The 853,951-nt window shown below is 40.8% G+C and overlaps 12 protein-coding genes and 6 long non-coding RNA genes across 54 annotated transcripts; 9 read left to right on the forward strand and 9 right to left on the reverse strand.

Annotated features, from left to right (window-relative positions):
- Positions 1-1,561: 1,561 nt before the first annotated feature.
- Positions 1,562-66,068, reverse strand: SHC4 (SHC adaptor protein 4). Of its 7 annotated transcripts, none has more exons than XM_043494024.1 (12): positions 66,035-66,068; positions 39,012-39,082; positions 22,666-22,729; positions 21,620-21,739; positions 19,625-19,678; positions 15,406-15,457; positions 12,838-12,964; positions 9,619-9,796; positions 7,116-7,176; positions 4,956-5,135; positions 2,822-3,075; positions 1,562-1,969 (listed from the first exon to the last, which is right to left on the reverse strand). In XM_043494024.1, the coding sequence occupies exons 2-12, from the start codon at positions 39,077-39,079 to the stop codon at positions 1,814-1,816; spliced, it is 1,314 nt and encodes a 437-aa protein (XP_043349959.1). In that variant the 5' UTR covers positions 39,080-39,082; positions 66,035-66,068; the 3' UTR covers positions 1,562-1,813. The 7 variants fall into 7 exon arrangements, with proteins under 7 accessions (XP_043349959.1, XP_043349962.1, XP_038274371.1 ...); XM_043494027.1 differs by lacking the exon at positions 66,035-66,068 and adding an exon at positions 57,178-57,196; XM_038418443.2 differs by lacking the exon at positions 66,035-66,068 and adding an exon at positions 50,311-53,774.
- A 2,736-nt stretch (positions 66,069-68,804) lies between these two features.
- SECISBP2L (SECIS binding protein 2 like) lies at positions 68,805-124,216 on the reverse strand. The gene is given in 19 exon segments (XM_038418436.2): positions 68,805-73,386; positions 74,628-74,847; positions 83,396-83,550; positions 84,224-84,444; positions 85,130-85,292; positions 88,044-88,176; positions 89,108-89,277; positions 90,338-90,479; positions 90,649-90,816; positions 96,505-96,588; positions 97,187-97,318; positions 102,858-102,973; positions 103,860-103,884; positions 103,973-104,208; positions 106,500-106,635; positions 107,776-108,100; positions 109,885-110,063; positions 123,407-123,430; positions 123,432-124,216. Coding segments are annotated over 19 exon segments (3,366 nt in total). The 5' UTR covers positions 123,495-124,216; the 3' UTR covers positions 68,805-72,712.
- Positions 87,349-88,470, forward strand: LOC122456138. The gene is made up of 4 exons (XR_006274823.1): positions 87,349-87,821; positions 88,188-88,193; positions 88,283-88,285; positions 88,450-88,470. It is a non-coding gene; the product is annotated as an uncharacterized LOC122456138 (long non-coding RNA).
- Positions 124,217-135,688: 11,472 nt separating the features above from the next.
- Positions 135,689-172,560, reverse strand: COPS2 (COP9 signalosome subunit 2). Of its 3 annotated transcripts, none has more exons than XM_038418658.2 (13): positions 172,260-172,560; positions 155,525-155,638; positions 154,233-154,310; positions 149,043-149,168; positions 147,517-147,627; positions 147,321-147,398; positions 146,235-146,409; positions 145,308-145,486; positions 145,126-145,178; positions 141,993-142,090; positions 139,488-139,570; positions 137,338-137,396; positions 135,689-136,442 (listed from the first exon to the last, which is right to left on the reverse strand). In XM_038418658.2, the coding sequence occupies exons 1-13, from the start codon at positions 172,311-172,313 to the stop codon at positions 136,298-136,300; spliced, it is 1,353 nt and encodes a 450-aa protein (XP_038274586.1). In that variant the 5' UTR covers positions 172,314-172,560; the 3' UTR covers positions 135,689-136,297. The 3 variants fall into 3 exon arrangements, with proteins under 3 accessions (XP_038274586.1, XP_038274587.1, XP_043349964.1); XM_038418659.2 differs by having other exon boundaries at positions 147,517-147,606; positions 172,260-172,423; XM_043494029.1 differs by lacking the exon at positions 172,260-172,560 and adding an exon at positions 166,516-166,534.
- A 10,892-nt stretch (positions 172,561-183,452) lies between these two features.
- Positions 183,453-270,736, forward strand: GALK2 (galactokinase 2). 7 transcript variants are annotated; one of them, XM_043494615.1, is made up of 12 exons: positions 183,613-183,815; positions 186,937-187,049; positions 188,684-188,772; positions 192,834-192,957; positions 198,882-198,972; positions 204,686-204,832; positions 227,337-227,435; positions 230,464-230,616; positions 242,410-242,620; positions 264,297-264,498; positions 266,524-266,544; positions 270,204-270,736. In XM_043494615.1, the coding sequence occupies exons 3-12, from the start codon at positions 188,703-188,705 to the stop codon at positions 270,409-270,411; spliced, it is 1,326 nt and encodes a 441-aa protein (XP_043350550.1). In that variant the 5' UTR covers positions 183,613-183,815; positions 186,937-187,049; positions 188,684-188,702; the 3' UTR covers positions 270,412-270,736. The 7 variants fall into 7 exon arrangements, with proteins under 7 accessions (XP_043350549.1, XP_038275533.1, XP_038275537.1 ...); XM_043494614.1 differs by lacking the exon at positions 186,937-187,049 and having other exon boundaries at positions 183,453-183,815; XM_038419605.2 differs by lacking the exons at positions 186,937-187,049; positions 266,524-266,544 and having other exon boundaries at positions 183,453-183,815.
- LOC122456210 (protein FAM227B-like) lies at positions 267,339-345,266 on the reverse strand. Of its 4 annotated transcripts, none has more exons than XM_043494623.1 (8): positions 344,835-345,266; positions 288,558-288,697; positions 283,469-283,629; positions 274,820-274,897; positions 273,528-273,602; positions 272,978-273,047; positions 270,888-270,930; positions 267,339-267,654 (listed from the first exon to the last, which is right to left on the reverse strand). In XM_043494623.1, exons 1-8 carry the CDS (start codon positions 344,959-344,961, stop codon positions 267,638-267,640), a joined length of 711 nt encoding a protein of 236 aa, XP_043350558.1. In that variant the 5' UTR covers positions 344,962-345,266; the 3' UTR covers positions 267,339-267,637. The 4 variants fall into 4 exon arrangements, with proteins under 4 accessions (XP_043350558.1, XP_043350559.1, XP_043350560.1 ...); XM_043494624.1 differs by having other exon boundaries at positions 267,339-267,630; positions 344,835-345,264; XM_043494625.1 differs by lacking the exon at positions 273,528-273,602.
- LOC122456211 lies at positions 283,536-294,941 on the forward strand. The gene is made up of 4 exons (XR_006274950.1): positions 283,536-283,648; positions 284,483-284,620; positions 285,371-285,616; positions 294,500-294,941. It is a non-coding gene; the product is annotated as an uncharacterized LOC122456211 (long non-coding RNA).
- FGF7 (fibroblast growth factor 7) lies at positions 332,274-394,549 on the forward strand. 3 transcript variants are annotated; one of them, XM_043494627.1, is made up of 4 exons: positions 332,274-332,638; positions 333,575-333,787; positions 387,447-387,550; positions 387,981-394,549. In XM_043494627.1, the coding sequence occupies exons 1-4, from the start codon at positions 332,599-332,601 to the stop codon at positions 388,173-388,175; spliced, it is 552 nt and encodes a 183-aa protein (XP_043350562.1). In that variant the 5' UTR covers positions 332,274-332,598; the 3' UTR covers positions 388,176-394,549. The 3 variants fall into 3 exon arrangements, with proteins under 3 accessions (XP_043350562.1, XP_038275541.1, XP_038275542.1); XM_038419613.2 differs by having other exon boundaries at positions 332,277-332,638; positions 333,197-333,787; XM_038419614.2 differs by having other exon boundaries at positions 332,277-332,638; positions 333,212-333,787.
- On the reverse strand, positions 382,665-441,511 carry LOC119862621 (protein FAM227B). Of its 2 annotated transcripts, XM_043494620.1 has the most exons (10): positions 441,440-441,511; positions 431,353-431,406; positions 429,187-429,436; positions 426,031-426,098; positions 425,604-425,648; positions 423,796-423,900; positions 418,632-418,733; positions 415,537-415,663; positions 408,765-408,905; positions 382,665-382,866 (listed from the first exon to the last, which is right to left on the reverse strand). In XM_043494620.1, the coding sequence occupies exons 2-10, from the start codon at positions 431,401-431,403 to the stop codon at positions 382,793-382,795; spliced, it is 963 nt and encodes a 320-aa protein (XP_043350555.1). In that variant the 5' UTR covers positions 431,404-431,406; positions 441,440-441,511; the 3' UTR covers positions 382,665-382,792. The 2 variants fall into 2 exon arrangements, with proteins under 2 accessions (XP_043350555.1, XP_043350557.1); XM_043494622.1 differs by lacking the exons at positions 423,796-423,900; positions 441,440-441,511 and adding an exon at positions 441,402-441,433.
- A 51-nt stretch (positions 441,512-441,562) lies between these two features.
- On the forward strand, positions 441,563-458,725 carry DTWD1 (DTW domain containing 1). Of its 5 annotated transcripts, XM_038420332.2 has the most exons (6): positions 441,563-441,777; positions 442,258-442,331; positions 445,410-445,714; positions 447,364-447,507; positions 449,338-449,614; positions 457,977-458,725. In XM_038420332.2, exons 2-6 carry the CDS (start codon positions 442,286-442,288, stop codon positions 458,204-458,206), a joined length of 1,002 nt encoding a protein of 333 aa, XP_038276260.1. In that variant the 5' UTR covers positions 441,563-441,777; positions 442,258-442,285; the 3' UTR covers positions 458,207-458,725. The 5 variants fall into 5 exon arrangements, with proteins under 5 accessions (XP_038276260.1, XP_038276264.1, XP_038276263.1 ...); XM_038420336.2 differs by lacking the exon at positions 442,258-442,331 and having other exon boundaries at positions 441,564-441,777; positions 445,407-445,714; XM_038420335.2 differs by lacking the exon at positions 442,258-442,331 and having other exon boundaries at positions 441,564-441,777.
- Positions 458,726-466,631: 7,906 nt separating this feature from the next.
- LOC119862516 (NAD(P) transhydrogenase, mitochondrial-like) lies at positions 466,632-535,613 on the reverse strand. Its single transcript, XM_038419345.2, has 23 exons — positions 535,468-535,613; positions 533,061-533,214; positions 528,359-528,555; positions 520,462-520,691; positions 519,467-519,684; positions 513,004-513,091; positions 511,385-511,473; positions 510,499-510,686; positions 510,041-510,174; positions 507,496-507,687; positions 505,998-506,151; positions 504,038-504,199; positions 501,863-501,973; positions 494,026-494,171; positions 487,410-487,605; positions 485,878-486,111; positions 484,326-484,479; positions 483,536-483,722; positions 482,388-482,547; positions 477,523-477,604; positions 476,179-476,297; positions 469,465-469,580; positions 466,632-467,005 (listed from the first exon to the last, which is right to left on the reverse strand). Coding segments are annotated over exons 2-23 (3,312 nt in total). The 5' UTR covers positions 533,063-533,214; positions 535,468-535,613; the 3' UTR covers positions 466,632-466,852.
- Positions 535,614-543,972: 8,359 nt separating this feature from the next.
- Positions 543,973-716,783, reverse strand: ATP8B4 (ATPase phospholipid transporting 8B4 (putative)). Of its 11 annotated transcripts, none has more exons than XM_043494629.1 (27): positions 716,512-716,768; positions 698,681-698,739; positions 678,527-678,640; positions 676,811-676,909; positions 664,865-664,926; positions 634,767-634,839; positions 633,718-633,788; positions 630,694-630,776; positions 614,090-614,248; positions 611,599-611,687; positions 609,690-609,886; positions 603,801-604,009; positions 602,655-602,698; positions 598,683-598,848; positions 586,458-586,646; positions 578,623-578,738; positions 576,115-576,279; positions 574,753-574,864; positions 573,467-573,572; positions 564,275-564,422; positions 561,877-562,060; positions 559,897-560,120; positions 551,299-551,382; positions 550,377-550,622; positions 547,718-547,856; positions 546,432-546,562; positions 543,973-544,733 (listed from the first exon to the last, which is right to left on the reverse strand). In XM_043494629.1, exons 1-27 carry the CDS (start codon positions 716,588-716,590, stop codon positions 544,608-544,610), a joined length of 3,474 nt encoding a protein of 1,157 aa, XP_043350564.1. In that variant the 5' UTR covers positions 716,591-716,768; the 3' UTR covers positions 543,973-544,607. The 11 variants fall into 11 exon arrangements, with proteins under 11 accessions (XP_043350564.1, XP_043350563.1, XP_038275520.1 ...); XM_043494628.1 differs by having other exon boundaries at positions 716,500-716,768; XM_038419592.2 differs by lacking the exon at positions 716,512-716,768 and adding an exon at positions 715,272-715,407.
- On the forward strand, positions 678,451-685,203 carry LOC122456213. The gene is made up of 3 exons (XR_006274954.1): positions 678,451-678,460; positions 682,372-682,377; positions 685,020-685,203. It is a non-coding gene; the product is annotated as an uncharacterized LOC122456213 (long non-coding RNA).
- A 12,145-nt stretch (positions 716,784-728,928) lies between the features above and the next one.
- On the reverse strand, positions 728,929-782,367 carry LOC119862611. 2 transcript variants are annotated; one of them, XR_006274952.1, is made up of 6 exons: positions 782,227-782,367; positions 781,283-781,370; positions 780,554-780,673; positions 741,192-741,302; positions 738,864-738,961; positions 728,929-729,098 (listed from the first exon to the last, which is right to left on the reverse strand). It is a non-coding gene; the product is annotated as an uncharacterized LOC119862611 (long non-coding RNA). The 2 variants fall into 2 exon arrangements; XR_005295306.2 differs by lacking the exons at positions 728,929-729,098; positions 738,864-738,961; positions 741,192-741,302 and adding an exon at positions 778,636-778,770.
- LOC119862612 lies at positions 740,982-749,030 on the forward strand. Its single transcript, XR_005295307.1, has 3 exons — positions 740,982-741,035; positions 741,154-741,315; positions 747,893-749,030. It is a non-coding gene; the product is annotated as an uncharacterized LOC119862612 (long non-coding RNA).
- Positions 782,368-782,794: 427 nt separating the features above from the next.
- Positions 782,795-800,341, forward strand: SPATA5L1 (spermatogenesis associated 5 like 1). 2 transcript variants are annotated; one of them, XM_038419594.2, is made up of 8 exons: positions 782,809-784,521; positions 787,709-787,894; positions 791,453-791,611; positions 793,029-793,238; positions 793,689-793,916; positions 795,128-795,262; positions 797,752-797,877; positions 799,227-800,341. In XM_038419594.2, the coding sequence occupies exons 1-8, from the start codon at positions 783,445-783,447 to the stop codon at positions 799,377-799,379; spliced, it is 2,274 nt and encodes a 757-aa protein (XP_038275522.1). In that variant the 5' UTR covers positions 782,809-783,444; the 3' UTR covers positions 799,380-800,341. The 2 variants fall into 2 exon arrangements, 1 of the variants encoding a protein (XP_038275522.1); XR_006274951.1 differs by lacking the exon at positions 799,227-800,341 and having other exon boundaries at positions 782,795-784,521; positions 795,132-795,262.
- Positions 800,342-811,764: 11,423 nt separating this feature from the next.
- On the forward strand, positions 811,765-815,259 carry C10H15orf48 (chromosome 10 C15orf48 homolog). Its single transcript, XM_038419598.2, has 5 exons — positions 811,765-811,998; positions 812,157-812,217; positions 812,553-812,641; positions 813,672-813,732; positions 814,338-815,259. The coding sequence occupies exons 2-5, from the start codon at positions 812,173-812,175 to the stop codon at positions 814,404-814,406; spliced, it is 264 nt and encodes an 87-aa protein (XP_038275526.1). The 5' UTR covers positions 811,765-811,998; positions 812,157-812,172; the 3' UTR covers positions 814,407-815,259.
- A 3,698-nt stretch (positions 815,260-818,957) lies between these two features.
- On the reverse strand, positions 818,958-825,425 carry LOC122456212. The gene is made up of 2 exons (XR_006274953.1): positions 824,380-825,425; positions 818,958-823,187 (listed from the first exon to the last, which is right to left on the reverse strand). It is a non-coding gene; the product is annotated as an uncharacterized LOC122456212 (long non-coding RNA).
- Positions 825,426-853,951: the final 28,526 nt, after the last annotated feature.

Genomic DNA, 853,951 nt, shown 5'->3' on the forward strand with positions numbered 1-853,951 from the left:
GAAGGTTTCTAACCATCAGAGGAGTGAAGTTTTGGAATAGCCTTCCAAGGGAAGCAGTGAGGGCAAAAGATCTATCTGGTTTTAAGATTCTACTTGATAAGTTTATGGAGGAGATGGTATGATGGGATAATGGGATTTTGGTAAGTAATTGATCTTTAAATATTCAGGGTAAATAGGACTAATCCCCTGAGATGGGATATTAGATGGATGGGATCTGAGTTACTACAGAAAATTCTTTCCTGGGTATCTGGCTGGTGAATCTTGCCCATATGCTCAGGGTTTAGCTGATCGCCATATTTGGGGTCGGGAAGGAATTTTCCTCCAGGGCAGATTGGAGAGGCCCTGGAGGTTTTTCGCCTTCCTCTGTAGCATGGGGCATGGGTGACTTGAGGGAGGCTTCTCTGCTCCTTGAAGTCTTTAAACCATGATTTAAGGACTTCAATAGCTCAGACATAGGTGAGGTTTTTCGTAGGAGTGGGTGGGTAAGATTCTGTGGCCTGCGCTGTGCAGGAGGTCGGACTAGATGATCAGAATGGTCCCTTCTGACCTTAGTATCTATGAATCTATGAAACACTGCTCCTTAACTACCAATAAACTACTGAGTCTCTCAGATACGCTGATTACATGTTCGTTCAGCTTTAGAGCATTTATTGTGACAAAACAGAATATATTTTCTTAAAAAGACATTTCCAATGTTTATGATCAAATGGAATCTAAGTAAGCAAGGGGCAGATATCACATCATTTTGGGAAAAAGTTTGTACAATAATCTCTAGAACATGCAAAATTCAAATTTTTTTTTAATATTTTCCCCCTCAAAATGTATCATTTGTCTCATTCAGTTTCTCTAATCTGTAAATATCTATGGAATCAATGAAAAATATATTTAACCTAGTTTTAAAAAGAGACATTTCCAGTAATTGTTGGCAATCATAGTCAAATTATATGCAAGACACAAAAATATTAGGATCTAGCATGCTTGCTCTGACACATTCTATTCCAAAATTACACTTCATTTACATATCTATTTCAGTTTAGTAAATGTTGCATAATCTCAAATCTTTGAGCAGTCAGACTGATTAAAAACTGATTGTTACTAAGAAAACAGGCAACCTTTCTGCATTGTGTATGTAATTAATTTTAAACATTGTTTGCTATTAAAGTGCTGTTATAAGCAAAATGAAATAAAATTAGTGTCTACTGTAAGCGACATGTTAGTAATATTCAAATCATTTGTTTTGGCAAATAGTTCTAAACTTACAATATGTTCATGTATCCACTTGAAACTAATCCAATATAAATATTTGTTTCCAATAATTCCATGACTAGAAGGCACATACTACCATAATAATGTCCCAGCAGTTTGTTCAAGTGAGCTTTTCATTTACAAGTTTAATTGTGCTTTTAAATAGTTACTGATTCAGTACGACCTTGAAAGTGATATCTGTGCATGTCTTTTTTTCCCAGATGGATCTCTCACTCTCCAGGGGTTTCATTTTGATAAGATTAACTCGTATATATATATTTATGGGTTAATCTTATCAAAATTAAAACCCTGGAGAGTGAGAGATCCATGTATGTATGAATATATGTATAACTATGTAGATCTATATATATAGCTGTGCATGTTGATCTCTATAGATCTACATAGCTATATATATATTCATACATACACATGAAAAGAAGTCTTCCATAATAGCAGCTGAAAAGTGCAGTTTATACTTTTTGAGTTGGCTTTGTAGTAATGAAGTTTAAGAATAGTCAATGCAATTTTCACAAATGAATTGCCGTGGGAATTTTGAGATCCAACAGTGTTATTTGTTGTATTGCATGTGTCCTGTGTTACTCTGTTTTCTCACTGGCTGTTTCAAGCTCACTTCACTTCCAGAAGAGATGATTGGCAGATTATTTTCCATGTGGTAGCGAATAAGATGACCCACACTATCAAACACGTGGTCTTTGGTTCTCACCTTGTAAGGAAGCAAAAGAATTGATTGAAGTTTATTTTCAATTAAAAATGATCACAGACTGAACCTGCTCCTTTGAAGTCAACAGGAATTAAAGCCACTGAATTCAGCAGGATCAATACATAGGGTTGCAGTGACACACACTTTAACAGAACAAATAGTTTAACTATTGTTCCGTTATCTGTTTCACGGCTTGTTTTCCTGTGTGCCAGCCAGAAGTAACACCTGTGATACCCTGTCTTGTGCTGGTTACGTATTCTGCTATGGTGACGTCATACCCATTGCACAGGCAACAGAGAACAACTGAGGAAGAAAGGGGAAGTTGATGGAATGTGTGCAGAACTGGGCACAGAGCTATGAAAGGGGAGCAAAGCCGCAATTTTTTCTCCCAAGAGGCATCTCCCCTCAATCCCTCTTGCAAATGCTCTCTGGTTCATTCCCACTTGTAAGAAATATCACTCAGAGAAGCCCCTCAAGCAGCTGTACAGAAGTCCTAAAAGGGTAGATTTCAGGTTATACAACTGACTCTTTCCATTATCTTTTCTGCATCTGGAAACCCTTTACTGGTCAATTTTACTCTTGGATGCTATCGGCATTTGATTATAGCAACATTTAATACTCAAAGGATGTATTCATTATACATCCATGTGAGACAGCTAATTACAATAATGAGCACACAATTAAAAGTCTTGGGGTGAAGTCCTAGCCCAACTGAAGTCATTGGCAAAATTCTTGTTAACTTCAACAGAACCCGCATTTCATCCTTGGCACTTTAATATGCACTTTGCCTTTGAAATGTTGGAGCAAACCAGTACCTTTTTAATGAGATACTTTCCATACATGGATTATCCATACCTTGCCTTCAGGATCCACCAATAGTAAATGCTTTGCTTGCCCTCCTTGCAATCCACTCAATACATATTGACCAGGTGATGTTGCACTCTCTCGCACCAAAAAATCCCCATCGTTGACCAAGAGGGTCTCTGCTGCTTTCCTATTTAATTTGCCATGGTAACAATCTTCATTCCGTAACTGTTGCTTTATTTGTGGCAGAACACATACACTATCCATGTTGGTCGTGGCACGCTGCTGAACAGCTTCTGGCAATTCTAAAATTAAATGAAAGGAAAGATGTTGGACCCTTCACCCAAAACTTCAGCATAAACACAAGAGATATTAAATTTTTTATACCACTGAAACACTTGGAGAGTCAAATGATTCAGATTTGAAGCTGTAATCAAACCAGTCTTCCAGATAGTAATAATATTTAACATATTCAAAGCCTTATGCACACAGTAATATTCACAGCACCCAGCAAGTTACGTAAAACTTATCACCCCCGTTTTACAGATGTAGAAACTTTGGAAAGTGCGAGATCCATTAAATAGTTAGTTCTCACATTGGTAGGTAACAGGAACAGGGATTAGCCATTAAAAAGTTTGTTCTGATATTGTAGTGTCTGAGTTTTATGTTGCTGTGGTTGAGTGTGGTGGGTTTCTGTAGGAAAGAATCACAAAGTCTAGAAGCTTAGAAGAGATTCCATCTTGCAATTGCATATCTGAATGTGGCATGTATTAGAAAGCTGTTTATGTAGTTCAATGAACTACATACAATTATGAATGGCACAAAAATACTTCTGAAGGGTTGTGTCCGTTGTAAATCATTCTGTCTTATACCAAAATCTACAGACAAAATGCTTGGTTTGTTTGTTTGCATGGTTACTTTTACCTATTGTATTACCAGCACATGAAAAATGACAAAGAACACAATCTGATTATTTGTGATCTGATAGGTATTTTGTTAAAACAAAAAAAATCAGATCTTTCCTGCAAAACAAGTTTGTCTTTTGGCTACATTATTTAAAGATCAAATTTTTCATTCTTCTTTAGCTGGCACTGAAGAGAATGTCACATCTAATTGTGAGGGTCATGTTGAATGACTCCAGCTACGTACAGGAATATAAGATAATATGACTGATACAACCAGAAAGGAAGCATTTACAGCATGATGCATCTGCTAAGCAAAACCAAAACGTTACTAAACACAACAACAGTATAGTTGGGTTGGGATACAGCCAGTCAGGCCGCAAATTACTCATAGGCAACATATCTCTTAGAAAACTGACTGGTATCACTGTTTCAATCCAGTTTTGCTAGCAGGGCCTCCTCTGGCCTATTTAAAGAAGGATTCTCCAAGCACAGAGGGAACCCACAGATCCAAACTGGGAAAGTCATCATGGCCAGAGGGTTGTTCTTATGCAGCCTCCCTCGTCTCCATCCCCTTCTCTCTGTGTGGATCCTAAGCCAACCGCATAAGTGGTTCAGGAAGGGAGAAGATAGGAAATAAGGAGAAAATTTTTAAAAGTCAGGGTAATTGACCATTAGAACAACTCGCCTATGGATGTGATGGATTCTCCATCACTTGAAGTCTTTAAATCAAATCTGGATGTCTTTCTGAAAGATCTGCTACAGTTCAAACCAAAGTTATGGGTTTGATGTAGCTATTAGTAGGTAAAGTTCTCTGAGCTGGTTTATGCAGGACATCAGACTAGATGATCATAATGGTCCCTTATGATCTTAAAATCTATGAAGCTGCATCAGAAGCAGTTGACCTCCCCTGGTCAGAATGAGTAAGACTTACAAGTGGAAGACCATCCTATATCTTGGGGACATGATATGGTCTTATGTTTTCAAAACAGCTTGCAGGGACTGCCTGTCATTCCCTGTGAAAGTTATAACCCTATGCATTTTATTGCTATTGATCTACTAGAAGACAGAAGTTAGATCTACTCATTGCTTGTCAGTATTTCTAATCTTTGGTGCTGCTTATCCAGAATTTAATAGCCAAAAGGGGAGCCGCCTAGCACAGTTATAAGAATTTTTTCCCTCCCAAATTATTATGGAGAAAACAGATTCCTTCCCCATGCATTCAGATGACAAGATCCTCATTTCAAGGCTTAGAAAAAGAGGTCATTGAAATATGAACCTACTCTCATGACACAACGGGTTCCCATAGATCTGGGCTGATGCAAGACCTCTAGCTGTGTAGGCTGTAGTTTTCAGGGTCCGAGTGTTGATGTAACTAGGGTCATCAAAAAGATCCATTTTGCAAGCAGGTTTCAGTAAGGATACATCTTTTTTTGCAGTCTGTGATCTTTCACCGTAGTTACCTGTAATTAATGGCAATATACATTGTATCTTCTTTTTTACCAAGCTAAAAAAAAACAACAGCTGCATCTGAATGTTGCAGCTTTGATATTTCCACTAAACCCTTCACAGACAAAAGAAAAATGTGCCAAATTATCTCATTTGTCTTTATTTCTAAAAAGCATAATGTTCAACATCCTAACCATTTTAGAGTTAAAATGGGGTAATCAAAATTGCTCAAATCCTTGCCCTAACTCTGCTCCTACTGTCGTCAATGGTAAATCTCCCATTGACTTCAGTGAGAGAAATTTAGGCCAAAACTGAGTAATCTTGAAAACCCCACCCTGAAGCTCTCTAGTATGGTTCACTGAAAATTATAGGAGTGAGTATTTATTATTATAGGAGTATTTTATGTATTTATGGTAAAAATACATGCAGTTTTTCTTTTCTTTAGGTTTCTTATCTCAGGGTTCCTAATGCCCTACTATTGAGTATGTGGCTGACTATTTTTACTGGCCCTGGATAATTCTGAATAAATTAACTTTTTCCACACTTAGTCTACCATGATTCATGTGTAAAAACATCCATTGAGTCTAACTGGAACTCTGATCACTCCTCATTCTGGGAGCAGTTTGTATGAGAGGAGACTAAAAAGAGCTTGGCTTGTTTAGCCTTACACAACAAAGGCTCAGAAGAGATCTGATTGCTCTCCGTAAATACATCAGGGTACACCCAAGGAGACAGAAGAGCTATTAAAACTAATGAACAATGTTAGCACAAGAACAAATGGTATAAATTTAGGCTGTAAACTAGAAGAAGGTTTCTAACCATCAGAGGAGTGACATTCTGGAACAGCCTCCCAGTTTTAAGATGAGTTTAAGTTTATCAACAGGATGACTGGACTTGAGAACTCAGGAGGTCCCTTCCAATACTAATGTATATCTTTATGGAGAGACTCTGCACATCCTCAGTTGCATAACAAAATCCTTTCCCCTCCCTAAGAGCTTTTTGTGAAAGGGAGGCATTTCTTCCTTTCCCTGCCCATGAAGGGTTGGGAGGTTGGAGCTGATTTGTGCTTTGTAGGTCTGCGTGGTGAGCCAGAGGATTATCGCTCAGCCTAGGGTCTTAATGCAGGAGAGGGTTAACAGAGCAGCAGGGTATTAAGGGAATGCTACTCAGCTAGCCAAACAGCAACCATTTTTGTGCTATTTATCACATTTATTATTTGATTTATTCATCCATTATATGTAGAAATTAGTTGCTTCTCTTAAACATGGCAAATGCAGAAATACTGCAAATAAAATCTAACACCGCCATGTGGGCAGTGTAATACAGTCCCCACCAGCAGGGCTGATGGGATTTTTAAAAGGCCTCGTTGTACAAGGAAGAGGATGGAGTCAAAGAAACGTGTCCAGTGGCATCAACAGTGCCAGATGAAGTCCAAAAAAGGGGAGCCTACTGATATATTGGGATATCAGAGAGCAAGTTTTCCCACCATGAAGGTGACTTGGAGCACATAACCAGCCACACAAAGGGAAACAGGGGAAAGCTCAAGTGAAGAAACAGAGTTAAGATTAGATTTGAAACTAGGATTCTTTAACACTGGAATCAAGGCCACAAACATGCTCTCTCTGGGAATGTCACAGGGACGCTGACAGTTCTGACCCTGTAATGCATGTGTATATTCTGTAAGAGTCGGGTCAGAGCTAGTTAAGTAGGGGAGCATCTTTCTTCCTTGCAGGCGATGAAAGAAAATAAAGAAACAAATGGCTCCTACATGGTGTCAGGACAAGTAAAATTGGTAAAATCCACCAGGAAGCATAAAAATGGATCAACACTCCTTTGAAAAATTGTAAGGCTTTCTTCTCCACCCCTCAGCTGAGGAACTAGTCATAACCTAATAAGCAAAATGTTTTTCTTTATTATATCAAAAATCTCAGCACTTCCAGACAGTCTGGCTCAATTGAAATAGATATGCAGGGGAAGGAAGACACAGCACATACCCACTGATTTGTTTTCTTCTGGACAGTTTTCATATACGTTGATGCATTTTGGGCTGCCAGCCTGGAAGAATCACACAATTTACTCTCATATGATGTCAATTGTTAAACTTCAGATATCATTTCAATATATACCATGCACTCCAGTGATCCCTGGACAACAAATTTCCCCACCCCCTCAAACAATAGTCAGTGCAGATGCTTTACTTCCCATTGGCTATTCCAGTGACGCATGCCCCATTCCTCATGAAGAGTCTAAGCTCCATGGCAGTCAATGGAAGGCTTAGAAAATATGGGTACATAGCCAGCCTCTGACAGGGTGAGAGAGAGAAGCTTGGCTCTATATTTGCATTTTATGTTTGTAGCATGTTACAGACACAGTCTTAACATATTGACTTGCAAAACATTAATATTCAACACACTGGGAACACTAACCCTTCCTCCTCTAATGAATAACCCCTTGTTTTGATTTTATTACTAAGGATATTTTCATGAAGACAGAACTTTGGTTGCCAAGCAGCAGCTCTGCTTCTGGGACCAATTCCTCACCTGAAATCATAACCCACTGTTTGTATCATCACAATTAGTTGCTAGGGAGATAACTATGATGTCACAAATGGGAATCAGATGATTTCATTTGAGGAATATGCAGCAGGATTAGATTAACTCCTAGGCAATGAAGATCCTGTTTTCATGCAAACATTTCTTGCAATAAAAACAGGGAGAGAGAATACAGACAACATGGCACGGAAGCAGAATGGTCACACTGTTGTCTGAACGGCATTAAAGAATTTTCAAGATTGAAAGGAAGTACTGAGAAAACAACACTTAGGTTGGGGGTATGAGAAATACAGTATCACAGCAGTGAACCAGAATTCAGTTACATCTCCTGGGGTTGTATTGTACCTCCCCAATAAGCCTCTGCTGCAAAGCTACAAGCATAACTGAAAAGGAGTACTTGTGGCACCTTAGAGACTAACAAATTTATTTGAGCATAAGCTTTCGTGAGCTACAGCTCACTTCATCGGATGCATGCAGTGGAAAATACAATGGGGAGATTTTATATACACAGAGAACATGAAACAATGGGTGTTACCATACACACTGTAATGAGAGTGATCAGGTAAGGTGAGCTATTACCAGCAGGAGAGGGGGGGAAAAAAACAACAACAAAAAAACCCTTTTAAAAGTGATAATCAAGGTGGGCCATTTCCAGCAGTTGACAAGAACATGGGAGGAACAGTCCGGGGGGGAAATAAACATGGGGAAATAATTTTACGTTGTGTAATGACACATCCACTCCCAGTCTTTATTTAAGCCTAATGTAATGGTGTCCAGTCTGCAAATTAATTCCAATTCAGCAGTCTCTCAGAGTCTGTTTTTGAAGTTTTTTTTGTTGAAGAATTGCAACTTTCAGGTCTGTAATCAAGTGACCAGAGAGATTGAAGTGTTCTCCGACTGGTTTTTGAATGTTATAATTCCCAACGTCTGATTTGTGTCCATTTATTCTTTTATTCGGACGTAGAGACTGTCCGGTTTGGCCAATGTACATAACATTCAAAAAGGGGTTTTTTTGTGTTTTTTTCCCCTCTCCTGCTGGTAATAGCTCACCTTACCTGATCACACTCATTACAGTGTGCATGGTAACACCCATTGTTTCATGTTCTCTCTGTATATAAAATCTCCCCACTGTATTTTCCACTGCGTGCATCCGATGAAGTGAGCTGTAGCTCAGAAAAGCTTGTGCTCAGATAAATTTGTTAGTCTGTAAGGTGCCACAAGTACTCCTTTTCTTTTTGCAGATACATGGCTGCTACTCTGAAACCAAGCATGACCGAGACATCCTCTCCGAGCCCCACTCCTGGAGGTCTTTGAATGTAGACTCAGAGTTCCACAGGCAGAGACAGCTGGTGGTACCCACTTCCCTGTGATTGGGAATGCTGATCAGTACACGCTCTACAATCAGGGGAACTATCCCATTAAGCTCTGAAGTCTGCTGGTTTCACTTCCTGATCTTCTGAGTCCTGACTATGCCTAGGTTCAGGGTTTGTCTATCCCCCTAAAGTCCAGGAGACCTTTGGATCATTTGAAAGCATGCTGTATCTTGAAACACACTAGAATTACTAAAAACTGCATCTTGTACATGCAGAATGTCGTGCGGAGTGACAGCGTGGTCTGACCATGGGACTGGGAGCTGGCAAGTTCTGAGGGATTGCAGATGTGTGGTCTTGAACAAGCCATTTAAATCTATGTCCCACTTTCTCCCCATCTCAAAAAAAGAGATGAGACCTGCTCTCCCAGAGGTATTGTAAGGATGCATCAGTTAATGTTGATAAAGTGCTTTGAGATTCAAATATGTGCTAAGTGTTATTAAAACTGGCCTAAAAACCCCTTCCCAAACCAAGTAGAATTTGGATGTGGTTGTGTTCATATGCTCTCCACCACAGTAAGTTTTCTCTTCCCCAGAATGGTAGTGAATAGTAATACCAGAAATAAACATGCTTACCAAACAGTATTGCTTTTCACATTGTATGGGACAGTTTGCCCTTTGGTCTGTTTGCACTTTCATTCGCGTGTCTAATAGTCCACCTGTAGGAGGTTCTTTTCCTGGAATTTCATTGTAATATTCATGATCCTCCCTCTCCTGTATATTCCAAGCTGATCCATCAAGATTCATCACTTCACTGAAAAATGAACCACCACATGAAATGACCCATGTAATCAGATGATTCTCAGGGTAAACATGTTCCATGAGTCTGTCCGCAACAAAATGGACAAACTGGGCATACAAATGCCATTGTTCCCAATGTTAAAAGCTGTCTGATTAAATCTTTTCACCCAGCTACTTCTTTATTTTTGCAGCTATTGTGATTTGTTGTAATCACCCATAACTCAGTTGGCAGGGTGGCATAGATACTTCCTTAACATTGGGACAGTATGCATTCTCTTAGCCATGAAAATGATACAAGAGCCACTTTTGGCAATGTTTTACCCTCAGAGGAGACACTGTTCATTAATGTATTCACTTTATAGACTCTGGGCCCAGTTCCTTTTGCCTCTTATCTTGTCTGCATAAAGCAAGTGTGAGGGACTTATAAAGGGAAATTAAAACCTCATGTGGGCATTTGGGCAGCAGTTAGATAGGCCTGGAATTGCTTCAGGAAATCAAATATGGCTACAACAAATACAGTTTTCCAGAGTGGAATCTAGTCTAATTTTAAAAAACAAAATCAACAGAAAAAGACTCTTTCAGCTGGAAGCAAACACTAAAGGCTTGTCTACACAGTGCAATAGTGCATTTAAGTGGGGTGTGAATTCTAGTGCACAATAGCATGTCACATACTAACTGGCGTGGGCTCAAAGTTCCCTAGTGTGTGTTAACACAGTAGTGTTTGAAATTGGACTCAATTAATGTGCACTAGGGAAATCTGAGTGCATGTCAGTAGGATCTATGTGGGCCCGTTAGAATTCACACCCCAACAATGTGCATCACCTCATTGTATAGACAAGCCCTAAATGGCATCATCGATGGTGTGCCACATTTTCCTGCATGCTGTGAACCAAATGATGATGGCTTCAACATTCAGCTGATGCACTGCAAAAGCAGGAGGTGTTTCCTGCATTATGCCTCTCCTCCAAAAACAACAACACATTTGGAATCTTACTTCTCTGTGTAACAAGAAGATAATTGGATAAAAGGCCACAAGCAGGAAAGAGATAAAGTTCAAGTACTTGATTATGTGATACACAGCTCAAGTATTTGATTATGTGATTCATAGTAGTTTGTAAGTGGGTGACTCAGTCACACAGCACTCTTGGAGGGAAGTCTTCTGTCTGGGGACTGTTCTCCTGGACTGGGCGAGGGCTGGGCTAAATAATCTAATCAACCATTTCCATTTCTAATTTCTGTGATTTACGTATCATATAGCCTAGCATGATTTCACAGGGAAGATCATCTTTATACTTATTGCACCCAGAGGTAACAGATTAGTGTTAGAATGTGGAGGGAGAGAAATACTCTATATAATACAAAATATATAATTAAGGTGGTATTGTTATTATTGTTATGAGTTGGATTAAACCTCACTGAAGCTGTGGGTATACAAGCTGCCTTTCTTCAGAATAATTATAAAAAGCAATGAAGCACCTTTATGGACTAGATAGCTGAAATTATAGGGATCTCTACTCATACCTATCATGAGTATGATTCAGACTGGGAGCTTTTCCTACTCATGATGGGCAGCATGGGAGAAAGCATGTAAGTGCTTGTCAGAGAAACAGGTGATTGAGGCGGACATCAGGGGCAGAGTGAAAGTGCGAGTCAATCTTGCAATAAGATAATAGGTTGGAGAGGTGGGCAGGAGGCTAAACTGCAGAGGGTTTTGAAAGTAAGGAGAAGTTGTTTGTGTCTGATGCAATGGAGAAGGGGGAACCAATGGAGAAACTTAAAGATGGGGGTGGGGGGCAACAAAGTCAGAGCAATTAGCCAATATGATCATTTTCACAGCCATGTTTTAATAGATTTTAGGGGGATGAGGTTGCAGACACCGAAGGCAGACAGCAGAAGATTAGAGCAATGAAAGCATGAGATGATCAGGGCTTGGACCAGAGTCTTGGCAGCATGGGCAGGAAGAAAAGGTTGGATCTTGGAGATATTTTGCAGAAAGAAGCAGCAAGATTTAGACATGGCCTGTAACTGTGGGTCAAAGCAGAAGACTGAGCCAAAGATAAAGCCAAGATGACAGGCTTGAGCAGTAAGGAGGATGGTGGTGTTGCTTGCTGTGATAGGGAAAGGGGAAGGTTTTAGGGGAAAGATCAGGCACTCAGGTTCTGACCATGCTAGGTTTCAGCTGATGAGTGGACATCTGCAAGGAGATGTCAGAAAGATAGGCTGAGATTTTACATGCCCCTATGATTTCTCTGCTGTGTCGGTCAGGGTGTATGGAGGGGTAAAGCTAAGTCTCTGCCAATTCCCCACCTACTCCCTGCCCAGCTGCTGTGGGGAATGAGCTCGTGCTTACTCCTGTGTGCCCACACCCAAAAAGTCTACACAGCCCTTGGAGAAGCATTCTTACTTGCCCTTACTCCCATGTGCAGGCATATAGTCCAAGTAATAAACTAACTCCTCTATTTTTAATAATGTAGCTAAGTGCAGAGCTCCAGGTACACCCTTCACACATTCAAATTCCAAGTTGCACTTGTGTTTATTTCAGTATGTGAGGCTGCTCTAAGTTGGGAGCCAAAATTCTACCTGGCCTAACAGGGCCAGGATCAGGAGAGCAGAAAGGTGGCTAAGAGTTCCCTACCCTCTCCCACCCCCCCGCCCCGCAGCTGCACTGAACAAACTTGGAACAGCTGAGGTTGGAGCTCAACACAAGCACAATATTTAGAGAGCAGAACTTGCTCATTTCACTTAGTCTGCCCTTATTTGGAAATGCTCACTTTAACATGCATAATTTAAAATAAGGCTATTTGGAGAAGGGAGAATAACGCTGAATTCAGCTCTCAGTTACACCTGAACAAATGGGAATGCACTAGAAGAAGCAGAACTTGGTCTGCTATATATTGTGTGTACAGAGGATGAGTTGTTTTTTAAATAAAGTCTGTGCGTGTCCAAAAGAACACCACGCACAATGCACCTTGTTTGGGGGTCAGTCCCTATAGCGTATATTCATCCTTACAGCAGAAGAGCAATATTCAGGTTACTAGAAAACACCACACTGACCTTTCATTGGAAGTAATCGGAGTAGAAGGATTCTTCAAGTATTGCTTGAATCGGAGCTCAAAAGCCTGCCCTATGGTATTTATTACATCCTGAGCCATTCCGTTGGGACATTCCAATATATGGCATGCTACAAAGTGACGCAAAAATGTTTTAAAAACACTATTATTTATTATTTGTATTATCATAGCGCCGAGGACCCTACTGTGCTTGGCGCTATATAAACACAGAACAAAAACAACTTCCATAAAACATGTTCACTTAGCTTATAAGAATATATTCTGAGAAAGTTCTTATATCAGTAAATCCAGAGGTGAAGTAGAGAGGAAATACCTCAGTAATTTGAGGCGACATGCTGATTTCGCTTCTGATGTGTTAAGAAAGCCACCTTGCATGTGTTTTACTTTTAATATAAATCTACAACTTTACAAAAGAATCTAAACCTGTGTTTATGTTTTCTGCTTTGTTTTTCTTATATCCTCCCTTGTCTCTCTTCCTCTCCTAGTGACTTCTATGCATTAAGAGTCAGATTTTCCAATATCATTCTCAAATAAATTTGTTAGTCTCTAAGGTGCCACAAGTACTCATTTTCTTTTTTGCGAATACAGACTAACACGGCTACTACTCTGAAACCAATATCGTTCTGGGTCCTTTTAAACCAAAAGTCCAATATAAGTGGCCAGATTTGCTGAAGACTTCAGCATGTTAGCCATATACTGGGCACAGAGGTCTTCTGAAAATCTGGCCCTTATTTAGATGCTTACAAGGAAACAAATCTTTGAAAATCTGCCTCCAATTTTGGGTGCTATGCATTTAAAATCTGGCCCTGAACTCCTGAAAATCTGGCAGTAGGTCACTAGATCAGTGGTCTCCAAACTGGGGTGCGCGAGATGGTCCCAGGGGGTGCGCAGCAGCAGGAGTGCCGCCGGACGGCACTCCGCCGTTTTTCTTCTTCGGCAGCAGCTCTGCACGTCCACAGATGGTGTTTCCCTGCGGCAGGTCTTCCGGTCTTCTTCCATCGGCGGCCCGCCTGCGGCAGGTCTTCCGGTCTTCACCCTGGGGGTGCGCAAGCCAAAAAGTTTGGAGACCACTGCACTAGATGGCAGACCAGTCACTAGATGGCACTGTGAGATCACTCTGGCTAGTACAGTACACTACATCTTGCACACAGAACTGCAGACCATGGCTGCCGCAGCTGCTACCGGCCTGAGGTCTAAAATTCAAGCATCAATCTAAAGTCTACTTTCCAAATGGTAGTATAATTCACTAGTGCAATACAAACACAAGCACTGATTTTACAGTGGTTTTTAATATGTTGCCACATTCATACCTGAATGCTTAATACTAAACGTCACTGAAACCACAAATGATTTTTGGAGTGCCATAATTAATTGAATTAGTCATTTTCTCATGTGTCAGAATAAGGATGACATAGCTAAGAAATAAGGGTCCTAAATATCAGCCCAACCTTCCCTGGAAACAATTCCTTAACCGTAGGAGACATCTCAGTAGTCAGCTGTTTTACATACTGTGATCACAGAGACTCAGTAGTCATAAGCAGTGATGTTCCCCAGAACCTCCAGCTCTAATAAATATAGCTCCCTGCTACCTGAACTAAAAGGAAATTAGCTAGAGCAGTGTTCGGGGTTTTTTTCTTCTGTAGGCCAGCCACTGAAGGAACACATGCTCTCACACCTGAGTAAGACTCACCAGTCCATCTGCTAGTGGGCTGCTGTACAAATTAGATGCTAGTCAGTACATTGCAGAAGGAAATAGAATTACTCTGACCACTCCAGTCCCTCTGGTCTTGTCCCACTGTCTGCTTTTGCACTGCCTGTGAGATGCTCCTGCATAGTTGTGCTAGTCAGTATTTTGCCTGTTGCAATGCCACCAGGAGAATGGGGCTTTTTTTCTAAATCGCCGTATTCTGTTGTCAGCAATGATCATCAGTTGCTGGCTGGCTTCAAAATTGTACTGATGTGACCTGCTGTTCACTGTATAACTGTTCTCAAATAAGTAATGCAAAGGATGCAGTGCTGATCTCCACAGATGAGGCAGAAGACTGGTAGTTAAACAAACTAGGTGAATAAAAGTGAATGCAACTGAATTGCATGGGCTATAATTCCATTAAGGGATTTTGGGAACATCATAAATTACGAGACAAGATCACCAACACTTTTTCCTCTCCTTGAAACTTCAACTAGAGCATCTCAGTTTGCAATTGTGTCAGAGTAAGTTCCCTTCCTCTCAGCCAGCACAGAGGTTGTGTGCAGAGCTGCCAGTCTTGCTTGGGAAGCTGGTAGAGTGTCAGGATGCAAGTGTCTTCTCATTCCTGGAGTTTGATAGCTGCAGTTAAGTCACTCCTGAAGATTCTCTGTGTGGGGCATGAGTAGCAAGGTGTCTAGTGCTGCAGTCCAGACAACACTATCACCCCATTGACCAAATAGTGAAATTATACAGCCCTGAAATGGGCAGAATATCAAACTGTTCTGTATCACAGGCACATTAAAGCTCATGTAATTGCTCAGTAGAGATAGGACAAAATACTTTAATCTGAAAATATTTTCATACCTCGCTGATTAACAGGATCTTTAGCTACATATGCAACATAGTCTGTTGTATCCTAAAAACAAACAAATGTTTTTCAAGTGAGTCATTAAAGCACCAGTCAACAAAATAGTGTAAATGAGCACAGAAGGATAAATTCAGGCACTCCCTTCAGCTTCAGAAATAATACTTACTTAGATGTTTAGGAAAAACAAACAGTAGTCCGCCTAGTTCATTGAAAGGAAGAGTAATTTGTTGTGTACATTGAAGTGCTAATTCATCTCCCCCCCCTCCCCTAGGCAAAAATGCAGGAATCTCTTTGTATATTAAATAAATTATATTCTGCATTCTCAATTCTGCTAAAGAAGCAACAGTCATTTAAATGATGATCAGTCAATGGACAAAATTGTCCTCTTCAATTGTTATGCAGGGTTCTAAAGCATATTAGGCCTAATCCAGGAAAGCCAAGTGCCCTCTGCTTCAATGGAAGTCAGTTAACTCACCTACCTATGGAAGTTCAAGAGCAGAACACAAACTAGTGAGCCCAAGTACTGCAGAGGGCAGACTAGAATTTTGCCTATTATGCAGATTTTTTTTTAAAAGAACATCTCAAAGAAGAACTAAAATATGACATTCAATGGGCTGAAGTCTGATTTCTATTATATCACTGCGTAAATCCCAGGTAACTCCTCTGAAGTCAAGAGGAGTTAGTCTGGATTAACACTGGTGTTACTGAGATGAGAAGACAGGCCGAAGTATTCAGACTCTGGTCACGATTAATATCGAAACATTATTTTTTAGTACAAAAACAGCAAATGGTAACTGACATAGCAAAAATAAAACATGTAGAGAATGTACAAAAGCAAAAGAGCCAGTTGATAATTCAGCGCTACAGTAAAATGGTGATGTCATGAATAGCATTATCTTAATAATTAAAGATGCATTTTATCATCTTGGATCTTTAAGGAAAGAGTGGGGAGAGTGCACTTTGCAGTTCAAGGCATGGCTCTCTATAGAAGATGCAATCTACTGGCAGGAAATAAAAGCCCTTGTTTGTAATGCCACAAGAATAATCATTTAATATTGCTCAATCAATTATGAAAGAAGTAGATCTTGGGGCCAGCATAACTTGTCGATGTTTAATTTAAAAAGCACCCAAATTAACTGTTGTGGTTGCAAATGAAGCCAAAATTTTCTTGTTAAATAACTTTTGTGAACTCAGTTTCCTCAATTTCTTTCTCAGATTTTTAAAAGCTCAGACACAGTCTGGGGTACACTGTCAATTCAAATTAGATGTACAACCCCATTTAGCAATTAACTAGAAAAATACCAGATGATTTTGTTGCATCTTTACAAAGTTTACACACATACATGAATGACTTCTCTCAGCACTGAAATGCAGCCACCTCTGGAGTAGAACTCAGCCGCTATTTCACAGTGCATAGTAACATTACACAGTTTAGATGCCTAATCATGCAAGTTGTTGAACACCTTCCTACATAGAGCTAAGCGCCTTATAGGATTGGGCTCTGGGACAGGAAGTGAGGAATACCATATCCAGTTGAAATTGTAAGAAAAAATTTGGTTGTAGTTATCCAAAATGCATCTGGCCACCAGGATTCACATGCTTATTCTTATGTAAAGTGCCACTAGTGATCTCAAGAGGGCTGGACCTCCATTTAAACATCTCATGCAAATGGCTCTGGCTCATGGAGCCCAGTGCCTCTCATCCATGCTGGGGGCATTCCTTCAGCTCTGACTGATGCCACATCTACATTTCAGACACTACAGTGGCAGAGCTACAGTGCCACAACTATGTTTCTGTAGCACCGTAGTGTAGACACTTCCTACAGCTATGGAAGAGGGTTTTCCACTGGTTTAGGAACTTCACCTCCATGAGCAACAGCAGCTAGGTCAACCAAAGAACTCTTCCATCAACCTAGCTCTACACCAGGGGTTGCGGTTATGGCGCTCACTGAGCACTGTAGTTACGTTGTCCTAACTTTTAAGTGCAGACCAGGCCTAAGAGGGAAGAGTGTTACCTACTGAATCACCAGCACCACCTTCTGCAGTACCCTGTGTAGGTGTTCATTAGAGCTCTTCCCTCCAAATACTGGTAACACCCACTCCCTGCTTATCCTGTGAGATCTGATGACTTCACAGCACAATACAGCTTCAGGCTGAACAAACAAACAAGAAGGCCATGGGAATTCTGCATCTAATTTGCTGAGCAGAGCACTGAAAATGTATCCCAATATTTTCAAAATGGAAAAAGTTATGCAAAATAAGGAGAAATTGTATTTAGAAATCTAAAACTTACTATAAAGTACACCCTATCTAGAAAATCTAAAGATGGGCTAAAGCCAGTTTTTAAAAGTTAAACTATTAAGAAAACTGGTTACACTTCCATGTAAATTAGTTAAATAATAGTGCCCTCCCCCAATTCCACCCAACACCCTCGCCAATCAAATGAACAAAAAGCCATAAATTAGTTCCCAAATCAGGTATCATATTATTCCATGGACTCTTCCATTTGAATTCAGACAGCATGTGCAGAAAACTACCATCCAGCATACACTGTGTGAGACCTTTTCTGGCAGGCAAAGAATTTGCATGTAACAGCAAAGTAACGTAACTGCTGATATGATTCAGAGTGAACTTTAATGAGCTGTGAACCTAAATTCAATGTGTTTTAATTAAAAGGAAAGAGGGACTTAAGCTGTAACATTTGGATCTGGATCTGAACTTCCCCAAAGTCAGAAGTTAGGATTTAAGTCTTTGGATCAGTCCCATCTCTAATGATTCAAAGAACTTCAGAACAAAGAGTCTTGGACCAAAGAATTCAGCACCACCACCACCTCCCCCACCCTTTAAAAAAAAACGATACAGGCAAGGTCATATTCCTGTTCTCATACCTCCACTATTACCTTATCAGATAGGTGGTAAAAGCAGAATTTCAAGGGCCAGATCTACTCTAGAAAAACTGTGCTCATTGCCACACCAAAGGTGAGCGGCAAGGATGGCTTTAAAGACACCTGGTGGCAGCCGGAGGCCAGTTTGGCTCCCAGACATAGAGTAGCCTCAAGGTTCAGTTACCACTGTAGTAGTGGCACCCTTAGGTCTACTCTACTCATCCAGGATTGCCAGAGCACAGCCTTCCACTCCACACCACTCCAACCCCAGAAATCCCATTACACCAAGGGGGCTCGGAGCAGGTCATGGATTGCTAGCTCTGTTGGCTTTATACCACCCAGGGATTCTCTACACAAGGGGAATGCTCAGCTGCCCATTTAGGGCAGCCCTCCATCTGCTTTATATTGTCTGATCAGTTTACATTTTCAAAGCCAAAAGGGAGAGAATGTACATTTTTGAATGAAAGCTGAGATTCTGGCTTACAATTAAACAGTACTGAGAAGGATGTTCAGGAACATCTACTTTCCCTGTCTCATAATGCAAGAGACAGGAGACAGTCAATGCAATTGAAAGGCAGCAAATTCAAAACTGATCCAAGGAAATATTTGTCAACACAATTCAGTTACACTGTGGAACTCATTGCCACAGGATGCTGCTGAAGCAAAGAATATAATGATTGAAAGAGACATGTATATGGATAACAAGAATATCTAGTTATAATAAATCTTTTAAAAGAAGTTTGGGAAAGGATATAAATCCTCTTTTGCTTAAGGACCTAAGCCAAACTAACTATTAGGCATTCAGAGAACCCTCCCTCTCCCAGGCTGCATAGATTGTCCCACTGCTGCCTACTGCAGGGTATTTTGCACCTTCCTCTGAAGCCTTTGGTGCTGGCCATAGTTGATGACAGGAGACTGGACCAGACGGACCACAGAACTGATCCAATCTGGCAATTTCTATGTTCATATGTTCCCATTTCTAGATCCCCCAAATCAGGGCAGGGGGAACTACGGCTGCTGGCTTCACAAACTTCCAAAGGCAGGTTGAGCTCATTTTGAAGACAGAGAAAAAAGATAAAGACACATTAAGTGTCCCATATATGCAGCAAGTCTACAGCAGAGCCAGGAATAGCACCTAAGAGTCCAAAATCTCAGTCCTCTGCTCTAACCACTTGCCTTGTCCTAGGTGTAATGACTCAGAAATGTTAAGTACTGTGTAAGTGCAATTTAACCAGAGATAAGAGGGGATGAAGCAGAGTAATTGCAGGTACTTTTAGTCTTGTAATTAAGCCTTATGCTTACAGAAATATATCTTACAAATCTGTACTTACTGGATCACCTCCAGAGGCAAATGAGATGGACTGCATGTGGTGGTTAGCAATAATCTGAGAAAAATAAGCAGTCAGTTAGGAGTGCCCATGTGCTGTGCATATAGAAAATACCAGATTATAACCCTGCAGAGAAAGAAATACAGGGCCTAGCTCATGAAAACCTGATCCAATAATATGCACATCATACAATTTTCCTATGAGGAAACTTAAAGACGGGAATACACCCAGAAACATCAGATTCACATACAGTACAGCACAATCTTTTACTTCTTAATCCCCAGCAGCTGTTAGGGGGTTTTCAAAATAAATTCAGCTGTTGATTTTTTATATGATTAATAAAAAATTAAATATTAGGAACTTGGATATTAGGAGAATTGGGGCTACGTGAGGAGAAAGAGAGATGGCTTTACAAATCCGGGATTAAAGTTAAAAGCCAAATGAGTTCAGTTAAATGTCACTGACAGTTATCCATAAAGGCACACAAGAGGTCAGTTGATGGAAGAATATTTTTCTGAACAGGGCTCTCCGATGTTTGTGGTCTGACGATATTCAATCTCTACTTTAGTACAGTTCTTTTATTTGTCATAAATCTCTCTAGCTGGATCAGGCATCAATTTTTCTTAGGTTCATGCATTACCTCATCACAATGAACACAGAGTTCTTTATTAGAACCAACTGCAATTGATTAAGCAAGCAGGCAAACAGTGAAATGTGGTGGAAATGAGAACTGAATACATTGAATTTTCAATTTACCAACATCCAGAAAAATAGGGGCTAAAAAGAACAGTGAGACAGTGCCCTGAATTCCCATAAATCAAACTAACTGAGAAAGCATTAGTACATTTGGGACCAGATTCTTTAGCTGGGATTTGGTCCTTTTGCACTCTTGAATGGTAAAATTCCCCTGGGGTAAAGAGAACTCTCCTGGTGCCCTGCACTTTTGCCTCTCCCCGGGCAGAGTGGGGGAAATGTGATAGAGCTCCACTCTGCCCATGATTATCTTTCACTTGCACAGGGTCAACTCTACTAGAGACGCTTTGGCAATGGCAAAACTTAGAGCTGCCTGGCAGCAGCTCTACAATGTGTGAGAGGCAGGGCTGGCCCACAGAATCAGAGAGTTAGAACCTAGCTCCCGGACACCACCTGTTCCATGAAGAAGAAAACCTAGCCCTGTATCAGAAAATACTAAAATCAGTACAAAAGGTTAAGCACAACTAAGGTGGTCATCTTAGGGAACTGTGTTGCTACTGTGATCTAAGAATAGAATCACATCACAGTTCCAAATCAGACCTCAGCCGCATAGGCACATAGCTCCACATAGCCTGCAGAATCAGCAAATGCATGTGGTAAGTAACTGACAAGACAGACACATTAGCAGAGCCTTAACCCAGCTTTGGACAACTGTGCACTAGCCTAAGGGCTGCTCTAAGTTTTGCTAGCTGTCTATGGCTGCAGGATAATTGAGGCCATACCCTGGGATTTCCAGGAGGGGGTGCTATGGGAGATCCCCTGGAAGTCAGATAAGTAACTCTAGGGCAGCTTTGCTCCAGGGGAACTGACAAACCTCCCTAACACAGGCCAGTCATATGACCCATTATTGTTATTAAATATTTATTTTTGGTAGTGATAAGTGACTCCAGTCTGCACTGCAGCCCTATTAGGCACCATAGCAAGTGAACAGGCAGAGGTATACACATACACCCACGGAGACACTGTTTGTCAAGTGCTATGGGATGCTTCCAGATGAAAGACACTAGTATAAACACAAAGTACATGTGACATATCAAATTTCTCCACCACTTTTTCCCCTTTAAATTCAGAGGCCAATTCTGGCTAATATTTACAAGGCTTACAACCTAAACCTGAATAGTTTTGCTTTTCCTGTTGAGCACCTGTTTGTTCTTAAACCACAGCTATCTGCACCTAAAAGAGGAAGAAAACATTAACATGGATGGAAGGATACCTCAGAAAACAACAGACCTATAAAGATCCTACCTGCTGGGTATCAACATTCATCAAAGCAAGGCTGCTCATGGAGATGATCAGTTTTATATTCATGCCAGAAAACTGAAGGTTACTTTTGCCAAGCACAGAAGACAGAAATTTAACTGGAGGCTATAAAAGAAACAAACAAAAAAACCTGTAAACTTCATGCATCTCAGACAGCCTTATACCAGGGTTAAGTAGATTTTATAACCTACGATTATCATTTCCAGAATTTGTACAAAATAAAGACAGATGATAAGATGTTGATCACACTCAGATGGGGCTTTTAAAGGTAAGAAATACAGGCTATGATTAAGATTTCATCATATCTGTATGCAACATTCCTGTATGTTAATAATGATAAACTAAAAACTTTAAAAAGCAAACACACCAAAGAGCTATGTTCGTAAGTGATAGAGCTGAGTGAATAATTCATAACGAGTAATTTATCCACTTAATTCTGCTGCTTTTCTTGGGGACAAAATGTTTCTGAGTCTATGAGGAAATTTTCCAATGTATTTGTTTCCCAGGTTATAACAAGAATGTGGTCAGTGAGAGTTATTCTCCCTACGGCACTCCAGAGTTCCTGACAGAAATCTACAACTTCCAATTAACATAGGGCAGTACAACATGGAGTGCTAAAATAACTCCTCACTGAATCAGTGAGGGATGGTGGCCACTGTCATCCTGGTAGTTTTTAAACTTTTAATATAAAAAAGATCATCAGGGAAAAGCCGCAATTAACTCAGTCTCCTTACCAATAAAAACTCTGTTTTGTTTTTCAACCAAAACCTGGTTATGGCAAAGCCCTGGGAATTGGGATATCTGGGTGTGAACAGAAGTGTCAGGCAAGGTATTAACCTTTTAGGGCTCCAGGATACAGTACTATTATTGCTTATCAAATAACGAGTAGTTTTAAATGGTGTATTGTAAATACTCTTGTTTATAACATGTAGTTGAACTAAACTTGCATGAATTCCATGGTGGGCTGAATCCTGCTAGGGAATCATCTAACCCATAAAAAGGAAAACATGTCCCACTAATGCAATATTTACCTTCCGTTTTTTAATAGCTCCATTTGTTCCTGGTACAGCTTCGCACAGTCGGCTTATTGCTTCCCTGCAGAATAAAAAAGACAGCACAAACTATTGACCATTTAACACGCATCCGCTACAAAAAGGTCAGGAAACTGGTGATTTATAGGTTTCAGAGTAGCAGCCGTGTTAGTCTGTATCCGCAAAAAGAACAGGAGTACTTGTGGCACCTTAGAGACTAACAAATTTATTTGAGCATAAGCTTTCATGAGCTACAGCTCCCTACTGTATTTTCCACTGCATGCATACGATGAAGTGAGCTGTAGTCCATGAAAGCTTATGCTCAAATAAATTTGTTAGTCTCTAAGGTGGCCCAAGTAGTCCTTTTCTTTTTGGTGATTTATAGTTACAGTTCCACCCTTAAACATTTAAGGCTTCTAGCAGTTATCTTAGTTTGTTTTTACTGTCCACAGTACATGGTGAATATTTCACAGGAGTAGTAGTTGTGTCTGACTAGACTCCAAAACTGTCCCAGCAAGTTACACTCCCCTACCTGATGGCCAGGCTAGCTAGTTCGGGAGTATGCTGTACCTTACCAAACTCAAAGTAGGATTCTCATGGGCAGCTTCTGCACTAGGAATTTTGTAACCCTTTTCCAGCAGTGGTGGCATCAATAGTGCAAGAGCTATTGTCTGTGGTGTTAGATTTGTCTAAGTAGGAAACTGCCCTCTGTAAATCTCAGATGAGTCCTTCTCTGCTTCAGAACAATGTATACGAGTTGCAAAATTGGAATCTGGATTTCAAAGCCTCTCCTCTTCAAATGTGGGGTAGTTTGAATCTTGAGTTTTGATGTGGGGCATTGTAGAAATAAGGGCCAGAGGGGAAATCCAGAGCTGGCTTCTGCTTCTACTTGTCCACTCTCAAGGTTTTTCAGCTCTGAGTATCAGTTCAGATTTCTTTGTCTAATAGGAATTTCCCACGGTAAAACCCCTTTTCTCACTTTCAAGTATGCTCTTTAGGCACTTCCCATTTATGAAAGCAGAACAGAAGGGTATAACTCATAAATCACTTACAGTGCTTACTGGCCTACATCAAAGACAGATAAATTACACACTTCCTATAGCAAAGTGGCGTGCTTAATTATTTTCCACACTTCAACAAAGAAACTTCTGATTTAAAATCACTCCAATTATCACTTTTAATATGCAACATAGCATTTAATTATCCTGATCCAGGATGGCACAGTTGCTGGGCAAAATAATGCATCTTACTGAAGGTCATTAACGTCTCACTTACTGATGCTTAATGTTTTGGAGCCAATGGAAAAAAAAACCCTACTACAAAGAGAGGTATTCAGCACAAGCACATTTTACTTTATTGACCTTTTATCAGGGGACTGTTTTAGACAGCGTGAATATGACAAAATGTCAGCTCCGTCTCAAAACAGCAAACATTCCAAAATCAAATGTAATCCCCTTGTCTTGGTAAACAAGCAATAGTACACGTGAGTACAGCAACTTAGCTATTAAAGGGCCTGATCCTGTGAAGTGCTGAGTGCCCTCTGGTCTCATTGACTTCATGGGACTTACGGGTGCCAGTTACCTTGCGGGAGGTGCTCAGCTTCTTGCAGGATTGGACTCAGTTACTTCCATCTCCAGCTGACCTCTGGCAATGGGGTCACAGGGGAAAGATGAGCTGTCACCCCAGAATGTTATAAACTAAAGATGTGTGTGTTGGTGCCTTTTTTGTATTGCATAGCAGATATCCAGTTGTAGAGCTATACTGTGCAGAAGAAGGAAGCTAAAGCCCCCTTGAATTGCTTGTTCTGATTACTGCCAAACCAACCCAGTGTGCTTGTCTTCTTCTGTATGTGATGACTTTAATTGGCTCCTAAAATAAGGCCAATTTGTTCAGGCGCTTTCAGAACATTCATCGATCCAAAAAATCCTAAAAACATATCAATCACAACAGTGCTCAGGGCCAGCTTTCTAAAGCCCAGACTCCCTATATGGGGGCAAGATACAAGTCAGGCCAAGGATCATTCCTGACCCCAGCTACTTTAGGACCAATGTAGCTTCTTCTGTGCTGGCTCTAAGGGTGTTAGTACTTGATGTTAATAACACAGTATGGCTTTTCCAATGGTTTCATTTGTAAGGATTCCATAACATAGTCACAAAAGAAGAACTAAAGTGAAAAGGGGATGCTTTGAGCTTAGGTGAGAAGAAATTTAGATGGGCTGTGATGACAGAGAAATTCACAAGGTTGCCACAAATGGAGTCCTATTGATAAATGTGTCATTAAAAACCATTGAACCCACATGTCATTTTGCAGAAGAAGAAAAGAAAATCTAAAATTTCCTTCCATCAATCTCTCCTTTTTATTGTACATTACCTACCCTGATTAGAAGCACTGATCTTGCACCAGCTTCTTAATGGAAGCAATGAAAGTCGATTTTTTCCCCCCTCACGTCTGCTTTCTCTCTATCAGAAAAGCAGCTAAACTGAAAGCTACATAGCTCTGACCCAGAGTGTTTATAACTTCAAATTACTCCTGGAGTATTTTAGAACTCTAGCCTTCTAGTTTTCATAGTCGTAAGACAAATAGGGCAACAGAAGCTCATTGTAGTTTATTACCTTTATATGTGATTTCACCGGAGGTCTTTTTTTTAATTGTGTCTTAATACAATTGTTTATGATGTACTACAGGTGATTGTGGACTGAGTGCAGAGGTAATGAAAGCATTGTGGGTCCAGTAGCTAGGGTACAGGACTCGGTCTCAGAAGACAGAAGTTCTGTTCTATTTGCTGTATACATTCTGTATAAGCTTGGACAAAGCACTTAAATTCTCTGCAACTGTAAAACGTGGATAACGATACTTAGCACACGGCTGCTACTCTGAAACCTGTTTTAAGATCTATTGATTATAAGCCATGTATCAGAGCTAAGTATTATTATGGATATTATTTTAATTAGAACGTCCTACTTCAAGGCTGAAGAAGAGAGGGATTGAGACCTGTATACTTATACCCCATGCAGCTCATTGTAGCACTGGCACAAGATCATTCTCCTTTTCCTCAACTCATTAGACTGCAACTAGTTACAATGTGCTGCATGCTCCTTTTCCCAGAGACCTAATTAATCAGTGGTAAGAGTAATTCAGTTGTAGGAGACCACATCTCTCATGTCAGATTTTTTAAACTCCTACTTTAGTACATCAGCATGCTGGTAAATGAAACAGCACTTATAAGTTAGCTCTAATACATCTTCTACAGCAAATGGCAAGAAGTGTGATCATTCAGTCATTTCTTCATTAACATTACTCCTAAGGCTTTGCTTTAATGCATTCTTGTCATGTCTATGTCATATGTATCTACCCCTCCCCCCGTCCCCAAATCTTTACTGTGACAGTCAGGACCTTACAGGCTGTCCCAGGTGAATTATAACGTACACAACTGAATTTCTCTTCTTTGTCATTTCTCCTACATGCTCACAAGAAGAAAATATATGAAAAAGCCTATTGGATCCTTTCTCCATTCTTGTTATTTGGATCTGGCCTCTCGACAATTGTCAGGAATGCACAGTTTGTAGCATAAACACCACCACTCACATCTGGGAACTCAAAATATTCCAAACCACGGAGAGGCTTTTGCACCCACCAATGAGGAACACCCACATATTTGCACATGCCTGAATGTGCACATTTGTATGAAAGCCCAGATGTAAGGAGAGAAGGTTCACATTATTTAAAGACATTCGGGAAACCCATTTATCCCTCATTTGATATGTAAAAATCCAAATGACACATTGTAATGGTGAAGCAGGACTTTTTTCATGATGTACCTCTGTACTACACACACTAGGCCTCAGGAATCAGCGCATGCAGCTAGAGAACCACTATTCTGATTCCAGTGAATCATTTGACACTTCATGGCTGCATATACATTATGCCTGTATTCTTTTTTCACATGAGGATTATTTACTAATCATTATCTTATGAAGGATCATTTTCCATTGCACCAATTCTGGTTACAAAGGCATTAGACTCTTGGTATGTCTCTGTGCCTTGGGTAATTTTCAAAAAAACAAAAAAAAAAACCTGTTACAGGCTGTGTCTCATCTAGGAGAGATCAGAAAGTAAATTAAAACTTGCAAGTTCAATTTTGATTTTTCCAGTCATAGTTTATTATTCAGAAAGGGACAAAGCGGTTAGGAGAGTTGGCTACCTTTGAGAGAAAGAGAGAGTGCGCTCACATGCACAGATAGGTGCTGAGAAAGCTCAGTTTCAAAAAGAAAAAAAAATACAAATAAAAAAAATTCAAGAGAGTGAACATCAACAACAGCCTGTGGGTTTCAGTCTCAGAGTCTAGTCCAATGAGTCTTGTGGTCCAGTTGCATTAGGAGAGAAAGCAGTTGGTACAACAATAATGCTGTACACTGTTATACTACTACTACAATGTTATACACTGAAACAACCTACTGCAGAACCTACACTTCAGGAGGAGATACACACTTAGGGTATGACTTGCAAATAAGTTGAGCATGATACCTGAATGGGCCAGATCCTAAACTGGTGTGAATTTATATATCACCATTGGTTTCAATGGAAATATGCCAATGTGTACCAGCTCAGGATCCAGAATTATGGGTTTTGAACATTAATGACGTTAATGTTCAACTGAACTTTCATTGTAAAGGGAATCTTGAGTAATTAAACTTAAAGGCTATCACGATTAAGAAGAGAAGTAAATTCAGCTGATATACTCTGCAGGGAATGAAAGACTTTGGACAGATGAAAGTGGAAGACAAGCACATGTGTATTTCAGCAGGCTAAACAATGCATTACCATAGCATGGGCCAAGCTCTTAGCAATGAGAATTGCCAAAACAATCACCTAGTTTAGAAATAATAAGCACTAAACCCTGCAAGCCATGGCGAGAAATACAGTTAGGAAGGCCAATAAATGATTAATATGAAAAAACTGTGAGATTCCTAGCCACAAAATCAATCTTTAAAATGGCAAAAAAAAGTTCATCTTGCATTCTAGGTCAGTACTAAAAGAAACCAAACCAGCCTGACATCATATAAATTAACCAATCAGGGTTATTAGCCTACTTCCCAGCAGCTCCGGATTTAGCAGGACTGACCATCTTTGAGCCCCAAACCCCCTGTCCTAGCTGAAGTGACTCAGATCCCACAGGCTCTCTTTGCAACTCCGCCCTCCGCCAGAGCCTCCCATCCCCCAGGGCAGGACTCATCTTAAAATGTTGGGAGGTATGGACTAGGTCAGAACACTGAGGCTGGTTTCATAGCAAAAGACGCAGACACACTGGCCAAAATCAAAAACAAGGAGATTTGGCAACAGATGAACAATCAGATTCTTCAGCCAGGACAGTCTATACAGAATGAAGGAGTCCAAAGCAAAACTGATAACAATAGATCCCAATCTTGTACTAGAAAATGAAACCTTGGGAGTACCCATCCACCCAAGCAATTTTCAGCAAAGGGGAACAAAGCAATAGGAGGATAATTACTCAGCTGTTTCCATTGCCTGTACGATTCAATGTAGAACACCTACTCCCTTGTCTCATGTATTGGCTGCTGGGTATCCATGGATGGCATTTTAGATGATCTAACAACCTTTTCAATACATAAAATAGTTTCCTCAAACTAGCCATGATATGTCTGGCTTTAATTTGAATAATGACATATTTTACAGGACACTAATATTGTGCTAAGTTGCTTATTTCAAGCACATCTAACGTGTAAATGACATACTTTTAAGTTAGTAACAAACTTTACAGCATATGTGGCTGCACATTTATTTTGATACTTATGAAAAATAAATAATGGGATAACACCTGATTTGTATCCGAAAGTATTTCTAAGGTACAGTACAATTCAATAGGGCAGATATAATTACAACATAAATTGCACCATAGATTAGAGAGAAGAAACCACTGTGGCTATACCCCTGCTATGATGAAATAGCACTTGTATTGATAGATTTCTAGAAGCAAGTTGATTTTAGGTTGCTCTTTCAGGAACACATTTTCAGCTGGCATCAAACCAGCCTCCAATTTTGTACCTGCCATATGACATACACCTGAATTAGTGGATGTAGATGTGATACTTAGGCTCCCAGCAGTCCAGTCCACATGTGCAAAATGGATGAAAGTGCAGTTGTGTGGACACAAGAACTCGTATGTACATTTTTTACACTTAAAATCTGAGGCTGTGACTGAAAATGCGGTCCTTGTTATCACATTCGTAATGAAACGATGTGATTCCACTCTATACTCTACTGCAGGTTTTGTTCAACTGGTGGGTCCTGAAAGGAAACCGAGGGGCTGAGAGGGATTGAAAATTTTATTACAGTCAAAAGCAAGGAAAATCTTGTTCCCAACTCCCTGCGCACCCTTACCCTTCCAAGTTAAATATTCTCTATCAACCTCTCGAAACACACACACACACACACACACACACACACACACACACACACACTCACTCAACTCAACAGGCTTATCATTGATATGTTTTTAACTCTCACCTTTTCTAATAAATATAAGAAGGTTGTGGAATTTTTTTTTTTTTAATTTTTTTTTTACACTTCAAATAAGGGGTAGCCAACCTGAAAAGGATGAGAAACGCTGTTCTACAAATCCTGGGGTTTCAGCAGCTCTGCTGTCTGCTGGATTGAAGGTGGCTGAAATTCTAGGAAGCTTAACAAAAAAAGTCACGATAGCTGGCTGCTACAAACCTGTTGAGTGGAAAGCAACTTCCCAGCTGTGTGGGACTTGTTCTCTGGAGTTTGACTCTCTAGAAGAAAACTTGTTCCAGGATTTTATTTTATTTTTCCTTTTAATTTAAAGAGAAGAACTCACAACAACAGTAGACCACTTTGTTTATTGTTTCTCCAAACGAGAGTAAAAGAAGAGATGTGGGCTGATGTAAGTGAATAAGAATGCTGTTGAAATTTGCTTTTAAGCATCTAAAGGCCTGCCTACGCCATCTAACAGAAACGGATTGTGTGGCTCAACAAAGTAGAAAGTAATCATCCAAACAAAGTCAGCCTTATTGAGCCGGCCATCCCTGTCACCCCACTGCAGATGCCCTTAGCCCTAACAAAGTTGCCTGACCATTTTCTAGTTTACAAGTTAATATAGCAATCAAAGATCCAGAATCTCTTCCCTTCTTCCCATAAACGTCCAAGTATAATTTCTAATAATGAGCTTGATTTATGAGCGTGAGCTAGGAGATGCGTAAGAGGGAACTAGCCAGAGGGCTCAGTGAAACCGTGAAAATGCATGTTTATAGTACAACAAAGAGGGGGCAACTGGTTCATGTGAACAAATGACAAAGATTATTCACTTTCCACAGCGTGGGGCCCCAAACTAAAACCATGGATCTGAACACTCTTGGACCTTTGAGGTGATTCAGTGACAGACACATTTTGCACACAGCCCTTATTTTTATAATGGAAAGAACTAAAAACCTGTTGTAACCAATGCTGAGCCTTGTGGGTCCAAATAACTTGATTTGAGCGCAACTATAATCTCCATTGGGAAAAGCATTTTGCCCTGGAGAACAACGTGCACTAAACCCTGATAGGATAAGCACCAAAAAGAAGCAAGGGGCAAACTCCCTCTATTACTTTTTTGGTTTAAGCGTGCAATCTAAATATAATTTTAGAGCACAAATATACATAACATTTTGAGACGCATAAAAGATTATCTGAATGTGTAAGACAATTTTTCATTTTTCAAACAGGCCAAGAGATTTATGGTTTGGAGTATACATCAATACCACGATAAATCATCCTGTTTCCAACCTTCCAAGAAACTGATGACATTTACCCCATATCCTGTCCTTTCAGGCATAAGCACATGACTTGCTCCGTTAATTGCAGTGGAACTAAATAAGCCATCCAAGACACCCTGCAGTCCCTTAGAACATGCCATGTGCAATGTTAGCCTTGTTGTGTGCAGTGAATTCAGCCAGTTTCTGAAAGCAAGTTCAAGCCTCTAGGGTATATACTGACCTTGATGCAGAGTAGAACATGCACTGATAGAAAAAGAAGTTAAGCATGAAAGTCCAGTCTAACAGCACGCACATGTTCACTTTGTAAAGGAGTAGCAGGGGCTTGTCTATATGCAAATTGCCCTAATTTAACTAAAGGTGTGATATAAAATTGATTTTGCTAACCTGATGAAAAAGGGAACATGGACACTTTAATCGATATTTAGCTTATGTCAATTAGGAACAGGTTTAAGCTACCTTGAAATAAGTCACTCAGACTGAAATAAGCATATCTGTAACTAAACAGGATTAAAAACCTACATAAATTAAACTAGCGCAACTTCAGTGGATAGACAAGGCCTAAGTGCAGCAAATTCAGGGAAGAATAAAGCTAACCAGGATCCACCAAAAAGCAGAGGATCTCCAGATTCTTTTTTCCAGTCTAGGTCTTCTTCCTACACAGACTTATGGTGAGCTATGCCTCTAAGGCCATGTCTACAGAGCAGCTGAGAGGTGCAATTCCCAGCTCAGGTAGATGTACAAGTGCTAACACCTAAATGTAGCAATGTGGCCGCAGCAGCATGGGCAATATGGACTTGGGCTAGCAGCCCAAGTATGTACCCAAGGGTGTTGGGTGGGACCGTACATGGGTGGTTACCCCGAGCCACTGCCTGTGCTGCTGAGGCCACATTCCTATGTTTAGCATGCTAGCTTGAGCAGAGCTATCTTGTGTATATCTTGCAAAGCTGGGAACCACACTTACCAGCTGCAACACAGACACACCCTAAGAGAATCCTGCACAGAACTCTCAGTCCGGGGGCAGGAAGGGAGAAGGTGGCTTTAAGACACCTCTGCATTGTCTAGATCCTGGCCTGCTCTCGGAACTGGAAAAGCTCCTGCTATAATTTAATGAAGTCTTGGGGACATGTCTGAGTTACTGCAGCCTTCCAGAGCTGCAATAGGGACTGTAATACTAGGTACTGTGGCCACAGCCTGGACACATCTCTCCTATCCTCAGCCCCACACCCTACGCCAGAGTTGTGTCCTTCGGAGGCAGCCTTACAACTGTCTCCACAGTTGCTGTGCTTGGGGAATCTTCCCCCAGCCATGTATAGCAGGATCAGGGCCGCATATACCATTCTGGCTCTTTTTGAGGGCACAAAGGGGCCTGAGCAGGGGTGAGGATTTCACCTTCATATTCTTCTTCCCTAGTGAACTCCCACCTGCACACAGAGAGACTGATCCTGCCAACCACCCAGGAGAGATCTTTGTCCTCCTCCCACTCCAGAGTCCTTGCACCTTCTGCCATGGAAGTCAGTCCAGTCAGCCTCAGCAGAGAGCACATTGATACTGCTCAGCCATGAGCTGCACAGCTACTTAGCTGGTTTGCCTCTCCCTGATTCGTTGCCTCTGACCCCAGGATCTTTCTTTCACCTGGCTCGGAGGAATATTAAAAAAAACATACAAAAATGACTTGCATCAAATCCGCTCTCCCTGCACAAATTCTGAGTAAATAGGCTTTGAACAGGCAAAATTTGCAGGGAATGACACTCCATAGCATACCCATGTAGAATTTCTACAGCATCTAGTGCCGCCCACCTGGTAAATTCATTATTATTGATCAGCACAAATGGAACAACCAGCGCAGAATAAAGACCATTCCTGCTTCTTTGTGCCTGTAACTGTAACCCAAGTATTTTTACTGCAGCATTTGATGTGTGTGTGTGTGGCGGGGGTGGGGGGGTGTATTGGCGGAGGGAGCAGGGGGTATTTTAAGTCCAAAGAAAGGGAGAGAAGCAGTGGGGAGAGGGCATGGGTTTTAGCATATTCTGTGTCTGCAGAGCAGGGCAACTTGACTAGAAGGTCCAGAAACATCCAGACATAGGGCGTGGCAGTTACTGGACATGTTCAGCAGCTGTTTCTGAAGCTGGGCAGAGAGCTTTCAATAAGGACAAGGAGTCTTGCAGCTTCCGCAAATTCACTGACAGCTGAGCCAGTCAGAGCTCACCACGGGAAAGTTTATAAATACAGAGGTTAAAGACAGTCCTGTAGACTTAGCTGCATGCAAGACCAAGGGATGCTGTCGGCTGTGGGGGCGAGCTCCCAGGACCGTACTTGTCTGGAAGCAGGCTACGGTTCCTATCTTACAGCAACAGAGGAGACCGGTCATTTTGTTATCCCCAGGCTAGCTGTAAGGATCCCCAGACTTCTCTTTGCTGAAGGCCGCTGAAGAAGTGTTGGGGAAAGAACTGAAATTCTGCGATTCTTCTCAAGCTCTGAAGAGTCCAGGTGACACACACAACGTATCAAGGCCACGGTATAGAAACTGAGAAATCATCGCTGAAAGAAGATCATATGGGAATGTATCTGTGTGCGTTTTAGTAGAGAAGTATAAATGTAAATATATGTAACAAAAGCACAGTGGGAAAGTCGATACAAGAAACAGTAGATTTGGTACCTTATAGATTTTAAGACGTTATTCATAAATGATTCCAAAGACTATTTATAATGTGTTTTGTGTATTAAATATTTGATTGTAAAGAAACTGTATGGTTCCCTCTCTCAAACTATCTGGGATCTATTAACGCCTACCCACAGGGCTTTACATAAAATAGTCCTGAGGTTTAACTCTGTGCAATACTTTCTGAAAAGACAGAGCTCTAGCCTATGTTTCAGCAAAGAGTTAAGCTGCTGTACAGGAAGAAGGGGAGCGTAATAGGTTATACATAACATTGCCTGAAACCGGGAGGCACATACCCAGCTTTGCCTCCACCGCTGCTGTGCGCTACCGTGAATGCACGGCTAGTTATATTCGCACTAGCTTGTTGACCGTTTGTATGAGTACGTGGAGATGAGCAGGGACACTCACCCCCAACTTGTAGAGTAGATGAAACTTTAGACAGACATTTTGGGGCTGCAATTTTGAAAAATGCTCCGTTGTGTAGACGAATGCTATCAAGGTAAAAAAAATCAAATCTATTTTCCCATGTTGCAGATACCTTAGATTATTAAAACTAAAAACATTTAAAATAGCTGATATTTTTGTACATTATTTATACTAGTTTCTCAGCTAGGAGGAGGAGAATAGACTAATCAGTTTTCCGTTTGCTTCTAGTTAGTTGCTAATCTATTGACCTTCAAATTCTGCTGCACTAGCCCAGAATGTTTTAGGTTTGCACTTCTCTTTCACACACACTGCAAGGGGCTGTTTTATTTATTTTTTTTAAATGTTCTCACTGGAATTTTGTAAAGTAATGGAAACATTTCTATTGTTAAGTTTTAACATTGCTCATGTTTACAAAACCTAAAGTTTGGGCCAGATGGGACTTGGTGAATTTCCTTTAAACAATTAATTGCTCATTATTTTCCAAACAATCCATCAACAGCTTTATTTTGTAAATGTAATGACATACTCCATGGCATGCAATTGTGAGATAACCTCACTTTTTGGCTTGTAGAGCGACTGAAGATGACAATTTATTGGTCTGAATGCTAAATGCCGACTTCCATGAGCCAATGGAACGGCACCTACTTTTTTGATCTGTGAATAATTAGCGCTAGGGAATTGTATTAATAGCACAATAGCTTTTTTTAATATACAAAGCCAGGAATGGGCTGGTTGTGTGCATAAGTGCAAACAGCTTCTAATTTCAAGAATACACAAATCAAGGCTGCATTAAAATATGGTACACAGGAACTTTAATGATAGACTTTTAACACCAAGACAAAAAGCAAACTTGGTTTTTGGAATGTACGGACAATACACGAAGCAGGGAAGCTAGCTCAGGTCACAGCAGAGATGAGACGCTACAGCTTAAACAGCCTAGATGTCAGCGAAAGCAGATGGACTGAATCAGGAAGATTAACAGCCTTTGGAGAAACTTTGCTGTGTTCTGGATGGAATGATGGACACCATGAGGGTGCTGCCATTCTTTTGAAGAAGAGAGTGGAGGTCCATCAGCATCAGACTTATGAGAGCCAGACTGAAAGAGAAATGTAATAATATCACCCTGATTAGGTGCTATGCTTCAAAAAATGACAGTGATGAAGAAGTAAAGGACAAATTCTACCTTACACTACAGGCGGCATTAGAGAGAGTACCATGCCATGACCTAACTATCATCATGGGAGACCTGAATACCAAAGTTGGTAAGGACAACACAAACAATGACAGAGCAATGGGAAGACATGGGTGTGCCACCATGAATGAAAACAGAGAGAGGCTTGTTGATTTCTGTAATATGAATAACCTAGTCATCGGTGGAACCCTATTTCAACACCGTGAAATCCACAAGCTGACATGGTGTTCTCCAAATGGCAGAGATAAGAACCAGATTGACCACATGATGATCAATGGCAAATGGTGACACTCACTGACAGATGTGAAAGTGAAAAGAGGTGCAGATATTGGCAGCAACCACCACCTTGTGACAGCCTCCATCAAGCTAAAACTGAGAAGTGTGGGACATTGACAAGCTAAAGTCCTCTGAAATACAGAAAGCCTTCATTCTGCAGTTAAAGAACAGGTTTCAGGAACTTGCAGACCTTGATGAAGAGGAGGGGAATACAGATGAGGAGATCAACAAGAAGCGGGACATAGTAACAGCGATTTATAAACAGAGCACTGAAGCCTGTCTAGGCTACAGGTGGAAGAGAAGGAAGGGGTGGATTACATCCAGCATATGGAACACCATAGAAACCAGACGAGCCCTGAAGAAAAAAAAAAGTTTTAGACACAATATCCCAGAAGCTGAAGGACAAATACCACAAGCAGTATAGCAAGGCACACTGGGAGGTCAAACACCTTGTGAGAGGGGACAAACGACATTATATTGATAATCTGGCAACACAAGCAGAGGATGCAGCTGCTCGTGGTGAACATGGAACCGTCTACAAAATGATGCAGGTTATCAGTGGTAAACGGCAGACACCACCAAACAATCTCATCAGGGAAAAACAAGGCGACCTACTAACAAAAGAAAAAACAAGAAATATGCTGGACAGAGCATTTCAAAGAATTGCTGAACAGGGAGCCACCTAAAGAGAAAGCAAACATTCAGGAGGCAGAAGAAGATCTTGATATCAACAAAGATATCCCAACTAAGGAAGAGATCATTCAAGCCATCAAATCCTTAAAAAAAATGGGAAAGGTCCTGGCAAGGATAACTTGAATGCAGAATTTGTTCAAGGTAAATCCTGAGTTAGCAGCATCTATCCTGGCCCCTCTATTTACATCAGTCTGGGAAAGGGAAAAAGTGCCAAATGAGTGGACCAATGGGGTTTTAGTGAAGATACCAAAGAAAGGAACTCTCAGTGAGTGTAATAACTGGCATGGTATCACACTTATCTGTGCCAAGCAAAAGTATTGTGTAAGATCACAGTCCAACGTATATCAGAAGCAGTTGATAGTGTTCTCAGAAAAGAGCAAGCTGATTTTCTGAAGGACGTGGACATACAGACCAGATCTTCACTCTATGAAACATAATAGAACAGTGCTTAGAATGGCAACAGCAGCTCTTCATAAACTTCATAGACTTTGAGAAGGCTGTTGATAGCATTCACAGGTCCAGCCTATGGCGCATTCTGCAGGCATATAGAATCCCTTATTTCAACTTTACGTGCAGTGTTGATTACAGTGAGCTCAGTTTTGAAGTCAAAACAGGAGTACATCGGGGTGTGTCATGTCTGCAATCCTCTTCAATGTTGCCATCGACTGGGTAATGTGGCATACAACAGAAGACATGCTAAGAGGCATTAAATGGACATCCTTCTCATCCCTGGAAGACCTGGACATCGCAGATGATCTCGCTCTCCTATCACATACCCAACACCATATATGAAACAAACAACTCGACTCAATGCATTCAGCCAGCAAATTGGACTGAAAATCAACTGCAATAAGACAGATATCATGGCCTTCAATATTACCTCCCCATCACCATTACAGAGAGAGGATTATGTTCTCACCAATGTAGAAACATTCACATACTTGGGCACCACCATCAGCCAAGACGGTGGAACAAGCCAGGACATCCGGAACAAAATCAATAAAGCCAGGAACGCCTTCAGGAGCTTAAATACAGTTTTGAAATCATCAAAATACAACACCAAAACCAAACTCAAGATTTATCAGAGCTGCGTATTTTCAACAGTACTTTATAGTGCAGAATGCTGGGGAATGAGAAAGTATGACATGTCCAAACTGTCTTCATTCCATACAACCTGCCTCAGAAAAATCCTCTATCTTTTGGCCCAGAACAATCTCAAACATAGATCTATTGACACAGTGCAGCCAAGAGGATATGAACACCATCCTTGCCAGGAGGCACTGGAGATGGATTGGCCATGTGTTTCAGATGGAAACTGAGTCCATCACCAGAGTAGCAATAAGATGGACACCTGAAGGCAAGTGAAAATGAGGCTGCCCGAAAACAACATGGCAAAGAGTTGCAGAAGCTGAGCTGAAAACCTAGGGCACAGCTGGGGAACCGCTGAAAGACTTGCCAGAAACAGACAGGAGTGGAGGAGCTTCGTCGCTGCCCAAAAGGCCAGAGGCGTAATGGGAACATGATGATGATGATGATTTTAACAGTTTATTTTTCAAAGGCAGAGGCTCACCTCCAACATTCCACTTCGTACAAAAGCCCCATTTAAAAATGATGCAGCATCTTATCAAGAGAATCAATATCAGTATTAGCAACTTCACTTAAAAGATTATTTGAATTTGTCGAATCTGTTTTTGTAATTTTTCAAGTCCCCTTTCCTTAATCTTGCTTATAATAATCCCCTGGAAGTTAAAAACTTTTCCTTCATGTTCCTGTCCCTTCTCAACCCTCCGCAAACACAAACACACTGAGGAGCAGAAATGCCCCTTGGGAATTCCCCAATGTACAGATGGTGTAGTTGGGTGCCAGAAGCCTCACTCACATTCTCTGAATCCCCAACATAAACTGGGCTGGGGAATGGCTTGGGATGGGAGGGAGCATATCTGGGGCATAGCCAGACTACTCTGGCTATTGTGGCTGCAGAGCAGCTCTCTGGCAGCTGGCCTTTGCAGCAGCCCAGAATCTTAGACCTGGTCTACATTTCGGGGGGGGGGGGGGGGGCATAGGGGGAGGATCAATCTAAGTTAGGCAACTTCAGCTACGTGAATAATGTAGCTGAAATCGACGTACTTACATCTACTCACCGTGGTGGATCGACTGCTGCCGCTCCCCCGTTGACTCCGCCTGCACCTCTTGCTCAGGTGGAGTACCAGAGTTGATGGGAGAGAACGCTCAGCGGTCGATTTATCGTATCTAGACTAGACACGATAAATCGACCCCCCGCTGCCCGTCAATCCTGCGGGTAATGTAGACAAGCCCTAGAGGGGCAAAGGTTGGGTGGGCACAGAGCTACCTGTCCGCACACACCTAGGCTGTGCCTCCTGCATGGAGCAGCATAGAATCTAGCCCCAGCTGTTAAAGGGCTTTACATGAGCCACGCTACTTCCCGTTAAGGAGTTTCTTTTGAAAGGGAAAAGTACCATTTATTTTGAACCTCAACCTCAACCATGTGCACTCACACACTTATACACACACAAATATAGAGTAACATGGACTTCACAGATAGGTAAAAAAAATAAAGGAAAGGAAATTCTGGCCCTTCCCAGTCCTGTCACAGTATCTTATTAAAAACACTAATGCCTTACTCCAGAAGACTGAATATCAACACCCATTCACTTGATCTGCAGAGGAAGTTACAAACTTACAAAGATAATATAACACAAAGTATTTCACATTTAAGCAGCCCTACGGGAACTCTACTGAACCCTGATGAGTGATAACATGGTGTTTTTTTATTATTGGCCAAACCCAGGGGTTTAGTATCTAGGAACAAACTTTTGCTGATCTGAAGCCAGGAAATTAAGTCCTGCTGTGCACTAGAAAATGGATAGTATTTCATACCCATTATCCAACCTAACTCTTCTCAGACTCCACGTTCAGCCCTGCTTGGCTGCTCGTGTAAACTGGGCCAAGCAATGCTACACATCTAATAAAGAACTCAAGACTGGGCCCTTGCTAGAACGAGGGACCAATCGCACATTCCATATCTGATATTGAACACATTTTGGTCTCATCTGCACCCAAAACCAAGCGTGAAAGAGGAGGGACCTCAGAATGGGGGCCGTGTGGTGGTGGTGAACACCGATTATTTTCTAGTGCAGACACACCCTATTGTGATCATCAGATATTTTAGACCACCATGTGAGAAAATACAGGAGTCTGAAGAGAAAACCCACATCTAAGGCTTTGTTTAGAAATTAACATTCAGGCTTTGTATTAAGCTGGATGTCAGTCGCTCACCACTTACCTGGTGACTTGTGTCCTGGTGCCAAAGTCCAGAGACCTCATTGACTGCAACACTTCTATACAGCCCATGTACTAGAGTAGAAATGGAGAGCCAAAAAAAAAAAATCAAAAAAAATCCACAGCTATTTAAAAGAACACCTTGAAAAAACAGGAAGAGGGTCACAACTGGGTGCAGACATAATTTTGGACCTTTAAGGACATTAAATACATGTAGAAACATTTGTACATCCATTTTCAAATCTACTCATTAATATATATTTTATTTGATTGAATAATGTAATTGATGAAACAAGGATTGCAAACAATATAACATTAAAAGGAGGCAGGGCAATTGCCACACACAAAAATCTAACCACCTCTCTCTCCCCGACCCCACTTATCATTGGTTATCTTATTTCAGTTTGTGACAGTCCACTAGGTTTACCACTGGACCATGAGGAATGTGTGAAAGGCAGTGGTGACATTTATACATTAGCAGAAGGGCCATATGCCTTAGGACTGTCCTGCAGAGTGGCCAGGCAGGTAGGGAACTGCATGTCACTCCAAATAGGACAGCATGGAGGGAAGTATTGGTGGGTGCAAGAGGAGGGGCCTTTGGATCCATACCTCTGAAGATTCAGTGGCTGGCAACCTCCATATAGGGTGTTGGGAGAGCAGTGGCTGCTATTCCAGTCCACAGCAGCAGGTGTGGAGGGACTGTATCATAGAGCACCAGCCTGTCCCTGGATCAGTGGATGGATTCTGTCCCCTCCAATCTACAGTACACACTTGATTTCCTACAACAAAGCTGATTCATGTGGGCTTTGTACAGGGGTAGGGGTGAAACAAAGAACAGTGTCAATCAGAACCTATATGGAACCTCAGGATGTATTAGCCTAGGGATTCTTTGGTGGTTACATATGAACCTATGGACATTTCTAGCTCAGTACAGTATGCAAGTCAAACCCACTGACTGATATTACTTCACTCCAAAACATGTACAGTAGAACCTCAGAGTTACAGACACCAGAGTTACAAACTGACCGGTCAACCACACACCTCATTTGGAACCGGAAGTACGCAATCAGGCAAGCAGCAGGGACAAAAAAAGCAAATACAGTACAGTTGCACGTTCTTCAGGTGAGTTAGCTACATGACTGTCTCTTCCTGAATTAAAACCTCTGTTTGGTGAATGAAAAGAACTATGGTAAGGAGATTATGGAATATTCTCACAGAAGCTACAGCTGACACTAGCTTAAGGATTTCTGATATTACTGTTACAGAAATATTTTTAGTGTACCCAAGTTTTGTTCTGTTTTTTAATTGTACAAAGTGGTATTTCTGCTGTTGGAAACTGTGACATCGTCCTGTAGAGTTGTGATTTAAAAATTAAAGGAGGTAAAAATCTGAGTTATACATTGCAGCATTTATGGAGAATGGTGTGTTCCCTTATTAGTTAGTTCTCACGAAGGGAGTAGCTAAGCATGTTGCTCAGAAAAGCACTGTAAAAGTCTGTTTACTTGCACAGATTTTAAACTCCATTTTCTCTTAGGAACAGAAATTCAGTGAGCTGGCTGGCGACACTCAGTTACACTGGATGAAACAAAAGATTCAGAGGAGGGAGTGAGTCATATGCTGAGATCATATGATGATGAGTAAATTCACCCTTGCATCCTGAACAGATGCGTGGGAAGATATTCTAAGCAAAGAGGAAAAAAATCAATACTAGATTTTTGCAATAAATTACCCTGACTGGAGCTGATCTGATTCACAAAAGATGACTCCTTACTTAAAACCTGGGCAGAGGAAATACATTAACATGGCAGCTTCCTCAGTTCCCTGACTTGTTTACTGTCCATGAGTGACTTGAAGATACATGATCAATAAAGTCTGAATCTCCAAATCTCAGGGAGAAAAGAGCAGGGAAAAGTGTAGAAAGAAGGTAGTGGCCAGGGTCTAGGAGAAGCTGGCCAAAGAGAATGGGAGAAACTGATCAACGGGAATGGGAGGGAAATGGAAGGCTGTGCCCCAGTATTCAGGAACTTGTGCTGAAGAAGAGACCTGTGGAGCAATCAAAAAGGGACTTAAAGAAGACTTGAACCTCTGCTAAATAAAGCAAAACAGACTGCCCTAGGAAGTAAAAAGCGTGATGCCTTTGACTTCGGGTCTGTCTACACAGGAGCTGTCACTTCTAGTGAAGGTAGACATATCCACATTAGCGCTGATTGAGTAATGCACTACCAATAGAAGTGTAGTTGCCGTGGCATGAGCAGCGGGATGGGCTAGCCACCCAAGTACCTACGTAGGGCTGGGGGTCTTACCCAAGTGTTTCCCTAACTACCCTCGCGTGCTCCCCCTCAACAAAACCCCCTCACCTGAGTTTACTGGTGCTTGCAAACTGGGCTAGCTGGCATGGATGGGGAAGTGGGCTAGAGCCTGGGTTCTGCTTTTGCTCAGGCTTGTAACCACTTTGTAGCAAGGATGCAGGCTCACTCACCTGAGTGCCAATAGTCATCCAGTGCCTTCCCACAATTCCCTTCATGCATCCAGAAGGATGGGCAAATCTCCCACATTTCACGGGGAAAGAATAATTGAGCCACTCAGCTTACTGTACCACAGGGAACCATGGAATATGTCCTGAGAAGGCCTAATGATACTCTCACGGGAGTGCAGCAGTGGGAAGGACAGAGTAACAAGTAACTCTGGTAGGGCTTTGCATTGTGGCTGCTCAGACTCATGCTAGGCTAAACCCAGGTGCAAATCACCTGAGTTACCTCAGCAGTGAAGAATGACTGTCTGACTCAGTTTGGAAGTGGAGGTGGAAGCACTGGCTCCATTAAATAGCCACCTTGGGTATGGAAGAAGTTTGGTTGGAGTCAGAGACTGCCAAAGGTTTGCACAGGCCAGCATTCTCCCGGCTTCCCCCTTTTTATTTTAAAATAGGGCATAGGCATGGGATTAGCCAGCCTAGCATCTGGTGTAAGTGTTTCGGGAAGCAGAAGAAGTGGGATCAAGCCCTTGTGAGTATGACATCCTAACCCTAGTGGTGTAATAAAATACCTTGTAGTACAAGTTATAATATTCTATATGCTCTTTCTCATGTTATAATACGCTTCTGCATATAAAACTTTCAGTACCAATGCTCCTGGGTTAAGAAAATAGTTAAAATCCCAGCAGAGTTGGCTAGAAGAAAGGATGTCTACTTGAACAACAGCCTGGGGCAGGAGCACCTTTAGAAATTACAATGGAATGTGCTACTTCTACACCAATTCAAAGTTAAATTTGGAAATGTGCTTCTCCCCGGTTCCTCAGTGACTGGCTGAAATCAGCAGCCAGATGAAGAAGGGCTGGCAGATGTTAAACCCTAGCAAGGTAGAGTGGTTATGCTTGAAGAAGAGTATGCCATCATGGTGAGGCCACAAATTGTCAAGACAACGTGCAATTTAGGAGTTCTGGAATCCTTATTGACTCAGGTCTTGAATAAAATAGCATTCCCAGAGACACATCCCACCATTTCCAACTGGCTAAGAGACTACATTCCATCCTGGCTGATGATCACTTATTAAATGATAATGCTGGCAATACAATTTATTTAGGCTCGAAAGCATCAGCCCTGAGAAAACTACAGCTACTGCAGACCCACACAGCTTCTTAGGTTACCCAGAGCATGTTGCCCTGGAGCTCTGGTCTCTACATTGGACCTGTATAGAAAACAATGTTAAATTTGATGTTTGGTCCTTCTTTCCATGCTATAAATGGTCATGGCCTACGATACTTATAAGGTCACTTCACTGTCCAGGACCTCAATACTGTCAACAGCTCCACTCCTCAAAAATGATCAAACCATCTACTGCCAAGGTGAGGGTGTTTTCTGAGGAGACAGGCCTTTCTCAGGGGCCCATGGGGACTGTGGTCTCTCCCATAGGATCTCAGAGCTATTATACACCTTACCATGGTCCAGCTGAAAAGCAAGAAACACTTTTTCAACCCGGTCTTCACAAACACAGAGCACTTTAAATTATTCATAATATATATACATTTCTAGCAAGCTACCCATGCTATTTTTCCCCCTGCAGGATGAATGGGAAGAAAATCCCAACTGCAAGATGGTTTAAGTCTAAATTTGGAAAGTGTTACAAGCCACAATAATTGACTAAGTATAAAAATGTAAATGAAATAGGCCAGAGTAATTAGCTTACTCAAGGTTGTTGTAATAAGAGATACAAGTAAAAGGGCCAGTTACTTGTATGCAAACTTTTGAGCTAAACAGCTGATGTAGCATCTGAATATGCCAATAGCAGCTTGATTCTTGATTTCCAAAGCTGTAGAAGGAGGTACTTGTCACTAATAATCAAAGGCCAAAGGAAAGCAGTGGAGAGAATCAAAGCTGAATCAAGGGTACTGCACAGAGCAACAGCAGCAGGGGATGCAGATAATGTACTGTCCTGACTACAGAAATACTCTGCCCAAGGAAAAGCACCATAATTAAATTTGAGCCCTAGGCTAAGAACATGAGTTCTGCAATTAGGGCTCAATCCAGAGCCCAGAGATGGTAAATAGTAAAGTTACCATTGACTTCAGTGAGGCAGGGTCAGGCACGTACATGGTAGTCCCTCTTTCGGGTATGAGGGACAGGATTTGATAGTATGTGCTAGAGAGGATTGTTCCTTGCTAAATGAGAGGCCAACAACTCTTCAAACAGGTATAGGTGTGAGAATAACTCCTGACTCCCGGTATTGGGTGGGGGAGGGTAATCCTGGCTAGCAGGGTCTAGACATCTTTATGCCGAAGCTGATTTGGGAACAATTCCTGTGTAACCGAGCTGGGGCAGTTAAAGGTGCAACCTTTTCCCTTCTAGTTACAACAGTATGATGCAAAGTCAATGAAAAGCAGGATGAAAGGTCGCGTGGGAGGAGGTGCCAGGATGCAGCAACACAGGTTGTGACTTTGATGGCCCCTTCAACTACAGCTCCAAGGCTCCTGCCTTGCCTTTCCTTAACACAGCTAATGCTTCCAGTACTAGTTTGAACGACTGCAGTGATTCACTTAAATAAGTGAGACAGCGAGCAAAATGCCGTGCTTCAAATTAAACCATTCAGCTGAAGCTTTACAGTTTTACTTATTAGTTAACAGAGGTGACCCACTCTTTGGTCAGTGTCAACCCCTGCAGATCCAAAGGCTGACTAGCCAGGAATTGGCACTCTGTGCTTTTAATGAAAACAGTCCTGTATTATGCTGCTACCAAATAGCTTTGTATCCAGTGTATATGGAGTTTAAGTACTGACTAAGTTCAATTCACTATAAACATAATGTAGCTGCGTGGAGAAAGAAAGCAACAAACATTTGTACTGAATGCAAAAAAGCATGCCAACAATGCTACTCTGATTGAAATACTTCTGTACCCAGCATTGCTCTAACAAGGAGCTTTAGAACTAGAAAGTTTCTGAGTTTCCCATCTCTGCCTCTTCCTCCCCTTTCTGGGTAATGGTGCCCTGTGTTTGGGACTGCCTCACTCACAGGGCTATGCCACTGGGGGTGCTCCGATCACAGTGTCCTCATTCCCAGTGTGCTTGAACAAACCTGATCTCTGCAGCTCATGTGTAGTTGGGTTAAGCTTCTTCATACAACTGTTGGGTTTGTTTGTTTTTTATAATGCGCTTCTGAACTTTTAGTGGAGCCAAAGGCTAAGGAAACCGTCACAAAGCCATAGCCATAAATAAGCTCTGGTAGTCACTGTACCAAGCCTGATTAATCCAGTGACAGCCCTGCCTTCCTGTTGGTTTATGTATTGGTCTAACTGTTAGAAAGGGGCAGGTACCGTCAACAAAACTCTAAACCATAGCAATACACAGTTCAAAATTCTATTTTCGTCAATGCAGAAAGGTGGTGGTTTGAGGTTTTGTTTTGTTCTTTCTTCTTCTTCCAGTTTTCTGGTTTATAATGTCATTATCAGCCACCACATCAGGCTGCTAATGACCAGCTGAACCTTTCAGTTCTGCCCCAGGTTCTAGTTCTCCAGAAGTTCATTAACTGCCTGTTCCCCAACCTGCAGGGTGCTGAGTTCCTCCTGCAAAACTCTGAACACCTTCCAACCCCAAACAAAATCCAACAGAGCAAACAAATCACTGGATTACATACACAATTCTCCCCCTAGGGAGAGGATGAGCGAGAGAAAGAATGAACCACATGTGACAGATGTTAGGTTGCTTCATGCACTACTGGCAGGTGCTCTGATACTCCGGGGCTGAGGGCAGAATAAGAAGCCATATAGACTAGACTAGAACCCAAATGGAAGCAGATGGTTCTCAGCACTAGAGCAAGTCAAAATCCTTTAATGCAAAAACATTTTGGGATGAAAAATGACTTTCACTAAATGGAAATTTACCCAAGAAAAACATTATTTTTGGTTGCATTTTCCCCCCCCATTTTTGGACAAAAATCATTTTAAAAAAAATCGCTGAGGAATTTCAATGAAAACAAAATATTCACTTGCAGATTTTTTTTGTGGAAAATCAAGTGCATTTTCCAACTGGCTGCACTGGGCCCCTTTGCAGGCTCTAGCCCTATCCGGATTCTTTCAAAGCTCAGCCCTGCTTTGAGCTACCAGCTTCAGATGAAGTAAAAGGCCTAAGCAGCACTATTTTCTGTTGGAAACCACTTGCTACAATAAAGAGCCTGGGTACCAATTTAAACGCGGTCAATACGGAGTTAAAGTTGGTAACAGTTGATAGCTATTTGATGGACTTCTATCCATCAGAGAGGATACTATCCCTCTCTTCTTGGCTGTCGCAGCAGAGACCACGGACAGAGTTTGTGTTACCCTCCTGCCACTCATCGCTAGCAGTGGTACCTCCAGGTCAGGGTGAAACACATGGACCAGAGCATTGAGGAAGTTTGCGCTACCACTGCTCAGGCTGAACCTGTTCTGTGGATAGAGGAATTTAATCCCGAGGGCTATCAAATAGCAGGACTGTCCAGCATCCGCCATATTTTACAAGCCATCACAGAGAAATGGCTGTTTAGTTGCCATGGGTCACTCCCTTCCTTAGAGGGACTGATGGACCTGCTTCTGCCATGTTCCCATCACCTTCTAATCATGCAGGGAGAAGAATACTGAAACAAAAGGACTAATCACAATTGATAAGCCACTGGGCCAGGGCGCTATTGACAGGATATACAGGAGCATGACTCCTGGGAATTCCTAAATCAGCCGTTACAACCACAGCTGCCTGCTCCTTTCACCCAACGCTCCTGTAAGCTTTTGACCCCCAGGGGAGGTTCAGCTAAACACCTGTGTTCTTATTCATTCCGCCATGGATATTATAATAAAATACTTGCACCTAGTGCTATGCCTGTCGCAGCAAAAACAGCTAAAAATACATCCTGGTTCATGACTCACAGATGAGGCTGAGAAGCAGTGAGTCACTGAACTTAATCTACTTCCCAGGAGAGTCTTGGATTTTTCATTTTATTTATTTTTGGGGTCAGCTTGGCAAAATGCCAAATATCCTATTTGTGTCAACATTTGTGTCCATCCTATTTCTGAGTGACTCAATCCAGGTTTTTGGGACTACATCTCCAGCTCCAAAAAGCCTCAAAAACCAGAGCTTTAGCTGCATGAGACTTCAGGCATAATAAAAACATTGCTGCCACTAAAACTGCATGTGACCCGTTATTTTCCTGCTTCTGGCCAGATCCTGGCATTTACATTACTAGACTGTTATGGGTTTATCAGTTTTCACCAAGTCACATGACCTGAGCTCAGTTCCCGGCTCTGCCACAGATTCACTGTGTGATCTTTGGCAAATCATTTAATCTCAAATCCCGCTCTGCCAAGTGGGGATGGCCACTCTTTCCTTTCTCACACCCTTTGCCTACCTGGGCCCCAAACCTGCAAAGACTTAAGACTGTGCATAATATTATACACCTGAGTAGTCCCCCACTGAAGCCAACAGAACTACTCAGATATGGAAAGTTGTGAGGGTGTTTAAATCTTTGCAGGATTGGGGCTCTAGTGTGAGAGCTCTTTGGGGCAGGGCAACTGTCTATCCAGTGCCTAAGCCCCACCATGCCCCAGTCTCAGCTACTAATGTAACAGAAATCATAATGACGGAAGAAACAAAATGAGAGAATCACAGGTTTCAGAGTAGCAGCCGTGTTAGTCTGTATTCGCAAAAAGAAAAGGAGTACTTGTGGCACCTTAGAGACTAACAAATTTATTAGAGCATAAGCTTTCGTGAGCTACAGCTCACTTCATCGATGAAGTGAGCTGTAGCTCACGAAAGCTTATGCTCTAATAAATTTGTTAGTCTCTAAGGTGCCACAAGTACTCCTTTTCTTTTTGCAAAATGAGAGAATGAGTTTTAAGACGATATAGAACCAAAATAGCCTCAATTTACAATGTTTTGCAGTGTTGAATTTTTTAATTTTGTTTTGGGGGGAGGCAGCAGCTGGTAGTGCTCCCCCATATTCAATGGGAGCTCATCCCCAAGTTGGGATGGTTTTGTAGGGAGCCAATTTGATTATTTTAAAAATAATACAAGAAAAATGTGGTATGGAACACCTATAAAGTCAGCTAAGATTTGACTCAAAATACACCAAACCCTGCCCCTAGACACCATTAATATAACCTGGATAATACAACTTGGATCCTCTCATTAGTTTTCTCATGCAGATTTCAGTAAGAAATCACCTGTGAGTAAACGCAGGATTGCACAGGGTAACATGAGAACAGTCATACTGTGTCAGCCCAGTATCCTGTTTTCTGATAGTGGCTGGTGCCAGATGCTTCACAGGGAATGAACAGAACAGAACAGAACAGAACAATTACCGAGTGATTCATCCCCTGTTGTCCAGTCCCAGCTTCTCAGAATCAGAAGTTTAAGGACACCCAGAGCAAGGGGTTATATCCCTGACCATCTTAGCTAATAGATGGACCTATCCACCATGAAATGGAGTTGGGTATAGAAGCTCTTGTGCATGATCTCTCAGGAAAAACTTCAAAGTGGACATGGTATTCCTCAATTCCTGCCTTAAGCTCAGTCTTGCAAACCCCCTTACTCAAGAGACCCCCAACTTATTTTATAGAGGTAACCCAACAGCTATCAGATGAATAGCACTTATAATGGTAAAGTTCTCAGATCCTTCAAGAGAAAGAGTGCTGTGAAAAAATGCAAGCTACATGATATTAGTACAATATTAAATTCTAAAATATCCGACAATTTCCCCTTCAATATTTTTAATAGGAGACTCCAGTAAATAAGACTTTTGTTGCAAAAATTGTGCTTAACAAAATCATTCAAGATTTTGCAGACTGTTCATACTATTGATTTCGAGACTGATCTGTTGTAATACTATTAAAGTACTGTTTTATGGCCTGATTCAATGACCATGGAAGTCAGCAAAATGATCCCTAGCAACCTCTTTGGATTGGGCCTTCAGTGTTGGATGGTGGTAAGGAAAGATACTATTTTCATCAGTCTGTATCTTGTTGTGAATAGAACGCATAGCCAGCCTGTCTTTGTGACGGTTGTGCATAGTTATAATCTCTTCTTGGCAAGCCTTGTCCACAGTAATTATCTAATTGAGACTAGCAAGTATAGTACAGTAACTCACTGTGTAGTCCCCAGTCTGATTATAATGAATACGGACAGTCCCACACATTCTACTGGCAAACAACATATAGACAGTTCATGCTGTCTAGTTACTCAGTCTTTCTATAGGAAGACACCAATTAGGCAGTACATGAAAAAAAGGATATGTAAATACATTTCCTTCTATACTCTCTAAACAAAGAAGTACCAAACATATTTTGGAACACAGAAACATGGAAATTGCTATACCATCCAAGATCATGGACCATCAAGTCAGTATCCAGGGTTTGTCAGTGGCCTGTACCAAATGCTAGAGCTAGACAAAACTTGGAACACATCCCTCGGCCCGCGCCGCTTCCTGCAGCGGCAAACCGCGGCCAGTGGGAGCCGTGATCGGCCAAACCTGCAGACCCGACAGGCAAACAAACCGGCCCGGCCCACCAGGGGCTTTCCCTGAACAAGCAGCAGCCCTAGTTTGAGAACCACTGGTCTAGAGGACTGGAGAAGGGTAAATATAGTATTTTTTTTTTTAAAAAAGGGGGAACAACGAGCACCAGGAGAGTTATAGACTGGTCAGCCTAACTTTGATACCTAGAAAGATACTGGAGCAAATTATTAAACAATTTGTAAGAACCTAAAGATAATAGGGCTATAAGGAATCACAAATTTGTCAAGCAAAAATCATGCCAAATCAAAGTACGGAAGCCATGGCTTTGCCCAGCCTCTTAGGCCATTATTCTTGAAGTAACTTGAAAAAAAATTTGTTGTAATTTTCCCATGGCATAAGCTTTCTCTGTGCCTAATGTAGACAGTCTTCCATTTTGGAAAGCTATTAGACAGGAGATGAACCTTAAGAAATTAAAAGGTCAGGGTCAAAGGTCCCTGGGAAGCAACTGTCAGTTCTTTTCACAGTGCAAGAATTAGGGTAACAATTGTAAAATCTACACTGGGAAAGAAGAAAAAGAAATGATGCATGTGCCATGCAGGAGGGAAGCAGAAAATACAGTTTGCAGGGAATCATTCATGCAGCAAGGTTTTCTTCCCAACAGAGAGTGAAAAATAGAGAGACAAAATGCAACAGTGCCAGCACAGCACTGAAAATGAAAGATATCGGGCCGATATGAATCCTCCATGAATGCACAGCTTCTAAACAGATAAAAGGGTTTACTGCATGCACTGGGAGTACTAGGAAAATCAGATGCATTTCAAATGCCAATTTAGGACTATAAAACATGCTGCATGAAAGCAAACACCCTTGGTGTTTCCAGGAGAGATGATGCAAAAGAACTGCAATTTACAGCAGGATTCTCAGCAACTATTACACACCTACAGCAACATGACAGCGTTTCGACCCATTTGAGATTTTGTGCTGCAGGATTGCTGTAAAGGGGATAAAGAAATTATTTAGTGTTCACCTCCCTCAAACATGGACTTCCTTATTCTTTTTTCAAATCAGTTAATCTGCTTAAGGAGCATTTATTATAATAAACCTTCAAGGAAATGCTTTTGGAGACTACTATTATGTTACTCCTTTGAATTACTTATGTACTTTAATTCCCCTTAGTATAATCAACACGTCACTTATACAAGGCCTCAGGAAACAGGGAACATGCAGTATCCAGTGATTTCAATACCTAGTGAAGAAGTGGGGAAAGGAAGGTTATGTTGCACAAGCCCACACAATTTAATTTGTTTTTTTTAGTGGAAAATCTGAGAGAAGCTACTTACTCGTACACAGTAGGTCATGCCAGTCTTCACAATGTCCCCTCCGCTCTGCACCGGTTTGTCCTGTTTGCTTAGAGGGGCAGACTCAAAGCCCAGCAAGATGCAGTCATCTTGAGATTTTGTATTTACATCGAGTTTGTCCGGGTCCTGCCGTGGATAAGAAGTAGGCAGGCAGCTGATTAAACTGATTTCTGGTGAGGTTGGGCTGCTTGGAACAGTAACACACTCTGTGAGTTTAATTCTTGGCACCTCTTTTGTCCCCAGACAGAAGTTTTTAAAACCAGGCAGATTAGACGGATTGGATAATTTAATATTAGCCATTCGGGGGATCAAAGTGCACAAAGTGGTGGAGCTGTCCTGTGTCCCCAAGGTGACATCCTCAATTGGTAAATGAGGTGTTGAGGAACGAGAAGATGAAGAGGAGCCTTTGATATTTAAAGAACTACTTTGTGTACCTTCCTCTAATGATGTTATAAAATCATCCCTAAAGCGACTGTATTTAGCCCTGTGAAGCATTCCTGGGTGTCTAAATCGGCCTACATACAGTATGTGTCCACTGAGACTGTGCTGACTGCGTTCTCTCATAGCCTTGGAAGTTCTGTAACTGGATACTGTTGCATAAATTGGCTTTCTTCTTGTCGATAAATGACATGGAAATTAAGCAATTCAAACTATTTTAAAAACAGACACCAAATGGATATTTTTTGTTGACTGCTTCACACGTGTCTTATTTTTCTTAATAAACATAGCTTAAGTCTGCATGGTCATCTGTAAATTATGCTAAAGGAAACGTACACACAGGTATAACAATGCTACAGCAGGTTAATCTGAAGAGATGCTATCCATATCTAAAATCACTTCTGCCACAAGCAAGCAAGCCACTATATCATTCTCAGCTTTGAACACTCACTGTTATAGCCTGCATCATTAACTGTGAACCCTCGGCTGCAGAAAAGACTAAAATAATATTCCACAGAAAGCAATACAAGATAGAGAGAATCTCAAAAGCAATTTCAGATTAGCAAGAACCCAAAGAGATACCTGACAAGCCCTGTTCTTAGCATTTTGTATTCAGCTGCGCAACTGGAAAGAAAAATCATGGTTCTGCAATTTGCACATTCTTTATTCACACAATATGATTTTAAAAAACATGCAAAATAATTCTCTGAATGTAGTCAGCAGTTCTTAATACAAATCTTGCTAATTCTTGTTTTTAAAGTCATTCAGCATCGCAATCTAGAAATACGCTCAATATTTGTATGGTCCAGCACAATTTTACTTCAAATCTCCAGACTCATCATCATCATCTTTGTGCAGCTTCTTTGTCAGCCCTTGAGTCATTTCTAGCTTTTCCTTAAAAGCCAGGTTAGAGCAGAATTTTTCTGTTCAAAATTCTGAAGAGAGTGTTGCCGTTTTTGTGAATGAAGTTTTCTGAATGCATTTTTCTGTGTGCAAGCTAATAAATCTGTGAATGAAGCTGAGAATGGCTATAACTGACTGACAGTCCCAGGGGTGTTTAATTTTCATCCAATCAGAAGAAAGCCTGGTGACTCATACACCATAAATACACTAAAGGAGTAGCCATGAAAAAAATGACTTTTTCAGGGGGTGCGGTGGGGGGGGGGGAAGAACAGTTTTAATGTGCCAGTGATACAATTTTTGCTAAGAACATAGCAAAAATTCTATTTTGCCATTATGTCTGCAAGGCACCATCAGAAGCCAATAATTGAATCTATTGTTCCACTGATATTAGGACATATGGTACGATTCCTGTGGGAAGATGTGATGCATCTTTCTTAGAAACTAAGTTCTTTTTTTTTTTTAATTGATTGTTGGTTCAATATCCGATTTATTGCAACATCCTGTGCCTATCAAATTTACTCTAAAGACATGATGAAAACTGCAAAAGCCTAAGCACACAGGAAGCCAGAATCTGAAAAGGCAATGGCATAATCTTTCCTCAAATTGCTGAAATAATGAGCACATAATTCATAGAAACGTTTGTGTTTACTTATGTCCTGTGCAGTTGGATTCAAGCAATGCCTGCATCCAGATGTTATTTTCAACTTCAGGAAGGATGGCATTCACACTTCATTAAGTATCGTGGTGACTTCCCTGCTGTCACTACCCCCACACACATGGATTTCTTCGATTAGAGGGGTGGAATTTTTACTCCACTTCAAAACCTGCTTGCACTAAAACTCACCAATGCTAATAAAATCATGATGGGTAAACATCCTATGCATTAAAATGCTAGCTCCAATATCACTGTATAGGATAAGTGAAGGACCATCTTATGCTACTTCACAGAAACCACATAGCTTTTTAAATAGATATTGTCAACCCTGTTTCAAATTCCTACCTCTCTTGAAGGCATTTATATGGGCCTCAACATCACTTAGCTTCTTGATATCCATGATTAAAAGCCCAAGAGCAGAGATTTGCCCAGCTGAGCCTTCAAAGGCCATCTCTACACTGCATTGTAAACCTGAGTCTGTGAGACCTGGCCTTGTGGACTCTGTTTCCAAGCCTAGTCTTGATTGTCCAAGCTTCTTCATTATAAACCTTGTCCACACTGAAAAATTGCAAAATGGCCCCAAGTCACTGCAGGACTCGGGCTCTGACCTACCTCGCTATTAGGGTGTTAGGATCCTGGTCAGACTGATTTGTGTTCCGGACGGAAATAGGGTTTGGGCTCAAACCCGAGTCAGAGCCCAGGCTTAGTGTGCTGTGTGGACATGCCCTCAGAATCAAAGCATTTGAGAATCATGCAGTTAGAACTCAATTCCTGCCCCTCAGCAAGTCTGTTCTATCAGTTGCTTGTGACACTTTATCACTAGCTTTTAAAGTTTTCAATATTAAATTAATTTTAAGATGAGGATATTGAGCCTGATTCTTCTCTCCTGTATATTTGTATAAACCAAGAGTACCCTCTGAGGGAGGGCTGGATTCCTAGCTGATAATCTTGAGTACAACAGCAGGAGTGAACTAACAACATATGGGTTAATAAAAAGAGATAAGTCAATGCTGCCAACAGGTTACACACGTCTCATCTTACACAGCATCTAGTATTATTCCTGAAAGTAGATTGAGAGGTAAAATTAAAAGAGCTGTATTCTAGAACTGGACCAATACTTGCTCTAGGGGACAATTGCTTCATTTAAATCAACCCATTTCAGGAGGATCCATCATATTCGTTTTGAAACCAAACACTGACAAAACCTAGTCAAACTGCCAGTTAAAACAATGTCCAACTCCTCGTAATTGTATTTAATAAAGGCTTCTAAACACTTTCTACCTGTTGGTGCTAGCAAATGACGAGTGCTATCATTTATTGTACACTTTGAGCAAAGAAACTCTTATAGCATTAGTATCCGTCCTTTTAGTTCTTTGCTTTAGACACTATTTTAGGACTCCGACCCAGCGCTACAGTGACTGTGTTTGCAGCACTGATCATTCCAGTTTTTAGAAGCATCTGCAAAATGAAAAAGAAGATTTTATAAGACAGATCCTCAGGGGTGTAAGTCAGTGTAACTCCATTGACGTAAATGGAGCTACATAGATTAACACTGATTCTGACCTGTTGAGTTTGCATGAACTGCATGAGCTGGGAGCGGCTGCTGTGTTGTTCCGCACTATCAAAGGACTTCAGAGTCACCGAACCAGTAGAATGCCAAGATAGGCCCATTACACCAGCAGAACAAACTCTCATTGGCTTATCAAACATTAAGGCATGTCACTTTCTACCAGCTTCTGAAAACTGCTTTTTCTATTGGATATCACATACTTTCCACTCGCAGACTGTATCAGACTGAGCTGGTTTAATGCACAGACACCACAGGCCTGAGTCCCAGCTCCTGGAGTCAAAAGGTTCTAGCCCTCATGATTGCAAAGAAACCTGGTAAATGATACCCAGGCACAGCTGCTGCCAGGATGTCTGCCTGAGTCTGCAGAGAGCCTGAAACAATAGCTCAGAGCTGGAAACTGCCCCATGCACTTCAATGAGGTCTTAACACCAAGATGCTTGGGTGGGTGGTGGTGGGGAAGTCTGCCATGTCACCTCAGTAGAGGACTCTGATTTTGGCAGGAAGAGAAATGCCCAACCAGTGTGTGAAGAACACCTAGTTGTAAATGGTCACAGATAGAACAACCAACATTTCTGCACTTCTAGCCCAGCCCAGCCAGAAGGCTGCACGTTTCAGCCCTGCCTGGGGGTCTTCTCCACTTCCCTGCCTCCTGGGGTACAGAATTGCTGCAGGAGGCAGGCAAAGCTCCCTCCCCATCCAATGAGGAGCTGAAACTGTTCTCACAGGAGCCCAGCATCTCTGGGCAGCTCCATCTCCTCATCTCCTCTCTCCTCCTGCAAGCAAGGGGATGGATTCTCTGCTCCTCCCCCACTTTCTGCAGCAGTGGGCCTGGGATAGGATCGGGCAGGTGAAGAGCTCCACCCACGCACATTTTTTGCAGACCTCTTTAGGCACTGAGTGCAATGGGTCTAGCCTGCCCACCCAACAGATCCACCCTACTGCTCCTGGGAAAAGTGTCACGTGCTGCTGCTAGGAGATCAGGCCACAATGTGGGAGCAGAACCAAGGTGGGCCCCATGTCATAGTGTGTCTGGGCTTGCTTGAGTTCAGCCCTCTCTGCAATGTCAGCCATGTAGGAAGAGCAGGCAAGATTAGGTGTGCAAGAGTCTGCTGGCTGGTTTAGCCCAATCATCAGCCTGACGTTGCTTAGCCCCTTCATGCTAAGCTGCAGAGCAAACACAGAAATAGGCCTATTAAGAAAAAAAAAGCCCATCCTAATCAATGGCAGGGTAACAGAACATGAACTTACAGTACAGCTCAAAGAGACCCTGCAGGTGGCCATCAGAGGGCAGACACCAAAGTCAGATTGATCTTAATGGTACAGTTCTAGGGCAGGAAAGCTTTGCGAGAGCTCCAAATTTTGAGTGCGACGCACTTATCCAAAATACATTTGATTTGGTCAGATCTGATTGTACTAGGCAGCATCAGACATCACAGAGCCAGTTGGGTAAGGAAAAAAAACCCAATGACTTTCTGCATTTATTAGTTACTGCAAATGTTGCTACAGGAGCTTGGGGAAGAGCCATGGAGACTTTCCCTGCAAGGTCATCAGTTCAAATCCAGTCTAGATGGTAATGTTCCACCCTAAGCCGCTGTTATGTGTTATGGCCAGGCCCCCTATGCACAGACAGCTACCTGCCACGCAAGCCAGTTATCCTACATTGGTATCTGGGGCTCCCCCTTCTCATGGCCACTGGTTTGGAAAGGGTTGGGGGAGAAGTCCCAGAGCTCCCTTTTCCCCTGACCACCTCTGTTATTTTTATGCACATAGAGGCCTCAGTGGAGATCAGGTCCCCTATTTACATGTAACCCTTCTGCCCATCAGAGTTGGCAGCAACAGGGGCCGCGTTCAGTATCTAGGGGTTCCATTCCAAAAACAATGCAAAACCAGCTCGAGCCCCCATTCAGTGACTTGGGACAAATATATACCACCCCTGCTGGGGACCTCTAAGAGGAAATACTTCCGCTCTCACAAGCGCAGAGTCTGAGTGTAGCAAAAGCCTTTTAATAATGGAGAGAAACAATGTGGCATTATGTTGGGGAAACACCATCAACAGGATTCATAACACAACCCATGAGCCAAAACCCACCCCAAGCAAATTGGGCCGTATCCTCTCTCTTTGGTTCTTGAGTCCAGCAACCCAAAAGCCACCCGAAGTCCCAAAAGTCCAACAACCCAAAAGTCTCTGTCCCTGGTCAGTGCAGCCCCAGAGTTCGAAAGTTTATCTGCAGAGTTCCTCCCAACCTGGGTGGAAATGGGGGAGCTTAAGCGGCGCCTTACGTGGTCTGAAGCCGACTGTCCAACCTCTCCATGGGGCTCTGCTCTGCTCCACTCTACCAGCCGCCCTGTAAATTGCTCTGCCAGCCGTCCTGTGAGCCGCTCCTGCCGTCCCGTGAACTGCTCCGCTCCACCAGCCGTCCCATGAACTGCTCCACAATACATCTTCAGGCTCCCCCACTAAACACAACGCTTAGTGATTTCAGCTTGTAGCAGGGGAGCCTCAGTACTGGTACACCATTGGCCCAAAGTGAATTTAGCTCAGCAACCCTGTAACTAGACTCATAGTAGAATAAAAACTAGCTCTGATATTCCACCATGGAGAGAGGAGATGGTGCAATTAGCATGTTGGGCCCTCATCAGGGGCCCGTACCACCAGGTATTAATACCTGTCCCCAGCCTCTCTCAATTCACTGGGTTTTGAAACCCATGACCCCTGCCTAGCGAGTGCTGCTTAGTTGATGGGGAGTCCCTCCATCATAACAAAAGGCCAAGTACAGTTCTACTGTCCTTGATTCACATAATCAGGATAACAACAGTTTATTCTTCCTGCCCCAACAACAGAGAAACTGGAGCTCCTACAGCAGCCAAAGTGACCATCAAGGCAGGGTGCGTGTGCCTATGCAAATGAGATCAGCCCCTGAAATACTTTTCCACAACCCACAATGACTCGCCACCACATGTCAGGATAGAGGTCATCCTGACTCTGCTTACATACAATCTAAATAGGTCAGGGACAGGGAGGGTCTCTTTTCTGTGTTTGAGGACCCCTCACACAGCAGGGCCCTACCATCATAAATATTTACAGGACAGACCCAGCCCTGTGGTCCTTTTGGATTCCTCAGTGCTACCAGATGGCTAATGAGCCATAGTAGCAAGAGATGCCCAGTTCCACCTGCAGCTGGCCTAGAGATTGGACTCCAGGTAATCAATCATATACAGCCCAGGCCAGGACAGGTGAAATTATTGCAGCTCATTCCATGTAGGAATGAAGCCCCATACTCACAAATAGCTTGCACTGGTACAAAACACAGCAGCCTGTCTGCTTAGCAACATGTAACCATCACCACATAACCCCAGTGTTCTCTGTACTGGCTTCCTGGCGAATATAAGGGGAAGAGAGAGAATTGTTACTTCTGTTTTGAAAGTGCTCAGATATTTATGGTGGAGGTGGTGCGCTGAGGCACATAAGCAAGAGAAAGGATGGGACAATGAATGAGGGGGTTGGAATGGATGAGGAAGGAGAGTGAGTCAGGCAAGAAGGCTCGCCAGCCCAAGACAGGGGTTAGAGTAAGCAAGAAAAGGAATGAGAGCAGGGCAGGCTGCGTTCAGGTCTTGCATACACTAGAAACAGACTCTAAATCTTCCTCACTGCTGCTAAGAACAATTCACTTGCATTGGGGTTAGTAACATGAACCCTAACATAGGTGGGTCACTTGTGTTTTTAAACACAGCCTCTGTCAGACCTAGCCTGAGCACCATTACATAGCTGGCATTAAAAGAACTGGTGACTCATCCTACTACAGCTCCCAACCTTGTTAACACCGGTGGACGGTGGAGCTGAACCAACGTCAGCAGCAACAGGAAATTCATGTAGACAACTCACGAGCGTGCCCGTGCCCGTCCCCTCCTGACACAAATGAGGTAAGATCCTTGTGAAGGGAAGTTTCAGAGATTACATGGGAGCAAGGTGGCAGAACAAGAGGGAGGGGCTGGTGGCTGTGCATGGAGCCTGTAAACAGCAAACTGAAATACTAGTGCCAGTGGCATGCACCTTCCCGCTGATGCCAATGGTTCTAGTCCAGCAGAAATTGAAAAATCCAAGAGGGAGACCTGCTGAGCTTTTGCATTGTCCGTATCTTACACACACATGCACACATACCCCTTAACTCCTGGGGAGCAATGACACACAGGCTTTCTTTCAGAGGGCCAGGGATGTGGACTGGCCCCATAAGACTTTTGTGTTTGTAGATTATTACACAAGGCGACACGGTCCAGAGAGCGGGGGCTGTGATGAAATTGTCCAACCCCGTCCCCCCCACTCCTAACCCTGATACATGGAACTCAAACATCAATATCTCAGCAAAACATGTTTGTTGACATAGGGGCTGTGAGAATTGTCCCATTTCCCTGAAGGCCGAGCCTCCTAATAATGCCTGAGTCATACATGACAAGACTTTGAAAGTCTGATTTCCCCCCCGTGATGCTAGAGAAAGGAAGCAGGATTAACCAGCACTTACCTAGCTGGTGGCACCATTAAGTGGTATTAAGGTTTAGGAGGTATAATAGCTGACTATTTTTCAGAGCCACATAGCTCCAGAGCACAATGGAATTGTAAAAAAGCTCTGTTTTCAGGAACAAGAAGAAACAGAAGTTTGGTAGCAAGAGTCAGAACAAAACTGCAGCAGGAAAAGAAACTTTGGCCCTTGTGGAAGGAAAAACAACATTGTGTGTTTCAATTAAAAAGCTCTCTTCTCAAGGCAGGGCTGCAGTTTCAAACTAGCAAGTGCTCAACTTCTGACCACCAGGGATTACAAAGGGCCGTTTAGCATTGGAGAAATGGAGCCTACAGTCTTGTTTAAAGTATAAAAGGAGGCTGTCTCTCTCACACACCACTCTGGTTCATTGGTCTCCTATGTTCGCGTCACAGAGAGGTTATGGCATGATGCTGCAAGTTCATTGCTCTCCAGTTCCCAAGGCCTGTTGGGGAGGAGGCAAAACCCTTGCTCAGAAACAGAGGACAATACAATTTTCCAGTTTTCTTGGCTGGGGTCTGCTTTAATGAAGTGGCGCATATTTCCTGAAGCCTCTATCAGGATTCATTTTCTCAGGCAATACCATCCTTGTAGTCCAGGTATTCTGCTTGGATTGCCTGTGGTAGTTTTGTAACACAGATTCCTGTGCCATCTGTATTATAATACCATGAACTCATTAAACCCGAACCCAGCTAAATGTACATGCATATTGTAAATATGTACAGAGGAAATGTGCCTAAAAAGAACAGAAACTCTGCATTAAGAACATAAGAGTGTTATTTACTCCTTCTCATAACACAAGAATGAGGGGTCACCAAATGAAAGTAATAGGCAGCAGGTTTAAAACAAACAAAAAGTATTTTTTTCACACAACGCACCATCAACCTGTGGAACTCTTTGCCAGAGGATGTTGTGAAGGGCAAGACTATAACAGAACTCAAAAAAGAACTAGGTAAGTTCATGGAGCATAGGTCCATCAATGGCTATTAGCCAGGATGGCAAGGATAAGGATGGTGTCCCTAGCCTCTGTTTGCCAGAAGCTGGGAATGGGTGACGGGATGGATCGCTTGATGATTATCTGTTCTGTTCATTCCCTCTGGGGCTAGATGGACCTTTGGTCTGACCCAGTATGGCCATTCTTATTGGCTAGATCAATGTTTCTTCTACACTATTATACTGCCTTTGATACTGTCTCTACTGCCTTTGATACTGTGCCAACTGCTTCCAAAGGTGGTGTAAAATTCCTAAGAGACGTTCCGTGTTATGCTATGAAGGAAGATCCTAATGACTTTTGCTGACGATCCACCTATGCTCTGATGTACAACAATAGATAGCCATTGTAATCCTATCCCGGCTAGTGTCATCTGCAGCAGCTCCAATTCATAAATGTGCAACCAATGTTTTCAACTTCAAACTACTTACTTCCATTACATCAAGGATCTGTGAGTTCCATTGCTTAAATCTATCATGCACAGAACATTTCTTTACAAGAGCAAACATAACACCTCTACAACATTTCAATTCGATCAGCTCTTCTGGGGACAACCAACACTGCCCCTGGAACATTACACCTTATCTCCAGCAGCCTTGGGGGCAGGCAGGGATAGTTAAATTGGTCCCTTTACGGTTAGCATTCTAGCAAGCTATTCTTATAACAGAGGGTGAAGGATACTCAGTGAAGAATTTCAGTTAATGTAACAGTAGAAATGGGCAGGCATTAATGTGACCTGCATAACTATCTGCCCACAAACCCATCTTCATAGTACTATCAAGAGGCTGGAAAGTGGGAAACAATATAGTGTCAAGTTACATCTCTAAACTGTGTTATGTAGGGGAGATTTTCGATTGAAGTGCCCATCTGGAGTGGCATATGTTACAAGGACAATCCCAGAAGTGCCCTTTGGAGGGTGCTACTTTCAGGGGGATAAGATCATTTGGAACGTAGGTCTGGCCATCCAAAAGTTAGTAGAGCAGATAGTGAAAATATTATTTCTATCCTCCTCAGCCGGCCAATCATCATGTCGTTAGGTAGTTTCTGCACCAAGGGTACATGTTTGTACTAACAGACAGAAGCACTCAGACCAAATAGGATTTATTGGCCTCTTCCCCAAGACAGCTTAAACTGCAGTGGACATTTCCTGTTGTGTGCATTTTCTCATATTAATTCCTTGTCTCATCCACACACTCACTACAATCACATTCATCGACTTGTGAACTCAAAGCACAAGTAAGCAGTGGTTATAGTCTCACATGCACCAGGAGAAGGTTAAAAGAAGCATTACACGTCTTGGAAAGAAGGAAGGAAAGAAGGAAGGAAAGAAATACCCTGTATTTCTGCTAGAGCGCAGCTTCTAACAAGACAAGTTTTAAATTTTTGGAAATGTGCATTAAAACCTGGTGAAAGTGAGGGAATAATGTGAAGGGATTAGTTAACGAGGAGAGATGAATTAGCAGCTTGAGTGAAACAGGCAAACCCTGAGGACTTTTTATCTTGGCTGCATATAGCAACAGCAGTGTTAATACAGTCACATTGTGTGTGAGACAGCTGTCTCAATGCAGGGGAAAACCTAAACACTTTCGCTTCTTCACTGATGTGCATGATTGATAGCACTTTTCAACCTTTTTTCATTTTCAGATCCCTAAAAAATTTTGAAGGCAGGTGTGGACCCCTTTGGAAATCCCCAGGGGTCCGCAGACCACAGGTTGAAAAACACTGACTTTTAGGACGAAATAGCACAGAATTCTGGTACAGAATGATAGCAGAAATCTTTATTTACTTTGTAACTAGCAATTTATTAAAATGCACATTTGCCCCTGAGTACTGATGGAATTTCAATTCAAGAGTCTGGCTCTTATAATGTGTGTCAGCAATTCTTTTTCAAAGCTAGTTATTGAAAGGTTTAACCCACTGCAGTTTTATTTCCATTGCAGCTTACCCTACAGGTATGGCCTCAGGAGAGGGGAAATTCCCCCCTCCACCTCCCCATATACATAAAATATTCTTTCAACTGTGATATTGGTTCCATGTATTTTTCCATCATTACAATTCAGTAAAAAGCCCACTGTACTTTATAAGTGTAGGTTAAGTTTCAGATTTCATACAGGCAAGGGACTGATCGCATGGGCTGAAGACACATTGTCAGTCAGCAGTGACTGTAGGTCAAATTTTCAAAGCCTATGTCTCTTTTGAAAATGGAACTTGGGCACTTTTGACATTTTTATCCTAAATACACAAGCAAGGACATTCAGAGTTTAGGCGAACACTGCTTTTCTTAAACACTGGCTATCAAATGTCTGCAAGGGGCCAAGACCATTAAATTTAGACATCTTGTAAGAGGATTTATAAGGAAGCAGCACATCTACATTTGGAGCTCTGCATCTAGTGTGGTTCCCCTCACTATAAACCAATTGAAAATTATATATTCTCTAGAAATATACTTGAAATTAAGAAGTTTGAGAGTGGGCAACAGAGATCATTAGAAGTGCAGTGGAACTGTTATAGGGGGAGATTGCAAGAACTAGGATTTATTTAGCTTGGAAATGTAGAATGTGACTGAAGCTAGTTGCTAAAGGTGAAATGATTTGCAAAGCTGACGCTGCCGGTGGAGGGTGCACGCGTGAGACTGTGGTGAGCTGAGTTAGGCAAAGCTGGACCGGAAGGAGAGTTTCTACTCCTTCTCCTTGCCTCGCAACCACATTTCCTGCCCACTCCACCAAAGACCAGGTGTTCTCCTTTTCATTTTAGGAAAAAGATAGACAAATAGCCCAGTCAGACAGAGCCACAATGTAGGGAAACAGCAGTGAGACGGAGACATTCAACTATGAGCACCAGTTCAATCCAGCCCTAATCAGCAGCTGTAACCTAAAAGTCTAAGTCAATGGCTATACTAGAGAGCCTGCAGCTGCGCCACTATAAACTCTCTTGTATAGCTGCTCTAAGCCGAGAGGAGAGAGCTCTCCTGTGATTTACTTAATCTAATGAGTGGCAGCAGCTATGGCAGCAGAGAAGCACTCCCACCTACATTGCACTGTCCATCCCAGTGCTGAGGTTGGGGGGGTGCGAGACAGGTTCGGGCCGGATGGCTAGAGGAGAGTAATAGAAGGCAGATATATTAGCCCCAGGTTAAGTAGGACCCTTTTCCCTGGGTAAGGTAACAGGGAAGATTCCAGAACAGTCAGGAACCTTCTGGAGACAATTAAGACAGACAGGCTGATTAGAACACCTGCAGCCAATCAAGAAGCTGCTAGACTCAATTAAGGCAGGCTAATCAGGGCACCTGGGTTTAAAAAGGAGTTCACTTCAATTTGTGGTGCACCTGTAAGGAGCTGGGAGCAAGAAGCGCTAGGAATTGAGAGTGAGAATGCGGACTGTTGGAGGACTGAGGAGTACAAGCATCAGACACCAGGAGGAAGATCCTATGGTGAGGATAAAGAAGGTGTTGGGAGGAGGCCTGGGGAAGTAGCCCAGGGAGTTGTAGCTGTCGCACAGCTGTTCCAGGAGGCACTCTAGACAGCTGCATTCCACAGGGCCCTGGGCTGGAACCCGGAGTAGAGGGCAGGCCCAGGTTCCCCTCAAATCTTCTCAACTTCTGGTCAGACACACGAGGAGTCGACCTGGACTGTGATTTCAGAAAAACGGCCAAGCTGAGGGCTGCCGTGAAGCTCCAAGGCGAGCAAATCTGCCAATAAGCGCAAGACCCACCAAGGTAGAGGAGGAACTTTGTCACAGAGTGGTTTATTCAGACGCTTGAGCAACATAAAGTTATACCCACTTAAGTGGTAGTGTAGATATAGCCTTTGGCTATGCCTATCTCTATACTTAGAAGGCTACAGTGGCTCAGCTGCAGCGCTTCCATGTAGACACTCATTACAGCAATTGGAGGGGTTCTCCCGTCACTGCAGTTCATCCACCTCCCCAAGAGGCAGGAGCTAGGTTGGTGGAAGAATTCTTCCATTGACCTAGCGCTGTCTACACCTGGGGTTAGGTTAGCATAGCTCTGTCTCTCAGTGCTGTGGATTTCTCACGTCCCTGAGAGTGGTAGCTATGCTGATGTAAGTTTTCAATGTAGACCAGCCCTAAAATCCAAAGGTTGCTCACCAGCCAGTGTGAAATGAGTGAAGTTCACTTCAGTTCAAAGAGGGAAAAAAGTGTTCACATTAAACACCACTTTTAATTAGAGAGAGAGAAGTCAAGTATTGAAGAGGTGTGAAGAATCAGCTACCCTTTTGCATCCTAGTGATCCCTCAAGGCCCAATTTGAGGCCCACAGACAAGGCACATTGTGAGGAAAGTTTGCACTGTATATGCCCCTTCTGTGGATATGACAGTACTGCTGTCAAATTAACCCCGTTTACAAACACTATAACCACTCTACAAAGGGAGAGAGTTCCAAATGTAATAGAGGTAACCGGTTTCTTGGGCCTGCTATTTGAGGCCAACAAGAAGCAATAGAACTAGCCATATACTGGAAGGACATGCAGACACCTGTAAGCAGAAGTTGCAGATAGGAAATCAAGGCACTAAGAATCACACAGATTTGCAGTGACTGCTGGTGATATAAACTTCAGCACATCCTGTGAGTAGGACAGCCAGCCAGGGGATGACCACACATAATCTAAGCAACGAAGAGCTCAACCAAAAAGAGATCAAATTAAAACCAATCTATGCCGATTGTCACATGCCAAGTGCTGAATGCACCACAGGCTTCCTGCTCAGCAAATACTACTCCCTGGCTAGTAGGTAGAATTGGAGCCTGTCTGAGCCTATCCCTGTGGTGTACTGTGAGGCCATCCATGCCCTCTTCACTTCTTAAATCTATTACAGATTGGGTACACTTACAACACTGTCCAGGACATGCAACCCAAGCCAACTGGAGGGCACTTAGGACTGAAGGACAAATAAGGGCACTACAGGTTGGGGTGTTTTTTGTTTTTTTAGAATTAGTTATCAAAGCTCTGTTACTGGCTAAAAAAATAACCATCCTGAAAATAGGAACAAATTCAGCAGGACGACAAAGTACCGTACAACTTCAGCTAGGCAGCGTCAGCTCCACAAGGAAGCAAAGTTCAGCAAGAGCCCTACACAACTGGGGCCAATTCAAACGGAAATGGGAAACAATGGATTTCCAAATAACCACCACTTACTCCTGCATTGGTATTTATTTGATATTATACAGGTAAAGTGCCACCCTTGCTTAGATTTGACCATTAAAAATATGCATAATCTCTTAATTAAAATACAAGTTTGAGAACACCCAAACACATACTGAAAAATACCTCAGTGGAAACTAATCTTTCCCAGTGGCCAGGCAGCTGTGCCGGTGATGGCTATCTAGCAAGTGTTGGAGAATTTATTCCCAGTGCAGAGGACTCGTCACAGCACCACCCCATGTTCCTGAGGACCAGCATGTACGCTATTTTAGCCCTGTGATTGGGGTTGGTTTAAGGCACTGTAGATGCTTAGGGGATCAGAAAGATCACTGGAATGGTAGGGAAATTTTAGAGACTGCCGTATTTTTCCTCTTTTTGTTCCCTCTGCTCCTGTAGAACCATTCCCCTCACCCAATCCCTCCACAGCCTTGTTTGGTCCAAGACATCTCCTGCCATCTGGAGCAGCCTTTCCTTTACTCCCAAGCAGCAACTCACTTTCTAGCCATTGCATTAAAAAAAAAAAACAGGCAAGATTTTCAAAGGCACAAATTTTGAAAGTCAATGGGAGTTGGAGCATAACTAATCTGTGCCCCTTTAACAAAAAAAAAAAATCACCTCATGAGAAAACAATTCTCCTACCCCCACTCCCTTGCTTATACCTTTACTTTCATTTTTAAAAATCTGTGTGTTTTAAAGCTTTTTCTTGTAATTTGTCTGAAAGGTGCCATCCAAAGAGAGAGCTCTTATGTTGAAAATATTTTTTAAAATACACCAGAACAGCACAGATTGGGAAGTACCATGCTCTTAACAGATCAAATGACTAGCACAGCGGAGCTCACTGTTGCTGTGTAACTGTGATAGCAAGAAACAAAGAGCCAAGTACACAGGATGAGAGGAGGAAGCATTACAGAAAAATTAAAGCAATCACACCACACACAGCCAATATGCTTTTTATACTATAATGCACGAGAGCCATGCCTGCATGCATGAGGTTATTACCATAGCCTCCAGGAAGTCTCCAGGGGAACCTAAAGACAAAACAGCACTTTTGTAAATATAACTATGGGAAGTGCAGCGTGCTCCATTTCCTCTGTTTGTCCTTGTGTAAGAGCAAGTCTGGTATCAGCGTTCCGTGATTACTAGACTCCTCTTTACTCATTAAAGTACTATCCTTGGGAACTAACCTCATTACAGATAGCTGGATATTTTAAATAATATCCATATGGACACCCACACACATCCGCTTGTCAAAGAGAATGTGTATTAATGACTTCTGCACTGACAGAAGGTATCAAGTAGCTGTCAAAGGAAAAGGTTAAATATAGCACTTAACTGCATAATTCTGTTTTGTCCAAATTGTACAGCCCAGCATTCCAACTTGTAAAGTTCCCTCCTGCATTTCATAGTTAACTTCTCAGCAATCTAAGAAAAGAAACCAGGAGGAAAACCAGTTAGTTACCTGTTCTGTGTCTTTCTTCTGAGGAAGTTGAGCGTACACACACAAAAAAGGAGGTACCAAAGTTATACAAATAGTTTTCTAATTTGCCTATGCAGTGGTTGAAAAAAAATCTGAAAGAAAATCCAATAGCTAGCCCCTGTTGCATAACTATAGAGGGATTTGAATCAGTGAGCTCTTCACCACACATCTCTGACATGCCAATTTAAAAATTCTCATGCCAAATTCTCAGCTTTGTCAATACAATAGTGCTGCTTAAGATACTAACTCAGAAGAGTTTGGTAAAAAAATTCTGCAAGAGCTAGAACTGGCAGCTGGTCACAGTTTTTAGATGAAACAGAGTTCTATCTAACTGAGAATTGTTTTGCTCTTAATATTGCTAGTTTCAGAGTAGCAGCCGTGTTAGTCTGTATTCGCAAAAAGAAAAGGAGTACTTGTGGCACCTTAGAGACTAACAAATTTATTAGAGCATAAGCTTTCGTGAGCTACAGCTCACTTCATCGGATGCAGCATATGCTCTAATAAATTTGTTAGTCTCTAAGGTGCCACAAGTACTCCTTTTCTTTTTGCGAATATTGCTAGTGAATTATTTTGGTTCTTTATGAAGTATTTGCAGGTATTCAACCCTAAACCAGCATCAATGTCTACACACCAACCTGTTTCCACACATACCCAAAACAGTACCTCTCCGGCAAACCACTATCATGTTAAAAGCAAAAGCTGCATTACTGCAACATTATAAGGGATTTACACAGAGAAATTCAGAGCTCTTGTTCCCATAGTGCTGCCACTTTGCACACAGTAATACAGAGTCAGATGCACGAGGTGTCATTTAAACACTTTCATATGTAGAAACATACAAAAATGTGGAAGATTTCTTGTTAATCTGGGAATAACTTGCTCCCCGACTTCTATATATGAAGTGTCTCACCTATAAAAGGTGTATTATGTAGTTCTACCCTGCCTAGGTTTAAAGGAAAAAAGGCACCAGCATGCATGCTGTCAAGTAATATCATGTATTTTGACGATTGTTAATGAACATTCATTAAAATAAATTCTAGTTTCTTGGAATGTGAGCCCTTAAGAGCAGTGCTGAATCAATGCTTTGAGTTATACTTTGAAGTACTGGGATACTTGTAGTAGATGTCTCAGAGTGTAAATTCAAACATCTAATTATACATGTGTTTGGTTTTTTTTTTTTTAATGGCCATTGCAAATATTTCAGTTTGGTGCTCCAATCTGGAATTGCATTCTCAGGGCAATGCTAAAAGACTAATTGGAAGTCATGTTTTGGTTTTGCTCATATTTCATGCCCAGATTTGATTATTTTCAGAATTTTCTCAAAAATGTTATTCTCACTGAGGACTAAACCCATGGGAAGTTTGGGCTTTAATTTGTAACATTTTGAGTTATCTAAATAATTGTCTTGGACTATGGAAATAGTGTGGTAAGTCATAATGGGCCAAATAGTCTCTGGGGACTTTCCAAAATTAACCTTTGGGTTGAGAACACACGAGAAATTTCAAAGCATTGTTTCTGCAGAAAGTTACAGAATTTGAAAATTAGGGTTTATAATGGAAGTTCTTTCAAAAGCCATGAAAGAAGTGCAAGAGAAAAACTACAGTATGAACTTGATTTTATACATAGAAAATCATTAATTAATGTTGTACTTCAAATCTCACAGTACATGGGAGTAGCAACACAAGTTAATGGTGCAGTTCCGATTGCTGAGGTAAAGTGAGCAGTTGTGATGAGTCACTGTAAAGTTAGGAGCTCCCCACATGCAAGCTGCACAAATTTTCAAAAGGATATTTAGCACAGTAACTTCAGCGTAAAGATATAGGCAGAGGTTAAATGGATGAGGATAATATAAAATCCCGTGTTACCACACTATGGTACAAAAGATGACAATGTTCGGCGGCGTTGACATTATGTGCTGCTTTTTTTGGTCCCTTTTACTCCTAAGCAGGAAGTGAAATTCATCTTGGAGTTTGCACACCCAGTTTTATTTAAATTCCAAGACAGTGACATTGATTAGTTCCATTGCAGGAATTTCTGAACAGTGGTAGATTTTACATACTATATATAAAACCTATATTTTGCCTTCATGCCATGGTGATAATGCCAAGACATGAGCAGATTAATGGGACCTGTTAATGAGCATCAACCTCTATTTTTAAATGCCTTGCTTTATTTGTCTGGGTCACACTCGATGATTGATTGTATGCATTCAAGGCCAACTTTACTTCATCCTGAAAATGTGTATTTCAGATTTAGGATTTGTCTTCAACAAGATGCTTCTGATGCTTTTTTCAAATTTATAAGTTCCAAGAGTTCTACTAAAACTACACTTATACAGAGAACTTCTGAAAAGGACTTAAGAATTTTTACTTAAGTTTTCTTTTCAAATTTGTAAGTGACCAAAACGTATGTCTCCTATGATACAAAATCTTTAAACGGGTTGTTTTACCTGGAAACATTTCAGTGAAGGAAACCAAAAAGAGAATCAACCAAGTGACTGTCCCAGAAATGAACTCTGCACTTGGGAACAATGTCTAGCTAGTATATTGTTTACTTCCAAGAAGGCAAACTGTAGAGAAACCATGCATACTACCACCTGGTGGACAAGCTACAGAAAAATACTGGTACCTGCCAGGAAAAGCAGCAACAAATCTTCATACTTAATCAGAACTAGGCAGCGTATGGTGCCGGGGAAGTTTTGGAAGACATGAAATAAGGACATTGCAATTGATAAATGAATACATCACTGTAGTAAGAGATATTTCTACAATCACTTTTATTAGTTATGGAAGAATCCCCACTAGTATTTACATAGTGCAAAAAAAGCTATTACTCCAAAAAAGTATGGTAGATAGAACAATTATCCTTCATACAGCAAAAAAAACAAAAACCCTTCATCTTTTATTTTATAGTAATTTTCTAGTGTTTAACCTAAGTGTTGCTACAAATGTTAAGACATTAAAGATTAACAGTTTATCTTATTAGAATCTATTAAAAATATATGAACCGTTGATGAACATTTAGAAGGTGGGCTGTGCCAACTGTGTTGCTAATTTCAGAGTTATCACTCAGTATAAAATTTCACGTTAGACATTCTTACATTTCATTGTGTGTGGAAGGGATGGCTAAAAAACCCCACATAGGCTGCATCTATGGCTTCCTTCTGCTGGTTTTTGTTTTTGTAAACAAATCTGCACACTGAATTTTAATGATTAAAATATGATCAACATTAAAATCAACTGGATATTTTGATTAGTTGGCACAACTTCACAGAGAATACTTAATGACAGTTTTAGCAAACAGCAGCTTTTCAAACAATAAAACTTTTTTGCATTCATATTTAAAGTAATGTTATTAAAATTTAAACTTCATGTTAAAGAACTGGACTGAAACATGTAAAAATCCTCACCCACATAAGCATTAGACATTGCCCACCTTTATGTTAAGAAATCATACAAGTGCATTATGGAAGAACATTTGTCGTTTTTTAATTTTAAAAATATGGGACAAATCCTGCAGTCATTGTTTGGTTCCAATCCTGCAATCACTTACACAGGTGTTTAAATTAAGCCTACCAATTGTTCTGCTGATATCAGTGAACTACTCATGTTCCCAAAGTCAAGTATGTAAGTAAGTATTTGCAGGACCAGGGCCTTCCTCCTTACTCAGACAAAAAAAAAAAAAAAATTATTTGGTCTGATGAAGGACAATGTTCTCCAGATTTTTTTCCCCTAAATTTATTTTTACACAAATCCTAGAAGTGTTATATAAAATAATTTTTATGCATAGTCATTTCTATCAATTTATTGTAAAGATGCCCTACCACACATTATTTTTCATGGTTTTGCCAGATGCATGAAATCTATATAATCCAATAGTCTTTGAAAGAAAAAAAAATGGATATTTGTTTTCTGAATAATCTTCACAAAAAACTTATCTATATTCATATAACTCCAGAAACATCTGTTTTTTGGAGTATAACAACCTGTATAATAAATTGTATACTTTTTATAGTGAAATAGAAATCCAGCTATCTTAAAAAATTAATCATGGCACTACAAAATAACCTATCAGAAAGGTTATGCTTTTTTATTTCTGTTGCTGATAGAAACAAGATTACCACAAGATCAAGATTATACCTCTTAAGTGCTGCACATTGCAAGGAACTTCCCTAATTTTAGATGCAAATGGACCTCTTCCCAGACAGTCATTCCATTTGCAAATATATCTCATTCTCATCTTATCAAAAGGAAATGTTCTAAATGGATGGTTTCCTTTACTCCATTATGGTTTGCCTCTCTAGAGGTGATCATTCACATTTCCAGAGATTCTTCTTGTTTGCTGACAAAGAGAGAGGTACTAGATGAGATGTATCATCTTTAATGAACTCATAATATACTTATGAAATCTGTAACAAAATTACAATTAAACAGTGGGTTGAAGATTATAAGTAGATTTCCTGTTTGATATAAATATGTCAAATCTTAAAATGACTGCCCAAGTTCGGAAAAGACAAAAAAGAAACCTTTGTAATGCTACTACCTCAAGATCAAGAGTTATTTGAATCACTGGCATGGAATAAGGAAAAGGAAATGTACAGATGATTATAGTTTTTTGTAATTCCACTTTCCATTTTTGGAAAATCTAGGTCAAATTCTATCCTTAGTGTGCACATGATCTTAGTTGTTGACAGAAGCTGTGCTTACACATCCAAGGGCAAACACTGATCCTCTGTCAGCAGTTCAAACCCCTATCATTTCCTAAATCAATAAACCTTTCAAAATGTATGCACAATAAAATCTGCAGTACAAACAATTGGGTTAATATTTAGGAGGCATCATTCTTTACTCTTTGTATTCCTATTAAGTGTCTGTTGCTAATACCTAGGAAGATTATATAATGGAACTAAGAACATGACAGAACAGCCAGCTGCTTTCTTCAACAATGTCCTGCATAACATTTGCTATGTCTACAGATACCAAAGTGTTATTTACATAATACTCAAACTCTTTGTTTCTTCAATGCTCATTACCAGCTGAAAGACAGGACTAGATATTTCCTAAACCTGGAGTCTGATTTTCCCAGTGCAACATGAAATACCAGTATTACAAATACTAAAAAAGTGCTGGTCCCAATTTGTTAAGTAAACTAAGTGTGCAACTAAAATGTCCATTTATTTTGGGTTACTGAAAGTTACCTTTTAAATGGAAGTGGTCTAGAATAATGAAGTAGAATTAAAACAAATCTATGTTTGTCATGAAAAACTGTTATTCATGAAAATGGTTCTTTGGCTACTCATATAGTCAAGTCCTCAGTGCTGATGGCTTCAGTATATTTATTGCCAGTACTGGACAAAGTTAGAAAATTCAGACTCTTGGTGTGGAAGGATTAGACATACACTCCATCCCCAATCTGAAATAATTTCATCTCCAGATAATGGATTTAATTTCAATACTAGGAACAAACAGATAATTCTATGGCAGCTTATTGTTTCTGGATTTTTTTTTTTTGAACCACTGACACCTCTCAGAACTCCAAGGCACTTTCCTGCCTTCCCAGAACAACTACTTTACTACTCTAGAAGTCAACTACTAGGCTGCTACAACTGAGGAACAAGAGTTCACATTCTCAATGAGAATTAATCCTGAAATTGATCCTGAACTCAATATAAAAGTGGCCAGAATCAAAGCATGCAAGTGAACACAACAATACACTTAGCTATTATATCAGTCACACTTACTGTTAGATACTCAGATCACTTTTGCCTGTTTTATTTATTGTAAATAAAATTACGCATATCAGCATTCCTGAGGTAAGTGAAAGAATAAGGAAGCAGTCAGTTACGAAGAACAACATGGATGGTGATCATGGTTCCCTTACTGTGACTCTGCAAACAGTGATTTTTTTTTTTTTTTTTTTTTTTTTTTAAGTATTTCATTGGAAAAAAGCAAACATACATTAACTACAATTATTTTGCTATTGTAGTTTTGGGTTAAAGTTATACTCGCATATTGTAACCATCTCATTACAGTCAGCAGCTTTTGCAATACACCCTCACCAACCAAACTAAAAAGCTGCATCTGTCCTAGCATAAGAATCATGCACACATTTCTCAATCTCCTCTTCCTTTTGACTGCAAGAAAAATGGTTTTGGATTTTTCTGGCTTCTCTCTATAGAGAAGCCAATTGTTTTTTTATTATTTCCTAGTATAATTAGAAAATTATAGCCAATCAGGTTAAAATGATTGGGGTAACAGCAATGCAAAATGTTGGTAACTGTTGCAAGGCTTAACACGTAGATCAGCTCATGTGTTGAAAAAAAGATAAACAGTCAAATTTAAGAAGATTTTTGCTTACAATTGGTCATTTATAAATAGTTTCTCCGTTTACAAAAGAAGCTCAAGTGAAGATCTATTATTAATTGAAATTTTTACATAGATGGTTTCAATTCTGGGAAATACACAGATACTGATTAAAAGTAAACTATAGGTTTTAATGAAACAATTAACAAAAGACAGCTACAAATATTTGTTGTGAATTAAATACATACATTAAATGTTAAACAGTGCAAAATGTTGAGATAAAGCATACAAAGTAATGGCTGCAACCCTTACAACAGTTAATTATAATTTTAAAGAGTTCCTGAGTTTGTGCTTATTTTTACAACATGTAATTGGAATCTGTGTGTTCTTTATTCAGAGAATTGCTGATCGTGGGTTTATGTTGGGCATTATTTGCATGCTTGTCAGTTGTCCATTCCTCACTATCAATTACTGGATCTACCTGCTCAGGAGTTTCTCTCTCTTCCTCTTCACTTTGTTCTGCATTGTCTCCCTCTGCACCACTAAGGGTCTTCCCAAGTTGAAGGGTTTCCATAGTTCTTTGGGTCTCTGAGACCCAAGATTCAATTCTGCTATTAAGTTGAACCTCTACTGATATAGGTTCATGGGTGTAATCCTCATCATCTTCGTCGTCATCCTCCTCCTCTTCTTCAAGCATTCCTGGTACAAGAGTACTGGTGGTACTGGTCATAGAGGAATTTAAAAGATCACGACAGCTGCCATCCAAAGATCCTGTCTCTGTACTCTGCTGTGAGGCCCACTCCAGATTGTCATCTGGCTTCACCTCCTCTTTGTCACTTGGCAAGGATTTTCCATGAATTGCAGTTGAGATAGTTCCGGTTGTTGCTGTAAGTGGCTGTTTATTAACAGTGGCTTTTTCAATTTGAACACTGCTAGATTTTTCTGGTGCTGTGGTCTTAAATGAGGACTCTCTCTCATTTTCAGAGGTTTCTAACCCATCAGATGTTTCCACCATGTTTCTCCAGTTTGTTTCTGCAAATCAAGACACCACAAGCTCATCAGAAAACTGTCAGTTTAGAGAGTTAATACATTTACACAATTAAAACAAAATCCTAAGATCCTGTTCAAGTAAAAAGCATAAAAGGGAGACATGTGCATGTAACACTATACTTGTCCAAACATGATCACAGTGAACAACAGTTTGAAAAAAATCAAGAACAGAAAAAGCTGTGAAGTAAAGTGTTTCATGCTTAAAGAGATTCTCAAACACATTTTGTTCTGAAATCAAAAAGGTGTTTATGCGCTTGCCTCAGCACTAAACCCAGGCAGAAATGGCATGGCTGAGGGTGTGTGGGGAGACCATGCAGCGCGGTTTTACTGTCAGTGCCAGAATCCCATGGTAATTTGCCAAAATAGTATTAATCATCATCCTGCTGGTGTTTGTTAATAACTGTTGAATTCTGAACAAGAAGTTTAAAAAAAAAAAAAGCAACCTCTAAGGTAGATCATAAAATTAAAAAAAAAAAAACCACTCTCCAAGTAATTAAGGCATTATTTTGAGTAAAAGGGGTGCTCAAGAAAAAAAAAAAACCAACAACTTCACCTAGGTTAGACAAGTATTTCATTCTCAACTAGTACTATCCCCGCTGTTTAACTGTGTGTGCTGAAGACCTGATGCATAAATCAATCTTGTAGGTTGCTCAGATCATGACAACTCTTCAAAACCCTTCACTGGCTTCAACTTCAACATCAAATTTAAGCTAACTGCTCTAGTCTTCAAAGACCTAAGTAATTTAGCTCCTGTCTACCTCTCATCTCTTCACTTCCCCCAGTCATTCCCCTTCATTCTGCCCTACACACACACACACACACACACACACACACACACACACACACACACCCCCTCCCTGTTCAGATCTCACTGCTGGCCTTCATATACCAGCTCAATACCACAGAAAATCCTTCTGCAACTGAAGTGATCCTCCTGTGGTTGGCTTTAGGGTTGTTTTGCATCAACAAAGTATTTGGAACACATCTGAGAATTAAGGCAAATGCCATTATTTTTATGTGGTGAGTTCTAGAAGAACTTCCCCAGAAGACTACTCAGTCTCACCCCAAGAGCCTAATCAATTTTGGATCACCTTCTCTGAAGAGTAGAATATATTCTAGACTGGGAAGTATTGGGAGAATTTTTTTCTACCTATAGTTTAATATTTATAGCTATTTCCACTTTATGTTATGTAATATAAATATACATTTTTTTTAATACTTACCATATTCTCTCTCATTCACTTCAGATATGGGCTCTGAAATAACACTACAGAATGAAATAGCACTTGCCGCAGAGGGATTACGAGAATGACCCATGTGATGGGGTGCCTTCTTAACATTCTTTAAGGCCTCTTCTGCCTGTTCCTGCTCCATTGATGCAACCATATCTCTGTAAGCCTTTCTGGCCTCCTCAGTCAGTGAGACCAACTTATTAAACAGGCTCTAAACAGGAAGACATTTTCATATTTGTTAGTTTCTTCATTAACATTTTCCCTTTTATTAACAGGTCCTGTGCATGCAACCCTAAAGCCTGTCTTGTCAAAAAGAGTGTGCCCTTTATATTCGGCAATAATCAGTCATGCTGTATGTTTCATTTTAAGGATGCCTCTGCATTTACACAGCTCAAGTTTTTGCTGGGGTTATTTCTGATGAAGCATGGGTAGGAGGGAATGAACACTGCCATCCTGCACTGTTTGCAGACTCACAGGAAGAGTTCACTCAGCTTAAAATCCCAAATGAAAACTCAGTCTTGCAGAATTTTCCTTTTTAAAAAAACAAACAAAACCCCACTAGTTACTAATTTTGGTCATTTTAAGCCTCTTCGGTCTCACTGCTAGTCTTTGCTTCCCAATGGCACAGATCTAATCAGGTTTTATTTTGTGCAATGATTAATAGGTTTGAGCCTATTATATTATGGCACATTTAGATATGGATTATCTCCCATATCAAGCCTATAGCCTTTTTCAGTGGGATATCACAACATCTTACAACCCAGGCTTAGCAAAAGATGGAACCACATGTTCAAGGAAACCTGATTAGAATAGCAGTCTTACTTTTGCACCAAGAAACCACCATAAACATTTGGAGCCAGTAAAATTAATATTTAATGAAGTTTTCCATTACTGACCCGCACTTGATATTGAATCTCTTTCCAAATATATGTTAGAACAAAAGATGAATGACAATTTAAGTATTTAATGGGCACTTCCTTCCTTAGCAGGTAAAGGATGCAACATGATCTAAAATTCAATACTATCTGTGGCTAGCTGTTTTAGCACACTCATTGCTGGTAATTTTGTTTCCACCCATCAATATTTGTTTTATTAAAAACTTTACATCTTGAGAAAAATATTGTTAACAGCTTAATTGTTAAGTTGTTTAAGTTACAGTACATGCTACAATACCTGAAACAAGTTCAGTTAGGCAGAAATAATTACATGCTCAATTTCAAAGAGTCACAATGTACAATTAAATAAACTTGCTCAACACAAATTGGTCATGTTACACATAACGTTAACAGGTACATGTAATGTCAACAACAAACTAAGAATCCTTTATACTTTACTCAAAATCAGGAGAGAGAGAGGTTAACACCAATAAGTGCCACCATTTCTATTATTGCGAGGACAAAGTGCTATCACCTCAGCATCTTTTAACTCCTTGATGCCAGCATTCATGGTGCAATTGATGAGGTGCCTGTCAAAAATTCCAGGCCTCAGACATCAAGAGCTATCAGTAATCCTATAGTATTAGTTGGGGATATGAAAAGCCTGTTCCATTTCCCCATGCTGCACCCTCCATTCTACCCAGAGAATACACAGCCAGTGGGATTATGGGGTAAGGAAGGAAAGTAATCTAGAAATCTACTGTCACTGGCAGGGGTGCAGGAATGATTTTTATAGTGGGGGTGCTGAGAGCCATTGAACCAAACTATAAACCCTGTACATGATAGAAACAACTTCAAGCCAGATGGTGCAACAGCACCAGGACCTATTAGCGGAGACTGGCTTCCTAGGAAGTTCTGGCAGGCGGCGGGGAGGAGGAGGAGGGGATCTGATTACATATAGCTTTACAAGGAGTAGGAACAATTCATCTTATTTTTCAGTCTACCAGGTGCTAAATTCAGTAGGTGTCTGTTTCTCATTCTAATGGTTGTAAATGTGAAAGCTGCTGATCAATACTGTAAATGGGTGACTTCGTAATCACTAAAACCTAACGACCCAAAAACGGATGCTAGGGTCCACACAGGGAAGACTGTGTTCCTACATCTGAAAAGAGAACGTTCGAATACTGTGCCCAAATTGCTGAAGATGCCATCCAAGAATGCATATAGGCTTTTCTATTTGCCCAGAAAATGAAAATAAAATGAAATTATGGGAAAGCTTCAGAATGACTGCCTTTGAAGTACAGGGGTGTTCAGTGCACTATGTAAGCCTTATTTAGGCAGTAGCAACACCTAATATAGTCCTAACATGCATTGTGGAAGTTTAAAATTCTTCTGTAACCATCTGCTACCTTATGGGTTGGTTGACTAAAAAAGGACACATATACTCAGGATTCCCAACACCACTTACTAGAACTCGTTGGAAGACTGTCTCTCTACATTTGCATCCAACTACTTTAAGTATGGTGAAACTTACACCAAGAATGAGGGTGAGGAGGACTTTTGATCAGATAGTAGCCAATGGTCTATATAACAAGGGACTACCAGAGAGGTACATAAAAGGAAATGAAATGTCAGGAGTGATATGGTCAGACTGCAAGCTGAAAAACTCTGTCACAGACTGAGACATCTGACCTAAATTATTTAATATAGACCCGGAAACCCAGGACAAAACTAAAAAGTTATTCAAAGGAGATGAGACATTTCCATTACCAACTCTCCTTGTTCTGAACTCAACCCATGACCCTGATAGACAACATAACCAATTCAAGCTAACAACCAATTAGGCTAACAAAAATTATGCTAATTCAACTTCTAGATGGAGCTGCGATAAGGTGGGTGCAAAACTGGTTGGATAACCATTCCCAGAGAGTAGTTATCATTGATTCTCAGGTTTCAGAGTAGCAGCCGTGTTAGTCTGTAGTCGCAAAAAGAAAAGGAAACTTGTAGCACCTTAGAGACTAACAACTTTATTTGAGCATAAGCTTTTGTGAGCTACAGCTCACTTCATCGGATGAATTCAGTGGAAAATACAGCGGAGAGATTTATATACATAGAGAACATGAAACAATGGGTGTTACCATACACACTGTAACCAGAGTCATCACTTAAGGTGAGCTATTAAGCGGGGGGGGGGGGGGACCTTTTGTAGTGATAATCAAGGTGGGCCATTTCCAGCAGTTGACAAGCACGTCTGAGGAACGGTGGGGGGTGGGGAGAATAAACACGGGGAAATAGTTTTACTTTGTGTGATGACCCATCCACTCCCAGTCTCTATTCAAGCCTAAGTTAATTGTATCCAGTTTGCAAATTAATTCCAATTCAGCAGGAGTCTGTAAAGAATTGCCACTTTTAGGTCTGTAATTGAGTGATCAAAGAGATAGAAGTGTTCTCCAACTGGCTTTTGAATGTTATAATTCTTGACGTCTGATTTGTGTCCATTTATTCTTTTACGTAGAGACTGTCCAGTTTGACCAATGTACATGGCAGAGGGGCATTGCTGGCACATGATGGCATATATCACATTGGTAGATGTGTGGATTTGTTCTTGTGCTTTTTCAGGGAGTTTCTTGAGCAAATGGTGTAGTTTCTTTTGGTAACCCTCAGTAGGATCAGAGGGTAATGGCTTGTAGAAAATGGTGTTGGGAAGCACCTAGCAGCCTCTTGTTCCTATTTCGACCTATTCATGATGACGACAGCACCTCCTTTTTCAGCCCTTTTGATTATGATGTCAGAGTTGTTTCCGAGGCTGTGGATGTGACATTGTGTTCTGCACGGCTGAGATTATGGGGCAAGTGATGCTGCTTTTCCACAATTTCAGCCCGTGCACATTGGCGGAACCATGACGCCATCATAGGGCCTAATCACATCAGCCACACTATTAGAGGCTCGTTCACTTGCACATCTACCAATGTGATATATGCCATGTGCCAGCAATGCCCTTCTGCCATGAACATTGGTCAAACTGGACAGTCTTTATTCTAAAAGAATAAATGGATACAAATCAGACGTCAAGAATTATAACATTCAAAAACCAGTCAGAGAACACGTCAATCTCTTTGGTCACTCGATTACAGACCTAAAAGTGGCAATTCTTCAACAAAAAAACTTCAAAAACAGACTCCAACGAGAGACTGCTGAATTAGAATTAATTTGCAAACTGGATACAATTAACTTAGGCTTGAATAAAGACTGGGAGTGGATGGATCATTACACAAAGTAAAACTATTTCCCCATGTTTATTCCCCCCACCCCCCACTGTTCCTCAGACGTGCTTGTCAACTGCTGGAAATGGCCCACATTGATTATCACTACAAAAGGTCCCCCCCCTCGCTCTCCTGCTTAATAGCTCACCTTAAGTGATGACTCTGGTTACAGTGTGTACGGTAACACCCATTGTTTCATGTTCTCCATGTATATAAATTTCCCCGCTGTATTTTCCACTGAATGCATCCACTGAAGTGAGCTGTAGCTCACGAAAGCTTATGCTCAAATAAATTTGTTAATCTCTAAGATGCCACAAGTACTCCTTTTCATTGATTCACAGTCATGCTGGAAGGGCATTACAAATGGGATCCCGCAGGGATCAGTTTTGGGTCCCGTTCTATTCAATATCTTCATCAATGATTTAGATAATGGTATAGAGAGTACACTTATAAAGTTTGTGGACAATTACCAAGCTGGGAGGGGTTGCAAGTGCTTTGGAGGATAGGATTAAAATTCAAAATGGGATGTATTAGCAGGAGAAGTAATTCTTCCACTCTATTCTGCACTGATTAGGCCTCAACTGGAGTATTGTGTCCAGGTCTGGGCTCCACATTTCAGGAAAGTTGTGGACAAATCTGAGAAAGTCCAGAGAAGAGCAACAAAATGATTAAAGGTCTAGAAAACATGACCTATGAGGGAAGATTGAAAAAACTGGGTTTGTTTAGTCTGGAGAAGAGAAGGCAGAGGGGACATGGTAACAGTTTTCAAATACATAAAAGGATGTTACAAGGAGGAGGGAGAAGGATGGTTTTTCTTAACCTCTGAGGATGGGACAAGAAGCAATGGGCTTAAATTGCAGCAAGGGAGGTTTAGGTTCGACATTAGGAAAAACTTCCTAACTGTCAGGGTGGTTAAGCACTGGAATACATTGCCTAGGGAGGTTTTGAAATCTCCATAATTGGAGATTTTTAAAAGCAGGTTAGACAAACACCTGTCAGGGATGATCTAGATAATACTTAGTCCTGCCATGAGCATAGGGAACTGGACTAGATGACCTCTTGAGGTCCCTTCCAGTCTTATGATTCCATGATTAATCCTGAGTTTTTCTCCATCATCATCTAGCTTTAAAATGGAACAATCACATTTATACCCCAAATCTCTTTGTCACAGTTTGTTGCATCCACCAAGTAAGTAAAGTCACAGATGTTAGAACAGATACTCAGACTTGTCAATATTTAGAAGACTCTCACATGCCACTCCAGGCAACTTAGTTATCAACTGAGTGTGTTTTTGGCACACTCAGACTGCTTTGATTGAAACTTCATAGGCATGAAGCTGGACAAAAAAAAAATCTGTGGGTTGTGGAAACTATCATATCTGAGAGCAAACAAAAAAAGAAAGAATAGTAGGCCTAATTAGTTTGAATGGAGGATTTGATTATATTTCCCTTAGAACTGCAAGCTTTTCATTTTGGACAATGAGTGCCCTTTTTAATTTTTAAAGAATAAATGTGTTTACAAAACGAGACACAGTTTTTGTTGTTTCATTTTCAAAAAATGGCTTTTTCCCCCTCACTGTTTTTCCCAACAGATGGAGGAAAAGCTTATTACCCTAGTTTTAGTGCAGGCAGTAGATGAGCTGTACCTGCAGGGTTGGAGTGGTTATATCACAGGCAGAGATGATCCATACCTGCCGATAATGCAGGGGCATAAATAAGGTCAGAGTGAGGGCAGCAACTTCATCAGATGTTACTCAGCATGCTCAGTCCGTGTAAGCATGCTCAGTACAAGCCAAGCAGTTAAATCGGGGGGGAGGAAGGGGGGTTGAACGGATGGACACGTGACCCCGCATGCCATCTCACCTGCACTGCATCGCCTCTGATCACAGGCCAGGATGATGATATGATACATTCACAGGTCACATCTAATATGATGGCAACCCACAACCCTCCCAAGGTGTGCAGACCCAATGAGCAGAAGCATACAGCTTTGATGAAAATATGAGGATTTTAGTTAACCGGTAGATGCCCTTGATACCAGTGCTCCTTTGAGGCCTCCCAAGACCTCCTTCAAAGACCTCCTCATCTTTTTAACAGGCCAAATGTTGCCTTACTTCAAGATGCTGGCATGCCTTACAGTCCTAGACATTCCAGGTCATTTCAGATGGCACTTCAAAAGATGTCTGCCAGCATGTTCGAAAGATTTAGAGGAAGAAAAGGATTTAGATGCGACAAATCTCACATCACAAAACTGACAGGGCAGCATTGTCAAATTTAAAGAGATAAGCAACTTTAGAATAAATAGGCCAAGATAAAATTGACATCCAATGCCAGTCAGCACTCTGTATGTATAGTAAAACCTCACAATAACGTACCCTGCGATAACATGAATTAGGATACAATGCAATCATAAGCTGGCTCCCCTTTAAGGCTGTAATACTGTTCGTGTTTTGCCAAAATACTTTTTTTACAATATTTATAAATAAACTGCGTTCTTCTGTTATGGATGTGCCAGTTCACAAACGCAAGTCATTTTCTGCCCAAGAGAAATTGTACGCCCTGGATCAACTAAAGAAGGGCAAACAAACAGCTTGCTAGAGATATAGGAATTAGTGTGTCCACTCTGCGAGGGTGGAAGAAAGAAGAAAAACTCCATAGCCTACCCTGCATTCTTGAAGAGGAAATTCGTTTACAGGGTAAAAAGATCAAGTTTGTTAATGACGAAAGCCTAGATTCAGCCTTGTACTAATGGTTTGTCCAGGCTTGCTCAGAAGGAGTTCCCATTTCTGGCCCTCTTCTGAAAGCTCAAGCAGAGAAATTTGATTGCCTTATCAATGCAAATGAATCCAAATGTAAGGCGAGTAATGGCTGGCTGGACAGATTCAAGGAAAGGCACACTATAAGCCAAGTTCTTGTGTCTGGGGAAATCCTCTCAGCTGATAAAAAGGCTGCTGATTCCTGCCCAACTGAGCTTAAAAAGTTGCTGGAGGAAGGTTGCTACACAGCCCATCAAGTTTACAACTGCGACGAGACTGGTTTATGCTTTAAAATGTTACCCAATCTCACCCAGGACTATAGTCACAAACGAGAAGGCTTTAAACAGAAGAAGGACTGAGTCACTCTCTTGTTTTGCGTCAACGAGTCTGGCAGCCACAAAGTCAGACCTCTGATGATTGGAAAAACGAAGTCTCCCAGATGTTTTCATCATGTTAATATGAAGGCCCTTCCCTTTGAATACACCAACAGCAAGAATGCATGGATGAATAGCTCCATATTTCAAGACTGGTTCCATAAAACTTTCATGCCAGCTGTTCAGGCTCATTTGCAAAAACTCAAGCAGGAGCAAAAAGCTCTCCTCCTGCTGGATAATTGCCCTGCCCACCCCCCAGCGGAAAATCTTGTCAGTGATGACAGCAAGATTAAAGTCTCTTATCTCCCAAAGAAAACTACATCAGAAATCCAGCCACTGGACCAAGGCATCATATTGGTATTTAAGCAAAATTATTGTCGTGAAATGATCAAGCTGATGGTAGCAGATAACTCCTCCGTCGACACATCACTGGCGTCACTCAACTTGAAAGAAGTCTGTCACCTTGGTGGGAAAGCCTGGGATGCTATCTCTGCACGCTGCATTGAATAATACTGGAGAAAAAGGTCTGGTCCAGCTTTTCCGTCATCTACACACAATGATGGTAACAACGACGAGCCTGAATTTACAAGATTCACTGAAGATGACTTACATTTAGCCGAAGAAGCACTCAGAGAATATGAGCACAGTCATCATGATATCCTCAACTGGTTTTCAGCAGATGACATCTGCCCCATATATGAACACATCTCAGATGACGAAATTGTCGCAAACGTAAGCGGGAAGAATGAAGCTGCACCACCAGAGCCCGAAACCAGTAGCGCTAATGATGATGACGGCACCTCAACTCCCCCATCCAAAGTGTCTGAGTGTTTGAGGTGGCTGGAAACTCAAGACATGGACAGCGTCAAAATCCTCCAACTCAGCATTCTTGACTTTGCTAGAATGCAACAGTCTGCGGCAAATAAGCAGACCACACTAAATAGCTTTTTTAAGAAGTGATGACATTTAAAATTATGGAGTCATACAACCAGATTGACTTTGCACTGTGCGCAATGATTCGTATAGGTTTCAGAGTAGCAGCTGTGTTAGTCTGTATTCGCAAAAAAGAAAAGGAGTACTTGTGGTACCTTAGAGACTAATAAATTTGTTAGTCTCCAAGGTGCCACAAGTACTCCTTTTCTTTTAATGATTAATATAGTCGATTTCACATGTTTCTTTCATGTACAGGTAATTAAATTACTACTTTTGTGTTTAAAACACGCTAGGATAACCATTGTTTTTTTAACAAGACTTAAACTGACCGGCTTGAAATGGTAAATTTTCGTAACCCCGCTATAAAGTGACCCCGCATTTATCGTGATCGAATTTTTTGGACCCCAATTATCATGTTATAGCAGGATTTCACTGTAGGCATGTATGCATGCATGCTAGCTTGTGAGCCCAAGGGCAGTGAAAAAAGTTTGTAAACATTGAGAAAGAAATTGAAACGGCATTAACTATTCAGCCATCTATTCAGAAATGAATTGCTTACCTCAGCTCCTGAATAGTTGAAGATTCCCACCACACTAACAGGAACTAGTTTGTTTACACAACGACCAAGAGCTTTACGTCCAAGTGCAAAGACAAAAGGAATCTCTTGCTCTCGTGCCATGGCTATTACGTTATACAGAGCTTCATCCAATCCACCTTAGGATAAAATTACACGAAGCTAAAGCTTAGAACAGTTATCTTTACTACTGCACTTTAGTCCAATCCAGTATTCCACAGTTTTTGTCAATGGCTATCAGCTAAAACTTTAATACACATAGTTAGCCACCAGATATTTAGATTAAACCATGTACTGCCTGAAAGCAGTAAGGCTTTGAATGCAGTGTACATGCAGTTAGTTAGTTGATTTTACTTGAATAAAACAAGCAGTTATTTACTGAATATGATCAGTTAATCTGTACACTTAACAATGCTCTGCACCCTCTAATGGTGCTGTATTACGCACCAGGAGTACTAAAGCAGAAACTTTATGAAACTGGATTCTCTGTATCTTAATAGATCTTTTCCTTCTTTTACATATCTCTGAAAGTTATCATTTGCATTCCTGTAGTGTCTGAAATATACTAGGCACAATTCCTGCCCCCACTGCTCCCTGTAGTTAAAGAAATGGGCCCAAAGCAGAGTGTGGCAGCTTTACAATGGAATTGAAAGATGACCTGTCATGCTTATGGGACAGCATGGAAGATGCTTAAAATGACTGAGAAGTCAACATCGTGGATTAACAAGGTTAGCATCACTGGTAGTGTTGGGGAAAATGCAACATACACATAGCATTTATACACTAAAATATTTCTTATTAAAGCACATGTACCTTTTGACTGGATTTTTTCACAGTTAGGAGAAATGATCACACATTTTATCTTGTTTAACTTCATGTGCTTAGTAACCTCACGCAAACCCATAACAAGCCTTCTCCTTGCTTTAGCTCTCATGGGATCCTTTTGGTAAATGCGTTCCTGGAAGCTGACAAGCTCTTGCAATAGCAAAGTCACACACTCGTCTATTTCTTTACTTAGAACTTGATTACAATACCTGTCAATTCAGAAACCACCACATTTTAGCATATAGCAAATTCAGCAGCGTCTCTCATTGCTGTGTACCTTTAAATGATTTTTGGCAGAAAAATTTTTTGTTACTTGTTCCAAGTAGACTAAATACATTTATTTAGAAGTTAAAGAACTGTATACCTAAAACAATGTAAGGATATTCTGCAAGTGTTTAAAATGAAACCACAGTGAAATACATTGTCAGTATACAACTCACCCACCCAGAGCCCACATATTAAAAGAGGATAGCTCATACACACTTATATTTTATAATTCACTATTCCTTGATCAAATCTGATAATCAATAAAGGATGCTTTTGAGCACTGGTTAGTGTAATTCCACTGTAGTAGGGTTGGATTGTAGCAGAGTTTCCAGCTCCCCCAACTCAAAGTTGCCCTTCATTTGAAGTGACTTTTCTGCCTACTCCATTTCTTAAAAGCAGCATCTTAGCTGAAGGAAATCCCTCAGGAATATTATAACCTGCCCCATGACAAGCAAGAAAGAAACAGAGGGTGCAAAGTGCCAGTGAGTAGCGCTTACTTACACTACTTCACCAACAACGAAGTTCACCAACAACTTACAAGAGCCCAATAAATTAAAATACAGTTAGAAAATACATTTGACTAGAATACACCTTTAGAATTCAAGTTGAATAATTCAAAGCTCTTACTCTCTGAATCTCTTGCTGTGAATTTTAGTGATTGTTGAAGATGCCATTGGACTACCTATCCCTGAACTGGCAGGTGAGCCTTGTGACACTGGAGTCATACAATATGGAGAGTTCTGACTTGCTGGAGAGAGTGAAGTATCACTAGGCATACTTAGCCCCGGTTCTGAAATAAATGAAAAAAACTTTGAAACGTCTTAAGTATGAAATGCTTTTATATATAAAAGCAGTACAGTTTAACATAAAGAACTCCTCTGCCACTCATATGTCCTTCTCTCTGATTTTTATATTGTATTACAAATTTCAGGCACCTAATATCTGTCAGGTAAACTACTTTGAATGCATATTCAAATAGCATTATTACATTTGAGCTCTTTTTTTTTATTACAGGTATTTGAGAATATGAGTGAAACAGGAACTACTTGAAGAGAATAACTTCTTCCAAAAATTAAACTGGTGTGACATTTAAATTATGCTGTCTTTTTGCTGCTTTACTTTACCGTGATCTCCAGAGAGCCATTACCTACTTTTAACATTATATACATACTTGCTGTCTTAGCAATCTTTAGAGTATCACTCATTACAATTACCACGATATCACAATTGCGGGTAGTAAATCTCCATACCAAAAAGGTAGTGGCTGACAGCTTTGGATATTCCTTTGCAGTTCAAGAATTAACCATAGTCTTAGCAAAAGTTCAAATAGTTTGCATGAGTTCAAATGACTTGGCACTAAACTTGCATTTTCCCCCATATTGCAAAAGCCTCCGTACTTGCTGATTCTAGACAGAAGAGGGAGCACTAGAATGTGATTTGAAAAGTCTGCGTTTTCACGCTTTTTTTGGCCCTGCCAAAAGCAGGAGGACCAGAAGTGTCATGAGAAAGCCTGTTTAACACGATTTCCAGCTCAAATGTGATGGGCACAACTAGTCCAGGTAAACATGTTAATTGGACCGCTGCACTTTTTCAAGTTCTTCTATCCCAAGTTCATGCCTTATGAAAACTCTGTCAGGTGCTTTTAACTACCGACTAATGCTCAGAAAAAGCACAACATATTACTAATATACATTTGGCATCAGATTCTCAGTTTGTATAAATTGGTATAGCAAATCTGTGGTCACTGAAATAAATAATGCTATGCGAATTTACATCAGCTGACATTCTGGCCCTTGAAATTTATATTTTAACTCCCTAGGAATGTGATAGCAAAGTCAGAATTATTTAACAAAAAACAAACTAGTAGGCTACAATACTCAGTTACCTAGGACTGTAAGAATTATAAAACTAACAAGAAATTTAAGTATTTGTTGGAGCCAATTTGTAAATAAAGATTAAAAATTTGGCTAAAAGGGTGGTTTTAATCATTTACAAAACTCCAAATACCTAACAACTGACTCCAAATTCCCACACAGCAGAAATTCAAGGTAAACTAGGAGTAAATGGGTGACACTGAGTAAGTTTAGGTTATGGCCAAATATCAGAAAAGCTTCCAAACTAATGTCTATTACAGAGAAAGTGTCTCAAATGGAAAGTGGAAGACTGATTTATTTGAAAAAATCAGATTGGACATGTAGAACTGATCAATGAAATTGTTTTTAGTTGTTCACTTTATTAATATAACCTCATAAGCAAAGTTTTATGAATGAAAAAACATTCATTCATAAAACCGGTTACCCCAATAACTGGCTAATTGAGTTTCACTTTCGATCCAATTTGCTGCTTAAATCGCTGAAACTTATGTTTCAACATTGTAACTTCCGCTCACTGTTTGCCATTCCTTACACTTGTCTATATTGTAACTCAAACTCCATTTTAACTTATCCCCAACTCCATTTTAAAATGCTCACTTCATTTTGTAAAAGCTTGCTGGAACCTTCATTTTTGCAAAACCCTGCTGTAATCTTATTAGTTTGGTTTAGATATGTGAATGAGGTATGTATGGATGATGGAATCAACCTCCAGCCCAGCCTGTCCTGATGAAATAAAGTGTAAATGCCCAACGGCTGAAAATGCAAACAGCCCTGACAAATTTCAGAGTAGCAGCCGTGCTAGTCTGTATTCGCAAAAAGAAAAAGGAGTACGTGTGGCACCTTAGAGACTAACAAATTTATTTGAGCATAAGCTTTCGTGAGCCACTGAAAGTAAGAGGAGTCCACCCTCAAAAGAAAAGAACTAAAGTACAAGTGAAGAAACAGGTCGTTGGCTGAAAGTCATGTCTGCAATTGACAGATGATCAATCACAGCGGACCCAGAGGCAGCATGACACAGCAAGACCTAGAGACTCTGGATTCAAACTAAAGCCTACAAAAAGGATGGATGAGATGGAAGACTTTGAAGTGTAGCATTCTGCTGCCAACATGAAAGGGCATCGCTGCATGCCCAACAGAGACCCAGCTCTTCCTTGTGCCCGGCTCTCCTGGCCAGTTAGCTGCCACAAGCTACAAACCCAATCCACGAACTCAAGCTACATTCAGGACTGGTAACTATACAGCAGCTGCAGAACCTGTGTGTGTGTATGAACGAACGTGTGAATGAATGTGAAACTGAATGAAATGTTATAGCTACAACTGACTGCCTACTACAATTCTTTTTGTATTCACAATAAATGTGACATCTTGTCTTATCCCCTTTAATAAGATCCTGCTGGTTTTTATTTTATTGGTATAACAGACAAAGCACATGAGAATCTTGAATAGTTGAGGGATGGACAAAATGGCCTCAGATAGGTCTTTTCCATCCAATTTCCATTCTTTCATAAGGGAAATAGCTTGTTATATATTATATGATCAGCTAATGGTAATGGACTTTGTTACATGTTAAAAATAAAAGCAAACAAGAATATTTAAAAAAAAATGTATAGACACTTCAATTTAAAACAATCATTTTTAAAAATCCTAAAACAAGAGAAGACTCTTACCTTCTTGAGAGGCTAACTCCTGAGACTGGTCATCAGTCAAACTTACATGAACCTCTTTCTGTTCATCAGATCCCAGAAGACTGGGATCTGCAGATAAGCGTCCTTTCTTTTCTTCTCTCTCTTTTAAAATAATCTAGGAACAAGATACTCGTTTTCAATCAATTAGAAACCTGTAAGTATTACAGATTGCTACAAGGTGAAAAGGTTCCCTCACACAGAAATAGAAAAAAATCATCAAGTTTGTTTTGAGCCTTTTTGTTCCTGTAAGTCAATGTAAACACATTTTAAATCTGTTTGATGTATGAGAAGTGGCAATCTTCATTTTAGTGGTTGCAATAAGGCATAAACACAATACCAGAGTATTTTTAGAGTAGTAGCGCTGCAGGAAGGGTTTTTTTTTCCATAGCTTTTGTTTAAAATACTTTCCAAAAACTCTTTCAAACTTCTATTTGGTAAAGAGCGTTGATCTTTGTCACTACTACCCACCCCCACTCTTGTAAACACACCTGATGCAAGAATGCAATAGAACTGCAACAGAATTTTATAGCTTCTTCTGGAAATTTTTTTGAAAAGCATCAAAAAGCACCACAATACAAGGTGCTGAGACTACATGGCTATTTACTGTATCAAAGATAAAGGCTAATGATAAAATATCAAAGTATCAATGACATATGCCAATACTGTAATGAATAATGGAAAACATGGGCTAAATTATCAGCCTTGTTGCATTTCCTGGATAGTCAGTAGCCATCTATACATCACTTGCTTCTCTCTTTCCTCTCCCACCCTCCACCAGATACACAACCCAGGGCTGGGTCTGTTCTAGGGGTACGTCAGAAGCATGCTATACTCCAGAAATCAGCAAGAGCTGCTAGAGAACTATTCCTTTAGGAGCAAATTGGTCCCCAGCTGTCCTAAAGATCAGGGCATCACAAATCAGGAGTTCATGATTCCCAATCCCACTAGACCACAACTAAAACATTATTAAGAGAATTATTAGTCATTGTTATCTCTTAATCTTGAAACTTGGATCAAGACAGTCCCAAAACAGTTGCATGGTTTACCTTTTTAAGTGCGGTAGGGCGTTTTAGTTTGGAAATTTCTCTCTCTTTTCCTCTTTTTACTTTTGGAGCAGTCAAGTCCAAAGGATTAAGACAACCCAGAGATAGCTGCCCTTTAGTTAATGACTTTCTGTTGGTAGATTCTTTGGTATGAAAAGGTGCAGCAGCACCAACTAAATATAGACAAGAAAGATAGTTTCACTAAAAGATACCACTGAAAGAAAGCCCACACACTTTCAAAATTTCCACTAACTAATTCTCACAAAGTAGATTTTCCTTCCTTTTGTAGGGGAAGGGGAAGGTTATGACAGGGAAGTTCATCACCAAATGTTGATGTTTTCACATTTACATATTTCTTTAATTTAGCCTAATGTTTTAGGAAACGGACTACTCATTCCAGGAGAAAAAGAGGGCTAGACATCACAGAACATTTAAGAGTAAGATGGAGTTTGTCTCAAATGACATGTAAATATCACTTTCCTAGACACGAATATGTAATCTGTAAATACTTCTGTTAGTTATAATAAAACAACAGATTAAGAAGGAAGGTAGAATTTAACTGACATTATTTGGAAGAAATAACATTTTTCTGTATAGCAACAGGCCAAAAGAAATGCATTTTAAAATGAAGCCTACATCAAAGTTCTTTCTGGCACTTTGTTAGATACAACATTGCGTGTCAGTATTCATGAGTGGAAGACTCTTTGTAAATTAGGGAATACAAAAAGTGCATTTTGTTCATTTATTTCCCAGAGGCGATTCATAGTACGATTCATAGTACTTTATACAATAGCACTTTAATAAGTGTTCAGGCACAGAGGGCAATTGCCCAGGGGCCTGGGCTATTTAAAAGGGTCCAGGGGCCCCCAGTGGCAGCGCAATGGGGCTAAGGCAGGCTTCCTGCCCACCCTTGCTCCTTACTGCTCCAGGAAGTGGCCAGCACATCCCTGCGGCCCCTGGGGAGGGGGTTTCTGTGCACTGGCCCCGCCTTGAGCCCCGCCTCGCAGCTCCCACTGGATGCGAATTGCGGCCAATGGGAGCTATGGGGGCGGTGCCTGTGGGCAGTGGTGCGTGGAGACCCCCTGAGCCTCTGCACCTAGGAGCCGCTGCCAGAGGGGTGTGTTGGTCACTTTCAGGAGTCGCCTGAGGTAAGCGCTAGATTTTGAATGATCAGATTTTCATCTTATGTTTTCAAAAGAGAAGCTATGGAATACTTAAGTTAGATGGAATTACCTGTGTATGAGAGGGGCCTGGTATTGGTGAGCTGACGGGCTTTCATTGCTTGTTGCTGTTTCTCAAGCGCTGCTAACATATCCCCTAAGTCTAGCTGCACAGGAGTTTTACTCTTCTTCCCAGCTGCTTTTGATAAAGCCTCCTGTAACATGAATATAAGACACAGTTCACCTTTATGTCTATTTAAGAATGATCAGTAGAAGACAGCATCTATTTTAAACAGACATTATTGTTATAATAGTGTATGAAGGAATGCTATCGGATGATGGTTATTCCTCCCCTAGCAATTACTACTTGAAAATGTAACAAACCTGGAGTTTCTTCTGCTCCATACTTATTTCTGAATATTCTTGAGCTGTAGCAAGTGCTGCTGCCAAGGCTTTCTTCTTTTGACTTTTTGCACGTTTGGGTACAGAGGTTGTAATAGGAATTGGAGTTTGGACTATATTGATTGGAGAATTTTCAGGTAAATCATCCAGCTAAGGTTGCAGAAGAAAGAAAATAATCATAATTACAAGATGTTACGATAGAAAAGGAGCTACTTATCTGAGACAGTAGCAAAATAATTATGCAAAGGTAGAGAACTAGTCCATTTAGCAGATATACTACCTATCAAATAAGTAACATAGCTGTGACACAACAAGTCACAGTATGCATGAGGATACAGCTAAATTAGTTTTGTGGAGTACTTAATCTTTAGAGTGAAAGAGACATATTACATGTCAAACAAACTAGGGAAATTCAACCTAGATGGAGCTACTATAAGGTGGGTGCAAAACTGGTTGGAAAACCATTCCCAGAGAGCAGTTATCAGTGGTTCACAGTCATGCTGGAAGGGCACAACGAGTGGGGTCCTACAGAGATCAGTTCAATATCTTCATCAATGATTTAGATAATGGCGTAGAGTACACTTATAAAGTTTGCGGATGATACCAAGTTGGGAGGTGTTGCAAGTGCTTTGGAGGATAGGATTAAAATTCAAAATGACCTGGACAAACGGGAGAAATGGTCTGAAGTAAATAGGATGACATTCAATAAAGGACAAATGCAAAGTACTCCATTTAGGAAGGAGCAATCAGTTGCACACATACAAAATGGGAAATGACTGCCTAGGAAGCAGTACTGCGGAAAGGAATCTGTGCGTCATAGTGGACTACAAGCTAAATGAGAGTCAACAGTGTAACGCTGTTGCAAAAAAACCAAACATCATTCCGGGATGTATTAGCAGAAGTTGACCATGGGATGGTGTTCCATGAAGGAGGAGTGCTGGGCAGAGACGGGCTCCATCTTACGAAGAGAGGGAAGAACATCTTTGCCAGCAGGCTGGCTAACCTAGTGAGGAGGGCTTTAAACTAGGTTCACCGGGGGAAGGAGACCAAAGCCCTGAGGTAAGTGGGAAAGCGGGATACCGGGAGGAAGCACAGGCAGGAATGTCTGAGAGGGGAGGGCTCCTGCCTCATACTGGGAATGAGGGGCGATCAACAGGTTATCTCAAGTGCTTATATACAAATGCACAAAGCCTTGGAAACAAGCAGGGAGAACTGGAGGTCCTGGTGATGTCAAGGAATTATGACGTGATTGGAACAACAGAGACTTGGTGGGATAACTCACATGACTGGAGTACAGTCATGGATGGTTATAAACTGTTCAGGAAGGACAGGCAGGGCAGAAAAGGTGGGGGAGTAGCACTGTATGTAAGGGAGCAGTATGACTGCTCAGAGCTCCGGTACGAAACTGTGGAAAAACCTGAGTGTCTCTGGATTAAGTTTAGAAGTGTGTGCAACAAGAGTGATGTCATGGTGGGAGTCTGCTATAGACCACCGGACCAGGGGGATGAGGTGGATGAGGCTTTCTTCCGGCAACTCACGGAAGCTACTAGATCGCATGCCCTGATTCTCATGGGTGACTTTAATTTTCCTGATATCTGCTGGGAGAGCAATACAGCGGTGCATAGACAATCCAGGAAGTTTTTGGAAAGCGTAGGGGACAATTTCCTGGTGCAAGTGCTAGGGGAGCCAACTAGGGGGAGCGCTTTTCTCGACCTGCTGCTCACAAACCGGGTAGAATTAGTGGGGGAAGCAAAAGTGGATGGGAATCTGGGAGGCAGTGACCATGAGTTGGTTGAGTTCAGGATCCTGACGCAGGGAAGAAAGGTAAGCAGCAGGATACGGACCCTGGACTTCAGGAAAGCAGACTTTGACTCCCTCAGGGAACAGATGGCCAGGATCCCCTGGGGGACTAACATGAAAGGGAAGGGAGTCCAGGAGAGCTGGCTGTATTTCAAGGAATCCCTGTTGAGGTTACAGGGACAAACCATCCCGATGAGTCGAAAGAATAGTAAATATGGCAGGCGACCAGCTTGGCTTAATGGTGAAATCCTAGCGGATCTTAAACATAAAAAAGAAGCTTACAAGAAGTGGAAGGTTGGACATATGACCAGGGAAGAGTATAAAAATATTGCTCGGGCATGTAGGAAAGATATCAGGAGGGCCAAATCGCACCTGGAGCTGCAGCTAGCAAGAGATGTCAAGAGTAACAAGAAGGGTTTCTTCAGGTATGTTGGCAACAAGAAGAAAGCCAAGGAAAGTGTGGGCCCCTTACTGAATGAGGGAGGCAAGCTAGTGACAGAGGATGTGGAAAAAGCTAATGTACTCAATGCTTTTTTTGCCTCTGTTTTCACTAACAAGGTCAGCTCCCAGACTGCTGTGCTGGGCAACACAAAATGGGGAAGAGATGGCCAGCCCTCTGTAGAGATAGAGGTGGTTAGGGACTATTTAGAAAAGCTGGACGTGCACAAGTCCATGGGGCCGGACGAATTGCATCCGAGAGTGCTGAAGGAATTGGCGGCTGTGATTGCAGAGCCCTTGGCCATTATCTTTGAAAACTCGTGGCGAACGGGGGAAGTCCCGGATGACTGGAAAAAGGCTAATGTAGTGCCCATCTTTAAAAAAGGGAAGAAGGAGGATCCTGGGAACTACAGGCCAGTCAGCCTCACCTCAGTCCCTGGAAAAATCATGGAGCAGGTCCTCAAAGAATCAATCCTGAAGCACTTAGAGGAGAGGAAAGTGATCAGGAACAGTCAGCATGGATTCACCAAGGGAAGGTCATGCCTGACTAATCTAATCGCCTTTTATGATGAGATTACTGGTTCTGTGGATGAAGGGAAAGCAGTGGATGTATTGTTTCTTGACTTTAGCAAAGCTTTTGACACGGTCTCCCACAGCATTCTTGTCAGCAAGTTAAGGAAGTATGGGCCGGATGAATGCACTATAAGGTGGGTAGAAAGCTGGCTAGATTGTCGGGCTCAACGGGTAGTGATCAATGGCTCCATGTCTAGTTGGCAGCCGGTGTCAAGTGGAGTGCCCCAGGGGTCGGTCCTGGGGCCCGTTTTGTTCAATATCTTCATAAATGATCTGGAGGATGGTGTGGATTGCACTCTCAGCAAATTTGCGGATGATACTAAACTGGGAGGAGTGGTAGATACGCTGGAGGGGAGGGATAGGATACAGAAGGACCTAGACAAATTGGAAGATTGGGCCAAAAGAAATCTAATGAGGTTCAATAAGGATAAGTGCAGGGTCCTGCACTTAGGATGGAAGAATCCAATGCACCGCTACAGACTAGGGACCGAATGGCTCGGCAGCAGTTCTGCGGAAAAGGACCTAGGGGTGACAGTGGACGAGAAGCTGGATATGAGTCAGCAGTGTGCCCTTGTTGCCAAGAAGGCCAATGGCATTTTGGGATGTATAAGTAGGGGCATAGCGAGCAGATCGAGGGACGTGATCGTTCCCCTCTATTCGACACTGGTGAGGCCTCATCTGGAGTACTGTGTCCAGTTTTGGGCCCCACACTACAGGAAGGATGTGGATAAATTGGAAAGAGTACAACGAAGGGCAACGAAAATGATTAGGGGTCTAGAGCACATGACTTATGAGGAGAGGCTGAGGGAGCTGGGATTGTTTAGTCTGCAGAAGAGAAGAATGAGGGGGGATTTGATAGCTGCTTTCAACTACCTGAAAGGGGGTTTCAAAGAGGATGGCTCTAGACTGTTCTCAATGGTAGCAGATGACAGAACGAGGAGTAATGGTCTCAAGTTGCAATGGGGGAGGTTTAGATTGGATATTAGGAAAAACTTTTTCACTAAGAGGGTGGTGAAACACTGGAATGCGTTACCTAGGGAGGTGGTAGAATCTCCTTCCTTAGAGGTTTTTAAGGTCAGGCTTGACAAAGCCCTGGCTGGGATGATTTAACTGGGACTTGGTCCTGCTTTGAGCAGGGGGTTGGACTAGATGACCTTCTGGGGTCCCTTCCAACCCTGATATTCTATGATTCTATGATTCTAAGTGTTGTAAGCAAGACAGGAGAAGTAATTCTTCCGCTCTATTCTGCGCTGATTAGGCCTCAACTGGAGTAGTATGTTCAGTTCTGGACGCCAAATTTCAGAAAGGATGTGGACAAATTGGAGAGAGTCCAGAGAAGAGCGACAAAAACGATTAAAGGTCTAGAAAAACATGACCTATGAGGGAAGATTGAAAAAATGTGGTTTGTTTAGTCTGGGAAAGAGATGAATGAGAGGGGACATGGTAAGTTTTCAAGTTGTTAAAAGGAGGAGGGAGAAGGATTGTTTTTCTTAATCTCTGAGGATAGGACAAGAAGCAATGGGCTTAAATTGCAGCAAGGGAGATTTAGGTTGGACATTAGGAAAAACTTCCTGTCAGGGTGATTAAGAACTGGAATAAATTGCCTAGGGAGGTTGTTGAATCTCCATCATTGGAGATTTTAAGAACAGGTTAGACAAACACCTGTCAGGAATGGTCTAGATAATACTTAGTCCTGCCACAAGTGCAGGGGACTGGCCTAGATGACCTCTCCAGGTCCCTTCCAGTTCTATTATTTCTGTGTTTTCCATTCTAATTACTACTTCAGGGTTTTTTTTTTTTCCCCCAACAGGAGCAATTTAGCAAATTCCCAGATTCTCAGGATTTGATTTTCTACCAATAACTAATGACCATATAAACAATTCTAGATACATGATTTTGCAGAAAACAGGAAATGAATCAGTAATCAGAGATCAGTACTGAGGGTTCTCATGCAAATTTCTGCTTCAGAATCATTTCAGAGGCCAATATGGTTTGTTTATTTATTAACTGCTGACTTCATTTTCTCTTCAGAATGACATCTGTTAAACTGATCTATTACATTTTTAGTTCATGACTACAGTGAAGAGAGTTCCATTAAAACATTCAGTGTATATAACATAAATAGACTGAAAGCTGAGATGGCCAAAAATTGATAACTTACAAGGTAAGTATTGACTGGGTTTATGAGGTCAGTGAGTATTGATATACACCTCTAAGGAAGTCAATATAAAAACAACATTGGAACAATAATAGAAGAACCACCCTCTTAAGTTCAACAGCAGGTTCTTTAGATTAACAGTTTTTGATGAATTTGTCGTGTAACTAAACTCAAAACTTACTGTTTGCTCGGGCCCTACACAAACAATAGCTATATAAATTTTAAAGTAACATCTTTGTGGATTTTTTTTTCTTGCACCAAATTGAAGCAAATTTGCATCTTTTGAACCAAACAGAGAAAGTTGACTATGCACCTGAGGAAAAGCCCCATCCTTGAACATTAATGGTACATCAGAATGTTCACTTTAAATTATTTTCTAAATAGATTTTAAAAAGTTAACTATAAAAAACTGTAAAAAACCCACCAGCTTCATTTCTTTCAAGATTTTTTTTGCTTCAAACACTTCCACTTAACAATATTAAGTTTTGTTTTTTACATAACCTACCAATGATTTTTTTTCTCCCACCACTTCATTTTTTAAAATAAATAGGTATTCTATACACACATGGTTCCTCCATGTTTATAAAGTAGCAATGGGGTGGGGGAGAAATCCAAGATTTGGCTTCTTGACAATATGGTTTTCCCTGACATTGCTATTTTAGTTAAAAGACTATTGGAAAAGTATTTCCATAACGAAGTCTATAGTAATTTGTGTTGTATATGCTTTTTACAAAAGCATTGTGACCTTGTAAATACTGTAATAGACCAGACAGATTAATGGAAATGGGGAATGCAAATTCAGGTAACACTAATTGGAGTTATCTTCACCTTAAAAATAAATATCAAGAATAAAAAAAGTCTTTACTTACTACTTTTGGTGAAAATTTTTGCTGAATGTTACCACCTTTGCCACTTCCACTGTGGCTATTTAACTCTGGAAATTCATCTTCATCCTAAATGAAGGATTGAGGATTAAAAGTCACACTGGCCTACAGTTTGGGTAAAAGCCCACCACACACCAAAAGACCAAGGGCATTAACTTGAATGGCCAAGGCTGGAAGGGAAGTATACAGTACTTGTATCCAATGGTAAAAATATTAATCAAACTGCACTAATTTGTGAGAAAGTATCCATCTGTACATTAAGTTCTTATGTTAACTGTATATTGGCAACAGCTTTTAAAATACTGTACATATTTTGAGTAGTGTATTATATTAAAGAAATCCCTGCAAGATTAGAGAAAAGCACTAAATTTAGTTAACTTTTACATTCTATAAAAATTGCAGCAAAAAGTAAACTGGAAATCTATTATACTAGTTTCAAAATGTAACTGAGTTTAATATAAAATCAGAAAGTCCACATAATGCACCTAAACTACAGAGGCAATACATATAGTATTGTGAGAAATCAGTGTATTTTATCATGTTGTGGAACTTTAGAATCAGTTTTCAGCAAGAAGAGATGTCACGAGGCAACTATCACCAGCTCAACATGTTTTATTAGGTCTTGTCATATTGAAATGCTAACAGTGATATGAACGCAAAAAAATACCTCAAAGTACAAGGGCTCGGGACTTTGTTCTGCTCTGCTTGATTGGCTCGTGATTAAAGGCTTCTCGTGTCGCTTCTGCAGCTTTTGCCTTCTTTCTGAAGATGTGCTTTGCCCCCTGCATCTGAAACCAGACTTCCAAAACAAGAAAAAAGAGTTTAGTGTTTTAGAATTAAAAGTGGTATAGATCTGTAAAAAGAAAAGGAGTACTTGTGGCACCCTAGAGACTAACAAATTTATTTGAGCATAAGCTTTCGTGAGCTACAGCTCACTTCATCGGATGCATTTGGTGGAAAAAACAGTGGGGAGATTTATATACACACACAGAGAACATGAAACAATGGGTTTTATCATACACACTGTAAGCAGAGTGATCACTTAAGATGAGCAATCACCAGCAGAGGGGGGGTGGGGGGGATGAGGAAAACCTTTCACGGTGACAAGCAAGGTAGGCCATTTCTAGCAGTTAACAAGAACATCTGAGGAACAGTGGGGGGTGAGGTGGGGGGGGAGAAACAACATGGGAAAATAGTTTTACTTTGTGTATGGGCTTTGTTGCAAGGATAGTGGGTTAGTGGTTAGTTAGTCCTACCTACATGCCTCTAGCTTTCATCCAGATCATACCACACTATCCATTGTCTACAGCCAAACTCTACGATATAACCGCATTTGCTCCAACCCCTCAGACAGACACAAACACCTACAAGATCTCTATCATGCATTCTTACAACTACAATACCCACCTGCTGAAGTGAAGAAACAGATTGACAGAGCCAGAAGAGTACCCAGAAGTCACCTACTACAGGACAGGCCCAACAAAGAAAATAACAGAACGCCACTAGCCATCACCTTCAGCCCCCAACTAAAACCTCTCCAACGCATCATCAAGGATCTACAACCTATCCTGAAGGACGACCCATCACTCTCTCAGATCTTGGCAGACAGGCCAGTCCTTGCTTACAGACAGCCCCCCAACCTGAAGCAAATACTCACCAGCAACCACACACCACACAACAGAACCACTAACCCAGGAACCTATCCTTGCAACAAAGCCTGTTGCCAACTCTGTCCACATATCAATTCAGGGGACACCATCATAGGGCCTAATCACATCAGCCACACTATCAGAGGCTCGTTCACCTGCGCATCTACCAGTGTGATATATGCCATCATGTGCCAGCAATGCCCCTCTGCCATGAATATTGGCCAAACTAGACAGTCTCTACGTAAAAGAATGAATGGACACAAATCAGACGTCAAGAATTATAACATTCAAAAACCAGTTGGAGAACACTTCAATCTCTCTGGTCACTCGATCACAGACCTAAGAGTGGCTATACTTCAACAAAAAAGCTTCAAAAACAGACTCCAACGAGAGACTGCTGAATTGGAATTAATTTGCAAACTGGATACAATTAACTTAGGCTTGAATAGAGACTGGGAATGGATGAGTCATTACACAAAGTAAAACTATTTCCCCATGTTATTTCTCCCCCCCACCCCACCCCGCACCGTCCCTCAGATGTTCTTGTTAACTGCTGGAAATAGCCTACCTTGCTTGTCACCATGAAAGGTTTTCCTCCTTTCCCCCCCCCGCTGCTGGTGATGGCTCATCTTTAGTGATCACTCTCCTTACAGTGTGTATGATAAAACCCATTGTTTCATGTTCTCTCTCTCTGTGTGTGTGTGTGTGTGTGTGTGTGTGTGTGTGTGTGTGTGTGTGTAAATCTCCCCACTGTATTTTCCACCAAATGCATTCGATGATGTGAGCTGTAGCTCACGAAAGCTTAAGCTCAAATAAATTTGTTAGTCTCTAAGGTGCCACAAGTACTCCTTTTCTTTTTGCGAATACAGACTAACACGGCTGCTACTCTGAAATAGATCTATAATGCATTCATGCTAGCTACTAACAGAAAAAAAGACAACTCAGGTTAAAACTGATTTTTACAAAATAAGCTACATTACCTATGGGGTGTGTGTATTATTTAAAATGAACATATTTGATTGAAAGGCACAGTTTATAATTCTAAGCATATACTACAGGTGGGACAATAGATTAAAAATTCTTTGGAATATTAAAATTCTAATTTTATTTTTTATCACTAAGTCTGATTGTTTATATTTTGCATTTCATCCTTCTCTGAAATATTACACTAATGCATGGAAGTGAAATTGACTGATCTTTTCGCAAATAACAGGATAAAGTTTAAGAACAAAAACCATTATTATATGATAATGCTGTTTTCCTTGCCTCGGAAAAATGCTAAGGCTGGTTCTACCACTGAATAGTTGACAAAGGAATATTAAAACTGCTGACTGAACTGATGCAGTTACAACCTTAGTTGAAAGAGTCACTGTGATGCAACATCTAAATATACGCAATGCTAAACATTGTTCCTGATGAGCTAGTAAAAGGAGAGTAGCAACGCTGTGAACTTTGGCACTGAAGATGCAAATCTGCTGCCGACTTCAGAGTTTTATCCTTAAATTGGTGAAGGTTTAAGGCGCAACTATGAGAAAGCATTTTCTTCCAAGAACTAAGTGCGATAATGGCATGCTGAATGTGTACAACACACATTTTTTTAAAATTAAGAGCATTGCAGCCATCTCAAAAACAGCTTCTCACCTGATCTCCAAACTGGAGGAAGAGTTTGCTAACAGGGCCCTTTCGGAGGGAACTAAAAGGAGGTAACTACAAGAGGTCACTTGGTGACTTCTCTGAATTCAAGGATTGGATCCTCAGAATCTTCTCTTAACTGACCATGGTTGGACCAAACAGACCAAAAAAACCTCTCAAAACCTGTTTTATTGGACCCTCCCCACCTTCCCTGCAAGCCAATCCCACAAGCCACTATATGTGCAGAAAGGGCTATATTCACAGGAAGCTTACAAGGGCATAAATGTGCACAGAGATCCCTTGGGGGTGGGAATGCACCAGGAAACTGGCTTGCAATGGCATAAAAACTCAAACTCCATTTATAAGGCTGAAGTTCAGCTCAGTGCCAGGCATGGGAGGGGCTGGCTAAAAAGGGAACATGCCATAGATTCCAAATACATGACCGTTTTCTGACTGAGCTCTCACTGCCAATGGACCTGGGTACGAATTAAATCTGCCCTCTTGGTGGAACACAGGGTAGAAGTTGTTCCAAGAGCAACTTCTCCTTCAGTTGCAATGAGCTTGGCTGGCAAAGTGAAGTGTATTTTATAGCTCCCTGAGCTTAATTTGGCACTTAGTCTGTGGGATTAAATAAAAGTGATCTGAAATGTCTGTGAGATTAAAAGCAAACCAGTTCTTTTCCTTCTCCCCCAGAATATCCAAAAGCACCAGTCCATGCAAAATTGTGACCAGATACACTTGAGCTGACTCAAATTGCCAGAATAGATTTTAACAGTTGAGAACTGCTGTATTCCTAGAAAATTATGGGGCAGTCAACTTCTATAGTCCCAATTTTCACATACACAGATTAAAAGGTATTGATTAATTGTATAGCTGATTGATTGATTACACTTTTGATTCGTTAGGAAAACATTCAAGAGCCCAAATAACCAAACCTAGTCAAATGTATTATCTAGCGCAGAGGTGGGTAAACTACGGTCCAAATCCGGCCCACAGGATTGTCTTGCCTGGCCCTTGAGCTCCCGGCCGGGGAGGCTAGTCCCCAGCCCCTCCCTGGATGTTCCCCCGACCCTGCAGTCACGCTGCTGCGTGGGCAGCGCTCTGGGTGGTGGGGTTGCATGCTCCTGCCGAGCAGCACGGCACTGTGTCTGGCTCCAGCTGGGCGGCGCAGCTGTCAGACAGGCTCTGAGCAGCATGGTAAGGGGGCCAGGGATTGGATAGAGGCCGATGGTCCCAGGGAGCAGTCAGGGCACAGGGAGCGGTTGGATACAGCAGAGGTTCTTGGGGGCAGTCAGGGAATGGGCTGAAGGTTGAATAGCTATGGGCTCCCAGGGGCGGGGATGTAGATAGGGCAGTCAGGGGACTGGGAGCAGGGGGGTGATAGGAGGTGGGGTGGGGCGGTTAGGGACAAGGAGCAGGGGGGGTTGGATGGGTCAGGAGCAGTGGGGGGCGGGAAGTGGGGGGGTCAGATGGGGGTGGGGGCCAGGCTGTTTGGGGAGACACAGCTTTCCCTACCTGGCCCTCATACAGTTTTGCAACCACACTGTGGCCCTCGGGCCAAAAAGTTTGCCCACCCCGATCTAAAGACAAAACAGTACAATACAAAAAAAAAAAGGAGACGTATGTACATGTCTTTGTTCTGGGAAGCAATTCTTATCTCACAGCATGTTCACCTGCTGCGTAAGGTTTACTTCAAAGATGCACTCGAAGACCGCTTGTATTTATAGAATGGTTGCTTACAAGTTAGAAAGCACTTCATATGTCACCCAAGATTTAACCCACCAGTGTACCAGTTCCTTAACTTGCTGTTTTGTACCTTTCTGATCTCTGTTTTGGATACAAACTAGCATTCCAGGAACTGGTCTGTAAAGGTACCCCCCAGCTTGTACCAGCACAGAGTATCAATGTATTTGGTCTTTGACTGTTTTCCTATCCACTTATGCTAAATGCTGAATTGTCTGTTCTAAGGTATTGTGGGTATACCAGAGAACAGCATTGTGGGGAAAAAAATATAGCTGAGCTGACATAACTGCCCAACCTTCATATGTACAATATTTATGCCATGTGCTTAATACATATTAATGTTGCATTAGCAATATGTATGACACACACTTTGGCTGACAAAGGAGAGAAAATAGCAAACCTACCAGTGTGCACCAAACAAGACTAAGTATCTTCTTGTGTAAACATACTTCGCTTCCAATACCTACAGTCTAAATGTAAATGAGTGGCCATTTTAGGCCACACATGAAGGTCTGTGCTGTTGGATCCTGATGCAAGACTGCTGCCTTAGCACAGACAGCAGCTTGTTTCAGATTTAAAAAAAATAAAAATAAAATAAAAAAAAATTGCAAGACTGTCAAGGTTAAAAAGGGCACTCTTTTTATATAGTTCCCACAAAAAAATCCTATCTATTAGCATTCCCAAGTAAAGTTTTATAAGAATTTCATCCTACGTCAAGACTTGCACAAATTTTAGCATAAAACAATTTCTGATTTAAAACCATTGACTTAGATACCAGAGCAGCATAAAGAAAATGTAATAGGAATGCTGACAATATAAAAAGGCACCAATATATCATGATGGCTGTAAATACATTCTCTGTTCTCATTCTTGTCAATTTAAATGCCGTAACAAATTTAGTAATTTTAAAAAATCCTAAATATTTTGATCAATTTTCAAAGACTAAAATTGAAGCATTTTCCACTTGTTTAAAGCATCTGTTAAATTATCCATATAGTACCTGAAAATCGTTGCATTGATCATTCTATTAAATTGTACACTTTCCAGACATCTCTCCACTTCACACACTACTGACATGCTCAGAATAAATAGACCCTCCTTAACTTGAGATTATAGGCAGAATATTTCTTGCGTACTTGCAGCCAAAGTAGGAAGGCAATAAATAGAATGCATAGAGTGATTAAATCATGATATAAAGTTTGCTTCCCACTTCCATTTTAATGCATTGCTTACTGCATGTTACTTCTTAATAATTTGAGAGATGCAATTTACAAGAGATGAATGTGTTTTAATTTTAAAACATTATAAAGGTACCTGTGAATTATTTCTTTGTTCAGCTGGTCTTCCACCTCTGGCAAATGTCTGAGGGTGTTCTATCCAAGGTTTTTTCTGAGTTGCCTGGGAATTTACATTAGTCCAACTTATGGCAGCTGAAAGAAATAGAAATTTCAAAATAAAATGTATGAAAGAAAAGTCAATAAATTGTATTACTTTGATTGTATATACCACCGAACATTTGTCACTTAAAAGTAAAAGATCACACCAATATTGTGATGAGAATCTTGCAACAGTTTCTTCTTTGCCAAAAATTCAGTTCCATACTTATGGATTTCTAGAATTTGGAAAAAAAACCTGCTTTTGAGAACAGAAGTCAGTCATAGGCACTCAACTGCCAATAGTGAAGTTTGATTATCTTGGTAAATAGCTAGTATAATAGTGGGCTCATTAGAATAGTTGCATATTATGGACAGTGAGCCAGTCCAATCCACTTTTCTGCCCACTGTTTTCAGGGCTGAATTTAGTACAATTCCTCTACAGTTATTTTTTATTATTATTACAGTAGGGTTTAAAACTCTTTATCAGGATGAGAACCTCCTTGTTCTGTCCTGTACAACATACAATACAAGTCACTGACCCAAGCAGCTTGTGTTCTAAATAGCAACGAAATACAACAAGTAAGGTAGAACACAGCGGGGAAGGAAACAGGAAGCAAGCGTGAAACACAAGGTTATGTATTCTTAGCTGAGAATATAATCTGAAAGCCTCAATTTTTTTTCTCTCTTTAGATAGAGACAAGTGCAATTAATGAATCATTACCAAGCTACCTGCCTATTCATTATCACTGAGCAATTGATCATGGGTGTGATAGTACAGATGGGTCTTGAGAAGAGATTTGAAGGAGCATGGGGTAATGGCTATGCTAACTGATTTAGGAAGACACAGGAATATTTCTAGCAACATATAAATAAAGATATAATATGACATAGCAAATGTGACAGCTTCAAGATTTTCTTTGCAAGTTAAAAAAAGCTATACCTGCATTTATTGATGGTTCTACAATCTGAAAAGGAAGAAAAAACATTTTAGCAAATATTTTTATTATCGTAGCATCCAACAGCAGCCTTGGCACTTCACAAATGTTCACCTACATTCACTGCACCAGAATCTGTATTTTTGGAAGTCATAGCAGCAGCAGCCGCCTGATTGTTGCTATGTTTAGGACTGCAGTAACCACTATCGCTGTCAATATCGGCTTCACTGGCCCCTTGTTCACTGGAGGACTCTGCAGCAGGATGGGATGCACGTCTTCGCCTGCCTTTTGATTTCCATAGCACTGTACTAGAGCTCTCAGAAAGTGACTTATTAGCTATCTCTGAAGGAAAATCTGTAAGAAAGAAAGTATAACTATTGTGTGGCAGCTGTTAGAAAGCTGAAAATATTACTAATGATACATTAATATTTGTGATGAAAACACAAATGCTACTGAAAAGAAATCTTAGCACCAGGTACTTTCAAACTAGTAAAAAGAGAAATGTACTGACAGTGCTGGATGAAGTAAGCAGCAAGATCCAGTTTTCAGACTCTTACCAGACCTACTTGTGTTGTACTAACCGACCCCTTGATCAAGATGCAACCTATTTTTGGCAATGGGATTTGCCAAAAAACAGGTTTTGTTGCCAACAAGAGAGTCTTCAAAACAAGGAAATTAGGTAATGGGTAGGTTGTCAAGCCAAAATTCTCATTAAGTTGCATTCTGGGTCTCTAAATATTCATACAGCAGGATTCTTGCAATTATTGCTTTAAATGCAGACATGGAACAGGCAACCACAGTGAAGAAAAACATTCCAGAAGATACATGAAGCTGAATTTATGAAGAAAACCTTGCAATATTTTTTTTTCTGTATCAAATCCAATTCACTGTGTGGTTTTTAGAACTGCTCTTATATCTAGTCTCAAAAAAACAAAACAAAAAAAGTAGTTTTGCAGACCACTCCTGGAAGAGATTTATCCTTCTCCCAGCCCAGTGAATTTTATTACTCCTGAAAAATTCCAGATTGATGCCACTAGAAGATTGCAAAGAACAGATAGAGCGAAGACAATTAACATTAGTCCTGCTGTAATTGCCAACAAGAGTTCTAATTAGCATGGAAGTGTGATAACCATTAGAAAGCACACAGATTACCATTCATTTCATGTAGGCCCCAGGCAGCCAGATACTAAGGCTAGGTAGGTCATTTTTTGAACTTGTTAACTGTTTCCCTTCAAAACAGCCATGGAAAGGAAGACTATATGAAGTATTAGATAAATGATAGGCTCCAGTTTTAACACATGCCTGCCAAATCTTACCAAAGTTTAAGCTTACGGTCATGCAATTAATATTTCTTGTTTAGAACTATTTCTCTGCAGCAAGTGGCATTAAACCTTCAATACTGAGGTTTTTATCTGGTTAAATCATATAATTGAGCCCTACTGACTCAGTACATGCTATAGAATGTTTATAGATTCAAGATTTCAAAAACTTTCTGACCATCAGCCTCCATCAAAAATATATCAGGAGCCCAATTACCAGTCCTGCCACAAGTCTCACACTCACACCACCTACCTTTCTAGCTATTTGGAAAGTCCATTCCATTGTTTACAAGGGTTTTCCCCAACCTCCACCAAAAAATTTACCAGTATTTCTATAAACCTGACTCTTACCTTAAACTAAAAGTAAAATCAGTGTTTGCAGCCTACCATTCATTAGCAGCCTTACAACAAATTAAATGCACACAGTGGAGAAGTTTGAGTGAGCAGGTGAGAAACGAGGAGAAATTTTCTGTTCATAAAAAACAAAAAACTGCAGTTTCAAGCTTCAGGAAGGTTTTCTAAATAGTGTTTACAAACATCTTTTTCTCACAAGTCCTGAGAGAGTGTCTTTTCAACTCCAAGTGTTAACACCATAGGCTTCAGCTAATAAATACTGCTAGCTAGAGTCTCCATATCGACTCAACTCAGCAGAACTTAGTCCTAGAGAAGCCATCTGTCAGTCTGTAAATTGAGATTCCATGAGAAGGGCTTCAAAGTCTGCAGAGCCAGCGTCATCTAAAGGTTTTGGGTGCTCTCTCTTACCTCTGACACCTTCAGATAATCATAATTGTTCTATTGGGATCACAACTGCCACTGATGGCAGTCATTTTGGGGATGAAATATGACAACAGCTCAAAGACAATACAACTACAGTTTAGGACAGGAAGCAAACCATACCATACAATTTAAAAAAAAGAAAAGGAGTACTTGTGGCACCTTAGAGACTAACAAATTTATTAGAGCATAAGCTTTCGTGAGCTACAGCTCACTTCATCGGATGCAGTTACTAGAGAAATTAGGTAGGAAGATAAGATTCCAAGTCAAAGTTAGTCAGGCCAATAGTGGTGCAATCCAATATTTCTTTCCCAAAGCGGGTTAAGGAGCCTTTAATAATTAGGAGTAGTCATATGTCTCCAGCAACATTCCTATGATGTGGCACCGATTAAGTTCTGAGAGAGCAAAGAATGCCAACTAATGACTCAACCGCATGTTTTCTACAGCACTTCTTTGGTTCTTGAAGTTCTCCATTAGACATCTTGTAGGTCCAATCCTTAACTTATGGCTGCAGTTCCATTTCGTTAGACACAAAAAAAGACAACATCTTACCTGTTTGCTGAGATGCATCAACCAACAGCACAATTTTTGATCTGTTCTCAGGGCCTGATGCACTGGTCTCTTTTTGGATAGCTACACTTTTCACTGGAGCCCTTTTGCTTTTTGTGTGCGTCTGTAACTGTAGTTGCTGTTTTAAAAGATTAATCAAATATATACATGAGACATATTACTTAAATATGACAGTTAAAAATTGTTTGGTTAGTGCTATTACAATTTTTATAAAGTTCTAACAGATTCTTTATAGAAATTACCTGTTTGAAACGAGATTATGAGTAATGTTCTCCAGTAGTTCACAAGGTTGATACTATTTTGGATCACATTCTAGCATCTATCAGTTTGAAGAAGTTTTCAATATCTTCCATGCAGCTTAGTTTAAGGAACTACAAATACTATATTATATTGTAAGCCAATAAGTTTTGGAGACTATTACCTAAACAACTAATGCTAGACAACTACTGGGGAGCAAGAGAGGAGAGTTTTGTTGCAGTTTAATGTAATTAATGTATTTCTACAAAAGCAAAACGACTACACAGAGAGTGTCTTTTAGCTAAGTGCAACATATTAATGGACTTCTTCTACTTCAATATAACCAATGCTTCTTAGGACACATATGTACCTAAAACGTGTTCCAATAAAGCCCTCAGAAATGCTGTTAGATGTAAGCAGCCCTAGTGCATTTGGCATGACAAATCACTTATTACAGTGGTTTTCAATCTGTGGTCTGTAGACAATGTCTAAGATTTTCCAAGGGGTCCACACCTCCATTTGAAACTTTTTAGGGGTCCGCAAATGAAAAAAAAAAGGTTGAAAACCACTGACCTACTGTTTTAAAATTACTTATGCAATATTCAAGAACCAGAGAGAAAAAAAAATCCTCTGTGGTAGTCAACAACATCCAATGAAGCAGCTGTTGGCCGTATACGACCCTCAAACAACCTGTCACCCAGCTCCCTAAAGCCAACAGCATCACCCCTCAGATATTCTATCTAGTTTCTTACAGTACAACAGTCACAATAGGATGATCTTGTTAAGTCCTTTGAAATACTAATTGTGTAAAATTAAAGCATCAGTTATACTTTATAACTATATAAAGTTACACTGCTTCAGAAGAAACCAAGGGTAAAAAAAAATTATTATACATATTTGTCCTATGCTGTTGAACAAAAATATATAGGACAAAAAAGCAGTTCATTTTTTTGTGCCAAGATATTTTCACATGATTCTATTATTTGCTCTGTTAATTAGAGCTCAAAAACAACACGCTTACCTTTTGCGCAGCTGTTCCCCTGTTACTGCTTTTGCTTCGCTGTCTGGATAATGGAAAGACTTGGCCTGGCTGGTTTGGGCGATCAGCGCATTCTGTTGTAACTGTACTTACAGCACTTGCTGTCTGAAAGGGTGCGGAGTAGGGTGCAGGAAAAGGATGATAGAAACCCATGACTTGAGCACATGGTGCTGGCATAAACTGGTAATACGTATACTCTGTAGAGACGGGTGGTTGAGCAGATATAATAGGATATGCAAGGTATGGTCCTGTGGGGCTTGGGTTTGGCTGCTGCCATCTTATGTCATTATTATATAATGGAAATTGCCTGTAAAATCAAAAGAGAGAAAGAATAAAATTGCTGAATAGTTACATATAATTGGTGAGAGTTTACTAGTAAACTTAGTCCTTTATTCTGAAAAAGAAATTAGTGCAAACTGTTTCATGAACTCTTAGCTTTTCTCAAATGTTTAACTGTTAAAAATTCCTAGTGTGCAATATGTATTTTGAGAGTATGACTGAAATAATGTAATTCCAACTGCATTCAAGGACACTGTACAAAATACACAAGATACAGTGGCAAACAAAACTGTTCAACCTAAAGATTTATTTTTTTTATGAAGCAAAAGACAGTCAATGTTATACTAAGCAATTAAAAAATAGGCCAGAAGAAACTAATATCTTATGATAAATAATTGTCAAGAAAAAATTTTCACCGCAACATAGAAAGCTGTTTATAACAAATTTTCAAATTAGAGGCATGGATATATATTTATAGTTTGTTTATACTGTAGTTCAAATTATTTCAACACATCAGAAAATGAAAATGGATTAAATACTTGGAGACACACCAGATAAATTTACAGATAGATATGGTAGCAATAGTTTAGTCTTACATTCACCTACTTATCCAGGACAAATAATGTTTTGATAGACAAAGGAAAACAAGCCATCAGCTCACATTTTATCCCAGGCTCCTAGGTTCCCTAATGCAGCCTTTGAGAGCGCACTTGAAGACTGACACCTACCACTCAAGTAAATTCTCTGCTCCTTGAAGCACTGAGAGCAAGTGCAGTGCAGTGCAATGGTCTTCCCCCCACCCCAAACTCTACTGCTGAGTACAACCAAAATAGCCCCACAGGAACTCTGAGCCCAATTCCCCTCCTCTCCCTAGTCCTAGGGAGACCATTGTGTAGGGAAGACTGTAGATGCGTGTTAGAAAGAGGAGGGGAAGATGAGGGTAAAAATTCATGACAATTGTGCAAATCTGCACAAGCCAGTTCCTAGGAGAGGGACAGTTGAGCCCCGCTGCGGGACTGGTATCCCATGGGTCCCACTGCCATAATAGCAAGAGTGGGATTTTAAAAAGTCCCTACTGTTAAGTATTTTTAGCAATTTATACACTCTAGCATTTTAAGGCGCCATATAGACACTGACTAAGCCTTGTAACATTCCTATGAAATAGGAAAGCATTACTCCCATCCTACATAGGAACACAAATATGGAGAGGACAAGATCTTCATGGCTAAAGAACTAGCGAATAGCAGAGCTGGGACTAGAATAAGGGCTTCCAGTTTCTAATCCCTTCCCATGCTCAGTTTAATGCATCATGCAGTCTTGCACATGCACGGTGCAAATAAAGTTAGTTATGGGAAGGCCTCAGACTGCTAACAGCATATTGTTCTACCATTCAGGGATCCAAGTTAGACCCTTTCTCTTAGTACCTTGTTTTAGAGGTGGCAGGGTACAATTCAGAGACTCGTTTGACTGGCTCTGGAAGGTTTAAGAGTGGAGCAGATGGTTTCAAGAAAGATCTGTGGTCAGTCCTCTGACCAAGGCAAGAAAGAATGAACAAGGAATCTAAGAATGGAGTGGATTAAAAGGAGAGAAATGGGGAGAACATTATCCAGGGTCACAGAAATTCTATCCTCACCCAGAAGGGGACAGAAAAGTAACTAAATGCAGCGAGGAATTTCCCAGGCTTACCAATAATTCTATGAAATCAATATAGCCATTTTCTTGATTCCAGACACATCTTTGACGGAAGGGAAATTCAAATTCTTATTTAAAAGTCAGTGCTATTTTCCATATAGGATCACAACCACAAATTACCTGTTGGCCTGGTTTTCCTGTACAAATGGGTAGCAAGTAATCAGGTAGCTGGGAATAGGAGTTGGTTCCACTCCATTAACACCTCCACTGTCGTTAGGGAGAGCCATAGATATCATAAGTGTATCAGGACCCTTCTTCTGAGGAATAAATGGTTCTACTTCAGCTGACAGTTTAACATTCTTAAGAAAGGAAAAAAAAACCAACAACAGAGTCAGTGGTTAAACAACAAGTTAACAACAGGTAGCAGTTATCCTGCAAATCATTAATAGATTCTCTTTACTTAGGGCATTTGACACATTAAAGATTTTTAAATCATATAAGGAACTGTCCATTTAAAGTCTTAAGTAATGACCAAGCTATTTACACTGGGAAAATGCATTTTAAAAAGTACTAGCAGTCCTAAGGCTGTTTAAACAATCAGGTGCCTAAGACTGCATTTAGAAGTCCAAAATTAAACTGGAAGACCAGTATAAGAAAAAGTAGCTCAAATAACAAGTTCAGACACGTTTACTAGTTGTAAATATGAAAAATGTATGGTCTTTATGAGAAAACCTAGTCTCATCACGACTCCCCTTATATTCTTTTTAAGGAAACCATTCAACCAGTAACAAGTAAACACAGGGAAACAGCACTCCTCTTTCCCCTCTGTTGATGCCCTATGGAAAGATCATGGTTGGTTGGTGGGAATGCAACATCCTCTCAAGTGTAATATCACAAACCAAAAGGAATCACCTTCATCCTCTTTTCCATTTCTCTCTTTACTCTTCAGGATTATAACAAACATCCATCATGTCCACTAAATAAGGGCATTCTCCTCAAGAGCTTACAATCTTAAAATTCATAGGGATGCATTGCAATTAACGCAAGCACCAATCAGGAAATCAATCAGCCTGTTGGTACAGGTGGATTTTTGGAGTGATTTGAATGAGCTGGAAAACAACTGATAAATGTTGATTGGAAGGATGCAGCAAGCATAGGAGGTGGCATGTAACAACATGTGGCATTTATGTCGGTCTTCACATTTTCAAAGCTTCAGATAAACATCAAGTAATCTAAAGACTGGAATTGGAAGCCTGCAGAGGAGGCAATAGTCAGGAGAGAGGGTAGGATTCAGTGTACAAAGACACTAGGTTAGAGATGCAAGTGGGGCATAGTTGTGTAGGCTTTCATAATAATTGCATCTTAACTGCAAGCATCACAGAGTATTAGGATTGGAAGAGACCTGAGGAGGTCATCTAGTCCAACCCTCTGCTCAAAATAGGACCAAAAGCAACTAAATCATCCCAGCTAGGGGTTTGTCAAGCTGGGCCTTAAAAACCTGAAAGGATGGAGATTCCACCACCTCCCTGCTAGGTAACCCATTCCAGTGCTTCACCATCCTCCTAGTGAAATAGTGTTTCCTAATATCCAACTTAGACCTCCCCCACTGCAACTTGAGACCATTGCTTCTTGTTCCGTCATCTGCCACCACTGAGAACTGCCTAGCTCCATCCTCTTTGGAACCTCACTTCAGATAGTCCAAGGGTCTCAAACTCAATCTACCTTAGGGCCAGTGCCAGTTTTCAAATCCTCCCAGAGGGCCAATAACGTCACTGAAGATGGTGTTCAGAAAGCAAATGTTTATATTTTTTATTTTGAATTTCTTAGAAATAATAAAACTGTCATACAACTTTAGACAATTCTTCGCCTGCCAGAGAGTTTTTAGTGTTTGCCAGATACCTGACAAGGCTTCACTTCTGTCGGTTTGTTGATGTTTGACCTCAGTGACTGAGCAGTTGAAACCTTCAGGATTGTAGCAAGATGTGCATCAGACAGTTGTGTTCAGTATTTTGACTTGTTTATATTCATTCCACGGCTGACTCTCCCTGGCAACTAATGATGCTGCTCCATGGCTGACTATACCCAGCGACTAGTGATGGTATCTCTGTCCCTCTCCCCCAGCTAATGAGAGATGCAGGGGGTGGTGCCTGCAGCAGATATTGCCTGCAGCGTGTCTGCAGGCATCTCTCCTCCGCAGGCCGCAGTGGGGAAGGTGATGGGGCTGGCCTGCAGGCCGGTACTTTGAGACTGCTAAGGTAGTTGAAGGCTTCTGTCAAATCCCCCCTCACTCTTCTCTTCTGCAGAACTAATAACCTCAGTTCCCTCAGCCTCTCCTCATACATCATGTGTCCCAGCCCCCTAATCATTTTCACTGCCCTCCGCTGGACTCTCTCCAATTTGTCCACTTCCCTTCTGTAGCGGGGGGACCAAAACTGGACACAATACTCCAGGTGTGGCCTCACCAGTACTGATTAGAGGGGAATAATCACTTCCCTCAATCTGCTGGCAACGCTCTTACTAATACAGCCCAATATATCACTGGCCTTCTTGGCAACGAGGGCACACTGCTGACTCAGACCCATCTTCTCATCCACTGTAATCCCCAGGTCCTTTTCTGCAGAACTGCTGCTTCGCCAGTCGGTCCCTAGTCTGTAGCAGTGCATGGGATTCTTCCTTCCTAAGTGCAGGACACTGCGCTTAGCCTCATCAGATTTCTTTTGGTCCAATCCTCCAATTTGTCTCCAATCACTCTGGATCCTATCCCTATCCTCCATCGTATCTACCTCTCCCCCAAGCCTAGTGTCATCTGCTAACTTGCTGAAGGTGCAATTAATCCTATCATCCAAATCATTGATAAAGATGTTGAACAAAACCAGCCCCAGGACCGACCCCTGGGGCACTCCGCTTGATACCGGCTGCCAACTAGACATCGAGCTGCTGATCACTACAGGTTGAGCCCGACAATCTAGCCAGTTTTCTATCCACTTTATAGTCCATTCATCCAATCCATCATGTGGTAGACATAGTAAAGTCTGGTGTACATTGCAAAACTGACCATGCCCTGAGCCAAAAAACAAATCTTAAAAATGGTTTCAGCTAATCATTTTACTGCTAGTATGGATGTAACATTGCTAAGAAAAACTTTATTCCATCTGCAATTTTTGTGTTTCAAGAACATTAACAAATTTTGCTATGAATATTAGATCAAAGTTACCACATAAATAAAAATGAATTTTGTCACACTGTCTTTTCAAAATTATTTTGAAAAACAAGAGCCCCAAAATGACTAATCTAAAAGGTCTGCTAAACAATTTAGCCCCTTTTACACTGAGCCAAAAAAAGTTGGGCTGTAATGATTTCACTTTGAGTTGAAAAAAAGATCACCTTGCACCCATACTTAATACACTGTCAGAGGCTGCTGAAGTGAGACAGATACCTATACTCTAGTTATATTCAGGGGAAGACTCAAATTTGGTTGTTTGTGGAATGTGGATTTCTAAGCCTACTTTATCCCCAATGCAGACAAGAACTCCAGTGATGCCAACCAAAGGAATTTAATTGGTCTTAATTTCCACTCTTCCAGTAGCTGGCAACCCTGCAACGTAGTACATCATGTGTAATAAGCAGTGCTCTGTTCCCTGCATTCTACACTTTTTATAGAGTTTTCCAAATGAAATGTGACTAGGACCAAGTGACCACTTGCAGTGGGACAGTTGCAAGGATTAAGTTTTCACATCTTTGTTATTGTATATATTAACATATATACTATATAGCAACATTTACTAAAAGACTATCCGAAAAGCAAAAGAAGAAACCAAGTCAGACAAGCAGTATAGATGAAGTTTACTAGTTTAGAAATGAAAGCGACATTAAGAGTACTTAAAAACTAAGGAAAAGTTAAATAATGGAAGCAACAATAAAGTGAAGTGTTGCATCTACCAAACTGCATTTCTGGAAGAACTTCCCTCTCTTCAATCCCTTTGCAATAGAGTTATGCACTGAGAAAGAACTAATGCATCATCCAAGAAAACCTAGTCTGCTGTAAAGACAGGTAAACATTAAAAGTGTATGGTTAAGGTGATAGTACGATGGTAGCTCTTGAAGTTTTAGCAGGAAATACAGGAGGAGGATACAACTGTGACTACTTCAACTACAAAAAAAGGAAGCCAACTAGAAATGGAAAACCATGTGGTAGTGTTTCAGAACATGACCAGACTACCTATCATCCAGTAACTACTAATAGTTCTCAAAAATGCTTATTACATTATGAACTTTGCTCACTTATAGCACATTAATATATAAAATCTACAACATGTGATCCACTAAAGTCTGCATCACAGTAGAGCAAGTACCTTTGTGCTAATCAACTGCACTTTTGGCAACTAAATAACTAACGAGAATCATCCTTAGCAACTTCACTACAACTCACAAAGCTTCATGCAGAGGAAAAATGGTACAGTAGTTAGGTCACTCACATGGGACTTGGAAGAACCAAGTTAAATTTCCTCCCAACTTGAGACTTCCTGTGTGACACTGGGAATGCCAATTAGTAGCCCAGTGGCTCAGTTCCCCATCTATAAAATTGATAACACTTCCCTGCCTCACAGAGGTGTGGTGAGGGTAAATCCATTAAAAATTGTGCTCAGATAACATATTAATGGGAGATATAAGTACCTCAGACAGAGATTCACACAAATCCTTCTATTCTGAATTAATTCTTAGTTTTTATGATAGTCCAAAAGGACCTAATTAATTAACAAGTATTTGCACCATAATAGCTCCAACTCAGGATTTGCCCAAAAACAAAAATGGGAGAAGTGCTCATGAACAAACAGTAGCTCTCTTGGCCATAGCAATTTCCGCTCATATACAGCTAACCCGTTTCTATAAAGTCAGACCAAGCTGTTTAGATATACAAATGTGGTATTGTTCATGAATGGCTGAAGAACTTCCAAATGGTTATCCCAGTTCTATTTCTTCCTAGCAATACGAGACAGTTTTGGCCCAGTTATTATGCAATACACAAGTACTGACCAGGACCGTAAATAGGCTTTCCAGTTATTTGTCATCCAGATTGGGCAATACTTCATATCAGTAATGTCATAATGTTAAAATTGCCCTCATGAATTTGCACCACATTTCTCTGTTTTTAAACAACCAGGTGGCCTTCTGATCAACCTAATGGCAAACAAAGTGAGACAGGAGAAAGAACTAAGTATTTTGTGGAAGTATCCTAGATAGGAATTCTGGAATGAGTAAGCTTCTGTAATGCAATGCACTTCCAAGAATGCTTTTCAAGCATGGAGAAGATCAGTTTTTTTAGGACCGTTGGCCACTGCCTCTCTCATCTGTACAACTGTGAGGTGTCTGAAGTCCAATGTCTTATCAGGCTGAGACTGTGTTCCCAACAGGGTTTTAGGGAATGTGTGGGGAAATACAGAGATCATTACTTGATGTCAGGTCACTGTATAACTCTGTCATAAAAATGACTCTTCTCTTTATCCTTCCTTCTCCAAACTCCACCACTTTTCATGATTCATTTGATCATGGCATAGTCTTTAAGATCAAATGTAACAATCAAAAATAGATGATGAGACATCATTGACTAAGGCAAGAGTTTAGGATTTCCTGTAAAGAGGGCTCTGCATTCTGTAGTCTGTCTCCAATTCACTGAGATTATCTTTATCTGTTATGGCATCTGTACAATTACTCTGAGTTCATAGATTACAAGGCCAGAAGGGACCATTGTGATCATCTAGTCTGACTTTGTGTATAATACAGGCCACAGAAATCCCCGCAAATAATTCCTAAGACATATCTTTTAGAAAAGCATGCATTTTTTAATTTAAAAATGGTCAATGATGAATAATCCACCACAACCCTTGGTAAACTGTTCCAATGGTTAATTAACCTCACTGTCAACAAATTATGCCTTATTTCCACTCTGAACTTGTCTAGTTTTAACTTCCAGTCACTGGATCATGTTGTACCATTTTCTGCTAGATGGAAGAGATCATCATTAAATATTTGTTCCTCTTGTAGATACTTATAGACTGTAATAAAACAAAAAGACGATTAAGAGTTATCAAAATGAGCATAAGAATGGCCATACTGGGTCATACCAAAGATCCATCCAGCCCAGTATCCTGTCTACCGACAGTGGCCAATGCCAGGTGTCCCAGAGGAAGTGAACCTAACAGGTAATGATCTAGTGCCTTTATTATGGTGTCTTTGAAAAGTGTCCATGCAGCTTGCAAGGATTTCACTCTAGTCACTGTACCTTTTAATTTCTGTTTAACTAACCTCCTCATTTTTGCATAGTTCCCCTTTCTGAAATTAAATGCCTCAGTGTTGGGCTGTTGCGGTGTTCTTCCCACCACAGGAACGTTAAATGATGTTATATTATGGTCACTATTCTGAAAAAGAAATTAGTGAGTTTTTAATTTTGATAGCCTCTTTAATCTCCCTTTGCATTTCATCATCACCATCACTGTCCTGGTCAGGTGGTCGATAATAGATCCCTACCGTTATATTCTTATTAGCTCTTTGAGTCTATCATGTTTTCTAATCCTTTAATCATTCTCATGGCTCTTCTCTGACACCCCCTCCCCCCCCCGCTGGCCCCCAATTTATCAATATCCTTCTTGAATAGGGGGCACCAGAACAGGACACAGTATTTCAGCAGTAGTCATAACAGTGCCAAATACAGAAGTAAAATAACCTCTCTACTCCTACTGAAGATTCAGCTGTTTATGCATCTCAGGATCAAATCACACTGCGAGTTCATCTTCAGCTGATTATCCACCATAACCCCCTACATCTTTTTCAGAGTCACTGTTTCCCAGAATAGAGAGTCCTCTACCCTGCAAGTAGAGCCTACGTTCTTTGTTCCTAGATGTATATATCTACCCATATTAAAACACATATGGTATGCTTTGGCTCATTTTACCAAGTGATCCAGATTGCAGTCTGTCTTCATTATTTACCTCTTCTCCAATTTTTGTGTCAAAAGGAAGACCAAATACACAATCTCCTTTCTCTAACAAATTCTCATGATTTTGGGGGGTTCTAGCTCAGGATTTTTAAACCTTTGAGGTTGTCAATACTGTAATACATGTCTTAATATTATAGGGAAGAGAGTTTTGCCCTTCATATTGATGTTCAGTTTTAACTTACAAAACATTATGCAGTAGCTCATTATATATTTCAGTCCAACAATTACAACTCTAACAAGATGGCATAAATACTGAAGTGACCCTTTGTCTTCTATAAAAGAGATATTGTAGTCATCAACAGCTGCAAAGACAGAAGATGACACTAGCAGGACCAGACTGGTAAACTTTATCCTATAGTTATAGCACTGTATGTTCAATCTTAGAAAAGTTTGTTCATTGTAATGTAATGGCATTCAATATTACCCATTAAAATAGGATCTCTTGTTTTCTATCTAGGAAAGCAATGTTAGGACTCAGATATTTTTTCACCACCTACAATGTGAGAAAACAGATGCATAGGCTACATTTCAGAAAAACAGAATAAAGCTGATTATTTTACTATTTAAAGCCTGGAAACAAGAAGTCTAGTTGCAAAACATAGTAGGGCAACAACATAGATTATATAATTTTTAAAGCAGTTTTTCCAATTTTGCTCCTGAATCTTGTGTTTCAAATCTTCCATAAACTTAAATATGCAGACAAGTCACACACTTCATCTATTTTAAGACCAACTTTGCAAACACAGAAACCAGTGTTACTATAATTATTTGACTTCTAAGTGGCATGTATTCAAGGAACAGTAAATATGCAACCTAACTGGATAACATCAGAAACAGCCCTTGTAATACTGTCTGAAATATAATCATACTCTGACACATTTAAAATTGTAGTTCCAATATAGCACTATCATGCTCAGGTACACTGGTCTCCATTCAATGTTGTGTGAACTTATTTTTCCCCCTACAGATCTTCCACCATTATACATCCTTAAAGGTACTAGATCCAAATAAAATACAGTAGAGTGTAATGGTTTATGACTGCAGAACGAAAATATATTTGAAATTCATATTCAAGTATAAGTTCAAGACTGCTTGTTTTATCACAGCACAAGCTTCACACAAAGTTGAAAGTTTAATTTGCTACCCATTCACTGAGTATTTTAGAACAGGTGAAAATCTAATCTTAACCTGTCATGATTTTGCAATTGGTATGCTTTGGTTGGAAAGATTTTCTTTAGTTGACATAATAATCCCCACCTGTTTATGATGAAAGCCAGTTATATATGCAATAATGGCAAGATAGCATTAAGGCCGAGATGCTACATATTTCTTTGAAACACACACAGTAGGTGAGGTAATGTCTTTTATTGTCAAGGTGGGTGAGGTAATGTCTTTTATTATGAGACCAACTTCTCAGATACTCTGATTCCTTCTCCAGACCTAAAAAAAAAAAAAAAAAAAGAGGTCTGTGGGGCTTGAAAGCTTGTCTCTCTCACCAACAGAATTTGGTCTAACAGATATTACCTCACCCACCTTGTCTCTTGAAAATAAGAAACATACTATTTTGCAGGAGGATTATTTTAAAGGGACACTCAATTTAAAATTCATATTTTAGCCAGGATCCATAGATGAACAAAACAAAAAATCTGAATACTTAGATTACCATAATCGAAAGATCAGAGGAAAACATTTGTGTTTTTCAAGTGTGATTATTTTATGCTAAGTGTAGCCCAGTCAATTTTTCCTCAGTTGTGTGGGTCTTCCAAAAAGCAACACAGAGAAAAAGAAACAGTAATTACCCATGATAGTCAGATTCACACACTGATAAATTCCCAGGTTTTACAAAAGCTATAATTTGTTTTTTTAATTAATTTTTACCAAAATTTTGGGCCACTCAGGTACATGAAAATACTGATTATGTTAAGAAAAATTCAATACATTACATTAAGTAGATGTGATGATGTTAATAATGTTATTCTAAAAGCACAAAGAAGAAGCTGTCAAAGTAAGGCAATGTGTGTGCGCGCGTATCTATGTACATTCTGTTAATGTACGGTTCATTAATAAACCGCAACATTAAACTACTTTATCTTTTAGTACTCTTACCTTTCTCTATTTGTTGCTTTTTTCTGTCCTCCCATCTCTCAGCATTAACTCTGGTATTACTCAGAAAACCGTGAAGTTAATTTTTTGCACTGATTTTCACTTAATTTTAAATTTCTGTAAACAAACACTGATAAATTCCTGAGAAAATTAAAAAAACAAAAAAACCCCTGAAAGTAAAGGGACTTATACATTGGGAAAGGTAATGTAACATAGCAGTTGAGGAAGGAATGGGAAATCAGGACTGGTTTCTTTTCCAAGCTTTCATTGACTTGGAGAGTGACCTTGGGGAAATCACTTAACTTCTATGTGCCTCATGTCTACTCACCAGTAAAATGAACATACGTACATATATGCACATACACACCCCTCACATGCATATTGTAAACTTTAATATTATAAAAGTGCTTTGAGATTTTTGCAGGAAAGGCATTAGTACAAAGCATTACATAAGTGGGACTTTTCCCATTGGTCAACAATAAATTTGTCTAATAGCCACTAGAAGACTTATGGACATGCATATCTATCGTTGCAAAACAATTTGACTCTCTTTTAAAAACACACTGAAGACCTTGTTCTGGTTATAGTTCAATCATATGAAAATAAGAATCCTTACATAAAACATCTTTCTGGCAAGGACAGCTTTGTATTATCCTTAAGTGACTTCAAAGTTTAAGAAGAGAGTGTGTGTGTAACTTGGAGTTTAGCCTAACTCTTCTTTTTCCACTATAATAGACAAATCTCCCAATGTTCATATCCTCAAAAGAGAGAAATACAATTGGAGAAATTGGACAAAACAAAAACAGCACACCTACATCCAAATTACTTGGGTAATAAGCACTCAGCACCATAATAAAACCATAACTACACCTCTATCCCGATATAATGTGGTCCGATATAACATGAATTCAGATATAATGCAGTAAAGCAGCGCTCTGGGGAGCAGGGCTGCTTTACCTTGTTAAAGCCGAATTCATGTTACCACAAGCGGTTCCTCTGCACCCCCCCTACACTTGCTGTGCCCCCACCCCGGCCCAGCTCACCTCCCCTCCACCTCCTCCCACGAGCGGGAAGAAGAGGAACCGCACCCTGCCTCAGCTCACCTCCACTCCACCTCCTCCCGAGTGCGCCGCCGCCGCTCCTCCCCCTCCCCACCCCCTTCCTTTCAGGCTTCCCGCGTCAAACAGCTGATTGGCGCAGCAAGCCTGGAGGGGGAGGGAGGGAGAAGTGGAGTCGCAGCGGCACGCTCAGGGGAGGAGGTGGAGGTGAGCTGGGGCAGCGAGCGGTTCCTCTCCCTATCCTGATATAACATTGTCTCACCTATAAGACGGTAAGATTTTTTGGCTCCCTAGGACTACATTATATCGGGGTAGAGGCGTATCTGTTGGCACTACTTTCCTTGCACTTTGTTCAAGCAGACAACAAATAGGCTGTTTTTAAGTAACAAATACTGTAACTTAGGACATGTCCGTGATTGATGCTTTGCAATTCCACCTGATTTCGGATATTTATTAGGATAAACACATCCTAATTTTTGAATCTGAAAATAGTAATACCTCATTAAAAAAAACCCACAAGTTGTTTCTCTTCTCCTTGTTTCCTACCACCACTCCCTTGCACAGAAAACCTGCAAAAAACTTTGTGTGACCTTGCCTACAGTAGGAAAATAACCCATGGTTGACAATAGACACCATCCAAACACGCCATTTAACTGCACTTGAACACATTAACTTCTGGCACTGACAGAACCAAACCATTCCAACACCCATTACAGAAATCGCAACAAATCCCAGGGTAGAATAAGGGGTTTAGAACAAATTTCTGTAACATGTCTCTCTCTATATTAGTAACCCAAACTATTTAACCACAGTAGAGAATGGCTCAGATATTACAGTGATATAAACCTAGCTAGAGGGGAGCTAAGGGGAATCCACAGACTCTTTGTCACTAAGTTGTTTTGTTAGTGTAGACAAAAAAATAATACAAGATGTGTGATGGCTCTCTTTGTTCAAGAAAAGTTTTTGTGCAAAGAGATGAATTATGTCAACACTGACAATCCCTTTTCACCCCTCATATATTATACATATAACATGCAACAACATTCACTCTTCTGACATAGTTATACTCTAAATCAGATTAACTGTTCCTATGAGATGAGAAGTTGATTTTATTCTAGTTAGTCCCAAATAAACTGTAATGCTACTTTCTCCCTCCCCCAAAAGATTATTTACCTAACCACTTTCATCTCATGACTGTAGGCTTTTACACTATTTGTCAGTTGTCCAATGCCACTAAGGAGAACGGTGAGCAAATCAAAGAATTTCCAGGACCCGCACCAGCACCTTAAAACTGTGATAAAACACAAACTATTGTACACTGATAAAAGCACATTTTAATGTTTTTATTAAACTTACTGAGTTTGAACCTTAGTTCAGAGTATTCCTATGCAGGTTACTACTGGCTAATCAGAAAGTATGTGAAGCAAGACAGTTACAGTATTTCAGAAAGTTACCTCACAATTATTCACACTAGCATACTATACCATAGTAATGGATCAGGATCCCATTGTTCTAAGTACTGTACAAACAGGACAAAAAAAAAAAAAAAAAAAAAAGGACAGTTCTTGCCCCAAAGCTCTCAGTTGTGCTTCTTCTGATATGAAAGGGACTACATAAAAAGGGTACAACCATTACTGGGAGCTTCACTACTTAATGGGGTGAATAACCATAGTGATTTTTAGTCCTCTCATGAGCCAGGAAAAAAATGCTTAGGATGTGCGAAGTTATCTGTGATTAAGAGTTCTAGCAACAAACTTCGCAATAGCACCACAATACTAATTAAAGTGAACAAAAGACATGAAATTATTAACAAGATGCATAAAAAAAAAGTTCCCAATTTGGCAGAATAGCCTAATTTAATTTTAGTAAAAAAAAAAAAAAAAAAGTTGTTTTATTTCTGTCTTCGGAGTCATCTTTTCATCCTTTCTCCATAACTTCAAGCAATCAGATAGTTATTACTCATCATAACACACAGCCTGCTGTGAAGATAGACATTGTTTACTAATTCATCCTTAAAATCTATACATAAAATGAAACAATTATTCTTAAAAAATAACCCTTTGTTCAAGGTCTACTGTATTACTTAAGTTTAGAATTAAGTGAATTGAGAGGATAACCCCAGAATTTCTGAAGATTTTTCAAAACTGAAAGTCATAACTGGACTATATTTGAATTCCTGCAATTAGGGACTTTCAATACACATTTCCTTGAATAGCAGCTTAGTAATAATAGAGATCTTATTAAGTTTCACATAGAGAAACTCTTTAATTTTGGATTTTTAAATCATCGTCTTCTTGTGATGAAGGATTTTACTGTGTTCACATCAACAAAACATTAAACAATTGTGATTGAGTGAGATTTTAAAGGCTCCTTCATTCATCTCACAACAACTTGAAAAGACCCTGAAAACAAAGTGAATTGATTATTCCGTGGCCCTCCAGTTAAACACATGGGGGGAGAAGGAAGGCTAAAATTGTTCCAGGTGCTATCTAAACCTTTTATCTACTACAAACTAAGGACAGGCAGGGCTAGATTGTTCATGGAGTAGATGTAAGTTTCTAACATTCAGGGCACAAACAATGATTTTAACAAATCTACATGTTTCATACACTAGAGAAATGACACATTATTCATTTTGAGGATGTTTTTAAAAAAGTCTCTCCTGCTGATTTTGCATAGGTCAAATGAAATCTCACTTATTCCAATTCTCCCAGCAACTTGAAACACCTCAGGCAAAAGAGCAGAAAGGCGCATCACAACATCTTGATACAACATTATGAACATGACAAACAACAACATCGACTTGCATAAACTTCAAGTTAACATAGGAAGTGGGTAAAAAAGGAATAAGGTCAGACCTACAGTATTTCAGCGACTATTTTAACGCCCCTCCCCCCACCACACACACACACACACTTCACAAGACCCTCTCCAGCCCAACAGAGGGAAAGATGGCTGGGGCTGGGTATGCGGGGGTTAGGCGTGTGTTGTCATCCCCACTCCAAGATCCCTGTTTACGAATGAAACGTACCCCCAAACAGACATGAAAAGATCGAGTTTTCTCTTCCGTCAACAGCAGCCGGTCCAATAAAGGACATTCCCCGTCTCGGCTCGCTCTAGTTTTCTAGATAACTTTTCAAGACTAAAGTCGAGTTTGAGATTGTTTAAGGGGGAGGGGGGAGAGAAAAGAGCATTTACACCCGCCCTCCCCAATGCCCGTACACACAAACACACCCCCGTTACAGATCTCCTGAGCCCCAGGAACCCAGCTGCTTGGACTGCAGGCCCGCTGCCCCCCAACCCCCCTCAACTGAGCAGCTCCACTGCCCCCTCCCCCGCCTCCGACTTACAGCTCTGTCTCCCGGCTGCCGCAAATCCCCGATACCTCCCCCCCCGCCCCCTCTTCGTCCCCGTCTGACACCCGCGAGCTCCTCGGCCCCGGCACCCCTCGGCTCGCGCACACCCCTTCAGCCCCCCTCCAACCTCTCTCATTGTTTACAGCGCGCGTGCTCGCCGCCCCGGGCCCAGCGCCGCCCCCCCCCCTTACCTTGTCGGCTTTGTCCATGGCTCCCTCCAGCTGGGCTGGGGAGAGGCGGCGGAGCGTCAGGATCAGCTACTTTGCTGTTCCTGAGCATGCGCCAACGCTCTGCGCATGCGTATTAACATCCCCGGAAGCCAGGACCCCTCGCTTGCCGTCAGAGGCTGCTACCCGTTGAGAACTGGGTAAACACCGGGCCGCCGCAGCAGACCGCTCCCAGGGGCGGCCGAACGGGATAGCGGGCGAGCGCAGAGGCAGCACGGAGGCCAGGGTGTGTCAGCGGGGGGGAGTCAGAGCCGCTTCCTCTGTGCCTCTCCCTTCCCCGCCCGACTCGCTGAGCCGCTCCTGCATATGTCGGAGACACGACTGACAGGGAAACCGGCTCCCGGCTGCGCCACTGATGGGCGGCATCACCTGAGACGGAAGCCGGGCGGACCCAAGCCGTGCACAACGCGTTGGCTAAGTGGCTTTGTTGGCCTGCGCCTGCTGGAGGCCAAGAGACCTAGTAGTTAGAGCGCAGGACTGGGCGCCAGGACCCCTTGGCTCACGTGTCAGCTCTGTACGCTACTTACCCATCTGTCGGGGGCGCTGAGGATTGTTTAACTCATTGAAGCACTCACCTATTCTAACTGGTGACTGAATCGAAGTTGTTTCTGGGGTTATTCTCTGTAACGTGAAGGCATCAAACCCCTGATCCTTCAAACACTTAAGCAGAAGTTTAATTTTTTGTTTGCAGGTTTGGGGCCAAGTTTATAAATTGCTTAAATGAATGGTGTTAATAGAGGTACAAGCTCAAAGAAGGGCAGCTTACCTTATATATCATGCCCCTCCAAAAAAAACTCCCCCCCCCCCCAACCTAGAAAGTGGGAACTGATACTGTAGCTCAAGTCACATGAAGAAGTAAGCTAGACATACAAATGTTATTGTAACAGTTCCTGATTGCATTAACAATAGGGCTTGAATACTTGTGCGTCAGCACTGACACTACAAGCCTTTACCACTTGAGCTAACAGGCTGAATTGGACAGCTCTGGGCTGTATCACATTCATAATCGTATATGAGCTAACTGCAACTAGTGGTTATATTATACTGACTTTTTAATTTTCTATTTTATCTAATTAACTCAGTCAGTAATACTGGGTGTAGTGACACATACTACCACGAGCAGGTCTGCAAAGTGATCATCTGCTCTATAGCAAACACTTTTCAGAGTAGCAGCCATGTTAGTCTTGTATTCGCAAAAAAGAAAAGGAGTACTTGTGGCACTTTAGAGACGAACAGATTTATTTGAGCATAAGCTTTTGTGAGCTACAGCTCACTGCTTAGAAAGTGATTAAAAGTATTATGGTAGTACTCCAGTGCCTTATTTGAAATGGACTGGAGGTTTGTATATACAGATCTCCACCTAAAGAAAGGAAACAAATCTGCACTGGTACAAATTGTCAGACAAGAATGAAGGCTGAATGTATATTGTGGCCAACTGTCTGCTTAGTCACAGGAAATTGCTTTAGCTCACATTTGAGACACAAACTTTTAATTTGGACGCACATAAAAAGGCTACTGGAGCTGTATAAACTTTGTGGTATTAAGGGTTGAGTGTAATGGTGATAGAAACCAAGCTTGATTTTCATTAGTCAATGTCAGTACAGTAATCACTAGTTAATGGAGCAGAAAACTGACATTTTGGTATTGCTTCCTATTTTTGCTACTTTCATGTACAAACCTGGAGATTTCTCAGGTCTTACCCCAACACATACAGAGGCCAAGAATTTCAAAAATAGGTTCCTACATTCATGCTTTGGCTCCTAAACAAGGTTTAACTTTTTTCTAAAGGGTTGAGCATTCAGCCCCTCTCATTGAAGTTATATATGTGTGTTCAAAAGGTGTGTGTTTTTGCTTTCCTTCAACTATTACTACCTAGGTTATTGTGAAGGTCTATTGTTAGAACTGCATAGTTAGGGTTGCATTCTAAAACAGTCTTAAAATTAGGCAAATTCTATTGTCCTTAAAAAAAAAAGGGGGGGGGAGTAGCCCGTCACTGTGAAAGTTTTTAGTTTTTATGGCCTTTGAATTTTGTATATAGGTTTTGCTCATTTATCTTCATACATTTTTAGTAGGAAAACTTGGAATTTGGTCTTTGGTGCACTTTTTTTCTCTCCACAGACCTACTATTAATTATTGAGCAATCTCTCTTTAAAGCATTGCCTCTCTACACAAAAATTGGTAGAGAGGCAAGTGCTGAGTCAACCTAGGGTGACAGGTAATTTAAAAATAAAGCAACAACCTTAGATGTAAGGTCATTTTTGGATTTTATTCATGTTTTAAGTCATGTACTAGACACACAAACATGAATGACTGACAGGGTTGCCAGGTTTGGCTTAGTTTTACTCTATTCAAATGCAGGAGGAGAGAGAGAGAGAGAGAGAGAGTTCAGTCTTGTTCAGAAGAATAAGACACCATTCAGATAGGGTTGCCAACTTACTACTCACACAAAACCAAACACCCTTGCCCTCACAACCTGCCCTGCCCCTGCTCACTCCATCCCCCCCCCACCAACTGCTTACTTTCCCTACCCTCACTCGCTCATTTTCACCAGGCTGGCTTGGGGTTGGGGTGTGGGAGGGGGTGAGGGCTCTGGGGTGGGGCCAGAAATGAGGAGTTCAGGATGCGGGATGGGGCTCTGGGCTGAGACAGGGGGTTTGATGCGAAAGGGGGTGTGGGTTCTTGGATGGGGGCTTGGGGTGCAGGAGGGGGCTCTGGGCTGGGGGTTTTGGATTGTGGGAGCAGGTTCTGGGTTGAGGCAGAGGGTTGGGGCACAGGGTGGAGGGGTTGAGGGCTCCGGCTGGGGGTGTAGGCTCTGGGGTGGGGCTGGGAATGGGATTTGGGGTGCAGGAGGATGCTCTGGGCAGGGACTGAGGGGTTCAGACGGCAAGAGAAGGATCAGGGTTGGGGCATGGGGAGGTGAGGGCTCTGGCTGGGGATACAGGCTCTGGGGTGGGGCTGGGGATAAGGATGAGAGGTTTGGGGTGGGATCAAGGGGTTTGGAGGGCAGGAGGGGAGTGCTGGCTCTGGGCTGCGCTTACCTTAAGCAGCTCCCAGAAGCAGCGGCACATTTCTCCTGCCCCCCCCCAACTCATGCACAGAGGCGTGGCTGGACATCTTTGTGCACTGTCCCATCTGCAGGCGCTGCTCCCGCAGCTCCCATTGGCCAGTTTCTGGCCAATGGGAGCTGCAGAGCTGGTGCTTGGGGCAGGGGCAACACAGAGAGCCCCCGGGCTGCCCCTACACCTAGGAGCCAGAGGGGGGACATGCTGCTGCTGCTTCCAGGAGTCGAAGAGAGCCTGCCTTAGCCCCACTGCACCACCGACCGGACTTTTAACAGCCCAGTCAGCAGTGCTGACCGGAGCCACCAGGGTCCCTTTTTGACCAGGCGTTCTGGTTGAAAACCAGACACCTGGCAACCATATGTTCAGACCATATCTTGGATGAGATGGGACCCTGCCCTCTATTATCTAATAGAAGTTAAGAAATCCTGAGCTATGTTTCAAGCCACCAAAAGAAGTTATAAAAAACAGCAAAGCGTCCACTTGTCAATATAACAAAGCATATGAATAAAATGTGAAACCAAATGATATATTAAAATAAATGTGGAATCTGAATCCTTTATATATTGTTGGTTAGCTTTAAATTAATTTAATTACTTTACTTTTACATTCACAATATATTGTTTGGGTTATTTTAATTATTTCATTTTAAATTAATATATTTTGCACATTTATTTGTTTTGGAATCTGTTTATTTTAGTTTGCTGTAAATGTAATATGAGCAATAATATACAAACCAAATGTGTATTGTATTTTCCAAATGGATCATCATTATGACAAGGTGATCTGAAAAACAAACATTGTTATATTGATGAGAGTTTTTTTTGTTAAGTTTATTCAAAAATAAACGTTTTATATAAAAAAAAGAAGGAGTACTTGTGGCACCTTACAGACTAACAAATTTATTTGAGCATAAGCTTTTGTGAGCTACAGCTCACTTCATTGGATGCATTCGATAAACCTTTTATATATTTCTCTTGTCCTGTCCACTGAGTGTATGCCTCAACCAGGGGATTAACAACTCAGGTCCTCAGAGATCTCCAACCATCCAGGTTTTTGTTCCAACTAGCAAATAATTGTTTTTATTAAAATCCACTGGTTTGCATTGCATATAGAATTCTCACGTGCCCTAGTTTTTAGTATGAATTAGGATATTTAAGAGGTTTCATATGCAATATTAAGCACTGTACATTTTCAAACAAACTATTAAATGCTGGTTGGATTAAAAACCTGGACTACGGGATGTCCCTGAGGAACAAAGATGAGAATCTTGGTCTTAAGCAATGACCTAAAACACAACCTGGATGAAGTGAGCTGTAGCTCACAAAAGCTTGTGCTCAAATAAATTTGTCAGTCACTAAGGTGCCACAAGTACTTCTTTTCTTTTTGCGAATACAGACTAACACCGCTGCTGCTCTGAAACCTGGAAAGTTGAATCTCACTCTTCAGGACAGCCAACCCTTTGCAGGTGCTACATTTTTTGTCAGATTTCATCCAGTAACAGAGAAAGGGGCAACATGCAGCTGTTAAAGATTTATGTGCAGCTGCAGATGGATAGTTTATCCATCCCCAGCTGCACTCTTCCCCCTCCCCCAAGCTATCTGTGTGAAGAAAAAGCAAAACCACAGACACCTTGTATTTCCTTTGCCCTTAAAATCCTCTTCTCCTGTCCCTAACTTAAATGATATTTGTAAAAGAGTTTAAGAAAACATGCTAAAGTAAAAAGTTTTGCATTGTATTGTAAGAAGGCAGATTTGGCAAAGAAAGCTAACAATTCTGTACAAGTGACTACAGCAACTTTCTTATGTAGTGTTGGCAATACTAAGACATTCCATGGAACTACAGAGCACTGGACTTCTCCCACTACAGTCACCAAAGCAACCATAAGGCTAAATCCTATTGAAAAGTGATAGGTCTTGCATTGTGCCCTGAAAACCCACAAACTTGAGCTCTTTTGGTCTAATGCAAGATATCAACAGTGCCTTCCACCAAGCCACCTAATTGCTGAGACCAGTCGATTCTAGCATCTCGATCCATGGCATACAATGATTGCTAGTAAGAGATTTCCCTGACCAAGTGCTAAAAATGGTACAGGTTGTAGAGTAGCAGCCGTGTTAGTCTGTATTCTCAAAAAGAAAAGGAGTACTTGTGGCACCTTAGAGACTAACAAATTTATTTGAGCATAAGCTTTCGTGAGCTACAGCTCACTTCATCGGATGCATCCAGTGTAGATGAAATCAGCATGGGCCTACTCACAGGGCATAAAGTTAAGCATGTGCATCAGTCTTTGCAGCATTAGGAGCTAACAGTTGATAATTTGCTGAGTGTGACTATGAGATGGAGCTATAAAAGTTCACTTTCAAGAATTTGTTTAATATGAACATTTGATTCACCTTATATTTTTGTAGCAAAGAAATTAGGCTAGAAAAAAAAAGGTATAGTTTGGTTAATTACCACTTAAACTTGTAGCAAAATGTCAACACTCCCAACTAAGGCATGCTAATGGAAACAAATAATTCTGAGTGATAAAGAGATCAAATACCTACCATAGAAAAAAAAGGTGTGTTAAGATTTACTGGATCCTCAAGTACTCCTAATCAAAAGTATTTTTACATTTACTAATAAAAACCCAGGCAGATCTGAATCTGATAGAACAGCATGTGAGAAATGAGTGGTATATTTAATGAACAAACAGCAAGCCTCCATCATAATTTCAACATTAGGTTAATATTAAAGCTAACAACAATATTTTCACAAAGCTATTTTGCTAAAGCTTTCCAGATACAACTATTATTTTAGCTCTTTTATTCTTCATTTAAATTGCACCTGCTACATACCAATCTATTTTACTGTTTTAGACAAGTGTTTTGTAGCTTGGACTCACCAAACAGATGCACTCCATCTTTCCATGCATAAAACAGCGTATTATCATATCTATATCCAACATTTTACCTTTAAAATGGAATACACAATGTATGGCATTTTGCATATGGACTATCACATTGTACATTAAGATCTTATCTTGCAAATTGGTTATCCAGGGGTAGGCTTTTACAACTATGCAGACAATAAATAAGTTCAGTAGACTTCACACGGGCATAAGAATCAGCAAAATCACACAGATTCCAGACTTCTGCATAGATGTCTCTAGAACTGCCAGTTGATAACATCTCAGTAGCTGGCTTGCTTACATGCACAGGTATTCTACATGAAAACATGCCTGCAGTACTGTTGTCTCATCCTCCCCTCACCCTTTGAATCTGATAGTTAATCAAGATTTTGAGCTCTTTGAGGGGTTGGGACTGTCTCTATCACATGCCATTACAGCGCCTAGCACAATGAGGCCCTAAAGTGGACCTCTTAGGTGCATTGTAATAATTAGTACTAATAATGTTATTAATGTGATTGCTGTATACAATCATTAAGCCGCTGGACTTAGGAGCAGCAAATATCTGAGGTAACCATGCCTAAATTAATGCAGCATTTTCGTAGGCTCCATGCCTTAAATCTTGTCTGAGTTGGTAGTCAACAAGACTATCGCTCCTATAGGGATTGGGGAAACAGAGCAGAGTGAAATCATAACCCCCTTGACTTCAGTGGAGCCAGGATTTTACCACAAATGAGCAGTGGAGGGGTTGGCCCTCCCCTTCCTCACAAAAACCCTCTCCACCTGGCACCTGCAGCCTTTGTGACTCCCCTCCCAACAACACCTTCAATGAGATTAATGAAAGACTCTGCAAAGGTGCTTCCTTGGTCATCTCCCCCACCACAATGTTTTTCAATGGAATGTGCAGTAGGGACACCAGAATAGTAAGGGTCAACAGTAGAGCTAACCCAAGTGTTTGTGGCCTGAAAAGGGTACTGTTTCTACAATATCTTTTTAGGTTCTTTTACAAAAGGGAGACAGAAAAATGGATTTAGCCAATTTAATGAAGATTATGATCCAGACGTGAATGGATGTTTCCATGCAATGAAGTTTGTTCTTTTAATGACTATGGTATTGTTATGCAGGTTATATTAACAGTATCCAGTTGATGCAGTTGAACAAGTTTCTTTAGTCATTAACAGACAGCTGGGTATCAGATAAAAACAGAGAGATAACCTGTAATGTATTTCATTTCTCCTAAAGTCAGTCTAACTCAGTGTATATCTACACATCTTTACAAAACAAAGTTTATATTCCTCCCCATTATTGTATTTCTTTTGCTTATTTCTGCCAAGTTAAGTTGACTTATTTCGAACTTAGCCATTTCACATCTCTCCAGTAATGTGGGAGAACTTGCCTGACTGGCAGAAAACCCAGTGAAGAATGCCACTGAGAACAATTCTGAAACAATTGCCTTCTTTGAAATGGACACCAGAACTATAGTGTGGAATGCAACTTAGTTAATTAAGAATCCCACCCAAAATAATGCTGACCACTGACTATGTGTTAGGACATTTTCTTAAGATATTTGCTGGATGTTTTTAAATAATGAATCATTATGATAAAATAACTGTTCATTGTAAAATTCTTCTTGTGTTCCCAAAACACATACCAACATAAAGGTCACACTTAAAAGGGCCATTATTCATAGTAACCAACAATAAGAAGCCTTCATATCTAAATTGGGCAATATTTTTAAAAAGCTGGATCTATATATCTAAACAATATACATAATGCAGAGGGTCACACTGGACGACCTGAGATATTGTAGGGGTGGAAGGAAAGAAACTTAAAATATTTCATAAAATTTCTTAAATCTCTATTTTCACTGAAAAGGAGGAAAAGATGCAAAAGTTATTCACACGAGCTATGTTAGTTCCCCACCCCACAACTATTACATCTATGCAAGGGCACTTGGTTACAACAATTTGGTTTTTACTTGTATAGGTGGGACCAAATAGGATTACAGTCATATTAAATGATCCATGTCAGGAAAAAAAAGAAATCCAGGTATTCATTCTAGATATGCAAATAATTGTGGGTGCAAATTCAGTGGCTGTATTTGAAAATACAGTCCTAATGGTCCAATTAAAAAAAATAAACCACCAGTTTTAAAATCTGACATTTCAGGTACAAACAATTAAATGCTGCATCTTTCTTCTGTAACATGGCAAGAGAAAAATACCCAAAATGCCACTTTGGAAACAACAATACCTAGGTCTGGCCTCCAGCAACACTTCAACCACACAGGTGCCAATTTTAACTTAGTTTTTAAAAGTTTATTAAATGTATTGCCACATCTGCAAGGCAGCAAGTGAAACCCCACTTAAAACACTGCCATTGCCTGGAGGGTGACAGGCGAGCTGGAAAACAGGTATGGCTCGCCCACAAAAAAATAAAGAGCTAAAGTTACTGACCTTCCAAAAAACCAAAACCAAAAACCAACCCAACTATGTAAATTACAATTTGAGTTTATTTACATAGAGTAACTTAATGCACTACTCCTGAAATGTCAAACAATTGCTCTAGCTTTGAGCGAGAAAGAATATTTTGGGGTAAATTCCAGAGAGATGTCACGTTACTATGACTTAACACAAATGGTGGGATGATTGTTTGTGTAAACTATGTCAGTAAAAGGAAAGTAAATCTGAAAAATCTAGTTTTTAAAATAGGATTCTAGCATTTTACAGTGAAGTAACATTTCCAGGTAGTTGGAAGAGCCATACAGTTTTGATAATAGACTGAGTTTCAGGCATCTTTCACTATGCTGAAATGCACCAACAGGCAGATTCACTCTTACTTTCTTTTTGATTTTGCTTAAAATGCTCACCTTTCTTCCTTTTGAACCTCCACTCTTAAACGCTATTATATCTGGCTAAAAACAAAAACCTGTGCTGATGGGCACCATATAGGTGACTAAATTAGATAAAGAGAATGACATTACCTCAAGGAGATGCAGCACAGTGTATTATAATACAGCTGGATTCTGATTCTACACAAAAATGCACTGATTTGGAGCCCAATCTTCAACTCCGGTTTCATTAATAAAGATAGGTAAAGTGAACATCACTGGGAAGGGAGCACAAAGGGACTGTGGAAGCAGGTTTTTTCAGCATTCTGCCTTCCTTCCTGAGAATTACTAAAGCCTCCCCACCCCACCCTCCCCCCAACAGACATACCTAGGTTCGGGAAGGCTCTGTGGGTTAGGAAAAGCCACTCTTTAAGCAGTGTTGGACTCCGGTTAACGCTTCCTCTCTCTTTTTGAGGAGGTCTCAATTGTTCCCTCCTACAGGTTGGGGAACAATTGTAGGGTAAATGGCAGGGGAGAGAGCCTATGACAGAAGGGCTCAGCACCCACATTGCTATGGGAAGGTGACCCCTAAAGAAGGAATGACTATCCATACGGAAGACACTGGATCTGTAGATATGGAGCCCAGGCTTGCTGAGTGGTATATATATTAACTGGATGCACATGTATAAATTTGCTGTGAAGTATAACAAATTAATTTGATTTTGCTAAATGCAGCCTCCAACCTACAAACACCTACTACCTGGCAGTGCTTCCTACTCTGAGTAGTTCCAATAATTGATTTTTCATGGGATTTTTTTTAAAACGTAAAGAACATGTCACATACCATAGTATTATTCAGAAACATGGTGTGTAATAAGAACCATGCATCTGCTAGTGTTATCTGAAGATATTTTTCAAAGAACGTGAAAAAGGACTCTGCCCAGCTCCAATTTATATTCATTTAACTGTATCTCCAAATACTCAGTTTAGACTGAGAAGATTAAAATGTCTATTGGTTAAAAAGAAAATTCTATCAGGGAAGGAAACTTGCATGTTAAGATTCAGCCCCATGTTATTTACAAGAATTGAGTTTTGTTTCATATACTTTTCCTTGCATTTAATACAAATCACACTGGACACCAGAACAAGAGTTGTTCTTAGCATGCTATGTAACTAATCTTTCAAATGGTTTTAAATAAAATGCATTGAAATGACTGAGAAGGGTGGTCAAGTGGACAGGACACTGGACTGGGACACAACTGCTGGGCGCAGCCATATGCTTGCTATGTCATCTTGAGCAAATTTTTAATTTACCCTGTCTCTCAGTTCTCCACCTGTAAAATGGGGGTAATACTGTCCTATCTTGCAGGGATGTTGTGAAAGTAAAATCCATTAACAATTGTGAGATGCTCAAACAATATGGTGACAAAGGCCATGTAAGTACCTACCTAACCTGTGAGACTAGCTATCTGCAAAATTTAATTGTTTTAAATTAAGTCTTAATTCGCTAGCAGCTCACATACAAACCCAACCATTTGAACTCAAATGTGTGTTTTGGCTTTACTATAAATGATAAGCCATGTAATTGATTTGTGTAATTTTTAATGGGGAAAAAAATTCATTTGAACAGACAAGATGTAATCTGAAACACCAACTACAGGATTTCAAATGACAAAAAGTTAAGTAAAAAGGCACAGCTGTGATTTATTTAAAGTGATTTGGAAAACTTTAGTATATTGAGTACGATTAGAATTTCTTTATGAAATCTATACTTATGTCTCATTTACTTTAGATAGTTATTTGACTTGGTGCAGCGATGCTTACCTGATAGGCATGAGGGAGAATACAGCAAATCATTCTTTCCCTAATCCTTTGCAGTCTCCTGTCTGAATGCTCTATCTGCTCAGGTTAGGCACAGAGTACTATTTTTATCAATCTTCTAAAATCTTCTAAAAACCAGGCAACTGTAATAGCCATTTCATTTTTTGTTCTGTTGAAGAGCACAATTAGCTTTTCAATCTCTAGATAATATAGGTGCTTTGCTTAATACATTTTCCATATGTAATTCAGGCATCTGTTGAAGGTAACAAAGGGTATTTACATCAATAGAGAGAAAAAAAAAAACATACAAGAATGCACCTTCAATTTCTTACTCGCCAGACTAGGGATTTAATTTTGATTTCCTTCAGTATACCTAAATTTGACAATCTCAATGTCATACTTAGCATTATCTTATTGTTTCAATAAGACTCTGGCTAGAGAATTGCATTCCAAAATATCTGATATATGATAAAATACTATATTACACACATAAAAATAAACTTTTTTCCTATGGCCTTTAAAATCTCCAGCAGTTCAGCAAGAGGCCTTGTTACTCAAGTCCGTGAGGTTAAATTTTAGATACTACATTTCCAGATCTTTTTCTTTCAACTCTGTCATTCACAAGCTGTCCTACAACATTTGATTTACTAGCTGGTATCTCACTCCCCTGCCTCTCCTCTCACAGAAAGTGACACAGCATTTGCTACTCTCATTTGTGGTCGAAGAGAGTTTAAATTGTTTCACTTTTATTCTTAAATGTCTTCAGGTGTTTACTGCTTTAAGAATATATTCATCCTGTGAAGAGCGTGCCTGGCATTGCCCTTTGTACCATTTAAACCATGCATCTGTCTTGAATGGAGGGAGTGCAAGTGTGGACAAAGTGGCCGCACAGGAAGGCTTCCACATCCCCTGGATGTGGGCTGCTGGCGGGATTCTGTTCTGGCACTAAAAACGGGCTGTCACAGAGAGAGCTGATGCAGTGGACTCATTGGAGGACACTACAGATCCATAGTTAAATGGATCCAGTGGCCCAGAACTCCTGGAGGGGAGAAGTTTGCTCAATCAGAGCTTGAACAGTGGCTATGAAGGGACTGTACTGCAACCAGTCAGAGGGAGGGGATGGACTCCATCTCCCCTATCGCTGCACAGAGCGCTATTCTATACTCATACTGCAGAAATCTCAGCATCACTCCCAAATTTTCATATTCTACTTACGTAACGTATTACAGTTAAATTCAGAACCAAGTCAGAACATAAATGTAGTTTAACAAGGCACAAACTTAAAGTCAGCTATGGTGGTCTGAATTTCCCCAAAGCCATTTCTGACCAAACATTTATTTGAAATACCAAGATCAAAATGAGGACCTGATACTTAGAAGTGCAGACCCCCAACCACCATTGACTACCACTGGCATTGCAAGATCCCTGTACCTCTCAAAATAAAGCCTTAAAAATCAGCAAGACTGCTAGATATCAGTTCTTAAATCTCTAATATTTTTACATAAATATGGTAAGAAATAAACCAAAAGCATGCACCAAGGTTAAGATTTAATCTCCAAAATGTTTTCAGTATCTGAGGTGAGGAATATTCACTTACCTACTTTTCTAAAAAAACAAAATGTAATGAAAACACATCAAGAAACAAACTGTACAATTTCTGAACTGCACTGTTTATTTTGCTGCTTGAAACCTAAGTGACAGTATGCCACTATAATTACGGGGTTTCCTCTAAACCTTTACTACGCTGCAGGTACAGAAATATATGGACACATTTTTGGAGAATTGACATTTTGAAAAATGCAGCAAACATTTCAATTTATACATGAGAAAAGGAAGTGTTCAAAAGGGTATGCATTTCAAGTTATTGCAGGTTATTTCTGTGAGAGAATTTCTGCAGGTAAAACATGTTTAAATTTAACCAACAGTAACGTGTCAGTGTATTTAAAATCATGACAAAAATCTTCTCTCTGGTCATTAGTTGCCCTTGACAAATTACTATCATGTTGTATGTTTAGGGCGAGATGTCAATACAGCATAAATCCCGTGGCATTTTGGTTTTCTTCTGGAGATTAAAGCTGTTTTTCTTGGGATAAATGCAGCAGCAAAACACAAACCAGCTGATCAAAAAAGCACTTCTGCCATAACTCCAATAATTTCAGGGCACATCAACCGACAGTAGTTTTGCCATTCCCAGTTCTTTTAAGGTTTACATCACCGCACTGTTGCCTTAAGTACATTTTGTAAAAGCTTGTTTTCTGTTAAGCCAGCTTGCTGACTACAGCCTGGTTGAGAGAATTTAGTTGGTTGGTCCATTTATCTAGTGCCGTATACCGTGCACCACCCCTCTTCTGATGATCCAGTTCAAGGAGCTGGTTGACCTGATCAATTCGGCCATGAATAGTGCTAGAAAGACACAAAAAACCCTAATTAGATACATCTGTAATGCACATTAAAAATCTGAAACTATAGTGATTCGCTCAAAACACACACTCAACTAATGCAAAACAAAGACATTAGAACTTATTTGAGAGCTTGACTGGCCTAGGAATTTAACATCTGCACAATGTAGTGCCCGGTGGGAAATTATGATAAGAGGTTAAACAGCAGACTCATTTCCCCCGCCAAACACTTACGGCTAGAGACACTAGGACCAATGTGTATGCAGTGCACATGGCTCAGAGGTGCTTGTAGGAATTTAAGGCCACCTGATATAAAACAACATTTTAGAGAACACCTGATCTTTGTTTTACAGTGAATTCACTGCTTCCAATAAGGTTTCTCAAATATAGGAATTAAAGGTAAATATATTTTCTTTAAATTCAGAAAACAGGGAAAAAACTTTAACTTTTTATAAAAATCAGCAAACTAAAAAATTATCCAGTTGTTTTATAAACTATGGCTGAGATTTGCAAATTAGCTAAGAGGTTTAGACACCATTCCCTTAAAATTAAAAGGCTTTTAAAATCTCAGCCTTTACATATTTATAGATTTAAACACTAGTTAATAATATACAACTTACATAATTTAGCATAGTGATTCAATCATATGCTATTATAAAATGCAAAAGTTATGTAAAATCATACCATTGAAACTACTTAAAGCTCTTCTGAATTCACATCTTCTAATGTGACTCATGTTACTAACCCAAACAGCTCCAAAGGACGTAGCTTACACATTATCTTATATAATTTTAGAATCAAATGGCATTTTCAGGGGAAACAACACACACTATTTGCTGTTTTTTCTACACTACAGTTTTAAGACATTCAATAATCAGAAATAGGAGGAAAGTACATACTTATCCAATATGCACTGCACGAGTAAGCTCTCCACGTCAGCTACATCTATGTTTAATTCCTAAGACAGAAAACTCGTTATGTTGCCATTGTACTATTTTGCAACCAACATTTATTTTTTAATTTTAAATTTTCACATGTAAGTACTGAGCTCAGTTTCTTAATGTCAGAATATAGTACCAAGTCAATAATAATCAAAGAGAATAGGAAAAGAACAACCAAGATATACACTGTCAACAAGAAAAAGATCAGCAGCATCTCGGAAGAGCTCAAGCTGCTACCCCTAAATTTCAGTGAGCAGCTCCTGCAGAGAACTTGTTCGCTGATTGCAGTCATTTAGGAACTGATCAGACGATTATATGAGGTCTAATACAGGGGTGGCCAAACTTACTCACCCTCTGTGCCCTCATATGGCAATCTTCAGAAGTTGGAGAGTTGGGGCGCACCTGCTGGGGCTCAGGGCTTCATCGCCACTCCTGGCGAGTTGGCAGGTACACCCCATGGAGCTAAAGCCCCAAGTCCTGGCAGGTGCACTCTACGGGGCTAAAACCCTGAGACCCTCCACTGGGCAGAAACCAAAGCAACACTTGGGGGTAAGGGGGTGTCATGTGCCCCCCCCAGATTTTTGCTAGGATTTGCTGGCCCTGCTCTTTCACATGGTGCCACTGGGCCCCCTCCCTGCACGGCAGCTGCTTGAGCCGGCAAGCTGGGAGCTGCGGCTGGGGGGAGAGGCAGTGGCAAACACCTGGGAGCTGCAGGGTGGGACTGCCGAGGGTAAGAGGGGTGTGCCTGAGGGGGCATGACTCAAGTGTTGGGGAGGAACAAGCCTTTAAATTGTATTCTTCCCCACCCCCCCATTTTCAGCAGGCACCAGTTGCCTCTGGCAGAAGCCCCTAACCCCGCAACACCACTGAAAGGTAGAAATTCTGTGCTCCTCCCCCCGAGTCTGATAGGCAGAGAATGGGAGATGTGGGGATGGCTCTGTGAGCTGCACTTTAACTGTAAAAAAGCTGCATGCAGCTTGTGAGCCACAGTTTGGCCACCCCGGCCTAACAGTTGGAATGGAATGGGCATGCATTCATAGGCGCAGACTCTGTGGGTGCTCCGGGGCTGGAGCACCCGCAGGAAAAAAAAAAAAAATAGGTGCTGCCAAACAGCTGACCGGCGGCTGGGGGAGAGGCTTGGAGAAGGCGGAGAGCAGTGAGCAGGAAGGGATCTGGGGGAGAGGGGAGCAGGGGTGGGGCCTAGAAAAGGAGTCAGAGCAGGGGCGGGAAGAGGCAGGGTACAGGCAGGACCTCAGGGCAGAGTGGTGGTGGAGCACGCCCGGGGGAAAAGAAAAACTCTGCATGTGTTCACTAGCAGTGCTTCAGAAGGCCAAATATGTAAGTAGCAGCGGAGCTCCTGGCCTATCTTGTGCTGCAAATTTGATGAATTCTGTGCAAATGGCATCTTTAAAAAAAAAATGTACACAGATTATAGTAAGTAATTATTTAAAAGACAATTTTATCAACCTTAGATTGTGTGCTTATATTATAAAACCTATGCTTAACTCTTCCTTAGTACCTCATACATTTTACCATGCCATCAATTTAATCAAACATTAACAAAGGTCATAAAAATACATTTCCCCCTCACAATAGATGGAAATTCACTTCAATTTTGTTATGCAGGAGGTCAGACTAGATAATCATAATATTCCCTTCTGGTTTTTTAATTTATGAATTTTTTATTCCATCTCATCAGACTTACAACTCTGACGTCACTGACTTTTAATGATATCTGCTAGACAAGAAGTGTTTAAAACAGCTGAAATTTCATCAGAGTTTGTGCATGTTAGTTCATATTTATTATAGTTGCCTAAGAGGAATTATGCACTTTCAAGTTTTTTTACAAAAGCAAGTGCGTCTCTATGCTGCAAAATTGGCAGCTAAACATCTTAAACATTTACCATAGCATTAATAAGAATCATTCAAATTACATGTAAATTTACAGTTACACACTGCAGAACTGTCAGCATTCTATTAACTGCATTTTGGGAGCCATGCTACATTTTCAGATGTTCCATTTAGGAAAGTGCTGTATTTGTTTGACAGCTATGCTGATTTATAATTGTCGTTAATTTAAGCAAATACAAATCTCCTCTGATAAGTACCTTAGAAATAAAAGGAATATGTATTCTTGTATAAGGCTTAATTAATTTTATAAGCACTTGTGTTCTGATGTTTCGCAAAAGCTCTGTAAGAGAAGAAAAACAAATAAGTAACTATTGTAAGAACAATGGTTACATATTCAAATGAGCAAGTGTGCAATATAGTTCCATATTTATATCTAGTGGGTCTTTTTCATCTCTTGACTGCTATGATCCTATATGGTAATAAGTACTCCCACATTGTAAAAATAAGCCATCTTTCTTCACTGGTTGTTTCACAATATGTAGCTCAGCCTGGGTATTAGCAGGAGTACTGGATAATGTTAATTTATTTAAGCTTGAAAATATAGTTTTCAAAATAGTTTGTAACTATTTTAAAGTTATTCTAAGAAACTGGATAAATGGTACATAATATTGCACAGTATCTTTACCATCTCAGCTTATTACAGAAATACCTGTCTTTCACCAAAATGTGAAAAATTTAAGGCACTAACCCCGCAAATACGCATATGCTTGATTTTAAGCACGGAAGTAACCCCACTGAAGTCTGTTTGCAGAATCAGAGTTTAATAGCCTAACAAGACAAGGAGTTGAGGCACAGTTGCAATGTAAAGAGTCTGTGCAGCAGCTAAGAATGTTTTTCACTTTCACACTAGATAAACTGCAAGTTTAATAAATTAAAAATATGCACATATGAGCTGTTAATAAAAATGTATGAAAGTTCACAAAAAAGTTTGCTATTCACTAATATTTTTTAAGCCTGTTCCGTTTTCCTTCACTCGGCCAGCTGACTGTTTTACTGCTGTTTGTACACTTGTCAAATCTCTCACATGAATTGGATGAAAACCCAAACTTAACATATATAGGAATATATTACAATACTTTTTATTTTAATTAGTGACAATTAATGCCATAATGGGCCAGATCCTCCAATGTAGTGTAGGCACATTTCACTGCATCAATCAATCACATTTGGCTAAAAAGCCATATTAATTGGTCCAGGAAGGATCACCTCCATCTAAGGATGATCCTTCAGTAATAAAGAGCTAATAGAGGTTCTAACCCCACATACTCTCCCTGCTTCTGGTGTAGCAACGAAAATGGACTATGGCTTGAGAAAAAGGCAGGGTGGTTGATGCGTCCCTATACTATGCCCTCAAAATACAACACAGGGAAAAGGATGGATGACCTGCACAGAGCACTACTCGGGAGAACAAAGATTGAGCTTTAAGACACCATCACATGCTGCATAGTTTGGCTGCATCATAGAATCTGACCCAATGCAATTAGGTATCTTTTACAAATAACAGTTTTAGTCATATTCAGATTGCCCTCATGAGCAGTTAACCACACATGCTTTTCCTCAGTAGAGGCCTCATCCAAAGCTGACTGAAGTCAGCTGTAATTTTTCCGTGATTTCAAATAGATGAGGCTCTAGGTTTGCTGATGTTTTTATTCATAAATCTGGTTGCAAATGGGCTCCTTTTACCTAAAGCAACTGTTGTTTTGGTAATTTTCACCGTTATATAACAAAGCATCTCTGGACTTCCAAGGATAGCATTTTTAAACACTAACTGTATTGTTCACAGCAACAACATTTATTTTTTATTATTCTCCCAGTACAGAAGAAATGTATCTTAACAAGTAAGGAAAAAAAAAAAACAGGATTACAACTGGGACAGACTGACAATATCCTGAATGTTTACTGAATGAAGCTAAACTTTGAATTAAGTTTAACGTCTTGGGGTCCATTGTATTAAAAATGCAATTGTTTGTATTCCTGTGGAACTGAGTGTATCTATCTTCTATAGGAGAGATTAACTAATGCAATCTCTGGATGGTATTAGGAACTTCAAAAGATTTTTTGGACCAATACCTGTGAAGTGGATGCAAATGACTCACTTTGAATCCTCCCTTTTCAAGCTATCCTCAAGGGAGGAAAGCCCATGGTCAACGTGCTCCTAGAAACTCCAGGTCAAAGACTCCTGAACTGTATAAAGGGTGGACTAAACATGTCATGAGTTTGCTAGTTCAGAGTCGAAGCTATAATGAATTGTAACCACAAGCTGAATCCTGTTAGCTGGGGGGAGAAGGAGATGAAGGATGATTCCTGCCAGAATCCATGTTAGAGTAACATTTGGTAAGCTTATTAGCATGAGTGTAGGTTCTTTATTGTTTTTAATGTATGTTTTCTCTGTATTGCTTTTTATAATAATAAAAAAATAGGCTTGCACACAAAGAACTGTGTAGTACTGTAGCAATTACACTTGTTAACCATTTCTGAGAGAAAGCAAGCACGTGCCTTTGGGCAACTTGCCCGTGCTGGGAAGAACGTAGTGAAGACAGGGAACCATGCAGCCTAGAAATACGCTTTTGCAGGGACAGAGACACGGGTCTCCATCCAGAAAGGCAAAAACTAGGGAGCTGGAAGCCTGAAGCTAGTGCCCACTCAGGGGAAATACAGGTGCAGTTGCCCTGAACTGTGACAACAACCTCCTGTGACCATACCTTCAATGTGCTCCCTTATGAAGGGATCGTCCATGATGTTGCTGTGATTTGTTTTCAGAATCTTCTCAAATTCAGTGATGTCATTATTCTGATAGGCACTTCAACAAGAAAGGAGAGTAAATTACAGTTTTGTCAAGTAAAAAGAGTCTCAGATCAGGATAAGATTTCCCGTTTCCACATGCTAAAAAAGTGTATTAAATATCGGTAGCAAAGAATTACAGTCACAATCTTTCCGACAGTTAGAAACTGAGGATGCTTAAGATAAAAGGGTGTTGAAAACATGCATCTTAAGATAACACTAACTCCTTCATTTCTTCTACTACGTTTTGTTAATGTTCACAGAAGTTTAATATGAATGTTCTGCCCTTTTGCAACTATACATTGGTTTTGAACGATTTGTATTTTGAAAAGTAATCCTATTAAAAACACTAAAAAATATAGTCACTCAAAGTTACTCAATTGTTTTGTTATGTTAATATGGATATGTCCTGACGCACCTTATTGAAACCTCCTGTGTTTAAGTGCCAAGAGGCGTCAGCAACGTATTGTCCAATATATGCATTCAATTGCTGTTAACTGTGTTTGTGAACGTGTGTATTTTAGAAATGGCTTTCTTCTTCATAATGTGGATATTCTTTCTGACTGACCCTACAGTGAAGTCATCTTTGTGCTTATACACATCAAAGTCTATGACAAAATAATTATGATGCCATAACCTCAGCATTAAGACTTCATTGTGGATCAACCCTGAGGAGACGATAAACAATGCAGAAGCAAATGTTTGTAGTAGCTTATAAACGTGATATGAAAACATGTAATAATTAAATTGCATTTAAATTACGTATAAAGTTTTAAAGGGTACCCCACAAGCAAAGTTGTTTTACAATGGACAAAATGTAAAAGTTCCCCCTAGAAAATCTATATGCAAATTTAGTTTCTAATTATAGTAGAAATTAAGAATAGCATTGTAACTTTAAAAAACTGATATCTGCTGCAGCTTTGCAATTTGTATTATATTTTTTACTTGCTTTCATATTTTTTTAGAGACAAATACACTCAGATCTAAAGATACAGAATATAAATTAGGTAGTATGAATGAAAGCAGGCTTGCTAAAACTATGTGGGAGTTCCTTCTGTCTCACATTTACATGAAAGCATGAAGCTAAAGTAGAAAGGACGTATATGGAATTGAAATTCTCTGAAGCAATCCCTCCACAGATTGCCAAATCCTTTATTCATCATTAGATCAATAATACATATGCCTCTTTGGTTTCAGGAGTGTTGTTGTTTTTGAGCAATTGATAGCAAACAGTAGTTGTATCTGAACAATGTTTGGCCCGTAGTGTTAACTATATATTTCAAAACTTGGACAAAGGAATTCCCCATCTTTTGACTGCAAAAGAGAACCGAACACAGATTGCTTCTTATTTGTCAAGACAGAATCTGCTTATAGTGGACAGGAACTAGTTGGTTTCACAGCAAAGCATGGAAGAACTGCCTCAATACAATCTACGTAAGCTGATGGTCTTGATACCCTAGGGCCTAAACGTTGCTGACCACATTCTCTGTAAAAATCCATGTAGCACTTTGGATCTTCACATACTTAGGGATGCACATGCTCGCAGGATTTGAGACTTGAAAGCTCTATTCCAAAAAACCCTGCCTGAAAACTCCTTTGGCACACATGCCTTAATGTGTGGAAATAGTGCACATCAATGCCTCAAAATCATCCTACTAATATAACATACCATATCAACTTTCAAGGAAAGCTTAACGGGCCTGATTTTCAGAAGTCCTGGGCATTCCCAGCTGCCACTGGATTTGCAGGTGGTCAGCAACTCTGAAAAATCAGATTCTAAATGACCAAATTGGAATTTGTACAGTCAGCATTGGCCATCCTGAAAACTTTGAATGCCTTGAAACACCAGTGACAAAGGCAGTTGTAAATTTGTTTAAATACCCTCTATTCCAGGATTATTAAATATATTACTGGAAGAGAGAGTCTGGGCTGCTACTATCATGCAACATATTGAACTTCTACAAAAAAGAGCACTCATGTTATTTCCTAAAGGAAAATAAAAACAAAACAAAAAACCACATGTGAATGTTTTTTTTAATATTATGGTGAACTATAAGAGAGAAGGATCAACCATGGAAAGAAAAGAACAAACTTTGCAGCTTTTGTATACAAAAAATACAATTAAATATAATTATATCAATTATAAATGTAATTCTTGCTTCTGAATACAAGATTCAATCAAAATTTCACTACATAAATCACAGTAAATAATCTGATAGTTGGAAGCTATTTAGCCATAAAACCTGCAAACAAATGTGATCTCTCAGATGTTCAAACCACAAAGAACATCTTTTTAGTCAGTTCCCCAATCTTGCAATAAAATCTCATGATTCAGAATTAGGATATTTGGAAGACACTTGCCTTTAAGGAAAAACAATAACATTAATGAAACTAGATAGGAATTCAGCATGATCTATTGTTTTAGATGTAAAACAAAGGAGTATATATTCTTAGTGGGGTCTTTTTAAACTGGTACTGTAGAGAGTTTTGTATAGATCAGAGATACTAAGACCTCAGTGGTTCAGGAGCCAAATTAGCAATCAACATTACCCAATAGAGCCACAGTAGTGTGAATTCATTGTTTCATTTACTATAGTACTATATATTCATATTTAAACAGTATGTCAGGGGAAATATTTAGTTATATATTTTATACTGCATACACACACTCGTGTGCACACACACACACAAACTCTCACACCAAAATGACTAAGTATTATTATTTTATCAACAATAATTGGTTAATAACATAGTGAAAGCATCCTGATTAAATCACACCATGTTTTAATATCATGTGCTGCAAAGCACTGCAGGAAACACATTAAAGAGGCACTTGCGGCTCATGGGCTGCAGTCTGAGTATTACTGATATAGATCACACTAAATAGAAAGCTTCTGAACAACAGAAACATTGAAAATCCAAAACCGAAATGCTGGTTTGATACCTATGAAAAAGTCTGTTTGTATTATTTTCAACAAAACAAAAAACAAAATATCTGTTTCACGGTTAGGAGCAAGTGTAGCTTTGCCCTTCAGGGAAAATAAAATATCTTACCTTACTAAATTTGTCATTGCTAGAATCTCTGGATCATTTTTGTATGGTTTAGCCTACATAGAACAGAAACCATAATAAGTACATTTAGGTAGGAAAAAAAAAAAGAAAAAAGATATTTATGCCAATTTCCCTATTAAACTGGAAAAGCCGCTAAGCCGACTTGTGCACATTTATAAGTATACCTCCTGAGAGTCAAACGGATTTATTCCAGACTTCATCAGCATGTTTGCTAGGACCAAATATTTTAAGCAAGTGGTTCTTCTAGGACTCCCTGATTCATCATAATTCTTGAATGCTTCAAAAAAGTCAGTGTGTGCCTTTTCAAATTCTCCTTCCCTTAAGTGCATTTTGCCTCCACATTCTGAAAAGAAAACAATGATGAAAGGAGAAGCTGTGTGCTTGCAGCCATTTATCAGAACGATCCTACTAAACATACCATGCTATGTCTAAACTGATTCCTGAATATATTTTCAGGGTTATTTTTAAAATTCATTAAAACTGCTGAGAAGAAGCATTAGCACATCAATATATAAGGCGTCTGCTTCTTTTTTGGCTTTCCAATTCAAGTATTATTAAAAAATAACCACTCCTAAGATAACTCAGTAACTATAAAGGAAAGTATACCTTTGCAAGCTTTTTGTTAAAAGGTTGCAAATTAATATATTTACTCAGTTGGAATTTATCCCAATGACAAACTTCAAAAGAGACTACATAGCAACATTATCTATTTATGGGAGCTATCCAACATATTTTTAGAAAATGTATTTAGAAAGTAAAATGAGAAATATTATTTTCCTTTTACTGCTGTAACTCGCAGGTTTCCAGCAGAGGAGACAAGTGATAGCCATATCCTGGTGAAAGGTGCTTTCAGAGATGGTACATGCTCTCATTACAAATCAGTCAACCTTTACTGGCCAGTAAATAGGTACTTCTAGTGAATCCTAATGCTTTTGTAGTTGCCAATGCAATTCAATGAGATCAGATATATGAAATGTTTTCTGTAATGTATTTTCAGTTGAAACAACATAAAAAAGTAAGATATTTTTAAATTTAAGTGACACTGGTCTGAACAAAGGAATTTTAAAGTAGTAATATAAAAAAAAACTTGCCTCTGATGACCCCCATGATCAGTGGATGAGGAATGGCAGACTTGATGTGCAATGACTGTTCATATAGTGCTTTAAGTTTTTTGTTATTTTTCTGTGCTGTATACATTTGAATTTCCAATGCATAGATTTCCAATAGCTGGGTGCCCTTTTTTAAATCATCTTCTCCATCATCAGTCTAGGAAAGAGTAATAATGAAAACTGTGAATCTTGAAATAATGCTGAGGTCACCATTCTAGTAATATAAAAGTGTGTTACTAAATATTTTCAGAAATCTCTTACCAAAAATAAGGAAGTTTCCAAATACCATATTTTTAATACAACCAGTGAAATTCAAACATAATGTTCAAGGAAGCTAGCATGGACCAAGTTCTGAAGTTTTTCACCTGGGTAAAAATACTGACTTTGCTTGAGTAAGGACTTCAAGAGTTGACTTTCTGTACATTTCATATCTTATGAATTTCTTTCAGTATACACAAGTTAAAGCCACGTAACCACTGCAATAGAACAGTGATGTATTCATGACCATACTATTGCTAGATTCCCAGGTGTACATCATCTTTGTTCAGCACAAAGATGGAGAGAATAGGCAAAGCCGGGGGCTGATTTGGCCAATGCAAGTGGCTAAATATATTTTTTCCATAATGAAATAAAGGCCATAGCTTTCACCTACGGTTAAGTTTCATTTAGAATTTTTGCTTCTCTGTTGGTTTAAATATAGTTTTTTTCTGCCAAACAGTTTGTATTAATTTTAATAATACATTAGAAGGAATAATAATTCACAAATGCTTCTCATTCCCGAACCCAAGTGAAATGTAATGATAATGCAGTTACTGTCTGATGGTTATAAAAACTAATCTTTTTACCAGCAATTAACTATTCTATGATTTTTATTTCAAGTTAACAAACAGATAAGGAATGAAAACAAGCATTAGATTTAATTTCTATTTACAAATCCCAATGATATGTCATTGTCATGGCCTGAAAACTGGATGTGAAATTAGTACTAAATACAAAGGTACAGTGAATGATTTTACAAGTAGTTTTGGGGGAGTAAAGTATTTATTTTAAACATCTACTGTACTGTACCTGGCACGACTGATGCAACTGACGCAAAATCTTCTGTAATTTTCCATATTCTTCTCGTTCTAAATATAATTTGCCAAGCTGTAATTAAAGAATTAAAGCCATTAGGACAATTAGGATTTTGGAATTTATAAAATTAACAACTGCAATTTAAGAAAATTATAGCAAGCTAAAACTAAATATTATTTATAGATTTTACCTTTGTGTTTGTCTTAAACCACAATCTATCATTCTTAGCATCTTTCAGAGCTTCAAGTGTTGTTTCATAAAATTCCTGAAGCAAATCCATCTGGCATAAAAAATCAGAATTCTATAATTGTAAACAGCAAATTTGTACCTGTTAATATAGTCAGTTTGAACAAACTAAAAGTGCATGTTTGAACTTTAACACAAGTAAGATACAGAAATCTGCATTTTATTGAACGATTACTTATAAATAGCAGAAATTGCAACTAAAATGACAAAACTTAAGCATAATAATCAAAATTACCATAAAATAGAAGATTTCACTGAAGTTTGGAACTGAAAAGCATTTAGAAGCACCCAGATGTAAGCTTTTAATTCAAAATAAGTTGCACAAGGTATTAAAAACTGCAATTTTTTACTATATTAGTGAAGAACCAAAGCTACTTATCCATCTTAAGCAGATAATAAAATAACTGTAATGTAACTATCTAAGAAAAATACTAATAAAAACCTAGCATTACTATTACTGGAAACTGAAAAAGAGACCAACAAGGATAAAAGGATAGGAGGGGAAGGGGTCAATAAAAGATATTTCCTCCCTCCTATCCAAATATTGCATGAAATAAAAAAAATTTATGACTGTTCTGCTCAGAGCAGACCAGAAGATGTTCCTGTATGGAAACAAAACTAAAACCCAAAATTGTGGAGCATTTAATAGCATTTTTCTTTAAAATCAGGTATTCTATATACTTAATGTCCAGATTATCTGCTGGGTGCAGTTGGGATGGGGCCCAGTGGCTTTCAGGTTGCAGGTATGAGTCCCGGATTCTCTCCAGTCCTAGCTCCTGGCACAACTTAGAACAGATACTCTAAACTGCCAACTCGGTATGGTCCTAAGGATCTGGCATGCTTGGAACTGCCAGAGTATATCACACTCCAGCCACTTCATCTGTCCCTTCCAAAGTGTTGCAGGAGGGGAGGAAGGCACAGAAGTCAACTCTATGGGCTGGCGATTCTCCACATGTTGGGCATCCCCAGCTAGGAGCTTGGGGGAGCTTTCTTCTTTCTTTATTCTGCTCCAGTAGCACAAAGAGAGCAGAGCTTGGCCATGAATCTGGTCCCATATCCCTAGTCTGCTTACTTTACTAGTCAGAAAGGTAGGCACAATTCTTACCATATCTGAGTGCGAAATTAATGAGTATACAGACTTATTTTTAAAAATTACATTTGAGAACCTATTGATGGTGGTAGCCTCTTTGCTGAAAAACATGTCATTTGTGACATTTAGCTGTATAGAAATCCCAGGTAAGAGATACTAAGTAGTTTCTAGCCTGCTTTAACTTTAATGTCATCTACACAAGATTAAAGACATGTTATTTTTTAACATATGATCAATAAATTGTGGGGAACAATATTTATCATACTGTAACAAATGTAATATTACAACTGTTCTCCAATTATACCAAGAATCAGATTTCCAAAGGCAAAAAATGGATAGGTGGAAGAGGAGCACCAACATTAAAGGAATGGTAATCTAACCTGTTTGGAAGTGGAGATATAATCAAGAATAGAATTGATGGATTTTTCAGAGTAATTCCTTGTAACTGCACTCCGTATGTAGGTCAATAGCTGTTTATATCTGTTCATCATTTCGGGAAAGTTAGTCTGTGAGGAAAAACATATATAATTCATAATCATGAAAAACTGTTTACTGAACATTGCCATTAAATATTAACATCTATAAATATGCAAAGAAAACCCAAAAACATTACAGTAGAGAGACTATGCAGTGATGCATGTCTGTGATTGCACATCTGTGATTGCTCTAATTTTTCTGTCACCTATTTAGGATGACCACATTACTCATGAGTGGCACAGTCAAAAGTGAGTTAAGTGGATCTTCACAGAACAGAAGTTTAAATAGAGAAGTCTATTTGACAATTAGCATGGCCACATTATTTGGTGAGAAATACATATTTCCTACCAACACATTATAGTGAATGATGTTGTGACATTCTATACCTTGGAAGCGTCCTGGAACCTCCATATTCCCTGTTTTTATGTAATTGTGCTCGTACATGTAAAGCATGCTTTGTAAGGTATCGGGGGAAGATTATGACCTGCTGAAAGTAATTTCTCTATCCATATATGTATATCATTAATGCATATGAAGTTATGACAATTATGTTGTATGGCGTCACTAAAACTTGCTGCAAGTTGGGGAATCAGACAGACATTAGCTCCCCAGAGGCAACAGCAAGGAAAATAGGCAACACCCCCAGGGTATCAACCCATCATCCAGCAAGGGAGCTACATTGCAATGACTCATCTACATGAGGCCACACTAGGGGGAATTGCTCAACCTTGCTTGGAGACTGAATAGTGTCCCCAGACATGCCTGGACTTGTGTTTTCCAAGCACATGGACTGAGGATATAGAACAGACAGACAGGACACGTACTGGGCCCTTCTCCTGCCCCTACCTATGCTGCAAGCAACTAAGACACTGAGAAGACGACAGGACTCCAACAGAGGAGACTGGCCCAGATTTCAAGGATGAAATCTGTATACTGAGGAATGCAATATCCAGTGGCGTGAGAAAAACCTGCTTAATCTAGTTGTTGCCCTGTCTAATAGGGTTGAGAGTTTAGACTGCCTGATTATATTTTATTTCTTTTGGTAACTAACTCTGACTTTTCGCCTATCACTTAAAATCTCTCTTTTATAGTCAATACATTTGTTTAACTGTTTATCTTTACCAGTGAGTTTGTATGAAGTGTGTGGCAAATCTCAGGTGTTGCAAAGGTTGGTGTACAACCACTTTCCATTGCTGAATTGGTGAACCAATTAATAAATCTGCACTGCCCATCTTGAGCAGTGCAAAACTGTATATTCCTGAGGTACAGTGCTGGAAGGATTTGGCTCTGGTGCCTTTCTCTGTGTGTATCATGAGTGGCTCCGGAAGCATTCATGCAATCTAGCTGGGTGTGTGGGGCTCCACATGCTGTTGTGCTGAGTGATCACAGTACCTGGAGGGGCTTTCTACTAATCACTAGCAAGGCATTATGAGAGACAGCCCAGGCTGGAAAGTTAAGGGGGCACAGCGGTCTCACAGTCCCAGGCTGCAACCCGGGGGGATTCTGTCACAGATATTTCATGTTAGCTACTTGTAATTCATATCAAAAACTGAACTTTATAAGACACTCTAAAAATTCTCTGTTTGCTGAGCTTGATATGTAAAATGTCATCAGCCCATTTTTTTTCTTTAAACAAATTTTCAAAACTGCAAGGTGGCACTCTAACTCAAAGCATCACCCTGGAAACCCCATATCCACCCCTTTCATATAATTATATTTCATACAAAGCATGCCATGTAAGATATCATATGAAAGGTCACGGTATGCTGAACCCAACTCCTTCTGTCAAAATATGTATACTGGTAGTGTGTATGAAGTTATGAGATTTTGAGGGATTGCTATTATTGAAATATGTTGTGAGTAGAGCTGTCAAGCAGTTAAAAAAATTAATCACAATTAATCGCACTGTTAAACAATAACAGAATGCCATTTATTTAAATATTTGTAGACGTTTTCTGCATTTTCAAATATATTGATTTCAATTACAACACAGGTTTCAGAGTAGCAGCCGTGTTAGTCTGTATTCGCAAAAAGAAAAGGAGTGCTAGTGGCACCTTAGAGACTAAAAAATTTATTTGAGCATAAGCTTTCGTGAGCTACAGCTCACTTCATCGGATGCATTTCGGATGCATCCGATGAAGTGAGCTGTAGCTCACGAAAGCTTATGCTCAAATAAATTTGTTAGTCTCTAAGGTGCCACTAGTACTCCTTTTCCAATTACAACACAGAATATAAAGTCTACAGTAATCACTTTATATTTATTTTTTATTACAAATATTTGCCCTGTAAAAACAAAACAGTATTTTTCAATAAACCTAATACAAGTACTGTAGTGCAATCTTGTATTGCTGAACGATGAACTTACAAATGTAGAATTATGTACAAAACTGTAACTGCATTCAAAAATCAATCAATCAATGTAAAACTTTAGAGCCTTCAAGTCCATTCAGTCCTACTTCTTGTTCAGCCAGTCACTCAGACAAACAAGTTTGTTTAGATTTGCAGGAGATAATGCTGCCCACTTCTGGTTTACAATATCATCTGAAAGTGAAAACAGGTGTTCTCATGGCACTATTGTACCTGGTGTCGCAAGATATTTACGTGCCAGACGAACTAAAGATTCACATATCCGTTCATGCTTCAACCACCATGCCAGAGGACACACAGCCATGCTGACGACTGGTTCTGCTCGATTAACAATCCAAAGCAGTGTGGACCGACGCATGTTCATTTTCATCATCTGAGTCAGATGCCACCAGCCGAAGGTTGGTTTTCTTTTTTGGTGGTTCAGATTCTGGTAGTTTCCGCATTGGAGTGTTGCCCTTTAAAGACTTCTGAAAGTATGCTCCACACCTCATCCCTCTCAGATTTTGGAAGGCACTTCAGATTCTTAAACCTTGGGTTGAGTGCTGTAGCAATCTTTAGAAATCTCACATTAGTATCTTCTCTGCATTTTGTCAAATCTGCAGTGAAAATGTTCTTAAAATGAACAACATGTGCTGAGTCACCATCCAAGACCTATAACATGAAATATATGGCAGAATGCAGGTAAAACAGAGCAGGAGACATACAATTCTCCCCCAAGAAGTTCAGTCACAAATTTAATTAATGCATTATTTTTTTAATGACCATCATCAGCATGTCCTCTGGAATGTCAGCCGAAGCGTGAAGGGGTATATGACCTTTTCACATATCTGGCATGTAAACACCTTGCAATGCTGGCTACAAAAATGCCATGCGAATGAACGCCTGTTCTCACTTTCAGGTGACATTGTAAATAAGAAGCAGGCAGCATTATTTCCTGTAAATGTAAACAAACTTGTTTTCTTAACGATTGGCTGAAAAAGAAGTAGGACTGAGTGGACTTGTAGGCTCTAAAGTTTTACATTGTTTTGTTTTCGAATGCAGTTACATAACAAACAAAAAAATCTACATTTGTAAGTTGCACTTTCACAATAAAGAAGTTGCACTACAATACTTGTATGAGGTGAATTGAAAAATACTATTTTTTTTGTAATTTTTACAGTGCAAATATTTGTAATACAAATAATATAAGGTGAGCACTGTACACTTTGTATTCTGTGTTGTAACTGAAATCAATGTAGAAAACATCCAAAAATATTTAATAAATTTCAACTGGTATTCCATTGTTTAACAGTGCGATTAAAACTGCCATTAACTGCCATTAATTTTTTTGAGTTAATCGCATGAGTTAAATGAGTTAACTGCAATTTATCTACAGCCCTAGTTGTGAGTTTGGGAGTTGCCCACTTCTAGTTTTCCAGTGACAACAAAAGGAGGAGATCCACTAACAGAAGGGTGTTAAATGACTATTAATCAGCAGGGATAAGGGATTTACAATGCTGCAAGAGGGCTGCGCAAGCATCACACAATGGGGGATTGCTCAACTCTGTCACTCAGCAAAACCCACCAGGACATGTCTGGGTTAGTGTTTTCTAGGCACATGGACTGAGGATATAAAACAGGGGACAGTGGCATCATGCTTTTACCTTTCTCCTCCCCCACCTATCCTGGAAGCAACAAGAATGCTGGGCATACAAAGACTGGTCCCTGTTTAAAGGGAAAGCCTGTATATTAAGAACCGTAACATACCTGCAACATCCAGATGGGTGAGAAAAACTGCTTGACCCAAATACTGCTTAGTCTAATAAGGTTTGAGATTTAGACTGCGTGCTTACCTTTTATTTTCTTTGGTAACTATCTCTGACCTTTTGTGCCTACCACTGATAAACATTTAAAATCTCTCTTTCTGCAGTTAATAAATCTGTTTTATATTTTACCTAAACAGTGTGTTTTGGTTGAAGTGCTTGGGAAAGCTCAGCTCAATTTACAAAGGCTAATGTGTCCTCTCTGCATTGAGGAAGGGGTGGACTGGATAATAAACTTACAATAGTCAGGCTTCTGACCAGAGCAAGATGGTATATTCCCAGGGTGCAAGGCTTGGGAGACTTGCTGGTGCCTTTCTGTGTGTGATTTGGGAGTGGCTCTAGGAGCATTCATGCAATCTAGCTGGGTGTGGGGCTCCACATGCTGTTGTACTGAATGATAACAGCACCTGGAGGGTTTGCTGCTTGTCACAAGCAAAGCATTATGAGACACAGCCCAGCCTGGAGAATTAAGAGGGCACAGTGGTGTGCCAATTCCAGATTGTAACCTGAGATACCCTCACACACAGCTTTCTAGAAAAATCTGAGTTTGGTCAATTTAAGGCAAGCTCATCAATGTTATTTAAAAGGTGTAAATATACATAATAGCTGTATTTACACACAAGCAATCTATCCAAGCATCTTGGGATGGGTGCATAGGGAAAAGTGGGTCTAACTTTCAAAACTTCTTAATCATGAGGTTAATGTTAATCATGACCATATAAGTTCCCTGTGGCAACTATGATTTCTTATGTGGAGATTATTAGAGAACTATTTTTTTTGTTTTAGCTTTCTTTCAAACGTAATTTTGGAGATAAAAATAAGGAAAGGACAACAATTTAAAAACTGGTTTCAGAGTATCAACTCTGAACCAATGCAATATTTATACAATTTAGCATTTCTTAAAATGATAGCTGCAACTCCTACCAATTTAAAGTTTATTTTAATCATCTGTTTCAATGCTTTGAATCCCCATTCTCCTTTTTCACCTTCAAGCTCCAAAACCTGAAATAGAAAAATAATTCTTCATCAAAATCCCAATGTTTACAAAGCTGACATGCAAGGGATTAAAAAAAAAAAAAAAAAAAGAGCTAGTGTCTTTTTAAAAAATTAATGAATGTATAAAAAGAGGCCTGAAAGTTTTTTCCTGCTGGTTTTCTACTTTAGAAAGGAACATCAATTCTGATAATCCCTGATTATGTTAGGGGACTTGCCGGGGATCTCAGGCTGTTGTTAATTCACACACCTTAACTGATGGAGCAAGGTGATGGATTTTTATCAAAGACTTCGTTACTCAAAAACGTTAGTCACTGAAGTTAAACAAAAACACAAGAAAGTAGCGCTTTTTAAAAAATCTGACTAAAAATCCCTTCCTCTCTCAGTTGCACAACATTTCACTCCGACTTTGTGATGTAATCATTTCATTAGTTCTTCAGTCATCTTAGAGTCTTCCAGGTTAGACCAGAGATGAATATTTAGTGTAACAAAAAAAGTATTTTCCCACCACCAATTTAAAAAAGCCACCAACAAAACAAATCTCTTTAGAGGCTTTCTTTATACACCATAAAGAAGCCCAACAGGCCTAATGTTTTTTCCTTTACTGATTATCTCTAATACACCACTTCCTGGTGACAGTACTCATATACTGAGAATTTATAAGTCATGTGAATGACAGCTCTTCTACAGGTATTCTGTCAGTTGGCATTTACACACCTGAAGCCTTTTACTCAGGATTGTAACCAATATAATGCATTATGTAAGAGTAAAGAAAATGGTTTTTCAATTAAGGAAAGAGACAACTGGATATGGTCTCTACAGCTGACAAACAAGCTAACTGAATAAAAAAAATATTTAAAATTAACAGTTTTGCAAGGATTAATAGTTTCGCAAAAATTTTAAAAAAATCATTGTGCCACTAAACAATGAACAATATATTTTCTCGGTATGGTATTTATAATTGTGTAAACAGTCTGGGAGCCAAGAAGTCTGATAAAAGCTTATTACCATCTGCACTAATAAGTTACAGTACTACAAAAAGTTTCTCTCAAAATTCCTGGAAACAACCTCATGTGGTAATATCAGTGGGAATTAATGCATTTTTAATATCAAATACACCAATAACTTGAATCCAAGTAAACTATTTCATAGTAGATCAAATGTAATTGTGGGTTATAGCATTAACATAAACAAATAAAAGGGATAACTTAAAAACTAAAAACCTTCTGAAAACTGCTCAATGCTGCTTTGGGATCATCCTCCTTTAATGCTTTGGAATTGTAGTACTGATTTTCCAGATCCACATTTGGCTCAGAGTTACTATCTTCAGAGTATTCCTACAATTTAGGAAAAAAAACAAAATGTTATCACTGAAAACTGATATCTGAAGGTAAATCAATACACTTCCACAAAACTTAGATCGCTCAATACACTGAAACATAAAAACAATCTTGGTTGATATGAAACCTGTCATCTCACTAGAGCATCACCAGAATTCAGCCACCTCTGGGGGGAAGGGAATCAACCTATTAGCACATTTATTTGCGGTGGGATGGGGAGAGAGAGGAAGGGAGAGGATGTGGTTAGAAACTCTGGACAAACTTCAGAGTATCAGCCGTGTTAGTCTGTATTCACAAAAAGAAAAGGAGTACTTGTGGCACCTTAGAGACTAACAAATTTATTAGAGCATAAGCTTTCATGAGTTACAGCTCACTTCATCGAATGCATCCGATAAAGTGAGCTGTAGCTCACGAAAGCTTATGCTCTAATAAATTTGTTAGTCTCTAAGGTGCCACAAGTACTCCTTTTCTTTCTGGACAAACTGCAATTCTTCTAAAAGATGCTACAAGATTCTTATTCATAGATACTAAGGTCAGAAGGGACCATTCTGATCATCTAGTCCGACCTCCTGCACAGCGCAGGCCACAGAATCTCACCCACCCACTCCTATGAAAAACCTCACCCATGTCTGAGCTATTGAAGTCCTTAAATCATGGTTCAAATACTTCAAGGAGCAGAGAAGCCTCCCTCAAGTCAACCATGCCCCATACTACAGAGGAAGGCGAAAAACCTCCAGGGCCTCTCCAATCTGCCCTGGAGGAAAATTCCTTCCCGACCCCAAATATGGCAATCAGCTAAACCCTGAGCATATGGGCAAGATTCACCAGCCAGATACCCAGGAAAGAATTTTCTATAGTGACTCAGATCCCATCCATCTAATATCCCATCTCAGGAGATTTGGCCTATTTACCCTGAATATTTAAAGATCAATTACTTACCAAAATCCCATTATCCCATCATACCATCTCCTCCATAAACTTATCGAGTAGAATCTTAAAACCAGATAGATCTTTTGCCCCCACTGCTTCCCTTGGAAGGCTATTCCAAAACTTCACTCCTCTGACGGTTAAAAACCTTCGTCTGATTTCAAGTCTAAACTTCCTGGTGGCCAGTTTATACCCATTTGTTCTTGTGTCCACATTGGTGCTGAGCTGAAATAATTCCTCTCCCTCTCCTGTATTTATCCCTCTGATATATTTATAGAGAGCAATCATATCTCCCCTCAACCTTCTTTTAGTTAGGCTAAACAAGCCAAGCTCCTTAAGTCTCCTTTCATAAGGCAAGTTTTCCATTCCTCGGATCATCCTAGTAGCCCTTCTCTGTACCTGCTCCAGTTTGAATTCATCCTTTTTAAACATGGGAGACCAGAATTGCACACAGTATTCTAGGTGAGGTCTCACCAGTGCCTTGTATAACGGTACTAAAACCTCCTTATCCCTACTGGAAATGCCTCTCCTGATGCATCCCAAAACCGCATTAGCTTTTTTCACAGCCATATCACATTGGCAGCTCATAGTCATCCTATGATCAACCAATACTCCAAGGTCCTTCTCCTCTTCCGTTATTTCTAATTGATGCGTCCCCAACTTATAACTAAAATTCTTGTTATTAATCCCTAAATGCATAACCTTACACTTCTCACTATTAAATTTCATCCTATTACTATTACTCCAGTTTACAAGGTAATCCAGATCCTCCTGTATAATATCCCGATCCTTCTCCGAATTGGCAATACCTCCCAGCTTTGTATCATCTGCAAACTTTATTAGCACACTCCCACTTTTTGTGCCAAGGTCAGTAATAAAAAGTTATTGTCCATGCACAAGATACTGCATGAGTTGCGGTCCAAGTAGAGACTAGAATGATTCAGCAATGGAAGATACAAGAGATTTGTGCAAAGGGAACATTCCTATCCTTTCTATGCCATGAAAATTCACACTAACACATGGAGGAAAACATTAATCATGATGATGATCCCAGCTGTTTCTTTGCTGAGAAACAGGAAATAATTGGGAGTGTGCAAGAGTTGCTGAAAGGAGGAAGTGAAGGAGTCTGGACAAGGAACAATTTAATCAAAGGAATCACCCATAACGTGCACTGGCAGACACAGAATTTTCTTTCTCCAGTTATTCTATTTGCTTACTTTTTACATACTATTCAGTTTTTACTGATGACAATATGCTAAATCAGCTTTACCTTCAGCTTCTTATACACTAGCACAATGTTTGTGACAAAATCAAAACAAAAAAACTGATTTAAAAATATTATGCAAATATTTAATTTATTTTAAAATTGGAATCCAATCTCTCCCTCCACAGAGGTTAAATGCTGAGGATAAACTGCTTGACACTGTCTGTTTAAACCCTAATGACATTCACCAGTACATTGCAGTGAGATGAACAATACTTTTTTTAAATCCATTTTTTTTAAATTTGCAAAATGTTGGACTTCTCATCCCTCACTGTAACTGCCTCTATTCCCTTCCCCATGTTAATTATTTTGTTCACTACCATGTTACCAGTGTTAATGAAGTTCTTCAAAAGAAAGGGGAGGGAAACAAGGGGAAAAACAACAGGCAAAAGACAGAAGCTTAATGTCTATAGTCAGCTCTCTCTTTCCTAGAAATTCAAACTCTTTCTATGTATGCTTTTTTTTTTTTTTTAAAAAAAAGAAGAGGCTTCAGAACGCTTACAATTAAGTTTTTAAATAAGGAAAGCAGCCATAGGTAAATTACCAAAACTTACAGCCAGCCCAACTGTTTTTAAATGTTTATATATAGCACCAAATAAATCTCCTTACATTCCAGTTCATTTCTAATTAAAATAATTTTTTCTCCTAATGGAGCCATTGAAATGGATCACAGGGAAGTGTTCTATGTTACCACAGCTAGGTGTGTTTTTCTTCTCAGTCAGTGAATTTTATTGCTTTCTGAGTACTACTGTTTGACAGCACTGGAAAATGAACTGCTCTATTTCTAGATCAAATATAAGGTGTTGCTGTCTATCCAGAAAGCCCTAAATTGCTGGACATTCCTGCTTGAGGAACTGCCTCTCTCCTTGTGCCATACAGCCACAGTGGAGGCACTTGACCTACATCCCTCTCAATGTAAAAGAGAAGAACCTTATGGCAGAGCATTCCCTGTGAGAGGCCCTCTGCGCCAGAACAAGCTCCACCTCCCTCAATCTGTAGTAGTCCTGGTCTGCTGACCTTCATGGCACATTGCAGGATGCATCCATCTGAATGGGCTGCTGCTGAGGATTACATAAGGGAAGTCAATTGGGGGAGGATGTTTGTGTTTTAAAGGGAGATAAGTTCTGTTGGCAGTAACCTGCTGCTGAATTTTATTTTTGTAACTAACATCGGGGTGCCTAAAGCTCTGGACAGCCATTCTCTTTTGTTATTGTTAAAAATCTGAATAAATATATCCACAGAACAAGTACAGCATGAGTAGCAAATGACAGGCTAGTGTGTAGTGTGTTCCTCAACTGCAACATGCAGGAAACCACCACCACTAGGAGTGGGGACATGTTGGTCTTAGGTATCAACTGTGACAGTGAATTTTGTGATGTAAACACACTGACCAGTTTAATCCAAGATGCTTCATTTTACTAGATGTAGACCAGCATAATTGCTAGTCCTTACAGATTTGTGTTGGATTTTAATAAGCAACCCACAACAGAAAGGCTCAGTGTCCCCTTACCTGTTCCTGAGGCATACAGATCTATGATTTGCAATTCATATAGAAATAATATGGCAAATTAAAAAAAATCTATTATTGATAAGGAGGGGAAGATCAATTAACTGATTACATATACTGAACAAACTCCTTTTCTGACATTAGTACATATTTTCTATTCTATCTAGGTTTTTATACAGCATTCATCGCTATAATATCTGAGCAACTTCCAACAGTGCATTAAGCAACTTGACAAGTGTTGCTTGTTCCCAGGAGAAATATCTTGTTTTGGTAGGGTTTTTAAATTATTATTTTTAATATAAATAAACCTGTTGCTGTGTTTGCGATAGAGAAGGCAAGATCAAAGAAATGTGCCTTACCTGTGGAGCAGAAAATGGTAAGGGCTGTGATGGTTCTTAGCTCTTCGGAGAGTTAATTCCATAGTCTCACACTGCCTGCAGAGAAAGGTCCGTCTCCCACTCAAACAAGCTTTACTTTTTTGTGGGAGTTCCATTGTGCCAGAGGAGCATATTTACATAGGGACTTCAATTTGGGGGAGGGGAGGGAAGGAGATGAGAAGGAACTTTTCCCTCATCTAAAAGGTTGTGGGGGGTTTTTTGGTGAAAATACAGACATACAATTTTATGCCCAGAGGTGAATTCAAAATATTACAATGTGAATTAACCTAGCTATATCCTGTGCAAGACACCTCTGAACAGAATGTTCTCCATGTCTCCTGTTGTCTTCTATGAGAAGGTAGTAAGTCAGATCCATTAAGAACCCATAAGACTCACCCACGGCTTGTATGTGATATAATTCCAAGCAATAAGCATCTCATCATACCCAGGTCTAGAGAGATTATGCAGACACAAATGGTCACATAATTGTGGGGTTTTTTTAAATTTCAGTAACTGTGCTAGATTATTTTAAAATGAAATTTTAGTTTAAGTCTTCAGCCCTCATAACTGTGAAGAAAACCTTAAAAATGTGATGCAAATGTTAACTGAGGCCAGAATATCTGCCTGAGTTTTTAGACAACCGGAAACAAAAGCTCACACATGCAAATAACTAATCTCAATTAAAATGCCAACATTAACAATTTCAATGCTGATCAATTAAGCACAATCATCATAATTTGTTAATTTGGTTGTACTGACAAGTGTTGGGCTATGGTGTGTAGTGAAACATCCAGCTATCTCAAAAGTTGGTGGGGCATGAGAAATTCCAAACGGACCCAGAAATCTTTTCATTACTTATTATCATTACTGTTGGGGTATTTTATTATTATCATCATCATCTCTGGAGACTGGACCTTGACTATACCTTTGATCAATAAATTTGGACCTTGACAAAAAATAGACTACCCCTGCCTAGACAGTGAACTCCGAGCCTACCTCCAAAGATACTGCTTGCGAGTCACTTAGAATGGAATCTACGTGAGCAAGCACTCAAAGAAGAAAAAACAGTTACCTACCTTTCATAACTGTTGCTCATGTCCATTGCATTCTAGGTGTGTGCGCGTACCCATATGCACAGTCATTGGAGGTTTTTGCCTTGGCAGTGGCTGTAGGGTTAACTGTGGCGCTCCCTTGAGTGTCGCACTCATGCTATGGTATATTAGGCACCACTGACCCTAAGCCCTCTCAGTTCCTTCTTGCCTTTCAACTCTGACAGAGGGGTAGGAAGGTGGGTAATGGAATGGACATGAGCAACACATCTCGAAAAACAACAGTTACAAAAGGTTGTTGATATAGAACATAGCTGCTATATTGTCCATCAGGACCTGGGCCACCGTACTTTCTATGTGAGGTAAGAAGGCTTCGCAGGCCAGATGATCCACTCTGAGCTCCCTCACAATGTGTAGGGAGCAATGGAGATTCGACCAATGGCCTTGCATACTGAGATCACCCACTCCAGGTCCAAGACATCGGAGACGAGGGTCACCGATGTGGATGGAGCCTCGAAACGAACTCCCTCCAAACTGATGCTGGATGTAACCTGAAGATAGTACTTCAGGCATCCAGTGGTCCAAGGTCAGCTGAGACCAAGCCAACCGGAAGGGGCACAGGTGATCAAGGAAAGAGTGAGCGGGTGGATCCCGGGAAGTGACTGGGGCACCGTCCTTGAGTGCATCCTCAAAATGTCTTCTTCTGGCCTCCTTGGGTCCTGGAAGGGCCAGACAAATGGGAAGACGATGGGTGTCATCGCTTACACCCCTTGTCTCTATCCTTTCTCATGTAGGTGCTCAGCCGGGTAGTCCCCCAGGACCTAGACTGGGGAGGCGGAGGACAGAACTGCTTCCTTTCCTGCTGAGGGGTATGAAGCCCAAGAAGCGGAGGGTGGCACGGGAGTCTTTAAGGCTGTGGAGCCTTGAGTCCTTGAGCTCAGAGAAGATCCCCACCCCATCAAATGGGAGGTCCTGAATGGTGGCCTGCATCTTCCGGGATAACCCAGAGGACTGCAGCCGGAAGCTGCTCTTCATGGTCACTGTTGAGGCGACCACCCTGGCCACTGAGTCTGTAGCGCCTCAAGCCATCTGGAGGGCCCCTCTTACTACCGCTATGCCTTTGTCCACCAAAGCGGCAAACTCCTGGGCTTGGTTCTGTGGGAGGGCCTCCTTGAATTTGCTATGGGAGTCCTACTGATTAAAATTGTACCTGTCTAACAGGGGCAGGTGGTTAGACACCCGATATTGCAAGCTGGCCGTCGAATTAACTTTCCTACCAAACAAATCCAGTCTCTTGAAATCTTTGTTTTTTGATGTGCCACTGACTTGGCGCTGCCTGTCCCTTTCATGAACAGCAGACACGACCGGTGACTCTGCTGGAGAGCGTGTGTACAAATAGTCGAACCCTTTTTCAGGGACGTAAAACTTCTTTTCTGCCTTCTTAGAAGTAGATGGAATGGAAGAGAGGGTCTGCCACAGCGATTTAGCGATCTTAAGGACCCCTGGATGGATAGATGGACAGCACGACCTGGGCCAGGGTGGAGGAGGATACAACATTAAAGAGGTCCACAGATTCCTCAATTTTTAAGTTCAAATTGGTAGCCGCCCTTTTAAGGAAGGCCTGGTGCCCCTTGAAATCATTGGGGGGGACTGATCGTTTGGGACTCACCGCTTTATCCGGAAACAACGACAAACTACACTGTCGGGGAAGCTGTCCCCTTCCTTCTCCGGGGACAGCTCCGTAGGTGTTGGAGCCTGCTGCATTGTCCCCATGTTGGATTCGGTGCTATGTTCTGACTCCAGTGCTGGCAGTGCCAGAGATGGTCAGGGAAGACTGGTGGGAATATGGGACCAGCATTACAAGCACGCCCCATGGGTTTCAGTATGGCCATTGAGCTGCCACGCCGCTACTGCAGATGCCACACTGGCCTAGCAGGTCGGCAGCAAGTCACTTCTCCTTGGCGAGGGGCTGAGTTCCCAGTCCGACTTAGACCACTGCCCTTCTGGCGACCAGGTTGGGGCCACTGAGGTCTGAGTCTGCTGAATGACCCTGGACAGCAATCGGTGATATGAGGGCAAGGATCAGTGCCTGCCTGACGAGTGGTACCAAGGAGGTGGAGACCGGTGCCATGATGGGGAGCGATCCTGTCCCGGTGGGGACTGATGTCTGGAAGACCGTCTAGGCGAAGGTGACCTACGCTGCAGCGATGTTTGGCAGAAGCTTGCTGGTACTGGGGGCACGGGGACTGGTGCCTCGACTCTGGTGTCCCATTCCTCATAGGGAGAGCGTGTGGCGTCGGAGACCTGGGCCTTCTGATCAGAGACCGAGGGTACGGTGCCGGAGTCCTAGGCCCAGAGATGGGGATCTACCCCTGCAATCCAGGAACTGAGGGTGCTCCACTATCTTATGGGGCAGTCCCATGACCGACTTGCCCTTAGGTGTTGAGGTCTTAGCAAGTCTGGGGCCTGGTGCACAAACTGCAGTGCCGGTTGGCTTGCTTGTTCCTTAGCCGCTGGGGCTGCTTCGGACAATGAGGATCCTGGGAGAAGCCAGGGTCCCCTGACGCTCCCCGGGGTCAGAGGTGGATCCCTGATCAGGCTGGGAGGGTCTGACCACAGCAGTACCCCCATGAAGCCCCGAGGCAGGCACATGGCCTGACATAGGTCCTTTGCCTGAAGCCCCTTTCCCCCCTGGTGCCAGGGGGCTTCTTCTTCTTTTGCCACTTCTTAGGCACCAGTGAAGAGGAATGGTACCGGGCAGAGCCCGGTGACAGTGGCGCGCTCCGCACAGATGTCAAGGTGTTCGGCGTGGGGTCCAAGCAGGAGGGCTCTGACACAGGACGAAGCACAGCCTCTATCAGGAGGGCACTCAAATGGATATCCTGCTCCTTCTGGGTTCTAGGGTGAAATTTTTTCCAGATGCTGCACTTGACCTTTCTATGGGACTCCCCCAAGCACTTCACACAGCTGTCACGTAGGTCACAAATAGGCATCGGCCTGCTGCATGATGAGCATGGTCTGAAGTTGGGAGAACGGGGCATGCCCCACTCCAGGGTGAAGTCCCAGCCAGGACTCTAACTACCACACTAACCTAACAGAAAAGGAGGACTTGTGGCACCTTAGAGACTAACAAATTTATTTGAGCACAAGCTTTTGTGAGCTACAGTTCACTTCATCGGATGCATTCAGACACGAAAGCTTATGCTCAAATAAATTTGTTAGTCTCTAAAGTGCCACAAGTCCTCCTTATTCTTTTTGCGAATACAGCTATTCAGAATATAACACAGCTGCTACTCTGAAAACTAACCTAACACTTAACTTAATGGCTAACTAAAAGAAGATAGACAATAAAGAACCGCTAACATACTTGCAATGCAAGACCAGGCACTCTGACCAACCATCACAGGCAGTAAGAAGGAACCGAGGGGGATAGTGTCAGCGGTGTCTAAGTTACCAATGCATGAATGCAGCCAATCCTACAGATACCATTAAGGCAAAAATCTCCAGTGACTGTGCACGCACGCACCCCTTTCTTTGTCAGCTCAAATGGCAGAGGTCTATGGCCATGGTATAGATTCAAAGGTTTTAATCATGCTGGTGCCCACATGAAGGTCAATATGGTTCCATATGATTACATTTGTTTTTCTTTTTAATTTAGGAAGTCATACACAAAAACCACTACATTAAAAGAAAGTTAATTTCGCAAAGTCTAGCATTCACAAATTAAGAAATACCAGAATTAAAACTGTGTATGCAGCCTTAACCCAGACCCTTTAAGTGTATGCATTTGGATAGTCTTTAATCACAGGATCACATACTATTTTCTCCAGAAGATCCCTGGGTCAGTCAATGCACAGGACTGATAGTGTTCAAGAAATGAATCAAGGTTTTATATTGTAAGTGGTAGGGGATTGGGGGAAAGGGGGAGAGAGGAAGGATTGTCTCCAGTTTAGGACAGTTCAATGCCATCTTGGGGAAATGGATTCTATCCCAGTCTGTGTCACAGAGTTAGCGTGTGATGCTAGGCAGATCACTTAAAACAACTTTTCACAGGCGGCCACTAACTCTGTGTTCCTCATTTTCCGAGTGCCCAATATGAGGGACCTGGGGCCTGATTTGTACAAGTGCTCACCAATCACAACTGCTAATGAAGTTGATGGAAGTTCTATTCTGAACGTATAAAATGGTATAAAATGTAAATACTCTGAGTAAATATATCAGACCCTAGCCGTGACTGGTAGATGAACTCCAGCTGACGGGCACTCAAATTGGGTACACAAAGTCTAACAATTTCTCAATGCCTTAATTCCTCATCTGTAAAAGAGGGATACCACCATTTTACCTCACTGGGATGTTGTGAAGATAAATCCCTTAAAGTTCACAAAGCATTAAGATACTATAGTAATGAGTGCCGTGAAAATTAATAATTCTGTATTCCAAGCAGGGTGTACAGTAAATAAAGTATAATGAAGGAGGATAAAATAAAATCTTGGACACCCATTCAGTGAGGACTGCCCATCCTGTGCCCTGAATTGAGGCAGTTCTCTTTGAAAATAATAGTATGTGATCACGTAAAGAAAACTATTATAGTGCATATGCACAAGGGGGCCAAATTAAGGTCACAAGAGTCATCTTAATTCTGGCACTTCCTAATTTAGGAGTGCATGACTTTACAACTACTTTTAATGTAGGGTTTTGTTGTTGTTTTTTTTTAAATGAAATACATACATTTAAAATCATGGCAATAATGAAGACTAAAGACTGGGACATTTAAAATGTCAATTGTTTTCTATAAAAAGAAAGAGAAATCCATTCAACCACTTGTCAATGCAAAGTAGGCAACTTTCCGGGGCTACTGGGACATTTACCCATCAGTTTCAGTAGAATTTAAGCATTAATTTTCAACAAAATATAGCTCTTATGTTTACAAAGACAGCACAGTACTGATTCACATCTATGAAACTGTCTTTCTGAATCTATATAAAGACAGCCTGAAACAAAGAGGATGTGACTGCTTATCTCCAAATCTTGGCCACAGTGCACAGCCTGTGGAAAAGGAATCCCCCTAAGGCCAGGGCACACCTTTCTCATACCTGGGCCAACCCTTGACCATGTGGACTTGTGGCTTCCCCAGATGGGTACAAAAAGCGGGCAGATCAGTGTACTGTCAGTCTCATTGGCCCTTCCTTGAAATTCCAGATGTACACTAGCACATAGAGAACCACCACAGGACTTTGCTCTGAGGCATAAGGCAGTATGTTGTCCGAACAGGCCACAGGAATCCTTGCAGGAGAAGTGTACTACTCCAGTGTTTGAATTCACATTGAACCACATTAGGTACTCCTGAACTAAGCCTGGTCCTTGGAAACCAAATGTGTGAAACACTTGCAAAATGCTGCAAGAAAATGAATAAGCTTTATTTCTTAGTATACCTATCCTTAACATTTATGCACTTTCATATTGCAGGACACAATGTTTTCTTTAGCGCTATCCTATACGTCTGGGTAATTTTATAGTATGGGCTGAACAGGAAAGGACAACGGGTTAAGTAGACTGTAGGTATATTAGCTGATTGCTACATATACACTGATTGTAAATAATCCTTTCCAAGTGGAATTTCTTCCCCATCACCTCAATACCAATCCTCTCCTTCACCTGGGAAGTAAAATACCAGACAAAAGAATGCAGATCCAGAGCTTATTTTAAAATATTCCTATAAAGACATTTACAGATGAACAGCACTGACTCACCCAGTATGAGCAAGTCTATTCCCAATGGGCAGTCAGAGTCAAGACTGAAGCAAAGTTAAATAGAGTGTAACTCTAAAGACCATTTGCTAACCCTTAGTCATCTTAAAATCCAAGTCTACACCAAGGCTGTTATAAAGCTGAATCACATCATATAAGTGAAATTAGCCGAGATCGTAACAGCCTATAGCAGTACAATGTAGTACATCAATCAAAAGGGACACTGTCAACTTAAATATATATATATATATATATATATATATATATATATATATATACACACACATACATACATACATACACACACACACACACAGTATTACATAGAAATTAATATTTTAATAACTAGGTTTATTATATGTGGAAAAGGAGAAAAAATCAATTTGCCAATTTTGTGCATTTACAGCATCTTGTTTCTCTACACAAAACAATGAAAATTGTTTTTGTTTTATCATCACAATTAGCAGGGAGACTCAGTAGTATGAGTTTATATATACACATATATATATTATACACACACACAAACACACACACACCTGAAGTTATTTTAAAACTCAGTTTTTGAAAGAGATTAGATTTTAAGATGGTTCTTTAAAAAAAAATCCCCATGAACTTGTTTTAAAAGTTCTAAATTATTTCATTGCAAGGGTTAGTATAGCCTCACTTTTAACTATATCATATTTTTGTTTCCCCTTTCTTTTGGAGGGAGGGTGGCAGTCCTTCCTTTAAACATTTCGCCCCAAAACTCAAAAAGTTTTAATGTTTAATGTTTCCATTAGGTTTAATGAAAAATAAGTTTCATTTCAAGACACAGTTTAAACACATACATGGCAAGAAAGACTACCTTACTAGATCAGTGGTAAAAGGGTTCAATTAGCGAAGTGAGAACACAAAACAGATTTCTGATAACGTTACGAGAGAGAGAATTTCTCTCTGAAAATGAACTTTTTTTGCAAAATTTTGCAAAATCCAAGTTTTGCATATGGTAAGATGCATACAGCAAAAAACTGCATTGGATATGAAGAGCAATTGACATACCATGCAGTTAGAGTTATTTGATACAATCTGACGCAAGTACAATGATAGAGTATCATATTGAGTGAATGAGAATTTAATTCAGAATGCTACTCCTCAAACAAACATCTGATTCCAAGACCAATTTTTTAAGGCCTAGACAAAAATAAAAAGAACAAAACGTTTTTAATCCATTAGGTTCCCATACATGAATAACCATGAAGTCCTAGATATTTGGACAGCATCTGAAAACCTTTATCTTAGACAGCAGAAGGCACTTGTGTCCTGCTGTGAAGCATACTAGCAAATCAATCATTTTTAACACACACACTAAGATCATAAAAGCATTTGAAATCTATTACCAACCTCCTGGGCTTCATGGGTGGATTTCTGGCAGAACATACCAATTAGATACTATATGTCTCTATTCAGGAACAAGCTGCTGTTGTGAAACTGAGTGTCAAGAAACAGGGTTCTAGGTCTTGTTGGATACCTGGAATACTCCAGGAAAAAGGCAGAGAAATATGGAGTACTGAATCTGTTTCCTGATAAACTCTCCCTTTTCTTGAGTATTTTTGTCTCTCTCCAACATTCAAATTAAAAAAATGTATCCTACAAAATAAATCTTTAATGCAATATAGTCCAATTGCACAGCTAACAGATTTGGCTCCCGGCCTCCCAATTTTTAAAAGTTAATTTAGAGTTACAGATAATATCATCTGCCTATACCGTTCTCTATTTATAACAAAACCAAACAAGCCCCCACAGATGTGTTGGCAGTACTGCCAATACAAGTTTTCCCACATGACAACATCATAGTGCATGGAAAGATCACTCCCAGACAAGGATAAAATTCAGACTCCATGTCTATTCTAAACCAACTCCCAAAAAGGAGGGCAGTTGTGATTCTACCCACTCCCCGACATGGGCAACTCTTTATTAGGAACTGGACTGAGACCACTGATTAAATTTCAAACAAGGGACCAAACACCATCAAGGCAGACTTTGAGAGGACTTAAGATATAATGCTTTCCATAGTGACAAGTAATTATAGTCTTATTTATTAAGTCATAAAATGGAATAATACATGTTATAATCAAAGCTAGCACTTCAAACAGATATAACTACATCTATCTATGAATGTCATAAAACATTTATATACAGAAAGTTTGACCATTAAGACAATGAAAAGCTAAGCAGAAATAGCAAACTATGATTTTATAATATTACAAAATGATAACCCCATATCTGTTTATCACAATAATTACCAAAGTGATATTACCAGCTTGATAAAAAACTCAAGATGGGAAACTTGGAAGAAGCAGAGACTTTGGAATATACATATTCCAGTTCTAGGAAAGTGCACACCATTTGGATACATCAGAGATAAGATGCGATTCCCCAACTCTATATACCTAGTAGATCAAAATCTGTTAAGGAGGGTGTAACTGTTCTATTTTTTTTTTTTTTTACAAAGTCTGTTAAAACTGTTGGCACCTCAAACAAGTTACACTCACTTCACCTTACTTTTTTGGCCTAGTAAACACTGATTTCACCACTCACTCAGGCCAGGTCTACACTATAAACTTACATCAGTATAACTACACTGCTCAGGGGTATGAATATCCACAGCCCTGAGAAACACAGTTACACCGACCTAACCCCCGCTGTAGACAGCACTATGCGGACAGGAGGGTTTCTCCCACCAAAACAACTACCACCTCTCCCAGAGGTGTATTAACTTCACCAATGGAAGAAGCTCTCCTGTTGGCATAATAGTATCTTCACTGAAGAGCTACAGTGTTTTAGCCTTCAGGCTGACTGCTGTTGAGTCTTTCTCCCTTTCTAACCTTCCAAAATACTCTCCATAGTTCAGAGTTGCCCTTTTACTTCTAGTGCTTTGTTTGTCTGAACCTCTTGTCCTACTTCCACTCTTCAAGACCTCCTTCTATACTAGTCTTGAATTTGAGCTTGGGAACCATTGGCCTCATCCTCCTCTTACACCAGTTTAATTTCAACAGTTTCTCCTGTTTTACACCAACATGGTGGCAGAACCAAGTCCCAGGTTTAGAGAAAGTACATTTAACTAATTTCTAACATAGCCTACATCTATACAGTAGCTAGCAAAACTAGAACACATTTGACAACATTGTTCTTGCATTCCATCACCCCATCCGTGCTGATCAGCCCACGCATGCAAGAAATTAATTTAACTGGAATAACGTTGATACTTGATTAAAACTCTGTTCTTCCACCTGTAAGCCAAAATTGCATCTAAAAACCTTTTCACTCTAATTCAATACTAATGTGTCCTGTGATGCATTATATTCTAAAAAAGAGAACTTGTACTAACACAAACACACCCGATAATTAAAACAATATCTAGTTTCAGTGTGTTTTAAGTAGTCTTGGCAGAATTTCATAATTTTGATAAATAATATCAATGTTCATTTTTAAGCTTTTAAAAAAAATTTTATTGACTCAATTTCCCTTATAATTTTGTGAAAATATATGGGGGAAGATAGACATTTATTTAATGACAGTAGACACAGATTCAAAAAAGTAAACCTTTGTAAACTGTTAAAACATTGTCAATATCATGTCAAAATGCGTAAAGTAAATATCCTTAAATCAACAAATCACACCTGTTTTTACTATTCATTCATTAGTCCATTTGTAACAAGCCTAATACAGAAGTTTAAGTCACTGGATTTTTACTCTAATAAGTTCTCAAGCAGCATTTTTCTTATTTTGCCTATTTGTAAATTTCAATTATTATTGACAGGAATATTTTGTCAGTTTGTGCACGCATGGCGACATGAACATTTATCAATAAAAACTGAATCCTTCCAAGCCTCGTTTTAAAGGAAAGGTCTGAGAAGGGGTGTTCAGTGACTGATGTTGAAAATGTTCTTTTGAAAGTAAATTTTGTGAATATTTGTAGTCAGCCATGGGAATAAGAATTCAGAGAACTTCTTCCTGTGACTAACCAGGAAGCATATAGAAGCAAGAAACAGCAGTTATTTCTCCTAGCACATTGGCAGCCAATAAAGCATAAAATTCAGACTTAACCATAAGGTAAAATTCAACTGCAGCCAGTGGAGTTGCACTGACTTATACCAGGCCTACATTTGGGACATTGCACTTCAATATGACTTTCCAATTATTTATTTTTTTAAAACTCTCAAAAAACACAATTTGTATATCTTTCAACACACATACAGAATGAGTTGGTATTTTATTCTGTAATATGGACAAAATATTTCAAGTTAGAATCTGTTCTGATAAACAAGTTTATGAAAAAATGGCTGCCAACTGTTGAAGAAACAAACTGACCTGCACTATCTTTTTGAATATTCTGATAAGAACAATTTCCATTTTATAATGTACATAATTAAACTCAATTTCATTTAAAAACATGTCTCTAAAATAATTTGTGTTTATATTTAGGAGGTAAGTGAAAGGCTAGAAAGACAACGTATACATGTCAACAACTCTATCTCAATTAAAAATACATGCATAAGACTGGACTGGAGAAATTTTTCTAAATTTTAGATGTCAATCATGCACATATCCCAGATCACATGGAAAACTGATGAGAAGCAAAATTGAACAAAAAAGTTAAAATTTAAGAACTTGCTCTAAATACTAAGGAATACTACAAGACTTACTACACAGAAATTCTTCTCAAAAATGAGATTTTACAGGTTTATTTATAAAATTAAACAGAATATGAAATGCAGTTCTAGTTTACGCTAAATGAAATACACATCCCAGAAAAACTTTGGAATACAGAATACTCAACTCTTTAAATAAAAAAAAAAAAGCTCAGTGTTACCATTCTACCGAGAATTTAAAAAAGCAAAGCCACAGAAAACATTGAATTAAGACTGATTAGACACCACAGCGAATGTATTTTTTTGCCCAAACATTATTTCTCAATACAACTGAGTCTCCCCTCTTAGAAATGTTTTTATTCCTCACATTTGCTTTTAACAATTTCAAAAATATCACTATGAAGCCAGATAACCCTACTAAATACAAATTCCCTCAGACAAATCAGTTCCCATTTTTCAATAAAAATGTTATTGTCCATCTGAGAACATAAGGAAAAGACAGAACCGAAACAAACACTACCACTAAAATTACACTAAAAGCAAATCCCAATTCTACCTCGAGAGCAAGGAAGTTAAAAATAAATACATTAATGGTATATTGCAGCTGAAGTGATACGTGTAGCAGGCAGATCTGTCTCCCAGCTTCTCCTGCTATTGCCCACCCCTCCCCGCCTTAGTCGGATCCTAAAACATGATTACAAACCTCCCCCCAACCCAGAGGTAACGTATCCCTTTACTTCGCGTGAACCTATTTGCTGGGCTACAGTGAGAGAATTACAACCCCCCCAACCCTGACCTCCTGGCTGAACTGAACAGGAGCCCAGACTTGTTGGGCCTGAAGGGGCAATTCTGGGGCCTAACTAAGTTCCTAGGGCTCAAGTGGCCTGTTTCTCAGGGGGGCAGGAGGCATAAACACTGGTGAAGCCTGGTCCAAAATCAACGCCAGCCCAACCCCCAAGCCATTTTCTGCCTCCCCTGGCCCCCAGAGGGAATGAGGAGCCAAACTCGTCCTGTCACTGCTCCCTGAGAAGGCAGCGTCCCAGAGAGGCTGAGGCAGAGACACGCACCGAAAGGGGCCCCGCGCCAGAGAACCCCATCGCCCCCCCCAGACCTCACCAGATCATAGTCCTCTTCATCATCGCACATGAAATCATCCTCCATGTCAGACATCTTGGCCGGAGGACGGGCGGGGGGGGGGGGAGGGGAAAGAGGGGGACAGGGGGAGGGACGAGAGACCGGAGCCAGCCCCCTTCTCCCACAAGCCTCCGCGGCTTCTGCCCAATATGACTCCGCTCTGCTAGGAACCGAAATTTCGTTCTCCCCCGCTAGCCCCGCCCGTGGAGAGCCGGAGCGAAATCGCGGGTGCACCGCGCTTCGCTCCCTAGAGCGGCTGCCGATCCCTTAGCAACCAGGCCGGGCGGCGAGTTGGGCCCCGTCTTCTCGGCTCCACTCCCGGCGCCGGAAATGCCTAGGGGCCGCCGGGACAGCCTTGCTTCCCCGCTAAAAATCAGCAGGGCCCATGGGGCAGCCCTGTTCCCCCCTCCCGCCCGCACACACTGGGGACTAGCTCTTAAGGGTAGCCTCGCTTCTCCCGTAGCTCGGTAGGGCCCATAGAGGCAGCTCTCTTCTCCCTCTCTCATGGCTTATCTTAAGTGATCACTCTCCTTACAGTGTGTATGATAAACCCATTGTTTCATGTTCTCTGTGTGTGTGTGTATATATAAATCTCCCCTCTGTTTTTTCCACCAAATGCATCCGATGAAGTGAGCTGTAGCTCACGAAAGCTTATGCTCTAAAAAATTTGTTAGTCTCTAAGGTGCCACAAGTACTCCTTTTCTTTTTGCGAATACAGACTAACACGGCTGCTACTCTGAAAATTGTGGTTTTGGTCTATCTTTGGATGTTTTTCACTCTTGCTTTCATCCCCTCCACTTGGAAATTCAGCTAGAACCACACACAAAAACGTGTATTATCCCCCTCCTTTCTCCTGGATATCTCTTGGAGAATCTCTTATTTTCCTTCTTCTGCCTGTCACCCTCTCTAGGCCTCTGGGGCAACTGCCCTCCTTCCCCATAATGCTTTCTTTTACTGACACAGGGAAGCGGACTCCCTGCTCGTGCCTCTTCTGCCCCCTCCACACTATACTCTAAAAGCTAACCTATCATCCTTTATTGTTGTTATTTGTTATAATGGCAAGAGTGTACTAGATGGTTCCTGGAGTGGTAGATCCGGGCAGCACCCTCCAACTCCCAACAGGACAGGTGGTTTGAAAACAGCAACTGCTTCCATGTAGCCACCAAGCAATTACCAGCAGCCTTGCCAACTAGAGTCTGCATCCGATGAAGTGAGCTGTAGCTCACGAAAGCTTATGCTCTAATAAATTTGTTAGTCTCTAAGGTGCCACGGGTACTCCTTTTCTTTTTGTTTCCTCTCTGTGTGACTCGAGAGGGGGGAACAGACCTCAAAATTTATTTGACAAGTTGTAGTACAAAGTCACACAAAGCACTAAATCACACATTTGTATCACAGTGTAAAGTGTATGATCTTTTGAATGATTATTGCTGAAATACAGGATAATATATTGACTTAGTATGAGGTGAGGAACACTAGAAAGCACACAAAGGCTGTCCTTTAAAATAAAAGACAAATACCACACTAATACATAATAGTGAGAAGAAGGGAAATTGCTTGATATGCCTGTACTGTGTATTTCATTATAATAACCCCATTCCCTTTTACATATGCTCTTCTTTATATAATTTATACCTCGACCAACAGATCTGTAGTCATATTTCCATATGTTCCAAATCTCATATGTTCAGGGCCTATTATTCTGAAATTTTTTCTCCCTTAGCTTATACAAAAGGACTTGTGGCATAATTGATAATTATTTATGTTATTTCACTTGGTATGTGGTCCTTGGTTTTTAGTTGCTTGTGGGGTGTTTTAAGAATCTGTTCCTGTTCCGGAATTTAATCTGGGATGTTTCCGGTTTATTTTGATTTATGGTTTAGCTCATTCTTGATAATGTGCCCATGCCTTCAGGCATGGATGCCTAGAAATTAAAGGTTAATAGTATTATAACGTGAAGACTGGTGTATGTATATTACTGATCTCTATTTGACAAACTCAGAACTGCACAATGGTATTCATAGGTCCTGATATTTCTAGTTATACTTTTGCTCAAGTACTAGAGAGCTGAGTCCACTTGGAGAAGGTGGCTTTGAATTCTCTCCTTCTGCAACCATGTAATTCCCAGATGGCTACGGATTTGGTTTGGTACATGATCTACTGGCTACTTCCTGCTCTTTCCCAGCAGGCAGGATTGTCTTTAGTTTTATGTTTTGTGCATTAAGCAACAGCATTTCTGTTACTTCACAGATAAAATCTGATTTGGACATAGCTATCTGCATGCAAGAATACAAAGAACTCTTATGAAGACAAATGTAGGGTTTTGTCTGTTGGACTTTCAGAAACAGCCACTTTCTTAGGTTCTTAAGTTTCTGGCAGCTCTTCAGGCCACCATCTTTTCATTGTACATGCCCTTCTTGGCTGGTTAAGGCCTAAGCCGCAGCTGAGGCTAAGAGAATTTTTTTCCATTTGCACATGATATAAAGAGTGAGATCTTTTCATTTAGATGTTGATCTTGTTACACTTATCCATGTCTTTTGTCTGTTGAGACTAGATTACTGTAATGCACTCTGCTTGAGGCTACAGCTTAAACCACTGAAGTCAGTGCAGAATGTGACTATCCACTTATTAAGATCATAATGAGAGCTCATAAAACTAGTGCTCTGTAAGCTGCACTGTCTCCTTCTAGGTTGAATTCAATATGTTTATCTTGACCTATAAAGCCTTACATGATTTGGCACCAAGTTACTTAAGAGTGTGATTCCTCTTATGCAATATTGCAACAATTGATAATGCATGATTGTCCTTGACAAAAAACTGACTCTCATAAATCCAATCCTGGAGAATTGCGATCTCTTCATGAGTGCACTGTGCAATACCTCCAAGACAGGGATGGGCAAACTTTTTTGCCCGAGGGCCACATCTGGATATGGAAATTGTATGGCGGACCATGAATGCTCATGAAATTGGGTTTGGGGTGCAGGAGGTGGTGAGGACTCTGGCTGGGGGTGCGGGCTCTGGGGTGGGACCAGAAATGAGGAGTTCAGGGTACAGGAGGGGGCTGGGGCAAGGATTGGGGTGTGGGGGGGGGGATGAGGGCTCCGGCCGGAGGTGCGGTCCCTGGGGTGGGGCTGGGGATGAGGGGTTTGGAGTACAGGAGGGTGCTCCAGGCTGGGGCAGGGGACTGGGGCACAGGGTGGGAGTGACGGCTCTGGCTGGAGGTGTGGGCTCTGGGGTGGGGCTGGGTATGAGGGGTTTGGGTGTAGGAGGGTGCTTCAGGCTGGGACTGAGGGGTTTGGAGTGTGGGAGGGGCTCCAGACTGGGGCAGGGGATTGAGGCATGTGGGGGGGAGGAGGAGGGCTCCAGCTGGGAGTGCAGGCTCTGTTGTGGGGCTGGGGATGAGGGGTTTGAGGGGCAGGATGGTGCTCCAGGCTGGGATTCAGGGATTCAGAGGGTGGGAGGGGGCTCTGGGCTGGGGCAGGGATTGGGGTGTGGGAGGGGCTCAGGGGTGCAGGCTCCAGGAGGCGCTTACCTCAAGCAGCTCCCAGAAGCAGCGGCATGTCCCCACTCCATCTCCTACTTGGAGGTGCGGCCAGGGGGCTCTCCACACTGCCCTGTACATAGGTGCCGCCCCTGCAGCTTCCATTAGCAGCAGTTCTTGCCCAATGGGACCTTGAGGTGCTTGGGGTGGGGACAGAGTGCGGAGCGCCCTGGCAGCCCCTACACGTAGGAGCCGGAAGGGGGACATGCTGCTGCTTCCTGGAGCTTGAGGGCCAGATTAAATCAGCTGGTGGGCTGGATGTAGCCCATGGGCCATAGTTTGCCCACCCCTGCTCCAAGAGGTATATACATTGAGGATGTAGAACTGAGCACATACCAGGGTTTACTCCTGTCTAACTGCCAGATATTAAAAAATACCAACAAATGTTCCAAAGAGATCCTTTCTCAGAAAACACTATCACAGCAGGGACAGCCCTAACTAACAAGCTTCAAGAAGAAAGGCAACAGAAATGGAAAGAATTGATTGAAGAAACACTAGTAGGAAGCATGGTTGACCATTCACAAGTTGAATAATGATCCAAAGAAAGTAGAGCAACACCACAGCATCACAGCCAACCTGGTGGCACACCAGCTTCTGCTCAATGGGAAGTCTCTGAACAATTAGCCTAAATATTAATTATACAACAAACTGATCTGGAAGAAGATCGTTCCAGCACACCATACACAATAGATGAACTCTGCCAGAATAAGTCACTTGAAGAACAACAAAGCAGTTTGACTCAAAGACATATGCATGGAGCAGATTAAGTATTTTGGTCCTGCAACCAAGTTATGGGTATTATGCCTTTTTAACAATTGCCCATGAATTAGAATAGCTAAATTATGGTGACGAGCCCATGTAATAGCTCTATTGAAGCCGGAGAAGGATGCCTCTGACCCAAAAAACTTCTGGCCAATATCACTTTTATGCCTAGAGCCCTGCAAATCCACGGATATCTGCATTTACGGATATCCACAGACCATTTTTGAGGATCGCAGATTGGATGCAGATACAAATTTTGTATCCGCGCAGGACTCTGTCTATGCCACCTTTATAAACTTTTACCAACACCTCATTCTCAGTCTCCTCTCACCTCATATTGAATAGCATCTAATATCTGAACAAGCTGGATTTAGATCAGGAAAGTCCTGCATTGACCAAATATTAAATATTAACCAGCATATAGAAGATGGATTTGAGAGAGGGATGACAACAGGCACTGTGTTCATAGACCTATCAGTGGCATATGATACAGTCAACCATCAAACCTTGCTTGCCAAAGTCTTTTTTACGTAGAACTGTGCAAGAAATGAAACCACTGGAGATGACAATGAAATGGCCTCCCACAGGGCAGTGTATTAGCATCAGTCCTGACCAGTGACCAGCCCATACAGAGCAATACAAGAAGCTTTATTTTTGCCATGGTCTATACATCATGTCACAGAGGATGGACTTTACCACTGTCAAGAATAGAATGATGTGCACTGAGCAACCTCCCAACTTATTACAATAAGCAGCTTCGTGCTAACCCAACCAAGACACAGGTGATGGCCTTTCACCTACGCCATCGAGAAGCCAAGCGGAAACTAAATATCACCCAGAATGGAATCCTACTGGCTAATCACCTGAACCCTTGTCTACCTGGAGATGACATTGGACCGGATCCTTTCCTTCAAAGCACATGTAAAGAAGATGAAAGGAAAAGCTAGTGCCTGTAACAATATCCTCCGAAAGTTGGTCACTTCAAAGTGGGGAGATAATCCAGCTGCCTTGCGAACAATTGCTACGGCTTTGTTCTATTCCATAGCAGAGTATGCATGCCCAGTGTGGGAACGATTCATCCATGCTAAGAAATTAGACTCTGTTCTAAATTACAGTTGTTGTGGAATAACAGGATGTCTAAAGCTAACACCAAAGGATAGCCTCTACTTACCAGATGGCATTGCGCCACCTAATATCAGGAGGACGGTAGCAAGCCAAAGGGAAAGATTGTGACAGATAGAAGATCCAAGGCATCTGTTATATGGTCACATAGGAGTAATCAAACACTTTAAAATGAGAAAGAGTTTTATAACCAGTGTTGTGCTTTGGATACAACAGCTGTAAGGCACAGTTGAGGTTATGGAATGAAAGACTATGCGAGCTGGATCCACTGAAATAGATCTGGAACCCCAGGAGGTCCTTCCCGGAGGGGAGGATACAGACTGGTCAACGTGGTGATGCCTGAACCGCCTGTGCACGCAAACTGGCCGATCAACTACTAATACGATCAAAGGGGGCTATTCTAATGACACGAATATGCGAATATGGTGAGATGCAAACTATGAAGCACCTGCTCGTTTGCCGACTCTTTAGGGTGACCTGTACAAAGGAGGATCTTGCTGCAGTGACGGAAAGAGCCATTGCCTGTGCACGGTTCTGGAAAAACATCTAGTTTGTGACAAGGACACGAGAAGAAGCAGAAGTGCAACATTGGAATTCACTTACCCTGTTAGTCTGCCAGAGCCCAGGTTTGTAAACCTTCTGAGCAAACTGAAAGGCTTCTTTCTTCCTGAACAGTTAGAGAAGGGGTGGAATGAGGATTCGATAGGTTTATGGATGACTGATGTGAAGAGGGGATTGTTGTTACTCACCAGAAGGGTTAGTCTGCACTAGAAATTTGAATGACAGTATACCATACTATCTTAGGACACGTATAGCCTTATAGGATAGATATCTTTTGGATTGTATGGATTGAAATAGCAGGATAAAATAACAAATAATAATAGCCATCAGCCTGCTGGGAGATGTAGCTGACCAAATCAGTTACTCCAAATAACCGGTTTCAGAGTAGCAGGCGTGTTAGTCTGTATTCGCAAAAAAGAAAAGGAGTACTTGTGGCACCTTAGAGACTAACAAATTTATTTGAGCATAAGCTTTCATGAGCTACAGCTCACTTCATCGGATGCATTCGGTGGAAAATACAGTGGGGAGATTTATATACACACACAGAGAACATGAAACAATGGGTTTTATCATACACACTGTAAGGAGAGTGATCACTTAAGATGAGCTATTACCAGCAGGAAGGAGGGGGGGAAAGGAGGAAAACCTTTTCTGGTGATAATCAAGGTGGGCCATTTCCAGCAGTTAACAAGAACGTCTGAGGAACAGTGAGGGGTGGGATGGGGGAAGAAATAACATGGGGAAATAGCTTTACTTTATGTAATGACTCATCCACTCCCAAGCTCTATTCAAGCCTAAGTTAATTGTATCCACCTTGCACATTAATTCCAATTCAGCAGTCTCTCATTGGAGTCTGCTTTTGAAGTTTTTTTGTTGAAGGATAGCCACTCTCAGGTCTGTAATCGTGTGACCGGAGAGATTGAAGTGTTCTCCGACTAGTTTTTGAATGTTATAATTCTTGATGTCTGATTTGTGTCCATTTATTTTTTTACGTAGAGACTGTCCAGTTTGACCAATGTACATGGCAGAGGGGCGTTGCTGGCACATGATGGCATATATCACATTGGTAAATGCGCAGGTGAACGAGCCTCTGATAGCGTAGCTGATGTGATTAGGCCCTATGATGGTGTCCCTGAATAGACATGTGGACAGAGTTGGCAACGGGCTTTGTTGCAAGGATAGGTTCCTGGGTTAGTGGTTCTGTTGTGTGGTTGCTGGTGAGTATTTGCTTCAGGTTGGGGGGCTGTCTGTAAGCAAGGACTGGCCTGTCTGCCAAGATCTGTGAGAGTGATGGGTCGTCCTTCAGGATAGGTTGTAGATCCTTGATGATGCATTGGAGAGGTTTTAATTGGGGGCTGAAGGTGATGGCTAGTGGCGTTGTGTTATTTTCTTTGTTGGGCCTGTCCTGTAGTAGGTGACTTCTGGGTACTCTTCTGGCTCTGTCAGTCTGTTTCTTCACTTCAGCACGTGGGTATTATAGTTGTAAGAATGCATGATAGAGATCTTGTAGGTGTTTGTCTCTGTCTGAGGGGTTGGAGCAAATGTGGTTATATCGTAGAGCTTGGCTGTAGACAATGGATCGAGTGGTGTGATCTGGATGAAAGCTAGAGGCATGTAGGGGCCACAATAGTGGTACCCTTAACCCACCCAGCAATATTGTTAATCTGTCCAACTATACTCTTAGCCCAGCAGAAGAATCTGTCCTATCTCGGGGCCTCTACTTTTGCCTCTCCACCCCCACGAACATGATACAGTTCTGTGGTGACCTAGAATCCTATTTTTGATGTCTCCGACTCAAGGAATATTTCCCACACACCTCTAACCAACATATTAACCCATAGGGACCTTCCTACCAACACTACAAAAAGAAGGATTCTGGGTGGACTCCTCCTGAAGGTCGAAATAACAGACTGGACTTCTACATAGAGTGCTTCCACCGACATGCACGGGCTGAAATTGCGGAAAAGCAGCATCACTTGCCCCATAACCTCAGCTGTGCAGAACACAATGCCATCCACAGCCTCAGAAACAACTCTGACATCATAACCAAAAAGGCTGACAAAGGAGGTGCTGTCGTCATCATGAATAGGTCGGAATATGAACAAGAGGCTACTAGGCAGCTCTCCAACACCACTTTCTACAAGCCATTACCCTCTGATCCCACTGAGGGTTACCAAAAGAAACTACACAATTTGCTCAAGAAACTCCCTGAAAAAGCACAAGAACAAATCCGCACAGACACACCCCTGGAACCCCGACCTGGGGTATTCTATCTGCTACCTAAGATCCATAAACCTGGAAATCCTGGATGCCCCATCATCTCAGGCTTTGGCACCCTGACAGCAGGATCGTCTGGCTATGTAGACTCCCTCCTCAGGCCCTACTCTACCAGCACTCCCAGCTATCTTCGAGACACCACTGACTTCCTGAGGAAACTACAATCCTTCGGTGATCTTCCTAAAAACACCATCCTAGCCACTATGGATGTAGAAGCCTTCTACACCAACATTCCACACAAAGATGGACTACAAGCCGTCAGGAACAGTATCCCCGATAATGTCACGGCTAACCTGGTGGCTGAACTTTGTGACTTTGTCCTCACCCATAACTATTTCACATTTGGGGACAATGTATACCTTCAAATCAGCGGCACTGTGATGGGTACCCGCATGGCCCCACAGTATGCCAACATTTTTATGGCTGACTCAGAACAGCGCTTCCTCAGCTCTCGTCTCCTAATGCCCCTACTCTACTTGCGCTACATTGATGACATCTTCATCATCTGGACCCATGGAAAAGAAGCCCTTGAGGAATTCCACCATGATTTCAACAATTTCCATCCCACCATCAACCTCAGCCTGGACCAGTCCACACAAGGGATCCACTTCCTGGACACTACGGTGCTAATAATCGATGGTCACATAAACACCACCCTATATCAGAAACCTACTGATCGCTATTCCTACATACATGCCTCTAGCTTTCATCCAGATCACACCACTCGATCCATTGTCTACAGCCAAGCTCTACGATAAAACTGCATTTGCTCCAACCCCTCAGACAGAGACAAACACCTACAAGATCTCTATCATGCATTCCTACAACTACAATACCCACCTGCTGAAGTGAAGAAACAGATTGACAGAGCCAGAAGAGTACCCAGAAGTCACCTACTACAGGACAGGCCCAACAAAGAAAATAACAGAACGCCACTAGCCACCACCTTCAGCCACCAATTAAAACCTCTCCAACACATCATCAGGGATCTACAACCTATCCTGAAGGACGACCCATCACTCTCACAGATCTTGGGAGACAGGCCAGTCCTTGCTTACAGACAGCCCCCCAACCTGAAGCAAATACTCACCAGCAACCACACACCACACAACAGAACCACTAACCCAGGAACCTATCCTTGCCACAAAGCCTGTTGCCAACTCTGTCCACATGTCTATTCAGGGGATACCATCATAGGGCCTAATCACATCAGCCACACTATCAGAGGCTCGTTCACCTACGCATCTACCAATGTGATAAATGCCATCATGTGCCAGCAATGCCCCTCTGCCATGTACATTGGTCAAACTGGACAGTCTCTACGTAAAAGAATAAATGGACACAAATCAGATGTCAAGAATTATAACATTCAAAAACCAGTCGGAGAACACTTCAATCTCTCTAATCACTCGATTATAGACCTGAGAGTGGCTATCCTTCAACAAAAAAACTTCAAAAGCAGACTCCAACGAGAGACTGCTGAATTGGAATTAATGTGCAAGGTGGATACAATTAACTTAGGCTTGAATAGAGCCTGGGAGTGGATGAGTCATTACATAAAGTAAAACTATTTCCCCATGTTATTTCTCCCCCACGCCACCCCCCACTGTTCCTCAGAAGTTCTTGTTAACTGCTGGAAATGGCCCACCTTGATTATCACCACAAAAGGTTTTCCTCCTTTCCCCTCCTCCTTCCTGCTGGTGATGGCTCATCTTGAGTGATCACTCTCCTTACAGTTTTCAGAGTAGCAGCTGTGTTAGTCTGTATTCGCAAAAAGAAAAGGAGTACTTGTGGCACCTTAGAGACTAACAAATTTATTTGAGATTTATATACACACACAGAGAACATGAAACAATGGGTTTATCAGGAATGGATGAGTCATTACACAAAGTAAAACTATTTCCCCATGTTATTTCTACCCCCCCCACCCCACCCCCCACTGTTCCTCAGATATTCTTGTTAACTGCTGGAAATAGCCTACCTTGCTTGTCACCATGAAAGGTTTTCCTCCTTCCCCCCCCCCCCCCCCGCTGCTGGTGATGGCTTATTTTAAGTGATCACTCTCATAGATACTAAGGTCAGAAGGGACCATTCTGATCATCTAGTCCGACCTCCTGCTCAGCGCAGGCCACAGAATCTCACCCACCCACTCCTATGAAAAACCTCACCCATGTCTGAACTATTGAAGTCCTTAAATCATGGTGCAGACTTCAAGGAGCAGAGAAGCCTCCCTCAAGTCAACCATGCCCCATGCTACAGAGGAAGGTGAAAAACCTCCAGGGCCTCTCCAATCTGCCCTGGAGGAAAATTCTTTCCCGACCCCAAATATGGCGATCAGCTAAACCCTGAGCATATGGGCAAGATTCACCAGCCACATACTACAGAAAATTCTTTCCTGGGTAACTCAGATCCCATCCATCTAATATCCCATCTCAGGGGATTTGGCCTATTTATCCTGAATATTTAAAGATCAATTACTTACCAAAATCCCATTATCCCATCATACCATCTCCTCCGTAAACTTATCAAGTAGAATCTTAAAACCAGATAGATCTTTTGCCCCCACTGCTTCCCTTGGAAGGCTATTCTAAAACTTCACTCTCCTTACAGTGTGTATGATAAACCCATTGTTTCATGTTCTCTGTGTGTGTGTATATAAATCTCTCCTCTGTTTTTTCCACCAAATGCATCCGATGAAGTGAGCTGTAGCTCACGAAAGCTTATGCTCTAATAAATTTGTTAGTCTCTAAGGTGCCACAAGTCCTCCTTTTCTTTTTGCGCATACAGACTAACACGCCTGCTACTCTGAAACCTCTCCCTGGGAGTTGATTTGCTTTGTCTTTCACGGAGATCTTACACAACATTGGTGCAGACATTTAACAAAAGAAACCCCTCCTCCGCTCCTATTGTCACATCAACGCCAAACAACGAGCTGCCGCGGGCAGGAGCCAGGGCCCGAAGCCAGACCCACAGCGCGGGGCGGAGCCGGCGGAACGCTCAGCCGCTCGTCCGAACCCTGCTGGATGTCTCGGCGCTGGCTTGCCCGGCAGCTTGGCACAAGCCCTGCCCCGAGCGCCCGGACCTGGGCGGGGAGGAGGCAGGGCTCCCTCGCCGCCCGGAAGGAAGGGAGACGTTTCCTTGTCCCGTGATAGCAGCCTACGGTCCCGGCGGCAGGCAACGCGCCGCTGCCTCTCTGCCGCCCCGCACAGCCCCGCGAGGCCGAGGATGGCCTCGGACGCCCCCGCCACCCTCCCAGTCCAGCTGGCGGAGCAGCCCAGGTGGGTGGGTGTATGGCCTGGAGCCGGGCCCGTTCGGAGAGCAGGGGCCCGGCCTGCGAGCTGGAGCGGCCCCGGCGCTAGAGGCTGCGGAGGGTGGACACGGGCCGCAAAGCGGCTGCGTCTCCCTCGGGCTTTGCCGGGCAGCGGCCGGTGCTGAGGGCGCGGCAGCCGTCCCCCGGTGCAGGCTGTGTCCGGGCTCTCCTCTGTTCCGCAGTGACGGCGAGTGCCGCTGAAGGGCGCCAGCTGCACGGCCCTGGACCCTTTCATTTGTCCCCAGAAGGGTGGCCGGCCTCTACGTATAGGTGCTGGAACTAGGGTGCCGGGGTTGCTGCACCCCCTGGCTTGAAGGGGTTTCCATCATATCCAGAGTTTACAGTTTTGGTTCAATAGCTCTCAGCACGCCCAGTATAAACATTGGTCCCGCACCGCTGCTGGTAGGCACAAGGACTCACTTCGGGAGGCTACCCTGACTCTGATTGCCCTAACCAGCCCTTCCCGCAGAATGGGAGGGAAGTCACCATTAGTGTGACCAGGCACCCTCAAATTGCTGATAGCCACATGGAAAGGGGGACTTTGTGCACTCCATCATCTCTTTGGGAGACTCTGGCAGTGGAGCCATCAGTCCAGATCCCTCTTCTCCCTTCCAGATGGGAGAGTAGAAGGGGAGGAAACTCATAACCAGTTTAGGTTTCCCCGTTCCCTCTTCTGCTATGGCAGTGGGATGGCAACCCAGTCCTTGATCTTTCTCTCCTTCCCCACTCCAAGCTCCAACCCTATCATCCCTAGGAATTCTGAACATCGTAAAGCCAGCCCAAAAGGCAGTGCAAAGTTACTCCACATCACCTTTCCAATATTCGTTAACGAAAGAGGGACCACCTCTCTCCATGCCCCTGTGTCTAAGGCTTGCTCTGTTTGGAAGTGTTATCAGGAAAGCTAAATCTCATTGTGCAGCAGAAGAATGCATGGGCAAGTCCCATAAACCTCTGATTTTATGTTAGCATTCAGAGAAGAGGTGTGTTCTAAATTGTTCCTCCTCCTGTCAGATTACACTGCATTTCACTTGATTTTAATTCACATTGTTTTGAAATTTGCCTGTGCAAAGCTGAAGCAAAGGGGAGTTGTGTTGCTCAGCAATTCTGAAAAATCAGATCTGATTTAGATATCTAAATGGAAGCAGCTATGTTTCAAAATTTTGGCCAAAGTTTAGAAATAGATGAGACTATTCTTGCTTACAAAACACATCTTGGGGTATGTCTACTCTTACAATGCTACTGCAGCACAGCTGCAGTGCTGTAGTGTTTCAGTGTAGACATCACCTATGCTGGCGGGAGGGAATCTCCCATTGGCATAGGTAATCCACCTCACTGAGAGGTGGAAGAATTCTTGGGTCAACCTAGCACTGTCTACACAGGGATTTAGATAGGCTTAACTATGGTGCTGGGGGGCTGGATTTTTCATATCCTTGACTGATGTAGATAAACTGACTTAATTTTCTAGTCTAGACCAGGCCTCTGAGAATAAATTAGTCAGTATAAATCAATCCCAGTTACCTCTGTTTATTCTTAGGCTATGTCTACACTGCACTTTCTTCGTTAAAACTTTTGTCACTCACAGGTGTGAACCCCCCCCCCAGCCCCCGAGTGACAAAAGTTTTAACGATGAAAAGCGCTGGTGGGGACAGTGCTTCGTCAGTGGGAGATGCTCTCCCGGTGACGAAGCTACCACCCCTCATTGGGGGTGGTTGTATTTTGTCTCTGGGATAGCTCTCTACTGGAGACAAAGAGCATCTACACTGTGTACCTTACAACGGTGTGGCTGTAGCAGCACAGCCAGGCCATTGTCAGACATGCAGTGTAGACATAGCCTTAGATACCAGCACCACTATAAAAATAGCTCTAAGCCAAAGAGACATTCTGGATACAGACACACAAGGAAATACAAGCATCTCACATTAACATAATTTCTAGCATTCTGCCAGCAAATTTCCCCATGGACAGAAGCATATTTGCAAGAGGCATTTTCATGATTGTGATCCAAAAAAGGGGTTGTGGAATCAGATGGCAAAATTTGCAGATGACAACAGGAAGATAGGCTAGTCAAGACTAGAGAAAAGTGCGAAGAAATTAAGAAATAGACATGGGAAAATGAGAACATTTAGAGATATAATAGGATAATATTTTTCTTCAAGGCATAAGCCAACCACCAAATGAAGAGGGATAGGAAGAATCTTTCCCTCTGGGCACACTGTCTACCAGGAGGTTTCTTGCATATCCCTCCAAAGTATCAGATACTGTTCATTTTAAAGACAGAATACTGGATTAGGTTGACCCTGGGTCTAATCTAGCAAGGCAATTCCTATGTTTTCATTTGTAAGCAGTCAAATTGGATTATACTGCAGAAAGGTCTAATAAATAATTCACAACAGATGGTGGTCTCCTGTACAGCTTTATGACTAGAGAATTCTTGATTTGCTAAAATATTTAGAATATGGTTCAAGGCAATGGTACGAAGTTTACAAAGGGATACAAACTAAAGTTAATCTAATGTGAAGTGTCATATCTTTTTTTCATTGCTACTCCTGCTCGCTCTTTGCATTGACTACATTTGAAGCTCCAGTCTAGGGCTAAAGGTAGAAATCCTTCTAGGGCATGCTACAGCTTTTGTTCTTAGGAAATGGGCTACAAAATACATTGAATTGGCTAGGTGCTTGGGAGGCACCCATTTCCTCAGAAACAGAAAGGTTTTTGAAGCAGTGTAATAGCTGTTTTATGACATTATTTTTAAAGATTGTTTCTCCTTTATCTTTACTTGACTTCTTGCACTTTATCTTTTAAATTTGCTGCTGCCTTTAAAGAAAGTTAACGGGCTGATTTGTAAGCAATATTGCTTCAGTGCTGTTTTGATGTGACTCACTATCATGTCTGTAATTACAACTTCTCGTGCTGCACTAGGATGATGACTTAGCCCCTTCTCACCCTCCGTCCACCCACTCACTGTCCTTGGTGTGATACTCAGGGAATCACTTGTTTACAAACACGGGAAGGGAGCTAGCATTCTTCATAGTCTTATTAAACAGTGATTTTTCAAATCTTTATTTCCAATGAAACTTTCATGCTATTAGGTAAAACCAGAGGAAAATTTGAGAAAACCATTTGGGACAGTTGCTGAACCACTGTACAGAAGGTATTGGCTGTATAAGTCATGGAGGACATATAGGCTGATGCTTAAGACATGGTATTTATAGTTTTTTGCATGCATGTATTTGTAAATAATTGTATAAATTCAGAAATTGGTTTTATCATTTTTATTTTTGTCAATTTGACTCCAGCCCTATCCCCAACTAAAAATCACAAATCCATAGCAGCAGTATCTTTACAGGCTCCCCTCTAATGGTAGCATATGCAATTTTGGAAAAACAGCTGACTGTGGTTTAGCGCAACATGAAATTAATGTTTGTCAAGGGGATTGTTGTGTGGTGTTTAGAGCAGAAGGCTGAGAGTCAGGACTCCAGGGTTCTGTTCCTGCCTCTGCCACTCAGTTGTTTGATGACCATGGGCAAGCTGCTTAACATCTCTTTGACTCAGTTTTCTCACCTGTAAAATGGGAATAAATATACTTACCTCACGTAGGTGTTGGGAGATTTAATTACAAATTTGTAAAATACTTGGAAATGCTCAGATAGAAGGTGCCATAAAAGTGCAAAGTATTATTTAATCCAATATTTCTGTGAAATAATAACTTTCCTTTCTCCCCTTTCTTTCTATCATTTTCCTAATGTCTGATCTACTCTATGCCACAATAACGTCTTTCTAAAAATTGCTGGGAGACCAATGCTCCGCACCCACTGGCAGCCAAGCTCCTACCCCCACCCCACCTCACCTCCTCCTCCTTCCCTGAGCGCACCGCGTCCCCGCTTCTCCTACTACCTCCCAGCGCTTGCCGCCGCAAAACAGCTGTTTTGCAGCGTAACAAGCTCCAGGAGGGAGGTGGGAGGAGCGGGAACATGATGTGGTCAGGGGAAGAAGCAGGGCCGGGACGGGGATCTGGGGAAGGGGTTGATATAGGGGCAAGGAGGGGTGGAGTTGGGGCAGGGATTGAAATGGGGATGGGGCATGAAGGGGCGGGGCAGGGGTGGAGTTGGGGCAGGGCAGGGTCAGGGGTAGCCAGCTGAAGTCAGCACCTATGGTTGATGAAATCTAATTATGGAACACACAACCAGTTTGGGATCTCTGACCTGCTTCTTGACAGTCTGCCCTGAAGCTGGCACTCACGGTCATGAACCACTCCAGACAGTGTGATAATTCCTACATTTTTAAAAGCAACTAGTGCATCAATGTTTGGACACTCAGTTTAAAAATCCCTAAATTTTCCAGACCAACGCCCTGGAGCACCCACAGAGTTGGCGCCTATGTCACCAACCCAATAACAAGTGTGAAGTCCTAAAACATTATAACAGTCTTACCATGGAGTCACAGACAGTCCCCTTCAGCATTCCAGTCTGTCTTGCCACCCAGGCAAGCTGGACTTAGGCATGGTCTACACTACAGAGTTAGGTCAACCTATGACGGTTGAATAAGTGTCTACACTATAATGTCCTCCCGCCGACTTAACTCACCTGCTATGCCAACCTAATAACTACTCCACCTCCATGAGAGGCGTAGTACTTAGGTCAGTGTAGTTGCTTACGTAGCCTGTTGCTTCCTTTGACAACCCGAGTTGGTAGGGATGCGCAGTGCTAGCAGAAGGAGGGTAGTGTGATCATGAACAGCCAATTTCACGGGCACTGGCTTCTTCCAGGCCCCAGGGGTGCATGAATTTCCTGTGTTTTCCAATGTATTCCTTCTAAAGAATTCCAACCTGTCTTTCAGATTGCTGAAGCTGAAGAAGATGTTTATTTCTAAATTTGGATCGGCTCCCAAGTTTTATGCTCGTGCACCAGGGCGAGTCAACTTAATAGGTAAAAGGAGAATATTATTTTCTTTAAATTTATGGCAAGTTCCAAACACACAACCTAAATGATTGTGATCTTTTTTTTTTTGGTCAAGGGGTGCCTGTGCTTGACATTAAGTCATAAATGGGAAGGAGAAAATATTACTTCATTAGTTTTTAACTGCATATTATTACAACCTGTAGTTCACATTAAGGTCACAACTCAGGACAGCATCTTTATTCCGGACAGGCATAATTTTATATTTTAAGTGCCATCTTGAATAGGACATAAATGCATGAATGAATCAGTGCCTAAAAATCTCTTTCCTGGTAAGGGTTTTGGGCTAATTTCCCCAACATGGTTTCTGCCGCTCAGTCTCGGGCAGATCTAGGATGCAGCTGGAGTTTGTAAGATGGTATCATGAAGATGACCCACATCTTTTCTCACTACTACAATTCGAATCTTCAAACATGGTAATGCATCCTGGCACAGAGTACTATATTTTGATGAGAGCTGGAAATGTTCTGCCATAGTTTTCCCTCCCTCATTCTATCGAAAATCCACACAGTTGAGCCCATAGGGATTAGAATAGTAAGTTGGTCTGGAGAATAAATATGGTTATTTCATATGGTTATTTCATACCTGTTTTTTTAAAATGTGGCTTCATTCTGGAGACACCCATTTTTATTTTATCATCATGCCCTTTCTAGAGTTCAGTTCTCTGTGTAATTAGAATATGACCCAGCCAGTCAGGCAACTTTCTAAGGGAAAGGGTTTTTGCTACAGATATGGCAAATACACTGCAATAGAGCTCTCAGAGGGCCAGGTGGTCTAGCGGGGAGTGCACCCAGTATCCGCCTCTCAATACGAAGGCCTTTCTGTCCAGTTCCTCACCTGAGGATGGGTTTAGCTTCCCCTCAGGTTGCCCTCTTCTTATCAGAGGGAGGAGTGAGAGTGGAATGTGGCTTATGCCTCACCTGCAACAGGGTAGGGGACCTTGGGCCTTCCCATTCCACTGGCTCTCACCCAGAGCCCTATGAGATTCAACAGTGTCCAGCCCCGTGGTGTGCCCTCATAGTTACCCTCTCTGGGTCACTTACCATCTGTCTCTCCTCCAAGGCACCAGTATAACATAACAAAAGAAAAAGAAAAGACAACTAAACCTTCAGCCCCAACTGGACTCCGCATACAGTCCTACTCCCCATAGGGAGGCTTTTTCAGCACCCTTGTCCAGGAGCCTTCAGGTTAGGTCTGTCTTCCTCCCCAACTTCTCAATGACTGATTTGTGTTGCTCCTTTTTAAGCTTCCTCTCCAACTGGAGCATGCTTTGCAGGTCTGGAGGGACAGGGCTACCCAGGGCCGGTATTGTCCTTTAACCCTTTTGGGCCCAGGGTGGGGTTTGTAAACCCATCACATACGCATTAAAAACATTAATTAGCCTGTTTTGCAGTCAATTTAAATTTTTGCTTTGAACATCTGTCATGTAAGATAATTAGTGTTGCCTGAAAATTATTCCTAACAGAGAAGGTACTTGCTATGTCCATTTTCTTTATTGAATGTTATTTTGTATGTTATGAACAATTGTATTACTGATGATTTAAATATTAGTATTTTTCTGGAAAAATCCAGATATGGTATGAAAAATGAATTCCTGCATAAGCCTTATGCAGTGGGTGATAAATCATTCAGATGAGCAGAAGTTGTCACGGGAAGGGAAATTATGTATTGCATTTATGTTTGCGGTATGCTAACCACAGGTGAAATGGAAATAATTTAACTTGCTTGTTTTGCTAATTTTACCAGTTACATATCAAGCACAAATAGTCTTCCTGCTCTAACTGCCAGATAACAGTCCATCTATCACCTTGTAATTTTGTTAAAGAACATAAAGGTTTAAAAAGAAATGAAGGTTACAAAAAATCATTATAGAAATGTAAAGCTTTGGTGCATTAGTATAAAATTTAAGATGTGCAGAACAGTCTATCAGTTGGGATTTTAATAATAAGAGCTGTAAAGTGTATATTCTGAAATGACTGGCAGAAATTGTCTAGGACATGAAGCAATTCTGCACTCCTACACTAGCCATTAGAATCAAGGATGTTTCTTCTTCTGCAGCTGTTTCATAGATTCCAAAGCCCAAAGGGGCCTTTGTGATCATCTAGTCTGAACTTCTGTATTTTACAAGCCCTAGAACTTTCTCAAAATAATTCCTTAAATATATCTTTTAAAAAAAATCCAATCTTGAGTTCAATATTGCCTGTGATAGAGAATTCACCATGACCCTTCGTAAATTGTTCCAGTGGTTAATTACTCTCACTGTTAAAATGTTCACCTTATTTCCACTCCGAATGTGTCTAGCTTCAACTTCAGCCATTGGAGCATGTTATACCTTTCTCTCTTCTATACTGAAGAGCCCAGTATTAAATATTTGTTCCCCATGTAAATCAAGTCACCCCTTAACCTTCTCTTTGTTCACTAAATAGACTGAGCACCTTGAATCTATCATTATAAAGCGGTTTTCTAATCCTTTAATCGTTCTTGTGGCTGTTCTCTGAACCCTTTCCAATTTATGAACATCCTACCTGAATTGTGGACATCAGAGGTGGACACAATATTTCAGCAGCAGTTGCACCAGTGCCAGAGATAAAATAACCTCTCTACTCTGACTTGAGAGTCCCCTGTTTATGCATTCCCGAGATCACATTACCCCTTTTGGCCACAGCTTTGCACTGGGAGCTCATGTTCAAAAGATTATCCACCATGACCCTCAAATCTTTTTCAGAGTTGCTGCTTCCCCCACCCTATATGGATGGCCTACATTCTTTGTTTCTAGATGTACACATTTATGTTTCGCTGAAGTAAAACACATATTGTTTTCTTGTGCCAAGTTTACCGAGCAATTCAGATCACTCTGTATTAGTGACCTGTCCTTTTCATTATTTACCACTCCCGCAATTTTTGTATCATTTGCAAACTTTATCAGTGATGATTTTATGTTTTCTTCCAGATCACCGATAAAACTGTTAAATGGCAAAGGGCCAAGAACAGATTGCTGAAGGCCCCACTAGAAATACACCCACTTGACAATGATTCACCATAGACCATTATATTTTGAGATCTACCAATTAGCCAGATTTAATGGTGCCATGTTAATTTTATGTCATTCTACTTTTTTTCCATCAAAATGACAGGTAGTACAAGTAAAACATCTTACAGAAATCTATTATATTGTCTTTATCAAACAAACTTGTAATCTCAATTTAGTTTGACAGGATCTATTTTCCATAAACCTATGTTGACTGGCATTAATTATATTATCCTCCTTTAATTCTTTATTAATTGAGTCCTGTATCAGCTGCTCCATTATCTTGCCCAGGATCAATGTCAGACTGATATGCCTATAATCTTGGCACAACATTAGCTCTCTTTTCTTCCAGTCTTCTGGAACTTCCCTAGTGTTCCAAGACTTATTGAAAATCAACATTAATGGTTCAGTGAGCTCCTAAGCCAGCTTTTTTACAATTCTTGGATGCAAGTTATCTGGATTTAATTATTTTAAAATGTCTAACTTTAGTAGCTGCTGTTTAACATCCTCCTGAGATACTAGTGGAATGGAAAGACTGTTATCATCCTATGAGAATACTACATTATCTGTTATTTTGCCAAATACAGAAAGAAATATTTATTGAACACGTCTGGCTTTTCTGCATTATTATTAAAAATTGTACCATTTCCATCTAGTAATAGACCAATACTATTGTCTTTTTGTTCCCATTATACTTAAAAACTCCTTATTGTCCTTAACTCTGCTAGCCCCAGATTTCTTTGTGTGTCCCTTTGCTTTCCTTATCTGTTATCTACAATTCTTAGCTTCTGGTTTATATTCATGACTATCAACTTGTATTAGTTATAGGTTTCATTATTGTTTTTATAGGTGTCTTCACTTTCCTTGTAATCTAGGTCATTTTTTTAACCCATATAGCCTTCTTCCTCAATTGTGGTCTTTTTGGGCATCTAGTAAAGTGTTCTTAAACAAGGATTATTCCAAAATGCTGTTAATTTTCTGTTATTATTTTGTTGTTTTCTAGGAGAACATATAGACTACTGTGGATATGCTGTGCTCCCTATGGCTATAGAGCATGACATACTAATAGCTGTTGAACCTGTAAAAACTCAAATTGTCGAACTAGCCAATACAAACCCTTTGTATTTGTAAGTATTTATTTATTTATTTCTTATACTAATTTATAATGCACTCATCATCTAATTGCACCACAGTTACAAGATGAACTTGTAAAAGACAAGTTTAAACCAATGTAAGTGTCTTCAGAAGTGCAACACCTGTACGCAGACAAATCCTCAAAGGGCAGAGTGCCACCTACTGAAGCACCAACAGTACTTCCTTTAGAAACAAGTTGTTGCTTGAAGTGTTCCCTTAGCCCGGGTCTACATTGGGTCGGGGGGGGGGGGGGGGAAATCGATCTAAGTTACACAACTTCAGCTACAGGAATAATGTAGCTGAAGGCGACATACTTAGATTGACTTACCGTGGTGTCTTCTCCGCGGTGAGTCGACTGCTGCCGCTCCCGTTGACTCCGCCTGCGCTTCTCGTGGCGCTGGAGTACAGGTATCAATGGGAGAGCCCTCGGGGTCCATTTATCGCCTCTAGACTAGATGTGACAACATGACTTCTACGGCCATGTTATATTTGCAGGGGAAGAGCTGTTTTGATAGGTGCTCAATGAAGCAGTGACAGAAAATTTAAGCACTTTGACTAGACTGGTCTTTGAACCAGGGCTTGGCACAGCAAATAAGAACCTAAATAGCCCCCTATTAAAACAAGTACAATTGAAACTAAACCTAGAATTATAATTCTTGAATTAAAATAGCATGGACAATCAATATATTTTTGTAGCTGTTTTGGCTTCCATTTGAACTCATATGGTTTTGGCTTAGGAGAGCTTTCTGCATACAACAGACAGCATCTCTGCTTCACTATAGCCCTCCTGGTTAAAAGCAAAAAGGAACATATCTTTCAACACTTTTGAGCATTATACTATCAACAATTGCCTTTGAGCTGCTGTGTCTTTTTTTACCAATCAGTCACAGATCTAAGGTTTATGCATATGCTGAATGAAAAGCATGTGCCCTTTGCTAATGAGGGATAACCACAAGTCTCCATAGAGTTACCCTTTCTTAGCTCAACCTTGATTTTACAGACTGCTGAAATGTTTCACAATGTTTCAAACCTGTTTCACCCTGGAGAATTCATTTAAAGTTTTAGTAAAGTGATAACAGAACAAGTTGCAAAGAGTTACCTTTTCAGATCGTAAAAGCTTGTCTGCTGACAAGGTGCCCTTTGATATCAGTTGGACCAAAGGACTATTCAAAACCTGTGCAACCTTTTGAGGTTTCACTAGTCTAATGCCACCATAGTAAAGAATATGAGGATAGAGACTATCTTGACCAAACTTCAAAGGGATTGCGGAAATACTACAGGATAATAGCTGTCAGCTGGGCATCCATCTCATGTCACAGTAGGAAAGCCTTGTATTCAAGAAATCAAAGAGTCATTAGTAAAGGGTTCCTAAACTTCAGATAACAGACTGAAGCTTTAATAGACAACCTGATGAAATCCTGCTGCAGAGAGCCAAATTGTCCAGAAGAAACAAGATTTAAATAGCATTTAAGAAAAAAAAACAAAAACAAAACCCTCAACCACATCAACATTTCTCACTGCACGAGCAAGCAAGATAAAGAATGATTTGAACAATCTGTCCTAAACAGAAAAATTGCTAGTGACAGGTCAAATATATTGAACAGTGTGTGAATGAGTAAAGTGCCTTAGCTGTGCATGTGGCAAGAGGTATGTGTCCATAAGCTGGCTGATTTGGGTGTGCCATGACAAACCTACTGAGTAATGTCATTGTAGTGCTTTTGTCCACATTGAGTATGTCTACACAGCATTTTGGAGCAAGCGGGAGTGAGCTGCTTTACTGGTGTCAACAGACATGGTCAAGCAGGGCTCATGCTAGTGCTCTAAAAATAGCCGTATAGACAGCGTTTTAAACTTGTGGCTCAGACTGCAGCTCGGGCTGCATTTTGGAGGAAACAGGAGGGAGTCTCTCTAGTCTGTCAACCCTCTTCAGGGAGGCTCACTCTTGCTTGCTCCAAAATGCTGTGTAGACATTGTCAGACATTCTATTTATATACATGGACATCACTTTCCAGTATACTGTGTTTCCTTCAGTTTGAGTTTTAAAGGTGATCTGCAAATAAAATGCATAAGCTTCACTTTAGCAATGAGGGGGAAATTCTTCTTCCTCCTCCTTGACTGCAGAGGGCCCTACCTGCACCTGAATCATTATGGAGGGACAGTATTCTAATGCACTGTTTATGTGAATCAGATGTACTTCAATTTCCCTAGCTATGACCAAAGCCAGTAGCAAGAGAATATAGAAAGGAATAGTGGCTCTGTTCCTGCAAAGTACGATAGACTTCAGTGAGTGTTGAGGAAGCTGATCAACTTCCTAGAGATCCTCAGTAACTTTCAGGATCAGGCTCAGACTGAATATCCTCTAAATAAGAGTTTAGCTCTGTAACTGGTAAGCTACAGAAATACAAAAACCACTGCAGCTAAAACAAGAATCAAATTGCTCAAAAAAGAGTCCTAAGAAATTATTTCAGTATAGATGTAATTTCCAGAGTAGCTTTAAAAGGTCAAATCTTTGTAGCATCATTGTTCATTTTACAAATAGGTTCCCCCCTTTTTTATTTAAACTATATCGTGTTAGGCTTGGCAAGGACTTATGTCTCTGTGACACGTAGCAAATAAAAAGCCAACTTCTCTTGCAGTTCCAGTTTGAGGAGGTTTCAAAAGTTAGCATTGTGCACTCCAAGAAGTCATAATTTTCCTTTATCCCAACGGCCAGGAAATGTAACCACATACTTTTTACTGTTTTGCTTTGTCATATAAAAGAATGAAAGGTACAAAGAAAATCTGAGAGATGTTTATTTTGGAGATAAATGGACTTCAGAGCTACTTCCTATCACAGACAACAATAATTTACACACACTGATTGCCATCTCTGTTTTTTGGGGGGATTATCCAGAAAACAAATTTAAATGAACCTAGCAATGGCATGTTTCTTATCACTCCAGATAAATATTTTCTCTTCTATTGTTCAAATAGTTTAGCTATTTTGTTGTGTTCAAAAATCATAAGCGACGGGACTTTCACCTCTTCCTCTAGGAGACTATTCCACAGTCTGATAGATCTCAAACTGGAATATTTGCCTGATATCCAGCCTGAATTTTCTCTGTCTTAATCTCATCTCATTGCTTCTACGTAAACCCCTTGTATAACCCAAACTAACCACCCTCCCCATCCTGGTGTTAACTGTCTACAAATATTTTAATATTGCCTTCTTCACAAGGTCCCATTAAATGGTACTGTTGTGTATAGTTGAAATCATAGCAGATTGTACATCATGTGGCAAGCTATGTTGTTCCTTTTAATGTTAACCTCTCCAAAATGCTGTAAAGATTGAACTCAATTAATATTGGACTTGAAGACACAAATGAAAAAATAAAGTTAGTGAATAATAAGCATGAGAGCTGAAACTGTAACCTTGGTTAGAACTAGGTCATATGTTCCAGACTAGAAATGTAGTGACCAAGTACAATGCTAGCAAGGACTCAAAGTCCGGTGCCACTGCTGGGAGTAGACTCTTCAAAGAGGGAGCAGAGTTTCTGCCATTGTTTCATGACAGCCAGGAGACTAAGGGCTGATCTACACAGAGAAGTTGTGCTGCTTTAACTGACGGGTCTAGTTAAAGTGGTACAAACTCCCCTTTGTTGTTATATCAATATAAAGGTATTTTATACCAATAATAGCGGCAAAGAGTCCTGTGGCACCTTGCAGACTAACAGATGTATTGGAGCATAAACTGTATCATAAGCTGATTTGTGTCCGTCCTATCTCGGGGACTGTGAATGGCTAGCCAACTACAAAAGCAGTTTCTCCTCCCTTGGTGTTCACACCTCAATTGCTAGAAGAGGGCCTCCTCCTCCCTGATTGAACTAACCTCGTTATCCCTAGCCTGATTGCTTGCATATTTATACCTGCCTCTGGAAACTTCCACTACATGCATCCGACGAAGTGGGTATTCACCCATGAAAGCTCATGCTCCAATACGTCTGTTAGTCTATAAAATGACACAGGACTCTTTGCCGCTCTTATAGATCCAGACTAACACGACTACCCCTCTGATGCTTTATACCAATAATGGTGTTCCTCTCTGGGAAGGAGAATGAACTGGGCCAGTATAAGGCACAGCTCCTTTATATTGGTTTTACTGAGACCCCACTAGGAGTTGTACTGACATAACTATTTTGGTTAAAAAAAAACAAACAAACCAACAAATCAGACCTCTAATGGATATAGTAATACTGGTGCAAAACTGTGGAGACCGGGCCCAGGCCACTTTAGGAAGCACACCGATCGTAGCCTATGAAAGGGTGACAGAGCACCTGCTCCCTTCTAGCATCTGGAAAACGTATGCTGAGTCAACCAAAACGCCTCTGGAGACTCCTGCTGCTGTACAGCCCCTCTACAGATGCCACTGCAGTGCACATTGTCACTTGAAAGCCCCAGTTTAGCCCCTAGTGTTTGAAAAATCAACATTAGCTTTTCCTGACCTTCTGAATACCTTTGCCCTTTCTGTGTTAGGCCTCTGTTGCACAGACAGCATCAGTTGGGCTCAATTATGTGATATAAATGTGACTCATATTTATAAATAATTCACACTTCCTTCTGAATAATGCATGTGCCCTCTGCATGGAATGGGGGTAACATGGGCTCATTTCAAAACCAGGGTAAAAGTCATTTAGCTACAATATTTAATGCACAAATAGTTTCTTGTATTCAGATTTAAGACTTCTATCATTTTAAAGTGAAGGAGGAGCAGTAAAAAAATTCTGAGAGTTATCCTGGATGACATCTTACCTCCTCTGCATAGAACAGGTTTACATTTGATGTACAAAATATGTCAGCAATAGAGGCTGCTAGTGGAATTTTAGTATGTAAATATTAAGTGGTTTGGGGTGTCCAAAGCAGTAAATTCAGGTCTGCCTTGGTGAGCTGCCACTCACATCAGTGGATTATCTCAAAAGTAATGGAGAAGAAATCCTGACTAAGGTTTATGAGTGTAGAGAAAGTTTTAAAATGTATTTTTATTTATTAAGCACATTTGTAGGGATGATAATTATTTGTTTTAAGGCTTTTGCTTCTCCGAGGCTCTGATTTAGGAAAAAACTTAAGTATATGCACACCTACCTCCATTGTTGGCCACTGGATTCCCCCATTCACCGCTGGTGGGCTGTCCGGCCAGCAACAGGACCCACCAGTACTGATGTGGGGGAAACAGAAAATACGGCACAATTTGTCTGTTTTTAAGAAAAAGTCGAGACACCTGCAGGAGGGCTTAAATATGGCCTGTCCCTTTAAAAATGGGACGTCTGGTCACCCTACACATAGGTATCTTCAAAAGGATGCTTTTTTGTTACAAATTATATATTTAAAAATACAAATGTTCACACCTACTCTGTCACTGATAACTTAGAATACTAAAAAGAAGGAAAGAAAAATTGGATTTGTGTTTTTAATATTCAGAATGTGGTAGATGTTTTTTAAAAACCAAACCAAACTCTTTATTTCATTTTTCTCAGCATTGCCAGAAAATACACTAGTCAGTTTTCTTTTCTGGTTATAGCACAGCCTTGCAATATTTGGAATGCAAACTTTGCAGGTAATTTGTTTTGTTTTAAACGGCTGCTTCCATTGGAATGTTTTAAAAGGCATGAAAACGTTGTTGGTGTTCTGTTTCATAATTTGTTTTTACAAAGCCCAGTTTCTGGGCCAAATTTGATGTATTAGCAATGTTTCCTTTTTTGTACAGTCAGTGAATAAAGTGGAAGAAGAGCCAGAGGAAAAGAATGTAATACGTGTTGTATAAAAAAAAAAGGTCTAGGACAAAATTTAAATGTTGCTGTTTCATCAGCAGATGGCAGCAGTAAGCCATGGAACTAAACTTACTGACATTTTTATAGACTTTGTGTTATATCTGTTTTTTCAGGGATTTCAGTACTAGTGTGAATAACATTCACATTAACAAAACCAAACCTGTGTGGCACAACTACTTCCTATGTGGGTTGAAAGGAATTCAGGTAAGCCAAATTCATTTAACACATATGTATTATATGGGCTACCTTTTAAGATTAAAATATAATGGGGGTGTATGTTATATAATGTCCTATTACACTTATTTATAAAATGTTATTTAATAGGGCATTTTTTACTCATACAACTTAATTTGTTAGCTGTCTTTTGTATCCTGTTAACTAAAGTACTTTTTATATTTATATTAAAATTTGTAAAATACTTTTGGCACCTTAGAGACTAACAAATTTATTAGAGCATAAGCTTTCGTGAGCTACAGCTCACTTCATCGGATGCTGTAGCTCACGAAAGCTTATGCTCTAATAAATTTGTTAGTCTCTAAGGTGCCACAAGTACTCCTTTTCTTTTTGCAAATACAGACTAACACGGCTGCTACTCTGAAACCTAAAATACTTTTGTTATGCTTGTATGAAAATATTCGCAAGATACAAAATCTACATTAGATTTATTATATACATTATTATACAGAACAGTGTATTAATTTAGTGGATCATGATCAGATTCATTAAAATAGAAAAATGTAAACTGAAATAGTCAAAGTTAGACACGTTGCTGAACAGAACCACATGCTTAAGGTTTATTTTTAAAAGGGGGCTGTAGGTTTGGAAATATGGAACCTAAAATAATAATTTGTTCCCTCCTCCCTGTCCCCCAAGTGAAGACACACAGACCCCCTCCCCCCTAGTGCATGAGAACCAAATAGTGAAATTGATTGGTCCAATTGCACATGCTAGGCACAAGGAAATGCAACCCTCACCCCCATCCAATAACAAACTGGATAAAGCAAGCAAAATAAATTAGTTTTTAAAAACAATTTCAGTTGTAATAATCTGCTTCAAATTATTAGCTGTACAGGCTTTTCAATGCATGTCTTTGGGGTGGGATTTTCAAAAGCTCATAACTCACTTAAGAGCTAAAGTCATTGTACTCCTGATTCACTTAAGTGCTTTTGAATGTACCACCCTCTTAGCTTAACTATGCCGTTTAAAAATCATACTTGATTCAGAATGAAACAACAGCTCTTTCTTTATTAGGCTGAGGAAAAAAAATGTACTATGAGTACATCTGCTTCTGTCTGAAATTTTGACAGAATGGTGAATTTCAGTTCCATAGTTCATTTAGCACCTTTAAAACATGTTATACTATGCAATCATAGTAACAAACTGTTCTCTTTATGGTCTAAAATTCCTGTCACTGCCCTATATGTTTGAAGCCCCAATCAGTGAGTCCTATTTGCAGTGATGTGAATATTTTCAATCTCTGAATTGCCCCACAAGTAAAACATTCATTTAATTTGTATTTACTTTGCAATTTTATGCTAGTTTTCTTTACAGTAAAATGGCTTAGAGAAACATTACCTAAGTGTCCCTACATATTTTGGGGTCTGCTTTTGAGAGTTAGATCTTAAAAACAATTTTTAAGCCTGATGGTTAATATGCAAAGCAGGTTTGTATACTAATGCTGGCAGAAAATAAGCATAAATGCTACAGACTCTTAAGAAACATTCAAATGCAAGCAGTAAGAGGGTCCAAGGGGATAATCTGTTTATATGAAATTGAACATGTTATCCTTTTGGGATAGAACTATTGCAGAACTTGGCAAAGTTCATTTTCATTTCTGAAACTGGAGTAAGTTTTTTATTTAAACATTGCGTGATAAGTTTGCAATTCTGATTCACATTGAAGACAACCCTGTGGATGAGTTTCTGGTTAAATATATTACTCGGGTAGTATTTTAAACAAGTTTGTCTGATTTTCTTCATGAAAGAGCATTGGCAGCAATAGCATTTCAATTAATAATTTGTTTGTATTTCTGGAAAGGGAATTTTTAGATAATTTGTAGCAATGAAGAGACACATTCAACAAGATCTTTCTTATGTGCTGCATGAACTCTGCCCTTATTGGCTACAGTTGGCTTTATTTCAGGAACAGTAATAGATTTTTTTTGTAGGAAAAGATGGGAGCTTTTTTCTGAGAAATGTTGGCATTTCTCAGATGAATGTGATCGTTATGTAAATCTGCATTGGCACAATGACGTATATGTATTTATACAATTTATGAGGGTGATATTTTGGTTGGTACAATATGTTGTTTATTTTGAACCAAAGTAGGCTAGAGATGATATGAAAATTGTTATGAAAAAAGAGAACTAAAATGTTTAAAAATGTAAGAACAGAATACAATCTACAGATAAAAAGAAAAGGAGTACTTGTGGCACCTTAGAGACTAACAAATTTATTAGAGCATAAGCTTTCGTGAGCTACAGCTCACTTCATCGGATGAAACCTGTCAATCTACAGATAGTGTTTTAGGATCCATGAATGAAAATTATATATGATATTAATCTTTTCTGTGTGTGTGCACGCACGCACACACAATCACATTTTGAGCCACAGTAAAATCTCTAAAGTTATCCCTTTGCTTTAAATATAAATAGTATGATAGCAGTCATCAAAGGCAGAGGCCTCACATAAACTCGTAACTTTAGAGTTAGAAAAGGTCCTCTCTTACTTGTACAAATATTTCTCATATCACACTACCTACTGTTCTTTACTGTATACATATAATTAATGCATAGGCTTTCTACCAAGTGACTTCATTATACTGTATATGTAGCAGAACCAAGGTTATAATATCCATCTATTTTTTTCCAAGCTACTTAAACAACTGTATACAAACACAATTAATATTAACCACAAGTGGTAAGAATGCAAGCCAAGGAAAGGATAGATTAAAGAATATTTAGATAAATTAGATGTATTCAAATCGGCAGCCTAACTTCAATACCTGGAAAGATACTAGAACAAATTATTAAATAATGTAATGAATAATGAATTTGTAAGCACCTGGAGGACAATAGGGTTATAAGAAATAACCAGCATGGATTTGTCAAGAACAAATCATGTCAAACCAACCTAATTTTTCTTAGACAGGGTTACTTGCCTAGTGCAGGGGTGGGCAAACTACGGCCCGTGGGCCAGATGCAGCCCACGAACCTTTTAAGTTGTCTCGCAGCTCCCACCAGGGAGTGGGATCAGGGACCGCAGCATGCAACTCAGCCCCGCTCTGGTGCTCTGGCTGGATTGGGGGCCGGAACATGTGGCTTGGCCCTGCTCCCATGCTCCGGTGGGGTCAGGGGCCAATCCATGTGGCTCCTGGAAGCTGCCACAAGGCCCCGCTCTGGCTTCTACGCCCTCTAGTGGCTCCCTCCAGCGCTCCAATAGGAGCTGCAGGGGCGATGCCTGCGGATGGGGCAGCGTACAGAGCCGCCTGGCTGTCCTCCACGTAGGAGCTGGAAAAGGGATATGCCACTGCTTCTGGGAGCTGCTTGAGGTAAGTGCAGCTCGGAGCCTGCACCCCTGAGCCTCTCCCCATGCCCCAAACCTCTGTCCCAGCCGTGATCCTCCTCCCGCTTTCCAAACTCCTCGATCCCAGCCTGGAGCACCCTCCTGCACCCCAAACCTTTTATCCTCAGTCCCATCCCAGAGCCCGCCCCCCCCAGCCAGAACTACACCCCTTCCCACACTCCTGCCCCAGCCCCAATCCCCCACCTGCCCTCCAAACCCCTCGGTTCCAACCCAGAGCATCCTCCTACACCCCAAACTCCTCATCCCTGGCCTCACCCCAGAACCCGCACCCCCAACCAAAGCCCTCACCCCCTCCTCTACCACAACCCCAATTTTGTGAGCATTCATGGCTCACCATACAATTTCTATTTCCTGATGTGGCCCTTGGGCCAAAAAGTTTGCCCACCCCGGCCTAGTGGATGGAGGAAGTAGTAGATGTGATATATCTTGATTTTAGTAAGGCTTTTGACACAGTCCTGCATTATATTCTCATAAGCAAACTAGGGAAATGTGGTCTAGAAGACATAGCTATGAGATGGGTGCACAACTGGTTCAAAGACTGTACTCAAAGAGTAGTTTTTAATGGTTCTCTGTCAAACGGGGAGGACATATCTTGTGGGGTCCTGAAGAGGTCAGTCTTGGATCCGGCACTATTCTATCTTTTCATTATTGACTTGGATAATGGAGTTGAAAGTATGCTTATAAAATTTGCAGATAACACCAAGCTGGGAGGGGTTGCAAACACTTTGGACGAGAGGATTAGAATTCAAAATGACCTTGACAGATTGGATAATTGGTCTGAGTTCAACAAGATTAAATTCAATAGAGGTGAGTGCAAAGTATTGCACTTAGAAAGAAAAATCAAATGCAAAACTACAATATGAGGAATAGCTGGCTAGATGGTAGTACCCCTGGGGTTATAGTGGATCACAAACTGAATACGAGTCAGCAATGTGACGCAACTGCAAAAAAGGCTAATATCATTCTGGGGTGTACTAACCAGAGTGTTACTGGGGTGTAAGACATGGGAGGTGACTGTCCTGCCCTACTCAGAGCCTCCTCTGGAGTTCTGTGTCCAGTTCTGGGTACCTTGCTCCAGGAAAGAAGTAGGCAAATTGGAGAGAGTCCAGAAGAGAGCAACAAAGGTAATCAAAGGTTTAGAAAAGTTGACCTATAAGGAAAGGTTAAAAAACACCAGGAATGTTTAGTCTTGAGAAAAGAAGGTGGAGGGAGAGGGAGAGGGGGAGGGAGTGGGCTAATAATGGTTTTCAAAGATGTTAAGGGCTAGTATAAAGAGGACAGGGATCAATTGTTCTCTGTATCTACTGAAGGTATGACAAGAAGTAATGGGCTTAATCTGCCACAGGAGACATTTGGGTTAGATATTGGCAAAAACTTACTATTTAGAAGGCTAGTTAATCTCTGGAACAGACTTTCAAGCGAGGTCGTGGAATCCCCATCATTTGAAGTTTTTTCAAAACAGGTTGGATAAAGACCTGTCAGGGATGGTCTAGGTTTACTTGATCCTGCCACAGCACAGAGGGCTGGATTTGATAACTTTCCAAGATCCCTTCCAGCTCTACATTTCTCCGATTCTATATCTGATGTTTGTTTGATTCAGGGAGTTTGCATTCTTACTCACGGACTGCATGTAAAACTACCACATGGCTAAAATGTCTCAAACTTCAGTTTTACAAGGATCTCTACAAATTACCAATGTATTTTGGGTTACAAATGCAGAATGCTGGCTCTGGCAGTATCTTATATTAGGAGACCCTGAATTTGGGAACTAATGTGACATCACAGGGCATGAATCACAACAGAAGAGTATCTAGAGGTAGCAGTAGCAATGGAAATCAATAATTCTGTGCTCTAGTGCCTTTTCTAATTTAGTGGAGACTATAATAGGCTATTTTCTCTTTCAGTTCAGAAATATTCATGGTAGTTGAGCTGTAGAGCAGTTTCAAGAATAGGAAAAAAAAATTTTTAAGCCCCATAATTCAGCAACCACTTGTCTGAGAGACCTCAGAAATTCTCTGCTGTCCTTAGACTGAGCATGTACAATACCAGGTTTAAAATAATATTTTTAAGTGAGGAGGGGTATCAAGATATAACCAGAATTTGAAATGGTCTTAAAATCTTATATTCATGCACTTCTCTTCTGAATTTTAATCTTGGTTTTTAAGGACCAGACATGAAAATTTCACAAACCCCCTCACTCTTTATGGTGACACCAAACAGCACATCAGTAGTTCAACAACTCAGCAACAGAAATCTCTTCCTAAACATGGGATAATTGAAAGTCTAAGGCAGTCTGTACTTGATACTCAGATTGTTTATTTTTTCATTGTTAGGAACATTTTGGTCTTAATAGCTCAACTGGAATGAATTGTCTGTTAGATGGAACCATCCCACCAAGTTCTGGTCTGTCTAGTTCCAGTGCCTTGGTATGCTGTGCTGGACTTGTGACGCTTACAGCTAATGGAAAGACCCTTTCAAAGGTAATTTTCTATAAAACCCAAGAGTATTAACTGTAAAATACAACTTTAAATATTGTTAACATCCATAAATTTTTAAGACACAATGCAATTGTTTTTACAAAGAACTGTTGGATATAAACTGAAAATATTGCACAATTGAGGAAACATGTTTGGCCAAATTTTGGCAGGCTTTAAGTTTGGCAAGGAAACAGGCATACATTAAAGCTGCAGAAAGAGCATTATTGTAAGCCTGTATTTTGGCCAACTCAAGTCTCACACATGGCCATCCCTAGACCAGATGTAATCTCTGCAAGCCAGGATTGAGCATATATGTTCTAAAGCATGTGGACCACAACCTCTGACCCTTATACTCCCTCCCTGAATGACTTTCTGTGGCTCTAGTAGCAAAGCATCTGTTGAAAGCCTGTGGAGAAGCTTCTTAATGGGTTATAGTCAAGGCAAAATAGGAGTAGAAATCTTCCATCCCACTCTCTCCACTGTGTTTTGAAATGAACCCATTTACAGTCCAAATCCAGAATTTAGGCCTCAATTTTTAAACAAATATTGTTTCTCAAAAACAAACCCAGTGTAAGTGAATTGTTACCACTAAAACTGGTAGTAGACTTTTGTTCATGTGTCAAAACACCTCTGCAGTAGTCATGGCGCTTGAATGTACCACATGGAGCAATAAAGTTCAATCTAGTGGAAATGTCTGGTAGAATCTAGAATCTTAAATTCAAATATCAGGAAGAGAAAAGAATAGATACAGTGTACACTTGTGCCTGTTGCCTAGTGATTGTAATAAGGGTATTCACATTCCATAACAGAGGAAGTGATTATCTGCAATGATCCAGAAAATTGACAGGAATCAGAAAGCCTGAAATGTATTAGTTAGTAGAAATTGGTAACTTGAACACCAAGAACAGACTTGCTGTATGCTAAGTAATACTGTATAGTTCTCTTAAGAAAAAATAAGTTACAGAATGTACCTTTGGCTGGATGTGCACATAAACTCATGGTCTTGGAGTATAGTTCTGAATCATGCCAGACCTATTCTGAAGAAGGTCAGCCAGGTGCAAAATGTCTGGTTGTGTTGAGTATGATGTTGGGTGATAGCACTGATGAGGTCTGTGGCAGCAATGCTCTCCTCTAGCACAACTTCAGAGGTTCTGCAGACTTTATAGCATGGTAGAAAACAAGAAGTCTGGTGCCAAAGGCAAGTTTCTGCACCTAGCACAGAAAGCTTTATACCCAAGCTTGGCCCAGATTCTCTGCTGCACCAAGCTTACGTTTGGCATAGCAGAGAGACGGGGCGTTCAGGGGCACCCTGAGCCCTAGTGTAAAGTAGAGCACTCTAAGCGTCTGAGCTCCAAGGAACCATTTATCAGCTCAGTATAAAATATGCTGTGGCCCCTCCCCTGCCAGGCCTAACGTGCAACCTGCACTTGGACCAAGTGGTGGGTGTTGCAGGGGCCAGCAATACCAGCTGTGAGCTTCCCCATGCCAGGGGATTTCTCAGCTGGACAGAAATAGGTGCTTTCCAGAACCTTGACACTTCTCAGACCACAACTTTCTATATTTATTTATGTATTTACATTTTTTGGAGGAAAAATCCCCCAAAGAAGATATTATTAACATAATTAAGATCTTGAAGTAATCAATAACTCTTATACAAAATACATCAGTGCAAGTTATCGTACCGCCCCCTCCCCCAAGGCATATTATATAACAGAAATGACAATCAAAGGTAATTTATATACGTTACTATGTCTTGTCATCAACGTGGACTGTCATGATAAGGTTATAAGAGAGGGTTGATTTTTTTGTCCCTTTTGATGGTGTTGCTTAGCCTTAAACACATGCTTTGCAAAAACAGTGCACAGAAACTTTTGGCTTCAGAATAAGATTTGGCTGAATGGTAGGAGTTCTGTGGCCAAAATTCTGGAATTTTGACCTTTTGCTGAATGGAACAGTTATCTGTTTTCTTGATGCAGAAACTATTTTTATGAAGATACTTTGAGTTATAGTTTTCTCTTTCCTGGTAATGAGAGTTTTAAATAGTGGACTGAAAGTAAAAGTAACTGGAAATTAAAGTGATCCTATGATATTCTCCCTTAACACGAGGCTTTGCATCTGTAAGATAAAGAAAAGAACAAGAGTACAAAATGAAAGTGCTGTGCAGTTTTATCTGGGTTTCAGTGCTGGCTTTTAAAAATAGCTTTTTTTGTAGAGGCTACAAGTCAGCTCAGAAAAAAAATGTTGTCACTAATTATTGTGTGTAAAAGTCTGAAAAAGGGCAGTGCTTTAGATTGCCTAGAATTATTAAAAAAAAAAAAACAAAAAATCCACATAATAGTTTAGGCAAAATAGCAGTTCAAGTCAATTCAGCCAGATGTGTAATGTTAACCCGTTGCAGTACACTAATATTCAACTTGTAAGATGGAAAATTTAAAATTAAATGGTTAAAAAGACAGGTTTCAGAGTAGCAGCCGTGTTAGTCTGTATTCGCAAAAAGAAAAGGAGTACTTGTGGCACCTTAGAGACAAATTTGTTAGTCTCTAAGGTGCCACAAGTACTCCTTTTCTTTATGGTTAAAAAGAGTTCCTCTCTTCTATAGCAAGATTCCAGTCCAACCTTACACTAGCAAAACATGAAGACTGCTAATGCTCAGTAGTATCATTTGATTTTAAAATTTTTATGTTAATATTAGGAAAAGGGAGCCTCATAAACACAGCTTTTCAGCATGAAAAAAGTCTTGTCAACAGTGAAAGCAGAATAAGGTTTTTAATTGTCCTAGCGTCATGTTTTCTGTTAAAATTTGTGAGCACAGTAGATTAGGTAGTACATTTGAATAAATGAGATTTATTTGAGTGAATTGACCCTGGTAGTGTGCTGCAAATGAGAATGCTTGCTGTGCTGAGATTTGTTAGGCCAACTTTACATTTTTTCCATTGCTTAGAGCAGGACGGCTAAGTACATATTTACCTCCTGTGTAAACTAAGGCAAAAACAAATAGAGCATATTGAACGTCCAAGGGAAACATTGCGTGGCTGAGATTGAATGACATTTAGATACCTTCTTAGAAAGAGCAATTACGGTCATTTGATGGAGCCATAGATAAGAGGCCCAAATCTACTCAGCTTTGGCAAAGCTCCCATTGATTTCAGTGGGAGCAGGCCTAATGTAATACATTTGTATTTACTAATTGGGGGCCTAGTCCAATGCCATGACGTTAATAGAATGATTCCCACTGACTTGACCTTGATTATGCGCAAAGAAATTACCAATAAAACAAGATGCATCAGCCTTGAATTTCAAAAGGCTTCAGGATTGGATTTATAAAGCTGAATAAATGAAACCTGCACTTGTTCACACAAATCAGATAGATGGACGTGCAATTGTTTTCATGCTGCAATAGTTGGGTGTAAATTTATGAAAACTACTTTTAAAAATTTGGTCCATGTACGATGTAGATATTTAAGCAAAGATCCTATTTCTTACAAGTGTACTTTGTAAAGAATGAGGCAAGAGAAGAATAACAAATGGGATACAGAAACAGAACGACACTTTGCAGGGGGTTTGCATTTGTACTGTGGACTGTGTGTATTTCAGGGGTGAAAGTAAGTTAGAGGACTTACCAGTACGCCGGAGTCCTAACCATGGGGCATGGCCTCAACCGGAAGAGGCGTGACCTTAACCAGAAGAGGCGGGGCCTTTAAATCTTGATTTAAAGGGCCCGGGGCTCCAGTTGCAGTAGTGGCGGCTGGGAGCCTGGGGCCCTTTAAATCACCCCTGCACTACCAGCTGCAGAGGCTCAGGAGAAATTTAAAGGGCCCAGGGCTCCAGCTGCTGCTATCGCAGCGGCGCTCCGGGCCCTTTAAATCATTGAGGAGCCCTGGGGGCTCCCGGCTGCCACCGCTACCTCTGTGATAGCGGCTGCCTGAGCCCCTGCCCTTTATATCCCCGCAGAGGCCCGCTGCTGCTACTCCAGTGCTTCGGCAGCAGGGCTCAGGCGGAGATTTAAAGGGCTTGGGTCTCCGGCAGCCGCTACTGCCCCGGCCCTTTAAATCCCCTCCGGATCCCTGCTGCTGCTACTCTAGGGCTTCGGCAGCAGGGCTCCGGTGGGGATTTAAAGGGCTGGGGCGGTAGAGGCGGATGGAGCTCTGGGGCCCTATAAATCCCCGCCAGAGCCCCGCCACCACTACCCCAGGGCTTTACATTGACATCTGGGAAAGCTGGTCCCGGTATGGCATACCGGCTCTTACCAGTACACTGTGCTGGGGCGTACCGGCTTACTTTCACCTCTGGTGTACTTCCTGGTATATTGTTAAACATACTTACATACATTTTATGAAAGTGAAACTTTGTTATTTTAGGCAAGTACGCTGTCTAATAATGTGAAATTAGTTGCTCCGTGGCTGATTTTATACTAGTTGGAAATCAAATCAGATCATTTTGGGCCTGATCCTGTGATGTGATCCACTTGTGCAGCCCCTGCTCCCATGTGGAGTCCCATTGCAGGTAGGGTTGCCAGGTGTCTGGTTTTCGACTGGAATGCCTGGTCGAAAAGGGACCCTGGTGGCTCCTGTCGGCACTGCCGACTGGACTGTTAAAAGCTGGCAGCACAGTAGGAGCCTGGGGCTAAGACAGGCTCCATACCTGCCCTAGCTCCGCGCTGCTCCTGGAAGCAGCCACCAGGTCCTTGCGGTTCCTGGGTGCATGGGCGGCCAGGGAGGCTCCGTGCACTGCCCCCACCCCAGATGCTGGCTCTGCAGCTCCCATTGGCTGGGAACTGTGACCAATGGGAGCTGTGGGGGTGGTGCCTGCGGGCGCAAGGGCAGCACACGGAGCTTCCCTGGCCGGCCATGTGCCTAGGGGCTGCAGGGACCTGGCGGCCGCTTCCCGCACCCCAATCCCCAGCCTGGAGTCCCCTCCTGCACCTCAAACCCCTCATTCCCAGCCCCACCCCACAGCCCACACCCCCAGACGGTGCCCTCACCCCCCTCCCAAAACCCAACCCCCTGCCCTAGCCAGGTGAAAGTGAGTGAGGGTGGGGGAGAGCGAACAACGGGGGGGGGGGGATGGAGCAAGTGGAGGCAGGGCCTCAGAGAAGGGGCAGGGCAAGGGTGTTCGGTTTTGTGTGATTAGAAAGTTGGCAACTCTGTTGCAGGATGGGGGCCATAGAGTTTATGACTGCGCCTTTGAGCCAGAGTGCTGTGGTAGTTAGATGCCTAAATACTTTTGAGGATCTGGACCTTAGGGCTTAGCTTCAGGTTTTTGTTGTGTTTCTATTTCAGTTATTGAGGCAGGGACGTTGCACAAAAAGGCCCTGCTACCAAATTCTTATATGAGCTTGGGTCCATGTGCTGGCTAAGGAACTGATACAAAGCCCTGTTGAAGTCAGTGAGTTTTTCTATTTATTGCAGTGGGCTTTGAATCAATCACTAACTGCATTAATTTTGAGTGTTATTAGTCAAGAGGTTGGTATACTATAACTATGAAAGGGATCTTCAAATCAAAATTTATAATGTAGCAGTTTTGACTTGTGAATTAACTCAGTGTGTTTATCTTGGCACAAGGATATGTTGTTTTTACATTGGTTTATATCTTCTAGCTTTTTAGTTCAATACTCTTCTAATTGAATAAATCCTTAGAATATTGAATTAGGGATCATTATTTCAGTTTAAATGAAAATGTTAATCTAGTTTTATATACAGCTAAGGTCTTAATATTTTGCTTTTTGTAGATCAACATTGAGAATGGGTGGTTTTATATTTTAAATTCAATGTTTAATGTCACACTTTCTGGAAACCACGCCCCTTTTTGCTGTATCAAGTTAGGCACCCAAAAATGGAAGCACTTTAAATCACTAGTCACTTTTGAAAATCTAGGCCATTAGAAATAATGATGGAAAGAGGTTTGTCGGTTTGTGAAGGCCAGCGTTCTCCCCTTTTGCAATGCAGCACACTGGGAAAAGATAAATAGGGACATAAGCTTTGCGTATTAGAACTTAATTTTTGCAGCTCAAGTGAATAGCACAGGTAGCACAAAGTGTTGTGTTTGTATTTATTTTAAGTGCATTATTTTAGTCTTGGATCCAGTGTTTCACATAAGTAAATGATGTTTTAATAAAAAGGGAAATTCAGAGGACACTTGGCTTTAAATGTGGCTTTAGTCTGAGAAGTGTCTACCTAACAATGCCATCTGGAGGGGGTGAAGGAGAGTGGGTTCCGGGTTTATGGCTATCATTGAGAGACAGTAAAAATAGAATTGCAGGATGCTGTTTTAAGAGTCACTTTTCAGTGTAGAACCACACTTAAAATAGTCTGTTGTACACAGAAGAAAAAGTACCATCCGCTCGTCTGAATCCATTTTGATCCGTCAATATGACTTCAGCAGGACTTACATGTGGGATAAACACACCCCTGTACAGAAAGCCACCAGAAGGCTTAAACAAGCTTAAGTCTAGTGTTTACTTGGGATTTAAGTGGTTCATAGGCCTTGAGATAGTCTTCTGAACAAGGTCAATTTCACCCTGTTTGAGTAAGGGCTGTAGGATCAGGATCTTTGTGAATTAATTCTGGAAACTTTAGACAGAAAAAGCAACGTTTTCTGTCATTTTCTCAGCTAAGTTATACAGAGTAATCCTCTGCACGACACAGGGCCTGATCCAGAACATGCTGAAAGCAATGGGACTCATTCCATTGGACCAGGATTGCAGTTTCTTTCAGAAGAGAAAACACCGGGTTTTTAAGATGGCACTGCTAGCATTTGTTAAGGATTTTTTTCAGATATGCAGACCAATCAGAATTTTGGGTATGACACCTTAGGATAATTTTCACAGTGATTAATTGTAATTTCACAGAAAGTCTTATGTGGTAAGCAGCAGGAGTTGATGAATCCTTAAAAAGCAAAGGTCCTGTTTCATGCCAGTGCCCTTAATAAAGAGGAAAGAGAAATATGAAATGAAGGATAGAGAAACCAAATTAAGTTTTGTGGTTAGTTTACACTGTGCACTGCAAATGACATAATAGTCTGTTTTGTTTTGTTTTTGTTTTTTTAAAAGAGAAAAGCACACAGGCTGAGCATGTGCAAAATTTCCAGCTGTTCAGGCCTCAGGATACATAAAGCGATAGAATAGCTTTGACTCTTTGGTACCAAATAGCCCAAGGAGTTCAAATTAGACAGAGAAACAAGGAAACAATCGATATCCCAAGTTTACAAAGCCAATCACATCTAGAGAAATAGAACAGCAATTTGAGTGCAAAAACTTTGGAGGCTTTAGACCACACAAAAATAAACATAAGTATGTTGCCCACAGGACTACTACACAAACCGGTGTAAACAAAATTTAAACGTTTCTGCGGAGTACGTATACAACCGTAGGTCCCCAGTGCCGACGCTAAAGCTGGGCTTTAGTGTGTTGGGGACTTCGTGCTGACCATTCGCACCCGGATGATTTTCACCCTGAGAATTTAGCTGTGGAATTTTCAAAAGCATTCAGCATTAGCCTTTTCTGCTTCCACTGAAGTCAAGGGTAGAACTTCTATAGCCTTCAATGGGAGAAGAGTTAGGCCAACACGAATGTCTTTTGAAGATCCCACCCTGGTTCTGAAACTGCTGTGCAGTGAGGAAGGGTCTTAGAATTGTGCCTGTAGCCACCTCCCATCTAGCCTCAATTTCCCTACCTGTAAAATAGGGTAACAGTCAACTACCTTACCGGAGATTTTGTGAGGATGAATGTCTATAAAGTGACTTGAAGTTGTAGACTGATACGTGCAATGGTTATAATTTAGATTATTTTAATCACATTACTACAGGGAGTTTTTCCATTTCCTTTCTATTTTAAAAGTGTCTGTCAAATTAAGGTGATTGTGCTTGGTACTGGAAAACAAAGTTGCTTATCTATAAATACACATGTAGACTTTATATTTTAAGATGTTGTTGTTATAAAGCACTGTCAGAGCTTCCAGGACTCCTTCTCACCATAGAAAAAAAAATTCCAGAGCTATTAACAAGTTGTTAGATTTGACTGTGTTTATTCAAATCAAGTGGAATCAGATCACTTGAGCAGCTTGTGTGGTAATGAAAAGGCCATAATCTCTCATGAATCAGACTGGAAATACACCATTTAAGTATGTTAAAGGACAGATGACATCAAGTTAAAATTACTGTGGTTATGATGACATCCAGATAATATCTGACAAATATTTTCCTGCTTCTGATGGAAATAAGTATCATTACCTTGCAAAACATATGTGAAATTCAGGTAATTGGAATTTAGCATGCAGACCGTAGGCAGATGGTAACCTTCATTAGTCTTTAAGTATTAGGTTATTTTATCCACAAAATATATTTTAACATCAGGCCTTTTCTCCCCAGATGCTATTGGATCATCTACTAAACGTCTGAGATTGAAAGACTATGAACATTTGTGTTGGCTTAAACTATGTCTTTAGTGATGTAGAATAATGATCATGTCATGCTGCTTTTATATGCTGCTATACATATGAAATAGTCATCTGTATCTGTAGCTTTATAGTTTTCAGTACTATGAGCTGAAGACCTGATCCAAACCCCATTGAAGAAATGAAAAATCTGCAATATGTTTTTCCTCAGGCGCTAAATCTTCCACAATTTATCGTGCAAGCAAGTGCTGAAAGCCACATTGGTTGCGACATATAAAATGAAACTGGACAACACATTGGTAAATGTAAATTAGGAAACATTCCTGCATTGTCTGAGGGATAGACTAGGTGGACTAATAGGATTTTTGCATCTCCTGATTCTATGATTTTTTGATCATGCATACACACAGATACCTTAATTTCCCAGAAGTTATACGATGAAAAGAGCTCTCTTGGAGCACTGACAGTGAAAATGTTTAAAGGCTGTAGCATACTATTACATGTTGATAATAGGAGTTCCCCTCACAAGTAATTACCTTTCAAGCAGAAAGGAAACTGAATTTTTGTTTTCGAGCTTAATTGTTACAGTGTCACTTTTCTTGCATTCTTTTATTCACAAAACCTGATGTACTAACCTTGCCCAAGACGTCTTACATAAAATAACTCAAGTGAATGTAAATTTATACCATCATTATATAGATAAAGTCAATTCATTTTGTTTGTAGTTGTTCTAGATTTGTATATATCAAGTTTTGTGGTAATAAAGTGTGTGCTTTTCGAAAACAAAACCAAGCAACACTAAATTTGTTTTACTAACAAATATTTGCCTGTCTCCCACTCACTAATTATCCTACTCTTTTAAAGGGTTTAAACTTACATGAGTTTAATTCTTTAAAGGTTTATGTGAGATTGAAAGAGATTACATACACTGGTATGTAATATATTAAAAATGACAGTATAGCCTGTTTCGATGCAAAGGGCCACCTTCTGTCCCAATTTATACCCTGTCCCAACCCATGCCCAGGATGAAAATCAGAGTAGCTGGCCCTTAGTCCACCGGCTCAAACAGAGGTTATTACTGGTCAATCTTCCTTATCTGGAGTCTCACTCTCATTACTTCCTTAGCAGTTGTCTTATCTATAAATTTGTGGGGAAAAGTCATATAAAGTGGATGATCTTCTGTTTCCATTATAATTCATTGTCTATTGTCATTATCACCACATGGACCCAATGGAGATTAAAGAAATTAAATTAGTGATTAGTAAACTCCCAATGAAATAGGCTCTAGTGGGAAACAGTATAACAAAATGTCATACCTTAAAAAGGTGAGTGTATGAAAAACAAAGAGGAAACAAAACTTAGAGAGTTGGGTTGTGTCTGTGTTTGACGCAGTGAAAAAGGAGGGGTGATGTAGTCAGAGTGAGAGGCTAGGAAGATGACCGTAACAGTCATATTGGGCTGCATTATTAGGAGCATTGCCAGCAGATTAAGGGAAGTGATTATTACCCTCTATTCAGCACTGGTGAGGCCACATCTGAAGTACTGTGTCCAGTTTTGGGCCCCCTACTGCAGAAAGGATGTGGACAAATTGGAGAGAGTCCAGCAGAGGGCAACAAAAATGATTAGGGGGCTGGGGCACGTGACTTACAAGGAGAGGCTGAGGGAACTGGGCTAATTTAGTCTGCAGAAGAGAAGAGTGAGGGGGGATTTGATAGCAGCCTTCAGCTGCAGTGGGGTTCTAAAGAGGACAGAGCTAGGCTGTCCTCAGTAGTGGCAGATGACAGAACAAGGGGCAATGGTCTCAAGTTGCAGTGGGAGAGGCCTAGGTTGGATATTAGGAAAAACTATTTCACTAGAAGGGTAGTGAAGCACTGGAATGGGCACAGGCAGATTTACCATGAAACAAATAGTGCGGTGGCACGGGGCCCCCAGTGACAGGGAGGTCCCCAAAATGCAGGACAAATCTCATCTGACAACCTTCCCCAGAGTCCCAGCCGGTAGCACAGCATGGTTTAGACAGGCAGGCTGCCTGCATTCCATAGTTGGTGGCCCCATGCCGTTCCCAGAAGTGGCTGGCTGCTGGCACATCTCTGCGTACCCCTGTTGGGGGGGAGGCATCTGTCCCACTCCTCCAAAGGGGCATGCAGAGATGTGCCAGCAGCAGGGCTAAGGCGGCTCCCTTCCCATGCTGTCTCCCTCACTCCGTGCCGTGCCACTCCCAGAAGTGGCTAGCATGTCCCTGCAGCCCCTGGGAGTGAGTGTGTCTCTGCGCGTTGCCCCTGCCCTGGCGCCAACTCCACAACTCCCATTGGCCAGGAACTGTGGCCAATGGGAGCTGTGGTGGCAGTGCCTGCGGACAGCAGCGCTCAGAGACTCCCCTGGCCTCCCCCACCTAGGAGCCGCTGCCAGAGGGGTGTGCCTGTCGCTTTGGGAGCTGCGCTGCCCATGGTAAACACTGCCCCCGACTCCTCCTGCACCTCAACCCTGTCCCAGCCCAGAGCCCACACACTACATCCAAACTTCCTCCCAGAGCCTGATCCCCACACTCCCTCCTGCACCCCAACCCCCTGCCCCAATCAAGGCACCTCACTTTATTTTAATTTACTTCCTATTACTTATAGGAGGAGGATGAAGAAAAAAAAAGAATTAAAAACAGGGTGTGTGGGGGGGAAGATAAGAGAGTGTGTGTTTTTTCTTGGGGCCCCCCAAAATGAAGCTGTGCACAGGGCCGCACTAACTCTAAATCCATCATTGGGAATGGGTTACCTAGGGATGTGATGGAATTTCCATCCTTAGATTTCCATCCTACATGGGGTTTTTAAAGCCCGTCTTGACAAAGTCCTGGCTGGGATGATTTAGTTGGGGTTGGTCCTGCGTTGAGCAGGGGGTTGGACTAGATGATCTCCTGAGGATGGTCTCTTCCAACTCTAACCTATGATTCTATGATTGGAGCTTGTGAGAAAAGTTCTCCCCCTCCCACCTCTGTGGAAAATTTCAACTTTTCACTGAAAAAAAAATGAAAACCAAAGATTTTTAGCTGAAAACCAAAAACTTGTTTAGTTTTTCAACAAAAATTTGAGACTTTCTTCGGAAAGCAGACACTTTTAGTGAAAACATTTCATTTAGTCAAAATCCAAGTTTTCCATAAAAACAAACAGTTTAGATGGAAAATTGACCAACCCTTGTGAGGAATTTAAAAAAAAAATCTTTCTACCTAAAAACAGCAGCAAATACTTGCAGTGAACCTCCCCTCCCCCCCACAACTTTGTTAAACTGTGTCTCCATTGATCTGATTTCTTAGGGTCGACTTCTTCGTGCTGTCTATATTGGATAGGAAATACTGTGGCTTAAAGATGAAACAGTTTTTAAGTGGTAGAAATTTCTTTCTTTGTAACCCAAGATTGGACTTACTCCTTATCAGGAAGAACTTTAAACTGTTTCAAACAAAAAACAGAGGTATTTTTTGAAACTCTCCTTCAGATCAAAGGCTGGGTCCTGGTCTGCACATGTGAACAAGTTATCCGGCCTACAAATGAGTAAGCATTGTCTCCTGGTGATGGATAAATACTGATCAGAATTTAGGATGAGGAGGGGGGAAGAAACAGAAAAATCTAAGAGGTGGGTAGATGTGCATGCCCCGCTTTAGCTTTTTCCAAATTCGCCAACTACTGGTATCTGAAAAAATAGACTTTTCGTTTTAAAGTGCTTGAAAAACAGCAGTTTGCTTAAAAAGTTTTACTTCTTGCATGTTTCTAAATGATAGGACTTCTCCTGAGCAACATTAAGTAACAGAATGAATTTTGTGTGCTGTGATTCTGTTCTTGATAATGTTGTTTTGCTCTGTTTTAATTAGGCACATTCTGACTAAATGTAGTTATATTTTCTTTTTATTGCATAAACAAAATGCTAAACATAGTATCTTGTATAACTCCTTGATGCTAAACATCCCCCAAGTCAAACACTGCCAATCTGGCATGTGAACTTGCCAAGAGATACTAACACCCTGATTGCGTTTGTCTTTGAGGCAGGAGTTGGAAAGCTATGATATTTGAGGCACCTGCTTACCAGATTGATGGTGGAGTTTAGTCGTTTCCTGAGAATGACATGCTCAGTCTCTGGGGACAGCAGGAGGAGAGATGCCAGCAATTCATGGAGGTGGCAGGTAGGCGAGGAGATGTGGGGAGGAATAAGAGGAAGAAAGGAATCCAAGGAGCTCATCTAGGCCTGCTCTGGGGTCAGGATCAGATGACATGAAGGACCTAAAGACGTAAGGGATAACCACAAATAAAATAAAAAACAAACTTAAGCTCCAGTCCTCCAAATATGTCTTTCCTCTCTCATGATATGGGGCATTACTTCAGTCACTACTACCGCTGTAGTACTGGAGGGCTATAGTACATGCATAGAAGTTTTGGCCAGTGGAGCTGAATGGTGGTAGATCCATTGCTCACAATATTACAGTTCAGGGCAGTTGCTCTTATATTCCCCTTCCATGGTCCAGCCAGGGCTTCTGACTCCCCAGCTGTCACCTGGAGTAAGGACTGCAGGATTTGGCCCTAAATGATTACAGTAATAGCCATTTGATAATTAAACAGCCAATATATAGCACAGCATTGCACTATGCTGTATATTCTGCCCAGTGCATTCTGGAATGCATTAGGTCACTTGATTGTTTTGAGCTGTGCTTGTGGGGGAGTTATCATGAACTATGCAGATTATCACATAACTGATGTAGGTCATTTGAGATCATGTGAAATAAAAATGATAGAAGATGCAGTGAAATTACTTCTAGGGTCGTCTAGGAAAAATGAATTCTGACCCAGGTCTTCACTAACCAATAACCACTTAGCTACTCACAGGGCTCAGGAACATTTTTCTCCTGGTTTTTTGGAAGGCTCAGATCTAGAAAACTATTTTTTGAAGTTGTTTGGTCATTTTTACTGTTCTATTAAATGGCCCACTTTGCTTATTTACTACACCAGATAGCATGCAAATGTGGTTGTGTCCCCCTCTTAGGACTTGTGTGTTGTGTTAGCAATATTATTTCACATTCTAACTACATTACCACACTCAACCACATCTGAGTGGGGTAGGGTGGCTGGAATTCTTCTCTTTTTTGTGGCCAGTACTGGAGAAATCAGAGGGTTTTTAGAATGTGTGGATTTCAAAAGAATTAGGCATGGAAAGTTCAAATTCACATTACATGAAGCCACTTTTGCTTCTGGGATTTTAAAGCAGTTTTCCTGGCCCCTTTGTACATTGATGTTAGTATTTTTCTATGTCTTTTTATGTTACGTATATTACTATCACCTCTGAAAAGCTTTAAACCTGCCCCAGAAACAGTTAATTGAGACAGCATTGCTGAGAAGGAGCACAGTGGTGGGAGGGAATCACAAACATTAAAATTCTAATTCCACTTCTGAGACTGATTTATGTGACAAGTCACAAACATCTTTGCCTCAGTTTACCTGTCTGTAAATTGGGAATAATTCCTGCCTTACAGGGGTATTGTGAGAATTGATTAGTTAATGTTTGTAAAGTTCTTTGGCGTTTTATCGTATACTACATCTTCATTTATCAGATACTTAATTTGGGGGATGGGAACTGTGCTAACAGTTGTGGGTCTTGAATGTGTGGGAACCATTCACGTATTGTGATTTGGCTGAGAAGTGATGAACCCATGGGAGAGAAATGGAAGGGCCAGCGACTGCTCAAGCTATAGGCAAACTAGGTGGCTGCCTAGGCCCTCAGCTTCTACCTAGGATGCTAAGAGTGGCTGGTTAAACCTAAATGGCACTGTGACCTCATGCATGCGCAAGGAGATTTTCTGTGTGTCACACATCTGGCTTTTTTCCCCCCTGCAGAACTCTTGTTTTTAGAAGCCCTCTTATCTCTGAGATCCTTATTTTCCCCAGCTTGCCTGTTTTTAATAATAATAGTTTGCATTTCTATAGCATTTCCCATCTGAGGATCTCAAAGCACTTTGCAAACAATAATGCATTGACACATGAGGTCGGGTTCTCGCTCTGGATCACAGAAGAAGTCAAATATAGAGCTGGAGACCTAGGCTCTAAGCTCACTGTTTGAGTCACAAGACCATCCCTCTTTTCTAAATATAAAGTCTCTACACGCCATGGCTCTCTGCGTCTCCATATCTCTGCTTCAGCTTCCAGGATTACAGTCACACTTCCCTGAATTTTGTTTTACTGAAAAGCAAATGTTTGGCTGGTTGCTTCCGTAATGAGTAAAAACTGCTTTCTTGCACAAATGACTACTTCACCCGCTCTAGTCCCATCCCTCTGCTACTACAAGTAGAAGGCCAGTCTGGGTAAGCATGAGCCTGTTTAAATTAGAAACCAAGTCTTTCAGGGATGCCCTGGGCTGTCTTTTGGAGAGGGTTCTTCAACCCCTGCCAGGTCCTACTTGGTGGTCCTGCCATTCCTGGCTGAGTTTAAAAAAGAAAAAAAAAAGTTGCTCAAGGCTCCAGCAGTGCTGTATGCCCAGCACATGCAGCTGGACAATTGGCAGGCTGGTGCAAAGCAAGAACCAATGCTTAGCAAGACATGAATCACTGGAACATATGAAGGGACTGGGGTGGCAGTGTGCTAATTGTTAACATTCCACAGCTGCAAGGCCCCCACCCCCCTTGTTTTTTAAAAGTGTAAACAAGGCTCAGAAAGTTGACTGGTAGAGGATCTGTGCAGAAGGCGATATGACTTGTATCCAGACAAAGCAAAGGGAGAATTGCCTAGTCTGAGTTTTGCTATGTTTCCTCCCAAAAACTGCAAATGAAACAGTCATTTCTCTGCCTGCCATGCCTGAGAGCAAAATATACAGCACAAGTACCTCAAGAGCTGTATTTTAGGCTACATTATTAGAAACGTGTGCGCGAATCTGTACCTGGACATTTCAGGGCACAAGCTAATCTTACACAGACATCAGATTTTCAAATGGGACGGTTGTGTGCATCTAAACTGTGGGGAGATTTCCACTGCTGCCCAGCTGGTGCATTGCTTGGACCCCAGTCCAGTATTCCTTACAAGTAGCTGTAAAAACAAGTGAGGAGGTATCGCTGCCTTGGAAGAGGAGGAGGGAGGAAGCAGGATAGCTGTGTGATGGGGAAGACATGGATGTTTGAGAATATACACCGTTCCAGCTGCAGAGAAGAGCAAGCGCCTACAAGCTGCAGTGTGTGTGCGCGTGCGTGTGTACGCTGGGGGTCTGTGTGTGTCTTTTTTACTGTGCAAATACTTCATTGGTTATTTTAAGAGAAAAAAGGGGCATCATTAATGTTGGGTGGACTGTTACAGGGTAAGGTTTCATTCACAAATTTCTAATTTTTCGTGGGGAGTGGGAGAACAGGGACTTTGGTTAAGGCTTGACATTCCTGATACATTTAGAGTTTAAAAAAAAAAAACAAAAACACACAACAAAAAACCCAAACCCCGAAGCAGCGAGGGACACTTCGGGTTGTGTGGCCTTTTTTTAATACTTCACCAAGAAGCAAAGGAAGTACAATTCCTCTATGTTGTTCATCTTTCAAATATATGAAGGGACAACCATTAAAATTTTGCTTGTGGCCTGGCCGTTTGCCATCTGCTGCGCAGGGGATTTAGCTGCCTGATTCCCATTAGTGATCAACTACCCCTGTAAGATCCTGGGCATCCATAGGAGAGCAGACCCCTTTGTCTTTAGGTTGGTGTAAGTGAGTCTGTTTACTGGATTTCTACATAGACTGCTTCCGCCGACGTGCACGAGCTGAAATTGTGGAAAAGCAGCATCGCTTACCCCATAACCTCAGCCATGCAGAACACAGTGCCATCCACAGCCTCAGAAACAACTCTGACATCATAATCAAAAAGGCTGACAAAGGAGGTGCTGTCGTCATCATGAATAGGTCAGAGTATGAACAAGAGGCTACTAGGCAGCTCTCCAACACCACTTTCTACAAGCCATTACCCTCTGATCCCACTGAGAGTTACCAAAAGAAACTACAGCATTTGCTCAAGAAACTCCCTGAAAAAGCACAAGAACAAATCCGCACAGACACACCCCTGGAGCCAGGACCTGGGGTATTCTATCTGCTACCCAAGATCCATAAACCTGGAAATCCTGGACGCCCCATCATCTCAGGCATTGGCACCCTGACAGCAGGATTGTCTGCTATGTAGACTCCCTCCTCAGGCCCTTCGTTACCAGCACTCCCAGCTATCTTCGAGACACCACCGATTTCCTGAGGAAACTACAGTCCATTGGTGATCTTCCTAAAAACACCATCCTAGCCACTATGGATGTAGAAGCCCTCTACACCAACATTCCACACAAAGATGGACTACAAGCCGTCAGGAACAGTATCCCCGATACTGTCACGGCTAACCTGGTGGCAGAGCTTTGTGACTTTGTCCTGACCCATAACTATTTCACATTTGGTGACAATGTATACCTTCAAATCAGCGGCACTGCGATGGGTACCCGCATGGCCCCACAGTATGCCAACATTTTTATGGCTGACTTAGAACAACGCTTCCTCAGCTCTCGTTCCCTAATGCCCCTACTCTACTTGCGCTACATTGATGACATCTTCATCATCTGGACCCATGGAAAAGAAGCTCTTGAGGAATTCCACCATGATTTCAACAATTTCCATCCCACCATCAACCTCAGCCTGGACCAGTCCACACAAGAGATCCACTTCCTGGACACTACGGTGCTAATAAGCGATGGTCACATAAACACCACCCTATATCGGAAACCTACTGACCGCTATTCCTACCTACATGCCTCTAGCTTTCATCCAGATCATACCACTCGATCCATTGTCTACAGCCAAGCGCTACGATATAACCGCATTTGCTCCAACCCCTCAGACAGAGACAAACACCTACAAGATCTCTATCATGCATTCCTACAACTACAGTACCCACCTGCTGAAGTGAAGAAACAGATTGACAGAGCCAGAAGAGTACCCAGAAGTCACCTACTACAGGACAGGCCCAACAAAGAAAACAACAGAACGCCACTAGCCATCACCTTCAGCCCCCAACTAAAACCCCTCCAACGCATCATCAAGGATCTACAACCTATCCTGAAGGACGAGCCATCGCTCTCTCAGATCTTGGGAGACAGACCAGTCCTTGCTTACAGACAGCCCCCCAATCTGAAGCAAATACTCACCAGCAACCACACACCACACAACAGAACCACTAACCCAGGAACCTATCCTTGCAACAAAGCCCGTTGCCAACTCTGTCCACATATCTATTCAGGGGATACCATCATAGGGCCTAATCACATCAGCCACACTATCAGAGGCTCGTTCACCTGCGCATCTACCAATGTGATATATGCCATCATGTGCCAGCAATGCCCCTCTGCCATGTACATTGGCCAAACTGGACAGTCTCTACGTAAAAGAATGAATGGACACAAATCAGACGTCAAGAATTATAACATTCAAAAACCAGTTGGAGAACACTTCAATCTCTCTGGTCACTCGATCACAGACCTAAGAGTGGCTATACTTCAACAAAAAAGCTTCAAAAACAGACTCCAACGAGAGACTGCTGAATTGGAATTAATTTGCAAACTGGATACAATTAACTTAGGCTTGAATAGAGACTGGGAATGGATGAGTCATTACACAAAGTAAAACTATTTCCCCATGGTATTTCTCCCTCCCACCCCACCCCCCACTGTTCCTCTGATATTCTTGTTAACTGCTGGAATTAGCCTACCTGCTTGTCACCATGGAAGGTTTTCCTCCTTTTCCCCCCCCTGCTGTGGGTGATGGCTTATCTTAAGTGATCACTCTCCTTACAGTGTGTATGATAAACCCATTGTTTCATGTTCTCTGTGTGTGTGTGTATATATAAATCTCTCCTCTGTTTTTTCCACCAAATGCATCCGATGAAGTGAGCTGTAGCTCACGAAAGCTTATGCTCTAATAAATTTGTTAGTCTCTAAGGTGCCACAAGTCCTCCTTTTCTTTTTGAGAATACAGACTAACACGGCTGCTACTCTGAAACCTGTTTACACTGTGGCACCACTATGGTGCTCTGAGGACAATCTGAATTCTCCTTGATGTTTGCCTCAAAGGGCTCCTGTCTGCTCAGTTTTAGAGTAGTTTGGTAATGTTTTTTTGAGAACTCCTTATCAACCTGAAGTTTATTGTGCATTTTACATAAGTAGCACTGTGGGCCAAGTAAATCAACCTTTAGTGCTTTTGCAAGCCACTCAGTGTGATTGCATAGCTCTGAGCACACACTTTACAGCTTTGTCTGTTTCCAGTGGCTTTATGTAAATTGAGTGAATGAGCAGGCAGGCAGGCAGGCACACATACCTCCCTCAACGTATGGTGATTTACTGCCTTTATCTGCTACCTTTTACAGTTGTGTGGTACAGCTGGTTAATGTCCCTACTCTGGTGGTTATCTTCTTTCAGGTCCCTGCTGGGGGATCTGAATCTGACTTTGCTCCTGGTTTGAAGATCATGCTGCTTCTTTGCTACAATCTTTTTTCTTTTCCTTTCTTCCCTGTTGTACGTATGATGCTGACTACCCTGTGCTTGATGGAATGAGCTGCTATGGGCATGTGATGTGCAAGGCCCAGCAAGCTTTCCCCTTTACCCAGGGATGAGCTGCCAAAATCTTAACGACGGGTTCCCTCCTTACCCCACGAGGGGGTTGTTGCCCACCCCCGCCCCCCCAGGACTCCTGCCCCATCCAACCCCCCCACGTTCCTTCACACCTCCGGGACTCCTGCCCCATCCAACCCCCCCACGTTCCTTCACACCCCCGCCCCTCCGGGACTCCTGCCCCATCCACCCCCCTCCCCTGTCCCCTGACTGCCCCCAGAACTGGGCAGGAGGATCTCGTGGGTGCCCACCCCACCCCTAAGAGCCAAAGGCACCTGCTGGGGGGGCGAGGTGGGGAGTCCCGGCGGTGCTTATCTGGAGCAGCTGCCAGGAAGCATCCGGCAGGTCCTTCTGGCTCCTGGGGGGGGGGAGCGGCCGCCCCCCCCCCCACTGGTCACATCAAAAGTGGCACCTTAGGCGCCAACTCCCTGGGTGCTCTGGGGTTGAAGCACCCACGGGGAAAATTGGTGGGGGCTGAAGCACCCACTGGCAGCTCCCCACTCCGCGCCCGGCCCCAGCTCACCTCACCTCCACGCCGCCTCCTCCCCTGAACGCACCGCCCCGCTCTGCTTCTCCGTGCCTCCCCGCGAATCAGCTGTTTGGCGGGAAGCCGGGGAGGGCTGAGAAGCAGGCTGCGGCTTCCCATTCAGGCCGAGGGTGGCGGAGGTGAGCTGGGGCGGGGATTGGTTCCCCTGCGCCCCCCTCCCCGCTTACCTGCTGTGGCGCAGGCGGCCCCCCTCACTCCCGCCCCCCAGCTCACCTCCGCCTCCCTGGGCCTGAGCGGGAAGCTGCCGCTTGCTTCTCAGCCTGCCCCAGCTTCCTGCGCGAACAGCTGATTCGCAGGAAGCGTGGGGGGGGGTGGGTGGGTGAAGCAGAGCGGGGCCGTGCGTTCAGAGGAGGAAGCGGAGGTGAGCTGGGGCCAGGCGTGGGGTGGGGAACTGCCGTTGGGTGCTCTGCACCCACCAAATTTTCCCCTTGGATGCTCCAGGGCTGGAGCACCCGTGGAGTCGGTGCCTAAGGTGCCACTTTTGGTCAGTTAAATTTACAAGCCCTTTTAGAACCAGTTGTCCCTCGCGGAACAACCGGTTCTAAAAGGGCTTCTAAATTTAACAACCGGTTCTAGTGAACCGGTGCGAACCGGCTCCAGCTCACCACTGCCTCTACCCCTTGTTATAAAATGTTCTTAGAGCATTCCCCAAGGCGCCTCAGGGCTGGCTTTAATGTCTTTGCTGTGAAGTGTCTTTTACAGCAGTGATAACATGAAAACTCTCCCCTTCTAAAGCACCATTTCACCTGCAGGTGTCAAAACATGCTAAGACATTGATGAAGCCTCACACAAACACTCCGGTGTTTACAGGTTACAAAAATTCTAGATTGGGGTGTCATGTCAGAGAGTTTCAGAGTAGCAGCCGTGTTAGTCTGTATCCGCAAAAAGAACAGGAGTACTTGTGGCACCTTAGAGACTCATAAATTTATTAGAGGATAAGCTTTTGTGGGTTACAGACCAATTCATCAGATGCATGCAGTGGAAAATACAGTGGGGAGATTTTATATACACAGAGAACATGAAACAATGGGTGTTACCATTCACACTGTAACAAGAGTGATGAAGTAAGGTGAGCTATTACCAGCAGGAGAGCGGGGGGAGGAGAAACCTTTTGTAGTGATAATCAAGGTGGGCCATTTCCAGCAGTTGACAAGAACGTGTGAGGAAGAGTGGGGGGGGGGGAATAAACATGGGGAAATAGTTTTACTTTGTGTAATGACACATCCACTCCCAGTCTTTATTCAAGCCTACGTTAATTGTATCCAGTTTGCAAATTAATTCCAAATCAGCAGTCCCTCGTTCGAGTCTGTTTTTGAAGTTTTTTTGTTGAAGAATTGCCACTTTTAGGTCTGTAATCGAGTGACCAAAGAGATTGAAGTGTTCTCCGACAGACCTAAAAGTGGCAGTTCTTCAACCAAAAAAACTTCAAAAACAGACTCCAGCGAGGGACTGCTGAATTGGAATTAATTTGCAAACTGGATACAATTAACTTAGGCTTGAATAAAGACTGGGAGTGGATGTGTCATTACACAAAGTAAAACTATTTCCCCATGTTTATTCCCCCCCCCCACTCTTCCTCACACGTTCTTGTCAACTGCTGGAAATGGCCCACCTTGATTAACACTACAAAAGGTTCCTCCTCCCCCTGCCCCCGCTCTCCTGCTGGTAATAGCTCACCTTACTTGATCACTTTTATTACAGTGTGTATGGTAACACCCATTGTTTCATGTTCTCTGTGTATATAAAATCTCCCCACTATATTTTCCACCGAATGCATCCGATGAAGTGCGCTGTAGCTCACGAAAGCTTATGCTCAAATAAATTTGTTAGACTCTAAGGTGCCACAAGTTCTCCTTTTCTTTATGTCAGAGAGTGGAACGTAGACTTGACAGCACGTTTCCTAGGGAATGGAGAGGAGCTACTGCCAGACTGGCACTGGGAAGGCCTGAGTCCCATATTTATTTACTTACTTACTTAGAGAACGTAACAGCTGAGGACATTAACAGGCTCCTGAACAGTCATGGAACTACTACCCACAGCTGACCAAAACCCACTGGGCCGATATCTGGGATTGGATGCACACAGTGCTCCCATTGACTTCAGTGGGAGCCACACACACATCAAAAGGCAGAATTTGGCCCTTTAACTGTTTGTTCATTTTTGGTTTATAAAGTGAGATCATCATACATTTCGAAGGACTAGACTGTGGCATTGCCAGCTGCCCTGTGCATAGGGCGGTGCCCAGAAGGAACTGTGCCTCTGAGACGGGCAGTGATGCTACTTGCCAGATAAGGCAGTCTCAGTGTAAGAATGTCAGAGCCAGACCCTAGATGATTTATTGTGGGGACCTGATCATGCATTCTTTACTAATGCCTAAAGTCCCATCGATGTTATTGGGAGTTTGCCTATCGGAGCACTGGAAAATCAGGTCCCTAATTAGAGAAAACTCTGTAAGTGTTCTTGATAATGCAAAAGTCATAAATCTCATGAGTTCAGCTTCAATCAGTAACTTCTAGTTATGAAACTGACATTACAAATAGTAAGGTGAATTATCTGGATTACGTAAATTACTAGGGAGCATACTTTGTATTCTGTCAGTATTGCAGCACAATTTCAAACAGAGGTGTGGAAATGGGATGGGGGGGAGGAAATGGAAGGAGGAGTGGTGCTAGAATGGAGACTGATAAGTGTCCAGTGCCATCCTCTACAGTGGAGTCAGAGAGATTGTGGCATGGTTCAGAGCAAAAGGAGAAAGACTATATGATGATACCATCTTACAGTGAGAATGGGTCAGACTTGCATGGCATCCAATGCATAGTCTATTGATAAGTAATGTGTGGGGAAGGGTGATCTCAGAGGTATCTCACTGTCCTCCTCTGTCAATGTACATGATGCATCCTTTATCTTGACTCAAGCTTTACTTCCAATGTTTCCTTAGGTGGAGCTTGCAGAAATTTGCACCAAGAGCGAACGGTACATTGGCACGGAGGGAGGAGGCATGGACCAGTCTATATCATTCCTAGCAGAAGAAGGAACTGTACGTAGGTAGCTCTTTTAGTATAAACTAACAACACATTACAACTGTATGTATTAAAGATACAGGAAACAGATAGCTGGGCAAAACAGTCACGGATTATGCACAAATGAAGATGTGAGTATATATGAGCCTCATTGTATAAGAAATACCACTATTCAGAACACGAGAGGCTTGTAGGACTAAGAAGATAAGAGTGAGATGAAAAGAGAGTAGAAAGGCTATATGGGAGAGGAAGAGATATGAAAAAAAGGAGTAATAGACTCCAAGTTGGTCAGCTGATACTCCAGTTTCAGTGGTGTAGTTCCTACATTATGAAGTCTAAATGACTAGTATTCCCTATGATCGTTATCACAAGAATTCTTTATTGGAACTTCTAGTGACAGTCCCATTCTAGTAAAGCTGCCAGATTCGCTCATAACTACAACGGGGAATTATAACATTTTTTCAGACTTTGATTTCATAAAATGCCACTGTTTAAGAAAGATACCTTCAACACCTTAATGAAACATGAGAAACCAATGAATGGGCACTGCTATACACAACCTGCTGAGCTATTCACAAGTGCTGCAAAAATACTATTTACAGTGGGATCTGTCTATTATCTAAAAAGGTGTGTGGGGCTTTGGGCAGTCAAACCTAAACTCCCCAAAATATGTTTATTAAAATGAATGCAGCCATTCATGAGAAACCTTTACATTGGCCATCCGTTGTAAAATGCTCATCATTTTATTTGTGACTTCATCTCTCCACAGCATGTGTAATAGGGGCCTAGCTCCATATCATAGTGTTTTCTCGTATTTGCCACTTATATGGAAAATGTGCTCATCCTCTGAATACACTGAATATCCTCAAGTCCACGATGAGTTCATTCTGAACGCCCAAACATTGCCACTTTTCTGGGCCTCCATCCAATCTACACAATAGCTTCTACTTTTGGTAGCACCTGTGCAGCTGCACCAGTGCTGAATGAAGCTACAGAATTTCTTGACATACAGGCACCTTGGCTTTGTCTAAGTGGAAATGTTTTATATGGCTCAAAAGTGGTAAGGGTTTCTTACTCAAAGTGGTGAGCATGGTAATGGGTATGTACACAGAGTGAGAGGGCTTTTAAAGGGAAGCAAGTCTCTCCCTTGATATTTGCAAAATAATCCATAACTAGGGTGACCAGATGTCCCAATTTTATAGGAACAGTCCCAATTTTGGGGTCTTTTTCTGATATAGGCTCCTGTTACCCTCCCAGCCCCGTCCCGATTTTTCACATTTGCTGTCTGGTCACCCTATCCATAACCCCACTGGGTTAAGACAATGATGAGGATTCTAAATACATGGCTTGGAAGCAGATTGGCATGTGGCCACCTGTTTGTTTAGCACTGTAGCTGTTCATGGAACTATGCAGTAAATGAAGAGCACCAAAACCAGTAACAGGTCCCTGCTCTATAGAGCTGCAGTCTGCTCTAAGTGGATCCCTGACAAGGTATGCAATATACAACCTACCCCAGTGAAGAGTAAGATCTCGGTGTGCATTTCATTTCTTCATGACATCACAGTCTGAAGGATTGAGTTACTGGCATTTATAGCCCAGTTCACCCAAAGGGCACAAAATGCTTCACCCATGTTATACCTCACCACAAGCCTATGAGTCAGGGAAATATTTTATTCCAGTTCTCTTGCCGGAGAAAGTGAGGCAATAATTGGCTGAGTGAAGCAAGGCCCTACACCCTACTTGCTGGCATTTCTCTGTTTGTCTGTCTGTAAGGCAATAACTTTTCAACCCATAGCCAATCAGTTCCAAAATTTCACAGACTGTTCTAGGCATCAGTGGGCAGAACCCTACTGCTTTTGGTGACAGTTGGGCTGTGACACCCTCTCCCTGATACCTAGTCATGGGGTCTTTACATCATTAGTGCTCTCCACCCCCAGTCTGGAAGCACTAGCACCTGTATCCTGTAAGAAAGGGATTTTGAAACACTGGTAGGCTAAAACAGAAACAGTCACAAGGGAACATAGATCCCCTGGCATAGTGGGAGGGTGGCTTGGAGTGCACACAGAACACCAGGCATGAGGGGGAGACTGGTATGGGAGCAGAGGGGATTGGGGTACACACAGCACCCCTGGTAGGAGGGATGTGGAGTGTTGCAGGAAGTCCGTGAACTAGCAGGGGATGAGAGGGTGGCACAGGGGGGGACCTTGTGGGCTGTAATGGAGGGAGGCAAGAAGCCCCCGGTATGCTCAGCGAGCTCAGTCTAGAGAAGCATGTGAAGCCCTCTAATTTTTAGGAGAGTCATTTTGCACAATATCGCCCTGATCCTACAATGCATGGGCAGATTGCCGATTCTGATGGGGGCCCTGCAGGTACAAAAGCTTTCTCCCACACAACACACTGTAGGATTGGAGCCTGAATGTGTTGTATCAAAAAGAGCTAGCTGCCCAATTTTTCCTAGCCATTTGATTGGCATTGCAGTCTCCCTCCGGTACAGCAGTCTGGATGTTTAATTGAAATGTATCCCACTGATTAAATATATATTCTGTAATTATTGGGGCTAGACCTGGATCAAGACTTAGAACATGCTGGAATGGGGGGGTGGGTGTTCAGACGTAAGGCTTTGTTTGGGCCCAACTCTCATGTTTAGGGTTCAGTTATTACTACCCCCTTGTTCTAGCATTGCCACTTCCACCCCACCTGGATTTCAGTTTCCCAAATGCCATTTGGCATCTTCTTCTTAAAACAAAGTTAGTTTGAAAAGTGTTGCCTACAAATAGGTTCTGTGAAACTCTGAAAACACAAGGACATTTAATGGAGAAGCCATAAATTCCAGCTCCCAGGAAGAGGCTTCAGGTTTTCTTGTAACTTGACCATGGGGGCTAAATAGCTTTTCTCACTGTTTCATGTCAATTTCCTTGATTAACCATCTGTGGGTTCTTGAGAGGGAAAAAAAATTTACAAAGGTAAATGCATTTGATTTATTGAGCTAACTCCATTGCTGGTTGCTAGTAAATTAAAACTGACCATTCTTTTTTCTTTTAATAGGCCAAGCTGATAGAGTTCAGTCCTCTGAGGGCAACTGATGTGAGACTTCCAAGCGGAGCAGCTTTTGTTATTGCTAACAGTTGTGTCGAAATGAATAAAGCAGCAACTTCTCATTACAATATTAGGGTGATGGAGTGTCGTCTGGCTGCAAAGGTACTGTATGGCTTTTGTCAAACTCTAATGAAACCTTCATCTAAGTATGTGCTTTCCTCCACCCCTGACCAGTCACAGCTTTACTTTAATACCAGGTCAGGTGCTGCTTTAACTGACATTTTTATCTTCTGAGGGCCAGACCCCTCTACCCTGTTGCAAGGCAAACTCCCACGGAGTTCAATGGAAGCGTGAGGTGTCTGGGATCAGACCCTTACTGTTTGTTGTAGGGTCTGTGGTTTAGCACTACTGAGTTTATTGGTTATTAGGCATGGATGGAGAGAACAAATTAATTCCTTTTCAGCAAAAATATTTTCAGTTAATGCAAGTAGAGGAAGTTTAGAGATGGGCCTGAACCAAAACTGCAGAGTTGGATGTGGACTGGGATACCAATTCACAGCTTGAACCAGTCTCTAAAATAGGTTGAATCTGAAATACTGCAAGCCTTGGGAAAGTTCAAATTTGGATCAGAATTGAAAAACCCCAGTGTTTGGGAACATTCAGATTTGAAATTTGGATTCAGTTGGTTATAGAAATAAAGGGACTATTCTTTTCTCAGGTACACTGGCATAAGTGTGGAGTAGCCCAGCTGATTCAAAGGACATACTCGCAGTTTACATGTTGTAAGTGAGTAAAATTTGGATCAGAGAATTCAGCTGAGAGTTTACATAACTACATTGTGGAACTCATTGCCACTGAATGTTGTGAGGCCAACAACTAAGTGAGATTTAAAGAGGGGATGGGACATTCATAGGATAGCCAGAGATGTAACAATTAATGCTGAAAAAGTTTTGGAAGGGATATAAAACTTCATACTCATCCCTCTGCAAGCTGTAAGAGGAAAGGAGCCTACTGAACCTGAGTGAACATACACCATATTATGGCTTTTGGCATAACTTTCAAAAGTGAATCTAATGCTCACTGAAACTTTTTAAGCGTCCTGTATGGGTCAATAGTGGAAGCCATACTAAGGTTGTAGCTTGGAAAATACCGTGTGTGTGTGTGTGTGTGTGTATTTAAGAGATACGTGGTAATGCCTGTGGTCATGGCCAATTTCTTTTGCCATTGATTCTCAGACTTCAGTGCAACTAGGGTTAGGATACCTCTCTGTGAATGGCTCCTGGCAGGAATGACAAACCTTGTACTTGGGGTAATTAAACAACAACTCAACTAACTTGGATAGTCCTTGTTTCTTTTGGCAGCTAATGCAAATAGAAGTCCAGGAATCTTCATATACCCTATTTTAACAGGCCACTTGTAAGACCTTCTTAAGAGTTGTTTCATAAAGCAGCGTAGGTAAACTGCACCAGCTTTTAAAATTACTTTGAATAGTTGCTCTGTGTTGCAAACTGCAGAGGAAGGGAGGGAAAGATGGATGTTACACCACTTGTTAGAGATGACACAATCCCTGAAAAAGTATGTTTCACAGCTGTGCAATTTTAAGGAAACAATTTACATCTGCCCACTTTTAAGCACATGTTGCCAAGATGGATAGTTGCTTGCACAATAAAAAATTTGTTGAGACAGAAAAAACCTGTTTCCTTTAGGAACAGGTCATAGAGGGGTGAAGGTGGGCAGATGAGGGGAGGGAGGGTTGTCTTTTAGGTACTATTAACACAGCAGAACTAAAAGAAAAAAGGAGTACTTGTGGCACTTTAGAGACTAACAAATTTGAGCGTAAGCTTTCGTGAAAGTGAGCTGTAGCTCACGAAAGCTTATGCTCAAATCAATTTGTTAGTCTCTAAGGTGCCACAAGTACTCCTTTTCTTTTTGTGAATACAGACTAACACGGCTGCTACTCTGACAGCAGAACTAATAAGCTAACAGATGTATGAAACAATATAGCTTTTTAGGTCATTCTTATTGATGGCTGTCTTGATGGTAGTATTTGTCCTCCATTCCTGTAGCTCTCATTTCATTTTCCTTACTCTTCCCTTTGCAGACATTTACACATGGGCAGAAATACTAGCGTAACGTACTCCTAATTGCTTTGATTGGCAGAGGATATAATGAATCCTTGATTACCACTCTGTACATGCTGTCTTTCCTTCTCCTTTCTCCAGGATTCATTCATTCATTCTTTTCAGATTTTTATACTGTGCTCACCACCATAGTCCCTGGATGCTTTCCAGGAGTACATTAAGCAAAATAATGAACATTTGTCATGTTTGTTCACTCATCCTCTCTCCAAAGGGAAAGGTGTGGGTAGTAGAGTATTTTGGCTTGGATTTTATATAAAATAGAAATAAATATCTACCTGTGGGTATGTAAACCCCTCCACAGAGCTATGTTGGTTAGAGAAGGCAAGGCCAAAGAAATGCATATTGTATTTAGATCATATGGTGGGTGAGATTTGTGATGGTGCTTAGTTTCTGTGGGAGTTCATTCCACGAAGTTTTGGGCCAGCCCACAAGAAAGTTTTATCTCCTGCACACATGATCTTAACCATTATTGTAGGAGTTAAATTGTGCCAGAGGAGCAAAATTGTCAATCATAGTCTTCAACCCAGAGCCTATTTAATACATTCTCACGGTGCTCTGCAATAGGTTGTTTGGCCAGGGCATCATTTGATTCTTATTCTTTTGTGTACAATGGAGGACAAACACCTACTTCCAACAAATAGAAGACAACAGAACCATGTTTAATTGAACTGTTGACTTTATCATAAAAAAATAAACTGCTAGATACTGAATTTTTGACATTACTGAAAATTGAGAGAGATTTTCAGACTTCTAGTTAACCTAGTAATCAGTGCCCTGTTTGGGACAGCTAGGGCCTGACTTTCAGAGAAGCTGAGCATAATCACAACTCCAACTGAAGTCAATGGTTGCTAAACACCTCTGAACAATAACCTCACAGCCATATGACCATTGTGTACCATTGGTAGGGCAGAGCAATATTACTTGCTCTTTCCTCTGAAGCATCCCTGGAGCTTCATCAGATGCTCCTGGGCATGCTCTTTGGCTACAGGAAGTTCAGGGTTGGGGGAATGACACTGTACCTGCGTGGGCCAGACTGGAAGACAGGGGCTGAATGTGGTGCAGACTTGGTAGGGCCAGCAACTGCAGCAGGGATGACTTTGCAGGGCTTGGTGGTGATGCCTGGGATCTCCCCCACTTCCCTGCAATGGACTCAGCAGCTGCTATGCTTGGGAACCACTCTGGGGGTGACTCAGTTTTGTTTCCTTATTCTGGGCAGGAGTTTTGCTGGAGAATAAACTTTGGATACCCAATGTTAGCAAAAATGTAGGTCTCTACTCCTTTGTACTATACTTCAGGTTACTCTATCTATAAAATGGGGTTAATAATGCCTACTTACCTATCTACCTGAATGGGTGCTGTAAAGTTTAATCAGTTAATGTTTGTGAAGTACTGAAAGACCCTCAGATGTTACTATAGGACTGCAAAGTACAAGGATAGTATTATGATGTAAGGCTAAGTATACCAATACTCACTATGAATCATTGTTTATATTTGTCCCATCACTTACTGGGATATACTTTCACATTTAGTTATAGTGTAATCTTAGAAATGGATAGGTCATGTTATTGGAGTGGGTAGTGATAGATGAAACTTGGAAAGAGCAGGAAAAGCGGCCACTGTAGACACTTCAAAGACCCTTAAGCAGAATCTCAACTCATGTGGCATAAATATTGATCACTTTGAAACAGAGCCAAGGACAGTCCCAAATGTAGAGCAACTATCAATAAATGTTGTAAACAGTTTGAGAAAAAACAGATGTGAAAAAGTGATTGAAAAAAGGGCCAAGCATCATGCCAAGTCTTCAGTGGGTGCCTACACATTTCTGTAGGATATGTGTTTGTGACCTTGCTCCTTACAGATTGGATCATATAGCTACAGGAAAAAAAGCCACCACCAAAACGTTGTGATGTCAAATACAACAGATGGCCATACATTTATAGTGTTCCAGTGAGACTGTAGTATTGAGCAACAAGGGCCAGAAGAAAAGGGTGTATCCTGGCAGTTAAGTAGCTGGAGGATGCCTCACGTCTTTACTCCACCCGATCAGTAACTGCCAGGAAACACCAAACTATGAGGTCAGTATTCTTGTAAATTCAATAGATGGATTTTCCCCTATTTCTTTTCTGGGTCTGGTGTACATTGTATTATGAGTTAATGGAGTGGGATTTTTTTTTCTTTAAAAAAAGGTCAAACTGTGTTGTCCTAACTTTATTATGATCACAAAAATACCAGCTGCTAATGTTTTGCAGTGATCAGTTTCTTTTCAGTGTGTTCAGTCTGTAGAGTAAATAGCAAGCTCATTTCAAATGCAGCCTCTCTCTTCAAGGATTTGGGAAGGATGTGGTAATGTGTCAGTGGCATAAAATACAGTGCATTATTTATTCAGATAATAGAAAGCATCATGTTGGTTTTTCTAAGTGCTTACACCTGTTTAATTTCAAGTAATGAGGGCTACAAGATGCTGTTCATTAGTGTAATATAATTCTTTACATTCCTTCAGTACCGTTAAGCTGAAGATCTCAAATCACTTTTACAGACAACTATTCAAGATATGAAAGATTAAAATTAAAAAAAAAAAAAGAGTTAATATGTGAAGAACACATTACCCACTGCAACAGTGACTCACCAGCTGGCACCCTGCTTTCTGGCTGAATGTAGCCTTGCAGGATTTTTCTCTATCTTGTGATTTGGACTTCCAGCTGGATCATATTTAGCCTCATCCATTGACGCCAGTAAACCAGAGGGTGACTCAGCAGTCCCACAACTTTGCATCAGATCAGGCCAGGGTCAGGCCACTAGTCCTTCCAGCCTTTCTGCCTAGGGTCTCCTCATGCTAGCCTCCTCAGTAAGACTGTAAGAGAGCCTAGTCCTTCTCTCTACTCTGGGTTTTGCCTTGTCAGGCCTCTTGCTTCTCTCCTAAGATCCCTCCTATATCAGACCACCTTCTCCTCAAAAGGGCTCACATGCTCAGCAGGGACTGCCCTGCGTCCAGCCCCCAACATGACAAAGGAAAGAAAACAAAACTAAAGGAAATAAAGAGCAGTACTCAACCCCCTGTTCACAAGGGCCCTCCAACCAACTGTACTACTGCTCCACACTCATAGGGAAAGCTAAGCTCACTGCTTTGCTTCTCTGTGGGAGAAGAGATGAGAGGTTTGTCTATCTCCCTTTTGAAGCTCCTCCTCCAAGTCCACCAAACTTCACAGGTGTGATGGGGTGGGGCTGCCCGAGTCCAGTGGTGCTCCTTAACCCCTTCCTGTCTAATGCAGGCTTTGTATGCCCCATAACACCCCCATTTTATAGGTGAGGAAACTGAGATACAGGCAGATTAATGTTTTGGAGCTCTGGGTGCTCAGCATCTTTGAAACCAGGCCAAAGGTAACTTCTCCAGCATCTCAAAAACAGTGCCAGAGCCAGGACAATGCCTTACTCTCAGGCCCCTGCTTTAGCTACTAGACAGTGCCACTCCTTTGTGTCTGAACATGTGTGTCTGTATTTTAAATGGCTTCAGAGTCATGTGGTTAGGATTTCATGTGGCCTGTTTTCCTGCTCTAGAATGCACCACATCAGCTTTGGAAAGGCAGTAGAGGGCACCAAAAGTAGTTAATTTTTGTAGATTGCAATAAAGCAAAAACTGAAAAGGCCCATATACAATATTTGAGGAGAAACAGGACAGTGAGAAGCTGCAGCAAGTAGCTGGGCAGCAGCTCAGTCATGGTGCAAACCAGTAGTATCCTGCTATAACAGAAATCTGCGTGAGGAAAAGTATCCACCAGTTCTTGGAAAAGTCACAGCTCTCCTAGAAACCTCAATTACACAACGCAAATACTTAACTTCAGCATGTGCTTATGTCTCACTAACCTGAAAGTTGCCCCACTGAAGTGTTTTGCTGAAGAGATGATTTGCTGAATTGAGGCCTTAATGGTTTCAAACAAACTTCAAACCAATATTTATTGAAAAGAAGGTGACCATGATGGAGAAAATCCTGGCCCCACTCAATCAGCACACTTGAGAGCAGAACACATTCTCAGTTTAATACGACAGACTCCTGTTTAAATGCCTCTAGAAAAATCTGCATTGTTCAGGTAAGACTGAGGCTCCCTTTTAAAATGAATGTTAATAGAATGTTGTAATTATAAAAAATACTACACACTAACAAGTTTGCATTTAAGGGTCCAGCACCAACCTTACCATGCCATTCATTTCTCCAGGGCTCTTCTAAGAAAGTTAGGATTATAACACAGGTTTCAGAGTAGCAGCCGTGTTAGTCTGTATTCGCAAAAAGAAAAGGAGTACTTGTGGCACCTTAGAGACTAACAAATTTATTAGAGCATAAGCTTTCGTGAGCTACAGCTCACTTCATCGGATGCATTTGGTGGAAAAAACAGAGGAGAGATTTATATACACACACACAGAGAACATGAAACAATGGGTTTATCATACACACTGTAAGGAGAGTGATCACTTAAGATAAGCCATCACCAACAGCAGGGGGGGGAAGGAGGAAAACCTTTCATGATGACAAGCAGGTAGGCTAATTCCAGCAGTTAACAAGAATATCAGAGGAACAGTGGGGGGTGGGGTGGGAGGGAGAAATACCATGGGGAAATAGTTTTACTTTGTGTAATGACTCATCCATTCCCAGTCTCTATTCAAGCCTAAGTTAATTGTATCCAGTTTGCAAATTAATTCCAATTCAGCAGTCTCTCGTTGGAGTCTGTTTTTGAAGCTTTTTTGTTGAAGTATAGCCACTCTTAGGTCTGTGATCGAGTGACCAGAGAGATTGAAGTGTTCTCCAACTGGTTTTTGAATGTTATAATTCTTGACGTCTGATTTGTGTCCATTCATTCTTTTACGTAGAGACTGTCCAGTTTGGCCAATGTACATGGCAGAGGGGCATTGCTGGCACATGATGGCATATATCACATTGGTAGATGCACAGGTGAACGAGCCTCTGATAGTGTGGCTGATGTGATTAGGCCCTATGATGGTATCCCCTGAATAGATATGTGGACAGAGTTGGCAACGGGCTTTGTTGCAAGGATAGGTTCCTGGGTTAGTGGTTCTGTTGTGTGGTGTGTGGTTGCTGGTGAGTATTTGCTTCAGATTGGGGGGCTGTCTGTAAGCAAGGACTGGTCTGTCTCCCAAGATCTGAGAGAGCGATGGCTCGTCCTTCAGGATAGGTTGTAGATCCTTGATGATGCGTTGGAGGGGTTTTAGTTGGGGGCTGAAGGTGATGGCTAGTGGCGTTCTGTTGTTTTCTTTGTTGGGCCTGTCCTGTAGTAGGTGACTTCTGGGTACTCTTCTGGCTCTGTCAATCTGTTTCTTCACTTCAGCAGGTGGGTACTGTAGTTGTAGGAATGCATGATAGAGATCTTGTAGGTGTTTGTCTCTGTCTGAGGGGTTGGAGCAAATGCGGTTATATCGTAGCGCTTGGCTGTAGACAATGGATCGAGTGGTATGATCTGGATGAAAGCTAGAGGCATGTAGGTAGGAATAGCGGTCAGTAGGTTTCCGATATAGGGTGGTGTTTATGTGACCATCGCTTATTAGCACCGTAGTGTCCAGGAAGTGGATCTCTTGTGTGGACTGGTCCAGGCTGAGGTTGATGGTGGGATGGAAATTGTTGAAATCATGGTGGAATTCCTCAAGAGCTTCTTTTCCATGGGTCCAGATGATGAAGATGTCATCAATGTAGCGCAAGTAGAGTAGGGGCATTAGGGAACGAGAGCTGAGGAAGCGTTGTTCTAAGTCAGCCATAAAAATGTTGGCATACTGTGGGGCCATGCGGGTACCCATCGCAGTGCCGCTGATTTGAAGGTATACATTGTCACCAAATGTGAAATAACTATTGGTCAGGACAAAGTCACAAAGTTCTGCCACCAGGTTAGCCGTGACAGTATCGGGGATACTGTTCCTGACGGCTTGTAGTCCATCTTTGTGTGGAATGTTGGTGTAGAGGGCTTCTACATCCATAGTGTCTAGGATGGTGTTTTTAGGAAGATCACCAATGGACCTTAGTTTCCTCAGGAAATCGGTGGTGTCTCGAAGATAGCTGGGAGTGCTGGTAACGAAGGGCCTGAGGAGGGAGTCTACATAGCCAGACAATCCTGCTGTCAGAGTGCCAATGCCTGAGATGATGGGGCGTCCAGGATTTCCAGGTTTATGGATCTTGGGTAGCAGATAGAATACCCCAGGTCCTGGCTCCAGGGGTGTGTCTGTGCGGATTTGTTCTTGTGCTTTTTCAGGGAGTTTCTTGAGCAAATGCTGTAGTTTCTTTTGGTAACTCTCAGTGGGATCAGAGGGTAATGGCTTGTAGAAAGTGGTGTTGGAGAGCTGCCTAGTAGCCTCTTGTTCATACTCTGACCTATTCATGATGACGACAGCACCTCCTTTGTCAGCCTTTTTGATTATGATGTCAGAGTTGTTTCTGAGGCTGTGGATGGCACTGTGTTCTGCATGGCTGAGGTTATGGGGTAAGCGATGCTGCTTTTCCACAATTTCAGCTCGTGCACGTCGGCGGAAGCAGTCTATGTAGAAATCCAGGCTGCTGTTTCGACCTTCAGGAGGAGTCCACCTAGAATCCTTCTTTTTGTAGTGTTGGCAGGAAGGTCTCTGTGGGTTAATATGTTGGTCAGAGGTGTGTTGGAAATATTCCTTGAGTCTGAGACGTCGAAAATAGGATTCTAGGTCACCACAGAACTGTATCATGTTCGTGGGGGTGGAGGGGCAAAAGGAGAGGCCCCGAGATAGGACAGATTCTTCCGCTGGGCTAAGAGTATAGTTGGATAGATTAACAATATTGCTGGGTGGGTTACGGGAACCATTGTTGTGGCCCCTTGTGGCATATAGTAGTTTAGATAGCTTAGTGTCCTTTTTCTTTTGTAGAGAATCAAAGTGTGTTTTGTAAATGGCTTGTCTAGTTTTTGTAAAGTCCAGCCACGAGGAAGTTTGTGTGGAAGGTTGGTTCTTTATGAGAGTATCCAGTTTTGAGAGCTCATTCTTAATCTTTCCCTGTTTGCTGTAGAGGATGTTGATCAGGTGGTTCCGCAGTTTCCTTGAGAGTGTGTGGCACAAGCTGTCAGCATAGTCTGTGTGGTATGTAGATTGTAATGGATTTTTTACCTTCAGTCCTTTCGGTATGATGTCCATCTGTTTGCATTTGGAGAGGAAGATGATGTCTGTCTGTATCTGTGCGAGTTTTTTCATGAAGTTGACAGATTTCCACTCTATACGGCTAAATTCAGTGCCTTGCATAATCACAGGTTTCAGAGTAGCAGCCGTGTTAGTCTGTATTCGCAAAAAGAAAAGGAGTACTTGTGGCACCTTAGAGACTAACAAATTTATTAGAGCATAAGCTTTCGTGAGCTACAGCTCACTTCATCGGATGCATTTGGTGGAAAAAACAGAGGAGAGATTTATATACACACACACAGAGAACATGAAACAATGGGTTTATCATACACACTGTAAGGAGAGTGATCACTTAAGATAAGCCATCACCAACAGCAGGGGGGGGAAGGAGGAAAACCTTTCATGGTGACAAGCAGGTAGGCTAATTCCAGCAGTTAACAAGAATATCAGAGATCCATTGTCTACAGCCAAGCGCTACGATATAACCGCATTTGCTCCAACCCCTCAGACAGAGACAAACACCTACAAGATCTCTATCATGCATTCCTACAACTACAGTACCCACCTGCTGAAGTGAAGAAACAGATTGACAGAGCCAGAAGAGTACCCAGAAGTCACCTACTACAGGACAGGCCCAACAAAGAAAACAACAGAACGCCACTAGCCATCACCTTCAGCCCCCAACTAAAACCCCTCCAACGCATCATCAAGGATCTACAACCTATCCTGAAGGACGAGCCATCGCTCTCTCAGATCTTGGGAGACAGACCAGTCCTTGCTTACAGACAGCCCCCCAATCTGAAGCAAATACTCACCAGCAACCACACACCACACAACAGAACCACTAACCCAGGAACCTATCCTTGCAACAAAGCCCGTTGCCAACTCTGTCCACATATCTATTCAGGGGATACCATCATAGGGCCTAATCACATCAGCCACACTCTCAGAGGCTCGTTCACCTGTGCATCTACCAATGTGATATATGCCATCATGTGCCAGCAATGCCCCTCTGCCATGTACATTGGCCAAACTGGACAGTCTCTACGTAAAAGAATGAATGGACACAAATCAGACGTCAAGAATTATAACATTCAAAAACCAGTTGGAGAACACTTCAATCTCTCTGGTCACTCGATCACAGACCTAAGAGTGGCTATACTTCAACAAAAAAGCTTCAAAAACAGACTCCAACGAGAGACTGCTGAATTGGAATTAATTTGCAAACTGGATACAATTAACTTAGGCTTGAATAGAGACTGGGAATGGATGAGTCATTACACAAAGTAAAACTATTTCCCCATGGTATTTCTCCCTCCCACCCCACCCCCCACTGTTCCTCTGATATTCTTGTTAACTGCTGGAATTAGCCTACCTGCTTGTCACCATGAAAGGTTTTCCTCCTTCCCCCCCCTGCTGTTGGTGATGGCTTATCTTAAGTGATCACTCTCCTTACAGTGTGTATGATAAACCCATTGTTTCATGTTCTCTGTGTGTGTGTATATAAATCTCTCCTCTGTTTTTTCCACCAAATGCATCCGATGAAGTGAGCTGTAGCTCACGAAAGCTTATGCTCTAATAAATTTGTTAGTCTCTAAGGTGCCACAAGGATTATAACAGCCTCAGACACTTGGATTCATTAAATACCACCAGTCAGGCTGAGCTGTCAATATTAGATCAAAGACAAACAACATAGTAAGTCTTCCTGGGATTTTCCAGTGCTATTGTACTGGGGAATGTGTACAAACAAATGCCTGAAGTTACCTTTATCAAGTGAGTAATAGTTGAGGGGGTAGTCTGTGTAGAAAAGGAGGGATCATTGATTTGACTGGACATATGTAATACCAATAAGAGTTTTAGGCTAGTGTTTTAAGAAAAGAAATGCTTAATTTTTCTGTGCTGTGATTGACAGAAGTCTTCCTGTTCTGTAACTATATCAGTGTATAAACATATTGACTAGTGTAAAAGAGCTATACTCACCCTTGTGGCACCTCCTGCTGGTCATTGGGAATTAGCTCTTTTCCAGCCTGGAGTATCCTCTGCAGGCCAGTGATCTGCACAGTTCTGGCTCCCCATGTCCCTCACAGACCCTAGTAGCCCTTTCTCTGGGATTCTGCCCCCTGGCAGTACCCCCACACTCTACCTCTGGGTCTCCCCTTCCTGGGGAACCCCCACCCTACTATCCCCACCTTGCCTAAGTCTGGGCTATTGCTAGACATTGCTAAGCCCCCCACTCCCTGGGGCAGACTGCAGTGTAAAGGCCACTCATCATAGGCACCGGGGGGGGGGGGAGGGCAGCCTCAAACCAGGCCCTACAGCCTAGGGAGTTGCCAACCTGCACCACCCCCCAATGCCCTATCAGCCAGACTCTACTCTCTCCTAATCTGAAGAGAGACTGCTTAGCCTGCTGGTTCACAGCCTTTTTATATAGGCCAGCTGGGGCCTGATTGGGGCATGGCCTAGCTGCAGCTGCTTCCCCAATCAGCCATCCCCAGCCACAGCCCTCTCCAGGGCTGCTTTTAACCCCTTCTATTTTAGGAGTGGGGTAGCCATCTGGCTACAGCTAGTTGCTATGCAAGGATAGATGGGGGGAAATCAGTTTTAAGATCTGTTTACTTTATGAAATATTTCTTGTCAATTTCAAATTACAGTGTGGTATTGTCTGTTTTTCACATTGTAGCTTCTCTCAAAGTCAAAAGATCTAGAATGGAAAAAAATGCTGAAGCTCCAAGAAGTGCAGGCCAAGCTAGGTGTTAGCCTGAAGGAAATGCTGACCATTGTTGAAGAGGTATTTCACCTGGAGCCTTACAGCGTAGAGGAAATTTGTACATGCCTGGGAATTAGCCTTGAGGAGCTCCGCACCCAGATCCTCAGTCAAAACACACAAGATGGTGAGTCTATATCAGATGGTGTTTTTCATTTTAAAAAGCTTGTATTCTGTAAAATGTCTATATACTAATAAATAAAAGACAAAGAGTTCAGCAGGACCCTGTGGGAGGTTTTCTAGGGTGAAAGAACTGATATTATGATATAAGCCCCATTTGTTCCCATCTTTATACTGAAATAGAGAAATGAATTTAAACATAGTTCCAGCAAAACCAGTTTGTAAAACACTTTGGTGGCTGTTGTGAACAGAGCCAAGCCATCTTAGAATCATGGCTTAGGAAGAATCTACATTACACAACTTTTTTAATGCATAGCTCTAACAAAACCAAACCATATTAGCAATCATTTCACTGGAGTCTTGTTGAAACCAATTTTAAACACCATTCCCTAACTCACATTAAAGATTAAGGGCTTCTCTGCACGGTGGGGTAATATGCTCTATTGGGGGATGATTTCTAAAGCACACTCGTGTGTTGCAAATTAATTTGTCCACATACACAAAAAATAGCAGTGTGGCCATTGCAACTCAGCCTGAAGCTTGGGCTCTCAAGTGTAGGAGGTCAGGTGGGCTTGAGAACCCAAACTCCAGCCTGAGCTGCAACATCCATACTGCTATTTTTAGCATGCTAGCTTGAACCCTGCTTGCCTGAGTCCATCTCCTGGGCCTGGGAGGCTTGTTCCTAGCTGCAGCATACACGTACTCTTAAGGTTCTCTAGTGCATTTTAGCCGAGTTCTGTTTCAAATAGCACTACATTAAATGCACCAGCAGGATCTGCACCGACCAGTTAATGCGCAACCCATTAGTGCGGTTTAGAAATCACACCCCTGTAGGGCAGATTAACCCAGCAGGGATACAAGCCTTTTTATAGATGGGGCCAACATTTCTGATTTCAAAGTGAAACAAAATATAATCAAAACCCATGAAAACTTGTACATGCTTCAGGAAACTTGCCTTGGGTAGCATGTGGTCTAAATCCTCTTCTTTGAAAGAGGGCATTTGTTTTTTCCTGCTTTAGGTAACTATTGATGGAAGAAATCAGTGTAATGCAATATATTTGCTTACCCTCTCTCCTGTGTATTTCTACTTGTTATTAGACCATATAGTTATGGGTGCAGAACCAAAGGCACCATTTCTGTAATGTGAACTCTATGTATGTTGAAATCAAACAATTTTCTTGAATGTAAATATGGAATTACTAAAAACTGTTTTAAGAACAAAAGCTAGAAAAAATGATCCCAGTCTATCTGCGGTGGCTTTCTGAGCTCTAGGAGCCAGGTTCTGAGCTCTTTACACCAGTGCAACTGAGAGTAGAATCTTGGGTTATACATTTAAAGAAACTCATACTTCTGACTAAGCTACGTCATTTCCATATGTGGCCACAGTCCCTCTGCTGCCTCCAGAGCTTAATTGCATCATTGCCAGTCCTTCCCAAAACCTGTTCTCCGGGATATTCTTTTTTCAGTAAGCTATGTCTGGGGCCATTGCAAAACACGAGAGTGCGACCTAGGCCCTGATGCCACATCTTTGCTCCTCTGCAGTGATACCAGGGGACCCAGAACTGTTCTACATGGGAAGTTTCAAATGCATAAAGCTGGGTAGAACTGTGTCACCTGCTTGAGGTCTCTAGGGGTCAGAGTTGTCCTGCTGTGGCTAGGGAGCTTTGGGTATGTTCTGGTAAATTGTAGGTGATGCCTTCTTAGAAGATGTGAGAAAAAGGCACAGAACGTAATGTGCCTGTCACCAAACGCACACAATCCTGTGGGGCCAAGAGCCAAGACTGCCTTAAACAGTCTCCTGTGACTATTTCAACCCTTCCCTTCCTGCCACCAGCTCACACACTTCTTCCTTTTCTCCACTCATCCCCAGCATTGTTCTCCCATGTGGGGGGCCAGAGTGCCCCCCCAGACCTCCTCATTACCCTAGCTAGCCCTGGAACACCCCACATACACAGAGGTGGGAGCAGGTGGTGCACAGCCAGCTTTGCCAGTTTTATGCCATCCCAGGATTCCCCTGTCTTAAGGAGAATGCTAAGCTACCCAGTTAGGACAGCTGTCTACCCCTTTGCAATGCTGGAGAGATGCCAGTATGGCATCAGAGACCTACATCTGGCCCTACTTCTCTATAGCAGGTTATATAACACCTGTGTGCATTATATGTAGAATATATTGAAGTGTGTATATCTAGAACGCATATATTACATGAACTATGTGCTCTGAGATATTCATTCTTTCTTCCCTTTCCTATCCCACACACTTCTATTTTCATGGGAAGCCATTGGGTTCTCAGTTTCCTATACTATCCCCTCCCCTGTTTCCCCCCTCTATGAAACAGTATAAGAACAGTCACTCACAGATATAACTGTAGTGCATATCTCTGGTTTTAAAAGCTAACTTTTAAGGCTCAGTAGAGTTGAATTGTTTATACAGATTGTTATTTTGACTTAAAAAAAATAACCGTCTGGATGAAAATTTTTGACATAAAAGCAATAGAAAAAAGTCCAGTGAAATGTTATACTATAGCTCTGTCTAGTGTTTGCAGATGTTTGCTGAACAAAATCTCTTAAAATTTGCGTGACCATGATCTTGTTTGATAAAGCCAATTAAAATGGGTTGTGCAGAAGTCTGCTTGCATTTGTACAAGATAAAACTAAACAGATTCCTGTAAAATTAGATACAAAGAGAAATAAGACAGACACAGAGCGAAGAAATCAAATCAACTGTTTGTTGTTATACACCAAACAAATTACACTTTATGTTGGTTTTGGAAAGCTACAGCCTCTTCAGAAAAAATATTTTTGCTTTTGTTTGCTGTATTTTATACTGTATCCTAATGACAAGCCTGGTTTCTTGCTATGAGAGAAGAAAATACTGATAAACAACCCAAGCTTTGTCATTATGATACTGTGAAAAACACAGCAAACAAAAGCAAAAATGTTGGCGAGAATTTAGTTAAATTATTTGCTGGATTCTGGTTTTTCCTTTATAGCTGAACATAGATTTGTGGCAGTTTCTACTTCTGCCATCTCTCAAAGACTAGTGCTGTTTATTAGTAATGATCTGTGCTTGTACTGCATCCTGTGTAAGAACCTGAAAGTGTTTTACAAATATTAATTAGTCTCAGAACTCCTCCCCCCCAGTTGCTTATGGGTTAGGAGAGGAGAAATGAAATGTTGGATTTGTGATTCAAAGCTTCACCCCCCCCCCCCATCTTCATCACACTGGATGAAGCCAGGGATAACAGTACAGAAAAGGAAAAGGAGTACTTGTGGCACCTTAGAGACTAACAAATTTATTAGAGCATAAGCTTTCGTGAGCTACAGCTCACTTCATCGGATGCATTTCTGTAGCTCACGAAAGCTTATGCTCTAATAACTTTGTTAGTCTCTAAGGTGCCACAAGTACTCCTTTTCTTTTTGCGAATACAGACTAACACGGCTGCTACTCTGAAAAAAGTACAGAAAAGGGACACTGCAGATTCCAGCTGGGCTATTTGCTTTTAGCCACTCAGAAAGGAATAATGCAAACACACTTCTCACTTTACAGTACTGTCTATTATCACATACATTTCACTCTCTTTCCCTTCCATTCATATTAAAAATTCCCATTCTTTCCAATTTGACCTCTCCTTGTCTTTTTAGTGGGGCTTCTTAACCAATTGCATGACCCCTCTCTGCACTGTTTAACAAGACAGTTTAATAGAATAGTTGCAGTTGAATTTGCAATGATATACATAAACGTTTTAGAAGCTGAATTTTTTGAGACCTGCAGCACACTTTCCTTAACTAGTGGGCAAATCAGAGGTGGGACCAAACCAAAACCAGGGATCATAATACAACTAAGCTCCATATGCAAACTTTGTAGGTAGCTGTTGAGCCAGATCTTGGCTTCTGCTCCAGTCTCTTTGCTCTGTTTGTTTGGCACCACAAAGACCCTGAAAAGCCATCTTGATCAGGTAACTGAGGATTCCTCCCCCACTGGGGAATCTCTGGGTGTCTGCACCACATCACCCCACTTCCCTTAGGATTAGAGGGGTATAGCAATTGCTTACAGCTACCTTTGATTCTCCTCACCTTCACAGCTGTTTGGGCAAAATCAAAATCCTGGGGCTGAAACCCCCGAAGTTAGGAGAAGGTTCGATCTGGATCTACACTTTGTGCCTTGGGACCCTCTCTAGAACAAATAGTATTTATTATTAATTATTCACTTTCTAAAATGCAGTTCACTGTAGTTTCAGCTTGGATTTGATTGCTTCATAAAGTATTTAGGCTGCAGTGGTGGTGGGAAGGTTGTGTATTTATAAATCCCACCACAGCAGAAAAGTCTTTGTCTTTTTTGCCATAATGTTTTTTTCTTTTTAAATGGGATAGTCTTAAACCAATTTTTCCTTTTTACATATAAAACAGTAATCTAATTTTGACATGTAAACCTGGGAACAGAATCACCATGGGAGCTAAAACCATCCGTTTCGTCTGTGGGTTTGGCTAGTTAACCCCCACTCAGAAAACTAATGTTAAATTCAGGAAAAATATTGCTACTGAAAAAATAAGCCTCAAACCACAACGCAATTTGAATGAGTTGGGTTGTATAGTCTTTCCCCTCACACTGCGAAGTAGTCCAAAAGCATGGTGAGCTCAGTGCAAGAACTCACTGTAACTTTTTTTTTTTCCCCCCTTTCTTTTTTTTGGCACAGAAAGGCATATTTGGAAGTGGACTTTTAAACATACGGCCACATATGCTCTCTTTATCAGGCTGTAGCCTGAGTTTTGTCACGAGCATGCGCCAGTAGAGCGGGTAGCAGAGTGCACGCTTAGCTTGTAAGGAAGAGTAGGATAGAGTAATAATGGAGTGGTTGATTTACTTTAGCAACAAAAAGCACTTTTAGAGGGCAGGCATTTCTGTGGTTTAAAAAAGAATCATTAAACCAGTAGGTGCCATAATCTTTAAAATGTGTCTTGGCTGAGGGAGTTGTGTTCAGGAAAAGTTCATGCAATTGCTCTGTTTTCAGAGGACCAGATTGTGAGTAGTTACTAGAGGTTGTCAAGCAATTAAAAAAAGGGCAGGATTAATTGCACTTTTAAACAGTAATAGAATACCATTTATTTAAATATTTTTGAATATTTTCTACATTTTGAAAATATTGATTTCAGTTACAACACAGAATACAAAGTGTATAGTGCTCACTTTACATTTATTTTTATTACAAATATGTGCATTGTAAAAAACAAAAGAAATAGTATTTTTCAATTCATCTAATACAAGCGCTGTAGTGCAATCTCTATCATGATAGTTGAATGTACAAATGTAGAATTATGTACAAAAACTGCATTCAAAAATAAAATATAAAACTTTAGAACCTACAAGTCCACTGAGTCCTACTTCAGCCAATTGCTCAGACAAAAAGTTTGGTTACAATTTGCAGGAGATAATTCTGCCCACGTCTTATTTACAATGTCACCTGAAAGTGAGAACAGGCATTTGCATGTCACTTTTGTAGCTGGCCTCACAAGATATTTACCTGCCAGATGCACTAAAATATTCATCTGTCCATTCATGCTTCAACCACCATTCTAGAGGACATGCTTCCATGCTGATGATGGGTTCTGCTCGGTAATGATCCAAAGCAGAGCGGATCAATTCATGTTCATTTTCATTATCTGAGTCAGATGCCACCAGAAGAAGGTTGATTTTCTTTTTTGGTGGTTCGGGTTCTGTAGTTTCTGCATCGGAGTGTTGCTCTTTTAAGACATAGGAAAGCATTCTCCACACCTCCTCCCTCTCAGATTTTGGAAGGCACTTTGGATTCTTAAACCTTGGGTTGAGTGCTGTATTTATCCTTAGAAATCTCACATTGGTACCCTCTTTGAGCTTTGTCAAATCTGCTGTAAAAGTTTTCTTAAAACAAACGTGCTGGGTCATCATCTGAGACTGCTATAACATGAAATATATGGCAGAATAGGGGTAAAACAGAACAGGAGACATACAATTCTCCCCCAAGGAGTTCAGTCACAAATTTAAAATTAACATTTTTTTTAAACGAGCATCATCAGCATGGAAGCATGTCCTCTGGAATGGTGGCCGAAGCATGAAGGGACATATGAATGTTTAGCATATCTGGCGCACAAATACCTTGCAATGCCGACTACAAAAGTGCCATGTGAACGCCTGTTCTCACTTGCAGGTGACATTGTAAATAAGAAGCACTCAGCAGTATCTCCTGTAAATGTAAACAAACTTGTTTGTCTTAGCAACTGGCTGAACAAGAAATAGGACTGAGTGGACTTTGTTTTGGTTTTGAGTGCAGTTATGTAGCAAAAAAAAAAAATCTACATTTGTAAGTTACGCTTTCACGATGAAGATTGCACTACAGAACTTGTATGAGGTGAATTGAAATATACTATTTTGTTCATGATTTTTACAGTGCAAATATTTGTAATAAAAATGATATAAAGTAAGCACTGTACACTTTGTATTCAGTGTTGTAATAAAAATAAAATATGAAAATGTAGAAAAACATCCAAAATATTTAATAAATGTCAATTGGTATTCTATTGTTTAACAGCGTGCTTAATTGCGATTCATTTTTTTTGAGTTAGTTGAATTAATTAACTGTGGTTGATCGACAACCCTAGTAGTTACTCACAGGAGTAGGCCCATTAGAGTGACTGGGATGCCTTGTGTGTGTAACTGCTTACTGTTGTGGGTGAGAGGATGGGGAATTATAATCTGTCCCAGATGAAATATAACACGTGGTAATATTTTCTTGTCTAAATTAAAGGCCAGATTCGGTAACACACATTCAGTAGTATCTTTCTCTGCCAATAGTTCTATTGAAATCAATGGGACACCTTACAGAGAAAGGTATATTCCACATTTGTAAAGGTGGTAGCTTCTTTCCCGATGTGATTTTGGATAGTAAGTTCTTCCCCATAGTAGATTTCTTGCAGGCCTACTACTTCTTCAGAGATGAGCCATGTTTAGTTCATTAATATATAGTGAAATGTATCTTAAGCAGATACCAACGCGACATGACAAAATGTATAGCCTAGTAGAGGTTGATCTTAGGTAAAGGTCAAATTGTGCAGGAAACTCCAATGAAAGGAATCTGCTGAAGGTCAAGTAATAACAAATAATACAATTTACTGGAAGCCACAATGTTTAATTATTTTTTTAAAAAATCTGCATCAGCAGCATGATTGGATTTGCACAATTTTCATACACTTAAAATTCAAAAATGACCTTACCGGAAAAACCCCCCCAAAAAAACAACCCCAACCATGGTACAGTTCTTTGCTATATTTAACTAACCCACATTTGTTTGAGACTAATAGTCGGTGGACTATTGCTGTTTGTTTTTTAAAAAATTTTATGTGGATTTCAGACAAGGTTTCATTAATGACAGTTTAGTCTTAACATTTCTACATTTTGTTGTTGCAGCCCTTGGTGCATTGGAAAATCCCATTGTTTCCTCCAAGTGCAGTTGGTAGGCAATGAATGTTTTGGACCCATTTGAATAGGGCTCTGATGATGCTGAAGAAGTCATTTAAGGGCAAATCCTTTGCAGAAACATGGAGGCCCGGTGCGCAGAGCCCATAGGAGGCTGCAGGACCCACTCAGGCTCGTGGGGCTCCATCTCAGGGGTGTTTAATTGCAGTGTAGATGTTTAGGCTTGGGCTGGAGCCTGGACTGTAGGACACTGCAAGCTGGGAAGGTCACAAAGCTCAGGCTACAGCCTAAGCCTGAACGTCTACACTGCCCCTTAGCCCAAGCCCTATGAGTCAGTCAGCTGACATGGGCCAGTTGTAGGGTTTTTAATTGTAGTGTAAACCCTCAGTGTCCTAATTGCTGCTCCTTTGCATTCTTCTGAGCCAGATAACAGAGAAGATGCTGCAGCCCTTAGTCCTTACCCTGGTAAAACTGCCATTGCCTTCAGTGAGAGCCTAACCCCTGTGTGGGGACTGCAGGATTTGGCCTTTGATGGCTCTGTAATAGTCTTAGCTCTTTAAAGCAACTCTATTACTAGCTCAGATATAAGATTTGTATTGTGCATCTGTAAGTTTTATACCTTTGCCACTTTGGCCATGGTGACAGGGTTGGGCCAGATGGCTACAGGAGAGTAATCCTATTGGGATCCGGGAAGTGGGCAGCAAAGCCCGTCCACTGCTAAAGGATCCCCCCAGCCTAAAAGGGGGATCCACGGGGCCTAGATACCAAAAAATTCCAGGGGACAACTAATGAAATTACAGGGACAGGAGTGTGATCAAAGAGTCAAACGAAGGGAACCGGATAGGGACACCGAGCAGAGAGCCCCAGACAGCGCCCACTGCTCCTCAAAAGGTGTCCAGGGAGTCAGCGGACACCACCCAGAGGAACTCTGCCTGGAGGCGTGAACAGACAGAGGATCGGAAATAGGCCCCACAGTCACAGGAGACTCCATCGGCCAACCTCCTCACCCTGGTTTTATAGATGGCCACTTTAGCCACGGCCAGGAGGAGGTTGACCAGGAGGTCCTGTGACTTGGTGGGGCCACGGACAGGGAGTGCATAGATAAGAAGGTGAGGGGAAAAGTGCAACCAGAATCTTAAAATATTCATTAGGAGCCGGAATAGGAGCTGCAGCCTGGCGCACTGTAGGTAGATGTGCGCCAGGGTTTCCCTCACGCCATAAAAGGGGCAGATGTCCGGGATTGGGGTAAACCGTGCCAAGTACACGCCCGTGCTCACAGCCCCGTGAAGGAGCCGCCAACTGATATCTCCGGCGGGTCTCGGGGCCAATGTGGAATAGAGGTTGGCCCACCGGGGCTCCTCACCCTCTAGAGGTGGCAGGAGGTCCTGCCACTTTGTGTCAGGGCGGGACGCGAGGGTGAGGACGTGAAGGGTGTGGAGCATGAGCATGTATAGATGTTTCCTTGGCACGGTCTGAAAACAGACTGGCTGCAGCTCGTGTAGCCGGCTCACGGTGAAGGGGCAGGGGGGCCGGTCAGGTCCACAGAGCAGGGCCCGATGAAAAGGTCCGGAGGGCCTGGTGTGGAGGGTGGGCGGGGCACACCCTCCCTTAGGACCTGGTCGAGGAAAACCTGAGCAGCAGGCGACAAAGCGGCCCTCACCTCCTGAAGTATGCGGAGGGGAGTACAAGGTCTGGAGAGCCCCATGCACTGAGCGAGCGTCGGGGATCCAGCCAGTCTCCCCGGTCGTAGTCCAGGAGGTCTCTGACTCTGGTGACTTCTGCCAGGACCAACCTCCGGCGCACCGCGGGGGACTCCGCCACCTGCACACGAAGCTGGGGGTTGTGTAGCAGGGGCTCCGCGAGGAGATCTTTCCCCATGGAGGCTGCCATGGACCTGGTCGTTGAAAAGAGTTTCCAGGTCCAGAGGAGGTCCTGGTAGAAGACCGGCAGCTCAGAGAGGTCTCACGGAAGACCTCTCTGATGGAGATAAAGAAGCTGTCAGTCGTATCGGAGCCCCCGGAGGTAGTGCAGGAAGGCATGCGCCAATACGCTCCACGCCAGATTACCTGCACCATAAAGGAGCCTCAGCAGGGCCTGGAGGCGGAAGACACAGACCCGAGTGCGAAAACACTTCAGGCCCTGCCCTGCCCTCCTCCTCCAGGGGTAGATGGAGGACCCCTGCAGAGACACAGTGCAGTCCTGACCAGAAGAACTCCAGAGTCAACGTCCGGAGGTTGGCTAGGAAATCCAGGGCTGGGACCAGGGTGTTGAGCTGATTCCAGAGCATGGGCAGGACTAGTTGATTAAGCACCTGTGCCCTCCCTCGAAGGGAAAGACACCGGAGTAGTTCTGTCCATCTCCGGAGCTGCTCTACCACCCTGCCCTCTAAACCGTGCTAGTTCTCCGGCGGAGACTGATGCGTGGCAGAAAGGTAAATGCCGAGATAGAGCAGCGGACCCGTGCTCCACCGGATGGCCTGAAGCGCGGGTGGGAGGGAGCTCGCCTACCGCCAGTCCCCTACCACCAGGCCAGAGCTCTTGACCCAGTTGACCTGGGTGGAGGAGGCTGCCGAGTAAACGGCCTGGCAAGCCTCCACCCGCACGAAGTCGCCCAGGTCCTGGACCACGAGGAGCACATCGTCGGCGTACGCCGACAGGACCAGCCGCAGCTCTGGCTCCCGCAGTGCCAACCCAGTCAACCTCCTACGGAGGAGACAGAGGAAGGGCTCGATCGCCAGAGCGTACAGCTGGCCCGAGAGGGGGCACCCCTGCCGTACTCCTCGCCCAAAGCTGACCAGTTCGGTCAGGGTCCAGTTGAGCCTGACCAGACAGACACTCTGCGGAGACGTACAGCACCTGGAGAAAAACCCACTTGCTAGGGTCCAAAACCAAATGCTTGCAGAGTGCTCAGGAGTGCTTGCAGGAGAGCTCAGTGCTCTCAGTGATCCACCCTGTCGAACGCCTTCTCCTGATCCAGGGACAGGAGGGCGAATGACAGACGGTCCCTACACGTGAGTTCCAAAAGGTCCCGGACCAGATACAGGTTGTCGAAGATGGTGCGGGACGGTGTAGGTCTGGGTGGATCACGTCCGCCAGCACGGACCCTAGCACAGCGAGATGGCTTTCGCTACAACCTTGTAGTCCGTGCTGAGGAGCGAGATGGGACGCCAGTTCCGTAAATCGCGGAGGTCCCCCTCCTTAGGCAATAAGGCCAGCACGGCTCGCCTGCACGAAAGAGGGAGGACCCTGTTCTGCAAAGACTCGGCCCAGACGATGACTAGGTCTGGACCAAGGACATTCCAGAATACGCAGTAGAAGTCCACGGTCAGCCCATCCATGCCCTGAGATTTATTAGTGGGCATGAGGTGGAGGGCTTCCGAGAACTCTGCCAGAGTGAGAGGCAGCTCTAGCCGGTCTCGGTCGCCCACACTGACTGTTGGGAGTCCATCCCAGAGCACTCTGCAAGTGTTAGGATCGGTTGGATCCGGGGAGAAAAGGCATGCGTAGAAGGCCCTGGCCCTCCTGCACATCTCCGCCGGATCCGTGGGGGGGGTGCCATCCTCCGCGAGGAGGCAGGTGACATGCTTCTTAGTCCCCCCTCTTTTTCTCTAGGGCGTAGAAGAAGCAGGAGCCGCAATCCATCTCCCGAAGGAGGCGGATGCAGGATCGAACAAAGGCACCCTGGGCCTGGTGGTCCTCGAGGGCCCGGAGCTCCTCCCACTTCTCCCGGCACGCCCCGCAGAGGGATGAATCCTCAGGGCTGGTGGCCAGACACCTCTCCAGCTCTAAGACCTCCCGTTCCAACTGCCCTATCGCCGTATCCCTCCGTCGGCTGGCGCCCCGGGTGTAGTCGCGCCAGAAGAGCCAGGCGCGCACCTTCCCCAGGTCCCACCACCGCTGCGCCGAGGGAAAGGCACACCGCTGCCCTCGCCAGGCCAGCCAGAACTCCCAGAAGGACGCCACGAAGCCCACATCCTCCAACAAGCTTTTGTTAAAGTGCCAATAGGCCGGCCCCGGCCTCTCCGCACAGAGAGAGACCGTCACAGTGGCTAGTTGGTGACCAGAGAATGGGGCCAGCCGAATGCTGGAGGAGTGGGCCCATGAAAGGTGGAAACGTGATAAGTAGATGAGGTCCAACCGGGAGTGGAGTGACTGATGGACCTCCACCCGGACAAAGGTGAACGTTGAGACGTCGTCCGGGTGGTGGTCGCGCCAGACGTCCACCAGGGAGTGATGGTCGACTATCCCCTGGAGGACATCCATGGCAGCCGGGCACTGCTCGGTCCCCGAGCGGTCCCGCTCCTCGAGGGTCCTATTAAAGTCCCCGCCCAGGACCAGGCACTCGTGAGGATCCAAGGTGCCGAGGAAGGCAGACGCCCGCTGAAAGAAACGTAGCCGCTCGGGGCCCGATGTCAGGGTATAGACGTTGATAAGATTAACCACGAGCCCCTCCATACGGACCCGGAGGTGCAGTAGGCGACCCGGCACAGCCTCGGCAACCCCCAGCACCTCGGGCCGTAGGTCAGGGGGAGAACAGGGTCGCCACTCCAGCCGTACAAGCTGTGAGATGGCTAAAGTAGATCCTGTCCCCCCAATCCAGCCACCAGCTGTCTTCGGTGGCCGGAACCGTATGGGTCTCCTGCAGGAAAACCACAGAGTACCCCCCCCCCTTCCGAAGGAAGGAGAGCACCTGGGACCTGCGGAGACCCATCCTACAGCCGTGGGTGTTCAACGTTGTGATGGTAAGAGGTGTCATAAGGAGGGCTGGGGAGGGATCCTCGCAGGCAGGGATGCTCGCAGCTTCTGATGGGCCACGCAACAGTCCGTGACCTACCCCGTAGGTGAGTAAGGAGTCACGGAAGAGGCAGACCCCGCCGGTAGGCCATGGCGCCCTGCTTCCCGGTCCTTTTGCCCTCCCCCATGAGGCCCTCCCCTCGCGGCCTGGAGGATAAGATGGAAATTCTCCCCCCCCATTGCTGGAGAGCGAGCTGCACCTTGTTATGGGAGCCACAAACGTCCTCAAGGAACTCCCGTAGCTCCTCTCGCAGCGTATGGTGGGCTGGGGTCATTAGCCCCCGGCTTTGCTCCGGAGGAACACAGCCCCGTGGCCCACTGAGACGGGCAGGCAAGGCATGGATCCCCGATGTGGCGCCCAATGGGCTGGCACCACACAGCCCCCCTCAAACTCGGGCTCAGTTGGGGGCAGCAGAGGGAAGATAGCAGCCCCTGGTGAGTCGGGACTGGGAAATACAGAGGCCGCTCCCTGGGGACTATCCTCTGGGGGCGAGGAGGTGGTGGCCCCAAGGGTGGCAATGATATCACGGGAGATGGAGGGGACAGGGATGGGGTTGACAACAAGGGCAGGGCAGGGATCCAGAGTAGGAGCAGGATGGGTTGGAAGCAGAGGCAGGGAAAGGGGCAAAGGCAGGATCCTGGGCTCCAGGAGCCATGCAACTGGAGAGTGGCCCCCCTTGGTGGAGCTCAAGGGACTGGGGGGTGGGAAGGGGGCCCTCCACGATGCTGGGTTCTGGCACCACGGCCAGCAGAGTAGCCATAGCATCTCCAGTGGGGTCCCCGCCCGGGAAGGAGGTTAGATGCCCCACACCCACAAGGGACAGCCCGTGGGGCCCGGGTCCCAGCCTCACAGCACCAGCAGTCGCCTCAATGGGCTCGGCGGCTGACAGCAGGGTGCCACCCACAGCTGGGCAGATGGAGAAGCCCAGGCAACCCTCGGGGGCAGGAGCAGAAACAGTAGGTAGGGAGGAGGAGCCTGGAGAAGGGGGGGCCGGGGTGAGGTCGCTCAGATCAAGGCCCACTAGCAGAAGGTCGTCCTCCCCCTGGGTGACAGGGGTAAGACCCAGGGCCTCGATCTCCTCGTAGATGGAGGGGAGCTCCCCTTCCACCATCCCAGGGGTCTCCCTGCCAATGCCTGAAGTGACACTTGCCTCGGGGCTCAGAGGCTCCGGATGGTAACGGGGCAGGAGGGGCTCCATTGGGGGCCTTGGAGGGCAGGGGCTCCAACAGAGGGATGGTACTGCCCTCCCGTGCTGCCACGCCTTCCCCAGCCGGCACTGGGGGATGGAATGCGCCCGTGGGCAAAGCAGAGGACTCTGCATCGGTGCCCCCTTTTTTGGTCTTCCGGGGGGCTTCCGCATCGGTGGAAGGGAGTGGAGCTTGAGCCTTCCGCTTGCCCCACTTCCCCAGGACTAGGGCCCAGCCCTCCATGGCATCATCAGGGGCTGGCTAACAGGGGTCGGGTCAGGAGGCAGGGGCGATGGCTCAGGGACTGTGGGAGGCAGCGGTGGAGCAGCATGAGGGAGGGAAAAATCTCTGGGGTGGGCCCTCTCCCACACTGGGTGGTATCCCTGCCGCACCCTCCTCTAGATGCCCCGCCGAACTGCAGGCAGCAGAGGCGGGGCTCTCCCGTTCATCTGAGCGTGCTGGGGGGAGCGCCCCTTGGGCCCGAGCGGGAGCAGTGGTGGACTGAGTGGGAGGAGGGGCGGCTCCGGGTGCTGGGCAACCTGGGGCGCCAGCGATGACAGGGCCGGCGCCCCGCTGGGGCTCGGGGGTCCTAGATGCCCCTCCTTGCCGGGCCAAGTGGCAGTCCCTCCAGACGTGCCCCATTGCCTGGCAGAGGTAGCACCGGGCCTCCCCCGTGGAATAGTGCACCCGGTAATGGGACCAAAAAGGACCCCTCGAGCGCCTCTCCGTCACGCGCCACCAGCAGCAGTTGAAGCCGCACTTGCCAGCGGAACGAGAGGACGTGACGGAGGGCGGGGTCCTTGCAGCCCAGTGAGAGAGGGTTCAGGACGGAAATGGGCTTCCCCAGGGTCGAGAGGGTGGGTAATAGGGCGGCATTGGGAAGGAAGGGAGGGACTGAGGTCAGGACAGGTGGACGCCCAGGTCGTCCAGTGGCACGAATACGCCCCCCACTGCCAGGCCCTTCTCCACCGCCTCCTGGGCGTCGGCCTCCGATGCTAAAAAGAAGACCATCCCGTACATTTTGGAGGCCGCCACGATAGCCGTGGACCCCACCACCCTCGCCAACGCCCACACGTAGGTCTCCACGTAGGGCGAGGCGGGCACCAGGAGGCAACGGACGCCGTGCTTCCTGGTCATGGTGGGAAGGGGCCCTGGCCGCTATAGATGGTAGTGGAGGCGGTGGGCGGGAGAGGTGATGTAGCGGCAGGCGGGGGGGGCAGCCGCCATCTGGGCATAGGCCCTGGGGGCCGGGGGAGGGACACCCCCAGAGCTGGTGGAGGGAGCAGCGGGAAGGACGCCGCAGCCAGTGGCGGGGCCGTGGCAGTGGGGGCAGTCCCTGCCACGGAGGGCCTGGTCTTTTTGGCGGGGCCCTTCCCCTTCTTCTTCCCCTGGCCCTTCCCGCCAGCTGGGGGGGCTCCCCCGGAATCCGAGGGGGCGAGAGGCATGGCAGCAGCGGAGGTCACCCCGGTGCCGGTGCCCCGGTGGGGGCAGGTGGTTTGGCAGCGGTGGGTGAGGTAGAGGCTTGCAGTGGTGACAGAGGGCAGGGGGGGAAGGGTGTCTGGAGCTGCTGGAGGGGCCCCACCCGTCGTGTCCCCCGCCATAAGAAGCGGGGACGGAGAGGAAAACACCAGAGAGAGGAGGGGATGCAGGTCGACCACTCCTCCCTGCTAGGCTGCAGGCAGGGGAGGAGAGCCCCAAATAAGCGGGGGCCGGATGGGGGAGGGGTATCAAGGGCTTGTAGGGGACAGTCACCGACTCAGGATAGGAATCCGGCTCCTCTAGCTGCAGTAGGGGAGGGAGGTCACAAGAACGTTAGGGGGGTGCAGTGAATAGAGGCAAACTCAAACAGGGAAAGAGCACAAGTGCATGGGCAAGGGCATGGGCGCACTGGGTAAGGGGCCAATCAGGGAAGGGGTACCACGTGGGGAGGGGGGGAGAATCAGGCAGGAGGCAGGACAGGGAACCGAGGAGCTAGCTTCAGAGGCCAGGGCGGAGCAAACAAACAAAAGCTGCAGAGGGAGAAGGGCGGGGCAGGCAAAACAAAACTGAAGCCAGCAAGGTGCTGGGGTAAAGGGGAGGGCAAAAAGGCTGCAAGGGGCAAAATGGGGCAGGTAACGGGGGACAAAGCTAGGGGCTTACTAAAGGGGTCCAGTCCAAGGGGACGGGGGGGCATGTGCGCCCACGTGAGCTTGCAAAGAGTCAGTTTGGGCTGGCTGCTGCTTCAGGCCCAAAAGGTGGTGAAAGGATGCGGCAGGCCAAGTAAGCAGCGGAGTCCCAGAGGCAGGAGCTGAGGCAGATGGTATGCAGCCAGTGGGGGTGGTAGAGGGGGTAGCGGTGGTGGTACTGGTGGGGGTTGGGGGAGACACACAGATGGATCGGGGACAGCTCCACACCACACCCCCTGTGTCCCTGGAAATACACTCAAGACCCCACCACAAGAGCACAGTTTGAAAGTTACTTAGTCTTAAGGCCCCCTCCACGGCGGTCTGCAAAGTCTCTAGATGCTCCCCCACTGGCAGATGGTCCCAGTCTTCTCCTCCTTGGGGCTTCAGCAGCTCCAGGCAGCAGACTCCGCAGCAGCAGCAGCTCCAGGAACTCCAGGTGGTGGTCCAGGCAGGCAGAAAGGACCCCTCTCCGGTGGTGGTGTTCACAGGAGCAAAGGCTGGGGTCCCTCACTCCCCCCTTCTGGGGAGCGGGCCAGCAGGCCCCCCCCAAGGGGCTACAGTTGGAGCAGTAGCAGCACCCAAGGGTGGGGGGGTCCAGCAACCAGGTAGCAGAGAACAGGGGGGAGAGGTGGTGTCTGGCCCAGCCAGAGGAGCAGCAGTCGCTGCAGGGAGAGCCCAGGGCCTAGCAGCAGTTCCAACAGCAGCCCTCTCCCTCCAGCCGAGAGGAATGCAGGAGTGTAGTAAAAGAGAGAGATGTTGGTTCCAAGTCAAGCAGCTCCCTTTCCCCGGCGTAAGGGAACAAGGAAGGTTCCAGAACAATCAGGAACCTTCTGGAGACAAAACAGACAGGCTGAGTAGAACACCTGCACCCAATCAACAAGCTGCTAGAATCAATTAAGGCAGGCTAATGAGGGCACCTGGGTTTAAGAAGGAGCTCAGTTCAGTTTGTGGTGTGCATGTGAGGAGCTGGGAGTGAGGTTCTTGGAGGACTGAGGTGTACAAGCGTTAAACACCAGGAGGATGGTCCTATAGTGAGGATAAAGAAGGTGTTGGGAGGAGGCCCAGGGAGTTGTAGCTGTTGCACAGCTGTTCCAGGAGACACTCTAGATAGCTGCATTCCACAGGGCCCTGGGCTGGAACCCAGAGTAGAGGGCAGGCTCGGGTTCCCCCCAAACCCCCAAACTCTTGGTCAGATACAGGAGAAGTTGACCTGGACTGTGGGTTCATGAAAATGGCCAAACTGAGGGCTGCCGTGAAGCTCCAAAATGAGCAAATCTGCCAATAAGCGCAAGACCCACCAAGGTAGAGGAGGAACTTTGTCACACCACGGTAGGTTGAGGCTCCAATGATCATTCTGTTCTCTTTGTAAAATATGAAGCCACCTGCCAATGTTCTTTTTAACATAGTAAATGATTTTGGGATAGTCCTCTCCTGCATGCAGCTAAGCTTCCTTGGCTGTATGGGTCTTAACCAAAGACTGTGAATTTAGATCTTTTCCTATTTGTGTTGTGGTGGCTGTTTGGTCTCGCTAGGTCAGTGGCCTCCCATTCAGATGTAGATTCAGTTGTTAGACATATCAGTTTTATTGTTGGTAATTTTGATTGCATGGCAGAGAGTATTTAGATAACCCTAACGTGGAAGAGCGTTCTCCATTACTTGCAGCATATGTTGGATTTATGTATATTCTTAGTTTCCGAATCGGAGCAGTGCCTGTCGAATACAGAGATGGCTGGCAGCCTAAATTTTATTTTAATTGCGGGTATGGGGAGGAAAACACTATAAAAAGATTTCATTAAGTACATGGTTAATTTTTTTGGATTGGAATATTTCTATGCTCTGTCATATCTATGACACTTGTAGTTTTCCCCAAGTTTAGATTTACAGCTCCATACTATTAAAAAAACAGAAACCTGGCATTTCATGCTATCATTTCTTAACTGATATTCAGTTGGCAAAGAGTCGTATTTGCAAGGGAGTCTGAAACAACAAGAACACAAAACCAGTTTCTGTCATTTTGAATGTAATAATTGCTTGAAAGGATAACATATTAGATTATAGTCAACCCAAATGTCATGAAGACTCTACAAACTTGACATGAGAGAATGCTGTCAAGGACATAGTGTTTGGCTAGCAGCCAGCAATTAGAAGATCCATTCTAGTTGCCAATATATAACATGATGAGCATAACACAACCACAAAGTGTTTTAAGGTAATCTGGCCAGTAAAGCATTGCTTTACCAAAGGGTGGTCTTTGAATCAAATACAGCTTTTGGCAAGACTTTTACCTTAAAATTGAAACCAGACATGTTTTCAGTTCATTTTTTGGGTTACTACTGTTCAATGGTGATTTACAAGAGAGTGTGAGCTATGACAATCTCTCACGCAACTTCAGATATGCCCTAAACGAATGCACATTTAGAAATCTCCTTGCTGTAAAACAATAGCTTCATAAGAAAAATAATTATTTAAAGAGAAGTCTCAAAAAGAATGCTCTGTTTTCTGTGCCCAGCAGTCTTTCCCTGGCAATCCTGAGCACTGAGGAACTATTCTGCAACCCATATTGCAAACAGCTACAGAAGCAACAAGAAGATGGAACTATATGGTAAAGCCCAGCTCTGAATGCATTGGATAAATCAGAAATAGAGGAAACAAACCCCCATTGCTCAGTGACATTTCCAATGAGATTGAGCTTCCAAGGGACATTCTGGTCTTTCCATTTTTTAAAATCTAGTCTAAAAACAGGTTGTATTCAGAAGGCAGCCATGTGCAATTCATCTTTATTAATTAGTAGTTGAGTTACATAGTAAACAAAGGAATATTCTCACAAATGGAAAAAAGTTGTTTTGTTCTACCTATCACATATCTTGAGCCCATTTGCTATAATCTGGCTAGTACTACATCCTCAGCAGCTGTAAATTTGCGTAGCTCCATTGAAGTCCTAATTTACACTAGCTAATATTTTATTCTAAATAAAAGGAATTAGATATTGGTAATAGGACATGGTACTGGACACAGTATGGGACATCACTACACTGTGCCTGATTTTGGCCACAGGGAAAGCACTGGCTGGAGACTTGATTCACCCTCACAGCCTCAGATCTAGAAGCATGAGTTAGGGGGTTCTACTTCATTGGTGGTGAATCTGCAGATTGCCTTGATCCGAGAACCCACCTGAGACCTTTCTTCATTCTAACTATGACTTCGAGTTGGCCTCCAGATTGAGTTCCCCGATGGAACTGGTGAAGATCCTGGCTTTGAATGTTCCTCCCATGCCAAAAAGACAGATTCAACATCCATCAGTGGATCTGAATGCCTTAGAACGAGGAGCTAAATACGTTGAGCCTTCATGATCCAAGAGGCCTTGATGGTGCCAGGATCTAGATCTGGATAGTTTCCTATCTAATAAGGAGATTGACTCTATGCACTTAGATATTTAGTGCTTTTATGAGACTTCTTTCTTAAGGAGTCTGAGTGCCTGAAAAAGGGGTTTCTTCAGAGAAGCAGCTAAGAGCGTTCATAACTCACAGTACAATGAGTGGACTACCAACTGGAAAGATTTCTTCTTTCCTTTAGAGATGAATCTGATAATGTGAGACTCTCCAATACAGAAGGCCAAGTGGACACAGCCTCCTCTAAGAGTAAGCTCTCAAAGTCTCCTCCCACTGCTTTCTTGCACTGAGACTAAAGACCACACTGGTGAGAGTCTTTTAAGTAGAATGCCTATGTCCTACATGAGCTACAATGTTTGGAGCCTGAGTACTTTTCTGGATTCACCAGGATATATCTTCTTACTATATGTTCCAGTCTATGCATCCGATGAAGTGCGCTGTAGCCCATGAAAGCTTATGCTCTAATAAATTTGTTAGTCTCTAAGGTGCACAAGTACTCCCGTTCTTTTTGCAGATACAGACTAACACAGCTGCTACTCTGAAACCTGTCATGATAGGAACCTACACTAAGGGCTAATGGAAACATAACTTTATTTTAAAATGTCAGTATTTGAATACAAAAACACTATCTACCAATAAACCTTCTGCTAACTGCAGAGATTTTAACTTACCTGTGCAATCAAGGAGGAGAGAATGGTCCCAGTTCTGCCACAGACTGATTTGTGCATGCCCCCTCTGTCACAGTTCACAGCAAATGCATTTATACTCCCCTTGCATGGCCTACCAAGGGCACCCACTCTAGGTTGCTGGCTCTTCAGCCATCATCTCTCTGGGGTAGAAACCCACATCTCTCTACCTCCTGAAGGGTTGTTTTTTTTTTCCAGGCTGCACAGTTCCCTACCTACACTCTGATGTTCCTAGCAAGCCAGACTGCCTAACAGGCCAGCATCTGTGCTTAGCTTTCTCTCCAGAAGCAATGAACAGCATAATGGCTGGCAGTTATAAGTTACCACATTGCTCTTTCTAAGCAAGCACATTTATTCTTAAGGTGAAAGCATTACAGAAAAGACCTATTAAGAACAATATAAGCACCTATGTGCAAGCTTTAAGGCTTATGAGAGGTCACCCCAACTCCAACCTTGGGCTCTATTAAGTGTCAGTCCTTCAAAACCCACAACTGAGTTTTTCCTGTGGTTACAAGTTCATAACTATCTCTCATGCAGAACCAGAACCCAGCAGCCATTTCTTAATACAGTTTGGGTCTTTGATCTTGGCCTTTGGTAATAGGTAATTGGTAGACACAGATGCTCTCCTCAGGACATAGCTTCAAAAGGCAGGGTTTTTGCATAACTGGAATTAGGGAATTTGTATTTACCTGTTCCTAGGTATTCTCCAGGAAAACCACTTAACACTTTTATTCCAAAGGTCCGTTCTTATCTGACATGTTGTTCAGTATAGTCCATTGAACCCGCAGATCTCACAACTGCTACATCTCCTGCCTCAAGAGGTTACATACAATCCCAGCCAAGTAATGCATAAACCATTCATTTAATACAGTGGACCTCAAAGATACTTAAATCTAATTCAATAAGGTCTCCCCAAAAAATTGCCCTATCTGTCCCATCTGCCCCTAAAGTAGTGGATGTAACTAGAGTGCTTGACCAGCCTTCTAAGGGAACCCACTGACTGGATGCCATTTCTAACATGACCTTTCATAAGTTCACATTTGAGCTATTTCAACTGTAAGCATTCTGCTAGCAAGCCAGCATACATCATATGGAATTGTTTGACAACCATCCTGTATAATTTCTCTTTGGAGCCTATGGGGTAGAACTGTCACATGCCCCTTCTTACCCTGGTTACCCCCAAACCTTTTGAGTGTGAACTTGAGACCTGGGCTTCCCAGTCCCACCTCCCATCTGGTTTCTAGGGAGTGTATATGGTGTCCTTTTGTCTCTGAAGGGGTTGGCTGCCCCAACAATGGGTTGACATACCTCCACCCCCACAGTGCCCCAGGGGTATGACAAGCAGCAATTATTTGGACCAAAGGGAGAAATAAGGTAGGGCTGCCTTCCTGTGAAGTGTATCTCAACCATGCACTGCTTTTAACAGCAGAGGGGTCAGGCAACAGAGCTTCTTCAAACCTCGCATTGACTACAGGGTCAGGGCCTGGGGACTCTGGTGGCCTAACCTCAGCTTCTGTGGAGGGAGTGGGAGGATCACTGTTTATATTAGAGCTGGTTTAAAAACGTTTGGCAAAAATGTTCTTTGAGTGAGATTTCCCTTTCTTATTTTAAAAAAAAAATCTTTTAGACTGAAAGGGTCAGACCAACTCTTAATCTTCATAATGTGATGCTAAAGTACCTTGCAAACTGTTTGCATGAAGAGTTGTCTATCACTTCATACACCTTGTAATTTGTTTTTGGATATTCTTTGTAGAACATATATAAAATCATCAAAACTAAACCTATAATAAACACTTTGGTTTGAAATCCCCAAACAGTATTTAAACAGAGCTTTTAAAAAGTGTTGATTATAGCAAAAAAAAAAAAAAACTTTCGACCCAGAAGCAATTTAATATAAATTAAAAATTGCAGAAACAAACTTAAATCTTGTAAATTTCTATTTTTTTTCCTTTTCAATTAGGTACCTGTTAATGAATAACTGTAACATGGAATATTTTCATTTTATTTTTATTTTAGTTACGACCTTTAAATTGTACCAGCGTGCTAAGCACGTGTACAGCGAAGCTGGCAGAGTGCTGGAATTTAAGAAGATATGCAATGAGGCACCTGCCAGTGCAATCCAGCTGCTGGGAGAATTAATGAACCAGAGTCATATCAGCTGCAGGGACATGTATGAATGCAGTTGCCCTGAACTGGATCAGCTGGTGGACATCTGCCTGTAAGTTTTGACAGCAATAAACCAAGAACTCCTCTTTGAGAATATGGTTTGAATAGATGAGAAAAAATGACATCATTAGCTAGTGTACTTTTAAAATATTCTTGTCTCATCACCAAATTAATCTCCTAAAGGGACATTATGTAGTCAAATGTTTCCCTGCTGACATCTGAGTAATGCTTGTCAGATGGCTTCATGATGGACTCTACTTCTGGACTGACTCTTCATCAAAAAAAAAATCTCACAGTAAATGAAGTTGGCTACTACTTTTTTAGGTTTTAGAGTTCATGATCAGATTTCTTAAAATGTCTTCTCAGTTGCTACTTTTAGATTTTATTTCTCCTTGCATATTCCTTAACCATTTCACTGCTGACGACCACTGGAGCTTCAGGACTGTTAATGCATTCTTTGATCTAATGTTGCCTTGAAATCACTATGGAACATCATGGACTAGCATTTGTTGATGCTAAAAGTACATTTTGTCCAATGCAACTGATGTACTAGGCAGCAGGAAAGTGGTTAAATATTGAATATGTTTTGAATGGACTATGGGGCTGACTAAGTAGAGCCAATGAAAGATCTCTGGCTGTAGAGTCTTGGCCCCATGCAAGGCATGAGCAGACATGCAGTTTGAAGAAGACAAAAGAAAAAGTAGAAAAAATAAAGGTCTGTCATTTTTCGTTACAGTCACAACTAGATGGACACCGCTATGTAAGAAAAAAATGTTTTGTAGCATAGAATCCAAAGAGAGACAAGCTTAAATGCATATATGTAGTTAGGATTGTATTAAACTAAAATTACTGGGAACATTTTAATTAGATGGACCAAAATGTAATGTGGTGGCTACCCAAGTTCCATCAGATTTCTTTCTAAAGGACCAACAGAAGAAAACATGCAAAATGTAACAAAATAACTGAACACTGAACCAGACTTCAGTCAGAGTATAAAATTATTTTTGAAACTACATCCATTATATGGGACACAACTTATTTGTTCTCAATTCACTCCATCCATAAGCAACATTAATGTATTTCAATTTTTTCTGGATTTAACATTTCTTAAGGATAAAGAGTTTTTCAGCTACATCGTTACCTACAGTTGATTATGCAAGTTGATTGACACAAACTTTTATTCTATGGCTAAGATTTTCCAAAACTGACCAGTGATTTTGGGTGCCACAGTTTTTAGGTGCCAAACTTGATACATCTTGAAGGGGCCAAATTTTCAGAAAACACTAAGCATTTGTCCTCTATAAGGTCCCTTTAAGCGGTCTTAAATTGGTTACTCAAAAACTGAGGCACCAAAAAATCTCTAGTCACTCTTGGAAATTTTGGCTAACATATTTAAGATCATGGGTCAGCAACAGCATAAATTATATTGTCTTTACTTAGTGATATACAGCTGCCATGTAACTTTAAAAACCTTTCCAAAAATACATTCCATAGCATTGCCTCCTCACAAGGTTTAAACTGTAGAGAATAATCTGCATATCCAGATGTTTTCTGTTTTGCCTAGATCTTTGTTTTAATATATGCTCCCTGCCAAGAAAGAAAGAGAGATCCCTATTGACTATGGTTTGGAGCATTGAAAAGTTTAGTTGGTCAATTATTTTTGCAGAGAGAGTAGACTTGTACTTTCTGTAACCTGTCTGTCTCACATTGGTAATGGCTGTTTTTCCCATTAGTTGTTTGAAGCAGTTAGAGCAAATAAAAAAGGGAGAGATTTTTTCAAAAGCACTTAAGAGATTTAGGGGCACAAGTCCCATTGAAAGTAAATTGGACTAGGGCTCCTAAATCCCTTTGGAGCTTTTGAAAACCTCAAGTCCCTAAACCACTGTGGATAACTTTCTTGGTGGTATGTGTGCTATTAAATTAGCTATTGTCAGCCTTGCCTCTGACAGCTAGAGAGGTCTTATTTACAAGAGGATACACATTTTTACAGATGAACATACATTGCTGTTTCTCATGCAGATCTACTGTGTCAGTGTTACTAACTTTTAAAATTTAGTGATTTTTCTTAAATCCACAGCTCCTGGAATCATGGAATTATGTAAGAATCTCAGTTTTTTTGTTTTTAAAGAAGTTTGTTGCTCTCATGGTTACTGAGCAAAGTGTGAACATGTGACTCAAGTGCACCCTAGTCTCAAAAACCAGAAGACAGTTAAAAAGAAATATATTTTTAGACTCATGATTTTTAAGTCAATCTCATGATTTTTGAACATTTGGGGTTTGACAATACTATTACATTTGGGGTTTGACAATACTGTTATATTCTTCTGTATCTCCCAGCATTTGTGGTTAGTCAAATCTGCATTGATTTCAATGTGATTGGAAAATCTAATGGCTGCTGTGTCTTGACTGGCATATCCATACTCTAAACCATATCTTTGCTGATTATTTCCATCTTTGCACACACACAGCTGTGGACAGTTCTGAATGGGAATACGTCCAATACGCTGACCCACAGAGTGTTTTTTGCTCACCTTAATTTCCTGATTTTAAACTTCAGTTTGAATAAACAGTTCATTCTTGCAGGTCCTCATATACGTTCTGTTATGTAGCGCATATATGGGACTAAGTTTTCAAACTTGGGTGCCTAACCTTAAGTGCCTAAATCCATCTTTAGGCACCTAAATAAGTAGCCTGAATTTCAGAGGTGCTGAGCACCAACAATTTCCAGTGACATCTGTGGAAGCAACTGGTGCTCAGCACCTCTAAACACTGAGCCATTTGTGAGGTTCCTAATCTTAGCATCCAAGTTTGAAAATGTTGGCCACATTATTTTGAATCACAGTAGCTTCAGCTCTAACACACAACTTGTTTGTTTTTAAATGATCTTTTATTACATTTTTAAAATGACTAAGTATAACAGCAAATCATAGGATATGACCACAGAGAATTATTAAATTAAATGATTCAGAATAAATCTGAAGATATTTAAACAGCATTCCACAATACAAAGCCAACACTGTATCTGCAGTACAACACTTAAAAACTAGGTTGCATCCCAAGTGAATTTGAGCAGTTGATTTAGTTGCTTTAGAGAACTGGATTGAACTCTATGAAGGCAAGGGGAATCTTTCCATCCATTTCACAGGAAGATGGATTGGATCCTGCTTGATTTAAGAGGTTGCTTCTGTGGATCAGAGAATAAAAACAGCTGAGAAAAAGAGCAGCATACAAAAAGAATTATGAAATTGCAAAGAAATAAAATAAAGATTAGAAATCAAGAATGAACAGATAATTGAGTCAATATGTAGGATAGTGCCCTTCAATTTAACACACACACACATAGAGCAGGTCATGGATTCAAAAAAGCACACACATTCAGGAAAGCACTTAAGCATTAATTTCATTTAAGCATGTCTAGTGAACCACATGTGTAGCTGCCTTCCTCAATCAGGGCATAGGTGCTGACTTCCCCTTTTTCCCGTGGGTGCTCAACCCCCCTCAGCCCCCGGCCCTGCCCCAACTCTGCCCCCTCTCTACCCCTATTCTAACTCCTTCCCCAAATCCCCACCCTGGCCCTGCCTCTTTCCCGCTTCCTCCCAGAGCATGCCACGTTCCCGCTCCTCCCCCTTCTTCCAGGAGCATTTGGGAGCAGCTGGGCAGGAAGTGCTGGGAGGCAGGCGGAAGAGCGAGGATGTGGTGTACTCAGGGGAGGAGGAGGTGGGGCAGGGGGTGAGGGGAGTCTGGCCGCCAGGGTGTGCAGAGCACCCACTAATTTTTCCCTGTGGGTGCTCCAGTCCCGGAGCACCCATAGAGTTAGCACCTATCAATCAGGGCCTAAGCAAGTACGATCCTAGCACCTTGAAACATTAATTTAACGCAGTGGTTTTCAACCTGTGGTCCGCAGACCATTAGAGGTCTAAAATTTCCAAAGGGGTCCACACCTTCATTTGATTTTTTTTAGAGGTCTGCAAATGAAAAAAGGTTGAAAAACACTGGTTTAACATAATACACATGAGACTGTATCACAAATTATTCAAAATTAGTCCTCATTCACTATTATATCGTTATCATGCCCAGTTTCATCAGGCCTAGACTGTGGCTGTCAATGAAGAGACTCTCCCGATGTGTAGATATTAGAAACATATCAAAATTATTTGATCTAGACAGTGGCTTGGAAACCTCATGAAAATGGATTCTCTGGTGAATTTTCTAGTTCATCCTGTTTGTGGTTTCCTCTGACTTCCTTCCTTCTCATGGTGTTGTCCTGCTCTTTCTGGATTTGGCTGGAGCCAGGCAATGCAGACATGCATTCCCTATGTGGGAATTTTTTTCTTTAAAAACATTTAGAAATAAATTGTAATAAAACAACGAAGGTCTTTCTACATTGGTATGAACAACTTGAAAACAACAAATGGAATAATAGAAAACAACCATTCCTAGTGTGTTAATACAAACTAGTGTGGTATTTTGTCACATGAAAGACAGAAGGTGCACACTTGGCACCAGATTCTGATCTCAGCTGCACTGTTGTAAATCCACTCAAATCAAACAGCTTTCAACTACCTGAAGGGGGGTTCCAAAGAGGACAGAGCTAGGCTGTCCTCAGTGGTGGCAGATGACTGAACAAGGAGCAATGGTCTCAAGTTGCAGTGGGGGAGGTCTAGGTTGGATATTAGGAAACACTATTTCACTAGGAAGGTAGTGAAGCACTGGAATGGGTTACCTAGGGAGGTTGTGGAATCTCCATCCTTCGAGGTTTTTAAGGCCCAGCTTGACAAAGCCCTGGCTGGGATGATTTAGTTGGTGTTGGTCCTGGTTTGAGCAGGGGGTTGGACTAGATGACCTCCTGAGGTCTCTTCCAACCCTAATCTTCTGTGTTTCTTAACCAGTGTAACCAAGGTCAGATACTGGCTCTTAAGGTATGTCTGTCCTACCCGCTGGATTGGCAGGCAGCGATCAATCCAGCGGGGATCGATTTATCGCATCTAGTCTAGATGCGATAAATTGACCCCCAAGCGCTCTCCCCTCAACTCTAGTACTCCACCAGGGTGAGAGGCAGGTGGAGTCGATGGGGGAGCATCAGCAGTCGACTCACTGCAGTGAAGTACGTCGACTTCAGCTACGTTATTAACATAGCTGAAGTTGTGTAATTTAGATCCCAACTACCCCCTCAGTGTAGACCAGGCCTTAATTTTTGTTTTTAAGGCAGACCAGATGGTGGAGTGATGGGACTCTTAGTCTGATTTTTTTTGAATTTTGCAGTACTTTTTCCTTACTAGCACTGTGACTAGTCCTGCAGAAGCCCCTGAATCTTCAGAACATGTTATGTCTATACTGGAAAAGCAGAAATGTATAGTGTGCTGACACTTCCAAATTTGAAAATGTCTTATATGAACAGACCGATGGCAATTAGTGCATGAACTCTCCTTTATTTTTGTCATGTCCTCCTGTCTTAACTTCTGGTGTTTTAAGACTATTGCTACTTTCTTCACCTCAGCTATTTCAAAGTCTTTAAACATCCTGAGAGAAGCTTATTTTTGCACTTGATGGAAATAACTATATTGCAAAATTTAAGTTGTCCAAAACATTCAATGCAAATAGAGTTCAAATGTCTAATAAGACCAAGTGTGCCATATAGTTTTGAAAATTAGAAATAAATGTTTCCCACATTCACTGTGCTCTGTAGACAGTTTATGTATGATAAATGATCTCCTTTGATATATTGCACTCAATTTTTTATTATTGTTATTTTTGTAGGCAGTTTGGGGCCGTTGGGTCACGCTTGACTGGAGCAGGATGGGGCGGCTGCACTGTGTCAATGGTGCCTTCTGACAAGCTGAGTACCTTCCTAACAAATGTAAAAGAAGCTTATTACAAAAGCAATGACCAAAGGTTAGCTTTGGAGAAGAATAGTCTGTTTGCTACCAAACCTGGAGGTGGAGCTTTGGTTTTTCTTGAGGCCTAAAGAATGTAAAAGTTTAAAAGAAACTATGTAGGGCATTTGGGAACTGGCAGGATTTCCTATGCCACAGTAAATTAATCCCTTTTCTGTTTTGTATTATAATGAGCAGTTGCTATTATCAAGATACATTTCTGAAGAAACAATTAGAAGAGGTTTCTTAGGCTTTATAATGCATTTTTCCATACTAAAAATATCCTTCCAACGACAAGCAGCCTAAATACTTATTTCTCTCTGGATTATACAATGTAAAGGTTGATTTACTAAAATGTATTCATTTGAAAAACGGAACAAAGCAGACAATTCAAATAAAGAGGAATACCTTTCTTAAGGAAGTCTTTTTCTCTCTCTTTTTTTCTTTTTTTTTAAACTGATATAAAGGTAAGTGCAATTGAATAGAGAACTATTTCACTTTATAAACCCAAATGAGGTAATACTCAACCCCTAATTTCAGACCTGCTTTTATATGGGGGTTTACTCACTTCTTCCACTGCTGGATGGTTTCTTGTCCTGCGTTGCAAATTCCTGTGGAAAACAAAGAAGCAAACTGAACTGTTAAGGGAATTGCAAATGTTTTGCTGAACATTGAAACTTTTGTAGGATTCTCAAATGAGGAAAATATATGCTATTTTTGCAGTGTAATATTAGAGTAGCGCCTGTAGACCTCAGTCAGGGATTAGGGCCCCATTGTGTTAAGTAGTCTGAGCTTGTTGCTACTGTTTAGAACGTAATTAGCACAATATTTTTACAACATTTGAGACAACTACCAACTCTTTCCAAATCCTGAGGAAGCTGAGTGACAGGCTTCCTGGTTTCTTGGCCAGAGTGACTGACATCATAGCTATCATAAAGGCTGAAAGAGCTACTCAAGTTTGATTCCTCTCTTCCACTCCATAACTTTCTCAAACATGTTCCTTCTAGGCTAAAGTTTCTCTTGCTTGGTCTTAGCCCAACAAGACAAAATATGTTCAACTATTTTTGAGTTGTGCATCATGAAAAAGATATTTCCCTTAAACTACCAAATAGCCAAGCAGACTTTATGGTGTTCAGACAACTCAAAAACAAATTATTTTTAATTTTTCTATGTGTTTCCAGAAATTTGGCTCACAAATGAAAAAGCTACAAATGATTGAAAGTTGCCCATTGACTATGGATAGAACTTAATTTCTGTTGTTCTTTGACTGCTCATTGAAGAAAAAATCCTCTGACCAATGCCAAACCAAAGTAAATGGGCTTGGTGGAGGGTTGGCCTCCCTGGAAGGAGGGGCTGTGGGGCTAGAGCAGGTCTTGCTGATACTTTTGGCAGCCTCAGGGCTGCAAGAGTAATAATTAATAATGTAGCATCTGGAATCATGCTCCCTCTCCCCCCACGGAGAAATGGTTAGTGGGTCCAGCCTAGTCTACCCATGCCTTATAGTGGTGAGGAAGGAGCCTCTAGGAAATTCTGCTCCATAGTATGCAACATTCTTGCTCCCTGCCCTGTGTAGTGGAACCTTGGAGGTTTTCTGGTGTTAGGACCCATGCAGCCTTGAAGGACCTAGCAAGATTTGTCCCTGTGTATATCTCTAGAGCTATGCAATTTTGACTATGGAGATCTGCATTCAAATACACATCTCTCAGAAGAGATGCAGTATGCATTACCCAGACTATCCCAGGTGAGGAGGGAGTTCTGGGATGCTTCTGACCCAGTGAAGGTGGGGTGCCAGATTTGAATAAAGAGGCCAACATAGACTTCCAGACCTTTTCAGGAGTCTCACTGGGAACATGTAAGGGTAACATTAAAGGTAGGGACTTCTGCTCTTGGGGTGTCATCTGAAGTGAGCTGTAGCTCACGAAAGCTTATGCTCAAATAAATTTGTTAGTCTCTAAGGTGCCACAAGTACTCCTTTTCTTTTTTGCAAATACAGACTAACACGGCTGCTACTCTGAAACAGAACACTGGGGATCAGGGAAATAAGCTGATGGTTCTCAGAGGAAGAAAGACAAAGGTTTAAGTCAAGGCAGCTGGAGAAGAGGAACAGAACAATGAGATTATGGGGAGATGAGTTAGAGGGATCTGGTTGGTAGGAGGGCAATGAAGGATGTGGAGAAAAGTAGGGCGAGAAGCAGAATTCCTCAGAAAGGTTCTAAGCTTAAAATAGGCCTCCTCTATGACTGCTTATATGAGCTTACATATGGGTTATATGCTATTAATGTGTAGCAAATGTAGAGATTTTCAGCCAGACCTGCAAACATGGCAGGCAGGGGATCTTCCAGAAATGGCAAGATAAACTCGGAGATCTCTGAGAGAATAATTTGGTATTTAGTTTCCAAAATACTTTTCTTTGATCTCATTTATTACCATGTTGCCAGAAATCTTTGGAGTAAATCGGTTATTATTTATTTTCCTTTTATAAGTACGTAACAGCCACCACAGCATATTATGCGCTGTACCATTCAGAGGCCTGCTTTTCTAATCACTTTCTAATCATTATGTATGCCCAAGTCATCAGAAAAATCTGGATCATATTTTTGAAATTTGGAAGGAGACTGGAGAGAGTGTTCTTGTTACTGCATTATTATAATTACATACCAGTTCATGCATTAACATATCTGCATTCAGCCTTAGTTCAGAGGGATTCTTGCAGGCGCTCTCTGTTAGTCTAGAAACAGAATAAAGGATTTTTTTGCATCACAATATTTTTGTTAAAGTTGGGCATGACATTTTTTGTAGTTTCTGAATGTCCCCAAATATGTGGAGGTAAGTTTTTATGGTGCATCAAGCTGCAATAAGTTTCATAGTTGGGCTGTCAGTAAGTCTGTTAACAGTTATCTTTATGGATGAAGTAATCATAGACATATAGGGCTGGAAGGGACCTTGTGAAGTCCTCAAGTCCAGCCCCCATGCACTGAGGCGGGACCAAGTATATGTAGACCATCCCTGACAGGTGTTTGTCCAACCTGTTCTTAAAAAAACTTCCAGTGATGTGGATTCCACAACCTCCCTTGGAAGTCTATTGAAGAGCTTAACTACCCTCATGGAAAGGTTTTCCTAATAGCTAACCTAAATTTCCCTTGCTGCAGATTAAACCAATTACTTCTTAGGGAAACCCCTAAAATGTTGTAAAATGGTTAAAGCAAACCTTCTAAACTTCTGGTTAATTTCTTTTCTCCGCTTTTCTATTTCTGAAATATCTTCTCTACACTTATTCTGAAATCTGCAAAACCAAAATTGAGTATATAAAATTATTTAACTGCTTTCACTAGGAATTCCAAAATATTCAAATTGCACACATAAGAAATGTACTCAAGCATTTTATGCAGTCACTTAAAATATGAGAAGAGGGAATTTTTAACTTTTACTTCTTATTTAAAAGAGAAGTTGATGAAACTTTATGGTTGGTATTTTAAAACTTCTCCAGCGATCAAAAAAACATAGCAGAAACAAACTATGCGAACATTAAGGATTAGAAATAAAAATTGACAATGAGTTGGGCTTTTATGATTATAAGAAAGCATTGAGCTCTGTTAATTATTGAAATATGGGCGGTGAGGAGAGGGACCACAAAAAAGGGGAAAGTTATACATGTTTGAGGCCCATCCTGTTGCCTTACCTGTGAAGAAATCTCTGCATAACAATAATAAAACTAAACATCTCCAAAGTGCTATACAAACATCTAGTAAAGCAGCTGCTACCCAGAAAACATGAAGAAAACCTCAGTGTGGATATGAGTTTCTGGCACAGCTCAGACTCCTATATGTGCAGCGACCATGTTTAGAACAAGGAAGTCTTTCCAGAATCGTGTTTCCTTAAATCAGCTTTTTTTCTGACTCAAGGTGCAAAATATTTTCTGCACTTTTTTAGCTAAAACAACTCAAAGTACATATTTAAAGTAGTTTGTTTTTTTTAAAAAATAACTGAGAACTTGAGCAGTGGTAACACATCCTAGTAGTGTGCGTTGTAGTTATTGATGCAATACGATGGATGGTTTTTATCTTAATATAATGGCTATGAATGTAACAGTCAATGGCTGCATAGTGAGTGTAATCCTACTGTGCAATAGAGATCAAATCTTTCCAAAAAGGATTTATAGTAAAGATACTGCCAGACTTTTAACTGCAGCAGCATTGCCTGGTGCCATATTAATACTCTGTATTATTTTAATCCTAGTGACAAGCACTTCTCCAGCACAGTAGTCACTGGTTTCATATCTTGTGCATGTGGGACCTGCTATCGTTCCAGTTTGGAATCAAGGGGAGTTTTGCCATTTACTTCAATGCAGGGAGGAGGTAATCAAATATGAATTTTGACATGTAGTACATATGTCAATCCAATAGATAGTAATTATTTACATACCATCTGAAGAAAGGGTTAGTATCCGGACTGGTATCACTCTAATGCCCACACGTATTTTAAAAACTGCTTTAAACTTACACAGTATAATCCTCCCGGAATTCCCTTCTGAGCCTTCGTGTCTCTCTAATAAATTCTTGATAAGTTGGAGCAACTGGTGTGCTACCATTCCAGTCAAGTGAAAAGATTTCTATTTTCAGACATTTTGGGAAGTTAATTGGTATGCTATTTCCCAATCAAATTTACAGAAGGACAAAATCAAACAAAGTTACCCCCCAAAACAACATTCAGTTCAGATTGGTGGTGTTATAAAAAAAAATATTAGAATAATCTAACTGTAATGTCTAGTATGAATTATCAGTTTACATATATGAAATAAGAAAAGGAGTACTCGTGGCACCTTAGAGACTAACAAATTTATTAGAGCATAAGCTTTCGTGAGCTACAGCTCACTTCATCGGATGCATTTGGTGGAAAAAACAGAGGAGAGATTTATATACACACACACAGAGAAAATGAAACAATGGGTTTATCATACACACTGTAAGGAGAGTGATCACTTAAGATAAGCCATCACCAGCAGCAGGGGGGGGAAAGGAGGAAAACCTTTCATGGTGACAAGCAGGTAGGCTAATTCCAGCAGTTAACAAGAATATCAGAGGAACAGTGGGGGGTGGGGTGGGAGGGAGAAATACCATGGGGAAATAGTTTTACTTTGTGTAATGACTCATCCATTCCCAGTCTCTATTCAAGCCTAAGTTAATTGTATCCAGTTTGCAAATTAATTCCAATTCAGCAGTCTCTCGTTGGAGTCTGTTTTTGAAATATTTTTGTTGAAGGATAGCCACCCTCAGGTCTGTAATCGAGTGACCGGAGAGATTGAAGTGTTCTCCGACTGGTTTTTGAATGTTATAATTCTTGACGTCTGATTTGTGTCCATTCATTCTTTTGTATGCATCATCAGACAACAAAGTGAAATGAACTGTAGAAAGGATTCCTACTGAGAAATAAGAACCCCCAAAAGCAGACGGTTATGGTTCAGCATCATTCACACTGTAAACTAAGCATGTGGAATGTTCAATTACATAATAAAAGTTTATTTCAAGACAGTTACAGGGACTGGTTAATGGTAGGATGGCGCAATATAAAAAACTATGCCAAAGGAAAGGTGATATTTTAATTGGAAATTGGGCTCTGTGACATAATTACACTAAACCAGACTGATGGATATTCAGTGTGCTTGTGGTTGTCAGGCAGACAGAGGCAGCCAGTCATCCTGTCACAACCCTGTATTCTCAGCTCTTTTGTTTTAGCTATTCTTCTTTTGCCATTCCATTACCAATAACACAAAGACAAAAGATTATCTCTACCCTAGATCTAATCCCTTAATATGTGCCCTCTATTTCTGTTCTCATGTCAAAGAACAATTTTCAGGTAATAATCTTCATGTTCCATGAAGCCTGCACTTCAAGAGGATAGTCTGATTGACCTTCCTTTGGAATTCTGTGTGGATTTCAAACTATTACTTAACAAAGGAAAAAAATGAAATTACACTGCTGGAGAGGGTCTGTTCATAAAAATGCAAGGACATTTTCATAGCCTTAAGTTTATCGTTTGACTTCTCCTCTGTCAATCAACCTGGTTCACTGCAATAAGATGACAACTGCCAGGAAGCTGGTGGAAGCACTGATCTCCTCCATGTTGTAGGGCAGTAGTTCTCAAACCCCTTTTGCACAGCAAGCCTCTGAGTGCGACCCCCCCATATAAATATTTTAAAATGTGTTTTTAATTTAACACTATTTTAAAGTGATATTTGTATGTTTGTTAATAGCACTTTTCACAGCAGACTTGCTAGCTTGCTGGGAGGCGTACTCGCTACATCCACATAATAACCTTGCGATCCCTTGAGGGGTCGTGACCCCCAGTTTGAGAACCTGTTGTAGGTCTTGAGCCTGCCACTGACATCAGTACCCCCCACGATGAGCTCCTTATTACAAAGGGACAGATTCTGCCACCCCTATTCACACTGAATACTACCCAACACCTTCCTGGTCTCATTTATTTCAGTGGGACTGTATTACTCAGCATGAATCTGGCCCTAATGGTCTGAATTGCTGTTTCATTCTAAACTGATTGATAGTTTTTGTTAGACTTGCTGCCTCTGCAGAGATTTGTTGCTTGGTTTTACTTCAGTGGCTATTAAGTACAGGAAAATGCCAAGATAGAAGGAAAAATGAAAGCTTCAGTCCAAGCCATTGGAAAGATTCCTGAGGTCTGCTTCAATGCTTTTAGCAGTAAAATCAGCAGATGAACATTCTCTCACTTGGGGTGAAATCCTAGCCTCCTTGATGTGAGTGGGAGTTTTGCCATTGACTTCACTGGAGCCAGGATTTCATCTTCAGTCCCTGGCACTCAGTACCTCGCAGTGCAAGATTCCTACTGAGAAAAATGTGCAAAATGAGAGTAAAAAATTATCAGGTGAGGCTGAAAGTATTAATAACCTTTCAGATTCATTTATCAATAAAGTGTTCTCCTTAATCATTAAAATGTTATGGAAATTAAAAGTAAAACCTTGAGATTACTTGGTATTTAAGGATTGGTGGTTGATGTAGAAGCAAGAAATGACATGCGTCAAACGCTTATTGGGTTTATTAACTAGATTTTAAATTGGAAAGAATCTCAGATAACAGGCAAAAATCTTTCTACTGCACCCCCAAATTAAATCAATCAGATTATTTAACTTTCTCAATATTCATGATGAATTGATCTTGGCCAGGAGAATTAATACCTGAGAGACTATATATATACTAATATTGAAGAGATAAAAAAGAAATGTACCTTCTGTCGGATAATGATCTTGGCACATCAGACACAAATAATTCAATACAAAAGTTACTTACAGCTGGAACACATTGGTGCCCAAGCAGCTGTCTTCTTTCCAGCCAAGTTGGGTGTCAAATCTTCTCTTTGACAATGATCAAAACAAATGGTTTCTTGACTTCAAATTAGTTATTCAAGGGATACTGAAGCAGATTTGAACACAAGTTGTAGTGCAGTTTCCACTGAAGCTATTATTAAAGACTTTCTCTTTGCCTGATTAATCTAATGAAGTTAGTTTGTTTTCGCTGTAGAGCTACTTCCTGGTGCCCTAAGTGATCTTTTTAGATATGTTCTTTAACTCATTAAACTTCTGTTTTTGGTCTTAGATGACAGACATCTTTAATTTTGTTGGTCATGCTGCTTTAATTTTTTTGTGATTTTTTTCATTGCACAAATATCAATTACAGATTGAATTAAATTGTACTGATTAATTGTTGGAGAACTCTTTTCCTTTCCCCTAATTGACTATGTGTGATTAGAATCTTTCATTATGTTCTTTTCTTGTAACCTGTTTTTTCCCGTTCCTATAGAATATTGAGATGTATTTATGGAATCTGATTTTTTTTAAAAAAAAAGCTTCAAATATATAAATAAAAAAATGCAAAATGATTGCAGTCTAGTGTTCCTTATATGCAAGTTATCTGATGGCTTCTCTCTGAAGAATTTAGACAGAACTGGGTGTGGAAAACCCATTACTGAAAAGGAATTTAGACAGCCATTTTTGAGAAGAAATAGGAACTGTACAGACTACTAGTCTTTTTGAAATTCTACAGAACTTAACCTCAACTCCCTTACTTCCATAGCTGAGTTAACAACCACACTAAAAAATAGGAAATAAAATGTATCTGAACCAAGGGACTCTAGTAAGGATTTAACAGAACTTCCTTAAAATTAAGTTAAGGCTACATAGTAGAACCATATACTTGATCTAAGCCAGATATTAACTATGACCTCAAGGAACTTAATCAGGGGGGGAATGGGGGCTGAAGACCAAGAAAAATACTATTACATTGCTTTTAAAATGTTTTATGGCAAAAGCCTGAACCCTGAGGGTATTTTCAACTAAATTACTGTATAATTCTTTATGGAGGAAATCAACTATGTCAACAGCAGAACAGATGAGTTTTCAAAACCTTTTTCTTTAGGTCCTTCTTCTCACAAGCCCATCTGACAGAAAGGTTGTGGATTAATGTCCTGGGGAGGGCTTTGTTTCTTGGTGGAGGTAAACAGATGCACCTGAAGATCTGTAATTCAGAAAAGGCTAATGGGAAGGTGATGGGCCTCTGTTGAAGCTGAAAGAACTTGTGGCACCTTAGAGACTAATAAATTTATTTGAGCATAAGCTTTTGTGAGCTACTGCGAATACAGACTAACACGGCTGCTACTCTGAAACCTGTTGAAGCTGACTTTCAGTACTTCCTAGCAGGGAAGCAAGATGCCAGCTTCTTTGAAAGAAGCAATTACTATAACCTTGCTCCAAATAAATAAAGAAAAAACTCTTGATGCTGACGACCTGTTCAGTTATCGCCCTGTTTCAATATTCAGAGTGTTCAGATTTCCTTGATTCCAGTCAATTTGGTTTTTGGACTGGATGTAGCATGGAAACTTCATTGATCTTGCTGGTTGATAATCTTGGTATCCAGGCTCACTCTCTTAGATCTGTCAGCTGTCTTCTTGACCTTTGACCACGGGGTACTATTCACAGAACTGTGGACTCTAACTGGGGTAGATGGAGTGACTACAGGCGCAACCCACAAAGGAAATTAGGCACCTATGTCCCTTTGGTAGGTATCTAAGTCACATTTTTAGGCACCACTAAACTGCTGTTTAATTGCTTCCTAACCCTGTAGAGGCCTAAACTCACTCAGCACCGACATTTTTGCCTCTGGAGTATGCGCTCTGCAGCTTCAGTCCAGGTATCTGGGCACCTGTCTTCTGTGTAAAGTCCTGAGCGATTCACAAACTGGGAAAGATAGCCATTTGGCCACATAAGCGGTGTGCAGGTGCCTGATCTGGTAGGTATGCTGAGAGGCCACCTACCAGATCAGGCCCCTCAGCAAGTTCACGCCAAACTCCCCCCTTAAAAGTGTTAGCCTAGTGGATAGAGTACTCACCTGTGATGTGGGAGACCCCCTGCCTGGTTGAGTCCCTCTTCCTCCTGACGAGGAAGAAAGAATTTGAACAGGGATCTGCTACCTTTCATGTGAGTGCCCTAATCACTAGTCTATAGAGGCATTCAATCTCTTTCACTGGCCCAATTAAGTAGTCATTATTAAATTATGTAATTACAGTGGAACAATTTCAATAGGAGAAATTGAGGACATGCCACATTAGAGTATTTCATAGCTTAGTGGTTAGGACACTTACCTGAGCCCTGGCAGATCCCTAGTCAAATCCCTTATCAGGAAGAGAGGAGCGTGAACCAAGGGGCTCCCACATCCTGGGAAGTACCCTATCAACTAGGCTGAAGGTTATAACAGAGGCTGGCCGTTTTGTTTCAGACTGAGCCGTGACTTAGGCAGCTGAATACGTATCTTCCTCCAGTTGCTGGATCACAAGTGATATGGGTGCTTCCCTGCAATCCAGACTTAGGTGCCTGTCTCTGTGAGAGGGGCAGCACTTAGCACACAGTCCTCTAGCAGTATGTCCCATTGGGTAACTGAGGCGGCTCCCGACCTACCATGCTGGTTTTGTGGGCACATTCTAAGGCACCTATCTCTCCCTATTAATTATATAGGGAGCCCAGGTCCCTAATTCAGTCTTTGTGGATTGCAGTATTGTTCCTGTGATTTTCTAGGCACCACAAAACTCAGTGTCACAATGCCTAAATCTCTTTGTGGATCCCATCCTACTTTTCTTCAAAAAGATGACAAAATAGTTTTAAATAATTGCTTATCTGCCCCCATTTGCTCTGTTACGGAAGATTCCACAATATTTTGTTCTTCTGTCTCCCAAATTCCTTATACAAGTTTGCAAAAGATAAGCTATTGTATAGTAAATTGTCACAACTGAGTAGGCTTCACATTATTAGATGGATTCTATAATCTGTGTCCTTTACTCGATACTAGCTAGTTTGTTAGCGGTTTTTTCTCACAGAATGATGTAATGAATTGTGGGATCTATAAAATGTAGTTGTTAGCATTCAATTAAAATAGCAGTCTCACCTCAGTTCATTCTTTCCAGACCCTCTTTCTGGTCTTCCTCCTTCAGCTGCCCACATACAGCAAGAAAGTCACATTTAGAGCCACTATAGTTGATGGCAGAAGGAGCTTGTGAAAGCAACATTAACTTCTTGTACCAATCTGAGTGATGAAGCTTGATGGTAGCTAAGTACATCTTATACTTCTTTTTTATTCCATCATCAACAAAAGTGAGTTTGTGAACTCTGCCAAGCAAGCCTAAGGGGGTTGGTCTTTTACAAAGTTTGAAACTCAATGGTTTGCTTTAGCTCCACTAATGAGATACTTTTTCCTCCGTCAGTGTAGGTGGTTTTGTGTTTCCTAAAGGAAATTAGTACACCAGTTGTTGCCTGATGTTTTTATTTGTCTTTGAAAGTGCCGACTACTGGACTAGTTTTCATAGTTTGTATGTTTCCAGAATGGACTTTAGTACTCCACATTTCTATGTCTAGGAAGTATTTAGTGAGAAGGATGATATTTTGAACTCTGATTTTACTCTGATCTCCTCTTATTTGCTTTATATGTTCAGTAGAGGTTGTCTTTAGTTCCTACATATATTTGCTGGAGATAAGGAGTTTCTTTTTCTTGTAAATTATGACTTTATAACATGTGCCATTAATGACAAAGGGAGTAACCATTCTTCTCCAAAGATGCTCTAAGTCTGTGGTCAAAATTGTGCACTTGAGTTATTTTATGATGTTCTGTGCTGTGTCAGGATCTGAGTGGTACACTGAAATGTAGATATTTGTCCACGTTTTAGGGGTTTTTTTTAAATATTTTTCTTAACATGCCTTCATGAGCTGCCTCCTACTCATTATTTAAAGCATGAAAGATCATCCATCTTGTTCTGTTTTGGCTGTGAAATGAATAGATGGTTTTAAGCTATTAAATTAAGCTATGAAAAACATCAACATCTTGTTTTTTAGGATGTGGGCTATATAGTTTTTCCAGCATTTAGAAAGTGATACTGTAATAAAACCTGTGATTCATGAATTCACAATTCATACTTTTCAGAGAGAAAATCTGAACATTTTTGAAAATCAAGATCATGCACATTGTGTATTACAATGAAAGTTGTTACAAAAGCTAATATATGAACTACCTATGGTTTAATTTGCCTATTTAATCTTTATATATAAAGGGACAAATGATGGCTGCTCAGCGTGGGTGCATTCAAGGGGAGAGAATAACAGGAAGCTTCTGCTCTCAGCACACCCATACACAAGGCAGATAACTTATTTTGGGGACCTCTGCTCACAATCTGAAGAATTTAGCAATATTTTTAGCCTAACCTCCCATAACCAGGTTTCACAAAAAGACTGAACGTATCCCATTAGTCAGCTTAGTAACAAGATTGCTAACTTGAGTCTTGCATATTTCAAGACAATAAGAAAAACGTCAAAGAATATTAAAAATAGTAAGTTATAAAATGGAAAAGGACATAAATGAATCTTCCACTGTACCACACGTCATTGCAGAATTTGCTACACTCATTGGAGTTACTCTGAATTTAAACTGATGTAACTAAGGTCAGAATCTGGCCCCTAACATACTGAAGTAATTGGAATTATATTGGAGTACAGCTGGAGAGAGAGAAGAATCAGGCCCACAATATCTACTGACGTTAATGTACTGTGTAAATGAACTGTGACTTCAGTTAAACTGTATTAACTACTATGTAAATAATTATAAAGCACCATCTCTAATACTAAAAATCCTGATCCGGTGTAACTAAAATAAAGATTGATATTTAAACCCCTACCAAAAATGAAATAAACTGCCAAACAGTTGCAGAACAGTTCTCCTCCCCCCCCATCCCCCCGCATCTATCATGTGGAAACATTTTGGTACACTGGAGATCCCAACTATGAAAATTCACATCAGTAAATGCCTGAGGGAACTCAAATATTAATCTTTATGGGGAATCATTAAATCTACCAAAAACAGACAAGCTGGAAACAATTATACAAGTAAAGAACAAAATTAATTAATAACTCCTCAGTTTCCAAACCCATTGGTTTAAAATGTAAACACAAGTGGTAGGTATATTACTGAGGCCACCACAACACAACAGATAAAATCTCCCAAGGTTTAGGCAGGCCCATACCAGTGATGTGTCCAGATCACACAGTTCATATCCAGGTTCAGATCTGAATCTGAACTTATTTACAGGCATTTGGATCCAGGGTTCTGGTTCAGGATGAAAACAGAAATAGATTGAGCTGTGAAACTGGAATTTCCCTAATATTTGGGAAGTTTTGGATTTATGTTTCTGGTTCAGACATCTCTGATATATGGATTTAAAAGACAAAATGTTTGATAAAGTTATGGAGAAGTTTCATGTAGACATTTTAAATAATATGTTATGTTAAGGATAACAGGATCAGGGACCAATCACATTCCATCTTTATGCTGTACCTCTGCTAAGTTTTTCTGTTTTGCTCTAACCGCTTGAGGAAATATTCTGCATTACTGTGGTCTGTTTTAGTCTAGCGAAGAAAAAAAACTATCCAACTGTCTTGAACATAATGGAAAAAGAAAACAAAATGCATGGGTAGACTTTAGAAATGCATTCACTTTTTTTTCCTTGGCTATATTAAACCATTTTAGTTAAAGGCGTAGAAGAATGGTTTATAAAAAACACAGCTCAGATTACAGCAGAAAAGGATATGGTAGCTTGCAAATTTCAGTACGATTCATCTTATAAGTCAAAGAGCTTGAGACACCATCAGTGATTTCACGCATCTTAAGATAATATGAGACCAGAGGACTTCGACCACCGATTCTGAAGAGTACACGCTGGAAGTCAGGACCCAAGCCAATATAACAGGACTGTACAGAGTGGATAAAGGTCAGCTAAGCATATTATTATAAGACTAATTTTCTTGCAAATATAATGATATAGCAACATGGAATTTTGGATATACATATTACCAAATATCCCTGATAAGAAATGAAAAAAAACTTATATTTATATATAAACTTAAATATATATATTTACCCTTATTTTATAAAAAATTATAAAAAAGTTAATATGCTACATATTGTGAACCCAGGATAACCAGATAGTATTGTTTCTTTAGAAGACTGGGGGTGATTATCTGTGCTGAAACATGGGAATGCACTTGTGTTTCTTGTCAGTATTATAGGAGACTGTCATGTCTTTACTTAAAATAGTAAAACTCCCATAGACTTCAATCACAGCAAGATCAAATCCTTTGAGGGGAAATTTCCCCTGAGACACATGAAGAACAACTGCCAGTAAACTCCAGCTTATTTTAATTATATTTTATATCAATGCAATATATTAGGAATATTAAATTTAAACCAATATGTGTGTTAAATGACTATCTTGTGGTGCAAGTGATTACTGAACTTCATTTCAAACTATATTGCACAATATTCATGCTTATTATGGGAGATCACAATCTGGCTAATGTTAATGCTAATGTAGAGCTGAGATACTCAGGTACTTAGGTGAGTAGGAACTTTATAAATGGAGAGGAAGAGGGATGAACAAAAAGATTAGACAAAAGTGGAATAAACCTGGGCATAGGGACATGACAGCAAAAGGAAATGACTGACATGAACACAACTTTAAATTGTTTGCTAGAGTAATATTAGGTGTAACTTGTAACAATACTAGATAAAAATTGCACTTTTGTCTGATTTTATTTTTAAGCAGATGCTATAATTTAAACGATCTGAAAGGGATTAAAGAAAAATTTTTTCCTGGAATTTGAGGCCAGATCCACAGCTGGTACAATTCAGCATGACTTCCCTGGCGCTTTGATGAATTACACCAGCTAATTTGACCCTATATGTAAGCACACTTTTTTTTAAAAACCACATTACTAATAATATCATAATTAAAAGTGAAAAAACATTAAAATCCAATTTACTTGATATGATTTATCTCCTTTCTTTTTTCAGTATTTTTCTCAGTTTGGAGAATGACGCTAGTTTTGCTTTTATTTATAAGCACTTTCACTTTTAGGTTCTCAGTGCTGCAATGTAATGGTTTCAGACACTGCAGAGATGTCTATTTCTTTTAAAACATCTGTTTTCACTGGGATAATTTTTAATTGTGGGAAATTTATTTAATTTTCTGCCAAACGTATGTTGAAAGTGTCCCTTTGATTTTGTAGGCCAAATATAAAGCTATGCAAAAGATTACAAATCTGGCATAATATTGAGTAGGAAAATACAGTAGTTATTTTCCAAGACATGACAGGGACTGAAATATTACTTGTTACAATTATAGTATGTTCATGTTTTTCCTTTCCCTCCATTCTTCCACTGAAATTCTGTGTCAATAGCAACATTATTTATCAGGTTTCAATTTTTAAAGCATGTATTTTTTAAAAAAAATGCATCTGTATATAGGAAAATCAATTCAAGAGATTACACTGGTGAAAAGTCAGGGTGGTTTTTTTTTGTTTTTTTTTTAATTAAAATTTTGTGCCTAAATCCTGAGAAATAAATTAAGTTTTGCTATGATCTAGACTCATTCCTGGAAAGAGCTGATGTGCATCAGCAATACATGTTCAATTTATGTTCTTGCTTCATTAAGGGATTTGGCCCCCGCAGAGGCTGGAAAAGTGCCACTTCTATACTGCCTCCCAGGGTGACCAGAAGATACAGATATGCATGAGCCAGTCAGAAAGACAAATTATTTTCAGGAATATTGAGAACATATGGAAATAAAACTGAAGTCAGGATTAAGAGATTGACATTCAGAGTGTAAAAATCACATTTAATCCTAAAAATAGTGTTCTCATGCATCAACTATACCTTCATAGAAGTCCTTTTATGGATGGTAAGTAACTTCTGTTGTTTTATTTACTGCTTTACTTGAAGTTGTCTTGTGACTGAGAGGGAACATATTAATTACCATGACAAAAGGTTGGTTATATATTGTTGACACTCAGAACTATATTTTATGTAAGTGATTTGACTGTAGTGTAAGGGCCAGATTCTGATTTGTTATGCCAACACAAATCTAGCACATTTCTATTTCACTGAAGTTGTTCTGGATTTAACCAGTTTAATCTGGTCCTAGGTCTATGCAGTGTGTATATTTATGAAACAATATGCAGGGAGGTGTTTCATAGGTAAACTGATTTTTCACAAGCATCTTTTTCCTGCAGAGAGAGTAGTAAGAAGTGCCCCTATCCAATCCACACAGAACTAGATCAGAGCATGACAGCCTCTACTTTTTAGGTAATTTCAATTGTATCAGCTGCGCTTGATAGCATTTTGAGATACCCCCAGGGTATTTGATCCATGCTGACAGCATTTCACCCAATAAAATCTAAGCTTATGTTTAAAAGTTTCTACTGTAGGTATAAGTAGCAAAAAAGGATGGGGGGGTGTCTCATGAAAAAGGAGCTTGAATTTATTATGATTTTCATCATTACGGTATTAATTAAAAATGTTCTGAGATGAAACTGAAAACTTAAAAAACAAAATTAACTTGCTCCAGACTGGTCATGCTAGGAGTTACAGCATTTTGTTTACCAGAGACAGAAATGCAGGCCAACAAGCTCCTTTGTGGCAAGGAGGAAGGAGGCAGCTTCTGGCAAAGCAGTGTTGCCTGAAAAATGTGGGTTTACCTACAACCTCTTAGGCTTGTCTGTCATGTCCAGCTCATGTTGCTTGATGCTTCAAATGGCTACAAATGTGGCTGTTGATAGTGACCTTTAGCAGTTCAGTCTGGGCTGGTCCTACTCTAATGCAGACAGAGTTGATAATGGAATGGAAGCTGGCCGCTTGAATACCACCCTGGAAGAGGTCAGGTTTTTCTCTGAAATATCTTGCAACCAGGATCGGATAAGAATGTGCAGCTTTAGACAGGGTGAGCAAATGGGAAAAGTAATTTTCTCTCACATATTTTGGGATTTTTTCCAGTAAAATTGAGTTTAAATAATACCATATGATATATTCAGTGGCTATTGATATTTCATATTTTAACCACCTGTTAAATAGACTGTTATTTAATGTTTTAAAAAACATTGTTTTAGTCTATAGCTGCCTCTGTTTTTTAAATGAGTATCTCCTTGAGTTATTCTTATTTTACATGTGTCACAGGAAAATATGACATTCTGATTCAGATGTTGCTTACACTAGTTTTAAACTGGTATAAGTCATTGACCTGAATGGAATTACTCCTGATAGCTCTGTGTATTTATTTATTCATTCAACTCCTTACCCATCTAACAGAGGACATATTGAATAGAGTATTTTCAATAGTTGGCTGGCCAAGAAATTATGCTTGTACCTCTTAGATTCTGACATTGCCTTGGTGATCCGTGCATGTATCATCTCCAGAAATGGACTATTACAATGCACTCTACTTTGGTACTCAGTTTTCCCAGAAACTACGGTTCACTTCAAAATACTTGTTCTCTTCCTTACAGTGCTGAATTAATGAAAACCTGATTATCTGAAAAAACACTCCTTACTCCATTCCCCACTGCAACAACTGCAATTGACAGGGATGTTACAGTTGAGGCACCCAAGGTTCAAATCTGCAGTGTCAGTAGGTAGGATGTTTTCAAGGGGAGGCACTCAATTATGGAATTCACTACTCCCCCCAAAGATCAGGTTGAATCTGAATTACCATACTTTCAGGGTATGATACAGGATTCATCTTTCTGCAGGCAGTGTTCTAATAACGGAGTTTGGAATGACCTTGCCTCAATACTCAGGACCAACCCCCCATAGGTATTCTTCATCTACCCAACTTTATTAGTGAGGGGGAGATGTCAAGAATTGCTTTCTCATTGGTACCTACTATTAAATACCTGTATTGCAAATTCCTAGATGCTATCCTGATTGAGGCCTTAGAAATGTGTATTACAATAATAAAAACAATAGCAGCCAACATGTTTGAACTTGGGTACCTAAAGTTAGGCATCTAAAGTGACTTGTAGCCATCTGATCAAGTGGACTGAATTTCAGAATTGCTGCTCTTCCACTGACTTCAGTTGGGATTGTGGATGCTCAACACTCTTGAAAATCAGCCCAATCATTTAGGTTTCTAAATATGGGGTTAGGTGTCTAATTTGATGTAAAAAATTTTGACCAGAGGCATTTTATAAACCTTTATTTTGATCACTTATGAAACATCTCCCTAAAGTTCTGATAACCCAATTACTCTTTATTTGTGTATTAGCAATGACATAATTGATTCAGGCGAATGTCTTAACTAAGAACTTATTCCCCAGTGTCAGAACCCTAAAGTTACATAAGGCACAGGGTAAATATAATACCATTACATTAAGTTCCTAGGGGGCAAATCCTGACCTCAATCTCTTCATTTGGGTGAAAGGCCCCAAAGAAAGTAGAAGCAGTGGGGTTGTGCGGTGTACAAGATGGAGCAAAGTTCATTAGAATGATGTACACTGCATTGGGAGGTGAGAGAGGGCATCCTCTGAGGGAGCGTGTTGGTGGGTATTGTAGTGGAACCACAAAGTAGACCAACTGGAAAATTCCCCCACTTAATGTGAGTGGTGTTCCCCAACTCTGACCACTGCAAGACCTCATGCATCAAGCTTGTTTGCTTAATTTTGGCACAGGGAGATGGACTTGGCTACAGGAACGGATTCCAGAGGGAAAGAGGGTAGATCATCATGACCTAAATCCTCTGTGAGAGAAGGAAGAAGGAAGAGTAAAAAGGGAAATATTTTTCAGAAAAGCAATGAATGGAAATACAAACTACATATTGTGTATAACTTCATAATTAGTATAAAGCAAACCTCTTTTATGGTTTCTAACTCTTTTGGCATGTCCATTTTATATTTACGGTCTTTCTTCATTTCTTCAGCTGATGAAATATACATCTTTTTTGTATCTTCAGTTAGATCTTCGAAATCAAGGCCTACTTGAAATCTCACTGCTAACATACAAATACAAATCACACTTTAATACTTTTTCATATTTGCTTCTTATCAAGAAGCAACTACTTTAAACTATGCCACCTCCTTTCTTGAAAAAAACGTTGGGTCACCATCTCCAACATATAGTCTGTTGGGTCCACAGTATCTTGACCTGTTGTTACAGACTTTTTATTGCATACAGAGATAGTGTTGTGGGACATCACATCTGTGTCATAGGTTTTGTTGGTGATGTTTAATTCCAGTAGGATACACATCAGACCCTGGATGTAAGATTCTCAAGTCAAAATCCCATTTAAACTTCTGTGGTATATACATTCCAGACAAAATGTTCTTGCCAAAATGCGGTGCAAAGAAATGTTACCACAGATGAAATAATACTTGGTGAAACACCAAGGATGTTTAATCCATTTTCTGTATCTTGAAATATTAATCTATATTATTGTGAGTACACAATAGGTACCCTGGCAAATTAGACCATATTTATTAAAAGCACTAACACTACTGCCATTATTGGAACACAGATCCTTAGCTCTACTTATTTCACGGGCTTTTGCAGCAACTAAATCTGTAACTTAGCCTTCCAACTGTTCAGACTCCTTAGAGATTTTTTTTTCACATAGGGGATGATTATGGCCCATAGAAATTAAACAGGAGCATGACTACTGGTCCTAGCATTCCATGGGTTGGAGCGGTGGATAGTAAATATCCCAAGTCTTTGAGATCCCATCTCCTGCCTTCTCCACACCTCTTCCAGCCCAAAGAATTAGCTGAAGAAGAAAAACGTGGAGCAGCACAGTTTTGGTATGAATGTATTCAGCTTTGAGTACTTTGGAGCAGGAAGTGAGCAGATGGACCTATGCAGGCATCGCACTTGGCACTGCAGAGATATGTTACATTGACAATATGAATGTGCACAGACATACTGTGTGCGTAAAACTCACATTTCATAAAGCTATTTTTGTCAGCTGAAGTAATTTCTTTGTTGCAGGAAAACATGAAGAGCATCTGAAAATAGAGGACTAAATGGAATTGTCAGAATGATTCACTGACGTTTTTGATCAGTCTTAAATAACCTGATAGATTTGAACTACAGTATAATCAAGGTTGCTCTAGAAGAAAAAATATAAATACATTATGATCTTGTGGTCCTGAACATGATGGTAAAACCAAATTAAGTTAAAGAATAGTAAATTAGCTTTTGTCAGGCATCCACTGAGAATCAGCTTCATCTCAGCTGGGTAAATATACTTTATGACCTGTGGTGAAGGCAAACACAGATGCGCACAGGCGAGGAAAACAAAAGTCTTGGACCATGGGTGAATAAAACTTTACATTTGTGCATGACAGGAAATCCACTGAAGAAAACAAATTACAACTAACCACTAGAATGCCTCACTTGCCTTAAAGAAATACAAAACAATCTGCAATGAGAGAAAATGTCCTCAATTAGAACAACCGCAATATGAAGAACTATATTTGGGGAAAAGTCTCTCTGTACTTGACAGCAACCGAGCTCACAAAACAGATGAGCTGCCGAAAAAAAAATGCTGTTATAGAAATTGAATGAAAGTCAACATGAGATAACCTCTTCAAGATTAAATGCTTGAAGGCAAAAGCCTCTGAACAAAAAGCTTTGCCTGAAAAGACAGCTATTCCATGGCTTTTACAACACGCATTCTTGAAAATAGATCTACCATTTTCTAACTCAACTTGAAAGAATATTTGCTGTTGTACATTTAAGTTTCCGCTGAAATACTAATGTCCTACAATTATGCTGATCATAAAAGATTGGACCAGCTGTAATAATGAGCATATTTGTTTAAGTTTCTAATCTTAATTTTTTGTTATTTTGACTAATTATGATAACTGGTGCCTCTTTTTAAAATGAATGATTACATAAGTTTAGAAAGGATACATATGTCTATATGCCCAGTTACATGAGCCCCAAATATCTAGACAGCATTTTGTTTAATGGATGATAGGATTTTCATCTCTTCAGCACTTCTCAGGATATGGCCCTTATTGAACCTTATAATTATTGAACAAAGAGGTAAATTCAAAGATTACATCGTTTCAACATTTATGGATTAAAAATCCTCTAACATTCATCCAAAATCCACTGGAGGTTCTTGGATTTTAGCAGGCTACATTAGATTGTTTACATTAGCAAATATGGCTAATTCAATGAAGGTAGGAAGAAATAAAAAAGGAAAAAGCAGCCAGATGTTTGAGAAAGGATAACGTTGTATTAAAGGAAGTGCTGGAAGAAAGGGGAGGATGAATAGAGGAAAAAGGCCAAAACAGCAGGCATACTGAAGAGGAAGAGGGGAAAATGGAGAGAAAGAAAATCAAACAGATTAAAAAGACAGATTTACTAAATAGAAGGTTTCAGAGTAGCAGCCGTGTTAGTCTGTATCCACAAAAAGAAAAGGAGTACTTGTGGCACCTTAGAGACTAAGAAATTTATTTGAGCATAAGCTTTCGTGAGCTACAGCTCACTTCATCGGATGCATTCAGTGGAAAATACAGTGGGGAGATTTATATACACAGAGAACATGAAACAATGGGTGTTACCATCACTCTCCTTACAGTGATGAAAACATGAAATCCCCCCTCCTCCTCCTCTTCCCATATCACAGATGTAGATATTTCTTGTCTGCTCTTCTCCTCCACTTGTCCCATCCCATTTAGTGATCTTCATACTCAGTCTCAGCCCATCCCTTGACTTTAACCTCTTACTCGCCTCTGATTCTTTCCCCTCACAATATAAACATGGTTAGTCACTCCCATCATAACAGCTATACCCATCTCACCTTTAAACTCATTGAACATGCAGTTACAATTGCCGTCCGGAGTTCCTCTCCTCCATTTCATCTTAGACCCTCTCCAATTCGGCTTCAACACCTTGAACTCCACTGAAACTGCTATTGCCAAAAACCTCTAATGACCTTTTCCTAACCAAAGCTTAGAACCAGTACTCCATTCTCATTTTCCTTGATGTGGCAGCTACCTTCAACACCATAATCTATACTCTTCTTGAACTCTTGTCCTCCCTTGGCTTCTGTGACTGTCCTCTCCTGGTTTCTCTTCCTACCTTTCTAATTGTTCCTTCAGATCATCCTCCTCATGCCCCTCCAGCTTTCTGTGTAGCTCAGTTCTTGGTCCACTTCTCTTTTCCCTCTATTACTTATCTCTGCGTAATCTCATCCATAAACTCAAATTCAGCTATGTCTATGCTAATAACTCACAGATCTCCCTCTCTCCTCCAGACCTGTCCCCTTCTTTCCAAACTAAAAAAGTAGCCTGTCCCCTCATGAATGTCTAGTCATCATTTCAAGCTTGCCATGACTAAAACATAGCTCTTACATCCCCTCCCTCAACCTTCCCCAGTACCTCCTTTCTTGATCACTGTGGACAATCTCATCATGCTTCCTAACACTCAGGTCTGATTCAGACCTCTCTCTAGGTCCTCACATCCAGACTACGTTTAAAATCTACAGAGTCTTTCTGCAGAACATCTGTAAGATATGGCCTTTCCTATTCATCCGCGTAGCTAAAAAACTCTCACCCAGGCTCTCATCATCTCACTTACAGCAACATCCTTTCCTCTGGCCTTGACCAACACAATAGCGGCCAGCTCATATACATTCAGAATGCTGCCACAAAGATCTCTTCCTAGCCCATCACTTTGGCCATGTCATCCCCCTCTTTTCATCTCTGCACTTGCTTCCCTTCTATCACATCAAGCATAAGCTACTTCAAGGCCCTTTACAATTTATTGCTACTCTGCCTATCACCTCTCATTCACTAATAACATGTCATCTCCTGCCTCTGATTGACCCATGATGCCAACTTCCATCACCCAATTGTTAAAATTTCAAAAGGACCTTCATGCTTTCTCTCATGCTGTCCCCTTATGTTTGGGAGCAGCTCCTCCATAAACATTTGCAAAACTCATGCATTATCCCCCTTTAAAATTCTACTCAAAACTCTCATTTTCCATGATATCCACAAAAATCTTGATAATTGTTAGGCCACTGTGTGCTGAGATCACAGCCTATCACGCTGACTAATATTGCCTTGTTGTTTCCTTTTACTCTGCCATCTGTCTGTATCCATTTGTCGTCTCATGTCTTATACTTAGCTTGTAAGCTCTTTGGGACAGGGACTGGTTTTTTTGTTCTGTCTTTGTACAGTGCCTAGCTGTCCTGGTCTATGACTAGGGCTCTGAGGCACTACAATAATACAAAATAATAAATAATAATCAGCTATACAGAATTAAACTAATATAAAAAGGGGTTTAAATCTAGACCCTCTAACCCCTTAGCTGTCTTGTCACTCTTTTCTCTATTTTAGGAATGTTGACAGACACAGCCAAAATCAAACACAGGTTACAGCGCACTCCTTTAGTGTAGAAGCCCATCATGCTTCTTCCTGGCCCATTAACTTCCACAGCAAAAGAGCTACAGCTCTATAGTAACCATTTTAAAAATAGTCCAGACACTGCTGTACCACCTAACTACTATTCCTCTCTAAAAAGTAGCTCTTGGGCTTTCCCTTTTTCTTCTTTTCCAGACGCCATGTGTGCAAAGGACATGGAATATGCCTGTATTATTTTTTGAATATTACATGTACAAGTGTTAGTTTGATTATTACTCTACTGGCTGCTATATAGTGACGAAGAATGAATTCAGCCACAAGATGAGCAGTAGAGCTGGGTCAGAAATTTTCTGAAGGAAAAAGCAGATTCTTTGAAAACAAATTTTTTTTGACTAATCTTCCAAAGGAACCTGTCAGGCAGGTTTCAAAATTTACCCTTCAAGCACACAGTGGAAACCTGCCTGCCCAGCTCCTTAGCAGCCTGCCTGTAGGACTGCCTAGGAATGAGACCCCAGAGTTCCTAGGGACTGTGGCTCTGGGGTCTGCCTAATGGCCAGGATCCCCAGGGCTTACAGACTACCAGGCCAGCTGATTCCCAGAGCTGCCCAACTCGTAAGCTGGGGACCTAGTTGCCAGGATGTGCTGGAAGCCCTGTCTCTAGACCGAGCTCTTAAGGTTTAGACTCCTGGCTCTGTGGCAGGGAGCCTGGAAGCCCTGAGAGCTCACTTGAGCTGGGACTCTCCGGTATCCAGACTCCTGAAGTCCTGGGACAAGTTTCCAGGGTTCACAGCTCATAGTCAAACCTGCCATATGGACTGACCCAGGACTAGAGACCCCAGGGCTCCGGACTCCTGGGCCATCTGGCTCATTGGGCTGCCTGACTCCTCCAGCTTTTGGAGCCAGCTGCCCCAGTAGTCAGGGAGCCCTATTAAACAGGAACAAGGCACTCTTATTCCAGAATAGAAAAAATGTCTACACATGGCGTTAATCAGGAATAATCAGGAATAATTCCATGTGTAGACAAAGCCTAATGTTTATCAGCAGAATTGTTAATTAAATTCTTATTGCAGCTCATTTGATGACAAAGGAGTTGACAGATGCAACTGAGGACAGAATTTAGCCCACAGAACGTTTTATTGCTGGCTCCTGAAGCAGCAGTAGCATTAGCACAGCTTGATTTTTAGATCAAGTTGAGTTTTCAGAAGAAGCAGTTAGAAAAAGTTTACTTGCAAACTGAAGAAAGTTGATCTGGAAGTCATTAAGAGATAATTATAGACACCCCCACGATGCCATCTTTACAGTCACTTGTCAGTGTAGAGTTGTAGTTTTACAACAAGTCTTTCTGCAAAGAAGGGTCTTGCAGGCTGTCTTATTTGATTACTCTCTTATTCCTGAGGACTTAGCACTATCCTCTTCAACAGGACTCATTTCCTAACAAGGATGATAGAAGTGGACTGAAGTGGAAAAACGAGGAAGAAGAAAAGCAGTAGAGACATACAGTAGTAAGTTACAACTTTTAAAATATATTATATGGATTCTTTGAGGCAAAATTTGCTATGATAAAACAAAGACATAAACCACTATAAACATTTGCTGCATTTAATGCAGATAATGTGTGGAGATTATCACAGTAACTATTTTATTTTGTTGCATTATCCCCATTATGAATTTATAGTATAAGAGGGTTGAGGGAAGGTGGGGAGAAAGGGAAGAATCAGATGTGTCAAAATATACAAAGTAAGTATCCTTAAATCAAACTCTAATAATTTCTCAAGAAGCATTTTCTTACTTTAACTATCTGTAAATGTAGACTATTATCAATCAAAATATTTTTCATCAGTTTGTGCATGTATGGTGAAATTGACATTTCGTGACATGTACAGATACAAATCTAATCCTTCCAAGCCTATTTATCAGACATGCATATGAGAGTTTTTGATCTGCCATGTAATTACATTTACTGATACAATCTTATATGTACTTAACATTCTTATCAAAATAGTGAAGAGTACAGTATCTATTATCTGAGTTTAAAGGAATTCTGAATCTTGTCATGTTAATTTTGAATTACCTGAAATGTATTAAGCCTTAATGCTGCCATTAGCAATTTTATAGGATTATTACAATTATTTCAAACTTTTTCCACCTCCATTTTACTTCCTCATAAAAACCTTACACAAGCAAAATTCCCACTGAAGTCAACTAGTGCTTTGCTTGGATAAGGACTGTAGGATTGAACCCTTAAAACACCTTAAGCATAACAGACAAAATCCTAGCCCTATTGAAATCAGTGGGAGTTTTGTCATTGACTTCAATGAAGCCAGGATTTCATCCCTAAGTCACCGCTGCTCTGTGAAGAGTTAATGACATGTTCTTGACACACCAACAGCCCTTCTAAACCAGGGTTTCCAACATTGCTAACCCTGGTGATGTTGAACTGGCATGTGTAAATGGTGATAAGACTAAGATGTTTTTGCAAGAATTTGTGTGTCTCTTGAGAATGTAGGTGTTAAGTTTACATACACAAGTTTACTGCATGTAAAACATTTTGGTCCAGACATCAATCCACAGGTATAATTTTATTTCAAAAAGTTACAACTTGGTTTAATTTAATTAGTTTAATTAATTCTTTTCTGCAGATATACAATCTTTAACTTCTTCCTGCTTGATTGCATCTCTGTTACTTCCAAAGTACCTTCAATCATTTTTAAAAGAAAGAAAACCCTTTGAACTTAAGAGGCAAGTCCATTAAATTGGATACACAAAGTTTTCACATAAAAGCTAATTAGAAACCACACCATAAGGTTTTCTTTAACATTTTGATGCCTTTCAAAGATTCCTGACCCTCACCCCCCATTGTGAATCTGACCAAACATCCCTTTTGGAGGAGTTTCTTTTTGCATATTAATGAATACTTCACCCTAGGGGTTCCTTGTCTATCCTGGCTAAATACAGATTTGAAAATTAAAGTTAATACAAAGGTACATATATATTGATCAGACCTCCCTAGCAGATACAATTCACATTGTACAGCCAGATGCCAAGTGTCACAAAGACCATTAAAGCATATGTTTAATGCAGTTAAAATAATCATAGTGCTCTTGTGGGAAATTTGTTCCATCACAAGAAAGCAAAAGACTGTATGGTTAAATGGTGGAGAGGAGAATAGTGAACAACTGAGTGACATAAGTAAGAGAAGTCAAATATGGCATTTTACTAGAGAGTTAAAGTGGAATGTTGAGAATTCATCGAGGAATAATATCCTAAAACTGTTTAGACTGGCAAAAGCCCCTTACATCATTTAAAAGAAAAATACTGTACAACTTCATAGTTGTACAGCTTCATTGTGTCAACTGCACAATGGGGTAAAATAATCAACCACAAAGGGTATAGATAGGCACAATGACTCACTGCCCTATGATACGCAAACAGGAAAGAGCAAAATAGTGAATTATTTAAGCTGATCTTCTACAGGAAAAAAGAAAATTAAATTTTGCCATGGTGGATTCAATATCAATGCATTACAAACCTATCAGATCAACTAAACAAGATGCATAACTCTCAAAATGCAGTAGATAGATAAGATAAGATAGCTAGAAAAAGTAGGCTCTCAGTTTAGAAAATATTAGAAAAGCAGATTGTAGTAATTTTTACTGTAATAGCAGTAGAAATCCTATAGAGGAAATACCTGAGAAGGTACAGGCAACATGAATAAGAGTAAAGTATTAGCCCTCAAATAAGAATCTAAAAATAAAATAATAAATATCAGCCCATTTCCTAAACAGAATTTTCAAAAAAATTCTGAAGCAGCTTTGGAGCCCTTTAACCTCTCTTTTTGCATAAATACATCTGCTTCCTGTGGGTTTTGAAAAACAAATGACTTACTTCCAAAGCCAGCCCAGTAAACTCAATCAAGGACTTGAAAGTCAAGATGTATTTTTCTAGCTCTTATGTGATGACCAGTAATAAAGATTTTATATGCTTGTCTCAGTGTACTCTGTACAACCACCAATGTCTTCAGTTTACACCTGAGTAAACTGAGTTACACCTTTTCTACCCTATTGCCTTCCATACATGTAAATACATCATTTGCAAACTATGGAGTCATGCAGGGTCCTGCTAATGGAATTTGGATAACAAAAAACTCTGCTGATTATGCATTGGCCACCAAATCATCCAATTTGTTCCCCCAGAGCTGTTTGCATTCCAAAAGCTTGGCATTAGTAAAAAAATTTTTGGTCATTAAAATAAATAGATCTGACTCTGAACACAAAAAGAAAACAGATGTGTTAAGTAGGAAGGTTCAATTTCTAACCAGTCACATTTCAGAATGAGGTACACGTCAAAAAGAAAGAAGCAACAGACTTGTTACCCCACAGAAGACAGAGTTCACCATGACCACCTGCTTGGTAGCTTAGATGTCAATGGAAATAAAAACTGGTGGCACAAGAGAGTTAGGGTTAGGAGGAAAGGTAAATTCAGTACTGAAGAGGTTAAATGCAAGTTGGTGGCTACACATCCAAGAGGAGATATCAGAAAGGTGGCTGGAAATTCAAGAATGGACAGAGGAGGAGTGGTCAGAAGTCATCCATTTTTGAGAATCTCTGTCATTAACGTGGTACTGCAGGCATGGAAGAGGTTATCGAAAGAGATTAAAGAGAAAGCATGAAGAACATGTGCTTATTTCTTTGAACGTATAAAAACCTGTAGGTGTTAATCTGAAATTCTAGGTGCCTATACAATAAAATTAAATCTCTCCAGAATTCTATAAATAAAAGAGGATAGTTCATTAATATAACCCACTGCAGCCCCCAGCCAACTCCCCTTCTCAACAGCTTGAAAAATAGATTGCCTTTGCAGCGTGCCCATAATGTTAAACCTAGGCTCTAGCTAAACAAGAGCAGGAATCTGGAGTTCAGAAGTCTAGAATCTCTTACAGAAAAATCCCTACCAGCTCCCTCTCAGTTATAATAAAGGCCCATCCAGTGCAAGTGTCTCTGCTAATTTCATTGTGGCAATAGATAACGGAGGGCTGTGATCTCAAGGATAACCATATCCCATGTCATCTGTGGATGGAAGAACTTTAAAAGATACACTGAACATGTCTATAGCACATAAAAATAAATAGGGGACCACTAAGATGTGGAAGCCAAAAGAATGAAGGGATTTAAATCCCAAGCCCTACGTCTGCTGTGCTACTTTGTGAAAAACAAAAAGGAATCTGGACAGTTCCCAATTACAGCATTAGCAGCCATCAAAGTCCATCTTACAACACATAATGTCTCATTCTGCACTGGTAAGGATTCATGTACAACAACAAATTTGGGGACCAGATGGTTTTTTTCTCCCAAGATGTCTCCTGGCACAAATCAATCTTCATTCTTCCTGCCAATTCAATATCCCCAGACTATTGCACAAGAACCACTTCCATCTTTCTGGATTAAATATTCTCAGGTTCTCACACTGATTCTCAGATTCCTAATACTAGTTTTGTTTAGGCCATCCATTTTATTTTGCACTGTGTTTTTTTTCTTGAGCAATGAGTTAAACATATTCACAGTGTCTAGTGCAAGATGGTTGGAGATCAGCTGTTTTGCCCATTGTCCCTTTTAATGACTGGGGGAAAAGTCATCAAATATACAGCAGATGCAAAATCTTGCAATAAATCTCATCTGTCTTTCAAACAAGCCCATCTCCAGAATGAGATAGTTCTTACAGCAGTTGCAGCTCAAAAGCATCTCATATTTGAGTTCAATCCTAAGTGACACCTGAGATTCATTCTCGGCCATTTTCAGTACCTGGCAACTTAACTTCTTAGTCCCAACCGCACTGCTGGGGGGAAAAAAAAGGTATAAAAAGCCAACAAAATGGACCAGAAGAGCAGAGCAACTCAGGTCCATATCTGTTTTCCAGGGCTCACATATACATCTTCCCTGCTGCACCCTTCCTTTACTCAGTATGCTAATTTTGCGTCTAATTGATTGTAACATTCATAATTTTGTCTAGGAAAGTTAAAGAATAAATTGCAGATACATGCATTACATCAATTTCGTAAATAGAGATGTCATCTTACGGCGAGGCAAACACCTCCCTCTGGGATTTGCGTAGAATTCAATTAATAAAGAATTGCATTTCAGTATCAGTTGAATACTAGAACTCACAATGTCCTTGCTGAAGGAAACTGTCAAACCATAACCTGTTCTTCCCGTTACATTGGCTGTATTGTTTCCACAGCTGCTGCTGCTGCCGCCATTCCTATTCAGAGAAGGATCTATTCCCTATGATGGTGCTTTTTAAAATTTTTATTGACAGATCATTTGTTTCTTAAAGGCTAGTTTCATTGTCCAAAGAAGTAATATACAGATAAAAATCACTCAGAACTAAAAGTTCACAATGAGCTTTGAAAAGGAATTCTGCTACAGGGCAAACAAACAAAAAAACCTTCCACAAAGTCCTGTTAGACAATCAAATGAAAGGATCACGGTAGAACCAATAAAGAGGTGGCCAGAATCCCACAACATTTTGTCAACACCTGGAGGAAGGGTACCACATCACGGCATTCAAATATTTCTTTTCAGCCTCATATTACCTATCTTGTCCATTCCACTTCCCAAATGAAAGGATAAATATTGGATCAGCCACCTGAGGACAAGAGCTTCAGATTGCTGTTTGCATGCTGAGATTAGGAGCGTAGTAGCAGATTTTAAGGCAGCGGAGCTACTGAGGTTAAACTATAAATACAAGATTTGCCAGTTCTGAATGCAAGTCAAGAAAACTGATCCTACATAGTGACATGGAAGACCTGCTGAGTGTTATTGCCTGAGCATGCACTATAACTTTTCTATAACTTATATAACTTTTATTATAAGTAAATCTTTTGTTTGCACTTCTTTGTAGTCCTCCACCCAAGTTTAACATAGGAGTATGCACTGTGGTTAAAGAGATTTTCTTCTAGAGGAGATGTTTTTTTAAGTAAAAAATTATTTCAATTTCAGCAGTAGTTCCCTTCTCCCTCCCTCATAGTAATTAAAGCATTCTGTTGCTTTTACAGCCATATAATGCTATGAGAATTGTCTGACAGATCTTTAAAAAGCATGCTTTATGGATTTTCAGTCATGGCAGCAGTCTGTGCCTTCAAAAGAATCATCACTGGTGAGATGCTGTCCAATATGTTGAACAAACTGTTAAGATTGGTATCGGTTTAGGAAAAGTGGGTGCGGACATACCCAACCCCCCCTCCCCCCGCATCATATGATGCCCTCAAAACCGACTGAAAACATATGCAGCATAATTTACAGCTGACATGGGTAAGAGTCAAATGCGCTCATTACTTCTGCAGACGTGTAAGTAGCCTACAGCTGTTTGCCTTGATTAAAATACTTTCATCCCACAAGTAATATCACTAATGATAATTTGAAGCATTACATAAAAAGTCTGTAGTTAGCATCCATTGCTTTGGATCAATTGCTTCTGGTGAGTGAATGATGGGGATAAGGTTTCCTTTTCTTTCATTGTTATAATTTCACATCACCAGAAGCGTCAGTCCACATGAAAGCAAAGCAATGATATAGAAATGTGCTGAAACAGCTGTGTGTTATCCCCTTAGGATGTGTCACTAAAGAGAATGTTAATGAATCTGGTTGTCCCCTTCTATGCATTTTTTATATTTTATGTCAACATGGACAGGAAGACCAAGCCTAAATGTGTATTGAGACAGAATGGTATCATCCGTGGGTAGCTGAATTTTTCATGGGTCTTTGTGACCCAAAGACCCTCCTCCTGGGAGCTCAGTCAGAGACAAGATGAACAGGCCACCCAGAAAGAATGACTGTCTCTGTTGGCCTCCAGAATATTTTTCCAGTTTTTGTAGCGCTAGGTAATAATTGGATCAGTGTTCGGCTTTCACATCTGCTGCTGGTTGAGATCTCTGACTCTAGTTTTTCCAACTGCAATCTGACATGCATTCTGAACGTTATTAATTCCTATGAGTTAGTTTCAGACTGATAGAGAAAATGATCTGGTTGTCTCTTATCTTCCAATGTTTAATATCAGTTTCGGATAGAAACAGCTGGAAACAATATCACATTTGTTACAATAAATTTTCAGAGGAATTTGATGAAAATATTTCACATCTACAAAAAACCAATTTAGAAAAATAGTCATATAAAGCTGTCCAGATATCTAGAGAAAGAGACATGAGCAAAGGGTTACTGTGTAATCAGGTTAAAAAGGGCATAGTTAGGTATACATTGGCATCTCTTCTAAATCATATGGAAACCTAGACAGACATGGACCCAGCTTTGTTCCCACACATTGAGAAATTTTGAGAAAAATTGAGTCATCCAAAGTTTATATTCTGTGGATTAACTTTTGAGTGGAATCCTTGTGGGGTTAGAGGGTATGTGTGCACATAGAGAGGATGCACAGTGTGGTATGTCCCATACTCCTTCCCTTCAGCCTGCCTCCTCAGCCGCATATCTATATCCTGATGGAAGAGTGTCTGCAGGATCCAAAAGGGTTGATGCCACAGAAGCAGCACATTTTTAATACTGCAGCCTCCTGCCAGAAGTCTGTCATTTTTCCTTCCCATTTCATAATGTGGGCCAGAATGAAGACTTGAGAAGATATTTTAAATAAAAATACAGAACTGGGACTAGAACCCACAATTCTGACTTCCAGTCAACTGTTCCACTCACTTCATGTTATCTGGTACATACAGCACTACAATCAGAACTATAATGGCTGCATGGCACACACATTTCATATGCTTTACAACTATTAAATATCACCAACCTCATAAAAGTAAAGGATAAGATAGGGAATACATTATTCACCGCTTAAATGAATGTATGAACAGAGCAGCAGGAGTTTCAGAGTGCACAGTATGCTCCATAATGGTTTGAAACAGAAGTGAAGACTATCCAAGTAAAAGCGTATGGCAAATGTAGGCCCTACTGTAAATACCGGAGTAGGAATTTGACCAGAATCATTAGAGTTAACATCCCTCATCTGAGAAATTCCATGTCACTTTTTTAATAACCAAAAATTGTAAGGATCTGTTTAATGTCTCCTCGAAAGCAGCGGTGTCATCCAAAGCAAGAAAATTCAGTGCTAGACGTGAAAACACATCTCAATCTACGCCAGGGGATAAATATTTCATGCAACTCCTGTCACTGGGTAGTCTTGTGTACTACTCTGTGGGCCTGATCCTGCAAGCCTCTTTCATGTGCAACTCCCATTTCAGTGAGAGTTGAGGACATGGAAGTTCAAACCCTCTATTTGCTGTAAAATGTAGGATATATATTAAGTGCATTGTTTTAAACTTTACTCAGCAGTTTCTTGCTTTCCTGGTTTTAAGTCAGGGATTTAGTATATAGTAAGTTATTTTGGGTTAAACTTACAACAACATGTCAAGAAATATTCACAACCAACCAAAAAGTCATATAAAAAGAAATATTGAAAGTGTGGTTTTATTTGTAATAGTGAATTTTAAAAATTAAGTACAACAAAAATTTCACAAATTTTCCATGCTGGCAATATTTTTCTTTTTACAAGAAGAAACAAAAGGAGTACAATCATGTGGAGATAGTAAGTATGCAAATAAGAAATTCCAGTCAGGGGGCATATGTTTTCAGATAGATCACATGGAGGATGGACAAAAAGATTATATATCTTTCCTATAAAGTCCTATAGAACAGGATTTACATATCAGAAGATACAATACTGCTTTGTGACTTCAGTTAGGAAGTTAATACCAGAATATTTAGAAGATCTACAGCAGTAAATTTTGGAGAAAGTTCATGAAAAAGGCCCAACTTTTGGATGGCTAATCAAGTCTGCTAACTTTTTCAGTGACAAAAAGGCACAAGAATGGAAAGGTAACTTCTGCCTGGTGTAGGTATGCTTACATAAAGAAGAGTAGAGTACGTGTTCTGGAGTAACTCTAGATCAAAAATTGGAATTACAAATATTCTAGCTTATATCTATAATGTAATGATTCTGTTACTGATATTCTTTATGCTAGCTGGCTAAAGAGTTTAACAAACCCAAGACAAATTTATTAGTGATAAGGAGCCCTAAATTAGTCTATTAGCTGATTTTGATTTTAAATGAGCCTCTTACAGTTTGTATGGCAACTTCCACCTTCTCTGTATGTATATATCTTTTTACTATACATGTTCCATTCTATGCATCTGATGAAGTGGGCTATAGCCCACAAAAGCTTATGCTCTAATAACTTTGTTAGTCCTTAAGGTGCCACAAGTACTCCTGTTCTTTTTGCGGATGCAGACTAAGACGGCTGCTACTCTGAAACCTAAATAAACCTGTTAACTGATATTCCCCCTCTTTTTCCCCAATGTGATGTTGCTCAATTTGAGTCTTGTAGTCATTCAGTATTTAACTGACAATAGCAACTATATTGGTAGAAAATAACTGACTCATTTTTAAATCCTGTGGGTCAGATTTTTATGGGTGAGGGTTGAAAAATGCGTTTATACAATTTGTGCATTCAGATGCACATGCAAATAACTAGTTAGGGAAATTCTGCTCGCGGTTACTGTAATTTAAATCTAGAGCTACTCTAGATTTAAATAGCTGCTTCCAAGAGCAGAAATTGATCTTTAAACATCTAACTTGCTTCCATTTCAGTTCAACAAAACCCAAGTCTCCATGGCATTACATCTATTCTCCCAGGCTTGTGGGGATTCTAGAAAGGGAAGGGAGCTAAGGTTGTGGTTTCTGTTAATTTTGAATGGACAGCCAACAGATAATGAGGAGTTCATGGTTGAAATGGTAAGAAACTTGTATACATTTTTATTGCTTATGTGCTTGTAAGTTTTCTAAAGAGTAAGCAAAAAAAATGACTCTAAATATTATACTCCAGCCAAGTTTTTCTACTCCAAAACAATAAAACCGATGTTTAGAGGAATTAAACCATAATTTTAAGGAGCAGATGATACAGTGAGGACTAAGTGGGATGAAGCAGAATACATAAAACATGCTCTACATCTTGCTCTGCATCCTTTTCTAGGGACCTACAAGGCACTAAGTGCTCCTCGGAATTCCTGAGCACCCTCAATTCCCATTGATTTTAGGGGGAAATGAGTAAACTACACACTTTTTAGGAGAGCTCAAAACCTTGTGTGATCAAGCACCCTAGTTTGCTGCTGTTTTGAAGACCTGGTTATATTACCTTGAGACTCATTACACTTGGCATATCACACTATCCATTTTTAGTGGTACCAGTACTGTCTTAAATCAGCAGGCAGTTGAGCGCAGCTGTGGAACTTGCTTCTTTTTGACATCCATTTTACATAACCTCTCTCCTCATGTAAATACCTTAATCAATTTCCCCCTCTCAAGGTGTTTATAAGAATTACCTTTCCCTTGCATCCATTCTTTTTTTGGAACACCTTTGCTTTTATCTGCTTGAATGTTCAGATTTATAATTACTAAATCTTAATTTGTTTGTTTTTATTATGCTGTATCACAATCTGAGTACATAGGAGAGAAATATACTATATACTTTATAAATATACTAACGATAGAGCATTTTGTTAAAAACGCGGACTTTACAATTGAAACTAAGATGGAAAACTACAAGCATTCTCATTACTTTCTTATGGTGCAGTCCTCAAATTTTTAAGCCAGTGTGTAAATTTTACATGTGAGTACTCCAACTGAAGTCAGTAGGACTGAGTAAAGTTATATACATGCTGATGTGTTTGCAGGATCGGACCCCAAGCTGGAAACCTATGTTAGCTATTTTTTAAATAAAGTATATTTTTTGTGCATTTCCAACATGAATAAAAACACGTCATTTGAAAATCCAGGTGAGGAAATTAACTGGCAAAGCTCTTACCATCTTGGAAATGCTAGTACATCCAATACAGCTTATCATCTATCTATGGCTGTGATGAATAAAAACTTCACTAGCTCTGTAGCAGCAGGAATAGCCCACCATAGAGAGAAGAGGATTTCTTCCTCCTAAGTCTCCAGTCTGGCCATGTTATAAATTATAAAATATTAGCACTAGCAAATGTCTTTACCAGATGTTTAACACAATGGGACCAGTATGCAGAAAGGAACTTGGACTAAAAAAGAAGAATAAAGTTCTTTTAAGATTTTATGTTGATGGGCCCCTTGTGAGTGTATTATAAAAGAGGGGCCCTGCTTTTCTCATGAAATTAATTGCATATAGTATTAATTGCTCTCCTCAATTTCTCATAAATGTTTAGTTTATTGTTCTTCTCAACAACAAAATGCTATCAGAGGAAAAGCCAAAACTGAAAGCAATTATAGTATATCATACAGCTTCTCATATTGGATGGATGTCCTTTAAGAATAAAAATTTATTTTCTATAGTTTATTCATATAAAATTTTATAAAATTTTTTTTATAAATGAAAACGCATAGCACCAAATGTGAGACTGAAAACCTTAATAAAACGATAAAGTTATTTTACCCGGTATATTAATAGATTTTTAAAACTTAATCTTTTTAAAATTTAAAATTAATTTATTTCTTGTGAAAAATGACACTTTAACTAAAGTACTTCATTCAAAGAGGTGGCACGGGACAATGGCAACTCCACAGGAAAGGCGGTGGTATAAACTTTGTGTCCATTCAGTTCTTGGCCTCTCTGCTAAGATCACCAAGAGGCTGGTAACTGTGACTGTAGTTTTGTAACCAGGACATCTATCTACCAGAAAATGGACTAAGGCCAGCAATTCATTACAGCCATTAAAAAACCATCACATGGTAACTACTTTTGATCACTGTTGACCTTAAACTGGTGACATAGGGATAAGCAGCTCCACATACAATTAAAAATCCCATAAACACTCTAGTTCTTAGGCTTGATTCAGTCCTGGGATATGCTGATGCCTGCTGTTGTAACCGAGGGAGCAGAGTACCCGGGGGTGTAAAGTGTGCTTGGAATGGATTTTAGTGGTACAATACATGTATTGACTATTCTTGTAGGCAATGGTTCTGCTTCACTGCCTTCAAGAAAAAGCTGTACAGTACTTGTGTTATAAGACGTTTAGTGTGATTCCTGACTTAGTCTTTTTCCTGCACATCTAGCATAGTTTTCTTTACTTACTCCAACTCATGTGTCTCCAGTTCTGGAGAAAGACCATGGGTTACAAGAGAGACATTTTCTTATTGTTGGAGGAAGCTAAATAATGCATTGTAGTTTGTGGTATGTGAAGGAGGGAGGGATTTCTTTAGGATGACCATAAAAAAATGTCAAAAAAACCCCGTAAAAAAGAATCGTTTTGACATTTCATTTCAAAATTAACTGTTTTGTTTCAAATCAACCTAAACAAAATTGTTTTGGCTTTCATTTTGGCAAGGCAAAGTGAAAAAAATTAGCTTGGCCACACACACCCCAATTATTTGCTCAGCTCTACTTGAAAAGTGACAGGAAATGTTGCTAGCTTTTGCAGGAATATGTAACCTCTTCCTCTTCCTACCCCCCACTACATTGTTTTCAGTTGCTCCTCCAAAAAGTCTGCAGCTCTTGCACTACCTGACATGCAATCCTGTCAAAAAATCACAGAGGATCACAATACTGTTACCATTTCATAGTGTCCCAGTGTGTGCGTGGGAGAGCTTGTTTCTTCTGATCTACAAAGATAGCCTCTTCTCAGAGAACTTCTTTAGCTTTTGGATACTAAGATAGATGGTAACTGGAAGATGCAGAGACTCACCCATATCATTTCCTCTTTGTTTGGACTTATTGTACTTTCATTGGGGAAAAAAATATTAATGGAAACTAAATATGCAATATCAGTTCCTTACCCAGTGCCATCCATGGAAATAGGAATACCAGTAATACTCTAAATCAATGGTTCTCAAACTTTAACAACCTGTGAACCCCTTTCACTAAAGCGTCAAGTCTTGCGAACCCCCTCCTTAAAATGAATATTTCCAGGGATTTTCTCCTTTACCCGAGTATAAATTATAAAAGTAGTGATCTTGGAAATATAAAATTTGTTTTATGATATGCTTATTACACACTATTTATTAATATTTATCATTACAGTATTTTTATTATATTATGAAAATGGCAACACTCTTCCAAGATTTCACTGTCGTAGCTTGTATCACTTTGAATAAGCCTGTTATAAGACAAGGCTCCTATGTTTCATCAAGGAGTATCAGATGTGAAATAGCATGAAAGTATTTAAGAAGCCAACTCAAAGAGTTCCTCCTACACAAGCATTCTGGTCTTGAGCAGTCCAGGCAAACAAACAAAGCTTAAACTTGTTCTTCATAATAATTTTAAAAACAATACTAGCTGGCTAGTTAATGTTAAAAACAGCAAAAAATATCCACCTCCCTTTCTATTTCTTATAAGGAGTCTTGAAGTTTAAATCTCCTCAGTGTGATAGATATGCTTGCTTTGATCTGCTTAGCTCTTGGAAGTCCCCAAGGCTCCAGGCTGCTGGCCCGGGATCCCTAGGGATAGCTCTGTCCGCCATTAGGGAATTTTTTCCACGAGAACCCCCTGTAACATTTCACGAACCCTAGTTTGGGAACCACTGCTCTAAATCATGTTTCTATACACAGGCAAGAGATTTGCATTTAACATTTATTTCAATATTTAAAGGGGATAAAACCTTGCCTCTGCTTTCTCATAGATCAGGATGTAGAATATAGCTTGTTTATGACTTGTTGTAAGGCCCAAATTTGCAAAATTGTGTTGTTTTTAAATTACCTAAAAAGTATGGAGAGCTGACTCTTACTAAATATAAAATTCATGGCTAAAATGAAGGATTCAAGTGAGAATTCAATCCTTTGAAGTTCGCTCATAATCTAGAGTACTAGTCCACTAACTGAGTCATCAAAACATAGGATCAACAGCCTGAATTCACAAAACATCCTAATAGAAAATTCATATAATGGCAGCAAGAAAACATTACTAGAATCTGTTCTTTACCAGTAAAGCACCATGCTACCAAATAGTCTAGTTATTGCTGTCCTCCAAGCAGGTAGAAATCTCCCTCCTAATAAAATAGACAAGTTACTGTGCACACAAATATACCTTAGTAGTAGCAGGAAGTTTCTTCAAGTGCAGTTATGCAGTGAATGTTGTAGTGGGAAACTTAAGGGCTACCAGATTCGTGTGCATATTAGATATTTTCATGCAATTTGAAAATAACCCCATGTTTTTAATTTAAATTTTTATTTTTGTTTATAAATAAAAATGCAAATGTGCGCTCTGCATCAGTGTTCCTTCCATTGCAGGTGACAATGACATCTCCAAAGGAAGGTTCTGAATATTTTATCCTGTCAAGGAATCTGACTGACCTTGCACCAATTCTATTGTTTAACCTGTTGATAAAAACAACGGGGTATAATATGGGAATGAAACAAATACCTTTACATTTTCATTAGTGTGACCTTCAGCAAAAATAATATTCTTGATAAAAGTTGTCTAATCTTCTGCAATATATTTTAGAATAATTTTTATAAATATTTAAAGTCAAAGTAGCCTCATGTTTATTTGGATGACAATGGATAGCATGACTATGAAAATAAGCATACTTCATGATTTCAAAAATGCACTCTGCAATCATTTCCTAATTCAAAAATTTGCCTGACCTACAACCATAGTAAATTAAAAGGACTGATTGCTGATAGCATCTTACTGTATGAGAAGTTCAGATCTATAAATGCCCTCTTGATTTGGAAAGGGCAGCTGATTATACAGAATGTACAGCTTTGATAAAGCAGAGTTAATTTAGATGTTTTCATTTTGTGCATCAAGAGCTGTTCTTACTAGTCTTATTTTATAGCAGTGTATAATACATACAATGGGTCATATAGCATCACTGAATTTTTAACAGAAGTAGTCAGTTGAGACTTCTGTTTAAAAACTGATGGTACAATATGAGCTAATATCACCTTACTTGTAATAATTAAGTGAAATAAAATCTGATATTCAACTATATCAAACAAAATACTAATAGCCATATTGTGCCATTAATTTGTAAATGAATGGGGAATCATAACTTTATAAAGGATGGCAACATTCACATTTCACTTTTGTCAAGAGTTTAATAAAATTTCTTAATTTTTCCCTTTACAGTGTAAAGATAACAGCAAAAATTCCTACTTTTATTATTGCAAAATTCTTTAACTAATTGCCTCAGTCTTGGAAAATAATTTACTCTTGTCCTGGGACCTAATTTTAAATATTTTAAAAGGAAGCATTACTGTAAAAAAGAATTTATATATAAGTATGTTTCTTCAGCATGAAGTGGTATATTCTGAATATACTGGACTATTTAGCAGAAGAGATCTACAGCAATTGTATCCTTTTGATATATTCAGAAACACTTGGCCAGACCATATTAGTCTGGTTCCGCAAGTGCTTCCCATAACAAAGTGCTTGGAGATGGTAAACTCATGCCAAAGATCTCTTCCATCCACCATGGATCTTATTTACTCTGTTATTCAGTAAAAGCTCCAAATTGCCTCTCCACACTCACAAAAACAATTTTTGGGACTCAACAGTTTCTCCAGCGAAGCTTAAAAATTGAACCACCTTCCACACACATTGGAAGTCTAGAGCACAGATATATTTCAAATAGAATGATGAAGCTAATGATCTCTATTAGAAAAAGAGGTTTTGTAACAAGGCCTGGCCAGAGAACATCTGTTCTGGTGCCAAAATCCAAGCAGTAGTGTTTAGAGAAGGTATGTGCTTGAGTTCCAGCTAGCTGAGCAATGGATTTGGCCATTGAAAAATATCTGTCAAATGCCAGAAAAGCTGTGTTATTTCTAGTCAATTATTGAGTCTTCATTCCACACTACGGAATAATATAGCACTGTTTTAATCAATTTACATGCAATAAATATTTAACACCATAAATATATCACAATAGCATAAGGGTGTAATAAATCCTTGGATAAAGAGAAGGGACAAGGGAGAAGCATACTGCAATACAAGTCTTTATCATAAAGCTGGATGTATAATCCACATAAATTTAAGGTTTATTAAAATAAGTGATCTGTGAGGAAATTTGTTCTAGTTCTATGCCCAAATCTGCTATTGTCTCACAGTGACACATTGGACAAATCACTTAAATTCAGTGGCTCAATTTCCCCTTTGTGATAATAAGATGAAAGGTCCTATTGCATATAAATTGATTAAGAGAGTAAAATATTACTATTTCTTCAAAATAACTTCTGCTCTTGATAAGACTGGACTAGGGCTATAAAATCTTCAGGTAAATATTAAGGATATTTTTACAACCAGTAGATCATAGAAACATTTCTTTTTGAGAATATAGCAAAGATCTTGAATACATAGCTTTTCATGCTGTTCAGTTTCTTTTATTATTCATTGACTAAGTATCTTGAAAACAATGATCCTGATATACCACAGCTACTGTGGAAGTAAAAATGTAACATACTATGAAAGTGCCAGAAGAATACTTAAAAATAGACCACAAGGATAGAATGATAAGCTAAACATCATCAAAGGCAATTAGATGTATATTCTGGGTATAATTATAGCAGTTGAAAAGTTAACCACCACATACCACCTATGATAGGAAAAACATCCCAGATTGGACTCCTGTCCCAGGACCAGCAGCTTTGAACTGGCTAGAAGGGAAATCTAAAGATGCCAGAGACAAAGGGCAGGGGAGGAGTTTCCCCACCTTTTTCATCCCCCCCCCCAGTACATGCCAAAATATTTTTGACTCATAAAAATATATCTAAAGTGGAACTTTAGATTTCACTCCTATTTAAAAATACCTCAAGCAGTGAGGAATACAGTATTTTAGATTTAATATCAACTGCCACTGGATTTCTCTGAAATACAGCATATTTTCCCAGTTATAACTCCAGTCCTCAAAGGCAGAAGTTTGGATACAGCATTTTCAAAAGTTTGGCTCCCTCTCTAATTTGCATCATTTTATTAGGAGATTTATTGGACCTTATTATATTTCATGCATTCTTTTTATGACTGTAGGCATTAAAGAGAGAGGTTCAGAATGCCCTCTTTTGCCTCCCCAAAATAAAATTAGGATAGTGTGTAAATACTAAATAGATACTATGCATTTGTTCCTTATTTTCATATCTCCAATCACATTGGTTTTCTACTGATAATATGAATTAAGTATATAACTTCAAAAATTATAGAACTTGCCTATTGAGCAGCCTCTCTCCGTACCTCCCCACAACCTCCCTATTAAGCATGCAAACCTAAGGAGACCTCCATTAAAGTTACTTGTACTTAGAGTGCTCTAAAGTAAACCACTCCTGCTTTAATATGGAATTTGAAAAAAGCTTCCCATCTGATGCTACATAGGCACTTGCTTTTCCTGAAAATGTGTTTGAGAAGAAAGTATTGAGAAAATGGATGCTGTGGACCTGGAATTTTTCAAGTTTAGTCTTCAGAATAATTATTTAATTTATAACACTAAGACTATCAATAAAATCTTTCCTGATTCTGTAGTATAGTTATAGTATTTGACATGTCATTTAATATATGCACACGATGCTTCGGTGACAGGCTTCGCTGAACTAGTCAAAGCAGAAGCAGGCATATTTTAACGTGTCAGCACTAAGAAATATTTTGAAGGCTGAACTAGAGGTTTAGACCAGTACTCTGTAATGCAATCCTTCTATATAAACTCTTCAATTAAATTCTTCCCAACTCTCAAAGTTCCTAGGAATAGAAGGAGCTTCTTCAGACAGCATTGGGATATTGGGGGATCCCAGGGTGGAGAGAGCATGGAAGTCAATATATTTTAAAGTAGTAGCAATGCACAATGAGGCAGATATGAGCATAATTTACATGTAGGTCCACACTTGCAATTGAACCTAAAGATATAAATTTATCCAGCATCTGCTTTTCTGCTGAACAGATGCTGTAGCTTCCTCATACTATGTGAAAATATCAGCGCATACTTGGTTGTTACTTAATTTCTAAAAGCAGATATTTCTGTATTATTCAGGAGATTGATAATGGGATATAAAGCATCTCTCTAACGTTACTGGTTCAAAGACAGCCTGCATAGGTAGCAAATGAGCAGTACCCACCTGATGGTTGTTTGGCAGCCAATGTGAAATCAGCTGGTTTCATTCTAGCGTCTCAGAAGGGGTAGCCTCATAACAAAACCATCACTAACCATCACTAATTGGCACCCTTTTGGGCAGTTTCACTAAATATGCCCAACACTGAATCCATTTGCGGACTGAATTACCATCTCACCTCTAGACGTGGAACCCACTAGGTAAAGAATAAGGCATTATGACTGGGAAGTTTGCACTGGTGGTGGCTTGCTGTACCTGTTCTGCCTGAAAATAGAGGTCTTCATTCTCCAGGACTATCAGCATGGCACTTTCCATAAGAACTAAAATGCTCACACACACTATAAAAATGCAGGAATTTCTGACTGTCTGAAGAGTTCACTTATACGGACATCAACTAATATCCAAGTATCTCTGCTATTAAGATCCTTAGTGAGTTTTATCTATAAAGAAATCAGTTGGCCTACATCATTAACACACTTATACAAACAGAGGATAAAACAGTTTTATATTACCAGAAGTTGCATCATTATGGATTATTATTTTAGCATTGTTAGCTCTCTATAATATGATGTTGCTCCCACAGGATTACTGATTAAAATAGGAACCAGATGTGCCTTTCATGACCAGATTGAAAAAGATAAACAACTAGAAAATCAATTCAAATAAAAAGGATGCCCTGAGGGTGTTTTTCAAAACTGCAGAGAAAGAGACTGAGCAAGAGAGAATCTTTTGGGAGGATGGAGCAGGGGGTGGAAATTTTGCCTCACAACAGATCTCCTTTCCCCAATAAATAGCTACGGATCCTGGGACCACCTAGATTTTCAGGCACTTTTTTTATTATGTGGAAATGCAACATTAAGTTAAAATTGTGCATCTAGACAGCACCATAAGAAAAAAAGTCAGTGTTTTCAGTATCACTCTCATTAAAAAACACACAACACCTTTTAGGCCTATTGAGAGATAAAGTTGGTGAAAGGAACGAGCCCATACTTAAGACCCAGATTTGAATGTTTTAACATCTCAGTCTGAAGACTTATAAACATTATGTTAAAGCTTCAACCTTCAAAATTACCTGACTGTAGCTCATTAATAGAAGGTCAGAAGAGAAACTGAGAGGGCGTCCTACCCTCTGGTCAAGTCTATTTAGTAGGAAAATGCTCTAATTAGAAGCCTGAAATCTTGTAGATTATAATAGAGAGGGTTAATGGCACTTCGACTGTGGGGTAAACCAGCCACTTTTTCCTCCCCAGACCTCAGAGAGGCCAGGCATTCCCAATCCAAAAGACACAGGGGCCTTTGAAACCATGAAGTCACTGTCCCCCATGCCAGAGACTATTTGCATCACTGTTGTTTTCCCTATCCCAGACCTGTGCACAGGCTAACTGATGCATGGCATTCTTTTCCTCCACACCTATAGTCCAGGTGAGGGCCTTTCTTCTCTTCTTCCTGTTGAGGATGAGGGGGGTGGGAGATTCAGCCCAGTGGCATATGACAGACTCAGTTGAAGGCACTTATCTTTTCTCTATTTGCTCGGATACTACAGAAGGCAGGGAGCAAAGCTCAGATCACTTCTCCTGCTCAGCACAGGTTCTAGAGGCTGTTGTTGCAGGCCTGGTTAGGGCAGGCCAGCCCTATGGCCCATGCCAGAGGCTGTTCGACCAGGCAAACAACAAGCGACCCCGTCAGGGCTCTGTAATTTGACTTGAAACAACACACTATATATAGCTAACATTATGAGAAGACTTATCCCTGGCACTTATAAAAATACTTCTGAGGAACAGTACTTTGCTTCTTGCAAGATTGTGCCAAAATATCAGGTATTTTCAAAAAATTCTTGTGTGGGAGGCAACTCCTGCTCCCCTGTTATGAATCATTCCCGTTACCCTATTTTCAAGTTGAACACTTGTGTTAAGTTCTCAATATACTCAGCCTAAGTTTCAGAAACAAAGGCTAAACACTTCCAGCAAGTGCATCTTCGTATGTATTTGTTTGCCAAGTGGTGTTACCTCCCTTCTTCGTTATGTTTATGAGAACATTTGTTTTAAATGAGAACAAATTAATACACTCACTGGTCCCTTCCCTTTTCTATTCTATGGAAATGGATCCGTCGTACTCAGAATTTATCACAAGCTGGGGGAGGGCAGAAGAATATTTGTGGGAGCTCATCCTAAAATATTGGCACTAGATCACAATTCCATTATTTGCACACCCGGAGCCTATCTTTTTAAAAAACTGAGTCCTAGATGCTAATGTAAAAAACAATTGTTTCCAGGGAGATGCTGGGGAGAGAGGGATCCCAGAAGATCCTTGTTAAAATTCTACCATCAACCTAAAGGGTGGGTTGGGAAATTTTCCTGCCACTGATGCAGTCACCCCTCTCTGTATATTGCTAAATATTTCTTGCCAAAGAGGTCTGAGGCATCAAAAATATTTCTGCCAAGCAACATATTTTTTCTGGAATGGACCAGATTATCTCAAGTGTTTTCTAGGATAGGACTTCACCCGAGACTTAGTACAGAGTCTTCACCTCCCTCCTACCTCACACTCCAAATTGCATAAGTTGAACACTTTGCTATACAATCAATTACACACAAAAGCTATATTAAAAGAATGTTAGAGTTGCAAAGTAAAGCAAGTCAAAGTCAAGAAATGCCAGAATTAAGATTGGTTTCAGAGAAGCAGCCGTGTTAGTCTATATTCGCAAAAAGAAAAGGAGTATTTGTGGCACCTTAGAGACTAACAAATTTATTAGAGCATAAGCTTTCATGAGCTACAGCTCACTTCATCGGATGCATTCAGTGGAAAATACAGTGGGGAGATTTATATACATAGAGAACATGAAACAATGGGTGTTACCATACACACTGTAATGAGAGTGATCACTTAAGGTGAGCTATTACCAGCAGGAGAGTGGGGGGGGGGGAAACCTTTTGTAGTGATAATCAAGGTGGGCCATTTCCAGCAGTTGACAAGAACGTCTGAGGAACAATGGGGGGGGGGTGGGAAGAGGGGATAAACATGGGGAAATGTTTTACTTTGTGTAATGACCCATCCACTCCCAGTCTCTATTCAAGCCTAAATTAATTGCATCCAGTTTGCAAATTAATTCCAATTCAGCGATTTCTCGTTGGAGTGTCTGGTTTTGAAGTTTTTTTGTTGAAGAATTGCAACTTTTAGGTCTGTAATCGAGTGACCAAAGAGACTGAAGTGTTCTCCAACTGGTTTTTTAATGTTATATTTCTTGACATCTGATTTGTGTCCATTTATTCTTTTACTTAAAGACTGTCCAGTTTGACCAATGTACATGGCAGAGGGGCGTTGCTGGCACATGATGGCATATATCACATTGGTAGATGTGCCGGTGAACGAGCCTCTGATAGTGTGGCTGATGTGATTAGGCCCTATGATGGTGTCCCCTGAACAGATATGTGGACACAGTTGGGAACAGACTTTGTTGCAAGGATAGGTTCCTGCATTAGTGGTTCTGTTGTGTGGTGTGTGGTTGCTGGTAAGTATTTGCTTCAGATTGGGGGGCTGTCCGTAAGCAAGGACTGGCCTGTCTCCCAAGATCTATGAGAGTGATGGGTCGTCCTTCAGGATAGGCTGTAGATCCTTGATGCGTTGGAGAGGTTTTAGTTGGGGGCTGAAGGTGATGGCTAGTGACGTTCTGTTATTTTCTTTGTTGCACCTGTCCTGTAGTAGGAAACTTCTGGGTACTCTTCTGGCTCTGTCAATCTGTTTCTTCACTTCAGCAGGTGGGTATTGTAGTTGTAAGAATGCATGATAGAGATCTTGTAGATGTTTGTCTCTGTCTAAGGGGTTGGAGCAAATGCGGTTGTATCATAGAGCTTGGCCGTAGACAATGGATTGTGTGGTGTGGTCTGGATGAAAGCTGGAGGCATGTAGGTAAGTATAGCAGTCAGTAGGTTTCTGGTATAGGGTGGTGTTTATGTGACCATCGCTTATTAGCACCACAGTGTCCAGGAAGTGGATCTGTTGTGTGGACTGGTCCAGGCTGAGGTTGATGGTGGGATGGAAATTGTTGAAATCATGGTGGAATTCCTCAAGGGCTTCTTTTCCATGGGTCCAGATGATGAAGATGTCATCAATGTAGCGCAAGTAGAGTAGGGGCATTAGGAGACGAGAGCTGAGGAAGCGCTGTTCTGAGTCAGCCATAAAAATGTTGGCATACTGTGGGGCCATGCGGGTACCCATCGCAGTGCCGCTGATTTGAAGGTATACATTGTCCCCAAATATGAAATAGTTATGGGTGAGGACAAAGTCACAAAGTTCAGCCACCAAGTTTGCCATGACATTATCGGGGATACTGTTCCTGATGGCTTGGTAGTCCACAAAGAAGGGCTACTAGGATGATCCGAGGAATGGAAAACTTGTCTTATGAAAGGAGACTCAAGGAGCTTGGCTTGTTTAGCCTAACTAAAGGAAGGTTGAGGGGAGATATGATTGCCCTCTATAATTATATCAGAGGGATAAATACCGGAGAGGAAGAGGAATTAGTTAAACTCAGCACCAATGTGGACACAAGAACAAATGGGTATAAACTGGCCACCAGGAAGTTTAGACTTGAAATTAGACGAAGGTTTCTAACCATCAGAGGAGTGAAGTTTTGGAATAGCCTTCCAAGAGAAGCAGTGGGGGCAAAAGATCTATCTGGCTTTAAGATTCTACTCAGTAAGTTTATGGAGGAGATGGTATGATGGGATAATGTGATTTTGGTAATTAATTGATCTTTAAATATTCAGGGTAAATAGGCCTAATCCCTTGAGATGGGATATTAGATGGGTGGGATCTGAGTTACCCAGGAAAGAATTTTCTGTAGTATCTGGCTGGTGAATCTTGCCCATATGTTCAGGGTTTAGCTGATTGCCATATTTGGGGTCGGGAAGGAATTTTCCTCCAGGGCAGATTGGAAGAGGCCCTGGAGGTTTTTCGCCTTCCTCTGTAGCATGGGGCACGGGTCACTTGAGGGAGGATTCTCTGCTCCTTGAAGTCTTTAAACCATGATTTGAGGACTTCAATAGCTCAGACATAGGTGAGGTTTTTCGTAGGAGTGGGTGAGTGAGATTCTGTGGCCTGCGTTGTGCAGGAGGTCGGACTAGATGATTAGAATGGTCCCTTCTGACCTTAGTATCTATGAATCTATGAATCTTTTTGTGGAATGTTGGTGTGGCCACTGTATTTTCCACTGAATGCATCCGATGAAGTGAGCTGTAGCTCACGAAAGCTTATGCTTAAATAAATTTGTTAGTCTCTAAGGTGGCAGAAGTACTTCTTTTCTTTTTGAGAATTAAGGTTGTCCATTTAACCTTAATTCAGCTGCCTTGTGCATACATTTTAGGACAGTGTTTAATTACAAGGTCATCCAGTATTTTTTTCTACAGTAGTGATACTAGAGGCCATTCTAAAGGATATCCTGCCATTATGGCTGAAATAATGGCTACCAAGGCGGCCATATTGATTGTTATACAATACAGGGATACTGAAGCCAAAAGTAGTTAAGCAGAGTCTGTGGAAAACTACATTTAATCTCTACACAGGATCTATCAGACTGTGTATTACTGATAGGTTCTCCACTCTCATAAACCATTGGAGAAACCTCTGTGATGGCTCTAAATGTTGTAAAGGTTCTAAGAGCTCCCCCTCTTCCAAACCTTCCTGGAGGAACTTTAGGTCTTGGAAAGCTAACTCTTATCTGAGAGGTAGCAAAATACTGGGGACAAGGTAGACTGCTGGGTTAAAAGGAGAGAAGGGTACAAAGGGCTTTGGGGCAATGAGGAACCCATTTATAGACTGGCAAACTCATGAGCAGAAAAATGTATAAGCAGTACAATATTAAGAAAAATACATGTTAAGATCAATCAGCTTTTCAACCAAAATAATTTTAGAGCCCAGAAACCAGCTACTCATAGCAGAGACTGTCTAGAGCCAGCCAACATATTGTTCACTGCTAACAATGCCATAAAATAAAAAACAAAATGTCATGATTTTTAAAAAGGGAATTTTACTAAAAATGTGGTTAAATAGGAAAAAACTGCCTGTCAACATGGTTAAATAACATTTCATTAACTTCCCTGAAAAGTTTAATTATTTTATTCTGTGGTTTGTCAGTCAACTGTGTCCATTTAAAAAAAAATCTGGCTGGATGCATCATGCCAGCAACATGCCACATTCTGCACATCAGTATATTGTATTTCAGCACGATATCTATAGCACACGAGCTGGTTAAATTATTAATAAATTATTTGATTAATTTAGATATTTTATGAGTCATTTGTAAATCAGCCCTGATTTCTATGGATATAAATGTATACTAAGTAGCTTGGGAAGACCAAGTGTCAGCCTACTGGTTGTTTGTGAACTGTTTAATATGCTTTTTAGTTACTTATGGTTCGTGGCCACTAAAATCTCAGTATTATTTCTGCTCCCTAAGTAAACAAACTTTTAAAATAGTAGGTTAGTAACTATCAAATATTGAATAAAAGATAAATAGTGTCTGATGAATACTTCCATTGCATACAAATACTCTTGTTCAAGTGCGAATATAGAGATTCTCGAGAAGAACAACCATTTGTCTGAACAAAAAAAAACAAAACGTATTTATACACACATGTTTACTCAATAGGTCAGCCTGGTGTGCTATCACCATACCATACAACGTCAAAATTTGGGCTGTATGATCCAATCCATGTAAATATTTGGCTGGATAGGCAACAGTTAATCAAAGAGATGTCCAAAGAGTAAGTGACTTATGGGTCAGACTGCTAGTCTCAACAGTTCCTGACAATCACAACTTTCCTGCTTCTAATCTTTCTGCCAGCTGTTATCTTTTTTTTTAATCTGTGGACCATTATCTAACGGTTTCATTAGCTTCACTCACATAAAATAAATCCCAAAGGACTCGCTATCTCCAACACAGCTATCATAAAAGAAACAAAGGGACCCCTGCAGAGCTCTTTAAAAGATTCCTGGTTATGAAGGGAGGGAAAGCCAAAACCACCAGAATAACCAGCAGATATAAGAGAAGGCTGAGTATCCTATACATCCTTTTTTTCACTGTCTAGTCCAGTGAGGCTCACATTCATGGAAGTTTGAGGACCTTCACCAATATCACTTCCAACCAGGAATGTTACTTTTAGTTTGCAGTCTAGATGACAGACAAGAAGTGTAACTTAAATTTCACTTTTTTATGCAATTATCTGTGGTCTTGCAAAGAGAAGTCACAGCATAAAACAGTCTCTGTGATACTAAACAGTTTTAAACAAGTGTGTTTTACTTAAATGTTTTTAAAAGGGTGTGGAGAGTATTATATATTCTGTGTGGAAATTCATCCATTGTGTGAAGGACCAAGGCCAGGCCTTCTGCACCATTGGGGCTGCTGGCAGCAAGGACAATAGGGGCGTCTTACTCACTGGAGAAATGATTTCCATCCTGCCACCATATAGCCCAACAGAGGAAACCACAATAGGGGTGGAACAGGTACACGCTAAAGAGGGGCCTCAAATCCATCTTTACAGAGATCCAATATCATGGCTGGTGCGGAAGGGCTGCTACCACTTTTCCAGCCCATAGTAAGGTGTCCCACTCTCCTTAAACTCATAGCCTGGAATAATAGTAGCAGAGGGATGCACAGCATCCTTGCCCCCTGGCCCTGGGTTGGGGATGTGTATTTCACATCCTACCGCTTTGCACTCAACCCGCATAGAGCTCAAATATTTGGATTCCATGTGGGTGGAATAGATTTCAGTCAGAATGAATACTCCATTTTAACAGTCAACTTGAAAAACTGTTGGTTCGGAATAGCCGTTTTAAAAAAGCATGGAAGTGTTTTACTTTACTAATGTGACCGTTTCAATAGTAGGGCAGGTCAGGAAGTAGACCAGCCCAAACATGGTCTATTTAAGAAAAAATTAAAGTCTGTTTCTGACTAAATTAATTCTCTTCTGATGCCATATGGGAAGGAGTCCCCTTCTGACACATAAGCAATATGATTTTTTAAAAATCTCATGGCAGTGCAGCTGTGTATGGACAGATGAAATCCAGGTATAAATCTTGGCAGCAATAGTGTGCGTCACAAATAGAGATGTGCGTGGTGCGGTTTGGTTGTGATAGAAACTAACTGGAAATTTTCTGTCTGATGTGCATCTGAAACGTTCCAATCAGTGTGAATTAATAAATACCTCACCCTGCTTAAACCCAATTATTTCAACTAAAGCAGTTCAACTGTGGTAAAATGAAAATCTGCCACAGCTGGTCTAAATGCAAAAGGCACCCTGGGATTATAGTTTTCACTTATTTATCAAATTCTTGATGTATTTGCCCCTGGAATATTTTTACCTATTTATCCTAAAGCTCAGACCTGGATATTTTGAAATGACATAGTAAATTCTCTAAAAAGAAAAGGAGTACTTGTGGCACCTTAGAGACTAACTAAGGTGCCACAAGTACTCCTTTTCTTTTTGCGAATACAGACTAACATGGCTGCTACTCTGAAACCAGTAAATTCTCTGCCACTCTGCATCCTTCCCTAATACCTCACTAGATTGCCTAATAGTTTCTTCTGGTCTTAAAAGTCTACATGAAATTAGTGGAAAGCAATGCAAAACTGATGCCTAGCACATGGGAATTGGAAGTAGTGAGGAAAATTGGGGATCCACTGTAAACCAATATTTACCAGTTTTTTTTTGGGGGGGGTGACTTTTTAAAAATCAGCTAAAGCTGAAAAGATTAAACTTTCAAATGTTACTAATTGAATTCTCTATCCATTTCTATGTCTTTTGTTTTTGCCACACCATTTTCCTACATTACTTGTTCGAGTTTTTATAATTTTTCCTACTAAGTTATTTAACTGACCAAGCATTCCATCTTTTTTATATTAAGCCCAATTACAATACTCAGATCATCTAAAGTAAACAGATATCTTAATTAATTTAATTTTTAAATGAAACTCCTATCAAATCAGGTATAGCCACATCAGGAATAACCATCAATAATAGAAAGCCTAATAATTTGTGTAGAACAGCTTCTGTTTAGAGATCAAACTTTTCCTCCTTTTCACATTGTAATGAAGTGCTCTCTTCACTACTGTAATTTATCAAAATTTATCAAATTTATTTATAAAAACAAAGTTATAGGAAATGGCTACATAATTGCAACATCAATTGCAGTTTCCCACTTAATTAATTTTTGGTTAATTAATTTTTAATTAATTTTTAATAAGCATCCCTCACTTTCACTGATGCTTATTTATCATCTAAATGGGTAATAGTTTTGATATGCCATACCTTGGCAACTGGTATCCTTGTCTCCTAGTGATGATGTTACAAGTAATGCAAGCGAAAGATATTACTGTCGAAAAGTATTCCTCCTGTTCTGAACCTATTTACATATTTTCTTATTCCATAAAAATTGCTTAGCAGCAGAGCTGGGTATTCCCCCCCCACACACACACTTTGTATTGTTTTATGAGTATGAAACTGGAAGAGGGTTAGGAAAGGTCTTTATGCAGCTACTTCCTAAAGTCAAATATAAAATATGTAGGAGTAAATCCCAAGCATTTCTATCATCTCCAGTATCACTTTATATTATTTTTCACTTGTTTGTGCTCATTAATCCCATCTGCTTTAAAGCCAAGCCTGCACTGATAACAGCAAACCACTGACAAGAAAGTCTAGCTAAATTAGAAGATTTTGATCTGTGAACAACAGATCATAACAAAAGGTATCAGTGTTAAATCTTGGATGAAATCCTCGTCCCTCTGTAGCCAGGATTTCACCAATTAAATTCAACAGGTAAACATGCCTTAATATTATATCACATATTTACCCTTTTAAAAGCATACAATGTAGTGTTAGAGTTTTGTTAGTACAAAGAGAATTACAAGTATTTTCTTTTACAGCCAACTTTAATATTAAGTTCTCCGCTCATCAGCAGCATGACTATCTGGTATGTAAGTCTTTAATTAACTAAACACAAGGGCAACCTATTTAGAAAATGAAAACCAAAATATTTACGTAGTTGAGTCATGTCCTTTTTACAATTTCCTACATATGACTGTCAGTGCATATTGTATATATAGCGGAGTTAACAAAAATGTTGATATTTTTTGTGGATATATGCCAGTGAATGGAGAAAGAATGGCTGAGAATTTCCATGGCAAAGTTATATGGAATTGAGGGAAATCGATTTTGAACAAATTTAAATTGGTAATTTGTAGAAATAAAATAAAATAAATAATAATAATAATAATAATAAAAACAGAACACAATAACTGCACCCAAATATCTCTATATTAGAGACGGAAAGCCAGATCCTCAGCTGGTATAAACTGAAATAGTGCTGTTGAAATATGGGCCACAGTTTGTACATTCTGATTTTATATAATATATATTATTACATACAAAAACTATGTTAAAAGAACATTATTAAGGTTGAGACATCAAGCACTCAAAAGTCAGGACACAAAGGTCTACCACCCATCCAAATTTCAATACCTGCTCAAATGCATGCTGGCACTAGAGCTTTTCAAAGAAAAGAACACCAGAATTTAACATTGAGAAAAAACAACATATTTTTCACTAGCCTTGTTCTAAGAAACACCTGAACCATGTTGGCTGAAGTTTAAAAATAAAAAATCATCTTGAGGCAGACATCCAGCAATGACAATTTCAACCCAATGGTTACAGTTTTGCAAAATTATAATCAACAGTAAACAGGGTCTTATAATGTGAAGTGTCAGGCAACCTTAAAAGGAGACAGTCTTACCAGCATCAGCTATAATACTGAGGTAGGGCAAGAAAAAGGTGTGGATAACACAGGAGAAGAGGTTAGTAGGGGAAAGAAATTGGATTTGAGGAAGAATCTGAAGGAAAGCGGTTATTAGTACTTGAAGAGAGAAGTTATTCCATGTACCAGCAGGAGCTGGGAAAAAGATACAGATTCAAGTTGCCCATCAGCGTTATCATCATCATAAGGAGATGCTGCTGGCAGCAACGCAATTGGTAAAAACATTCAATTTATTGTCTCTCCTTGACATACAGCTCCACAACACCATTGCAAAGGTTTTGTTCCCCAGACAAATGATGGAGGTGACAAAGACTACATTTATTAGATTCAAAGAGGTCAATGCCTAGTGAGTTTGTATATAGGCCAGGGTACATTAATATGCTGGAGATTCTCTTGCCATTATATTTAGAGTAGCAAAATATTTCATGTTAGGGTTGTCATTTAAAAAAAACCCCAAAAACTTAGAATAATTTTTTCCTTAATTTGTTTTTAGGCACGTGTTAACTTGTGAAACTGACTATGTGCCTTAATAGCATGCTTTTGTCACAAATAACATTTCTAAGGGAACTGGATAATATGCAATCAGTATGGCAAAATGCCTATATTTTATCTGACTAGATGCCAACTGATAGTTACTCGAGGTCTACAGATAATTTAACCTTTAATATAGTCAAACTGTAAATTAAAGAGGATACAATATAATTGGCATTGTGAAACTCTTCACTCTGACCCAGGTTTTAATTAGGGATATAAGAAATTATTTAAAATAGGAAGATAATTTTGCACTTTCAAATGAACTATATGTTCACTTACTCATATAGTAGATCATCACTGAAATTGATCTTCAAAGCAACAGTCTTAATCCAGCAAAAAGCAGGCTACTGTGTCTGCTCTCTGAAGAACTCAAACAGGTCCCAATTAGAAGGAACACAAAATAGTTGTCTAAGATTAAGTTGTCATGGGATAAGAGGAAAGATCCTTTCATGGATTGAGAACTGGGTAAAAGAAAGGGAACAAAGGGTGGGAATAAATGGCAAATTTTCAAAATGAGAGGGGTAACTAGTGGTGTTCCCCAAGGGTCAGTCCTAGGACAAATCCTATTCAACTTTTTTATAAATGATCTAGAAAAAGGGGTAAACAGTGAGGTGGCAAAGTTTGCAGATGATACTAAACTGCTCAGGATAGTTAAGACCAAAGCAGACTGTGAAGAACTTCAAAAAGATCTCACAAAACTAAGTGATTGGGCAACAAAATGGCAAATAAAATTTAATGTGGATAAATGTAAAGTAATGCACATTGGAAAAAATAACCCCAGCTATACATACAATATGATGGGGGCTAATTTAGCTACAACTAATTAGGAGAAAGATCTTCAAGTCATCGTGGATAGTTTTCTGAAGACATCCACGCAGTGTGCAGTGGCAGTCAAAAAAGCAAACGGGATGTTAGAAATCATTTAAAAAGGGATAGAGAATAAGATGGAGAATATCTTATTGCCCTTACATTAATCCATGCCCACATCTTGAATACTGCGTACAGATGTGGTCCCCTCATCTCAAAAAAGATATACTGGCATTAGAAAAGGTTCAGAGAAGGGTAACTAAAATGATTAGGGGTTTGGAATGGGTCCCATATGAGGAGAGATTAAAGAGGGTAGGACTTTTCAGCTTGGAAAAAAGGAGACTAAGGGGGGATATGATAGAGGTATATAAAATCATGAGTGGTGTGGAGAAAGTGAACAAGGAAAAGTTATTTACTTGTTCCCGTAATATAAGAACTAGGGGCCACCAAATGAAATTAATGGGCAGTAGGTTTAAAACAAATAAAAGGAAGTTTTTCTTCACTCAGCACACAGTCAACCTGTGGAACTCCTTACCTGAGGAGGTTGTGAAGACTAGGACTATAACAGGGTTTAAAAGAGAACTGGATAAATTCATGGAGGTTAAGTCTATTAATGGCTATTAGCCGGGATGGGTAAGGAATGGTGTCCCTAGCCTCTGTTTGTCAGAGGGTGGAGATGGATGGCAGGAGAGAGATCACTTGATCATTAACTGTTAGGTTCACTCCCTCTGGGGCACCTGGAATTGGCCACTGTCGGTAGACAGGATACTGGGCTAGATGGACCTTTGGTCTGACCCAGTATGGCCATTCTTATGTTCTTAATCAAAAGTTTAGCAGACAGACAGGCTAATGATGGGCACTTTATTAACATGGCAACAGATCTTTATTCTTGCTTTAAACTTTAGTAAAGAATTATAGACTTCCAATACCTATTTAATGCTTGACTGGTAAATAAATTGCAGGAATCATCATGAAATTCAGTACTCAGTATATGGATCCTCACAGACGGTTACTGGGCTAGTTTGTTTGGACATATAAAAATCACAAATTATATAATCCTATTTGCATATGCTGTTGATTATAGGTGGCATTTAAATCTTTGCCTAACTCTATTCAGAGATAAACAGGTTTCTCTTGAAGAGCTTCTTTTCGTATTTATTATTACTGGCTAAAACTATATTTTTAATCATTACAAACAAAGTTATTGGAAATACTTTTTTGTTCTTTAAAAAAAGAAATATTTCAACAAAGCTCTAGGAAATGTTTGCAATGAAGTCTTACACAAAACATCTGTGTTTACTAAAAGATGTTTTCTAACTTAAAAATTAAGGTATGTTACACATCAAAAACAAAAAATGAAATAAAAAGCTACTTAAGTTCATGAAAAGTGGTATGAGTTACAGCTTTTCTAAGTGCTGTGTTCAAAGTAAAATTGGAATATAGAAGTCTGGTCAGGTAAACTCTGTATGCTTCCCAAACCTGGTGGAAATAATCTAGCTGCTATATAATGAGACTAAATTGTTGTCTTCTGTGGACTATAGAATATCACTTTCAGCCTTCTAGTCTCTCCGCCTTCTCCAAAAGCCTTATGCTGAATACATGGCTGCTATAATCTTAAATTTTTGATAGTCCTACTCAGTGTGCCTACTGTCACAAGGGAATGGACTCTCCAATGAGGATTGCCAGTACTGGTAATGAAGTTACTAATAGCCATGGAGAGCTTTTGTAACCCTCAGTACTATGCAGGCTTTACTCAGAGGAGGAAACCATCCATCTCCAAAAACACTAACCCCTAGGATTCCATTCTTTCATGTCAGTCTGTCCTTCAAAAAAAAAAAGTCAACTTCTTGGGGACTCTGCCTCCTGTCTAACTAAATCTGCATGCGTCTCCCTCAGAAGCCTATTTTGGGATCAATTAAGATATTTCCTCCAAGGTCCTTAATCTCCCCCAAATACATTGAAGAAAAACAAATTACTGCAGATAACTTATAAACATAAAAACAGAATACGCACATAAGATAAATTATTTGCTATTAAGCATTCGGATACCTATTAGTAGTATACCCATTTCCAGCTTTCCTGAAAGCTTAAATCCATCCCATATGACCAAAATCTGGATGTTTACAGATGCCAACAAATAGAGATGGCTGAGGCTTTTGAGTTTAGCTTTGCAAAATATTTATGATGAAAAATTTATAGTAAAATTTTTTCAGTACAAAATTGTACCCAACATTCCCACACCTATAAAAATCTGCAATTTCAACAACCCATGCAAGCTACAAAAAGGAAACAACTTCTCTCAACAATCAGGCAGGCGAAGACTGGAAGGAGCCATCCCTTATGTCTATGTATTTTTAATTCATTCAACTCCATAGCATCTAGGCTGAAAATTAAAATAGGAACAATTCCATGCAGAAGTGGTGTGTTCTCCATCTCTCTATTGTTTATAGAGGGTTCCTTTTGCTTTATCTCAAGAGATGCTGCCGGATGTTCTGCAGCTGTCATTATCAAGGAAAGGATAAAACAGCAAATAGCAGATTTTTCATTGCATCCTAAATCCTGATTTGTGATAATAGAGAGTTATGCAGCTGAGGGGTTAATACTGAGAATGCCCAGTTTCTGCACCCTTAGAATTTTACCCTGGTCTCCATCAGACACAGAATCCTAATGAATTTCAGCTGTTGCCACAGAAACTGTGCTGATCTCCAAGGTAGACAGGTTCCATCCCATTGAAGACTCTGAAGATTAGCAACAGCAATCCTGAAGCTGATCAGAAACAAGATAGGAAGCCAGCAGAGTGCAGAGAACCAATTTGTTGTGCTCTCACTAGTAGGCAGGCCATTGCGCATTGGATCAATGGAAATGTCTATATTGCCTTTGTAGTCAAACCACATGGAACATGTTGTAGGAGTCCATCCTGGAGATGAAGGTGGTATGGGTCATTATGGCTAACTGTGCATCTGAAAGAAAAAGGTGAATTCTCCTAGCTAGCAGAAGATGGAAAAGGTCTATTTGGGTGTCTACTGTTTGATACAGAGACCTTTATTCAACTTTCATAACTGGCAAATATAACAGTTGCCTTTGATTTCCAAAATTTTCATTGTTGCAACTTCCCACCTACTCACACTAAAGGAATTGGCATCTAGGTTGCTGTAAGGGGAGAAGGCTTACAGAAGTATTATGGGGTGGTTTTAAAAAAATGTTGAGTACATACATGCAATATTTTTCTCTTTCTGTAACTTTTAGTGCTCTCAAGTTATCACAATGTGCTGATGTATTTCTTCAAATAAAAGCCTGTCAGAGAAAGGATCATAAAATTTGTGCAGTTTTAGGAGAACTCTGCACCATGTAATACCTTGCTCGAGATCAGATTTTCAAAGTTCTGGGCATATTTCCTTGATAAGGTGGAAGTGCTAGCCAGTGCAATAAGACATTCTTTCATGAAAATAGAGTAGGTCTATTTGTGGGAGGCAATGGTTATATCCAACTGTCAGCCCAGCTCAATCCTGGTAAAGGTAAAAATCCTGGCCCTCTCTGTGGCTATATGAGATATAAATACCTCCCCATTGCCAGTCAGCAGGAAAGGTATTGCGGTGACCTTGTCCTGACATGGCCTTAACTGTTTTCTGCACATCACTAAACTTTTCCCCTTCTCCCCACCTGCTGCAGGGAAGCCCTTAAAGTGGCAACACCCCTTTTCTTCCAGCTAGCTAGACAAATACCCACTTGTTATAAAGGTTGCAGTGGGCATAGTCATGAAAATAGAGCAGGCCAGTTTGGGGAAGGCATTGGTTAATACATGGCTTGTACAGAAAGTGGGCTGCATTTTTCCAGGAAATTCAGATTTGTGAAGGAAGGCCTGATCTGCTCAAGCAGGTTAAAATAGTGTCCTTTCATTAGACAACATATACTTGGGCTTGCTTTTTGGTAAGGGCTAAAATTTCATTGTATATTTATAATGTATTTATTTAAAGCTGCAGCTTCATTTTGAAAAGGTTGTTATTTGCGGGCAAAGCGAAGAGGAAAGGAGGAGGATGTGGGCACCAGCCATATTAAAATAACTTGTTCACTGGTTACACTTACAGCCGGTGCCTTATTTAAATTGCTTTTTAATTATTTTAAATATAAAGCTTCCTTACACACTGCTGTATCAAATGATTTATTTTATGGAGCTGAGAGAGATGCATGCAGAAAGCTTGTGGCTGGAGCACGAGTATCTACAGCTTTCTGGAAATGAAACCTCAGGTATGCTATGGGTTTATATAAAACTAAATGCGAGAGAAAGCACAAATAAATTAAAAATCCCCAAAAGCAAAAAAGCAGGTTTTAAATGCGGCAAGTTGTTTTCGTCCAGCAAAGATATAACATTTTTAAAAAATTCCACATGCATTCTACTCTGAGAAGTAAAACACAGATAAGATTTTATCCCTGATTACTTGAATGCCACATATTTTTTCATTGCATCAGTCTGAGTTCAAATCTAGGAATGGAACGGAGACTGTATTGGTATAAATGGCTGGTGAGTTCTTTTTAGCAATGGACAAGGGATCAGTGGACATGGTGATTTATCAGATTTGTTGGGAGCTTTTGATATTATTAACCCATAGGTATTGTTGACTTATCCAGTGAATCTTGTGGGAGTTGGGGAAGTAGTGGATTCATTCTTAGTTTATAAGATTTCTCAGACAGTATTGTTCATTTTCTCCAACAGCCCTCACATGGAGTCCTACAGGATTTTGTAATGCTGCTGTTTAGTATTAAACTGACAGGGTAGCTTGTGAGATGCTTTGGACTGAGATTTCATCAAAATTGCCAGTAGAACTTAGCTCTACATCTTCTTTTCACTGAATTCAGACTTCCACTGTCTGATAGAGAAGGGGATCTGGAGGTAGACAAACTGGTTACACATTAACCTGGATAAGGCTTATTGGCAAGGGGAAACTTCTAAAGGACTTGGAGGAGGCACTATTTGCATCATTTTCCAGGGTTCCCCATTGTAATGTGCTATAGTATAGGGCTATTCTTGCAATCTACCTAGACATTCCATATCAAGCAGAACTTGCCCCCTTTCTACGGCAAGCTGGCATGACAAATGCTACCTGTGCTGAAGTCTCTATATTGGTTTCCTTTCACTTCTGGATTGCAACTTCAGATGTCAATGGAGCTCTTAAAAGACTAGAATGGTTATTCAGGAAGTTATCTGAACTTTTCACCCTACCATGGCAGTAAAGATGGCTGATTTGCTCTTGATTTTGGTCCCTAAATTAGAAAGCTCTACTATGGATAGCAGGGCTCCCTCATCTGAGGACTCCATCTTTGGAATTCACTCTTCTTTGTAACTTCTCAGGGCCCAAGATTAGAGATTATCGTGGCACATCACAAAGCCAACGGGCCATATCCAGCAGATGTAAATCAGCATAGCTCCATTGACTTCAATGGAAGTATGTCAGTGTACATTAGCTGAAGACCTGGCCCCATTTTATTGAGTGCTTTGTTGACTGATTTTATGATGTTCCTACTCTTACTTTTGAAAATTTGTGATTTATTCACTATTGGAGGTGCCTAGTTGCCACTACAATAGAGACTATAGAAATGAGAACAATCAACACATAATAAAGGAGCACCCCTGGTCCCCCCACCCCCACCCCAAATTTTCAGATACCAAATGAGCCATTTGGAAGGAACTTATTAGAACACTATTACTGCAACTAGGACAAAAAATTTTAATCCCCACATGCTGGGGATGGCACTAGCCAGGCCTTTTGAAAGGTAAAATGTACGAAAAGCCACTTCTTGAAGTGCCTAGTGGAGGCATTATGTTCCAGGCACTGTAGACCAGGACAGGTACATGCCACTGGGTCTCTCCTGAAGGAATCAAAACATGAGGTTGAGCATTTGGGGACAGCATATGGTAGGGCGAATTGGAATTATGATCATCTAAGCTTCAGGGACCTTTCCTGAATCTGAGCTGTGGGTGTAAAAGAGAATTTCAAACCCACCATGATTTTGAATGGGTTTCACACATTAGCAGGGACTAACTAGTCAGAAATCTTGGGTGACTGAAGGTATTTTGTACCTTTTTTACTTCCTCCCTCAATGTACCAAAATAAGCAGTTATGTATAATCCATAAACGAAGTTACTGCATGATTATTAAATAATTGATCAAAACTATAGAGAGTCAATTTGTCACTCTGTTTCATGTTTGGTCCTCTCTCTTGCTGTCCCTTCTCTGCTGGAGTCTCTGGTAAAGATCTGATGTTCCTACATGGGTATCGTTTGCCTCCTCATGTTAAAAATGCATACTTGTAACAATTATGAAAATAATCTCTTAAAAGAATGAGAAAATATCTAATTTTCCTTCATGACTATGGCAGTATTTGCATGTAAATCATTGTTCTTTCAGGTAACAATGATAATAAAATAGAATTCCTGGGGTCCTACTCTCCCTCTGCAGGATTTGAGTAAATCTCATTGATTTCAAGTGAACACAGAGAGAGTAGCAAATGGGGAGTGCTCCAAGGATGCTCGTAAAGGAGAAGTTGAAGTATCTGAACTTTGAGAAGGGAACAGAGTAGCAGCCGTGTTAGTCTGTATTCGCAAAAAGAAAAGGAGTACTTGTGGCACCTTAGAGACTAACAAATTTATTAGAGCATAAGCTTTCGTGAGCTACAGCTCACTGCATCCGATGAAGTGAGCTGTAGCTCACGAAAGCTTATGCTCTAATAAATTTGTTAGTCTCTAAGGTGCCACAAGTACTCCTTTTCTTTTTGAGAAGGGAAGTTACTCAGATCCTCTGAGTTTTTGTGTGGGTTGGGAGGATGGGAGGGCAGGTGGGGTGAAATAGAGTCCCCTGATGACACACACCTGTGAGTGATAAACACTGGAACACTCCAATCTAAGTCCTGAATCATTAAACCCTCCTCACCACTAGGTGGCACACATGTATCCTTAATGTTCCTAATGGCTATTAACTAGCTCAACCGTTCTTTTCTATCAAGTTAAAGAATTCCAATACACTAAATAATTAATTCTCCACCTCTCCTGGGAAAGGTTGTGGATTAGGGTAAGCATGACTATGTTACAATTACAATACTATTTTCAGAGACCTACAGATACAAGTAATTTTCTGTTTACGACAGTGCATTACAAGATTTCCCCATTCCTGTTTGCTAAAATCTTACAGAGATGTCTCTGTTAGATAAGAATAGAATTCATATTAAATAAGATAAAAAGGCACTGCTGTACTCAGTGAAATCCAGAGTTTCAATATGTTTTTATAATAGCTGGATTTCACCAAAATCACAACAAGGTTTTAAAGATGATATGGAGCAGTGTTTGGGCAGTACGCTGATGACAAAAGTTGGAAATAAATATGTAGAAACAGCATGATAATACGTAGCTGTTATATTTGCCTCCCCAAAACTTAAGCCAACAGATCATCCATCTAACAGTGTGCTAATATGGATAACATCTGTACTACTGCAACTTTTAATTCTCATGCTGCAATTTCTAGGAAGTATTCATTGGGGAAATGTGGAATATCATTCCTTATTATATTTTTCTTGGGATGCTGAAAAAGGTATAGACTGAACACAATGTTTAGAACATACCTTGTGGTTTGTCCATAACAGCCATTGAAATAAGAACCTTCTGGATTTTGTATGCAATTGTTCCTCATTTACTAGTCTACAATATAAAAGCATGACACACAGTCCATAATAGGCACCATGCCTACCACCCACACTGAGTAATGCACCTGGGTATTTCAGATATCTAAAGGGAAGGATAGTAAGCAAAGTATGTACCCATCAATCTGTATAAAAGATTCAGAGGAGAAATGAGGTGTGTGTTTTTGTTCCTAAGGAAAAGGGAATACTGAACTAAATCAAAGAACAGAAATGCTTTAACTGACATGAAAAGTAATTTTATTCAGTGATCACAGAAATCTGTTTCTGGAAAGTAGGTACATACTTGGAGATTTAAAGCATAAACTATGTTTATAGCTCCCTCTGATGACCATTGGACACTGCACAACATAAGTCGTCTTTTATTTTTGTGCATGCATTCAACTGACAGCTGACTGGTTAAATTCTAATTGCTTCCAAGTGAGGTCAGCAAAGGTATTTATCGAAAAGGACTGAACAACAGGCTCAACACACACACACACACGCACGCGCACGCACAAGCGCATACACACACCACCGCTCTTGCGTGTTGATTTATGGAAACAATTATAATTCTGCTGAAGTCTTTCTGAGCTGAGAAAGTTTGTAGCTACAGTAGAGAGTCTCATGTTGCAAAAGGCAGACAACAGAAATGGAATACTTGTGTATCCAGCTGTTATCAACAGGAACAAGTAAGTTATCGGTCCTTTAAAAGAATGCTCTGGGCGTTCTAACTACTAATGACTTTTTCTCTTTTCTTGATTGATGTATGTTAGAAGTAAGCTTCTTGACATTTTCTATAAAAAAAAAATCTACAAGTAACTGTATGTATAAAAATACAGTCCCATGAATATCTGGGTCTGTCCTGATATTTAAACTAGAGAAGTGCAGGCAGCCCTTTAGGAAGAATGTGGCTAACTATAAAGGTATAGGCACAAAGTAACCAAATGTAAGAGATGCAGTAGCATTTTACTGCAGCTGAGTTTTGTAACTCAGCTGAATCAATAGCTTATTTGAAAGACTTATTACTGAGCTACACAAGGAATTGTACACAGTTCAAATGTGTGCTGCTGTCAAGAGCTTGTTGTAAGATGTCTTGTATGTGTGCTTGTGTATGTTTTTTTAAAGAAGTTAAGTCATTGTATAAAGCTAGAAGATATTTTGCTATGCTACAGTACTCATGCAGCATATATTATAGTCACACACGTAACAATTGACCATAAAATTTACCCATGACACTTTTCTCATAGATCTTTTACTTTCAGTGCAAGCAGCAAATTCAAGTAGTACAGAAGGTCATGACAGCCAAGGTTATTATAACCTGTTTCTTTAAAGGATATCCTGACTGAAAAGATATTTAAGGAGATATCCTGTTTCAACATCAGTAACTATTAAGGAATAAGGATCAGAATTCTGGAAGAGGAAGCAATCTCAATTAAATCAATCTACAACTCGCTGTAAAGACAGAAGGCAGGTCAATGACCTAGGAGCAACGATCTACTTGAGTTTTAATTTTCATTATGTTGTTCATGAACACCCAGAACACCGCACTATAATGCACAAATGGATACTGACATGGATCCTGCCAACTTTGCTCTACAGATCATATTTTTACATCATCTTTCTAGTGGGCACTATATCTTTAGCTTGCAATGACATGACTCCAGAGCAAATGGCTACAAATGTGAACTGTTCCAGCCCTGAGCGACATACCAGAAGCTATGATTATATGGAAGGGGGGGATGTAAGAGTGAGAAGACTTTTCTGTCGAACTCAATGGTATATGAGGATTGATAAACGAGGCAAAATAAAAGGGACACGAGAAGCAAACAACAACTATAGTAAGTAATGTCTCTGCTTTTGAAATTGGTATTGAAAGATTTTAAAATTTATGAATTGTTGGCTTTTTATCCCTTCATTTATGATGCTTTCATAATAATTTTGTATAGCGCAGTAACCATTCTATTAGACATGTTTTCCAATTAATCATACAGCAGGACATTTGGTATTGATTTTGAAATGCGTCACTTTAAATAATACGTTACCAGTGTGTTGTAGATCTAATGTATTAGTTACAGCTGGTAACTATTAGCAAACAGAGAGCCTATTTTAACAAGTGAATTAAGGCTGTACATCTGAAAACATATAACCGCAAACTCTGTGCTCGTAAAGTACTTATGAAACATTGAACCACATTTATGTGCATTTAGGACACAAACTACCTACAAGCTCAGTATGTGTGACTGAACAATTAAAATATATTCAATATTAGAAAATTCAGTGGAAAGAATTATGAAAATTGCCTTGCAAAACCATTTGGACAATTTGCCAGGCTAGAATAAAATCTAATATTGCTTCTACAGCTCATTATTACTTGGATAATGAAAAAATACTCTCCTCTCTCACTTCCAAAAAGATCACTCACCCAAAGAGGGTGGACATGTAAAATTATACTAAATATCTTTTAGCATGAACAAAGGGTGTTGGATAATAATCCTGATCCACCTATATCAATATTTAAAATGATTTTCATATACAACTATTTTAAGATATTATGTTTGCATGCGCAAATTGAATGCATATATTATGATTTTACCAATTTTACAATTTGTGTGCGGTATTGTAAATTTAGGCAAATACCACATCTACTTCAAGAAAATTGGTGCATAATTTCTTTAAGACAGAAGAGAAATACAGAGAATTATACATTGTAGCACTTAAAATGAGAATAAGTACAAAATTATTATTGCTTTAAAGTGCCAGAGATATATGTTGTTCTAGTGAACAGTGTTTATTAAACAACAAATCTCTGCCTTTGATGGTTTTAAATGATATTCTATTATTTGCCATATAAATTAGGGAGCATTATAACAGCAAAAAAAGAAAAATCAAAGTGTGAGAGATGGTAATATGATTAGTTATTTTTCAGTTGAAAATTTACTTTTTCCCCCCCAAACAAATTCTTATTCTTTTCAAGTATTGTGCTGCATCATATTTATTTCATGATTATAACTAGCATTGGGCATCTTACATAACTCAAAGAGTTTTCTTTGCAAATTTTACTGATTCTTTTAAAATTTGTAGGAAAAAAGGAGACATATTAAAAACAATCTATTACATCATATATAACCATATGGCTTGGAAGTAAAACATCAGTTTATTGGCTATGGGCCAAATCCAGTGATTTTTTTAGTTGGTTCTTACTCAGGCAACCTCTTTTTGACTTCCAGTGGGACATTGCCAGAGTAAAGACCGTAGGACTATATCTACAAGTGAAATCCTGGCCCCCTGACTTCAATCAGGCCAGGATTTCATCCTAAATGTTCCTACATAAAAACAGTCTTCTGATTTTTTTTGCAACACTAATGCATACTACAATCATATTTTATCTGTTTATTACTAGTATACTGTCTCTCTAGATGAGTTTATAGCATCACATGTTCCTGAATAATTATGCAAATTTGCTTTTTATTATACTATGCTCTTTAACCAATGTGTTGGTTTGTAATTTAACATTATTTCAAATTCAAGTAAAGGCTCTTAATCTGTGAGTCCATGTTTTTGCTACTTATTAATGTTTTTAATAAGTGTTTATTTTAGGATTTAGTTACTACTATCTGGGTTTTTAGTAAAATGTAGCATATTTGACTCAAAGTTCGGGGTTTTTTGCAACGCAAAATCCTCAATACTTTATCTACTAAATCAGATATGAGATAAGGAAGTGTCTCTGCCACATGTAAGGTAGAGAAAGGTGGGAGGTCTCCCGGCATATTAAATTTAACCTGCTTGCTATTCTTCATCTACTGCACATACTAGGAAATAACTATTTTAGTGCTTTTGCTGGATAAGCAGAATAGAAAAAACAATACACATATAGAGGGCATGGGAGAAATCAATTTAGCAATGATAACAGGCCAGTATTTTCAGAGGACCTCCTGTTTGTGTATTATCAAATCAAAATATAAATCAGAACAAACTCACTTTATTTCCTCTTGATTTAATTCAGATGCCTACAGTTTGGGGGGTGGGGTGGGGGGAGAAGGGACATACTCTCAGTGCAAATGAACATGAAAGAAATCTTTCTGAAGATGAGTTTGTGGCCATATACTAAACACATTTCCAGTCTGTGTTCAGATAAGAAAAAAGGATTGGACTAATTTGCTTTCCCCCAGACAAATGTTTTCACAGCAGTAAAACAGCTCTTATTTTTATCTAACTTGTCTGTAAAATTATATCTATTACTTAAATGGACAAATCTGCATGTGTAAACTTCACTCATCTCTGCTAGGTGACTCACTAGTTTGCAATGCTCAGTGCTAGAAGTGGTAAACCAGACCATTCATTTTCTCTGCATGGATGATACCCCAAAAGAGTCATATCAGAGTCAACCAGCTTCTGTGGCTGTCAGTGATTCAGTTGCTGCTCTGAGAAATATCTTCATATTCTGTGCTGTCAGCCCCACTATATAATCTTAGAACAATGCAAAGTTATTTACAAGATTCTCTACATTTGAAAGAGGAAACCCCAACTTTCTCCCATCAGAAATGGAAATGCTGATGTAAAAACACTGTGGTTTCCTGTATCCTCAATGTAGGAGAGAATCTAAGCTCGATCCTGTCATAAAGCCACAGATGTAGAAGAGGAACCCAACACCCGTCTATCTGCTGGTTCACTACCAGAAGCATGCAATAAACTCAGATTCAAGTAGGGAAATCTCATTGTAAATATTTAAGTGTTAATGTATTGTAAGCGTTAATTAAAGATGCCAAATTGACAGTCTTGCAGATAGAAATCACCACTCTCTCCATACACCATATATTGTACAACATGGACAATAGGCAAAGCTTCCTCACAACTAGAAATCTTTCAAAGATGACACAACACCATCATGTTGCATTGGCAACTTGAGAAGGACGAAATACATGATGGGTTCTCATATTAATTAAGATTATGGATCTGAGGTACCAAAGAATACAAATCAATGATTGTGAGAAGTCAATAAGTAATAAAAGAATAGGGTCAAATCTAATATGTACATTATTTGCAATTCTTGGCACATCAAACTTCTCCTAACATACAGAATGCAGTCAGAATAATGTGGCCCTATGAAAATCATAGCAAACATAGAAGACAGAACATATTCATCAAGCAGACTTTGATGTACAATTGTATTAGTTGCTTGTTGTTACATGATAACTTATTGAAGCAAATCCTTAATATTAATCTCAAATTCATTTATCATAATTCAAAGTTAATTTGTTACAAATACTTATTGTAACAATTTAGTCTGCTTGGCTGAGTCCAAAAAATAGCACCCCCCCAAAAAAAAAAATCTAACCTAATTTTCATGTCTTCTGGGCTAGCAAAGCAAACTGCTGAATTCTGGGCCAGATGAATGATGACCCCCTAAAGCATAAGAAGAATGTTTATTGCACACACACACTTCAGTAAGGAGAACTTCAAATAAATCTTTAAAAATGATTAGCTATTGAAATATTGTGAATCATTGGGGTTTTTTTCCCCTTATAACAAGACCTTCTGTATCAAACATCTCTATATCTCCTGGCAGAGACCCATCTCTTGGCCATACAGCTGAAAACTACAGAGTAAATTTGGTCTATCATATAAGATAGCATATCCCACCACTAGGCAAAGGAAATCATTCCGCATCTGACAGAAATAACCCCACTCTTCAGGCTCAAAGTTGAAGCGCAGAGTAAGAGCCAAGAGCCTCTCATTAGAACACTAAAATAATCATCAAAAGACAAATGTGAGGCAGAAGTCTCAGCCCTTCAGAATATTTAATTTCAGTTTTGCTTTCAACACCCATTTACTGTACCTTCCTTCTCCTAGTAAACAGTCAAACATTTCTCTCAGTTAATTTCAGAGACAAACTGGCACATGAAATATAGACTGAGGAGGTATTCCTGTCTCAGTAATAGAATGAGACCAAGCAAGTGGAGCAGAGAGGTGAGGGATAGCGCTCTTAGTGATCAACTGCTACCTTTTGAAATAAATTTAGCTTCCCCTTATTACTGCTTGATCGTCCCATCATTTCAGTTCTAATTATGGAAGTCTTGCAGATTTATTAGTTTTTGTGCAAAATGGAAGCCAAAAACAGAGCTTATTTTGAATCAGTCTAAAAGGATTTACAATTAGGACTGGATGATGGTCTAGGAATTTACATGCTCTGTTAGTCTTGAAGTTTCATTGTAAGGACAAATGGCTTCTTAACTATTTCAAAAGCCTCCCCAGAATCTTGAATCATAACCGTTTAAAAAAAAAAGTGAGAGATTTTTTAGATGTGACTTTCCTGTATCAAGCCACCTCTCAAACCAAGAAGTACCTTCTCCACCACCCTCATTCTGTTTTGGATGAGGACAAAATTCCTACAAAAATGAGGTTTTAATCAGATCTTAGCACAAAATGGCAGAAATGTCACACAAAAACTTGGCCTTGTGAGACTCCTACTGTTTTGCACAAAATCTTATAAGAACACGACACAAGATTCAGCATCATTAATCAAACCTAAATTCTAGCCCATATACAACCTGAAACCTAACCTAGTCCAACTCTTAGCCTAGCCCAACTCTAAACCCTGCCACATTGAAAATTAACAAATTTAATCTAGAAGTGGACCAAACTGCTACATATTGTATACCCACACACACAAAAAGCCAACATGATTTCATTGTTAACACAACTGCCCTGCACCTTTAAGCAGCGGTGTGGTGTTTGGCTGGCTGGCAGAATGCAAGGAACAGTGCTTTATGGCTGGGGGGAAGAGGGAGGAGATGAAAACTGCTGAAAAGGGTCAACATGGTCGCTGACTCATCCCCTAGGAATGCAGGCTTTAAAAGGGGCAGCTCTGCACTGGAAGCCTCACTTTTACACAGAGCAGGCTGAAACAGGACCCAACCTCCCTCTCCTTTAGATGGTAAAATACCAGGTTTGGTCAAGACTTGCTGTGGGCATTACACTTAGCTGCCCCTTTTTTAGGGGGGCTGGGAAGGAATTTTTCCCTTACCATCATACTGGCTTGGGTACAGTTGGTTTTTTTCGGCTTCCTGATAGCAGGCTCAGGAAGGGCTCTGTTCATGCATGGCATGAAGGGCGGTAGGCTATATGTCGCAACTCATTATTTAAGTGTAAGGCAGAGGTCCAGTGCAGGTTCTCCATAGGAAAAAGTGTACCGTGACCAAATAAATGGCTTGGGAAAGGATTTAAAAAGACATATTCGCTAAAGGAACGAATGGGGGGTATTTGAGGAGTCCTATGATTGGTATGGTAAGGAGCCAACCCCCCATTTTTATAGCCCACTTTAACCTTCCTACGAGGGGTGGTGGATGGTAAGGTTTCAGCAATGGATTTGCTGGAGGGACCTTGATGGAAAAAAAGAGGGGGAGCTGGTAAAAAGCCCCCATGTAATTACAGAACAAACATGGGGTTACCTGCACTGTATACTTTTATCTGCTGGGTAGTCCCAGACATCTAATAATAAAGTTGAGGCCTGATTAAACCCATGTCAAATGTCTCCTGTCCTTCTTTCGGTACAGCCAGGCAATAGAATAAAATGATATGAACTGGATGTGGTAGGCGTTGCCAAAAATGGAAACTCTGGTTTCAATGGTTCCAGCAAGTCTGATACAAAAGATACACAAGGCTGAACCATCTTGTAATATCTCCTGCTGATCTGTAGACATCTGATCCTAAATTTAGTATAGAAAAGGCATAGATTATAATCTGAAGTACAATAATAGAATGACTGTATCTAAGGAAACAACAACCAGAAAACACCATGATTGCCAGGTAATTTTATCCTTAATCTAGTTCAGATTTTGAACTACCTGTTCTCACTGGCAAATGCTTATTCACATAAGAAGTCATATTGAGCCAAACTGCTCACTACTTTGAGTAAGAGTTTGGTCCTCCATCATATTCTGTCTCACCTCAAAACATCCTTGAAAGTGGAAGAGATTGTATCAGCTCCACTTGGGAGAGTTCACAATCGCTCTTATTGAACAACTCCAGAACCAGTCTACTTATAAAAAATTAAAAATTTAACTTGAAGTGTTTCTAAAAATGTACAAATTGTAGTTTCTCTTTTAAATCAATGGGTAAAGTACTTCCTTGCATAAGGAAGTGGAAAGTGGAAGCATCTTTGAATTAAATTTTATTATTGCTAGTGTGGATAAAAAAATATTTATTTTTACATGGTTTTTTAAAAGGATAAATTACTTTGCCTCTTCTCAACCTTGCCATATTTGTCAATGTTTACAGTCTGTTAAATTATCTTGGTTCAACATCTCACATTACCGCACTGGGCTGACCTTTTCTAGGAAAATACATGGAATTAAATGACATTTCTCCATTTTGTGAGGACATGTGATCTTGTGGCACTGGATTGGGTCTCAGGAGGCCTAACATCTATTCCAGTTTTTGTAACTTACTTATTCAGTGACCTTAAGCAAGTCATTTTATCTCTCTCTGTTTTGCCATCTGTAAAATGGGGTTTAAAGATCTTTGATATTATGGATGAAAAGCCCTATAAAAGTAGATAATAAAATAAGTGTTATATGTAGTAAATACCTTTTACTAAAATGTTGAATCAGGAGCTGGAAATAGCTTAATGAAACCTAATTTACTGTCTGGACAGAGGAGTGTACAGTTTCAATTGGTATCTCAATGCAATAAGTATTTTTCCAATTGCTATACAGAAATTACAGTACTTTGGTAGTCAGTTTGATTCCTAATATAGTCTTTGTTGAAAGGCATGGGATCACCTTGTTTGCCACTTCAAACTAGCTGTGTTGTTTGAATTGCTGAAAGTAACATTTTTAGATTTGTAGCATCTTTGAGTACTCAGTAAATTGGGCTGTGTGATTTTTTTTTAAAACCTGTATCACATAATAATATACTGTGGGACATTTTCCTCATCACTGCAGAATTAATTTGGGCAAGTAAAGAACATTATTTTCCTAGGATAGCACATTGCTTTCTTGCATAATTGACCATCTAGGGCTATATTTGAGAGCTGAACTTCAGTTGCCCATATTGACTTTATTGTTCATTTTTATATGAGCTGGTGGAAGTGTCATATGAACTGACTAGGGTACAGTAAGTTAGAAAAAAATTAAACAAATGTTAACAGTGAAACTGTGAGTTTCATATGGCAAGAGCACAATAGAGGAAAACAATTATAGCTGCTGTATTGTCAGACTACAAGTTTCATAACACATTACATCATTTGTATGCATGGAAAAAGTTGTGTGTAACAATTGGTGTTGAAAAGCTAGAAATGGATTTTCACAGACAACTGCATGCAAAATACACAGAGGCAATAAAAATACTGATGCAATCAATATGCCTTATTGACACGTTATGCATTTTGCTTGTGAAACAAAGGACAAGGTGAAGTTGAATTTATAACGGGATTTGTTCACATAACTCCCATGTACTGCTTACTAAATTAAACCTAATATTCATAGGACTTATCAACAGAACACTCAGGTATTCTAAACATAACCATCTAGCTGCTCAGCTAGTGTATGTTTGCCTAGCCTCATTAATGTAAATGGAGCTTTGCCAATTTACCCCATCTGAAGAGCTGGACCTTTTTATCTTGGAAATAATATTTTAAATTATTGTCATTAAATTATAGTAGAGAACAACATGGCATTAGCAAGTGTTTGCTAATACAATTTTCACTATGTTGTATTTAGTTTAGAGATCAGCATTATAATACAAACATTTGACACAGTATCTCAGCTTCTCACTTTTTCTTGTGGATATTTCTATAAATTATGATTTTGTGCCTGTGTAACCATAGCTTGCATTTCAACTGGCTCTAATGGGAGCTGTAATTCAATGCTAGTACCCACTGATGCAGTCCACCTGTGGTAGAAATAGCAGCAACTGTAGTATACACTGTGCTCCTGTAGGCTAAATAGGGCTAGCCAAAAGCCAGGTAAAATGATGGAGTTCTGTCTACACAACAGCTTCCAAGGTTGCTACCACTGGCAGTGAAATATGGCTCCTATTTTTACCAGTGTATGTAAGGTTATAGGATTGGATTTAATTTGTTGTAACTAGCATTTGCTTTGGGAATGGGAAGCAGGAAAGAATCTGGGTTTTCACTTGACCTTCTAAGCTTAATTTAATGTTTGTAAGCATAAGCAATTTTTAACTGGATTTAGTAGCTCTGCTATGATACTCAGAGAATATGGGGATGGTTAAGTAGGCATAATCTTATATTGGAAATTTGACACTTAAAGCTAAAACAATAGGCTGGCAGGACAACATGATCCAGACATTTAGTTTAACAAAAAACATGCTACACCTCTACCCCGATATAACGCGGTCCAATATAACGCGAATTCAGATATAATGCGGTAAAGCAGTGCTCTGGAGGGTGGGGCTGTGCCCTCCAGCGGATCAGCATGTCTGGCTCCCACATGCTGCTCTGAGTGGCATGTTAAGGCTGCCGGGCTGGGGCCCAGGGGTTGGATAATGGGGCCATGCGGGGGGAGGGGAACAAGGGTCGATTCAGACATGCAGGGGCAGCATGGCAGGGCTCAGCCAAGCTGCGGTGACCTGGGGGTGGCTCATGGCTGGAAATTCATGCCCCAGCCCGGGTGCCTACAGCCAGAGGGAGCAGGTCCGTGCCCCGGCCCCGGCTCCGTGCCTCCCGTGCCCTGGACATGGGGTGCTGCGCACTCCGCTGAGCTGGGCAGTTTTGCCACCACTGCCTCCGCCACTTCGCTCAGCTCCTGCCTCCCTCCCAAACCCTGGCCAGTGTGTGCTGCATGCTCTGCTGAGCTGGGCGGTTTTGCTGCTGCTGCTGCCGCTTCCCTCCGCTCCTGCCTCCCTCCTGCGCCCCCACCCGAGACCCTCTGCCCCTACTAACAAAAATGATTTCATTCGCAAGTTTACAAATATTTTTATCCTAAAGGAATAAAAATATATCTTTCCTAGTAAAATTTCAAAGCACATTATTTCTTTATACACTCTAATCCCTCTGCCGATATAACGCGGTTTAACCTATAACGCGGTAAGATTTTTTGGCTCCCGAGGACCGCGTTAAATCGGGGTAGAGGTGTATATGATTTTTTTTAAGCAGAATATCATCCAAAGGAAATCAGTCAGGGTGTTAATAAATCAATGTGTAACCATAAGTGTAAACAAGGATTGTGCCCACTTTCATAACGCTTGTAACCAAAAGAATATCTGCTTCAGAGGCAGCAACAATCATCAGTTTAATCCAAACTTAGTACATTTGGGTAAACAGACTAGTTAAGTTTTTGGATAACAAAAAATCCCCTGCATTGCTACATGAGCTTTTAAATATTTTTTCACAGAAGAATTTTTAATAAACATGCCTCACTTTACTTCCATTTCTTCCACATCTAGCTTGCTTTAAAATGTGTTAATAGACACAGGGAGGTACTATAGACTTTGAAAAGAAGCTGATCAAACTTTGTCTGTCTTTGTATTCTTGATACATTGGAACTGCATGCATGACACATTTATAATTATAAGGCAATGTTCTCAAAAACTACAACTAATGGGAATTGAGTTTGCACTAGTAATCTAGCAATTTTAGAATAGTGAATTGATTCCAATTTTTAAAATTTGACATTTAAATATTTAAGTGGCTGTGTACAGTACTGTCTGTGTGTAAATCAATAGTATTACCACTGATTCCTGGAATCTGTTATCTATGCAATTTCCTATCTAGGATTGAAATCCTAGGAACAAATTTTCAAATGTTGCACCTGCCAAATTTACATATGCATCTCTAGTGTTTGTAAAGCCTACAGCTGCTCATGGGAAAAATAGGATCATTGAGCTCTAAATTGCCTCCTCGTGTTCACAGTTATAAATGATGAATGGGCAAATGTGGAACTTTAAGAAAAAAAGAAAAAAAAGGTGATATTGGCTTAAGAGGAGGGCAGGATAGCCAAAGGAGGCATTAATTCAGTTCCTCCCTAATGCCGCTTCTGTCATAAAGACCTGGTGGAAACAAAAGCCGCACCCTCTGACAGGAGTTCTGAAGGAGGTTGAGAGTGAAAACTGAACCCCACAGAGTGAACATGATACTCACAGTATTGACTTATCACTTTTGCTAGCCAAGTTACTCCAACCCCACGCTTGCTTCCTCCTGTCACAGTTGCTTGCACTATTCACAGAACCACCCAGCAATTGACACATAGCACACTAGATGATATATAGAGAAAAAACTCACTCCAGGCCATTTTTGAGTAGTTGAATCTCTATAGGTTATTGGTGGGGCTTAGGTTGATTTAGAGGCAGCAGCTGTGTGTAGTTTGGCAAATAATGTTTGTTACTATGTATTATCCACTGGCTATGTTTTATAGCAGAGTGGTTTGCTTCTAAGGTCACTTTATGAGCAAAGGCACAATTCAGTCTGGTGAGAAAGTCAAAGGCAAGACCCTCCACAACATTTAGGCTTCACACGCAGGGGGTACCACCAGTGTTAGAGAATAGCATTTCAGAAATGCAGCTTCAGTCACTAGGACTGCAGGTCGGGTCTTCATAGTGGCCTAATAGTTTGGTGGGGAGTGTGATAATGAGGAAGGACCATGCATCTGTGATTGCTTGGACTTCATAGCTCAAATGATTTCACCTCTTTGGAGCCCTCCTAATGCTTACTTTACTGACCACTGAAACAACCTTTGGCAACAGATTAAGCGTATCTATGACAAGTAAATGGGTCCCATGCACATAGGTATTTTACGATTAGCTACCAAAAATAAATAAATAAATAAAATCAAACAACCAAGTTTCGTGCAACTTCATAGAGCCGCTCCTAAACTAGCTAGTTACAAAAACCATCCTCCACCAAGACAAAGTTTTTACAAGACTCACCCTCTTCGAGTACCCCTTTGCAGCAAGGCCCAACATTGCAGTGCTCCATCAGTTTCCCCACAACAGTCTTAAGCCAAGCCACTTTAAGATATTCAACTCCTTCTGGGGTCAAAAAGGACAAAAGCATCAAAATAAAAGAACTTGCAGCCTATGAGGAGCTCAGGCTCAGTAACCTTCTTTATAAGCAGACTCCCAGCAGCAATAGCCTGTCTCACTGTCTGTCTGGCAGCACCTATGCTGCAATCAACCAAACATCCAGATCAGGTCCGTTCTCCTACTAAGGGCCTCCAGCAGGTCTTAGTGCTTAATCAGTTCCTAGCTTAAGCCTGTTTTCTCACCTCATATTGGAGGTAGCCTATCTGCACTCCTCCTCAGCCAGGGCATTCTGCCCCACCCAGGCTGTCTCTAAAGTTTCAAGTAACCCTTTTCAGACAGGTTTCAGAGTAGCAGCCGTGTTAGTCTGTATTCGCAAAAAGAAAAGGAGTACTTGTGGCACCTTAGAGACTAAGTTCACTACTACTCAGGCTCTACAGAGTCCTTTTCCCACTCTTCTGACAGACTGTTGCCTGCCACAACTTGCTCCTCTGGAGGCTAGCTTCCCCCTAACTTGTTAATCCTTAGGGCTTTTTCTCCTCTTTGGCTTATCTTCCACCTCTGTGCTAGCTACAGAACACATATGCCAGCTCTTTCCCCAAGCCTCCAGGGGACTCTAGTAGCATGTCCCTAGAACTTCCTACCTGCTTCCTCTTCCTCCTTTTAAGTCCCACACCCTGCATAGGTGTAGCAGGGTACAACTAACTGAACAGTTCAACAGGGCTGACTGGCCCAAGGCCTTCTGGCTCTTAAAGGGGCAGGCTACCCTTTTACATGAAGCCTTTTACATTTTTCTAATAGCAGTCCTAATAGAAATTAAGGATCTCCCAAATAGCCCCCCCAAAAAACCCACCAAACAGGTAGTAATGTCTAATATATCCAAGCTATTGCCAAGCATGCCATATAATGGCTGCTGCACTTACAGCATTAGTGTATTCCTAAAATTGCACTAAGCAATTTAAATGATCTAGAAGACACTTTGAAAATTAAAAGCAAAAAGCTGTGGATAAAATTTGACTCTGTTCTCAATGATTTGTAATGGATGGTTGGCTTTCTGCATTATTTTTCTTAGTAAATAATAACTTTCCAACTTCTATTCCACAAAGCAACTCCATCTGTCTTCACATAATTTAGCTTTGAGACATTCTGTTTACTTTAGTAAATTGTGATCCATCAGTACAGGTTGTATTGTATTTGATACATCTTGCTGACATTTACTAACTAATAATAGTATTTTTATATTATATTAAATTTCTTGGGAAAGCCACAAATATAACAACAAAAATTCTATCTATAAACCTGCCTACTCTGTTTTAGGCAATGAGCCAGTCATTCCCCTCCTTTCCATAAATGGCATTAGATCCAAAGAGAGGACGGAAAAACAAGCAAGAAGAGTTTCTTAACCAGTGTGTCAGAAAGTCATAAAAAGCCTCACAAAATCTGAAAGTTAGCAGGTTTGTTCTTATTCCTGTCACACAATATAGTCACACTTTTCTCATCTTCATATGTCAAGATATGAAGTACTATATCTAGGCATTTGAGAAAGGGAAAACAATCAAATTTATTTCTTAAGACTTATGTCAAAATATATGATTGCAAGAACACTATTCCAAAGTGGTCAATTCATCTATCTAGTAAACATATCAACTTAGCAATTACATTCTGGAATTAAAGTATAGACACTTGAATGTCCAAATTAATAAATTAACCGATGCATAGACTACTTGATTGAATATATTTGACTCAAGCGGACATGCCTTCATTTTTTTGGCTGCTTTTCTATGTGACTTGAGAAATATATCGGTTGTAGCCATCAGTTTAGAGAGTATAATGGCAAATGCAAAAAGATTTGATAATCACCACACTTTTCTAGGAATTAAGGGAACGATGTAAATTAACACATTTTGCACTGAATTATTGTTTTGTCTTTAATTTGAATAAATCTATTGTATTGTTCTGTTCTATTTTGGGGGTATAGTATGAACTACTTAATGTGACAGTTTCTGAAATTACACTTCCATCCAGATTCTAAAGGAACAGGGGGGAAAACAGGAAATATTCATCGGATGCTGGTTTAAACAAAAAAGGTAACATTAGTATTACATGCCCCAATCCTAGAATTATCCAGGTGTCTTCTGATATATGTGGGGGAAAAGACTTGATCTAGTAATCGCCTGTGAACAGTCTGGACCTGATCCAGCCAAAGCACTTAAATATGTGTTTTAACTTCAAGCACATGAATAGTCCCATTGGCTAGAAAATTAAAGTAGAAAATAACTTTGTGAAGGAACGCATATCATCGTCTCCTGACACCCTGGAGAAATTGTTCAAAAACACTTTTATCACTGGGACAATATGACCCCCTAACGTTGGCAACATTTTAACAAACATGAATAGAACATTTCAGGATTAGATCTCCAAGCATTTTACAAATATGAAGAAGTATCATTCCCACCTCTCATTTCCCCACCCCCTTTTTATTTTTTTTTAAATTTTGAGAATTTTGAGGTATGGAGGTATTAAGGGATACATTTTCAAAAGCACCTAAGTGACTTACGAGCATAAATCCATATTCAAATGTGATTTACTATCTAAACCTAACAGCAAGTCAATGAAACTTACGCTCCTAAATCACTTAAGATAATATTTTTTAAAGTGCCTAAGTGAGTTGGCTAAGGTTACACAGTCTGCAACATGATAAAGCAATAGAATTCAGGTCTCTGTCCAGTGATCATATTGTCTCCATAGTTACACAAAACAGATTTCCCTAGGGGCTAGATTAAACTGCATGCCTGATATTTCAACAACAAAAACAATGTTTTTATTCATGAATTTATATTATTGGCTCACTATCACTAACTATATCCCCTTTCAATTTAGGGGTAACCCTATCCACATATCAGAGGAATTTACAATGACCCTTTTTGCACAAATTACAAAGGAAAAGCATAATTTCCCCAAACAACTACATGAACTTTGAGCCTTGGAGGAGTGTCCTCCCCAATACAAAAGATATAGGACAACATACAGTAATGTTACCTTCACATAATTGGACATTGTAATTACTGAAGAGCTTGAGGTCATGAATTGTGAAATGATGCATTAGTGATCTCATTCTGAAGGTTAATACAACATTCATATGGTTATCCAAATATTTAATATTTTAAGTCTGTTATTTTCACAATGCAGTTACAGGCCCATATTCTCAGCTGAGCCCAGCTTCTCCTCAGCTGGGCAAAATGGGGATGCAAGCTACAGCTCCCGATCGTGCGGCTGATTCTATGCTGGCTCCAGACCCAGCATAGATTTATTTATCCTGCCTTGCTTTCATCCTCAAAAGGCCATCTGCCAACTGCGGATAGCTGACAACACCTTGATATGCCCTCTGTGCTAGTGGTTTCAGAGAAGGTAATGTAGGAGTCAGCTATGCCAGCTGCATGCCTGCTGCAGTTCACCTCAAACTGCTGGGGACACCTGGACAGTTTCTAGTCCCTTTGTGCTGTTGGAGTGGCACAAAGGAGCCAGAGATTCTAAATCACTGCATATAAAGACTTCAATTTAATAATTCTCAAAAGCATACTGTTGGAACCATGAAACAATACCAGTGATAGTTTGTTTGACTTAAGTAGGCCAAAAGTTGTCACTCTGCATTTAAAAATATGAATCTGATACTACAGCAAGTGCATTTAATACACTATGGGTGACCTTGTCTAACATGAAAATTCTTAATAAATAATACACGGAAAAGCTTCACTATTATAATACTAAGTAGCGGGCATCTGTGAATTATAATGAACATCGAGCAGTGGAAACTCCAGTTACAGTACAATTATTGCAGAAGAAAAATCTGTAAATAGCTACTATGTAACATTAAGGGTTGTTTGTGCAGTTTTCTTTGTATGTATTCTTCTAATCCATGTGTTAAATAACAATCTAATTCCAATAGGATTTATAGTGAATACAAAGTAATTTGTAACTTCTTTATTCTCAGAATTTCAGTCATATAAATTTACTTATGCAACATTACACCCATTTAGAGTAAGTGACTAGAAAAATGCTTTTATGTTCAGTCTTCAGACAAATGTTTGTGTAAGATACCAAAGAGTGTGGGTACATTTAAATTTTTAATACGCTAATCTAAGAGTTTACAGACTAGCTAAATAAAAGTAATAGTTTTATTAGAAAGGTCAGGGTTTTCTCCCAAGATTTTAAGTTAGGATTTGAGGATAATCAACATATGGTTTTAACATTTACCTGAAATATTAGAGAAATTCAGAAAAGAATTAAATACATTTTAAATCAATTTCAGTTTGATTTTAGATTAAGTTAAAAGATATTTATGTGTGTGTTTGGGGGGAAGGCTATCAAAGATGATGATGATTAGTGGTAATAATTTAAAATATAGTCCTAAACCCTTTAAGGATAGCCTGCAGGGCTCTACCTGCCCACAGTGCCTGATTCAACTCTCAAAAGAAGGTTTGATCCTCTGTCCTCAAATGCTAATACCAAACTCCAATGAGTACAAAAGGAAACAGAGTTTGGCCCAGATTTGTAAATAAGTTATGTCTCTTAAAAATGTTAATTTTATGAAATAATGTCAAACAGAATATGAAAAGAATGAAAGAAAGCAAACAGTACAGTCTTGTCAGCATTCCAGAGGACACTACATGAACCAAATCCAAGAAACAAACAATGAACATAAATAGCTTTTTTCAAAATGGCTCCAATTCTGTGGGGTTTTTTCCCCTTGAGTTGAGGATGACATGATACATCACAGTACTACAATACTTAAAGTTGTTAATTGTTGAAGTACTTCTTTTTAAATATAAATCTCCATATCAGCTAAACAAAATATCAGATGTTGATATATTATTTAATTTCTGTAGTTATTGTTGACTTACTAATTCCCTCAACTAACCATCTCTGGTATGGATGGGCTGAGCATCCAGTGTGCAGTGAGTGAGTGGGGGCAGGACAAGAGAAGAACATGGATTGTGTCGGAGGGTTTACGATATGAATATTTTCCAGGCCTACTACCACTCCATTCACTCTAAAAAAGGGCATACTAATGCCTCTACAGAGTATCTCCAGTATTATCTTATGCCCTTGGGAAAATAATCACCTTCTCACATCCCAGATCTGAGCACCTGGAAGAGGATTTCCCTTTATGGGCCAAATCCTAATCCCACTTAAAGTGAAGTGATTTCAGTAGGACCAGGATTTGGTACTTAAAGTCCAACGCACTAAAACATAACCAATATACAGTAGAACTTCAGAGTTACAAACACAAGAGTTATGAACTGACCAGTCAACCACACACCTCATTTGGAACCAGAAGTATTCAATCAGGTAGCAGCAGAGACCGCCCCCACCCCCCAAAAGCAAATATAGTACAGTACTGTCTTAAACGAAACGTAAACTACTAAAAAAAAAGGGGGGGCAGCATTTTTCTTCTGCATGTTGAAGTTTCAAAGCTGTACTAAGTCAATGTTCAGTTGTAAACAACCATAACATTCAATGTTATGAACATTTCAGAGTTACAACCAACCTCCACACCCGAGGTATTTGTAACTCTGAGGTTGTACTGTATGTACCTTTTGTAGGTTTAATTCAAAAAAATCTTTAACTGAAACTCTTCAGTGCTACTGTAATACCAATAATAAAACATTTACTTCAGATGCAAATACAGTTTGTGTGTACAAGTCTGAATTTCTGTATATAAAAAATACAGCCATGTAAAATTACACACAAATGTTAGAGATTACATATAAAATATTTTCCCCAAAATTTTTGACTTACAGATTGTTGATGTTATAAACTATCACTTCAGCGGGCAGAAATCCAACTATATTTATGTAAAAGTGTTTCTGCAATGAAACATTTGCAACTCATGTGAATACCAGAATATATCCAAAAACATTGTGGGATGAAGGCTGTACCACCCCTCACTCCCGCTTCCCTACCACACCACACACTTGTTTGCTTATACATTATACAATGTACATGATACATGATTATACAGTGATCTCCAGTGTGGAGATCATTAAAATCTCATGACATCAATAGATGCTAAAGGCAAGTCAAGAATTGTGCCAGTTGTGACAGGGAGGAAATGAGAGGAGAGGGGCATTCCCAAAGCTCCCCAATCTGAAGCTGTATAGTACTTAGTACACTATTCAGTGTTAGCTGCTGTCATAGGAGGGTTTTTACCATTTTTAAGAATATAAGCAGAATCCAGTCTTCTGTCTCTACAGTTGATGTGACAGAGTTTGATGCCTTTGTGAGTATATCAATGCACTATACTGTAAACTACCAAAAAAGTGGGCTCATTTATTGTCAAGGATGGGCACATGGAATTCCGCCTACCTGATGATATGGCTGCCAGTGTGGCCATGGATTAAGTTTAAATCCCTTAACAGATTAGTGGCAGATACTTTATAGTATATAGTCATAGCATTCAGATATATTACATGTGGTCCTATGAGGTCCAAAATAATGAACTGTTAGAGCTCATAGTTGATAGGACTAACAGGTATTTTCCACATCTTTGTTTCTGCAACCTCAAGGTTACGGAATGCCCTCCTTAGTCTGTACTATGTGTAGTACTAGGGCCCTCCTTAGTCTGTGGAGAGACGGAAATAGTCTCTTTTAATGTAAATTTCAAACCACTTTATTTAACAGGGCTGTATTATGGCATATTGACTTTATTAATGATTTGGATTTATTTTTATTGTCTTAATGGTGAGTTTTCTTGAAAAACGCTTGATACACCTTTGATTTGTGCTCCTAATTCCCTAGGATCAGATTTTAAAGGTATTTAGGTGCCTAAAGATGCAAATAGAAACTCACTGGGGCCTAGTGGCATTTTCAAAATCTGCATTTTTAGGTGTTTAAATACCTTTACAAATGTGGTCCTAATTGACTTTTGAAAATTCCACACAATATCAATTAAGGCTGACATTTTCAAAGGAATGTAAAGGTGCTGTTATTTTGCTTCAAGTTGAGAAAATGGCAGATTCAGGTCAGATCTCGTGAACGACATTTAATTTCACAGTCTTTTTTGAGTGATGGTCTTTTCCAAGCATTCTCTCTCATAGAATGCAAATAATGTGTTTGTGAGTTACCTAACATGTAGGTTAGAGCAAATGAGCTAATGTTAACCTTGATGTAAGCAGGTGGAGATTTATTCACTTCAATGGAGGTAGGCTTGCTTACACCAAGGTTGAATTTGGGCCAGTGAATTTGTGAGTAAGGAAATGTCTGTGCATGAAAGACTGTGGTTGTGTGCAAATGAAGGAATATATGAGCATGCAATATGTCTGATAGGGATTGCGGTAAATCAAAAAAGGCTCTGAGATTGAGTCTGGTTACATAACAAACACTCTGAATTTTTAACTGAAGTTTTATTCATATTCACTCTTCTTCCCTTGTCTGGAAATTGGTCTGGAAATATTGTGGGATTTTCTTGCGAGATTTCTAGCATGTCCTGGTTTCTCATGATGGTTCTCAAGGTATTTCTGTATTTCCAATTCCAGTCAAAACAAGAAAAGCATTTTAATAGAGAGATTTACATTTTTTTAAAAAATATGATGCTTTAGGATTTAGTTTAGAATTTTAGGAGAAGGTTTAGGCTGGTTATGATTTTATGCAAACTGGTTCGCTAATCATCAAGGTATAGGCAAAAAGTTGAACAAACTGCTATACCACTCCTCCGAGGTGACAGCACTAGACTAGTGCACTGGTCAGCAACAGCACTGACACTTTACCCTCACTCCTAGATATTGCTGCTGAACAACCAAGGGAACTGAAAAGGGAAAGTAATAGGGAAACAGAGGACATAAGATATTACTATTTTGTTTTAAAATCAACCTCTAAAGCCATATTCTGCAGTCCTTACTCACACAAAAGCTCCCATCCCTTGATTTTATAGATTTTCCGTCAGTGTTCATAATCATCTTGATTACAGTGAATAAGTACCTTCACAGGGAGAAAATAGCACATATGAAAGGGCTCTTTAACCTAGTGGAGAAAAGCACAAGAACCATGGTCTGGAAATTAAAGCCAGACAAATTCAAATGAGGAATAAGAGACATTTTTTTTTTAACAGTGAAGGTGACACACTAGAGCAAACTACCATGGGAAGTGGTGGATTTTCCATCTCTTGATGTCTCCAGAACAAGACAGGATGCCTTTTTGGAAGATAGGCTTTAGTGAAACATACTGTAAGTTGCTGGGCTCAGTACAAAGATAACTGAGTAAGCCTGTGTCACAAGCTCAGTCTAGATGATATAATTAAAATTTGTGAATAGTATCTGAGCACCTCACATACAATGAGATTTTCCTTACAACACTGCTGTGAGCAAAGGAATATCAGAAGCTAGTATCTTATCTGAAGATCTCAAAGTGTTGAGTAGATACTACTTCTCAGTCCCATTTCATCTGCCCCCCACCAGTAGAGACAAGAAAGAATGCAACCCCCCTTGTGAGGACTGGTAGATGGGCTAAAGAAACATTTATATTAAATATGTTTCTAAGGGAAATATATTTTCAAGATATACTTTGCTCCAACAACACTGCTTGAAGGACAGGGTAAATGTGCAGAGTACTGGCAGGGAAGCTGCAGAGACCGAGTGCAGCTCTGACAATCTGCTTCACACTTGGTAGTCAATGGGGGCTGATGCATCTGTTTGTGATGGCACCATGCAATGGCAGCCTCACTCTGTTCCAGCTCTATGGCAGTGAAATCAATAGTGGGAAGAAATTCTCAGGCATCAGGGGAAGCCAGGAAAGCTCCAGACAGCTGGAAACATGTGTCATCTGATCTGCTGAAGTTGATGCTTATGTGCTCAATAATTAATTCATGTGTAATTTAATAAAAATGTTATGCCACTTTTCAATGGGAGCATTCTACGAAGTGCAGCTGCTTTGTAACTTCTTCCTCCTTTTGGCTTGCCATACATTATCTTAGCTACCAGCAGTTGTTGCAATACTGGTGGACAAGCATGTGTCATAATTGCCTTTCCCCTTGTCTCCCCCATATACATTCTGGGCCAGATCCCCAGCTGGAGTGAATCATAATAGTGTCATTGAAATAAATACACCTTCGCTGATTTATAACAGGTGAGTGCATTGTGATCTTCACTCTTTGCTAATGAAACAGTCAGGAAGTATGTGGGTTTATGAGAGGATTGGATTAAAAAGAAAGAAAGAAGGAAAAATGTGACTGAGTACTCAAGCAAACAAACACTTTATAGCTGAACTTAATGTAACTTTAAAGGTCCTGAGTTCACATAAGTAATTTGATTAATATAAAACATAAGCATAACTTTTCTATATCTTTACAATTATTCCATGACTTTTGATGATTTTACTATGACTAATTGCTGTTGTTCTCTCAAAATTCACCCTAACAGATTTTCAAGATTGACTTCATTATCAGGGTAAGTCAACCTAAGTTACGCTACTCCAGCTTCGTGAATAACGTAGCTGGAGTCGACGTAGCTTAGGTTGATTTACCCTGGTGTCTTCACTGTGCTGCATCGATGGAAGACGCTCTCCGGTCAACTTACCTTACTCTTCTTGGGGAGCTGGAGTACTGGAGTCAACCGGAGGGCGCTCTGCCATCAATTGCAGTATTGACTGCAGCAGCATTGATCTCCCCGGTAGTGAAAACAAGCCCAAGTTGTGATCACATCAGTAAAATGTGCAGCCTATAATTCTGGCACCCTTCTCTCTACCTGTAGGATGTGAGTAACTTTGGTTTCAAATGGTGTTAGTAGCATCCTATTAACTCCCTTTGTGAGAGAGAAGGGGAGGAACTGGATCCAAGGTGTTTACTGTGACATTTAAGTAATCTCTTAAAGGAACTGAGACCTATCCCAAAAGGTGGTCATCTACTAAACATGGCTAGAAGCAAAAGATCACCTGTTCAGCCCAGGTAAAAATAGCCCCACAAAATTCAGTCCTATGTGTCCAAATACCTGTACATAAATATGTAAAACAAATCATAAACTAGAAAGAACTTTTTTGGTGATTACTGAAGAAACAAAAACAGCGGGAGGAAAGTGTAGGTGCCCCAAACCAGCTCTTTAATGTCTTGTTTTCAATCTAAAGGCCAGGAGCCTGAGGGTAATCAAACAACATAAGGGACCAAACCTACATTTCTTGCACACGCAAAGCTCCCACTGATGTATCTCTTCTCCCTGAGCTCTCCAAAAAAAATCTCTTCAGTTGACTGACTGAAAGTTTTCATGGTTTCAGAAATGTCAGAGAATAAGGGAATATTTTATTATATCTTTCATTGAAAAGTGAAAGACTATACTCACTTTTAAAGTACAAATAAAGGAGTACTTGAAAATGCTCTTTGGGGAATGCATTTGTATTATTACTTTTAAAAGCCAAGATCCTGCAAGATGTTAAGTGCTTCCTGTGAAGTGATGAGCAGTCTTACTTCCTATTGGAATCAGTGCTTGAGGCCCAACATCTATAATACTGTGATAATATACTTTTGGGGAAAAAAATCATTGTCAACAAAAATAAGAAGTCATAGAACTACAGTAAAAATTTTAAGCCACATGCCTGAGTTTAGTGCTCTTTACAAATACATCTAAATTACAGAATTTGGTGGTTTATGGAATTTCTAAGCTCCTAATCCTGAAAACACGTGTGTAACTTTACAAACAAGAATATTCTCAGTGACTTCAATGGGACTATTCAGATGAGTAAAGTGTTTGTAGCATGGGACTCATAAGGGTAACGGTTGATTTAATTTCCCTTATAACATTTGAAACCATCAGTGAAGAAGCAGATTTGATTTTGAATCTGGAAAATATGATTAGACAAAAACACAAGTGTAAAAATCAAACAAATAAAGCAAAATAAAATAGAAGAAAGTTGGCTACAGTTACTATTACCTGAGGTATGATAGCCCCTTTCTGTAACCGAGGACTGACTGAAATTCTCTCTCTCATTTGTTCCTGATGCTATTTTGTCCAGTTCCACTGTGAAACTGTACAGCCAAAGCACAGCTAAAGACTATGATACCTCTAGAAAAACTACTTACTCCTAGATGCCCAAACCATTTAAAGTCATCATATATTTTGTGGAACTAATTGAACTGTGATATACAGATATGTCTATGATTATTTGATTAAAAATCTGGATAGTGCACAGTGAATAAAGGTGAAAAGCTATATTTCCTTTTATCTTTTATGTTCAATGAATGTATATGTCTCATTTACCACACACCATCCAACCTTCACAATAAATGAGGCACATGTTCTGCAGAAATAATAGTATGGAATGAATTTATCTGAACTATATTCTCCAAGCAGAGGGAAGAGCTGGTGCACCGGACTGGACCGGCTTCCCCAGGCAGCGATTTAAAAGGCCTGGAGCTCCTGGCAGAGGCTGGAGCCCCAGGCCCTTTAAATCGCCATGTGAGCCCTGCTGCCGGAGCGCGACGGGACTCCAGTGGTGACTTAAAGGGCCTGGAGCTCCCAGCTGCCATTACTGCAGCAGAGCCCCAGGCCCTTTAAATCTCTGCCAGAGCCCCGGGCACCAGGGTAGCCCTCGGGGCTCCGTCAGTGATTTAAAGGGCCCAGGGCTCCGCTGCAGTAGTGGCAGCTGGGAGCTCTGAGTCCTTTAAATCACCACCAGAGACCCCAGCCGCCGCCGCTACCCCAGGGGCTCTGGCAGCGGGACTCGGGCGGCGATTTAAAGGACGCAGGGCTCCAGCCGCCGCTACTGCAGTGGAGCCCGGGTCCCTTTAAATCACCGACAGCTCCGGCAGCGGGGCTCCAGCGGCAATTTAAAGGGAATCGCCGCCCGAGCCTTGCTGCCTGATCCCCAGGGTAACAGCGGCAGCTGGGAGCCCATGGGGCTCCTTCAGCAATTTAAAGGGCCTGGGGCTCCGCAGGCCCCGCTTCTTCTGGTTGAGGCCACGCCCCTTCCATTTGAGGCTCTGTCCCTGCTCAGGACTCCGGCGTACCAGTATGTCCTTTAAGTTACTTTCACCCCTGCCACCAAGTCAATAGACTTAGCATTAAGAAAAGGAGTACTTGTGGCACCTTAGAGACTAACAAATTTATTAGAGCATAAGCTTTCGTGAGCTACAGCTCACTTCATCAGATGCATTCCGATGAAAGACTTAGCATTGTATCATATGTGTTGTGGTTAGATATGTTCCTTATTTGGTCTGTATCATACATCATATATTAAAATAATCAGCAGTAGAAATGTAAGTACTATTATTTATGGACTGTAAAATGATGCTAGAAAAAACTGCATATGAAGAGAGATTGTGCTTTGGAGCAAAGAAGAGAATTTGTTCTATAAATAAAAACTACTAAATATGATTTGCAGACTGCAAAACTCCCATTGACTTCACTGGGGCCAGGATTTAATCCTAGAAAAGGGATTTTTACGCTGGTAAAATGTGTAACTAGAAGTTACATGAATGAGATGAAGTTAAGACAAGGAAATAGTAGACTGACTATCAGGAAAAACTTTTGGACAGTTTTGATAGTTGATCCAGGGGACTAGGGTGGCCAGATAGCAAATGTGAAAAAATAGGACAGGAGGTGGGGGCTAATAGGTGCTTATATAAGAAAAAGCCCCAAATATTGGGACTGCCCCTATAAAATTGGAACATCTGGTCACCCTAAAGGGAACTAAGGACATTTTGAACAGTAGACTGGACAACACAAGTAAATTATTGTAGACAACATCATGATTTGTTTAATAGGAAATAGACTAGATGATCTGCTAGGTTTTTTTCAACTCTTATTTCTGTTAGTCAGTGATTCCAATATTCTGTTCTAATTCAGGTTATGCCAAAATCTGAATTATTTGTCATCAGTAGAACCAGAACAATCTGAGTGACTGAATCAGATTATATAACTGTATGTTCAATGAGTGTCTCAAAAGGAAAAAAATGAGCCAGATGTTTTCTATCACCACCCACTCTTGGGTGGTGGTGTTGATCTGGGTAGCATTACTTTTTAAGAAGCCACTTGGATTTTGTATATTGCAAGGAATTATGTACTGCCTGTTTGTGTTTTCATAGACCCTGCAATTAATGTGTTGAGATGTCTTGCTTCAGCTGTTCGCAGGCAAATCACAGATTTCAGTTTGGAAATCTACCTAAAATGTGTTATAAACTAAATAGTGCTTGCTTTACATTTTACACTGAGTACTGAGACTCAAGAAATATTGCAGCATGTAATGTTGTGTTTATGAATGAAACTGTATCTTCTGAGACATCCTAACCTGTTCAGATGAGGATTTTACTATCCCAACCTTGAAGTGATCTGAAATCTTCCTTTTGTTCCTGTGCCAAAAGCTCTAGAGAGTAAGTTTAAATTCTTAACTAATACCATAGCCAGCTATGCTCTTATGTCTCCAGTTTATTGGCTTTTTATTCTTTTTGTTTTATTTTTTAAAAGAACTCACTTGCTAGCTATATCTGGGAAAACAACTTCACTGATAAGAAAGTGCTCTACTTTATATTTAACATGGGGTTTACAATATCCAGCTATGGGAATGTCACTTTGTTCCTTTTTGGACTCATTTTATGAACACTAATTAACAGTTAGAGAGAACAATTATTCTTTGTAATGTTTGCCAACAATTTATAATACTACTAGGATAAAAATCTACTAAAAACATACTAGAGGAGATTCTGGCTATAGCCCCTGTACGCTGCAGCACTGGTGGAAAGGGGCGAAAAAGCCATTCAGGCAGCCTAGGGAGAATTTCCCCTGTCCAGGCCTCACCAGCCATAGCACATGTTGTGGCAGCTGTCAGGAGCCTGAGAAGGTGTGTCAGGGGTGGGACAACAGTCTCCATAGTGTATGCTATGGTGATTCGCAGCTACTTGGAGCTGCAGAGCAACCCACAGGCAGCCCATATTGGGGGGGGGGGGCACAGTATAACTGAGAACAGCTTATGATTTAGAGCCATCTTTGTCCCCATCTCCCTTGGGCTGTGTCTTCTGCTCTGCAACATAGCATTTTTACATTACTCATGACTTTTGGTCTCTGCAGCCAGCCAGAAGAGCCTATAAATGTATAGGCAATTACATTTTGTATAAAATATGCCTGAACTTGAAATTCTTAAAAAACAGAATGCAGATAATCAGACACTAACCTTTCTAATTTATAAATATAAACACACACATACAATATTACATACACACTATATTTTTTAAAACAAAAACAACTATTTGAGAGAACTGTGTGAAACCTGGCAATTATGCCAGCAGAAAATTTAGCTGGAAGCGTTTGTCTGGTTTCCACACTGCAGAATGGATAAGCTAGGCAAGCTGCCTGCTTCTTTGAAAATTATTTCCATTGTTGTTTGCAGTGTTGTTGTAGCTGTGTTTGTCCCAGGATATTAGTGAGAGAAGGGGGATGAGGTAATATCACTTCACCCACCTGGTTTCCAAAAATTAGTAAAACCGCAAAGCAGGCCTGCTTTGCCAGTTCCATGAAAAAAGCTCCAGAGACAATGTGGGCCAGTCATTGTTCCCCAGGACCAAGGAGGAGCAGATTATTTTGGGCCTACAAATACTTCCCAAATACTAGGGCCCCTGAATACAAAATCATCCAAATAGTGGGGATATTCACCCATCCCTATGTGACGCATGGCTAGAAAGGGTTAAACATCCTGCAAAATAAACAATACTTAAAAGACATGTGGGGACATAGTGTTTGTGTTTTTGTGTATTTACATATGTATGAGTAGGGTTGACAATGTAATCAACAGTCCCTGTCTATGCTGTATTCTAATAGTTCAGAGATAAAAAAAATCCTAGCATTTAAATGAATTGTAAACCCAGGATATCTCAGTATTCATCTCTCTTTGAAATATACTGTGAATGATAGAGGAACAAGCAAATTGCCCTGTAATTTCTATAGTTAAGTACCGGTGATGAACCTCCTTCAAAGTCATCCTAATTACCTTTTGTTCCCGGAGGAACTCCCAACTTGTCAAAGAGGACATGAAATTGTATAAAAGATCCCTGGGTCCCGATTCTGTCATCTCATATCTGCTTAGACTTCATCAGGGGAAGTTTGAGTCGCAAGACTGAGGTCCCAGTTATGCTGGTATGCCCTGAATATAATATTTGGACATTGGACTATAACCTATGAACTATTTTTAAAAGAATTCTTTGCAACTACAAAGCTCACCATCTCTGCTATGAATCTGAATCTTAAAAATTGAACTCATATCTGTATGTATATTGATCTTTTAAACCATACTCTTTTGTTTTTACAAAATTTTAGTTTAGTTAATAAGAATTGGCTGTAGCATGTATTTGGGTAATAACTGGAATATTCAATAACCTGGGAGGTAATGTGTCCGATCCTTTGGGATTGGTAGATCCTTTTCTTTTATATGATGAAACAAGATTTACAAAAATTTTCATCATATTTGATGTGAGTACCTGGATGGAGGCTTGAGACTGGATCACGTTGGGGGGGGGGGGAACTGTGTTGTCTTCTGCGTAACCAGAAAGGTCATAAAGAAGCTGTTTTATGCTGGCTTGGTAAATCTAAGTATTGGAATATCCACAAGCTTTATGAGGACTGTCTGCCCCATTCTTTGCAGTTTACCCTAATTGTGCGACAAAAGCTGGCTCCCCACCCCGGTCACACCCTAAAACTCTCATTTAACCACTTTTCATTGTATACATAATTTGTTGCCAATTCTTGGGCTATTTGATATTTTTCTTAAAACCCTGATTCTTGTGTCAGGTGATTACATGACTCGGCTGCATTAAAAAAGTAAGTTTCTAGCTATCGTGATTTCAGAGAAAATTATGAAAACAAACCTTAACAGTTCAAAAAACAGAAAGCAAATAAGCCCCAAACATTAATTATTTAAAAAATATCATCATCATTTTGCAGCCAGTCACATGATTTCTTAGGGTCTGATTCATGATTTTTCACCATCTGGTGTTGGCAATAATGCTATACAAATCATAAGAAAGACTAGACCTAGGAGAAATTTTAGACCAAAATATATTTTGTCAAAAACTACCTTTTTCTTCAAGTTTACAAAAAGAGTTGTGATGTTGGATCAGCTTTATGAAATATCCTGGCTAAATTTCACAATTTTCTTGCCCTGGGACTTACCGAATATGTTGAGGAAAATTTTCATGTTAACTACTTTTAATTTTAATCTGAATTGTTTGATTGTTATCAGTAATAGTTGCAGTCCGAGATCTGGTTTCCTGAAACCCATGTGGCCAGGAGAGTTAGCAGAAGGCATTGTGACTCATTTTATCAGAAAGGATGGTTATAGTTTATGTGCGGTCTTTGAGCCAGTCAGGAAAAAACTGCATAGAGCAGCAGGAATTTGTGATTCTGTGCTATAATGTGAGGGATACTATTTCTTATTCCCCTCCCAGTCATGAGTTGAGGGGTATAGTAGATCTCCTTGGTGACCCACAATCAGACTCTGAAGGGGAGTTTATCCACCAAAGATGCTAGAGGAAGATACCAGGTCACCAGGCCTTGCCTAGAAGAAAACACCAAATAAAGTATGGTGATTGTCAGGGAAGGAGATAGTGTATTTAAAGCCCTTTGTGTTAAAGGAGATTTTAGGGGGAGAGCTGGCTCTGTCACCCAGTAGAATTCTCTGTAAATGTTAGATAGTTCATATAACTAAGTACCAAAACTCTACCACAGTTGAGGCTCCCCATCATTAAACTGATGTACCTAGTTTTATTATGGTGAGATCAGTTTGCAGCTTCGTTTATATGCAGTTTTTCTATAGTCAGACTGTATTTTGCTGCCTTTTTTTTTAAACTTCTCTTGCAGTCAAATTGCACACAACGGAATGCTGATGGGAAAGAGAATGGCTTGATCTGCAAACATGTGAGTCAGCAACAACAAATTAAAAAAACATTACACCATCCTCAGCTGTCCAGAGTTCCAGTTTATAGCTGTACATCCTCTCAACCAGCTGTAGGACATCAGCCTTTGGCTGCATAGCAATGGAACACGCACATGTCCCTCTGAAAGGTCATTCAGTTGCCTGTTCTCAGTCTTCTAGGGCTTTGTCATACTGAGAGAAAGCTGCCCCCAAAGTGATGGGACAGAGCTCTCATCTGGGTCACCACTTTTACATGGTCAACAGAAATAGCTGGCCATTATGCAGAATGACCATTGGAAGAAAAAGGCAACGTAGGCTTATAGGTTTGCATTCTTTGAAACTGAAAAGATATAGCCATGCAACAAGATGAGGCATGTGTATATTTGTAAGGTGTGAAGGACAGATTTATCTAAATGTGTATCCCAGGAAGAAATCTGAATTAAAAAGAATGGACTGACCACCAAGTGCCACCTGACTATGTTTGCCTTTAGCATCTGTGAAAGCAGACCCCAAAGGCATTCAGCTGTAAGCTCTCAGAACAGGGGCTGTCTTTTGATGTTGATGCACAAAAGCTTAGTAGAAGGGGCCCTGACTGGGACTTCTAGCAACAATACTAATAATAAATAATAAAACTAAAGATATTTCATTTTTCTACTGAAGCAAGCATTCAGACCTCCAGAAATGAGTATCATTAGTGGAATTCTAAGAAATCATTATTCCTTTCACGTTCTACTTTGACAGACACTGATACAACTGCAAAAGTCTCTTGGTCTTTCCATAAACTTTAAAAGATTTGTTGAAATCCAATTAGTGGCCTACATGAGTGAAGAGTGGGTAAGGAGAAATAAGCATTGGTAAAGAAATGAAAAACAAGGATTTTAGTAAAAATCAAATTTCCATGATAAAGTCATCATTTAGCATATTTTAAATTATGGCTTAAATCTCATTAGCAGTGTTACATAAGAGGAAGACCATTTAAAAAGGCTATGTACATTCATGAATAAACTTGAATGAAAGAATAAGCGATTTTCTTAAGATTAGCCTCTGATGCTAAGGAACTTCAGATCAGTCTGAGAAGGAGCCAGACTTTCCCAATGTACATTGCCAAAGAGCCACAGTAATACGTCAGCAGCCCCCCACATCAGCTCCTGCCCTCCAGCGCTTCCCACCCGCTGGCAGACCCACCACTCAGTGCCTCCCGCAATCAGCTGTTTCACATGTGCAGGAGGCTCTGGAAGGGAGGGGGGAGGAGTGAAAGCATGGCAGGCTCAGGGAAAGGGATGGAGTGGGGGCAGGGCCTGTGGCAGAGCCCGGGGTTGAGCAGTGAGCACCGCCCGGCACATTGGAAAGTTAGCATCTGTAGTTCCAGCCCTGGAGTCAGTACCTATTCAAGGAGCTGCATATTAACCTCTGAAGAGCCACATGCAGATCCGGAGCCACAGGTTGGTCACCCCTGCTTTAGATCCTTAGAAGCCTTTAACTGGGAATAGATATGAAGAAGAAATTTGACAAAACTATTCAACTCTAGGATTTGTAAAAAGAGTGACCATCCAAATGTATATATTAGATTTAGCTGCAAGGCAAATCTTACTAGTGAAAACTCTGAATGCTTACTTAGAAAACTAAGTAAATAAAATATCAAGTAAAGACCTACTCACAGGATCAAAAAATTCTCTATGCATTAAAGAACAACATACTCTTATAGTTAAGAGGTTTGATGTTCTGTACAAAGTTTTGAAGAATTTCAGTGAACATGATACAGAATTAATGAGGAGGGGAACTGGGTTTTGAGCAAAATGTCTTGATCTTCTCTGGATAAGCAAATTGTTTCACCTGGCTAAGGAAATAGAGGCTCTGATTTTAGAATCAGAAATCAGCTTACATATGCCAGAATTCACAAGATAATACTGGAAATAAATGTATATGAAATAAATAAATGTATCCCTTACTCATCAGCGTGGGACTTGAGAAAAATTAATCTGAAAAGCAGTCTGGATTCCTTCCCCCGTCTCTTCAATGCACACAGATTCCTGCCACTCATTGCATCAAAAGATGCTGTTCACCTGAAAAAAAAAAATCACTCTGGAGAATTCTTCCTTTTCAGTTACCAAGACTATCAAGTTTCAGAGTAGCAGCTGTGTTAGTCTGTATTCGCAAAAAGAAAGGGAGTACTTGTGGCACCTTAGAGACTAACAAATTTATTTGAGCATAAGCTTTCGTGAGCTACAGCTCACTTCATCGATGAAGTGAGCTGCAGCTCACGAAAGCTTATGCTCAAATTAATTTGTTAGTCTCTAAGGTGCCATAAGTACTCCTTTTCTTTTTGCAAGACTATCAAGTAGAAGAGACTATTTATAAATGTTTCTTTAAAGTAAACATGGAATGTATGGAATTCACAGCCTCAGTCCAAGGGGAAAATGAGTGTGATATTGCAGGGAAATCACAAATTTCTGATGATCATCCTGGATGATGAAGCATCTGAAGGTCTGGAACATGAACACATCACAAGTTTGAATAATCAATGACCTGCAGGTGCAACAGAGAGCACATACAGTCTCTCTTATCCCTGTTTAGAAGATGGACCAGGTTGCATTGGAAAAAGAGCAAGGTACCCAACATCAGAAGGTACTGATTGAAAGGACTTGTCGCATGGAACTTTCTGAAAAGAATGATTTACAGAAAAGGTTCACCAAAAATGTAACATATGGTATGAGTTGTGTACATAGTAGTAACTGTGAATCTGTAACTGTCAGTTTATTCATGTTACTACACAGAGTGCATGTTCAAGGCTTTTTACTGTATTTGGTATTCAGAAAAATGTATAAATATATTAAAAGAGCAAGGAAAAATGGAAAGAGCAGCCAAAGTCAAGCAGGTCTCTGCTAGAGAAAAAGGGGCGTATAATTTTATGGAAGGACCAAAGAGGAGTAAAGCAAAAAGGCTCCCCTAAAAGTAATAGAAAAAAAATCAACTCCAAATAATTTTTTTCTCAAATATAAACCTTAAGACACACCAAAGGGGAGACTTGTTCTTCTAAAGTAAACCCTCATGGATGAAAGCATTCAGGCAGTTATTTTGTTTCCAATATATCAAAAGCTAGAATTTAGGGATATAGCCTTTTCTTTCCTTGGGTCTGTGAACTTACTTTTGGAATAAATCAAAAATAAATGATTCCTTCTGACTATGAATATTATTGAAAAGGATGAAGATTATCGTTGACTTGAGACTCAGAGATGATATTTGTTGTACAAGGCTTGGCTATAAACTGTTAAAATGTGCTTATTGTTTGGTAACAATTACTTCTGTAAATGTGGTTCTGAATTCTGTCTTCCTCTTTTTCTATTTAATGCTAGTTAGGTTATTAACATCATAATTAATGCAAAAAAGCACCATCACATCCAATCCTATGTCTTAATCAGTATAAAACATGGGAGTTATGGAAGAACATTAATCCTGAATAACAATATTATTCCTTATTATTACCATATGTTTAGCTTTAGGGACAATGTTTTATTGGAGCGAAATGTAGTTTCGAGCAAAAAGAAAAATGACTAAGTACTATAAAAGAGTTTGACCAAGAAATTTGTATGAAGTGTACAATGGAGACCAGTGAAAGTAAAGAATTCCTAATGAGTTTAATTAGAAATTTACTAGTTTACTGAAATGCTCAGGAGAGGCACATTTTTCTTAAAGTGGCTGATACCATATACTGTTATTCACAAAACAGTTCTCTGAACCATGGTTTTTCAGTGTAGTTAAATGAGAAGTGTCACACATGTGGTGTTTAGTTAACAAATTAAGTACCAAAAAGACTGAGGCTGGAAGTGTCAGTGCTCCAAACAGACCTAAGTCTTCAAGGAATTTTGTCTAGTGGATAGAGCAGGGGACTGAGAGTCAGAACTTCCTGGATCAGTTGGTAACTATATCAATGATTCACTCTGTGACTTCGGGGAAGTTGCTTAGCCACTGTGTGCCTCAATTTTCCTAAGTAGAAAGTGGGTAGAATAATACATATGTTAGGAATTTGAGAAAGCACTCATATAGTATCTGTGGCTATGCACTAAACTTATTATTAACTCGAAGTCAAGCAATATGCCACAAAGCAAAACTGCAAATTAGATATAGTCATCAAAACTAATAAAATATAAAGGTCATGTTAATACACAATGTGTCTGTGTCCAAAATACTTCCTTAAATTATCTTTTATTTTACAAGACTGCCTCACATACCATATTTAACAAATCTTCAGTGCAACATGGAAGCCAAAATGGTTAAATAGGAAGATGGGGTATTTTCTCTAAAGCATTCCTCCTTCACCAAGAAAGGGACACATTCATCAAAGCTTTACTGATGAGAGCAGTCTCACTGAAATCCCCACTCTTCAATTCTGAAAGGAGGGAGGATTAAGCTTTATATGAGTGCTGGCCTATGTGTAGACACTTCCTAAAATGTACTCTGAATAGTAATAGTAAAAATGGCATTGCAGGATTCTGTTTGTTTCTCAATGATTTCCAAATGAATGTACTAAGCTTCTGAGTGAAAAAAAGTGTGCTTTTTCTAAATACCAACCTGGAAACTCAGACTAGGCTCTTTTCTTCTCACCCCTAGTAATGTGTACCCAGGAGGCCAAATTCTACCTTTGATGATACCTGTGCAACTTAGCTTTGACATGGTGCTGCAGAGGTGAAATAGAATACAACGTTAAATGCGTCGATTGATGATGCAGAATAAAAGAATGGAATCTATCTCACTCTTTAATAGTTGTATAGGAACTACAGGGCTAACCGGTGTAAAAAAATATTAAAACTTTACTTTTGTCACAAAGGTAAGCATATGTGACTCTGAAAGCACATGCAGATTATTATGACATCAGGAACAGGAGAAACTGGATGCAAAGTTCTTCTTTCTCAGTCTTTGAAAAAACGTTCTGCATAAATCTGGCCAGCAAAAACTGTCCTTAGCCAACTGGAAAAAGGAATACATATTTGAGTTCAAGTTCTCTTAGTCAACATTTAATTTCTCCATCAAACTATCATCATCCTTTGGCTAATATAGATGTGTTGTCCATAATAAGCTCAGCAACTAGCACTCTGAAAGAGGTCTTGTCATTTTAAGTTTGACAAAGAGAAGCTAGAATTAAACTCATGGAATTGGAAAGATGTATGTTAGCAATTGAATAAAGCAGTTCTGTATGAAAAGCCTCTTGGCATGATGCATTACATGATACTTGTGGGGGCAAGTCATCAAGGAAATAAAGGGGATCAGTTTAATGCTGGAGTCATTAAATTAACGGCAGCCTTTATAATCTTATTTTGATCACAAACAACAGTTTTCAAGGACCTGATCCTGCAAGAGTCTAAGTGCCTCCTGAAAAGTACCAAGAATCTTTCACTCCAATTTACTGGAGTGGAGCAGTTTTCAGCAACAAGCAGCTTGCTGGATCAGTTTCAAATCATTCCTAGAGACGTTCCTAAGGAACTTCACTCTTGGTGGGACAGCTAAAACAAACTGCAGCCTTAAAGCTGTCTGTCTTAGGTATTTATAGGGCAGCAATAACCATAATTAAGTTCCAAAAGGTCAGTATCTCAGATAAGCATCTTCCAGAACTTTCCAGATCAATGGATCTAACTAATTTTGTCCCTGGATTCTCATTAATATACTCATTTTCACATTATCTTATTTTCAACCAACTTAGTTCTCAATTTTAGTCTTGATTTCCTTCATAAATTCAATTTTAATCTCATCCTTATCCTCTTTGCATCATTTCTAAAGTAGCTAGCCAGTAAGTAGTTTCTTTCTGATTAGCCTCGAGTGGCTCAAATTTCACAACCATTTTATCCATCAATTGTTGCATACCAACACAACTCTTGGTCATTAACTTGTTCCATCTAGAAATTGTAATTAAACTGTTTAAGTATTACAAACAAGCAGAAGTGGAGAAATCCATAGATGATAAAATGTCAAATAAGGAAACTTTAAACTGAATAACTTCCTACTATGGTGTACTTTTTTTTTTATTAACTGATATTTTTATACCCCACTGCCATTGTTTGTGCCCAATGCATTTCTTGGATCAAATGGAGCATCTCGTACATTTAAACTGACCATAGAAGACACCATAATTCCCCTCCCCATACTGCCTCAGTCAATCATAACTAAAACTATGATCTTCCATAGTCTATCATATGCTTAACCAAAGAGATGTCTTGCATTATACTCTGAATAGTAGTAAATATGGGCTCTGGTAAAGCATCAGAGAAAGTGAGTTCCACAATTTGAGGACATTTGACTGAAAACATACTGCCTCCAATCCCCTAAACAGAATATCTGGAGAATGTCAGCAAAAGCACCTCTGTTGATTTTTGGAGACTGCCAGTTCCCCAACCATGTAGAAATTTAACTTGGAATTAATTAGGTAAGCAAACATTATTAAAATGCATGTAATTGGTTTACTTTAACCAAGAGGGCCTTGCATAAACTTGTTTTAATTTTAAATTTTTTAAATTTAATTTAATTTTAAATGTGGAGCAGTACTATGGAGTGAATAATCCTCACTGCAACACAATGCCTCTTTCTTAATATGTATTCCTAACAAAGCTATTTCTCAATTTACCACAAGAACAGCAAATCTGCCAAATGCTCTCAACTGAATTTCCATACTAAAGTAACATCTGCACATAGAAATCCTTGACAAAGGTCAATTAGCCCCTTAGGTTGCCTACCCAATTGATCCCGATAAAACCACAGAAAGGCTGACATGGGATCAGAGTAGAGTAATCAGTAAAGTAATCAGTAATCAGTAAAGAATTTAAGGACAGTAGCATAATTAATGCTAATCAATAGTGTTTTATGGAAAATAGATCTTGTACTCTCAGGAAAAAATCAAATTTGTTTGACAAGTTTGGCTGATAAAAGTAGGTAACTATATTGACATTTAGACTTTTATAAACCATTTGACTTGGTACTACGTAATCTGATTTAAAAAAAATAGTACTATACAAAAGCACATACTAAATAAATTAAGAATAGGTTAACAGATAGATCTCAAGAAGTAACTGTAAACCATCAGAATCGTCATCCATTGAGGATGTTTCTAATGGTGTCCTGTAGAAGAGAGTTCTTGGTGCAATGATATTCAACATCTTTATCAATGATCTGAGGAAAAAAAATAGGAAATCATTGCTGGGAAAGTTTGCAAGTGACACAAAAGTTGATGGAGTGGTAAATAATGATTAAGAAAGTGTTGTAGCCATGTTGGTCTCAGAATATTAGAGAGAGAAGGTGGGTGAAGTACACCTGAGAAAGAGCTCTGTGTAAGCTCAAAAACTTCTCTTTCATCAGCACAAATTGGTCCAATAAAAGATTATCCCACCCACCTTGTCTCTCTAATGATTAGGGAAGTCATTTTTACAGAGCAATTTGGATTGCTTGTGGCTGGGCTCCCTTGAACAACATGTTTTACACTACTGACAAATTCAAGTATGACTGCTCAGAGCTCCGGTACGAAACTGTGGAAAAACCTGAGTGTCTCTGGATTAAGTTTAGAAGTGTGTGCAACAAGAGTGATGTCATGGTGGGAGTCTGCTATAGACCACCGGACCAGGGGGATGAGGTGGATGAGGCTTTCTTCCGGCAACTCACGGAAGCTACTAGATCGCATGCCCTGATTCTCATGGGTGACTTTAATTTTCCTGATATCTGCTGGGAGAGCAATACAGCGGTGCATAGACAATCCAGGAAGTTTTTGGAAAGCGTAGGGGACAATTTCCTGGTGCAAGTGCTAGGGGAGCCAACTAGGGGGAGCGCTTTTCTTGACCTGCTGCTCACAAACCGGGTAGAATTAGTGGGGGAAGCAAAAGTGGATGGGAATCTGGGAGGCAGTGACCATGAGTTGGTTGAGTTCAGGATCCTGACGCAGGGAAGAAAGGTAAGCAGCAGGATACGGACCCTGGACTTCAGGAAAGCAGACTTTGACTCCCTCAGGGAACAGATGGCCAGGATCCCCTGGGGGACTAACATGAAAGGGAAGGGAGTCCAGGAGAGCTGGCTGTATTTCAAGGAATCCCTGTTGAGGTTACAGGGACAAACCATCCCGATGAGTCGAAAGAATAGTAAATATGGCAGGCGACCAGCTTGGCTTAATGGTGAAATCCTAGCGGATCTTAAACATAAAAAAGAAGCTTACAAGAAGTGGAAGGTTGGACATATGACCAGGGAAGAGTATAAAAATATTGCTCGGGCATGTAGGAAAGATATCAGGAGGGCCAAATCGCACCTGGAGCTGCAGCTAGCAAGAGATGTCAAGAGTAACAAGAAGGGTTTCTTCAGGTATGTTGGCAACAAAAAGAAAGCCAAGGAAAGTGTGGGCCCCTTACTGAATGAGGGAGGCAAGCTAGTGACAGAGGATGTGGAAAAAGCTAATGTACTCAATGCTTTTTTTGCCTCTGTTTTCACTAACAAGGTCAGCTCCCAGACTGCTGTGCTGGGCATCACAAAATGGGGAAGAGATGGCCAGCCCTCTGTAGAGATAGAGGTGGTTAGGGACTATTTAGAAAAGCTGGACGTGCACAAGTCCATGGGGCCGGACGAATTGCATCCGAGAGTGCTGAAGGAATTGGCGGCTGTGATTGCAGAGCCCTTGGCCATTATCTTTGAAAACTCGTGGCGAACGGGGGAAGTCCCGGATGACTGGAAAAAGGCTAATGTAGTGCCCATCTTTAAAAAAGGGAAGAAGGAAGATCCTGGGAACTACAGGCCAGTCAGCCTCACCTCAGTCCCTGGAAAAATCATGGAGCAGGTCCTCAAAGAATCAATCCTGAAGCACTTAGAGGAGAGGAAAGTGATCAGGAACAGTCAGCATGGATTCACCAAGGGAAGGTCATGCCTGACTAATCTAATCGCCTTTTATGATGAGATTACTGGTTCTGTGGATGAAGGGAAAGCAGTGGATGTATTGTTTCTTGACTTTAGCAAAGCTTTTGACACGGTCTCCCACAGCATTCTTGTCAGCAAGTTAAGGAAGTATGGGCCGGATGAATGCACTATAAGGTGGGTAGAAAGCTGGCTAGATTGTCGGGCTCAACGGGTAGTGATCAATGGCTCCATGTCTAGTTGGCAGCCGGTGTCAAGTGGAGTGCCCCAGGGGTCGGTCCTGGGGCCCGTTTTGTTCAATATCTTCATAAATGATCTGGAGGATGGTGTGGATTGCACTCTCAGCAAATTTGCGGATGATACTAAACTGGGAGGAGTGGTAGATACGCTGGAGGGGAGGGATAGGATACAGAAGGACCTAGACAAATTGGAGGATTGGGCCAAAAGAAATCTAATGAGGTTCAATAAGGATAAGTGCAGGGTCCTGCACTTAGGATGGAAGAATCCAATGCACCGCTACAGACTAGGGACCGAATGGCTCGGCAGCAGTTCTGCGGAAAAGGACCTAGGGGTGACAGTGGACGAGAAGCTGGATATGAGTCAGCAGTGTGCCCTTGTTGCCAAGAAGGCCAATGGCATTTTGGGATGTATAAGTAGGGGCATAGCGAGCAGATCGGGGGACGTGATCGTTCCCCTCTATTCGACACTGGTGAGGCCTCATCTGGAGTACTGTGTCCAGTTTTGGGCCCCACACTACAAGAAGGATGTGGATAAATTGGAAAGAGTACAGCGAAGGGCAACAAAAATGATTAGGGGTCTAGAGCACATGACTTATGAGGAGAGGCTGAGGGAGCTGGGATTGTTTAGTCTGCAGAAGAGAAGAATGAGGGGGGATTTGATAGCTGCTTTCAACTACCTGAAAGGGGGTTTCAAAGAGGATGGCTCTAGACTGTTCTCAATGGTAGCAGATGACAGAACGAGGAGTAATGGTCTCAAGTTGCAATGGGGGAGGTTTAGATTGGATATTAGGAAAAACTTTTTCACTAAGAGGGTGGTGAAACACTGGAATGCGTTACCTAGGGAGGTGGTAGAATCTCCTTCCTTAGAGGTTTTTAAGGTCAGGCTTGACAAAGCCCTGGCTAGGATGATTTAACTGGGACTTGGTCCTGCTTTGAGCAGGGGGTTGGACTAGATGACCTTCTGGGGTCCCTTCCAACCCTGATATTCTATGATTCTATTCTATGATTCTATGATTCTAAGGTCCCACATCTAGTCAAAAAAGAATATAGGGCACACTTAATGGATGAGAGACTGAAAGCAGTACTCCATAGAAGACTTGGAATTGTGGGGGATAAGTAACTGAACATCAGCTCCCAGTACAATACTGTGACCAAGATTGAAATTATGATGGTTGGGAAATATTGAATAGGGGCAGGAAGGTGGTGTTACTTTTTAGTGAGACCATTACTGGAATACTTTGTCCAGTTCTGGTGTCCACACTTTTAAAAGGATGTTGAAAAATTGGAAGAGTTCAGAAAATAGCAACACCAATGATTCAAGGTGTGAAAATTCATCTTATAGGGAGAGATTTAAGTAGCTCATTCTATTCAGTTTATCTAAGAGGTAACTTAATCATGGTACCTAAACTGGAAGAGAAATTCTGATAGCAAAACTCTTTAATCTAAAAAGGCAATGGCATAACAACATCTAATGGGGGGGAAACTGAAGCTAGACAAATTCAGACTCTAATCTTTTTTGTCCCTTTGCACTAGCTCCTACAATAAATGATAGAACATTTTTCATTTGTCTGTCATGTCATGAAATCCAGACTCCAGTGCCATTGAATCAAACGAAGAAGCAAAGGTGAAGGGTTATATTTAGAGAAGAAAAGAAATAGTGGATATGAGGATCAGCTGGAATACGTCTGATGTGTCAGTTGTTTTCTGTTGCCATTTGAATACTGCTTAGGAAGTGTAAGAAAAATAGAAGCAATTAGAAATGTATTTAAAATGTATATACAGTATATTCCAATTAAGTACAAGTAATTTATTTTTTCTTTGTGTAAAAGGTTGATTTTTTTAAATCTCTGTGTGAAATTACAGAGTTCACTAACGTTAGTTCTGTATGGTACCTGCTGGTACAAACCTTCATTTGTTTTGCTGAAGCCAGTTCGGAATATAAATTAAAATTCTAAACTCTGTGAACAGTAATATGATAAAATAGAATTTAATTCAATAACAAGAAAGGAAAAGAGTTCAATCTGGAACATCTTTTAGATGAATACCTTTTATTTATGTTAATTTATATTCCACTCCATTCTGTTTAAAAAAAAAGACAATCTCACAAATTGCTCTACTTAAAAATGGACTTTAAAGATGCATACAATTAATAAAAAAATAACCACCACTAAAATGATACACTCAAAATACTGTATCTATATACAGTTGTTTCAAAGAAGGTGGTGCTTCTTAAAACTGATCTACAAATCAATTGCATTAAAGTATGCAACTATTTTCAGCATATAAATACTGATATAGTCTTCTAGAAAGACTCTCTACATTTAATTAGCCAGTTAATGAATGTATTTATTGTGCTGTCTCACATAATGCGAACAGGCACAAGTTAATATCAATAAAGTCTATGTGAAACATTTCCAAAAGTATATACAATTGAACCTCTTTTAATTTGTTCTTTCTTGATTGCTATTAATGCTTTAAAAAGCACAAACATTAATTTATTAAATCTTCAGAATAAAAGAGCATAAACTACATTTAAACTCGGACATGTTAGCAAAAATAGAGGGTTTTTTCCCTTGGCCTTGAATCATCTCAAAGGTCATATGAACTCAAACATGCATTTCCAAATTAGTTAGAAACACAAATTAACTGCAGTTAAAAACAGTTTCATTTTTATTTCACTTATTCGCCATCCAAGTCTTTCCTGTCCCATCTTTATCAATTTGGCATCCAACACAATTTACTGAAGGGCGGTGCTCACTAGATGTTTTATGTACGAGTTCCCTACAATGCCACTTTCTGTCTTCATAAAAATCAGCATACTTGCTGCTTTTATAATTGGTGATTTTGATGGATCAAATGTGATATAACACGTGTAGAAGGTTAAAAAAACAAAGATGTTTTCATATGTAGAAATGGAAGAAAATTCTGCCGTTATGAAACATTTTGATTTTTTTAAAATACGCTTTAGAGGTGTTAAAAACAAATTTTAAAGGGAAAGTGCTTACAATGCATAAGAAATAGATCCAATGGTGAATTTTGTCTTTGTCCACCTTTCCTGAGGAACTATACCTCCTCTATTTCTTTCCCTTTCTTTCCAGCATTTGAAGGCAGTTTTAAAAGGGGAGCAAGCAGGTTCAAAGCTATTGTGATACAGGTTTCATTCTTTACCTGAAAATGTCTTCTCGTAACATACACATATGCCAATCTAGAGGAATAAGTGAGGGGAAAAACCCATGGTAGCTGCTCTGCTGAAAAATGTTTCCAATGCCAAAACCCTCCCACGGTAAAGGCTATAGAAACAATGGTACTTGTGAGTGGGGCTTTCATTCTTTAGTGGGAAAGCAGCATCCACAGAGACATTAGGAGGAGAGAGCTATTTCCAAAAACACCAGATGTTGGAATGTTTGGTAATGGAGCCATATGCATAGGGCTTCCACAGTGAAAAACCTACACTTAAGAATCTTTTCCCATTGCTCCCTGGGCATTCTTGTCAGAAGGCACCCACTTTGCATACACTGGTGGCCAATAAAAGACTATTGGTCATATAGGCTTCTTGGAGCTAAGGAGATGTCAGAAGGAAAGCTAGTGGGAAAGGTGTTTCGAAGTAGGTTAGGTCTGATTGGATGCCAAAAATTAGGCTGCTCTGACGGTTGAGCTGGCAGTTCTTAGAAACAGCAAGGAATGGTTGGCATCACATTCTCATCCTCCAAAAGTAGAAAAGTGTCAGGAAAGAGTCATGTTCTCGGCATCTTGGCTGCTAAGCTGATCAGAGAAATAAAAGAACTGATCCTGCAAAATGCAGGAAAATGTGCCAGAATGTTTAAGTCCAAGATACAAAAAAATGATGAGTAGAATATGGAGCACAGAAAAACTAATAAGAACACCTTTTACTGACAAGAAGTAATCCCTGCCTTCTAGCAGGAATAAGGAGGAAACAAGTTCTAACCCCTACTTCCTTTGGGCTCAAACTTCATTGGGATTTTAAGGGTTCTTCCAGAGGCATTAGGTCACATGCAAGCCCTCTTCCCCAACCACATGAGCTTTGGGAAGGGAAAACAGGGGTAGAGCTAGTCCTAGAAATTGGAGACTACCCCAACAGGAGCAGGTAACCAAGCACCTCTTCACAGCTCCCAGAACACAGGAGACATCCTCACACTCTGCTGCCTTCACTTAAGGTTCTGCACATTTTCTGTTTGCTGATTGACTGCTTGTTTTGACTGCCTCCACCACATCCTTCACAGTCCCTCAGCTACCTTCTTCCTTCCCCATTCTGCTCTTTCTCTATCCTCATCTCTGCTTCTCTGTCCCTTCAATTTCACTCTTCCTATTCCTTTGTCTTTCCTGCTTCCTTAAGCCTATTAAGTCATCCTTTCATGCATCACCCGCTTTATCCCCAATCTGTAAAACATTTAAAAAAAAACCAAAACTCCCACCCATACCCTCAGAAGCACACACAAAAAGGAACCCACCTAACCTTTATCATCCACTACTCTAATCATTCTGCTTATTTTTTGCATGCCTTTTTTTCATCCTGTGTCTGTGCAATTCTCAACACAATGGAGCACTGATCTCTGCTGGTGCTATTGTAAAACAGGTAATGGTAATAATACTGGTTGCTAAACACCTCATCATCATGTTGGAGACTACAATTTGGTACATGTTTCCTCATACATTTATATATTCCACCTTATATATTCCTCAGTTCCTTTTTTATCCTGGCCATTTGTGAGTAAGGATGCAAGCACAGAGACTAGCAACTACTCAGTATAAGGCAGGTGAAGTACACATAATTATTTTTATTCATGCGCAGACTTAACTTGTGGTGGTGTGGATAAATGTTTCCTACATGGTAGGCCAAAGGCCAAAGAAACACTTCTCTTAAGTAGAGGAGTATATTGAGCTGATGTCTAGTGAAGGTGAGACATGAGGTGTTCCTATAGACTTTTCTGGTTGTTTATATCAGAGATAGTAAGGACAAAAGCTTCTTTTGCAGAGTTGCTTCAATGGAATGTTATGGGTAGGTGCACTTGTGCCTCCATATTTGTGATGGGAAGTTGTATATGAGAATCCAAGCTGCAAAAAACACATTCACTACACAAACCAATGCTCTCTGCACATGGAACAGCTGCACTTTACAGTAATGCCAGCATCTGTTTTGTGGTTTGTAGGCATTTTGGTCTTGCAGAGTTGTTTTAACCTTGTTGACTCCTTAAGGTTTTTTTGCTAATTCATGGTAAATATTTTTTTCCATGTCTTGAATGCAGTGGCTTATTTGTTCATTGTTTTCTACTTTGGCTTTGACTGTTGGCCTCATACATATGGCAACACATATGACTGTGGTTGCCTTTTGCTCACCACCCATGTAGGTTAAGAGTGCACATTGATCAAGGATAGCCATAATAGATTAGATTATTTTTAATTTATTTAATGTAGATTCTATGCTAAGAACTACTGGATCTCACTGTTTGGATTATTCTGAAATGGATCAATATTGTTCTGAGAACATTTATGGGCAAAGCCATGCCCTGACCTAGGTTTTCAGATTGTAATACTGTCCTACAGAGCGAGATCAGGGAATGAGTCAAGAATGTAAATGTGTACTCTTGAGTCTTGGCCCATTGACATTCAAAATCAGTATGCCCATAAGCTCATCCCATTTATTATGCAAGCTATTTGTTTCCTAGTACTGGCATAGTTCCAGTCCCACTGAAACCCAAATGTTTTGAACTTAAGGCAGTGCATCCTGATGTACTTTCCATTCATTATCAGAGGTTTAATTTGTCCTTGTTAAAGTGGTTGAATGGGCTGCAGCCAACAATTATCATGCTGTCTTCCTGAGAAAAGATAACAGGAAGCATTAGTTAAGAGTGTAAATGATCTATTCCTTACATTGATAGAACATCTCAACTCTTGTACTGCAGAACATATCAAGCTATATGTGGAACACTGACCATGCAACCATGGGGAATTGTTTGGAATTTTATGTTCATTTTATGAAAATTACTCTCTCGTTTTCAATTTTATTTGTTTGTCCATTTGCAATTTCTTCCTCTTGCTAGCTTTAATTCTACTCCTTTCCCAGTTTCCTCTGGTGTCTTCTAAGGCAATTCAGCATTTACATGGTTCCTTTGGATGAAGCAATCCAAAGACAAAGTTTTGATTTCCATTCTAAAAACAGATGACACACCGATTTATTTGAAGAATAGTCACTATTGCTCCCTTCAGCAATTTCCAGTATTATATAACAAATTGAAGACACTAAGATAATGCCACTAAAATAATGAATTAAATACTGTACTACTCAAACTGAACCACCAATTGCTGTTTCCAGATAAAACCAAGTGTAAAAGTTTCCTCTTTCACTTCCTCTCTTGTTGGATTCTCATCATTTCATATGAAGAGAAACTGAAAGGACTGGGATTATTTACCTTTGAAAAAAAGACATGCAAGAGCAGACAAAGTAAAAGTATGATATGGAAAAGAGTTGTTTCATAATACAAGGAGTCTTCTAATTAAATCAAAAGGCAGCAAATTCAAAACTGATAAAAAGAAATACATTTTCACACAGTGCATAATTAAATTGTAGAACTCATTGACACAGGATGTTGCTGAAGCCAAGAATTTAACAAGATTATTCAAAGAAGTATTAGACATTTATCTATATGACAAGAAGATTCACAGTACTAACAAATAATGCTTAGAACATTTTTTGGAAGGGATATAAAACCCTATGCTTCAAGCCTTAGAGACTGGTTTAATTATTAGATATGAAAAAGAGACTTGGACGGATTTTTCCACATCTGCCTCCTGTGTAGTTTCGTGCACCTTCCCGAAACGTCCAGTATTGGCTACTGTAAAAGTCGAGATACCACACAAAACTGATTTCAGGTCTGAGCCAGACTGGTAATTTCAAAGTTTCCTATGATTTTAAAGCAGAGAACTCAGTTCATTCTATGCATACCTACTGAGCAAGTAGGTATGCATACCTACTGTCCTGCATACCCTACTGAGCAGGCATTGCTTGTTTCCACAACCCAAAATTAAATTCTGGTCCTACTGAAGTCAATGATAGTTTTGCCATTTACTTCAGTGGGGCCAGAATTTCACTCAATGTTTAAAACAATCTACAAACTTTTGTATGTTGAGTTGCCACTACTGACCCTTCCCCCCGTATTGTCTGCTTGTATTGATCCTCTTCCTTCAAGCAAACCAGCCAATAGGAGTTCACATGTGAGATTAAAAGCCCAGATAGAAAGCAGCTCACATTTGCTATTTTTTTGTGCAGAGGGACCCTGAAATGTACAGAGACTCTTCTTAGCTTCCTAAGATAAACTAGCCATCAAACGTACACTAGAATGGATACATCAGCATCAGTGAGGAGTTTGCTTAAGCAAGGTTGTTTGATGGTTATTCATACTGTCTCCCTTCATGACATAATATTGCTGTTTTGTTGTTGACCTTAATCATACAAACCCCTCAGGAGCAAGAGGCCTGTGCGTTCCCAACTACCCATAGTTCAGAAAATTGAGGCTTTTATGGCACTTGGAAGGAAAGCAATCAATGGCCTTGCCCAATCCAGTCAAAACATGAATGTAGTTTTCTAAATTTCAGAAAGAGTTTGAGGTCAAACGGTCAACCAGATCATCTCCTGTATATCACAGGCCACCAGCACCACCTACTATCCACACACTACACCCAACAACCAATTTTAGACCAAAGTATTACAGCCCACAGGAGATCAGACTATCATGTACCACAGACGAGAATAGGAGAGACCAAGACACACAGGTGCCCAAGGCCTCCAGAATGGCAGGGAAATGATTACATGAGATATACCCACATAATCCTGGCAAGTATCTCACACCCACACGCTGCAGAAAAAGGCAAAAACTCAACAGAGTTACTTCCAATCTGAACTCGGGGGAAATTCCTTCCCGCCTCCATATTTGGTGATCAGTTAGACCCTGAGCATATGAGCAAGAATCAGCCATCCAAACACCTGAGAGATGGCTTAGTGTCACCTTAGAAGCTGGCCTCCTTGTCTAATGCCTCATCTCCAGCTGTGGGTATCCCTGATGCTTCAGAGGAAAGAGATTTAAAAAAAAAAACCCGAAGACAACAGAGCAGGGAATCCTTTCCCGACACCTGCAGGTGGCCAGCTGAAACCCTGAAGAATGATCTTTTAGGAAACATAAAACTTAAACTGGAAATAAGCCCCAGAACTGTTGAGCTCTGCCCCTTACCATCACAACCAACCCTGTCATACAGTTGCAGTAATAAATCTGTCCAGTTTACTCATAAAACTAATTATGTTGTTTGTTCCCAGAACTCCTATTGGGGAGGCAGTTCCAGAACTTCACCCCACTGATGGTTAGAAACTGTCTTCTAATTTCCAGCCTGAATTTGTTCATGGCCAATTTATATCCATTTGTTCTTGCACCAACATTGTCCTTTAGCTTAAATAGCACTTTACCCCTATGGTATTTACCTCCCCTCCTATTGTATTTATAGAAAGCAATCATATCCCCTCTCAGCCTTCTTTTTGCTAGACTAAACAAGCTAAGCTCATCCAATCTCCCCTCATAAGATTGATCAAGGGATGGAAGGTCTTTCTACTAGTTCTTTTCTGCATCTGTTCCAATTTAAAATCATCCTTCTTGAAAATGGGTGACCAGAGTTGAACATAGTATTGCAAATGAGGTCTTACAAGTGCCTTGTACAATGGCATTAATACTTCACTACCTCTGTTAGAAATTCCTTGCCTGATACAGCCTAGGATCACATTTGCCTTTTTCATGGCTGCATAACAAATCAGTCATCCTATGATCGACCCACATACACAAGTCTCTCTCCTCCTCTGTCACTTCCAACTGGTAAGCCCCTAGTTTGTAGCAGAAATTCTTATTATTAGACCCTAAGTGCTTAACCTTGCACTTTGTACTACTGAAATTCATCTCATTTCTTTCACTCCCATCTGCAAGGTTATCTAGCTCTGCATGTATAATATTCTGGACCTCCTCTGTACTGACGATGCTTCCCAACTCTGCATTATCAGCAAACTTTTCATTAATAAAAATATTTAATAAGATTGGTCCCAAGACTGATCCTTGAGGAACTCCACTAGTTGCCTCCCTCCAGACCAATAATTCGCCTTTCAGCACAATCGGTTGCCTTCTCCCCTTTAGCCAGTTCCTTATCCATCTTACAGTTCTTGTACTGATCCCCAGCTTTCCTAATTTAACAAATAATTTCCCATGTGGCACCATATCAAATGCTTTGCTGATGTCCAAGTAAATTAGATCTACTGCACTTCACTTATATAAAAAATTCAGTTATTTTCTCAAAGATGGAAACTGGGTTCTACCTTTAGTAAACCCATGTTGTGTCACATCTCCTTTACCATTCACCTCTATGAATTTAATTTTAGTTTTTCCTTCACAATTTGTTCTAAAGCCATGCCTACTTCTGAAGTCAGACTAACAGGTCTGTAATTGTTCAGATCACTTTTTCTGCCTTTGTTAAATATAGGTACAATGTTAGTTATTCTCCAGTCACATTGTAGTACCCTCCCCCCCCCAAACAGATAGTTTTATTAAAAATACTTGCTACCAGACTAGCAATCTCTTGTGCTAGTCCTTCAGTATCTGGGACGGAAGTTATCCAGTCCCCATGATTTGAGCGCATTAAGCACTTTAAAGGTTTTCTTCCACTTCAGATGTGGAAATTGGCATTTCTAGATACTCATTTCCATCAGCCATACTGCCTTCATGCATATGTTCCATATTATCATCCTTATTGAAGAAAGAAAAAGGAAAGAGAAAGGGGTAGGGAAAAATGAAATAAGAAAAACAGGATAAGAAATATTCCACTCAGAAACCTGGTTGACTGATGTCTCCTAGTTTCCTTAGGAAAGCATGTAGTAGCATAACACCAGTCATAACTGAATTATTAATAACTAGAGTTGGTCAGGAATATTTCACCAAAACATTTTTTTTAAATAGAACTTTACAATTTGTTGAAACCTAAACCTTTTGCAGAACAGTATTGGTCTCAACAACACTTATCAGGAAAGGCTTCTCAGGTCAAGGATGGAAAAAACGAGAGAGAGAGAGAGAGACAGACAGACTACTGCACTGCAGAAATAGCCAACAGCCCAGTGGATAGGGCCCTCATGTTAGATGTGGGAGACCCAGATTCAAATCCCTGTTCTGTCTGGTTTGGAGCAACAACTTTAATCTGGGTCTCCACATTCCAGGGGAGTGCCCTCACCACTTGGCTATTCTGGGGCTCTCTTTCTCATTTTTTCATGAAACATTTATAATTCTTGGTTTTGTTCTATCAGACCGAAACAAAATTTTGTATTTTTCTGGTAAACATATTTCTTGTTTTCTGCCCAGCCCCACTAATAAAATACAACTGAAGCATGAACATCTTTCAAAGAATTCAAAAAGGGCCACTGTATCTCTATAACTGCAGATTCTTAGATTTATGACAAAAGGCAAGAGGAAAGACCTGCTCGGTATAAGCCATTGTCCAGATGGTCCATCTACTACATAATTCCACTGCCATATACACATACATATCAGGGAGGAGCTGTGGCCACGCTACTCCAGCCCAAATCTTGCTTTATTGGACACGCTGAAGTTGCAGTCCAGATACCTAGAGACAGCCAAGGAATCTGCTCCTTCAGGGCCACTCGCATATGGCTGACACTCAGGGTATGTGCTCATTATCAGAATTTCACCGTGACTAAAAATCTGTTCTTCAAATGCTGAATATGACATTTTCAAACATTCACAATTCTGTTCATTTTTCAACCAGTCTTGTTTTAACTTAGTCGTGGATATATGCTACTCTTCAATGAGGAGTGTTTCCATGTCAAATTCTGCCATTTTTGAGCTATCCATATTGAAAAGAAATATGGCAACATTTTAGAGAGAGAAAGGTGTTTGTTTTCTTGTACATGGACATGATTTCCTGACTGGAGGCTTTAAGGTACTATTTGTTGAAAAAGAGAAAAACATCTTAGATTATTTTTAAATTGTTTGACTTCAAGAAAATAATGAGCAGCTTATTTTATGTGGTATAGCACTGCTACCCTTCTTGATTTTCAAAGGATAGTTTTCGTTTTTACAGAGCTATACTGTGTCTTTTGAGCTACTGTCCAGGACCTTAAAATATCCAAAAACATTTGAGGCCACCACAGTTTCACACCCTAATGGGCCATGTTGAACCATCCAGGCAATATCCAGCTACAGTAGGAGGACAGGAGACACTGGATGTGCTTTAATTAGACCACAATTCTACTCTTAAATATCAGGGACTAACCATCAGATAAAATTTTACAATGCAGGTAATTCCATAATTCTTACGAAATACTTTTGGGGCTGACATCGGCCTTCCCCCTTACTCATAGCCAGATCCCAGCCAATCCACTGCTCTCCCCTTGTATGGGGTAAAGGGGGCTATAAAGGAGTGGTGGGGGTTGACTCCTCACCATACCAGTTGTAGGAGCCCCAACCCCCCTTTCTCTGATCCTTTAAAGAATACCTCCTTTAAATCCTTTACCAGTCCATTTTATCTGATCACCATGTCCATTCCCTGCAGAATACATGCACAGGATATTTGCCACAAGCTTACATAATGAATTGCAACAGTATAGCCTAATGGCCCTTTCCTAACCTAATAGGCCACTAACCTGCAGTAGGGAAGGCCACCCTTCCCCCACCCCAAAAAAACCCAAAGCAAAACAACCAAAGCCACATCTTGCCTACCCCAATCTGGTGGTGAGAGAAAAATTTCTTCCCAGTTCCCTTGAAAAAGAAGTATCTAGGGTAATGACTGCAACAGATCATGAGAAAACCTGTATTTTAACTACTTATGTGAGTGGGAGGCTGAGTGCTGCTCACCTGCTCCAGGTAAAAGAGGTCTGGACCCCATCCAGTCACCTGTGGGAGAGATAACAAGATGTCTGCTGACCTGGTCTGGCTGACTTCTCTCTATTTTTTATGTGGAACAGATAATCTTGGAGGCAGGGGAGGGCTTTAAAAGGGCAATGACCCCTTTCCTGTGAGCAGGTGGAATTAAAGGGGGGGGGGGTAACTCACCTTCTTTGTCAAACCAAACAAAGATTGGTTATTTAATGTGTGGTGAGGGCAATTGAAATGCTAATGGTAAAATGTTTGTAAAGTTTTTTCTGGTTTATCCTAATTATTCTTTAAATGACACACCCATGATTGTTCTCCCCTCATAGAGAGAGATCTGATGATATAGCAATGCAGTATGGTTTTCTTTTTCCTAGTTGGCAGTAGATTTTTTGTGACATCTGATTTTTGCTCACTGCAAGAGTGTGTGTTTGTTTTACGGGGAAGTAGAAGGATTGGGGGAGTTTGCCAGTTTTTCTGTGGACTAGTTCAGTTTTCTGTGGATATATTACCCCGGATTAAGCACTCAGTCTACTGCAACTCACAGTTGAGTATTTGCTCATTATGTAATTCTTGTAACACCAATGACACACACCATCATCCATCCAGTGCTTAATTTGTAATGAAAGAGGTGCCATAGCTCAAGCAATTTTTTTACATTCATAACTGATGCAGCAAGCCCAGAGCTATGAACTGCCAAGCCTAGAGATGTCAGGGCTCAGCCGTGGCACAAATTAAGCACTGTATCCACCAGATGATTGGTATGTAGTATCATGCATTGTTTGACTAAGGGTACCTCTATACTGCTGCTGGGAGAGAGCTTCCCAGCTCATGTAGACAGACAAATGCTAGCTCTGCTAAATCTAGTGGGCTAAAGGTAGCAGCGTAACCAGGGGTAGCACAGGCAGCAGCTTGGGCTAGCCAGCCGAACACAAACCTGCCTGGCCATCCTGGCTGTGTACTCGGGCAGATAGTACAAGCCCCTGCCTGTGCTACTCCTGGCTACTCTGCTGCTTTTCGTATGCTAGGTTGACCAGAGCTAACATGTCTGTCTACTCATGGGAAGCACACTCCCAGTTACATGTAGATGTACTCTTACAACAGGCAATATCTAGCAAAAGGAAACATGAAACAACAACAAAAGCTATAGTCCTTTTCTCAGCTGAGATTGTGGGGGCCCTCTAGCCTCCTGTAGCCATAGATAGGGCCTGCTTGTCCTCTTACAGACTTCTGTTTCAGTCACAGGAGAGTGTACTACTCTCAGCTCTCTTTTGGTTGCAGGCTCCTTCATGCACCTTGGGCCTTCATGTATATCATGCAGTCTGGAATCAGACCCAATCACTAGATGCTGTCCAACTGGGTCAGCTGATTACCAGCACCAACCTGCTGGACTTCCATCCAGAACAGGGCTGACTACTTCTTGCCCTCCTGGCTCTTAAAGAGACAGCACTCTGTTACATTATATGTGAGTTAATCTTGAGAGGGAGGCATGTTCTGAGCATGGGACTGAGAATCAGGAACTCCTGAGATCCAGTCCTACGCTTACACTAACGCCCTCTGTGGTTTTGCGGAAATCACTTATTGCAGACTTCTACTGGCAATAAAGATACTTTATTCTTCCCAGCACCTTGTGATGTAAGAGTAGATAGTGCAGGTAAAGTCTACAGTCTAGGACACCACTGCACAGGAGCAGAACATCTTCAAAAAAGTAACATTCAAAGACTTAACAATGTCCCTGGCATTCCACAGTCTCTGTGGATCAGAGGGTAAAAGATTTCTGAGATAGTATCCTAATTATTTATTATATAAACTATGAGAGCCATGTAATAATAAGCGAAAGAGTGCTTAATATATTTTTAAAATAAGAACCCTAATTTATCTTTTTTTCCTCAAGCATAGTAAATGTATTGAATTTTATTTACTAAAAGAGGATTTTCAGGAAATAAGAAGCAAAACCACATAATTTATTAATATAACTAATCTGCAACTGACACTATCTTTTTACTCATTTATAGGGTATAATTATAATAGCTAGGGTTTTATTCAACAAAGTCCTTCAATTTCGGCAAGGTAGGCTGTATAAAATGGCTCAGCATCTCCAATAACTATACATAATTCAGGAACCAAACCAGTAATGCCAAATTCTGACCTTGGATACCTGAATGCAAGTCCCAGTGACTTCAATGGGAGTCATGCACACACATTCCAGGGTAGGATTTAGAGATATTATGATTATTTGTTTGGTCATATAATTCTGATTCCTGATTCTTTGACTATTCTCTCAGCATTCCAAGCAAGAGAACAGCATACCCCAATTTACTTGAAGGTTGCCAGACAGCATACAAGTATGAGTTTGGCATGTGTCAAAAAAAATCAATATAATGGTGAATTTCATCACTAAATTAAGAAATAATGGGCTAAAAATTACAAATTCAGAAATTCTAAGTTTAATACAGTATCATTTTCTTAGAATACAGATTTTAGCATCTTCCCTTTTAAAAGTAATATTATTTACCACTATATGTTGCTTTTTGACAGCCTATGGATCCCTGGTTTTGTACCTATGACCCTCACTCTTGACCCTGTTATTCATCAATTGTCCCCTGTAATTATTTGAATCCTGGGTTCAGTAGCTCCTCCCTTTAGGCTGGGGGAGGGGTCTTCAGACATAGTCAGGCTTGTGCCCACCCACCTCTCTGCTTTTCAACAGGTACACTATCTTAGCCATCAATAGCAGTTTACTCAGGCATGTCTACTCTGTTCTGCGAAGTCATTATAAATCCTTAATTCATTTTCTTTCCACACAGATAAGAAATGTCAAACATATATTTGATTGGCTAGATGCAGGCCAATCATCTGCTTTGAATACTCCACTGGAGTTTCAAAACCATGAACTTTAAAGTGAAAGTTAATACAATTTTTGGTGAGCTTCACTTTGAAGTTGTTTGGCTCAAATCCTTTTTGCAATGCTTGCACACAGAGTGAAACTTGTTAAAAACTTGAAAATTTTACTTGAAGTTTGGTAGATTCTACAATGGAGTAGAGAAGTATCAGAGAACAGATAAAAGAACAGAGGAGCACAGAGTAAGGGAAGAGGCATTAGATCTGGTGGTAGGAAAAACAAAAGGAAGAAAGTGTACAGGCCGGGGATGGCATGGAAGCAGAGTGGGTAGCAAGCAACAGACTAAAGAAGCAAAAAGGAAGAGTAAAGAGTAGAAGGGCAAAAGAGTGTAGAAAAGGGCATATAACAGAGAGATAAAGTAGCAGAATGACACCAGATTTTAAAAACCTAACAAATCAAAAACCACAACCACAGCCCACACATTCCCCCTCTCCCCCCACTTCACAAAAATTGAGCATAAATTTGTAAACAAAGATAAAATTAAATGGAAGTCTGCCTTGGGAGGGAGGTCTGCATCCTTCAGGTGAAAAACTCACACTATGGTGAGGACAATGTGACATTAACACTCCTGAATTACTGTAGTGATGATAGATAATACTGCCACTGCACAGTTCTTATACATAAGTGGATAGGAATGAGGATGCTGTACCATCAATCAAGAATGATCTTTGGGAAAGAGGTGGTTAACTTGTGTAAAATGCTGCCTGTCAAAAATGTAAGGTTATACCCTTAATCCTTTCTCTCTCTTGCCCAGCACATTTTGGTTAGGTACTGAATTCTGAATGGAATTGGCTGAGCTAGAAAGACCCTTCTGTAGAAAGAAAATCACAAGAGGAAGTTAGATAGCAACTGTTCTGAGGATGGCCTCATATCAGAAAAGGTGTGGCCCAAACTCAAAAGTACTATATTCTTTAAACTATTAAAATGCTTAAATTTGGAAACTACACAGTGTACTCTGAATCCCATATTTTTGATCAACAAAGAGTATTTTGTGTTACACTAGTAACTATGGATATTTGTTATAGCATCTATCAGTCAACACAAAATTAAGACAACTCCAAATTTTCTGGGTTAAAGATATTTGAATAACAAAGTTTTGATAGTAGCTTTTGATTATTTATCTTCAAATGCAGATATCTTTTCAGTTCCTGTCAGTTTTCAAAGCCTGTAAAGGTCAAGCAGGTACTTTATCTTCTTTAAGACACTGTGGTCTGTTTTCCATCATTTGCAAGTTCTAAGGTTTATGCTTCTTCAAGGAGGTAACACCGGTAAAATTCTCACAAATCTTTTAAATGTGGTCTTTAAAAATTCTGTGAATCTTGGCTAAACCATGTATATTTCTTTCAACTGGAAACCTGAACCAGAGAAATTTTAAGAAAACAGTCTGATTCTTAAAAAATGCAAGTACAGTTTAGAATAATATGGTGAGTGGGAAACATAGCACTAAAAACTGACATGCAGAGTTAGCTGTGAGTGGGTGTGAGTATACATATACAGGAGATTTTTTAAAGAGAAAACCATGACCTAGTCTGCACTCCATATGTGTAACAACATTAACTTTTTATTTTAATAACCACTCTCACCAGTTTAGGATTTTAAATAAAACCAGAAGTATTGTAGAATCATTAAAACAAACAATCCTCTTTGGTTCGACTGTAGAAGCAAATGAAAAGTTTACAGACCTCAATTTGTTTCTTTGCAGGTATTCTGGAAATAAGAACAGTGGCAGTTGGAGTAGTGGCAATTAAAGGTGTGGAAAGTGAATACTTTCTAGCAATGAACAAGTCTGGAAAACTCTATGGAAAGGTACTGATAATACTGCAAAGAACTTATACTATGAAAATATACACTTTTGTACATTTTCTGCTGATTTTTACATAACATCTGTGCAGTTTGTGTAAATTACTGCTAGTAAGTGAAAATGTATTGCATCTTTATCCAATGGCATTGGTGGTTCTTATGCCTGGTTATAAAAGCTAAGGATTAGATCCCTAATCTTGTTTTAGTAAAAGTCCTCCTCTTATTAAATATTTCAGCTGCTAAGGGAGGATATTCAAAGCTAAAACAAAAAATATGTTAGTTAAGACTTAAGAGACCTAAGTAATTTATTGAGTATTTTAATAACAAATGATATTTATTATATGGTATATGTTCTTCCGCCAGCTTCTCCACCCCAATTATGTATTTAAAGAACAAAAGTGCTAATTTATGCTATGCTATCATTCACTCTTAACAGAAAGTATGCAACGAGGACTGCAACTTCCGAGAACTGATTGAAGAAAACCATTACAATACTTATGCTTCAGCAAACTGGACAAACAAAGGGAAAGAGATGTTTGTGACATTAAACCACAAAGGTGTCCCTATGAAAGGTAAAAAAACAAAGAAAGAACACAAAGCATCCCACTTTCTTCCTTTGGCAATATCCTAATCATATATGATCTACAGAGAACTAGTTCCAGCAGGAAGATTATTTTTAAAGAGACTGAACAAGTAATCAAGAGAGGCTGGAATACTACTGAAAAACTGAACAAGCTGGACTTGCGCATTTATGTTTATTTTAAAGAGACTTCATTAAAAAGATTTGAAAATATACACAAAATCAGATTTAGTAACTAAAAGTTGTAAAAAATTGTAAAGAGTTGTACAATCATTATGTTAGTAATAGTAACTGGGTAGTTTCTTAAATTAATTTACCCTTAAGAGTAAGTCATGACTTGATTATCTGATGATATTTTATTTAAAAACCTATCTGCTTATTAAACATGGCTGCTATAATAATAATAAAGCAGATGATAATGTTATGTAAAATATGTCAGACTTTAAGGCTGCTGGAATGATTTGTCAGATTATCAATACTAAATGTGGAGATTGAGCAGTATTTTAAATAGTTCCCAGAGAAACTAATAAACTATACATAAACTAGGATCAGAAAAAACCCTTAAATCTTATAAATTTGTTACTGTCTTATTGAGATAAAAAAGCTTGTTTGGAAAATTAAGGTTGCACCACTACAAAATGTCAAATGTATTTACAAGAACAAATACCTAATGCTGCTCTAAAAGATGTTTCAAAATAGTGTATGTAAACTAATAGGAATAGGGAATAAATAAAAATGTACTTCATCTCACTTTCCACAAAATAACATTTTATATAACGACGAAGTAAAAATTCAGACATCTTAAGGTTTTTTATGTAACATAACCTATCTTTTGTATAATTCCTGTTAGGGCATATGGCTTTTAATATTGTTTTTCCACCGTTATTCATGCTTTTTCTGTTGTTACAGCATTAAACTTTAAGTTATATTTGAACTTTATTGTTCTAAGTTATTTAAGTTGATGTTATTTATAAAAAAACTTATTAAGCTGCATCTGTTTCATATGCTTTTAATTCCAAAGGAATAACAAAATGGTCTGGCTGAGCTGCACTGGTTTTTTTCTATGACCAGACACACAGTCTAGTACACAAGACTCTTGCCAACATGCACTGGATGGCAGACAAAAATGACAGCCTGCAGCAATTCTTACAAATGAAGTCTCACAGGGAACAACCCAAAAATGTAAAAAAAATCTTTTGCCACATACTCCTGCCAATTAAGTTTAATAGCATTCCCAGAGTTACAGCAGATATAGTAAAGTTGTAGCTCTGATACATATTGGGCTACATCCTCGGTTGGTATAAATCAGCACTGAGTTCTATGGAGCTACACCAATTTACACCAGCTGGGGTAATGGTCCAGAAAGTCTAGCCAATAACAATGAAACCTCATGACACTAGAGATTTAAATCCTCTATCCACAGATGTAAATAGTTCAATAACTATTGCCACATGAATAGTTCAGCGTCTCTACTTTAATTCTTGCCCTCGCTCTTCAGACTGGCAACAAATTTGCCAGTTAATATTATATGAGTACTTGTCTGCTATAGGAAATGGACAGAGATCACCAAATAATTACACTAAAAAGCAACTGTTAGACAATCACTGTTAACCTCAGATAGATTCAAAGCAGTTTCCAATGGAGTTAAAAGCTCAATTTTCTACTACAGACTCTCGTATGTGCATCTACAGGAGGGCTTTTGCCAGTATAGAAATGTTTTTTAAAAAAATCACATCCTTAATCAAGATTACCGTACTGGCAAAAGTTTCTAGAATAGAACTGGCCTAGGTTAGTTCACATTTTGAAAGCAAAAAATGAAACCCACTAACATTGTTTGTGTTTAGCTACTCTACTGAAGCTGGATTTAAAATGCAACCATACGCCAACATGCTTAAAATTAAATCCAGAATCAGAGTTGGCTTTTCTAAAGATTTTATGATTAGGTAATTCAAACAGAGAGCAGTAAGATCAAATGTTTCTTAAACGTTGTTGATAATTTTTATTTGCAATTTTGATATTTGCCTTGCCTATTGGGCTGACATTGTGACATCTTGAACTGTCTGTATATGATCAAGGATCAGAAGAGGCTGAATATCTATGCTCATGTTGCAAAGAAGACTGCCAGCTTTTAAGGAAAGATGATCAAGATAAAACAATAACATTTAAAATTGCAGTGTAATTAACAAGCCAGATCATACTCCCTTTGATCCATGCACAGAGGATCATTCACACACGGATCATCACCTTTATCTGTGGGGGGAAACTACCTAGTCCAAAGTTTGTTAAATGTCTGAATAGAAAAAGTATTATAAAATGATAAATATTATTGGCATTGAGAGGTGAAATGTCATTTTTCTATATGGACTAGCCTACCTGTTTGATTTTAAGGGAATTCGGCATGTGGGGTTGCTGTAGAATGAAGCAGCGTGTGACTCCATACTCACAGCCATGGTTCTCAATCAGAACCACTGGATACGTGAACTTTTGAAAATCTGGCCATGCCATTTAGGTGCCTAAATAGGAGATGAGCTCTTTTAAACATATGGACCCATAAGTAATTTCATACTCATACTTTTGGAAGAGACAGATTATAAATTCTCAGTTATTAGATTTGCTTTTCTTATCAAATAAAATTAGATTTTAAAATTAACACTATAATTGCAGTTACATTTTAAAAAGATTTTAAATCACTGACTAATAATTAACTATTCTGGGCCAGATTGTGCCCCCAAGATCTTCACGGATATCTTTCCCCCCGCCTTGTGATTGGACTAGTGTTAGGCGTAGGTGGAGCCTGGGAGATGCACGCTGTCCCCTCACCAGTTCTACAGAAATCACGTGGGAAAGTTAATAGTTTGGGCTGCATTAATTCTCATGTGGATCCCTGTCTGTGGGATCCACCTTTAAGTGCAGTTCTGAGGGACAACCGAGGCCAATGTGTTTCTCTGCTATTGTGGCTCTGTAGGCTGCCGTGCTACAAGACTGCGTGCATGGGGAGGGGAGGGGGAAGAGATTTACCAAGCCTACAGAGCCAGTGCAGAACTATATGGGTTTCTGTAGATCCCTTGGGATTTGGGTCTACAGCAGTGGTTCTCAACCTATTTACCATTGTGGGCTGCATCTGTGGACTACATCCAATATTACCTTTATGGCCCTGAGGATGTCACATGGGCTACAGCTCTGTGCTGATTGGGTCACAAGTGGCCCGTGGGCCGCAAGTTGAGAACCACTGGTCTATAGACTTCTCTGAGGTGCACAAAAACCTCATCCCTCCAGATGGAATGATTAAAGACAAACTACTCAAGGTGATCCTTACAGAGTTTATTTTCCCTTAGCTCTGTCCCACAAGGTTTACTGTGTGGAGAGATCCAGTCCTCTGTTGTTTGAAATCAACTTACTTTAAACAATTTTCTGCAATATTAGTGCTCATGTACTTTAAAATCTTTCCTGTCTTTTCCACTACAAGAATAGAATTGGATGTGTTCCAACGGCTATAATATATATTTATGTACTATTTCTAATATTTTCCTGACATTAATGTGTAGAGAGCATCCCATGAAGTTCTCAATTCTGTCCAAGTTCAAGTGCTTTATAAAACACATTATTTCAAATTCATTTGTACTTTAGCAATAAGAGCCAAAACTATCAAACCATCTACTAAAGAAAAAATTAGACTATTTAAAACTAATTTACCAGAATAAGTCATCTAAGTTAGTATTTTTATTTTACAGTATAAAATAGACTTTTCGAACCAACCTTTAATCAAGGGTCAGTGATAACACATGCTAAGTACTTTGTTCTCTGTAGTGGTGCACATATATGATGTATGGAAACTTGGTGAGGTTAAAAAAAAGTCTATGCTGGGTTACCAGGATGCCAAAATTTATGAGGTGACATTTGTACCTATCATCCAAATTACTCTGTCAGACTCTCTGATGCATCCTCATATGCTGTGTTGAATTGGTTCTGCAGTAGACAGAAGTGCTGTGTTGCCTCCCTAGGTGGAGCTATCGTAACTGAAAATGTTTTAGTGTTTCAAAAGAGCTCAGCAGAATAGAAACTGTCTGAAAGGTGTCATATATGGGAGTGACAACAGGGAATCACAGATAGGATATAAGCCAGAGATAATGGGTGAAAAAAGTGATAGTTTGTGCAAAGAAAAGGGAAGGGAAATACACCATTGTTATGAGGAAGGAAGGGAGAGAGCTAGTCCAGGTATAAAGGGAAGGAAAGAGTCTACACAGGTGGAAGAAGAAAACAACAATAAAGAGGGGAAACAAAGGCAGAGATTATGGGAGAGTAGAGAAGAAATAAATAAAATAAAGAGACAAGGGTTAACAGATACAACCAGAAAAAATAGAAGATTGATAAAATGGAAGAGGAAAAGAACAATAAAACAGAAATGGAGGAATAAGAGGGATAATAAAGGATCAGATCCTCAGGTGGGCTGTGGTCACTTTGTGCTGCCCTGCTGTCATACTTTGGATGCAAAAGCTGAGTAAGTGGTTCAGGGAGGATCACCCCAATTGCAAGGGTGATCCTGTGGCAGCATAGAGCCAGCGCAAGGCCTTATATTCTGCACTGCTCTCCTTGCTGTCAACTTAGCAGAGAAGAGCAGTGTGGTTACTGAAAAGGGGCCATGACTAGGAAATCACTGTTATGTCTTTCTCCTGGGTTTGGTCTTCAGCTCCTTATGGCCTTTACAAGCCAGTGTAACTTAGAGCAGTCCTTAGATTGCTCTAACCCAGTGCATAGTGGAAAGCATGCACAGTGAAGCACAAAGATCAGGGCAGCATAATTGGGAACTTTACACTGTCTCCTAACTTCCATTCTATATTATGTAAGTACCTAAGGATCTGATTCTGAAAATCCACCCCACAAGAAAATATACCTCTCACCAGTCTGAAACCTGAAAAATGAGTTTGGATCTTAGAAAGTGGCAGAGGTAATTAGCCTAAACAGACAAAACCAAAGGTAAGAAGACCCTAAAAATGTAAGGATAGAAAGACTAAGGAAAAGAAAAAGGAATAGTTGTCAGATTTCTTTTGGTATTAAAATATTTTCAATTTACTCTTTTTCAAATATTTTTGAAGACAATCCTCCCATCAATCCCAGTATACAATTGTATTGTATACAATTGGGGTGCAAACCCTTCTGTCAATCCAGCTTCTTCCCTTGCCATCTATTCTTCCACTCCCACTTCTGGCACCTTTTCAATATAAATTAAGTGCAGTTCTAGTAAATGTACCTATCTATAGTTCAGTGCTTTACTGCTGAACTGAACTAAGAATCCAAGCTGACTACCAACACGCAACTAAATATGGCTACCTACTTGTTATTACACAAACACCTAGAACTACTACCTGGTGCACAACTAATTCCAAGACAATTGTTCCAGACTGCACCGCACTCCTACTGGCAGCAGGAACTCTATATGTAAGGGAGGGGAAGGGATGGCAAAGTTTGAGTAAGACTGGTCTTAAACAGAGAAAAACAGAGCAAAAAGTGGGAACTAACTGGTGTCAATATTGTCATCTCACCAGGCACTGAAAGTATGAGTATGCTGTTAATATATCCCAGAATTAAATTTGCCTTTTTCGCAATTGCATCACACTGTTGACTCATATTCAATTTGTGATCCACTGTAACTCCCAGTAGTACTGCCTTGCCAGTTATACCCCATTTTGTAATTGTGCATTTGATTTTTCCTTTCCAAGTGTAGTACTTTGCAATTGTCTATATTGAATTTCATCTTGTTGATTTCAGACGAATTCTTCAATTTGTCAAGATCATTGTGAATTCCAATCCTGCCCTTCAAAATGCTTTCAACTTCTTTCAGTGTGATGTCATCCACAAATTTTATAAGCATATTCTCCACTCCATTAATTAAGTCAATAATGAAAATGTTGAATAGTATGAAACCCAGGACAGACCTCAGCAGGTCCCTACTAGATACATCCCCCCAGTTTGACAATGAACCATTGAAATGACTCTTTGAGTACGGTTTTTCAACCAATAGTGCACCCACTTTATTATAATTTCATCTAGATTATATTTCCCTAGTTTGCTTATTAAAATCAAGACAAATCACATCTACTGTTTCCCCACTAGCCACTAGGTCAGTAATAAAAACCGGAAATTAGCTTGTTTTGGCATGATTTGTTCTGGACATGTTGGCTGTTATTTATCATCCTATGATCCTCTAGATGCATCCTGTAGCCCAGTGAGCTAGCTTGCCTTTATTATATTCACTGCTTTGCATTATATTCTGCTTTGATGTGATGGTGATGGGGAAGATGATGGCTAACATTTCAGGTTGTTCTACAAGGGATGGTGTGAGTATATGGATGTGCAGATGGACATTCTGTAGTAGCTCTATCTAAGTTGGGGTGTTTGTGACTGTACTAAATGTATTAATAAACTATATTTGTAAATAGAAAAGTGTTCTTATAGTGTGAATGTTGCAACTGTGCACATCAGGGTTTCCAACTATATAATAATTTAAATAATACTGGGCCTGATCTAGGGACAAGAACCTGTCAACCCTCAAAGTGATAACTGGGGATTCTTAAGTAATCAATATAATTAATACATAATCTAAATATCAGGCAACAATACAAATTGATTAAGTGTTAATTTGTTCCAATATCTTTCCAGATATCAAAGTTAGGCTGGTTGGTCTTTTATTCCTTGGGATCTTTTTTGTTCCCCCTTTTAAACTGTACTGTGTTAGCCCTTCTCCAGTACTCTGAGGCCTCACCTCTCCTCCATGGGTTCTTGAAGATAATCACTAATTGTTCAGAGATTGCTACATCTAGATCCTTAAGATTCACTGAAGGGTGAATTTTGTCATGACCTGCCCACTTGAAGACATCTAACATATTTAAATATTTTTAACCTGTTCTTTCCCTATTCTGGCTTGTGTTCTTTCCACTTTGTTGTTAATATTGTGTTACACATCTGGTTACAATTAACCTTTTTAGGGAAAACTGAACTAAAATAGGCATTAAACCCCTCAGCTTTCTTGGTGTCATCCATTGTAAGCTCTCCTTCCCCGCTAAGTAGTGGATCTACACTTCCCTTTGACTTTCTCTTGCTCCTAATGAGTTTACAGAATCTCTTTTTGTTGCCTTTTATGTCTCTTGCTTAGGTGTAACTCATTTTGTGCCTTACCCTTTCTGATTTTATCCCTACACTGCTTGCACTATTCTTTTATACTTATCATTAGCAGTTTGTCCATGTTTTCACTTTTTGTAGGATTCCTTTTTGATTTTTTAGGTCATTAAAGAGCTCCCAATGCAGCAGTATTGCCTCTCTGTTCTTCACCGTGAGATAGTTTCCTGCTGTGCCTTTAATACTGACTCTGAGAAACTGCCAGCTCTCCTGAACTTTTCCCTTTTTCCTTAGATTTTCTTCCCATGGGACCCTACATACCAGTTCTCTGAGTTTGTTCAAGTCTGATTTTTTGAAAATATGTCTTCCTTGTGTGGTATAAATTCAAATGTATCTTCTGCTGTATTTGTAATATGTTTTACACTATTAAATGTCTACTAATGTAAAATACATGTATAACATAGCATAAACTTAAGAGTGGCAAAATTGTCCAATTTCCATGGCCTTTAAAATATAAAATATATAATTTGTTTTCACATTGCAGCCTTTAAAAATATTATCCCAGAAATTATACCAGCCACTCAGATTGCCACATGGTTAATCATTATTCAACAAGTAAGAAACCACATTTATAAAAGTATACTGTTCTTTTTAAACCAATGCACTTTTATGGATAATCTGGTGTCTGGGTGAACACATAATCAGTCTGCTCTCAAAAGTCCCAATCTAGCAAGCCACTTCAAGCGTGCAATTAGCACCATTGAAGTCAATGGAACTTTGAAGTCAACAGAACTACTCATGTGCTTAAAGGTAAATTCTTTGTAGGTTCAGGTCCTAAGCTTGTATAAATGCAGCAAGTTAATACTGACACAGAAAGCAATTGTCACTACACTACACTTACATAAGAATAGCACTTACACAGTACTTTTAATTGTCAAAACACTTTACAAATAATAAGTTAATGTATTTTCACAATACCACAATGAAGTATTTAGGAAAGTATTATCCCATAATTATTCCCATAATTATCTCCATTTTACTGCTGGAGGAACTGAGACAGAGAAGATAGGTGATTTGCCTAAAGCAACAGATGCTGTCACAGTCAAAGCTGAGGTCAGAACTCAGGAATTCCATAATTCTTTCTTTATTTACTTACAATATTTCATGAAAAGGAAAAAAATTCAGCTTGTTTTTTCCATTCCAGATTGAGTTTTCAGAGGCAACAGTTAGCAAAACTATCTTTTCACTTGAAAATGGAGCAAAGTTGATATGGAGTATTTAATTGCAATAAACATGGAAACCTAATCTGCTAATTTTACATAGTCATTTTTAGAGTAGACTTGCACTTTAAAACCGAAACTCCAAAAAGTAATCTTTTAGAGGAATTACATGAAGCTTTAAACATGAGACTTCTGTTAACTTTAATTATTCACACAGCTAAAACTCCTCACAATGCTTTGAAAAAGTGAAGTATAAATCCAAATTATTTTATATTATATCTCTATACTTTCTAATATTTTAAAAAATTACACAAAAATTCAATAGTACAAAAAAATAATCAAGCATTAAAAACCTTAGTCTTGTAAATAATCTAATAATGCACTCGCTGAAGCAAGCTTGCTTGTAAATCCTGAGGCATTCCAGATACTGAAATTGTATAACTGCTTACATTCCAGACCTAAAAAGGGACATTTTCTTCCATTTTGTTTGTAAGGCAGATTTTAACTCACTACTAACCATTTGTTTCATTAAAAAAAAACCCTTTTACTTAAATTTTTAAGAAGCTCTACACTTGTAAAGGCTGGGTTTTAACGCCCTCAACTGAAAAGAGAACTGAAGTAAGAAGAAATCATTTCACAATGAGAAAAGGAAATAAAATATTTTCCTTTAGCGGGGACCCAACGAGAACAGGATTTTAAAACAGAGATTAACATACTTCATACTTGAAAATTCCAGTTCTTCTTGACCTGTGCCTGAGGAAAGATATTTTGCTATCTGAATCTTTCTTTACCTATGAAGTCTTAGTATTTTTACTGTCATTCTTAAAACAAAGAAAAGGAGTACTTGTGGCACCTTAGAGACTAACAAATTTATTTGAGCATAAGCTTTCGTGAGCTACAGCTCACTTCATCGGATGCATTTGGTGGAAAAACCATTCTTAGAACAGTTCTTCCAGTAATGATGATCCAATGTCTGATCCTGCAAAAGTATTGAGTGCCTCCTGAGCAGCATTGAGCCCTCGAGGGACAGATCTTCAAAGGTTTTAAGGTGCCTAAAGATGCAAATAGGTGCCCAGGGGAATTTTTATAGCATGTAAGCAGGTTATATGCATAACTTGCAATAATTTCAATGGATGTTAGATGCCTAACCTGATTAGGCACTTTTGAAAATCCCACTAGACACCTTTATGTATTAAGCTCTACTCTAAACAACAGTACAAGTCCGCTCTCCCTGACAAAAGAACCCCAAACATGTTTCAATATATCAATTTTGTTAAAAAAAATCTCCATTACTAGACTGTTTTTCATAGCCATTTTAGTATTTTAAGTTATTATTCAGGCTAGGAATATTTTCAGTAATAAAAGTTAAATGCTCCCAGTCTCCCTTTTTATGGGAACACTGTGTAGGGGCTCAAAATATGGACCTTGTAGACAGCCATTGTAACATCGATTTAATTTTACATTAGACAACATCAGTTATAACGGAATAAAATGGCTATGTGGCTATTGGCTGCTGAGTCAGCATAGTCCAGTAGATAGGATGCCAGATTGGAAGTCAGGAGACCTGGGTTTTATTCCTGGCTCTGCAGCTGACCTGCTGTGCTTAGGTAAATCACTTCACATCTCAGAACCTCAGTTCCCCATCTGCAAAATTGAGATAACGATACGAACCTTTTCTAAAGCACTATGAGACTTACAGAGGAAAAAAACACATAAGAGCTCAGGATTATTGTTATTATGGCCTCTGTGTACCACTGAAACTCGGGAATACTTTCTTCTGAGGAGTGACAAACCGCACTAACATGATTCCTCTTTAGGCATCATGTTGTTGTCTATATAACCAGCCTCTCAATTGCCATAAATGAGAACAGTTCATTGGACTTCATCTTTCTTGCAATCCTTAAAAGAACATGGTAAATGGTGGGATGGGAGATTTGGAAGTAAGACTTATTTCATAAATATAAAGGGAAGGGTAAACACCTTTAAAATCTCTCCTGGCCAGAAGAAAAACCCTTTCACCTGTAAAGGGTTAAGAAGCTAGGATAACCTCGCTGGCACCTGACCAAAATGACCAATGAGGAGACAAGATACTTTGAAAAGCTCAGGAGAGGGAGAAACAAAGCTGCTCTCTCTGTCTGTGTGATGCTTTTGCTGGGGACAGAACAGGAATGGAGTCTTAGAACTTAGTAAGTAATCTAGCTAGATATGCGTTAGATTCTGATTTCTTTAAATGGCTGAGAAATAAGCTGTGCTGAATGGAATGTAGATTCCTGTTGTTGTGTCTTTTTGTAACTTCAGGTTTTGCCTAGAGGAATTCTCTATGTTTTCAATCTGATTACCCTGTAAGGTATTTACCATCCTGATTTTACAGAGGTGATTCTTTTTACTTTTTCTTTTATTAAAATTCTTCTTTTAAGAATCTGAATGCTTTTTCATTGTTCTTAAGATCCAAGGGTTTGGGTCTGTGTTCACCTATGCAGATTGGTGAGGATTTTTATCAAACCTTCCCCAGGAAAGGGGGTGTAAGGTTTGGGAGGATTTTGGGGGGGAAAGACGTTTCCAAACAGGCTCTTTCCCAGTTATATACCGGTTAGATGTTTGGTGGTGGCAGCGATAAAATCCAAAGGAAAAGGTAAAATAGTTTGTACTTTCAGGTAGTTTTGACCTAAGCTGGTAAAAGTAAGCTTAGGAGGTTTTCATGCAGGTCCCCACATCTGTACCCTAGAGTTCAGAGTGGGGAAGGAACCTTGACATGGTGGCAGAGCGGTGAGATTAACTTGAAATCATTTTAAGATCAATTTGAGATTTTTTTGAACCAGAAGCACAGATTTGAAAAGGAATTTTTTTTCCTTTGGGCTGCTGGAAAGCAGGTTTTAAGCTGAAAGCAGTTAGAGGTTTTTTTTCTCTGCTTGGGGGTCAGAGCAGAGACAAAAGGGAATTGTCTTTTGTGAGCTGGAGTTTTCTCTACCTAAAGGCAGGGTAGTTAACCTCCTGCAGGGAAATTCACCAGTCTTCACAGACCTGAAGAAGTTTTTTTTTTTTACCTAAGAGCAACTAGAGGGGTTTTCTGCCTATTTGCCTGGAGAGAAAGGTGTTAGAGTTTGTTTGGTTTTTTTTGGTTTTGGGGGGTTTTTTTTAGGATTTTTCTGTAGGCTGACAATCACTATCAGAGAATATAGGTATCATATTACAGCACAGCAAAATTTTACAAGCCAAGTTTTTTGTTTGTTTGTTTGTTTGTTTTATTTCTAACTCTCGGGTGTAAAGTTAATTAAAAACAGAGAGGCAAAGATAACAGAAACCAAGACACAACACAAATTGAAGTTAGCCAGACTGGAGGCAGTGAAAGAGGCAGAAAAAGCCCTAGAAGCTGTCCACAGGAGAGAAATGGAGGTAGCGAAAGAGGCAGAAAAAAACCAAGAGGCTACCCACAGGAGAGCTATGGAGCAGAAAAGAACCAAGAGGCTGCCCACAGGAGAGCTATGGAGGCAAGGGCCAAAGAACTGGAAGAGAAGGAAAAAGAGAGGAAGCATGTGGAGGAGGAGCAGAAGGAAAAAGAGAGGAAGCATGCACTGGGGATGGAGAAGGCAAAGGCTTAGCAGAATATACCAACAAACCCTAGCAATCCTTCTCCAGGTACCACTTCCCATACCAGAAAGTCCCCCACCTACAAGGAAGGCGATGATACCGAGGCCTTCTTAGAAAACTTAGAAAGGACCTGCCTTGGGTACAGCATCTCTACAGACCAATACATGGTAGACCTGAGGCCGCAGCTCCGTGGACCCTTATCTGAGGTGGCGGCTGAAATGCCTAAGGAACAAATCAACCAATATGAACTGTTTAAAACCAAGGCGAGAGTCAGAATGGGGCTAACCCTGAGCACTCCCGTCGGCAGTTCAGAGCCCTAAGGTGGAAACCAATCATGTCATTTACCCGAAATGCCTACCACATTGTGAAACATTGGGAGGCCTGGATATCAGGAGCAAGTGTTAAATCTCCAGAAGATTTGCCCTTCCTAATGCAAATGGAGCAGTTCTTAGAGGGTATTCCTGAGGAAATAGAAAGATACATCCTAGATGGGAAGCCCAAAACTGTAATCGAGGCGGGGGAGATTGGAGCAAAACGGGTGGAGGTGGCAGAAAAGAAATAATAACTGGTCGCAGTTGAAGCGGATACCAGAAGGGACAACCTCAGACCACACACTACTACCAGGAGCAGGCAAGGCCCCAACTACCCCTCAAGGAACCCTTCAGACACCTTATCATCCCGCCACATCATTCTCCAGCAACCCACCTCGCCCCAGTGACCCATCAGCTGGACGATGTTTTAAATGTAACGAGCTGGGGCATGTAAAGGCCAACTGCCCCAAGAACCCCAACAGATTACAGCTCATTGCACCGGAATCACACCAGAGATCCTCAGGCCCAGATACCTCCCAGATACCCTTGGAGCAGAGGGAAACTGTGAGTGTGGGCAGGAAGAAGGTCACCACATGGAGGGACACCGGAGCACAATTGTCGGCTATCCATGCTTCCTTAGTGGACCCCAATTTAATCAACCCAGAGATCCAATTGATGATTCAACCCTTCAAGTCCAACTCTTTCTATTTGCCTACAGCCAAGTTGCCTGTCCAATACAAGGGCTGGTCAGGAACGTTGACTTTTGCAGTCTATGATGATTATCCCATCCCCATGCTGTTGGGGGAAGACTTGGCCAATCGTTTGAAGCTAGCCAAGAGGGTGGGAATGGTCACCCGCAGCCAGGCTAAACCAGCCGTCACCCCAGCTCTGTTCCGGAAACTTCTACCAGGACCCGGTCAGAGGTGATGGACCCGGACCCCAGGCCAATGTCTGCAACCGCAGTAGGGGATCCAGTCCCAGAGACCCAGACAGAGCCAGCCCCAGAACCGGAACCGGTGGAAAAACTAGCACCAGACCCATTGCCAGCACTGAACCCAGTACTTGCAACCCCCACACCAGAGGGCCCCACCGAACCTGAACCGTCAGCAGCCGATAACCCTACCCAAAAGGCTCAGCCGGAGCCTGAACCCCGACATAGTGCACCAGCGGAGAGCGGTTCACAGTCAACGGAAACAGCCCCATCCCCTATATCGCTTCCAGAGGGACCAAGCATAGGTCCACAATCCAATGAGGAACTGATGTCTCCAGCATCAAGGGAACAGTTCCAGACTGAACAGGAAGCAGATGAAAGCCTCCAAAGAGCTTGGTTGGTAGCACGGAGCAACCCACCGCCTCTCAGCTCTTCTAATCGATCCAGGTTTGTTGTAGAAAGAGGACTTTTATACAAGAAAACTCTTTCTGGTGGACACCAGGAAGACTGGCATCCTCAGAGACAGTTTGTTGTTCCAACTAAGTACTGGGCCAAGCTCTTGAGCTTAGCCCACGATCATCCTAGTGACCATGCTGGGGTGAACAGGACCAAAGACAGGTTGGGGAGGTCATTCCACTGGGAGGGTATGGGCAAGGATGTTTCTACCTATGTCCAGTCTTGTGAGGTATGCCAAAGAGTGGGAAAACCCCAAGACCAGGTCAAAGCCCCTTTCCAGCCACTCCCCATCATTGAAGTTCCATTTCAGTGAGTAGCTGTGGATATTCTGGGTCCTTTTCCGAAAAAGACACCCAGAGGAAAGCAGTACATACTGACTCTCATGGATTTTGCAACCCGATGGCCGGAAGCAGTAGCTCTAAGCAACACCAGGGCTAATAGTGTGTGCCAGGCACTAGCAGACATTTTTGCCAGGGTAGGTTGGCCCTCTGACATCCTCACAGATGCAGGAACTAATTTCCTGGCAGGAACTATAGAAAGCCTTTGGGAAGCTCATGGGGTGAATCACTTGGTTGCCACTCCTTACCACCATCAAACAAATGGCATGGTGGAGAAGTTTAATGGGACTTTGGGGGCCATGATATGTAAATTCGTAAATGAGCACTCCAAAGATTGGGACCTAGTGTTGCAGCAGTTGCTCTTTACCTACAGAGCTGTACCACATCCCAGTTTAGGGTTTTCACCATTTGAACTTGTATATGGCCACGAGGTTAAGGGGCCATTACAGTTGGTGAAGCAGCAATGGGAGGGATTTACACCTTCTCCAGGAACTAACATTCTGGACTTTGTAACCAACCTACAAAACACCCTCCGAACCTCTCTAGCCCTTGCTAAAGAAAACCTACAGGATGCTCAAAAAGAGCAAAAAGCCTGATATGATAAACATGCCAGAGAGCGTTCCTTCAAAGTAGGAGACCAGGTCATGGTCTTAAAGGCACTCCAGGCCCATAAACTGGAAGCATCATGGGAAGGGCCATTCACAGTCCAGGAGCGCCTGGGAGCTGTTAATTATCTAATAGCATTCCCCACCTCCAACCGAAAGCCTAAAGTATACCATATTAAGTCTCTAAAGCCCTTTTATTCCAGAGAATTAAAAGTTTGTCAGTTTACAGCCCAGGGAGGAGATGACGCTGAGTGGCTTGAAGGTGTCTACTACGAAGGGAAAAGTGCTGGTGGCGTGGAAGAGGTGAACCTCTCCATGACTCTTGGGCGTATGCAGCGACAGCAGATCCAGGAGCTGCGCATTAGCGACACGCCAACGTTCTCAGCCACCCCAGGACTGACTGAACGGGCATACCACTCCATTGACACAGGTAATGCTCACCCAATTAAAGTCCAACCTTACTGGGTGTCTCCTCAAGCTAAAACTGCTATAGAACGGGAGATCCAGAATATGTTACAGATGGGTGTAATCCATCCCTCTGGCAGTGCATGGGCAACTCCATTGGTTCTAGTTCCCAAACCAGATGGGGAGATAAGTTTTTGCGTGGACTACCATAAGCTAAATGCTGTAACTCGCCCTGACAACTATCCAATGCCACGCACAGGTGAACTATTAGAGAAACTGGGACGGGCCCAGTTCATCTCTACCTTGGACTTCACCAAGGGATACCGCTAGATGAATCTGCCAAGGAAAGGTCAGCCTTCACCACACATCGGGCTGTATGAATTTAATGTACTCCCTTTCGGACTGCAGAATGCACCCGCCACCTTCCAAAGATTTGTAGATGGTCTCCTAGCGGGATTAGGAGAATATGCAGTCACCTACCTTGACGATGTGGCCATATTTTTGGATTCCTGGGCAGAACACATGGAACATTTACAAAAAGTCTTCAAGTGCATAAGGGAGACAGGACTAAATGTTAAGGCTAAGAAGTGTCAAAAAGGCCTAAACAGAGTGACTTACTTGGACACCAGGTGGGTCAAGGAACTATCAACCCCCTACAGGCCAAAGTGGATGCTATCCAAAAGTGGCCTATCCCAAAGTCAAAGAAACAGGTTCAATCCTTCTTAGGCTTGGCCGGTTATTACAGGCGATTTGTACCGCAATACAGCCAAATCGCCACCCCACTGACAGACCTAACCAAAAAGAAACAGCCAAATGCCGTTCAGTGGACCGAAGAGTGTCAGAAGTCCTTTTACCAGCTTAAAGTGACACTCATGTCTGACCCTGTACTAAGGGCCCCAGACTTTGACAAACCATTCCTAGTAACCACAGATGGGTCCGAGCGTGGTGTGGGAGCAGTTTTAATGCAGGAAGGACGGGATCAAGAATTCCACCCTGTAGTGTTTCTCAGAAAGAAGCTGTCTGAGAGGGAAAGCAACTGGTCAGTCAGTGAAAAAGAATGTTATGCCATTGTCTACGCTCTGGAAAAGCTACGCCCATATGTTTGAGGACAGTGTTTCCACCTGCAAACTGACCATGCTGCGCTACAGTGGCTTCATACCGCCATGGGAAATAACAAAAAACTTACTCGGTGGAGTTTAGCTCTCCAAGATTTTGATTTCGACATCCAGCACATCTCAGGAGCTTCTAACAAAGTGGCTGATGCACTCTCCTGTGAAAGTTTCCCAGAATCAACTGGTTAAAATTGTCCTTAAGATGTGGAAAATATTGTTAGTCTTTATATCCTTGGTAGTATATTTAGAGGTGCATGTGTCTTATTAACTCTGTTTTTTCCTAGAGCTCCAGGAAGAAATCACAGCCAGCGTTTCACCCTATCTGTGATTTGGGGGGCGTGTCATAAATATAAAGGGAACAGTGAACACCTTTAAAATCCCTCCTGGCGAGAAGAAAAGCCCTTTCACCTGTAAAGGGTTAAGAAGCTAGGATAACCTCGCTGGCACCTGACCAAAATGACCAATGAGGAGACAAGATACTTTGAAAAGCTCAGGAGAGGGAGAAACAAAGCCGCTCTCTCTGTCTGTGTGATGCTTTTGCTGGGGACAGAACAGGAATGGAGTCTTAGAACTTAGTAAGTAATCTAGCTAGATATGCGTTAGATTCTGATTTCTTTAAATGGCTGAGAAATAAGCTGTGCTGAATGGAATGTAGATTCCTGTTGTTGTGTCTTTTTGTAACTTCAGGTTTTGCCTAGAGGAATTCTCTGTTTTCAATCTGATTACCCTGTAAGGTATTTACCATCCTGATTTTACAGAGGTGATTCTTTTTACTTTTTCTTTTATTAAAATTCTTCTTTTAAGAATCTGAATGCTTTTTCATTGTTCTTAAGATCCAAGGGTTTGGGTCTGTGTTCACCTATGCAGATTGGTGAGGATTTTTATCAAACCTTCCCCAGGAAAGGGGGTGTAAGGTTTGGGAGGATTTTGGGGGGAAAGACATTTCCAAACAGGCTCTTTCCCAGTTATATACCGGTTAGACATTTGGTGGTGGCAGCGATAAAATCCAAGGGAAAAGGTAAAATAGTTTGTACTTTCAGGAAGTTTTAACCTAAGCTGGTAAAAGTAAGCTTAAGAGGTTTTCATGCAGGTCCCCACATCTGTATCCTAGAGTTCAGAGTGGGGAAGGAACCATGACAACTTATAATAGTAATACCCTCCCACATTTAGTGAATGAGGATAAGAGAGAACCATGTACATTACACACCACACAAATCAAATTAATGCCTTCCTCTTTTGGGGGCCAAACACATGGTTACTCTAGCCCCAATGAGTTTAGGAACTACTGGGGATAGATAGCACAGCTCTAGTAAGGGGAAGAGGGTCATGTCCAGAAGAGGAAGTGTTTCACATAACCTGCTGCACATATATTTACTCTCTACTTAGTTTAATATTCTTGTTCTCTTGTACCAGCATAATGCTGCAATGATAGGGTTCCAGGACTACAAGGGAAATCTGATTCTTTAAAAACAAAAACATGAGAATTTGCAAAATTCATGCAAATGTTTTTGTTAGTTTCAGATTTTGTAAAAGCTTATCATTTTTCAAAAGCTAAAGGTTCTCCTGACAGTGTCCCTTCAGTATTTTAGATAAACTTCTATTTTTAAACCATTTTATTGCAGACTGAGCTAAATACAAATAAAGAATTCTGAAAGCAAGAATCTCCTTTTGAGACTAGAACCTGAGTGGTAGGAAGGGAATTATACAGTAAGCCTGATGACAGTGCTAATTTCAGCATTCCTTAACGCAATTGTGGTTTGTTCTTTACTTATTGTACTTGAAAGGAAATATAGAAATTAAAACAGGGAAGTGGACTAAGGAAGGCTACAAGTCATCAACTGAAGACTGAGAGATGCCTATTATGCAGTAGATATGCATGGTCAGCACACACAAGCAAAAATAATTCTGTAAATAAAAGAAAACTCCATAAAAAGTAAAATGCCTTTTGTGTAGGGCCCCAATCCTGCAGCCCCTATTCAGAATCAGTTAGCACAGTCAATAAATGTAGTCATACTAGAGTGGTTCTCCTGTGCTTTCGCTATGGGCAAGCTATGTGGGAATCGTTGCATGTTAGTCCAAAGCCAGGTCATAAAACACACTTTGTGATCATTCTACTCCTATATCTTCTAGAGCTGACTGTGAGGCATACTCTAGAAGCCGACGCAGCAGAGTCAATGCAGAATGAAGTGCTCACTCAACACTATAGGCAGATGATGATATAGAGCTGTGGTGTCCAGCCTTTTCAGTTTGAGATCCAAACATATTACTTCAAAAAGTTCAAAGGCGCTCAATCAATATTTAGGACATATTATCTGCCCTGCTCTGCTCTCTTGGCCCATCCTTTCTGGTCCACAACTAACAAGTACAAGTTAGAGCAACCTCCCTGATGCCATAACTTTCACTGGGGCTAGGGCTGGATCAGAGAATCAAGGACATGGAACAGGTTGTTGGTTCTCAACTTTTCCCCCTCTCCTGCTCTTGGTGTTTGCCTAGGAAAAGGTCTCCCTTAGACTGAAACAGAGCCAATCAAGTTCCTGTACTGGGACTCTCACAGCCCAACAGCAAAGCAGATATGGAACAGTCACAGCCATTCTATCATTTCTTCCCTGCAGTGTAGCAGGTGCCCACTGGGGATGCTGCTGAGCAGCTGAAATACAGAGGAGATTACCTCTGTTTAGAGCACTTTCAGTTCACAGGAGAGCTTCTGCTGAGACTGCAGAGGAGTTGATGGGAGGCAGATGGGAAAGCAGTTCTTCCTACTTTTTCCTCACAGCGATGGGTTTGATTCAAACTCTTCAGTTTAAAGATCATAGAATGCACCTCAGGAAATACATTTTCATTTTCTAATCAAATATAAATTGTCAAGACTGGGGGCCACCACTTAGACCTTCCAGCAATACAGGTTGGACACCGCACATTAGAGAAAAGGACTACTTGTGGCACCTTAGAGATTAACAAATTTATTAGAGCATAACTTTTGTGAGCTACAGCTCACTTCATCGGATGCATTTGGTGGAAAAAACAGAGGAGAGATTTATATACACACACAGAGAACATGAAACAATGGGTTTATCATACACACTGTAAGGAGAGTGATCACTTAAGATAAGCCATCACCAGCAGCAGGGGGGGGAAGGAGGAAAACCTTTCATGGTGACAAGCAAGGTAGGCTAATTCCAGCAGTTAACAAGAATATCAGAGGAACAGTGGGGGGTGGGGTGGGGGGGAGAAATACCATGGGGAAATAGAAAAGGAGTACTTGTGGCACCTTAGAGACTAACAAATTTATTAGAGCATAAGCTTTCGTGAGCTACAGCTCACTTCATCGGATGCATTTGGTGGAAAAAACCTAACTTAATTGTATCCAGTTTGCAAATTAATTCCAAATCAGCAGTCTCTCATTGGAGTATAACATTCAAAAACCAGTTGGAGAACACTTCAATCTCTCTGGTCACTCGATTACAGACCTAACAGTGGCTATCCTTCAACAAAAAAGCTTCAAAAACAGACTCCAACGAGAGACTGCTGAATTGGAATTAATTTGCAAACTGGATACAATTAACTTAGGCTTGAATAGAGACTGGGAATGGATGAGTCATTACACAAAGTAAAACTATTTCCCCATGGTATTTCTGCCCCCCACCCCACCCCCCACTGTTCCTCTGATATTCTTGTTAACTGCTGGAATTAGCCTACCTTGCTTGTCACCATGAAAGGTTTTCCTCCTTCCCCCCCCCCCTGCTGCTGGTGGTGGCTTATCTTAAGTGATCACTCTCCTTACAGTGTGTATGATAAACCCATTGTTTCATGTTCTCTCTGTGTGTATATAAATCTCTCCTCTGTTTTTTCCACCAAATGCATCTGATGAAGTGAGCTGTAGCTCACGAAAGCTTATGCTCTAATAAATTTTTAGTCTCTAAGGTGCCACAAGTACTCCTGTTCTTTTTGCGAATACAGACTAACACGGCTGCTACTCTGAAACTGCACATTAGAGGTACTTGATCCAGGAAATGAAATGGAACAAGGGGGTTTGCTGGCATCAAGAGAATGGACTTGAGGTAGGATGCTAAGCAGTGGGAAGGATCAAGAAAGACATACTGGTATCAAGGGATGGAGTGGTGAAAGAGCTGACCCACCAGGAGCAAGGAGGAGGAATGGTAACAGTAGGGGGAATAATGGAAATAGGAGCCAGGCAGCAGGAAGGAGTGAGAGGAAGATTCATGTACCACTGGATGAAGTAGAGAAAGGGATCTCTGCACAATAGATGAATGGCCATATGGGGCCCTCATATCAGCAGCTATTTTAAGTATTTGACATTCACGTTCATTTTTTTCTTTACAGATTTCTCTAAATGCAAATATCAGCAAAAGAGCAAGACATATGTATAAGTCAATCCAAACGTTCCAAATTATTATTTTTTTTATTTAGATACCCTTTACACAATAAAATTGAGGTGTGAATAATGATTTCTGTTGACAATTATTTAGACTTTGCAAAGTACTGTACGTTCCATTCAGCGATTCATGCTGCAATTCATTCTGTGCATTTAAAAAATACTCACAAGCTTCAATGACTGCTTTGGATTTGCCAGACTCCTTAACTGGTGCCTTGGTAATAGTATCTTTCTTGCTACTATTTACTGTGGGCTTCCTCAGGCAATCTAGATTCCATTTCTTCCAAGCAAATTTCTGTGGCTTTAGACCTGAAAAGCATAAGTTAACTTTAGAAAAAGACAGAAGTATTTGGTGTTACATTTGAAAGCTATCCTATACCAAACATCTTATCCTTTCAAATGAAGTTAAGACTTTTTATTCCTTTCAGGTCCCTAATCTGCAAACACTTATGCATGTGCTTAACTTTAAAATACTAAACAGTGCCACTAACTTCCATAGGAATACACATTCTTAAAGTTAAGCACAGGCATGAGTGCTTGCAAGATAAGGCTCATGGTTTGATTTTGTGCAGATTATTATTTTTATACAATTAACAGAGATTCTTAATTTATGTCAGCATTTAGAATAACAATATTATTTTCTTAATTACTGTTTCATGAAAGATGTTTAGAGGGTTTTGCCAAAGTATTCTGGTCTTTAGCAGTTGCTCTAACTGCACAACCAATGCCCATGCATTTTACCATCTGCAGTGGAATTAGGAATAGTGGTGTCAGTTTTTCTTCAAGAGTTTTGAAATTCACAACTTCTTTAAAATTCATGTATTGGTGACACATGGCTAATTGAAACAAAGTTTGTTGTGGCTAATGCTAGACTTTCACTTGCTTGAGTAGTGTTATTATTTTTAAAACAGTATTTCTTTCTTTCCAGGTTTGGACCTTGAATGTCTATTTTACTATTCAATATTTTATTTTCATTTCATTATCTTAATTTACTATTTTTGTTAACTTTCTTTTCCACTTGATTTTGTGTATGGATATCTTAATATATATTTCATGAGAGGAGAAATATCTTTATTTTGTAGTTGTTTCCATTCTGGTAATTTGACATTACAAAACATTTACAATGAAAGATTTTTTTAAGGCTTCAAGTTATCCTGGGCAGGGTGTATAATTTGCTTTACTTGGTGGCTTTCTATTTCCTTTCCAGTAGAATGTTTTATTGCCTCTAACCCAAACATTTCAGTACTTCCAGAGATATATGGAATCCAAGCAACAGCAGTGGTCTTCTAGTTATCTTTTGGTATTTGGTCTGACTGAATTCTTGATAACTCTGCCCACTGTCTATCTACAGTAGATACATATTACAGGCTAGATTCTTGGGTTTAACTAGTTCCTCACAGTGCAAGACCCATTTGGGAGTTATGGTGCACATTTATCCCTCAGCAGATTAACATGTATGCTGCTGTGAACAGCAAGCTCTCACTGGGAATTAACTTTGTTCTTGTCAAGAGAAGCAATAAATATATAATCCACAGCACATTATTCTGACTGCTGAGGAGTCCTGCCATGGTAAAACAGCATATGCAGAGAAGAGTGGTGGACTGTGACCTTGGTGTGCATAGGCCTCCTAAAATGAGATTTGTAATGCATTTTTTTTCTCTGAATAATTTCTCCTTTGTCTCCTGGTAAGATCAAAGTAATTTTTGCCTGAAAAACAATGCTTTTCAATAGAGGGGGAAATATAGAGAAAAACATTTTTGGCATTTTACAGGTATATAAAAATATATTTCTACTGTTTATCAGCAGTGCAATATTTATCACACAGTGCCAATCCACAGGTCAGTGAAGCCCACATTGGCCAAAATGTAAACAAAGAAGCAGTAAAGTAGTCTGCATCTCATATATAATCAACAGTTCAGCTGAAATTGAGTCTAAAAACTTAAGAATGGCCGTAGTGGGTCAGACCAATGGTCTGTCTAGTATTCTGTCTGTCACTATCTAGTATTCTCCCAGTATCCTGTCTTCCCACAGTGGCCAATGCCACATGCTTTGGAAGGAATGAACAGAACATGGCAATTATGGATGATCCAGTCCCTATGTGACAGTGTATATAAGCCCCAGATAGCATGGAAGGGGTAAGGAGTTGCTTTGGGCTGGACTGGCCCCATCATGCTGCTGCTGCTGCAAATCATGCCACACTGGAGAAGGAGATAAAAGAGAGGGAACTCAACTCAGATGGGGGCAACCCTGGGAAAGGAAAAAACTGTTCAGCTTCTCCAGCCCTGGAGAGAGGATTGACAGCCTACTGAGCCCCTGCCCTTGCAGAAGGAGGGTGCAGAACCCCTGAGTTGAAGGGGAAAAGAACAGAGGCTTGCACTGGAGCCCAGTGAGCTCTGATACTCCCAGAGTCCCATATCCTGGAGGGAGCTGCTTACAAACCTGTTTTGCTGACTGTGGGATGTTTGGTGGCATCACCAGGGACATAGAGAAGGGACTTGACAGACAAGAGTCCCCAGCTAGAAGGTTAAAAAGATGCCCCACCGCACTAACCGGGTTGGGGATGGAGTAATTGGATTCAAGCATGTGCGCTCCCCATATAACCCAAAAGGGGTACCCTACCCTACCACAGACAGATTTGTGACTGGCATCCAGTCCCAGCTTCTGAGAGTCAGAATTTTAGGGACACTCAGAGCATGGAATTGTATCCCTGCCCATCCTGGCTAATAGCCATTGGGGGACCTATCCTCCACGAACTTATCTAATTATTTTTTGAACCCAGTTTTACTTTTGGCCTTCACAACATCCCATAACAATAAGTTCCACAGGTTGTGTGAAGCAGTACTTTTCAATATTTGTTTTAAACCTGTTGCCTATTGATTTTACTGGGTGACCCCAGGTTCTTGTGTTAGGTAAAGGGGTAAATAACACTTCACTATCCATTTTCTCCACACCATTCATGGTTTTATAGACGTCTATCATATCCCCCCTTAGTCATCTCTTTTCCAAACTGAACAGTCCCAGTCTTTTTAATCTCTCCTCATATGGAAGCTGCTCTATATCCCTAATAATATTTGTTGCTCCCCTCTGTACCTATTCCAATTCTAATATATCTTTTTTTGAGATGCGGTGACTAGAACTGCGCACAGTACTCATATACACAGGCTTATATAGAGGCATTATGATATTTTATGTTTTATTATCTATCTATCTATCTATCTATCTCTTTCCTAATGATTCCTAACATTCTGCTAGATTTTTTGACTGCCACAGCACATTGACCAGATATTTTCAGAGAACTATCCACAATGACTCCAAGATTTTTCTTGAGTGGTAATAGCTAATTTAGCTAACATCATTTTGTATGTATAGTGGGATTATTTTTTCCAATGTGCATTACTTTGAATTTAGCAATATTGAATTTGTTGCCCAGTCACTCAGTTTTATGAGATCCCTTTGTAACTCTTCACAGTCAGCTTTGGACTTAATTATCTTCACCTGCAAACTTTGTCACTGTCCCTGCACTGTTTACCCGCTTTTCCAAATCATTTATGATTATGTTGAACAGCACAGGTCTCAGAATGATCCTTGGGAGGACCCCACTATTTCCCTTCTCTATTGTGAAAGCTGTCTATTCATTCCTACCCTTCATTTCCTATATTTTAATCAGTTACTAATCCCTGGAAGGACCTTCCCTCTTATCCCATGACTGCTTATTTTGCTTTAGAGCCTTTGGTGAGGGAGCTTGTCAAAGACTTTCTGAAAGTCCAACAACACAATATCAACTGGCTCACCCTTGTCTACATGCTTGTTCACACCCTCAAAGAATTCTAATAGATTGGTAAAGCATAATTTCCTTTAAAAAAATCTCTCTTCCTCAATGTATTGTTTTCATCTATGTTTGGATGTTGATTAAAAGCAAATAAAATCTATAGATTATTAATATACCTTTGTATAGACCATGCAGACATTAATAATAAAAACTTCATATCAAATTCTGCTGCCAAAGAAGGTCTATCAGAACAGACACAGCTTGGTCCCTGTAATAATCTTTACAGAAATTGAAAAAAATTGCTCCTGGAAAAGGGAATAAACTGATTCACCCCATGCTTTCCAGTTCCAAGTATTTTCACAGGACATTTAAGATTAATTCATGGGGAAGATGTTCTAGTGCTCCCTCCAACAGAGATAATTCATGTTGTCTGTCTCTGCCTACTTTCTTTTCCAATAATCACATACCACTTTCTCTTTCAATCATGGCCTGAAGATTTTGCATTCTTGCTGTATTGCTGTGCTCACCACAGATTCTTCCTGAATATTCCCTTCACACAGGATCACAGAGAAAGAGTCAGCATGGTGCATAGGATGACCAGGTATCTGGTTTTCGACCAGAACACCCGGTCAAAAAGGGATCCTGGTGGCTCCAGTCAGCACTACTGACCAGGCTGTTGACTGTCCAATTGGCAGCGCAGTGCAGCACAGTGGGGCACAGCTGTCAGGCTCTCTGCCATCCTCTGCTTGGCGCGGCTCCCAGAAGCAGCCAGCATGTCCCCCCTCCAGCTCCTACGTGTAGGGCAGGGGTGGGGAATCTAGGGCACGCGGGCTGGATCCGGCCCTGTGATTAATTTAATCTGGCCTGCGGTCCCCCTGTGGGACAGGAGCCACAAGCACCAACTCGCCCAGTTGTGGATGGAAAGCCCTCTTGGTGCCTCCACGTGGGGCTGCAGCCACTGCATCGGCTCATCCTTCCGCTGGGGGAAGCTCCGAGCCTCCATGCCACCTCCCGCCCCACATGAGACAGGAGGTACTGCACTGGCTTGTCCAGTTGTGAGGGGAAGCCCCGAGACTCTGTGCCCCCTCACCCCATGGTAGGGCTGGAGCCACAAGCGCCAGCTTGCCCCGCTGCAGGGGAAAGCCTTCAGCCTCTATGTCCTCCCCTTCCAGATGGTGAGTGGCCTGTGATTAATTTTTTTTCAGTGGGTCAACTGCCTGTGAAAGAAAAAAGGTTCTCCACCCCAGAGCCCGCACCCTCAGCCAGAGCCCTCACTCCTCCCCCCGCTGTGCCCCAATCCCCTGCCCCAGCCCTGATTCCCCTCCCGCCCTCTGAACCCCTCAGTCCCAGCCCAGAGTACCCTCCTGCATAACAAACCCCTCGTCCCCATCCCCACCCCAGAGTTTGCACTCCCAGCCAGAGCCCTCACCCCCTCGCACCCAATCCGCTGCCCTGATCCCCCTTCTGCCCTCTGAACCCCTTGGTCCCAGCCTGGAACACCCTTCTGCACCCTAAATCCCTCATCCCCGACCCCACATCAGAACCCGCACCATCAGCCAGAGGCCTCACTCCCCTGCACCTCAACCCCCTCCCTCAGAACCCCTCATTTCTGGCCCCACCTCGGAACCTGCACCCCCATGCCCAGAGCCCATACCTCCTCCCACACTCCAAACCCCTGCTTCAGCCTGGAGCCTCCTCCCATACTCTAAACACCTTGGCTCCACCCCCCAGCCTGGACCCCCCTCCTTCACCTCTAGCTCCTCATCCCTGGTTCCACCTCATAGCCCGCACCCCCAACCAGAGCCCACACCCCCTCTTACATCCCAACCCACTGTCTCATCCTGGAGCCCCCTCCTGCACTCTGAACTCATTTCTGGCCCCACCCCAGAGCCCACATCCGCAGCCAGAGCCCTCACTCCCTCCCGCAACCCAGCCCAGTGAAAATGAGTGAGTGAACGAGGGTGGGGAGAGCAAGAGACAAAGCAGGGGGGATGGCCTGAGCAGGGACAGGGCCTCAGAGAAGGGGTGGGGCATGCACGGGGCCTTGGAGGAGGGGCAGGGCAGGGGCAGGGCAAGGGTGTTCGGTTTTGTGTGAGTAGAATGTTGGCAATCCTAGTGGTGCATTGCACAGAAAGCAGCTCACCCATAAGGAGATATTGATACATATGCCTGAGGATCATTATACAATTGCTGACTAATTCTGCAAAAGTTAAATATTTTTACAGGTATACAAAATATATATGTATAACGCTTCCAGGACCTCTGCAATGAAGCAGAGTGTACAGATTTGATGGTGGCTCGTAAAGTCAGATGAGTTAAGTTAAATGTGTTAAGTGCTGGCATTATGTAAGAAAATTTAATTTCTAAAGTTAATATCCATTTACAAAACCTCAAATTCTATAATGCTGAGGCATTTTAAAGTACCATTAAACATTAAGTCACATTAACTTTTAAAATTAATAATAAATGAATTTACAATTTCATTAAAGAATAAAGCTAAAGGTTCTAGACAAGGGTACACAAATCCAATTAGCTAAAGTGCAAGTGGAAAGGTACTGAATTACATGCAGCTACAAAATAATTGACTTAAATTTATCCTCAGTCAGATCTAGGTTTATTGTTTCCTTAAATAAGTAAGAACATTTGTTCCACAGAGATGATGATGAACAATCAGCTCAAATTATCTCCATTTGTTTTCTAGTCTACTTCCAATTGAAAAGGAGTACTTGTGGCACCTTAGAGACTAACAAATTTATTTGAGCATAAGCTTTCGTGAGCTACAGCTCACTTCATCGGACGTGAGCTGTAGCTCACGAAAGCTTATGCTCAAATAAATTTGTTAGTCTCTAAGGTGCCACAAGTACTCCTTTTCTTTTTGCGAATACAGACTAACACGGCTGCTACTCTGAAATACTTCCAATTGCAAATAATAAACTTCCAAATAATTCCAATTCCAATTCTTTAACAAAGAGCTGGAATTTTGAGATATTAATGCTCCAGACTCAGAAGAGCATCTTTGACAATAGTTTTTCTAGTAATGGATTATTAGTAGTAGTAAATACCACTAGTGGGGGTAAAAGTAATAATTTCTGAATGAGGGTAAGATATACTGAAATCTGGATATCCTAATATAATACATTTCAAAAATATATTTAAATTAACTAACAGTACCTGATACCCACTGAAAAATTAAATCCATTAGTCCATCTTTAAATGCATCATCAAAAGATTTACTGGATTCTGGAAATGCTTCACAGAAAGCAACATAGATGACTTGTGACAAACAATCAGGATACACCTGCCAAAATAAGAATTAAAACTGAATATAATAATTATAAGGTTACAAAAAGAGCTTTAGTACTAATTTTATTATAGTTTTCATTCTGTTTACAAAAAAAATTAAAGCAAAATGCAGTAATCATTGAACTAATGCATTAAAAATAGTTTGTCTTTATTATTTGTATGAAATATTAAACATTTGTGTCAAATATAATAGCAGGTGTAATGGTCAATACCTTGCTGAAAACGGTTACAAGTCAAGGTTGGCAGCTAGAACAAGAATTGTAAAATGCTGATTCCAAAAGACTACATTTATAATCTCTGAATGAGTCATTATGGGCTCAAATGAAGCATGGAAGAGTGAATTGGGAATAAAAAACGTTGCTTAAGGTTTAAGTAATCACTATATGTAATGAAAAGTAAGCATTTTGGAAAACTTTGCCATGTTTATTTTAGGATCACATTTCATTGGTCACCTATTGTTTGAGCCAGATATTAATTTCAGATTGCCCACATATTGTTCTAACATTAGAAGTTGTCACTCCCCTTTCTCTTTCTCTCTCACCCACACACACACTGATCTGTTTTCTCTACCTAGAATATATAGGTTCAGATATACGCATACTAACTTTTGCACCATGTCAGCATTTTTATAAAGCTAAAAAAAGTCTATTTAGATAACATTTTCATAAGAAAATATGATGCAAACATTTCATTTTAACAATTTAACTCTATGAGTTTATTTTAAATTTCATATCAGTCATGCAGGCTGAATAAAAACACAGCTGGTGCAACGTATCTGTCAGAATTTTAAATTCTAGCACATACCTGGATTCTGGTCCAAGCAATGTCATAATATATGTTGCATACTGAACACTTACACCATACAAATGTACATGTAACTATCTCTACTTCTAATTCCTCTGTGTGAGTGCGTGGCAACAGGACCCCACCCAGAACAACACCTCATGGACTTGCACACGGCATTTTTAGACCTAATGACCATTTTCTCTTGGTTGATTGTACCGCTTTGTGGCTACAGGGCTCCCAAATAGAGACACCAACAAGAAAAGTCTAGCCAGAGTAAATTGTTTGTAAAATATGCAGAGTGAATGGTGACAAAATAGCTCAGTAATAGCTTAAATGCAGCCCCACACTGGAGGAGTTCCAAATGCCACAGCCTCTCAGAGTCAGAACTACTGGCAGGAAAATCAAGAGTAAGTCCTAGTTTATTGGATGTTCTTTGCTGTTCATCACCACAGTATCTGAGAACCTCAGATAAATTAATGAAATAATCCACATAGCTCCTATATGAGGAGAAGAATATGAGTATATAGTGTGTCATCTGAGGATCTCAAAATGCTTAACTAATATTAGATAATTGACAGTTTAATTTTAATTGCCCCACTAATCCTAAGGAAGGGTGCAACCCCTCTTGTAAGGTCCAGTAGATGACTTTTAGCTCAAGAAGCTGACAATTATGTCCTCAGCATTAACTTACATGTGATTTAGTAGAAATCTGTATTGTGCTTTTCAGTAGGAGTATGCTACATAAGGTAACATTTTCAAAAGTGCTTCAAGGCTAGATTCACAAAGGGGACTTAGGTGTTGCAACTCTGAGCCTAACTCCTAGGAGTCCTGCCACCCAGTGGTATTCACAGCACTGAGTTTGGAACCCAGGCTCCTCAACACATAGGGAGAGTTAGGGACCTAAGAAAGGGATTTTCAGAAGCCAGTAGTGAAATGCAGAGGAAAGGGCAGGGAGAAGGCAGGGTTTAGGCATCTAAGCACCTGATCTTATGAGCCTGGCAGACAAGCCAGAGAGAGGTGCATCTCTCTGTTCAGAACCTCAGACATAAAAAACCCTCTCCTGTGGTTAGCCATCTATGCCAGGTCAGCTGCTTAGATAACTCATGCCCTATTTGCCAAAATGCTCTGTATCTCTCTCCTGCTCATTTAGATACCTCTCTCATGCTGGCTCTATATGTCCCTGTTCCCTGAATGTTTTTTGTGCAGGTGCTGTGTTGTGTCCCCTGCACAAACATACACTGCTCCCCGCCCCCATCTATCAGTAGCCTGCATCCAGACTTCCTGCTGCAGAGTCTGGCAGGTAACAGGTGTGCTTAGAGCACACCTACAGGATAAGACCCTGAAGGTGAAGTAGGCATTGTCTTTCCTTCAGGGCTTCAGCTACTGCTCTGAGTAACTTGTTAGCTGTTGGGTGGCAGTAGCACTTAGCCCTGTTCTACACTGGTGGGGGGATCAATCTAAATTACGCAATTTCAGCGACGTGAATAACATAGCTGAAGTCGATGTACTTAGATCGACTTACTGTGGTGTCTCCACTACCATGAGTCAACTGTTGCCACTCCCCCGTCAACTCTGCCTGCATCGCTCGTCCGCTGGAGTACAGGAGTCGACAGGAGAGCGCTCGGGGATCGATTTATTGTGTCTAGACTAGACACGATAAATGGATCCCCACTGTATCGCTCGCTGCCCGCCAATCCAGTGGGTAGTGAACACATACCCTTAGACTGCTTTGTAAATGCTTACCAGCAGAAATTTAGGTGCTCAAGGAATTAGGTGGCACATGACCAGTAGCTTGGAAAATGTCAGTGGTGCCTACATAGTGGACTTAGGCACCTATTTACCTGTTTTGGTGCCTAAATCCCTTTAAAAGTCTGACCTTTTGGCCTCTGGTGCTTTTGAAAATTTTCCCTGGGCAGCTGCTGCTCTCTATTTCCTTTTGTTCAGCCAGGAACCCCCTATATTGCTCTCCCAAAACAGGTATTGTTTAAGCAAGGGAATGTTTGTGGCTATGTGAGTGGGGGAGCTTGTCTCTGTATGCGTTTTCCCTCTGATATACCAATTTCCATGTAATTAATGCATTTTTCCACACCATGTACAAGAGGGAAGAAAAAGAGTCTTACAAACTTGCCAAACTCATATAACTAATCATTGTAACTCATATGTTACCATACCATTACCTGAAAAAAAGCATCTTTAGTATTCCTGGGGACACATAGGAAAAGTGCCATGAAACTTTCTGCAATTCTGTCAAACAAGTAATCTTGATCTTCTTGATTAGGCTTAAAAGGAAAAATCAACATAAAATCAGAAACAGTTATGAATTAACATGATGATGGTCAGAATTTAGGTCCTGACTCAACAGGATACTTATGCATGTGAGCAATTCCACTACAGATAATGTAATGATTTACATGTTTAAAGTTAAACCTCTGCTTAAATACCCTGTTGAACTGAGGCACTTGTAATTTCTTGTAGCATTTAATCTGATATGACGAACAATACCGTAATCCATATTCTCAAAGTATTTTTAAATTTTGCTGTATTCTTTCCACCCTTAAATTAACAGTTTTCTTAATGTATTGCAAAAGCTCTTGATTTGGCACAACACTTAAGCACATGCTTAATTTGAAGCATGTGTTTAATCCATCGCTATTAAGCACCACCTTAAATGTTGGGCTGAAGAGCTGTACTGAGTCAAGGTAGCTCAAAAACACAGTCATGTACTGTATGAATATTTTCCCTTGGCTCCTCAGTTATGTACATATTGATAGTGTCAGGTAACAAAAGTAGTGATATTTTTGCTTTATGTTCTTACATTTAATTATTTCAAAACAAAATCTTGCATAAATCTTAGCATCATTAAGCAAAGTAAGCAAAGCTAAAGTAAACAGTCAATTCTGGCTTAAAGTTTTATTTTAGTATTAAGTGATCTAAATCTTCTATCTTAAATGGCTCTTCACAAGTAAAATGTATGTCCTCTGAGATCAGGTTAAAGTTAGATGTTTCATTCTGGGCCTACGTCTGCTCCTGTTGAATCTATCCAATCTATGGATCATGACTTTGTAAAACAAGAAATCTTTATTTTGTACATTTGGATAGAAGAGATGTAAGAATAACTTCTGTTATATGTTTATACCTTAAACTTTTGAAGAAACCACCACCAAAAACAATCCTGTAAAACAGCAATAGATGCTTCTGAGAGAAACAACTTTAGCCAAACTTTAAAAACTTCTCCCTGTTAAAACAAACTTTTTGTTTAATTTATCTATTCAGACTGTACAAACGCAAAAAGTTAAAGAGCGCAAGTGGTGCACTTCATAACAAAATTCAGCAGATAATAGAAAAATTTCTTAGATTCAGCAAACACGTGAAAAAAACCTCAAAAGGAAAATGCTTAGCTTTAAGTTGAAGAGAAGCAGTTTCTTTCAAAATTATCCACTATTGAGTCCAACATGGGGTACTCAAGTGGATACAATGAAAGCCTCATGTTCTTAAATGCCAAGCATTTGCAGCTTGCATTGGCTTTGACTGGAGATACAGATATTCACATATCTGAAACTCAGGTCCTAAATGTCTCAAATTTGGCACTCAGAAATTGAGATACACAAAATTAGTGAGGCCTTAGGGAATGTTCTTTGCATTTGAATCCTGAAAATGAGTTCAGCACAATGGCAATTTAAAAACAATACCTCAGAGTATAAGAGTACAGTTAGCCAAATTAATAAAGAAGATTCATATACAAGTTCCATTTATTCCCCTCTGCATCAGGTAACAGGCATAAATTAAGAACTGTGGATGGCCCCTGTGCAGAAGTACTAGTGAGGTTTTAGAACTGTCCTGATGGGTAGCTCTACAGGGCAAGGCAAAATTAACAAACGGTGCTGGAACTAGGGTGCAAACACTCTGGATTGAAGTGGTTTCTATCATACACAAGGTTTAAAGTTTTGTTCAATGGCTTTCAGCACCCTCACTATAAAAACTGTTCCAACATCACAGAAACTAGCCCCAAAATATTACAATTAATGCCATAAAAAGACATTAAAACTCACATAACGGTATTTTTTCAACACTCTTATCTGTAGTGCAATTGCAATCTTCTAATTTTTTTTCAAATGAGGCTGTTATTAAAAATTATTACATTACACAAATTGTATTTCTAACGTTAAATTTTTGAAGTAGTTGTTAAATCTGTTACTACCTGATAATAACTGAGGGATTGTAAATATGTAATTTATGTACTGAATTTTTCTGGAATTCATGCATTTTGACTGTGTCAGGTTTATTTAGTATGGCAGCTATTAATTTCCTGTCATTTCCTTAAGGTAAAGTAGTCTCAGTATGACAAAAAACAGACTTTTTGGAATTGGGGGTGGGACTAAAATTATGGTTTTTGAGCTGTCCAAGTCATTTTTTGGTCTATATAGCAGGCTTTCTGACAGCACTGTATGCCAAACATGCATTCATAAGTAATTTTTTTAAAAGTAAACATATATATATATATATATTTTGAATCTAAACATCTTGTTGAAGGCTGGTAGTAAAATATTAACTTTAGAAGTAATGTTCAGTCCCTCAAAATATACAGCACTATAATTTCCTTTTGTAAAAGTTATTACCAGCTATTCAAAGTATGACAGTTGACCTAAACACTTATTTGGGATAAGTTTTCAAAGGGTTATAAAAGGTTATAGCTCTGCAGCTCCCATTACAGTCTAGGGATGATTTAGATTAGATAATAGGAAAAAAACCAAACTGTAAGGATAGTTAAGACTGGAAAAGATTATCAAGGGAGGTTGTATAGTTCTTGTCATTGGAAGTTTTTAAGAACAGGCTAGACAAACATCTGTCAGAGATGGTGTAGGTATTCATAAACACTTGCACCCTCTTTGTGTCATCTGTTAGTACTGCTCCTTCCCTGTTAAGTAATGGATTTACACTTTCCTTCATCTTACTTCTAATGCATTTATAGAACCTTTTTATTGCTGTTTATGTCCCATGCTAGTTGTAACTCATTTTATGTCTCTCTGATTTTGTCCCTACATGCCCAGGCTCTTCTTTTGTACTTATCCTTAGCAATTTGTCCTTGTTTTCACTCTTTGTATGATTCCTTTTTGATTTTCAGATAATTAAAGAGCTCCTGATAAAGCTATATTTGTTTCTTCCTATCTTTACTCTGCTTTGGGATAGTTTGCTAATACGGCTTTAATGTTGTCCCTTTGAGAAACTGCCACCTGTCCTGAACTTCTTTTTCTCTTAGATTTCTTTACCTTGGGACCTTGTCTACCAATTCTCTAAGTTTGTTTATCCTCTTCTAAACAAAAGAGGCAGCGGGAGAGTCTACTGGTAAGCGGCATTGAAGCTTCACATGAAGGGCAGATTTTCAACACTGGGAATTTTGTTTCTTCCATATTGTTATTGCTCCTCTAATGGATGGAGGGGAGAAGTCTAGCCAATAAATTAAATATCTCACACAAAAAATACCTGGTTTTGGTGCCAACTGGCAAAAAGACTAACTAAAACTATTCACTAAGAACTAACTAACTAATCGTAATAACTAACACTAGCACAGAGAAGCAAGTGGACACTGGAGGGGTTCCTTCTTACTGCCACAGGAGGTAAGAAGGAACTGAGGAATAGCACAGACCGCTCCGTCTTTTATGTTCTTGAGTGGGAGGTGCAAGAACATCTAGCAGGCAAAGCCCTATTGGGCACTACTGCCCAAAAGAATCCCATTTTGTACAAATAGGGTGCATATGTACCAAGAGTAGAATCCATGTGCACAATCTTTTGGAGAAACAAAGGGCTTGTCTTCACTTAACTGTTCACTCGGGATGTACCTCAAGTTTTTTCCTAACCTGATTTCTGTATATAAACACAAACCTCTAGCTCAAATTAAGTGGTGCTTTAAATTTGAGCTAGACAGCATATAAGGGAATTTTGGTATGTACGTGTTAAAAGTTGCGTGCTGCTGTGCTAGTAATGCAATGGGATGCAGGAACTTGAATTACAACTCATCAGCTTCTAACAGAATCACTCTGATAATCCAATCACTCTCTGTAGTTTGAGTGGTGTTTCCCAGTGTGGTCATTCTCATTTCCCTCTCACTTGAGCTTGGCAAGTATCAGGATCCCACTTACAGGGCTGGAGTTGAGGCCAAGGCCATAGTTATAAGGGACATGGTCTGAGTTCAGTCTAGAGGGTTCAAGGCCAGAAGCAGCAGTCAAGTGTCACACCATAGGATCAGGTTGGAATCGAGGTCAATGAGTTGCACCATGTTAGAGCCAAGTGAGTCAGCCAAAGTACAGTTAGTAGAACAGAGGCAGAGCAAGATGACAGTAATGGAACCAAGGCAAGGTGAGGCGTTAGGAGCAGAGCAGGGGACCAGGAACCAGAAGCAAGGCTTGGCATCAGAAGCAGGACTAGGGCCAGAAACCAGCAATGAGGCAATGGATCAAGAGTGCGTAGCAGGGTCTGTTTGCAGCAGCAAGCTGGAAATCCACAAAGTTGCACAGACAGCCTCCAGATGTTTCCCCTAGGGCAATTAGAGAACACAGTAGGCTCTGCCAGTCAGGACCTCCATGGGTGAGACCTCCAGTGGAGCTTGAACCCATAGGGCTCATAGGTTACTATTCCCTGCTTCGCAGACCTGTAGTTTGGCTGTGTGGACAAGGCAGCCAACCAGAAGCCTGCAGACCTGGGTTCAGGTCCATGGATCCTCACAGCAGGAGTCCTGTAGACAATAGCCTCATGCCCTTCACAGGCCTGATTCATTCCCTGAGCACTGTCCATCCTGTGCACTGAATGAGACATGGATCCTGTGCAAAAATACCATGTAATCATGTCATTAAAGACTATACTATAATGCATATACAGAAGAAGGCTGAATTAAGGTTATATAGGCAACCCTAATTCTGGCATTTTGGCCCACAGCCCTAAAGGTATTAAGATTCCTAACTCCTATTAATTTTAATGGGGGTTAGATGCCTAAATACCTTTGAAGATCTGAGGCTTCCTAACTTCTGAGTCCTTGACTTTGCAACTCTAATGTTATTTTAATGTATTTTCCCCCAATAAGAATAGATCAGGTCTGAAACACAAGAAAAAGCTTAGAGGGGAAACGTTCATCGCTGCTGCCTGAGGTGAGCCGGTTGTGCGTATAAATAATGGACTTCCCTGTCTAGATTTTCAATCTGGCATCTTTCATGAATTAAAAAAACCTAAAGAAAAAATGGAATATGACCATTTTAAAAATATACGTTTATTTAAGATATAAACCATAAAGATTTGGTGCTATTTTATGTTAGCAGTTTCTATTTAGCAAACCGGAGTAAAGTTACATACTTTGAAATTGTGAGCTTTTATAACCAAGTCCCAAAGTTTTGCTGCTTCCAAGTGTCTTGGTAATTCTGTAAGCTGTTTTAACTTGAAACCTGGGTATCTATAATTCTAAAAGGAAAAAATGCTTAATTACTAATTATTACCTTAAGGGTCTCCTGGTAGTTTTTCATTTTTTGCTGAGAACATATCACTTCAAATGTATCCACCATATATTTTTTCTAAAATGAATTTGAAGGCACTTACCCCACAGTGGAAATGTTCCATTGTTGGGACTCCCATTTTTTCAGTAGTATTTTCTTTACCAATTGCTTTCTCTGATTGTCTAGATTCAGTGAGAGGTCCAGGTATCAATCAGTCAAGGTACAGCAAGAAATTGCTGCCTGATCATTAGTAAATGTTTTGCATCCCTATGGTTCTGTCTCAAAAATTACTTCCCGCACAAGATATAAAGTAAAACCCAGTCAAGGTATTTTGCTTTGTTTTTATATTTAAGTCAGTAGTTCATTTTGTGATCATATTTTGCGATTTCCCAAACCCTGCCTTCATTTCCTTGTTGAAGCTAGTCACTGCAGAGTCATTCTGTTAATTGTATGGCAAGTGCATAATAGTGTCCCAGCAGAGGCCATGGACATAGCTAAGAAAACAATTCTCCTTCTCCCTGACATCACCCTCGTATAATTTGAACATTCTGTATGTGTTTTATTTCACGCCAGGAAGTGGGTCAGTTTGTATTTCAGAGTACAGAAAGCAAACTAAAAATAAGAATGCTTAGAATTTACATAGCACTTTATGTGTTCAAAGCTCTATGCAGATTTACCACTCTATGCAGATAATACCACTTTTGTGAGCTAAGTGGGTTCTGATCTAGTGATGACAATAAAATTACTCATGCAACTCCGGTGAGCAGGTTTTGGCCCTTAACTTTAGAGAAGTCTCAAAAAAACAGAGAACCTGATTTGCTATTTTTACATGTATCAGTAATATTTTTCTTAACTTAATTAGCTCATTTATAAATACATTATTGTGTTGTCACAGAAGTTTAGATCTGTTCTTATTTCATACTATCTCCATTAAATTTGCTCAGTTAATATTTTAGTGTTCAGTTTCACAACACTGATACCTATCACTAACTTTATTTATGTAAGTAATCACACTGATGCCTCAAATGGAGCAGTCAGACTCCCTGACTGTCCCAGTGGTGCCTTGTGTGCTCTTACCAGTCAGATTTGGTTAAAGACTCCTTTAACGTATGGCAGGAGCAGAAGCAGACTCATAGGTGGCTGGAGAAAATATTCTTGGGGCAGGGAGGCTCAGCAGGGGCATATCCATGAGTGGGCCTAGGTGGGCTACAGCTCACGCAGTTAGCACCCAAGTAAGCCCTCCATCATACCAGTAGTGAAGGAGCTTTTGGGGAGACTGAGTCCCCTCTGTCCTTAGCTACCCACTGCCTATGAGCAGGCCCAGGAATCAGAAGAATATAAAACTGACACACAGCCACTTTTGCTTCCCCCATAAGTTCTTCATTAAGCACACCTTAGAAAGATCCAAAAATTAGACCCCAAGTATTCATACATGACATGTTAATTAAATCAAATTAAATCAACACACTCACACCATATTTGGATTTTCCATTATGCTGTATATCTAAATGTATATCATTAATAAAATAATATTGAATCTTTAATATATATATTTGGGGCCTAATTCTGTATTCCTTTCTTTCCCTAAATTGCTACTAATTTACAACTATTGACACAATATATTGGTTTGATATAATACTGTAATCTACTTTATATGCTTAGCAAACATACCTTTACATTTTTTCTGCTTGATTCCTCAGTGATATATTTATCAATCTGAAAAATGTTTTAAACAAACATTCAAAACTAATGATAAATGCACTTCATACCATGAATTAAACATCTTGTATTCTCAGATGAAGGAATACACTTTCAGCTGATGACATATTACAAGTCAGAACTTAAAATAGCCCAAGTATGACTTCAAATTGAAAAACATGGCCTGTACACTCAGAGACTTTAGGTCTTATCTACACTACAGAATACTGTGTGACAGTATAAAGAACGATCATATTTTGAGTAGTTTTATCTGTGTGATTATATAGGGTGGCCCACAATCTCAGTCTAAGATACAAGATAGAAGCCCCTTTGAAAATTTGGTCTTCATTGTCTAAACCTGTAACAGAATGAAAAAAAATACGTAAAATAAATAGTATACCTTTGTTTTCCTCATCTTGCCTGTTTGAATTGAAATTTCTTCTGAATCAATACATTGAGTATCAGTGGCTTTAAAAAAAAAGAGTAAGATTTAGCAACAAAATAGTCACCTCTGTTTTTTCAGCTTCAGGACAAATTCAAGATCTTGACAAAACTAAGGCTCCAAACATGGAAATACTTATGTGCTTAATTTTATTCAGTATGTAGTCCTACTGGCTCATCTTTGAGATGAATGGTAGGCTCAATAAGACTCAATAAGACATAAACATTTCCTTTATGTATATCTCATCTTCTGTTTAAGAACTACATTTGTGGAGGATGTGACAGGCTGAAGTCTCATTCTTGCAAAGATGTTTGTATATACAGTACTTTACTCATACAAAGTTAATCTCATGCATAAGTTTTTACAGGATCAGGGCCTAAGCTTGTTCCTTTTTATTCTAAACTGACACTGGACACATGCATTTGCAACTGGAACTTAAGGGTTACACTTTAACTGAACAAAATGAACACTTTAATACACTGTGAGCAAACTGCTGTTAAGAGTCATTGCCCATGTCTAACACCTCCAGGCATATTCACTTTATAAATTTAAAAAACACATTATCCAATTGCATCTATTGTGCACCTATTTGTTCTTTATGAGATGGAATGAAGAGGAGAGTGCACCCCTAGAACTTAAGGGGAGTGGTACCTTTCTTTTAAGTTTCTGACATTTGAGGGAGTTTGCACAGCTGTGGAATTCTGTGTATTTATGAGTTCTTTACAATTAATGTTTTTTGACTCACAATACCAACACAAGGAAGTAATCCAATTTTACAAATAGAGGACTGAACCGCAGAGTGATTAAGGGCTTGTCTACATGGTGGGGAAATGCACTCTATGGCACTTTGATTTCTAAAGCACACTAACATGCTGTACATTAATTGGTCCATGTAGACCCTGCAGGTGCACACTAAAGGTTCCTAGTGCTCTTTTAAAGCATACTAACAGGGTCTACATGGACCACTTAATGTGCAAAACTTTAGTGAACTTTAGAACTCACAACCTGATAGAACACATTACCCTACCGTGTAGACAAACCCTAAGTGCCCAGCCCCATGCTTAACCAGAAGATTATCCTTGTGGGGTTGTGGGGGAAAGAAGCATGAGGCATTAGTGTTTAATGCCTTGTCATCAATTGTCATCCATGAACTTTTACTGAATTTCCACCATGTAAACCTTTACTTCATACTTTGTACTTTTCTTGACATTTTGCAGGGAACAAAACTCAACTGCCACATATTATTCAGAAAAAAATACCACTTCCAAAAAGTATCATTAGCTGCAGTTTAGGAAGTGTTGACTATCTGCTTTGATATAATTTGTAACTACCTGTGTATTACTTTTGGGTCAAAAAATACTTTTCAGAACAATGTCTCTGACTTAACAGAACACAGCAGTTAAGTACATGTTCAAGTACTCTGCTGATTTGGGACTAATTTTAGGGATTCAATGGCTGGCTCCACTCAGTCACTTTTAAGTAAGTGGCAAGCTTTCTTTCAACAGTTTTTCCATAGTTTTATTGTTGTTAGCACCTCATAATGTCACTGCAATGCCTAATTTAAAATAAATTTTAGCAAAGAAACCAATTCAGGATCTATTAAGCAAGAAGTCATGAATGAAACAATTGTATCATGGGAAAACAAAACAAAACTTTTTTCAAAAGTTAGGGTGCTTGAAGTCCTGAAATTCATAAATCAAAATATTTGAAGAAAATGATAATATAATGTATATCAGGTAGCCCAATAGGATATAATGAGAATTCCCAGACTTTGAAAAATCAGGATGAATTTATATATAATTGTGGGGACATATCTTAGAAAATATTATAACTAATATTCAAAGAGTGTTCATCAGAAAAATAATAAAATAACATTTTTCTATGTACACGGAATTGAGTATTTTGTCATTGCAGTGAAGAAGCCAAGCAGAAATAATTAGATTTCAGCTCACAGATAAATTAATAAATCAATTGACAATCCTACTGTATCTACAATATCAGGACCACATCTCCCAGGAGATTCCAATATATACATAATGCAGAAAATAATACTGAAATCAGTTTACTAATATTTTCAAGATACAAAATTTCATAAAATAGTAAATATAAAAGATAAATACTGGACAAGATTCTCAGCTGATGTGTACTGGCATATCTCTACTGAAGTCAATATCAATTTATCTAGTTAAATATCCAAACACCATTATTTAGTTGCAATAATGATATCCCTGCAGCCATAGCAATTCAAGGTACAATCAGCTAAGCTACTTCTAAGGAAAACCAATGTGGTACAGGACACGGTGCTGATGATTCAAGAAGTGGCCCTCCCGTTTCTAACTCACTATTGAACCAGAGGCCCAGCATGGACTGATAATGCATTGCTGGAAGTGTCTTTAAGATGAGATGTAAAGTTCAGGTTCTAATCAACTGTGGTGACTAAAGACAACACTTTCAGCCAGTGGGTATTTTTTGTGTTCATTTATCTGAGCTTCACTGATTGCACCAAAGGAATGCATATATATTGTGTGTAGGTGAATTGTAAGTATCCATTTACTCCCTTCCCCCTGAAGCTGGTGGACCGGGAAAACAGATAATTGGCAGAGTCTTGGCTCCACATTCCCAGTGCATCAGACAATGTAGCTGAACTAGGGTAGGGTTATTGTAGTTTGTTGTAAGTATAGGAAACAAGAAAGGAATTATGCCTCTTTGAGGCACAGGGATTCCCTGGACTACTCCTACAGTGATACATCTTATGCATATATGCTTCCCAGAACTATTCCTGAGGCTACACCTTATGCACCATACCTTACTCGAGGCTATACATGAAGATACAATCTAGCCCTATTGAACACTGCATGATCATTTTCTACTGTTCAAGTTTCATTCTACTTTATTTCACTGGATGTTTATCCAATTCTCTGTCTATATATACACACTGCCTTCCTCCCCTGCCTCCCCCATACTAGACAGTATACTCTCACATCTATTTCCAAAAACTGAAACATAATCACAAGGGCTATGCCTGAATTTAAAGGTTGGGAAATGAATTAAATTACTTCATTCACCTTTCAACCATCATTCCCAGTAGTAATAACTAAAATAATTGCCCATTACTTTGCTCTAGTGAAACACGATGGTCATCTTCCTCTGTTGGTTTTTGTTGAAAAGAAAATATTTTTTCAGCATGTTCCTTCAATTCAGTTGTGCACTCATTTATTCTTTTCTCCAAATCTGAGACAAGGCTGTTTTGTACTGGAGCATTTTCATATAGAAACTTAGAAATAGCATCAAATGAATAGTTATTTTTTAATTTGTCCACCAAAGGACGATCTTCATCTAGAAAGGGAAATCTTGGCCAATCATCCTGCAATAATTACATGTTAAAAATAATTACTCATAAGCATAATCAAAAACGTTAAAATAAAATTAAGAATCAATCATATGTGACATTTACATTTTTACAATGCATTACAGTTCCAGTACAAACACACTTTTCCTATTCATTTTAATGACCTCTAATTTTGACATCATTGTTTAAAGGACTCTAAATTCTTCTTATGTTGAATAGTGCACTCACCAGTCATCAAAAAATAGGAATGGGCCAGAGAAGGGCAGAACAAATTCATGTTCGGAGAAGGGCTTTATACAAGGACTAATTAACAAGACTAGGACTTTTTAGTTTGAAAAGGAGACATTATGCGTGGAAGAGTTATCATGGTTCTAAGGACACAAATAAAGTCCTTTGTAATTTATGTTCTCTGAAAGTACAGTAATGTCTTCCATCTGTGGTGCATGCCCCTGGAAGCAGAAGCACGGACTAAGAGCCTCAATCCAGCAAAGCACTTAAAACTAGTGCTTAATTTAAGGCAAGTATTTAATCCCATTGAAGTATTTAAAATTACCCATGGGATTAAGTACTTTGCTGGAACAGGGACTAAATGCTAAAGTGTACAATCATAATAAACTGATGACGACTATACCAGGATTGGACACTGTTCAACCCCACAGTAAACAGTGGACGGGTTCTAATCCAGGGATCAGCAACCTTTGGCACGCGGCCCATCAGGGAACTCTGCTGGCGGGCTGGGCCAGTTTGTTTACCTGCTACATCCACAGGTTCAGCCGATCGCAGCTCCAACTGGCCGTGGTTCGCCGTTCCCTCAGCCCACACCAATTCCCACAGGCCCCATTGGGGTGAATGGGGTCCAGTATGTTGTCGCAGTTAGGAGGAGAAGGTGGTGATAGTCAGGTATTTTTTTCATGCAGTTTTTTATATTTACAAAGAATGTATGAAGTTCTGTGTCTCTGAATGAAGAAGCAATCAAATAGCAGGAAACAGCTTTCTTTGCTCAGAGTACAAAGAGCACTCTTTTCACGCTACACCCCAACCCAAAAACCTTGCCCCAGTTTTCTTCCAAGGTCAACCACTGTGCTTTCATCATCTCCTTCAGGCTGCCTCTCCCTCAGTCTTTCCCTGGTTTATGTCTTCCACCACCCCACCCCAAAATAATACTCAACAAAAGCTCCTGGGTGGGTTTACATACTTATGTTCTCTTTACTGGGGGTCTATCCTTACAGTTATGTTAATTGAAGGGTGAATTCACACCTGTCAATCTCAAATGAGGTTTTAACTCAACCCATACAAGGTTTCACCCAGATATCAAACTAATCATCCCCTGTAATGAATAGATATAGGTCCATTGCAGTGTTCTCTCTCTCCAAACAAGAATGGATGATTGGCTGAAGCATCAGTAGTAATCAGTCTTAATATGGAATGTTTGGTGCTATACAGTTTTTAGAATTTACAGGGAGATCAGGAAAATCTCCCCTATAAGCTTATCAATGCAAGACAAGGTAGAATGGCTAGAATAAGCAAAACATTCCCCCTTTCACAGTTACCAGAACTTTTTGTCTTTAGGTTTACAGCCTTGCCTTGTTGTTACGGTAATAAAATTGTGGCCTTGTCATCTATTTTAAATAAGGCATGAGTCAGTGCTCTCTCAAGCATGCCCCCCACAATAAAATAGGAATTACTACTACAGCAGACACAAAACTTCCTCCACGGCCTATCTATGAAAAAAATGCAGGTTAACAACAGAAGTGCTGTTCTCTGGAAGGTTTGCCATTTCTACAAAGCACTTAGTTTTCACTGCCCACGTTCAAACTTGGTTTTCAGTATTTATATTCATATGGCTTTTTCTCAAGGCCTTGTTCTTGCATGTGTACTCCACCACACAAACACACACACAAGTAATTAAAATTATGAGCATTTCTACTTACCAATTTCTGAGACTGTAAGAATTCTTCAAAAGTACCAGGAGGCCCTTGCATTTTCTATCAACATACAAATATGAATTACTCTTATAAAAATAACTTATAAAATTAAGATGGAATTTAAGATACTATTCTTAGTAAACAAAGCAAACACCATGATGTATACAGTATATGCTCATTAGTTAGCACTAATAAATGAGAGACCCATTGAGTGTTACCAAATTTTGATAATTAATAAACATGAGAACAAATGTGAAGACAAGAAAGGACACAGAATCACAAAAATGTAGTCTTTCATGTATTTTGACTAGTGTGAAATATTTATAAACAACACTTTTTAGTATATTAATATATATACTGCAATATACTTTGTAAAAGTAGTAAAGTCTATTAGTATGATAATCTGTATTGTTCTTAACAATTCAATTTTTGCTTAGAAGTGAGGAGAAGTATCACGTTTTCAGATTAGCAAGTAGTCCCATATAAATCAACCCACTGACATTTCCTGAGTTTAGGGCAATTAAAAACTCAATCATAATTTTAAAAAAGTCTGGGCAAAAAACTAGCCTGAGAAATCTTTTAGAAAAGTTATGTCACTGAAAATAGGGGCCTAGTATGGGTCACCACTGAGAATTCCAGATTCAGGACAGACTGCAAGAAATAGGGCAGACGCCTCCAAAAACTGGTGGTTTATTCTATAATTAGATTTCACAAAGCTAGTATCACCACATTGGTAAGCAACAAGTCAAAACAAGAAGCCCTTAAGCATTCCAGCCCCTGGCTTCTTTCTCAGATAACTGGACTTTTATGATATAATGATTATTAAAATCAAAATACCACACACAGGTCCTCTTCCAATCCCAAAGGACCAGCCACTATCCCCAGGTCAATATACACACTTCACCAAAATACCACGCTACAGTCAATATTTAGTAAACTAACTGAAGTTTTATTAATAAAAAAATGAAAAGAAGACAGCTATTAAATGGTTAAAGTGAATCATATATTTTACAATTGATTTCAGAGCCTGTAGATCAGAATATATTGAGTCCAGTTGTTCAGCATAGGTGTAATGTCTGCTAGGTCTGTTTTAGTGTCAGAGTCTTTTCTTTGTCAGGGTTTATGCAGAATAGATTTGAGGAGTCCTATCCTGCATTTGGAATAGCACTCTGAATAGCATCTAGAAAGACCAGTGCTACCAGATCTTGCCCAATGCTTCTCTTTTTATAGCTGAAACAGGCTGGAAAGCTGACCATCGTCATCCCTCCATGGGATCTTCCTTTGATGAAGAATGCAGCTGTACAGAAAGCCTGTGGTCCTCAGTATGACCCATGCTTTTGTTGATGGGCCACTCAGTTGCTGCAGCCATTCAAAACTACTAAGGTGGTTTACAGGTGGTTTTTCAATGTGATTCAACAAGCTTCAGATGGTAATGTTATTGACACAGGCTATTTTAATAAGCTTCATCTCAAAGCTAAATACAGGTTTTTCATCTACTAACAATTGAGTATAGTTGTATATATAATGTAAAGGCAATATAGAATTACAGGATATGAAAAGGATTTAGCATCTACAAGCTAATTTGGCTACATTGGTAAACTTTCAACAGGATATAGATAAACACGGACAAACACATTGAGCATCTACTCTTGATTTTTATCAATACAAGCGAATAGACTTATGTTTATCAGCCTAATTAACATCTCTTTGATACCCACACACAATCACAATGCCTCTTGACATGGCTTTAAGAGTCATAGCCAGGTGAACTGCCTGTTGCTTTCACTCCAAGCTGGCATGCTTACTCCTACTCCCCACAGTGCTCCCTGGCTGCGGCTCTGCATGCCTCTTGGTGGCACTATAGGAGCATCAGCTGTCAACGGGCTCTGCAGACCTATATTCTAATGATCCCTGAATCCTTACATCATCCTCCACTTCAGGGCCCCCTTCCTCTGGGTGAATGCTGGACCTGGTTAATCCAGCTGGTTTCGATGAAGCGTTTTTACCAGGTCAGGGGCATGAACATAGGCAGCAGGCTCCCAGGAGCATTCATTGGGATCATTGCCCTCCCAAACAACTAGGTAGCACAGTCTTCCCCTCTGCAGTTTAGACTTGAGGATAGAGTGGCCTACATATTCCTCGTGCCCATGGACCTTGACTGGCAGGGGCAGCTGTTGGGACTAATCAGGAAAGCAGTACTCTTTGTAAGGCTTCAGGTGGGATACATAGGAAATGGTATGTACCTTAAGAGATCAATGGAGCTGTAATTTGAAGGTGACAGGATTGATTTACTGAAAAATCTGGAAGAGTCCAAAAAACTGGTGGTCTAGAAAGGATTTGTAGTCCCTTTTTGCATCTTTGAGATGGTCCTTAAGCTCCTCCTGGATACGGTAAATTTGCTGGATCCAGTCACCAGCTTCTGGGTCCAGGGAGGCCTCTGGCAAAGCTGGTTGGAAGCAAGGGTGGAAACCCAATTGGCAAAGAAGGGACTCTGCCCCATGGAGGTGAGGTTGGTGATGTTGTATGAGAACTTAGCATAAGGAAGGAGGGAGAATCAGTTGTCTTGATGGTAGTTGACAAAGCACTTTAGGTATTGCTCTGATACTTGGTTCATGCTCTCCACCTGTCCATCTATCTGGGGTGGTATGTGGAGGAGGTAAAAGCACAAACATCCATTAGCTGGAGCACTTCATGCCACAAAAGTGAGACAAACTGTGGACCCCAGTCTGAGGTGATTCAGGTGATACAGCCTGGAAGCCCATGAACACAGAGCACATGAACCACTAGGAGCTCATGCTGAAACACCATTTTTAGGTGTTTCAGCAGAGGGCAGGCTGTTACAGGGGATGAAGTGCACCATTTTGGTCAGTTGGTCTACAACAGTCAAAACCATGGTGTGGCCATCAGAGACAATGAATTCTGCTATCAAGGATGATTGAGGCCCAGGTTCTAGGCAGGATCTCCAGGGATACTAAGACATCAAGGGGCGTAGTACAGGGTGTCTTGGTGTACACCCTCTGGTCACAAGAGTCAATGTCATCCCAGACTTCAGATCGCATAAGAAGGAGAACAAAGGAGAAGCTGTGCGGAAAGTCTTAAGGTGGCCAAAGTGGCATCATGGCAGAGATGGAGCACTTCTAGACAGGGGCACCTTGTTGGAACATATATGCGCCCATGAAGGTAGGTGATGCCATCTTGTATGGCACATAGCATTTTGGTTCTGGACCTCATTTGATCAGGATGTCCTGTTATTTCCTGGAATAACGGATTGCTCCACTAAGCAGAATGGATTAGATCAAGGAGGTCTTGGCATATTGTGGCACTAAGGAAGTTGTGAGGTTTTAAGAGACAGGGAGGTTGTTGGTTAGGTTCCTTGCCCTCCTCCCCCTTTCGGGATAAGGTGTCAGCTTTCCCATTCCTGGTTCCCAGGAGATAAGTGATGGCGAAATCAAACAAAGAGAAGAATAATGCCCACCTGAGCCGTCTTTGGTTCAAGGCTCAAGGCAAAGGCATGTCCTGGTTAATGATTAATTTGTAACAAAAGAGGTGCTGGGGCTCAACAAATAGGTGCTGGGGCTCAAGCAATTTTTTACATTCATAACTGATATAGCAAGCCCAGGGGTGCTGGGGCTAATGAACTGCCAAGCCTAGAAGAGCCAGGACTCAGCCCTGGCATGCCCTGGCACAAATTAAGTGCTGGTCCTGATGTTCTGCAATAAAACATAGATTATTGTGCCATTGCCATTCATTTTCTTCCAGGGTCAATTGTCAGTGGCCCACATCAAACTGCATTAGTTCCTAGCTCGGCCCTGTGGTTTCAGTGTGCCCTCCTCTCCTCCTTTCGCTCATGCAGCTGGTTGTCATTGTGGAGAGAGGTTAATGAGTGCTTCAAAGTGGGTCGGGGTCTCAATGTGGGCTAGCTCATCCTTTACTTCCTCACTAAGTCCGCACTGAAAATGGTGTAGTTGGGCTGCCTTGTTCCACTCAGTGCCAGAAGTGAGTCACTGGAACTAGGCAGCATATGACGCAGCTGGACCTTGTGGAGCCTTTGAGGTGCTGCTTCCACTGAGGAAGTATGGTGAGGGTCATCAAAATTTGCAGAAAATGCCTTCAGAAAGGCATTCCAATCTGTTAACACTAGGCTGTCTCACTCCAGCAGCAGGGAGGCCCAATCCAACACTTCTCCAGCAAGCAAACTGATCACTAGTCCCACCCTGGCTTGGTCTGTGGGATACATTCAAGGGCGGCGCAGGAAATGAAGACAAAGTTGGTTCAGGAACACCAGAACTTCTGGTGGTTCCCATCAAAATATTTGGGTAGTGGTACCGTGGGGACCTGTTCAGAAGGAAGTGGCCCAACCCATGCCCGAAGCACAGAATTCCCTTCCTGAGACCATGCAAGCTGCTCACAGGGTTTCTGATTTTCTGCTAGGAGCTGCACCACTTACGACTGCAGCAGCTGGTTCTTGATTTGGAAACGTGCGACCTACTCCTGAAGATCTGGTATCCCATGGGGTCCAGAGGCTGATGGTAGACCTACCCTTCCATATCCCTGTGAAGGGGCTCCCACAAAAGAGTTGGAAGTGGGTCTGGGTAAACTGCAAGGGACTAGGACATAGGCAGTCTTGCCCAGTTGTCACAGCTGGGCTGGAATCCACATGTCAGGGACAATAGTCCATGAGCAATTGCTAGAGTCAGGTTCAATAAGCAAGAATCAGGGTCAAAGTCAGGCCGGGGTCAGAGACCAGAGGTAGTACCAGGCTGGAATCAGGAGGCAGGAATCAGGGTCAACATCAGGCTGGAGTCAGAGACTAGAGATCAGAAGTACTATCAGGCAAGAGTCAGGCTGAAATCAGAGAGCAGACATACTCAGCTGGGATCAAAGGCTGGAGACCAGGAGACAATGTGCGGTCTAAAGTCACAGCAAGCCCAAAGTCTATGTGGTTGCCCAGACAACTTCATTGGGCATCCTCTAGGGTTAAATAGCGCAGTGACTCTCAATCTTTCCACATTACTGTACCCCTTTCAGGAGTCTGATTTGCCTTGTGCACCCCCAAGTTGCACCTCACTTTAAAAACTACTTGCTTATAAAATCAGACATAAAAATACAAAAGTGTCACAGTACACTATTACTGAAAAAAATTTAATTTCTCAATTTTACCATATAATTATAAAATAAATCAATTGGAATATATATATTGTACTTACATTTCGGTATATAGAACAGTATAAACAAGTCATCATCTGTATGAAATTTTAGTTTGTACTGACTTTGCTAGTGCTTTTTATGTAGCCTGCTGTAAAACTAGGCAAATATCAAGATGAGTTGATGTACCCCGTGGAAGACCTCTGCATGCCCCCCGGGGTATGCATACCCCTAGTTGAGAACCATGAAATAGGGGACTTGGCCAGTCAGAGGGCTGCAGAGTACTGTCACTCTGGATCTGTTGGGCAGTACTTCCTGTGGCACATACTTTCCACAGTGCTCTCTGACTGTGGTACTGCATGGCTTCTTAATGGCTCTGTGGGACTATCAGCTGTCCCAGGTTCTACAGATCTCCTTACAATGTCAATATTTTAATGTTTCAAATCATTGTACAAAGCAGAATGCAAAGGAGTTAATAGGTTTCAAATACTATGGAACTCCTTGCCAGAGGATGTTGTGAAGGCCAAGACCATAACAGGGTTCAAAAATGGACTAAAATTCATGGAGGATAGGTCCATCAATGGCTATTAGCCAGGATGGGCTGTAATGGTGTCCCTAACCTCTGTTTGCCAGAAGCTGGGAATGAGCCACAGGGGATGAATCATTTGATGATTACCTGTTCAGTTCATTCCTTCTGGGATACCTGGTACTGGCCACTGTAAGAAGACAGGATACTGGGCTAGACAGACCTTTGGTTTGACCCAGTAAGGTCATTTTTATGTACTTTTGGTCTGCCACTTAAGAAGTGCTGAACTCTGGCAACTCCCAATAAAGTGCTTCTTAATATCAAACACATGAAGATATTATTTGAATAAAATAGCAGATGGTACCATTTAGTAAACTCTGTTGTGACAACATTTTAGCAATAAGAGTCGTGGGACTATTATAGAATAAGCTGCTGTCCTGGTCATATAAACAAAAGCTTTTTCCACTTACAGTGTCACAAAATGTGAAAAGTTAGTTCTTGAAAAAAGAAGCTTTGATACTGTAGTGTCCGCAAAAAGAAAAGGAGTACCCGTGGCACCTTAGAGACTAACAAATTTATTAGAGCATAAGCTTTCGTGAGCTACAGCTCACTTCATCGGATGCATTTGGTGGAAAAAGCAGAGGAGAGATTTATACACACACCACACACACAGAGAACATGAAACAATGGGTTTATCATACACACTGTAAGGAGAGTGATCACTTAAGATAAGCCATCACCAGCAGCGGGGGGGTGGGGGGGGGGAAGGAGGAAAACCTTTCATGGTGACAAGCAAGGTAGGCTAATTCCAGCAGTTAACAAGAATATCAGAGGAACAGTGTGGGGGGGGTGGGGGTGGGAGGGAGAAATACCATGGGGAAATAGTTTTACTTTGTGTAATGACTCATCCATTCCCAGTCTCTATTCAAGCCTAAATTAATTGTATCCAGTTTGCAAATTAATTCCAATTCAGCAGTCTCTCGTTGGAGTCTGTTTTTGAAGCTTTTTTGTTGAAGTATAGCCACTCTTAGGTCTGTGATCGAGTGACCAGAGAGATTGAAGTGTTCCCCAACTGGTTTTTGAATGTTATAATTCTTGACGTCTGATTTGTGTCCATTCATTCTTTTGTGTAGAGACTGTCCAGTTTGGCCAATGTACATGGCAGAGGGGCATTGCTGGCACATGATGGCATATATCACATTGGTAGATGTGCAGGTGAACAAGCCTCTGATAGTGTGGCTGATGTGATTAGGCCCTATGATGGTATCCCCTGAATAGATATGTGGACAGAGTTGGCAACAGGCTTTGTTGCAAGGATAGGTTCCTGGGTTAGTGGTTCTGTTGTGTGGTGTGTGGTTGCTGGTGAGTATTTGCTTCAGATTGGGGGGCTGTCTGTAAGCAAGGACTGGTCTGTCTCCCAAGATCTGTGAGAGTGATGGCTCGTCCTTCAGGATAGGTTGTAGATCCTTGATGATGCGTTGGAGAGGTTTTAGTTGGGGGCTGAAGGTGATGGCTAGTGGCGTTCTGTTGTTTTCTTTGTTGGGTCTGTCCTGTAGTAGGTGACTTCTGGGTACTCTTCTGGCTCTGTCAATCTGTTTCTTCACTTCAGCAGGTGGGTATTGTAGTTGTAGGAATGCATGATATATCACTTTACAAACCTATTGTGACAGTGACAGTGAAATAATCGAACTCCTGTGAAATGTAGCCACTTTTTTTTTTTTTTTTTACTGCGGTATATTACACATTGCCAACAAGAAAACATGTCAAGCCAAAAGCAACAATAAGATCTGGCTAAATACTGCTCTCAGTTATATCCATGCAATCTCATTGAAGTCAATGGGATTTCATCAGTGTACTGTAACTGAGATCAAAATTTGGCATAATATCTGTCTATAATGTCAGCATTTTGCTAAAGAATACTGTCTACAATAATAATATATCACAGACTGGTCCTTTATTGTGTTTCACTGACTCAGGAAAATATGCTGCATTCCAAATTCCTTTTTAGGCCTAGTCATTTTGATCTAAAGACACAACTGCTGAACATTGAATAGTAATCATTTGAGTACAAAGACCAATAAGTGACTAAATATTCATTAAATCATTTGGAATTCATTTTAGTAATATGGCATTATTTATGTTACTAAATCTTAAAGCATAATCTCTCAGTCATGCAAAACTGCAGAGGACAATTTGTTTCCAAATCTAAAAGAAGTATTTTTTTCTTGAGGGAATCCAAATTTGGTAGAAATTTGTGAAAAAATGTAAATGTCATGACAAATCAGGTACATTTCATATTTCATTTGAAATACTGAAAACTTCTGAATATAAGTCTGTATGTTCAAATTGCAACTATGAGTGACCAATGTACAACAAGAATGGCAAAAGCCTGAAGCATTATTAAACTACTAAAGTACATTAACAAATAATAAACCTTCTATAGTATCTTTTATTCAAAGTTATCACAGCATTTTAAAATTATTAATTCATTAAGCATCACAACACCTTAGTGACATAGGCAAGGTTATCTCCTAATCATTTTGTTTAGCAGTGAAAAAATGCAGCTAGACACATTTAAACAGAATTCAGGTTCTATTTATCAGCACACTTCAATACAATACAATAGTATAAGGTAAAAGTAATAATAATCTTGTATCTACAGTGCACTCCTTGTCAATGGAATGAAATATAAACAAAAACATAATAAAATACTATCCTCTTAAAATAAAAAAAATAAAAAGGCAAGATTAATTTAGAATAAGGTAAGTAAAGGATAGTAAGAAAAGATGAAAATATAGGGTCAACAGTTATCATTCTAAAACATTTTTTTTAAAGTTTTAAGATGCTTTGAAAAGTAAAGAGGGACAAAATGAGATGGACTTCGGTCAGCTGAATGTTCAACACTTTACAACCAACTGCTGCAAAATTCAGCAGAATTATTGTGGATTTACACTGTTATCACTAGAGCAGAATTTGGTCCCTGGTCCTTTTTAATATCTTTATAAACTCAAAATTTTGAAGGTGTATGAGTGCTCAGAATGTCTATTTCTATAAGTTTAATCAAAATATTGTCTAGTGTGTCAAAATTAATGTGCAAAAAGAAAAGGAATACTTGTGGCACCTTAGAGACTAACGAATTTATTTGAGCATAAGCTTTCGTGAGCTACAGCTCACTTCATTGGATGCATGCACGAAAGCTTATGATCAAACAAATTTGTTAGTCTCTAAGGTGCCACAAGTACTCCCTTTCTTTTTGCGGACTCAGACTAACACAGCTGCTACTCTGAAACCTGTCAAAATTAATGTGAGGCACTATATTTGAGCAGGTCTCAGAAGTGTGGTCTTTCTCTATTCTAAATATTATGCAATATAAAAGATTATGCTTTCCATTTATGCAGATAAGTATAACCTCTCCACCATAACCCTGCTAATCCTTTCGATCAGCAGTATTTGTTCAGTGTTATTATAATGAATGAGAAACATGGTGGTTTAGGAATCTTGTTTTACTGCAGTTAATGAGGGACTGAAGCAAGATCTTGATTTCCTTTTCTTTTAGTGCTGATTATCAAAATATAAGCTAAACAGAGCTTTCTTTTTCTTATAAACAGCCAGCTCCTGATTTTCAGTGAATGCAGCAAACTGTAACGTTACCACCACTGAGTTTTGCACCACCCCCAAAAAGACTGCTGAACATAGTGAAAAAAGATGGTAAACAACAATGACGGAGAAAATGATTATTGGTAATTAAAATGTTCAGAGCACTTTCATGTGGCTTGGGTCAAATCTTATATTGTAGGAATGTAAAATGTATCTGAGGGATTTTATTCATTTTTTTCAAATGTCTTCTTGTTGTTTATCGTGTTGTTTATCCTCGACCCCTATCTGTGACACCAAACAAGTATATATGATAAATATTTATTTTACCAGTTTAATATGTTATTTTGGGGCGAATGCAGAAACACACTAAGCTTTCAGCAGCACGACACTACTTTTGTAATAAAAACCTACATTTTTTTGGTTATTTTCCTATTTTCATGCTTCGCGTCCGTACTCTTGAGTGCCGGTTTCTACAACTTTTCCTTCCTCGTTAACCATGAGACACAATGGGGGAAATATCCCCCTGGAGACAAGCCATTCTGTGAACAAAACAAGACCCCCTTGTACCCTCCTTTGCGTGGATCCAGGGCCACTTCTGAGACGGGGTGCACGACTGTCCTACTCGGGACGCCCAGAACTGGGGAGGGGACGAACCCGACTCCTGCAATAGCTGCCCCGCCCCTGCAATTCAAACCCCGGCTTGTACCAAACCCCAAATCCCGGCCCGCGTGGGGCAGAGAGAGACAGAAGATTAAGGGAGGGAGCCTCTCCTTTTCCCTGCCCTGACCCTCAGGAACGCCGCACGGTGCCGCGCACCCTCAGTACCTGCCCCTGCCCCCGCCCCGGCGGCGGCGGCGGCACCAGCAGCGGCAGCTCGGGCCGCTGTGTACCGTTACTAAGGCCCCCTAGCAACCAGGCGTCTCCTAAAAAGCGCTCCCTCGGGTGGGTTCTTCCGGTGTCCCGCACGCCGGCAGGCCGAGGCCGGGCCCTTTGGTTCCGGTTCGGAGTTCGGACCCGGGTCCAGAGCTGGAAGCGCCGCAGGCCTCGGAGCAGCCGGCGTTTCTTTAGGGCTGGAACTGAGCGAGTGGCTGAGGCGGGGTTTCTTGTGATTATCCAGACAGGCGGGGGGGGTGGGTCAAGCCAGCCTGCCTGGATTCCTCCAGGTAAACGTCTACCTTCCGTGGAGGCCGGGCCTGGGCACCTGCAGCGCCGCCTGGCCCGGGGTGCCTGATTCTCGGGCCCCGCCGCTCGAGCAGGGGTTAAGGGGGCCGGCTGCTGTTTGTCCGGGGCATACGGAGGGCCCTCACTGAGATTTGCGGGGAGGGCCCTGTGGGTAGATGATGCCCCATTTTGATGTTTTCCGGTCCCCGGTGTGGGCAGTTACCCCATTGCGAAGGGGGGTGTCACTCTGTTTTGATGACCCTGGGGAGGACTGTAAGGGAGTAGGGAAGAGAGGGAGTTTGCTCCGTTTAGATGCGTATAGAGGAGGCTTTTATGGGTACGAGACGGCTGCTGGATTTTGTTCACAAGGAGCCTCAGAGTAGCATGGGCAAGCAGGAGGTGCTTGTTTCAATGGCTGGATGGGCCCCTTGTGGTACAGAGCAGCCCATACAGGTGTACGGTGCATTGCCCTCTCATTTCAGTGTCTGCAGTGGCGCCTTTCGGACCATCATGTCCAGGCCTGGGAGCAAGGGAATCTCTGCTGATGTTCATGAAGGCAAGCTCCTAAGATTCTCAGGCCAGTCCCACTTCTATGAAGGAGCAGACTGGCCTCCCAAAATAGTGTTTGCAATAGCTCTCTTATCCTGTTAAAAATGGTGGTAGGAGAAGATGGTGAATAGAAAGGGTATGTGTTTGTGGCGTCTAATGTTTGCAAAAAGAAAAGGAGGACTTGTGACACCTTAGAGACTGACTAACAAATTTATTTGAGCATAAGCTTTCGTGAGCTACAGCTCCGCTCACAAAATCTTATGCTCAAATAAATGTGTTAGTCTCTAAGGTGCCACAAGTACCCCTGTTCTTTTTGCGGATACAGAGTAACACGGCTGCTACTCTGAAACCTGTAATAATGTTTGGCAAGAGAATTTTTATTATTTTCCAGTACCCCTGATTTACATACCCTTCTGTTTAAATCTAAACAGCAAAGGCCTCAATCTTTTTTAACATTTCATTTGTGTTTCCTATTGCCTTTTTATGGTGCTCTGATCCTTGTTGTTTGTTGCTTCTAAAGGACCTGTTCATGTACATTTGGCTTCAATGGAAGATGAGGGAATTCACAGCATTTTTGAGGAGGGCCTCACCACTTTGCAGGATTGAGTCCTAACAGTGCATTATTCCCAGGCCCCAGGGCAGAAATTAGTGAGCAGGGCTGTCATTTTGGAACAGCTTCATTGAGGGTGACTTTGAAAATGACCAGTATGGTTTTCAGTATTTCACCGAAACCTACAGAGCAATTCTCCTTTGTGAGAGGTATTAAAATGCCTTAAAATTCATCTAGATGAGGTAGTCTGTCTCCACATAAGCAAGACTTCTCTGCTGTGAGAGGAGGCTACTCTGCAGATCGAATCATTATTCGTTATGACTGATTTGTTGTCTGAATCAAGCTCTCAGTCTTGCAGGATGTGAAAACTGTATTGCTGTTGTGCTTGCAAAAATATATTACATGTATGTTTTTCAGTTAAGTTTTTGTGTTGCTATTATTTTGAGACCACATAGGTTTTCCTTTTCCACTAACAGCAGCATTTCTCCTGTCAGCGTCAATGATGAAAATGCTTTGGGGCTTCATAATTGAACACCACACTGCCATAAGGCATTATATTGAAGAGAATCAGTTTGCAGGCTGGGAATGCATATCAAATCAAAGGGCCTTCTGGCCTCTTTTTTTCTCCTTGAAGAATCTGCATGGTTAGAGGCATTAGTCCAGGCTTGACAACTGTCACCAGGGCAATTTCATCCCCTCTCCCCCTTTCTCTCTCCCTCCCTCCTCTGTCTCTTGATTCTTTTCAAGATTCAGTTCAGAGCAAACCTGGACTGTAAAAAGGGGGGTGGGAGGTGGAGGAGTGTTAATTTCCTTTAAGCATCAGAATTTGGAAATATATTTTTTTCATGACCTGATAAGTGTTTCATTTTAGCAGAAAATGGTGACTCTTTCCCTGGGATGTATTCTAAATTTACATTGGAGAGAAGTGTCACACAGTTTTGTTTAGATCGTTCATTCTGCAAAATGTTGTCTTGCATTTTTTTTTTTAAATCTGTTGTGTTGCATCACATCATAAGTATAACCCATAACATAAGAAACTAGGAGATGCAGCAGGGAAAGCACAGTGGGGGTTGGGAGAAGAGACTAGGTGACTATAAGTGAACTCTGCAGCCTCTTGTTCTTGGGCTGTTCCAGGGAGCTGGAGAAGTCCCTGGGGTAACTTAAGTAGTTCTGGAAGTCTGTCTATCACATCACTGTGGTGCAACTCCTGGCTTGTCACCTACACTGGGTTCTCAGGTGTAGTATTAGATTGTGCCTGCCCTGGGGGAATTCTCCCAGTTGAATACAGGGCTTTTAGGGCCCCTTTGTGCCAGCCCTTTTATGTGATGTAAGGGGCCCCAGTATTCTATGTTGTTGTTTCATCTAGAATGAACAGTCTACAGTTCTTGCATTAATATTTTGTCCCTCTACTTAAAACAGAACTGTTAAGTTTAATCAAAAATGCTTTAATTAATATCTTTCACTGCTGTAGAGACAAATGCATCTTTTTTTAAGCTAACAAAAAAAAACCCCAACATATCTACAGAAGCTAATGTGAAAATGTTGAGACTTTCTATGACTAAAGTTATTTAAAGTAAACGAGTGGCTGATTTTCAATTTAGGAGCTCAACTTTAGGCACTCAATTTTGAAAATTTTGGCCTAACATTGGCCACTCTCTTACCACTTCAAAAGTTATTTTTCCTCCCTTGGTATCCCGCTATTAATTGATTTAACTTGTTAGACTGACCTCACACTTGATAAAGCAACCCCTCATCCTTTCATGTATTTATACCTGCTCCTATATTTTCACTCCATGTATCCAATGAAGTGGGTTCTAACCCATGCAAGCTTATGCCTAAATAAATTTGTTAGTCTCTAAGGTGCCACAAGGACTCCGTATTATTTTTGTCAATGGCTCCGAACCTGCACCTTATTGCATGCTGGAAAATCACTGCCCTCTCAGAATCCTATGCATATCAGTGGGGCTTTGTGGAGGCAAAACTGCAAACAAGTTGCAGGGTTGGGACCTAAACCTGTATACTTATATTTGCAAACGCTTACTCCTACTCCTACTGGAAAGTAATGGGTCTACTCATGTAAGTAAAGTTAAGCACGTACTGAAGTCCATTAGCAGGATTGGGGCCAAAGCGTTTGCAAAATCGGAAAGTTTACAGCTTGAATTTACAAATATGCATGTTTGTAACTTTACTCACATGAGTAAAGTGAGTGAGACAGCTCATCTGAGTAAAACTATGCATGTGCATGTCTGCATGGTCAAGGCCCGAGTCCTTGAGTTCTTTAAATCAAGGACCATCTTTTAATCTATGTTTATATAGCACCTAGCACAGAGGAGTCTGGCTCCTGATAGGAACCTCAGGGGGTGTTTTTTTTTTGTTAATATAATCTCTTCAGGATTAATTTGATCTGATCTAGTCAATTTCTGCTGTGATAAGTAATAACATGTGTTAGTTTAATAGGATGACCATATGATGATTACTTTTTTAGAAATTAGTCTATTTATAGTACATCGGATACAATGTATTTTTCTTTAGCAGATACAGCATATGGTCTGTTTAAAGTAAAGATGTCTTCAAATTCATCTACATTTTTGAACCAAGAAAGCCATCAAAAATTAAAAAGAAATGTTGAATGTTTGAAAAATTCACAACAACAGACTACTTCATCACTTCAAGATAATCCACTTCAAAATTTACAGTTAGCATCCTGGGAAGTTCTTGAAAAGGCCCAAAAGAGTGGGAGATCAAAATGCCCAAGATGTGGTAGTTCAAGGATGTTTTATTGTTATTCATGTTATGTTCCAGTTGAAACTGTACCTAGCAAAGAAATTCCAATTGTGAAGGTTAGTGAAACATAACATATTTATTGTCCCTATTATTTGTTAGTGGGGGGGGGGGTTCTGTGTGAATACATTGCCAATGTTCTCTTTTTCTAGGTCCTCTTTAACACAGTGGTCATGATAGATGAATAAATTATGATAAAGTAGGGTTAGCAGTCTGGTTTAAGGAACCAGATGTTAGAAAATTGATAGTTAAGGTTTCAGTTCTGCAAAAACTTATGCACATGCTCAACTTTGCATATACGAGGAGTCCCACTGAAGTCAATGGGACTCCTCATGTGTAAAGTTATGAAATTGAGGGATTAGGACTAACTCTTTAAACTCTTTCTTAAACCATTCTCACCAGAGTTCTCCAAATTGTAAGCACCAGTGGCATAGGCGTTTTGAAATCAAGATAAGATCGTTTGCTAAAAAATACACTCTAGGAATTATTTTGGGGGAAGTTCTATGGCTTGTGTTATACAGGAGGTCAGACTAGACCGGGGTGGCCAACCTCTGGCTTCAGAACCACATGCGGCTCTTCAGAGGCAGCTCCTTGTATAGGCACCGACTCCAGGGCTGGAGCTACTTGTATCAACTTTCCACTGTGCTGGGGGGTGTTCACTGCTCAACCCCTGAGCCTGCCACCCCTTCCCGCCCCCTCCCGAGCCTGCCGTGCCCTCGCTCCTCCTCTCCCTCCCCCCCCAGAGCCTCCTGCACACCACGAAACAGCTGATCGCGAGGTGCAGGGAGGGAAAGGGAGGCTGCTGATGTATTACTGTGGCTCTTTGGTAATATACATTGGTAAATTCTGGTTCCTTCTCAGGCTTAGGTTGGCCACTCCTGGACTACACGATCACAATGGCCACTTCTGGCATAGGAAGCTGAGTCTATACTGGGGGGATTGTATAAACAAATGCTAGGGAAGTGTACCCATTTAAACCAAAGCTGAATATGACTCAAAATGTGAACTTAAAAAAAAAAAAATAAAGAACTGCTCATAGTTGTATAACTAAGTCACTTAACTATTTTCTTAAAATATATTGTTTTTCAGCTGAGATAGGGAATAAAGCTTTCAGAAGTGTCAAGGTCCCATTTACAAAAGTCACTTCACACTTAAATGCCAAGGGCCTATTGAAAATTGGACTTTGGCTCATAAGTCAGTTTGGTGCTTTTTAAAATTTTAACCATTGTGCTTGACTCTGTTCATCTTGAAATCAAAGAGTTTTGTATTAATTTCAATGGGTTGAATACCTAATACAAATAGATGTTCAGGATTGGGAGCATAAGGCTGCTAAATTTAAATGCATAACTTCTTTTGTCTGTTATTAATAACTGAAAATTAAAATTGATAACAAAAGTATCAATAGAGCCTTCGTTAGCAATATTAGAGTGTCAAGTGTGCACATATAATAGCTAAATTGCTTATTATTAAAAACAGTGAATGCTATTTCCTGTGTATTTTGATCTGATTTTCCCCCCCTATTTAGTATGAAACAGTATAGTTTTTAAGGAACTTCGGTTGAAATTAGGAACTTCCATATTCTTATAGATCTAAATCAAAAACATTTTTAGGAAACTATATGAATTTACTATATATTTTAAAGTTTCTGTCTGGGGATTTCCTAGACATATGTCCAAATTTGTTTATATGTCTGCCATTTTTGTTGTAGCTTCCTTTGAAGATTGACATAATTAAACACCCAAATGAAACTGATGGCAAAAGCACTGCTGTACATGCTAAACTCCTAGCACCTGAAGATGTTACCATTTATACATATCCTTGCATTCCGGAATATGAAGAAAAAAGACATGAAGTAAGAAATTCTGTAACAGGGCTGTGTGCTGGGGAAGTGTTCATGTGCCTTTCGTCTCCCAACTCCTGCTGATATTGCATTTCCCCTTTGCAGGGGAGTGCAGATCCAACTACTCTGCCACTATTCCTCCATGAATCCATTCCACCCCACCCAGAGCACGTCTCTGCAGTGCATAGGGATATGGACATTCTGCCGGGCTCATGGAAATTTGCCTCCATGTGCAGCCTAAATGCACTGATTCTGTTGTGTCCACGATCCTCTGCACCCACAGAGAAGAGAGAGGATTTGGTTCATTGTGCTTTGTAGCGAGTATTTTACTTACTACATAGAGCAGAAGTGTCAAACACCAAGCCCACTGGCCGCATTGCCCTGCTTGATGGAGTTATGAGGCCTGCTTGGCATATTCAACTTCTGCAGAATCTAAGCTTTTATTTTGTAAAAAGTAAGTTTCTAGTATTTCCTGGTGCAGGGGAAACCTACCAAATGTAATTGATACATGTTGTCATCTTGAGTCAGAACAGAGCTTGAAATAATGACTATGAAGAATGAGCACCCAGTCCTCAATTTCACTGCAGTGAGAATTCTGAAACCTAACAAATATGTAATGTCAGCATTAACAAATGGGGAAGGAAAGAGAGTGAATGATTCATGGGTGTGGGAATTGATATTTGCTGCAGGGATGGAAATGTCAAGCAAAGAACAGGGAAGAGGGAGAGAAACAGAGGAAGGAGGATAGGGAAGACTGGGGGGAAAAAAAGAAAATACTGCTGATCCTAAAGGGGGTCATAATTTCCCATTAAGATGCTGAATGTAATAAGGAGGTTTAATTATTGCATATAGGCCATATTATACTGTTGTTTTGTGTGACATACCATTGACACCTGTGGGAGTTCTGCTGTGATTAGAGATCGGATTAGATGATCTAATCGTCACTTCTGGCCTTAAAATTTATGAATTAATTTAAGCTAACAAGTAGTCCTACATTTATACTCTGGCCCATAGACCATAATTAAAAGTGGAATTTGGCCATCTTCACAATATAAGATTGCACCCTGGCATAGAGAAATAGATTAGTGTAAACATCCGCATAGTACCTTGCACAGAAAATATTGGCTTGGTAGGATAACTTTGTTTAACATGTATGGAAGTAATACACATGTAGGCTTGGCAGATTTTTGATTTTTATATATATATATATATATATATATAGTTGGATATCTTTAAACATTTTATTTTTATTGATTTAAGTTTTCACAGTTGCATGAAATTTTGGGTTTAAGCAATTTTGTCCATTTTTATCTTTTTTTTTGTTGGTTTGTTTGTTTTTTAACATTTTCAGTTGCAGGAAACTATGGGTACATCAAACAATAATTATTTAATGACAGCCTGTAGTAAGTTCTCAAACAACGTTTTTCTATCTTTGCCTATCTGTAAATTTTCAGTTATTGGTGGTAGAAACATTTTTTAGTCTGTTTGGATATGTATGGTGAAATTGATATTTACTGACATTTACTGTTAAAAAGCTAATTCTGCCAAGCCTTTACATATTTAATGAAACCCTTGCAAATAATTAATTTAAACAAATCCCTTACCTTAATTAGGTTTTTCTTTTACCCTGTCTCTCTTCTTACCCTTTGGGGCATTTGAAATACATTTTCAAAGAGAAGTTCACTTTCATCTTGTATGGATTTAAATGGTTTTATTTGTGTGTGTGGATTGCTGTATAGAAAAGAAAGTTTTAATAGAAAGTTTCTTGTAAAGTTTCAAGAACTTTTAACATAATTTTCTATCAAAATGGCACTCGGATCTCTCTATTTGTTTTCATTTTAGATTGCACTTATCTTTCCTGGTCCTAACTCAACTTCGGTAAAAGATATTATTCCCCATCTGCAAAAAAATGTTCAGAAAAATGTTAGTTGTGGCAATGATGATGATTCTTCAGCAGAGCCATTTCTCAAGAAAGCAAAAATAGAAACAAAAGAAGATAGAAACCTAAGTGAATACAAATCAAACAGCAGGAGTGAAGACACTGTACTGAAGAAAGTAATATTTATTGACAGTACTTGGAATCAAACCAATAAAATAATCACTGATGAGCGACTCCAAGGTAAATAAGTAAATAAATAAAAGGGGATGTTACAGCTATAGTAAAGTGGCTAAATGAAATATACGTATTTCTTTCTTAAATGCAAGAGACCTGATTGGATACCACAGTGATGAGCAGGGTCGAAATACATACATACATGAAAGTAGATCTGAACATACTTCACATCAAGGGTTCAATTATATGACTTAAAATGGAGAAATCTAAAGGTGTGGCTGGTTTTTTGTTTGTTTGTTTGTTTGGTGTCCCCTCTCCCTATTCCCCCCCCCCCCCTTTTGTCAAATATCTGAACATGTTGTGTTACAGAGAACCTAGTTCTTCCTGATAGTATCAGTAATGCCATCAGTGGAAAAAAATACGAGTATTGCTGCTTTTATTATGAAATAGCACAATGTACTTGTAGTTCTGCACAGCCTTCATTGTGTTATATTGATTAGAAAGATGACATATTTAAGCATTCCACAGAGAATTAAAATGTGTAACAGCAATTTGGCAATTTTATACTTGTGCTACGTAGGGCTCAATCCTGCTCCCATTGAACTCAATGGCAGTTTGAAAATTGACTTCATGAGAGCAAGAGCAAGCCCTTAGGTTGGAAGACACATTTCCTTCATTTCTATTCTGTGTATTAGCTGGCAGGTGTATTAGCAAGTATGTATTTCTCAACTTAATTTCTACCAGCGTATGGAGTGGGCATCACAGGTTTCCTGCATGAAAGATGAATGATGCTTTGCTGCCCAGTTAGCTCATTAAAAATACTACATATGAGCATAATTTATTAGCCAATAAAAATCCTATTACTAAATATATTTAACATAAAAATTCTATCATCAAATAAATTGATATACATTACAGTGATGTATTGCTTTATCGCATGGTGTAAATGTGAACTGATTTAAGGCACTTAATAATCCTGTTCACAAAGGATGAAATTCAGGAAACCAACATGCAGCTAAGAAACTTGGGATTTATATGGGTGTCTTGTTCGTGACTAAGGAGAGAAAATCTCCCCCCTCCCCCCGCAGGGCCAAGTCATCGGACTGCACCATAGCTCTTCCTTGTACCTATTTCAGCCTATGGGACAAAATGGTATCTTCTGCCTTCTAATCTTCTAATCGTTGTGGTCACCACCAGTCCATCTGTTGCTCATGCCTATAACCTGCATGCACATCTTTGACTTACACCTTGTTCTAGGTCCTCAAATCCAGGCTAAACCTACATCTCGCAGAATCTTTTGGCATAATATCTCTAAGATATGACATTCTTATCCATCCACACAGCTAAAATTCTTCTCCAAGCTCTCGTCATCTTGATTACTGTATCATTCTTTTCTCTGGCCTGGACAAATGCAATCTTACCACACTTACATCCGTTCGGAATGCTGCTGCAATGATCACTTTCCTAGCCCATCACTTTGACCAAATCACCCCTCTCTTTGAATCCCTCCACTGACTCCCCATTCTTTATTGCATCAAACATAAGATGCTTGTATTTACCTTCCAGGCACTTTACAGTAAATCCCCACCTACCTATCACCTCTGATTTGCCAGTGAGCTGTCGATGCTTGCCTTCAGTCAGCCCATGATGCCAGCCTCCATCACCCAATTGTTACATTTTCAAATAAACGCTTTTGTACTTTCTCCCATGCTACCCCACATGGTTGGGAGAAGCTCCTTGTAAATGTCCACCTACTTACCTAGTTTCCATCTTCAAAACTCCTTTTCTGTGATGCCGACAAACAGCTCAAAAACGGTTAGGCTGCTGGTGGGCAGAGATCACTGCCTAGCTTGCTGACCAATACTCTTGTCGTTGTTTACTTGAACTCCCCCATCTGTCTGTGTCCGTTGTCTTGTGTTATACTTACACTGTAAGCCCCTTAGGGCAGAGAAAATCTTGTTCTGTTTGTACAGTGACCACCATAATGGGCTCCTGGTCCATGACTAGAGCTCCTAGGCGCTATAGTAATACAAATAATATAGGGATTTTTGTAGGGTAAGAATAATAATGTAGGGTCTACTTAAGAGTTGACCCAGTGGACCCTTCCCCAGGTTATATAATCCCAAATTCTCTACTCCACACCACCCTTCTAATTCTAGTCTAGTCAGAATCTTACACAGTCCTTGTCACCAACGTATCTGAGTGCCTTCCAGTAGTCCATTAAGTGATGTGACTAATATGTGTTACGTGTGGTTCATTCTCTCTTCTCCTCTCCCTATGAGTATGAGTAGGTTAGTGTTTTGTTTTTTTAATATATACATACTATGTGTTTATATTAGAGAAAGTAAGTCAAAGAAGTGCACCTTGCACTTGAAGCAGAAGGTGGTGAGATTTTGTTCTGGTCCTTAGTTCCTGTGGAAGTTCCTTCCATAGTCTGGGGTGGTTCTTGACAAAGCTTTATCTCCTACACAGATGAGCTTTGCTATTGTGATAGAAAATTCCATGGTGTCTGATGAATGTTTGACCACAGTTTTCACTCTGGAACAGCACCTTGAAATTAAGGGTGGAGACCATGAATTTGAATTGACATTCTGTGGGAAGCTAATGTAGAGAATGGCAGATAGATTTGATAACCTCCATCTTGTTCAGGTTCAGTTTCAACTAACTCTTCTTCCATCTTGGTTGTGGTGGTGGTACAGTTGTACATGGTGAGGGACAAGTAGAGCTGTGTATCATCCCCATATTGTTGCCATGTGAGTCCATGTCATCTTACCAGTTCATCTAGTAGCTACATAGAGATGACTAAAAGGACCAAAACCTGAATTGTACTTTATGCAGAGCTAGCATGGAACCAAATGCCTTTATTAGTAGAGGGTGCAGAGACTCCTTTTGTGTCCATGCCACTCATGTCTCCCTCAATTCCCCCCCCCATTACATCCCAAATAGGACTAGGACTGTGTACTGCCTTAAAGACATGAATTTCACTCCCACCTTCTACACTATGGACTTGTTAGAAATTCTTTTGTGGGTTGGTTGAATTATTTTTCTCACAGGAAAATTGATGGCATTCACATCGGTCTGTATGCACCTCAGCTGCACCCATCAGAGTTACACAATCACTATCATTCTTCTGTTGCCAAAAAAGTTACTACAGTATTTGTTCAAATAGATAAACTTAAAAGAAATACTGGAGAGAACCATTAATGAAGTGTGCCAAGAAAATGTAAATAAAGTCTGTGTTTTGTAAGCCTGCGTTTATATATTTCAGTAAATCTAGCTAATTGCACTTACAAGTGAAAGCAATAGGGGACATCAATTAGGCTTGGAAATAGACAACCTTGGAGACTTGGACATAATTAAGTATTTCTAAATCTTATTAGGAAAGTGGTATAATATATCTTTAGAAAACCAAACCAAACCCAATTGTATTACAGACAGGAAATATTTGAAAGTTGCTAATGCTCGGTTAGGATTGATAGATTACTTCATTAGCAATCAATGGATCTAAAAAGTAAACTGTTACATTCAGTATTAATGATTACTTTCCCAGAGGTAATGCAGCATATAGGCAGCATATGTATGGCTGTTAAAGTAGAAGATTAGGTAGTTTTTCTGTAGGCTTAGTCAAATCTTTTATTAGTTTACATCTTTTGTGCAAATATATGCCGTGCGTCTGCTTCAGTTTTTAAAGCACCTATGCACCCTTCTACTTCTGCAAGTAAATGATAGCCTGTAACTGTACATGGAGGCTAGTGGAATGTGACAGGAACTATCTCTGTGGCATGTTGTCCCTTTATCCCATCCTCTGGAGTAGTGGTGGGCAACCTGCAGCCCACACACGGCCCATCAGGGTAATCCGCTGGCAGGCTGTGTGACAGAGTTTACAGTGACTGTCCGCAGGTACGGCCACCTCCAGTTCCCAGTGGCCACAGTTCACCGTTCCCAGCCAATGGGAGCTGCGCATGCTGCAGGGACGTGCTGGCCGCCACTTCCCACAGCTCCCATTGGCCGGGAACGGCAAACTGTGGCCACTGGGAGCTGCAGGTGCCTGGACAGTCAATGTAAACACTGTCACGTGGCCTACTAGTGGATTACCCTGATGGGCTGCAGGTCTCCACTGCTCTGCAGGCATTTTGTGAGGAAGGTGCAGGCCTGCAAAGATTTCCTGCCCTCTTCCTCACCCAAAAAAACCCAGGAGATGGGGGAACAACTTCATAAACTCCTGTAGACTCCGCCTATAAGTAATGTACAAATCCTTTTTCTTTATGATTTGGACACCAAGGGTGATTCAAGGGACAACAGTTGGTAAGAGATCCCTAGCAACACAGAGGCAAGGGACCAATATGTAGCTTCCCTTTTCTTGGGCTAAATTCCCCAAGATCCACAGAGATGTTGAGAATCTGCAGATTTAGAGAAGGGGGCTGAACCCCTTTTCACTTCCACATAAGGGACAAACAATAGCAACCAATTCAAGAACTGTGAGGAAATTCCAGTGAGCTGAAACTAGGGGAGCTCTGAATCCCCTGCACAATAATATCCAACATGGGGATTCAGAAGAACCCTTTAGCATGTGCTTAGTGAAGCATGTTCAAGTGCTTCACAGAATCAGGGAGTAAAGCTTTAGTTGTTGAATAAAACTACAGTGTGTTGGATTGAGATTCACATACCCAGCAGTCTCACAAATCTTTATCAAGATGCAACACTCAGCAGATGGTGATCGGTTACTTGTAACTGAGAAGCTCAGCAGCGTGATTTCATCAGTCATGTCCAGCACCTCCCTTTTGTTGCACAAACTTATTTATAATTTATCTTTTCTCATACTAATTATATATTAGTCTCTCATTTTCATGTTAACTCTCCTCCCCAACACTACAACTTGTGTTACTTTAAAACTGTATTTTCTAGTTTTTTAGAGGGTGTTTTTTGGTCAAAAACATAATTACTTTGCAATTTCTTACACATGCGCAGTTCTACTTTTGCTTATTCTGTTAAATGTGGTTAGAACAGACCAGGGGTCAGCAACCTTCGGCATGCGCCCATCAGGGTAATCCGTTGGCAGGCCGCAAGACACTTTGTTTACATTGACTGACTGCAGGCACGTCACTCCCCTTCAACTCCCATTGGCCGGGAATGGCGAACCAAAGGTTGCCGACTCCTGGAACAGACGCTTAAAATTCACAGCAGGCCTCTTTCAAGCTTAAATGTGCCTTCATTCCCAATACAGTTATTAAAGTAGATTAGAATGGGAGCTTGCAGGTTTTCGTATCTATCATCACAGGTCTTGATGTAATTGTGAAGAAGTATGGTTGCTTGTGGTGGTGATAAAAGCACATAGAAAAAGAATGGGAGCATAAGAACTAAACTCTGAAAGATGACCGTCAGCCAAATGAAGTGCATGTGAGAGAAATAACTTTTGTATGGACAAAATTTGTTTGTTCTCCATATGTGTGTTTTTCTAAATGTCTATACTTCCATCCTGCCTAAATCCCAGATTGGCACAAACACTTATTATTTGAGCTCAAAATATGTGGATATGAAACATGAAAACAAGTCAAAATGTTGACTTCCTGGATAGTCTGAGTTACTCTCATAAGAACAACTAGTGTTTGTAATAAAATATTGCCTTTGGCTGTATAGATACAGTACAGAGATGATGAAAATATGCTCAGTAAACAGTAACACTTAACCTCTTCTAAATCTTTTGTTCTGAAACTCTTAAATACTCTGCTGAAATTAATTGATCCTGTGCCTATATTCTCATTGGAATCAGTGATCTGACTGTTGTTTAACATCTTACTTCCCTTTCCCTGCCCCCAAACGTTAAGCGATGGGAACTTTGTATTGGAGGAATCTTCCCTAAATTTTAGTTCACCACTTGTAAGGTGAAACCCTGATTCTACTGAAGTCAGTGGGAGTTTTGCTATTGACTTCAGTTGAGCCAGAATTTCACCCTTATTCTTTCAGTTTATTGGGTATTCCTCTGTTAAAAGAGGTCATTGAAACTTTATATAGGAGAAACTAGTGTCATGAAAACTGCCCTTAGTGTAAAAATTAAAGGAAATGATTAGCCTTGTATCATTTTTATTATCCTCAGTTTGGACACATTTTTCATTACCAGTTTACATACTGTTTAATGCTTATTATGACAGTGTACTTTGAAAAGAAAATTCTATTAATATACAAGGAATCATGTTGTTAGCTGTGAAATAAATAGCTAGACTCACCTTGTGATTGCACCAGAAACAGTTAAATGTAGTTTAAAGCTATATAAAAAGTACAAAATTATAAGTGCTGGGCTACAGGCCAGCTTGGGCTCCTGAAATAGGGCCATATGGAGCTGGACCAAATTTCTCTCTCTGTAATTTCCAAGCAATTCTCAGACCATGTTGTAATTACTGATTGTTAAACTATCTCAAGATACAGATTTTGCATCTTAATGTTAACATTTAAGAAGATAGTTCAGAGCCTGATTTTGCAAACATTTATTACACACTGTAGTGCTTGCTAACCTAATTGATCCCATTGCCTTATTATGCATTTTTTAAAGAATTTTCAGAGTAGCTGATGTGACTTCAATGGTTTTTTTTTTTTTTTTTTTAGGGTAATATGGGATTGCACTTCAATAAGGTTATTTAGGGCTCAGTGGTGAGGAGGTTGCAGCATCAGGGCCTTCGGTGGCTTTTGAATCATTGCATGATTGAAATCCAGCATCATTTTATTTACTTTTATTCAGTTTTGTAAATATAACGAACATTGTAAGATATTCATTTAATATGGGCCATATCACGCCATTAGGTTTTAAGCAAAACTCCACTGATTTCAGCTCCACTGAATGAGTTCTGCTTAGAAACAGATGATGCATTGAATATATATTAAGCACTACTTCACGTTCTCTAGACACATTAATTTCAATAAAATAAAAAAAAGTAAAGGAAAAAAGCAGATAGTAAACTCACATTTGTCACCAAGCCCTTGCATGCCCTGCCTTCAACAATTTTCTTTCATAAGTGACCTGTTACAGCCATTCCAGACTTCTCACAATCAATTCCCTGCGGAACTATATCTTCCACTCTAAGGCCCTTAGCCCCATCGTAAAGTTATGCATGGTCTTGAGTCTTTGCAGGATTGGGGCTTAAGGTCGTATTGCTGCAACTTGATCTATGTGGGCAGGCCTTAAGCCTATATAGAGACTCATGGAGTCAATGGTATTGTGTAGATAAAAGATCTATCATGAAGAACAAATTGTAGGGTCTGGGCCTCAAGTAGAAATATTTATAAAACTGACCTTTTTTGACCCCAGTGAGGATCGCGGATTATTGCCAACATTAAAAAGCAAAAACAACAACAAAACCCCTCAGTAGCTGACAATTGTGTGTATCTTTGTGATCTTACATATAAGATTGGCAGGATTCGATTTTTATTGGTAAAGGTTGATTTCACAGTACCCGCACAAACCTAGGAAAAAATGTCCATCGATGATGATGATTAAGGTTAAGATTCTGTCATAGATATTTTCAGTAAAAGGCAGGGACAGGTCCTGGGCAATAAACAAAAATTCATCTGTCCCTGACTTTTACTAAAAATACCCTAGGATGCGGGGACAAACAGAGCATTGCTGGGGCTTGCAACTGTCCCGGTGCTGCCGCTGCTCCTGTAGTCTGGGCTGACCACTGCTGCTTCAGCCCCCAGGGGGCTGACCCACCCCCTGCCATTGCGCCAGCAGGCTCAGATTTGGCCGCCGATCAGCTGTTCCAGTGTCCACTGCTCCTCCAGCAGCCCCAGGGCTGACAGCTGCTCCAACCCTTCTCCAAAAGAAGTCACGGAGGTTCCAGAAAGTCACGGAATCCAGGATCTCCATGACTGAATCATATCCTTAAAAATAACTGAAACTTACAAATAAGTGAAGTAAGAAAAATGGTGCCTGAGAACCTAAAGTTTGATTTAAGGCTATTTGCTTTGTATATTTTCATGTGTGACGTTGATGATTTGTGTTTAACTGTTGAAGTTTTAACTTTTTGAATCTTAATGTCTGCTGTGAGTAAATAATTGTCAGACTCCACACATGGTTTCCTGTAATTGTGAAAATTTAAATCAATAAAAATGTAAAAAAATATTTAAAACCCAGAATTTATGCAACTGTGAAAATTTAAATGGATAAAAATTGAAAGAATGCTTAAAAACAAGCCAATATCATCCATCAAAATTATTAAAAAATTATATAATACCTAGCTTTTATCTAGCACTTTTCACCATTACCCTCATTGTAGAAATGGGGAAACTGAGGCACAGAGAGGCAAAGTGACTTACCCAGTGTCACCCAGCAGGCCAATGGCCAAGCCGCTAACAGAACCCAAGTCTCTCAATTCCCAGTATGGAGCTCTGTTTGTTAAGCCACCCTGCCTAACATTTGTCCCCTTTTTCTTGGCAGGGTTACTACAAATTGAGTTGAAAACAAGGAAAACTTGCTTTTGGCGTCATCAGAAAGGAAAGCCAGATACATATCTTTCTACAATTGAAGCCATTTATTATTTTCTTGTGGATTATCACCAGGAGGTTTTAAAAGAGAGCTCCAAAGGACAATATGACAACCTGCTTTTTTTCTTTTCATTTATGTACACGTTGATAAAAAACGCCAAGAATTCTGCAGGAAAAGAATAAGCCAAGCCATCTGTTTGTCTGGGAACAGCACCATGTTTGTCTTTCTTTAATTATGATAAAGTGTAGTAATACAATTTTTTGTCTGAATGACATTTGAGTTCAATAATAAAACACAGTGTATTACACTCTGGAGTTGTCTGTAATGCTGCTCCAAATGCAAGAGCAGGATCTGGTTGTGTACACACTTGATGCGTAATTTTAATCACTATTTATTTCAGTGACATTATGCATGTCCCTAAGGGTTGGCCAGTTAGGGCCTACTTTGTGAGTCTGACCCTGCAGTACGCACCTTGGGTAAAACACAATGTGTCTGAGGCAAGGAATGGAGGATTAAGACCTCAGATTGGAAATAGTAAGATCTCAGGATTTTAAAGAGGAGTTAATATGTCAACATGGAATCTCTTTTCTAAAACATACAATGTAGTTCAGGTGATTATACTGTGTAGGAATGTGCTCTAACCAATCATGCTGTTATTACAATTGCTTACTGAAATGATTAGGACAATATTTCATCGGGGGGGTGGAATTTTAAAAGATCCAAGTTAGTTGAATGAACAGAAAACAAATGATAAACTTTGTTAGTTTTAAAGCTGGAAAAATGATTGTTATACAGATAAAAATATAGGCCGAGATTCATAAAGGTACTTAGGTGGCGTGATGCTGAGCAGATCCTGGTAAAATTTTTAAGCATAGACCAGATCTAAGCTGGCTAGATATTTCTGTCTTTTTCCTATGTTGGTGAGGGAGTCACAAGTCTTGCAAAAAAGACAAGAGAAATCATAATAGTTAACATTTTTCAGAAGTCTGTGAGGTTATTTTAGTTGTATCTTTTTTTCCCCTCAGTAAACCTGGCCAATTTTCTATCTGCATCGGTCCTTCTCTCCCCTCCCAAAGGGGAGCCTCAGTATACGAGGGCAAGTAAATAGCACTGTGGAAAAAGGCATTAAGAATTTCTGTTTTTAAACTTGTATAGAATTTTGTTTGGGGCCATCAGACTAATTAATTGTTGTTTTACTTTTGTCTGAAGTGTACCAAGGTATTGAATTAATCACAATAAACAGAGCATTGAAATACAAACTAAGGAGCCACTTCTTCAGACAGCTTCTAGCTAGTCTCCAGTTTTACATGTCCATCCAATTTCACTTCTTCAGGTAGGCATGAAATGGGTATTGATTTTTTTTTTTTTTTTTTTGCACGTGGAAATCATTCTGTGTACATACACAAAAGTGAAGGTCAGGACGTTTGGCCCTAGGAATAGAAAGATTTAGTTAGTATGCATGAATTAAAATAACACTGTTCACAAAAAAATACTCACCAGCAACCACACACCACACAACAGAACCACTAACCCAGGAACCTATCCTTGCAACAAAGCCCGTTGCCAACTCTGTCCACATATCTATTCAGGGGATACCATCATAGGGCCTAATCACATCAGCCACACTATCAGAGGCTCGTTCACCTGTGCATCTACCAATGTGATATGCCATCATGTGCCAGCAATGCCCCTCTGCCATGTACATTGGCCAAACTGGACAGTCTCTACGTAAAAGAATGAATGGACATAAATCAGACGTAAAGAATTATAACATTCAAAAACCAGTTGGAGAACACTTCAGTCTCTCTGGTCACTCGATCACAGACCTAAGAGTGGCTATACTTCAACAAAAAAGCTTCAAAAACAGACTCCAAGGAGAGACTGCTGAATTGGAATTAATTTGCAAACTGGATACAATTAACTTAGGCTTGAATAGAGACTGGGAATGGATGAGTCATTACACAAAGTAAAACTATTTCCCCGTGGTATTTCTCCCTCCCACCCCACCCCCCACTGTTCCTCTGATATTCTTGTTAACTGCTGGAATTAGCCTACCTTGCTTGTCACCATGAAAGGTTTTCCTCCTTTCCCCCCCCTGCTGCTGGTGATGGCTTATCTTAAGTGATCACTCTCCTTACAGTGTGTATGATAAACCCATTGTTTCATGTTCTCTGTGTGTGTGTATATAAATCTCTCCTCTGTTTTTTCCACCAAATGCATCCGATGAAGTGAGCTGTAGCTCACGAAAGCTTATGCTCTAATAAATTTGTTAGTCTCTAAGGTGCCACCGGTACTCCTTTTCTTTTTGCGAATACAGACTAACATGGCTGCTACTCTGAAAACTGTTCACAAAAGGCACAGATTCAGGGTCAGAATGATGAACAGCATTTCGAATGTGATGGTGCAGCTATTAAAGTGAAAAGCAAGTTTGTGTGTATTTCTCTTACAGAAAGAAAAATCTCCAGCAGCCATCTCTGTCAGCTATTGGAACAACAGATTTCTTAGTCGTTTGTTTTTATTGTTATTGAGAGAGAGTATTTGGCTTTTCACAATGATTAATGCTATTTTCTCTGGTATGAATTTTGATGGTCTTTTTGACATTTTCATCTGTACTTGTGTTTCTAAAACAAAGATTACTTTAAGAAAGTCAAAGAAACACTTGAATAGTGTATAATAGTTTGAGAAGAAAAAACTTTCACCCATTTTAAACCCATACAAAAAGTGAACTCAGTGACCTAATGTTTTACAAGAATCAAACAGAGGAGAATTTTTTTTTTCTTCCAAGACATTTCCCTGAAAACATGTTTTTTTTATTTAAACAGTAGAGGTCAAATAAAAGCTTATATAAGCTGGTCTTCGTTACTTTTGGAAAAGTACTTTCATAAGGTTAAAAACATCTTCCAAAAGTAAATTTGGGTACCTCACATTATTTTAACAAGGGGAGTTAAGAAGCTATTCCAAAAGTAAATTATTTTTAGTTCTCAGATGAAATCAATGTACAGGCAATATTTAAAATCTAGAACATTGACTCTCCAGAAAGTTGGGTTCAGATTATTTTTTTCAAAATTATCTTTGCTAGAAGGCTACACTAATTATTAAACCAAAAGAATCACTCTTACAAATATGGGACACATCTAGGGTCCACATTATTTAGGGTCTATTGGCATTCCTCTGATAACCTTGTGTGGGAGCAGGCAGAAGGTTAGTGTAACCACTGTTTCAGATCTGATCTGGCTGAAACTTGACTTCTCCAAAAAAGATTTAAATCCATTATTTAAGTTTGAGACTGGCAAAAAAAGAGGCTCCTCAACCCCCTGAAAAAGTATCATGGTCTCCAATAAATTTTCCAGCTTCTAGCCAAAAGAATAGTTTTGCATTGCCAAATGAAAGATAGCAAGTATTTAATCCTTTCAAGTGGAGTTGGCAGCACTAATCTCCCTCTTAACTAAAATAAGGATTAGGGGCTAAGGGATAATTAGTTAAGGGCTAATTCTGGACTTATTTCTTAAAACTGGAATGGCCCCTATCTCATCTGACTGAACCCAAAGGGAACCTCTCATCCCACCTAAGACATCAGGTCAGGAAGGTACTAAGAGACAGCATGTGGGATAAGGGGAAAAGACCAGTTTAAACTTGGTCTAGCTAGCAGCAAGCTAAAAGGTTTCAAGATGCAGGAGAAAAAGGAGGAGCATCCCTGTTTTCTGAACACAAGGATATCTGACCACCTTTGGAAAGGTTAAGTTGAAGCACCTCTAGTACCTGAAGGGAATAGAGAGCCCATCACGAGTAGCAAGTACAACTGTGGTGATAAAAGTGCAAAGAGCCATCTTACCTGCAGTCTGGTCCATTCATCTCCTGCAGTGCTGGCATCCTGCTTTTGCCTGTGTCCTTAAAAGGTGTTGTTTTGTTTTGTTTGCCAGAAGTGGAGAGGAAAGTGGTTTCTTTTCCATGTTTGGTTAATGGGGGCACTATATCCACTCCTGAATGTGGCTGTAGAAAGCTGTGAAATGCTATTCCTTTTCCTGAAGAGAAGTACAGGAGTCACCAGTCTCAGGTTGAAGATGAGCATTCATCATTTTATTCTTAGATTTGAATGCTAGAAGGGACCATTTGATCATCTAGTATGACCTCCTGGGTAACACAGTTCATAGAATTTCACCCAATTACCCCTCTGTTAAGCCCAATAACTTGAGTTTAAATAAGTATCTCTTCCAGAAAGCGGCAAGGAGTCCTGTGGCACCTTTATAGCTTTTTTTTTTTGGTTTGGTTTTTTTTTTTTTTTGCCGCTTTTACAGATCCAGACTAACACAGCTACCCCTCTGATACTCTTCCAGAAAGGTGTCCAGTCTTGATAGCAAGGCATCAAGAGGTGGAGAATCCACCACTTCCCTTGGCAGTTTGTTCCAATACCTAATCACACTCTTAAAAATATGTGCTTATTTCTAATTTGAATTTGTCTGGCTTAAATATTTAAAATGTCACCAAAGCTATACCTGTAGTCCTCTTTTTCTTTCCACTTGTTTATTTATAGTTCTGTGTCTGTTCCTAAAAAATTAGGAATAGATTAGTAAGAAAGTAGATAGAGAGACTTTTCTGATCCTCAACACCATAGTTATTTTGCTCATCCCCCAAGAAATAATATATCAGTCTTATGACTGACAGCAGAGCAGTCCCTTCTCATGGCTGGCATAGTTATTTTTAATTTACAGAATCATTACCTTTCTCCATTCTTGCCTGGCTTTTTCTGGAATTGTGTGCATTGTGCCCCTATAAATCTTCTGTAATGGAGCCTTCAGCTTTTCCTTGTATTGATAGTTCAATTGAATGCAATACTCAACCATTTGTACTGCCAAGTGTGATTATTATTTGTGCTCTTGACTAATTTGTCATGGATTTCTTCCATAAACTCAAGTTCAATCAGAATCTCTTCCTCGGATTGTTGAATTTCCTCTTAGAGTCTCTTAGTTTCCTGAGCTACCAATTCTCATTTAGTTGTTCCTCTTTCAGAATAAGCAATTCTTTTTTGTGATTCACAAGATCTTCCTTGGCTGTTGCAAGCACCTCAATTTTATTTCTGTAATCATCTAAAAATGCACGGTAGTCTCACTCATTTTGTTCCTGTAGTCAGAGGATTTCTTCTTGCTTTTGTGTGTTCCACTGAGCACAGGCCTTTGTCACCTGTGCTTTAGCAGTTGCAAGGACTCCTTCTAAGGGAAAGTATATTCTTTTCAAGCTCTTTGGTTCTTGCTCCAGATTTCTGTTTTCTCACGTTTTTTCTTTCATTTCTTTTCAGCTGCCGAAAAAACTAGTGATAGCTAAAGAACGCAAAATATATACACATTTTAAAAAGATATGGTTAGCAGATGGGAGATGACCTATTGGGTTGAAAAGAGAAGGATGAAGGCAAACTCTTGCCCCCTCCCCCAAATATTTGTATACTTATCTGATCCAAACCTTTTGTCTATCACCTGTTTCAGATCCTATTTAGCAATTTGAGTCCTTATTATAAACTCTTATTAGTACTCTGTTTCACATGTCCCTACAGTACCAAGTGCAATGTAGTGTGTTGCTCTAATCAAACTGTCTTCCCAAATTACACCTTATTCTGTAGTTTTTGTTTGAACACATTAAAAACATAATTAAGGCTACGATTTTGTTATGGATATTTTTAGTAAAGTCAGGGACAGTCACGGGCAATGAATAAAAATTCACAGTTCAAATTTTACAGAAAACAGCCCTGACAAAATGCAGAAAGGAGAGGGAGGAGGGTCCGGCACCCTGCCTTCCCTGCATGCAGCAACAGGGAGGTGTGGCCCCCACCCCTGCCCAGTAGCTGGGAGGGACCCCAACCCGGGCTGGGATCTGTGAGGTCCTCCACGGCTGGCAGGGGCTGGGGCACTCCGGGGCATTTCCCAGCAGGTGGGGAGCTCTGGGGCATCACCTGCCACCTGTGGGAGATGGGGTTCTCTGGGGATCACCCACCGGCAGCGACTGGGGTGTTCCAGGGGATTCTCCTGTGGGAGCTGGGGAGCTGCCAGGGATCTCTTGACACCCTGCAGGGCTGGGGGAGGTCCCGCGCTGCCACTGGTGGCTGGGCTGCTGTGAGGCCCCAATGTAACTGAGGTCCCTGGAAATCATGGGTTCTAGGACATCTGTGACATACTCGTAGCCTTAATCATAATTAGTTTGTATCAAAACTAAGTATGTTAACACACAAAATTGTTGTTTAATGAAAGGCAAGGTTACCTCAAGACACACCCCACCCAGATCTTTGAAAGCATAGCACAAAGGAGTAAAGAGAAAACCATTCCTTGCCAGCTTCACATCACCTACGATGCTGTAAATATATTTTGAGGAACTGACTTCCATGTCCGCACATACCAAAAAGCAATACCAGCCCCAAATTCACCCGACTTGTTTTGTTACAAAGAACCTTAATGGTGATCTCAGCAATATTAAAGCATGACAATTTTCCCATTGAATAGCCTATGACCATGAGATGTGGTGTTCTGCTGTTACAAGAGAGTATGAGGTGACCATTAAGGCTGTGTGACAGTCTCTGACAATGTGTTAACATAACTCCTAAATTATTGTTGTTATTATTATTTGTCTTCAGTGACATTGTTTAATGTAACTTCTATGCTCCTTTGTCATTAGTAACAATGTTGCCTTTGATTGACAACACTTTATCAACATTGACATTCAGAAAGTCATGTTTTAAACTTCAATAACTGTTTATATAAAGTAGATGGCAATTTTTAACACCTGTTCATCCAGTCTACTCATTGCAAAGAATGATACATTTACTTTCATATCTCAGACAGTTCTAGAGCATTTTAAAAAGGAATCTAAAGGAAAATTAGTCACATGGTACTTTCTTTAAAAAAAAAACACTCACAATTAACCTTTTTTCACCATAAACTGCCATAGAAAATTCAAGCAGTTCATAAAATACAATAAGCATTTGGATCTGAAAACACAGGCATTTTGTAAACTGTTTTAAAATGGAAATCCTGATTCAAACTTAATAATAGTGTTGCTACCAGCCCACTATAATTAGCTTATCCCAACTATAATTTTATTACTAACACTTCAGCTTACCACTGTCACTATGGAGTGCCTAGAGAGGCCCCATAGCATAGTGGACAGAACAGAAAGTGTCACACCAATTTATCTGGGTTCTAGTACCAGCTCTATCACTGATGCTATAGGACTCTGTGCCTCACTTTCCCCACTTATAAAATAGGTATCTACTACTTCATGGATCCTCTGAGCTTTTGTCCCACCTTGCTCTTTGGTAGGAAGGAATTTCACAGTCAGAGGACGGTGACTGAGAATGCCCAGCCACCAAAAGTTTCATTCTGGCTTCAGTCGTAGCATCCTGCTGATCATACCATGGTGGCTATTGAAGAAAGTGGTGCTCTCTAAGCTAGCCAGACTCAGCACAAATAAGGCTTTAAAAATTAGCACTAAAACCTTAAATCAGTTTTAGAACTGGATTTGTCACCAGTTTAGAGAAGCACATAAGGAAAAGCATTTTTGTATTGGGATACTCACATAAATAGTTCTGGCAAGAGGCTTCTGATATAAATTTCCACTTCATCTGCTTTTTTACTTTACAGAATAGCAGCTGGCAGCATGTAGGTTTGATAGATATTTCCTAAGAAAATCAATATGCATCTTACGCACATTTTGGAGCCCATCTAAATCTGACTACTATACATGCTGCATGTCCAGTGGTATAATTATGCATCCATGCTTGCCTTGATCTCAATTATTTCACCTGCATAGGGAGCTGTTAATTCACTTCTCCTAGAAATCTGTTGTTTGGTTGCCATGTTAATAGTATGAATCCCGCTTTGTGCTCCTGCTGCTGCTATTAGCTTGGGCATCTGGCCTTCCTTTAGTCCAGTTAGTACTGGAATCATCTGTAGAATGAATAGCGTATGGATGAAGTTCATCCAGATTCAGAAGATCAAGTCCCTCTGACTAATTTAGGTCTCCATGCAAGTGGGGGAGTCTGCCAGCAGAATAGTCGGGTAGGGTATCTCAGCACATCCTATACATCACTGGGGTGGTCTCTGTAATAGCCCAGCATGGAAGATGGCAGTGAGAGTGGGCAAAGTGAGAATCTTCAGGATCTGCACATACAGGAATGGAATGACCCAAGAAAGAGCAATGGGTGAACTGTAGACTGGAGTAGCAGGCATGGGAGGCTACATCGCTAACTCCAGGAATCCTTGCCCCACATACCCACAAGCAATGGCAGATTACTCTGGCTATGTATGTGTGAAGAGAATCTCAGCCTATGATGCTATATGCCAGTACTCATCCTGGTTCTTACCAGGATGTGTAAAGGAGCAGTAAATACTTCCTCTACACAATAATGTCATTTAAAAATAAAGCAAATATGTAAATCTTCCTGGTGCTATACTGAGGTTCACATTTATACTATTACAAAGCATTGTTTTGCATCAAGGATCTATGCATTAGTAGGAGGATAAACCAAAGCTTTTCTGCAATAATTTCTGTCTTATTGAGCATAAAGAGAAGACAGAAAACAAGAGTGCTATAAATGAGGCTGCAAGATTAGAGAAATAATTAATCTGCAACACCAATTGAGCAAAAGTGTTTTTATTATTATTAAATACAGGGACTTACATTTGTAAGTACTAAGGCACATAAATCACCAATCAATTTGTTATGTTTGGATGCTCTTTTATTTTTGAAATGGCTGTATATAAATAAGGTGCTGGATATGCCTCCAAACTATTTACTGAAATATATAAATTATATCTAGTACCCTTTTACAATTCTGAATATCAGTGTTAATGAGTATAATACATTTCCCTAATCTTGCCTTGTAAAGCATCACATGTTTTCTTTGCATCTCCAAGCAGCATTGAAGTGTTAGGTTTGTAAAAAATGGGATTGTCAACTGCAGCATACCCAACTCCCAGTGTACGCTTCATGACGATGACCTGGGGGGAAAAATAGCAGTATGAAAGAATTAAATGAAATAAAAACTTTCAGTATGTGCTCATGGAGGATGTAGTTAAAGTAATAGTTTTTAAAATAGCATGTTACTATATTATAAAATCTCAAATTTTGACATGGATTAAATGTATGGGCTCAATCAAAATTGCATACCAGCAATATTGGCATACATTTTATATTGACTTTTGCATGTCCATATCTAACTATTCTCAGACCTCACATTTATGTGCCACCTTCCACCCTGAAAGCCTGTATTGTGGTTTTAAAAAAGTAAACTGATACAGGAACAAGAATCTCCTCCTCCAGCTCTGCAGCCACCTGTGGGTGAAAGGCGGTGGCTGTTTAGTAGTACACTGAAATACTAAAGAACAGTTAAGAAAAGCAAATGAAGAGCATTCAAACCAACTGAAAGCGCAAGGGGAAATTAGATAGGCAAAATGTAACTACCCAAATCAGCACTTAACCAAGACATGTTAATCTGCCTACTTTATGCTAATTGCCATTGGGTATTTTAATGACTGTAATGGTTAGGGCCTCAGTTTCATGTAACTGCCAAAGCACACTGATTGAGAGTCACAAAGCTGACTAAAAGATTTAGCCATAAAATTCCCATTAACATTAATTGGAACAGGGTAGCTAAATCCCCTAATCAGATGTGCAAAATCTCAAGCAGTACCTCCAGCATGAGAGTGCTCCCTGACACTAGGTATTGGATTCAAGAGACGGGAAAAGTGCTATACTGAATTCCTTTTCCACAGCAGCTGGGTTTTGCCCCCTTGAGTTATCTTATCCAAGTACTGACCAGACCAATTTTGCTTACGAGATCTAACATGATCACAGCACAAGCCAGTTAGTACTTCATTAAACAATTAATCCATGTTGGATATGATGTAATGTGATACTTGAAACACTATTAATTTTCTGGGTAAGGGCCAAAATCTGTTGCCAGATACGTGGTGTGAACTATTCTGTATGTAACAGTTGCAGAGTAAACTCAAACATATATTTTCTATAATTTATCTCAGTAAACCTATCAAAATGATGCTTTCATACCCAGAGATGTTATTAACATTTTGCTTCTTAGGTGCATATTTCAACAATTAAAAATTGCTTGTTTCATGCAGTTATTTACTGCATCTTAATGTTACCTGCATAAATGTTCTAACATTCCAATCTGAGATCAGAACTAAACCTTTACTGTATGAGAACACAACATGCTGGAATATTGTCTAACTGAAACGTAACAAAACAAGCTTGGCATGTGCTGAATAACATGGAGATCCCAATTTTCCCCATATACTTGTCCACATTTTTCTGTGTTTTAAGAGGTTGCTTTTAATTCTAACATCTGTACGCCTGTCATTTAGTGCCATCGTCATCTTCACCATACACTCCATCACACAGTTTTATTATCATCTTAGATTGTGTTTCATGCTAATGTCTATACTTGTACAAGTTTGATGGCTTTCAATAGCCATAGAACTTTTGAGCACATGAGGTTTGAATTAAAATGAATTAGTTAACCTGTCTTAAACATAGAATTGGTTATATTGAAGGCAATGAATTAAAAGTAGAATTTCAAAACTGGTTCTTTTCCTTTGTGGATGTATCTGTCAGATATGTGCTGCCCTTTTTACCTGCCCTGAATTTTACCTTTAGTTCTGAAATTCCCTCCCATACAGAATTTGCTGAAACTGCGCACAGTTCACTGGGAACAGAGACACTGTAGATATAAAGTACATACCCGACACCATTGTCTGTGAATTCAACAGACCAGTGAGAGGAAAATTGAAAGAGAAAAGCTATGGGTTTGCAAATGTACACAAGCTTCTGATACCTGAGTCAAAGTTCTGCAGCCCCTTATACCTAGACCTGGTCAAATAATATAAAAACTTATTTGTGAGTAATTTATTCAACAATAGATTTTTAGCTTTTGGGGAGTACAGTGAAACACAGCTCTTTGGAAGAAGATTTGGAACACTAATAAAGTGTATTTTGCCTCATTCTAAATTTTAAAAGCAAAATCCATTAAAAAGAAATGCCTTTTAAATGCTATATAATTCAGGAACCAATCCTGCTCTTTTTAAAGTCAATGACAAAACTCCCATTGGCATCAATGAGAGCAGGACAGGGCATATCTTATCGAATCAAGCATTTCACTGTAAGCTTAACCCTATAGCTGCTCGTCATGTGGACCCTCCTGTTGAAATGACTGGGAATTCCATATCCAAATTGTCTGCAGAGTTGGGGTCCCTTCTTGTGCATCTGCTGCATACCGTTAGACAGATGCACCTACGTGCATACTCCTTGCATGTGTATTAAAAACAAACAAACTATCTTTCTTTGTCGTTAGTGCAAGTCGGCTTGTCTCCTGAGAAACAGAGATACATTCCATAAACATATACTGTGCAGACTCCAGTCAACTTTGATTGTTTTTAAGTACCTGCTTAGCTTTCCAGACCTCCAGTACAGGCATGCCAGCAATAATAGAATTGGGATCTTCCTGTGCTGCAGAATTTACTGTGTCATTTGCACCAATGACCAGAGCCAAGTCCGTTTCTGAGACAGAATAGAAATATGTTACAAATGTTTTAGAACTTGCAGCTGCCTTTCCTTTATCACAGTGACACCAAAACACACAAATCAAACATTCATTAAATGTTGATAGTTCACTGTTTATTCTAAATGAAAATAATTTAGGCCCATCCATTTGTGTCAAACCCAGAACTGAATCTGGACAGATACACGGGCTAATGAAAGCTATTATAACCATGCACTGCTACAGCCTGGGGACCGATTAGCTAAGCAGCAATTCTGCAGAAAAGAAGCTGGGGATTACAATGGATGAGAAGCTGGATATGAGTCAGCAGTGTGCCCTTGTTGCTAAGAAGGCCAAGAAGAACGACATATTGGGCTGTATTAGTAGGAGCATTGCCAGCAGATTGTGGAAAGTGATTATTCCCCTTTATTTGGCACTGGTGCATCCAGCTTTGGTCCCCCGCACTATAGAAGGGATGTGGACAAATTGGAGAGAGTCCAGCGGAGGGCAACAAAAATGATTCGGGGTCTGCAAAAATGATTTATGAGGAGAGGCTGAGGGAACTGGGGTTATTTAGTCTGCAGAAGAGAAGAGGGAGGGAGGATTTGATAGCAGCCTTCAACTACCTGAAGGGGGGTTCCAAAGAGGATGGAGCTAGGCTGTTCTCAGTGGTGGCAGATGACAGAACAAGGAGCAATGGTCTCAAGTTGCAGTGGGGGAGGTCTAGCTTGGATATTAGGAAACACTATTTCACTAGGAAGGTGGTGAAGCCCTGGAATGGGTTACCTATGGAGGTGGTGGAATCTCCATCCTTAGAGGTTTTTAAGGCCCGGTTTGACAAAGCCCTGGCTGGGATGATTTTAGTTGGTGTAGGTCCCGCTTTGAGCAGGGGATTGGACTAGACCAGACCTCCTGAGGTCTCTTCCAAACCTAAGAGATACCATGAGAGACAATATGCCTAAATCTTAATGTACAGAGTTTTGCAAGGCTTGTGTGAGGTCACCAGATAGAGTACATGTGTAGACCCTAAGAAATATCTTCATTGTATTATGGCATATTTTATTTCAACATCATTCACCTGAAGCCGAATTCTACAAAAACTCTATTCTGAATAGTAATCAGGCCCACATCTATGCATACGAGCAGTCCTCTGCTGATACACAGTCCATTGTAGGATCAGGGCCTAACACTGCAAATAGTCCAACTGATTTCATTTGAGTTAAGATGGCAAAGCTGGTTCCTTGATTAGAAAATCATTTCTGAAAAGCTCTGGGCCAGTCTGGTCATAGTTACATGGTGCAAATCCAGGGTAACTGCACTAATGGCAAAGAAATTATTCTCAATTTGTACTTGTGTAAGTGAGCTCAGAATCTGGCCTTCTGACGTTTAGTTCCCCTGTTATATATTTACTAAAGTCTTGATTCAGGGAAAAATAGTTCATCTAGCTTTTGTGACAAGTGGATTTTGGGGGTTGTGTGACATAGAAGCTAGATGGACTTTTGCTTAAGTGGGCCCTTAACATACTTTCACCAAAAGCCACTGAGGAGACACATTGCTTTCATCCAGACCACCCCACACGATCCATTGTCTACAGCCAAGCTCTACGATACAATTGCATTTGCTTCAACCCCTCAGACAGAGACAAACACCTACAAGATCTCTATCATGCATTCTTAAAACTACAATACCCACCTGCTGAAGTGAAAAAACAGATTGACAGAGCCAGAAGAGTACCCAGAAGTCACCTACTACAGGACAGGCCCAACAAAGAAAATAACAGAACGCCACTAGCCATTACCTTCAGCCCCCAACTAAAACCTCTCCAACGCATCATCAAGGATCTACAACCTATCCTGAAGGACGACCCATCACTCTCACAGATCTTGGGAGACAGACCAGTCCTTGCTTACACACAGCCCCCCAATCTGAAGCAAATACTCACCAGCAACCATGCACCACACAACAGAACCACTAACCTAGGAACCTATCCTTGCAACAAAGCCCGTTGCCAACTGTGTCCACATATCTATTCAGGGGATACCATCATAGGGCCTAATCACATCAGTCACACTATCAGAGGCTCATTCACCTGCACTTCTACCAATGTGATATATGCCATCATGTGCCAGCAATGCCCCTCTGCCATGTACATTGGTCAAACTGGACAGTCTCTACGTAAAAAAATAAATGGACACAAATCAGATGTCAAGAATTATAACATGAAAAACCAGCTGGAGAACACTTCAATCTCTTTTGTCACTCGATTACAGATCTAAAAGTTTCAGAGTAGCAGCCGTGTTAGTCTGTATTCGCAAAAAGAAAAGGAGTACTTGTGGCACCTTAGAGACTAACAAATTTTTTAGAGCATAAGCTTTCGTGAGCTACAGCTCACTTCATCGGACGCATTCGAAATCATGTAGCTCACGACAGCTTATGCTCTAATAAATTTGTTAGTCTCTAAGGTGCCACAAGTACTCCTAGATCTAAAAGTTGCAATTCTTCAACAAAAAAACTTCAAAAACAGACTCCAACGAGCAACTGCTGAATTGGAATTAATTTGCAAACTGGATACAATTAACTTAGGCTTGAATAGAGACTGGGAGTGGATGGGTCATTACACAAAGTAAAACTATTCCCCCCCACCACCACTGTTCCTCAGACGTTCTTGTCTACTGCTCGAAATGGCCCACCTTGATTATCACCACAAAAGGTTCCCCCCAACCCCTCCCCCCGCTGGTAATAGCTCACCTTAAGTGATCACTCTCGTTACAGTGTGTATGGTAACACTCATTGTTTCATGTTCTCTATGTACATAAATCTCCCCACTGTATTTTCCACTGCATGCATCCGATGAAGTGAGCTGTAGCTCACGAAAGCTTATGCTCAAATAAATTTGTTAGTCTCTAAGGTGCCACAAGTACTCCTTTTCTATTGCTTCTATAGTTACAATTGCTTGTTCAATGGAGGGCTAATCAATGGAGGGATAATTCTGAAGGCAATAATTGCTCTGTAATTAACCCTAGTTGTACTGGACTATAATTGGGATTCAAATAATTATTTAAAAGCAGCATTTGGATAAATGTTTAAAAACAGCCTTTAATTTTGTGTTGCTAAAACTGTTTCCACAATCCATTGTTGACTGGCACGGTCAATAGGATTTAGATGTCTACCTCTCTGATTGTCCGTGGTGTAGTTTACTGATAGCCACGGGGGAGACAGCATGTCTGTTGTACAAAACCATCAATAAAATAGTCCCCAAGTGTCATACTCATAGACAACCTTGGTACACATGGGCTGTTGACTACAGCACCAATGGCAGTTGTCATATTTCAAGATCAATCAATTGTGGTACAGACTATCAGATATTACAATTATTTTATGACACCTATTTTTTTTGCATCTAGGGTTTTTTTTATTGTTATTATCAGGGCATGGAGAGGTTGAAATTAGGGGAGTGTTCCTGTTGCATGTCAAGTGATTTATGTGACCACCAGAATTCCAAGATGGAGTTGTAGCTCAAACTCTTTATTCACTTCTGTACAATGTAAGGATCTAATTTTGAAAATATTCCTTCCCTTCCTTTCATCTCTCCATGTATAACTCCACTATTGCCTCCTGTCACAGCTTTTTTCTAAACTGCCTGGAGTTGTTTTACCTTGAAGCATTGCTGGAGCAGCAGTTTGACAGGGATAAGCTGCTAATTCATGGAAGTGACGTCAGTTCGCTTTCTTTTAAACACACACAGAGGTAGCAGTGTGTCCAACTCTGATCCATGAATTGCACAGTCATAAAACATTACCTGATGGTGATGTCAGAGCATCAAAAACTACTTTGAGTAGCTGGCAGTGGGATCTCCTCTTATCCTCTAATATTGATGAAGCAAGTAGAATACTTGTGGGGGTTGCTGAAGTTGTGTGCTCAGGGCTTTAAAGGGTGGGGCATGCCCTCTGCTCAGCCACATTTTCAAGCCACTTGCAATCAGGCAGAGTGGGCATTTGTACTCAGTCTGCCTGTCACATGTGTATGCAAGGGGAGGAGCTACCTGCATCTTTCCTGTTATACATATCAGGGCTAGAGTTGCCAACTTTATACTCACACAAAACCAAACACCCTTGCTCCATCCCCCTGCCCTGCCCCTTCTCCGAGGCCCCACCCCTTCTCCGGGACCCACCCCCGCTCACTCCATCCTCCCTGCCTCTGTCACTCGCTCTCCCCACCCTCACTCGCTCATTTTCACCAGGCTGGCTCGGGGGTTGGGGTGTGGGAGGGGGTGCGGGCTCTGGGGTGGGGCTGGGGATGAGGGATTTGGGATGCAGGAGGGTGCTCTGGGCTGGGACTGAGGGGACTCCAGGCTGGGGAAGGGGGTTGGAGTGTGAGGAGGTGGGGGGTGACAGCTCTGGGGTGGGGCTGAGGGGTTTGGGGTGTAGGAGGGTGCTCCGGGCTGGGACTGAGGGGTTCAGAGGGTGGGAGAGAGATCAAGCTGGGGAAGAGGGTGGGAGCTCTGGCTGGGGGTGTGGGCTCTGGGGTGGCGCTGGGGATGAGGGCTTTGGGGTACAGGAAGGCACTCTGGGCTAGGACCAAGGGATTTGGAGGGCAGGAGGGGGATCAGGGCTGGGGCAGGGGGTTGGAGTGTGGGGGGGGGGCCTCCAGCTGGTGGTTTGTCCCCCCTCCAACTCCTACATGGAAACACGGCCAGGCCATTCTGTGTGCTGTTCCATTTGCAGGTGACACACCTGGGAGCCATGAAGCTGGTGCTTGGGGCAGCACACGAAGTCCTCTGGCTGCTCCTATGCATAGGAGCCAGAGGGGGAACATGCCACTGCTTCGAGGAGCTGCACAGAGCCAAGGCCTTAGACCTGCTGCGCCACCGACCGGACTTTTAAAGGCCTGGTCAGCAGTGCTGACCAGTGCCACCAGGGTCCCTTTACGACCGGGTGTTCCGGTCAAAAAGCAGACAACCCTAAGCAAGAGCAGCCACAATCTGACCCTAATGTGCCAGAGGCTTTTAATTCTGTAACAGAAGTGGGAGGGAGGTAGCCCTGGAAAACCATGAAAGATAGATGCAGTCTAAACTAGAAACACTACACTGCCACACAGAAGAGACTGTAGCTCCCTTCCCTCTTACTTTCCTACCTTGATGTAATGGACTTTTGCCTCCCTAACACTCTTGCTACTTCTGGATGCCTTAGTTTTCTTTTCAGAGGCATCGCTTCTTGTCTGTGATTGGGAATAGGCACTTTATTTTACTGATCCTCCCCCACATGCCCCAGCCAAAATAGGGCAGAACAAAACAAAAAGGCAAAAAGAACATGGAAAGGGAGGGAAAGGAAGGAAGGAGGGCAGGAAGGAGAAAGGAGAGTGACATTTCAGTTTCCATCCACTAGGAATTAATCAAAGATCTCAAAAAAGTTGGACCAAATCTTTTCAAGTTTGTCTGCAGTCCCTCGTCTCTGAAACATTATCCACTCTTTAGCTGCCAGGTCACCAAAGTACTTGTGCAAAGCTTCTGCCCCTAGAGGTAGTCTGCTCTTCCATCTGAGCAATGTGTGTCATTCGGCTACATGCCCTGTCTAGAAAGCCAAGCTCTCCATGAATTATGGACTTTCTGTACCTTTCAGTGCCTCATTGCTTCATTTTTCTGCTTTGTCTGTCCCCTCCCCTTCCCCAAGAAGGAAAGTGGTACCAAAACTGGCAGCAGCCCTCCCTCCTGGTGAATTTTCCCTCCCCTGGGATTTAGGGGGACTGGTATATGCAAGGGGCAGTAATTTCCACCTCCCCACCCCAAACTTCAGCGAATCCAAAGGAAGATTCTACCAGATATTCGAGAAGCATGAGTGTCCTACAAGGAAATTGAATCTTGCAGACCACTTGCCTGCTCACTTATACTTCACTCACAATAATGGTAGCAGTGATACAAATTAATAATACATCACTATTAAATAATACAAATGATCCTATATATAAGCAATTTCTTCCCAGGGCATTCCGAGTGATGATCTTTCATAATCACTACGGTATCAAATAGTAACAAAACATTAAAATACCCAAATACCCTCATAAAACCACAAACAACAAGAGCAAAAAAAGTGAGAGGGGACTTGATAACCTGTAATGCCACAGAGCTCCACCCACCTGACATAAGGGTGGATTTTCAAAAAGACTCATTTTTGCCATAACTCTTCTCCCATAAAAGTCACTGCTACAACTCACATTGACTGAATTGGGATCAGAGAAACTAACTTTAAACTCCCACCATACATCTGTTTGTCCAATATTCAAAATATCACATGGTTGCCTTTCCTGATACCCTTATCACTGACACAATACAGACACATATTTGATTTAAAAAGACATATATTTTGCTCACTCTACAGCAAAACCCTAGTGGCTATTATGATTATCCATTAAGTAATGTAAGACATAGCTTGGCTTTTATATGAGTCAGACAAACCTTTGGTCTTATCTAGTCTTGATTCTGGTCTTTAAAAAGCATTACTGTCAACCCTTCTACTTACCAAAATACTGCCTGGCAATAAAATTATAGTTATTTGGCCTAACTAAAAGCAGAAAATAAATTTAGAATGGTTTGAATCTAAGACATCATTTTTCACCCGTTACCTGGAAAATCTTCATTTATCTCATCCATTTCTAATACAACATCGTAAGGTACACCGGCTTCTGCCAATAGTACATTCAGTTGTCCTGGCATACGGCCTGCTACAGGATGGATGCCAAACCTGGAAACCAAGAAAGCAAAGAAACCAAATCATGCTGAACTAATAAATGCCGACTGATAAATGTCAGCATTCCTACACTTGTGGAAGCAGTCCAGTTCCAGTGCTTCATATACCTGAACCAGATGCAGAGAGAGCGAACTATAAAATACTGGTCATGAAACTGCTACTTGGGAAAGAGCAATTAATGTATATGTTTGTAATCAGTACCAGAAAGGGAAATTGAAACACTTACAGAACTCCTTTCACATCGGGCACCCTGCTGGTTAAAAATTAACTATGTAGTCATGGCATGTTATTTGGTGATTTCATTTAACACCTAAGCCATACCCCAGAATCTAAATCACTCATGAAGACTGTGTGTCATATATAGTGTGTGTGTATATTGCACAAGAGTGGGATTAGAGCCTAGGACAAATGAAATAGCACTTTGAACAGATATGTGGATAAGGATTCAGTCCATTTTCTAAAGCAGAGGTGGCTTATTGATACATACTCTTAATATGCATTTGCAAAAAACAAACAAACAAAAAAAACCCCACTGCTGGGGGAAAAAAAGACTTTTCCAAGAATTTGATGCAAGAATTAAAACACTTAATATTCTTGTCAAATATTAAGAAAATGAATATTTTCTACTCAAATATTCATAGGCCTGGACTTCCCAGCTGAATGCTATGGCAGACCTGAGCTCTGTCAGTGCTGAGATCATATTCATGCTCTGTTTGCTGCTAGCAGACTTCCAGCACAGATGTTTTCCTGATTAACGTGGGCAGGGATTTTTTCCCCTCCCACAGGGAATTTGTGTTTCTAATTTGCTTTCATGTTTTTGAAAATCCCACCCATATTTGCTATGTCAGAGTGCAACTCATTTTTAGAAATATCAATTAGCTTATTTGGGGACTTAAGTGTTTATTGGAGCCCCTAACCAAGGCACTCAAGTTTGAAAATTGAGCCTGTAGTATTGAATGGCATGGTATATGGTGTATTACCACGTCATACTAAACATATTAAAGATTTCCTATTGAAGTTCTATCACTGCTTTTAATATTTGATGTACAGTTAGTACAGTATTTGTCCTGGCCTATTTCCATGACAACATTGTGAGCCAGATCCTCAGCTGGTGTAAATCAGCGTAGCTCCACTGAAATCAGAGCTGAGCTCCCTTGAAATCAATGGAGCTGTACCAGTATATACCAGCTGAGGATCTGGCCCACTATATGCAACTTACCTGACTTTCTTTCCTTGTTCATTAAGCATTTTCACCATGTCAGCAATGGGATACTGGGCCTTGGCTGCACAAAGACCCCAACCTAAACCATGAAAAACATGTCAGTGTTCTACAAAGGAAGCTTAGCATCCCTCAAAAAGCACCACATAGTGCTCCATTAACCAGCATGTCTTCGGCATTAATGAATATTAGAAACTACAGTTACTGCACACGGGGCCAACAAAACTCATTTGCTTGGTGGATATGACACAGAGTTAAAGGTCAAACTGAACTGCAAAGGGATACTTTAATATGGTTGTTTAATTCAATGGTAGCAGTTAGTGCAGGTTTCACTATAAATTACATTGAAAAACTAAGAGTCCTGGCTATAGCTAACTCACTCTACCACCATATTCTATTTCTGTGTGAATATAAAGGAGGAGAAAGAGGCATTTCAGTAACAAATGCAATTACAGGAGTAAATTTTATGACTTGAATAAAACTCACTTATTCCTGGAGGATAAGAAAGCAAATGTATCTGTGCAGTAACACTGACAAACATCAGGTTTCAGAGTAGCAGCCGTGTTAGTCTGTATTCGCAAAAAGAAAAGGAGTACTTGTGGCACCTTAGAGACTAACAAATTTATTAGAGCATAAGCTTTCGTGAGCTACAGCTCACTTCATCGGATACAAACATGGTCAGCATCCATCCTGCAGTCCTGCACAGCTGGATAAGGGGGCTTCAGTCCAGCTTTTGGGGACATGTTTCAAAGATAGCTTAAAGTTCCCTTTGTGCTTGCCCAGTCCTGGGTCAATCTGCTCTAGCCTGGTCTCCCTGCATGACTTGCGGGTTCTAAGGAGCTATAATGGCAGCTGGAGAATGCCACGGTGAAGGAAAGTCCTAGCCACACCTCTTTTCCCCATCCATGCCCTTTGCTACAGTCACAGGTAGAGGAGAGATGTAGGACCTGCAGCAATAGGTCTGCATCCCCTAAGCATGCCTCTATGTAGAGGAAATCCTTCAGGTACCAGATCATCTGGGTTTAGGTTAGCTTTGTGCCAAGGGAGCAATGCAGAAGTGTCCTAATATATGGCAGGATCTGGCCTTCCTTATTGTGGCTATAAATGGAAAGTATTTTCAAAGAGTTCACACTGCTAAAATGTATATAAGTGTAGCCTTCAGCTATGTCTATGCAACTGCATTAGCCTCAGTTGCATTTGTGCAGCCAAACATATTATTGGTGGGGATGTGTGGGAAAGACGGCTTTTTGGTTTTCCAAGCTGAGTTTGCAGGATTGCCATTCAGGTAAAAACTATTTTCTAACTTGTAAACTGAGCATTTTTGATATGGATCCTGAGAAACAATATGTATGGGACCTCTAGTGCCAATTTTACAAAATCACTGTCCAGACTGAACCACGCATTTAGCCTACTAACATCTCTGGGAGGTAGGGGATCCATCAGCCCCACTTTTGCACATGGAGAAATTAAATCACAGAGAGGTTAACTTTCTGGCTCAGCATCACAGAGCAATTGAGTGGAAGAGACAGGAAGTGAATTGAGATCTCCTGATTCCAGTCCTTGCTTTACGCACTAGACACCTTGTCCCAAATTTTCAATTGCTCTTGTCTACTGGTGCAAAACAGCTGTAAACCAGAGATAAGGCCAGTGTAGGATTCCCATGTGGGAAATGTGGCCAGGACAAAAGTAGTTAAAAGGCATAGACAGGGTGCTGTGGAAACCAGTTGATTCCCAGCTGTCAGAATAGCCCATGGGAGCTATTGTCCAACAGCTGGTGGCCTCAGGAAGAGATTGGGAGGGCCTAGAGGGGTCTTAAAGCCTTACTTCCCCAACTTCTGACTAGGTCAGACAAAGCCCAGGACCTGATCCACTGCCTCCCAAGGGTATCAGCTACAGTTGTAACGATCTTCTCGATGCACACACTGTATGAATTATTAGAAAAACTTACCATTGTCATCATATAGCGTATGCAGCAATAAATCCAAAGCAGACAACTGGGACATTTTTTTTAAATCACCCACATCCCAGATTCTGATTAGAAAGAACCAAGAGATCCTTACTAAATATTGCACACTGCTCTAATCAGAATTCATAATTGTGTTCCAAATAAAGTCTCCAAACCCCATAAAACAAATTTCTTTAAGCTCCTGGGGAGGAGAATATAAACATCTTGACCAACAACAAATATTTAGGGCTATGAGCATTAAAGGCCTAATTTTCAAATGTTGCTGCAAAAATAAATAATGGCCTTTACTGTTATTCTTTGAATAATTATTTTTTTCTTAAAAACAACCGATTTGGATGGGGGACACTCAGGCAGTCCCCTTCCTTTCCCCCCAACTTTATCCCTTCTCATTACAGAGGCCCCATCAGGATGAACCATCCATCTGGCTAAGAAGGGCTGCTTGCAGCTGCATCTGGAGCCAGCCAACTGTACTCCTGGGTCAGTTAGAGGGGCTGCTTGCGTGCAATGCTAGGTGTGTGCAACATTTCTAACCTCTGCAACCCTGAGAGCGAGGGACTGAGCCCAACACCCAAACTCAGATTCCAGATGAGCTGCCAAATAGAGGGTTGGCGCACTAACAAACTTTCAATCCCTGCAGGCAATCCAACTCACAATAGCCATTTTAGTCAAGGATTTTTTCCCCTACACATTTGGGACCAAGGCCTTTTTTTGTTAATATACATTCATAAAACACACTAACTTTTTGTAGTTCACTGCAATGAAAGAAGAATTTGATATGGCATATTTAAATCCACTGGACATGATGTCCTGCAGCTATGAGATGAGTGAAGAATGCGTCCTGATCTCAAGACACGTTTGCCACTTATCATTCATTACACTGGCAGAGTTAAAAATTGCCTAAAACTTTGTACAACTTTATTTTTTTTGTTTGGTTGATTGTTGCTGTTGCAGCAAATTTGAAATGATTTAACATCTGGCCACATAATGGGCCAGGTGTTGCCATTCTTAACAGAAACTTCCATTGAATTCAATGGGCGATTACCCTGAGTAAAGACTGCAGGAATTGGCTTATTAATTTTAAGGAGTTTAGTTGCTAGAAATTACTTTTCTTTTATAAGTATTTGGGGAAAAGTAAAATCCTTGAACAAGTAACAAGTAACTAACAATCCCACAATATTAGTGCCATAATAACAGCACCATCCAGAGAGTGCAAAGTCCAATTCAGGACAAGTCTGCTTTTACACTCGGGGTTTGTATCCCCAGTTCTCTCTACCTTTGAGGCACTCTGCCATGTCACTATTTTTTCATCTGAGGAGGACAGACAGAACTCCCTTCAGAGCCCATAGGACCGTGGCGGATTTAGAGTTAGTGGGGTCCTGTGCACAGCTTCATTTTTGGAGGCCCCCCTCGGGACCCAGCCAAGAAAAAGAACATTCTCTCTTATCTCCTCTCCCCTCCCCTCATTTTTCATTCTTTTTTTGGTCATCTTCCTCCTATATTATAAGTAATGGGAAATAAATGAAAATAAGGTGAGGTACCTTGATTGGGGCAGGGAATTGGGGTGCAGGAGAAGGGCGGGGGGGGGGGGTTCTGGGAGGAAGTTTCGGTGCTGGGTGCAGGCTCTGGGCCGGGTCAGGGGAGTGGCGCTTACCTCAGGGAGTATGGCTCCCAAAGCGACCGGCACACACACCCCTCCGGCAGAGGCTCCTAGGCCAGGGTGGGGGGAACCAGGGGGTCTCTGCACGCCACTGCCTGCAGGTGCTGCCCCACAGCTCCCACTGGCCGCAGTTCCTGGCCAATGGGAGCTGTGGAGTCGGCACTCGGGGAATGGGCAGCCCGCAAAGACACCCCCTAGCCCCTCCAGGCTGCAGGAACATGCTGGCTGCTTCCGGGAGCGAAGTGGCATGGAGGGGGGGAGGCAGAGTGGGTAGGGAGCCACCTTAGCCCTGCTGCTGGCATATCTCTGCACACTCCTTGGGGAGAGGAGGACAGCAGGTCTCTGTGCACTGCCCGGGGAGGGGGCAGTGCATGGAGCTGCCGTCCGCCCCCCCCCACCAGAGGCACGCAGAGATGTGCCATTAGCCGCCTGCTTTGGGGAGCGGTGTGGGGCCACCGGCCCTGGCACGCAGGCATCCTTGCCTGCCTGAGCCCTGCTGCGCTGCCAGGCGGGACTCGGGGGCAGGTTCTCGGATATTTGTCTTGCATTTTGGGCACCCTCTGGTTATTGGGGGCCCCATACCACCACACTGTTTGTTTCATGGTAAATCTGCTCCTGCCATAGGAGCTACTATTCTGTAAAGTGAGGCATTCATTCTTGAGGGTCTAACCATCACAGGTTGGGCTGATTCTGATCTCACTTCCAATAGGGTAAATCAAAAGTAAATCCACTGAATTCAGGGGTAGGTGGTGAGATTCTGTTTCCTGCAATGTGCTGGAGGTCGGACTCGATAATCATGATGGTCCCTTCTGACCTTAAAGTCTATGAGAATTCGGTGTCATGAAAATGGTGTAAAACTGGTGAAATCAGGCCCTCTGTCCATGCAGACCTGAGGATGAGATGGATCTTTTTTCCTAAACGGCTCTTGTAATGTATTTGGTGCTTTATAACAAATCAGCTTTGGGACTTTTTAATACCAATGAGATGTAGGTTACACTATCTTCTTGTTTCATTCTAGTTCTTCTAGTTTAGTAAGCTTTTTCGATGTGTAGAATATCAAATTTTAGATCCCCACATGAATCTTTAACTTTCCTAGCTAGACTCCCTTATTCTTCATAGATATTTTATCAGTCATAATTTCTGCTCATTCCTTTAACTAATTAAGCAGAATGTTGTGCAATAACTGAGTTATCCTGACAAGCGCATTTCTCAATAAGCATATGAAAATATCTGGACTCTTACCAGGGGTAATGATGACAGAGTTAGCTTCCTTTATCATTTCAATGGCTTGGTCAATTCCGACTTCAGTATGTGTTCCAACAATTTCCATAGGTTTCCCTCCACCCGTAGAAGATGTACCAAATCCACCCAAAATCACATTTGGCAAAGACCTATTCATGGCCTGAGTGGGAAGACATGAAGTGAGTGCATTGGTCAGAAGCAATAGTTCTGATTACATTCAGAGAACCTCAAAATAAACAGTGCATTTGATGGGAATCCTCATGTCGTTTGATTGGAAAGGCAAGCTGCATTATTGTTCAGTTCATTAAAGTGTAATTTAACAAGACTTTGAAGACGATGCAGCAATGGTTCAATAGTTCAGTATTCTATTTGGAAAGCTACAGTATCCCACTTGGCATATAACCCATACATTTTGAACAAAGGTTTTCAGATGTGCCTTTGAGAAATTCTTATGTTTTTCAGTCATGTTCTAACCATTTTTCTTTTCACAAAGCCACTCTAATATTTTTCTCTAGGGAAACAAAGGCATTGATTTGTTTAAAGAACTTCTCTCCTCTTACTCATTATAAAACAGCATGTTTCCTCAAAACCAGTCACTGGGTGAAATTTTTCATTGCAGATTCTTTGGTCCTCGTCAAAATGCTGACTGACAAAGCAAACCATGCTACTACTTATTTCATTTTTGAAAGTAAGGTTAGATGATGGATTGATAATGCTACAGACTGTTTATTCAGAGACCATGTACAGTGTAGGCAACAGAAGTGCAAGCTTCCCCACACTACAACCCCACCAATCTGACCTGAAAGAGTCACATCTAACAGCGAGAGTAATTTAGCATCCAGGCCAATATGAGTGCCAGTCAGTGCCTGTTGTGGTAGTGGTTTCTGAGACCTCTAGGAACTGGAGTGAGATCACCAATTGTTCTTTGCATCACATCCTAATTCTAAAAGTCCACCAAATAGTCATCAGACCCGCAATAACTTTTGATTATTTATGACCAGTTTGAACTGGATTTAAACTGGCAATCGATCCCTTGGGCCATCCAGTCTTCTACAGTTTCTCTTTTTAAAAAGTTCCCACAGTAGAAGCTCCAGACTTGTTTCACCAAAGTCAGCATGTTAGCCCAAGCACATATGTTGCCATCTTACCACACACATGATGTAAGAGAGAATCGCTCCAGAGGACCCAATCAGGGCACCAACAATTGTCATCAGGTTGTTATCAAGAAGGAATCCTTCTGCACACAAAGCCCATCCAGAATAGCTGTTCAATACAGTTATGACCACAGGCATATCTGCACCACCGATAGCTGCCGTAAGTGTGACTCCCTGCAATTTAATATACACCACGGAAAGAAAAACTAAAGGAAACTCACGTTTAAAGAATGACATTATTACTAACATGTTAATTAAAAATCAGAACAAACAAACCATCAAATACCTGAGTACACGAACTTGGCTATTTCATGATTATCTGTTATACATAATGGGTCTGATTCTCTGAGGAGCTGAGCACTCTGAATTCTCATTTACACAATAGGAGTTGAACCCACTCAGCATCTCACAGGATTGGACACTTACTCTCTTTCCAAAACTTGTTTCCAAAACTAGGTCATATCTATAGCTGTGGTTTAGAGTATAGGATTACATATACATCTCACTAGACAAACAATAGCTCGTTTTACGGAACTGCCCTTAGCTAAAATGTTTTGGATCCCTGCACTATAGTTTGTGGGATCCTGCAGTGATTTGTTATGGAATTTCTATAGGGCACCATAAACATTTTGCATAGTACTTTGAGGAGTCCTTGCAATTACACCAAATTTTTCAGCTGATTTTCTGGCATTCAGCAGGACTGCAAATGAATGCAAGAATTTTATATTTCCTTTATTTGCATTGAAAGGATTCAGAGAGTGCTTTCTTGCGTTCTTACCATGATGAGGAAAGTCCTGAAACACCAAGAAGACAGGCCATGCCGGTAGTGTAGCTTGGGTCCAGCATAAACAGCCCCATACCACCCACTGACGCTGCCAGCAAACCACCATTCAAGTAATGGCGACCAGGTAGAAGGAGCGGCGCTGAGTTCAATAAACCTGGAATCAAACACTAAGGTGTTAACACTTCAGCCATTTTATTATCTAAACATTTTTAATGTTAAAGTACAGGAATCCCAAAGAAGCTATAAGAGCAGGGACAGAATCAGAAGCCCAAAGATGCTGGTTCCACAGTGGCTCAATTTATCTAAAGGAAAGTTTGGCCCATTGGAGACACAAGGCAGAGAAACTGTTGTTTGGAGCTCTCTACTTCCCAGCAGCTCCTCTTCAACTCTCAGCTCCCAGGAGCTGGTCTTTTCCTATATACGAGTATATAGCCTTTGGGCAACCCTCCATCCCTATTGGCTATCCTGTCTCTGCCATTGAGGGGTCTGCCCAGTCAACAGTCTTTGAGGATGGGGGTTCCTCTCAATTATCAGTTTTCTGGGAGAGCAGTTCACTTGCACCAATCCCTGTTTTTACCCAGCCAGGGTCAGCCTGAAGCCTCTTCAGCTCCTTGGCTGGCAACATAGTTTCTCATTTCAGCTATGAGCCAAGGAAGCCTGTTTGTCCCTAAATGTCAGCCAAGAGAGATCCTGCCATCAGACTGCTTCCCCAAACAATCACATCAGGATTTTTCATACTCCCTTGAGGTCATTCCTATCAGTATATGAAATAGGATGCAGCCCACAGCACCAGAGCAGCTTCCCATGTAGTAGGATCACTCTGCCACTGCTAACGGGGACCAAAGACTTGTCTGGAACAAGAAGCCTCAGTGACTATTTATCCTTGAAAACAATTTTGGACTGAACAGGACCCACAGCATTTGGTCTTTAAGTCATTATTTCAATAGTGACTGGTCATGCTATCACTGCAGATGCACCTCTTTTTTTGGACTTGAATTGTACCACATGAACACTTTTATCCAAACTCATATTTTTACTTGTATATCTTGTCTGTCTTTAGTATGCTATGCACCATGAAATGGTTTGTCTATTTTTCACAAGTGTTCAGTTACTGAGCAATTTGATTCATTTTTATGGCCGTAATCCTCGCACTTCACACTGGAGTAGCTTTTCATTACCATATTGGAAATAAGAAAATAATGGATCCAGATATAGTCTACAGGAACTCTTATCACATTTGCTATGGCCCCTGTTTGTCCTCCTTAGGCCCTCAGTCCTTAGTCTGAGGGAGTATAAACAAGCATTCATTCTCCCTCTGAAAAGTTACAAGAGGATTCTTTGGAAGCTGTCACCAATAACAATCTAATATCTTTTGGCTACCTAATCCCACAAAACTTGTCAAAATAACTCTGTTGTAAAAGGAAGTGATTTTGAAAAGGACCTAAAAGTCAGCTACCCAATTCCCACTGGAAGTAGCACCTCACTCCCATCAAAACCTTTGGAAATCCCATCCTAAATTATTTAACATGACATAGACCAAAGAATAAAGTACCTTGCAGTTTTCCATAAGCCACTAATGAACCGCTGAAGGTTACACCCCCAATGTAGGTGCCCAAATATGCCACAGTTTTGAGAACACTGGCAGAAGGGTGAACATCGAGGTGTGGATATTCAATCATATACTCAGCAATACAAGTAAGAACTGCTGCCAAACCAACCAGACTGTGAAATGCAGCTACAAGCTGTGGAAGGTCAGAGATTTCAATCCGTTTCGCAACTGTGAGACCTGTAAAATGAAATGATTTAGATCCAAGATTAAAGAATTGTATTGTATTTCATCCTCTCTTGAAGTATAAACAGGCAGTTACGCAACAGAGTTTTGTTTTCTTTCTTATGTTGTTTTTCTTTTTGGGCAATACAATAGAAACATAATAGTTGTAGGAAATTATAATTCAATTTAAATCTCCTCCAAAAGTATATTTGCAAGAACATTCTGAGACAACAGAGTATAGGAAACAGAGCCAGATTGGGGCTTTGAAGCTACAATCTCTTCCTTGGGGAGGGCGTGCTGTGGCATATCAGTCCATATCTCCCAGATGTATTCTGTCCACAGGGAGCAGGCAAGCAAAATGCTCCTGGAGGCACTGGGAGAGCACACTGCGTTCTCAGTCACAAACTGGGAATGCTGTTTCTCAGCATTCCTTGCTGTCAGGCCTCCAACTCCCATGTTCCTTGGAGATTACAACTCCCAAAGTTCCTTCTGGGCTGAAATGTGGAACAGAGCAGGGATGGATTTCTACCCTTCCAAAAGGGTCAGCATACCCTGTTATAAGGACCCTATATGGCTACACATGAATGGCCATCACTGAAGATTAGTAAATCCTCTGCCAGATCAAAGATCCTGACTACAGACCAATCGTTCAGAAGTATTGTGATCCAGGAACATACTTGCTAATCTTTCTCCTCTCACCCTATTAATTATATTAGTATTATTAACATCATCATCAAAACTATTAGCAGTAAAAACATTTCGGAGAGGCATAAGTAATGAATAGGAGGATTTTAAATTTTCCGGATTGTGCTCTCCACTACATGGAGGGAAATTTCAATGGAAAAAAATTCACTGTAGGGTTGTCTGTAGTGAGACTTTCAGGATCCCAAAGCAAGACCACGAAAGGTGATCTATGAGGCTCTGGAAAATGGGGAAAGGAGCCTCTGGGAAATACTGTTATCATAAACTCTATAACAACAGCCACCATTTTGAGCTATGGTTACTATTTCCTTTGATTGTAACTTGCCAGCAAGTGCATATTCAGGTAAACTACTTCCTAGAAATAAAATGTTTTAAGCTTAAGCCATGTAACCAAATTTTAAAACAATTTATAAGCTTTGTACATATCTGCTTCACGATCTTAAGTTCTCCTCTTAGGCAAGAGTGCCACCTTTAGGCATTAATGCATTTTCCAAATGTATTTTCTCATCCTATTATAAATAAAGAATTATTAATTGGTTAATAAACCACTAATGAATGTGGTTAGTGGGATGAAGTCAAGCTACATGAATTGTACAATGTGTTGTACATACCTATTGTGCCACCCATTGCCATGGCAGTAGACATCTGAGTGAGTACTTCAGGTGATGGGTTCAGTGCTCCTACCGTAGCTGCTACACCACTAGCCACCCCAATCATACCTAGGGCATTACCAAGTCTAGAAGTGTTCTGACTAGACAATCCTGCCAGTGCACCAACACAGCAAAGACCTGAGCCCAAATATATCATCTGTAAAACAATGCAAAAGTTAATAGATCAGGGTGTTGCAAAATCTCCAGGATCCTCAGCTAGAGTAGGGGGAGGGGAAGTTTCAATGCCAAGAGTTTATGGTTTAAGATATGGAAGATTTCTTCTTTGCATATTAGTGGAGAGTCCAGTTTATTCAGCCCCATGTGCTGAAACTTCCCTAAGTTGTCTCCTTTCCATTCCCTATTCCTGTATTTCTCAGTCACGCCACTCTGCCAACATTGCAGCAGTGACACTGACTAAACTTCTCAAATACACAGCCTCAATCCCCAGTGACATATATTTGAGTACATATTTTTGGCTATTTCCATAACCATTGCACTAGTATTTTCTTGCATTAGTCTTCATTGCCCTGCTATTGTGACTCATCTTCAAGTGTGTATGTGCGTGGGTTCTTACTACCCTCTCCCTAGAGTAACAAACTAATAACACATTAGTTCAAGCTTAAAGTAATTGAGTACAATTACCTTTGCTAGATTTACCATCTCTTTTGCATTGTGTGTGTTTTTAAATGGTTTTAATCAGCAGTTTCTTTGCGTGTGGAAGAAACACATTTTATCAAATCAGTCATTTAAATGGCATTTTAAAGATTGTAATGCTATGAGATCACTCCCATTGATTTTCTGTTACTTTGATTCTTAAGTGTTTTGATTCACAAAATGTTCTGAAATCCCTACATGATGATGCATTTATAAATAACATGTGGTGTTCTTTCTCGTGTTTGAAAAGCACATGGTGATTTTATTTCACAGCATGAAAGCTCATGTTACCTTTCCCCCACCTGTATTACTGAATCCATTAAAATCATGAATCTAAAACAACGTGACAATGACAAAAAGAATATAGGCTGCATACCCACCATTCTCTAATCACCTAGTAACAAATGAAACTAAGACATTCCATACCCCCTGCATAAAAGTCCAGAAAGGCCAGCACAAGACCCTTTGCTTGCTGTACTTTTCAAGAGCTGTTTAAAGGAGCTAAATGTGGGAAAAGTAGAGCTAACATGTAATAGTGTTATTAATACTGAAGTGTAACAATTTTACGAACATTCTATGTGACTGGGTCAGTGAGGGCAAATTACTGTATATGGTTGTAAGATTTTCCTCTATTTAGTTAGAAAGTGTTGATCTAAATTATATTGTGGTGGTGGGAAGAACCAGCAAGAAAGGAACACAATGGCTTCCCAGATAAGAAAACCCATGCACATACTTGAAAGACAATGGGTAAAATTATCATGTTTAAGGACCAGGCATCCTGTCTCCAAAGATGCAAGCTTGTTGTGCCAGGCTTGGAACATGGAGATCGGACAGTCAAAAGCCTTTGAGGGGTAGAGGGGATGGTGGCGGGAGGAGAGAGGCTTGACAGATGCTAAGTAGACAGTATGACAGAGAGAGAGACTGTGGAGGGAATCTAAAGAAATCGGGCCTTCCCCAGATCCAGGGAATGGTAAGCCTTAGGAGGAAAAGTCTGTGCATTCTGTTTTATTATCATTATTATTTTTAGACATGTTTTCCCTGAAATGCTTTTGTTCTAAATAAATGATACTTTGCTTTAAGGAGGCTGTTTGATAACTGAATACCACCATTATTGTCCTGGCAGGAACAGAATTGCAGGATCTGGCGTAAGTCAGACCTGCTCAGGTAAATCACTGTTAATACCATGGGACTGCAACCCAGGGCCCAATCTGAGATGGGACAATCCTGTGATTCCTCTCCAAGAGACAGGCGATGGCCTGAGGCATAGAGAAGGTATGCTTGGAGAGACCAGGAGGTGTCACTTCACCCAGTAATGACGACACTGAGATCCTCTAAAAAAAGACACATATCCAAAATGCTCTTTCCAAGTGGGGAGAAACAAAAGAGCAATCAAAAATGGGATTCTCATAAGTGGGAGGGTGGGATGCCCTGCAATACTGTGGTTGGTTGCTTTCTGCACTATTAAGAGTTGCTGCAAGTCATTCTGATTTGTCAGCATAGTGCCCAGATATCTATACAAGGGAGAGGGAGAGGCAGGGAGAAAATACTGAGAGTAAATATTTCTAAAGGACATTTACCCTAGTAAGCCTCGCCAACAGGGGTGCTTGCAAGCATGTCAAAGAAGGGTGGGGAAATATATCAACTAAACAATGCTTGCTTTGTACAAAATGCTTTTCTGGGATTCAGGAATGATTAGTTTTAAAGAAACCTTTTCCACCAAACAACTGCTGAAGCATTGTAAATTGACTTGTTTGCCATTCATCTAAATCAATAGCTGAAGCTGACAACCACCTGTCAGAGATTATTTTTTGCAGGTTGTTACTAAAAATGTGACTACATAATACAGTAACTCCTCACTTAAAGTCATCCCAGTTAACGTTGTTTCGTTGTTGATCAATTAGGGAACATGCTCATTTAAAGTTGTGCAATGCTCGCTTATAAGTCTTTGGCAGCCGCCTGCTTTGTCCACTCCTTGCAGGAAGAGCAGCCCATTGCATCTAGCTGGGGGGGGAGGCTTGGAACCAGGGTGGACTGGCAGCCCCCTATCAGCTCCTGGCTCCCCTAAATTCTCTTTGAGGCACCTGCCCAGCAGGCTATTAATTGCCAACAGTTCAGGTGTCCCTCCCCTCACTGCCATGTGCTGCTCCTGCCCTCTGCCTTGGAGCTGATCCTGGGAGCCTCCTGCTTGATGTGTGGGGGGGGGGGGAAGAAGAGAAGAGGGGGAATAATGTCAGGGTGTCCCCCTCCCCCTCTGTTCTGCCCTCTGCTTATCCTTTCTCCATCTAGAGCAGGGTGGGGACAGGACAGGGCTCAGGACGGAGAGAGCTTGCTCTCAGCTTCCTGATCCAAAGGCAATGTACTTAGAGTGGGGACAGCGTACTTAAAGAGGCAATGCGCATCTCTCTCTCTCTCTCTCCCACATAGGGTGTGTGTCTCTGTCTGCCATGCTGTCTTCCCTCCCTCCATTCGTGCTGCCTTGTAGAGTGTGAGGCTACATTAACAACAATGTGTTAACCCTTGAGGGCTCAGCCAAGTGCTAGTTCATCATTTGGCAGTAAGGCATTCCCTGGGAAATATCCCACCCTCTTCCACCCTCTGACTTCACCACCTCAACCAAGCTTCACAATCAACATTGCTGTGTACAGTATTAAATTGTTTGTTTAAAACTTATACTATGTAATATAGTTTTTTGTCTGGTGAAAAAAGTTTCCCTAGAATCTAACCCCCCCTATTTACATTAATTCTTATGGGGAAATTGGATTAGCTTTAGATCGTTTCGCTTAAAGTCGCATTTTTCAGGACCATAACTACAACGTTAAGCGAGGAGATACTGTATCATAATTAGGATCCAGGCAACAGGCTAGAAGGACTAGCACTAAAATAATTTTAATGGTGTCAATTTGGGCTGCACATTCAGGTTTGCAGCACTATTAGAAATTACCAGATAATTCTCCTTCTAGAATCCTATCTGTAACCCTACATACATCCTACTTTTTCAAAATGTGTCACTATTTGGGAAACATTTAATGGCCAAATTTTATATTGGTGTAAAGAAGTGCAGGTCCTTTGACTTCAATAGCATTTTGTCCATTTACACCAGCAGAGAATTTGGCCCAATGTCTTTCTAACTATCGGCCTGGTCCTTATGGTTTTAGGTCCAAATCCAGGAAGCATACTCTGAGCTATTGATTTATTTGTATCTAGAAAATAAGCTATAAACCTCCACTACTGTTTCCAGTTCTTCTTCAGCTCTGTAGCTCAGCAAGGTATTTATTAGATATTACATTTTTACTATCAGCACTCTTTGGTGTATTATTTCCTGGAGCCAATTGTATTGTTTAATTCCTTTAACCGAAGTATCAGGTATCCCAGACTAGTAGTTCAGTATAGCTTCAAAGAACAGGGTCCCAATGAAAAACTCTCTCCGATACAGCTGTTTGGGAAATAAGCTCTATTACTTTGCCTAGTGACTGCTAACTGACCTTCTGATAAATTCCAGGATATTTATCAGCTTCCTTTCCTGAAATGGTTTTATTTAAAGTACTTTAAAGAATTAATGAAAATTGATACCTCATTTTTTTCCAGATTTTTGGTGATGATCACCTCTGTGGGTGGAGTGAAGTCCTAAGGGTTAGTAGGAGAGGACCAGTTCAATTCTGTTGGGGGTTCTGATTACTATCATGCCATTTGCTTCACAGAATACTTTCTTTCAGTGTCTTCAGCAACAATAGCTTGCTGCTTAGACTGACTCAGCTTCTGGTGTCTGTATTTAGAATAATAGCTAAGAATTTGGAAGTGAATTAGAACCATAGGGTTAGACAGGACCGCAAGGGTCATCTAGTCTAACCCACTGTCAAGATGCAGGCTTTGTTGTGTTTAAACCATCCAAGACAGCTGGTTATCCAGCCTCCTTTGAAAACCTCCAGCGAAGGAGCTTCAAGAACCTCCCCAGGCAGTCTGTTTCATTATCCTACTGTTATTACAGTTAGGAAGTTTTTCCTGAGGTTCAATCTAAATCTGTTATGCTGTAGTTTGAACCCATTGCCTCTTGTCTTGGCCTCTATGGCAAAAGAGAACAACTTTTCTCCATCTTTTTTATGGCAGCCTTTCAAATATTTGAAGACTGCTATCATATCCCCCCTTAATCTGAACATACCCAATTACTTCAGCCTTTGCTCATATGATTTGCATTCCACCCCCTTGATTCATCTTTGTCACTCGCCTCTGGATCCTTTCAAGTTTCTCTACATCCTTTCTATACATTGGTGACCAAAATTGGACACAGTATTCCAGCTGAGGCCTAACCAGTGCTGCGTAGAGTGGTACCACCACCACATGTGACTTACATGCTATGTCTCTGTTAATGCAACCTAAAATTGCATTTGCTTTTTTTTGCAACAGCATCCAATTGCTGACTCATGTTGAGGTTGTGATCCACCACAACTCCCAATACTTCTCAGCAGGGCTGGTGCCAAGCCAGTTATCTCCCATTCTGTATTTGTGCATTTGTTTTTTCTTCCCTAAATGTAGCACCTTACATTTGTCTTTGTTGAGTTTCATTTTGTTGTCTGTAGCCCAGTTCTCCAATTTATCAAGATCCCTCTGAATTTTAGTTCTATCCTCCAAGTGTTGGCAACTCCCCCAGCTTTGTGTCATCTACAAACCTGATCAGTATGCTCTCTATGCCTACATCCAGGTCATTAATAAAGATGTTTGGAAAAATGTGTGTGTGAGAGTTTTAAAAAAAAGTTTGTTGAAATAGTAAATCTTTTAAGAAGTTTAATTCAACAGCTCAAGCAGAACTGCATTGTCTATCCAGTTTAAAATGTAAACTCCTTGGGATAGGGACCTTATATACTTTTACGCCTGTAAACTGCCACACACTCTCAAGGTGCTCAACAAATAATAAATAATAATCATTTTTTAAAATAGTAAGAGCAAGAGGGTTTCTTACTAAAGCAAAAAGAACTTGTTCAAAGAGTTTACAGAAACTCTGTCTTCCACATACTACCAGGACACCATGATGAACCTCTGAACCAATGCAGAAACATTACTGTCATGCCAAGGCAAGTAACTGATTCTGTGGGGTCTCTGCAAGTACATTTATTCTTTAGGTCACCAGTTTTGCTCAATCCAGTTGATAGTCAATTGAAGAATTTCTTCTTGCAAAGAGTTACATCTAAAGATTCTGTTCTACACAACAAGAGCACATTCTGAGATTTGTTATAGAGGGGGTAGATATGTTTTGTGTTGCTAGGATGCTGGGAAATGATGCAAAGTGCAGCCTGTGATCTTTATGACTATTTAAAAGTGATTCAGAAAAGCCAGTATTGAACAATATTACATCTACCATTGTCTACTTCAGAAATTCCATGCTATATTTCAACAAACTTTTTTTTTTAAAACTCATACATGCAAAATTTTTTCCCTGTAAGGTGACACAGTAACTTGACTGTATCTCACCTTCCTTAAGAAACCCATGAAAGGACAAACAGACCATCATGGAATGGAAATGCAGAGCCAAATTCTGCAATCTTTTATTGAATGAAATGAGTTTTGGTCAAATAAGGAGTGTGGGATACAGAAACGCTATAAAACTGTTTTTTCCTCACTCTTAGTGATGGACAGATTACTAGGAAACTAGAGATTCCATGATCCAGTGAAAAGGGATGGAGAATATTTCACGTGTAAGTCAATAGTTTGGCCAATACTAAAAATTAGGGGCTTAATTCTGCAAATACTGAGCCAAGTACCTATTACTGTGAATAGTCCCTTACTATACATACTAGTAACTATTAAGGCCAGCAGTAAATATTTGCAGAATCAGGCCCTTCATTTATTTAGCTTTGCTAGCACAACTGAGCCTAGCTGCTTAGATTGCTAACCTGATAACTGAGCAAAATAAATCTGAATGTTGTCTGACCTGTTCAATGTTATATCCACTGGCAAGAGAGGCACCATATCCTCCAACAAACACTGCTCCAGGGAGGAGGTAGAGATAATTATATTCTGGTGGGTCTGTAGGTCGTTTGAACATATCCAGCATTCGTTGTGTAATTAAGAAACCGCCTGTTGGGAAATATACATTTGAACTGTAAGAATAAGAAGACAGGAATCCTTGCACGTACATTCCTATGAATAAAAAACACTCCTTTACAGTTGGTGAGGGTTACCTTTGTATTATGTTTGCATTCTGCAAACTATTTTGATTGCAAATTTATCTCAAATGTGGTTAGCAAACTGCCTTCTCTTCTGTCCCTTGCAGAACTAGCATGTTCAGTTCTGTTAACCAACTGCTGTGTTTTTTAAGTAAGATTTTTCAGCATCAAACTTACTGCTCCAAAGGCCAAATCATTGTACCTCCCTCTTTCCTCTGAGGGTACATAGGAGGCAGCAGCACTATTGTAATCCTACAGGGCAAAGGAAAGTGGAGAGGATTCTTGGAAGCCCTGCATGGGGCCTATACACCCTGCACACTACAAAGCTGAACTCCACAATGTAGTAGAAGTTCGGAGACTTTGGTAGGGGTAGGCCATGGAAGGGACTGGTGGGTCTGGGAGTATGTGGATCTATTGGCTATTCCACAGACCTGCAGAGTAAGATAAAACAAGCAGCAGAAACTACTGCAATCTTGAGACTGCAACAGAAGTCATGAACCAGCTCTTCTGCTGCCCCATGCAGGGCTGGCCTTACCATGAGGTAAACTGAGGTGGCCACCTCAGGTGCCAGACTGTGGGGGGCGGGGGGTGTATGCCACAAGGACCCAGAGTGTAGCAAATTGTGTCTGCTGCTGGTGCATATGTATTCTCTCTGCTCTAGATGCACAGAGATGGTGGAGTGCTGTGCTGGAGGAAGGAGGGCATAAGAGACATAACAGGCAGGCAGGAGAAAAGGGGAGAGGGAATAACAGAAAACAGCAGGAGCTGCAGGGAGAGAGAGGAGGAGGAGCCTCTTTCGTACCTCTCTAGCACCGCCAGGAGCCTGGACTGATTAACACCAACTTCTCAGGGAGCTTCCTGTTTCCTGCTGCTTCCATGAACTCACTTGAGGAGAACAGGCAGTCAACTGAAGTAGCAGGAGCCAGTTAGGCCCTTAAGACGCTGATATCTTCCCTCACTCAGGCCCTGCTATCAGCCTGCTTATTTGTCCCCTTCAATTGAGTGTTGAGAGCCACTACTGCTGGCACAGAACAGCAGTCATGAGTGAAAGAAGAAAATGCCCCTCTGGGGCAGCATTCAGAAAAGCCTCCTTTGCTTTCTTTCTTTTTCTGTCTAAGCAGGAAGGAGCTCTCCTGAGATACATATACACAAATGTTCACGGTGAGCCTTCCGGCCCCAGTGAGGATGTGAATGGTGAGGAGATGCCTGATCTTCCAGTTAGTCAGAGTGCAGGCGACCTGGCAGCTACTGCAGCATCCATATCTCCATCTCAAACGGATGTAACCATGCACATTCCTGAAGAAAAGTGTAGATCAGACAAGAATGTCAGGGACCTAGAATCCTATTTTCAATGTCTCCGACTCAAAGAATATTTCCAACACACTTCTGAACAGCATACTAATCCACAGAGACCTTCCTACCAACACTACAAAAAAGAAGGACAATGGGTGGACTCCTCTTGAAGGTCGAAACAACAGACTGGACTTCTACATAGAGTGCTTCTGCCGAGGTGCACAGGCTGAAATTGTGGAAAAGCAGCATCACTTGCCCCATAACCTCAGCCATGCAGAATACAATGCCATCCACAGCCTCAGAAACAACTCTGACATCATAATCAAAAAGGCTGACAAAGGAGGTGCTGTTGTCATCATGAATAAGTTGGAATATGAACAAGAGGCTGCTTAGCCAGCCCTCCAGCACCACTTTCTACAAGCCATTACCCTCTGATCCCACTGAGTTACCAAAAGAAACTACACCATCTGCTCAAGAAACTCCCTGAAAAAGCACAAGAACAAATCCACACAGACACACCCCTAGAACCCCGAGCAGGGGTATTCTATCTGCTACCCAAGATCCATAAACCTGGAAATCCTGGACGCCCCATCATCTCAGGCATTGGCACCCTGACAGCAGGATTGTTTGGCTCTGTAGACTCTCTTCTCAGGCCCTACGCTACCAGCTCTCCCAGCTATCTTCGAGACACCACTGACTTCCTGAGGAAACTACAATCCATCGCGATCTTCCTGAAAACACCATCCTAGTCACACAAAGATGGACTACAAGCCATCAGGAACAGTATCCCCGATAAAGTCATGGCAATCCTGGTGGCTGAACTTTGTGACTTTGTCCTCATCCACAACTATTTCACATTTGGGGACAATGTGTACCTTCAAATCAGCGGCACTGCGATGGGTACCCGCATGGTCCCACAGTATGCCAACATTTTTATGGCTGACTTAGAACAACGCTTCCTCAGCTCTCGTCCCCTAATGCCCCTACTCTACTTGTGCTACACTGATGACATCTTCATCATCTGGACCCATAGAAAAGAAGCCCATGAGGAATTCCACCATGATTTCAACAATTTCCATCCCACTGTCAACCTCAGCCTGGACCAGTCCGCACAAGGGATCCACTTCCTGGACACTACAGTGCTAATAAGCGATGGTCACATAAACACCACCCCATACCGGAAACCTACTGACTGCTATACTTACCTACATGCCTCCAGCTTTCATCCAGACCACACCACACAATCCATTGTCTACAGCCAAGCTCTATGATACAACCGGATTTGCTCCAACCCCTCAGACAGAGACAAACACCTACAAGATCTCTATCAAGCATTCTTACAACTACAATACCCACCTGCTGAAGCGAAGAAACAGATTGACAGAGCCAGAAGAGTACCCAGAAGTTATCTACTACAGGACAGGCCCAACAAATAAAATAACAGAAAGCCACTAGCCATCACCTTCAGTCCCCAACTAAAATCTCTTCAGCGCATCATCAAGGTTCTACAACCTATTCTGAAGGACGACTCATCACTCTCACAGATCTTGGCAGACAGGCCAGTCCTTGCTTACAGACAGCCCCTCAATCTGAAGCAAATACTCACCAGCAACCACACACCACACAACAGAACCACTAACCCAGGAACCTATCCTTGCAACAAAACTCGTTGCCAACTGTGTCCACATATCTATTCAGGAGACACCATCATAGGGCCTAATCACATCAGCCACACAATCAGAGGTTCGTTCACTTGCACATCTACCAATGTGATATATGCCATCATGTGCCAGCAATGCCCCTCTGCCATGTACATTGGCCAAACTGGACAGTCTCTACGTAAAAGAATAAATGGACACAAATCAGATGTCAAGAATTATAACATTCAAAAACCAGTCAGAGAACACTTCAACCTCTTTGGTCACTCGATTACAGACCTAAAAGTTGCAATTCTTCAACAAAAAAACTTCAAAACCAGACTCCAAAGAGAGACTGCTGAATTGGAATTAATTTGCAAACTGGACACCATTAGATTAGGCTTGAATAAAGACTGGGAGTGGATGGGTCATTACACAAAGTAAAACTATTTCCCTCCCCCCCCCATTGTTCCGCACACGTTCTTGTCAACTGCTGGAAATGGCCCACCTTGATTATCACTACACAAGGTTTTGGGTTTTTTTTCCTCTCCTGCTGGTCATAGCTCACCTTACCTGATCACTCTCATTACAGTGTGGATGGTAACAGCCATTGTTTCATGTTCTCTGTGTATAAAAAATCTCCCCACTGTATTTTCCACTGCATGCATCCGATGAAGTGAGCTGTAGCTCATGAAAGCTTATGCTCAAATAAATTTGTTAGTCTCTAAAGTGCCACAAGTACTCCTGTTCTTTTTGCAGATACAGACTAACATGGCTGCTACTCTGAATGCTATGACAGGAATTGTTCATGGGAGAACAGTGGCAGAGGGAAATGGAATCATCAGAAACATACATAACTTCAAATTTCTGTGTGGCTTAGTATTGTGGCATGACATACTGTTTGAAATAAATGTTGGAAGCAGGAGACTCCAAGGTGTTGACTTTGATATATCTGGAGCAATGGAATAACTGGACAAAGCAAAGTCATACCTACGGTCTTACCAGTCAGATGAGGGATTTCAAAACGTTCTGAAGAGTGCACAGAAGATGGCATAGGAACTTCACACTGAAGCTATTTTCCCACCCATTCAAGAATACAAGAGTCACCGAAGAAGACGACATTTTGATTATGAGGCATGGGATAATCCCATAAGAGACCCCAAATGACAATTCAAAGTTGAATTCTTTAACCAGGTGCTAGATTGTGCAATGCAGTCAGTTGAAGAATGTTTCATGCAGCTCAAGGAACACAGCAGTATATTTGGGATGTTGTATGATATTCCAAAACTCCTCACTATACCTGAAGAAGACCTACATCAGCAATGCAGGACACTAGAGACAGTGTTGACACATGATGACATGCATGATGCAAGTGATTTAGGTGATGAACTGCAAGCCCTTTCAAGATACATTTCAGCAAGATCAACTCCAAAGGCTGTTCTGGGAATATATGTGCACAAATAAGATGAACACCCTCTTTCCAAATGCTTTTGTTGTTCTGCGCATACTTCTAACACTTCCTGTAACAGTTGCCAGTGGAGAACGCAGCTTCTCCAAGCTGAAGTTAATAAAAACACATCTTCGCTCCACAATGACACAGAAGAGGCTGGTCGGCCTTGCAACCATCTCAATAGAACATGAGCTGGCCCAGACTGTGGACCTTCAGGAAGCCGTTCAAATCTTTGCAACCAAGAAGGCACGGAAAGCACTACTTTGATTATTCAAACAGATAAATATGCCAGTGTTTACTATGCAGACAAGAAAAGTTACATTTGCTGTTCAGGCATTTGAAAGTTAAGTATTACTAAAAATTTTTGAACAAGGCATTTTAAGTTGTTAGTTCTCCTCTATTGGGGTAGGTAGCAGAGCAGTACCATGAGAGGAGTAGAACAGGAAGAAGACAGAATTGAGACCTTTCAAAGTTTTGGCCCAAGCGAGGGGACATGGGGGCGTCATTTGAGTTCCCTGCCTCAGGTGCCAAAACATTCAAAAACCAGTTGGAGAACACTTCAATCTCTCTGGTCACTCGATCACAGATCTAAGAGTGGCTATACTTCAACAAAAAAGCTTCAAAAACAGACTCCAACAAGAGACTGCTGAATTGGAATTAATTTGCAAACTGGATACAATTAACTTAGGCTTGAATAGAGACTGGGAATGGATGAGTCATTACACAAAGTAAAACTATTTCCCCATGGTATTTCTCCCTCCCACCCCACCCCCCACTGTTCCTCTGATATTCTTGTTAACTGCTGGAATTAGCCTACCTGCTTGTCACCATGAAAGGTTTTTCCTCCCCCCCCTTCCCCTCCCCCCCCCCCCCCCCGCTGTTGGTGATGGCTTATCTTAAGTGATCACTCTCCTTACAGTGTGTATGATAAACCCATTGTTTCATGTTCTCTGTGTGTGTGTGTATATAAATCTCTCCTCTGTTTTTTCCACCAAATGCATCCGATGAAGTGAGCTGTAGCTCACGAAAGCTTATGCTCTAATAAATTTGTTAGTCTCTAAGGTGCCACAAGTACTCCTTTTCTTTTTGCGAATACAGACTAACACGGCTGCTACTCTGAAACCTCTGTGTTATGAATTCACTCCTTGGGCACTTTATCCCCACAACATTCCTCTCTCTAAAGTGCCATAATTAAAAGGTCAGCAGAATTCTTCATTCATTCTTCAACTTTTCAGAAAAGGTGAAAAATAATTTTCAATGAATCAGGACTGATTTGTGCACAATGATATCAAGAGGCTGGAGAAGTCCCATACAGCTAATATAATATTAGGGGTCAGACTGTGGCCAGCCCTACTGTTGGTGTGTAAGTGAGGGGGGAAAGCGCAAGAAGCCTTCCCCCAACCATGTGACCTGAACCTAGACTGGATTGGCTCAGCATTGCAACTCCTAACAGATTTAGGACCCTAAATATCATTTTCAATAGGATTTAGGTATTGAGGAGCCAAAATCCCACTCCCAATCTGTGTGGTTCTTACATACCTAAATTACCTTTGAAAATGAAATTTAGGCTCCTTTAATCAGTTAAGCATTGAAACGCTGAGTGAAGCAATGCATAAAAACCTTTAAAAATCTGGGCTTTAGCCTCTTTGTGCCTCAGTTCCCCATCTGTAAAATGGGGACAAGAGCACATCCCAACCTCATAGGGATTTTGAGAGGATATAAGCATTAAAACAAGATTGTAAGGTGCTCAAATACTACAGACATGGGAGACATATAAGCACTATACACTATGGCACATACTCTCCAATTTCAAGTATCAGGTTGATATTTGATTAAGAGAGTATTGAAAGCCTTTATAGCTATTCCCTTGCTGATATTTTAGTTTCCCACTGGAATTGCAACATTTTAGAAGAAAAAATACAGCTTTCCGTCTGATAACAGTACTCTAATTCTTTACAACATGGAGTCTGATCCAAGTTAAATTGGCACACAGGTATTTCAGTTAAATTTGAAAATGGGTTTTGGCTCGCAATTGTTTATAATGAGCCCTTGGAATCTTGTTTTCTTAACCATTTCCCCCTCTCCACTGTGGCGTGCTTGTACAAGGGTTTGTTGTTATTAGGTTGCTTGTGCGTGCTGGGCTGCTGGCACACGTCTTTGTAGGCTGAAGCTTTCCAAACCTGGGTGCCTGAAAAGCTAGACATCCATGTCTATAATTAGGTACCTGCCTTTTCACCTGATTTTCAGAGATGCTGAGGTCCTTTTGACCTCAGTGGGAGCACCAGAGGCTCATCACCTCTGAAAATCAGGCCACTTATTTAGGTACCTTATTATTGTCTCAGGTGCATAACTTTAGTCGCACTGAATACTAGAAATATCTACAGTGTTGGGGTTGAGAAGGGAAATGAGTAAAATGTGATAGTGTTTACCCTTCACTGTGTTCTCTTAGAGCAGACACTTTACAGGGTAGCTACTTATTCCTGCTACAGAAACTGTTACTCCTAACTTAAGGTTCCACATAGGCATTTACTATTAGAAAACCAAGTTAATCTATTTAAGGTTATGTGCAACAAATCTGTGGGAATTAAAATACCACTAGAGCCAAATTTTCAAAGGGACCTTCTCCTGGCCTCCAACTTTGCTTACAGAAGAATCCAATTTATCAGTTTGTCTATTTCCTAGTCCATTAAAATTCAGATACAAAAATGCCAACAGACAAAATCTCTGGCCTGTAAAATGTTCAGCTTCAACAAATTATAATTTAATTCAACAAGGACTCAGTCCAGATTCTAAATCTGCACATGCAGTGTTGGGCATGCACATTTTGGGAAATGTAAACAGCATGTGTGCATGCACATGGGGTAGCGAAATATCTCACAATCAAGTTTCTGAGTGTAAATGAAGGTTTTTAGTGTACGAAAACTTGCAAGTACAAATTTAGAAGCCATTTTAATGACCCAGAGAATTTCATCAAACAGAAAAATGACCTCTGCACTACAGGTGCAAGATTCAGGAGTGTCTAATGGGATTTGCTGAAGGATTTTGAATGTATGTGTGTCGCAGTTTATGGTTACAATCCAGAATCTGCACAAAGCCACAAGTGGTTAGCGGATGGCATTTCACAGAGCATAGAAATGTCATGCACCAATGTACAGAAACATATATGTCCTATAAAGTCAGCATACATAGGTATTCATTCATATAGAAGAAAACATTGCTCACCTGCAATATTGACAGAAGAAACAAATGCAGCTAGTAAGGCTAGTGTTTGAGGCAAGCTAGAAGGAAGATAAGATCCACCCATTAAAACCAAACCTCCAACAGCAGTAAGACCTAAAGAAAACAGAATAAATCAATACTTGATGACAAAATACATACAAAGAATAAATAAATAATTGATCAGCTGCAGCAAGGAAGGAACCAGTGAGAAACTGAAACCGGTAGGGGAAGAAGGAGCCAAAGCAGGGACCTTCTGCAATCCACAGAACTTTCTATGGTTTTGACTGGACTTTCTGTGCTCGGTGCTAGTTGGCTGTTTGCTCACACCCTCTCCCAGTTCTCCCTCACAGTCTCTTCACCTCAACTTCTCTCCACACCTGCCTCTTGCTCTCTTCTCCCCTGCCCTGTTCCCCTCAACCTCTCTCCCCTCACCTTTCTTTCCATTTAGCTTATCCCCTCCTAACTACCACTCCCCAAATGATTATGTTGCTAACATGAGGTTTGTTGCCATCACACCGTTCACTCTGTTTGCGCGTTCTAGCCCTTTCCCCACCCAGTGCCTGTCTGGTCTACTGAGATTGTAAACTCTTGGGGGCAGGGACTGTTTGCTACTCAGTGTTTGAACAGTGCTCAGCACAGTGGGGCCCCAATCTTGGTGGGTCCTTAGGCAATAACCTAATAAACATGATTAATAAATAATATCAGCAAAGTATTGCTGAGGTTATTACCACATGAAATCCATCACATTTAGATAGTATTGCATCTCATTTTTTCAGGAAGCTATGTGAAGACACATTTCGATAATCTTAGCCGTGGTCTAGGTTCCAAGAAATTCAGTTTTTGCCCACCTCTGAAGCACACTACTTGTAAGATCACTACTGTGTTATTATTCATCAGTGTGTGTGCTAGGTACTTTGCAGGCATGTAGGAATACACAGTCTCTCTATCCTCAAGGAGCTAGACTGTGCCTTGAATCCACAGGGCCATTTCGGGGGAAATAGAGAGTGGCTGATGGAAACTAGGGATTCTGCCTTCCTCCTCAGAGCTCCCAGGCATGCAGGAGGAAGGTCCTGGTTGGATGAGGGAAGCATGTTCCCCTCTCAGCACCCTGCCAGAGTCTTTCCCTGCTCTAGCATGGAGAGGCTTTAGCAGTAGGTCACTACACTGCTAAAAACTACAGTGTAGAAGATGGAGTCATGACTTGGGTGTATGGAGAGCCATGTTGGGCATATACCCTAGGGCTCGGGCATGTCTTTACTCACCTAATCAGTGCCTCACCATCTACATGGCTATTTGTACCTGTGCTGTGGGGTGTGTGTGTGGTGTGCAATAGGTACTCTACACTTTGATGTAAGGAGGATGCAGTGTAGACCTACCCTGTAAGAGAAGAGTCTCTACACTTCCTCCCTGCCAAGTGTAGGGATTAATTACAGTTGTGCCAGACTCCTTGCATTCTTGCCTCCGCCCCCGCAGCTATAAAAGAGCCAGGTACAAGCTGGCCCCTACACAGATCAAAACCATACAAAGGATGTGGAAAGGAATAGAGCCCACAATGTGCCTTGTACAGTGATGCTAGGCATACCCACTTCTTGTGATTGCCATGATGTGTGTGACAGTCTTCCCCATCCTATCATTCCTCATACAGATATTTGTATCTGTTATATAACTTTAATAGCCAATATATTGGCTTTATCTTTAAAAGGGATGCTTCTCATTCAGCCCTTGGGCTGTGTGATTCTAGTGAGTTCTCTGTGGGGAACTTCCCTGGGGATAGAAGTAAAAACTAAAGGCAGCACTGTCTAGAGCACTGAGCAAGGATTTGAGAGGCAGGAACTCCTGACTTCTAAACCCAGTTATAACAGGTTTCAGAGTAGCAACCGTGTTAGTCTGTATTCGCAAAAAAAAATCTCTCCTCTGTTTTTTCCACCAAATGCATCCGATGAAGTGAGCTGTAGCTCACGAAAGCTTATGCTCTAATAAATTTGTTAGTCTCTAAGGTGCCACAAGTACTCCTTTTCTTTTTGCCAGTTATAACAGTAACCCACTCTCTGGCCTTGGGTAAATTACTTACTCCCTTTATGTCTCAGTTTCCCCATCTGTATAAGTGTCCCAGCAGAGATTTTGACCCTACATCTCTCATAACAAAACACACAAAAGAGAAGAAAGTAGCACACTTACCAGAAATTGCATTTGTTACTGACATGAGGGGTGAATGCAGGGCTGGTGTGACACCCCAGACAGTATGATAGCCAACGATTCCAGCGAGACCAAATGTGGTCACCATTTGAGTAAAAGCAGCATTAGGAGAAATAAGCCCCAATCCTAAAACACCTGTCAAGCCTAAAAAGAAAAGCACGTGCTCAGAAGAACAAAAAAAGCACTTTTCTTTATTAGTCATAAAATAAAAACAGAGCAAGAACCCAACCCTGTTCCAATGAAGCTTTGACAATCAATGGGAGCAGGAGAAGGATCCTAGACATGCTTTTATATGCGTAACTTTTATTCCTTGTTTCTGCCAGAACTAAACCTTGCCTAGAGTAGAATTCAGTTCACCAATTTATCTGTTCCAGCCTTACGATCCAGAGCTGGAGATGCCAACAATAAAAATCTCTGAAATGCAAAATACTTAGCTTGAGCAAAGCATAGCAGAATAGTTAAATCAATAAAAGCAAAATGAAAAATGGCATCGATTCTCCAATGACATCTCACAATCTTCAATGCTCTAGTAGGAAAACAGACCACATTGTAGCAGCTGTATATTATTGAAACAGGCATACCACACAAACATTTCAATAATATTCCACTGGTAGAAACTCTATTATCTCCTTCAGTACAGTACTTGTCTTCCTTGGCCATACAAACTCAAATTTCAAAAATTGTTTTTCCTCTAAGAAAAGAATGCACCATCATGACAGATACGTGGCTGAAATTATATATATTTATTTACAGATGGCCAGTTTCTGCCCCATTCTGTAGCACTTTACTACTTACACAGTCCTAGTACAATCAATTGGACCACCCTCTGAGCAGAGTAGTACCCATGAGCAAGGATGATAGAATCTGGCTCTTAGTGGGGAGGTGTCAATTTTTAAAGTGCTAACCAGTCTGAGAAGGCTTTTTTGAAGTATTTAAACTTGCATTTGGCAGCACTAATCAAAGAAAACAGATCTTCAGAGTGGGATAATAAAGTGATTATACTCCAAGGACAGTATTCAGTAATGAACTTATCTATAAGCTTATTACCCAGCAATGACAAAACCATTGTGATGAGGCCGTGTGGGAGGTTTTTTGGGTTTTTTGGAATTAGGGAAGATTTGCTAAATGAAAGCAAGTTCTTAGATCTTCCTCCACCCCACACTCCCTTTAAAATCCATTTTCTCCACTGCCAGAAAATCCCGTTCTTTGGACTACTGGCTACTGCTTTTGTTGCTCATTTATCCGGCACAAGATTTCAGAAGGTGAATAGCCCTCACAAAGGTGTGTTAAAATGTCGTGTCATCACTTACATTAAAGATTATTTTTATATTCATTCTACCCTTGTTCTTTTTAAAGAAACTTAATAAAGACAGAATAATGCAATGCTGTTTATGAGTGAAAACATTACTAGCTAAAATCAAAACCTTGTTATCTGGTTTATTTTCCATTTTAACACAGTATTTTTCAAAGTATAATAATAAGAGCACTGGCAATGACATTTGGGAATATATAGTGCATTAAAAGCCTGATCCCATATTCTTTGAAGTTAGAGTCATTAATATCAATGGGCTTTGGATCTGGCCCTTACACAATATCATATTGGCTCTTTATTATATATGCAGTTACTAGCAGGGCTAGTTTCTTGGTTATGCTAAGTATGGAATAATTTAACACAGAACATCAGAGAACTAATCTATACTCTACCACCATTTTCCAGCCTCTCATTCACATGGAAAGTAATTTAAGTTAGCAGATCATTTTACTTTTTCTGCTACTTCTCAGTATTAAGACACTGTGCATAGCTCCAGTTCAGGAGTTGTTTTTTATTTGATTTTCAATAAATACAGCTTAGCAAGACTTATGTGTAAATGCCATGCAGACTGAAGGAAATGCAAACAAAATTGATTGTGCAGCCAAATATTTCTTGGTGAATCATTTTTACCTGCTGTGTAAACTCCAGCTGATGTCATGGTTTTTCTGAATGGTGAGATGGAGGCTTTTTTCTCAGATTCTAGTTCTTGCACAGTTTTTTGTTTAACAGGGACAGAAGGTGGCATTGTTCTTGGTAAAGGTGCTGGAAATAAATTCTTACCTTCCTGTGACAGAACAAGACAATGACTATGATGGATTCCCGTGGCATCTTGCCATCCATTATATTAGGGTCTGATCCTATGACATATACTCATAGGAGTTGGCTCAGGGAAGGCACTGAGATTACTGAGATGAGTAAAGACTCAGGATTTGGCCTTTATTTTTTATTACACTGATGAAAGAGCACAGATAACTTTATTGTAAAGATCCTAGTTTTAATAAATTAGAATTTTTTAATCTATGTTTTAATTAAATAACCTTAGGACTGCAAATTAGCACTGATTGCTGCGTTCAGTGGTGAAAAGCCACCTTTGGCCTCTCCAGCCCCCTGTGAGTTGCAGCACAGCATCTGGCCTGGTATCTTTTAGGTCTATTACATTTCTCGCTAATAACTCCTCTGCCAAAGATTAATTTCAGCCTGTCAATATTTAATTATTGTGCATAACTATGCTTTGGTCTAATGATACCTGAAGGCAGATATGGATCCCTGTGAATTCACCTTATCAACAGAAATACTCCTTACTCTACATTCCATCCAAAATAAACATCTCTGCAAAAAATCAGTCTATCCAAAGAAATTTCTCGTTTGCAAAAATCTCAGTCAACACAGAGGTGATCTTAATTGTCATTTAATTGCCAGTTCAGTTCCCTTGCCCCTTCTCCCACAATGACAGGGGCAGCAGAAAGGATGGTGATTTCTGCTACTAAGACAGAGACTCTGGAGCATGGTGAGGGGCAGTCGTAAGGGGTTGCAGTCTATCCCATTTCCCTTCCCATACACTGAGGGTTGAACACTACTGCTTCAGAAGAATATTATTGTCTTAAACAACAGTGCCCTTGTTCCTCCCACACTGATGTGACTGCATCACAGAAACATCCTCCAGTCAATAAAGCCTTCCAATGTTAACACTAACCAACATTATTTCAAGAACCATGCATAGCTCACACTCCCACCCACCCATCTCACTCCTTGGCTAAATACATCCTCTCATGTTCCCAGCACATATTGATCCCTCAATATGAGCAAGAAACCTCATCTGACACTTGAATTCATATCTCCCACAATCACTGAGCTAATGGATCAATCCTCAGTCTTGAATTCTTCATTATGAATCCCAAATCAATGGCACAGCTTTCATCTGAGACTTTTATTAACCTACATTTTGCCCCTAAATATCTTAGTGCTTGCAACATTTAAAATATAAACTGCCTGCATTGCACCTTTATGAATATTATAAGAGCTAGCCACTGAGATGATTTCCTGGATTGGCTAACAGGAACATTCATGTCTTTCGTAATACATTTTTATACCCATTTCTCAGCAATTTAAAAATGACCTTAATACTCACCTTCATTACCATGGTTCCTCTAATTACATGATCAATAGTTCCATAATCAAAATTATCTTTTGGCTCAAAATGAAAATATTCTTTGTCAGGAGAAATAGCTTTTAACAATTTCAAGATGTTGTTGGAATACAGGCTACTGGCCTGAGTTGCCATTCTACTTGGCAAATCTGTATAACCAATGTGAACCACACCCTGATGAGAAAGAAAAATAAATTTATATCAAACCTTTTCATGTATTATCTTGAAAACTTTTCATGTGTTCTCCACAGACCTGATGAATATTTTACAAATGCTAGTAAATCAAATTTGCATATTACTGCAGACACTTCTTTCCAATGCTTGGTTTTACAAGTTAAGGGTTTTCTTTTAAAACTAATAGCTTACTCTGATGTCTGAACATTAAAAAAAAAAATCAGCAATTTTGTCAGCAAGCCAGAAACCAAACAAGCTGGGAGGCCAGTTGGGGAACCATATGGTGCTTATTTTGAGAATAAAAAGTCAAGCGCTTTTTAAAGTTTGAGAACACCTTTTGTTCGTCTGATAAAGATCACATTGCACAATATGTTTCCCAGGTTAACTGCACTCCAATTAGTTCCAAAAGGAAGATATAGTTTTAGATACCTTCATTTCTATTCTTTGCAAACACACAGAAGAGGATAAAGTTTCCTTACCAACATCTCACAGTATTAAAGCTTAAGTATGTGGACTATTGAAAATAAAATAATTCTAAGCCTATCCTCTCAAAACAACTGCATATGCTCTATCTTGGATGCTGTGCCATAAATTCTTGGGTTTTTTTCCTTTTATTTTATCCTCATTATAACACATGCCATTATTAGCCATCTGGATTTTGCAGCTGCCAACTTATCCCATATGTAGCCACAGGTGCTGGCTCCAACATACGTTCAGGAGTAAGGGAAAGGTTATAATATTCAAGTATGACAACCACAGACAATATCAGTGCAAGTCGACACTGAAACACCATAGATGGAACTGCTCTTTGCAGCTGACTTTTCAGAACATAGCCACAGCCTACTAGCCCCTGTCTAGAATATTGTGGGGGCTCTAATGATGCTATTAAGGCTCTATGCCCCATTTCAATAGTTCATTTAGTATATTCCATCCTAACAGCTTGCACAGCCATTGGCTCCTACAGGGGGCCTTGTTTGCCTCCCCTGTAGTGAAGCCACAGTGACCCCTAGTGGCTTCAAACATCAGTTCCTTTCAAATATAAAAATACAAAATTCTGAAGTTTGGAAAAAATTAGAAAGGATTACAGAGAGACCTCATCTCTGAAGGGAGGTGGGCAGGGAATAGTGGCCTATCATTGCTCTCTGTTCAGAGAACAATTACACATCAGGAATGTTATCGTCTTCAAAAATATTTGTTGTTATAGTTCAGGACTCTAAAGCTCCTGCTGGAGTTAATGGTTTTGGAACTAGTTAGGGTGGAAAATTAAATGAACAGCTGTAACACTGCATGGAACATTCAGAGTGTCCATACAGTCCCCGTTATCTGAAACCCTACAGTAAGCAGTTATGGGATATCCTGCTCCCAGGGAAAGCTTCCTCTTAAATCAACAGAAAGATATTGGCTAAAGCCCTACGCTCTGTGTGTTTGCCTGCTAGATCTTCATTCCCTATTTCAGGTTCTCATTACCATGAGCAGAAAGCTGCCCCTACTTTACATTTTTATCTTTTCACACAGGTGCCCTTATATCTTTGTAAAGAGGCAGGCTGGTCTCATGGCTGCAGAGAAACTTGAAAACGTGAACCCTAAATGTTCCAACACCAGGAGGCAAATAAAAAACTCTCAATATTTAATATTTTTACACAGCATTATTTTTGGAGCCTAACTCCATGATTTTTGTAATTTTGGGACTGGCCATACTGGGAAGGGGAAGATAGTTATGGAAAAGTGCCATAGTCTGGTCCTTTAATTCAGATTAAATATATGTTTTAGCAACAGACAAATAATTACACCTTTATATTACCTTACAGTTCTACATTGTACAGATGAAATCAAACTTCATCTAAGAATGGCAATTTTGTATGTTAAATTTGATGGTTCAATATTGTAAAATAGTGAAATTGACCATTGTTAGTTTTATAAGTGATTAAATAAAATGAACCTCTAAGTCAAATTTCCTTTGCTTTTACTATACTTGGACTTCAGACAGCTCCACCGTTTTGTTAGTAAAGCTCTGGGGATGAATTTAAGGGCATTTATGAATACAATTATTAAAAACACTGTAACCATGCTTATAAAAATCACAAAGCATAAAATCTTCAAAGATGGAATGGTGTCTGGACAGTATTCCAATTTGTGGTTTCATTACTTGTGAAGTGAAAGACTCTGCTTTATTATCCTGCCACACAATAGTAAGTATTAATGACAGACATACAATGGCTTCAAGGAAACATGGCCAGTTCTTTGTTACTAGAATGGTTATTACTTTTTAGTTTCTTCAGACAATTGCAATATTGTTTCAATTTTATATACACTTCAACCATTTCTAATAAGCATTGACTTTTATTCTACAGACCTTGTGAAAAAAAAGCTCTCCAGGATGAGTCGTTTCCACATTGCCACCAGCCTCAGATGCAAGATCCACAATTACCGATCCATCCTTCATTGACTCTACCATATTCTTAGTGATTAGGATTGGGGCTTTTTTCCCTATTGCAAATTAAAAAATAAAAGTAAAAATCTACTAACCATTATCATTGTATACAGTAAGATTCTTCCACAGAAACTGAAGATGTGCAAGAAAAATATCTAGTATATTGTGGGTGCTACTGGAAATAAATAATAAAATACTAATCATACTATTCAAAAGAAGCCGTTCTAATCCATGAAATAAATATTAACTGGAGCCCAAACCTGAAACCCTTATTCATCCATAATTGCTATTGATTGTCTAACTGTATTCATATCACTAATCTGGAAACGTTAATAGGAACACATATTTAAGTCTGCAATAATCAAAAAGCTGCACCTTACCTGGTATAAGCGCAGTACTAATAAGAATATCCACTTCTTTACACTGTTTGGCAAATAATGCCATTTCTGCTTCAATAAATTCTTTGGACATTTCTTTTGCATAGCCTCCAACACCTTCTCCAGTTTCAGCAATATTCACTTCAAGAGGTTCTGCTCCAAGGGATTTAAATTGCTCCAGTGCTGGCAGCCTGCATGCAAAGTACAGAGATAACAGATATTGGATTATTGCTGTTTGCTATTTTATCAAAGCAGACATTGCATGATTACATTACCAGTTGCAAGATGACAGCAGTTCGCAAACTCCTTTACATTAATTTACAGCAAAGAAACACAGCATAGACTCTAATTTTGCATGAGCGAAGCTCTGCACCAAAGCAGAGCCACACTGAATTCAGGGTTTCTAGTTCTCCTCTCAGGATCCTTGACATAATTACTAAGCGGTATCTTAGCTTCTTCTAAACTTTCTAATTGAACCAAGACTTCAAGAACTTAATAAACTATCAGTGAACTGAAAAAAATCAGTTATATATCATATGCAGCTGTACTATTAGGCTTTTTCCTTATCTAAATAATAATATTTTGCATTATCTTGCAAGTGGGATTTTGATCAAAACTAGACCTTGAACTTGAATGCAGCCAACTTGAATATGTGTAAGCCTGGGGCACATGTGCAAGCAGGGAATTTGTGTACCAGTACACCCATACCACATGTGTTCATTGGCTGCTGTGCATGCTCACGTCACGGTCTTACACCAGAGATAAATTTGGGACATTTGTTTCAAAGGGAATTTCACTGATGTAACTGAGAGCAGGATTTTGCCCCGGATGTTTTATACAAACCTAAATACAGTATTTTAGAATCTAAACTGATATTTTCTTACCCTACCTGGTGTCAAATCCTCTGACAATGGCTCCCATTGCTCTGGCAGCTCCTGCAGCAGCAAGCCCAGCCACGCCACCACCAATTATCAACATCTAGAGAGAACACATACATGGAGAGTGAGCTAAGTGTATTCTGTGTCCTACTCCCATTTCATGCTGGGTGTATTATATCACTTATCTTCAAAAGCACTTGAAGTTACAAGAGCATCTGATGCTACTAAATGTAAATACTTCAAGGAAGTTTCAAACCTTATCACAACTATGTAAATACTTAATTAACCACCTGCACACGGTGTGATATTTACAAAATAAGATCAGGTAGAAAATGGTTAACTATTTAAACCCTTCAGCGAAACAAAACATGAATAGGGATAATCTTCCTACACCAGCAGGACTCAAACCTTCACTCTGGAACATTGGTGGTGGAGGAAATAGGCCTGATTTAATCAGCTATTTAAATGCTTTGCTCTGTTATAGTCTAGCTTTTCCTCGGATGGATATTATAGACAAAATTCTGCCCTCTGAATGTAATGTAAACTTCAACTTGCACTGAAATGGGTATCAGTCTCTTGGTGAACAACATATTCTGTTGGAAGATTATTTTCAACAAACAACCGAACAAACACACACACACACACACGCACACACACAAACCTCTGATGAATATCTGTCTCTAGGCGTGATGTGATTAAATGAATTTGTGGCACTTAAGTGATTTCATCTGATCAAACATTTGCCAAAATGCTTCAAAAAGCCAAGTTAGAACAGATCTGGGGCCAAGTTCTCTTTTAAGGCTATGTCTACACTGTGCACCTTACAGCAACATAGCTGTGTCGCTACAACAGTGCCGCTGTAAGGTACGCAGTGTAGTCTCTCTTTGTCAGCAGAAGAAAGCTCTCCTGCCGACAGAATAAAACCACCCTCAATGAGGAGCTTCCCCCACCAATAAGGTGCTGTCCACACTGGCGCTTTTTGTCGGTAAAACTTTTGTTGGTCGGGGGGTATTTTTTTCACACCCATGACCAACTAAAGTTTTACCAATGAAAGTGCAGTGTAGACAATTCCCTTTCACCTCAGAGGCATTGCATTTATGTAGAGGAGAGCAGAATCTGGACTGCTATCAGCCATATTAGGCATAGACCTGTGCTTGGGGCAGTATGGAGTTGCACCTCTCCAGAAGGACTCTGAGAGCTCCTACCCACACAGAAAAAGTGGATCCAATGCACCAACCCCACATGAGATTGCTGTGAACAATCCACATGGCAGCCATCCAGCTCTGGAAGTGCCTGGTTCCACCCAACCACCTTTGGGAAGGCTAGTGCCTTAGGAAGTTCTAGTGGAGCGCAGTCTCTGCACTCTGCAGAGCTCAGGTCCTGCAATTATACCTGGTCTCTGGGGCGGCGGGGAAGGGGGCACATGTGGGGAAGGCTCCTTATGCCCCATCCAGCTGTGTAAGGAACAGGTACAATCTGGCCCTAGTACAAATAAGGTTGCCACAAATGGAACTGTAACAGCTATATCCTAGATTTCCTAGAAAGGTCATATGGTAGAGCTGTACTCCCTGACTATACTGTCAGTCAGGACAGAATTTTACTCCACACATCTCATCTGTACAATCCATACCTTTGCAGGAGGCACCTTTCCAGCTGCTGTTATCTGACCAGTAAAAAATCTACCAAAATGATTAGCTGCCAGGATTACAGCCTTGTACCTAGAAAATGCAAATAAAAAAAACATTGCGGCAATGCAGTAAAGCCTCTGCAGACAGAGCATAAGGATAACTATGCCCAGGGCCGGCTCTCGGCACCAACAAACCAAGCACGTGCTTGGAGTGGTACTTTTCAAGGGGCGGTATTCCAGCACTTGGGTCGGCCCTTTTTTTTTTTTTTTGCTTCAGCGGCACTCTGGCTTTTTTTTTTTTTGCTTGGGGCAGCAAAAAACCTAGAGCCAGCCCTGACTATGCCAAAGGTATCATTAGGTACTGTACCTTTCTGGGTGCCACACATAGCTGGGCCAAAACTCTTTGGACAAATACACAGACTAAATCAATGAGATAATTAATAGAAACCCCATAAAACAAACAGCAGTTATTGAACATCTTAAACCAATACATCTGCTAACTGAAAAAATACATGCAGATGTCATAACAATTTATACCAGTGGTTTGTAATACTCTTTTAAAGTGAATGCCTGATGGAGGACTATTGCTAGGAAAGGAATGCGTACCAAGGGCATGGACTCATGGCATAAATAAAATGCTTATTATGGTTATACTATTTTTACTTTTTTTGAACTAAACAAAACAAAAACACACCTCTGAGTGAAGCGATAGTGTCTGTGCTTTAGTGGGCTTGGGGTTTCCATGAGTACAACCTTGCAGGTGGAAAGCGGCCAGGCTATTATTACTTCTAGAATGCACAGCACAGGGGTTCCCTCATTAAACAAATTAATCGATGATCATTTAAACACTGCATGAAATGGAAAATGAGGCAAACAGCACATTTCCTTTCCAAAGGAAGCGTGTGTACAGCACCCATAGTTATGAGTTTCCTTAACATTCCTTCATAACTAATCCTTCCTAATTAACTGCTGTTCAGAAAACCTCTGAACATATTGTTCTTTTTTCAGAGAACAGGAGGTGACCTAGCAAACATTCATTAAAATGCTGTCTGTGGCTTCCAATTTTTGTTGCCTAGCAGTACTAACCAGCCTGAAAGTGCCCAGTGTATCTTTGCTACATCAGCCATTACTGTCAGCAAAGATGGCCCCAAAGCAACTCCCCAGATCTGGATACCCATTATTAGCTTCAGGAAAGTTGTGGTTAGGATCAGGATTCAAATGTGGAGACTCATCCCACGACTAGCAGGGCTTGCATGATGCTGAATGCTTCCTAAGAGGTGCCAACTCCCTCAGCTCTCACAGAAGGAGCTCAGTTCTTCTCAGAAAACCTTCAGCATCTTACAGGGTCGGGCCTGTAGTGTGTGACTTCAATCCTAGGAGCCAGATATGCCCAGATTTAAGGAAGTTTGGATCCAGTTTAAGATACAAAAAGTTTGTGGCTCAGACCCAGTTTAATCTTTAGATGATGAAACTGGGAGAATGCACCTCAGAATGAAACCTACAAATAGCAGTATACGATGGAATTTTTGCTTTAATTTTGAAACTCTTTCTCTTAATGGCTATTGGGAGACAAAAGAAAGAGCAGGTGGCAGTTTTAGAAGTGATGCAGCTTTCCAGTAACTCAAAAATGGCTTTTTGTAAACTAAAGATTTTTGGACTACTATGGACTAGTTACTGCTCTTTGGTATTTGGGGGTGAATATGAAAGAGGCCAAACTACACAAAGGTTCATATGACAGGTTTCAGAGTAGCAGCCGTGTTAGTCTGTATCTGCAAAAACAAACATTGTGGCACCTTAGAGACTAACAAATTTATTTGAGCATAAGCTTTCGTGAGCTACAGCTCACTTCATCGGATGCATGCAGTGGAAAATACAGTGGGGAGATTTTATATACACAGAGAACATGAAACAATGGGTATTACCATACACACTGTAACAAGAGTGATCAGGGTAAGGTGCGCTATTACCAGCAGGAGAGAAAAAAAACCTTTTGTAGTGATAACACTTCAATCTCTCTGGTCACTCGATTGTAGACCTAAAAGTCGCAATTCTTCAACAAAAAAACTTCAAAACCAGACTCCAACAAGAGACTGCTGAATTGGAATTAATTTGTAAACTGGACACCATTACATTAGGCTTGAATAAAGACTGGGAATGAATGTGTCATTACACAAAGTAAAACTAATTCCCCATGTTTATTTCCCCCCCTCCGCTGTTCCTCAGACTTTCTTGTCAACTGCTGGAAATGGCCCACCTTGATTATCACTACAAAAGGGTTTTTTTTTCCCCCTCTCCTGCTGGTAATAGCTTACCTTACCTGACCACTCTCGTTACAGTATGTATGGTAACAGCCATTGTTTCATGTTCTCTGTGTATATAAAATCTCCCCACTGTATTTTCCACTGCATGCATCCAATGAAGTGAGCTGTAGCTCACGAAAGCTTATGCTCAAATAAATTTGTTAGTCTCTAAGGTGTCACAAGAACTCCTTTTCTTTTTAAAGGTTCATATGGTTTCACTGAGGCTCTTGGAGTGGCTCATCATGTGACAGATTCAACAGCAACAGCAAAACCTAAAGAAAACCTCCGTGATTAGGCACAAATAAGTTATATTCGAAAACTAAGCACGGAACTGGAGGAAACACCCAATTAGCCTAAAAGATTACTGAATACATGTGACCATCTCAAAGTCAGCAATCCAAACGTGCATTAAGTGCAACCTTCTTGACTCCAATGATGTGTAAGATGGCACAGAAGATGGCCCATTGTCCGTACCATGTGATACTACAAAGGAGTTATTCTGGAGGAGAGCATCTCTAGAACTGAGTAACAGAATTGATGAAATCTTGGCCCCATTGATTTGAATAGAGTCAGGCTTTCACCCAGTAAATAGACATGAAAGATAGGGGAGACTGAGACATGCTAATGCCCAAGGTAAGCAAGGGCAGGAAACTTGATCATATGAGATATGCCCACTGGATTCTAATAGATGGTACCTGCTAAATGCTGCATGAATGTATGATGCCCATGAGCCAAATTCTGCTTTGACTTACACCTATTGAGAACTGTTTTAGGTCCCATTAAACTGTTCAATGTTTAAACTCAAGCTGTTCTAAAAGAACCATCACGTACAATCCAGCCTTTTCTAGAAATTTCCCAAAGAATAACTTTTTATGTGCATACTTTCTGTATTAGAGCAAAAATTGATCCTCCAGTGTGGAATGCTCTCTGTTTCCTTTTTGTGGTTGTGTGCTTCTTGTGAATCTAAATATATTTTGGGCTTAGGGTAAATAAAGGGGTGGATGAATGTTAAATACAAATATTTTAAGAGCAGCCTGTATAAAAATGAAGACATGTTTTGAGCCATGTGTTAGTCTACTGGAGGGAAATCAGAGGATTTGACACTAGGTTAATTAAACAGTTTTACAGGCTAAAAGACAGAGATAGAGTGTGTGTAACAGGAAAATACTATTCATCTTTGTACCAAGATTGCTTAAATTTACCAGAGTTGTCAGCAAGACCTTTTAAAAAAATATCCTCATGATGTTGTTTATGGTTCTGCAAAGACAAACAATATTGACTGTGCTGACATTATCATTGCTTGTAATTTTTTCCTCCTTAGCAGCAATGGAGCCGAATACATGAGACGTGATTCATATAACCGCACTTCCCTCTGACGGCATAAGGAGAAAAATAGTGCACGTGGGATGAACCAGTGCTGGAAATGAATAATTACAAAGTATTTCCTGTTACAATAAAAGACAGAAAGTCCAGGGAGTAAGTAAAAGTGTCCAACTCATATCATGCTGGACATGACAAAAACCCTCATGTGGCTGCATGACTCGGGTCTGAATTGTGTTTGATTAACTTGACAGCTTGTTCTGTTTTCATTCAAACTGGCACTTATATCAGTTTGTCTCAGTGTTCACAAAAATAAAATCAGTTCTAGTTGCAGTTCTGGTGAAAGGCAGGATGATTCAAGAGGGCCAGGAACTCATTCCTATGCCATTTTAAAGGGATTAGTATGCATTTCCCCAAATAGGGATTGGCAAATCATGTTCCATTGAAGCCACTGTTCCTGGCAAATGCATCAGCTAGGCATCCTCTACTAGTTCTCTGGAGTGTATATTTTCCTATTCCACTACTGGTGCACAGAGGGTTGGGGTGGGGGTAAACCAACCTTTTTTGTAACCAACACCATAGGTAGAAAGTAATCAGATCTGGGGTCTGGTAACAATAAATGGGCTCTCTCTCTCTTTTTAATCATTGCTTTTAATCTGACCCAGACTGGCAAAAATTATCAGCACCCGATTGCTAGTCTGTGGTCTACATGAAGGAACCTGAATGATTATCTCCATCCATTTACAAATAAACAAGTGTCACAGAGAACAACATTGCTGGCACTGACAGGAAAAAAGAGTAAAGGAATGGAATGGCACAAAGATGTCACTCTCTTCTTGTCCCTAGAAGAATAATGATGTCAGTTTGGCACATCATTAGCACTAAATGTTATTTAAAATTCTTTAGGATTTAAAAAGAAAAATTCTACCCCAGGTCAGGTACAGGTTTGGCACAATTTCCCACTAAAGTTTAGCTCACTGTTGACTCATCAACAAGGTATTTGAACAGCTGAGTCCTTGGAAGTGTTTTGAAGGAATATTCACCCAAGAGAAGAGAAAAAAAAAGTTATTTTGTTTTGTCTCTTTTTGGTATGGGATGATCCATTCAGACACATTGATAGCTAAGTGTGATTTTAAGTGGGACCAAATGTCTGACATAGTGATGACGACTCTTTAGAGTTTGCTCTATTCCCAACAGAAGAGCATTTTCAAAGCTCCTAGAGACACAAAGAGGGAAGAACAAATGCATAACATTTCCCTACTCAAAGTTGCGGAAGACACTAAAATGAAAGGACTATATTCACTCAATACTTTTACAGGGGACTGCAATGATGTCATGGCTAATAGGCAGTGAGAAAGTTTTATCAAATATCTTCTGAATTAAATTTCAGCGGTGAGGAAGCCAGCAAATGGTGAGGAAAATTCCTCATTCAGTGAAGCACTTAAATGTGTTTGATATCTTTACCAATTCTGTTTGAGATGAATTGGTTCAGATTTTAAACCATTTCAATATGTAGCTTATGTATGTAAATAATTGGTCCAATGTTTAAACTAGTTTGTTGTGCTTTTTATTTTAAACGAGTTCCTTACCTGAATCTAAATGGCTTTGAAATCAGTTCCAAATCTGAATTGATTCCAAATGTGTCTATTGCTGAATGGCAATTGGTCTTGATGGCTTGGTTAGTAGCACAGTGTGATGCCATGTAGAAGGGAAGGATGCAAGACCAGCAGTGAGATGCTTGTGACTCAGGTTGTCAGAGGTTAAAAGCTTGTAAAGGTGATATGTTCATGTGGAATGCTCAGTTCATGCAGCCCCTAGTGTCAGTCCTCAGAGTAGCACAGCAACTTCAAAGATAATTTGAAGTGGCAGATATAAAACTAAGGAAAGTGGAGTTTGCATGTTCCTATCAATACACTTTCCTTGCAAAGGAGCTTGCGTTTCAGCTTTATTTGTGTGAAAGAGAATCATGGAAAAAATAATAAAAACTAATATGTTAAACTTTTGCCAAATATAAGAGCACATTTATCACAGAGTCAATGGTATTTAGAACCACATGTGTTACAGTGGATTGACTGAAATAAGTTTTCTTGCCCACCTGCAATAAGTATAGTTCTAAGACAATTTATGTATTGTCGATCTGAGAAAGAAAACAGCACCAGTTTTAAGGAACTGGCATTTACATAACAAGGGAAATACACCATTCTAAAAGCCAGTGGTGTCCAACCTGCAGTCCTCAAGGCCCTAAATCAGTAGTGTCAAACCTTGTCGGCCTAAGTGCCAGAATATAAAGGGGCCATAATCAATACTTTGGGGCAGATTCTATACCCTTTGCATCTTGCTCCCTACAGTCCCTGGTGAAGAGGGCATGCAAGGGATGGGAAGGGAGTATCTGGAGCACATTGTGCTCCAGTTCCTCCTAGCTGGTGCATGGTCCCTTGAGGACCATATTCAGCTGGCAACGGTTACAGCAGCCTGGGGGTTTGCTGTTCTAATCTATGATTGGTCTGGGACAGAGAATCAGAGAACTGTAACTGGTTGCCAGCTTCTCTTCCTTTTCTCCTCTTCTGGGCTGCCTTGGGTGCCTGTAGAGGAGAGAGACGCCATAAGACACAGAGCTAGCCAAGCCCCTATCCTGTTCTTTTGGGGCTCCTATAGCCCAGCAGAGAAGCAGACAATGGAGCGGCCAGCACTACTCTATCTCCCCTGGCATGCAATAGAGAGCAGAGTTATGTAAAATCACATGTGTAGAATGGTGCTCACAGGAATAAACAGACACAAGGCTACACCGGATGCCTTCAATTACAAAGATAACATTCATGAATAAAATTTGTATTCCATATCCTCACCCTGCAATGTTGGCCATCGAGCTTAAAGCATCATATCCTTGAGCAATAGTGACTCGAGGAACTTGATCCATTGCCAAGACTGTGGCTTTGCGTTGAGCAAGTTTGCCTAGGAGATCTGGGTTCTGAGCAGGGTAGATAAAGCTGACAAGTGTTGCATTCTCCTTGAGCAAAGAAGCCTCGTGCACTCCCAGCACTTCATTAAAAACTGGGGCTCTGACCTTAGACAGACACAAAACATACCACACATTTTACCTTTTTAATTAAAAGAAGTTCAGTCTGATGATTTAAATTAAACTTTTGGAAACTGAATTTAGTATTAATAAAACACATGGAATCTTGTGTCTTTGTGTCCCATGTCCCTAACACAGATCCCTGTGCCCTTGTGGAGTCCTATTTTCTAGAGCAGTGTTTCTCAACAACCAGTTCATGGACCGATGCCAGTCCCGGAGATCTCACTGACACAGTTTAGGAAGGTAGCAAGGAAGTCCCTGGTATCAAAAAGGCTGAGAAACACTGGTCTAAAGGTAGCAGATCCTGATGAAGAACCAGGGCTTTAGATCAATGGTAGTAGACAAAAATGGGTTAAATGCATTTCTGTCAAATACCCTTCATCCCATTGAGCAAGTAAGTGATTTACATTATCTGGGATGGAGCAGAATGCCAACAATCATACCACAACTGGTGTGAACTGGACTATATATCGAGCAATATCGGAAACTTAACCTTCACATCAAAAAACAGAAATACAATGCATGCCTAGTAGGTGTGAAGCAGCTATTGCTGCAAAAGCTGTTGATACAAAATACTGTACCAAATATATTACTGGACACATACAAGATTATGTTTATCATATGATTTAATGCCATAGATAAGTTGTTCTACTGATTTGATTTCATGCTGAAATTCTGATTTTCTTAAAATCAGAAGTCTCTTCTGACTTTTGCATACTGTCATTGAAATAAATATATATGATTCATGTCAGATGCTAAACTTGCCTTTAAAAGAATATCTGAGCCAAATACAGTTTTCAAGTCATTGATTTCTGCTCCAGCCTCTTTGTATTGCTCATCAGAAAACTTTGCTTCTTCACCAGCTCCATGTTCCACTTGCACATTAAAGCCTTGTTGAACTAAGGCCTGCACACCGGCAGGAGAGAGTGCCACTCGCTTCTCATTTTTGCATGTTTCTTTGGGGATACCCACAACTAGATCCTTGTAGCGAATTCCTAAGTAAAAATAAAGGAAAATTGTTATTTTTCCCAATTCACGTTCATTGGATTGTTGTTTGTGGAATAAGGGGGAAGAGTTTCAACGGCACAAAGAGTATTTCAGCATCAACTCCCAATGGAAGTCAGTAAGACTGGCGTGCCCAACTCCAGTAGGCACCTTAGAAATCCCAGCCTAAGGACCCAATCCGGTACACCTTTACTCCCACGAGTAGTACTCAGTAGGAGTACTTGCGTGAAGAAGGGTGACAAGACTGGGTCTGTGTTTTTTGTAACTGACACAGAATGCTACCAGATGAAACATTCTGCTGTTAACTTTTTTATAGTGTATTTTTCCACAAACACATTCACGGAAGTTAAAAGGATAACAAATCAAAGTTTGGTTTATAAAACACTTGGCTGGGATACTGCTTACACAAGTTTTCATGCTGTTTACCTTGAAAAAGGTGTGGACTTGACCACAACAAATGAAGTGACAACCTCAACTCCACTCACACATGAGGTGAAAAAACCAAAAACAAGACAGCAGCATTAGGAGAGGAAGTTTTGTTTTTCCTGGCTTCATATGTGATAGAACTGCGCTTGTTGACAAAGAGGCAAGGACATATTGTGAAACAGTCTAAGGGCTATCACTGTAGATTTTTAAGGGTCTGATCCAGCCAGCATTCACAGTAGTAGTTACAGCGCTCAATAAATAAATGTTTTCAGGCTCAGGCCCTAAACTATCATCTATATAGTGCCCAATCCTATTGCCACTAAGTCAATGGGAGTTTTTCCATTGACTTCAATGGAGCTAGACTGGACTTTTTAAGGGTCAAATTCACTCCATGTGGCAGTGAGGTGAGGGAGCAACACAAGAAATATGTACCACTTAAGTCCCACTTAAAGCCTCAAGACAGGATTTCAGTGGTGCATGGACCTGGTGCTGGTCCTATGCACAGGGGTGAATTTAATTCTTGATGGCTCAATCCTGTAAAGTCTTGAACCCCAAGTCCCACTAGGAGTTGAGTGCACTGATTACTTCACAGGAAGCCCAGCACCTTGCAGGGCTGAGCACTATGAGCCAAACATTTTTTGTACGAGGAGTAATGGTCTCAAGTTGCAATGGGGGAGGTTTAGATTGGATATTAGGAAAAACTTTTTCACTAAGAGGGTGGTGAAACACTGGAATGCGTTACCTAGGGAGGTGGTAGAATCTCCTTCCTTAGAGGTTTTTAAGGTCAGGCTTGACAAAGCCCTGGCTGGGATGATTTAACTGGGACTTGGTCCTGCTTTGAGCAGGGGGTTGGACTAGATGACCTTCTGGGGTCCCTTCCAACCCTGATATTCTATGATTCTATGATTCTATGATTGATCCCACTGAAGACAATGCCAAAATTCTCAATGAAATCAGTGGGACCACACTCTGGCCCTTAAGCTAGTAGACTAGGGTAAAATCCTTTCCCCATTCCTCCACCGTCTTACATGAGTTGTGTTTCTGTAGCCTAGAACTCTTCTTTACTCATCAAAGCAGATCATACACGCCTGTTGGTTCACATGGGGTTAATATGGTGCAAGTCACTGAAAGTTTGTGACCCCACAATTTAACTGGCAATATGCAAGCTGTACATTAATAATTAATGTAGATGCAAAATTTAAACATGTGTTTGTCTAAATGTACACTGACAGTTCAGTGGCAGACAGCACTCTGTAAGGTTACCCAGACAGAGCTGACATGTGGCTAGGATATTTCTTGTAAGAACATTCTCAACAAATCTCTTCAGTGCTGAGCTGATATTTTGTTTAAAAAGGTGTGATATTCATGCAAAGCTGTACACAAGCAGGGAGTGACTATAAAAAAATCCAAACAAAAGAAAACAGCAGTGAGTAGCTTTGCTCAGTGGCACATGTGCAGAACCAGGCCCTGAAACTGCAACATAAAATAACCTTTTACTTTTTAATTAAAAAAAAAACAAAAAACAAAAAAACAAACCTTTTATATTTGAATCACACAAAAAAAGTCATTACGGATGATATAAATAAAGAACAAAATGAAAGTGTTTGTAAGTGTACAAAGAGGAGAGAATCATTACAGCTAAACCAAAAATCCAACACAGGCATGGTTTAAATTAGCATGACATAGGAAACCAATATGGCACAGAAGATAATCATCGAAGGACTCCATCCTGCTCGCCTGACTCAAGTGAGTACGCCCAGTGAGGTTAGATGGTGCCCTTCGGCTCAAATTTGTGCCTGGCTGGTGTGTAAATTGCCCCACTACAGGAGGCACCGTGCCTCAGAGAGCCCTCCATGAAAGATGAAATATATGTAGAGACAGTGGGTCAGAGAATGAGCTTACGGAAATGTGATATTATACTAAAATAGTGGCATACTATATTTCTCAAAGGAACAATCATTTAGCATTAGAATAAAGTGCTTTCTATCAAACTCAGATTACTCGATTTTAGATTTTGAGGTTATTTTTCAGTTTCATCTCAAGTTCACTAGTACATACCCAAAGTGGCTCATGTGCATCTGCAAGAATACTTTTCCAGCACTCCCCCTGCCACACATAGGTGGTAGAGTCCACTACTGTGAAAGAATATTTATACATGAAATACATTTGAACAAAGATTCTTGATATATGAAAATTTCATTGCGTGCATGTGCAGCTCTTAGTACTGGAAAAGCATGTAGGCAGAAATTGGAAGAATTTATGCAGACATCACAGGCTTTAGGGAGGAGAGATTGAATGTGTCAGGAATCAGGGCCTGCAGCAAAGCCAGTCTCCAGGCAACCTAATGAGCACAGCTGACCTGAAGTCGGCTACCTGATTAGCTATACTGCCTGATTGACTGAAACAGTCAGCAGACTGGTTCTTAAGCCCAGCAGCCACTCAAAGCACTTGCTCATGGATATAGGAACTTCCTATTTACAGAAAACTATTTGCTAACTTCCTATTTGCAGAAAACAGAACTCCCTTGCCCTGCCCCTTCCATGAGACCATGCCCCTGCCCTGCCCCTTCTGAGGCCCCATCACTGTTAACTCCATCCCCTCTCCATCGCTTGCTTTCCCCCACCCTCGCTCAAGTGCTCATTTTTGCTGGGCTAGGGCAGGGGTGCAAGAGGGTGAGGGCTCTGGGAGGGGGGTGCCAGGGATGAGGGGTTTGGGGTGCAGAAGGGAGCTCTGGGCTGGGGCAGGGTATTGGGATGTGGGGTGTGGGCAGGGGGTGAGGTAGGAGGTTGGTGTGTAGGAGGGGGCTCAGGGCTGGGGCAGGGACTTGGGGTGTGGGGTCCGGGCGGTGCTCACCTCAGGCAGTTCCCGGAAGCAGTGACATGCCTGCAGTGCAACTGGACTTTTAATAGCCTGGTCAGTAGTGCTGACCAGAGCTGCCAGGGTCTCTTTTCGACCAGGCATTCTGGTCAAAAACCAGATGCCTGGTAACCCTACATGGATGTGATAGCTCCTGTGCCTGTTTGTTCCCAAGACTTGTTCTAGTTCTGTTTCTTCCCTGTTCCACCCCACTGCTGCCTTGTCCCACTCCTGGTAACCTCGTTCAGACCCTGGGTTCTGATTCCTGACCTCTGACTTCAGCTGTGACCCTTGGCTCCAACATCCAGTCTCTGACTCTGGTTCTGACCCTGGGCTTCAATTCCTGGCTACCAACTCCTGCCCTAGGTGCTAGGCCTGCTTCCTACTCTGATCATTAGCCACGACTGGTCATGTGACAGAATGGGGCAATAGAATTTATATAAGAGCTTTATGCACTGAGACAAACAACCATATCACAGACTAAAGAATTAGGGAAGAAAAATAGATTAGAGGTGGACCTATGTAACAGGACTAACAATTGCTTCAGTAGGGAAATCATAGGTTAGGGTGGGCAAACTTCCTCCTACAAATACCATGGCAATATTCTTCCAAGGTGCTGAACCTACAACTAATAGCCCAGACCAAGGCCCTAAAGCCTCTAAGTAATATAACATACACCAGTGTATCCAACTGTAATATGAAATACAGTAAGCTAAAATGGCCATTTTATGATAAAATGTATATTCTAATGTGTTATGCCACATCATGCATGCTTTTTCATTGACATGTTATGCTGTGCTGCATATATCATCATATATGGAAACTCAGATCAGAGCAGCAACATACATAGTGCACTGACTATAACAGATGACAACATAATTTTGGGGAGATAAAAAACAGAAATGCTATAAGGAGTGCTTTTTGTTCAGTAAATCAGCCATCTTTCACAGCATTAGAAGAAGACAGCCTGTATCAGACATGTGCCAAGTCTTCCTGGAAGAGGTAGTTTCTTTTGGAGATTTATGAATGCAAAAGCAACTGCCCCAATCTAATCTGCTCTGCAGAACTACAGACATACCCAGCTCATGTAGCTATTTAATAGTATCCCTGAAATCCTTCATTAGTTTTAACTTTTTTGAATTGTTAAAAATATATCCAGTACCAAAAATGGGGCAAAAGAAGAGAATTTGTTTATAGTACACTATACAGCCCTTGCTCAGATACAGCACATACTGTGGCTGCTACATAATCTTCCCCAATAGTTTCATAAAATACACACAGTATTCAATTAGGACTGATGGGGTAACCAGATTCATTTTTCACTTGCTACTTGTCCTGCATAAAGGTTCTCTATGGGAACTTAACTTTCTCAGTACAGCTCCACTTGTATGCAGAAAATCACCTGACTAAGAATCTCCTTTACAGTAATTAACCAGGATGCACACTGTGGGCATTAGTTACGTACTTAATAGTTACATATTTCTTAAGTGCTATTAATAAAGTTGTAATCTTTTCTTTCAGTCCCATGAAGATGAGGAGTAGAATATGTCTTCACACTAGACATGTCTTTATATATCCATACATCTTGGTCCAAAGCATGTTTACAATCTCATAAAACCATGGATGAGAATATCTGTGTGTGATTAGCTGTCAGACTACATTCCCTTCTGCAGGATAGGGATATGGGTGATGGGAGTATTTAGCTTATTATTATGGTGTATTTGGTGTACAGAAAATTCTTCCCTCAGGATGGAGAAGACAGATAACTGTAAATCACTGAAAAAATCACCCTTGCCAATCCTTCATTGTTAAAACTTCCTCTAAGCTCTCTCCCGCATCTGCATTTGATCTGCTATGCACACTGCTAGGCTTGGACATTTGCTTTTTAGTAGATATTTTCTTCCATACATTCTCTGCTAACGACATCACACAGGCTTTATTATTTTATTCCATACAGAACTTGTTATTTAGATCATGGCTTCATTCTAAACACATATAAAAGAATTTTCTTTCCAATATAAATTCTTCTCAGCTGCTTAACAGGGTTACAGTTCTTTGCAACTAGCATTTGGGCCATCCAAATCAAACCCTTCTCCAGAAAATTTAAATTTTCCACAGCCCCACTCAGTCTGGATGTAATTAGCAGCATTTTAAACCATATCCTTATGTCACATATTTTAAAGTGACCCTGTCAAATTAGTTTAGGACCAACATTTGGGTTTTATAAAAGCACACACACACTTTTTTCCCCCCCAAAGATGACTGGAAATAAGGAGTATTTTTCATAATTTCCTTTAAAATCCATTTAAAAAAAACAGACTGGTTATTTAAAGATTCTTTTCTAGGGTTTGTGAATCCAAAATCAAGATCCTTGAGCTAGTGCATGGCAATCAAGTAAAAATGACTTAAAAGTACACGGAGCAATTTTATTACCTAGACTAAACTGCAAAAAGCAATCAAATAGCATACACGGGGGAAGGTTGTTCACATTCTTTCAGCTGCAATAAAGATGTAGTAGTAATAGACAGGTGGATGTTTAAAAACATTGGGTAAAATCCTAGCCCCATTGCAGTCAATGGATTAGCATGTTGTTATTTATTACTTTTTTTAGAAAGAAATTGTTGCCATAGCTTCTTGTGCCCTGGAAAGAGTTGTCAAGAATCATACATGTAGCTAAAGAGGTAAATATGGGAGTTTGAAATCCTTTGGGAGTTTTGCCACTGCCTTCAGTGGGAGCAGGAGCAGACTTGAGATGTACAAGTTCAAGGGGAAAAATTAAACAAAGTCCACAGTAGTTTATATATATTACTCATTCCTATACACGCAGAGTAAGCAAGGAAAAGCTCTGTCTCTCCAACTCAGATCTAACCTCTTAGGTTGCTGGACACAGAAGTATCATGGTAAATATAATCAGCAGCACATTTTACCTATTTTAGAAAGCTTTCATCTGTAACTCTTATTTGTAGTTTTTATTACAGTCGCTCCTGGGAGGCCCCGATCAGGACCCCAATGTCCTGAGCACTGCACAAACTGAGGCCAAGATCCTGCTAATACCTACAGATATGCTTATCTTTATGAATACGAATAGCCCTGTTGACCTGTGTGGGACTCTTCATAAATGAAGTTACACACTGGGCTAAGATGCTTCCTTCAGTATGAGGTCTTTCAGTATTTATGGTTTATTTAGTTTTCTGCATACTCAGAGCATTCTGAATACAAGATACTGTCGTAACACTCACTCAGGACAACATGCTTTCCATGTTTCTTTTGCTCTGAATGCTTTTGTGTTTTCTCAGTTTACTTATTTAAATTATGTAAGTATGACCATAAGACAACAATGGCATATTAAATATTGTTTAGTTTTCCCTTACAAGAACAGTAGTTTAGATTTATTTTATGATGTTCCAAAGAATAAATTGCCTAACAAGATAATATAAGCAAAGTAAAGTAAACTTGAAGAGCTTAATTACAAAAAGCATTGTTTGGAAATACATACCGGTGGATTGGCAGTTGAGAAATACTTGACAATTCAGTGTATAACCCAACTGTCTGTTGTACTCGAAGAAAAGATAACTGGAATATCACAGTACCATCCAAATGATTCACAAAGAAAACATATTGGGAGATTTAAACAATTTTGGCTGAGGTTTTTAGCTACAACCAAAGAGCATAAAGTGCAATGCATGAGAGAGAGGCATAAAGATTGCTTTATGCACCTGTGTGGATTCCCAATCCTGGGCTGACTATGCATTAGGCTGGTTCCAAGACATAACTAGAAGGCTGCTCTAACTTGCACCAGATAGCAGGTACCCTAAAGCATCAGACAGGCATAGGGAGGGACACTTCAAACATAGCTCCTTCTCCAGCCCTTAACTATTGGCAGTAGATGGATGAATCTCCACAATTTTTTAAAACATTCTAAAGCTCAGTGAGCTCTTGCCCCTAAACTTAACTTCTGCCTCATAATAGATCAGGTTCTTCTCCCTTTCGTACTGGTGTATGTCAATGTAGTTGAGATCAGAGATTGAACCTGTATATTTCTATTAATAAAAAAAATAAATAGAACAACCTCTTTTCAAATTAAGGGCCAGTTCAACATCTGAGTGAATGAAATTTAGTGCATTTTTACAAATGCAAATCATTGCTTTTACAAAAACCTCAAAGAAATTAAATTATCTAATTAACTATGTGGAGTATGTGGCCATTGACTCTGAAAGTTTAATGCTAGTAGAGATTTTTGTTATACCAGACACTGACCTCCAGATGACCTCTGTAACAGAAAATAAGCCTCCACAACATATGATTCATTTGAAAATAAAACTACAGCATTATGACAATAGCATTTACATACAGTCAAATCAAATACATATTGTACCTTTTGCTGCCTGTTGATTCCATAAGATTTGGAAAGTTCTAAGAGAACGTTGTCCGGCTGCTGGCTGCAGCGTCCTAGAATTTATATTGTGAAGCCAGGGCACTGAGCAACTGGTGATGCATCGCACTAGACCAGCCATCCCAGCAAATCCTGGGGACAGAATGCTCCTCTGTGCCCTTGATGTTGGTCCAGTTGCCCTGTAGATATAAAAGCCTTATTGAAACCAAGTTGCTTGATTAACCCAGCTCAAATCTGAATAGTTTTATGTTAAAAGGTCACTCCATGTTAGGGACAAGAAGAAAAAACTCAGCAATATTCCTTTAATATTACTGTAGAATGCCTGAGCCAAAAGGTCTTTACATCAGGTGATGCCTGTGGAATTAAAAGCTGATGACTTGCCTAGGCACTCTGCCAGGTCACTGAACCAGCCAGACTTGAGCTACATTCAAAATTACAAACAAATTGGGCAAAAGCTTGCACTAGATTGTCCTGACTTTTAATTCTGCAGTCCAGTATAATTACCTTATTTCCAACCAGAGTTTACTCAGATTACTCAAAAAATAAAATCTTACACCACCAGACTGGTATGTGCAAAGGAACAACCTGTTCATACTGAAGAAGTTTCTGCTTTTCATGGAGGACTGCTTACTGACTGAATTTCTGAGAGACATAATAGTGAAGTGAAACAATGAGTTCCATGCTCACACCACATAGCACTACATGGAAATAAAATCTCAATAATAGAAGTTAGAACATAACTGGCAAAGGGTCCTTTCTGCACAGTCCATAGATCACTGCTGTCTCTTTAAAACTCATTTCCCTCACCCCCAAACACCAGTCTACTGACATCATAGCTACAAATGGTATACGTCATATATTACACTCACAGGTTCATCAGCCTTACACTGACATTTTTATCTGGGCCATTTTAATCAGTTTAAAAGCAAATATCTTGGCTTTGTTTTTCTTCATTTGGTAGCTGTCAGAAAGGAAAACAAACCCCAGGTACACAGTTATTGCAAACAGTAAGATTTGTAGGAGTCATTAGAATTCAATGCTGGGCAGACTTAGAGAGGGAGAGAGAGTCAGGTTCAAAATTGGAAGTACAGTTGGTGATACCTTCTTAGAAACTCACAGCACATACCTGCAATCCCAGAATTCCTAATCACCACAACGTAACATTCAATATTCTCTGTTCCAAATGCTACATCCTAGTTTCACCCTTGAACCTGACCCCAGTCTCTGGATGAGAGATTAGGGGGAGAATGCTTTCCTTCATTGATGGTATGAGAGCACATCACTGGCCAACTCCAAGCAATCAAAAATCATGAGTCAGCCCCAAAATCACGAGATTTAGCTTAAAAAAAAAAAACAAAAAAAACCCACACAAACAAGATTTCCCCCCGCCAGAATACATTTTGGGTACTTTTTATTTGCCTACTGGTTTGGGGGCCCGTGCATGTCACATTTTAAAGTTTTTCTCTGCAGCTATTAGGGTTAGAACCTCTTTTTAAATAAAAGCTGAGACTCATGTATTTACATGACTCCTGGAACTGAGGCTTTAAGGAAAAGAACAAATACTGTGCAACTTCTGATAAAATTGCTAGAGTTAGCAACACTGAATTCTCTGGGGATGGAAAAGAAAAAAAAAAGGGAACACCACCATTCCATCACAGCTCCCCCATCTGAATCATGGCTTTACTTTAGACATCTACAGTAGATTGACATGTGAGTAAATGCACTAAGCTTTACCTTTCTCACTCCAGCTCCAGCATAATCATTCATTCTCAACCAGCAAGCAATCTAGTTAATGCATCCCAATGTACAGCGCTAGGTTCTAAAGAATTTCAGTCCCTATTCTTCTTATTGGACAATAGTTTTAGGGAAACATTCCCCCCCCCCCCCCCGGCCCTTTTTCATTTCACTTCAACAGGGTGCGGGAAGTGAAGGGCCCTGTGTCTTTCAGCAATGATCTTTAATGCTGCTAAGATTGGGATATGGATGCGTTTCCATTATACACTTCTATTTCTCCAGTGGTTTACAGAGTTCAGTCCGGCTGAAATTAAATTAAAATAAAATAAATTATACAGGACATAAATCCATAATGCAGGCCAGCAGCTTTCAGTAACGAAAAAAAATATTGAAAGAAGTAGTTACTGTACACTAATTATTACTTCTCATACCACTAACACATTCTATATGCAATTACATGGAAAAATAATGGTTAATTGTAACCAACCACATAACCCACGCCCAACACCCTGAAAATTCAGAGTTAAAAACTTAGCAACTCCTTAAATGATAACTGCATTAAAATGAAACATTCGTTCATACACACACACAGCAGGCAATATGAAATATCATTAGGCAAATGGATTTTGCAAAGGTGGCTTAACTGTGTGGAGAGCTATATACATGTCATAGACTAACTGTAGTTCATCATCAAAATATATGGTTCCAAAATTTGGTTTTTATTAAATTATACATAAATCATGTATTAAAGCTTAATTTTTCACAATATCCTTCTTCTGAGGTAACTAAACAAGCAAAAAGGCATTACAATTAGCACCTATGACACTGATTCCATAAACCAGCATAATACATTACTTATTTCAATATTTACAGACCAAAATCTTGGAGTTGAGCACACTGGAAATATAAATTGGCATCTCAATCTTATATCTTGGGCCCATTTCTGCTTAGGGCTTATACAGAGCTCTACATTTTCAAGTTTCAGAGTAGCAGCCGTGTTAGTCTGTATTCGCAAAAAGAAAAGGAGTACTTGTGGCACCTGAGAGACTAACAAATTTATATGAGCATAACCTTTCGTGAGCTACAGCTCACTCTGTAGCTCACGAAAGGTTATGGTCAAATAAATTTGTTAGTCTCTCAGGTGTCACAAGTACTCCTTTTCTTTCTACATTTTCAAATCACTATATAAAAAAAACACATTAACTGGTTAGTTCTCACAACACTTCTGCAGTAAGCATTATGTCCATTTTACATGTGGGCTCACTGAAGCAGAGATGCTAAGATACTTAGATAAGGTCACAAAGAGAGACAGTACTAAAGCATGGATTAGAAAACTGGGTTTCCTGGCTCCCATCCCTTTACATCAGACCTCTTGACCCATGTTGAATCTACTACTAAATCCATCTACCAAACTAACAGAATTTCTATTTCCTACTTATTTATCCTGGAAATAAACTTCCTCAGACAATCAGAACAAAGACCGATTTCTCCTTTTCCAGATGCAAATAATAATACTAATAATTATTGTTAATAATAAATAATAATAATAACAACAACACAAAAAACAAAAACAAAAAATCCAACTACTTATAGATAAAGGACAAATCCTGCACTGACAGGCCTCTTAATGCTTCACTCCCGTAGGGATAGGGAACTACTGATCTAGTGAGAATCTGCAAAAAACCCAGATTTGGCACACACCACATTTGGTACCCACATATTACCTACATGCAGCTCTACATGACAAAAAGAAAAATATTAATGTTCAGCCAAATTCAACTATAGATTTGGAATTTACCCTCCCCTACAATAGCATGATAACCAGACAACACTGATTCATATGGCCGAAGAAAATACAACCCGATTCTTCTGGAAGTTTGGGCAAAGCTTTTCCAAACGTTATCTGTTTAACACCAAGCTGCTTGATGTGGCAGAGTTAGTTACCTATTTTATGTTTACATTTTCAGCCTAATGCTGAAATCTGCAGTTCCTGGGTATTAACATCCTTACATGAAAACCCCCGAAAGGTCTCCCACAACTGTTCTGTTGCAGCCTTATTATCTGCAGGAGATTTATAAGCCTATCTCAGATTAGTTTACAAGGCCTGATTGTGATTTCCTTTACTCCAGGTTTGCACCATTCATTTCAGTGACGATTCTGCTGATTTGCACCAGCATAACTTGGATCAGACATAAGCCTGGCGTATAGAAACCTTATATTCATGCCTAGTAGATTGTACTGTGACCCCTGATTTTGAAAGGTAGGGCAGCTTTGCCACATCTTACTCACTGGGAAGCAGATTCCTTCATTTAGGGAGTAGTTTTAAAGACAGACAGACACACCCTGCTCTTGGGCTGAAGGATTTTGCTGTGTGTTTGAAGGAACACATTTAAAATCTCATTCGCACTGACAGAGCAGTCCTGGCCTTTGAAGAAGGACAGCAGCAGGAGTGAGACCTTCTTCCCCCACCCCATGGAAAAAAAAAAAAGAGTTGACAGTGATAACACTGACAGGGATAATAACCGAGCCTGGAAAGGCAAGTGGGACATGTTGAAGAAAGAAGAGGAAGACTAAGGTAAGACTAACCTGAGATTGGTGTCCTTAGGAGTGAGCTCTGCCCCCCATGAGATACAAAGGACAGGCCAGGAGGGAAGTTAACAGTCAGTGACCTTCACACCAGCAGCTCACTGGCTGTGGGCACAAGTACATTTGTGTGGTCTATAAATAGGCACCATGTGATCTGAAGGCATGTTAAATTTGGCACTGACAACATGAAGACACTCTCAGTAAAACACACAGGGGGGTTCCTGGCAGCCTGCCTATAGCCCTGACATTTGCAAACCTCCCTGCAACAGTTGGAGACTGCAACCTGCAATAACTAACCTAACAGCCAGCCCCACAGCATTGTCCCTGTAAGTCCAGTAGGGGGGCAGTAGCCTCAGGTACTTACATGTAATGGTCCCTCTGCCCCAGGACCTAACTCCTTGGGAAAATAAAGGCATTGTTTTGTGAGCTCTCTGCTCTGGCACCATGATGTTGGCTTGTAGCTGTTGTTTCGCTTTGTCGGTCTCGCCTCTTTTCCTTTTGTTCAACAGAGAGTCACGCTGCAAGACACAATCAGACCTGGCGTTACAGTAAGGGGGAGTGGAAGTGGGCCTGGGGCTATATTTTAAACAACCAGGAGAAAACAGAATATTGACATTATGGGGAAACAACTGCATTAGACAACATTATGTCCGTATTAGGGTTACTTCCTGTGCATGGATAGCATGATTCTAAAATATAAAAAAAAAATTATTGAATGCATTGATCTTTACAGAAGATGGGAACATAGCCCTTCATAGAAGAGAAATGGCAAAATCCAGTCTGGGTCATAGTGGAAATGGAAATCTTGGTCCATGGGCTAAAATTTCAGATTTTTTTTTCTTTTTATAACATTTGGTCAAAGATTCTTCTCAAACTTTGCCAAGAACAAATGAATAATACATTTCTACAAGTGTAACCACATCCTGCATAAAACTATACAATCACATTTCTGAAATCTGATCTGATGTACACAATGGAAATAAACCAGTAAATATGTTAAGTTTAATTAAAGTCTGAGCATGACCGCATTCTCATGCTAAAGGACACACTATTCCACAGTTATGGGACCCTTTCCAGATGTTATTAATGTACAGAGTCTGCTCTCCTGATAGCCAATGGTAATGTCAGAACATCCTAAAAGCAGTTTGTCTTTCTTGTGGTTATGGTGATGATACAGCTCTGTTAAAGAACAGAGAAGCAATAACTGTGTGCTTTACACGTCCATTTCTAAAACAGTCATGATGTAATGCATTCCTTTTCCATGTTGTACCAAATAATGTATTGAAATGTAATAATGCAATTGAAGATTAATCTGCCTGTGCAGTACTTGTGCATTTTGATGTATATTAAAATACATCTGTCTTGGATGTTTTTATGAGTATTTCTAAAGGGGTATTGGCCACATCTGTTATTTGGGCATCCAGAACAGCTTAGGGTCTAACAAGAGGCCTAGATTGGGAACTGTATCACAAATGGCAGCTTCGTTCCTTCAACCAAGGGGGTCATTCTTCACCCGTTCTTCTGGTTGCTTCCTTCAATCTATCAGCATTACCAGTATCTTCCTATGGCTGAGCTTTAACAAGCTAGGTCTCATACATACACATTTAACAGGGAAAGAGGACCCTGTAATACCCCACTGTAATAGAGCTGGACTCACTCGGCAGCGCCTCCTGCTCATTGTACTTGGGAATTAGCTCATCAGCCTCTGGAGCGAACTCTGCCATCTGGTGATCCGCCTTACTGTCAGCCCTAGTCCCTCCCAGGACCTGGTGCCTCTTCCCACTGGGGTGCTGCCCCCGGCAGTAAACCCCAACAAGCCCTGAGGGTCTCCCTTCCCCGGAGAACCCCCACCCACTACCCCCACCTCGCCTCAGTCTTAGCTACTGCCAGTCATCGCTTAGCCCCGCTTCTCAGGGCAGACTGCAGTGTATCAGCCACTCATCACAGGTGAAGGGGTACCTAATAGGCCCTAACCTAGGCCTCACAGCCTAGGGGCTTCCACGCCGGAGCTCCCCTGCTCCCATGGCCTTTCCCCGTCAGCCCTGCTCCAATCTAAGTATTCCCTCAGGTCCCTGCAGCCAGGCCCTTCCCTCTCTGAACAAAGAGACTGGCTAAGCTTCAGCCTAGCAGCCCCTTAATAGGCCCAGCTGTGGCCATTTCCCCATTCAGCCTAGTCTTTCTTACGCTTAGCCCTGGCTCTTGCCCAGGGCTGGCTTTTAAGCCCCACAGCGCAGGAACAGGTAACCACCCCCCTACACCCACAAAATAGCACCCTTGAAAGAGATTAAAAATTGCCCTGAAGTGCCTTCTGGATGCCTCACAATTGAAAGAGAACAGCTATTTAATCCATCCTTGTTAGGGACCTGTCCAAAGATGAACACACCCCCAGAGCATCCCCTACTGCTAGGTCAGGGTGTAGCAAGGGTTCTTCACCACCCTGTTGTCTGTCATCTGGTGCTGTAGCTGTTTGCAGTCTCCATGGCCTGGACCTCCAGCCAGGTCACTTTTCAGTCCAGTGCAGTCCCTTCCCTAAATAACAGAAAAGTCAAAACAGAAAAAGGTAACATCTAATGGCCTTTATGCCAGGCCTTCGGCTCATCGGTCTCTCTGCCTCTTCTAGTGTTGAGGCTTGTGTTTCCCCTCTTGCTGGAGGAACAGGGAAAGCCAGGCCAGGCCCATCCTCTCCTCTGGGTTCCAGCCCACTGACTCCATGTTAGGCAGGTAAGCACTGCTCCTTACAATCCTTCACTGTTTCCCTGTGCTTCTCCTACCTTCCCGTCACTTGTACACATCTCTCACCAAGCTGTAGATACCACTATTTCTGCTCTGGAGTTCTGTCTCCTGGTGCATCTTCTATCACAGCCAGCTACTGTGGAACTTCCCCAAGGCCGCTTTCAGCCCCTCTGGCAGCAGCCCTTCTCTGTCTGAGTGGCAGCTGTTTATGCCAGCTGTTGTTAATTGTTCCCTTAGTTGCAGCTGGAGGGACAATTGGTCCATCAATTAACTTCTTCTTGGTTTTCACAGTGTGGGGGTCTACACAGGTCCAATACATGTCAAAACCACCTCATGGTCAGTGGTACCAAAGCTGCTCATAGAGCTAAAAGAATCAGCATGGATATTTTATCCTCATCTGTTGCCTGAAGGCCACCACTGGAGTTTCTGCCCCATATGCATGCTACAATCTTCCTCAGCAACTTTCCCAAAATGGAAGATTGGAAACAAGACACAAGTTAGCAATCAGTGAGGGATGATGGGTACCTGCAGGTCCCATTGATTTCATCTGGAATTGGATAACCAGCACTTCTGAAAATCAGGTCCAAGGTATCATAAATTGAGACACCAAATCAGTGGATACTTTAGAAAATGCTGACCCTAAAATTTCTACATCTCAACTTCCCCATCTGTTAAATGGAAAGGTATTGGAAGGCTCATTTTATTAGCATTTTACATGTATCACTTTACAAATACTAAGTATAATTTTTTCTTCACAATTATTTAAGCTACCATATTGCATTAATTTAAATGTATATGTTTTATGTGACTGCGTTAATAAAACAGTAAACCTTATTGCATTGCCGTAAACAGTACAAAGTAAGCAACATGAATCTGAAAGCCGTAAAACTTTCTCTGCCTAATTTTTAGATTGCTAGATTCAAACAATGTAACAGATCAAAGGGCAGAACACAACTCACCGTTATGTGCTCTGCTCATAGGATAGCAATTTTATTATAGATGTATCAAGCAGCAGAATATAGTTTGGTTTTACAGCATACTAGTGATTAACTCAGGCCTTCTGCATAAATAATAATGTCCCATAGAACTACCTGCGTACTGCACTCTCTGACTTAAATGTGGCCTCCCAGCTTTTTTTGCTAAGGTTGGTAAGCTGACAGATGAGTTGTTTATGAACCATCACTTCCTGAGGTGCCTCTCACCCTGAGGTCCTTAGAAAAGTGCAAAACCTTCCTCTTTGACAAAGCCTCTCCACCAGAAGAATGACATTCACTGACACCCCCTGCTACCCAATAAACCCCTTGAGGAGATGAAAAAAGAGGAACTTAATTTTTTTTAAATATATAAAACCCCAAATTCCTACCCCAGGCAAACTTTTTATCCTCAAAAGGGAGAAGTGCTAGAAACTCCATTAAATCCACTAGACACTCTCTATTGCTATTGATTTTTCATAGAAGACACTTGGATACTATGGTGATGGGTGGCATTGTGAAATCCGAAGGAAGAGAGGTAGATTCTACTAACTGAGAATCTGTTTCTCAAACTGAGATTTGTTAATTAGCCAGTTCTTGCTACTGCATTTGGAGACCATCTTGGAATTCAGTGGCAAGCTCTTCCTAACCATCACACTGTCACGTTAAGAAAAAAAAAGAGGAGGCTTCTAGCAAAGCATGTTCCACAGGGTTCTAAATCATCTAGACGTCACTACCTCACCTTAGCCTGACAGAGACCAGAGTCGGTCAGGGAACGCAGTAAAACATCTCCTTTCTGAGTATTTTGAGATTGCTGGCTTTGGTGGTGGATTGAGGTGCAGTAGATGTATTTCTCTTTCTGGAGTCTGAAACTTTGCTGGCCTTTCATCAATCCTACCTAGCTGCTTTGGGTGGCAAGGGACATTTGTTACTGAGGTCTTCTTTTATGAACGCAATTTTAATTTTTATTTCATACAGCAGCTAGGGTTAAAAAAGCTGTTTTAAAATTGAAAATAATAAATAAATAAATAAACCTATCACTGAATGAAAACAGTAACAAATATATAAGCCCCTTGTCAGTATGTGTCACATTCTACAGCCGTGACTTTCTACAGAAAGTCTATACACAGCCCCAGTAGTTGGAATCCAATTAAATACCATAACAGATGTACACAACCTGATCAGTTAAATATGTAGTCTAATATTCAAAACAACATGACCCAGCACTTTAACTGAGAGCTCGAGTCTCAGCGCCAGGACTTGATTTTCATTTTTGATTTAATGCAATTTACAAGCATGTATTTCCTCAAAGTTACTTATCTGGGTCGTTATTTATGTCTTCTGAAATGTGGACAACAGAAGCACTAGAGCATGAAGTTTAACCAGACTTCAAAAATCCCAGAAGGAATTTAGATTATGATCTGTATGGGATTAGGCCATGAATACATCACTATCTTTGACTCCCTTACTGGCAGATAAATAACCTATCCCCATCTTCTTTGTGTCTGAACTTTGAGACGGGATTAGCACCAGTTACTAGAGATTGGCAAAAGAGATTATTATGGAGAGATTATTGACTGTCATTTAATCTCTAGAAGTTAAAAACGGAACAGTGCTTTTATTAGACATCTTGAGTAAGAGACGGACTAATAAAGGAGTCTGACTCCCAGTACGGAGCTTTGGATGAAGAATACAGTCACTACACTACAGTTGCTGGATACAAAAATAAATCTTGTTGGCAGTAGAGCGATTATGTTGGAAATGACGATTGTGGTGTTGTAAAAGGTTTTAAACTCTTAAAAACATGTTGAGAAGCTGAAAATTGTAGATTTACAGTCTTTCAGGCAGGCAGTAAGGTGTAAAGATTAAGTCTTTTTACTGTTATGAGGTTTTAGAGTTTTTATGAGTTTTAGAGCTCCTTTAGGGTATTTATTTCATATCGATAAGGACTATAGCATTGCAGTGCAGGCCCCAAATCCAAAACAGATTGATAAATATTATTTATCTGAAATAATATGTCCAACATGCTGACGTTTAGCATCTCCACTCTAGAAGATACAACATTTAAGGCAGTGAATTAGAAAACAAAATCTCTGCCATATAAAGGAAGGGAACATGAGGCATATTCTTCCTGATGGCTGTGAGCAATCAGATTGCAAAGGTACAAATACTGTGCTATATTTATGAGTGACTGAAGGACAAAGATTGTTCATTAGGGCATCGCTGCATTTTATCCAGTGCATCTTTTGGTCTCCCTTGAATGAAAATAATACATCTTACCTAATTATGACAAAATACAGGATTTAATATACCAAAAGAATGGATGGATACTGAGAAATATTCTTTGTTGGAAAGAAAATGCCATTCAGATATTTGATTTGGAACCATCCCACAAGATGAAAATGCAGAATTCTCTACAGGGATTTCGTTACACCTGTTATATGTAAAATGTTTACTCCCACTTTCCCTCCCATCACTCTCAGGACTGAATAGCAATTTTTAAAAAAAATGAGAATTACTGAATGACAGACTGATCTCAAAAATTGTAATTAGTAGGCATATTTAATTATATCAGGCTATTTGTATTATGTTATTAATGCCTAGTTTAATTAGTAACAGCCCGGTGGAACCATTAATAAACAGTTGGATTTTAAATTTAAAATTACTATGCAGGTAATTCCAAGAATAACAAAAAGTATTTAATAAGAAATTAACACATTGGTATTATAATCAGTCTCTTGTATACTTTTATCATCTCATCTAATATATGCAATTATTTCTGAGGTTGTATTCTCTACAGGATCTCTCTTTCTTGAAATATTTTCATTCCTTCCAAAGTCAATATTGTTTAAAAACCACAACACTCTTCAGCTCTCTACATACCCATTATAATTATATATTATAGTGGTGCAGTTAGTGGAGTCTTGATCATCCAACCTAATGAATGCTGTCGTAGGATATAGGGGAAATCCTGATCCCAGTATATATATTGACGTATACTGTATATGTTGACTTATCAGAGCAACATTATGGCATCTAGGACTCTTCTAGGCTTCATTAATGTGGTAAACCATCTAGCATGCTATCTAGGGCCATTATTCATGACATTCACATAGCAGTACTCAACAATCTAACTACAATTTCCTGCAGAAATGAACCAGAACTGCAACATTCAGATCTGGATCAGAACTTACCTATAGTTGGAAAGCGTTCCATTTGGGCTCCTCTCTAATTCCACATTAACACCACACTTTCCATGCTACATGAGGCACATAAAACACAATTTAGATAAAATATTTATATAATTTGGCTTTTGTACTGTATCTTACTATAAAACACAACTACAATATATGCTTTCTGATTGGGATGATGGCAAGATAATGTTCTTAAAAGCATGTACAAGACAAGTGAGATTACATGAAAGTTAGTTTCAACATCTGACCATGAGTAAGGAAATAGATTATTCCCCAGCTCACTGACACATCCTTCTCCATGAAGTCTATTCCAGAGACCCTTAAGGGAGAGGAGGAGGTGATTTAATGATAGACTCCTAGAATGTAGCACTGGACGGGACCTCGAGAGGTCATGTAGTCCAGTCCCCTGCACTCAAGGCAGGACTAAGTATTATCCAAATCATTCCTGACAGGAGTTTGTCTAACCGGCTCTTAAAAGTCTCCAATGTCAGAGATATGATTCTCTTCATCTAACCGCAAACACAAAAATGCAACCAAGAGAAAAAAGGAATAGGAAAAATTCTAACAAGTAGGGGCAAGAGGTCCTCCTCTCCCCCCCCCCCCCCCCCGCATCTGTCTCGGTGACTAGGGATACCATGGGGTATAGAGGAAAATACGTTCTTCTGCTTCTTCAAGCAGACAGTCTCACAAGCCTGGGGAAATGAGTTCTTCCAGACTATGGGATACATCCCTGGAGACTGCACCTTGACACAATGGGAAGGCTTGGGTGTTCCAGTGACGCCAAGCACTATTGCAGCAGGAGTTTTAACTACCAGTCTGGCCATCTGAACTGAACAGGTCAAAGGGTAGTACCAGATGAAAGGCAGTCCACTGGTCCTCCAGATTGGGGCTTGAGTGATAAGACAACAATCTATCCTTATAAAAAAATTAAATTACAGAAACATAATAAGGTAGCTATTCTGGCAAACAGCGTTACAGTCAGGGATGGCAGAGGCTTGTTTGTGCCATAAGCAATGTTTGATAGTGTGGGAAGGATTCAGAGGGGATACCTAGCCCCAGGAGGGTAGAGAGTCAGATCCAGGATTGAGAACTGTGGTGTGTGGGAGACAACATCCTTTCCATCTCTTCAAGCTCCTTTGCTACTCTCTACCCTATACGAGGTCTTAGGAGAGGTTGGTTTGGCCTTTTCCAGCAGACTGATCTATCTCCTCAGACAATAGTGGACCCAATATCAACTACATTCATGCTTCAAAAGAGTAACTTAGATGCGTTAGGGTCCCACTTCAGCAAACTTTTTTTAAAGACAAAATTGACTCAGGTGAAAGTTTATTTTTTTCAATTACTTTAATAGACTTCAGGGAGGGCATATGGAAAAATGAGTCAAATAATTTCTAACAGTGGGTTTGGATCCAAGCTGAGAGAATGCCCCTCTCTCCCCCTCTCTCTGTGCATTGTGATCATGACTAAGATTAGCTGAGGCATTCTGGTTGACAGTGCCCAGTTTTGCACTTGATAACAGAGGCGGAAAGCCTCTCAGTTGTGGAACTTAGGTGATTATTAGAGTGCAAGTTTGCTGACCTTCAGTGCAAGGTTCATGTTCCTTACCACGTATTTGCTTGACCTTAGTTTATGGATTCTGGTGGGTGATAGAGGGATAGCTATACTTCCTGTCCATTGAGGAGGGGAGTCCTATTAATTGTTTGCTTTGAAGGTAGATAAGGCACTAAGAAGCCCACTGTTAAATATAACAAAAGCTAATGTAAGTGAAAAAGCTCTCTGAAACATATCTAATATAACAACTTTGTACATACATTTTGGAAGAAGAGCAACTTGTATTTTGGGTGGCTGCCTGAGAAATTCCAAAAGGTTGAAAAAGTATCATCTGTAACCTTGAAGAGCTGCATCCAAACTTCGGCCTGGTTTTCAAATGTGCAGGTTGCCCACAGTTCCCATTGATTTTGATGGGAACCAAGGATACTCAATATTACTGACAAAAATCAGACCTTTTTTTCTTTCATTAGAAAATGAGCATCTTCCATCTACTAGAATGCACTTATTTAATTTTTAACAGCATTTCTATAGTATTCATCACCATAGACTAAAAGCAGCTGGTAATGTGCTTTGATATGATCTAATCAGCTAATCACAACATTTTCACAAAGGCATAAAATACAAACCAAATATATTATTAATACTTATAAATAGTATATTTGTAAAAAATATTGAGGATATACATGATTTAAATAAGTAACGAAACAATACACAAAAATTCAAAAATGTTTTCTATTACAAGAGAGTTCAGACAATTTGGAATGAAATTTACACACTTACACAGCTTTAAATATTTCTCATTACCTAAGATATACCTTTTAAGGAATCTAACACAAAAATGTATCAGGCCAAATGCGGTCTGGTATAATTGGGTATATAATTCTGTTCAAGTGCTTGGAGTTGTCATGGATGAAATCGGTCAACTGTCCTGTCAAATAAATACAGTTTTGGGTTCCCATAGGGAGTTGTCTCTTAAAGCACTTTTGGAGTATCCTCCTGATAGATACCTCTTGTTTAACTGGGCACATTGATTGGTTGACTAAAGCCATTACTAACAGATTTACCTGACAAGTACTTAATAAACATTCCTAAAACAGTAAAATCCAACTGGTCTTAAAACTGCAAAGTTTAACACTGAAACTTATTTTTCTTTAGAAACTACAGAATGATACTATTTTTCATCAACTTTGTTAAGAACATGTTTTGCTAATGCAATACAAGTACCAAATAGTTGCCAGCATTTCAACATCTTTCTATTCTCCATGGTCTATTCTTTTGTGTAATTGTCAATTAATTATAAGTACAATTTAAAAATAATTTGTACCTCATACCACTAAACCTATAGGTCATGAACATTTATTTTACAAAACATTTGAAATTTGGAAATGCTCTTTTTTCCTTTATAGGACCTAAACAAGGCAGTTATTGATCTACATATAAGCAATATTAAGACCTCATTTATTATGTTCTTTTATTATTTGCAGGCTTAAGCATTTGGATTGTTCAGAATTTGGATTGTTCCAAGTCATTTCATTAAAATTTTGGGCCTGATAGCTTGCAAAGGAGAGTATGCCAAATTCTGTGGTAATTTATACTGCATGCAATCCCTTTAGTTTAAACAGAATTACATAGGATATAAATTAGTACAGACTTTGACAGAATGATTTCTCTGTGCTGGAACAAACACACTGAAGTGCTGCACATTTATGGATATTTTGTGCCAGATTGGGAAATTAATGCTCAACATGATTATATATTACTTCTACCCAAAATAATCATGTACAAACCCAAAGAAAAATAAAATATATAAGACATATGTAAAACCTTTTAATCTTCAAATCTTTATTTTTTGTTAATTAGAATTTGCAATACTAAAATTTAGGTTACCTTTGGTGACATCACACTGGGTCAGTTGGTGAAGGTATATTTTAAACATAAGCCTATACAAACTATAGTACAGTTTCTTCTAAAAGCCAAATGCAGTTTTTTTCTCAATGACTTCAGCCACCATTTAGCTGTATTAAATAGCATTAAAAATCTTCTCTCTCAACATACTGAAGCTTAACAATATAAAAGAGAATTCTCTGCTTACAATCTTCAATCCTCCATGAATTCCTTTCCTCTCTTCTATAAATTATTTAAACTGCGGACTGGGATTAGCTGGGACTAGCTATTGATACATGTGTATCATGGATGGAGCCCGACCAAAATCCTGGATATACCACCAAAAAAATTGAGTGTTCAAAATCCAGAACTGGAATTTTTACAATCCTGATAATATATGGTCTCAACAGCTACAATATAAAATTCTTACAGTCCCCCAAATCCCAATTTCCATCATTAGGTAGCTAAAGTGCAAAGTAATATAAGGGCATATCAATCATTTTTAAAATTAAGCTAGACTTCTGCTATATTTTTACAGTGACTTACACTGAAAAGTACAGGGTTTTGTGAAATCTCTATAAATAGAATTGTAAAGCAGGTTTCCTAGATTCCACACAGAATCTGATAAAGCCCCTTCCTTACAGGCATTTCTCTTTTCAACAGTCAGAGTAAAACTTTCAAGGTGCTCAAGACAACAAAAGAAAAGTTGGAGCTGATTCTCTTCCGATTTATGCTTTTATAATTGTATTAAATTCTCTAAAGTAATTTCTAATTTACATCAGAGCAGACAAGTGAATCGGGTCCATTATATTTGAGCAGGAATTAACTCTTTCAGCAGGAAAGAGTTATGCCGTAATTTCAAATTATGCATGTAATTAGTAAACAGCAAATAAAATAGAAGTGAATGCAAACAACAGAAACACACTACACATATTGACAGATATTGTATATATTACACAGTATTTTATTTTTTGTTTCAATTTATAAACAATTTAAAAACTTAATTTCAAATATTTAAAAATATACACCCTGAAATCATTTGACTTTGAAACTTTTACATTATTTAAATAAGTACAAGCAGTATGAAATAATTATACTGGAATATATGACTAATTCAAATATTTGAAAATTGCATTTTCCCTTAACTTGGAGGGAAATTTCTTATCGATATTCTCATGGATAGTCCAACCTCTTGAGGCAGCTGCACACATTGTCTTTCAGAAAAAAAGAAAAAAAACTAAGAGATCCCTTTGAAAATATTGTGTGTTGACAACATTCTTGAACCTGCTGTAAAATATTGTGGGTTAGACACTTCCGCTATAGTGTCTATACTCAGTACAGGTGGAAATTTCATGCTTAATGTTTATAAAGTGGCAAACAGTGCAAAGGTATGGCCACAGTTTTTTAAAATAAACTTTTGTTTTCTTCTTTGACTCACAGTTCTATCACTACTGAAGCTGTTCACTGTTTCTGCTGTTTTCTTACATAAATTCTCAATCCAACTGATACTATTATGCATGGTCCTAGCTAACTCTGATGTTTGATGTAAATTATTGACTCACATATTCTTTCCAGATGTTATAAGTTTCCCAAAGCCCTCTTGATGAGAAAAAGCATATGCAGATCTTCTTGAGTTCTGTACACCCGACGCATGTAGTTCTGTAATGGTTTCTGCTTCCTTCTAACCTTCTGCAACTTCCGAACCTGAGGTGAAAAGTTTCCATTGATATGTGAAATTATTTTTGTGTTGTAAATGCTGACTAATTTTTAGATCTCAGTTATATTGGTGGGGCCTTTATAATGAAAAAACAAACAAAATGAAAAAACAAAAAACAACAACACAGGTGAGTTTCCAGTGGATTCCAAAGTAAACACATGTGCTGAAGCCATCAGTGGAGTGTTAGAGAGGCACTGTGTTCTACCGTGATGAGCCAAGGCCATGGGGAAGATTCCATGGTATGACTCTTGAGGCACAGCACAGAACTTGCAGCCCGGAGAAACTGGGGACTAAAATGGCTTTAACCCACCTTCATACACTCCTAGTCCTGTGGCATCTGGCATAACTGCAACAGCCCTTGAGCCTGTCTGAGTTATTCCGTGGGCTGCCCTATGGGCAGTAGCACTCCATGGAATTTCTGCAGTGCTGCAGCCTTGCCTCCTATGCCAGAATTTATGAGGAGATCCTTGGAAAGCAGCTTTATGCCTGTCTTCCCCAATGCTTGCACCAAAGGACTGCTTCCACAGCTGAATCAGGGCTTTTAGGGCCCCTTTATGCCATTCCAGCCCAGTGAAGTATAGAGGCCAGAGTGTGGGGTGAAGATCTCCCGCCTAGAAGGCAAGAGTTCTAATACTAGCTGTCACTGATACTCTCTGTGGCCTGGCACAAATCACTTAATCTCACTGTCTCTTTTTCAAATCTGTAAAATAGGAATAATACTACTCAAATGTCTGTTGTGAGGAGTTTTTAGTTAATGTTCATAACAGCACTTTGAAGATGTGAAATGCTACCTAAGTGCTATTAAAAGCTAATTTGCCACCTTGATGTCACTGAAATCAGAGAATTAAAGAGAACATTTGGAGCATTTTGTCAACTGCTTTCCCCTCACCCATAATTAATCCTTTTCAAATTTGAAAATAAATTCACAGTATATATTGTTGTAGAACTGTGACCTCACCTGACATTCTGTTACACTAGTTTATACCCAATAACTTGAATACAATGAGGATTATTATATTGCTTGATAAATTACCATGTAGATGGAATATACTTTACAACTTTACTTTTCATGTGTTTTATGAATAGTGAATGAGTGGCAGAAAATTATCTATTTGTTGTTAAGGTTTGGCATGGATTAGAGTTACCTGGATTTCTATTCTAATAAATGTTAACCAGCAGTTTATGTGAACTATCCCTCTGAAGTCAGTGAGATTATTCACATGTGTAAGGTAAATAACATTTGGCCCAAACTATAAACCACTAAAAAAATCAACTGTTGGGATGGGACATCACTTATTATTCACTCTTAGGAATGTAAAACCTTGGGACATATTATGCTATCAGTAATTATGCAGAAGCTCCCATATAAATTAGTTTGTTTAAAAAATATTGGCACAACATTGCCCTTTGCTTGTGTGTTTTAACTTCTTTTAAATTTACAATTAAAAAGTTTAAAAAAAATGCTGACCTAAAGGTTTATTATGAATTAAGTATTATTTTTCACTTCTTGCACATGCCAAACTGTATAGAGTCGAAGGTGATGCTTTGAGAGAACTAATGGTATATTTTCCACCAGTAGTTATGTAAGAACTATAAATTCTGTCTGTTTGGAAAAAATGTAGTTCCCTTTATATGGGGGATGTAATAATAAAGAAAAACTCTCACATTATAGAATTAAGTCATACCTGATCAGTTTGCGTTGGATTTAAATCTTCCTTCAAAAATCGGAATGTTATTACAGGCATGACTGAAATCACAGTAGTCAAGAGGATGACAAGCCAAACACTTATCTGGCCCAGGGAATTACGGGAATTTCCTATTAACACAAAAAAATGAAACATATTTGTTAGGAGTACAAGGCTGTTGTTAATAGTGTGCAGTTGTGAGACATATTAAATTATATTTTCTTTATGTTAACATATGTTTCTGTTACAAAAATGCTTGAATTTTTCTAGAGATACAAATGGTTACTGCTGAAATTACAAAATTATTTGGCAACATCTAAAATTTCACATAATCCAAAAATGCACGATGGATTCCAAAGGAGAATTTAAGTTAGTGGCTGCACTGATGAACACAAGAGTAGCATAAGAAGACGCTGGTGGCACTGCTATTTTTTTTTCTTCATACCAGATTCCTCATCTGTTTTTGAACTGTTAAATTGTTTGGTTTCTGTTCAAATGGCCAGATGACAATCTCTTCTCTTTAGACCAATACTCTGACCAGCTTATTCTTCTTTCACATATGATTCATGAGAGGGTTATGTTTAAAGTATCTACTCTGTATTAGGCCCTAATTTTGAAGCATCATCAAATGGTATCAATTGGCTTTAAACCGCTAAAGCCACATTAAAAGCTGTGTCCTAAAGAACAAAGGAGCCATATCCAGTTGCTTGTCACCTGAGCCATCCAACAGACATTTAACCAACATTTTCATTAAGAAATATGCACATTTTCAACCCATCTAGTTAATTATTTTCATTTATTTAATACTACTTCATTTCCCTTTCAAATCACACTCAGGTGCTCTGTGTGGACTGTCACAGCAAAACGGTCCAACCTACACTATAGACAGGTCACAGTGGCATTATTCAGCCCAAGATTGACTAGATTTCCAGTTGACCATTTAGCAAATCTGCCAAGTTTGTACTGGTGAGTTTGCTAATGGTATCCTGTGGACTAAAACAATTGATCCTGGGATGGTGGGGGTTCTGGCCAGTGCTCTGAGCAGGCAAGAAAGAAAAAAACTCTTCAAAATGTAAATTTCACTTCACTAATTTACTTATTCTGTAAAGGTCTCTCAATACAGCTAGGATGCTTTTGTAAACTTGAAAAGCATTAACATTACTTGAACAAAGTTTCCCTTCCATATCTGCCATTCTTCTATATACTTATGAGATCTCACTCTATATAGATTGTGGCAAATTGCATAAATATTGCCTGTATAATCTCATACCAGGTAATAGACTCACCTACAAAAGGAAAGTGGTTTGGGAATATAACAAAAATCCCATCACTGTGCATTGCAAATAAAATAGCAAAATACACAGCTATACTACCCAAGATGAAAAAACGATTGATGGCAGTCCAATAACTGGTATCCAAGACTATCTGCAAATAAAATAAGACAAAATATATTATACCAAGATTCTTCAAGAGTTTAGAAAATATACTACATATCTTATTGAGTGGAGTGTTATGTATCTAAACAGAGAAGGGATTTGGGATTTTTTTAAAATGTTAATACAGTGTTCTGGATCTGTTTGGTACTTTTTAGTTTTTCCCATCACATGTTCTCTTTTTCAAAAAAACTGAATTAAAGATTTAATTGAAAAATGCACCAAAACTGTAGCGGACAACATATTCTATCTCCTCCCCCATGCACGCATAGTTTTTAGGAATTCAGTTTAACTTTCAAATGAATTGTTCTTAAAAACAGATTAATACTTATGTCTGAGTTTATGTATATTCAAATTGGGGTGCAAGTTTTTAGTTTATTCAAGTCAGGGAAGCAAGTTTTGTATCTTCCAAACAATAAAAAGTAAATTTAGGAACCAAGATGCAAATAACATTAACTATATGCTATTATGTAGCTCACTTCAGGACTCTGTTTTGCATGTAACAGAAGTGAGTAAAATTCTCATTATGAAACCCCAAACCATATAAAACCCATCTGGATTGGCATTTCATCATAAATAAGAATCACTCTAGATTTGACAAAAGGTTTGTGGAGGTTCTTCACCCTTTCACAGAATCCTGGACCAATTCAACAGTCTGTGGAAACCACACAAACCTCATCAGTTTTGTTTGAATTTCCTATGAGATTTGGAATTCAAGGGTACCACAAATTCAACCCAAAACTCAGGGGATAGAAAACACATGAATCAGTACTGAAAAAAATACTTTACACGAATCCCTGTATACCAAAACCACTGAGCTCTGCAGAGCTCTAATATCAATAAAAGTATTACCACCCCTTTACTCCATATACACAATGGTAGATTTTATAATACATGTAGTAATCTATGCCAGCACAAGTGACATTAGATTCAGGCCTAAAATGTGAAAGCTCTTTTCAGAAAGCTTTATAATATTTAGGAACAAAACATGAAAAGGCAGAAAGAATGGTTTTGTGGTTAATTCAAAGAAATAGGAGCCGCAAGACCTGGGTGGTACTGCAGGATCTGCCACACACTTCCCTGGAAAAAAGAAAAGGAGTACTTGTGGCACCTTAGAGACTAACAAATTTATTTGAGCATAAGCTTTCGTGAGCTACAGCTCACTTCATCGGATGCAATTTCATCGGATGCACTTCCCTGGGTGGCCTTGTGCAAATCACTTTGTTGCTCTGGGTCCCAGATTCCCTCTCTGTAAAATGCGGTTAGTACCACAGCTGTATTGTCAGGCTCAAGTCAATAATATTAGTAAATTGCTTTGAGATTCTAAGAAGGAAGGTGCTATACTATATAAATACAATTCTGCTCTGCAATGACAGATCATTCTGAAATCCGCTTTCCGTTACATTATCCAAGAAATATGAATTCTGTCAAGCTTCTTGCGTTATTTAATGAACATACCACTTAAACTGAATCCTGACCTTATCTTGATTTATGGCATCCCAAAGCTTAATCATGTAACCACTACATACATTCACTACATGCTTCCTTATCAAAAGCACATTCTGAATTCTTGAGTAATTTGTGAAAATTATAGCTATCAACTACAAATAATATATTGCCTGCTTATTATGTCAGTGTGAGCAGCTGCTCAGTCCCACCATAACACAAGGTGACTCCATATCTAAAGAAAAACACAGTATAGCACTCTGGCAAGGTATTTAACTAAATGTTTCTCAGCCCTCCCTCTTCTCCCCTGCCCCCATGTCCAGAGCAAGGACACAAAGGCTGACAGGAAGAGAGCAACCTAGTAAATATTCAGTTCCAGAATCTAAATTATTTCCTTCTGCCTGGTGGATCAATCAAGTTTGGCCAACGTGGCTACTTCTTATTGGTAGGTCAGTTGTTCCCAAAGCCACCACTCTAATCCCCTCTCTCTTTTATTTCTTAATTTGCTCATCACGCCCCTGTTCTCCTGGGAGACTTTCCTAGAGGTCAATATCTTCATGCGAGACAAGTAAAACAAGACATAGTGGGACAGGTTCTCTTTCTTAATTCCAGGGGAAAACTTTAACTCGTTCACCACCCAGTCATGCTTGGGATTTATCCATTACAATCCTTTGCAGTCAGCATTAAAATAACTCACAAAAGGGAATGGTTTTACCTCCCAGAAAACTATTATGGTGAACTGACTCTGACAAATATGTTTATTACCATCCAGACTCTCTCAAATTGTTTAAGGCCTCAATGGAGTCAGTATTCTCAGATAAATTTTTGATTACTCTGCTCTTTACCCTAAACTCTGAAAAACATATTGAGATGATGAAGCTGTTTCTAAGAGAAGGAACACCCTAGTTTAGATCATTAAGTATTTATATGTGAATTTTAGAAAGTGTCTCAATCCCCCTACAACTTCAAGTGTAGGTGTCACTTTTAACAGGAATTTCTGTATTTAGAAATGAAAAAAAAAAATACTGAAAAAACTCAACACTGAACACAAATTTTTATTTTTTACCTGAACACTGACTACAATAACTAAAGATGTTGCAACTGTGACAGCAAAAGACTGGTAGTCAGCAATATGTTTTCCATCTTCACCAGCTGTGTTATAAAATGCTCCATAAGGGATGAAGAAAAGGGCAAAAGAGGTGTAGATTCCATGTGCTACGCAGATGAAAAATTTGCGTTTATTGAAGAGTAGATTTAGTTGCCCAGGTTCATAGAGTTTTGCATAATCCATGCTATTCTGCTCATTCACATCCTGTAACAAATCCATTTGGATAACGTGTTACTTTAATAGTGTCAGAAAATATTAAAGTTTATATGACACAGAGTGAGTAAAATGTCTGTGCCTTTAATAAAGGGCAGGAGGAATTTCCCTTAACTACAGTACCTTCTCAGAACTGAAGTGTGCTTAGAGCTAGGGAAGAAGTTTCTCTCTCCTACTCTGTCCCACTAACGCTGCAAAGGAGATGGAATAAGGCCATATCTGCCATGATGGGGTATCCACTGACATGGGGGAGTCTCCAATAAACATTCAGCCAGCATATTTGGCTTCTATGCTATGTCCTCACTTCCCGATCTTGGTATAGGGACCAACAGGGGCAGGGAAGGGTTGTAGACAGAACACAGTGCTCTCCAGCAATTGCCGGATGGGTGAACAGTCTATTGCTGAGGCTAAGGTTTAGGCTTGTGCAAAACCAGTCAAAGAATCATGAGCCCACAGCCAGCTTCTTAAAGGACTACTGCCTGATCCTGGGGCCATTTGGGGGCTGGTTCCCAGCATAAATTAGAATAACCTGAGGGGCAGATAAATAAGGGTGATTTAATTATACATTATTTGTATTTAAAACTGACTTGTTAACGATGCTATCAACAGCATTTACTGCTTCCATTTTAGATATTTAAGACATGCTATAAATAAGATAAAATTGTACCTGGTCGAACAAACCCATACCTAGTACAGGTAGTGAAGTATAGACAATGTTGAAGAGGGTAATAAACCACTGGTCATAAACTGTCTGAAAAGAAGATGCAGTTGATAAAGTGAACAAGTGTCATTTTTAAAACTTTTCACTATTATTATTTGGCACAACGGAACACACAACAGGACGCTTTACATCTGCTTTCATGAACAGAATAATTGAATTTTGAAAATAGGTAAAATAATGAATATCTAAGAGTTTAGTGATTTGCTCTCTATGCCAGGGGTTATCCAATAGTATTTCATACCATACTTAATTATAAAAAATGGGGTAGCTGGCAAATCCACAATGTTTAATACGCTGCTTGGTTAATGTATTTTTCATCTACCCCAGAAAAAGATGTGATCTTATACCCAGTCTGGAAATGGCAGAGTGACACAAAGGGAAGATTATTGAACAGCATTATCAAAATCCCAGACAATCTCATATTTTTTACTACACATTTGTAGCACACCTGGCTGCTTAACAGGGTTCAGGCATGTGGTATGGGGAAGGGATTTGCCATCCCACATTCAAGTCAACTTCCCCTGTAACCCTTGAGCAGGCTGGGTACATCTTAGCTCATCAAGAGGAAGGATGTCTAGTTCCAGCCAAGGAAAGATGGCCAAGTCTGAATTAAAGGTGAAAGCTTGGAGATCCTCTACAAGGATCAATTTGGATTTGTGCCTGATCCTTCCCAGCAACATGAAAACACAAGTCCCCATTGCTAAGTTTATACAAACAATAACTTGCAAATCCATTTAGTGATGAAGGCCTTTTTCTAAGCACTCCTCATTTTAAAGTTGCACTTTATTTATATGCTTTTTAGTTTCCTTTACATTAAAGTTATAAAGCTATTTTTATTATGAAAAGTCTGTCTTGCAGAAAACACATTACAGAATAAATAAGAGGTGCCATGCTCCATCTGTTCTTTATTTGTGCAATTAGCAGAAATACACTCGAGAAATGCAGAAGGAATTGAACATTCTTGAATATACAGTGCTTCTTTCTGCAATTTTAGCCAGCCACTATATCTGCTAAGAGCTCTGGATAACTATTTCACAGGTAATCAAAACCTTTGCGGTTATCAAAACCTTTGAGACTATTCTAACAGTCACACGCTATTTTCATTTTTTCAACTGTGACTTGTTTATATTGTTTGGCATAATACAAAGGTTTTTTTTATATTCATGGACAGGATAATTGTTTCCATATTCTTTTTAAAAAGCTTTCCCTTAAATCTCTGTAGTGTTGACAATGGCATATTGTCATCAGATAGTCTCATTTCTTAAGCAAACAATGCCAGTAGTTGCAATTGGTTTGATTCATAACTTTCCTAAATAAGGTCCCAAGAAATGTTCTGGCACTTAAAAATGTGTGTCTTCATTGATATCTAAGAGTCCACATATGTGTACACAAAAGTGTAGAAGGTTGCAAGAGCACAACATAGAAGCAGTTGCCTTAAATTTATGCTCCCTGTGTGGGTACTGGAACCCCACATGTGGAGCCTGATTCAACTCCCACTGAGGTCTCTGATAGACTGTCTATTGACTTCAGTGGTAGCTTGATCAGGCCCCAAAAGTACACACCCATCTCATGAACCAGTGCACTATCCCTGATTCACTGTCTACAGTCTTGTCAGACTCTAGTGCCAGCAGGCTGTGGCAGAGATTAAGCTCTCCAATTACCATGATATCTAAGCACCTCAGTTTTTGCTGTACTTCTCTTTACAATATCCCTGTGAGATAGTGTTATATCTTTGCTCTTTACATAACATTAAGAATATGAGGAAACTAAATGGACTAAATGGCTGGGTTCCAACTAACCATATTCTCTAATACACAAACATATAAGACCTGGCTACATATATAAACTGCTACTCTGTGGGGTTCTGGTAGCTTCTGCAAATAGAGACAGGAAAGCCCAGTAGAGGGCCCCCAAACTATTTGAAGGGATACTACCCCACTCCCCATTCAGTAGGGATTTACTATTATCCCCATTCTAGAGATGGAGAACTGAGACCCTGCTCTGGGCTTGGACAATTGTTCTCTGGCTTTCCTAGCTTCAAGTTCACGTACTGGGGTTACTGGAGGCAACAGAGAATCAAATGTATGTGAGAGGAGAAGAAAGTTTCTCACAACTTCAGTTGCAGGCAGGAGGCAGGGCTAAGGAGTGTGTGTTGTGGGGATGTAGCTGTACGAGGACCCAGTCATAAGCGCGAGATATACTGGATAGGGTTCTGCATGTTACTTCATGAGGGGCTCAACCAGGCTGTTGGGTTTCCATTAAAATCAACTAAAAATCAACTAAATATTGAGGTGCTAAAATTGAGAAAGCCCTAAAAAACGCATTCACAGGAAAATTTCCAACCAAGTTTTTTTTATAATGATTCACAAACAAAACTGGACTTTGAATGGAAAACCCATCTGTTTAAAGAAGATAAGAAATGTTGACATTAAAGAATTATCATGTTTTCCATAATTCCCTCCCTTCTAACAGATTAAAGGGTAGAAGGGGAATAATATACTGACTTATAACACTGAAATATAAAATGAAGAATTTCTAATGGTTAGATGAAGAGCTTTGATAGATTTTTTTTAACTATTTGTAATTATGGACAGTGAAAGAGTACAGCTGAAATAACACTTAGGCCAAGGCCTTGCCAGCATAAATGTGGTTTTGCCAATTCTTCTTTTACATAGAATTGCTAATCTATTTAAAATGATGATATTGCTGACAAGACAATGCTCTGCTGGAAGTTTTGGGGTTAAAACACAAAAAGCTGTAACACCAAGAAGTCTTTTTTACTGGGAGACCTAGGGCAAGGTGACACAAAAAATACCATGACACCGAAACTGCAAAACGAGCAGAAAAAATGCAGAAGTTGGGTAACTGAAGCTTGCACATGCATAATGTGTGGGTAACCTATAATTCAAAGGGTTGATGTGTTAAGAGCCAATTTGATAAAGATTACTTAATCAGTAATGTAGAAATGTATACAAGACCTAAGTGAACATAGGCCTAAATTGGAGAAACACCGGACCAGAAACTGAAGGACGGGACAGAAGGACTACACCAACAGATCAGGGGAGATGACAACCATCAGGAAATATTGGAGGATTTCCCAGTGCCCTGAAATGTGGTAACTCAGGCCCTTTATCAATTGCATTTATAATTGTCTGGCATAAATGTATGCTCAGGCACTGTAAGTCAAAATAACTCTCTCTGAAATTGCATAAATAAAGGTAAAAATTGATTAAGCCTAAATTGGGTGCACTTGTGACTCAGATTGCCAACTTTTACTCCCAACAAAATCTAGAACTTTCTCTATCGCTATTATGTACACATCTCAATATTTGAGGCCTAGTTCAGTCACACCAGAGTATCTAAGAGCTGACATAGAATGTTGTACACAGCTCAACTGCCTGGAATTTGGGCTGGATAATATCCCATGAGAATGCCTGATCCCATAGGATTGTTGTTTCTTTCTGGCTATAGCTGAGTCAGAAATATCCTAGGAACATGGTATTTCCTTATTTATACTTCTGTTTTAGGACAAAACCAAGATCAGCAGAAGCACACAGAGTTTGAGAGTGAAGGTGAGAGCCATTTGTTTTATCTGATCCAGTTTGCCCATCCCTCTTGCAAATAGAGGTAGTTGGAACTTTCTGACAATTTTTGTTGTCAGAAAATGCAAATTCATCAAAATTGAAACTTTGTCAGGCCCTGGATGGAATATCTGCTTGAGAGAGAGCGGAGACACTCACACCCAGAGTTGGGACACTCACTTCGGATGTGGGAGATCCAGATTCCATTTCTCACTGCAAATGAGTCAGAGCACAGACTAGAACCTGAATCTTCCACCCACCCGAGATGCATGCCGTCATCTGTGAGCTATTGGCTATTCTCTCTCACCCACTCCCTCTCATCTAATTTTTGAAAGATTTATTTTTGTTATGATACAGAATGAAACCAAATGTCAAAACATTGACATTTTTTACAAAATGGAATTCTTGTTTCCCAGAGAGCATTAACTGCATCCTTTCCCAAAACAGGTAGATTTGGGAATAGAGGAAATACAGAATTTTACACTGAATAGGTCTTGCATGAGAATCTCCAGGGACTGTTTCCAAACTCTTAAACAGGAACCACATCACTCACACTTGAAATTAAATCGAAAGTAAAATACAATGAATCCCAATCCATCAGCAAAATGACACCACTGCTGTCACTAAGTCTGCATCACAAATCATGGAGTCACCTAAAAGAACGTCTCACAGACCCAGATGCCAGAGGAACATATTCCAGAAATTCACATCTGTGACATGCAGCCCACCTACCAGTTATCTTGGCTGGGCCAGGCTGGAGCATATCATCGAAGAGCAACAGTTAGTGATCAAATTCAACAGTTGCACCAATAATGAGAGGCAACCCAAGGTAGTAAAAAAATACAGCACATCACTTTATGTAATTATACTGCTGCTTTAAAATCAACATTGCATCAAGAAAAGCCTAATCTGTCTATATCTGTCCAAGTGTTTTCAGCTGCAGTGTAGGTAACCATAAAACCATATGAAAGAAGATATAGATGTTCCGACTTTTTTTTAGGTTTGATTCTAGATATATTAGCGCTTCAAATGAATCAAAGAATGGAAGGAGACAAAAAAAAAAGGAAGAAGACTACAGAGATTTTCATATAAAATCGGACTGTGGATGAAATCCTGCACCCATTCCAGACAGTAGTTTTGCTACCGACTTCAAAAGGGCCAGCATTTCACCCTATGTTTTCATTAAAAGAAAACTCAAACTCTAATGGAGTAAAATATATTCTCTTCTCCTAATAAGCACATATATTTCTCTTCTCTGGGGAATGGACAGACTGGCACATTTATGCTACACAAGGAGTGTCCAAAAATTGTTACCATAATTGGTTAATCTATTGTATCATGTAACTATAGGTGAAAATTTTCCAGTTTGAATTCCTACAATTACATTCCTAAATCTACACATAGGCACCAAGGTATTTGTGTCCTGGTTTTCAGAGGTGCTGAGCAAGTCAGTGGGATTTGTGGGTGCTTAGCATCTGTGAAAATCAGCTACTTACATTCAGGTGCCTAAGTTTAAATTCCTAAGTCCACTTTGTAAAATTTCAGCCATAGTTCTTAACAGTATAATCAAAGTCCTCTTCTCCTATATTCTCAATTGAATAGCTACTGTAATGAGATGTAGAAAAGCAGGAAATAGTTTAGATTTGTAATTGAAAGCACAGCAATCTAATTTATCTGGATAGTCGTAAGGTGTCCATCACTGCAGTGTCTAGGATCATCACTACTGCACAAAAGTACCCCCGTCCCTCATGTTTGTTTTTCTACATGGGATTGGATTTGTCTCCAGGATCAATATTTCTGAGCCATTCTGAAACTTTTCATTACTGAGGGAAAGCAAGTGGAATGAAAGCAGTCATTGTGCCTTCAAGGTAGCGTGCTCCATCACCTGTCCCCAAAAATTGCACCTTGGGAACAGAGTTCCTGGTGAACATGGCTGTTGTGGCAAGTCACTGAGAGTACATCTCTGAGGCAGTTAATCTTTAACCCACTAAGAACTTTAAAAATTAGGACCAGGACTTTGAAGTGCAGGGAGATCCAGTGTAGAATGTGGAACAACACTGTAATGTGATTTTGACAAACTGTCTTATCTAGAAGGCAGCCCAGTGCATGCTGAGCTTCTTCCAAGAGTCTGTGTGGTCCAGAAATAGGACACTGGATTGGGAGTCAGGAGACCTGGGTCTATTCATAGATCTGCCACTGACCTGTTGTGTGACCTCAGTCAAGTCAGTTTACTTCTCTGTGCCTCTGTTTCCCTTCCCAATCCTTGTTTATCTTGCCTATTTAGAATGTAAGCCCTTCAGGTCAGGAATGGCTTTTTGCTGTGTGTTGACATATTGCCTAACAATGTGGGATCTAAAACATCCTCTGGTCTAGTGTGTACTGGGAGATCTAAGGTCAAAGGCCAAGAGCTGACAACCACCTGATTGCAACATGTTCCTGACAACTACCTGAATGTAGGACAGAAGTGCAAGTCTTAGAGTTTTTCTGAAGAAAAAATAAAAGATTGAAACAGTTTCCAGTATACTGGCAGTTAAACTGATGGCCCCCAGTCATACAGCTATGTTTGCCATCAGATTACTTAATTTCCTTTCCTTGTACCATTTTACACTTGAATTTTATCCTACAGATTTCCATTTTTGCATAGGTCATGCAAGAGAATCCCTCCACAAGTTATTCCTAAAATCCACATTCAAGCAAAGCCCTCTCATTTTCAACGTTATGTATTTTTGGTGCATTTCACAAAGTACAGTGGATTGAGAGAATATGCAGCGTTAAGAAGTCTATTATTCAAAACATAGTCATGGAAATTTGTCCCCTATTTTGAATCAATCAGAATGGCTAGAAAACATTAATCCTTTATACCAGATTATGTAAAAACAAAATTAAGATGTGTATTTTATACTGCTGAGAAAATTCTTTCTTGCCTCTATTAAGTTTATAAATATGAGCCAAAATGGCAAAGTATTCATGAAAAGAACATTGATATTCTAGTGTTCAATAAAAGCTTTCCAACACTATGTAGCTATATAAATCATACCAAATTTATGTTTAATTGCTGTAATTATGAAATGTCTCTCCTTCCCCAGAAATACAAATATTGTTTCCCAAGGCTCAGACATATAAAATATTTCTAGCATTATTCATGTTTTTATACAATTCCTGATCCCCTCTTTTCTAGAACCATGACAGCAGACCTCAGGAATGGTTCCCCTTCCCAGGTTGCCACTGCATGCATCTTCAGACAATGGCACTGCTGCTGCAGCCCATGTCTTTCCCCAGCCCCAGTATTAAGTTTGAAGAACCAGTACCCTTCCTGAGTATACCTTCTTCCTGACATCACCCCTCAAAGTAGACAGGGGAGACTTACTTCCTCAATGCCACCCTCTTTGCCTGCTAGGAGGCTTGCCCACCTCAATAACAAAAGGGTTATCTACTAATTTCCCAATTGACCCACCAATGGACCACCAGAGAAGGTCCCACTGCCCATCTGAATAACCACCCAATAAGCCAAAGGTCACAAAATGACCTGTTGACACCAACACTGTTGCTGTGAGGCACAGCTGCCTGGTATGGAGAGCTACCTAGTAAAGGCTTCCGGAGATGCTAGGGGGAAGCACTGTGGGTCAAAAGGGACGAGAATGAAAGGACTGATGGATTTGAGAGGGAGGGTGTGCACCTCTTCAGTGGATGGCAGTGGAGGAAGAGTATTAATGTTGCATGTATCTCTAACTGAGGTGAAAGATTTTGAGAGACCTCCTTGCTATGCTTTCAGCAACATCTCACTGTAACGTGGCCCTCCAAAATACAGATTTACCGTGCAGCCCCAGTTACTACCCTTTACTCTTTCCCAACAGAGAAAGACCCAGATCAAAATCCCCAGGATGCTAAGTAAGCATTCAAATATACAAACAAGCATTCAATAAATATGTGAATATGCATTCAAATTCAAACAAGAGTAAAGGGTTTGGGTTTTTTTATTCAAAACTGAACATTGACTAGTATAGATGACACTTTTCATCTGGAGGATACTGTGCATATGTAGTGCCTCCCTACCTCTGGAAAAGGGAGTTTGGGAGAGGGCTGGTTCTTCACGATGACATCAAGAAAGCTGGAGAAACTTAAAGGGGCCTCACTCATCTAATTTACTATTGCTATCTAACAAACCTGAAATGATCAGCCAGGACACATCAGACTCAGGGCCCACTGGACTGAAGACCCATGTCCCCCACTACAACTTGAAAGTGAGAAACAATCACACACAACAACATCTCCTAATTGCCCAAGAATATAATTAAAATAAACAAATAAATACAGGGACTCTACTCCTGGTCTCCCTCGCTGTCTCTGACAGCAACTGGTTGGTTACTGAAGCCCAAAGCCTTCAGTAACTTTTGCAGGTCAAACATGAGGAAACAGGAAAAGAAGGATTTGCTGAAAGACCACAAGGAGTTCCACATGAACCCAAGCAGTTTTGCAAGACACCCTTATGTTACCTTACACTTTGGCTAGACCTTAGTCAGGATCAGTTGGCTTTGCATGCAGCCTACTTATGTGACCTGCAGAATTTATAGATTTAAGCACTCCTGACAACCACACAATCAGGATTTAGCCCTAAAGAAACTATTTACTGGATTAGGACATATGGTTCTCTTTTTTTCTTTAAGCAGAAGGCAGCATGGCCTAACAAATTAAATCACGAAATGTCTCCAACAATTTGGAGGACATGAAGGAAATCATTACGTATAATAATTACAGTCAGATTAATTTTTTTAAAGAAAGAAAATAAAGACTAATATGATTTTAATTAACTTCCAAATGATTTTCACTCAAACATTTGGATTGTTCAGTTCAATTTTCTGATTTCTAATTATCCAATAATTAAAAAAACACCCCTTTTAATAGGTACATTAAACATATACAACATTGTTTTGTTGGTTTATAAACTTTACTCCCAAAAACTAACCTGAGCTGAGAAGCCACAGAAGAAGCCAAACCAGAAATGAACCAGAGTGAAGGCAAAGTTTTTGTAGAAGAAATAACACAAGAACTTGCACATTCTGAAATAGGACCACCTGCCATGAACAAGCAGGAGCCGCTTAAGGTATCTGAACTGGGCAAAGGAGTAATCGCTGGCCAAGACTGCTTGCATTCCTTCCTCACCACTGATGCCAATGCCTATGTGTGCGCCTGTAAATAAAATAGAAGCAGAAATGTGTCTCTACTAAGTATTTGAAAAAGACACATTCATTTGCTAAACTATCACAGTGAGCATTTTGTTTAATGAGACATAAGCTGATGTCAGTTTTAAGGTGATCCCTGCCTTACAAGGTAATAACAGTATCCTGAGCTACTGAAATGATGAGGTAGAAAGCAGAGAAGTTATCAAATCAACAGGGAACACCCACTAAGTTAGCATTATCATTACTATTATACTGAATCATGCACTCCTGCCTCTCACCCTCAGCATCTTGGGAAGCGTTAGCCGCCTCTTTAATTTAGAATAATTTTTGTTATGATTATTTTTAAAGCCCCCATAACTCTCTCTTCCTCTTTCAACACCTCTTCCTTCCTTCTCTCTGGAAGAAAAAAATGTTTATTTTGCCCATTCTTTGCCCAAATAGGTGAATTGGAAGAGGGCCCTGCTGTTATTGAAGCTAACGCAGAAATCTTTTAAAATAAATAAAATTTAGTTTTTAAAAACCCAACTCGAGATTGAGATATAGCAGTAGTCGGGTAACTGTTCACCAACCATGTACTCAGACTGGCTCAAACCATTCAATTTCATAGAATCATAGAAAATCAGGGTTGGAAGGGACCTCAGGAGGTCATCTAGTCCAGCCCCCTGCTCAAAGCAGGACCAATTTCAGTCTAATTGGCTCTGAATATAAGGTGGGGCCCAACCCTGCCATTCATCTGCTTGAAGAAATGCCATTGGAATGTAGGGTTCTATACACTGGCAGGATTGGGTGACAGTTAGCAAGCAGATGAGATACTGTAAGCAACCAACACAATACATTAGCAGCTATATAAGGCATCTTACTATTTTATTTTAAGGGCTGCCCATTAATGACTTATAAAGACAATATATTTATTGTACAACCTGCTTTCACAGTAGCATATTTTAATATACAAAATATCTTCCAAGTAACTGACACTACAATAAAAATTTACAGTAGTTACTAATGCTGTACTTGTGAATTGTATTCTGCCAGGCAAATATTGTAAAATACAAGATATTTCTTCGTGGCTGTACTGCACCCTCCACTTAATCAGGACACAATTCAATTGGGATACTCCCCAGGATAGCCAAGCTATACTACCAAGGAATTCTACTTAATTGGGATGCCAACATACGAGTAGTGGTACTCAAACAGGGATACTATGTCTTTATAATGTTCAGAGGCTGATGATGCTTTGACACCCTTCAAAAATCCTTGGCCTCTGCCAGTGCTCGTTTACCAAATCAGAAGTGTTTTAATAATCTCCCTCCAGGCTCTTTGAAACACTGATAAAAATTAACCCTTTTAAGGATGGAAATAGTACAGGACTGCTAGGATGTTGGAAGGCCCTGAATTTGGTAGTTCAATTTTAGCTCCATCTGGGTAAAAATAACTGTTGTTGTTCTGTGTGTTGTTGTTTGTTTTGTAAGTGACAGACCTATAACATCTTTATTTCTTCAGAGAACCAGCAAGTTAAATGTGAACAAAACAAAGCAATTTGATAACCATTTCAGATACAAGCAAAAACTGCACCACCTGGTTAGTCAGAAATTCTCCTTAATCAGAATGAAAGGTGAGCCACTTGGGTATCCCAATTAAGGTAGATTCAGCAATTATTTATCAAATGCTTATAAATATGAGTTCATTGATAGGCAAACCTTAGCATGTTATTGGCATTTCTATTTATGCTTTTAACTGAACATTATGACACAATTTCCTCTTACTTTTGATCATGCTAATGTCATTGGCTCCATCTCCTATGGCCAAGGTGACTGCCTTTCTGTGCTTCTTAACCAGCTCTACCACTTGTGCTTTTTGTAAGGGAGTCACTCGACAACAAATCACAGTTTTACACAAGCAGGCAACTTCCACAAATTCATTCTCCAGATCAGCCTCAAGTGCATGAGCCTGCAATACAAAGTATTCCCTATCAGAATACTGGTTCTGTAGCTATAATCAATAGAAGATGATGGATGGGAAATGAGAATTCCTTGCATATAATAAATAGGATTAATCACTTTTCAATAAAATAATTTCAAAAGTTTTTTTAAACAGCTGAAGCCTTTAGTGGAAGATACCACACATCTCCAGTAAACACAATAAATCAGCCTCATAAGTATATACAGTAAATATATACATACACATAACCTATATAATCCTAACACACAATCCAGTGAATCATCAGCTCCACTGCAAGTATTTAGCAGCAAATACTCAATGTATCTTTGTGGTTCAGTAGCCATCGAGCCTCTTCACAATTCAGACACAGTAAAATGCTGGCAACTATCATTAAATAAAGTCTGGCTGAACTCTGTGGTCTGCCTCTCTCCTTTGGATTGACATATAGCTAATCTAACTGTATGTGGCATGTGAGCAGCATCACTGGAAAAATGCATAAAATGTTCCCATTTTGACATATATTATGCGGTTTCATTTACTGTGTGACAATTTTTCCATTAAACTGGAGGAGGGAGAGGAAACCTTCTGAAAGCCCCAGGCAAGAAAAGGACAGGGATCTCTTCAAAATCATGGGAGAGGAAAAATTTCAGGTTATTGATTTAGATATTATGATGATGGCGAGGGGGAGAATACACAAGGAATGGGGAAAAGAGAGTGCTTTTCCAGATCTTTGAAAAGGCTCAGGGGAAAGGGCTGAGGCATGAGCTGGTTGCCTTTTAGATATCTCCAAACAAAAAGGGTAACTAGAAACTTTATTTTCTTTCCCAATTCTGATTTTAAACTCTGCAAAAACCAGCAACATCCATTGCTCTTCCCATTCCTTTGACTCTCTAATGAGACTGCCAATGAGGGTGCCACTTAATGCCAGTTACGGAGCTTGCTGGAGGTGTTCACAACCAAGCTAGTGGTCTTATTCTAATCTCTTGACACAGGCTGCTAAACAGTTCTGAGATGATATTGAAACCACAAATCTGGACATAGGAGAGAAACAGCTTCTGCAGACTACATGACCTTTCTGTTGGAGAGGATAATCTGCCCTAGACCAGAGATCTGCAACTTTCCATAACTTTCACAGTGTAGAAAGCAATACATTCTTATGGCTGGAATGCAGCTTGAGAGAGCCATACATACTTAGAATTACCTTAAGTGGCTGTGGATGTTAAGGAAAAACTTAAGCAATATTCCCATTTACTTCTTCTTTTTCTATTAATAAACTATCTGAAGGCAGAGCCATTTTTATTCCCAATTTTTAAAAAGAAAATAAAGATCAAAGTATATGAACGTACAAAGATTATCATAAAAAGAAAAGGAGTACTTGTGGCACCTTAGAGACTAACAAATTTATTTGAGCATAAGCTTTCATGAGCTACAGCTCACTTCATCGGATGCATTTCGATGTACTCCTTTTCTTTTTGCGAATACAGACGAACACGGCTGCTACTCTGAAACCAAAGATTATCATGTATCTTCATGAGCAGCTAATTTCTCAAAAGCGAAGCCTGCGCTTTTAACTCTCTTAAGCTAGCGAGTCAGAAAATCGTTTTGATACTTGTTTAAGATTTTGAACCTGAACTACACTGAAGTAATGTAAGTTTATTCTATTATGACAAGAACCAGATTTTCTAATCAAAGCAAATTCTTTTGGCATCCCTGTAAAATGCTGATATTTAGAAAACCCACTGGAGGTATCTTAATGACATTAATTTGGTGCAGTAATTATTTTAAGGTCAGGTTGTGCTCTCAAACAACAAACATCAGAAAAATATAACAGTATTACATCTGCCTAATTGCATTCCCTTAATTAATTGGCATTGATTTGTGATATTCCCCTCACACAAGTACTTAAACAATAATAGCAGTGGTCTATGTCTAGGTAAGAAGGGATAAGATTGTGTGAACTAGTTCTTACTATGGGGCCTTCTCCACTTTGGCAGTTATTAAAAAAAGCTGTGTGGGGTTACTCATTTGATTTCTCTTCCATATACATCCAAAAGTTAAGACGTAATTTTTAATTGTTTCTTGCAATTATGTCAGCCTTTGTTTTTAGCTTTCTTATGAAACAGTTTTAGAGTTTGGAGAGAAATCTGTCATCGTTAGAAAACAAAACAGACATGATTATTTGGGTTGGGAAGGAAAGGACAAAACCTGAAAAAACTGACTTACCAGACTATGTCCATTTATGACTAATGCATAATCACCAGTGACAGTTTCTTCCAAGACTGAGCCCTGCTTTGATTCTTGCATTTTTTCACAAAATACATGGCCATTGGAAAGGTCTTTGTTTTGTCCAAACAAATGTTCTTTCGCTTTCCTTAAAAGAAAAAAGGAATATGCTGTTATTAATTTTAATCAGACAATGATTTAGAGCTAATTTCAGTTCTGCTGTTCTGATCTAATATTACATAAGAGCGAATTTCAGTAGGCAAGAAGGATATTTCTTTTACGTGATGAAGATACTGTAGTGTGTTTAAAATCCAAGGAAGTAGGTTGGGTAGGTATGAGGGTACGACAATATTCTTGAGTGTTTTTAAATAACTTAGAAGTTAAATAGCAATCTTGATCTGAGTTTGAACTGAACCAAATCATTAATTTGGTATTAAGATTTTCCAGGCTTAAAGGAAAGATGAGTTTGGCACAGAAAATGCTGTAGTTACATTTATTAGAGCAAAGAATGAGGAGAAACTCTTTTTCCAGGAATTCCTGGCAACACTGTATTAATTTTATTTTGTAAAACAAAAAAAAATATAATTTCAGAATAGCATAAGCTGAGACTTTTACAAATTACAGTACAAGTCCATTTATAGAAGTATACTTATTTAGCAACTCCATGTCATAAGCAGAGATAGCCGAAAACCAACACATTGGAATGTTGTGAAAATTTAGATCATAAGTTAATAAATCTAATCTATATTTGAACCAACCCCTCATCTGGGCTCTGCCACGCTCTCCAACTGGCCTCTGGGAGTGGCACCACCTGCTACTTCATCTATCCATAGGGCGAAGCCTTTTACAGTTCGCTGAATTAGGCTCCCCTTTTTGTTGTAGGCTATGTTCATTGTCACAGCCCTCGATTTAAATTTTGCCCACAGTCTGTTTATTGCAAACTCCTCTTGGTTTTTCATAAAGTTGTCATACAATTGCTTTATTGGAGATTTTTTTACTTTCACTTTCTGGAAATTTTGTATGCATGTAATATCGTGGGTGAGGTAACTGTCACGGAGTGTGGGGGAGTCAGGGCCCTGCACCCCCACTTCCTGCGACTCACTGTGACTCTCAGACAGCCAGTAAAACAGAAGATTTATTAGACATGGGAACACAGTCCAAAACAGAGCTTGTATGTACAGACAACAGGACCCCCTCAGTCAGGTCCGTCTTGGGGGCAGGGTGCCCAGATCCCAGTCTGGGCCTCCCTCTATTTCCCCAGCCAGCGCCAAACTGAAACCCCCTCCAGCAGTCTCACCCAGCCACACACCCCAGCTCCTCCTCCAGCCTTTGTCCAGTTTCCCAGGCAGAAGGTCACTTGGCCCCACCCCCTCCTGGGCTCAGGTGACGTGTTCAAGTATCATCCCTCAAGTGAAGTCATCCCTGATATCCTACCACCATCTAGTATTGATGCAGACAGTAAGCCAGTAAAACTCCCATGCAACATTACCAGGTTAATACTCCGTACTCCCTACTCCATCACACTAGTATCTTACTAGACCAACTTCTGCTGGTGAGAGAAACAAGCTTCTGCGCTTCCACAGTGGTCTTCTTCAGGTCTGGGAAAAGAAGAGCCCTCTGTGAGCTCAAACACTTGTCTCTCTCACTGTCAGAAGTTGGTCCAATAAAAGATATTATCTTACCCACATTATCCCTCTAATATCCTGGGACCAACAGGGCTACAACAACACTGTATATATTCGCAAAAAGAAAAGGAGTACTTGTGGCACCTTAGAAACTAACAAATTTATTAGAGCATAAGCTTTCGTGAGCTACAGCTCACTTCATCGGATGCATTTGGTGGAAAAAACAGAGGAGATATTTATATACACACACACAGAGAACATGAAACAATGGGTTTATCATACACACTGTAAGGAGAGTGATCACTTAAGATAAGCCATCACCAACAGCGGGGGGGGGGGAAGGAGGAAAACCTTTCATGGTGACAAGCAGGTAGGCTAATTCCAGCAGTTAACAAGAATATCAGAGGAACAGTGGGGGGGTGGGGTGGGAGGGAGAAATACCATGGGGAAATAGTTTTACTTTGTGTAATGACTCATCCATTCCCAGTCTCTATTCAAGCCTAAGTTAATTGTATCCAGTTTGCAAATTAATTCCAATTCAACAGTCTCTCGTTGGAGTCTGTTTTTGAAGCTTTTTTGTTGAAGTATAGCCACTCTTAGGTCTGTGATCGAGTGATCAGAGAGATTGAAGTGTTCTCCAACTGTTTTTTGAATGTTATAATTCTTGACGTCTGATTTGTGTCCATTCATTCTTTTACATAGAGACTGTCCAGTTTGGCCAATGTACATGGCAGAGGGGCATTGCTGGCACATGATGGCATATATCACATTGGTAGATGCGCAGGTGAACGAGCCTCTGATAGTGTGGCTGATGTGATTAGGCCCTATGATGGTATCCCCTGAATAGATATGTGGACAGAGTTGGCAACGAGCTTTGTTGCAAGGATAGGTTCCTGGGTTAGTGGTTCTGTTGTGTGGTGTGTGGTTGCTGGTGAGTATTTGCTTCAGATTGGGGGGCTGTCTGTAAGCAAGGACTGGTCTGTCTCCCAAGATCTGAGAGAGCGATGGCTCGTCCTTCAGGATAGGTTGTAGATCCTTGATGATGCGTTGGAGAGGTTTTAGTTGGGGGCTGAAGGTGATGGCTAGTGGCGTTCTGTTGTTTTCTTTGTTGGGCCTGTCCTGTAGTAGGTGACTTCTGGGTACTCTTCTGGCTCTGTCAATCTGTTTCTTCACTTCAGCAGGTGGGTATTGTAGTTGTAGGAATGCATGATAGAGATCTTGTAGGTGTTTGTCTCTGTCTGAGGGGTTGGAGCAAATGCGGTTATATCGTAGCGCTTGGCTGTAGACAATGGATCGAGTGGTATGATCTGGATGAAAGCTAGAGGCATGTAGGTAGGAATAGCGGTCAGTAGGTTTCAGATATAGGGTGGTGGTTATGTGACCATCGCTTATTAGCACCGTAGTGTCCAGGAAGTGGATCTCTTGTGTGGACTGGTCCAGGCTGAGGTTGATGGTGGGATGGAAATTGTTGAAATCATGGTGGAATTCCTCAAGAGCTTCTTTTCCATGGGTCCAGATTATGAAGATGTCATCAATGTAGCGCAAGTAGAGTAGGGGCATTAGGGGACGAGAGCTGAGGAAGCGTTGTTCTAAGTCAGCCATAAAAATGTTGGCATACTGTGGGGCCATGCGGGTACCCATCGCGGTGCCGCTGATTTGAAGGTATACATTGTCACCAAATGTGAAATAGTTATGGGTCAGGACAAAGTCTCTCCTCCTCAGGCCCTTCGTTACCAGCACTCCCAGCTATCTTCGAGACACCACCGATTTCCTGAGGAAACTACAGTCCATTGGTGATCTTCCTAAAAACACCATCCTAGCCACTATGGATGTAGAAGCCCTCTACACCAACATTCCACACAAAGATGGACTACGAGCCGTCAGGAACAGTATCCCCGATACTGTCACGGCTAACCTGGTGGCAGAACTTTGTGACTTTGTCCTGACCAATAACTATTTCACACTGTATATAACTGTATATATTGTGACAGATGTGGGACTACTCTGTAATAATTTATAAATGCTGTATGTTGAGCTGCATACTTTGTTGTATGAATACACTGATTTAGTTTAATAGCAGACCATAAGGGGCAGCAAGGGAAGAATAGGTCAATATAGACCCCCCCTCAGCTAACATGTGAGGGCTTTTACAGCCCAGTGGCAGAGCCATAGGTACTGCAGAGTCTGGCTGGACCTCCTGTTAAGCCTACCAAACTGGTTTTGTCCAGAAGAACTAAAGTCTGGCAAGAACAAAGGAAATGGATTATAAGGGACTCTCTCTCTCCAAAGAGGAGGTATTTGTTGGGGAGCTATTCAAGGAAACCTGACTGAACCAGGAAACTTCTCAGATGGCTGAAGTCGTAAGGCCCATCTAGTCAGCTATCACTGGATGGTAGGGCTTTAGGGAAGACAGACACATGTATCAACTGTTTGTTGTTTTAAAATCCTTTTTCTCTAAATGCTTTGTTCCTACTCTTAAAATAAACAATACTTTGGTGTTTAAGAAGGCTGTTTTGTCACTGAATACCAGTGGCCACAAACTCCCGAAGAGAACATCTGGTGTCAAACCCAGTCAGACCTGCTGGCTAAGTACAGTTGATCCTCAGTGTACCATACCACAGGGCACAGTCTAAGACTTGGAGACACAGGCTAACATCTGAAAGGGCAAACTCTGAAACTAGAAAAGAGAGAGAGGTGCAGATAGTCCTGAAACCGTGGCATATATTTATATATATATATATTACTTAGATTATGACTCTGCATATGAAATATGCTGTGACATAAGGGCCTGCAATTACATTTAAGAGGTCCTGATCCTGCAAAGACTTCACCATGTGTGCTTTGTGCATATGAGTGCTACTATTGACTTCAGCAGCGGTTACTCGCAGGCATAAAATTATACACATGCTGAAGTTTTTGCAGGATCAGGGTTTTATATGATGACAAAAAAATCTTTTTGGGGTGTGTGAAGAGGAAGATGAATTTAAAGTGGAGACTTTTGAAATGGATTATCTAAAAATTTTCTAATTACCAGAATTCTGAAAATAATCTCTCTTCTATGTTCTATATAGTAATGTATGAATTTTTCATAAATTTGAATTTTCATATTATTGACCAAGATATTATATAGACAGTTGCTATTAAACAGTGATATATGTCAGATGTCTGAATTGATATTTTGCTTTTTCACCCTTTTTTTTCCTTCTGTGAAATATGGTTTACTATTTAGCTTTGAATATTTTTCAAATTTATTTTATTTTTAACATTCGCTCGTCTTTTTAGATTTAGAAAAATAATACACAGTTACTCTACAAAAATCTGGTCTGAACACACCCTTAAACTTTTAAGACGTTGACATCAGAATACTGATCTGAACTTTGTGGCTTAGATCACAATGTTTCACATGACAGATGTTTTATAAATCTGTTAATTTTTTGAAAAAAGTTTCAGTTATTGGTTCAGTGAATAAGTTGTTTTCTAAACAAGAGGCAGTTTCTGCATAAAATACCAAAATAAATATGCTGCTCACCAGAGTCCAGATTTAATTATTTATTTACAATGCCTGCAGTAAAATATGGCATACTTTTACTTAAAATACCCAAATCTAGTCTGTATTTGCAGGATATCATGGTGCTATATAGCGAATTCCAGAACAACATGTCTATTATGCAATGGAGACCAGGAGTACCAAAGCATTGATGCAGGTGGTCTCCTGGGAAACGGTGTCTTCTTTGTTCTTTGAAGGCCACCTAGCGGTTGATCTGAAAATGGTACAGAGACAACCCACCCCAAAATCATAATAAGGGTAAAGTCAAGGTGCTACATACGAAATTAAAGATGACACCAGAATGAAACAATGGATAATTATACATGCTTTGAGAGTAGAAGAACTGGTAATAAAAAGTGCTTGGGGGGTGGGGGGAAACTTGCATACTGGAACAAACTTACAGAGACTAACAAATTTATTTGAGCATAAGCTTTCGTGAGCTACAGCTCACTTCATCGGATGCAATCCGATGAAGTGAGCTGTAGCTCACGGAAGCTTATGCTCAAATAAATTTGTTAGTCTCTAAGGTTCCACAAGTACTCCTTTTCTTTTTTGCGAATACAGACTAACACGGCTGCTACTCTGAAACCTGGAACAAACTTGAATTCAGAAAATATACATATTAAATAATATATTTTGTTTCCCATTTTCTGTCTTACTGAAGACGTGTCTTAACACTAACATTGATCTAAGCACCATCTTCTATTGGATCCTGCACTGAAATCAAACCACAGTGTTTACAAAATCACCATATAAAGCCATGGAAATGACTGTAATATCATAGGTTTCAGAGTAGCAGCCGTGTTAGTCTGTATTCGCAAAAAGAAAAGGAGTACTTGTGGCACCTTAGAGACTAACACATTTATTTGAGCATAAGCTTTCGTGAGCTACAGCTCACTTCATCGGATGCATTTGGTGGAAAAAACAGAGGAGAGATTTATATACACACACACAGAGAACATGAAACAATGGGTTTATCAGACACACTGTAAGGAGAGTGATCACTTAAGATAAGCCATCACCAACAGCGGGGGGGGGGGGGGAAGGAGGAAAACCTTTCATGGTGACAAGCAGGTAGGCTAATTCCAGCAGTTAACAAGAATATCAGAGGAACAGTGGGGGGTAGGGTGGGAGGGAGAAATACCATGGGGAAATAGTTTTACTTTGTGTAATGACTCATCCATTCCCAGTCTCTATTCAAGCCTAAGTTAATTGTATCCAGTTTGCAAATTAATTCCAATTCAGCAGTCTCTCGTTGGAGTCTGTTTTTGAAGCTTTTTTGTTGAAGTATAGCCACTCTTAGGTCTGTGATCGAGTGATCAGAGAGATTGAAGTGTTCTCCAACTGGTTTTTGAATGTTATAATTCTTGACGTCTGATTTGCGTCCTTTCATTCTTTTACGTAGAGACTGTCCAGTTTGGCCAATGTACATGGCAGAGGGGCATTGCTGGCACATATCACATTGGTAGATGCGCAGGTGAACGAGCCTCTGATAGTGTGGCTGATGTGATTAGGCCCTATGATGGTGTCCCCTGAATAGATATGTGGACAGAGTTGGCAACGGGCTTTGTTGCAAGGATAGGTTCCTGGGTTAGTGGTTCTGTTGTGTGGTGTGTGATTGCTGGTGAGTGTTTGCTTCAGGTTGGGGGGCTGTCTGTAAGCAAGGACTGGTCTGTCTCCCAAGATCTGTGAGAGTGATGGCTCGTCCTTCAGGATAGGTTGTAGATCCTTGATGATGCGTTGGAGAGGTTTTAGTTGGGGGCTGAAGGTGATGGCTAGTGGCGTTCTGTTATTTTCTTTGTTGGGCCTGTCCTGTAGTAGGTGACTTCTGGGTACTCTTCTGACTCTGTCAATCTGTTTCTTCACTTCAGCAGGTGGGTATTGTAGTTGTAGGAATGCATGATAGAGATCTTGTAGGTGTTTGTCTCTGTCTGAGGGGTTGGACCACCATCAACCTCAGCCTGGACCAGTCCACACAAGAGATCCACTTCCTGGACACTACGGTGCTAATAAGCGATGGTCACATAAACACCACCATATAGGGGAAACCTACTGACCGCTATTCCTATCTACATGCCTCTAGCTTTCATCCAGATCATGCCACACGATCCATTGTCTACAGTCAAGCTCTACGATACAACCACATTTGCTCCAACCTCTGTCTGACACCCAGTAGCATATTCCCCAAAGTAGCATATTCCCCAAATGGTAAAATGCAAGCCAGGATTTACTTGTATTCAGGGATGCCCTCAGACACATGGTGGAATTCATATGGGTTCACATATCCGAGGGCAGCACTGTCTTTTGTTAACTAAAGCTTTTCTTCTACACCATTTGATAACTGGAAATACATATGGATATGTAGTTATTTACATTGCACAATGCAACTGCATCACCCAACTCTTTGACAATCTTTTGACTATGGATTTGTACACATTGTACACATTTGTACCTCATTTCTGCCTATCTTCCATGTTTCCAAGATTGAAAAAAAAAAGAACCGTTTACTGTGTTTCACCATGTCCATATTTGGTTCCCATATTGCTTTCTTGCTTGAACCCTGGCCTAATGCTCTGTGAGTGATTTTCACCCCCCACCCCTGCGCCAAGCTCCACAATTCATACCAAAATTGATTCCTACATAAATAGTTTATGCAAAAATAGAATCCATGTTAACGTAACTCATTTTCATTGAATCAAGGCCATATATAATGTATAATGCTTAACCAAAATACACAAATCACAGAAGGCTAAAAAAAAGTGTTTGTTTACTTAAACTGTTGTATTATGTAGTTTCCCATTATTCAGACTGAAGATATATTAGTTATAGGAATAGGTTGGGACTGAAATGCCCAAACCACTTGGCTGGTGCTAAAATACCAAGGGATAATTAGGTAAACTGATGCCTTGTTTGTCTTGCCAAAATAGGCTAGAATTTTATGTCCATGGTAATTACAGAAAAAAATTAGAAATTGCTATGTTTGGCTCTAGTGCAAGTAGAAAAAAAATACACAGAAATGAAAAAGAGACACAAGTAAGAGAAGAGAACTGAGAAGGAACAAAATTCTAAACGTCACTGACGAAAAGCAGAAAGGAGAGAAAGACACGGCCTACGGATCTTTAAACACATCTATTCGGTATGCTGTCTGGAAAAGGTGGAAGGATGCTGCTGCCTGTAATGTGTTTTCCATACTCTAGTAACATTATAATAAAACACTGTACAAAGTTTGGTACCATGTGTGCTTCCAGTGCTACTGACCAATACTTAAATACATGTGCAACTTGTTTCTGTATTAAAAAAAAGAAAAGAAAAAAGGAAAGGCTCTTCTCCTGCAGAAGATTAAGAACTGAAAGGGCCAGGATTGTATTACGTTGGCATATTGTCTGTATATTTCCCAACTGTGCTGTGAGTGGTAATAATGTATTCTATTCCAAGGAAGGAAATTTGCATAAATCTCCAACAGTGAAAATCCTAATGCCAGCTACGTGTATCATTCAAGAAGTCTCAGCTACCACATTGAGAGAGGAGATAAACATGTGTGAGAGAGAAAGAAACAGAGGTTGAGATCTATGCCCATGTTGGCACTATTTCTAACAGTAATTATTCTCCAAATTATTATTACAGGGCCTACTCTAGAGAAACTGCTGACATTTCCTCTTCCAGATGAAGTGATAATGTCATTTGTTCTAACCGTTCCACATGTAAGCATAAAGTGATATGGAAGGCAGCAGTGGGAGTGAATCAGGCCTACAGAATTCATGACTATGCATATGCAATGGCCCTATCACCCATGCAGAGTGGGAGGCAACCAGTATTCTAGCTTGCAGTCTGGAGTAGCGGCCTCAAGTTGCTGGTTTGTTGCCTTCAGACAAGAAGTTGGCACACTTTTACGGCAACTGACAGAACTTTAACAGATGGAATCTTAAGGAAAGTTTTGTAGCATCATAGGGAGAGAGTCTAACTGGAGTATATGGTCTGCAAGGAAGAACATAAGATAATGTATTTTAAATGTTTTTTTACCTGAGTTCTTCACGTACTTCTTTTACCGTGTGACCAGCCACTACGAAAATCTCATTCATGGTGTCAGTGAGCATGTGGCAGGAGTAACCAATGTTCATGGCAGTTTCTGAGAGACAATAATGTCAGTTTTGCTTAGAATGGTTGTAATTAAAATCATTACTTATTTATTTTGTAATATCAACAGAGCATATTGAGAGTACAGTACTATCATAATGAGAGTAATTTTCTAACATAATTACTGGGTTTGATATAAATGTACTACTAAAAATGCACTTTCCTCTGAGTTATATTTTATGGTTATTATTTATAGTGAAGTAGTACTCAGAGTCCAACTGAGACCAAAGCCCTATTGTTGTAAACACAGTTCAAACACATACTGAAAGACCGAAGAAGTTTCTAAATAAATTAGCCAGACAAAGTGGAAGGGAAATTGAGGTACAGGAAAAAAAACTTGCCCAAGGTCAAACAGATGATCAGTGGAAAAAGAAGGGATTAGAACCCAAGTATCCTAACTCCTAATTCAGTGCCCTATGTGCTAGATCACACTGCCTTCCATATGGAGAGTAACCCATAGAAAGTCACCCTTGTGCGCTAGAAAAAAAAACTGAGAGATTAAACCCCTATAGGGTCATCATTAGAAATACTGTAAATGCTATTTAACTACATTTTTGTAGAGCTTGTGATTGAGATTAAAATGCTCAAGTACACACGTGCCATTTGAGACCTTTTTCCTTTCCACTGCACACCTGTGGCAAGTGCCATATCCAAAGAATTCAGGACCCAAAATCATGCTGCGATATTAACAATTGAAAATATTTGCATACTGTGCTGCTGAATCTCAATCCACAAATACCAAAACAAGTGGTGGAACTTTGTAGATGGTTTTACAAGACATTATTTGTATTCACTGTTCCATACATGACCCCCATCCAGGATCCTGCACACTGCCCAAACAAACACCAGCGTCGTATGGAGAGAGCCCTGCCCCCAACGCCATAGGTTACAGTATACCTTGCTCGAGATGCTCTCCAATGCCAGGGTGGAGGGTGTGACCAACAGTCACATCTCTGCCGTCCTCCCGGCATCCCCACGCACAACTCAATGCTCTGCCTTAATGTGCATCAAGCCCCTCAGAGCAGTGCTTTATTAATAATTTATAAATGTTCAAGGGAATGTGCTCCCTGCATTCCATGCAAGGGAACTGTAGAAGTCTCACTGCATTTAGGGTTTTCTATCACCCTACCCCACCCACTTACCCCGAGAATTACACAGTATTAATGAATTACCTTGCTTGTCTCCTGTTAGAACCCAGATCTTAATGTTAGCTAGTGATAAACTGGCAATTGTTTCTGTAACTCCTTCTTGTAACTTGTCTTCTATAGCAGTGGCACCTAGTAACTTTGTAAGGAAGCAGAACATTTAAGTGACATTCTACAAACTTTGCAAATTCACTTCGTTAAACTAAGAGATCTGGGGAATATAAACAGGATAAACTATGTAGTTTAAACATCTACACATGGATAACATCAAGTCAAGTCAAACTTTAATACAATATACTACCCTTGATCTACATTCACAGCTTCCACTGAGAGCAATGGAAATTTCCCCAAGTCTCAAAGGCAGTCTCCAGTCTAATTTGAATCAAGCACTACATAATACATAATTTCAGGGCAATCTTTGCTGTGGATTCCCTGGTTTTGGGGGCCCTCAAGCCCTTTTCTTGCCCAACAGGCTGGAAGCAGCAGATCTAGCATCATTATCTTCTAGGTTGTAGTTTCTGTGTCAGCTCTTTTAATATGACTATATCTCCATATCAGTCTCAGCCAAAGGCATCCTTACGGGGAAAAAGCAAGGATGAAATTGAAGGCATGGGTATAATACCACAATGGGATATAATGTAAATTGTAGTTTATGCATTGCCCCTTTAAAATAAGCTGCAGAGACCAGAAGCTGAAATATCAATATTCCATCAAGGCAACAAAGGGTGCAGAATTCCAAAGGAATTGGGAAAACTCAGCTGGGGGTTCAGAAGACGGGGCCAAATACATATATTCAACCACATTTACTACAATGGGAGTTGTAAGTGCACATCCAAGAGTAGGATTTGGCCTTTACAGAGAGAGGAATTGGAAAGAGCAGGCATGGGAGAGGAACAGCTATCTGAGTGGTCAGAGGAAAGGATTACCATCACTTACAGAGTAAAGGCAAGAGTAAGTTTTAAATTGTTTTAATTGTATATATTACATATTGAAAGTTGGCTTTCTGGTTACAAAGCAGCATGGACAGTCTTTTCTGAAATGGAACATGCATGTGACTTGATGAGAGTTTTAGGGGAAAGAAAAAAGCTGCTTTCTTAAATTTAAAAAAAATCAGGTAAATTTGTATTTAAAAATGAGTCAGTTAACCGTGGGGAAGAATCCCCTCACTGGTTGCCTCGAATATCTTAAAGCCTAACCACAACTGGCCTAGACATTCATTAGCATCCTTCTAAACAAAGAGGGGCACTGCCTGAATGTGAACATATATAAAGACTACAGCAGTCTTGCTTGTAACACATCAGGAACGTAAGAGCATAAAAAAGTATCAATCTATAATACAACATCACTTTGCAAATAAACTTTTCCTGTGCTATGTCTCTCAGAATATACCATCATGTCTTTTTCAATCTCTTCATATGCTGCAGCAAGATATTCATTCCTGCTATCCAGTGAAGTGTTTGCCTCCTGAAGTATTTTAAACCACTCTTTAAAGTGCTCTTCAGTCAAGTTTTTGTATGCAAGGGCTAAGGTCCGAAGGCCTTCTCCAGCAAACTCCTGTCACATAAAAATAAGAGATGAGCAGTACCTATGGGAACAATAAAAGAAAAGGAGTACTTGTGACAAGTACTCCTTTTCTTTTTGCGAATACAGACTAACACGGCTGCTACTCTGAAACCTATGGGAACAATGTGAACTAAATTAGTCAGAACCACATTATATTAATTTCCCACTCTGTTAACCTCAGTCTTGATTACGGAGTCAATAAGCAAAGGTACTCTAAGATACGACTGAAATTAAATTCTCATAAACCTTGTTTCTGGGGGATTTTAACTCTTCAGGTTTCTTTTACTTTGAGGTAACGTTGTGGGCACATTTTCTCTTTATAGTTAGATTTTGTTCTTTAAAAAATAACTTGAATTATTTGTGGCATCTTTTATATGTACATGAATATTCTAACAAGAAATTGGAGTGCCTACTATTATTTTAATGCCAGACCCGAATCTAAAAATTGGATTAATGTTAATAAGTGAAATGTTGCAGTCAGACAGAGCTGAATGTGAATTACTATCTAGGTATTAAACAGATGAAAGTTTTAACCTTGAAAGGCAGCTAATGTGCCCAGACTACTCTCTTTAGCACAATTAACTAAAATACTTAGCACACTTTTGGTACTACCACATATTAACAATAAATAATAATTTCATTGTGAACATTATCACTAATGCATCATCCCATAATACCCATGTACCTAGGATGGCATCAAAGGAAGAACTGTAAGAAGCTCGACTAGATAATAGGAGTAGAAATGTCTCAAACAGTATATGAATCACAATAGTTCCATGACACAGTATCACGGCCTAAGCTGCAACCTATCTGTTATGCTGACAATAAAGGCCTTACGGTGAAAGGGAGCTGTGGCTGCACCACACATCTCTGATAATCAGCATCCAAATTTGAAACCACTGGCCAATACACAGATATGTGTACACAGGTTAACAGGTTAGGCCCTTCAACCTAATCAGAGAGAAACAGATGTAAAGCTGACCCTCCAACACTTAAAAAGGGTGAAAACATAATATCGTCTGATATGTTGGTGGCTCATGCTAATTAATTTAGATTCTGATCCTGTATCAGGATTGTCTGGTGCAGACTGCTGGGCTCATGCAGAATCCCACAGACAACACATTATTTCTTTAATATAAAAATGATTGCATATATGATGTTATTCAAAATGTACACATTCTTACAGATTGCACAGCATATTAGATATATATATTCCCTCCTTTATATCTTAGAATTTCAATGTCTGATTTTTTTCATAGTCAAACAACTATCATGAGCAATTTTACTGTTAAAAACCAAAAACATTTCAGGAACTGTCTTTGACCCTATAACTCATCTCAACAAATCAAATGGTTTACAATGCTCCACTAACAACATTTTTTCATCTTCAATGAATATTTGAACATCCCCTGTTCTATTATACAGCTATTACAATTAATATATAAACAGGAATGATAAAACTCAGAATTTAATGGATTGAAAAAACAGTAAGGCTTTGGAATTAAATTAATATAACGGAAAGGGGAAATTAAAGTGATGTGAAAAAAACCATAATACATGAATATACAAGTACGTATTCCCTTAACTTTACTATGCAAGTATGAAAATTCAAGGTCTTTGCATTTGACCAACTGCAAAGATCAGATGTGTATGATTCCAGCCTTGCTTTCATAAAAAACATGTTGGCCTTCTGGAAAACATTAAAAGAAAGCCAAGAAAGCTCTATTACAGAGACGAAAACAATAGTTATATTTGTAACCAATATTACTAAACCATCATAGTGTATACTTAATGTCAAAGGAGTATTTTTTTAAAGACTCATGGAATGGTTTGTATTAAATGTGGACACTTACAAAGAACATGAATTCTAAAAAAATAAATGCAGGAAATGAGGGCTTTATCCAGTTTCCCTTAAAGTTCACATTAGGTTAGACCCTCAAACTGAAGAGACCTATTTTCTTTAACACCATATTACCAAACTGGATACTTTGTATCCACATCCACAGATTCCTACTGATTTTTCACAAGGGACTCCAAGGACTTGTATGGATACCTTACAAACACTAAATATACCAGCTGTTTCAGGAGTTAACAGTGCACACGAAAAGCTCTGTCATTTAACTGGATTTAGCTCTTTGGTCAGCCAAGGTAAGGCTGAAATTTAAGAAATTCTGTCTCATTTCAGAGCAGAAGGCATATTAAGGTATTGATTCAGAAAAGCATCTGTATTTAGGAAAATACTTAAGCACATGTTTAACTCTAAACTTAAGTCCCTAAGCACATGCTTAACGTTAAGTGTGTGTTTAAGTGCTTTTCTTGAATTAGTGCACATACCTCAAGATGATCTGATGTCAAAGACATTAATTCTTCATTGGAAGGATGAAGCCTCTCAAATAAAATAGTATCTGCTCCCTTGCAATAAAGTTTTATCTGCCCATCTGGGCTTTGAACTGAAAAAGAAAAGAGAAATAGAAATTAAGACTGAAATCATTACTTTTCTTCCATTTTCTTCAAATGTCTATTTGACCTACCAGGGCTAGTTAGATGTTTTCTACACATATCAATAAAAGTACAGCAGTCAGCACACAGAAAACAATCCCATCACCAGGGTAGGAATTAGGTACAGTTCACGTACACTTTAAAAATGAACAGAACACATATTGATAAATTTTTCAGCTAGGGATTAGGCAAAAACTGGAACCTCTCAAATCTGAACTCCTTTGAATTTCAGAGGAATGGGACAGGTACAAGTCCCTGGATCTGAAATCTCTCCATCATCCGATGAAGTGAGCTGTAGCTCACGAAAGCTTATGCTCAAATAAATTTGTTAGTCTCTAAGGTGCCACAAGTACTCCTTTTCTCTCCATCAGTGTTGCTTGTGAATCAGATTTTTCTGTTTCTGCATCAGCTGTGCCCCAAAGTCTCACAGCAGCTGGGCTTGCAAAATTCCAACATTTGGGGCTGGTATATCATAAAAGAAGTTTGCAAGATTTTGCTACCATCAAATCTGACTCTGAACCTTACCACTAATTAAATCTCAAATCCAAACCTTGAACTTTAGTCTAACTAATCTACATCTAAATCCAAATTCTGACATTCTCAGCCCATCTGTAGTTATTATACAACATTCTCCCCAAAAGTCTTCACAGAATCTTAGATAGGAAGGACTGGAAGGGACTTCGATAGGACATCTAGTCCAGTCCCCTGCACTGAGGCAGGACTAAATATTATGTAGACCATTCCTGTCAGGGTGTTTGTCTAACCTCTTGTTAAAAACCTCCGATTACAGAGATTCCACAACCACCCTAGGCAATTTGTTCCAGTGCTTAACTACCCTTACAGTTAGGAAGTTTTTCCTAATGTCTAACCTCAATCTCCCTTACTGCAATTTAAGCCCATTGTTTCTTGTCCTATCCTCAGTGGTTAAGGAGAACAATTTATCACTCTCTTCTTTATAACAATCTTTTACATACTTAGAAATCACAGAAGCTCAGGATTGGAAGGGACCTCAGGAGGTCATCTAGTCCAACCCCCTGCTCAAAGCAGGACCAATCCCCAATTTTTGCCCAGATCCTTAAATCCCCTCAAGGATTGAACTCGCAACCCTGGGTTTAACAGGCCAATGCTCAAACCACTGAGCTATCCCTCCCCCTTAAAGGCTGTTATCACATCTTCCCTGAGTTGTCTCTTCTCCAGACTAAACAAACCCAATTTTTTCAATCTTTTCTCCTATGTCATGTTTTCTAGACCTGGAAACATTTTTTTTCTCTCCTCTGGATTTTCTCCAATTTGGCCACATCTTTCCCGAAGCATAGTGTGCAGAACTGGACACAATACTCCTTATCAGCTTTGTCATTGTTGAGTACAGAAGAATTACTTCTCATGTCTTGCTTACAACACTCTTGCTAGTACATCCCAGAATGATGTTAGCTTTTTCCCCGCAATTGTATTATATTGTTGACTCATATTTCGTTTGTGATCCACTATAACCTCCAGATTCTTTTCTGCAGTACTCCTTCCTTGGCTGTTGTTTCCCATTTTGTATTTATGTAATTGATTAATCCTTACTAAGTGTTGAACTTTGCATTTGTCCTTATTGAATTTCATCCTATTTATATGAGACCATTTCTCCAGTTGGTCAAGATCATTTTGAATTCAAACCCAGTCCTCCAAACCATTTGCAACCTCTCCCATCTTGGTATTGTCCGCAAACTTTATAAATGTACTGTCAACGCCGTTATCCAAATCATTTATGAAGATTCCCTTAATTCCTTTCACAAGTACTGCTATTTGACTTTCTCTTTTCTAATGACACAGGTGAGATAATTCCTTCTGCATCATCTCAATTTGTTTCTATTGGAATGAAGTACCATAACATGAACATCACTTTACGGCACAGAACCCTTGAGGAAAAAGCAAGATAGCAAATAGTATTATGAAGGGTACTCAGGAAGAGAATACTGTTTAATCTCAGGGCAATAGCTTCTGAGAGCTTGTGCAGCTGTATTAATGAAAGCTGGAAGGGCTCCGGAGGGGGACTGATTAATTGTTGCTGATGGTTTTCCGCCTCAGAAAAGAAGTAGATTTATGTCAGTACGCACTTGTGAGCACCATGAGCCATTAAATACCAGGCTTTTTATAAATATATTCGCAAAAAGAAAAGGAGTACCGGTGGCACCTTAGAGACAAACAAATTTATTAGAGCATAAGCTTTCGTGAGCTACAGCTCACTTCATCGGATGCATTTGGTGGAAAAAACAGAGGAGAGATTTATATACACACACACAGAGAACATGAAACAAAAAAAGTTTGGAAGAACCAACCTTCCACACAAACTTCCTCGTGCCTGGACTTTACAAAAACTAGACAAGCCATTTACAAAACACACTTTGCTTCTCTACAAAAGAAAAAGAACACTAAGCTATCTAAACTACTATATGCCACAAGGGGCCACAACAATGGTTCCCGTAACCCACCCAGCAATATTGTTAATCTATCCAACTATACTCTTAGCCCAGCAGAAGAATCTGTCCTATCTCGGGGCCTCTCCTTTTGCCCTTCCACCCCCACGAACATGATTTAGTTCTGTGGTGACCTAGAATCCTATTTTCGACGTCTCAGACTCAAGGAATATTTCCAACACACCTCTGACCAACATATTAATCCACAGAGACCTTCCTGCCAACACTACAAAAAGAAGGATTCTGGGTGGACTCCTCCTGAAGGTCGAAACAGCAGCCTGGATTTCTACATAGACTGCTTCCGCCGACGTGCACGAGCTGAAATTGTGGAAAAGCAGCATCGCTTACCCCATAACCTCAGACATGCAGAACACAGTGCCATCCACAGCCTCAGAAACAACTCTGACATCATAATCAAAAAGGCTGACAAAGGAGGTGCTGTCGTCATCATGAATAGGTCGGAGTATGAACAAGAGGCTACTAGGCAGCTCTCCAACACCACTTTCTACAAGCCATTACCCTCTGATCCCACTGAGAGTTACCAAAAGAAACTATAGCATTTGCTCAAGAAATTCCCTGAAAAAGCACAAGAACAAATCCGCACAGACACACCCCTGGAGCCCCGACCTGGGGTATTCTATCTGCTACCCAAGATCCATAAACCTGGAAATCCTGGACGCCCCATCATCTCAGGCATTGGCACCCTGACAGCAGGATTGTCTGGCTATGTAGACTCCCTCCTCAGGCTCTTCGTTACCAGCACTCCCAGCTATCTTCGAGACACCACCGATTTCCTGAGGAAACTACAGTCCATTGGTGATCTTCCTAAAAACACCATCCTAGCCACTATGGATGTAGAAGCCCTCTACACCAACATTCCACACAAAGATGGACTACGAGCCATCAGGAACAGTATCCCCGATACTGTCACGGCTAACCTGGTGGCTGAACTTTGTGACTTTGTCCTGACCCATAACTATTTCACATTTGGTGACAATGTATACCTTCAAATCAGCGGCACTGCGATGGGTACCCGCATGGCCACACAGTATGCCAACATTTTTATGGCTGACTTAGAACAACGCTTCCTCAGCTCTCGTCCCCTAATGCCCCTACTCTACTTGCGCTACATTGATGACATCTTCATCATCTGGACCCATGGAAAAGAAGCTCTTGAGGAATTCCACCATGATTTCAACAATTTCCATCCCACCATCAACCTCAGCCTGGACCAGTCCACACAAGAGATCCACTTCCTGGACACTACGGTGCTAATAAGCGATGGTCACATAACCACCACCCTATATCGGAAACCTACTTACCGCTGTTCCTACCTACATGCCTCTAGCTTTCATCCAGATCATACCACTCGATCCATTGTCTACAGCCAAGCGCTACGATATAACCGCATTTGCTCCAACCCCTCAGACAGAGACAAACACCTACAAGATCTCTATCATGCATTCCTACAACTACAATACCCACCTGCTGAAGTGAAGAAACAGATTGACAGAGCCAGAAGAGTACCCAGAAGTCACCTACTACAGGACAGGCCCAACAAAGAAAACAACAGAACGCCACTAGCCATCACCTTCAGCCCCCAACTAAAACCTCTCCAACGCATCATCAAGGATCTACAACCTATCCTGAAGGACGAGCCATCACTCTCACAGATCTTGGGAGACAGACCAGTCCTTGCTTACAGACAGCCCCCCAATCTGAAGCAAATACTCACCAGCAACCACACACCACACAACAGAACCACTAACCCAGGAACCTATCCTTGCAACAAAGCCCGTTGCCAACTCTGTCCACATATCTATTCAGGGGATACCATCATAGGGCCTAATCACATCAGCCACACTATCAGAGGCTCGTTCACCTGCGCATCTACCAATGTGATATATGCCATCATGTGCCAGCAATGCCCCTCTGCCATGTACATTGGCCAAACTGGACAGTCTCTACGTAAAAGAATGAATGGACATAAATCAGACGTCAAGAATTATAACATTCAAAAACCAGTTGGAGAACACTTCAATCTCTCTGGTCACTCGATCACAGATCTTAGAGTGGCTATACTTCAACAAAAAAGCTTCAAAAACAGACTCCAACGAGAGACTGCTGAATTGGAATTAATTTGCAAACTGGATACAATTAACTTAGGCTTGAATAGAGACTGGGAATGGATGAGTCATTACACAAAGTAAAACTATTTCCCCATGGTATTTCTCCCTCCCACCCCACCCCCCACTGTTCCTCTGATATTCTTGTTAACTGCTGGAATTAGCCTACCTTGCTTGTCACCATGAAAGGTTTTCCTCCTTCCCCCCCCCTGCTGCTGGTGATGGCTTATCTTAAGTGATCACTCTCCTTACAGTGTGTATGATAAACCCATTGTTTCATGTTCTCTGTGTGTGTGTATATAAATCTCTCCTCTGTTTTTTCCACCAAATGCATCCGATGAAGTGAGCTGTAGCTCACGAAAGCTTATGCTCTAATAAATTGTTAGTCTGTAAGGTGCCACCGGTACTCCTTTTCTTTTGGCGAATACAGACTAACACGGCTGCTACTCTGAAACCTATAAATATATTATGGTTGATACAGAATCAGCTTGACATTTATACATTTAAAAAGTATGTGCAACACCTATTTACTGTTGTCATTTGCACTACATAAAAAAACTAACCAGTAAAAAATGCTTAGTTTGACTAGAGAAGAGTAAGTCTTGAGTGAGTTCAAGGTGGAGAAAGTTCCTCACTGGACCGTAAAGCAGGAGTGATTTGTATGAATTAACAGTTGCAGTATGATCCATACAATAGTTTAATATTTCCACTATATGCCTAATATTTACATTGCCGTCCACAAATACCATCAAACTATCATTTTGAAAAAAGTTTTTTCTGCATAATGTATCTTTTGTGTTGTCTCTGCCCAGAGAACGTATTTTTAAAAATAGTTTAAGGTTAATCAGACAAACTGTTTTTGAGTTACAAGGCTTTTAAAAAGAGGTAGCTTTCACTTTTAAAATTCTGGTCTATAAAAACATTTTGGGGCACTCATAACTCAGACATCTTGCAGTAAAAACTTCAAACTTGCTTTATCCTCTAATCCTCAATGAGAATTAGTGTATAATCATATGTTTACCAAGATGAAATGCAAGACATTTTAGTTATTAATTTTGGTCTCCATATGTGTTTTAATTTCCATGAGAGAACTGGGAAATTTCACAACCTCTACTTAATTTAAGCAAGCGCTCTCTTGCTCGCTCTCATATTAAGAAAATTTCCAGCCTTTTTCATGTGAAAACCCAATTAATAGATTTGCAAGTTTCTCTCAGTGATTTTCCGTAAAAAATAGATGGGTTGCTTAACTGTATTTTATTTAAGATCCCTGGCTAATAAGTGGAAGGCTAACAGAGATGTAAGGTACTGTTGGTGTTGGAACGAGAGTAGATTGGAAAAAATTCAATGAAACTTTTTTTGTGCATATTTGAAGATTCATCAAAATTGAAACATTCTACAGAGTTGTGTCAATTTTGGTGAAACTGTGATGGCAACCAGGCAGGGCTCCAGTGCAGCCTGGTGGGATACTGAGAACCCTGGCTCTCAGGCTTACATCTCCTTGGCAGCCTAGGCTCCCAGGGTTCACCAGCTCCAAAACAGTCCACCAGACACAGTGCCCCACAGCCCATTCTAGAAGAATTTCAAAATATTCCAAATTGGAACCAAATCGAATTTTGAAATGTCAAAATCCTCCACAAAATGGAATTACTGTTCTCCTCCCAGCTCTAGTTGGAACCTCAGTTGTGCAGAAGCAACTGCTTCTTGTTATTTAGCAGGCTCCTGTTTGTGCAGCTCCTTTCTAAGTTAAAGGGGTTCAACATGGGAAGTAGCTTTCAAAAGAGATTAAACCAAACCAGAGCCTATTTTTCATCATGTCTTCTATTACCCTCATTTCTGCTTTTCTTCCATTCTCTATCCCTATTCTTCTCTCCTTTCATTTTCCTTCATCATCTTTTTCATCTGTCACCTGGATATCCTCCAATATTTGTCTCCTTCACCTTTTTCTCTCCATCATAAGTGAAGAAATTATTAAGTGATTTACATTTAATCTTTGTTATATTGAAATTTTTTCCTAGTCTTAATTAAACATACTTCCCTTGTCCCTTCTACTTACATTTTCTAATTTCAGCTGAAATCATAAAAAGTCAGCATTTAACAGATACTATATGGTTATAACAAATATTTTCTATTCTAAGCACAGGGGAAAACTGTGGTAAACGTTCTTAAATGCTTACTTTTTAAAGGCAACAACTTGATCATGTCTTTGCAAACTTAGCCTGCTTAGTAAACTTCTTTTCTAGTACATGCAGTCCTCGACTTTATGATGTTCGAGTTATGAGGAACGGCACTTACGATGCTTCTACACTGACACCCTAATTCAACTTATGACTATAGGTTTCAAGTTTATGATGCTGAGTCCCACAATGGAGTAGATTGTGGTTCCGAGTTCCAACTTACGACGCAATTTTAAGGAACCAATTGTGTCGTAAGTCCGAGGACTGCCGAGGACTTATTCTGAAAGCAGATTTTTTGTGTAGTTTTACACATTCTAAAGTTTTTTTCTTGATATACTTAAGATTTCTATTATTTAGTTGTTGATATTATTGATCATTTACACTTGCTTGATTAATGTAAAGCACTTTGATAAATGTTAATAGAGCAATGTAAAACCAATAAATCAATCCTAATTGTAAATCCCTATAGTTGCCGGTCACATGCTCTATAGAAACAGAGTGAGAAAAAGAGCAAAATGTATGGATTTGAAAAACTGTTTCATTATCAAATTTCCAGAAAACAAAATTCAATGCAATTGATAACCTACTGCTACTATACTTTGCATCCTTCCATTCAAGAATCTCAGAGTGTTCTACTAAACTGAAAAGTATCAGAGTCCCCATATTATGGATGGAGAAAGGCACAGCCTAAATGACTCCAAATTACCGAGAGTCTGTGGCAGAGGAAGAAGTGACATCTAGATATCCTGAGACTTCCACTTCCTTCCTTTTTCTAACCATGAGACTAAACTGCCTCCTTTGGCAGTTGGCAGGTTAGCGCTCTCACTGGTAGTTAAAAGCTGGCTCTAGGCATGTGTATCTTGCAAACAACAGGCATGAAGAAACAAAGAGAAAGCTACATGCTGTACCTATTACAGACATCCTTTTCCTGATATTGTTAAAATCCAGAATTGCTAAGAGCTGGTATGTAACAAGTTTGCCCATTTCTTCCACAGTGATGGTCTCTGGGGTCCGGGACTTAAAGATGAAACCGAAGTTTCTGGCAGCAGTTACTAGAGCACCTTCATCTGGTGACTGCACCTGGTAAATCAATTCACCTACAAGAAAAAAAACCCAAACACTGTAAGTAACTGAGTTTTGAGCCCTGCATTAATAGCTTCACTTCTAGTCCATTAAAGAACAGCAGTACTGAACAGTACTTCATGGCTGATGACCTCTGCTGAAGGCGGAGCTGCACTGTCTGACTGCAGTGATCCATAGGCAGGAGGAGAAGGAAAAAAGGCGGGAAAATGATCTGTCATAAAACTTAGTAAAAGTCTTTTCTCTGGGACCAACTCATCACATTGCGAAAGGGAACGAGGTGTGCATTGCGGTGTCTTTCATGCTTCATCAGTGCAACATAATGATGTGGTGTCAGCCATGAAAATATTTTGGGGTGTTCAGTGTCAAAGCCTGCCTAGATGACAAAAAAACCAAAATTTTGCCTCCTCTATTGTCCAGGTCCCAGCTGCTACTGGGGCTCTGCTGTGGGTGGCAAGCCAGAAAAGGAAGCAAGACAACTGTGTGGATTTGGAGGACATTTGTAATGGATAAGGGTTCAATTTCTGTGCACTGAATGCCTGGGACAAAGATACCATGGAAAGGGACTTCACATTCAGGGTGTGATTTCAGAGTCATATTCTCAGAGAAAGTCTGTTCACTCCCTCAGCCTCGGGAGTGTTGTACAGTAATTGCCATTAAGAACTTGATATTACCATTGGAAGATAAAAATAAACTTTACCCCAAACAATTTGAAATTTCTCTTCTTTTGAGGTAAAATGTTGAAGAACATACCCAGCATATCTGAGCATGCTGCATCGCATGCATCAGCTGTCCTTACATGGCACAGAACCTTATGGGAATTTAGGGCTGGATAGAGCCCTAGCTGTAAACCTATAAGACATTGCACATGTATATAAGGACACTAGACTCATTTTTCAGATATAGTTACTTTAATATATCAAATTTCTATATCTGGATACTCCACATTGAAGTTAAAGGGGCATGTGTACTAAGATACACAGAAGGATACTGGAAGACCAGTATTCACATTCTGCCCAAGTCATACTGTAAATAAGCATGAAAGATATCCTTTTATGGTTAAAAAGGGCCTCTGTGAAAAGGTCAAGAAATCTGTATGATATGTAGCCAATAAACAGATGCAAATGAGTAATTTCCTCAGAATCAAAGTTTCGTCATAGCTATAAAATCCATCAGAAGCCCAGCTACATGGCAGAGCCAGAAGCAGTCAGGTAGCACAAAAATAGGAACTAAATTATTAACACACAAGTGACCAAAATAATCCCCAGAGGAATCTTCAAACTAGGGCAGATGTTAGAATTTTTTCATTCTGTTTCTCACTCCTGCAATCCTGAGATTGCTATAGAAAAGTAGAGAAAATTATAGTTAAAAACTATAAACTATATAAAACAAACTTTAATGAAATGGTAAAAGGTGGAAGAATCAACCCCATGAAGTCAAGAAATTCAATACATTAATGAGTCTAAATTCTTTTCCCCATTACACTAGCATCAAAGTCTCCATGGACTTTGATGGAATTACTCCAGATTTACAGAGAGCAAAATTTGGCGCACAATTTCTAAAAGAGTCTTAACTCAGCTTCAGTGAACATTCTATATATTTCATGCTGTACTGAACATAAAACAAACAGTCATTACTATTAAGATGTAAATTTAAAGACAAACATCTATAGGAAATATTTATTTGCATGCCCAAGTTTTTCATCCAGTACAAAGTAGCTGAACTAATTTGGCTGAGACTCAAAAAAAAAATCTTTTGACTGAGACAATACAGGAATAAATTCAGCCTAAAGAGAATTTTTTGAGAAAGTTATGAATACATGAAAAAGGAGAAAGTGAGATGGCTACAGCAGAAACAAGAGCTCAACCTTATTTCATTTGCTTCTCAAAAACAAAATATATGATAGTACTGCTAAGCCTTAATAATAATAATACTTAGCACTTCTGCTGTGCCTGATTTACATCTTTAGAGAGGGTCTTACAAACACTAATTATTCTTGCACAATCAAAAAACAAAGCATTAAAAAAGGAAATTGTGTCATTCTAGTAAAATTAAAAACTGTGGCATGGAAACTAGAACATATTGTACTAGCTCTCTTTTTAATTAAAAAATCCAGTAGATATAAATTTAAATACAATCCACCTTTTGTCACCATTATAAAACTCTGTCACCTGCCAGGCAAATCTTAGACCACAGTGCACTTCAAACTGTTCCACAATGAATATAGCCTGTGGAAATCATAAGCTTCTTTCTGTGGCTAAACTTGCTCAGTGCAGTGCAGAACTTCATATACAAATGCTCAAAAGTGGTTCATATTCTGGATATTAAAAATAAAAATTTCTATGGCACTATCCTAGGAAAACAATCATTAATAACTTTGCTTAACAACAAATGATTTTTTTCCAATTTACATACAAAGCTAGCTGGCAATGAAGTTTAACTATTTGGAAAGTGTGAATGATAACAAACCAGCCATTTATAAATTTTTATTAATTTTTCCAAGTGCAATATAAATACCAAAATACCAGATTCATCACAAGCCAGCCATTTGTTGGCAAAAGGGTTATGAAAAAAGATCAGATAATGTAGAAAAATTTCCTAAAGGTCTAATTTTTAAAATTAATTTTAATTCAGTTAGAGATTTGGTTGAAAATCCCCAGAAAATAGAATTTTTACACATGGAATATATACTGTAAATTTTGGGAAGACACACTATATCTACATACAAAACAAACAGATTGAAACCTTGTTTAAGTGAAAAACTGAATCCAATAATAACTGATAGAAGAGATAGGTTGTGGATTCTCCTTTTTTGCATTTATGAAATTCTCATGGAACTTATCCATTAAATTTTTGGGATTTAGCTATCCTCTCTGCTGCTAGAAGAAATGAAAAAGGCTCAATGAACAATAATATGAGCAATGAAATAGACTGATTGATCCTACACCAGATAAAGGAAGAGGACTGAAAAGAAATCAAACTTTCCACCTCCAAGTCACTGCTTTAATTCAACTTTAGTCTATAGTTACAAAGTCATTAGCAATTGTCACATGTTTATGAGGCCTAAATGTAGTAAGCTGGTCTCAGTCCGGTTCCTAATCATAATTGGCACCATGTTGGCAGTCTGAAAAAAGCCAAGAATTAAATTGGCATCAAGATTAAAATACCCTCTGAGACCTAAAGAAAGACTCTCCAGTTCAAATCACGTTCCCAGTGCAAACATTCCCATAATGACAGGTTTCAGAGTAGCAGCCGTGTTAGTCTATATTCGCAAAAAGAAAAGGAGTACTTGTGGCACCTTAGAGACTAACAAATTTATTAGAGCATAAGCTTTCGTGAGCTACAGCTCACTTCATCGGATGCATTTGGTGGAAAAAACAGAGGAGAGATTTATATACACACACACAGAGAACATGAAACAATGGGTTTATCATACACACTGTAAGGAGAGTGATCACTTAAGATAAGCCATCACCAGCAGCAGGGGGGGGAAAGGAGGAAAACCTTTCATGGTGACAAGCAGGTAGGCTAATTCCAGCAGTTAACAAGAATATCAGAGAAACAGTGGGGGGTGGGGTGGGAGGGAGAAATACCATGGAGAAATAGTTTTACTTTGTGTAATGACTCATCCATTCCCAGTCTCTATTCAAGCCTAAGTTAATTGTATCCAGTTTGCAAATTAATTCCAATTCAGCAGTCTCTCGTTGGAGTCTGTTTTTGAAGCTTTTTTGTTGAAGTATAGCCACTCTTAGGTCTGTGATCGAGTGACCAGAGAGATTGAAGTGTTCTCCAACTGGTTTTTGAATGTTATAATTCTTGACGTCTGATTTGTGTCCATTCATTCTTTTACGTAGAGACTGTCCAGTTTGGCCAATGTACATGGCAGAGGGGCATTGCTGGCACATGATGGCATATATCACATTGGTAGATGTGTAGGTGAACGAGCCTCTGATAGTGTGGCTGATGTGATTAGGCCCTATGATGGTATCCCCTGAATAGATATGTGGACAGAGTTGGCAACGGGCTTTGTTGCAAGGATAGGTTCCTGGGTTAGTGGTTCTGTTGTGTGGTGTGTGGTTGCTGGTGAGTATTTGCTTCAGATTGGGGGGCTGTCTGTAAGCAAGGACTGGTCTGTCTCCCAAGATCTGTGAGAGTGATGGCTCGTCCTTCAGGATAGGTTGTAGATCCTTGATGATGCGTTGGAGAGGTTTTAGTTGGGGGCTGAAGGTGATGGCTAGTGGCGTTCTGTTGTTTTCTTTGTTGGGCCTGTCCTGTAGTAGGTGACTTCTGGGTACTCTTCTGGCTCTGTCAATCTGTTTCTTCACTTCAGCAGGTGGGTATTGTAGTTGTAGGAATGCATGATAGAGATCTTGTAGGTGTTTGTCTCTGTCTGTAGGACAGGCCCAACAAAGAAAACAACAGAACGATGAAGTGAGCTGTAGCTCACGAAAGCTTATGCTCTAATAAATTTGTTAGTCTCTAAGGTGCCACAAGTACTCCTTTTCTTATTCCCATAATGATCCACCATTCTTTGAGCTGAACTTGTGAATGGATAGAAATTGTGAGTGAATAGAAGACTTCTGTAAAACAGAGACCTCCTGACCCACCTCTTCAACTTAAACAAAAAATAAAAAAAAATTAAAGGTAGTTTGCAGTGCCCAAATGAGTTAGCATTAACTGGATACTTACTTCCTAATGAACTGGAAGAGTTTAGAGTTACTCAATACTTTTTGACACAAAATCCCTGACTTTTTTGTAGCCAAGTACTCCCATCAATTTCAATCAACTTCAAAATCAACACAAGGTTTTTTACTATGAATTAAAGATTTGTGTACTGTTTGAAGTTGAAAAAAACATGCATCAGAACAAAACATAGCAAGACAATTACAGGTTATGAGATCATGTCTCAAAACAGTTATGCATAAGTACTAGCCAAAATGTGTTACATCTCAGTTAATTGTTACGATATGGTTCATTTCCTTTTGAATATGCCACAGCAGCAACATAAACCTATACAATTTGATTAGGTAAAAATAAGAAATTCTCCTTAACAGATCTACTTCTTGGGAGGCAGATAGGATCATTGTCTCACAGCTTAGAAACAGAGGTTTAAAATCAAAGACCTGTTATTTTTGTTTTAAATAATGGACAAGATGCATTAGCTACTTGTAAATGCTGTGTTAACATGTGCTCATCCATGAGACAGGTAACTGAGGTGCTGTCACATTCCAAACATCTTCTCTTCCCAGAATCCTGTCCTCTGTGACTATGACTATGGTGATTTATTTCATGTTACACACAGCATGACTGGTTTTAAAGAGTCTAATATCATAGAAAAGTATCCAACTTTAATTAAGCCACCAGTATAGAATGAGCACATGACACGGCAACATAACAAAGTGAGGATAATTAGTCTTCATCTAGAAAGGTGGACTGTAACGTATAGGGCCCTACCAAATTCACTGACATGAAAAACACATTACGGACCATGAAATATGGTCTCCCACCGTGAAATCTTGTCTTTTGTGTGCTTTTACACTATTCTATACAGATTTTACAGGGGAGACCAGTGTTTCTCAAATTGGGGGTCCTGACTCAAAAGGAAATTGCAGGGGGGTCACAAGATTATTTTAGGACAGTGGCGGCTATTGACTGAGGGCCCAGCTTTGCAGGCAGCAGAGCAGAAATAAGGGTGGCAATATCATACTATGCCATACTTCCTTCTGCACTGCTGCTGGCAGCAGCTCTGCCTTCAGAGCTGGGCTCTCGGCCAGCAGCTGCTGCTCTCCAGCTGCCCATCTCTGAAGGCAGCACTGCCACCAGAAGTAGTGCAGAAGTAAGGATAGCAGTACTACAATGCTGCCTACATAACCTTGTGACCCCCCCACAACTCCTTTTTGGGTCATAGATTCATAGATTCATAGATACTAAGGTCAGAAGGGACCACTCTGATCATCTAGTCCGACCTCCTGCACAGCGCAGGTCACAGAATGTCACCCACCACTCCTATGAAAAACCTCACCCATGTCTGAGCTATTGAAGTCCTCAAATCATGGTTCAAAACTTCAAGGAGCAGAGAAGCCTCCCTCCAGTCAACCATGCCCCATGCTACAGAGGAAGGCAAAAAAACCTCCAGGGCCTCTCCAATCTGCCCTGGAGGAAAACTCCCTCCCGACCCCAAACATGGCAATCATCCAAACCCTGAGCACATGGGCAAGATTCACCAGCCAGATACCCAGGAAAGAATTTTCTATAGTAAATCAGATCCCATCCATCTAATATCCCATCTCAGGGGATTTGGCCTATTTACCCTGAATATTTAAAGATCAATTACTTACCAAAATCCCATTATCCCATCATACCATCTCCTCCATAAACTTATCGAGTAGAATCTTAAAACCAGATAGATCTTTTGCCCCCACTGCTTCCCTTGGAAGGTTATTCCAAAACTTCACTCCTCTGATGGTTAAAAACCTTCGTCTGATTTCAAGTCTAAACTTCCTGGTGGCCAGTTTATACCCATTTGTTCTTGTGTCCACATTGGTGCTGAGCTTAAATAATTCCTCTCCCTCTCCTATATTTATCCCTCTGATATATTTATAGAGAGCAATCATATCTCCCCTCAACCTTCTTTTAGTTAGGCTAAACAAGCCAAGCTCCTTAAGTCTCCTTTCATAAGACAAGTTTTCCATTCCTCGGATCATCCTAGTAGCCCTTCTCTGTACCTGCTCCAGTTTGAATTCATCCTTTTTAAATATGGGAGACCAGAACTGCATACAGTATTCTAGGTGAGGTCTCACCAGTGCCTTGTATAACGGTACTAAAACCTCCTTATCCCTACTGGAAATGCCTCTCCTGATGCATCCCAAAACCGCATTAGCTTTTTTCACAGCCATATCACATTGGCAGCTCATAGTCATCCTATGATCAACCAATACTCCAAGGTCCTTCTCCTCTTCCGTTACTTCTAATTGATGCGTCCCCAACTTATAACTAAAATTCTTGTTATTAATCCCTAAATGCATAACCTTACACTTCTCACTATTAAATTTCATCCTATTACTATTACTCCAGTTTACAAGGTCATCCAGATCCTCCTGTATAATATCCCGATCCTTGACCGAATTGGCAACACCTCCCAGCTTTGTATCATCTGCAAACTTTATTAGCACACTCCCACTTTTTGTGCCAAGGTCAGTAACAAAAAGATTAAATAAGATTGGTCCCAAAACCGATCCCTGAGGAACTCCACTGGTAACCTCCCTCCAACCTGACAGTTCGCCTTTCAGTAGGACCCGTTGCAGTCTCCCCTTTAACCAATTCCTTATCCACCTTCTGATGTTCATATTGATCCCCATCTTCTCCAATTTAACTAATAATTCCCCATGTGGCACGGTATCAAATGCCTTACTGAAATCTAGGTAAATTAGATCCACTGCATTCCCTTTATCTAAAAAATCTGTTACTTTTTCAAAAAAGGAGATTAGGTTGGTTTGGCACGATCTACCTTTTGTAAAACCATGTTGTATTTTGTCCCATTTACCATTGACTTCAATGTCCTTAACTAATTTCTCCTTCAAAATTTTTTCCAGGACCTTGCATACTACAGATGTCAAACTAACTGGCCTGTAGTTACCCGGATCACTTTTTTTTCCTTTCTTAAAAATAGGAACTATATTAGCAATTCTCCAATCATTTGGTACTATTCCTGAGTTTACAGATTCATTAAAAATTCTTGCTAATGGGCTTGCAATTTCAGGTGCCAATTCCTTTAATATTCTTGGATGAAGATTATCTGGGCCCCCCGATTTAGTCCCATTAAGCTGTTTCAGTTTCGCTTCTACCTCTGATATGGTAATATCTACCTCTATATCCTCCTTCCCATTTGTCATGCTACCATTATCCCCAAGATCCTCTTTAGCCTTATTAAAGACTGAGGCAAAGTATTTGTTTAGATATTGGGCCATGCCTAGATTATCTTTAACCTCCGCTCCATCCTCAGTGTTAAGCGGCCCCACTTCTTCCTTCTTAGTTTTCTTCTTATTTATATGGCTATAGAACCTTTTACTATTGGTTTTAATTCCCTTTGCAAGGTCCAACTCTACTCGACTTTTAGCCTCTCTGACTTTATCCCTACATCTTCTGACCTCAATTAGGTAGCTTTCCTTGCTGATCCCTCCCATCTTCCACTCCCTGTATGCTTTCTGCTTCTTCATAATCACCTCTCTAAGATGCTTGCTCATCCAGCTTGGTCTACAACTCCTTCCTATGAATTTTTTCCCCTTTCTTGGGATACAGGCTTCCGATAGCTTCTGCAGTTTTGATTTAAAGTAATCCCAGGCCTCAACTGCCTTTAGATCCATAAGTTCTTCAGTCCAATCCACTTCCCTAACTAATTGCCTTAATTTTTGAAAGTCAGCCCTTTTGAAATCAAAAACCCTAGTTGCAGATTTATTTTTGTTAATCCTTCCATTTAGTTTGAACTGAATTAGCTCATGATCACTTGAGCCAAGATTGTCCCCTACAACCATTTCTTCTATGAGGTCCTCGCTACTCACCAAAATTAAATCTAAAATGGCATCCCCTCTAGTCGGTTCAGCAACTACTTGATGAAGGAATCCATCAGCTATCGCATCTAGGAAAATCTGAGCCCTATTATTATTACTAGCACTGGTCCTCCAGTCTATATCTGGGAAGTTAAAGTCTCCCATGATCACGCAGTTTCCATTAGTATTTACTTTATTAAAGACATTAAAAAGGGCTCTATCCATAACCAAATTAGATCCTGGAGGTCTATAGCACACCCCAAGCACTATCGTAGGAGAGGCTTTACTAGTTTTCTTCCCCAATGTAATTTTTGCCCAGACAGACTCTGTCTTCTCCATTGCATCGCTTCTTATTTCTTTACATTCTAACTCATCGTTGATATACAATGCTACTCCACCCCCTTTACCTTTGTTTCTGTCTTTCCTAAACAGCACATACCCTTCAATACCTGTAGTCCAGTCATGACTACTATTCCACCATGTTTCTGTTATCCCTATAATATCTGGTTTCACTTCCTGCACCAGTAGCTCTAGTTCCTCCATTTTGTTACCTAGACTCCTCGCATTGGTGTATAAACATCTTAATTTTTGCTGTTTGGCCTCGCTCACATTTTGTACCCTATTAGGCACAGTCATTCTACAGCCAGTATAACCTATTAGACTAGTATCCACACCGCCCTCGCTCCTTATATACATTCTCCTACCCACGGCTGTATCCTTTCTTACTTCATCTTCTTCCCTCTCAATGCTAAAATCTGGCGTGGAGATTTTCTGGACATCTCCCATCCATCTCCCCCCAATTCCTAGTTTAAAGCTCTCTTTATCAGTTGTGCCAGCCTCGATCCTAGAAGTCTATTTCCTTCCCTACTCAGATGAAGTCCATCCCGAGAGAACTGACCTCTGTCCGTGAATGCCTCCCAGTGGCCATACATCCCAAAGCCCTCCTTATAGCACCACTGCGTAAGCCATCTGTTGACAGTCATAATCTTGTCACACCTTTGTTGCCCTTCTCTAGGAACAGGAAGGATCCCGCTAAAGATCACCTGAGCCTCAATTTCCTTAAGCGTCTTCCCCAGCCTAGCATAGTCTCCCTTGATACTTTCCAGCGAGAATCTGGCTGTATCATTTGTTCCCACATGAAGGATAATTAGGGGATTCTTTCCCGCTCCCTTGAGGATCCTTTTCAACCTCAGGTCTACATCCCGTATCTTAGCACCCGGAAGACAGCACACCCTTCTATTCTCAGGATCAGCTCTAGTTACAGGCCTGTCTATTCTTCTCAATAAAGAGTCCCCGATCACATAGACCTGCCTTTTCCTGGTGACAGTGCTATTCTCCAGTCTCTCCCCTGTTCCCTCTGGCTGCAAGTTCTTTCCATTCCTATTTTCCCTTACAATTCTCTTCAACCCATCCTGTATCCTCCTGGGGCTCATATTTGGTGTACTCTCCCTTGACTCTTCCCCTTTTTCTATAGGGCTAGCCTCTCTTCTCTTCTTCCTTACCCTTCCACCTTCAGCGACTACCTGCTGAGCCCCTTCATTTTCCAACTCTGCAAACCTGTTCCTAAGCTCTATTTCTCCTTCACTAGCCTGTCTTTTTCTCTGCCTGGTTCTTTGAGTCACATGTTTCCACTGACCACTTTCCTCATCCAGTCTCTCCTCAAAATTCCCCAGCCCTGCTTCCATCCGTGAGTCTGAGCTTTTCCCTTCAAATACCTCATATCTTTGCTCCATCATCTGCTCAAACCCCTTCCTAAACTCAACCAGACTTTCCACCTGCATCTCCAAACCTCGGATCTTTTCCTCCATCAGCTCTATCAGACGGCATTTCATGCAGACAAAACTCTTACCGGTTCCCCCCTCCAAGATCATGTACATACCACAGCTTCCACATCCAGTCATCCTCAATGTGTCTCCCACTACAGGAGTCACTCCCACAGCTGCCTCTGTATCTGTCATCTCCTTCCCACCTAAATCCTGTTAATCTGGGAAACACAAGCCACACCAAAAAGACCACCCCCCCCCCAGAAAAGCAAACCCGAAACAAGCACCACAATCCAAACTCCCTTTACAAACTCCCACTCAAACTCCCCTGTTTAGAGCTCTGTGTGCTAGCTCCTGTGCCGCTGCAGCTGTCTGTGCCGCTGCCTGACTGGCTGGCTACCTTTATAGGGCCCCTAGTCAGAAGCCCCACCCCCTAGGCAGGGCTCAGCTGCTCTCTCAGCACAAAACCCCACCCCCTAATCAGGCTCAGCTGCTCTCCCAGCACAAAACCCCTACACACACACAAATACAAATACTAAAAATACAAAACCAAGTACAACTACCTTCTCCTCCAACAGAACTCCCACTCAAACTCCCCTGTTTAGAGCTCTGTTTGCTAGCTCCTGTGCCGCTGCAGCTGTCTGAACCCTGGTCAGGACCCCTACAATTACAACACCATGAAATTTCAAATTAAATTGCTGAAATCATGAAATCAGGTATGCATCCGATGAAGTGAGCTGTAGCTCACAAAAGCTTATGCTCAAATAAATTTGTTAGTCTCTAAGGTGCCACAAGTACTCCTTTTCTTTTTGTGAAATCATGAAATTTACAATTTTTTTAATCCTATGACTGTGAAATTGACCAAAATGGATCGTGAATTTGGTAGGGCCCTTAGTGATACAGTGGAACACCCAATACTCCCAATTCTTGGATCGTGAAGGGGATTTTTACAAAAATAAGGAATTATAGTAAGACTAGCCTCTCTTCATGAATAACACATGATATGGCTAACACTATTTAAAGGTTTCCTAATTTTTAATTTCAGAGTTGTAACCTGAGTTTTGCAAGCTGAAGATATTGTCAACACTTCCAAGATTATACACAATTTGTGCTCTCACACCTGAACTATATGGCTCATCCAAGATATGTACCATATATTACACTTATAAAAATATCCAAATCAGTACTAAAAGGCATAATAATCAAGTGGAAACAAAAATAATTGTATGCAATACTCCAGAGAGATGAAATAATCATACTTCCCTCTCTTTTGTGGGAAGACTTAATAAAGACTAACTTTTAATGAAGATCCAACTGGCCTCTAATTTTGCACGTGCACCTATGTGCACTATCGCTCCCCCAGGCAAAATCGCCTGAACTAAATTAGGGGCCGGCATAACAAGTAAGCCAATACAAACAGTGTATGCCAATGCTATGCTCATAGAACCCTGTGGAAATCAGACAATTTCAAGGATGAAAAGGTATTTATATATGTCAAACAACAGAAAAATCAGTTATTTGCTTATGCAACTAAGATTTGCTTGTGCAATTACTTAATTTGTACTCAGAAACTCCCGACAGTGTACCCAGAGTTTTAAGGGTGCAAGATCTGCTCCCTTTATGGCTCCCTCTTGACTCACTTCTTCCTTTAAAAATTTGGTTAACCTATACTTTTTAAGTTAGAAAAGTGCTATAGAAACCAAATATTTAGAATCTCTTATATCTAAGCTTTTCAGTAGTTTACCTGCATTTTTTTCTTCAGGCATGACTGTATGGCAGAGGGAAAGCAACCTAAAGAACTCATGTACCATTGCATCTCCTAGTTTAATGGATTCAATCAGGCTGTGATCATAAAATTGAAATTTTCTATCTGCTAGTGGGTTAAATGAAAAATCCACTGGCACTGTTTTCTGCAAGAGAAAAACAAACAAACACAATGTTTAAAAGAGTAAGGATTTTAAATGGTTGAGATCCTTTTATTTTGATGTTTTTGTATTAAGAGACTATATTAGAAATCCACACAAAGTAAAATGGCATAATTTCATTTCATGGTACAATTACATATATGAATTTTGCATTTGTAATTAAGACTCCTTTTTGTTTTCACTGACAGTGGTTGAAAAAGATCTAAAACAGAAAATCAATACTTGTATTTGGTCTACAGGCACAAAAGAAAGTGGTCCTTAATCTTCAGTTGTGTAATGTATCCTTTTTCATCAAAAAAGTTAAATATCAGAAAAATAAAATTTGTTTTTTAACTGACAAGGCTACATTAATATTAAAAAGATAAGTTTTTAAAACAAAATTGTTGAGGGGTGGGGATATTTTCAAAGACACAGATGGCAGCTGGGCCTAAAAGCTAATCAATTTTAACAAGTCTCCAGGGTCCAGATATAAGGATAAATGTTAAACACTCTAGCAGATATGGGCTGCGTAGTCTGAGAATGATGTACATCGAAGTAAATACACACATTTTCAATCTATTATTTGTTTTGTACTACAAAACCAGTTATTCCGTTTAATCAGTAAGGATAGTTCTAAGAATAAAATTGGTATCTTCCTAATTTCATTTTCAAAACATTTTCAAGTTATGTTGCTTATTATGTCATAAAATCATTTCTACTGTGGTAGGCATCTCATAGAAAAAGTGTTTTTGAAGCAAATTTGGACGGGAAATATTCAGTCACTTTCATCAAGAGACAGAGGGGAGCTAGAGGCAGTCTATTTTAAGACGCTACAAGAGCAGGAAATTTGTCATGCAATGTGCTGGCTGCAGTGTTCCAGAATGTATGTCACTGCACTCTGCTTACTGGAATCAAAATTGATCATGCGTTTGTTGTTTTTCCTTTTTAATGGCTAGCCTGCAAAGAAGATATAAACCCTAATACCACTGACAGCCAATTGAACTGTTCCTTTAGCTTCAGAGGCAGGGAAACATGCTTCATTCGAGTTTTAGTTTTTAGTTTTTGTTTACTGAAATGTAATTTTTTCTTTACAAAAACAAATGATAGAAAAGACAAAGATATCAGAAGTACAGAGCAGGAGCTTCTCAATGCAAAACAATTATAAAGAAATATATAGAAGAAAAGAAAAAGTATCAAAACAACAAGAAGCAAGGGCACATCTATATACCTTATAGTAAACAAATAACATACACACACAGGTTTAGAGTCCATCAGAATGTTAGGATAGTTTAAAATTAATAAGATGAGAAGTTGACCATTTTTTGTTATGTTCAGATTAGGATAACTGCTGCATGTTCAGTTAATGGTAGCTAAGTAACTGGCAGACTTGTTATTCTTAGGATTCCTAACTGTGTTCTAAAAATGAGTTTCTAGAAATCAGGAGGTTAGCTTATGAGGTTATGGCATGGCCTTTTGTAAGAATAATGATACCACCGATACAGAGCTTTTCATCAACAGATTTCAAAGCACTGTTGAAAAGAGGTTAGTATCATTACAAATATATAAGTTTTTACACATTTATAGTGATTTTCTTCCCTTGTTCCCCGCACCCAGTCTGGGTTTCTTGAGTTTAGCTAAGGATTATCTGCAGTACATGTTAATAGCTTCTGTGCCTTTTTGTAGGGCCTCCAAACACTAGAGGGCAAGGAATTGTAGCATGTTTCTGTATTTCCAAAAAAGTTAATAAGCACAGAACTGAGGTTACACCTACTATAAACATTGTGATTATACACTATAAGACTGATCTTGAATTTGAGGGGTAGTGCATCTTCCCCTGAACAAGCTATTCAAAGACCCAGATGAAGAGCATCTGTAGAGATAAGAGGAACAAAAGAAGCTGTAACAAATGATAGCACAAATACGTTCCTGTCTAATTCTACCTTACAAATTTTCCACAGAGTCACTGATATGGAAAAGGATGCAGAATCTAATATGAACTAGAGTTCAAGGGCAATGTACTCATATCACTGCAGATACAGTGAACAGTACTGGTCAAATGATTGACTTCCTAGCTATCCCACAACATCAGATACTTTGTTCTGCCTCAGTACAAGGAAGGGGGCGGGGGGCTGGACTAGATGACCTCTCAAGGTCACTTCTAGCACTACATTTCTATGCTTCTATGCAACACAAACAATGCCAGAGAGTCAATACTAGCTGCACAGTAGGGGCTGAAAAATCTTGTTTAGTGTAGCTAATACTAAATAATTTAGAAATGAATAAGAAAATATGACCCTTCTAATTTTATGTAGCTAAGCAGAAGAGTGAATGAGATTAGAATATCACTCTGACTCTTCCCTCTCAAATCTAGCTGCTGTCTGGCTAAAAAATATCTACAACCAAGTCCTTATAAAGCCAGAGAAATAATGGAATCTAATTGGGCTATATGACTTCTATCAATCCCTATGTTGCTATGTAAGGGTCTGTTCCCGTTCCTATTGATTTCAGTGCTACAAGCAGAACCAAATGTGCGGCTGGAGGAACCTTGAGAAGTCATTGAGTCCATCCTTCTGCGTCAAGGCAGGACCATATAAACCTCGACCATCTCTGACAGGTTTCAGTCCAACCTTGTCTTAAAAAACTTAAATGATAGGGATTCCACAAACTCCCTTGGAAGCCTATTCTACAGATTAACTACCCTTATTGTTAGAAAGTTTTTCCTAATATCTAATTTAAATCTCCTTTGCTGCAGATTAAGCCCATTACTTCTTGTCCTACCGTCAGTGGACATGGAGAACAATTGATTACAGTCCTCTTTTTAACAGCCCTTGACTTATTTGAAAACTGTTATTAGGTTCCCCCTCAGTCTTCTTATCTCAAGACTAAACATGCCTGCTTTTTAACCTTTCTTCATAGGTCAGGTTTTCTAAACTTCGTATCATTTTTGTTGTTTTCCTCCGGACTTTCTCCAATTTGTCCACATCTTTCATAAGCGTGGCACCCAGAATTAGATACAGGACTACAGCTGAGTAGTCCCCAGTGCTGAGTGGAGCAGGACAATTATCACCCGTGTCTTATATGCAACAATTCTGTTAATACACCCCGGAATGACATTAGCCTTTTTCTCAACAGCATCACATTGTTGACTCATATTTGATTTGTGTTTCACTCTAATCCCAGATCCTTTTCAGCAGTACTACTGCCTAGCCAGTTATTCCCCATTTTGTAGTTGTGCATTTGGTAATAGCTGATCTTTCGGAGTGTGAAAACAAAGCAGTCTGGCTACTTACATGGCTCCCATCATCATAGTACCTCACAATATAGTCCTGCTCCAAAATACTCATTGTTCTATTTGATTGTTACATACAAAATGTAAGTGCTTTTAATTACCTGAAACAGTACTGCTTAAAGTTACACCTGGTGCTGTGTGATTGGCATTCAGCCCTACTGCCTAGAGAAAGAAGGGCCAAAAAAGGAGGATGTAAGGGCTTTTCTACACTTGGAAGTTCACCAAAACAGCTATTCCGGAATAAGAATGTTCATACAGGTGCTTATACTGAAATAACTGTTCTGGAATAATTATTCCAGAATAGCTATTTTGGTAAATTTTTAAATGTAAACAAACTCCTAGAGCGAAAGAAAGTTCATGTTTTTCTTGCCTACATCTTACTAAAAGTTATTCTACAGCATGTTTCAAGTTCAGGGAAAATTAATATTTAATTGAAAATTACTGATCTATTGAAAATATTTTAATGATTAAATAAGCTATATTACAATATACTAAATATTTAGTAACTTGGTCATATTTATACCTCATTAATTCCTGTTTTCCGGCCAAAGTCATCATATACATCACCTACAAAATACAAAGTTAATTAACACAAAATATGACATTTAATTCCAGTTTTAGAGTTTTATGAAATAACTTTTTCATGTTTTTTTAGATTATGGAGGTAGACATCAAAGAGGAAACACTTATTGCAACAACATTCAAAAATATAAAATATTGTAGTGGATCATGGTACAGCCAACATTTTCTTAAAGTAAATGCTTCCATTCTTTTGTCTACAATGCCACTGAATTTTTCCCTCCAGCTATTGTATTTATTCTGATTGTTTAGGGCCTGATTTTGCTATTTACAAGTCTAAAACTCAACTAATATATATGTCACCCTTTCACCTTAATTTATTCAATGTCTTTTAACCTGAGAGTTAAGTGGCACAGTAATGAAGGCATAAGCTTTTTCATCTCTGAAGACGTGAAATTTTGAATTAGATCACAGTTTGGTGGTCTCAAGCTAGTCTCTAAGGGACAGATTTCAAGATTACAGAAGTGTTGTAAAATAGATATTTGGAATATTAGGTATCAGGTCTGTGGCAGGGCACAATTTTGTTGCATTGGCAGAGACATGGGATAATTTGCTCAGCAACTCTCTGGTGCTAGGCAATCAATCACTTTCTAACATCAGACATTATTACAAAATAGTTATATTATAAAAGACTTCTCAGCCTGTACAAGAAGTATCATGAATATGCATTTAAAACAATATTACTCAGTTTTGGGAAGATTACAATAAATCATTGAAGGTAGTAATGTGATCTGAAAGTTCATGAAAAAGCCCCCTATGTTTAATTTATATATATACAATGTCATGACTAGCAGTTTTATCTCCATCTTTAATCCTGCATTAAATCCTTGATTATCAGAAGATGGAAAAGGTACCTCTAAACCCATATTTACATACTTAAGGAATCACACCAACATCAGATACTATTTCTCTTTTATAGACCCTGATCCAAAGCCTACTGAAGTTGATCGGAGTCTCTACACTGACTTCAAGAGAAGCTGGATAAGGCTCATAATGAACAAATGTCCTAAATAATCAGCGAATGAGCTAAACTCAACATCACAATTAGAAGTAAACTTTACTGTCAAAACATTAATAAACACTGACTTACCATATGCTTTTCCATTAATGGAACATTTGTTAAAAGTCATTATGTTTTGAGTGATTGTTCCTGTTTTGTCTGAGAAAATATATTCAATTTGTCCTAATTCTTCATTGAGCGTGGTAGTCCGAACCTCAGCAGGTGTATCTTTTTTGGGGTAATACATTTTACGATCCCAATTTATAAAGTAGCTGTGTCCAAGTCGAATCACTTCCACACTTTGAAAAAAAAACAAAAACCACACACACACGAACACTCTTCAGAATTGTAAAACCAGGAGTTCAATCAAAGCAGTCTTTAGAGTTCAGAGCAAAAGAACTATGCAGAGTAAACATTATACTATTCTATACAATATCTCACACTTTTAATTCCTCTGTGAAGTAACATGCATAGTAAGAACACTGACATTTAAAAATGTACATAAACTTCATAATTTTCTATCATTGTGTAAATGATATAGCATTCTCAAGTGAGAATAAAATATGGACATTCTAAATTCAAGTACGTTACGTCTTTTAGGTTAATACTTGATGAATGAGTAGAGTTACTACTTTCGCACATTGGGTAGAGTCCTGCATTTTTAGAGATAAAGATCACATGAGGTTTATCTTCAAAACCATCCACATGTGGTCAGCTGACAACTGGGCTGTCTATTAATGTATACAGTTACAGATTATTATAGTTAGACAACTGATCCACAGTGTTCTATTTCCCCATTATTGTGCATAAAGACTCCAATTGTGAGAGCAACTTACATGTACTGACAATAGGCTGTGCATGTTGGACCAAATCCTAATATGCACTGGAGCAGAAGTCAGCATAACTGAGAAGGAGAGTGGGGTGGTTCTAAGTCATCTTTGTGCCTCCACTAATCCTGGCATTGGTTGGGGGGCCAAACTGGTACTCAGTGAATGTTAGGCTGCTCTAAGGGCTGCACTGCATTTTACTGGTGCTATTACAAGGTGAAGATTGCCAGAGCACATTGCACTACATCCCTGCCCCCAGCCTCCAAAACATCAAGGCTTCATGTATTACATTGCAGGTATCCACATATCCAAACTCTTTAGTAATCTATGTGAAATGAGCTAGCAATCTCAGTTTAGTTCCTAAGGGGCATCACAGGTATCACCATAAGTGGCACTAATAGTCACTCTTTAATGGCAGTGTCAGCAGAGAAGTGAAGGAGTGAAAGGCTCTGGACTACCCCAATCATGGGGGGAGGCATAGTGGCAAGGTGACATGGGTAAGTTTGAACTGCTGGTGTCCATGATGTACCTGTTCTCTGGATAACCAGAACATTTCAAATATCTAGGGGCATGGAATGTAATCTCTTTTCCACAAATTACAGTAATTTAAATATATTTTTAGGGATTTTTAAAACATATATTAAATGCATGCACACAAGTAATAAACCATTCTTAGCCCGTAAGAAGGTTTTGCATTATAATCTTTTTCACTAAGGCAGTTGTCTGTGCTACTGTAGTTGCATATATTATGTACATGTTTAAGGGCACTGCACACATTTATTGTCTATGTAAAGCCATGGGAGTTTGTGTATTAATATTCTGGGTTAGGAACTGGTTGTGCTTCTGACTTCATAACTGGATACACAAGTCTTCAAAATGTAAGAGGAGTCAGTAGGAAATAGCTTACATTACCCTATTCTTACCACCATTCCAAAGTACCATAAGCAATTTGTGGTGGGTCTACTGCAGCCAGATGCCACTGCAGGAAGCAGATTACCTGCATCTTGGCATTTATATTTTCTGACTGCCACTCAGAGCAGAAAGAAGGTTGTACATGCAACTCATTCACTCTCTACCACAGGGTGGTTGTTTTATTAACTTTAAAAATCTAATTTAACATGTAGAAGTACATGGAAACATATATACCAATGATCACTACTGTAAGGGACTGCGGAAGACTTTGTTACGGTCTAGCTAGGGAACTTTCACTTTCTTGAGCCGAGAGGTTACTGTGGGACATAGATAGCTGCTTTGTTATTGTAGGAGATAGTTCTTGAAGGACACAGCTGCTGTGTTATTGCAGGATACAGATAGTTCTTGAAGGACATAGCTGCTTTGCATGGCCCTTCGCCAGGTAGTAGAAAGCCCCCCTTTAAGAAGAACCTAATTCTATATTCATGAGCTGTTTTTGTGTAGTGCTTATTAACATTGACTGTCTGCCCCTCCGTTGGACTCCATCCCAGGCAGAGCTCTGGTGTGCTGGGTTCCCCGCCTTTGTGACTGCAACGCTTGGAGTCCCCGTTGCAGGTGGGTCACTAACCTTCAGTAAAGCCAATAACTCACAGCTGTGTGTAAGCCTCGCTTTTCTAGAGTATTCCTGCCGAACCTGTGGTGCTTCAAGCACCGTGGCCCAGAACATTTGGCACAGTGAGCAGGGTACTCTGAGAAGTGATGCCGCTTTGGCTGAAGGTAGGGGAAGTGAGGAAGCCGTCACTGTCCCTACAGCGCATACCAGGATGGCCCCCGACGGAGTGCTGGGGGCCGGTAGTGCGGATCATGGCCGGGTGGGCTGCCCCGGCGGATTGGCCGGAGTTTCAACAGGCTGCGGGGGTTACGCCCATGCAGCTGGTAGAGGGGTTACAGCGGTTACAAGTGAATCGGCGCTCTGGGACAGAGCGGTGGGCGATGGGGGAACTAGGGTGGCTCCTGCTGACCGCCGTCCGGGCCCAGGACGAGAAGGTGCTCCGCTTACAGAGGGCACTGGAAGGGAAGACTCAGGAATGCACAGCACAGGCGGAGGCCCATGGCTCAAGAAGTTGTCACCTCTCAGGCGGAGCGTGCCCAGGAGCTGACACGACGCCGCGAAGTGTTGGTTGCCCAGGTAACGAATAAAAGGCGCCTCAGGCACGGACGACAGCCAGTCACCACCACCCAGGTGCTCGCAGTGACCTCTGCTCCCCCCTGAGACCCCTATGTATCCCTAGCGATTCGCTGGCCGAGGAGAGGAGTCCAACACCTGTTGGTGTTGATAGATATGGACAGCTGGGTATTATACAAGGGTCTCTGGACCTGGATAACTGCGTGGGAGGAGAAGGGTTGGTAACTCGCAGTCCAGCCCCTGTGGGGAGCGGCGCTCTGGCAGCAACTCCAGCGCTATGCCCAACGAGCCCCTCTGGCCGTGCGACATGTAGACGCCCACACAAAGGCTAAAACCTCCGAGGCCCACTGGAATGCGGCAGCCGATGCAATGAGAGCGAGGGGAGGCCCTGTGTAATCTATTCCCTTTACGTCCCGTAGGTCTAGAAACCAGAGCCCCGAGCGAGACTGAGTCTATGTATTCGTTCCATCTTCTTGGCTTGGATTTTTGCTGCCTTTGCAACCGTGGCCTAGTCTCCCAGTGCTGTGCGCAGTTTCCCCTCCGCACTGTATCCTCGTGGTCCTTGACATCGCTTGAGAAAGCGAGGGGAGGAGCGTAAAGGACTGCGGAAGACTTTGTTACGGCCTAGCTAGGGAACTTTCGCTTTCTCGAGCCAAGAGGTTACTGTGGGACATAGATAGCTGCTTTGTTATTGTAGGAGATAGTTCTTGAAGGACACAGCTGCTGTGTTATTGCAGGATATAGATAGTTCTTGAAGGACATAGCTGCTTTGCATGGCCCTTCGCCAGGCAGTAGAAAACCCCCCTTTAAGAAGAACCTAATTCTATATTCATGAGCTGTTTTTGTGTAATGCTTATGAACGCTGACTGTCTGCCCCTCCAATGAACTCTGTCCCAGGCAGAGCTCTGGTGTGCTGGGTTCCCCGCCTTCGTGACTGCAATGCTTGGAGTCCCCGTTGCGGGTGGGTCACTAACCTCCGTAAAGCCAATAACTCACAGCTGTGTGTAAGCCTCGTTTTTCTCAGAGTACTCCTGCCGGACCTGTGGTGCTTCGAGCACCCTGGCCCCGAACAACTACTAACAGGGACCTGTAAGCACCATAGCCAAGTAAGTAAGTAACTTTAAAAATTAAAACAGTGCATGCTTCTAGTAATAAGAAAAAGATTACAAAAACTTCAAACAGAAAACAGAACTTTTTTCAGATAAACATAGCCAGCCTAGGCGGAATGGATACAGTTTAACTGTGGGAAATAAGTACTGGAAAGCTCTTAGTACATTTAAAAAGAACACTGAAGGATGAAAAGATCACAACTTCACTCTGCTATACCCATTATTTTCATGAGCCTGTTTACATTTTGGCCCTGTCAATCACGACAATACTCCTTTTATTTCCTTTACCGTACATACCTCCATCAAGCACAAGATTTGCTTCTCAGTGACAAAGTGAGGCAACATATTAGAAGCTCCAACACTGTAAACACTACTCTTAATCTACTACATTTACTCATAATCCATCAGAAATATTCAGCAACTGATAAACATTGCATCAATTTTATTCTTTATTAACATGGATTTGATGCCCGAAGGAGCCAGAAAACTATTTTGAATCATTCCGCTAATTTTCTACCCAACGAATTATCTAACTGCAACGTCAATATTAGCAAGGCGAAAGATGGTGGTTTTATGACTAATAACTGAAAATATGAGATTCGCTATAGAATCATAGAATATCAGGGTTGGAAGGGACCTCAGGAGGACATCTAGTCCAACCACCTGCTCAAAGCAGGACCAATCCCCAATTAAATCATCCCAGCCAGGGCTTTGTCAAGCCTGACCTTGAAAACCTCTAAGGAAGGAGATTCCACCACTTCCCTAGGTAACCCATTCCAGTGCTTTACCACCCTCCTAGTGAAAAAAGTTTTTCCTAAAATCCAACCTAAACCTCCCCCACTGCAACTTGAGACCATTACTCCTTGTTCTGTCATCTGGTACCACTGAGAACAGTCTAGATCCATCCTCTTTGGAACCTCCCTTCAGGTAGTTGAAAGCAGCTATCAAATCCCCCCTCTTCTTCTCTTCTGTAAACTAAACAATCCCAGTTCCCTCAGCCTCTCCTCATAAGTCATGTGCTCTAGCCCCCTAATCATTTTTGTTGCCCTCTGCTGGACTCTTTCCAATTTTTCCACATCCTTCTTGTAGTGTGGGGCCCAAAACTGGACAGAGTACTCCAGATGAGGCCTCATCAATGTCAAATAGGAATGATCACATCCCTCGATCTGCTGGCAATGCCCCAACTTATACAGCCTAAAATGCCATTAGATTTCTTGGCAACAAGGGCATATTATTGACCCATATCCAGCTTCTCGTCCACTGTAACTCCTAGGTCCTTTTCTGCAGAACTGCCGCCTAGCCATTCGGTTCCTAGTCTGTAACAGTGCATGGGATTCTTCCGTCCCATATAATATACATTGTAGATTTTAATTTCCATATTTTTGAACTTTAAGAGGTGCTGGAATAATGTAAAAATTGTGTGAACAGGAACCTTAGTTAAGGAATAATGCCTTCTCAATAATTTTGTTCAGCATGAGAACAAAAGAAATTTTTACATAAGGACTCAACATTTAAGGAAGAAAAAATTAAATATGCACATCAAGGACATTCTGAGGAAAAGATGAACAACAAAAATAACACAAAGCATTGCTATTTCTTAAACCAAAGGTCAGGTGCAGGGAGTGACAGATGTCCACCACTGCTTACCTGTCAGCTGTTGGAGAGCAAAGCAAGGAGGAAACAAAAGAGTTGACATAATTCAATGACAATGAATTCTAGACAAGAAAGAAAGAAGGCAAGAAAGCAAGCATGTGCTGTTCTCCAATTCTAAGCATTATCTCCATAAAAGGTTTAGGTTTCTTATGTACAAAGTATACAGCAGATCAAGTTTTAAAAACACAAAAATTAAAAGGATAAAGTATGACATTGCAATTAAGAAAAAAAGTTGAGGTGAAATAGCCATTAATATTTATATGCTTTATAAAATCATAATCGCTCATCTTACCTCACATACAAGGAAATAGGCACAACTGAATTGAGTATGATAATGTACGACCAAAATGTGAGAAATCCTGAAAATACAGAACTGTTCACCACTTCATTCCAATAAAGGTAAATTCTGAAATGGGCCCCAACCTGATGTTCCCATATTGAATTTCCTACTGCCAGAATTATTCCCATACATACCAAAAAGCCGAAGATCTGAAATGAGAATAACAGAGCTGGTTAGGTTTTTCTAAATGTGTACTATTTCCTAAAATGGATACATGGAAACTATACATTTCACTTACAGATACATATTGGTATTACCCAGTTTAAGTAAACAGGTGGCTTAAGATCCAAAACAGAACTACACAAAGCAAAGAATATTTCATCTCTAATAAACTGGGGGGAAAATCTCACTTTGCTGTTCTTTGTCCCAAATAAAGGCCCAAAATCTGAGTCCATAATTAGTTTGTCTCCAGTTAGTCTCCATTCCTTACTCAGTTTGTCTAGATACTGGCTGTGTATAAACCAGAGCCCACGTTCCCCTGACCCTTTTGCAAGTGCACAGCACATGTGTGTGTATGTACGTACATATATGTACAAGTGTGCCTGCTTTGCACAGGGGAGAGGCCAAATTGCAGTCTGCAGCCAAAGGGAGGCTAGGTATCCATCTCCTTCTGCTCTGGATCATGGGATAGTTACAGTGCAGTCTGAGGGGGTTTAAGATGCATCACATAAAATCATTGTAACCATATGCACACTCCCCATGCATGTTGGGGGCTCTGGGTTCTATCCTGTCTTCCTGAGACACAATGTCTCTTGATGCTCTTCCAGGATGATGTAGTTCTACGCTGCTACTTTCTATGGGCTGTGATCTAAAGGCAAATCTAGCCAATAGTGAAGACCTTAGGATCTGGCCCAACATCATTATAATCTGATATTGTACATAAACTACAAATAGGTGCAGATATTAGAAGAGTTGGCAAAAAGGTTTTTTTTTATTGTTGTGGTAAATAACAAAAACCTCAATGAGCATTTGCTGTGAGCATTCTTATAAAAGTTTGGTTTAAGATGTTTTTCTAAGTCATCGGTAAATGATTAATTTTAATAGCATGTGGGTACAAAGAGCTATAAATAACTTTAAAAATTTGAGTAGTATTTAGCCATGTTGGAAAAATTTCACTATTTCTCACATGGAAACTTCTCTCTTCATCGACAACCCCATCTATGAATCTTTGGATTTACTCAGTTAAAAAGCTTCTGCAACTCCATAATTTCTCCCATGATCAAAAACACAACATTTAAAAAAGTAGTAGCTTTGAAGTCTGCCTACGCCAAAACTGCAATATTTTGTTTCACTAAGTAACCATAAGGAATTTGGATATATCCTTAGCTTTAATTATAGAGACCAAGTTTGACACAAAAGTGAAATACTCAGTCTGCTGAAGGTTCCTAGTTACAAATTTCTGCATCTGATCTTCACTACCTGTGGATAACCTGTCACAAAAATCAAATTAACAGGAAGGGTACAATCCTGTTCTCACTGAAATTTAGGAACCAGAACGATGGAGAGGGATAAGAAAAATTGCTGTAAAAACCTTCTGTGCATTTGTCTCAAGCTCACCATACCAGTGGCCTCATGAAAAGATCCTGCCCTAAAGAACAACAGATTGCTACTGCTTGTAAATACTCCTGTAATGCAGGGGTGCTCAGTGACAGATAATGGTCTTCAAGATGGATAAATGTGTCTCTTTCAACCTTATGTATGTATCTGGGTGCAAAGGTTTTATATTGGTATCGTACACTGTCCAGAAATATCTACTGATACAGATAATTCCATGATATCTGAAATAATAATTTAGTAGAGTAGATTAATTATATGGATGCAATGCCCACTGATTTTTCCTGATCTGACTATAACAACTTACCCATAATACTAAAGTATTCATCAGCCGGTCAATGCTTGTTCTTTTAAATTTAGTTCTACCACTGTTTTGCATTAATTTAGTGTCAGGGCCTATAAAAAAAAGTAAATCTTTTTAAAAATCATTACATGATATATTATTTACTAAAATTATTAAATACATTACTGAAATTTTTAAAAATACACATATTGAAGATACTTTTTTCTAATGCATATGCAAGAAATAAATTCTAAAAAGTGAGATATTCTCATTTTGCAAATTTTACTTGTCTAAAAGCATTCCTGAGCTTTCGCAATCAAGTCTGAAAAATATTCAGCAGCTGTAGAATGGTGGTTAGACTGGGGTGGTGAAAATCATCATCTAATTAAAAATCTGATTGCTCCAAAAATATTTCATTCCAGACTGAAGAAATTTCCAAGGACTTTATTCCCATAAAACTACAAAATTAGGAACAAGATGTTCTGTGTTCTTTGCTTGTCTCTGACCCAGACTTCCTTTGAGACCTCATTACACATCACCTCTCTGAGCTTCTGTTTCCTCATCTATAAAATGGGGAAAATACTTACCTACCTATCTCAGCAGGGGTTTCTGGGGCTTAAATTACTAATATCTGTAATGCACTTTGAGATGCTCAGTTGGAAGGTGATACAGAAGTGCCAATTATTATTATTATTTTATTCATTCATTAGTTTCCACAAGTTCTGTAATGCTGGCCCACAGCAAAGCAAGCACTCAGCGTCTCCTCTCATTATGTGTGGTTGTTCTAGCCAAACTTCTCCTCTGCTGGGCTTACATGGAATATAGTCAACTTTTATGTCACTGGAGACTGAGTGTGTAAAGTAATGTGTATTAACATCCACATGAATGAAGAGAGTGGTCCTCAAGGCACATCAGCAAGCAGTTGTTTGATGGCAGGCCAGAGAGTTCATAAAAGCTCCTCAAAACTGAGCTCCTTTTTAATTCCAAAAATCTAAGGACAAGGATATGCTCAACTAAAGAGCAAACGAACCTGGCCCAACCAATGTATTGGCTACATTCTAGGTACAGATATATGTGTTTTGACACATCTGGGCATTGCCCATGAATTTAAAACCACCAGTGCTCTACATACATATTTGCAGTAAACACATTGCAAATATTATCCAGGAAGAGCTGGGATGCCTTTTTTTGGGTGTGGGTTTTAAATGTGAATTCTTCTTGATTGATAATTGTAGTATAACCGAGGACTCTGATTCACGTCACATGGATATTGATTTGCACAATGTCTTAATTTGACTATATGGAATGTAATTACCTCATATATCATTACATATATTTATAGTTTAAATTCATCCTGAGGTTCCCTCTATTATTACTATTATTAAACATGTATAATAGGTGAGTAACCACAGTGTCCAGTAAAGAACTGTTTTCAGAGTAGCAGCCGTGTTAGTCTGTATTTGTAAAAAGAAAAGGAGTACTTGTGGCACCTTAGAGACTAACAAATTTGGCATTCATTGCATTATGTATAAACGCAAAGATAGACACAGTCCATGCACCAGAGAGCTTACAACATAAGACGAGGACTAACAAAGGTTGGATAAGGAAGAAATTTAAATATACACAATTTTTATCTATATATCTATACACACACATTTTGTTTGGTATTACATAAATTTTGTGTAAACATAATGTCAGCCTTCCCTAACTGCCTCCGCCCACCCAGCCATTGTATGTTGACATGGAATAGAAGTCCATCTTCACCTTATTTAGTAGTCAATTTTACAACAGCATCCCAATGTGTTGCATCTACCCGACCTAATCACTGTCTATACTGTTCCTATATCATTCCTAATGCCAGGATTTTCCTGGTCTCCGTTTCTTTGCATTACTAGGACATATGAAATTTTGTAATATATTTGTGAGCATCTATTGCATTCTTGCAAAATTCTACTTGCAATTTGCTCTGGGCAAGTAAAATATCATTATCTCTTTCATCAGACATCATGGTAAATGGACAGAAAAGTACATTTTGTGCTTGGGCTGGTAAAGTCATGACAATTTTGCAAGGCTGATCCATTACTTTCATATTTATTACATTTTTGTTGGAACACTGACACCTTCTGGGACAACTAAAGTTTGAGATGCTTGTATAAACAGATAAATTCAGATGGTTAGTGCCTGCTACCACCTACTAGTTAAAATAGGAGAGAGGGAGTCAAGATATTTAAGTTTTACTCCTGCCTCTGCTAGTGACTCACTGTGACACTTGGTCAAGACAGTTAACCTCTCATGCCTCGTTCTTCAGTCCATCTGTAAAATGGGGACAATTATACCTATATACTTTTGTAAAATATTTCTGAAATCCTAAGACTAAAGGCTCTATCTAAATGTGGAGTATCTATGCCAGCTGTTATAGACACCAAGCCATAATGATACGTAACCGTTATACAGGGTACTGGTATAGAGCACATTAGGGGTTAAAATTGCTTTTAATCCTACAGGTTTGTCTTACCTGCAAAAATAACCATTCCAAAGCACCACTCTGTGTTTCTCAACACACAACCTCGTAGCAGCATCTTTTCATTATTGAGCGAGTACCTATTATCTTTCCAGAAAAGAACTCCTGTGAATGTATCCAGCTTGTTGTTAGGAGGTTCACAGACAACAACACCTGTAAAGTGAAAAATTAAATTCTTATCAGCCTTTAACACACAATTTACCAGGATAACATTTTACACTAACTAGCAGTTTCTGGGATAACACTCTTCAGGCTTGTCTACACTTCAGATGCTCTAGCTGCACCACTGTAGTGCTTCAGTGTAGACACAATCTTCACTGACAAGAGTGCTTCTCCCATTGGTGTAGGTAATCCACCTCTCCGAGATGTGGTAGCTAGGTCTACAGAAGAATTCTCAGAAATTGACTTGGTGCTGATCTACACCAGGGGTTAGGTCAGTAGATATACGTCTCTCAGGGGTGTGTGGATGTTTCACAGCCCTGAGAAAGGTAGCTATACCAAAATAATTTGTAGGAAGACCAGGCTGAAAGACTAGCAAGCTCTTTTATATAACAGCAATCAGAGATTCAGCGGCATTTAAAACCTAGGAAAGAACATCACTCTGTATCTACATACATTAAGTTTATTATTTCTTTACAGTAGTGCCCAGATGCCTGAACTGAGATCAGAACCTCATTGTGCTCGGCCCTGTACAATCATATAATAAGACACAGTCCCTACCCCAGAGAGTTTACAATCTAAACAGGCAAGACAGACGGAAAATGGAAATGGAAACAGAGACACAAAAAAGTGAAATGATTTGTCAGAGGTCACACAGCAGATCACTGGCCAAACAGAGTATTAACTGAGGTCTCTTGACTCCCAGTCCAATGCCCTATCAAAAAGATCACATGATCTCTCCCTAATGAAACACCTAGTAATACTGATGTTAATCTGGCCTACTAGTATAAACTAGCACACTGTGCTGCCCTGTGAGAGTTTTGCAGTAACTGGCAATTATTGATGTCAGTGCCCTACAGACTGGCACTCAAATAAGTGGTAACCTGGATCTTTGGAGTGGTGGGAAGGAAAAAGCTCCCTGCACTGTTCTTCTGTGTATATCGTTTGGTAAACAGCACTGACAGCTGACACAGAGAGGCAAGATTGTGTTCTCTGCTACAGGTAAAGAACTATGGTTAAAGTCCACCAAAAATTAAATAGAGAAAAGGAAAGAAAAAATTGATCACTAATAACCATTGAGACATTCTATACCTTGGGGAAGTGTGCTGTAACCCCCATATTCCTCATTTTCATATAATCATGATCTTACACATAAAGCTTGCCTTGTAAGGTATCAGGGGAAAGGTTATGTTATGATTTGCTGAAAATAATTTCCCTATCCATATATGTGTGTCATTAATGCATAGGAAGTTATGAGAATTGTGTCGTATGGTTGCCACTAAAATATGCTGTAAGTTCGGAGAATCAGCCAGATATTAGCTTCCCAGAGGCAACAGCAAGGAACATAACCAACGCCTGGGTGGGGTGTCAAACAACCTATCAACAGCCATTGTCCAGCAAGGGAGCTACGTTGTAAAGACTCACCTGCATGAGGCCACACCAGGGGAACTACTCAACCTTGCTTGGAGAGACTCAGTAATGCTCACCTGACTCTGAAGGGGGACAGGGGGACAGCCCAAAGCCAAGAGGGAGGAAAGGAAATGATAAAAGGAAGAGACATTTGCCATGCTCTTCCAGTCTCTTCCACCTACATCTACAGACATCATACCAAGCGACTGAAGCACTGATCAAAGATGTAGAGCCACCAGCCAGCCTGTGGTGAGAAGCATCTAAGTTTGTAATGGCACTGAAAGTGTTAAGATCAGCTTAGAACAGAGGTGGGCAAACTATGGCCCGCGGGCCACATCCGGCCCATGGGACCATCCTGCCCAGCCCCTGAGCTCCCAGCCAGGGAGACTAGCCTCTGGCCCCTCCCCTGCTGTCTCCCCTTCCCCGCAGCCTCAGCGCACTGCGCAGCTGGCTGCAAGCTCCTGCTGCTCTGAGCGGCGTGGTAAGGGTGCGGGGAGGGGTTGGATAAGGGGCAGGGGTCCCAGCGGGCAGTCAGGGGACAGGGAGCAGTTGGATGGGGCGGAAGTTGGGGGGGGGGGCAGGAGATGGGGATCAAGGGGGTTGGATAGGGGGTGGGGTCCCGGGGGCGGTTGGGGCGGGGGTGTGGATAAGGGTCAGGGCAGTCAGGGGACTGGGAACAGGGGGGTTGGAGAGGAGGTGGGATCCCAGGAGGGACGGTCAGGGACAAGGAGCGGGGGGGGTTGGATGGGTCAGGGGTTCTGAGGGGGGCTATCAGGGGGCGGGAAGTGGGAGGGGGTGGATAAGGGGCAGGGTCCAGGCTGTTTGGGGAGGCACAGCCTTCACAACCCCGATGTGGCCCTCAGGCCAAAATGTTTGCCCACTCCTGTCTTACAATGTGTTTTGCTTTTATTTCATTTGACTAAATCTGACTTGTTATGCTTTGATTTATAATCTCTTAAAATTTATCTTTATAGTTAATAAATCTGTTTGTTTATTCTACCTGAAGCAGTGAGTTTGGTCTGAAGTGTGTCAGAGACTCCCCTTGAGATAACAGGCCTGGTATATATCAATTTCTTTTTTAAATTGATGAACTCATATAAGCTTGCAGCGTCCAGTGGGCATAACCGGACACTGCAAGACAGAGGTTCCTAGGGTTGTGTCTGGGACCAGAGATATTGGCTAGTGTCATTCGGTTGCAAGTAGCTGGTAGCAGCTTACATGCCAGAAGCTATGCATGAACAGCCAGGGAGTGGGGGTTCTCACAGCAGAGCAGGATAAGGCTGGCTCCCAGAGTCAAGGATTGGAGTGACCTAGCAGATCACTGGTCCAGATAACACCAGGGGGAATGTCACAACCATACCTTTGCTTTTAAACAAAGTAGCTCCTGTATCATGAGGAAAGTGACCCTTTGCTTTTTAGGATCCATTTCTCTACGTTTGCCTGCCGAGAATCCTTATCCTTTGGAGGAACACCATTACAGAAGGTTTGTCTACAAGGCAAAAAAAACACCTCACTGCAGTGAGTCGTAGAGCCCCACTCTACAGACTCAGGCTCACAGAGCTCACAGTACAGTGCTAAGAATACCCATGTAGACATGTTTCAGAGTAGCAGCCGTGTTATCTGTATTCGCAAAAACAAAAGGAGTACTTGTGGCACCTTAGAGACTAACAAATATGCTCAAATTAATTTGTTAGTCTCTAAGGTGCCACAAGTACTCCTTTTGTTTTTGCACGTAGACATGCAGGCTCAGGCTGGAGTTTGGGCTCTGAAGCCCAGGGAAGGATGTGGGTTTCGGAACGCAACCTCCAGCCTGAGCCCGAACATCTACACGGTTATTTTTAGCACAGTAGCATGGGCGTCACCAGCCCAAGTCTGTAGACCTGGGCTCTAAGACTCACTGCCACAGGTTTTTTTGGCTTGGCTTGTTTTCTTTTGCTGTGTACTCCTATTCTAAGAAAAACTTGGAGGAGAGGCTACACTTTTCTTTGAAGATCTTGACATCTTTGGAAAAACTGCTTTCCAGGAATTAAAGTTGAGCACTAGGAGAGAAAAGATGGCCCCTGCCCTTTGAAACCTTTACCTACCAGAGATCCTCTTTAAGATTTTTTGCCTAGTGAGACAGTGGTTTCTTTTTTAAGGTTCACATTTCCACTTTCCTGTTGGTGAGGGAGTACCTAGTTTCCTGTCATCTTGCAAGCCAGGCCACATTTTCAGTAATATAAAGGTAGACTGTATTCTGCATTTCTCTTTATATTTTGGCTGAAAGTGTAAAAGTTCAGCTGGTTAAATGTTGTATACCTCAGTCTGAAAATTGGGGCTTCAGCTAAATGTGGTACATGATTAACCAGGGTACAGCTTGTGTTTATTTAGAAAGTGTATAGGAATGCCAGTGATTCTTTTCAGCTGTCCTGAGGTTTTTCACTACTCTTGTTTAATTTGTTCCATGGTCCTGATTAGAAAATGCTCAAATTTGGAAAAACCAGTAAACACACAGTCCTGTGCTGCAGATGGTGAGATATTCTAAAAGAATTCCATTAATGGCATCTTGCACATCATGTGATGTAAGGAAAAAACAAACTCCTGTTGCAGCCAACTGGGATTAGTGTTTTTGGAGTGAAAACAGAAATGGCAGCCTACAGCTTGCAGGAAGAGAAAGCAGAGAGTGACAGAAGGAGCCACTCACTTATACAAAGGTGAGATGCATGAAAATTCATTGCCTCTGGATTTGGTCACCTCCCAAATTTACAGCACATCTGTCCTTAATTCTCATGCCCTGCAGGTTGAGAGTTTGGCTCAACATAAAATGTGAAAAACTGAACTGCACAGGATAATGTCAGTTTGCTAAAGTTGGTGTAGCTTAACATGCTGTGCAGAAATTTGCTATTATGAAACCTCATGCACATTTGGCTTCACCCAAACTAACCAAATTTGTGTATTTAGTTATGGGGAAGGAGGAGGAGCCTCTTCATTTGCAAAGTTACACAAACACTGGCTATTGTCTCCCATATTTAGAGATCTCTTACCGGGCTGTCCTACTTCATGCACCATTTCTTTTCCTTTTTGATAGACTTTGTTTCTACTTTGAAAACAGCATCTTTGGTATGACCTTTATAACAATGGCTTGGTTCCAATTATGTCACAGTTTACTCATATTTCCTACTTTCTAGGGTTAGAAGTTGACCATAAGAATTTGCTGTGGACTGAAACTTGGCATAATGCTTGTACTGCCTGCCTGAGAAAGAACAGTTTTAAAAATTGTAAAAAAAAACAAAAAACAAATCTGCTAGGCCATTTATAGATAATAACTTTCAGTAGGATGTCTCCCATTGACCTCTCAGAACTGAAACACTGAAGATTATATTTCTCCCCTTCTTCCACTATTAAATCTAGAGTATGTTCTTTGGTCCCCGATTTGTTTTAGTATGTGAAGTGGAAATTCCAATATATTACAAGAAAAGCTGTTTTCATGCTTTTTCCAGCCAAACCAAAACAGACAATTACTGGAGATCTTGCTACAAAGCTGCTTGCAAGATTTCCAGCCCAATGTTTAGAGCAAAGAGTCTCAGACCCATTTTCTTACATTTCAGAAAACCGCTGAACTTCAGGATCTCAAAAGAATAAAGCTTTTTGAGGATTATTTAGCATTTAGTCTATCTAGTACAAATTATTTATACAGCGCTCACTACATTGGTATCTGAACACATAGGCCAACCTTGTAAATAGTCTTGATAGTGTATAAGCCTAGGCAAAGAATCTATTGCCTACTTCTTAGCATACCATGTCTGTCTATTAATATATCTTGGAATTGCCTGTGTGGTCCAGCAACATAGACTCATAGAAAGGCAGGACTGGAAGGGACCTCGAGAAGTCATCAAGTTCAGCCCCCTGTGCTGTGGCAGGACCAAGTAAACCTAGACAGGTTTTCTCAAGTGCTTATATACAAATGCACAAAGCCTTGGAAACAAGCAGGGAGAACTGGAGGTCCTGGTGATGTCAAGGAATTATGACGTGATTGGAATAACAGAGACTTGGTGGGATAACTCACATGACTGGAGTACAGTCATGGATGGTTATAAACTGTTCAGGAAGGACAGGCAGGGCAGAAAAGGTGGGGGAGTAGCACTGTATGTAAGGGAGCAGTATGACTGCTCAGAGCTCCGGTACGAAACTGTGGAAAAACCTGAGTGTCTCTGGATTAAGTTTAGAAGTGTGTGCAACAAGAGTGATGTCATGGTGGGAGTCTGCTATAGACCACCGGACCAGGGGGATGAGGTGGATGAGGCTTTCTTCCGGCAACTCACGGAAGCTACTAGATCGCATGCCCTGATTCTCATGGGTAACTTTAATTTTCCTGATATCTGCTGGGAGAGCAATACAGCGGTGCATAGACAATCCAGGAAGTTTTTGGAAAGCGTAGGGGACAATTTCCTGGTGCAAGTGCTAGGGGAGCCAACTAGGGGGAGCGCTTTTCTCGACCTGCTGCTCACAAACCGGGTAGAATTAGTGGGGGAAGCAAAAGTGGATGGGAATCTGGGAGGCAGTGACCATGAGTTGGTTGAGTTCAGGATCCTGACGCAGGGAAGAAAGGTAAGCAGCAGGATACGGACCCTGGACTTCAGGAAAGCAGACTTTGACTCCCTCAGGGAACAGATGGCCAGGATCCCCTGGGGGACTAACATGAAAGGGAAGGGAGTCCAGGAGAGCTGGCTGTATTTCAAGGAATCCCTGTTGAGGTTACAGGGACAAACCATCCCGATGAGTCGAAAGAATAGTAAATATGGCAGGCGACCAGCTTGGCTTAATGGTGAAATCCTAGCGGATCTTAAACATAAAAAAGAAGCTTACAAGAAGTGGAAGGTTGGACATATGACCAGGGAAGAGTATAAAAATATTGCTCGGGCATGTAGGAAAGATATCAGGAGGGCCAAATCGCACCTGGAGCTGCAGCTAGCAAGAGATGTCAAGAGTAACAAGAAGGGTTTCTTCAGGTATGTTGGCAACAAAAAGAAAGCCAAGGAAAGTGTGGGCCCCTTACTGAATGAGGGAGGCAAGCTAGTGACAGAGGATGTGGAAAAAGCTAATGTACTCAATGCTTTTTTTGCCTCTGTTTTCACTAACAAGGTCAGCTCCCAGACTGCTGTGCTGGGCATCACAAAATGGGGAAGAGATGGCCAGCCCTCTGTAGAGATAGAGGTGGTTAGGGACTATTTAGAAAAGCTGGACGTGCACAAGTCCATGGGGCCGAACGAATTGCATCCGAGAGTGCTGAAGGAATTGGCGGCTGTGATTGCAGAGCCCTTGGCCATTATCTTTGAAAACTCGTGGCGAACGGGGGAAGTCCCGGATGACTGGAAAAAGGCTAATGTAGTGCCCATCTTTAAAAAAGGGAAGAAGGAAGATCCTGGGAACTACAGGCCAGTCAGCCTCACCTCAGTCCCTGGAAAAATCATGGAGCAGGTCCTCAAAGAATCAATCCTGAAGCACTTAGAGGAGAGGAAAGTGATCAGGAACAGTCAGCATGGATTCACCAAGGGAAGGTCATGCCTGACTAATCTAATCGCCTTTTATGATGAGATTACTGGTTCTGTGGATGAAGGGAAAGCAGTGGATGTATTGTTTCTTGACTTTAGCAAAGCTTTTGACACGGTCTCCCACAGCATTCTTGTCAGCAAGTTAAGGAAGTATGGGCCGGATGAATGCACTATAAGGTGGGTAGAAAGCTGGCTAGATTGTCGGGCTCAACGAGTAGTGATCAATGGCTCCATGTCTAGTTGGCAGCCGGTGTCAAGTGGAGTGCCCCAGGGGTCGGTCCTGGGGCCCGTTTTGTTCAATATCTTCATAAATGATCTGGAGGATGGTGTGGATTGCACTCTCAGCAAATTTGCGGATGATACTAAACTGGGAGGAGTGGTAGATACGCTGGAGGGGAGGGATAGGATACAGAAGGACCTAGACAAATTGGAGGATTGGGCCAAAAGAAATCTAATGAGGTTCAATAAGGATAAGTGCAGGGTCCTGCACTTAGGATGGAAGAATCCAATGCACCGCTACAGACTAGGGACCGAATGGCTCGGCAGCAGTTCTGCGGAAAAGGACCTAGGGGTGACAGTGGACGAGAAGCTGGATATGAGTCAGCAGTGTGCCCTTGTTGCCAAGAAGGCCAATGGCATTTTGGGATGTATAAGTAGGGGCATAGCGAGCAGATCGGGGGACGTGATCATTCCCCTCTATTCGACACTGGTGAGGCCTCATCTGGAGTACTGTGTCCAGTTTTGGGCCCCACACTACAAGAAGGATGTGGATAAATTGGAAAGAGTACAGCGAAGGGCAACAAAAATGATTAGGGGTCTAGAGCACATGACTTATGAGGAGAGGCTGAGGGAGCTGGGATTGTTTAGTCTGCAGAAGAGAAGAATGAGGGGGGATTTGATAGCTGCTTTCAACTACCTGAAAGGGGGTTTCAAAGAGGATGGCTCTAGACTGTTCTCAATGGTAGCAGATGACAGAACGAGGAGTAATGGTCTCAAGTTGCAATGGGGGAGGTTTAGATTGGATATTAGGAAAAACTTTTTCACTAAGAGGGTGGTGAAACACTGGAATGCGTTACCTAGGGAGGTGGTAGAATCTCCTTCCTTAGAGGTTTTTAAGGTCAGGCTTGACAAAGCCCTGGCTAGGATGATTTAACTGGGACTTGGTCCTGCTTTGAGCAGGGGGTTGGACTAGATGACCTTCTGGGGTCCCTTCCAACCCTGATATTCTATGATTCTATGATTCTAGACCATCACTGACAGGTGTTTGTCCAATGCTGGGGACTGCATGACCTTCCTTGGAAGCCTATTCCAGAGCTTAACTACTGTTATAGTTAGAAAGTTTTTCCTAATATCTAATCTAAAGCTCCCTTGCTGCAGATTAAGCTCAATACTACTTATTCTACCCTTCAGTGGACATGGAGAACAGTAGATCACTATCCTCTTTATAACAGCCCTTAACATACAGAAGGACTGTTATCAGGTAGCCCTTCAGTCATCTTTTCTCAAGACTAAACATGACCAGTTTTTTCAACCTTTCCTTATAAATCAGGTTTTCTATTATCATTTTTGTTGCTTTCCTCTGGATTCTTTCCAATTTGTTCACATCCTTCTTAAATTGTGGTGCCCAGAATTGGACACAGCTATCACGCTGGGGCCTCACCAATGCTGAGTAGAGCGGGACAATTACTTCCTGCGTCTTTCATACAACACTCCTGTTAATACACCCCAAAATGTTATTAGCCTTTTTTTGCAGCTGCATCACACTGACAACTCATATTCGGTTTGTGGTCCACCATAACCCCCACATCCTGTTCAGCAGTACTACCACCTAGACAGTTATTCCCCATTTTGTAGGTGTGCATTTGATTTTTCCTTCTTAAGTGAAGTACTTTGCACTTGTCTTTCTTAAATTTCATCCTGTTGAATTCAGACCAATTCTCCAACTTGTCAAGGTCATTTTGAATTTTAAAAATATCCTCCAAAGTGTTTGCAACCACTCCAAGCTTGGTGTTATCTGCAAATGTTATAAGTAAGGCTACAATTTAGTCACAGATATTTTTTGTAAAAGTCATAGACGGGTCACATGCAATACACAAAAATTCATGGCCCATGACATGTCCATGACTTATACTATAATACCACTGACTAAATCTTGGGGACGGCTGCCGAGGAGGGAGCCTCGGGGAGCCACTATTGGGGGGGGGGCAGAGCCCACAGAACCAGCTGCAGGTGGCTGCCAAGCAGCAGCTGCTCTGGCCACCCCAGGATCACTTGGAGGAGCTGCCAATAACAGCTCCTCTGGCTGCCTAGGAACCGCTGCTGGGGGCACTGATTGCATCTACTCTGGCTGCCCCCACTGCTGGGGGCCGATGAGCAATCTGTGAGGCCAGCCGCACCAGCCACTGCTTGGGCGGTCCCCGGGGCGGTCCCCACACTGGCTGCTGCTCGGGTGGTCTCCGGGGCCAGCTGCACTAGCCACTCCTTGTCCGGTCACTGGGGCCACCTACCTTGGGCTGCCCAAGCAGTGGCCAGTGCAGCTGATCCCAGGGCCACTCCAGCAGCAGCTGGTGTGGCTAGCCCTGGGGCTACCTGAGCAGCTGGCCCCAGAGCCTGCTGCTTGGGTGGCCCTGGGGTCAGCCACACTGGCCTCTGCAGAAGTCACGGAGGTCACAGAATCTGTGACTTCTGGGACCTCTGTGACAGACAGGAAACCCTGGTTATAAGCATACTCTCTACTCTATTATCAAGTCATTAATGAAAATACTGAATAGTACCATACGTGGGTCTGACCCCTGTGGAACCCTAGTAGATACACCCTCCCAATTTGACAGCAAACCATTGATAACTACTCTTTGAGTATGGTTTTTCAATCAGTTGTGCAGCCACCTTATAGTAATTTCATCTAGACCTCATTTCCCTAGGTTACTTACGAGAATGTCATGCAGCACTGTGTCAAAAGCCTTACTAAAATCAAGATATATCACATCTACTGCTTCCCCCCCATTCCACTAGGCTGGTAATCCAGTCAAATTAATCCTATCAAAGAATATCCCAATGGATTCAGTGGGCCACAAGGTAACTGAAGATCTTAAAAAAACAAACAAACCCCATCTGAGACGGTTTTTCTCATCAAAAAGGACTGATTCTGCTAGTGCTTTAGTATGATGAAAGAGGAGCCTTTTCATAAAAGTCACTTTCCACTTGAGCATACGGAAACAGCTATCCTTTATTATTGAGAGAATCTTTTTTTAAAATATCACTTATGCTTAGAAAATTTAACAAATTATTTCAGAATCTTCCAAACTTTACTTCTTGAATATTACTTAATGCAGTAGTTACAGAAGGGAGTTTGTTTACTAGCTACAGCAGGGGACTAGGAATTAGGACTTTTGTGTTTTCTCTCCAGCCTTACCAACGATTTATTGTATGACCTAGCCAAATCACTTTATCAGTGTATTCATTTGTAAAATGGCTGTAATAATATATCCTTCACTGGGATGCTGCAAGTTGTAATCTTTTCCTATTATATAGCAAAGGACTAACAGTGAGCTTTTCTATCTGATATTCTTAGTCTTTAATAAACAAAAATGTTATTCCCATGAACTGCCTTCACTTTCTCCTTCTGTGGACTGTTTTAAATTAAAATAAGCATAACTATATTTCAAGCCCTGTATACTATCATGAGAACTGATATAATAAAATGTGGATAGATATTTGATAAACATAAATGTTTTATTTTTCTCTTTTTCAGTTGCATGATACGCTGTCAGAATGACCACAAGTATTGGATGTTTCCTGTTAAAGGACTCCTAAACCTTTCTCTGATACAGAATTTAGTATTAACAGCCATGCAAAATATGTAAACTTGTCATAAGTTGCATAAAACAGATCACAACAGCAGTCAAAAATCAGGGAGATGAAAAAGACAGCATTAAATGAGAAAAGGCATATACTGTAGTTACTTCAAGAAATCAGACTTAAGTATGTGCAGCTGATGTATATTTTTAGATTCTCTTTGCTTGGAAAAACTCTTCAATGCCCATAAAATTCTAATAAGAAACTAAAAAAAATGAATGCTGGCTCAATGTAAATATTTATTCAGTGTTAGAACCATTTATAGGAGTTTACCAATTGTATAAATTATTTAGACAAAAATGTACCCCTTCTTTTATTGGCTCAAGAGCAGTTTGCAATCCAAAGAATTAGATTTATTCAAGACACTGAACTCACATTTTCATTGTTACTGAAAACTGTTAAATACACCATAACAGCAGAGAGCCTTTCTACTGTCTTCTATATTCCCTATATTTAGCAAAACCTACCAAACAAAGCCTTAACACAGATTTGGGGACTAATAGAAAAAATCTAAAATGATTCCCTTGAAACTTTGTTAGTGGAATCATGCATGAGTTTAGCAATAAATTCCATATAAAGTCTAAAAGCCCTAAAAAACCTTTCTCAAGACCCCAAGGACATATTTTCCTGAAATTCATTCTAGATTATATCAAACAACTTTGACTAAAATATAAAAATAAAATTATAATAAAAACATGAATTCAAACAGTAAAGATCCCAGTACAGTGACCTAACAACAAGTTGTAAAATTTGCATTTGCTACTATGAAAATCACAATATAGAAGATTATTGTCCACTGATTGAGTGTCAGTATTGCTGTGATCCACTTTGGAGTCTTTCACTAATTTCAGTGGATTTTCAATCAAACTCTTAGATTCATAATAAAGGAAATAGTCAAACTGGTGTATTAAATCATCACCCTCCAAATGAAGCATAAATCATAAGAGTTAATCAATTTAGATATTTGAAATTTCACTCTTGATCTTTTGTTCCTGCTACTACATCTTTCACCCATTATTTGCTCATCGCTTGCTTCCACAACTGGAACTTCAATTTGGAATCGCTACTTGCCAACTCCTCTTTTCTGTCTGTCCAAAACTGCAGCCATAAATCAACTCTTCCTCTTCAGTTCCCTTAAACAGCTCACTTTCTTGAGCTGCATCAAGATGAAGTTTCTCGTCCTCACTTTCAAGGCTCTGCACCACTGACATGTCCTACTTTCCACCCAGCCTCTGTCCTCAGAGTTCCTTTTATCTCCTTCACAATCCACATGTGCTTTTTAGTACAGTCCTTTATGTGTGCAACACCCTACCATTTCTTCCTTCCAATCCCTCTGTAAACCTGCTTCTTCTTAATCAAGAACATTAATCTGCACTCTGGCATCATCTGTATCCACTGTTGTATCCGATTTTCCATCTCTATTGTGTGAGTTAGACTGTAAGCCTCTTGCAAAGGAACCCCTGTTCTCGTAAGTGTTTGTAAAGCTTATAGTGAACTCTATGGGTGCATTTAAGATGGTTATGTTTGAAATGCAGCCACGCCTTTCCAGTTGGTCATTAAATTTTTCATGCTTTGTTCTCAATACAAAGGTGATTTTTTAAATTAAATTTGAATAAAATCAGTTCAACCACTTTTTTGGAGGTGGGGGGAGGGGGAGATGGGAAGGCCCATCCAATTTTAATTTCTGTGGTTGCATTCCTCAAAAACGACTGAAGCAAGGAACTTTGAATGTGGCTTTTTTATAGTCCTCTATGAAGAAGAAGAAAATTCAGAAGGTTTATAAAACTATGAAGGTTTAACATGGGCACTTTTGTCCCTTCATGTTCAAATTTTCTTTCTGTACTTTTATTTTTGTTACATAATCTCTATAACAAAATATACAGTTTAGTCAATGTAGGTGAGTTAATCATGCAATAAGGGATGCTCAATTTCACAAAATCAACACTGCATTAATGTTAGTTTTAAATAAAGAGCCAGACAGCCCCCCAAGGCCAACAGGAAAGTAGAAAGTAGATAAACACGTTGGTGGAGTTTTTACCAGATTGTACTTTCAGGGATTTGAAGTTCGTACCCTCTCCCCACCACAAACAGAACACATTGAGGCCAAAATTTGTGGATCTAAGAGATCCACTGGAAAACAGGTCTGCCGACATAAATCCACCACAAACAGCATCCTTATGATTTCCCACCCAGCTCCTTGGTAGCTTGGCTCTCCTCTCTTGCTGCTAACCTTGCGAAAATAGCTGAAAGAAATTCCAGTGTGGAATAGGCTCTACAGAAAAATTCATCCATGCTCTGGCTCAGTCCTGGTCCTTGTGGAGGCTCCTTTGTAAAATTTCATTTAAAAAGGAGGACCAGTGCTTCAAAGGAAGCCCAACTATCATCCCTTTCCCTCTCCCCCTCAGACACATGGAGATCCATGTGTGGCTTTGTCAATTCAATGTGAATGTGAAACATTACTAGATGCTGATGTAGAACAGTTATGTTTTGTTTTAATGAACATGTGTAATCTTTGGGAAGTTTAAGTTTATTATGTTTGTGAAGTAATATTTTGTATGGTTATCCTGAACTAGTTTCTGTTTCAGTTCTTTATTCCTGCCGTTTTAAAATATATATAGTGGTAATTTAAGTGAATGTAATTTCTGGACAATGATAGGATGTAAAAAATGGACTGGAAACTGAGCAACAAAACTACAAAGAGAATTTGAGATTGACAGTCAATCAGAATTACCGACTGAGATTCTCCTGTTCACACTTCAAGGTTAAAAGCATCCATGTTTTGGTGAACAAACTAGAAAATTCTTGACAAGGTCAAATGTTTGCTTCAAAAGCTATACATGGAAATGAGGAAACTCTTAAGAAGTTGGAAAATGGAAAACAGGGGTTGTATTCTGTCCTCAGTTGGCTTCAGCAGTTTAAGATATGAGCCTTTCTTAAAACTTGGAGACTAGCATTGGAACGATATGCTTGTGTCAAGCAGGAGGGCTCTCAACCAGGGGAATGGATTATACCTGAATAAATGGCATAATCCCAGGTAAAGAAGATACAATGTAGAACTGTACCTGCAACTAACTGTTGTCATTTTTCATTGTCTTACAATTATGCTATTAAAGTCTAATTTTTTTGCTCTGTATGTCAGGACATTTACTTTTAATTAAATTACAAGTGAGTGCTACCAAAAGTTACACCCTGAATGTAGCAGAAAGAGATGATACTATAATCACACTTGTCCTCGCCCTTCGTCACTCTGATGTACCTCTGTACTTTTCATTTTCACTGAGGACCAGAAACTGAAGTACTAGCACAATGCAAAAAAGTATTGTTATTATACTCCATTGAACCAGAAAGTTGTTCACGAGAAGACTTGTTCTCAAAATATTTTGCTATGATTTTTAGACCAAAATAATATGAAGAAGTTGAGATGTGCAGTGTACTTTTGGATGCTTATCTCAACTATATAGTACCTACAGACATTTTGAGGTTCATCTATTGTTACATTGTTAGTGGAAAACTGACCCATAAATATTTCAGTAAGTATTTTAAACAAAATTTGCTGGCTTCATATCCTATTTACTTAAACTAATAAATTTTTAAGGCATTTTGTGGGGAAAAAACGTCATTTGTCTTGGCCAAACCAAAATATCACGACGCAACCATTAAAAAGTCCTTGCTAAACAACCTAAATCCTTCTGAATCGGGAAGAAGTCCATTTTTGAACAGTAAATACTAGTTGTAATAAGTATTTCTATTACAAAAGGTTACCAATTGTATTAATGGGATCCAGGAAGATGTTTCAAATATAATAAGCATATAATAAACAATAAAAAATTGTAAACTGGGCTTTTGAGACATTCCAAAATATAAATATGGCTGCAGTTTAACTGAACTTTGAAGATGCTGTTATTCATGCTTTTATTCAAAGGAGTAACAAGAGAAGAGAAAAGAGATATGAGGGAAAGAAACAATAAAAACATGCTCAAGGAACAGCAAAACCCTGCGGGTTAGATGGCAATCAAGAATGACTCTTCCAAACTGCACTTGTGAGACTAAGGGTCTCTCATTGTCAGGATGGTGAAGGTTGAAAGGAGTGTCCTCATTTTTTTTTCAGGCCTCTGGAGAACACTGTCAGGTTCATATTGCTCCTCAGAGTTTTCAGAGGATGACTCATGGGCTACATCTATTCTGGTGACTGGATACCTGTACAGAGCCATATGTATGCTTATCCATGTACCCCATACCCACATCAGGTGTCCAAATATGCTGTGCTGAACATGAATATATGTTCTGTACCTGCCTATACACACTATAGTACAGTGAACACCCACCCATGCCTGACTTTCTGAAACTTCCTGGTACAGTTGTGAATTCCTGGTACTGGAGAACAGTGAACTCCAACCACACATTTATCAAGGCCTGTGTGTGCTTGGCTGACACAGAGCTGACAGACAGCTGCTCTCAGAGTATGTTCCTTGTTTATGTGTGCTGGTGAAAAGAGTCCAGCAGAAAATTTGTGAAGTAGTCAGCACAGCTTGCTACTATGGGTGAGAACAGCAGGGACAGGGACTTTTATATTTCTGGATAAGGGTCAGGTAGGAAAGGGTTCAGAGTGATGTGGGAACAGGGGACTACTGAACTCAATACCTGCGACATGCACCTTATCCTTGTCCACACTACAAACTGACACAGGTACAGGGCTATGCCAAAGCCTAAAGCATGTTCACATCCATGCCCCTTAGGCTTGTTAATGTTCTTGCCCTGTACACACCCTGAAACCTGTGCTTCTGGAGTTTAGATGTGGTTGGTGAGGGTGGGGGCTCTGGCACAACTATTTGCTTGGACCTGTGTGCAGTTGTCAGTGTAGGTGTAGCCATGGAGTTACACAGGTGTCAAAGGACAGGCAACAGTGAGCAAAGTAATGGAAAGTGAAAACAGAATGAAGATTCAATATATAAATTGTGGGGTTAGGATATAGGTTTTACATCTGCTAAACTTCACTATGGCCCTGTCTTGATGGGCAAAAATAATTTTTTTAATCAAAAAAGAACTAGATAAGTTCATAGAGGATAGGTCCATCAATGGCTATAAGCCATGATGGGCGGGTGGTGTCCCTAGCAACTGGGAATGGGCAACAGGGGGATGGATCACTTGATGGTTACCTGTTCTGTTCATTCCCTCTGGAGCACCTGGCATTGGCTACTGTCAGAAGACAGGATACTGGGCTAGATGGACCTTTGGTCTGACCCAGTATGGCCACTTTTATGTTCTTATGTAATAATGTTAAGCTAATCAAGTTAACTCATCCCCATGCCCCAGGCTACAACATAGCTAGATAACATGGCTTCAAATGTGTTAGTTTACATCTTAACTTTTTAACATCTTTTTAATCATATTAATTTATTATTAAGCTAACTTGATTGAATAACCCACCCTTTTTGCTCATTAAGACATACCCAAAAATAGGACAATGATTTAGAATCTGAGAGTCATATTGGTAAACAACATCCTTAATCTTGATAGTGAAAGAATGAGAACTTGGCGTTTAATGTCTGGAGTCATTTACCTCTCCCCTCCAAGTACAAAACAACAACAAAACCCAAAAATAAAAACCTTGGTTTCAGCAAATTAACTTTTATCACCACTTACCATCAAATTCTGCAAGCCTTCTAATATCTGCTCCAAGTTCTGAAGTATCTGGTAAAGCCTGATGTACTTTTAGGTTAGTCTCACTGTAAAATTAATAACATGACCTTTATATAAGACTCTTTCCATAACCCCCCGGCCCTGCCTTCTCTCACCCACATGAACCTATGTTCAGTTCCATAGAATCTGACTTTGTGGACTAAGACAGCACATTTATAGAAAGATGCCATTCAGACAGCTCTTTCTAATGTTATTCTGGAAGAACACATTTTAATTTTTGTAACCGATTCTAAAACATGAGAAGGAGCTTCAGTTTTAATAAGTGCTGGCATCATAATGAATGCACATCTGCATAACTACAATTTGTTTTGCTTCTTTGAACAGAGGACATAATAAATATGATTTAGTCAGAACCCGTTCGGTCATCATGCACAAATTACTAACTGCAATAGGAATGGCAGAGCAATTGCCAGTTGAAAGAGATTAACACCAGGGCAAAGATTGATATTTGAGTTATGAAAAAAGGTTTTCATGAAATGTAATAAACCCTAATTTTATAGTAGCTGAAATTGAACTGGGAAAAAGGGGAATTGAAGTCACCCTTTCTTAGGAGGTGGTTTGAGAGAGCTCCCTTTATGACTAAATTCTGATTTACTTACAGGGACCAACATTTTCCAAACTTCAATGCCTAAAGCTAGGTACCTAAAGAAGTGGCCTGATTTCCAGGACTGCTTACCAATCACAGCGACCATCGACTATCTACTGAACTAATCTCCCCTAGAAAATAGGAAAAATGGGATACCCTGGCAGAAGCCTTTCTCAGAGTCCTAGATATTCCCCATAAAGAGGTCTAGGACTTTGGATATGTCCTCAACTGCTGCGCTTTAAGGCAGGAAAAACTAATGTTAAAGATCACATACTTTTCTAGAAAGAAGTGCAACGTTTCCTAAGTGAACACACCTGCATATGGTTGTTGGAACAGATATTGGAATACTTAACAATAATAAAATCCAAATGAATTAATGCCTAAATTTTAGTGCAGGTTAAGCTATGTCCATGCTAAACTAGTACAGTATCTACAATTTACCAGTATCTAAACCAATGATGTCAGTCATTCATTCCTGGAAAAAATATATATATTACTTTCTTCAAGTGAGAATATTAATTCTTTTAAAGAGGTGAAGTCTGACTTGGATATGTGTGGTTAAGGAAACTACTCCCTGCACTATCTCTTGGTATTCAGAAACTCAGTATGAAAGGTTCATATAGTTAGATATGCTATAAATGAGTTTGTTAGAGTAGGTTTTTTTACTTTGGTTTTATGTTGATGATTTTATGTGATTTTTATCTGTTATTCAGTTTTATATTTCATTACATTTTTTGGTCTTGTGTAAGACTATTTATCTATATGAACTATCATTCACATCAGACTATTTACGTTCTTACACTATCATTTATCACCATGATATCTGAGTATATGGCACCAATGAGCACAAAGAAAAATGTTACTTCCTTAATTATTATTTGTTATTGGTTTCTAGTAGAACCCACATTGCAGTAGATGCTGTATAAGCACCAAAGACATGAACCCTGAACTTTGTGATGATCTTCACATGAATGTATTTAAAACTGTTACTGCATTTGACAAGTACACCATTCACACACTGTTCACCTGTAACTGGAGTTCTCTGAGACAGACTCTACACATTCCCACCCTTGGGATGTGTTAGCAGTGCAGCTCTGATGGTGCAATGCTTCACAGCAGTGCCACGGGAACTCTCTCACACCCCTCCCCTCACTGTTCCTGAATGTAGAGAGGCTATAAATCACTGGCATGCTGCTCCATCCACTTTGACTCCTTCCAACGACTCCTCAGGTCCATGGCTGTAATAAGGTCTCTGGGGAAGAGGTCAAGACGGATGGGGATTGTGAATGTGCGGAGTTCATATCAAAAAACTCTGGTTAGAGGTGAGTCATACTTTGAGTGGTCTCTACTCATTTCCACTCTTGGGATAATCTCATAAACAGTACATAAGGAAGGTGGGACATGGAGTCTTAAACAAACAATGATTGAAGTACTACTCTACAAAACTTCAGTTCAGACCTGGATGCAAAATCAAGGGAGTAATGTTCAGTGAATGTGTACATACAGATCCAAGCTGCAGCTCTGCAGATTTTAACAATGGCAAAATATTTAAGGAATATCAAAGATATCACTAGTATCTTAGTTTCCGAGGCAACTGAGGCTGATGCAGGCTTATCTTTATTCACAGAACTGAAATGATTGACACCAGAGGGTTTAGCCACCAGGGCATTCTGCTATGAAAGGGCATGGGATTGGTTTTGGTGCTCCTTAGAGATTCTTGGGAGTAAAGGTTCTACATATTACGCACCAAGAAGGAAAGTGTCCTTTTCCTAAGCATGCTAGATACCTTCCATCTTTCCCAACTCTGGCCATCAGAGGTAGGAAAGATGGAAGGATAAAATCCTAGCCACTTTCCTTTCGGAACCACCATAGGATCCATGAGATTGCACTGGGGTGAAGAACCTAGAGGAGCCTCAATAAATAAAAATAGAAGAAAGAATTTAAAATAAAGTAATACAAAACAAAGGACTAAACTCACTCCAAAATTAACCAAGAACTAAAACTAGTCAATGGCATTTGTTGACTGAAGAAGTGGATCCAGGGAGGATCCAGTCTCTGCAACCACAATGGGAAGGAACAGAAGAAACTGGAGCGTCACACCCTCCATGTATAGCCTTGCTCTCATAACATGCAGGAATACCAAGAGGATGGATAGGAGGGGGTGCAAAAGTGTTCCAACTTCACTGTTATTAAGTGTAACACTGTCAGAGCTGTACCACCAACAAATCCCAAGGGTGGGACTATGTAGAGGCCACTTGAACATTAGGAATAAAATATATCTGTGATCAATAGCTGGTGTCCACATGCCATACATGCATAAATAATATATTTAAAAATGTGTTATGTTATTCTGTTAATTACTCTAACGGATTAAAACTTACCCATCAAGCTCAGCTGTTTCAATGTAACAGAGACCATGTGGTTCACTACTAGATAGAAGTAATACATCAGCCTGTAAAAAAAGAAGTGATGTTAAATATATTATATCATCTTGAAAAGCTGTAAAAGGATTGAGAAAAGGCTCATATAAGATACAAATAAGTTCCAAGATACACCACCATGTTCTCAGTAATTTTTCTTATCTAGATATATAGCACAAATACTTCTTTAAAATTCTCAATGTCTGAAAAAAATTTTAATTTTTTCCCTAAATTACCAAACAGAGAAAACATACAGACAGACAGACTTTATGGACCAGATCCTCACCTGGTGTAAATTGGCATTGCTCCAATGATTTCAATAAATCCATGAGGTGGATTAATTGACATTTTTACATAAGGTCCAGATCTTTACACAGTGTAAATCAGCATACGTCCATTGAAATCAGATGATCATCTGGTCTAAAATTTGTAAGATTGAGTCTTTTCTAGATTTAAAATAATTCCCATTCATGAACATTAAGGTTTCGCAATGAAAAATTCCTGCAGGATTTTGGGTACAGGAATTCAGCATACCGTGCATGCATAGTGCCTTCACTACCAGATAGGACTAAAAAAATTCATTGCTGTGTTAGTGATGCCAATACTTCACATCATAAAGTGTGCCCACTTTTACTTGACAGATCACAGTATTTTTGAAGGAGAATTTATAATATAATAGACCTTGACAGGATGAGCTGTAAATACCCTTTTAGGTCCCTATTTTACACAGGCAAAAAGAAGTAAGTGAAAAGTGGTTTTCTATACATGTAAATAAAAATTTAAACATTACTCAGATGTATATCTGTGTTTGATTACAATACCGTTCTTCTGAGAAAAGTATTTTAAGTGATATAGAGTCAAAGTAAGTTCCAAAGGAAGCGTCAATGCATGTGGGAAAAAAGGGGCAACAGCCACACAATACACACAGAAAGATAGAGAGAGGCAAGTATTTGTTACTATTTGATTACTCTGTGACCTGTATTATGGAAGAAAATATCTGAACTACTTACAGCTACAAATGTATTATTCTCCAGTTTAATGACGTCACCAGGTCTTACATTCATCCATTTTTCATTCTGTAATCTATGAAAGATAAAACACGCACACACACACACACTTATTTTTTCTAGAAATATATTTAGTTAGAGATAGTAATTTACCCTTGTAGTCTTAAGGTCATTTACAAGGTATTAAATATGCACTATTACATTACAAAATCAATGCTCAGGGTGCCTTACTCAAAATAAACACTATGTTCCATTATTAACAAAAGATCTGTATGACAAACTACTGACTACTATCCATTTTAAAATGATTTCTGTTGGTGATAACATTAGTAAAGACTTTATTCAGTAAGATCCCTACCAGATTCCTGTATACTAGAAGGATTTTTGTTACAATCATTGCACGTATTCCTGGAGACCATGAAACAGAGATAGAGAAGGGAAACGAAAACATGAGGCAGCAAAGTGGGGAGGAAGATTTAGATGCATGAGATAAGACATGGGAAAAGGAAGAAGAGAAGGAAAGAAAACAATGAGAACAAAGAAAACAGAAGAAAAATGAAATATCAAGCTATTTTCAAGCTTGCTTCAACAAGTATTCATTGTTGCTAACGTGAAAAATTCTTCCATGTTTCCACTGGCTAATTCAAATGCATTATAATTAGGACCCTACCAAATTCACGGTCCATTTTGGTCAATTTTATGGTCATAGGATTTTAAAAATCATAAACTGCATTATTTCAGATATTTAAATCTGAAATTTCACAGTGTTGTAACTGTAGGGATCCTGACTCAACTCTGAAGGCAGCAGCGCAGAAGTAAGTGTGGCACAGTATGGTCTTGCCACTCTTACTTCTGAATTGCTGCTGGTGGGGCGCTGCCTTTAGAGCTGGGCATCTGGCCAGCAGCCTCCACTCTCCAGCCACCCAGCTCTGAAGGCAGTGCAGAAGTAAGGGTGGCAATACTACGACCCCCTGCAATAACTCTGTGACCCCCCCATCCTCTTTTGGCTGGGACCCCCAGTTTGGGAAACACTATTCTTCCCCGTGAAATCCATATAGTATAGGGTAAAAGTTCACAAAAGACCAGATTTCACAGGGGAGACCAGATTTCACAGTCCATGGTTTGTTTTTCATAGCCATTAATTTGATAGGGCCATAATTATAATGCAGCAAAGGCTCTGCAATTATTAGATATTGCCTTGAATCGGAAGGGCAGAAATAAATGGGGCCCTATTGACATTTTTGCAAGGATTCCCCAAAACTGTATAGAGCCAGAGGGAAAGCAGACCATGTGCATCAATGTAACTTTCAGATGTTTTTGTATAAAATTCACTGCGATGTCAGAGAGCTTATGTCCTCTTGCAATGAAGCATTAATAAAGTACTTCTCTGCAGTGATAATATAACAGTACTGACTGATTCCAGTCAAGTTCAGAATAAAGATGGGTTACTACAAGGTAGTCATAAAGGTTGGTTTTATTTTTAGCTAAAAAAAAATCTAATTTACTTGTCTTATAGGCTGGAAAACAATTTAAATATTTATACAACTGTGAAATATGCCCTGCACTATCAGCATGCTAGGTCATTTGGCTTAGATATTCGAAGAACTTCTCTTTAATACTGATCCAAGTACATGTTGTTCTGGAAAGTTTTCAATTGCAGCATTTTCATCTAGAGCCAGAATTCACCCGTTTTCCAGCCCTCTTCTCTTCTGTACTTTATCTTAAGTGGGGAAATTATGTTAGTTATAGCACATTTAACTTAATTTTATTTCGTTTTTCAGGTGCACTTATGTATTTGGATAATCTTTAAAGGAAACAGTTGTAGGAAATGTAATTTATTTGCAATATTGTTTCTCATGCTAATTTGTAGGACAAAACTTGAGGGCAAATTTAATTGATAGAGACAGAAGTTTTAGTCATCATTTATAGTCCAAATGGGACCCTAGATCCTTACACCCGAGTTTCATGATAATTTGTATCACAAACTAGAGGCAAATATCATAGTTTGGGCCCATCTCTAATTGACATTAGTAATCTGTTGTTAATCTAGTCATTATAAAATCTGGTTAAAGAATGTTAATCCCAGCAAGAGTTGAAAGAGCTGGAGAGTTAGTGCTCAGCTCAGAGATAAAGCATAACCTTGCTCTTCAAGCGATCTCTGACAGGCAACTCAAAACTGCAGCCAGTCCTCCCCCAGCAAAGGGACAAGTCACCATGACATTTGAGGGCTAAGAATTCAAGAGGAATCCAGGAAAACCACTAAGTAAACCCACTTACTAATATTAATATTAGACCCTGCACATATTGAAAAAGTCAGAAAATCCAAAGCTATGGCTCATGCTTTGCCCTGAAATCATTCTGTTCTGGAGGGATAATGGCGGGGAGCTCACATCATCCTGAAATAAGGGGCAGCCTCAGGCTCAATCATGATTTTTTTTGGCTTTTAACAGCACTGCAACTATGTTATTTAAATATGATTTTTAAACAATAAAATATCCCCAAGGGATGTTCACGCTTGGGGGTTTTTTGTGTGTGTTTTTAACTGAACTTTTTTTCTGGAAGGTTTTTACAAAATACTTTGTATTTACAGGAGGATCAGTCCAAACCTTCCAGTAAATACATAATACAAACAAATGCATCATTAACTGTGACTTATTTACATAGGAAATAGAACTTGTTCCTTCAAAGCTCCTTTAGTAGACTAGATATTTACAGGGGGTGCACAGGACCTGCACACCACCCTCCACAAGCCTCATGGTATGTCTGCAAAAGCAAACCATAAGCACCCTCCACCCCTGGCTTCACAGTCTGAGTCCAAACATCTACACAGCTGCTTTTAGCAGTGTAGTGCAAGCCCTGTGAGCTTCAATCTGTAGATCTAGGCTCCGAGACTTGCTGCCACAGGTTTTAAAATACAGTGTAGATGTACTCTAATTAGTCTTCCCTGAAAGCAGTCTCTACCGGCTCCACATAGGTCAACATGGAAGGTGGAATGGAGAATTAAAGTGAGGCGGTGAGAAATCCAACTCTGTAGATCCAGTCACTCTAACAGAGTGTGTGAACAATGGAGAAGAGCAGTCCAAAGGCACTACTGTAGCCCTGCATCTTGGCCCAGGTTAGAGTGTTAATTCCCCTCTCCAAAAACTGTACATTTTATACCTCAGTGTATTTGGTGACTTCATGCATCTCCAATTAATATTTAATAAAGCAGTATTATATTATATTATAGCATTATATAGCATATTATATTATGTATAATTTTAAATCAAGAAACTCCACACATTTCACTCACAAAGACAGATCACTCTGGCTTTATGCAGGGGCCATAAATTTAGTCCAAACAGTAATTTTAAAAATTAACTTACATACCCAACCACACCCAAAGCCATCACTCTGCCCTGTTGGATCACTGCAATATGCTGTTGTGCTATGCTTTAAATGTGTATGCAGTTGAAGGCTGACAGCTCCAAAAGAGTTGATCCATTTTACAGTTACGTAGGCAGAATGTGCTATACTGTGTGTAGAAAAAAAAATCCTTCGGACAACATATGAAAACTGTGTACTGAACCACAAATACCAGTTTGAACATCCATTGTCTTGGACATTTTGATTAGCTCACTTAACACATCAGAAAAAATATTAAGATGCACTAGTTGGAAAGGGAAAAGATACAGAACATTTAGGGTGGGAGTTTCAAAAGGGTTAAAGGTGTTAGTTACCGAACTCCCACTGAATGCCAATGGGAGCTGGAAGCCTAAACCCCATAGACCAGGGGTGGCCAACCTGTGGCTCTGGAGCCATATGTGGCTCTTCAGAAGTTAAAATGCAGCTCCTGGTATAGGCACCAACTCCGGGGCTGGAGCCACAGGAGCCAACTTTCCAATGTGCCGGGAGGTGCTCACTGCTCAACCCCTGGCTATACCACACACTCCACCCCTTCCCGCCCCCTCCCCTGAGCCTGCCATGCCCTTGCTCCTTCCCGTCCCCCCTGCCTCCTGCATGCCATGTCAAAATGTCAAAATACTGAGGAACAAAATACTCACTATTATGATATGTCTACTCATTTTCAAAATTCAGGTCTGCCTAACAGATCACTTCATGACACATGGAATCTTGTTCCATTCCCACATAAGGAAACCCTAAGGATTCATTGGAGCCCCGTGGATTCACTGTACGTGCATTACAGTGACTTCAGTAGAAGCCATGCTTGCAAATACGGCTATTCAGTGAATACAGATAGATTTTACAAGGCTCAAGATGCTTCTGGCATTTTTGCCACCGTTTTGTGGTGAGGACTTCCAAAGATGTATCTGTATCAACTGGGCTCCCAGATGTCCTTACACCAATTTGGGTAGTCTGATGAGTGTACCAGTTTGTTTGCTTTGTTTTATTTTTGTGGAATTCCCTAGTGTAGACAAGATTTAACTTCATCTCTTGAAAGTGCCATGGTGAAATACATAAATGGAGGATTATGATGATAGAACAAAATACAATTTAAACATCAGGATATTGGTGGCAACATATCGAGTGCTTTTTGTATGAACCGTCACTTTAGCATTTTCCATTACATTTGACATAACAAAATCCTACTTTTTGGGGCTCAAGTATTAAAAAGCAGCTTAGATTAAAGATCAATTTTTACCAAAGTCTGAGTTTTCACTTAACAGTTACAATTTCTCATTCTGAAGACACATTTGTGAATTATTATCCTTGCAGAGACCACAGTTCAGAGAATATAAAATGTGTAACATGGAACAACAGTCCCTGTATTTTAAAAACACCTGAACAGAATAAACCGTACTCCCTCCGGAAGGGAATAGCCTGACCTGCTGTGTCACCAATACACAAGACAGCATTAGATTAGCCATTCAGATGCCCCTAGTGGGGCCCTTAACCAATCAGTTTGTACTAGAGACGGTCAAGAGAGAGCTGAATGTTTGTTGAATTTTGAAAAAAAACTAATTATGCTGCTCAGCAACTAATACGATGTTATGTGTGATGCAAAAAAACAAAATAACAGTGTTTCTCCAGGGGTCGGTCTGGTATGGTTATGTATCCAGCATTGGTGGGGGGGGAATTTAAGCTGTAAATATCCATTTAGACACAAGCAAATCTGGTCTTAGGCACATGCAATGCAAGCAACTGTTTGGTCCCCTCACCTCTATACCCCCTCTAAATCCCCAATATTTTTGTGCTGATTTAGCACAGGGCTGATTCACAAGGTAACCCACTCTCCACTGCAGAAGCAGGTCTGAGGCAGCATTGTGTTAATGATACATTATCTTGATTCCGCTTGTACATAATATGCAGTCATTCAAAGAACAACTGCACACAACATCTTAATTTAACAGAAGATCAGGGCTCCAACAAGTCTAATACCAAATATTTTAAGCTTTGCACAAACATTTACATGCAAGTCTTGTACAATGGGACAACCAGCTCTGGAAGAGCACAACGAACGGCCTGAAATGTATTAATTAAACTGCTGCCTTTTGAAATAGGCCATAGTTCTATGGTCTGAAAGTTAACCCATCCAGGGGGAAGGGGCTCTGTTTTTATTGTTATTTTTAAGAGGAACTCATTGCTATTCAATGGAATTCATACTACGCATACTATACAGGGGAGCAAAACACGCCTATGCCCACACTGTCCACCGATCACTCCCTGCCCATTGCATCTCTACTTGTTTCTCTGATCACTGGGATTGTTCTCTCTTCTTGTTTGCTCTTGTACTGCAGCTCTTCCAAGTCTATGTTACAGTCCTTCCATTTGTTACCAATAAATAAATCTCAAGCAATCAAATGTAACTATTTTTGCAATTTGAGACATTTTTTGTTCTCTGACTGCTTTACATTAATACATTATTTACAATTCAAAAGTCTGCTTAAACAAATAGATTTCAGAAAATAGCTGGCCTTTAATATTTTCAGAATATATGTTATTTATTTAAAAATAATCAAAACCAAAAAAATTCCATTTTAAAGAAAAATCTTCACAGACTAATTTCCGAGAAACAAATATGCTGCCTCAGTGGAACCTCAAACTGGCCTAGCTCTCTGGAAATCTAGCAGAAGATTGGGGACCTATTTTATTTATGAAAGTCATTTACAGTCAAGGAACTCAGTATTTCATCTTACTGTGAGTTGATTTGGCAAACCTTCTGTAAAGTTAATGTTTTAGCACCATGGATTGCTTTGCCTATGTGTTATAACCACAAAACAAGCAACCAATAACTACACCCAAAAAGGACAGAAACAGAGAAAGAAAAACTCAGAAAAGACTTTATTGCCACCATGCTCCCTTTCAAAAAGAATTGCATCAGAGCTGACCATAAGCATTTCTCCCAGAGATGACGCTTATACTGTACTTTCAAATAAAAATAATTAGAAGTATCTGTAATAGCATTACCTGGTGACTCCCAGAAATATTACAGTTCATATTTTCACTAGATCCATATAAATTAAATGAAACCGTTACTGTACCTAGTTCTCAAATCATGTGCTTGTTTACAATAGTGATGTGTCATACATTATACTTTAAAGCAGTGGTCACCAACCTGTCAATCATGATCGACGGATTGATCCTGGAGCCTCTGCTGTCGATCGCAATCTCCAGGCTGCTAACAGTCCAGTGGCATAGCGGGGCTCATATGGGAGCTGTGGGGGCGGCGCAGGCAGCGCATGGAGAACTGCTGCCCCCCCTCCGCCCCAGGGGTTGCAGAGACGTGCCAGCAGCCAGCCGCTTCTGGGAGCAGTGTGGGGCCACGGCAGGCAGGCAGTCTGCCTGAGCCTTGCTGCACCGCCAAATGGGAGCCGCTTGTGGTAAGTGCCTCCTGGCCAGAGCCTGCACTCCTCACCCCCTCCTGCACCCCAACACTCTGCCCCAGCACGGAAACCCCTCCTGCATCCCAACTTCCACCCAGAGCCCACATCCCTCACTCCTGCACCCCAACCCCCTGCCCCAGGCTCAGTCAATGCACACCCCACAGTTGGGAATGTTACACTGATTTGTGACAATCCCTGAAGGATTTTGGATCTATAAACCACAAATGACACTAATAAAAAGTAAAATTAATGAAATGTCCAGAGGATTCTATGAGATTAGGTGCCGTGTGACCATATAACCCTTGCATCCAAACTCCCTCCCAGAGATTGCACCCCTCACTCCTGCACCCCAACCCCCTGCCCCATCCTGATGAAAGGGAGTGAGGGTGGGGGGGAGAGAGTGACGGAGGGAAGGGGGAATGGAGTGAGTGGGGTGGAGCCTCGGGGAAGATCCTAGGTTGATCTTAAATTCCAAAAGTGATCTTGTGCATAAAAAGGTTGAAGACCACTGCCCTAGAGGCAGGGCTGGATTAACTCTCATGTGGGCTCGGGGCTATTAGGTTTTGTAAGGTCGGCAGTGCAGCAGGGCTCAGGCAGGCTGCGTGCCTGCATTGCCCCATGCTGCTTCCGGAAGCAGCTGGCTGCTAGCATGTTTCTGTGGCCCCAGCGGGGAGGGGGACAGCATGTTCCCAGCCAGTGGGAGCTGTGGGGACAGTGCTGGGGGCAGGGGCTGCATGCAGAGCCGCCTCACCCGCTCCCCACCACCTGCCAGGGGCTGCAAAGATGTGCTAGCAGCCAGCAGCCACTTCCGGGAGTGGCGTGGGGCCACGGTATGCATGCAGCCTGCCTGGGTGCCCCACTGCGCCGCAGGACTTTTAGCGGTCCGGAGGTGATCGCTGCCTGTGATTTATTTTTGCAGGGTCCCTCTTGAGCCGGGGCCCTGGGCTGCAGGCCCTAAAGCCCCTGCTGTAATCCAGCCCTGCCTAGAGGTACCTAGAACCCACCTGGGTCTGCTAGCTCCTAGGATGAACCATTAAAGCAGTCCCTCTACTCCAAAAGAGGCGGGGATAACATTCAGAAACAGTAATAATTATATTTTGGCCATAACAAAACTATTCTTTTAATTCCTTCAATGTGTACAGGCTGAGCCTGAAGCTATATCAGGGAGTCACTGAGTGAAAGCTTGAGACTTATTGTGGATATGGACATTGAACTCACCCTGAAAAATAAGTCTTGTTAACTCATGAGCTGAGAAGAGCTCATATCACAGAGAGCTCCAAAGTAGTAGCAAAGTTGTCTGGACATTATCAATATTCCTTGGGGCAGATTCTCGACTGCTGACTTCATTGGAGCTATGACACTTTACACTAGTTGATGATCTCCCACCCCATGTTTTATCCTGAGATCTGCATATCAAATGGAAACACAAATTATTCTGTCTTTCAGTGGGGCAGTACCCACGTCAGGTAAGATGCACAAAGCACAAGCACAACCCCATCCCAACCTATGCTAAAGCTCATGCTGAACCACATATCTTATTGGATAAAGGCAATCAAAACAGAGCTGATAGTATTATCCAGCCAGGCCACAGTAATATAAGTAGGGCTAGGCATTTGTTGTTTTTCCAAATATGAATCTTCAAAAAAGGAACAGATGAACAGTCCAGGCCTTTTTAACTGAAACTGGACAAGTTAGAAAAATACTGGCATCTGGTATTAGTATAAGTGAACTCTTTATTTGTGTACTAGCTGCCAAACAGTGCGGTGCTTCCCAAGTTTACAAGCAGTAATTTTTAATAATGAAAAAACTACAGGGTTTTCAAGCCGGGGGTGAGAATAAAGTAACTCAAATGTATTTTAAGTTTTGACGGGTCAGTAAAAGAGTCTAGACCAAATCACCCCACCCCTTCTCACTTCCCTTAAATGCCAGATACCCTTTAATACTCATTTTATAAGGCTTTTGGGGCAGCGTTTCAGTGGGGCCTTAGTCCTGCCTCCCTTTTCTGGGAATAATTTTACATTAATAAAAATTGCACACATATATTTTGCACCTGCAACCAGAAACAAAAATCCTATCATCATTTGGGTGCCCGTTTCAAGTTTTATTATGCTTTGCACCAACAATTAGAATTATAGAATCGTAGGACTGGATGGGACCTCAAGAGGTCATCTAGTCCAATCCCCTGAACTCATGGCAGGACTAAGTATTATGTAGACTATCCCTGACACGTGTTTGTCTAACCTGCTCTTAAAAATCTCCAATCACAGATATTCCACAACCTCCCTAGGCAATTTATTCTAGTGCTTAACCACCCTGATAGGAAGTTTTTCCTGAAGTCCAACCTAAACCTCCCTTGCTTCCAATTAAGCCCATTGCTTCTTGTCCTATCCCCGGAGGTTAAGGAGAATAATTTTTCTCCCTCCTTCTTATAACCACCTTTTATGTACTTGAAAACTTTTATGTCCCCTCTCAGTCTTCTCGTCTTCAGACTAAACAAATCCACTTTTTCAATCTTCCCTCATAGGTCATGTTTTCTAGACCTTTAATCATTTTTGTTGCTCTTCTCTGGACTGTCTCCAATTTGTCCACATCTTTCTGAAATGTGGTGCCCAGAACTGGACACAATATTTGAATAGTTTCAGAGTAGCAGCCGTGTTAGTCTGTATCCGCAAAAAGAAAAGGAGGACTTATGGCACCTTAGAGACTAGCAAATTTATTTGAGCATAAGCATTCCTTCTTGTGTCTTGCTTACAACACTCCTGCTAATACATCCCAGAATGATGTTTGCTTTTTTTGTAATTAGTTGCAGGTGCAGAAAAGAGGACATCATTTGAATTGAATATCTGTATCTTCAGGTGAAATAACTCAAGAACAAAATCTTTCCTAGTATATTGACAAGATATCCAGCTACAACAGAGTATTATTGGAGTATTTTCAGATCGGTCACTACTATTTAGCTTCTTGATAAAGTCTGACTATTAGATCCCAACAGCAGGAAGGATACAAATGGAATAGTTTGAATTGTGTTGAGATTTTTAAAATATAAATTGGGCATTTAAATACTAGTGAATGTATCCCCTGCTATAATGCAATCATAATTTTGGAGTTCTGAAACAGACTTGCCATTTTTGATGTCTGAGTTCTCCACAACTCTAAAACTTGCTCCCTCTCTTCACCCCCCCCCCAGTCTGCCAAAGACTGAATTAGTTAACCTAAGGGCACTTTGCAATGTTCACCTTTTATTTGCAGTCTTTTTGTAAAATGACATTTTGAAGCCTGCGTGTGATTATTACTACTCGATTATTTGGTATTCTTCTGCCTGGATGGCTTTGGCTGGGTAGTTTGCTATATTGTGTGGATTTTATGATGTTTTTTCTTTGTTTCTACTTAAGTACGACTTATAGTCAAATGATAGGTGCTTTACCCAACCAATAAATAAAGTCTGTAGGAGTGTCATAGTTTCTTTGGGCTATTATACCATTGTTTACTATAAAGTAATTGTGAAAGTATGTTTCACTGACCTTTGCTTTTAAACAAAGGGACTTGTGCTCAAAGTTAAACTGAAGCTTACAGACTGTTTTGAAGTATCTATATAGCAAAAAGAAAAACAACAAAAAGTTGCTTAGAATGGCTAAAATGATCAAAAACATACTTTTAGTTTGAATGCAAAGTTTTATAACACTGCAAACATCAGGGAAAGAGAATTCACAAGAATCCAGCCCTTCATTTTGCAGTCTGGCATTAACTATTCTCCAGATACATCTCACTCCTTCTCAGACGCTTATCAGTTTAATGTCTGCCCTCATTAAGCAGACAGTTTCATATGGTTCACTCAGCCCAGAACACTGAACAGAATCCAATGCACCCACAATCCTGTGAGTTGAATTCACTATGGGTTAGTCATGTCAGGATGAGGAGAGAAGTTAGTGAGAGAAAGGGAAGAAATTACTGATGGGGTACTGACTGGGAGTGGAATCTTAAGGAAAAGAAACAAGAAGGAAGAAAACTTGGCAGAGCAGACAAGTGCCAACTGCAACTGATATTCTTCAAGGCTAGGCCTGCAGATTGGTCACAGCATTTTTAAATCAAAAAGTCACCATCAGTCATGGTCAATTTAGTAAAAGTCACAGGTTTAAGGGGTTGGGTGGAAGTCACGGGAGTACCATTTAAAGAAGAGTTCCACCTGGCGGGGTCGGGTCCTGCCCTTAGGTGGTGTGGCCTGGGGACTGGAGAGCTGTACAACAAGCATGCCCACCACTCACCCTGCAGCAACATTTCCTGTACCATAGACCTGACCCAGTTCAGTGCTCTGGCCTGTTGGCTCTCGCCATAGCGTGCAAGCAGGGTCCTCCCCCATGACACCCTGTCATCCTCTAGCTCTGGTGCCACCAGATCACCTGCCCCAAGCTGGGCTGTGGCAGTTAGAGTGGTAGGGCCACAGATCGGGTGGCCCCTCCAGGTTCATGGCCTATAAAATCTTGCGCAGCAAGAAAAATCTCAGACACAGAGAGTCACGGACAAAATGAAAAATCACTCTGACATTTTTATCACTGTGATAAACCTGCAGTGCTATCCATGACTCTTTCCTATTTGAAGGATTAATGTTCTATTTTAAAAAAAAATTTACTTCACAAGTAGTTCTTGTTGATGCCACATCTTGCCCAGTCATTTGGTCAAAAGAAGCATTATTTGGATCTGGGCCTGGGCATAGCTTCCTTCTATACTTGGTGTCCAATGCAAAAAAAAAAAACTATAATGCAAGAGATGGAAATGGTTGAAAATGTTATTTTGCAACAAGAAAACACAGCTCCCATTGCCTTCATGGGGCATCCTATCAGCACTTTGCAGGAGTGAGCTCTTTGTGCATAATAATCTACAGTATATATTGATAAACCTTAATTCAGAACATTATAGTGTTCTGATATAAATAATATAAATTTATCTTACTGATAGCCTGTTCCTTTTATGAAATAACAATTTGGCAGTGAGAAACATAACGGACTTTCACACCAAAGAAAGAACATTTTTGTTTCATTTCTTAAAACAAGTGCTAGAAGAGAGAGGAAATTCTCTCTAAAGAGCCTACATATATGCAAAAACACCTCTCTACATGAATAGGATCACTTGGGCAAGAGAACTGCTGTTGCGGATGGAAAACTATCCTCATAATTTACTATATAAGGGCAAATGGGTCCAGTCACTTGGTGTTCTTAGATTTCCAAACTATTTAATAATACAATCTGTTGTTAATGAAAAAGTGACAGTGCTGCCAGTTTGTCAAATCTCCTGGGAGAGCTGTTTGTAGAACATGTCTTCTCAAAAGAAGAGACGAAAAGTACAAGAATAGAGATTGTCTGAATAGAGAATGCTCTTCCCATTAAGGATCCTATTTATTCAAATTTTACTTTTATGATACATAGGATATAATTGCAATTATGACAACATAAAAAATTCAGAAATGACAGGACTGCTTTTCATTATTGCTCTTTGTGTGACTTACATGTGTCAGTAATGAAAGCAGCATGATATTTACTACAGCATGTGATGCAAGGACATGTTAAAGAGGAGATCTGAATGGGAATCTTTTGTGGCAGCACCTATCTATTCACAAAATCTTTATGTTAGAGACAAGTATAAACTTTCTATACAGCAGTCTGAAGATACCAAGACTGGTGACTTCTCACCTTACACTACACTCACTGCATTGATGAATATTATGTGTAAGCAGAGTTAGGATGAGCTCTACCCTGACATCTGGTGGCGAGTCATGGTGGGTTGTGGAAAAGAACTTCAGGGGCTGATCTCATTTTCATAGACACACCCACCCCACCTAGATGGTCACTTTGTCTGTTGTAGGAGCCCCAGTTTCTCTGTTATTGGGGCAGGAATAAACTGTTATTATCCTGATTATGTGAATCAAGGACAGTGGAACTCTACTTGGTGGAGGGACTTGCCATCATCATCAACAACTTGCCATCAGCACTCGTTAGGCAAGGGTCATGGGTTCCAAAACCCAGTGAATGGAGAGAGGCTGGAGATAGGTATTAATGCCTGGTGGTATGGGTCCCTGGTGAGGGTCCTACATGCTAATTGCACCTTCTCCTCTCTCCACTGTGGAATATTGAATCTAGTTTTGATTCCAATAGGAGTCTAGTTACAGGCTACTAAGTTGAATTCACTTTGTGCCAATGGTGCACCAGCACTGGGGCTCCCCTACTACAAGCTGAAATCACTGAGCATTGTGTTAAGTATTGCGGAGCAGTTCGCGAGAAGGCTGGAGCAGCTCATGGGACGGCTGGTGGAGAAGAGTGGAGCAGTTTGCGAGACAGCTGGAGCGGCTCACAGGATGGTTGGTTGGAGCAGAGCGGCTGCCAGAGCATAGTGATTCATGGGATGGCTGGTGGAGCAGAGCAGAGCCCCACAGAGAGGTGGGGCAATTGGCTTCAGATCACATAAGGTGCCGCTTAACGCCCCCCCCCCTTCCACCCAGGTTGGGAGGTAAAACTCCACAGATAAACTTTTGAACTCTGGGGCTGCACTGACCAGGGACAGAGACTTTTGGGTAGTTGGACTTCTGGGATTTTGGGTGACTTTTGGGTTGCTGGACTCAAGAACCAAAGGCCCAGTTTGCTTGGGGTGGGTTTTTGCTCATGGGTTGTGTTATGAATCCTGTTGGTGGTGTTTTCCCCAACATAATGCCACATGCATCCGATGAAGTGAGCTGTAGCTCACGAAAGCTTATGCTCTAATAAATTTGTTAGTCTCTAAGGTGCCACAAGTACTCCTTTTCTTTTTGCGAATACAGACTAACACGGCTGCTACTCTGAAACCTGTGATTGTTTCTCTCTGTTATTAAAAGGCTTTTGCTACACTCAGACTCTGTGCTTGTGAGAGGGGAAGTATTTCCTCTTAGAGGTGCCCAGCGGGGGTGGTATATATTTGTCCCAGGTCACCGGGTGGGGGCTCGAGGTGGTTTTGCATTGTGTTATTGGAATGGAACCCCTAGATACTGAACCCGACCCTTGTTGCTGCCAACTCTGACGGGCAGAAGGGTTACATATGCACAGCGCATATGGTATATGAATGGAGGAGGGCCAGGGGAAGAGGTCACAAAGGAAAAGAGAAGCTGAAAAATGCTGTGCACTTGTCCACAAAAATGCTGTCAAACTGTCCACAATTAAGCAGACGCTATTAAGTAATTTAGTGGCCAAATTTTATCCTGTTCTAGAAATAGTGTAATCTAAAAAGTAACTACAAATTGTAAGGGCCAAATTCTGCATTCCAGTGCATGTGCTTTGCTTCTATCATTCTGTAAGTATCTGGTGTTTAATTTAAAAACCATGGTTTCAGCTACAAGAAATTGAAAGGCAAAATATTTGGCTGGTTTTTGTTTGTTTCTAAACAGAAACCTATGAAATGTTTTCGCTATATAGTTTAGAAAAATGGGGCTTTTTAACCACACAGAATTATGATACGTCTTGGCTAGAAAGGTAAAATGATAGTTAGCTGTTTTTTCCACAAGCCAAACACTGAATTAATAGGATCTTGGCCCTTAGAGGTTTAATCTAAAGAGACTTTTTCTATTTAAAAAATGTATACCTCAGCAAAAAGAAAAGACTTCTGTCATAAATATAAAGGGAAGGGTAAACACCTTTAAAATCCCTCCTGGCCAGAGGAAAAATCCTTTCACCTGTAAGGTAGAGATGAACTGGGCCCATCCCACTTTCTCTAATAGTTCATCTGTACGTGGCATGGAGGGACACCGGAGCACAGGTGTCGGCTATCCATGCTTCCTTAGTGGACCCGAATTTAATCAACACAGAGATCCAAGTGACGATTCAACCCTTCAAGTCCAACTCTTTCAATTTGCCTACAGACAAGTTGCCTGTCCAGTACGAGGGCTGGTCAGGAACGTGGACTTTTGCAGTCTATGATGATTATCCCATCCCCATGCTGTTGGGGGAAGACTTGGCCAATCATGTGAAGTCAGCCAAGAGGGTGGGAATGGTCACCCACAGCCAGACTAAACCAGCCGTCATGCCTAGGGCTGTTCTGGAAACTCCTACCAGGACCCAGTCAGAGGTGATGGACTCGGACCCCAAGCCAGTATCTGCAACAGCAGTAGTGGATCCAGTCCCAGAGACCCAGACAGAGCGAGTCCCAGAACCGGAACCGGCGGAACAACCAGCACCAGACCCATTGCCAGCACTGAATCCAGTACTTGCAACCCCAACCCCAGAGGGCCCCACCAAACCTGAACCAGCAGCAGCCGATAACCCTACACAAGAGGCTCAGCCGGAGCCTGAACCCCAACATAGTGCACCAGAGGAGAGCGGTTCACAATCAATGGAAACAGCCCCATCCCCTATATCGCTTCCAGAGGGACCAAGCATAGGTCCACAATCCAATGAGGAACTGTCATCTCCAGCATCAAGGGAACAATTCCAGGCTGAACAGGACGTAGATGAAAGCCTCCAGAGAGCTTGGACAGTGGCACGGAGCAACATACCACCTCTCAGCTCTTCTAATCGATCCAGATTTGTTATAGAGAGAGGACTCTTATACAAGGAAACTCTTTCTAGTGGACACCAGGAAGACTGGCATCTTCAGAGACAGCTGGTAGTTCCAACTAAGTACTGGGTCCAGCTCTTGAGCTTAGCCCACAATCATCCTAGTGGCCATGCTGGGGTGAACAGGATCAAAGACAGGTTGGGGAGGTCATTCCACTGGGAGGGAATGGGCAAGGATGTTTCTACCTATGTCCGGTCTTGTGAGGTATGCCAAAGAGTGGGGAAAACCCCAAGACCAGGTCAAAGCCCCTCTCCAGCCACTCCCCATCATTGAAGTTCCATTCAGTGAGTAGCTGTGGATATTCTGGGTCCTTTGCCGAAAAAGACACCCAGAGGAAAGCAGTACATACTGACTTTCATGGATTTTGCAACCCGATGGCCGGAAGCAGTAGCTCTAAGCAACACAGGGCTAATAGTGCGTGCCAGGCACTAGCAGACATTTTTGCCAGGGTAGGTTGGCCCTCTGACATCCTCACAGATGCAGGAACCAATTTCCTGGCAGGAACTATGGAAAGCCTTTGGGAAGCTCATGGGGTGAATCACTTGGTTGCCACTCCTTACCACCATCAAACAAATGGCATGGTGGAGAAGTTTAATGGGACTTTGGGGGCCATGATAAGTAAATTCATAAATGAGCACTCCAATGATTGGGACCTAGTATTGCAGCAGTTGCTCTTTGCCTACAGAGCTGTACCACATCCCAGTTTAGGGTTTTCACCATTTGAACTTGTATATGGCCACGAGGTGAAGGGGCCATTACAGTTGGTGAAGCAGCAATGGAAGGGATTTACACCTTCTCCAGGAACTAACATTCTGGACTTTGTAACCAACCTACAAAACACCCTCCGAACCTCTCTAGCCCTTGCTAAAGAAAACCTACAGGATGCTCAAAAAAAGCAAAAAGCCTGATATGATAAACATGCCAGAGAGCGTTCCTTCAAAGTAGGAGACCAGGTTATGGTCTTAAAGGCACTCCAGGCCCATAAAATGGAAGCATTGTGGGAAGGGCCATTCATGGTCCAGGAACGCCTGGGAGCTGTCAATTACCTCATAGCATTCCCCACCTTCAACCGAAAGCCTAAGGTATACCATATTAATTCTCTAAAGCCCTTTTATTCCAGAGAATTAAAAGTTTGTCAGTTTACAGCCCAGGGAAGAGATGACGCTGAGTGGCCTGAAGGTGTCTACTACGAAGGGAAAAGTGCTGGTGGCGTGGAAGAGGTGAACCTCTCCAGGACCCTCGGGCATATGCAGCAACAGCAGATCCAGGAGCTGTGCACTAGCTATGCGCCTACATTCTCAGCTACCCCCGGGCTGACTGAATGGGCGTACCACTCCATTGACACAGGTAATGCTCACCCAATTAAAGTCCAACCTTACAGGTGTCTCCAAGCTAAAACTGCTATAGAACAGGAGATCCAGAATACGTTACAGATGGGTGTAATCCACCCCTCCCACAGTGCACGGGCATCTCCAGTGGTTCTAGTTCCCAAACCAGATGGGGAGATACGTTTTTGCGTGGACTACAGTAAGCTAAATGCTGTAACTCGCCCAGACAACTATCCAATGTCACGCACAGATGAACTATTAGAGAAACTGGGACTGGCCCAGTTCATCTCTACCTTGGACTTCACCAAGGGGTACTGGCAGGTACCGCTAGATGAATCTGCCAAGGAAAGGTCAGCCTTCACCACACATCAGGCTGTATGAATTTAATGCGCTCCCTTTCGGGCTGCGGAATGCACCCTCCACCTTCCAAAGACTTGTAGATGGTCTCCTAGCGGGATTAGGAGAATATGCAGTCACCTACCTTGACGATGTGGCCATATTTTTGGATTCCTGGGCAGAACACATGGAACATCTACAAAAAGTCTTTGAGCGCATAAGGGAGGCAGGACTAACTGTTAAGGCTAAGAAGCGTCAAATAGGCCTAAACAGAGCGACTTACCTGGGACACCAGGTGGGTCAAGGAACTATCAACCCCCTATAGGCCAAAGTGGATGCTATCCAAAAGTAGCCTGTCCCAAAATCAAAGAAACAGGTTCAATGCTTCTTAGGCTTGGCCGGTTATCACAGACTATTTGTACCGTAATACAGCCAAATTGCCGCCCCACTGACAGACCTAACCAAAAAGAAACAGCCAAATGCCATTCTGTGGACCGAAGAGTGTCAGAAGGCCTTTAACCAACTTAAAGCGACACTCATGTCTGACCCTGTACTAAGGGCCCCAGACTTTGACAAACCGTTCCTAGTAACCACAGATGCATCTGAGCGTGGTGTGGGAGCAGTTTTAATGCAGGAAGGATGGGATCAAGAATTCCACCCAGTAGTGTTTCTCAGGAAAAAACTGTCCGAGAGGGAAAGCAACTGGTCAGTCAGTGAAAAAGAATGTTACGCCATTGTCTACGCTCTGGAAAAGCTACGCCCATATGTTTGGGGACGGCGTTTCCACCTGCAAACCGACCATGCTGCGCTACAGTGGCTTCATACCACCACGGGAAATAACAAAAAGCTTATACGATGGAGTTTAGCTCTCCAAGATTTTGATTTCGACATCCAACACATCTCAGAAGCTTCTAACAAAGTGGCTCATGCACTCTCCTGTGAAAGTTTCCCAGAATCAACTGGTTAAAATAGTCCTTGAGATATGGAAAATATTGTTAGTCTTTAGATACTTGGTAGTTTATTTAGAAGTGCATGTGTCTTATTAACTCTGTTTTTTCCTAGAGCTCCAGGAAGAAATCCCAGCCAGTGTTTCACCCTAGCTGTGATTAGGGGGGAGTGTCATAAATATAAAGGGAAGGATAAACACCTTTAAAATCCCTCCTGGCCAGAGGAAAAATCCTTTCACCTGTAAAGTGTTAAGAAGCTAGGATAACCTCACTGGCACCTGACCACAATGACCAATGAGGAGACAAGATACTTTCATAACTGGAGGGAGGGAAAAACAAAGGGTCTGTCTGTGTGATGCTTTTGCCGGGGACAGATCAGGAATGGAGTCTTAGAACTTAGTTAGTAATCTAGCTAGATATGCGTTAGATTATGATTTCTTTAAATGGCTGAGAAATTAGACTATGCTGAATAGAATGAATATTCTTGTCTTCGTGTCTTTCTTGTAACTTAAGGTTTTGCCTAGAGGGATTCTCTCTGTTTTTAATCTAATTACCCTGTAAGGTATTTACCATCCTGATTTTACAGAGGTGATTCTTTTTACCTTTTCTTATATTAAAATTCTTCTTGTAAGAAATTGAATGCTTTTTTCATTGTTCTTAAGATCTAAGGGTTCTGTGGTCAGCTATGCAAATTGGTGAGGATTTTTATCAAGCCTTCCGCAAGCAGGGGGTTGCAAGGTTTTGGTGAGGATTTGGGGGGGAAAGATGTTTCCAAACAACTCTTTCTCAAAAAATAAACCCAGACGTTTGGTGGTGGCAGTGGAAGTCCAAGGGCAAAGGGTAAAATAGTTTGTACCTTGGGGAAGTTTTAACCTAAGCTGGTAAAAGTAAGCTTAGGAGGTTTTAATGCAGGTCCCCACATCTGTACCCTAGAGTTCTTGACAACTTCCAAAACATATTTTTATTTACTGGATTTTTAAAGTACACCTTAACACTTAATTGCACTGGAAATCCAGTGAGAAGCCTGGGCAGCTGAAAAAGGATGGGTGAAGTATTCCTAGAGCTGATATAATCACTGCATTCTGCACCAGTGTTAGTTTCCGAGAAGTCCCTAATTAGAGCAGACTGCCGTAATCCAGTTTACAAATGACAAAAGGAGGGATTTCTGTGTATGACAAAACTTGGCATGTGAAGCAGGGAAAGATATTAGGAACTGAGTATTCAGCCAAATGAAAAGGCTAGCTTCTGACAGCTTATGGTTCCCAACCTTAGTCCTCCAGATGAGGTCTCACCAGTGCCTGGTATAACAGTACTAACACCTCCTTTTCTCTACTGGAAATACCTTGCCTGATGCATCCCAAGACCACATTAGCTTTTTTCACAGCCATATCACATTGGCAGCTCCTGTGATCAACCAATTCTCCGAGGTTCCTCTCTCTCTATTGGCAATACCTCCCAGCTTTGTGTCATCCGCAAACTTTATTAGCACATTCCCACTTTTTGTGCCAAGGTCAGTAATAAAAAGATTAAATAAGATTGGTCCCAAAACCAATCCCTGAGGAATTCCACTAGTAACCTCCCTTCAGCCTGACAGTTCGCCTTTCAGTTTGACCCACTGTAGTCTCCCCTTTAACCAGTTCCTTATCCACCTTTTAATTATCATACTGATCCTCATCTTTTCCAAATTAGCTAATAATTTCCCATGTGGAACCATATCAAATGCCTTACTGAAATAAGGTAAATTAGATCCATTGCATTTCCTTTGTCTAAAAAATCTGTTACCTTCTCAAAGAAGGAGATCAGGTTGGTTTGGCACAATCTACCTTTTGTAAATTCATGTTGTACTTTGTCCCAATTACCATTGACCTCCATGTCTTTAACTACTTTCTCCTTCAAAAATTTTTTCCAAGACCTTGCACACTACAGATGTCAAACTAACAGGCCTGGAGTTACCCGGATCACTTTTTTTCCCCCCTTTCTTAAAAATAGGAATTATGTTAATATTTACCTACAAAAAATTATGTTAAAAGACTGTTATGATTGCAAAGTGAACCACTAACAGTTGAGTTGTGTTACACAAAATCTTTGTGTTATACAGTGAGCAAACAGATAAGTTGTAAGTTTTAGCAGAGATGAGGGGCAGCTGCAAGCAGCACACAAGGAAGAGAGGATGGAACAAGTTGGTTTTGAGAAGGGATTAGAAGGAAGCGAGTGAGGACACTTCGGATGAAATCCTGGCCTCTTTGAGGTCTAGGGCAAAATTCTCATGACTTCAGTAGGGCCAGGATTTCATTGACTGACCAGGAAGAGGGATAGTGTTCCAAACATAAGAAGCAGCATGGAAGGGGATAATAAGATGAGAACGGGATGAACAGATAAACGGTGCGACACAGAGAGAAGAATGTGCAAGATGCAATGGGAGGCAACAGGTGATGGATAGGCTGGGAAGAACTTTAAGAATGAAAAGGTGTTTGAATTCTATGTGGAAAAAGAGGAGGTGGTAAAGATACCTGGCAGGAGAGTGACACAGCACTATAATGACTTTGATTGCTTTCATAGTTATTATTGTTGCCCTTTTTTGACCAAAGCAGCCAGTCAAAGTTCAGGGCCCTAGGTATATTCCTGTTGGATGTAGAAATTGATGGAGTCTGTTACATTCTTGAAGGAAATCTTGTTTATTTACAGAGAACATACATGTGCTTAAGTCCAGCTTCTCTGAATGCAAGAACAACCCAGAACAAAGGGAGAAGTTTCTTTGTTTACTGCAACAAGCCTCTTTAGACAACAGACTCAAAGCTCGCTCTCTAGCTTCTTCCAGGGTCACACTGTGTTCACTGGCTACTGTTTGGCTTTCTTGGTTTTTGCCTCTGCCTCTTTCTGTTCTATCTGTTCTCAATTGCTGTGTGTTCCACCTTCCCTCACTCCCCCAAAACCCTACCCAAACCACTATGCCAAAAAATGCCTCCACCCCGACTCCAAAATCTCCTAGGTGGGTTCACAACCTCTTTTGCTTAGACAAGAGTTTGTGATGGACTTCTCCTTATAGTTATGATAACTGAAGAATATGGTCACACCTGTCAGTCTCAGCGAGGTTTTAATTTGTAACAAGGTTTCACCCTGCTCATAACATGGTTATTAATTATTTGTATTGTCCCATTGGCACCCTGGAGCCCCAGTCATGGACCAAGTCCCCACTGTGCTAAGTACTGTACACACACCGAATAAAAAGATGGTCCCTGTTCCAAAGAGTTTATAAGATATGTACTGATGTTTTCCTGTTTGAAGAAATGGTCCATGTGAGGATCAGAATGCTGCCCCTATGGTTTTCCTGACCCCCACCTCTTCCTGTGTGTGAGAGAGAGAGATTAAACTTCAAAAACAAACATCTCATTCATCATTTTTCAAATAATAAAAGGAAAATTTAAACAAAAATTCAAAATTGTCTATAATTCATTTTTCCTTGCAGTTCAGAGGAACTGAAAACAGACTGAACTCTAAAAAAAAACCTATTTCCTCTGCAATGACAAATCATGAAAACTATGTCTTAATTATTTTATTTACCAAATGGATTAAAATAATCATCCCAGATCTAATGATGTATCAGGAAAAAGAATGGAGAAAACTAAAGAGAATTTTGCCCATTTCCTTCTGGGGCTGGGAAGGAGTTTTTCCCTCAGACAGTGAGCATACAGAGATTGAGATGGAAATAGGAGACAGACATGTTTAAAGTCTCTGGGTAAGGATAAAAGGGGTAAAAAACATGGGTGATGTCATGTCAGGGGTCTACTACAGACCACCTAACTAGGAAGAAGAGGTGGATGAGGTTTTTTTTAAAAAGCTAACAAAATCATCCAAAGCACAGGACTTGATGGTGATGGAGGACTTCAACTACCCAGACCTCTGCTAGGAAAATAAAACAGTGGGGCACAGATTATCCAATAAATTCTTGGAATGTACTGGAGACAATTTTTTATTTCAGAAGGTGGAAGACAGCTACCAGGGGAGAGGCTGTTCTAGATTTGATTTTGACAAATAGGAAGGAACTGGTTGAGAATTTGAAAGTGGAAGGCAGCTTGCATGAAAGTGATCAAGAAATGATAGCGTTCATGATTCTAAGGAATGGTAGAAGGGAGAACAGCAAAATAAAGACAATGGATTTCAAGAAGGCAGACTTTAGCAAACTCAGGGAGTTGGTAGTAAGATCCCATGGAAAGCACGTCTAAGGAGAACAACAATAGAAGACAGGTGGCAATTTTTCAAAGAGACATGATTAAGGGCAAAAGAGCAAACAATTCCCACTGCATAGGAAAGATAGGAAGTATGCCAAGAGACCACCCTGGCTTAACCAGGAAATCCTCAATGATCTAAAAATCAAAAAAAGAGTCCTACAAAAAGTGGAAACTAGGTCAAATTACAAAGGATGAATATATACAGATAACACAAGCATATAGGGACAAAATTAGAAAGGTCAAGGCACAAAATGAGATCAAACTAGCTAGAGACATAAAGGGTAACAAGAAAACATTCTACAAATACTCTAGAAGCAAGAGGAAGACCAAGGACAGGGTAGACCCATTACACAATAAGGGGGGGGGGAATAACAGAAAATGTGGAAATGGTAGAGGTGCTTAATGACTTCTTTGTTTCGTTTTTCACCTAGATGGTTGGTGGTGATTGGACGTCCAACGTAGTGAATGCCAGTGAAAATGAGGTAGGATCAGAAGATGCTAAAATAGGAAAAGAACAAGTTAAAAATTACTTGGACAAATTAGATGCATTCAAGTCACCAGGGCCTGATGAAATGCATCCTAGAATACTCAAGGAGCTGACTGTAGAGATATCTGAGCCATTAGCGATTATCTTTGAGAAGTCATGGAAGATGGGAGAGTCTCCAGAAGACTGGAAAAGGGAAAATATAGTGCCCATCTATGAAAAGGGAAATAACAACCACCCAGGGAATTACAGACCAGTTATCTTAATTTCTGTACCCGGAAAGATAATGGAGCAAACAATTAAGCAATCAATTTGAAAATATCTAGAAGATAATAAGGTGATAAGTAACAGGCAACATGGATTTGTCAAAAACAAATCATATCAAACCAACCTGATAAATTTCTTTGACAGGGTAACAAGCCTTGTGATTAGGGAGGAAGTGGTAGACGTGGTATATCTTGATTTTAGTAAAGCTTTTGATATTGTCCCGCATGACCTTCTCATAAATAAACTAGGGAAATGCAACTTAGATGCAACCTACTATAAAGTGGGTGAAAAATCTGGTTGGAAAACTGTTCCCATAGAGTAGTTATCAGTGGTTCACAGTCATGCTGGAAGGATATAACGAGTAGGGTTCAGCAGGGATCAGTTCTGGATCTGGTTCAATTCAATATCTTCATCAATGATTTAGACAATGGCATACAAAGTATACTAATAAAGTTTGCGAATGATACCAAGCTGAAAGGGGTTGCAAGTGGTCTGGAGGATAAGATTAAAATTCAAAACAATCTGGACAAACTGGAGAAATGATCCAGAGTAAATAGGATGAAACTCAATAAGGACAAATGCAAAGTACTCCATTTAGGAAGGAACAATCAGTTGTTCCCATACAAAATGGAAAATAGAAAAGGAATACTTGTGACACTTTAGAGACTAACAAATTGATTTGAGCATAAGCTTTCGTGAGCTACGGCTCACTTAATTGGATGCATCTTCCTACAGCTCACGAAAGCTTATGCTCAAATCAATTTGTTAGTCTCTAAGGTGCCACAAGTACTCCTTTTCTTTTTGCGAATACAGACTAACACGGCTGCTACTCTGAAACCTGTCAAAATGGGAAATGACTGCCTAGGAAGGAGTACTGTGGAAAGGGATCTGGGGGTTATAGTGGACCACAGGCTAAATATGATTCAACAGTGTAATGCTGTTACAAAAAAAGCAAACATCATTCTGGGATGTATTAGCAGGAGTGTTGTAAGCAAGACACAAGAAGTAATTCTTCTGCTCTACTCCGCACTGATTAGGCCTCACCTGGAGTATTGTGTCCAGTTCTGGGCGCCACATTTCAAGAAGGATGTGGACAAATTGGAGAGGGTCCAGAGAAGAGCGACAAAAATGATTAAAGGTCTAGAAAATATGACCTACAAGGGAAGATTGAAAAAACTGGGTTTGTTTAGTCTGGAAAAGAGAAGACTGAGAGGGGACATGATAACAGTTTTCAAGTATATAAAAGGTTGTTACAAGGAAGAGGAAGAAAAATTGTTTTTCTTAACCTCTGAGGATAGGACAAGAAGCAATGGGCTTAAATTGCAGCAAGGGAGGTTTAGGTTGGACATTAGAAAAAACTTTCTAGCTGTCAGGGTGGTTAAGCACTGGAATAAATTGCTTAAGGAGGTTATGGAATCTCCATCACTGGAGATTTTTAAGAGCAGGTTAGACAAACACCTGTCAGGAATGGTCTAGATAATTAATCCTGCACAAATGCAGGGGACTGGACTAGATGACCTCTCAAGGCCCCTTCCAGTTCTATGATTCTAAAGAAACTTTGGGGCTCCTACATCCCATCAGCAGGGAGCCAACCTCTCTCCTATTCCTAGGCCCCTTTTAAGGCAGCTGAGGATGGGAGTTTGGGGCTCTTACATCTGAAAAAGTGGGGAGTCAACCCCCTCCTTTTATAGCCTCGTCCCTTTCACCTCATATGAGGGAAGGGTGACCAGAACCTGGGTTGGGGATTGTGTGGATATGATTAAGGAAAGGATGATGACCTGTCTATACATTTTGTTGCCAAGTACTCAAATATTTTTAGAGAATAAAGTTGCAACCAAATGAAACCACATCCACTGACTCCTGTCTTTATTCTGGAGCGGACAGACAAATATATATACTGTTATAACAAGCTAAATCAAAGATGAGAGAGGAAGCAACTGAGAAAAAACAACTATTATATAGTAATGACTGAAACAGTAAGTGAAAACTCCATAGTGAGCCTTAAAACCAAGCAGTGGACAGACTAACTGCTGACCTAGTACTCAGAAAAATCTAAAAACACCTTCATGGAAATATCAACATCTTAAAAAATAATCTATGTCCATAAAATATATTGAAATCTTTGATGAAAGGTGTTATAAGTCAAAGCATTTATAATCACAACCACAAAGTTTCCATAGTACAGTATTAGTTTTTTGTCACGACCTAATAAGTTCCAAGCAAGGATTAATCATTGTACAAAGGGCCAGTAACACTGGCCATTATTAAGATTGCTGGACATTTCTCCTCATAAGACCCTATATTCAGTTGCTTATAACTTTGCAAGATTATAACTGTTTGGGATGCAATTCTCCAAGCTGGGTGGCCTCAGGTTGAATGGTTTTGGAAAAATCTAGAAAACAATTCAGACATTCCCAAGAATGAAGCTAACGTTGTTTTTCAGTGTAAAAGACCTGGAAATCTTTATTTTTTTTGGCAAGCTCTAGTGTCCTAGTGCTTTGGAGCAGGGACTTGAAATTGGGGAGAGGGATGGCCTTCGTGTCAGGGATGTGCCTTTTGCCATCCCCATGAAAAGCCACCCAAATTTGGCCAAGCTACAAACTTTTGAAAAATCACAGTTCACACATATCCAGAGACCAGCTATATCAGAGGTGGGCAAACTATGGCCCGTGTGCCACATCCAGTCCACGGGACCCTCCTGCGCGGCTCCTGAGCTCCTGGCCTGGGAGGCTAGCCCCCGGCCCCTCCCCTGCAGCCTAGCTCACTGCGCCACCAACACAAGGCTCTGGGTGGCGGGGCTGTGAGCTCTTGCCAGGCAACGCAGCTGCAGAGCCATGGCCTGACCTGGTGCTCTGTGCTGCACGGTCGCATGGATGGCTCTTGCCAGGTGGCACAGCTGTAGCGCCGCCAGCCACCGGTGCTCCAGGCAGCACGGTAAGGGGGCAGGGAGTAGGGGGGTTGGATAGAAGGCAGGGGAGTTCAGGGCGGTGGTCAAGGGTGTGAATAGGGGTCTGGGCAGTCAGAGTGCGGGGAACGGGGGGTTGAATGAGGGCACGGGTCCCGGGGGGGCAGTCAGGAAGGAGAAGGGGGGGTTGGATGGGGTGGCGGGGGAAAAGAAAAGAAGAGCAGGGAGCCTCTCTCTCTCCTGTCCTTTCAATCATGCCCCTGCTGGCACCCAAGCAGCATGGAGGAGGAAGCCATCTGATTCAAATGCAGAAGGGACAAGAGCTGGACATAAGGTGTTGCAGGAGAAGGCCTGTGGATTAGATGACTAGGACAAGGAACCTGGAAGGCAGAGCCTGTGACTGGAGGCTGGCAGGAGGTGGAGACTGGGACTAGTTGGGCAAGGAGACAAGGTCTGGGAGCTCGGAAAGGAAATGGGGGGGATGGAAGTGGGAACCAGTGGGGCAGCAGAAAGGAGTTAGGTGTGAGGGGAGACAGATCTGACAAGAGGAGAGAATTGGGGCTGACTGGGCAAAGACAATGGGACAAGGAACCATGGTAGGTGAGGACATCGAGATTGGATGAGAAGGAGACTAGTACTGGAATCCAGTTGGAACGGGAATGTGGGTGGTGGAAGTGGCAACTGGAGTTCAGGGGGATATAAAAGAGAGATAGGTCAGGGACTGGGGGAGGGAACAGGGAATGGCTGGACAAGGAGACCAGAAAGGGGGAAACTGGGACTCAGACAGGAGATGCTGGGAAGTGAACACTAGAGCTCTCAGTTCCTAGGCAGTGGCTGGGCAAGGAGATTGGGACTAGTATCAAAAGCCATTGAAGTGGAGACTGGGACTAACTAGGTGAAGAAATGTCACTGGAACAGGAGTCAGTAGTGAGGTAGAGACAGGAAAGGGATTGAGACAGATTGGAAGGGATAGAACAGAAGGAATCGAACTTGGGAGGAAATTGCCAGAAGTGTCTGTTGCACCTAGAGCACCCTGTCCTGGAATGGAACCCAAGATTCCCGAGTTTCCTCTGCTGTCAGCAAATATCTGTGAAATCCATTGACAAAGTGTCCCATCCCCCTCAAGAGCTGGGATAAACAATAACCACATAAACAATAACCTACTACTACTACTTCTACTATCAGCTACTCCATAACCTCAAATGGCAGAATCTTTGCCATGGTTCCAAACCTGCTGATGAACCACGTGTGTATCAATATGATGCCACATGATGGAATTTCTTTTTTTTTTTTAGTTTGATTTTAAAAACCTAAGCTATTGCACACGGTGAACGGGCTGACCTTACCATTGGTACTGCCTAAGGATTAGGTCCCTGGATTTCAACTCTTCCCTCATCTCTAGTGTCTCCTGCTGGTGGTCACTCTGGTAGATAGTAACTCAGCCCTCTTGCCAGGTCACCACAGAAGTCTACCTCTTTCCAGGATTACGGAGTCCAATAAAGTATAGCAGTCCAGTGTCCCCCAAAAAGGAGTTTCCAGCCCAACTCCAGGCCCCGAAGGCCTCACACCTTTACTTCAGGGCTTACAATGCCTATGTCGCCCTCATCACAAGGAGGGAAGGAAGGGGTAATGCCATCTTTGCTGCTGCCTGGCTCGTAGGGGAGCCCACGCTCTGACTGGAAGCAATATCAAGGACCCAGAAGTGCTCTGAGGCTGCCTCCCTGGCTACTTCCTACCACTTACTTTTCCAGTTCAGGATGTGGCCACAGTCTCACCAAAAAAAAACATGGAGTGAAGGGTTCCTTAATCCTTAAGGACAAGCTACTACCTCTTCTGGGACCTGGAGGAGCTGCCACTTGACCCCCACTCCCCTTTCCTGCAGCAAAGACTCCCACTCTACATTTAAACTCACGAGCTCTCGGGATACGTCCTTCCCCCAATCCTATCTGCTATACTGCCCCCTTTCAAACTCTTTTTCCAGCTGGAACAGGCTCTACAGGTGCAGTGGGGTGGGGCCACTTGAGCTCAGAACCACTCCTGAACCCCTTCTATCACAGTGTGGCATTTATATAACCCATCACAGACATGAACAACTTTGTTAGAAGAATGTTAATATGGCTTCGAGGTCAAGCACTCAAAAGTTAGGAAATGTCAGAATTAAGGTTGCCTGAGCCACTAATTTGGACCCCTTACTCGCACGTATTATGATACTGTCTTTAATTATGTGATCACATATTTTTGTCACAGGAACCCTGCCTCACTCAGTGCACAAGATGGACATGCTTTGGGGATGAATCAGGGTTGTGGAGTAAAAGATGGTTGTCTATATGATCACTGCCTCCTATGTTGAAGAAGTTGGAACAAGTGCAGTGAACGTGGCAGGGGACTGCAGGAGGAGAAAGGATGGTCTCATGGTTAAGGAAGTTGAATTCTGCCCTGGATAACTGGATTCTATATCGGCCTCCACCACAGGGTTCCCATTTCAGGCTAGCTAAAACAAAACTTTTCACACGGGTCACTAATTGTGTGTTCCTCATTTTATGGGTGTCTGACTTGAGTCCCTTGGTCTGATTTGCAGAAGTGCTGAGCACTCAGAGCTGAAGTCAATGACTCTGAACATATAACCTGCTACATAATGCCAAGTATTCTGAAAAATCAAGTCCTAGGCATCTCAAATTGTGCACCCAAAATTAGTGGACACTTTTACTTTCGTCTCTGTGACTCAGTTTACCATTGGTAAATGGAGATAATGCCCACTTGGGGAACATAAATTCATTAATATTTGTGAAGCACTCATATACTGTATTGATGTGCATCATAGAAAAACCTATGAAGAAATTAATAATTCTGTCTTCAAAGCTGGGTTTGAATAGCGCGCAGTAAATAACGAATGGAATCACACATTGAACAATGAGGAGAAAACAAAATATTGAATAGCTGTTTATTAAATGAGCATCATCCATCCTGTGCACTGAATGAGAAAGAAAAAAATAGTATGTGATCATGTAATTAAAAACTGTGTCGTATGCATATACAGAAGGGGGCGAATTAAGGTTGCATGGGCAACTTTAATTCTGGCTTTTCCTAAATTTTGAGTACTTAACCTTGGAACTGTGACAGGGTCGGGCCAGATGGTGATAGGAGAGTAATAGAAGGCAGATATATTAGCCCCAGGCTAAATAGGTCCCTTTTCCCTGGGTAAGGTAACAGAGAAGGTTCCAGAACAAACAGGAACCTTCTGGAGACAATTAAGACAGGCTGATTAGAACATCTGCAGCCAATCAAGAAGCTGCTAGATTCAATTAAGGCAGACTAATCAGGGCACCTGGATTTTAAAAAGGAGCTCACTTCAGTTTGTGGTGTGCGTGTGAGAAGCTGGGAGCAACAGGCACTAGGAGCTGAGATTGAGAACGCGGATTGAGGTGTACAAACATTATCAGACACCAGGAGGAAGGTCCTATGGTGAGGACAAAGAAGGTGTTGGGAGGAGGCCATGGAGAAGTAGCTCAGGGAGCTGTAGCCGTTGCACAGCTGTTCCAGGAGGCACTCCAGACAGCTGCATTCCACAGGGCCCTGGGCTGGAACCTGGAGTAGAGGGCAGGCCCGGGTTCCCCCCAAATCTTCCCAACTCCTGGTCAGACACAGGAAGAGTAAACCTGGACTGTGGGTTCAGAAAAAAGGCCAAGCTGAGGGCTGCTGTGAAGCTCCAAGGCAAGCAAATCCACCAATAAGCGCAAGACCCACCAAGGTAGAGCAGGAACTTTATCACAGAACCTTAATAAATGTTCTTCTAATATAGTTTTGTGTTTAATAGGATTGAAGTCAATGTACTAGACTGTTCATGTAAATCTTTAAAAGGAAATTTTAAAAGTAGTTTGAAACAACAGAAGTACAATGAGCAAAATTAAAATGAAACTAAAAAAGTAAGAGTTAAAGAATTTCTAAGGTCGCAAATTCTCCTATCATTCTACACAACCAAGTCTAATTAAAATCAGCTGGAACATGGATTATGAGAAACAGTGAATCTTAAAACTGGATCAAACCAAGAAATTCCTCAGTGAAATCTCTGTTATCTTACAGGAAAAAAACATTTTGATGGTTCAATTGCATAGCCCTATAGCTTGAAAATGCAAAAGAATTGTGGTTGAATATTGGTGAGATGATCTAAAAGTTAAAAATAAATTGACCATCTTTAAAATCTGTTTTTTACCTGCCACCAATGAGTACTTCAGCCTGTCGATTGTTCACCTGGTTATCACTCTTATGGCGAAACTGCAATATTAATGACATAAAAATACTACTTAGTTTTTTGTGATCAAAAGTGAACATAAGGACCTGATCAAACAAGGAACTTAAGTATACAGATAACTTTAAGCAAGCAAGCAGTCTCTGTGAGTGAAATCCATTGACTTCAATGGGACCAGAATGTCCCACATTGATTTTACATAATTTTCATGACATAAAAAGTACTTTATTAAACTCTGTTTTTAAAAATGAATTGGTAAACACTATTCATTTGCCCCACAATAACTTAATTAACACATGCAATATTCTATGCATTTAATATAAAAATTAGCAAGCCATTGCCTATAAAAATATTTATTGACCGTTGCTAACTAAATAAGTATACATTAAATCATAGACATTACAGATCGAAAATTTCTCTCCTCATCCATAACACTGCCAATGAAAAACAAGTTTTCTAGTGCTTTGTCCAGTCCAGTTTTATGTGCCTAGAGAAAGGCTTCCTCTGCCTTTCTTTAGTAAACTATCCCACAGCCTAAATGAGACACTTTCACTAGAAGAACTTTTTATAAGTAACTTTTCCTTTATATTCCACAAAAAAATTCTTCTCTTATTTTCATGTCAATATTCCAAATTATGCCACCCTGATACCATTCTAAATAATTCCTCTCCATTCTTGGTGTCCTTATAAATATTTATGAATTATTATGTATCATTCCCACTTAATAGTTGCTCAACTAGTTTTACATATTTAGCTCATATAATCTTTCTTCATAAATCTATCCATTCAGCCTCAGCTATTTTTGTTGCTCTTTTTCCAACTCTCTGAAATGTATCTACATCTTTCCAAGAGGTAACCAAAACACTGAAAACAGTGTTTCTGGTGCACAGTTACAAGACCCACTAGAAAACTACTATCGTGTCCTGGCACTATGATCCCTAGACCAAAATTGCTTTGGACCTTTTTTTTCCATATTTTATTTTAAACTCATAGCTAATACCATGTCCACTCTTCCTTCTTATACAAGTCCTTTTCGGAATTAATATTTTCCAGGTTTCTCCTTCCCCATTGAACATAGGTATTTGGATAATTTTTCTTTATTTATTGTAGTTTGCAATTTTTCCAACATTGGAGTTCATTTTGTTTTTTCCTATCTTTTTTCCTAGCCTCGCTCAGTTTTTTTTATATTATTTGTTTGTAACTCCTTCCAGTTTAGTATTCAACTGTATTTGCATTCATTAATATGCATATTTAGTTCACTTCAAGTTGACTGATGGCAATGTTCATTAAGACTAACTAATCTCAGTCCCATAGAAATCCATCTAAGTATCTCCATCACCTCAATACACTGCTGGTTATCCTTAGTGAATTGCTTACAGTCCTTCAGCCAGTTTTCAGCCCATTTAAAAATCCAAAACATCCAGATAAATTTAATCTGGTGTATTTCCCTCATCCACATTAACATACTGCACTATGTCCCAAATTCAGCAACTTACTTAAACTCACGTCTAACATTAAGCACAAGCAGCCCATTTAAAAAAAATGGTTACCTACCTCTTCATAACTGTTGTTCTTCAAGATGCGTTGCTCATGGACATTCCATTCTAGGGAATAGAACACATGCCATTTCCTGTTCTGATGGGACACAAACAAGTCCACCTTGGGAGTCCCCCACTTCCGGAAGATAATACTGACCACCTCTGGATGCAGCGATCAGTCATGGCAAGATGAGAAAGTCCTGCTGAGGTGATCTGCCAAGACGTTCCTGGTTCCAGGCAGGTGTGTGACTATCAGATGAATGGCATGCCACACACAAAAATCCCAAAGGCAGAGAGCTTTTAGACAGAGGGCTGAAGACCTGGTACTTATTGATGTAATACAACATGGCGGTATTGTCCATCAGGAACTGCACCACTTTGCCCTTTAGGTGGAGCTAGAAAGCCTGGCAGGCCAGGCAAACAGCTCTGAGCTCCCTGACATTGATCATCCCGCAACCAGTGTCCCTGGGTGCTCAGCTCACCCAGTTGGGCTCCCCAACCCAGGTCCAAAGCATCGGAGACCAGGGTCAGTGACGGGGACTCCCTCCAACACCGACCTGGGGTCCAACCACCAATCCAGGGACAACCATATGTGGTCCGGCACCCTGACTACCTGGTCTAGGTCGTGCCTGTTGGGGATGTAGACCAACGCCAGCCACAGTTGCAGAGGCCAGAAATGGAGCCGAGCATGGCTAATAATGTATGTACAAGCAGCCATGTGGCCCAACAGCTGCGCAGGTGTGGGCTGTGGTGAGCGGGTTGTTCTTTACATGGGAGATCAAGTCTGACATGGCCTGAAAATGCGCTTCCAGAAGGAAGGCTCTGGCTCGCGTGGAGTCGAGACCCACCCATGAATTCTATTTGCTGGAAAGGCGATAAAGTGGATTTTTTCTCGTTTATTAATAGGCCCCGGTCACAGCAGGTGACATGCAGTGCTCCTCTGCACTTGCTACCGAGACCTGTCCTTGATGAGCCAGTTGTTGACATATTGGAAGACCTGGACTCCTCGACGTCTCAGGCCACTGGCTCCATACACTTTGTGAACACCCTGAGGGCCAAAGGGCAGCATCATGAATTGAAAATGGCATCTGCCCACTATGAAATGGAGGAAACATCTGTGACCTTGAGAGTGGCATACCAATCTCCCAGATCCAGGGAGAGGATGATGGAGGCCGGGGAGACCACATGAAATTTCAACTTTCTGAAAGACTTGTTGAGGCAACGCAAGTCCAGAATGGGTCTGAGTCCCTCTTTTGCTTTCAGAATTAGGAAGTAGCGGGAATAGAACCCTTTTCCCTTCGTGTCCCAAAGGACCTCCTCCACCACCCCCACGTGTAGGAGGTTCTCAACCTCTTGGACAAGGAGTTGCTCATGAGAAGAGGAGGAGAGGGAAGGAGCGGCAGGTGAAAATTGCAGGATATAGCCCCGAGAAACTATGTCCAGCACCCAGCAGTCCAAGGTGACCCATGACCAGGCCGAATGGTAGGGACGAAGGCGGTCAAAGATAGAACAAGGTGGATCCAGGGAACTGGGGCGTCGCTCTCAAGTGCATCTTCAAAATGAGCACTTTGATTCCCAGGATGCTTTGCCGGGCCGGGTTGCCCTTCTGTGCCAGAGGAATTCATCTTCCAGAGAGCACAGTGGGGTCATCGCCGCCTGAGTCTGCCGGATGACCATCACCACTGAAGACTGGTGCCTGGAGCAAGAGGATTGGTGCCGGTATTGAGGGGACCAGCGTCAGGGGGACTGGAGATGTGATGGGTAGCGCTCTCCAGGGGCAAGCGACCAAGATCTGCGCCGAGAGGTCGACCAGCGGAAGGGAAAATGGTGCCAGTAGTACAGACACCAGTGCCTTCCTCTAGGCAATCCATGTTGAGATGGGGGGACCACGATTGTGCCAGTGACCGAGGGCAGGGCCCAGATGATCTGAGCTGTGACTCTGGCAATCTGCGGTGCAGAGATGGAAAGCACTGTCTCATCTCAGGGGATCAGTCGTGCTCCACTACCCTCTGAGGGATCTTAGTGGCTGCTTGCCCTCGTGGGGAGCCTTTACTGTTTCCTGCAGCACGTGCTGAGTTGGTGGTGCAGGCGGAGGCCTCTGCTATCTCGGCGCCATGAGAGCTTAGGACTTCAGTGTCATCAGGGGTTTGGGTCCCCACCGCTCCTGGGAGTTGCAGTGGACCTCTTAAGGGGCTAAGAGCCCCGACCGGGAAGGCACAGATGCTTGGCTCTGGAGAGGCTGGGCAGCCCAAACTGGGTCCCTTCCCATGGCCCTTCTTGCCTGGTGCTGGGGAGCCGTGCTTCCTTGCTTTCTTCTTGGGCACCGGCAATGGGAAGCAGTGCCAGGCAGGTACTTGACGAGTCTTGGCAGGATGGCTTGGAAGCTGGATGAAGGACAGACTCCATGAGGAGAGCCCACAAACAAATATCCCACTCCCTCTGACTCCTGGGCCGTGACAAATACGGTACTTGTCCTTCACATGCGATTCCCCCAAGCACTTGAGGCAGCTGCTATGGAGGTCACTTACAGGCATAGGCCTGTTTCAGTCCACGCAGGCCTTAAACCCGGGAGACCCGGGCATGCTCTGCCTGGGGCAAAGTCCCCACTGGGATTATAACTACTAAACTACTTAACACTAACTACTATAAACAAACTATTTACAAAGTCCTAAAGCTCAAGTCAGTAGAGACAAAATTGCTAGCCCTTGCTATACAAGGAAAGGCACTCCGACTAACCACCACTAGTTGTAAGAAAGAACTGAGTGAGTGTAGAGCTGGCAGCGCCTGATATACCGACACATGGGCATGCACTCAAGGGCGCGCTGCCACCGGCCCTACTGATACCGCTAAGACAAAAATCTCCAATGACCATGCACATGGGCACGTGCACACCCTAGAATGGAATGGACATGAGCAAGCATTTGTAGAAGCATTAGGCATGCACTTGCCCCTTGAACACACCCAGAGGTGCTGGAACAAATTTTATAGTGGGGGAGCAGATGATGGAAACCAGAGAAGGAGACTTTCTAATGTGCTGGGGGGGCCTACTCCCTCCTCTCCAGTGCCTCCTGCATGCCAAAGAAAAGCTGTTTGCAGTGGGTGGGAGGCTCGGGGAGGGAATGGGAGGCACTGATCAGAGAAGGGGAGGAGCTGATTGGGGAGGTTGCTGGTGGGTGCTCAGCACCCACCATTTTTCCCATGGGTGCTCCAGTCGGTGCCTATGATGGAAACCATGCATTTGATGTTTGTTATTACTACTTCAAGCCAGCACCACTAGTTCCAGAACCACTGAATACACCTTGCAGAATTGGGGCTCACAGGTGTTACTTAAGAGCATTTTAATCTGATTCTGAGGGAACAATCAGCCCAGTTACAGGAAAATATAAAACCTATTTACTGAAGTAAGTGCTACTCAAGGTCAATAAGGGTTGCAGAATCTAGCCCAACATTTTTGATTTTCAACTCTTTGGCTACAATGGGCTCTTTCCATTTCTAAGACACACATGCTCAATACTTATTTTATTAAAAAATCATTTTTGGCCCAACATTCAATCATCATTGGATTTTACGAGTTTCTTTGAAGATGAAACATGTAAAATGACTTATTTTTGAGAAACCACTTGTTACAGCATGTATTTTTATTCAAGAAAAAAAAACTTAGTTGCTGTCAATGGTTTTGTTAATGTTACACATTAAAGAAATCCAAAGCAACCCTGGCTTTTTACCAGATAGCTTACTTTAAATTAAAAGTACATTTATTTAAACATCAATAGCACAAACTGTCTCAAAATTGTTTTACCTCTAGTTTGGCAGAAAACTTATTTTATGTAATTCAAAAATTATTATTTATTTGTTATTTTTATTATTTGTTATTCTGTATGGTTTTGTATGGTCTGTTTGTTCTCAGTGTGAAGCAAGTTCCATTTTTATTATCAAAGTTTAAGGAGAACCTTGAACTGAAGACTAAGCATTGTGACTGCCAGATCAAGTGAATGCTCTTTCGGTGATGTGTTGTTATCTGTGGTTGTTTAGAAACAGGGGTTGGTTAGAAATAACAAGCAAATTCCATGGATACCAAAGGCATTGCTGCTTTTAAAATTTTTAGAATTTGTATATTGTTCTCACTGAGCAGGGGTGATGATGGTGGTATGTTCCCCACTAGCCCATCTGAGCTGGCTTCCCTTCATGCTCAATGGGCAGCCTTCTTCAAAAGGTCTCCACAGTCAGATAAAACATAGTAGAGAGGACACCAGACTAGCTGCTTTATCTTTTCTTTTAATTTAACTTCAAACATAATTTAATTTCTTATACAGATGTGGGCTGAGATTTCCAGAGGAGCCCAAGGTAATTCATTGGGAAATTCAATGGGATTTGGGCCTCTTACAAAGACATTAGGCTCCTTTGTAAATCCCAGCCAAATATTTTTAATGAAAGGATATAGGAGAACTCTATGGGTGGAGGTGGAGAGGTGGACAAAGAGACAATTGTTCATAGATTTTTAAGGCCAGAAGGAACAATTATGAAAATTTAATGTCACCTCCTGCATAATACAAGCCATAAAATTTCACCCATTGATGATTTCTACTTGAGCTAGAGCATTTCTTTTAGAAAGACAGCCAATCCTGATTTAAAGACTAAGGCTACGTCTACACTGTGCACCTTATAATGGCGTGGCTGTGTCATTGCAGCCGCACTGTTGTAAGGTGCACTGTGTAGCCCACTCCTTGTCGCAGGGAGAGAGCTCTCAAGTCTCAGTGACAAAATAAAACCACCCCGAATGAAGGGCGGTAGCTTCGTCAACAAGAGAGAGGTTCCCGCTGACGAAGCACTGTCTATGCTTTTTGCTGTTAAAACTTTTGCCGTTCAAGGGGGTGTTTTTTCACATCCTTAAGTGACGAAAGTTTTAAAGATGAAAGTGCCAGTGTAGACAAAGCCTAAGTGACAAAGGGTATGTCTACACTGCAAAGAAAAACCCATGGCACTGCGGCTATGTCTACACTACTGCGGTAAGTTGACCTATGCTATACAACTCCAGCTACGTGAATAATGTAGCTGGAGTCGACATACCTTAGGTCAAGTTACCGCGGGGTCTACACCGCAGAGTCAACAAGAGAAACTCTCCTGTTAACTTACCTTACTCTTCTCGTTGTGGGTAGAGTACAGGGGTCAATCTGCTGAGAGCGATCTGCTGTCGACTTGGCGGGTCTTCACTTGAGCCACTAAATCAACCGCCGGTGGATAGATCTGAGTGTAGATCCCGGCTGTAGTATAGATGTAGCCCGAGTCTCATAGCCTGGGTCAATTGACTTGTGCTCACAGGGCCTGGCCTGCGGGGCTAAAAATAGCAGTGTAGATGTTTGGGTTTGGTCTGGAGCCTGGGCTCTGAGACCCTCCCCTTTGGTTGGGTTGCAGACCTCAGACTCCAGCCTGAGCCTGAACAACTACACTGCTCTTTTTAGCTCCACAGGTAACTCAAACTCAGACTTGACACTGGGGGGTTTTCTTTGCAGACATATACAAAGAGCCCACAATATTCCTTGGTAACTTCTTCCAATAATTGATTACCCTCACTTTTAAAGTGCACCATACTTTTAGTCTGAATTTATCTAGCTTCAACTTCCATTGAATGCCTTTGTGTGGTATATCTATTAACAAATCTTATAGAACCTGATTAAGTCACCTTAATCATCTATTTAATATGCTAAATAAACAGAGCTTCTTAAATCTCTCACTCTAGGTAAGGTTTTCCAGAACCCAAATCATTCTTGTCACTTTTCTGAACCCATTCCAATTTTTGGAAGCGTGGACACCAGAAAAAAATATATTAAATATATCAAAAGAATGAAGAATTACTGACCGAAAGCATCAGGATTAAGCTAGCAAGTTGACAGAGAATAGAAGGATGGGGAAAACTGGCTGTGGCAGAAGCTTGGCTTTGTCAGAATAAGCGGAGATGTGTAAACTTGGGCTGGTGAGAGGTAGTGTGAAAGTCTATGAGAACTCCGAGGGAAGACAGCTGCCATTATAAATTAGAGGTATACACATAGATTTTCTTGGAGAGAGACAAAGCAAACATAAGATGAAAGAGGGCACACAAAATATGTATCTGGACTTGAGCTCATCAAAAGCAGTTTGTGACAACTTCTTACTACAAATTAAATTTGATTGAGGATTTATCTTTCAGCATCCTTCAACTTTCTAGTAGAGGGATGGTAGGGGTGGTGGTGGTATTTCATTTTTTTTCTCCCCTTTTCCAAACACTTTTTCTGGCTAATCACCATAGTCACTTGATACTTTGGTTGTTTAATAAAGACCAATCCTAATTTTTCTCAATTTTTGAGAGTTTGTACTCAACCTTGTTTCAAGACTTAATATTCATGTGGAATAGATTAAGTGCTCATTCATTTTAATGTTCAAGTTTACTGCACCTCCGCTCTTCTGACTCATGTCAACATGATTTATTTTTATACATATTAAAGGTCACAAGCTGGATTTCATTTTGCTTTGGCTGTAAATTTTAAATCTATAGTCAGTAACTTTTCTGATCACTATAAGATTTGTTCTGCTGTTTCTTTAGTACTGTTAAGAACAGCTTATGTGAGAGAGGCAACGTAGTGTAGTGGTCTACAAGTAGGAAGTCTGTCATCTGTTCGCAACTTTGTCAGCACTTCACTTACGTGATCTTGGATAAACCACTTGAAATCCTTGCTTCTTAGTTTATCCATCTGTAAAATTAGTATACCACCTCTCTACTGCATAGGGCATTGAAGAGACTTAGTATTTGCAAATGACTGAGATCCTTGAATAAAAGGATGTGTGTGTGTACAACGTATTTTTATACTTAATCCTGTCTGATATTTTTTACTTTCTTTTCTATTGTAAAACACCCTCCCCTCCTTCTACAGAGGAAGAGACAGGTAACACCACTTTAATTTTAATGAGGCAATTCTCTTCATCCCTTGTAGATTTCTTTTGCTTGTCATTTTTCATGGTGTTCTCAAGAGCAAAAGGAAATAAAGCTAACTGGTTACAGACTATAATACTACTGAAAACACTCTGGTTACACTGTCCATATGCTAATTTGGAGAGCTTTATGTGTGGTTACAGAGATTATCTAAGGCAGGTCACACTTAGTCTAACAATCTTATCAGAACCAATACTGTCTTCTACTTTTTGTTAGAGTTATCAACTGTGTTTTAAAGCCTGAGAGACTAACATGTTCTAATCCTATGAAAATTAACAACAAAATACATGCCAAGCTGTCCCCCAGAAGTTCTCTTCTTTCTGTTCTCTCACTTTTTCAGCTTTCATATCTCCCTCAAATTTTTCCTCTGGAAAAAGATCATAGTATCATGTGGTAGTTTCATTCAAACACCTATAACTGATCCTTAGTGTACAAGCTTCTCATAGAGAGAAGGTGGGTAATGCAATATCTTTTATTGGATCAACTTCTGTTGGTGAGAGAAACACTTTCAAGCTTACCCAAAGCTCTTCTTCAGGTCTGAGAAATGTACTCAGACTGTCACCGCCAAATACAAGATGAAAGATTGTTTAGCATCAGTAGTTAATACATATTTTAAGGGACCATGCAAGGTGAAGGGGCTTGTTAACTGGAGATAACAGAATTACTCATGAACTTGCAGATGCTATGACGGCTCATGCTGCCTTGCTCAGTTTTCATTCAAAGATCTTGGTATCAACCAAATTCTTTTAATTTAAAATCTAAGACTGATCTTATGATGCTTGTACTCTCCCAGTAAAAAAAAAAATGTTCTTTCCTCCCTGCTTTTCCTCTTCCTTTAAGTCTGTTTTTATTTTTCCTGACATCAAAGCTTGTAATCCTTGTAGTCATCTGAGTCTGATTAATATGAGCATCAAAAAAAGAAAATAAAAAGTTCTGACTGTGAAACTGTCTTGTACCGTCTCACTGGGATACAGAGATTCTTAATCATGCCTGTATCACGTTCTAACGGAACTATTCCCAATAAATCATGTATCATTCTTTACCACTTCCCTCAAGAGTATGGGCTGTTGAGATTTCAGAAACTTACTCCTTATCTAAGAGAATTTCCCTGCTCTCCAATGAAACAACAGTGTCTTTAAAATTATTTTGCTTACACTGAAGTCATTGCCATGTTCCTTTATACTCTACCTTGGAGAGCTTATTACTTCATACTTCCCAAGGCAAACCCAGCTTTCCATTTTAAGTAAAGATCAGTGCTTGATCTCAGATAGGATTAGTAACTTTAAATCTCCATAGTATGAAATAGACTGTACTACCCTTCTAAGGTTTTATTCTCAGGGTACATCTATACTATGATAAGAGACCTGCAGCATGGCTGTAGCTGGCCCAGGTCAATTGACCCCAACTTGGGCTGCAGGACTATAAAATTGCAGTGTAGAATTTTGGTCTCTGGGGTATGTCTACACTGCAATTAGACATGCGCAACTGGTCCATGCCAGCTGACTTGGGATGTGGGGCTGCTGAATTGCAGTGCAGATGTCCAGGCTCAGGCTGGTGTCCACGTCCTAGGACCCTGAGAGATGGGAGGGTCCAGAGCTTGGGCTGCAACCCACATCAGAACATCTACACTGCAAATTAAACAGCCCCATAGCCCGAGCTCTGTGAACCTGAGTCAACTGGCATGGGCCAGCCCGGGGTATCCTAATAGCAGTATAGTACAGACATACCCTGAGACCCCACAAGGGGGCAGGGTCTCAGACCCTAGGCTACAGCCCATAGGCAGCTGGTGAACCAGCCGTAGCGGGAGGCTAGCCCTCAGCCCTTCCCCTTCTGCTCAAAGCCTCACCCCTCACTATCCCCTGAAGGAGCCCAGAGCACCCCCACCACAGCCCCAGGCCACCCAAGCACCTCCAGCTCCAGCTGAGCCCCCAACCCAAGTCCTGGAGCACTGGGAAGGCAGAGGGTGCAGTTCCAGCATCCCAAGTGCCAGGTGAGCAGTGCAGCCACAGAGCCAGCACCAGCACTATGAGTCCCCGGCACCATACCAGCTCTCCCCAGCCCAGGCTACTATCGAAGAGTAGGAAGGAATTGCACTGCAGGAAGGGATCTGGTGGTGAACCATGGGCAGGGCCATGCCAGGCCATTTTGGTAGGCACAGTCTCCCCTAGCCTATGATACCCGCCGCCCATGCTGCAGCCTGAGCCTGAATTCTACAGTTATTTTATAGCCCCAGAGCCTGAGTGCTGCAAACTTGGGTCAGTCAACCTATTGCAGTAAAACTCCCACAGCAATGAGTTTCAGACAACAGACATATCCTAAAGAATCTGAAGAACTTAGATGTTTCTCTGCTATTGCAGCAAGACTTCTGCCTCACAGATCCATTTCGCCACTCCCTTGCATTATGTCTGATTTTCCATTGTTTGTTTTTTTCCCCGTTTGTGCTTTATCTGATGCAAAATGCTTCACATGGGGTTAAAAAACTGCACCAAGGTAGAAGCAGAACATTTTAGCCATATAAAGATATGATCGCTATACATGAGATCTAACACAAAAGTTAGATTTAAAAGGTCAACTGCAACAGTGTTTTGTTTAACTTGGTTTCCCCAATCTAGGGTTCATAAAGACACATGGATTGTTTTAAAATTGGGGAGAAATATGAATAGTGTATTTTATAGATAAAGTGAGATGTGGTAACTAAAAACTCCATGCCACTAGTAAAACTCTACACTTCTACTCCTCATGCATTTGATTCTTTTTGTCCCCTGCCCACTTCCACCCTTTCCAGAGTGGAAAAGGGAGTGTAAAAAAGCCCTTATATAAGTGCTTTTGGATCCTTGCAAGTCACTACATAGATGCATTATGGTTTTTATTGTCATTAGTTCATACAAACATTATGTCACATTGTAGAAAACTGGGAGTTTTGGAATTAACAAGTAAGAGCAGGATCAAATGCTTTACAGTCATAAAAGTTACGAGACTTTGGCCATTATATGAGATAAATTAACAAAGGCTTTGTAAGTGACTATTTTTGGCATTTATTAATTTTAATCTGTTTATACAAGACTTGGGACAAGGATTTACCTTCATCAGATCCATCTGTGATCTAATGAGCAGATTATAACACTGTGTATAACACTTTGACAGAACAAGTAACAGAATGGGAAAGGAAGACTTCTAAACTGAACAACAGAACATCTACCAACCGTATTTTAGACGCTGTGCCTTTTAAGACATAAATATGCTCAAGTGATAGCAAATAAACAAAGCTTCTTTGTGAATACATGTGCCTCTTCTACACAGTATGGCACTAGAAACAACAATATGCGAATAATATGCTACCTAGTAATTTATGTAACAGTACATGGATGGCTGAAGACTTGGTAAAAGTAACGTACTGCAAATACTTACACAGTCATCTGTGGCATCTTTGACAGCAGTAATGGTAAATACCATCATTAAAGGCACAATGGTAGTAAACCAAGACAAGGAGGATATTTCTGGGATCAGCTACAAGATAAAGTTCTATTAATACTTTTAAAAAAAAGTTAGTGAAATTTCAGTAATAATATTTCAAAGTAATTTTCATAAAAAGTAGTACTGTACTAAAGAAAATCTGTTACATTGTCATAATTAATACACAACGAGGGTAAAATTGCAGCAAATGGAATAGTGTTTAAAAGACCCAAGAGAGGATGAGCTGGAAGAAAGAAAAAGAACTAAGAGAACCATGGGGAGAAGAGTAGATGTGGGAGAGAAAGACTAAGAATGGATAGCACAATGAAAGAAAAATGGGGAGAGAAAAAGAGAAGCAGAGAAAATGAAGCAAAAATAGAAATCAAGGAAAACAATGAGAACAGAGATGAATAACTCACACTGACTTCAGTGGGAGGTATTCAAAACCTGAGAGGAGAATAGGGCCCAGGTAAAGCAAAAAGCCATGAAACAATACAAAAAGTGTAAGAAGACAGAGTTTGAACTAAACAGTGAGTAAAAACCCCAAATACATTTTGCTAGGTATATGGAACCTTAAAGAATGCAATACAAGAGAGAACACTCAGAAAGAGGAAAAATTCTAGAGACACAAGATGAGTGAGGTAGTATTTTATTGGACCAACTTCTGTTGGTGAGGAAGACAAGTTTTCGAGCTACACAGAGCTCTTCTTCAGAGGCTTCTTCTTAAAAGGTCCCAAACCTGAAGAATTGTGTAGCTCAGCTTGTCTCTTGCACCAATATACGTTGGTCCAATAAAAGATATTACCTCATGTACCTTGTCTCTCAAATCCTAAAACCAACATGGCTAACACTACTGCATACAAGAAGTGAGACAGAACAGAGAAAGATGGCAAACAAATGAGAGCCACAAACAAAAAATGAGAGATTAGAAAAATGTTTATTAAATAGCAGGAAAGATTTTTATTTTATTGAGATTTTTAAAAAAATATTCTGTGCTAAACTTGTACATTTGACTAACGTTTCATTTAAATATAGATGAAAGATTCAGATTTATTCAGATCCAGAATTCAAGTCTCCCAAAAGTTTGGAATTGGGATTCCATTACAGAAAGACTCTAAACGTGAAGTTCTGATTGGGGATGTGGATTTTAATTTAGACAAGAATTGTTTTCTATATCACTTCACATACTCTAGGCATCCTACAGAGATCAGGGCTGGTTTACGTATCCAATTGACTTAAGTTTTAAAAGGAAAAAGCAAACCAGTTTGGGTAAAATAAGAACTAACCTGGGCCTTCACCCATACCTCAAATGCCATCTAATCATTTGAGGAAGTGCCCTAACAAAGAAGTCTGGTGCTGCTGCTCCTTCTCTGCTTCAGCACAGGTGCCCAACAGGCTCTCTTTCTTCCCCTTGTCATGCCCGTTCAATATTATCTTGGAAACACTCTATAGAGTTCATCAGAAACAGTCATTTTAGGCTATTTGATAATTGTCCATCAACAGCTACATTTTAATACCCGTGAAATCTGATCAACATAAAACAATTTTACTCATTTGTTTGGTATTGTAAGTAGCCATTGCATTGATATTAACACAAATAATTGGGTCTTTTTGTTAAGAGAAGAGAATATCAAAATTACACTTCAGAGAAAAAAGAAAGTCATACATCACCTGTAAAATCAGAAGGGAAAGGAAGTAAGCATTTGCAACCCTCTGGAACTGTTCAAATAAATTAACTGGCAAGAAAGTCAGAATGTTGTATTTAGATGTTTTGATGCGATTGTTCTGAAAAATAAGAGAAAGATGTAAAGCATGTTAGTACCAGCAGAGAAAAATCTAAATTTATACAAAAAAAAATCTACTTCAACTGTGGAACACACTGCAGTAATGACACTTAAAATCATAACGTCATCTTGTAGCATCTCAGTTTTGTTACAATTATTCCTTAAATTGTTGATTATAAATATTTAAATTATTGGTAATAGAAGTTCTAATTTTCAACAATGTTTTAATCAAGATATAAAATCTTTAGGCAATAAATGGGAGCTTCCAGATTCCTATCTGGAAACTCTTATTTAGGGCAGGTAAGAAAAGTGTGTACACACTAGGAGAAAGGATGGATTCAGGAACCATTTAGACACATAGGCTCCTTATTCAGGAGCAATACCTATTGCCCGGGGGCGGGGGGGGGGTGGGAAAGGGGATTCCAATAAGGGTTTCACGCATTTCCCAGCAGATGTCACTGCAAGACAGAAGCACAGAGGAGGCAGATATTAAGCTATGCTAGAGGTAAAATGCAACACAACCCAATAGCAAATTGCACACCCACACACATTTGCTTGATTCTTTTACTTTAAGACTTTAAAATGTACAACTCCATTCAACACAACCTACATTTAGCTTGGCTGCTATGAAAACCTGGAATTTCTTTTTTTTGGGGGGGGGGGGGCTGCAAGACCCACAAAAAGAACATATTTCACATTTCTGGAACGGACCTTATGATTCTGGTTCTTACTATCTATGGCCCTCACTTCTGCTGTTTTACTACAACAAATATTTTCCTTGGTGACAACTGTGATTACTTTTACAAGCATATGAATATAAAAAACCCTTAATCATTCATTAATGCTGTAAAAGAGCCAGACTCATCCCTGCAGCACCTCCTGCTGGTCATTGGGAATTAGCTCTTTTCCAGCCAGGAGTGCCCTCTGCAGTCCAGTGATTCACACAGTTCTGGCCCCTGTGTCCCTCATAGACCCCAGTGCCCCTTTCTCTGGGATTCTGCCCCATTGCAGTACCCCCACACTCTGCTCTGGGTCTCCTGTTCCTGGGGAATCCCCAGCCCACTATCCCCACCTTGCCTCAGTTTAGGCTACTGCCAGTCATCACCAAGCCCCCACTCCCTTGGGCAGACTGCAGCGTAAAGGCCACTCATCATAGGCAAGGGGGTTCAGACCTGCTGTCCTCCTCTACCTCCCAGTACCTCTATGGGCCTCAGACTAGGCCCTACAGTCTGGGGAGTTGCCAACCTAGACCACGCTTGCTCAGCCTACTCCTTCCTTAACACTGCACCACTCTCAGTACCCTATCAGGCAGACAAGCAGACCCTGCTCTTTCTTAGCCGGGAGAAAAGACTCCTTAGGCCACTAGCTCACAGCCTTTTTATACAGGCCAGCTGGGGCCTGATTGGAGTGTGGCCCATCTGGCCAGAAGAAAAACCCTTTCACCTGTAAAGGGTTAAGATGCTAAGATAACCTCACTGGCACCTGACCAATGAGGAGACAGGATACCTTCAAAGCAGGAAGGAGGGGAAACAAAGGGTCCTGTCTCTGTGTGATGTTTTTGCTGGGACCAGAGCAGGAATGCAAGTCAGAACTCCTGTAAAAAGTCAGTAAGCAATCTAGTTAGATATGAGTTAGATTCTGTTTTGTTTAAATGGCTGATAAAATAAGTTGTGCTGAATGGAATGTATATTCCAGTTTGTGTCTTTTTGTAACTTAAGGTTTTGCCTAGAGGGATTCTCTGTGTTTTGAATCTGATTGCTTTTTCATTGTTCTTAAGATCCAAGGGTTTGGGTCTATGTTCAGCTATGCAAATTGGTGAAGATTTTTATCAAGCCTTCCCCAGGAAAGGAGATGTAGGGCTTGGGGGGATTTTGGGGGGAAAAGATATGTTTCCAAGTGGGCTCCTTCCCTGTTCTTTGTATAACGTTTTAGTGGTGGCAGCATAAAAGTTCAAGGACAAAAGGTAGAAGTTTGTACCTTGAGGAAGATTTTAACCTAAACTAGTAAGAATAAGCTTAGGGGGTCTTTCATGCAAATCCCCTAACCTAGACTTCAGAGTGGGGAAGGAACCTTGACAGCCCAGCTGTAGCTGCTTCCCCAATCAGCCAGCCACAGCTCTCTCCTGGGCTGCTTTTAACCCTTCTATTTTAGGAGCGGGGTAGCCACCTGGCTACAAACACATTATCTAATTGTAACTTATGCAGCATGGTATAACACATTACATATGAAAGCATGTACCAGAGTGTATTGTTCTTTCTACAGGCTAGCAGACTAATATCATGGGGTAAATTAGTTTAGTCTGTATCAGCTATTATCATGCAACTCAGAATATCACCTCAGAGAGGTTTGTCTTTTCAAGACATGATTATTTGTAAGTAATCTGAAATTTTGCTAGTAACCAAAAGGAAAATGCTTTGTAAGGGATAACTATAATTTGCTCTGGTACAATATCTGTTATAGCCAAGACAAAAATGAAAGTTGTACTACTCCCATCACTTCCTGAAAGGGTCCATTTTAGTGTCCAAATATACATTCTCCAGGCCATTGGTATGCAAAGCAGTAAGTTGTGCAAGAATGGCCACAGAAAACCCATAAATGCTGTTACAATTCTGAATTAGGTCCACCAGAGGACACTCACTAGATTGTTGTATTTGGATCAACCCTTGGGATTCCATATGCTCTTGGCCTTTTAGGTCCAAGCAGAGTCTCGGCCAGTGGTGGGCAAACTACACCCTGCAGGCCAGATGTGGCCTGCGGGCCATTTTAAGCTGGCCTGTGAGCTCCCACTGTGGAGTGGGGTCTGGGGCTTGTCCCACTCCGGTGCTCCAGCCAGGGCACAGGGTCAGGGGCCACAACATGCAGCTCCTGGAAGCCACGGCATGGTCCCCCTCTGGCACTCCAGCCAGGGCACAGGCTTGGAGGCCTCACCACACAGCTCCCAGAAGCCACAGCATAGCCCTGCTCTGGTTCCTATGCACTCCAATGGCCCCCTCTGGCACACCAATGAGAGTTGCAGGGGAGGTGCCTGCAGACATGTTGGGACGTGCTGCTGCTTCCAGGAGCCGCTTGAGGTAAGTGCTGCTGGGAGCCTGCACCCCGAGCCTCTCCTCAACTCCCTGCCCCAGCCTTGATCCCCCTCCAAACCCCTCAATCCCAGCCTGGAGTACTCTCCTGCACCCCAAACCTCTAATTCCAGCCCCACTCCAAAGCCCGCACCCTCAGCTGGAGCCTGCAGCACCCCTTCCCACATCCTTGATTCCCCCTCCTGCCTTCAAAACCCCTCAGTCCCAGCCCAGAGCACCCTCCTACACACCAAACTCCTCAACTCCAGCCCCACCCCAGAGACTACACCCCCCAGTCTGAGCCCTCACCCCACTTCCCCACCCCAGCCCAGAGCCCCCTCCCACACTCAAAACTCCTCATTTCTGGCCCCACCCCAGAGCCCACATCCCCTCCCTCACCCAACCCCAATTTCGTGAGCATTCATGGCCCACCATACAATTTCTATTCCCACATGTGGCCCTCTGGCCAAAAAGTTTGCCCACCCCTGGTCTAGGCACTGGCTCTGGGTTTCTAGGCACATTCTCAAGGTAAAAAACCTTTGTCTAGGATCCCTTCTGAGATATACAGCTCTGCAGTCCTAGGCCTAGGAAAACTATTGTCGGCTCTCCCAAGCTTCCCCAGTAGTTCTTGCAAGCACACAGAGTTCAACCAATGCTGTGGTCCTTTCAGATTACTGTTTCCCCTTCAGGGACTACATGATAATGAAAGCAAGTAACACAGATACTCTATAAAGAAATTTCTAAACCAATCACACTTTACTCATGGACAAAGCACAAAAGATATCTACAGAAAACAACAAAAACCTGCCCTCAAAAGCCTCCCTACAGTATCCTCACCATTTCAAGAACCCTCAGGTTTTGGTCAGTCCTTCCACAGCCTTGGTCCCAGGACCATCCTCTCTTCCTGCACAGCCTTGCAATCGGGTCTCCTCTCTTTAAAATGGCAGGTAAGAAACCCTTTATTTTATAAGTTTCCAGTCCCCATGTCACGTGACTATTCCCAATGGCTTCAAGTCCCTCATCAGTTGATCCATTGCTTAGTTACAAGCCCACCTGGAAGAATTGGCTCATTGAGTGGCAACTAGAATGATTCCATTTGAATTGAAGATGCTCTAGGTTAACAAACCTTGATTGTTTTCCATTGTTAGCCCTCTGACAACACCTCCAGGAATCCCAGTTCAGTATGGAGATTAAAAGACAACAATGAAGGTACAGTGCAGTTTTACACTTTCATAGCATTCATGAAACAAAATGGAGTTTACAGTTTGATATAGATACATACAGATATACATTAGATGCTATCCTGGATCACTGAGTGGATACTGTAGGCTAAAATCTGGCTGCCACATGAACACAATGAAACCCACAAACAGAGGAGGAATACAGGGCAGAAGTTCTACATGCAGAGATACTGGCTCACCCCAAAAAAATCCACGCAGAAAACGCGTGACAAGAACCAAGATGGGCTTTTCTGGCAGGGCTACATTAGTGTGCTTATGGTTCCTGACCCATGCAGATTCTTCTTTCTTTTAGGACGACTTATCTGCTGAGTCAATATTTTGGGAGCCAACAATCAAAAGGAGCCACTGATGGTCAGGCTGTGGATGCAATGTACTGATGCTTCTGCAGCTTCAATGTGTCTATTTTGTGGGCATTTTTTCAGATAGCCAGCAGATGGCCATATATTTGGTGTATGAATACTTATCTAATATTGCTTTCAATATATATGTTTTATGCCCAATTTCTAGAGGACGTTGTATATTTTATTTTATTAGAGGATCTGTTTTAAGTTAGTCCTAGCTAATGAAATCTACCTAAAACTATCATAGTGATGTGTTTAAATTTAGTCAAAGAAAAGTCTCCACTTTTCCGGCCAAAGTTGAGGCAGTTGGGAAGATCTGGAGCTAAGACACTGATGTTCACTTTTGCAATGGAATGTGGTGGACATCGGTAGAATTACTCCCTCGTTACTCTTTTTTAGAATTATTTTATACCTTTATCAGCTTGATAATGCACTATTTAGTCATTTCTCTTCTTGATGTATGTACTCAACCATTCTGCAGACCTCTTAAAGCCACTCCCCCCCTGTTTTTACAGTGTGGTTCTACTCTAAAAAGCAAGTCTGTAAAAATGAGGCTTAATTACTTTGCCATCTGTACGTTTTCAGCTCTTTTTACATTAGTGATAAACACAAGAGGTGGGGCTTACTATTTTTTCATTCCTTTTTATAAATGCAGAGGCAGTACTGCTATGGAACAAAGAACTTGGTGTCTCTTCTTGCTCAAGCATCATCAACAGAATTGTTAATTAAATTCTTTGCATTGGTTTTCACTGCAGAGGATGTGAGGGAGATTGCCACACCTGAGCCAATCTTGTAGATGATAAATCTGAAGAACTATCCCAGATCGAGGTATCAGTAGAGGAGGTTATGGAACAAATGATAAATTAAGCAGTAATAAGTCACCAGCACCAGATGGTATTCACCCAAAGGTTCTAAAGGAACTCAAATATGAAACTTCAGAGTCACTAACTGTGATAAATAACCTTTCACTTAAATCAGCTTCCATATCAGATGACTGGATGATGGTTAATGTAACACCGATTTTTAAGAGGCTCCAGAGCCAATCCTGACTATTACAAATCAGGTTTCAGAGCAGCAGCTGTGTTAGTCTGTATTCACAAAAAGAAAAGGAGTACTTCTGGCACCTTAGAGACTAACAAATTTATTTGAGCATAAGCTTTCGTGAGCTATAGCTCACTTCATTGCATGCATTCAGTAATCCTAACTTCAGTACCTGCTAAATTGGTTGAAATTACAGTAAAGAACAGAATTATCAGACACCTAAAGGAACACAACATGTTGGGGAAGAGTCAACTCCACTTTCATAAAGGAAATCTTTCCTCATCAATCTATTAAAATTCTTTGAGGGCATCAACAAGCACATGGACACAGTGATCCAGTTGATATAGTGTACTTGGACCTTCAGAAAGCCTTTGAGAAGGTCCCATATCAAAGACGCTTTATGCAAAGTAAGCAATCATGGGATAAGAGGAAAGGTCCTCTCATGGGTTAGTTACTGGTTAAAAGACAGTAAATAGAAAGAATAAATGGTCTTTTTCACAATGGAGAGAGGGAAATAACAGGGTCCCCCAAGGGTCTTTACTGGCACGTGTGCTATTCAACATATTAATAAATTATCTTGAAAAGGGGATGAACAGGAAGAGGTGAATTTGCAAATGATAAAAAATTACTGAAGATCATTAAGTCCAAATCTGACTGCGAAGAGTTACAAAGGGATCTCATAAAACAGGGTCAAGGGGCAACAAAATGGCAGATGAAATTCAGTGTTGATAAATGCAAAGTAATGCACGTTGCAAAACTTAATCCCAACTATAGATACAAAATGAAGGGTCCAAATTAGCTGTTAACATTCAAGAAAAAGATTTTGAAATCATTATGACTACTTCTCTGAAAACATCTGCTCAATGTGCAGTGGCAGCCAAAAAGGCTAAAAATGTTAGGAACCACTAGAAAAAGGATAGATAATAAAACAGAAAAATATCATACTATATAAATCAATGACTATCTCCTGCAATCACCTTACAGTCTGTTTATACCTTTTATTTCCTGTCAGTCTATCTGGCTTCTGGTCCTTCTTCTCTTGTAAGTAATAAGATATTCATCTCTTTTTATAAAAAATGTGTTGGTCATGAGCTTGTGCCAGTTGCATTATGCTTTCTCCTTCATCATTTAAAGTTCCATAGCCCTGGCCACCACATATGCTACAATATCTATGTCTCTTCCAACATTCCCATTTAAATTGGCACCAACAACTACTTCATTTTCTAGAATTTGCTGAAGAGCAGTGTCTAACATTTCCCAGAAACTTGCCTTCTCTTCCTCACCACAGCCCAACTGGGGCATGTGTGCTAACTATGTTTAACAAGCCACAGTGGCAAAATATCAGGTTTCAGAGTAGCAGCCGTGTTAGTCTGTATTCGCAAAAAGAAAAGGAGTACTTGTGGCACCTTAGAGACTAACAAATTTATTAGAGCATAAGCTTTCGTGAGTTACAGCTCACTTCATCGGATGCATGCATGAAAGCTTATGCTCTAATAAATTTGTTAGTCTCTAGTCTCTATAGTAGCAAAATATGTTTAGCAAGCTGTGGTAATACAAAGAATAAATATGTCGACTAGTAATGGATAGTGTGTTAAGAGTACAGACAAATTATTCTAGTCCATCTCATGATATTAACTGATTATCTTAAAAGAGCACAATCCAAGATAAAACAAAAGTATCCTTGCCTCTAGTACTCAGTAATAATACATTGATTTAGAGATTATTGGAAAATGTCACGACATAACAGAATATTTTTAATGTCTTGATTTTTGTTTGTTTTATAACCAGATCTACTTAGATTATTCAAACTAGAAAAATATTCTTCAGCTCTATGGGCATTAATTCAATCAATTAGATCAGTCACTTTCAGTCTTTTGGATCTACAGAGAACCCTGTGTCTCATGTCTCAGGAGTCTAATTTCCTACCCATAATTTACACACACAAACATGGTTTATAAATATTTTCTAGCCACATTTTCATTACAAACATTTTGTTAGCCAGCGTTGTTAGTCTTGCACAATTCTCTGAGCACTGCTTCATTGAATTATCATTCCTGGTTTCTAACTGTCATTGTGGTGAACATAAATGGTCTTTGAACTGAAATTTATCTGCAAAGCTCTGATTTTGAAGAATTCTTTGGGGAACAAATTAAATTTCCCTTTGACACTCATTTAGTTACTGTATGGTTTATTATTTCCTCCAAGACACTCTAAACAGCATACGTTGTACAACGACTTTCCCATACTAGCAAGTAATTTTTTCCTTCAAGAATGACATAGGTGGAGAGGAGGATGAGAAGCCCTGTATCAGCGTATCCACAAACAATTGATATACATATATATGTAATAAAGGACATAACGCATCAACCTTCCAGTGCCTAAAAATAAATGTATTCTTCCTGTATTACCTATACCTACAAAACAGACAGGAAACATTTAAAGCCCAATTCAGACCTGGTCTAAATGGGTTCAATGCCACTGACTTCAGAAGAGTTTCACCTGCTTTCACCATGTCTGACTTTGGGTTCCCAGGGCATAATTCAGCTAAAGCTATCAAGCAACTATTTGCCATTAGCAGAATTTTATTTAACGAATAGCATCCCTACCTGCTAATTATCCACTTTCAATCTGTAACTAACTCTAATGATAACTTCCAATTAAAAACTTCCAGGAGATTGTGGCTCACAAGTGTCACCCTGGGGGGAGCTCTGGGAGAGATTATGCCTCAGGAAACACAATGATTCCCAGGCTACCTAGGAATCAAGGGACTGTTCAAACTGCACCATTCTTTGGATGGTGCAGCAAACTCCTCCCTGCATCACCTGGACAGTTCGACAGGTTGAAACAGAGACGGCAGGGCCATGTCCCCACCCCACTCTCTGCTATTTGCTGCTTTCTTTGGACTGACTTGCACAGCAGGAGCCCATGAAATGAATTTTCTCCAAGACTAAGGATTGTTAGAGGCCTAGCCCTTCCATAGAGGGGAGGGAGAAAAGGAGGAGTCTGCATTATAGCCCTTCTACTTTCCCCACCAGCCAGACACAACCTGATCTTAATATCTTTATAGCAGTATGCCCAACACTTTGTACCTATGTATTTGTTAACCCTTAATTTTTTCCTCTCAAATGTTCTAATTTTTATTCCCTAGATGGTATCTAACTTTCACTCCCATCTCTCAGAGAGACTGAAATACATCTGTAGGCTAACCTAATCCAAGTACAATTGCAAAACAAATTATTGAGATCTGAAAAGAATTGAGGATCATAAACCAAAAGGTGACTTGGGGCTTACAAATATTTAACTGTTAGTCAGTGATCCCACGAAGACTTACGCACATGCTTACTGTGACTCTAAGCACCCCTGTATTTACACCCTACCTACTACTGTAATAATCTTCATATAAAATATGTCTTGTGAGATATCATTTGAAAACTAACACCACTGATCATTAATATTCTTGTGTGATGTATGTACACAGTGTGTATTAAGAGATATGGATATAAGATAATCATGACTAACCTATGTTTAAGCCAGGCGCATCAGGGGATGTTGGTAAACAGGTCTGCCCTAGACTAAGGAATGTGCCCGATCATCAGGCAGAGATAATTAAGGTATATTTACATATAAGCAGTAAACAGGGCCATCAAACCAACAAGGGGTGGGGGGAAATTGCCAGAAGCAGAATAATTTGCATTTTAGCAAATACCAGCAGGGGACGAAAGAGCATGGAGCTTCCCTCACCACCAGACTCCATGTCACCTTCCTCACAGCTTGAATAAACTACTTTGAGTGATGTCACTCAGAAGAATCCATTTCAAAGGTTTACTGGTCTATAAGGACAGGGGGGCAAACCTCAAGTGTAAACGATTGAATCAACAGATTGTATACAGCATTACTGTATTTTAAGTGTATAGAGTGAGGTCTTTTCTGAAAGCTAATGACCCACTGGTGGTTAATATAATTGTGAAATGTATATATTAACACTATATGAGAGAATATGGATACTTAAAGATACTATGCTTTAAAGTCTGTGGCCAAACAGGGACTCCCTCCCAGACAGCAAAGAAGGTATTCCACCTGTCTCCTATGTAAATTGATCATGGTAGAATCAAAACAATGGAAGCCTCATGTACATACAAGGTGATAGGATGCCCACAGAAAGGGAAGTACAGCATGAGATCATCCTGCCTCTTGAAACAAAGTCACTGAACTTTGGAAGTTACAAGCAAGGACAGAAACCAACTTCTGAATCCATCACTAAACAGATACCAGAGACCAGACCTCTTGCAAGCTGAGAAAGATTGAAATCTCTGGAAACTGAATATAGCTGAGAGACCTGCTTAAGCAATCGCTTTCACCTAAGAAGGAACCAGCTTTGGGGCTTCTGTAAAAGATTCTGACTGAGGAGGGGGTCAGACAACATTTTTCTGGAAGACTGTGGGTGAAAAAAGCCATCTTGAACAAAGCCTGTCCCTTGATAGATTAAGTTTTAGATATTTAGATGCGTATTTTCACTTTTATTTACTTGAGACCCTTTCTAACTTTATTCCTTTTACTTGGCATCACTTAACCTATGTCCTGTTAATACATTTGTTTTATTTTTACGATAAACCTACTCAATGTCGCGTTTGCAGGGAAGGGTGTATTTAGCCAATTAAGTTAATAAGCTGTGATGTGCTTTGATCTCTTTAAAGGAGCAAATGAACCTTGTTATTTCTCTGAACAGTCCAAGAGAGGGCTGGACATTGCAGAGCACACAGTGTGGGGAAAATTCAGGACTGGGAGTGTGTTGGGGTCACTTTGCTAGTTGTAACCAAGGCTGGTGGAAGCCAGAGTGGGGCGGCAGATAGGCTGCTGGGGTCAGAGTTGCTGAACCAGAGCTGGCTGCATCGCACGTAGACACTCAGGGTGTGATCTGCATGCTTGTTTGCTGACTCTGAGTATCCCAGGTTGGGAGTAACAGTACCAAAGTCTTGTGAGATGTTCAGGATTACAGGTAAGAGGTGACAACTCCTCACTGGTCTGAACTGCACTCGAAACCCCATGAAACTTACTCTATGAGTAGACCCAATGACTTAAATGGGATTACTCACAGTGTGAAAAATTAGGCACAAGTTTAAGTTTTTGCAAGATAAGGGACTTCTATTGCAAACACTCTTATACCCTTTTGGCTCTACTACATCCCCTCATATTTAGATAAATTCTATACCTGGTATTTTCAAATGAGCATAAGGGAGTTAGGTGTCCAAATCCAACTGACTTTTAATGGAATTTGGGTGCCTAACTCCCTTAAGCACATTTGATAATACGAGGTAAGAGCTCTAAAAAGGGTGCATTTCTCAATACACTCCTGCCTAGTTACTCCAATGAAAAAGTTGACTAACCTAGTATCACAATATAGTTGGAATGTTTGCATAATGGCACATACACCGATCAAAGTTTTACTGGAATTAACCCATCATTCTTTCATCTAGGCAGGAACTGATGCTCTATAGAATATAAAGCTGGGGTGGGCTGGAGTCGGGGTGCATCCTTGCGAATCAATTTAGAGCTCATGTAAATTCAAGGTATTTTCATTCCTGTTTACCTAGAGCAGCTAAATCATCTTCTACATGTCTTTATATATTAAGAGAACCAGTTTCTCCTTTGTTCTCAGAGTCTTCTATTTCCAAGTTCATGCTTGTTTTCTCACATCAAAGCTAGGAACTGACATCAAATGCTTTTGGTATTATTTAACATGCATGCCAAAGCTACTCTCAAAAGCCTATAGAGAACAAATAGCCTTTTTTTTAAAATAATACTAATTATTTTTTAAACTGTATATCCAATGTCCAGCTAGAAGAACAGGCACTATGAATATCTCATCCAAGGAACAGCAGCTGGCTCTACCATCATACATGACTGTGCAAATCCTTAAGCCTTTGACTTTCAGTCCCAAAGGAAAGCATGCTACCAACTGAACCAGTTTGGCACTTGATACACAGGCACATAATTAAGCAATAACTGATATCTGGTTATCTCTCTATGGCAGATATAATAGCAGGAAACCTAATAATAAACTAAAAATATTAAATTGGCTGGCACAAAATGTTACTACGTATTATAAAATAGTGTCAGTTAACAAAGCAAAAGTCACTATTTTATGGCATAGGAAGAGGAATTTTTCCTTTGTTACAAAGGAGAGATGTGAACACAAGCGGTGATTCCTTTGAAGGGCCACCACAAAGGGAAATAATGAGAACAAACAAGAGATCATATTGTTTTTCATCACTATGTATAGAACTTCTGCAGTGGGAAGAAATAGATCACTCTGGGGAGGAGAAGAGAAGGCCAATTTTTTTTTAAATGTAATTTTATTATTTGGTGACTCATTGTGAAGCAAGTAGTTTCACAATGAGAAGTAAGTTGGCACGACCAAGTTACTTGATACTGAAGTAATATTACGAAGTATTACATAGTTTTTTATACTTAGCAACACTATTATCCAATGTTAGCTACATACAGAGCCAAACTAACATACTCATATTATTCATTTTCCAATGAGCAAAGAAATTTGAAACTGGTCTTTTATACTTGAAGGGACTTTCGGCTTGTCCACACTTGAAACACTACAGCTGCAGCACTGCAGCTGTGCCACAGTAGTGCTTCAGTGTAACACACTACAGCAACATGAGGGGTTCTCCCATTGGCATAGTTAATACACCTCCCCAAGAGATGGTAGTTAAATCAATATTATTACAAAGCAAATGGTGGTAGCAAAGAAGGGAAAAGATGACAAAATCTGCTGTGCATTGAAAGCATATAGGGATGCAGTTATTATTCAAATGACAACAAGAATTTGGGTTATTTAAACATTCTCGTGCAGTGTTGTAAACCCAACAATAACATATTGTGATAGTGCATGGGAATTTATACAGTGAAACTGACTAGCTGAAACAAGAATGGAATGTGCAGTCTCTTTTCAATGTCAAAAAAAGAGAGAGAGAGATTTTATTTATTTGAATTTTTGCAAACAACAATAAAAGAGTACCCATCCTGTACTCTGGTATCTTTAACAAGCTTTGTAACATACACTAATAAATGTACACAATGAAATCAGGAATTAAACTTTCATATCTCTGTGGCTAACACTGTGGTGATAAAACTGAAATAATGATGAAAATTCAAATAACTTTTCACCCTATGATAAAGTGTTTTCAGACATGATTTATATGCTGCCACCATGCCTTTAAACATTCTGCAATGAATATACCATCATAAGCTAATTCTACTGAAGTAAATCACTTTTAGCAAGGGACTCAGATAATTAGTGTCACAGACTCACTACGGGATTCATCAAGAGCGAACCCTAATGACAACACCAAGGAAAGCTGTATGTGTTATACATTCACAGGATAACTCAAGGCTCCAGCATGAACACAATGCTGTAAGTCTTATAAGGGGGACTCGTGTCTTAATAAAACTGTGATGGTGTTGCCTGAGCAATATACAGTTCCTGAATGGCACCATTGCCCTAAGAGAGAATCATGATTACGTATACCTTCCAGGGTTCTCAGTTATCTGTAATTTTAGACCTTTTCATTTATAAGCATGTAAGGGCATTATGCATAAAGAACGTAAGTATAACTGGGATTTTTGCATGTGCATGAAAGGCAGAATTGTTTAAAAGTGTATTAAAATGGCAACTTCTTACTCAATAGATCAACTTCCTGCATGTATTCAGAACAAAAGCTACTTACTTTAGGGATAAAATAAATTCATACTAATTTTATCTCCTGCCAACCCTACAGTATCAATACATTTCAACAAGAGAGACAGCTGGATTCTGTCAGCTCATGTATCATCATCAGAAATCTTAACTAAGTTTCAACTCCAATGGTGTTGTCCAGGAGCAAGTGGGGGCAGAATGTTTACAGGAGTCATGTCTGAGTCATTAAAGCATAAAACTTAACTCACAGATCCCAGGTTGCACAGGGAAGGCTGACTGTTAAACCCTCTATTATCTTGTAAACTAAGCATATCTGATGCACAAATCATTGAGATGCAGAGCAAACACAGAAAAGTTTTCAGAGTAGAAAACCACTTTACACCATTAGTATTCCCATGTTCAGTATCACTGAGAGATAGGTATTACCAGCTAAAAGAAAAGGAGTACTTGTGGCACCTTAGAGACTAACAAATTTTACCAGCTGTTCTTTTTCGATTTGAAAAGAAAGAAATATAATAATGGAATCAGCAAAAGATGTGAGGTGAGGAAAAGTTTTGGAGAGGAGCTCATGAATGTTGGACAGCTGATTGCAGTCTGTTCTATTGAACATAACACTCTTGCTCCTTTTTTATATCCTTACCACTTGAGAATATTATTTCGCACACAACTGGCATACTCCAAAAAGGGCACAAAGTCATCCAAGTTGTAAAACTTACTTTTGGACATGGGGAATGTATACCCAAAGCCTCTTGTGAAATGATTCACCCTTGTAGCAGATTTCTTCAGACCCAATTCCCTCTCATGTGGACAAATCTAAAAACTAATTTATGCTCTCCAAGTTAGTTTATGGGCAAGGAGGCTGCACTGGCCAGTTGATTTTCCAGTCAGACACTGTGGGAAATGCTGAGTATCAGATGTTTTAGAAATGTGTACCAAGTAATGGAAAAGAACAGTACAAGAGGCGGGGCTGCGGGTAACAAGTTGAAGGACAAGGCCAGAAGATTTTGGCTGGACTGAGGACCAAACTTTGGCTGAACTAAGGACTAATGATATAAGCAGCACCTGAGAGTCTTTACCACCACAAGATAATGGAACCCAAAGATAAGAATGATGAGAACATTGGGTGATAAACAACAGAAAAGGAATAAACAAGTGCTGTATATATATGGCTGTGGGAAGGGAAATAAAGTGCTTTTTACCAGCAACTGTTTCAGTTGTCCTGTGAGCCAGCCTGCTAGCAGCAACAAGAGACTACCCTAATATCAGGATCCTGTCTTTAGGAAGTTTTTAGTTGCTCCGGGGTCCATTCCTGCAACACCATCCCCATTGTTCCAATGTAGGGACCAGGAACATGGGCTCTCCTGCAAATTAGACGAAGAGGCAGATACATCCCCCTGAATGGCTAATTCCTTGCTCTCCTGCATAGGTGCTGGAACAAGGATGCTGGGGGGTCTTGGTAGTATCTAGTATGCCAGGCACACAAGTTTCTGCAAGTCCTCTGCCAGTTCTGGTGGGTTTTCTTTTTTCCCTCTCCTAGCACCAAACTGCATGCTGACGGCTCATTTCATAACTCAGTCCATTTTCTGGGGTAAGTTCAGCACAGTCAGACTTGGGCCACCCAAGTTAGCTGCTAGTAAATCCTCTTTCTGTTGTTCATCCTAGTCACTCATTTGAGCTATAATGTTGAATTGAGCAAAATAAGCGTCCCAGGGAGTTTTTCCCTCAAAGATAATGGGCTTTTGCATTATCTGAGCTGGGATAGCCAGACCTCTCTGTCTCGGCCTCTGCGGTTTACAAATGGGGTAGAAAACTGTTGTAAATGTCTGGTCTCATCCACGTTCTCTGTCTGGTTCAATTCCTCATTCAGGCAGCTGCCTTCCATTGTGGTCTGACCCTTTAATTTCCTTCTGGAGTTGATTTTCATCTCCTTAAATCCTTTCTGCAACTCATCTTGGTTAGCAAGTTCCAGATTGCCTAAAGCTTGCTTGGTCTCCACTATTTCATGGAAAACCTTCTGGTCTATGGGAGTGAGATTGCTGATCACCTCATCAATCTGTTTTACCATTCCAGACCGGGAGTTTTGCAGCTAGGCTTCCCAATCTGTGCAGATACTTTATAGTTGTTGATCCAGAGATTTCACCTCTGCCTGCAAGTCATCTCTCAGCCTTTTCTGGCAAACCTCCAGGTATATTTTAATTCCTTTTGTGAAGTATCCAGCTCCTCTTTTAGATCTTGCTTTAAATCACACTGGACATTTTTGATTTCTGCAAGCACCTCTATTTTCAGTTCTCACCTTGAAACTGAACCCCACTGCTAACATCAACATTGCCCCTTTTTTTATCCTAGTGGCAAGTCAAAATTTTAGGTCCTGGGGATGTTCTACTTAGGAGAAAAATTGGTGGAGTCTCTTATTTTCTTTGATGCAATCTTGTTTGTTTACATGGAATGTACAAAGACTTGCTTCTGCAAATGCAGCAGGAACCAAAACAAAAAGGACCAATTTATTTTGCTTACAGCCTGAAGACCCTTTAGCCAGCACCAAACCCAAAAACTTTCTCTAGCTTTTTCCATCATTATATACTGTACTTGCAAAAGGAGCATTCACAATGCAGTTTTAATGAGGTTTTAACATTACCCATAACAAGGTTTCACCCAGGTCTTAACACCGCAATGGAAATGTGTCACACAAGAATGGCTATAGAAGAGAAATTAAACATTGCAATAAGGGGAAAAGGTTCAAAAATACTAATGAAACATATGAATGAAGACTTAGAAACCATTACAGCCAGATATGAAAACATTCACTCTTCAGTTTAATGGAAGTTTGGGGGATTTGCTAAATGGGTAATTAAGAACAAACTACCTCATTTGACAGTAGTGTATATCTTGGAGTTGTTTGCTTGGCCAACTGCAAAATGATTTTGTTAAAATGAGAATACAAATTCAAAATAATGTAATGATAGGCATTCTTCTAATAACATTTTAAAGTTTAGATAGAGAGGGTTCTGTTTCCCATCTTTTCTTTTTATGTCCATTGATCTTCCTTGTCCAGAAAACCTTCACAGGTATATAATGTGCCAGGTACTCTGATCCTTATATGTTGAAAATACTCTTCCTGACATATGAAGGAGTAATGTTCTTAACTATGGGACGTCATTTTGTTCCTGCACAATCCAAGATCTTAATTCCTACATAGCGTTAACGTTTGTTTATAGTCTTTGCAGTGGTTCTCAAACTTCTCCAAATTGAAATCTCCCTCCCATCTAACTGGAAAGGGCAGGACAGTTGCATCCCGAAGGTTGAATATATATGTCTAAGGGTATGTCTTCACTGGCACTGGGAGCAAGCCTCGCAGCCTGGGTAGAGACTCATGCTAGTGTGGCTCGAGCTAGCACACTAAAAATATCAATGCAGACATTTCAACTTGGGCAGATGCTCAGGTTCTCAAGCCCACCTGACCCCCCGCCCCTAGGTTTGAGAGTCCAAGCCACAATGTCCATACTGCTATTTTTAGCACATTAGTTCAAGTCCTGCTCGCACAAGTCTATCAACCCAGCCTGGAAGGCTGACATCTAGCTGCCACACTGACATACCATTCCTTTGAGCATTCACAGGTTCTGCTTAGTACTAAAACACAAAAGTTAGGATCTTCTTATTTTGAATGTATTAAAGGGCATTAATAATAAATATATAAATAATAACAATGGAAATATTTATGACAAGTTAAGGGAAAAAGAGAGAAAGCAAAGCAACCAAATGCATTATATTTCAGCCTCTGAACGTGGAACATCAACTGAGCAATATAAAATTGTCATAAGCTTCCTGTGTAAGTGAAAATATATCTCACTACTTGACAATTAATGGAATTATGCAAACAGATTAAAAACCATTGTGGGACAGTTGGAGTTGGTGGTTTTTCCAGAAGTATTGTAACTATTAGTCTTGGTAAATTCATTCTAGTTTGAGTTATAGATTTAGTTATTTTACAGTCAACTGTCTATTAACGAAAATTAGGTTTCTCCTTTCCTATCCTTTCAAGAGACCTACCATACTTACTTTTTTCGTTCTTTGTTTACTTTCTAAGTTTTTTAATTTCTCTGGCTTGATGTGTTCATTTTATGTAATGTTTTGGTATTCTGGGCCTCTAAGTTCAAGATAGTATTCTACTCTTAAAGGAGCACAACAAACATCACAATTTTGGATAATATATCCAAATATTTGCTTGACAATTTAAACCATGGCTTTAAAGTCCATAGTTAAAGAGACACGTGTCAAAACAGTTAGGCTCAAATGTATGTTTAGGCTCAAAAACTCTGTTTATAGAGCTCTATAACTCTGTCTAAAAATCTTTGCATGTTTCATTTAAAAAACTGCCACCAATCGTTGCAGCAGTGAGCGATTCAAAAAGCTATCAAAATTGTACAGGTTCTGGATATAAATTTATGTACATGCACTATTAGAAATGGAGGACTCCTGGAAGATGAAATGTATTCACCTGAAGTCACTGTACTATTTGGATCCGCACTATCAGACACTTATACAATTGTGAAATAGGATTTTCCACAGCCTAACTTTTAGATGAGTCCTTTCGTTAGGTATGTATGCCTGATCAGTGATCCTAAAATAATTTCTGCAATACATAAAGCCCTTTTTAATTACAGTAGAATAATCACTGTTCTGTGTTTGGTTTCAAGTTGTTGTTTTTTTAATCCAAAATATTCAAAATATTTTTTTAAAAATTATTGGGGCTGTCTAACAAGTCCCTCAACAGTTTGGACTAATTTATAGGATTGATATGTGCCTTTGCTTGTAAATTACTGTTCATTTGAAAGAGGGCTGCAAGATAAACGACTGAGAAAAGATGAAAGTAAAACCAACGTAGATTTCTAATATTTCAGGTTTTTTCTAGTTTGCCAAATAATTAGAATTCCCAAACGCAGAAAGTATTTCACCCAATACACAGGATAATGCTTGTCTGACTGCTTGCAAGTATTTAGAGCTCAACTGCTTGGAAAGGAATAATTGTTAATTACTTACACTGTGAATTGCTTTGCATCACTTGATTATATTTTGGAGGGCAGGGAGTTTTTTCTAAGTGTAGCTATTTGTAATAAATCTCTGACAAACAGTCACTATAGTGATGTCTCAAAACAAACAACAGCTAATAATGAAAAACCTATATCAAAAACAAATTACTGGCACTTTCCATGACTAATTCAGATCTGTCATCCTGCTTGTCATTATTTTTAAAATTGGGTCAGTCAACAATTAATTTTAAATTGCAAACATAACAATGAAAGGAAAGACAAATGCCAGATTGGTAAATCCTGTTGAAAAATTCAACTTAATTTTTAAAAGTACCAAAGAAACCACAACTTTCTGAAAAAAGAAAAGGAGTACTTGTGGCACCTTAGAGACTAACAAATTTATTTGAGCATAAGCTTTCGTGAGCTACAGCTCACTTCACAAAAGCTTATGCTCAAATTAATTTGTTAGTCTCTAAGGTGCCACAAGAACTCCTTTTCTTTTTGCGAATACAGACTAACACGGCTGCTACTCTGAAACCTGTCACAACTTTCTGAAATAGGATTGTGCCATCCAAACCTGGATTTTTACAATGCCATGAAAGAGTTCTTATTTTAATCATATTCATACCAGCTATTTTCTGAATGAAAAATACTCTAACATCTGTGAACCTGGATTTTGAAAAAAGAATTGTAGTGTTTCATTATGTCATTTACTTCAAATGCAGAAGAGTCAGGACAGGATTTCAAAACTTTAACACAATATATTACTACAAAGGACAATAGGGAGAAGGTGGGCTAAACTTTATGGTCAATGATCTATTAGGAAAAAAACAAGAATAAGTTTACCAATTTAATAATTATGCCCTCAAAAAAATCCCTTAATTGTGTAGTAGTGACACTCTACAATCAAAAGAGGTTGCTACAATGACATGTATTTATAGTTATCAATATATTCTTTCAGAAACACTAAGCTGAGGAAGCTACAGTCCATGGGGAGGATGGGAAATAATTTATTTCATATGTGGAGATTAGAGAAGTCTGAGAGTTGCAACACCTATGTATGAGTACACTGAACACTTCCTTGGGAATGTTAAGCGCTCCTCCTCCTATAAAAGTGAAAATATTTCTATACACTGTGAATGCTCCAGTGGATGGCAGTGCACAGAAGTCAATCAGTGCTGAGTGACAGGGTTAATGTTTCACTCTTCACAGGAGTCCACTGGTTTCTATGGGATGTTACTCATAGCAGGCTCATGTTTTTAGATGAAATCCATGTGTGTAACATAAGTAGGTCAACTCCTCCTCAGGTGACATTGATAGGCCTAGAATACTTCTTGTTACTATAACGCAATTGCCATTAATAGACAAATAAATTACTTCCCTAAATTTAATTAAACAGCAGACTAGCATCAGCTTGGGTATTTAACCTCCCCGGTCAAAGATTTCCAGCTCAACTGTGTAGACCCAGGAAGTTCAAATAAGACATTTGAATATTATCTGAACCAAACCTCTAAAATTTTTGGGATTTTCTGAACATTACTGAAAACTCTCCATACATCTATATGTGAATATACATCCCTTACTGTGCAGGGTTTCAATGTTGAATATGCATTATACTCACAGCATACTGAAATTTTTCATTATGTTCAGGATCATTGGCTTTCACCCTCCGCTCTTCCTCTGAAAAAAGAAAAAAACCCACCATAGTATCATAGTATAAGAGACCAAACAGAGCTGAGAACAAAAGTATAAGAGATCAGTATATAAACAACACTTCATTGACTTTTAGGAGCACTCAATACACCAAAAAAATTCTTTATTAAAATCCCAATATAGTTCAACTTTTAAAAAGCTAATCTTCAGACACTTTAGATAGTTCAATATTAGAGATTTTTTTATTTTGAGAGAGATTTTTTATTTTGCAGTTTCCAGGAATTACTGTTTCAAATGTAATCACCAGATCTCTCCAGGCCAGCCGTGCTACAAACCAAAATGTGCAGCCAAGTAATTTTAATGTCACAAAATCCAATAATGCTCTCACAGAGAAAGTGACAGTGCATTCTGCTGTCATGTAAAAGCATATGCTTAATATGCCACATTAGTATTCTTGTGCTTGACTAAAGAGGCAAAATGCACTGGTGAGATTATGGGCTAAATTATGGCTCTTCCTTAGAGTTCACTTAACAGGAGCACAGGAAGCCCCTCTCCCAACACAGGAGGAAACCATAAAGTGGCTTTCTGATTATCTGACTACAAGGGGTGGAGAGTAATATTATATACACACCCCAGAAGGGGTCATGTTTAAGTAACTAGGACCGTCACCAGTGCATTCTTCCCTGTCCATGGCTATGGCCAGAAGGGCAGTGAGGGTGGGAGGGAGAGAGGGAGAGATTTTAAGGAGTGTATTTTATTTTTAAGAGGTGTAACGAGTTAGTGATGAGTGTGTTTCCCCCTGCATTGCAGAGACATTATGACAGATTGTACTCTGTGCATGATCAAATTTGAATCCTAAAATAAACTAAATTTTACCCGATTAATTTTATAACCACATGTTAATTTATTGAATAGAACATTATTCAAATGATAATAGATAAAAGATACAATAGTTTAAATGTGAGTAAATCATTTTACTCCTGTTAGAACAAATTCAGTAAATAATACCTACCCTCTTGATGTCAGATAGTTAATGGTTTCATCCCATGTATTTCCATGGAAAACTCCAGGAAATAAAGGTTTGTGTAATTATTATATTTTCCATCTACATTAGAGTCTTCACTATACATATCAAGCCAACAGCTGAATAAACTCATATTCACTAGATTTCATACTATATGTTAGATAATTATGATTTGTTTCCTGATACTTTCTACCTTTATTATTTGTATTACTGACACCCCCATGGTTCATCAGGAGGATTGAAACCTTTAGATCCACCACACAAACCTCTGCCACTTGATCTAAAGGCATAACCTATAGCGGTCATAGGTTGTCATCTTCTATGTGGTATCTATCTTCTACAGCACTAGAGGGCAATGAGGCACAAACTACGTTTGTGAGTTTCACAGATATCTTAGGACAGCAAAGGGATGGTGAAACACAGGAATCTTTGGTTCCACCCCAGGCTCTGGAGGAAAGTGTGCTCTAGTTGGCAGATTCTTCTGCCCATTCTCAGTGGGGAGGTCACTGAGCACTGCAGAGACAGGCTCCCTGATCTCAGTTCTTGTGCCCAGCCGCACCTTGGCCTGGAGCAGCTGGAGGCAGCAATAGCAGAGAAAGTCCAGCTTTACCCCTCTTTCCCTGAGCAGGAGCATGCTCAATCACTCTGCGGGAATTATGCATGCACAATCCAGCCAGAGGTAGAAGTCATGAGGGGATGGAGCATGCTCAGTTGCTCTGAGAGGATGGCACATATACAGTCTGTTCAGCACTAGGACCTGTGAGAGGCTCAAGCACATTCAATGAGGATGGACTCTTCAGAGATTTAAGATGTTGAAATCAAAGAAGTCTCTACTAATCACATGCAGAATACGATCTTTACAGTTTAGCCAAATTTGACCAGATTTTTAATAGCAATGGCAAAGGGCACATCACTGACACAAAGGCCACCCCATGCCAAATTTTAAGTCTCAGCTTCAAAACTTTTCAAAGAAAAGACTACTAGAATTTTTTTAACATGGGCAAAACAATGTGTCTTTCCTTAACCACTTCCTCACAAATAGCTCAACTATTTTGGCTGAAATTTTCAAAACAAAATTCAGTCTGAGGCAAACACCAAGCATGGAAAATGTCAACCCAAGCAATTAAAATTTGGCAAAGTTAGAGGCAACTGAAAACAGGGTCTTACAATGGGAAGAGTCAGGCAACCTTAATAATAGGCAGCAATACCAGTCCTACCTATAATCTGAGGAGTTACAACTCATTATATTAGGTTAGTTATTTTCTCACTGTAACAGGATGATATTGTGCTACTGGCAAACCAGGTGCCAGCTCATGCCAAAATCACCATGTCTCAACTGAACACTAACAAATACATAGCTGGAATGAATCTGACTCATCTCTGTGTTAGTATTGTTAAAAACAGGTATAAGAATTATGAGAATGTGTTTAGTATTTAGATTTTATTGGATGCTTGTGAATTGCTGCATGCATTAATCTCACATATAACATCAATATCCCATATTCTACGGTAATATTTGAGCAGTTGTATTGTAAGCTTCTGTGACTATCAGACAGGAGAGACACATTAATTGGTGTGAACAGAATTCTGTAACAGAAGGGGTTACGTCCTTCCCAACAGGAAAGGTCCATCGACACCAGGTGGATTTCTCTGGGATGTTAAAGAGGACAAAGGACTTTGGGTTAGCCCTAAAGGACATCTAGAGCTTGATTATAGAAGCTTCTATTATGTTTTGAAACTTAAAAGTTGTAACTGATTTGTATATATATATATATGTTTACCTGCTTTAACTTTGTAAATAACTCTCTTATTTCCTTTTCCTATTTGTGACAGGGTGCAAAGCAGAAAACTGATTAGCCAACCCTCTGTCACTCCAGTTCCAATTAAGGGAGGTGAATTGGACCTGGGTAGAGTACCTGGCCCTGATTGGGGAAGCTTGAACAGCTGCTGCCTCATCAGGCTGGGGCTGGATAAGAGCCCCAGTGGAAGGAGCTGAAAAGAGGAAAGCTATAGTACAGGAAAGGCAGTGAGGGGAAGCAGAGAGAGATAGTTTGCCCCCTCTCTCCTGCTGGTGGACTGCAAGAAGAGGACTATTTGTATGGTGGAAAAGTGCTGGGAGAACAGCCTGTAAATAAAAGCATCAAGTGGGCGCTGCACCTAAAGGTCTCTGTGTGACTTTCTCAGCAGGGGCAAAAGCCAGGAGGTCCCTGCAGGGACGCTGCTAAATGTGGGGGCTTGTCCGGGATTGTGCCAGAGGAAGAGTTTGGCAGCCCGAGATGGAAGAGACCTCGCAGTGGCTGATCTAGCAGCAGGAAAGAGCTGCAGAAGGCAGTACAAACCTTTCAGCCGTCCCAGCAGCTGGAGAAGCAGGCGCTGGCAAGCTGAGCAGCAGAGAAGCCTGTGAGACTTTATTTGGGAGCAGACCACCGTTCAACAGCAGCTCCTCCAGAAGGCGGTGAGTCCCCCAGTGTGGGATGGCATGAGGGCACCGGGCTTAGGACTATGTAAAATGGGCCCGGCCGATGTCCCTGATGCCTTTCTAGGCACTTTTGAGTGGGTAGCTATGGGGGCAGGATGGGACAGGACAATTTGGGCCCTACCTGGCTGGCAAAGCCCAAGTGGCCTATATGGCCCTGTGTGAGGAACAGGCCAGGAACTACAACTTGGTAAAAGTGGCTGTCCTATATTGGGTAGGGCTGTCGGACGAAAAATATCGCCAGCGCTTCCAGACAGCGAAGTGGACAAGGGGATTGAGGCCCTGGGCCTTCACCCTAAAATTAATGGACTGGGCAACCCAATGTTTGAGAGCTGGTGCCCAGACCGTAGAGGAGATCATGGATGCGCTCATCCTGGAACAGATTTTACAAAGCCTCCCCAAGAGGACAAGGGTATGGGTTAGATGGCACCAACTGGGCACCGTGGAGGCCCCGGTAAAGCTGACAGAGGCATATGTGGAGGCAGACTCCTCCAGGAAGGAGGGGCACCCGAATAAGGATGACGACTCTGGGAGAAAATCCAGGGAAACCCCAACTAGGAAGGGTCCAGAGAAAAAGCGGGAGACCAACTGGGGAGCTCCCACAGGGACCAGGCAACTCATCTGCTGGCAGGCGAGTGAGACATAAAAAGCAGGACTGCCTGGATATGGACTGCAGCTTTGCGGAATTTTATGGATGGACCAACTCGGGGGTCAGGGGGGAAGGAGTGGAAACTGTCCACCATTCCTGTGAGAGTAGGGAGGAGACCCCAGCAGGGTCTGGAGGACTCAGCCTCGGCCTGCAGTCTGGTAAGGAGGGGGCTAGTGAAGCCACGGTGGATAATCCCTAAGGCGAAACTAAATCTGAAATGCATCCATGGGGATGAGAGGCAGTGCCCAATGGCCCAGGTACCCCTCAAAGTTCGGGGCTGGTTCCGTAGAGGGCCTGCTGTAACCAGTGGCGGTGGGCACCGACTGGGACCCCTGTCCAAGAGGGAAAGGAGATTGGGCAAGGAGGTCCAAGGTGAGAGAAGAGAGAGACCCACTGAGGAAGGGAGAGGAGGTCTCGGAGATAGAAAACCCTAAACAACAGAGCCTGAGCCAGGAACGACGGGAGAAGGAAAAGAAGATAGTGAGGGAGTGTCTGCCCCAGGGCTCTCAGCAGAGCCAGTGAGCTCAAAAGAATTCTCTGTAGGCAGACCCCTGGAAGACGAGGCCCAGATCTTGCTTGAGGGGTCTGGGGAATCGGAGGTCCTAGATGCCCAGGAGGAAGCTGAGGCCAATCCTGAATCCCTGTCAGAGGTGAAGGGGGGAAAGAAAGGGAGGCGAACACAAGGGTGTGACTGGTGTGATGACCTCCGGGCGGAAGCAGCTGTGGTTTCTGCAGGTGGGGGATGGCTGAACCCTGCAAGGGAGCCCCAGCAGGTCACTCAAAAGAGGAAGGACTCCCCACTAGGACCCCACCCGTTAGAGGGAGGAGGGGACCAGTATGGTTGAACCAGATGGTTTGGAAAAAGGGGGGAGGTGTGTGACAGGGTGCTAAGCAGAAAACTGCTTTGCCAACCCTCTGTCACTCCAGATCCAATTAAGGGAGGTGAATTGGAGCTGGGTGGACCACCAGGCTGGGGCTGGATAAGAGCCCCGGGGAAGGAAGTCAGGGAGGAAGGAGCTGGAAAGAAGAAAGCTGCAATAGAGGAAAGGCAGTGAGGGGAAGCAGAGAGAGATAGTTTGTCCCCTCTCTCCTGCCAGTGGACTGCAAGAAGGGGACTACTTGTATGGTGGAAAGGTGGTGGGAGAACAGCCTGTAAATAAAAGCACCAGGTGGGCACTGCACCAAAAGGTTTCTGTGTGACTTTCTCAGCCCAGCGGGGGCAGGAGCCAGGAGGGCCCTGCAGGGACGCTGCTACACTATTTAATAAATCTTCATATATTTTATTATAGGACAGGCTACAAGCATTGTCTTTCATGTGAGATCTAAGGTACAGTTGACCTGGGTTAAGTGACTGGTCCTTTGGGACTACGAGTAACCTGAATATTGTTGTGATTCTATCACAAAGGTAGACTCACCTGCTGGTGAGACAGATCAGAATACTCAAGGGGACTGTCTGTGATTCCATGTTAGGGCTGTTATAGCGTCTGAGGCGTTTACACCTGATAACTGGTTGGTGAAATCTAAGTATAGAACTCACAGCCCATTTGGGGTTTGTGCCCTGCTTCCTATCAGTCTGCTCGGAGATGCACCAGCAGCATTACAGATACGCTACATTTAAAAAAAAAAAAAAGTTCTGTCATATTGAACAGATGCTTCTTTGCGCTGTTGATGATCTGACTCAAATGATTTCATCTCCCACAGGATGCCCACAACAGCCAATTAACTTATTTTGGTCACAACTAGTTTACCATTAACAGAAGTGTTTCTCAAAAAGAAAAGGAGTACTTGTGGCACCTTAGAGACTAACAAATTTATTAGAGCATAATCTTTCATGAGCTACCGCTCACTTCATCGGATGCATTTGGTGGAAAAAACAGAGGGGAGATTGATATACACACACAGAGAACATGAAACAATGGGTTTATCATACACACTGTAAGGAGAGTGATCACTTAAGATAAGCCATCACCAGCAGCAGGGGGGGGGAAGGAGGAAAACCTTTCATGGTGACAAGCAAGGTAGGCTATTTCCAGCAGTTAACAAGAATATCTGAGGAACAGTGGGGGGTGGGGGGGAGCAATAACATGGGGAAATAGTTTTACTTTGTGTAATGACTCATCCATTCCCAGTCTCTATTCAAGCCTAAATTAATTGTATCCAGTTTCCAAATTAATTCCAATTCAGCAGTCTCTCGTTGGAGTCTGTTTTTGAAGCTTTTTTATTGAAGGATAGCCACTCTTAGGTCTGTAATCGAGTGACCAGAGAGACTGAAGTGTTCTCCGACTGGTTTTTGAATGTTATAATTCTTGACTTCTGATTTGTGTCCATTCATTCTTTTACGTAGAGACTGTCCAGTTTGGCCAATGTTCGTGGCAGAGGGGCATTGCTGGCACATGATGGCATATATCACATTGGTAGATGCACAGGTGAACGAGCCTCTGAGAGTGTGGCTGATGTGATTAGGCCCTATGATGGTGTCCCCTGAATAGATATGTGGACAGAGTTGGCAACGGGCTTTGTTGCAAGGATAGGTTCCTGGGTTAGTGATTCTGTTGTGTGGTGTGTGGTTGCTGTTCTTTAATCAGCATAGACACTTCCAAAAAAAAAAACATGCCAAGACCTGTATATAAGAGAAAAGTAACCTCAGCTCTAAAAGGAAACAAAAAATGTAGATTAATACGCTTTAATCCAATAACAAAGCAAATATATGGGTACAATCTGAAAAAAGTTGAAACTATCTAAACTTAATTATTAAACCAAGATCAAACTGAAAAGAAAAGTCCTAACCTTTGGCCAATGTATTTTAAAGACAGACAAAACAAGACTTCCTCCAAGAGAGAAACTAACTAGTAATGTATCCATAAAAAAATAAACCTCTGAGGGATATACTTCCAAGCCCACACCACAGAAATAGCATTAAGCTTCCCTGTGCACTAGAACAGGTAATAGTAGAACCTCTGAGTTATGAACACCTCAGAAAAGGAGGCTGTTCATAACTCTGAACAAAACATTATGGTTGTTCTTTCAGAAGTTTACAACTGAACATTGACTTAATATAGCTTTGAAACTTTACTATGCAGAAGTAAAATGCTGTTTTTAACCATCTTAATTTAAATGAAACAAGAAAACAGTTTCCTTACCTTGTAAAATCTTTTTTTTAAACTTTCCCTTTTTTTTTTAGTAGTTTACATTTAACACAGCACTGTACTTACTTTTCTTTTTGTCTCTGCTGCTGCCTGATTGCGTACTTCCTGTTCCAAATGAGGTGTGTGGTTGACCAGTCAGTTCATAACTCTGGTGTTTGTAACTCTGAGGTTCTATTTGTATACCTATTAGTTCAGTCTGAGAGTTTTCAGTTAGAACAATGACATTTTTACATCCTGAACAGCTCTGCAGGCAGCAGAGTTTTGCTAGTCTGGGGATATTCATTTGTATGGTATGCAGAAAAGAAAAAAAAAGACTAGTTTTTGGATAGGCCAATTTAAAATGCAAAAAGACACAGCACACTTCACCATTACACTTCAGAAAGAACAAGAGCATTTTGGTCTTTGTCTTATATCCTTTCAGCTGGATACCAAGGATGACTAATTCCCTTAGGTTCCTTCAAAAGTCCTAGCCTAAATCTTTAAGTTCTCTATTTTACATTTTGCATGACAAGAAATATACAAAGCCCAGAACACAGGACAAAAAATATAATGCAATTATATATTTGAATAAATAGGACCAAGCCAACCACTAAAAAAATAACAAAGAAACATGCAGTAATTAATGATACTCATCTTCCATCTGTGTGAAAAATCTTTTCTACCTGATACTTCTTGCTATGAAGAGTTATAAGTCCTCTCCAGAACAGCAACGTCTGGAGACATTTTCCAGACATTTCCTTAGATATAGTCATACTTTCAAAGATATTTGTATTTCTGTGATTCATCCAAAACATATATCTTGAGTGACCTACTTATTCAACATAACATCCCAGGGGGCTTTCAGTGTTGAAAACAGATACTACTGCATGTCCAAACAACAACAAACAAGCAATCATTACTGTGTCCAAGCATCTTTAAAAAAAGTGCACCAGTCTCACCACAAAATGAACAAGACGTTGGCATTTCAAGGTTTTGAAAGCCATCGTTGAAACTTTGGTGCAATACATTAGCAGTGAGTTTAGCAAAACTGATTTCAACATTTGCCTGTTTAAGTGATGCCCAACTGTTTATCGGCTTTTCATAAAAAGGGAAAGAGATTGACTTTTGCAATTCCTGGAAAGCAATGTTAGAATCTCTCAGAGTCGATAAAAATCAATGATTTAAAAAGCCCGATTTTTTTATTTAAATCGGCTTTTTTGATAAAATGCTTTTTGAGAAAAAAAACCTATCTAAAGATAGCTCATCATGGAATAGGGATTATAAATTCTAATTCTGTAGTATGAGACAATATATTTCATGTAATGTTTAAGAAAAGTTTTGTAAATGAGTTTCAATAGTTCATGGATTAAGGACCCAATTTTATAGGGTTCCAGGAGCTTCTGTATAGATTATTTAGGTTAATCTTTCTATCTACCCAATGGGACTCAGTGCGCAGTCTAGAAGATACAATCGGAGATGCTTAGTTTTGCAAACTGTGGATTTGTGTCTCCAGAGAGAACATGCTTGTTAACAGCAAAAATGTTTTTAAATAAATAATATAAGACCTCAACTCTCTTGTCCCTCTGCAAATTTGTGTACACAGAGTCAATCCCTTACCTCTCTCTAAAAGTGCAAAGTTTCAAAAAGTTCAGTGAACAGAAGACTGTTGGGGCAGAACAGATATGGACAAGGAGAATAAGTCTGGAGATAAATGTGAGAAGGGAGGGACAGGCAGTAGAAACAACAGTGAAACTGTTTTAGCAGCATATTCCAGAAGTCTTGAGGTCTTTCCGAGTGTAGCCTTCATTGATCTACCATACCATTCTCTCACTAGCAGGGAAAATCTATAATGGCAACAGGCCATAAAAGAGACCCCGTTTGGGAATATTTTAATGAAGTTTCTCTATCTGTGGATAAGATGGGCATGTGTGCAAAATGCAAACAGTGCAACAAAGAAATGCAAAGCCTTTTTGCCTGAATGAAACAACATCATGAGAAGTGCTCCTTCTCAGGACAAAGCTGCGCTGAAGATAATGAAAGGAACATGTCTGAACATGCAGGATCTTCAGGCTGGTAAACTTTTTTATTTTATACTTCTTTCTTAAGGACTGCCTGTCTTCCTTCTAGACTATTCTTGAATTCTCATGTTTGAGCAAAAAAATATAGTTGTTACTCTATGGTACTATAATTTTAGATGCAGTTGTGATAAAAATAAATAGCTGAAATAGGCAGATATTCTTTTTACAATTTCACCTTTAAAGTAGTACTGAGTGTCAGTGACTGCAATGAGTAATACTAAATGAGCAGTATGGTAATATAATTAAATAAGTGCATTGACTCAGGACTTGGCTACACTTGCAAGTTAGAGTGCATTAAATCAGCCCCAGCCGCCCTAACTCCTGAGGTGTCCACACTGGCAAGCACCTGGACTCCGTGCTGGAGCACCTCTGGTAATCTACCTCCACGAGAAGCATAGAGCTTACTGTGCCCTGACTGAAACGCCCGGGTGCCCATGTGGACGACGTGATGCATTACTGCGCTGTGACTGGCCTCCGAAAACATCCCATAATCCCTTGAAGTCAAGTGGCCACTCTGGTCATTGTTTTGAACTCGGCTGCAGGCACATGGTTATCCCCTTTCAAAGCTCCGTTTCTGACAGCCAGCTGCTTATCTGCTCAGGGATACTAAGCAAACCATTGCTGTGGAATTTTGCTGCTGCAGAGGCAGGCATGTGTGCGTATGTGTGAGAGAGAGGCGGGGGGGCTGATGTTGGGGTTTCCCCCTGCTGCTGTCTGAACTTACGAGACAGCATGCTGACACACTCTCTGCCCTCCAAAACACACGGTCTTTCCCCCCACATACACACAACATATTCCCTGTCATACTCCGCCCTCTCATTTGAAAAGCACACTGCAGCCACTTGCACACTGGGATAGTTACCACAATGCACTGCTCTCTGTGGCTTTGCAAGAGCTGCTAATGTGGCCATGCCACTGAGCTTGCAGCTGACCGAGTAAACACATGGCAGCGCTTTCCCTGCTGTGGCCTCTGAGAGCTGGTTTAACTCCCAGCATTCTACATCTGCAAGTGTAGCCATAGTCTTATTTTGCTCAGGAGAATCCATCCTCCACATACAGGATTCTGAAGACTATCCACCTTCATGATCAGCATCATTTTCTATAGTTTTAGAATTATCTGCCAGTGATAGCATTTCAGTGACATCATGTATGTCACATAGCCATAGTATATCACTTGTAGCAAAAAGGGGGAAAAAATCTCCATCATCCAGTAACAACCATAGATAAGTTTGTGATAAGAACCAGCAGATTATGAAAAGATTAAAAAATTGTCTGGCTTTTTTTATGCAACAAACTTTCCATATGATTGAGAATCCACACTTCATTAACATGGCTCAGGCAATAAGACCAGAATACAGTCCACCCAACAGAACAGATGTCAGAGGCAAATTGCTGGATAAAGTGTATGAAAGAGAAATTGAGCAGTGTGCAAAAAATCTAGAGGGTGAAATTGTTAACCTGAGTCTTTATGGGTGGAGCAATGTCCACAATGATCCTGTTGTATGTGCTTGTGTGACAACCAAAGAAGGGAATGTCTTCCTTACAGAAACAACTGATACATCAGGAAATGCACACATAGCAGAATACTTACAAGAAGTAGCAGTAAAAGTTATAACAAACTGCGGGGAAAAAATTAAAATGTCTAGTATGCAGCTTGGTCACCGACAATGCTGCAAATGTATCCAAGATGAGAACAAATTATTTCGAAGAGAGTCCCAAGCTAATAACATACGGTTGCAGTGCTCATATGATGCATCTCCTAGCCAAAGATTTCAGTGTTCCAGAAATAAAGGCTAATGTTGTTGAAATTGCAAAATACTTCTGTAACAACCACTTTGTAGCAACTGCTCTGAAAAAAGTGGGAGGAACCAAGCTTACTCTCCCACAAGACGTGCGATGGAACTCAGTAATGGACTGTTTTGAGCACTGTATCAAGAACTGGCCTAATCTGATGACAGTTTGAGAACAAAATCGTGAAAAAATAGATGGCACTGTCACAGCCAAAGTTCCCAACATTGGGCTGAAGGGAAAGGCTGAACATATGCTGAGTACCCTGAAGCCTAGTTCTGCAGCCTTGAACAAAATGCAGGGAAATAGCTGTTTTATTGCTGATACTGTTGAAATTTGGAAGGAAATGAGTGAAATCTTAAATATGCAATGACATAATAATTTTTAAATTACAAGCATTAAAAAAACCAATAGGACAAGCACTATCTCCAACTCATTTTCTTGCAAATATTCTCAATACTCAGTATCAGGGTCAAACCTTAAATGCTGAAGAAAAGGCGTTGGCTATGACATGGACATCCAGCAATCATCCCACCATAATGCCAACTATAATAAACTTCAGAGCTAGGAGTGAACCATTTAAGAAATATATGTTTGCTGATGATGTTTTACAGAAAGTCACACCAGTGAACTGTTGGAAGTCACTTAAGCACTTGGATTCAGAGACTGTTGAAGTGAAGAACTAAAAAAGAGCCACCGTGGCTTAACAACCACGTAAAAGAAGCAGAGAGAGATAAAAAGGCATCTTTTAAAAAATGGAAGTCAAATCCTAGTGAAGTAAATAGAAAGGAACATAAACACTGCCAAATTAAATGTAAAAATGTAATAAGAAAAGCCAAAAAGGAGTATGAAGAACAGCTAGCCAAAAACTCAAAAGGTAATAACAGAATGTTTTTTAAGTATATCAGAAGCAGGAAGCCTGCTAAACAACCAGTGGGGCCCCTGGACAATTGAGATACAAAAGGAGCACTTAAAGACGACAAAGTCATCGCAGAGAAACTAAACAAATTCTTTGCTTCAGTCTTCACGGCTGAGGATGTTAGGGAGATTCCCAAACCTGAGACGTCTTTTGTAGATGACAAATCTGAGGAATTGTCACAGATTGAAGTGCAACTAGAGAAGGTTTTGGAATTAATTGAGAAACTTAACAGTAACATGTCATCGGGACCAGATGGCATTAACCCAAGAGTTCTGAAAGAAGTCAAATGTGAAATTGTGGAACTATTAACTATGGTTTGTAACCTATCCTTTAAATCAGCAACTGTACCCAATGACTGGAAGATAGCTAATGTAACGCCAATATTTAAGAGGTGATCCTGGCAATTACAGACCAGTAAGTCTAATGTCAGTACCGTGCAAATTATTTGAAACAATAGTAAAGAATAAAATTGTCAGACACATAGAGGAACATAAATTGTTGCACTAAAGTCAACATGATTTCTGTAAAGGGAGATCATGTCTTACTAATCTATTAGAGTTCTTTGAGGGGGTCAAAAAACATGTGGAAAAGGGGGATCCAGTGGACATAGTGTACTTAAGAGTACAAAGATTTCCAGAAAGCCTTTGACAAGGTCCGTCGCCAAAGTAAATTATGTAATAATGTAAAAAATGTAATAAATTATGTAAATTAAGTTGTCATGCGATAAGAGGGAAAAACCTTTCATGGATTGAGAACTGGTTAAAAGACAGGGAACAAAGGGTAGGAATAAATGGTAAATTTTCAAAATGGAGAGGGGTAACTAGTGGTGTTCCCCAAGGGTCAGTCCTGGGACCAATCCTATTCAACTTATTCATAAATGATCTGGAAAAAGGGGTAAACAGTGAGGTGGCAAAGTTTGCAGATGATACTAAACCGCTCAAGATACTTAAGACCAAAGCAGACTGTGAAAAACTTCAAAAAGATCTCACAAAACTAAGTGATTGGGCAACAAAATGGCAAATGAAATTTAATGTGGATAAATGTAAAGTAATGTACATTGGAAAAAATAACCCCAACTATACATACAATATGATGGGGGCTAATTTACCTACAACTAATCAGGAGAAAGATCTTGGAGTCATCGTGGATAGTTCTCTGAAGACGTCCACACAGTGTGCAGCGGCAGTCAAAAAAGCAAACGAGATGTTAGGAATCATTAAAAAAGGGATAGAGAATAAGATGGAGAATATCTTATTGCCCTTATATAAATCTATGGTACGCCTACATCTTGAATACTGCATACAGATGTGGTCCCCTCATCTCAAAAAAGATATACTGGCATTAGAAAAGGTTCAGAGAAGGGCAACTAAAATGATTAGGGGTTTGGAACAGGTCCCATATGAGGAGAGATTAAAGAGGCTAGGACTTTTCAGCTTGGAAAAAAGGAAACTAAGGGGGGATATGATAGAGGTATATAAAATCATGAGTGCTATGGAGAAAGTGAACAAGGAAAAGTTATTTACTTGTTCCCATAATATAAGAACTAAAGGCCACCAAATGAAATTAATGCATAACAGGTTTAAAACAAATAAAAGGAAGTTCTTCTTCACTCAGCGCACAGTCAACCTGTGGAACTCCTTGCCTGAGGAGGTTGTGAAGGCTAGGACTATAACAGGGTTTAAAAGAGAACTGGATAAATTCATGGAGGTTAAGTCCATTAACGGCTGTTAGCCAGGATGGGTAAGGAATGGTGTCCCTTGCTTCTGTTTGTCAGAGGGTGGAGATGGATGGCAGGAAAGTGATCACTTGATCATTACCTGTTAGGTTCACTTCCTCTGGGGCACCTGGCATTGGCCACTGTTGGTAGACAGGATTCTGGGCTGGATGGACCTTTGGTCTGACCCAGTATGGCCTTTCTTATGATGATCTCACTTTTAACAGCAGTAGCTTCTTCTGCTGGTGTAGAAAGACTATTTTCTTCGTTTGGACTAATTCATTCCAAATTGAGAACTCATTTGGGATCTGAAAAAGCAGGAAAGCTTGTTTTTCTTTTTCAGATTATGATAAAACAAGAAAATGAAGGTGACGGCAACTGAGTTAGCTGCAGAAGCCAATATTTTAAGTTTCTCATGTTGACCTGGCTGACACAGTCAATTTAATTTTTGGTTTGGTTTTTTTTCAATATTTCATTTAACTATTTTAGTTAAAAACAATTTTAACAAAAACAAACTTGATTTTAAAAAACTTGAATGTTTAACTAAATTCAAAAATTCATATGCTTGTTTTGTTAAAATATTGTATGTTTGCTGTTGAAGAAAAAAATCCAAAATACATAACGTTGTTTTAGTTAAATAAAACAATTTAAATGTCTGTCTGGTGATGTTCTCCTCCTAATACAGCATGGCAAGAAAATCCTCCAAATATTAATGATTAACCTGTTGAACTAGAAATAGTTCACCTCCCAATGACTTCATAAATATCTGCTTCAATTATCTTTGGTAAATGAAATAACCAAACAATCATTCATTTTCTGATATAGCTATAAAACTCATCTGAAAAGTTTTCAAAATAAATCACTTTAAAAATGAATAGTGTGTACCTTCTAAAAATGAAACCTACATCTATCTCTGAGTTGAGAAGAATATGTATTAAGGTTATAACAACCAACAAAAATGCACTTTTATGTAGAAATCCATGATTAAATCGAGTCTTCTTGACTAGTGATTTAAATCAAATCCACCCTGGAATCTCTACTTAGGTTTTGAGCCCAAGTGTGCACTGATCAGAGGTTTAAAGGAGGCTACAGCAGCCCCTTTACCAACTTGCCTACAGGCAATACCAAGACACATGCCACATGCTTTTGTGTACATGAAGTAGAACTTAGATATTTGGGACATTAGGAAAAAATTAGATCCAAAGTTTAGTGGGGGCTGATTTGGCTCATTGTAAGAACAGGAGAAAGTTGCAAATCTGGATCTAGGTTCAAATTCTAAACCCCCATCTATGCAATCTTTCATTTTGGTTTAACACATTCTAGTGAAAACTAGGAAACTCAAATTTCCAAGAATGAAGGCCAAATTTTTCAAACCTGTTCTCCTCAAGTTAGGCTTCTAAATTAAAAGGGAACTGACTTTCAGAGGTGCTTACAGCTCCTGTTAACTTCTGTGGAAGATATAGATGCTCAGAACTTCTAACAAATCAGGAAACACACACCCCTTGGGAGGGGGTGAGGGGGGACACAAGGAGAAAGAAAAACGACCTAGCTAGGGGTTTAGGTGCCTAACAAAGACCCTGTGTATGAAAAGTTCAGCCTGTGCCTATGTATTTTGCATATCACTTGTTTTACCAGGATTTCATGCCTCTACCACTGCAGTACAAATGCAAGTTTTTAGAAGCACAAAATGAAGGAAAATTAATTATTCTGATGACTCTATCAGCAAGTTAAAGTAACAAAGATCAGTAAGAAAGGAAAATAAATGACATTCAAATTCATACTAGTGATTTATTGTGCAAAATGCCATGAGGTATAAAATTATGTATTATATTTTTAATTGACAAAACAATTTCAAATTTTGCTTCAGAACCACAAAATTTTAAATACCAGATGTAGTGTGGCCAACTTTCATAATTTTATCATGATTCTTGCAATATTTTTTTCTTAAAGCCCCAGATCTGGAGTCATGCGATTACATGAAAACATCAGCATTCTTTTTTTTTAAAAAAAGATACATTTCTGGCACCTCTGGATGCACAAGAACCAGAAGGAAATGAAGCAAACTCATCTATTTTTTTTATTTAAATTTAATTTTAAAAATGCTATGATTTACACTCAATCTCATGATTTTTGAACATTCAGGATGGATGATACCGTAGCTGCCCCATAACACAGAGGGATTCTAGTTTGCCATTAAGGAGAAACAGTAGCACAAGAATATAGAAGAAGAACAACACAGTAGACACCCAGACAGTTAGCAAAACAACACAATGAGAAAGCCAAACGTAACAGATAGATGTTCATGGTGATGAGAGACTGAAGATTTAAGCAAGCTTCTTTTATTTTAAAAGATGCACTGTATTCTGTACACAACTGTCATGGATCATTTCAAAGTTTTTAGATACTGAATGCAGAGAAGGGGTATAACCATGCACATACTTAAGGCTCTATAACCACAGAAGAAGGTTAGTACCATAAACAACAGTTATCAGATTATGAAGTGCAAGTCAGGCCAAAAATCCAAGTAGAGAAGAGTCTGAACCAAAATGTCCAATTAAACACCCATAAATTTCTATCTATAAATTTTGCAACTGATCACTAATTTTTAAGGAGTCAAAATACAGATCCATACCTGATCCAAGTGCTCTTGTTTCAAAAATCTTGAATGGACATTAACATTACTATTCTCCACTTATATGGTAATGATCATGATTTACATCTCTATGATGCCTTTCATTCAAAAGAATCCAAAAATTGCTTCCCAAACTGAAATCATTTCCACTCACCTTTGTGAAATACAGGAGATTTTGCTATAGGCATGACTGGCATAGGACTTGTTTCCAACTACATAATTCCTTTGTTACAAGTTCCACCCCAACAACGAACCACAGCAGTGTTCTCTGAAATGCCAGCAGTTCAAAAAAGGTAATACCATATATGTGGCGCAAGACTATGTGGCTGTTTTGCACCACATTCCTAAAGACGTCAGTTAAACAGCAGGAAATCAGTTAAAGCAGGATTTTGCATTTTCCCTTTAATAATTTGTTTGGTAGATAATCTTCCAGCCAGCAGTATATATTTTTGAAATTGCATCAAAACAATTTTTTAACAAAGAAAAACCTAATTTAGCACAGTTTTTGCATAAATGTTGATGTGTAAGGTCACCAGAACAAATCTTTTAAAAAATGGAGGAATTCTATTGGACAAGACTACAGCGCTCTAGCTTTGTATAAATAAGTATTTAACAGAGATTTGCCCAATCAAAATCCTAAATCTAAATATCTCAAAATTTGGACGTAAATTAAATTCCAACCTATTGCTGAATTTTTCAAATGGTCTTTTGTTTTTCTAATGGACCAAACTAAAACCTCAAAGTGAACTCATTACTTGAGACCCCCTCTAACATTTGGAGAGCAAGAGATGTGCCAGTCCTAAAAAGTGCGTATCTAGGAAGCATCACAATACCCTTTTTTACAAAGGTTACAAAAGTTCACATAAGCTAGATGAGTAACTTCAGCAGCAGTCAATATTCATGCTTTAGACCTTTTATGACCTTTTGTGAATTAATTAATTCCACACAGCAAAGTGTGTTGCACTGTGATTCCTGGGCAATACACTAAAGAAACAGGAAAGGCACAAGTTACACTCAATTGTTTATTTTCTATTTAAAACTAGTTACAGAGATCTAGCTTTTTGCATAGGTGGCATCTGGCTCCAGGATAGAAGTGAGAAAGCTAAACTAAGTTTCATTTTCTGTTCCTCACTTCTCACAGATGTATGTCAGTGCTAGAAAGTACAAACAGAAACCTAGGGAAATGGAAACTGGAGCAGTGCAAACCTGGTAACTCTTAACTCATGTTTAGCTACCAGAGTCACCGTAGTTGTCATACACAGAGATCTGTAAAGATCATTTTTATCAGGCTGATACACCCTTACAGATGTTCCCCCCAACATCAGCAAAGAACAATTCCCAAATATCATAATCAGACCCAAATGAGCTTAATTGATAGTCACCCATTGAAATACCTTGATGCCCATCTCCTTCATCATCATTCATTACAGCACTTAGATGATACCATTTGCTCGGTAGCCAACATTTACACATCAATGTAGGTTAGGAGTCTAAGTCCTTCTCAGTAAACTTTTAGTATTGCAAAATCTCCAGAAACAGCTATTGTTGAAACCATAGTCCCACTTCCCCTGCAATCTCGCACTGATAAGCTCAGCAGTCGTACACTAGGTGTGAAAAACGGAAGGGTGAATCAGCCCAAGAGCAGCAAAAATTGACAGTTTATAAATTAATAAAAGCCAGAATGGTACAGGTTGAAAATAGAAATGAAAAAACAAAATGCAGGATAACTGAGGGATAGCATTCATGGGAACTTTGAATAACAAATCAAGGCAGCTTCCACAACCTCCCTAGGCAGTCTGTTCCATTGCCTTACTGTTCTTACAGTTAGGAAGTTTCTCCTGAGTTTTAATCTAAATCTGCTATGCTTCAGTTTGAACCCATTGCCTCTTTTCCTGCATTCTGTGGCAAGAGAGAACAATTTTTCCCCATTTCCTTTATGGCAACCTTTCAAGTATTTGAAGATCGCTATCATATCCCCCCTTAATCTCCGCTTTTCCAAACTGATCATACCCAGTTACTTCAGCCTTTGCTCATATGGTTTGCATTCCATCCCTTTGATCATCTTTGTCACTCGTCTCTGGATCCTTTCCAGTTTCTCTACATCCTTTCTATACATTGATGACCAAAACTGGACACAGTACTCCAGCTGAGGCCTAACCAGCGCCAAAGAGAGCGGTACTATGGCCTCCCATGACATGTATACTACGCCTCTGTTAATGCAACCCAAAACTGCATTTGCTTTTTTTGCTACAGCATTGCATTGTTGACTTATGTGGAGGTTGTGATCCACTACAAGTCCCAGATCCTTCACAGAAGTGCTGCTGCCAAGCCAGTTATACCCTATTCTGTATTTGTTTTTTCTTCCCTAAATATACCACCTTATATTTGTCTTTGCTGAGTTTCATTTTGTTGTCTATAGCCCCAAATCTCCAATTTATCAAGATCCCTTTGAATTTTAGCTGTATCCTCCAAAGTGTTTGCAACTCCCCACAGCTTTGTGTCATCTGCAAATGTGATCAGTATGCTCTCTATTCCTACATCTATGTCATTAATAAAGATGTTAAATAATACTGGATATAGAACAGACCCCTGTGGAACTCCGCTCGAGACTTCCTTCCAATCTGACATCATTCCATTAATAGTTACTCATTTTTTGCCATTGTTTAGCCAATTATGTATCCACTTAATGGTAGTTCCACCGAGCCCACATTTCTCCAGCTTACTTATCAGAATGTCATGTGGGACTGTGTCAAAAGCCTTGCTAAAGTCCAAGTATATTATGTCCACTGCATTTCCTCTATCCACCAAACCAGTTGCCCTGCCAAAGAAGTAAATCAAGCTGATTTGGCATGATTTGTTTTTAGTAAATCCAGACTGGCTGCTAGTGATCACGCCTGTACATGTTTTTGTTATAACTGCCATGCAGGAGTTCTTTTGGCTTTGAGTATCATCAGGAATGCTGCAAAGGCAGCACATTCAACCCCAGGAGAAATGGGAAGGAAGGTTATTAGATCATTCAACAAATTATTGCTCTAACCAATCAAGCAGCAGTACTGACAAACTACAAAGACAGTCCCAGAAATTCCTCTTTAGCCAGCACATAAGATGTGCACAAACTCAAATAAGAGCTTGTGACGTGGCATTCTATATGATTTTATGAAAATATGCTAATAAGTGTGAATATAATGTAACTGGAATATGATTCATGCAAAAGGTCTCTTGTAGGGTATCATTACAAAGCTTTTAATCTACTGAGTGTGCTATCACTCTTGTATCTGAAGCTAGAAATATGAAATACAACTATGAGGTTTGTAGTTATCCAAAGTGTGGGCCATTAATGGTGGTTTGAAATCTTGATGGCTCCCATCAACCAGGACAATTCACTATGGATGGCTGTTTGCTTGCAGGCCTTCTTGTGAGTCAGGCTGGGAAGAATGAGGGCTTGGAGTCTTACAGTGACGTGATCATATCACCTGAACTGGAATCCATCTCTAACCTGGTGCTTTTCCATTAAGAAGGAGGGGTGGGAATCCAGAGAGGGACAAAGGAGTCCCACTTCGTCCAAAAGATATATAAGTGGGTGGAACAGAACAAAGTAGGCTACAGTCATAAGGAATCCCTTAGCTATCACCTGAGCTGGAACAAGGGTCTACCATGGGAAAGGACTGTGCCAAGACTAGGAAGGTGTCCAGTCTGTGATAGAAGCTTATTGAAATATCTCTGAGGATGAGATTTTATCTGTAATCACTTTCTTACTGTATTAGGCTTAAACGTGTGTGTTTTGTTTTATTTTGCTTAGTAATTCATTTTGTTCTACCTGTTATTACTTGGAACCACTTAAATCCTACTTTTTGTATTTAATAAAATCACTTTTTACTTATTAATTAACCCAGAGTATGTATTAATACCTGGGGGGGAGAGAGGGGCAAACACCTGTGCATATCTCTCTATCAGCGTTATAAAGGGCGAACAATTTATGGGTTTACCCTGTGTAAGCTTTATACAGAGTAAAATGGATTTATTTGGGGTTTGGACCCCATTGGGAGCTGGGCATCTGAGTGTTGGAGATAGGAACACTTCTTAAGCCGTTTTCAGTTAAGCCTGCAGCTTTTGGGGGAAGTTGTTCAAACCTGGGTCGGTGTTTGTAGTAGGCTAGCATGTCTGGCTCAAGCCAGGCAGGGTACTGAATTCCCAAGCTGCCAGGGAAAACTGGCTCAGAGGTAGTTTTGGCACATCGGGTGGCAGTCCCAAAGGGGGTTTCTGTGATCCAACCCATCACAGAGCTATTCTAGTATTTCAGAGTTCAAACAACAGCTACAGAAACCCTCAAGTCTGCATGAATAAGGAGACCACCCACCACTGTAGAGGCAGAAAAATTCCTGTTCCTAGTCCAGAGAAAGGACTCAGCTCAATTTCCTCCTGTCTCCCCATGCTAGTTTCATGAAACTTCTTAAAGAGTCTCAGCTGCTTTGAAATTAATTGCTTCCTAAGAGATATGCATAATTTCCACTATCACTATAATATGTACAAGACCTTGAGAATAGAACAGGGGTACCACAAAAAAGCCACACCATATATTTTCATTAAGCTTCAGAATATACCACTTTAACAATTCTAAGAGATCTACAATTGCGTATAGGACTACTATCCCAAATTATTGATATTCACTTTGGATCTGGTTCTAGAAGCACAGGCAACTCCTGGATAGAGCTAAGTGCTTTTGACTGACTGAGACTTGAGGGTGCTTCAGCATCTCCCATCATCAAGCCCATAGTTTTCATTCAGACTGCAGTAGTTTCAAGGAGCAACTGATTCGGTAAAATGTGAGCTAATCTTGTAACAGAAAAACTTATTAACATAAAGCATAGTAAAAGTGATTGGAATTATTATTAAATTTATTATCCATACAGTACCCAAAACTTGCTTGGTGCTTTATGGTCAATAAAATAGACACTGCTCCTGCACTGAAGAACTTGCCATCTAACTGTGGGCTTCGGGCAACAGGTAATAATGACAAAGTGTGTGCATGGACTGAGGGAGGTTGGTTATTGCACGCTGGAAGGTGTTAATTGATGTCACCAAGCAGCTCTTTGATATTCAGTCATAGATCTGGTTAACGCCACTGGATGTGGTAAGCACATGGAAGGAGCATTTAAGCCACTTTAGGAGTGATATAGCTAGAAACAATAGAAGCCACTACCCAAAGCAATGGGCCATACAGCAAGACCTGATTAGAAGTTAACAATAGGGCCAAGGATCACAAACATGGAGGCTAGGGGAATGTTTGGGAATCTATGTGTGTGCGTGAGATAGACAAAAAACTGAGCAGACAGAGACAGAAACAGTTGTGAGCATGGACCTGAAAAGGAAAAGAGTGTAAGAACCTGTAGGAATGGAACCTGGCATGGGGATTCTGTGCTGCTGACGCCACCATATTTCCACTGGAGGCGTAGGGTGGGCTCCCAAGGGAGAACCCAGTGAGGCTGGGCTTGACAGGAAGTGCCACCCAGCAGAACCTGAGTGGCAGACCATAGTCGCCACTGATTAGCTGGTACCAGTACTTAAATCAGGAAGCCATGACAGGAAGCTGTCTGAGCAACAACATAAACTGCCTGCCTGTTTCCAGTCCAGACCTTGCTTGCAATAGACCCTAGACTCTGCCTTCTGACCCTGGTCTGTCATTGGCTTTGCTCTTCCTTTGCTGTCTGCAATCTGGTGCCTGACCCTGCTTGCCTGGTAAACTAAACCTGACTGCTTCCTGATGCCTGAACCTTGGTTTGCCCTCTGGCCTATCTCATACTTTGACCTTCCAGTACCTGACTCGGCCTGACTCCTGCTCCAACCACTAGGTCTGACTGCCCTCATCCTGGTCATGACAAACAGAGAGACAGCTTCTGGTGATACAGAATGGATTGGAGGGGCAGACTTGGAAATTAGGAGCACGGAAACAGCCTGCTGTTTGTTTCTACTGTGCTCAGGGAAACAGGATTTTGTGTATATTCTTTGTAAATAAACAGGATTGCACCGTAAAATATACCCGATTTGTATGATCCATTTATTCTATGATAACAACCCTGCAAGCCCCCTAAATGCTCAGGCCAAAAGAAGTAACATTAGAACAAAATGGAAGTGAGGACCGGGGTTACCATGTCACGTGGTTACTCAGGTATGGTATACCTACATCTTAAGTGCTCCTATATACACAATTTGTGTAGTATGTTTTTGCTATATACACAATTTATTTTACTGTCACCATTTCAGTAATTCCCACTGATAGTATTTGCTACATTAAATATATATTCATAATAGTATGTTACAGATATTCAGCTGTACAGTATTTTATATCATGAGCATTAATGGTCTTTACGCTCTAACACAGTCAATAAAATATCACAGGAACTTGTAAGTAAAGAAGTTGTAAATTAGTTATTAGTAATTCAAAGCAGTTTCACTTCTTCTAGAAAAAAATAACGTCACATTCTTGCACTTATATTCTTGGATGTAAACTTAGATATCCATCTGAAAGAGCTACAGATAATTCTTGTCTAATCACAGTAACCTTTTCTTCTCTCTACCTTACAAAATAAATGGAGAACCCTTTCCAAAGTTTTAGCTAAAATCTATCTCAAAGAACTGAATAATAAGGGTCAAAAAACAAAATTAAAGTCAGTATTGGAAGGAAAAACTGGGTTGGGGAAGAATTCCCCCTATAGTTTCCTACAATTGTCATAATGTAACCAAGAGAAAAATATATTTTTAAGTTGGAGTTTTTTCCCATAGCTAAAAAGGTATGATCTTATGATAATTGTATGTTTAACCATAGAGGCATTTCTAAGATCAGAAAGAGATCTCAGTTATCCTGAATGCTAGGAGTAAAATCCTAGTCCCATTGAAGCCAGTGGCAAAACTCCCATTGTGACTTTCACAAAGCCAGGATTTTACTGTAAAGCCCTAATCTTTTTTCAACTTATGCTAGTGTAAATCTCTTTGCCTGTTCAGAGTCCCAAGAAGTCAAGGGGATCCCACACAGGTAAAGGAATCTGCACTAGTGGATCCCAATGCAAGGTTAGGGTCTAAGACAGAAAGAACACTCTTTAAAATATTTCATGTTCCCTGGAATTGGCAAATCCACAAAGAAATAGCTAGAATTATACTCTGACACTTAGAAAAGCATTTTTGAATGTAAAAATATATTTCTATTTGCAAAAAAATAGTCTAATCTATTTTCACCTAAAGATAAGACTTATTTAATTATGAAGAATCTTTAATCAAATATGCTTGTAACTATGTTTAAAAAGGGAAGATTTAATTAATAAAAATAAAACACTCACATTTGTAAAACAAAATTCTGAAGCTACTTACAAATTCCACTTCTATCCTCAATTAAATATGAAATCAATAGAAGAGTCTGAAACATATTTCATTTAAAGACAGAAACTCTTCAGTTTAGAGCCCTTTAGATAGATGATTAAAATGTTCATTATATGAAGGATCATTAAAGTGAAATGTGGGAAAGTCATCTGTAACCAGCTGGATTTCCATATAATTGAAAGGAAAGACTGCCCACGCTATCAACAGTGTGATTCTGTGGTACAACGATCTTTATAGCGGAACATATGATCTACAGCAGCTTAAACTTCATTTTACTGCTACCCCCCTTCTGACGACAAAAATTACTACGACCCCAGGTGTGGGGGTGGGACGCAGAGCTTGAGACCCGCCACCCCAGCCTGAAGCCCCTAGACTTCGGCTTCAGCTGCGGACCGCACTAAAATGCAGTCCGGACCCACTTTGGGGTCCCAACCCACAGTTTGAGACTAGATTCTCTCTTTTGTCCAGTGTATTGCTTTATAAAAGGAAACAGTTTGTCCTGAAAGCAATTGTCCATTTTCATTAGAATTATACCTCAGAGTTAAGAGTAATTGCTTACCATCTCTGCTCTACAAAATTAAAATTCAAGTCATAAAAAATTTGAACAGGAGATATTTGTTCTCCTTATTACTACACACTGTGACAGGGTTGGGCTAGATGGCTATAGGAGAGTAATAGAAGGCAGATATATTAGCCCCAGGCTAAGTAGGTCCCTTTTCCCTGGGTAAGGTAACAGAGAAGGTTCCAGAACAATCGGGAACCTTCTGGAGACAATTAAGACAGCCTGATTAGAACACCTGCAGCCATTCAAGAAGCTGCTAGAATTAATTAAGGCAGGCTAATCAGGGCACCTGGGTTTTAAAAAGGAGCTCACTTCAGTTTGTGGTGTGCGTGTGAGGAGCTGGGAGCAAGAGGCACTAGGAGCTGAGAGTGAGAATGCGAACTGTTGAAGGACTGAGGTGTACAAGCAGTATCAGACACCAAGAGGAAGGTCCTATGGTGAGGATAAAGATGTTGGGAGGAGGCCATGGGGAAGTAGCCCAGGGAGATGTAGCTGTTGCACAGCTGTTCCAGGAGGCACTCTAGACAGCTGCATGCCACAGGGTCCTGGGCTGGAACCCAGAGTAGAGGGCGGACCCGGGTTCCCCCCAAATCCTCCCAACTCCTGGTCAGACACACGAGGAGTCGACCTGGACTGTGGGTTCAGAAAAATGGCCAAGCTGAGGGCTGCCGTGAAGCTCCAAGGTGAGCAAATTCGCCAATAAGCACAAGACCCACCAAGGTAGAGCAGGAACTTTGTTATAACTGGTGTTGGAAGTGGGATCTGGTGTCCACAGCACGGCAGAAGAAGGAGGGTGTTTGGAAGGAAAAAAAAAAGGGGAAGAGGGTCTATTTTTATTTTTTTTCACCACAATGGAGGAGGTAGTGCAGGCACTGATATAAGCCACGGCTGCCAAGCAGGAGGCTACTCGTGTCCAGGCAGCCGCCCAACAGGAGGCAGTGCGGCTGCAGCAAGAGACTAATCGCCTGCTGATGGACCAGGCTGCTCAAGACGGGGCTATGTTGCGGGAACTGGTAAACCAGATAAAGGCCCTTACAGAGCTGACCCGCGGCCATGATGGGACGCAGATCATGCGGGCCAACAATTGGCTGCAGAAAATGACGCGGAAGGATGATGTAGAGGCATACCTCCTAACCTTTGAGAGGACAGCCCTGCGGGAGGCTTGGCCCCAAGAACAGTGGTCTGGCACCCTCACTCCATTCCTGTGTGGGGAGGCCCAGAAGGCCTACTATGATTTGCCTGAAGGGCCTGTGGCAGACTACCCCCAGCTGAAAGCAGAGATCCTGGCCAGATCTGGGGTAACGACTGCAGTGTGGGCCCAGTGATATCATGAGTGGAGGTACCAGGAAAACAAAACCTCGAGGTCCCAATTATATGTTCTCATCCATCTTGCACGAAAGTGGTCATGAACTGAGTCCCGGAGTCCAGAGGAGATACTAGAGGTTCTGGTCATTGACCGGTAAATGAGAGGATTACCGCCAGATCTTCACACCTGGGTAAGCCAGAACAAACCCTCCACCTACGACGAGGTTGTCACGCTGGTAGAAAGGCGAAGGAGCTGACCTGACCAATTAAGGAAGAAGCACCCCAGGTTAAACTAGCAGCACCAAGCCCTAGAGCTCGGGTGACTGGGCCACCAGGAGAACCCAGGTGGAAAAAGAAAGGGGCTGAAGGCCCACCAGTAGCCACAAAGAGTCGGAGCACTGAGGGAGAAGAGGATCGTGATGTTAGACTACCCAAACCAAGAGACCGGGGAATGCCTAGGGCTCCATACAGATGTTACGCCTGCGGGGAGTGGGGACACATAGCTAAACAGTGTCCGAATGCCAAGGAGCCTATACAGTGTAACCTGGGGAACTGGGCAGACCCATGCTCCCTAATCCACCTTGTGGGGGTCTCACTAACCCCACATATGTACACTAGACCCGTGAAGCTAAATGGGGTAGAGACCACAGCACTGGTTGATTCGGGGAGTGCTATCACGCTTGTCTCAGAGAAGCTCGTGAAGCACAGTCAGCTGCTGTGGGCTAAGCATATGGGGATAACATGCGTCCATGGGACAGTGGGTTATTACCCCACCATCCCAGTAAAAATTGAGATTCAGGGGAACACTACTGAGGTAGCAGCAGGTGTAGTCCCTAAACTCCCATAACCAGTGCTCATAGGGAGGGACTTCCCAGGGTTTGGAGACTTACTCCCAGTAGGGGAATTGGAGAAAGGGGGAAGCCCTGAAAGTAGTGAGGCATCCACAGTAGACTGTCAACCCCCAACCTTCTCTGAAATATCCCCAGATTTGTTCTCCACTCCCAGACAGCATAGAAAGACGAAAAGGGAAAGAAGGGCAGCTAAGGCCTTGGGAACCCAAATACTGGCCCAAAGCCAGAGGGTTGCTCTCGTAGGTAGGCGGACCCGAGCAGCTGAAAAGGAGGCCACCTAGGAGGGAGAAGCACCCGAGTCTGACCCACACCCTAACGCCTCTGAACCAGTAGAGGCAACAGAGATTGGCCCCCTAGATCTCGGGCAGATTAGCCCCGGGAGAGGAAATTTTGGACGGGACCAGGCTGAAGACCCAAAGTACGACAACATTAGGAAGGAGGTGACCGAAATAGATGGGGTCCCCGTGGAAGGGAAAACCCAGAGACCAGGATCTTACTTCATAATGAAGAAGAATCTCTTATACCGGGTTGCACCAGTACAGGGGCAGAAGGCACAGCAGGTCCTAGTATCTCAAAAACACCAGAATGCTGTATTAAGTCTGGTCCATAGTCATCTTTTTGGGGGGCATTTGGGGGTAGAGAAGATCCTGGCACGGGTCCTGTGACGATTCTTCTGGCCTGGAGTATATGAAGAAGTGTGGAGGTACTGTGCGTCCTGCCCGGAGTGTCAGCTGCACAGTCCCCGTCCCCACTTGAGGGCACCTTTAATAGAGGTTCCCTTCGAGCGAATAGCCATGGATCTAGTGGGACCCCTGGAGAAGACGCCCGGGGCCACCAATATATACTTGTCATTCTGGATTATGCTACTCGCTACCCAGAAGCCATCCCCCGGCGGAACACGGCCTCTAAAACGATAGCTAAAGAGTTGGTGGGGATCTTTGCCCTAGTGGGGCTACCAAAGGAGATATTAACAGACCAAGGTACCCCATTTATGTCAAAGCTAATGAAGGATCTCTGTACGCTGCTCCATAAACATAGCCTGAGAACTTCAGTCTATCATCCGCAGACCGATGGGCTGGTAGAAAGGTTTAACTGAACCCTCAAGGCAATGATAAGGAAAGTGGTAAGTCGAGACAGGAAGGATTGGGACACCCTACCACCCTATCTTATGTTTGCAATCCGGGAGGTACTTCAGGCCTCAACTGGGTTCTCCCCCTTTGAATTATTATATGGACGCCACCCCCGTGGCATACTAGATATTGCAAAAGAAATCTGGGAAGAGGAACCCAATGAGGGGAGAAATATAATTGACCATGTGTTGCAGATGCGAGAACGGATAGCCTGGGTCCCCCTATTGTACGAGAACATTTGGAAAAGGTGCAGGAGGCCCAGCGAACCCATTACAATCACCAGGCAAAAGTCTGACAGTTCCAACCAGGGAATCGGGTGATGGTGTTGCTACCCACAGCAGAAAGCAAGCTTTTGGCCCAATGGCAGGGGCCCTATGAGGTGGTTGAACCCGTGGGGGAAGTAACCTACAAGGGGCGGCAGCAGGACACCAGAAACAAGAACAAATTTATCACATTAACCTCTTAAAGCCTTGGCACCAACAAGAGGCGTGTGTAGTGGCCCAAGAGACCCCAATCCAGGGAAATAATATACAGGAGCAGATCAGGATATCCACTGATCTGACACCAAACCAGAAGAAGGAGGTAACTGAGATGATCAACGGATACCAAGACATGTTTTCAACCAAACCAGGCCAGACCATTGAAGCATATCACCACATTATCACAGACCCTGGGGCAAAGGTAACTTTAAGGCCCTATCGGGTCCCAGCAGCAAAAAGGGAGGAGATCAAGGCAGAGGTAAAAAGAACATTGGAGCTGGGAGTCATTGAAGAGTCCCACAGCCAGTGGTCAAGCCCGACTGTGTTGGTGCCCAAACCTGATGGCACCACTAGGTTTTGTAATGACTTTCGCCGGCTGAATGAGATATCCAAATTCGATGCATACCCATACCCCGTATCGATGAGTTAGTTGACCGCCTGGGCAATGCCCGATTTTTGACCACCCTTCATTTAACAAAGGGATACTGGCAGATTCCCCTTGCCAAAGATGTGAAAGAAAAGATGGCATTCTCTACACCAGAGGTCTGTTTCAATATACTGTTCTTCCTTTTGAACTGCATGGGGCACCTGCCACCTTCCAGCGTCTTATGGACAAGCTTCTACGGCCCCATACCAGATATGCAGCAGCATACCTGGATGATGTGATTATTCACACCCCCGAATAGGAAACCCACTAAGGAAAGGTGGACAAGCGGGACATGCTAAGACAGGCTGGCCTCACAGCCAACCCAGCCAAGTGTGCTATAGGGCTAGCTGAGGCTAAATACCTTGGCTACGTTCTAGGAAGGGGCATGGTCAAGCCCCAACTAAATAAACTAGAGGTTATCCAAAATTGGCCCCGGCCGAATCGGAAAAAGCAAGTCTGGGCATTCCTGGGTGTGGTGGGGTACTACCGATGATTTATTCCCCATGTTGCTACCAGAGCAAGTCCCCTGACAGACCAGATAAAAGCCTGGGGTCCAGACATGGTGAAGTGGGCAGATGCCGCAGAGAAAGCATTCATGGATCTACAGAAAGCCCTCTGCAGTAACCCCGTGCTTATAGCCCCAGACTTCAGCAAAGAATTCATTTTACAAACAGATGCATCTGAAGTAGGATTGGGAGCTGTCCCTTCACAGATGGTCGGAGATGAAGAACATCCAATCCTCTATCTCAGCAGGAAACTCCTCCCAAGAGAACAGAAGTATGCCGTGGTTGAAAGAGAGTGCCTAGCTGCGAAATGGGCCATGGAAACACATTATTACCTTCTGGGACGACAGTTTACCTTTGTGACCAACCATGCACCCCTCCAGTGGATGCAGCGAAATAAAGAGAAGAACGCAAGGGTGACCAGATGGTTCCTGTCCCTACAACCTTTCCAATTCACTATACAACACCGGGCTGGAAGCCACCATGGCAATGCAGATGGCTTGTCACGGGTACAATACCTGATGTCCCAAGTTGCCCAACCCCGTAGTGTTGAGCAGAGGGAGGAATATGTGACAGGGTCGGGCTAGACGGCTATAGAAGAGTAAAAGAAAGCTGCTATATTAGCCCCAGGCTAAGTCGGTCCCTCTTCCCTGGGTAAGGTAACAGGGAAGGTTCCAGAACAATTAGGAACCTTCTGGAGACAATTAAGACAGGCTGATTAGAATAACTGCAGCCAATCAAGAAGCTGCTAGAATTAATTAAGGCAGGCTAATCAGGGCACCTGGGTTTTAAAAAGGAGCTCACTTCAGTTTGTGGTGTGCGTGTGAGGAGCTGGGAGCAACAGGCCCTAGGAGCTGAGAGTGAGAATGCGGACTGTTGGAGGACTGAGGTGTACAAGCAGTATCAGACACCAGGGGGAAGGTCCCATGGTGAGGACAAAGAAGGTGTTGGGAGGAGGCCATGGGGAAGTAGCCCAAGGGACTTGTAGCTGTCGCACAGCTGTTCCAGGAGGCACTCTAGACAGCTGCGTGCCACAGGGCCCTGGGCTGGAACCCGGAGTAGAGGGCGGACCCGGGTTCCCCCCAAATCCTCCCAACTCCTGGTCAGACACACGAGGAGTCGACCTGGATTGTGGGTTCAGAAAAATGGCCAAGCTGAGGGCTGCCGTGAAGCTCCGAGACGAGCAAATCCGCCAATAAGCGCAAGATCCGCCAAGGTAGAGCAGGAACTTTGTCACAACACATACATAATCTCCTATACACACACACAAAACAGATCACTTACCTAGTAATTTTTTCTTTCTACAAATCATCATCACATTCGGTTACTTTTCACAGGGTCCCAACTGCCAGCCTACATGAGTAAATAAAATACATATCTTTAGAGCACTTAACAAATGATAATATCTTGCACTGCTGTTGTATGTTTGATAAGGTAAAAGTATCAAATTAATTCTTATGGTATTTAGTTATTTATTGTTCATATTAGTAACTATTGAATTAATATAGTTTTGCCTTTTCTACAACTAGTTAGATATTAATAATTTGATAAATATAAATAGAAGAAAAATCACACAAATTATTTTGGTCCCGATTCTGCTCTGGAATGTGCAGACACCCACTGGCTTCAATAAGAACAACATGTAAACATCCAAAAAGAGAATCTGGCTGATATATAGTTGGAGATTTATTTTTTAAAAAAAAGTAGCAGAAGACTATAGAACAACAGCTAGTTAATGTGCTGTTGCTATGATAATACTAAAATTTCCTCATCGGCAGAGCCACTCCTATTTATAGCTCTGTTCATCGAAAATATTCTAGGTATTTCAGCAGATCTGCAAAGAAGTCTATTTACCACAGATCAAATTCAAAATTTAAAAAGATGTCTCCCCCAACCCCAACATACACAGAATATTTGCATTTTTATTAAGACAGAAGAAAATATTTTACAGTCTATTCAGATAATCATTCAGAAATAAGTTCGTTCCAAGCATAGCCCATGCTCCTTGCAGCATCTAACGCTGCTCCTCTGGCAAGCAGTATAGAAAGAGCACATAAGAAGTAGTGGAAGTACCATGCTCTGTTAGCACACAGCACAACAGAGACAGTAAGACCTGCTATGACTACTGCTCTTTTAACAAATATATTCTCAAAAAGGTGGAAATAGGCCCAAAACAAAACCATGGATGAGAAAATTAAAACTTGTACAGCCCAAGTCTGAGCATGGTTTTAGAGTTGGTCAGAAATATTGTTTTGTCAAAATATGCTATTTCATCAAAGCCAAATAATTTACTGGAGATGTGATGGTTTCCTTTAAACTTTCAGCACGAATGTGTTTTGGGAGAGGGAGGGTTGACGGAGAGGAGAAAGAGACAGACACTCTACAACTGGGTTCAAGTCCTGCTCTGCCTGATTTGGAGTGATGTGGGATGAAAATCTCTACTCTGAATCAGGCAAAGCGGGGACATGAGTCTGGTCTCCCATATTCCACTCTCTTATCATCAGGCGCTAGCCAGACGTGCATGATTTTGTTTGCATTCTTTATAGATTCATAGATACTAAGGTCAGAAGGGACCATTCTGATCATCTAGTCTGACCTCCTGCACAGCGCAGGCCACAGAATCTCACCCACCCACTCCTGTGAAAAACCTCACCCATGTCTGAGCTATTGAAGTCCTTAAATCATAGTTCAAAGACTTCAAGCAGCAGAGAAGCCTCCCTCAAGTCAACCATGCCCCATGCTACAGAGGAAGGCGAAAAACCTCCAGGGCCTCTCCAATCTGCCCTGGAGGAAAATTCCTTCCCAACCCCAAATATGGCAATCAGCTAAACCCTGAGCATATGGGCAAGATTCACCAGCCACATACTACAGAAAATTCTTTCCTGGCTAACTCAGATCCCATCCATCTAATATCCCATCTCAGGGGATTTGGCCTATTTACCCTGAATATTTAAAGATCAATTACTTACCAAAATCCCATTATCCCATCATACCATCTCCTCCATAAACTTATCAAGTAGAATCTTAAAACCAGATAGATCTTTTGCCCCCACTGCTTCCCTTGGAAGGCTATTCTAAAACTTCACTCCTCTGATGGTTAGAAACCTTCGTCTGATTTCAAGTCTAAACTTCCTGGTGGCCAGTTTATACCCATTTGTTCTTGTGTCCACATTGGTGCTGAGCTGAAATAATTCCTCTCCCTCTCCTGTATTTATCCCTCTGATATATTTATGGAGAGCAATCATATCTCCCCTCAACCTTCTTTTAGTTAGGCTAAACAAGCCAAGCTCCTTAAGTCTCCTTTCATAAGACAAGTTTTCCATTCCTCGGATCATCCTAGTAGCCCTTCTCTGTACCTGCTCCAGCTTGAATTCATCCTTTTTAAACATGGGAGACCAGAACTGCACACAGTATTCTAGGTGAGGTCTCACCAGTGCCTTGTATAACGGTACTAAAACCTCCTTATCCTTACTGGAAATGCCTCCCCTGATGCATCCCAAAACCGCATTAGCTTTTTTCACAGCCTTATCACATTGGCAGCTCATAGTCATCCTATGATCAACCAATACTCCAAGGTCCTTCTCCTCTTCCGTTACTTCTAACTGATGCGTCTCTAGCTTATAACTAAAATCTTGTTATTAATCCCTAAATGCATAACCTTACACTTCTCACTATTAAATTTCATCCTATTACTATTACTCCAGTTTACAAGGTCATCCAGATCCTCCTGTATAATATCCCGATCCTTCTCCGAATTGGCAATACCTCCCAGCTTTGTATCATCTGCAAACTTTATTAGCACACTCCCACTTTTTGTGCCAAGGTCAGTAATAAAAAGATTAAATAAGATTGGTCCCAAAACCGATCCCTGAGGAACTCCACTGGTAACCTCCCTCCAACCTGACAGTTCGCTTTTCAGTAGGACCCGTTGCAGTCTCCCCTTTATCCAATTCCTTATCCACCTTTTGATGTTCATATTGATCCCCATCTTCTCCAATTTAACTACTAATTCCCCATGTGGCACGGTATCAAATGCCTTACTGAAATCTAGGTAAATTAGATCCACTGCATTCCCTTTATCTAAAAAATCTGTTACCTTTTCAAAAATGGAGATTAGGTTGGTTTGGCACGATCTACCTTTTGTAAAACGATGTTGTATTTTGTCCCATTTACCATTGACTTCAATGTCCTTAACTAATTTCTCCTTCAAAATTTTTTCCAGGACCTTGCATACTACAGATGTCAAACTAACTGGCCTGTAGTTACCCGGATCACTTTTTTTTCCTTTCTTAAAAATAGGAACTATATTAGCAATTCTCCAATCATTCGGTACTACTCCTGAGTTTACAGATTCATTAAAAATTCTTGCTAATGGGCTTGCAATTTCAGGTGCCAATTCTTTTAATATTCTTGAATGGATATTATCTGGGCCCCCCGATTTAGTCCCATTAAGCTGTTTCAGTTTCGCTTCTACCTCAGATATGGTAATATCTACCTCTATATCCTCATTCCCATTTGTCATGCTACCATTATCCCTAAGATCCTCTTTAGCCTTATTAAAGACTGAGGCAAAGTATTTGTTTAGATATTGGGCCATGCCTAGATTATCTTTAACCTCCACTCCATCCTTAGTGTTAAGCGGCCCCACTTCTTCTTTCTTAGTTTTCTTCTTATTTATATGGCTATAGAACCTTTTACTATTGGTTTTAATTCCCTTTGCAAGGTCCAACTCTACTCGACTTTTAGCCTGTCTCACTTTATCCCTACATGTTCTGACCTCAATTAGGTAGCTTTCCTTGCTGATCCCTCCCATCTTCCACTCCCTGTATGCTTTCTGCTTCTTCTTAATCACCTCTCTAAGATGCTTGCTCATCCAGCTTGGTCTACAACTCCTTCCTATGAATTTTTTCCCCTTTCTTGGGATACAGGCTTCCGATAGCTTCTGCAGCTTTGATTTAAAGTAATACCAGGCCTCCTCTACCTTTAGATCCATAAGTTCTTCAGTCCAATCCACTTCCCTAACTAATTTCCTTAATTTTTGAAAGTCAGCCCTTTTGAAATCAAAAACCTTAGTTGCAGATTTATTTTTGTTAATCCTTCCATTTAGTTTGAACTGAATTAGCTCATGATCACTTGAGCCAAGATTGTCCCCTACAACCATTTCTTCTATGAGGTCCTCACTACTCACCAAAATTAAATCTAAAATGGCATCCCCTCTAGTCGGTTCAGCAACTACTTGATGAAGGAATCCATCAGCTATCGCATCTAGGAAAATCTGAGCCCTATTATTATTACTAGCACTGGTCCTCCAGTCTATATCTGGGAAGTTAAAGTCTCCCATGATCACACAGTTTCCATTAGTATTTACTTTATTAAAGACATTAAAAAGGGCTCTATCCATATCCAAATTAGATCCCGGAGGTCTATAGCACACCCCAAGCACTATCATAGGAGAGGCTTTACTAGTTTTCTCCCCCAATGTAATTTTTGCCCAGACGAAAAAAATTTCAGAACCTCAAATTGGAATTGTCATCATCCAGTCAACTCTATCAGGTTTGTCCCACGTGAAAAATGCTGAGTATAAAAAGGAAAAGGCAAGACACTAAAAGTTTTGAAGGACAAAGAAAAGAGGGAGAAAATTAAAAACAAAAACAAAAAATGGGAACTGAAAGAGGCGAAAGCAGCTCAAAACAAAAAAAAAATTCCCACTGTGCCTTAACAGGGATAAAATACAGGAATCCTGGCCACTGTGGAGAGTTTAAAAGGCAGCCTAAGTAAAGAGAAAGAAATGGGAAAGAATGAAGGTTAGAAAAAAGCTAGATGGTGGAAGGAAAGAAATATAGGAACTATCCTTTAAGGGTTTTGCACAGATTTAGCTGAGCCACAATACTCGGCTCTTAACTACTGCATCAGCTGAGTTCTTCTAGGTTCCACTCTGCATTGTGTGAACTGTATCCACTATTATATAACTATCCAATTTTATTTTGACTCTTCTCCTAGTTTGGTGTCAGTTATTCAGTCCTTTAAGTCATAGTCACAACTTTCATCTGTTTGGTTTCTCTTTGTCAGCACACATTAAAAATTGATAGCATACTTATTTGCACGTTGCCAATTTTTGTATAGGTCTTTGTCTTTTATGCTACTCCTTTATTTTTGCTTTTAAGCTTCATTATTGCTCTCTGTTGGCTTCATTTATTACCAATGGTGAAAATGACTACAAATAGTCTATGTATTTTTCTCCACATTTTCAGGTAGCTCTGTAAAACAATGACACTGCTTATGCTACTTAAGCAGCAAAGTGATAAATCCCTGGATAAAGGTATAATCACTCTAGGCCTCTTTGGTTCACTTCCCACTAAGGAAATGGCCATTCTCAGTAAATAATGGGCCTGTTTCTTCACTATTTCACCAGATCTACTCCAGAGAAACTTTATTGACCTGAATGGATTTATACAGGCATAAAGATAGTGCAACTGAGTGGAAACTCAGGTCTAATGAGTTTTCTTCAGATCCAAAAGTTTTCCTTTCAAGTAGGATCATATTTCTCCTACAGAATGAAATGTAGGACCCTTTTAAATTAGGATGCCTTCTAATGCATGTACTTAGCTCCTACTGATTTCAATAAGAACCATGTACACACATCTCAGCTCCTTAAATGCATTAACAAGGAAATCCAGTCTTGATGCAATTCTGAAATATTGTTATGGTTCTAAAAGAAACGGCTGCACAATCACAGCAGTATTATTTTTACATCTGAAGTTATCCATGTTTTGTAAAAACATAAGAGATATTAAGATCTGAAAAATTCAATTTACATATTTGAAAAGGTTGGGAAAGTGTAAATAATAGATTCAGTTTGCACTAGTTTGCTGGCTGCTTCAGTTCCTCAGCTGATGGCTCCAGGACAGCTGCATTCCAAAAATCTGGTGCAGGAAAAAGGTCACAGCCATTCCAAAGCCAAGAAAGCTACTCAAAGATCCCAAGAGCTACCACCCCATTGCTCTCCTTTTGCCACATACAAGTTTATGGAGAGACATTCTGATGCACATCAACAAGGTTATTGCACCATAAAATTGCCCTTTTGTTCAGGCTGGCTTTAGGATAAGGATGGTGTACCCAAGGTCAAGTCATATGTCTAGCACAAGACATCAGAGATGCCTTCAAGAAGGGCAAGAAAGTTGGCACCATTCTGATGGATCTGTCAGCCACATATCATATTGTCTGGCATGTAGAGCTGAAAGCCAAATTGTTGCAGACTATTCCCTATAAGGCCATACCACGGTTCATCATGGAAATTATAAGGAATCAGGGCTTCATCTTGCAAGGTGGAGACAAAGTTAGTTAGCTTAAGTGTCTCTGTAAATGATTCCCACAAGGATCCGTTCTAGCTCCTCTCATTTTAAACTTATATACTTATGACCTACCAATAACTATGGCTGCTGACTGGCTAAAGTGGTTGCCACATTGCAGAAATTTGGCTTAGCCCAATCTTCACAGTATTACTGCAGGGCAGCAATTCAGACAGTCAAACATGAAGGAGGAATGCACAATTACTCGATTGGAGGGTGGCCTACAACACCTTGCTAGATTCAATGATGCAGCAGTTAGGTGGCTAAACAATCACATATGTCACATATGAAAGAAGTAGGCACAAATGTGAAAATTGCAGGAGGCAAATGTGTCAAAATTACAAGAAAACCCACCACTGCCACAACACTTCCACTAATTATTTAGGATTCGCTGTGCCAAGTACCTGCTTTTTTGAGGACAAGGCAAGGATGCTACAGATCCTCATGCAAGTCCTCAGTGTGGTTCATGTTGACTGTTCTAAAGGGACTTCATATCTTGTACGTATGCATTTGGCATGCAGCATGGGATATGAATACATGTACACCTAAATTATTCTCTTTTTGATGCAATAAATGTTACCAGCATAGTTTTTCGCAGCATCTTGGGGACAGGTGTCAGCTTGTGCAGAGTTGTAACTTGGGCATAACACATGCCTTTTCTTTCATGCACTCCAAAAGTCACATAAAACATATGGTTAATGAACTTCTGCTATTTCCCCTCCCTTTTCCCCTCAGTCATTTAAACTTGAGCACATATGGCCAGGGTTGTGGTTCGGAAGACGTTAGTTTCAGCATAAATTACAGAAGTTATAATATATTGACATGGCTGCACCATAAGCCAAAGCTAAGCCGCTAAACGTTAAACAGGAAGAAAACTTTCTAGGACTATTCTTACCTTTTTTTTACCATTTCCATTATTTCATAACTGGCTTAGTTTAGTTTGCATCTTTAGTTTAATTCACCAAAATTATTTAAGATTGTGCTGTTGATATTCCTGATAGTTAAATGAAAATTTAAGAATTGTCCTTTTACATAACATTCAAATTAAAGTCACTGAAAAACACAAAAATGACTATCAGTTTATCAGCTTCATTAATCCTAATACCTCATGCAAAGTCAGAACTTCAAGTGAGATGCTGTTAGTCACCTGAAGTGGAATGATGCAGAGTATGCTCCCTCAAAAATAATTTTCTCTATCTTCTCTTGTCCTTATTTAATACTTTACTTCCCAAATTTAGGCTAAATGAAATTATTTTTCTTCATTCAGTTTTTGCATAGGAAAGTAGACATTCCCATCCTCCTTCCTCTTTTCCAAATCATTCTACTAAGAAAACTGTTTGGAAAGCTTTTCAGTCATCCCTAAGTCACTTGTTTTTAAAACACCTGTTTTGCCTCCCTTGCTTTTGTACACTGTGAAATATAAATTACTTCTGTTTTGTCATATTAAAATTTGTTACCTAAATGATGGCCATCTTTAGGCTACAGTTTTGCTTTCTTGCAGAATTTTCAGGTTGCATTTTGATTTAGCACTTGCCAGAAATATGTCCGCATGTAAATGTCTTGTATTAGCCATGCAAAATTATCAAAAAGGTAATAGGACCAAAATATGTCACCATATCACTGGGAGCTCTGGCTGCATAAGGACTGAGTAAAAACTGCAGTATTTAGCCATTGTACCTACTCGTCTCCCCACGCCATTTTAACAGAAACTTCCTCTTATTTCAAAATATAAATGTAAAATGCTTGTATTTTAGCTGTTGTCATTAAGCCAACAGCATCTCCAAGAAGGATGCATAGTATATACAAATGAGCCAGTGTGAAAGGTCCCAAACGTAGCAGAACTAGATTATAAAGCCCACCTCTTGAATCCTGTAATGTTTGGGAAAAGAACAGGAGCAAACTACAGCACTGGAGTCTGGAAGCCTTGGGGTCCTGAGCCTGGAGCAGTCCACAGACTAGGGCTGCCCGAGAGCCACAGACATAGGTACTAGAACTTCCAGATTCCAAATTTCATGGCATGGACCCGGAAAATTCAAGAGCCATGAATAAGGCTAAGCTTTTGTTATGGATATTTTTAGTAAAAGTCACAGACAGGTCACAGGCAATAAAGAAAAATTCACAGAAGCCATGAGCTGTTCTTGATATTTACTAAAAATATCCATGACAAAATGGGGAGCCACTGGGCAGCTGCAGGCCGGCTGGAATCTCTGGGGCACCCCATCACCCATGGGGGTTCAGAGCTCCAGGGTCCCCCTGCCCCTGTATCTCGGAGCTGCAAGGGACTTGCTGCCCATGGCAGCCGGGAGCTCCGGGACTCCTCCCCGCCCGCAGCAACTCAGAGACCCCCCAGTGCCCACAACAACAAGGAGCTGCGGGGAACCCCTCCGCCGCAGCAGCCCAGAGCTCCAGGATACCCCATGCCGCCCACGGTGGCAGTGAGCTACAAGGGTCCCTTGCCACCCACAGTGGTCTGGGACAATGTGGGTCCCCCACCACCCGTGGCAGCTTGGCTGGAGAATGCCTCTATATATGACACTAAATGACAAGCATAAAGCAAATAATTCAAAAACTAATACTGAATCAGATATAGATAAGGATTGTAAATATTTAGGGACAAAATCTGTGATCCTTAAAACTGAATAAAAAAAACTTTTATTGAACAGTATTGCTTGCTCAACAGAGAATTTGGCCCTTGGATATTTGCAAATAATCTGCACTCTAGAACATGAAGTAATATGATCTGGTTTAAAAATAAAGTTAGTAATACAGAACAGTAGCATTAAAAATATTAAAACAGACATTGAAATTTTACAACTCCAAAAGACTCATTTAAAGATTTTTCAAGTTAGATAAGTTTTTCTACTGTGAAATATTCAACTTTAGAAATAAACAAGGACAAGTTAATCCCAGGTGTAACTCCACTGAAGTCAGTAGGATTGCACAAAAGGATGAATTTACCTCCAAATATTTATCAAAAATAGACTGACACAGAAAAGACTGCTTGATAATGTCATGAGACGTATAGATATCTCTATTAACATACCTGCTACATGACAGTTTCTATCCTGATTGGGAAATACTGTGTTTTACAATATAAAGAACACAGATACAATAATCTATAAAACAGCTATTTGTATTTTTAAGTGTGGATATTAATATTTAACACCACAGAAAATGAATTAAATATTTGTGCTGACACAATATATGTAATAGGTAGGATTCTCAAAAGCATAACACTATTTTGTAGCAAATTAAACATAGTTTAGTAACAAAAATAAATCGCAATTTAGAAGAAAATATGTTTCCTTTGAAGTTTTAATTAGACATTTTTTAATTACAAACAATTAAGGCATCATGTTTTTAAAATAATTTTGACATCCTAGCTGAGTTATATAAGACGGCAAATCAATAAGTGCTGAATTTAAAGATTTTATTTCTTCTGACCCCATGTATTTTCAACAGCTTGTCAACTGGCTCCAAAAAAATATTAAAGAAAAAATATGTATTTTTGTAGGTGAATTACTGAGGAACGAAGGAAAGCATTTACTACAAATGATTATCAAATTAGTGACCAGTGTCATGTATTATAGTGAGTACCACTGAACCTGTTAAAGAAAATATATACTGAAATGTTTCCAAAAGCAAGAGAGAGTTTTGTTAAATGGTTGCTGAAAACTGAAGAACCCTTCTGTTAGGAACAGTGACTTTATATGTAAGACTAGGAGATATAAGATGTAATCCTTCCATCCCTGTCACTGTCCCAACTTACTAAAACAATACAGTTGGCTCTGGCTCTCCTGCTCTATGATATCATATCCCAAGAAAATCATGTTTTCTTTTTATCTCCTTGCTGCCAGATGTTCTACCCTAAAGAAAAAGAAGAAATAAAGTCTGCTGGCAAAAAGAATTTGGCTGCAGAAGTGAAGCCTACATTACTTATATTTTCAATAATAAATGAGAAGAACTATTGAATAGGTCTTGACAATCACATTCAACCATTCTAAGTGTTCCACTCTCAGGTAAAATCATTTCAGATTTCATATATGGTGACCACAAAGCATGTCAATAGACTATTCATGTTCTCATCAGAACAAAAATTATTCCATTTCACAATATGTGAAGATACCGTCCAAGTCTGTAGCCATTTTAAGAGAGTTTATTTGTGTGGCCTTTAGTTAAAAAAAAACAAACAAACAAAAAACAGAAAAATGTAAGAACCTTTCTTTCAAGCCTCTATGATTACACATTATCAATAACCAGAGCAAAGCAGCCTGCGCCACCTCCTGTTTAATAAATGCAGTGGTCCAATGTAAATTAGTCTCCAAGCTGCTATTTTTCTTCATTTCTCCAAAAGTACTGTACATGTATAGATAAGATATACAAAAGAGACTGATTTGTCAGTGCAACACTTACATGATCAGGTTTTTGTTCTATAGTCAAATTATGCCTTTGCCATTATTCACTGCTCAAATGTCAAATATTTGAAAAATATTCCCTATTTTGCATTTAGGCTGTGATGCCACTAAACAATCTTTCATTCTTAACTACTGTGCCAATTGAAATTCAAATTTTTTTCACAAACAGGGCAAAGGTTTTCTAATATAGTTTAACTATTAAGCTTTCTGTTCTCTAAGAGCGTTTGACGTTTTTTTTAATCCATTGCTAATACATTTGCCCTATTCTACTATTCTCCAAATAAATTGGAGATCCAATTTCCCATAAAAAAAAGAAAAATGTCTGCTGTACAGTCTGGCATTACAAGTCTAGTGATTAGACTCTTTCTTGTCTCTAAAACAACACATACTATCCTGTACAAATAGAAAAGCATAATCACAGATGAAGGAGAGAACGTCTAACTTTATACTGACTAGAGGGTTGAAACAAAGCCATTATCTGAACAAATGGCAACATGGCCACAGACGTTGCTTTAACAATACAGGGATTTAATGTAAAACTCATGTTTATATTAAATGCAATTAAATTCTCACTTTTACACTTTGTCTTACAGTTGCTATAGTGTAACAGTCACATAATGTAATATCAGTTACTATCAATATGAAATTTAAAAGACTTGAACTTTTGTAAAGTTCTGAGATAAGGATTGATAATAAATTCAGCCCTGTCCTATAACAATATCAATCTAACTGGGAGCCTGATACAAATAGCTCATTAATACACCAAGAAGAGATATAGCTTCCCTACAGAAAACAACATGACCCACCACAAAATTTGAGGTTATAATGATAGCTACATTTTCCCTGTCATGTTTTATTCATTCACAGTATCTCATTACCTGTCATTGGGAATAAGTCTGTGGATGTCCCATTTATTAGAAGAGACACTAGGATTTCACCAGTTTTGTTCTCAATCCCACCTCAAAATAGGTAACTATAAATCACACCAGGAAGGCTTTGGGGTAGAAATTATATTACTCTTGCCCCATTTGATACTTTTTCCATCTACATTCCCCCTTAAAATGCTTTATTGGCCCTGGGTGGGAGGGGAACTAGACCCAGCTCAAATGAAAATATTCTGCTTTTATAACAAAACTGTAACCAGAGTCAAAAGTATGACAATAAAACACAAGAACAGCCTAGACTAACAGACGTATTGGAGCATAAGCTTTCGTGGGTGAATACCCACTTCGTTGGATGCATCCGACAAAGTGGGTATTCACCCACGAAAGCTTATGCTCCAATATGTCTGTTAGTCTATAAGGTGCCACAGGACTCTTTGCCACTTTTACAGATCCAGACTAACATGGCTACCCCTCTGATACTTAAGAACAGCCTAGTTTCTCACCACTAAACAACCTCAATAAATCTTATCTATTGAGGACATATTTTTATAAAAGGAGATAAAAGCTACAAGTCACACACTTGGCCACTTACCACTGAAGGAGACTCTTAGATAAACAATCATGCTCTTTCAACAGAAAAGAGTGAGGCATTGCCGGGGGGGGGGAAGGGGTGGGGGAAGACGGACTTTAAAGCAGAGGGTTGAAAACAAAATATTATACAGATGTGCAGAAAGGGTAACTTCTGCTTCTCCTCTTGCAGCTGCTGTCGCTGCTTTGTAGCTGCTTTCTCTACCACACCTGTTCACTGACACGGTGTCACACTCAGCGTGCCTTGGGACCCTCCTTTTGTTTCTCATCAAGAATACAGTATATCATGTTCAAAGAAGACTTCCATGGAACCAAACAGACCTGTGTGAGAGAGGTAAATATGCTACCAAGTTATAAAGGAAAGTGTTTATCTTTAAAAGCTTTTACAACATTAAAATTAAAAACATGCTTGTACCAATCTTGTAATTAATTGAGTGAAATAAAAATGGCTAAACAAAAACAGCCTCAAAAAGAAGAAAAGCCAGGAACAAATACAGTAATGATATAAGTCAAATGAATTATCCTCCCCCTTTCCCCACCTCCACACACACAGGAGAGCAATTATCCCTTTTCCTGGAATTAAAACCAGCACCAAGGTGATGATATATTTTTAGAAAGCATTTTAATTCCTGGAATTACAGCACCTTTTAACCCTTGGTAAAGCCAACTACCAGTGGTACCATCTATACCAGAAAGCAAAGAGTGCTTTCCATATTATAAACAAATTATTTTAGAGTTCAATACTCTACCTACTTCAAATTGTCTCAGACAGCAGCTGTCAACTCTAAAGCAATGTTTTCTTTATTATATATTTTTAATCTGTTCAACTGTATTTTTAGTCATAGCATCAAAATATCCTATAGTTTTAAAACCAGTTACATGCGTTTTTGTTGGGTTTACATGGGTTTAGTTTTTCCAGCAAGGTCAGTAGGATACATGGGCAAGCAGACTACCAGGCACCACGCTTCAAAATGAAATTAACAAAAAACTCCTCAACACTTTACAGATTTTACCAAATTCACTTTGGTGTTCCACTCACAAATGGAGCTTGGAAAATTAGAGGAGAAGAGGTTCAGGAAATTGGGAGGAAGCATGGAATTCTGGGATTATTACTATGGCAAGTAGAGAATTATGAGGTTTTGTGAATGACAAGTGAGACACAGTAAAATACTGCTCCAGCACTCCCCCATACATGTCAAACCTTATTTAAATATGATCTATAGATATAATGAAGCCCTTTGTATAATGTTTTATTAATTTTGCAGACAGATAGTCCTGCAAATGGATTAAGCTTTTGCTATTTTAAGACAAATCTATTTAAACAGCCAAGTTTTTTAAATTCCAAAAATAACTAATATAATACAATGCTATTAAAAAAAACCTCTTGTGATGTCGTTCCATCAATCTCTCTAGGGAACTGTGTATTGTCACACTGTTGGAAAGGAATGGAGGAAATGAGAATGGGAATCATCTAAATTAGGACAGAGTGATCAGTACAGTTTGTCAGAATTTTAAATCAACAATAAAACACACAAAAAAGGTTAAAAAAAAACCTGAAAAACCTTTACTGAAAATTAGGGCTGTCAAATGATTAAAAAAAATTGCAATTAATCACGAGATTACAAAATAGTCACAGTTTTAACTGCACTATTAAACAATAATAGAATACCAATTTAAATTTATTATAAATATTTTGGATGTTTTTCTACATTTTCAAATATATTGATTTCAATTACAACACAGAATACAAAGTGTACAGTGCTCACTGTATATTATTTTTATTACAAATGTTTGTACCATAAAAAAGATAAAAAATAGTATTTTTCAATTCACTTCATACAAGTACTGTAGTGCAATCTCTTTATTGTGAAAGAGCAACTTACATATGTAAAAAAATTTTTTTACATAACTTGCGCTCAAAAACACAACTATTTAAAAAACTTTAGAGCCTACAAGTCCACTCAGTCCTACTTCTTGTTCAGCCAATAGCTAAGACAAACAAGTTTGTTTACATTTATCGGAGATAATGCCACCCACTTATTTACATCACTTGAAAGTGAGAACAGGTATTCACATGGCACTGTTGCAGCCAACATTGCAAGGTATTTATGTGCAGGTATTTGTAAGCCCATTCATGCTTCAACCACCATTCCAGAGAACATGCTTCCATGCTAAGGACTCTCTTTAAAAAAAGTATGCATTAATTAAATTTGTGACTGAACTCCTTGGGGGAGAATTGTATGATTCCCGATCGACATTGTAAATAACAAGCAGGAAGCATTAGCTCACGTAAATGTAAACAAACTTGTTTGTCTTAGCTACTGGCTGAACAAGAAGTAGGACTGAGGGGACTTGTAAGCTTTAAAGTTTTACAAGGTTTTGTTTTTGAATGCAGTTATATAAAAAAATTAATTTGACATTTGTAAATTGCACTTTCACGATAAGGAGTTTGCACTACAGTACTTTTATGAGGTGAATTGAAAAATACTATTTCTTTTATGTTTTTTACAATGCAAATATTTGTAATCAAAAATAATAAAGTGAGCAATGTACTCTGTATTCTGTGTTGTAATTGAAATCAATATATTTGAAAATAGAGAAAACATCCAAAAATATTTATAATAAATGTAAATTCTATTATTGTTTAACAGTGAGATTAAAACTGTGATTAATCACGACTCTTTTTTAATCTAGTTAATTTGTTTTGCATTAATTGCTTGAGTTAAATCCAATTAATTGACACCCCTACTGAAAACACGTTCCTGTTTCCCCCAATCAGCACAGTGATCAATTAGCAAAAAGAAAAGGAGCACTTGTGGCACCTTAGACACTAATACATTCATTTGAGCATAAGCTTTCGTGAGCTACAGCTCACTTCATCAGATGCATTCAGTGGAAAATACAGTGGGGAGATTTATATACACACACAGAGAACATGAAACAATGGCTGTTATCATACACACTGTAAGGAGAGTGATCACTTAAGACGAGCTATTAGCAGCGGGGGCTGGGAGGGAGAAAACCTTTTGTAGTGATAATCAAGGTGGGCCATTTCCAGCAGTTGACAAGAACATCTGAGGAACAGTGGGGGGTGGGGGAATAAAAGGGGGAAATAGTTTTACTTTGTAATGACCCATCCACTCCCAGTCCTTATTCAAGCCTAAGTTAATTGTATCCAGTTCGCAAATTAATTCCAATTAGCAGTCTCTCGTTGGAGTCTGTTTTTGAAGTTTTTTGTTGAAGAATAGCCACTTTTAGGTCTGTAATCGAGTGATCAGAGAGATCGAAGTGTTCTCCAACTGGTTTTTGAATGTTATAATTCTTGACATCTGATTTGTGTCCATTTATTCTTTTACGTAGAGACTGTCCAGTTTGACCAATGTACATGGCAGAGGGGCATTGCTGGCACATGATGGCATATATTACATTGGTAGATGCACAGGTGAACGAGCCTCTGATAGTGTGGCTGAAGTGATTAGGCCCTATGATGGTGTCCCCCAAATATGATATGTGGACATAGTTGGCAACGGGCTTTGTTGCAAGGATAGGTTCCTGGTTAGTGGTTCTGTTGTGTGGTGTGTGGTTGCTGGTGAGTATTTGCTTCAGGTTGGGCGGCTGTCTGTAAGCAAGGACTGGCCTGTGAGAGTGATGGGTCGTCCTTCAGGATAGGTTGTAGATCCCTGATGATGCATTGGAGAGGTTTTAGTTGAGGGCTGAAGGTGATGGCTAGTGGTGTTCTGTTATTTTCTTTGTTGGGCCTGTCCTGTACTAGGTGACTTCTGGGTACTCTTCTGGTTCTGTCAATCTGTTTCTTCACTTCAGCAGGTGGGTACTGTAGTTGTAAGAATGCTTGATTGAGATTTTGTAGGTGTTTGTATCTGTCTGAGGGGTTGGAGGAAATGTGGTTGTATTGTAGAGCTTGGCTGTAGACAATGGATCGTGTGGTATAATCTGGATGAAAGCTGGAGGCATGTAGGTAAGAATAGCGGTCAGTAGGTTTCCGGTATAGGGTGGTGTTTATGTGACCATCGCTTATTAGCACCGTAGTGTCCAGGAAGTGGATCTCTTGTGTGGACTGGTCCAGGCTGAGGTTGATGGTGGGATGGAAATTGTTGAAATCATGGTGGAATTCTTCAAGGGCTTCTTTTCCATGGGTCCAGATGATGAAGATGTCATCAATGTAGTGCAAGTAGAGTAGGGGCATTAGGGGACGAGAGCTGAGAAAGCGTTGTTCTAAGTCAGCCACAAAAATGTTGGCATACTGTGGGGCCATGCGGGTACCCATCACAGTGCTGCTGATTTGAAGGTATACATTGTCACCAAATGTGAAATAGTTATGAGTGAGGACAAAGTCACAACATTCAGCCACCAGGTTAGCCATGACATTATCAGGGATACTGTTCCTGACGGCTTGTAGTCCATCTTTGTGTGGAATGTTGGTGTAGAGGACTTCTACATCCATAGTGGCCAGGATGGTGTTTTCAGGAATATCACCGATGAATTGTAGTTTCCTCAGGAAGTCAGTGGTGTCTTGAAGACAGCTGGGAGTGCTGGTTGTGTAGAGCCTAACGAGGGAGTCTACATAGCCAGACAATCCTGCTGTCAGGATGCGAATGCCTGAGATGATGGGGCATCCAGGATTTCCAGGTTTATGGATCTTGGATAGCAGATAGAGTACCCCAGGTTGGAGTTCCAGGGGTGTGTCTGTGCAGATTTGTTCTTTTGCTTTTTCAGGAAGTTTCTTGAGCAAATGGTGTAGTTTCTTTTGGTAACTCTCAGTGGGATCAGAGGGTAATGGCTTGTAGAAAGTGGTGTTGGAGAGCTGCCTAGTAGCCTCTTGTTCGTATTCCGACCTATTCATGATAACGACAGCACCTCCTTTGTCAACCTTTTTGCCATGTACATTGGTCAAACTGGACAGTCTCTACGTAAAAGAATAAATGGACACAAATCAGACGTCAAGAATTATAACATTCAAAAAACAGTCAGAGAACACTTCAATCTCTCTGGTCACTCTATTACAGACCTAAGAGTAGCTATTCTTCAACAAAAAAACTTCAAAAACAGACTCCAACGAGAGACTGCTGAATTGGAATTAATTTGCGAACTGGATACAATTAACTTAGGCTTGAATAAGGACTGGGAGTGGATGGGTCATTACACAAAGTAAAACTATTTCCCCATGTTATTTCCCCCCACCCCACCCCCAACTGTTCCTCAGATGTTCTCATCAACTGCTGGAAATGGCCCACCTTGATTATCACTACAAAAGGTTTTCTCCCCTTCCCCCTGCCCCCGCAGTTAATAGCTCATCTTAAGTGATCACTCTCCTTACAGTGTGTATGATAACACCCATTGTTTCACGTTCTCTGTGTGTGTATATAAATCTCCCCACTGTATTTTCCACTGAATTCATCCGATGAAGTGAGCTGTAGCTCATGAAAGCTTATGCTCAAATAAATTTGTTAGTCTCTAAGGTGCCACAAGTACTCCTTTTCTTTTTGCAAATACAGACTAACATGGCTGCTACTCTGAAACCAGTTATCAATTAGGTTTCAGTCCTTCAATGGAATCTGCTAACATGAATGCCTTGCTCATGTGTAATCGCATTGGCCTTAATTGAATCCCACACAGACACAGGAGTTCATGTTACTGAATTATAATGCAGGACTAGGATCTTAAAAAACTAGCAGGAAAGAAGAACAGGAAGAAAGATGGGGGAGTTGCAAAAAAAAAAAAAAAAAAAGGAAAAAATAAATATCTGATTCGGACATGGGCGGGGAGGGAGAAAAATTATGGTACATGAAAATGACATGGAGGGAGGAAAGTCTCAAAGTTCTCAGAAACTAAATTTAAACATCCAAACTTTGGGGGCAGGAGTTCTATTGAACTGTCAGTTTCATACCTTAGTACTTCACTTTTTCCAGAGATTGGATACCATTTATAAATGACTCACCCCCAATTACAAGGGGTCCAAGTTTCCTTGTGCTACAAGGATTATTATATTTAAGGATAGGAAAAGCTTTAATTTCTGTCGTATGAAACCATCCGCAGCCCATTACCAACTTTAGAAAATGGCTTTGCCAGTGTCCTAAATAGAAGCTGAATGTTTACGTAAACCATCATATTACTTGACTTAATAAACATTTTGGGCCAAATAATCTTACAAAACAAACAGTTATTAAAATTTGTGTGCAAATAATATGCAAGCTTCAGAGTGTTCCGCACCTTACAGAATCAGGCCTCATGTGTCAGAATTTTATTTAAAAAATTATAAAGAAAATGAACGCAAATTATTCATCTGCTCTTTGGACAATTTATACCAAGATAACAACAAAACTACATCTAATTAAAAAGGCTATCCTCATGCTGACTGCTTTACTCAGTGACCATGAAGCCAGCAAAGGAAGGACACACAATCTTTCAGATTAATCCCACAAGAGGGTTATTTTTAAAGTATTTTAAGGCAGCAAAGTCTACAGCAAGCAAAACTGTCTCTTGGATGATTAAATCTTAATAGGAGCAATATTCCAAATGTAAAATACATTGACAATACAAAGAATGGGGTCTTGTATTAGTGAACGGAATAAGATAACTTTATTATTTACATCTGGCAGCAATTTATATAGGGCCCACTCTTGTGAAGCCAGAGTAAGAATTTAAGGTCCACAGCAAGTAACAGAACCAAAGTACTAGACCTTCTTCCACTGTGAGAAATGTTTGACTCAAATTGCAAAAACCTTTTTTTTAAATCAGCCTTGATTGGACTTCAGTGAGAGTTTGTATAACACCAGTGGTTAATTAGGAATTTTCTTTAACCCGCAAACTGTAAGTCAAAAAGGATTTTGTTACATTTTACGCTTTCAGTGGGTTCTCAAACTTTATAGTAACACATCCTATTTCTATCACAGCAAATTAGTTCAGGCCGCACATCCACATGTGCTAGAGACAAAATTCATAGCCACTGTTGGTCATCCCAGGTTTCCAAAATGATGTGATCCCACCACACCTTGCTGGTTTTCCTGCATCAGAAGCGACAGTCCACCAAAAGACATACCATGGTAATACTGGTATTCACCATATCCGTACCATGTGAACTGAATGACTGGTCATTGACCCTCAAGGTCAGCTGTCTTCAACATGTCACAAAGTTCTGCACAAATTTTATTCAGCATCCCATCCAGTCACCTATTCCACTGCATAACTATTTGTCCTGCAATAAGGAGTAGAACCACATCAACATAGTCCCATTGTTCCATATCTTTCACCCAGTTTCGCAGGGAACAAGTGAAGGGAGATGTGATCAGGAACTGCCATTGCAAATGCATGAAGGCGGGGAAATGTGCCAACAATACAGAGCAAAGCAGTTCCTAGAATGTCTCCTGTGATGCACAGAACCCTGGGATGCTGCTCCTGAAATGGCAGCACTATATCATGCAACAGCAGAGGTCATGAGATATGGGTATATGCATATACACAGTATTATACTTGTGTCCAGCACATCATATATGGACACGCAGTATGGGTATGGGGAGCATGTGCAGGCATGAACATGGTCCAGTAACTGAGTATATGCACCATTGTAGAGATAGCCTAAATCACACATGCTCCTGGAACAGGGGTTGGGGCGAAGGGGTGTCACACTTGGACAAGAGGTGCTTATTGGCCCCTTCACTCCTGTTCATGGAATGAGTCTTGAATTTGAGATATTAGTAGACAGAGTCCAGACCAGTAGAGATTGTATGACTTGCAATGATTTTAAGAAGAGATAGATGGTGTTTAGGGAAGAAAAACGGGTACTGTACATGCTGCATGAACCCTTACACATTCAGTTTAAAATAGATTTATACATTCTTTTTGTGTCAGAATCTTGCATTTAAAAAACATTGTAACAAAAATAATCTACATTTGTAAATTGTACTTTCAAGATAAAGAAATTGCGCTACAGTACATGTATGAGGTGAACTGAAAAATACTATTTTGAACTTGGTTCTAGCCCACGAAAGCTTATGCCCAAATAAATTTGTTAGTCTCTAAGGTGCAACAAGGACTCCTCGTTGTTTTTACTATTTCTTTTGTTTATCATTTTTATAGACCAAATATTTGTAATAAAAAATAATATAATATGTACACTTTGTATTCTGTATTTTAATTGAAATCAATATATTTGAAAATGTATTTATTAAAAATATTTAAATAAATGGTATTCTATTATTGTTTAATTTTTTTAATCACTACACAGCCCTACTAAGAAGTGGTCAGGAACCACAGGTCTTGAACACTGGTCCACAGGACACTTAGGAGCTAGTAAGCTCCAATCTGCCATCTAGTGAACTGTTAACAGTTGCTCGGGCAGAAGCTGAACCCCGACAGAAGATTCCAGTCCTGAAACCAGATTGTCAGAGTACTGGGGGTCGTGATAGGTCCACAGCTTCTATATAAACCCAGCACAGGAACACGAATTGTCCATGCAATTGAGATCCACCCTGCTCTAGACTGTGTGCCTTATGCTTCCTGCTCCCCAGCTTAATTTCCTGGCATCCTGACCTGGATTGGCTTCTGGCATCCAACTTGTGATTCTGATTTCTGGTTTGTCCCCACCTCTGACTCCCTGGTATCCCAACCTGGCCTGACTCTGGTTACCGATTCATGGTTCTGCTCTCAAGTTTGTCTCCTGCTTCTGATCTCCCTGATCTGACCCAGCCGACTCTTGACTGCTGGTCCGTGACTCTGACCTTGGCTCCGACCTCAGGGTCTGGCTACCCATTACCCGGCCCTAACAGTTACTACCTTTTATAATTCTCCCAGTTATTGGGAATTCTTATATATAATCCACATAATTATATCTTAGTTCTAAAAGGAGGAGATTGTTTCACTAAGATCAGAATCATATTGCTTCAAAGCTGAAGTTTAGTCTCAGTTCTAGTTCTGGGAAGCCAAGTGACCATACAGATGTGTGCTGAATCTTCTCTGTAGAACTGGATTTGATTGTAGGACATTCTTGTTTTTAAGAACTTTCAAGGCCTGCTTCGACAACTATTCCAGAGGACATGAATCCATGCTTACGATGGGTTCTGCTCGATAAAGATCTAAAGCGCTGCGACCTGATGCATGTTCATTTTCATCAGAGTCAGATGCCACCAACAGAAGGTTGATTTTCTTTTTTGGTGGTTTGGGTTCTGTAATTTCCGCATTGGAGTGTTGCCCTTTTAAGACTTCTGAAAGCATGCTCCACATCTCGTCCCGCTCAGATTTTGGAAGGCACTTCTGATTTTTAAATCTTGGGTCGAGTGTGTTTTGTCAAATCTGCAGTGAAAGTGTTCTAAAAACGAACATGTGCTGAGTTATCGTCCGAGACTGCTATAACATGAAATGTATGGCAGAATGTGGGTAAAACAGAGCAGGACACATACAATTCTCCCCCAAGGAATTTAGTCACAAATTTAATTAATGCATTATTTTTTCAATGAGTGTCATCAGCATGGAAGCATGTCCGCTGGAATGGTGGCCCAAGCATGAAAGGGTACGCAAATGGTTAGCATATCTGGCATAAAAAGACTTGGCAATGCCAGCTACAGAAGTGCCATGTGAACGCCTGTTCTCACCTTCAGGTGACATTGTAAATAAAAAGCAGACAGCATTATCTCCCGTAAATGTAAACTAACTTGTTTGTCTTAGTGATTGACTGAACAAGAAATAGGACTGAGTGGACTTGTAGGCTCTAAAATTTTACATTGTTTTGTTTTTGAGTACAGTTATTTACTACAGTTTGAGTAACAAAAAAAGCTACAATTGTAAGTTGCATTTTCATGATAAAGAGATACAGTACTTGTATGAGGTGAACTGAAAAATACTATTTCTTTTGTTTATCATTTTTGCAGACCAAACATTTGCAATAAAAAATAATATATAAAGTGAGCACTGTACAGTTTGTATTCTGTGTTGTAATTGAAATCAACATATTTGAAAATGTAGAAAAACATCCAAAATATTTAATAAATTTCAATTGGTATTCTATTAACAGTGCAATTAAAACTGTGATTAACCGCGATTAATTTTTTTAACCGTGTGACTGGGGTCCCAGTGGGGGCCAGCTGAGGTTACTTAATTAAGGTGAACTGCAAAGAATGGGCAGATAATCCCCAAAGCTAGTGGATATTTTCAATACTTAGATTTACCAAGACAGCAAAATCAGCTTCTTTATTACCTCATTTGTTGCCTAACAACACAGTTCCCTTGAAGTAGCCCAGCCTCAGGCCTCCATCCAAGTACCCAAGACAAATATGATGAAGATTTCTGAAAATCTTATTTCATCATATAAAAGAAATGGTTCTGTCAAACCCAAAGGATCGGACACATTGCCTCCCAGGTTAATGAATATTCCAGACCTTACCATGCTATAGCCAATTCTTATTAACTAAACTAAAATTTATTAAAAAAGAAAAGAGAGAGAGAGTTTGGTTAAAAGATCAATATACATGCAGACAAGAGTTCAATTCTTGAGGTTCAGATACACAGCAGAGATGGTGACCTTTTAGTTGCAAAGAGTTCTTTCAGAAATAGTCCATACATTATAGTTGAATGTTTATATTTCAGGATGGTTTAGTCAGAACTGGGATCTCAGTTCTTGTGGCTTAGGTTTCCCCTGCATGAAACCTCAAGCAGATCTGAGATAAACAGGATCAGGACCCAATGGTCTTTTATACAGTTTTCTAGCAGCCACTTGACCATACAGTCCTGGGTAAACAATAGGCTTTTGATGTAACCTTCTGCTTCCTAAACACCACCAGCAATTAGTTACACAAATTAACATAGGGCAATTTATTCATTAGGCAGTCTATCACAAACTTCAAAGAGACATATACACAATGACATTACTTCACCCAAGATTCATCTAAATGTTAATATTCCCTTTTGATCTCTGAATTAATAGTTATAGTGACAGACAGAAACCGTCTGTTTACATGGCTAGCATCAAAGATACATACAATTAATATTACCTTTTACGTCTAATAATATAGGTTTGCATTTCAAAGTTCTAGCCTATCTACCATGAATGGCTCTAATTACCATTCGCATACCTTTTTAATATGACTTTAAAGGAGAGCTCTGGGTCATTCAGCCTGCAAACTGCTTAACCCTTTCTGACCATGAGTTATATTTTGTATAAAATTTGCTGAAATTATATAATAGTTGTAGCAACAATGGTTTGCATAATTATGTTTTAATTAGACAATGTTACAAACCGCGATTGAATTTTTTTGAGTTAATCATCTGAGTTAGCTGTGATTAATCGACAGCCCTATTTAGAAGTCACCTACTACAGGGCAGGCCCAACAAATAAAATAACAGAATGCCACTAGCTGTCACCTTCAGTCCCCAGCTAAAACCTCTCCAGCATATCATCAAAGATTTACAACCTATCCTGAAAAATGATCCCTCACTCTCACAGATCTTGGGAGACAGACCAGTCCTCGCTTACAGACAGCCCCCCAACCTGAAGCAAATACTCTCCAGCAACCACACATCACACAACAAAAACACTAATCCAGGAACCTATCCTTGCAACAAAGCCCAATGCCAACTCTGTCCACATATTTATTCAAGTGACACTATCATAGGACCTAATCACATTAGCCACGACATCAGGGGCTCGTTCACCTGCACATCTACCAATGTGATATATGCCGTCATGTGCCAGCAAGGCCCCTCTACCATGTACATTGGCCAAACAGGACAGTCTCTACGCAAAAGAATAAATGGACACAAATCTAACACCAAGCATAACATTCAAAAACCAGTAGGAGAACACTTCAACCTCTCTGGTCACTCAGTAAAAGATTTAAGGGTGGCAATTTTGCAACAGAAAAGCTTCAAAAACAGACTCTAACGAGAAACTGCTGAGCTTGAATTAATATGCAAACTAGATACTATTAACTTGGGTTTGAATAGAGACTGGGAGTGGCTGGGTCATTACACTTATTGAATCTATTTCCCTAAGTTAAGTATCCTCACACCTTCTTGTCAACTGTCTAAATGGGCCATCTTGATTATCACTACAAAAGTTTTTTTTCTCCTGCTGATAATAGCTCATCTTAACTAATTAGCCTCTCACAGTTTGTATGGCAACTTCCACCTTTTCTGTGTGTATGTATTTATGTATGTGTATATATATATATATATATATATATCTTCATATATATATATATATCTATATCTTCTTACTATATGTTCCACTCTATGCATCCAATGAAGTGGACTGTAGCCAGTGATGAGCTGTCAAAATCTTAACAACCGATTCCCTCCTCACCCCACAAGGGGGTCGTGGCCCACCCCTGCCCCCGGGGACTCCTTCCCCACCCCCATCCCTGGGACTCCTGCCCCATCCACCCCCTCCCCTGTCCCCTGACTGCCCCCAGAACCGGGCAGGAGGGTCTCATGGGCCACCGTAGTGGATGCCCACCGCGCCCCACCCCTAAGAGCCAGAGGGACCTGCCAAGGGGTGAGGTGGGGAGTCCTGGCGGTGCTTACCTGGGGCAGCTCCCAGGAAGCATCTGGCAGGTCCCTCTGGCTCCTAGGGTTGGGGTAGCATAGCTGGGGAGGGGAAAGGGGGAGCAGCTGCTCCCCCACTGATCACATCAAAAGTGGTGCCTTAGGCACCGACTCCATGGGTAAGAATTTGATGGGTGCAGAGCACTCACCAGCAGCTCCCTGCCCCGCGCCCGGTCCCAGCTCACCTCTGCCTCCTCCCTGAACGCGCCGCCCCGCTCTGCTTCTTCGACCCACACCGGCTTCCCGCGAATCAGCTGTTCGCGCAGGAAGCCGGGGAGGGCTGAGAAGCAAGCGGCAGCTTCGCACTCAGGCCCAGGGAGGCGGAGGTGAGCTGGGGTGGGGAGCGGTTCCCCTGCGCACCCCCTGGGTTACCTGCTGCGGCGTGGGCAGCCCTCCTCGCACCCTCCCGCCCCAGCTCGCCTCTGCTCCACCTCCTTGGGCCTGAGCACGAAACCACTGCTTGCTTCTCAGCCCTCCCAGGCTTCCCGCACGAATAGCTGATTCACGGGAAACAGGGGGGGGTGCAGAGAAGCAGAACAGGGAGACACATTCAGGGAAGGAGGCGGAGCGGAGGTGAGCTGGGGCCAGGCGCGGGGTGGGGAGCTGCCGGTGGGTGCTCTGCACCCACCAAATTTTCCCTGTAGGTGCTCTGGCCCCGGAGCACCCACAGAGTCGGCGCCTATGGCGAACTTTTGGCCGGGCTTCTAAATTTGACAACTGGTTCCAGCGAACCACTGCGAACCGGCTCCAGCCCACCACTGGCTGTAGCCCACGAAAGCTTATGCTCTAATAAATCTGTTAGTCTCTAAAGTGCCACAAGTACTGCTGTTCTTTTTGTGGATACAGACTAACCAGCTGCTACTCTGAAACCTATTTATTAGGTTCTTAGCTACCAAACTCAGTCAGACAGAGAGGCTAAGAGAAAATGTTTTTAATTTGATTTTACCAGATGAATTAGAGAGCTCAAATCAACCCCAATTCCCCAAACAAATGAAAAAGGCTTCTGGGTAGCCTGAACTTCCTGATCATATTGGGTATGCTCAGCCAGTCGGAGACAGGAGACATACTATGTGACTTGCCAATGTAATGTACTCCTGCTCGTGCTTAAAAACTGAACAGCAGATTTTTGGGAGTGGGGCTTGAAGTCATAGGTTTTCTGACAGAACAGGCTCTCTCAAACTAAGAGTTGCATGCATCATAACTGGGGCCTGAAGAGTGTTCTTTTATTTACAGTCTTTAAAAATGAGAAAAAGCAAATTGATGCCTAAGACTTCCTTTTAGATTTTTGGATGGCTTGTTCCAGTTGAGACTAAAGTCTTTCCCATGTATCCAGCAGGGTGCGGGATTGTTCAGTGTTTCACTTAAAGTGACTCTTTGGTTCTGCCAACCATGTTGGTGCTAAGGGCAAAGAGATTTATTCTCCTCCTCCCTGCGGTCCCCCTGCTGGTGCCCGGCCAAAACTAAGTCACCAGAAAGCAATTGATAAAGGATATGGCTGCAGTCAGAGTACTCCGGTTTGCCACCTGGTTAATTTGTTTGATCCCCACCCTCCCAAAAAAAGTTTGTATAAATAAAACAGACATTAAAGTTCCAGCCACCTAACTAGAAAAACCTATGCTGTGTGTGTAAGGACCTCAGTTCAGAATTGGTCAACACAGTTTTGCTGGAAGTTAGGAAGAACCAGAGTTCCATTCAACCATGGAAATCTGAAGAACTATAAATTCCTAAAAAAAAGGCACCACTGTTCCCCATCTCAATCTACAGAGTCAAGTAAAACCTTTAAATTATAGAAGCCTTCCTAACCAGAACATCTAAAAAAGAATTTATGTATGAAAGAAAATCCTCTCAGCTTTTACATTTTATCAAAAAGATGACACCAACAAGAAAGCTGTAAATGGATTACTAACATAATGAGATACTGAAATGTAGAATTATTCACCTAGAAATTGTGGCTTCAGGGTACAAGTTTTGCTCTCACCTTTTGTTTTATTTTGTTTTTCTGTAACAGTCACTTAACCATCTATGTGGTAGTAAAGAAGCATGATTCTAAACATGCAGGAAGGCCACAACCACAAAAAGCCTGAGAAACGACTCCTCCAAACGCCTCTATCTCTGACAATCATAGACTCAGTCTCAACTTCCAGGATACAAATAGACTGAAAAGTTGACCCACCCTAGTATTAAAATAAAACAGAGAGCAAAGTTTGGACACAAATACTTCCATACAAACCAAAATGAAGATTAGGACAGATCCAAATATACAAAATGCCTTCAAAAGCAAACATAATGGGGTCTTATCCCAAGAGATGTAACCAGATACTTGATCACAGAAAAACAAAACACTTCCATGCATCCCGCTATAATCAATTACTTTGCATTAAGTTTAGCTAATCTTACACAAATAACAGCAGCTTTTCTTTACTTTCAGCCAAGAGCGTCTAGCATATGTCTATTTTATCAAAATATGTTGTATTGCAGGGCTATAAGAACTGTAATAAGTTACAAGTATTACCTACCCAATTGGTTGGCCAAAAGGACAACTTCAGCAAGCCTCTCCAAATTGCTACATAATGGAAGGATAAGATAACACTCAAAAGAAATGGGGAAAGTAATTCTAGTGCTACATCTTTGCATAGACCCCTTTAAAGAAAGGTGGGGAAAGGAGAAATCAACCTCCCTGCTTTATTAGTGAAAAAGCAAATATCCCAATAGTGAACACAGACAGCACAAACTAAAACAGATGTAACCTAAAATGAATGCAAGATATTGTAAAAACAAAGTTGATTTTAAAATAACCTCTGCTAACTCAAAGGGTATGTCTACACTGCAATCAGAGGTGTGACTGCAGCATGCGTAAACAGACCCAAAGCTAGCTTTACTCTTTAATAGCAGTGATGCTGCAGCAGCACAGGCTTCAGAACAGGCTGCACAAGCCCACCCGATATCCCAAATACTAATTTGGTTAGTCCACACAGAAGTCTGCTGCTGTGGCTTCACTACTACTGGTACTTATTAAAGTTAGCTTGGATATGTCTACCCATGTTGCAATCACACCTTCTACTGCAGGGAAGATGTACTGTAAAGCCAGTTGGAGGGAACACCTTTGCCATCCCATGCACTCATAAACATTGTTTCAGAGTAGCAGCCGTGTTAGTCTGTATTCGCAAAAAGAAAAGGAGTACTTGTGGCACCTTAGAGACTAACAAATTTATTAGAGCATAAGCTTTCGTGAGCTACCGCTCACTTCATCGGATGCATTTGGTGGAAAAAACAGAGGGGAGATTGATATACACACACAGAGATCATGAAACAATGGGTTTATCATACACACTGTAAGGAGAGTGATCACTTAAGATAAGCCAACACCAGCAGCGGGTGGGGGGGGAGGGAGGAGGAAAACCTTTCATGGTGACAAGCAAGGTAGGCTATTTCCAGCAGTTAACAAGAATATCTGAGGAACAGTGGAGGGTGGGGTGGGGGGGAGAAATAACATGGGGAAATAGTTTTACTTTGTGTAATGACTCATCCATTCCCAGTCTCTATTCAAGCCTAAATTAATTGTATCCAGTTTCCAAATTAATTCCAATTCAGCAGTCTCTCATTGGAGTCAGTTTTTAAAGCTTTTTTGTTGAAGGATAGCCACTCCTAGGTCTGTAATCGAGTGACCAGAGAGATTGAAGTGTTCTCCAACTGGTTTTTGAATGTTATAATTCTTGACGTCTGATTTGTGTCCATTCATTCTTTTACATAGAGACTGTCCAGTGTGACCAATGTACATGGCAGAGGGGCATTGCTGGCACATGATGGCATATATCACATTGGTAGATGCACAGGTGAACGAGCCTCTGAGAGTGTGGCTGATGTGATTAGGCCCTATGATGGTGTCCCCTGAATAGATATGTGGACAGAGTTGGCAACGGGCTTTGTTGCAAGGATAGGTTCCTGGGTTAGTGGTTCTGTTGTGTGGTTGCTGGTGAGTATTTGCTTCAGAGTGGGGGGCTGTCTGTAAGCAAGGACTGGCCTGTCTCCCAAGATCTGTGAGAGTGATGGCTCGTCCTTCAGGATAGGTTGTAGATCCTTGATGATGCGTTGGAGAGGTTTTAGTTGGGGGCTGAAGGTGATGGCTAGTGGCGTTCTGTTATTTTCTTTGTTGGGCCTGTCCTGTAGTAGGTGACTTCTTGGTACTCTTCTGGCTCTGTCAATCTGTTTCTTCACTTCAGCAGGTGGGTATTGTAGTTGTAGGAATGCATGATAGAGATCTTGGAGGTGTTTATCTCTGTCTGAGGGGTTGGAGCAAATGCGGTTATATCGTAGAGCTCCTACCTACATGCCTCTAGCTTTCATCCAGATCATACCACACGATCCATTGTCTACAGCCAAGCTCTACGATATAACCGCATTTGCTCCAACCCCTCAGACAGAGACAAACACTTCAATCTCTCTGGTCACTCGATTACAGACCTAAGAGTGGCTATCCTTCAATAAAAAAGCTTCAAAAACAGACTCCAACGAGAGACTGCTGAATTGGAATTAATTTGCAAACTGGATACAATTAATTTAGGCTTGAATAGAGACTGGGAATGGATGAGTCATTACACAAAGTAAAACTATTTCCCCATGTTATTTCTCCCCCCCCCCACCCCACTGTTCCTCAGATATTCTTGTTAACTGCTGGAAATAGCCTACCTTGCTTGTCACCATGAAAGGTTTTCCTCCTTTCCCCCCCCCCTGCTGCTGCTGATGGCTTATCTTAAGTGATCACTAGTGTGTATGATAAACCCATTGTTTCATGTTCTCTGTGTGTGTATATCAATCTCCCCTGTTTTTTCCACCAAATGCATCCGATGAAGTGAGCTGTAGCTCACGAAAGCTTATATATTTGCTCTAATAAAGCTCTAATAAATTTGTTAGTCTCTAAGTTGTCACAAGTACTCCTTTTCTTTTTACTCATAAACATTGTCACCAAGCTGCATAACTGCCATAGGTCTTATTCAAATGAAACAAATATGCTTATCCTAAAAATCAGTTCAGATAAATGTGATATAGTGCATCAGGGGAAAGAGCAATGAAAAACAGAGATATTCAATGCTTGGAAAAAATCTCAAAAGATGTGGGGGGCCAAAAGAGATCTACTGGGGTAACTGTAGACAGCAAATTAGACAGGAATTTTCTGAAGAAGAAAAATAAGCCAATGTTGTTTGGCGTTGTAAATGCAGAGGAATCATGCCACAAATCAGAGAGGTGATAGTTTTCACTCTACGCACATAGCTTGGGTGAGATTACATTAGAACTGCATCAATATCAAAAGATGTGAAATTGGATTAAGTTCAGAAAACAGCAACAAAATGATTAGGGTGCTGAAAAGATTGATTTACTGAGAAAAATTAAATGAGCTAATTATGCATAGTTTGGCTATGCAATGATCAGTGTGGGACATTATAAACATCTACAAATATTTAAAGGATATAAACACAAAGGAGGGACAAGAGGGTGATAACTAAGAATGGATTAAATTAAGAAAAGAAAAAAATTAGGCTCTCAGAAAACTTTCCCTGACCGCAAGATCTCTTAGACTGTAGAACAGCCTGTGAACAAATTTGATAGAAACCCCATCATTTGGAAAATTAAAGTCAGACTGGACAAGGCACTTGAAAATATTATATAGGGCTTCTGATTTTAGGTTTTAACCAATAAACACCAATAAAACAATCCCCAATTTTTAAAAACATCTGACGTCAGCGTTTAGCCAATAAATGCCAGGAAAAACATCAGAAATAGTTACTTGTAGCTATGGGCTGGTCTACACAGAGCACTAATGCAGACTACACTGGTGTGATTTTTGAAGCATGCTAACATGTTATGCATTAATTGGTCCGTGTGGACCCTGTTGGTGCACACCAAATATTTCCAAGTGTTCTTTAATGTGGTGCTGTTGGAAAAAGTACATTAAAGCACACTAGGGAACATTTACAGAGATTACTCATTTCAGTAGTACATATAATGAGCAAAATATATAATCTAATCTTACTAAGGCTAGGTTTTTGCCACAGATACTTTTAGTAAAAGTCTGGACAGGTCACAGGCAATAAACAAAAATGACCTGTCCCTAACTTTCACTAAAACTATCCCTGACAAAAGGGGAGGTTGGTTCAATACCCACTACTGCTGGGGCTCCCGGGTCCCCCACCGCTGCAGTGTGTGGGAGCTACGGGGTGCCCCTGACCATGGAGCTGGACAGATGCAGGGTCCTCCAGCCCCCGTCGCGGCTGGGCAGCTTCGGGGGTCCTCCAGTCCTCTGCCGCCTGCCGCAGCTGCGGGGTCCCCTGACCAGGGCGGGGGCTGGGAGCTATATGGGCAGGGTTGGCTGGGAGCTCCAGCCCCAGGGCAGAAAATGTCATGGAGGTCAATGGAAGTCATGGATTCCATGACTTCCGTGATCTCTGTAACATAATCATAGCCTTACTCATTACAATATATACAAAGAGAAAGCCCTGAAAATTCTTGATTTTTGGACATCTACATAAAACTCAAAATCTGGTGCAGGAGGGGGCTCCGGGCTGGGGCAGGGGGTTGGGGTGCGGGAGCTCCAGGCTGGACTGAGGGGTTCGGAGGACAGGAAGGGGGATCAGGGCTGGGGTAGGGGTGTGGGAGGAGGTCAGGTGTGCAGGCTCCGGGCGGCGCTTACCTCAAACGGCTCCCAGAAGCAGCAGCGTGTCCTTCCTCCAGCTCCTATATAGAGACACGGCCAGGAGGCTCTGCGCACTTCCCTGTCCGCAGGCACTGCCCCTGCAGCTCCTATTTGCCACAGTTCCTGGCCAATGGGAGCTGCAGGGGTGGCATTTGGGGTGGAGGCAGCATGTGGAGCCCCATGGCTGACCCTACACATAGGAGCCAGAGCAGGGACATGCCACTGCTTCCAGGAGCCACGCAGAGCCACGGTATGAGCGGAGCAGGGCAAGCCCCCGACCCACGGCTGCAGCACCAGAGTGGGGCAAGCCCCCGACCCCGCTCCCCAGTGGGAGCTCAAGAGCCAGATTAAAAGGTCTGACGAGCCAGATGCCGCCAGTGGGCATAGTTTGCTCACTCCTGTACTATAAACACACACACATTGCTACATGTTTATGTTAAAGAAGGCAAGGTCAAAAAAATGCACTTAGCACTTGGAGTCGAAGGTGGTGACATTTGTGATGGTCCTTAGTTTCTGTGGGAGTTCATTCCATAGTCTCAGATTGGCCCCAGAGAGAGTTCTATCTCCTCCACAGATGACCTTTACACTTACTGCAGAAAGTTCCACTGCGCCAGAGAAACGAAACTGTTGACCATGGACTTCATCTCAGAGCTTTATTAGAACTTTTAGATACCCTGGGCCCAAGCCATGGAGCACCTTGAAGATAAGGCCCATGACCTTGACCTGGATGCAGTATTCTATAAGAAGCCACTGCAAGGAATGGAAGACAGGTTTGATGCGCTCACATCAGTGTTGCTAAGGAGATGTACTGCCATGTTCTATAACAGCTGGAGTTTCCTAAGCACTGAAAGCTTGATACCCAGGAAAATTCCATTGCTATAGTCCATCTGAGGGGTGCCAAAAGACATGAATAAATGAAGCCTGGTCCCTGTTTGCCAGAATGGGATGGAGTCAGTTGTCAATACGGTAGATTTTTTTCACTTTTAAAAACTGGTGTTTCTTGAAACCAATAGAAGTAGAGTTACAATCCATCAAACAAATCTTCAGAATGCTCTGGATCAGTCTCTAGTCTCTGGAAGCCTCCAAGCCAAGGGGCACTTAAGTGGATATTGCCTAACAAAGACTTAAGAGAAGGCATTTCATTAGGCGGGAGCCATTCTTTTCATCCCAAACAAAATCTACATTAAGACAGCATTACAGATGTTACCTTATAGCATTTGGTTGGGAGATAATTACAATATCCCTATAATGTATTTTACCCTAACTTACAGATATATGCTCTTATCTGTAACTCCATTTTAAACAGTTTTTTCCCTAGAATTTTCATGTTTCTTAAATATTAATAATTTCACACATGAACACTAAACAAGAAACTCAGAGAATGTTATTGTGTGATATTTCTATTAATATTAAAATATGAAGTATCTATACTAAATAGATCTTTATCAACATACTGCAGGTGCTTTATGTCACTCTGGAACCTCACAAAGCAGTCAGAGCATGCTGGCCAGTTTTGTCAGAGGAGCACAAAGCAGCTGGAGTGTACCCTGTTTTCACATCCCACCCTCCCGGGCTTCCTGCATGCTACACTGTCTTGCATATGTGTGCACAAATACACTAGTTTCCTCATCCCTGCTGTTGAGTAGATCTGGTGCAAAGATTAGTTTTAGAAATAAATAGTGAGAAACAATGGACATTTTCAGTTATTTTTCATATTTGAATGTTTATCTGCCAGCAGAGGCTAGAGCATAAAATCTTCTCCTTTACAGAAACTCATGAAGAACTGCTCTTTTTCAAAATGGCTACCCTCTCCCTTTGTTCTCAGTAGGACTGAGGTCACAGACTGATATGCTTTTTCAAAACAGTCACCATCTCTCATTATTCCTAATGAGAAAAAAAGCCAGGGAAGCTGAAGCCACCATATGCTATTCGAGAAATGAAGACAAGCAACGGATAGGTATCTTTCTCAAAATGACTACTTGAGGACAAAAAGAACAGAAGTACTTGTGGCACCTTAGAGACTAACAAATTTATTTGAGCATAAGCTTTTGTGGGCTATCGCTTCAGTCTCATTAACAATTAAGAAAGATGGCCCCCCATTTTGAAAAAGAGCAGTTATTTGGAAATTTTCTATCGAACATTTTCTTTAAGCCTCTGCTAAAGAAGTTTTCAGTTATGAAAAATAGTGGGGAGAAAAATTACCTTTAATCCTTAAAACAAATTCTTCAGATTTGGCCCATGCACAAGATTTCAATGAGTTTAAAACTATATGGGAAGTGTGAAATTTCTGCTTCATTATTAATTTCATCTTAAACAACAACAAAAAGGCTGACCCCAGGTGCTAAATTTCTTCAATGACTCCTTATTTAATTAAATTTGAACTCCTAAAGTATGTAATGGATTTTCTTGTACATTTTCAGGAAATATATTCTATTCTCAAAGATTAAGTGCTATAATTTTTGGGAGGATAGATGGAATTTTTCAAATATAAATAAGTCGAATCCCTGCTTTAAACATAAAAAACTACTCAACCTTAATTATGGAGACATAACTGCATGCTCCATAATTTCAGCTAAAACATTTACTTTCTGCCTGCCTACATTCCTCTGTATGGAATATGTAAAGCCTTGATCACTCATCAATTGATGTTAATAACTAAACTCTCAATAACTTCAGTGGCGCAATATCTAATCCTTAGTTACTCTTCAATTTTCTTGTTAAAAACCCTGTTCTACAGTGTGGCTGCCTGTCTCCACCCAGAAAAGTGGCTGCATTTCAGTAGCAATTCCTGTAAAACAGTCTATACAGTACTTTTGGGATTCTTCAAGAGAAAAGAATTTTAAAGAGATTATTATTAAGAGAACAATTGTCTATTGCCTCACAAACAAGGAAAATCCTCTTAGCTTCTATTTCTGACCATACTGGCTCCCTTTGACAGTTTCTTTCTTCTTAAATGTCTTCTAATTTAAAAGGCGCTGAGCAACTTTAATCAACTAGAACAACCCTTGTTTAAAATGTTTGCTAACATCTTTTTGGTTTCATCCTTCTGCCCCCATCAGACAGCAGTTTTTGCTGAGAAACCTGGTGAGAGGACCTGGGCCCAGGAAAATTCGCACAAAGCAAAATGCTTACCAAAGATGCTATAAAACCACTCTTTATGGTGCCTTTTCTAGCAAAGCTCCACCACCCACAACAGGCTTACTATATCTAAACTATGTTTAAGAAAAAATTATCACTCTAGTCATGTGCTGCTGGCTCTAAAAACAACTAATTCAAATAAAGGTAAGGGTAGGAATTAATATCATAAACTAGTGAGCTGTAGCTCACGAAAGCTTATGCTCTAATAAATTTGTTAGTCTCTAAGGTGCCACAAGTACTTCTTTTCTTACAGCGGACACTGTAATCTCTCAAAGACAGAGGTTTTGAATTACTATTTATTTGCATTGCCATAGCACCCAAAGGCCCCAAGCAGGAACAGTGTCCAGGAACAAAAGGCAGTCCCTGCCTCAGAGAGCTTACAATTTAAATTAGGGAATAGTACTGTATAATTTCTCAGGAGCCAATAAAATAGGCTTGAATGTTTTTGTAAAGTTTTTATAGTATCACATGGCTGTAGATATATTACAGTCAGCATTTGTAACAAAACAAGAAATATCTCAAAACCCTCCCCAGTAATGTAGTGTCACAGCTGCAATTTAAAAGTTCTTATGTCAGCAATACTAATAATTAAACACTGTATGAAACAGTCCTCTCAACAACAGAATAATATTTTTCAATTTTGCCATGTTTGGTAGTATAGAAACAACATACAAGTTGAGGTTTTCGAAGATGTTAGTGAAACTGATCCTTCTCACTCATGACACAAATTTCTTAGCAGGAACGAGCAATTCAATTGGGATCAAATAAGAACTTCATTTTCAAGATTTAAATAGATTTAGCCGGCTTCCTTGCCTACCCATCCTCACACACACTTTTTTCCATTTCTTCACACATCTTTTCTAATCTGAACTAAAATCTCTTCCTGTGTAGAGCTGGTCATAACATTTCTCATGAAACAGAGTTTTAAAAAAAATATCCAAATTATGGACTGCTCCCAGCTAGGTGACCCCAGGATTTCAGACTCTTTCTGAAATGAAATTTTTTCAAGACTTCCAGTTCATGGGAAATTTCAAAATATCAGAAATGGAAATCCTTAGCTTCAGACAGTTCTACTTCTACAGTATTTCCAGCCTGACCAGAAAATGGAAATCTCATGAGAAAACCTGTTCTCATAATATTTCTATATCAAAGAGGCTCAGAAGATTCAAATGAGCATCCTAACATACAGCCAAAGTTCCCAAGGAGCTTTCATCATCAGCTATTAGCACCATGTGCATATTGTTCAACATCATATTCTGAGCATTTTAGACTAGAGAAAAAGTAGAGATGTCTCAGTGTGCAAACTACAAACTCATTTCCATATTGTTTCCCAGGGATACCACTATGTTATTATGTATATTTTCTAGTATACTTCTATGTACATTTTCTAGTTCTGCACAGTAGATGCATCACAGCCACAATACTATTTTTAACACATTCACTACCTATTTTCACTTTAGATATGGCTTACTTGTTGCAGAAAGGTTTCAGAGTAGCAGCCGTGTTAGTCTGTATTCGCAAAAAGAAAAGCAGTACTTGTGGCACCTTAGAGACTAACAAATTTATTAGAGCATAAGCTTTTGTGAGCTACAGCTCACTTCATCGGATGCATCCGATGAAGTGAGCTGTAGCTCACGAAACCTTATGCTCTAATAAATTTGTTAGTCTCTAAGGTGCCACAAATACTGCTTTTCTTTTTGCTGCAGAAAGGCACATTTTTCCACACTATTGGCACAAGCATGGCACCTAGATGAACAACAAAGCAATCTGGTTCCGCATTTTTCACATTGTGTTGATTACTGCGATGCTAAACATGCATAATCAGTCATGGAGTTTAAGTAAACAGGACCACCCCATCTGCTTTTACAGTAGGACTTATGGAAGCCATGTGTTTGGCATTCATAGATAAGCTGAATTGTACAAGCCAGAGATTACATATTTAGTATTATAATGTATCATTTTCTGATTCTGAAAAGATTTCAAAGTAGAATACCACAATGTTCTTCTATACACTTGCTACCTATACATGGTCTGCCATTGAAATAACTTAGGATAATGACAGTAAGCACTGAGTAAAATTGTACCTTACCATGCACATCAGTAATTAGCTCTCCCTTACAAATGAAAATACTTTCTCTTTATAAACACCATTGCCCTGATTTTGTAAAAATAATAAATAAATAAAAATACAAAGATTTGCATGTAACCGAAGGACAGAAAGGACCGTTGCTCCCTCTCTAATCTGCTAGCTGATGTTACTTCTGAAAGGATAGTTGGGGAGTGAAAAGAATAGGCTCCTCTTGCACCAGTTGCCTGTGCTCCCCCTGCAGAGCCATTATACTATTATTACAGCCATGCTGATATTAATGCAGAAAAAAAATTAATAAAGCAATTATTTTGCTGCTCTTCCTTTACGTCTGTTTTGGAAAAACTGCAATCTTTGAATTAGATGTCTTTCAATATTGTATGGGAAGATATATCTATAAAAGTATTTTTGTACAGTTATTTTTTTCTTTGATGTTGCCTATGTGATCTGGTTTTCTTTCAACCCCCAAGTTGTTTTTGCACATAGGCCACCTTTGTTGCTTTAAGCATTTAGATAGTATAGAAGCTGCTGCTATTCAGAGTTAATGATTTTGTTGTTTCATTCTGTGCTACCTAAAGTAGGGCCCAAACTAAAACTCTGGATCAACCAACCTACAACACTTTGGAGAAGTTCAGATACATATCCAGACTTTATAGCTGGCTAGTCTCTCCTCCCCCTCCACCCCCTCCGGGGGCCGAACATCCCTAAACTTTGGCATAATTCAGATATAAATAAAAACACTGCAGGTTAGGCCCTTATCTAGTAATGCTATGTAGTTTACGTAAAACCACCAGAGTGTCTGTGTTTCTAGAAAGGGAAGTTATTAACTCCATTGGTTCCAAAGTTTCCAGAACTTTGTATCACTAAACACCAATGAATTTTTCCAAGGAAAATCCTATCACTAAACATTTTAGGAGGCAATACCCTAACACTCTTATATTTGAGTACTTGATCAAATACTGCATTTTAAAAATAGAGTTACCTCTTCCGATTAACTTACTTTGGAAATCAAGAAATGTATGTTAAGACAGAAGATCATTTTAAAAGAAGAAACTGAATACAATTTTAAGCTATAGTTCTATGAAAATCTAAAAGCAAAAACCAGGTTTGTATAAATAAAAAAGTTAAACATAAACTGTATCACATAAAAGCTCCTTTCACCCTACTTTAGAGAGCTCAAGCTATCATCACTTCTTTCCCAAATCACCCTAGAAAAATGTTTTTCTCCCCACCTATTCCATTACTCTACTGTCTACTTCACCTTCCTTCTTACACAGGCACTCTCTCTCTCTCTCTCTCTTTCTCTAATGGTAGGTGTTGTTAGACACCTTGATCACCTTCCATGCTTAAAGTCCAAAAGAGATGCAACTGAGTTCAAAGCCCTTATCACTGTTCCAAGAATTAACTGCAAACAGATGGATGTGGTCCATCTTTACTTCTTCCCGCAGTTTCCACAGGCCTAACAAACAAGAATGCTAAACTACTATATGCCACAAGGGGCCACAACAATGGTTCCCGTAACCCACCCAGCAATATTGTTAATCTATCCAACTATACTCTTAGCCCAGCGGAAGAATCTGTCCTATCTCGGGGCCTCTCCTTTTGCCCCTCCACCCCCACGAACATGATACAGTTCTGTGGTGACCTAGAATCCTATTTTCGACGTCTCAGACTCAAGGAATATTTCCAACACACCTCTGACCAACATATTAACCCACAGAGACCTTCCTGCCAACACTACAAAAAGAAGGATTCTGGGTGGACTCCTCCTGAAGGTCGAAACAGCAGCCTGGATTTCTACATAGACTGCTTCCGCCGACGTGCACGAGCTGAAATTGTGGAAAAGCAGCATCGCTTACCCCATAACCTCAGCCATGCAGAACACAGTGCCATCCACAACCTCAGAAACAACTCTGACATCATAATCAAAAAGGCTGACAAAGGAGGTGCTGTCGTCATCATGAATAGGTCGGAGTATGAACAAGAGGCTACTAGGCAGCTCTCCAACACCACTTTCTACAAGCCATTACCCTCTGATCCCACTGAGAGTTACCAAAAGAAACTACAGCATTTGCTCAGGAAACTCCCTGAAAAAGCACAAGAACAAATCCGCACAGACACACCCCTGGAGCCCCGACCTGGGGTATTCTATCTGCTACCCAAGATCCATAAACCTGGAAATCCTGGACGCCCCATCATCTCAGGCATTGGCACCCTGACAGCAGGATTGTCTGGCTATGTAGACTCCCTCCTCAGGCCCTTCGTTACCAGCACTCCCAGCTATCTTCGAGACACCACCGATTTCCTGAGGAAACTACAGTCCATTGGTGATCTTCCTAAAAACACCATCCTAGCCACTATGGATGTAGAAGCCCTCTACACCAACATTCCACACAAAGATGGACTACAAGCCGTCAGGAACAGTATCCCCGATACTGTCACGGCTAACCTGGTGGCAGAACTTTGTGACTTTGTCCTGACCCATAACTATTTCACATTTGGTGACAATGTATACCTTCAAATCAGCGGCACTGCGATGGGTACCCGCATGGCCCCACAGTATGCCAACATTTTTATGGCTGACTTAGAACAACGCTTCCTCAGCTCTCGTCCCCTAATGCCCCTACTCTACTTGCGCTACATTGATGACATCTTCATCATCTGGACCCATGGAAAAGAAGCTCTTGAGGAATTCCACCATGATTGCAACAATTTCCATCCCACCATCAACCTCAGCCTGGACCAGTCCACACAAGAGATCCACTTCCTGGACACTACGGTGCTAATAAGCGATGGTCACATAAACACCACCCTATATCGGAAACCTACTGACCGCTATTCCTACCTACACGCCTCTAGCTTTCATCCAGATCATACCACTCGATCCATTGTCTACAGCCAAGCGCTACGATATAACCGCATTTGCTCCAACCCCTCAGACAGAGACAAACACCTACAAGATCTCTATCATGCATTCCTACAACTACAATACCCACCTGCTGAAGTGAAGAAACAGATTGACAGAGCCAGAAGAGTACCCAGAAGTCACCTACTACAGGACAGGCCCAACAAAGAAAACAACAGAACGCCACTAGCCATCACCTTCAGCCCCCAACTAAAACCTCTCCAACGCATCATCAAGGATCTACAACCTATCCTGAAGGACGAGCCATCGCTCTCTCAGGTCTTGGGAGACAGACCAGTCCTTGCTTACAGACAACCCCCCAATCTGAAGCAAATACTCACCAGCAACCACACACCACACATCAGAACCACTAACCCAGGAACCTATCCTTGCAACAAAGCCCGTTGCCAACTCTGTCCACATACCTATTCAGGGGATACCATCATAGGGCCTAATCACATCAGCCACACTATCAGAGGCTCGTTCACCTGCGCATCTACCAATGTGATATATGCCATCATGTGCCAGCAATGCCCCTCTGCCATGTACATTGGCCAAACTGGACAGTCTCTACGTAAAAGAATGAATGGACACAAATCAGACGTCAAGAATTATAACATTCAAAAACCAGTTGGAGAACACTTCAATCTCTCTGGTCACTCGATCACAGACCTAAGAGTGGCTATACTTCAACAAAAAAGCTTCAAAAACAGACTCCAACGAGAGACTGCTGAATTGGAATTAATTTGCAAACTGGATACAATTAACTTAGGCTTGAATAGAGACTGGGAATGGATGAGTCATTACACAAAGTAAAACTATTTCCCCATGGTATTTCTCCCTCCCACCCCACCCCCCGCTGTTCCTCTGATATTCTTGTTAACTGCTGGAATTAGCCTACCTGCTTGTCACCATGAAAGATTTTCCTCCTTCCCCCCCCTGCTGTTGGTGATGGCTTATCTTAAGTGATCACTCTCCTTACAGTGTGTATGATAAACCCATTGTTTCATGTTCTCTGTGTGTGTGTATATAAATCTCTCCTCTGTTTTTTCCACCAAATGCATCCGATGAAGTGAGCTGTAGCTCACGAAAGCTTATGCTCTAATAAATTTGTTAGTCTCTAAGGTGCCACAAGTACTCCTTTTCTTTTTGCGAATACAGACTAACACGGCTGCTACTCTGAAACCTGTGGCAAAACAGACTCAGAACTGGGGTGGCAGAGGAAGAAACCTCTCACAAATGCATGACCTATGCTTTCATATACATTATGTGGTTTCTGTATCTTAAATATCCTGTCTATGCCTCCTTCACACTAAAAGGGATTTGTCCCAGTTCTACAACCAAAAAAACATGCCATCAGGGGCTTTGTTGTAAGTTAATTTTGTGATTGACTTTACACCTTCACCACAGGGGTGGCTGAATTTCATTGGTGAATGATGTTATGTTGGTTTCAAACTGGCTAGATTCACCCCCACTGGCTAATATGAAAAACACACCTCCCTTCACCACAGAGGTTTCCAGTGTCCCAGAGGGCATTAAATCTGACACAGAGCAAGCACTGTTTCTACCTTTGCCCTTCCTCAGGGGTTAAATTTGGAGAGGGAAGCTTTAAATTTCTACTGTGATCTTCAGAGGCTTCAGTAGGATACACTAAATTAGGTTAGCCCATCCCCCTGATTAACTTAGCTATGCTCTCACACACACACACACACACACACACACCCTTGGGGGCAACACTGGCTACCTGTATGTTACCTGGTGTAGAGAAGATGGGATGCTGCCACACACTGCAGCAGCATCCTCTGTAATCTTTCTGTCACGAAGGGCCTTGTAACCAGTTTATTCCAGGCTGCTGCCCAGCTGCCCTGCCACCCAGTCTTGCGCAGTTGGGTCCAGGGTCAGGGCCGTCACCTGGCCCACACAGCAGGGTCTGAGGTCTGTGCACCCAGCCCCCCCTCCCAAGGCTCCACTACTTGCCCCACTCTGTGGAGGGGTCTCTGGGTGGGAGACGCTGGGCATAGGGGTCTCTGGTTCTCAACTTGCAGCCCAGGTAACATGCGGCCCACAATGGTAAATAGGTTGAGAACCACTGGCCTACAGGGACCCAAATGAGAAAAATATTTTGATTAGGATGTACGTTCTGCAAACAGATTGGAAAAGCATTGATCAGAAAGGGGAGAGCAGTCTAAGTGTGCTACTTTGTAGACCCTGTTTAATTTTAGAATTACATTAGCTATATGAACATATCTTTTCTCCCCACACTTTTAGCCAAAGAGGTAAGGATCACTGATAACTGTTCCATGTGAAACCCTAGCACAGTGATTCCCAATCTTGTTCCGTCGCTTGCGCAGGGAAAGCCCCTGGCGGGCCGGGCCAGTTTGTTTACCTGCCGCATCCGCGGGTTCGGCTGATCACGGCTCCCAGTGGCCGCGGTTCGCTGCTCCAGGCCAATAGGAGCTGCTGGAAGTGGCACGGACCCTGACCACTGAGAGCCAGGATCAGCCGAAACTGTGGACACGGCAGGTAAACAAACCGGCCCAGCCCACCAGGGGCTTTCCCTGCACAAGCAGCAGAACAAGTTTGGGAACCACTGCCCTAGCATTATAACCGCTAAAAAAGTCTACTGAAAAATAGAGCTGGTCTGAGATGGGCAGGGTTAGCAGGTAAACTCCATTCTGTATGCACTCCCAGTCACAGTAAAAGGGCAGGCAACAAAAAACCACAGACAAGCAGTCCAAACAGTAAACACTGTCTATCCTATTCTTTAACAAAAACAGAGCCAATTTTGCATTACTTGCACATCCAAAGTCCTCACTGACTTCAATGCAAGACCGGGCTTTCAGATATGAAAGTGAAGCAAATACATTGAGTATGGCCCTGTTTACCAATAAAGATATATACACATAAAATCTTTCTATCTTCTCCAGTCCTGACCTGCCTTTACAATTTACCTATCAAGAATTTTCTCTGCAACTGAGCCTGGTGTTTGTAATGGGGAATACCTAAAGAAGAATACCTAAAGAAAGCAGAATACAACAGCATTAATATATATTCAATGAACTCTCTACCTATCCCTAAAATCTTGCTTGTTCTTGCTCTTTCTCTCTCTCTCATACACACATCACTCTTCACATCATGCAATCTTTGCTTGGTTAATAATACACCAATAGAACCTTTTCAAATACATTTACCATTAAAATAAGCCATGCTAAACCAGTATCAATTGAGAGAGCTTTAATAAAATGTATCAATATTTATAAACCCTCTTTGGTTGAACCTAATAAATTTTAGCAAATAGATAATTGGTTTAATATCTTGTTTCTGTTGTATGAAGAAAATTCTCAAAACAAAACACATCTATCTAAATTTTATGAATTCTGGGAATGGCATGCAACATCTTATTATACCTAAACCAACAGACAGCTCTGGCATAAAACTAGCTATATTATTTCTCGTCCTTAACATAGTATTTTTAGTATTTATTTAGTATCTTCTTAAAAGAAGCAAACCATGTACATTCAAATAAGGAAGTAAAGAATAGATGAAGATTCTTTCCCAGCAAACCAGCAGTGGACCCCATATGAAAAAGTAGAAATAGTGATAAATCTGAAAATGATATGAACATTCACTGAATATGTTATCTGGTTTGATTTGAGATACCATCTGTTGAAAGATGGATTAGATTTGGTTTCTTCAAGAGTTGATGACTACTCCCTTTAAAATGACCTATCTGCAAGCAGACACACTGTCATTCCTAAAAAGAAAAGGAGTACTTGTGGCACCTTAGAGACTAACAAATTTATTAGAGCATAAGCTTTCGTGAGCTACAGCTCACTTCATCGGATGTCTGTATCTGTACGAGTTTTTTCATGAAGTTGACAGATTTCCACTCTATACGGCTAAATTCAGTGCCTTGCATAATGACAGGTTTCAGAGTAGCAGCCGTGTAAAAACTCGTACAGATACAGACATCCGATGAAGTGAGCTGTAGCTCACGAAAGCTTATGCTCTAATAAATTTGTTAGTCTCTGAGGTGCCACAAGTACTCCTTTTCTTTTTGCGAATACAGACTAACATGGCTGCTACTCTGAAACCTGTCATTATGCAAGGCACTGAATTTAGCCGTATAGAGTGGAAATCTGTCAACTTCATGAAAAAACTCGTACAGATACAGACATTCAATGAAGTGAGCTGTAGCTCACGAAAGCTTATGCTCTAATAAATTTGTTAGTCTCTAAGGTGCCACAAGTACTCCTTTTCTTTTTGCGAATACAGACTAACACGGTTGTTACTCTGAAACCTGTCATTATGCAAGGCATGAATTTAGCCGTATAGAGTGGAAATCTGTCAACTTCATGAAAAAACTCGTACAGATACAGACATCCAATGAAGTGAGCTGTAGCTCACGAAAGCTTATGCTCTAATAAATTTGTTAGTCTCTAAGGTGCCACAAGTACTCCTTTTCTTTTTGCGAATACAGACTAACACGGCTGCTACTCTGAAACTCTGAAAACAGTCATTCCTGAAGTTCAGCTGCCATCTAGTGGATGTTAAGAAAACTATTAACGTATTAATTTAGGGGGTTTTTCGGACTGGCTTTTGCAGTCAGGTTCTGGGGAGCATAACTGTTCCAGTGGTGTGCCTGCCAGAAAATGGGTTTGCAACAACTACTTTTATTCTTTGTCTTTGGGTTTTATCCATAGACAAAACAAAATGCAAAGCACTGCCATTCAACCCCATATACTTTCCAGGAACATACGTAATTACATACGTAATTAAGGTCCTGATCCTGCAATTGGATCCATATGGGTAAACATTTGCCCCTGCATGAACTTCAGTTGAAGATAGTGGGGCTCCACCCCGCTGCAGTAGAGCCAGTTAAAAGAACATGAAAAACTCAGCATTAAAGCCATGTTAAAGATTAGTGTAATCCTGTACTGCATAATTTGTATATTTTATGGTATGCTTTTTCAGATAAGTAGTAACTTATTAAGTAATAATTAATGAGAAAAAAATAAAAATAGGAACAGAAATATTGTACATCAGCAGGGCCCAGTCTAACATTTATTTTGGAAGATTAAATTATTTAATGTGATTTTTAATTGCACAGACTTATTCTACATTTAATCCTTGTGTTTTTAAAAAGTTAATAGAAAAAAATTACTGTTTATTAATGTTAACATTTTAAATTGTTCTACCTAAGCCTTGTTGTTCACATCTTATTGATGTGTATAGGACAAGGAAAGGCAAAGGAAAGTTCCTCCTTTACTGCTAATATTTGACTTGCGACAGTTTTTATCTATTGGCTGTATTTTCACAAGTTGGGTTGTTTGTTTTTTTAAGTAAAAGCTTAGCATTTGTATAATGCAGCCCAAGTTATAGAAAAAATCTAAGACTTCATAATCCATTGCTCCTTCCCTCCACCCCATCACTTTCTTGTCTGCCTGATAGGTTTCAGAGTAGCAGCCGTGTTAGTCTGTATTCGCAAAAAGAAAAGGAGTACTTGTGGCACCTTAGAGACTAACAAATTTATTAGAGCATAAGCTTTCGTGAGCTACAGCTCACTTCATCGGATGCATTTGGTGGAAAAAACAGAGGAGAGATTTATATACACACACACACAGAACATGAAACAATGGGTTTATCATACACACTGTAAGGAGAGTGATCACTTAAGATAAGCCATCACTGGATACAATTAACTTAGGCTTGAATAGAGACTGGGAATGGATGAGTCATTACACAAAGTAAAACTATTTCCCCATGTTATTTCTCCCCCCACCCCACCCCCCACTGTTCCTCTGATATTCTTGTTAACTGCTGGAATTAGCCTACCTGCTTGTCACCATGGAAGGTTTTCCTCCTTTCCCCCCCCTGCTGTTGGTGATGGCTTATCTTAAGTGATCACTCTCCTTACAGTGTGTATGATAAACCCATTGTTTCATGTTCTCTGTGTGTGTGTATATAAATCTCTCCTCTGTTTTTTCCACCAAATGCATCCGATGAAGTGAGCTGTAGCTCACGAAAGCTTATGCTCTAATAAATTTGTTAGTCTCTAAGGTGCCACAAGTACTCCTTTTCTTTTTGTCTGCCTGATGTTACATTGGAGGGTAAAAAGAAAAGGAGTACTTGTGGCACCTTAGAGACTAACGAATTTATTTGAGCATAAGCTTTCGTGAGCTACAGCTCACTTCATCGGATGCATTCGGTGGCAAATACAGTGGGGAGATTTATATATACACACACAGAGAACATGAAACAATGGGTTTTATCATACACACTGTAAGGAGAGTGATCACCTAAGATGAGCTATTACCAGCAGGAGGGGGGGGAAGGAGGAAAACCTTTTATGGTGACAGTCAAGGTGGGCCATTTCCAGCAGTGAACAAGAACGTCTGAGCAACAGTGGGGGGCGGAGAAATAACATGGGGAAATAGTTTTCCTTTGTGTAATGACCCCTCTACTCCCAGTCTCTATTCAAGCCTAAATTAATTGTATCCAGTTCGCAAATGAATTCCAATTCAGCAGTCTCTCGTTGGAGTCTGTTTCTGAAGTTTTTTTGTTGAAAGATAGCCACTCTCAGGTCTGTAATCGAGTGACCAGAGAGACTGAAGTGTTCTCTGACTGGTTTTTGAATGTTATAATTCTTGATATCTGATCTGTGTCCATTTATTCTTTTACGTAGAGACTGTCCAGTTTGACCAATGTACATGGCAGAGGGGCATTGCTGGCACATGATGGCATATATCACATTGATAGATGTGCAGGTGAACGAGCCTCTGAGAGTGTGGATGATGTGATTAGGCCCTATGATGTTGTCCCCTGAATAGATATGGGACAGAGTTGGCAACGGGCTTTGTTGCAAGGATAGGTTCCTGGGTTAGTGGTTCTGTTGTGTGGTGTGTGGTTGCTGGTGAGTATTTGCTTCAGAGTGGGGGGCTGTCTGTAAGCAAGGACTGGCCTGTCTCCCAAGATCTGTGAGAGTGATGGGTCGTCCTTCAGGATAGGTTGTAGATCCTTGATGATGCATTGGAGAGGTTTTAATTGGGGGCTGAAGGTGATGGCTAGTGGCGTTCTGTTATTTTCTTCGTTGGGCCTGTCTTGTAGTAAACTCGTACAGATACAGACAGACATCATCTTTCTCTCCATATGCAAACCGATGGACATCATACCAAAAGGAATGAAGGTAAAAAATCCATTACAATCTACATACCACACAAACTACGCTGACAGCTTGTGCCACACACTCTCAAAGAAACTGCGGAACCACCTGATCAACATCCTCTACAACAAACAGGCAAAGATTAAGAATGAGCTCTCAAAACTGGACACTCTCATAAAGAACCAACCTTCCACACAAACTTCCTCATGGCTGGACTTTAGAAAAACTAGACAAGCCATCTAAAACACGCACTTTGCTTCTCTACAAAAGAAAAAGGACATTAAACTATCTAAACTACTACATGCCACAAGGAGCCACAACAGTAATTCCCTTAACCCACCCAGCAATATTGTTAATCTATCCAACTATACTCTTAGCCCAGCAGAAGAATCTGTCCAATCTCGGGGCCTCTTCTTTTGCCCCTCCACCCCCACGAACAGTTCTGTGGTGACCTAGAATCCTATTTTCAATGTCTCCGACTCAAGGAATATTTCCAATACACCTCCGACCAACATATTAACCCACGGAGACCTTCCTGCCAACACTACAAAAAGAAGGATTCTGGGTGGACTCCTCCTGAAGGTCGAAACAACAGACTGGACTTCTACATAGAGTGCTTCCGCCGACGTGCAAGGGCTGAAATTGTGGAAAAGCAGATCACTAGCCCCATAATCTCAGCCGTGCAGAATACAATGCCATCCACAGCCTCAGAAACAACTCTGACATCATAATCAAAAAGGCTGACAAAGGAGGTGCTGTCGTCATCATGAATAGGTCAGAATATGAACAAGAGGCTACTAGGCAGCTCTCCAACACCACTTTCTACAAGCCATTACCCTCTGATCCCACTGAGAGTTACCAAAAGAAACTACAGCATTTGCTCAAGAAACTCCCTGAAAAAGCACAAGAACAAATCCGCACAGACACACCCCTGAAACCCAGACCTGGGTATTCTATCTGCTACCCAAGATCCATAAACCTGGAAATCCTGGATGCCCCATCATCTTAGGCATTGGCACCCTGACAGCAGGACTGTCTGGCTATGTAGACTCCCTCCTCAGGCCCTACGCTACCAGCACTGGCAGCTATCTTCGAGACACCACTGACTTCCTGAGGAAACTACAATCCATTGGTGATCTTCCTAAAAACACCATCCTAGCCGCTATGGATGTAGAAGCCCTCTACACCAACATTCCACACAAAGATGGACTACAAGCCGTCAGAAACAGTATCCCCGATAAGGTCACGGCTAACCTGGTGGCTGAACTTTGTGACTTTGTCCTCACTCATAACTATTTCACATTTGGGGACAATATATACCTTCAAATCAGCAGCACTGTGATGGGTACCCGCATGGCCCCACAGTATGCCAACATTTTTATGGCTGACTTAGAATGCTTCCTCAGCTCTCATCCCCTAATGCCCCTACTCTACTTGCGCTACATTGATGACATCTTCATCATCTGGACCCATGGAAAAGAAGCCCTTGAGGAATTCCACCATGATTTCAACAATTTCCATCCCACCATCAACCTCAGCCTGGACCAGTCCACACAAGAGATCCACTTCCTGGACACTACGGTGCTAATAAGCGATGGTCACATAAACACCATCTTATATCGGAAACCTACTGACCGCTATTCCTACCTACATGCCTCTAGCTTTCATCCAGATCACACCACACGATCCATTGTCTACAGCCAAGCTCTACAATATAACCGCATTTGCTCCAACACCTCAGACAGAGACAAACACCTACAAGATCTCTATCATGCATTCCTACAACTACAATACCCACCTGCTGATGTGAAGAAACAGACTGACAGAGCCAGAAGAGTACCCAGAAGTCACCTACTACAGGACAGGCCCAACAAAGAAAATAACAGAATGCCACTAGCCATCACCTTCAACCCCCAACTAAAACCTCTCCAACACATCATCAAGGATCTACAACCTATCCTGAAGGACGACCCATCACTCTCACAGATCTTGGGAGACAGGCCAGTCCTTGCTTACAGACAGCTCCCCACTCTGAAGCAAATACTCACCAGCAACCACACACCACACAACAGAACCACTAACCCAGGAATCTATCCTTGCAACAAAGCCCGTTGCCAACTCTGTCCACATATCTATTCAGGGGACAACATCATAGGGCCTAATCACATCAGCCACACTCTCAGAGGCTCGTTCACTTGCACATCTACCAATGTGATATATGCCATCATGTGCCAGCAATGCCCCTCTGCCATGTACATTGGTCAAACTGGACAGTCTCTACGTGAAAGAATAAATGGACACAAACCAGACTTCAAGAATTATAACATTAAAAAACCAGTCGGAGAACATGTCAATCTCTCTGGTCACTTGATTACAGACCTGAGAGTGGCTATCCTTCAACAAAAAAACTTCAAAAACAAATTCCAACGAGAGACTGCTGAATTGGAATTAATTTGCGAACTGGATACAATTAACTTAGGCTTGAATAGAGACTTGGAGTGGATGGGTCATTACACAAAGGAAATCTATTTCCCCATGTTATTTCTCCCCCCACCCCTGTCTGTTCCTCAGACGTTCTTGTTAACTGCTCGAAATGGCCCACCTCGATTATCACCATAAAAGGTTTTCCTCCTCCCCCCCTCCCCCCCCCCCCCGCTGGTAATAGCTCATCTTAGGTGATCACTCTCCTTACAGTGTGTATGATAAAACCCACTGTTTCATGTTCTCTCTGTGTGTATAGAAATCTCCCCACTGTATTTTCCACCGAATGCATCTGATGAAGTGAGCTGTAGCTCACGAAAGCTTATGCTCAAATAAATTTGTTAGTCTCTAAGGTGCCACAAGTACTCCTTTTCTTTTTGCTAATACAGACTAACACAGCTGCTACTCTGAAACCTGACATTGGAGGGTAGTATTTTGTTAGGCATAATTGCTTTTAAACAGCAGCTTTTCAGTCTCAAACCCTGATTCAGGTCCCACAGGGAGGATTATTCCTTGTGGTTAAGTGAGGAGCACTCAATTAGGCTCTCAGAAAGCATGACTGGAAGTGACTTTTGAACTAATTTATTATTAATAATAATTTTAATTTCCCCCCCTAAACTAAGTAAAGACACTGCTCTTTACTGAGGATTACATTTATGCTTTATTTCAAACTTCAGCTTCTTTTGTGGTAACCCCATTCAAAAGAACAGTAGATCTCCTTCCATCCATGAAGAAAGCATTATTGCTGGAAAAGATTGTCCTCATGTTTTCGCAATCCTAAATAAATAAATAAGTTACTATTAAGCAAATACCTAACACAAAAAAATTCAACCCATTCCCCAAAAATATGAAGGTTTTAGAAGTTTATCTGAATGTAAAAATGAACGAACATAATGGAAACTGTGGAATATCATGCAATACCAGATTCCCATTACAGTAATGTGAAAAATATTCCTTCAGCTGCAGGGGCTGACTATCAGTTTGCAAATTCTCAGCAGTCCCAGCATGATTTTCTCAACTGCAATTCAATGTCATTAATCATTGGTGGAAGGGGGGAGAGACTTTACTCAGCCAGTATCCAAGGCTTAAGTTTTTTCTTATCCAGGATTCCTAGAAAAATCAAGAAGAAATATCCATCTATTCTGTTCCAACTTTCCCTTCTTGGCTTTCTTTCTCTCAGACTCTTCCACAGTCCAACTGGCTGGGGCTTTTCCTACCCTGGACTCTAATTCCTCTATTCCCCCACCCAGTGATGGCTGAAAAGCTTCTCTGAGGATCTAACTGCATTTGCCAAAATAAGGAACATCCCCAGACTAAGCCCTAGTCTCTTCCCCTTAAGCCTGACTTTTTCCTACCAGACTGTACACACACTATGTCTGGAATCAAAGAACTAGAATACAAATATTAGTTATTTTGCTCCAAATTTTCAGTGCTCTATAGTATATTCCTAAGCACTTGAAGATCTAGAATCTTTTTATTAGCCACAGCTCCACATCTTCAGCCATAACCCCTGCACCCTCATGGAGTTCGTTACACAACTGGAGCCCAAGGCTTGAATGGGGGTCCAGAGAAACAAGATGTTCCTCCCATGAAGCTCCAATTGCGAGATCAAAAGCAAACAGGATGCAACAGCAAAGTGTAGGACAGAGTGGATGGAAAGACATAATGTGATAATTTGTTACCTTTCTCAAAACTGTACTATTTAAAGATTTTAAAATCTGGTTTATTTGTTAGACACAAAAATGAACTTTGTAAACACCTTGAGTAGCAAATGAATTGACAAGGGAGACTTAGGCTAGACATTAGGAAAAACTTCCTGTCAGGATGGTTAAGGACTGGAATAAATTGCCCAAGGAGGTTGTGGAGTCTCCATCATTGTCTAACCTACTCTTAAAAATCTCCAAACATCTATCAGAAATGGTCTAGATAATACTTAGTCCTGCCACAAGTGCAGAGGACTGGACTAGATAACTTTCCAGGTCCCTCCCAGTTCTATGATTCTATGAAGATTTAATCTGGAGGAAGGAGAACAAGAGGAACAAGATTACTGGAACACAGAGCCCACTGAGTGTCTATGGAATACTATCTGAATAAGTAGCCGGCTGAGAAACAGACAGGAAGAAGAAAGTCTCTGAGAAATGAAAGATATATTTTATTCACTGAACTAAAACAAAAGTGCTCTTCCCTTCCTGAATGTTGTAGAGTGTGGTATGTTATGCCAACTGTTTCATTTGTTTTAATATGCTATTCTTTCTCTGGCTTTAATAAAGTTTGTTTTAATAAGCTACGTAGGTCTTAGACCATTGCTTGGGAGATTTTTCATAGGCCATCCCAAAACTAGGAAACAACCCTGATTTGGAAGTCTTGCTCAAAAGGACATAGACCAAGGGTTCCTCTTTTCATAAGGTATGTCATGTATGGACCTGCAGTCACGCTAATATTGATCTTGGTTAAGGACCATAGATGAGACACAACTGTAGCGGATGGTAGTGACAGACCTTGGTTATCTGTCGATATATACATATAGATTTTTAATTAACCCAAAACCATCATTACTTACAGTATGGGAACAGCAACAAATGAGGGGATTTTTGTTTATTTTGTTTTTGGTTGGTTGGCTAGTTGAGGATTTTCTCCCGTCTTTTCTCTCCATCTCCATTTTCTCCTTCTTTTCTAGACTCTTTAATATAAATAAAACATTATTATGATATTGTTTTACTGACTGAATGTAATTCTCATTACCCAGTTTTCCACATAGTATAGCGATGCATGCATTTTCAGTGTTAAAATTTTAATGGAAACAAATAAAGCGTCCCATCCATGCACACATCGTTCAAAAATCAACAAGAAAGTGCCTGACCTTGCTCCCACTAAAGGGAATAGCAGCCAAAGTCAACGATTTTAACAATTGTTATTTGGAACTCTTTGCCACTAGAGATTAGGGTTTGCAGATGTTTTTCTTTGTCATCAGAAATCAGAGTTTCCAGATGTTACAAGAAGTGTGTTCTAAAGAGCAACTATATTTGAACATAGGCCATAGTGCCTGGTTACAAATATGCTCTTTTTTCCTAAACACAACCTTTTAACACCAAGCAGAGGATCTGCCACTGCCAATTTGGAAATCTCTCCATCTCAGAACTAGGTCTGTTGCCCTTTTAAATGGAATATTTTGTTTGTTTTTCTTAATTGAATATGGACTCAAAGAAGTTCATGTTCAAATATGATGTTCCTTCAGAAACCCTCCCCCACAAAAGGATGTTTTTAAAAAGGCTGGGCTTAAAAATATTACCTCTTTGAATGAAAGCTTCAGACAGTCCCTGGCCTGCCAACCTGGCAATTGGACTCACAGCAAATGGCTCATTTTTAAAGTAGTAGATCTGCAAGACATAAAAAAATATTTGTACATACTTGCATTGAAAAGTCTGCTATGAAAAAATGCTTGAACTGATACAAAAAGACAGAAGGGGGGGCAGAAAATAAGATAAAGACAAATGAGATGATCTGATCAGGAACTGAAAAAGAAAAAAGTGCAAGAGAGAGTAGGTGGGACTACTCAAGCAAGAATTAATTGGAAGGGGACAGCTTCGCAGTTTGCCACAATAACAGGGAGAAGATGCTGTACTTCTCCTGCCTTGGCCATCACCTTTCATACTATGTTCCTGCCTAACATTTACAATCAGCTGAGGCAGGTCTGTTCAGAGGGCCTGATCCAAAGCTACTGAAATTACTTTGGATTTAGTCACTTGGTTCAGCAAGGACTAGGCCAGTTCAGGACTTTCTCCATCAAGAATTCCCACGTAACAGAGAAGGTCTGCAGAATTACAGTGCTGGTTGCCTTTAGGGTATGCTGCAAATCCCAGTTTCCATCTGGCCATGTTTGGGTGAAGTGATTCTTTAAATATTGTTTTATATTTTAGGCCCCGTTCCTTCTAAGTATATCTTTACTCACAAGAGTAGCCTTATGGAACATTATGGAGCTACTGACAGATTGAAGTTTGCAGAAGCATGCTTTTAGTTTGGATTCTATCAAGCCTACATACCTTTTCCTAAGACCTCTGAATAAAAATAAATAATTGGTAGGGCAGAAGGCTAGAGAATCAATTCCCTTTAAACTGTCAGTTCCCTGACTAAACAGTTATTTCCTAGTCAGGGATGTATTCTTCTTCTCTTTAATATATATCTTATGTGCTTTGCATTATTAATTACTGGACTGGTTATGACTATACTATTTACCTCTACCTTCAGCTTCCAGACATCTGGGTGCCTTCCCACTTCCCTGAAGCAGGAACTAAAGCTGCTCTGTCCCAGAGAGAAACCATGAGCGAAGGCGTTGGTAAATGCGTTGCCCTACCCTCCACGGTACAGGGGGGCAGACTGAGGGGGCATTGGAAGTGGGTGAGGTCTAACCCCAGCAGGGGGTGTTTGAAGCACAAAGTACCCCTCTGAAGGGTGGAGGCGAGCTCTCGCCCTGCGGCGCATTAGGGGAGGAACTGCCTCCCCGAGGCGATTCTTACACAGCAGAGGGTGCTCTTTGGGCACAGGATCCCCACCGGGGCTGCTGAGGACAAGGGCTCTCGATGCAGGGAGGGCACTTGAGGGGTGCGTCAGCGGGGCGAGGGAGGAGAGGCAGTCCCCGGGGGTACGCCTCTCACTGCCAAGGGGGGGTCTTGAGGGGGCGGATGGGTACAGGCATGCCAGGGCTCGTGTTTGGGGCCAACAGCAGAGCGAAGCAGAGAAGGAAGTCCCGTTAGCTGCCGGGAGGGCGCGTTAAACGGCAGCACACACAGGCCCGTTTCCCCACTCCCGCGCGCAGCGGCGGCTCTCTCGCAGGGCTGACCCTGAGGCGGTGCGGCGCATGCGCATGCGCGGGGCGGTGACGCACGAGCCGACGATAGGGCGCATGCTCAATAGCTCGGAGGCGGTGGAAGCGGATTTGTTCCTGGCGCTGGTGGCCGGATGCTGTCGGTAGCGAGCGCCGAGCGCGTCTCTTCACTGCGAGAGACCTGCTCAGGCGCTCGACTCCGGCTGCCTCGCAGCTCCGCTCCCGCGACGCGCCCTGGTCTGTGGCGGGCTCGAGAACCCGCCCAGCTCTTCCGTTCCCGCCTGTAACGATATAACGGGGGGGGAGGGGCGCTCCGCCATCCCCGGGGTTGTAAGGCGTGGGGAGGGGGCCGGGAGGGTCTGGGGGCAACGAGCTGCGTGTGCCTGCTGGGGGCTCCCCTGTATGTTGGGCGGGGGACACCAGTGCAGCCTCCGTGTGGGTGGGGAGTGCCCCATGGCCAGCTCCCCGCGCGGGCGGGTGGTTTGAGGGGTCGCGTTAGAGAGTGAGAGCCCTTGGCCAAAGGGTGCCATGCACACGTAAGATCCTCGCCCTTACGTCGGCGGCCGGCTGTGCTGGCGAGGGGGCTCGCTTTGCACGTGTTTTGCCGTCACCCCTGTGTAATATCGGCTATGGCGGCTGCTCTCCTGAAGCTGCTCCCCCTAGACCCAGGGGACGAAGGCACACAAAGATGCAGGATGGGACCTGCCACGTTATCCTCTCTGGGAGCCAGGCTCGGGTCCCCACTTAGGATCACGGTTCCTGGGGGCTGCTGTTTGTGCACCGCCTGGCCCAGAAATGATTTGGCTGATGGTTACCTGCAGCTTGATCTGAAATGCAAAACTTCAGGTTTAGCCGCAAGCAAGTTGAAAGGTCTCACGCTGAGTGTCAGTCACTTGAGGCTTTTGGCCTGCCCCCGGTTGAGAAAAGTAACAGTGAAAGTGGTCCTTAAGAACCTTACTGTGAAAAAATCCACCCCAGAAGGAACACTACAGGAGATAGTCAAAGAACTGCTGAGAAATGTGTATGTTTCTCTTCACCATGTTGTTACTGCTTCCCCAATTCCTGGAAATCCAGTGATGTGTGTTGAAATACTGGCTGTAGATCCTTTGACAGAACAGGCTGGCCTGATAGCTCCCAAAACTAACATAAACATTAAGGAAGTAGTCACTTTAGAATGGTACAGACACTTGTCAAAGGACACTGCAAAAATTTCAGTTGCAGGAATGGATGATTTGGGCAGCTCTTTGAAAGAGATGATTGTTTTGCCTTTACATTTTCCCAAAACCTTCAAGAAGTTGGGTCTTTCTGTCCGTAGTGGAGTACTGTTGGTGGGTCCTCCAGGTGTGGGGAAGACTCTTCTCATAAAGGCAGTTGCAAGGGAAGTGGGGGCATATTTGCTTTGTGTCAATGGTCCAGCTATATATGGCTCAAGGCCTGGAGAAAGTGAAGAGAACTTGCGAAGAGTTTTTGAACAAGGCAGGGAATTGTCCAGTGAGGGACCAACCGTTCTCTTTATTGATGAAATTGACTCTTTGTGCCCTAAACGGGGAAGTTCAAACAGCAGCTCTGAAAATCGTATTGTTGCTCAATTGTTAACTCTTATGGACGGCATAGGCAGTGAAAATGAGATGGTCATCATGGCAGCAACAAATAGGCCCGATGCTTTAGATCCTGCACTGAGGAGGCATGGTAGATTTGACCGAGAGGTGAGCATAGCCTGTTCCTCATGTTTTGTTCTGACGCTTTAATACCATTTATCTTCTATTGAAAAATTGCTGCAGAAGGGCCTAGTGGTAGTGTTCTGCAGTGTCATGTCGGCAGATTGGGTTTGATGCCTTATTTCTCACTGTAGATCAGTGACCTACAAAGGAGAAGAAAAAGTTCCCTTTTTGTTGCTTTATAATGATTCTTCGAGTGTTTTTCCCCTTCTTGGTTTTTACATCATTGATTAAAGGTTTATATTACTAAACATGAACTGAAACTGATGTAAGGCATTTAACTGTACCACAAAGCATTTTGATTAAAAAAAACTAGAATGGTACAAAATTCACATGGCACACATTAAATGGATTAAACTGGCTAGCTGACAATTACATTATGAGACCTGTAAATGGGGAATCATGGTCGATCAGGTTTATTTCTAGTGGGGTCTCACAGGGGTTGGTTCATATTGTCACTGACAAAATTTGTAGCTGACATAAAAGTTGGGAGAATTATAAATAATGAAGAGGACACATAATTGCTCTGGATTGCATGGTAAGATGGACACAAGCAAGCAGTACGAGGTTTTTCTGATACAGCCAAATGTAAAATTATATATTTAAGAATAAAGAACCAGGGCCATGTTTACAGGATGGAGGACCCTATCTTGGGAAGAAGTAGCTGAAAAAGACTGGGGGTCATGGTAGATAATAAGCTGAACACAAACTCCCAGTGTGACAGTGGCCAAAAGGGTTAATGCAATCCTTACATGTATAAACAGGAATATTGAGTATGAATAGGGAAGTTATTTCTGTATTTGGCAGTGGTGCAACTCCTCGTGGAATACTGAAATTTTGGTGTCCACAATTTCAGAAAGATGTTAATAAATTGGAAGGGGTTCAGAAAAGAGCTACTAGAATGATTAAAGGATTGGAAAATATGCTTTATAGTGATAAAGTCCAGGAGCTCAATCTTCTTATCTTAACAAAGAGAGGTTAAGGGGTGATTACCATCTACAAGTTTCTACATGGTCCAAAAGAAGCAGCGGCTCTTCCATCTAGGAGACAAGGGTATAAAATGATCCAGTGTCTGGAAATTGACTTTCAGACTGGAAGTAAGGCATACAGTTTTAACAGTGAGGGTAATTCATCATTGACACAACTTATCACAATTTTTGTGGATTCTCCCATCACTGGAGATTTTTGAATCAAGATATGGACATTTTTCTGAATGAACTGCTTCAGTTCAAACATGAATTCAGGGAAGTCCTATAAGAAGCCTGTGTTATACAGAAGGTTAGACTGGATGATCTCAGTGGCTTTATAATCTGAATCTATACCCTGCTTTTCCAGGAAGTCTCAATGGACACCTGCTGAATTAGTAGTCCTATGATATCAGATGCCATGCAAATGAAACCTGATTAACTGAGGCTAGGTCTACACTCAGATTATAACAAAATTGGTTATAGTTGTGAATTATTTTAACGACATTTCTGTACTTGCAAAAACCCTAGTGTACGTGCAGTTATGCAGCATAAAAGTACTTTTTCCTGTTCATCATTTCGCTTGTTGAACTGGTATAAGTTCTACTGCAAAAGTACTTTTTTGCCAGTATAAATTGTATCTACACTAGGAGTTGTATCAGCAAAACTTCTAGTGTAGACCTGGCCGGGAGTAATGAGCTGAGCTGGCTGGTGGTAGCAAGAGCGGACAGAATTAGCAATAATGTATTAAGATAGACAAGACTAACTTCTGTCAGTGTGGCACCTTTCATAAGCACTAAATCTACTTCTAAAATGTAAAACTAGTACATTCTAGGGACTCTTTGGACTGTGCATAAAGTGATGATGTTCAGGTACAACCATGCTAATTCACACACAAACTTGACACTTTTTGCCCCTCGCATGAAAGATTGAATAGCAGAGTGCTGTAGTGAGAGCTCATTTTAGTTAATGTACTAACTTGATTATTTTTACAAAATATATCACCTTTGCTTGTGTTTTAGGATCTATCTCGGACATCAAATACTAACTTACAATTGTCAAAATAAATTGACAAAAAAATACAGTCAGCAAAGTGATGCATCCTTGTTTCCTTTATTGTCTGTCTATGTACTCACTAAAACCTTGAACCTGCAACAAACTCAATGCAAGGGTCTATTCCAGGATCATGGCCTAAAATCAGTAATTCACAAAGATTATACCAGTCAGTTCAAATTTGATAAATTCTTCTGTACTGCATTCACACTTTTATCTAAATTTTCAGGATTGGACAGCATTATTAACAAGTGAAATACACAATTTTGATTGTTAATATTTTAGCAGGTTTTCAATAATTTATGCACATTCTCTACTCAGTTTTATTTTATACTTATGGGCTAGTTGGTCCTTTTTTGTGCTACTCAATTACATTTTTATGCATTCATATTTTTTATTTATTCCATGTGTTACTTAATTTTATAGTGATTAGCTTTATTTAACAGGGCACAGAGTAATCATTCTCCATGGGTTTTTTAAATCTGATTTGTGTCCTGTACAGTTTTTAAATAAAAAAGTGTTATCACTAGGCCAGTGGTTCCCAAACTTGTTCCGCCGCTTGTGCAAGGAGAGTCCATGGCAGGCTGCGCCGGTTTGTTTATCTGCTGCGTCCGCCAGGGACCTGGCTGCCGCTTCCAGCAGCTCCCATTGGCCTGGAGCAGCAAACCGTGGCCACTTGGAGCTGCGATCGGCCGAACCTGTGGGCGCAGCAGGTAAACAAACCGGCCCCGGCCTGCCAGGGGCTTTCCCTGCACAAGCAGTGGAACAAGTTTGGGAACCACTGCACTAGGCTTTTGTGTTCTTATGTTGTAAGGAAATAATTATTTCACTGTTAAATCTCCTTTTGATTCATCTTTCAAATATGACTTTAGACACTAAGTGGCGTTCTTTTATAAAACATCTATTTGTTGAAATGCTACTAACCTGGAAAATTAAATAAGTGTAAATGAAAAGTACTCGTATAGTGCTTTATATTTTCAGAGCATTCTGAAATTTTTTTCAGAGCCATTAATTAGTCCCTTGTGAAACAATGTAAAAAGAGGAAAATTTGCATGAGGGAGTCTAAGATGCAAACAACCCAAGTGACTTATCTAAGGCTAAAGAGTGAGAGAGATATATAGCAAAACACTGATAAATTTCCATTGTATTTATTTTAGGTTATCATTGGGACACCAACACTTAAACAGAGGAGGTCTATTCTACAGTTGATTACTTCTAATATGCCTATTTCGACTGATGTTGATTTGATTAACCTAGCAGAAATGACAACTGGATATGTTGGAGCTGATCTTACAGCACTCTGCAGAGAAGCTGCTATGCAGGCTGTTCTCCACAGCTGTTTGGTAAGGAGTCGGATTAAACCAGAAAGATGTCATTATTCACATTTATCACTTTTTCCACACTAATATCACTCTACTTTAATATATAAAATGAATAATTCAGGGATGAGAATATTCAAAATAAGCTAGAAAACATATAGATGTAATTATAGGCTTTGTTTCTGTCTTTCAATCCAGTCACCAAGTGACTGCCATTTCCTTGAGTGAAAAGGTGATGTGGAATATCTCTATTCTCTCCATGAGCTTTTTTAGTGTTGTACAAGGGAAAGAATGTAAGTTTTGGGGGGTTTTTTTTGTTTTTTTGTTTTTTTTTAATTGAAGAGCGAATTGTATACATTTTTCCACCTATGGTCTCTTCTATAAGCTACAGGCAAGGTATATAAAATTCTGTTTCTTAATAAGGTGAGTCATTTAGTAGTTTGTGTTGTGGTTTGCACAAATAGAGACTTATTTTGTGTGTCTAACATGCATGAACATATTGGCCAGAAGAGAATAGTAACAATTCCCTATTGTGCAGCAGTAATGTTTCTGGGATGTTGTAGATCTAGGTCTCAGGGAAGCATTATTTGTTAATCTTTCTTCCCCCTCGGTCAGGACTTCAGGAGAAGGGGAGCAAAGGCTTCAATTGCTCCCTTGTTCATCAAGGTGGAGTGGAGGGGCAGAAAAGAAGTCAAGGAGTGCTTCTGTGAGATCGAGATCCAGAATATCTCTGGAATCATAGAATCTATGGGAGATGCTGGAGCACTTTACCCTCCTCCTCAGATGGTGATAACAGGGGAACATTTTATTTATAGAACCTCCATCACCGTGTATCCTGTACAAAAATTGAAAATGATAATTAAAATAAAGTTGAGCTCAGTAGCCCTGACAGAAGCAGCCTTTCTGTCAAAAGATGGACAAAGAAAAAATAAACCAAATTGCTGGCCTCTGTGCTGTGTACACTGCCGAGTCCTCTGCAAAGTGCAGCTTATTAAGTTTAAGTTTTGTTATGAAATCTGTAGACTTCAGCAAACATAATATAGGGGGTAGCTTGCCAGGCTGCAGGAGATTCTCCACTGGAGGGAAGGAAGAAGGTCCAATAGCTCACAGACAGTGGGATTTTTAGCCCTGTGCTGAAGTTCTCCACTATGATGTGGAGAATACAGTGTCCCTCAGATTCATGCTCTGCCTGTAGAGCTGTATCAATCCAGCATTTTTCAAATGCAGCCACATATGGCCACCGGGCTTTTCTTGCGGCCACAGCCTCGGGGACAGGGTAAAGTAGTGGCCCCTCCCCTGAGGCTGCCAGCAGGGGTTGGGTCCTGCCCCCTTCTGGAGAGAGAAATGCTGGAGGAGCAGGCTGCTAGTGAGTTCCCCACCTTCCCTGGTGTCCCATCCATTCCCCACTGCTGCTCCATACATTCTCCCCATTCTTCGGCCCCCACTGCCACCGTACCTACCTCCCTGTTCAGGGCTCAATTTGTCCCTGGGCTTGCCAGCGCTGAGTAAGTCTTCTGCTGTGAAAAGTGCTATTTGTATGTTTGTTAATATCACTTTTCACAGCAGCAGACTCACTAGCCGGAAAGTTTTTAAAAAAGCAACCCAAAGTATACAATAAACAAGAAGAAAAAAGACAAGAACATGCAAAGCACCTTATTTGTGTTTCTGTTCTATTTAGTTCCAATAAAGAATAGAGACAAGTGTACATTATTTTTGTTACTGAGTCTGCAAAAAATCCCAACACAAATAAATCGGAATGATTTGGACATGTATATGTGCATATTTATTTCTGTCTTTCCTAAACTTAATTAGGAATTTTAGTTAAAATTTTAACAGTGACCACCAGCAAGAATTGGTGGCTGCACTCTGAGGCCACTAAAAAATTTGGCCTGAGAACCCCTGGCTATACTAACAAACTCGGTAACCCTAAGTCACCACTGATAGTAGCAATAGTGGAAGCTACTAGTAGTGTAGACAGGACTCACGTGGGGCATTTTTAGGTGACATGGTAGGAAACACCTGAGTCCTGTCTACCTTAAAGCTTCTACCTCAGACGACATTTGAGGAACTGCATTGGTGGTGAATTATGGCTACAGAGTTTGCTAATGTAGACAAGAAGAATATGCAGAGCATTGAACAATATCAGGTATCAGCCTGGCCTTTGATGAATTTTAGCATGAACTGAGGATGAAAAATAGATCCATAATCCAAGATTTTTGCAAGCCTGTATTCTATAGAATGTTTGAGGTGAGGGGATATGTTGTGATGATTGGGTCTACAAATTTACCCTAGTTGTGAGCTTAACTTTAAAAAGGACATGAAAATTCATAAGAGATCACAGTAACCTATAACAACAAATTTTGATGGGAAAAGTTATGAATAGGAAACAGACGAAATTAGTCCAAACAAAAAGGCCTACTGATATAACTCAAGGACTGTATTAAGATCATGCCTAGTAAACAAGAAAAGTATGAAACCAAAAATCAACAGACCAAAATTGGTGTGTCAGAAAGTAGGCCTAATTGGTGGACAAAATAATGAATGGATGGGCTATTTAGCACACAGTTTCCTTTGTGGGTCTTTAAAGAAAGAGACTTTGTGAAGAAAATTAGTTACTAGAACAAGCTTCACCATAATGGCTATCATCCCTATTGTTTCCTGGGACCCTGATCTGGGCCAGAGAGAGGGACCCATATGACATCACCACCTCTACCAACTCCAGCTGAATCCCAGACGCCATGTGGGATCCAACTTCAAGAACAGCAGCTCCAGCGCATCTCAACTAACTTCTGTTTTCCCCAAAAGGACAGTTATTGCCATCTTTGATATCATCTAAAAGACTGTCAAAAAAGGGGATTCTCCATCTGAAGACTTTCTCCAGCTAAAAGTAAAGGGAGCAAGAGATGCTTTTAAAATGAAAGCCTTATATACTATTTTACATTTCAAATGCTTTAACTGTTTTTCCTTTCTTTTGTTAAAGGTTAAAAGGATTTTTAATGGGGTATGTGCCAGGGTACTAAACAGGCTGAGGTCTATGTATACCAAACCCCAGATCTTATTTAACACTGTTTAATGTTGGACAGTGACTGGGTTATGTTAATGCCTTTGGCCCATATAGTCGATCTAAATGCATTCTGCTGTATTTACTGGAACAGATACGTGAGTAAATGGGGACCATTCTCTCATATTTGAGAGAGAACTAGGAACCCTGTATGTAGTGACCCTAAACCCTGGATTTATCAACAGCTTCCCTCACTAGAGTCCCATATGGTGGAAGTAGAGTAGATTCCGGAGAAAATCAAAGATACTCTCTCAAACATCAGTTTCTTACAGAAGTGTCCAGCCCTGTGCCATAGCAAAAAATGTATCCAGCCACAATGAATGCACACTATTTTGTTGGTACGTGTTTGTACTTGTGTCTGTCGTACATAAACTCTTTAGGATAAGGGTTCTCTTCTTTGTCAGTTACATTTGACATATTGTAAAATGCTGTGGACATCTAACGGAGCTATATAAATTATTAATAATGCAAAGGAGAAACAGTGCTTTCCTTTTTTATTTGTTCTTTGTGCATTTCTTCAGGATTCAGTTCACATGTTGATTAACATGGCAGACTTCCATGAAGCTTTTAAAAAAATTCAGCCATCTTCCTTTCGAAGCAGTGTTGGACTAACTGACTTTAAACCTGTTACGTGGGAACAAATTGGTGGTCTTGAAGATGTAAAATTAAAGTTAAAACAGGTAGAGTGCAGAAAACATTTAAACAAAACTAATTTCTCCCATCTACCTCAAACTGTTCTATATGGTGCAATATTGAAAAGTGTTCTTATGGGAATTGCATCGGTCTTTAATTCATATTTAAAATGTTATTCCTAATTATTTTAAAATATTAAAACATGTTTTTGTATTTTCTTAAATCAAACTAAAATTGCCTATACACAGGCTCTAGCACTTTGTGCGTAATTAAATTTACAATCTCAAAATATCACCCAGGAGCATACCATAGAAAATTAACACATCAGCCAGTAGAGGGCAGTTACTGCTTCAGCATATGCCCATCTCATTCCAACTACCCTCAACCTTTAGGGCAGTGGTGGGCAAACTACAGCCTGTGAGATCCTCCTGGCCCAGGAGGCTAGCCCCCAGCCCCTCCCCTGCTGTTCCCCCTCCCCGCAGCCTCAGCTCACTGCGCTGCCGGTGCAATGCTCTGGGAGGCAGCGCAACTGCAGAGCCGCAGCCTGACCAAGTGCTCTGTGCTGTGCATTGGCATGGCTGGCTCCAGCCAGGTGGTGCGGCTACCTGTCTTGGTGCTCTGGGTGGCATGGCTGTAGCACCACCAGCCACCGGTGCTCCAGGGGGGGGGGTTGGATAGAGGGCAGAGGAGTTTTGGGTGGTAATCGGGATGGGAGTGTGGATGGGGTCGGGGCAGTCAGAGGGCAGGGAACAGGTGGGTTGAATGGGAGCGAGGTCCTGGGGGGCAGTCAGGAAGGAGGGGGGGTTGTATGTGGCGGCAGGAGTTCCGGGGGCGGTCGGGGACAGGGAGAAGGAGAGGTTTGGATGGGGCAGGAGCCCCAGGGGGGCAGTCAGGAATGAGAGGAGGGGTTGGATGGGGCAGCGGGGAGTAGTCAGGGGCAGGAGGCCCAGGGGCGGTCAGGAGACAGGAAGAGTGGGGTGTGGATGGGGAAGGAGTCCTGGGGGGGCTGTCGGGGATGGGGGGGTGGGGGTTGGATGGGGAGGAGTCCCAGCAGGGCTGTCGGGGCGAGAAGCAGGGGAGGTCGAATAGCGGGCAGGGGCCGGGCCGCGCCTGGCTGTTTGGAGAGACACAGCCACCCCTAATTGGCCCTTTCATACAATTCTGGAAACCCGATGTGGCCCTCAGGCCAAAAAGTTTGCCCGCCCCTGCTTTAGAATCTATAAATTTTGGCTATTTCAGACTAAAGGGGAAGTGAGTTCTAGTCAACCAATATGCCCTCTCAGAGAATGCCCTCCCCACTGCCTTATCTCTTTTATAACAAAGAGGGTCAAATTGGAGTGTGTCCATTGACCTCCACTGTGGTAATGCAACAAGGTAAAGAGCTGTAGTGTGACCAATAGTTTTATTGGCTAATGTGTTAGTAGATACATCACTGCAAATGTCTCATCCTTTCTGTATTTACAGAGTATTGAGTGGCCTATGAAGTTTCCTCAGGCTTTTGTGAGAATGGGACTGTCTCAGCCAAAGGGTATTCTCCTATATGGGCCACCAGGATGTGCCAAAACCACTCTGGTGAAGGCTGTGGCCACAAGCTGCCACTGTTCTTTTCTTTCTGTTAGTGGTGCTGATCTTTTTTCACCTTACGTTGGAGAGTCAGAGAAGATTTTGTCTCAGGTTTGGTTTTTAATCACATATGATGTATAATTTGCTTATTTTTGTATAAAGTATTCATCACTCCTATGTTTTTGCTTTTTAAGACTTTGAGGGCTGATTGTCATCTGGTGTAAACGGATACAGCTCAGTTGACTTCAGAAGAGCTATTGCCATTTATGTCTGCTGAGCATATGTCCCTAAGTTATTTTTCAAACTCATTTCTTTAATCTACCTATTGTATATGGCTTTTTGTTCTTTGGTTGACCTTAGTATTAGGTTAGGCACCTGGAGTCTGCTATACAGTAAATGTAAACCAGATTGTCTCCACTGAGTGTTGTAAATAAATATTTATTTAAAGTGAATTAGTTGAGTAAAAGCATAGAAAATATATAACAAGTGTTTTCAGATGACATGGTGGAGCTTATACATGCATTACAACATTTTAAATTTATATTATGAATCCAATAAAAGGTTTTTCGCCAAGCAAGAGCACATACTCCAGCAATAATATTCCTGGATGAGATTGATTCTATCCTAGGATCTCGATCAGCCTGCAAAACTGGACATGGTGCCCCAGAGAAGGTTCTTTCTGTCCTTCTTAATGAATTAGATGGTGTTGGCGTTAAAGTCACAGAGAGAAGAGGAAATAAATTACAGCTTGAAGGTGATCGTCAAGAACAAAACGAAAAGGAGAGACAGGTATGTACTCGCATATGTAGGAAGAAGGATAGATTTTATTGCTAAAGTGCTCCAGAAGTTTAAACCATTGGCTTTCACATTTCACAGGCTTTCTGCTGCCTTTGTCAGCTTCTTGATAGTACCCAGTATTTTCTTTTACATACAACATTGGGCATAGCTAACATGCTCCTGCTATGCTGTTAAAATGGATTTCAAGGTGGTGAGATTACATCCCTCACCCCCATTCTGGCATACTGAAGAACCCTCCATCACCACCATAATTTTATCCTTACATGTGCTTCATTCTTTTTTGTTTTCTTTATTTTCATCTGTAATTTTTTTTCTCTCCCTCAATTTTTGTGGTACACTACCTTTGAGTACTTTTAAAACTTCTCCTTTGCTCCCTCTGCATGTTAGAATATCATGATTCTGAATTCTTAGAGCAGCAGACTTAGTACATCATTAATTCCTTGTTATTTAATTATCCTCTTTTGTTTAATTTGCCGATAGCATATTTTCTGCCTTTTTCAGTAGGAGTCCTGTCTTTGAAATTTTCACTAGAGCATTTTAGCAGCATTGTCTTCTTTTACTAATCTTGCAATTGCTCTGTCCCCATGTAGTTTGCTTTTAACTGCCCAAGCTGATCTTTATTTTTTGCATGTGATCTTAATTTTATTTAAATATTTATTTAAAACTATTCCTGATTACATTTAAGGAATTATGTAAATAACTAATCGTCACCTACTCCCCATTACTGGGTATATTTCATCAGTTGAAATTTCTGTGACTTCCCAGTTTGTGGTGTCGGATTTATTGCTGCTATAATGAACACACAATACATGTTTTAATAAACATTTTAGTACTTGTTGCCATTTTAAACAGTTATATAAACCCTTGAAAATATATGATACTGCAGTCTTACGTCATCTCTGCACTCAATCGGATACACCCAATCTTGCTAGACTCTGACCACAAGAAAGTTCCATATGCATTACCAGAATGGATATTGATTCTTCTTCATTGTATTACATATTGGTATATTGGACTACACGAAGTAGAAAGGTTTGTAATGAAAAGGAATATGACTACATATGGATATATTCATTTATTCCTTGTATTGCCTCTTTTTTTCTCCTCTTAGTTGACACTTACAAATTATACTTGTCCTGTAGCCCAAAGCATATAAAACACTGTATACCCATCTAATTTGCTGCATATATAATCTCATTCAGGTAGAGTTTCAGGAAGTTTTGAACAAAGATGTCATGATAGTTGCTGCAACAAATAGACCAGACAAGTTGGATGATGCCTTGTTGCGCCCTGGAAGGTTAGACAAGATCATCTATATTCCACCTCCAGATCAGAAGGTAATGCATTATAAATCTGTACTCAAAATTTAAGTAGAGGTGTGAAGTTGTAGGTATACCGTTTAACAACAACAAAAAGAGTTATAGTACTATAATGTATGTCAGAGTGGGTAACTGTTTGCACTGAAGATTAACTGCTAAATGTCTAGCTTTTAAAATAAATATGAAAGCAGCCTGGATTATAAAATAGCATTTAAAAGTATATAAACATGTACACCCTTCAGACACTCTGACCAAGGCACAGGCATTTCTGGCACTTCCTGACTTGTGAATGCTTGATGATGATGATATATTTGCAAAATCAAGCATTCTGAAGTTAGGAAGTTCCAGAACTGACTGTGCATAGGTCAGTTTATATTACAGTAATTCCTCACTTAAAGTCGTCCCGGTTAACATTGTTTCGTTGTTACCTTGCTGATCAATTAGAGAATATGCTCGTTTAAAGTTGCACAGTGCTCCCTTATTATGTTGTTTGGCAGCTGCCTACTTTGTCCACTGCTTACAGAAAGAGCAGCCCGTTGGAGCTGGTGGGGGCTTGGAACCAGGGTGGTCCACCAGCCCCCCTATCAGCTCCCCTAAGTTCCCTGTGTGCAATTACCGGGCAGTTCAGGTCTCCCTCCCTCCACTGCCATGTGCTGCTCCTGCCCTCTGCCTTGGAGCTGCTATTGCAAGCCGATTCCTTGCTGTGCAGGGGGGTAGAGAAAAGGGCTGATAATGTCAGGGTGTTCCCCTCCCCCTGCTCCTGCCCCCCCTGCTCCTGTACCCACATCTCCATGAGCAGGGGAACACACACCACAGGGCTCAGGATAGAAGGAGCTTGCTGGCAGCAGCTGCTGTTGCAACTTCCTGATCTACTTAAAAAGGCAGTGAACTTAGAGAGGGGTCAGTGTACTTAAAGGGGTAATGTGCGTATATCTCTCTCTCACACACACACATAGTGTATGTCTCTGTCTCTCTCTGCCATGCTGTCTCCCCTCCCTCCATTCGTGCTGCCTTGTAGAGTGTGAGGCTACATTAACAACAATGTGTTAACCCTTGAGGGCTCAGCCGAGTGCTAGTTCGTCATTTTGCAGTAAGGCATTCCCTGGGAAATATCCCACCCTCTTCCACCCTCTGACTTCACCACCTCAACCAAGCTTCACAATACTGTGTACAATATTAAATTGTTTGTTTAACACTTTACTCTGTGTGTGTGTGTGTGTGTGTGTGTGTGTGTGTGTGTGTGTGTGTGTGTGTAAAATATAGTTTTGTCTGGCAAAAAAATATTCCCTGGAACCTAACCCCCCACTTTTTACATTAATTCTTATGGGGAAGTTGGGTTCACTTAACTTCGTTTCGCTTAAAATAGCATTTTTCAGGAACATAACTACGGCGTTAAGCGAAGAGTTACTGTACTTGCCTTGTTCTTGGAAACTGAACTGTTTCTCTGAAAATTTCCAGAAAAAGCCTGAAGCAGAGGGTAAATGTGGAGTATTTCAGTCCAAAAGGTTAAAATGTGGGTAAAGGTATAAGCAATTGAAGAAAGTGACTGACTTAAAATGGAAAGTATTAGACAACCTTAACCATAAGCATTGCGGAGAGATCTGCTTACAGTATTGCCAACTCCTTACTTTAAAAAAAAAAAAAACCCACCAACAACCAACATAGCATGGATAGGTTTCAGAGTAGCCGCTGTGTTAGTCTGTATCCATAAAAAGAAAAGGAGTACTTGTGGCACCTTAGAGACTAACAAATTTTATTAGAGCATAAGCTTTTGTGAACTACAGCTCACTTCATCGGATGCATCCGATGAAGTGAGCTGTAGTTCACAAAAGCTTACGCTTTAATAAATTTATTAGTCTCTAAGGTGCCACAAGTACTCTTTTTTTTTTTTTTTTATAGCATAGATAGTTGAGCATTCTGTATTCTTTTGTGGTTTTCTTTGTCTTGCATTCTAGTTCTTCAGATAGCCTATACCAACTTAGGGGTGGGAGCACGAAGGTACAAAAGAAAATCAAAAAAAGGGGGGGGAGGAGGGGGCAGCAAGATCCAGTAATTCATGATTTTAAGAAATCGTGAGATGATGTAAAAATTGTTGGGATTGGTGAGGATATTGCTGGAAAACTGTATCTTAGTGTCCTACAGACCAGTAAGATACCTGGCAGCCCAACTAGATTTTTATTCAAACTACTAGCATTCAGAATTCAAGTCAAGATGCCCTATTGATTATTCATTATTGAGCTTTGCCAGTAAATATTTTCAACTGCTGTCTTACTGTCCACCTTCAATGCATCGTATGATTACTCTGTGGTAAACTGAGTTTTTGTTTCTTGGCAGTTATTTATCACAAGCAGAATATTGTGTGTTCTTACTGTACTGTAGTATATTTGAGTTTAGAACTTGCAGAGTAAAGTACTAGTAAACATGAGTAAAGGTGGCAGAAAATAGGCCTAAACAAATAGTACATAAGTGACTGTCTTTTGTTCTTTTGTAATGTGCTTGTATCATAGGGAAGGCTTTCTATTTTGAAAATTTGCACAGAAAAAATCCCAATAGATTCTGATGTGTCGTTAGAATACCTAGCAGTTCAAACCAAACTCTTTTCTGGAGCTGATATTGAAAATCTCTGCAAGGAGGTAAGGAGATTTTTGTTTAATCAGTGAAGTAAGCTGTAAGTGAATACTTTAGATGGAGAGAGGCCAAATTATAGAATATTCTAAGACGTACTTTTCCTCAATTTTTAATGAAAAGGTAAGACAAATGAGAGAAATTTTATACCAGCTGAGTGAAAAACATGTTGTACCAGTAAAATACACCCAGTAAATAAGGGACCTGCTAGTACTGACGTTGAACTAGGTGCAAAATTAAAATAAATTGCTCCTGTGGAGGCATCCAGAAAAAGCAGACAGTTTGTGGCACCTGGAAACTCTCCCTGCAGCAGATGGTATGGAGAAGGCAGATGATGCAACTTTACTAACTTAGATTTTTGGGAAGGAAGGTAAATCTAGTCCTGCAGAAAGGTAGTTCTAATCCATCTCCTCCTGTCAAGAGGTCCTATCCTTGGACAAACACACAGTGTTCAAAAACACCTTCAGATAATGCAAGTAAGGAGCCTGAATTATTTCTGTTTAGTAGAAACAACCTAGGCACATATCCAATGTTTAGGGAGATGAGCATATTGTGAGGAGTGCCTTCTCTTCCTGTGTCCCAGACTGCCCATCCAAAAATCATAGAGCACCCTGGGAGCATGCTAGCAAAGTGGCTCTACCCCTCTTACCTGCATTTATCAGAATCGGCTGGTTTCTGTTTACTCTCTCATTGAAGCAGAGGGAGCATTTAAAAGAGTGAATGATAAGCAACATGGGTTAATTTACAAAAAAAAAAAAAAAAAAAAAAAATTATGCCAAACAAACCTGATGGATTTCTTTGACAAAATTTACAGGTTAGTTGGAGTAAGGGACTACTCTAGTACTTGCTCCAGAACTTATCCTCTTGCTTTCCTTTTCAAAGCCTTACTTAAAATCCAGATAAATTGTTTCCTTTTACTACACAACATACAATTTATTGCTGAAATTAACATTGATAAATTGGGAAGAAAAAGACTAGGCAAGGGAGATGTGTCCACAAATATTTGAGGAAGGGGGAGGTTAGGCAGAACATCTGAAGAATTAAGTGACCAAGGATATGTCTTCTAGCCCAATCAACTAGATGCAGTGAGTGAAACAGTATTAACTGAATTTGGAAAAGAAGAATAGAGAAGGCAAACTAACATTTCTATTATCTGATAAATTAACTTCATCTAATGTATACCTATTGATTTTTTTTATCTTGAATCATACAGTACTGTGTCAAAACACTGGACATAATGTTCATTTTTATTTTTAAGTTTTGAAAAGATTGATTTGTAACGTCGGAGTTCCTGATAAAGCTGAAAACATTTCAAATTCTCTAAATCGTGTTTTTTGGTTTTGTATTTTTTTTTAAGGCTGCTTTGCAGGCATTACAAGAGAATGGACTTGAAGCAACTTGGGTGAAACATGAGCATTTTGTAAAATCACTGAAGACTATAAAACCATCAGTAACCCTCACAGATTTGGATTTTTATGAAAAATTATTTAATAAGAAAGTATCCTCTTAAATCAGAAAAATCTGAAGAATGACATGCAAAAATTGGTGTTTTTTATATAATCTTTTATAAATGCATAATTTTTTATAACAATTCTTCTAAAATTGTTATAAAAAAACAAAGGGCAGAGAAGTTTTATAGTACCCATTTTTCCTTCCTTACAGTATATAAAGAAGGATTGAAAGGCTTTATATATATTCATTCTGCTGGTTTTTGACATTGAAGTATTAAGCATGGTCTTCCATGAGACCTTCTACCTCTGAGTCCCAGTCAGTCAGCGTTTCTGTGAGCCAGAATGCGACTCTTAAGACCAGTACCAGTAAGAGGTCTGACACAGTCTGAGAGGCCATCCACAACAGCCAGAAATCTTTGAGGATTTGCACTGTATATTGAAAGCTGCCTTTAACTGAAGGCACAAGAGTATTAAATCTTTAATGAAGATTCATTTTCTCCAATCCATTGGATGATTGAATTAAGTAGGTGTTAACAAAATTAAATTTTTAAACAGTCTGAATAAAAGTCACTTCTCATCTCAGTAAGATTTTTACTACTTTTATACTGTAATATTGTCATGATCCTACTAGCTCCCAGTGGTCCACAGAATAGTCTAAACTAGACAAGAACTAAATAGTGCAAAGAAGAAAGCTTTTAGAAAAAATGACCTTTCGTGCCGTGCCACATTTATACTTTATGAAGAAATAAAAAGGGGCATAAATTACTTTTTTTTCATGCTGTTCACCTTTTACACAAGGCTATATTTGCATTAATCATTTGAAGCATAGATTTTTCCCTAGGGACTGCAACTTTCATTATCTTGTGTGTGTACTGCTTTTTAATATTGCATTATAATTTTCTGGTTTTGTATGTAATAAAGCAAATTTTCACTTGTTCTAGATTACAAAAATCTTTCACGTTAAAGGAAAAATAAAAGTTAAAATCTTGTTTGCTTTAAATATAATAGTCTTTTAAAAGTACTGAATTTTTCAGACGGCATTCTTCTGATTAAGGCCTGTTATTGATGTAAACTAAACTTGAGTGGCAGAGACTTACTTAATTTTTGAGTCTCTTGCACTGTAGCTATTACATACTTTTCCACATAGCTGGTTGATTTGGACTATGCTTTATTCTGAATTGTAAGCCAAACCTTTCACAAACCAAAAAAGTCTTTATCCAGTAATAAGTTCTATCCTGCATCACAAAGTCTTTCTTAGGCTTATCTGAAAATTTATCAAAATTGAATTTCCAAGGGTAGATGAGCCCTTAGAATAAAACTATAAGATAGATAGATAGATAGATAGATAGATAGATAGATATTAGGCTTCCACAGACTTGCTTTGGTTTCAAGCAGTATATGTTCAATTCCTATAAGGACTCCTTTCCTTTTGTCCTCAGCTCCCAAAATCAGATTGACAGTGCAGTGGATATGTACTACAGTTATGAATACTATAGAAACTGCTACATCTTAATCTATGAATATTGATATACAATAATGGTATGAACAATGTATATCTGACTAGGTCAGTGAGGGGATGATTTTTTTGTTCTGGGTTATAAGACTGCCCTGCCTGAATGCATTGTGCTAATTTGCACTGGTCTTAGTAGAATGTTTTATATGCCTATAATGCTTGAATTCAATGGGAACTGTACAGGACAGCAATACAATGCCTTCCCAGATAAGAATACCTACTGTGACGGGGCAAGGCCAGATGGCTATAGAAAAGTAGTGGGGGATAGATATATTAGCTCCAGGCTAAACAAATCCCTGGTACCAGGTTAAGTGAAATGGACGCTGCTCCAGGTCAATTAAGACACCTGGGGCCAATTAAGAATTTTCCAGAAGGCAGGGATAATGCTATGTTGATTGGGACACCTGAAGCCAATCAGGGGCTGGCTGAAACTAGTTAAAAGCCTCCCAGTCAGTCAGGTGGGTGTGCATGTCAGGAGCTGTGGGAAGAAGTTGTGCTGTTGGAGAGGCTGAGTAGTACACACCATATCAGGCATAAGGAAGGAGGCCCTGAGGTAAGGGGGAAGTGGAGCTTGAGGAAGTGAGGGCTGCTGGGGGGGAAGCAGCCCAGGGAATTGTACATGTCATGTTTCTAAAAGGTCAGCTACCATAGCTGATACTATTAGGGTCCCTGGGCTGGAGCCCGGAGTAGAGGGTGGGCCCGGGCTCCCCCCCCTCCCACCTTTGCCCCCTGTTTAATCACTGAGACTGGGAGACAACAGAGACTGTGCAAGGAAGGATAACTTCTCACCTCCCTCGCTGGCTTATGATGAAAATGGCTCAGTAGACTGTGACCCTTGTCTCTAGAGACAGAAGGGTTATGTGGAGGGTCACAGTGAGCCTCTGAGGCTAGCGAAATCCGCTAGGAAATGCGGGACCCACGGAGGCAAGGACAGAGCTTTGTCACAACTGGTGTCAGGAGTGGGACTTCGTTCACAGCATGGCGGAAGAAAGAGGTTTAAAAAAAAAGTGCACTGGGGTTTTGGATTTTTTGTGTTTGTTTTCTTTATACCACAATGGAGGAGGTGGTAAGAGCTCTGGTACAAGTCACGGCAGCCTAGCAGGAGGCCACCCGGGTTCAGGCAATGGCACAACAGGAGTCTATGCGGCTACAGCAGGAAACCAATCAATTATTGATGAGCCAGGCGACCCAAGATCGTGCCCTCTTGAGAGAGGTGGTGGACCAGCTGAAGATCCTCACTACTCAGGCCCAGGGGTCCGACAGGATGCGGGCCACTGGTTGTCTGCCAAAGATGACATCAGGAGATGACGTAGAGGCATATCTCCTCTCATTCGAAAGGACTGCTCAGCATGAGGCATGGCCCCAGGAGCAGTGGGCCAGCATCCTTGCACCTTTTTTGTGTGGAGAGGCCCAGAAGGCCTACTTTGACTTGCCTTCCACGGATGCCACTGACTATACCCCTCTGAAGGCAGAGATCGTAGCACAATCAGGGGTAACGGCAGCAGTAAGGGCCCAGAGGTTCTATGAGTGGAAATACCAGGAGATCAAACCTCCGAGGTCCCAGCTATTCGATCTCATACACCTCGCACGGAAGTGGTTACAGCCTGAGGTGTGCAGGCCGGAGGAGATTTTGGAGACTCTGGTCATAGACCATTACATGCGGGGACTGCCGCCAGATCTCTGGAAATGGGTAGGCCAGAACGATCCGTCCACGTACGACGAGATGATCACACTGTTAGATCAAAGACAGATGACAGCCAGAGAACTGACCCGACTACCCAAGGAAGGCCCCTTCGAAGCAAGCACCCGACCCCAACCCTGGAAGGTTGGACAGCCAAACCCCCGGGGAGTCCTAGGTGGAAGAATGGGGGGGGCCGAAAACCAGCGGAGACCCCAGAAGGAAGGGATTGGCCTGTGGGGGGAACCCCGGGACTAAACCCCCTAGCCCCCAGGATAGGGGAGTGATTAAAAACAATTATAGATGTTATGCAGGTGGGGAGTGGGGACACATAGCAGCACAGTGTCCCAGCACTGAGGAGCCTATGCAATGTAACTTGGGGGATTGGGAGGTCCCATGCTCCCTTATCCAGCTCGTGGGGGTCGCATTAGCCCCACATAATTACACCAGGCCAGTGAGGATAAATGGAGCAGAGACTACAACGCTTGTGGACTCTGGGAGTGCTATCACCCTCATATCGGGTAAGCTGTTAAAAAATAGTCAGCTGCTACAAGCCAAATGCGTAGCAGTGACATGTGAGCATGGGGCCATGAGCCATTACCACCATCCCAATGAAGACAGAGGTTCAGGGAAACCCCATTGTGGTGACTGTGGGCGTAGTTCCTAAATTCCCACATCCTGTAGTCATTGGGAGGGACTATCCAGGGTTTGATAATTTACTCCCGCCGGAGAGGCTGGAGGGAGGTTGGGACCCTGAGGACAGTGACTCGTCACCGGGAGTATGTCAACCCCCGATGTTCGCTGAGATCTCTCAAAAAAAAGAAAAGGAGTCCTTGTGGCACCTTAGAGACTAACAAATGTATTTGAGCCTAAGCTTTCGTGAGGGAAGGTCCGAGGTCCCTTTTATAGTGAAGAAAGATCTCCTGTACCGTGTAGTGCAAATGCAGGAGCAAGAGATACAACTTCTGGTGCCATGAAAACATCAAAAAGCCATGTTGAGTCTCGCGCACAGTCACCTGTTTGGAGGACACCTAGGGGTAGAGAAAACCCAGGCACGGATCCTGCGGAGGTGGTTCTGGCCAGGAGTACATGAAGATGTCCAGCGATACTTTACCTCTTGTCCAGAGTGTCAGTTACATAGCCCTCGCCCGCACTTGTGGGCTTCTTGGATATCTCTTCCAATAATAGAGGTTCCTTTTGAATGGATAGCCATGGATCTGGTAGGGCCCCTAGAGAAGACATCTCGGGGCCACCAACATGTGCTTGTTGTACGGGACTATGCAACCCGGTACCCGGAAGCTGTTTCCCTGTGCAACACAGCTTCCAAGACAATAGCTAAGGAGCTAGTATGGATCTTTGCCGGGGTTGGGCTACCCAAGGAGATATTGACTGATCAAGGGACACCTTTCATGTCCAAGTTGATGAAAGATCTCTGTTCATTGCTCCATGTACAAGCTCTACGGACCTCTGTATATCACCCGCAAACAGATGGCTTTGTGGAAAGGTTCAGTAGGACCCTCAAGGCCATGATCAGGAAAGTGGTGAGCCGGGATGGGAAAGATCGAGATACCTTATTGCCTTACCGCATGTTCGCCATCTGGGAGGTTCCGCAAGCCTCCACGGTTTTTCTCCATTCAAACTACTATATGGGCGCCACCCTCAGGGCATATTGGATATAGCCAGAGAAGCCTGGGAAGAGGAGCCAAATCCCAGAAGGAACATAGTTGACATGTACTGCAGATGAGAGATTGGATAGCCCGAGTTACGCCCATTATACGGGAACACTTGGAGAGAGCACAGGAGACCCAACGAACCCATTATAACCACCAAGTGAAGCTTTGATGGTTCCAACCAGGGGATCGGGGATGGTACTGGTGCCCACAGCAGAAAGTAAACTGTTGGCCCAATGGCAGGGACCCTACGAAATAATCGAAGCCATGGGAGAGGTGAACTATAAGGTGCAGCAGCCAGGCCGCCGGAAATCGGAGCAAATTTACCACATCAATCTTCTAAAACCTTGGCACGATCGAGAGGCATGCTTAGTCATGGAGGAGACCCTTCCCCAGGAGGATAACTTACATGAGCAAGTGAGGATATCATCCAACTTGACGTCAATCCAAAAGATCGAGGCAGCCGACATGATTAATCGCATCAGAGATGTGTTCTCTACAAAACCAAGACTGAGATCTATCACCATATCCGCACAATTCCCGGAGCCAAGGTAACATTGAGACCCTACCGAATCCCAGCATCCAAAAGAGAAGAAATCAAGGCCGAAGTAAAGAAAATGTTAGAATTAGGAGTTATTGAAGAATCTTACAGTCAGTGGTCCAGTCCAATTGCTCTAGTGCCTAAACCTGACGGTACCATGAGATTCTGTAAGACTTTCACTGACTGAATGAAATATCCCAGTTTGATGCATACCCCATACCACGCATCGACGAACTGGTTGACTGACTGGGTAGTGCCCGATTCTTGACTACACTGGATCTACAAAAGGGTACTAACAGATTCCTCTGACCAAAGAAGCTAAAGAAAATTCAGCATTCTCCACCCCGGATGGGCTATTCCAGTACACCGTCCTCCCTTTTGGGCTACATGGGGCCCCAGCTACATTCCAGCGCCTCATGGATAAGCTGCTGCGCCCCTATACTAGTTATGCAGCTGTATACCTAGATGATGTCATCATCCATACGCCAGACTGGGGAACCCACTTGGAGAAAGTTGAGGCAGTACTGCGCACCTTAAGGCGGGCTGGCCTCACTGCTAATCCCGCTAAATGTGCCATATAGCTAGCAGAGGCTAGGTACCTGGGATATATTGTGGGAAGGGGCATATTGAAGCCCCAAACGAATAAGCTAAAGGCAATTCAAAACTGGCCCCGGCCGACCCAAAAGAAACAGGTCCATGCGTTCCTAGGTGTGGTAGGCTGCTACTGGCGGTTTTTTTCCCCACTTCGTCACTAGGGCAAGTCCCCTAACAGACATGGTGAAAGCCCAAGGTCCAGACATGGTAAAGTGGACCGACGCAGCAGAGCGGGCATTTACAGACCTTCGGACAGCCCTCTGTAATGACCCCATACTCATAGCCCCAGACTTTAACAGGGAATTTATTTTTCAAACAGACGCTTCCAAGGTGCGGTTGGGAGCAGTTCTGTCGCAAATGGTGGGAGAAGAGAAACACCCGATCCTCTATCTAAGCAGAAAGCTTCTCCCAAGAGAACAAAAATACACAATAAAGAGAGAATGCCTTGCTCTCAAATGGATTATGGAGACGCTGCGTTATTACCTCTTAGGCCGGCGATTTACTCTTGTGATGGACCATGTACCCCTCCAGTGGATGCAGCGGAATAAGGAAAAGAATGCAAGAGTCACCAAGTGGTTCTTATCCCTCCAACCATCCCAGTTCTGCATAGGGCACAGGGCAGGATGCCACCATGGCAATGCTGATGGTCTGTCACGAGCATCCTGCCTGGCGTCCCAAGTTGCCCAACTCTATGGTGTTGAGTGGGGGAGGGGATATGTGATGGGGCAAGGCCAGATGGCTATAGAAAAGTAGTGGGGGATAGATATATTAGTTCCAGGCTAAACAAATTCCTGGTACCAGGTTAAGTGAAATGGAAGCTTCTCCAGGTCAATTAAGACACCAGGGGCCAATTAAGAATTTTCCAGAAGGCAGGGAGAAGGCTAGGTTGATTGGGACACCTGAAGCCAATCAGGGGCTGGCTGAAACTAGTTAAAAGCCTCCCAGTCAGTCAGGTGGGTGTGCATGTCAGGAGCTGTGGGAAGAAGTTGTGCTGTTGGAGAGGCTGAGTAGTACACACCATATCAGGCACAAGGAAGGAGGCCCTGAGGTAAGAGGGAAGTGGAGCTTGAGGAAGTGAGGGCTGCTGTGGGGAAGTAGCCCAGGGAATTGTACATGTCATGTTTCTAAAAGGTCAGCTACCATAGCTGATACTATTAGGGACCCTGGACTGGAGCCTGGAGTAGAGGGTGGGCCCAGGCTCCCCCCCACACACCTTTGCCCCCTGTTTAATCACTGAGACTGGGAGACAACAGAGACTGTGCAAGGAAGGATAACTTCTCACCTCCCTCGCTGGCTTATGATGAAAATGGCTCAGTAGGCTGTGACCCTTGTCTCTAGAGAAAGAAGGGTTACATAGAGGGTCACAGTGAGCCTCTGAGGCTAGCGAAATCCGCCAGGAAATGCGGGACCCACGGAGGCAAGGACAGAGCTTTGTCACACTACATACACACTAAAAGGACAGTTGAGGCCAGCTGTTAGACATAGGGATCCTACATTTAGTCTCCAACATGCCGTAAATCTTGTTTTTCCAGGCTGGGAAATAGAGATCAAAAGATTAAAGTGTTAAAAAGCTTGTGTGGGAAGGGGGGTTGACTTCTCAGTGAGCTGTCTAAGCAGACAAGCTGTATAGAGCAACCAAGGAAGAAAGGAAGGAGTCCAGAGGAATTGGGGATTCTGAGATTCACAGAATGGTAAGCATTAGGAGAAAATAGGCATGGACTTTATTCTGATTTACAGTTTTTAAAATGTTTAATCTGAAATAGTTTTGGCCTAAATAAATTATACTTTGCTTTAAAGAAGCTGATTGGTCACTAATTACCACTGTCATTGCCCCAGAGGGAATAGAACAGCAGGGTCTCAGCAGAAGTCAGACCTAAAGTGATCACAGTTGACACAGAGGTTACTGCCACCTAGCTACCTTGTCTGAGAATAGGAGAAACACATGATTTCACCCCAAGAAAAAGAGAATTGCCTGAGGCCCAGGGGGGTGTACTCAAAAAGTTCAAAGTGTATGAGGTGTAGTTAGCCTGGTAATCGTGATACAGATCATTCTCACAAACAAGTTGCAAGAAATAGTTCTACTGATTAGTGTCAGTTAGAATCTGGGGAGACTAAATAGATGTCTTGGTATAAGAGGAAGAACCTTGGGGGTGTCTATTACTTTCGCCCTTTAAATCCATTTCCCAGATTATTTGCAGAAGTTACTGCCAGACAAATATTGCATCTCTACAAGATAGTCCAATAGGTCTGGACCTCAGATAAATTACTATTTCGGTCATCTATAAAATGAGACAGTGGGACAGTTAAGGATTTTTAATTTATATTCATACTTACAGGTCTGTTCTGGCTTTTGGATACAAGATCTTCAGGAGTAAAAGGTTTTTCTATAATTTAAAAAAACAAATACTGTGAAGTGCCAGAAGAGCCTGAGGACAAAATGCTTGTATTAATAAAATATATTAAGTGCCATTGACTGTGGGAACTGTGAGCCCTAAAGTCATGTGTTGGTTCCTTGCAATCTGCAAATATAAATACATGCATCACATAACTTGTATAGTATTTTTAGCAGTAGGCGTGCCAGAAGCACTTTTGGCTATTGCAGGTATATAGCATCACTGAAATGAAGCTGCCATTTGGTGGTCTGCCTATTTTTGTGAATTTGGAAACCCATTTTGTCCAAAAGAAGCTTACATCATCTGTTATTGGATTAGTAATGAAACACAGAGATACCAATACAAGCACAAACCTATTTAAACAAGACAGTCCAGAGGTAAGTACTAATTGGTGCTGTGGGGAAGAGTAGTGTTTTTACTGACAATCTTTTTGCAGACTGAATTGTGTCAGTCAATCCCCAATTTTCCTCCTACATTCCATCATCCTTTATGCATTTGCATTGTAATTGGAAATGTTTGTTTAAAATACACTGATATCTGGAAGGGCATGATTAAATATTTTTACAAGTGACTCTTTGTTTCTGCTTTTAACTTGGCAGGCAAGGGGTTTAGAAATGTAATCTTGTTTCTGTCAGAGGAAAGCTCTTGGACTGTTCTCCTATAGGTGATGTGAAGAAACTCAAGTAAAATACAAAATCTAAGGTTAAAATTCAGAATGGGGCATTGTTTTCTTTTTTCCTATTGTGTGTAATAAGAAATCCCCCAGGCAGGTCCCCTAAATAGCGTTACCCCAGATTGTGGCTGGAGTGAGATCACTGGACCTTGAAGTGTCCATGGCAGTTGGAGACAACCACTGTGAAGAGAAAAGCTGGCCACAAGCTGGAAGCCATTACTGTGTGAGAAAGGGGGTGGATTATAAATTACTGTCATAATTTGTTAGCTATGCTGCTGCTGCCACCCACCACCATATTACAAAGGAGTAGCCTTATGTTCCCAATGTTGCTGGCACCAGGAAATGTTACCATTTTTCTGCAGGGGTCCCTAAACCCCTAGGGCCACTGTTGAGGGCCTATGGTGATGAGACATAGAGGTGAGAGTTAGGAGACTAAGTAAAGTAATCCTTGCTGCTTTTTGAACTTTGAGATTACATCTTTAGAGGGAACTAGAGTTGAAAGCTTGCTGGTTGAGGGGACAAATAGCCCAATGATTGCATTCAGCCCACTTACAATTATACAGTAACCCACAAAGCCAGCTGAGTGTCAGAAACTGATTCAACAACTTGCTGACTAGGAGTTGCTATGTAAGTAGCCTCTGGAATTGGGACACAGATGTGAAAGAGTAAATGGTTATATTCATTTAGTGGATGTCTTTGCCAAGGTGGTTCACTGCTCAGCATTCTCTGTTCCCCATTCCCTTTACCCCACTAAGCTTTTGGAGAACAATGCCCATAATGGCATGAGAGCCCTTGGGCAGCACTGAATGTTTGAAGCCACGATTTTAGAAGATTTGTCCAGTCCCAAATGCCCCCTTCTCAGTGATTGAAGCAATTTCTGGGATTCGTGAGGTAAAACTCCTTAAATTTCTAGTGTTTTTTAATCAATACTATTGTATGTTTTGCCTCTGTTACCCCCACATTCTTCATGGAGCTAGGGTCCTCAGACCTGCCTGGTACAACCTGAGTGAGCTTCACAATATTGGAGTTCTGCTTAAACTTTAAAATAGGGATGAATGATGTTGCTGGTACAAGAAGCTGGGGAGATGGCCTTAGAAAGAAAACATGGGTTAATGTGTGTCAGGGGTGAGCTGGAAGCACTACCTCAAGAAATTAATTTTCCTAACTACTCCCCCCCTTGCCTTTTTGGCTGTATGAGTGTCAAATGCTGCTTCTTATGCTGGTTTTTGTCATGTGGTTACACATCCAGTGGGGAATGGACTGAGACCACCAAACTCAATTTCTGTTGGTTACTGAACAGCCACCAGTGGTAACAATATCCAGTTACGGCAAACGTGTCTTTGATCAAGCCAGGCACTAGGGTGAAGGGGTCTGTATTTCATTTTCCATCCGAGCCACCTCCCCGCCTTTTGTTCCATTATTAATATCTGCTAACTACTCAACCTCCCCGTGCAGCAGCCCAGCCCCGGCCTCCTGCTTGTGCTCAGTGTTGGTGCACCACTCGCTGCCCTCAGGCACGGACAGTCCTCGCAAGAGGCCAGCAACTGGTGCCCCTACTGTAAATTGTGTTTGTGAGTCATCTCTGCACAGAATCTGTAACGGGGGGGGGGGTGCTGACAAGCCCAGAGGCCGCCCGACAGCATGCTAGGTAGGCAGCATCTGGGGAGGGCGTGCAAGGAGCAAGCTGGGCTTTCCCTAGTTCCTCTTACTGGCTCCCAGGGGCGACTTGGAGGGAAACTGAGCTCCCGTTCGTCCCTCTCGCCGCTCCGGCTTTGCCGCGCGGCGCGTGTAGCGGCGGGGAGGAGAAACGCGCGGAAGGGGGAGGCTGTCAGCCGAGCTGCCTCGCACCTGCCGCCGCTCCCCGAGCAGTAGCTGCCTCCTGCGAAGGGTAACGGGGCAGAGAGTAGGCCCAGTCAGACACGCTGGGTGAGGGAGCCACAGGGGGCAATTCGGAGAAGCGGGGGAGGGAGTATGGACAGAGGGCGCGGGAACCCTGCCTGTCTGCGAGCCACCGGGGGAAAGCGAGCGGCAGGGGGGAGAGCTGCCCCTCAGCCCTCCGCAGCTGCTCCCCTGCCACGGGGAACCAGCCCGGCTCTTCCACAGCACAGCCCTGCAGCTGACAGCCCCCTACGCACCCATACACCTCCCCCATGCCCCCCGCGGCCGAGCCACACCCCCCCAATTCCTCCGCGGAGCCACCCCATTTACATCATCCCCGCCCCGCGGAGCCACCCCCCTTACACCTCCCTCTCCCTCTACCCGCCTCCTTATACCAGCCCCCATCCCACCAGAGGAGCCACCCCCCTTACACCGCCCCCATCTCCCTCTACCCCCCTCCTTATACCATCCCCCATCCCCCCAAAGGAGCCACCCCCTTACACCTCCCACTCCCTCTACCCTCCTCCTTATACCATCTCCCCCAGAGGAGCCACCCCCCTTACACCGCCCACTCCCTCTATCCCCCTCCTTATACCATCCCCCATCCCCCCAGAGGAGCCATCCCCCTTACACCGCCCCCATCTCCCTCTACCCCCCTCCTTATACCATCCCCCATCCCCCCAGAGGAGCCACCCCCCTTACACCGCCCCCATCTCCCTCTACCCCCTCCTTATACCATCCCCCATCCCCCCAGAGGAGCCACCCCCCTTACACCGCCCCCATCTCCCTCTACCCCCCTCCTTATACCATCCCCCATCCCCCCAGAGGAGCCACCCCCCTTACACCTCCCACTTCCTCCTTATACTATCCCCAGAGGAGCCACCCTCCTATCCCCCCTCCTTATACCATCCCCCATCTCCCCCAGAGGAGCCACCCCCCTTACACCGCCCCATCTCCCCCTACCCCCCATCTCTCCCAGAGGAGGCACCCCCTCTTACACCGCCCCCATCTCCCTCTCCCTGCAGATCCACCCCCCCTTACCCAACTCCCTCTATCCACACCCCGGGGAGCCACCCCTCCTTATACACCCCCGTCTTCCCCATCCTAGGGAGCCAGGGGTGCACACATGTCCCTTCCCCGTCGCCCCATGCAGCTCACCGCGCCCCACCACAACCTCTACCCTTCTCCAGGCCACGCAGCCAAGCCCCCTTTCCTTAGTCCGTCCCTCTGTGCAGCCCCCGGGTACGCACACACCCGCCACCTCCCCCCACATGCAGCCAACTCCTCTCCCCAGGTCCGCTACTCCTTCTGCACCCCGAGCAGCCAACTCCTCCCGCTCCTTCTGCACCCCGTGCAGCCAACCCCCCCCGCTCCTTCTGCACCCCAAGCAGCCAACCCCCCCCGCTCCTTCTGCACCCCACTCCGCCAGCCTTTCCGGAGGTGAACCCTACGCTCTGCCTGCCTTTAACCTGCACGCACAACTCTGCAGAGCTCTGGAGCCCGGGTCCCGCACGTATTCCCGCAGGGGGAGTCGCTGCCTCATGCTGCCGGGTTTTGCAGGGACAGGAGACCGCAAGGGGAAGTTGTGCATCAGTCTGTACGACCTCCGCACTGGCCTACGTGACTTGGGACGCAGCCAGCCTCCTGGGATGTGAGTAGTGCTATATAAGAGACTGGACACCTCCCCAAGCTAAGGCTGTGTCTGCAGTGCAGCTTCTGCTCCTCTTCTCCAGGCCAGGTAAATGCAGGCTCCCTTGCCTCTAGCGGCAGAGTGTATCTGGGATAGTGGATTAGTGGTGAGAGGGGATTATATAGCAAGTGTGTAATAGCCTCTGCCAGTTGTGGTAGCGAAATTGCCTCATTGATGAGATTGTAACTGGACACCCTTTATTTCAGGTCTACAGCTGCGGCTATGGCCAACCTGGGCTTTTTCCAAATGCTAAGGAAAAACAAAGAAGTAAGTTTGCAAAAGAGTATTGTCCTAAAATGATCCGATTTGTCTTCCTGGCACTGATGAAGAGTCCTATGAACAAGTGCATGTTGAAGAGGTTACATTATAACGTGACATTTGCAAAATTAATAAAATGCACTTTCAAAAATAAAATGATGAATGCGCAGAAGTTGAAGACACACTGGAAGTGAGATGGTGCAATCAGCATATATGTTATGCCTTTCTTTGCGGGTGGTTTCGCTTTCTTTAAAGCTTTGTAATTCATGTCTCCAGTGTGCATGGACCAACAACAGAGACATCTTGTTCTTGAAAGCCTTGTCTTCTAACTTTTTGTCTTTCAGCTCATTCCTTTGGTTGGTTTTATGGGCTTCGCAGCAGTTGGGGCTCTAAGTGTTTCTCTGTATTTCCTACGCACGAAAAGTGATGTGATGTAAGCATAATCCATTTGGTATTTCTCTGAGTTATATGCTTGGATTTTAAGTTTTCTTTGCTAAACAGATACACCTCATTGACTTCAGGGTATTAGAGTGGGGAGGGGAGAATTAGGGAAGATCTGAAACTCAGCAGATTTTTTAAATTAATGTCTTTATCTTACAGATAATTAATTCTCCTATTATATTTTTGTAAAGAATTTACTCCAGTCTATTATTCCCCAAATTGGATTAAGTTTTGAATTGGTTGCTCAGAAAATTTATTTTTTGTCTTCACTATAAATGTAGTTTGAGCTAAAATGTTCTTGTGCAAAGTTTTAAATAGTGAATTCAAATAGCATTTAATATGTCTCAAATAGAGGAATGTGTTGAAAAGGAATCATTTTTAGAACATGTATTGTCTTTTTACATTTTTTCTTCTGAGACGGAGGTACACAGATCACAATATGTCATTTCCAGAAGCCAATAACCCAGGGTCTGCCTTCTCTTCCTTTACCATCTCATTCAGTTTATTTCACATAACCTCATTAAGGTATTTTATTAATAACTCCCTCTTTGAGATATTAAATCTGGTTGTTAAATAACAGACTGAGATTGCTCATATCTAGATAGCAGTTTTTTGATACCCATTATCAGTCACTACTTTTTTTCTTTAAAATGGTTTGACTGTTAATTTAAGGCCCAAGCTTAAAACATTGGAGTCTATGGCAATTTTAAAATGGACCTGTGAGCATGACTGGGCCCTTACCCATAAGGCTAAGAATTCCAGTAACTGTTAGCAAAACCACAACATATTATTATTTATTAAGCAATGACAGCATGTCGGAATACAAACTGCAAACAAAATCCAGTCCCTCTGCCAAGTTTAATGGCCTAATGCTGTAAACCCCTATTCGTGCAAGTAGTTTTTACTCACGTTAATAGTTACACAGAAGCTAGTGAGACGACTCAGCTGATTAAGGGTGTGCAAGATCAGGCCCTAAAACATTCTTTGTTTTTCCTACAATGAATTTCATAATTCTTTTTTAGCGTTAACAAGTCTGGCAATCCAGAACCTTGGGAAAATGTGAATCCTAACCAGGCTCAAAAGGTAACGAATATAGTAATTTAGTCCATAAAAGTTGGTGTCAAGTGTAGTGTCAATTAACTATATTCTATTCCATTAAAGATTAAATTAAATGAATGTATATACATATATTTAATGTATGAGTTAGCAGAATGTTAATATAAGAATACAATCAAATCTACATTCCTGGTCTAATTCTGGAAAGTGCTGAACAAATGCAACATGGAATACTTGGCTAAACCCCATGTGTTCATAAAATCAAAAATAGCCTAATATTATGTTCTTAAATACTTCATTCTTAAAGTCTTAAGATATTTGTGGAGAGTCAGGCTTAGTAGGCAAAAATTTATTGTGAGTGGTGTAATTATTTACTGTGCATATATTGTAATGGTTTTTCATTTGAAATGCTAATTGTTTTATTTGATAATTAATAAAGAAAATATATTGCTCAATTGTACTTCTGTTTACTTGTAAAAAGAGAATGTAAAGTTATTTATTAGAAGACTTTCTTCATACACAAGAGATTGTGTAAGTTGCTGTATAGTGTAAAAAACCGACAAAACTTATAGAGAGGATAACTGTTTGGTTTGTAATAATTTGCTCTATGTATTGTTCTTTTTATTTTTTAGTTTATATCAATCAACCAGGAGTGGAAATCCATAGAGGAGCTGGAGAAGGTCAAAAAGATAATGAAGTGACAAGTTGCCATTGCCTCAAAAATGTACTCTATGAATCTAGTGGAATCATTTCTGCACAAACTCGACTACTGAAATCAGTGTGCGGAATTGCTTCTGCTACATTTTTAGGGTCTCCCTACATTTTTGGACTCTGGATGAGGAATTTCATTTTGCCTTAGTGGTTGCCTCAGAACATCCACACAGTCCAAAAATAAACATCTCTTTCAGGTACTCATTGTTTCAACAGTCATGTTTAACTTGATGTACATTGTTCAGTTTGCAGAGTTTTAAGGGGTGGAAAATCCTTCATTCACATATGAGTTTTTTAGAATGCTGAATTATTTTTCTTAAAATGTATTATAATTTTGTAAATTTTCTAATAAAATGGGCACTTATGTTTAGATTTATGCAGAATTCCCTGTGACTTCAAAAAGAGCAGGAGCAAGACGATAATGAGTGTGAAAGTGTCAATATTCTTTTAAAAGATCATCTCCAAAATAAGAACTTTGGTCTGTTGCTTCTTAGTTCTTTATACCATATTTCAGTGATGTGTGCTAATTGTACCGAGATGCTATTTGTACATGGCAGCATAAGCAGTCATAGTAGAAAATTAGGCTTCCAGTTCAGATTTGGTGAGTCCCGATCCTACAAAGACTTACACATGTTCTTAACTTTGCACCGTGTCAGTCGTACCATTGACTTCAGAGGGACTACTCAGTGCATAAATTTAAGCACATGGGTAAGTCTTTGCAGGACCAGGTCCTAAGACAAATTATCAGCACTTCAGTATGAGTGAAACAAGAGCAAATCTTTTGTATTTGTAAGTTCCTGCTGTTTATTCCTGTGAAAAATTTATTAAAGTAAAATGAAGATTGATTTGGAGTGGACATAAAACTTTATTAGAATACATTTTATTCTCCTCTTTTTATTGTACATACAAGTTTAAGCATACAATTCAGATTCCCAGCAGACATTTTAAAATGATTTCTAGATAAAGCAAACAATCTTAATAGCATGTACCAAGAGAAAATCAACAAAGATTATATTAGGAGTAGGATCCTATAAGGCCATTTCCTGTTTAATAATTTACATTTTTTCTGAAGATTGGTTAGTGCAGAGATCTGTAGGTATTCTTCTCCTTTATGTGCCTATAATTTTGGAATAATCGCCATAGAGAGTATCCCTCCAGAAAGGTTTTCCTTCATTGTGTCATGACACATCCTCCCTCCAGACAGTATCACATGTACTGAATGTATGGTTTCTAACTATATCATATTTCTAAAGTGCATAAAATTTTCTAGAATCACAAGTTTGTAAGGGTGAAGAAATCAAAGCAGGAATCATTAGATGAGCTACACTGGAGAATGACTTGCATTCTGTGGGAATAACTTCTCTAAATTAGAAAAAAAAAAAACCCTAATGCTAGCAGTTGTGAAGTGCTATATACATTATTCAGCCACAGTGCAAACCAAACTGAAAGTAAATAATGAAGCCGTACACCTAGACTGAGTTAATGTGGCTTCAGAGTTCTCAAAGTTTGTTTGATTTTGAAAAACAGAAAATAGTTACAATACTGTTGTGCTGCATTTTTTACAGATGTGGCAATAAAGTTTATTTTTTACAAGTAAGGATGACTCAGCAGCATACAACTGATGTAAATAACTCCAGTCCTTCCTAGCTTCAGAAAAATTTTCATGTGTAAGGACAAGAGGAATTATCAGACTTAAACTTTTCTTTGCTAAAATTACAAATTTAATAGGAATGGCATCAGAAGATCCCTAGATGTGCAACCACAAAAATTCACCTTCCAGTCCTCTAGAATATTGGCTTTTGTCTGTTTAAACAGAGAGACATTTTTAATATAAGTCTGTTCAATCTAATCATCTACTCAGTGTTTCTACATATTTTACTGCAATGTGCTCATCAAAAGTGTGCTGTGCTCTGAGTAAATATGTGAATTCAACATTTTTGTCTGTCAGCAAATCACTTGTCTCCTCTGTAAAAACCGGATCTTGCCTTGAAAGGTCTACCTACACTAGAAAAATAAGTGTAGGGCCATGGTTATATATAATGGAGTGATAGAAAGAGGAAATATAGGGGTATATCATTCTTATCTTGATGTGTAGGCATTCCCTCATATCTCTCCCTTACCCACTCCAGTAATGGTATTAGCAAGCAAGGCCCCAGAAAATATGAAAAATTCCAAGATCATTTAATTTAATTTTAATTTAAAATGTACCATTTTCTCCACAGGAAAATTCAAATGTACAGCAATATAAAACACAAGTGGGGAGGAAGGTTGTATAACTCAGTCAGGGGAAAGCATGTAAACACAAGCAATCCAACCACTTCACAGGACAAAAAGAAATCTCTGGTTTCCTTCACTACACTTGCAACTCTATAGCTCCTTTCATCTTGAATATTATTATTTAACATTTATTTTGCAGTTACACCTGAAACCCAACCACATTGGAGCTCCGTTGCACTGGGCATTGTATGGACTTCCAGAAAATGACAATCTCTGCCTGAAAGAGCTTACTTTATACTTCTATAGCAATTGAAAAGCACTTTACAAATATTAACTAACCTTTACTTACCTCATGTGAGGTAGGTATTATACTCATTGTGCTGCTGTGGAATTTGAGGTACAGATGTGAACTTCCTGAAGTCACACACAAAGTCTTTGGCAATGCTTGGAATTAGAACAAAGAGTCCAGACTTCTGGTGCCTGATCTAATTGGTAAACAACCTTGCCGCTCTTTCTCATGTTAGATAACATTAACAACACCAGTTGTGAGAGATTACCTCATGTTGTTAGTAAGTGCACCCTATGGACGTGACTAATGCCTGAGCAGTTGACCAGTAAACTTTTGGTGGTGCATATTGTTTATGTGGCTACCTCATGGCACTGTGCCAGCATACTTGCTAGGCTGGTGCCAGGTGGGTTTGATGTCTTGATGGCCCCATATGGCTCACAACATTGGACAGGTGAATGATCAAGGGCTATAACTGAATATCAACTTCAGAGACAAGACAGAAAAAGCCATTGTGACATGGAGCTGTTTCAGAAGTCAGAATTTTAATGAAATCTAAGTCTATAAGGCTTATTGTAAGAAAATATTAACTCTGAGCCAGGCCCACATTTGTAAGTAAGGCTTACATCCTCATCAAGGAATCGTGGGAATAATGGCTTCATTAGTCTTCTGCAGAAAGGAAAGGTTGAAAGCCAGTTAAGCAATGTACCTATGAGATCCTCCTATTTCCTTTTATTGACTTTGGTATCAAAATCAATAGTTTCTCTGTGGTAGATTAACTATTCTGTGGTCTGTGAAAAGTTTCATTGTTGCTAAAGGGTTAGGCAGTGTTGTCTGTAATAGATAATTAAGGAGCTGTTTGAGTCTATCACACAAACTTTGTTTAGACATCTCCATACCAGTTTCTTATCATTATGGTATGGATAATAGCATTCAAAAAATGGTAAATACCATTTGGTTTGCAATTAATATAATCTATACTGCCAGTTAATCTTAAAAAGTAACCTACCTAAAAAGAAAAGGAGTACTTGTGGCACCTTAGAGACTAACAAATTTATTAGAGCATAAGCTTTCGTGAGCTACAGCTCACTTCATCCGATGCATCCGATGAAGTGAGCTGTAGCTCACGAAAGCTTATGCTCTAATAAATTTGTTAGTCTCTAAGGTGCCACAAGTACTCCTTTTCTTTTTGCCAGTACAGACTAACATGGCTGCTACTCTGAAACCTACCTAAAAAAGTGTTTTAAGGCAAGTGTATGTACCCAGAGCGTATGTACACAGAGATGCATCAGCCACAGGAGTGACAGTACATACAGAACCAGCATCAATACAGTGTGTTCAGAACTGCTCAGAGAGCTGGGAGGTAGGATGACCAATCAAATCAATTACATAAATATGGTTAGAGGTTGTATCCACACTACAGAAAAATAAACTAGGCCTCTGTCAGAGAAATGCTGGGGCCCAGCTCCCGAAAATGTATTTAGACACCAAAGTCCCTTTGATTTCAATGGGAGATAGGCTGTTCCTCAAAGGTAGTTAAATGCTGATGTGCTTACCAGCCATGCCCGTGACCATTTACAAACTTAGTTAAAAGTTGTAGAGTGGAGAGGGGATCCCTTAATAATTTGAGTCAATGGAAGCTGGAGCTGGCCCTTACACAGTGTTTTATTTATGATAATGTCCTTTATTTCATCCTTAGGGCAAGATTCCGAGCCAAGCATTTAGAGAGAAAATATAGGGAAGCAAAAAGCAAGTTGGAAACTCCATTTTCTGCTATGCCTGTTGACAGCAGCTGCATTATCACACACATGTCAGCTGATTAGTCTAAGGACCTGTATAAGTTTCATTTGCCTACGTGCTGCAGAGAGAGAGAAGGAAGTAACCTTTGTTCAATATTTTTTCATTTTTAACTGTGCAAACAGACTGCGTGATTAAAGCAGGTGTGGCTCCTAAGTCTTGACAATGATTCTTTATATATTAGTCATCTTAAATAGCATCATAAGTTAAAATTATTTTCAGTTTTACAGCTATTTGGTAGATACAACATTTCTAAACTGTTTGTTAATTTCATTCTGCCAAGATATGTCTTTAACTGTGTGTGAGAAGTACTTTGGAAAAAGATACTGCGCTCTTTTCCCCTCCATTACAGCAGCTTTACAAGAGTTGATGTTGGTGGAGGTACTCCTGATTAACAGTAGTGTATATGAGAGGAAAAAATTAAACCTTTCAAATCTGAGTTTAAATTAGAATTCTGAAATTATAATCGAGCAAGCAGTCTTCTCAGCCAGAGCTTTCCTTTATCACTGCACAGCTTGCTACATTAGTTACTGCAGCTATAGATTTTCTCAATGGCCATTTTGCATTTTCTATACAAGGTTCACAATACTTGGTGAAATCCTACCCCTATTGAAGTCAATGGGAGTTTTGCCATTGACTTCAATGGGGACATGTTTTCACCCTCAGTTTTGAAAGGTAAGGGCCAAATTTTAGTTGCTAAATGCAGGTAGGCACATTAACCTCAATTCAGGAAAGCGCTTAACTTTAAGCATGTGCTTAAGTCCCATTGACTTCAATACCCTCTGAAATATCTTGTCCCTCCTCACAGGTAATGTTTTTGACCACCTCCTGTGTTCTGTTTTGCAGAAGGTAGGTGCTCACCCAGGCCATGTAGAGATCAGTCATTTTCTGTGTGTTTAAGATTTCTCTTTCTTGGCCTTGTATCTGATTATGTGTGACAGCTACCATTTTGGCTGACATATTGGGGACCTCCAGGCCTAAAAGCCTAAGCTGCTACAACTTGAGCTTAAAAGTTATAGATGCCATATACAAAATCTTGCCAATTCATATCATTTGTGGCTTAGCATAGAGAATAACTTGTAATACACACACAGTATTAGTAAGGACATAGCTCTGATGGTGCATGCTCAACCTTCACTGTTCAGACATTTATATACAAATCCTGGATCATACAGACTATTACATTTTTAGAAGTGTTATAATTGCTTCCCTCTGTAGATATAAAGGGCTTTTATGTAGTCTGAGGCTTCTTACAATGGCACTAATGCAATCCATAAATATTGTTGTACTTTTTCACTCTAAGTGCTTTAATGGAGAGTAATAATGTCAGCTGGATTGCATTAGCTGTTGTGTACACTGCTGATAAAATCACATGTAATGGATCTTGTTTTACTGTACAAAATGTTATATTTGTAATTATTTAAAAAACAAAGTATCCATGGGGAAGAGAGAAGCTATTTTTAAAAAGAATAACTTTTCACAGAGAGTTTTTTTTCTTGGGCCCAATCCTTCAGCCTATGTTCATGTAAGCAGTCTTTATTTGAATAATCACATTAGACTATTCATGGGTGAAACTGACCTCTGTGCATGGGGCTAGTACAAGGCACATGCACCTAAACCCAACCTAACCCCTCAAAATACCGTTAAAAGATCAGATCTCCTGTTCCTGAGCCTTTGGGAAGATGCATATGGAGTGATGGGTGAACCTCAACGGGGCAGGATCTTGGAACATCCTGTGTGCCCATGTTGGCAGATATGGCAAATTTCCTACAATAGTTTTGGGAGCCCTTACAATACCTGGCCTAAAATAATTAATACAGATATTAATTTGGGGACGGTGACCGTAGCCCCTTCAGGAACTCAGAACAGTTGGAGGTGATTAGGCAAATCCCGCTCTGGAGGTGTTACAGCCTGAGTGTGTCACTTTCTTGGGGATCCTTGTCTACATTAGTTCAAAGTAGATTCTCTAGAGGCCAACAGACAAAAAAAAAAAGGACTATTGGATAACTAGACTGAATTATAGAATTATAGAATAAACTGATTGAGATCCTCCTTTCTGATCCAGCAATCAGAGAGGACCTTCTGTTCAAAGGGAGAGCCCCAAACCTTAGGCAAGGGTTGGAAGGACTGACATTCACTAGCGCCCTTGTGGAGATAGGGGGTGATTGCTGGTAATCTTATTAGCATGCACATGGGCTCTTTTATTGTTTTAGTACTTTTTTTTGTAGTGCTTTTACCTTAACAATAAATGTGCTTGCTTAGGAAAAGCTGTGTGGTAACTTAAAATGGCGGGCAATTTCACTGATTATAGCCTTGAGGAGAAAAGCAAAGCAGACCTGTTTGCACAGTCTGATGCGCTGGGGAACGCTCAGTGGTGGCAGGGAGCTGTGCAGCCAGAAATACCCCAGTTAGGACGAAGACAGACATGGGTCTTTGCCCAACAGAGGTGATGGTTGGGGAGCCAGAAGCGTGAGAGTGGATGCCCTTCCTGGACCACAGGGGAATAATACAAGTACAGATGCCCTGCATTGTCACACCCACAATGCCATTGACTTCAGTGGGAGTTACAGCTGTTCATCAGCTCTCAACATTAGGCCTCAGGTTTGGGGGTTATATTTAGATAAGAAGCTGAATCTGTTTGCTCTAGGTCTCCAATTGGGAATTTCACAAGACAATTTCTGCTGAGAAAACCTGTGCTTCCCGATATTGGGTACATTGGCTGCAATACAGGGAAAGCCCCAGTGCTTACAGAATCTCAATGCTTTCAGTCCAGGCAGCAGTAATCCAAAAAAGTAGAAAGTTAGTCAAACTTTTTAAAAGCTTAAGCCCTGTCCACCACCATTCCTCAAAAAAGGCATGACAAAACAAAAAACTGTCAGGTGTGAGTGATGGGCCTGGGTCTAGGTCATTTTGTATTTAACCTGATCTGATTTTCTCCTTCTCAGTTGTATGTGTTGTGACAGGGTTGGGCCAGATGGCTACAGGAGAGTAATAGAAGGCAGATATATTAGTCCCAGGTTAAGTAAGTCCCTTTTCCCTGGGTAAGGTAACAGGGAAGGTTCCAGAAAAATTAGGAACTTTCTGGAAACAATTAAGGCAGACAGGCTGATTAGAACACCTGCAGCCAATCAAGAAGCTGCTAGAATCAATTAAGGCAGGCTAATCAGGGCACCTGGGTTTAAAAAGGAGCTCAGTTTGGTTTGTGGTGCGTGTGTGAGGAGCTGGGAGCAAGAGGCACTAGGAGCTGAGAATGAGAAGGCATACTGCTGGAGAACTGAGGAGTACAAGCATTATCAGACACCAGGAGGAAGGTCCTATGGTGAAGATAAAGAAGGTGTTGGGAGGAGGCCATAGGGAAGTAGCCCAAGGAGTTGTAGCTGTTGCACAGCTGTTCCAGGAGGCACTCTAGACAGCTGCATTCCTCAGGGCCCTGGGCTGGAACCCAGAATCGAGGGTGGGCCTGGGTTCCCCCCAAACCTCCCAACTCCTGATCAGACACAGGAGGAGTTGACCTGGACTGTAGGTTCACGAAAATGGCCAAACTGAGGGCTGCCGTGAATCTCCGAGGCAAGCAAATCTGTCAATAAGCGCAAGATCCACCAAGGTAAAGGAGGAACTTTTGTCACAGTGTATACAGAGATGGGGGGGGGGGGGGAAACAGCATACTAATTAAGATAAAATGGAATCTAGATCTGAAGGAGATTTGTTTTTTTGCAAAATCAAAATTTGGCCTCATCAGTCCATTTCCAAAGTGTACTGGATTGGATTTGGCCTACAATCTGCCCACACACTCAGTATTGTTCATTGATGTAGATTGTAAATAAAGATTTGGTGCCTGGACCTGCTCCATCTGAGAGTTTTGTCTCTGACTTCCAAAAAAAGAGAATTGGGTTATTCAAAGGAGGAAGAGAATCGATTTGTAACTCATGGTTCCAATTCTAGTAATAGCCAGATTAATCTATCAGATGACTGCAAAGATTTCTTTATTGCACAACATTTTTATTTCTGGGCTACTAAACACTATGGTAAATACCTGTATGTAGAATTTTAGAAATATTGTACCTTTGAGTACACTGCTAGCGTTATCCATAGTTCTGGATTTCATATCCATATAGAGGAAAGGCATATGTGGAGGAAAGATCTGAGGATTTCAGAGGTTAATCTGGAGGACACACTGAAAACTATTACTGCATGTATCCATGGCAATAGTGCCATAAAATACCACTAAAATAGTGTAGTACAAAGGAATGAATTCTCTTTTAATAATTAACTCTGGAGTATATAATGTATAGCTAGAAGTAAAATCAAAAAAGCATTTGGATTTTACAAGAAGTAGATCAATGAGCAGATTAATGTCCCATCTCTGTTGTATCTATAGCTTAAGCAAATCCATGACTTTTCATTCACAGAATACTTTAGAGACTGCAGAAATAAAAATCCACCTCTCTTTCTCCCTCCTTTGCCACATTCTCTATCCTAGGTTTCAGAGTAGCAGCCGTGTTAGTCTGTATTCGCAAAAAGAAAAGGAGTACCGGTGGCACCTTAGAGACTAACAAATTTATTAGAGCATAAGCTTTCGTGAGCTACAGCTCACTTCATCGGATGCATTTGGTGGAAAAAACAGAGGAGAGATTTATATACACACACACAGAGAACATGAAACAATGGGTTTATCATACACACTGTAAGGAGAGTGATCACTTAAGATAAGCCATCACAAGCAGCAGGGGGGGGAAAGGAGGAAAACCTTTCATGGTGACAAGCAAGGTAGGCTAATTCCAGCAGTTAACAAGAATATCAGAGGCACAGTGGGGGTGGGGGTGGGAGGGAGAAATACCATGGGGAAATAGTTTTACTTTGTGTAATGACTCATCCATTCCCAGTCTCTATTCAAGCCTAAGTTAATTGTATCCAGTTTGCAAATTAATTCCAATTCAACAGTCTCTCGTTGGAGTCTGTTTTTGAAGCTTTTTTGTTGAAGGATAGCCACTCTTAGGTCTGTAATCGAGTGACCAGAGAGATTGAAGTGTTCTCCAACTGGTTTTTGAATGTTATAATTCTTGACGTCTGATTTGTGTCCATTCATTCTTTTACGTAGAGACTGTCCAGTTTGGCCAATGTACATGGCAGAGGGGCATTGCTGGCACATGATGGCATATATCACATTGGTAGATGCGCAGGTGAACGAGCCTCTGATAGTGGGGGATCAAGTGAGCTGTAGCTCACGAAAGCTTATGCTCTAATAAATTTGTTAGTCTCTAAGGTGCCACAAGTACTCCTTTTCTTTTTGAGAATACAGACTAACACGGCTGCTACTCTGAAACCTATTTCCCTATGGTATTTCTCCCTCCCACCCCACCCCCCACTGTTCCTCTGATATTCTTGTTAACTGCTGGAATTAGCCTACCTGCTTGTCACCATGAAAGGTTTTCCTCCCCCCCCCCCCCCCCGCGCTGCTGGTGATGGCTTATCTTAAGTGATCGCTCTCCTTACAGTGTGTATGATAAACCCATTGTTTCATGTTCTCTCTGTGTGTGTGTGTGTGTGTGTATATACAAATCTCTCCTCTGTTTTTTCCACCAAATGCATCCGATGAAGTGAGCTGTAGCTCACGAAAGCTTATGCTCTAATAAATTTGTTAGTCTCTAAGGTGCCACCGGTACTCCTATTCTCTATCCTGTCAATTGTTTTTAAATGAATCACTAACTGTTTTGTCACACCTGGCACCTTGTCTAGCCCCCTTCCCTAGAAAAGTCACTTCTAGCTTTCATCTAAATTACAAACCTGAATCAAATGTTTAATGCTGTGTTTGTTTAATTTTAATAGGCAAGTAAAAAGCCTCGCTAACATCAGGCCTACATAATTGGAGTTCAGGGTCATGGTTTTCTCAGCACAGGTGGCTGATCATATAAAATACACTTTTGAAAGGAAGGGAAAGAAGAAAGGAGACCGCTTTTACACTAAGTATACAAACTGGAACTATAGCCACATTCACTGAGAGTCATAATTCATTGCAGAGACTCCATGAACTGCTTCGTGCAACTCTGTAAATAAATGGACAAATTCATCACTTCAAAACAGCTAGCTGAAACTCTCAGCAAAACCAAAGAAACAAAATCCTGTATACAAGCTGCCCATCTGCTGGGAGATCCTTTCTTTGCACATCAACTGTGGCCAAATTAGATAACTGCAGTTACTTGTGTATCTCATATGTTTGATTCACCATGATGAATCCATAGGTACATAATCTTCCTAAGCAAAATGTATACTACTCTGAAAAACTCCATTGTAAAAATGTAAGTGAAGCCCAGCAACCAAAGACCCAATTACTTTATATGTTCTCTGTCATGTTGCTCTATTCTGTTGTATTATTTGGTCATTTATAAAATAAACTCTTACTTAATTTATTAACTATTTTTATTATAATAATAGAGGCCTCAACCAAGATCAGAGCCCCATTGTGCTAAGCACTGTACAAACGTATAGTAAAAGACGGTCCCTGCTGCAGAGAGCTTACAATCTAAATAGCTAAGATGCACAAAGAGTGGATGGGAAAACAGAAGCACAGAGAGGTGAAATGATTTGTCTAAGGTCAAACAGACAGGAATAGAAGTGAGGTCTTCCAGTTCCCAATCCACTGCCCTCTCCATCGGATCAGGCTGCCTCCAGGGGTCAAAGTAACTCTGGACACTTACTGGTACGGGGCCGGGGCCGGCTCTGGCCCCCAGAAGGGGCGGGGCCTTGGGCAGAAGGGGCGGGGTTAGGTATCCGCATCCCCAGCCAACACTTCCAGGCTGCTTGGCCCGCACTGTCCAGGGCTCCAGTGGTGATTTAAAGGGCCTGGGGCTCCAGATGCCACTGCTGTAGTAGCAGCAGCGGCGTCCGAAGCCCCGGGCCCTTTTAAATCAGCCCAGGGCAGTTACACCCTTTGCCCCCTCCCCCCCCCCGCCGTCAGTGGCCGGAGCCATGGGCCCTTTTAAATCAGCACGGGGCAGCTACTCCCTTTGCCCCCCTCTCCTGTCAGTGGCCAAGGGGGGGCAAAAGGGGCAGGGACGTTAAAGCGCTGCAGGGTTCTTTGCCGCGGCAGCGCTTAAACGTCAGTGGCCCTGCTGGTACGGACCCTACCAGCAGGGCTGCCGATGTGGGAGGCAAAAGTAGCAGGGACAGCAGCGCTTTAATGTGGGCTGCGTATGGGCCAGTGCGGGTTCTTACCGGTATGCCATACTGGCCTGTACCAGCTCACTTTCACCCTTGGCTGCCTCCTAAAGTAAAAATAAAATGAGCCATTTAAAAGAGATGCATAGAGACCAAATCAAGAGGAAACCAGGCCTCCACAGCAATTGGCCAACAGAAGTGTTGCAGTTTGCCTAGGCTAGTAGCTCTGATGTCTGGGCTCTGGAATTAGGATGTCAGCTGCACTTTTGTTTTGCTCCTCAAAAATCTTATGCAGTGTTGGAGTGAGCAGGTACAATTCCATTGACTTTAAGGGAATTATGCCTGCTTACACTAGGGCTGAATTTGACCAAGTCTCAGCCTGACTGCCAGAGCCAATTTAAGCAAATAGCACATGAGGACTCCAGGGTGTATCTGTGCCAGTTGCTGGTGTGTACTTTTCCTAGGATCGATGGGGACATAGATGGTCATAAATGTCAGCTTTTCATAGCTGACATAGTAAGTTGTTCAGCAGATATTTCATTCAAAGATGCCTAAATTAGCACACAGCAGTCTTCAACTCTGGCTTTATCTGCTTTCATAGAAAATGATGCTTGTTCAGCAAGTAACTGTTCAGATTGAAGCTTGGTCAATCAGGAACATTGAATGTATGGCCAACCTCTTGTCCTGCATCTCCAGAAATAGTAGTGCTTGTTTAGGCGGACAAGAGACTATGTAAATATTTTTGTTAGGAAAGCAGATTTAGGTTTTTGTGTGTGTGTGCTTATCATACAGTACTTACATAATGAAGTTCCTGATTTAGTCAGAAAAAGACAAATGTGTGTGTATATATATATATATATATATACACACACATGCTGGGTTTAAACTCCTATAAGCATGAATCAGTACTGAAACAATAGTACATGTACAACTTGAGCTCCTGTACAAGGCTGTATATCCATCATATAGTTTTTGCATAGCCCACTACCAGAAACAGGATACTGAACTAAATAAATCTCATGGCAATTCCTATATTCCTTCAGTTCTCACTTTTTGGGAGAATATTTCTGAATCATCAATTTGAAAGTGTCAGTTATGTGCCTTTACATGAAAGATGTAACAGAGACAATTGATATTTCAAACTTTGGACATCAATAACTAAAGACTATTGTGCAGTTTTGGCTCTTATTTCTACTTTCAGGTCAAAATACTCTTACAGGCAAATTATCAAAACACTAGCTTGCTCTTAGGAGAGCTTGATACCCAAAAAACCCTAATAATTCATAAATACTAATTAGAAACCAATCAACAGATGTCTTAATTCACTTCCTAGAGTCAGTTCTTTTCATCTGTATCAATTTCTATACATTTTCTTAATTCAAAGTTATCTAAGCAGACAAGAAAAGCTTCAGTAAATACTTCTAACTACCAGTAAATATGATCACTAATTCAGAGTATGTGAGCCTGACATTTTGACTTCAAAGGAGTTGCACCAGCATAAAATTGGTGCAATGCAGTTGAAAGTTAATGCTAAATACATGTAAATATTGATGTTAAATTGGGGGGCCTAATTTCTCCTGCATATTCCAATATCACATACTATACATTGTTTTAAGAGATTCTCAATTTATGGAGAAATTTATAGCTAAAACACAGTGGGACAAGGGTACTTTTTTCTTTTTGTTTCGGTTAAAGATATATAGGTTAGAGCTGTGTTCTTACTAGGGAACACACTTTGGTTGGATTTTAAAACCCTTATATTTAAATTTCTGATAAATATTTAGTCACTCAATCAGCCAGTTTCTCAGCTGGTGTAAATTGGTGTCGTTCTTTGAGAGGCAATGGAACAATATGGAGGATCTGGTGTCCATTGCATGTCATTTCTCTGACACTTTTATAATGGGTTGTTGCCACCCTAATTCAAAGTATATAAGATTTATATACCCAATTATGCATGTCAGCACTTCCCTGATGTTATCTTTGACTTCCTGCCAGAATGGCAGTGCTTTTCTACAGCAAGGTGCTACTAACCAGTATTCTACTATCATAGCTATTTCTTTTGTGCATGTTGTTTTTGAAGTAAATAACTTGCAAGGTGGCTGATGTAATCATTGAAACAAGCTATTCATCCTACAGTTATCATTTGATTCATTTAGTAAAACAGACTTGTTGCCCTAAGACTAACTGTAGAGCACAAAGAGCAGTAATGGGAATGATTAATTGATTGATTCTGGCATTACCTTGCTGTTGGATGTTTCCCAAGAAAGCTTTCAGATTAAATAAATATGGCATTGCTATTCAGTGCATTTTTAATTCATATTCCAATGTGAGATTTCTAATTTACAGCATTCTGCCGCCATATGGGGAGCGTTTCAATACAACAATGTGGCCTACAAAAATCATTCAAATGAAAAGGAAAATAAATCTATGAAGAACTGGATATATCAAAGGACTGGAGTTGGGCTAGTTACCTCCAGGGTGCTGACTCCAGAACAGGCACAACCTTGGTTGAAAGTTATCTTGCATCTCAAAATCACCACTATTTTAACTGGCCCTATAACTGGTGCACACAGAAAAATTCCAAGGAGTGCATGGAATCTGAGGCACCATTTCCCCTCCAGATCAAAGATGAAACAACTTCACTGGGCCACATGGTGAAGCCTGCACCACCACAGCCTGTGTTGCACTTGGTCTATAGATAAACAGAGGACTTTGATCTCCAGAGCTGCCAGGCCAAAACTTTTTACAAGCACTACATTCACTCAAAAACTGAAGAATTCCATATTATTACATGGCCTCCTAATATGTGTGTGTTTGCTTGCTACAGTTAGTTGAGATGCAGTCTCTCTTTATAATGTTATGGCCAGGTCTTTGGCATCTCTCAAGTCCCCCTTGCACAACAAAGGGAACTGAGAGCTGCATTAAGATAACAGCTAAGGATTCTTCAAGCAAAGCTCAGCTAAGTCAGTTTACACCAACCCCACCTGGCCCCACTTGACATATAGGACCTACCAAGATAGAGTGGGAGGAAAAGGCACAAGGCCAGAGTGTTATGCACTCTTGTGATCCTGGCAGGTGAAAGCGTTCTTTAGGGACTAATATCTTTGGGTGCATGCTACAGATGCCCTGAGGCTGCTCCAACTTGTGGGGTTGATTAAGCCTCCAGCAGTCCCTTGGATCAAAGGGCTAAGAAAGGTAGTTGCTCTGTGTTTTAGTGAGTCTCATAATTGCTTTCTGCAAGAAAATCCCGAGATGATTGAAAAAGGAACAGATTCACTATATTTTTAAGTGGTGATTAACTTTCCAGCAACAAGAACAATTGTTGGGAAAAGACAGAGAGTGATACATTTGGTTTTTGAAACCGTAGCATGCTGTCTGTTTGCCCCTTTGTATTTTCCACCTTTAATCTATTTAGCCTCAGATTGTAGAGCTAAACCAGACAGTCCTCACTCAGACAAAATTTCCATTTATTTAAATGGCACATTTGATTTACTGAGGGCGAGTAAGAACTACAAGCTTTGGTCCTTTTAATTTATTCAATAAATAAAGATGATTCTCCAACTGAATTACAAGACAGAGAGCTCACTGGTATCCTGATTATAGCATACAGTGAAACTGAAATGGATTCCAGTTAGATTAGTTGCATCCCAAGAGAAAGAAAGGATGTGACTCCAGTTACATTAGTAAGCAAGCTCAAAGAAGACCATGCGGTCAGCAGGTTTCCATATATTTTGGAAAACTATATCACTTCTGTGATGTTCTGTACTTCATCGCCCAACATTATTGTTGAATGTTATTCTTTGGGTAAATAGCAGAAATCCTGAAGGTTCTCTGCGGCTTTGCTTCTCTGATGCCTGAGGATATGTCTACACTACAAAATTAGGTCGAATTTATAGAAGTCGGTTTTGTAGAAAGCGTTTTTATACAGTCGAGTGTGTGTGTCCCCACACAAATGCTCTAAGTACATGTAGTCAGCGGAGTGTGTCCACAGTACCGAGGCAACCGTTGATTTCCGGAGGTTTGCACTGTGGGTAGCTATCCCACAGTTCCCGCAGTCTACACCGCCCATTTGAATTCTGAGTAGAAATCCCAGTGCCTGATGGGGCTAAAACATTGTTGCGGGTGGTTCTGTGTACATATCGTCAGGTCCCCATTCCCTCTCTCCCTCCCTAAGAGCAAGGGCAGACAATCGTTTTGCGCCTTTTTTCTTGAGTTACCTGTGCAGACGCCATACCACAGCAAGCATGGAGCCCGCTCAGCTAACCGTCACTGTAGGTCTCCTGGGTGCTGGCAGCCGTGGTACTGCATTGCTACACAGCAGCAGTTTATTGCCTTTTGGCAGCAGACAGTGCAGTATGACTGGTAGCCGTCGTTGACGTAGTCCTGGGTGCTCTTTTAACCGGGCTCCTGGGCAAACATGGGAGTGACTCAGCCAGGTCATTTCCCTTGTTTCGTCTCATGGCGATTGAGTCCTACTGGCAGTGCACTGTCTTTTAATCTGCAGCCAGCAGAAGATGATGGCCAGCAGTCATACTGCACCATCTTCTGCCGAGCACCCAGGAGGTGACGATGGCTAGCGGTCGTACTGCACAGTCTGCTGCCAGCAAGATGTATAAAGATAGATGAAGTGGCTCAAAACAAGAAATAGACCAGATTTGTTTTGTATTCATTTTCTCCTCCCTCCCTCCCTCTGTGAAATCAATGGCCTGCTAAACCCAGTTTTGAGTTCTATCCTGGAGGTTTTGACTTCTATCCTTGAGGCAGCCATTCAGTTTCTTGCAAAGCCACCCCCTTTGTTGATTTTTAATTCCCTGTAAGCCAACCCTGTAAGCCATGTCGTCAGTCGCCCCTCCCTCCATCAGGGCAACAGCAGCAAATGTTCCACGCCTTTTTTCTGTGCAGATGCCATACCACCGCAAGCATGGAGCCCGCTCAGATCACTTTGGCAATTAGGAGCACATTAAACACCACATGCATTATCCAGCAGTATATACAGCACCAGAACCTGGCAAAGCAAAACCAGATGAGTAGGCAACGTCAGCGTGGTTATGAGAGTGATGAGGACATGGACACAGACTTCTCTCAATGCATGTGCCCTGGCAATGTGGGCATCATGGTGCTAATGAGGCAGGCTCATGTGGTGGAATGCCGATTCTGGGCCTGGGAAACAAGCACAGACTGGTGGGACCACATAGTGTTGCAGGTCTGTGACGATTCCCAGTGGCTGCGAAACTTTCACATGCGTAAGGGCACTTTCATGGAACTTTGTGACTTGCTTTTCCCTGCCCTGAGGCGCAAGAATACCAAGATGAGAGCAACCCTCACAATTGAGAAGCGAGTGGCAATAGCCCTGTGGAAGCTTGCAACGCCAGCAGCTACTGGTCAGTCGGGAATCAATTTGGAGTGGGCAAATGTACTGTGCGGGCTGCTGTGATACAAGTAGCCAACGCAATCAAAGATCTGCTGATATCAAGGGTAGTGACCCTGGGAAATGTGCAGGTCATAGTGGATGGCTTTGCTGCAATGGGATTCCCTAACTGGGGTGGGGCCATAGACAGAACCCATATTCCTATCTTGGCACCAGAGCACCAAGCCAGCGAGTACATAAACAGCAAGGGGTACTTTTCAATAGTGCTGCAAGCACTGGTGGATCACAAGGGATGTTTCACCAACATCAACGTGGGATGGCCGGGAAAGGTACATGACACTCGCATCTTCAGGAACTCTGGTCTGTTTCAAAAGCTGCAGGAAGGGACTTTCTTCCCAGACCAGAAAATAACTGTTGGGGATGTTGAAATGCCTATAGTTATCCTTGGGGACCCAGTCTACCCTTAATGCCATGGCTCATGAAGCCATACATAGGCAGCCTTGAGAGTAGTCAGGAGCTGTTCAACTACAGGCTGAGCAAGTGCAAAATGGTGGTAGAATGTGTATTTGGACGTTTAAAAGCGCGCTGGTGCAGTTTACTGACTAGGCTAGACCTCAGCAAAACCAATATTCCCACTGTTATTACTGCTTGCTGTGTGCTCCAAAATATCTGTGAGAGTAAGGGGGAGATGTTTATGGCAGGGTGGGAGGTTGAGGCAAGTTGCCTGGCTGCTGGTTACGCACAGCCAGACACCAGGGCGGTTAGAAGAGCACAGGAGGTTGCGGTGCGCATCAGAGAAGCTTTGAAAACCAGTTTCATGACTGGCCAGGCTACGGTGTGAAAGTTCTGTTTGTTTCTCCTTGATGAACCTCCCTGCCCCTTGGTTCACTCTACTTCCCTGTGAGCTAACCACCCTCCCCACCTCCCTTCAATCACCGGTTGCAGAGGCAATAAAGTCATTGTTGCTTCACATTCATGCATTCTTTATTAATTCATCACACAAATAGGGGGATAATTACCAAGGTAGGTGAGGAGGGAAGGACAAGGCCACACAGCACTTTAAAAGTTTAAAACTTATTGAATGCCAGACTTCTGTTACTTGGGCAATCCTCTGGGATGGAGTGGCTGGGTGGCCGGAGGCCCCCCCACCGCGTTCTTGGGCGTCTGGGTGAGGAGGCTATGGAACTTGGGGCGGTTGGTTACACAGGGGCTGTAGCGGCGGTCTGTGCTCCTGCTGCCTTTCCTGTAGCTCAACCATACGCTGAAGCATATTAGTTTGATCCTCGAGCAGCCTCAGCATTGAATCCTGCCTCCTCTCATCACACTGCTGCCACCTTTCAGCTTCAGCCCTCTCTTCAGCCCACTACTTACTCTCTTCAGCCCGCCACCTCTCCTCCCAATCATTTTGTGCTTTCCTGCACTCTGACATTGTCTGCCTCCTCGCATTCATCTGTGCTCTGTCAGTGTGGGAGGACAGCATGAGCTCAGAGATCATTTCATCGTGAGTGTGTTTTTTTCACCTTCTAATCTTCACTAGCCTCTGGGAAGGAGAAGATCCTGTGATCCTTGAAACACATGCAGCTGGTGGAGGAAAAAAAAAGGGACAATGGTATTTAAAAAGACACATTTTATAGAACAACGGGTACACTCTTTCACGGTAAAACTTGCTGTTAACTTTACAAGGTCGCATTTTGCCTCCCCCCACCGCATGGCTAACAGCGGGAAACATTTCTGTTCAGCCATAGGCAAACAGCCCAACAGGAATGGCTTAAGAAAAGCACCCTATTTCAACCAGGTGACCATGAATGATATCACTTTCCTGAGGATAACACAGAGAGATAAAGAACGGATGTTGTTTGAAGGCCAGCAAACATACACTGCAATGCTTTGTTCTACAATGATTCCCGAGTACGTGCTACTGGCCTGGAGTGGTAAAGTGTCCTATTATGGTGGATAGAATAAGGCTGCCCTCCCTAGAAACCTTTTGCAAAGGCTTTGGGAGTATATCCAGGAGAGCCACAAATGTCAGGGCAAATTAATCATTAAACATGCTGGCTTTTAAACCTTGTATAGTATATTAAAAGGTACACTCACCAGAGGTCCCTTCTCCACCTGGTGGGTTCGGGAGGCAGCCTTGGGTGGGTTCGAGGGGTACTGGCTCCAGGTCCAGGGTGAGAAACAGTTCCTGGCTCTCGAGAAAACCGGTTTCTCCGCTTGCTTGCTGTGAGCTATCTACAACCTCATCATCATCATCTTCCTCGTCCCCAAAACCTGCTTCCGTGTTGCCTCCATCTCCATTGAAGGAGTCATACAACACAGCTGGGGTAGTGGTGGCTGAACCCCCTAAAATGGCATGCAGCTCATCATAGAAGCGGCATGTTTGGGGCTCTGACCCGGAGCGGCCATTCGCCTCTCTGGTTTTCTGATAGGCTTGCCTCAGCTCCTTAAGTTTCACGCAACACTGCTTCGGATCCCTGTTATGGCCTCTGTCCTTCATGCCCTGGGAGATTTTCACAAATGTTTTGGCATTTCGAAAACTGGAATGTAGTTCTAATAGCACGGATTCCTCTCCCCATACAGCGATCAGATCCCGTACCTCCCGTTCGGTCCATGCTGGAGCTCTTTTGCGATTCTGGGACTCCATCATGGTCACCTCTGCTGATGAGCTCTGCATGGTCATCTCTGCTAATGAGCTCTGCATGGTCACCTGCAGCTTGCCACACTAGCCGAACAGGAAATTGAAATTCAAAAGTTTGCAGGCCTTTTCCTGTCTACCTGGTCAGTGCATCTGAGTTGAGACTGCTGTCCAGAGCGGTCACAATGGAGCACTCTGGGATAGCTCCTGGAGGCCAATACCGTCTAATTGCGTTCACAGTACTCCAAAATCAACCCAGCAAAACCGATTTCAGCGCTAATCCCCTTGTCGGGGGTGGAGTAAGGAAATCGATTTTAAGAGTCCTTTAAGTGGGGAAAAAAAGGGCTTTGTCATGTGGATGGGTGCAGGGTTAAATCGATTTAACGCTGCTAAATTCGACCTCAATGCCTAGTGTAGACCAGGGCTAAGATTCAGTAGATCTTAGGGGATGTATAAGTATCTTCCCATACAAGGCCTTCTTTGAGAACGAGCCCAAAGGGAAACTTGTATTTATTTGAGTGGCCCTTCCATGATCCTCTTAAAAATACAAAAACTGTTGTAACTTGGTGCTAACTAGACCACAATCACAGCTCTATAATTCCTGGCTTCATATTGCCTCCTGTGTACGGAATGTTACAAACTGCTGCATTCATCATGAAGACAGTGTCCCTTAAATATAAACTTTCTTTAGATTTGAGGAGCCTAATAAACCAAGCAGCATTTCATCTGCTCTCATTAATGTCTAATTCCAAATACCACTCCTCTCGGTGCTTTTGGGTTTTGTCTTGGCTTCCCATTGGAAGTCTCTGCTTTGAAGAATTTCTCTATAAGAGCTTTAATACAAGAACTTTGAGTTACTGTAGCAGCCCCTCCCACTGGCTTCTATTAAACTGCAAGCACTTAACTTTTTGAGATGCAACTGCAGCAAGGTTTGGGAAAAACTGCCTTCTTAGCTGGTTTTGGCCTCATTATGATATCATTATCCTTTACTCCATAATAGATCATTTCACTCTCTTATATCTTACCCAGCATTTCTGGGCAGGTTAAGAGAATGCAGATCTAGTCTATCCCACTGAAGACAGAAAGTCCTGAAGAGCGGTCTGTGTAGAGGGATGTCTTCTAAAGTGGTATTTCTCAACCTTTTTTATACCAGGGACTGGCTTGCTGCCTTCCTAAATAGTGTCAGGGAAATTTCAGGAACCCAGCACCAGTCCATGGATTGGTCATTGAGAAACACTGTTCTAGAGAATGGTGAGCAGGACTTCTCCATCTTTTCCAGCTTCTCAGTCCGGCCCAAAGGAAACTGAATAACTAAAGTCTTCATTCAGTCTTCAGATCGACACTGCAGAGCCTTCCATTTGGAATAAGTTATGTATTTGAAGAAAGATGGTGGCTTCCTTGCTAAACTGTTATTTTTATCGTGTTCTGTCTTTCTCTGAAAAGGTCTAGTTCTCCAAGTCTGAACATCTTCTGTGTTTGTGAATGAGGACCTCACAGGAGGATGATTGGGGTAGAAGAGGAGGGTTTAATCCTTCACACAGGGCCATCATGTCTTTAACCAGAGGCAAATAGCTGGTACATAGATAGCTCCTGAATGAACATGCAGTTTTGCAGGGGTTTGTTTAATCTCTCTCGTCCAGGAGAAGCATGTTTGTCTGCTGACCCTCTCTTGGCTCCACTAGTCCTGGAGTTCTGCCTTTTCCATTGTACAAGACAAATTCCACAGAGCCACCGGGGCTGCAGCATGGTGAGCATCTCACATGTCACCCAGGCCAGTGTCCTATCCTGCCTTCCCACTTCTTAATAGTTCCCCCCACAGGCCCCACCAGATAGCAGGCAGGCAACAGGCTGCAGCTGCACCTTGAGATTGCCAGAAGCTGCTTTGGTGCCTGCAGAACAGGCAGCCTCTCTGACATCTCCTTCCTGTTTTTGCACCCTTCTTTCTTCCTTTTTTCCTCCTTCTTTCTGTAGGCTCGGCTTGACAAAGCCCGGGCTGGGATGCTTTAGTTGGGGGTTGGCCCTGCTTTGAGCAGGGGGGTTGGACTGGATGACCTCCTGGGGTCCCTTCCCTCCCTGATTTTCTGTGAACTCAAGCAAAAGGTGATGGGACAGGTACTGACCTGAAGCTGCCCCCATCACAAACACATTAACCATGCATCCCTAGTACTTCCCACCCAGCTCCAGCATACCTGTTCAGTAGCTTTCTCCAACCTTTCTGGCCCATTTAGCTCATTCAATAATTAGCATAAAATGTCACACCTGGAGCTGCCCTAAACCTGGCAGCTGTGAATAACAATGATGGCCTATACAAAAACACACCAGTCCCTTATAGGTCAGAGGGACTACTAAAGCTCCAGCAGTGAAGTTAAAAAACACCAACAACACACACACACCCACAACACCCTATCAAACTCCCTTCTTTCTAAAGAATGTGCTTCTTAAATACCCTATGACACAAAAAGGTAGAGAATTAGTTTGGGCTTTCCCCAAACCAATAAAATTAGCTTGTGTAAGAAACTCTAGAAATGTAAAAAAAATCCTAGCAAATGCTTTGGAAAAAGCAGAGTTTTTATGCAGCAATATGTGACCAGTTTTACAAGGAGAATTTTCCTAGAATAGTTTATTCAAACTTATAAATTATGGGCCAAATACTAGCAGGTACTACAAATCCAGAAAACTCATTGCTAGAAAACTTGTTTGCTAGCAGAAGGAATGTGGGGCAACTCACTCTTTCAGTTCCCCATCCTGGAATCTCCAGTGCTCACCATTATGAGAGCCTTTGAGGGCATGATGCATGGTCCACATAGTTTGGTACATATCAGACACTTCCTCACTCAGCAATAATTTATACACACAGCTTCCTGCATGCACAGGCAGACCTGGGGACTGCTTAGTGTCAGAATGCAGATGCCTATTAATGGTGCTTTAGCAGCATATATTACATGTGCACTTCTTTGTGGTGTAGTTACACCACTTTCCCCAGGATAGCTAGAATTGGGCTATATATTTATTATGTTCGCTCAGAAATGTTTTGCACCAATAAGTGATTTACACTTCCTTATGATACAAAAACTTTAACAAGTGAGATAAAAATCACCATTGGATAGTGTCATCTCTGTTACCTTTGTGAACTTATCCCTCCAAACTGCAGCAAGCATTGCTGTTTAGAAGCACTTTCTGTCATTCAGGCAACCACAAGAATGTATATAATGTGTGTCTGTGTGTGTGTGTGTGTAATGTATATCTGCCTCTCAACCTATAGACACATAATTTGCTTTAGAGAGATACACGAGTAGTCTCCCTAAAATAGGTCAGATCTAATCTACTGTGGAATTTGTCACCATAGTATCTTGCCAGTACTGGCTTTTTCTTATGAAGGAAAACAAGGGAGTGAGGTAATATTGGTGAAAGAGACATGCTTTCAAGAGCTCTTCTTCAGGTTGGGGCAGGTCTTATGAAGAAAATATTTAGCACTGGTAAAGACAAAGGATTGAACACATCTGGTTAGAAATCAACCTCTCCTAAGTCAGTAATGTGTTTCTATTGATTCAAGAACATATTTGGGGGTGAGAGGGTGGAGAATGCCTAATCTCAGTTATAATACTAATCTTACCTACAAAGGATTTTAAATCACTTTTCTCTATAGAAGCTGCCTTTGTAAGTAAGGTTAATTAACCACCAGGAAGCTGAGGTGAGTGCAGAACCCATCAACCTCTCCTAGCAAATGCTCCAGAGCACTGGGACCAGGTGGTTCCATCCCACTGTTCCATGTGGCAAAAGTAACAGCTTCTAGGGTACCAATATCCAAAGCCTCAGCCACCTGACATGGACACAGTGCATATACTGGACTCTCATTTCAGTCATTCTGTGACTCCCCCACCCCACATCCCCTTTTTCTGCTATAACTCATTTTGTGTGAAAAAACAGGAGTAGTTGTGGCACCTTGGAGACTAACAAATTTATTTGGGCATAAGCTTTCGTGAGCTAAAACCCACTTTATCGGATACATGCAGTGGAAACTACAGTAGGAAGAGATATATACGCAGAGAACATGGAAAAATGGGTGTTGCCGTATCAACTAACTAGACTTATCAATCAAGGTGGGCTATTATCAGCAAGAGGGAAAAAAAACTTTTGTAGTGATAATCAGGATGGCCCATTTCAAACAATTGACAAGAAGGTGTGAATAATAGGAGGGGAAAAAATCAGCATGGGGAAATAGTTTTTACTTTGTGTAATGACCCATCCACTCCCAGTCTTTATTCAAGCCTAATTTAATTTAATTTAATTTTCATGTGCTGACTCCTATATTGCTCTCTCTCCACCTTCCTATCCCTGTGCCACCCCAACACAGACACCCTGACAACATAAAAGCTTAAAATATTTTGGCCTGATTGCTATGGCATTTACTGTTGTAAATGAATAGCAGCTGAAATGCAGACGATGGTGTTGCACCTCTTTGAAATCACTGCAAGATTGGAATTGGTCTCATAGTCTAGATAAAGGAATAGTCTCAAAATAAAATATATAATTCACCATGAACTAACTGAAACAAACCTGAATATAACACTTGCCTTCCCATCCTACTGTCATCACTTGTTATGATTTATTTGTGCTCATGTTAATGTAAGACACCCAGATACCACAATAAATGCTTATATTAATAACAGTAATGATGCATAGACTTTAAGGTCTTCAGGAAAAGAGCTAAAAAGAAAAGGAGTACTTGTGGCACCTTAGAGACTAACAAATGTATTTGAGCATAAGCTTTCGTGGGCTACAGCTCACTTCATTGGATGCATTAAAGCAATTAGCATATTCATTGTATGCATAAGTAATAAATACATATTCATAAGAATTGTTCAACTGTGAAATACTATTAGAAGAAAATTAAGATTGTTAGTATACTCAGGTATTTTCTTTTAACAGATGTTAATGTTCACTCACTTACAGTTTTGCTTTTAGAACTGCAAACAAGTTACCACGTAGTTTTCATTCCACTGCTAGCTATTTCCTGATTGTATGAAGGTCTGCTCCTTATCTGCTTCTACCATAGGATCCTGAAGTTTGACCAAGCCCCGTTTTCATTAGTGAAATTAGATTGACCTGGTTAGTTTCCTGACAGAAAAACTGCAAAGGAAATTGTACATTTTCCACATCCCCGACCCCAAAGGCCAGAGCTGATCCAGCAATTCAGTGCAGTAACAATGGAGTCCTCCAACACTGCCAGTCTTATAGGCTGCAAAGCACATCCTCACTGCTTTGCAGACTCTGACGTCCTGCCAAAGAAGAGCTGCAAAACATCGTTTTTTCCTTGTGTTCTACCTTTTCTTTTTAAACTAATTCTGCAAATGATATTTCCTTAGTTTCCAACTCTTTTCTCAACACAAACTCTGATTAATGTCACTCTAGAATTTGGTAAAGCAAGGGCTGTAGATTAAGGTTCTTAAATTGGAGCCATATTGTGGCAGTGGTTTTAAAGCAGAACTCCCTGCTTATGTGCATGAAGAGTGCTGCACAAAATTGGCGGTAAAATACACTTTTTATATAGGATACACTATATATACATGCTTATTTAAGCAATTATATAACATCATACATTTATTCAGATTCTTATTTTTACATTTTTTCTATTATGTTTGAAAATGTTGAATGATGCATTTCTTATTTACTAGATGGTTTAATTTTTTAGTAGGATTTGTGTCAAGATCTATTTGGATGAAAAATGGAATTAAAATATAATGCACAAAAACAGCATTTTAAATTTATTTTTATTAGTTAAATAAAACTATCTTAAATGTGCTGGATACATAAGAGAAAAATTATCAAAACATGTTTTTCATTTAAAACTAACTGATTTATTAAACAAAGGACGCATTATCTGTAAGTAGTGAATAGAACTGATTTTTTTCTGGTTACCATGTCCTTCAGGATTTGAGAACTGGTAGATCTCATCCTCTTATACCTAGTTTTCATTTACCAATCGGAAGAAAGAAACAAGCGTTTCTGCTTTTTCAGCTGACAATAAGTTTCTTTTGAATGAGCTAGTTATTGAACTGAACTAATTGAATAAACTGAAATGAAGGAAATATTCTCTCTGCACCTGCAGAAGAGGCTACTGCTGTCAAAAACTAAGCTGGTTTAGCATTTCAACAGACTCTGGTTCCAGATGCCTAGCCACTGACTTCCACCGGTTTAGTGGTTTGACTTCTTTAAAACATGTGCATTAACTTGAAGTAAAACCTATTGCAATATGCAAAACAAGGAGTCACGTTTAAGTTCCTGTTGGTCTAGCTGTTAAGAAATAGAAATAATTTAATAATCTCTCTAGGAGAGAGACAGAAACACTCCCTCCTGTATGGGTCTATGGGCCAAATCCTGCAGTCCTAAAACAAACAAAACTCCTACTGAAGTCAATGGGAGTTTTGCTCAACAAAGAACAGCAGAATTTGACCTTCTTGTCCGCTTTTAAAACTCTATTCAGTGTGTATCTTTACTATACCACAGAAATGATGAGCATTGTTTAGCGGAGACTAAAGGGTGACGGATTAACATGATTGGAGATGAATATGTGATGAAGTAATTTAGAGACGTTTCAAGTTGGGGGAAATAAAGTGTCTCAATGAGATGAGTTTTAATAAAAGCTCCTATGCGGAATGTAGAACCAGTGAAAGATAATTTATGGATCTGTTCTTCCATTCCCTTACTCCTTTTTTATCATAGTGTGGCTCAGCTGAAACTAGCAGCGTTATATTGGTGAGAATGGATCTATAATAAAGTGCAGAATTTAGGTATTCAACTAAAATCAAAAGCGAAAGGGCCTTTTTTTAACCTGGTGACTTGTTTTTTCTATCCTCTCAAGCAAGGATCCAGTTGGACAAATGGAGGCCCAAGGCCGGGGGCATAAGGGGGACAGAGAATGACAGTTCTATAGTTTCTTGGTTACCAAAAGGAGCGTGGCCTGGCATAAGTGGTTAGGGCATATGTTTTTAGTTTGTGTTTTGCCCAAGTCAAGTGAAAGATGGCAATATAACCAACATAACAGCGGTGATCAGAGCTGCTATCAGGTAACTTGATCTGGACTCCACAAATGCTTAGTAATACAAGGCCAATATTGCAGTTATTAAGCAAAGCTCTCATTGACTTGGATTAAAGATGGCAAAATTTGGCCCAGAAATATTAAGACGTTCATGACAGGCTGCATGAATGCTAACACGCTGGAGTCTAATGTTGTTCAGTTGGTATCTTGGTCTCCCAGTGAGCCAATTTTATCTGCACTATCCCCAACTATTTCCTTCTGTCTTTCTCACATACACACCTTGTATCAGCTGCAAAATGTAAATGTTGAAGTGAGTGAAAGGAACTGAGAGAAGCAGCAGGTTAAATTCAGCTCTCAGTGCAAGAAAGAAGCAGCACAGAAGCATGAATGCTAAGGGGCAAGGTCAGACCCACCAATAGCAATTCCAGGTCTCAGGACAGAACAGTCAAGGTGTCAAAATGGGATTCCACTTTTTGTAACGCACCTGGAAACTGCCATAGCTGAGCATATTAGTTGTATTACTGTGAGGCAACCTTTAGAAGTTTGATTGCAATAAATCTGGAGGGTAGAATTGCTGTGTATGGTGTTTAGTTTCATTTCTTCATTGCAAACACAGTTCATGCAGATGACATTCTGTGGTATTTTGCAGTATTGTCCTCACATACAGCTGTCTAGAAAATGAAGCTTACTTTGCAGCAACTCTTGATGAAATGAATTTCAAGAAATCTTGTGAGTTTATTTAATTCTCTGTTGTATGTTTGTTATAATGTAAAATAGAAGATGATGGACTATATGGAGTTACAGACGTTTAGCAAGTCAAAGCAACTGTTTGTTTGTTCTGCCCAGTTCATAAATGAAAGAAATCACCATCGCATTACATGACCAATCCTTCTGTCTGATTGTGCAATTTAATCTTTCTAAATGAGGGGTGTATTTTTATAAAATCTTGGATTTCCATACTGTTGTAAAACACAGGATTGCTTAATCTGTTGAAACTGAAGCAAAGAAATGAAAGAACATTTTACAGGAAGTAAGCTGTGGTTTTGAGTCTTTCAGACCTCCCAGTCTGACCTTTTATTTTGCTTTTGTAAGTAAAGTCTATGACTACAGACTATCAGAAGACAGATTCATAATATCAATGTAAATCCACAGGAACTCCATGCCCTCAGTGCAGTTGTTTGTTTAACTCAGAGCAGAATTATCACTCAAAATGCTTCTCTAGATGTGTCTTTTCAGGTCAGTATGTTGTCAGTTTCTTCTCAATGAAGAAAATGAGGATGTTTCAAATGAAAGGCTATACTGTGCTAGGAATACATAATATGAATTTAACAGCACATAGCAACAACAATTACTTCCACACAGATGACTCAGAGCAAAGCAAGTTGTCATTTACACAAATACATTTGTGATTGTATTTCAATTACCTGTAGCCACAATTTATTCCTACCCACAAACTTTTCATTAGTATACTTGGGATTAGAGGCAGACTCTTTACAATTGTGTTAATGAATATGTAAACCTAATCCTTCCTACTTTCTGGTTAGCAATTTAGTGTCATGTTTGACACAGTACTAATTTAATCCAAGATAAAGTACAGTCAGCATGACTGAAATGTCATAACAAAATATCCCTGTTGGACTAAGATTCAAAACTTAATCCACCCTTAAAATTTGAAATGAGAACATTTTTTTTAAATGAACGGGTAAGTGATTCATCATGGTTACATCCAGTACACATCTATTTTTTAAAACTCTGAATTAGTGCACCATCTACTGGTAAACACAGAAGAGACATGATCTGTCTGTTGGACAATTTTTTCTTCTAAATTCACAACTGATATTTAAGTTCACTTGGCTTTACTTCAGAGCTATGATTTCAGCGGCATGGAAGGAGGGACAAAAAGGAATAATATCTACAAAATAGAGAGGGACTTCCTGTAGGGTCTATTTTATCATGGAGAGTTCTTACTGATGATATTTTACACAGAAGCAGCACCCGATTTTAAAAGATGAATTACTATAATTAAGGCTAAGATTTAGTCATGGACATTCTTGGAAAAAGTCATGGACAGGTCACAGATAGTAATCAAAAATTCATTGCCCCATGATCTGTTCATGACTTGTACTATATACCCCTGACTAAATCTTTGGTGTTCTGGGGGGCTCCAGGGGTGCAGCTGTTGCTTTGGAGGGGGGCCTCTGGGGCACCCACCGATACTGGGGGCGGTTGGCCCAGGACCACCTCTGCTGGAGTAGGGGGGGCGGCCAGGGACTATCGCTGCTGCAATGGCTGTCAACCCTCCCTCTGTCTGGATTGTCCTGGAGTCTCCAGGAGTTAAAGATTAATGTTTAGTTAAAGATTTATGTTATGTGATGAAACTTGCAGGAATACGTCCAACCAAAATTGGCAACCCTAGCAGCTGCTGCTGGCAGGGGGCGGCCCCGCTGGCCTGGGACTGCCACTACTGCTGCTGGTTGGGGGAGCCCCACTGGCCTGGGGCCGCCATGCTTCTGCTGGCGGGGGGCAGCTCTGGACTTTCACCATTGCTGGTGGGGGGTGGCCCAGGACCGCCACTGTTGCAGGGAAGGGGCAGAGCGGCTGGCCCCCAGGGCCATGGGGTCAGTCGCACCTGGAGGCTGCAGAAATCCCAGAGGTCCCGGAAAGTCCAGAATCCGTGATGTCCGTGACCTCCATGACAGATTCGCAGCCTTAACTATAATTAGCCAAAAGAAAAGGAGTACTTGTGGCATCTTAGAGAGTAACAAATTTATTTGAGCATGCTCAAATAAATTTGTTACTCTCTAAGGTGCCACAAGTACTCCTTTTCTTTTTGCGAATACAGACTAACACGGCTGCTACTCTGAAACCTATAATTAGCCCGGTCCTTTTAATTGCTTATATCACATCAATTTCTATGGAGGTTTATTAATTATATCCTGAAAGTGTCCAAACACAGCAGTGCTACAAGAGGCTTGTGTGTGGGTGTGCTTCTTGCAGGATGATGGTTGAAGAGCTTTTTAATCCATTTGTTATTTGGCTGCTTCTGTTCATATGCACCTGCTTCTACACATCTACATGCTCCATTGATGTAGCATGCATGAAATACTAGATTGTGGAGTTATGTGAAATGGCCCCCAAAACAGGCTCCAACATGCTAGGTGGAATACGATGATACATTAACGCAACAGCTCCAGGAACACCTACCTATCATGCATTCATTGTACTCAATATTAAGGGAACTATGAAGTAGTCATAAAGAGAAAGTGTGCTCCAATTGCTATTGTTTTGAACTGATCATATTGCTCGCGTAGGGCCAGCTCTTGCTCTGTCCATAGGAGTTTGTTCATTGATTTTTCAATGGGAGCAGGATCCGGCCCTTAAGCCATTTTATAATCACAAGGAGCCTATTTTCCTAAGCCTACTTAGAAGCCACATTACTGAAATAATAGATGTTTCAGTAAGTTCAAAATGGGGGGGAGGGATAGCTCAGGAGTTTGAACATTGGCCTGCTAAACCCAGCGTAGTGAGCTCAATCTCTGAGAGGGCCATTTAGGGATCTGGGGCAAAAATTGGGGATTGGTCCCACTTTGAGCAGGGGGTTGGATGAGATGACCTCCTGAGGTCCCTTCTAACTCTCTGATATTCTATGATTCTATGATAAGCACTTAAGTGATTTGGTCTTATACAGCTATCACCAGCTGTTTTCAAAAGAGCAAACTGCCTGTGTTCTCTTCCTCTCTCATTGGAGTGCTGAACAGAACAGGATGGAGAAAAAGCATAAAAGACAGTAACTGGCCAGGGAATGGGAAAGAAATGTTCTCTAGGGTGAGATGTAAATCAGAGATCCAGACTGGCGGTGATTGTTGAACTGGGGCCCTCTTTATTGAGCAGAGGTTCTCAAACTGTGGTCCATGGACCACCAGTGGTCTGCAAGCTCCATTCAGGTGGTCCAAGGATAGTTCCCTCTAAGGTGCATGCCTTGGTGGCCACGCATGAGAGAATGAAGGGCCACCCACCTAATTAGTGGAGCCATGCAGACATGGCTCCCTAATTAGGTGCCTGGATCCTGGAGTAAAGACGTACATGTAAGATGAGATGGTGGTCTTGGGGGGAATAGGGCATAGGTGGGAGGGGGCAGTGGGGTGAAAGAGGGGGTGGGGGAATTTGGGATGTGCAGGGCTGTGACAGCCAGAGAAAGAGATGACTTTCCCCAGCTCCAGGGCTGTGGCTGCTGGGGAGAGACAGCTTTCCTTCCCAGCCTCAGCTCTGTGGCTGCTGTGGTGGGGGAGAGACCCCCCTCTCAGCCCCAGCTCGGGGGCTGCTGCAGCAGCGGAGAGAGGGAGAGACCCCGCTTCTTCCCAGCCCCAGCTCTGTGGCTGCCACGACGGGGGAGAGAGGGCACATCCATCGCATTAGAAAGGTAAGACTACTGATATTAAAATATGAGTTTTGTGCTTTTATTTGTAGAACAAAAAAACATTAATTATTATTAAGGGTTTTTTTATATAGTGCTTTTATCCAAAGTGCTTTACAATTGTCAGCTAATGGTACAAACATTTGGAAAGATCATTAAGTGGTCTGCTGAAACTCTCAGCCATTTTCAAGTGGTCCATAGGGGAAAAAAAGTTTGAGAACCACTGTTCTACGGGCTATATTGCTCAGTGCTATATACATAACAAAGCAGAAAGGGTCACTGTTTGTTTGTTTATTATCTCTAGCGGCTCCCAAAAGTGTGGTAGATCCCTCCCAATATAAATAAGTGTCTATGAGCCCCACACTGAGGAGTGTACTAGCTAGATTCAGACATGGTGCAATGAGAGTGTCATAAATATAAAGAGAAGGGTAACTACCTTTCTGTCCACAGTGCTATAAAATCCCTCCTGGCCAGAGACAAAACCCTTTCACCTGTAAAGGGTTAAAAAGCTAAGATAACCTCACTGGCACCTGACCAAAATGACCAATGAGGAGACAAGATACTTTCAAAGCTGGAGTGGGGGGGTCTGTCTGTCTGTCTGTGTGATGCTTTTGCCGGGAACAGATCAGGAATGCAGCTCAGAACTCCTGTAAAAAGTTAGTAAGTAATCTAGCTAGAAATGCTTTCGATTTCTTTTGTTTAATGGCTGGTAAAATAGTTGTGCTGAATGGAATGTATATTCCTGTTTTTGTGTCTTTTTGTAATGTAAGATTTTGCCTAGAGGGATTCTCTTTGTTTTGAATTTGATTATCCTGTATGGTATTTACCATCCTGATTTTGACAGAGGTGATTCTTTTACTTTTTCTTTAATTAAAAGTCTTCTAAGAACCTGATTGCTTTTGCATTGTTCTTAAGATCCAAGGGTTTGGGTCTGTGTTCACCTGTACAAATTGGTGAGGATTTTTATCAAGCCTTCCCCAAGAAAGAGGGTGTAGGGCTTGGGGGGATATTTTGGGGGGAAGATGTCTCCAAGTGGGCTCTTTCCCTGTTCTTTGTTTAACACGCTTGGTGGTGGCAGCATAGGGTTCAAGGACAAGGCAAAGTTTGTACCTTGAGGAAGTTTTTAACCTAAGCTGGTAAGAATAATCTTAGGGGTTTTTTCATGCAGGTCCCCACATCTGTACCCTAGAGTTCAGAGTGGGGAAGGAACCTTGACAGAGAGTAAAAAGACAGTAGGGGGAGCACGCAATTTTAGTAAGACTGCAGAGTGGCTCAGAAAAGGCTTGTGCAGTGCTCTGGGAAAACTGCTTTCTGGGGATTTGCTTTAGAGAAGTAAACAAGAAAGAGATTTTCAAAGCTGTATAGTCAGTGGTGAGCTGGAGCCGGTTCGTACCAGTTCATGCAAATCGGTTGTTAAATTTTGAAGGCGGTTTAGAACTGGTTGTTAAAGGGGTTTGGTAAACTCCGGCCCGCAGGCCACATGCAGCCCACGGGACTGTCCTGTCCGTCCCGCCTGAGCTCTCGGCTGGGGAGGCTCCCTTGAGAATTTCTACTCACCTGGCGGCCCTGCGGTCCTTTGGCAACACTTCGGCCGTGGGTCCTTCAGTCGCTCCGGGCCTTTGGCGGCACTTCATTCACTTGCTCCGGATCTTCGGCAGCACTTCGGTGGCGGGCTCTTCAGTGCTGTCGAAGACCCAGAGCAACTGAACGACGTGCCGCCGAAGTGCTGCCGAAGACCCGGAGCGCCTGAAGGAACTGGTTCTTCAGCTTCTGGCAGCTCATCACTGTCTATAGTGCTGCAAGGTGCTACTGACTTTCTATGGGAGTGGGTATCTCAGTCCTCTTTGTGCCTTTGACCATCTTCCCCTAGATGACTAGTTTCTTGTAGATCTCATAGAGGAAGCGAGTTGGGGGTCAGGAGGTTGAATGGGGAGGGTGAAGCAGTCTCCAGACCAACTCAGAAAGGGAGTTTTCTAAACAGCACAAGAGAAAGTGCAGGAGCTGCAGCAGAAGGGACAGACAAATAAGGCTACAAGCTGGCATCCCTGGTGAAGAGGAGGTTGGGGTGTGATACAAGAGAGGTCAGATAAGCAGAAGGGGCAGAGTTATGCAGGGCCTTCAGCCTTGAAGGTGAAACAAGAAGCCTGAGCTTGATGTGGTGAAGAATGAGGAGCCAGTAGCAGGACCACAAGGTGCAGGGTGACATGGTCAGGCCAACAGGCAAAAAAGATGATCTTGGTAGCTCCACTTTGTATAGGTGGAGGGGGGGATGGGCACTAAGGAGGTGGGTGCAGTAATCAATATGATGATGACAAGGATCTGGACAAGCATTTTAGCCCTCCAAACTCTAAAGGTGGGATTCTAGAAAGCTATGCAGGAGGAAGAATCAGGATTCAGACACGGGCGCCCAATTCTCATTTACAGCAGTGCTCCTTTACAACATTCTGGCAATGTAAAGCGGCCTTAAAGTGGGTGTATTTATTTACACTGCCAGAGTGGTGTGAAGGAGCCTTAATGCACATGAGAATCAGGCCCAGGATGATACTCTTAAAGATAAAAACAGAACAGAATAGCATAAAGATCACCTGTTTCTGAGAAAAGAAAAGGAGTACTTGTGGCACCTTAGAGACTTATATATTGGTTCACCAGATGCATCTGATGAAGTGAGCTGTAGCTCACGAAAGCTTATGCTCTAATAAATTTGTTAGTCTCTAAGGTGCCACAAGTACTCCTTTTCTTTTTGTGAATACAGACTAACACGGCTGCTACTCTGAAACCTGTTTCTGAGAAACTTTTATGGCAAGCTGAACAAACATAAAGACATAACAAAGTAGGTGTTAACCACTGCCAAGCAGGAGGTCAGACACTGCCAGGAGAGGTTTCAGGTAACCTGTTGTGAAAATAAACAATGATTTACTGACCCAGCCATAAAAAATCTGCAGGAAAGAACGTCCCAGAATTGATTGTAAACTAAATTAACCTCTTTTAAAACAAGGTATATGGCATGTCTCACAGGTCATCAATCCATCTTCATTTATGTAATAAGTTCTTTAAGTATTTGGGTATGAATATCATAGAACATCAAGTATCAGTGGGATAGCCGTGTTAGTCTGTATCCACAAAAACAACAAGGAGTCCAGTGGCTCCTTAAAGACTAACAGATTTATTTGGGCATAAGCTCTCGTGGGTAAAAAGCCCACTTCTTCAGATGCATGGCGTGAAAATACAGATAGAGGCATAAATATATATTGGCACATGAAGGGAAAGGAATTACCTTACAAGTGGAGAACCAATGTTGAAGGCCAATTTAGCCACACCCAGTAATTGATGAGGAGGTGTCAATACCAAGAGAGGGAAAATTGCTTTTGTAGTGAGCCAGCCATTCCCAGTCCCTATTCAAGCCCAAATTGATGGTGTTAAGTTGCAAATGAATTGTAGCTCAGCAGTTTCTCTTTGAAGTCTGTTTCTGAAGTTTTTTTGTTGAAGTATGGCTACTTTTAAATCTGTTATTAAGTGTCCAGGAAGATTGAAGTGTTCTCCTACTGGCTTTTGTATGTTACCATTCCTGATGTCTGATTTGTGGCCATTTATCCTTTTACGTAGAGACTGTCCAGTTTGGCAGAGGGGCATTGCTGGCACAAGAACATCAGAACATAAGAATATCAGAACAGCCATACTGGGTCAGACCAATGGTCCATCTAGCCCAGCTAGCCCTACCATTTTGTTGCCTGGTCACCCTGTTTTGTGAGATCCCTTTGTAACTCTTTGCAGTCTGCTTTGGACTTAACTATCTTGAGTCATTTTGTATCCTAGGCAAATTTTGCCATCTCACTGTTTACCCCTTTTTCCAGATTATTTATTCCAACATTGGCCAGTGCCTAATGCTTCAGAGGGAATGAACAGATCAGGCAATCATCAAGTGATCCATCCCGTCATCCACACCCAGCTTCTGACAAACAGGCTAGGGACACTTGGAACATGGTGTTGCATCCCTGCCCATCCTGACTAATAGCCATTGGTGGACCTATCCTCCATGAACTTATCTAGTTCTTTTTTTATAGTTTTGGCCTTCATCCAACCAACATCCAGCCAACATCCCCTGGCAAAGAGTTCCACAGGTTGGCTGTGCGTTGTGTGAAGAAATACTTCCTTTTTGTTTATTTTAAAATTGCTGCTTATTAATTTCATTGGGCAATCCCTCATTCTCATGTTATGTGAAAGAATACATTTCTTTCTCCATGCTAGTCAAGATTTTATAGACTTCTATCATATACCTCCTTAGTCGTCTCTTTTCCAAGCTGAAAAGTCCCAGTCCCTCTCCTCATAGGGAAGCTGTTCCACACCCCTAATCATTTTTGTTGCCCTTCTCTGTACCTTTTCCAATTCCAGTATATCTTTTTTGAGATGGGGCAACCAGACCTGCACGCAGTATTCATGTGGGTGCCCCATGGATTTAGAGGCATTATGATATTTTCTGTCTTGTATTTTATCCCTTTCCTAGTGGCTCCTAATATTCTGTTCGCTTTTTTGACTGCCGCTGCACATTGTGCGGATGTTTTCAGAGGACTATCCACAATGACTCCAAGATCTTTCTTGAGTGGTAACAGCTAATTTAGACCCCAGCATTTTGTATTTATAGTTGAGATTATGTTTTCCAATGTGCCTTACTTTGCATTTATCAACACTAAATGTCAGCTACCATTTTGTTGCCTGGTCACCCTGTTTTGTGAGATCCCTTTGTAACTCTTTGCAGTCTGCTTTGGACTTAACTATCTTGAGTCATTTTGTATCCTATGAAAATTTTGCCATCTCACTGTTTACCCCTTTTTCCAGATTATTTATGAATATGTTGAACAGAACTGGTCCCAGTACAGATCCTTGTGGGATCCTGCTATGTACCTCTTTCAATTGTGAAAATGGATTATTTATTCCTACCCTTTGTTTCCTAGCTTTTAACCAGTTACTGATCCATGAGAGGACCTTCTCTCTTATCCCTTAACTGCTTACTTTGCATATGAGCCTTTGGTGAGGGACCTTGTCAAAGGCTTTCTGAAAGTCTAAGTACACTATATCCACTAGATCCTTTGTCCACATTTGTTGTCCCCCTCAAAGAATTCTGATAGCACATCATACTCATGAAAGTTACCAGTACGCAGCCCTGCCTGGTGAAGCCCTTTATTTCCAGGAGAGGTACAGAATAGACAGCAGCAATGCAGCCTGCACACAAGCTTCTGCTAATATGCCTCACTGTGTTCTGAGGGGACCACTTCTAGGATGAGAGGTTATTTCTGTCTCTGTGCCCAGTCAGTTCTTGTCCTTGATGCTGAGACATTCAGCACAAGCGCCAATTAGAAGCACGTGGGAGGTTAATGATGCAGGCTCCATTTCACTGCTATCATATGATAGCAACCTTTTGTTACTACTGACTGGCTTTGAACTGGTGATCCAGGTGTGAAAGGTTCTATGACCAACCCTCTGATCCATCCAGTACCTCTTGCAGAACTGTTTAAAAGATAATTTAACTGACAAGAAGCTCTTTCAATAAAAGAGTTGTTACAAACAAGACAAGACATCCTGATGGCTGAGCAAAAGGCCCAGTCTACATTAGATTGTGTTTCATGTTAGGATGCCAGCCTGGTTCATTTCTCAGTCATGCTACTGTAAATCAGGAGTGACTTTGCAGGAGTGGAATTATACTGAAGTAAAACAATGTGAGAGAAGATTCGGGCCATAGTTTTTAATACTGATTTTGCTAACTCAGTAACATGATGGTGTGGATGGGGCTTATAACTTTGTTAAACACTTTTCTTTAGACAGAGAGACAAGGCTGGTGAGGTAATCTTTTATTGGGACAACTTGTGTTGGTAAGAAAGACAAGCTTTCAATCTTACACAGAGCTCTGGTCCAAAAATATATTACCTTACCCACTTTGTTTCTCTAATATCCTGGAACCAACATGGCTACAACACTGCATGCTTTCTTTAGACTTGGCAGTGAAAACACCATCACTTTGGTGAAAATAATATGTTTCTCTCCATTTCTTTCTTAGCATAGGAAAGACCCTGGAATAAATCATGAGTTTCGTAGGAGAGAGACATCAGTGTTCTTATTCTTCTCCACAGGAACATGGGAGTTCCTGGATCACCCAGTGGGCCCCAACTAGAGCAGTATTTATGCTCAGAGGAAGAAATGGACAGTTTGGAATAACCAGCCCATAGGCGAAGTTTTTTTCCCCAATACTAGGCAGTTAGAGGTTTGTTTATGCCCTGTAGCATGAAGGTTTACATCTATTCCTTCTGCATTTGAAGTAAAATGTATTTGTTAAAGCGGAAGTTGTGCTTTAAGGACACGCTTCTCTCCAATCTGCACGGGAGAGAATTTTTTGCATTTGCACTAGCTTCACATGTGGAACTTCTGCATAAGGAATAAGTGCAGGATATGTAACAGAAATAAATATCGTGTGAATAAGGCACCCACAGTGCAAATCTGAGAGAATTTTGCCCTAAAACTGACACTTAAAGATTGGTTTCAGAGTAGCAGCCGTGTTAGTCTGTATTCGCAAAAAGAAAAGGAGTACTTGTGGCACCTTAGAGACTAACAAATTTATTAGAGCATAAGCTTTCATGAGCTACAGCTCACTTCATTGGATGAAGTGAGCTGTAGCTCACGAAAGCTTATGCTCTAATAAATTTGTTAGTCTCTAAGGTGCCACAAGTACTCCTTTTCTTTTTTTAAAGATTGGTGAAACGGACTTTCAGTGATAGGAGTGGCCACTCTTACCTAACCTCACAAAAATATGACAAGCTCTTGCTAATGTAGTGTCCCGCTTTATTCATTAGCTGGCAGGGTGTTGGACAAGCATACAGGTTGTTTGGTGCTGTCAGACAAGGGTTACTTCAGCCCAACAGATGGAATAACCTCCCCATGGTTTTGTATAGTACTCCCTGGAAGGAAAGCAACAAGATTCATGCAGTAACAAATCTTCTGGCATGTCCACTGTACAAGGATATGGGTATATGTAATACCATAATAGAATTTTAGCTATGTACTAGGCTAGTAACCTCCCAGCATCACCCCAGAAAGTCGGGATGCAGATTCCGGAGGCTCTAAACTTGTCTAACTGACATGGGGTTTGGCAGGCGACTGGCCTCATGCTGAACAGATGTGTTTCCATTCACTGTGGTTGGTGGAAGGATTTTGTGTGCAAAGTTGTGGAGTCTAACGCTGTACAAATCTTCCTGTGATAGCACCAGAAGTAATCATTGGGATATCCGGTCGTTCTTTGTAGATATACTGGTCTCTTGGATTGAGAGATTCCGGGGCTGATTCTTATTTACAATAAGGCTCCTTTACATTACCCTGGCAGTGTAAAGAGAGCTTACAGTGGGTATAAATATAATTCAGATCCAACATATTGCTCCCTTCATGGTGCCAGAATTGTGTAAATGATAGTCAGGCCCTGTGTGTCTGTTCATGCTCATGATAGTTTTGGTTTGCAAGTTAAACACTTTTTTTTTAACATAATTTTCTATGGATTTACCTATATATAAAATGTTATTGTGACCCAATAACTTCTTGATGATAGCTGGCAGAGGGGTGCATAGGGATTGCAGGGATACCCTGAGTCTGTTATTTGCATCCTAGTTCACTAGAGTGTCATGTAAGGTGCCTACTGAAAGCCTGTGTCACACTGGTCATCATAAGCTTTGTGAAACTTATGTGCAGGGAGATAGGTGGATATATACTGGAAATTATGTTCTTAAGGCCTTGAATTTAATGGCCGGTCACCCAGGATGGCATGCCTTAAGAGAAGTTGTGGAAGACATTATCTCCCTAGCTGACCACTGTGTCTTTCAATGGAAGTCAATTTGCTTAATGTGTCAAATGCTAATGAAGAGATTATAGGGATTTCAAGAGACAAAATTAACAGACAATTAAACAGTTGGGGGAGGGAATCCTGCATACAGGTAAAGAACAAAAGATTGATCTAATATATCTAGGGTGCAGAAAGATGCTAAGGCCTCCTTCATCTGGGGGGAAAACAGAAAGCTGTCAGTGGGCTTGAAGGGAGGGCCTTACCCATCCTAATTAAAAAACACTGTGCAGAGATGTTGGGGTAGGAAGTACCTTATTAGACAAGAGGGCCTCTTGTTCCTTATGTTTAATCTCTAGAATGTGTGTTGATTTAATCTTTTATGAACCCTTTGTTTCCAGTAGATCTGTTCTGCTATCATTTGGATCTCTGCTCTTTATTAGATAAACTTATACTTGTTTTCTCTCTAAATAAATCCAAGTGCTGTGTGTCAAGCAGAGCTGTGTCCTGAGGTGAAATGGATAAGCTAGTGTGTGCTCTTTCCTTGGGAGTAGCAGATCTGTGAATTCTGTGTGTCCAGTGGAACGGGGTTGGGCACCTGTAAGGGATGCTCAGGGGCTGGATTGTATTTATCGTTAATCTGTAATGAGGGAGCAGAGCCTGCATGGGCTGAGAGAGGAGTACTTGAGCTGCCTGCAGCCAAGGTTGTCAGGGAACTGACCTCTGGCAGAAATAGACAGATCTTCCTCATGCTAAAGGCACATGATAGCAAGGTACCTTACAGCCCTGGGTATCTCCAGGGAACATCCCA

The sequence above is a fragment of the Dermochelys coriacea genome, chromosome 10 (assembly GCF_009764565.3).
Source record: "Dermochelys coriacea isolate rDerCor1 chromosome 10, rDerCor1.pri.v4, whole genome shotgun sequence".
Taxonomy (NCBI): Eukaryota; Metazoa; Chordata; order Testudines; family Dermochelyidae; genus Dermochelys; species Dermochelys coriacea.

What these genes read in the sequence shown, in the direction of transcription:
- SHC4 (XM_038418443.2), bottom strand. Translation starts at nt 50,892, where the DNA reads ATGAGAGAACGCAGTCAGCACAGTCTCAGTGGACACATACTGTATGTA. An exon ending in ACCAGGACACAAGTCACCAG is followed by an intron (nt 22,730 to 39,011) that starts GTAAGTGGTGAG and finishes TTTATTCTGCAG; the next exon opens with GGAAGCAATAAGCCGACTGT. An exon ending in TTGCCTCTGGAGGTGATCCA is followed by an intron (nt 15,458 to 19,624) that starts GTAAGTACAGAT and finishes GTTTGTTTTTAG; the next exon opens with GATACAACAGACTATGTTGC.
- COPS2 (XM_038418658.2), bottom strand. Translation starts at nt 172,313, where the DNA reads ATGTCTGACATGGAGGATGATTTCATGTGCGATGATGAAGAGGACTAT. An exon ending in ATGAAGAGGACTATGATCTG is followed by an intron (nt 155,639 to 172,259) that starts GTGAGGTCTGGG and finishes CCTAAATTGTAG; the next exon opens with GAATACTCTGAAGATAGTAA. An exon ending in GATCATGGGGGTCATCAGAG is followed by an intron (nt 145,487 to 146,234) that starts GCAAGTTTTTTT and finishes TTTTCTTTTCAG; the next exon opens with AATGTGGAGGCAAAATGCAC.
- GALK2 (XM_043494614.1), top strand. Translation starts at nt 183,763, where the DNA reads ATGGCCTCGGACGCCCCCGCCACCCTCCCAGTCCAGCTGGCGGAGCAG. An exon ending in CAGTCAAAACACACAAGATG is followed by an intron (nt 242,621 to 264,296) that starts GTGAGTCTATAT and finishes TTTTTATTTTAG; the next exon opens with TTACGACCTTTAAATTGTAC. An exon ending in CAGCTGGTGGACATCTGCCT is followed by an intron (nt 264,499 to 266,523) that starts GTAAGTTTTGAC and finishes TTAAATCCACAG; the next exon opens with CTCCTGGAATCATGGAATTA.
- FGF7 (XM_038419613.2), top strand. Translation starts at nt 333,502, where the DNA reads ATGCACAAATGGATACTGACATGGATCCTGCCAACTTTGCTCTACAGA. An exon ending in AGAAGCAAACAACAACTATA is followed by an intron (nt 333,788 to 387,446) that starts GTAAGTAATGTC and finishes GTTTCTTTGCAG; the next exon opens with GTATTCTGGAAATAAGAACA. An exon ending in CTGGAAAACTCTATGGAAAG is followed by an intron (nt 387,551 to 387,980) that starts GTACTGATAATA and finishes CACTCTTAACAG; the next exon opens with AAAGTATGCAACGAGGACTG.
- LOC122456210 (XM_043494623.1), bottom strand. Translation starts at nt 344,961, where the DNA reads ATGCTTTTGTCCTTTTTGACCCCAGAAGGAGTTGAATATCTTAAAGTG. An exon ending in AGTTAGAAACCATAAAAGAG is followed by an intron (nt 283,630 to 288,557) that starts GTTTGCTTTATA and finishes CACTCTGTACAG; the next exon opens with TCCTGTTATATTGGCTTGGG. An exon ending in ATATGTTAATGCATGAACTG is followed by an intron (nt 270,931 to 272,977) that starts GTATGTAATTAT and finishes TGTTTTCCACAG; the next exon opens with GAATTTGCAACGCAGGACAA.
- LOC119862621 (XM_043494620.1), bottom strand. Translation starts at nt 431,403, where the DNA reads ATGCAAGGGCCTCCTGGTACTTTTGAAGAATTCTTACAGTCTCAGAAA. An exon ending in TCGTGTTTCACTAGAGCAAA is followed by an intron (nt 426,099 to 429,186) that starts GTAATGGGCAAT and finishes TTTTTTTTAAAG; the next exon opens with CCACTGATACTCAATGTATT. An exon ending in CTAAAGATGCTTTTTTTCAG is followed by an intron (nt 415,664 to 418,631) that starts GTAATGGTATGG and finishes TTATTTTGGCAG; the next exon opens with GTGTATCCTGATTGTTTGTC.
- DTWD1 (XM_038420330.2), top strand. Translation starts at nt 443,023, where the DNA reads ATGACCAGTATGGTTTTCAGTATTTCACCGAAACCTACAGAGCAATTC. An exon ending in AAGAAATTCCAATTGTGAAG is followed by an intron (nt 445,715 to 447,363) that starts GTTAGTGAAACA and finishes TTTTTGTTGTAG; the next exon opens with CTTCCTTTGAAGATTGACAT. An exon ending in ATGAAGAAAAAAGACATGAA is followed by an intron (nt 447,508 to 449,337) that starts GTAAGAAATTCT and finishes TTTTCATTTTAG; the next exon opens with ATTGCACTTATCTTTCCTGG.
- LOC119862516 (XM_038419345.2), bottom strand. An exon ending in TAGTACTGCGCTTATACCAG is followed by an intron (nt 510,175 to 510,498) that starts GTAAGGTGCAGC and finishes AATTTGCAATAG; the next exon opens with GGAAAAAAGCCCCAATCCTA. An exon ending in TCTCTTACATCATGTGTGTG is followed by an intron (nt 482,548 to 483,535) that starts GTAAGATGGCAA and finishes CTTCCCACTCAG; the next exon opens with GCCATGAATAGGTCTTTGCC.
- ATP8B4 (XM_043494628.1), bottom strand. Translation starts at nt 716,590, where the DNA reads ATGTGTAAATGTTGGCTACCGAGCAAATGGTATCATCTAAGTGCTGTA. An exon ending in TGGAATGGTTATTTTTGCAG is followed by an intron (nt 611,688 to 614,089) that starts GTAAGACAAACC and finishes TTTTTTTTATAG; the next exon opens with GCCCTGACACTAAATTAATG. An exon ending in TGACATTAGCATGATCAAAA is followed by an intron (nt 560,121 to 561,876) that starts GTAAGAGGAAAT and finishes TTTTATTTACAG; the next exon opens with GCGCACACATAGGCATTGGC.
- SPATA5L1 (XM_038419594.2), top strand. Translation starts at nt 783,445, where the DNA reads ATGGCGGCTGCTCTCCTGAAGCTGCTCCCCCTAGACCCAGGGGACGAA. An exon ending in CTGTTCTCCACAGCTGTTTG is followed by an intron (nt 787,895 to 791,452) that starts GTAAGGAGTCGG and finishes GCATTTCTTCAG; the next exon opens with GATTCAGTTCACATGTTGAT. An exon ending in TAAAATTAAAGTTAAAACAG is followed by an intron (nt 791,612 to 793,028) that starts GTAGAGTGCAGA and finishes CTGTATTTACAG; the next exon opens with AGTATTGAGTGGCCTATGAA.
- C10H15orf48 (XM_038419598.2), top strand. Translation starts at nt 812,173, where the DNA reads ATGGCCAACCTGGGCTTTTTCCAAATGCTAAGGAAAAACAAAGAA. An exon ending in TGCTAAGGAAAAACAAAGAA is followed by an intron (nt 812,218 to 812,552) that starts GTAAGTTTGCAA and finishes TTTGTCTTTCAG; the next exon opens with CTCATTCCTTTGGTTGGTTT. An exon ending in CGCACGAAAAGTGATGTGAT is followed by an intron (nt 812,642 to 813,671) that starts GTAAGCATAATC and finishes ATTCTTTTTTAG; the next exon opens with CGTTAACAAGTCTGGCAATC.